At 37.0% G+C, this 1,153,433-nt stretch overlaps 23 protein-coding genes and 7 non-coding genes across 57 annotated transcripts; 14 read left to right on the top strand and 16 right to left on the bottom strand.

The window, feature by feature from the left end:
* Positions 1-1,586: 1,586 nt before the first annotated feature.
* Positions 1,587-2,580, bottom strand: LOC131427082 (glutathione S-transferase 1-like). Its single transcript, XM_058589995.1, has 3 exons — positions 2,344-2,580; positions 2,083-2,286; positions 1,587-2,022 (listed from the first exon to the last, which is right to left on the bottom strand). Exons 1-3 carry the CDS (start codon positions 2,545-2,547, stop codon positions 1,690-1,692), a joined length of 741 nt encoding a protein of 246 aa, XP_058445978.1. The 5' UTR covers positions 2,548-2,580; the 3' UTR covers positions 1,587-1,689.
* Positions 2,581-14,842: 12,262 nt separating this feature from the next.
* Positions 14,843-22,822, bottom strand: LOC131430297 (glutathione S-transferase 1-like). Its single transcript, XM_058595160.1, has 3 exons — positions 22,596-22,822; positions 22,340-22,540; positions 14,843-15,384 (listed from the first exon to the last, which is right to left on the bottom strand). Exons 1-3 carry the CDS (start codon positions 22,737-22,739, stop codon positions 15,073-15,075), a joined length of 657 nt encoding a protein of 218 aa, XP_058451143.1. The 5' UTR covers positions 22,740-22,822; the 3' UTR covers positions 14,843-15,072.
* A 10,830-nt stretch (positions 22,823-33,652) lies between these two features.
* On the bottom strand, positions 33,653-35,394 carry LOC131430296 (glutathione S-transferase 1-like). Of its 2 annotated transcripts, XM_058595159.1 has the most exons (4): positions 35,024-35,394; positions 34,775-34,963; positions 34,513-34,713; positions 33,653-34,400 (listed from the first exon to the last, which is right to left on the bottom strand). In XM_058595159.1, exons 2-4 carry the CDS (start codon positions 34,916-34,918, stop codon positions 34,077-34,079), a joined length of 669 nt encoding a protein of 222 aa, XP_058451142.1. In that variant the 5' UTR covers positions 34,919-34,963; positions 35,024-35,394; the 3' UTR covers positions 33,653-34,076. The 2 variants fall into 2 exon arrangements, with proteins under 2 accessions (XP_058451142.1, XP_058451141.1); XM_058595158.1 differs by having other exon boundaries at positions 34,775-35,394.
* An 85-nt stretch (positions 35,395-35,479) lies between these two features.
* On the top strand, positions 35,480-36,445 carry LOC131430295 (glutathione S-transferase 1-like). The gene is made up of 2 exons (XM_058595157.1): positions 35,480-35,764; positions 35,821-36,445. The coding sequence occupies exons 1-2, from the start codon at positions 35,621-35,623 to the stop codon at positions 36,343-36,345; spliced, it is 669 nt and encodes a 222-aa protein (XP_058451140.1). The 5' UTR covers positions 35,480-35,620; the 3' UTR covers positions 36,346-36,445.
* A 9,386-nt stretch (positions 36,446-45,831) lies between these two features.
* Positions 45,832-66,771, top strand: LOC131430292 (suppressor APC domain-containing protein 2). 3 transcript variants are annotated; one of them, XR_009229509.1, is made up of 3 exons: positions 45,832-46,161; positions 46,217-46,445; positions 65,659-65,791. XR_009229509.1 is itself a non-coding variant. In XM_058595151.1 (3 exons), the coding sequence occupies exons 2-3, from the start codon at positions 57,101-57,103 to the stop codon at positions 66,076-66,078; spliced, it is 1,575 nt and encodes a 524-aa protein (XP_058451134.1). In that variant the 5' UTR covers positions 55,343-56,387; positions 56,655-57,100; the 3' UTR covers positions 66,079-66,771. The 3 variants fall into 3 exon arrangements, 2 of the variants coding, with proteins under 2 accessions (XP_058451134.1, XP_058451135.1); XM_058595151.1 differs by lacking the exons at positions 45,832-46,161; positions 46,217-46,445 and adding exons at positions 55,343-56,387; positions 56,655-58,255 and having other exon boundaries at positions 65,659-66,771; XM_058595152.1 differs by lacking the exons at positions 45,832-46,161; positions 46,217-46,445 and adding exons at positions 55,694-55,755; positions 56,655-58,255 and having other exon boundaries at positions 65,659-66,771.
* Positions 66,772-67,810: 1,039 nt separating this feature from the next.
* LOC131427078 (probable palmitoyltransferase ZDHHC24) lies at positions 67,811-68,870 on the bottom strand. The gene is made up of 2 exons (XM_058589992.1): positions 68,790-68,870; positions 67,811-68,730 (listed from the first exon to the last, which is right to left on the bottom strand). Exon 2 carries the CDS (start codon positions 68,727-68,729, stop codon positions 67,869-67,871), a length of 861 nt encoding a protein of 286 aa, XP_058445975.1. The 5' UTR covers position 68,730; positions 68,790-68,870; the 3' UTR covers positions 67,811-67,868.
* Positions 68,871-72,734: 3,864 nt separating this feature from the next.
* Positions 72,735-99,513, bottom strand: LOC131430291 (collagen alpha-1(IV) chain). The gene is made up of 6 exons (XM_058595150.1): positions 98,771-99,513; positions 79,389-79,437; positions 78,378-79,307; positions 77,824-78,320; positions 74,179-77,755; positions 72,735-74,116 (listed from the first exon to the last, which is right to left on the bottom strand). Exons 1-6 carry the CDS (start codon positions 98,788-98,790, stop codon positions 73,862-73,864), a joined length of 5,328 nt encoding a protein of 1,775 aa, XP_058451133.1. The 5' UTR covers positions 98,791-99,513; the 3' UTR covers positions 72,735-73,861.
* A 2,084-nt stretch (positions 99,514-101,597) lies between these two features.
* On the top strand, positions 101,598-192,853 carry LOC131430290 (collagen alpha-5(IV) chain). The gene is made up of 8 exons (XM_058595149.1): positions 101,598-102,060; positions 186,855-187,037; positions 187,095-187,139; positions 187,197-188,607; positions 188,663-189,005; positions 189,062-191,945; positions 192,003-192,226; positions 192,287-192,853. Exons 1-8 carry the CDS (start codon positions 101,908-101,910, stop codon positions 192,465-192,467), a joined length of 5,424 nt encoding a protein of 1,807 aa, XP_058451132.1. The 5' UTR covers positions 101,598-101,907; the 3' UTR covers positions 192,468-192,853.
* On the bottom strand, positions 161,686-161,758 carry Trnav-aac (transfer RNA valine (anticodon AAC)). Its single transcript has one exon. It is a non-coding gene; the product is annotated as a tRNA-Val (tRNA).
* Positions 192,854-196,436: 3,583 nt separating the features above from the next.
* LOC131430289 (thioredoxin reductase-like selenoprotein T homolog CG3887) lies at positions 196,437-197,929 on the top strand. Its single transcript, XM_058595147.1, has 4 exons — positions 196,437-196,557; positions 196,610-196,831; positions 196,953-197,241; positions 197,307-197,929. The coding sequence occupies exons 2-4, from the start codon at positions 196,665-196,667 to the stop codon at positions 197,466-197,468; spliced, it is 618 nt and encodes a 205-aa protein (XP_058451130.1). The 5' UTR covers positions 196,437-196,557; positions 196,610-196,664; the 3' UTR covers positions 197,469-197,929.
* A 4,746-nt stretch (positions 197,930-202,675) lies between these two features.
* On the top strand, positions 202,676-215,968 carry LOC131430288 (SPRY domain-containing SOCS box protein 3). Its single transcript, XM_058595146.1, has 3 exons — positions 202,676-204,304; positions 211,783-212,041; positions 212,097-215,968. Exons 1-3 carry the CDS (start codon positions 203,865-203,867, stop codon positions 212,352-212,354), a joined length of 957 nt encoding a protein of 318 aa, XP_058451129.1. The 5' UTR covers positions 202,676-203,864; the 3' UTR covers positions 212,355-215,968.
* A 3,806-nt stretch (positions 215,969-219,774) lies between these two features.
* LOC131430286 (eukaryotic translation initiation factor 3 subunit H) lies at positions 219,775-221,283 on the top strand. Its single transcript, XM_058595144.1, has 3 exons — positions 219,775-219,884; positions 220,101-220,781; positions 220,839-221,283. Exons 1-3 carry the CDS (start codon positions 219,807-219,809, stop codon positions 221,088-221,090), a joined length of 1,011 nt encoding a protein of 336 aa, XP_058451127.1. The 5' UTR covers positions 219,775-219,806; the 3' UTR covers positions 221,091-221,283.
* Positions 221,284-223,685: 2,402 nt separating this feature from the next.
* LOC131430283 (ankyrin repeat domain-containing protein 39) lies at positions 223,686-226,328 on the bottom strand. Its single transcript, XM_058595140.1, has 4 exons — positions 226,188-226,328; positions 225,260-225,426; positions 224,988-225,191; positions 223,686-224,504 (listed from the first exon to the last, which is right to left on the bottom strand). Exons 2-4 carry the CDS (start codon positions 225,369-225,371, stop codon positions 224,227-224,229), a joined length of 594 nt encoding a protein of 197 aa, XP_058451123.1. The 5' UTR covers positions 225,372-225,426; positions 226,188-226,328; the 3' UTR covers positions 223,686-224,226.
* On the bottom strand, positions 225,377-226,025 carry LOC131430285 (uncharacterized). The gene has a single exon (XM_058595143.1). The coding sequence runs from the start codon at positions 226,023-226,025 to the stop codon at positions 225,693-225,695; it is 333 nt and encodes a 110-aa protein (XP_058451126.1). The 3' UTR covers positions 225,377-225,692.
* LOC131430284 (uncharacterized) lies at positions 226,143-255,894 on the bottom strand. Its single transcript, XM_058595142.1, has 4 exons — positions 255,637-255,894; positions 233,276-233,368; positions 233,020-233,123; positions 226,143-226,352 (listed from the first exon to the last, which is right to left on the bottom strand). The coding sequence occupies exons 2-4, from the start codon at positions 233,355-233,357 to the stop codon at positions 226,143-226,145; spliced, it is 396 nt and encodes a 131-aa protein (XP_058451125.1). The 5' UTR covers positions 233,358-233,368; positions 255,637-255,894.
* On the top strand, positions 240,384-245,888 carry LOC131429240 (uncharacterized). Its single transcript, XM_058593288.1, has one exon. The coding sequence runs from the start codon at positions 240,384-240,386 to the stop codon at positions 245,886-245,888; it is 5,505 nt and encodes a 1,834-aa protein (XP_058449271.1).
* Positions 255,895-267,522: 11,628 nt separating the features above from the next.
* Positions 267,523-485,151, bottom strand: LOC131430282 (mitogen-activated protein kinase 1). Of its 3 annotated transcripts, none has more exons than XM_058595137.1 (8): positions 484,809-485,151; positions 477,704-478,408; positions 319,886-320,012; positions 291,802-291,912; positions 289,839-289,973; positions 277,138-277,254; positions 276,700-277,056; positions 267,523-268,354 (listed from the first exon to the last, which is right to left on the bottom strand). In XM_058595137.1, the coding sequence occupies exons 2-8, from the start codon at positions 477,916-477,918 to the stop codon at positions 268,226-268,228; spliced, it is 1,191 nt and encodes a 396-aa protein (XP_058451120.1). In that variant the 5' UTR covers positions 477,919-478,408; positions 484,809-485,151; the 3' UTR covers positions 267,523-268,225. The 3 variants fall into 3 exon arrangements, with proteins under 3 accessions (XP_058451120.1, XP_058451121.1, XP_058451122.1); XM_058595138.1 differs by having other exon boundaries at positions 484,851-485,151; XM_058595139.1 differs by having other exon boundaries at positions 484,868-485,151.
* Positions 399,844-399,915, bottom strand: Trnah-gug (transfer RNA histidin (anticodon GUG)). The gene has a single exon. It is a non-coding gene; the product is annotated as a tRNA-His (tRNA).
* On the top strand, positions 400,223-400,295 carry Trnav-aac (transfer RNA valine (anticodon AAC)). The gene has a single exon. It is a non-coding gene; the product is annotated as a tRNA-Val (tRNA).
* Positions 404,935-405,006, bottom strand: Trnah-gug (transfer RNA histidin (anticodon GUG)). Its single transcript has one exon. It is a non-coding gene; the product is annotated as a tRNA-His (tRNA).
* Trnah-gug (transfer RNA histidin (anticodon GUG)) lies at positions 405,762-405,833 on the top strand. Its single transcript has one exon. It is a non-coding gene; the product is annotated as a tRNA-His (tRNA).
* Trnav-aac (transfer RNA valine (anticodon AAC)) lies at positions 407,608-407,680 on the top strand. Its single transcript has one exon. It is a non-coding gene; the product is annotated as a tRNA-Val (tRNA).
* On the top strand, positions 408,745-408,817 carry Trnav-aac (transfer RNA valine (anticodon AAC)). The gene has a single exon. It is a non-coding gene; the product is annotated as a tRNA-Val (tRNA).
* A 4,013-nt stretch (positions 485,152-489,164) lies between the features above and the next one.
* On the top strand, positions 489,165-489,924 carry LOC131430280 (DNA-directed RNA polymerase II subunit RPB11). Its single transcript, XM_058595135.1, has 3 exons — positions 489,165-489,343; positions 489,397-489,486; positions 489,556-489,924. The coding sequence occupies exons 1-3, from the start codon at positions 489,291-489,293 to the stop codon at positions 489,764-489,766; spliced, it is 354 nt and encodes a 117-aa protein (XP_058451118.1). The 5' UTR covers positions 489,165-489,290; the 3' UTR covers positions 489,767-489,924.
* Positions 489,825-762,494, bottom strand: LOC131430278 (restin homolog). 20 transcript variants are annotated; one of them, XM_058595111.1, is made up of 16 exons: positions 762,263-762,493; positions 760,615-761,302; positions 619,337-619,417; positions 598,820-598,933; positions 598,134-598,190; positions 588,911-589,303; positions 588,669-588,837; positions 588,421-588,598; positions 587,978-588,034; positions 548,283-548,393; positions 508,118-508,228; positions 507,150-507,182; positions 502,406-502,508; positions 498,457-502,315; positions 497,910-498,112; positions 489,825-490,362 (listed from the first exon to the last, which is right to left on the bottom strand). In XM_058595111.1, the coding sequence occupies exons 2-16, from the start codon at positions 760,880-760,882 to the stop codon at positions 490,316-490,318; spliced, it is 5,784 nt and encodes a 1,927-aa protein (XP_058451094.1). In that variant the 5' UTR covers positions 760,883-761,302; positions 762,263-762,493; the 3' UTR covers positions 489,825-490,315. The 20 variants fall into 20 exon arrangements, with proteins under 20 accessions (XP_058451094.1, XP_058451095.1, XP_058451096.1 ...); XM_058595112.1 differs by having other exon boundaries at positions 760,615-760,942; XM_058595113.1 differs by having other exon boundaries at positions 760,615-760,932.
* LOC131430279 (aminopeptidase N-like) lies at positions 576,800-586,887 on the bottom strand. Of its 2 annotated transcripts, XM_058595133.1 has the most exons (3): positions 586,492-586,887; positions 579,229-586,388; positions 576,800-579,175 (listed from the first exon to the last, which is right to left on the bottom strand). In XM_058595133.1, the coding sequence occupies exons 2-3, from the start codon at positions 581,197-581,199 to the stop codon at positions 578,444-578,446; spliced, it is 2,703 nt and encodes a 900-aa protein (XP_058451116.1). In that variant the 5' UTR covers positions 581,200-586,388; positions 586,492-586,887; the 3' UTR covers positions 576,800-578,443. The 2 variants fall into 2 exon arrangements, with proteins under 2 accessions (XP_058451116.1, XP_058451117.1); XM_058595134.1 differs by lacking the exon at positions 586,492-586,887 and having other exon boundaries at positions 579,229-586,463.
* Positions 762,495-768,667: 6,173 nt separating the features above from the next.
* On the bottom strand, positions 768,668-771,260 carry LOC131430277 (protein MEMO1). 2 transcript variants are annotated; one of them, XM_058595109.1, is made up of 8 exons: positions 771,135-771,260; positions 770,942-771,072; positions 770,768-770,849; positions 770,434-770,515; positions 770,297-770,365; positions 770,007-770,231; positions 769,479-769,803; positions 768,668-769,411 (listed from the first exon to the last, which is right to left on the bottom strand). In XM_058595109.1, exons 3-8 carry the CDS (start codon positions 770,814-770,816, stop codon positions 769,280-769,282), a joined length of 882 nt encoding a protein of 293 aa, XP_058451092.1. In that variant the 5' UTR covers positions 770,817-770,849; positions 770,942-771,072; positions 771,135-771,260; the 3' UTR covers positions 768,668-769,279. The 2 variants fall into 2 exon arrangements, with proteins under 2 accessions (XP_058451092.1, XP_058451091.1); XM_058595108.1 differs by having other exon boundaries at positions 770,942-771,260.
* An 8,136-nt stretch (positions 771,261-779,396) lies between these two features.
* Positions 779,397-988,375, top strand: LOC131430275 (leucine-rich repeat and calponin homology domain-containing protein). 2 transcript variants are annotated; one of them, XM_058595106.1, is made up of 11 exons: positions 779,397-780,455; positions 947,643-947,787; positions 954,227-954,596; positions 954,671-954,881; positions 955,065-955,203; positions 955,267-955,356; positions 955,426-956,166; positions 956,222-956,330; positions 956,388-956,525; positions 968,260-968,337; positions 968,925-988,375. In XM_058595106.1, exons 1-11 carry the CDS (start codon positions 780,191-780,193, stop codon positions 970,230-970,232), a joined length of 3,594 nt encoding a protein of 1,197 aa, XP_058451089.1. In that variant the 5' UTR covers positions 779,397-780,190; the 3' UTR covers positions 970,233-988,375. The 2 variants fall into 2 exon arrangements, with proteins under 2 accessions (XP_058451089.1, XP_058451088.1); XM_058595105.1 differs by having other exon boundaries at positions 954,671-955,203.
* Positions 920,368-922,468, bottom strand: LOC131430276 (uncharacterized). Its single transcript, XM_058595107.1, has 2 exons — positions 921,475-922,468; positions 920,368-921,189 (listed from the first exon to the last, which is right to left on the bottom strand). The coding sequence occupies exons 1-2, from the start codon at positions 921,515-921,517 to the stop codon at positions 920,729-920,731; spliced, it is 504 nt and encodes a 167-aa protein (XP_058451090.1). The 5' UTR covers positions 921,518-922,468; the 3' UTR covers positions 920,368-920,728.
* Positions 988,376-1,000,423: 12,048 nt separating the features above from the next.
* Positions 1,000,424-1,013,119, top strand: LOC131430273 (GATOR complex protein MIOS). The gene is made up of 6 exons (XM_058595104.1): positions 1,000,424-1,000,680; positions 1,000,745-1,000,927; positions 1,000,988-1,001,128; positions 1,001,183-1,001,302; positions 1,001,359-1,003,249; positions 1,012,660-1,013,119. The coding sequence occupies exons 1-6, from the start codon at positions 1,000,551-1,000,553 to the stop codon at positions 1,012,757-1,012,759; spliced, it is 2,565 nt and encodes an 854-aa protein (XP_058451087.1). The 5' UTR covers positions 1,000,424-1,000,550; the 3' UTR covers positions 1,012,760-1,013,119.
* The last annotated feature ends 140,314 nt before the right edge of the window (positions 1,013,120-1,153,433 follow it).

The raw sequence follows: 1,153,433 nt of genomic DNA, 5'->3' as shown, positions 1-1,153,433 counted from the left end.
TAATCCACCTAGTGGTGTAATGATGCCTTTCTCATATCAATCATATATAAAACTGTGGTATTCTTCGAAATAATTTTCTTCGATTCTTAAAAGAATAACCGAAGTCGGTTTGTTTGACTGTCTACTGATAAAAACTATAAATTGGAAAAGATTTGAGATCGATTTAGAAAACTTTTTACGGTTTTTCGCCCTTTTCAGTGATGGTATAAAATTTTTAACACACTTTACCCTATATTTGAAATGAAATTCAGGAATTACGTATGGGACCTTTCATTTGAACCTAAGTTTGTGAAAATCGGTCGGCGCGTCTATGAGAATAGTTAGAACACATATTTTCATTTTTTTGCGCATTTTACCCCATAGCTCCGGAACCGGAAGACGGATCCAAATAATATTCAGGAATTTTGTATGGGACCACAAGACCTTTCATTTGAATCTAATCATTTCTTTGCACTCACTTTTCCCGGAGCTGGCTGAACCGATTTTCATGAACTGATATTCAAATGAAAGTTTCTGAATTTTATTCGAATCCCACAACCGATACCGAAGTTACAGGATGACAGTGCAACAAAAAAATTAAAATAAGTGCACTAACTTTTCTCAGAGACGGCTGAACCGATTCTCACAAACTTAGATTCAAACGAAAGATGCAATTGTCTCATACAAAGTTCCTGAATTTCATTTCGATCCGACAATCCGGCTCCGGAATTAAAGTGTGATTAGTGTAAAAATAACAATTTCAAATTATTTTGTTACTTTGCTCAGAGTTGGCATGTCCGATTTTACCAAACTTAGGCTCATGCAGTGCAATGCAGTTCCGGAATTATAGGATAAGGTGTGTTGAAACTTTGATACCATCAGCGAAACAAAAAAACGTTAAAAAAAATCTAATTGGATTGGAAACTACTCCAATCGGTAGCAATTATCAGTAGATAACCAAACAAACCGATACCGGCTAGTTCCAATTTTCCAAGCACCAGAAATAGTGGTTATGAATTCCTAAATGGATCTTACTATCTTTTCTCAGCGATAGCTTGACCGATTTTCACAAACTTAGCTAGGTATTCAATACCTGAATACCGTCCGGATCCAAGCTTCGGTTCCGAAATTACAGAGTCAAGATTATTAAAATATGTATACCGTCAATAAAAGCGGCGAAGTAAAAGTCGTAAAATAATCTCTAAACTCGCCTCAAAGCTATTCCAATCGGTAGTCATTGTCAGCAGACGGTCAAAAAAATAATGTCGGGTTTTTTTTGATTCCCGGTTTTTGATTAACGGTTGGAGATTGAGAACCGACTTCGATTAAACCGGTTTTCGGATTCCGGATTCCGGTTTCTTCCTGCAATAGTGGAACTCACTTCGTTTTTCCAGAGATGGCCTAAACGAACTGAGAACTGTTCCACACTGTAGGTTTTTATACATGCACTTAAGAAGGGGGGGGGGGGGGTCTCCTCGGACCGTGGTCACATAAAGTGTTCTCCCAGAAAGCATTCGAAAGTTCTTCTAAATACACATTCTAAATCGTGGATTTTGGGCTTTTCGGAAGAACTTTATGTTGATTGAAGTTTTCATATTTTTGCTGGGATGTTTTTTAATTCGCTTAGAATCATGAATCGGTAGTATCATGGTTGAATTTTTTAGTTAGAAACTTGTATTGATCATATCACCATTCACCATTTTGTTGGAATTACAAACTCTTTGCTTTGCTTTTACCATTTTCTTCGAGTTTGAGGCGACAAAGAGCAGCCAATGCTTCGGCACTTTCATGGGCCTTGTTGTAATATGGCAACTTTGACATACGTTCGACCCAAGCAGCTAGCTTCGGGTATGTGTTCTTATCAAATGGAAAAATGGCATCAATAGCAGCAATGCTGGCAATACAACTCAAATCTGCAAGAGTGAGCTTGTTGCCAACTATGTAATCATTGACCAGTGTGTCATTCAACAGTTCATACGCCTTATAGAGGTAGTCAATTTTGGCCTGTGGAGATTCGCTGGATCCGCAGTATAGAATCGGTTCCTAAGGAAATAAAAGAATTTAAAGATTCTAATCCGCATGTTGTAATGGAATATTGCTTGCGAAATAGAAGCGTAGTCTAGAAAAGAGAACTCCTGAATCGAAATGTAGTGCTGCGTTGATTTTGGCTCGGGTTACGATGTCACTTGGATACAGTTCATCATCTTTTGCGTACTTTGTCGTCAAGTAAACGTTGATTGCATGACTGTCGTAAACAATCGTTCCGTCTGTATCGATAATCACCGGAACCGTGTGTTGAGGGTTCAGCTGAAATTTAGATTATTTTTTTGACTTTCATGACTTTTCAATCGTTCATTTCCATACCTTAATGAAATCTGGTTTCAAATGATCACCAGCGAGTAAGTTCAGTGCCTTGATTTCTAATTCCAGACCAAGTGCTTCAGCAGTCAATTTCACGGAATGAGCTGGAGGGCTTATTGCTGCGGTGTAGAGTAAAATTTTACCCATTCTAGGATTTTTAATGCTGCTTGTTTCCAAACAGTTACTCACTCGTTCAACGTTAGACATGAACTGGTTGATAATTGAATTAGTGCGTAATAGGCGATTCCACCAGTTTATTCATCTCCTACATGTATTGATACCGCCAATCTAGATGAATAGTAAAAAAAACGCCCGAAAAACCGTATCACAGTTTCTTGAGCAGAACACCGGAGCGAAACCAAATTGATATAATAAACCTATTGAACTAGCTCAGTATTGGAAAAGTATTGTTATCATGTGATAAAAGCACAAAACATATTTGTCTAAAAATTCATATAAAATCTATCTTGTTTCAGTGAAAACCTAATCGGAAATCAGAAAATGTTAGATTATGATTTTGAATTATTTTTTGACTGATTTTCAGGTGTTACTCAGTTCATCACATTGTATATCTTTGGTCTGAAACGTTTGAAGATAGTCACAATACTGAAAAATGATACTAACATAGCCACATGTTGAAACGTAATTTTCAAATTGTGCGGAAATGAGATCCGAATACTGATAATCTCAATTTCACAGAACCAACTTGAAATTAGCTTATTTCACAATTGTTACTAAATGGTAGTATTTTTTGGCTAAGTTGGATACGCAATGCCACACGTACACGTATATTTGTAAGCAGTGTGTCACTAATTGATTCGGAGTGACTGTTGCAAAACTTATTTTTATTGATGTTCATAATACTGCTTGTGAAACTAATTCAAAAACTCGAGTCAGTTATGTTTCAACTTGGTTTTTAAAATTGGTTGAGCGATATGTTGATTCGAGTAGTTTTATATTCGATTTTAACTGAGTGAATAGTATTGTTAAAAAGCTTATCGAAGTTTCTATTTGGTTCGGTAAATTGCACAGTTATTACTGAAAATAGTTTCAGAACTTTTCCAGTTAGTTCACTTTTCCAATCCCTCGATAGTCACGTGAAGAGTGAAAAATATACTACACCGAAACCTTCGTTTACGAACTAAAAGGGGGGTTGTAAATCGAGTTAGTTAGTTAAAAAAGCTTACGTTATTTAGAATTTACTTCGTAAAAAGATCTATGCAGTGAATGTTTTAAAACCTAATCTTATAAATATTTTCGGAATGGATTTGATGAGTAGGAGCCGGAAAACAATGTTTGGGGCCGTTCCAAAATTCAAAATGGCGACTGATATTCTATGAAAAGTTTTACAATATGGGTATTTTCGACGCAGATTTGATGTATAGAAATTCCATGGAAACCACCACAAAGTGAGCATTTTTATGACGTGTTTGCAGGGTAGATTCCGGAAAACCATGTTTAGGGTCGTTCTGAATTCCAATATGGCGACTTTCGTTTTATAGATATTCCTTGAAAACACTTAAAACATGGATATTTTCGGAACAGATTTGATGTGTAGGTACCAAAACCCGATATTTGAGGTTGTTCCGAAATCCAAGATGGCGACTTCCGGTTTATTGATATTTTTTGAAACCCCCTACAATATAAGATATTCTCCCAGGGTTTGGAATATTCATTCACCGGTGAATGAATATATAGTTTCCATTGCATTGTGAGCGAACAATTCCACCGCTTACAAAGAGGACGTCTTTCCAGTCAAAAAGAACCACACAAACAAAGTGTTAGTGGAAGCAAATATATTCCACATATGCACAGATGTTATAGTGTGCTGGTATTAGAATCTTCATGAAGAATAGAAGCCGTGAATATAGTTGGCTCTCTCGTGGTCCTGAACGTCGTTCTTCTCACAAACAATTCATTGCAAGCTAACAATCTTCACGTGGCTAGTAAGTGATGAAGATTATATATTCAGTTTTCTCTAACAGACCGATGACTGGCTACCGAACGCAAACGGCTGTTAATGATGACTTCATGCCACGAAAACTGTTGCATATCACTTATTCAATTCGTGTCAAGTTAGTAGAGGGTAAGAATTCTTAGTTATACTTGAATATTATAAACAGAAGTAACAGGAGCGAAGCAATTCGCAATGGCGATCTGGTGATCTCACAAAATACTGCAAACAAACAAACGCTTCTTTGCTAGCTGCTAGTAAGAAACTAGCTCCTGCACTCTTGTTACTTCTGTAAATCAAATTCCTGCTGGATAAAAAAAAAAAAAGTCTTTTAATCAGTATTGCGCATTGAAGATTTTTTTATTGAATTTTCATTGTGTATTGCTATGAGCTGTGAGAGCCGTGAGAAACACATGTCCCCATTAGGTTTTTTACCGTCACTGCTAACCTCAATCGGATGAACACATTTTGACAGTTCAGCAGTACTGTTTGTAAACAGAAATTTCTTTTGCTTGTTTATTGACAAATTGGATCAGACCATTTACGGTCCGTATTGCCTAAATAAAGCTTTAAAACATTTGTTCACGATTGAATACGGTTCGTTTTTGATATTTATTAAATAAAAGTGACTAGTTGCAAAGTGTAAAGATGATTGTTTTAGATATGCTCTTCGATTTTTGTTTAAGCTTGTTGGTAAACAGTACCGCTGAACTGTCAAGGATGAATACTTGTTCATTTGTGTCGTCACGATAAAAAAACCTAATTACAGCAAAACCTTTATTCTAATAAACGCTCTAGCGGTGGCAGTGCACACAAATTGAATTCTGTATAAACAAATGTGAATTCTGACCTCGAAGAAACATGCGACAGTTAAGAGCCAGTCATCAGTCTGCTAGCGAAAACTGAATATTTAATCTTCGTCACACTAAGTGATACAAAGAGTGATATTAGAGTGACTAAGAAATTAATCAGCCTTTTTTAAGGCTAGCTAGGAGTCTAATCGAAGACTAATTTAGCCTAGTTAATTTAATTTAAAATTTCATTAATTTTAAAAATGCCTGCGTCCAACCGGAAAGGCAACAAGCCTAAGGCTAAAAATAATTCAATACGGAATAAATCACAATCCGTTATTCAACATTTTTCTAATAACATTCACGATCTTATAGAATCTGAATGTAAAAATAAAAGACAACGGACGGATTTCCCTTCCGTTGATCCTATGCCGTCTAACAATATTTACGAGATTCTTCCTGAATCCGATTGTAGCGACATAGAAGAAAATTCTTCAAAAATTCCCAAAATGGACGCTTGTCGTTCTGGGAAGAAACATCAATCTATGCCACCAGTGACGGTGATGATTTCCGACTTCAAAGCATTCCGTACTGAGCTTTCTACTTTTCTCCCGGAAGTAAAAGTCTCATTTCAAATCGGACGAAGAGGAGAATGTCGAGTCTTGGTGGATGGATTGGAAGATTACGAACGTCTTATTCGATATTTGTCCGAAAAACTTCATAAATTTTATTCATATGATATAAAATCAGACAGACCCTTCAAGGCTGTCTTGAAAGGATTATCAAATGATCAAAGTATTGATGAAATTAAAAATGAACTAAAAGAATTGCTTGGTTTTGCCCCTTCCCAAGTAATACTTATGAAAAAAAGAGCAAATGGTACTTCTAAACCACGCTCTGGAATTTCCCATGAACTTTACCTAATACACTTCAATCGAAGTGATGTAAATAATTTGAAAACTTTAGAAAAAGTACGTTTCATTTCCCACATTAAAATTCATTGGGAACATTATAAACGGCATAATCGTATTGCAAACTTAACGCAATGTCGTCGTTGCCAAGGGTTCGGTCATGGAACCAAAAATTGTCATATGGATATACGGTGTTTGAATTGTGGTAAATCGCATTCGAAAGACGTTTGTCCAATGAATGAAACCACTGATAAATTTTCATGTTCAAATTGCAATGGAAATCATAAATCCAATTATTTGAAATGTCCTGTCAGGGAAAAAATTTTAAACGCTCGTTCGCTTCGACAACAAGTCAAATCAACGACCTTAAATTTACAGAACATACCTGAAAATCAAAAAACCGTTACAAATGCCACGCCTAATTCTTTTAAGGCACTGATTTCTTCGAAACAAAAAACAGGTACGCCTGCCAATTCGTCTTCTAACGAAAACAATTTATTGACAGGTAGATCGACCTCGTCATCATCTTCTTCTAATGTCAGTTATGCTGGTATATTAGGTAGAAATCTATCACCTATTTCTTCTAATGTAAATAATCAAAACACAGGACCGCCTTGCAGTTCTTCTTCTAACGAAAACAATTTATTAATAGGTAGACCGGCCAAATCATCTTCTTCTAATGGCAAATATTCCTTCAATGCCATTCGCTTCTTTAAATGAAGTCGATTTAGGCGATATAACTGAAAATAAAATGATCTACCTACAAGATCAACTTTTTCAAATGATCATCCAAATGAATTCGACTTCATCACTTTTTGAAGCATTTCAAATCGGATGGAAATTTGCAAATAATATTATAATGAATTTAAAATTTAACAGTGATGTTAAATAATTATTTGAATATTTTAAATTGGAATGCTCGATCTTTGAAATCGAGTGAAGATGAATTTTATAATTTTCTCAAAGTTCACAAAATTCATATTGCCATTGTGACAGAAACTTTTCTTAAACCAAATGTAAAATTGAAAAGTAATCCACATTATGTGGTTCATCGATTTGACAGGTTTACTGGAATTGGTGGTGGAGTTGCCATTTTTGTCCAACGGCAAATTAAACATCGAATTTTACCTTCTTTCAATACTAAAGTTATTGAAAGCTTGGGAATCGAAGTTGAAACCATTCATGGAATTTATTTCATCGCTGGAGCATATTTGCCATTCCAATGCACCGGCGAACAATTAAATTTCTTTAAAGGCGATTTGCAAAAACTTACAAGATATCGATCAAAATTTTTCGTAATAGGGGACTTAAATGCTAAGCATGTCCAGTGGAATTGTAGGCAAAATAACAGTAATGGTAAAATACTTCATAATCAACTCTCAGCTGGTTACTTTACAGTTCTTCATCCCAGTAATCCTACTTGTTTCTCTTCCGTGAAAAACCCGTCTACAATTGATCTGGTTCTAACAGATCAAAGTCACATTTGTAGTGAACCGATTACTCATGCTGATTTTGACTCAGATCATCTTCCTGTAACATTCAGACTTTCCAACGAAGCTATAATTAATCCAATTAGTTCTATTTTCAACTATCATAGAGCTAATTGGTTGGATTACAGATCTCACATTGAAAATCATGTGGATCATGAAACTATTTTAGAAAATTCTGCGGACATCGACACAGCCATTGATAATTTGAATCATTATATTATCGAAGCTAGAAATCTTTCAGTTCCCAAAGCTCAAACTAAATTAAATTCTCCTATCATCGATGACAATCTTCAACTGCTCATTCGGTTGAAGAATGTTCGTCGACGACAATATCAACGTTCTCGTGATCCTGCTATGAAAAACATAGTTAAGGATTTACAAAAAGAAATTAAACATAGATTTACTCTTTTGCGAAATGAAAATTTCGCTAAAGAAGTTGAACAAATTAAACCATATTCTAAACCTTTCTGGAAACTTTCTAAGGTTCTTAAGAAACCTCAGAAACCAATTCCTGCTCTCAAGGAAGGAAATCAAATACTTCTTACAAATGGTGAAAAAGCTCAAAAGCTAGCTCAGCAGTTCGAGAGCGTCCACAATTTTAATTTAAACGTTGTGAGTCCTATTGTAAATGAAGTCTCACTGAAATATGATCATATTTCAACCCAAGTGTTATCACACGATGACATTATTGAGACGAATTTTGATGAAATTAAATCAATTATTAGGAAACTCAAAAACATGAAGGCTCCTGGTAATGATGGAATTTTTAATATTCTTATTAAAAATCTTCCCGATGTTGCCTTGAGACTCCTGGTTAAAATTTTCAACAAGTGTTTTTCATTAGCTTACTTCCCAAAAAGATGGAAAAACGCTAAAGTAATTCCTATCCTAAAACCTGATAAAAACCCAGCAGAAACATCAAGTTATCGCCCAATTAGCTTACTTTCTTCTATCAGTAAACTTTTTGAAAAAATTATCTTGTTGAGAATGATGACTCATATAAATGAGAATTCAATTTTTTTACCAGAGCAGTTTGGATTTCGTCATGAACATTCAACTACTCATCAACTTGTCAGAGTAACGAACATGATAAAATCAAATAAATCTTCTGGGTTATCCACTGGAGTTGCTCTTCTAGACATAGAAAAAGCATTCGACAGTGTTTGGCACAAAGGTTTAATAGCAAAAATGTCTGATTTTCAGTTTCCTATTTATTTGATCAAAATGATTCAAAATTATTTAACTGATCGTACTCTTCAGGTTAGCTATCAGAATTGTAAATCTGAATTGCTACCCGTACGAGCCGGTGTTCCGCAGGGTTCGAGTGTAGCTCCAATCTTGTATAATATTTTCACTTCTGATCTTCCAAATCTACCCGTTGGTTGTCAGAAATCGCTATTCTGTGACGACACAAGTCTGTTAGCCACAGGTAGAAATCTAAGAGTGATCTGCAGTCGCCTACAAAGAAGTTTAAATATTTTCAGTGATTATCTGTCAAAATGGAAAATTAAACCAAATGCAGCAAAAACGCAATTAATTATCTTTCCTCACAAGCCAAGAGCTTCTTTTCTTAAACCAAACAATAATCACATTCTCAAATTGAATGGCTTGGAATTGACATGGTCTGATCAAGCTAAATACTTAGGTTTAACGTATGACAAAAAACTCACTTTCAAGGATCACATTGAAGGAATCCAGGCAAAGTGTAATAAATATATTAAATGTTTATATCCTCTTATAAACAGAAATTCTAAGCTCTGTCTAAAAAACAAATTGTTAATTTATAAACAAATTTTCAGACCAGCCATGCTTTATGCGGTACCAATTTGGTCAAGCTGTTGTTCCACCAGGAAGAAAACGCTTCAAAGGATTCAGAATAAAATTCTGAAAATGATTCTGATTCTCCCTGGTTTAGTACAAATGAGTTACACAGACTCACAAATATAGAACCATTAGATGTAATGTCACATAATATTATAAGCAAATTCCGACAAAAATCGATGCAATCTTCAATTGAATCGATTCGCTCTCTGTATTAGTTAGTAAGTTAGTATATAAGTTCCTTTTCCCCATTACACAATACATGTAGGTTTAGAATTTTCCCTACACAAAAATCTCAGAATTGCGGAAGCAAATGATGTATTCATGGTAATAACCAAATCATATATATATATATATATATATATATATATATATATATATATATATATATATATATATATATATATATATATATATATATATATATATATATATATATATATATATATATATATATATATATATATATATATATATATATATAACAGGGCTGAAAAGTCACCACTTGTGGCTGAACACCCAATTTAAATCTTAATAATTTAATTTTAACTCATATTCCAATAAATAGTTATTAAAAAAAAAAAAAAAAAAATCTTCGTCACTATCTTGCACCGTGAAGCTAATTTGCTTGCTGTGAATTATGGGGCTAGAGCTTCTCTCTTACCGAGAGAAGGAGAAACAGTAGTAGGGGTGAATATTGTTCGCTCTCTTCTATTCTCGTGCATGGACAGCCACTTCAATAAAGCAACAAGGCTCACGCTTCCTCAAAAGCAACATGATTCATAAAGCAGGTATATTCATGAATATCATACGCCGTGAAGCATGTATACTCATCTTCACTGCTTCATTCATCCAAACCCATTTCATGTGCAGGTACCAAACGAATTTCATGTGCAGGTACCGACAAACGAAGAGTTTTCAATGAATACCGATGAACTAGAATTTACCATATTGAATTTCGAAACAAGCTCAAACATCGTTTTCTGATATCCAATTCGTTCCGAAAACACTCTTATTTTTCAAGGAATATCGATAAACCGAAGGTTGCTATCTTGGAATTTGAAACGACATCAAATATCGTTTTCCGTCATCTGTTTAAACCCCATCCGAAAATACCCATATTGTAAAAGTTTTCAAGGAATATCGATAAACCGGAAGTCGCCATCTTGGATTTCGGAACAACTTCAAACATCGTTTTTGGTACCTACACATCAAATCTGTTCCGAAAATATCCATGTTTTAAGTGTTTTCAAGGAATATCGATAAACCGGAAGTCGCCATATTGGAATTCAAAACGACCCTAAACATGGTTTTCCGGAATCTACTCTGCACACACTTCATAAAAATGCACATATTGTGGTGGTTTCCATGGAAAATCAATTACCCTGAAACTGTTTTCATTTTATGCAAAGACCTCTTTTTACGAAGTAGGTTCCTAAAAAACGTTTACGTTATTTAGGATTCGGTTCGTAAAAAGAGCTAATGTTTGGATGTACAAGATCAACGTATGCTACTTACTCAGATGAATGACAGTTTAAAAAAAATTATTTAAATTTCTTTGACTGGAACTCTGATATAGGAAGGATAAGAAATGACTTGAAAATCAACTAGTAAAAGTTGGCCCTAAAGGCCAAATGTTATACATATACCATTCGACTGAGTTCGTCCAGCTGAGCAATGTCGGTGTGTATGAGGATATGCATGAAATAATGCCACTTATTCTTCTCATAGGTTGCTTGACCGATTTTCACAAATTTAAGCTCAAATGAAAGGCATTATACACAGATAAAAATATTTTGCAAATTTACATTTTTTAAATTTATGTACCTATTTATTTATTTGGGAGCAAGGAAAAGCCCGATGGAGAAGGAACTTAGCAATCTCTCTCCAGCAGGTATAAGACCTCCTCATCATTTGTATCAACAGATTACAATAATCCAACAGATACATTTGGACTTAACAATAACAAATAAAACTAACAATCAAAATTAACAATTAAAACTACCATGCCCATATTTAGAGCAGGCAATTAAACATAAAGTTACTTCACAGTTCTGTACGTTTCAATATAATTTAATCGCAAAACTAAGCGTTACTTGAAAAATACAGTTCTATTCATTGGAAATTCAATGTAATTCAATTGAGTTTTGCATCGATGACGGTTTTCAATCTAACTTTTGATTCAATCCATGTCTATTCCATGTTACTATTGATTTACATGTCGTGTAAATTTTCTTTTTTCTTTTTGTGTAGTCCCATAGGTTGCTAATAAATTTCATATGGATTCGACTATGTTTTCGGTAAAGGGTAGTTAAAATTGGTAAAGTGTAGTTAAAATTGTATGCCGTCATTTCGAACGACGATGCGAAAAGGGAAAAACTCTTCTAAACTTGGCTCAAAACTGTTTCAATTAGTAGGCTATGTTGTTTACTTACTAAACGAACCGACTTCGACTATATTCCAGCTCCCGGTCTTGGAAGTATCTCAAAACGGAACCCACTCATTTCTCTCGGAGATGACCGATTTTCATAAACTTAGGTCTTATAGTTCCATAAGTAGCTATTAAATGTCATCCAACATCGTGTTCCGGAACTAAAGGGTAAAGTGGGTCAAAAATGGCAAACTATGCTTTCAAACGACAGTGCGAAAAAATTCTTCTTAATTTGACATAATTGTTTACTTATTGAAAAGTTTATACCCAAATAAACTTTCTAATTTTTATTCATGGTCGAAATAAAATTTTGTGAAAGAATTCTCTAGTGACATTAATGAAAATATAAGTGATATGAGATTACACCATTAGGTGTATTACGTTTCGTCTCAGACTCATCAATGCATTACCAGTTTGTGTTGAAACACTGCTAATGCTACTTCACTTGTCAACATAAATCGCTAAACATACGTAAAGTTAATACTATTCCCAAGAATTATTATTTGCTGCAAAGTGCAACGTCTTTCCAAGCGTGTTGTTATTTGTTATTGGTCATTTTAGAATTAATGAAATTACGAATTTAATTATGTCAAGCGTGAATGCTGTAAACTCTACCATTTGCACTAAGAACTTTGAACTCGGAAAAATCATTCATCATATTTGAAATCCAGCCCAATGTGAGGCAGAAGTTTACTAGAGCCTATCTGGTTAAAATCCGATGATACTAAGTGCGGAAGAGCCAAACTAAAAAACATTCTTTCAACAACTGTCGATTCGCTTTGCGGTGATCAGCACACGCCAACGTGAAAATACAGACCAAATACAACATTGCCTTATTAAATATATCGTTGAAAAAAATAAAATTGTCGTTTCCAGTTAGCGTTCGGAATCTTCCCAACTAGTTTGGAAGCTACTTAGAAAAACTTATCATACCTCAAGAGTGGGACTTGATGTAGCGAACGATAAAATTCTCTTATCTTTCCAATCACATGCAATTTCTAGATGCACTTAGTCTGCGCTGCATGCACGACTTTTGTAGGTCGCTAATTATTCAGTGAATATTTTCATTCTAATACAAATGAAGCATTGATCGTCACCGAACTGAATACAATAACTTATTACGTCTTACTTATTTACAGTTTGTGTCAGTAGGAAGTGTGCATGACTTTTATTTTAAACAAGAAAAATAATTTTAATTTTTTTTTCAATAATGCACTAACAAAATAGCGCGACCCAATCATTTCTATCTGTCGTATAATCGCCACCATTCTTGATAAAAAATTTTGATTATATTGATAAAAAATTTTGATTATTTTGACCAAATTTTTTATTATTTTGACCAAACATTGAAATTTTTGGTTTGGCGAACGATATGTAGTTGCGGATTAAAAATATAACAGGAAATCATCAGAAAGGCCCTTATTCAATCAAAAAAGCAAAGTCTTGTCTTTACATTATTTTGGTGGAATTTGACCTTTCTTTATCAACAGACTTCACAGCCACATCATTGCATGGCTAGTACTACGATCCTACTGACATTAAGAATCCTTCAGATAGGATCTCGAATATACGACAATTGGCTTGTAAGACCAGTGCCCTATGTATTGAACCGTCAAACCGGGCTTATATAATCAATTATCCTTAAAATCGCTCGATTTAGGAATATGCGACAATTATCTAGCAACACACAAATGGTGTACCAATTTACTTTCAGGCCACCTTTATCTGGAAAAACGTATGTAGCCTTTCTTCAAGTAACGCGATCTCCTTTGGTAGGATTTGTCCTCGTGCCGTCACCGTTGAATAGTATGTCACTATAAACATCAAGTGGTGCCCGAAAACATCAATGTTCCCAATACGATAGATCCATAAATACATCGTCACTCTCAAGAAAAATATTTGTCGGCGAGGTGCAGGTAAACCGGAGTTATGCGGCGATGGTTGTGAGCTAAAATTGATGGAAAGAGTCAAACCTAAGACAAGAAACTTGGAAGAATATTGTTTCTTTATTGTGCTTGAATTGAACCTGAAAAATAAACATGATTCGGTTTTCCAGTAATAATTTTGACTGATTTACAAACATGCTAAAGGTCGATTTTTTGATCGTAACCCCATTTAATAGAAACACACATTTTTTTTTTGCCAAAATTCGTTTTTATTATTCAACATAATTGCCATCAGAGGCGATACAGCGATTATAGCGATCTTCCAACTTTTCGATACCATTTTTGTAGTACGATTTGTCCTTTGCCTCAAAATAGGCCTCAGTTTCAGCGATTACCTCTTCATTGCTTCTAAATTATTTACCAGTGAGCATTCTCTTGAGGTCTGAGAACAGGAAAAAGTCACTGGGGGCCAAATCTGGAGAATACGGTGGTTGAGGGAGCAATTCGAAGCCCAATTCGTTCAATTTCAGCATGGTTTTCAATCATCAATTCGTTGTTGTTTTTGATCGATTGTGAGCTCACGCGGCACCCATTTTGCACAAAGCTTTCTCATATCCAAATATTCGTGAATAATATGTCCAACACGTTCCTTTGATATCTTTAGGGTGTCAGCTATCTCGATCAACTTCACTTTACGGTCATTGAAAATCATTTTGTGGATTTTTTTCACGTTTTCATCGGTAACGTCCACTGCGTTCATCGTCTTTGGTGCTCATATGACCAGTACGAAATTTTGCAAACCACTTACGAATTGTTGCTTCGCCCAGTGCAGAGTCTGGATAACACTCATCAAGCTATTTTTTGGTATCGGCGGCACTTTTTTTCATCAAAAAGTAGTGTTTCATCAACACACGAAATTCCTTTTTTTTCATTTTTTTCACAATAACAAAAGTAGCTTCACTCAAAATGCAATATCTCACAAACTAATAATCAGACAGCTGTCAAATTTATACACGTATCTTTTGAAGGTTGGTACTAACTGAAAATGGTATGGATTTAATTCTAGTGGCGCCCTCTCATAGAAACGATACGAACTTTTCAGCCGATCTGTTAAGTTATTCTTGAGATGTGAATCACATCTAGAAACTATCATGAAGACTTTTTGTAGATAGTTTGAGGAGCTATGTAGTGATACATAATTGTTATAAAAACAAACGATTTAATTCAAACTGATATTATAATTCTTTCCAACGTAGAGTGCAAGTTGACATGTTGTTTTATAATGGTGCTACAATAATGGTGATATAGTCGTTCTTAACACGTAACTATCGTGAATGTTGCAATATTTGCCAAGAGTGTAGCAAACTAGTACGTTTCCAACTGTTGGAACCTCATAATACCTGTTCAATATTGCTATGCTGGCTTAGTACATTAGTATTCAATAGGATTCAGACGTTGGCCGCATTCTTCTTCAAAATATTCAAAATGATCTGACCATGTTCGGCTGCACTAGCACCGTTCGCCTCTTCATAGTAGGGCAGTTGCTTCAAACGATCTATCCAAGCGTAGATTTTCGGATAGCTCGACGGAATGATTCTCATGACGGAGGCGATTATTGAAATGCAACTAAAATCGGCAATCGTTAGTGTGGGACCCGCAACGTAATCATCTTGTAGCGTATCCTCCAGTAGTTGGTAGGCTTTCTGAATGTATTCGATCTTCTCGGGTGGAATCTCACTGCAGCCGGCGAGAATGGGTTCCTGACAGTGCGTGAATAATAAAAGAGATTATTTGTTAGTTTTTGTATTTTAATTTTATATGAAATATGTCACAACCGCAACTAGACAGTTTTTTTAATTTTCTAAACTGCAGTTGGCTCAAAAATAATATAACTTTTTCACAACTAGCCTCGAGCTTCGATGTGGCCGTCATTTTATATTCTTTCGTGTATTAAAAATCCTTTCTCTGTTTCAATACAGTAAAATAGGGAAAATCTACAATTTTTCCCGTGTTTCAAAATGCTCCATCTTAAGGATCAAATGTAAACCAATAACATGGATCAATAAGTCCCGAGACTAACAATGGAAACAACATTTTTTATGCAAAACCTTTTAGGGTGATACAATGGTTCTAACGTTTTTCCAATTTTTCAATACCATGTTTATAAAAAAATATCTTTTGCTTCAAAATAAGCTTCAGTTTCAGCGATGACCTCCTCATTTGAGCCAAATCTTTTTCCCTGGAGCATTTTTTTTGAGATCAGCAAAGAGTCAGTAGTCACTGGGGGCTAATTCTGGCGAGTATGGGGTGTGGGGAAGCAGATCAAAGCCCAATTCGTTCAATTTCGCCATTGTTTTCATCGACTTGTGGCCGGGTGCATTTTGTTCCATCGAAAGCAATCGCGGCACCCACTTGTAAAAAACCTTTCTCATGCTCAATTTTTCAAGAAGGATAGTAAATACACTTCCATATGATATCTGTGTCATCTCAGCAATCTCACGGAGCTTCACTTTACGATCTTTCATTATTATTATTATTATTATTGTCACTTCACTCACATTTTCCGGTGTAACGGCTTCCACAGGTCTACCCGAGCGTTCCGCGTCATTTGTGTCGGTACGACAACGTTTAAACTCGGCGAACCACCGACAAATCGTTGCTTTTGATGGACAAGAGTCCGGATAACATTTTTCAATCCATTGTTTCGCTTGCACGGTGTTTTTACCCATTAAAAAACAATGTTTTATCAAAACACGAAATTCGGTTTTTTTCCATTTTTTAAACAAACTACAAAACGACTTTACTCCAACCTCGATAACTCAGCTGTTTCTGGTCGGATCGACTTAAAATTTTGACCCGTTTCAAGCAAAGGTTAGTACTCTAGAAAGACGTGGTTACTGGTTTACTACGAGCGACATCTCTGCTTTAGTCTCGGGACTTATTGATCCATGTGTTATTGGTAATTTGTGTATTGCGCACAGTTTATTTGGTACGTATATCAAAGATCTATGTATTTATATATGCAGTGCAATCAGTTTATCAAGGTGGCTTGAACGATTGAGTTTACAACAATCTTTTCTTCAATAATTTATTTTCTAACTTTAGCCAATGTGTGATGGAAAATTGTTTGCATTTTATTAATGTAAATATTAATTTCCTAATTAAAAAGTTAGCCACAATGCTTCAATGCATTTGTATAAGATCGCGCTACAAAAAATAAACAAAACTAATTTTTGGTTAAAAAAGCAGTTTTTTTTATTATTTATAGTTTTTTTAATCTACTAAAATCTTGACTCATTCAAATGCTACACAGCAAAAAATCTCATTTAAAGTAAATTTTTCAACTTTGCAGGATCTATCAGTTGATAGCCGAGAAAACCAACTCCCACGATTTTATCAGCTGCTATTGATCTTTATCAGGATTCGACATCTGGATTCGATACAGGATTTATACGTGTTACGGTTTTGTTAATTGATATGTTTCATATGTTTTTTTAGCATTTAAAATATTGTTTTGTCATGCTATGAATCATATTCTCATATGAAAATATAGAGAAAAAAAAAACTCCCATTACCCCCTCAGGTGGTGTGAAACAAGCTTTCACGCAGATTTCTACAAAATATCATAGAAGGTAAGATGACTTAACTATAATAGACAGGTCCGTACTCAGGATGAAATTTTCAAATTTAATTTCATCGAGGTCCAGCTTTCAGGTCCGGAAATAGAAGAATTTAATTTTCAAGTCGTCATTAGAAGTTGAAGCTCAATCAAAACAGAAAAATCTTCTCCACTTTGTTCGAAACTGTTTCAATTTCATGGTCTTGTATGTTGGTTTTTATACAAACTTGGTGTTACCGGTCTTCGGTTCCGGAAGTAGTGGTCAAAAATTTCAAAACAGAACGCACATAGATTCATGAGAGTTGACTAGGCCGATTTTCACAAATGATAGAATGGATCAAACAAGAATCTAGCTTCTGGTTCCAGAAATACAGAATTTTGAGTGCTCAAAATCTCAAACAGTTATACATGGTTATGATTTTTCATTAACTTCTATTGAAGTTGAAGAAGTACTAGTCTTTTTTGCAGAGTCAGTAGATTAATGAAGACACAGTATTTCTCGTAACGTGGTAATTGAAGACGTATCGTATGCAAGAATACTACGTACTAGTGAAATGTAATGTTTCTTGAGACAGCTGACACCAATTTCTCAGAGATGGTTTGAGGTTTGGGAAAAGATTATAGTTCGAGGGAGCCAAATCAAGTAAACAAGGGGGACGGGCAAGTAATTGGAAGCCTAAACCGTTTATTTTAACTATGGTGATTTCGATTCTCAATCGTTCCATTATTGCGCGTTAATACTTGCAGTTCTGTTTTAAAGTAGTACTCCAAAAGTATACCATGACAATCCCAAAAAACGTGATTAATCCACCTAGCAGTGAGATGATACCTTTTTTATCAATCCGCATGTTTGTTTTTTGCATGGATATTCTTCGGTGTTTTAGTTCTCCTGATACTATTTTAATTATCGTCGTTTAAACGGCAGATTGAGATTTTAATCACTCATTACCCTGTGATGTCGAAACTGCAAATCGTATCGAATTTCAATCTTAACGTGTGACAATCGATTGAACATTCCATGAGATGTCGAAGTAAGTTCCACCTTAGAATTTTTCGTTAATATTTATAATACTTCCAGAGCCGGTATTCAGGAACTAGCATAACCCAAAATGATTCGTATGGCCATGAGTTATTACGCCAAACAATTTACATCTTCTATATCTGTATGAATATTAAAAACTCATCATCCTGTAATTCCAGAATTGGATAAAATTAACCAATTTTTTTATGGGACCAAAAATTTATTTGAATTTTTGTTCTTGAAGTTCGATTTGGCCTTTTTGAGAAAATGATTGAGCGATTCGATACTGGAACCGGAATTCTAAAATCGGTGTAGCCGAAATCAATTAAATTCACCTGAGGAGTGTGTGGCATCTTGTGGAGGAGTGACATCTTTGAGGAATTGCAGTGCGAATTAAATTTTTGGCTACCTTTCGAATCGAAAACTGAATACCGATTAAACTGAAATACATTTATTTGGTAATTTATGTGAAATGGACATTTTTATACTAATCACCGGATTTTAACCGGAATTCGGATCTGACTAAACAGCACGAAATTTTATAGAATTTTAAGACCTCTCATTTGAATCATAGATGGTTCTTAGATTTCATTTGAATCTTAGATCGGTTCAGTCATCTACGATAAAAATGAGTTGCATTATTTTAATTTCGTTTTACATATCATCCTGTGGTTCCGCAATCAGAAGTCGGATCTAAATGTAATTTAGGAACCTTGTTTGGGAGCATACTACTTTTCATATGAATCTGAGTTTGTAGAAAACGGTTTAACCATCTCCAATAAAATTGAGTGAAATTATTTGTCACACACGCATTAGCTGATCTCGACGAACTGAGTCGAGTTGTATATGGGAGTTACGTTCTTCCAGAATTTATTAATGTAAATAGTTTAAATCAATATAATTATGGAAATACTTTCAACTTCAAAATGCCGCCATCATCTAGTTTACATGTCATACTTGAATGATTATGTTGCCAACAACGAACCGTGCTAAAATCGGTCCGAGGCAAAGTGCCATGAAAAAAGATGCTGTACACAGTCTTTTTACTACATAGAAACAATTGTATGTAAACATCCGATCTCAAAAGCATTCAATAGCGTTCTGGGTGACGGGAAGACCTTTCATTTGCGACTAGTTTGATCAAAATCGGTCCAGAAAATCTTTAAGATCTCGACCTCTTTGTTGACAACACACATACATACACACACACACACACACACACACACACACACACACACACACACACACACACACACACACACACGGACATTTGCTCAGTTCGTCGAGCTGAATCGATTGGTATATGACATTCGGCTCTTTCGGACTAATTGAGCCTCCTTTTTTTGACAGCAGTCTATTGTCGGGTAATCATTCTGTTCTCTGATAATAGATCCAGCCAAAGACGTATTCGAAGTGCGCTTGCGTTCGGTTTCTGATTTCGGAAGTGGCCAAGTCCCCTCGAGTTCCCCCCTCTAGGTACGTGCCTGATCATAGAAGGTAACAACGACTTAACCATTGTCATAACTTTTTACGTAACTACACGTTCGAATTACCTTAAAAAGCACGTGAAATGGTTTCAAAGTGAATATGTTCATGACGAAAATGAATGTTATGCGAAAATTTCCTAAAATGAATAGATTCATCACATATAATTTAGGTGAATCGGCCAAACGTGAAAAAATTTACTTCCAGTGTAAAAAAATCGATATTAAAAATTCCGCGAAGTGAGCCTTTAAAGTGTACGTAACTCAGTACTTTGCTGAACAATATCTAGTAATAAAACTTTGTCTTAATTTAACGATATATTTAATAAGGCACGCTACCTTAGCTCTTAGATGCCGAGGGCAAGTAGTAATAACACTTCAAAGCAACAAAGAATTGTTATGTTGTTTTAACTAAATTTTTCCACTTGGCAGGTTTTGTCAGTTGAGAGCCTAAAAACATACACTTCCACGATCTTATCAGCTGCTATTGAATTTTATCAGGACTCGATATCTGGTGGAGCGTGTTACAGTTTGAAAGTTTTGTTAGTTGATGACTGTACTAGCCTGCGGCTCCCGGTATTGAAATAGCGAATGTTATTTTGCACTAGGCTACAAATCATGAACACACGACCAATATTTCATGTGTTATGTTTTGATTTTCAGGAACAATGTGGTTTTCATGGTAAGATTTCTATTTATTTATGTGGATATGTGAGAACATCTCCATTACACCTATAGGCGGTATGAAATAAGCTTATCATTGAATCTAATCTAACCGAAATATTAGGTGATGTATATTTTAATTATATGTGGTTTCTACCAATTATAGAAAAACAATTGTTTATCTAGTAGGTAAATGTGATACACGGAGGTAAATGTGAAATGGAGCATGTTTGAAATAACTAAACTGTTAGTGGATTTTTAAATATGGTTTGATGATTTTTAGCTAGAATATTATTGTTTAAAAAAAATGTTTTCCCTACAACATCAACAATGTTCTCTGTTTGATTCGAATAAAAATTTTGGTCTGGTCAAATGGAAAAAATATTTGTTCCGGCTGATTTTGTTGTTGAAATAAGCTAACTATTTATTAAATGTCATCCAAAGTTGAGTTGATGTCATCGGCAATGTTATGTTGATTCAATCCTGCTATATCTTTATATCAAGAAAAAAATAGATTCAATTTGTCTATGATCTTATTTGTGTAATGAGACAACTAAGTTTACTGTTTAAAATAATCGTATTAGTTTTATTTGTTATAAATCAGAGCGTTTTATAAGTAAAGTTTTATCTGCTTTTCTAATTTACTAGGGTGTCTTCAGCAATTCAAGCGCATGTACTGATAATTAATAATATTTTTGAAAATTGCATAACATTACATAACACATTTTCTTTACAAAAAAATATTTATGGTATGTGAATAATTGAATCGTCTCGCGACAAAAAGCATAAGTGTCTTGAAAATTATCAATATTAATTAATAGCATGATTTTCAAGAATATGAAAATGAAAATAAGTCAAAATAAAAGTAGTATCAAAAATCAACCTAGCAAATTAATTCGAAAGAAATCATTCTATTCTTAAAAACAATCAAAAGCGTATGGTTATAACATACAAAAGCGTTAGTTGAAAAAACTAATTTTTAATTCATTTGTTTCAACTAAAAAGTTTATAAGTTTAAAGCGCTACAATTATTAACATTAACTAGAGTTCGTTCATTTAAAACTATTTTTTTTCAAATTGAATCTACTGTGAAATTGTTTGTCAAGATTAAAATATTCGTTATTTTTATCAAAATATTGATTGAAACAAATTAATCCACTGAGAAAAAAATATCACCATGTTTTGTAGTTTCAAGCAGCAATATTTGCAATATCAAACCAGATTTTCTTTTGTCACTACTTCAATAGATAAATTCGTTGTGTGAAACCCAAATCTGGTTATTTTTACAATATTTTGCCTTGTGTGTATGAATACCCACTACCCACAGAAAGCGATGGTTAATGTTGAACTTGTTATCATGTTTTTATCTAAACTTTGATTTCTGCAGTTAATCGGAGAAGAACATAGAAGCTTTAATTAATTAAGCTTGAATAATTGTATTCTAACTCTAAGCAGCACACTGCCGAGAGTAGACAATAAATTCGCAACCGCACGAGTGTTGCCAATAAATTCAGTCTGTTCCAGATGAAACTGAAAATGTACTACTTTAAAGATTTAGTTTATCTGTTTTGTTAATGGCAAATTTAATGTTCAGAGAAAATTTTGAAAATTAACTTCAGAGACCAACAACAAAAGTATCTGTCACCTTCATGCATAATAAATCCTATAATTCGTGACAAAAGGACGCAGAAAATGAAAACGAAACAATCTACATACACGGTATACGATTTCATTGATTTCAAAAGAGGCCACACCTACGATATATTTCAAGCGCTTTGTGAAAAAAAAACACATGCTTCGATGGGAACGTGAATAATTTAGAATATTCGATTTTCAAACAGTCAGTGTTGCACTAGTTTAAAGTTTAAAGAAAGTGCCCAGGTGCAAAGATTTCCGTGCGAACTTTTCAGTTGTACTATCATACTTACAATGACAAATCTCGCGCGCGCGAACAATACACCGGATTCGAAATGCAGAGCAGCATTCACTTTAGCCTGTTCGGCCAAATCTTTTGGATATAACGAATCGTCTTTTCCGAACTTCGATACCAGATAGATCATGATGGCATGACTGTCCGAAATGATAACCCCGTTGTCATCCAGAACAGGAATAGTGTGCTGCGGGTTCATCTGTGGAAATGAGATTACATTAGCGATGAAATTATGTCAAACACAATTTTATTACCTTAAGAAACTCGGGCTTTAAATGATCTCCGGCTAGCAGGTTTACCACATGGTGATCCAGCTCTAGGTTCAAGGCTTTCGCAGTTAGTTGTACGGCGCGACAGGGAGGACTCAAATGAAGAGTGTAAAATATTGGATTGGTCATCGTATTAATCGATTGCGAATGGAGAGGATGAGTACAGCACGACTGGTTCACTAAACGGTTTGAATGAAACTGAGAACTGAGTGTTTCAACAGCCCAGAGAGAATAATGCTACTACAAATTCGTCTCAGGCTTTCAGCTATTCGGAACAATTACGTTGTATATTCACACCTTAAACCCTTTACTGCTATACAGGTATATTTCAAAGAGGTGTGGATTTACAATAATCTTTCTGTTGAAGGACCTGTGGACGAATTTTCTGGAGTTAGTATACATTTTCAATATGCATGAGCATGGCTCAATTTACAGGAGATTGTTTGACACTTATGAGGTGTCCCAATAATTACTATCAATGGTTTATTCATTACCTATGCTGTCGTTCCCATAATCACAGTCATGAATGTACAAATGCTAATTATGGCGAAAAGAACGAAAATAGAGAGCTATTATCCTTGTCCTTTTAACTATAAAATACATTCATTTTAAATTTTACTTAAGTTGACCTGTTTTATGTTATTTCCTCCCATCTGTTCATGACTTCATCATTTTATGTCCGTAGCCCATAAGTCCCACAAAATATTAGTTATTGGGACTTTGTATTTTTACCATAATCCGATCACTAAATCAAAACAAAGATTATCGAGTAACTCAAATACCAATAATTAATTGTAATTATAGTTTTTGAGAAAAATACTGTCGCTCTCTATGTTGGAATTACCCTGACTACCTAGAAATTACTTCAAAAGAGGTTATCTGTATTCGAGGAAGCTTTTGAAAAATGAAAAGCGATTATAATGTAACAATGAGAATGAGATTATAATGTCTCTGAATAATTTTCGTGCTAAAACAGTTCGATGTAATGTGATTATTGTCGCAGTATCCAAGTTTGATTTTCCCAAAGCAATTTTTTTCCCAAAGCAAATTTGTTTTGTATGGACAATGGAATTTTCCATTGAAAAAGTCGTCAATGATTGCTAGATCTACGATTGATGTTTGACGCGCAACGAGTTGCATAAGTGTTTGGTCGTCGAAGAAAAGAATACTAGATCGAGTTTTCACATGCATACTTCCGTAGAAGCGCAAATGCCAAACTAATAGATTTTCCTTTCATTTTGCTTTCTAATGATTTAGCGCACACAATAAGTGGCAATTAGATATCAATGTTCAATATGATTATCATAATGGATTTATAGAATGTTCAAATTGGTAAGATCAATATCAAATTAAAATTTAGGCGACGTCTCTCAAAGCAGCCAATAGTTCCACAGTACCTGATAGGCCCGTGTGGGGTTTCAAAAGAGGGTTCAAGGGGGGGGGGGTTTCATGGAAAGGTTCAAAAGAAGGGGGACAGGTGTTCTAGAGGGGGGGGGGGTCAATGAGGGTGGAGATTCAAGGGTGGGGAAGGTGCACAAATTTGAAAGAAAAGTCAAGTTATTTGCGCTTTTATATAATTAGTACTCTATTGTTCATGGAACCTAATGTTGAAAAATTTTCCATCCAGGGTTTCAAAACTCCTATACCCCCCTCCCCCCACTGCGCACGGGCCTGATACCTGAACAATATCCACTTTATCAGAGACCTGAAGTACGCGTGGCACTTTTTTTTTTTTTTTCATAAATACGTTTATTTCTTAAGGCAGTTTACATAAGTTTTTCTTCGCCGTAGCATCACTTTTACATAATATTCTTATCCTAATTTAATTCTAACATAGTCACAACGTTTTGAATTTATTAAAACATATTCTCTTATAGCTTAAATATCATCTTAGGTAACTCGTCATTAATTATGAAATCTACTCGGAAATATTATTTGAACCAAACGATTAACTTCTATAAATTATAAAATAAGCTGTTATTTTCAGACATTTTGATGATAATTTCATAAACTGTTTCGAGTTTGTTTGTATCATTACATAATTTTTATTCTAATTTAGCTATTGGTTGAACTCATGGACGCAGCTGGGATCAGAACTAAGTCTTAAAAGGGGCCTTTATTAAATTGAAACTCCAATTTTCTTTATGAAATGATAAATAAGTTTCATGTATGAAAGGTCACGACAAGCAAGAATGTCTCGAACTGGGATATTGGATAGTCTACCTTGGGTACGCAAAGAATTTATTAGTTGAGATCTGACATCACGATACTCCACGCATGTCCAAACGACATGATCAATATCCCGATAACCTTCTCCGCAAGCACAATGATTAGTCTCGGAGAGCCCAATTCGAAGGAGATGTGCATCTAACGTGTAGTGATTGGACATGAGTCTGGACATCACACGAATGAAATCCCTACTCACATCCAGTCCCCTGAACCATGCCTTTGTCGATATTTTCGGAATAATTGAGTGCATCCACCGACCCAGATCATCTCTATCCCAAGATGCTTGCCAGCTGGCAAGTGTTCTTTGGCGAGACGAGCTATAGAATTCGTTGAAAGCAATCGGTCGCTCATAAATTTCACCCTCAATAGCACCACGTTTGGCTAAAATATCGGCTCTTTCATTGCCAGGAATGGAGCAATGAGCCGGGACCCAGACTATAGTGATTAGATAATTATTGTTCAATATGTCGTTCAGGCACTGTTTTATTTTGCCCAGGAAAAACGGTTCATTTTTGCCAGCAGCGTTTGAGCGAATGGCTTCAATTGCACTCAGACTATCTGTGAAGAGGAAATAATGGTTTGGAGATAATGTGACGATTACACTCAAACTATAATGAACTGCTGCTAGCTCTGCTATATAAACAGATGCAGGTTCTTGAAGCCTAAATGAGGCCGAAACATTATTGTTGAACATACCAAACCCTGTCGCTTCTTCAATTCGCGATCCGTCCGTGTAAAACATTTTCTCAGAGTCAATATGCCTGAACGCGTGGCACTTTTTGGCAACTTTAATATACAGAACAAGTTCTGAGAAAACTTTCTCGCTGCTTAAAAACTGTACAAGGAACTTGATCTGTGCATTTGCTCAATTTTTTCTTAACAAATGTAATTCACATTTTCACATTAATTTTTGGTGATATTGCTTTTTTGAGCTAAAGCGAATGTCGAGTTCCGTTGATTATAGCCTAAGTAATCAGAAAATCAATAGAGATAAACGTTAACTACTTAGTCGTTTGACAATTCTGCTGTATTTTTGGGAGAGACGAAGTTCGACGGGTCAGCTAGTAAAATACATAAAATAGTAGGTTAGTTTTTGAATCTATATACATTATGATTTTTTTAGGCCAATCTGAGTCAACGACTAAGTAAAGGTACTGTTGACAATTTTTTAAATTCCGATTATAGAGGTTTTAAGCTGAAGGTCATTTGCCTCTTCGGACTAGAAACTGCTTCATTGGGAATCGAACCCAGGCGGGATGCGTGAAAGGCATCGACTTACCCATCACGCTGTACCCGTCCCCATGGGTAACTTTTTGTGAGTCATAGGCGTTGCGAAGCGTTACTTTTTAGTAAGTTAAAGGCGTTACGAAGCGTTACATGTGTCATATTTTTGTGATCCATAAGCGTTACATGTGTCACATTTTTGTGATCCATAAGCGTTACGAAGCGTTACATGCGTTGCTATTTTGTAAAATATTGGCGTTACGAAGCGTTACATGCGTTACTTTTCATGAATCATAGGCGTTACGAAGCGTTACATGCGTTACTCATTTGTAAGTTACAAGCGTTACTTTTTATACATTTTGAGCGTTACGAAGCGTTGGATGCGTTACTTGTTAGCTATAGTCGTTACGAAGCGTTACATTCGTTACTTTTCATGAGTTATCGACGTTTCGAAGCTTTACTCGTTAGTTTTTGTAAGTTACAGCGTTAGTTTTTGTAAGTTACAGCGTAAGTTTTTGTAAGTTACAGGCGTTACGAAACGTGATATGTGTTGCTCTGTATAAGATTTGGCGTTACGAAGCGTTACACGAGTTAGTTTTTTGTGAGTTGTAGGCGTTGTAAGTTAGAGGCTACAATAATCCTTAGGTCCTGTCAAGTTTTGGCCTGTTTGGCAAGCTGTCACTACATAGGAGAATTGCTACAGTGGCTGAACGGTTTTTTCAAATGAACGGTTCTGCCCATCACTACTCCATAATGACAGTTCCTGTGGAAAAGAGTCTGTTAAAAATGCTGTTGGAAGGCACTCCGAGAATTAAATAATTAAGTAATCTTCATTAACATTATTTTTATCTGAAGGCCCCACCCGAAACGAAATCCTGGGTACGGATCTGGCTGTTAGGTGATTTTTGCTGTCCAGCGATCACGGGCTTTTCAGTGTAGAGCTTCAAAATGAGCCGAAAGTGTAACAAAACAGTTCTTTCAAAAAAAAACTCAAGATTCAAAAGCGTTATTTTGTTATTATATTGTTATCATAAGTTTTAACTTTCAACCGTTTTCATTTGTTAAATATTTTAAAATAACACAAATTGTTATACATATCAACTGTTGATATACTTGTGTTATGATTTAGTCATGTGCATCTCTTCGGGATACGTGAGGTATCCTGAGTTATGTGTCGGGCATGTTATGAAAAAATCAAAATTTCTTAAATCGCGATTGAATTTTTTTGAAAGTGATTTTCAGAAAAAAAATCATCGATCTGAAGAAAAGTTCCCTACTGATTTTTGATAAAAATTGTGAAAGGTTCACTAGCGAACATTCTCCTCGACGATTGCCGTTATATCTCAGCTCTTTGCAGAATACATAATGAATAAATTCACTGATGAACAATAGCTGAACCTTTCTGAAAATGCTCAGTAAGCGTAGGGTGGTCGATAAGTGGATTGTGGTGATATATTTGAAATTTATTCAGCAATATCGTGGTGGTGGAGTAATATCATTAATAAAAGCAGTAAGTGCTGTGATTAATAATAGTTATTATGATAATAAAAACATTAATGAAAAATCCATCACAAAGCATATTATGCATCTGATTCAAAAAAATATCCGATTTATCGCGAATATACAGAAGTAACAGAAGAGCAGGCTATCACAACGCCAATTCAAACGCTGCGTCTGCTGTTTGTTTTAGACACGCAAAATGCTGCCTTCCTGTCATTTCTATCAATAAAATTCATGCTAAATAGCGTTTTATCGGGTTTAATCTAAATAGTGCAGTGTAATAAACCTGCAGGAATTGAAACAGCTTCGTCTTACTATAATCACTATTTGGAATGCAGAAAAAAATATTGTTGTTCATATTGACCACCCTACGTGCATCGAAAATGTCAATATCAAATCGTGCATCGAAAATGGTCGAAAATTGAACCTTCGACACACACCTTTATACAAATCAAAAAACAAATGGCTGACGGAGAGACCTTCCATTTGAGACTAGATTGATCGAAATTGGGCCAGACATCTCGGAGATCTAAGCCTCTTCCTTGAGTACATCAATACGGACACACACAGACATTTGCTCAATTCTATAACTTTAAAAACTTGACTCTGAACTAATTTGTTTAGCAGGTCTTGTTTGCTGATGGACATTGGAACAGGCTTCGTCTATACCGGAAGCACCTGAAATATCGATCCGAATGAAACTCACATCGATTGTTCAGAGCTAGACAGATAAATTTTCACAAACTTAAACAGGAAACACAATCAAAATCTCATAGGTACCTTTTGAACTATACCTGAATCCTATTTGTGGTTCCAGACATGCAGGGTGAAGAATGTTGAAAATATCAGACCGTCGCTTGAAGTGATGTCGAAAAAACGTAAGAAATCTTGAAAGCTGCCCACATTATCAGATCCGAATGGATTCCGCGTGAATTTCGCCTACAACCGGTTGATTCGGAAATCTGTCTGAATTGTCAATTCGACTTCTTCTGCTTCTTATTTCCCAATTTTGCACGTTTTCGTGCTGATTTTCAGTTTATTTTTAAATGAAAACATATAGCTGAATATATAAATTTAAATCGTCAAGTTTTTCGGATATACAGAACTAGTAATTAACCAGTTTTTCTTAGAATTCCAGCATAAACTGTTGAAATTCGCTGGAAAATAACAAAACGGCCTACCTTAGTCAGCATCATCCATTCCTCTAGCAAGAGTGTAGCTTAAGTCGCCTAACTTTTACACTAAAACCAGCGTTACCAGGTAATTTTTCCAAATATCTGTATTCGACATCAAAATCTATACTATATCGATATCAAAATCTCTGCTACACGGAACGACCGAAATTAGCTCTGTGCCTAATTCGTATTACTGTTTTTGAATTAGTTGATTTTAACAACAAAATTTCCAAAATAACTATAAAATTAGTTAAAATTGAGAATTTACTTTGCTGGAAAAAACTCTTATTTTCAGAGAATTTGTTTAGTTGGCGAATATCCTGGACAAAAACCAGCAATATTTCAATCCAACACGAAATTCTCATTGGCAACTAATTTGTTATTAAAATCAGAAATTTTGTTTCTATTTATCTATCACCATCATTACTGAAGGACAGCACAAAGAACACAAAATGAAATTGGTTTAATTAACAAGTTTATTAGCCAAAAACCCATGAGAAGTGTCAAAGCAAAACAATCCATTAAAAAGCTAAAAAGGACAGACTTGTTGAACCTGCTTGCAAATTGTTTTGATGTTTTTCGCATGTGTTACGATATATCCATATATAAATTTCTAATTAATGTAAAATATGTCAGAAAGTAAAGGCAAAGGTCATTTGCCATTTACTGTCCAAATGTCAGAAAGTAAAGGCAAATGACCTTTGCCTTTACTTTCTGACATATCAGAGACTCGGATAACTCGTATCGCTAAGATGCCTAAGTTCGACTCCTCTGGTAGAAGGTAAAAGTTTAGATACGAGAAGCCTTCTGCTTACTTAAAATGACCCTTGTCACGTCTCACTTTTCCGCACTTTATCCTTCACATCCTTGCTCTTCCTTGAGTACTATGGCTCTATGATTTCATATTCTTGTCTTATAATCTCCAGTTGGTTTGATATCGTTAAAAAACCGAAAAAAGTAAAAACTACTGACTGACTGAGAAGTCATAAATAAAAAAAAAAAAAAAAAAAATGTCACTAAGATTCATTTAGGTGAGCAAAAAAAAGGTCCCACGATAACCTTTTCTCATGTCTAATCAAGCTAAAAACCAAAATCGGTATTTATCTGTATGATCCGTAAATTATCGGTATTTTGAAAGTACATATCTGTATTGCGGTATAGAGATCAAAAATCTGCACAAAATACCGAGAAATTTGTATACCTGGCAACGTTGACTAGCACATTCATAAAATGAGCGAATATTCAATGACATTTAGAATGTCACTGTCAATCGGGTTGATCGAACAGCCAACTCAGGCGAAAATTCTAGCATTGAACCGATCGAGCACTGAAAAATCATGCAGTAAGAATTCATTGCTCATTCCGTCATTTCGATAATGTTGGTGGTCTCTAGACTACACTCAGGCAAAAAATATATGGAGTTTTATAATGATTCCGTATGGTTTTTAGCTACAAGAATATCGTATTCGAATCATAAGACCGCCTCATGAAGTCTTGAAAATTGGAATTTCAATAAAAAGTCTTATGAAACTCACACGAAATTTTTAGGAACATTGTGCGAAATTTCTATGACTAACATAACTTATCTCTTATATTGTGGAATTCATAAGTTGTTCGTATGAAAACTTTAATAGTGATTGATGAGATGTATATTGCAGAGGTTCATTTTTCATATTAATCTTATGAAATGCTGATTTTTGATGCATCATAAGATTTGCTTATGATTTTTATTTGCCTAAATCCAGGGTTTCCACGCAAAAATTTACTGAAAGGTGCGGTATACAAAACTCTTTGTGTTTTGACAAAAATAAAAGTACAATGAAACAATTAAAATTTCTCAAATTAAAGTGAGAAGTAGTTAACTAATAGGTGCTTTTTTTTTCACTGTGTACATTGAAACATCTCACAGCGACATATTGGTCTTCTACAACTGTTCGACATGTAGATAGTGCTGTTGTACAAAAGATTATGTTTTCGAATGAATGTATCAAAATACATAGGAATGTTTAGTCTCCTGTGAATTTTTATTTATTTGTAGTTGAAATTCGAATCATCAAAGAAAATTCTGTTGTAATTAGGGAAAAATAACATTGATTTCTATCAATTAGAATTTCAACCAATATGTTTAATATTCCGCTTGACAATAAATCTGAGTGACCTACAGATCGTTAATATTGACTTCACTTGTTGACACCGCCCTGCAATAATTGGTCTGCCCGTTTATTCCATACAGTAGTTGTTTAAACCTTTGATTTCGATTACGAAAATTAATGACATAGCCTCACTTAGCATCAATATCTAAACATAGTTTAGTATTGAAGAAATAAAAGGTTTACTTTTTATGCAAAAGTAGAATGAATGCAAAAGTTTTACCCATTCCGCGAGTTTGTTTAAGGAATTTAATACTCGATTCCTATACTGCTCTATGTGATAATTTGCTAACATCATCGTTTTCTTGGTCCATAAAGTGGAACATAGAAGGCGCGGAGTTGATTTGAGTTTTGTGTTTGAAAACCAATACCCTTTTCTAGAAAAACATCATTGCGCCACTAGGTGGAATAATGTACACGCTTAAAAATAGTTACTCAAAAATGAGTAAGATCTCACTCATCTACAGAAAAAGTGGAACAACTCTAATTTAGAGTAACTCCAAAGTTACTCAAATTTGAGTTCTTCCACTGGAAACGATATTTGGGTAAAATCTACTCATTTACTGAGTAATACTCAATTTGTACGTGTACCAAAAATAGAGTAACTATCACTCAAATTTTGAGTGAAATTTTATTTCACATATGCCAAATTTGCAAAAAAATTGCTCCTTTTCAGAGTGTATTGTGTTAAAATATTAAGTAATTGAACTCAATACTATATCAAGTGGTGGTCGCTTGGAGTTGTGTGTCAATCGCAAATAAACATACATGTCAGTTATGCTCAGGCACCAATCATACACTTATTCCTCATAAATGACATTTGAGCATATTCGTTTGCATTCTAAAGCAAAACACGGAGTTTATCATTCCGGTTTTTGCAGACACAACACCGTTTGTGTTAAGCGACTCACCCTCGAAACACGCGATCTCACTAACAAAAAATGCTACCTGTTGCTACAAATGGTTATTACAACTTTTAGACTGATCTTGCGAATAGTGACAAAAAAACGAGTTCTTGCGTTAAACTCAAATTTAGAGTAGAAGTTACTCAATATCATTGATGATAACTACTCATATTTTGACGTTTCCATGTATCATTTGAAAATGAGTAACTAGTACTCAAACTCTGAGTAACTTTTTCTAAGCGTGTACGATCAGGGATGTCAGGTTCACAGATTAATCCGTGTTTCACAGATTTTGAATTTTCTGCACAGATTTTAAAACTGACACAGATTTTCACAGATTTCTGAAAATGATCACAGATTTTCACAAATTCTTGAATAAATCAAGGTGTTGGTACTTTTTTTTGCTCACTAAATTGAATTCGATCAGTTGAAATGGTACGGAAAATGGGTGGTGAGACCTTTTTTTTTTTGCTCACCAATTTGATTTTAAACTGTGTACGATTCCACTTCCGGTGAAACCCTCAACGAGTAAACACGTTGTGTCTTGTTAGTGCGGCGAAAATTTGAGTATTTTTAGTCGTACTTAGGCGACTCCACGTTGTCACGCAGCGAGGTTTTCATTTGTAGTACACAGATGAAAATATTCACATCTGTTTCTATGCACCTATTTGAAGTAGTAAATGGAATATAAAGCTACTCCTCTGGCCTTTATTTTTCAATATACTTTAAAGGCAAAACTAAGCGTAAATTAAAATATATTGATAATTCATTGAAAAATCAAGGCATTCTGATTTACTTTTACATCGATGATGGTTTTGAATCAATTTTTTATTCAATTGATGTATATTTCAAAGTATCATTGAATTACATGTCGTGTAAATTTAATTATTTTTTTCTGTGTACAACGAAAAGAAAGTCCGTTGGACTATAAACGAAAATTAACTTACAATATAACCTAATTTGCTGTACCATCAATCGGTGTCATCTCAAGTGAGGTAACGCCACACAGAAGAATAATGTACGATTCAGACGGTCCGTGAAGGTGACGTTGTGTGTGGATGTCTCCATAAGAATGGCATATTGTCGCAAAACTGAAATGTAGAGGCGCTGCTTGTTTAGAGATGATACTTTCAGCAAGAGCTGTCAAATCGGTAGGAAAATTTCTAATTACTCCACCTTTTCAACGATTTCTTTTGAAAACGGACAAATTCATTTCAAAAATCATAGTAGAAGTTGAAGAAAATGTTTTTACTCTGAGGTGGTGATGTTGATTTTAGTTCATTGTGAGAAATCTACCGTAATTTACACTAAGAAAAGAAGTAGTAATCACTTTGAAATCGATTTTCTTCTACTCCGAGTGTACTTTTATTGCTGATATCTATTTGTACTATTGAATAAACGATAAAAATGTTGCAAATCACTACTGCCGATATGAAAATTTCCGAAAGAATCCTCCTTTTCTTGGTTCCATTTTTCATTGGCGGGTGTCGCTACCGGTAAATCAGCTTTGCGACAATGTGCCAAATGCAATCAACTAACTTCGACGGTTACGGTAACGAAGGTTGACTGTGATCAAAGACATCATATTAACAAGATATCCAGTTCTAACATTTCCCGAACAAACCATTGGCAACATCCATTTTGCGTGCATGGTGCCCTCAGGCGAGTCCGCATCGAATCTCGTACATAGAAGTAGGTGAGAGAAATGTCAAATTCGTGTGCGCCAAAACAGCAGCACTGGGCACTCATACAATTGGACATGATATGTTGAATGTGATGCTGTGCGATGGCGTTGCTGAAATGAAAATTGAGATCGCTCCAAGCTGACAGGGTCTGCTGTTATGGAAGGTGACGGATCGTACTTAAAACAGACTTTTATTCATGATGTGGTTAACACATATTCACGTCTTTATCAACTATTTGTTAAACATATACGAAAAGGATTAGTAATTCAAAAAAGAAACTTAAAGAACAGATTTGCAACAGTGGTTTGTGGGCTCTTACGTTCAAACTTGTGTACCATGGTAATTCACGTGTCCGAAATCGTTTGAAATGGTGATTTTTAACGAATTTTCACTTGTATGCTTAACCCAGCATTTTTTAAAAAGCTTGTACTAGTATAGATGTCTGCCTTCTGTCCTCTAACCCTAATTTTTTAGTTGTAAAAATACCAATAGGGTTTAGAAAAATCGTTTCCGACCAGAGTTCATTTATATAAATCTCAAATACAAATTTAATTTTCGACGTAAAACTTAAATGCATTCATCATGTTTCATATCTTGTTCATGCCTTTGCCGAATCCTTCATCAAACCATCGAGAACCAATTTAGTTATTTCATTCGCGCCACTTCCATTAGCCTCCTCATAATACGGCAACTGCTTCAAACGATCCAACCAGGCATAGATTTTTGGGTAGGTCGATTTCTCCACTGGTATTACGCCCATCAGTGATGTAAAAGATGAGACACAGCTGAAATCGGCAATAGTCAACGAATTCCCTGCGACGTAATCGTCGACGAGGGTGTCTTCTAGTAATTTATACGCTTTCTGAATATTTTCCTTCTTCTCAGCGGGAATTTCCGAATTACCCCCGAATATAATTGGTTCCTGAAAATAATTTGAAAATGAACTATGAAAAGTTGACCCACAAATGATATTCAAAAACAATAAACTAGTTCGAAATTAGTTATGTTAATAGAGATAGATAAGAGCTACTTACAAACAGAAATCTCATACGAGCAAACAGTACACCTGATTCAAAATGTAGAATAGAGTGAACCTTGGCCTGTTTGACCAAATCTTTCGGATACAGGCTATCATCTTTCCCATACTTCGACACCAGGTAGATCATAATAGCATGGCTTTCAGAAATGATTATTCCGTTATCATCCAGCATTGGGATGGTATGCTGAGGATTCATCTACAGAAAAATAAATGAAACTTAGACAACGAACGATACGAATACGATTGAAAGTGACGACTTTTAAATACTCTGGAGTGAGATGATCGCCCGCCAGAAGATTGACTATTTGTTGATCTAGATCGATGCCTAGGGCTTTGGCAGTTAATTCCACAGCACGGCACGGAGGGCTCACATGAAGAGTATAAAGTTTTACTTTCACCATATTAGCTATTTGTGCCAAGTAGCGAATCAACGAACAACTGTATAACTGTGCCAAGTAAAAACACGACTGTAGCAAATATGATTTGCAGGATTTTTGTGCTCTTACAAGTGCGAAACATATTGTATAATAAATCGTTCGATGTCACATACAAAGCATTATACGCTCGAATATTTGGATTTTGGGTAGTCCTGATCACAACTTCGCTTTTTATCAGACGTGAGCCATAAAATAATTGATCACTATTGAGGATAACTGGGTTCCACCCGGGAAATCATGTATAAGTGAATATTATTAGTGACAATTATTTTTTAATGAAACTATGATCTCGGGGAAGCCCGGGATAATTTCAGCGCGAATGATTTTAAAAAATATAACGCATGAATGCTCAATTCACAAGAGTGCTAAATGACCGTATAGCTTTACCACCCTAGCTTGACCAATAAGCCCTCTCAGTGACTGTGGTAGTGAATGACGACGAAGTAAGACGCAAATTTGATACCGGTATCTCGGCGCTTCACCACTTCACACGAATACTACAACGACAATGTTTAGTATAGCAACTGACTGAACCGGTCCTACTATATATAGCTTTATTTTAGTTTGTTTTACACATCACAAAACCATCCCTAGAAACAGTTTCACAGCTTTCAGTTGCTTTTCAGTGCTTCAACAGATTACCGGCTTGAAAGATTTGCTTGGAAAATGGCACCGATAACATTGTACACAACTCGTCGTACACCGGCTGGTAGAGCCGTCGAAATTACCGCAAAACTGATTGGTGTCGATCTGGACATCAAATTGGTGGACCTCACGAAAAAAGAACAATTTACTGAGGAGTTTTTAAAGGTAAACCGCGCAAATTTCATAGCTGAAAAAATGATAAAACATTATTGTTTTTTCAGATGAACCCTCAACATACAGTTCCGACTATCGTCGATAATGGCGTGGCTTTATTCGACAGTCACGCTATCATTATATATCTGGTATCGAAGTATGCAAAGAACGATAGTCTTTATCCAAAAGATCTGGTGACACAGGCACGCATCAATGCTATTTTGCATTTCGAGTCTGGTATTTTGTTTGCACGGCTTCGGGGAGCACTGACTCCAATCTTTTACTATGGAACACCGGATGTTCCAGAAGATAAGCTTAATGCCATCTATGATGCATACGGGCTCACGGAAGCGACGTTGAGATCCGACTATTTGGTTGGAGATGCTATTACGCTTGCCGATATTAGCTGTAGCACCTCGCTAGCAACACTCAACGCAATTTTCCCGGTTGATGCTGATAAGTACCCCAAATTAGTCGCTTATCTTAAACGATTGGAGCAAAATTTACCAAATCACAAGGAGTACAATTTGGATCGTGCTATGGAAGCGGAGGCATTTTTCAAACAAAAGTTGATTGAAAACAAGAAACAATAAAATTGATTAGGTTGAAGATAATAGATTATTCCCTGATCAGAATTCATTTGAATCTCTGAAATAAGAGCGTGTTCTCAATAAATCAATCTCCAGCAGTCTCGCTATCGGTTTTTAATTGTAAAATTGTCTAACTCTACTTGAAGACATTTGAAATTTTAACCTGACATCTCTGGTGTTAGTTGAAATTTGGGATTTTTTCAAAGAAAACACTCCAATTTCCGGGAATGGATACAAAAAAAAAAGTTTCGCTCAAAGCTAACTTTTTGACATCTGCAATACTGCCGTTCTATGTCCGATTGTCCCATATTCCAATATAGACAACTGAGAGAAATGCGATTAAAGAGTTAAACTAAGATTTCTATTTGGAGAAAAATGGTTCCATGAAAAAAAATCTCTTCTGTCAAAAAACTATACTTAGCAACAACACTCTTATTTTTGCCTGTCGATGTTTTCGTTTGTAAATTGAATTAAAGCAATTTTTTCATGATGGGACAGTTATGCCTGAAGATGTACCAAAATAGGCAAAATTCTATGCATATCAATCCCGTTGTGATTTCACTTTTCTACAGAAATACCAGGTGTACAGATTTCTTATAAAGTGTAGCCGACATTTTATGTTGCAGAATTTTGAAAATCGAGTTTTTCGCAAATATTTGTCAAAATTTACAGACTTTTCAGTTGGCCGCGCTGTTTTTATTCTGCTTGCCAAGCCAATTTCGTGTATAGCGGCCCTTACACGAGTCATTAAAAATGTCATAAAAAAAATAATATCATTTTATTGAACGTGTAATGGTGCAGTAATGACGAGATTTCTATCAAATTTGAAATACATCATTACTTATTCATCATTAAAAATGACAAAAATAATGCTCGTGTAAGGACCGCTTATCATACTTCATAGAGAAATGAAAACCCGCAGACAGACAGAAGAGAATTGATGTGCTCAATATGCAGTCCTACGATTTCTTTCAAACGAAGCTGACGGTTAGCTAATACAATTTGAATCAGATTAATCCACGGCCGATATATACAGTTCTAGAAAGGACGATTCGAGATCGGCTACACGGATTCCGTTGATGGCAGAAATTTAAGTTATTGCAATCTGTTCTTAAAAAACAACTAAAAACAATTACTGATGCAAGTTCTAAATTGTCTTATCATCTTATATGGTAAAAATGAGCTCGAAGAATTGACCAAGAGCGAATAAGACATTATTGTCGACTTCGCAAACGATCGTGCCAGAGGATAAATTGAAATATTTTGATAACATAACTACGAAATAATCTCTACGGAAAAGGCGATGAATCTATATCAGTATAATTTAATAGCTAAATCAGTGTATTACAATGCACCATTAATATACATTTTTTTTTTAATATCTTGTTTTTTCTTCAGTGGGACGATTATGCGTAGAATATTACAAATGGGACAATTTAGTGGAACTTTGCAATATTTTCAGGCTCATTCCGGTTGGTCTTCGATATACGCATTCTTTAAGTGATGTTTTTTGTCGATAGCTATCCGTGCAGGTATGTAGTGTTAGCACAGACTAACAGACAGGACACTCAAATTGGATTCTTCAATCATTTTAACGGTCATTTCGAATATTCCTTTATTTGGGACAGTACTCACATTTGTCATGATGGCGCCACGTTACCTTATCAAAAACATCCGGCTGTCATCTAGACTGTGTTCATTTTTTTCATTTGCCAACAGAGTTGCCATTCAAACAGAATTACCTGTGATGTATTTATTTGTATACGTCCATGCTAATTTCATGCAGGATACAGATTTAATATATATTGTCAAAACTATTTACATAATTGTGCCTACTTCTCATCCTCAAACGCAACACAAAATCGAACCCGTTTTGTTACAATATTTACTTGCTTCTGGTCTGCCGCCACTTAAATTCGGGTAAAAACTACCAACACAATAAAAAATAGTCTAGATGAACAACGTTGAGTCAAATAAATGGTTACCTTCCAACATCGCGAAAAAGTTAAATATATTATCAACGTAATCCAATAATTTATAGTGACGATTCATTTTCAAATATTTTGATGAAATCAGGCATCCCTGCAAGCAGCTGATCGGTGTTGACAAACGAGGGGAAACCAACTAGGAAAAAAACTTTTACATAACACAAGGGGTGTACCGATAGTAAATAGTTCGCGCAGTACAATATAGGTGGAACTAGTGCATCACGAAAAATTATTTTTATAAGAATTTACTCATACTGTCATGTCTGTTAGTCTGTGGTGTTAGTTTTAAAAAAAGTGGAATAAACTTCAGAAATTCTCCAATAAAACTAGTCCAACGGGGCTCCAACTCCTCATATTAAAAATGGCTCAATAATGGACCTCTGTCAGCCGGGTTTGTCGAACGAAAAAAATGGCATTCGGTTCAACGGTCTGTTTCAAAATCGTCAAACGAAGGTCCCGTGTTGGCCTCCCGTTGAACGATTGATTGGACGTTCATGGGACCAATGATCCAACGTATTGGACCAACGAAGGACCACCGTTGAACGTTTTTTTCTAAGAGGGAAGGCTAATGCTCGAAGCGCCCTACAGGATAATTGCTACATGTTGATTGCTTTAAAAAAAAACCCGTTAAATTTCTTATACAAGTCGCAGTCAATCTCTGTCACCATCACCGTCCAAATTAGTCACATGCCTGGAGACATTCACACATAACGTCACCGTCACAGAACGTCTTGACAGACGGAACGTGTGAAAGTTTCGGTAAAGAAAGTATCGAAATAATTTTGACATATGCTGACGTTCCGGTGACGGTGACGGAAGCAGACGGATCGCCTGAATCGTGCCTTTAATCAGAGTGACGACTTCTCATACGTAATGTTCAAAACATTTAATACAAAATGTTGGCAGTGTCGTTAGCAGCGATGCCAACCCTATCCGTAGATCTACGGATTTCTGTCATTTCAACGGATCTACGGATGAATCATCTGAAATCTACGGATTTAGCATTATTTTATCAGAAATCTCCAGATCTAGCATTATATCTCTATATATCAATGGAAAATAATTAAATATTGTTATATCATCTCCATTTTTTTTTGCTTGTCCGATTAGAATAGTAATAATGCATCTATAAGCCACCGATCAGTCATTGTTGGAAGCCTGCCTTTGTAGATTGAAGCATAAAGCTGATCAGTTTATGTAAATGTACGAGTATAAGTGCACTTGAAAACAAATCTACGGATTTAAACTCAAGGCAAAGTGGCATCACTGGTCGTTAGCTTTACATTGAATGTACGCTAGTTTGAAACTGGAAGCTATCATTCCAAACGAACAGCTGTCGTCACTCTGGTTATAGGCACTCTGGACTGGATCGTACATTATTCTTGTCACCGGGCCAGAGTTGCCAATGTTCCAGATTTATCTGACGTTCGCCAGATTTTTTCATTTCAACAGACACTCTAACAAACCCAGATCTTTTGCCAGATTTTGAAGATTTCAACAGATTTCCAAATTTCCTGCATTTTTTCTGCCAGATTTCTCAGTTTTATTTGAAAGTCAAACTTCACGTCTGTGTTGCTATGTAGAGATCATAATTTACTAACAAGTCAAAGAGAATATCTTAAGGAGCAAGTGGAACTTATTTTTGTTAACATAGATGATGCCAGATGTTGACAGCCTTTTTCCTCCGAAAGAACAAGATTTTATTATTTGGCACTTGACATTCCGGCACTGGACTAACTATAGAGCTTTCTGTGGCAAACCACTGACACTAAGAATCTTTGTCTAGAAATTAAAAACCGCTGGGATATTTCGTGATACAAGCCAGTTGTCGTATGTTCGAGCCCCGACCTGGAAGGATTCTTAGTATCAGTAGGATTCATAGTACTAGCCATGCAATGATTCTGTAAACTAAGAATCGGCTGCGAAGTCTGTTGAAACAGAAAGGCCAAATTCCACAAAATGAATGTAATGCCAGGACTTTGGACTTTACGGTTCACACGTTATATCTGGTGGTCAAGGAATGGCAATGGAAAGGAACTGTTTGTAATTCTTATTTAAACGCTATGTTAACCACACGGAAAGTTTTCACTTCCGGACCGTGTATTTGTGTCAATAATGAAAGCCTTAAACTAATCTACACTACAGGCGAAGTCCCCACAGAGAGGAATTGGCCTAGTTTGGAACAACTAAATGTATTGTTGACATTCAATGTCGAATGTTTATTGAGTCAAATTAAAAATTGTCTGTTTCAAACCAAAGATTCATATTGATCCAAATAATTATTACAATAAATTTCAACTCATTTAATATTATTGTTGTAAGATTGAAAATGTTTGATTACACCAAAAAAATTGGTTATTTTAAATCATATTCGAAGTTGTCCCAAACAAAATTCAGCTTGTTGGATGATGCACATATCACATCAGTTCAATATAATATATCACTTTGAACAACATATGTGTTGAGCATAAATAACCTAAATTTTCGGTTAGGTGAATACCAACCTGACGATTAACTCAAAACAAAATAGTTTTTCAGTTTGCTTCGGTTGCTTTTATCGTTAGCTCGCTTCTTCTCGGTTGTGTTTAGTTTTCGTGTCATCTCAGTTTCCATTGTTGTTGAAGTGATTTTATATTGTAAAAAGTGTTAGTTGAACTGTGCAAATGTGTTTATCAATCAGGGAATTGTTTTTTGAAAGTAGTACAATGTGCAGCGATACCATTGATATTTTCAAAATAACGGAAATATTTTTCAATGACGATAATGCGCTTCTGCTGCTCTGCGAGAAATATAAAATAAAAACACTTGCAATCGTGTGAAATAAGCACTACAGCTAGATCAGTAGTAGTAAGTAACATTGAATACAATAATAGTAATAACTATTTATTAATTTTAGTTGTTTGACGTAAAGCCGCCATAACTAAGTTCAGTTTTTGCAATGACTGAGCGGAAACATATATTGGAGAAGCCAAATGAATGAAATAATAATAGTAATGTTATAGATCTACATAATTTAGAAGGGACCACTTATTTACGACTATGTAATTACAAAACTTGGATCTATGTATTTATGTGTAAAATATAAACGTAAAAATAAAATTCATTTCATTTCCCTTAACCAAAAATAGAACGTTCTACCACAAAACTTCTCATTTCCTTCGAACAAATTTTTTCTTTGAATCAACAAGAAGTGATGATTGCACTAACTATTTTGTTGGTCATTTTAGAAAAAAACTCAGTATGTGTAATCCAAACTTTGTTTAAAATAAGTTGTGAAGTATGGTTGAATTTACCTAAGAGTTTTCAACTGTTAAACTGGAACAACCACCATTATAGCTGTTCCAAACGAATATTTGTTGAAAATACCTTAAAATCGGAGCTAAAAACAACCTTGTATTTCAGTTTATTTCGAAGTTCATAGTCAGTCAAAGTAAATCAAAAACATGTTTGTGCAAATTTCAATGTAGAAATTCGGTTGAAGTAACCTTCAATATGGTTGATAGTACCATAGTTTTTTCTCCGTGCCGTTAACGTTGAAAGAAGTTGACTGATCGTCTGAATCAGAGATGCCAGGTAAAAATCTCAAAAGTCTGCAAACAGGGTCTGTAAATCTGAAAAAAAAATCTGCAGTCAGCAAGTATGTCTTGCTGGCAGCAATTTCTCTATAAAGTATGACACGCAAAACTGACTTGGCGAGCAAAAAAAAATCGCGGAAATTTCAAAAGACTGTAAATATAGACGAAAGTCTGCGAGATTTTCAAAAGTCTGTAGAAGTCTGCGAGAATTTCAAAAGTCTGCAAAAAATGTCTGCAGCACTATACCTCAAATCTGCAGATTTACAGACAAATCTGCAGACCTGGCATCTCTGGTCTGAACTGACATGATATGTTGAATGTGATTCCGTTCGATGGCGTTGCTGAGCTGAAGATTGGCCCATTGTCGCAAAGCTGATTTACCGGTAGCGACACCTGCCAATGAAAAATGGAACCAAGAAAAGGAGGATTCATTCGGAAATTTTCATATCGGCAGTAGTGATTTGCAACATTTTTAACGTTTATTCAATACAGAGATGCCAGATATTTTCATAGAAAATCTGTATTGATTCGTATAAAATATCTGTATTTATCTGTATTCACTAATAAAATGAAATTTCTACAATACAATTATGTTAAAAGGTGTTATTCCAATAGATTATGGTTATAGAGTGGTAGATTAAATTTCATATCTTATATTATATTCATCGACGAAATTTTATAGTTTTTTTCCTATCAACAACATTTGAATTATGGTGCCATATACTTGTCTAATTTGAAAATGTTCACTTCATAAGTTGAGATGGATTTCCAAAACCCAATATGCAACGTCAAGTCAGGTAATACTAGAGTGACTATAATCTACTATGGTCAGTCACGTACCCAGAGGGGGGGCCCAAGGGGCCCGGGCCCCTCCCGAAATCAAAAACTGATATATAATTATTTAGAAGATCTCAGACAATAATGTAATACAATAACAATTTCAGTGGAAAAGTTTAAAGTGTCTGTTAAAAACACCCGTAAAAGATACACCGAGAATTAGCTGTATAAGCAATCTTCAGTAACATTATTTTTTTATCTTTGGGCCCCTCCCGAAACGAAATCCTGGGTACGGGCCTGACTATGGTTATAGGCACTCTAGGTAATACAACTGTCAGTCTGGCAATAATGTTTCATGATGCCAAGACTTGTCTAACTTTTAAGTTCAATTTAGTTACAAATTTTAATATAAATGGATTTCAGTGTTCATTAAATATCTGCACAAAAATATATATTTTAAAAAGTGATTTGTACGTTGATTCCTAAACGTTTATCTCGTCATTGCAATCAAATACTAATAGATAGTTTAATACTTTTGGTGAAATCTGTATAAATCTGCATTAAATTTAAGAAATCTGTAAGAAATCTGTACTCTGTATTAAATCTGTATGCGCATGTAAAAATCTGTATAATACAGATAAATCTGTATAAATGGCATCTCTGATTCAATAGTACAAATAGATATCAGCAATAAACGTACACTCGGAGTAGAAGAAAATCGACTTCAAAGTGATTACTACTACTTTTTTCAATGTAAACTACGATTAAACATAGAAATTTTTCAGAAATGTGTGAAATTGGGAAAGGTTAGGTTTTTTCGGCTCAACATTTTTTTAAACAAAAACCAGTGTTATGTAAATTTCTCGAGTACTAGAATGTATAGCGAACGAGTACTACTTATTTTGGATACTTTATTTGTTATTTCCAGGCATTTATAAAATAACATCAAACCAAGTTTAATGTTCTATTCTGAATAAACGGTAGATTTCGCACAATGAACTAAGATCAACATTACCACCTTAGAGTAAAACCTAATTCTTCAACTTCTACTATGATTTTTCAAATGAATTTGCCCGTTTTCAAAAGAAATCGTTAAAAAGATGGAGCAATTAGAAATTTTCGTACCTATTTGACAGCTCTTGCTGATATTATCATCTCTAAACAAGCAGCGCCTTTACATTTCAGTTTTGCGACAATATGCCAATTGATTTCGTTCCAAGCTGACAGGGTCTGACCAGACTCAGTCAGCTTGGAGCGAAATCAATGTTTAGCTCAGCAACGCCATCGCACTGCATCACATTCAACATATCATGTCAATTGTATGGGTGCACAGTCCTGCTATTTTGGCGCGCACGAATTTGAAATTTCTCTCTCCTACTTCTATGTACGAGATTCGATGCGGACTTGCCAGAGGGCGCCAAGCTCGCAAAAATGGATGTTGCCAGTTGAGCAATTTGACACCTTTGTTACCCACATCGGTGCAGAGTGCACAGATCTATTCATATACGAAATTAAAATGTGTTCAAGGGGGTTTAATCTTACTCTGACGTAAAAACATTTTTGAATCATAATCAAACACTGCGGAACAAGCATATAAAACTTCGTAAGCTACTACTACGTAAGAACTTATGAGGCAAGTAGAAGACAGTTCCATCACGTGTTATAGATGTTCATAAAATGTTCTATGCCTTTTCCAACTGTTCTCTTGTCATTGCAGTATTTTTATTGCATATATGAAGACAAACACGAGAAAAGGTCCTAAGTGCAAATGAGAGTTTCTCTTTGTTTACTTTCTCTTCCGATTATTACGGTCGTATCGGTAATCCCTCTCTTTAACTCTTTACCTAGAATAACGACTGAACTCATCGACTTTCGATCTAAAATTAAGGAATTATTGGAAAATGTAGGAATATGCCGTAATAATTGAAAGAGTAAGTAAACAATAAGAAACTGTTGCTCTTGGGACCTTTTCTAATGTTCATCGAGATATGTCCTCAATAATTGGCACAATGCGGCTCGACAAAACCCACTGGGTATACTCACACTAGCATTCACCACACAATCACTGAAAATAGCCACACCAATACATACACACGTGAATTGGACAATAATTTGTTCGGGAAATGTGAGATCTGGATATCTTGTTAAGGACTATTCACACATTTCAGTTCCGTGACGGTTCAGTGAAAGTGCCTTCAGTGCGCCGTCAGTGTTCTTTTTTAAGGACTATTCACACATATCCGGTTCGGTTCAGTGCCGGCACGACACCGTGCACGGATACTGACATTATTTTTTTCGTTTTCTATGCGCGCATTCACACCTATCCGGAACCGTGCCGTTTCAGTGCAGCTCGCCGTCAGTGTAGCGTCCGTCCGGCAAACTCAAATTCGTCGTCACCGATATTTATTATTTTCACTGAAGTCGGTATGTCATTGCATTGGCTGTGCCGGAACGGAAACAGCACGGAAACGGAACGGAAGGGTTCCGATAAGAAAAGAACACTGACGGCGCACTGAAGGCACTTTCACTGAACCGTCACGGAACTGAAATGTGTGAATAGTCCTTTATCGGTACCCTTCCGTTCCGTTTCCGTGCTGTTTCCGTTCCGGCACAGCCAATGCAATGACATACCGACTTCAGTGAAAATGAAAAATATCGGTGACGACGAATTTGAGTTTGCCGGACGGACGCGACACTGACGGCGAGCTGCACTGAAACGGCACTGTGCTGGATAGGTGTGAATGCGCGCATAGAATAATATCAGTATCCGTGCACGGTGTTGTGCCGGCACTGAACCGGACCGGATATGTGTGAATAGTCCTTTAATATGATGTCTGCTTTCTTTGACAAACAGCTGAATACGGAAGCAGAAATGCCAGGTCTGCAGATTTGTTTGCAAATTTGTAGATTTCTTATGAAGTGCTGCAGACATTTTTTGTTTCACACTTATGAAAATCGAATTTTTCGCAGACTCGTCAAAATTTACAGACTTTTCATTGGCTTGCTTTTTTTGCTAGCCAAGCCAGTCTGGTGTGTCATACTCTATAGAAAAGAGAAACCCGTAGTCATATTTTGAATTCACAATTTTTTTGCAACCCTGTCTGAAAAATTTTGATATTTTGTCCTGGCATCTCTGCTGGTAAGTTTGGTAAATACATATCCTAACACGAAGCCTTTATTTTGTTGATGCGAAGTAATATTATTTTTTGGTTTTGAAATCTCATAAGCAAACCAAGCTCCAAGTGTTTACAAATGTGATGCAAAATGGTACTACAAGGACTGTTTGGACTTGCCTGTTCGCTTTCAATTGCCGCGGTAGTAGCAGTTGGAATCTATTTTACTGTGAACAACTTATACAATCAACAGCAAACATGGGAAGATGATAGACGAAGCAGAAGACGGTCTGTTGGCGGAAACAACTCCCGTTCTCAACAAGATCGTAATGAAAACGGCTGGAAAGGATATGATAGTTCCGCCAAGTAAGCAGCATTTTCTATCCGTGACGCATGACAAATATTTATGTTTATATTTCAGAGTGGATTGCACCGTATGTCAAGAAGTTGTCGCTGGAACCCGAACTGTAAAGCTGCAGTGTGGACATGTATTTCACAAAAAATGTATTGATGTCTGGTTGTGCTATGAAAAAAAATGTCCAAACTGCAGACAGACTGCTAATATTGTATTGTGATTATGGAACTGCAGCAATATCTGACTGTAAGCAAATAGCTGTCATCTTATCGAACATAATTCATTGGCATACTAGGTATATCAATTTTAACTGTTCAATGATTAGTTAGTTTTGAGTGTTCCAGTGATTTTTTTTTCTGTAGTTTATAAAGAATCAGCAGTCAGATTTTTCAATAATAAAAATAGGCTGAAATAATGACATTAAAACAGTGTTGAATGAAAAAAATTATATCTACGTGAAATTTGTCACTCTGTAGTACGCTGTGTAACTAAAATACGTTTATTTAATCTTTGTTTTGACCATCTGGCCTTTCGACGAGTTGGTATACGTTATGCAACTATTGTGCTTTTCCTATTTCAATTAAAAACTTAATTCAAAAGACGCACATTTCAAATGTTATAGACACGTTTGCGAAGTACTTATCTGAATGACGAATCAGGTTCCAAAAACACTAGCAATCTGCATAAGAACAGTCTTTCGTTAGTTCAAAACGTATCTGGAAAGTATGTGTCGACTTTCGGTTGAGCTCTAAATAAGTAACCACGACGTTTCGTAAATAATTCATAATTCGGCGGTTGCGATGTTTTGCAGGCATAAAAAGAACGTTTGATTCAGTTTCAGTAGATATACTTTGGTAAACGGTAGAGTTCTTATATGTGCTCTTGTCATGTAACAATAAAGCCCCGGGGCTAGACAGGATCAAATTAAATTGGTTGCAAGATTTGGCTGTTCCCGCCAAAAGACGCTTGTTGAATTTATTCAATAAGTTCCTTGAGGGCAATATTGTCCCACATCACTGGAGACAAGTAAGAGTGATCACCATTCAAAAACCAGGAAAACTAGCCTCCGATCGCAATTCGTATCGGCCGATTGCTACGCTTTCCTGTATCTGGAAATTGTTCGATAAAATGATTCATTTTCCTCCCTCTGTTATAAACGTTACGTAAGCGTTATATGTTTCGTAAACGATATCGATAAATGCATCAACACACCTTGCATGCTAAGACAACTTGCCGACGACAGCGTTATGTCTATAATAGGACCTACAGCTGTTGAACTCCAAGGATCATTACAAGATACCTTCAACAACTTGCCCACATGGGCTCTTCAAATGGGTAGAGCAGTTGACTGTGAAAGGATGTTTTACACTGATGTGTCAGATCTCAACGGGTCTACAGGCTTTGGTATATTCAAGAAAAACATAACCGTTTCGAACAAACTCAAAGATCCGGCTTCAATTTACGCCCCAAATTTGCCGCTATTTAGTATACCATTGAGATCATTGAAACCTTGCTCAAAGACCATTACTTCATTGTCACGGATGGTTCAAGTTCAATAGAGGCTCTCCGGTTAATGAAGTCATGGAAACATCCTTCATATTTCTTGGAGAAAATTTCGGAAACAATGGATAGCTTTATATGGTCGGTCCTATTGTTCCATTCCATTCCATTGTTCCATTTCGTGCAATAAAATGGTGAACTCATTGACCATGGTAGGAGCATTAGCAGGCGTTATATATGAAAGACCAACCTGCTTCAATGAGTTTTTCAGCACCTCGTCGAAGAATGCTCGAAAGTTGGCAAACTTCATGAAGCAATGACGAACTGGGACGGTGGTTATATCCCATTGTCCCCAAGATAGCGACGAAACCTTGGTTCAGGGGGATGGGCATCGATCATGTCGTAAATCGCGACGCCAGGTCAGAACTGAAGGCCCGAGGTAGACCACCTGCGTTTCCGACCCGAAATGTGTTGGTGAGTCGGGATAGTTATAGTTTCAAAATTGTGTTCTTTAATTATGGTAAATGAATGAAGTCATTTTCGTTTGTCAGTGATAATCGTATACTGGGCAGTGTCGATATTCAACCGAAGCTTTTTATTATAAACAATGATTAATGACCGTTTTAATGATTAAGATGTAATGACATTCCAAATTTGTATAGAAAAATTATCATTACTGTCCCTACACGTTCATTGAAAATGACATTAACGGACACTACACAATGATTTTTACATGTTGGTGCTCGTATCTATAGTAGTTTCAGTTTCCAAAGAGATTCTGAGGTGTAATTACTTGGATTTATCATATTTTCGACACTCTATATAGCCAAACGTCATCAATTTTCAATATATTGATGAAAGAATGAGAATTCAAAATCGACTTATTTACTCTGCAGAAAGTATTTTGAATCCGTCTTGTCATAGGTGAACGAGTGACGTCATTGATACTCTCTTTTGTTTCAATGAGAGACGAAAATGCTTCGTCTATCTTCTTTTGTTTTTGATGTGATCATTTACGAATGAAACAGTACAAAAAAAACACGAATATGAGGATGTTGGATTGGATTCTTTCATTGAAAATGCGTGACAATCATTTTCATCATCTCATCGATACCTACCAATGTCACCTGTATAATTTTCAAATCACCAGCTACTGTCCAGCTGTTGGGTAAAATCACATTTTTTTTTAAAATTGCGGATGAATTCACGTTTGATTTAAACGACTTGGAAATAAAGGAAATATTTTTTACACTTATGGAAGAAGTGTTCAAATTGTAATAGTTAGAATATTTTTATAATAGACAGGAGAAACTTGTTATCGTTCCGAAGTGTAATGTAATGTTTTGCAAAATAGCAAAATAGCCGAGTAGGTGGCAGTAATGAACTTCTTGTTTGTAATGTATAGTAAGATTCAATTTTATACAGGTTTTTGAAAAAAAATGTTCGAGCCTGTATATCTGCCCTGTAGTTCCGGAACCGGAAGTCATATTCGAATAATATTCAGGAATTTCGTATGGGATTTCGAGACCTTTGCGAGACCTTGTTACAAACACACATACTTACACGCGTTCTCGACAAACTGATTCGAATGGTGTATGATACTCGGCGTTCCGGGTCTCGGTTCAAAAGTCGAAAAGTGGCTGCCTTGGCTCGAAAGTCAGTTTTTACAGTGATCCTTTGACGCTGCGATATGGATATCACAGAAGTAAAGAGTTACGGTAAAAACTGACTTTCCATGAAAATCACAGTCTCTTTGTCAATTGCAAAAATGATGTGTCTCTTACTCTGTAACGACGAAATTCGCAGAGCATATCGTTTCATGCCTAGTGTTGTGAATTTTTGAGTATTTCGAGAAAAAACTAGAAGTAGGTAATGTCAGATATATAACCAAATACAAAATAATCAAATATTTGTACACTAAAGTCTTTTTATGCGAATTTACGTACCGCATAAAAACCGCATAACTCTGAAAATTCGCATAAAAAACCGCATAACTCTGAAACTTCGCATAAAAAACCGCATAAAAGAAAACCGCATAACTCTGAAAATTCGCATAAAAACCGCATAACTCTGAAACTTCGCATAAAAAACCGCATAAAAGAAAACCGCATAACTCTGAAAATTCGCATGAAAAACCGCATAACTCTGAAACTTCGCATAAAAAACCGCATAACACTGAAAATTCGCATAAAAACCGCATAACTCTGAAAATTCGCATGAAAAGTCGCCTAAAACCGCATAAAAAACCGCATAAAAAAGACCTTAGTATATTTGATATAACTGCGATATTGACGTAGGACTGCATTCTAGATGTGATACACAATAAGATTTGATTCCGTTGTTCGGTAATTTTCTTGGAGAAAACTTACGGTAATCATTAAAAATAACCGATGTTTTGATATATGAATTTGCAATCAGTTTTACGCATGTTTTCATTACAGAATTCTGTAAATAATATTACAATTCATACAGTAAATCTGAATAGTCGCCGAGTACGGTAAAAATCATACTGTCCGTATGGTAAAATTGTTTTCCAATTACCGAACTTCTGTAAATACTGATTGTCGTGACAACTAGCTGTCAAATAGTTATTAAAAGTTTTCGTAAGTGTATTTTTATTAACCAAACGAAAAATAAATCTTGAGGGGTTCGTCGAATAGAATGGTGCACATGTTTTCAAAACATTATAGCTACTCAAAGCTATTTTTTTACTTAGGGGAAGGTGTTTGGTTGCCAGCAGTGTTCGGTTACCGGCACCCCACTGTAACTTGAATGCGTCATTCCGACAAATGTCATGTGTGTGTAATGGCAGCACGTTCTTTTTGTGCCGAATACTAAAGCGAATAGACGCTTGTACTTTTTGCTAAGCTTGTACTTTTGCTACGCTCAAAACAAATTTTAATTGCGTGAAAATCAACACAAAAGTTTTCTCTGACTTTTTTTTATAGTATCATAAATTAAAAATCATCAATCGAAAAGGTGAGTGAATTGAATATTTATGACGTGAAATCGATCTATTTCTCGACAAATCGTGAAAATTATTAGTGGCATGCAGAGATGGCAAATCTGCAAATTTGTCTGCAAATATTTATGACGTGAAATCGATCTATTTGGTCGGTTTTTCTCGACAAATCGTGAAAATTATTAGTGACATGCAGAGATGGCATATCTGCAAATTTGTCTGTAAATTATCAACTTTCATCGTCTGAAGACTTTTGAAACTTCGATTGTTTCGAATTTACAGACTAAACCTATTGTTTATCTGGCATCTCAGGTGATATGCAACACGTGGACAAATTGACAGCTTCAATACATCCGTCATATAAGTAAAAACTTTGGTTCTCTGGGTCTGTTCGCAATGGCGACTCCAAGCAAATCGTCAAAATCAAGGAAAATTTACTTTAATGCACTGATTAATGCCATTAAATGTTGCTTAGTGGATGAGAAGCCAATAAATTCTACTGCAGTAACGTATTCAATACCGCGAAGCAGGTGAAAGACCGGTCAAATCAACACCAAAGGTGCCACCATCCAAATCATCGGCCAAGAGAGCCAAGGCGAAGTTACCATCATTTTTTTCTTTGAATAATTTCAGTCTTTACTTATATTTCTCCATTTTTAGCGAAATTTCTTGGGGTGCCGGTAACCGAACACTTTTTTTGAAATGGCCAAAATTTATCACTTTACTAAATTGATAAAGTTTTTACAAACAAATAAATCAACTTAGTTTCTTAATCATTTGTTAGCTAAGGATTTTAGCTTTCCATTGATGTATGTATGTTATATATGTCCGTATAATCTGCACTTAGTCTGAAGTTATAAGCTTAAAATAAAAGGGTGCCGGTAACCAAACACTCTACCCTATAGGCAGAAAGTATCTTCATATCACTATGCCCAATTGCTGCAAACACATATCGTTCAAGGGTAATTTCTGGTGGACTCGACGTATTGTGCGGTATTTTGGAAGGCGCTCCAGCGGTCACCCAGGAAATTTGGTCGCAATTTTTTCTCGACTTTTACCGGCTGCTACTTATAAACTTTTTTTTCCATTGATATGTAGGACAATAAAACCATAGCCAAGCCATTGATTCTTATTTGCTGCACTCGTCTCTGTGGAAAATATCCATATCCGAAAAGCACAATCGTAAGTTGAAAATTTGTGTTTTGTTTTTTAAATTCAAAAATCCATTTAAATTCAGAATTTAATCAAAAAACAAAAACAATATAATTACCAAACCATTTTTTGGACAATTCCATTTGGTTCACAGAACTGGTCGGTAGTTGTTTGACAGTTCAACAAAATTTTTATTACCGAATGGTCAGTAATAAATGTTCAACTGTTGAAAATTCGGTAAAAAATTACCGTGTTCTGCGAAATTTTCTAAGTGTGGATAATCTTTTTGGCTATAACCTTTATGGTCAGTCAGACCTGTTAAGTAACGTTACCATACAAAAATGGCAATTTTTTCGAACAATTTTTAGTAAAAACGATAAAGAAATGGTTTGTTTATAATCAATTTTAGCATGACACGTTTGCTTACACTACATTGATACACTACATTTGAATTTAAGTTAGTGAAAATCCATTCAATCATATGTGAGAACGTGAAGTGAGCTCCATTTTATCATATTTGATTATTATTGTCGATAATTGCGGAACCGAAAGCTGGATATCGGCATAGTGACATTCGATTCATTCAACCATACACTAAAAGGAACTACAAACTTATTTACGCACTCAAAAAAAATCCACACGTTAATTTTATGTAAAAAATCACATAGATGCCAAAAACGGCTTTGTCATCGGAGTTTACGTGCACTCAGAAAAATCCTCACTTCATGCAAAAAAGTTGTTGAGGATTGGGTTAGCAGAGCCATTTAGTAAACTCAATAAATGGTACATTTTCTTATAAATTATACTTCTGCTTGAAACTAGTATTAGATCTGAAAGTATAATAAAAATTAGCTAGACTTCATAGTTAAAATCTCTGTGATAAATACCGTAGAAGGGTCAAAAAGGATTTGGCCTATGTTGTTTGTTATAGGTTGTTCAACTGACACCATATTGCGAGCACAAAATGAACATGACAAAATGAATTCAAGTACGTGACACATAAAATATATGTGACAACAGCAATAATTCTGACATATTGTTCATTTCATATTCAATCATGATCCGATGATTGGTAAGAACATCACGTGAACCCTGATGACAAAGCCATTTTTTGGAATCTACGTGATTTTTCATATAAGGTTAACGTGTGGCTTTTTTTGAGTGTGATATTTTATTTATTTGACCAGTCGGTATTACGCGAATTCTGTATACCAAAATTACAAAATTGAAACACAACTCAATTTTTCTTTTCTACAGTTCAAAAGACAAATCCCCTAGATTGTGTTCCAGTACATCAAACTTCTAAGGAAACTGTACATCGAAAATTGTCGTCAAACGTAATACATGCATCTCAACCCGTAGAATCATAGCAATCTGAAATAATTCTAACAGTGGAATAACGAAAGCACATATGTAATTTACTAATTTTTAATACCCATGTGCATTATTAAGATTTAATATCGAATGTAGTAACAATTACATGAAAATATTGTAACTATTACATAAAATTGTGGTAAAAAGTAAGTTCAGATGGAAGTAAGTTTACAGTACAATTTAAATTAACTTCGTGTAAATTTCACAAAATTATTCTATTGAATCTACAAAAAGAGTCACGTAGGGATTACGTGATACAAATGTGGACTTAGAGTTCATGAGTTCATTCTTTGTCACTTATACTTCACATAAGTATTACAAGAAAAGTTATATGGATAAAAATCGCATACGTTTTCACGTAGCATTGAAGTGAAGATTTTTCTGAGTGCGGCAGCTCTCTCTCTCTCTCTCTCTTAATGACGATTTGAATGTGGAAAAAAATGTACCGGTGGTCGGACTTAGATAAAATTTAGCAAATCATTTATGGGACTATCAATGGTTTATTTGGTTACAGAGTCCCATGGTTTGCAAACTAGAGAAAATCACTAGCCTATATAAAATGGTAGCTTATAAACAAAGTATTCCTGAAATTGACGTTTTCATACTGAGCACCCTATCTCCAAAGCCAGGGGTTTGATCCGAATGAAAATTGAGATATTCTTATGACATCTTAAGAACTTCCTTCTCCGAGAAAAGTAAGTGACATTATTTTCACATTTTTATGCATATCACCCTGTAATTCCGGAACCGGAACTTGGATACATACGAAATTTCGGAACTTTGTATGAGACCATAAGACATTTTATATGAATCTAAGTTTGTGAAAATCGGTTCTGCCGAGAAAGTGGGTGACATTATATTCACATTTTTAATGCACTGTTTCCATATTTTTGGTGCATATCAGCCTATCAAGTTGAATACATATGAAATTCCGGGACATTGTTTGGAACCATGAGACCTTTCATTTGTATCTAAGTTTGTGAAAATTGATTCAGCCATCTCCGAGAAAATTGAGTGACATTATTTTCACATTTTTGGTGAGTGATTGTATAGCCTTTCTATATGAGAAAGGCAAAAACCATATATATTGCAACAACAAATTATATCATCTGTGTACAAAACTTTGCAGTTGAACAAAAAACTTGTTTATCGTTGAATCAAACTCATACCATAACAAATGAGGTTACCACAATACACAAGATTTAATTATAATTTGAACTATACCAATAGCTATTTTTAATTATGCGGGTTGAACCTTGAACTAGAAGAATACATTACATAAATAACATATAGTCGTAATCAATTCAAATTCTTGATCAAATTATTGATTATGTTTGTTCCAGATTTGCAGAGAAGTAATCTTTATAGTTGTTTAGATAACATTTAGAAGTGCTAGTTTTGTTTAATGTTCCCCGTCGTTGTCCACTTTTCGTTGTATTTTTTTCCAGGGCAAATGACCTGCAGCACGATGACACAATCGTTATTGTTTAAAGTGAAACTCACACTGCGAACGTCCCACAATTTACAGAAGAACTAGTTGTTTTCGGTTTTCTGTGTTGAGGCTTGAGGGATGGAGTCTCATATTCGCTATTGGCTGAAGCAATAGTTGAATAATGCCGGGTGTAGTTCCACTGTCTTGACTTGAATGACGGTCTTCTTTTAAGTATGGATTATCATTTTCTGAAGCTAGCAAACGTGAAACAGGGTTTATTTAAAGATTCGGTTGATGTTTTGTGTTTAGACCTATTTTTCACTATGTTTATGTGAAAAACTTGATATTAACGACCATCTTACACTTTCTTTCATTCGTTTCGGGAGAGAATTAGAAAAGATATTCAAACAGGGAAACAGTTACTAAGAAATCAATTCTGAAGTAATTTCGTTACACTTTCGTCCTGTGAAATTTTGAAAATACAAAAGCAAAGTCCTGTGGCATTACATTCCTTTTGTGGAATTTGGCCTTTCTGTTTCAACAGACTTCGAAGCCGATTTTTAGTGTACATAATCATTGCATGACTAGTACTATGGATCGTACTGACACTAAGAATCCTTCCAGGTCGGGGCTCGAACATACGACAACTGGCTTGTAAGACCAGCGTCCTATGCATTGAACCGCCAACCCGGGAAAATACACTCAGGTTAAATAATCATCCGTTCTGTGCTGGCTGGATGTGGCCGCATCGCGAAGTTATCATTTGTAGTCCAGTGAAAATAAAGTCCATTGGAAACTTTAAGTGTACAACATTTTTGATTTCGAAACAATTTGTGTTGTACAACCTATCGTTCGGGTCTTAATGCAGGTATTAGTTTATACCTGTCCACCAACTGCTGTCGTCGATGTGTTTGAGTCATCAAACATAATATGTTGCTTCGGCAAGAGCGAAGAGCATAATACAAGTGAGAAAGCTCAAATGGTGTATAGAAGGTTTATTCTGTTGCGACTGTTGGAACTTGACTCTCATCGTACCTTTGTGCCATTCAGCAGCACTCCGAACCTCACTCCAAACTAATATGACTGGTTTACCTGCTAGCGCAAGGCAAGCTCACTTGAGACTAACCTTTTAGTATAGTGTTGTGCAGTGAGTGGAATAGTCGTATGGTTTCCGATCGTTACACGGTTCGTTCAGTTGGTTCGAAGTTGTTTTCAAATTGTTGGTCTCGTTGTGCCACCTCCCTCAGAAAATGGCACACCAGCAACTGGAAAGCACGGTTTGCAAATGCATGGATTAGGCGGGGGTCCACCAGATCCATTCTTCATTTTGTTTGTAGCATACCAGAATCATCAACTGGCTCTGGAGCAACTTCACGCATTCGAATTGTAAATTGTTCGGGGCATTATGCGCCCGATGCCAAATAGTTAGTTATGTTAGTAACGGTGACTGGTGGCGAAATTTAGGAGAATAGAAAATGAGCAATTGACCAATCTATTAGTTAGCTTCTTCAGTGACCAGTGGGTGGTTGCATTGTTAGGAGTGGAGCCTATTTACGCGTGTTTGAATCTTCAGCAGCCACACGCTGATGGGCTGGTAGCAATTATCCAATTCTTGCGCTATGGTATTGTTTGCAAATTCGATTCAACCTTTCTATCAGTTCGTAAATTAGTCAGTGTTGGGTTGGTACAGCATCCAAGGTATTGACGTTGGGAGAAGATTGCAGGAAACCCACTTAGCGATCAGAATACCACCAAGTGATCACATCGAGGGTAATGCGTCTCTGCGGTTCGAAAACAGTGTGGTTAACTGTAAAAACGTAAGTGGTTGGGATAATTCAGTGAAGTGAACTGTGTTGAATGTGTTGACGTGATGCTATCGAGGTAGTTTTTAAGGAGTGCTTCAAACAGGACACGACTGGTTGGCATTAGACAGTGAAGCGTTTGCATTTATTCAATTTAGTAACTCTTGATCACGTCAATGGAACATATTTCAACGTCTGTTGAAGTGTTTATCGGTTCACGGTGCATCTGTGTTTCTTTAAATTTTGCTATACTGTGATTTTTTATTTGTCTGTTTGTTTTAGTGCCATTGATAGTGCGGTATGAGAAACTTTAATCTTAGAATATATGACGGCATACTAAAAGTTTACTGAAATGATATAATGCGTTGGTTTTTTATTCACATGAAATGAATATACCTTTATGCCAAAAAATCGAAAGTCTACCAAACACATTAAGGCAGTTCAAGCTGGAAAGAAGAGTGACTCAAGCGAAAAAAGTGGATAAACAAATAACTTCAAAAGGGAGACTCGAAAAAATGTGATCTCAATTTTGACATCTCTGTGCAAGGCTGTAGAGTGCGTTCGCTGGAAGATTAATCATAATTCAGAGTGTGCCCTGCACAAGTGTAGGTTAGTGCCGTGCTCGAGAGCTGTGTGTTAAAAAAAATCACACGAGTTGAGTTGAGTTGATCAACGATCGCTCGAAACCATTGCAAACGCCGATCAGCATGAACTGAAACCGGGTCAACATGAACGCAATGGCAACGACAAATCGTAACCGTAAAAATATTCTCACCCTGAATGGTACCGGTGGCATAACCGGAGTTCACCTGCATCATAATCACCATAACCATCATCATCAGCAGCAGCAACAGCAGCAGTTGGCGCAACCGCAGCATCCGGTTCAGGATGGAGCTGGTACGATACAAACAGAAGGACTTCCCAAACCGTTCGTGTCCGCTATGCGCACGTTGTTTGATATAATGGACGATCAAAAAACCGGTTTCGTCAAGTTGTCCGACATCGAAAATCGTTGGCAGGACGACGGCTCCAAAGGTCTGCCACGGGGAGTAATTGATAGTTTGCGTAAGGTAACGCCTCCGAATGGGTTGCTTTCATTTGATCGTTTCTGCAACGGATTAAAAATCTGCTTGCTTCGCAATCAAACTGAGTCCAAAAGAACCAGTAGACTCTCGACAGATTCGGAAAAATTGCCCCTTTCCCCGACGAAACTTTCCGTTCGTCCACCATCGGCACCACTGTTGGATTTAGATACCATTACGAAACCCTCGTGGAATAGCAACAGTACCAATACGGCAACTGTTCGGCCCAACAACGCGATGCCAGTCTTGAAAACACTCAGTATGCCCCAGCTAAGTCCGGATAATGACCTAGATCTGGTTCTGGAGTCTCCACCAATCATCTTACCAGGGGCGTTCGGTCCACCTAAACCGCCTCGAGTGGCACTGAATCTTGAGCGGTCTCAGCAAAGCTCCAACATCGATAAGGCGGAAATTCGCAACGCACTCCAGAACTGGCAAATGTCTTTACTCATGAACGAATCAGACAAAACACTCCGTCCGACACGCGGACCTGCTGACGGTCAAATTGATCTCTCGAATACAAGTTCATCACCCTTGTTGGGTGTGCACACAACCGGTCTGTACCAGAAAAAAGTTAGTGGAAGCGGTGGAAGCAGCAACCGACGACGGGAACCGCGAAGACACACGCTGCAGAACGGCGTCGATTACAATATGCTCAAACGACTGAAGCAGATTGAACAGGAGAAAGATATCCTGCTGCAGGGACTGACGGCGGTGGAGAAAGCTCGCGACTGGTATCTGAAGCAGCTGTCGATTGTGCAGGACAAAATCAAATATCTCGGACAATCCGGGACGCACATGGTAAGTGTATGGAGTTGTTTGTTTTTTTTTTCTAATTCATAAACAAAATATTTTTCAATCCACAAATTACAGAACTACAATGTTACAGTTTTTGTCATGGCAGCTTCAACTAAATTTTTTTGATTCAAATTTATTTTTGTTGATTTGATTCTAGACAATCAATTATATACATTTGTAGCTCCCACGTACATCCCAGTTCACAGAACCACTGACGATTGTAGTAAAATCAAAATATTAGTTGTGATGTGATTTTTCTGAAATTTGGTACATAAAATCGATTGTTGTTTTTTTTTCTAGACTGTCATTTTTATTTTCAATGCAGTCAATTTTGTTAAATTTGACAGGTTTTCAGTTAAATTTATTCAGCTAAGGCTTTCAATAACAGACAAACACCATTCGAATCTGCTATCAGCTGAGTTGCGAGGCAACTAATGTTGATGTTGATTCTAAAAGTTTAAATAAATTTTCTAATTTACTCAACTCCCAAGAAATTTTAAATAAATTACCATTTATTGGTGGAAACCTGAAATTAGTTGGGTAGAAATTTTAGACGCAAACTAAAAACCTGTTCTAATCCTCCTAGTGGTGTGATTGTATCTTTCTCACAACAGAAACTCTTGGAATAAGAACTAAAATGAAGTCAGTTTCATGTTCGTAGTTTCATGATCATTATTTCCGATACTTTCTGAACCGGAAAGTAGAAGCCGATATTGGAGAAATCGGTTTGCTTGGCCAGCAACTAAAACAAATTTAATTTAAACTAGTTTAGAGCCAAATTTAGAAGATTTACGTCGTCGGTGTAAATAACGGTATGAGTTTTTAAAATACTTCACCCTGTAATTCCGGAGCCGGATCCGAATAAAATTTAACAGATATTTATTTACAACGCACTATATACCTACATTAATTGGAGGACGGGTATAGCGTGATGGGTAAGCCGATGCCTTTCACGCCGCCCGCCTGGGTTCGATTCCCAACCCCGCTCATAGGGTCAGAAAGTTTTTCTGGCCCGAAGAGGCGAATGACAAATGACAATGACAAATGTTAAAGCCTCTATAATTGAAACAAAAAAAAACCTACATTAATTCCACCTTATATACATTCAGTGCGACTCTCTATAAATGCCATAAAACATTAAGAACTTTTATAATGTAAATATATAGTGGAAATGGGAAATTATACGACTAATAAAAGATTATATGTGTATTACATGTTAATTGTATTCATAATGCTGAAATACAGTTCTTCTTTATCGATTTAATCATTGCATCCCAAATAACAATCAAACCATTTATATACACTGCGAATGCACACAAGACAGATATAAGACCACTAAGTCGTATGTCTGTTTATATTTGTTTAAGTAATGTATGTAGGACTTGTAACTTAAGATGTTATGAAACATCAGCAATTCATTGAAAAACTTGAAAAATAATTTGAAATTTGTGAAATAAAATATGTTATGCGAATTTAAAAAAAAATTAGCTTTGTACATTTTTTTAGTATATACACATTTTCTGGAGTTGATCCTTGGGTTGCGGTAACATGCATTTGTAGTCCGGTAGCTTATAAACTCTTCTCTGTAAATAAATATGTACATTTTCTGCTATCTGCGCTATGTAAGTGAATTTCGGTTATACATTATTACCGACAACTAGTACATTTGTAAACGTTAAATTTAAACCAGCTTTATGTTAAAATTTTTTTTTTTACTTTTTTCAACCATAATCATTCCCGTGCGCAGGGGAGGGGGGGGGGGGTTTAAACCCCTCCCCCCTCATGTAAATTTTTTCAACAGTAGGTTCCATGAACAATAGATACTGTTTATATAAAAGTGCAAATAATTTGACTTCTCTTTCCAATTTTTGCACCTTCCCCATCTTTCGAATCCCCCTCCCTTCCTTTCCAATGATATAATGCGGTTGTACGACTTTCTCCCGAAAATCATTTCCCAGAAATTAAAGCAACGAAGTATTTTCCCCAGAATGTACCGTTCTCTAGAAAACCATATTCACGAAGGTACTAATTAGTAGACAGACACACAACAGAATGTACCATTCCCCAGAATGCCATCTCCTAGAAACTGTTTCCCCAGAATGGAAAATAATACAGAAACACCATAGGAACAAATATTTTAAGAGAAAAGCATCTACTAGAATCAGGCGCGTATACCTTGAGATCAAAAAAGAACCGGAATTTTATTAAAAAACGCAAAATTTCAATTTTTAATAAATTTCTTTATTATCGCCTTCAAAGTGCTCTCCTCCTGCGGCAATACATGCATGCCAATGCTTGATCCAATTTTCCATACAAGTTTTATAGGCAGCCGAAGGTATAGTTTCATACAAGTTTTATAGGAAGCCGAAGATAAGGCCTAACGCAGCGAATTCTCTTTTATGATCTCTATGGTCTCAAAACGCGTTCCCCGCAATGGCAATTTGAGTCTGGGGAAGAGGAAAAAGTCACACGGGACCATATCTGGAGAGTACGGTGCTTGGTTGATGATATTGGTCACTATCTGCGTTGGAAATCATCTCTTTGGCCACATCAGCACGACGCTGTTTTTGAATGAAATTCAGCATTTTTGGCACCAGCCGAGAAGCGACGCGTTTCAAACCCAAAACATCAGTTAAAATGTGTTCGGCTGATCCATAAGAGATGCCCAACAACACAGCAATCTCTCTAATCGGCACAGAACGATTTTGCAACACGATTTGCTTTGCCGATTCAATGTTTTCTTCAGTAACAGATGTTGTTGGGCGGCCAGGGATCTCATCATGATCCAAGCTTGTACGACTACCTTTGAAGCGTTTATACCATTCGTATGTCTGTGTTTTCCCTAGACACGATTCACCAAAGGCCTTTTCTAACATTTTCAACGTTTCGGAACACTTAAATCCATCTGCAACTCAAAATTTGATGCACGCACGTTGTTCTAAATTTTCATCCATTATAAAAATCGCCACACGAACTTCTTTGTATAGACGCCAAACAAAAACTAATCGTACGATATGCGTCAAAATTTGACGGAATGTGTATAAAAGTGTTGCCAATGTTGAGAGAATAGAAGTTTACCGATTGGACAAGCGCGGGAATTTTAAAATGAAAATTCCGGTTCTTTTTTGATCATAAGGTACATGGGGGGTTTTAGGTTTTCGAACCCCCCCCCCCCCCCCCCCCTCCTACCACCCCCCGAAACTCAAGAAATTATTAGGGGAGACAGAGGCTAGACCGAACTGCTTAAATATCTTATGAACCTGCTAATATTTCGATTCATAGATTGACTTTGTAAGCGGGCTTGGAGATGACGCGGTAGAGATGATTTGGGTAAAAACCGAGTTTAAATGTTTTTTTTTCAATTTCTTAAAAGTGTCCGATTCAGTCCCGGTCTCCCCTAGATTAGAAAACACCCCCCAAATTTTTTTTCTGGGTACACGCCTGACTAGAATAAACCAGTCCAACAAAAATAATTTTCCAGAGAATTTCGTGAATGCCCATTAACTGTAATTTCCAGGACAACTATGCTGATTTCAAGCTTTGTGAGTCTGAAAAAGAGAGTTTTGATACATTGTTTAATTTACTTATCGTCTTACTTTGAATCTTCTAGTGATAAAGTGTTTAATGCTAACAAAATATTCTGTTCGTCATAGATGATTCAGGTCAAGACGGCCGAAGGCCGCGAGTGCGCCGGCGACCCGCCGTCGGAAGCGTCGGCCACTGCGGGGGGGGGGGGGGGGGGACTGCACCACCGCAGAAATCACCTCTGTATAGTTGGGGGCGTTTGCCCCCCCTTTCAAAATCGCAGTGCATAAGAACAAAATCTATTAAGCAGCATGTTGATCTGTTATGCCAAATTTTTATTATGCCAAGTAACTATTATGCCAAATAACTATTATGCCAAATAACAATTATGCCAAACGGTATTATTCCAATAATAATATTCTAACGACTGATGCCTTCGGGTGAATGGTTTTCTGGACTTTGGTACATTCTGGGAATTTTCTTCTGGATTTTATTACTTTCTAGAGTTTGTATTTCTGGAAATTATTACTTTCTGGGCAATTAATTTCTGGGGAAAACGTTTCGGTTTTTTATGTTCTGGAGAATAGTTTTCGGGGAAATGTTATAGAATCATATAATGCATATGGTTATTTGTCAATGAATCAGGGTCATTTCGCCGAAAGTCATTTTGCCGAAAACCTTTTCGCCGGAAGCCATTTCGCCGAAAGGATTATTTCGCCGAATGCCATTTCGCCGAAAGGGTCATTTCGCCGAATCCTGAAATCGTCTTAAAATCGTAATTAGAATTGATTTAAAATAAAGATAAATGAAATGATAGCGATGATAGCCATAACGCCCGTTTTGTTGACATACAATTGTACTTCTTGAAAAAAGATAGAGTTCCCAAGAAAATTTGTTGACTTCTAGCTACTAAGCATCAAAGCAATTGAATAGGTGTATCTACCAATCAAATGCATGTGGTATTTTCCGTTTATTAAGTGAAAATGAAAAAATATCTAATGCGGCTAAGCCACATCGTTTTGGTTAATGTGCTGTCCGACATCGCTACTGCTCGATCGGATCTAACTAAAGCAAAGAAACCTAGCTTTGAGTAGACCGGGCAAACTAAGCGGTTATAGGTTTGTATGTAAGAGGCACCGCTTCCGACGGCAGGTTGGTGGCCGACTCAGCTGGCGTCGACTCGGCGGCTTTGTGCCGCTGAGACATCTTAACTTCGGTTATGTGGCTGCGCCCAATTAGTTATACAGGAGACATGACCCTTTCGGCAAAATGACCCTTTCGGCAAAATGACCCTTTCGGCGAAATAACTCTTTCGGCGAAATGACCTACTCGGCGAAATGGCATTCGGCGAAACGACTTTCGGCGAAATGACCCGCTCCCCTTGGCAAGGTATCTCTGAGAAAATAAAGTAGAATGTTTTACTACGATTTCCGGTATTCCCGGAACCGGGAAATGGAAACAGATATAACAAACTTTGTTCAAATCGGTCCTGCCATCTCCGAGAAAATTGAGAGCATATTTTTTGTAATGTTTTGCCCATATCACTCTGTAATTTCGGAACTGGTAGTCGGATCTGGATAATATTCAATAGCGTTCTGTGGGATAGTCGGACCTTTTATATGAATCTAAGTTAATAAAAATCGGTTCAGCTATTTCCGAGAAAATCAAGTGCATACTTTTTGCACATACATACACACACGCACAAACATACAATGTGTATACTTTTTCCACTTTTTCTATCTTATATCTTTCAACTATTTGGTATACTTAACGCTCGTATCCGTACTGTATTTTACAGTATTGTACTGTATTTTCGACTCAAATACTGTGTACTGTTTTTTACCCTCGAATCTACTGTATTAATTTGTACTGTATTTTTACACTGAAATGTACTGTATTTTCAAACTAAAATTTAATACAGAATTTCAAATCTTCAACGCATCGAATTTCAATCTGTGGCAGTACAAGAACAGTAACAACACGTAGCGAATGTGAATGAGAACACAACAACAACACACACAATTTTTTTCATTAATAATTCTTGTTCAGAGCGCGTCACAACAATCAAGCGAAACTTTCATGATTACAAAAAAGAAAAATGTCCCAACCAAAAAGAAAATATACTGTAAATCAAAATCATTATCAAAAACATCCGCTTCTCAAAAAATGTTATTATTACTTTCGCACATTTTTCAGTTTTTGACGAATTTTAAAATGCCCTAAAAAGGAAATAAAAAATAATTGAGTTTATGAACTTGCTTTGAACGATTTGTTTAGTCTTGTTAAGACGTAGAGCCGTATTGAGTAAGTTTTACATGATATGCGAATACAACTGTGTGATGAAAACCGCGAAAAAGCTACCGCAGAGACGGTACTCGAACCCGAAAATAGTTCCTATCCTCCTAAATCGTCTTGCCAATTAAGCTATCCTGATGTGAAACATACAAAAAACGGACTAATTGAGGGCTGAAACATCTAGCGGAGGGATTGTTATTGAGAAATGACTACAAATGAACGCCGCACAGCTGAACATGCTCGGTTCTTATGTTCAGTTAGGCTGTTTGTATGTGTGTCTCACATGCAGGATAGTTTAATAGGCAAAACGATTTGCCCGTATTTGGCTTGCTACGGGTTCGAGTCCCATCTCTGCGGTGGCTTTTTCGCGGTTTTCATTACATAGTTGTATTCGCATGTCATTTTTTCAATCTGTTTTCCTCGTAAGATGCTGATCAAATTTATTTGCTTTTGTTTTTTATTCACTATTTTTAGAAAAAAGCGTACTGTAAAATGTACTGTATTTGTATTTATAAGTCGATGTACTGTATTTCCTTGATTTTTACGCCAAATGTACTGTTTTTCGTAAAAAAAATATACGAGCGTTAGGTATACTCCATACCGTCGTCGCACCGAAAAGGCGACTAATTGTAATAAACTGTAAAACTCAATTATTCAATAATACGTAACCCACTCACTTTATTTAGGAGGCGGAAAGCGGGGATGCCCAAAAGTCCACGTAGTCTCATAATTTTAATTATTTCGAAAACGAAAACTTCAAAATTCAGCCAACCCAGATATTTTTTTAAATTTACGTTTTGACGTGAAACCATGACCAGCTTAGCTTCATTCAACGAAAAGCGAAAAAATGGTAAACAATTGAAATATCGAAAGTTAAAAATCTCGAGAAATACATCATTGAGGCTAAGGGACCGTTCAAAAACCACGTAGATCAAAATTTGGAAATTTCGCACTCACTTAATCCCGCACGGTCCTTCCTAAACTTTTTCAATCTCTGTCAAGCTTTTCTAAACTTGGTAAGCCCACACAATCCTTCCTAAACTTTTTAAATCTCGCACAATCTACCACAAAACTTTATCATTTCTTGTTTGAGTTCAGACACAAATTCAATTGCTTTGCACTCATAATAAAATTGCACGTTTATTACATTATATGTTTCATTGAGTTATAAAAAACGTACCTATCTTAAATAGATGTTCATTTGATCCTTAATCAAAGTTTCAAGTTATTATACCGAAGGTCGAAAGTGAGCCCGTTTAAGAGGAGGCTTGTTCATATTTGGTATCACATTCTTTTTGTAGACTTTTACCAACGAGTCGACAAATGAGACAAAATCTAGTTCCCAAATCATTGTTCAGCAAGAGCAGAGGGTGAATTAAATCGGCAACCATGTTGTGTTTCGTAACGCTTCTGTGGTATTATATTCGCAAATTTTCATTTCTGCTATTCCTTTCGACAGTCTTCTTCAAATTTGTATATACGTTGGGCACTGATAACAGATAAATTTAGCTTTTTATGGTACCTCAAATATTGATAAATCTGCTTCGGAAGACAGGAATAGTATTAATTGTATTTCTTATTTTCAGGAAACCTGGACCGAGGCTCACCAGGAACGGTTAGACCTCCAGCGAGCACGTGTTTTCGAGGTGAACCGTCATCTGATGACACTGGCTGAAAGCTGGGAACGTGGCGGTTTTCCAATACACATGAATCTTGCGCTCCGTCCACCTGGTGCGATGCGCTTCCATGACTCGCATCAACGTGGCCAAGTTCAATCCCAGACAGCAGCAGGCACTTCGGGCGGTGGGCAGTCGCATCAGCAGACGGAACTAGTTCAACGGTTACAGCAACAAAACGTGCAACTAGCAGAGGAAGTTAACCAGAAGAACGAGAAGCTTTCACTGTTGGAGCGAGAAAAGTCATCGCTGATAAGGGAACTGCTGCAACTGCAGAGAGCCAACCGTGCCAACAGTATGACCTCAAATACGGACGAGATGGTTTTTTAACGGAAACAGGAGTAACAGAAATAGGATCTTATATTTGCCATCGTAGATTTCGTATGTGTTTTTATTCGAGTTACAATCGCGCTAGTCAGTAGCAGATTTTTTAATAAAAAAAATGAATTAAATCAAAAATTGAAACGACGAGAATTACTGTTCTGTAGTTTATCGAGAGCTGTTTTGTAACGATGTTGCATGCATTTATGTATTGTTGTCATAGAATAAATGATATGTAGTACATTAAAATGAGCATTCCATTGGCATTGGGGCAATACTCCCATCCAATAAATTATGGATCGTTATCTAGTTTAGTTTCGATTGTATCATAAACCATGTGAATCCACTACGGAAGGGAGAGTCTCTATAAAGCCTACGAAGAGGGAGGCTGATTGACAAAAAAGTAGATGAAACAATTCGAGAAAATATCGACTGTTGCAAAACTAAACACTTGCGAATAATATATCCTCGAACCAGAACTAGAACCTTCCAAAGCCTAAAACTGTTTTGTTTATTTAACTACTGTGATTATGCAATGAACACATCGCGCCATACATGCATACTTTGCAAGACCGTTGTGCTGTTATTTTTGCCTTATTTTGGGCCTTATTTCGCAAGTAACCATCCTCAAACCATCTCCGAAGAAGATATTATGCAAAAAGACGGTGTCATATTTTATCGAGCCATCTGACCGATGATATAATTTTTGATTTGAGTATGGAAAGTATTTCTCAATTGAACTTAATGGAAGTTACTGTAAAATTCATTTAAAACAATAGGTCTTTCACAAATATCCGTATGTTGTGCACCGATTTTGACTCAATTATTCGCCTTTTTATTCTATGGAATGTAGCTATGAGCCACGGCCCAAATTGTACAGACTTAATATTACCATTGTCATTTGGGGGTTTGGTACCTATTGAGTACCGGTTTGTGCTAAAGTGCACATGACTAATTTTATTTTTGTACGTTTCGCATTCAGCTCATCAGTGCATTAGCAGGTTATGTTGAACTTATTTACACTTATTCACACTGAAAGTACAATGTCTATTCTGACGTGCCGAAAGTAACACACTGATGAGCTGCATGCGAAACGTAAAAAAATTAAAATAAGTCATGTGCACTTTAGCACAAACCGGTACTCAAACTCCCGAATTACTACTAACTGTTGGCGGGCAGCATTGCCGTCAATTGGTTTCGTAACTTTCGGCACGTCAGAATAGACATTGAACTTTCAGTGTGAATAAGTACGTTGCAAATAGCAATGGCATTACGTCTGCATAACGGTTTATGTTGATCCGTGAGGTGGCATCAACAGTTCAACATAATCTGCTAATGCACTGATGAGCTGAATGCAAAAAGTAAAAAAATTAAAATACCATTGTGCTCATTCTGATTATCGACTCAATTTGATTGAATAGTTTCATAGTTTTAATACTATCAGAGAGAATGAAATCATAATTCGAGATGTATAACACCAAGGCTATACTGAAGTTTGAAACTCTAATATAGATATAGGCGACTCTTAACGATTAGAGGAGACACATTTACCTTATTTTGTATTTCGATCGAGTCGGAATAGTTTTGATCGAATGTAAAAATTTACAATCTGCTTTTTGATTGAGTGATGTTTTTGAAAACATTTTTTCAATCATGTTTCAGAATAAATAGCTAGGAACGATTCGAAAAATTTCAGTCTGTGATCAAAAGCTGTGTTTCAAGTAAAATAAGACAGAAAAAATAAAATCGTGTAGATGGCATTTTATTGATAGTAAAAAGTATAAAAGCAAGTGTATACATTATTTGGCTTTCCTAGCTTCCTTTTGAACACAATCCCAGTTTATCCCATTATGGGGTAACTCGCTTTCTAAAAATGGCGAAAGCCACGTTAAGTGCCACCGTTTTCCTAGCACCATCCGCACATTTTCCAGTCGACCCAAGTCGTAATCTTTTGAATTAGACTCGTGTACGACTGTACCGCTCAGCATTTTCTTTCCGTGATAGATTAGCAGAACTCCTGTGAAACACATGCCGACCATATTGATTAGATAAATGACTAGATAATACTGTTTCGTGGAAATGTCGATCATTAGCATCGCTAGAGGGAATACGATCTTCATCACCGATGTCCAATTGCGAAACTCTTCCCCTCGCACAAACCAAATAAAATAGTTGTTGAGAATACTTCCGTAAAGGGTTGCTATAAAAAGGTGCAGCACAAACAGTATAAAGTATCTGTGGTTTCTGTGACCGATGCAACAGCCCGTGAAAACGCAGTGGTGATCCCGTTTAAGTACACAAATTCCACACGTGTTGCAATGCCACGCTCTGGGAGGCGCTACTGCCTCACACGTCGAACACAAATGCCAACTCTTAGATCCTAGTCCAGACGAAACTTTTACATTTTCCGGAACTTGCACGATCTCTGAACCACAGCTGGTGTCACACATGATGGTAGCTAGCATGTTTAGGCTAATGTTAAACAGCAGAAACAAAGCAGGTCCCAGATGGATCCAATTGTATATTGAATCCACCCCATGAACACCCGGTATTACTACATATACTTCGAACCAAAATGTTATTGGAATGATTGCTGCCATGAACGTCGTCGCAACACCATCCTGAACAGTTCGTGGCAGAAAGCGTTTGCGTATCTTCATTCTGCAAAAAGAAGTAATGATTTAAAAAGCATTTGATCTATTAATTCTTCATAAGTATACCTCTACTCCGGTTCACAAACAAAACATTTATGCCACTAGGGGAGCTGAACTACTCCTGTCAGTAGGTATAAGAGAGTAACAAAATCTGGTTGACGTTATGCTTCTGATGCAGTGTTAAAGTGCCATCTATGTGAGAGAACGAGTTTACTACGAAGTCGAACAGCTTGTCGATATAGCCGTACGTGACCTATATTGATTTTTCTTGGAGTGACCGAGAGAGTGCTCTCTAGGTTACTGTGAGGACACCTTATGTCCAGTAGCTGAATTGAATTTAGTATGAGGTAGTCCCGTTTGGTATGAGTTCCGGCTGCTTGCCGAAGAACTAGTTAGAGTTAGTTAGATTGTATGAATAACGATGACAGAATTGTAATAGGTCATGACTTGCATATTAGTCAATTTTTGTAGTTCTATTGTATTTCATTTTCATCCTCGATTTAACATGTATATGGGAAAGAATCTAGAGGATTTTAATGTTTTTTTTCATCACTCAAATGAAGTGAAGTGCATACACTGAAAATAATTTGCACGCTAGCATCATGTGCAAAGCATTTGATCACTTCTCGTAGAACACATGAAAATATACACTTAACTCATAAAAGAAGTGTAAAAACTGTTGATATTTATAAGGAAATTATGCTACATTTATCTGAAATGCACACAAAATGATAAGATATATCATTACCTCTAGATTCTATATAAATTTCATCTGAATGTTACATTGTGTTCAAATCGATTTCAATTGTAACACAGTAGACCGAATCAAGTGTTTTGCACATATATTTATGCTGTAGTCATTTCCACTAGAAAAAGAAGTGTTTAACACATGTAGTTCAATTCAATAACAAAACACATCACATCCAAAGGAAAAGCACATCAAAGCTAAGTGCAAAATAGTCTAATCTTGCATATTAGTGTATTTGCACATGAAATCTTAGAACAAATCACTTTGGTTATGTATTTAAATGAAAAAGCACATTAAATTGAAGTGCTGTTTACATATGAATCGAACGTGCAAATTTTTATCAGTATACCGAATTCTATATAAGATTCCAAATAATATGTAGCAGATCGGATTTCATTCGCAGATTTTTGCAATAATTTAAACTTAATTTTGAATCGAAACTAGACACATGTTCTCGGAAAACGTTTATTTTTAAATTGAAGGATTCATAATAAATATTTTCCATTGATAAATGCATTTAAAATCAGCACGTCTGCTTGTGACTGCCCTCGGAATCTTAGAGCTAAGGCAGTGTGCCTTATTGGCACAATGACGCTAAAATAAAATGTAGTGGCGCTACTTGTTTAGAGATGATACTTTCAACTAGAGCTGTCAAATTGTTAGGAAATTTTTTAATTACTCTAGATTTTCAATGATTTCTTATAAAAACGGGCAAATTCATTTGAAAAATCATGGTACAAAAGAATTTATAATAATCAATGCATAGCATGCCATGACAAATTGCAGTGGGTACGACTTCATCAGGTTAATCGAATTGAAAAAAAGCTGCTTTTCTCATTTCATCACGATCAACCATTCAGATAAGAAGTTCACTGTTCTGGGTGATTCCGTTTTCAATTAATAGGGTAACAGAGGTATTTTGGTCCATTATAGGATCGATTTAATTTTATTTTTGTTAAAATATCTACCAAATGTTGCAATATCTTTGAAAATCCCCTCCGCAATTGGTAATTCAAAGTGATTAGTTTCAAATTGATGTTACTTAACATCGATAAATTCCGATAAAATCGATAAAGTTTGTCAGGTGGGTCAAAATATATGAAGTGGCCAAAATATCTCTGTTACGGTAACTGTCATTCCATTTGTTTACGTGAAACTCGCCCTCCATGCTCCATGCCAACAAACTTTACTTCAAATGCAACTAATTATTTTCATTATTTCAGATGGTTTCTGAACTTTTTACTATTTACCCGCAGATTTGTCTTAGTCACGGAAACCAGTCAATTTTACGAAAAAACTACTCATTTACCTAACCAAAAATTGAGTAATTGTATAAAGAAAAAGTTAACCGATGTGCGACGAATTTCGCTTAAAATAAGGGACACTTCTACTCAATTTGGGATAAAACACAATTTCGTGCCACATGTAAGCGTGTAACAGGGTGATACGGGCGAAAAATGGCATCAAAACATGCACTTCATTTTCTCGGAGACGGGTTAACTAATTTTCACAGTCTAAGACCATACTTATCCATAGAAAGCTTTTAAATTTTATCCGGATTCGACTTCCGACTTCAGAGTTACATGGTGATATTAGCGATAAAAATTGATTTTGGAAGGTATCGATTATTAGTTTGCTGTTCCGGAAGTTCCGGAAATAGTAGTCAAAAACCTACGTCACTCAATGCGACGAAGCAAAAGGGAGTTTTTTTTTATAAATCTGTTTCAAAATTGTTTTGGAAAATTTGAAAGTTATATCAGTTGCTGGTCAAACGATCCCAGTTCCCGATTCTGAAAGCAAAAATTTTAAAACGGAGCTCATTTCAGTTTTACAGTGACGACCGAATAGAATTTCAAATTTTTGGCTCTATATACTGGCAGTGTTTCTAGGATATGTACACAGTGTAAACTGCCAAGAAACAAATGGATCGTTTTGAAATGGGCTCAAATGCAAAATTTCTGCTATAAAATGTTTAAAGTCTGTTTGAAATGTGATCAAATTTGGTCTTGGAATGCGAACATTATGTTAAAAATGATTTCTGTAAACCTACTTTTTAAAAATAAACCGTAAACATTGCCTATATGACGTTGCTTCGCGTCTTGTAGCACACCGTGAGGCATGGTCTTCTTTCTCGTACAATACTAACGAGAGTGAACCCTTCATTTCATTACATTGTCATGGATTGCTTAGTTCATGTGTTAACTGAGAATGAGAGCACAGACAATTTACTTGGCAAGGGGAATTGGTCTGCTCAGTAGCATATACTCTCACGCATCCAGTTTCTCTCTAATATAGGTCTCTCATTCAGCTATGTCAAGCAAAGTGTTCACAGCAGATATTTTTTGTTGCTTCGTTCGTTTGAGGATTCACAATACAAGCCCTGTATACTGCTGTTCAATTTCATCCGGATTCTACTTTCGGTTCCAGAACTATAGGGTAAAGTGTATTCAAAATTTGAAACCATCATTTTGAGCGACAATGAAGAAATCGGGAGAAATTCTTCTAAATTTTGTTATTCAAAACTGCTTTGGACCCAAATTAGCTTTCTTGCTTTTATTGAAGATTCAATGGAAAGGTTTTTGAAAAATGCTTTCAGTGTGTAGTTGTTTTTTTTCCTACAAAAATATTGTGAAACTGTTTTCTTCATTTAGAAAGAAAATGTGTTGATATTCTATCCAAAGTAGAAGTATTCTGCAAGTAGGTAATGTTTATTTGAAAAAAGGTTGGGAAAAACTTTCAAAATTTTGCTGTAAAACTAGCCCAACGGGGCTTCATCGCCCCACATTTGAAATGGCTCAACAAATCGAACGAGTATTTCGTGCAGTACCACTGTTATGTACTATTTTAATATGTGATATTTTGAATTAACGCCCCTCTACAGGAAACCAAAGATGTGGGCCTACGTCAAAAATATGCCTAATTACGAATTATAAATGATGTAGCCTATCGAACCCAATTTACTGAATGAGAAATCGAACGTTGATCTAGAGTCTCGGATCTGTTGATTGGAAATCTTTGGCATACATTATGGAAATTTTCTTTTCAGAAGGCAGTTATTGTATTCTGCAAAAAGAAAATTATTTTTTCCAGATGTATGATCCTCAGAATGAAAGTATTCGTGTACACTTAACTCGATTGAAGCTCATGTGTCTTAACTGAGTTGAAAGTTCACTATTCGACCTCAATCATCTATAAACTAAACTTTGTGTCGAGTACGTTGCTTGTTGGTTGAAATATGATTGACTTTGGTAGTGAAACACGTGTTTCGTTTATTTTTAAGAGTTTTATTTCGACTGTAACGATTTTGCGACACTGAATGGAAACATAAGATAGCGGAGATACTTGGTTATAACACTTAGCGTAATATAAAAAGCGGAAATGTACAGTTTATAAAATGCGCTTTAGTCGGAGTACGTTGCGTTGCAATTCATCTCTCAGTAGTCGATAATATGGCTAATGTCATAAAAATTGTTTAACGAGCTGTTCTCTAATGGCACTCTAATTGGTTGTTAAACATGTGAACGTAAAGTTAACGCACAAACCCGTCGAAAAATCCGTATCCGATTCTCTACACTATAATTTGATTTCCCTTTCCATGAACACATCGATCCTTTAAAGTGGCAGCTATATGGAAAACTATGAACACTTGATCCCGGTGAATAACTTCCCGAATGATTTCTATCATCAATTTTTGTAGAAAAGTTTAGATATATCCTCAATTGGGGTACAAAGATTTTCAATTTTAACATCAATATTTTTATCTTGTCGGATTAATGATAATAGCCTATACAAAACACATTACTGTTGCATGATTTCGCTGTAGAAGGATCAAGTGTCGCCATTCGCATCTACTCATTGAGTTTGAAATAAAATGGAACATTAAAATACTATTGATACATAGATTATTATCCGTCGATTAAAAAATAGAAACCAATCACAAAGGGCACTGGTAATATTATTTATTAAGAAAAGGCATACAAGACGTTATTCGCTAACTAAATTCGTTGCAGGGAGGTTTCTTGAGAAATTGGCGGTCTTTGTTGCAGTACTTCCAAAAGGCAGTTTAACGTTTTCTTTTTTGTAATCAAAGTAATTACTATTAGAGACTAACAATGCCTTATATTATTGCATACCTTTTTTTTATAAAAAAGCATCAGGAATTACAACTTACTTACACACTCTCAGTTTTTACATATATTTGGTTTCTTTTCGGACTTTTCATTTACTTTATTCTCTAGCATTACTTAACTTTAAAGTCCCTAGCAAGTTCTTACTCTCTTTTAGAAATAACTTAGGAAGGCACCTTGTTGTTGTTGTTGTTCTTGTTGTTGCATAAATTAAAATTTAGGATTTGATTTCGCCGTGTGTGCTTTTGCTAGAGATAGAAAACCTAAGCACGAGAACACACCTGACATCTCGATATTCTTGAGAGCAAATTGCCCGCCTTCAGGGTCTGCTGTTGAGGCCGTTGGAATTGTTGGTGGTCTTCGAGTGAAACGAGCCAGAAGGACGTCTGTGTCTCATAGTAGTGACAATGACCTTTACCACCGTTACACTCAATGAACGGTGTGGCTCGGAAATCTTCTAGACAGGATCCAGGTCCTGACAAGGCTTGTCCTCCTCCCCCGTGACCAACGGCAGTGTGCTGAAACAGAAAAAACGTTTCGTTTAGAATAATCTTCCGTTAGATAAAACTATTGTGCATACCATTAAGAAACTGTACCCGATCCACAGACCGTCCCAGCCATTAGGACAGTCTGGAATTGCCAGTGTCTGACTGTGCACGGCTATCACGTTAGATGGTGCTTCACAAACTGTACATCTGGAAATGTAAGGACGCATTTCGTGCTCGCTAACGGGCATCATAGGAATCGGAGCGGAGGTAGATAACCAGAATGTCCGATCGTTTCGCGAAGCATAATTACAAACATTATTTTGACCGCAAGCCAAAATCGGTAATGTAGAAAATTTGCGAACACATGACCCGGCAGATCCTAAGTCCTGATTATGGGGATAGTCATTTCCATCGACGTACAGCAAAGAATAACCATCCCAAAGTTTTACGTGACCAGGTTCACAATTTGGAATCTCTTCCGACTGACTGTGTTTGACCAGTAGTATTCCAGTGAGATAATCAGGAGCAGGTAAACAAGCCGCACCTTGGTCACCTTTGTTTCCTGGGGTGCCAGGTAAACCATCACGTCCAGGGCGACCCTCTAGACCGATTTCACCCCGAATACCTTGGAGACCACGAGCACCCTCAAGTCCACGCAAACCGACTTCACCCGGAGCCCCAACAGCGCCTGGAATTCCTGGCGGTCCTTGTAGACCAGGCAATCCTTTGTCACCCTTTGGACCATCGAAACCAGGTGGACCGGGTGGACCTCGTCGTTGTGGTGGTAAAATTGGTGTCTCACCTTTCTGCCCTTTTTCACCAGGGGCTCCATCGAGACCTGATGAACCTCTCAAACCTTTGTCTCCTTTCTCGCCGATCATTCCAACTAAACCGGCTATACCTTCAGGACCTTGTGGACCGCGGTCACCTTTAGCACCTTGAGGACCATTAAATCCATCGCGACCATCACGACCTCTGTCACCTTTTTCCCCTTGTGGTCCAGGGAAGCCTGGTGGTCCGGGATTACCCTTTTCTCCTATGAATCCTCGTTCACCCTTTGGTCCTGGGGGTCCCGGGAAACCATCTTTACCCGGACGTCCTTCAATGCCTGAGTCACCTCGGTCTCCTTTTTCACCTTGTCTTCCAAGAGGACCAGGTAATCCAGAAGGTCCTTCTGGACCACGTAAACCTGGAAGTCCCTTGTCACCTTTTTCGCCAGCTGGTCCAGGACCACCATCACGACCATTTTTACCAGGTCGTCCAGGGAGACCCTTTTCACCCTTAACCACGGGGCATGGTTCACCTTTCTCTCCTGGAAGTCCCAGATCACCTTTCATGCCAGGCAATCCATTCAACCCTGGTGGCCCTGGGAATCCGGGCTGACCAGGTATGCCTTGTAATCCTTTCAGACCCATTTCACCAACCAATCCGGGAGAACCCACTTTTCCGGGCATACCGACAGGGCCGGGGAGTCCTGGTTCACCTTTATCACCTTTAATGTCTTGAACGGTAGCAGGCGCTCCTCGTTCTCCAGGGACGCCTCGCTCACCCTTCAGTCCCATGTATCCTGGAGGGCCAGGTGGACCTAAGTCTCCCTTTTCACCCCGATCACCTCTTTCTCCAATGCGACCAGCTTCACCTTTAGAACCTTTCTCGCCATCAAGTCCACGTAATCCAGGAACTCCTTCAGGACCTGGTGCACCATCCATTCCTGGAGAGCCAGGAATACCTGGTAGTCCAGCATTACCTTTATCACCCTTGATTCCAGGGAAACCAGTAACACCAGAATCACCTTTTTGGCCATTTATTCCTGGAAGTCCATCAAGACCATCATTGCCACGTTCTCCCTTATCACCTGGGGGCCCAGGTCGTCCATAACCAGGAAGTCCACCATCTCCTTTTTGACCAGGAATTCCGTTCAAACCAGGTCTACCATCAATACCTCTTAGTCCAGGGGCACCTGGTTCACCTTTTTGACCTTTTTCAGACGATTCACCTGGTTCCCCGGGAAGACCTGGAGTACCCGTGTAACCCCGGTCACCTTTTTCTCCCGGAAGACCTGTTAATCCATCTAATCCAGGCGGTCCAAAAGGTCCTCTATCTCCTTTGAGTCCAGGTGCTCCAGGCAGACCACGTAAACCAGTCGGACCAGTTGGACCAATTGGGCCCTTGTCACCCTTTTCACCAGGTTCACCCTTTTGTCCTACTAGACCAGGTAATCCAACTGTGCCAGGTATGCCTTGAATACCTTTACGTCCTTGGAATCCTTTTGAACCGTCTATACCTGGAGGACCCGTATCACCTTTTTGGCCAGGCCATCCTATTACACCAGGGGCACCAACATCACCCTTCAAACCCGGTAAACCCTTCACACCATCAATACCTGGTCGACCGGGTGCTCCTGGATGCCCAGTAGGTCCTACAGGACCTGGTTCTCCTTTTGGACCTACTGGTCCTGGTAAGCCTGAAATACCTGCTATGCCCGCGTCTCCCTTCTCACCCGGATAACCAACCATACCAGGTGGTCCTGTATCACCTCGTTCTCCAGAGCTACCACGATCACCTTTGGGACCCCTCAAACCTGGGTTACCTTTTGGACCAGGAGGACCAACCATAGAAAGACCAGGATCACCTTTAGTACCCTTTGGTCCGGGTAATCCAGGGAAACCTGTAATCCCATCTTTGCCGGGGTTTCCTGGGAATCCCATTGGACCTGTGTTACCTTTATCGCCACGTGCACCTGTTAGACCACGAGCCCCAACAGGACCGGAAGGACCTGGTGGCCCTGGTTGACCTTCCCTTCCAGTTAGACCGCGGTCTCCTTTATCTCCTTTTTCACCTTGAGGACCAGGTGCTCCACTAAATCCCTTTTCACCTCGTTCACCTGGAGGACCTTTCACAGCTGCTTCTAGATTCGGTGGAATACTGGAACATCTGCCTGGTTCACCTTTTAGACCAGCAAAACCTTTATCTCCTTTTTCTCCCGTGTAACCCGAATTTCCTTTAAGACCTGGCTCTCCTCGAATCGATTCTCCAGGTTTACCAGGTGTTCCATCTCGTCCAGGAGCACCAGGTGTACCATCAATTCCAGGTTCGCCTGGTCTTCCTTTGTCTCCCTTGGGTCCAAAATCTCCTTTAGGTCCAATTGGACCGCGAGGTCCGAAATTTCCACGTTCTCCTTTCACACCTGGAGCTCCTAACTCTCCTCGTTCTCCCTTTTCGCCCTTATCAGTTTTGATTTGATCTAAATCCAATATAGCTGATTCACCACGTTCTCCAACTGGACCCGGAAGACCAGGAATACCTGCTTCACCTTTGATACCAGGAGCGCCACGTAATCCGGGGCTTCCTAGTTCTCCTAGCTCTCCGGGATAACCCCGTTCACCTGCAGCTCCAGGAGTACCCTGACGTCCTGGAGGACCATCGTATCCACGTTCTCCTTTCTCTCCTTTCATTCCTGGTCGACAATCTGAGCATCGTCCTCCAATATCTCCCTTTTCACCTCGTTCTCCTTTGCTTCCCGGCAAGCCTGGTCTGCCAGCCTCACCCTTCTCTCCGTCACGTCCTGATCTACCTGGTAGACCTGGTCGACCTTCCTTTGCATCACCAGGAGCTCCCATTAGTCCTTTGAAACCTCGTTCTCCTTTTTGTCCTTTCAAACCAGGAAATCTGAAGTTAGAATTTTATAAAAAAAAGTATATACACATGCTGAGTCGATTATCTATGAATTTCATTACCCTGCCATTCCTGCATTTCCTTTCTGACCAGGGAAACCTGTACCAGGTTCTCCTGGCTCGCCTCGCAATCCTTCCGGTCCGGATGCTCCAGGGAATCCTCGAGGACCGGGAGGTCCTGCTAATCCAGTTGCTCCTGATTCTCCCTTTTCTCCCTTCTCACCCGGGAAACCTTCCGGACCTGGTCGGCCAGGTATGCCTTGCCCACCTTTAGGACCTGTCTGACCGCGTGGTCCTGGATCTCCTGGGAACCCATCTATACCTTTGGGACCCTGAGGGCCTGGATATCCACGGGGACCTTTCGGACCTGGTGCACCTGGACGCCCTTCACCACCTCCGGGAGGCCCTGGAGGTCCGGGAATACCTTGGAGGCCAGGATAACCATCTTTTCCTGGATCACCCTTAGGACCTGGATTACCTTTCAAACCATGCAATCCCTCCCCGCCTCGATCACCTTTCTGTCCAGCTGAGCCCACTGGTCCAAAGTTACCATCACGGCCCTAAAAATAGAGAATACATTTAGTAATTCATTTGCTATGAATGCTTTGTTAACGTACTCTCGGACCAGGTTGACCAGGTAAACCCTTTTCACCCTTCAAACCTCTATCGCCAGCCGGTCCGCGGTCTCCTGCCTGCCCTTTATCTCCAGGAATACCAGGGAAACCATCAGTACCCTTATCACCTTTTTGTCCTTGGGGTCCCGTTACGGTTTCACTTCGTTCTAATGAACCGATTTCCACTCCTTTCTCACCCTTTTCACCTTTATCACCCTTTATGCAAAAACCCTTGATACCTTTATCGCCTTTCGGACCGGAAGGACCTGGAATACCTGGTTGGCCTGGTCTTCCTTCATACCCTCGTTCGCCTGATTCGCCTTGTCGACCCTGAAGTCCTTCAGCACCGTCTCGTCCAGGCTCACCTTTTTGGCCTTTGTTGTAGTTTTCGGGATCTCTAGCCGCTTCACCTTTGTCTCCTTTGTCGCCTCGAAGACCAGGGTATCCTCGTGGACCTGGCTCACCTTTCAAACCGGGGAGACCAGCAAGTCCATCGGTTCCGTTACATCCATCTACTCCGGGAATACCAGGAGCACCTGTCGCACCAGGCAACCCGTTTGTTCCTGGAACACCAGGATATCCAGGAACACCGATACGTCCTCGGTCACCTTTAATACCTATTGGTCCCATAGGACCAGGTTCACCTTTGGAACCCTTACTGCCTGGCAAACCTTCGGTGCCATTGAAACCTTGCATTCCTTTCGGACCCGGCAGTCCCGGTGCACCAGGAAATCCTCTGTTACCTTTTTGTGCGAAACATTTAGGCGTACAGCATCCGCCACCTTTGCAGGTCTTATTCGCAGGGCCTTGCGCACCACTGACGGTATCGATCAAATTATAGCTAGGGTCGATGTAAGGCTGTTCGGATCGGTCGTAGCCTTTATCGTTACGGTTGAATAATCCAACGCCTCCTGTCAAGTCTTGCCAAAATTGCTACGGTTAAACGAAATCGAAAAAAGCTATGATTAGTAAGCGAAGATTTTAACGCGAGTTTCAGTTTGTTTTTTTTTTTACCGCATATGTATGCTGTCCGAACCATACAAGAAGCGTGGTCGTTATTAACCTAAAAATAGAGATAAATCGTAATTAGGCAACTAGATTAACACTGAAAAAAGTTATTTTGCAAAACACGATGGAAACTACAGTTGGCTTCCGGTGATTTGAACTGGTAAGCATGAAGTCAAATAGTAATGACTCTTTAATTCCAAATGATTGAGTTTGAGGATCGGAAGGTTGAAGTCTCTTGATATCAAAACAACATTGTTGTCTCATAACCAGCTTAACATCAGCCTCATTTGGTGACAGGATGCCAAAATCGAACACTACCTTAGCACTCACTTTTTCTAAACTCAAACACTCGGGTTGGGATTTTCATCTATTTTTTTTGAAAAATTTAAAACTTCTGAAAAAAATTGATCTTGATGCATTTGGTGTCAAAAAAATCTGGGGTGGCATTATGTATCTCGATTCGACTGAAATTTTATCGAATCGACCACGTTTCGTATTATGGTTCTCGATTCGAAGTCGATCATCGAGCTTCGTTCGACTTCACTCGAAGAAGTATTAGATTATCGAGAAGTTTTGGCATTATGGAACCAAAACAATCGAGCTCGTAAACGACTGAACTCGATAAGAAATGGTCGAAAGCCTTATTACTATCGACTATGAGTTTTCGAATACGTTTCTTTTTTATTTAGGTAGTTATCGATAACATCTTAGATTTTCATAAACATATTAGTATTGATAATCTTTATTTTAATGCATTGTTTTGTATATCGTTATATATATATATATATATATATATATATATATATATATATATATATATATATATATATATATATATATATATATATATATATATACATATATATATATATTGTGTGTTTGGCATATTATGTACAAGTCGAAATGTTTAGAAAGCATATTAATTGAAAGCTACGTGGTGTTTACTTAAAATAACAAAAGTAAGTCGAAACTAACCTATGTCCAGTAACTGTAGTTTGTAATAAAATCCTGTGGAATGAAAACGTCGCTCAAACGAATTGTAGGAAAAAGCTTATTCGCTCGATAACAATGAGCAAATAATGTTTTTACCCATATATCTAACTCAAGTTAAGTTAATTAAAAAATTTGTCCAAACACCTTGAAAGTATTTAGAATATTCCAAAAGTATCACAATCTCGTGCTATTAGCATTTGACTCTTCAATAGTACCTAAATAGATTATGAAGACTACAAAGAATATATAAATCCTGGTATATTAGCTCCTAATAAATATGATAAAATACTACAAAGAAAGCAGCAAAACCTAAAAACCTTTGATTAAAACTACACATATGGATGACGTAAATTGTATTAGACTTGAAACAATACATGAAAAATACAGATTTTTTTTTATTATAATTTCAAAAGTTCATCGATAAATTGTGTACAAGAACACGCTTGAAAAAATTCTTTACGTTTTCAAATGGAGTGGAAACGAATCTGCTTCTTGATTTAAATTTCAGAAATGTGTTCATGTTAATTTCGTGCGGCAACTTAAAACCGCAGTATTACAAACAGTTTGCTTCTTTTCAGTACTTGAACTGAATAAATGTAATCGAAAATACTCGAACAATAATTCAGTTTAATTTTTTTCATGATTGCAATGTAAAGGGTGATTTTTTAAGAGCTTGAGAACTTTTTTAAACAATAAAACGCATAAAATTTGCAAAATCTCATCGGTTCTTTATTTTAAACGTTAGATTGGTACATGACATTTACTTTTTGAAGATAATTTCATTTAAATGTTGACCGCGGCTGCGTCTTAGGTGGTCCATTCGGAAAATCCGCTTTTTTATCGACAAATTTTGTTCAGCGATGAGGCTCATTTCTGGTTGAATGGCTACGTAAATAAGCAAAATTGCAGCATTTGGAGTGAAGAGCAACCAGAAGCCGTTCAAGAACTGCCCATGCATCCCGAAAAATGCACTGTTTGGTGTGGTTTGTACGCTGGTGGAATCATTGGACCGTATTTTTTCAAAGATGCTGTTGGACGCAACGTTACAGTGAATGGCGATCGCTATCGTTCGATGCTAACAAACTTTTTGTTGCCAAAAATGGAAGAACTGAACTTGGTAGACATGTGGTTTCAACAAGATGGCGCTACATGCCACACAGCTCGCGATTCTATGGCCATTTTGAGGGAAAACTTCGGAGAACAATTCATCTCAAGAAATGGACCGGTAAGTTGGCCACCAAGATCATGCGATTTGACGCCTTTAGACTATTTTTTGTGGGGCTACGTCAAGTCTAAAGTCTACAGAAATAAGCCAGTAACTATTCCAGCTTTGGAAGACAACATTTCCGAAGAAATTCGGGCTATTCCGGCCGAAATGCTCGAAAAAGTTGCCCAAAATTAGACTTTCCGAATGGACCACCTAAGACGCAGCCGCGGTCAACATTTAAATGAAATTATCTTCAAAAAGTAAATGTCATGTACCAATCTAACGTTTAAAATAAAGAACCGATGAGATTTTGCAAATTTTATGCGTTTTATTGTTTAAAAAAGTTCTCAAGCTCTTAAAAAATCACCCTTTATATGGGTTTGTTTACCTATGTATGTTATGACCAGAGATGCCAGATATTTTCATAGAAAATCTGTATTGATTCGTATAAAATATCTGTATTTATCTGTATTCGCTAATAAAATGAAATTTCTACTATGCAATTATGTTAAAAGGTGTTATTCCAATAGATTATGGCTATAGAGTGGTAGATTAAATTTCATATCTTATATTATATTCATCGACGAAATTTTATAGTTTTTTCCTATCAACAACATATGCTTGTCTAATTTGAAAATGTTCACTTCATAAGTTGAGATGGATTTCCAAAACCCAATATGCAACGTCAAGTCAGGAAATACAACTGTCAGTCTGGCAATAATGTTTCATGACTAACTAACTTTTAAGTTCAATTTAGTTACAAATTTTAATATAAATGGATTTCAGTGTTCTTCTTTAAATATCTGCACAAAAATATATATTTTAAAAAGTGATTTGTACGTTGATTCCTAAACGTTTATCTGGTCATTGCAATCAAATACTAATAGATAGCTCAAATACTAATAGATAGTTTAATTATTTCCATAATACTTTTGATGAAATCTGTATAAATCTGTATTAAATTTAAGAAATCTGTAAGAAATTTGTACTCTGTATTAAATCTGTATGCGCATGTAAAAATCTGTATAATACAGATAAATCTGTATAAATGGCATCTCTGGTTATGACAGTTCGACACTCAGGCAAATTGAGTAGTGAAAATCATAAGGCAAATCTTATGATGCATCAAAAATCACTAAAATCACCATTTCAGAAGATTAATATGAAAAATATACCTCTGCAGTATACATCTCATCTATCACTATTATAGTTTTCATACGAACAACTTATGAATTCCACAGTATATGAGAGAAGTTATGTTTGTCATTGAAATTTCGCACAATGTTCCTAAAAATTTCGTATGAATTTCATAAGGCGTTCTATTGGAATTCCAATTTTCGTGACTTCATAAGGCAATCTTATGATTCGCATATAATATTCTTGTGGCTAAAAACCATACGACATCATTATGAAATTCCATAAATTTTTTGCCTGAGTGGAGCAGCGTCAGTCGAAATCTAGTACCACATTGTTAGGATCTCGATCACGAGGTCGAAAGCGATACATAATGCCTCAGTTCAGTCGAATCGACTTCAAAAATAATCGTTTCGAGCAACTCGATTCGAGATGCATAATGTCAGCCCTGGTATTCTCAAATTTATTCTGTGTTTATCGATGTTGATATGGTCTAAAAACACTAGAGTTATTCCAGATCATGTTGTGGTAACTCGATTTTGTCTTGTGATTTAGGGTATTCGATCAAAAAAAAAACTGAAATGTGTTCAAGTCTTTTCAAAAAAGTCTTTTCGACAGTCTTGTGACCGGTTCCATTACCCACGGGAATGGTTGGCCAAATGATTAGTTTATTTATATTGAAGCGTTTTAGTAAATTTTGCACATTTCAGACTGTTCCAGAACTGTTCACAAATATATTTTTAGCTTTTTGAATCGAATACCCCAAATGTCGAAACCTACTTACACAGATAGAAAATATTTTGTGAATTTATATTTATTTTCATGCACATATTTGGAGCAGTTGCTTTACAATTCTGTACGTTTCAATATAATTTAATCGCAAAATTAAGCATGAATGAAAAGATACAGTTCTATTAATTGAAAATTTAATGTAATTCAATTTAGTTTTGCATTGATGATGGTTTTCAATCGAGCTTCCAATTCAGCTCATGTCTGTTCCATTTATACTATTGATTTACATGTCGTGTAAAATTCATTATTTCTTTCTGTGTACCCCAACGCGATCTTGCATAACTTCGGTGTTTTTGGACCATATCAACGTACATAGTAGAGCCGTCTTGAACTAATTTTAAATACAGGGTCCGGCACTCGAAGTGTAACCAATTAAAAAGGCCATAAATTCAGTTTGGAAAATTACTTTTACCTAATTCAAAGTACAAAATGTGTAAAAATAATACAAAATTCAGAATCAATTCACTTTTGCTCGATATGACCACCTTTTGCCTTGACTTGATGACTTGAGAGAGCGAAGAAGTTGCTTCGTTTGGCCGAAAGCAGTCAATTTCCGAACATTGTATTTTCTGACGAGAAAATTTTTCCAATTGAGCAATTCGTAAACTCTCAAAACGATAGGGTTTACTTGACCGACCGTTCATACGAGAATTTGAGTCATCGATTGGCCACCAGGAGGCAGCACCCGCAACAGATAATGGTTTGGGCCGCTGTAACCGCAGATGGGCGCTCTCCAATCGTTTTCATCGAGCCTGGCGTCAAGGTAAATGCGACATATTATCTGGAAAGTATTCTGGAGGTTGCTTTGAAGCCGTGGGCAGACAAACATCTCAGTGGCAGACCATGGACGTTTCAGCAGGACTCGGCACCGTCCCACAAAGCTCGAGTGAACCAAGAATGGCTGAAAAACAACGTTTCGAACTTCATCACGTCCACACAATGGCTCTCGAATTCACCAGATGCGAATCCAATGGATTATTCTCTTTGGGCCATTTTGGAGAGCAAAGTCCGAACTAAAAGATACACCAGTCTTGAGGCGCTGAAAAAAGTTATTGTCCGCGAGTGGGCCAAAATACCTGCAAGTCACATTCGGCCAAACGAAGCAACTCCTTCGCTCTCTCAAGTTATCAAGTCAAGGCAAAAGGTGGTCATATCGAGCAAAAGTGAATTGGTTCTGAATTTTGTATTAGTTTTACACATTTTGTACTTTGAATTAAGTAAAAGTAATTTTCCAAACTGAATTTATGGCCTTTTTAATTGGTTACACATCGAGTGCCGGACCCTGTATGGTCAGTATCTAGCGGGGAAAACAGATTGAAAAAACTGACATACGAATGCAATAATGTAATGAGAACCGCGAAATGTTACCGCAGAGGCGGGACTCGAATCCGTTGCTAACTCCTAACCGGGGAAATTGTTTTATCAGTTAAACTACCCTGCATATGAAAACACATGAATAGAAAATCTACTTGACTAGACGGAACCCAAGCAGGCTTCGCTGTACTTGGTTATTACGGCATTCACTTTTACAGTCCTATATCTGCGAAAACAAATTCAACAGAACACATACTACACTGATCTCGCACGTCTATTTATTCCATTTGCCTTTTCGGGCCAGAAAAACTTACTGACCCTGTGTCGTGGTTGGGAATCGAACCCAAGTGTGCTGCTTCGACTTATTCATGACGCTATACCCCTGTCGATTGTTTTCGAGTTACAATGATTTAATAAAACCTGTTTTAATCCACCTAGTGGTGTAATGATGCCTTTCTCATATATAATACTGTAATATTCTATTCAAAATGTTTCTCTTCGATTTTTTAAAGAAACCAAGGGATTGTTAGTGTATTAACTAGTATAACATAGAGAATAAAACAGTTCTCTGATCGGTTAGGCCATCTAAAAATTTGACTTGACTTCTTTCCTATATCTAGACTTCAACTTATGCGGTATCCAATTTCAAACCTTTTAAAAATGGATACGACTGCTTTGCTCCACATGCAGCACAGTCACCAGTTATTCGTCTTCTTTCGGCCTTCTGGAGAAATCGTTGTCTTCAAAGTGCAAACAGTAGACTTATACGACCCTTCGAAGCGCAATTCTCTTTTATATCTCCGGCTCAAATAGATCAATCCCAACGCAAAAATTTTCCATTTCAATTTTTTAGCATAAATTTAAAGCAGAACTAAAACTGCTCAATTCATAACGTGAAACACACAAAGAACACACTTCATAGCATTAGGCATGTGTATACTAAATACTATAAATTTGTACATGGCAAAAGTCTGGACTCGATGCGTCATTTAACTGTAAATCTGAATGTTCTTCCTTCTTGAAAGGGCCTCTAATCAAGGAACTATGAAGTATTTGATATGCTTCTATAAATTGAAAATGTATGGCAGTTTTACAGTCACGATCTTGATTTTATTTTCCTGAAATTAATATTCAGAGATAAATCAACCAGGCACAATAAAAAATAATATAATACTACGTTTCCATCGGATTTCATCAAATTCAATCTATATTTATTTCAAGTGCTGTAACATTAAACTTACAGCAAATAAAATAGAAACCTTATTGAACGATTAAATGTACCTCGACGTAAAGACTGTATTCGAGATACAATTCAACAAATTTTGTATTTCAGTGAATGTACAGTTTGTATGCAAACGTGATGCAATAACATTCGCTCCGGTCAATAAAGACGTTCACAGTGTCGAAGATGATGATAAATCCTTTTGAACGATGTCTTGGATGTCTTGCCCTCCACCGCAGTTACCAGAAGGTCGAAAAGGAAGGTACGAAGTGTTTGTTACAAGAATGAGCAGAATGCATGTCAATTCTGTAAACAACCGGTCTACTAAGATGAAGCATGCACTGAAAAAAAATTTACATCATGTTTCATTTTAGAAATAGGATATTTTCTATCAAATTTCGGTTCGTTTCCTCATGATTTTGACACATATTGGGACGTATGAATAAAAAAGGAACATAGCAAGCTTGAATTTTCATTGCAACATATGGATCACGCTCCAGTCAAAAGAAACTGTAGTGCTAGAAACTGTAATGTTTATTACCAGTATTCCGGTAGGTATCTCTAGAGCAGGGGTTCCCAAACTATTTTGGGTCATGGACCCCTTTACTAAAATTAACTTAGGCCTCAGACCCCATTGGCAAATTTCTTTGAAAATTCAATTTCTTGCTTTTTTATCATTAATGTAAAATACTTACCAATTTCTGCGGATGGTCAAATAAACACAATTTTTTACCTTGAATATTTTAAATAACAACTTATATCACGCAATAGGAGGTCGATTTCTAGACCTCGTCGACCCCCATAATAAGTTTTGGTTTACGTCGACCCCCGCAAAAAGGATATCGACCCCAAGGGGTCTATATCGACCACTTTGGGAACCCCTGCTCTAGAGGATACTACTCGGGTGCCTGCTGATATGACGAAGAATAAAAATTAATAAGGGGACAATGTTGCAGCAGTGAGTAGTCTTACTTTAAGCATGCCTTTTCCAGCTTTTGCGGATCTGAGTGGCAGCTTTTCCGACATGCAATAAATGCTGAAATTCGAAAACAGCGTTTAGATACTAACGGATATTTTTAGGAGGTTTGTTTTTTCAATAGGGATTACTCTATTGTCGGAAAGTTGTTTTGACAGTGTAAAGTGACGTCTCTTCTCAGTATTGTTTGGTAAATAATCATGAATTGGTTAACTCCAGAACAACGCTCAGTGTTCAATTAATACTGTTTATAGTGCAAAAATCTCTACAATGATGATCTGTACTTTTTGATGCTGAACTGTAATCGATTTCAAAAATCTGTAAAAATCTGTGATTAATTTCAGAATTTATGAAAATCTGTGATCTTTTTCAGAAATCTGTGCAGAAAGTTGAAAATCTGTGAAACACAGATTAATCTGTGAACCTGGCATCCCTGCAACCGTGTTCGTGTGATTTGACGCCAGAGTTGTGTGCGAGGCACGACTAAACATGATGACATCAAAAATGCAATTTTAAAACTCTCTCAACAAATTTTAATTTGATAAATAGTTAAATAATTGTGAAACACTATCGTTACTATTATATCATCGTCAACTGCGTTCAAGATCATTCAGTAAAAACCATTCAAGCGAAGAGGTTGTGTTTCGATAATACTGGTTCGTGAGTTAACGGCTGCAGGTAGTTAAAACTGCTGGTGCTAATCTCCAAGGCAATATTCGGGGCGTTTCCCGACTTGAGAGCTAGCAACGATGGCCATCCCGTTCATACGCACAGAGGTGCGAGAGCATAGAAGTGACGAGTCACAGAGGTGCCATCGCATAAAGGTGCGAAGACGAAGGAGTGCAAAGACACAGAGGTGCTAAAGCAACCCAGTGCTCATATACCAGAATTTGTACGCTGCGTATGATCGAAAGAGACGATATACGAGGTCTGTTCAAAAAGTACCCGGAATTCTCATTTTTCTAAAAAAATATTTATTTATTCGTCTACATCTATATGGTCCCCCTTCAAAGTAATCCCCCCTAGATATAATACACTTATGCCAGCGTTTTTTCCAGTCTTCGAAACACCCCTGATAGTCACTTTTTGTAATGCTCTGTAGTACTCTCAGCGATTCTGCCTTTATCTCTTCAATCGATGAAAAACGCTGTCCTTTCATGGGTCTCTTCAACTTTGGGAACAGGAAAAAATCACACGGAGCGATATCTGGTGAATAAGGAGGTTGGGGCATGATTAAAGTCTTGTTTTTAGCCAAAAAATCACGAATAAGCAACGATGAATTTTGCTGCCACTCGTTTCATGCCCAAAACATTTGAAAAAATATGATGGCATGAGCCAACTGATATGCCAACTTCATCAGCAACTTCTCTAATAGTGATTCGGCGATCATACATAATCATTTTTTCCACTTTTCCCACATTTTCATCGATTATTGACGTGCTGGGTCGACCGGAGCGTTCGTCGTCTTCAACGTCTTCGCGGCCATCTTGGAAACGCTTATACCACTCGTAAACACTTGTTTTTTTCATAGCAGACTCTCTGTAACATTTCGCACGCAAAATTTAATACAAATTCTTTGACTCTTCAATTCTTCCATTGTTTAAACTAACAAAAATCGCCGAGCTCAAAAAAACACGTCTACACCAGCCGCTACAAGACAGAATGTAAACAATGAATACAGCTGAAAATTTCACCATACATTAGGGACATATGTACCAACACAATAAAAAAATTTTGACCACCGGACTCTCCAGACGCGCGCAATTAAAAAATTCCGGGAACTTTTTGAACAGACCTCGTATATATCGTGAGGTGCTATACTGCAAGCATCACATTTGATCGTCACCAAGAGCAATAGCACTGTATCTGGGGTCAGGTACAGGCAGCACACCAAGTTCAGTGGTGACCACAACGACGGCAGAGCAACTGAGATAGCAGATCCAGAGGGTACCACTGGGCCATGGATAGTCTATTTTCGACACAAAGAAAAGGCATTAAATTTGATGCAAATTACAAAGGAGTTGACATCACATTTCTCTGAAGTTGTAAAAATCTCTAATGGTAATAGAGATAAAATTCGAGTTGTTGTTAACGATTTGAAACAGACGAACGAAATTGTAACCTGTAAATTATTTGCTGTTGAATATAGAGTTTACATTCCATCGAAGGAGGTGGAAATTGCCGGTGTTGTCACTTAAGCAAGTCTGACAGCCGATGATTCACTTAAAAATGGAGTTGGTCGTTTCAAAAACTCCATGCTTGAGGGAGTTAAGATACTCGAGTGCAAGCAATTGTACTCAGATTCTAAAAAGTCTTATCGTCCCTCAGATTCGTTTCGAGTAACATTTGCCGGATCTGCATTGCCTAGCCATGTCCACATCGATAGAGTTCGCCTTCCTGTTCAGCTTTTCATACCAAATGTTATGAATTGCACGAACTGTAAAAAATTCGGACATACAGCTACTTATTGTAGTAATAAGTCTAAATGTATAAAATGTCAAGGGCCTCAAAAGAATAATTTTTGCGATGAAGATATTCAAAAATGTGTCTATTGTGGGGAGAGTCCTCATAATCTTCCAGTAAACGCTGCATTTAGGTTGCGTAATGACAAAATGAAGCTTTCTTTAAAAGCACATATGCAAAAATGCTTAAAACAATTATTGATGTCAAACAGAAAACGGTTTTTCAAATCCAGAGCCAGAGGAATCTGACTCTGAAGAAAATAGTGAAGTCACTCCTCAAGGTTCTGTTAAGAGGAGGAAGTCCTCCTCTAAATTACCTAAAAAGACACCTAAAGTTACAGCTTCAAAATAAGATCCTCGTGTCAAATCTAAAAAACCAATTTTAAAACCAAAAACTGTGCCTACTGGTTTGTCAAATTCGCAAACCAATCCAGGAACTAGCACAATAAAAGACAATAATCCAGTGGGCTCCATTTTACAGCCACCATCAGGATTACTGAAGTTTTCGGAAATTGTAGAATGGATTTTCGCAGCATTCAATATTGCTGAACCTCTCAAGACCATCATAACGGCATTCCTTTCAATATCTAGAACTTTTTTGAAACAGTTGTCAGCTCAATGGCCAGTTCTCTTAGGTTTTGTATCATTTGATGGATAATTTATCATCCGTCGCAAATGACTTAATCACTGTCCTGCAGTGGAATTGTCGAAGCATCATGCCAAAACTTTATTCATTTAAAGTTTTGTTGCATAGTCAAAAATGTGATGTATTTGCTTTGTGCGAAACATGGCTTACATCAAACATAGCCTTAAATTTTAATGGCTTTAACATCATACGTCTCGATAGAGACTCTCCGTATGGCGGACTGCTGTTAGGAATTAAGAAATGTTGTTCCTTTTATAGATTAAACATTCCTTCGATTTTTAGTATAGAAGTTGTTGCTTGTCAAATAAACATTAAAGGAAAAGACATTTGCATTGATTCGGTATATATTCCTCCAAGAGCTCAAGTTGGACAGCGACAGCTTAATGAAATGGTCGGAGCCCTCCCAACTCCACGATTGATTCTGGAAGATTTCAATTCGCACGGAATGATGTAGGGTTCCGTTTACAATGATAGCAATCATCTTAAATATAATAAAGGGTGATTTTTTAAGAGCTTGAGAACTTTTTTAAACAATAAAACGCATAAAATTTGCAAAATCTCATCGGTTCTTTATTTTAAACGTTAGATTGGTACATGACATTTACTTTTTGAAGATAATTTCATTTAAATGTTGACCGTGGCTGCGTCTTAGGTGGTCCCTTCGGAAAATCCGCTTTTTTATCGACAAATTTTGTTCAGCGATGAGGCTCATTTCTGGTTGAATGGCTACGTAAATAAGCAAAATTGCCGCATTTGGAGTGAAGAGCAACCAGAAGCCGTTCAAGAACTGCCCATGCATCCCGAAAAATGCACTGTTTGGTGTGGTTTGTACGCTGGTGGAATCATTGGACCGTATTTTTTCAAAGATGCTGTTGGACGCAACGTTACAGTGAATGGCGATCGCTATCGTTCGATGCTAACAAACTTTTTGTTGCCAAAAATGGAAGAACTGAACTTGGTTGACATGTGGTTTCAACAAGATGGCGCTACATGCCACACAGCTCGCGATTCTATAGCCATTTTGAGGGAAAACTTCGGAGAACAATTCATCTCAAGAAATGGACCGGTAAGTTGGCCACCAAGATCATGCGATTTGACGCCTTTAGACTATTTTTTGTGGGGCTACGTCAAGTCTAAAGTCTACAGAAATAAGCCAGTAACTATTCCAGCTTTGGAAGACAACATTTCCGAAGAAATTCGGGCTATTCCGGCCGAAATGCTCGAAAAAGTTGCCCAAAATTGGACTTTCCGAATGGACCACCTAAGACGCAGCCGCGGTCAACATTTAAATGAAATTATCTTCAAAAAGTAAATGTCATGTACCAATCTAACGTTTAAAATAAAGAACCGATGAGATTTTGCAAATTTTATGCGTTTTATTGTTTAAAAAAGTTCTCAAGCTCTTAAAAAATCACCCTTTATTTGCGACGATTTTAGCATGACGGTATTAAATATGGGTAGCATGACACGTATCCCAAGACCATTAGATTTATCTCTTTGCTCGACTTCAATTCGACTAGATTGCACCTGGAAAGTATTTCCTGATTTACAAGGTAGCGATCATTTTCCAATCATCATCTCAATTATTGCTAATTCAGTTAATATTCCATATGATTTGACAAAAAATATTGACTGTTTCATATACCAATTGATTCAGCTCGACGAACTGAGCAAATGCCCGGGTGTGTGTTGTAAATAAAGAGGTTGAGATCTCGGAGATGACTGAAACGATTTTGATCAAACAAGTCGCAAATGAAAGGTATCCCTGTCACTATGAACGCTATTGAATGGTTTTGTGATAGGATGTTTACTTTTTGAGTTGAGCGAAGTTCTATGGTAAAATTTTCAGTTTTTTGACAATATCTGTCACAATTAACCATGAAAACAAAATACGTTCTTAGACTTAGATTTCGCACGATAATAGCTATCCAACAAGCCATAGATTGATTGAAATCTGTTCATTTTTAACGGAGATATCGTTATTATTGTATAAGCAACTTTTTGCCTTATTCCTGTAGTAGGAGTTTCATGCGCTTGATGATAAAGCGATGTTTTGGAGCAAAATGAAACACGATTTTCAATATTGTTTTATGCAATTGTTTCTTAGCACCTAAAAGACTCACCCTTTTTCATGACATTTCGATTTTAGCACGGTTTGTTTTTGACAACATAATCGTTCGAACATGACATATGTATTAGAAAGATGGCAGTATTTTCAAATTTAAAACAATTTCATATTTACATTGATTTACAGTCTGTTACATGAGAGCGTGGTCACTATTACTTGCGATCGGTAAAGTGGAATGGTGTGATATATTTCTTTTAACACAGAGGGCAGTATTGTCCTTGGTGCAATGCGAGAATAAATCAGCTGACTATTGTTTACAATTCGATTTCAGCGTTTTTTTTCCAAAATGAGTACCGCGTACGCTTCGCGCTTCGATGCAGTATGTTAGGTGCACGCACCCGAAAGGTCCCAAAATGACCCAAGTTGCCGCGGCAAAATACATGCAAAGGTCGAAACAGTTTGTGAGTAAGTGGGTGAATCGTTTTAAAGAGATGAAAAATCCCGACGATTTTCCAAATCACGGCTATGTCGGTGTATTGTCGGAAAAAGACGAAAATTTGTTGACCTGTTTTGAAGAATCCGACATTAACTTTACGCGAAGGTGTTTCGAAATTGACCAAAAAACGTGCAAATATATTGTACGAAACTGTTCGCAAATAATTTGAAATTTCGAAGTACTTTGCCAAAACCGATGTTGAGTGAAAAACATGTGCAAAAACGTCTTGAATGGGCAAAGGAGCAAAATGGTGTCGTGACCTTGGATTGGTCCTCTCAGCCGCCCGATACCAATCCAATTGAGAACGTTTGGGCTCAAATGAAGATGAAGCTTGGGAAAAACCGATCACACAATTTGAAACAGCTTGCTCGCCGAATTCACAAATTTGGAGGTCGTTTTCAGAAGAAGACGCGCAAAATCTCGCTCCAAGTATGCCTCGAAGGTGTCAAGCCATTATTAACGCTGAAGGGGATTGGACTTGCTATTAATGTATTTTCATGCAAGTTTTTGATCTAATAAAACAATATTCAAAAGTATTAGTCACAATAATGACCACGCTCTTATGTAACAAACTGTATACTGCTTGCAACAATAAAGCTTGCTTCAGATAGAATTGGAACAAAGACAATTGCCTGTATTTCAGTTATTTATTATTGAATTCAAGATCTTTTTTTATACAAATGTAGCGTTTTCTTCATACTTTTAAGAAAAAATGCGGATAAAATTATTCGTCACGGTTTCGAAGGAATTCTCGAATTTTCCCTGTAACACGGCTCATTAGGCGGCGCACACCTTCTTCGTTCATCGTTTTAGCTATCTTATTCCACCAGGTCGTCATCTGATTGATGTCTTTGACAACCTTTTCCTTTGCCTTGAGTCTCCTCTTCATGATTGCCCAGTATTTCACAATAGGCCGGAACTGGGGGCAGTTGGGTGGGTTAAGGTTTTTCGGAACAAACTGGACCCCTTTCTCTGCATACAGTTCTTGAACGGCTTTGCTGTAATGACAGCTTGCCAAATCTGGCCAAAACATTACGGGATGGTCGTGGGATCAAATGAATGGCAAAATTCGTTTTTGGAGACACTCTTTTTGGTATAGTTCCGATATCATTGTCTTATTTGTAACGAAAACTTTGGTTTTTTTGCTATAGCTGCAAATGCCCTGCCAAATCATAAATTTTATTGCAAATTTGTCGACAAAAACAAATTTAAATTTGGATGGAACATTCCCTCGGGCCGTTGACAAGTAAAATTATTGACCTGGGATTTGCCCGAAGTCAGCCTTGACATAGGTTTTATCGTCCATCAGAAGACACCCGTCGAACTTGGTCAGCACCTGGTCATATAGTTTCCGACCACACTATTTTGTTTTATGGTCCGATTTGGATCTTTGCTAGCTCGATACGACTTGATTCCTTCCCGGAGTCGAGTTTTTCTCACGATACAGCACCGAATTTTCTAAATCATGGTCCGACAGATTAGGATTCCTCTTAATCGTCTTCAAAATCTTACCACGCAGTTTCCGGTCGACAGTTCCACTCCGACGATTGGCTTGAGGCTTCCAATTTGTCATCAATGTTTCCTTATACCGTTTGATAACGCGCCATACGGTATTTCTTGACAGTTTTAGCTAGCCTAGATGCAGAACACAATGGATTTTACAAATAACTGTGCACAATTGCGGAATATAAACAAACATACGTGAAGCTGACAGAATTCCCGACACTTGGGCGCCAAGAACTTTCAAATCCGTCCACCATGAGCGCCACAATACGAGCAAAAGTTTGTTCCAATTCTAAATGAAGCAGGCTTTAATTGCTGAAAGAACACAACTTCTTACACCTTCATACCATTCGAAGAAGTTCGTCGAGATAAGCAAATTTATGTGTGAAAAATAATTTCATTATTTTTTTACGGAGATGGCTTAACTGATTTCAACAAACTTAGACTCATATGAATAGTCCTATGCTCCCATATAAAGTTTCTGAATTTCATTTGGATTCGACTTCTGGTTCCGCGTCCGGGTTGGCGGTTCAATGCATAGGACGCTGGTCTTACAAGCCAGTTGTCGTATGTTCGAGCCCCGACCTGGAAGGATTCTTAGTGTCAGTAGGATCCATAGTACTCTAGCCATGCAATGATTCTGTACACTAAGAATCGGCTGCGAAGTCTGTTGAAACAGAAAGGCCAAATTCCACAAAAGGAATGTAATGCCAGGACTTTGCTTTTTTCCGGGACTACAGGATGATATATGTAATGAAATTAAAATAATGTCACTCATTTTGCTCGTAGATGACTGAACGGATTTCGTCCATCTAATATTCAAATAAAAGGTCTCAAGGTCTCATAAAAACTGCTTGTTTAATAATCAGATCCGACTTCCAGTTCAGGAGATACAGGGTGGCCAGTATAAAAATTTCACATAAATTTATCGGGTTTATCAGGTTTTGAGACCCGATGACCAAATAAACTTATGTCAGTTTTACCGGTATTCGGTTTTCGGTCCCGGAAGATACACAAAAATTTTATTTGAAACGCACTACGATTTCTCTAAAACGGCTACACTGTCGAATCTAATGAAATGGTTAACTATCCATAAGGCGAATGTAATTGACCTCGCCTACACCAATCTCCGAATTCCGTTTCCGAAAGTATCAGGAATATAGAAGCTAACAGAAGACCAAAGCGAATTTAATAAACAAAAATTCAAATTACAATAAACTTATGGTCCCATACAAAATTGGTGAACTTTATCTGATTCCGACTCCAATTTTGAAATTACAGGGTGATGAGTTTTGCCTTTCTCATATAGAAACCATACCATTCGACTCAGTTCGTCGAGTACGCAAAATGGCTGTGTGTGTATGTGTGTGTGTGTATGTGCGTATGTGCGTATGTGTGTATGTAACGTTTTTTTGCACTAACTTTTCTCGGAGATGGCTGAACCGAGTTTCACAAACTTAGATTCAAATGAAAAGTCTTGTGGTCCCATACAAAATTCCTGAATATTATTTGGATCCGACTTCCGGTTCCGGGATTATGGGGTAAAATGTGCAAAAAATTGTGAAAATAAATGCACTAACTTTTCTCGGAGATGGCTGAGCCGATTTTCACAAACTTAGATGCAAATGAAAGGTCTTGAGGTCCCATAAAAAATTCCTGAATATTATTTGGATCCGAATTCCGGTTCGGAAGTTATGGGGTAAAATGTGCAAAAAAAAGAAAATATGTGTTCAAACTTTTCTCATAGATGGCACGACCGATTTTCACAAACATAGGTTCAAATGAAAGGTCCTGTAGTCCCATACGTAATTCCTGAATTTCATGCGGATCCGACTTCCGGATCCGGAAATATAGGGTAAAGTGGGTTAAAAACTGTATACCATCACTGAAAATAGGGAAAAACCTAAAAAAATTCTAAATCTTTTCCAATTGATAGTTTTTATCAGTAGATGGTCAAACAAACCGATTTCGGTTATTCTTTAAAGAATCGAAGAAAATTATTTTGAAGAATACCACAGTATTTTATATGATAGTATGATTGATATGAGAAAGGCATCATTACACCACTAGGTGGATTATAACAGGTTTTTAAAATTTAAACCGTCATAGAAGATAACGATACCAAAAAATCTTCAAAGTTGGACTCAAAACTATTTCAATTTATTCGTAATACTAATTCATGGACATATGAACTATTTTTTGTTATGCTGTTCTATGAATATCGTTTCAGGAAGTACCATAAATAATGAAAAAAACTTTGAAAAGGAACTCACTTCTACATCTCATGGAATGCTTTATCGATTGTAGCATGTTTAAGTTAAAAAGAATAGTTTTAAGATTTTATACCAATTCATTTGAAACGACGATCATTAAAATAGTTTCATGAAAACTTAACACAACGAAGAATATTCACGCGAAAAACACATGTGACCCAAAAATTTATGAGGCGGCCTTTATCTTTACAGCATGGTTCTCAATCCGGATAATCATTTTTTTTACCTTGCAGAAAGTATTATTTCGCTTACAGTTTTTACTTCCACAGAAGATTTATAGCCATTAACAGATGTAACGTATAAGTTTCTATGAGAGGGCGCCACTAGAATTCAATCCATACCATTTTCAGTTAGTACCAACCTTCAAAAGATACGTTTATAAATTTGACAGCTGTCTGATTATTAGTTTGTGAGATATTGCATTTTGAGTGAAGCTACTTTTGTTATTGTGAAAAAAATGGAAAAAAAGGAATTTCGTGTGTTGATGAAACACTAATTTTTGATGAAAAAAAGTGCCACCGATACCAAAAAATGGCTTGATGAGTGTCATCCAGACTTTGCACCGGGCGAAGCAACAATTCGTAAGTGGTTTGCAAAATTTCGTACTGGTCATATGAGCATAGAAGACGATGAACGCAGAGGACGTCCAAAAGAGGCTGTTACCGATGAAAACGTGAAAAAAATCTACAAAATGATTTTCAATGACCGTAAAGTGAAGTTGATCGAGATAGCTGACACCCTAAAGATATCAAAGGAACGTGTTGGACATATTATTCACGAATATTTTGATATGAGAAAGCTTTGTGCAAAATGGGTGCCGCGTCAGCTCACAATCGATCAAAAACAACAACGAAAAACCATGCTGAAATTGAACGAATCGGGCTTCGAATTGCTCCCTCATCCACCGTATTCTCCAGATTTGGCCCCCAGTGACTTTTTCCTGTTCTCAGACCTCAAGAGAATGCTCGCTGGTAAAAAATTTAGAAGCAATGAAGAGGTAATCGTTGAAACTGAGGCCTATTTTGAGGCAAAGGACAAATCGTACTACAAAAATGGTATCGAAAAGTTGGAAGATCGCTATAATCGCTGTATCGCCTCTGATGACAATTATGTTGAATAATAATAACGAATTTTGGCAAAAAAATGTGTGTTTCTATTAAACGATACGAACTTTTCAGCCGAACTGTTAGTTAGATTTTTAATGAGTTGCACAAATGTTATAGTTACTTCCGTTTTTACATGTCGATGTGTAAATCTTTGCAGAACTTTAACAGTAAGAAGTACCACAACCGATTTTAATATATTTAAAAATCTTTCTGACCATAACTAAATAACGATTCTAAAACAATTGTAAAACATCTCGAGATTTCTATAAGTTACATTTGCTACTTGGGTATGTACGAGTACTGACGGGTCGAAGACGAAACGTTAAGATACAAGTGAAAATCATAAGGCAAATCTTATGACGTGCCTAAAAAATCACCAAAACCACCATTTCAAAAAATTAATTTAAAAATATACCTCTATCATAATATTTATGACTGCAATATACATCTCATCTATCACTAGTACAGTTTTCATACGAACAATTTATAAATTCCACAATATATGAGAGAAGTTATGTTTGTCATAGAAATTTCGCACAATTTAGGAGCAATTTCGTATGAATTACATAAGACTTTTTATTGGAATTCCAATTTTCGTGACTTCATAAAACGGTCTTATGATTCGCATACGATATTCTTGTGGTTAAAAACCATACGATATGAAATTAAATTAATTTTTTGCCTGATCTAAAACCGAAAGTTTAACTTTCGTCTGTCAAAATTTTCAATATCTGTTTCCTGAACTGATCACATAAATTTCTGATGAACGAAAATCGATTACGTACAGTATTTCATGTCAACAGTTCGCAGATCGGATCACAATCGGAACAAGGCTCACGCTCTTGTTAGAATGTGATCGAAGCATGTTCTAACTTCTTCCATAGCATAGCATTCAGAACTGAAAACACTTTTGCAAAGGCCATATTTATTATCCAAAAATCGTTTCGAGGAACTGCAGAGTGATGTAAAAGTAAATTACGCTTATCCGTATAGTTGCCAACTCGTCTGCTGCATAGTCGTAATTCGATCTCCAAAAATTTCTACTGAACTCCACATGCACTTTTGTTTACACTTGCAACTAAGCAGTCACGTAAAGTTATACTTTTACATTCGAATAATTTGAAAATGAAGATCGTTATTTGAACACACTATTGTAAAACATTAACGGCAATACCATCAGCTGGACGAATTCTCACCATTTCACTGGGGTGCCCATGTTGAAGGCCGCCCCGGAGGCCCTAGACCAAGGGCTCGCTCGGGTACTCCTAACAGTGAACCTTGGCCAGCTTTAGGCCGTTGCACCTTCCGCCGAAATTTGAACTCTTCGTCCTCGTCACTAGCTTTGATCGAGCGTCCTACACCCGCAACAGCACTTGTACACTTTTTTGATACTTTCGATTTTTGATGATACCTTCACTAATTGCTTCAGGTTTCGTATTTCGTTAGGCTTCTCCGGGTTGGTGTCCACTCGCAAATCTACATCCAACAATTTCCAGTATTTAAAAATATACCAAATATCAATAATAACACCTTGAATGTGAATTTTTTTGGCTTATGCTTTGCACCACGGTCTCCCCAAGACGAACGTAAATTTTACTAATTTAGGAACTTCACTAATAATAATCAACTTGAAAAAAAACTCAATCTTCTGTTCACAGTTTTCCACCAGCGCCAGAAATTTTCCTACTTTCGGCTTCACGCTCTATCCGTCGGATCCAGCAGTGCAACGTTGGTGTTTTCTTGAGTCGGCAAGTGTCAGGCAGTTTTGGTCGAGAAGTACATATAAAATTTCTTCATTCTCGAAGTGGCAGGAAGAGCTCAATGGGTGAGAATTGACGAGGATCACAAAACTTCTTTTCCTTTCTTCTGCGCGCTCGCTCGGTCTCTCGGTCGGTCGGTCGACACTCCGACGCGGCTACTTGCGATCTAGCCCGTCCGATTGCTCACAGCTTACTGACTCGATCTTGGAAATTTTAATATTCCCGTACGTCCCGATCTTCGGCTGCGGCAACTCCGGAACCACACGAGCGACCCGCTCAAGAAACGGTAACCTGGGGATGATCAGTCTGCACTTGGCTGATGGAGGTGTGTGGTATTTGGTGTACAGTTTAAACTTCAAATGCTCGCACGGCGATTTGGGTATGATCATCATACGATTGCCAGGATCGATTTAATGACGGCTGTCGAAGCCCAAATGACATAAAACATTCGCCCGTCATCTAGTATCCCGCGCATCTTTTTTTTTCAGGTTACAGGTTAGATGATCAATAATATATATTTTAAAGTATTTGCCAGATGCCAACTAGCCAATAAATTAATCGTTTAGACTGTACACTTGAATAATATTTTATCATTATTGAATACTACTATATATTACTAACATACTAACATAAAAAAAAATATCAACGAAAAAAGAAAACAAAACACACATTTTCACAAGCGGCTACTTGCATATTTTTAGCTTCAGGAACCTGCAACAAATCCCAGGATATTTTGCTAGGTTATTACATTTTCTAGAATCATAATGATATTATAATAGATAAGAAAAAGATAGATACTAGAAAGTACATGTTTTATTGTGCTTACAATAAGCCGATAATCGACATGAGAGAGAACAATAAATAAACAGCTACAAGTGTGAAATTGGGGATGTAAAATTCCTGCGCAGAATTCACTTTAAAAAGTATCATTCCGGCTGAAACATAACTGGCTGAACTGAAATTTTGTGCATCGACAAAGTCCTTCAAAACATAAACACTCAAATTTGAATCTATTTCAGCAGTGTAAGTTTCTATTGAACGGTCGAGAAAAAAATCGAGCTATGCTCTTGTAGAAAAAATAGAATTTTTTTACATGACGTTAATCCAAGTATGCCATATCTCCATGATGATGACAGAATATTCTGGTGATGGCAGACGTAAATCGATGGCAATTATGCTATATTTTCCTAGTGATGACAGAATATTACAACTACAATCCTGAAAAATTAAATTTTGACATGACATGATATATTGAACTCTCATGTGACCTAATTTTGTAATGACTTAATGTTAGTTTAGCTTGAATTTTACTGGTTTCAACTGTAACTTGCATTCTGCTAGCAGATGCGGCTGTATGAATTTTAAATGCTCTTCCACGTAAATTAGCGTGAACTGCCGCGTTCCATTTTTGTGCATTTAATAAGATGAAAAATTTTATTTTTTAAGTGTGTAGAACACATCAGTCATAGTGTTGGGAATAACCAGGGCAGATTTAGATTTTTCACTTGTCAGTTGACATTTTTCTCACTCTGGAAATGTGAACCTTTGAACCTATTCGTGTTAGAAGTTGTTAATAATATGTAGCAAATTTGGCGAGCAACCTAACATCGGTTTTAATAGCACTGCTTCTCAGTACATGTTTTAATAGGAGGTATAAAATTTAACAGTCGAAAACAGAGTTGCGAAGGATCTAATAGGCAGCTCTCGAGCAAAATCAAAACTCGAGTTTTACAGACAAGGATCAGGAATAATCTTGCACAAATGATACGCTTCCCTGATGATGTATCGGAATGCCTGCCATTATACTATAAATGTGTAACTTGTGCATGAAAGAAACTTCAAGCAGCATGAATACTTTACACATGGGTCGGAGATTTATTTTTCAACCGTCACAACCCTAAATTGGAAGAATTATTTTTGTGTTTCGATTTATAGTACCAGCAAAGCTGTGTCTAAAAATCAATCAGCTGTGGTAGCTACGTTGCGGTGTCAAATTTCCTGCTCGCTTGAATGTTTCTTCATGGTGTTTACGATTTTTTCATGACCTCCTTTTATCTATTGCTTGTTCTTTCTAACGACGACCAGTACCGAGTAGCTAAAAGCGACTGCACTTCATTTCAGTTACTGAAAACCGGACAAAGAAAACATCACAATTTGATCATCCCTATCGGTAAGCACGAAGTTGTTCGCGATCCAACCCACGGACGATCGCAGCATGGAATCAGCTCGCATCTTAACATGGAATTAGTACTGCTTCGAACGTTCAGAACATTCGATGGTAGGTCGGATCCCGACGGACGGGCTATTCTCTGTCTCACGCGGTGTCATCGTAGTCCGTGTCAGTCCGTGAGCTTGCATAGGAAAGTACCCTCCGGGTTTGCTCAAAAATTTCTTCCGGTTTGGTGCAAACTTTCACGACAGGATTAATTAAACTCCGCGGACAGCAGCGCAAAATAAAACCACTCGAAAAATTGAAACCTTCATCGCAATGCATGAATAAATATCGAACCCGAAATACTTCAGTGCAACCGTGAAAGTGGCCGAATAATTTGAATCCGTTTTTCGGCTGGAAAATGGAGGAATCCGCAGGCTGCAATCAAGTGGCCTTCGGGGGCAAACATACGCGAACGATGTGGCTTAACCGAAGGATTCATTTATCGTTTCTTTTCCACGTGCTAGTGATAGTGTTTGAAGTTCTCGCACTGGCGGATCTCTCAACGGCGGTGGTACGTATTGAAAAAAAAATGAATTTCTTTTAGACTGATTTTGTAATCCGAAAGTGTTTTTACTGTAAAGTCCTAGTGAATCGAATAATGATGTAACATTTCCTATGTATTTTTTGACATAAATTTCGATATACTTCGTAAAATAAAAATGAGTTTTATCAGGGGTTGTTTTTGGAAGTTGGTCGGTTTTTGTGATAAATAATACTCAACTGTGTTATTCAAAGTATTGATTTGAGAATTGTACTAATTTTGCCGTTTTGTTTGAGGATACCAATCCAAAAACATTTTATTCTGAGCTCCTTCTTCAATTCAAGATTATTATTAGATGGATCATTGCACTAACCATGTCGGTTCCACCAAACCTAGAGTATTGTCTAAATGGAAGCTATGATATTTTCGCTTTGTGTTTTCAAAATAAATCCCCGATACTCCGTGACAATTCAATGCAAAACAAATCTCCACTTTAAAATTGACCAATTTGTAGTGAGCTCAGAAAAGTGTAATCAGTATACATAATTATTGGTTCTCATTACAATGGAAAAAATCTGTTTTGATCCACCTAGTGGTGTTATGAAACCTTTCTCATGTATCTCATTTTTGCATTATTATTACTAAGGGATTTTAAAAAAAAAAACATGAATATTGAATAAGAGTTTTTTTAATGACGGTTTAAAATTTTGAACACATCTCACCCTGTTGTTCCGGAAGCGGAAGCGAGATGCGAACAAAAGTCATAAACAGTCTATTTTTATATATGTTGACCATTTTATTCGAGTCTAAGGTTGTGAAAATCGACTCGTCTGTTTCTGAGAAAATGAAGAAAGTTCCGTTTTCGAGTTTTCGACTATTATTTCCGGTACTTCTGGAACTGGGAGCTGGGAACCGGTATAGCTGAAGTCGGTTCGTTTGGCCAGCAACTAGCATAACCTATAAATTGAAACAGTTTTGAACCAAATTTAGAAGAATTTTAAAATTTTCAGGCTGCAATTTCATACATACTAGCCTATAGTTCCGGAACCGGAAACTAGATCAAATTCTACATCGACTTATGAAAACATAATACTTTTTATTTAAATATGATTTTGCGAAGATCAGTCTGGCCTATTCTGAGAAAATATAGTGATTTACGGTTTGGGGAATGAACGGAACCATAAACGAAACCATGAACGATGATCCGGTTTACCAAAAGTCAACGTATTTGGTCATCAACTAACCATACTTGCCTAATTGAAGAATTATACGGCTATTTGAACGTATTTGGCTTGATTTTTTCTTGTCAAGTATAAAAACACGCGTATGAAAATGATTTTCATACCTATCAGCCTGTAATTCCGGAACCGGAAGTCGTATTCGGATGAAATTCGGTATTGTTATATGACGTTGTAGGCCTTTCATTTGAACTTATTTTGCGCATTTTACCCCGTAGCTCCGGAATCGAAAGTCCTGATGAAATTCAATTTAAACCTATGGGACTATGAGGCCTTTGATTTGAAACTAAGTTGAAGAAAATCGGTTGAGCGGTCTCTGAGAAAATTGAGTGCGTTTTTTGTTTATTTTTTTACACACTACCCCGTTACTCTCGAGCCGGAAGTTCGATCCGGGTAAAATGCAATAGGAACGTATGGGACCTCAAGACCTTTCATTTGAATTTTAGGTTTGTGAAAATCGGTCCAGCCATATCCGAGAAAATCGTGTGCACATTTTTGCTACATATACACATACACACACACACATATCGACACACACATACATTTTGCGTACTCGGCGAACTGAGTCGAATGCTATATGAAACTAGGCTCTCCGGGCTTCGGATTGAAAATCGGTTTGCACGGAGATTGCTTAGCCTTTCTATGTGAGAAAGGCAAAACGTGTAAAATATCTGTATTATTTTTAGCTTATTTTAGCTTAACGAGATTTTTGACACGAATTGCTATTGTACAGTTTTTCTTCAATAACTCTTATTTATTTTTCCCCACTATAATTTGCATATCTTCTGTATAAATTTTGTTTTAATCCACCTGGTGTAAATATGCCTTTTTGAAAAGCGTACTTATTACTGTCGAATTTTTCAAAACACTTTCCTTGACTCTTGAATAAAAGCTAGAGAGTTTTGTTTGGGTATCAACTTACAAATTATTTAATTTGAAATTGTGTTAAGATCATACCTCGATGCAAAAAGACCACATGTTCAGTAGGTCAGATTAGGCAATCCGTTCACGAATGGTTCAAAAGAACAGTTTCTACTGAAAGAATGATCTTTCAACAGTCCTTTGTTGAAGAACGATAGTTCTCTAATCTTTTCGAAAGAGATAAAAGTGATCGAATTCTATAAGAAAGTGTTTTGATCAATGATATTTCGATTCTTTGAAATGAACTGTTTTACCCATAAATCAAGCCTTCTTCTGTGAGTTCCGTTTTAGAGTTTTGGAATTAAGAATACTTTTCATTTGAATCTAATACCGTTTTCGTTTATTGATCAGAGCAGCCCGAGAGCTGACCCAGAGTCGCCCAAACAACTTTTGAGATGTTTGTATTAGCAACCTGGGGTCGCTCTAGATCGGACTCCAATCGCGTAGTTTCGCTCTGAAAATTTTCTCGGGTCGCACAATGACATCCATGTGAGCTTGTTTTTTTTTCTTTTTGCCTTTCTCATATGGAAAGGTTTTTTCAAACACAGTGAAAACCGACGGCCGAGTATCACATACCATTCGACTCAGTTCGTCGATTAGGTAAAATGGCTGTGTGTGTGGGTGTGGGTGTGTATGTAACGTTTTTTGCACTAACTTTTCTCGGCGATGGCTGAAACGATTTTCACAAACTTAGATTCAAATGAAAGGTCTTGTGGTCCCATACTAAGGTCCTGTGGTTCCATATAAAATTCCTAAATTTCATTCGGACTCGGCTTCCGGATCCGCAAATATAAGGTAAAGTGTGTTAAAAATGTTATACCATAACTGAAAAGGGCGAAAACCGTAAACAAATTTCGAAATCGACCTCAAGTATTCTCCAATTTATAGTTTTTATCAGTAGACGGTCAAACAAACCGATTTCGGGTATTCTTTCAAGAATTAAAGAGAATTATTTTGAAGAATATCAGTGTATTATATGTGATAGTATGATTGATATGAGAAAGGCATCATTACACCACTAGGTGGATTGAGACAGGTTTTTTTTATGAGCTGTTGTTTGTGGCACGTACCACATCGTTTTATTCAGAGTCAGAGTCGCCCGCGTGTAGGTTTGAAAACGAAAACGGTATAAGTATGTCAAAATTAGTCTAGTAATCCCTGCTAAATCGATGTGGGTTATGGGTAGGGTGCCTAGACTACACATTTTTCGCTTTTTGCATCATCCTTTTAAAATTACAGACTAAACTTCGTTCGGTAATTTTTTCATCTTTTGACGAGTTTAGAACAGCCGAACTACCGAACATTTTCATTCTACTGATATATCAGCACAAATAAAATTTTTTGTGACCTTAAGGTGCCGCTGTGATGAAATGTTTTTTTTACAGAAGAAATCAGCTACCGACGTTCAAAAGCTGGGATCGGTAATCCAATTTAAGTGTGTATATATCTTTTGCATCGTCACTTTGAATTAGTATTGCATTTTTGAACCATTTCAAAAAACTTTCTTCGTATATAGTCGAATGGAATACGACACTCGACTTTTCGATTCTCAGTTTCAAAGACGATTTTTACATTACCTTTCTTCCTGAGAATATCAGCTTTCGATGAAGACTCAAATGTGACTAGACATACGAAAACATTTCTTTTTTTAACCACAGAAGTTTTTCTAAAATAATGTAAGCAGAATTATTTCAATACCAATAGTATCCAAATATGCACTAAATGTTTGTATTTTGACATCATTTGAATGAACAACATTTTCAACAATTTATAAAATGATCATAGTTGTATGTTTCAGCTAAATGCCAAAAAAAGAAAGTTAAATGTTCTTAAAATCGTCGAGTGCTGTTTCACCAAAATGCATCTCAATCGAATCATATTTCATATCTCTGAACACTTGAATGTATTTTTTCGTGTTACGAATCATAGACCATGAAGTTTCTGATCATCCGTAGGCGTACTTTTAATCTTTTGATACGGTGATTTTCTTATGCTCTCAATGTTTTTTTTTAATTTTTATGTTTAGGGGACCGTAATATTGCAGTCCCCCCGGGCCCAAATTTTCTCTCGGCGGCCCTGCGCAGCCCCATTGATATGTCCCTTGAATATATTTGATTATTATGTTATCTTTTATAACGAGTATGTTGTGCGTGCAAAATGCACCTAATGAAAGATGGGAGCATAGATGATCATACATTAGCCGTTTTAAGAATGTCGCATCTTCAGAAGATTTTCCTAGGAACAATTAGAAAACTATGACTAAAAATTATCAGGAACAAACAACTATAAGCTGTTTCAACTCATTGCTATGTATCATACTGAAGTGTTTTAAAAATCACCCTTTAAAAAAATACTGCGATATTTCCAAATGTGTTAATATATTTATTTATTTTTATTTATTTATTTATTTCGCAAGCAAATGTGACATGACATGACTACATATAAATAATTTACAACCCTTACTTATACTACGCATTATTTCTAAGTTTGTTTTTAATTTGATATTTTGACATGTTAGTTAGATCAAGATAACGTCCCGGGTTGGCGGTTCAATGCATAGGACGCTGGTCTTACAAGCCAGTTGTCGTATGTTCGAGGCCCGACCTGGAGGATTCTTAGTGTCAGTAGGATCCATAGTACTAGCCATGCAATGATTCTGTACACTAAGAATCGGCTGCGAAGTCTGTTGAACCAGAAATGCCAAATTCCACAATAGGAATGTAATGCCAGGACTTTGCTAGATCAAGATAATTACAAAATTGAGTTTATAGTAATTTCTCACGATCCTTGTAAAAGTGATGATAATTGATTGATACAAAAGCACATTTTTCAAAACGATCACACTCTCAGTTTTTTTCATTTGCCTTAGATATAATACGCCAGCAGTCGTATAAAATGCTTCACAACAAATCTGTAGTATACAAAAGACATTATGCATCATAGCGTTGATGCATTACGCCCCTTGAAATGTTATTTACATGATTTACATTAGACATTATTTGTGCAATCAACTAATTGCAATTATGAACCAACATTTTCGATTAAGAATAAAAATAATTCGATTCATTTATTCATAATATTTTGAAGCTCAGCATACGAGAGAGTAGCTTTATATCCATAGAGTAACTGTTATGACAACACTAATATATCAAAGATATGTTTCTTTGCATGTTTAAACCAAGAATAGATTCATTAGCACTGATAAAAAGAGTATCTACATAGCAACCGACTGTTCGACGTTTTATACGGGTAATATGCATATTCAGTCGACGCAAAATTTTATATCAAAAAGCTGCTATTCTTGTTTTAACTACTGACAACTACTGTCAAATATGCAAAGTAGAAGGTTCTTCGTATATTTTCATACGTGTTAGTTAGGACTTATGTTTAGAAAAGTACTGAAGTACTGCGATAATACAGCTTGTTGATACGAAAATATGTAGACTTGACTAGTGTCACCTGGTGGATACGTGTTCCCAAATATGTTATATATCACTATGGATCACTCTTCCGATTCAGTAACAGTAACATTGCGGTGGGAAAAAATGTTACTAATAGTTAACATGTTTTTCCTATCAGTGAACTGAATCAAACAACCCCAAATGTATAAAACATTTCTCCATACGTACTGTACGGAAAAAGCTGTACATACGGCTTGAAGTACAATCTTTTACTAATTCAAGTGAGAATACATTGTGTAATCAAAAATCACTTCTGATATAATAGTATGTGAAATTTATTTTCAACCTATGAAAAACTCTAAACGTTAACACAGAACGAAACGAATAATGCTCATAATGTTAATTCCAGAAGTTCGCCAACATTTCCGAAGAAAGTATTACAATTTCTCGAATTTAGAAATCAATCCACTTGTATTCAGGTTTATGATGATGGACCCGAATGACCTGTCGGTTAAAAGGTCCCTAATAAAAAAAGTTTTTATGATGATGATAATGATTTCCGACTCCAGTGCTATAAACACACAATATCCGGTCGTTTTATTTTCAGAAAAGTTGAACACCACTTCATCACTTTTGAATGTGGAGACGATAAGTATATTTATATTTTTCAAATAAGTTCAGGCATATTGACTCTGAGAAAATCTTTTACACGGACGGATCACGAATTGAAGAGGCGACAGGGTTTGGTATGTTCAACAATAATGTTTCGGCTTCATTTAGGCTTCAAGAACCTGCATCTGTTTATATAGAAGTTCATTATAGCTTGAGTGTAATCGTCACATTATCTCCAAACCATTAATTTCTCTTCACAGATAGTCTTAGTGCAATTGAAGCCGTTCGCTCAAACGCTACTGGCAAGAATGAACCGTTTTTCTTGCGCAAAATAAAACAATACCTGAACGACACATTGAATAATAATTATCAAGTCACTATAGTCTTGGTCCCGGCTCATTGCTTCATTCCTGGCAATGAGAGAGCCGATACTTTAGCCAAACGTGGTGCTATTGAGGGTGAAATTTATGAGAGACCGATTGCTTTCAACGAATTCTATAGCGCGTCTCACCAAAGAACACTTGCCAGCTTCTTGGGATAAAGATGACCTGGGTTGGTGGATGCACTCAATTGTTCCTAAAATATTGATAAAAACATGGTTCAGGGGACTGGATGTGAGTAGAGACATCATTCGTGTGATGTCCAGACTCATGTCCAATCACTACACGTTAGATGCACATCTCCTTCGAATTGGACTTTCCGAAACTAATCATTGTGCTTGTGGCGAAGGTTACCGCGATACTGATCATGTCGTTTGGACATGCGTGGAGTATCGTGATGTCAGATCTCAATTAAAAAATTCTTTGCGTACCCAAGGTAGACTAGTCAATAGTATTGCTAGAAGAACGGCAATGAGAGATGGAGACGAACTGAATTCACCACCACCAATCGAATTACCAAACGATAATAAATAATTTTTCGTTGAGATACAGTGATCGAAAATACTTTTTCACCGACTTATTTCTAAATATTTATTCACGAACAAATTACTAAATGTTGCTGAATGATGTGTTATGCAAAACATTTAGTAGCTCTAAAAAAATTCTCAAAAATATTGTTTTTCATTCTATCCAGTAGACACTTCTCCCCTTTTTTCGAAATGCGTAAAAATGTAGAACTGAATATACGAAATGGTGATTCAATATGCAATTGATCTTTCAACTCAAATTCTAGGGCATATTTTTTAGAAAGCACATTCATTAATCAATTGTGACCAACTGTCGACTACGAAAAATACATAATAACTTTCGCCATTTACGCTCAAAACAATGTTGAATGCATGCTCATACCAGAAAGCTTATCAGGAGCCGAGAAGCGAGAAATGTGCTTCAGCATTGACTCCGTTTCCGAGAAGTGGCTGCCACAAGTAAGCAAGTTGCGCCGATTTCATTCACGTTCTCGCTGCCAGCGCACACGTAGGGAAACAGAAAAAATAATGAGGTTAAAGTTTATGATGCTCTTATTTTTAGCGTCCGGAGTTTCATACATCTTTTTGATAAAGTCTCGCACTGTTCTTTTCCGGCGGTGGAAATGGCGTTCACTTTCGGTGCCTCTTTTCGGTTCTTTTCCACACTGAGGGCGCGGATTGTGAAATTAATTCCGAATCGAAAGCAAAAGTTATCAGTAGAAGGGGAGTGTTATCACCATTGATTTCGCGCTACTTGCTCATGAGGAACTTGTTTGTGTCGCTAATTATTATGGGTGCCTTAAATTATGCTTCAATGGTTTCTATATAAATGCTTACTTGAGATTTATAAATGATTTGTCTGTTCTTCATGAATCTAATAGCCACTTTCATACCCATGAAAACTCATCTATTCATTTCCTCGTTCAAAATTCGAAATAAATTGTTTGATTTCATAGCGGGGAGCTAAGTACAGTGCAAAAAATATGAAAATTATGGATTCAAGGAATTCACCGAATCGAAAACGGAAAAAATTAAAAACTTTTATTTATCGCTGGCGTACCTGTTTGAACAAAACGTCTCATGTTTTTGGATTTGTTTAGTTGTAGTATCAAGTGTTATTACTATTTATTCATCTAAAAAACGGCAAATGTTAGCAATTTTGGCGTAACAAATAACCAGCCGACCAAAACCATCGATAACCTTCCCGTTCGCTGTGGGTCAAACCTGGTCAAATGCCATTGCCAAATTTCTTGGAACCGCCTTCGTTCCGATTATGGTTCAGCGTTTTCTGCCGATAAGCACCGTTCAACTCATTCGGCTCATGTATTTGAGTTTTCGGTCCGTGCGCGCTCCTTGATTGCGCCATCGCATATGCTAATTCTGGTACGAGAAATTCGTACTTATCAGCACTTCTTTCCGTGATGATAGACGGTTACCACACATGCAGCGGAGTCCCGACCAATCGCATCAGCGGTTCGGGTTCAGTGTGACTGCCACCGCAAAACAAAGTTGTGTACAAGTTTTGCTCTAAATTCGCCGCTTATCAAAAGTCCTTCACTTGCTTGATCGCATTTTAGGTTAGGAATCACTCACAAATGAAGCCAATCTACATACTGGTATGTTGTGATGATCTGCTAATCTACTGTATCCCACCGTTCAACTTGAAATCGCTCAATGGAAGCATAAACATATCCAGACCACTGTGTCTGGATCAAATGCTGAAACGTGCAACAGTAGGCTGAAATTTGTTTTTACTAACATAGCAGGTTCGTCCGTTTGCCCGAGGATTCACGTTGTTCTTCGTTCGCTTTGTGCCGTTTCTTTGCTTGGATTGTTCTACTGTTTAAAATGTTAACTTTGGAAATAATAATATGGCTAGTAAGCATGTTTTGATTTCAATGAGTAAAGTGTCTACTGTAATACGTTTGTATGGCTTTTCTGCATAAGGTATAATCTACACGCCTAGATAAAATCGAGCAAATTTACGTCTTCTGAGACTGGCATATTTGTGCGTAAAAAATGATAGAATTTTACAGTTGATTTAAAGTTCGTTTCAAGGATTCTGATAGATTTAAAATTTGAGTCATTATTGTGAAGCTCAGTCATTTGACAAACTATGTTCTTATGAATTGTGTCTTATGTGGATTTTAACCGCCTACAAATTTAGTATTTTTTTTTGTGTACAATAATGTCAGAAGGATCACAAACTCAGATAAAGATAAATTTTTAGCATTGAAAACATTGTATGTTTAGACAAAAGAATTATCAACCATTCCTTAGTGATATCCTTATTAGACATGCACTCTAAGAAAAAACGAAATTTATGCTTGACGTAAATTCAAACATGCCGTAATTTCTTCGGTGATGACATAATAGTACATCTATTAAGATGTAAAAATAAATTTTGGGTCTGTATCGATATAAGCTACAGCTAAATTAACTGTGAATTTAATGATATAACTTATCTTTATATACTTTGAATTGTGAATGTAAGTGAATCGCGATGCTCCTTTCATGTGCATCTATAAAGATGTAGATATTTTTGTTTTTTTAAATTTAAATCTGTTGATGGTAGAAGCTCAAAATTGCATTTTTAATGTCATTATGATCGATCGTGTCTCGTACACAACCTAATAATGTTTTGTTGTTGTAAAAACTAATTCAGTTTCCCATACTAAATCTAATACAAATTTAAGCCATGGGCGCAAAAATATAGTTCCGCTGACCAAAACGCCCCTTTCCTTTTTTAAGTATTCAAGTTTTTTCTAAACAAAAATTCAATCACTAACACTATCTTTTCGTAAGATCTTTCTTCTATGCAAATTTGGGAGATGTCGTTCGCTGGGAAATATGAAAATCCTGAAAATATCATTAGGCAGCTTCTCGATGTAAGGTTTCACTTCGACTAAACAAGCATTTTAACCGTATAAAAAATCTAATGGTCGGTTACTACTAAGTAATCAACTTTTAGCATGGCAAATGTCTCGATTTACAGTATAAAACGTGCTTAATCCACCTAGCAGTGAGATGATACCTTTTTTTCAATTCGCATGTGTATTTTGCATGAATATTCTTCGGTGTTTCAGTTTTCATGACATTATTCTAATGTCCGTTGTTTTAAGTGACAATTTGAAATTTTAATCACTCATTGCTCTGTAATGTCGAAACTGCATATCGGATCGAATTTGAATCTAAAAGTGTAACAATCGATTAAACATTCCATGATATGTCGAAGTAATTTCCACTTTAGAGTTTAGAGTAATTTAAGGTACTTCCAGAGCCGGTATTCAGGAACCAGCATAACCCAAACCGATTCGTATGGACATATGACGAATAAATTGCAATATTTTGAGTCCAACTTTAAAGCTTTTCGGGATTGTCATCTTCTATATCGCTTTGAATTTTAAAAACTCATCATCCTGCAATTCCAGAATCGGATGTCAGAATTGGATTTATTTTAATTTGAACTTATATGTTATTTGGAAATTCGATTTGGCTTTTATTGAGAAAACGATTGAACTTTGAGAAACGATTCGATACTGGAACCGGAATTCGAAATTCGGTGTAGCCGAAGTCAGACAAATTCACCTGAGTAGCTGTATAGTTTACATTTGTTTCAAAATATTTGAAAATCAATGTAGACATCTTTGAGGAATCGTAGTGGGAATTAAATTTTTGGGTTCCTTCCGAAACGAAAACTGAATACAACCAAAAATGAAATAGGTTTATTTGGTTATCGACTATCCAAATCTGCTAACCCGATAACCTGATTATTTATGTGAAATAGACATTTTTAAACTAATAACCCTGTATCTCCGAAACCGGAGGTTGGATCTGACTGAAAAACAAGATGTTTTATAGAATCTTAAAACTTTTCATTTGAATTTTAGATCGGTTCAGCCATCTACGAGAAAAATGGGTCCACAATTTTCATTTCGTTTCACATATCATCCTGTAGTTCCGGAACCAGAAATTGGATCCAAACATAATTCAAAAACCTTGTTTAGGAGCATACGACTTTTCGTATGAATCTGAGTTTATAGAAAACGGTTGAGTCATCTCCGAAAAAAAATTAAGTGAAATTATTTGTCACACACACATTTGCTGATCTCGACGAACTGATTCGAATGGTATATGGGTGTTATGTTCTTCCAGCATTTATTGCTGTAAGTAGTTTAAATCAATATAAGTATGGAATTGCTTTCAACTCGAAAATTCTGCCACCATCTGGTTTACAAGTGGCATATTCGACCGATTATGTTGCCAAAAACGAACCGTGCTAAAATCGGTCCGAGGTAAAATATCATGCTGTACACAGTCTTTTGGGTACTTAGAAACAAATGTATGTAACAGTAAAAAAATCGTGTTTTATGTTTCTCCCAAACATTTCTTTGCCAGATAGCGCTCAAAACTCCTACTGCTGGAATCGGGAAAAAAGTCGCTTACACAAAAATTTTGATATCTCCGTTAAAAATGGACCGAATTTAACAATCTATGGCTTGTTGGATAGGTATTACCGTGCGGAATCCAAGTCTGGAAATATATTCTGTTTTGAAGGTCAATTGTGCCAGATAATGTCAGAAAATTTTGACATAAAATTTCGTATAACTCAAAAAGTAAACATCCGATCTCAAAACCATTCAATAGCGTTCAGGGTGACGGGGAGACCTTTCATTTGCGACTAGTTTGATCAAAATCAGTCCAGCCATCTCTGAGATCTCGACCTCTTAGTTGACAACACACATACAGACACACACATACACACACACATACACACACACATACACACACACATACACACACACGGACATTTGCTCAGTTCGTCGAGCTGAATCGATTGGTATATGACATTCGGCCCTCCGGGCCTCGGAAAACTTTTCGAAAGTTTGAGCGAATTCTATACATATTTTTTATATTTATAAAAAAGGTAAAAATCCAGAGAAACAAATCCATTTCTTTGATATACGAATTTTCTTATAGCAGTCACTCTACGGACATTATGCCCCACCTTCGATTCAACAGTATGCTTCGAGTTAAAATATTGTTTTAAAGATTTATAACGGTTATTAATACAAAATGTAACGTTAGGAAGATCAAAAATGTTTGGTTCCAATTGTAATCAATTGATTTTCTTTCACTCTGACATTCACTCTGACAGACTTGCTTTGATCAAATGCAACTAGCTCGCACAAGCGTTAGACGCTTCGCGTGACGCTTTCACTCTGACAGCAACCTTAGATTGCTGTCAGAGTGAGCGCTGAACGTCAATAAGCGCGTGCGAGCTTGTGAACGCGATTTGTGAAGTGTGCGCACACGCGTGCAAGTTTGTTACATTCAATCAAAGCAAGCATGTCACAGTGAACGTGATGCGATAACAGTGCATCGCATCATAACGCTTCGCTTTCCGCGCTCACTCTGACAGCAACCTAAGATTGTTAATAGTGGTTCAACCACCTCCAAGAACACCAAAGAGTTACCATGACAAATGCAAACTGATTGATCTCGATTTGTTGAACTGCTACCTCCGACCTGACGGTTCAACATAAACCGCTAGGCAGACGTAAAGTTAATGCTATTTGCAAAACACATGACGTCCCGAACGAAACAAGTTTCGGTTTACTAGCCGTACAGATTTTGGTTTCGTTCGGGACGTCGGTTTTGATATTACACTTAGGTGTAATATCAAAGAAGTGTTTTGCAAATAGCATTAACTTTACGTCTGCCTAGCAGTTTATGTTGAACCGTCAGGTCGGAGGTAGCAGTTCAACATAAACTGCTACGCACTGATGAGTCTAAGACGAAACGTAAAATCAAGTGAAATTGGTTATGTGCATCTAGCATAAATTAGGGGGTAAAAGCTCTTTACCTCTCAAACTTACCAACCTTTATGTTATTTGCTTTCGATTCCCTCTGATAGAACTAATTATTGGTATAACGAGGCCTTTGACAGCATGTATCGCATATTCAACTTCTGTTTCAAGACATTCGATTTTGATTTATCACGAAATGTTGTCAAGAAATTGTTCCTCTGGTTATTGACTAATTAGTTTTAGTTTTACTGTAGAAGCACTAGATTGAAGCAAAATGTTTCGTTCGCATGATTGTGATGTAAATAAGACAATGTTTTATGCCTTCTGATAAAACTAGCTTCCCGTGCATTTTCTTGCTCCAAACAAAATATGATTAAAAAATTTAATTAATAATCGGGCCATCTTTGACATCTCAAGCTTTTTATTGAATGTAAACGCTGAAATTTTCTCAGCTCGTCGAGTTAAATCCAATGGTATATGAAACTCGACTTTCTCTTTTTTCAAAGTTATTCAGTTTTTGCCTTCCTCATATAGGAAGTTTGTCGATATCACAAAATGTCTGTGTGTGTATGTGTGTATGTGACAAATAATGTCACTCAATTTTCTCAGAGTACCATACAAAGTTCCTGAGTTTCATTAGGATCCGACTCCCGGTTCCGGAATTACAGAGTGAGATGCACCAAGAAAAATAGTCACACACGTTTCTCAGAGATGGCTGAACCGATTGTTACAAACTTAGATTCAAATGAAAGGTCTTATAGCCCCATACCATTTTCTTGAATTTCATTTGGATCCGACTTCCGGTTACAGAATTACAAGGAAATATGTGCAAAATTTATTATAAAAATGCGCACCCAATTTTCTCGGAAATTTCTTAAACTGTTTCCACAAGCTAAGAAGCAAATGAAAGGTCTTAAAATTCTTTAAAAAGTCCTAGAAAAGTTTATCCATATCCGACTTTCGGTTCCGCTATTACAGTGCGATTAGTGAAAATTTTCAATTTCATGAGTATTTTTGCACAAGTAATGGCGAAACGGAGTGCACATTTTTCTAAAACTTGCTGCTAAATTCTTCTAGTTGGCACATCTTATTTGTTAATGAATATATAAAACTTCTTTAGGACTATTAGTCCCCGGTTTCCGCTTCCGAAAGCACCGATAATAATGTAGAAAATCTCCAAAACCGGAACTCACTTTGATTTATCAGCAACGGTTAATCCGATTTTCACCAATCATGATTCAAATTTAGGCTCCCATTATTTTAAAATATACTGTGCAGTTTCATCCAGATCCAACTTTCGGTTCCGAAATTATAGGGCGATGAGTGTCAAAACATTCAACTCGTCATTCAAAATGACGATGCAAAACTAGTACGCGACGGTACGTGTGGCTTTGCTCCGTTCACAGTGTGCTTTGTTCAATTTCGTATAGCGTGCAGGGTTGCCACATTAAAATTGGCTTTCTCATATAGAAAGTTTATGCATCACTTGAAATACTGAAAAGTGAAAATTGGCCGACAAAGTTCATCGAGTTGAGCAATGTATGTGTCTGTGCGTGTATGTGTGTGTGAGTTTGTGTCGAATAATGCCACTCAAAAAATAAAATGTCTTGTAGTCACATAAGTTGCTATTGACTATCACGCCGTCATTTAGAGCGACGACTCGCTCAATTTTCTCAGTGATGATTTGATCGATTTCCACAAACAGGTTCAAATAAAAGTTCTTATAGTCTCCTAGGTTGGTGTTTAATTTCATCCGGGTCCGTTCTTGTTAACTTGACATAACTGTTTACAAATTGAAAAGGCTAATGTTAGTATATACTCAAAGAGAGTTTCTTATTTTTTTCAAGAAAATCTTCACAAAATCTTCTAGTGATATTTTCGGAAATATAAATAAAATGAGAAAGGCACCATTACACTACTAGGTGGATTGAAAAAGTTTATCGCAAGCTATCTAAAATATGATACAGATGAATAATTTTCGTTTTGTCAAAAATCGTGTCCCTAAGAACGTATATCTCTAGAAATACTTCATCAACGCTGGAAATATTTCGCAGACTGGTTTATTGTGTAGAATTAAATTTCATGATAATACAAGCTTTTAGATCGAAGATGACGTCGGCAGAATTGTGTACGGTCACAATGAAAATACGGATGTCAGTAAGAAAAGTTGCGAAAAGAAAACCTGAATTTCTTTCGAGCACTGTCCAAAACGTTCTTAAATCTTTCGATGCGCATTTGATAACAGCCAGGAAGGCTGGGAGCGGAACAAGAACGGATCTCAGGAACCGCCAGGACGCGAAGGTGAAGCATGTATTGCAGAAGAGACCAGATCTTTCGGTACGTGCTGTGAAAAATAAAAATGTCTCAAACTTCCGTGCACGCTTCCAAGCATCAGCAAGGTATGAAGTCGTTCAAGGTGAAAACTGTACCGAACCGTACACTCAGGCAAAATGAGTAGTGAAAATAATAAGGCAAATCTTTTGATGCATCAAAAATCACCAAATATCAAAAGATTAATATGAAAAATATACCTCTATTGTTATGTTCATGACTCTGCGGCCCTTTTTTACCGTTCTCACTTCCACTTTCACATTCACTTCACTTGATTTTACCTAAGTATCACGCATAGTGAAGTGATCACTGTGGTAGAAAAAACTATTTTTTTCAAAAAAATGTTGGTGGCGTGATGTTCATAATGACATCAAGTTCATTCAAGTAATTACTTTTTTCTCTGGAGCGACTTCCGTAATAAGGACCTACTTTCACTTCACTTGGTTTTCACCGTGTAGTGACACCGGTAATAAGGGCCTGCAATATACATCTCATCTATCACTGTAATAGTTTTCATACGAACTACTTATGAATTCCACAGTATATGAGAGAAGTTATATTTGTTATAGAAATTTCGCACAATGTTCCAAAAAATTTCGAATGAATTTCATAAGGCTTTTCATTGGAATTCCAACTTTCGTGACTTCATGAAAAATTTCGAAAATCTTGGACAAAAGCACCTAAATCTGTTTCAGAAAAGTCTGAACAGACCATAATAGCAGAAGTAAGCTCAAAAGTCCAGTGCAGTCTATATAAGTATCTGTAATTAGTTTTAAGATGACTAATAATGCACAATTGAATGAATGAAAATGAATCATGGACAACAAATTTGTTTTATTTCAAATTTATTCTGTCCAGATTTTATTGCGAACCATTCTTATTTTCGTAGCATGTCAGTGATATTCTGAAAAAGCACAATTTCTAGAAATTATTCACAATTTAAAAGGATTAGAATAGCAGAAGTGCCATAAAAACGTTTGCTCCAGTCAGGCGCGTATACAGGGGGGGGGGGGGGGTTTTAGGGGTTCAAACCCCCCCCCCGAAACAAAAAATTATAACCCATGGGAAACATTGTGATATAAATTGTACATGTGTTGATTTATCACCATGTTCTAAAACCCCCCCCGAAAATTTTCTCTGGCTACGCGCCTGGCTCCAGTACCTACCATTGGGACCACTATCCTGATCACCGAGAATCTCCAATTGAAGACAATTGCTGTAAATTGAATTGGGGTACAACAGTGTAATTTTTAGCGACATTTTAACAGCGTGCACACGACCGCAGACAGACCAAAAGGAGCATGCAGATGATCTCGCACCATTCAGTGCATGCCGTCATCAACTCGCATGTCCATTGGATTAAATTGAATTGGATTACATTTACTCTACTTTACCAGGCCACACGTGGGATAGGTTCGCTTTATCGCTCATTTTTGCGAGTTTGATCTTTACACATTTTGCCCTATGATCAAGTGACAAGCAAAACGTCAATTAGTTTTGCAGACGCTTCTATTAGTTTTTTTCTATTCGACGCATTAATACTAAATTGCATTGCATTTGTTTAATTAATGACATTAATTTGCACTGAAGACATGTAGATTCCTTCTTCTCGGTAACGTGTATAATTTAGTTTTTTTTGTTTTGCTGATGTAGTCTGACACAGATTCTCTGGCACGTTATCATCTGCTTTCCTCTTTCCAGCAATTGATCGAGTCACGACAGGACTGGAACGCGTCAGTCTGTTTAAGTAATTAATTATTTTTTTGTCTTGCTACCCATAGCCTCGGACTGCACTCCGTGATGCGTACGCAGTGATTTAGTAAAAACAAATACCACCAGCATCGGAGATATAGCAGAATTTAATGAAGAAGCAAAAATTATAAACAGCTTTTTCTGAGAAATATTTCTCACGATCCCGAACGATCACGTATGGGTGGTTCATTCACTTATGCGCAATATACAACGGTTACGCATTTGTAACTTCACAGCAATACAATCTGTGTAATCGGAATTTATAATTTACTAACTGAAAAAACCGTAGCAGAATCCTATTAACTTCGTCCGGATAAGTTAAAATATCGATAATCATATTGTAATCTACATTAGTGCCTCTAAATATCATTTTCATCTCTTGTCATTTCATTGAAATCTATTTGGTAAACAGTTTTGCCAAATACCGTCGTTTCATTAGCATTAGCAATGGGAATAGCATGTTGGTTAACATTGTGCAAACTGGGTTGATCGCTACATTCTGATCAATACCGACGTCGGCATGATCCGAGAAAAATCCCCACCAATTTTTTTAACAAACTTCATGGACGGAAATAATTTAAATTTTCTGTAAAACACATAACATTTATGATTCCATAGCAAGAATATTATAGATGTTATTTTAGTTTATTTACCGCAGAACACCAAAATGGCAGACATGAAATTTTCCGCAATGCAAATTAAACTTAATCTAAAAAGTAATAAATCCTCTAGCCAACAACAAATGTGTTAAAACAGTTCGGTTTCACATCTCATCCAAGTCAGTCGATAAAACAAAACCGCTTACGTTCGGGACAGAAGAAACCAAGTACAGTATTGTGTAGTGAACAATAGACCTCGAAAATGAGTGAACCAAACGAACAAAAGCTACCGCCGGTACGAAAGAATACAATTATTGTTGACTTCAGACAGTGCAAAATTCGACCTTCGATACGAGAACTTAAAGGTCTGCTTAAGGAGCCAATGCATCTTGACATTAAACGTGTGCATTTACTTCAATACAATAAGACCAATAATGTTGTTTATATCCAGTTCTATAAAGAGTTGGATGCAATTCAATTAGCTAAAGACAATAATAATGTGCACTATGTGGAGCATGAAAATATCAAGTACAACATTCCTGTATATATGGAAGATAGTGCTATAGAAGTGCGTGTGCATGATCTTCCCTCAAGCGTCATCGATCCTTATATTCGCAAAACCATGTCCTAATACGGAGAGATTCTCTCTATCGAAAAAGAAAAGTGGAAGAATTTTTTCCCCGGTATTCTAAATGGCGTACGTTTGTTACGCATGCGCTTGAGGAGGCCTACACCTTCTTATGTGACATTCGGTCATGATACAAGAATACCGTGCAAATCACTTGTTACCTATGACAATCAGATGGCCACATGTCAATATTGCCAAAAAGCTGTTCACTACGGTAAGCCATGTGATAAACCGGACAAGGAGACAACTATACCAAAAGACAACGGTGCTTCCTTCACACCAACCCCAAGCAACCCTAGTACACCTGTGACAGCCACCAACAACAATGAAGCATCCCCTTCAACAAAACCATCCCCTATAGAACAAAGTACAATACAAAAAAAATTATCTAAAAACTCAGCTAAATCGGCCACGTAAAGCTTGTACGCAAATAGGCCTGAATAAAATATCTTTTAAATAAAAAAACGTCTTAAAAGCTAGAAGTATTAAGGCCATCGTCCAAGTACCAAGCATTCTGGGGGTTTTAGGAAATTTTCGATGGAAAATTTGCCAAAACCAAGAACATACAGACCTTTGAAAAGTTTTTTCCATCTGCAGGGCAAAAATGGCTGTAAAATTCAGGATCACAAAAACAGTCATTTTTCAGAGCTAGTTTTGATAAGACTCGGAAAATCCTTCGAGTTTTTCAGCCATTTTTGCCCTGCAGATAGATAAAAGCTTTTCAAAGGTCTGTATATTTTTGGTTTTGGCAAATTTTTCAAAATTTCCTAAAACCACCCGCGCGCGTGGTACCTGGACGATGGCCTTAATTATAGCTGTCATAAAACAGCTTTATCATTTGGTATCATTTATTTATACCCGGCTTTAACGTAGTTGCGGTCGTTCGCCGGGTAACTTTGCTGAATTAATTACCTTATGAAATTTAATTAAATCCTAGCAGGTGCGACTGTATGAATTTAAGTGCACCTTTAACCAGCCAAGCAGATGTATGCTTCTGTGGCTCGGTCGATTAACAGACGTACTTGCGATCCAACGATTCTCGGTTCAAGTCGCGACTGTGGCTCTCAGCATTCTTTTTTTTTTAATTCCATGAATTTTCAAGTATGGAGTTTTAGACAGAATATTAAATGTTCTTCCAAGTATATTTGCGTGAGCTGCGACGCTCCATTTATGTGCATCTAAAAAGATGTAAAATCACATGGTTTTTTAAGTGTGTACTTAACTTTTCAAATGACGCAATATTCCACTCGTACAGAATTTTACAGACTCCGAATGCCATTTGTACTCGGTCACCAAGTGCCGCTGTATGGATTTAAATGTATCAATTATTCATCAAGCAGATATGGGCTTCTGTGGTTCAGTCGGTTAACTGATGTGCTCTGTGATCCAATGGTTCTTGGTACAAGCCGCGCTGTTGTTACATGTAGATCTTTTGTTTTTTATTTCATTTGATTTTAAGCCATGTAGTTTTCAAATTCCACAATTTTACATGCTCAAGGTGTAAATTCACAACATTTTTTCGAACTGTGTGGGTGTATGTTATATGTACATAGCAAAAAAAGGGATAGTTTTTTGGGTTTGTTCGAACTATTGACGTAGGAATACACAGAAATAGTCAAAATCACTGTTGATTTCGGTTCTGAACACGGACAAGTCGATTCAACTTTGATGCATAATGTCACTCCTGATCAAAATCATCCAGCACTCGATGATCAAGGTCGTCCAGCACCTCGGAAGCGAAAAATCAGCAGAACTCTGACAAAATCATTGCCTCCCATGCAAGACGAACGGCGCATAAAAAATCACAGATGACCTATTTGCTGATGAGCACAAAAACCTTTTCGATTAATCAAGTTTCCGCGCGAAATATAATTCAAAAGTCTTACTACTTTTTGCTCACAGTAGTTTTTCTTGAATGCACTTGACGATGGTATATTAGCAATTGAAGATTCTAACTTAATAAAATCCTAACATTAGCTTTAGAATCCTAGGTAATATTTCACAGTTTTTTAACTATTTTTTAAATTTAAATCTATTGATGAGATAGTTGGAACGAGTCTTGTACACAACTCTGTAGTTTGTTTTCCACATTTAAAAAAAGAAATGGACAAAGCTTCGAGAATGATGAGAAACTTAAGAACGCAACCGAAAACTGGATCAACACGCAGAGGTGTTGATGAGGCTGGTGCTGAGGTATGAAAAATGCTTCAAAATAAACGGTAATTATGTGGAAAAGTGAAGTTTATTTGTAGGAAACTAAATGTGCTAAAAAACTTGTTTTATATAATTATATTTTATCTTATCACAAAATGAACCTGACTTCTAAAAATCAATAAATTTTAAACGCGAATCGAACAATTCATTATTATTTTGACCAAATCATTTTTCTACATTTGTAAATTGAAATTTTACTGTTGATAACGTTACTCCTTCCCATATATGTCATCAATCGCAACTCTTCCACCAACAGTTCCATTGACGCAATGTATGTACTTTAATCTTACACAACGATTATCAATGAATGAATGAATGAATGCTGATGGAGGCGCGTAGTACTCCGTATCACTGCCCGGAAACGGTGCGTACACGTGCCTTTTACATGGGCAGTGCGATAAGTTGCCTCACAGAAACAAAGAATTTTGTTCCTTATGTATTCAACCGAAGATGCCGGAAACAAATTTACGACTACGCAAATCTTTGTAGTAGGACAGTTTTTGTAACACATTCAATTCGCAGCACAGAGAAAGCATATTTCATTGTTGCAAATACATCACTGTACGTATGACAGAGCTCACTGTTCCGTCGCCAGATCAATCGTTCATGCACCCGACATTAAGATTAATTGAATAGAACTTTCATACCACTCTTTTTGCTGTTCATTCGCAGACTATTTCATGATGATAAGCTATGATATAATGGTTAACCTGTAGCCTACTGCATTTTTTTTCATTCAACTTGGAAATGGGTTGTAGATCAATAAAATACTGATACAACTGATTGCAATTTGCAAAGTAACAATAGTAACCTTTCTACATACTGCGACCACCAGCTGAGAACACCGAGATCGAGAGGAAATGACAACCGTCAATGAATGTGTTCTGACCGCGCAACAATTCCATGAATGAAATCAGTTGTATGTTTTGCAACCCATCTGAAAGACCTGTTTTTTGCCAAGGCAAGAAATTAATGTCCTCAGCCTTTTTTGGATCTGTCTGTGATTTGCGGTTTTTTTTTGCACAAGTGAGTGCATCGTGGGCGACAAGAGTTGTTCGCCATATGGGATCTTTATTTATTTGATTTTTAAGTTTAGCATGCGTGAGTGTCTGATATATTTGAAGCTATGAAGCACCGGACGAGCTACTTTACTAGATTTTTCGTCTTGTTACATCAAGACGTTAAGCATTTGGATAACAAACGTGAAGCACAGAGTGTAGAAAGACAGACATAAAAGTTGAGAACGATTTTGGTCGTTTTTAACATTTAAGCGAGCGGTTTTGCTAAAACGATCGGTGTTCCGCGAGAATTCGTTCAGAAGATCAATACAAATGCTGGTTTGCATGGTTTACATATATACAAGATTATTATCTTCCGAAACCATGATGAAACATAAATTGAATAAAGGTATTTAAAAAAGGGAGACCGGGGCTAGACCGGACAGCTTAAATATCTTCTAAACCAGCAATTATTTCGATCCATGGATAGACGCGCTTCCGTGTGACAGACAGACGTCAGTTAGTTGAATGACGCTGAGTCAATTCAATTTTACGTCGGTCGTTTTCGTGTCAAAACATGTACGTTTTTAATTAAATTGTTAATGGAAAATTATTTAAATTTTTGGGAATACACCGAAACCTCCATTCACGAACTAAACGAGGGTCCGTAAAAAGAGGTAGTTCGTAAAAAAAGTTTACGTTATTTGGAATTTACTTCGCAAAAAAAGTTTTGTGTAATAAATGTGGAAATCGCGCATCATATGGCAACGGAACGGATGTGAAGAGTAAGTGCAAGAAAATGATGTTTGGGCTCGTTTCAAAATCCAAGATGGCGGCTTCCGGTTTCTTGATATTCCTTGAAAACCCTTACAATATGGGTATTTTCGGAACGGAACTGATGAGTAGATGTCGGAAAACGATGTTTGAAATAATTCTAAAATTGAAGATGGCGACTTCCGGTTTGTTGATATTCCTTGAAAACCCTTACGATATGAGTATTTTTGGAACGGAATTGATTATGAAATTATTATGAAATTCGAGATGGCGACTTCCGGTTTGTTGATATTCCTTGGAAACCCTTGCAATATGGAAATTTTCGGAACGGGATTGATGAGTAGTTGTCAGAAAATGATGTTTGAGGTGGTTCTGAAATCTAAGATTGCGACTTCCGGTTGATTGATATGGCTTGAAACCCCTTACAATATGGGTACTTTCGGAAAGAGATTAAAAAGTAGACGTCGGAAAATGATATTTGAGGTGGTTTTGAAATGCAAAACAGTGACTTCCGGTTTATTAGTATTTTTTTTAAAGTTTTTGCCATATTCCTTGAACTTGGTATTCCTTTAAAACACTATACCGAAAGCCACCTCATTAAATTTTGAAAACGAGCTCAACATCGTTTATTGGTATCCAATATGTTTCGGAAATTTCTTTGTTTTAAGGGTTTATAAGGCATATCGATAAAACGGAGGATGTTATATTGGAATTCGAGACGACACCAAACATAGTTTTGCGGCATCTGTTTATTAAATACTTTCCAAAAATACCCATATTGTAAAGGTTTTCAAGGAATATCGATAAACCGGAAGTCGCCAACTTGAATTTTAGAACCACCTCAAACATCGTTTTCCGACATCTACTCATCAATCCCGTTCCGAAAATACCCATATTGTAAGGGTTTTCGAGGAATATCAATCAACCGGAAGTCGCCATCTTGGATTTCCAAAATACCTCAAACATCATTTTCCGGAATCTATTCTTTAAACCCGTTCCAAAAATACTCATATTGTAGTAGTTTCCATGGAGTCGGAAATCGCTTTTGATGTATGCCAAAACCTATTTTACGAAGTAGGTTCGTAAAAAAAGTTTACGTTATTTGGGATTTGGTTCGTAAAAAGAGTTACGTAAAAAGAGGTAACGTATAAAAAGTGTTCGTAAACGGAGGTTTGGGTGTATTTGATTGCTATGCATTGTAGTGACGTTAGTGCTTTCAAATGTTTATTTTGCTCATTTCACTGTATAGTAATAATTGAGTGCTTTCGATTACGTGGAAAATAAAATTATCATTGCGGAAAAAAATGTATTGTCTGTGCGGGGCCAAACCGGACAAACAAAGTGGGTCTCAACCGGACACATAATTTTCGACAAGAAATTCTTAACGGATTCTAAAACTTGATATCTATATTTCTATTCTACTTCTTATTACTTATTAAAACTAGATATACAAAAATTTAAGCAAAACGTTCATTATATGTAGCGAAACAATCAAACAGTCCTCAATAAAGCTTGAATTTGAGCTAGAGCTTGACCGACCACTCCCGGTTGCTACTCCGTTACTGATCGAGATTAACTGAAATTGTACAGAGAATTTCTAGATGGTCAGACCTGGGACTCATTTTCAAATGTACATCTTCTGGTAACCCCTGAATTCATTGATCAGTACCGGCGCCAGGCCTGAACGTAGATCGTCAATGGAATGGGAAGGGATGTCCAACACTTGTTGTTACTAGAGGCCGTATATATGTACTATTGCGCACTCCACAAGTGTAACGGGAGTAGGATATTTGCTAGTATTAATTTCAGTAATGTATTCGCGCGCAACCTAATATGTTTCGGGTTTTTTAGTAGTATTTGCGCGATTTAGTATGTTTCGGGTTCAAGATACTCGGATGCACTACAAAACTCATGGACTTCCCGAGTGAATGTTTCAACAGTACGAAATCCCGGAAAGTCTTGATTTACAGCTCTTATTCGTGAAAACTGAGAGTGGAACGAATAAAAACTTCCTTATTTTGTTGATTGATTGATTATATCGTTTATTTATACCCGGCTTAATTTTGTTCTAAATGAAACCGCCTGTTACAATATGAAGGAGTGAATGGGATTTAGACAAAATAATTGTTTAATTGTAGTGACATATGGAAATCATCCAAAAGCTCTATTTAACAGATAATGTATAGGAATAAATTATTCTATAAATTATATGAAAATATTTGAAATCACCAAAAAATGTCACGCGCCTCTGGATGGTTTAGTATTTTCTCTACATAATTTGCCGCGAAAAATTGTTAACTAAATTATTTATGTATTTACTTCAAATCTATCGGAGTAGATTTTCCCATTATTTATTCAACACACCAATCTATTTCAATTTATAATGTTTAAAAACAAGTAATAACATGGAAGGAAAAAACGGATAAAACTCAGAAGCTAGATGGACATAGATGAGATATCATATTGTTGTAAAATGACGGGAAAATGTTTTTGAACAAAACTCGTTTTTAAATGAAGAGATAATTTAGTAACCGGATGTGAAACGTAGAAAAAATCTGTTAACTGAAAAAAAGAAACTCCTGCAATTGTTGCCTTTTACGACATGGAATCAGGAACCCAGTGGGTCTATTCTTGGTTAAGTTTTTTTTTTCATCCGGATTCCACACAATTTTCTAATAACAGGTACTATCAATCTCCTACTGGACTCCAGCCCCTTCAATCAAACAATCCTCAATCAAGACTTTAAAATCAGTTTCAACATCAATCATTTGGTACTGCAGGGCGTGAAGTTTCGAGACAAAGTGTCGTGCAAATTATTCTTTTCTTTGCATAAAACAGCATAGTCCATATCTTCTCAACTATTTAAGATAAAGAGTTTATATCAAAGTTATTGGATTTGAGTTGATCTAAAATATTGTCGAAGATACCAAAAATCTATTTCATCAAATTAAAAAGTTTCTTACTTTTTAATTTGAAGAAATAGGTTTGCTGTATCTTAACAATAAGCTTTGGACCACGGCTTGTCACTTAAAAAGAATCTTTATACTAAGCTGAGTAACTATTGTGAATACATCAAATAACACAGATCAACTGTTATAGCGTAATAAAAGATCATATTACGACCACTAGAAGCAGTGACGCTAGATAAATTAGGAAACAAGGCATTGTGTGGACCTTGTATCATTTTTCCTTTAATAACTTTGTCTGCAAATGTCGGATTGTTTTGCGATCTTTGAAGGTTTTCTTCCTCGTTAAATTTTATACGAAAATAATACATGCACTACTTTTTGGAGTTTACAGGTAGCTCTACAGCCGATTTTTTTTTGCATAATATCGATTTCCCCATGCAAAGTTTCTTATAAACTTCAAACCTCGGAGCCGGAAATATAGTTTTACCGATAGAGCTAAAATTTTGAATAGTTCTTATGGGACCCAGAAGTAATAAGAAAAGTTTTGTGGTGCGAGAAAATAAACCTTTTCGTGTTTTTCCCATAAAACCTTGTCCAACCCTATTGGTCACATCATCGTGACTTGGTACAAAAACTAATGCATATTTTTCCAAATCACAAATTCGGAATTGTAACTGAAAGTTGAAGCTACCCATCTGTTTAAAAAAATTGAGTAAAAACCTGTTTGTAATAAGGTGTTTTTTTCAATTTTCCAAAAGTGTCCGGTTGAGCCTCGCAGATTCTGAATTTTTGGATTTTGTGTTGGTCGCGACTTTTTACAAAAACTAATGAATATTTTTCGGGAACTGTAGCTGTATAAAAAACTTGGGTCAAACTCTAGTTGTATTGTAATGAATGTTTTTTTTCAATTTCCAAAAAGTGTCCGGCTTAGCCCCGGTCTCCCCTATGCACAGAAATAAATCCATCACCAGTATTATTACTAAGACGACCTGAAACAAATAATTTCATTTTCTCATGAAAATGTTAAAATGATGAAATCGAAAATATTCATGATTTCACATTCAATGTGACCTATGCAGGGTTGCCACATTTAAATCTACATTTTAAAGAAGAAAAATCTTTAAATCTTTAAATAAACACAACCGAATGAAAAAGTCTTTAGAACCCAAATTTAGAGACCAAAACTTTTCTTGGTCTGTAGTTTATGATGTTGTAGTTGAAAACCGCTATAAAGTTATTTTTGCGTTTCAGCCTTTAAAAATGAAAATTTGATGAAAAACTTTCTAAATCCTGAATCTGAAAGTGAGAACTGAGTCTTATTTTTTTAACTTTTTCTTATTACGTGTAATGCAATTGGCATTCTTTCTTTTTTACACCTTACGTTATGACCGAGGCAATCATCTTTCCATCTTATCAGAATCAATTTTTGAAAGCATGAGGAATTATGCTACACTAATTGCAAGAAAAAGTGAGCATAGAAGTCTTTATTAGCATATAGGACATCTGTGTTTACTGTCCTTGATATACTATTTTATTAAAGTGTTATCCTTTTTTTTCAGAATTAACACAAACCGGGATAATGGTGTTATTCATTAATATATTTTAACTCGATCATTATTACACGCTATCAGAAATCTGTGAAAATCTGTATTTCTTGCCAAAAATCTGTAATCTGTATATACCAAAACCTTGAATCTTGATCACAAGTTTATCTAAAAAATCTGTGAAATACAGATTAATCTGTATATGCTATGAGCAATAACTCTTCTCCCAAGAAAAAATATTATAATCCCTTGATCTGTTGCTCTGAATTTGCTTCGAATCTTGAAACCAACATAAACATGAAAGTTTGTTCGAGAGTAAACTAGCATAGCTTACAAATCTAAACAATTTTGAACCAAAATTAGAAGATTTTTTTTCCGTTTTTGCAGCATCGGCCTGAACAACGGTTTGAAATTTTAAATACGCTTCCTCCTGTAGTTTCGGAAAATCTTTAATTTTATTTTATGGGTTCTACGGATCTCGATACACCGATGATCTGAGATCTACGGAAATGCGAGAATTTCTGCGGAAATCGGAAATCTCGGATAGACATCAACATATTCAATGTTGGTTTTGATTTCTTATAACGAGGTTTTGACATTACAATCATTTTCCATACGGGTCTGAATTCTTGATCCTTATGTGTAAGGTTGGGAATCGAACTCATGTTGGCTGCGTGAAAGGTGATGGTCTTACTCATTACGTTATGTCTCTTCTTCATTCATACTCAATGATTGTGAAAAATGAGAAGATAGTGGAATTTTAGCTAATATTAAGACTCATTATTTTTATTCTTGACTAGTTTTGATTCAGTTCGTGGGAAATTTTAAGTTATTAATGATCTAAAAATATTTTCACTAAATCTGTATGTATTCAGAACTTTAGTTACAATTATTGACATCTCCACGGCTCTTACACTACAGATGCAAATCTAAAGTTTTGCAAAATTTCCCAGTATTGTTATATGAGCTACTCGTAGATTTTCTGTTACAATGCCAGGTCTTTTGACATCTAATTAGGTTGTCAAAAGCTTATATCTTTTTTGAAGTCTTTTCGAATGTAACAAGCAGTGATGTCCGAGCTCAGCACACGAGCTGCTCTATACCTGCAGTGTGTGCCTATTAAGCTCGTGTGCTTTTCAAACCATATTCATGAGCGTGTGCTATTTGTGTAGTCCACCTACTGACAATATACAATACAAGAGCGGACAATGTGTAATTAAAAATTATAATATATTATTAAATAAAGAAAAAAATCGACACTCAAGTCAGCACATGAGCTAGCACATGAGCCTGCTCACGAGCTAGCTCCCTATTCCAGCTCATGAGCCAGCAGATGAGCCAGCATCGTGAGCTGTTTCTTCGAAGCATACAATTCTCGATCTAGTAGCAACACAACACACGAGCGTGTACTTGTTGACTTCGTATGCGTGTTTTTTAAAAGGTACAGCACACGGACTGTATGAGAGCTGGCTCGTGTGCTGGTCCATCACTGGTAACCAGATTAACTAATATAAAAAGCTCTACGTTTTTTTTTATTTAAATGTTTAAGGAGTTTTTACAGCATGATTATTTTTTATTATTTATTGGAAATAAGGAGAAATGGTGGTATAAAAGTCGTGTTGAAATGTTGGAACGCCATTGAAACATTTGTATTGCTCTTCAATGAGAATACATTTATGTATAAAATTGGCGATTTTCGAAATTTGCGAAAATAAACATGTTGTTTTCTCTGTCAGATCGGAGACTTCTAGAGCGATGTGTTACGCTAAGAATCGGCTGCGAAGTCTTTTGAAGTCGAACGCCAAATTCTATAAAAAAAATGTAATACCAAGAATTTGTCAGAACCTTCTGTGCTACAAATACCGTTTTCATAACAGTAAAATTTGTACAAAAATTCAATGATCATTTAAATCGAAACAATACATAATTATTATAATCTTTTCGCGTACGCAAAGCTTTCCGCTCTCCTGGTACCAACTTGGAAAGCGTGCCCATCGTGATCATGAGCAACATGATGGGAGCACGGGGAACCTCGGAAAACATAGCACTTCAAAACAAATTGGACACGCTAATGTGTACAGTCGAAAGAACTTCGTGAGAGAGCATTATGCCAAAAGGCGATAGGCGGCGAAAAAAATACGAGCCTTTCACGAATGGACGGCTGTATCACACAGGGCTTGCGATTTCTTCCTTCTCACCTTCAGCCGATCAATATCGAACACCGGCATCAGATCGAGGATTTTCTTATTCTTGTTGGTGGCACCAGCGCTGCATAGTTTGTTTTTATTATGCATCACATTAAAGACGGCGGAGATGCTGAAAAATTGCATCTCAGTTTCTGGCGGTCGTCTGCTAAAACCTGTTTCTCCGAGGGCATTTCTATATGTGCCACTATAAGGGACAGCGAACACAGGACAGTGCCATGGCATCGCGAAATTTGCCCTTAGCAAAAGAGCGCCAATGTTTTCGGGTTTTCTGGCTTCTACATACAAAAGTCTTTGCCATTTCCGATGCTGTTTTAAAATCTCCTGATTTTGGTGTGAGCCGTGTTTAAACGTTTCATTTCTTTCCGCTCCCTCTGGCAGCTCCAACAACGAGGCTATTAAGTCGGTCAGAGAGACGACGCTTTGATGGAATTCCTCTGGCAAAGTTCGGGCAAAATACTAAGTGTAAATAAGAAATGGATTCACCCTTTCGAATCCTGTTTCCGAATCAACCTTTGAATGACTAGTCTCAGATGATGCGCAATACGCATTAGACTTAGGGAGATTTTATTTCATTCTTTCAAATATTTCAAATGTTGTCATTGATTTCGCGAACGAAAATCCTGAACACAATTCAATAACTTTTTGTCGAACTAATGCTTTTTATACGACTAAAACAACAAATTTTCTTTCTAATTATTCATATTTAAAATTTCTTGTGAAGACACTAAAGAGTTAGGGTCAATCCGTAAGGTGCAATGAAAGAAAATCAAAAAACTGCTCGTATTATACACAGAAAAAAATATTTTGTTAATTTACATCAATTTTCACGCACATATTTGCAGCAGGCAATATATTGGAAAGCTACTTTACTGTTCGTCATTTTTCTACATACTTTGAAAGCAATACTAAGAATTTTTCGAAATATACAGTCTTGTTCTTAGGAAAATCAAAGCATTTCAATTTAATTTTACATTGATCATGATTTTGAATCAAATTTTCTATTCAACTGATGTCTATTTCGTAGTACATGTGTAACTAAAAAAAATGCTTAGTTGAAGACGTTGAAGACAGGCACAACCAAAAAAAATCGAAGATAAATAGTTGGAGGCATTACTCGATAAAGATCCGAATCAAACGCAAGAGGAACTTCTAGAACCATTGGAAGTGACTTAACAAGCAGTTTCTGTACAATTAAAATCCATGGAAATGATTCAAAAGCAAGGCAATTGGGTGCCTTGTGAACTGTAACCGAGTGACATTGAAAAGCGATTTTTCATTTGCGAGCTACCGATTCAAAGCAACAAAAAAAGGGTTTCTTACTTCGAATTGTTACTGGGGATGAAAAATGGATATTCAATAATAATCTCAAGAAGAAAAAATACTGCTCTATTCTCGGTCAATTGCTGTCATCTACCTCAACACCGAAGCCGAATATTCATGGTTTCGAAGATCATGTTGTGCATCTAAAAGCCAAAGCCTTGGTATTACACATTCCTGTAGTGGAATTTGACCTCTGTTTCAACAGACTTCGCAGCCGAATCAGAGTGTACAGAACAACCATTGCATGGCTGGTGCTACGATTCTACTGACACCACACGGAAAAGCCAGCGATCGCAAAACAACTAAAATATTAGTTGTTTTTCTGATTTTGATTGGTTAAAATTTGGTACAACTAATCGACTGTTGTTTTAACTAATCTGTCATTTTTGATTTATCGTGCTGGCAGCTTAGCAACGACACCCAACAAGTAATGAAACGTTTCAGTTGATCAATGCCAAACACCCTGAGCGAACAATGAAACGGTTCAATGAGATGTCACTCGTGCAATTGAGCAAAGACACAATCCCAGCAAAGTTACTTGTATGCATGAAAGAAAAAAAATGTCTCAGTTGTTTCAACCAATTATTCAGGTATTTGAACTTAAAACGCCAATTGCAATAATTTTTTTTTACTGTTAGCCTCTTCGGGGCAGCTAATCGTTCACTGTTTGAACAACGAAATTTTACCTAATTAACTGCTCATATCTTTATCACTAAACTCACAAAGGATATGGAAATGAACCAAAAGATTACAATTCTCAAAAGGGAACTCACCAGAAAAATGGTCACAAGGAATTAGGAAATTTTTCCTTCACTTGCAGAATGGCTCGCTGGTAAACCTAATGCTACGGATACACTTTCAAGAAAATACAAATAGTACCACTTCACTTTAACAGCAAATTTTCAAGCGTTAAGCGGTTTTAATAACATTGACATGACTCTCAGATGGAATTAAAACATTTATACTTTTATTTTATAACTAACATAAATGACGTTCATTTACCATTGAAAATGTTCAATATGAAATGAAGAGGTTTTTTGTTCTGCCTTTTGCTGCCTTCGTTCTCCGCCAACTGACAGCATTTGAATACAACAATTTCGGTTACTTGAATGGTTATGTCAAAATCAACAGATATGTTAGTTAAATCAACAACATTTTAGTTGAAACAACCAGGGCGTGAAACAACAATTGCAATATTGTAATTTTGTGGTCTGCGGGTTCTCCGTGCATGAATCCTTCCAGATCGGGGCTCGAACATACGACAACTGGTTTGTTAGACCAGTGTCCTATGCATTGAACCGCCAACCCTAGCTTGTTGTGCATCTGGTGGGATCAAAATAGTATTTTGTACTATAGGCTGCTACAGCCAGGCGATACTATAACGGACGATCGGTATAACCTGCAATTGATGCATTCCAGTTGTGCATTACGAGAAAAAAGGCCAGAATACAAGCAAAGACATGATACAGTTATTTTCCTGCATGATAACGCTTGATCTCATGTCGCAAAAGTCTGGAAAAAAATATTAGGAAATGCTCAAGTGGGACATTTGTTCCGATGGATGCAGCACGATCTGGCAGGTCTTCGGTTAACTCCTTTCGCAGAAATCGAGCATTATCTCCAAACTTGAATCATCATGCAATAACTGTCATTTATACCAAAAACAAATGTAATTGACCTGCGATATGATTACCGATTGTTGACCACAAAGCTTTCTCAATTTATTTAATGCATGCAAATTGTTTCCGATTGTATTGAGCGACAATTTTGTTAATCACAACAACGAAAAATACAATAATTATTTTTCATAATTCGACCATTTTTCTGCTACCTCCACCTCCTCCAACAGCCCACATCCTTACATTACTCACTTGATGTTCTTTTAAAAGCCCATACTTTGTGTAATGGAAAAATTACAGCTATCTGCAGTCAGTGGTTTTCAATTATATATCAGAACCACGTTCCTGCAGATCCCACTGCAGAATACTGAAAACCTGTTTGTTCAAAGTAGAAATCAATCGTTCCCAACATAAGAACATCTCACAGAGATTCATTTACTTTGCGCTCGTGCATCTGGGGATGCGGTGAATGCAATAAATAATCTTATCATTAACTAATCAGAAAAAAGTAACATCAGTTGATGAACTCCCTTTGAGTCTTAGGAACATCGTTATTTTATATGAAACGCAACATCAACTACGCGTATAGAAATCACTGTCAGTTAATGCATGGAACCGTATTTGTTTGGCTATTTTATAAATAATAAAATCGAAAGTAAGAAATAACACTATGACAGAATCGCGGTTTCGTCTGTTTGTGAAAGAATTTGGACCAGAAATTACGTAATCGCAATGTAGCGCACATGTGGTGTGAAAAGGGTGGGTGGTGTTCGGCAATACAACAACCAAATGTCGAATTTGAGAAACGACCCGTTCCTAACCGCCTTTGTTTGTTTACTTTCCAGAGAGATCGTTCGTCGTAATCCTTCTAGTTTGTTGTTTTATCTGGAACGGAAAGAGAACCGGGAAATCTGGTTTGGTTTAGTCTGCGGATTGATCGAAATAGATCAAAATCAGAGAAACTGAACGGTGAATATGGGAAACAAGGCAGAACTATTAGAAGGCGATGAAATAGTGTGCACTTGACTTTTGGCGGATAGGTACTGGGGAACTTCGTCAACTTTTCTAGGGCGGTCCCGCGATGATCGCGTTCCGTATCCCACGCCTTTTCCTTGACTTTAATAGTTGTCATCAATTTGCAACGATGCGTGTAGAGTGATGCGGTACTTAACGACTACTGACTGCAACATATGTTTTACTTATTGCAGCTTGAGGATGTACCGAGAGTGAACGCAAGCCTAAGGAAGCGCATATCACTGCATTCGGTTGATACTGCATCGTGAAAGATGCAGGCGATGATCTTCACTCTGAGCTTTGCGGTGCTCTGTTTTAGATGTATTTCATCGGCTTGGCTTCATGTTCGTTCTAGTCGGCTGGAGATCATCTACATAACAAATTGGAATCATCGCAACGAATGAGTTTTATCTATGCAATTTCAACTAATTGGTCAGTTTAATGATAATACTTTATTTAATGGTTTTATGATATTCGGTATGTTTAGTTTGATTTAAGTTTTCTGTATGATAAATCATTCGTTTTTCATGGATGTAAAGACCAATTCGACTCAAGATTGGTTTTTGAAAATAGAGGATGTATTTTTGCATCACGATAAAGCGGAAACATTAGATTAGTGATTAGTGCTAAAAGAAATTTAAACTGAGAATACACTAATTTCAAAAGTTGCTACGCATAGCAAAGCACGGTTATTTCGGGAGTTACCTTAACCTTGTACAATTTGTGGAAAACTCTCACAAATTTAAAGCCTGAGAGCTTATATGGTAACCAAAACTGTCCCAAACGAACCCCTAGAAATTCGTTTGGTACTATATCGTCGACCAGTTCTGTTAACAAGATAATATATATGTCTAAGCACGAATTCAAAATATCAATACGAGCTTGATTTTCGAGCAAATCAAATTTTGAGTTCATTGTTGTGTTATCTATTATGCTCCTCTACAGTTCGATGTGACTTCCCCGTGATTCATTTAATTGTACACCAAAGAGCGGACTTTTCATCTTACGCTGCTTCTGCACAAACTGTTTGGCAACGACGTTGCATGCAATAATTTGAATGTTGTAAAAATATGAACTCAGAAGGTTTCCCTGAGGAACTCCGGAGCTCGCGACGGACGGTAGATTTATACAGCCGCCAAATAAGAAGATAACTACTAAATTCAAATCTTTGCAAATTGCTGCAATGCCTGGTCGAATGCAGCAGAGATTCCATCTAAATGGCATCAATGAACGGATTGATGTAAGAATTTTGATGACACAAGATCTGTGGGTCGACACAGTTTAGGCATAACACCGTGTTGAGTATCAGATATGTAACTGGAGTTGTTAGAGATTTTAGCGTCCAGTAAGGAGTGTATCGAAAAGTAGTTAGCAACATTGATTATTGAATAAAAAAGCGAAAAAAACATATTTTGACATCAGTTTTCGATATGTTGTAGAAAAATTACATTTTTATGCATTTCACTGATTATATTGAAGAAAATCCTAGTTTCTGTAAAGCGCATGCACGTTGGACTTGACATTCTTCATTAAATTCTGCACAGTTACTTTTGTGACTTTCCTGGTGGCAGCTGTCCAGTTTTTTTTGAACTCCTGCATGTTTTGGGACACTGTACTTTCCTTCCGAAAGTGCCGCTTGACAATTGCCCAATACCTTTCAATTGGCCGAAGATCCGGGCAGTTCGGTGGGTTGATGCCCTTTTCCACGAATTGTACATTATTTTTTGACAACCACTGTAGAAGAGAGTTGGCGTAGTGGGCTGAAGCCAAATCCGGCCAGAAGAGAGGAGGAGCCTTATGCTTTCTGTACAGTGGCAGCATTCTCTTCTTCAAACATTCTTCCTCGTACACCTTGGTGTTAATTGTGCCCTTCGTGAAGAAAATCGACGACCGCAAACCACAGGTACAAATTTCTTGCCAGACCAACACCTTCTGCCCAAACTTTTCAATGGCCACCGTGGTGTCGTCCAGGTCGTGGTACACCGATTTCGTATAATATTGCGGTCCGGGCAGAGCTCAAGAGTCTTCCTTGGCGTAGGTTTTGTCGTCGATCAGGATGCATCCGTCTTTATTCTGTAGAATCCGGTTATACAGTTTTCGCGCTCTTGTTTTGGCTTGAACTTGCTGTACCAGGGACTTTTTCAGCACCTTCTTTTTCTGTACGTTTTCAGGGAGTTCCGAACTTTGATCCGTTAAATCATCCTGATGCTGGTGTTGAACTGCTTGGCCAAATCCCGCGTCGACGCTGATGGGTTTTTCCTGATGTACTCAACCACATTTAAGTCCCGGCCGGGCTGGCTGGGACCCGTTTTCCTACCGGATCGGGGCAAGTCCTTCATGGAAAGGGTCTTACCGAACTTCTCGATAATATTTTTGACACTGGTGTGGTGCACTTTCACCCGTTTTTCAATTTCGTTGTACGTGATACCACTTTCTGAGCACCAAGTGTGCAGAATTTTCTTTCGCGTTGCCGGATCAATTCGACTCATCATTGAAGCGATAAACCGTACCGAAACCAATCGATTGCGCAGCTGACATGTAAACAAACATGTCACCGCAAAACACGCTGCAAAAAATTAAGCCATTTCAGAGTAATAACTGTTTGAATGTTGCTAACTACTTATCGATACACTCCTTACTATGATTCTAAATAGTCTCGAAACCAGTGACGTACCGAGAAAATTTGGCGCCTGGGAGTGATTTGCCTCCCCCATCCTTGCTGTAGTGAGCACAAAAAAAACAGCTGAACTCCATCTCCGGAAAGATGCCTCTAGAAGAGCTAAATTGTAAGAGCATGTTCGGGAGTGTTCAAAAGGGGTATATTCGATAAAAATGAGACACCGAAATGTGTGTATAATTTTTATCAAATATACCCTCCCAATCACTTCACTTTCGTTTCAAATATTAAAAAAAACTGTTTTAATCCACCTAGTGGTGTAATGATGCGTTCCTCATATTACTCATAACATCAAAAAGTATCCACAACATATTTAGGAATTCCGTATGAAACTATAAGACTTTTCCTTTGAATCTATAAGTTTGTGAAAATCGAATTGGCAATCTTGAAGAAAAGTGAGTGAGATCCTTTTTGCAGTTTTTAATCACCATTTCCAAATCATCCGAAACCGGATTCAGATGAACGGAATAGCCGAAGTTGGTTCGTTTACCAGCAACAAATATGATCTCCAAATTGGAACAGTTTTGAACTTAGTTAAACATAGACTTACTATCTCATGCTCTACTTGGATTGAATCAATTAAACGAAGTGAACCTGCGTTTCTGTAAGTTTTGCATATGTAAGTCAAGCTAAACAGCATGAATCAGCAGCATAAAACATGTAGTAGGATTATTAGTTTTATTATTGTAACGATTTTCGGTATGAATCGTTCGCGCCGAATATCGGTTACCGTAACACGGGAAGAACACAATCTTAGACCGGGCAAATGTTGCAGTAACTTGTGAATTTTGTGCGGAGCGAAATAAAACGCGTTTAGTTAGAATTCAACATAGCTCCATCTTCTTTTTTTATTCTGTCTCTCTTCTCAATTCAACTTACTGAGTTCACTGGCGGCTTATCTAGATAACTCCAATCTAGGTTTAAAAACGCTACACGATCATGGATTCCGTAACACAGCTCCCCTCTGAAGACTTGATCGTCCCGACAAGTCCCTAATCATGTGACTCGTAAGGTGCCAGGCGATTCAAGTGAACAACCTTGCTGCGACAGTTATCACGACGAATTTCGTAGTGCAAACACCTCGGCCGAGCGGCGGCGGGAGAAGAAAAGGGATGTTTCTTTCTATTTTGAATGGAAACTTGTAACTCTCTGTGTCAATAAACCTTTTTTTTCTGTATTTCTTCACTTCTATTTCTAACTGAGTACACTCTTGGATCATTTTCATATCGGAACTTTTACACTTTTCGTTCTGCTTTTTCGGTTATCGCGTATTACACTACTAACTACTAACTAACATTCTTTGGAATCGACTAACTAACCGACTACTTAATTTGTCTACGGGCCGACGCCCGAGACTAACGGCTATTTACCGCGCACTCTTTAAAACTGAACTGGACACTAACTCTTCCCAACTATGGGTTTTTAAGCTCCTAACATTTACTTTCGGTTGAAGCCCGAAGATTTTAGTACAAGCCGAGCTTGTGATTCTAGGTAGGAAGTTCATCCGACTTTCTCCCGAAGTTCTACCGAAAGCCGAGACTACTGTCAGTGTGCCAGAGGCAGTGAGATTGTTTTCCTGAAAATAACTTTGTTTTTTACAACATTGCTGCGCTGACCAATGCCCGGAACTGTCTATGGTTTTATAACAAAGTTCCTTAAACATCGTTGCGCTGACTAATGCTCGAAAATGTGCACGCTTCTATAACAAAGTTTATACCTGAAGGTTGCGGCTACGCTGATATGAGAGTTTTCCTTCACAATTTCCTACTTTTTCTACAATACTAGCAAATTCGAAGAAAAATTTGCTAAGGGCGCTGCATGCCCCCTTACTTACTGAGCTTGATGTTACCTGAAGGGTAGACATCAAGTCGAATGCGCCGGCTTATAACATTGAGGTTTGTAGCTGGATCACAAATTTCCGTATTTATAATTACTATTGTCGGAATTCTTTACATATGTTTTTTTCTTATTTTGGCTATACGCACATTAAATTCCCTAACCTTACGGTGGTCCTCGTGTATGTGTTCTCCTCTGACGCCATCCTGTCCCATGGTATGCTTCTATTGTTACTTTATCTTTGGGAGTGATCGAACGGTTGCTAGTCTCGGACTTTGGGTACCGTGTCGTTCTCCTTCCTAATGGCTCGTTCTTCTGTGTTGTTGATTCGTATCAGGGCTTCTCGTTTTTAGGTACTATCTTCATTGGACATAGTTAAGAATTGATCATTGACTCCTTTGCCTTTTGGGCCTCATTGGGATTACTGCCAGTAGTAATAATAATTCCGTAAAAATATATGTGATGAAGCTTCTTCGTTGATTAGTCAAGTATTGATATTCTGTATTTTTGCTTCTCGTCATGGCTTCTTGTTGGGTACAATGTGTTGAGGCTCCTAGCAGCTTTTTTGTATTTCATTTGATCTCGTGGTTGTTTTCTTCGTAGTGTTTTTAGTTTTCCACGTATTCATAGACTTTGATTTTCCTATATTTGTTTATGGTATTCAGCTGAGTTTTGACGATGCTCACTGAATAAAATATGGGGGAGCAATTTGTAACGTTGTGGCATACCCACGCAAGTCATCTTTAACTGTGTTGACTGCGTTTACTTTCTTCTTGTTTTGTTATCAGTTGTACTTGGTGATGTAGCAATTTGTAGCATTGTCATTATTTCGATTTGTTATCACGTCTTCCATATAAAACTTTTTCGTAATTTTTCTGCCTCGTTTTTTTTTCAACTCGTAATTGCCTCGATTTTCAACTCTGCTGTTCTTCCTTCTGACATCTTGGTGATTCCCCGGTTCCCTTTGTCTTCAACTTGCCACCGCTTCTGATCACACCCTCTCGTTCTCTTAGGTAGCTTGGCTAAGCTACTGACATCCTTCCTTCTGCGACGACTATTTTCGGGCACACACACAGTTTTGGGACTCCAAAAAAAAACTTTTATTCGTTTTGTATGATTCTGTGCCTTTAGGTTAATTCATTTTTCTATTCTATGATTGTTATTATTATTTTTTTTATATACGTATTACGTAATCTATTGTCTATTCTATTATTTGTATATACGTTTTTTTTTCCATAATCGCATTGTGCATCATATTCTCTTCTTTTTTTTTCATTATCATATCTTTGTGCATCGTACATTTTTTTTTTGTTTTCGTTAGCATATATTTGTTCTTTCTATTAGTTGAATCTATGTTTTTTTCAAATGCATTTAAGTGTATCTGCGATAGATTTATTCGTCCCATTTAAGTATATCTGCGATATACTTAACTTGTCTGTGGAAAGAAAATTGTTATTAAAGTTGCGGCATGCGAATGCTTGTTGCAGGTTATAATGAATATTTTCTAAGCCGTTTTTCTAAACTATCCCGCAACTAGCTTCTATGCTGTGTTCATTTTAATGGTGTCTTACCATCCTTGCCTCCATAGCTTCAGAAGTCTTCTTTCCGTTCAATTATTGGAATCTCTTCTAACCTGGTTGGTTGTGTAATGTCCATGCCGCAGCTTCTCTCTTCAGCTCACTCAGTTTCCGTTGCACACTGTACGGACCATCCCAATCGCATTGAAGTTTTGGAGATTTTCCAACCTTCCGTATAGGATTATAAAGCCACACTTGTTGACCGATATTGGAACTGATCGGATTAGCGCGTTCGTCGTAGTGCACCTTCATGCTTTCGGTAGATAGTTTCAAGTTGTTCCTTGCCACCGTTTGTATGTCCCGCATAAAGTCAAGTTTCTGTTGCAAGTATAAAGGAAGCGATAAATTTACATCTGAAGGATCTCGCGGGCGCCACAAATCAATAGGGAGTCGGATTTCTCTCCCTAGGGTAAGTAGCGCTGGAGTAAATTTTGTGCTGTTGTGAATAGACGCTCTGTAACTCATCAAGGCCAACGGTAAAATGTTATCCCAATTTTGCTGATCTTTGTCGACAAATTTCGCTAGATAGTCCAGCAAGGTTCGATTCATTCTTTCGACGAGACCGTCAGATTGAGGATGTAATGGAGTAGTCCGAGTCTTTTCCACACCGAGAATTTTAAGTAGTCCTTTGAATACCTCTGATTCGAAATTTCTTCCTTGATCAGAGTGAATTCACCTCGGCACACCAAATCTAGATACCACCACAGAAAGTAGTGCTTCCGCCACAACATCAGCAGTTTGAGTGGGAAGCGCCACGGCCTCCGGCCATTTTGTGAAATAGTCACAAATCACCAAAATCCATCTATTTCCCCTAGAGGTTGTCGGTAATGGGCCCAGAATATCGATTCCTAACCTTTCGAATGGTTCGCTTACAATTGACGGTTCTAGGGTACCTCTAAGACGCCGATTTGGACCCTTTCGAGCAGCACACACCACCCATTTCAGGCACCAGATCTTAACATCTCTCGATAAACCTGGCCAATAAACCCGCTCTTTTACTTTTGACGTTGTTTTTGCGATCCCATAATGACCACCTGTGAGCCCATTGTGGACACTGTTCAAAATATCGGGAACTAGCGATCTGGGCAAAAGCATTTGCAGCGTGTGCCCACTTACTTCTTAGAATTTTCTGTACAATACGCCATTAACGATTTTCAGGTCTTTGAAAATTTTCCAATACGCCTGACACGTCGGTATATAATGTGAAAGCAGTGTGGCACCTGGACGACTGCCACTCTTGATCCATTCAAAGACAGCGCGAAGATCTAGGTCATTTGACTGCGCTGATTCCATATCGCTCTGTTGACGAGTTACTCTTTTACAATCTTTAACGATTTCATCAGCTGGCTTTGACTCCATAGCATCAAATTTCTCGCAGTGTCTACATCCTGGATGATAGCAAGGCCTTCTTGATAGTGAATCGGCATTCTGGTGTTTTAAACCTAGTCGATGTTCGCAGCGATAATCGTATTGAGAAAGACGTTCGACCCAGCGAGCTAACTGCCCTTCGAGACTTTTGAAACTGCAAAACCATTGTAAGGCGGCGTGATCAGTGCGAAGAAGAAATTGCTGACCGTACAAATAATGATGAAAATGGGCTACCAACTTAATCATGGCAAGAAGTTCTGTCCGAGTAACGCAATAGTTTCTTTCAGCCTTCGAAAAGCATTTGCTGTAGTATGCAATAATTTTTTCCTCCCCGTTCTGCACTTGTGATAATACAGCTCCGATTCCATTCTGACTCGCATCAGTATCCAATATAAATGAAGATTGAATATCTGGAAATGCTAATATCGGTGCAGAGGTCAACAAAGTTTTTAGTTTTGAAAAAGATTCCTCACATTCAATGGTCCATTCGTACTTAGTGCGTGTTTCGGTTAGTTGATGCAACGGTTTGGCGATTGCAGAGAAATCTCTGACAAATTTTCTATAATAAGCACATATTCCGATGAAACTTCTGAGTTCCGATTTATCTTTAGGACGAGGCCATTGAGATATTGCGTTTATTTTCTTCGGATCGGTATGCACTCCTTGCGAAGAAACTATATGACCAAGAAATGACACTTGGTGCTCCAGCAGTACACATTTCTTAGGGTTCAGTTTAAGGTTGGCATCTCGTAGTCTATCAAATACGAGGTCTGTTCAAAAAGTACCCGGAATTCTCATTTTTCTAAAAAAATATTTATTTATTCGTCTACATCTATATGGTCCCCTTCAAAGTAATCCCCCTAGATATAATACACTTATGCCAGCGTTTTTTCCAGTCTTCGAAACACCCCTGATAGTCACTTTTTGTAATGCTCTGTAGTACTCTCAGCGATTCTGCCTTTATCTCTTCAATCGATGCAAAAAGCTGTCCTTTCATGGGTCTCTTCAACTTTGGGAACAGGAAAAAATCACACGGAGCGATATCTGGTGAATAAGGAGGTTGGGGCATGATTAAAGTCTTGTTTTTAGCCAAAAAATCACGAATAAGCAACGCAGTTTTGGAACGAATTTTGCTGCCACTCGTTTCATGCCCAAAACATTTGAAAAAATATGATGGCATGAGCCAACTGATATGCCAACTTCATCAGCAAATTCTCTAATAGTGATTCGGCGATCATCCATAATCATTTTTTCCACAACGTCTTCGCGGCCATCTTGGAAACGCTTATACCACTCGTAAACACTTGTTTTTTTCATAGCAGACTCACCGTAGGCTCTCTGTAACATTTCGCACACTTGGTTACACTTTATTTCATTTTTCACGCAAAATTTAATACAAATTCTTTGACTCTTCAATTCTTCCATTGTTTAAACTAACAAAAATCGCCGAGCTCAAAAAAACACGTCTACACCTGCCGCTACAAGACAGAATGTAAACAATGAATACAGCTGAAAATTTCACCATACATTAGGGACATATGTACCAACACAATAAAAAAAATTTGACCACCGGACTCTCCAGACGCGCGCAATTAAAAAATTCCGGGAACTTTTTGAACAGACCTCGTACAGCCGCTAAGTTAATTAGGTGGTCGTTGAAGTCGTTGTGTCCCGGGTTGGCGGTTCAATGCATAGGATGCTGGTCTTACAAGCCAGTTGTCGTATGTTCGAGCCCCGACCTGGAAGGATTCTTAGTGTCAGTAGGATCCATAGTACTAGTAATGCAATGATTCTGTACACTAAGAATCTTGGCTGCGAAGTCTGTTGAAACAGAAAGGCCAAATTCCACCAAAAGAATGTAACGCCAAGACTTTGCTTTGCTTTGCTTGAAGTCTTTGGAATGCACAATCACATCGTCCATATAAACCAAACAAAGTGTCCACGGGAGTCCTTTTAGTGTCATGTCCATCAAACGCTCAAATGTTGCAGGGCTATTACATAGCTCAAAAGGCATAACTGTGAAGTTCCACAAATCTTTACCGGTAGAAAAAGCCGTCTTGTTTTGATCTGCTTCATCCAATGGGACCTGCCAAAATCCACTCTGTAAGTCGAGGGTTGAGAACCACTGAGATCCGTTTAAAGCGTCGAGCGTTAAATCAATTCTAGGAAGAGAATAAGAATCTTTAGTAGTTAAGTCATTCAATTTACGATAATCAACGCAAAACCTTGTACTTCCATCCTTCTTCTTCACGAGAACTACTGGCGAGCACCATAGACTCTGTGAACTCTTAATAACACCTTGTGCCTCCATTTCCTTGAGCAAATCATCAACTTCGTCGCGTTTCGCAAGTGGAATTTTCCGTGGCGGGATTTTAAACGGTCGATTTGTTCCAGTATTGATGCAGTGTTTTATCAGTTTTGTTTTCCCGGTGTCTCCAGGACCAGAACTAAAAATGTCTTGGTAACTCCGAAGTAAATGAGCAAGCTTATATTTTTGATTGCTATTTAGACCCTTTGATGCAGCAATAAACAGCGTTTGCAAATGTTCCGGCACCGTATACGAGTTATCATCCCTACGTTGGTCCGTGTTAGCTGAATTATCCACAACAACAACCGATTGACAGGATCCCAAGTTCGTACCAGCTACTAACAGTACAGGCGACTCCGAAGTATTGAACATTCTAACGGGTACTCGATTTTGATTTGAGTTGGATACAGTTCTCGCAACGATGACAACGTCACTTTCAAGGTTACCTTCAAGCAACAAACAGTATTGATCGCTTCGTCCTCGGAAGTGTCGTCTAAGACAGATCCCTCGCTTTCCATAGTAGTAGCTGTTGCCATTCTAATCGATTTCTGCGCAGATTTAGTTGCATTACGACTGTACTCTATTTGCAGAGCAAACTGCAGGGCAGCGTCATATGTTTGCAGACCAGCAATACGAACGCGATCCTGAACAACTGGATCTTGCAGGCCGTCAATAAAATGATTAAAGGCAATAATGTCTCGCACTTCGCTAGGGCAGTTGTAGTAAACAGACGAAACCAGCTTTTTTATATCGTCTGAAAAATCAATAAGGTCCTCGCTGCGCTGTTGTTGTCTGGCTCGAAGTTGCGCATGGTGCAATCCTTTTCGTAGTTCATCGCCGAAACGCTGATTGAGAGAATTCTTTAGTATCTCATAACACAAACGATTTTCAGAACTCAAATTCCAAAGCACTTCTAACGCCGGACCTCGTAACATCGCTGCTAAATATTTCGCACGTAAATCGTCACTCCACTCATTTATATCAGCACAGATTTCGAATGAAAGAATGTAATCCGACCACTGTCTACTGCCATCGAATGTGTCTGGCGTGATTTTTACACGAGAAGTGTGTGTAGCTCGATTTAATACTTGTTCATGTGAATTCGATGCAATGGAGATGTCATTCTGCCCATTGTCGACGGATACTACCGATTAATCGGACCTTTGAACAGTGATATTCGAGGTAGCTGATAATACAGAATCACGCTGAACACCGGTTTCGCAAGGGGAACTTTGAGTTAACTGAGCTCCGCTCAGTTGTAATGCGTTTAATGCTGCACTAAAATCTTTTATTGCTGTTAATGCGTTTACTTGATTTTTAATGCGGTTCAATTCCTCTCCTTAACCTTTTAGTTGACCAGTCACTTCTGTTTGAAAATCTTTAACAGATGAGGTTACTGTACCATTCAGAATTTCAAATTGCTACCTTAAGGTCTCGGCGGTCATCTTCCTCATTTCTTCGAAGTTCGACGAACATTTCCCTGACACCGGCCATCAATCTTGAATTTTGGACATCCTCGTGATGCGAGTTCCCGGTCAGCAAGTCATGCGGTGGCGACAACATAACCAAAAATCTGTTATTAAAGGGATTTATTACCCCACTTCTGACACCAATGTAACGATTTTCGGTATGAATCGTTCGCGCCGAATATCGGTAACCGTAACACGGGAAGAACACAATCTTAGACCGGGCAAATGTTGCAGTAACTTGTGAATTTTGTGCGGAGCGAAATAAAACGCGTTTAGTTAGAATTCAACATAACTCCATCTTCTTTTTTTATTCTCTCTCTCTTCTCAATTCAACTTACTGAGTTCACTGGCGGCTTATCTAGATAACTCCAATCCAGGTTTAAAAACGCTACACGATCATGGATTCCGTAACATTATTATTATTATTGACATCATTACACCACCGGCACGGTATTACTGCACTACCGGATGTGAAAATTTCATATTTGCATTTGCATTTCTTTATTCTTTCGGTCGTACTGATCATAAAATAGTTATGATTGTTACCAACCGCAGCACCGTCTTTTACCAATATCACACACTATCAGCAGTCATCCGTAATCGTTTCGTTTTCTTCATAGCGTGTACGAAATAGAACAAAACACGCATCGTTTGTTTTGTGTTTTCTTCTTCTTTCGGTGTGGTACGTATTGTCGTTCTATATGGCGATTTGAAAACTTTGACACTCATCGCCCTGTAACTGCGGGACCGGAAGTCAGATCCGGATGAAATTTTACAGTAGCTTCAAAGACAATATGAGCTTTAATTCAAATCAAAATATGTGAAAATCGGTTCAAGCATCGCAGAGAAATCGGAGTGAGTTGTATTTTTTAAGTTTTTCTTCACCACTTTCAGTGCTTCCGGAACAGAAAAAGCCGAATTATTCTTTTATGCCCACAAACTAACAAGCTCTGCAAACTAGAAGAATTTATCAGACATTTTTATGGGATTTGCACCTGTTTTTGACCATCGTTCGTGAAAAATACTAATGAAATTAGTAGTTTTCCACTTATCACCGAAGATTCCGATCTGAATAAAATGTTCTAGAAATTTTTAAGAAACTATAAGACCTTTCATTTGAATCTTAGTTTGTAAAAATCGGTTGAGCTGTGTCAGAGAAAATAGAATGCACACTTTTTCTCTATTTTTCACATATTACTCTGTAACTCCGAAAGTCAGATCCAAATGAAATTTCATAGCAGGCTATGGGACCATGTGACCTTTCATTTGAATCCTAGTTTGTGAAAATCGGTTCATTTCCGAGAAAAGTGAGTGCATTTTTTTTTACATACATACACAGAGAGAGAGAGAGAGAGAGAAAGAGAGAGGAGAGAGAGAGATTTGCTCAGTTCGTCTAGCTGAGTCGAATGGTATATGACATTCGGCCCTCCGGGCCCCGGTTAAAAAGTTGGTTCTCACAGTGATTGCATAACCTTTCGATGTGAGAAAGGCAAAAAACATACATAGGATGTCACAGAAAGTCTAAGCAAGATTTACAAGCGGCTCTGTTGTTTTCATATGGTGTTTCAACAGCAGTGTCTATTATTGTTTACATTACAATTTGTAAATCTGTGAGTCTCAAGTGCCGATGTATTTAGTTTTCACAAAATTGCGAACGGAAAAGGGCAACGAGACCGCACAAACAGAGCACCATTCCCAACTTTTCAATGAGTTAGTTGGTGAAAAAGAGAGGCTATGAGCATTGGAGCAGCTCTTCACACTTTTAACACGAATCAGAAGCTTGGTGAAGAGTTTACATTCAAGGCCAAAGGAAGATCTGCACGTAAATCTAGCCCTGTGAACTAAAACCTGGAAGAGATGGAGCTGGGAACCTCTAAGGGAACTGTCGAACGAGTAAAGACACAAAATTGACTGTGGAATTTTTTTTCTGAAAAATATTAAAAATAAGTGAAAAACGAGTCACAGCTGTCAAACCAAAGTCCCTTAAGTTATGCGGAAAATTCGTAGTCATGGATGATGGATCCTACGAGAAGTATTATTATTTGACGCTTCCGGATGACCAGTTCTACACGGTACGTGCTGGACAAAGTATTGAAGATGCCGATAAGTCGATTTTTACAGAAAAACCCGGCAAACAGGCAATGGTTTAGCAAGCAATTTGTGGTTGTGGAATTTCTTTGAATACATATGTTACAACAGTTATGATGACGTTGGTTTTATATACGTTCCGGAATATTTGCAGCGGCGCCTACTCCTCATGGCCCGAAAAAATCGTAATCCAGCACTGTTTTGACCGAACTAGGTTTCAGTACGCGATGGACATGGCAGCCCAGCACAAAGCCAACGGAATCGAACTCGTACCCAATGAGATGAATCCTCCAAACTGTCTCCAGACCAGAACAAAAGGAATTTTTTGGGCTCTGACAAAGGCATATTCGCGGAAACATGTGAAGGTATCGGATTCCATTATCACTTTTGAAAAAGACTGAAAAAACAATGAATACAATAAAACCTGTTTCAATCCACCTAGTGGATGCCTTCCTCAATACCGGTAATATTAGAAATTTATGCCGAATGCTCCATTCCAAAGTTTTTATCAGAATTGCGCCCCAGTGAATGACCATTAATGGTTAAAACCGGGGTGAAATAAAATAACATTAATAATAATAATATCAATAATAATAATAATAATAATAATCAGAATAGCCAAGTAAATTTGTATGGTCATAATCATAATAATAAAATAACTGTATATTGGATCAGTTTTAAAGATTTTTAATGTATTTTGCCTTGTGAAGGCATGAAATTAGTAATCTCTGGGACCGTGAAACCTTTGATTTTAAACTAAGTTTATGAGCATCGGTTTAACCTTCACTGAGAAATCCAAGTGAGTTTTGTTTTCCGGATATTTTTATCAGCATCCGTCTCCGGCAAATCAAAATAAGTGTTGTTTTTAAGTTTTTAGTCACTATTTTTTGTATACTTTTGCCATCTCCGATGTGTATGCAGAGTGCCAAAAAATGTTACACGCACCCACTCTTGTCTTTATACCACAATCTGCAGTAGCTATGAAGGATTTGTTTCTTAACAAACACTTCTGTCGCCACTGCAAATGCTTCATCGTACATCAGTTATCCGTTCAGATTATATCGCCTACTTAGAACAGTACCGCCCACCAAGTACAGATCTCTTTGGGAATCACTGTACTAGAATCCTTCTCCATCATCGAGCTTCAAATAATAATGTGCACGAAATGTCAAATGCTCGACACAATTTTATAATAATTTGTTATAATAGATGGGTATAAATCATAGGTTTTGAAACTGTTGGTTGAGAAATTTTAAAATTTAAAAATTAGTAATGATTTACCTCACACGAAATAAAGTTCACAACATAACATAAGCATAACTAATTATTTTTCGTGCATTGTTAGGACTTCAGAGTCACAATTCAACAAACCATTGCGACTAAAATAGAATTAAAAAAATTACCGAATGACCAAGTATTGGAAATAGCTCGTTGCAAAATTGTTCCACAAACATCTGAAACCTTTTAGACCTAGTTCGTGTGCGTTACAATTTCTATCTGCACATATTAACGTAAAAATGTGTCGAAACACATATTCAACTCTGCAGCAGAAGCTGCTGTTTAATTTCAAACAGTGTAACAAGCCACACCCGTACCCGATCAAACTCAATGTTCGGTAGCATATTTTGACAAAATATACTATTTTATTTCACTGCACAGACCACCGCTGGGTTCCTACAGCACCACCTACACAGAATGGTGTTTCTTTTTCATCAAAATCTAAACCTTTCCATAAATAGACGCCCCATCGATGAAGTAATCTCTGCTGTTTGTTGTTTGTTTTGTTTCTTGACCGTGGTAATTACCAGCTCCGACGAGACGCCGCGACGCACAGAGCTTGCCATTCGAGCTGAATGAACCAGAAAGACCGCTGCCCCTATGTGCATCCGTGCAGCAGCAAGTGGAATGCGCTGACAGAATGTCACGATCGACTTTGTTGGCACCCGGCCAACCATCAGTCAACGCACGGCAAGCCTCCCGTGCTCACGGCAATTCACGTGACGACGTGATTGGAGAGTGATTTATAATGTCTTCAAACTTGAAAAATTACGATTATTGCTGTTCGGATTAAAGTATATAACAATGTTAGGTTTTTAGGATTTTCCGTATTTAGAAAAACAGTTTGTAAGAATTCCTGAGTCTACCTCGAATATCAAGAAAAAAGTGTTTGTATCACGGAAATAACAATACCAGCTTCTGTTATTAATAAAACTGGTCATCAGAAGTTCATTCAAGAACAAGGAAAATTGGAACGTAAATCAGGCCTCATGAACCAAACCCGGGAAAGCTTTCAACCAATTTGAGACAGTGAAATGCTTTTAAATCCATTTGCAGCAACCAATACAAAGTTTACCTTCGTGAATCCTTGAAACGGTGGTTTCTCCGCATGATCCGAGAAGACCTCAATTCACTATCATTTTGGCTGAATTTGGCATAAGTGCTCGAGTTGTCCATCTACACCGACTTCGCCTGACAGTATCGTACGAGAAAACGATACAAAAAAAAACGTTAGTTAGAGTGAGATCTGCTGTCTCTGTTCGATAGATAGGCAGGATAAGTTGACATTTGCTTCGAGTTTTCGCGTCACTATAACAACAGTATTGAACAATTTCCGAACTATTTTATCTGCGGTATTGCTTCTTAAAGCCGAAGCAAAGATATTGTATCCGATGTTATCACAATTCGTTGATTGAAAGTCGAGTAATCGTCAAAATAAAATGTCGACTCTACTAATGAGATGAATATCGGTAGAATCGCCCTAGGTAATGCGCCTACAATAAGGGTCCTAGAAAACTGTTTTCTTTTTTACCGATAATTATAACATCTGGTGATATTTTGAGACATTGGTCATAAAATAATGTACATCTATAATTTTAAGAGCTGAAGAAAGAAACGCTACCTGGTGGCAAAAAACCGACCCCAGTTTTTGTTAATTAAATTCGACTCCAGTGTTGTTTGTCAGTAAGTCGACTAACTGAACGTTAGATAATATACTATTGTCAATATTTCATCCATGGAAATTTTGGTGTGAGAATATTTCTAATAAACATCACAGCAACATTATCAGGCAAAACTAGTTCAAGACACTATGACTTATACAGACTTAAAAAATTGGCAGAGTTTGATGTTTTTTACCGGATTGTCAACTGCTGACCGCCCCCTTAACTGTAGAACAACCACCGAGCAGTGCTGTTTTTATGTTTTGGTTAAAACTGTCCGTTTTGAAAAAAAAATTCGGATTTCATTAAATAACAAAAAATATTCATTTTATAATTTTGTTTTTCAGATATGGAAATTTTTAACAATGACGAATGAATAATTTAGTACTAGACATTGCCAAAAATAGATCCAAGAAAAAATATGTTTAAAGATGCAGCCGATGTTGTGTTGGTAGAAATTGAAAACAATATTTCGAAAGGTGACTTAATGTCACTGTTGGCTGAAACTATGACCGCTTTCCGGCACATTGCTCTGTACTTGTACTTCAATCCATTCTACCAGTAGCTTAAGAGATTCATTCTTTCTTTTTTTTATAAAAGATATTTTTATTCAGGCCTATTTGCGTACAAACTTTACGTGGCCGATTGAGCTGAGTTTTCAGCTAAAAATTATTTTGTATTGGATCTCGTTGTCACCCTTTTTCTAGGGGGAGAGGAGCTTCCGTTTCTCTCCTGCGAGGATTGAGGGGCAGTTTGTTCGTGGTTCGTCTCGTCATCCATTGCCGTGGTATTGTTGTTGATTTCATTGCTAGTTGCTGTATATGCGCCTTGTTGTACATTGTTTGTAGTTGCTGGTTGGTTGAATGGTAAGCTGTTAATTGCAGCTGGTGTACTTTATTCTATAGGGGATACGTTGGATGGTTTCGTTGAAGGGGATGCTTCACTGTTATTGATGACTGTCACAGGTGTACTGGGGTTGCTTGGGGTTGGTGTGAAGAAAGCACCGTTGTCCTTTGGTATAGTTGTCTCCTTGTGCGGTTTATCACATGGCTAACCGTAGTGAACAGTTTTTTGGCAATATTGACATGTGGCCATCTGATTGTCATAGGTAACAAGTGATTTGCACGGGATTCTTGTATCCTGACTGAACGTCACATAAGAAGGTATAGGCCTCCTCAAGTGCATGCGTAACAAACGTACGCCATTTAGAATACCGGGGAAAAATTCTTCCACTTTTCTTTTTCGATAGAGAGAATCTCTCCGTATTTTGACATGGTTTTGCGAATATAAGGATCGATGACGCTTGAGGGAAGATCATGCACACGCACTTCTATAGCACTATCTTCCATATATACTGGAATGTTGTACTTAATGTTCTCGTGCACCACATAATGCACATTATTATTGTCTTTTGCGAATTGAATTGCATCCAACTCTTTATAAAACTCTATGTAAACAATATTTTTTGCCTTATTACATTGAAGTAAATGCACACGTTTAATGTCAAGATGCACTTGCTCCTTAAGCAAACCTTCAAGTTCTCGTATCGAAGGTCGAATTTTTCACTGCATGAAGTCAACAATAATGGTATTCTCTCGTACCGGTAGCTTTTGTTCGTTTGGTTCACTCATTTTCGAGGTCGTTCTACTGTACACTACACAATACTGTACTTGGTTTCTTTCGTCCCGAACGTAAGCGGTTTTGTTTTATCGACTGACTTGGATAAGATGTGAAAGCGAACTGAGATTCATTCTTTCGTTTTATTTTTCTCTGATCTTCGAGACGAATTATTGGAAATTTCAATAATTGTTTGCCAGTTAGTTTTCATTGATTGTGGTATTTACTTTAGTTCGGTAATTGAAAGATGATTTTACCATGTGGGCGGTATGCTTTTACCGTACTCGGTGACTATTCAGATTTACCGAATCAATTGTACATTTATTTATAAAATTATGAAATAAAAACTTTTTAACTTTAACGTTTAACTGATCGTCCGGTAAAATTTTGCATAGTTTTCGTAAAATAAAGTTAATGGGCCGAAATATCGCTCATTTCATATATTTACCGTTTAATTTCGACAAAAAAAATCCGAACAGCGAGATCTTAGTGTGTGCCATTTCGCCGAAAGGGTGATTTCACCGGAACGTACAATTCGCAAGAAAGTGCAATATTCTTTGTTTGCACTCTTCCCTTCTAAAATGGAGTGGAATATTCTGTGTATGAACGTTTGAATTTGATAAGTAGTACACACCTCACGAGTCGAATCCAACATGTCTTCACTTACCCATCGGCAGAACATATTTTTTAACAACAGAATCAGCCGAAACACAACAATGCGTATCTTCCAAGCATCGTTAACCCGACAGTAATTAGAATTCTAGTTAGTTACATACACTTCATTGCGATCTCCAATTGAATCCAAAGAAAATGAAACAGTCCATTTCGGGCGAAATCAGTAGGTACATTTGAAACTCACTATGAATTCGACTCAAATCTCGGTCAACTTAACACAGCAGTGCTCCCATGACGACTGATGACTTCCACTGGCATGCTTTCGGTGTGATTTTGCTTTGTGCCCGACTGCGACTGTTCTACGGCAGAATACTGCTGTTCGGCGCTCGCTTCATTCCAAAAGCATGAGGTCGGCTTTCCCGTATATCTCGCTCCGAAAAGCGTTGCTCAGAAAATGATGGGAAAAAGTGAATTGTTTATCTTTTCTACCGATGCAATTGTACAGCAGGAGATATTTTTTTCTCTTCCTCAGAACGCGTTCTAATTGGCTGGTGTGAAATCAGACAGGTTTTTCAATAGTCTACTATTGAAGCACTTCAATGTTGCTGCAATACACGTTCAAGTTGAAAAATTTTGAATCTATTGGTAGTTAGATTGAATAAATCCTTCAACAGATCACTGAGCTATGAACTTTCAAATTACAGGAACGGCAAACACGCATCATGAGTTTTCCTCTTTGATACTTGTTGATGCCAAACTTTTCAGAAAAGTTTAATTTTGAATTATTTGAGATTATGTCATACAACTGAAAATTTGATCATACAATTATGATTGATACGTTGATACGTTAGATACAAGAGATATTCACGATCAAAAACTTATCACTCTTTTAGAGGGTAATTTTTTTTAAATTAAGTTCCTTAATAGGACCTTTAATGGTAAAATTTGAAAGGGCGCCCATAGTAAAGTAAGGCGTATTCACGACAAAAAAAAACTTGTAACAGAAATTATGGAGAGAGAAACACTTTTATTTGTGGCCTTTTACGACATGGAAGCACGATCCCAACTCTTGGCAACCGAATTCCACACGGTCTTTAGGCTTATCCTATCCGGGAAAAGATAATACGCACTATCAATCTCGCAGTACACCCCAGCCTCTTGAACCATAATCCAACAAATAAAAATTATCTCGATATTTATTATAATGACATGTTAACAATACAAATGAATCTTAAAATAAACGATTCGTGAAGCTATTACGTTCCAAAAACTGAAAGAAAAAAGAATATCATTGGAAGATGAATCTATTAGTTACATATTATAACACCTCTCCTGAAAATCGGGGAATTGATGGGGATAGTGATATTAATTTAAAGAACAAGACATCGATGGCACGTGTGAAACAATCCAAATAAATTGTATTGAGACAGGCTAATGTGCCTCTTCCTGATCATGAGGTCATGACAAGCCGTCACGATTTCATGTTCCTTGATTTGAACAGAAAAATACTTCTCAATCGAATATGGCGTTGTTTGAATTCGATCATGTTTTTTGAATACTGAAATTTAAATGCATCTAATAAAATCGAAGTTGGTCCAAGGATTTAAATTCAGAACATATTATTCAGGTGACGATTAAAACAAATTCTTCAAAAACTACCATAATCATTTTCGATTAGACAGGATTGTTGTAGGTAGCTCGAATATTCCTGAGATTTCTTATGAAACGATTTTTTTTAATACTTCTGTTTCGAATACTTCTTTCCCATTGATGATAGAACGTACACTCAAGCAAATTGAGTAGTGAAAATCATAAGGCAAATCTTATGATGCATCAAAAATCATCAAAATCATAATTTCATAAGATAAATATGAAAAATATATTATAATATATAATATTCAATATACATCTCATCTATCACTATTATAGTTTTCATACGAACAACTTATGAACTTCACAATTAATGAGAGAAGTTATGTTTGTCATATAAATTTCGCACAATGTTCCTAAAAATTTCGTTTGAATTTCATAAGGCGTTTTATTGGAATTCCTATTTTCGGGATTTCATAAGGCGGTCTTATGATTCGCTTACGATATTCTTGTGGCTAAAAATCTTACGAAATCATTATGAAATTCCATATATTTTTTGCCTGAGTGTAGGTGTGTTGATGTGGTCAGGTAATAAATTGGTAAAAAGTTGGTCATTGCTGCTCTGAACATTGTCGTGTAATGTGGGAGCAGTCAAAGGCCACTGCACTTCTACCACTTCTCCATTTTTATCCCGTCCGTATGGTCGTTGCCTGAGCCTTGTGCGGTTTAAAATCTATCCACGGGTCGTCTCATTAAGGGGCTGTCCATAAAAGACGTCACGCTTTTTTTGACGATTTTTGACTCCCCATCCCCCCTTTGTCACAAATTGTCACAGAAGCAAAGACCCCCCACCCCTCCTATGTCACATGTCACGAATTCAAAATAAATATTATTCATCTCAATACATTATCAATATGTACAACAAACCATACAATTATGAGGGAAAAATCGATTTATTACATGTTGTCATTAGATTAAAAAATATCCCTAAAACTACAAAATCATCGGAATTATTTTATTAATATCAATTATATAAATTAATAAAAGTATTTGGTTGGAATTGATGAAACATTTAAATTATCTGTTTTATTCCTCTTAGGGGTACACAGATATATGATTATTTTAGGTAAAGAATAATATTTCCTTAGTGTAGCATACAGGGCTGAGAAAATAAAGACCAAAGCCTCATCAAAATGAGATCACTGCCGGAGAATCTTTTCATTATCAGTTGATCAGTGAAATTTAAATCACATCGATCAATATCGGAACTGATCTTCCGTCACACAATGGGTAGTGATTTTGAGCTAAAATGATTCTTGATTTATGTAAGTTCAATCATTGGATGATTCGATAAGTTTTGATGTTGGTGGAGGAAAATCACATAAAACATGACATGAAAGGATATGGTTTTCTCGGAAAGCGTTGATCTCCCGCTTTTTTTTTCAAATGGAGTACAATTGAATAAACTGCATCAGAATCAGATAAGAGAAATTCTTATGATATACTATTATCAATGCTAGAAAATCAAATTACTGAAAAAATTGTCAGTGCATAACTTAAGTTAAACCGTTTGAAGGCATTTCATATTAGGTAAAATTTATTAATTTCGCTAATTTACTCGCTCCTCCGTGCACTTTTGCTGATCACAACAGAAATGATTTCCTGCATCACTCATTTCCGAATTTACAAGAAGAAGCTTTTACATCAACAAATACACGTTTTCCTATAGAATGTAAACATTTATTGTGGAGATTTTTTCAGGAAATAGGGCAAAGCAGTAATATAATTAGGTATTTCAAAAATGCGCTCATTGAAAATATTGGACGTCATATTCCAAAAACCTCCCCCCCTCCCCCCTGTCACAAAAGGTCACGTTTTATGAAACACCCCCCTCCCCCTTGCGGCGTGACGTCTTTTATGGACAGCCCCTAAGCCGTTTCCTTCCGAAAATACCAACTTTACGAGATTACGCAATTACTCGGTAGTGATTTTATTTGTACACAAACGTTCCGTTCCGTTTTAGCTTAGCTCAGTCGTCTTTGATGGAAGCCGATCGATGACATGATGAGCTTTCAAAAAGTGAAACAGACACGGGATACAAAATGGCAAAATTTTACAATGTTCCGTTCCATCGTTCGCACAGCTCGTTGACAGGCAGGTCCATGAAAGTGAGTACAAATTAGCAACATCGTCACCGGCGTCTCCGTTTTCGTCTAGTAGAGCTAGCGCTAGTTTGTCGGATGTGTGAAGTAAAGTGCTAAATGCATGTGATGTATTTCTATATTCTTCGGAAAGCTGAACATCTGGACGGGATGTTCATATGATACCGACCGCTGGTTTCCTCTTATTTACAAGAGCTATTGCCGGAGTATTGCAAAGGATGCGTGAATGGACTACTCATTTGTAGCTATAATTTTTTTTTATTGAATTCTTATTAACAATTCCGCTAACCCCATGTTTTGAAATGCCTTTAGTGCCTGCCCAGATATGTTACAAAAACTCTAAAATAGAGAGGTTAATTTAATTTAGAGAACTGCAGGCCTTCGTTGGTAGAAACTTCATTCGAATTTCTCATGGACTCGCGATTTCGCATGCGAACGATCAAACTCGTGGGTGGCACACTTCACCGGAAGGCAGTCTGATAAAGAGCATATGTCTCATTCATACATTGTGAACATGAAGCAATCCATACACAGCTGATAACTCATTCCGTTTTCAGAAGCATGTGGTGTTGCTACTGGTGGTTAATGACCTAATCGCAGCAGCTGGAACAATGCTTTTATAAACAGTTTTCTATAATTATTACATCATTGTATTCACATAAAAACACTTCAACTGACTGTAAACGGTCTCATCACAAACTAATTTCAAATTTGTCATTCCTTTCTTCAATGGTGGGAGCGAAATATGATACCTTTGAAGTGTTGTTTCGAATTTCTCAATGCTTTGCCGAAAGGCAGTCACAAAAAATGAACCGATCCGAATGAGAAGAAAAATTCCATTTGCAGCCGAACTGGGAGGATATGCATCAGTCATTACCCTTTCTGGGCCAGCATAAAGACATGTGAGATCATCTTTGACTCGTGAGGGACACATGATGCTTCAAGCCCTCAAGTGGCTGCATCTCAGGGATGTCATTTCGAGTTCGAATGCAAAATATGTTCAAGTTTCAACTAACTCTAACTTGTATTCTCTAGTCGATGATTGTAAAGTAGTAGGAACTTATATGATGCAATCCACTTCCAAACGATCTATTAAAATATGAATGCAGCATATCTCCGCTCGTTATGTTTCTCATATCTGATCAGCTGTTGAAAGTAATATCGCAGCACAGAGTAGAGCGGTTTGTTTGGAAATCTAAATTTAAATCTAATACTTGGTTTCCGCATTTTTCTTCCCACATGAGGCCTACGATACAAGTGGAGAATCTTCTGGATGTAAAACATCACAGGAAAAAAAAAACAGAATGCACTCCGTCTTGCGAGCTATGCAGAGGCACCGCCAACAGCTTCAGCATCGTCGTTGGCTAAACCTCGCAAAAATTTTCTTCCATATGGGCGTAACAAATAAAGTGCACAGAAATTACAAGACGGGTTTCGAGTCGCTTTCGGCCTTACAACCACTAAAATGAAATCGTACATTCATTTAGGCTCCAGTCTGGCCCTGTTTGATATAATATAATACGCAACGAACCGACATCTGAGAGGGTGGCCATCATTTGGGCACTTCTTGCTCGACCTGACGAGTGCTGGCGCTGATGAGCTGACTTTCGAACAGTTTTAAATCTGCAAACATTCGCTTAAAGTAAAGTGAAATAACTTTAAAATGTATATGTGTGTTTAACCTATCCTAAGCCCCACTGTCTGGCAATGGTTTGCCGAAAAAATATGGGCCCATATGTTTTATTAACACATGCAAATAACTTTAATCCTGAACTCGAACAAGAGATAACTCACTCGAATTTCGTTGACCCACCTTTTGTATAGAGCAAAGCGTTCTCTGAAATCATCGTTCCATAGACTAACCCCGCCTGAATTCATTGTTTGCATCAAATGGATGAAAACATTACAGGGAGTCTTTTGATATTTTTCGGATGGCAAGCGATCGATTCGTATTTAGTGTAATAATATTTGTGTATATCAATCATATTTCTGAGTTTTTTCAATACATGCAGTTTGCTTCCTGTGTCTTACTCCTTGCCAATCGTATCCAAACCTTTATTCTTCATAACCAGCTAATTATTATTTCTTGATATAATATAATATTGAGCCTGAACATAACGCTGGTAGATAGCTCTAGAATAATAACTAATTATATTATTTTAAAGATTAGGATCCTTTAGAATTGCGGTGATCAGCACACGCCAACGAGAACCAAATACAACTTTGTTATAATTCAAGAAATTATCCTAGTCTTAAGTACTGTTAAAAAATCTCCTCAGCACCTCAGAGCTGAGGCAGTGTACCTTATTAAATATATCTTTGAAAAAAAAAATAGAAGTCAGACGAGTACAAAAAAACGAGTTTCGTGTCCTGATAAAACAGTAACGGTGAAATTGAATGATTGGCGGTACGGATTAGTCCACCATCCCCCGTATTCTCCAGACCTGACCCCCAACAACTATTATCTATTTCCAAATCTGAAAAGGTTTCTCCAGGGATAGAAATTTTCTTCGAAAACTGAAGTCATTGCATAAACCTATTTTGAAAGTCTTGACAAATCTTTTTTTTATAGGGCATCAAAATGTTGGAGGACCGATGGGTCAAGTGTATCGCTCTAGATGGATATTATACTAAAGAATAAAAAAGTTGTCACGGTAAAAATCGACTTTTCCTTTGTTTGGCCTGGGATTTCTCATGTAGTATTTATACTCATATATTTTCACTCATAGGGCGTATTTGGTAGCTAACCCGGATAGACGGCTCAATACACAAGACGCTGGACTTACCAACCAGTGGTCGTATGTTCAGGCGTCGACCTGGAAAGATTCTTAGTGGCAGTAGGATCGTGGCATTAGCCATGCAATGGCTATGTACGCTATGAATCGGCTTCAAAGTCTGTTGAAATAGAACTACTAGACCTGTTCAAAGAATTATTTAATAATTTTTCAATATCAGATGGGCTTAAGCATTCAAACCAATTCGCACCCTCTGATTCTGCTGATAACACAGAAGAGAGCACCAAGTTGACGCCTTTTTATTGACCGTCAGACACCGATACACCGGGAGATATGAGATAGGAACTTGTGAGCACTTATTTACTTACCTATTGATGACCAGTTATGGATACACCTTTCAAGAATTCTTTTATTCGAATAAAATATGACTTGAATAATATATGTAGAGTTTCATGAAGTTATTCAAAATTTTATCACTCTGGATTTGTTCTTTCTTTTTCGCTGGATAATTTACGAAAATGCTGGATCTCTAGATGGATCCCATGAATTTCATTAGAACATACATTTATGTCGTTTTCGTTTGATGCCAAACCTAACCCAGCTTTCACTCTAACTGCTGTCAAACCGTTATGTTTCGAACCTGATTTTTATTTCAGGTTTGCTCAAACCGGAAAAGTGTTTGTTTGGTGAAACTACCCTGGGTCAGTTTCGGTTTTCTCAAGCGAAAACGACATTAGAAACACGGACTTCACATTCGAACAATTCCAGAAATGAACAGAAATGAAAAGGAGACAAAATTAGGATCGACTTTTTCAGATTTGGGTGAAACTTCACGCACGACTTTAGTATGTCAAAATATTTGTTTTGCACGGATGAAGAGAGTCAAATAAAAAACGTAAACTTATTCGAGAAGGATGTTTGCAACGCTGTTTTATTTCGTATGGGCTGATCTATTTTAGATCTTCGACTAAAACATATCAATCGCAAAGCTGAAATCTAGTTTTATTTTACGAGCACAAATTTAAAACAGATTTAAAATTGCTCGAAGAATTTGTTTCAAATTATTGAAAATTAGAGACACGAATAGAACATTGTTTTAAATTTGGGGTGTCTTACCTTTCGTGAAAAATAAACGATCTATCATATCGAGGACAAGTGCAAACTTTTATTTTAATCGGACTATGCCAAGTTTTGCTACTCATTTCTGAGATTGCACATTTTAATTTTTGGCAGCTGGCTAGCGAAATGAATGATTACAGACCCCTACCACGAAAACTAAACATAGCATCAATACGAAGATAAGTGTGCTTGACTAGTGCCACTTTACTTTTCATACTTCGGACATATTTCATTTACTGGGCCCAGATGATGCTACTTTAATGGACTAACCCATTTTAAATAATACTACTAAGTAGCTCCATTTGGATTCGAATCTCAAGTTTTTGCATTTTTATTTGACTCAAATTTTGCGTAAAGATTCTTCCTGACCAAAAGAACAATTTGCATAAACTCATCAAGTATGGAAAAACGTTACTTACAAAGTAAAAATTATACAATAATTTTTATTATACTTTTTCCACATGACCCCGACATATATTCAAACCTTGAGGGAGGCATCGAATGAGTCGGACACACCGTTTCACACATTTGTTTTAATTTCACAGAATTTTCGCCAAAGCCTATTAAAAAACTATAGTTAAAGTCGAAATGATGAACTGAAGAACGCTTAAGAAAAAATGCAAAAATCAAATTTAAAAAACAAATCGTCAACTGTTCAAGATTTTCTGAAACATAACATAGCTCTGAGCTCTAATACCATCTGTAAAAATAAATTCTTGTTATTCAATTCAAATCAAATTGTCCGAATACAAAAATTTGTTTCCGCCCGGGATCGAACCGGGGGCCTTCCGCGTGTTAGGCGGATGTGATAACCACTACACCACGGAAACACTTGTTTGTAGCGGCATAATCGGATGATAGTGTTGCACTTTCCGACCATCAGCCAGTCATTTATTTTTCATATACGGTTCAGTGGCACACGATGATTTTCGACAAAAGCAGTTCTAGTATACATATAAAGCAACGAAAACGTTATAGTGAGAGTTGTGGTACATAGCCTCGAGGTTAACTCAAGCTTGAAGTTTGAAGGGGCGATTTGGACGGAAGTTTACGTGGTTGAATTAATCTCAAATTGAAACTATCACTCTCAAAAGCTAGTGGTTAGGACCCTACATTGTGGCCGTAGTAACCAAGGTACGGATCCTGGTCACGGTAAAACATTTTTTGTTTCATATATAAATTTCAACATTGACAAGATATGAAACTGTTTTCAGATACACTGTAATTATATAAAGCAAGTAGGGGTGATCCGGGAATGATAGTTTTTTAGTCAAAAATGTTCACTATTTAAAATAAATGTTGTGTAATATCTAACTTTAAAAAAGTAATGAAAATACGCATTTTAATAAAAAAATTAAAAATGATTCGAGAAACAAATTGCTCGACGAATTTATTTCAAATGAATGAAGATTTGAAACAAGAATAGACCATTGTTTTGAATTTCTTGCGTGAGTGTGTGTAACGAAATCTGACATACGAAATGTCAAAGCGTTGAATGACATATCAGAAATAATATTCTTCCATGACGTTCCATGGGTTATTTTGGAATGTCTAATGAATATGATTGGAACTTGGTGTAGTATTATTATTGTTATTATAGAAATTGGACATTTCATAAACAACCTAAGCTTATTTTTTCATATTTTCAATAAGTATACACGTATTTCAAGTTGTGCAAAGCCACGCCCTCACTTTCAAGAAAAAGTTTAAACAATGTATCATACATGGGTATAAAAAGTGTCTCATGTCCGGTTAATGACGTAATTCTTAAAACTGTCTTATACCCGCTAGTTTTTCACATCCCAGGTTATTTCCAATTCCAAATTTTTGTCTGAAAACTAAACATTTTCGTCTCGGACTTTTCGCACTTTTTGTCTTTCCCTATAGAGAAAATATTGAATTGCTGAAAAAAAACAACTTTTGATCGGACACTTTAAGTCCCTTAGTATTATACACCATTCGACTTAACTCGACGAGATCGGAAAATATCTATGTGTTGGAGATGGTCGTAAATATTTTTATTTTCAATCGGGTACGGGTAAAAAATTTTACTGCTCACTCGGGTACGGGTAAATTTTTTTTTCTGATCGATTACCCGACCATCTGTACTTCACATAAATATGTTCACACGTTGACGAGAGTTTTTTATTGCAAAACAGTTCTTCCGGAAAATAAACAAATTGATTCAAGGGGTTTTGATATTCGCGCCTAGGACCAGACCTGACAACTGGCATCTTTTTCCAGAAAAAACATTTCTTTTCTTCATTAAAAAAAAACGATCACATCAAAGTTACGTGAAAAGTTATGTGAATATTTTCCACCCTACTTTTTTTTTAAACATATTTGATAAGACACACTGCCTTAGCTCTAAGATGTTGCGGTCAGACCCTACTTTTCACGTAGGTTTTAATGGATGTTTTTAAAGCTGTTTAATGCACAATCCAGTAAAAATTATTTGCTTAAAAAAATGTAGTGTAGTACTCATATCACATTCAGATACCAGAAAACTGTTATTTTAAATATTTGTTGGAGATTTTCTCAAATTTTCATATAAATCATTAGGACTCTAACCATAAAAACGTGAACATTTATTTCAGAAAATCTGCATAGAAGTTCTTCTTATTCTTCATCTCTGGGTGGTGTCACCTCACTTGAAATGACACCGATTGATGGCTCAGCAAGTTAGGCTATATTGCCAGTAAAATTTTCGTTTCTTTTTCTGGACTACAAATGAAAATCTCGATGCGTAACAACGTTGAGTCGCAAAAGTACGGGTGAAAATCTTTTCTCGCGAAATACTCAAATTTTCACCGTGTTCACTCGTTGAGGGCTCCACCGGAAGTGGCACAGAAGTTAAATGGCTGTAAAAACTACCAGCTACTGTTAACATCGTGGGTGTGGGTTTTTTTTTATTTTTTTTTTATTTTTTTTATTTTATTTTTTTTTTAAATAACTATTTATTGGAATATGAGTTAAAATTAAATTATTAAGATTTAAATTGGGTGTTCAGCCACAAGTGGTGACTTTTCAGCCCTATTATATATATGATTTGGTTATTACCATGAGGACATTATTTGCTTCCGCAATTCTGAGATTTTTGTGTAGGGAAAATTCTAAACCTACTTGTATTGTGTAATGGGGAAAAGGAACTTATATACTAACTTACTAACTAATACAGATAGCGAATCGATTCAATTGAAGATTGCATCGATTTTTGTCGGAATTTGCTTATAATATTATGTGACATTACATCTAATGGTTCTATATTTGTGAGTCTGTGTAACTCATTTGTACTAAACCAGGGAGGACGCTTCAAAATCATTTTCAGAATTTTATTCTGAATCCTTTGAAGCGTTTTCTTCCTGGTGGAACAACAGCTTGACCAAATTGGTACCGCATAAAGCATGGCTGGTCTGAAAATTTGTTTATAAATTAACAATTTGTTTTTTAGACAGAGCTTAGAATTTCTGTTTATAAGAGGATATAAACATTTAATATATTTATTACACTTTGCCTGGATTCCTTCAATGTGATCCTTGAAAGTGAGTTTTTTGTCATACGTTAAACCTAAGTATTTAGCTTGATCAGACCATGTCAATTCCAAGCCATTTAATTTGAGAATGTGATTATTGTTTGGTTTAAGAAAAGAAGCTCTTGGCTTATGAGAAAAGATAATTAATTGCGTGTTTGCTGCATTTGGTTTATATTCCATTTTGACAGATAATCACTGAAAATATTTAAACTTCTTTGTAGGCGACTGCAGATCACTATTAGATTTCTACCCGTGGCTAACAGACTTGTGTCGTCACAGAATAGCGATTTCTGACAACCAACGGGTAGATTTGGAAGATCAGAAGTGAAAATATTATACAAGATTGGAGCTACGCTCGAACCCTGCGGAACACCGGCTCGTACGAGTAGCAATTCAGATTTACAATTCTGATAGCTAACCTGAAGAGTACGATCATTTAAATAATTTTGAATCATTTTGATCAAATAAATAGGAAACTGGAAATCAGACATTTTTGCTATTGAACCTTTGTGCCAAACACTGTCGAATGCTTTTTCTATGTCTAGAAGACCAACTCCAGTGGATAACCCAGAAGATTTATTTGCTTTTATCATGTTCGTTACTCTGACAAGTTGATGAGTAGTTGAATGTTCATGACGAAATCCAAACTGCTCTGGTAAAAAAAATGAATTCTCATTTATATGAGACATCATTCTCAACAAGATAATTTTTTCAAAAAGTTTACTGATAGAAGAAAGTAAGCTAATTGGTCGATAACTTGATGTTTCTGCTGGGTTTTTATCAGGTTTGAGGATAGGAATTACTTTAGCGTTTTTCCATCTTTTTGGGAAGTAAGCTAATGAAAAACACTTGTTGAAAATTTTAACCAGGAGTCTCAAGGCAACATCGGGAAGATTTTTAATAAGAATATTAAAAATTCCATCATTACCAGGAGCCTTCATGTTTTTAAGTTTTCTAATAATTGATTTAATTTCATCAAAATTCGTCTCAATAATGTCATCGTGTGATAACACTTGGGTTGAAATATGATCATATTTCAGTGAGACTTCATTTTCAATAGCACTCACAACGTTCAAATTAAAATTGTGGACACTCTCGAACTGCTGAGCAAGTTTTTGAGCTTTTTCGCCATTTGTAAGAAGTATTTGATTACCTTCCTTGAGAGCAGGAATTGGTTTCTGAGGTTTCTTAAGAACCTTAGAAAGTTTCCAGAAAGGTTTAGAATATGGTTTAATTTGTTCAACTTCTTTAGCGAAATTTTCATTTCGCAAAAGAGTAAATCTATGTTTAATTTCTTTTTGTAAATCCTTAACTATATTTTTCATAGCAGGATCACGAGAACGTTGATATTGTCGTCGACGAACATTCTTCAACCGAATGAGCAGTTGAAGATTGTCATCGATGATAGGAGAATTTAATTTAGTTTGAGCTTTGGGAACTGAAAGATTTCTAGCTTCGATAATATAAGGATTCAAATTATCAATTGCTGTGTCGATGTCCGCAGAATTTTCTAAAATAGTTTCATGATCCACATGATTTTCAATGTGAGATCTGTAATTCAACCAATTAGCTCTATGATAGTTGAAAATAGAACTAATTGGATTAATTATAGCTTCGTTGGAAAGTCTGAATGTTACTGGAAGATGATCTGAGTCAAAGTCAGCATGTGTAATCGGTTCACTACAAATGTGACTTTGATCTGTTAGAACCAGATCAATTGTAGACGGGTTTTTCACTGAAGAGAAACAAGTCGGATTACTGGGATGAAGAACTGTGAAGTAACCAGCTGAGAGTTGATTATGAAGTATTTTACCATTACTGTTATTTTGCCTACAATTCCACTGGACATGCTTAGCATTTAAGTCCCCTATTATGAAAAATTTCGATCGATATCTTGTAAGTTTTTGCAAATCGCCTTTAAAGAAATTTAATTGTTCGCCGGTGCATTGGAATGGCAAATATGCTCCAGCGATGAAATAAATTCCATGAATGGTTTCAGCTTCGATTCCCAAGCTTTCAATAACTTTAGTATTGAAAGAAGGTAAAATTCGATGTTTAATTTGCCGTTGGACAAAAATGGCAACTCCACCACCCATTCCAGTAAACCTGTCAAATCGATGAACCACATAATGTGGATTACTTTTCAATTTGACATTTGGTTTAAGAAAAGTTTCTGTCACAATGGCAATATGGATTTTGTGAACTTCGAGAAAATTATAAAATTCATCTTCACTCGATTTCAAAGATCGAGCATTCCAATTTAAAATATTCAAATATTTATTTAACATCACTGTTAAATTTTAAATTCATTATAATATTATTTGCAAATTGCCATCCGATTTGAAATGCTTCAAAAAGAGATGAAGTCGAATTCATTTGGATGATCATTTGAAAAAGTTGATCTTGTAGGTAGATCATTTTATTTTCAGTTATATCGCCTAAATCGACTTCATTTAAAGAAGCGAATGGCATTGAAGGAATATTGGTAGGTAGACTGCCATTAGAAGAAGATGATTTGGCCGGTCTACCTATTAATAAATTGTTTTCGTTAGAATTATTTACATTAGAAGAAATAGGAGGTAGTTTTCTACCTAATATACCAGCATAACTGACATTAGAAGAAGATGATGACGAAGTCGATCTACCTGTCAATAAATTGTTTTCGTTAGAAGACGAATTGGCAGGCGTACCTGTTTTTTGTTTCAAATTCGAAGAAATCAGTGCCTTAGAAGAATTAGGCGTGGCATTTGTAACGGTTTTTTGATTTTCAGGTATGTTCTGTAAATTTAAGGTCGTTGATTTGACTTGTTGTCTAAGCGAACGAGCGTTTAAAATTTTTTCCCTGACAGGACATTTCAAATAATTGGATTTATGATTTCCATTGCAATTTGAACATGAAAATTTATCAGTGGCTTCATTCATTGGACAAACGTCTTTCGAATGTGATTTACCACAATTCAAACACTCCATATGACCATATGACAATTTTTGGTTCCATGACCGAAGCCTTGGCAACGACGACATTGCGTTAAGTTTGCAATACGATTATGCCGTTTATAATGTTCCCAATTAATTTTAATGTGGGAAATGAAACGTACTTTTTCTAAAGTTTTCAAATCACTTCGATTGAAGTGTATTAGGTAAAGTTCATGGGAAATTCCAGAGCGTGGTTTAGAAGTACCATTCGCTCTTTTTTTCATAAGTATTACTTGGGAAGGGGCAAAACCAAGCAATTCTTTTAGTTCATTTTTAATTTCATCTATACTTTGATCATTTGATAATCCTTTCAAGACAGCCTTGAAGGGTCTGTCTGATTTTATATCATATGAATAAAATTTATGAAGTTTCTCGGACAAATATCGAATAAGACGTTCGTAATCTTCCAATCCATCCACCAAGACTCGACATTCTCCTCTTCGTCCGATTTGAAATGAGACTTTTACTTCCGGGAGAAAAGTAGAAAGCTCAGTACGGAATGCTTTGAAGTCGGAAATCATCACCGTCACTGGTGGCATAGATTGATGTTTCTTCCCAGAACGACAAGCGTCCATTTTGGGAATTTTTGAAGAATTTTCTTCTATGTCGCTACAATCGGATTCAGGAAGAATCTCGTAAATATTGTTAGACGGCATAGGATCGGCGGAAGGGAAATCCGTGCGTTGTCTTTTATTTTTACATTCAGATTCTATAATATCGTGAATGTTATTAGAAAAATGTTGAATAACGGATTGTGATTTATTCCGTATTGAATTATTTTTAGCCTTAGGCTTGTTGCCTTTCCAGTTGGACGCAGGCATTTTTGAAATTAATGAAATTTTAAATTAAATTAACTAGGCTAAATTAGTCTTCGATTAGACTCCTAGCTAGCCTTAAAAAAGGCTGATTAATTTCTTAGTCACTCTAATATCACTCTTTGTATCACTTAGTCACTCTAATATCACTCTTTGTATCACTTAGTCACTTAGTTAGTGATTCAGGTAGTCTTGAAAAAGACTGAAGCCTTGAATCAATGAAACTCTAGGTAGCCAGAAAAAAAATTCCAGGAGCCAAGAGCTATACGCGTGCGGTGCGAACGACTGTTCAACACCGACTGTGGGTGTGGGTTTGTGAGGCTTACAAAACGGGCATAGTTGACAGATTAATTTATATCAAAATCATAATTCATTTTGCTTTGCAGTAAAAAATTGTAACCAAAAAAAATTCTCACGAATGTTCAAACCACTTACACTTGAAGGATTAACTGTTCACCATTTTCAAAATTGATTTTTTCACACCGGGAATACACGTACATTGTTTGATGTTTGGTCAATTCACGTAAACGAACTGATGATACTCTATTCATTTTAGGGGATGTTCGCATAACATTCATTTTCGTCACGTATAATATTCAATTTGACATTTGGAACCATTTTACGTGATTTTTCAAGTGATTCGAAAGTGAATTTTTATTTGTGTATCAAGATAATGAGCACGCTTACTTGTGGCTCTAAAGAATTGGATCAAAAGTCGCACTGTTTCGTAAAAACCACACCTACCCAAAACTACATACAACGGGTATTATGACATTTTGGGTAAAAATGCTTCTCTAAAAATTGGTGTAGATATTACTCCACATTTGTAAATAAGTACAACGTACCAAATACATTGGAAATCTATTCATGCTTCACAGTGTATTTATATGTTCAAATGTTAACAGGCATTTTAATGTATTTTACTTACCAACTAGAGCCTGATACGGCTCGCTATCTAATAAACATTATATTCTCCATCCTGAATTTTGGTAAAATTTTTACTACTCATTCGGGTCGGGTACGGGTACAGGTAATTTTTAATCGGGTACGGGTCGGGTACGGGTAAAATTTTTAATTTTTTTAACCACATATAACACTAACCAATTTCATTCAGGTACGAATTCTGGTCCCAGAATTACAGGTCTGATGAGTTTAAAAGTTTCATTTTCTGGAGCGTGTTTTCATACATGACACGAAAAAATCAAGCCAAATTGATTTCGAGTATACTGTATCATCGTTCCTGGTTCCGGAAGTATAGGAAAAGTGCTCGTGTTCTCCAAACCGGAAATCACTCCAATTTCTCAGAAACGGCTATACCAATCTTCGCAAACTCTAATTTAAACGAAACGTATTTTTTTCCATAAATTGATGTATAATTTTATCCAGATCCGGCTCCCGGTTCCGGAAATACAGCGTAGTTTGCATGAAATTGCAACCTGACTTATAGAGAGATAATGCAAATAAACGTTTGAAATACTTCTAAATTTGATCCAAAGCTGTTTCAATTTATAGGTTATGCTAGTTACTGACCAAATGAACCGATTTCATCTATGCCGGTTCCCAGCTACCGGTTCCGGAAGTACCGGAAATAGCAGTCGAAATGTATACCCAAACCTGTTCATATTCAGTATTTAACGAAAAGTTTTTTTGATGAATCCCTTAGTAATATTAATGGAAGCATAAGTTACATAAGAAAGGCTTTATAGCACCACTAAGTGGATTAAAGCAGGTTCTTTATAGTAAAGTCTTTTTTTTTGCTCACTAAACGAAAAAATTACAAAATGTTGTTCGAATGATGCTTTATATTCTACAGAACGTTTGAATTTATTCTATTGAACGATAGTTCTGAAAAAATCTCAAAAAATATGTTTTTTTTTCATCATTTAGAACCTACCCCCCACCATCCTTTAAAAAAAGAAAAAGTTAATTTGGACGGGAGCGATTCGATTCGACACTCACGCCTACTGCGATCGTTTTAGAAACAAATTTCTGTCAACATTTCCTAGAATAATCAAAAGATATGGGATTCTTTTTTAAAGTTGGAAAGGTGTACAAACCGACGACACGACGTGCCACTCGCTATTCAAAATTGTATCGTAAATTTTACTACCCCTCAGTAACTCAAAACGTCAAAATGAAATCTTTCAAAAATGGTATACACTGGCAACGCAGTCTGAGGAATTGTTGTTTTCGGAACAACAGCTCCATGACCCTAGGTACATTTATTTATCTTGTTACGGCTAAAGAACAGTCGTTCTAGGTCCTGGTGGTGATCGGCCGACCTGCTGTTCTATTGCTGCTTTGCTCGGTTCAACGCTGATTATTGCTTCGATGTACATTACGTTGTTCCTCAGCCTGTCAAAGCATCTCTCCATATCGAGTACGACCTCTTAAACAGGATACGATGTGGTGCTCAGCGGACGGAAAAATCTCGTGGTCTCTCCATCTCTCATCGCAACGCTCCAGTGAATGCTTCCGACCTCGAATGTTTATGGTGTGCCGCTACAGTAATAATTTTTCAAGTACATGAAATTCCCACAATATTCAATCCGTCACTGCTACGAAAATGAGACGAATCCATAAATATTTTGTGTTTTTACTATTTTTTACATGTTGTGTACTTTAGATCATAAATTGTTGGATTCTCATAAACATTAAAATAAAACAATATTGGAACTAATAGATTATGCATTTCCGGGGGAGTTATGTTAACAAGCAATATAATTTTCAATTTCATTTGTTAATCCTAATTATATGCAGAAATATAGATTGATAAAAACTACTTTCGTTGTGCTCGTACGGCTGCATAATGCTTCCAGAGAAATTTGTCTGTAATATTTAAATCATATATCAAAGTCAGCAACAATCAGTAATTGAAGTGTATTTTCACCGTTCCATATTATGAGAATCCAACAAGCTAACCTTTATCAGAAAACTCCATGGCGAATTTTCGATCGAGTATCATCCATGGCGAATTTTCGATTGATACCAAAAACCATCATGGTACCTGAATATGTTATCAGGAACACTCGCCCTTATTCTGAATAACGTCGTATCGATTTTACGACTGTATTTCATTTGTATTCCCAATAATGCTAGCAAAATCAAAGGTAGCTAGGATTCGATCGAAAAATCAATACGTCGTTATTCAGAATAAGGGTGACTGTAGCAATATGTTAAACATGGAAGTAGATATGTCCCCAATATTTTCTTTTTCAAATAAGGCCGCAACGAAAACTATGGTTTTGTTTTAAAGACAAATAAGTATTACAAGAATTATTCCAAACTATTTGACGAATGATTCTGCATTCCTTTTAGCGGTTTTTTTCTGTTATTTATTTTAAATACTTCTTAATCTATGAAAATAAGTTCCGTATTTTAATTGGTATACCAATGGATCTGTTTGTTTGTTTTGCTGCGGTAACATGATGACTACTTTGTATAGCAACCAAAACAGTGTTGCTCGAGAAATTATTTTTGTTAATTAACAAGGGGTCATACAATATTCGGTAACCGATGGTGATTCGTTAAGATACACTTTTAATTTCAATATTTATTCAGAGGGCCTGGTCGTTTCGTCGTACAAACCCTTAATGATAAATCTGGGTTAATAGTGCATGCAAACAAATGCAATGTTTTATTTTTCGTTTCAGCACATGTAATATCCAGTTATAGTATAAGAAAATTCAACACACTCTTTTAACAACATGTGCAATGATCATATTTCCTAAGAATGCTGAAGCCTAGTGCATGCCCTACACAAAATGTATAACCTTAAACGAACAATGTTACTACTCCACAATTTGCATATGATTCTGACCGAATCCGATCATCACTCATGACCCAATCCATCGAGGGCAGTGGAACTGTGGTGGAAGTGTTATGGATTATGCTGTTATAGATAAAATCTGCAACACGACACTGTAGCGAAAATATATCTCAAATTTCATGTAACCGATCTTTCATGTTGCCCGAGATACAAATCATAATCCTATTCATGCCAAAATGAAACAATTCAAACAATCAATACGTGATATGAGCAAGATAAACGAACTATAAAATAATGATCCTTTCGTTTTTGAAGCCCATAGTTCATCACAGACAAAAAGACACAACATTCTGACCATGATTTTGAAGTTTCTTGTTTTCCGTCGACAATCGTACCAACCCCCCGAGTTTCAACGTATGTCAGCTAGTTCGGTCTGTGAAAACTGATGTACTTATAGGTAAAATTTATTACTTTACATTTACTCTAGAGTGCCAACTGACCCGAATGGTTTCGAGATCGTGCACTCTCAGAACAGAACCGCACACTGCATTATTTAATGCAGGAACCTACTCCACTTTTCGAATCCATCCCACCCCACCTCCTCTCGTTCGCCGGCTCACTTCAACCCACCGGAATCATGAATGCATTTCCCCGGCGGCGGCGCTGGTTGTTATGATCTTTTAAGGAAACTTACCTTAATCGGTTATCCGATGGTGTCCTCGCCGTCTTCGCTCCGATTATGGCAAGTTTCTGAGAGGTTGCACGAGCCAACACTTATTAGGCGCGAAGAAATGCGCATGATGCGGTCAGGACGCAGTGGAACATTATGCGTGAAGTAATAAAGATATCAGGTTGGAATCGGAAATGATCGTATCAGTAGTTGTACACCATGTCGCATTAATCATTTTGTCCGGCAGGAATTTTAAACAGGAGCATATTTTCTTTTTTTACCCGTGCACGTGCTTGAATCACCATTACTCAAGCGGGAAATATGTCGTGAATGGTTGGACTCGAAATTAATTGCCCTAGAGTGCTGTTACCGAAATCGGTGTCGCTTTGCTCCGGGTATTCCTAGAGAGAACTGGAATAACAAACGGCACCGACGATAGCTGGCTACCGGAATATTTACGAAGTGTTAGATGATACAACAGCCATATGGCACTTGACTGGAATGCGCATGCACAAAGAAGGGTGAGTTGCATCCGACATGCTTTTCTTTACGTTTCGCGCTCCGTTGGCGATGCTTTTTGATGATGATGCGGTGCGCAAGGCTGTTAATTATGTAATAAATTGCTTTCGTGGTCCCGAAAATAATCTCCAACATGTTGCCGGGAACCAAGTTTTCTTGATTTATTTGGAGTCGTTCTTGTATTTTCCCGTTTAGGCTGAACGAAAAGTTTTCAGTGGGGTTTTCCCAAGAATTTACATAAAGTTGTGAATGTGATTCAAGTTAAATTGACGTGCTTTCACAATTTGATTCACATTTGATAGTTTATATCAGTGCTTTGAAGCATGGAATATAGAAATCTTTTCATCCCCATTTCTTCTAACCTTGGCCGCCAGGTAGGATCACTAATAAGAAGCTAGTATATCCAAACGAAAAAATATATGTTCACAGTTCGAAAATTTCCGTAAATTATATTTTCAATTGTTACGAAGCCATCAAAACTATCATATTAAATCAGGCCTACACCCGATATAAATAACCACGATGAATTCATCGACTACCAGAATACGGCTTCACAAACTGATGAACTACTGTAAACAAATGCGAACCGCAAAAGATCAATAAACAGCGTGCAGCGTCGATCGCTGTACATTTATTTACTTCCAACAGGCCCAATAAGATATTCCAATACCATATATCGTGGCCACAGCTAAACATTAAACCGGATTGACTGATGCCTGCATTTAGTACTCACCGGTAGATATGTTGCAGATTTTGCACTAATTTATTTTGTAGCAATTTGAGACAAATTGAGCATTTCTTGAGAGAGGACGGGGGAAATTTACTTGTGCTTCTCTACTGTAATCTGGCTTACAGCTGTATAGAGTTGACAATAGGCCTTCCACTGCGTAGCACTGTATGTAAACTGTCGGCGACAGAATCAGATGACATAATTGGTGCGGCGAGTAATTTGCGCGCACATATTGAGGATGCACGAGCGGCATCAGATGCGTACGATGGGGATGGGGAAAGGGTAGCAAAGACCCGCGTCTGCCGAGTATTCGCGCAGTGGATGACAATGTGCGGTGACAGAACTATGTCATCGGTTTCCGAGCCATTCTTAGATCATGGCATTGCGGTGCATACAACAGATATAAGGAAATTACATGGTTGATTTTATAAATACACAATCGCGCCGACGAAAAATATGACGACTTGTAAAAGCTGGGAGTGCTGTACGAGAGCTGGACGAAAGTGCATTCGGTGCATATTCACTGGAATGCTGCCTGTGTAACCCGTGGAGGTATGGGTTTAAATGAAATCAGTTTATATCAGATGAGATGGTATTCCACCCTGCAGTAAGAGGTTGGACGAGCTTTTAATTGTGCATTTTGTTTTCATTTGTGTGACAGCAGTGGTAATATGATGTTTTTTTTTCTTTAAATCGTAACAGTAACTTTGTAGCTGCTCACAGTTTTGGATGCTGTGCTACGAAAAAAAAATCAACCCGTAAAATCTGACTCATCGGTGCACACTCCATCACTTCTCTCGAAATAGGTTCCATATGTCATCACTCTTCGGACTCAGTTCGCCAAAGAAAATTGCGAAAAAAGTTTTCTGTTGCTTGCTCAACGTGGGAGTTTTAACAAGTTTTAATATCTAAACATTCAAAACCGTTCATCGTTGTTTAAGGCTGCATTTCTGAGGTGGAAAAGAAGGTTTCAAAATTAACGATATTTTCGAGAAAAGGTATGGGTTATAAAATAGACATGCTCTGGACGTGAGCAATCAACTCTTTCTCGGGACAAACAGTCCAAGAAGGTATCAAATTGCCCTTCAGAAAAAATATCATCAGTCCATTTCCGTTTTCGGTTCGACGAAATTCTTCGTATTATCACATCATTTCAAAGGCACAACGAGTCACATTTTCAGTCTGTTTCTAGCTTTCGCTTCACAATAGTTCACAGCAAAAACTGTGTACCAAATCCGAAATTTTCTAGCATATTCACCAGCTAAATCGAATTTATATCTATTCGAGACATTACCACAATCCAGAGCTACATAAAGCTGCATTGCCCGGAAAACCATTTTGGGTCAAAATTCGTAAAATCGCCATAAAAATAATATTCGTCGCTTTTCGTCATAAGTTAATTAATTGCTGACCCCCAAATTTCTCAACAGATTTAGATTCTACGATGTTCTATTGTATTATCATATATTTTTTCAATTTTCAATATGTCTGGAACAATAAAAAAAAACCTTTTTTTAATCCGCCTAGTGGTGTAGAGATAAGGCATGTTACTTATGTTTTCAAAAACATCACTAGAAGATTTTTTTTCAAACTTGCACTAAATCAAAAACTTTCTTTGTGTATAAACTACCATCACCTTTTCAATTTGACATTTGCTACGTTCGTCGAGCTGAGTTGAATGGCATAAGACATTCGGCCCTCCGGGCCTCGGTTCAAAAGTCAGTTTTCACATATAGCCTTCAAATATGAGAAAGGCAAAATCAATTGTTTTCAAAAATTGTATAGAAAAAATATAAAAAAAAATTATGTCAACTATAAGATTCATAATTTTTTTGTGTATGTCCAAAATCTTATTTCATCTGAGAAAATCGTTTTCGATCAATTCCGATCCTTCTCTGCCTCGCAAAGAATATTTTTAATGTTTATTTATTGAAGAATTGCATGGCTTTATAAAAATTTTGAGGAAAAATTTCATTTCAATTTTTTTTTCAGAAAGTCATTTTAATTATCAAATAGAACCAAATTATCAACATTTGAGCAAAAAAAAATTATTAATTTTATTTTAGTCGATTATACGAATTCTGACCCTTTTCACATCAGTTTCGTCATCCTCCATCGTGAGAACCTCTCTATAGAACTTTCGAGCTTGTATTTAAGTGATTCAGCTAAAATGATTAAAATGTTTAACGAGACCCGTAGTTGGTGAAAAACCTAATGTCAATCTCAAAAACCCCTTTACTTAGCTCAATTTATATAGAAAATCTTCTTTGCAGGAACAGAAAAGGGTCGGAATTTATCGAAAACGATTTTCTCAGATGAAATACCATTTTGGCCGTACACAGAAATAATATGAATTTTACAGTTGACATAATTCTACAAATGGTACAATTCATAATTTCTCAACATCTAATTTCTAATGTTTCACGGTTCAAGTCTAGCTGTTGCTTTCGATCTTTTGTTTTTTATTTCATTCGATTCAAGCCATGTAATTTTCAAATCGCACAATTTTACATGTTCTTGAGTATAAATTTGTATGAAATACGACGCTCTATTTATGTGCATCTTATAAGATTCAAAATCACAAGATTTTTTCGAACTGTGTAGGTCCGAGTGAAGGTACAGAAAAATTATTGATTTTATTCAGCTCTCAGCAGTGCAACTTAGTTTGCGTAACCCGTTTGAGTATTTTTGAATGATATGGCCGAGTAAAAACATTAAGTACAAAAGTCGGAAAAGATTTTTGAAATGTAAAAATCGTTTATAAATTTATTTTTTGCAAGAACCGGAAGAAAACAACTTTGAATGCAAAAACCGAGTAAAAACTTGACCGATCCTTCCGCAACAAATGTTTTTGTCCGGTTCTTACGTTCGAAATGTTTCTGCCGACTGTCGCAGTGGAAAGCAGCATGGTTTGCTTGTTTGTTATCGGCGGCCAGAGCCATGCTGCGTTCCATAGCGACAGCCAACAGAAAAATTTTGAATGTGAGAACCGGAGAAAAGCATTTGTTTCGGAAGGATCGGTTAAGTTTTTGTCCAGTTTTCGCATTTGAAGTTGTATGTCCGGTTCTTGCAAAAATATTATTATAAACTATTTTTGCATTGACAAAATCCGTATCCGGTTTTTGCATTCAGAAATACTTAAACGGGTTTTCCAAATTAAGTTGACTTAGTTTCACTTATCCGATTTTTGCATTCAGCCAATCATTTATAAAACAATTAATAGCACGAGACTATGATTTTTGTTTCATTCAAAATGTTTCGTTGATTCAAGACAATTTTAATATTGAAAAGGCAAAAAATACGCTGTTTAAAAGTCGACATTTTGTCTAATCATCTACTAATAGTCGTTACCCACTGATGAAGTAAAATAAAAAATGCAGGGCATCAAGCAGCTTCAGCTCCACTTGCAGAATAGCTCACAGTAAAGCATTCTTGATTCCATTTTTAATAAATTAATGAATCTAATGCATGAAACTGTTCTAAAACACATTGTTCGCAGTATAAATTTATACTAGTTATTTTACAGAAATATCTTGCTTGCACCATCAAAACTAGTTTTGCGATTGATTCTCTTCTTAATATTGTCTGCACTATCAAAACTCGTTTTACGATTAATTCCTATCTTGTAAGTGACATTTACTTATTTTTTAATAATTTCAACATGAAGCTTTTCTGATGCAAGAAAAATAATTATCGTTTTGTCGTCATCATTCTCAGCCAATTGACAGCATTCAAATAGAACAATTTTGTTCACCTAGCTGATTATCAGAAAATCAACAGATATATTAGTCAAATTTGTGTTTTTTTCTGATTCAACAGGGCAAAAACAACAATTGCAATATTTCACCTTTGTCATCTGAGAGAACGGCACCCATCTTTGTGATATTTGACACGATTTTCAATAACATGCTCAATGTCATCCACCACCCCGCACAATGGCTCTGATGACACTTTATCCATACATTTCCATTAGATATCAAATGCATAATCGGCTATAACACGCTTTTTACATAATGCTTGTTCAAAGCTTGCAGCGTTATTTTGCAATTTAGTCGATAATCGATAATGGTTTTCAATCATATTTTCAATTTAAATATTGTAGGTATATTTCATATTTTCGTTGGTTTACACGTTGCATTTATCTGTTAAGATTTTGGTTTAGCGCTTATAGAAAAGCGTTTAGCGCCCCGAAAATTAGAGGGAAAATTGGATTTCTTTCTTTGAAGCTATCTACAATTTTTGTTCCTAATTTTTCTCTTGTCCTTGATAATACAAATTTCACTATTCATTTTACAATTTCTTTTATTAATTGTTTTAATCGATAGATATAGCATCATATTTACAAACTATGTCAGGAAATAAAAAATTAAAACCAGGTTCGAAACTGACTTGATTTTTAGTTCAACTTCGAAACTAAATTCAAAACTGACTTCAAACAAACGATTTGACAGCAATTAGGGTAGAAACTGGATTAGGTTTGGCATCAAGCGAAACGACATTGGATTCAAGTGAATGGTCTCTCCGTTCCATAGCCTGCTATCTTTACTATGGAACGCTATTTCAAAATGTTCAACAATTTGAGATAACCATCAATAACTCAAAAAGTAACTTTTTAAACTTTTGGAAACAATGAGGAAAACTCCTCACGCTTGCCTGCCTTTAGTAGGCACATATCAGTCCCGATGTTCAAATGGACGAGTATAAGAAGAAAATCATGGTCGAAAATCGATCAGTTCTTCTTGTACTTTACACGGAACTGGACGCCATGGTGAGGAGATTCCGTTAACAGCAGCAACTAGAGATTATCAGTAATCGCATTCATCTTCTGAATACTATATCTGGATTCGAAAACCTAAATTTGGATTGGATTCTGAAATAAAATTCTAAAACTGAATTTCAGAACCTGGATTATGGCCTACCTGTATTCTGAACTTAATTTCATGTATAGGACTGTTCTGTTTCAGAGTTTAGTTTCAGATTACAGGTTCAGAAATTAAAACTATGACTCTGAAACTGAATCCTAATTCTGGAACTCCAGAATCTGGATCCCGAACCTGAATTTGGATCCTTGACTTCTAAACCAGAACTTCAATCCTAAATTCAGTTTCATTATTTATTTTTGAATTCAGTTTCAACTCAATTCCAGAATTCAGAGCCTGCATACTGAACCTAAATTTGGAACTTAGATTATGGAACTAGATTTTGGAACTTAATTCAGTTGCTTTCGTCAGATTAGGAATTCGAGATCAAAATTCAGTTTTATAATTCTAGAACCAAACTCATGAACTGAATTTTGCAACTGGATGCAGAGCCTGTTCCATATTTCGTTTTTAGTTGTTGATTTATTCAGAACCATTAAAATATTCCTAAAGGATTATGTGAAGCTTTCCTCCACAGAGTATGTAAATTCACAAAAATTGATCATTGTATTTTTTACTCTCATTTGTTCCGTATTATTCAATTATGAGGTAGACTAAGTTTGTCGTCAATAAGTCGTGCTTTAGTACAAATGCACCGCTACAGTTCTGGAAGCGAAGCAGTAAACGTTGCAAAAGTCACGCAATTAACTAATACGAGCGATTATCTATATTCGAAAGTGTGAAAGAAGCATGTCAGTTTTATTCGTATTCACGTTTTCCATTTATATCTGTGACATTATTCATCCGTCTTTTTTCTTTTAAAGTAATTAAATATAGAATTGATAAAATTCGGATGAGGGTCACAGAATTCACTCATTTTACTTGCAGTAAAAAAAATCAAATAATTTTCTTCAATACTTGCACACGACAATTCAGACGACTCTCCCCTACCGGTTTTCGATTTCTCATACATGGCTGCACAAATCTCAAAGCTGACGAACAATAAAACTTACGTCTGTCCTGACAGTCCTTCTTTTGGTTTCGGTATAGTTGGAAGTAATAAAGCAATACACTACTAGGCGGAATAAAACGAGTTTTTTACCGGTAGATACCATGTACTTTAAAAACTACGTAAACAAAATACGCTGGTTTCTAACCCTTTCTGGAATAAAACAATCAAATAATTTCAAAATTCGGAGCTAATAAATCCTAAAATGTGTTCCAATGCTATGAACATTGGAAGAGCAATTTAAAAGAACCTATTGCCTAGGGAATACATAATCGAGAGATGGGTTGATTCAGAAGTAAGTTGGAAATGGTCTTATTGGATTAATATGATACATAAGTAAACAACATAGGAGATTCGTATTCCATGATATATCGTTTGGTGATTAACTACGGATTCCGAACAAATAACAAACGAATAGATCTGAGAAACCGTTTAAATTATATGTCATTCAAAACATGTTCATATGGACATAAGTTTAGAAGTCAAACGGGACTACCAACTGAGTGGTTGATCGGCTGTTGCATATGTTCTCGCTTCCGATTTTCGGCAACACCGCCATTTATCTCCGGTACGCTCGCATTTCCAAACGACGGTTTCGTTTCCTAATGTTTTGATTATATGAAAAAACGTTTTACGCTCCGTTCGGTTTCAGATTCAGCTTGTACAAACAAACTGCCAACGTTCACTCGGTCGAGATGTAGTCACAACCTGCAGCCTGCGTTGATTAGGACACTGTCGTAATGTGCGAAATGATTTGGTGTGCCTCGAAATTCCCGGAACATGTGTTAATACGATCGATTGGTGACAAGGAGGAACAAATTGATATTTTTTCCTTCCTCCAACGTCCCACCAACCAAAAACTTCTTTTGATACAGTTGAACGGAAATGATAGATAAACATATGTTCGAAAAAACAAATCTGAGGTATTCGAACGAAATGACATCACTAGAACGCAGTGAAAATTTTGTCGAACAACCATTTCAAACCGCAGTAAACTGCATTTGGCTCATGATCACAAATTTGCATATAATTTTTCAGCGAAATGAGAGTAAATGTAAATTCTCTCTCCTACTCGTTGCATGTATGTACAATGAACAAGATCAAATTACCGCACATGCCCACAATTACACGTGGTTTGAAATTCGGAAAGGAAATTATGTCATAGTTCAGAAATAAGTGTGACACAAGAAACTAAAACAATTTAGCGTTCCGCATGCAGTGGAACTGCATTAACATCCACAACGGCCGGGAGCCAACCCTCATGTGTTCTAATCATCGGATTCATTTGCATCTGGTAACAGCATCCAGCAAGCAAGTTTATGCGATAAGTTTTACGATCTTGCAAAATGCATGATGCGAAACTTCCGCTCCTATTACTTTCAGTATTCTTCTATGAATATGATGTTAGCGAAATGTGACGAGCGATTATGTACAGATGATATGGGTTAATAACAGTTTTATTGGTTTTAGAATTATTCATTACATACGATGTAGATGTGAGCTGCAGAAAAGGTTGACTACGTTGCCATGATATGCACAAGAAGGCAGGATCGTAAACGTGGAATGTTTCGGGCATACTTTTCAGGACTCACAAATCGTACGTCAGTCCCATTCTGGAATGGTGTAACGTGGTACGTATGGAACCGTTACACGGTCACACACAAATAGTGTATTGGAGCAGTCCATCAACAGTTTGTTTTGTACGCACTAAACTGGTACGCATGTCCACGTCGCGCATATGAAGCGCGTTGCATACTTATTAATATGCATTCATTCCGCATTCACACGGACAGTTGCAACATAAAGTCTAATGCTACATACTTAGAAAGACGTAAATTCAAGCATGCCGTAATTTCTTGGGTGATGATAAATTCCAGAATTTCTCCACTTTCTTGATTTTACAAATAAATCCACTGATTCAGGTTTATGATGATGATGATTTACGATTCCAGTGGTATAAATACACTATATCAGGTCGTTTAAGAAAAGTTGTACACCACTTCATCACTTTTGAATGTGAAGACAATAAGCTAAATTCTAATTCTGCACAGAACTTTGAACGCTTTGTTATTATGATTGTCCTATTCTTTATAGGCGATATTTCATTTCATCAGAAAAGTCAGAAACAACACTTAAATATATAGAAAAGTTTCAACATCTAACTGGACATCATGTTCAATTACTTTTGACATTTCAGATTTTGACGCATGCTGAACGCAAACTATTAAACAATTTTGAGTTAGTAATCTTTTCCGTCGCGAGATGGAGTAACTGTGACGTCTTTTTCGATTTGTATTGGATTCCCTGGAGTGATCAATATTGGTATACCCCACATACGAATCATATGACACATCTAATTAATATAAATAAGATCTTCCTTTCAGTGTAATTCACACGAATGTAGGATAATTTTTGTTTTCCTTTGTAGGAAGGATATAGAGTTACATAAAAACCAAATTTTCTATAAGAGTCATGGAAACTCCTAGTATTAAATACCATTCGATTCAGCTCAACGAAATTTGATATGAGGAATGTGTCAGAGAGATTTCTGAACATATTTCAATAATTTTATGTCAGTTTGAAAGCCATTGTCAGACCTCATGGTGGTTCCGGAGATACAATCGTATAAGTGACGTAATCGTGCTTTCTTTAATTCGCTCAATTTTCTGAGAGATGTCGGAGTAGTTTTTGAAAATCTTAGACTCATTTGAGAGTTACTATTGGGTTATTTTGAGTAAAAATGTTTCAGAGTGAATACTTCCGGTTTCGGAGAAACAAATTCTGCTAGCTGCTCCAGCTAAAATCAAGTGATATAATCTTTTAAGTTTGGAAGGGTTTATGCAAACATGATCGTTTCGGGAGATAAAGGCATTTCCAACTAACCAATAAGCATAAAAACCTCTTTTTTCATCCACTTAGTGGTATAATGATGCCTTTTTTATCTCAAACATACTATCATATGTAATACTGTGGTATTCTTCGAAAAAATTTTCTTCGATTTTTGAAAGAATAACCGGAATCGGTTTAGTTGACCATTTACTGATGATGACTACCGATTGGAGTAATTTTGAGGCCGATTTAGATTTTTTTCACGTTTTCTGTTTCGCTCCTTTAAGTGACGATATAAAAGTTTTAACACACTTTAACCTATATTTCCGGAATCAGAAGTCGGATCCGGGTGAAATTCAGGAATTCCATACAGGAACATAGGACCTTCCATTAAAATTTAAGTTTGTGAAAATCGCTAAAACCATCGCTGAGAAATGTAAGTTCCATTTGAGAAAATATGACCACTATTTTCTGTGCTTCCGGAATCGGAAACTGGAAACCAGTATAGCCGAAATTAGTTTAATTGACCATCTACTGATTATGACTATCGAATGGAGTAGTTTTGAGGTCAATTTAGATTTTTTTCGTGTTTTGTTTCGCCCCTCTAGATGCTGGTATAAAAGTTTTTGCACACTTTACCCTAGAACCGGAAGTCGGATTTAAATGAAATTTAGAAATTTTGTATGGGACCATAAACCCATTCATATGGATTTAAGTTTATTGAATTTCTGAAAAAAGGGAGAAAGTGATTTGAAATTGAAATTTTTACACTTATCACCTTATAATTCCGGAATCAGAAGCCAGATCCAGATTAAAATCAGAATTTTTGTAGAAGACCGTAAGAACATTAATTGCAATCTAAGTTTGTAAAAATCGGTCACGCAATCTTTGAGAAAAAAATAATAAACATATTTTGATCGCTTTGCACATTTTACCCCGTAACTCCGAAACCGGAAGATCTAAAAAAAAATTCAAGAATTTCGTATGGGACCACAAGAGCTTTCATTTGCATCTAAGTTTGTGAAAATCGCTTTAGTCATCTTCGAGAAAAGTTGGTGCACTATCTTCACATTTTTTTCACATATTACCCCAATAATTCCGGAACCGGATGTCGGATCTAAATAACTTTCAGGAATTTTGTATGGGACAAGATCTTTTATTTGAATCTAAGTTTATGAAAATCCTTCCAGACATCTCTGAGAAAAGTTAGTGAAAAAAAACGTTACATACACACACTTACACACACAGACATTTGACGTATTCGACGAACTGAGTCCAATGGTATCGGACACTCGGGCCTACGGGCCTCCGTTCAAAAGTCGGTTTTCGCAGTGATTGCATAACCTTTCTATATGAGAAAGGCAAAAAAATACTTGGCCGTATATTTGCCTCATATACATAAATAGACTCTACAGTCCTACATGCTACAGTAAAGCTGACATGAAGCCAGAAAAGGTGAAATATTTCGCTGTAATAATACAGAGATAGATAGGTTGATTTCTACACTGATAATGTTATTATAAAACACATTATACGAATGTCATAATTGAAAGACTGAAAATAGATTTGGTAATTCAAACATAAAGGTTTTCTGTCGAAAAAAAAATTTTTTCCTGAAAATCAATAACAAAACTGAAATGAAGAAAAAATAAAAAAAAACAACTACTCAGAACAGAAGTTGCATATCTGTAATGTGACGGCGATTTTCTTCCGAAAGTATTAAAAGGATGTGCAAACTCAACTTGCATCCCAAGAAAATATTCAGTAAAATTCAACCATTCAACCGATCATCTCCAATCTTTCGGGGAATCAAGCCAAAGATGATTTTCTATGTTCGCGTTATTCAATATCCAAAAGGACGAACCTTCCACTCAACATTACTCCTAAGGTTATGCACATTGTTTTGATCAACATTTTTTGTGCGAAATCTATTTTTTCTTTCCTAAAAAAATGATACGTTCCTTTGGATTCCACTATGAAAAAACTATTTCGTTATGATACTAACGTAATAGATACCGGTATTTCGAAACGCTTTTTGCGTTCTTCATCAGTGTCTTTATAAGTCAGTCGAAATACCGGTATCTGGTCGTTCACTATTACTTTAGTATCATAAAGAAATAGTTTTTACATAGTGGAATCCAAAGGAACCTATAATTTTTTTAAGACGGTTTAGTTTCATTCCACTAACCGCTCAAAAACCAAACTATTTTGTTTTTATATTTTACTCCGATTTTACTCCCTTGGGATGTTTTCAAAGCGCCTGCTTCAGTACTCTGGCATCTTTCGAATAATGGCATGAGATTGAATCCAGCCAAAAAAGTGTAAGCCCATTGTTTGACCTTAGAAGAGGCAGTATACGCTTTTAGGGATTTTATGTATGCGTATTGATCGTACCGGTTGTGGTCACAAATCCGCTTTCCACATGACTAAATTGATTGCCAAATCATGTATTTGTTGAAAAACTTTGACATCTTCAGCTTTCTAAAGTCTTTGGGACATCAATCTTATGATAGACAGTGCAAAACAGAAGTCCCGGAAGTTTTCAGGTTCGTCTCATAATTTATAATAGCGGTTCCATGCACGTGATTTTCCCACCGCTGAACATTGTGCCAGTGTGGATTCCTCTTAAAAAGTTGATTTACCCGTTTGTTATTCATTTCACTATACGGAAATCTATTTTAGCTACTTTTTGCCTTCCGATAAACAGTTAAACGTTCGTTGTATTGACTTAAAACACTTAGATACCGTAGATTGTGCCATTCCTGCTGTCTGACACCAGTTAAGCAAGGATTGCAGAACTACTACTGTCTTTTACGTCATTAAACAATTTGGCTAGTTTCACCCAATTCTCATTGAAAAAACCCAATGGGTAAAAAGTTACAGCCATTTAAAAGTGATGCAATTTGAAATCCTCTATATTTAGCTCTTATGAAGATGTCTCATCTTTGGTGCGCCTCGAACCTGGAAACCTTCCCTTATCATTCTCTGTTCAAGAGCTGCTTTTTCTATTTGAACCCTACTGTTTAAATTCTCACTTTTAAATGTTTTTTACAAATTATTCTCACTTTTGAATGTTTTTTACACATTCATGTAATGTTTTTGTCATGTAAACTGAACTGTCAAAATTACCCAAAAACCCTTGCAATATATCGGTAATATAAATGCAGTATACATGTTCGATAACAGCACCAAATGATTATTTACACTATAAAATCGCAAATGCTTGGGAAATTCATATTTGCGCTTTATAATCATATCCCTTCATTTAAATTCCAAATATATGGCCTAAACCCACTGTTAAGGTTGTTGATTTCGTGCCAGTGAAGACATTGTTGTTGATTTCGTGCCAGTGAAGTGCAATCGCATAATGTTTATGATTACTAGGATTATCATGAAATTATGACAGATGACATAGGAAGAAGGATGTATTTATTGACACAAGAAAGGTTTTTGAATAGTGACACCAACTGATCATCAGACCAGGGATTTATTGATAAACGTGCTTCCCAAAGATTAGGTTAGGATGAAATGTAGAATATTAAAAGTTACTTAGGACGTGAACAAAGATAAATACGATTGTTATCCTATAGAAAGTTACCCTATTTATCACCATTATTTAGAACTGGACTAAAATTAGTGAATATATCATTTTATGACAAATATACTTTTCCAATTTGCATCAAAAAAAGTTTCTCGTAAGCTGTAGATCGTCCACAAATTGCTCATTCTGCATAAATCATGAACCAATAACCTATTCATTGTGTTACATTATACAACTTGTCGACTTCGACGTTTACCTCTGATGAATGGCTAAAAATAAATCAAACGTCGGTGGTGCATGCATATCTGAATGTTTAATTAGATGAAAAATCGATAAAATCTTTCCGTTAGCATGTCGAAGCACCAAATACCCGGTTCATTGGATTTGCGCACATAGCAAATGCGGCTCAGAAACGCACGCACATATTATGCGATCCATATTGTAATCATTCAACCGGGAACCACACATTTTCCAGAATAAACATTCCCGCCCCGACTGACCGACCATTGATGGAAATAGGTCATACAAATGTTTCCGAGCTCATTCTCTGACTGTTCGAATACCGTACCGTTATTTAGAAATGCTTTCAATCAGATCAAAGAAAACAACTTCCTCCACCGATTCACGGGGATCAACACCAGTTAGTGGTTACATAATTTTTTTTCAATTTTTTACAGGAATGCGATCGGACCCCTTGTGACTGCAAAGGGCTTCAAGGAGCTCCAGGGCAGAAAGGATTACACGGTATCCCTGGGCCGATCGGTTTCCCAGGTGAAATTGGCTTCGAAGGTCCACCGGGATACCCTGGCAGTCGTGGTGATCGTGGCCAAATTGGATCTATGGGTGAAAAAGGCTACAGAGTGGGTATACACATCAATAATTTTAAGCAAATATTTATCAATTCCTAAATGTTATAGGGAGATAATGGTGAGGCAGGACCTGTAGGATATCCAGGAATCCCGGTATGTGAAATAAGAAGTTGCTAATTGAGATTATTATTTCAATAGTGGTAATTCTAGGGCTATCCGGGAGATGATGGTCCACGAGGCCCACGAGGTATTGATGGATGTAATGGAACCGATGGTGCCATGGGTATCCCTGGTATGCCAGGATGGCCTGGAGATCGCGGACAACCAGGTCTGCAAGGTCCAGATGGTTTTCGAGGGGATTCTGGAGAAGGTGGTATAAATTCAAAAGGAACTAAAGGAGCTATGGGTGAACCAGGACGCCCCGGTGCAATGGGACCACACGGATTTAATGGAAGTCGTGGCCTCCCTGGCTATGACGGCGTCAATGGATTTGATGGTCTTCCGGGCTCAAAAGGAGAAATAGGTGATGAAGGAGAATCTTCTATACCTTTCTGCCCAGGAGAGCCTGGTGAACCAGGAGAACCATATTACTATTTCTCTAGCAAAAACTCTACGGTTAGTAAAGGTGTTCAAGGTCCTAAAGGTGATCGTGGAGAAGATGGTATTCCAGGATTTCATGGTAGGAAAGGAGATTCAGGAGCCTACGGCGAACGTGGATTGAAAGGATTTAAAGGAGAAGAAGGTAATGTCGGTGATAGAGGAAAACAAGGAAAAGATGGTCCCCCGGGTCCTCCTGGAGATAAAGGCGAAAAAGGAGCACCGGGTTATGCAGGCCGTGATGGAGAACCTGGGGAGAAAGGAGAATATGGCGATGAAGGACGATCGGGAATTCCTGGAGTACAAGGTACTCGTGGTCCCCCTGGGGTATATGATCCAACACTTGCACCAATAATAATCGGGCCAGTTGGACCACAAGGCGATGCTGGGCCACCTGGCATTCAAGGGCTAGGTGGAATTCCGGGAAACCCCGGACGTCGTGGGTTGATGGGCTTCCAAGGACCTCCTGGAGATTCTGGATTGGATGGTCCCCGAGGAAAAAAAGGTTCCACAATTGCCGGACAACGAGGTGACGATGGAGAAAGTGGGCCAAGAGGCCCTGTTGGTATTAGAGGAATTCAAGGTCCAGGAGGATTACATGGCCAAAAAGGATACCCAGGTAGAGACATTCAAGGTATGAAAGGGGAACCCGGTACGCCAGGTTTAAATGGTGACTTTGGCGAAAAAGGTGATCAAGGCGAAATCGGTGAAACTGGCGATAAAGGTTTTCCGGGTATTGGTGTTAACATCACTGGACCAATGGGACCTGATGGCATTCCAGGCCTTCCGGGCCCAGTGGGTGATGCTGGATGGAACGCATATAGTGGAATAAAAGGTGACAAAGGTTTTCGTGGTGAAGATTGTGGAATTTGCTCTCCTGGTCCTCGAGGAGTCAAGGGTGACGGTGGTGATATAGGACGTCCTGGTTGGGATGGAATAGATGGCAATCGTGGTCTACCCGGTCCGAGAGGATTGAAAGGGATACCTGGAAAGCCAGGAAATCAAGGAATTCAAGGGTTAAAAGGTACAGTAACTTATGCATCAGAACCATGATCATTACACCAATATATTATCTGCAGGTATCCCTGGAGAAAACGGTGAACCGGGCAGACCTGGAGATAAGGGTCCCAAAGGCTTCATAATACGTCGGGGTAGTTTAGTTTCTTACCCTGGTGATAAAGGAGATGTTGGTTACCGTGGTTTGCAAGGTGAACAAGGTGATGATGGCTATATGGGAAGTCCTGGTGAGCAAGGGAGCCTTGGGGAGGCAGGTGACATCGGTGATGATGGAAATGCTGGATTTAGAGGTCGGGACGGAGATCCTGGCATTCCTGGTAGAGATGGTGTTCATGGCCGAGATGCCGTCCATAATTCTTACACCATTTGGTCGTTAAGAGGAACACCGGGGTTGCCTGGTGATAAGTAAGTATTTATAGGTATACGTACTCTTGTATGCAAATCAATAATTTTTCTTTTAGCGGTTTTAAGGGAGAGCGAGGAGATGAAGGAAATCGTGGAGAGCCAGGAGATATTGCCGATTTCGACTATAAAATCATAGGAGATCGAGGCCCTCGAGGAGATTTTGGCGATGAAGGTCCCGTCGGCCTACCAGGATATAAAGGAGAAATAGGTGATCTAGGATTTACAGGTTTAGATGGAAGGCCAGGCCCTGCCGGAATTAGTTTGCAAGGCCTAAAGGGTATCAAAGGCTATATGGGAACTACTGGTGACCATGGGTTGCAAGGAGAAGAAGGTTTTCCTGGATTACCTGGAGTTAATGGATCGAATGGTTTGATGGGTCTGAAAGGTCAGCGGGGTGATCCTGGACGAGCTGTTCTCTATGGTGAAATGGGAGAAGAAGGAGAAGCTGGATATTTTGGAGAATTTGGTGACAAAGGATACAAAGGTCCAGATGGTTATCGAGGACAACCTGGTATTGTTGGTTCTAAAGGAGAAAAAGGAGATGACGGTATCATGGGACGCGTTGGTTTGCCCGGTAACAAAGGTATGGTAGGAGATATAATTTATGGAAATCGAGGAGCACCTGGGGCACCTGGAAGACCGGGTCTAACCGCGCCATATGGTGATAAAGGAGAACGGGGCGAGCCTGGTATAGAAGGCCCACAAGGCCCAAAAGGCGAAATTGGTGATACTGGACGAGATGGTCTTCCCGGATTGCCCGGAGATGATGGAGAAGCTGGTGAACCTGGTTTACGAGGACTTCGTGGCTACATGGGTGAGGAAGGATATCAAGGAGAACGTGGTGAATTTGGGGACCAAGGAAACATGGGTTTGACTGGACGACGAGGCGAAGATGGAGTAAGAGGTCAACCTGGTGAACCTGGAGATACTGGAGATGCAGGATATCCAGGATTAGTGGGGCGTAACGGAACTAAAGGCGAAATCGGTGATATTGGATTCCAGGGTGCACCGGGTATGAAAGGATCCGCTGCTTTCAGTGGCAATAAAGGTGAAGTAGGGTCGTATGGGTTGCACGGACCTCCCGGTTTAGCTGGAGCTGTGGGATTACCTGGTTTGAAAGGTGTTGAAGGTGATGCTGGGGTTGTGATCGATGGCTATCCCGGTATGAAAGGTCCTAAGGGAGCTCCAGGCTACAATGGTCGTTCTGGACGACCTGGATTCAAAGGCGAACGTGGCGACGAAGGAAATTTGGGAGCCAAAGGAATTCAAGGCGATAAAGGTAAAGATGGATATCCAGGAATTAATGGTCGTCATGGAAAAGGGGGACCACGAGGTTTGACGGGGCTCCGAGGACTCTCTGGTAGCAAAGGTGAGGATGGAGAAGAAGGTGAAGTTGGTTTTATAGGATTTGTCGGAGAAAAGGGAGAAAGAGGTGAAATAGGTCGTATAGGTCTACCAGGGCGTCAAGGTCTTTTTGGAGAGAAAGGTTTCCCTGGGTTACCGGGAGAGCAGATATATCGAGCACCACAAAAAGGTGATAATGGTGAACAAGGTCTACAAGGTTTTGAAGGTCAACCTGGATTACAAGGATTAAAGGGCCGAATTGGATATCCTGGTGAGAAGGGAAATCCAGGAATAAGAGGAGAACCAGGATTTTCAGGACGAAACGGGTTGGATGGATTAAAAGGGCAACCTGGAGAACAAGGATACAAAGGACCGCATGGTACACTTGTTAGTCGTCCTGAGCCAGGTGATCAAGGAGATTCAGGTTATGACGGATTTCCTGGTCGACTCGGAATTATCGGTAATAAGGGAGCTCCAGGAGATTATGGTGACGACGGCTTAATTGGACCCCGTGGTATGATGGGTGCAGTTAGCGGAGCATTCAAAGGAATCAAAGGTGAAATAGGTTTTGAAGGAGCTCCAGGTTTGGTAGGCTTACCAGGTTTGCCAGGCCCGCAGGGTATGACGGGAAGTCCGGGTGAAAAGGGCCTTCCCGGAAGCATTGGTTTTTCGATTCGTGGAATCAAAGGAGAAATTGGGATGGACGGTTTGATTGGATTAGATGGAATGCCGGGTCCGCTTGGCTTCCCAGGTGATGTTGGTCCAGTTGGTCGTCCAGGTATTAGAGGATTGCCGGGATTGAAAGGTGAATTCGGTGAAGTTGGCGAAGAAGGTTACTATGGAAGGCTTGGATTAAAAGGTATGAAAGGTGAACGAGGTGATCCAATACCACTGGACAACTGGACACCAATCCAACCTGGTGACCGTGGAGTACTTGGTAATAAGGGAGCTTCTGGAGATGTAGGCGATATGGGTCTTCCTGGATACGCAGGACTCGTTGGCCTTAAGGGGGAGAAAGGACGACAGGGCTTCACTGGAGAGGAAGGACAAATGGGTTTCAAGGGAGAAAAGGGTTTCCAAGGAGCTCCAGGACGCGATGGACTAGACGGTTATCCCGGCCTGCGTGGTGAAATCGGTGATCCAGCACCACCTCCACCCCCAGCCAAGAGTCGAGGCTACGTATTCGCAAAACACTCTCAAACGGTATATGTTCCAGAGTGCCCCCTCAATACTATCAAATTATGGGATGGCTACTCTATGGTGAGCGTTATCGGTAGTAGTAGAACTGTTGGACAGGACTTAGGAACTGCAGGATCATGTTTGAGGAAGTTTAGCACTATGCCGTATTTGTTCTGTGACATTAATAACGTTTGTAACTATGCATCGAACAATGACGACAGTATCTGGTTAGCTTCCCCTGAACCTATGCCTATGTCTATGGCACCAATGAAGGCTCGTGAAATAGAGAAATACATCTCAAGATGTTCGGTTTGTGAAACGACCACGAGGGTTCTTGCGATACATAGCCAAAGCATGGCTATTCCTGATTGCCCTCAAGGCTGGGAAGAATTGTGGATTGGCTATAGTTATGTGATGGTGAGTTCTTCCAAAGACGTTAAATTCTAGCATTTAAAATTCGATTTGTTTCAACAGCATACCACCGACAATAGTGGAGGATTCGGCATGGATTTGATTTCACCGGGATCTTGTTTGGAGGAATTCCGTGCCCAACCTGTTATCGAATGTCACGGACATGGAACGTGCAATTTCTATGATGGTATCACTTCATTCTGGTTGACGGTAATTGAGGACGGCGAAGAATTCAATCAGCCCAAGCAACAAACGTTAAAAGCAGACCAGACTAGTAAAATAAGCAGGTTTGTACTAATTTATAGAGATGTAAATAGCGAAATCTTCAACAAACGTTTACTACACAGGTGTATAGTCTGTCGTCGTAAAGCAGGTTTCCTGAGAGTGCTTTCGGATGGCGCGATTAGTGCCTCTGCGCTGCGACGTCCAAATATCGCAACTGTCCAAAAACCATATTATCCGCCGCCACCTCAACAACCACCACGACGACGAGTTCGACCTCAAGGTCGACCCCGAAACCGTTATTAAGAGATCCGTGATTTGAAATTTGTTAGACGCCATAAAAGTTTTCGAAGTCGAATTTAGTTATGTTAAATGTGCCATTTAAGTCTTTGCAAAACTTTAACTAACGAACTGCCGAAACATTTTTGGATTTCATTAACAAACAGCCGAAAACTTGAAAAGCTGTTGCCGAATATGTCAATAAAAAGTTAGTTTCTAAGAAAATGCAATACCAAAACAGAGGGAAAGTTTACGTTTTTTATAAAATACTATAAAAAGTTAACTTCTAAATAGCCATAGGTTCCATGTAAATTATATTATGTAACTGCCGTAGGTATTCAATTTTCGCAAACTCTAGTAAGTCGCATGTGTTTGAATGTTAATGTGAGAAATGAATATAAATTTTACATTGATGTTTTGCTGAGTCAGATTATTTCCGAATATCCTGTGTTGGATTTGTGTCTATATTTAGCTACGTATGACATGTGCGCTTATGCCTGAATAGTAATCATCAAGATGAATAACAATTTAAACCTGCTTATTTTAGGTTTCGCCTTCAATTCATCAGAGCATAAGCAGTTTATTTTGAAACACTGCTAATGCCATCTCGCTGTTCCTCATAAACCGCTAAACAGGCGAGAAGGTTTTGCTATTTACAAATCACTTATGTGCACTGAAGTGCTATGTCATTTCCGCTGTGCTGAAAGAACGAAACAAATTAACAGTCATCTGAGCGCCAACAGATTGTAGTCATTTAGGGGTTTGGTACACCGTGGGTAGACGGTTTGTGTTAAGTGCACATGACTTTTCTACTTATGTTACGTTAGCATCAATCATTTGAAAGTACACCGAACATGTAGGACCTCTCGAGTTTTGGGCCCCAAACACTGCGATATGTTGATACTCATCGCGACTCCCAAGTTATTTGCTGTATTTGTGGTAAACCGAAAAGTTATTGTGAAAGAATCGACCCAAAAAGCACTTGTTCACGTACAATAAACAAGGTAAGCCGTAAAACGATTACATTACTGATTATTTGTGATTTTGAAGTTTTGATTTTTATCTCATCAAGATGGCGTCGTGTATCAATAAAATGTCACCGGAAGTTCATTTAAGTGAGCAAAAAAAAAATCCCATCACAACATTTTGTCATACCAATTCAAGTAAAACTCGAAAACCGGTATTTATCTGTATGAACAGTGAATTACCGGTATTGTAGGAGAATATATCTGTATACGGAATAGCGGTAAAAAATCGGTATAAATACCGAGATTTTGGAATCCCTAACATTGTTAGTACCTCTTATCATTGCCAAAACTCAAAGAGAAAAACACCCAGCAGCGAGAGTTCCGTTGAATAATTTTAAATTAAATAAACCGTATTCAACCTAAACTCGACTGTTGAGTAAATATATTTTGCTTCTGAGGAGACAAAATATTGGACTTCTAATGGCAGACATGTATAGATAGCGTTGTGGTTCAAACGATGATGTTTTCGAATAAAGCTGTCAAAATACATTAGAATGCTAACTCTCCAGTGTATTTTAATTTATTTATGTTTGAAATTCGAATAATCGAAGAAAATTCTTTTGGAATAATGGAAAAACATTGATTTCTTTCAATTAAATTTTCAACCAATTAATTTTAATATTTCACTGTCAAAATACATGAGAATGTTAATTCTCCAAAAAATTTTTAATTTATTTGTGGTTGAAATTCGAATAATCGAAAAAAATTCTTTTGGTATAGGGGAAAAAACACTGGTTTCTTTCAATTGGAATTTCAACCAATTAATATAAATATTTTGCTTAGATATATATATATATATATATATATATATATATATATATATATATATATATATATATATATATATATATATATATATATATATATATATATATATATATATATATATATATATATATATATATATATATATATATATATATATATATCCATTTTTTTTGCTTTCGGAATGGCCTAAAAATTAGTGATAATTATATTATAATACATTATGCACTGAAGTAAATGGCCTGGCCGTTTATTCAACCCAGCAGTTTTTTAAATCTTTAAATTTCAGATAACGAGACCTCACTAATAAACATCAAATATCTAAGTATAGGTCAATGTTAAAGAAATTAAATAGATTTATATGTTGCTCTATGTGATAATTTACTAACATTATCGTTTTCATGGTTCATAAAGCAAAACATAGAAGACTTGAGTTTCGCGTTTAGAAGCTTTCAGCATGTTTTTGCATTATAGAAACTAGCCACTTTACATAAAACTACATTACCAAAACAGGAAGTTTTCTGGTTTCGTGTAAGTTCTATAAAGTAAATTTTGCGTTTAAAAAAAATGGCCAACAAACCAGCTGCAATCAATTTCTTTGAAATGGAGTTCGGAAGGATTCGATGGTCGCTGGGAGTTTATGCTTATGACATGTGATATCGGAATCACTGTATGATACTACGGTGATATCCGTACTACGGTCATTTATCGTTGTACTGTGCAAAATCACATCACAGTTTACTGCTACAAGCGCCATTAGCGAGCGATGGTGAACTCACGAAACAATATTTTCTTCTTCTGAGTATCAAATAATAAACAACCTTTGTTTTATTTGGAGAAAAAAACCTCTGTAAAATGCTAACCAGCAGCATAAAACTTATACACTTTATCAACGTTTTAGCTTATTTTCAAAAAGCAGTCAAACCAAGAAATATTTATAAATTTGGTGAAGTTTTTAAACACAAATAAGGAAAACAATATATTCATATTTGTATAAAATCAGCACTATTGAGTTATTGTTTTCTATTCAATAACAAGTAAATTTATTGTTGAAATGAATTTAGAACACATAATGATTCATATTTTGAATGCACATGTGGTAATAATTAACGATAAATATCCAATACATCAATAAACCAATGGTGTAGTCACAACTTTAAACTCCTCAAAATCCTAATAAAATCATTATGAGATTATATTCCAGCCTAGTAGACCATTTTTCATAAGCGTTATGAAGTAAAACGAAGCATCAAACCTATGTCAAATCTATTTCGGAATGATTTCAAATTCAAGAAAGTTTTAAAATCAGCTTTATGATAAACATAATCCTTTTAATGAAAATTTCGTAATGAATAAACTGCATTTTTTTTTGGAATACGTGTGTGCCATGCCGTTTTTATTGGTTACATAATAAGAATATCTTAGATTTATTTACTATTTTGAGGCTCAATGTTAAAAGCTAATGCGCTCTTATTTTTATTGTGAATATGCTGGTAAAAAAGGAATTATTACTGAACAACTTGAATTTTTTGCGGATTTTGCAAAAGTTTTTATGATTTACAAACAAAATTTGGTGATTAATAATCACCTTTTCGGTACAAATCAGCTTCGTTGCATAAAAAATAGTGCTAGTGTTCCGAAAATTAGTTCTAAAAGCCTTTCACAGTTCCTCAATTTTCTATTTTTATTTGATTTTACGGTAGAACATCAAACTTGTGGACATCAAATTTTCCCTAATGCAAATTACATTTAAATAATGAAGGTAAAAATCATGTATCCCAGAACAAACATGGTACCTTACCTACCTTACCTGTACCTTAAAACCTTAAAATTTGATATGAGTGAAATTGTCATCCGAAGAACACTCACACACAAAATTAGTTTTAATTCAGAGAGGCATTGATTATATCTGTCATAAATCAGTTACTAGGAATACACTTCAAACCGCAAAAATTTTTGGTTTCTATGTTATCGATCATCGGAGCTGGAAAATTAAGCAAAGTTTTGAGTTGTTTCGTTTCACTGTATATTCTTTCTGTGCGCAAAACATGTCTGTCACCTCATCGTTGTACGCGTACAGCGTTGTATAGAATTCATTGTACGGAAATCACATGTCTGTCAGTGGTATTATTAGTCACAGCAGCATACGAAAACGAAAAATGTTTTATGATCCATTTTGCACCACTCTTACAATGGTTTTACTCTGGTGCACCTACCAGTAATTGTTCCATATCAACTGTGGTAGTCATATGACACATTCGTCAAGTCAATAATAGTTATTGAACGGTATCAGAATAGAAAAAAAAACTTTGATAGCTCATCCAGTATAAAAATAAAAGAATAGTAGTAATTCATAATCTAATTATTCTTATTCAGTTATATTTCAAGCTGTCAAACGCTAGCGAACTCCGTGTTGCAGTACATCGGAATCATGTACAAACTTTTTCAAAAGTATTTTCCAATGTTGACGGTACTCTGTGTGGCCGCTGTATTACTTTGCTTTGCACCGGCTAGTGGATCCGCCGAGAAGGAGATTCCGATTACTAAATTCAGTCAAAATGTCGGTGGATACGGAGTGACGATGACTTTCCTGTACTGGTAAGAGACAGTCAAAGAAAAATATTTGTTTCATCATCTTGTGAACTTATCAAATGAGCTTTTAAACAAATGTCACGCAGTAAAATTTTGCATAACTCAGTAGATAATTATAAATTTGCAGTTACTCGTGTGGTTATCGCAAGGCGTTCGACGAATACTACAACATCATCCATGAAAAATATCCAGAAATCACTATTCGAGGTGGAAATTATGACCCACCAGGTTTTAACATGTATATGTCGAAGATCCTCTTGGTCACCAAATTGCTGATGATCATTGTCCTTATGTCCAACTTCGATGTGTTTGGATACTTTCGACTCCAGCTACCGTCTTGGTGGCGTTGGTGCACGGAAAATAAGCTGTATGCCTGTATGATGATATTTTTCTTGGGGAATATGATAGAAGCTCAGGTATGGATAGTTATTTTGTTTTTTTTTTGCTATGAAGGTAAACGATTGTAGAAAATATTTTCCAGCTGATATCGTCCGGAGCATTTGAGATCTCACTAAATGACGTTCCAGTGTGGTCGAAGCTAGAAACGGGACGAATTCCGGCACCACAGGAGTTGTTCCAGATTATCGATAGTCATCTACAGTTCTCAGAAAAAATTGAACAAAACCCGGATTTCGTAAAATAGTTTACTGATTTCTTGATGCTTCATTAAATCGAATGCTTAGTTGCTCACGTATTTTTAGTTTCAAAATTTTTTAAAAAAAGGGACAGTTTTCTATTATTTTGTGATGTGAGTAGACGTTTTCCAGTGTCAAATATAGCAGTCTTTTCTAGATCTACCTTATACTCAAAAATTAAAAAATCGATGAAATGGCTGCAACGAAAAAACCGAATGTTTTGGCTCATTTGTTGAGTTCCCATTTGAGAGGATCAAGTATCATCCTTGAATGAAATAGAATAAAATCTGCAATCAAATATTTCACAAAATCGATTAATCTAAAAAGTTGTAAACTGGGAACATACTTATGAAGAGCAGTTAGTATGTGAATAAATTCCTATTAGTTCGGTTTATATTGTTTATGGAACTTGTATTATGTGTATATATTACAGCTACATACTAAGAATGAGTCATGTATTATGCAAAAAGATGTACGTTCGAGAACAGAAGTCCAAGTTAGATTTTAAAAGTAAAAAAATCAACTATTGCTTCTCGAAAACAAACAGCTAGGAACCATTGCAGACCACTGTCTTCAAACTAATAATATAGGAAAAAGTAACGGATTATTATATTGTTCCTTGATGAAATTTGTTCTAACTTGGATATCTGTTATCTGTAGCAGTACGTCATGGAATTTTTAATCAGTTTCGAACTTCACATGGTTTACTCCTTCGATTTCCGATTACAAAGCTTGAAATTGAGACCTAATAAAGATAGAACAGGTAGGGAAGCGAAGCGTCTTTGTCGTACCCTCATTATCCTTAATACCCTTGGTTCGGTTTGCATACTACACAACTCAAAAGTGTCAGTGAGCCTGGGTACATGAAGCTTACAAACTTCTCGACATAGTCGTCATGAATCGATATTATTTGTGGCTCTTTGGTCGCAGACAGAGTGAAAGCGAGAAGCTGAGTCTAACTTGCTGCTGAATAAAGCGAGAAATGTACTCGACATGGCAAATCAAAGGGATTCAGTCACAGTGGAAGCTGAGCAGATTTCATGCTTGAACTCTGACAGGGTCCCTTTGATTTGCTGCAAGTATGTTTTCCGCTTTTGGCTTGCTAAGGCAAGCAGTGGTGATATAATGCCTTTTTTGTCATTTGAATAACATGTATTCCGGGGAGTTAATTTTTAAAACAATTCAGATCCAACATTCTTCAGATCGATTCAGATAATTGACCAAAGTGTTCTTTGACGCACGGAAATGACAGTTTCAGTAATTAGACTCCATTAACTATGTGCGAATTGGTTTAGTCCTCTCCGCGAAAACTAAGCGAGTTTGAGGTAACTTTTTTTATAAGAATTAGGTTGATGGCTGATAATTATAATTAGCTATACACCCCATCTCCCATGTTCAATAGAGCGGCGTTAACTGGGTATTTTTGCGTTCTGCGTTAGTATCGGAATGAGAGGGTGCGCATGGAAACATTTGTTTTCTGTAAACTACAATACAATGGGAAAGGTGGAGATTATGTTGTGTTGTGAAAATTGTGAAAGTTTCATTAGCGAACATTCTCCTTGATGATATTTAAGAAAAAAGTTCGCTTGTGGGATATATCTGATATGATTCTCGAACAGAAGTTATTTGAAAAATGAATTTTGATAGCCGTTGTATCTCAACTCTTTGCAGAATATATAATGAATAAATTCGACGATAAACAAAAACTAAACCTTTCTGAAAAATGTTCAGTACACGTAACACTGCGCCTGCTGAGACATGCTGACAATGCTGCTCTCCTGTTACAGACATGACAGTCACGATCTTTTTTTGGCCCACATCTACGGTCCTCCGTGAAACTGGCACCAATGGTGATACCGACGACACGACCTGCCACTCGTCTATCGAAACTGTATCGCAAATTTAACTACCCCTCAGTAACTGGTAATGTCAAAACGAAATCGCCTGAAAAACTTTTGAAACTGGCAACATGATAGATTATTGATTTTAAATAACAGTTGCCATAACCATGGTTACTGCATATTGGAGACTTGGGAAATGTAAACAAAACAAACTGCCCCGAGTGAAACTATCATTCAGTTTAATCGGATAGAGGTCTTCGTTAAGGCTTGCTGGTGCTCGAACATATTAAAAATGACTTCCAGACAATTCAATATTCATGGATGTTTGATGAATAGTTCAACGTAACCATACTTAGATCAATAATGACTATCTGCTATGTAAATGAGTTTTTAAATGGTGTTAAGTTTTGCAGTCATTCAATTCGTCATTGTGAAACTTTTTATCAGTCCGATCATCAGAATTTAGTATTGAAAGCATATTTGTTATTTTCTAACGACTTTCTAAAGTAAAACCATTTCAATTCGCCCCTTGTTCCAAATCGTTCAACCCTCGTTGCTAATCAGCATACATGTTGTGAAACAATGCGCTGTCATATTTTGAAAACTCCTCTACTTCTACTCTCAGTGATTTGAGGTCTTCGCAAAGTGCGTGTATACTTTGATGAATATGAAAGGCACTTGAACAGCACGGGAATCAAATTTCTCAGTATATTAGATCTGATCGAAATTATAGGTTTTGAAGTGCACATCGAAAGCCTCCAGTGCAAATAGGTCTCCTTAAAATAATTTGATTATTTGTGTCTCAAACAGAAAACAGACTGTAACTACGGTCTACCGTAAGGCTGCTGGAACTTGTTGAAGTAGTCTTCTTCTTCTTCCTTTCTGGTTGGCGTCACCTCACTTGAGATGACGCCGAATTGATGGCACAGCAACTAAGGCTATATTGCCAGTTAATTTTCGTTTATAGTCCAGTGGACTTTCTTTTCACTTGACTACAAGCGAAAATCTCGCTGTGTGGCTGCGTCGAATCGTCAAAGTACGGCTGAAAATCCTTTCTTTCTTGCGAAATACTCGAATTTTCCCCGGACTAACACGATGCAACGTGCTCACCCGTTGAGAGTTTCACCGGAAGTCCGTTGAAGTAGTCGAATGTAAAGAGTGTCGGATACAATTTAACAATGAAGTCTCATTTTCATTTCGTGAAGACTGGTACTAACTTCCGGGTTGGTTGACAGTATGTTAAGCAAAAGTGATTTGTTTCGGAAACTCGACTGGATATTTCTAAAAAGAAAGACCATCATCATGGATGAGTTAGATGACTACACTGCAGATAAAGCTAATGGGTAGCTGTGAATGATATAGGATGACGCCTTTCTGTCGCAACACTACTTCTAGTACCAGATTTGGTTATTGTACTATTGTGGTTGGCGCAAATCTAAAAAGAACGTTGAAACAAAATTTAAATTTATATAAAAGTTTGACAACTTTCTCAAATGATTTGTTTATTTATTTTAGCGCTCCTTGGTAACTAGTTCATAGCAACTTAAACAGTGTTGCTCAAGAAGATTATTTTCATGATTATCGAGGGGTCCCTATATTTATGGTAACTGGCGGTAAATCACTCACGAACACTTTTTGTTCAGATTTTTCTTCGGAGTGTCTGGTCGTGTCGTCGGTGATACATTGGTTGCACTGCTGAGTTCCCATCATACATTCATAATGCAAATGTCAAACCGTGAGAACCCTTTCGATTCGGTAGCTCATTTGTATATATTAAAATTTTATGGCACACTTTGGTTGAAATGATAACAATGCAATTAATCTCGCGCTCCACCAAGCGGTGAGTGCGGTCATATCAGAAGGTACCGGGAACGAACTACATTTTTTAAAAATATTTATAAGCACGTACATGTCTTTATTATTTATCTTTGGTGTAACCAACCAGCGTGAGTTAAAACAGCCTTTCGTCGCTATAATCGTATATTGTTGTTCATATTGACCACCCTACGTGCATCAAAAATATCGCAGTAATTATTTCTCAGTTGCGAATTTATTCAGTAGAGATTTTTTAACTGATAAAAATATAATAATTAAATCTCGCACGAATCACTTCGGTGTCGAACTGAAACGTAGTGGAAATCCTGCATCGAAATATCATCGGAGACGCTTCTCCCCTCCGATTATCTCTATACCCACTCAGCAAGCGATTATATTTTGTTGGTCGTTGAGCGTTCGTTGAACGACATACTGCACGAAGCAGCTGTATCAGTTTGTTGTTGTTTTTTTCTCTTGCAAATATAATGTGAAAATCAGGTGTTACCTTTATATAGAAAAAAAATTTGTTGTTATTCGACGTGAAGTAGAAATATTGTACAGGTATGTAGTGTTAGTTTAAAAAAATAAGTGGAAAAAACTTCGGAAATTCTCCAGTAAAACTAGTCCAACTCCTCATGGCTCAACAATGGACCTCTGTCTGCCGAGTTTGTTGAACGAAAAAATGGCATTCGGTTCAACGGTCTGTTTCAAAATCTGCAAACGAAGGTCCCGTGTTGGCCTCCCGTTAAACGATTGATTGGACGTTCATTGGACCAACGATGCACCACTGTTGAGCGGTTTTTTCTAAGAGGGTAGCGATATTGTTGTGGGGCAAAATTCGTCAAGTTTTACTGACACAAAAAATCACTTGTAAGCTTCGGAGTTTCGTAGATACTCTTTTCATGAATGAAAATCTCGGAAGTGATATTTTTTCACGAGTGATATTGAAATGATCTTTTTCTGATCATGATTTTCCCAACACTGATCGTAACCATGAAAATAATAAAAGCTTGCACCACAAGCTGTATAATGTTCAAATGAGCGAGAAAAACAGACACTTATTTGTAATATGCTAAAATTGTTTATTCAAATTCTTGGTCATTGTTAGTCATTGTTTTCCTATCTGTCTGGTAATTTGTAGATTTCTCAACATTGATTCGAAAAAATGACCAACCCATTGTTGGATTTGTTTACTTTTCAACATTACTGTCCCAAGCATCTTTTACTTTCAACCGCTGTGCGCAATGTCAATTCAAATAGGGTCTGCTTCATACATCATTTTATCGAATGTCTCAAAATATACCGCTGTTTTCTCCCACAGCCTTCGATATACGTACACGTTAGAGGAACACCACACAGAGAATCTACCGGTATATCCCTCTACACGCGCAGCATAATTCCATTGCTTTTGTTAGCACTGCATGGCGTTCCGTGAGTTTTCCTCAGAAAGGGGATTTACTATCAATTACGTATCGCGGCACAAGAAGAGAGCACAGCACAGTTTCCGCTTTCGCTCCCTGTCGGTTTTCCTGCAATTTGAATGCACAACCACCGACCTGTTTCATCGACGTCAGTCGAATCGAGGGTGGCAAAGCAAACGGACACTACTAGAGAATCGTATTAGGTGCCCCGTTATTCCTTCGGTTCCTCTTTCCAAGCAATGGAAAGAGAACGATTTCCTTTAGTCGCGGAAATTTTCTAGTAGTGCGTAACATCTGACTGTAGAAAACTCCAATCCGGTTGAAAGAAAATCAATTGCGAAAGTGTTTCGTGTGCGAATTGATATAAAATCTGGTTCATTCTCTACCTGTCGAATAATAGGAAGAAGTCAGTATTTTCCAAGATGTCGGTCGCATCCTGAAAACGTGCGTCGGCGCAGTAGGCCACCCGCTGAAGTAACTCTCGCGTAAAGGCAAGACGTCGTGTCTCAATTTGCTGCTTTAGAAGTACTGCACCCTTCGTTGTAAATATTTATTTTGGACTCAAGAGTTTTCAGTCCTAGCAAAAATCGAACGTTTCGTGAAAAGAAAAATTCTTGCCGAGCAGTGGTAAACCAAGTTTTACGTGTGTGTTACCCTGAAGAATATTCGTATGAGTTTGATACTGATACTGCTGTTTTTGAAAAACATTTGTATATTTTTTAATAAGTTGGTTTTACGTTGCTACAACTCATTCCTGATTCACCCCAACAACAACCAATTGGAGAATAGTGGCAAATACGGAGGGAATCGTTACCGGTCCAGGACTGTCGGTAATCATAAAGTGTACTACAACGATAAGGACCTAATAGTACGACCTCGACGCTCCCGTCGTCTTCGGAACGAGCAGCAACAGAAGCAACAACAACAACTGATGGCCGAAAGGGACACATACGGAAAATATTAAAAGTCTCACATTTTGAATCATCTAGATAGACACCATAGAAACTAGTTATATAAATTGCCCGTCTCCAAATCAACTCCAAAAGGACTCATCAATCTCATCGTATTAATAAGCGCCACGTCGCTTCATACTCATTTGAATTGATCCGTGAACGGAATTGAATCCTTTGTTGGTTCATTCTTCGCCGAAGTTCGCTGACCCTCGCGTAACGTTAACAGGAATAACAGGAACCGAGGGGGTGCAATAGAAAACCACTTGTCACAAAACATTGCGCTAGGGCGATTCCAAAGTGAAACCGGAAAGTAGAACCCCAGTCACTCATAATGGCGTACGTTTATTGAAATTAAAATCAATTCATAAACCCAAATGACCATCCAGGAGGCTCGCATTTGTCTCACTACGTCCAGTTCCAGCTCTAGTAGTGCAAACAATTCCGCAGGATTAAACAACAGTGGGGCTGGTAATGGAACGGTAGTCCATCCTCCAAGTGGCAGTGCTGGATTAACGGCGGTTTCTAGCAATGCAAGTGAAGTGCCCAGCCAAATGGACAACGAGCTGGCGGAGGCAAATAACAATTTCAACCAATATCGCGCCGATGTACCCCTCCAGAATGGATGCGAAGACAAGTGGAGCTGGAGTAAACGAGATCGATCGAAGGAGGTGTGGCTCAGCGGTGCCAACAATCGAACAGTTCATTTTCATCCCAACTGGAGCAAGGGTACGGCAGGGATCCGAGGAACCCGAGTGCTCAACAACGGACGGTATTACTGGGAGCTGAGTGTGTCGCAGCGGGTCTTCGGGACGAGGTAAGTAAGTTGATGGGTGGCACCCCTTCCAACAACAGCGAGCGAAAGTTGTCAAAATTTGTGTCTATGTTTGCACATGTAAGTATGCAAGAGGGAACGGAAAAATCGATATCTTGTGAAAAGCGTAACAGGCTAATGGGAATTTTTTTATCAACCTTCCGAGTGGGGTGAGATCGTACTTGTGATGACTAGTCGCAGCCGAAGGGGATGAAAGCAAGACTAGCGATTGTAGCCGCAGTTACGGCACCGCACCATCTTTCAAAACCTACGGTTTTAAAGATTTATGAAATCATCGGTCTTGATGCTTGTAGTGTTCCCGGTCGTACTAACAGTGGGACAGCGGAAGTGATACAACTAATACCAAGTGGTTGTAGACCGATCGTTTGGAAAGTATTTGTAGAAAAATAGGGTTTGAGGAAAATGAAGATGATTGTTGCCCCTTGTGTCTTTTCAGTTGTGAATTATACTATTATAAAGTTTTATGGCACTATTATTAGTACCGAGACTGATCCCATATTTGTTCTTAACGAAAATACAAAATTAATCCTATTAAGAGTAAATCACTATTACTCATTTCATGCTCCTAAAATTATTAGTCATCCTGCTCACTTCCAGAATCACAATCGTACACGCGCATATCGTTTGATTTTGTTTTTCATGGTGTCTTATTAGTGCGGTATCACGTCGGCATACCATTAGGGTAGGAGTACTTAACAACGCGACCGCCCAATATATGTGTAACGAAATACTGCACATAAAAAACAAGAGTGTTTAAAACTACCTAAGCATTAGTTACCCATTACACCTAAAACTATTTGTTTCAAACCAATAGATAACAGTTTCACTTCGCCATGCTATTGTTTTAAACCAGTGCATCGTAGATTCAAACCAGACAAATCCGCGGTACTAGGAAAATACCAATCGATGAAATTCTTGATATGTTTACATTATTTCTACCGGAAGGTGTAACAAAAGACACCTTTCAGTTTTCAACTAAATATAATTCTCTATAAAGTTTAATAACTTCTCCACAATTATTTTTTTAACTTTTCGTATGATAGTTGTTCAAATAATTGAGCGATGTCGAGTTCCTCCAGCTCATCCTGGATTTAGAAATGTTCAAAAGGTATACCTTATGATCAAAAAAGAACCGGAATTTTCATTTTAAAATTCCCGCGCTTGTCCAATCGGTAAACTTTTATTCTCTCAACGTTGGCAACACTTTTATACACATTCTGTCAAATTTTGACGCATATCGTACGATTAGTTTTTGTTTGGCGTCTATACAAAGAAGTTGAAAAATTTTCGTGTGGCGATTTTTATAATGGATGAAAATTTAGAACAACGGCTCACCTTCGAAGCGCCATTCGGTCGATTGTTGTGCGGTTTCGACGTCATATTCATAGATCCACACCTTATCACCAGTTATGATGCATTCGATGAATGTGGGGTCACTATCTGCGTTGGAAATCAGCTCTTTGGCCACATCAACACGACGCTGTTTTTGAATGAAATTCAGTTAAAATGTGTTCGGCTGATCCATAAGAGATGCCCAACAACACAGCAATCTCTTTAATCGGTACAGAACGATTTTGCAACACGATTTGCTTCGCCGATTCAAAGTTTTCTTCAGTAACAGATGTTGTTGGGCGGCCAGGGAACTCATCATGATTCAAGCTTATACGACCACCTTTGAAGCGTTTATACCACTCGTGAGCCTGTGTTTTTCCTAGACACGATTCACCAAAGGCCTTTTCTAACATTTTCAACATTTCGGAACACTTAAATCCATTTGCAACACAAAATTTGATGCACGCACGTTGTTCTAAATTTTCATCCATTATAAAAATCGCCACACGAAAATTTTTCAACTTCTTTGTATAGACGCCAAACAAAAACTAACCGTACGATATGCGTCAAAATTTGACAGAATGTGTATAAAAGTGTTGCCAACGTTGAGAGAATAAAAGTTTACCGATTGGACAAGCGCGTGAATTTTAAAATGAAAATTCATGTTCTTTTTTTATCATAAGGTACCTATTTCTACCATAAGTTGTTTTTTGACATCCTAAGGATTTCATAATAGAATCCTTGAACTAAGTTCAAACTTTACACATCTTATGGAAACCGTTTAATTTCATAACAATGTTTGGTCGATATGAAAGACCAAATAGCACTCCATAAAATGTAAATACTATAGATGGCCTAAGCATGTATTTTACAACATTTTCGATTAAGCCAGCATTACCGCATGGGTTCACAAGAAAGAAACGGCAAGTAAAAATATTTTACGTAGGACTTTTTTGACCCGATTTGGCTATTAACATGCCATGAAATATAAAAAAATCTTTAATAATCCACCTAGTAGTGTAATGATGCCTTTCTCATATTACTTATATTTTCAAAAATATCACTGGAAGCTTTTGTCCAAAAATGTTTTTTTAATCTTAAATAAAATAAGAAACTTTCTTTGGGTATCAACTAAAGCTTGCTTCAGTTAGAACTGGAACAAAGACAATTGCCTGTATTTTAGTTATTTATTATTGAATTCAAGATCTTTTTTTATACAAATGTAGCGTTATCTTCATACTTTTAAGAAAAAATGCGGATAAAATTATTCGTCACGGTTTCGAAGGAATTCTCGAATTTTTCCTGTAACACGACTCATTAGGCGGCGCACACCTTCTTCGTTCATCGTTTTAGCTATCTTATTCCACCAGGTCGTCATCTGATTGATGTATTTGACAATCTTTCCCTTTGCCTTGAGTCTCCTCTTCAGGATTGCCCAGTATTTCTCAATAGGGCAGAACTGGGGGCAGTTGGGTGGGTTAAGGTTTTTCGGAACAAACTGGACCCCTTTCTCTGCATACCATTCTTGAACGACTTTGCTGTAATGACAGCTTGCCAAATCTGGCCAAAGCATTACGGGATGGTCGTGGGATCGAATGAACGGCAAAATTCGTTTTTGGAGACACTCTTTTTGGTACAGTTCCGATGTCATTGTCATTATAACGAAAACTTTCGTTTTTTTTGCCACAGCTGCAAATGCCCTGCCAAATCATAAATTTTCTTGCAAATTTGTCGGCAAAAACAAATTTAAATTTGGCTGGAACATCCCTCCGAGCCGTTGCCAAGTAAAATTTTTGACCTGGGATTTGCCCGAAGTCAGCCTTGGCATAGGTTTTATCGTCCATCAAAAGACACCCGTCGAACTTGGTCAGCACCTGGTCATATAGTTTCCGAGCACGAATTTTGACCATACTATTCTCTTTTATGGTCCGATTTGGCTGTTTGCTAGCTCGATACGACTTGATTCCTTCCCGGAATCGAGTTCTCCTCACGGTACTATGGGCAGCACCGAATTTTCTGGCCAAATCACGGTCCGACAGATTAGGATTTCTCTTAATCGTCTTCAAAATCATACCACGCAGTTTTCGGTCGACAGTTTCACTCCGACGATTGGTTTGAGGCTTCCGAATCGTTGTCAATGTTTCCTTATACCGTTTGATAACGCGCCATACGGTATTTCTGGGCAATTTCAGCTGTTTAGCTAGCCTAGATGCAGACCACAATGGATTTTCCACATAACTGTGCAATTTTTTTCCCTTCTTTCGGCTTCCATGTTAATTGTTTACAAAGTACAGTCGATTTGCGGAATGTCAAAAATCATACGCGAAGCTGACAAAATTCTAGACACGTGGGCGCAAAGAACTTCCAAATCCGTCCACCAGGAGCGCCACAATATGAGAAAAAGTTTGTTTCAATTCTAAATGAAGCAAGCTTTAACTAACCATTTTCATATTGCCTTGTGAAATAAACGGATTTATGGAAAAAAAATTTTAAACACCCTTAGACCCTAGGAAAGCATGACGGAGTTCAATAGCAACCTATGAGATTTTTTATTTTATGAGTGACATTTTTTGACACATATATACAGACATTGCTCAGCTCGATGAACTGTGTCAAATGGTATAGAAGCATCATTATCATGATTTTGTGATAATATTAGCAATTAGGTAAAAATTGAAAAAAACATTTACAGATTTACATATTTTTCACCTGCAAAATATTGATTTAAACGTGGCCACCATGCACGCTATACGAAATTGAACAAAGCACGCTGCGAACGGATCAAAGCCGGTGGTGTTTTCTTTTCCCGTACCACACGTACCGACGCGTATTAGTTTTGCATCGTCATTTCGAATGACAATTTGAGTGTTTTGACACTTATCGCCGTATAGTTTCGGACCCGGAAGTTGGATCTGGATGAAATTGCACCGTATCTTTTAAGACAATAAAAGCATATTTAAATCATAATTTGTGATATTTGGTTTAACCGTTGCCAATAAATCGAAGTGAGTTCCGTTTTGGGTGCATTTCTTCACTGTTATCGGTGCTTTTGCCTGCTTGTGAGGAATTCTGGCAACCGTCAGAAGGCTGGCTGCATTCCGGCTGCTGTCAAAATTGTCCAGGCGAAATTGTGGCATTATCTCTCCGTGCGTGTCTTGTTTATTTCTCTCTTCATCCTTGTTTTCTTTTTTTTAATCGACTTCATATGATATTCGTCAATCCCGCATGTTCATACAAAAACGAATCTTGAGACGAGGTAAATGAGATTGAAATATGGGTATGTTTGGTAGTGAGAAAGCTATGTTATTGGCAAGAACATTTTCCATAATTAGTATATATGAAAAGCAATAACTTATTGCCTTTCATACGTACTGTTTATTTAAAAAATAAAACCTAGACGCTAAAAATGTAGGACCGATTCAAAACGTTTGTGCCAAGACTTCTGCTGGAATTTTGGCAGAATTCCGGCAATAATGGCTGGCAGACATAGTCAGCCGTCTGGGGGGGAATCTGCCCGCCGCGAACAAGTGGGTGGAAGCGGAAACCGAGGGTTAGTAGTTCCAAAGTAGTTTTATATATTCACTAACTAACAAGATCTGTCAACTAGATGAATGTAGCAATAAGTTTTATACAAATTAGCACCTCGTTTCGTCAAACCTGTGAACCTTTGAAAAACTTATTTTAATTTACCAAGTAGTGTAATGATGCCTTTCTCATATCAATCATACTATCATATGTAATACTATAGTATTCTTCAAAATAGTTTTCTGCGATTCTTGAAGGAATAACCGGAATCGCTTTGTTTGGCCGCCTACTGACAATGACTACCAATTGGAGCAGTTTTGATGTTGATTTTGAATTTTTTTACGTATTTTGTTTGTCACCTTTAAGGGATGGTATAAAATTTTAAATTCACTTCACCCTATAATTCCGGAGTCGGAAGTAGGATTCGGAGAAAATTCGAGAATATGGGACCACAGGACCTTTCATTTGAATCTAAGTTTGTGAAAATCGGTCAAACCATCGCTGAGAGAAGTGAGCGAGATCTATTTGGGAAAATATGACCACTATTTCCGGTGCCTCCGGAATCGGAACCCGGGAATTTTGATAGTCGGAATCAGGTTTTTTTGGCTGTCTACTGATAATGACTATCAAATGGAGTAGTTTTGAGGCTAGTTTATACAATTTTTCAATTGTTCAGTTGTTTTTGCTATTTTAGTAATAAATTATTAACCCTGTGATTCCGAAACCGGATCTAGAAAAATATCAGAATTTTTAAGACCTTTCATTTATATCTTAGTTTGTTAAAATCGGTCACGCCATCTTTGAGAAAAATAGTGCACATATTTTCATTTTTTTGCACATTTTACCCCATAACTCCGGAACCGGAAGTCCTATCCAAACAAAATTCAAAATTTTATATGGGATCATAAGACCTTTCATTTGGATCTAAGCTTGTGAAAATCGGTTCAGCCATCTCCGAGAAAAGTTAGTGCAAAATAACGTTACACATACACATCCACACCCATACACACAGACGTTTCAGACCCTATTAATAAGGGAGATGTTACCGTCATCTACAACGCTACCATGATTTGTCGTAATTAATTTAGTAAAATATTGTAAAAAAATATAGTAAAAAATTTCCTATAAATTCAGTCAGTCGCGTATACAGAGGGGAGATTTAGGGGTTCAAACCGTCCCCGAAACTCACGAAATTATTAGGGGGAACGGGGGCTTGACCGAACAGCTTCATTAATTAACATATTTACATTACTGAAATTTCACTAAAATGCTGTCAATAATTTCTGCATTGGTTTACTGAAAAGTTATTCCCGGAGTTTGCTGTGAAATTTCGACAGTTGTGAGTAACTGAAACGTCAGCTAACAGTATTTGCTGAATGTATTTGTTGAAGGAACTTACACAAAATTTCGTCGAAACTTGATAATACTAATTTAGTGTGCATCTTGTTGAAGTATGACGTGTGATTAGCGATACTACAAAGCAATCTCTAGCTCAGTTGATTTGTCTGAAGCTACTATGATCTATGGAACTCCTCTTCTACGTCCACGTGGTGGTGAATTTGACCCGGATTTTAAAAAAATCATACACAGCAAAAAAAATTTGAAATTTACAGGAGACGCTAATCCACATATGACTCAATTTATATGAACGTAATTCGTAAAAGGACTGAATTTTACAAGAATGATTTAAATGTGTGTCAAACATACGCAGTCTTTCAAGCACACGTGTAATCTTACATGTTTCAGCACATACAAATATGTCAGAATGCATTAAATATGTTTTCGACCTACTGTAAAAATGGGCCTTCATGACACTTGAATTTGTCGGTCTCAGAAAACGTAAATTTACACAATATTTTCTAGGTGTGTACATTTGAAACCGCAAAGAGAAAACGACTTTTCGTTTCTGGTCCTTGCACTGCATTTAAGGCATTCTGAAAATTGCATGTCTCATCTGAGTAGTGATTATTTCAACTCACTACTATTCATTATTTATGTGGTTTTCTTGATTTTGATTAGGATTTTTGTTCTGACGTTGTAGGGTTGTCTGTAGACATGCGATTAATCCACAAAACTGTTTTCCGAAGGCAACAATTTATCCAAAAAATTTTCACCAAGCGAGTACTAAACTCGAATCTCTTTAAATGTTTTCTGCACGGGTAAAAATCCATTTCCGATACCATGATTGAATCATGTCTATCATGAATAATACGTCATGGTTTCATGAGCAAAAAGATTGATATCATGAATAATAACACTTCTTTCATGAATATTTTCATGATATCAATTATTTTGCTCATGAAATTTCATAAGAAGGCAAGGTTCATGATTTCATGATTAAAATATCATAGCACCAGCAATAGATTTTTATCCGTGTGAGCATGATCGAAATTGCGAAAATCTCATACTTCAAGGGGAATGAAGTTTTGCAGCCATTTTTCGTTAGATGCGAATGAATTCGAATAACAGGAAAAAAGGGAATTGTTTCCTTGTGTCGATAAACCTTCTCAAGCTTCGCCGTATAATGGAACCATTTTGTAATCGAACGCAATGTCTTTGTCTACAATAATAATTTTGTTTCATTCTCATTGCTTTTATCACAGTATGATGTTTGGCATTGGAACGAAGAAAGCTCGCCTGCACGTGAACGCCTTTACCAACCTGCTGGGAGAAGACAACAACGGGTGGGGTCTGTCGCACAAAGGACTACTATGGCACGGTGGTTCGGCACGGAACTACACCAAACGATTCAAGGAGAATCAGGCAACCAACATTGGTATCCTGTTCGATGGGATTGCCGGTACGCTGACGTACTACAAGGACGATGTGTGTTTGGGAATCGCCTTCCGAGGGTTGAATGAGGTATGCTATCAAAATCGAACCACGTCTGAATATTACAATCACCGTCGGTTTTCAGATCCGCGAGCCCCTCTATCCGATCGTCTGCTCGACGGCCGCCAAAACGGAAATGGTGCTTGCCGTAACGAGGCGTGATTTCGTGAACCTACAGGATCGCTGTCGGGCAATCATAATCAAACAGATCCAAACGCGCGAAAAGTTGGACCGACTGAAACTTCCCTACTGCATTACCAACTATTTGGCGGAGGCCCTGTCGGATTGTAGCACCCCGGTCACACCGCTGGAACAGCAGCTTATCGACTACTATCTGTTTTAGTCGGTGGGTTAGCGAATTTTCGTTGCAGAATACTACATTATTACTAGTATTTATATTGGTACTATTTTTTATACTGCTATTATTGTCGATTGTTGTTATTTTTATAGCTAAATTTGTTTCACACCTATACATTTCACAATTTTTTTCTGTTGAAAACTTGAACCCGTACTCTACCTTAAAAGTGTATAATCATGAAAAAATTAGTTTGATAAAATTTATTCCGAGATGCTTTGCAGAATTCATTTTAATGCATCTAACTGATTTTTAATTATATATATTTATTCGCCGAGATAGGAATGATGTATGAAACCGATTCTCTTATAGATTTTGAAACCAAACACTGCAGAAACTAAAGCATCTAAATAGTGCTTCTAGACCATTATAATCAAAACCGAAACTCAACAGATTGCAGACTCATTTAAAAAACTGAATTGAGATCGAAGGATTTTATTTTTTACGGGCTGATTATTATATTATCGTATCAATCACGGAAAGCGTAGCCTGATTCGCTTTCTGTATGCACGATACGACGCGAGTGAAATTCTAGTCATTTTGGGAGGGCGTACGGTAAGAAATATGAAACTATAATAAATAATTAGACTATAATGAACACATTCTAATGCGCTGTACTGCATATAGCATGAAACCGTTTTGCATTACCAAAGGCACGAAAAAAGACAAATCAGTACGAATAGAAGTGGTTTATAAACATTGTACATATAGACGTTTAACGAGCGTTGAGGTTTGTCAGAAAATCGCTGATACGACAAAGGATAAGAGTGACAATGATAATGCTTGTAACATTTAAAATGCGACGAAAGCTTGCTGGAAAAGAACGAGCGATTTCTACTGTTTGTAAAGTGTGACGAATGCATGACTGTTTGATTGATTGATTGATGTCGTTCAATTTTTAGTTGTTATTGTTGAATTCGCTCCCCGTTTGTGCGCCTGTACACATCGATAAAAAAGGACTTTTGTTGTGAGTCGTGTTTACTAACATGTCAATTCTGATGTTTTTATCTCTAAAGAGCTTTAAGCTTAAAAAATAGCGTGTTTTGTAATTCACTAGTGCTCTACTTGCACCAAGCCAGGTTAGCAAAAGTTACAAGTTGTAAGCACGACTTACACCTTCAAGTCGATTTCACCAACGTGCACAGGTTAAAGGTCTACTCAAAATTTTCCGATCCTGTTTAGTGCCGTGCGCGAACGAACGATAATACACGTTTCAATGTGTTTTTTCACACTATTCGGGTACCGTTCCATGTCGAAACTTCATTTCTCAAATGACCGTAGAAGCAAGAGACCGTTCCTCTCTTTTATTAATTACTAACCGGTTTCCACGTTTACCACGCAACTGTTTGTATCAAACGATATCAGAAATCTTAGACATTCGATCAGTCCACGAAAATCTTTCTAATCGCGTCACAATAATCGAAAGAGGATGTAATCAAAGAGAATCTGTCACTTGCCCAAACGGTCTTTTGAAAAATCAACCAAAAAATGCGAATACTCGCATTGAAATTTGTTTAATTTGATTAAATAAAATTTTGATCAAATAACAAAGTTATTAATCGATTGCTCGATTAAATATTCAATTATTAATATATAATTTTTCGAATTATTCGATTAGATAAATAATCGGATATTAGTTTCAAACTAATCGATTGAATTTCAGTCGATTCAGGGTGTCCGTGCACTGAATTGTGTCGGTACTGAACCGGATCGAAAAGGTTTGAATAGACTTTAATGCAATATTCGGCGAATGAGTTTTTTATATATGCTACTATTTCGACAAATTTCTAAATAAGTTTCAAAATTTCGGAATCGATTGTTGCTGGTAGATTGAAATACTGTTCGTTGGGTCGTCCTGATATATACGGAAATGATTCGTTGAAGGTAACCGGAAATAAACAAGATTGCAGTACCATTATAAAATACTCAATACTCAAAAATGTTAAGCGATTATAGTTGCTTCAATATCGTTGAGTTGAAATTCAATGAAGAATCATCATTAGGCTTTTTACCGTCACTGTAACCTCAATTAGTTTGACAACTCAGCTGTATTGCTTACATGCTCGTAATAGGCAACTTGGTTTAACCGATAGCTGTCAAATGATGTTCATTCAGTGAATTTTGTGAGGTTATGTCATGTTCGTGCAAAACCTAATCTTGCATGATGAATTAGCACTAGCAGAGAAAACAGTTTTTCCGTTTTTCAACGATGGCTGAATTGTCAGTAGAACCTTATTATAAATTCCTCAATACGAAATTTTCTTCCATTCGGTGGATTGAAAAACACTATTTAAAAAATGTCTTGAAGATTTATGGTAATGGTGGCCGATCTCCACCTCAACTCAATTGTGGATGCAGAAATAGAGTAATAAAATAATTAAACGTCATCGATTCAGTCCCCCGTCAAAGAGCCAGCGCGATCTTCCAGCAACACAAACAAATCGATTCGCAAACAGAGCACAAACGTAAACTACAATCGGCAAAATAAGATTTAATTCAAAATTTGCTTAGTATAGGCATAGAAATGGTGTGTTTAGTGAAAACTTGTTTGAATAAAATTAAAAAGAAGTGTGTAAACCAGTTTGGATTTGGTTGAAACACGGTGTTATCATTCCCCTTATCTGTGTTAATTTTCGAGTATAGACGCAAGTAAACTATTTTGATAAAATAAATACTCGGAGCATTGCTCGTAATTCTAGTCGTATATGTTTTATGTTCCTTATTTAATTAAATACCCATTATTACTGTGATGTTTATCAGTTCTATTTAGCAACTCTTAGTTATAATACCTTCAAACGCACAAATTGTTTTAATTGTAGTTGAGACAACTTGATATTAGCCGTGAAAATTCAAACCGCCACCAAACCTTGTGGTTGAGTGCCATAACAGTAAACTGAAAAATTTACGACCATTTGTGAAGAAACAATGAACTGTAAATACATAATACAAACATGAAATTTAAGAATCAATGTCTAACTAAAAATGCTGAATCATTGACAAGCCTGCGGTGAAGCTACTTAACATAGGCATTAATTAGATTTGTAGAGGATTGTATCTAGGATTACTTATTTTCTCTGACAAAAAAAAGCTGTTTGATTGCTTGAGTTGTATCGAAACAACAGTTATTTTTTAGTGCACGCAAGTTCATAGGGACGAAATTGTGTCTCCCTAAGTCAAACATAATTGGGCCATTGAGTGTGCAATACCAAAATAAACATGAAACATGATGGTATGGAAGATAATGATGTCATAATAATTTTGTAGTTGTTAAGTAAATTAATTGAATCTTGTCGATGTAGACATATAAATACTAGTTCATAGGAAAAAAAGAAGCTTGCCTCATGTGTCGTAAAGTGGGTTACTGATGAAATATACCAAACCAAAGTTGAAATTTGTATACTACTACGCAAATGAAGTCACACAACAGTTCTTCATTGCATGTAACAACGTTAGCAAGCATACAAATGAACTCAAATAATGAGATACAAAACTGTATATCAATGCTAAACCATCTTAGCCTTGACTGTATGGGGCAAGAAGTAACACATTCAACAAATGATTTAGCCAAGTAAAAATAATACAAGTGACTCGTAAACATTAAATTCTGGTTGCGTTTTCAATATGATGACAGCTCCGTTTTCGTTACTATGTTCGATGATGACAATTTGAAGGAACACGTAACCACCGGGTGATCTTAATCGAGCCCATATAGTTTCGACCTAAACAAACTGTATTTATGCTTTGTTAAGCGTTTATTTGACTAACAAGGACCTGCTCCAAAAGAAATTACAGGGGCAAAGTATTTTCCAACACTTTTTTCGATAATCTCATCACACTTTTTTCGACAATCTCCATAATTAAATTTATTAATGTTTCAAATTTTTAACTATTTTACTACAATTTTGGAGTTTAAAAAATTTTTAATTGACCCGCTGGTCCCACATACATTTGAACAGGTAATTCACGTAGGGAAGAGACATGCGGTCGGAGGAGGTTGACATTGCCTTATGGTTCTGATTATAATGTATAGGAGTTATTGTTAGTTCAATTCTTTCACTCAAGCAAATTGAGTAGTGAAAATCATACACTCAAGCAAATTGAGTAGTGAAAATCATAAGGCAAATCTTATGATGCATCAAAAATCATCAAAATCATAATTTCATAAGATTAATATGAAAAATATACATCTTCAATATACATCTCATCTATCACTATTATAGTTTTCATACGAACAACTTATGAACTTCACAATTAATGAGAGAAGTTATGTTTGTCATATAAATTTCGCACAATGTTCCTAAAAATTTCGTTTGAATTTCATAAGGCGTTTTATTGGAATTCCTATTTTCGGGATTTCATAAGGCGGTCTTATGATTCGCTTACGATATTCTTGTGGCTAAAAATCATACGAAATCATTATGAAATTCCATATATTTTTTGCCTGAGTGTAAGGCAAATCTTATTGAGAGAAGTTATGTTTGTCATATAAATTTCGCACAATGTTCCTAAAAATTTCGTTTGAATTTCATAAGGCGTTTTATTGGAATTCCTATTTTCGGGATTTCATAAGGCGGTCTTATGATTCGCTTACGATATTCTTGTGGCTAAAAATCATACGAAATCATTATGAAATTCCATATATTTTTTGCCTGAGTGTAAGGCAAATCTTATTGAGAGAAGTTATGTTTGTCATATAAATTTCGCACAATGTTCCTAAAAATTTCGTTTGAATTTCATAAGGCGTTTTATTGGAATTCCTATTTTCGGGATTTCATAAGGCGGTCTTATGATTCGCTTACGATATTCTTGTGGCTAAAAATCATACGAAATCATTATGAAATTCCATATATTTTTTGCCTGAGTGTTCATAAGCCTAGTTTTGTGTGTGTGCGTGTTCATTGGATGACAATTTCATTCATAGCTAATTCGATAGTTCTAAAGCATATTTATGATACTTTTGTTGTGGGCTATTTGATTTATTATCTCTTAGCTTAAATGTAATTTGCATTAAGGAAAATTCCATGGCCTATTTGCGTACAACTTTTGCGAATATAAGGATCGATGACGCTTGAGGGAAGATCATTCACACGCACTTCTATAGCACTATCTTCCATATATACTGGAATGTTGTACTTAATGTTTTCGTGTTCCACATAGTGCACATTGTTATTGTCTTTTGCGAATTGAATTGCATCTAACTCTTTATAAAACTGGATGTAAACAATATTATTTGTCTTATTGCATTGAAGTAAATGCACACGTTTATTGTCAAGATGCATTTGCAAACCTTCAAGTTCTCGTATCAAAGGTCGAATTTTGCACTGCCTGAAGTCAACAATAATTGTATTCTTTCGTACCGGCGGTAGCTTTTGTTCGTTTGGTTCACTCATCAGATCGTTCTATTGTTCACTGCACAAAACAGTACTTGATTTCTTCCATCCCGACCGTAAGCGGTATTGTTTTATTGACTGACTTGGATGAGATGTTAAAGCGAACTGACCGTAGCATTTATTAACATCAAATAAACTTCGAAATGCAAAACCGAGGAAATATGATGAACTTTTATGTTTCATTTTCAGAACGTATGTACAAGTTTTGACGCCACGGAATAGATTTATACTAAAATGACGATGAATCACAAAAAAAATTCCATAAATTAGGGAGACTTACACGAAAACCGCATTTATTTCACGGCGATTAGTAATAATTATTTTTTTTATCTATACATTCACCATAAAAATAAAAGCGTTTCAAGTTTTTGCATTCAGGAAACGGTCTCAAACTAAGATATTCTCCTGATTGCATTCGAAACCAACATGGCACACACATATTCAAGAAAAATATTATCAAAATGACGGTTTATTCATAGCGGAATTAATCCCATACGAATAAATTTGATGTTGATCGTAAAACTGGTTTTAAAATTTTCTTGAATTTGGAGGGTCAACGCAGGTCTATTTTGATTCTTCATTTTGCTCTATAAACCTTATGAAGAATTGTCCACTTGGCAGGAATATGCTCTTCTAGTGGGTTTCAGTAGACTTTCATGGAGTTTGAAGTTTCAATGCAAGACTGCAGAAAAAAGCACTTTCTCGGTCTGAGTAAGTATAAACATAATACATTGAACAAAATTTTCTATAATACATTTTTTTAAATAATTTTCATGCGTTTTGCTATTCTTTAGCAATCCGATAATACGGTATGTATGATCTCAGAATCATTTTGAAAATGGGTTTTCTACTCAGGCTATGTTAACAATTAGTTTATCAGAATCTATTAACAGGTTCGTAATACCTCCAGTTCCTCTCTGCCAAATGCATTGTATTACACACTTAATTTCCTTCACCGAACTCAGCTATATTTTTACCGACTTTTACTCAACTGAACGTCCCGCAATCAGTTCAGTCATTTATTTATTAACGAACGTTCAGTGAAGCTGAAGTTTGTTCGAGCTGTCATTTTTATACACACTGATCAGTAATTTGTGATGAGGATTCGGTAAATATTATACTGTTTGGCGAGCGAGGGAAGATTCTAAAACAACCGATGTGTTCAGTAATTTCTTTAGTTCAGTACAATATGAAATAAATTTTGAATATAATTTAGGTTAATGTTTGAAATTTCAGAAAACCAAAAACAAAATAATTGAATTTCGAATGCATTTTATTATTTAATTCAAAATATATGTTATTTCTATATGAATTACAAACTTCGTCGGAAACATTCGCTAGTTGTAGTTAGCATTCCGAATCCAAATATTGTATTTATTATAAACAAATGATACATTTTCTCTGCAGGGTGGCTTGCATTTGCATGGAACCAAAGTGCTTTAGGAGCATCGCCTTTCGCTGATGCAATAGCCGGATATTTATAAACTAGAGCCTGTGCGACCATACTTTTATAGAACGAAGAAAGGCACCTGCGGAAATGCACCATAATTATCATCACTTTAATCATCATTGTGCTCAACTTATACTTACAATCCATAATTAAATTGAAGTTAATCCCATAACACGAGCTTTGTTTAAAATTGGCTTCATTTACTCAATTTTATCAAATTCAACTAAAAAATCAATATGGCGTGCTGACAATTGGATACGTTAATATTTACGGACTGGTCCGTTAAAAACTGATATACCGCTGATCGATCAGTACTATTTCTTTCAAATCTATCGAATTATTTCAAAGTGAAAACTGTTCGGTACAAAATTACCAAGTTTTCGGTATATGTATTTTAGACAGTCGAATTTAGGTAAAATCTAAGCAGCATTCACTATTTTTTCAAATTTTCGTTCAACAAAAGCCCCTTGAATCAGTTGTTAACTGTGGCATTGGAGACAGTTTATCTGGAACTTCAAATTATTCATTCGTTTCTTTTGTGCAGTTCTTCTAGTCTTCAACCGACAGCTGTCATTGGTTTTCCTTTGATATTGTTGAAAAATGGCGAGTCGTGCTCAAAATCGTCGTCCGACTCAAGAAGTCGATAATACTATTTCATATGTTCAGTGTGATGGGCTGGTAAGTGTAATTATTCGTAATGGACTGCTGACTTCCATTTGTTGGTGAATTTAATAAGATTGTGTTGTTATTTTCAAGAAGAAATCCTTGCAAGATTTTTGATTTACCATGCTCTATTGGATGACGTTTACACGGCAGTAGTTTACTGCTAGGGATGTCCATTTTTTTCCACTAGAAATAATTGTTAGATAAAGTATTTAATGTATTTTATTACAGGCGGCTATGAAAATGGTCAAGCATTGCCATGAAGAATCTTCGGGCAACATGGAAGTAGCTCAGGGTGCTTTGCTCGGATTGGTTGTGGATGATCGGCTGGAGATAACCAACTGCTTTCCATTTCCAAAATCGTCCGATGAAACGATAGACGAGGAAGAGTATCAACTGAACATGATGCGTCGGTTACGTCTGGTCAATGTGGACCATTTTCACGTTGGATGGTACCAGAGTGCGGATGTGGGAAATTTCCTCTCGCTGCCACTGTTGGAATCGCAGTATCATTATCAAACCAGTATCGAAGAATCGGTTGTGGTCATCTATGACACGCAAAAATCCAAGCGCGGTTTTCTGACCCTGAAGGCGTACCGTTTGACTCCGCAAGCCATTGCCATGTATAAGGAGGGAGAATTTACCCCGGAAGCTCTGCGTAATCTAAAGGTTGGCTACGAGAATTTGTTTTTGGAAGTGCCAATTGTTATTAAAAATTCGGCTTTGTGTAACATCATGATGTCCGAATTAGCTGAAATGGTTCCGGAAGAGGAAGGAACCCATTTCTTGGATCTGGGAACCGCGTCTGTGCTGGAAAACCATTTGCGCTGTTTAATGGATCGCGTCGACGAGTTGAACCAAGAGGCGAACAAGTTCAACAAGTATCAACAGGCTGTTATTAGACAGGAACAGGTATGAATAACTAATTTGAGGCATTATCAATATAATGTTGTTTGTTTTTTGCTTTAGGATAAGCATCGCATGTTGGCGAAACATGCTCAGGAGAACGCTGCACGTATTGCGAAGGGTGAAGTAGCCGTTTCGGACGACGAGATCAACAAAATGTTCCGCCCGTTACCAGTGCCACCGAGATTGAATCCGATGATCGTATCCGGTCAGATAAATACCTATGCTCAGCATATTTCTCAGTTCTGTTCTCAATCATTGGCTAAACTATACATGACTCAAGCCTTGCAAGGAGCAAAAGACAACAAGCAGTAAGATTTTTTTGAGGAAAGAAACTACAAACAGTGTTAAGCATCAAAGCGTGGCGTATTCCATTGAGAAGAACTGTTAACGAAAAGTAAATAGTATAAAAGGCTAAATTCAATAGCAACTGAATAAAAATCATTCGATTGGTACTCAAAATCATCTGAAGACTATTTCCAAAATAAACGCTAAATACAAACTGCAAGTCTTCAATTGTTTTATCTTCAATTTCAAGAGATACTTTTATTATTGTTATTGCTCCGAACATTTTTTGTCATGAAAACATTACATTAGGGTATGCTTGCGAATTTTGGTGTTATCGAATTTTCTACTATGTACAGTTTTACTTCAACCCTACTGAACTGGATCTATTCACGGTATATTTTATTTTCACTGACATCGGTCTGTCAAAACATGTGCTGAGCCGGAACGGAAGGGTTGTGCCGTCACGGATTTGAACCGAATCGGAAATGTGTGAATAAGATGTGTTGTTTCTTTGTTCTATGCTGAATTTCTTCGCACTAAGACAAATACGTCGTTTTTGTTCGAAAAAACAAATAAAGGTCACACAGTTGAAAACCCGTGAAACAAATCTATGTAAGATTTTAAAAAAGTGGGTTGGTAATGTCAGAGACATAACTAGATGACGTTAATACGGACAAAACTAACATGCTCTCTTCGTTCTCATTAGTGGATTGATTGGGCAATCTTGTACTTCTTCGCTTCCAGAATTGTGCGGTGCACCTGTACTTAAGTGCAACTGGACGCGGTACGTAATTGGGACCCTCTTCAAATTATACTTCATTGGACGTTTGCAGGTAATAAGGGGAAATAAACGAGAATAACTTCATTTTTATGGATTCACGAACTGAAGTTTAGATCTGGAACTAAATTTGGAATCTGGAACTAAATCCTGGACCTGGAATATAATTCTGAACACAGAATCAGAAACTAATTTCTGAACCCGGATTCTAAAACTAAGTTTCCAACTAGCCAAAAGTTCAGATAAAAGGGACTGATTTGGCCGGTTATGTAGATATTGTAATCGTATAAGTAACGCAACCGACAAATAGCACTATTTTCGACATACATATACAATTTTATTCGATTTAATCAATAATACAGTATCAAATGTATTATTTTTCACCAACTATATTATTTTTGGTTTGTGGAACGTTGCCGAATATGTGACGAAAGTTTAGAAGCATACTTTTGTTATCTACCAGAATCAATTCGAATGAATTGGTATAAAAAACCTAAATTCGTTTGAGAAATTATCTTAATAAAAGCATTGTCAAACCAGGGCGGTGAAACAGATTTCACCCAGGTGTGGAGTAAAAAAGTTGATACCGGGGAGGGGGGGTTATATTGAAGGGAAGTGAGAAAAAAACATATTTCCAGGTATGGAATTCCACACCCACACTTTTTCCAGGTGTGAGCTCAGTATACTCCAAATAGAGGCTCTCATTTGCAGTTAGGCCCTTTTGTCGTAGGACTATCGATTTAGTCATTCATGTTCTGTACTTCGTTCGAATTGGAATGCAGTTTTGAGAATTTTTACGCGGATTTCCGAAGAGTTACGCGGGTTTTTTTACGCGGTTTTTATTTTGCGCGGTTTTTTTACGCGGTACGTGGGAAATATTTTTCCCTATGATTCTTGAAATAAATAAAAGAAGAGTTGGGTTTATTATATCGTAATTTAATTTATTGCTTTAATTATCAAAATAGTAAAATAAATAGTTATGGCATTCTACGAAACGATTTCATGTACTTGTGGACGTTGCACATAACACATTTATTATGTGTTCTATTTTCTATACGTCATTTTGCACAAACTTTTTAGTGCAATAAAGATTGATAGTTCTTTTAACTTTTTCGTTCAGAAACACATTTGTCGCTTTGGAAATACGTTTTCTTTAACATTCAGTGAAAAACATCGACTTAATAGTAATTGAAGAATCTATAACGATTATTTATAGAAGGGAAACATATTTCTCTTGAGCGTTAAGGGGTTAACTTCACAAGCGTTCTCCTGCCAATTGACAGCTCTACATATAACCATTTCTTTGGCTACGGCGAGATTGATCGACTTAAGGTCTTTGTCATGTCTACTTGACAGTAGGCTTATAGACTGATGGAAGTTACGTTCTACTTACTGGCGCTATGCCGGTGTTAAGCAGTAGAGGGTGAGTTGACTACAACTGAAAGGTTCGAATACCCGAAACCCGATAGGCAAAGCCCTGGCATTACATTCTTTTTGTGGAATTTGGCTTTTCTGTTAGCGTACAGAGTCGTTGTATGGCTAAGGGGATTCGAACAAAATACAACTGGCTTGTAAGACCAGCGCCGTATGCTCTGAACCGCCATCCCGAAACCCGACCATCTCTAAATACAAATTTTTACATCCTACTCAAAAATAAAAATCGTCAACCGTGCCCATCGAGTTTAGGGTGCGAATATCCGAAACTTGATCATCTGTAATTTTTACAGCGTTGTAGTGCGCTGGTTGCATACCCTAAGAAATTTATAATTGACAGGTGGCTTATTAGCCGTTATCTCAAAAACCGCGGGACATAGTTAGATGACAATTAAATTATTTAAAACAGATTTTTTTATAGTACACATATATTTATTTCCATACGCTTTAAATCAAATATGTGCAGACACATTACAGCTAAAACTACATCTACAATGCATACCTAGCTTTGTAAAACAATTACTTAAAGCTAGATAAAATATTGAATAATCATATATCCATTGTGATAAAACATAAGGTTCACAATTTGAAAATCATCATATAAACAAAAAAAATTTATGCGCTGACTGGCTAAGAAACTGAATGACACTGAACAATAATACTTAAATGACAAACTATTACATCACGAAAACCATCAAGCAACGTAATAAAATTCACTATTATTAGAATACATCATTTCAGATATTTATCACAAAACTGTTTATGCGTCATTTAATTTGTTAGTGGTGCTAATGCTTTGCTGCAGTACAAAACCTGAAAAAGACCCGTCCGTCCTAAAAAATATATCCGTTCAATTTTGCGCAAATTTATTTTGAACATTCTTCAACAGATGAGGACATATCCTACGAAGTAAAGTTACAGGAAGACCGAAAATCCCAACGTTATACCATGCTATGAGCACTGGAGTGATCTGCTGCCTTGGTTTGCTGTTTCACTTAAGAGAGTTTTCAATTTTGCATAATGTGGTGAATGTAGATCGATAGAATCGGTTGGTGTGTTTCCTTTGTGGTCGCGTATCGTTGCTGCCGTATCATTTTGCCGGATCAAGGTGGAACAGACTTCAAGGTGACCCCGTTCAGCTGCTCGGTGCAGTGCCGTTTTTCCGTCACTGTCCTGCAGTAGAGGATCGGCTTTTCGTGCCAATAGAAGGTCGATTATTTGTTGATGACCTAGGAAATGATAGAGAGAAAGATAAAAGAGTTAATTTCTGTCGTACGCACTTTAATACTGCTGTTTTGCACTATAATCGAGGTGGTCACTTTGTAGGTGTAAGACTAAAAAAATAGAAGGACTGTTCCAAATACTGTTCTCTTTAGTTTATATTAGTCTTGTATCCGACGAAATTTTTATCGTCAGCCAAAATGTATGCAATTATATTTATCGCGATAACAAAATTATTTGTGTTCAAGATTTGCTTGCATGCAATTATATCTATTTCGATAATAGAATGATGAAACCAGAGCGGGTTTAAATTATGTCAGTTTATAAATTGATAAAAAATATGAATTGTCAAGTTATTTGCACTTGAATATAATAAGTACTCCATTGTTCATGAAACTTAATTTTAAAAAAATTCTTCATGGGGGGGGTTAAAACACCCAAAACCCCCCCCCCCCCCTGCGCACGGGCCTGTCATTACAAAATCAACTCACCCATCATTGCAGCCCTGTGAAGTGCCGTGGCACCCCCATGCGTAGTTTCGTCCACACCAATACCACTGTCCAGCAAAATGCGGCACATTAGGACGTGACCACTTCGTGCAGCGTAGTGTAATGCAGTATATCCTGAACTATCCCTATCAAATAAATGACCCTTCCCAATAAGTGATCTCAATTTATGTTCATCATTATCGATTGCTGCAAACAGGGAATAAAATCTAGATTATTCCATCCGGGTGTTGCACCGAACTGTTTGATCATCTTACCAGCAGACCATATTCCACGCTCAAACTCCAGCTCATCTAACGATTGCGTTGCAATCACCGTTTTTGAACAATTGCACTGATGATCGCCGTGCTGGCCGTGGGACGATGACATCGCTCTTTCTTACAGCAACTCCGTTGGTGGGCTTCAAATCGATCGTCGTACAACACTATTGGCATCACACATATGAAAAATAACAATTTTTATTAGGTTACATTCCGGGATCTTCGGGTAAAGGTTCACGCAACAAACTACACTTTGGCATTAGTTAGTAGTAGAAGTTTGCAAAATACTAATACGGTGGAGGTGTTGACTGCAATAGAAGTTGTGTCTTTGCTGCTATTAGGTTAATCAAATATATCCCTAAACATGTATAGTACACCTAAGGTGATTGTTTCATAGCTAGTTCAGCATTGGTTTTGGTGTTTTTTGGCCTTACAGCTCACGCTGTAGCGTCCACGTGACTTCCGTTTCGCCGCTGCTCGAGACAACCTTGTATCCGAGCTGCGCCAGTGAATTGATGATCAGCGACGGGGCCACCTTAATGACCACCCCATTGTCGATCGGAACCGAACTGATCTGGAAGCGTTTCGAGAGTGCCTGCACCTCGTCCGTGGAGCAACCGAATATGGCACTGTCCCGGGCATACAGTGAACCTTTCACGAACACGTAACAGTACGTGCCTTCCGATGGTAGAATCGGAATCGGTACCGTCACCAGGTTGTTCGTAATCGAGCTCTGATTCGTAGTAGAATTGGGCGATTCCATGGTACCGTTCGTAAGGGGGTTTCGAGAAACAGCAATAAAGAATCAAATGCTGATTAATAGTAACTAAAAGCTCGAACGATTCACCAGCTCACTCAAACAGATTTTTTTTTGTATCACTTATTCCGGTACGTCAATTTTATTGCTTGGCGGATAATTATTCACCTCGCGACCGCTGTTGGTCAGATTGTCCCGTTCCACAATGTTGGATGAAGTATCGCACACGTACGGTTCTGGATCGTGGAACTCCTTTCGCATAGTCCACATGTACTCGTTGTAATCTTGTTTGACGGCTGTTGACGACGATGCCACTACACGATATCCTAGGACCTGGCAACAACAAAAAATACAAATGTAAACATTTAAATCACAAATCTCGGTTAATTTTTCAAAAGGGCGTATAAGCAAGTGACAGTTTCTCTTTGTTTACTTTCTCTTCTATTAATTACCAAGCGGTTTCCACGTTTATCACTCAACTCTTTGCATGAAATGATACCCGAAATTTTCGAATTTCAAACAGAATAGTGATATCAAAGAAAATCTTTTTAATCACATCACAATAATCGAAAGAGAGAGTGATTAAAGAGAAACTGTCACTTGCTTATACGCCCTAATGAAAAATCAATTGAGAAATGAGAACTGTTGAGTTTTGTAGTGTGTGTGTATGTGAGTATGTGCGAAAACGTGCACTCAATTTTCTCGGAGATGGCTGAACCGATTTGCACAAACGTAGATTAAAACGAAAGTTCTTCAGGTTCCGAAGTAACAAGGTGATATGTGCAAGGTGATATGTGTTCTCAATTTTCTCTGAGATGGCTAAATCTATTTTGACAATCTACAAATGAAAGATTTTACAGTTTCATAAATTGCTATTGAATGAGTGAGCAAGAAATTCTTTCTCGAGATCGTATTTTCCAAAGAACGACGTAAAAAGCAACAAACTTCTCGAAACTGAGCAGGACAATTTTTCAAGTTAGCTAGTTGATGGTTTATGAAACTCACTTTGGCTGAAACGGCTTCCGGTTCTGGAAGTCTAATTTAGATTTCTCAGAGATGGTCTAAAAAGCTCAGAGATTCCAGGTCTGTCGATATGTATGTAAATCTGCATATTTCTAAAATAGACTGCAGACATGGTTTTGCTGCAGACATTTTTTCCAGACTTAATCATATTTTTTCGCACATTCGTCAACATTTATAGACTTTTAAAATCGCCAACTCCGTGCATAATTGTTTATAGAGAACTAACGGGCCCCTGCACACTTCGTAGCGCAATAATACTAGATTTTCACACAATTTTAATGATTATTGGAAAAAAAAGTTATGCTTAATTATGTTAGCTCTATCACTGTTGTTCCCATCCTTTTTATATCTCGAATCAGAAATGGGGATAAAAATAAAAACGATAGTTTGCCGACACGTGAACACGTGAACAAATTCACGACACCAACTCCTAACGATTGTGAAATTGACGTTCAAACTCAAATGGCATATCAGCTGGTATCATTGGAATGAGTGGAATAAAAACTTTTTCACCTCTGAATTTTCCAGTCAAAATTGTTGCCCCGATAACATTTACCATTCACTTTTTAACCTTGAAATTTTTTATCTGTACTTTTTCTTGTACATTCTGGACTTTCTTCTATACTGTACCTATTGCTGTATTTTCAGCACCTGTTCCTGTACTTCCTGTTATTGTTTCTATTATATCTGTACTTGTTTCTGAATGCTATGTACATTTAGGTAAATGTAAGATTGCCTAAAGTGATGTCATGGCAACTTTGGCAATGCTCGTTACCTATTTTTTCACGATTGAAAGTCTATTCGCACTATTCCGGGACGGGACCATCCGTGACGATCCGGGACGTTTTTTTCCTCATCAGCGATGACTGACCTGCCGGCGTGTGCATGTATTGGAATGCCGGATCCGGCATAAAATCCATTTGGTTGCCACGGATATTCCTCGCCGAGTTTTTCCCGGTGCCGACGGTGCGAAAAACTCGGTGAGGAAACAAATGGATTTTATGTCGAATCCGGCATTCCAATACATGCACAAGCCGGCAGGTCAGTCATCGCTGATGAGGAAAAAAACGTCCCGGATCGGCCGTCCCGATGTAATGCGAATAGACTTTAAGTCAAAGTTTGAGTAGATAACGATTTAGTTAGTACTCACAATGAACTCAGAAAGAGTAATCGGTTATTTACCAAAAATTTGAGTGGGGCACAAATTTTTTCCTACCTAATTTTGGATAGTTCATAGAAGAGCTAGACAATGAGCGATTTCTCCTAAAAAAGTAAGTTCGATTATCAGTGTATGCTGTTCATTTGGTGCCAATACTTCATTAAGCATGTGGTTTGAAATAATAAGAGCACATGGATCAAGTAGGCTTAGTAAAATATGCACATAAAACAGCTCGTTGTGTGCCAAAGACTTCATGAATAATCTAGTGTTCATAATTGCTCTTCAGCGAAGAGAGCATTGCACTACTCGATACGCATCAAAAAATCATTAAAGATCTAGCATGCATTGAGTGGAAAATTTCTAATTCCATGCAAAACAATTTTCTATATTTTTTCAACTTTTCCTATGGATATTACTTGTGTAGTACAGTCTGAAACCTTCGAATGAACGTCACCTTTAAACTTTTTCAAGTTGCTTGAAGATATTTGAAAATTTTACCAGGCATATCTGAACCAGCCACAAATTTCGAGATATCATTACCCTGTAATTCCGTAACCGGAAATAGAATTTTGATTAATCTAAAAAACATCCTACTAGATCATAGGACCTTTCATTTGAATCTAAGTTTGTAAAAATCGATTTAACCAATTGACAATGCAAAACACGTAGCAAATCTTCAAAACTTTGTAGTACAATTTGTTAGTTGTCTTCGACTATACCGGCACCCGTTTTTCGGTTCCGAAAGTACCGGAAATGGAGAACAGTTAGTGTTAGGAACAAAGTGAGCAAATTTATTACTCTTTAGCTATAAAGGAATATTCTAGTGTTTATGTGTTATTAACATTCATTGTTGCTTTTAAAATTAGGTTTTAAATAGAAAAAAAAGCTAAAACATAATCGTTTTTTTTTAAATATTTTTCGGTCAATTCTCTAGATTTTCTCCAACATATTATTAGTACCAATTTATACAAATACATAATTTTATACTAATAATAGTTCTCGAACTACAACGTTTCAGAGAAAACTGTACAATTTTACAAAAACCTGAGATCTTTAAATTGCATGTCCATTAAATCACGGCTATGTCTATGAGAAAGGTTAGTTAGGTTCGTTAGGATACTGATTTGAGCTGCAAGTGCCAAGATGCATATTTAATAAAACATCAAACCCTCAAGAGGATTTAGAGATTTTACAATCGCAAAACCATTCTGCATAAACAATCAAACAATCTGCCAAAACTTTCAGGATCGATGTAGAAAGGATTCATTCATTGCAGGAACAATCATATCATGAACGTGCACATCAAAGGCATTTTACACGCTACGTATTTGGTAAGGAATTGTACGTGTATAGCATTATTTGAACTTTTCAACTGCAGCGCTTATACCTTTCAAAAAATTTCAGAAGCTTGAATACTGGTCTTTTCTGACGTTGGTCGTGCAACCAGCAGTACCAGTACTATTTGTTCTTTATGTTCGCTCATCTCAAAATAGTTCTATGATTCACCACACTGTAGTGTATATTGTTTCTAGTACCGAGACCCAAGCGGCAAGTTTGTTTTATTCAGCGCACACATCATCTGGTCTCTTCAACTGATCGAACTATTGTGATATATTATAATTTTCAACAAATCAGTATAGCATGGTATATTCCCAAAGTAATGATTTGGAAGCAGTCGTTCATGACGGTCCGATCTATAAAAGCACTAAAGTGATGGTCGTAAAGACGCGAAAAACTATATTGTGGTATTACGAGCCTCTCTGGTTCTACACTCCGTGCGTAAATACATTTCACCTTGTAAAAAAAGCTCTGATCTAAAAGCTGCGTTTGATCGCACCGAATTCTGATACGTAAACGGTTGCGAATCTGTGCATCACATTACACATCACTCAATAAGTCGTGTAACTGACGTACAGATGGCGCTCCATATGATGTTTGTGAAATATCAACTTTAAAAAACTATGTGTGAAATTTCATGACATTTCGATTACTCGAAAAAAAAGACAGGCATTGTATTGTGAATCCTCAAACGAACGAAGCAACAAAAAAACATCTGCTGTGAACACTTTGCTTGACATTGGTAAATGAGAGATCTATATTAGAGAGAAACTGAATGCATGAAAGTGTGTATATATCCTAGAAAAACTAAAAGCAATGTTCTTTAAATTAACATTCATCGGTACTAAGAGTTATGAATTTAGTTTTCTCATATGTTCTTTCAATATGAGAACCATTTATCAAATGCTAACCTCATGAATCATAGTCATCAGCTGGCGCACATATTCATGAATTAATGAACGAACAACAGCAGCTCTCTTTTTTTATTTGCGCTGTGAATTTGACCCGACATACGAAAGTGTGTGAATAGCTAAGAGGGTGAAACTCTTTCGGTAATACACTGAGATCTCTTTTTACGCGGAGGATACGTACTGCATAAAAAAACTGCACAAAAAAACCGCGTAACTTCGGAATTCGCGTGAAAAAAACACGTAACTTCGGAAATCCGCGTAAAGAAAACCTCCAAACTAAAGAAAAAAAAATTTTGATGCCAAATATCTTAGAAATGCGTGAAATGTCCAGATCTGGTGTTGTCCCGAAAAATTTTTTTTTGTGAAAATCAACTTTGGAAGAAAAATTTTGAGACATCGAAATTTTTTTTTTGATGTCGAAAAAAAACGCGTAACTTTAGAAATCCGCGTAAAAACAATCGCATAAATTCGGAAAACTGCGTAAAAAAAACCGCGTAACTTCGGAAATCCGCGTAAAAAGAAACCGCATTAAAAAATTCAATTCAATTTGCAAGCCTTGATTTAAGTGAAGCAACTTTTATCATTTTAAAAACAATGTGCTCAAACAAATTTCGGGTGCATCATTTATCATTGCATTTTGATGGAAAAAATACTGTACAAGCTCAAAAGTGGCTTCAAAAGTGTTATCCAGATTCTGCTTCTAACGAAAAGAACCATTTGTTATTGGTTTACTGAATGGTGATTGTTCTCTTAAACATCAAAAAAGTTCACAGATTGATTATATCTCATCGTAAATTGAATTGCGTAGGATAGCTGAGCCCGTTAAATATCAGAAGGCAGTGTGTTTACACAGTCTATTAAAAACATCAACTTATTGATGATTCAGAGCAGTGTTTGGCCATGTGTACAAGTAATAAATCAGATTTTCTGCGCCGAGTTGTGACAATGGATGAAACATGGATCCATCACTACACTTCGAAATCAAAACGATCATCATCTGAGAAAAACGCAACCGATGAACCACGTCCGAGGGTACAACAGTCGACTGGTAAGGTTAGGGCTTCAGTTTTTTTATGTACATTAGAGTGGTACAAGGTGATATGGGAAAAAATAAGAAAGGTTTAATATTTCGCTCCACCAAACTTTTCTAAATTTTGTTCCACCCTAATGTACATAGTAGAACCTTCGACTATCGACTATCTTGACAAAAGACTAAACAATCAATAGCAAATACTACATAGCGTTGTTAAATCGTTAGGTGCAAACATCAAGGAAAAGCGAGCTCATACGTCGAATAAAAATCGCTGCTTTACCAAAACAATGCACCGAATCCCAAGTCGATGACAACGATGGTTAAATTAAACGAATTACACTTCTATTTGATTTCTCACGGTGTAGTCCAGATCTGGCTATTCGCTGATTTTAAAAAAATATGGTCGCCGGAAAGAAATTCGACTCAATCGAAGAAGCACTTACTGAATGTAAAGCCTATTTTGGAGCAAACGACAAATCCTTCTAAAAGCATGACATCGAGAAGTTAGAGAAACGTTAAAATGATTGTATTCCTCTGAATTGCTGAATAAAATCGATTTTCGAACAAAAAAAATTGTTTTCTTAGTCACACGTCTTATGGGGTGATGTGTGAAGCTCGATGAATGGCTTAGTTTCTATTTGTGTGGTATAGTTCTATGAGTTCTGTTGGAACCACAGTTTCATCCTCATTCACGAATAAAACAGGAGTTCTACAAAGCAGTAATATGGATCCTTGTAATTCGCAGAGATTTTAAGAATCCACACTGTTTAAAAGCGTTTTACTGTTCCATAGTGCACCCATTACTGGAAAATGCCAGTTTAGCATCGAGTCGATATAAACTCGTACCCTGATCGATGTCACCTGTTACGTCTTGGAACCCTAGAATGCCGAAGAAATATTCAACAAGTAATGGACTAGACAATCCTGCAACGCAACGCAAAATTATTTATTTTCTTAAAATTGTGATCGAAACCCTAATCTTAGAAATCACATATGACTGTATCAATCTTATGAGAACACCTTTCAACTACCCCAGCACGTCTTCAACAATGTATCAGAATTGAATCAAAGATCCGATTATAGTTATACCTTCATGGTGCGACATTTGCGTATATGCATAGTAAAGGTACTAATCATCCTAGTTGGTTTCACGATTGCGTGACTTCTAACGATACAAGGTATCACGTGAATTAATTTTGAAACAGTATCGCGTGTCGAAAACTGCCAGGGAACAATTTTTCGTACCAATTCCCCAGGCTAACTACATGAGGAAAGCTCATGCCCAGGTGTACCTGTAAGAACAAACAAAACAGAAAAACAGCATTTGTGCCGGTTTGTTGAACCGACTCAAAACAGACGATTCACATTCCCAGACATTCCATCTCAGTTACCATGAGCTATTTATGCTGGTCATTGTTGTATGGATAACCGCTTCCTGATATGATAGATAAGTTCGTTTGAATCGGAAGGTACTGTTATCAAACCGAACAATTATTTGGATGGTTTGATTCAGATCCTTGTGAAAGAAAAACTTACCTCCAATGCGGTCAATATCACACAAGGATGCTGCAGATACACGATCGTAGATTCATCACTGTATCCTCCACACGGAAAACGACTCAGTTGTTCGAGATCGGCCGCTGTCCAATTAGTTGAGTTGAAAAAAGATCAAACAAAAAATAGCCAGAGTTAGGGAAGTGGTGTAACCACTAGGGTTCAATCATTTTACGAGTGTTTGAAAGGTTTCCACTTTCATCGGCGTGGAGAATGCATTCACCTATTCCGAGCTTACCTTTCAATCCCGAGACTAGCACACGAAACGGATACTTATGGCTGTATGAGGCTAAATTACCGCGTATCAAAATGTATGGCATTGAACAGTGATCTGGAAGAAGAAAAATAAAGGAAAATGCTGAGAATTGGTAAGAAAAGGGAAGTAGTGTAAATCGATGTTTCCCGTTCATTGTGGGATGGAAGAAAAGTGAAAATTATCATCATTTTATGCTAAAAATGAAACCAAAAGTATGCGATAATTGAAAAGTAGAATGAATCTGCCGATAATCATTCCGGCCGGCGTGGATGCCGGTTTTTTTTACCAATTCTTCGTCGCACGAAAAAAAAACTAAAGATTTAGATAGAGCCGTCTAACAATGGACTAACAATGAGCATAAATTATTCATGTTCAACTTTTTATGGCTAATTTCACCAGTAGAAGCGAGACACCGACTATTGCTGTTGAAACTTTGACTCCTAACTGTTATGTCATAGCTACGAGTATAGCAACAATAATCACAGCAAAACGAATGAAATTACAAAGAAAAATAAACCCCTCGGTCGCGTTCGTCTAACACGCTTCGATACACACACCGCCCCGGTATAGTCAGCTGTGCAGACTGAAGCTATTTCGTCCGTTTGAACCAAATGACCTGCAAAACTGAACACTCCATCCGAGATGCGAAGCGACCCGAAAAACACTACCGGTTTTATCAGTAACTGCGTTGCTAAAGCGTACAGGTCATTATGATTCTATGAGAATTGAGGATCTTTTTTCGATGCGTTTTGAATATTTTTTTATCGCAATTCGAACTGCAGTAGAAGAGTAAAATATATATTTTTTGCCATAGAATCTTGATCACACACTTGAATTTACATAGCCGAAAGCTCGATTATCATCGCGATAAAATGCGTAATTACAGAGAAATTCGACTACTGTTGGGAAAGGGGGTTTTAATAATCCTCATTTTTTTCAACAAGTAAAAAAAGAAAAAAACAAAAAACGGCTTTGTTTCTAGTACTCTTGAACGACTCTACCGGTAAATAAACCCTCACCTAGAACCGATTTTGGATTTTGCATAACTACTTGTAGTTACCCGTGCAGCATCAAAACAATGTTGTATTTTTACTTTATATACATTTAAAAAATTGCCATTAAAAAATTTATCAGTCCTACATGCTAATGTAAAGCTGATATAAAACCACAGAAGGCCAAATATTTAGCTGAAATAATGCATGGTTTGTGCACTAGTAATGTTTTTTGCCTTTCTCATATAGAAAGGCTCGCTGTGAAAACGGACTTTACAACCGAGGCCCGGAGGACGAGTGTCATATATCATTCGACTCAGTTCGTCACATAATGTCTGGCTGTGTGTATGTATGTATTTATGTATGTGTGTATGTGACAAATAATGTCACTCAATTTTCTCAGGGATGGCTGAACCGACTTGGTTTCAAATTAAAGGTCATACGGTAATGGTGAAGCAGGTTATGGAAAACCGTTCAAAACCAATTTATTACTTTCGATAATCCTTAAGGATTTGCATTTAAATTTTTAAACGTCTTCAGTACAAGTGAGCCTTAACATGCAATGGCAAGCAATAATCCCCGGGCTGCTTTATGAGAAATTTATGGGATCAATTTAAAGTATTTATCTTGGCCATCTCTTTTCCATCCATCTGTTTATTTGTTTATTTAGGAGCAATGGAAAAGCCCACTCGAGCTGAGATTTTTATTCTCCTTCTCCAGCAGGCATAAAACCTCCTCATCTTTTGTATCAACAGATCACATTTGTCTAAATGATGCATAACGAAATCTTAGATTACCCTTATTCAAACTACAAAGCTAACTAACAACTATTGATATCGTCTAATTATCTAAATACAACTAGCGGGAAAAGATTCGAAAAAAATAGGTTTTAATGGAGTTACGAGATAAATTGAAATCAAATTCATCAGAGCAAGTATTGAATACGCGAAACATACTCGAAAACGGTTCATTAAAGTTATAGTTAGTTCTAGCACGAGGAATTCTGTGAAAGGGATTAAACCACAAATTACGTTGATGAATGTCAAAACATAGGAGATCTGCAAAATCAATTCGAGATTGGATGAGGTCCGCGACGAAAACAGCTTTGTGTGTATCACGGCGGATAGTTAGCAAATCGAGGTGTACAACCCTACATCGATTTTCGTAGCTTGGGAGATTCAATGGATCTCTCCAGGGCAGGCGACGCAAAGCAAAACGAATGAACTTGCGCTGGACAGCTTCAATGCGCAGCTTATCAGTTTGGTAATATGGTGCCCAAACAACAACAGCATACTCTAGTGTAGAGCGAACTAGAGCGCAATATAACGATTTCAGGCAGTATATGTTATTGAAATTTTTTGAGATGCAAAAGATGAAACCTAGCATCTTTAATGCCTTAGAGAGGGTATATTCTATGTGATGTTTGAAACTAAGTTTTGAATCCAATAACACTCCTAGATCCTTAATTGATGTCTCCCGTTTCAGTACAGCTTGCGAAATAGTGTAATCATACATGATCGTGGTTCGTTTACGAGAGAAGGAGATAACGGAGCATTTAGAGGCATTCATAACCATTCTGTTGACGTTGCACCAGTTAGAAAATACATCCAACTGTGACTGCAAGAAATTTGAGTTTTTCAGATCTTTGATGAGATGAAACAGCTTGAAATCGTCGACGAATGATAGCTTCATACATTGCAATGCGAAATTCAGATCATTTAGATATAGCAGAAATATGAATGGTCCTAGATGGCTTCCCTGAGGAACGTCAGAGCTCACGATGAATGATGAAGTAACGCAGTCGCTAATTTTCACGGTCGTACTACGACCAATCAGATATGATTCAATCCAATCTATCATCCCATATGTCAAACCTTTAGTTTGAGAGAGCTACAATCTCTGTTCAATACACTGACTCGAAGGATGAGATGGCAATCAGTGCATTTGTTTAGTTTTTGCGTAACAAAAGCATTGAACATATCCACAATAATTCTTTATGATATTTCTTTCTTCTTCGGGACGAAGTTAATATGTTGCATATGAATTTGTCGCAGTTTGTTTATTGTAAGCCAAGTAATCAGTAAAATAATGGAAAGAAACATTAACGTTTGACAACTCTGCTGTTCGAAAACATAAATTTAAAATAACAATTTCAGGCGAGACGAAGTTCGACGGGTCAGCTAGTCTATCTATCTTCTATCTATCTATCTATCTATCTATCTATCTATATATATATATATATATATATATATATATATATATATATATATATATATATATATATATATATATATATATATATATATATATATATATATATATATATATATATATATATATATATATATATATATAATGCAGAGATCATTCTTTGTAATCGCATCACGTAAGAACGGATGTATGGATTTACATGATTCTTTTTTTGTTTGATTAGATTCTACCCCCACCGTGTTCGTACATCAAAAAAATTAGAAAAATTTGCCGGAAAAGTGGGAAAAATTCATAAAGTTTTTTTGTATGGACAATGGAATTTTCCACTGAAAAAGTCGCCAATGATTGCTAACATAGATCTACGATTGATGTTTGGCGCGCAACGAGTTGCATAAGTGTTTGACCGTCGAAGAAAAGAATACTAGATCGTTGAAAAAATCGTTTGGCGCGCAACGAATAGTTTTGTGTGGAGATTTCACATGCATACGTGATTAATTGGGTATCCAAATTATTTCTTGGTAAATAAATTAATGACAAAATGCATATGACTGTACGACCGCTGCAGGTAGAAAATGTTGATATCCAGTTGAAGAATTGTATGTAATGAAATCAGATGAATAATATTAATCATTGTGAGCGCAAGTTTAAAAATTTAGAAAAATTTTGATCCCAAGTAGCAAATGTAACTTATTGAACTTTCAAGATGTTTTACAATTGATTTAGAAATGTTATTTATTTTAGATATGTTCAGAAAGATTTTTAAATATTTTAAAATTGGTTGTGCAACTTATCACTGTTAAATTTCACAATACTACCGAAAAAATCATTGTAGAACAACTTTAAGTACATCTAAAACAATTGTGCAGTAAATAACCAACTTGTTAATGTTTCACTAAAGTTCTGAAAAAAAATCACATCGTCATGTGAAACGGGAGTAACTATGACAATTGTGCAACTTATCAAAAACTTTCCAAACGGCTGTCATAATTGTAGCGGACACAATATACGTCGAAATTGCTTTAAATCTCTTGTGGAAGAAAAATTAGTGAAATGATTGATGCTCTCCGCAAGGCAAAAATGATTAACCGAACTGATAACCTTGCTGTAAAAAATATGTTTCTGCTGAGTCCGCATATTTTTGGCTGCCTCATGAATTTTTAGCTCAGTGTGTGCAGTTTTCTTTAGTTTTAGAAAAAACAATGATATAAAATTCAAAACTTGCAAAAAAGTTGCGCAAAATGTATCTGTTTGAATTGAACGCAAAACTTGCAGACATGATATAATTATCATAAAAGTTGCAGGAATACAGCATAACATACATACATGAACGAGCAGTTAATGTCATCATAGTTACTCCCATAGTTATATATTACCGCTTGTGCAACTTGTTTTTGCAACTCCAGCACACGGACTTACCAAAATAATACCTACAGTGCGTATTACAAAAGTCGAGTCACAATCGTTGTGAATAAATGTTCGTAATAACGGATGAACTTGAAGATATGTTGCACAACACAGAAAAATTGCACTTTTTCCATAACACAACAGTTTTCAGAATAGTAATATAAACTAACTTGATAAATTGCACAATCGGTAGAAAAATACAGGGCAGCAACTTAACATGCTACTTGAGGAATGAATCAATGAAAAGATTGTGCTGTAGAAGCGCTAAGGTCAAACTAAGAGATCTTCTTGCATTCTACTTTCGAATGTTTTAGATTACACTAAGCACACATAATATGTGACAATTAGATCAATGTTCAAGATGATTACCATAATGGATTGAGACTGCCATTTTCTATTTCATATTCTGTGAAGAATGTTAAAATTGGTAAGATAAACAACAAATTGAAATTTGAGCGTCGGCTCTCCAAGCAGCCAAAAGTTCCACAGTACCTGAAAAGTATTTATTTATTTTGTCTTCGATTAGAGTAAAAACTATCCCACAGAATTATTAGACTTTAATGTACGCGTGGTACTTTTTAGCAACTAGAACGTACGGAAAATGTTCCCAGAAAACTTTCTCGCTGCTTTAAAGCTGTACAAGGAACTTCTGCAAAGTTTGTTGGTGAACATTCAAGTTAGAGTAATTCTTTAAAAACGGACTGTTGGGAATGTTTTGAATGCTACTTAAGCCAAATCCTTTTTTAAGAACTTTTGGTTACTTGGGCTAAAAACAAATTGTAAATATATTCTAGTCTACCGAATGAACAACTCTAGAAGAGAAACTCTGCAACATTGTGTTAAGTTTATCAATCCAACATTGTGGTTAGTGAGTATTTTTATCGATTACCGGAAGTAAGAGTCACATAAAACGTGCCACCTTGTATCCATTCCGCCGAAACCGTTAGAGAAGGATCTCTGCTCAGTTCATTGGCTCAAAGAATGAGATGACAATCTGTGCATTTGCTCAATTTTAATATAAGTATTTCACATTTTCACATTAATTTTTTGTGATACTCCTTTTTTTTCAGATAAAGCGTGTGTGTGTCGCATTCCGTTGATTGTAAAACAATGGAGGCATACGTGAAGCACTTAGTCGTTTGACAATTCTGCTGTCTGAAAACATAAATTCGAACAAAAACTTTTTGGGCGAGACGAAGTTCGACGTTTCAGCTAGTACTAGTATAAAGATGTGTTCTACATTAATACTTTCATGTTCGCATTGCGTGAGAGCGTTGCTCATCGTAATTGAATGTGTTAGTGACGGCGTAAACTTTTTTTTTCCATTTTGATGAATCTGATGATTTTTGAATGGGAACATTTTTGGAGAAAATTCAATTAATTCCTAATGACCGACAACCGACAGAATCTGCATTTAGTCAAAACTGAGATGGATCTTAGCGTGTATGCTCGGTAAAGTGGTCCGAAATTTGACTCGGAATTCATTATGATTGTTACGACTAGGTCCCTCGTCGATTCAACATAACGCTACGCGGCGCCTCATCGGTCATCGTAGGTGGCGCGTCAACTGTCAACTAGCTCCTCAACCGTCGTCAAATGTCATCAGGAAGAAAAGTGCAGTTCATTTACAAAATTTTTCATCAAAAGCAATATGCATTTAATTTGAAGCCCAGTAGTTTATTTCAAACCAATATTTGAATCGGTTTAAATACTGTAAGTAACAAAAATATTCATTTGAACCCAGCAAGGCTAATTATAGTATTGTATATTAGGCTACGATCAATATTTAGCACACTGGCCGACCCACTTCCGAATTCCCGTTTGTGCACCAAAATTTGTAAGTCGCATGTAAAATATAAATATGAATTAAAATAAAGTTAAACTGAATTCCAGCTTGAAGCTGACCACACATAAATTTCGTCTGCTATCAGGAGTTTGGCTTGCCATTCGAAAATCCAAATCCACCTCAACATACTTCAAGAAATTTTGTGAGGTTAGAAAACGATGGATGATCGTGCCGACACGTGTGTTAATGTTACCGGCTATAATTGCCAATCTTGTGAACGTCCAGATGAAGCGGAGCAGGAGATGGTTCAGTGCTGTTTGTGTCTCCTATGGGAGCATTTCGGATGCGCCGGAGTAGATTGTTCCGTAAAGGAACCTGGTGTAAAATATGTATGCACGACTTGTCGTAACAAACAGAAAACATCCGCTTCAAACTTCAGCAAAAATCTGCTCAAGCCTTCGTCCAGTTCAGTAAGGGTTACTCGATCAGGAACTCATCGAAGTAAGCAATTTTCAACTGCCCAAGGCAGTGCAGTTTCCAGTAACCGAGCCATACTCGAGGAGCAACTGAAAATGGTTGAAGAGGAACGACTTCTTCGCGAGCAAGAAATACAGGAGCAGAAGGAGATCAAACGTCGCGAGATGGAAGAAGCCGAACGCCAATTGAACGAGAAAAAATTACTTATTGGAGAGGAGAAATGGATCCGCCAGCGTATGCTAGAGGACGAATCAGCCATAAAGTATTACAGCAAAAGGCGCGACGAGAGTCGCTGGAAAAGCGAAATGAAATCCTTCGTCAACTTGCGGAAAGCAGCAGCCGGAATGAAACAATTCCAAATCTTAACGAGAAAGTGACGAGCTGGCTGGTAAGGCAAAACGAAGTGGATGCCTCGGGAGAAAATGTACCTGAATTATATGAAAGGGAGAAAGTTCCTTCGCTTCCATCAAAGCGCGACGGTTCAATAGGTAATCCACTAGAACACGACGCTTCTGAGATTGGAAAGCGGAGTCTCGATTCACGTCAGGTCGATTCATTGCCGCTAGGACGAACATCGCATCGGATCACTCGGTTTCCACCGTTAGTTAATCCAACTTCGATTCCCCGACAGAACGATTCGGCATCGGAATGCAACAGCAGTTTCCGCTGGACGGCTGAGCATATAAAATACTCAGATCGAACCCCTCAACTTCCCCCTGTGAAAGGGCGTTGTAGGCAAATCGGTGTTCTCACTCAGCAACAAATCGCCGCGCGTCAAGTATTGGGAAAAGAATTGCCGATTTTCAGCGGCAATCCGGAGGACTGGCCCATCTTCGTCAGTAGTTACGAGCAGTCGACGGCTATGTGCGGATATTCGGATGCAGAAAATCTCATCCGGTTACAGCGCTGTTTAAAGGGCAACGCATTAGAGTCGGTGAAAAGCAGGCTTCTTCTGCCATCAAGCGTGCAGCACGTCATCGAGACACTGCGCACGTTATTCGGTAGGCCTGAACTTCTGATCCGGACTCTTCTAAACAAAATTCATCAAATTCCATCACCAAGGCCCGATCGGCTGGACACGTTAATGCAGTTTGGACTGGCAGTTCAAAACCTTGTAGATCACTTGAAAGCAGCCGGTCAAACAAATCACCTATCGAATCCAACACTAATGCAGGATTTGGCGGAAAAGCTTCCTGGAACCATGCGGTTGAGTTGGGGTGAATTCAAGGGAAGACATCAGGTAGCAAATTTGGAAACATTCGGCAAATTTATGTCAGGACTCGTTAATGCTGCCAGCGAGGTGACCTACGACCTTCCGAATTTTGGAAACCAGGTTCGAAGCGAGAAGCGGAAATCCAAAGAAACCAGCGTGAGCTATACCCACTCATCTGCGATTGTGCCTTCTGAAAATGCAGATAGAACAGTAAGAAATCATCATACAGGTAAAACATGTTTCGCCTGTGGGCGTGAAGGTCATCGTGTGGTCGAGTGTTCTCAATTTAAAGCGGCCAGTGTGGATGAACGTTGGAAGCTTGTTAAGCAAAAGAGTCTGTGTAGAACGTGTCTAAATAGCCATGGCAAGTGGCCTTGTCGATCATGGACCGGTTGCGAAATTGATGGGTGTCGTCAGAAACATAATACTCTCCTACATTCTTCACTTCCTCCCGTTCGTAGTGTGAGTGTTTCTGCTAGTCATGTCTCGTCTGGTGAGTTCAATTGGCCACTGTTTAGAGTGGTACCTGTGATTCTCTACGGGCGAAGCCGCTCTCGACTTGTTTTCGGATTTATAGATGAAGGTTCATCGTACACTCTACTAGATCAATCTATCGCGCAGTTACTTGATGTCTCCGGTTCAAATGAACCGCTCACTCTACAGTGGACTGGTAACGTCAGTCGAGTTGAGTCCGAATCTCAACGTGTACAACTAGATATCTCCGGTAAAACCGGAAACCAACGGTACCGTTTAAACAATGTCCGGACTGTCCGTCGCTTGCTTCTCCCCTCTCAAACCCTCCGGTATCATGATCTAGCGCGCCGTTTTCCTCATTTACAAGGTCTACCATTAGACGATTATGAGCTTGTCCAACCTCAGTTGCTAATCGGTTTAGACAATCTACGACTGTGTGTTCCGCTTAAACTTCGCGAAGGAGGCCCTAGAGATCCTATCGGTGCCAAATGCCGTTTGGGTTGGAGCATTTATGGATGTATTCCCGGGCAGTCTAGTAGAACTGCAATCGTTAACTTTCACCTCGGAACTGTTTCTGATTCTGATCGTGAAATGAATGAACAACTTCGAAACTATTTCGCGCTGGAAAATTTCGGTGTAACAGTGCCCAGTGCCATCCTAGAATCATCAGACGAAAAACGAGCAAAGCAAATCCTGAAAGAGACTACGCGACGTACACAATCGGGAATCGGCTTTGAAACGGGACTTCTGTGGAACACCGACAACCCGGAGTTTCCCGATAGTTATCTCATGGCGGTCCGCCGCATGGAATCCCTGGAACGGAGACTTGAAAGAGAGCCAGTACTACGAGAGAATGTGCGAAAGCAAATTGCGGACTACGTGCAGAAGGGCTACGCACATAAGGCGTCTATAATCGAGTTAACTTCTGTTGATGTGTGTCGTACGTGGTACTTACCACTGGGTGTCGTGACTAATCCGAACAAGCCCGGTAAGATCCGATTGATCTGGGATGCAGCGGCCAAGGTGGGCGGAATATCGTTTAATTCGAAGCTCCTGAAAGGACCTGACCTACTGTCTCCTCTTCCACAAGTGTTGAGTCAATTCCGTCAGTTCCCGGTAGCAGTGTGTGGAGACATAATGGAAATGTTCCACCAGATCAAGATTCGCTTTCCTGATTGTCAATCACAACGTTTCCTGTTTCGAGATCATGCTACAGATTGTCCTCAGATCTACATCATGGATGTTGCAACGTTTGGGGCCACATGTTCGCCTGCCACGGCCCAGTTTGTGAAAAATACGAACGCGCTTGAGTTCTCCCAGGAATTCCCGCGAGCAGTAGCTGCTATTCTGCACAACCACTACGTGGACGATTACCTCGATAGCTTCAGGACAGTAGAAGAAGCGATAGAGGTGGTGAATGAAGTCAAGCTTGTCCATTCCCGAGGAGGTTTTACACTACGGCATTTCTTATCAAACGATATGGATGTGTTGCGTGGTATCGGCGAACTCACGTCAGATGCGGTGAAGAATTTGTTCCTGGAGAGAGACGAAACTTTGGAACCCGTTCTGGGAATGAAATGGTTGCCGAAGGAAGACGTTTTTGTATACTCTATTAACATGCGGAGCGATATAAAACAAATTCTCGACGATGAACACATTCCCACCAAGCGCGAAGTGCTTAGAGTGATCATGAGTTTATTCGATCCTCTCGGATTTATTGCGTTTTTCCTGGTTCATGGAAAAATATTAATGCAGGATATTTGGGCTAGAGGAATCGAATGGGACGAGCAAATTACACCGGATATCTACGTTCGCTGGAGGCAATGGACGAACCTGTTTCCGGAAGTCGGTGCTTTACGCATTCCCCGATGTTATTTTCGTTCACCCTTTCCAAAAAACTTCGACAACCTAGAGATTCACATTTTTGTGGATGCCAGCGAGATGGCATACTCGGGCGTGGCGTACTTTCGTGTAGAAGAAGCTAGACAAGTTCAAGTGGCATTCGTCGGTGCCAAGACCAAAGTCGCACCTTTAAAAACTCTATCCATACCTAAGCTCGAGCTGATGGCAGCTTCGCTTGGAACCCGAATGTTGAACATGATCAAATCCTACCACTCGTTTCCCATCATTCGTCAGTTTATGTGGACTGATTCAACGGTAACACTCGCTTGGATCAAATCAAAGGATCATCGCCGATATCAACAATTTGTTGCTGTTCGCGTGGGTGAAATATTGATGCCAACTGAGTCGAAGGATTGGAGACACGTTTCTTCTAAGCTCAACTTAGCGGATATTGCTACAAAATGGAAACAAGGACTACAACTCTCGATGAACAATCCGTGGTTTCGGGCTGAAGAAATTCTGCAAAACCTTAAAGATATGTGGCCTGAAGATAGTCCCATCCCGGAAACACAAGAAGAAATGCGTCCTAACTGCACAAACCTTGGACATTTCGCTCCGATCATTGATATTTCTCGGTTCAGTTCGTGGACCAGACTCCATCGTGCAATAGCATACGTTCTACGCTATCTCGATAATCTACGACGTCGGAGCGAGGGACAACCTCTAAAACTTGGATTGCTGGACCAGAATGAGTTGCAAAGGGCTGAATATGCGCTTTGGCGGATGGCGCAAAGCGATGCCTTTCCGAACGAAATTTCTACGTTGACTAAATCCCAAGGTCCCCCAACAAACCGGCACCGCATCGTCGCCAAGTCTAGTCCGATTTTCAGAACGTGGCCGTTCTTAGACGAAAACAGTGTTTTACGTATGCGTGGACGCATAGGTGCTGCGCCATTTGCGCCCTACGAGGCTAAGTTTCCCGCAATTCTCCCTAACACACATCTAATCACATTCCTCATTGTAGACTGGTACCACCGCCGTTTTCGTCATGCCAACCGTGAAGTCATCGTAAATGAAATTCGGCAACGCTTCGAGATTGGTAAACTCCGATCGCTCGTTATGAAAGTGGCCAAAAAATGCACCTGGTGTCATGTAATGAAAGCAGTTCCCAGATCACCAGCCATGGCTCCGCTTCCAGAGATGCGACTATCAGCATTCGTACGACCATTTACATACGTCGGCTTGGATTATTTTGGCCCTGTACTGGTCAAGGCCGGCAGAAACAACGTCAAGCGCTGGGTGGCACTCTTCACTTGCCTGACACTGAGAGCTGTCCATATGGAAGTTGTACATTCTCTGAGCACCGTGTCCTGTATTATGGCAGTACGACGATTCGTGTCACGCCGAGGACCACCACGTGAGATATGGACGGACAACGCGACTTGTTTTCACGGGGCGAGCAACGAACTTATGTCGGAAATTGAAGCCACTACACGCGCTCTTGCCCTTACTTTCACTAGCGCTCAAACAAGCTGGAAATTTATTCCACCGGCATCCCCACACATGGGTGGGGCGTGGGAGAGACTTGTACGCTCGGTGAAAGAAGCTGTCGGTACGATCTGGGAGGCACCTCGTAAACCGGACGACGAAACGTTTGAAACCATTCTTTACGAGGCGGAAGCCATGATAAACTCGAGACCACTAACATACATACCGTTAGAGTCGGCTGACCAAGAAGCGTTGACACCCAACCACTTTTTACTAGGCAGCTCCACCGGTGTCAAAATGCTTCCTACTGAACCCGTAGATTATCGAGCGACCCTTCGCAACAGCTGGAAGTTGGCACAACATATCACGGACCAGTTCTGGGTGCGGTGGCTGAAGGAGTATCTGCCGATCATCACGCGGAGATGCAAATGGTTCGAAGAAGTCAAAGACCTGGAAGTTGGCGATCTGGTGTTGGTTGCTGGCGAAACGGCGAGGAACCAGTGGATTCGGGGACGAATAGCGGAAGTAATCCTGGGACGGGATGGTCGAGTTCGGCAGGCACTAGTAAGGACATCGTCGGGAACCTTACGAAGACCAGCTACAAGATTGGCTGTTTTGGATGTCGTGAAGTGTCGTGAACCTGATCCAGGTGTTCCAGCAGATCCAGTTGTTCATCATGGTTCACGGGTGGGGGAATGTTACGACTAGGTCCCTCGTCGATTCAACATAACGCTACGCGGCGCCTCATCGGTCATCGTAGGTGGCGCGTCAACTGTCAACTAGCTCCTCAACCGTCGTCAAATGTCATCAGGAAGAAAAGTGCAGTTCATTTACAAAATTTTTCATCAAAAGCAATATGCATTTAATTTGAAGCCCAGTAGTTTATTTCAAACCAATATTTGAATCGGTTTAAATACTGTAAGTAACAAAAATATTCATTTGAACCCAGCAAGGCTAATTATAGTATTGTATATTAGGCTACGATCAATATTTAGCACACTGGCCGACCCACTTCCGAATTCCCGTTTGTGCACCAAAATTTGTAAGTCGCATGTAAAATATAAATATGAATTAAAATAAAGTTAAACTGAATTCCAGCTTGAAGCTGACCACACATAAATTTCGTCTGCTATCAGGAGTTTGGCTTGCCATTCGAAAATCCAAATCCACCTCAACAATGATTTTCAATTGGAATCCAAAGAAGATGGAACAATCCTTTTCCAGTAGGTGCATCTGGAACTCACACTGAATTCCGACTCAAATTCCGGATAACTTTACTGAGCAGTGCTCTCATGATGACTGACAACCACTGGCAGACCTTTGGTGTGGTTTTGCTGCCCAGCTTCGAGTGTTCTTCGGCACAATTCTGCTGTCTTGCTTCGACAACCGTTGCTCAGAAAATGATGAGAAAAAGTGGAATGTTTATCTTTTATACCGTAGCAGTTGTACAGCAGCAAATATTTTGTTCTCTTCCTAAGAACGCGTTCTGATTGGCTGGTGCTGACATGGGTCAAATCAGACGGGGTTTTCAATAGTGTACTATTGAAACACTTCAATGATGTTTCGAATCTATTGGTAGTTAGGTAATATAAATCCTTCAACAAATCACAGCAAAGAACTGTCAAAATACAAGAAAGGTAATCACGCGTCATGAGTTTTCCTCTTTGATACTCGTTGATACCAAACATTTCCGAAAAAGTTTAATTTTGAATTATTTGATATTATGTCATACAACAGAAAATTTTATTATAAAATTGTGATCATATTTCCGATGGCATGTAGCAAAAAATATGTTGATACATTAGATACAACAAGAGATATTCACAATCAAAAACTTATCACTCTCTCGAAGGGTAAAAAATTTTGGAAGGCGCCCCATTGTAAAGTAAGTCGTATTCACGACAATACTTCGGCGCACATGATAATTTGATGTAATCTCAGAAATAGTTGCTCATTACACTCAATCAGTTACGGAGCATTGGAAAACCGGCTATATATCGGTAACTAAAATAATACTGAAATTTAAGGCCAATAGATAAATATAGACTTCAATTATAATATATCTTTTTTCCGAAACCACTACTTCTCTCACATAATATCTATTATGTCATGCCCCTAGACATCAAAATGAGTAGAAGCACTCATGGGTAACTGAAACAAAGAAAACGCGGATCTATGTTAATACTTATAACCAAAAAATTTGTTCGCAATTTGTGACTAGATGTTATCATTTATATAACTCCAGCTAAATGATTGATCTAATCAACCGTACCATCGCAAACAACACTAGCAATACTCACTTCAGGCAACGCTGGCGTCGCACCTAATTAACCGATGAACTGAATCGCAAAGCTAATCAACCTAGTAATACCGCAAAGCCTTATATTGACTAACAACATAAAATGATAGTAATTTCGCACGCTTGCCTAGCAGTGTAGTGTAAAACACATTTGCCGAAAACCCGGGAAAACAAAATGTCGCGATTCCACAGCCACCTACGTGCGCGACAATCAAACCGTTGCCAGGACAACTTTGGGCGTTCACGACGGTAAACAAATCAAAACCACCAACAACAACAACAAATAAAATACCCCACAGCTTGAGCAGCACGCGCGACCGTTTTGCGTTCGAAAATACGCACCAAACAAGGAAAGAAGCTCGGTGGTTGATAGACCGGCACTGACTGACTGAGGCGCGATGACTGAAGTATGTATGAGTATCACCTGAGCGTTACCTGTTGGTCAGCTTCACTCTGATTTTCTCTCGCTCTTTATTTAAGCCTTTCATTAAATGGTGTTTCTGTTTGGTAGTGAAGGTAGGAGCTACTGTTACCATCCCGTCGACCCCCGAAGACCCCGAAAGGCCACGGGCCTTATACCGTAGAAGCGCTAACTTTATTCCTACACTCCGACTGCTACAATACGACGGATGGTCAGTCTCTCACGCTGATTGAGCAGTGGTTTGCATTTACATTGAACAAACATCTAATTCTCACCACTTTGTGAATCTATTGTAGCTACTAAGGTGAAATATATCGAAAAGCTGACCCGACCAGTGTTTGTTTATCTTAGTCTTGAGCGGCATGAGCAGTACAAGCCATCCCGCGAATGATGTCACTGCTAACTCGTATCGAATCAAGATAAATATGCTACCTTTCCAAAACATTTATTGTAGAATATCGATTAGAATAATGGCTTCCTCTTCTATTTATAGTACATAACTATCCGTAGGGAAAGCACAGAAGGTGGAATTAATAAAGTCAAACTAGATCGTAAATCTTTCATCGAGATATACAGGTTTTAGCGGAAGATCGCCGATGAAAAGGTATATGCGCCTGTAATTGACTAAATGGACACTGTTGTCTGGATTGTTGGTATTGTGATTATCAGTTAGTTTGGATGGGGTACGAATAAAACTCGTGGAAACTGGAATTGAGGAGTTGATGGGAAGGTGCTTTCGATTAGTAAGCGATAGAGGTTTTCGGAAGTGATCCGCATCAACAAAGATTCTGACGTATTAGAATAAATATGTGCACTGCAAAATCGTCTGTAGAGGGCACGGTTTCAAGGTAAACACATGCTGAAAACGTAGGGAGGGCCAAACAAATTACGTTTGTCTTGTTTAGAGCTATCACACCTCATGGTAATAGGAGATGGATCGTCGCTCGTCGCGGGTTCAACGAAAAACGAAAGTAAATGTAGAGTCTTGCCCGACTTTGCGGAAGGATGACGACTCATCAGACTGGCCATAGATGTCGCGAAGTTGGTGATTTGAAGTCTGTTCAACAAGGAGGCAGGGTTTTTGATAGTACAAATAATCTATCAGGTTGGCAGGAAATTCATAACGGATTTTGACGTGGGACTACGCCTTTCTTTCCTATACTGACATGGGTGCCATTTTGCAAATAACACACATCGGGACCGTCACGAAATTATACCAGATTTAATTTTGCTCAATTATTCGCTGAAATTGTTTTAATAATCAGACGAAAAATATTGTAAGATTATTGTTCACATCACGTAGACATTGCTTAAACAGTGTACAACGATAATCAACCGAATCTATAAATGCACCCTTTCGTACGTTAACTGACATCATTCGACGTTTCGTTTCGAAATGACACGACTTGCTTCGAATGATTGTAAATCGTACTTCAACAAATTTTAACAGTATTTTGTCCACTTAGGACAGAATCCATTTTAAAGTGTATCTCGAATCTATAAATTGAAGCACTTCTCATGTTCGGATTGAAATCTGGAATCCAACTTTCTTAATTAAATTCAAAATGAAACGCAAAGTTGTGGAAAATATTATGTTGAGCAACTTTGCTAAAAAATGTCATTTTCCACTTACCAAAATTACAATTTTTTTGTTTTAGCTTTTATGTGAGCTAATGAAAATTTCTAAATACTAGTTCGGAACAACGAAAGTAAACTGTATCTTAAACTCATAATTGTTCAAACTCAATCGAAACAACCATTTTGGTAATAACTTAATTCAAATTGTTCAGCAAACAATCTGTTTTCGGCTGTTATTTTACCTTTCTCTATTGGAAGGTAATAGAATTGCTGGATAAACCGATTTTTGATCAGAGCTTCGGAGACCCTAGCGTTATATACAATTCGGCTCAGCTCTACGAGAACGGAAAATGTGGATTTGTGGATGTGCATCTTTTTAAAGATTTTTCTTTGCGCTCACTTTCTAGGAGATGGCTAAATCAGTTTTAACAAACTTGGGCTACTATTGAATTGTGAATCAAGTTTTAATATCTAGAAGCTTTCACTTCCGGTTCCGAAGATATATTGGTATAAATGACGTAACCGACAAAACGGTTTTCTTTGTATCCGCACTATTTTCAAAAAGTATCCAATGATCAAGATCAAATATATTTTTGCTGATACTTTTGCTTTCGAGAATGTAGTCGAATATGTGACGTAAGCGTTGAGTCACGCTTTTCTGCCGGAACAATCCGAATGAATTTGTGTTAAAATCAGTCCCAATTCGTGTCAGAAATTATCCCAACAACAAAAAATATATTTTAATGAGACTGTTTGAATGACAAGAGAAAGGAAAAAATGGGCATTGTGGCTGTAGAAGAAAAAAATAGAAGCGACGTCTAGCTCGTCTAGTTATATTTCTCCAGTGAAAATCACTGTACATCAATGTTGTGTAGACTGTCATGCGATATATTAACCACTCAATATTTTACGAAATTTCACTTAGTAGTCATAAATCTATTGATTACTAAACATACATAATCCACTTAAAGTGTATACAGGAAGTGATATTCCTTTATGAGCTTCGATAGTGGAGGCAAGAAAATTCAATCATTTCTGTAAAAGCACGTGGTTCTTAATCAAGACAACAAAAAATGTATGATGTAACATGGTTCAATCAATTGAATGGGCAGAGATGACAGGTAAAAATTTCAAATATCTGCAGACAGGGTCTATAAATCAGAAAAAAAATCTGCAGTCAGCAAGTATGTCATGCTGGCAACAATTTCTTTATAAAGTATGACACGCATGTCTGCAGCACTATACCCCAAATCTGCAGATTTACAGACCTGGCATCTCTGTGAATGGGGAATGACAGATCAACTAACGTCGCTCGGAATCTTCGCAGCGCTGCCGCGAATTGAACGTTAGTGCTGCAGCAACAATATTACTTTGTACATCAATAGTGCCGATTCCCCGGAGTACTACCAACCTAAGTTGATGTCTGTGTAAAATAAACGATAAATGATAGTAAGATTATTTTTATATTTTGTTACCCGGCTACTTTCAAAAGGGTTTATATATACTAATGAGCTTCTCAGAACCACTATTGATCGTACGGTTTCGGTATCCCAGAAGTAATGTAACGAATGTAATTAATATGCTCAAAATATCAGCTGCAGACACATGATAAGAATCGAAACAACAAAACTTCACGTTTTTGGGTACAACCTATTCACCGATTATATTTTTCTTGACATCGGGCTGTTTGATTACGTTCTATCGTATCCCAGTGTATAGCAGATTCTATTACTTTTTCTTTTGTTTCAATTATAGAGGTTTTAACCTTGAGGTTATTCATATTTTCAGGCCAGAAAAAAATTGCGAAAAAGCCATCGACTAACCTATCACACTATACCCGTCCCCGAAGATACTATTAATATATTTGACGAAAGTGCAAACTTTTTTTACTCATTAGCTTGCTGTCAAAACTACAAATATTTTCTAATGGTGCTCAACTTCCATCTTTCGAGCTCGAACACTGGTAGAGAACTCTCGAACGTCATCTGTCGCGAAAATCTGACATGGTATTTATGCCAACCCGATGTCATCGGTCTAATACGACGCAGTTGCTCATTCGTCAGAGCATTGCTCGAAACTTCGAAAAGAACCTACGTTTGTCGGAATAAATTTCTGGGCACTCATGCAAAAAGACCGACATTTTCGTATTCTACAGCTGCGTGGAAATTATTTTAAAAAAAGCGACTGGGTAATGTCAGAGACAACACTGAAAACGAATAAAGCTGACATGTTTCTTCACACTTCCGAACAATTATAATCGTACGCATTTTTGCAATTTTTACTGTTTCACTTACAGAACTGTAACGGTGCATCTATACTAAAATATGACTTATTGGCGACAAACATATTCTACCCCACAAGTATCACTGAACAAATGAATGTAAAACGCTATAACAAATAATGATACATTGGTTTTCTTTTGTAGAATTATATCATCAGCGGAGGAAAACTTCGAATAGTTTCTTGGGAATATTTGAGTACTTTTTGTCACCATTTATCAATCTACATCATTCTAGAACTAAATTTTTAGCTTGAATTCGTACCTGAATTAAGGAACTGAACTCAGTTCCAAAATCTAGTTCTAGAACCCAAGCTCCGAGATCAATTCCAGCTTGCAGTTTCTGAGTTCTGAAACTGAATTTAGGAACTAAATTCTGAAAGTAAAATCAGAAATAAATTATCAACTAGAAGTTAGTTCTAAAATACTGGTTCGGAGTTAAGATCTAAAATTGTGTTCCAGGATCCCGACCTAGAATTAATAACTTCAATATTGCTACAGAATTCTGAAGTTGAATGTCTGAATCAGAGTTCCGGATACGAATTCCGATCTTTAATTGAGGCTCTCTTCAGTTCCAAAAACTAGCCAAGAAATCAGTTCCAAACATCGGGCTCCAGCATCTATAATTATCAAACTGAATTTTGAAAATAAATTCTAAACCTTGAAAAGTTCAGAATTCAGGTAGACCTGATTCCAGTTCCAGAATCCTGTCCTAAATCCTAAAAACTAAAGTTTGAAGTTATTTATGATTTTCTCACACTGTTGAACATTTTATCATAAATGGCTGATCATATTTCTGATGGCATGGGGAAAAAAATATGTTGTAGCGTTTAGACAGGCGCCCCATAGTAAAGTAAGACTTATTCACGCCAAAAGCTGATATTTATGAATAACCTTTTCTGTGGTTGTCTAGAGCCAATATTAAACTTGCCAAAAATGAAATTCATGCAAGTCTTCTCTCAATCAGGAAACATTTTCAACAAGCCAGCAATGCAAATTTTTGGGCATGAGTTCGAGTGAAGCGTGTCTGGTTGGGAAATAGTACCGATTCTGTTCAGCGCCTTGTCAAACATCCGTTAGAAGTGAATGTTTAGGGGAGCTTCTAAAAGCGGCGATTTAGATGCTTTTCAAGTAGACATGAAATACCATGAAAATTCTCAAAATTTATATACGAAGCCTTCTGAAGTCATCCGAGAATATGTTTGGACCTGATGACAGAAATTAAATTGACTCGAACTAGCGAAGGCGCCTCTGTCGCGACTGGGAAGAAGAAAATGATATCGCAAGCCCATCCAAAATGTCTGGACCCTCATGAAAATCAAATTTAGAGGAAAGTGTCTTCACAATTCGAAGCAACTGTCTTGAAAAATCCAAAAGAAACGTTATCTTTCAACAAGATAAGCAAACGGTACCAAGTCAAAGGCAGCCTGAAAACGACAATAACGAAAACGTTCCACAAATTGAAATACTCTGAATGTGATGAAACATATCTCAGAACATAAGCCGGTCGAACAGAGCTACGTTCTTTTATAAACTGCACCACTAGAAGAATAGGTTGGCTAAGTTTGAGTAACTTTCAACGAAAAATATTGAAAAAAAACGTTTACATTCATTATATAAATTAAACCGAATGCAATATATTTCAGTATTGCCACTACTTGATCAAATATGAATTCCACGACTATTACTTAGTCTCACGGAACTTGTGAGCACTTGATAATCGCATCTTTTGACCTAACCCCAAAACCGCATCAAAAATCAACTTCCACCTTCAGTCGTTAGCTACGACTGATTCAACTCGATTCATGACTGTTCGCCGCTTGTCTCGGTAGCCGTAGATGCACGTCTTTTGTCCGTACTCCACCATAGATTGTTCGCAACACCGTCCGTTCGAAAGCATCCAGTTCGTGCGATGGCCAACCTTGCATGATCAAAGCGTTCTGCGAAGACTAAAGTAAATACGATTTTATAACAGAACGAGTCTCTGATATTCTCTGATTGTTATTATCAGCAGTCGACCATTTCGATTCCATCACCGTCACTCTGACCTGGCAAACATTATCCTCTCTTGAGGAACTTTCTTTCATATACTTTTTCTTTGACGTATTTATGTCAAGTACAATCCGCCTGGGTTTGATTGTCAGTCCGATGTACGTTTCCCCCATCTCCTCAATGTCAATGTCATCAGTGAAACTTGTTTATCATCGCTCTTCGTATTAAACTTGCCATAATCCGCTGCAAGATTCAAAGGGACACATGACTCGGTCCATCGTAACATTGACCAAACGTATCCGGCTTAGGATGTAGATTCTTCAGAGGATGATTAACTCGATACAATTAAATTGAAATAGTCGAATATTGAAATAGACAAAAATCGCACAAAGGTTTTTCAATTGAAGCATTTGATTCTACTAACACATCCATACCAATATCAAGTTTGCAAAAACTGAAAAACATGCATCCTTTTTGAGCTCAGTGTTCTGCTTTTAAAACACAAAAACTCTCTTCATAATACAAAGCTGGATTTCAAAAAGAAATAATTTCAAAAATCAATCTTATACATTGCTACTGAACGTATCGAAATACCTTGATCGAAAACAGGAACATCCAGCCTATCTGATAGAAAAACGAGCAACAGTGTAATTGATACTCTGGTAACGACTACCGGTTCAAACGAAGGGTTATTACACTTTAATGAATATCGATCGTTGGATAATATTGGCAAGTAGTGTGTGTTAATAAAGGCCACGACAATTGGACGATGTCAGTAACGTGAAGGTTAGCGTTTGAATATTGCATCTATCGTGCGTAGCCATCCACATATGTTCGAGATAGTAATTTCTAACCATGCTTATTTTTCTGGTTATTTCATTTGTCCTGTATATAAAATAAGTTGTGAAATCTTCTCAAAATGAAGTACCACCATTATTATGCAAACCTGAACTTGGCTGAATTAGATTAAACGATACAATCGTCGTGCGATCTTTAGCGGGTCCTGAATGAGTTATAATTATAGTCAGGGCATTACTTTCCGAAACTGGACACGTTTTTTAATCTGTGAACATGACAATCGCATGGCTAAGAATTCGGCGCGAACATGCGATAATCGACATAAGAAACCAGCTCTATAAACTCTGAATCACCGATTTGGGACAATACCACTACAAACGTGAAAGAATTCAAATGGCATTGACAAAAGATTGACAATATCATTTTGAATAAGAATCGGTTTTATTGACGACGCAAATAATAAAATAACATCAATCATTTTCAAGGTTACAATTTCTGCTAACCGCTGACGACATCCATAGCGTAAATCATAATTTATTCACATCGCAATTAACTGCATATCGCACAAAAAAAAACAATCAGAAACGCAACTTGGCAAAAAAATATGAATCATACTCCAGCCAAACAATCAAAACATCTGGCTCCAGTTATTGTTGATTAAGGGTACAAACAAACAAAAATAATAAAATTATATTTGCATTGGAATTTGATCAAGGTGTTAGTGTTTATACGAACGACGAAAACCCTGTACCCGACGTCTTCGCCGCCAGCATCAACTGAAATTCGCAAACTACGACAAACCATGCCACCACGACCTTCACTACTAAGACGTTTTGCTCTCCATTGTAAGCAGCTCAAGACTTGTCAACTGGGTCAAGGATCACCTTGGAATCAAGGACGTCTGTCGTGAATTAGAACGGAAAACGATCGGGCATCGAGGCACCTTGTTGCAAAAATTTGCGAGAACAAAATTATCACCGATTGTATAAGGAAATGATTCATAGCTCATGGTTCAAAGATTGAAAATATTTTTTTAAAGATAAAGAGTGATTTCGGGTGTTTGATCGATAGTATGATTATGATCAATTACCTGGCTCCGGTAATATTAGGCGACGGGAGGCATATTCTGGGAGATGCCAACCGAAATTCAAGGCCCCTTCACGTGCACTTTCTTCTTGATTTAATCTATCACCACTGAATTTATTGAAACTTCTGGAAACAAGAGCTTTACAACTTCTACTAATTTTTCTATACTTCGCACCAAGATAACGTCCAATTAAGAAAATTACGACAGAGCCAATCGATTTCCGAATATAACTAGGATATTGTTGTTTTTGTTGCGTCGTTCAAACTTCTGTCAGTGCGAATCAAAATAAATACATGTAGAAGTAGGTGGGAGCTTTAACGTGTGCTATACACTGATACAAATCGACAGGTTGGACAGGTACAACTAATTTTATGTAGCTATCCAAAACTTTTTCGAATATTGTTATAGATCTTCGGAGTGTTCTCGAATTTAACGTTTTTTTTACAAAATCTAACGCTCTGTACAACAAACTATTTCTGTAGGATAAATGTGAAAACTTTTTGAATTAGCTGAACCGTTTAGTAACACTAAAACGGATGTTCGATGCGACTTGACCTTAACCACCCCTGGGAATGAATTTGGATAGTGTTTCTTCGATCAATTGAAATTTACTTCAATTTTACGAAACTGAGTTGGGTTCACAATTAGCAACAGGAGTGTAAGCGAACCAGATGTGAAACATCATAGCTCAGACGTGGCTCAGTGAGAATATGTTATACGTTAAAGGATTTGGCTTCGCGTAGCATGTCTTCCACCTGATCGATGTCACGACTATTTTCTAATTAATTCACACACAAAGTTTCTCTAACCCGAAATTAGGCTGTAGAAGACTTAGGTTATCCCGGAATTAAATATCAAAACATATCCCGTGGATTTCTTTTTGATGATCCGGCGTTTTTAACATTTCGTGTTGGTTTTATATTGATATTTAAAAATAAAAAGCGTCTCATGTACATTAGAAACAATTAAGACTACAATCCTACTATGCGAAGTCATAAGTTACCTCTTCTACCCCTTCTACCTCATACCATTCCAGGACGAATTTCGCATAGCGACAAAAGGCCAAAACAGAGCTGCAGAGTTGTTGTTTCTGATAAATGATAGCAACCGATTTCGCTGACATTCCAAACACTTCTTCGGGAATTCGGACAACTTCTTTATCCGAAAATTTTCGGCAATGGCGTTTCTTCGCATTGCGGTATAAAAAACCAGATCCGGAAGCAGATCAAAGTCTTCGAGCGCGTATGTTCCGTCGTTCATTTTGGTATAAGAAAATTTTATTAAAAAAATTATGTAAAGCTCATTAGCACGTTTTTTTGCATTGACATTTTTCTTGTCTTCACGGTTGGACATGTAAGATTATAATTTCCCAATTTAGCGAGCCATATTTCGCACAGAAAGATTGGGAAAGAGAGAACAATTTTTCAATGATGGCTATCGTCTTCTTATTCATTTATCGGGAGCATAATTTTCGATTCGTTCCACGACGAACATTTCGAGCCACAGTCAAGCACTGGCAAAAAATTTGCAAACACAAAATACGGTACTTTTCGGTAATTTTATGGAAGGCCACATGAAATTTGGAGAGCTAACTGGTTTGTGTACGCAAGCAATCTTCCAACATTTCCGGGAAAAATTCTCGTGTTTTTTTTAACGAAACCCAGAACTCCAACAAATATTACTCAATGTTAATGAGGTGTAATCCCGATCAGATGGAAATAACAGAATTATAACAACTGGAGTAATTTATTTCAGAAATATTTTGTAACAAGTTTTGAAATATTTTTGGCTTGTAAGCTGTTAAAATAACAAAAATCATAACAAAAAGACTAACAGATCTTGAAACGATTGTATAACAATTATTATTTAATTTGATGTAACTACAGAAGTCCGAAAACAGAAATTTATAACAAATTAATAAATTAGATAGCAAATTTAACAGAAAAACTATGTCACATCACAGCCAATTTTTAGCATCGTTTCATTCAATCCAAAATTGTTCAATAAGTGTATTTTCTAAATGAATAACTTATTTAGTAATCTGGTTTCTTGTTTTAAATTTTTGAAATTCTGATCATTATATTTCGATATAAAGCTTCTGTTGCTCATTTTTCCAACTAAAGAACGTTATCGTAAGTCTTGCAAACGAAAATAAAACATCATAACTGATTTTGTTATTATATTGTTATCATAAGTTTTAACTTTCAACTGTTTTCATTTGTTAAATATCTCAAAATAACACAAATTGTTATACATATCAACTGTTGAAATACTTGTGTTATGTTTTTGTTATGTGCATCTGATCGGGATGAGGCGATTGATGGAATGAAGATTTGAAACTCTTCTAGTCCAGACGGTATGCTCGACAGGGGTAATCACTCCTTATCACAGCTTATTATAATATATCGTTTATTTAACCTCAATTTCAACAGATGAAATGCTTCGTTCCCAATCCACACAAACGGTGATGAAAAGGATCAAACTACTGCCGTACCACTACATCTCATAGTTCCTAAATTACTTGAAAAGGTTGAATTGACTCCAATTTTCAACCACTGCACGCAATATATACGATACTCAACATGATCTAAAGTCTAAGTGCGCTACAACCACCAACCTGTTGTCATTTATGACATTTATGACCTACGAGATTAATGGAATGTCAAATGTTTCGCAAACAGACTTATCTTTCCTCGGCCTTTGATATAATTAATCACGATTGCTAAATTGGAAAGACTTGGATTTTGTTACGTACATCCTTCGATCAATGTAACCATACCTCAGGAATTGTAGTTTAGCAGTGAAAATGGGCGATCACGTTTCCAGTAAGTTTATTGCATCGTCCGAAATTCCGCAGGCAGGCCCGTGCGCAAGAATCATTCAAGGGAGGGTTTAAAGGAGGTGTCAAAAGGGTGGAGGGAGGTTCAAGGGGGGTTGGAATTCAAGCGAGGGGGGGGGGGAGTTGAAAAGGTGGGGAAGGTGCAAATATTTGAAAGAAAAGTCAAGTTATTTGCACTTCTATATAAAAAGTACTCTATTGCTCATGGTACTTACTGTTGAAAATTTTCCATGGAGGGGAGGGTTAAACCCCCCCCCCCCCCCCCCGCGCGGGCCTGTCCGCAGGGTAGTCATCTCAGGCCTTCAATATTCTTACTGTACTTTAACGAAATCAACTTTTATCTCTCTCTCTATCTCTCTGTTCATTTTCTGATGACGTGAATATCTGTTATTATATCCGAAGCCCAGGACCATTACGCTCACGTAGAAAAACGAGCCCTTTAATTTCGAATATTTCCTGGAAGGATCTCCGATAGTCAGGACGACATGCGTTAAAGATCTTGGTGTTTTTTCTCGGTGAGCAACTAACATTCAAGCAGCACATGAGCTACATTGTGTCTAAAGCTTCTCGCAGTTAAGGTTTTGTAGTGAGAATGGCTGAGCATTTCACAGACTTACACTACTGTTCACTTGTTCGTTAAACCCTTGATAACAGCTTATCCATTAGGATTTCTCACTTCCGAAATGTTACTAATAGAATCAAATTGATACAATACAAATTCGTTCGCCTCGCTATTCGGTGTTCACCTTGGAACAATCTCCACCAACTACGAAGTTACAAAGATCAAGGGTTACTAATCGGTCTCAATACACTACAAGTTTAATGAAAAATGGCACATGGTTTAATAATAGCAGATGTTTTGATTAGAGATGAGCAATTCGTTCTCGTACGATTATAAAGAACTAGTTCTTCTTTCTAGAAGAATAAGTGAGCTAATATTCTTTATTAAAGAACGATCGTTATCTATTGTTTCCAATAGAAATGGGACTAATCGAATTATCTGAGAGAGTGTACCCATCAACTGCATATTTTGGAACGGTTTCAGGCTTCAAGAATATGGTAAAAGTTGCATGTATTTGCGATATTTAAAAATGTGCAAAAAAAAAGACATTCTATTGATACAAATACATGCCTAAAAAATATTCATTATTATTGCATTTGTTTACTACAATTTATTGGCTTCCATTTTATTTTTGAAGGAACATACAAAGTCTGAGAAGAACAAAAAAAACAGCTCTTTTAGTAGAACTATCAAGTTTTTTAAAACAAACGGTTTGTCTCTTGTTTTTAACAGTAAAGCTCATTGTCCTGTTTTGCTCCGCGAAGTTAATATAAATGTCTGACCTCGAGCTCTTCGCAACAGTGATTTTCTTCAACTAACTTTTCGACGCATCTACTACGGTGCAGAGAATGGTGGTATTAGCTTTCAGAGATCATTCAAACGGCCTTCCTTAGGATTTGATATTAATCAAACACACTGTAAAAAATTTCAAGATTCTTTATACATTATTAGAAATTATCATTATCAATCTAGTTATTAACGAATATTTTGGGAATAACGATCTGTCGCATCGCGCCTTTGAAAAAAATGTTTGGAATCGCGATTTCCATGGTACATGGTAACACAAAACGGTTCGAAGAACGTCTGACTGTTGATCGGAAGCGAAGATTCGGGGAAAAAAGCCATTATGTCAAGGGGAACGATCACAAATGCGTAGTAAAGGTCTTTAAACGGAAACCAAGTGCCTCAGTTCGATGATGTGGCTAAAAACTAGTATGTACTAGCAAGACTTTCGTGCAGAATACCGTGACGAGAAACAGAAAACGGTTGCAAAAAGCCGTACTCAAAAGTTGTACGACCAGAAGTTAACGAAACCTCATTGCTGCGTAATGGATGACGAGGCATATGTGAAAGTAAATGATAAGTGTTATTGTTCTCGAGAATCTCCGAACACAGAAGATGTTGAATATTGCGAAGAGTTCTTAATTTGGCAAGCGATTTGTACTTGCGAAATCCAATGTACAGATTTCGTTACCGTTAGCACCATCAATGGACAAATTTGTATTTGGAAACAAAACGTCTTTTTTCTCTCCTGAAGGCGCACGGTGGTTCGACGATCTTCTGGTCGGATTAGCCATCATGCCACTATACGAAGGACGTGATAGAATGGTGTAAGGATCATGATTTCGATTTCTTACCGAAAGATATGAGCCATCCAGCACTCCGGAACTACACCCAATAGAAAAATAGGTCGTTATGAAGAATGCATGGGCTGTCACTTCTGATCTCGTGCTTCATGACTGCGGTTAAGGCCAAGGTTCGTGCACTTGAATATACAAGTGAAATAAATTAAATGAATGATTCCAGAACTTACTTTTTTTACACCCTGAAAATTTTGCGGTAATGAGAGAGAAACTCCAATTTTGGGAATGGTTTTTGTGTGTGCAGAATAATTATTTATTAAGTGTTGTGCAGACTCATATTATTTGTACAATAACATGTGATATGCTAAGCTATGCTACAGTACTTACAATCTGATATCATTTGAGATTCGAAAAAACAAAATTTCGTCATCTAATCAAGTTCGGATATGATTGACAAATGTTCAGTATATTATCATCCCGATTATGCATTTCAATCGAGTGTGAAATTTCGATTTTGTATTTCAATCGAGTGAAATATAGGGTGAAAATTTCACTTTCGATCGAAATACCGAAACGGAGTGAATTTTTAAAAGACATTCGATTCTCACTTAATAATGTACCTTTTTATTCATATACTTTTTGAACATATTTTTTTCTTTTTTTGTTAATTTCCATCTGTAACAGATACGTAATGCCTGTGTTTATTATTACCACATGTTTAGATTGTTGTAATATTTCTAAAACTTTCCTTCATTGTTGATACGACGAGCGTTTAACAGTAGTTAAATCCAATCCTAACATCAGAATGTATGTGCTATCAAGTATCCTTTATTTCACAGGAAAACAAACCGGAAAAAAGGATCGATTGGTACCATTCATCCTGCAGAAAACAGTTCTCATGTAAGTTGACAATGAATTTTTTAAAGTCTGTGTTTTGTGACATTGTAGGTTCTTCGATTCTGTTCTGTAATCACTAACGTAGCTTCATTATTTATCGCACAAGTTGAAGTATTCTTTTTTTATTTTTGTTAATTTCAGTTGACATCTATTACTTTATGATAAAACAATTGATGAAATACAGAAAGACTTGTATTTATTAATAATTACTAAGACATTGTGAACACTTGAAATAACATTTAGAGAAAATATACATGACCGATCTTACAATGTTTTCCATATGCCACCGTTGAATTGAAAATGTAACACGGTAGCATTGATGCCTGAAGAAAGGAATTCAATCGACACAACCTTGTAATGGACTTTCAATGCCTAGATTGAGCTATACACTAAGAACCTATCGTTAATTTTTGTTATCAACACTTTTTCAATTTATCGCCCAAATGCCAATATCTTTGCATCAAGATCTAAGCATTTTTGATTTTATTTAGAGAACTGTGCTTCTCTGGATGATGAATCTACTGTTCATAATTCTGTAGATACCCATAATAGTTTAGTGCGCTCGTACATAGTTTTCCTTAGTATCAACGTGATGCCTTCACCTAGCTTGGAACATGCGCTGACATTCCAAAAATTACACCGCTCTGGGACATAGCTTTGATAATAACTGTTAGCCTGAATGTAGTAAACCTATGCAGTTCCAAGCCGATTCTTTTATTTTTTTCGTAATATAATTGTAAGTCGTATGGTCACTGCACGAAGAATTCGTTAGTTTGTTGATAATAATTAAATGCGTTTTATTTAGTTTCAACTGTGATTTTTTTCTCAAGAGATAAGTACATCTGCCGGTATCTTAACAGTACATATTGGATTTGTTACATGCTTGAATTAGTTCGTTCTACATTTTAAACCTATCTAATCAATCTAATTCTAGAAAACTAGTTGCATCTATTTCAGCATCATATATTAGATTTATCACTTATTTCATTGTAAATGTGAATATGTGAATAGCCCTGGCTACAAACTCTATGCGAGATTGGATGAAATTTTCGTCTCGATGAAGGGTGTAACATTTGGAAGTGCGTAGTGCTGTTCATAGAGGGTTTTGGGAAGATTTGTTAACCCTTTTTCGTTAAAAGTGTGATTTTGTCTTTGTAGTGAATAAATTGCCATCCCTCGACTAAACAATACAAGTAATGCACTCCTTCACCGAAAATATCACGTTGTTTGACCATATGTACACGTGTTTCTTACATTTCCGACAAATTTTTTGAGAGAATCAAATATGATACTATTTTTCAGATCCTCGCGTTGTTTCCACTACACGTAAATCAACGATTGTTGAGACAGTATTCGTCATAAACATACGATAAAAACGTTACAACTGGTAAACTTTTTACATCGAAACGTGCATCACTATACCGTGCGGTGACAGCAACAGTTTTGTCCAGTGCGCAAGAAAGCAAAATAGACTGAATAAAACACCAAGAACGATAATGTTGTTATTCGATGCACGACAACTATATATAGTACCGAAATTCTGACGAAGACACATTCATTTGCGGATTGGAGTGCTGTAAACTTCTCTCCTGTTGATATTGAAGATGGAAGTGGAAAATTTACTTGCAGCTTTAAATTCAACCGTCGGCATGTATAACAAGCTAGTTAAATTCATCGATTAATTCAAACAGAATAAAACACAAATTTACCCGATCGTTCGTGTGCAGTTCTGGGTTTGGTAACATTATTTAGAGCAGATAAAGTTCTTTTATTCAAAACAGACGAAAAACACAGATTAAATATTTATCTCAGCTCAGCTCGTAAATTGTGAAAACGCAATCCATGTTCAGGCGACACCACAAGCGGTGGAAGTATCTACAAAGTCGGACGATTTCTTATGTATCATTTGAATTGGGCGCCTCGATGAGGCTCTGTTCACTGTCAGTTTCACTCTTTTGAAGCAAAACAATAAGCGTCTGAGCGTTATGACGCATCTTACTACGACAAAGACGGTTTATGTTTGAAACAATATCAATTTACAGTAGGAACGATATTGATCAATTTTGCTGTGATTCTACACGGCACAACCGAAATTACCTCTGCGTCTAATTCGTATTACTGTTTTTGAATTAGATGATTTTAACAACAAAAAACTTTGCTGAAAAAAAACTGTTATTTTTAGAGAATGTGTTTAGTTGGCAAACACCCTTGACACAAACCAGTAATATTTCAATCCAACACGAAATTCTCATTGACAACTAATTTTGTTATTAAAATCAGAAAATTTGTTTTTATTTATCTATCACCATCATTACTGAAGGACAGCACAAAAAAAAAACAAAAATGAAATTGGTTTAATTAACAAGTTTATTAGCCAAAAAATTATGAGAAGTGCCAAAGCAAAATCCATTAAATAGCTAAAAGGGACAGTCTTGAAATTGCTTGCAAATTGTTTTGAAGTTTTTCACATGTGTTACGATATATCCATATATAAATTTCTAAACCGATGTGTAAAAATGACGTAAACTCTTAGTAGAAGGTGGATTTATTCAGAAGTTGTGCGCATTTGAAGCGATTGTGCGTAATAATGTTTTTACGCGGAGCAGTGAAGTGAGTCTCGAATGTTGTACTCTAATTGTATATGTATTCGGTTTATGTTTTCCTAGTGCTCAAAGTTTTCAGTGAGTGAGTCGACTTCGCGAAGTCGAATGAAGAAAACAGTGATTTAGAAGAAAAATTGTTTATGTTTCGTTTATGTGTTTTTCTCCAAAACAAAATCGTATTTATACCTGCCAATATTGAAAAGACAGCCGCGAGTGAAATTTTTCGGTAGTAGTGTGCCATCTAGTGGCTAGTAGTCATTACGGTGTTGTTTTTTTCGGTGACAGTGCGCCATATAGCTGCAAATTGCAGAAGCCAATTCAACCATTTATGTTGGTTGAAAACAACGTTTTATTTCTCAAATTCAACTAAAAAATTAGTTGAATGGAAATGGAGTGTGCCTTAGCTAAGAAATGACAGCACGTTAAATAGGTGAATTCAACTAAAAAAATAGTTATTTCAACTAATATTTTACTGTTATTAAGGAAATGAGAATTAAAAAATCTAAATTAGCAAAAGTAGGATTTTTTTAGTTGTCTCAAAAAATAACTAACTAAAATCAGAAAATCAACTAATTTTTTCGCCAAAATGCTAATTTCGGTCTTTCCGTGTAAAGATAAGCAAGTAAAAACTTATTAGAACTATTGCTAAGAATTTTTTTAATTGGGTAATGCTTTATCCCACGAAGCATTAAAGACAATTGAAGCAAGAAATCACTTTGCCAGAACTAGTTGACGCTTATTAACGAGGGGTCAATAAAAGTACATTATTACTGAGCCAACTGGTTCACGATTACTGACTCAACATTTTTCAAAGGATCGTATGGGGCATTGTAATCTTGAGTAATCTATTGTTGTTGGTATAATGACAATAGCGATTCAGGTTTTTTTTTCAACCAATGTTTTGTTGAAACAAACAACATTTCTTTGATACAACCATGCTCCAGTTTAAAACAAACACATTTTGCTAGAATCTTTTAATATCTCGGTTTGAAACAACATAAATTGCGATTTGAAGCAATTATTTTCGGGTTTGATGGACAACTTTCAAACAGTCGAGATATTTCTACGTGTTTTATTCATGCTTCAAATATAGAAAAAATAGAATGGCAGTTCGTACAAGTTTTAATTTGGATCGTATTATCCATTTTCCTTTGAAAATTTCCAGCTTGTTCTTAGGATTATAGTCTTTCACTTCAGTTTTCAGAATCAATTTACGCAAGATAATTTAAAAAAATTAATTTCTTGGAATTTCGATAGTATTTTAATGTTTACTGTTTTATTTATGACTTCTGGTCAGTTAGTGATTTTCATTTCTCCATAGTTTTTAACGATATCAAACTAACAAGGAAGAGCAAGCATGTGAAGATAAAGTGCGGAAAAGTGAGAGACGTGACAAGGGTCCTTCTAGTAAGCACTTTCCTTTACTTTCTGACATATCGGAGACTCAGATGATTTGCAGTGATGAGATGCCTAAATTCGACTCCTCTGGCAGAAAGTAAAAGTTTAGCTACGAGGAACCTGTTTATCACGTCCCACTTTTTTGCACTTTATCTTTACACTTTACATGCTTATTCTTCCTTAAGTACTACGGCTTTGTAATTTTCATATCCTTTCTCCTCTTATAATCTCTAGTTAGTTGAAATCGCTAGAAAAAACTGAAAAATTGGCTTGTATTCTAATACTATTTGCCATCAAAGCAACCCATGCAACGATATTAATATCATTTTCGCTACCAAACCTAACCCAGTTTTTATGTTAACTACTGCCAACTGTTTGTTTGAAGCCAGTTTCGAACCAAGTTTCAGCGCCGTTGAACTTGCTGAATACGAACCTAACTCAGCTTCGTGCTAATTCAAACCGCCCTGAGTCAGTCCCGTCTTGTCTAGCGAAAACACCATAAAAATACGGTGTATGCGGAATTGTTTCAGTGTTAAAGATTTCTTAAATCTACCTACATTCTTTTGTCTTTGAAGGAGTAACCTAATTATTGAAACTCTTACTGTTAGCGTCACTAACAAGATTAAATTACTAAATGCAATTACAAGATAAATTCAACAATTCTTAATCCACTTGGTAGTGAGAAAATAGCTTTCTTTTGTCATTCAAACAAGGATTTTTTCAATCACAAGATAAATTGAGTCTTTGAGTTAATGTTTCAAAACAATTTTACATTGAGCCAATAATTTCCAGATTAACTAGCATAAGTGTATTTTGATACGTATTTCGTTTAACTTAGATAGCAGGAAGTGATTGATTTGGCAAAATTCCCGGAATCGAAAGTATCAACTATAATACTCCGAAAAAAATTGAGCGAATTTGAAAAAAGTGCGGTTTGTCGCTTACGTCGCTTATACAATTATATCTTCTGGTGTTAAAGTGTCAACAATTTCATCTTCGAACTTGAAAGACTCAATAGTAGCTTCGAAACGAGCCTAAGTATGTTGAAATCGCTGTTTGTTGGTTATGTCACTTATACCATAATATTTCCGGAAATTAAACAGAAATACTGTTGTACGCGTGAGACGTGCACATATGAAGAAATAGAGTGGTTTGTTTTATTATCGTTTAAAGACGATTTTCCACAATACAGGGTAATTGCGCCAATAGTCTTTTCATTAGACGTTGCACTACAATATCAAACAGATAAAGATGTACTCATGTTTCGCCATCTTGAATAGCAGAAATTAAACATATTCATTTCTTATGTCGTTATCAAAACCCCTGAATGAGAACTAATTCTAGCTAATCTAAAGAAAGTCTTATCGGGCAGGAACTTTTTTACTTCTATTTTTTATCTTGTTGCAGATTTATTCCAACTCGCAAAAAAATGATCAAGTAAAAATGAAATGAAAATATCGACGTTGCATCGTACTTACACTGAAAATAAAATCGTCGAAAAAGCATTCGATAACAATAGCCAAACTTTACTTCCATTTCTTCAACAAACAGGACCAAAACGCCTTATTTGTTAGCACTCCAATCCATTAGCTGCCTGTAGTTGATGGCACGTACAAAAAATGTTGAGTTCACTCACCCGTCGTCATATTACAAAACAAAAAAAAACACTCTTCGTCAACAGCAGTAAGTATGATACAGTTTTAGCCTGTCGGCGCACATGAATGGTTCACTCAACCGTCGTACAATTTTTATCGATCAACTTCATGGTAGTGTAATTATAATAGTTCATTGAATCTGTTGAAATGTCATTCTGATCATTTGCTTATCTGAACGAAACGAGAAAACATAGCAAGACACCGCGCGAAAGTTTACTTCACGCTACATCGAATTTGTGAATTGATTGAACTGTTTTTTTTTTCTTAAGAGATGTAAATGGAAATGTTCGATTCTTGCACGATTTCACAAATGAGCATCTGTACTAAAAATAATTATGTTTTGTTTACGTACTTTCTATACAGTTTGTTAATATTTAATCTTTTTTTTTTGTTTTAGTTTTATCTACATCCACTTTCTGATTGAAAATCTAACATAAAAATTTCCTAAATGGTATTTTCTCGCAACAAAACAGGTCTATAAAATAATTCACCTAAACATTTGGGATAAACTAAGCCGATTGCAGCGAGCGACTCCTTCCTCTCAGAATGAACGACAGTTCATTAGAGTGTTCCACTTTCGGAATCCACGCTCGCAGGGAAACCACCCATTGGTTTTCCTCTAAAATCTAAAATTGATCTAAAACCTAAACCGAACAATACAGCCTTTAAACTAATGTTCTGCCGGATTTTTTCGCCTGGCTTCATTTGAAAACTTATATAAAATTAAAATATTTCATAACCCGCTAAGCTACTCATGGGTAGGTTTCAGTTTGTTCATAATTTGGTTACCACCATCAGGTAGGAAAAGCAGAACGAAAAAATTGCTCATATATTAGACTGATCGGAACTGTCCACGTTTTCATGTATGCATGCGTGCGTATTCCGGAAATAAAACTCATGCGACTCCAGTAGAAAGTAGACCGGAACCGGTAGCGAAAACCGTCCCCAGCATTATGCTGCCGAGGATAATTTTCTCGATGGAACACACACCGTTTCAAGCCGGTGCGCATGACGTATGGAAACACGGCTCTAGATGTGACCTAGCAGCCGGGCAATTACATGGCATCCGGATGATTATCATTGTGGTTGAATCGTAGCGTTTCCTCGAAGATTAATCGTTTCAATGTCTCCTTTGGAAGATCGTCCAGTTCCATCGCAATGCGGAATGGTTCTTCAGCGACGGGCTGGAAAGATTGTGAAAGAAAAAATGAGAAACACAAAACATGATTAATGATTTTTCCAATAGAGTTCGGTTAGGCTGATAATTAGGGTATGAGAAAACAAAAATTTTCCTGTACAGACAGTGACGGTACAGCCTGTATAGAATATCAATTTTCGATGCACCCTACTTAATAATGGAGTACCGCAAGGGATGAGATTTGAACCAATGTCTTGGCCAGTGAGACCGAACGAAATTTGGTTCGAAGATAGGATTCCCTTTTCGATCATTAATTAATTAACTTGTTCTTCAAGCGCCATATGGCCAATTTTCCTCCCAAACTCGTTTACGTAAATTTCCTGCGAAGAAATATGATCAGTAACAGAAAAATTCTTTTCCACGTTCTGCGAAATTGCACACTTCTGGTTTCTTCTCAAAATCATACCACAAATTTCTTATGAAATCTATTCACAGAATCACCCTGCCTCAACCATTTGCTCATTTAATGATCGTAATTTAAATCAAAACTGATTTCGGAGGAACTTATTCGGGGTACAATAAGAATTTTAGTGCCCTGATATAATCACTGTTGAAAATAGAGAGGTTGGGTAGGACCAGGTTGTAGTGGAAAAGGAGTACGTAAACAGAATTTGAGCACACATTTCATTTGAATAACTTTGTACAGGATACTGGCTATTGTTTTCGATCTGCTACTGGCTAGTGCTCAAAAAAGGCTAAATAAGGAGTGTATCGAAAATAAGCTATCCACAAATTTTTCTTTCAAATTATGATAAAAAACGATAGTTTATTCAACTAAAAATTGATCCTTTATTGTACGAGCTTAAACTTGAGCATAATGAAAACCGGATGAAATTTAAGTTATTCCTTCACGAATTTTCGAACTTTTGATCGAACGCTCTTCATCAAGTTCCGGACAAGTGTTGCATCGCTTTTTTTGGACGTTTGAGCCCAAATTTTTTTGAACTCCTGCATGTTCCCAGCTGCCTTACCAGTCTTCTTGAAGACCCTCTTCACGATTGCCCAGTAAAGTTCGATGGGTCGAAGCTTAGGGCAATTTGGGGGATTGATATTTTTCTCAACGAAATGTATACCCTTTTCCGCAAGCCAATTGAGAGTGCTTTTGGCATAGTGAGCCGACGCCAAATACAGCCAAAACAGTGGAGGTGTACTATGCTTCTTATATAAAGGTAGAAATCTCTTCTGGAGGCACTCAGATCGATAGATTTCTGCATTTATAGTTGGTATTGGTGTAAAAATGGTTGACTTCAAACCACAGGAACATATTGCTTGCCATACCAGTACCTTTCGACCGAATTTCGTCATTTGAATCGACCTGTCCGCATCCCTCATATCCTCCCCAACGACGACAGTAAAGTATTGTGGGCCTTGAAGGGTTTTTGAGTCCTCCTTTACATAAGTCTCATCGTCCATTAACACGCATGCATCTGGACACTGCAAAAGACGCGAATACAATTTCCGGGCCCTTGTTGCTGTTCGGTTCTTCTGTTTTACAGTTTGTTTCGAGATTTTCTGCTTCTTGTAGGTCTTCAGGCGATTTCGCCTCTTGATATGCTGGATCATTCCGACACTCGTTCCTGTTTTTTGCCAAATCACGTATTGACATTGATTTGTTCTTCATGATTAGAGATACCACTTTCTGGTCCAGTTTCGGCTTGGAAGAACCGGGTTTTCTGCCTCTTTCTGGTAGCTCATCCAAAGAATAGTGTTCCCCAAACTTATTAATGATGGTTTCAACTCTGGCATGATGAATTCCAAACCGCTTCGACAATTTTCGCATAGTAATACCCTTCTCACTTAGCCATGTGTCCAGAACCTTAATTTTCACTTCCTTTTCAATACGCGACATTTTGAAAACGTAGAATTTCAACCGCACAAACAAGTTAAAAAACGGAAGCTGACAGCCAAACGCACAGCATGCTGTGATCTGACAATAAAAAAACCATCACAAATACATGCGTACAACACAAATGTATGTGGATAGCTTATTTTCGATACGATCGTTACTAAATTGGCTCGAGTCGTGTCTAATTGGTCGCGAAATGTTTGTGAAGATCGGAGACTTCATTACAGTGCCTTTCGCTTTCAACTCTGGAGTCCCTCAAGGCAGTCACTTAGGACCATTTTTATTTTTACTCTACCTCAATGATCTCAACTTCATATTGAAATGCCACAAACTATCCTTCGCAGATGACTTCAAGCTATTTTATTTAGTTAAACGTCAAGAAGACACTATATATTTGCAGTCACAGTTAGACTTATTCACAAACTAGGTCAGGATAAAAGAATGGTTTTGAACGCCTCGAAGTGTTCCGTTTTGTCGTTTACTCGGAAACGCTCACTGATTACCTACGACTATAGCATCTCGCACAATATACTGAAACGTGAAGATTTGGGTATCATTATTGATTCCAAGTTGGACTTCAAAAGTCACATCGATTATGTGATTTCAAAGGCCTCCAAGCTCTTGGGTTTCGTCTTTCGTATTACCAAGAGCTTTACTAATGTACACTGTCTTAAGGCATTATATTCTGTTCTTATCCGTTCGACGCTAGAATATGCAGCTGTTGTCTGGGCACCTCACTATCAAATCGACATTGCACGCATCGAAGCTATCCAGCGTAAATTTGTTAGATTCGCTCTGAGCAATTTACCGTGGAGGGATCCCCCTAATCTTCCTAGCTACAAAGATAGTTATAAACTTATTGACCTGGATCTGCTATCTGTTCGTAGGAATGTCTCCAAAGCCGTTTTTGTTGCTGATTTATTACAATCACGTATCGATTGTCCCGAACATCTGCAATTGATTAATCTGGACATTCATCGACATAATCTACGCTCTCATCGTTTCTTGAGTTTACCCATTGCACGAACAAATTATGGTTACAATGAACCATTTTCCAGTATGTGCAGAACATTCAATAGCTGCTCCAATGTTTTCGACTTTCATCTATCTCGAAATATGATCAAACGATTGTTTCATTGTCACTTGTTAGATTAACTTTGGATCAGGATTTGTCTGTAACCGTTTGTATTTTTTTAACCATCACTAGATCTTTCTCCCATCACCGTAGGAAACGAATCAGATTCCCTCACTAAGACTAACCCTTTCGCTTCCCCTCTCATTTTCTTCGTCTTCTTTATTTCTATTGGAAACTAATCAGATTCGCTCGCAAATACTAGCCCGCTCGCACTTCTTTCTTTCCTCCGTCTTCCACCATCTTTTCGATCACTAATTAGATCTCCATGCCGATTCTAACCCCGTTGTTCGTCCACGTTTACTTTCCACCTCCTCCACCTACCTTCATCATCCATTTACCTATCCATTTTTCTCTTCTCTCTCTGGCCGTTTAAGCAAGAACACTATTGCTGCCCTGTAATGCTTGGTGTCATCAACTAGATTTAGGATTATAGGTTTAGTTTTAATTATTAGTTTTTATTGTTAGTGTTAAGCCTTATTGTATCTGTCGGATCATTGTAATCTGTTGATACGAAAGATGAGGAGGTTTTATGCCTGCTGGAGAGAGAGATTGCCAAATTTCATCTCCATCGGGCTTTTCTCTGTTTCCAAAATAAACAAAATAAACAAAAATAAACAAAATACTGAGTAGAGACGTCACTTCAAAACAACCTTCAGACAACAGAGTAATCCAGGCCCGTACCCAGGATTTGGTTTCGGGAGGGGCCCAGAATGAAAAAAATAATGTTACTAAAGATTGTTTAAGTTGATAATTTCTGGTGCGCCATTTATTGGTGTTTTTAACAGACACCTTAAACTTTTACACTGGAACTATCATTATTATGTATTTGAATAAATTTTGTGACTTTCACCGAGGTTATTGTATTACATTTCTTAACGTTAACTGTCATGTCATTTCAATCCAATTTCCAATTTCATTGTTTAAGACCTTCTAAATATCCATTTCTAGAGCACAAAAAATGCATAAGACTTGTGGTGGATTTTGAGAAATGGTCCGAAATAGATCCCTTACTTTAATTCGTGGAGAACGGAAAGCATCTTCTCAATTTGTAGAACATATTAGTTGATGGCCATACAAACTTACTTTAGCTCTACAGGTTTCGGTATCAGGTTCCGGAAGTAGCGGTCTGAAATTCCAAAACAAAACTCACATCGATTTTTCAAAGATGACTTTAGGTTTGGGAATAGATAACAGTTCGAGGAGGCCAGATTAGGTGAACAAGGTAGATGGGCAAGTAATTGGAGGACTAAACCGTCTTCAATCAATTGAGTACTCAAAAAGTATACTATGACAATCCCAGAAAACCGGCATCATGATCTTTCCGACCCATTGAGCCTCCCTTCCAGGCACTTGTGCCGCGACGACTTCAGCCCATTGTCGGGTAATCATTTATTTCTCTGGCGTATGATAATGGATTCAGCCAAACATGTACTCGAAGTGCACTTGCGCTCGTCTTTTTGGTCCTAAATAAGTATGTGCGAGATCCAGCGGCAGAATATCTGCCTCATTTGCAGAATCTTACTCAAACATGGTAAGCTCGCGCACTTTCTTTTTTCAGTCATCCAGAACAATTAAGTGTCTTATTACTATTGTCGTTTATTTTGCGCCGTATTTAATTCGAGCTGTTTAAGCTCAGCTGTTACTTGACCAATTTCGATAAATTTTACACCCTCGAATTTCGTGAAGCTTGTAGATTGATTTGAGTATATCATTACTGATGATCGGTTCGGAAAAAATAATGAAAATGTATTTTTTCCCCATTCTAAGTTCTTATTCAAGTTCAAAATATGACCTATCTGCATTTATGCGGAACTTCTTTACCGAATCTTGTCACTTTGTTGTGAGTCAATCGATTTTCGAAATTTGTTCACCATTATTCCCAGAAATGAAGACCTCAGTTGACCTCAGAAAAGATGACTCTTTTTTTCAACGATCGAAAATATCTCGAAATTCAAGGTGATGATCTATACATTTTTAAACATTATTCGATTATCACTAGCAATCAGCTACAATTTGTACTCAGCTAACATTTTTGCACTATCGAATGAAAACCTTTAAAAAACTAGTACCTTTCGAAAATCGGTCGACAAACAACAAAGTTATGACTCGCTAAAGTTCTAAATCTAAATTCTCAATATTAAACTCGTGCTGTTGCAACATGCTGATGCCAAAGGAAAATAGGAAAGCAGATAGGGCATATTTTGCGCGTGAAAAAGTACTGGAACCTGAAAAATTAAATTTTTATTGATTTTCCTAAATCGATCGCCAGCTACAAAGTTTTTGAAACAATCTACGAACTTGACGAAATTATAGGGTGTAAATTTTATTGAAATTCATTGAGCTGAGTTATGGCAGCTCGAAGTTACCAGAGATAAGGATTTTGATGTGAGAAAAGAAGAACGCTGAAGGCCATCAAAAAAGTTCGAAGACGTCGAATGGCAAGCAAAATTGGATAAAGATGATACTTCTAGTCGGAAGCAAATGGGAGCAATGTGAAATGTTGCACAACAAACAATTTCTGATTATTTAAAAGTTATGGGAGGAGTCCAGAAATGTGGATAATGGAATTCCACATGAACTGAATGAAAGACAGATGGAAAACCGAAAAAAACTCTTGAGAAATTTCGCTTCAAGGACACGAAAGGTAATCAGTTCTGCATAGAATTCTTACTGGCGGAAAAAATGGATTTATTTCAAGAATCCTAAACGGAAAAAAATTATGGACATTAGCCTTGAATCTTGAATTGATCGAAAAATGATCAGAATGAACCAGAAGACACGACAATGCACCAGAACACAAAGTAGAACCGGATCAGCATAGCCTCTTCCGATTACCATTTTTTTTATCGATGGGCCACACATTGATTAAGCAGCACTTCGATACCTACGGAGAACATTTCTATTGATGTGGTATCCATGCATTGCAAGAAAGGTTGTCAAAATACAATCAATCAAAGCACCTGTTCGGGAGCTGCAATCCCACCCGCCGTATTCACCAAACTTAGCCCCTTCTGACTATCATTTGTTAGTTTTGCTCGATTTTGCTTTTTTGATTGCTTCAAAAAATGTAGTATCCATTAAGGTCTGAGGACAGAGGGCCACGTGTTGAGTTTTAAATCGACCACGTGGCTCGCTCAATTCCCTGTGTGCATCGTATTTCTCTTGTACTCTCTCGTATATGAGCAAACTGTACCGGGTTGCCAGCATACATTTTATTATTTTGATGAGAAGTTTTATCACATTAATCTATCGTATGGGTTGGACATTACATGGATTCCAATGAACAATGAAAAAATATTCAACTTTCACAAAGATTGAATGTCTGTGTGTGTGGCAGCCTTGTCGAGCCAATTTTATTTCTCTCTCCCCTTTCACAAAACTTTATTTTTATCGCGATTACATATATGTTTTTATGTACTAATCGCATCTAAACTAAATTATCTAGACTTTGTCACGGTAGATTTATGATACAAGCCTTCAAAGCCGAGATATTCGATGAACAAGTAGAGGTATGCAATTCCGAGCGTTTCAATTTTCAACAGTTCTTCAGTCAGAAAAAAATACAACACGACCGCTAAACTCAATGAATCATTCTGAAAATTTCACAGAATATTCTCAACTAAATTTCAAAGACATTGTCAGATGTGTTTTTCTATATTCTGCAGCGTTTCCAAGAAAATTTAATTTGAAACGGGAAAATAGCAAAAAACCTACCACTTTACGGTACTATCCTCAGCCTTAAGGCCATCGTCCAAGTACCATACGCGCGGATGGTTTTAGGAAAATTTCGATGGAAAATTTGAAAAATTTTCCAAAACCAAAAATATACAAGCCTTTGAAAAGCTTTTATCTATCTGCAGGGCAAATTATTTTATCAAATAAATGTGGAAGATCACAAAAAAAGCTCATTTTTTCAGTGCTATTTTTGATAAGACTCGGAAAATCCTCCGAATTTTCAGCCATTTTTACCCTGCAGATAGATAAAATCTTTTCAAATGTTTGTTTTTAGTTTTGGCAAATTTTTCAAATTTTTCATCAAAATCTTTCTAAAATCATCCGCGCGCATGGTACTTGGACGATGGCCTTAATTACCAAAATTGTCATTTTAGGTATGTAGGTCATGACCAATAGTTTGAATTTTTTTTTTACAATAAAAAAATAGTATTTAATTTAAACAAAAAAACGCTTACTTCATACCGGTATACCTGGTTCTATTTAAAGAAACCGTAATCATGCTGTCAAACCCAAGTAGGACGTCATACCAAGACATTGACCCCCGAAAATTAACATCATCGAAAATAGTTATACCTTAAGGAGAAGTAATAAAAGTTTACGCGGTATGTTTGAAGGAGTTCTGGTAAATCCGGCATTCGGGTATGTGATTGTTTTTTTAAACAGCTTCAAGTCTTGTCCCGGGATGGCGGTTCAATGCGTAGGGCACTGATCTTACAAACCAGTTGTCGTATATTTCAGCCCCGACCTGGAAGGATTCGTGGTGTGTTCACCACTATTGAGAATAGTCTGGTACTTTCGTGAGATGCTTTTAACGATACCTGCTATTTTCCATCTTCCAGGACCGACAGTGACGAAATCGATTCTTTAGATTGAGGTTATGCCCAGAAACATCTCTACTAGCACTTTGCCATGTTTGCAGCACGTCACTTTTGTTTTTGACGTTAAAAAAATTCAAATCATATTATGAACTTTGAAAATATTCATTTTTTGGTGAATGAATTCAAAGACATTCTTTATTTGTTACTAAAGAGAACTTTCCTTTTTTTGAATATTTGCATGAAGGGCGTTTTTCAATTTATTCAATATCAATATATTTCCAATACAATTGAAATGGTCAACGAAAATCTACGTAATGAGAAAGAGAATTCTTAAATCACATCTTCGAAAAGCAGTTCAAAACTGCAAAAAAAATCTATAAATCATGTCTCCTAATACTATAAACTTATTTATTTCGTGACCACTCCGCAAAGGAATAATTGATCACTCGTAGCAGTAGAGGTAAGTTTTTCTTATACGGGAACTGAAATATAATTAGCAATTTCAAGGAAAATTATTCCATGCACAGATCGGCAATAAAAGCATCTAGTTAGCCTAAATACTCTAATGACAAATGGTCCCAAAACACGCCGTTCTATAATATACCAAATAGAGTATGTACTAAATGGACCACCATATTTCACGCCCGATTACTGAACCTGTTGTGTCTGTTATTGACAACGCAAATTACAAATTCAATACCCCACCGTCACAGCGTGATAATGATTTAGTGATTTAGAGGCCACCAGCAGATTTACAGGGCCTTATTAATCAGAGTCTCGTAAGCTCATTAATTTACCTCATCGGCAGGATCGTAGTACTGTTCGAGATACGGATGCGCCAGGGCTTCCTCCACCGAGATTCGGTTATGAGGATTGAACGTCAGCATCTTTCCCAGCAGATCCAGTGCATTTGGGTCGGCATTGGGGAACAGCCGGGACCACGGTACCTTCGGTTTGTACGGTAACGACTGCAGATAGCTGCGGGCTTTCTCGTTAATTATGCACTCGAGATCTTCCTGGGATGGCGAACCGAGCACACCCAAAATGTGGTTCAACTGGTCTAGGTAGTGTTTGCCGGGGAAGATTGGACGGTTGCTTAACATCTCCGCCAGGATGCAGCCCACTGACCATATGTCGATGGATTTTGTGTAACCCTGTGAGTGAGGTAGAAAGAAAACAAAAAGTTATTACTTATATCTGGCTACGAGTAGATTACGGCACGTCTGAAAACAAACCTTAGAGTTCAGCATAATTTCCGGCGCTCGGTACCATCTGGTGGCGACGTACTCCGTCAGGAAGCCGGTGTGGTCATGCTCAGGATCTGCCACTCGTGCTAGGCCGAAATCACAAATCTGCAAACAAGAGAACAAGATATTAAATTTATTTGTCACTTTGCTTTACATAACAGTTTGAGAAAACTTTTTTGAACTTGTGTGATAGTCATTTTTTCACGTTTCTTCTTCGGCTCATCAATGCTTAAGTAGTTGATTGTTTACACTACTTATGCTACACTTTTAGTATATTGCGCCGAAGTCAAAAGTGTAATATACATAGTGCTTAAAAGTTTAAATTGAACTGCTAGATGGCGATGGTAGTTCAAGTTGAGCTGCTAAAGCACTGACAAGACGAAGGCAAAACGAAAATGAAAATAAATATATGCTTATTGCACAACGTGATTATTCTGTAACCAAAAAATCACTAAATGTTAATGTGGGATAGTTTTTTCTCAAAGCGCAACATGACTTTAGTCAATTAATCGACAGACGGCTTGTTCCCAAAAAAAGCTTCATTTCTTTTAAAATGTTTGCTTCAGTTTTACATGAAAAATTGTTTGGTCAGTTATTCCTTATTATGTTTTTATTTTTTCAGTATTCTCTACCCAACGTGAAATGAATCAAGGTGGAAAAATACACATGTCACAATTGTTAAGTTTTTTAGCAGCTCCAGAGTTATCACAGAACGTGAACATGAAAAAAGTAGAATAATGTGAATTTGTTAAGCAGACGTACGTTTTAATTTTATTCGAATGAAGAATCAAAGTCAAAACCAAGAAATAGAATGGAATATAAACGAGATGACTAATATTACATCAATCTGATAATTTCACATCTTCCGCTTCTCTCAGTCAATGTTTGCCAAAAATAGTCAAATTAATTGGTATAGTGTATATAGTAGAGTGCAAAATAATCAGATCTCCAATTCATTTTTGTTTTTTTCAAACAAGACTTGAAACAGGTCGATCCAAGATAGTTTGAAACAAATTCTAGATAATATACCAACTTTTAATTCATTTTTGTGCCGCTTCGCCTTCACTAAACTCGACACTTTACTGAATTGGATGTATTCTGGTTGTCGGATAACGGTGAAGATAGGAAACTGCACAACATCACCGTTTTCAGTTAGCTCTGGAGTACCTCAAGGAAGTCATTTTGAACCGTTTATATTTTTACTCTATCTCAATGATCTGAACTCTTCAGCGAAATGTTTCAAACTTTCGTTTCACGGATTACTTCAAACCGTATCATATGACAAAAGAGTAAGAAAACGTATGTTTTTGCACTATTAATTTGATACATTCGTGGAATGATGTCACCCCAACAGGATGGTACTAAATGCCTCTAAATGTCAAAATGTCACATCATTTTCCCGCCGACGCTCAATAATTAGATACTATGACTATGGTTTATGGTGCCAGCTGCCGGAAAATGGAAATTCATTCTGTAACAGCCTCGAACTTTACCACGCATTTTCGTGAATTTTCTTGTAGAAATATTAAATTTATAACACTAATTGCGTCATTATAGTCGTTCGATAATTTTAAATAGCACGTGAGGTATCTCAATCCACATTGGAAAATGAAGAAGTTTCGTAGTATTTCATAGTGCTCTCGTTTGCGCTTCTATAACGTGTTATGTTTTTCGTTTTTGAGCATTATTGTGTTTGCTACGAGACGGAAAGTAAAGCGTTTTCTCGGGGCAAAGCGGGATATTGCACAGCGGTAGGCGACATGTAACCTTACTTTATCAGACTGGTTGCAAACTCTGGTAAATAATACTGATACAATTTCTTAATTTCGCAAGAGAGAATTTAATTTACACTGTATTCATTGTAATAGTTTTCTTTCAATTATTTATTTTTTGACGCAATGGTACGCAAAAGTCAATTTTCTACTTAACGTAATTTTTGAACATTTTTTTTTGTAAAAATGAAATAAACATTTTCCTAACCATCATTTGTTGGCGGTATATTGATTTTTCAAATATTCATAAATATTTGTTAATGTAATCTGCATTATCGTGATATTTTATGATGCACCCCGATTTACTCCCTACATAGGGCAAAGCGGATAAAAATGTTTTAAATCGTTCTGAACAATTACTTAACGTATCGAATATTTAAAATAAAAATAGTTATTAGTCACTAATGACGGGTTATTAGTCACTAAAGACGGAGCAAATTTTTATACGCAATAAATGTCTCATTTAAACAGGAAAAAAATCATTAAACCAAAATGTCCCCGGCCCAACAAATTTGAAATTACTCAATCTAAATAGGTTAAAATAATAGGTTATATTTATGTTGCGCTTTGGCTCAAATTATAAAAATGCCTTAGCTGCTCAGTGGCATAGATACTTTACATGAACTGTTATGCACTTATGAGTCGAAGACGAAACATAAAGGAAAAAAATTAATTACACATATTGTGTTGATATTTCAAACTCTAATCAATAATTAGTGGTTATTTGTAAATTGTTCAAAATATGCCCTTTTTTGGTATATTCTGTTTAAGTACAGTCTGCCAAGTACGAGTATGTCCATCATAGTTTGCGATCGACTTTTTTTTATCGAACCTATGTCATTGGTGCTTTGAAAAAAAATCCAGTCAGTGCCATTTACGCAAAGTGCTTCGAAACCGTGTTCCTTTGCACACATCTTAAAGGATCAAAAAGGCCAGTCACTTCGCAATTGTCTGATGCCATTCCTATCGAAAACGTCTGGGCCATCAACAAACAGAAGTTCGGTGGAAATCGTGTTTACAGTTTGAAGCAGCTCTCCCGAAAATATTGACTCATTTGGAAGGTGCGCTTCTCTTTGAATACGCCGAAAATTTAGTGGAAAGTATGCCTTGGAAATGCCGAGCAATAATTGATTCTGGAGGTGATTGGACTCATTATTAAACTGAAAGCTGGTTACTCCAGAATGTATTTAATGTATATGTAAGTCAGTGGCGTCTCGTAGCAAAATTTACGGGTTGTGAACTGCAAATATGGTATGATATCCGATATAACAGTTCGTTGTAAGTGAAAACTAAAGATAGAGGAATGTTCGCTTGGAACTTTATTAATAAAACCGCTTCGACGTTGCAACTGAGACAGCAATTTGTTTTCAACTGCCATAAGCACAAGCTACTGAAGCGTCTTCTGAAGGTGTGCATACAAGTTCTCACAAAGCCAAACAAATCTCAGAACTGAGCTGATGTTACTCTTTCTCATATACAACTTGTTCTAAATTATGCAGGACACACTCTTACTTAGCAGACTGTACGATTGGGGTATTGCAAAATGTAGAATAAATTTGGGCATAATCTATTTAGTGTACGTTGGCACATTATGTTAATTGGATTCATATCAAATTTATGAAACTGAAGATCATTAAGAAATAAGAAGCGTTTTCCTATAACTCGAAACAAATCTAACATGTTATAGAAGATGTTATAGAAGAAAAGCTGTTTTTACATAATAGTAGATAGTCGAGCTGTTCGAAATTTATATTCTGTAAAGACTTCTTATTTTTAAAGTAATAAATTGACTACTGAGCGAATGATAGTTTGCTTTCGCTATTATTTTAAAGAAGTTTCCTTGAAAAACACAACCGTACTGGAACCGATTCTTGGTATAGTTAATGTCCGTATTAACTATACCTAAGCGAGCAGTAGTCAAAAGGCATATATCGTTACACGTAGAAAGTCTCGAAGATTGTGATAAAAAATAATTTCGTGTTTTTTTTGTTCAAAAAATGCTTGCGTCGTGACAGAAAGCGAAATGAATGAACCATCGGTTTTCGAACGGAAACATGGAAAATCGTCTAGTCATCGATTTTCCTCTTTTGAGTACACCTATTTCGTCACATACGCTTCTCATGCCGTGAATAGTGAAGTGAAAAAAGTGGTAGACCTACGAAGGAATCCGATAATTGTGCCAACCGGAGTAAGCGTCGTATGACAGAGATATTGCAGCAGGCATGTACTTCTAGTATGTTTTTTAAAATTTTACTCTATCAATGTTTCTTTGAATACAATCTTCATTTTTCACTTATAGATCAACTGAAACTTGATTCGGCCTGATAGGCAGAATGAAATTGTCAACTTATGTGATTGCAGATAAACTTCCAGATGAACATGGTGCAATGGTTTTCGTTGACGCGAAACTACACACTACGAAAAAATCATGTAAACTTGTAATGTAAGTGTCATCAACTATGTCGCATCATTTGAGATTCGTCTCAATCGTGCGAAACATTTTTCTCCGACAACTGCTCTCGAATTACTGCTGCATATTCATGTTTTAAATACATACGTCTGCCAACATTTTTATGTATAGCTTACTTCGATTCTGTCAGTCACACAATTTATCATTAGTATTTTACCTATCATTTTACCCTTCATTTTGCGTAGAAGTCTTATGTCGTTTTCGCTTGATGCCAAACCTAACTCAGTTTCCACCCTATACCTGCTGTCAAACCGTTTATTTGGAGATAGTTTCGAACTGAACGTTGTTGAACTGAAAATCGAGTCAGTTTCGAACTTGGTTTTTATATCAGGTTTTCTCAAATCCCTGTTGCTAAGTGTGAAACCAACACAGTTTCGTGAAAAGTGTCACTGGGTCAGTTTTAGTTTTCTCAAGCGAGAACGACATTAGAATATATCCTAACATAGCTTTTTTTGCAGCAGTGCGCTCAGTTTTAGACACCCGTGAAAGAACTCACACAGAAAAAAATTATGAGATTTACACGATATGTCAATCACTAGTACTATGAATCGATTGAAAACCAGCAGCAATGGAAAACTTATTGCAATGTTTTTCCAATCAAAAAGATTCTAATTTTAAATTAACGTTTAATTTTGCATGTAAAGTGTACTGGAATATAAAGAACTGTAAAGTAACTTTGAATTCAATTTCTTGATCCAAATATGTGCATGAAAAAATATGTAAATTCACAAAATACTTTTATCTGGGCAGGTCTAAATATGTGCAGACAAACTATGCTAGTCTAAATGTCAAGCATTTCTCCATCATAAGCATGAAGTATTTTACATCAATACTTATAGTTTTTTTTTCGAATTCGTCTCTCATACACTAAAAACTGAATACTAGCTAAAACTGACATCGAAACAGACACAGAATTTATAAGTAGATCACTGCTGCTAAACAAAAGTGTTATGATTAAATTTCTGATGATCATTGCAAAATCGATTTGCAAGAAGTTTAAATATGATCAGTATCCAACGGGCAAAACAGATTAGAAAACTGACCTGTGAACACATTGATGTAATGGAAACCGCGAAAATATTATTTTATATTTTAAATATATATTACCAAATTAAATCACTTAAATTCTATTCTTTTCGGGTTAAAAATTTGCTTTGTGCTGTACTGTAAAGATTTATTTTGCTTTGTACTGTTAAAATTTCTAGGTACTTGCCTAATGCGTAATTTTAAAATATAATCAACGCATAGTTTCAACAATATATTACGATGATTATTCACTGAATTTTGGTCTAGCATGCCTTCGGATATGTTACAAAACACTTCGGAGATCTCGTTCAGTACTTTGAATAGAATACTGTTCATTAAACTATCATAAGGTTTTTAGGTTTCTGTTTTCTGGAAGAATTACTATCCTTCACCAACAAGATGTTGTCGATCAGTTATGTTGAAATTGATCGAACAGAGTATCGACATAACCTGTCAAGAATATAATTGTATGGGCGCTGATATTATTCGATTAGATTCTTTTGTTTTCTGAGCTGAGGACACAAAACTCAGTATTACATTTGACCTTGTAATGATCAAGTCTAGTGGTAAAAATATCAACGCAGAATCAACAATTTAAGGAAACTTTTTTAGCAGACGCATGGTACACATATATATCGACAAATCACGTTCCGAATTCAGAAAAAACAGCGATGGAAATGCAGCAAGAAAAGTTTTCTCCTATGCAATGCCAATTTCTACCCAAATCATCGGAGTTGATTTGAATAGCAAGGGTACCGGAGATATTTTGGCCACTATAATAATCGTTTACGCCTGAGACGTCAGAAATAATATAACACCTGTGTTATATTATTTAAGGGTTGCATAAATAGTGCAAATTTTGCGTCTGCTTAGCGGTTTGAGTTGAACTGCTGGGCACGAGATGGCAGTTCAATTTGAACTGCTTTAAGCACTGATGAGCCGAAGGTGAAACGCGAAGAAATAGAAACAAAATATGTGCTTTTTGCACAAACAAACAAAACCCCTAAATGTTCACACTCTAATAAGTTTAGGCCCAGCGCTCACATTTTTGGTTGTCATCAATATGAAGTACATATTCATACCTTGTATGTTAAAGAATTGAATAATCTTTTAAATTCTGAGACACACGAACCACATGTCATAAACGATACATAAACTACTAATCCATGGTCATCCAATTTGCGAGCAGTCTTTAATTCCCATCAGTACACTGCCCGAAGAAGCTCAAGAAAGCATGAACCAGAAGACTCGAATGATTCGAGATAGCAATAGTTTGAAGAGATCACATAATCGATAACACATGATCAAGACTTTTTAGTGGCATCCGATCTTTTTAGTGGCATTTTATGCTGAAACAGGAAGAGCGCCTCAAAATCATTTTCGAGACTTTACTTTAAATCCTTTGCGGTGATGGAACAATGACCAAATCGGTACTGCATTCAGTATTGCTGGTCGGATCATTTGCTCCACATACAGAACTCAAAATCTTCATTTGTAGGACATATATATTTAATGCATTTATTTCAATTCAATTGAATTTCTTCTATGTCCTGTCACACTTGTGGTGATGCAGAGAATTCCTTGATCGCCAGTAGCAACAGGTGTTTGATGACATTGCTTCTCTTGCTTCAGTGACCACCCCATAGAACGTGGGCGTTTGGGTTGCATGTCGAGCATGATACACACCTCCCAAGCATCATGCATTTGGTTCAACATGCAATTTCAATTAGATATGTCTAATCACGAGAATCTTACAGGCAGTTATTTAGGCTAATTTAAAACAGGGGAAAAGTTGCCTATAGTTATCGTGTGAATCACATTTCAACACCCATTTGGAGAAAAAAATTTAACATATGAAAACCATTGTGCTGACCAAATGGCACAACATTTTACGACCATTCCTAATTCACACGTACTTTGTGAGATAGTACAGAGTCTTGCTGTCCAGTGCCTGCCTTCATGCAAATTGTTCTGAGGTAGTTTCCAAAAAATTTTCCCTATCGAAAATATGCAATAATTTTCACCTCAGTTTTGATAAAAACTATTGGAGAGAGACCATCAGGGCTAATTTCCATTCACAACATTTCTTGACATACGTTTCTTAATCTTCACGAAAAATGGAACATGAATTTGTCCCTAACTATTTTCTCGAACTATTGCAATGGGAAAGGTAGTCAAAATCTTTGAGCGACTATACTAGTGCATTCAACAAACAACGCTGTCGATTTTTTTTTACGCAACTCAAACCAGGGCTTTTATCACGATTCTTTTTTGGCAACATAATTGTTCGACTGTGACCTGTTAAACCTTGTATTGAAAATTCCACATTATCTTCGAAATTCAAAGTGATAGCCCATTGTTATATCACTCAAATATATTCAAGTAATTGTTTTGTTTTTCTACCTGTTTTATAAACTTAATAAATTGGTATAGAATTCATTCAAAGTTTAGAAACATCATTCGAGTCCCGAATGACCGAGTCTCATACACCAATCGATTCAACTCGACGAACTGAACAAATGTCCGCATGTGAGTTGTTAACAAAGGAGTCGAGATCTCAGCGATAGCTGGACCGATTTTGATCAAATTAGTCGCAAATGACAGGTCCTAGTCTCCTCATCAACGAACTGAACGTTATTGAATATTTCAATTGTTTCTAAACACTTAAAAGACTGTGGATAGCACCCTTTTTCATGACATTTCGACACGTTTTGATTATAGCATGGTTCGATTTCGGCAAAATAATCGTTCGAACAGTACATCTGTATTTGAAAGATGACAGTATTTTCGAATTCAAAACAATTTCGTTGTACAACATCCTTATACCATTCGAACAAGTTCGTGGAAATCAGTAAACAAATACCATTCAATTTGTTCGACAATGTTTGACCGTTTTCTGAAAACTTAGATTCATATGAAAGGTCCTATGCTCTCAAATAAAGTTCCTGAGTTCATTTGGATTCGGCTTCTGATTCCGGAGCTACAGGATGATATGTGACAAAAAATAAAAATAATGGATCTCATTGCTCTTGTAGATGGCTAAACCGATTTCCTTCAACTATGATTCAAATGAAAGGTCTTAAGATCCCATAAAATCTTTATCTTTTTTAATCAGATTCGATTTCCGGTTGCAGAGATACTGGGTCATTAGTATAAAAATGCCAATTTTACATAAATCGATCGGGTTTGCAGATTTTAATAGTCAATGACTATTCGATTCGATTCTCGATTACGGATGGTAATCAAAACTTTATTTGGAACACACTACAATTTCTTAAAGATAGCTACACTAATTTTGAAAAAAAATCTTAAATATTGATTCTGAAAGAATTCTTATCAAAAACCTACAATCATTTAAGTCACTGTTAATTTTTTACCGACATCGGCTACATTGGTTCTCCAATTCCGGTTCAGAAAATATCGAGATTGAAGGAGCTCGTTTTCTCATAGAAGGCAAAACCGAATTTCATAAACAAAAATTGGTGAATTTTATCCGAGTCCGACTTCCGATTCTCGTATTACAGGGTGATGAGTTTTTCAAAATTCAAACCTTTATGGAAGATGACGATACCAAAGCATATTCAAAGGGGCTCAAAACTATTCCAATTTGTTCATCAAGTTAATTCATGGCCATACGAACAGTTTTGGGTTATGCTGGACCTCGAATACCAGTTCCGGAGATACCATAAATAATGAACAAAAGCTCTAAAGCAAAACTGACTTCAACATCTCATGAAATGCTTAATCGATTTCCACACGTTTCGATTCAAATGATTAATTCTGCGGTTTCATACAATTTTTCTTTTCGGTTCGACTTCCACTTCCGAAATTACAATTATCACTTACAACGACGCACAGTGGGGAAAAAAAACAATCAAAAACGTGACTTTGCTCAATAATCTTTTAAAAAACTCAAGCAAATATTTTCAAAGTTAGTATTCCCTATACAAAAATTACCGTATAATCAATTGATGATAGTAGGAAGATCCGCTGCTGATCGGTGCTTGGTCCTATTACGGTTAAACAAGACAGTTTTATTTGTCTCATATAACCTCAAAAAATAGTTAACAGATAGCTACGGTGATCGCATGAATCGAGCAAGATCGTTTTACCACACTTTTCCCACAAACATAATTTTATGTTGAATTCAGATTTACAATCCCGAAGCATTGGTATTAATATTGGACCATATTACATAGTGACATTTATTGATCCAAACACACATAGTAGGAATAACAGTACTAACCCGTTTAACCTTCTTAACCCTAATTTATTTTATAAGTTGTATCCATTCCAATAGGAAGCCTCCTAGTCCTAGAGAGCAGTTGGTTTTCAATGATTGATATTACGTAGAAAACCACAAAAAGTAGATCACAAATAAATTCAATGACCGCACGAATCATGTTGTACCGTTTTACCCCAATTTATCCTTTCATTGCGTCTTAAGATTTCAATCCAGATTTGGAAAAAGATTTGAATGTGACTAAGATTAAAACAGAACTTAATCGCAATTAACCTTCTTCCAGTATGCGAAAGAAAGTTGAACCAGAAATATGATTTATGAAATAAATTGGGGTAAAACGGTACAATCGGATTCGTGCGGTCATTGAACCTATTTGTATCCTACTTTTTAGAGCTTTCTTCGTAATATCAATCAGCCTGCTTTCGGAATGCAAAAGAAAGTTTAACCAGCGATACGATTTACGAAATAAATTAGGGTAAAACGGGTTAAACAGGCTAGTTCTGTCATTCTTATTATATTCAATTGGATCACCGAAGTTTTGTAGGTAATATAAACCAATATTGATAGATCATATTGGATCTGCTTCTGGTTTGTAGGTTTCAACTGAATATTATAACTAGAAAAGAAATGGGGTAAAACGGTACAACGAGTTTGCTACTGTCATTAAAACTATATGCAATCGATTTGTACGACTCTTTTACATCAGAAACACTCTAATTGCTCTTCTTCAAGTACTTCGGTTATATGTTATATAGTTAAGCTTGTATTGTATCAGTACAAAAAGGGAATTTGGAGTAAAGTGAACATGATAGCATTTCGTGTTACGTGGAATCGATTTTACGGACCATTTCACACCAAAAAGTGTTTTGTGGTCAGCTGTATCATGTCTCCAAAAAAATCACCGCATTTTTGGTCCATTTTTCCCAATTGTGCGATGGTGCCGAAAACATAAAAATTCTTCTAATTTGGGTTAAAAGTTGTTTGAATATTAAATTATATGCCTTCGGAAGTGTACCTTATTTAATATATCGTTGAATAAAAAAAAGTTTAATTATACTTGTTGATGGTTAACAAACCGAATTCCAATATACCCGCTTCCAGTTTTTTGTTCTGGAATCGTTGTTTCTAATCAAAACTTTTAAGGGATACAAATTACACTTTCCAGTACACTGGAAATTTTCTAAAAATGTGAAAGAAACCAGAAATTTGGATTATTCATAATAAAACTGAATGCCTTTAGAAGTTACACTAAGGTCTTTTTTATGGGGTCTTTTTTATGCGGTTTTTTATGCGACTTTTTTATGTGAATTTTCAGAGGTATGCGGTTTTTTGCGAATTTTCAGAGTTATGCGGTTTTCTTTCATACAGTTTTTTTTATACGAAGTTTCAGAGTTATGCGGTTTTTTTATGCGAATTTTCAGAGTTATGCGGTTTTATTTTATGCGAATTTTCAGAGTTATGCGGTTTTTTATGCGGTACGTAAACTTGTTTAAAAAAACACTTCAGTGTATTCAAATTTATTTGAAAACTAACCATACCGACGAATATTCATGCAAAAACACATGCGGGTTGATGAAAAAAGGTATCATCTTACTGTTCGGTCAATTAAAAACTTTGTTGCCTTTTTCATGCAAAAAACAGAACCGAGTGTCATATACTATTTGACTCAGTTCGTCGAGATCACAAAATGTCTGTGTGTGTATGTGACAAATAATGTCACTCGTTTTTTAAGATGGCTGAACCGATTTTCACAAACTAAGATGGAAATAAAAGGTCTTGAAATTTTTTTTTAAAAAGATCCCGAAAAGTTAATCCAGATCTGGTTTCGGTATTTCAGCGCGAAAAGTGAAAACTTTTCATTTTCATGGGTACTTTTCTACAAGTGTACAATGAACTTTTCCGCAAGGTGCAAATTTATTTAAAACTTACTGGTAAATTCATCTAGTTGGCAGACCTTGTTAGTTGGTGGATATATAAATCTACTTTGGGAATACTAGTGCCCGGGTTCTGTTTCCAAACACACCGGTAATAGTGAACAAAAGCTGCAAAAACGGAACTCACTTTGATTTCTCAGCAACGATTGAACTGATTTTCACAAATCATGATTCAAATTGTGCAATTTCATCCAGATCCGACTTCCACTTCCAAAAGTATAGAGCGATGAGTATCAAAACTTTCAAACTGTCATACAAAATAATGCAAGCCCGCGACACATCGGTACGTGCTGGTACGGAAGAAGAAATCACCATCGCCTAGCACACAGCGTGCTTTGTTCAATTTTGTATAGCGTGCAGGATTGTCACATTTAAATCTATACTAACTTGACATAACTGTTTACAAATTTAAAAGGTTATGGTTGTTAATACCTAAAGAGTTTTAAATTTTGGATTCTGCGGTACATTTTTTTTTTGTTCCAATTACAGTGGTTTCAACCTTAAACTATTCACTTCTTCTGGCCAGAAAAGTTTTCTGACCCTATGTCCGGGGTAGGGAATCGAACCCAGGTGGGCTGCGTGAAAGGCATCGACTTGCCCGTCACGCGCGCTATACCCGTCCCCTCGGTGCTTTATTAAATTATAACATTTGTTTCCGATTTATGAACATTGAAAAAAATAAATTATTTTCGAAAAAAATTTATTCAAATATGTTAATTTGTTAAAGAGAGATTAAATTTTACTGAAAAAAGTGACAAAAAATTCATTTTATAAAAACTTGTAGGAAATTATTTCTTATGATCAAATTATCAACACTTGAGCAAAAAATAAAAAAGGCATCTTGTTTTTTGAGCGATTTTACGATACAGAGACGAAGACTTTTATCCTCAACGATTCGTCTTCAGTTCAACAGTGCATGAATTGCTATTGCCACCTTGCAATGTAACTTTACCGTCGAAATGATTATGCAAAACTTCCTTTTCGTGTTTGAACTAGAGCGCATTACCTTTTTAAAACCAGTAGCAACCACATTCAGGAGCTCAAGTTGAATTGCTAACTGGTTCAATTCATGCTACTATGCACTGATAATTCGAAGACGGAACATCAAGAATAAATATAATAGGATATTTTTGTAGAAAAAACGACTACGTTGTAATCAAAATAGCCCAGAATGGTCAGAATGGAATGACAGCAACATCATAAAGAACAATGATAAATGATTTACCATTATTTAACCAACTTACCTTCAAATCACAAGTTGTGTTCAGTAGCAGATTGCTGGGTTTCAGATCCCGATGCAACACGTTTGCCGAGTGGATGTACTTGAGACCACGTAGAATTTGATACAGGAAATAGCAGATATGATCGTTACTTAGTCTCTGAAAGGATAACACATAGAAAGCATAATTAATGGGTTGATCCAGCGAGATCCAATTAATAACATCATTAGCACAGATGGCACTTAGCACCTCTCGACTTGCCTTGGGAGTATATTGTATACAAAGAGAATAGGATACTGGCTGGCAAATCGAGTGGTCGGATTTCTACATAATATTAAACTCATTATTTTCTATTATTCTCGGAGTGGTACGCACAACAATAACAAAGCCCCACTATTACGAAAGAAGACACAAATTTGTGTTCCGAATGAGAGTTCAACATTTAGAGTACGGAGTTCGTAATTAATGCCAATCACCCCATTAGGTTCTAGATTCCGGGAAAGCAGAATTCATAAATATTTGCCTGTTGTAAGGTGAGTCCCAGCTTATAAGGATTAAGTTTACCGGTACGGTACCATTGCCAAAACTAATGCCGTTGAAACCCGTTTGAACTACGAGCTGATTATAATTGTACTTCCACGTGGCACAGTAAATCGAAACTGATTAAAATTTGGGAGTACTCCGACACACAATCTACGACCATTTTCACTCTCTCAAGGGATGCTCTGGTTCCACCGTCAATGTGTCAGCTGGTGTACTGCGAAAAATAAAAGTTTTTCAGCAGTCAAACCGCACGAATGGATGGAACGCAGGATGTTGGCCATGATTGAAAATCACCGTGAATTCCGTAATAAGCCTCCGGGAGCATATTTCAATCAGAAGGTTTTGTAGCGCGGTAACGGCAAAAACCGAAATTTTGCCGAATTTCTTGTTTCGACCTGCCCGTTGGAAGATTTTCCAAACGGAAGCCTCGGGCAGCAATCTATTTAAATAATTTACGAAAGGTTTACATTAAAGTAAGTTACGGAACAAAAAAAAACTCCTCGAACATCGTCCATCCATCTTCGATTACATAAAACCTTTTATGGAGCTTCAAAACGATACCCGATTTAGGCATAAATTATACGGTGATTTCAGTTAAATAACATTGAAAGTGCTACTGGCTACAGGAGGCATACAATGAGTGAAACAATGAGGCGTTGCATATTTTGACTGTGGTGAGAGAAGTTTTCCAAACTAACCCTTGCCAGCAGTGTAATATTAATTCATACAGAAAAGTTATCCCAGGGGATTGAATTTCTGTTTTTGATTTGTAGTTGATGCTGTGCGCTATCAATTACTATGGTACCCAGAACTATTTTGGTGACTTTAGTTCATGAATAATTTGCATTCTGAGGTACTGAAAGTGAATGAATGAAAGTTTGCTGTGAAAAACTGTGCAACATCCAGTTAGTCATTCCGTTCTGGTGCACATCTCGGTGAAAATTTGTTACAGGTACCCCCTCGAAGCAATGGCATTTCTTTTTTTCAGGAAATGACTGTACCGACAGAGTGTTTTTATTTTGCCTTTCAATGTTTCTACCTCTCAGGAAGAAGGTATGAATTATTCAGTACTTTGTCCATTGTGCTACACGAGTAAGAGAGACAGAGACAGCAGTACTTTGTCCATTGTGCTACACGAGTAAGAGAGACAGAGACAGGAGGAAGCAGTTTAAGTCTGAATAGCATCCGAAGATCCGTTTTGAAGAAGAGTATATACAGCACTGTACACGCCGTGAAAACATCGCTGACAGTGTCTTACTTGTCTGCGTATTTTGGAGATTAAATGTGAAAGTCTATAAAATGGGCGACGGAAGGAAAAAGCTGTTTGATAACGAAAAGACAACTCACAATCGCTATTGAAATAAAAACGGACCGGAAAGAACAACAGTAACAAGGAGAGTTTCTTATAAACAGAAGACAAAAAACATCTTAGCTTAATACGCACCTGTGTTTTCAGTAGTTTGTATAGATCAGTCTCCATTAAACATTGTACAATATATACATCTTTCATCTGTTCTATACTAGGCACCCGTAGGATATCTCTTATGTCTATGATCTGTAAAGAAACGCAAACGAAAGGAACACTAGTTAGAAACGTACAGCTGCAACAAAGAAAGTTTATCACATTGTCCTGCAACGTAAAATGAAACATCTCGCTTCAACGAACCGTAGAAATGCTTCGCAATTAAAAGTTTTACTGTTGCCAAAAGTTTGCCAGGAGGCGTTTCCTGCGGGAAAATGAATTCAGGTAAAGTCCAAATTTCTTGTAAACATGCCAATTTTCTAGTCTAACAATCTGTACATCTCGGGAATAATTTATCACCCTCCGAAAATGACAATGCTTTTGTGAGCTTTGTTCCAGGTCTTTTCACCAAAAATTGTCCAGCACTCACACAAGGTAAAAGATTTTTTATTCATCTCTGTTACATGAAACAACGGCACGTGGACGTGAAACAGTTGATTTAAGGGGAAGTAGGGTCTAACGGTTAAAACAAAAATCTATCTTTCAAGAAAATAACTTCAAATATTTTGCATCCTTCGGATAATATTTTAAAATTTGTACGTAGAAAAGTATTGAGAAATAAGTCGGCAAAGAACTATTTTCAGGGACGCGTTTTAGAAATCATGATTTGCGGTATCCACTAAATCACAGCGCAAATTTAGTAAAAATCAGAAAATCCAAGTTATATAGTTGTAGTAGAAAACTTCAATTTTGAAATTTTTGGTGATTCAAAGTCAAAAGGTCGATTTTTCCACGAAAAAATCCGCCATGTTGTAGCTGTAAAACCTCTCCAAAGTAACAAAAAACGAGAAGGAAAACGTTGGGTTTGGGTATTTTATAGGTAGGAGGTTTGTGCAAAATTTGAAAATATTTGGTGAAGTAGTTTTCGAATCACGATGGACACGTGCTTTCGAAAAAAACGTATTTAAAGTTTATTGTCTATAAAATCAAAGAAAACAACAATTTATTTTCCTACAGGCGTGTAAGGTCATATTTTTCTTAGTATTTTGTTATGATAAAACATTTCAAGAATGTTTTGTCAAATTTTCAAATCAATCGAAGCAGCACTCTTGGGTCATCACAGTATGAGATAAGAAGATAAGAGTCTTGTTACGATAGGTTTGAAAATTTGGAAAAATATTCTTAAAATGCTTTTCTATAAGAAAAAACCGGTTTTAATCCACCTAGTGGTGTAATGATGCCTATCTCAATTTCATTTTCTCCTGTATATTATAGCAGAAATTTCCCGAAATACAATTTTTTTTAAATTGTGTAGAAAATAGTTTTGAAGATTTCTGTTGCATAATACTACTACATTGATACAATACATTTGAATTTAAGTTAGTGAAAATCTATTCAATCATATGTGAGAAAGTGAAATGAGCTCCATTTTATCATATTTGATTATTATTGCCGGTACTCCCGGAACCGAATGCTGGATATCGGCATAGTGACATTCGGTTCATTCAACCATCACTAATATGACCTATACATTTTTTTACGATTCTCTATGACGATTTGAATTTTGGAAAAAAATTGTACCGGTAGTCGGACTAGTTTATTTAGTTACAGAGTCTCATGGTCTGCAAACTAGAGAAAATCACCAGCCAATATAAAGAGGTAGCTTATGAACAAAGTACTGAGCACCCTATCTCCGGAACAAGGGGTTTGATCCGAATTAAAATTGGTATATTCTTATTGTATCTTAAGAACTTTCATCTCCGAGGAAAGTGAGTGACATTTTTTCACATTTTTGTGCATATCACCCTGTAATTCCGGAACCGAAGTAGGATCCAAATGAAATTTAGGAACTTTGTATGGGACCGTGGGACCTTTCATTTAAATCTAAGTTTGTGAAAATCGGTTTAGCCATCACCGAGAAAAGTGAGTGACATTATTTTTACATTTTTAATGCATGATTTTCACATTTTTGGTGCATATCACCCTATAATTCCGGAAACGGAAGTCGGATCTAAATGATATTCAAGAACTTCGTATGGGACCATGACACTTTTCATTAGAATCTAAGTTCGTGAAAATCGGTTCAGCCATCGCCGAGAAAAGTGAGTGACATTATCCTCACAATTTGGTGCATATCGCCCTGTAATTCCGGAACCGGAAGTCGGATCCAAATGAAAATCAGGAACTTTGTATGGGACCGTGAGACCATCCATTTGAATCTAAGTTTGTGTTAAATCGGTTGAGGCATCTCCTAGAAAAGTGAGTGACAATATTTGTCACACACACACACACACACACACACACACACACACACACACACACACACACACACACACACACACACACACACACACACACACACACACACAATTACACGCGCGCGCGCACAGACATTTGCTCAACTCATCAAGCTGAGTCGAATGGTAGATGAAATTCGGGCCTCGGTTCAAAAGTCGGTTTTGCAGTGATTGTATAGCCTTTCTATATGAGAAAGGCAAAAAAGAAATTATACATAATTTTTGAAAAGTGATAGACTCGGTATATTAAACAACACAATTGTGAAATAGGACCGGTTGTGGAGTTAGAGAAGTAACTCAGTACTAATTATACGTCATCACTCGTACTGTATTTGGAGTGTACATAACTAACAAAGGATTTAGTTTCCGGAAACTCAACGATGCGCGGGAAATGCGCATTGTTTTGTCTCAGTGAGCTGAACCGTTGGTTAACTACTAATTCCTTGAAAATTTTCAATAATATATATCTCAAAAAACGGTTAATCCGATTGATTTGGTGTCTTCAGCAATGTTTTAGGTAAATATTACAATACCCTTTATTTAATTTTTTTATAAATTTTTTATATGTTGTAGCTAAAAGTTGAAAAAGTTTATCGCACTCTAGGTTAAGATAGAAAAATAATGCACAAAACAGTTATAGTGCTTCAAATTTTGATGGGTTTTTGAATGTTATTGAAATATTTCTTTAAAAAGTTTTCAATCCAATTTTATGGGGATATGCGAAATACTTGAATAAAAAATGGCCTAATCGAACGTATGCCACATGCTACAGTTCCCCTATATCCTTAGAACAATTTAAATCGTTACAAATGCACATAAAAAGGGCGTCGCGATTCACTTACATTCACAATTCATAGCATGTAAAGATAAGTCATATAATAAACTTTTCAGTTCATTTAGCTGAAGCTTACATCGATACAGACGCAAAATTTATTTTTACATGTTAATAAAGGGTGATTTTTTAAGAGCTTGAGAACTTTTTTAAACAATAAAACGCATAAAATTTGCAAAATCTCATCGGTTCTTTATTTTAAACGTTAGATTGGTACATGACATTTACTTTTTGAAGATAATTTCATTTAAATGTTGACCGCGGCTGCGTCTTAGGTGGTCCATTCGGAAAGTCCAATTTTGGGCAACTTTTTCGAGCATTTCGGCCGGAATAGCCCGAATTTCTTCGGAAATGTTGTCTTCCAAAGCTGGAATAGTTACTGGCTTATTTCTGTAGACTTTAGACTTGACGTAGCCCCACAAAAAATAGTCTAAAGGCGTCAAATCGCATGATCTTGGTGGCCAACTTACCGGTCCATTTCTTGAGATGAATTGTTCTCCGAAGTTTTCCCTCAAAATGGCCATAGAATCGTGAGCTGTGTGGCATGTAGCGCCATCTTGTTGAAACCACATGTCAACCAAGTTCAGTTCTTCCATTTTTGGCAACAAAAAGTTTGTTAGCATCGAACGATAGCGATCGCCATTCACTGTAACGTTGCGTCCAACAGCATCTTTGAAAAAATACGGTCCAATGATTCCACCAGCGTACAAACCACACCAAACAGTGCATTTTTCGGGATGCATGGGCAGTTCTTGAACGGCTTCTGGTTGCTCTTCACTCCAAATGCGGCAATTTTGCTTATTTACGTAGCCATTCAACCAGAAATGAGCCTCATCGCTGAACAAAATTTGTCGATAAAAAAGCGGATTTTCCGAATGGACCACCTAAGACGCAGCCGCGGTCAACATTTAAATGAAATTATCTTCAAAAAGTAAATGTCATGTACCAATCTAACGTTTAAAATAAAGAACCGATGAGATTTTGCAAATTTTATGCGTTTTATTGTTTAAAAAAGTTCTCAAGCTCTTAAAAAATCACCCTTTAGATGTAATATTGTGCCATTAACCATTAAAACGTAAAAGAGGCGCTGATATGTTGTCTAGAAATGTCCATAGTATATATAAGAAAGTTGAAATGTTGTGTTTGAAAACGCTAATTTGAAATTCGTGGTTTGTAGACAGAGGGCAATACATTTCTTATATCTTGTCTAAAAATTTAAATCCTTTTACATTACATAACAAAAAATTAGCAAAGTGAAATTGTTCGTTGTTCGAGTGACATTTTTTTTAAATGTCAAGTCCTATATTTATCGAACAAATTTCAACTTGAAATTTTCAAAAGATTATCACTCAAAAATCGAAAAGTTTCTCTTGACTAAACATGTTTTTTAGAAAGTTTAATTTTTCAAGAAAAAAAATGAAAACATGTACCGGCCTCTATTCACAAATTATGAAAACCTCTAAAAACTAATACAATCGGCGTTTTCAAACGCAAAAATCCAACTTTTTTTTTTGAAAGTACACCGAGGTCTTTTTTACGCGTGTCACACGTACCGCGTAAAAAACCGCGCCAAAAAAAGTGTAACTTCGGAAATTCGTGTAAAAAACGCGTAACTTCGGAAATCCGCGTAAGAAAAACCGCGTAACTTCAGCAATCCGCGTAAAAAAAATCACGCAATGTCGTAAAGCCGTTTAAAAAAAAGTCATAAAACTATAGATTTTTTTATGTCAAATGTCTCAGAAATGTATGCAACGAACAGATTTGGTGTAATCTCAAAAAAAAATCTACGCTATTTTTCGGGATAACTTCAGATCTCGACGTTTCAAGCATTTCTAAGACAAAACAAGAAAACCGCATAACTTCGGAAATCCCATTGGAAAAACCGCGTAACCTCGAAAATCCGCGTAAAAAAGGCCGCATAAAAAATCACGTAAAAACGATAAAAATTTTTACAGAACATATCTAAAAATAAAAAAATCGGCTAAGTCCTTCAAAAGTTATCATTTTTTTAACGAACATGCATGACCTAAACATTTAAAAAATTTTTAAGAAACATTCAATTGTTCAATTAGTAGCAAATGAATATTTCTTAGCATTCTTCATTAGCTTTATTCATTTTATTTAATTATCTTCTATTCGGAGATACGATTATAGAATCAAACCGCGATAACAATTACAATGAATGAATGAATAAATAAATTATACAGAAAATTAGGAAAAGTTCAATGTGGTGTGAAGATACAATATTTTTAATTTATTCGAATGAAACATCAGAAATATTAATGTTGCAAGCATCACTGCAATTTAAAAATCCTTTTTTAATCCACCTAGTGGAGTAATGATGCCTTTACTTATATTTTCAAAAATATCACTAGAAGATTCTGTCAAGTTTTTTTTTTCAAACTAAAATAAAATCAAAAACTTTTCTTGGATATAAACTACCATAACTTTTTCAATTTATAAACAGTTATGTCAAGCTAATGTAGATTTAAATGTGGCAACCCTGCAGCACGATGTACAAAATTGAACAAAGCACGCTGTGTGCTAGGTGGTGTTGTTTTCTTCCTCCGTAGCAGCACGTACCTACGCGAACCGGGTTTACATCATTTTGTATGATAGTTTGAAAGTTTTAGTACTCATAATTTCGGATGCAATTGCCCATTACTTTTTAAGACACTGAGAGCTTTAATTTGAATTATGATTTGTGAAAATCGGTTTAACTATTGCTGAGAAATCGAAGTGAGTTTCGTTTTTGGAGCATTTCTTTACCATTACCGGTACGTTCGGAAACGGAAACCGGGGACTAATAGTCCCAAAGTAGATTTATATATCCACTAACTAACAAAGTCTGCCAATTATATGAATTTACCAGCTGTAATACCGGAACCGAAAATCGGATCTGAATTATTTGCTTTTTAGTTTGTAACAAGCGGTCAAGAAATTTCCGAGAAAATTGAGTGCATATTTTCTCAAAGATTTACGCATATTGCCTTGTAATTCCGAAAAGAACCGAAAGTCGGATCGAGATGAAGTACAATAGCCATCTATTGATAAGACTTTTCGTTTGAATCTAAGTAGGTGAAAATCGGTTCAGCCATCTCTGAGAAAATCGACTGACATTATTTGTCACATACTCACAGACATACAAACATACACAGACATTTAATGATCTCGACTAACTGAGTCGAATGGTATATGAAACTCGGCCCTCCGGGCCTCCGTTCAAATGTCGGTTTTCGCCGTGATAGCATAGCCTTTTTATATGAGAAAGGCAAAAAGATGAGGAGTGTTGTTTTTTAATTTGTACTTCAAATACTAACACCTATGACTTATAAAACTTTCTTTAAAAAATTGCATATAGGTAAGTGATTTGCAACCAAAATTATGATGAATTCAAAATTTCAAAAGGTAATATTAAAATAATCATTAGAATGAACTAAATGACTAAGGACGAACTTTCAAGTTCTAAAAATTTGATTCATTCAAATAACGATTGTAAAAGAAACTCTTTCTAAATCAGTGGCCGCATTAGAATGCTACCTGATTTATTAGGTTCATCGATTATTACTCCACCACCCACTTCAACAGTTACTCGAATGATGAGATAATCTCCTGACATTGACTGGTGATTCGAACAGTCAAATGCAGCACTGTTCAACTCTCCGAGCACTTGCCAATTTGTAGGAGCGTAAAATATTGTTTTCGTTTCAGTTCCAGGTGAAGGTGACTGCAGCTGATAGTTTGGGAATAGAATCACGTCTGAAATCATGCTGCATGTTCTCTAGAGTACCACTGGAGAGTGATTCAATTTCGTTAAATTCACCAGGACATTGTCCTCCGTTGCCGTATAGAGATTTCGAAATATTGGGATGATCTAGAGGTTAGTTAATTGGAGAAGTGTGTACAAGTAATTTCAAATATGTTGAATGCTAAAAATTTCCGAAGATAAAATAAACAATAAATAATTCGTACAATTAGAAAATAAACAAAATACTATATCAACTGACTAACCTTTATCAGATATTGAAACCCAATCCATGACTGGATATAAATCTCATAAATCCAATTATTTCAAACTCAGACACAAATTCAGGTTGAAATTACAATTTTCCAACAGACTTTGAACTCTATCAGTTTACCTTTTTTTTGTTCATACCCTGCAAAATTTGTTTAACGGATTATAACAAAACAGCGGCTTCAAAAGGCAACTTAAACGGACGGATAAAAACAAACTAAATAAAGCAATAATGTTAGGAATAAATAATCGAATTACGATAAATTATGGTAACGAAGGGCAATGTTGGTCCTTCGCTTCGGGCAGTCGAATCCTAGTGAATACAAAATAGCGAAGGACTAACCAAATTTGGGCAATGCTCCGAAAACGCAGGTTACGCAGGACGAAGCTCTACACGAAGAAAATTTTGGGAGGCAAAAATAAATGAAATAAATTATGAGTTGACGGAAACGTTAGTTTGAATTCGGAACTATATCACAAAGTTGTAGTTTTGCCATGATTTGCATTAGTTCAATTTCATCGTTCTACAATCATTTTGACAGAAAGTTTTCCTTTGACACACTGGCGGCTCATGAATAGACTCAACATTCAACCAAATGATATCCAACCTCAATCTTTTTGTCCGTTAATTTTGTATGAATGTCATGATTTATAGTTCGTGTTGCAACCGAACAAATGCGGTTCGACACTGTTGACTATGATAATGCTCAACTGAACGTACTCGACAGTTTCAAACAAGGTGCATGGTACCACTGCGAATGTCATCGCAGATAAACTTCTCAAGGGGATTATTCTCACGGGATGAAACGTACGCGTTTTCCGGTAGAATACAGTCACCCGGTTTCAATGCGATACACCGCACCTTGTGATATGACAAGCTAGGAAAAACTTACAACGCAAGTAGCTTTCATAAATGCTATTTAGTAAGGGATTTTGTTTATGCAAATATACTGCTAAGAACTCGTAATAAAATTGCATTGTCGAAAACGTCGGGCAGGTATTACTCAACGGGTTTATCGAAATAGTGAACTCTGTTATCAGTACAATCTTTAGTGGAAGAAATATGAATATCTTTTGTGGTACTGAAACTTATTTTTATCGGCAAACATAATCTCGAAGGTGACGAGGATTTAAAGAAGAGCAAATTTTTTCTTCTAAAAAACTGATATTGTGCGATGAGAAAAGCTAAATTTGCTTAGTATTTGGAACGCAAGAGATCAATTTTATCTCTAGATTGCTATGATAACTGCTTCAAATCGCTTACCGTATCAGAAATATTCTAGCGAATTTATCAGCAAAAACTACTATTGTTGGAATCATCGAATTTATCAGCAAAAACTACTATTGTTGGAGATCCGAGTTTATTTTACTTGTCTTCCCTATCCTACAATGCAGTTACCCATTGTAAGTTCTACCAAGACGCTAACGTTTAGAAACGCAGTAGAGTAATTCCAGAAATTGAAGGAATTTGGTATAAGAAACATCGACTTGCCCCGATTCGGACTTTATCGTCAGTTGTCCCGGGTTGGCGTCAGTATCGTCAATTTTCCCGGGTTGGCGGTTCAATGCATAGGGCGCTGGTCTTACAAACCAGTTGTCGTATGTTCGAGCCCCGACCTTAAGGATTCGTAGTGGTAAGTAGAATCGTAGCACCAGCCATGCAATGGTTCTGTACACTCTGAATCGGCTGCGAAGTCTGTTGAAACAGAAGGTCAAATTCCACTACAGGAATGTAATACCAAGGCTTTGCTTTGCTTATCGTCAGTATGACAAACCATTTTTTTTAGGGATGGAGCGACCGATTCCACTTTTGACTGATTTTTAAACGAATACATTTTTTCCACGCACATCTTTCAAAAATTGGGGGAGACAGGGGCAAAGCCTAAAAACCAGCAATTATTTGGGTCCATGGATTGACTTTGTAAACGCGCTTTCATGTGACGGGCAGACGTCAGTTACTCTGGATCAATTCAGTTCGGCGTCAATCGTGTTCATGTCAAAACGTGCACTTTTTTTTATTTTTTGAAACTTTCCGAAACTGTGCATCGTAATGAAGGTCTGGTTAATGCTTTCAAAAGCTCATGTTGTGCTGAACCCAGCTGAGTGTTTTCGTGAAAATGAAATTATTATTGCGTCTCGAAAATGAATTATCTGTGCGGAACTAAATCGGACAAAAAAGTGAGGCTAAATCGGACAAATAAATTCGACTGAAATTCTTTTTAATCGATTCCTGAAACATAGGTAAATATTGAAATCTCTATTTCTATTCTACTTTATATAAATCTAAGAAAAACGTTCATTATATGTCACGAAAAAATCAAATATTTTCCAATATTTGACTCTAAAATCAGTATCAGCATCATTTATTTGTTACAGCAGGGGTTTTATTTTCGGCGAGCAGGATTAAGTCTCGTAAAAAGTAGAAACCAACAATCAATCCATTCCATGCAATTCATTTTCTTCTCTCTCATTAAGGTGTCTTGAGATATTGTGGCCTACTGTATTTGTTCTTCGATTTTGTGTAAAACATTACAGTCACTTTATTGCGTCTTGGTACGAAAGCTAATGCTTATTTTTCCATACCACAAACTGGGGATTGTAGCTGAAGATTGAAGCTACACAACTTGGGTAAAATCCTTGTTGTAATGGATGTTATTTTTTGTAAATTCCCAAAAATGTCCGGTTTAGCCCCGGTCTCCCCTATTATAACTCGGAAACTTTCACTTGCACAAAAAAGTATTTCCAAAAATTTATTTAAAATCAACACGACTCAACCGTTTTTGAAAAAAAATAAGTTCCCTTAAATTCCATTATGAAGAATTTTGACTATTTCGTTATAATACTAACGTAATAGTGACAGACAGATATTAGTATTTCGAATGCTATTTGCACTCATCATCAGTGTATCAGTTTAGAAGTCAACCAAACATTTCAACAAGACTCTCCTAAAAAGTACAGAAATCATTTGGAAAAACACTGAAATAATAAATTTAAGAAACGCAACTATTCTGAATTCGCGAATTCAGCAAGTTATAGGAAACCATTTATTTCATTTAGAAAAAAAACTATTATTGTATTAGTAAGTTTGTTGAAATATCGCAAAAGCACGTTTAAATTAAAAAAAATATTGCGAAACAAATTATAGGTGTGTTTTCTTATATTCATTATTTCTGTTCTTTTTTAGTTGACTTCTGTACTTTTTTAGATAGTCTTATTGATATTGTACAATTTTTTGGAAACCCTATTTGTGCAAGTAAAAGTTTTCGAGTTATAATAGGGGAGATCGGAGCTAAACCGGACATCTTTGGGAAATCACTAATTTATCAAGTTATAGGAAACCTTTTATTTCATTCAAAATAACTATTATTGAATTAGTCAACTTGTTGAAATAGCGCAATTTAACGAAAACTTTAATTTTTCTTTATTGAAAGATGGCTTTATGGTCAAGTGTTTCACGACCATATATTCATTTTTGCGTTAAGGGGTTAGGTTACCGTGCGGGTTAAGAAATTGGAACGTTTTCCGGAAATGTAGCTTTCGAAATTTATTTTTCAGTGTTTAATCAAATGTACTTCAACGTACAAAAAATGTATTGTTGCATAATTCCAATAAAAATAGCCTCTTCATGACCAAGTTGCTGCGGGTAGTTTTCCGTAAGGTCGACTCAGTTCATCGAGCTGAACAATATATATATATATATATATATATATATATATATATATATATATATATATATATATATATATATATATATATATATATATATATATATATATATATATATATATATATATATATATATATATATATATATATATATATATATATATATATATATATATATATATATATATATATATATATATATATATATATATATATATATATATATATATATATATATATATATATATATATATATATATATATATATATATATATATATATATATATATATATATATATATATATATATATATATATGTATGTGTGTGTGTGTGTGTGAGAAAGAGAGAGAGAGAGAGAGAGAGTGTGTCAAATAATCTCACTAGGTTTTCTCTGAGATGGCTGAACCGATTTTGACAAACTTAGATTCAAATGAAAGGTTCCATACGGAATTCCTGAATTTCATCTGGATCTGACTTCCGGTTCCGGAGTTATAGGGTAAAGTGTGTTCAATATTTTACACCGTCACTTAAACCGGCGAAACAAAAAACGTACAAACAATCTAAACTGGTCTCAAAACTAAACAAATCGATAGTCATTATCAGTAGGCAACTAAACAAACCGATTCCGGCTATCCTGGTTCCCGGTATCCGGTTCCGGAAGTACCGGAAATAGGGGTCATATATACCAGAATGGATTTCACTCACTTTTCTCAGCGATGGTTTGACCGATTTCCACAAACTTAGATTCAAATGAAAAGTCTTCCGGTCCCATATGGAATTCCTGAATTTCATCCGGATCCGACTTCCGTTTCAGGAATTATAGGGTAAAGTGTGTTCAATATTTTACACCGTCACTTAAACTGGCGGAACAAAAAACCGTAAAAAATGTTATAAACTAGACTCTAAACCGTCATTTCCAATCTTAACATTTAAATCGTAATTTAGAGTGCGTACTAGTAGAATTTGTATGTCATGTTAGTTGGTGGCCGTACGAACCGACTCCTTAAGAAAACGAAGTGAACCCACTTCGTTTTCTTAAGGATGACCTACGCAATCAAAGCACTGTTTTATTCTGTATGTTATTCTAGTTAATGCACAAACAATCTCTTGGTTTCTTTCAAAAATCGAAGAGAAAATTTTTGAATAGAATACCACAATATTATATGTACATGAGAAAGGAATCATTACACCACTAGGTGGATTAAAACAGGTTTTTTAAGTATATATCATAAACTAGTATACCGCATAGGGGATCTCGAAAATACTAATTTTTCGTAAAGTTATAGGCATCTTATATATTCAATATTTAAAATGAAAATTTTGTATAGTATTTTTTATAAAAAAAAGTACAACATATAAAAAAACCCTACGTGGTATACTAGATAATGTGTTTGTAAAAGTCTCCTCAAAATTTGGAAACAATCAATAACGATTTGTAGCTGCTATGAGTTCGCCCGATTTTGAAGATCGTGTTTCGAGAAAGACGCGTTTAAAGTTGTCTCAGGATGCATACAAAGTGGCACGAGACACCTTCGCAAACTGTCGTAAACAACCGGTTCGAGATTCGTTTTGACCACAAGACATTTTTTTCTTATTCTAGAGGATTGGGAAAATTTTTGGTTCACAATAAAAATTTTGTTTTTTTTAAGTTCCATGGTGACATTACCCTCTTAAAGACCGACGTTTCGAAGGAATGTCCCCTTTGATCTTTAGGGCAAAACGACAACAAATGTTTGAAACATTGAAAATAGTCGAAAACAGAAACGGCTATTCTACAACAATCACTTCCCTCGCGCGTCAAACCAGATTGAATAGTTATTAGACAAACTATTACAAAAGTCAAGTCTAAATATCTCAAAACTATTACTTCTAGGAGGAGCAGATGTACTGCTCGTAAGCTGTGGAATCAAATTATAGTGTTGAAATTACTCTTTGCCATCAAAAACTTGAAGTTTTGCAAATGGCTATGAATTGTCCTAGCAGTAACTTCCTCATTTTTAAAAAGACACTAACCTTAAATGTTGGTTTTTATAACAAATTTAGAATAAAACTATTATGGAAAAACTCAGGGATAAGCGTTATTATTTTTTAGATTCTCGAAAAAGGGTCAATTCATTTTCACACCGCAATCTTAACTTTAACGTTGCTAACAATAAACTGTCGAAGTTAGGATTCGATCAGTGGCGCGAAATGTGTCGACAAGTTAAGCCCGTATTCGAGTAGCGGTACACTTCGCGCGTGCGGGTCGTGATTGAAAAATTCACTGCTCCGAAAGTATTAATCTTTCCACTCTGAAACTCTTCCAAGATTGAGGTAAGCCCCAAAGGCTTCTTTTTTCAACTAAAAAAAGGAAAAAAACTAGGCCCAAGTTTGAATTTTTTTTATTTGTTTATTAATTTTTAACTTTTTACATTAAATAAACCATAAAGGTTGTTTTATGGAATCGCTTATTTGAAAGCAGAAAAGACGCACATTTCATGTCTTGGATGAATTTTTGTATCTTTATTAGATTTTACAGTCTAGGCTGTTGGAAAAAGGCTCTTTTTTGAAAACGCGAAATTTCAAAAAATCATATCTCGAAAATTCCACATACCATATTGAAATAAAAAAATACGTGTCGAATTATTTTGAGTTCTTTACCAAAAAAAAAAAGATGAAGATGAAAAAAAATTTTGCGTGGAATGCCCCATATATAAAAGGTAAAAAGCATGGACACGGACTAATGCCGGATTATGACAGCATGTAATCGCTTATCAGAATTCAGTCGCTTTTGGGACTGGTAAAATATTTTGCTTTTTCGATTCTGGTAAAATAACAGATCGGCTGAAAAGTTCGTATCGTTTCTATGAGAGGGCGCCACTATAATTGAATCCATACCATTTTCAGTTAGTACCAACCTTCAAAAGATACGTGTATAAATTTGACGCTGTCTGATTATTAGTTTGTGAGATATTGCATTTTGAGTGAAGCTACTTTTGTTATTGTGAAAAAAATGGAAAAAAAAGAATTTCGTGTGTTGATGAAACACTACTTTTTGATGAAAAAAAGTGCCGCCGATACCAAAAAATGGCTTGATGAGTGTTATCCAGACTCTGCACCGGGCGAAGCAACAATTCGTAAGTGGTTTGCAAAATTTCGTACTGGTCATATGAGCACCGAAGACGATGAACGCAGTGGACGTCCAAAAGAGGCTGTTACCGATGAAAACGTGAAAAAAATCCACAAAATGATTTTCAATGACCGTAAAGTGAAGTTGATCGAGATAGCTGACACCCTAAAGATATCAAAGGAACGTGTTGGACATATTATTCACGAATATTTGGATATGAGAAAGCTTTGTGCAAAATGGGTGCCGCGTGAGCTCACAATCGATCAAAAACAGCAATTGATGATTCTGAGCAGTGTTTGGAGCTGTTATATCGAAAAAAACCGATTTTTTTCGTCGATATATAACAATGGACGAAACATGGCTCCATCACTTTACTCCGGAGTCCAATCGACAGTCAGCTGAGTGGACTGCACGCGATGAACCGAACCCAAAGCGTGGAAAGACTCAACAATCGGCCGGTAAGGTTATGGCGTCTGTATTTTGGGATTCGCATGGTATAATTTTCATCGACTACCTTGAAAAGGGAAAAACCATCAACAGTGACTATTATATAGCGTTATTAGAGCGTTTGAAGGACGAAATTTCTAAAAAACGGCCTCATTTGAAGAAGAAAAAAGCTTTGTTTCATCAAGACAATGCACCGTGTCACACGTCGATGAAAACCATACTGAAATTGAACGAATTGGGCTTCGAATTGCTCCCTCATCCACCGTATTTTCCAGATTTGGCCCCCAGTGACTTTTTCCTGTTCTCAGACCTCAAGAGAATGCTCGCTGGTAAAAAATTTAGAAGCAATAAAGAGGTAATCGCTGAAAGTGAGGCCTATTTTGAGGCAAAGGACAAATCGTACTACAAAATTGGTATCGAAAAGTTGGAAGATCGCTATAATCGCTGTATCGCCTCTGATGGCAATTATGTTGAATAATAAAAACAAATTTTGGCAAAAAAATGTGTGTTTCTATTAAACGATACGAACTTTTCAGCCGAACTGTTATACAGCTATCCATTGATAGTGGCTAGTGTGTATTCCAAATTCGAAAAATTTACAACGGATTTACAACAGATTCGCCTTCCAATTGCTGATATTGAGCTAGAACAATTTTTCGGTGCTCATAAGAGGCTATTTCACTGTGACTATTAATGCTTATTGATTACCTGGGTACTATCTCTTATGCAAAGGTTGTTAAAAAAAAGAATTATCGAGAATCCGGTTCTGGATTATTTCACCGAAAGTCATCATTTTACCGTAAGTCGTTTCGCTGAAAGCCATTTCGCCGAAAGGGTCACTTCATCGAATGCCGTTCCGTCAAAAAGTCATCTAGTCGAATACCATTTCGCCGAGAGGGTAATTTCACCGAATCGTCTAATTGTTCTAATACCGTATTGAAATTTTATTTTTCCGGTTTGCTGACTTGAAATCGTAAATCTGAAATATTATAAATAACGGATAAAATAATTTCCAAATATTTTATTTTTTCAGAAAAAAAAGTATTCTCCTAATTGCACTTTCAAGATTGATTTGCGAGCTTTAGAATGGAATTTCCAGAAAAATAGTTGACTTTATTAACTATAAAACATCGAAGCATTTGTTTTTATGTACCTACCAGCAAGGAAGGGAATAATCGTATCTATTTTCACTCGGCTAGCACTCATAGACACGTTTCTACCTGATGCGAGTCACTCGATTTTATTCGTTCATAAGTGTGCTTCTGCCGAACACCTGATTGCCTCAAGTAACACCCGATCGGCAAAGCGCAATAGTTAATTCTCTCGCATTTATTCTCTCTTTCATTCGTTATGGAGCGCTGCCATTTGAATTCTGCTTAGTACATGTTCGGAACCAATCCGAACCAATGATGAGTTAACTCGCTCGGCAATCCGAATATTTGCAAGTATTTTGAATCGTGATTCAAGACGATCCATTCTTTTAACGCTCTGGAGTATAATGAAGGCAGGCGCAAAATAATCGTATCCGTGAGGTGATTTCACGAGCCGACGGGAAGTTTAAGTGCATTTTTGATTCATGCTGCAAATATGTGAAAAAAGTTGTTATTTTCTAAATTAAAGCGACATTATTTGCAGTTTTCACGATGTTGTTTCTAGTGGCCCGCTCACCTAGAAAATTTATGATACCGTATTTTCAGGTGATTGTAGTATCTCGATTTGCTATATTTCAGTAGAGGCTTGACAGTTGCCGAAAGGAACTAACATTTTCAACTGAAAACCTATTTTCTATGCACATTATATTTTCAACTTTTGTAACAGCATATTACAAGAGAGCAAAAGAAATGAATGAACAATGTTTGCCTCAATCGATAAATAATTATAAGAAATCATGAATGTAAAATTGGAAAATCAGTCTTACAATTCTTTCGGAGATATTCCCTTTGCGCGTTTTCTCGAAACCGTCAGGGAACACACGATAACAATAAAACTACTGGACCAAACTGGGTATTTTGCTTTTCCCTATAGAGAGGTAAAAGAATTGCTGCAAAATCCGACTTTCAAACGGATCCTCCGAGTCCCATTTTTCAGAAATGGTTGAACCGATTTCCGCAAGCATCCCGTTTGAAAGCTACTAACAGATATTGAGTGGGGGGGTAATATAAATATAACACATATCGAAAAAAATAGAAATAATTCTTTATAATAACGCATGCGCTATCCAAAATAATAAACATTTCAACTGTTGTTGTTTACAAATCAGCGGAAACATTCTATTAACAATATTATTCCTTGTATCTAAAACCCTGAATCGTGATTTTTTAATAGTCTAAAATTATTAATATAACCGCTTGGTGTATGTTAGTCCCATCAGCACCCAATAAATTAAAATTCGATGAACATAGAGTAGTTCCCAATTTTCGTCTAATATGTCAATTATGGTGTTGTTTAAGTGAAACTAAATTTGTCCTCTGGGGTATCAGAGGAGGAATCACGTACGGTGATCAAGCGGTGATCACCAGAAATTTAGAAATCACAGAAGGTGATCGTGTATCACCAGTCTGGTGATTGGGTAATGGGGCAATAATTTTTTTATAATATGACTAAGGAAATAAAGTTTTCCAACCAAACTTTTTCCTATTCAAACTAATTTATTTCAGTGTCTTTTTATCGAAAACTTCGAAAACTAAACTGAATAGAATGTCGTAATCATTCAAGAATTCAATGAAACTCAAAAAAGTATCAGTACTTGACAAGAAGTGATGATCCATAAACTCGAACGTGATAATAAAATCATAATCATTCAAAAACATTCTCACTATTATCAGTCATGCAGAGATTCTCACTGAAAATGCTGAAATTCAATATGGTGGGTGATGTATTGAAAATCAATTTAAATCTGATCTTAATATGCCACTCTGTGATTAAAAACAATTATAATGACAATTATAACTTCAATCATGAAGCATGTTTCATGCAGAGTAAATTGCAGGTACATTTTTTATTCAGGTTTAAAAAAATATGTCACTATTGCTTGCTTTTCATACACCGAAGTAACAGGAGCGGAGAACTTGGCTAGAGCGAACACAAACAAGCGCTCAAACCAGCTCGGTGGAAGAGTGCTGTAGCAAGTGTTATCGTAGCCAACAGGCTTCCCAGTAGAGGGCTGGTTCAAGTGCTGCGCACAAATATTTGCACTCTTGTTACTTCTATACACAAAATTCATGCTAAATAGCGTTTAATAAGGGTAATAAAGTTACTTAGACCATGAGATTTAATCAACCCTAGAATTAAAACAAAGTCCTTTGTCTCTATAATCAATATTCAGATTGTATTGTTTTTTCGCTGTATCCTATTGCGCATATTGCTATTGCGTACTGAACTTCCGACATCTGAATATCATCATCAGCTAGTGCAAATCGCTGCATGGCTGATAATAGTGAGAATGATCATTCATAATCATGTGTGTATTTAAATAATATTACTGTAGTGATATTGAAAGGAAAGAAATTTTCCCCATACTTAGCGGAGGTGGACTAGGTGATAATTGTGCAGCACTGATCAGCACCCAATATCAATCTCAGGAAAACAAAAACATTTCGTTAACATTATAATGCAAACACTGGTGGTATGAAGATTTTTCGAAGGAAGGTTTTCCCAGTGTTACTTGTTTGATCTTCCTGAAATGTGTCAGAATATGCATTGATTGATATGATTAACAGAAATGCATAAACTGTTGCTTGAGAAGATTGAGCAAGCAACAAAGGGAACAACTGCTTTGGAATATTATGCCTATTGAGAGGTTTTACATGAAGATACAGTTATGATTATGTCCAGATTTCCAAAACAAACTTATATGAAATGCACCATCACACCACTAGGTGGACCGAATCAGCATGCCTTGCAATAACACGGATTATGTGAAACCTTATGCATAAGCGCACTGGCCGTTTCAACAGATTGCTGGAATCATTCGAACTGTTCAATTACAATGATGAAGCTCTACTTTACTTGAAAATCATTCCGAAGTGAAGTCGATGATCGGCGGACAAATTTGTTAGAGTTGGAACTAATTGATTTCCTCATTCGTCAACTAACAATCTCATCTTGTTTGTCTTAAAAGACCTAATTAACTCTGACTAGAATAGCACATCAAACTTGTAACATGTTAAAATAACTGGCAATGTAACGATCATCATAATGCACATTGCCCTTCAAGCAAAAACTTATATTCAGCCGACCGAACTCATCATGCAATCTTGCCATAGCCAGTTTTTTTATCCACCCTTCCCTACAACAGATCGTTTCGATCTAACTCCTGCTGAATATATCCAGTCACACTTGTCAATCGTTCGGATTTTCGATTGCACACGAACAGTTGGTTCATTTTTACGAACGAACATAATCGCTTCCGATGATGTTCGCTGGCACTCTTTAACTCATGCATTGGCAATTGGGTTCGTGTTTCAAAATTTTGCGATTTTCAATTCTCTTATTCTCCGCCATCGCACGCAGTATGATACCGAACGAGTTTGAGTGACTCTGTTATGTATTATTGAGTACGCAATGGAACGATGATGCATAGTGAAAGATGATCGTGTGTATTCAGGGTGATGATTGATTTTTTCCGTCCTTGCCTACCAGGCAAATTTTCGCGGTAATTTTTTTGTTAACACTAGTGTAAAAATGACTGAAACAAAGGTTTTCGTTCATGTGCCGTTCGCCCTCGCTGCCGTTCGTTCGAACATAGCTAAAACGAAGCAACCTTATACCGTTTTCGTTTTTGAACCTAGACGCGAGCGACTCTGACTCCGAGTAAAACGAACACGTGGTACGCGCCCTAAACAACAACTCATGAAAAAGAGAAAAAAAATAAACAAACTTGCATGGATGCGTGGTGCGACCCGAGAAAAATTTCAAAGCGAAACTATGCGATTGGAGTCCGATCTAGAGCGACCTCAGGTTGCTAAAACAAACATATAAAACGTTGTTTTGGCGACTCTGGGTCAGCTTTCGGGCTGATTTGATCAATAAACGAAAACGGTATTAGATTCGCGTAAACCGAGCAAACGAGACTATTGCAGCTTTGTATGCAAGGGTTTGCCGCCTTCGATGGCGAGTCATACATAACAATATTACATTGTATTTATGGACGGTTCATTATATTTGAAAAATGAGCATTATTTATGACATGCACGATATGTTCCTGTACAATACATAAAAAAAACTCTAAGAAAATTCAATAATTTTCCGTGAAGTGATTCTTTCCCTGAAAATCCACCTGAAGAACAAATGATAAATTAGTATCTTTAAAATTTTATAATAAAAACAAATGAAAATATGCATCACTTAATGTTGTTGAATATTTCCTCTTTAAGATTTGACATTTTTTTCGAGCCAAACTATGAATGGAACAAGCTTCGTGTGGCATAGGTCTTTTGATGCTGCAAAAAAAAAGATGAATGAAAAAAAATATCCTAACAGTCTGGATTTGGTGAGTGGGTTGGATAAAAGTCCCAGACGAAAAATAAACCCGAACCAGATGAAACACCGTGGTGGTGAGTATTTATTTGGTAGTTACTTGCATTCTCCATGGACTAAACGTTGTGAAAGAGAAATCGGTCCTAATTCGATTTTCATTTTTAGGGGGCATATCTTAAAAATAACGCATAAAAGGTTTTTTTTGGGTGCCATTGTTTTAACTAATTGAATCATACAATTCAGGATTGACAAATTTGTTTTAGCAGGACCCATTGTAAGGGACGTAATTTTGTCAGAACTGAGTAAGTTAAAAAAAAATTAAACAAAATGTGTTATTTACGTAACATCTTCGATACATCAGTGCATAGCAGTTACAATTGAACTGCCAATGCAACATAGCAGATCAACATGAACCACTAGCATACGGGCTGCGAACCTATGATAGAATTCCAGCTAAGCATGTGTAAAAATTGCAAATTTCAGATGCAACAGTGAAAACAATGCTCGAATGAAACGCACCGTGTCTTATCTTGCGTGAGTTCATCTCAAACAGATTGATAGATAATGTTTAATGGTTGTAATGAATGGAAAATCTGAAGATGAATGTGAGTGCAGTTATCCCAGATGGAAGAAAATCGATAACGTCTGCATAAAGGACTCATCCCCCAGGTGGCTATTGTTCGCGGGTAGACTCCTGTCAAAGAAAATCGGTTCGGTCGTTGCTGCCGGGGTGGAGAGGCGATGTTAACACAAAAGAAACGATCCGTATCGTTTCATTCTTCGGCAAGACAGCAACTGATACCATAAAAGATGTTCATTTTTGCTGTGTCTACCGACAATCAATAATCTGATTTAACCTCCAACCATGCTCCCATTAAGTATTACAATATTCCAGGAGTCTTTTTTTTATTTAACATTTCATTTGTATTCAATGAAAACCAGAATGGAAAAACCTGATCAATTAAATAGCAGAAATATATTTCCCTTATTTGATTAATTGGACTACTCTGAATGTGATGAAACAAAATTCACAAAACAACTAAATCATCCTGTTTAGTACTGTTCAGACTTCGCTCGACCGAAACCTGTCTCTATTTTTATTATTGCTCTTGTGTCATCTCTTTACAAAGGAACAACAAGTTGAGTATTAAATATAATACTATTTCGTTTTCAGAAAAAAAGTTATACAGTTACAAAACAATCGCAGCTCATTCACGTTCGGTTGTTCAACCTGTTTCCTTCACCGCTATGAAAACACGTGTCAAATAATATAGTAGTTGAACCATTGATCCCAACACGTAGATTTCGAACAATCAAAATCAACTTATGTATTTACGGCAGAGGTCTTCCTGGCTCAACCAGCTGAACTCAAGTTTCTAATTCGATATCGTCATAGACGTAACAAATGTTACGGTTCATCCCGTAGGTATAATTTAAATCGTATTAAACCCGAATCAAACTCCGTCAAACTCATTCCCCTTGCAAACTAGAATGTATTTGGGCGCAGTGGAGGGAAAGTGACCGAATCTGCCTACGAACAGCACAGCAGAGAAACTTTTGCTCTGCTGAAATTTCTTCGAAACACACAAATAAGCGGCGAGGGTACTTTTGGGAGGCTCACTAGCATATTAAGGCATTAAAAAGTCATTTCTCTAACGGAATTCACTCGGAACTTTAGCACGTCCGGCTAGCTGATCGATGAAAATTCGGAACAAACACTGTTTTTTCGAATATTATGAATCGGAACTTTTCTGTTGTTGAAAATTATATTCAAGACAGTAGAGTTCAAAATAGCTTTGAAAAGGGGAAGCCAAACACATGGCAAGCAATATTGATTCAAGAAAAAAATGCCTAATAAGGTGAATTGAATTGAAAGCTTGTGCAGTCGTACCCAGTACCGGTTTCTCAATATCATTCACTTTTCAATCATTCCAATCACATCATTTCCTAATTGTGAGTTTCCTCATAGCCCAGTAGGCTTCGATTCGGTGTAGTTCAGAGCGCTTCTGTAGATTTACGTTGTAAGCATCCAGATACACTAGATAAGACTCATTTCATTCGACCATTTCACTACGCTTTTAAAATAGTGGTATAAAGCTAAATTCAACCACAATAATGATTTTTCATTGTTTTTCACCGAAATCGGTAAAGAAACGGTTTGGGAGGTAATTATTCTTGTAAATTTCACCGTTGAAAATGTTTGCTTGGTCCGTTTCAATTACCAATGAATACACCGGGTTTTACTTTTTTTTCGTACATGTAAAAAAGCTATAGAATTCCGACGACCAGTGTCTCGTATACCAATCGATTCAGCTCGACGAATGGAGCAAATGTCCGGATGTATATCTATATGTGTGTTGTTAGCAAAGAGATCAAGATCTCAGAGAAGGCTTGAACGATTCAGGCCCGTACCTAGGATTTTATTTCGGGAGGGGCCCAAAGATTTAAAAATAATGTTACTGAAGATTGCTTATGTACCTAATTCTAGGTGTGCATTTTACGGCTGTTTTCGACATGGATTGAAATTTTTTTCACTGGAACTGATAGTTTTACATTTCATTACGTTTACTGTCTTGTTATTTCTGTAACACATGCCTGAGACATTCTAAATAATTAAATGTTTTTGATTTCGGGAGGGGCCAGGGCCCCTCGGGCCCCCTCTGGGTACTTGACTGATTTTGATCAAACTACTTAGTTCGAAAAAATCTTGTGATTTTACATCTCATAAGAAATCATAAATGAAGAGTCGTATTTCACATAAATTTATATTCAAGAACATGTAAAATTGTGTGATTTGAAAATTACATGACTTGAAATCGAATGAAATAAAAAACAAAAGATCGATAGCAACAGTGCGACTTTAACCGAGAAACATTAGATATAATACTATTTCGTTTACAAATAGTATACAAATCACGTCAGTTAATCGACTGAACCACACAAGCCCATATCAGCTTGATGGATAATTCATCCCTATAGCGGCACTTGCCGTATTGGCGATTCAATGCATAGGGCGCTGGTCTTACAAACTAGTTGTCGTATGTTCGAACCTCAACCTGGAAGATTCTTAGTGTCAGTAGAATCGTAGTACGAGTAGTGATTCTGTACGCTATGAATCGGCTGCGAAGTATCAACGTTGGCAACATTTTTATACACATTCTGTCAAATTTTGACGCATATCGTACGATTAGTTTTTGTTTGGCGTCTATACGAAGAAGTTGAAAATTTTCGTGTGGCGATTTTCATAATGGATGAAAATTTAGAACAACGTGCGTGCATCAAATTTTGTGTTGCAAATGGATTTAAGTGTTCCGAAACGTTGAAAATGTTAGAAAAGGCCTTTGGTGAATCGTGTCTAGGAAAACACAGACATACGAGTGGTATAAACGCTTCAAAGGTGGTCATAAAAGCTTTGATCATGATGAGATCCCTGGCCGCCCAACAACATCTGTTACTGAAGAAAACATTGAATCGGCGAAGCAAATCGTGTTGCAAAATCGTTCTGTACCGATTAGAAAGATTGCTGTGTTGTTGGGCATCTCTTATGGATCAGCCGAACACATTTTAACTGATGTTTTGGGTTTGAAACGCGTCGCTTCTCGGCTGGTGCCAAAAAAGCTGAATTTCATTCAAAAACAGCGTCGTGTTGATGTGGCCAAAGAGATGATTTCCAACGCAGATAGTGACAAACATCATCAACCAAGCACCGTACTCTCCAGATATGGCCCTGTGTGACTTTTTCCTCTTCCCCAGACTCAAATTGCCATTGCGGGGAACGCGTTTTGAGAAAATAGAGACCATAAAAGAGAATTCGCTGCGTGAACTAAAGGCTATACCTTCGGCGGCCTATAAAACTTGTATGGAAAATCGCAGGAGGAGAGTACTTTGAAGGCGATAATAAGAAATTTATGAAAAATTGAAATTTTGCGTTTTTTAATAAAATTCCGATTTTTTTTTATCATAAGGTAATGCCAAGACTTTGCTTTGGTACTTGGTAGCCGAATGTAAATTACATTCGGAGCCTGTAAAATTCGGTTCGAGTGGAATATTGCGTCATTTGTAAAGATAAATAGTTATGAATTGTATCGTTTGTAGAAATATGTCAGCTGTAAAATTCATAATTTTTTCTGTGCAGTTTAAAAGAAGTATATTTTGTTTGAATTTGCGAAACCAATCGTTCAGCTCCTGTTGTCGAAATACCATTTTTAAATTTCTTTTTGAAAGTAAACAATATGCACGTCGATACAAAAAAGAAAATATTAACTGCACAGTCGTTAAGGTGGTTCATGTTTGGATAGAAATCGGGAATTTTACTTTCTTAATTGAATATAAAAATGATTGCACTTAACACTTTATTTTCAGCAACTTTGCAGAAAATGCCATTTTCCTAGCTCTTAATTCGATCGAATTACATTCATTTTGCGGAGTAAGAGTAAGATGTCTTTATAAAAACCTGTTTTAATCCACCATAATTTAAAAAAGTTCAGAAAATAGTTTTGAATATTTCCGTTGCATAATACTACTACATTGATACACCACATTTGAATTTAAGTAATGAAAATCTATTCATATGTGAGAAAGTAAAGTGAGCTCCATTTTATCATATTTGATTATTATTGTCGGTACTTCCGGAACCGAAAGCTGGATATCGGCTTAGTGACATTCGGTTCATTTAACTATACACTAACACATTTACGGTTCTATATGACGATTTGAATTTTGGAATAAAATGTACCGGTATTCGGACTTGGATAAAATTCAGCAAATCATTTATGGGACTATCAATGGTTTATTTGGTTAAAGAGTCTCATGGTCTGCAAACTAGAGAAAATCACTAGCCAACAATCCGTTGTAAATGAAAGATAACGATTGAGAAATGAATATTCGTTTGTGTTTTTCAATACAATAAAATATTGATATACTTTTGGATGGGATTTTTTTAATTAAATTTATGTCGTATCATCGACACAATAGAAGCATTTGGCGCTTTGGACATCGAGAAAATCTGTCAATAACTTCATCAATAAAATCGTTTTGACGTTGCAACTGAGACAGCAAATTGTTCTCAATTGCCATAAGCATAATCCACTGAAACCCCTCCTGAAGGTATGCATACAAGTTCTCACAGAGCTAAACGTGACAGAGAGAACAACAAATCTGAGCTGAGCTGAGTAATTCGTTCTTTTCTTGAATCTGTGCAGTAACTAATGTGCATGGAAAAAAAAACACTAACACAGTGACAAGAGATACTTGAAATTTTGTAGAATTGCTGTGGATAAAATCGGTCATAATTTTATATTCGGTATCATCCGACCTGCTTTTGTCGAATCAATTGGGAATCTAAAAAAACAATTTCACTTCTGTTTACCGGTTGTGTAGGTGCACGAGATGCACACACAAGGACGAGACGCCACTGAGTTTATGAACAAAGTATTCCTGAACTCGACGTTTTCATACTGAGCACCCTATCTCCGGAACCAGGGGTTTGATCCGAATGAAAATTGGGATATTCTTATGGCACCCTAAGAACTTCCATCTTCGAGAAAAGTGAGTGACATTATTTTCACATTTTTTGTGCCATGAGACCTTTCATTTGAATTTAAGTTTGTGAAAATCGGCTACGCCATTTCTGAGAAAAGCGATTGACATTATTTTCACATTTTTAATGCATAATTTTAACATTTTTGGTTGATATCACCCTGTAACTCTGTAACCGGAAGTCCGATCCAAATGATCCAAACCATGAGACCTTCAATTTTAATTTAAGTTTGTGAAAATCGGTTTAGCCATTTCTGAGAAAATTGAGTGATTTTATTTTCACATTTTTGGTGCATATCACCCTGTAATTCCGAAAACGGAAGCCGGATCCAAATAAAATTCAGGAACTTTGTATGGGACCATGAGACCTTTCATTTGAATCTAAGTTTGTGAAAATCGGTTAAGCCTCACACACACACACACACACACACACACACACACACACACACACACACACACACACACACACACACACACACACACACACACACACACACACACACACACACACACACACACAGAGAGAGAGAGAGAGAGAGAGAGAGAGAGAGAGAGAGAGAGAGAGAGAGAGAGAGAGAGAGAGAGAGAGAGAGAGAGAGAGAGAGAGAGAGAGAGAGAGAGAGAGAGAGAGAGAGAGAGAGAGAGAGAGAGAGAGAGAGAGAGAGAGAGAAGAGAGAGAGAGAGAGATGAGAGAGAGAGAGAGAGAGAGAGAGAGAGAGAGAGAGAGAGAGAGAGAGAGAGAGAGAGAGAAGAGAGAGAGAGAGAGAGACATATGCTTAGCTCGTCGAGCTGAGTCGAATGGTATATGATAATCGGCCTCGGTTCAACAACCGGTTTTTGTTGTGATTGTATAGCCTTTCTATATGAGAAAGGCAAAAACCATTTTGTTTGTTCTAGCAAGGTTCGTCCATTCGGGTATGGTATTGAAATTGAATAAAACAAACATGGAAAAAGTAAAATAATATCTTTGATTCGATTCCCTGTTAGTTTGGAGAGTTAGTTTGCAATTTGAGTTCGCACTTCTTTCAGAAATAGATCCCACCCATTTTACACTAAATTTCAGCATAAACATATTTCAGATGGCCCGGTGCAGCAATAGTTTTGTAGCTCTTAGTTCAACAAGACATATTTCAGTTTAAATTCTACCCGTTCATCCACTGGGCGTATTTTCAAAAAAAGGCGTTTTATATTATTCACGACAAAACTAGTTCAGGGTTATGTATTGAAAGTCAGCAAACTATGCCACACCTCTTGAAGTGTGCGAACAGGAACAACATTTAGCAGTTGCTAAGAATAAATCCTCAGTTTGACATCCATCCAATCTATAGGGATCTAGTGCACTGTACAAACAGCTTGTCGCCTAGACAGCCAGAAAGTTGAAAATCACCTTATTCTGACCCGTTTAGTTTGATGGATCGACCCCAGCGACTTCCAGTACGTGTCAACTCGATTTGAAACCATATCGGCATGTCGAAAATTTAATCTTCCGATTATCGATCGCTGAAGAGCAAAGCTGGTTTCAAAATATGCATGCATTTCTTATTCATAGGAATATCCGTACGCAAACGATAGTTAAGAGGGGAAGCTGCACTAAAATAGAATCGATGCAACAGCAGCGCTCGTTATCGTCGTAACATTAATAACAATCAATTCGTGTAACCTGTTGGCAGCATAATGGACCATTCTGACCAGTAAACGTTCTTGTCTAACTGTGACATCATCATCAGCATCAACGGCACTGTTCCAGGCACCCACCCATGCAGTGCTGCTGCAGGATTACACCATTATCGGTGTCATCGTTCACGATGGCCAGCTTCGCCAAAAGCGGTTTCGAAAGCTGTTCGATCGACCGATCGAAATTAAACTTTTCACTCGTGACTGAAACAGCTAACAACCAACAGAACCGTGCACACGTTGTCGTGACAGTGGCACAGTATCGCATTGGACAGACTATAACTGCTGATTGCAAAACGGTGATTTTCCCTAAATCTACATACTCTATTCAATCGTTCAACAGATGATGTGGAAACAGTCAGTGATTCAATAAAAGCTAATGGCAAATATGATTGAAGATTCCTTCCATAGTACGTAGGTTCCAACGTGAATCAGCAGTGGAAACGATTGAGTTACGATTGGGGTGTTCGTGCTAGATAACAGGTATCGGATTTATGGAGGCTGAGTTGTTGAACTTTGCCCACGACTGAATGATGTTTTTTTTCTCGGATAGACGAACGCCATATGTTCTAAATGCATTACAGATAAGGATACCATGCAATGAATAATAAATCACCACGCGTCTCCTTCATTAGAATTCAATGAAGAGTGAGAACTTTTGTGATTGATGTTCGCTCTGCGTTCATTAACAGACCCATGAGAATGGAAGAGTAGCTCGTTTGAATATGTATTACGAAAGTTATCCAGTTGCTACGTTTGAAAACTTTTTGGGTAGATTTTTATTTGCTATAGCTCACTTCCAGCAACAATTAATTATTTCACCCGTTCACTGGATCTAAGTGATCGCTTTAGGGACCACACCAAATAGGAAAACAATACAATGATAAATAAGCGATAAGACAAAGTTTCTTAATAGAATTTGACGACGGTAGGTAGGACTGTAAATAAAATTTCTGGTGATGATTATGTTGTATGTGTGTCTTCCAAGAGGGTCGAAGTAAGACTTACGTTTTCGTGTCTGAATCGGGTGAGAATTTTGATTTCACGCAGCGTCCGCTGGCAGTAGGTCTGATGCTCGAAGGGGGAAATTTTTTTAATTGCAACTTTTGTTTTTGTCACTGTATCAACTGCAGACCTGTAATTAGAAGTAAGAGGAAAAATCACATTGATTAGTGAATGTTTTGGGTTGGGTAGAGAATGAAACAAAAATGATGCATTTATTATTCATAATTTCACATGTTTTTACGCCTTCCACGTACTAATTCGTATTTCTCTACTGAGTGAGGGTAATTAAAAATACTAATAACTTTATCTCGTTCTTCTTAAGGTGCAATGATTAATTGAAAATCCATTTTCGAAACAGACATTTCATTGCGGATTTCTTAATCATTTCAATTGAGAATTCTTCCCGGACAAAGGCACCGTTTAATCAATTACCGAGTGAGATACCTGGAACTAATTTTGGACCCATTTTTCAACTTTCAAGTGGACCGGCTCGCATCGCTTTACTGGAGACACATCCACTTTTCAACCGTGAAATAATGCATGCTGGCGTCTGTGAATAATGTTGATCGATTACACTTGAAAAATAGAGGGAAAAACTCCTAACTTGGTGTTTTGGTCGAACGGAGTTCTTTTGAGCCTTTCATTAAAAAAAAAACTTTCCGGCTCCGAGCCGAGCACCATGACTACGTGGAAAGGATAAAAAAATTTATTGATTTATGTGTTGTATCCTGGCGGACAGTGCTAGAAGTTTTGGAGCCATGCCCGGTTGCACGGGTAATGATAATGTCTTCCGGAGGTGTCCAACTATGGCCGATAGTGGGTGGTTTGATCGCATCGTTAGGATGAAAAACGGATCAGTGTACACTTCAGCGGCTGTGGCTTTGGATGTCATTAATTATTTCGGGATCCTGCGGTAACGCGAATCATGCAATTGATACAACAACAAAGTTTTTTCGTTGGTAATTTATAGCTACAGAATAGAATGAAAAATGTTGCTTTTAAGTTTTGGGAAGCCCTTTTCAAATCTGGAGACGACGAGAGTTTTTGATAGTTTGGTTCGTAAAGCATACGATAATGCTTCTACATCTATTTATTCATTTGGGAGTATGGGAAGGCACACTGGAGCTTAAATTCACATTCTTTTTCTCCAGCAGGCATAGAACCTCCTCATCTCGTATACCAACAGATTACAAGAATCCAGAAGATACAATTGCCTTAAGCTTTAGCTAAGGCTTAGTTTCAGTACTTAGAATTCAAGTTGAGCGGAGAAGCTGCTTGAAATTGAGATAAAAAATGAACTCTTTATCGGATTGTGAGACAGAAAAAAATTAACTACGTGAGAAATTCGATTGAATAGACAACGAAAAGGTTCATTATAGCCGTAATTGGTGCGAGTGGATGTAATTCTCAGGAATTGATGAGATCGAAGATTACGAGAATGGATATCTAGATTCAGTTTCAGTAACAATTCAGTTCGAAATCGTAACAAATCTGCCCCAAAAATGGCTCTGGAGATATTTCGGTGACAGGATAACAGGTCTAGATCGATAAGTCAATAGCGTTTATGATAACTTGGTAGATTATAGGGATCTCTCCAAGGAAAACTACCCTGAATAGCTTCTACTGATGGGTTTAACACAAGGGCTGAAAAGTCCCGGGCCTAACGCATCGATGGCGCTAGTTTTATTGCAGTCACATTTTTTCCAGTTAATACTAACCTTTAAAAGACAGCTGTTTAAATTTTGTGATATTCTTTACACTACTTCTTTATGGCAAAAAAAACGTTCAAACGAAGCACTTGAAAAGAGTTATGGAGACTCTGCTCCGTCAGAAACAACAATAAAACGTTAGTTTGCTGACTTCAAACGTAGTCATAGAGACACCAATGATGCAGAACGCAGTGGACGTCCAAATGAGACGGTAACACCAGCAAACATAAAAAAAATCCACAAAATCGTTTTGAATAATCGAAAAGTGAAGTTGCGTGAGTTAGCAGACATCGTAAAGATATCAGAAGAACGTGTTGATGATTCTGAGGAGTGTTTGTTCATGTTTAAACGTAACAAACCGGAATTTTTGAGTCGATATGTGACAATGGATGAAACATGGATTCATCACTTCACTCCGGAATCAAAACGAACGTCATCTGAGTGGACAGCAACTGGTGAACCTTGTTCCGAAAGCAAAGCAATCGGCTGGAAAGGTTATGTCCTCGGTATTATGGGATGTGCGTGGTGTAATATTTATCGACTATCTTGAGAAAGGAAATACCATTAACAGTTAATATTATATAGCGTTATTGAAACGTTTGAAGGCTGAAATTGCAAAGAAACGTCCGCATATGGCAAAGAAAAAAGTTTTGTTCCATCAAGACAACACATCTTATCACAAGTCAATCAAAACAATGACAAAACTACATGAATTGAACTTCGAATTGCTCCCACATCCACCATATTCGCCAGATTTGGCTCCCAGCGACTACTGGCTGCTCGCAGACCTGAAAAAAATGCTCGTCGGTAAAAAAATTTACACGAATGAAGAGGTTATCGCTGAAACTGAGGTCTATTTTGAGGCAAAAGATATATCGTTCTACAAAAGTGGTATTGAAATGTTAATGTGGCGCTGGAATGATTGCGTTGTTCTTGATGGAGATTGAGTTGATGAGTAAAGTTTATTATAAACAAAAAAAAAACATGTTCTTTGTTGGGCCCGGAACTTTTCAGTTCATGTTTTAATACCATTCTGTTAAGATTGTGCTGCAAATTTACTGTGGAAATTCTATACCAACTTTGTTTCTCTGTTACATGTGTGAACACATTTCAGAAAGCAACCCGACGAAATAGCGCTGAACGCGTACACGTACTTTGTATGGACTGGCAGAAGTTCATCATGTCTCGCTACTTTCTGGCCATCCTGGCCCTTTTATCGAACCAAACTTTAACTATCCCATCCATCCACCCTTTATTTCGTTCATTATGTTGTTAAGAAATTTTTATCAGTTCTGACTTGTGTTCGAGGTACACATCAGTTTTTCTGTTCTAAGTAATAGATCCAAAAGACGTGTTTTAAAATCATTCAGAGGTTTTGGTACCTCCTGTGTACGGTTTGTGCTAAAGCGCACATGACTAATTTCATTTTTGCCATTATCATATAGAAAGGCAAAAATCACTGTGAAAACCGACTTTTGAAACGAGGCCCGGAAGGCCCAATTTCATTCGACTCAGCTCGACGATCTGAGCAAATGTCTGTGTGTGTATGTGACAAATAATGTCACTCGCTTTTCTCGAAATGGCTGAACCGATTTACGCAAACTCAGATTCAAATGAAAGATCTAATGGTCCCATAGATCGCTATTGAATTTTATCCCGATTCGACATCTGGTTCCGGAATTACAAGGAAATATGTGCAAATGCACATTAAGTTTTCTCGGAAATAACTCAACCGATTTTCACAAACTAAGATGAAAATGGAATGTCTTAAAATTCTTTAAAAAGTCCCCGAGAAGTTGATCCAGATCCGGCTGCGAAGTCTGTTGAAACAGAAGGTCAAATTCCACTACAGGAATGTAATACTAAGGCTTTGCTTTGACTTGTCGGTTACGTCACTTACGCGATTATATTTTCGGATTTTTCGATTACATCTCCCGTACCGGAAGTGCCATTTGCTAGGACCATTCGGAACTTATCAATCCCCGAGACTTAATAGTAACCTTGTAGTTCGCTGAGCCATCTCCGAGAATCGAAAATGCTATTTTTCGGTTACGTCACTTATACCATCATATCTCCAAAACCGGAAATTTCCTACGTTCTACCTTCAAACTTGACCAAGTGACGCAATAGTAGCTTTCAGACGATCATAGGATTGTTGAAATCGGTTCTGTAATTTTCGAGAAAAGGGAGCAAATAGAAAAAAAACAGTTCGGTTTGTCGGTTCCGTCATCTATGTAATTCTATCTCCGGAACCGGGAATGTCAGTCATTTACTTTCGATTTTGATCAATTACTAAATTGTGCTTTTCAGATGTGCCAAAGTTTATTGAAATCGAGTTAGACATCTATGAGAAAATTGAGTGAAAATTGTTTGAGAGGTTCACACACACAGATTTTTCCCGATGTTGTCGAGTAGAACTGAATATTCGTCTTTGGTTCTTCATACAATATCTAGCGGCTTATGTGGAGAATGATCAACACTTAATTAATTTGTTATATATTTATTATAGCATCAAATATCAAAACTAATATTTTAACGTACAGGATGCGACAGGAAAAAAATGCAACAACTTATTATATTTCTTTTAAGTCCCACCATCACCTACTTTAAACCAAAATGTCAACATTTTCGAGTTCGAGTTCGAGTTCGATATTAAATCCAATTAAAAATTTCAGAAATAAACAGTGGTGACAAAAAACAGGATGGATCGGTAGCAATTTTTTACAAAATTTAGCACACGTCTTCAATATGACCTACCAATTATAACATGGATAAATTCGACACAAGATTTTATTTTATAATGGGTAACAATGTATTTTTGCATGAACTTTCTTCGACTAGTCGTAACTCGGATACTGTTAATTGTATGACAATGGCGGACAACAATAAATTGCAGAAGATAAATTGGACATACTAAAAACATACATACTGAAAAAACTAATGCAATTTCCAGAATTAGAATAACCAAACAAAAATAAAATGAAACGCAATCCGCATCGCTATTTTTTGCCTTTCTCTATAGAAAGGTATTAGAATTGCTGGAAAAACCGACTTTCGAACGGAGCCTCAGAGACCCATAGTGTTATATACCATTCGACTCAGTTCGTCGAGATCGGAAAATGTCTGCGCGTGTGTGTGTGTGTGTGTGTGTGTGTGTGTGTATGTGTGTGTGTGTGTATGTATGTGTGTGTATGTGTGTGCACTTTTCGAAGATATTTGAACGCGCTCAATTTTCTCAGAGATGGCTGAACCGATTTGAACAAACTCGGGCTCGTTTGAAAGCTACTGTCGGACCATTGATCAAGTTCGAAGATCAAATGGCTGTGACTTTTGGTTCCGGAGATATGATTGTATAAGTAACGTAACCGACAAAAAGCGTTGTATTTGAACGCGCTCAATTTTCTCAGAGATGGTTGATCCGATTTTAACAAACTTGGGCTAACCGTAACCGACAAAACACGGTGATTTTTACCGCTCTTATATATATAAGGGTGCCAAAATTTTGGGATCACCTTTATTTTCGTTAAGTTCTAGTGCTCAAAAGTTTAAGCACCTCGAAAAAAAGCCTTCATGCAAAATTTGACCTAAATCAGACATGCTTAAGGGGTGCTGCCCGGTGGTAAAGGTTTGACAATTTTCGATCTTGAAAAAGCACCATAGGGGGGAGTACATGAAATTTCCAAAATCGAAAATTTTTTTTGATGCCGAAACTCTTAAAACTGCATGAAACATCGAAATGTAGTGTCATCTCAAAAAAAAATTTTTTTGAAAATATCAACTTTCTGGGACTTTCTAGTCCCAAAAAGTCGACTTTTTCAAAAAATTTTTTTTTCGAGATGACACTAAATCTCGACGTTTCATGCAATTCTAAGCCTTTTGACATCAAAAATTTTTTTTCGATTTCGAAAATTTCATGTACTTCCCCCTATGGGGATTTTTCAAGATATATGAAAATTCCACTAAGTGGACTAAGAAGGCCAAGCACTAATTTGGAAAAATGATGCTGACTGTGTGACATAAACACTGAAGCATGCTTTTGTGAAATACTCGAATCAATCTGAATCAATTAGTTTCGAAATTAGTATCCGAAATTATTTAATAAAATTATGAAATACATTTTCATGAGACTGTAATGAAAGAAGAGAAAGGCATTATCACACCACTAGGTGGATTAAAAAGGGTTTTTAAATACATTTTGTTAAATTATTTCTTAATCAAATTTAAAGTATTTTTGTTCCATTGAAATTGAGTCTTCCATCTTTAAATATATGTAATTCGGACCCTGTAAAATATGGAAAAAATATGTCTAAGAAAAATTTGTTGAAAATCGATTGAACACTTTCGAAACACTATAGTGTTTAGGTACTCCCGGTAATCTCAGCTCCACCATTCATCCCATAATTGAAAATAATAATAAGTAAGAATGAGATCAGAAATCTCTGTTTGATCCGTTTTCTAAAACAGTAAGATAAAAACTGGCGAATGCGCTTCGAATTTTTGCGTCGCTAAAACAGCAGTCTCACACAACCGTAGAACAAATTTGTCAAAATAGCGCGGTGGTTCAACTACTGAGTATTACTACATAATTCCTACAGTGAAACTAAAAGTAGCCTCTTGCCATTTAAATAGTCTCATTAAACATTTTGTCGTCTCCGAAAAATTTTCTTGCATTGAAAAACATCTCTTGAACCGAAAATGTTCGTAATAACCCTTCCAAATTTGATTGACATTGTTAGCTTTCAAATAAGTCATCTTCGAGAAAATCCGGCCTATGAAAAATGTGCAGTCACATATACTATTAAGCCTTCAGTTAGCTTTCAAACGAGCCTAAGCGTATTAAAATCTGCTAAACCATCTCTGAGAAAATTGAGTGGTAAAAAAAAACAACGCATTTTGTCGGTTACATCACTCCGGAGCCCGATGTCACCGCCATTCGATACTAAAAATTGATCAATTGTCCGATAGTAGCTTTGAAACGAGCCTAAACTTGTTGAAATTGATTAAGCCATCTCCGAGAATTATAGGCGATTCAGTGGTCATATACCTTGTCAAATCATCAATTTGCTTAGCTTAGCTTAAGTCCATTTCGAAGTAAATTTCAACGTCCAACAAAATCCGCCCATTCTATTCGGTCAGAACTTCATCGTTTAGTTTCCTGTACTATACACCGAGCTGAACTTTCGCAAATTTCAGAACCTTTGCCGATTTTTTTTCCGTCTTTCACGTTTTGTTGACTTTTGACTGCGTGAATTCCGATGGAATGTTTGCCTCAGAATAAACAAAACTTCCGAACATTTTTTTTTCGTGTTTCGCCTTCGTCTCATCAGTGCTTTAGGCAGTTCAAATTGAGCTGCTATCTCCGCCTAGAAATCTTCTGCATCCAAACGCTGTTAATAGTTTCTTGCTATAATAACTAACAAGAATCGACCAAATGTGGAACAGTTTTATATCAGTTAATATTAATTGAAATAATGAACACATCTATCGCAGCTAGTCTAAAACATTTTTTTTTTGATACCCGGCCTGTATAGTGCATTTTTTAATGCCAATCTATCTAAAATATTGATTATTTTTACGTTTCGTCTATTTTTGGCCGATGCAGGTTTGGTCATTTAGGGTTTAGCCAAATTTTGTGCTAGGGCACATAACCGTTTTGATTATTTTTACGTTTCGTCTTTGACTCATCAGTGCAGAGCAGTTCAAATTGAACTGCTTAGTGCTAAACTCGGCAGTTCAATTTGAACCGCTAAACAGACGTAAAGTTTCTGTCACTTACAGAACACTGATGAGTCAAAGACGAAACGTAAAAATAATCAAAACGATTATGTGCCCTAGCACAAAATTTGGCTAACCCCTAAATGATAAAATATTGAGAAATGATAATATGTTATTTGCAATTGAAATATGTTCGATTTAAAAAAAAATCTTTGTTTTTTTAACTATGACCAACATACTAATCAATTCCAGAATCAACGGCTCGAAATCAGACAATTTATTCTGTAACCAAAACCTATTCTAATAGTAAGCGAGAACCACTTCTCTGAGAAATAATTTTCAACGTTTAGTTTTAGTTCTGGTCGAGTTCATAATTATCTAGACAAAGCATTTTATTTCAACGAGATGTACAGATTGATTCGTTACCTCGTCACATGCTTCATCATCGCTAGGCGCACAACCTTCGGCCCACTGGAGCGAGCCTATTCGAGAAGCAAATTGGCTTATCCACTCATTCGCTCAGCTTCAATGCAGCACGAAGCACATGCTGCTACCGGGTGGCATCCATTGCGGCGAAGTGCAACGAACAAGTGGAACATTCTTTTTCACGGCATTGTTGGTCGCTTCTGGACCATGCACATTAGCTCCGGATGCAGAATGTTCAACAGCAGAGGCAGGACAGTTGCCGTTGTCTCTGAAGTTGGAAGCGATTCTTTTTTTTTCTCCTGAAAAGCTTGCATCCTTGAATATATTGATCGATATTGCGGTCTTCACGACTCGAAAGCAAACGGGCCCTCAATGCGATATAATTGCTCCTAGTTTGATTCAATACATCAGACAACAAAAGCTCTGCTGTAGCATCACATGCAATCACATAATTTGTTATTGTGATCGAACTTTTAGAAAAGCAGTCGTGTCTAACAGAAGCATAAAAACTTCGCTGTTGTGTGCTTGAGTGAGTATTGGAAACGTATTTCTCATGATTAGTTCAAAGCAGCATAAACTAAAACCATTAGTTAGAGTGAGATCGACTATCAGTGTTCAATGCATTGACACAAAGGGTAAAATGAAAATTGGTGTATCCGCTTTGAATTTTCGCGTCACTATAACATCAATATTGCACATTTGTGGAATTATAGTTCCTGTAACATTGCTTCTTAGAGCCAAAACGAAGATATTGTATCCGATTTTATCAGAATTCGCTGAATGGAAGTCGAATAGTCCGCAAAATAACGTGGTGACTATACTGATGAGATGACTTTTGGTACAACAATCCTATTACTAATTCTATTAAACGTTAAAAAATTATCGGATTTTTGTAAAAACCCAAACAAAATTAAAGGAATATGTGCTTATATAGTAGATACATATATTTAACAAATAAAGATTATATGAATATTTTTTCGACAACTCTTTTCTAAGACACGACTACAAAAACCAAACCACGCTATTAGCTTTGAATCGTTCATTCACGCTCCATTCCAAGTCGAATAAAGTGGCAAACAACTTGATAATTTTCAACTTTTTGCTGTGAATCATGTATTTTGGAAATAATATAAAGGGTGATTTTTTAAGAGCTTGAGAACTTTTTTAAACAATAAAACGCATAAAATTTGCAAAATCTCATCGGTTCTTTATTTTAAACGTTAGATTGGTACATGACATTTACTTTTTGAAGATAATTTCATTTAAATGTTGACCGCGGCTGCGTCTTAGGTGGTCCATTCGGAAAGTCCAATTTTGGGCAACTTTTTCGAGCATTTCGGCCGGAATAGCCCGAATTTCTTCGGAAATGTTGTCTTCCAAAGCTGGAATAGTTACTGGCTTATTTCTGTAGACTTTAGACTTGACGTAGCCCCACAAAAAATAGTCTAAAGGCGTCAAATCGCATGATCTTGGTGGCCAACTTAGCGGTCCATTTCTTGAGATGAATTGTTCTCCGAAGTTTTCCCTCAAAATGGCCATAGAATCGCGAGCTGTGTGGCATGTAGCGCCATCTTGTTGAAACCACATGTCAACCAAGTTCAGTTCTTCCATTTTTGGCAACAAAAAGTTTGTTAGCATCGAACGATAGCGATCGCCATTCACTGTAACGTTGCGTCCAACAGCATCTTTGAAAAAATACGGTCCAATGATTCCACCAGCGTACAAACCACACCAAACAGTGCATTTTTCGGGATGCATGGGCAGTTCTTGAACGGCTTCTGGTTGCTCTTCACTCCAAATGCGGCAATTTTGCTTATTTACGTAGCCATTCAACCAGAAATGAGCCTCATCGCTGAACAAAATTTGTCGATAAAAAAGCGGATTTTCCGAATGGACCACCTAAGACGCAGCCGCGGTCAACATTTAAATGAAATTATCTTCAAAAAGTAAATGTCATGTACCAATCTAACGTTTAAAATAAAGAACCGATGAGATTTTGCAAATTTTATGCGTTTTATTGTTTAAAAAAGTTCTCAAGCTCTTAAAAAATCACCCTGTATTACTTCCACCTCAGTACTCACAGTTCCCGAAGACACATGCTCTATATTCCGTTCCACACTATTCTCACACGAGACAATCATTGTCTTGGTTTTTACTTCTAACAAACGAAAACTAAATGCAACACTTTCTTTTCGTTGAGGACTTGACGAAAAATAAACTTTTTCACTAGCTATAGAGTTCTACTTTTTTTGCCTTTCCCATGAAGAAGGGGAAACGTGATAACCAACTCTTGGACCGAGACCAAAAGGGACGGATTTCATATACCATTCGAGTCAGTTCGTCGAGATCGCAAAATGCCTGTGTGGCTATGTGACAAAAAATACGCAATTACTTTTCGCTGAGATAACTGAACTGATTTTTACAAACTTAGGCTCAAAACGCTATTGCCCATTAGATTTTTTTTCAATTTCATATATAAATTTGATTTCCAGGGAAGAGTAGAACAAAATTGAAAATTAAATAGCTTTCAATAAAAGAAATATACCAAATACCTCAACGGGTTTTCCAAATACGAATTTTATTTAAAATGATGTATTTTTTTAGGTAACGGTGAGAATGGAAGCAAATTTATTTTAAATTGATGAGTAAAGTTTCTAGTTTGAGGGACTTTTTTCTTCTCACTTTTTTACCTGCTTCCGATTTCAGGTTCAGACAGCTCCGAGAATAGCGGGTCATCAGACACCGAAATGGAACACACGTCCACTTCCCAGAGATGGCTGTGTAGAATTACAACTTAAAACCAAAAGAAATCTAATAACCCGTTTCGTTGCTACACGGGCAAAATTCCGATTCAAGAAATGAGCAAAACGAGTCATGATTTGGGGAAAATAGTGTATTTTCATGTTATGATAACACACCATGATTAAAAGTTCTCGGATCATGATCCATTTGGACTGATTTCGTTGAAATTTAGCGTAACGCATTTGACGTTGCTGGGTATAACTTAAGGCGTCTTCCTGCTACGATGGTAATCTTTGCAACATAAATTTAGGCGTTATGTTTTAAAATATGAAAATTTTAAATATGAGTTAAATGGAATAGTGTGAAAGTGTGTGGCGTATTGTTTATACGATTTCAAATAATGTCTCAAATAATGTACATTTGAATAGCAAAACAGTGAAAAGCACAACGAATTTCTTTTAATCTGAAGCATCAACAATTTAGATATGTTTTTGAACAACCACGACACCTAAAATAACGTGTTTACTTGCGTTCATTGCTCCAGATTTGATTTTTTGTTTCAGAATTTGGAAAACATAAACGAACTGCATGAAAATACACGTGTGAATCAAACCTCTTAAAAAGATACTCTATGTTGAGTTCTTGCAAATACCGTGGAACGATTTTTCCTTTTTTTTTGTTTTCAAAACATCGTTTGCAAAATCGTCTTATTTGAAATATTTAGGTGAATCAATACAGCTTGTGTTCTTATATCTATGAAACAAATGAATCAAACTGGTTGAACAAAAAAAAATCTGATTTTCGTTAGATGGTGCTCCTAATTTATAGCCGAAATTATTTTTCGGTTTACGTTATCTTTCGGAATATTATTTTAACAACAGCAGTCACATCGAATATGCAAGAATGCATTCAGATATATACATGCAAAATGTAAAACTTATGATGTCAATTTTCGGTTCATTATCTTTATGTTGTCAATTCTCTGTCAGCCGGTGAGTAAACCAACACCATTATAAAATGAATATGCCTCAGAATCAAGTCAAAATTTTCAATAGTTCATGCTTTTCAATGTCTGCTTTTTGTCTTACCATTAATCTATTAAATAATCCATCACATCACTTGAGGCAGAGGGTTCAAAGTGATATCCGGATAGAAAACTGGAGTTACGAGCTTTAAAAGAAATACATTCCTCAAGTAACGCATTTTCGGACCATGATTAATTTTCATGGGAGAAGACTTTTTACTCATGGTTTCATGAGAAGTTAAAACGATTGGTTTCATGATTTTCTAATCATGAAGGCAGTAACGGATTTCTTTCCGTGTATACATTATTATTCGGATCCAAAATCAGATTCCGGAATTACAGGGTGATGAGTGTTATTATTAGAATTGCAAATCGTCATATAGGTGATGGCGCAAAAGCCATCGGTTATACCGTTCCCCAATCCCCGGTTGCATACTTGAAAAATGTAGAGGTCAAAAGGTCTATATATAGAGGAAGATGTTCGGTTGCCGGCACCCCACCGTAACTTTTGACAGAAAGCAGCTAGCGTCATTCCGACAAATTTCATGTGTGTGTAATAGCCGGACGTTCTTTTTGTGTCTAATACCAAAGCAAACAGACGCTTGTACTTTTTGCTGCGCTCAAAACAAATTTTAATTGCGTGGAAATCAACACAAAAGTTTTTTATGACTTTTTTTATAGTATCATAAATTGAAAAGCATTAATCGAAAAGGTGAGTGGATTGAATATTTATGAGATGAATTCGATCTATTTCGTGATTTAATACCAGATGCTATCACTATTTTTGCAACCAAAGTTTTATTTCGTCATTTTCAAAATGTCTACCGATTTCGGTTACCGGCACCCCAAGATGTTTGCACTGATGAGTCAAATACGAAACGTAAACATATTGAAAACGGTTATGTGCCCTAGCACAAATTTAGGCTAACCCCTGAATGACCTATATATATTGAACAATTAGGGCTTTTTTGGTTTGTACGTAAAGTACTTATTTAGTTTCGATTTCTTCGCGTTTCGCCTTCGGCTCATCAGTGCTTAAAGCAGTTCAAATTGAACCGCCATCTCCACCTCACAGTTCAATTTGAACCGCTAAGCAGACGCAAAGTTTTCGTCCGAGACGTCAGATAGGATATGGCACCTAGTGTCATACCCTTAAAGGGTCACATAAATAGTGTGGACTTTGCGTCTGCTTAGCGGTTCAAATTGAACTGTTAGGTGTAGATGGCGGTTCAATTTGAACTGCTTTAAGCACTGATGAGCCGAAGGTGAAACGCGAAGAAATCGAATCTATATATATTGCCAGTTTAATTTTCTCCGGATCTGACTTCCGGTTTCAAAATTACAGAGTGGTGAATGTTTAAAATTTTAAGTCGTGATTCAGGTGGACCAAATTCGAAAAACGTTACCTAAAGGTTTAGGTGGAACATTTCCAGATGTAATCTTATAAATGGCGTAACCGACAAATCGGCGGTTTTTTTTCAATACGCTAAATATTCTAGAAGATTCTGACACTTTCGGTTCCGCAAATGATAAAGAAGAACCGACGTAAGCGTTAAAGTACGATTTGTCAATCACTCTAATCATTCTGAATAAGCTAGAATGAATCTATCTGAATTTGTGAGGAAAATTAGTTTAACTAAAACAATTGTTTTAAACAAACTATTTGAATGGCAAGAGAAAAGGATCAGGGCTTGTTCGTGATCAAATTTGGACAGAATTTGGGAAAAAAACAAATTTGTCGTTAGTACAATCCAAGATGCACTTGTTATTAATTTAATTGAGCATTCAGTTTTTGCAATGACTGAGTGGAAACTCATATTGGAGAAGCTAAATGAATGAGAAACTCATAGAAAAGACGATTTTTTTGGAAAAAGATACGCTCAGAGACAGGACTCGAAGCTGCGTTCTTATGCAATCCGTGCTTACGCGTTACCATTTCCGCCACCCTGAACTGTGGTAGACATGGCTCTACCACAAGACTGGGTTTGGTAAGCGTACATCGAAAATGGTATAAATCCTAGCCGCCTCACGACCGGTATCATATATCCAAACAACTTCTCTGTTCATCAGCCAACAAACACTAGTCTTCTCGCTCTATATCTATTCTTCCGCTCAAGCACTGGGTAGGAGAGTATATTTATAATCACTATCACCTATGAATGCTGTTTGATAGTTTGCCATTTCCTACCAGAAGCAGATTGGTACGGAAAATCAAACCGTAATTGTTTTTAACGATTTATTCATATTTAGTTGGTTTGACGTAAAGTCGCCATAACTTACTGCAATTACTGGAAGCATATATTTGAGAAGCCAATTGAATGTGAAACTCACAGAGAAGATGATTTTTTTTTTAAAGGTTACCACAGTTCAATGTGGTGGAAATGATAACGCGTATGCACGGATTGCATAAGGGTATGGGCAGATTTCTCTGCAACCGATTAAGCTGCTTTTGTGCAATATTTTCGATTTTTTCTATAGTTGTAGCTTGTTGTTTATATTGATTTTTTTCTTCACGAGATCCCAATACCGCTCGATAGGTCAGTTAGTTAAGAGGATTCACCTTTTTCGGTACAATATGGACTGCATTCGCTTTATACTATTCATAAACATCTTCGGCGTAGTGACAAGATGCTAAATCAGTTTTGACTTGCTCGACCACAACTGCATATTGCCTGCCAGACCAAATATTTTTTTGGGAAACTACGCCGTTCCGTTGCATGGCAGTATAAAAATATTCCGGGAAGCAACTTAAAATCTTCTAGCACACAAATTTCGTCAAATATTCCCAATACAACTTGCGAGCTCATGTTTTAGCCATCACATTCTATTTATTATTACGGTTCGGTACAGTTTTCACCTTGAACGACTTCATACTTTGTCGGTGCTTGAAAGTATGCACGAAACTGGATACATTTTTATTTTTCTTCTGATGGTTCCCGAGATCCAGTTTTGTTCCGCTCCCAGCCGTCCCGGCTATTGTCAAACGTGTATCAAAAGATTAAGGAACGTTTTGGACAAAAAATCAAACGATTTTGTAAGTTTTGTAACTAGATTTTCTCTACGAACACCCCTTTGTGGGTGTTGAGTATTGTCGCAGTGAAGATTTACCTTAGTGTGAAGATTTACCTTAGGTCTGCAACAAAAGTAAGGGAGAGAAACCGGTGAATCTACGTACACCCAACAAACGCACGGCGTGGTGCACCCAGACACTCTTCACGCCTAGGGTGAAGACGCTGATTTGGGTTATGACAGGTATCAGACTCACCTCCTCCGACTGCTCTCGTCGGTACAGGACTCGTCGTGATGGATACTGCTCTTAGCACGTGGTTGAGGCCCGACACTTTTGCAAAAATATATATATTTTTTATTCATCAACATAATCACCTTTTAGGGTGATACAATGGTTCCAACGTTTTTCCAATTTTTCAATATCATGTTTATAAAAAAATTTATCTTTCGCTTCAAAATAAGCTTAAGCTTCAGCGATGACCTCCTCATTCGAGCCAAATCTTTTTCCCTGGAGCATTTTTTTAAGATCAGCAAAGAGCCAGTAGTCACTGGGGGCTAAATCTGGCCAGTATGGGGGGTGGGGAAGCAGATCAAAGCCCAATTCTTTCTATTTCGCCATTGTTTTCATCGACTTGTGGCAGGGTGCATTGTCTTGATGAAAACGGATTTTTTTTTCTCTGCATGTGCGGTCGTTTTTTTGCGATTTCCTCCTTCAAACGCACCAGTAAGTCAATATAACAATCACTGTTGATCGATTTACCTTTTTCGAGGTAGTCAATGAAAATCACGCCATGCGTATCCCAAATAACTGATCCCATGACTTTGCCAGCTGACTGCTGCGTTTTCGGACGCTTCGGACGGCTTTCACCAGCTGTGCTCCACTCAGATGACTGCCGCTTCGACTCTGGAGTGTAGTGATGTATCCATGTTTCGTCCATGGTCACGTAACGACGCAAGAAATCTTTTTTGTTGCGAGTAAATAGCGATAAACTGCTTTCTGAGTCATCAACTCGTTGCTGTTTTTGTTCCATCGAAAGCAATCGCGGCACCCACTTGGAAAAAACCTTTTTCATGCTCAATTTTTCATGAAGGATAGTAAATACACTTCCATATGATATCTGTGTCATCTCAGCAATCTCACGGAGCTTCACTTTACGATCTTTCATTATAATTTTTGTAACTTCACTCACATTTCCGGTGTAACGGCTTCCACAGGTCTACAAATGATCCAATCATGCGACCATGCATTTATCATTTATCAACTATGCATACTGACAACTAGGTGTGCCGTTTTTTGGAACAAATGATTCACATGAGATGTAATTACTCCAAGACACATACTCAAATTAGCCAAATGATCCTTGTCGCTCCATAGGATATCATTTTATCTTTATTCATGATAACTATGAGCATCATTTTCGAACGAAATGAAACAACTCATTCAATGATGAGTGTGTTAGTTTAAGACTAATTTAAAGCAGTGATCGGTTCGGAATGCATCACGATTTCCGACAGAAATGTCGAATTCTGATCGGTTGCTACGTTCATGTCGTGTTTTAGTATTCTGCCAAACCGAATACTGAGATAGAACCGAATGGCCAAAAACACGAGCTCGGAAATAATGCTACGGTTCGAGAAGATATCTCCATCACTCGTTTATTTTAATACATTTACTAAAAACAAGTTTTGGAAAGCGATTTGAAGCTGCAAACAATAAACTCCAACTATCATTGCAATTGAATCTCTAAACTCAATCAAATAGAATGGCTGAAAAATACATTCTATTATTCATTATAACATCTAAAGATCCAGTAAAGTTTTGCTAGATTTGGCTAGCTACCACTACAATCAGTGTCCTAAGTGTCAACATGGTCCTTTTCATCGATATTGCTTGAAGAAAATTCCTAAGTATAGTTGCTTTTTTACGTTCAGATATTAAGTGAATCGAGCTTTGTTTTTCTCCTATTTCTGACTTTTTCCTCACAGATATCCATTTCCTGATTACATGTTCAACAAATAATTCTTCTTAACAGAACAAAGTTAAATCACACAACAAATATCGTATTATGTTGTTTTTTTTGCCAGCTATCGAATCAGCACTTCTTTCAAGTATAAGTTTTTCTTCGTTCCTCTGGAAACTGTGAAAGTTAAGGCTATTTTGGTATCAGAAATTGTATTTTTGAATATTCAAAAGTTTTATACCTCAAACATTTACATGAAATTGTAAAAAAGTTTGAGTAAAATTACTTTTTTATTTTGTGACATTAGTGGCGAAATAGTTAGGATTTTTCAATATAGTGGAAATACATGGAAATAAATTTAAATGGAATTTAAATTTATTTCGTGTATACAAAATTCGATCGAGATTATCTCCAGAGCTCTCGATTAGTAAATTATTTTTCTTCTCTTTCCGATTATATTTATTTCACTGTTAAAAAGGTTGTATAGCCTCCAAACGATCCCTTCTCGACGGTCACACATCAGATACCGTTTAACCACATTGAGCTTCATTCAAATCATCATTTACTATTCCCAGTGATTTTCGTTCGCACACAAACAGAGCTACAGAGGAAAACTTTTAAACGTTTCGATTAAAGTTTTTCAATTAGTTGCTAATTTGAGGAATTCGGTTCACCAAGAATGTCTTGTGCAATCAACTACAAATGGAAGTATTCTTCGTGGTATCGCTTCTGCTGCCACTCGAATATACGTGCTTGACGAACAAAGGATAAAACTTCAACGATGACCGTTTCGTTAATCAGTAGCGTAATCGACTGAACAGCAACTCTGGCAAATTTTAATTCGAATGTAAACCTATTAACGACAAGCAGTAACGGCAACGCCACCAGTCGGCGTTGGTCTGAAGTGCTCCTGGAATACGATGTTACTGCAATCACGACATCATCGTCAGCGCAAACGTAATTCAGGATCAGACAGAAAGGCTACGGTTGCGAGTTTTTGCCTTTTCCATTTTTGCGCATTCATCCTACGCCGTGCTACAGCACTGGAAGGACCAACCGGGAGAGCTTCTGGTCTGACCGCGTGGAATCGTTGCCGACAAAAACACATTGAGGAAAAGTATACCAGGAAAAAAAAGTTGCAGCTTCAGCTCTGAATAGATGGAAATTCACTATCCTAAGTGGTGAAAATATATTGCAAAACGCAAATGGTTGTTGTGGGTAGCAATTTGCATTCGAGGCGAAAGTGGGGATTAGGGTAACTAATTATAACGAGTTTTGTGATCTTTGTAGTGATTCTCTTTTATAGCTATGCACTCGAACATCAGTCACTTGTCTGATAGATGCGGTAAATATCTACTTTACCCTATGCACTGACAACAGATGCAGAATAGTCCTTGTGATAGTGGAGCGAGCCCATGTAATGGAATTAGCAATTAACCATGGAACTAGTTGCTTCAGCTTATTTCGAATGGGCTACGATGCGGAATCTACGCATATTTTCTGTCCGTATTCCCAGCCTACCGACTCGTTAGCACTCTGTGACCGAGCTACCCTCAACTTGGAAGTAATTCACCCGTGAATATATGGTAATTATGGCTGCCTGTCAGGATTATTTGCTTTAAAAGTAATAAATTTATATTCTTCCGGGAGCTGTAAAAAGCATAGTTGTTATCTTCTCATGTTATCCGGAACATATGTCAAGGCGCATTCAGGACGAAATTATTTGCAAAAGATGATGTTCCATGAAAGTTATCTCTTGAGAACTCACGTATAAATTTAAGATCTGGCAGGCGATTTGCAGCAGAGGGTTCAAGCCCGTATTTTCCATCACCAACAAACGATGGACTCGAAGCTGTTTACGCAAGAGTGCATGAAAAAAGTATATTACTTTTTATTCGGGTACGAAAACAGTCAGTTTTAGATAGAATTGAATGGACACATTTAAATTAGATTACCGATCTCATCTGTTCAATCATCGATAGCTGATTTTTTCAGAAAAAAAACATTTCATCACAGCGTTACCTTAAGGTATCAATAGAATGATTCAAATTTTTGTAACTTGGAAACTGATAGATGTATAAAAATGAAGTCCAAAAAAACTTTTTTAAGAAACTTTTTTTTTAATTTTTATTTTTTTCAAACTATTTATTGGAATATTTGTTTAAATTAAATTATTAAGATTTAAATTGGGTGTTCAGCCACAAGTGGTGACTTTTCAGCCCTATTATATATATGATTTGGTTATTACCATGAGGACATCATTTGCTTAAGAAATTCTGAGATTTTTGTGTAGGGAAAATTCTAAACCTACTTGTATTGTGTAATGGGGAAAAGGAACTTATATACTAACTTACTAACTAATACAGAGAGCGAATCGATTCAATTGAAGATTGCATCGATTTTTGTCGGATTTTAAGGAAACTTCAATACTTTGTCCTTTCTAGTATAGAAACGCTAAACAATCACCTTGGAAACCGGATTTTGATTCAAGGCCCGGACGATCAAGTGTCATATACCATTCGAACCAGTGTGTGTGTATATATTCAAACTAATGGTCTCAGCCGGGTACGCACGTGAAATCTGTCCTTGAAGGAAATTTATATCGTTATTCGTTATACCATATTGGAAGAGCTTGGGCTGGAGACAGTTTTCCCAAAATTTCATTCCTTTAACGTCCATATTGACGAAGTTAGGGTGGTTCATTTGATTTTCATTTTATTTGATTTTTGAAGCAACCGAAAAATTTGAAAACAAGTCGAGCTGTTCTAGTCATTGTAGGAAAGGGTTGTAACTTTTTCAAAGCCGTTTTTGTGCTTTGGGCACATAACCGATTTCACTCTTCTTCACGTTTCGTTTTCAACTCGTCAGTGCAGAGCAGTTCAAATTGAACTGCTTACTGCATAAACTTAAACGGATCAATTTGAACTGCTAAGCAGACGCAAAGTTGACGCTATTTGCGAAACACTTTTTTATAATGCGACGAAGCGCAATGTCTTTTCTGACGTCGCGGGAATCTAACGGGCGCTCAGCTAAGCTAAGCTAAGCCAAGCTAAACTTTTCACAATAAACCATGCGTCTTCATTAAAGTGATATTAGAAGATAACGCATGGTGCATAAACTGCTAGAACTAAACACCATTCGTTTACGTTTTGATAGAATTTCAACGGGAACGCATGTTTGCTTGTTAATTTTCTTTTAGAAAAACTCAAGTGATTTTCCATATTTAAAAAAACATGAAACCAAAGCACTCCAACGTTTCTAAAGTGAACTGTAAAAAAATATATTCCAAATTTTTTAGTATTTTCAATGCAAGAAATACATTTTCCAAATATTTGAAAAAAAAAACTGTGAACCTTCCCGACAATGCCTGAAACATTCTCGATTTTTTTTCAAATTTCAAATTTGTTAAGGCCTTCAAAATAGGCTTCCGTTTCTTCAATAACCTCAGTATTCGACGAAAATTTCTTTCCCTGGAGAACCCTTTTCAGGTATAATAGTCGCTGGGGGCCAGGTCTGGAGAATAACGGGGATGGTAAACCAATCCGTACCGCAAATCATTCTAGAACTCGTCTGACACGATCAGCTGTCATTCAAACACTAGTTGATAGATTGTCATGAAATTCTGTATCTAGAAGATTGTTCTGAACAAAAATATACCGTGGGAGTACCGGGAATTTTAATTCCATGTAGTACTGTGCAAACAAAGAATTTTAATCCATTGATAAGCACTATCCGGACTCTGCTTCAAGCAATTCAATCATTATTGACAGGTATGGCAAATACCGTTCTGGTCATCCAAATGGGGTTGTTTTTTTCATTTGATCCTTATGAAAAATCGAAAAGAGAAGTTTCCGAAGACAGCTGAGAATTGATTAAAACATGGGTTGATGTTACTTCCAAGATTAAGATTAACTTTATTTTTATAAATTCGTTTATTTATATAGCTTATTCTCTCCTAGCCTAGCTAATTAGATGGGACATGAGGGACGTGCAGAAGGGGGAAGCGACACAGGCTGTTATGTTTTTGTGTTCTGTTTTTTCGATGACATAACGATTTGAAACTTGATGCTTCCTTGTTTCTGTAGTCGAATTTTGCAAAGTGCAAGTGCTGACATTATAGTTGGCTTCATGTAGGTAATGTTTTTATTTTATGTAGGTTTCTAGGTTTTCGTGGAAGGGCGCTTTTACGGGTTTTTGTGGTCTGGGGTATGTGAAAGATTTAGTCTCAAATGTTCATATTACATGGTCTGGGATGTGTGAGGAGATTTAGTCTTGAAGGTTTCAGACGCTTCGGACGGCTTTCGCTAGCTGTGCGCCACTCAGATGACTGCCACTTCGACTCTGGAGTGTAGTGATGTATCCATGTTTCGTCTCATATTACACAGCTGACATCGTAGTTATCAAAGAAACCTTGCCCTTGAATATGAAAAAAAATGGTTGGAAAGTAGGTGCCGCGTTTTCTTGCAGTTGATCAAGCGCACCATGTTGCCAGTCGGTCGTTACGATGGCTAAATTCCACTAATTGAAATTCGTATTGTTACTGCATCCACCATATTCGCCAGATTTGACCCACAGCGACTATTATCTCGGAATTTGCGAAAAAAGCTTTTTTTACTTGTTCAGACTGCAAACTTTTTCACCAAATGTAAGTTTGCAAATCTTAATTTTTGGTGACAACATAAACTAGCTTCGATTTAACCGGTCTCCGATTTCCGTTTCCGAAATCACCGGAAGTAGTGCTCACCTACTCCAGAATTATACTCACTTGGATTTCTCAGCGATGGTTGAACCAATTTCCACAAGCTCAGATTTAAATGTAATGTCATGTGGTCTCATTTCTGTTCATTTTTTGTTTTGAGATCCGCCTTCCGGTTGCGAAATTGGGGGGTGACGAGAGTCCAACATTTCAAATCTTAGCATAAAGTGACATTGCAAAATACGTATAACATCTTCGAAACTTGGCCCAAAACCTCTTCAATTTGAATGTCTCTTTAGTCGAAACAAACTGATTCCGGGTATATTCGTCCGATCTCCGGTTCAGGAAATTGCGATCAAATACTTCGAAATGTTGACCATTCATGTGAAATGATGTGAAATGAATAGCGGATTGTTGTAGTGATGAGCTTACAGATCTTTCGAATCGCACATCCATTGAAAAATTTCAGCCAACATTCCGTCTGAAGTGCAATAAGAAATTATCATACTCGTCAAGTGGAACAGTAATCACTCATTACATCAAAACCATTGTTCGATCACGAGGAAGGTAAACTTGAAAAGTGTTATGGAGACTCCGCTCCATCAGAAACAACAATAAAACGTTGGTTCGCTGACTTCAAACGTGGTCGTAGAGACACCGATGATGGTCCAAATGAGGCGATAAGTAAGCTGACGTCGTAAAGAACATGAACATTTGTCTATGAGAAAGCTTTTTTCAAAGCGATATGTGACAATGGATGCAATATGGATTCATCACTTCGCTCCGGAATCAAAACGATCGTCATCTGAGTGGACAGCAACTGGTGAACCTCGTCCAAAGTGCCCGAAAGTACAACAATCAGCTGGAAAGGTTATGGCCTCGGTTTTTTGAAATATGCGTGGTGTAATATTTATCGACCACGGAAAAAGGATTAATATTTATCGACAAAGGGAAATACCATGACCAGAGAATATTATATAGTGTTATTGGAGCGTTTGAAGGCTGAAATGCAAAGAAATGACTGCATATGGCAAAGAAAAAAAATTGTTTCATCAAAACAACGCACCGTGTCACAAGTTAATCAAAACAAAGGCAAAACTACATAAATTGAACTTCGAATTGCTCCCACATCCACCTTATTCGTCAGATTTGGCTCACAGCGACTACCGTTAAGAAATTTCGCACGAATGAAGAGATTATCGCTGAAACTGAGGACTATTTTGAGGCAGAAAATAAATCGTTCTACAAAAGTGGTATTAAAATGTGAGAGTGGCACTGAAATGATTGCGTTGCTATTGATAGAGATTACGTTGATGAATAAAGTTAATTTTGAACCAAAAAAAATCGTGTACCCGGGACTTTTTAGCATTAGAAAATTGTGTTAGAAAACAGTCTTGAGTCGTGTTGGTCCCACCATTCGTTGCAAAACAAATGGTTTGCCGTACTTAAAACGTACGCAAAGTTTATTCTAATCAGCACAAGTCGATCCAGTTTTGCCAACTTAAAAGTTGAATATTGCAATTTCTCTCTAGAGGAAATAAAATGTATCCAGGCATTGTTTAAATCAAATTCCATGCATGAGATATAAAGCTCAATTCGCAGGCAGTCTCATGGATGCGGTCAGTATACTACATGTTTAGCACCTACTCGCTATGATTTATTATAAAACTTGGATCTATTCGATAAAGCGCATGTTTATGAACACATCGGAAATCATACGTAAAAAGCAAATACTCACCATAGATAACATATAAATTATTCTAGAATTTACCACCGGAAGTGATTCATACCGTATCGAATACATTGCACCAGGTGTAGAAAATCCTTCTCCCGAGTGCATACGGATTGGTAGCCAGCCGCGTTCTGAAGCATCCTTATATCGGTTACGAGCAGTGGTACGAGCTTCATGAGAACAACCGACCTGCCCAGACCATGTCGAGTATTTACCTCAGCTGGTAGCTCAGACGGAGACTGAATCGCAGCAAGAACAACTTATTCAACCAAGACAAACATGAATTCCTCAACTTTGGTGCGGTACACTGACATTGGAATTTTCGAAGGAGCGGTCTAGGGTTCATCCTTGCACGTGTAATGCTTCCGCAGTGGGCTGGGCGCCACCGCACAGTGGTTTCCATCTCAGCAGTGGTCGGACTAGATCTCAACTGCTTATCTATCTGATAAATTTCCCCAAAATAAATACTTGATCTTCTTTTAATTTATCGAAGTTCGAAAGTTACCGTTTTACGTTCTATAACAGAAACATTCGAATTACCGCCTATAGTCAAAGTAATATTCTCCATTCTTATTCGGCTGCTGTGCACCAACACCACTTACCGGTTGACCTAGTTCCTGGGAATCCATTCCGGAGCAACAGGCAAGCCAAACGAAATTTTTTCGAGATTATCCTTCTACGTGGAGGGATTGTTAACGGGATTCAGTGAAAGGGGGTACCACGGGGCAAGAGATTCTCTAGCGTTGTGGTTAGTAAATCACTGTATGCTGTAGTAAAGATCTACAATTTATATATGTGGCAGATTGATGGGGCTACTATCTGAGCATAACAAGAAGATTGTAATTACCAGAAATAGTTTTAAGGTGTTTATTTGTTCAGTTTCTGTGGATGCAAGTTTTACCACGCAGAAACTGTGATGAACGATAAAATGCGTTTATTCATGAACTCAATCTTGTCGGACTGGAAAGTTCATGAACTCATTTGTAACTAAGTTCCATGTCCTCATCCGCAAATCGCTTGCCTAATCAGAAGTTTTCTAACGAAAATATCAACAAAAGCGAAATGTTATGTTAAGATAACTTTCGATGAAATTCACCGTGTTGATACAGAGCCGCCCTGTCGACTGTAGTTATTGTAGCGAAATCTGACAAACACATTACAAGAAAAAGGCGTGTGGGTAATGTCAGAGACATAACCGGAGTGACGTTAATACAAATAATTTCCTCTAATTAAATGCAGATGAAATGAATAATAATATATCTGACACTACTTGCACGCACGGCGACAAAACGCATTGAAACAAATACACACAATGAATTTTTATTCGAACGCAAACAGCTGAATGTTGGTTTTATTTGCACTTGTTTAGTACGAAGTTCTCACTGCGATCGGTTTACTAAACTGATTATTTTCACTTCACTTTTGCAAATTTCAACAGTTGTGGGGGAGAGTGTTCGGTTACCGGCACCCTTTTATTTTAGCGTCATAACTTCTGACTTAGTGCACATTATGCGGACATCTATACATCAATGGAAAGCTAAAGTCCCTAGCTATCAACTGATTAAGAAACTAAGTTGATTCATTTGATTGAAAAAAAGTTATTATCAATTTAGGAAAGGGATAAATTTTGGCCATTTCAAAAAAGGTGTTCGGCTACCGGCACCCTAAGAAATTTCACTGAAAATGGAAAAATATAAGTAAAGACTGCAGTTATTCAAAGAAAAAACTGATTTTTTTCTTTTTAGAAGCGTTTTGGACAAAAGTTTTCATTGTCTGATAGTGACTTCGCCTTGGCTAAGAGGGACGCTACTTTGGTGTTGATTTGGCCGGTCTTCCACGTTTTTTTCTTAGCCGGAGCATTTGCTGTAAGAGCAGCTAAATGTTTGACCAAAACTTTGACTTGCTTTGTCTCGACAGCAGCCTGCACATCACTGACAATTTGCCACTATTTGTCGAAAAAAAATGGGATGCCGGTAACCGAACACCTAGGGGTGCCAGTAACCGAAATCGGTAGACATTCTGAAAATGACAAAACAAATCTTTGGTTGTGAAGATTTTTTAAAGCATCCGGTATTAAATCACGAAATAGATCGATTTCACCTCATAAATATTCAATCCACTCATCTTTCCGATTGATGCTCTTCAATTTATGATACTATAAAAAAAATCAGAATTGAACTTTTGTGTTGATTTTCACGCAATTAAAATTTGTTTTGCTTTCTGTCAAAAGTTACGGTGGAGTGTCGGCAACCGAACACCCTCCCTATAATTATTACACTTTTTTTGTAAACATTTATAGCTTGTAGAAGAGCTGATTTGTAAAATTTTCTCCGTCGTTGTCCAGAAAAATATTCACACTTTCACATTCGTTTGAAGAGATATCCACACTGCGAACGAAGTACGTATTGAATTCCGCCGTAATTTTTTTCCTATACCAAAGCGAGCACTACGTAAACTGCGAACGGCATACAAAGCCAATATGCTAAAAAAATGTCGTAGTAATGTCGTAGCGAAAAATGGTGGAGACTCTTAAAAGAACCGATTAATTATGTCACTTCGACCTTGCACAACATTGATGTAATTTTCCTTCTGCTGCATAAAGCAGAAACAGCAGAACATTCCTACTCCACGTACTGAAATCAGTAACTATGCTTGATTCTGGAACTGAGCTGCCAACCAACCGAAATGAATGAGCCTGTTTTATATCATAATATTTTTATGACAAAATTTGGTACACTATCCCCCGTATTCTCCAGACCTGACCCACAGCGACTTTCCAAATTTGAAAAGGAAAGAAATTTTCGTCGAATGCTGAGTTCATTGCAGAAACGGAAGCCTATTTTGAAAGCATTGACAAATCTTTTTTTTTTCAAGGGCACTAAAATGTTGGAGGACCGATGCATCGCTCTATATGGAGATTATACTGAATAAAATAAAAGTTTTTACGGTAAAAAATCGACTTTTTCTTTGTTAGGCCCGGACTTCTCAAACCATATAGTATTCATTGACTATTTCATTCTATTGCTCGACGTGTAGACGCCTAAGTATTTTGTTCTGTTTTCTTTCTCACTTGAGTTCAAAAGTCCATTTATGACAATAAACTGTGACGACTAATCGTTCAAAGCAGTAATGACGGAAATTCAAATAATTTTTTTTTGTTTCGATTATAGAGGTTTTAACCTTAAGGTCATTCGCCTCTACGGGCCGGAAAAATTTTCTGACCACATATGCGGGGTTGGAAATGGTGGCTTGCCCAATAAGAAACTGACTAGATCAGCTTCGAGTTTTATCCCTGGGAGATTTTCTTTTTATAAACTTCAAAACTATCGAGAGCAACGATCGTCGCGAACATTGTATACTGTACGCACAGATAAGCAAATGACTGCTGAATTAAAACAACTCCTGAATTAGCTCTACGAGTAGTGCACGTTAAGATAAGAACGAGCTTAAGTGTGTTACGACTTTTCTGTTTTGAAATAAAAGCGACGGCTCCTTTTTCATGTATTTTTAATTGTAATATGAATTGCTTTTAAATTGTTAAGATTTTAGTTGGGTGTTCAATCACAAGTGGTGTATTTCTCAGTGCTTTAAGATACATGACTTGGTTATTGAAAACTTACTTGTACAGTGTGTTAACGGAGGAAATAATCTTTTAAACTCGCTTACTGACTAATACAAAGAGCGAATCGATTCAATTGAAGACTGCATCGATTGTGATCCGAGTTCGATCCTAATACATTCAAACCTTTTTTATGCTGGGGATCCGTACCACAAAAAAGCATAAAAACGTTTAACTTTTGAAATTCACATTTAAAAACAGCAAAACACATAACATTGATAACTCGCATAAAATAACTGCAAAAATCAGGAAATTTATGTCTTAAAAATTCATAAAACAATGAAATCTGGTGTTATATAGAGAAAAAATTGTTTTGCAAAATATCAACTTTGGAACAAAAATTTTAAGATTTCCAAAATCGATTTTTTTATGCCAATTGTATTAGAAATGCATGAAACGTCGAAATCTGGTGTTAACAGAAAAAAATAACTTTCTTTACTATGCGGCTTCTTTTCAAAATTTACCCACTGAGAAAGTTTTTGATCGTGAATATCTCTTGTTTCAACATAATTTTTGCTACATGCCACCGGAAATATGATCATCAATGTATCATAACATTTTCAGTTGTATGACATAATCACAAATAATTCAAAATTGAAGTTTTTCTGAAATGTTTTGTATCAACGAGTATCGAAGAAGAAAACTCTTGACGCCTTTCTCGTACATGGGTAGGTATAAAAGGTTCACACTTGATATATTTTATTCATTTAATCCTGCGAAGTTGACTAAGCAGAAAGGAAATCAAGTGCATCATTCCGGTTGGTTCAGAACCAGAGCACAGTTGCTATTTAGTATTGAATCAATTGCAGGACATTCGCAGATCCCTTCATTCCCTTCACAGAAAAACGATTGCATCATCCTACTGCTGGTCGTTTGCATTGGAGCAAAATACAACGATGGGGAACATTATGCAGAATTCACCCTTTTCTAAATGGCTTCAAATGTTATCTAAAGAATTATAAAGATTGATTCTTTGCAAATCGGAGATAAAAATCATCAATTCAATGCAAATCTCGAATAATTTGATTGGGTTTGTGCACTTTGCGTACTGCTGAATTCAAACTCTACGAGAGCGAATAAAGCCAGCACGCTACGCGCTCGAGAAACATGCTCCGAAGAGTGTTTAATATCATAGAGAATTCCACAATTTGATCCTATTGAGTGCCAGGAATGAATTCCGTACAGAAACTGACTGAGAAACACTTTGTAAAGCCGAAATGAAATAATCGACATCAAAATTCTTTATGTTGGTATTTTTTTATTTTCATTTGTTCCGTGTTATTTAATTGTGCGGTAGAAAATTTTTGTCGCCAATAAGTCAACTATAGATTGACTTGCACCGTTACAATTCTGGAAGTGAAGCAGTAAAAATTGCGAAATTTACATAATCAACCAATACGAACGATTTGATAATTTCGTTTTCATGCGTATTCACGTCCTAAAGTTAAGTCTGTGACATTACTCACCCCCCTTTTTTCGAGATAACACTAGATCTCAACGTTTCGGGAATTTCTAAGATAATACAAAAAAAACTTAATCGGAGAAATCGATTTCCCTCACAAGCATATCTAATAGCATATCTAATGTTTATGATTTTAACTATGCATAAAATTATGCACTACATCCTTTTGCCCCAAATCACCTCACTCATACGCTCTTTTCTCAGCATTCTCATGTTTTTCGTGAAATGTTTTCACTGATTACGTGTACCATACCTTCCGTAGCTACCATACCAACAGTACCAGGCAGCAGGTTGATGATGGTCTAACAAGTCAGTGCAGCAGTTCTACGTGGCATTAACTTGCATCAAAAGGATTTCCGCGAGCAATCCGGAAATAATTTTCGACAGTAAAGTAATTCTGCAGTAGGAACAAGTCAACAAGTGAACGACAGCAGAGTTACAAACCGAAGGGATTGGTTCTTATTTTCGTTCAAATAAATGAAATTCATTCACCTCTCCTAATCTTACCCAACATCGAAAGCTTGAACCACTTGGAGGCGACGAAGAAATTTGCTTACATTGTTCTGCTTTTTATTCGAACGAAGTCATCGATGGAAGAAAGGAAAAAATACGGAGCTTGAGTTTTATTACTTAATTTCTAAGAATGGAAATGAGAAAAGTTATTCCGTGAAAAATCCAACGGTTGATGAAACAATGAATTATTTTTCCTTACTCTTGGAAAATGATACTTTTGGATTATCCAAGTGATTGCTTTTAAAGTGGGGGAGTTAAGCTTTGTACGGTTTACGGGAAAGAACGGAACGTCTTGGGAGCAACCAAAAACACGATTGCATCGCTGTAGAAATGAAAAATCTAACGAGAAAATGGAGACGGAGGCGGAAGAAAAACTTTCTTGCTACAAATGGTACACCGAAGTTTTATAAGACGATTAGCAACATGTGAAAAACCGATCGATCACACGGGAAGGACCTGCAAGGTAGGAAGACACAAACAAAATTTGTACTGAGAATGAAAAGTTGTGTTTGCGCTGTGACCAAACTTGGATGGATCTCGAAAGTAGAGGACTTTCGGAAATAAGCGTTTTTAAAAACATGCATGCATTGTACAACCATGCCTGATTCAGTAAAGAAAAACGGGTTCAATTTGAGGAAATTATACTTGAATCGTTCTTTGCTGCTTTCTAAAAAGGATGATAATCACTGCAGTGAAGCGAAATAAGTACAATTTTGCTAACAATCTTTTAACTATTAATTTATATAAAGCGGAAACGTATTATTCTTAAGTAAAGACTGTCCCAGAAAGTAAATTAAATTCCGTGCAGACTTCTTGGCGAAAAGTTTTGACACTTTATTCCAATCTTTTTCGAACTGTTGAATGGTTTCGGCTGCCGAGACATGTTTCCTAAGATGTGCCTTCGTTAATGCCCCAAATTCCTCAATTGGTCGAAGTTGTTGGTAATTTCGTCTTTTGGGACGAAAGTGACATTTTTGGTAGTATACCATTCTACCGTTGATATCGAGTAGTGGCAAGAAGCAAGATCTAGCCAGAAGACAACAGGATCCTTGTGGCTTAGAATCATGGGTAGAAGTCGTTTTTGTAAACATTCCTTCATGTATATTTCGCTGTTCATTGAAGCAGTGGTGATGAAGGATTTCGAAATCTTACCGCAGCTACAAATTGCTTGCCAGACCATAGCTTTCTTACCAAATTTATCGACTTCAAACGATGTCTTGGACTGGTTTAACACTTGCCCTTCTCGCACCGTATAACATTGTGGTCCCGGCAAGGATTTGTAATCGAGTTTTACGTAGGTTTCGTCGTCCATGATTATGCAGTTCAAATTTCCAGTAAGAATCGTATTGTACAGCTTTCGAACCCTCGGCCTGATCGATGCTTCTTGTTTCAGACTACGTTTTGTTTGTTTCTGCTTCTTATAGGTTCGAAGCTACAAACGTTCTTTAGCACGAAGAACATTTGACTTCGAAGTGCCCACTTTTTTGGCCACATACCGAACTGAAACCTAATTCTTTTGCTCGAACGCCTTCAGTATACGTTTATCCAACTGAGTAATCGGCATCAAGAAAGGTTGTGAAAATTAATAGTAAATGGAATTTTTTTTTCGCCAATGAAATCTCACACTTCAATTAGAAATGTAGTATAAAATTACCCTTAAAATGGCAGTAAATTATGAAGCAAAACGTAGATATTGGCAAAAACTGCTTTCGAGCAGGATTCGAACCTGGGTTCTCCCAGTACCTGGCAAGGTGCGTGGAATTCTGCTAGCGATTCTCATCAACTCTCATGTCCCCTGAAAATCCTTACGCTCATTTTTCACTTTTCGTACAGCAATAATGCTGAGCAAATGAAAAATATTTCTACGATTAGAAAAATGCAGGTTTGAATCCTGCCGTGAATATATCTTTTTGCCAATGTATTCTATTAATTTTCATGAAGTTTTTCGTTTTTTAGCCGTTCTTGTAGTTAGGGGAAAGAAATAAGTTAGACTTACTATATAGTCGTTGAAAAATAAAAATAAAAGGGTAGAAATTCACGTGACAATAATTTGATTATTTTTCATGAAACGACAACTGATCATTATAAGAGAATAAATGCTATTAGGCAGGTAGAGCATACTCTATTCTGTGGAACCGCTTCACCATAAAGATTTTTTCTTTGGTGTAGAAACCCAAATTTCAGAAATTAACGCAACAAAACTTTCCCATCCCACTGCAGTGACAGGACATCAAATCACGAGCAATATTTGCAACCACATACTTTCATTGATTCCTATATAGATAAAATGCTTTGCTAGTTCTGGTAGCGGAAACGATTCGGTGGAACAAGTTCAGATAGACGATGGATCCAGCTAAAATATGCTCCGTACTTCGACAATACCACAGGTCATACTATTTGTCAGTCTAAAAATTAACAAAATTCATTTCGTCAAAAATCTCTATTCCGGATTCCAGCGCGGGCTAGAATTCTTCTAGAATAAATTTTTGCAACGACTTTCTATCATCTTAAAAGGTGAACACGACACAGAATGATCGAATTATGATACTAGTTCTAGAACGCTTTTATATCAGTGGTATGGAGCTAAATTTCACCAAAATAGTATTTTTTCATTACGCGACATCAAAACTGACAAAAGATGTTTTTGAAGGCATTCAGGTTTGCAAATCTCGCCATCGAGAACGACGCTTGTAGAGACGAAAATTTAACATTGCTTTCCATACGTGCAGATAGCCTACCAGACAAGATATTTCTATACGAATTGCAACATATTCTCCTATTTATAATCAACGAGTGAAACTACTACACTGCCATTTGCAACTGTGTCTGGCCATTTTGGTGGAGAACTTCCTAACAAGGATCATGGCAACAGTTAGTTGCCGTTGATCACGGTTTGGGAGGTGATTTCAACAATATGGGTAAGTAATGCAGCTCTTACTTTCTTTTTCTTCTTACCTTTCTAAAACCTTTTTTGGCACTCTTAAAATGGTTCAACTGAAAAAACTCCAGATTTTCTATGTAAACGAACAACATTTTTCCAAACTTCCCCTCTAGACTAAATTCCATTTTGGCCATGACAACCCACGCAACTAAATAAAACACAAGATGTTACACTTTGGAAGAGTTATGTACAACATTTTTCGTATCTGTTGGGGAATATCGTGGGGAAAAATCATCAAATTTTCAAACCTATCGGAACAAATTCTGGAATTTATGGGCCTTTATTTTTACCTATCTCATACTGCGAAGAGGCAAGAACTCGGTGCATCGGTCCAAGAGTTCTGCTTCGATTGACTTGAAATTTTGACAAAACATTCTTGAAATGACTTTTTTATGACAAAAGAAAAAATGTTGTTTTTCGAAAATGTTAGACCCTCCGCTCTTCCTTTCTTGTTTTCAAATTTTTCCTATACCTATGTAAAATACCAGCCAGTGCTACGACATCGAAGCCGCGGATTTGAAGATCATCATGCAGCATTCGGTCGTATCCTGGGAAGCCAAGCGATTTGCAGTTCCATGTGCCAAGCTTCCAATCGTAGTCCTTTGTTCGTTGCGTTCTGCACGACTTCATAAACAATGTTCTGCATATTGACCCATGAATTCTTCATTTCTTTTAAGTTGTTTGGGAAGTTGCTCCTTCATAATGACCCGGAATTTTTCTATTGAACGCAATTTCGAATTGGCACGATGTCAAATCAGGAGAGGAAAAAAGGCACTTCTGGAGATACTCTTTCAAACACATCTGTTCATTCATGGTTTTTACAGTAACAAAAGATGTATTGAGTGTTCCGCAAGTATAAATCGCTTACCAAATTAAGAACTTTTTGGCAAACTTCGACAACTTCTATGTTTGGGGGACGGAAATAGTGTGATGGGTGAGTGAATGCCGCCTAGGTCCGATTCCCAACCCCGCACATAGGGTCAGAAAAGTTTTTCTGGTCCGAAGAGACAAATGACCTTAAAGTTAAAATTTCTATAATTGAAAAAAAAAATTTCTGTGTCTGCGGTTCGCGGGAACATCACACTGGCACGTTGGCAGTTACATACAGAATTTTAAATTTTTGAAGAATCGAATTTCGATTTGTGGCAGTACAAAACGTCAGAAAGAAAAGTAAAAACACGTAACAAATATGAATGTGAATGTAAGTACATGCAAACAACAATTTTTTCATTATTCATTCTTGTTCAGAACGCGTCATAACAATTTAGCGAAATTTTGATTATAAAAAAAGAAAAATGTCTCAACCAAAAAAAAAAATATACATTAAATCAAAATCATCATCAAAAATATCCGCTTCTCAAAAAATGTTTGATAAAAAAATTCGTGCATTTCTTTAGTTTTTGTCAAACTTAAAAATGTTCTTAAAAGAAAACAAAATAAATTGAGATTTTGAATAGATCATTTGAAAATTATTTTCATTTAACGATTTGTTTAGTCTTAAAATGATATGCGAATACAACTGTGTGATGAAAAACGCGAAAAAGCTACCACAGAAACGAGATTCGAACCCGTAGCTAGCTCCTATCCAGGGAAATCGATTTTGCCAACTAAGCTACTCTGCAGGTGAAACACATGAAAAAACAGACTAATGTAGGGCTGAAACAACGAGCGGAGGGGTTGCTATAGAAAATGACTACAAATGAATACCGTGGCCCCCGAACACAGCTGTTTCTTCGTGTGTTTCACATGCAGGATAGTTGAATTGGCAAAACGATTTAGCCGAACAGGAGCTAACTATGGGCTCGAGCCCCGTCTCTGCGGTGGCGGTTTTAATTACATGGTTGTATTCGCATGTCATGTTTTCAATCTGTTTTCCTCGTGAGATGCTGACCAAATTTATTTGCTTTTGTTTTTATTCACTATTTTAAGAAAAAATTGTACTGTAAAATTTACTGTTTTTTACTGTGTTTTCTTGATTTTACACGAACGTAATCATACAATATTATGAATATCAATTTTCGAAGCAAAAAGTTCAATTATTGGAGACACTTTGTCGAAACGTGATCAATGAGAGCAAAGAAGGACGCTTTAATAGATATTTGAATTCGCAAGGAAAAATTGTCCAGTTTTCTTTTGCTTCACGGAAAATATGATGTTGAAAAAATGAGGGCAATCATGAGTTTAGTAATCTTTCTTGTATGTACAGATCAAAGTAAGATAAAAAAAATTGGATTGAAATAACATCTTGTTTTTGCAGTTTCAGAGCCTTGGATTCTATTTAAAATTGAAAACTTTGATACAACTCGGTGAAGCGACCAATTTCTCATTAACACACAAAATAAATTCATTCGGATTTTATTCGATTTTTATGCATAGGGCACATTATCGTTCGTAGTCGACTCGTCAGTGTGCTTTATGTTGCGCTGCTAAGTAGTATAACAGTTGAACTGTAAACTGACGAGGAGAAGACGAAACATAAAGTATACGAAAATTGCGAAAAAAAACTAATGCTTTAATTTTCATAAATATAATTAGACAAACAGAATTACAATCCAAATCAAATCAAATCCGCTTCGTAGAATAAAATTTAAAAAAATATACTATAATCATTCCTAGCAAACCAAGAAATGTAGTAATCGATTATTGCAGATTTTAATTTTTCTATAAGATACAACAAGTAATGCATTTTTTTTATTTTGGAAGAAATTTCAATATATATCAGGTGTACAACTTTGCTTCCGTCGTTTTCCGATAGGTGGCTGTACCGGCTGAGGCTGGTCAAAATACATAGATGATAATGCCTTTAAAGTGAGTGTGTACAGTGCCTAACAAATTGTCATCGCCGTTTCAGTGACAGTCGTTCTTGTTTTCGTATTAATCACGCTCGAAAATGCCCAATTCTCGCCATTTGCGGAAAGTTTTACTTTTCTGTTAAAATTCGAAATAAATGCAGCTAAAGCGCATCGAATGCTCTCAGAAACTTATGGTGATGCTGCTCTGAGTAAAAGAATGTATCGGGAGTGGTTTCAACGTTTTAAAAATGGTGATTTCAATGTCGAAGATAAACATGGTGGTGGAAGAGAAAAAACCTGCAAAGATGAACAACTCGAAGCATTGCTTGATGAAGATTCGTGCCAAAACCCAAGAAGAGCTTGCCGAATCGTTGGGAGTGAGTCAGCAAGCCATTTCAAAACGTCTCAAGGCCCTGGGCATGATTCAGAAAGAAGAAAACTGGGTGCCGTACGAGTTGAAACCGAGGGGCATCGAGCGCCGTCTATTTGTATGTGAGCAACTGCTTAAAAGACAAAATCGTAAGGGGTTTTTACATCGAATCGTAACCGGTGATGAAAAGTGGGTTCGATACGATAATCCTAAACGCAGAAAATCATGTGGAAAGCCCGGGCATGCTATTTCGTCGAAGGCAAAACCGAATATTCACGGCGCCAAGGTTATGATTACTATTTGGTGGGCTCAGCTCGGTGTGATTTACTACGAGCTCTTAAAACCGGGTGAAACCATGACAGGAGAACGCTACCGAACGCAACTGATGCGCCTTAGTCGCGCGCTAAAAGAAAAGCGGCCACAATATCAAGGGCGCCATGACAAAGTCATTCTCCAACACGACAATGCTCGGCCTCACGTCGCCAAAGTGGTCAAAAAGTACCTGAAAACACAGAAATGAGAAGTCTTGCCCCACGCGCCGTATTCCCCAGATGTCGCTCCTTCTGACTTCCAACTATTCCGTTCGATGACACACGGCCTGGCAGATCAACATTTTCAATCCTTCGAAGAGTTGGAAAAATGGATTGCTTCATGGATAGCGTCAAAAGAGGATGGAAAGCGTCCTTTTTTCGAGCCGGAATCCGAAAATTGCCGGAAAGATGACAGAAAGTTGTCGCTAGAGACGGACAATACTTTAAATAATACATCTATAAGCACTTTTTCGCAATAAAGCTTTTAATTTTGGAAAAAACGGCGGAAGCAAAGTTGTACACCTTATACATTACATAAACTTTTCCAATTTATATTCGCTAGATTTCTGTTTATAGAACTCGTGCAAAATGTTATGAACATATTCAAATTCAATAACCTTGCCTTAAAAAATCTTCGCTTAATAATGCACGGTTTCAACTAGACCGCTAAAACAGAAAGAAACTTCAATCGTGCCTACAAATTTAAAATTAATATTTGATGAACGACTCGCAAAAAAGAACGACGAGTTTCTCTTCTCCTCTGGTACCTGGACCCTGCCAACCAATATTCATCCTAAGTGATATTACTTCTTCTCCTCAACCTAACAGATCGATATCAACAGTTACTTGTTCACACTGATAAGGTTGCAGTATCTACCAAAATGTAAAATACCGATGAAAATTGATTACATTGACACCAACGAAGAGACATTTTCGGCTCCATTAGGATTTCTTCGAGCGTCGCGGCAAATCCTAATACAACAACACCTCGATGGAAGCTTGTATAACTAGGGCGTTTTGTTTGCCGGCAGAAGCATTTATGCTCCATCGGTTGGCATCACTGAGAGAATAAAGTCGAGCCCACTTTGGTGGGGGTTGGTTCGATGGCTTGCTATTGCCAAGTGAGGGCAAAAGTTCAGCGCCCCCTCCCGGTACAAATTGTCCTTTCCACCCGATCTGTGGATGGATGGATGGCTAGATGAATGGTTTCGCAAAGTAAGGGGAAATGAAATGCTTATCAACACGTAAGATTAATCTATTTTTTCCACTTGACTACAACAGCGAAAGTATTTTCGAGTGGTGAAGGAAATGAACCGTTTTATAAATATGGAACATGAAAATTCAGCGTCACAACAGAAACGAAAATTGCTGGATGGAACATTTTTTATACGGTGATTGATCGATTTCGGATCCTTGCACTATGGGATGAGTGCACACAAGAAAACTATAAAACTATTACTCTAACAAAGAATGAACAGTTTCTCCGTGAATTTTATTTATTTGTTGCCTGGTCTGGAGTATTTTTAGACATATAGCATGGCAAAGGTAATTTTATTCGTAAGCTCGAAATATAGCAGTAGCTCTGGATAGCTTACGGCCGAGAGATTTATATTATTTCTATTAATAATCACGAAAAGAAGGAAAAAAACGAGAAAATCCAAGCATAAGCCAACGATAAAATTCTGAAGAAGAGAATCAATTATTGACCACGACGAACACGCGCTTGAAGCTAAACTTTAAACAGCTACTGGATACTGGAAACCATTGAACGAGAAGCTTAGAGAAAACCTTAAGCTTCTTAAAATGACGTCAGAGCTACGTTGAATTGAAGAACGGGCTTTTGGAGTTTTTCCGGAAGTCGAGAGCGTTTAATGGTTTACCCAACATACTTATAAAGGGTTTTCCTATTTAAGAAGAATAACCACACCTGTTATTATTCACAGATCCTTTATTCGTTTCAGTTATTATTTTTTAAATGTACCATTTATTGCAATAAAAATTTAATTTTAATAGTTAAAATTTAAGATAGGTGTTCAGTCACAAATGGTGACTTTTCTACCCTGTTATATGCATGATTTGGTTATTGACATTAGGACATCATTTACATCCGCAATTCTAGGATTTTTGTAGGGAGAATTGAAAACCGACTTGTAATGTGTAATGGAGGAAAAGGAAATTATATATTAACTTACTAGTTAAGACAGACTAAACGAGGAACTTGATTGTCTGTTTCCATTGTTTATGATACTTCTGATACTACTGACACTAAGAATCCTTCGTGGTCGGTGCTTGAACATACAATCGGACAACCGGTTCGGGAAATTAGAACCTTATATTCTGCACCCACCAGCCCGGATATTAATATCTACTATCCTTCCACCACAGGTGATTATAAATAACAGTGGAAGCATTGCAAGAACAACACAGCAGCTTTCAAAAACAAAAACACAAATCGCGTTCCACGTCAACAAATCCGCAATATCCGTCATCGTTGGTGGTATTCTTCGTTTAGCTCACTCTCGACACATGAAACTGGAGAAGTCATTTCCAATTTCGACTGAAAAAACACTTCAACCATCTCATCCGGAAATACCGACGACGAATCCACTTCTTTTGTTTGGAATGCCGCATTCTTCTGCGAGCGTATGTCGTCCTGATTTGAGAAAAACAGCGCAATTTCCACTTTCGCGGGTTTAATGGTTGACAAAATTGACAACGCCTCTACTCTCTGTGGTATAGAGAATGCGTTCACCGTCAGGAAAAGTTTTTCCTACGGTTGACGTCAGACGTCGATGGAAAGCAGCATCACTGCGGTGCGATTAATGGAACCATTTCACCCGGAACCTGAATGTTGGTGTCCTGAGCCACGAACATCCACGTATCATCGATTGCGCCTAGTCAATAATCGCTGTTATTTTTTCACTCTGGAATGATCTACGGCAAAAAGGTTCCAACAACGGTTCGACCGGCTTCCGTAGAAATGATGAGTTTTACGAAACCGTGCTGGTGCTCGGGTAGCATCGAACAAAACATTCGGTTATAATTTTAGAATACAGTAGGGAGAGGTGAGCTAGGATGTTAACAATTAGGGTAGCTCGTGAACTATAAGCGTGCTGAAAACTAGCGAAAATGTTACAAATACATGATTGATTTCACTCGTATATTTCAATTTCAATTTTCGTACAAACAAATCTAATCAATTGATAACAGCAGCTCCTCAAAATATCCCAACAATAACAAACACATTCCAATGTGGATTCACATTTTGCTCAGGCTTTTATTTCTTCGTCCATAATTCAATTGAATTCCCAATCTCGGTAATTTAATGGCAATGAATTTTACATGCTTTCAGACATTAACGATGGAAATTGGCTTCCCATCCAATTCAAACCGAAATTATCAACATTCTCCCATCGAGACAAGCTTGTGAACTTGTCAATGACGAGCTCAGACAGGCTCCGATTCAATGCATATGCATTTTCATTTTCCTTTCATTATAGCTGAACACGTTCTCCAATACAAACGCGTTATTACTAAGAGCGAATTCCAGCGCTTCGATATGACGAATTCACTTTTCTTTGAGAATCTTTCTTTATAGATTTCTCATTCCCTTTGCCAATGTATGTCTATCCTGCGCGGGTCGTGGGTGGTTGAGCTCTGTATGAAGAGAAGCCTCATCTCATGAAAAATGTACGGCAGTAGCTAAGAAGAAGATACCGTATCAAAAGGGACCACCAGTAGCAATCTCATTTCCGAACAAGAGATTTTCCGTCCCCTTTTTCGCGTATATTTTTACGCAGCTGCCAGGCCGGTACTGTAAAATGAGGCTTCATCGCGTAAATCCTCCCAAAAGCCTTCTCGAACAAGTAGAATAGATTCGGATTTTCACTTGTTGCTCGTAGACGAGTGTGGTGTTTTACGACCTGTATCGTCATAAACAGTAGATTGGTAGGTGGCTAATATCATCGCAGACTATTCAATAAAAATACGAAAAGAGTTTCACATTTGATACAAGAGTGTATAAGTTTAGCATTCTTTGTGAACCACCAACAATTTCTTTCGATGGGCAAACTGCAGAAATTTTCTTAGTCGCTTTGTTCCACTAGATGAGTTTAACTCTTAATTGTATTTTTATCTTTCTTTCGGTTTTGCAGTACACATGTTTATTGAGGGGTTTTGGTTAAGAGTAATCGTTTTGCTCTAACAGCACAAAACCATTTCTATTTTTGCCTTTCTCTATAGAAAAGTTATAGAATTGCTGCGAAAACCGACTTTTGAACGGAGCCTCGGAGACCCACAGTGTAAAATAACATACGACTCAGGTCGACGAGATCGGAAAATGTGTGAACTTTTAACAGATTTTATTACCGCTCAATTTTCTCGGGGATGGATGAAACGATTTCAAAAAGATCGAAGAACAAAGACATATAACAGTATAAATGACGTAACCGACAAAACGTGTTGTTTTTATTTATCGCTTAATTTTCTCAGAGATGGCTGAGCCGATTCTAACACGATGGGGACGGGTATAGCGTGATGGGTAAGTCGATGCCTTTCACGCAGCCCGCCTGGGTTCGATTCCCAACCCCGCACATAGGGTCAGAAAGTTTTTCTGGCCCGAAGAGGCGAATGACATTAATGTTAAAGCCTCTATAATTAAAAAAAAAGATTCTAACACGCCTAGGCTCATTTAAAGGCTGGAATTGTGGATCAAGTTCGAGTATTAAATAAATCAAATTACGGTTCCGGAGACATAATGATATAAGTGACGTAAACGACAAAACGCGTTATATTTTTTTACCGCTCAATTTTCTCGGAGATAGCTTAGCCGATTTCTACAAGTCCAGGCTAGTTTGAAAGATATTTGATTTTGGGTGATGTTCGAAAATAAAATTGTTGTCATTTCCGGTTCGAATTTCATTAAACGTAGCTAATAGTGTCAATCAAATATGTAAGGGTTAAAGCGAACATTACCGGTTCGAGAGATGTAATCTTATATGTGACGCAACAAACAAATCCCAGTGTTTTTTATTGCACCAAAATTTTTCGTAGATGAAAAAATCAATTCCAAAACACTTAGACTCGTTTGAAAGCTACTGTTAGTTTAATTGATAAACTCATAATACTAATGACTGAGGATAGAATTTTACAAATATTTGAATGAGACTATTTAAATGGCAAGAAAAAGGCATTATCACACCACTAAATAGATTAAGAAGGGTTTTTCCTTTAGGTTTCGTTTTCGACTTATCACTGCAGAGCAGTTCAAATTCCATTTTCGTTTTTGCCATTCTTTATAGAAAGGATATAGAATTGCTGGAAAACTTGACTGTTGATTTGAAACATATAGAAATTGAAGGTACGAGCACAGCTAAATCTAGAAGCCAAATGAATGAGAAACTCACAGAAAAGATTGTTTTTTTTTTTGAAAAAGATACGCTCAGAGACAGGACTCGAACCTGCGTTCTTATGCATTCCGTGCATACGCGCTACCATTTCGCTCCCCTAAGTTTGTGATAGACACAGCTCTAACACACGATTAGGCATGATATTGCGTACATCGAATATGGTCTACATCCTAGCCGCTTCATGACTGGTATCCCCCATCCAACCATCTTCTCTGTTCATCAGACAACAAACACTAATCTTCTCGCTATCTATCTATTTTCCACTCAAGCACTGAGTAGGAAAGGGTCTGTATGACAATGGAACCAACACCAATTACGCAATGTCATTGTGTTTTCAAATGTTTTGACATATGGTTTGCTGTTACATTTTTTTAGTGGACACGAAAAAACAACAATAGGTTAAAAAAGTGACACAAAAGTGTGGAAAATTCGTTTATGTCACATAATGACATAAAATATAACAAAATAACTCGGAGTCTCGCATTCGAAAGTACGTAGCGTTTTGAAACGCTTCCAGGATCGGAATGCTGTTATTTGGCTGATTAAGAGAAACCCGAATCATTCCATCCCAAATGTGACTAAACACGGCTAAGAAATCGTACATGGATTGGCAGGCTATTTGTAGTCATTTAGGTTTTGGTACCTCGTGGGTACCGATTTGTGCAGAAGTGAACATGACTGTTTTGATTGTTTTACGTTTCACATTCAGCTCATCAGTGTATTAGCAGATTATGTTGACTGCTAATGCCACCTCGCGGATCAACATAATCCGCTAAGCAGACGTAAGTCATTGCTATTTACATTGCACTTATTTACACCGAAGTGCTATGTCTATCCTGACGTCTCAGGCGAAAACGAATTTACGACTTTATGACCGCAAACATATGTTAGTCATTTAGGTTTTGGGTACCGATTTATGCAGAAGTGCACATGACTGTTTTGATTTTTTTACGTTTCGCATTCAGCTCATCAGTGTATTAGCAGATTATGTTGATCCGCGAGGTGGCATTAGCAGTCAACATAATCTGCTAATGCACTGATGAGCTGAATGTGGCTATTTGTAGTTGTAGTTTGAAGAGCAAAATTTTCCTAACTATACGATTGTCCAACAAGCTTATCTTGCCATTATGTTAAAACTGTTTAGCAAGTGGTATGTAGAGAACAACATCAACATTGGACAAAGAATAGCAATACCATCACCGCACAACTTCGTCCAATAGAATAATTATGTTTCCAATGATAATCAAGAAATCGGAAGAACAGACCAATGCAAAAAAAAACAGTGGAAAAAGGCTTCCAAATAGAAAACTGAAAACATAAACGACATTTTTTCAAATTGCTTCGTAAAAAAGCACTACTAAAATGTTTGCGAACGAATTGCTAATGTCGTCTTTGACTCAAACATTGCAAATCAGTTCAAATTTCAGTTTCATTTTTGCCGTTCTCTATAGAAAGGATATAGAATTGCTGGAAAACTTGAAAACTTCCAGAATCGGAATGCTGTTTTTTGCCTGATTGAGAGAATCATTCCATCTCAAATGTGACTAAAAACGGTTAAAATGTCGTACATGGTTTGGCAAGCTATTTGTAGTTGTGACTTGAAGAGTAAAATCTATAACTATAAGCACGATTAATCAACAAGTGTCTGAAAAAAATGACTAATACTATTCATCTAAAAAGCAAATGAGTTCTACGTAATTTTAGATAGATTTGGCATCTTTCCATCATTTTAAAGCTCTTCAGCAACTTCGCCCAATAGAATTATTATCTTTCCAATGCGAACAGTGGGAAAAGGCTTCCAAACAAGTAACTGAAAACATAAACGATTTTATTTAAATTTCTTTGTAAAAAAATACTCCTAAAATGTTTGCGAAATGAATTGCAAATGTCGCCTTTGACTCAACAGTGTAAATCAGTTCAAATTTCATTTTCATTTTTGCCTTTCTTTAACGAAAGGATACAGAATTTGCTGGAGACCCCGATTTTTGATCGGGGCCTTGGAGGCTCCTAGTGTTATATACCATTCGAATCAGCTGTAATGCGTCTGTGTTCGCCTGTGTGTATGTATGTGTGTGCATCTTCCAAAGTTTTTTTCATTCGCACAATTTTCTGGGAGATGTCTGAATCATTTTCAACAAACTTAAACTCGTTTGAAAACTACTATTAGGTTAATGCTCAAATAGCAGACACTTCCGGCTCCGAAGATATAATGGTATAAGCGACGTAACCGACAAAACGCACTGTTTTCTTTCCGTTCAATTTTCTCTGCAATTGATCTCAACAAACTAAGGCTTGTTGGAAAGCTACCATTGAATCATTGATTGAATTTGAAGATCAGATGGATGTCGCTCTTGGTTCCGGAGATATACTGGAATAAGTGACGTAATCGACATGATACTTTTTCACTCCGCTCAATGTTCCCGGAGATAATTAAACCGATTTAAAAAATCTTTGGCGTCATCAGGGGTTAGCCTGATTTTGAGGACACATAATCGTTTTGAATTTCGTTTACGTTTCGTCTTAGACTCATCAGTGCATAGCAGTTCCAATTGAACTGCTTAATGCAAAACTCGGCAGTACAATTTGAACCACTAAGCAGACGGAAAGTTTCTGCTATTTGCTACTTCGGTGCTAAACAAAAAGTATTCTGCAAATAGCAGAAACTTTACGTCTGCATGGCGGTTGAAATTTCAACTGCTATGCACTGATAAGTCTAAGACGAAACGTAAACAAAATTCAATCTTAGGCGTGTTTGAATTCAAATATTGAGTTATTGATCCAATACGGAAGGATCATGGCGAACAATTTTCGCGTAGGAGATGTAATCGTACAGATGACGTAACCGACAAATAGTTGCTAAATTTTTTTAGAGACACCTGAACTGGTTTCGATAATTTTGTACGCGTTTAAAAGCTATCATTGAGTCATTGATCAAATAGGAAGATCAACTAGTGGACACTTCCGGCACTAACCATATAATGATATACTGTGACGTAATTGACAAGTTGAACGTTTTTCTATCCACATTCTACTTTCTCAGAGAGGGTTCAATTATCAAATTCAAATGTATTATTTTTGATACTTTTTCTTCCGTAAGTTTTACCACATAAGCGAAATTCGATCACGTTACGCTTTCGTAAATTACCCGAATAAACCTTAAAAAACTAGAATGGCTCTTAAATTTAAATTCGTTCCTATTACACTACTAGGTTGATTAAGATGAGCTTTTTTGCTTTTACGTTTCGTCTTCCTATTGTATCCTATTAAATATAGTTGTACTTTTCGTCTGCCTAGCGGATCAAGTTGAACTGTGATGGAGCGCTAGTAATTCTATTTGAGCTGCTTTGCACTGACGAATAAAAGGCGAAAAATCAAGGGAAAATCGAGCAGTTTCACAAGAGAGGAGGTAATAGTATTTCAAAAGTAATGAGGGTATGAATGGTTCTTTACATTGCAAAATATCAAAGAAAGTTTCGGCGCAATCAATTAGTAAACAATGTAGTCGCCACTACCATTGAGGTTCGCTTTCGATGAGGTTTTCAGCGTAGCTTGTTGGAAGAGAACACCAAAACTTTCGAATTTCCCGAGAGAGTTGCTTCGAATTGAGAACAGGTTTTCAGGCAAGTTTGCAACTTATGATGGCTCAGGTATTTTCGTCCCTCCTGACTCGTGTCCTCAAGTTCTACATAAGATACAAATAATTCATTGACCCTAAAGTTGTGCGTGAAAAGTTCCAAGCCCCAACCAATACTACTAGAGCTTGTGAGAGGAAACGAATATGAAAATTGTAGAGCCATAGTACTCAAGAAAGAGTAAAGATGTGAAAATAATGTGCGGAAAAGTGAGACGTGACAAGGGTTATTTAAGTAAGCAGAATTTTGGGATAGTAAATAATAAACGACCTTCACCTTTACTTTTTGACATATCAGAGACTCGAATGATTCGCATCACTGAGATGTCTAAATTCGACTCCTCGGGTAGAAGGTAAAAGTTTACAGGCGAAGAGCCTTCTACTTACTTAAATGACCCTTGTCACGTCTTACTTTTCCGCGCTTTATCTTCACATCCTTGCTTTTCCTTGATTACTATGGCTCTTCAATTTTCATATTCTTTCTCCTCACACAATTTCTAGTTAGTTTGATACCGTTAAAAAAACGAAAAATAAAAACTACTGACTAACCAGAAGTCATAAAAACAAAACAGAAAAAATAAATCGGTACTGTTTCCCAACCAGGTACGCTTCCAATGAATCCACGCCCAAAAAGTAGCTACATTCGAGAAAATCGTTTTCGGCCAATCGCAATTTTTATGTTTTTCCTATCAGCTCAAACGATTTTTCTATTTGGGTTTTTGCTAAGTAAAGGTTTCCAACCTGTAGAACGGATTTGCAGTTTGACATCTTGTAAACGTCACAGTTTTTTTTCTGGCCAATTTAACCCTAGTTACAAGCAGAATCAGAACAAGGTGTCATGTTTCTCGTTAGTAATTAATTAATTTCTTGTTGTTTAGGAAGTCAGAGAACACATACCGCCTCCATACAGTTAAGGTCGAAACCCAAGCAAGAATGATCTTTACGTCAAACTGTTTTGGTATAGATAACCAACACTAGAATCAAGTCTCACTGCATGTTTCGAACGGTTGGTATTGGTTTAATGCCTCAGGTCACCGTTTAACCGTGATCGTTGGAGCTTGGTCAGTTTAATGGCCGGCGATTCCCGAACGAAGGAAGTTCAGTCTTCAGCTAAATAGTGAAATCAGAAACAAGTCGCTTAGCCTTTCATATCCTACCTACACCGACCTGACCCTTGGCAAGGGCTTGGCAAAACTGTTGCTGCTGTACAGGTATGATATTGAAATTGAGTTCATTCGACCGTAGGAACAAGTGAAGCCAGGCGAACAAAAATAGAATCCTCTTCGTGAGTTTATAACATCATCATACGACTGGATACGGATAGAGGTGCTTTCCCTTTCACTCCATTTCCCACAGGATTGTAAACTAAAGCGTGTTTGAGCGTTTTTTTTTCAACAACGATTTGGAGTGGCGTGTGTGTGTGTGAAGAGGGAAGAGGGGATGGATTTAGTTTGGCAAGGCGTAGGCTGTTCAAAAAAATTCAATCACGCGATTAAAACCACATCAACGGTTTACACGCACCAACGGTAATCAGTCACGTTAATGCGTGTAGGTTATGTTATAGCAGAAAAATAACTTATTTGCATTTAAAAGCATACACAGACCGTACTTTCCTGCGGATAAGCCTTTTGACAAGCTGACATTTTTACCATTATGGAACATGCTGCCATGGAAGTATATATTGCGGTGAGAGTGAATATGTGGTTAGCTTCAGTGCATTGTGCATTGATATCGATTGTACGAATGTTAGAAGCTTCCAGGAGTAGCGAAATTTTATTATTTTCTAACTTTTGAATATCCATAAATCCATAAAATCTAGAAACCAATATTCAAGTTTAACGTTTTTTTTACGAAAATTACCAACGGCGTCGACTGGGTGCTATCGCCTTCTGCGTTAGTAGCAGAATGAGAGGGTGTCAATTGATTTGTATGTAACAACTTATCTGTTATTGCGATATTAACTGAAAATCCTTTGAATAGGTTAAGTTTTTCGACTTGACGTCCTATGGAAGAAGTGTATTTGAACCGCTTAAATAACACAGCAGTTGCCATACTCTCAAAATCGTCTGTTTAGCTTCATATCACAGCTATTTGGAATACTCTCACTTCTAATGATTGATTACCTAGAACTTAAACATAATTAAACATTAAACTAATGATTTACTTCACAACGATTTAATTTTTAAGTATAAATGTTTCAGTAATGAAAGTTTTGTCTGGATACATATTTTGAAAAAAATAGCTGCTGAAGTTGACCAATCCAGTGTACAGCAGATGATGACGGGAATTCCGAAAAATTTTCACAGATCATCCATACGTCATTCGAATAATTTGTATAAAATACAATCAATATTTTTATCTTTAGTCATATCAATTCTGAGTAACTTATGATTTCATGTGTTTGAAAAGTGAAACAAACTCATTATTCAATGGCACAGTTTTTTTGTAATAATATTGAATTTCAAATTAATAAAACTACATGCAGATTTTTCATTGATCGGAGCATAAAACGCTAGTTTTACAAACCAGTTGTCGCATGTTAGAGTCTCAACCTGGAGGAATGCTCAGTTTCTGTAGAGTGCATCAACGGTATTTTGAAACAACAGGTAGCAGTTCCTCTACTCTGTCTTAACTGAATCCTAAAAGCTATGCAAAGCACGTAGTGCGCATTTCATTACAGGGGGTCGCAAAAAGTCTAACCAGAATTTTAATGTACTAGCGGATGATGTATAATTAATATTACTATTCGGATTTGTATCTCTTTGAGTTTCAAGTAACAACGATTTTGTGAAGATCAGGGCTGGAAATTCTTTCAAAATTCGCTCGTAAAAAGAATAATTCGGTTGGGGAAATGTCCACGCTAGAAACCTCAAAGATCATGAATCATGAATAAACTGAGGACTTCCAAGAAGTAGAAGTCGGAAGTATGAAAGTGAAAAAGGTCCGTAAGTCATATTGTAATCTGTTATGCAGAATATCAATGATTTGGCTAGCAAAGAAATATTGTGAAATGCGTTTGGTAACGGCACTTGTTCATGATTCTTAGAAAAAGTTACAATCCAACATTGTTTTGGTAAGATTTAGCATCAGTGCATTGCGCGAAGGACTCGGTAGACTGTAACAAAGTCCACGTTTCTAAGGAGATTTTTCAAATTATCCCCAGCTTAATTAAAGCTCTTTTAGCCCAAACAAATAAAAACATCATTGGCACGTTTCGCATTTGGCTCGTCAGTACATAACAGTTCATGTTGACTACTTTGAAGTGTTGCACCGAAGTGTCTTTCCCAACGTGCCAAACGAAAACAAGTATAATCAGCATTTACTAGTCGATTCAAATAGCAGACGATTCGAAGACGACACGTAGAGCCAATGAAAATAGCTATGTGCCCTAGCACCAGAAAGGTTAACCTCTAAATGAAATAAAAATATGTTAATAATGCAAAGAACATAAGGCCATCAGCTTTCAAAATAAACTGGAGAGAAAGATCCAAAGTTTACTCCTTGGTGTACGAGTTAATGGATTTCAGAAATGTCAAATTGATTTGAATAAGAAATCGATTGGGAACATAAGAGCAAAATAAAAACAAAAGAATTTGAACAAAAACCTGTTATTACTCGAAACGTTATCTCAATCGTGCTCTGATTTATCTAAACACTGAATTATTAGCAAAAGTCTACCTTCATGCTGTTGTACGTTTTTTGTGCTCAGTTGAAAATCTTACTAAACTTTTAAACAAAATGATACAATGATGCTGTACTTATACTGCATGGAATGAGAAGTCCCGGGTCTAATAAAGAAAAAGTCGATTTTTTACCACGAAAACTAATTTATTCTTCAGTATAATCTCCATCTCCATCGGTTCTCCAACATTTTGATGCCCCTTGAAAAAAAAAAGATTTGTCAAGGCTTTCCAAATAGGCCTCCGTTTCAGCAATGACCTCAGCATTCGACAAAAAATTTCTTTCCCTGGAGAAACCTTTTGAAGTTCGAAAAAAGATAATAATCGTTGGGGGCCTAGTCTGGAGAATACAGGGGATGGTGGACCAATCCGTACCGCAAATCATAATCACTCAAACGGAGTGTGCTGGGCCCACAAATCTTTAAAAAGGCGTTTTTATCAAATTGATTGTTTCTGCTTAAATTCACAAATTTTCGATCTCGATATTGTCTAATTGTTCATTACGCTATAGCGTTATTTGTTATTGGCATCCCGATAAAAAGTGATTCCGCTCGCAGAGGCGAATGACGAATACTAAAAACACCAATACAAACGGATGAGTATGAAGAATAGTCGTCCTTCAGTTAAGGGGCGGGTAGGGTCTAATACTTTCGACAAATCATTTATTATTTTCTTTATATTTTCTTATAGTAAAACATTTGAAGAATTTTCTGTGAAATTTTCAAACCTATTGGAACGAAACTCTGGAAGTTATGGACCGTTATCTATGGCTATGTCATTCTACGAAGAAGCAAGAGCTCGGCGCACAGGCCCAAGATTTCTACTCCGATTGACTTCAAAACTTGACAAAACATTCTTGAAATGTTTCGTTATAATAAATTATAAAAGAAATAATATGATCTTTTGAAAATGTTAGACCCTACGGACTCCTTGGAGTAATTACAGGGTCCGGCACTCGAAGTGTAACCAATTAAAAAGGCCATAAATTCAGTTTGGAAAATTACTTTTACTTAATTCAAAGTACAAAATGTGTAAAAATAATACAAAATTCAGAATCAATTCACTTTTGCTCGATATGACCACCTTTTGCCTTGACTTGATGACTTGAGAGAGCGAAGGAGTTGCTTCGTTTGGTCGAAAGCAGTCAATTTCCGAACATTGTATTTTCTGACGAGAAAATTTTTCCAATTGAGCAATTCGTAGACTCTCAAAACGATAGGGTTTACTTGACCGACCGTTCATTGACTTGATGACTTGAGAGAGCGAAGGAGTTGCTTCGTTTGGCCGAATGTGACTTGCAGGTATTTTGGCCCACTCGCGGACAATAACTTTTTTCAGCGCCTCGAGACTGGTGTATCTTTTAGTTCGGACTTTGCTCTCCAAAATGGCCCAAAGAGAATAATCCATTGGATTCGCATCTGGTGAATTCGAGAGCCATTGTGTGGACGTGATGAAGTTCGGAACGTTGTTTTTCAGCCATTCTTGGTTCACTCGAGCTTTGTGAGACGGTGCCGAGTCCTGCTGAAACGTCCATGGTCTGCCACCGAAATGTTTGTCTGCCCACGGCTTCAAAGCAACCTCTAGAATACTTTCCCGATAATATGTCGCATTTACCTTGACGCCAGGCTCGATGAAAACGATTGGAGAGCGCCCATCTGCGGTTACAGCGGCCCAAACCATTATTTGTTGCGGGTGCTGCCTCCTGGTGGCCAATCGATGACTCAAATTCTCGTATGAACGGTCGGTCAAGTAAACCCTATCGTTTTGAGAGTCTACGAATTGCTCAATTGGAAAAATTTTCTCGTCAGAAAATACAATGTTCGGAAATTGACTGCTTTCGGCCAAACGAAGCAACTCCTTCGCTCTCTCAAGTCATCAAGTCAAGGCAAAAGGTGGTCATATCGAGCAAAAGTGAATTGATTCTGAATTTTGTATTATTTTTACACATTTTGTACTTTGAATTAAGTAAAAGTAATTTTCCAAACTGAATTTATGCCCTTTTTAATTGGTTACACTTCGAGTGCCGGACCCTGTAATTGTTTCCATTGATTTTATAGACAATAAATTTTAAACGCGCTTTTCTCGAAAGCAGGTTTTGAAAGTCCGTGTCCATCGTCATTCAAGAATTACTGCACCAATTTTTATAAAATTTTGCACACACTTTCTACATGTAAAAAAACAGAACCCAATGTTTTCCTTTTCGTTGTTTGTTACTTTGGGGAGGTTTTACAGCTACAAAATGGCGAAAAATCGCAGTTTTCACTTTGATCAACCACCAAAAATTTTAAAAATAAAAAAAAATCAAACAGAAACGTTGGGGTCTAGAAAAACTTCTACTCTAACTATGCTGCGTTCGTTTGTTCACTTCTGATTTACAAAATGTTGTTCGAATGATGCTTTTTATCATGCAAAACATTTGAATTTATTTCCTCAGTTCGTGCTCGCATCTCACCCAACACAGTCGAAAATCATTTGCGGTCGAAGCAAAAGAAACAAAGACAATACAGTGCAGTGAACAATAGAGTGTACGGAATTGTCAAATACGATTTAACAAAGCCTGAAACTTGCCCTGCAAGACCGAATTCAATTTGTATAGATTTCAAGCGTTGCAAAGTTAGACCACCAGCAAATGAAATTGAAATCTTACTTAAAGAACGAATGCATCTAGACGCTAATAATGTAAGTGAGATTCAATTCAACAAGGCGTCTAACTGTGTGTACATTATGTTTAAACGTGAAAGTGATGCAATTGCATTCGCTTCGGTTAACAACGAGGTGCACAGTGTTGAGTGTGACAACATTAAATACAAAATTCCTGTGCACATGGTGGACAATGCCATACAAGTACGCGTGCATGACCTTCTCCCGCAGACCAGCGATCAGTCCGTTCGGGAGATCATGTCGCAGTACGGTGAAGTTCTTTCCACCGAAAGAGAAGTATGGCGGAATTTTTTCCCCGGCATCCGGAATGGCGTGCGAGTCGTACGTATGCAACTACGTAAGGCAATTCCATCTTACATCATTTGTGGTCAAGGTGGGACACATCCGTGTAAAACGCTGATTACCTATGAAAATCAGCTGGTTACATGTCAGTTTTGTGAACAACCTGCACACTACGGTAAACCTTGCACTGAAACTGCGAAAAGAACATCTTCAACCAAAGACAAGGTCAACTGTTCAACAACGAAAACTAGTGAGTGTAGTACTCCTGTTTTACCATCAAACCAACCAACAACTGTAACCAATGTACAACAAGGCGCTTCTACAGCAACTAGCAATGAGCTCAAGACTGCGAACAACAAGGAAAACGAAAAGAAGACGGAAATCAACAACACAACCACCGATGCGGCAATGGAGAGACGAGCCACGAACAAAGTGCCCCTCAACCCTCGTAGGAGGGAAATGAATGCTCTTCTCCTCCTAGAAAAAGAGTGACAACGAGATCCACTTCAAAAAATTCTTTATTTAAAAATTCGGCTAATTCGGCCACGTAAAGCTTGTACGCAAATAGGCCTGAATAAAAATATCTTTAAATAATTTGAATTTATTTTGTTGAACGATAATTCTGGAAAAAACTCTAGGCCAGAGATCTACTAGGCGTTCGCTTTAATGTACATCTCGTCCTCCATTACAATACTTTACGGTTCCACAAATCACTCGCGGTACAGCTTCTTGGCGTGGGATTTGGTCACCGTATTCGTTTTATCGGTACGATTAGGAGTCTTCCTTACCTTGAAGGAATGACGGAATCACACTCTAAACTAGTATTACCCAGAATTTAAGTTTTACCCAAGCAACGAATAGTTACGTACAGTTTGTTTGAGTAAAGTTTTTAAAACAACAATTTTAAGCGGATTAGATATTTTTTCTGCACCAGCTGGCCCGAGTTAATACCAATTATAATGCGGTTACATTATTATTCAAAAACTGAATAATCGGATTGAGATCTGTATCGTAGTTTTTATGTGTATTTTCTGCGTTTCGAACTATTAAACTTACTAATTTATGTAAAACACAGATCAAATTAATTCCAAAACCGAAACAAAGACCTCCCAACAAAATAAGTGATAGCCCATTTGTGAAAAACGAATGATTGTTGGATGCCGCTGGTAAAGACTAACTCCACAGTGATTGCATAACCGAGAAAGGCAAAAATACGTTTTATTAAAAATCTTTTGAAAATATTTATCACATCATAATGAGAAATTCATATCGAGGTAGTAATTAACACTGACTGGCACGTGTAACGGAGTTGAATTTTTTATTATTATTGCTTACTGATAATGCTCTGTTATCAATCATAAACGTACAAAAGCATCCTGTTTTATTTACTGAAGAAAAGTTTCCGGTCGCTCGCTTTGACGGTTAATCCAACAAAAAGTGGACGATGTGATTTGCTGTGTGGCTTTCAGCAGTAAAAACAATACGCAACATCAATTATCATAAATCCAACAGTATTATCCACCGAGAGCATCAACGGCATATGGTTTTGCTCGCGGAATTACATCCCGTTAGAATGGAAAAGCGTAATACATAATGAGATTCGTTTGCAAAAAAAAGATATATCATTCAATGTGTGGTTATATGGAATAGCAGTAGGTCTCTCGTTACCCTCTCGGTCTCGGGATTGGTGATTCAGAAAATCTCATAGACCAGTTACCGTTTGTTCGAACTCCGACCAGTAAGGATATCCATGAGTAAATAAACCATGGTCCATAGTTGTCATTAATCGAAATAAAAGGTTAAGTTCTGAATTGGAATGTAGCACCACGATTTCTGTGCCATGTTCATCAATTTTCTAAACAAAAAAAAATCAACAAATGACGACGAACCGAACAAGTTCTGAATTGGAATGTAGCACAGAAAATCACTTGAATTTTGCTCAATGAAGAAAGTTTTTTTCACCCCGCAGCTAAAACACCATTATCATAAATGAGGACGCACTATACATCATCACAGCTTGTGGTTCTCCATAATTGCGACCAGCACTCGCCGTAAGTATTTTTCAAGAAACGTTTCACCTGCACCGGCTCGCATTTGTTTGATTAAAAGATCATTCATTTATCGGTGCTTTTTATTCATGATGTACGGTGGTTTATGATAGCCGTGAGAGATTCAATAGAGATATTATGTCACGTGTTCATTATCCACGGAACAGAATGCTGGAACGATCCTTTCAATCTATAAGACTATGGTTCCATGCATGAATTACGTAGATTTATGAATGTGATTATGTCTCTTATTTATGATAGATAATAGAAGATCTTTTAAAAACCAACAAGATTGATTTTGCTACAGCAAGAATGTGCCCGAACATACCTCTGATAATTAATTTTAATTGAAAGCCAATAATTTCAAGTTAATTGAAGTGTAATTGAACACAATTACCATTGAAAACGACGGTGCTCCTCGCTTTTTTCCAATTATAGAGTGGAAAAGCAAAATTATAAAAATGATGTCAGTTGCAAACACAGTAGATTCACATCTGAGCGCTCGGATATCGTTCCTAAATCGATGGAATTCACTTTAATTTATCTGACAGATATTGATTTCCTTAGAGGTTTTCCAAGTATCTACATCAGCACGGAATACCGCAAAAACATTTTTTTTCTTTGCCTCAATGCTATGCAAGCAATTTTGAAAGCACATCGACTGTTTTCCTTAGATGGCCCCATGGTAATTTCAGCTGTGTGAATCCCAGGAAATTAGTACCGAAAGCATAGCGAACTTTTCTAAGGATCTTAGCTACAGACTGTTCAAAACAAATATCGATTTAGTCAGTCGCGAAGAAGCGAAGAAGATTAATGCTTTCACGACATATAGTTATTATAAACTTAGTTCAACTTATTGTCTACCAAAATTGAAGTAGAATGAAGAAGATAAACCAATTTCAACAAACTCGTTTGAGAACAGCTGTTGGGTTATTGATCAAGTTTGTAATTTCCAGTTTTGGGGATATAATGGAATAAATGACGTGACCAAACAAACTCCACTTTTGCAGATACTTTCGCTTCCGGGAACGGTTCTGAATATACGTTGAAGCGCACTTTTGTGAACTACTCGAATCAATCTAGAAATCATTATACCTATCTAGAATTGTTTTGAAATTTGCCCATTGAAGAAAATATTACATAAATCGGTAAACGATATACCTCTAAGTAGATAGAGAAGTGGAAATTATTTTCTGATATGGCAAGCTATTTGTAGTTGCGAACAAAAACAACACGTTTTCAGCTCAAAAGAGGCTATGAACTCGATGCTCAATAAGGAAGAGTACTGGGTGTTATAATTCATTAAAACACACAAAGGCACTTTAATGTTTCGGTCAGTTTGGTTAGCTGTCAGAGAATCGATAATCCGAATATGTACCGTGTTGTGAAATCGTCCAAAGTGACTCATACGACCCAGCGTCAGGTAGCGGTAAAAAAACTGAAGAAATGCAACCCCGCGAACATAAGGAAGGTGAGGGATTACTAAAAGCGCAATCCAAGCCTTTCGATCTAGGACGTGGTCAAGAAAGTCAACTTTTCTGTCTAGTCCATCCTGTAGACTATGAATCGGACCGAACTTTATGTCCTCAAGGTAAGTAAGACGCCTAATCGAATACTAAACAGAATACGATGACCAAATCCGGTACCATGAAGCTGTATTGCGAGTGGTTGAATGTTTCGGATTAGTTCCGAAAGAAGAAGGTCGACAAATTTGTCAAGAAATACTTGATGTAGCAGGCAAAATGTAGGTGTGGCGAATTCAGCATGCTGTACATAATTACATAATCGACGGCCAATTATATAAAGAAGAATGCCTCCAGAAGCATCGGTTGCCCTTCCTCCAGTCCTACGAAGGTGACAGTTTGCTTCGGCTGGATTTAGCATCGTGCCATTAAGCGATACTGGTGATGGAGTGGTACAAAGCAAACAATGCTGTTATTGTGCCGAAGAAGTTAAATATGCCAAACTTCCAAACCAAATAGAAAAGTTCTAAGCGATGATGAAGGTCAAATTCCGGGAAATAGAGAAGATCTTCGAAAACGACAAGGAGTCAATTTCACTCGGATCCGACTCTCGGTTCTGGAAGTACAGGGTGATAAATGTAAAAAATTACAATTATTCAAACTGATCTTAGAATAAATAAAATTTGTAGATCTCACAAGTTTATGACCCAACAAGCACACGCCGATTATATCAATCCTCGGTTTTCGGTTCCGTGAGCACCGGAAGTTGAGATAAAAACTCTCTGACGTGGCAATTACAACGATTTATCTTATAAATGTTGATGAGAAAGGCATCATTGCATTAGGCAGATTAAAACAGCTTTATCCTTTCATATCTTTTAGCTCTAAAAACTGTTTCGCAACATTACACATTACGTCTTTGAAAATTTTGTACCCATTTCTTTTATTTGAAGGTTCAACCATCATCCTCTTCCAATCTTTTACCCTTTCCGACCAATCAAGTTTTCAAGCTCGAAACTTTTTTGATGCTTGTTCATTCGTAAATGATCACCTTCGAAACAGACGAAGCATTTCCGTCTCTCGTTGGAACAAAAAAGAGCATCAATGCCAACGTCACTCGTTCCCCTACGACAAGACGAAACCAAAATAACGCCTGCAGGGAGAATCGGTCGAATTTCAATTCTCTTTCTTTCATCGATATAATGAACCTATAAACAAAATATGATGTTTAACTATGAACAAAATATGATAAACCGAAGTAATTACACTCCAGAACGTCTTTAGAAACCAAAACTGTTATAGATACAAGCACCAACAGATACAAATAATTGTGAAATTAATATTTTGCCATTGTCGATTCTCGTAGCTTCGGATGAAAATTGCACAGTATACGAATTTCACTGAAATTAAAAGTGAAGTGCAATTGAAAAATGAAAGGTAAATGAAAAAAGAACACAATTATTGTTCCGCTTTTGTCGTTGACTGGACATGGAATTCGTTCCCATAATTTGCAAGCGGAGCTGAGAGTGACATTTATTTCTCATCATTTTCGTCTATTTGGAGACAATGAAAATTACTTTAGTTACCTCTGCCTCCGTCTTTTCTGACCAATAAATAACTAAACTGAATCTAGTGACCAAAAACGTGCCCAGAAGTTGTACAATGAAGTTCTTGCGAAATATGAAATGATGCATCATCATGGACAACAAGATGTGTGTGAAGATGGATTATTGACAGCTTCCCAGGCAAAAGTTCTGAAGCCATTGATCCAAGGTTGTGTCACTAGCAAGTTCAAATTCGTTTTTACCGACAAAGTCGCAATTAAGCTTATGATCTATGGTATGGTATTTGTAGTTGCGCGCGAAAAAAACCTAGGTTTCCGTGACAAACAAAACTACGAATTCTCAAATGTACAAGCAGAAGTGCCTGAAAAAGCATATTCTTCTGTACATTAGAACTCACAATAAACCTGTAAATTTTGGCTTGATTTAGCAAACTGTCACTAGAGCCATCGATTCCATCTAATTTAGAGATATTGGGCAATGGTCAAAAGGAAGTTAAAGGAAAGATGACTCGGGATGTGACAAAGATTTTGTGACGGCAACTTGGGTTAGACAACAAAGCGTCCAAAATATGACGAGTGCTATTTACGAACTAAATGGGGTTCGTAAATCGAGTTAGTTCGTTAAAAGTACGTTATTTGGAATTTACTTCGTAAAAAAAGTTTACGTTAATTGGGATTCGGCTCGTAAAAAAAGTTTACGTTATTTGGAATTTACTTCGTAAAAATAGTTTGTGCTGTTGTAAAATATAATTTTCGAAATGGATTGTTTTAGTAGGAGCCGAAAACAATGTTTGGAGTCGTTCCCAAATCCAAGGTGGCGACTTTCAGTTTATTGATATTCCTTGAAAACCCTTACAATATGAGTATTTTTGGAACGGATTTCATAAACAGGTGCCCGAAAACAATGTTTGGGTCGTTCCATAATCCAAGATGGCGACTTATGGTTTATTGATATTCTTTGAAAATCCTTACAATATACCTTATGATAAAAAAAGAATCGGAATTTTATTAAGAAACGCAAAATTTCAATTTTTAATAAATTTCTTTATTATCGCCTTCAAAGTACTCTCCTCCTGCGGCAATACATGCATGCCAACGCTTGATCCAATTTTCCATACAAGTTTTATAGGCCGCCGAAGGCATGGCCTTTAGTTCACGCAGCAAATTCTCTTTTATGGTCTCTATGGTCTCAAAATGCGACCCCGCAATGGCAATTTGAGTCTGGGAAAGAGGAAAAAGTCACACGGGGCCATATCTGGAGAGTACGGTGCTTGGTTGATGATATTGGTTGAGTTTTTGGCCAAAAACTGCGACACAACCAACGCTGTGTGAGCCGGCGCATTATCGTGAAATTCAGCTTTTTTGGCACCAGCCGAGAAGCGACGCGTTTCAAACTCAAAACATCAGTTAAAATGTATTCGGCTGATCCATAAGAGATGCCCAACAACACAGCAATCTCTCTAATCGGTGCAGAACGATTTTGCAACACGATTTGCTTCGCCGATTCAATGTTTTCTTCAGTAACAGATGTTGTTGGGCGGCCAGGGATCTCATCATGATCCAAGCTTGTACGACCACCTTTGAAGCGTTTATACCACTCGTATTCCTGTGTTTTTCCTAGACACGATTCACCAAAGGCCTTTTCTAACATTTTCAACGTTTCGGAACACTTAAATCCATTTGCAACACAAAATTTGATGCACGCACGTTGTTCTAATTTTTCATCCATTATAAAAATCGCCACACAAAAATTTTTCAACTTCTTTGTATAGACGCCAAACAAAAACTAATCGTACAATATGCGTCAAAATTTGACAGAATGTGTATAAAAGTGTTGCCAACGTTGAGAGAATAAAAGTTTACCGATTGGACAAGCGCGGGAATTTTAAAATGAAAATTCCGGTTCTTTTTTGATCATAAGGTATATCATATCATAATCTTGGATTTGAAAAATATCTCAAACATCGTTTTACGGAACCTACTGTTCAAACCTGTTCCAAAAATATCAAGAAAACGTGCTTTATCCATCTAGCAATGAGATGATAAATTTTTTTTATCAATCCGCATGTGTGTTTTGCATGAATATTCCTCGATGTTTTTAGTTTTTAATGTCCGTCATTTTAAATGACAGTTTGAAATTTCAAACACTCATTACCTTGTAATTTTAGAACTGCAAGACGAATTGAAGAGAGAAATTGTATGAAACCTTAAAATTATTCCTTCAAATCGAAACGTGTGACAATCGATTGAGCATTCCATGAGATGTAAAAGTGAGTTCCTCTTTAAAGTTTTTGTCATTATTTATGGTACTTCCAGGTATTCAGAGACCATTATAACCCAAAATAGTTCGTACGTCCATGAATTAGTATGACGAATCAATTGAAATAATTTAAAGTTTTTTTGGTATCGTCATATTCAATTCACAAATTTTGTATGGGACCAAAAGTTAATTTTAATTTGAATTTTTGTTCAGTAAATTCGTTTTGGCCTTCTTTAGCTTCTCTATTCCCGAAACTTTCGGACACGGAATTCGGAAATCGGTGTAACCGAAGTCAGCTAAATTCACCTAATGGATTGTAAACCATTTTATTAGATTCGAAACTTTTGAAAATTAGTGTAACCATCTTAGAGAAATAGTAGTGCGTTCCAAATAAAATTTCTGGGTATCTTCTGGAATCGAAAACCGAATACCGGTAAAACTGAAATAAGTGTATTTGGTTATCGCCTCTCAAAATATGAAATTTTTACACTAATCACCCTGTATCTCCTGAACCGGAAGTCTGATCTGAATAAAAAACAAGCAGTTTTTATGCGACCTTAAGAGCATTAATTTGAATATTAGATGCACGAAATCGATTCAGCCACCTACGAGCAAAATGGGTGACATTGTTTTAATTTCATTCCATTATATTATCCTGTAGTTCCGGAACCAGAAGTCAAATCCAAATGAAATTCTGAAACCTTATATGGAAGCATAGGAGTGTTCATATGAGTCTAACTTTGTAGAAATCAGTTAAGGGGTTACACCACTGTAGAATTTAAAAAAATGAGAAATTTTTTTTTCATTGCCAAAGGTCATGTATGATCTTAAAAATAATATTCCAAAAGATGAAAAGCGGTAAAAATTTCTAGACGTATTTATTTCGAGTATGAGATTCAATCTCACAGCACCGAAAACTTCAAATGCGTTTATCTCAGAACCACGTTTTTTGAGCTGGCCGGAAACCTTAAGTCAAGTAAATCTTGACCAATCGATTAAAAAATTTTACAGAACATTCTCGATAGTTATCTCTACAGAGGTACGTAGGGTTTTTGAAAATTGTGAATAGTTTTTTTTTTATGAACAATATTGTGATGAAAATATGCGGTATTATATTCAAAGGGCTGCCATTCTACAGAAAATGAATTAACTCTATTTTTGGGATCCCAAAATAATTCCCCAAAAAAGTCCTTCTCTTTTCTTTTCTACAGTGGTGTAACCCCTTAAGCCATCTCCGAAAAAAAAAAAATAATGAAATTATTTTCCACACACAAATTTGCTTATCTCGACGAACTTCTTCGAATGGTATAAGGGTGTAAAAAGTTGTGTTCTTCCAGTAATTATTGCTGCAGGCAGTACAAATCAATAAAAATATGAAATTATTTTGAATTTGAAAATACTGCTATCTTTCTAATACATTTGCCATGTTCGAACGATTATGTTGCCAAAAACGAACAGTGCTAAATTTGGTTCGTAAAAGAAGTTACGTAAAAGAAGATAACATAAAAAAGTGCACGTAAACGAAGGTTTGGGTGTATCCGAGATTTCATCAAAACCAATTCGGATTATTATTTTCCTCATTTTTCCTTTGAAGTGCAATAAATGATTTGAGTAGTCAGCACTGTTATTTCATTAAAATGGTTCAGAGATAAATCATTTTTTTTTTGCGTTCAAATATTGAATGACCCAAGTTTCGTGCGACGAGGACGGTATGGACGGTATATGGCTTTTCTGGCAAAATTACATTCTGTTACAAAATTAAATTTGTAGTACATACTGGGATTCACGTCTTTTTTATCAACTGTAGATGTCTTTTTTGTTTTATTTTCTTCTCCATCATTTGCGACATGCGAGCTTCAGTCGTATTTGATTCTGGTACTTTTTGGTTCTAACTATTTCAATCCATCTAATCCTTCATTCAGTATTCAGTTTTGTGGAACGTTTGGCATTTCGAACTTGCATACAGACTATAGTTATCTAGAGGATACTATAGATAATTCTAGTACGAAACTGATGAGGCAGGAAATCTAGAAAAAAAACTAACAAAATTTCTGAAACGTTGGTTTTTCACATGATGCTCTCAATAGTAAAACAGGATATAGTTAGAAGCTGAAGAATCTGATGTGGTTATATACATACAATGAGAACCCACCAAATCACTTTGATTTTGGAACATGGTTTGAAAATAGATTTAAAAGGAAACTGCAACTAAGAGTAATAAATGAAAAAGGCAACATTTGCTCGTCTGCCGGCATCGGCAGTCGGATAGAGCAAACGACGAAGTTTATTCAGCATTTAACCTATGTTAATGAAAACTGTTGCCATTACTTTTTCTCGTACCCGCCCGCCTGCTGCTGCCATCGTTTTCACCGACCAGCAATGCCAATATGCTGTTTTCAAAGTTATGCCTGGATTCCACCGGTAGAAGGTTCGCTCCCTGCAACAGTAACCGGCAGTAAACGAAGTTTATCATCGAACGTGCCTGCGGGCGAAACTTCCCTATTGGTAAACTGACAGCGGAAAATGCCATGATCAACATTCTTGGGCACGCGATACGTGTCTCATTTGATAGGTTTGTAAGCCGTCCTTCCGGAGGAATTGTTGTCGTCGGAAGACGAAGGAGAGTTTTGTTTTCTATTGTTCATGTGGTCTTATACTAGTAGCAAATACTGTTGTAACACACACGGACACAAGTTTTCTAACGAATAACGCACAGTTTGTTTGTTGGATTCACAACTTGTGAGTGGTTCTATTAAGTCGGTTGAAATGTGTCGTTGCCTAATCTTCACAATAGACACGATACGAACGTTGATACGTGACAAGAACAGGGCAGTGATGATAGCAAATCATAACTTTTTCTTCGATCAGACACGACTCAATAGGCAGGTGTGGGAGATTATTGAAGAAAGAAAGTCAATATCCTTTTACCGGATATTAGTGGGTTTTTCAAGAGCCAACATTGGTAAGATTACTTCCGAAGTTTTAGCCTTGCTCATTTATTAAGGCAACAAAAACTTTGTTCAGTTACAAACAAAAAAATAAATACTTTTCCAAGTTTTTTTATCACTAAAACAGCAAGGAAAGTGACAGAACGAAATACGCAATTAGGTACGATCTAGAGCCGAATTTTCGTATCCCGATACAGTAATGGGAAACATAAAACGTTACAAATTCCCAGTAAAAATAAACAACACAGGATACAAATCGGAACCACAACTGGCCTCATCGTCAGAAAGGTCCACCCTGTCCGTTGAGTTCTCACATCCAATAAACCTTTTCTCCGTCGCGTATCCACCAGATTGCACTATTGATATTGATGGCTCCTATCGCCGTACAATCCAATCCTTACACAAGGCTCTGCATATATGTCAGCTGAACACAGGACACATAGCAAAAAAAATGGAGCAAAAAATAAAACGAAACAAAGTACCGTTTCAGTTCGAAATCGCAAAATTTACGATGGATCCGTGCTGGTTTATACCGTTACGATGTTCCTGCTCGATGTCCCTCCGAATGCCGATGTCCCAACGGACATCGTGTGTCTCCATTACGAAAACAAATCCTCTGATGGATGCATGAATCGAAAAGCGAAAAAAAAAATTGTCGCGTGCAGTTTCAAACCGTTACAGCGTCAGATAGTTAGATTATAATTACAGGATTATGGCACAGATTGATTTGGGGAAAAAACCGTATGGTCAAGGTTCACAATCTCGGTTGGTTCGATTTGTAACCTAACCGCAGATCGTTGGGTTAGGTTCATCTGATTCGAGGTATGAAAACGTACTTAATCCACCTAGCTGTGAGATGAGTGTCTATTGGTTTGAGACTCATACACCGACCTATGATTCAGATTCAGGAGATTTTTTTCTACACTTGCCGACAGCTCTTATGAACATTGAATATATTATGAAAAATTTCCTACTTGATAAAGAAAGAAATTGCTCCAAAATAAATTCTCTGGTAATTATTGAAAAATGTGTTTTTCTGAACATTTAGAGTGGTGAGGGATACCGACCCAAAACTGGCCACTCGTGAAAATTCGAACACTAAATATCACATCCCTTCGGTTATCGGTCTCTATACGTGGGCTCGAGAATTAGCTACAATTGGCTTATGCTCATTTGACATGCCGCCCTCATAGTCAAGCCTCAGTAGTCGGTTTTCTTTCCTGCGTCAAAATGTGACTGGCCCCATCCATTTTGAAATTTACGATTTCGAATCTAGTGCCTATATACCTCAAACCGAATGCGTTTTGTAACTATAGGTTGTAGCTTTCGAACAGTATATAACATTTCGTGTGAAAATATTATTTTCCGCACTATTTTTTGCGCAAGACCATAAGTGGCCATTTTCGCCCCAGTCTGCCCTATACAAAGTTTTTCTCTCAGTTATTGCTAGAAACAAGTATTCAATACTTAAAAAAATTGTATTCGCAGTTTAAAAAAATTTGACTCTCATTATGATCAAATGGCTGTCACTTTTGGTTTCGGAGATATAATGGTATAGATGATATAACCGACAAAGTGCGTTGTTTTTTTTACGACTCATTTTTTTCAGGGAAGACTCAACCGGTTTTCATAAACTTAGGCTCGTTAGAAAGCTACTATTAGGTCATTGATCAAGTTTTAAGATCAATAGGCTGTCACTTTTGGTTCCGGAGATATAATGGTATAAGTGACATAACCGACAAACATTACCTGTCACTTCTATATATAAGTGACGTAACCATCTAAACGCGCTTTTTTCCCCGCTCATTTTTCTCGTAATGGCAGAACCGATTTTTACAAACTTAGGCTCGTTTGTAAAACTGCTATTGGTTCATTGAGCAGGTTTCAAGTTACGCTTTCGGTGATATAATGGCATATGTGACGTAAGGGTCAAATTACTAAAATTGGCCGATACGCAATAATCTGAAAAAAATCGTGTCAAAAATGAGTTCAAATTAGTGTCAAAAATTATCAATAAAAAGGCAACAAATCTTTCTATGGAATGTCGATGAAAGAGAAAGGCATTATCGTACCACTAGTTGGATTAGGAATAGATTTTTTTTTTGTTTCAAAGTAACCAGTTTGTGTAAAGAGTAAATTTTCTTCATCTTCGTCACGTTTCGGCATCGGCTCAGCAGTACTTAAAGCAATTCAAATTGTATGCCATTGCCAATTTAAAGCGCTAAGCATACGCAAAGCTTACACATTTTATGGAACAGTTTAAGAATAATGCTCACTTTTTTATTCACAATTTATGAAATAACATCGAAATGAAATTATTTGTTATTAACGGATCTTGTTGTTCCCGTTTTTTTTAGGAAGAGACTCTTTCTTTGCAAGCAAAGCCTTGTTATTACATTCCTGTAGAGGAATTTGACCTTCTGTTTCAACTGACTTCGCAGCCGATTCATAGTGTACAGAACCATTGCATGGCTGGTGCTACGATCCTACTGACACTACGAATCCTTCCAGGTCGGAGCTCGAACATACCGCAACTGGCTTGTAAGACCAGTGCCCTATGCATTGAACGATTGCAAATTAAGGAAGGCGATGGTTTACTATTCTCACCCTCGTCCACCAATCATCAACGCTGTTGTTGCTAGATAGACATCGATATGACGTTTTGCTGTATAATTGCCGTTTTCGTTGTTCTTTTCGGCGTTGGGTTTTTCATTATAATAACCAAATCTTATAAACAAACTGTGATCAAGCACACACCAAATACTTAGCTTTATAAACTATATTGGATGACTGGACCGATTTTCATCAAACTAGTTGCAAATCAAGTTTTCCTCCTATTCCAGTGCACAGTGGTCCACGGTTTGTTTGCGCTGCAGAGGTTGATTGTGGAGCCTAAATGCATTCAGAAAAACTTTTGTAAGAAGTTGTCGCTCCTTTCGATGTAATAAAAGTTGTCATAAATTCACCTAGAAGCGACGTAAAAGATTTATTTTACGTTTCGTCTTTGACTCATCAGTTCGTAGCAGTTTATGTTGAGCTGTTGATCTGACGGCTCAACATAAACCGCTAGCCAGACGTGAAGTTTGCAGAACACTTTTAATTAATAAACCAAAATGGGTATACGAGGTCTGTTCAAAAAGTTCCCGCAATTTTTTAATTGCGCGCGTCTGGAGAGTCCGGTGGTCAAATTTTTTTTTATTGTGTTGGTACATATGTCCCTAATGTATGGTGAAATTTTCAGCTGTATTCATTGTTTACATTCTGTCTTGTAGCGGCTGGTGTAGACGTGTTTTTTTGAGCTCGGCGATTTTTGTTAGTTTAAACAATGGAAGAATTGAAGAGTTGAAGAATTTGTATTAAATTTTGCGTGAAAAATGAAATAAAGTGTAACCAAGTGTGCGAAATGTTACAGAGAGCCTACGGTGAGTCTGTTATGAAAAAAACAAGTGTTTACGAGTGGTATAAGCGTTTCCAAGATGGCCGCGAAGACGTTGAAGACGACGAACGCTCCGGTCGACCCAGCACGTCAATAATCGATGAAAATGTGGGAATAGTGGAAAAAATGATTATGGATGATCGCCGAATCACTATTAGAGAAATTGCTGATGAAGTTGGCATATCAGTTGGCTCATGCCATCATATTTATTCAAATGTTTTGGGCATGAAACGAGTGGTAGCAAAATTCGTTCCAAAACTGCTGAATTTTGAACAAAAACACAAACGCATTACCATCGCTCAGGAGCTGTTAAACGACGTCAACGACGATCCAAATTTACTTGAAAGGGTCATAACTGGTGATGAAACATGGGTGTACGGTTATGATGTCGAAACAAAAGCACAATCGTCACGTGGAAGCACCCAACGTCACCAAGACAAAAATCGCCGAGCTCAAAAAAACACGTCTACACCAGCCGCTACAAGACAGAATGTAAACAATGAATACAGCTGAAAAATTCACCATACATTAGGGACCTATGTACCAACACAATAAAAAAATTTTATTTGACCACCGGACTCTCCAGACGCGCGCAATTAAAAAATTCCGGGAACTTTTTGAACAGACCTCGTATGCACCTAGCATAAATTTTCATAAATGGTTTCGTCCGGGACATCAGTTTAGACATTACAAATTAGTAAAAAGTGTTTTGCAAATTACATTAGCTTTACGTCTACTCAGCGGATAATGTTGAGCCGCCAGGTCGCGCTGGCAGTTCAACATAAACCGCTACGCACTGATGAGTCAAAGACGAAACGTAAAATTGATCAAAATGGATGTATACTCCTAGCATAAATTTAGGAGTAGAATATATTTTTTCCCCCTTTCAACCAAGAAAAAAATGACTAACACATGAACTCTTTAAAATGGATTAGAAGCATTGTTTATTATAAATCCCAAAATGTAGTATTATTTTTTTTCAAGGTATAAAAAATAGCTAATTTTCCGAGTTTCATATACCAACCGATTCAGCTCGACAACTGTGTGTCTGGATGTGTGTAAAGAACAAAGACTAAACCATTTTAAAAAGCATTTATATTAATCTTAAAATTAACAACACTGCTAGCTGGATTAAGAATGATTTTAGTAATTGATCACCAAATTTAGTTATTTTACGTTACACGAGACCTTGCAAATGAATAAACACCCATTTCTTTCGCAAAATAAAACAAGCGTTTTTTAAAACTATGAAATTTGCTAAACTTTATACTAACATTTTTCAAACAAATTGAATTTGAGGTATCTTCTTCACGGGATTGCTGTTGCGTTTAAGCGGTAAGTGGTAAGATTAGGCGTACAATCAATAAAAACAATTTACAAACATCAACAAAAAATGTACCATTCCTTGAATTTGAATCATTTTTACATTTCCTAAGCCCATGATTTTCTCGAACCGGAAAGTATCCAAAATTTTTAAGAGGTAATAGTTTCATGTATATATATATTTGAAAAGCATGTAAAATTTTACTCAATTTTGAAAGAAACCCTAAACTTTTAGACGCATTTCCGTGTAGTAATCGATTAAATTTATTACCAGCTACAACAATAATAACCGTCAACATAATTTAACCGCAATTTATTTGCATTCGTGAAACTTTTTTCTAATTGTGTACAGTGGATGTGTGCAATTAGCTAGATCGAAATGATCTGTTCTAAGATAACGGATCGTACACGTACACTGTATGCGGTCAGCTAGGGTCTATTGTTCAATTATATTTGGCCATGTTGAACCAGTAAAAACCGGGAGGCGTTCCTCTGAGAGTGAATAATCACTTACTGAGTTGATTGGTACATGAGACGTCATTATGTATTCTCAGATATTTTCTGGAAGGTACGGAGCTTTCTACACAATATGCCCAAAAACTAGAGAAATCGATTCAGTGATTCAAGTTTTTTAATGGACATGGTCGATAAATGCATGGCTTGAAAATATGCAAAAGGTTATAACTCAAAAACGACAAATAACGCATCACTATTTTTTTTATATTTGTTGTTGTTTCAAATTTTAGAATAAATATTAAAATATATAGCGCTCTCAGTCTACAAATCATGAAAACCATCATGAAGATATTCGATTGACGTTTTCAAACACAAAATTCCAACTATATCCTTATCACACATTTTGCACAAAACTATAGACATCCCTCGATAACATATCTCTATGATAACTTTTGACGCTGTAATGAAATTTTCATTCTTTCTTCCATTATTCTTTCATTGCATCCATCAGCAACACGTAAAAACTGACACCCGCTCTAGTTCTTGACTGCCGTAACCGAATTTCATATGTGTGATACTCGCGACGTTCATATATTACTACCATTCATATATGAACCACATACCAGTAAGTTCTTGCTTTGTAGCTTTCTAGGTTGTAACCGAAGTATGATCGTGTATGTATTATGCAAAGGTAGAAACTCATTTCCTCCTTTTCGTTACTTTGATTTCTAAGCCCTGCGCTTGAGTTACTTAAACTACTAGAACAAAGCACCATGCGTTTCCTTCTAACAGAACTTGATGGGAACGCATGGTTGACTACTACTAGTAACTGCTAGGACAAAGCACCATGCGTTTCCTTCTCTCATAATTTGATGGGGACGCATGGTCGACTGTTATTTATTTTTTAGAAAAAATCAAATATTGTGGTCGTCCACATTTTTTAAAAACATGAAAACATACAACTTCAACGTGTCCAAAAATTCTTTATTCATCACCAAAAAATCCAGGATGGTGCAAAAATTGGAAGAGGGAAAAAATATGTTTCAAAATTATTTAGTATTTTTAAATAGAAGAAATACATCTTCAAAAATTTTGAAAAAAATGTAAACCTTCCCCATTATGCTTTAAATATACCTGATTTTTTCCAAATTTTTCGGAGGAGCGGTTTCTTCAAAAATCAAATAAAATTAAAATCAATAGAACCACCCTAGCTCCGTCAATATGGCAGTTAAATGGTTGAAATTTTGAGAAAATTGTTTCCAGTCTATGACCTTTCGAATGTGATATAACAATATGAATTCCCTTTGGGAGCAGATTTCACATGCTTATCCTGCTATAGCCTTTAACAAAAACCTGAGTTCATTGAATGGTATGTCTGAATATCTCGAAAACAGTTACTTGTAGAAGAAAGGTGAGTATGCCTAAATTAAAATTTGTTGAATCACATTCTAGTGTTCAAATGATTATTTCTCATCAAGAACTTTAAGTTCTGCAAATTGGTTCAACTAGAGCATTCCTTATTTTTAAAAATACACTAACCTAAGAAATAAAATTGTCAAAAAACTATTCAAAGATGCGGTTTCTTGAATTTTTTTGGTAAATTTACTAACTTTTGAGAAACTGTATAATTTTTTTCAGTGTACGTTTTTATTCACAGTGCCCATTCATCAGTAACTTCTTTTTTGATCGTTAACAAATCGGAAACTGTCACAACGATTTAGAGAAGATGAACGAAATCCTATCTTTTTGAAAATCAACCTTGAGTCGGAGGGAACTCTCCATCCGTGCAAAGCAAATGGTTTGTCATACAGAATAAGTGAGTAGAATTTTATTCAAATAGAAGCAACTTAATTCTGAATTTATCACCTTTTCTGTTATCAATTTCTATAATCGATTGATTTCGTTTTACATGATAAGCGGTTCTAAATGAAGTCAAGAAACATAAAAATATGAGCCCATTTAATTAATGACCAAACCCACTAAATCACTAAATTCACCATGGTGCAGTGCGGTCTAGCATTTTAATTGAAAGCGTAATTATGCGCTTTCAATTAAGGCAATGAACAATCCTCGACTAATTACATCTCTACTCGATTATCTCGTGTTACCATACAGCATCAAATTATCTTCGGCAAACTTGTCGTACGGAGGGCCGGCGAAACATTTTTATGAACTGCTGCGATCTATAATAAACATTTCTGACGGTCCCTAAAACTATGCCCAAATTTTGATTGGAGAATTCAATCGGTGTCCTGACACATTTCTAAAACCTTCTACCATGTGCAAGCAGAAATTACCCGCACCGAATGTCGGGGCCGTAAATATAATCTCTGCAATCCCACTATCGATGTTACGCATATTTTTGCATAATTTATCGTTCCCAAATTTAGTACCACAAGACCACCCACAGAACGATTAGTGCGGTCAGTAAGCCAACGCCGCAGTAAACCTAGAATTAATTGAACAAACAGTGTCCATAAGCCAAATCGTCCGGCATGAGAGGGGCAGTTTGCGTTATGTAAGCGAAAAATCCATACCCGAACCATTACCGGGTGGTAACGACAAAATTAACCCGTTCACCCATTCGTTTCGACCGGGCATGATCGACCCGAAGCAAAAGCACACCACCACCACCGGAACTCTTGTTATTTTTGCATCAGAAACCAGAGCTGCGGCGAGCACGGTATGAAGATAATGTTGTGATAAGAAGAAAGTTTTTCGGTTCCAAATCTGTGCCATCCGTGAGAGCGCCCCGGGTAATGCGTGGGAAACTTTCGCACTATTTTTCCGTAAACCAATAGCAAGAAAAATGGAAGAATGCATAATTCACGAGACTATCGCCGTTCTTGTGACTGGTTGCAAGGATCTACAAATCGTTGATGCAGAAAACGTCCGAACTACGGTACCAACTCACTGGGAGTAAAAATGTCGGTTGGGTCGGGAAATGGGTTTTCACCTTCCGGTGTCGAAATATCATCAGCAGAAAAACTCCTATGGAATTACGAAACACAAAGTACGTCCGTTTTTTCAAGTCGTTCAAAACGGGAAAGTTGTTTTTATAGTAATGGCTTCCGCACGAAAAGTGGTTGTTTTTCAAGGAAGTAACTCGAACGTTTTGGACGGTGAAGATTATGGTTATGGATATTCTGGCGAGAGTACTAATGTTAAGAAAAAAAATATCCACCTTTTCTGTTTTACCGAGAAAATTACATTATATAACGAAAAAATATCTCGAAACAAAAACAATTATAAGTTTATCCAGAAAAAAAATAAATTCAACAGCAACATGATCTTCCATTTGCATCTTAATTTATACAAATCGTCCAGTCATGTCTGAGAACAAATGTTTGATATAATTTAAGCGTTGCATCATAACATATGAGATGTAATTGTCCAACCTATTAAGGTCTGAGGACAGAGGGTCGCGTGTTGAGTTTTAAATCGACCACGTGGCTCGCTCAATTCCCTTTGGGCATCGTATTTCTCTTGTACTCTCTCGTATATGAGCAAACTGTACCGGGTTGCCAGCATACATTTTATTATTTTGATGCGAAGTTTAATCACATTAATCTATCGTATGGGTTGGACGTTACATGGATTCCAATTAACAATGAAAAAATATTCAACTTTCACAAAGATTGAATGTCTGTGTGTTTGGCAGCCTTGTCGAGCCAATTTTATTTCTCTCTCCTTTTTCAGAATGCTATCAGGAAACCAAAGCGAAAAAAAATAGTGGATGCATTGAAACTGACTTTGTTTCACAGAAAAATACAAGACTTTATATTCATCGCGATAACATATATGTTTTTATGTACTAATCGCATTCAAACTAAATTTTCTAGACTTTGTCACGGTAGATTTATGATACAAGCCTTCAAAGCCGAGATATTCGATGAACAAGTAGAGGTATGCATTTCCGAACGTTCCATTTTTGTGCAGTTCTTCAGTCAGAAAAAATACAACACGACCGCTAAACTCAATGAATCATTCTGAAAATTTCACAAAATATTCTCAACTAAATTTCGAAGACATTGTCAGGTGGGTTTTTCTACATTCTGCACCGTTTCCAAGAAAATTTAATTTGAAATGGGAAAATAGTAAAAAACCTACCACTTTACAGTCCGGTGTCAGCCCTTAAGGCAAGCATTCTATTCGGTGTGCTTTTCAAAATCAATCAATCGATGTAATGATAAGATTAAACATAAATTTGTGAACATGTCATTGTTCAAGTCATGATATTTGTTACATAATATATTTATTATATTATTTTAAATCAAGTACAACTCCCCGTCGTTTTCCGTATTGAACAGTTCCAGCGGAAACGATTATTTTTTATACTAATGTAATTTTCGTATTTTTTTATTCGGTCCAAATTTTGTAATAATCAGAAAAGAATATTTTCATCATCGGTACATCATTTCGACTTTATTCTTACTTTTGAGATGGCCCGAACTAAAAATCTCATTAATGTTTTTTTTTCAAGAGATATCTTTCAAAAACGTTTGATTTGGTGTCTTCGGCGATGATTTAGGTAATTCAGGTAAAAAATTATATGGGACTACTTATTCCTTTGTGTCAAAATTTAGGAAAATCGGTTCTGCCATCTCGGAGAAAGGTGAATCCACACACATACATTATGACAGACAACTGACAACTTTTGATTGATATCGGTTTCTTTCTACATGTGAAAGGCAAAAAGTTATTGATCGATTTTTGAAAATGGTTAGATGTGTTTTTTTTCTTTTTTCATCACCCATATTTTATGAAAGCACACAAAGATGCTAGTGAGTTCAATTCGTCCGCGTTCCCTATCGCCGGCGATTCGTCAGCAACGCTGCCATTGAAGATGTTTCGGTATTTATATCTTTTTTTTTCGGTTTAAATAAGTCCTAAAACCAAAACTATCGAAGCCATCTTGATTTTTTAGCTCATTTGTAGGTTACAAATTTGCGGAAGATGGTGTTGAAATTTCAGCAGAAATAATCAAACAGTTTTCTAGATATCATGGTAGCAATTTAATAAAATTGTGATTAAATATCGTTTAAAGTGTGATGAATAACCGTTCGGTGATTGAAGATATTGGTTAAAAAGCAGATTTCAATACAGTCTTACATCGCGCTAGACGTTTCTTTTCTGACTTATTAATAGTTCATTCGGTCGATATATTCGCTTATTTATCGTAAAGATAAAAAACTTTTTTTTAATCCATCTAATGGTGTAATATTACTTATATTTCCAAAAGTATCATTACAAAACTCTGTCAAGGAATCAATCTTGAATAAAATAATAAACTTTCTTTGGGTATGAACTAACATAACCTTTTCAATTTGTAAACAATTATGTCAAGTTGATAAGAATTTGTCTTTATTTAGCATCGTCACACTAAATGGTTAAACACACATTAAACAGAAACCTATGAGACATCAACTTTTATTTGAGCCTAAATTCGTGCAAATTGATCAAATCATCTCTGAGGATATTAAGTGAGTCTCGTTTTAGAGTTTTTGGCCACTATTGCCGGTACTTCTGGAACCGGGAACTTGGAACCAGTATAGCCGAAGTCGGTTCGTTTAGTGAGTAACTAATATAGCCTACACATTGAATCAGTTTTGAGCCCAATCTAAAAGAATTCTATCCTTTTTTGCATCGTCACTCTAAATGACGGTGTACAATTTTAAACACACTTTACCTTATGAAAGCATGATGAAATTCGAAAGCAACCTATGAGACTATGAGGTTTTCTTTTTTTATGAGTGACATCATTTAACACATACTCACACACAGACATTGCTCAGCTTGATGAACAGTGTCGAATGATATAGAACACTTAGCTCTCCGGACAAATTTTCAATTTTTCAAGTGATTGTATAAATTTTCTATATGAGAAAGGCAGTAAGTGTACTTTTATAGAAAAAGCATCGTTATCATGGTTTTGTAATAACACTGACAAGAAGGTACAAATTGAATAAAAGATTTACAATCCTGTGGCAATCCTGCACGCTATACGAAATTGAACAAAGTACGCTGCGAACGGAGCAAAGCCGCACGTACCGACGCGTACCAGTTTTGCATCGTCATTCTGAATGACGATTTAAATGTTTTGACACTCATCGCCCTATAATTTCGGAACTGGAAGTCGGATCTGCATGAAATTGCACAGTATTTTTCAAGACAATGAGAGCCGTTTACCGTTGCTGAGAAATCGAAGTGAGTTCCAATGTTGGAACTTTTCCTCACTATTATCGGTGCATTCGGAAGCGGAAACAGGAAACTAGCAGTCCCGAAGTAGTTTTATATATTCACTAACTAAGTTTTAGAAAAACGTGCACCTTGTTTCGCAATCGCTTGTGAAAAAATACTCATGAAATTTTCACTAATCGCCCTGTAATACCGGAACCGGAAGTCGGATCTGGATCAACTTAAGTTTTTGCAAATCGGCGAGAAAAGTGAGTGACAATTTTTTTCATTTTTTTTTGTGCATATCACCCTGTAATTCCGGAACCAGAAGTCGGATTATTTGTCACACATACATATATACACACATACACTGAAACATTTTGTGATCTCGACGAACTGAGTTAAATGATATATGATACTCGGCCGGCCGGGCCTCTGTTCAAAAGTCGGTTTTCATAGTGATTGCATAGCCTTTCTATATGAGAAAGGCAAAAAAGTAAATGAATGAGGTGGCATATCTCCTGGCAGCCGGATGTCTAGAGTTTAACGAGTTCCGGAAATTTTTCGTTTCATGCACCGTACTTTCTGTTTACTAAGAAATATCCGGATCTCCTGCCATCCTTACTAATACAATTTCGCTTCCGTGTTACTTGCGGGGATGCAGTGATACCCGCGATCTCAATAAAGAACGAATATCGAACTAACATTCCTTCACTCCATCGAAAGCAAAACCTTTGGTCGTGGCCGGCACCGTTATTGACTATTTATTGAGAAGTTTTGAGTGACAGTGGTGAGTAGGCACAGTGAAAGTTATTTGCTTCTTCCAAGCGTCATTTTCTTGGTTCATTGTGCAATACCTGCGATTCTTCGTTTGCAAACTTTCTCACTGCACCAGTATGTTTATTGTCTGTCACATATTTATACCAGATTCTTACCAGTAACCGATGAGTTCAACTGTTTTTTTTTTGGTGAAATCACGATGTTATATGTTGTTGGCGACATCTAACAATCAAACTGGAAAGCTTCAGCTAACAAGCCTAAGGCTTGCTTGCTACGAAATCTGGACGCCCATAAACACGTATATCTCTGGAAATACTTCCTCAACGCGTGAAATATTCTGAGACCTCGCATCTTGTATCGCTAATATTTGACGAAGTTTTCCTGCGTGATAATAAGCGATGAAATTTATGTGCTGGAAGCATTTAAGCAACTTCCCGGAATGTCTTTAAGCTGCCATGCAAAGGAGGAGCATTTCAGGCCGAAGAAAAAGGCCAAATTTCCTAAAAAAAATATTCAGTTTGGCAGACAGTATGCAGTTGTGGTTGAGTAAGTCAAAGTTTTGATTTGGCATCTTGTCACTACGCCAAACATGTTTAGGAATGAATAATTAAGTGAATGGAGTCCATGCTATACCGATAGAGGCTAATTCACCTAACTGCCCGCAGTTGCGACCTATCGAATGATATTGCGCTCTAGTGAAGAGAGAAAATTCTCAATATAAACAACAAACAACAAGAAAACATGTCGTTTGTGACCGGAAATCTACCAATGAAACAAGAAAAAAGCAAACATCCGTCATCGCTGAACGATTTCACAATTTTATCCAAATATAGTGCTGTACGGTCACTACAGGAAGAGAATATTAATAAAACCTCCACCGGAACAGGAAAAGATACTAAAAATGTGAATCATCTGTTAGTGTCTTCAAGTGGGGCAATGTGCAATATTATACACTTTTTTCAAGTAACAAGGAAGACGAATGAGTAATTTAAATGCTTTCTAGTTTAATCAAATTGTGCGTTACGCATAATAAAAGAAATTAATTTTTACCAGGGAGTTTTAAAATATAACATCATCATTTTGTCCTCGATGTGAAATGAGAATTTAAAGCATTATACAGAAATAGCATTAAATCACAATCGGGAAACCGTGCCAAGCGTAATGAGAAATAAATCCCAAGGCTTCTGGCAATTTCAATCAAAACTGCACAACAAACGCGTGTTTGTGTATTGCGAAATCCCGGATCCAACCAATATGCAAATCATGCAATCAGAATGCTATCGTTCATTGAATCGTCTTCCGTAGTGCTTCCCGAACAGAAGATCGCAACATCAGAAATCAAGCAGAAATTTTGAGGTTATTTTATAAAGCATTTTAACGTAAACTTACTATGTTTGTGAATTACTTTAAATAAGTACTTACTTTATTTTTACCACTAAAAAAACTAGGTTGAATTTTGTTTAAGTTATATTTTGTTGAAACGCACTTACTTTTCCTAACCGGGAACCGACGGAACCAAATCGCCAATTCCACTGGATTGATCAACTACAAATCATGACAATCGCCCATCCATTGTGTGTTAATTGTTTTGTTATGCAAGATAAACGTGAGCTGCTTACTAATTTCTATGCAATGCCTGGACTGCAGCGGACCTGTTCCTCATAATTGTTTGTGTGAATATTTCGCGGCTGGAATATAAACGCTAATAAAAACAATTTATCTCGCTTTGATCGAATCGTTTCGCGCTTCCCCAATCAAATTAGTATGGAAAATTTGATGGACCAACTGCGTTAATGTAATTTATCAATGAAACAGCTGGCTGGAAGAAAATTCGTGATATATATTTGTCGATTTGTCACTCGTGCATCGAACAGATGAAATCATTCGTTTTACCGCCTTGCGTCGTGTGCCTTTTTGGTTTAGTCAGGAAAATCAATTTGCAACCCAATTTTGTGCTACACAAATTAGCAAATATTCAGAAAAAATTAAAACCTAAAGAATATAAAATCTTGTCCGCTAGTTTTCATTTTAAAATTTTGTTATTATTTTCAGTTTATTATTATGCACGGATAAAAATCCATGTCATGAGCAAATTGATTGATATCATGAAATTTTTAATGTGAGATGAAATCATGAATAATAAGGCATGATTTCATGAGAAGCAACGGATTTTTATTCATATGGTGCGACACAGTATGGTAGCTAACGGCCACTGTTTTCTAAGCAGCGCACATAGGTTTGATTCTCTACCATACGGTACAGGTCATTAAATTTTCTAAGGTGCTTTTATCAATTAAACTACTCTAAATGCGATTAAACACAACTCGATTGCGCCAAACTCCGTACACAGTAAGCTTTGCGCGGTTTTTTTTATTTTTTGATAGTTTTCCACATAAGAACATGAGTGTTTGATTAGTTTGGTGGTCTGCATATTCTTAAGAACATTAAAATGGGGTGTCCTAAATTCAAACAGCTTTTTGGATAACAACAGAATACATGTACATTAACATGTACAATCAAATGGTGTGTCTATTTGGATGCTAAATTCAGTCATATGTGAATTTATTTTTTTATTTCTCAAGAAGAAGTTTACATCATAACACGATAGAATTTAAAAGCAATCTCGGTAGCTGGCTACACAGAGTAATAAACTCGTAAAAATACTTTTCAGAAATTCACTAGCAAACAACTTCTGTGAAGACACCAACTACAAAACAACTAATATTTAATAGTGAAAATATTTTTGTCACGCTAATTTCCCGTTTTGGGCCACTGTGCATTGTTTGATCTTAATCAATAACGGAGTAGCGATACATCGGCGGTCTCTAATGCTAATATTGATTGCGTCATTTTAACACATCTGCATATACAAGATCGATTATACTTAACTAAGTTTTATGAATTGTTTGTTTAAATATCTCGAGAACGACTACTTCTAGGAAAAAGGTCACTATGATCAAATCTAATGCTTTCTATCTATTAAATCATATTCTAATGTTCAAATAATGCCATCTATCTTTATGAACTTGTTTGCAAATGCCTTCAAATTACACTGAAGTTTTTTCTTCAGGCGTTTTTTTTATGCGAATTTTCAAAGGTTTTCAAAGTTATAAGGTTTCTTTGCGAACATATTTGGTGAAATTAAAACACTGGTATTTGTCGGGGTTACGTCACATATGAGATTACATCTCTCGAACCGAAAATATTCGCCATAAGCCTTTTAAATTTGATTGACATTGCTAGCTTTTAAATTAGGCTAAGTTTATCGAAATTCGTTGAGTAAATTTAACCGATGAAAAAATAATTTTGGATTTTGGATTCTGGAACTAGATTTTAAAACTAAATTCAGTTCCTTTATTCAGATTCGAAATTCTAGTTTAGAATTCAATTCCGGAATTTCAGGATTTTGAGTTCAGTTTCATAATTCTAGAACTAAATTCATGAACTGAATTATTGATCTATGAGCATGAACTTAGTGAGGCACCCCTCACCGATTATAACGCAAATAGGTGAATAATTTGTTGCTAATTAGTTACGGTAATTTTTAATTTGTTGCTCAATTTCTTTTTTGAGTACTTTGCTAAGTTCATATGAAGTTAGTGAAGCCCCTCCCAAATATGGTTCAAAACAAATCGAAGCCCAGTGAATAATTTGTTTCTAATTTGTTGCTAATTAGTTACGGTAATTTTGAATTTGCTGCTCATTTTTTTAAAAATTTTTTTGAGTACTTCGCTAAGTTCATGTGAAGTTAACGAAGCCTCACTTCCAAATATGCTTCAAAACAAATCGAAGCCTAGTGAATAATTTGTTGTTAATTAGTTACGATAATTTTGAATTTGCTGTTCAATTTTTTCAAATTTTTTTGACTAGTTCGCTATGTTCATATGAAGTTAGCGAAGCCCCCTCCCAAATATGCTTCAAAACAAATCGAAGCCCAGTGAATAATTTGTTGCTAAGAAGTACTCAAAAAAAAATGAGCAACAAATTCAAAATTACCGTAACTAATTAGCAAAAAATTATTCACCTATTTGCGTTATCGTCCGATTTGCTCTTCGACGACTACCTTGGCAGAATCATCTTCAATTGCCACGTTACGAGAATCGCTGTGCTCTCATGAACCTACCGACTCTGCAAAATAGACGAGTACATCTACAAAGGATCTTCGTTTTTGATCTACTGACTGATAACATCGATTGCCCCGTGCTACTCGAAAGAATTCACTTTAACGTTCCAGGAAGATCATTGCGAAGAACGGATATTCTTAGACGCTCATTTCATCGCACACAGTATGGTCAGAATAATCCAATGGATGTTTGTTGCCATCGTTTCAACAGCGTGTATCATCTGTTTGATTTTAATATTAGCAAATGGCGTTTTCGTTTTTAATTTGCACTACACCGGTGCAGTGCTACACTGAGGCATGAATAAACGAACAAAAATGACAAAAACATAAACAGTAACCATTGACTACAATAAACGATTCCATTGCACAGAGCTACACCAAACTTTTGATGAGTGCTACACCAGTGGTATCGGTGCAGAAAAAGTGTAGCACTGGTGTAGTGCAATTTGCAAAAACGAACGGTTTCAGTGCAGCTTTCGCTACTCCAGTGTAGTGCAATTTAAAAACGAAAACGACAAAAGACATGTTTAAATCAAAAATATTATTAAGTTACCATTAGTGTTAAGTTATACAGCCAAAGTCTGTGCGAAAGGTTAACTCTAATCGAAGACAATAAAGACAATTTACAATCATCGGCGAGAGGTGCCTCGCTAAGTTTATGCTCATTATTGATCTGGATTCCGAACTAGAATTTTTCTACTGAATTGTGAGCTGTTTCGTTTCCTGAAACCTTGTCCAGAATTTTGGTTCTGGGTAAGGTTTCAGTTAAATAAATGAAAGCAAAAAGTACTCAATAGTTGTAAACATCAGATAAATTCAGCAAATCAGTTCTTTGTACATCCATTAAAATATTCCCAAAGAATCAGGCGAAATTTTCTTATGATGAGTATGCAAATTCATACTATTACAATGTTTGTTTTATTTTTTACTCTCACTTATTCTGTATTATTTAATTGTATGGTAGAATATGTTTGTCTTCAATCATTCGTACTTTAGTATAGATAAACCGTTACAATTCCGGATGCGAAGCAGTGAAAGTTACCAAATTGAACTAATACGAATGATGATATTTGGAAGTGTGAAAGAAGCATATCAGTTTTATACGTATTCACGTCCTCGAGTTGGGTCTGTAACATTACCCACTCGCTTTTTCTCGGTATTTTTATTCTAAACTGATCATTGAAACCAAGAAATCGACGTTAATGCGACTGATGTCTTTTGAAACTTGAAGTTTGTTTGTTTGTTCAAGTAGTTACTGCTGAAGCAGTTTTTAGTTATGTTTGAGTATTCAAGTTAGTGATGATAGGTAATTGTATGTTTAATTTAGAATTACTGTTCTTGTACATATATAAAGACTTATTGAAACGGCGCAATTCATAAAAATCTAAATCTTTGCATTTCATGTCTAAGAATTTCGATTATTGTATTTAATCTTTAGAATCATATTCTATTGTCGAAGTAGTGCATCTAAGTATGAAATAGAACCATTACACCAATGGATGGTTCAAGATGGTTCTCTAGTGTCATCATAGCTATCTACTATGTACTTCTGGCGATACAATCAAATCTTCCAAGTGCTAAGCAATTGCAAGAATGTCCTCGAACCTATATTGTTTCTTTACTGTCATCAAACTCAATAAAAAGAAAACATTTCCTGCACATCAAAGATCAACATCATAGTCAACTAACCGAGGAGCTAAATCCAATTACATTCATTCGCTGCTGTCGATTCGATTCCAACGTCTTAATGTCGCCTAAAAGTACAATCGGAAAACGCTGACGCCGTCGTCACCGTCCGTCCCTCCCTATCGTTCGTCGGTGACCCGACTGCCGGGTCGGTAATCGGGCAAGATGGGAACCCAGACGCCGCCAAGAAGTTTACACAAGCCCTGCAAAAATTCAATTGGAAATTTAATCAATTGACATCGTTCGAATGTGTGCCTTCGGTATTCAATATTTACACACTGTGGCACACTGGATACGGTTGGCGGATGCGAGATGAGATTATCGTTGAGACACGTTGAAAGAACGTTCTAGAATAGAAGTTGGAAGTTTTCATGTCGGAATACTGTTAGTACGGAATAAATTTCCACTCAATCACCCAAAGTCACATCCAAGTACTATAGAGCCGTTTACCGGGACGGGTCGAAAGAGGGCGGAAGCTTCACCCGCCAGTCAGTATGTGAGAATTTCATCAGGCCCCCGACCAAAGGCACCGGAAAGCCATCGCTAGAATGTCAGCTTTATTTTATTTTCTTCACATTTGTTTGCCCATCATTTTCTGTAAGCCTGTAACCGATCCTTTGTCGAAGCTTGGCGGAAAATTATGAGCAAAATGGTTCTAGGAAGATTTCCCACCCGACAATGACAGGTGTCTCCAAGAAGCTCGAAAGTAAATATGGATTGTGGCAAATTTTGTCCCGATCCCTTGGTTGATATCGGTCTGACCTTTTGTGGTTTTATGCGATAGAAGATTACCGTTAGTTCTGTTGGAATGGGCCATAACGGCAGAGTAATGTTGGATGCGTCAGATGGCGACTTTTGATCACGGGTAGTAAACTTTCCGGTACTTACCTAAAAAGAAAAGAGAAAAATATAATTAATTCAATTACATACAGTTTGGTGGTTTGTTCATTTGACGAAAGACATACAAAAAAAAATTCCCCCCACCGTGACAATGTCCCGGAAACATGGAACATTGCCGTGACCAGGATTCGAACCTGGGTTACTACGGCCACAACGTAGGGTCCTAACCACTAGACGATCACGGCTACTGGGGGGCGATGGAAACCTCACAATACTTTCGATTTTCTAAAGCAACAACGTTCAAATCAAGAAATCAAAATCGCACAGCGCCTTCCATGCGTGGAGAATGAATGACTTTCACCGGTACCAAACTGGATCACTTGCTCTCTCTTGCCGAAAGCCATCGCCGTGGTGGCTCACTGAAGCTGCACAGTGGAACACACGAATGGGTGGAGTTACGGCTATAAATAACCATCGAAATTGAACTGGTTGAGAGACCCAAACCTGGGCAATGGCAATAACAGACGCTGGCGAGTAGACCATCCAACAGGTGTTTCCGTGGTGTAGTGGTTATCACATCCGCCTAACACGCGGAAGGCCCCCGGTTCGATCCCGGGCGGAAACAGATTTATTTTGCAAAGACTTTGGAATATTGAACATAAATTTGTGAATCACAGTAGTAGTTTGGAAATCTTTTTTTTATTTAGATGACTTTTACTTCGGTTGTTTTCGTCTTGACGGATCGGGTTCGTCTATTATTGAAACCATACAACTTCTCGTGTGGGTAAGATTTGATTGTATAACAGTACAATGAACACACAAATTTGAAAACTAAATAAAGAATAATTTCAAATTATCAAACTTGGCTACGTTCACAGAGAACGTCTCACCCGTCCAATATGCTCGTTCAAAGAAAATTCCTATGTTGAGAATGCAGCTGCTATATCAAACAAAGAAAGTGCGTAGGAAAACAAGTAATGTTCTCTCGACTATTGCTGGGTCACGAATCTTCAGGAAATAAATATCATATTATTACGAACAAATATTCTAAATGGACTGGTATTAAGGGTGCAAGTCGATTGCCGATTTCAGTTTCCCGTTTTTTCCGGTTTGCGAGGTAAAAATTCCCAATTTTGTGAATGGGCCTAAATCGTCTCTGTTTAGGTTTTTATGTAATATTTATTTAAGTCAAGCTTTAAACAGATATTCCGTGTCAAAAAATGCGAATTGAAGTATTTTTCGGGTATTTCGATATATGAAAAGAGAAAGTAGTCCATAAGGAACAACTCTCCTCTCGAAAAACCGATTCCAGCTAACGACATATTTTTTTCAGAATCGAATTTTAGCGACACAGGACAAAACTCCTAAAATGGACGCTTATCGCTTTGGAAAACCACCAACAATCTATATCTGCATTTCAAACTGAACTTCTCTATTCCTTACGAAAGTGAAATTCAAAATTTCAGTTCGATGGGAAAATTATAAACGGCATGATGGGACTGCGAACCTAACACAATACCGTCATTGCCAGGGCTTCGGCCATGATACAACAAATTGTCATATGAAAATACGCTGTTTAAATTGTGGTAATTCACTTGTAAACACGCCTGTTCAATGAACGAAACTCTCAGACGAAATTTCATGCTGTGTGTGTGATGGAAACCATAAATTCAATTATTGACAATGCTACGTCAGACAAAAAAAACTAAATTCTCATCCAATAGAATATCTTTTAAAATCGTTCGATGTACATAAAGACTGTCCCAGAAAGTATAGACGCAACCAAAAACCGGTGCCATTTCGCAATGGTTCAGAATTTGTCAATTTTTATGGCTGCGTCCTGTTGTTTACACTCTTCTCTAACCTCAGTTGTTTATTCGTTTTTATTATTTTGTTTCGAAATGCGTGGACTTTCAGCAGAACAACGTCGAAAAATTGTGTACAAATGGTGCACAGAACGCGGACTGTCACTGAAAAAGATAGCAAAAATGGAAGGAGTAAGTGAAAAAGCCGTGCGAAATGCAATCAGGAAGTTCGGTGAGGATAACACCCTTGAGGATAAACCGAAAACGGGTCGAAAAAGGTCCTGCTAACCCTCAGTTGGATAAACGTATACTGGAGGCGTTCGCGCAAAAGAAGGAGGTTTCGGTTCGGGATGTGGCCAAAACAGTGGGCACTTCGAAGTCAAATGTTCTTCGTGCTAAAGAACGTTTGAATCTGCGAACCTATAAGAAGCAGAAACAACCAAAACGTAGTCCGAAATAAGAAGCATCGATTAGGCCGAGGGTTCGAAAGCTGTACAATACGTTTCTTGCTGGAAATTTGAACTTCATAATCATGGACGACGAAACCTACGTGAAACTCGATTACAAATCCTTGCCGGGACCACAATATTATACGGTGCGAGAAGGGCAAGTGTTAACCAGTCCGAGACATCGATTGAAGTCGAAAAATTTGGTAAGAAAGCTATGGTCTGGCAAGCAATTTGTAGCTGTGGTAAGATTACGAAAACCTTCAACACCACTGCTTCAATGAACAGCGAAATATACATTCGTCCCAAAAGACATGAATCCACCAAATTGCCCACAACTTCGACCAATTGAGGAATTTTGGGCATTAATGAAGGCAGATCTTAGGAAACATGTCTCGGCAGCCGAAACCATTCAACAGTTCGATAAAGATTGGAAAAAAGTGTCAAAACTTGTCGCCAAGAAATCTGTACGGAATTTATTGAGGAATGTTCGTAAGAAGGTGCGCCAGCTAGTCTACAATAGCTAAGTAGCAAATGTTAAGAATAATATTCTGTTGTTGTAGTATAATATTATCAGTATATCGAATAAAATTTGAATATCTAACACTTGTGAATTATTTACAGCGAAATCAAAGTGCGTCCATACTTTCTGGGACAGTATTTATAGCTCAAATTATGCAAAACCGCCAGACTTTTATAGAACACCTTTTTTTCTAAATGTACCGATAGATAGATAATGCGTTGATGAGAAATAAATCAAATGAGATTTGCAAAAAAGCACAAGACATCGATCTATTTTTTTCTAATAGGGTTCTTAAGTGGCGGGTAGGGTCTAACACTTCCGAAAAATCATTTATTATTTTCTTTATATTTTCTTATAGTAAAACATTTGAAGAATTTTCTGTGAAATTTTCAAGCCTATTGGAACGAAACTCTGGAAGTTATAGACGTTTATCTATGGCTATCTCATTCTACGAAGAAGCAAGAGCTCGGCGCACCCAAGATTTCTACTTCGATTGACTTCAAAACTTGACAAAACATTCTTGAAATGTTTCGTTATAATAAATAATAAAAGAAATAATCTGATCTTCTGAAAATGTTAAACCCTACGGGCTCCATGGAGTAATTAATTGTTTCCATGGATTTTATACACAAAAACCTTTAAACGCCTTTTTTCACGAAAGCAGGTTTTGAAAGTCCGTGTCCTTCGTCTATTGCACCAATTTTTTTTTAATTTTGCACACACTTTTTACATATAAAAAACCAGACCCCAACGTTTTCCTTTTTCGTTGTTTGTTACTTTGGGGAGGTTTAACAGTTACAAAATTGCGGATTTTTTCGTGAAAATTCGGTAGTCACTTTTGAAAACCACAAAAAATTAAAAAAAAATCAAACTAGAAAAACTCCTACTCAAACTATGCTGCATGCATTTGTTCACTTCTGATTAGTCTGCGCTGAGATACAGTGGACACCGCAAATTATGATTTTTGAGAAGCGTTCTCGAAAATAACTCTTCACCGACTTATTTCTCAATACTTCTCCACGAAAAAAAATACAAAATGTTGTTCGAATGATACTTTTTATCATGCAAAACATTTGAATTTATTTTGTTGAACGATAATTCTGGATGATGATTTTTTCATCGTTTAGACCCTTCGACGGCAGGTGGTCATGTAGATCGCTGGTCACGTATGAAGGCCAGCAGACCACTTGTCAATACTGTCAGCAAACCGTTCACTATGGCAAGCCGTGTGAGAAAATGGACAAAAAGAAATCTTTATCTAAGGACAATGAAACTTCTCTTACTCAAACTACAAGTAACCTCGCCACTTCGAAGACAGAAACAAAGAACAATCAAACACTGTCATCAACTGAACTACTAACCGCTACCAATATACAACAGAACGAAAACGAGACAGAGATTCCTTTCAGCGATGATGTCAACGACAATAACAACTGCGACAACGAATCAACAAAAAAAAATATAACAATGATTTCGTTTATACATAGAAACATAAATGACATGTATTAAATACTCGACACCCCGGCGAAAGACCACAGAGGTTAAAACCGGGGTTAAATAAAACTTTAAAACAATACCTCACACAAATATGAGTATAACACAAATATTATCTCAAAATGACATTACTGACAAAAATTATGATGCAATTAGGGCAATCATTAGCCAACTGCAAAACATGAAGGCTCCTAGGATTTTTTAATATTTTTACTAAAAAAATTCCGAATGTTAACTTCTTGAGACTATGCCTACAATTTTGCAAGTGTGTTGAATATTTATTCTAAAATTTAATAAAAATCCAGCCTTCACTTATTGGATAAAAAAAACATGATGTTGAAAATTGTGACTCATATTTGAACTAGTAATATTTTCCCGGTCCTGGCTGTTTCCTGACGAAACCAAATTCCCGACTTCTTCCCGGTTTTCCCGAATTTATATATCGCTTGCCACCGTGGATAGACCTTTTTTGACTTTTCACTCAACAACAACGGAGAAAACCGATTTTGTGATTTGCAGCAATTCATTCAAATATATATTCTGCTCTTCTCACTTCTCCTTTCAACAGCAGTGCAGAAAAACAAAACACGAAAGGATACAGAAAAACCGTCCGCATAGCTGAGCGTCTCCCTACACTGCATGAGAACCGACATAAAACGAATTTCTGCGATAAGCTTTGTTGTTGTCTGTCTGAATTTGATAGAAGTCAAACTGTTTATTGTGGCTTGCCGTTCTCAAGAGTTTGAAGAGAGTAAAACTGCTACCGGAGAGAGCACACGGGTACATTAACGAGAGAAAACAATTGCTGACTAATTCAAATTCTGAGTTCCCTGATGATAGTGTTTCTCAACCAGACAGGCTTCAATCGTCCACACGTCCAGGGAGTAGCCAGACAAATCTCGAGTTTTTAGAACGATTATATCAACACTACACAAAAAAAACTTAATTGCGAGTATATAAAAAACTCCCGCGCTGACAATGCCTCAAGTGGAACACTGCCGTGACCAGGATTCGAACCTGGGTTACTACGGCCACAACGTAGGGTCCTAACCACTAGACGATCACGGCTAGCGGGAGTGTTGAAGCGCAACGGTCATAAATTCAAGTACTATTTTTACAATATGCTCAGCAACGAATTGGTTTTCATCAGTTTGGGAGGATTTAAAAAAAACTGACAAATGTCACTGTGAAATGAAATTATCTTTTAAATTTTAATAAAAATCTAACACAAACTAAAAATAACTTAACGTCTTAATAAGACTACAATCGTTAAGAGGTTGGTATGTTTATTATCCATTTGCCACGAACTCCATTTAATCTGATACTCTGAGAAACTTCACAACTAACAAAACCGAACATCCTTATCGTAGATTATTCAAATCAATTTAACAAATACAAATACAATCAATTTACATTGTGTAGTAGTGAAAATAAATACACAAGAATTCATTGGGTTCTATTAACTGTTTATTATTGCTAAAACTGATCAATGCAGCATGAATAGAAGTTCAAATTACGAACATGAAGTTAGCGAAGCACCTTTCGCCGATGATAACGCAAATAGGTGATTAATTTGTTGATTGTTAGTTGCTAATTAGTTACGGTAATTTTAAATTTGTTGCTCATTTATTTTGAGTACTTCGCTAAGTTCAGCTTGTGTTTGGCTTTTACCTTCAATTTAAAAGGCAATTTCATTTCGCTTTTACATTCGTCAGTCTTTTGCCTAATCTTCCCAAACTCATGAAAAAATATATCAGCGTTTCTGAGCATATTGTATAAATAATATTTAAGTTTATGACCGTTGCGCTTCAACACTCCCGCTAGCCGTGATCGTCTAGTGGTTAGGACCCTACGTTGTGGCCGTAGTAACCCAGGTTCGAATCCTGGTCACGGCAGTGTTTCATTTGAGGCATTGTTAGCGAGGGAGTTTTTTTTATTTATACTCGCATTTGTTTTTTTATTTCAAATAAAACCAATAAATTCAGTTGATGAAAATGTGCGGTTAGACGTTTACGTCACTCATACTATTATATATTCAGAAGCGGAAGTGACAACCGTTTGACCTTCAAACTTGATCCACAATTTAATAGTAGCTTTCAAACGAAGCACCCCTCCCATATAAGCTTGAAAACAATCAAAACCCAGTGGATAGTTTGATTCTAAAAATTTTTTTTCGAATTTTTTGTTCAATTTATTTTTTATGTTTGAGTACTGTGCTAAGTTCATATGAAGTTTTTGAAGCACCCCTTCTAATGAAGCCCAGTTGATAAATTGTTGCTTAATAGCTGCTAATTAGTTACGGTAATTTTGAAAAATTTTCTCATTTATTTTTTTATTTTTGAGTACTTTGCAAAATTTGCACTGAGTATTGATTTGTTTTCATGTTTATTTAGAAGGAGTGCTTCGATAGCTTCACATGAACTTAGCGAAGTACTCGAACAAATATAAAAAAATTGAGCAACAAATGCCTTACCACCGTAACTAATTAGCGACTAAATAGCACCAAATTATTCACTGGATGTCGATTTGTTCTAAAGCTTTTTCAGGAGAGGTGTTTCGTTAATTTCATATGAACTTAGCAAAGTATTTGAAATAATAAAAAAAATGAGCAACAAATTCAAAATTACTGTAACTAATAGGCAACTAATTAGCAACAAATTCTCCTATTCTCCTATTTCCGTTTTCATCGGCGATAGGTGCTTCGCTAAGTTCTTGTTCATGTTCAAATTTCATTCCTCTTATTTGTTGCGTTATATCAAATGGTAGAATTGTAAGCTACAATTTGTAACGAGTGGGATAGAAATAAATGTCCTGCAGGTGTCAGTGTCAGTGAGTTTCCTAGAAAGCGTAAAAGATATAATGATCGACAATTGATAGCTTCTTCCAGGAACATATGCTTTAACACCGTCAGTAAAGGAGAGCTTCACAGTTGTATAATATCTCTTATTCGTTAATTATTTTGATACGGAACCAGTCGCTTGTAGCTTGACATGACGCTAACAGCCATGCGAAAATTCAATTAAATCTAGCAGAAAAACTTTCGTAATTAGTTGCTATTTTCGGTATTCTATCATCAGCTAATGGAGTCTGTACAACGTCAGAGCCTTGAAGAAATCGTGAATATTTGCTGACAAGCTGCTTAATTAAAGAATTGAGCCAACAGTAGAAAAACTAGTGCTGGAAGCTTTTGAACGAATGAAAAGTTAGTTAATTTATCACAGGCACCACGAAAACAGCACTTTTCCACAGAGCTTAGGTATCACAACACAGACGAAAGAAGAAAAAAAAAACGAATTGTCATAGCTTCCACTTTCCGTTGCTAATTTCCAGTGCTCTGGGCCGTGTCAAACCAAGGAGACTAGAATTTCCCTGGAAAAATCTAGCTGTTGAGACGTTGACCTTCCCTGATTGTTTTAAAATGATCGTTTTAGGAAAACAAAAGAACAACAGAACAACATTTCAACTTCCGCTTGTTAGGAAGAAAAACGAACAGTTTTTTTTTTGTATTAGTTTTGCAAAGTTGAACACAACAGCAGACTTTCTGCTCATAGATAGTAACTTTAGCCGCACCGGTAGCGCAAATGAGTTCCGATACGGAATTGTCTCTGTGGATAAAAACTTTGTCTTGAAGCCTTGAAGTCGTTTCCGTGGTGTTTCAGTTTTTCAGCCGTTTCCGTGGTGTAGTGGTTATCACATCCGCCTAACACGCGGAAGGCCCCCGGTTCGATCCCGGGCGGAAACATGGCGATGTTTTTTGTACGCAAAAAGAAATTCTTCATGAATGTAGAAAACATTGTTTTCTTCAACAAAAAAAAACCATTCTTTGTAAACAAAAGTTTTAAATTAAAATAAGTCTTGTATGTCACTAAAAAGCTAACGGTACTTATTAACAAATAATTTAAAAAAAAATTAACGAACCTCAAGAAAGTTTTTATCCATCAAATATACTAGCAGTGCACAGTTTTAATAGAAATTATAGAAGCAAAAAAAGTACATGATATGGTACATGACGTTTATCGAGATTTTTACATTTCATCTTCGACCCATCAGTCCATTAGCAGTTCATGTTGAATTGATAATGCCACCTCGCGGTTCAACAGAAACCGCTTAGCAGAAGTGAAATTAAAGCTGTGTGCAAAACAGTTTCATTTTGTACCGTAATGTCTCTGGCTGTCATCAGCATTAGTAAGTTTAACAAAAACTGTTAATAAACCGATGAGTCGAAAACGAAACGTTGAAAATATGGATTGAAGTCTGTTTTAATCCACCGTTTCTTATATATTGAATCGCAAATAAAAATAAGAAAGCTTGTTTGGGCATCACCTTCAATTAAAACAGATGAAAAGTTAGTTAATTCATCACAGGCACCACGAAAATAGCACTTATCTGCAGAGCTTAGGAATCACAATGCAGACGAAAGATAAAGAAATTTTCATAGCTTCCACTTTCCGTTGCCAAATTCCAGTGCTCTGGACCATGCCAAACCAAGGAGACTAGAATTACCCAGGAAAAATCTTGTTGTTGAGAGGTTGACCTTCCCTGATTGTTTTAAAGTGATCGTTTTAGGAAAACAAAAGAACAACAGAAAAACATTTCAACTTCCGCTTGTTAGCAAGGAAAACGAACAGTGTTTTTTATTGTATTATTTTTGCAAAGTTGAACACAACTGCAGACTGTCTGCTCTCAGATAGTCACTTTAGCCCCACCGGTAGCGCAAATGAGTTCCGATACGGAATTGTCTCTGTGGATAAAAAACTTTGTCTTGAAGCCTTGAAGTCTTTTGCGTGGTGTTTCAGTTTTTCAGTCGTTTCCGTGGTGTAGTGGTTATCACATCCGCCTAACACGCGGAAGGCCCCCGGTTCGATCCCGGGCGGAAACATGGCGATATTTTTGAACGCGAAAAGTTCATTTATTGATAACACAAGAACAACGCATTATGATTAGTTATATTTTTTCAATTTGCTTTCAACCGATCGCTACATTGGTTGTAGTTTTGCTTAGAAATTATTTATGAATGTAGAAAACATGTTTACTTTGAAAAACTCGCATAGTACTGATATACACAAAGAGCGTGAAAATTTTCTATAAAACAAAAGTCCTATGAGATTTACTTAAATTCAAAACAGTTGTTCCTTTATTTGCATCATCGCTCTAAATGACAGTTTAAAATTTCAAACACAATTCCCTCTGTAATTCCGGAAGTCGGATCGGAATAAAAACCAATAGCAGTCTGTGTGACCACAAGACCTTCCAATTTAGGCTAATTTTGTGAATAACTACTATGCCATCTCTGAGAAAATGAAGTGAGTTCCGTGCTGGAGTTTTTGACCGCTATCTCCGGTACATCCGAAACCGAGAACGGGGAACCGGTATAGCCAAAGTCGGTTTGTTTGATCATCAACTAACAATACATACACAGTATTAAACTTAAATGGCAAGTTCAAAGGATTTTATTCCTTCTTTATATCGTGCAAGACCTTTCTCTTAAATCAAAGTTTGTGAAAATCAGACATCTCTAAAAAACTCAGCTCGATTCCTTTTCAAATTTTATACTTTCGCCGTTTGTGTTATTTCTAGTACTTTCGGATTCTGGGATGTTGTTGTATATGCGACATAAGCTCAGAGACGCTCTTTTGTTAACTATTCGAATCCTAGCCTATATTCGTGACAAAAATTAGTTCAAATGAGACTGTTTGAATGGCAAGAAGAAGTCATCATCGCACCACAACTCTGGAACTGGAAGTCAGATCCGAATATAATTTGACAGCTTAGCTCAAAAATTTCGGTGCAGCCGAAAGAATCTAATATGAATTCCATTTCAAACGGTTTTCATCGCTATTATAGGGGATTGGTGAAGCGGCTAAGTGTACAATAAAATACTGATTGGTCATCCAGTTAAACCCTTTTAGTTTTTAAATGAAATTTAATTTTATTCGTTCAATTTATTGGAAAAGGCTTGTTTTATAATGATCTTGATTCAATTGTAACAAAATAGTACAACGAATTTCAACCAAAATACTGTCAATGGCTTTTATAAACTTTTATCCATCTTTCGGGAAACTTTCTGATCACTTTTTGTTTCAAACCAATCCCCGAATTCATTTTTCAACACTTCGTGAAAAGTGTGTCGTTGTCCAGCTCGGCCATGCGTTAGATTTTTGGTACAGATAGAAATCCGAAGGTTAGCACCTTCTGGACTGTATGGCGGGTTAGATAGCACATTCAGTGATTCACTATTAAATAATGCCTATACTTACGTCTTAAAAATGGTTCTGTGCACCTAACTTCGACTTGAAATTACCAGAAGACTATAACTTAAAACGTAATATTTCACTTTGCTAATTTTACGTAATGTGCTGTAAAGTAATCAGCACTTTCTTTTATTTATAAATATTTTCATACTTTTTTTTTGGAAAGTATTGGCTCTTTTACATAACATAACGAACAATTTAAGGAATCGATTAAGTTTTTCATAAGATATGATTTTGACTTTCTCTATAGAAAGGTAATAGAATCGCTGAAAAAACGGTGTTTCGAGACCCCTAGTGTTACGCAGCTCCGGAGATCCCTAGTGTTATATACCGCTCGACGAGATCGAAAAATGTCTGAGCGTATGTTTGGGCACCTTTCAAATGACACCTTTTAGAGATTTTCTCGACGTTGGTTGAACCGATTTTAATAAGCTTAGGTTTGAAAGCTACTTATTATTATTATTATTATTATTATTATTATTATTACTAGTATTATTATTATTATTATTATTATTATTATTATTATTACTACTACCATTACTATTACTATTACTATTACTATTACTATTACTATAACTATTACTATTACTATTACAATTACTATTACTATTACTATTACTATTACTATTACTATTACTATTACTATTACTATTACTATGACTATGACTATGACTATGACTATGACTATGACTATGACTATTACTATTACTATTACTATTACTATTACTATAACTATTACTATTACTATTACTATTACTATTACTATTACTATGACTATTACTATTACTATTACTATTACTATTACTATTACTATTACTTTTACTATTACTATTACTATTACTATTACTATTACTATTACTATTACTATTACTATTACTATTACTATTACTATTACTATTACTATTACTATTACTATTACTATTACTATTACTATTACTATTACTATTACTATTACTAATACTATAACTATTACTATTACTATTACTATTACTATTACTATTACTATTACTTTTACTATTACTATAACTTTTACTTTTACTATTACTATTACTATTACTATTACTTTTACTATTACTATTACTATTACTATTACTATTACCATTACTATTACTATTACTATTACTATTACTATTACTATTACTATTACTATTACTTTTACTATTACTATTACTATTACTATTACTATTACTATTACTATTACTATTACTATTACTATTACTATTACTAATACTATTACTATTACTATTACTATTACTATTACTATTACTATTACTATTACTATTACTATTACTATTACTATTACTATTACTATGACTATGACTATTACTATTACTATTACTATTACTATTACTATTACTATTACTATTACTATTACTATTACTATTACTATTACTATTACTATTACTATTACTATTACTATTACTATTACTATTACTATTACTATTACTATTACTATTACTATTACTATTACTATTACTATTACTAATACTATAACTATTACTATTACTATTACTATTACTATTACTATTACTATTACTTTTACTATTACTATAACTTTTACTTTTACTATTACTATTACTATTACTATTACTTTTACTATTACTATTACTATTACTATTACTATTACCATTACTATTACTATTACTATTACTATTACTATTACTATTACTATTACTATTACTATTACTATTACTATTACTATTACTATTACTATTACTATTACTATTACTATTACTATTACTATTACTATTACTATTACTATTACTATTACTATTACTATTACTATTACTATTACTATTACTATTACTATTACTATTACTATTACTATTACTATTACTATTACTATTACTATTACTATTACTATTACTATTACTATTACTTTTACTATTACTATAACTTTTACTTTTACTATTACTATTACTATTACTATTACTTTTACTATTACTATTACTAATACTATTACTATTACCATTACTATTACTATTACTATTACTATTACTATTACTATTACTATTACTATTACTATTACTTTTACTATTACTATTACTATTACTATTACTATTACTATTACAATTACTATTACTATTACTATTACTATTACTATTACTATTACTATTACTATTACTATTACTATTACTATGACTATGACTATGACTATGACTATGACTATGACTATGACTATTACTATTACTATTACTATTACTATAACTATTACTATTACTATTACTATTACTATTACTATTACTATGACTATTACTATTACTATTACTATTACTATTACTATTACTATTACTTTTACTATTACTATTACTATTACTATTACTATTACTATTACTATTACTATTACTATTACTATTACTATTACTAATACTATTACTATTACTATTACTATTACTATTACTATTACTATTACTATTACTATTACTATTACTATTACTATTACTATTACTATTACTATTACTATTACTATTACTATTACTATGACTATGACTATTACTATTACTATTACTATTACTATTACTATTACTATTACTATTACTATTACTATTACTATTACTATTACTATTACTATTACTATTACTATTACTATTACTATTACTATTACTATTACTATTACTATTACTATTACTATTACTATTACTATTACTATTACTATTACTATTACTATTACTATTACTAATACTATAACTATTACTATTACTATTACTATTACTATTACTATTACTTTTACTATTACTATAACTTTTACTTTTACTATTACTATTACTATTACTATTACTTTTACTATTACTATTACTATTACTATTACTATTACCATTACTATTACTATTACTATTACTATTACTATTACTATTACTATTACTATTACTATTACTATTACTATTACTATTACTATTACTATTACTATTACTATTACTATTACTATTACTATTACTATTACTATTACTATTACTATTACTATTACTATTACTATTACTATTACTATTACTATTACTATTACTATTACTATTACTATTACTATTACTATTACTATTACTATTACTATTACTTTTACTATTACTATTACTATTACTATTACTATTACTATTACTATTACTATTACTATTACTATTACTATTACTATTACTATTACTATTACTATTACTATTACTATTACTACTACTATTACTATTACTATTACTATTACTATTACTATTACTATTACTATTACTATTACTATTACTATTACTATTACTATTACTATTACTATTACTATTACTATTACTATTACTATTACTATTATTATTACTATTACTATTACTATTACTATTACTATTACTATTACTATTACTATTACTATTACTATTACTATTACTATTACTATTACTATTACTATTACTAATACTATTTCTATTACTATAGCTATTAGTATTATTATTATTATTACTATTACTACTACTATTACTATTAGTATTATTATTACTATTACTATTACTATTACTAATAGTATTATTATTAGTATTATTTGTATTATTAGTATTATTATTATTATTATTATTATTATTATTATTATTATTATTATTATTATTATTATTATTTTTATTATTATTATTATTATTATTATTATTATCATTATTGTTATTATTACAATCTACAAATTTTCAGGATATTGTAAGACCTTTCATTTGAATCTTAGTTTGCAAAAATCGGTTGAGTTGTTCCGGAGATAATTGAGTGTAAACTTTTTCTCAAATTTTCACATATTACCATATAACCTGGAACCGGAAGTCACATTGAAATGAAATTTAATAGCAAACTATGGAACCATAATACCATTTATTTGAATTTTATTTTGTCAAAATCGGTTCTACCGTCTCTGAAAAAAGTGACTGCATATTTTTTTTCATTTTTTGGTACATATCATCCTATATCTCCAGAACCGGAAGTCGGATCGGAATGAAATTCAATAGCATAGGACTATGAGACCTTTCATTTGAATCTTTGTTTGTGAAAATCGGTTCAGCCATCTCTGAGAAAAGTGAGAGTATATTTTTGTTACATACACACACATTTGCACACACACATGGACGGCCACACACAGACATTTGCTCAGTTCGTCGAGCTGAGTCGAATGGTTTATGACATTCGACTCTCCGGGCCTTGGTTAAAAAGTCGATTTTCACAGTGATTGCATAGCCTTTCTATATGAGAAGGCAAAAACTATAAAAACTATAAGAAGACGTTTCAATTAAACTGTGTCAGTGACAAGAGGAAAGCATTATCACACTACTAGGTGAATTAAGAATAGAATAAATGAATGATTTGTTATTCTCAAAAAATACCTCTGAAACAAAAAAAATTAACTTGGCTATTTTCTTGCTTTCTTGTGTAGAAAAGTAGGTAGAAAATTATAGGCTATTTTATATATGAGAAAAAAATCGGTTAAGTAGATGAGCATGAACTTAGCGAGGCACCCCTCACCGATGATAACGCAAATAGGTGAATAATTTGTTGCTAATTAGTTACGGTAATTTTGACTTTGTTGCTCAATTTTTTTTAATTTTTTTGAGTACTTCGCTAAGTTCATATGAAGTTAGCGAAGCCCCACTCCCATATATGCTTCAAAACAAATCGAAGCCCAGTGAATAATTTGTTGCTAATTTGTTGCTAATTAGTTACGGTAATTTTGAATTTGTTGCTCAATTTTTTTTAATTTTTTTGAGTACTTCCCTAAGTTCATATGAAGTTAGCGAAGCCCCACTCCCATATATGCTTCAAAACAAATCGAAGCCCAGTGAATAATTTGTTGCTAATTTGTTGCTAATTAGTTACGGTAATTTTGAATTTGTTGCTCAATTTTTTTTTAATTTTTTTGAGTACTTCGCTAAGTTCATATGAAGTTAGCGAAGCCCCACTCCCATATATGCTTCAAAACAAATCGAAGCCCAGTGAATAATTTGTTGCTAATTTGTTGCTAATTAGTTACGGTAATTTTGAATTTGTTGCTCAATTTTATTTTTTATTTTGTTGAGTACTTCGCTAAGTTCATATGAAGTTAGCGAAACTCCCCTCCCAAATATGCTTCAAAACAAATCGAAACCCAGTGAATAATTTGTTGCTAATTAGTTACGGTAATTTTGAATTTGTTGCTCAATTTTATTTTTATTTTTTTGAGTACTTCGCTAAGTTTATATGAAGTTAGCGAAGCCCCACTCCAATATATGCTTCAAAACAAATCGAAGCCCAGTGAATAATTTGTTGCTAATTAGTTACGGTAATTTTGAATTCGTTGCTCTATTTGTATTATTTTTTTGAGTACTTCTCTAAGTTCATATGAACTATTCTTCTCCCGCGAATAAAGTTTGTGCAACAAATTCAAAATTACCGTAACTAACAAAATTTGAATTGTGTTCAATGGAGATGGGAATGGAGAATGGCAAGATTAACAAATCAGAAATTTTTGTAATGAATCAATAAAAAGATTGTGCTGTAGAAGCGCTAAGGTCAAACTAAGAGATTTTCCTTGCATTTTTCTTTCTAATGATTTAGATTAGACTAAGCGCACACAGTAAGTGGTTTTTAGATATCAATGTTCAAGATGATTACCATAATGAATTGAGACTGTTATTTCATGTTGCATATTCTGTGAAGAATGTTCAAACTGGTAAGATCAATATCAAATTACAATTTAAGCGTCGTCTCCAAGCAATCAAAAGTTCCACAGTACCTGAAAATATCCACTTTATTAGAGCTCTAAAATACGCATTGTACTTTTTGATAACTTGAACGTACAGAACAGATTCTGAGAATAATTTCTCACTGCTTAAAAGCTGTACACACCGAATTATTTTTACGGATGTCGGTACAGTTTTACTGACTTTCAAACAGCTGAATATTCGGTAATCCGTTCAGTAAAAGTTTTATTTGCTGAATGATCGGTACAGCTCCACTGAACTTCGATCTGTCATAATTCTAATGACTTCATAATTCTAAAAATATGTAAACGTCTTGACCCGTAAAGTATTACTGTATTTTGGTAAATTGTATTAGAGATCTGGGAAAGGAAGGAGCAATTTAGTTTTCAAAATATATTTCCATCCGATCAATTAATTTATTTGCGTGTGATGAATGAATTGAATTACATTTGCTCTCCAGAAATAATTTATTCAAATAAAATGATCAGATATCTTTCGGATGCAATTCAGTAGAATATGGGATCACCCTTCATATTTTTAGAGTGCTGAAAAAAAAATTTGTAAAAGGTTTTTTGAATATATTCACTAAATGAAAAATTACCGCTAGGAATCAGTATTATCTATTTTTCGCAAGCAATCAACTCGCACCACTATTTTGTCTCTACAAATCTAGAAATTTTCACATTTTTACGTCCAAAAATTATGTTATTTGACATTTATCATTATTTTTTATTTATTTTCCGAATATTGGTAGAACTTTCACTGAGTTCGTCAAGAGAAATGACATTTCAGAGTTCACAGACCGTATCAGTAAATAGTAAATAACCGTAACTTTTACATAGGAGTTGGATAAATTTTACGTATCTTTCAGTAAAAATAATATTTAACAGATCGTTGCCGCAAAAATTATTACCGAACACAAAAATAGAAATTTTTTTGTATAATAAACTGCTTCAAAGTTTGTTCTGTCGGGTGAACGTATGAGTAATTCCATAAAACGGACTGTTCAGAATAGAAAACTGTGCATTTGTTCAATTTTCGCTTAACAGAAGTATTTCATATTTTCACATTAATCTTTGGTGATGTTTCTTCTTTTGGAGCTAAAGCGAGTGTGTGTCGAATTCCGTTGTTTGTAGGTTAAGTAATCAGAAAAATAATGGAAGAAACGTTGAACACTTAGTCTTTTGACAATTCTTCTGACGAGACGAAGTTCGACGGGTCAGCTAGTGTTATTATAAATCCATACGACGATTGATCAATTTCGCTGTTGGTGGACAAGGTGGTATCATTTAAATTAATCGACACCAGACCAGTGCAGCACTGAAAACCAAAATTGCATACGAGAGCAACTGCCGACAGCAATATTGATATATATATATATATATATATATATATATATATATATATATATATATATATATATATATATATATATATATATATATATATATATATATATATATATATATAAGGATATATATATATATATATATATATATATATATATATATATATATATATATATAAGGATATATATATATATATATATATATATATATATATATATATATATATATATATATATATATATATATATATATATATATATATATATATATATATATATATATATATATATATATATATATTGCAGACTTTTATCAAAATTAACATTTTTTTACTCGACAAGTCAGTTTTGTTTTTTATACTTTATGGAGAAATGAAAGTCCACAGAAGTTTTTTTTTCGGATTTACAGACTTTGTCTGAAGATATTTGAATGTTGTATTGTGTACGTATTGAGTGTGAAGTTGAGCACAGTCGGGTGTCCGGAATTTGCGAATTGCTCGATTAGTTTTTGAATTGAGCAAAATTTTCAAATTGATCGATTAAATAATAATCGAATACCCGATTAATTATCCAATACTCGATAATTTATTCAATTATTATTATCGAATTCGAATCGAATCATTCGACTAGTTTAATAATCGATATTAGTTTCAATCTAATCGATTTAATATTATTCGAGTATCTGGATTATTAATCGATTACTCGATCGACATTCCTACATCCATAAACGGCACATACATCTTCAGTTTCCCGGACAGTCGAAATGAACCTTGGACGGAATGAAAAACTGAACGATTAATTGAACTGAGCGTGTGTGGTGACTATTCAGTGTTGCGTTTTGTCTTCATGTCAGTTTCATCCGTTTTTTTTCATGGAGGCCCATTATTCTGATCAAAAGAAAACTGACGGACTGAACGACAAAAGAAAATCTGCTTTGATCTAGCAAATATTGCTGCTTGAAGATACTACAAAACATGACAAAAAATATTTCTCAGTGGATTAGTCTATTTCAATCAATATTTTGATAAAAAGAACAAATATTTTACTTGTGCGTTTCTGTCTATTTCTTGGCAAACGATTTCACAGTACATTCAATTTGAAAAAATAGTTTTCATCCACCTAGTGGTGTAATGATGCCTTTCTAATATTACTAATATTTTCAACAATATCACCAGAAGATTTTGTGAAGATATTTTTTTTCCAATCTTGAATAAAATTAGAAACTTTCTTTGGGTATAAACTAACATAACCTTTCCAAATTGTAAACAATTATGTCAAGTTGATAAGAATTTTTCTTTATTTTGCATCGTCGCACTAAATGATTAAACACACTTTATCCTATAGATCTGGAACCAGAAATCGGACCCGGATGAAATTAAACAGCAACCTATAAGGCTGTAGGAACTTTTATTGGAGCCTGTTTGTGGAAATCGATCAAATTATCTCTGTGAAAATTGAGTGAGTCTCGTTTTAAACTTTTTGACTACTACTTCTGGTACTTCTGGAACCAGGAACTTGGAACCAGTATAACCAAAGTCGGTTCGTTTAGTAAGTAACTAATATAGCCTACAAATTGAATCAGTTTAAAGCCAAATCTAGAAGAATTTTACCCTTCGACGCTCTAAATGACGGTGTGAAATTCAATAGCAACCTACAGGGCTACGAGATTTTTTTTTATGAGTGACATTATTTGACACATACCCACACACCCACATACATTGCTCAGCTCGATGAACTGTGTCGAATTTTTCAAGTGATTGTATAAATTTTCTTTATGAGAAAGGCAATAAGTGCACTTTTATTGAAAAGCATCTCTATCATGATCTTGTAATAACACTAGGAAATAGGTACAAATTGAATAAAAGGATTAAAAATTTACATATTGTTCACCTGGAAAATATAAATTTTAATGTGGCAACCCTGCACGCTATACGAAATTGAACAAAGCACGCTGTGAATGGAGCAAAGTCGCACGTACCGTCGCGTACCAGTTTTGCATCGTCATTTTTTTCGATTATAGAGGTTTTAACATTGCTCTCATTCACCTCTTCGGACCAGAAAAGTTTTCTGACCCTATGTGCGGGGTTGGGAATCGACCCCAGGTGGGCAGCGTGAAAGGTATCGTCTTACCCATCACGCTATACCCGTCCCCCTGCATCATCATTTTGAATTTGAATGTTTTGACACTTTTTTTTTTTTTTTTTCAATAGTATAATATATATTTTCAGGCACACTGCTTAAGCTCTAAGATGCCAAGGGTATTTCCTAATCTTAATTAACGACTAACTTAAAACTAGAATAGTATCATTAGATTATGTCGTCTAGAATTTTTGAAAAAAGCTTTTAGCTGGTATTCGGCAGGTGTCGGTGAATTGAATATTGCATGAATTCCAAATGGTGCTATATATGGCCGCTTCCTTTCGGTTCGTGTGGGTCCGCGGGAAACACCCCCAGGCTACGAAGGCCCGGCGGGTGGCCCGCATGCTGGTCATCGTCTGGAGCGTAGGACCGTAGGCGGTGATGGTGATGTTACGAAGAGATGAGAAAATAAAAAAAGTAAATATTGTGAAAACCGAGGTAAATAGGGGGTATGGAAACAAAATGTCTGAAAACTACAGAGATCTAATTAGTTGCCATCGAGATGGTGAAGAGACATGGAAGGGGGGAACGAAAAGTTAGTGACAAAAAAAGATCTTGTTAGTTCCAATGAAGATGGTGGACAGGGACGGTGATCGAGAGAATCGAGCGGATGTTAGTGTCGAACCTGTAGGTGGAGATTATACTTTCTGAGCGAGGTATAACAGATTACACTTGGATATTAATGTGTTTGAGGTACTGGTATATAAGAAGCATATAAGAGATATCCCGACTAGCCAACACATCTCGGACCGGAACTTCAGGTGGTCTACCTCGGGCCCTTAGGGAGTCCTTTAATAAAGACCTGGCGTCACGATACTCCGTACACGTCCATACGACATGCTCGATGTCCTGATAACCGTCACCACAAGCGCAGAGACCGCTCTCCACGATTCCAATACGCCGGAGGTGCGCGTTGAAGGTGTAATGGTTTGACATGAGCCGAGACATCACACGAATGAAGTCACGACTCACGTTCATCCCCCTGAACCAAGGTTTCGTCGATACCCTAGGGATAATGGAATGCAGCCATCGTCCCAGTTCGCCATTGCTCCATGAAGTTTGCCAACTTTCGAGAGTTTTCTGACGAGAGATACTGAAAAATTCATTGAAGCAGATTGGTCTTTCATAAATATCACCTTCTAATGCGCCCACCTTAGCCAATGAGTCTGCCTTTTCATTGCCCGGAATGGAACAATGCGAAGGGACCCAGACTAACGATATTAAATAAGACCGTTCAGATAAAGTTCTCAAATGTTCCCGTATTTTCCCCAGGAAATATGGGGGATACTTTCCTGACTTCATTGCCCGGAGAGCTTCTATTGAGCTTAGACTGTCCGTGACAATGAAGTAATGGTCTTTGGGCAAGGTTTCAATGATCTCGAGGGTGTACTGAATAGCAGCTAATTCTGCGACGTAGACTGAAGCCGGATCACTGAGTTTGTACGAAGCGGTGATGTTCTGATGGAAGATTCCGAAGCCTGTGGACCTGTTGATGTTTGATCCGTCAGTGTAAAACATCTTTTCACAGTTGACTGTTCTAAATTTATTATAAAAAATATTTGGGGCCACTTGAGGGCGCACGTGGTCCGGAATTCCACGAATTTCTTCTCTCATGGATGTGTCGAAAAACACAGTAGAATTAGTAGTATCCAAGAAATGAGCACGGTTGGAAACAAACGAAGAAGGATTAATATTCTGAGCCATGTAATCAAAATACAAGGACATAAAACGGGTCTGAGAATTGAGCTCGACAAGCCTTTCGTAGTTTTCAATCACCATCGGATTTAAGATATCGCATCGGATTAGCAATCGATATGAGAGATCCCAGAATCGGTTTTTCAACGGTAAGACGCCCGCGAGCACTTCGAGACTCATCGTATGAGTCGACTGCATGCAACCTAAGGCAATACGCAAACAACGATACTGAATTCTTTCCAGTTTAATGAAATGGGTGTTCGCGGCAGATCGGAAGCAGAAGCATCCATATTCCATTACGGACAATATCGTTGTTTGGTACAGCCTGATCAGGTCTCCTGGGTTTGCACCCCACCAAGTTCCGGTTATTGTGCGAAGAAAATTGATTCTCTGCTGGCATTTTTGTTTCAGATATCTAATGTGACATCCCCAGGTGCCTTTGGAGTCGAACCAGACCCCGAGATATTTAAATGTGAAGACCTGAGCTATGGTTCCACCCCCTAGTTGAAGCTGTAGTTGTGCTGGTTCTCGCTTTCTTGAAAATACGACCAGCTCAGTTTTCTCCGTAGAGAACTCGATACCCATTTGAAGAGCCCATGTCGACAAGTTGTCGAGGGTATCTTGTAATGGTCCTTGGAGATCGGCAGCTTTGGGTCCTATAATGGACACAACGCTGTCGTCGGCAAGTTGTCTTAGCGTGCAAGATGTGTTGATACATTCATCAATGTTGTTTACGTAAAAGTTGTATAAAAGGGGGCTTAAGCATGAGCCCTGAGGAAGACCCATGTAACTGAATCGTATTGTCGACAAATCACCATGTGCAAAATACATGTGTTTCTCGGACAATAGATTATGTAAAAAGGTATTCAAAACCGGCGAAAGACCATGCTGGTGCAGCTTCTTAGATAGGATATTTATAGAAACTGAATCAAAAGCCCCCTTGATATCTAGAAATACTGATGCCATTTGTTCTTTACGAGCAAATGCCATTTGAATTTCGGTTGAGAGCAACGCAAGACAATCGTTCGTTCCTTTACCCCTGCGGAAGCCGAATTGTGTATCTGAAAGTAAACCATTAGTCTCGACCCAATTGTCTAGACGGAAGAGAATCATTTTTTCGAACAACTTCCGGATACAGGAAAGCATAGCAATCGGCCGATACGAATTGTGATCGGAGGCTGGTTTCCCAGGTTTTTGAATGGCGATAACTCTCACTTGTCTCCAGTCGTGTGGAACAATATTACCCTCGAGGAACTTGTTAAACAAATTCAGCAAGCGCCTTTTGGCAGAGTCAGGAAGCTTTTTCAACAAGTTGAATTTAATTCTGTCTAACCCCGGGGCCTTATTGTTACACGACAAGAGCGCAAGTGAGAACTCTACCATCGAAAACGGTGTTTCGTTTGTATTCGAAGTCGCGGCGCGGGATATCTTCTGTTCCGGAACAGAATCAGGACATACTTTTTTAGCGAAATCGAATATCCAGCGGTTAGAATATTCCTCGCTTTCGTTCGTTGTGTTTTGGTTGCGCATTCGTCGGGCTGTGTTCCAAAGAGTGCTCATCGATGTTTCTTTTGTTAATCCGTCAACAAACCGTCGCCAGTAACCTAGTTTCTTTGCTTTAACTAAGTTCTTCATTTGCTTATCTAGCGCTGCGTAATTTCTATAATTATCAGGTGTTCCATATTTTCTGAACTTTTTGAATGCTAAAGATCTTTCCGCGTTCAGTGATGAGCACTCTTTGTCCCACCACGGGTTGGGAGGACGAATGTTAGTATTCGCGCCGGGTATACGTTTCGTCTGAGCTTGAATCGCAGTGTCGAGAATCAAGCCAGCCATAAACGTATACTCTTCCTCCGGAGGAAGTTCTTGTGTTGTTTCTAGTTTCTCAGATATCGATATTGCGTAGCATTTCCAATCAATATTTCGTGTGAGGTCATACAAAACATTGATTGTTTCCGATGGTCTTAATCCGCTGGCGATTGAAATTACGATAGGCAGATGATCGCTACCGTGGGGATCAGGGATTACCTTCCACGTGCAATCCAACCGTAGCGATGTCGAGCAGAGGGATAAGTCCAGCGCACTTGGTCTTGCTGGTGGTGCGGGAATTCGTGTCATTTCTCCCGTATTCAAGATTGTCATATTGAAGTTGTCGCAAATATCATGGATCATAGCTGATCTGTTATCATCATGCAGACAACCCCATCCCGCACCGTGAGAGTTAAAGTCTCCTAAAACTAACGTCGGTGCGGGAAGAAGTTGCATGATACTGCTGAGCCAGTGGTATCCAACTGAGGCTCTAGGGGGAATATAGATGGAAGCAATACAAAGGTCCTTGCCTTTAATTGTGACATGACATGCGACAACTTCAATACCTGATATCGAGGGGAGGTTAATTCGAAAGAAGGAATAGCACTTTTTGATCCCCAAAAGTACTCCTCCGTAGGGATTATCTCGATCCAGGCGAATAATGTTAAAATCGTGGAAGTTTAGTGATACATCAGAAGTTAACCAAGTTTCGCACAATGCAAATGCGTCACATTTCAGATTATTTACTAAGTATTTAAAAGGATCTATTTTCGGGATGATACTTCTACAGTTCCACTGTAAAACAGTGATCGAATCCTTGACCTCGTTCGAAAAATTAGCCATCGAAGGAAACGATTGCTGAGAGGAGGGGCCATTTTGCAGTCAGCTGCATCAAAAACATTTTAACTTTTGGCAGGAAAGTCATCAAAATACCTTTTAGGGGGTCAGAAATGTTGAAGACGGAAAATATAAAGTCCACAATGTCACTGAATTTTACAAGTCCAGCACTTGATGTGTTTTCTGGTTCCTTGGGGACTTTCGGGGTTTTGGGTGTCCCCGGAAGTGTTGGATATTCTTTCTCCGATTTCAAGTCTCCGGAACTAGGAGCTTTTGGCTTCTTCTTTTCGTTTTTTTTACCAACACTTCCTTCTGCTGTTACTTTTGGAGGGCCTTCAAGAGATATCTTCGAACCCTTTCTAGGGAGTTTAGGAGATGATATATTTTTCCTCTTCCTAAAACTACGAGGGACAGTTGAAGATGTACCTTCTTGAGGATCGTCAGAGTCGCAATCGTCCGCAGACAAACAGGTGTAGGGGTTCTGTTCAGGTGGTGTGGCGATTTTCAGCATTTCTGCGAACGAGCGGTTTGATCGTTGCTTGAGAGATCGTTTCAAATGATCTCCACGCAATTTATACGCAGAACATGCTGTGAGGTCATGCGGGGCCGCCCCACAGTAAAGACACTTTTCAATGTCTCTGTCGCAAACGCCATCCGCATGACTCTCTCCACACTTCGAGCAGCGGGGCCGATTTCCACAATGGGAAGCTGTGTGTCCTAGTTGTTGACAACTAGTGCAATTCATTACCCGTGGTACGAAAAGTCGTACAGGTAGACGAACCCTGGCCAGGAGAACGAATTTCGGCAAAGCCGAGCCGGAGAAGGTCACCCGATACGAGTCCGAGTGGGGATAAGACTTTGTCCCATCCGCGGCGATCGATACTGAATGCAAACGTTTGCAGTCCAGTATCTTGACATTCTTAAGCAAGGGATCTTTAAAACATCCGACCCCATGTTTGAGAATGTCCTCGCATGTCAGACTTGGATCCGTGATCACTCCGTCTATCTCGACTTCGCGAGCTGGTATATAAACGCGGTAGTCCCGCGTAAAGTGATCGTTTCGAGCGATCTCATTAGCATGTTTCAGACTGGTCAACGAGACCCTGAGCTTATCGGGACGAATTTTTGAAATAAATTTCAATGTTGTATATTTCGACTCCAAGTCTTTAGATATTTTCAAAATATTAAGCGGTTTATTCTTCTCTTTGGTCCGAAAATAAACCACATAAAGGCCGGCCGAGGGTGAAGGCTCTTCGGGATACTGTTTAACCCGGTGAGTCTTACTATTTGGGGCAGATTTAAAATCTGTTTCCATTTTATCTTCGGGGGGCAGGGGAGAATTTAATGGACTTGCCATAGCGCGGTTGAGGTTCCGCGCAAATTATAGGGGGAGTCAAAATATAAGACGATAAAGGGACACGAAGGGAAAAAATATTATACTTAGCTAATGATCCGTAGCAACTCGGCCGCTGAGGCCAAGCGTTAGTTACAACGACCTCCGAGAATAAATATGCACACAGCACCGGTTCACGGCACCACACTAAACGTCGGTTCACTGTTCTTATTGTTTTAACACAATAGCACCCGGCACTGTCTAACGGTATTTATTGTTTATACTGTATTGATCTACTGCACAAGCTCACGAACAAAAGATCTGATATTAAATGACCTTGAAACGGATTAGAATGGATTAACGCACAGCTGCTCTAATGCAAACTACCATCCGATCGATACGACGGTCACGAAAGGAATGATGTTTTGACACTTATCGCCCTATAATTTCGGAACCGGAAGTCAGATCAGGATGAAATGGCACAGTATATTTAAAGACAATGAGAGCTTTAATTTGAATCACGAATCGTGAAAAACGGCTTAACCGTTGCTGAGAAATCGACGGGAGTTCCGTTTTTGAAGATTTTCTACACTATTACCGGTGCTTTCGGAAGGGGAAACCGGGGACTAGTAGTCCCAAAGTAGTTTTATATAATCACTAACTAATAAGATCCGTCAACTAGATCAATTTAGCAGTAAGTTTTATAAAAATGTGCACCTCGTTTCGCCATCGCTTGTGAAAAAATACCCATGAAATTGAAAATTTTCACCAGTTGCACTGTAATACCGGAACCGGAAGTCGGATCTGGATCAACTTTTCGGGGACTTTTTAAAGAATTTCAAAACCTTTTATTTCCTTCTTAGTTTGTGAAAATTGGTCAAGAAGTGTCCGAGAAAATTGATTGCATATTTTTTCATAAATTTTCACATATTTCCTTGTAATTCTGGAACCGGAAGTGGGATCCAAAAAAAAACTCAGGAAAATTGTATTAGGCTATAAGACCTTTCATTTAAATCTAAGTTTGTGAAAATCGATTCAGCCATCTTTGAGAAACGTGTGTGACTATTTTTTTCTTTTTTTTTGGTGCATATCACCCTGTAATTCCGGAACCGGAAGTCGGATCAATATGAAACTCAGGAACTTTGTATTGGACCTCAAGACCTTTCATTTGAATCCAAGTTTGTGAAAATCGGTTCAGCCATCTCTGAGAAAATTGAGTGAGACTATTTGTCACACACACACACATACATACACACAGACATTTTGTGATCACGACGAACTGAGTCGAATGGTACATGACACTCGACCCTCCGGGCCTCGGTTCAAAAGTCGGTTTTCACAGTTATTGCATAACCTTTCTATAAGAGAAAGGCAAAAATAGTTTCAAATGAACGAACTTTTTAGATAAACTAAATCAACCTAAATTTAGTTGTTTCAACTAAGGCTTTTGTTTAATATATTCATTAATTTGCTTGTATTTAGGAATAAAACGATTTCTTTCACACTAATTTGCAAGATAAACGAAGGTTTGGATTAATTAATTTGCCAAATTTAAAGATTCTTTTGTCGCGAGGCGATCTAATTATTTACACACCACAACCAAGCCCTGGTATTTTAATTAGTATTCAATGATTTAATACTTCATCAGTCCGGTCAATCTCTACATCAAACAATCTTTAAAAAAAATCTGTTTTAATCCACCTAGTGGTGTAATGATGCCTTTCTCATGTACATATAATATTGTGGTATTCAATTCAAAATTTTTCTCTTCGATTTTTGAAAGAAACCAAGAGATTGTTTGTGCATAACATACAGAATAAAACAGTGCTTTGATTGCCTAAGTCATCCTTAAAAAAACGAAGTCGGTTCACTATTATATGCACTTCCGGCACCGGAACCCGAGAACCGGTATAATCAAAGTCGGTTCGTACGGCCACCAACTAACATGACACACAAATTCTACTAGTACGCACTCTAAATTACGATATCAATGCTTGTTGGATCCGAAAATATTTTAAGTGACGGTGTACAATATTGAACACACTTAACTAATTAGCAACAAATTATTCACTGGGCTTCGATTTGTTTTGAAGCATATATGGGAGGGGGGCATCGCTAACTTCATATGAACTTAGCGAAGCACTCAAAAAAAATTGAGCAACAAATTTAAAATTACCGTAACTAATTAGCAACAAATTAGCAACAAATTATTCACTGGGCTTCGATTTGTTTTGAAGCATATATTGGAGTGGGGCTTCGCTAACTTCATATGAACTTAGCGAAGTACTCAAAAAAAATTTAAAAAAATTGAGCAACAAATTCAAAATTACCGTAACTAATTAGCAACAAATTAGCAACAAATTATTCACTGGACTTTGATTTGTTTTGAAGCATATATGGGAGTGGGGCTTCGCTAACTTCATATGAACTTAGCGAAGTACTCAAAAAAATTTAAAAAAATTGAGCAACAAATTCAAAATTACCGTAACTAATTAGCAACAAATTAGCAACAAATTATTCACCGGACTTTGAATTGTTTTGAAGCATATATGGGAGTAGGGCTTCGCTAACTTCATATGAACTTAGCGAAGTACTCAAAAAAATTTAAAAAAATTGAGCAACAAATTCAAAATTACCGTAACTAATTAGCAACAAATTATTCACTGGGCTTCGATTTGTTTTGAAGCATATATGGGATTCGGGCTTCGCTAACTTCATATGAACTTAGCGAAGTACTCAAATAAATTTAAAAAAATTGAGCAACAAATTCAAAATTACCGTAACTAATTAGCAACAAATTAGCAACAAATTATTCACTGGACTTTGATTTGTTTTGAAGCATATATGGGAGTGGGGCTTCGCTAACTTCATATGAACTTAGCGAAGTACTCAAAAAGATTTAAAAAAAATTGAGCAACAAATTCAAAATTACCGTAACTAATTAGCAACAAATTAGCAACAAATTATTCACTGGGCTTCGATTTGTTTTGAAGCATATATGGGAGTCGGGCTTCGCTAACTTCATATGAACTTAGCGAAGTACTCAAAAAAAAAAAAAATTGAGCAACAAATTCAAAATTACCGTAACTAATTAGCAACAAATTAGCAACAAATTATTCACCTATATGCGTTATCATCGGTCAGGGGTGCCTCGCTAAGTTCATGTTCATGTTAAGTAGTTGACAAGTTATGATTTTTCAGAAATATTATTTTCAAAAAAAAAATCGATGTTTGAACCACATTAAACTGGTCATCGTAACGCCAAAATGAAAAAAATAATAAAAATTTCTGTAGAGATCTTACGTCGTTTCTTCATGGAATTGATGCACATTTTGTGTAGTAAACAAGTAATGAACATTTGCGGGATGCGTTATTTCATTACTTTGTTTAGAAAAAGGGTCATTGAATTCCATCCAGTTTCTGCTGCAGCTTGCGGAGAACATCCTCTATCGGTTGCAACATGTGAACGTTGGTTAAATCGATTTAAAAGTGGAGCGAAAGGCAAAAAATGTACAGTTCAACCCCAAAATTGAGGTTGTCGACTTGCAAGGAAGACATCCCAGTCTCTAAACCATTTCTGATCGATTACATGCCATGGGAAAGATTCAGAAGGTGGGAAAAAGGGCGCCTCATGAGCTGAATGATAGAGAGCAGAAAAAGTGTAAAACAGCGAACGAAATTTTATTTTCTAAGTTTGAAGAAATAAAGGGTTTTCTGCAAACGGATCGTGATATGCGTCAAGCTTCGCTCAAACGATCCGAATGCTCCACAAGACATGAGTAAGTCATTCTGCAGTACAACGACGCCAGTGAAAGCGATCAAAAATATCATTTCTAACCTAATATGGAAGCCCTTACCCCACGCGTCGTAATCCCCAGCCTTGGTTTCTTCCGACTAATATTTCTTTTCATCGATTTCTCAAACACTTGTAGAGCCACATTTAACTAATTATGAAGAGGTGGAAAATGGCTTCACGACTGGTTCGCTTTAAAAGTTCTATAAGCCCTTTGAGGTCTTCAATATTACCATATCTAGTTCTACTCATTCGTGAAACCTAAAAACTATAGTACTTAAAAAATCATTTTCGGTGGCCTTGGAAACATCAATTTATCAAAAAAGTGACCTCAGTGACAACAGAAGCCAAATGTTCACAATTATTTTAATCGAATCTCAAAATTTGTTTAAAGTTATTCCCGAAAGGAAAAGGAGAAGGCTTTGAATGAAAAAAAAAACAAGAACGTGACACTGGCGTCTTCACTCGTTAAACAGAAATTGCTCTAGCACTTCAAAAAGATGCTCGGAAATAAAACGCTACCTAAAGACGCCGCCGATGATTACCAACATCAACGGACCGTCTTTTTGAAGTAAAGTCTTGTCTTTCTTTTTTTGCAAAAGAAGAAGAGACACTAAGTAGCCCTTCTCCTTTAGGCATAAAAAAACCTTTAAAGAAATACACAACGCTTTCATGATGTTTTTAGACCATCCAGTTTACTCATTTCCATGACCTTTTTTAAACCGAGATTCACCGTCACCTAGGGCGTTCAAATCATATTTACCTCAAACTGCCATTCGGCGTATCTTAAAAATTATCATCCTCATCCTTTGCTTCGGCCGTTCCAGTAAATAAATTATCATTTTCATTTTATTTTATGAATTTACATTACACCAAGAAAACATGTAAAAATTTGGCAACCATCTTATCTCGTCAGTTCACTAGACGCAAAGCCGCGGGCTGGAATTCGGTTTACTTCTTCGGTCGATGGCATTGTTTGGTCAATGTTCCAGAAATAAACCGGAATAAATTGCTTCCGGACGCAGTCCGACAGCTTCTCGATTCAATCTAGGACAACTCCCACATCGGCAATGGCACCGGACTGAAGACCGGACTAGATTCTTGAATTGGGATCATCATTTTCGGCAAGGACAGTCGACTGAGAATCGGCTCGAATAGCCATGGGCGGGGTATGACAGGGAAAATGTGTTCCTTCTGGGAGGTGAAAAATGACCGTCCCGGATTGAGTTGTGAACAGAAAATAGACACTACCTCTATTTTGGCATACAGCTTAAAAATTATTCTTTTTTTTTCAATTTGATTGCCTTCTACTTCACCGAATCTGATTATTTTGTGAGGAATGCTGAGAGAAATTATTCAATCGGGTTACGTCTTCTGATCCTTAAAATAAGACATACTCATCAAATTTATCTAGCAAACGCATTTGAAGTGACACTGCAAACGAACATTCCAGGATTTATTCGCACCGTCATCATCATCATCTTCATCACCACTCACAACAAGCAGTGAAGAGTTTGCCGCCGAGCGAAACAATCTTATTTTCTCGCTTTTTGCTTTAATCTTGCAGCGACCACTCAACCACCCCCAATGAGAAACGGATCCCTCTCTGAATACAAAACAAAGGATGGCTATACCTCAGCCAATATTCGGTCCACTCTTATCCGTTGATCGGCAGATGATTAACTTGTACCGAGTACCTCTGCAGCAAACGAAAAAAAACGAAAGAAACCTGTGGAACCTGGGCGTGACAGAAACGACATCCTATCGGTTGCGGTAGCTACTTTATTGAAGGTCGAGGACAAATCGTTCGAGCACACACTTCGTCTATGATGGAGTTCGCGATGATGTGCAATATTATTAAATCAGTGGCGAGCAGAGTCATCGCCGGTCGTTGTCGTCGTCGTCATCATCGCACACAATTTCCACTCGACACGTTCGTATGCTGGATTGATGACACCACCATTCGGCTACGATTGATGGTGATTTGATTGTGAGAAGTAAATGTACCAGAACTTTAATATTTTATCGAATTACTCACGCTTTGGTTAACTGAAAAATGACTACAGTTCGCAATTGGAATATGTATTGAAATAAAACATTTTTATTTAATATTTTTACGTTTCGTCTTTCGTCCATACAAAGCAGTTCAAATTTTATTTATTATTATTATTATTATTACTATTATTACTATTATTATTATTATTATTATTATTTTTATTATTATTATTATTATTATTATTATTATTATTATTATTATTATTATTATTATTATTATTATTATTATTATTATTATTATTATTATTATTATTATTATTATTATTATTATTATTATTATTATTATTATTATTATTATTATTATTATTATTATTATTATTATTATTATTATTATTATTATTATTATTATTATTATTATTATTATTATTATTATTATTATTATTATTATTATTATTATTATTATTATTATTATTATTATTATTATTATTATTATTATTATTATTATTATTATTATTATTATTATTATTATTATTATTATTATTATTATTATTATTATTATTATTATTATTATTATTATTATTATTATTATTATTATTATTATTATTATTATTATTATTATTATTATTATTATTATTATTATTATTATTATTATTATTATTATTATTATTATTATTATTATTATTATTATTATTATTATTATTATTATTATTATTATTATTATTATTATTATTATTATTATTATTATTATTATTATTATTATTATTATTATTATTATTATTATTATTATTATTATTATTATTATTATTATTATTATTATTATTATTATTATTATTATTATTATTATTATTATTATTATTATTATTATTATTATTATTATTATTATTATTATTATTATTATTATTATTATTATTATTATTATTATTATTATTATTATTATTATTATTATTATTATTATTATTATTATTATTATTATTATTATTATTATTATTATTATTATTATTATTATTATTATTATTATTATTATTATTATTATTATTATTATTATTATTATTATTATTATTATTATTATTATTATTATTATTATTATTATTATTATTATTATTATTATTATTATTATTATTATTATTATTATTATTATTATTATTATTATTATTATTATTATTATTATTATTATTATTATTATTATTATTATTATTATTATTATTATTATTATTATTATTATTATTATTATTATTATTATTATTATTATTATTATTATTATTATTATTATTATTATTATTATTATTATTATTATTATTATTATTATTATTATTATTATTATTATTATTATTATTATTATTATTATTATTATTATTATTATTATTATTATTATTATTATTATTATTATTATTATTATTATTATTATTATTATTATTATTATTATTATTATTATTATTATTATTATTATTATTATTATTATTATTATTATTATTATTATTATTATTATTATTATTATTATTATTATTATTATTATTATTATTATTATTATTATTATTATTATTATTATTATTATTATTATTATTATTATTATTATTATTATTATTATTATTATTATTATTATTATTATTATTATTATTATTATTATTATTATTATTATTATTATTATTATTATTATTATTATTATTATTATTATTATTATTATTATTATTATTATTATTATTATTATTATTATTATTATTATTATTATTATTATTATTATTATTATTATTATTATTATTATTATTATTATTATTATTATTATTATTATTATTATTATTATTATTATTATTATTATTATTATTATTATTATTATTATTATTATTATTATTATTATTATTATTATTATTATTATTATTATTATTATTATTATTATTATTATTATTATTATTATTATTATTATTATTATTATTATTATTATTATTATTATTATTATTATTATTATTATTATTATTATTATTATTATTATTATTATTATTATTATTATTATTATTATTATTATTATTATTATTATTATTATTATTATTATTATTATTATTATTATTATTATTATTATTATTATTATTATTATTATTATTATTATTATTATTATTATTATTATTATTATTATTATTATTATTATTATTATTATTATTATTATTATTATTATTATTATTATTATTATTATTATTATTATTATTATTATTATTATTATTATTATTATTATTATTATTATTATTATTATTATTATTATTATTATTATTATTATTATTATTATTATTATTATTATTATTATTATTATTATTATTATTATTATTATTATTATTATTATTATTATTATTATTATTATTATTATTATTATTATTATTATTATTATTATTATTATTATTATTATTATTATTATTATTATTATTATTATTATTATTATTATTATTATTATTATTATTATTATTATTATTATTATTATTATTATTATTATTATTATTATTATTATTATTATTATTATTATTATTATTATTATTATTATTATTATTATTATTATTATTATTATTATTATTATTATTATTATTATTATTATTATTATTATTATTATTATTATTATTATTATTATTATTATTATTATTATTATTATTATTATTATTATTATTATTATTATTATTATTATTATTATTATTATTATTATTATTATTATTATTATTATTATTATTATTATTATTATTATTATTATTATTATTATTATTATTATTATTATTATTATTATTATTATTATTATTATTATTATTATTATTATTATTATTATTATTATTATTATTATTATTATTATTATTATTATTATTATTATTATTATTATTATTATTATTATTATTATTATTATTATTATTATTATTATTATTATTATTATTATTATTATTATTATTATTATTATTATTATTATTATTATTATTATTATTATTATTATTATTATTATTATTATTATTATTATTATTATTATTATTATTATTATTATTATTATTATTATTATTATTATTATTATTATTATTATTATTATTATTATTATTATTATTATTATTATTATTATTATTATTATTATTATTATTATTATTATTATTATTATTATTATTATTATTATTATTATTATTATTATTATTATTATTATTATTATTATTATTATTATTATTATTATTATTATTATTATTATTATTATTATTATTATTATTATTATTATTATTATTATTATTATTATTATTATTATTATTATTATTATTATTATTATTATTATTATTATTATTATTATTATTATTATTATTATTATTATTATTATTATTATTATTATTATTATTATTATTATTATTATTATTATTATTATTATTATTATTATTATTATTATTATTATTATTATTATTATTATTATTATTATTATTATTATTATTATTATTATTATTATTATTATTATTATTATTATTATTATTATTATTATTATTATTATTATTATTATTATTATTATTATTATTATTATTATTATTATTATTATTATTATTATTATTATTATTATTATTATTATTATTATTATTATTATTATTATTATTATTATTATTATTATTATTATTATTATTATTATTATTATTATTATTATTATTATTATTATTATTATTATTATTATTATTATTATTATTATTATTATTATTATTATTATTATTATTATTATTATTATTATTATTATTATTATTATTATTATTATTATTATTATTATTATTATTATTATTATTATTATTATTATTATTATTATTATTATTATTATTATTATTATTATTATTATTATTATTATTATTATTATTATTATTATTATTATTCAGTTTTGGCACGCCGTCAATGCTTGCTTGTCATAGCGCGCGCGCTCTGAACTTTACCTGGTGTTTTCCGAGTAATTCGCGATCGCCGCGGTACATAAGTACACATATCAGCGAGTGAGGTGACAAAGAAGACGCCAACAGTGAAAGTCCGGTGCAAATCGGTGAAAAAACGGCTTAAAACAGTGAATTTGTTTTCTCTCAACGTGCTCCCGAAAGAAACAATAACAATAGTCGGCTAGCTGGCTGTTTGTTTTCATTCACCACTCCGGTGGCGTGGGTCGCGGTGGGCCCAAACAAAGATTTCGTCGGATAATAATAAGTGCTAAAAAGTTTTGGAAAAGTGAAATTTCGGAAAATTTCAAAGGTGCTCGATTCGTATCCAGGGAACACTACAGTGTGTCCCGTTAGTGTGTTAACACAGTGCGGTGCAAATTTTTTTGAACACCTACAGTGAAAAGGTAGGATATCGGTTTTTCAGCCACTAATAGGCTATTTGGGGTAGGTAACGGGTGACCGTTACCACCTAAAACATGGCGGACGACCCGGGAGGGTCAGTCGGGCCTAGATTACCGACCTACATGGACCCGACGAATAAATTCGGTGAGTTGACATTCCTTCAGCTGACGGGAAAGGATGGTGTTTCACTTCCGAAAAATCCCTTCATCATCGGGAAATCGGTGGAAAACTTTGTCGGTGGACCAATCGAAAGCGCTAAATCCGAGGATCAGGGAAAGAAATACCTTCTGAAGATTCGCAACCCTGCCCAGGTTGCCAAGCTGCTAACACTAACCAAGCTGTTCGATGGAACTGAAGTTGAAGTAGCCCCTCATCCACACCTGAACGTAAGTCGATGTGTCATTTCCTGCTACGACATTATCGAAATGGACGAAAAAGACATTTTGACTGAAATGCTGAAGGAAAGCGTTGTCCGTGTGCAGCGAATCACCAGGAAAGAAGGTGAAAAGGGAGTTAATACACCCGCGCTGATCCTAACGTTCTCCAAAACCACGTACCCGGAGTACCTCAAGATCGGTTTGCTGCGTATTCCCACCCGGCCATATTTCCCGAATCCTATGTTGTGCTATAACTGCTTCAGCTACGGCCACACCCGTGTCCGTTGCCCTGGGCCACAACGCTGTTTTAACTGCTCTGGCGATTATCACGGAGAAGAGGAGTGCAACGAGGCTTCCCAATGCAGAAATTGTAAGGGTGATCACCGTCCTACCAGTCGACAGTGCCCTGTTTACAAGAAGGAGGTCGAAGTCATTAAAATTAAGGTCCGCGATAACGTGTCTTTCCCAGAGGCTAGGAAACGTACTGAGCTACAGACAGGTGGTAGCTATGCCCAAGCGGCATCGCGATTTAGCGAATTTGAAAAAAGATTGCGGGAACTTGAAGCGACCGTGAAGGCAAAGGACGAGGACATAGCCAAACTGCGCGAAGAAATCAAGCAGAAAGACGAAAAAATTAACAGTGTGAACAATCTCAACCAACTGCTGAAACAGAAGATTTCTGATGAACGATCGCGCAGCACAAGCCGTGGAAGTCAACATCACAGCCAAAGACCAGTACCAGCACCGACGTGGTCGAATCCGGTCACTCGATCAAGTAGCCACTCTCCAGCCGTTCAGGAACCGAAGCGAGGCCCTGGCCGCCCCCGAAAGTACGACAAATCGGTCATATCGCCTGACCCTAGCCCGCCCCCGAAGAAAACTGCTGTCACTACACCCGATCCCATGATGATGGACTGTGTCAGCTATGAAGTGGAGATACCGGCCACACCCCCCAGTCAGTATCTTCGATAATTCCGCCACTCAACAACGTTTGGACCACCATGACGACCCTAGCACGAACACGGACAACGAGATTTATCGGTTCGGAAGCGGAGAAAGTGTAGTACCCCCTCCGACGCAAGTGCAGCAGGTTGAAGGAGTCGCCCGGGACGTCTTACCCCAACCCGTTGATGACGAATTCACCTCTGCAGCCGATCACACCACCGAAACATCTACGATACCGGAATCCTGGGATAGACGGCAGGGAGAAGGGATTGCCCTTCTTTGCCCTGGCCGCCGCCCTACGCAACCAACAATCAACCCTCTCATCGAAACCAACAGCCGAGAAACCAGCGAATCTACAAAAAGTCTTTCCCCAGTGCCGGCTGTTGCCGGTAATTCTGGAAGTAATCGTGTGGTGATGTTGGCAACGGCTGGCACTGTGGGGCAAAGCGTCCCACAGGTCAGTATTCCTATTCCCAAGATTCAAACCGATACTGCTGCGCCCGTTGTTTCAGGCGACAACACGAATATTCCAGTTCTCTCGCCTGGCGAAGGCCCATCAAGATCCCGCACGACGTATATTACACAAAGCGCTTCCCCGGTGCCGGCTGTTGTCGGTAGTGGAAAATCTAGTGTAATGGTTTCGACAGCGGCTGGCACTGTGGGGCAAAGCGTCTCACAGGCAAGTCTCTCCACGAACCGATTACCAGTAGCGGTTACTGCGGCATCTCCCTCTTTTCCAGCCGACTCATCTGCTGGAAGATCCACCATCAGTTCCGGTACGAACAGCTCCTCCGGCAGCTGCTTCGCACTCCAATGGAACCTGCGCGGCCTTAGGGCAAACATCAGCGAACTGAAGCTCCTCATCGCCAACCTCGAACCTTACGTCATTGCACTTCAAGAGACGAAGGTTAATCAAACGGTCATACCTCCAAACTTCGTTGGCAGGAACTACACGCTACTGTTGGAGTCAAACAGCACCCATTACTGGCAACATGGGGTAGGCCTTGCTATCCGAGAAGGTATACCGTTCGAGCGTCAGCAAATCAACACCTCCCTCCATCTAGTCGCTGCGCGTATCTATGCGCCGGTGCAGGTAACTGTTGTGTCTATCTACATTCCGCCTAGTTCAGCCCAATATCAAACCGCTTTGAGCGAGCTCCTCGATAAACTGGATGGCCCGGTTATATTTCTGGGTGACTTCAACGCACATCACCTTGCGTGGGGGTCATCATCATCGAACGCGCTTGGCCGATTCATAGCTGACACGACATTAGACAGGAATCTTGTGATTCTCAACAGTGGCTCTCCCACACGCATCGACCCGGCCACTGGTCATACTTCGGCAATCGACGTTACCTTCTGCTCTAAGAGTCTGGCTCCCAAGTTTACATGGCGAACTCTTTCGGACACCCACAACAGTGACCACTTCCCGATAACGGTGACCATACCTGGATGGTCTAGCACGCGAACCGTGCGACGGAAATGGCTCTATGACCGCGCCGACTGGTCGCTGTATGAACAAATCACCGCTGAGACAATCTGCCCAGACGTCGAGTGGAATGTTGACAGCTTCACGGAGAAGTTGATAGCAGCAGCTAACACTTCCATACCACGCACCAGCGGCCGAGTTGGACCAAAAGCGGTACCATGGTGGTGCCCAGAAGCGAAGACTGCCATCCGACAGCGACGAAAGTGCTTGCGGGCCTTACGGCGCCTGCAGAGATTCGATCCAGATCAACCCGCAGCGTTGGCTAGTTTTCAGGAAGCTAGAGCAGCAGCACGAAAGGCGATTAAAGAGGCAAAGGAACATTCGTGGGAGAATTTCGTAGCAACAATCTCTCCGGACAGCTCGACGACAAAACTATGGCAGACGGTGAACTGTTTGCGTGGCAGCCGGCAACAACGCACCATAGTAGTCAAGGGAGCGGATGGTTTCATAGACAATCCCGAAGAAGCAGCGGAAGAACTGGCCAGTCACTACAGCGAGAGATCAGCGACCTCCAGCTACCCTCCATCTTTCCAGATGGCGAAGGCAAGAGCGGAACGAGAGTCCATAGATTTTTCGCCCAATACCGAGGATGTATACAACACCGACATCACCCTGAACGAACTTCTGTGGGCTCTCGACAAAGGACGAGGTGCCTCTACAGGACCCGACATGATAGGGTATCCTCTGCTTCAACGCCTGCCCCTGTCCGTGAAAGTGACGCTCCTCGAGCTGCTCAATAAAATCTGGAGTAACGGAGAGTTTCCCGCTAGCTGGCGGAATGCCATCGTCGTTCCCATCCCAAAACCTAATTGTCACGATACCGGGCCTGCTGCCTTTCGGCCAATCTCGCTCACCAGCTGCATGGCAAAGCTGCTAGAGCGGATCATCAACCGTCGCCTAATTACTGAGCTAGAGTTGAATGGTCGGCTCGACAAACGCCAACACGCGTTTCGTCCCGGACGGGGCACGGATACGTACTTTGCTGAGCTGGAGAAATCGCTTCCAACCGCAGACGAGCACTGTCTGATAGCTTCACTGGACCTGTCGAAAGCATACGATACTACCTGGCGACATGGAATAGTTCGCACATTGAAAAAATGGCGAATACGTGGTCGAATGCTCAACATCATACAGAGCTTCCTCTCCGAGCGAACATTCCAGGTGTCCGTAGGGAGACACTTATCTCGCGAACATCCGCTGGAAAACGGAGTACCTCAAGGCTCGGTCCTCTCTGTGACCCTGTTTCTCGTCGCTATGCAGCCGATATTCCAAGTGATACCGAAAGGAGTTGACATACTCCTATACGCGGACGACATCCTCCTCGCTGTGCGAGGCGCCAGAAGTGACGGGTTATACCGTAAACTGCAGGCCGCCGTCAAGGCTGCCGATCACTGGACGAAAAGCGTCGGTTTCGCCATGTCGGCAACAAAGTCCTTCATTTTTTACTGCAGCCCGAATATACGGAATGAACCTACAGGAGACATCACCATCGATCAGACTCCCATTCCGACGACCAACCAGCTGAGGATTCTGGGTGTAACCTTGGACCGAACCCTCACCTTCAGACCTCACTGCAAGTTGACGAAAAAAGCTTGCGAGTCTCGGTTACGGATTCTTCGGATGATCGGTGCCCAACACTCACGTGGCAATCGAACATCTCTGCTGCAGGTTGGATCAGCCTTAGTCACCTCGAAGTTGCTGTATGGGATAGGACTTGTCAGTCGAGGAGGATCGCCGAATTTGCAGACTCTTGCCCCTGCTTACAACAAAATGGTCCGGTTTGCTTCCGGAGCCTTTGTTACCAGTCCAATAGTCTCGATCATGGCCGAGGCAGGGACCCTACCCTTCGAATTACTTGCAGCTCAAGCCACAGTGCGAACAGCCATCCGAATATATTCGCATAACCGGAATAACGGTACCCTTCCTCTGATCCAGCGAGCATCAGACCGGCTGGAAGAACTAACCGGTTCACCTCTTCCTGTTGTCGGCCAACTCACACGGCAGAGTAGTCGTGCATGGAACGCACGAAAGCCGGCGATTGTGTGGGAGGTGAAGGAAAATGTTCGCGCAGGAGATCCACCTCAGAAAGTTCATCCGATCTTTCGGCAAGTACTCGACACTCGTTTCCGCCATTCGACCGTCATCTATACTGACGGATCCAAGTGTGAAGACACGGTAGGGGCAGCATTCTACAACGTCGGGATAGCCCAGAAATACAGTCTTCCGAAAGAATGCAGTGTCTTCTCAGCAGAGGCATACGCCATTAAAATGGCACTCTCTATACCGAATGTTCGCAACGAAGTGGTGATCATGACCGATTCGGCTAGCTGTCTCCTGGCCTTAGAAGCAGGACATTCTCGCCACCCGTGGATACAAGAGATCGAACAAATAGTGCGAAACAAATCCGTTCGTTTCTGCTGGATTCCGGGGCATACTGGCATCAGCGGAAACACGGAGGCAGACCGATTGGCTAACGAGGGCAAAACACAACCTGTCACCAATATCCCAATTCCAGCGGAAGATGCTGCAAGGGCAGCAAAGCAGGCGATTCGCCTCCGATGGGAGAGGCAGTGGTTTGAAGCGAGAGACGTGAAGCTGAGGGAGGTCAAACGCGACACGCTTAGGTGGACCGATCGCGGCAGCCCTGCTGAACAGCGTCAACTTACACGGCTGAGGATTGGCCATACACGGCTGACCCACACCTTCTTGCTGAAAAAAGAAGAACCGCCGAACTGCGAATGTTGCGGTGTAGAGCTGACGGTGCGGCATATTATCCTCGAATGTAGGAAGTACGATGGAGAGCGAAGAAAATACAACATCGGCAGCAGTCTATATGAAGCTCTGGGAAACACCGATGAACAAGCAATCCAGTTGCTAAACTTCCTACGTGAAACAAAATTAAACAACAAATTGTAGATCAAAAGTGGCTGGAACAGTTTCGATTAAAGAGGCTAAGGGGAAAAATTAAATCAGAAATACAGAGATGAAGCCTAGATGATGATTAAGTTGAGAAGAAGAAGAAGAAAGTCAAAATGTATACGGAAATGTAAACGAAATGAAGGGGAGATGATAAAAGTAAATTGAAGATGATGATCAAGTTGAAAAAGAAGAAGAAAGTGAAAATGCATACGGAAATATAAACGAGACGAAGCGGAGAAGATTAAAATTAAACTCAAGATGAAGAAGAAAAATTAAAGGAAGAAGAAGAAAGTAAAAATGTATAAAAGTAGAGGAAAATAGGTAGATACGAAACGAAGAAAATGAAAGTAAAAGTGATTAAAACTTGCGCTGTAGCATAAACACACAATAACACACTCACACACAACACCACATACGCAAAAACACCCTTCTCTGACACGAATGCACGGCAAACACCGTGTAAAATGTCAATAATAAAAGAAAAAAAAAAAAATTATTATTATTATTATTATTATTATTATTATTATTATTATTATTATTATTATTATTATTATTATTATTATTATTATTATTATTATTATTATTATTATTATTATTATTATTATTATTATTATTATTATTATTATTATTATTATTATTATTATTATTATTATTATTATTAATATTATTATTATTATTATTATTAATATTATTATTATTATTATTATTATTATTATTATTATTATTATCATGTACCCCTCAATTTTCAAGAGAACGATTCACAACTTTCGTCAGCTGTTCTTGGTACCAAAAGCCACCTACTGTAGAAATTCCACGTCGGTAACAGTTTTCGATCGAGAGATAGTGCAGATTATTGATTTCAAAAATTCAACGTTTTGCCCCAGTTTCTCCTAATGCACGCGAATTTTACACTAGTAGCAGACATCCGTAACCGTTTCATTTTCTTCATAGCGTGTACGCAATAGAACAAAGCACGCATCGTTCGTTTTGTGTTTTCTTCTTCCACCGTACCGCCACGTACCGGTGTTGTACATATTGTCATTCTATATGGTGATTTTAAAACTTTGACACTTATCGCCCTGTAACTGCGTAACCGGAGGTCGGATCCGGATGAAATTTCACAAATTCAAATGAAGATTTATGAAGATCGGTTCAAGCATCGCAGAGAAATCGAAGTGAATTCTATTTTTGGAGTTTTCTTCACCACTTACGGTGCTTCCGGAACCGTGCTGAATAAAGAATTGAGCGCACACTTTTTCTCTAATTTTCACATATTACCATATAACTCTGGAACCGGAAGTCGGATCCAAATCCAAATGGGACCACGAGACCTTTCATTTGAATCTTGGTTTGTGATAATCGGTTCAGCCATCTCTGAGAAAAGTGAGCGCATATTTTTGTTACATATAAACACACAGATAATTGCTCAGTTCGTCGAATGATATATGACATTCGGCCCTCCGGGCCTCGGTAAAAATCGGTGATTGCATAGCCTTTCTATACGAGAAAGGCAAAAGGATATAGAATTGCTTGAGAAACCGATGTTTGATCGAAGCTCCGGAAACCAATAGTCAGTTCGATGAGATAGGAAAATGTTGGTGTGTGCATGTATGTATGTATTCCTCTTCGCGTTTGTTCTATACGTTCAATTTTCTCGGAGGTGATTTAAACGATTTTAACAAAGCTCGAATATAAAATGACTGACACTTCCAGTTCCGGAGATATGATCATATAAATTACTTTTTTCTATACGCTATCTCTTCTCGGACCGATTTCAATAAGCTTAGGCTCGTTTGAAAGCTACTGTTGGATTGTAGATAAAAAACGAACTAGCCATATAATTTTTATATTGTGGAAGTACCAGAAATAGTGGTCTGAAACTCTAAAACGCAACTCACTTCATTTTCTCAGAGATGCCTAAACCGTTTTTCGTAAACATAGATTCAGATGAAGTCTTACAGTCCAAGAATCTGCTATTGAATTTTATTTGGATCCGACTCGTTCCGAAGTTACAGAGTGAAGTGTGTTTCAAATTTCAAACTTTCGGAAATGCAAAATACGTCGGCGAAGCAAAGTGCGGATTTTTTTTTCTAAATTTGGTCCAAAACTGTTTTAAACTGTAGTTCATTTTAGTTGCTGACCAAACGAACCAATTTCGGCTATTTCGGTTCCGCAAGTATTGAAAATAGTGACCAAAAGCTCCAAAAAAGAAAATGACTTCATTTTCTCAAAGATGCCTAAACCGATTTTCGCAAACTTAGGTTCAAATTTCGAATAAGCTGATCTTTCGACTCCGGAGCTGCGGAGTGTGTTTAAAATTACACACAACCATTTTAAATCCCTGATTTTAAGATTTTTTTTTAATTTCGAATTTCTGATAAAAATAATCATTTAAACAATAGAATATGATTTAACAGATAAAAAACCAGGAGGGTAATGTCAGAGACATAACCGGATGACGTGAACACTAATAAACTATACGCTTCAGTTTCATTGATGTTAAAGAATCTTGATTCTGGATTAAAATTTTGGAACCGAATGCTAGAACTGAATTCTGAAACTCAATTTTGATGCTAGATTCTGGGATTTCGTTACTAGTTTCTGGAACTGGTTTGTGGACCTGGATTGTTGAACTGATCACTGAACTTGTGTTCTGGTTCTAAAATGAATTCTGAGCCTAAATCCTAGCTTTGAGCTCTAGAACTGGATTCTGGTTTGCAACTGAATTTTAGTTATACAATTCCAGTCCAAGATTCAGTTTTCAAATTCGGATTGAAAATTCAGCTCCGAAACTCATACTAGACCTGCTTTCTCGAACTGAATTCATATCTTGAATTCTGAACTGAATTTTGGAAATACAGGGGGTCCCACGAAAAATGCAATAACAAAAAAAAAGATTTGAAAGATTTCAATGATTATACATTTGTTTGAAAGGTTGATTCATGAAATTTCTATGAAAAATAATTTCGTTCAAATGACCCGCGAGGCAGGCTTGACAGTAGCCAATTCGATCCACCCAATTTTTGAATACATTTTCAATTGTTTCTGGCCTTATGTCATCAATAGCGACATGAATTTCGTGCTTGAGGTCTTCAATTGTTTCTGGATGGTTGGCTTAACATTTATCTTTAACCGCTCAAACTCTGAGGCCTAGTCACACCACCATTTCTGCTGATTATTCAATTTGCAAAGATTGTTCGCAGAACATCGATTGTTTCGTTGGCGCCATCTTGTTGATATTTTTCATAAAAAAATTTCATGAACCAACCTTTCAAATAAATGTATAATCATTGAAATCTAATGAACTTCTTTTTAAAATTGCATTTTTTATTTCGATTTTGTTTGGTGGAAAACCCTGTACAACTGAATTTTGGATCTGAATTCTGGTCCTGGACTTCGGTCTGAAGTTCCAGAACTTCGGGCTCATAGCTCAGTTTCAGAACTTTTAAGCTGAATTCTTCAACTGAATTCCGGACAAAAACTTTGGAACTGAATTCTGCTTTGAACCTCAATTTCAGATCCAGAATTCTTTTTCAAAACCAAATACCCAATTTATTTCCGAAGTTTAGTTCTAGGGTCCAGGTCTAGAATCAAGATCTTTATATCAGTTCGGTACAAAAATAAAGGTCTAGAACCAAATTCTAAAATTAGGTTTCAGTGCTAAAATTCCGCAACTCGATTTTGACGCTGAATTCTGAACGAGGAATTGAATTTAGATCTGGATTCTAAAGATTAAAACAAAACTCTTGTCTTGGATTCTAAAACTAAATTTCAGAACTGAAGTTTAGAATTGAATTTCGGACCAGCTGGTCTGAGCTAAACGAGTGAACCACACAGACTAGAGTGAATGTATTATCAAACTTTCCTCCTCTTTAATCATCAAAAATTTTAGAAAACTATAATTTTGATTGAGGCTTTCTCATACTACTGAAAATTTGAACACAAATAGCTGATTATAATAGGGGTAGATATGAGTTCGAGCCGTTTCTTTTTCGAAAGGGTGTAGCCGGGTTACCACATAAAAACTGCCCCCAAACAAAACAAAAATTGATATAAGTTGTTTGAAAAGATTTATATTGGAGATGATTTTCCCAAAATTTTAACCCTTTAACTGCCATATTCGAGGAGTTAGGGTGGTTCTTCTGATTTTTATTTTATTTCAATTTTTCAAAAACCTCTTGAGCAAAAAAATTGGAAAAAATAGGAAATATTTTAGGAGTAATGAGAAACCTGTCTGATTTTTTTAAGAATTTTTCAAAATGTAGTTCATGTGAAAAAAAAAAGATTTTCGAATTTTTTTTAATCACCCTCACAATTTTGGTAGCACTCTAGATTTTACATCAAAAATTAATCATTTATGAGTACATTACGCTGTATTTTTTAACAATTTTAAAAAATGTAGACGGGTATAATATCAGACTTAAAAAACAAAAATCATTCGGAAATCAAATTGTCATCATCCGATGGAGACGCATGGTATTTAGTTCTGAAATCATATATCACATGCCCTTAGAACTAAATACCATGCGTTTCCATCTACAACTTAAGCTCAGGGCTTGAGTATTGACGTAATTAATAATGATAAAAGAATTGTATTCTTTATGTTATTTACACACGCCCGTACGCATGGGTCGATTTACTAAGCAATGAGGGGTAGGGAATGCATTAGTAAGCATGTGTGCTAACGAACGGTTGTAGTTCGTTTCTAACTTCAACATCTTGCGAAATAGTCTGAAGGTTCCGAGGTTAGCTATTAGCATTCTCAAGAAATACTATAAACGAGATAGAAATCAAGTCGAAGCGCCTGCAGCAAGTCCCGAAGGCCCAAAAAGAACGTATTACATCGTCGATTTTCTATACAAACAACATGTTCTTTTAAACTTAATATTTTCAGTTTTTTGCTATTTCCTGAAGAGCTGAATTTCGCTTTATTAAACAGTTTCGGAAAATCGTATTGTTTCATTGCTTTAATTGAAATATGTATTAACTAAGTATGAATGAGAATCTGAGCTATGTATAAAAATTGAATTTCAAACGCTTTCGCAAATATAGTTCATCAAATTCGCACTTAGTGGTCTTTTTCTGGTGTTTCGTGGGGTACGTTTCTCACGTATCAGCTCAAGCCCGTTTGTTATGTATCTAGAAGTCGTCTCCATACAGCTCAGACTATGACCACTCTTTGCCTCCATTTGATCAATCCACCTTGCTCGCTATGCTTCTCTTTTTCTTGAGCCTTCCGAATCACATTCAAGAACCATTTTCAAATGTTTGCTGTCTGTTATTCTGATGACATGCCCTGCCGATCGTAGCTGTCCAATTTCAGCTGTACGTATGATAGGTGGATTATACGCCGTTGATTAATTTCTTATGGTGACGTATTACTTTTCTTGTATCCTTTTCCGCGGTCTTAAATGAATTGATACACGAATTCATGAACCTCCACGAAATCGTCGCCACGCACCATTATTCGAGTGGGAAGATATAATATTTTAAAGCCTTTCCCTCTCATACATTTTGTTTCGACGGATTTACTGTCAGTCCGATCTCAGTTTGATTAATCCATCTTTATGAGCTAAAGACGTTTGACTTTAGCTGTCTTGTTGAGCAGTTTGAGGCAACTTGGCTGTTCACACCATGTGATACCTTAAAACTGATAGTTTTTAGATTTCGCTAGGTTTCGAATTTTCCTTGATTTTGCGCTTGTTATCTAGGAATACTTTTTTCTGCAAAAGAACTATAATTTAATTGTTCTTTAGAATTTTTACTAAATATAGTTATTATTTGATTTGAATACAATAAATGTAAAATGACTTATCAGTTCATGAATAAAAACTTTAACCGTATATTAAAACCTAAATATTTGTCAATTCATTAGTTCTGATTCATGTTTCTCTCACCGATCCTTCCTTATGAAAATTCTTTCTTAAGCCCTGAAATCAAGTTGTAGATGGAAACGCATGGTATTTAGTTCTAAGGCCATGTGATACAAGGAGTGTATCGAAAAGTAGTTAGCAACATTGATTATTGAATAAAAAAACGAGAAAAAAACATATTTTGACAACAGTTTTCGATATATTGTAGATAAATTACATTTTTATGCATTTCACTGATTATATTGAAGAAAATCCTAGTTTCTGTGAAATGCTCGCACTTTGGACTTGACATTCTTCATTAAATTCTGCACAGTTACTTTTGTGACTTTCCTGGTGGCAGCTGTCCAGTTTTTTTTTAGCTCCTGCATGTTTTGGGACACTGTACCTTCCTTCCGAAAGTGCCGCTTGACAATTGGCCAATACCTTTCAATTGGCCGAAGATCCGGGCAGTTCGGTGGGTTGATGTCCTTTTCCACGAATTGTACATTATTTTTTGACAACCACTGTAGCACGGAGTTGGCGTAGTGGGCTGAAGCCAAATCCGGCCAGAAGAGAGGAGGAGCCTTATGCTTTCTGTATAGTGGCAGCATTCTCTTCTTCAAACATCCTTCCTCGTACACTTTGGCGTTAATTGTGCCTTTTGTGAAGAAAATAGACGACCGCAAACCACAGGTACAAATTACTTGCCAGACAAACACGTTCTGCCCAAACTTTTCCATCACCACAGTGGTGTCAGCGTTGTCCAGGTCCTGGTACACCGATTTCGTATAATATTGCGGTCCGGGCAGCGCTCGAGAGTCTTCCTTGGTGTAGGTTTCGTCGTTGATCAGGATGCCGGTTATACAGTTCTCGCGCTCTTGTTTTGGCCTGAACTTGCTGTACCAGGGACTTTTTCGGCACCTTCTGTTTCTCGTACGTTTTCAGGGAGTTCCGAACTTTGATCCGTTGAATCATCCCGATGCTGGTGTTGAACTGCTTGACCAAATCCCTCGTCGACGCCGATGGGTTTTTCCTGATGTACTCAACCACTTTTAAGTCCCGGTCGGGCTGGCTGGGACCCGTTTTCCTACCGGATCGAGGCAAATCCTTCATGGAAAAGGTCTTACCGAACTTCTCGATAATATTTTTGACACTGGTGTGGTGCACTTTCACCCGTTTTGCAATTTCGTTGTACGTGACACCACTTTCTGAGCACCAAGTGTGCAGAATTTTCTTTCACGTTTCCGGATTAATTCGACTCATCATTGAAACGATAAACCGTACCGATACCAATCGATACACTCCTTATGGTTTTAGAACCGAGTACCATGCGTCTCCATCGGATGATGACAATTTGATGGAGACCCGTCCCGTAAAGAGTTAAAATTTTGGGAAAATCATCTCCAATATAAACCCTTTCAGTTTTTATATGAAAACCCTGCTACACCCTTTGAAACTTTATTGAAAAAAATGGCTACAAACTCAATATTCAAGGTATTGTCCATCGCAAACCACTACTTTTACCCATCTGTCTGGCAATTAATTGGTACTGATGCTGTTCAACCAGGCCAACCTGTATCGACTGGAACAAATAGTAATCGGAAGGAACAATATCTGGGTTATACGGCGGGTTGTGTAGGACTTCCCATTTGAGCGTTTCTAAATATGTTTTGTCGGCTGTGCAACTAGTGGATGAACTATTTCTTATAATACCCATTTTATTGTATTCAACTCGTTATTATTTCAACACAAAACCCAACGCATAAATTCGTGTCACCAAGTGCCACCAAACCCACTGTGCATTTCTCACACCACCACCGTACGAAACAGCATCATGCAAGAAATACAGAAAATGATGAAAAGTTTATGAAATTCATTTGAAACTTTTTCAAAATTCGGCCATTTCGGCGAAAGTTTAATAATTTTGTGTTCATTTTTTAGATTCTTTGTGAAATTTTGCCTCAAACACCAATTTTCAGTTCTAAACTCATCCCCGTGGAACGGAACAGTAACCGTTTAAACGTTTCAAAATTGTGGTTTGGCAAAGCAAAATTTCACAATTCTAAAAATACTTAGTTATGATAAATTTAATTGCGCCAACTTAAGTGTTTTTGGTTTTTCGAAATTCTGTCTAATTTTCGAATAATTGATCAAAAACGCGACGCGCTACATTTCACCTGAATGAATCCATGATACCGTGGATGCCTTTGACAGTTTTTCCTACATTGGTATGCTCTCGTACTTCGATTTCTGGACTCTTTTCAACAATTTATTTGCTACATTCTGGAAAACTACCGATGATTTTATTATTTTCTCGGTTCGTCTTTGACTCATCAGTGCAGAGCAGTTCAAATTGAACTGATTATTGCTAAACTCGGCAGTTCAATTTGAACCGCTAAGCAGACGTAAAGTTTCTGCTATTTACAGAACACTTCTTGTTTTGCAACGGAGCGCAATGTCTTTTCTGACGTGCCGAACGAAAACGTGTTTTTGACTATTTCTGGCCAATGCAGGTTTGGTCATTTAGGGTTTAGCCAAATTTTGTGCTAGGGCACATAACCGTTTTTATTATTTTTACGTTTCGTCTTTGAGCAGAGCAGTTCAACGGATGATTTGTTTATTTTACGTTTCGCCTTTGCAACCCACATAATTCGCTAAGGAGACGTAAAGTAAATGCTATTTGCATTGAAGTGATCTATCCTGACATCTCAGACGGAAATGATGTCAGGTGCACGTCGTCGTTGTATCAAACCTTAAGGATTTATCCACTGGCAACAACTAAGAGTATTACACAAACTGCATTATGTCTTTGTCGAAACGGCATCACAGTTCTGAGCTGTTCCGTTCGTCAAAGGGTAAAAACGGGGACGACTTTACAAAGAGAATTCTTTAATAAGCTCAAATCAAGCTAATAACCGTTTCGTTCGCTTTCCTGGAGTAGATTATGTTCCAGCAATCATGGTCGTGATGCGATAAGCTTCTCTCCATACATATACCTTTCTCTGTAGGTGTGGCTAGGGGTAGGAAAAACGGAACGGAATTTCACCAGTCGTTCACTCTTCGTCGATCAAGAGCATTAAGGATCAAGACACTTTGTTCGAGTATGCGTAAAAATAAAATCCTTGTCGGTGCACGGTACCGCGTTAAAGCCTTATCAAAAAGAGGAAATGGTGTTTCTCATTCGACACTTATAATTGTGCTCATGTGCACAAAGAATCCCCACTCCGGGAATCGATGTGGAAACTGCTTTTGAGAAAATTGCACTGTGACTTTTCGATTAGTTAAAATTTCACATCCGGAGTTACTCAGCGAGCAGTTTTCTAACAGTTGATTTGTTTTGCTGGATGAAATTACTTCATTATTTGCAGTTTGATAAAGTGTTTTCATGGCAAGCTGGATGAAGTCAGCACCATTTTTTTCCAAGCACACACCAACTAGCTTTCATTTGAAATGTGTGCGAGAAGCGATATCTCGAAAGGTAACTTTTGACAACCTGCTCGAAGGTAAGGGCAGGGAAGAATTCGTGAACATTTTGTATGTGATTAAAAAGTAACATACCGCTCAAATTTTCATCGTCTAAAGTGATCCAAAACAGGCACCCGAGTTTATAACAATGTTTTGACATGGGGCGATGCAGGATGGTTTATTCCAGTGCAGACGACCGCCTGCCGATGGGCGCTGCGAAACCAACTTTGGCAATCACGGTTCCTTCGCGATGTCAGTGATTTATTGTAAACGAAATAATAAGTTTAGACAAGATGACGTGTATGTTTTGGAAGGATCACGGGTACCACCCTCGTCGTTAAGCTTCATCCACTTTGGAGAAACTGTGTCACGATGAGGTGAAAATTATCGCGTTCTTTTTCTCTTATCGGTTTGTGTTATCACTTCTCGCTGTTGAAGCTGATAACAGGAATGTAAATAAGTTTATTTGTGTGTATCATTTTACAATATCTTGCAATATGTCTGCTAACGATGAACAGTTTTCGATCCAGTAATAAAACTACCCAGTATTTAGCAGAGCACAACGGTCCCTAATTGCTCTCCAATACAGCTTAAATTGAAGATCCCTACGGATTGTCGTCAAGCAATACCCAAAAGATAATTGAATTGTAATACCCAAACATTTTTGCTGAATTTTGTGGATTCGTGGGTGAAAACTTTGGGCAAAAGTTTTTCCGCACTCAGGAATGTTCCGGCGAGAAAACGCGAAACCGTGGTTTCAATCTTTATTTAAGGAAAAAATGCCCTACCCACATTTTCCTTCATTGGGTTAAGCCGTCTACGTGTAAATAACTTCTTTGCTACCTCTTTCAGTGTTGAAAAAATAAGAAAAAACAGCTAACCTTTTTCGTTGAAATTCCGCATCCGGTACATTAGGGGAACGGTTTTCCTTGGACTGTATGCTATAAGACATATTTCAATTTGAACAACAGCATTCGTTACGATTCGTTGTGGGTTTTTTGAAGTAAGCGAATATAAACTGTCACTTGCTGAGGCAGTTTTTTGAAAAATTCACCTAAATTTATACTCATCATATGGGTTTTGACGTTTTTCGCATATCATATGGGTCTTGACGTTTCTCACGTGTGAATTGAATTTCAGCTGAACTGTGCGTGTTCATCAGTTCTATCTCGGAGCTATCGGGAATGAGTTGCACTGCGTTTCGCATAAACATGACCCAAAGCGACACACTGAAATCCACATGAATAAAAGAAGAAGCGCAAAATTTACTTCTGCTATTACACGAGGGTGTTTATCTACCCATTAGGGAGTGAATACAAATTGATATTTCGTAGCTGATTGGAAGACATTCCCCCGCGCTGGTCTGTTGATCGGATTGCAGGTGTAACCGACAAACGGAAAAGTCTAGTGACGAATCGAACTCCCAACAGCTTAATTTTACAAATTAAATTCCCATGAATTAGATTGAAAACGAATGTGATTCTATAATTCAGTATCAAAATGAACCTCACTTGAAGGCAACGAAAGACATGGAATTAGAATGAGAGTTGCTTGATATGTAAAATCTGACATCAACATCGTATAGTTGAGTGTTTTAAATAGTATGCGTGCTCAGGACACTTGGTCATTTATGTTTTGTTCTATTTATACTCAAGTCTTTTTATGCGGGGGACTTTACATGAAAAAAAAACGCATAACTTTGAAAATTCACATAAAAAACATCTTCTTAATCCACAAAGTGGTGTGATAATGTCTTTCTTTTTAACGATGTAGTCTCACTAAAGCATTGGTTATCTTTTTACTGGGATAATTTCTGACACTAATTTGAGCTCACCAATTTATTCAGATTGATTCGGGTAATTCACAAAAGCATGCTTCAGCGTTTATGACACATATTCGTGAGCATAGCTCAGACCAAAATATATGTGATAATATATTTGAATATCACTATCCGAAACAATTATACGGATAGGAATAAATTATTTTGTTGATAACGCCACTTGTAGGATAATATCACAGTTCAATTTCAGGTTCGAAAGAGCCTAGAATTATTGATATCGGTTAATTTATATCTAAGAATATTCAGCGGTAATGAGTTTTGACGCTTACGTTATTTATGCCATTATATCACTATGACCGTAACCTGTTTAATGAACCAATAACAGCTTCCAAACTAAACTAACTTTCTTGAAATCGGTTCAGCCATCTACGAGGAAAAAAGCGTGTTGTTTTGCCTTTCTCATATAGAAAGGCTATGCAATCACTGTGAAAATCGACTTTTTCACCAAAAGTCATATACCATTCGAGTCAGCTCGACGAACTGAGCAAATGTCTGTGTGTATATGTGTCCGTGTGTGTATGTGTGTATGTAACAAAAATATGCACTCACTTTTCTCAAAGATGGCTAAACCGATTTTCACAAACAAATATTCAAATGAAAGGTCTCATAGTCCCATAGCCTGCTCTTGAATTTCATTTTGATCCGACTTCCGGTTCCGGAGATATAGGATGATATGTACCAAAAATATGAAAAAATATGCACTCACTTTTTTCAGAAATGACTGAACCAATTTTCACTAACTAAGATTTAAATAAAAGGTATTATGGTCCCATAGCATGCTATTGAATTTCATTTGAATGTGACTTCCGGTTCCGGAGTTATATGGTAATATGTGAAAATTTGAGAAAAAGTTTACACTCAATTATCTCTGGAACAACTCAACCGATTTCCGCAAATTAAGATTCAAATGAACGGTCTGATATCCTAAAAATTTGTAGAATATTTTATCATGACACGACTTCCGGTTCCGGAACTAAAGCGTGACAAGTGGAAAATTTCCAATTTTATTAGTATTTTTCCACAAACGATGGTTAAAAATAGGTACAAATACCATAAAACTGTCAGATAAATTCTTCTAGTTTGCAGAGCTTGTTAGTTTGTGGGCATGAAAACTTAATTCTGCACTACTGGTCCACTCTTTTCCTGTTCTGAGAGCACCGACAGTGGAGAAGAAAAACTCCTAAAACTAAATTCACTTCGATTTCTCTGCGATGCTTGAACCGATTTTTACAAATCTTGATTTGAAATAAAGTTCATACTGTCTTTAAAGCTACTGTGAAATTTCATCCAGATCCGACTTCCGGTTCCGCAGTTACAGGGCGATGAGTGTCAAAGTTTTCAAATCGCCATATAGAGTGACAATATGACAATATGTACAACACCGAAAGAAGAAGAAAACACAAAACGAACAAGGCGTGCTTTATTCTATTTCGTACACGTTGTGTAGTGATGTCAATAATAATAATAAAAATAATAATAATAATAATAATAATAATAATAATAATAATAATAATAATAATAATAATAATAATAATAATAATAATAATAATAATAATAATAATAATAATAATAATAATAATAATAATAATAATAATAATAATCCTACTACATGTTTTATGCTGCTGATTCATGCTGTTTAGCTTGAATTACATATGCAAAAGTAACAGAAACGCAGGTTCGTTTCGTTTGTTAGATTTCGTTTAATTGATTTAATCGAAATCGAGCATGAGATAGTAAGTATAGGTTTAACTACGTTCAAAACTGTTCCAATTTGTAGGTCATATTTGTTGGTAGCAAACGAACCAACTTGGGCTATTCCGTTCATCTGAATCCGGTTTCGGAAGAATTGGAAATAGTGATCAAAAACTGCAAAAAGGATCTCACTCACTTTTCTTGGAGATGGCCAAATCGATTTTCACAAACTTATATGTTCAAAAGAAAAGTCTTACAGTTTCATACGGAATTCCTTAATTTGTTGTGGATACTACTTCCGGTTCCGGAACTACAGGGTAAACAGGTTTTATAGAGTTTGTGAGATTAGGTCCGAACAAATTTTCCTATTTCTATTCAATAAACAGTTGTTTTTGCGAATTTCACGGTTATATTTATGATGTAATGAGTAATATAAGAAAGGCATCATTACACCACTAGGTGGATTAAAATAGGTTTTTATTTCGTCATTTATACTATTATATCCCCGGAACCAGAAATCACACACATTTGATCTTCGAACATAATCGGTGGCGTCTCATGGCAAAATTTATGGGTTGTCTGGGATGGGAGTCTGGAAATATTCAAAAATAACTCCACCTCTTTATTAAACCGAGACCAAGGGAATAGATCTTCCTGGATTTTCCAGTTACTATCCGAATCCAGGAAAAAAAACCTGTTTTAATCCACCTAGTGGTGTAATGATGCCTTTCTCATATCAATCAAACTATCATATATAATACTGTGGTATTCTTCAAAATTATTTTTCTTCGAATCTTAAAAGAATAATCGAAATAGATTTGTTTGACCGTCTACTGATAAAAGCTATCAATTGGAAAAGATTTGAGGTCGATTTAGAAAACTTTTTACGGTTTTTCGCTCTTTTCAGTGATGGTTTAAAATTTTTAACACACTTTACTCTATATTTCCGGATCCGGAAGTCGGATCCGGATGAAATTCAGGAATTACGTATGGGACCACAGGACCTTTCATTTGAACCTAAGTTTGTGAAAATTGGTCGCGCCATCTATGAGAAAAGTTAGAACACATATTTTCATTTTTTTGCACATTTTACCCCATGAAGTTAGTGCAAAAAACGTTACATACACAAATACGCACATACACACACACAAACACACACACAGACATTTTGCGTACTCGACAAACTGAGTCGAATGGTATATGACACTCGGCCCTCCGGGCCTCGGTTCAAACGTTGGTTTTCACAGTGATTGCATAACCTTTCTATATGAGAAAAGCAAAAAAAAAATTTTCTTCGATTCTTAAAAGAATAACCGAAATCGGTTTGTTTGACCGTCTACTGATAAAAACCATCAAATTGGAAAAGATTTGAGGTCGATTTAGAAATTTTTTTAAGGTTTCTCCCCATTTTCAGTGATGGTGTACAATTTTTAACACACTTTACCCTATATTTCCGGATCCGGAAGTCGGATCCGCATGAAATTCAGGAAGAACGCATGGGACCACAGGACCTTTCATTTGAACCTAAGTTTGTGAAAATCGGTCGCGCCATCTATGAGAAAAGTTAAAACACATATTTTCTTTTTTTTGCACATTTTACCCCATAACTCTCGAACCGGAAGTCGGATCCAAATAATATTCAGGAATTTTGTATGGGACCTCAAGACCTTCCATTTGAATTTAAGTTTGTGAAAATCGGATCAGCCATCTCTGAGAAAAGTTAGTGCACTTATTTTCACGATTTTTTGCACATTTTACCCCATAATTCCGGAACCGGAAGTCGGATCCAAATAATATTCAGGAATTTTGTATGGGACCACAAGACCTTTCATTTGAATCTAAGTTTGTGAAAATCGGTTCAGTCATCTCCGAGAAAAGTTAGTGCAAAAAAACGTTACATACACACATACGCACATACACACACACACACATACACACACACACATACACACACACAGACATTTTGCGTACTCGACGAACTGAGTCGAATGGTATATGACACTCGGCCCTCCGGGCCTCGGTTCAAAAGTCGGTTTTCACAGTGATTGCATAACCTTTCTATATGAGAAAGGCAAAAAACAAACATAGAAAACACTTAACCTCTTCCAGTTTATGTTACCTGTTTCAATTTTTTGTTCCTTTTGTGGTTTACCTACTTACGTTTCTGTGAAAGGAACTTCACTGCTCCATTCTTTCTACAAACTTATAAAACCGATACACTGAGGAAGGATGTAAATAACATTCCATTCTTTCTACAAACTTATAAAACCGATACACTGAGGAAGGATGTAAATAACATTCCGAAATACGTATCTGTATTATAACGTTTGATACACTTTTGTGAAAATAGTGACTTTGTGAGAGTGTAATGACGTGACATAGTAAAATTATACGGTACAACAACAGTACTATTAGTGGAAACTAAAGATTGAGGAATAGATATTCGCATGTGTTTTTCAAAACAATGAAATAACGATATACTTTTGGATGGAGCTTTTTATTAAACTTATTTCGTGTCATCGATACAATACAAGAATTCGACGCACTGCACGTCAAGCAAATCTTTCAATAACTACATCAATAAAACCTCTTCGACGTTGCAACTGAGACAGCAATTCGTTTTCAACTGCCATAAGCATAAGCCACTGAAGCCTCTCCTGAAGGTGTGCATATAAGATCTCACAGAGCTAAAAGTAACAGAGAGAAGAACAAATCTCCGAACTGAGCTGAGTGATTCCCTTTTCGTTTTGAACCTGTGCAGTAACTCATGTGCACGGAAAAAACACTAACTCTGCGACAAAAGATACTTGAAATTTTAAGTGGGATGTAATTACACACAATTTTGGTGTACATGGCAAAGTGCTCAGAAGTTCATAGCGTCACGTATTGGCTACGGCTATGCAATATGAAAAGAACGTTTGGCTGTCATTGAACAGCAAGCGCAAGTAGCTTACGGAGAATTTGTGTATATTTTGCTGTGGACAAAATCACTCATTCTTTTATATTAGGTACTAATTTGACTGGTTGTCCAGTACACGAGGTGCACATGAGGACGAGACGCCACTGAGCATAATAAATGGCCTAATAGTAGCATTCAAACGAGCCTAGGTTCGTTAAAATCGGTTCAGCCATCACTAATAAAATTGGTCGGTAAAAAATGACGCTCTTTGTCGGTTACGTCACTCATACCATTACATCTCCGGAACCAGAAGTCACAGTTATTTGAACTTCGAACTTGATCAATGACCTAGTAGTAGCTTTCAAATGACCCTAATTATGTTCAAATCCTTCATCTTTGAGAAAATTAAGCGCTGAAAAAATGCGATAAAGGTGCACACACAAACATTTACGATCTCGTCGAGCTGAGTCGAATGGGTCTCCGACGACGGTTCCGTTCTAATGTCTCCTCGGCTTCCTGAAGCATCGGAAATAGTGATCACAAACTCTAAAATAGAACGAACTCGCTTTTCACAGCGATGGCTAGACCGATTTTTTCAAACTTAGGTGAAAATAAAAGGTCTTATGATTCTAAACATAACTCCTGAATTTCATTCGGAACAGACTTCTGGTTCCGAAATTACAAAGTGATGAGTATCAAAAATTTCAAATGGCTTTATGAAGCACACCGGTACGTACATGCGGTGGTACGGAAGAAGAAAACACAACATCGCCCCTACGAACGAAGCACGCTGTGTGTTGTGTTCAATTTCGTACACGCGGTAAAGGTAACGAAAACCAACACTGAAGCTCGATTTTGAAAACACAAACGAGTCCTTCGTTACCCAAAACACATGAGCAGGTTTTGAAGAAAACACAATCACGGCATAGGCACGAAGGTCTATTACCGGTTGGTGATTTTATTGAACACGGTGGTGAGATAGACAAAACCACTGTACGACATGTGCGTCCAAAAGAAAGAAAGAATTTTAATGGAGTCAAGTTAAAAAAGATTTAAGCATCGGAATTGTATGCTTCGCGATTTATATGAAATTTTTACAGCCAGTAGTTCAGTAATACCGTACCGGTGGTGAAAACTGTAAATAATATTTACATACATAAAGCCTTGGTATAACATTCCTGTAGTGGAATTTGACCTTCTACTTTAAACAGATTTCGCATGCGATTCAGAGTGTACCATTGCACGGCTGGTGCTACGATCTTACTGACACTCCTTTCAGGTCGGGGCTCGAACATACGACCACTGGCTTATTATACCAGTGCCCTATGCATATTTACATACATGCTGTGACCAAAATTGATTAAAGATCCAATCACAAAACAGATTTTATGCAACTGATTAAAAAATAATTCCCTTTTTGGTGAGAATTTCTTATACAAAAGTAACAAAAGTGCAGGATTTCGCTTGGTTCGTTTGTTTTTGAATAATTGGTTTAATCGAAATAGAGCATGAGAGGTAAGCCAAACAACTGGAACTAAAACGAAGACTTTGTAACCAAGTAAACTAACCGTTACTGAGCCAACCAAACTTTGATTCAAACAAATGTCTTCTTATCCTATTGAAACTTACTGCAACTACGACAGTCTCCTGACTCCGGTTTCAGAAATAGTTATTAAAAATATCCAATATGAAATTAGCATCAATTTCAAATATTAATGCTGATAACCGTAGAAGAGGTTACGTTTCGTACTTCAGATTCACAATAAATAAATTAATATTTTTTCTCGGTAACCGGCTGCCCAGATCAACCAACATAACCAATTAACCATTTGTCGTGGTAATTAGTAATATCGTACAAATAATACATACGTGAAGTATGTTTACCTTTGTTTAGTGATATAAAAAGATTTGATGTAATCTATAGAATAATTAATAAAAGTACTTTATCAGGGGCTGGAGTCCACTAGGAGATTGATAGTACCTATTAGCTCTCTTCGGACAGTACCAGCCTAGATGCCGTGTGGAGTCCGGCGGAAAAAAATGAACCAAGAATAGATCCACTGGGATCCTGCTTCCATGTCGTAAAAGGCGACAATTGCAGGAGTTTCTTTTTCCTTTCAGTTATTTTCAGATATTTTCATTTCAGATATTTTCTTATTTTCAATGTTTCACTTCTGATTACTCTATTTTACTAAATTATCTCTTCATTCAACCTATCAATTTCCGTCTAGTTTCGGAGAAAAGTTTTATTTGGAAAGTTTTCTTCTTCCATGTTTTTGATTGTCTTTCAGGATTATAAATTGAATGATAAAAATCAACCATTGCGCAAATCCGTTGATAGTATAACGTTAGTAACAGAGATAACATATATCGGTATATTGAATACGTAGTAAAAAAACACTTGATATTAATATTTCAAACAATAAATTCATATTTTTCTTGGTAGCCGGCTGTCCAGATTAACCAATATAACCAATTAATAATTTTAATACATAATTAAAATAATAAAGCGGATATAATACAGAATCAAGACGCACGTGAAATCTGTTGACCTCTATTTGGTGATTTAAAATGATTTTATAACAACTGTTTAGAATACGTCAATGTAATTAATCAACTATTTTATCTAAATCCTATTCACTAGTTTATTTTGTATCACGTGATTTCATTTATAAAAAAATAGGAAAGTTTTTATTCTTTACGCGATAGTATTGAAAATTTTTCTTCAGTTTCCTCGTATAAGAGCTGGTAATCAAGACTTTGCGGGACTTCAGTATTGGATATTGTTGAAACGTTCACTGAGGGGAAGCCCGTGAGTGGTACATCAGTATTTGAAGTATCGGAACATACTAAGTCGGGCGCCAATACCATCATTACTGAAATTTATACTAACAAATATTCTTTACACTTGTGGAGTGCGCAGTAACGGTCTCTAGTAACAACAAGTGTTCAACTAACATCTCTACCCATTCATTAGTCGATCTACGTTCGGGCCTGGCCGGCGTCGGCACTGATAAATGAATTCTGAGGTTACCAGAAGATGTACTTAGAAGTATGAATTGCTAGTTCCAGGTCTGATCATTTAGTACATCTCTGTACAATTTCAGCTAATCCCGATCAGTAACGGAATAGCAACCAGGAATGGTAACTCAAGCTCAAGCTCTTGTACCTTATACCATTCCAGGACGAATTTCGCATAGTGACAAAATACCGAATTCTGATAAATGGTAGTAACCATTTTCGCAGACATTATTTCTCGTACACATCCTTATTGATAATGCGCAGTAGAAACGAAGCTTCAAGCTTTTCGACCACTACTACATATGGTCTAGCAAATCAAATACTAGTTTCTTGGCAAGATCACGTACCGCCAAATTGAGTTTGCGTGATTCCACTTATTTTTTAATTTATAATATAAGTTTAAAGGCACACTGCTTAAGCTCAAAGATGCCGAGGGCAACGTACTTCTACTTAATTCGACGTCATTTACATGTCATGTTGTACAACGATATAAAGCTGAGAGTTTCATTTGTCATATAAGTGAATCGTTTCGATCTGTAAAATACTACCTTGATCAAAAAGTTCCCGGAATTTATTCAGAAAATTTAAAATACAAGATTATTCATCAAAATCGATATTGTCTCCTTCAAAGTACTCCCCATCGAATGCAACACACTGCGCTGCTGTTTCGTATTGAGGTGGTGTGAGAAATGCACGGTGGGATTATATCGTGAGCAAAAATTACATATCAAATAATAACGCGAATTTATACAGCATTGGGTTTTGTGTTGAAATAAAAACGAGTTGAATGCAATAAAATGGGTATTGTAAGAAATCGTTTATTTTCTAAGTAACTGTCATTTATAATGCTAAAAATGTCCAACTCTGTTGAGCTCAATGCATGGATGTTGCTGAAGCAATAATACTTGGCTGTGTAATATCATATAATAGGTATTATTTTAGAATGTAGCAATTTTTATAGCAAAACTAAAACTTCAACCTTGACACGCTAGTGAATGAAATGAATACAAGCTAAGTATTATCGTTCAGTTCGTGCCCGCATCTCACCCAACACAGTCGAAAATCGTTTGCGGTCGAAGCAAAAGAAACAAAGACAATACAGTGCAGTGAACAATAGAGTGTACGGAATGGTCAAATAAGATTGAACAAAACCTGAAACTTGGCCTGCAAGACCGAATTCAATTTGTATAGATTTCAAGCGTTGCAAAGTTAGACCAGTAACAAATGAAATTGAAATCTTACTTAAAGAACGAATGCATCTAGACGCTAATAATGTAACTGAGATTCAATTCAACAAGGCGTCTAACTGTGTGTACATTCTGTTTAAACGTGAAAGCGATGCAATTGCATTCGCTTCGGTTAACAACGAGGTGCACAGCGTTGAGTGTGACAACATTAAATACAGAATTCCTGTGCACATGGTGGACAATGCCATACAAGTACGCGTGCATGTCCTTCCCCCGCAGGCCACCGATCAGTCCGTTCGGGAGATTCTGTCGCAGTACGGTGAAGTTCTCTCCATCGAAAGAGAAGTATGGCGGAATTTTTTCCCCGGCATCCAGAATGGCGTGCGAATGGTACGTATGCAACTACGTAATTCAATCTTACATCATTCGTGGTCATTCGTCACATCATTCGTCGTGATTACCTATGAAAATCAGCTGGTTACATGTCAGTTTTGTGAACAACCTGCACACTACGGTAAACCTTGCACTGAAACTGCGAAAAGAACATCTTCAACCAAAGACAAGGTCAACCGTTCAACAACGAAAACTAGTGAGTATAGTACTCCTGTTTTACCATCAAACCAACCAACAACTGTAACCAATGTACAACAAGGCGCTTCTACAGCAACTAGCAATGAGCTCAAGACTGCGAACAACAAGGAAAACGAAAAGAAGACGGAAATCAACAACAAAACCACCGATGCGGCAATGGAGGACGAGACGAGCCACGAACAAAGTGCCCCTCACCCCCCGCAGGAGGGAAATGGACAACGAGATCCACTTCAAAAAATTCTTTATTTAAAAATTCGGCTGATTCGGCCACGTAAAGCTTGTACGCAAATAGGCCTGAATAAAAATATCTTTTAAATAAAAAAAAAGTATTATCGTTCATGTAAAATATTTGAAAATATAACTTTTATATAACCTGTGATACAAACAATGTGACCTGGTGAACTACTGGCAAAGATATCGAAAATACTTCAATGTTCTCTTGTCTTCAATGGTTCTTTTGAAGAAGAATCCATGCTCGCTACTAAACTTAACCATATACATGGTTTGCAAGTTAGTCAATACATATAACATACATATACCCTCATGTTAGTGATTCATAATTACTCATGATTCATAGCTCTAGTGTAAGAGTAATCACTAACAATAACGATTGAATTAGCATATATTCAAAGTGTGAAGGATTCAGAAATCCATTACGAATCAATGAGCCTTTCTTACAAGCCAACAAAACGAGTGGTAAGCGCTCAATCACTGAAAATATTCCTCTTTTCTGTGTGTCCGTTTTTCTTGGTATGCTTTGTGCGATGGTTTGTTCAACTGAAGCGGATAAAATTTTGCGCGCATTTTATGACGCTATATTTCACCTTAATGGTATGTTCTGATCTTGTGTCATGCAAGCTCGGATGAAATTCCATGTTATGACGTTTCGCCTGAGAAATTGACAACTACCCCATGATAAATTTTGAGTGCTTAATATTAATTTCCGATTTATATAAGACGAACTCGATTGATAATGAGAAAAAGTTTATCGCTTCAACCGAAATCGCAGAATGGTAGAGAAACTTAACGCTAGAAAAATAACTGCTTGCATACAAAACTTGAACACAAACTTGGCGAAGAAAAGCTTAAATATCGAAATCGCAAGTATGTACAAAGATATAATTGCATACATCTGGGATATTGGTGTAATTTCGGTTATAACAAATACAAATCAAGACAAACAATGTTCGGTGTTGGTTCCTAATCAAGATCAATCTAAGCAGACTCTCGTGCAATTGCGGATTCAAAAGTGTGACGATTGATTGAACTGTTTAATTGTAGATCATTAGAAATTTTGGTTGTGGCCAATCTATTTTTTGCTTATGCTCGCGACGTGTCATTTCGAGAAAATCTACATCATATTAAATTTTCAACGTGCTTTCTCTGACAGCAAAATTAGTTTTGAGTTTGATGTCTCACAGCATTTTTTTTTTGTTTTCGATTTTGATCTTTTAACCGTTAAAACGACCAAAACAATAGTAAATTAAGTAATCGATATGTTTTCGAACAGTACAACATCAAACTGAGTTTTCTTTTTGATTTCACACCTTAATCGGGAACCGTAGAAGTTGTTTATCTTTTGTGTCGTACTTGGAGTACGCACAAGGAGTATCTCCTGATTTTAAAAAATCTGCCACTGATACGGATGTCTAAGGTATCGTGTTGTTCCCATGCAACAGATACTACGTTCTGTTCTTCTCATTTTAGATCACATGCATACGTACATACCAACACACATTCAATTAGTAGCAAAAACTGCTCGGTTCAAGTACATAGACACAAGATGCAATTTTTTTTCTGTACTTGTAAGCCTAACAAATCACTCTCGAAACTACCGAGGCCAGCATGCATGGACTTCAATTAGTCCGGACGGACCCACCCTCGGTCCTATCAGTGCAAAAAGGATACACATATATTTCATGTATTCTTAAAATGGATAGAACGAAAACATCGAAACTTTTTGGTTCGTTTACATAGTAAGTAAAACACAACCTTGTTGATATTCGATGGGTGAACGTTCGTTTCCGATATCAAGTAGAAATCTTCCCCATTTAACGTGATTGTGTGTGTGTGATTGAAATTTTCGATTCGCCTTAAAATGAATGCTTCACATCATTCACGTCCAGTCCGGTGACATCGGATACAAGAAAAAAATTGGTTTATTTGATGGCATGATTGTTAAATCCCTTTCTCAACAAAACAACCGAAGGCAATTTGACAAGAAAATCAGAACCAAAACATCCGATTTTTTCTGTAGCCGATCCCAAGAAGACGGCTTGATTATTCATCTTACGGAAAGCAAACCGAATTACCAATTCTATAGCAACAACTAAAATCGCTATTCCAACGTTTTTTTTTTCCTTTTAAGTTTGATGATACGGGGAAGTACAAGGAACTGTCAATTGTATTAAAAATACTAACATAGATTCGATAAACGGAAACGTTTATCAACTGAATATTCGAATAAAGGAATAAAGCAACGGACATGTCAGTGACATTCCGTGCGAGAGGCAAAAAAAAACAAGAACGAACCTATTTGCATATTTCCCAACAATATCACATTCGGATTTTACCGGATATTGCTCCAGTCCCGGCTGAAAATAGCAATTCCGGGATTCGGATGCTCGGTGATCTTTTCCCATCACCGCAAACAATGTAAACTGTGTATCCGCCGTGTAGATTAACTTTATCTCCAAGTGACAGCGTGCTTTTGTTATGAAACATTTTAGGATTCGGTCGATCACAGCACGAAACGTGAAAAAATAACTTCTACAGCCAGTGGCGACCGCAGTGGGGGCGGGTAGCGCTGATGGATATTCTATTATTAAACTTTCTTCTGGGGTCTAAATTGAGAGCATCAAATTAAAACATCAAATTCAGTGGACGTAATGCAGGTCACTATGAAAATGAAGAATGTTCACGTTCATTACTGGGGGATCCATGGCAAAATCACATTTACAATCCTTGTCACAACAAATTCAATAGAACTGGAAATTATTTGTCATTTATTCCAACCCATTTCCAAATCTGTACGGTCTAGTTGTTCCAGAAGCATGATACTTTCCCACACACACTGCAGGATTGAAATGATACCTCCTTTACTGACATGAAGATTAGTTGGGTGTCTAATTATTACCATCAGTAGAATAATCCTCCTCTTCCGTGCGGTGAATTTCACGGTAAAATTTTCCTCACGTTTTCCTCATGCCATCGAAAGTTCTACCGGATGTACCCTTTCTGGGAGGTGGAGCCAGCAAAGAGCCGCACCCCTCTGCGTGTCAATGTTGTTTCGATAATTCTCCGAGGTCTTGTCGGCAAATATGCGTGACATGTTAAGTCCTGTGTTCGAATATTGCATTGCCGGGAATCCTGTGTTTGGTACGGAAGCATCGAGAGAAGAAAAATTCATGGCACCGAGCCTCGTTGCGTTCTCGCTTTCTCTGGTCGTCGGCACACCGGCTCCCACCGACCGCCATTACCGGGAACGCCATCCCGAACTCGACAGTAAACAAAATAACACGTTAGATACGGCTTTCGTAGAACCAAGATCTGTCACCGAGAGCTTCGCTTTGTGCCATGGTGCGTGATATATTTGAAAATGCTTTTACCCGTTCTCCACCACCGTGTGGCTGGCGGGTTGATTTTGGAAGGACAGAGGGGGTGTGGTATTGGATTTAATCGCCTTGACGGCGACAGTGATGACGATGTCAGATTTATCTCACGATATTGATGAACATGGGATCGGCGGTGGATCTGAATTGGATCCAGATTTAAGCAAATAGCATTACGCGCTTATAATGGATGTCATTACATGTAACCTACATTACCTATGTAGGTACCTACGTACGGAAAAGTTCACGTTAGAGACCATATAGCAACTATCACCTGTTGTATCGACTATCGAAGTTTCAAAAGCGTTCAGGATATGTGAAAGTTTAATTAATGCTTACACCTAACCTATAATCAGTTTCCTATTGCTTCTCATTCAGTTCGGTTCATATCGAACAGCTCCTTACATTTCGATAACCGGGATGCTAATACAAGGAACCCGTAACGTTCGACACTCCGTTATGAGTGATTATAATACAGAATAGACGTTTGTTTTTCGCATTAACGGCACATTTGACAAAGAGTCAAATATATTACATCTCCTTCAAGATATTCCATTAATATATTACATCTCCTTCAAGATATTCCATTAAACAAAACCACTTACGTTTGGGATGGCGGAAACAAAACACAAAACACAATGCACAATAGGACGATGTCGAAATAAGCAAACCAAATTTGAACAAAGGCTACCGGCACCGGATTCACCTCGCAAAAATACGCAAAATTATTGTTGATATTAAGCTGTGCAAAATTCAACCGAGTTTTCTTAAGGGGAAAGACATTTTGCAAGCGTATTGATATTGTAAAAAAAATGTGTACGTAAAAACAAGCTTCTTTGCCTTTTTCCTGATATTATCAAATAAAACTATCATATGGCGGCAAACGAAACAAATCTGCGATTTCTCCCAAGAATTGAAATTTTAGAAATGTAACATTCCATCGAAATAGAAATCTTTGTTTCAAGGGTCGGGTTAGAACCTCACTTTTGAAAAATCATTTATTTTTTTCTGTGTATTTTCTTATAGTAAAACATTTCAAGAATATTCTGTGAAATTTTAAAGTCTGTCGGAACAAAACTTAGCAGGTTAAGGGCTCTCATACTCCGAAGAAGTAAGAGCTCGGCGCACAGGCCAAAGATTTCCGCTGCGATTGGCTTAAAAATTTGGAAAAAGATTTTTGAAATGTTTCATTATAACAAAATACAAAAGAAAAAATACGTTTTTTTTTTGAAAATGTTAGACCCTACGGACTCCCTAGAGTAATAAATTGTTTCCTTCGATTTTATAGACAAAAACTTTAAACGCGTTTTTCTCGAAAGCAGATTTTGGAAGTCCGTGTCCATCGTAATTAAAAAACTACTGCACCATTTTTTTCTAATATTGCACACACTTTCTAGATGAAAAATATCAGACCCCAAAATTTTCCTTTTTGGTGTTTAGTTATTTTCAGGAGGATTTATAGCTACAAAATAGCGGATTTTTTTCGTGAAAAATCGTAGTTTTGACTTCAAACCACCACAAAAAAAAATCAAACAGAAACGTTGGGGTCTAGAAAAACTAGACTTCTACTTAGTCTGCGCTGAGATACAGTGGACACCGCAAATCATGATTTTATAAACATAATAACCCTTTATAAAAGATAGGTAATGTTCTGATTATTTTTGAAGTTCTCTTTAGCGTTTTCTTCTCTTTGAATCAAAACTTGTTTCACAGCATCGGTCTGTTCAATAGCCTCGCCAAGATCCTGGTTTTCAGTTTTTAGTAGTCGACTCAGAGACAAAATCACAGAATGTACCGACCCCAAAATATTCCCAGAGATCTGGGAATAAAATTTCGAGATTATAATATACAAAAATTTTGCGAAAATAATTAAATAGAATAGAAAATAGTTTGACTGTTTTTTTATTCTACCTGAAAATTAGCGGTTATCTACAATATTGACACTGTAAAACAGGGTGAACTGCTTTCTTACGGACATACGACTATTACTTTAATTGCTTTATACCACCTAGTGGTGTAAAAATACCTTTGTCATTTTCATTTTCTCCTACATAATACAGTAGAAATTCCCCGCAATGGTTTGTTTGGGTACAGACTCGCATGGTCTGCAAACTAGGGAAATTCGCTAGCCAATATAAAGAGGTAGCTTATTGTTGAAATTGACATTTTTACACTAAGCACCCTATCTCCGGAGCCAGGGGTTTAATCCGAAAGAAAATTGGAACATTCTTATGGCATTTCAAGACCTTTCAGATAAATCTAAGTTTGCAGAAATCGGTTCAGCCATATCATTATGCAATTCCAGAACCGGAAGAACATTTTTCGGAATTATAATCTATTCAGGGTTGTTACGAAAAATTTCAAAATCAATACGCGCGAAGTCGAAAACTTAAACGCGCGAAATCCGCGCGAATTGAAAACTAAAACGCACAATATTCGCTTAAATATAATTTAAAAATCTGCATAAGTTTGTCATATGAACACAATACATAAGTCCGCATACAACACGTCACTTCGAGAAACCCCATTAAAACGATTTCAGTTTTATTCTCCTATTTTTTTGGATGTCCTTAGATAAGGAGCAAGACTCTTTGCTGGCGTATGAGTAATGTCAACATTATGTGCGGTAAACCAATTCCGGCGCTTCTTTTCCTGATTATAAGCAATAAATCTTCCATATGGTTGAAAAATGAACCAATCAGTTCATTATGCTTAAAATTGCAATTCGAGAAAAGTATCTTAGTCTAAAACTATTCGGTTTTCCTTAAAACTGCTCGAGAAAAACAATTTCAGTTTTAGCTTACTTCCACTGACACATTTGATTAGCAACAAACACATTTCTACATGGATTTCCTCTTGCAGAAATTATTGCGATATAAAGATTTTTGTAACTTCTATAAGTAAACCCGTAAAATAGGAACTTTTAATTTAACACGCGAAAGGCAATGGGTATGGAATGTTGTCGTAAAACTATTTATTTTTCCGGAAAACTGCTTTTGTAACAGAAAATGTTTAGTTTTGCTTACTTTGTGTAGCGCAATCTAATACAAATGCATTGCAGCAGTGTTGCTAACTTTTTTATAAGGGAATAAAATCTACATTCATAAAATGTAAGCAACTTTCCATCGAACGTTGATGAAAAATTGTTCAAAACTGATATTTCATACAAAATGTCATGCTTAACATTCATTTGAGAATAAATTATTGTCAAAAAAATGTTTGAAACTCAATCCTGCAAGTCACTTTGATAAACTCGTTGCACTGCATATATGAATACATAGATCTATGACATACGTACCAAATAAAATGTACGTAATACACAAATTACCAACACAAGTTAATTTGGTTTACTCATGATCCTTAATTCTCTGATGTACAGAAAATGTTATAGTACAAATAAAAACGCTTACATTTGTGATTTTGAAAGAAGTTAAACAGATTTCACCGAAGATATTTTTTTTGCTTCGACATCTTTTTGCTCGGCAAACATTTCCTTCTTGGTAATATAAATTTTAAGGTAGACCACGTCAGGATGATCTGATTCGCTCTTTTTAATTTCAGTTTTAATTATAATAGCGCCTACTTCTGTTATCAGATTTTACTCTAAATGTTTTTCTTTTCTTCCTCATCTTTTATTTATCCTTATAAGAACATAACAACGTAACATAAGAAACGATTTCTTGATAACATTACGTGATAAATGAAAGTCGAAAGAATTGAAACATTTGTTAAATATGCGGCACATGCTAGCAATGGGCTCGTTATATCCATAATTAGTTCTAAAATAGGAAATCCGAAAAAAAGAAATACATGACGTCGAATGGAAAATTGTAACAATTGCAAGCTCTTTGTGTTCTCTAAAATTTAACTTGGTTTCCAGAACACCCAAGTCCTTAACAGACGATGCACGATCGAGTTTGTGGAATATTATAGTCGAACTTGAATACAGACTTTTTGCTACTAAACGAGATGACGGAGCATTTAGTGGCATTTGAAATATGAAATATGAAAGTCATCGGCGAACGATAGTTTCATGCACTTGATCGAAAAATTTAGATCATTGAGATACAGTAAAATTATGCACGGTCCAAGGTGACTTCCTTGAGGAACTCCAGATGTAACAGCACATGGTGAGGTTGTACAGGCTCCTATTTTCACTATCATTTCATTACCAGTTAGATATGATCGAAGACAATTAAAAAATGATCCGTTTAATCCCAGTATACTTAAATAATGTTATGTGACGATTGATTTCGTCGAACGCAGCAGGGGAAGTTGAAAGCTTTGGCATGGATCCAAGCTGAGTCTCAGATATGTAGTCAGAGCAACTATGTGTTATAAAATCCAGAACTATAATTTCAAACAGCTTCGATACAACGCACAAAGCATCAATTCCACGGTAGTTGGATGCTATACCCTTGTTCACATAGGATTTCTTCCATAATTCAGGAAAAATTCCAGAACGCAAAGAAAAATTGGAAATGTTGGATAGTGGAACCCACAAACTGTTAGAACAATTTCTTATCACCACGGATGGAATCCCAGAACTTCTTCTTCTTTTTTCTTGTCAGACTTCGCTTCGTAAGCCTGTCGTGCAAATTTTGCTTTTAAAATGCGATTTTTATCATACTCAAAATTTGTGACCATATTATTGAAGAATAGCATTTCATTTGTTACATTCTTTGCATTATTGAATGTGTTTTCACTGAGACGATATCTTCCATCAGACATCAATATCCTTGAGTGCGAAAATCTTCTTTCGATTACCGCATTGGAATGGGAAAATGCAATCACATATATCGAAAAGTTTTTGTAATTTCTGGTAACAGCTTTTTTGAAATAGCAACTTGTATCACTCGAGATCGAAAAGCATAAAATCGAAATTTTGTCCACTGAAGAAAACATTTGCTAGAACCGACTTCTAGTAAATTTTAGTTTTATTAAGGTGAAAATTCACCAATTCGGCCAGCTCGACCAATTGCTGAAACGTTCGCCCATTTTCAATTTTTTATCGTTTCATAAAACACACAAGCTTCTAAAATTTGCAAAGAATTTTTTTTATTCGAACAAATGAAATGTAGAATGATATTTTTTGAAATTCGTGCGAAATCCGCGCCAGAGCATCAAAATCTTAGCAGAAACCGCGCTAAATCCGCGAAAATCGCGAAATTCGCGAAAACCGCAAAATCCGCGCGACCGTAACAACCCTGTCTATTGTTGCATTTGTACATCATATGTGAGTTTAGTGTAGAGCTATAAGCAGCTAGTTAGGTAACATTTCGTTGTTTAAATTGTAAACGATTAGCTGCGAAATTCATTTACTATTCAAATGAGAAAGTACTAAGCATTCTACAATTCATTCTAAGAGACAGCTACATTTAAAATGCAACTAAACTACTAGGTATGGAGATTTTGGACAATGTTGTCTATACAGTTTGCGGCTCCCAAATGTAGCAAAGAGGACATGATTCGGCCATCATATGGTAATTGACCATATGATGACCGAATCATGTCCTCTTTGCTATACATTTTTTGCATACCGCAAAAGAGATCAAATTTGATTAGTAAATCGATTCTCTTATATAGATCAAAGTGTAGTATTCGTTCTAGCATGTATTTACCATGTCCGACAAGTTCGATATACTCAGAATAAGGAACATATCCAATTCATTGTTCCTCTTCAACCCCTGGGACCGTGATAGAATCATTCAATCCGTCTCAAGACTGTGCTAATGCCCAGGGTTCATGTTGACGACTGGTAATTACACCTTTATTATAAAATATTCTGAACGCTTTGCTTCAGGTGTAAGTTTATACATGAATCTGTTTTGTTATTTATATTGAATACAATTTTTGACACATTTGGGGTAGAGTGGAACAGATCACGCGTTTTTTTTTTGTTTTTGAGAACGGCTAATAAGCCACCTGTCAACATTCACTTTGAAGAGTAATTTCGAATGACTCGGCACTCGCTGAGAGTAAGTCATAAGAGTAAACGGCAGAGAAAAGTTTTCTCTTTTGTTGGGTGTTAAATTGAAGACTCTATCTTTCATAGCTCGCTTGCAATTTCTTTCGAAAGTGGAAGTTGACAGGTGGCTTATTAGCCGTTCTAAAAAAAAACGCTTGAGATATAGTGTGAAACGGGAACGATTCTTAATTATTTATGAAACAGACTGGACATTTTTTTCTGGAAATGAAATGAGTCGCTACTGCTTAGCGGTTTATATTGAATTGTTAGGTGACATAATCGTTCAACATAAACTGTTATGCATTGAAAAGTCAAAGACGAAATGTAAACATGTTTGTCTAGTATGTATTCTACGTTGAAAATGTAGAACTTACAATTTTTCATTACGTTCGTCTGATCCAATTGTCAGATTTCGACGACGAGTGCTGGATAAGAAACAGTTTTTGTTAGAATAATTCCCTCTCTTGCTTCGCCGCTTTAAGCGACAGTAAAAATTTTTTAACACGTTTCACCCTGTAACTCCGTAAACGGAAGTCGGAGGCAAAAAGCGACAAGGGCTTCAAGAATTTTCCCACTATACCGGGAACACTTTTCGTCATTGTATTCCTCAACCAAACGAAGCAGTTTTCTTCTTGGCTAAATCTTCATGAATAATAATAAATGTGAAAATAAGCTCGTTCCGTTTTCTAACCGATGGTCAAGCTTGATTTTTATTCCGGTGATTTACCTTTCAAATATGCGTTGGAAAGTTTCTGTCGCACAGTTTCAAAATGAATATGTGTCATCTAGCAGAAGTGTAAATGACAATACTTTTTTTTACTATGAAAATGTCGAATATTGTGACGAATAACGTGTTTTAGTTGGGAGTTCTTAATTATTTAAATACACTGAGGTCTCTTTTTACGTGGGGGATACGTACCGCGTAATAAAAACCTTATAACTTCGGAAATCCGCGTAAAAAACCTCAAAACTAAAGAAATGCATTAAACGTCCGGAATCTCAAAAAAATATTTTTATTGTAAAAATCGACTTTGGAAAAAAAAACTTCAATTACTATAAAGGGTGAAATAATTTTCTTCTTTTCGTCAATTTAGATGGTTTACGGATTTTTTCACTACTCTCTCTCTCTCTCTCTCTCTCTCTCTCTCTACTCTATGCTCTCTACGAGGTTTCTATGCATACCGTTCCTGTATATTCATTAGACGTCTATTGGAAACACGGTACTCTGCTGCTGTAATCTATAAGAAAATTATACATCATTCGCCAGTTCGCTGTTCGTTCGAGGTGCGATAAATTATTATTATTCAATATTGAACTCATTATCTCCGCTAGTAGAACGTTCTCCTTCGGAATCAATTTTCTATAGTGGCTGCATCGGTTTTTGGAACCGTAATAAGTAATTTACGTTTATTGTTAGTAAAGTAGGATTAGTTTAGACTAAAATGAATGTTTCTGTCAATTGTAAAATCGGGTGTAGTAAATTTAAAAGATATCTTACGCTACTGGACAATAAATGGTCAAATCTTCTATATATATAAAAATGGATGTAAGTTTGTATACTTGTAACGCCATAACTCTGAAACTTCTGAACGGAACCAAACTTGGCATAGGTACTTCTTGCATTTCAGAGATGGTTCTTGGGATATTTTTATAGGGGGGGGGGGGGGGGGAGCGTAGCAAATGCCATTAACAGGGGGTCATGGGAAAATTCATATAACTTGACATGAATCGATATGACCATAGAAACATTTTGCAAACCTCAGATATGACTATATGGGGCGGTGGATGTAGCAAGTGCCTTTAAAAAGGGGGGTGTAATGTTTAAAACGGTATAACAGTAGTTCGGAACTGAACGGATTGCGACTAAACTTGGTACAGATACTTATTGCTCTTCAGAGATGGTTATAATGGGGAGGCAACGTAGTAAGTGTCTTTGTTCGGTGTCATGAAAAAATTTGTCTAATTTGACAAGAATCGATACTTTTTCAAGACCATAGAAACATTTTGCATATATTCGATATGATCATATGGGGGGTGGATGTAGCAAGTGCCTTAAAAAAGGGGGTGTAATGTTTGTAACGGCATAATTCCGAAAGTACTGAATGGATTGCTATCGAATTTGGCACATGTACTTCTAGATCTTCAGAGATGGTTATAAGTGTATTTTTATAGGAGAGGGAGCATAGCAAGTGTCATTAACAGGGAGGGAGGGGGGGGGGGGGGGCTGAGTTATCATGGAAAAATTCATATAACTTGACGAAAATCGAAATTTTTTTAAGACCATAGAAACATTTTCCATACCTTATATATGATTATATGGGGGGTGGATGTAGCAAGTGCCTTTAAAAAGGGGGGTGTAATGTTTGTAATGGCATAACTCTGAAACTACTTAACAGATTGCTATCACACTTGGCACAGATTCTTTTTGCTCTTCAGAGATAGTTGTGAGGGTATTTTTTATGGGGGAGGGAGCGTAGAAAGTGTCCTTAACAGGGGTCATGAAAAAAATTATCTAATTTGACGAGAAACGATATTTTTTGAAGACCATAGATACTTTTTGCGCAACTTAGACATGATTATAAGGGTATTCGTGTGGGGTGGTTGTAGCACGTGCCTCTAAAAAGGGGGATGTAATGTTTGTAACGGCGTAACTCCGGAACTACTGAACGGATTTCTATCAAATTTGGCACAGATACTTCTTGCTCTTCAGAGATACCATTAGGGAATTTTCAGGGGGGAAAGTGTGTAGCAAGCGTCCTTAAAATGGGGGAGGGGGGAAATTAACATAATTTGAAGAGAATCGACATTTATACTAGGAGGAGGGGTTTTTGAAAATAAATTTTCATCTGCCATTTTTTGTAAAACAAGAGAATGAAAAAAATTTTCAAGGTCGTAGTATTGTTGTTGTTAATTTGAATGCAACGCAATTTTTTGTTAATTTGAAAGCAACGCAATAATTTCAAAAGATCTGGTTAAATTTTACCGGGGAATTCAAAGAATTAAGGGAAAATGTTCTTCTGCTTTGGCTTTACCTGCATCTCTGCTTTTCAACCGCTCGCTTGCTGAGCACTATTTTCCAGCGAAGTGGAAAGAAGCTGTAATAGTTCCTGTTCACAAAACTGGAAACGTACACGATGTCACCAATTATAGAGGAATTTCTATCCTAGGCTGTTTACCAAAAGTATTCGAACGCATGGTGTTGGATGTTCTTTACCCATCAGTAAAACACATTATCTCCACTGATCAGCATGGGTTTGTCAAAAAGCGGTCTACTACCACCAATTTAATGAGCTACGTTTCTTTATTGATAGACAAACTTTAGAAACGACAACAAATCGATGCGGTGTGTTTTGATTTTTCAAAAGCATTCGACCGTGTTCCTCATCAGTTCACTGAGAAAAAATTGAGGCGTAGTGGATTCCCTGTTTGGTTAACCAATTGGATTCTATCATATCTCACGGATCGTAATGCTTCCGTACGAATCTGCACTCTCGGATTCGTTTCACGTTACTTCGGGTGTATCGCAAGGGAGCCATCTCAGACCACTTCTTTTCGTGTTATTCGTGAACGATCTTTACAGTGAATTGTCGTCATTTAAAGTAATGTATGTTGACGATCTCAAAATTTATGGCATCATTACAAGCCTTGTGGATTGCTGTGCTCTACAAATGGATATTGACCGAATCCTGGATTGGTGTGACAGAAACGGCATGACAGTAAACGTTAAGAAATGTAATGTGATCACTTTCTCACGGGCACAGTCTCCAATTATTATCGAATACTCCATGATGATGGCTTCAGTTGAACGAGTTTCGTCTATTCAAGACTTGGGCATTATTATCGATTGCAAGCTTCGTTTCATCGAACAGCTTTCATTCGTTACTGCGAAGGCCTATGCAGTTTTGGGACTAATCAAACGAAACACTCAAAACTTCAACGACGTGTATTGCCTCAAGACAGTTTACATCGCACTAGTACGCAGTATTCTGGAGTATGGAGTTACAATTTGGGCTCCGTATCACAGTGTTCGCATCGATCGGATCGAAAGGGTGCAGAAGTGCTTCGTCCGTTTCGCACTCCTAAGACTACCTTGGATAAATCGTCCTCAACTACCTCGTTACGAGAATCGCTGGGCTCTCATCAACCTACCTACTCTACAAAACAGACGAATACTCCTTCAACAACTCTTCGTGTTCGACCTACTGAATGACAACATTGATTGTCCCATACTACTGGAAAGAATTAATTTTAACGTTCCGGGAAGATTATTGCGAAGAACGGAATTTCTTCGTCGCTCACTTCATCGCACACAGTATGGCCAAAACAACCCAATGGATGTCTGTTGTCATCGTTTCAATAGCGTGTATCATTTATTTGATTTTAATATGAGCAAAGACACATTCAAAAGTAAAAGTCTGTGCGATAGGTCTAGTCGAAGAAAATAAAGAAAATATATATAATCTTTGTCTGCCTATGAACACGAGTGTATTTAGCTCCCAGCATAACTACGAAACAATTAAACGAATCGCCACCAAGTTTGTCACATGTAGCAAAGGTGGGAATCGATATTTTTTGAAAAGCACAGATACTTTCTATACTACTCAGGGTAATCATGAAGGAAATCTGTAGTAAAGCTTGCTTCATTTAGAATTCGAAAAAACTTTCGCTCATATTGTGGCGCTTCTGGTGGACGGATTTGGAAGTTCTTGGCGCCCACGTGTCGGGAATTTTGTCAGCTTCACGTATGATTTTTGACATTCCGCAAATCGACTGTACTTTGTAAACAATCAACGTGGAAGCTGAAAGAAGGGAAAAAATTGTGCACAGTTATTTGGAAAATCCATTGTGGTCTGCATCAAGGCTAGCTGAACAGCTGAAATTGCCCAGAAATATCGTATGGCGCGTTATCAAACGGTATAAGGAAACATTGACGACGATTTGGAAGCCTCAAGCCAATCGTCGGAGTGGAACTGTCGATCGGAAACTGCGTGGTAAGATTTTGAAGACGATTAAAAGGAATCCTAATCTGTCGGACCGTGATTTGGCCAGAAAATTCTGTGCTGCCCATAGTACCGTGTGGAGAACTCGACTCCGGGAAGGAATCAAGTCGTATCGAGCTAGCAAACAGCCAAATCGGACCATAAAACAGAATAGTGTGGTCAAAATTCGTGCTCGGAAACTATATGACCAGGTGCTGACCAAGTTCGACGGGTGTCTTCTGATGGACGATGAAACCTATGTCAAGGCTGACTTCGGGCAAATTCCAGGTTAAAAATCGGGGCGATGTTCCAACCAAATTTGTTTTTGCCGACAAATTTGCAAGAAAATTTATGATTTGGCAGGGCATTTGCAGCTGTGGCAAAAAAACGAAAGTTTTCGTTACAAATAAGACAATGACATCGGAACTATACTAAAAAGAGTGTCTTCAAAAACGAATTTTGCCGTTCATTCGATCCCACGACCATCCCGTAATGTTTTGGCCAGATTTGGCAAGCTGTCATTACAGCAAAGTCGTTCAAGAATGGTATGCAGAGAAAGGGGTCCAGTTTGTTCCGAAAAACCTTAACCCACCCAACTGCCCCCGGTTCCGCCCTATTGAGAAATACTGGGCAATCCTGAAGAGAAGACTCAAGGCAAAGGGAAAGGGTGTCAAAGACATCAATCAGATGACGACCTGGTGGAATAAGATAGCTAAAACGATGGACGAAGAAGGTGTGCCTAATGAGCCGTGTTACAGGACAAAATCAAGAATTCCTTCGAAACCGTGACGAATAATTTTATCCGTATTTTTTCTTAAAAGTATGAAGAAAACGCTACATTTGTATTAAAAAAAAGATCTTGAATTCAATAACAAATAACTGAAATACAGGCAGTTGTCTTTGTTCCAATTCTATCTGAAGCAAGCTTTAAGTTCTCTGACAAAAAGGAAGTTAAATCAAAATAGATTATAGGGTAATTTTGAGGGTGAGGGAGTGTAGCAAGTACCTCGAACATGGAAAGTGTAAGGGAAAATTGATCGGGTTTTACGAAAAATTGATACTTCTTTACGAGTACAGCAAGTTAGTGAAATTCACAAGAATACTCACAAGAGGGAGGGGGAATAAGTATTCACAACATTGATCTGAATTGACGAAATCATACAATCAAAGTGCATTTTTTTCATGTAAATTGAGAAAACTACCGACTAATGGTGATGGAAATAAGTGTACAACAACATTTGTACTACAATTTACACAAAACAAATCTCGCATACCAATACCCAGCGGTAGCAGAAGTTTTTGAATTGATTTATTCGGTTTTATGACATTTGACCTGATTATTTTTTTCATTTTTAGATGCATGAAATATTTCAAAGCTTGCACACGTCTAGAGTTTGGCAAACCATTGATTTCGCACGGAGACAACCCACATGAAATTAACCGACCTTATAAACCAAAGACTTTGAAAATTGTTCTAACTCGATTTCATTATTCGATTTGGTTCGATAAATGGTTAACATAAACGAACCAAATCAGTCATCGGTGCACTACTCCGTTAACAACTCAGTAAAAGACAATTTCTAAACAGTATTACCATAGCTTCTAAACTTTTTTTCCATCAACACTCCATAATGGAGCCAATCCAAGAGCAAATTGAGACATATAGTACCGCCCAGGACCGACCAAACTAGTGCTTATAGGCCCTTCTTTGGTGAGCAACAAAAAGCTACCGGAGGTAAACAAAAAATACTTACACAACCATTCCGTAGGCTCCCTCGCCGATGTAGGCCAGCTGGGTGTACCGCGGACCGACCTCGAACAGTTGACCACGTATGACCTCAGCGTTAGGATTTGTGTTGACCACGCCGTTGTTGTTTGCACCCGCGGCGGCACCAGCCCCGTTAGCTCCGGGACCTGCCACGGCTTGGGACGCGGCAATGTTGTTCTGCTGGCCGGCGGCTTCCGCCATCCTTTCGATCGGTTCGTTTGTTCTTGTTGTTGTTGTTGTTGTTGTTGTTGTTTTTATGTCTTTTATTATTGTTGTTGTTGGGCGGTTTGCTACCTCTTCTTCTTCTTCTTTTCTAATGCGAAACTCCTACGAACACGCGTGCTTCGGATTTTACTAATTTTGTTTTCTGTTATCACTGACCACCGCCGCCTCCTCCTAGTGCTTTATCGCAGCCTGTCGACGGATGCTTGAATCGTTTCTCTTTTTCTTTCTCTTTGAGCACACTGGAAACGCCTTTTGTCGGCGTTTCTTCTATTATACTTATTTTGCAGCCTAATGCCACCACTTCTTGCACTTGTTCACTTCGGGCGGCCGGCTGATCGGGGGTTTTCTATTTACTCTTGCCGTCACAAGTGGTAGAACCACTTACACTTCTACAGCACTAGACTTCGGTGCGGCACCGAAACAGAGAAACGCGACGAAGTTGAGCTGTAATTTTTTTTTCTTACTCCTGGTAAAGAAAGATGTTGGTGGTAAAAAAGCGATTATTATTTTGCTTTCTCCTGTGTTCAGGTATGCATTTTGGATTATCTTTCAAAATTTGGCTAATAACTGAAACAAAATTGTTGCTTGATTTTTGTAGTTGTAGTGTAGTTTACCATGTTGTATATACTGTACGGAAATTTTACTACGCTTCGATTGGAAAGGACTAAATAACACATTTTCCAAAACTTGTGATTGAGTATTCAATTGATAGACTTTCGAAACGTTGCTGCCCAGTAAATTTTGTCGAGCCGTATAGGTTCCCGGCATCGGCACGATCGTAGCGCCGTCATCAGACAATTCTGCACCTTTAGCGTCAATCGCGTCAACATTAAAATTGCAACGGCCTTATCGGGCCGACATAGCCTCGACAGTAGATGCTATATAGCATCGGGCAATCATCGTGCTTCTTGTTTTGCTATCTTCTTCATTCTTTAGCTATAGCAAGACACAATGTAAACGTCACTCAGCGTTGACAACTATACCGATTTATCGGTATTTAAACCGATTTTGGCACTCGATACAGTAACACAGATATGCTCTCTTAAAATACCGATAATGCAATTTTCTTACAGATAAATACCGATTTTCAGTTTTTGTATTTGGTTCCATAGAGTTAAACCAGGGCGACCATTTTTTTTTTGCTTGCAAAACCAGTCCTCACAAAATAGATTTTTTGAGATGAATATTCAGGGTTGTTACGAAAAATTTCAAAATCAAAACGCGCGAAATCCGCGCGAAGTCAAAAACTAAAACGCGCGATATTAGAGTGAAGCGTTAGACAACTATTTTCATGCAGGTTATAATTTCCACAGAAGTTTATAATTATTTATAGTTCACTTAAATATAATTTAAAAATCTGCATAAGTTTGTCATATGAACGCAATAAATAAGTCCGCATACAACACGTCACTTCGAGAAATCCCATGAAAATTATTTGGATTTTTATTCTACAGCATTTCCGATGTTCTTAGTTAATTAATGAAAAATAAAAATGTTTACAATTGTGATATTGAAAGAAGTTAGCGAAAGACATTTTTTTTGCTTCAACATCTTGCTCTGTCAGCATTTCCTTCTTGGTAAGAAGAATTTTAAGGTAGACCACATCAGGATGATCTGATTCACTCTTTTTACTTTCAGTTTCAATTACCTTATGATCAAAAAAGAACCGAAATATTCATTTTAAAATTCCCGCGCTTGTCCAAACGGTAAACTTTTATTCTCTCAACGTTGGCAACACTTTTATACACATTCTGTCAAATTTTGACGCATATCGTACGATTAGTTTTTGTTTGGCGTCTATACAAAGAAAAATTGAAAAATTTTCGTGTGGCGATTTTTATAATGGATGAAAATTTAGAACAACGTGCGTGCATCAAATTTTGTGTTGCAAATGGATTTAAGTGTTCCGAAACGTTGAAAATGTTAGAAAAGGCCTTTGGTGAATCGTGTCTAGGAAAAACACAGGCATACGAGTGGTATAAACGCTTCAAAGGTGGTCGTAAAAGCTTGGATCATGATGAGATCCCTGGCCGCCCAACATCCGTTACTGAAGAAAACATTGAATCGGCGAAGCAAATCGTGTTGCAAAATCGTTCCGATTAGAGAGATTGCTGTGTTGTTGGGCATATTTTATGGATCAGCCGAACACATTTTAATTGATGTTTTGGGTTTGAAACGCGTCGCTTTTCGGCTGGTGCCAAAAAAGCTGAATTTCACGATAATGCGCCGGCTCACACAGCGTTGGTTGTGTCGCAGTTTTTGGCCAAAAACTCAACCAATATCATCAACCGAGCTCCGTACTCTCCAGATATGGCCCCGTGTGACTTTTCCTCTTCCCCAGACTCAAATTGCCATTACGGGGAACGCGTTTTGAGACCATAGAGACCATAAAAGAGAATTCGCTGCGTGAACTAAAGGCCATACCTTCGGCGGCCTATACAACTTGTATGGAAAATTGGATCAAGCGTTGGCATGCATGTATTGCCGCAGGAGGAGAGTACTTTGAAGGCGATAATAAAGAAATTTATTAAAAATTGAAATTTGGCGTTTTTCAATAAAATTCCGGTTCTTTTTTGATCATAAGGTAATTTTCCTTTCATCAATTACTCATTCGTCGACATCAATATCAACATTTTTATCGTTTTCCTACTATGGAATCCATGGTTGAGAACATTCCAAAGGAAAATTTAACAAATTTACTGAACAAATCAAACCGTATTCTAAAAAAATCCTCGGTTCTTTTCAGCTCTCAAAGAAGAAAATTAAATACTCCCTGCAAACGATGGATGGAATCAAAATCGACAACTTTTTCAATTTTGTGAATCCTGTTGACATCAATATCTCACACAAATATGAGCAAAACACAAGTTTTGTCCCAAGATGACATTACTAAGACAAATTATGATGAAATTAGGGCAATCATTAGCAAAGTTTAAGAAAAGTTCTGATGCTTTCTAATTGACACTTTAAAAACCCTTAAAAATAGTTGGACGAGACATGGTGTGTTGGCCTAGTTTTCAGTGGATTTTTAAACGTCGAACCTGTATGGGACGATAAGTTGTTTCGACACTTTTGCTAAACTTCTCGCTCAAACGCATAATTGGGTGTTGTCTCCAACATTTCACTTGCTGAATAAAAATGAACCATGCTGCTGAAAATTGTTACTTATATTTGAGCTATTAACATTTTTCCTGGTGAAACCGAGTTCCCGAATTTTGTCCCGAAACTGAGACAGCCAAGTATTTTTTTTTGTAATTTGTGTTCGAACCAAAAATCAGTCGAAACAAAAAAAAGGTCTCGCCACTTTTAAACGCTCTGGAAGACACTTTGTTTTCCCTAGAAATTTGAAGGTTTTTAGGGGCTTATTGTCGGTCTGTGATTGATTTCAGAATTCTGCCATTTTTAATATTTGTGCATCGTATTCCAAATCTGTGAAACTCAGATTAATCTGTGAACCTGGCATCTCTGAAAACAGCAATTTGTTTTCAACTGCCATAAGCATTAGCTACTGAAGCCTCTCCTGAAGGTGTGCATACAACTTCTCTCAGAGCCAAACGTGACAAAGAGAACAACAAATCTGAGCTGAGTTGAGTAATTCGTTCCGTTTTTGAACTCGTGCAGTAACTTTGTGCACGGAAAAACACTAACACTGCGACAAGAGATACGAGATACTATTCGGTATCTTCCGACCTAATTTCATCGAATAGGGGATGCCGTTAATTCCTTCAATTTGACCGGTTGTGCACTGTGGAGTGATTTTTGAACTTTTTTTACCTTTGTCTTATGTTTCAAACGGCAAAGGACCAGCGGATTCCCCAAAATAGGCACTAGCAAGAGAAGCAGCATTGGTATGCCAGAAATGCTCATAATTGACGTAAAATTTTGGTGCCTCTGTTATCATGACGCAATTAGAATATGCCAACGAATCTAAAACTGTAACCGAAATGAATAAAGTGACGAAAAAAATGTCACTTTCTTTCGTTTACCCTTTCAGTCATTTTCGGGCTTCAGTGAATATCGTATACTGCGCAGTATCGATATTCAACCGAAGGTTCGAGAATGGTGCTCGTAACTATAGTAGTTTTTATTTCCAAAGAGGATCTGGGGTTCAATTACTTTGATTTATTATATTTTATACACTCTTTATAGCCAAACGTCATAGATTTTCATTATATCGAAAAAAAAAACAAGAATTGGAATCCGATTGATTCTTACTGCATAAGGAACGAGTGACGTTGGCGTTGATACTCTTTTTTGTTGCAGTGACAGACGAAAATATTTCGACTCTCTTCGTTTGTTTTGAATACGACAATTTACGAATGAGATAGCAAAAAACGAAAATGAGGCTGTTGGATTGTATTCTTTCATTGAAAATACGTAACAATTTTAAGCGCAGACAACGGATTCTTTTTATACGAAGCCTATTGGCTGATCAGCTTTGATTACCGTGGCAGTAGCAATGTTCAACAAGAGTAGGGAAGAGATTCTGTGCTTTTAAGAACCAAAAACCGATCCCAAAAAATTCTTAGAGAAATTTTCCACTTGCATAATTCGCACAATCATCTAACCAATAAGCAGCGAGTCAGTTTTATAAGTATTCACATCACCACCCAGTAATGGCCTTGACATTATCCGCCCGCGTATTTTCGCCTGCAAATTTTCATCGTTTTTGTAAATAAAATTTTTCATAAACATTTGACAAAAAATTGCCGGCTCATAAAATATTATGTTTGTTTGCTCTTGTAACTTAATTTTAAACGATTTATTAATTTTAGTTGTTTGACGTAAAGCCGCCATAACTAAGTTCAGTTTTGCAATGACTGAGCGAAAACATATTTTGGAGAAGCCAAATGAATGAAAAACTAACAGAAAAGATGATTTTTTGGAAAAAGATACGCTCAGAGACTCGAACCTGCGTTTATATGCATTCCGTGCATACGCGCTACCATTTCGCCACTCTGAATCTTGTTTTAGTCACTCTAAAACGCCAGTCAGACACAATAGCGCGTACATCGAACATGGTCTACATCCTGGCCGTCACCCGACCGATACCTTATATCCAAACATCTTCTCTGTTCATCAAACACTAGTCTTCTCGCTTTATACCTATTTCTCCGATCAAGCATTGAGTAGGAGAGTGTATTTATAATCGCTTGTCACCTTCTTTAATGATGCCAGTCGCTTTTACGATTCCATGATTAGTGTCACAATCCTACTAATACAGGAATGTTTCAAAATAAAAATTGGCAACAATTCAACATTATTCTTTGTCTTTATCGCAATTAAAACAAAGTTAAACTCCATAAAATCAGTTAATTTTTTATCAAATTAGATTTATAATGAAAATTAAAAACCTGTATAGTCAGTATGGCAGCCATTGTTTTGGACACTGTGATGCAGTGAAATTAAAAAAAAACTATTAAATTGAACTGCTCGACTGCACCGGTGGAACAATTTGAACTGATATGCACTAATCAGTCGAAGACGAAACGAAGAGAAAACGAGAGTTATGCTATCTATTTGACACTCATTGGTAACGGAAACAATTTTTTCGAATTACTTTTATCGATGAAGTAATTTCAGACAATATTAAATAATATCTAGTGATGACAACTTTTATGTGGCGCTCCCTAGCCAATACTGAACATCGCATTCAACCGACTGATCCTATCATATCGAGCCATTCTAACCCATTCAGTTTGTTCGTGCACACTTCGTTATCGCTACTGATTATTTCAAGTATCCAGCAAAACGCAACCCAGTATTCCCTTTTTGGTTAGTGGCAACATTTGAAATGTCACGCATCCTCTGCTAGAGAGCGGAGTTTCAGTAATCTAAACGAAACGATCTATGTCACGTTTCAATTCCTTTACATCGCTCCGTATGTGCATAATTTATTTCTTTGATCCTTCCAAACCATGAAAATCTTGCCGACAGTTTTGTTTCAGTGCAAAGCCAAACATGAAAAAAAATAAACAACAGCGAGCTGTCAAGTGTATTGGATTGGGTGCCTTCGGATGGAGGCTCGCCTGCGCTCGGCGACTGACTTCTGCACGGTTCTTTGCCTGTTCCGTTCGGTGGTGGCACAGACGGATCTCTGTTAACGCCAGCAACAAATAGCATAAATTAGCCACCCTTCATTTGCATGACTGACGTAACTCTGTCATTTCTACTGCGGGTCTTTTGTCTCCAGCAGAGTAAAAGTCCGGAACACACTGACACTGGTGCTTTCAGCAGAAACCCTGTTTCACATCCTTTTTTACGTATACCACTTGGATGCGGAATCTGGATATCACGTTACAACACTTGAATGAAACTGCTTCTTTGTCGCCAGATGGTTTTCGGTCACAGCTTTTTTGTTTTTACTCTTTTTGCAGCAGGCATTTCGTGACTGTTGGATGAAGGAATTTGGTTAAAACTAACACTTCCAATGATATCTTCTTCCTAGCAGTTTCACTCACAAACCTCATGTAGTTATTTAGCTTCAGCACTTGCTAGATTTGATTTAATACTGCTACTAGAAACAGCCGTTCGTAGTTGGAAACAAAACATCCTGATATGTAAATAACTAAGACAGAACCTGCATTCAAATTGCCTTGTTTCTGGTACAAACCACCAAGTAGTTTTAATACTTTCTGGTAAGTTTCAGATCCGCAGGAACTAGCTTGAAATTCAGTTCCGTTCGAAGCTACCAGCTGCTTCTAATATCACCTAGCAACTTTCCCTGTGCACCACAACACTAGCCCCGGAACGGCGGATGTAACGAGTTAAAATTGATCAACGAAGGAAGCACTCCCAGAACACACCTCCACTGTAGGAAAACAAAAAAAAAGGCAGAAATTCTAGAGCACAGACGCAACACCAACCTCTTCAAGTTGGGCGAGGTAACACAAAAAAAAGATACACACAGGCCGATAAACAATACCCGAACCGATGTCACCACAAACACGGTACTCGAAAGACGAAGATGCCGCGGAACTGCATACGCTTACAGCACTGCAAGGGGTACCAAGCACTAGCTGATTGATTAGACAACCTTATCGCACAGCACTACACGCGAATCCGGATGTACCGTATCAACGCACCACTTGAACGCAAATGAACGAAGGGACGAGCTTTTTAGGCTACACAGCACAAACTTTTCCACGGAAGATATATCGCAGAATATCCGAATCAGAACGCACAGACGGAAATCCAAGCGCAAACGTGATAGCTGCAACCGAAGCTGTGTGAGTGTGTTTTGCTTGCGAATCGTGTGCGGACCGAACGAAATTAGCAAAAGGCTGTTGGAGAAATGTCAAAATCAGAAAAAAAACCCAATAGCAGTGCGTTCAATTCACATGGGATGTGCGCCGTCACAGTGATAGGTCGAAATTCTGAACGAATGTAAAAGAATTTTTTTTGTTGAAAATTACTGTATCGAAAATGCGTATTGTTAAAAATGCATAATTCAATCAATGTCAAACACTAGGAATTTAACAACTGGAACTGACTGGAATAAGCGAGGGGAACGACACTTACGGATACACATAAATGTACATTCAATGTTACGGATACTTCAATCCATGTAATCGAGTTCGAAGAACATATCACTATACTGAAGAAGAAAATTATAGCAACCTGTTCCTCATGGTCATTACAACTACCTTATGATCAAAAAAGAACCGGAATTTTATTAATAAACGTAAAATTTCACTTTTTAATAAATTTATTATCGCCTTCAAAGTACTCTCCTCCTGCGGCAATACATGCATGCCAACGCATGATCCAATTTTCCATACTAGTTTTATAGGCCGCCGAAGGTATGGCCTTTAGTTCACGCAGCGAATTCTCTTTTATGGTCTCAAAACGCGTTCCCCGCAATGGCAATTTGAGTCTGGGGAAAAAGTCACACGGGCCATATCTGGAGAGTACGGTGCTTGGTTGATGATATTGGTTGAGTTTTTGGCCAAAAACTGCGACACAACCAACGCTTTGTAAGCTGGCGCATTATCGTGAAATTCAACTTTTTTGGCACCAGCCGAGAAGCGACGCGTTTCAAACCCAAAACATCAGTTAAAATGTGTTCGGCTGATCCATAAGAGATGCCCAACAACACAGCAATCTCTCTAATCGGTACAGAACGATCACAGAACACTTAAATCCATTTGCAACACAAAATTTGATGCACGCACGTTATTCTAAATTTTCATCCATTATAAAAATCGCCACACGAAAATTTTTCAACTTCTATGTATAGACGCCAACAAAAACTAATCGTACGATATGCGTCAAAATTTGACAGAATGTGTATAAAACGTTGAGAGAATAAAAGTTTACCGATTGGACAAGCGCGGGAATTTTAAAATAAAAATTCCGGTTCTTTTTTGATCATAAGGTATATGTTTAAATAGTAGCAACGACTATGATGTTAGATAAAAAGTACTAGATTACAAAGAGTAGAACCTGACTGAAAAATTTGTATTTAAGACTTTTCTGGCATGGTAATTCTGACAATGGTTGTCACCTCAAATATAAGAAAATGAATTGATATCAAAATTTCAAATAAGATGAAACTGTTTCGATCACTATTTGTCAACACATACAGTTTCAGATAGCGGAAAATGTTGTACGTGATAAATTCCAGTGATTGATGGAAAAAAAATTTGATTTTGTGATTTTGCGGAACTTGGCATGGAAATTGGTTTAGCTGTTAAATAGTAAGTTTGGTAGTCTTAATTGTTTTTGTAATCGAAATTCAACTTCTTAACAATTACGTCAGCAACGATTTAGTTTTTCAGCGATTTCGTTGCATTATACGAATTAATTGTTCATTATCGGTCGCAGGAGAAACAACATCAATCGAATGAAGGAAACGGCGAACCTCAACACCTCTCACAAGGATTCTAATCGCTTGAATCAGAAAAAGTAACAAGATAATGCAGTAGTCTGATGGGTGTCGAGGTTTGCATCTTGGCTCGGCTGTTACTTCGTTCATGCTGCCCATTCTTTCTTCCGGGAAGTGAAACAGAATTGAATCGATATGAACCAAACGAACTAAAGTGATAGTTTCCGGTTCGAGCCGGGCTATGTCGACCAGCGGACGTAAAAACCCCTAAAGCAAAAGCGCCTGCTAACTGAGTGGGTTAAACATCAGCATAGGAAACAGTAGTGGTCAAGTCTCAACATGACCGCCACAATAATCATTTTCAGCTCAATGTGTCAACGTTAGAAGCTATTGTAACTTTACCAATATATTTATAACGTTGTTTCATTTGATGTAAGAATAAAATCGATTTCAAAGAAACTTTTTTGTTGCTCTTGTATAGAAATTTGAATTTATATAACTTTAAAACATTAGCGCATGTTTTATTTTGTACCTTTATCATTGTCGAATCAACCACTACTTCGAGTTTTGAAGTAGCTAGAAGTAAATTGTAAAATATACCACGCATCCATGATATAACAAAAACTACTGTGTAAAAAAACGCTAACCATCCCAATGGCATTAGTTATTCAGACAAAATAATGTTCAAAATTAATATTCTAAAGCCAAAACTGTTTGTAATAAAAATGCACTCGCATGTTCAAATTGGTCCTCTATATAGTAACTGTTGTTACAATATTTTTCTAAGAGTAGGAAACATTAATGATCAAAAAACGTTTTCATTAAAATGCACAAAAGTGTAGTAATCATAAAAAAGTGGTCAGGTTTTAATCACATACAGTTCAATCCATTTTGTTTCGATTAGTAATATTATTGCACCTTCTTTTGGCAATATTTCTACACATCGATTTTAACAGATAAACTCAATTGTCAGACAATGAAATGCAATGTGTTTTATTTTGACTACTATACATATAACTCGCTATGCTGGCTTACGGAAACGATGGTTTTTACAAAGTATGCGACATATCACTTGGAAAGTATCGTTTTGATTGACTATTCAAAGATAAAACGGAAGGTGTGCGAATCATGAAAATAAGCGGAGTTCGTACTAAGGGCATGTTCAGGAGTGTTCCAATTCTAGATGCATAACTTATGTCAGCATTAAAATTTTAATCTGGGAATTATAACAAGAAAAACTGACAGCCAACGTTTTACTCGTGTTCCAAAGATACCTAAATAGAACGGCAGCCTATACCAGTTTTAAAATTGACAGTAGAACTGTTCAAATAAATATAACTAAAACTGCTTGCTGGAGACACGTTTGTTCCAGTTTCAGTTCTATTATAGAATTATCTCCCATATAAAACTTCCAGCTGCTGAATTTGCTCTAATGTTTCAGTCTCACATGAGACGGATTGAGGATGGATCGTATGTGATAAATTTCAAAATTTATGTTGTTTGTGCTTGAAACTGGAACTAACTCATCCCTACCGCTAACTAACTAACTCCCTCTACCGCTGTCATATCCAAAACTTTGACAGCGGTTGAAATCGTGACTGAGTTGTATTTAAGCTCAAGCGAAAATACCATTAGTACAATAAATTTGCTATTCAATTAGATTCAAATTCAATCGTTGACCTATGATATTAGAGAGAATTTTCTAGCAATTTCGATTGCTTTCATCTGAATGAAAAAATGTAGTGTAATGTTACACAACGGAACGACACCGAGCACCATAATTATATGGGCACAAAAGCAAATCTTTGATTTGGTTTTGATTGCCATGTTGAATTTCAAATATAGATTGGTATTATTATCCGTACTATTATTCCTGAGAAATAAACTATTTTTTAAACAATCTAAAAATATTTACGTTTATTTTATGATAATTCTCCTTCATTTTAAGTCTGAGAAAGTTTTCAGATGCACAAAAAATTCAAGATGATGTATAAAGGGTGAAAGCATTTGTTTATGTAGTGATGCGGTTATCAATTTTTCGGTAAAATTAGAAAAAAGCAGGGAAACGCGTCGTCAAACAAAATTTTAAAATTATGTTTTTTGGGTAAACTCCGGCTGATTTTTAATAATTTTACATTCTGTTTTCTGGTTACTTGTTTCTATGTAACACTAATTTGATTATATCCAAAACTAAGTTCATCTTATCCGAATCAGATACTGTGCAAATTTAGTAATAATAATGAGAGCGAGCAAAATATCCAGAATCTTATTCTGCAAAGACAGATTTTTAAACATTTTTTTTCAGTTAGACTTGCTGTATTTAACCTTTTTTGCTCTGTGTAGAAGCGGCTAGCATCTCTACTAGTGTACATTGAACGCACTCATCTATAGAATCACGCGAAGCATTTTGACAGATGAATAAATACAAATCGATTCGAACAAAACGCCGATAGGAATTTAATATTACAACACAACTAGACTATTAAAAAATTGATCTCGATAACACTCGAAAACCTACGATATGAATGCACCACCTACTTTCGAGTCATTTCTTCTGTATGAAGGAGAAAAAAAGTAAGTTTGTTTTTCATATATCTAGGCAGCAAATAATGTAATTTGTTTCACAGAATCATCAAGGAATTGGATACCAAAGTTCCGAACGCCGCAATTTTCACAGTGAACAAAGAAGATCATACACTCGGCAATATGATCCGAAAGTAAGTATATCCGTCCTGTTCGTAGTTTTTAGAAACAATACTAATGGAAGATCCATCGTCAAACAACAGTCAACTGCTGAAAGATCCAAATGTTCTCTTCGCCGGCTACAAACTCCCGCATCCGCTGGAACACAAATTCGTCATCCGAATACAGACAACATCCGATTACTCCCCGCAGGAAGCGTTCATGAATGCCATCACCGATCTACTATCCGAACTGTCGCTATTTGAGGAACGCTTCAAAGAAGCCTACAAAGAGAAGAAAGAAGGAGGCGACTAATCAGGAAGGACGATTACGGTGTTTCTCAACATTTTCTCTCGAGACAGGAAGTCATTCGTTTTATTTGACGGTGTTTTAATATTCTATCTAACGTGTATCAAATAGTGTCTACAGTGTGAAATAAATAAGCTCTAAGCGATTCTAAGCTGCTAATAGAACTAATTGGTTTGTCTAACGGAATATCACTGAATAACAAACGACTTTCGCCACAGTGGAAATAATTCGTGTATGGGCAATCTCTGCTTCTATACTGTTTTACAAACCCGTTCTGATCTTAAATTACACAAACAGATTAAAATAAATTAAATAATGATTCGTTGAATTTTCCTTTTTCGCTAGACGCTACAAACGTTCCTGGAAACCGGAGCAACAGTTGTCTAACGTTCAAACAACAAATAAAAAAACAACGATACAGTATGAACACGAACGAAAACAGGGTGTTCGATAATAACGGTGAAAAGCATGCGCATATTCTGCTGCACCTCTCAGCCCACCGGCTGGAAACAAGGATTCCGATGTCTTATTGTTCGAGCAGAAGTTTCCGTTGCTCTAGTATGTCTCGTCGTCAGGACATTCGCCCAGCTCGTGGCCGAACACTGGAAAACAAAAAAAGAAAAAAATATATATTCAATAAACCTTTGATTTCCTTCTATGCTCAAGACGAGGAGCTACTCGAGGCGATGGAATTGGATTATAAGGCTTGTTAAAGTCTAAGAGATTTTTTTAATAAATATTCAAGCATCGCGGGCATTGACTTAAATATTGGTTGGATTTAATTCTATTTGCTTGAGATATTCGAGGAACTTTGCTTTTATGGGTTTTTTGTTCCTTTCTGAGTAGTCAGGGTTCGAACCTAAGTAGTCTGCGGTACGGAAACTTAACTAGATCTACGGTTTTCGACAAATTCATGCATTTACACCAACTTTAATGCGAACCATTGTCAATCTCAAGCGATTACGTGGAAATAATGAGTATTTACAGCGAGAAGGGAGTACCAAGAGTTTGTAACCACGGAAGTATGAGACACTATTGGTCGTATGGGACGAGGAACGTAATTTTTTTTCAGTCACAGCTACTTTTTGCATTCCAGAGAATATAAGGAAAATATCAATAGACAGAAAGGTGTTTAACATCTTTCTTACAAATGCAATCAATGGTAAAACTAACCCGATTTGGAGAGAATACCATGAAAAATATAATTTTTATGAGATCTAAGATCTAAGGGTGGATGCGAAGTCTGAGCATGTGCGAAGTATTTCAGTTCAATCTTATGTCGTTTTTCATTGATTCTACTCGCTCGGTGCCAGTGTTTTGCCCTGACATCCAATTAATGAAACAGTATTGGAAAGTTTGGTTTGCACGCTTGCTGCTCGATAAAGAAAAAGGGGTGCAAAATAACCCGAGAATCGCCCCGAAAGTGCATTTTTTCGTGCAGTGCGAATCAATGAAACACAGTGCACCGGTTTTGATTGCTCGAATGCACGAAAAGTGTACGAATCGAGCAAAACACTCCACGAGTGTTCTCAATGAAAAGCGACATTAGCTTTCTAATTTGTGTTTCACCACATTCAGACTATTTCAATAGGCAGGACTATTTCCAGTTAATAATAAGTTATAAGACAAATGATTCCAATATTCTTACTGTGAGGTCTGTTGACTAACAATTAGAAAAATTGTTTGATTGGGAAAGAACAATTATCTTCAATTATATCAATTTAAAACATAGCTAGAGGTTGAGCTCATCATTCAGTATACAATAAGTACATTTTAAACACAAGGTTGCGAAAAGGAACCTGACACATTTTGTTCTCCAGTTACACTGGAACCATCCAAAACAGGGCTTCGGAAAGTAGAAGAATGAATGTATATTTTCATCTAGTAGTTTTCCATCATGGAGCATTTGGATGTCGCTCACCGCTTTTTTATTTTTAACGCATTTTTGAAGAATCAGTCGTACATTACAACTATTCGTTAGTTTAAAACACACACACACACACACACACACACACAGACATTTTCCGATCTCGACGAACTGAGTCGAATGGTATATAACACTATGGGTCTCCGAGGCTCCGTTCGAAAGTCGGTTTTTCCAGCAATTCTAATACCTTTCTATAGAGAAAGGCAAAAAGATTTTTAATTAAAGCCGAAAATGCCGGTGCCATCGCGTAATACTGTGAAGCTGTGTGTAATTTTTTTAAACAGGTTCTGTGTCCAAATTAAAACCTCCGGGCCACATCCAGACTGTCCGGACACCAGAGAATGTTGAAAGAGTTCGATCCGCTCTTGTGAAGAGTCCCGCGCTTTCGGATATGAAACATGCAGCTGCTCTTCAAATTTTCTCATCGTTCTTTCTATCGAAAGATCAAGGAAGATTTTTCGTTTCATCCATAAAAGATCGTCATAACCCAACAGTTGAAACCAGCGGATTACGGAGCTCGTTTATCGTTCGCGAACAAAATGTTCGAAATGTTACACTGCTAAAAATCGACACCTTCCTAAAATGATTTTCTCTGAATACATTTTAATTTTATCACTAATGTACGATTCAGACGGTTCAGACGGTGACGGAAGAAGCCGGATCTTCTTCCGTCACCGTCACCGGAACGTCAGCCTCCGTCAAAATTGGTCAAATGAGTTTTCCCTTTGCGCATTCACACGATCCAGCAGAGATCCGGAACGTCAACGTCCGTCAACGGCAAGCTCCGTCAACATTTCTCCAAAAGAATATTTGACGGACTGTGATTATCGCACACATGCACGATTCATATGATTACGGTATTGAGCTGACGTTTGTGATGTATGTATTCGGTGTCAAGATCCCACTCTTAAACAAAATATACCACATATAAGTGATTAAACTTACCAGTAGATTTGCAAAGTACGTTACGTTGGTAAGTGGAACTGATTGTTTTGTTTTTTCCTCTTTCTAGTTAATTTTGAAAGTTATTTATTTGATTAAAAGATAGGAAAACAGCAGATCGATTGGCTTCAAAAGCTCCCATATTTTGTATTAGTGGAATAAAATTGTGCGAAACTAAGTTCTTTAAATTCTGCGTGTGACATGACGGACACGGATAGGAAACCGGATCGTGTGAATTAGAATGACGGTGACGGACGTTGACGTCCCGGTGACGATGACGGAAGAAGCCTGAATCGTACTTAACTCATATATCAAAATCATTCCATTCGTGCTTCAAAAGTTTAGTGCATAAATTTGAAGTGTGTAGTCAAATGGCTGAAGTAAATGTCATTTCAATTTAAATTGTGAATTTATTAAAAAAAACTTCGTAACTGTATGACATATACCAATGTAATAATATATTAGTTTAAAGTGTCACAACATTGATGTATATATGTATTTCCTGTAATATTTTCTTTTCCCGACAACTGCGGCAATTACATCAAGTTCTCCCTCACAGCTTACATTATTTTCACACCGTAAGTACATTCATTAAATCGCCGGTGATTTTTATTTCTAAGAAGCGTTTCGGAAATTAACACTTGCTCTTTCAGCAGTATCATCTCAACTCTTCGTATGAAACAAAATCTTCATTATCAACTAAATATTGCAAAATTTGTGAGAACTATTATCATCGCACCACAGCAATCGGAAAATAGCGTAAAGAAAGAAAAGCTGTCACCGCAAATGCTCCAAAAATTGTTTCATTCTTATTTGTATGATTCGCTGAATGTTTGTGTTTTCAGGTAATGGAATTGGGGATCATCAAACAAAAATCGACATATTTTTGCGAAGATATAAAAATAAATAAATAGAATTAGAATTTCAATGGAATAAACAATATTTAGCAAATTATTTTATTCTTTATATCCAAATAATGGCATTTCAAGATGCAAAGATTCTACATGAGAATTACGTGTGAAATCTGTACAAATTTAAGTATTCCGATTAGATTGTATGCACTTGTCTGACATTTCGACTGTATGTGCCAAGCCAACTGAATATTAAGTGTCATACATTTAGATTCAATTTGCCGTTTCTTTGATGGAATGAATATGTGTTATCCTTAGAATTTATTCGTAATTTTATTTGAAAAACCCTTCTTAATCCACCTAGTGGTGTGATAATGCCTTTCTCTTTCTTCATAACAGTCTCATGAAAATATTTTTTATCTTTTTATTAAACACTTTCAGACACTAATTTGGGCTCATTTTTGACACCAATTGATTCAGATTGATTCGAGTAGTTCACAAAAGCATTCTTCAGTGTTTATGTCACACAGTCGGCATCATTTTCCCAACCTAGTGCTTGACATTTGTTTGCCTATTTGTATGAGAAGAGTGATGCTAATGTAAAAAACCCTTCCTAGTCCACTTAGTGGAATTTTCATATATCTTGAAAAATCACCATGCAATTTTCGAAATCGAAAAAAAATGTTGATGCCAAAAGTCTTACAATTGCATGAAACGTCGAGATTTAGTGCCATCTCGAAAATTTTTTTTTAAATCGACTTTCTGGGACAAAAATTTTTTTTTCTCCGGAACCAAAAGTCATAGCCATTTGATCTTCGAACTTGATCAATGGCCTAATAATAGCTTTGAAACGAGTCTAGACTTGTTAAAATCGGTTCAGCCATCTCCAAGAAACTTGCGCGGTAAAAAACAACACGTTTTGTCGGTTACGTCATTTATACCATCATATCTCCGGAACCAAAAGTCACAGCCATTTGATCTTTAAACTTGATCAATGACAACGACAGTAGCTTTCAAACGAGCCTAAGTTTGTTAAAATCGGTTCAGCCATCTCTGAGAAAATTGAGCGGTAAAAATATCTTCGAATAGTGCACACACATACACACACATACACATATACATACACACACATATACACACACACACAAACACACACACACACACAGACATTTTCGGATCTGGTCGAACTGAGCCGAATGGTATATAACACTATGGGTCTCCGAGGCTCCGTTCGAAAGTCGGTTTTTCCAACAATTCTAATACCTTTCTATAGAGAAAGGCAAAAAGTTTGAAGTGATTTACACTTGCAATTGAAATGTCGAATCAAATGCGGCAAAATTAAGTGTAAAACACTTAAGTCCAACGAGTCGATTTTTATCAGTGTAGGCAGGGGTGAGATTTTTCTAAGCGACATAATGATGAGTGATGTGGGATGCAGTGCTGTCAACTGTTTTTTCCAAAAATCTGTATTTGGCGAAAAAAACTATCTGTACAATATCTTTCTCGAAAAATCAAACATCAATTTAGTGCGAAAACTGATTTTGCGACCAAAAAAAAAAAAAGGTCGCTCGACCTGGTTTACCCCTATGGAATCCAACACAAAAACTGAAAATCGGTATTTATCTGTATGAAAATTGAAATATCGGTATTTTGAGAGAGCATATCTGTATTCCTGTATCGAGTCCAAAAATCGGTATAAATACCGAGAAATCGGTATAGTTGGCAGCGCTGGTGGGATGTCGTATTTTACGAATTAATCGATTATTAAATAATCGCGTATGTTTAAACTAATCGATTAAATTTTAATCGATTATCGACAATCTTCCTTATGGACGGTGCGGCGTGAAGAAGCCCCTCTATTAATTTAAAATGTTTTTCAAAACTCACGAATAGTTGTAACATACGAATGCGACACTCCACTGCTCCATAATAGAAAACTACTAAACGAAAATAAACCTCCATTCATCTTTCCGATTGCATGTTCTGTTTCTATCTTCCTTGTTCGGTTTGTATTTTTTAATAAACATGAAGATAGCCTCGATTTCAGTGTTCAATTGAGTAATGTAGCCTGGTATGCAAAGCAAAGCCTTGGTATTACATTCCTGTAGTGGAATTTGACCTTCTGTTTCAACAGACTTCGCAGCCGATTCAGAGTGTACAGAACCATTGCATGGCTAGTGCTACGATTCTACTGACACTACGAATCCTTCCAGGTCGGGGCTCGAACATACGACAACTGATTTGTAAGACCAGCGCCCTATGCATTGAACCGCCAACCCGGGACAAAGCCTGGTACGCATGTTACCCAAATAGCAACTAGCTTTTAAATTACTGAAGAACGTTTTGCTTATAAAGTACAAAAAATTAGCTTTTTTATGCTGACACTAAGAAATTCAATGTCAATCAAATCACCGTCACAAGGATTTTCGGCAATAAGCAACCAAACAGGGCACTGAAACAGAATCTAATGGTCAAAACACGTGCTCGGATGTTGTGCAATGAGGTCTTTTACGAAGTAAGAAATCCATTCTCAAGGACGACGAATAGTTTGTCAAGATGGATTATGAGCAGCTTCCCGGACGAAAGTTCTATGAAGCTGTAGTCTTAAGCTTGAGCTTGAGCGACCACCCCTGGTTGCTACTCCTTTACTGATCGGGATTAGCTGAAATTGTACAGGGAGTTTCTAGATGATCCGACCTGGGACTGTTAAATCATCTTTCAATGTACATCTTCTGGTAATCCCAGAATTCATTGATCAGTACCGGCGCCGGCCAGGTCCGAACGTAGATCGTCTAAGGAATGGGAAGGTATGTTAGTCCAACACTTGTTGTTACTAGAGGCCGTATATACTACTGCGCACTCCACAAGTGTCACGGAAGAAGGATATTTGTTAGTAAAAATTTCAGTATTGGTATTATTCGCGCGCAACTCAGTATGTTCCGGTTTCAAGATGCTCGGATGCACCACTAAACTCACTGACTTCCCGAGTGAACGTTTCAACAATATCCTATATTGAAGTCCCGGGAAGTCTTAATTCACAGCTTTTATTCGAGCAAACTGAAGAAAAATTTGCAATACTATCGCGTAAAGAATAAAAACTTCCCTATTTTTTTATAAATGAAATTACGTGATACAAAATAAACGAGTGAATAGGATTTAGACAAAATAGTTGATTTATTGCATTGTTTATTTGTTTATTTGGAGCAGGGAAAAGCCCGGTGGAGTTAGTTTCTGTCAAACTTGCTCTCCAACAGGCATAAAACCTCCTCATCTTTAGCATCAACAGATTACAGATTACAATCATCCGAATGATACATTCTAAACAGTTGTTATAAAATCATTTTAAATCACCAAATAAAGGTCAACAGATTTCACGCGCGTCTTGATTCTGTATTATTTCAGCTTTATTATTTTAATTATTTATTAAAATTATGAATTGGTTATATTGGTTGATCTGGGCAGCCGGCTACCGAGAAGAATATTCTTTTATTGTTTGAAATATTAATATCAAGTGTTTTTTTTTACTATATATTTAATATACCGATATATGTTATCTCATTATTAACGTTTTAATATCAACGGATTTGCGCAATAGTTGCTTTTTATCATTCAGTTTATAATCCTGAGAGACAATCAAAAACACGGAAGAAGAAAACATTCCGAATAAAACTTTTCTCCGAAGCTAGACGGAAATTGATAGGTTGAATGAAGAGATAATTTAGTAAAATAGAGTGATCAGAAGTGAAACATTGGAAATATCTGATAACTAAAAGGAAAAAGAAACTCCTGCAAGTGTCGCCTTTTACGACATGGAAGCAGGAACCCAGTGGAGAGAGCTAATAGGTACTATCAATCTCCTAGTGGACCCCAGCCCCTGAAAGTTCTATAGCTGTAGTCTAGGTGATGAAGTGCAAATTCGTTCTCGCAAAAAAAAAAACTAGCAAGAAAGCTTATGAAGTGGCAAGATATTTTCAATTGGGTGTAACAAACTTCGATTTTCGCGACCAGATTCCTCAATTGTTCAAGCCGAAGTACCTGAAAATGCGTTTTCTTCCGTACAATAAATATCGCAATGAACCCATAAAGTTTTGGCCTGATACGGCAAACTGTCACACGGAGGTATCGAGACAACGGGGTGGATTTCTTCGAACGGGACTCCAACCCTCTTAAATGTCCTCAATTCCACTCAATTGAGAAATATTGGGCGATCGTCGAACAGACGTTGAAGAATAGGTGACTCGGAATGCGACAGAAATGAAGAGATGGTGATGGCCGTTCATGTTAGCCGAAAAGTGACCAAAGCTCGATGAGTAGTATTAGTAGATATTCTGAGTACTCAGTATTATTTCGTTCTTGGTTCTGAGATGAATAAGTTTTTTACGCCCAGATATCAAATAACCCAAACTTCAGTTGGTATGGATTCACTCACCTTCGCATCCTTCGCAGTACTTCCTCGGTGGGGGCAACTTCCGTTCCTTCGGATCGGCCGTCGGATGTTTCAGCGATTCCGGTGGACTATCGGAACTCTGCTTCGGACAGTCTTCGGTTTCATGCAGATCAAACTCGTCGCAAATGTCACAGAATACCCGTGGCGCCGGTTTCCGTTTGCTGAATTCGAAGCTCATGTTGTGACTGATGAAAATGAGTCGTTCGAAAAAAAGGAGCACGAAAGCAATCGGTTAGCATTATTGAAATAGAAATGTGAGAGAAAAAAACAAAACTTCCTACTAATAGTACTGTTGTTGTACCGTTTAATTCCACTATGTCACGTCATTACACTCTCACAAAGTGACTATTTTCACAGTCACTATTTTCACGAAAGTGTATCAAACGTGTTTGTGAAAATAGTGACTGAAAATAGTGACTTTGTGAGAGTGTAATGACGTGACATAGTGGAATTAAACGGTACAACAACAGTACTATTATTGAGAATATTCTACTAACAGCTCAAACAGAAATTTAGACACAAAACTTACTTGTTACCGTCGATGCTGGTCTGCTCGAGTGCCTGTATCCGCAGTGTGAGTTTATCATTTTTTCGTTGCATATCGGCAATAATACTATTCAGGAAGTTGATTTGAGCGCCAGTGTCCTCATCCGCAGCATCGCTCACAGCGAACGAAGCCACGGGAGCCTTGGCGGTCGATGTCAATTCTTGCGAAAGCTTCCGGATTTCGCTATCCTTTATCGTTAGCTGGGTCTTAAGCAGATCCACCTCTTTCTGGAGCATTCGTTGGGTCATTTGCATTTCCGTTTCGCGCATCTCGAGATTCTGTCTCTCACACTCCAACTCCCGTTGCCTTTTCGCTGCGGATTGCGCATTGCCTGTACTTTTAACCGATTCAGCCACCTGTGCTTCGAATTTTTTTATTGTTTCGCTTAGTCTGTTCTGTAATTCTGCTATTTCCTGTTGTTTTACATTCTCCATCTCTAACAGTTTTTGATTGAGTTCGTGTAACATGTGCGAGTTTTCTGTTTCGGAAGATTTTTTCTTATTCAAAAGCTCTTCGAACTGAGCACCATGCGCTACCAGTTTTGTTTCGAGTTCGTGAACTGTTCTGCTTTGCTCTTTTAGCTTGTCATTCTGCTGTTTGACGGTATGTTTAGCCTTCTCTAGCTCTTCTTTCAAGTTACTAACATCCGAAGCCGTTTTGTTTCCCTGCTCATCTCTTTCGACTAGACACTTCTCCGTTAATTGCAGCTTACTCGTTAGTTGTTCATTTTCTGATTGCTTATTTATCAGTTCTTCGCGGAGTTGTGTCAGTTCAGCTTCCTTTTGCAGCAAAGCAGATTCCTTATCAGTCATTGCTTGTTTGGCATCCTCCTGTTGTAGCGCATATTGCTGGGTAGCTTCAGATTGTTGTTTTACCAATTGTTCCTTGGATTTCAGTTCGACGCGAAGATCTTCCACCTCCTTTACCAGTGGTGATAGATCAGCTACCTTTGAAGATAAACCGGCAATCATTTGTTCTTTTTCCGCAATTTCTGCCGCTGAATTCGATGTTTGGTTTTGCAGGTCTGATTTTACAATATTTAACTCATCAATAACCTTTACCAATTCCTGGTTTTTCTCATCCAGCTGTAGCATACACTGTTTGTTCTGTTTTTCAGAAACTTCAAGCTGCTCGCTGAACTGTTGAACTTCTTCCTTAAGAATCTCTTCGCGATGTACCAAATCCACTTGTTCTTCTTCCATCTCCTGATATTTCTCTTTAAGGGATTTCAGTTCTGTGCAAAGATCTCTAGACGAAGACTCAGCTTTGGCTTTATCGTTTGACAATTCTTGAATTTGCGTCAGACAATCCTCAAGCTGTTTCAACATGTCTGAATGAGTACCGGCATTCTGCTCCAGCTTTCTACTGAATTCAGCACTTTCCTCTTCCTTCTTGGCAAGTTCTTCTCTAACCGAACGAATTTCCTTCTCGATTTCAGATATTTTTATATTCTTTTCATCTAGCTGAGCAGCCACATCATGGCTACCCTTTTCCATTGATTGTCGGAGATCATCAAGTTCAGAGCGTAGAGAAGATTCCTCTTTTTTGGATTCTTCGAGTTGTTTTTTCAAAGATTCTTCAATTTCCGCATACTGTTTTAATCTTTCCGTTGAATCATTCTGATTCACCGATACCTGTTCTTTCGCTTGTTCCAGTTCCAATCGCAATTGCTTTATTGATCCTTCCAGTTCAGCTACCTTACTGCTCAATTCCTCTTTCACAGTCTCAAACTCGATTAGTTTTGCATCAGCTAGCTGTAGTAATCGATTTCTCTCTTCCTCGAAACTGGCTTTCAACCCCGCAATCTCCCGCACAAGGTTTTCCCTTTCAACCTCCGCCGTTTCCTTAATCTTCGCAAGTTCTACATTCAATTCGTTCTCACGATCGATCTTCTGGCTGGATATCTGTTGCATCTCGTTCCGTAACCGATCCATCTGCTCATTCAACACCCCGTTCGATTGGCCAGCCTCATCCAATCTTCTTTCCATTTCGATTTTTGTCGAATTGAAAGTATCCTGCAGCTCTTCCAGAGCTTTCTGCTTCAATTTCAACTCATCGGTTAACCGGGAAAGTTCTGAATTGGAGTCCAATGTAGAAGACCGAAGCGAATCAATCTCCTTCTCCAGATCGGCCTTCTGTTGCTGAAGCTGTACAATCTTCTGTTCCAGAGCTTCCATTTTGCGTTTCAAATCCGCGTGTTCGATCTCCAGTTTACCGAAAATGTCCTGTAAATCCAGGAACTTCTTCTCGCCATTTTGCAATTTGGAATTGCAATCCGTCAGAAGTTGTGTAGTTTTATCCAAACTCTCGCATTTGGAAGCCAACTCGGCTTTTAATGCTGCCACCTGCCTTGTCAACTCCTGTATTTCATTAATTTTACCGGCAATTTCATCGTTGGAATTTTTACCTGATATCTTAAATTGATCCAACTGAACAAGAAGCTCACCCTTGTCCTGTTGAAGTTTTTCTAAAGAGGCTTCCATCTGAGTGATTAGGCTATCTTTATCTTCCATTTCCTTTCTTTGTGTATTCTTAAGCTGTTCCAGAGTTTCCTCGTGTATTTTTTGTGCATTTTTTAACCTTTCCTCGAGCAGTGAAATTGCACCTGCTGAGTCCTTTTTCAATTTTCCAAGTTCCTCACTTAATCGCAAGTTTTCCTCATTTGCATTGCTCAGAGCAACATCTCTGGCAGCAAAGCTATTCTTGGTTTCCTCCAGTTCCCGCGATAAATTCGCTTTGGCCACGTTGAGTTCTTTTAGTTCATTTTGGAGCGCACCGATTAAAATTTCGCTCTCCTCCAGTTGTTTGTCTTTGGCAAGGTGTTCAGTCTCCTGGTTGGCAAGTTTATTGAGCAAATCCTCTTTCGATTTTGTTTCGAATTCAAGACTAGCCAGATATTCGACACTGCGGCTTTCCTTCTCCTTGATGATATCTGCCAGCTTCTTCGAGAGTTCACTGATCTCCGATTCGAGTTTGGTGATTTGATCCTGCTTCGAGTCCAACTCCTGTTGTTTTTTCTCCAGCTCTGCATCCTTGGAATGGATTTCAGCTGTATGTTGTTCGTTGTCTGCTGAATAGTTTTTCAGTTGATCTTGGAGCTGCGCGAGTAGGCAATCTTTCTCCTCTAGAAGTTTGTTTTTGTTTTTAACACTATCTTCAAGGGATTGCTGTAGCTTCTTTAGTTCTTTAACACTTTCCTCATAGGATTTAATCTGTTCTTCCGAGCCGATAAGTTTGGCATTTAAGTTGTTAATTTTCGTTTCTTTCCCTTCCACTTCACTTCGAAGAGCACCTTCCTTGGTCGACAATTCCTCCAAATCCTTTCGGAGCTTTCCAAGCATACCGTCCTTCTCATCCAGTATCGCCTTTAGGCCGCTTTCCCCTTCCAGCAATTTCACGTCCCGTTGTCTGATATCATTCAACAGCGCCGCAACCTCACCGGACAGCTTAGCAATCTGTTTATCTTTCTCCCCTAGCAATTCCTCTTTGTTTCTCAGGTCATCCTGCAAGTGACCAACTTCGACATCCAACTGTCCCTCGGCATTCTTCAGCTCCAGGTACTGCTTCTCAAGCTCCGCATCCTTACCCGTCAACTCAACACCCATCTCCTCGATCCGCTCCTCCAGGTAGGCAATCTTTTCCTTGAGGCACTGCTCGCTGATATTGTAGCTGGACACCTTGATGTCCAGGTTCTTCTCCATTTCCGCCAACCGTTCGTGCAGCTTGGAGATTTCATTTTCCAGTGAACTTTTCAGTTCTTCCGTAAGGTGCAACTTCTGATCACGCTGGAGAATTTCTGCCTTCAGTTTATCGATCTCGAGGTTCAATTCAGCTGTTGGTGCTTTGTTGGGAAGGGTTTTTTAAGAGTTATAAATTAAATTTTTGCATGCCAAATGCATTGATTTGATTACAAATACAAAGTAAAACCTACCTGAATCTTTACTCGCAAGATCTTGTTCAGTTTGAACAGTAGACTGTTCGCTTAGTTTTCTCTCGAGTTCCGCTATTCGTTCCTTGTAGATCTGTGTCTGAGCCTTTTAATTAAAACACGAAAGAAATGTTTAATTCGCCGTTTTAAACGTATGGGACAGACAAACATACAGAACAAATCAAAACATGCAACATGCTTACTATCAAGACGTATTGATGACCAGAGCCACATTGTTGACAAATGTTTTTCATCCATGCATACTTGGATCTCATATTCTATTGTTAAAGCTTTTCACACATTTTGTATATACAGTCTTCCAGGCTAGGATTTTCAATGCATGTTTTTGAGTTTAGAAATGATGCCATGAATTGAATACCATGTATCTGTTAAAAAATTGGGGGAAGCAAAATTTTTACCAAATTTGGGGTAAAAATTCATTTAGCAGGTGAAATGCATATTTTTTCCTCAGTAAATTTCCCCCCTAACAATGCCTAAAAAACACATGAAAAGTGTCTGCATGTTGCTGATGAAATTATGACTAAGCTTCTTCGGAAGTTAAAGTTCATGTATATGGAGACTTTAACCATGGGACACTGAAAATAATAGCATTTTACTTCCTCCCGTTGTGGAGAACAGTGCGGTAAAAATTTCTTTTCAATCGAATATCAGTTGAAAATGAAATTTATGGCCACTGACCATCAGCATACCGATACAAATTCATTTGACTTTTGCTGCCATTTTGAAGTGAAGCTCCCAGAATTGATCGTCAGTTGAATAATCGTACCTAGTCATTTGAAGTTTTCCTAGCTCAGTTTCAAGTGCCAAGTAGTCTAGCTGATTCATTGTCTTCGCTGTTGGTAGTGAGCAAGTTCGAACGAATAGAATTATAAATGAAATAAAGTATTAAAAGTGAAAACTGAAGGAGGAAACCATTATTTTATGAGTATTTGTAATTGATATTTCAGCTATCTGGTTTGTCTTTCATCTATTATCTTGAACCAATTAGAATGTTTATATGAACCTCATTTTAAGGCCGCTCTCACACTATTGAAATACATATGTTGTTACTTCAAGACGGTGGTTAAACTGAGGAGCTTTGATTTGAAGAGAATCGATTGAAGAACGTTGTGTGGGTCAGAGTGTCAAGTTCACTGCAGTAGAGATATCGTCAGCGTGTTTCACATTCGGTTTCAATTGAATTGAATTAAGTTTTACTGCACTGATGGAGAATGAAACATGTTATTACTTGTTTGATATCTGCGTTTCGGTTTTAATCAAACAAGTCGTGTAAAAAATCAGTAAAACTGTTATTAAGATTTTCTATTGACTAATATTCATGATGATTTCTGTGTAATAGAATCACCAACTGCATTGTGGAGAAATGAAGCTTTTCATATAGCAATTTAATTTTCAATATTTATACACCAGAATAATAGACGACTACGACGACTACGAGTATGAGGAGATTTTCGATTATCACTTAGCAAATTATGATAGTATTTGTCGTAAGCTACGAGAAATAGATTTGCAAGAACTTCTTAGAAACGAAGGAAATAGCATATTAGAAACTTAAGAAATCGAAAACAAAAAGTACATCAAAAGTACAAAAGAGAAAATACCAACTAAGTTTAGTAATTGATACTGCATTCAAAGAGTATAACTCAATAATTGAACAGGAAATGAAATCTTCCCAAAATAAAAATTCTTCAGTTATGTTAGAAACAAATTGCAATCAGAAAACATTCCGTCAAGAATGTATCTACAGAAAAACTTTGGTAATAAATCACAGGAAATCTTTTTGCTAATTTTTTGCAACAAATCTACACGAAGTTTTCTGAGGATGGTCGAGAAAATTTTAATTTCTTTTCAGAGTTTACTAAAAATAATAATGTAAATCAGATCGAATAATAGATGCCCTAATCAAATATCTCTAAAAGCGCCGGACGTGGTGAGATTCCACCCATTTTTTTGTTAGCATTAGAGCTTACAACCCCTTTGTTCTGACTTTTTAATAATTCGTTTCAATCTGGTGTTTTTCCCAGTTACGTGGAAATCTCTTTCCTTATAATAATCTTCAAAAATATTGCCATTCTTTCTAGCATTCCGAAGCTCTTTGGAGCGATAGTTAATGACAAATTGTTTAGTCAGTTTTTAAGGGACGTTTCACTACTCCTATTTTACTGGAATTCGTCCACTATGCCCTGCCCGCTATGGACAAGGGAAATCGCATTGAAGCTCTTTGTACAGATTTTAGCAAAGCATTCGATCGTATTGACATATCTATCATTATGTTCAAGTTACAAAAACTGGAAATCTTGCCAGGTCTTCTCAAATGGTTGGAATATTATCTAACAAATCGACAACAAATTGTAAAATACCAGGGTACAAAATCGAGCCTCATTCACGTCAGTTCCGGTGTCCCACAGGTATCTCCTTTAGGTTCTCTTTTATTTATCTTATTTGTTAACGCCATTTCCTTCGTATTTCAATCGCATTCGTAAATGACCGAATGAAACCAGAACAAACGAAGAGAAACGAAGCAGTTTCTCATTGAAAAAATGAGAGAGTATAATTGCCAACGTTACTCTTTCCCTCTATGACAACACGAAACCAAACTAACGTCTGCAGGGAGCATCAGCAGGATTTCAATTCTCATTCTTTCATCGATGTACCTTATGATCGAAAAAGAACCGGAATTTTCATTTTAAAATTCCCGCGCTTGTCCAATCGGTAAACTTTTATTCTCTCAACGTTGGCAACACTTTTATACACATTTTGTCGAATTTTGACGCATATCGTACGACTAGTTTTTGTTTGACGTCTATACAAAGAAGTTGAAAAATTTTCGTGTGGCGATTTTTATAATTGATGAAAATTTAGAACAACAGGCGAGCCTTTGAAGCGACATTCGGTCGATTGTTGTGCGGTTTCGACGTCATATTCATAGATCCACACCTCATCAACAGTTATGATGCATTCGATGAATGTGGGGTCACTATCTGCGTCGGAAATCATCTCTTTGGCCACATCAACACGACGTTGTTTTTGAATGAAATTCAGCTTTTTTGGCACCAGGCGAGAAGCGACGCGTTTCAAACCCAAAACATCAGTTAAAATGTGTTCGGCTGATCCATAAGAGATGCCCAACAACACAGCAATCTTTCTAATCGGTACAGAACGAAATTTAAATTTTCATCCATTATAAAAATCGCCACACGGCAATTTTTCAACTTCTTTGTATAGACGCCAAACAAAAACTAATCGTACGGTATGCGTCAAAATTTGACAGAATGTGTATAAAAGTGTTTGAGAGAATAAAAGTTTACCGATTGGACGAGCGCGGGAATTTTAAAATGAAAATTTCGGTTCTTTTTTGATCATAAGGTATTCAATATATTCAAAAGTTATGATTTAAAAAAATATAATTTTTTTTTGAAGAAAATCGAAAAAATCGATTTCTTGATCCATCCTAACATGGAAATGGTTCAAACGATTCTTTCAGACATTACGAAATTCTGAGAGATCGTATATCAGTTTCTCATGGAAATACTTTAGAATAAAATTAAGAAAATTGACTATTTTTTCAATCTTTTTATAGGGGTTCACCTCTAAGCTGCCAATATCTGTTGAGGAAGGCCATTTATTCATCTGACTTAAATAGCTATATATTTATGTGCGAAATTTATGCGAAAAACGCAGTTTAAGGTAAACTGGCGTACTGCGGCGAGGAAAGTGACTAAGGAAGTTTCGCAAATCCAGATGGAAGAAGTCAAACGAACGGCCTGGCAGATAGCTTTCGCTAAAACATAGGTTCAAGAGTTGATTTCTTTATTCTGTATGAACTGAAGTATAAATGATACAATTTGATTTTGTAACTAATTTCGTTCGTTAAAAGTAATGCGCTGTCCAAACGTAGAGCAAAGCTCTAATCTAAACATGGGCTAGTAATTCCGATAATCTGTCATGCTTTAGAATCAATATCACCTCGCCTACTTTTCCGGGAAAGCATTACCGAAATGGATCATGTTTATTTAATCGACCCTTATTTAGGATTCCGAAAATCGATCCATTCTATGGATATAATCCGTTATCGTTACAGATGATAAATATTTGTTTGTATATTTTTTAGAGCGGATGTTTGGAACGAGTTTTGTGTACCATATGTCAAACCACATGCATACAAAGCCCGAATCGTAGAAGAGCGAATTCAGGCTGAATTTAGCATGAAGGAAAACTGTATATACCGTCACTGTGTTCGTTTACCTAACGCGTACAATGTACATTATTTGTGCCATTTGTCATACATCGAATGTCGGTGTTGGTGAGAGAGGTGTCTAAAAGTGCACAATGCCGGCAGTTTTTATTCCAAAGCAAAGTCATTGTAGGAAAAAAAATGAAAACCAAAGCAAACCAATTACCATTTCCAATTACTTGGGAGCCAATTATTTTCCTCGCAATCGATACCGGTCCGGAAACCTGCAGCAGGAAGGCCAGAATCATAATACCGGGAGATAATGTCCGACGTAGTTAGATTGAAGAGAGAGAAAAAAACAGCGTTCCTGCTTCCGGCGGATTACACTGAGATCGGATGGCGTCGTATCGGTGTATGAAAAAAAAACGGTAAACTAGGGTGTGTAATTGAAACGGTACGGCATCGATTGCGAGGAAACAAAAACAGCACAACACTCAATAGGCAGAACTGGGTACTGCCACTCTACATGTACGAGGAATGTGCTATACTCACATGAACCGAATTTCGAATTTTGCCCTGCGGATACTATCGATGGAACCAATGATTGCGATGGAGATGGAAATAGAAACAGAAAAGGGCGATATTTACAATTGTTTTTGTGCGATGGAATGCTACGTGTATTAGGTTTTTTCCCCTTTTGTTATCATAGACGAAACCCATAAGCTGTTGTTCGGAAAACTAATTTTGCCAGGAGCTTGTGAAAATTCGACTTCCGGTTGCCAAAGTTATTTCCTAACTGACCGATTGTCCCAAGCAACTAGGACACAACTAGGAGTCTGTTTGCAGTCGTATTTTCTGTAGAAGAAAAAGCTCCATCGTTTAAACAATGATTGAGGATCAACACAAGAAATTATGTTTAAAAAATGAATCCCATCTACATCCGTGGTAACACAACAACAAAAAGAATGGGAGATCATCCGTCTCCATGAGATAATTCTCGGTAATTTGATATCCCGTTCAAGCTTTGCAAAGATTATGCTATTAACTACTAGAAACTAATTGAAACATCTGAGTAAATCTGGTAGTTGCAAAAAAAAAGAAACAATCTAAACTTTATTTATATTGCTGCAAGAATGTTACATCTTCCTGTACCGAGTGAACGTTACACATCCGACTATGTTTTCTCATGATCCTGATGGTTTTAATTACATCGTTTCCGAGCAACAGCTTTTGCTTCAACCTGTGTCTGTGTTCTACCTTTTGCAAGATAGTATGAACCACTGGATTGCCGCCCATCTAACTACATATCTACAGGTAATGTGCCAGACCAGGAAACAGGACTCGACTGAAAACCGCAACAGCCAAGGGAGCCATAAAAATACAAAAAAAGGAAAGAAAAGTTCCCGCTCATAAAAACAGACACCTGTTGGTATTCCGTCCAGTTGAGGCGTACGGTATGCTGTTACGTTTTGTAGCACCATTTCCTGTTCCAAGGCAGTTGGTAATTAAAATATACTCACGTTCAGTTCATCCCCACAGAAAGTGACCTCATCTACACTGAACTGAAGATCCTCGCAGCGGCGCTTCTCCTCGGTCAGCTGCCCTTCTAGCTTGATGATTTTCTCCTTTAGCTGCAATAGAAGATTCATGTCAGTGATGATCCTAGCAGTATTTTTGGTTTGGAGTTCATTTGAAAATATAACGAAATATGAGGGTGCTTGGTTGTAGAATACGAAAGTCAGCGGGGGACACAAACCCGATCCAAGTAGGCTATTTACTATGTACCTACGGTAACGGAACGGACTCATCACATTTCTGAATAAGAAAAAAAACGTTTGATTATTATAAAATCTTGTTTGCAGAGAGAATTACCGGCAGGGTAAACAAAACATGTTGAGTTTTTGCGAACATACTTACCCTTAGGAAACCGGTTAAGATGAACAGGTCCGTGAGATGTCACTTTAGCCCATTCTTTGGTTTGGCTATGAAATTCAGAGAATTGAAACACCGCGGCGTATTTCATGTATTTTTGATTCACCACGCACAAGCAAGTTCATAGCCAGTAACAGACAGAATGTCTTTCCATCGATAACCATAACCATAACAACGTTAAAAACAAAATATCAGTATAAGTAGATAACAATGCTATAGAAGAACGTTTACGTAAATTATTTGGAGGGAGATTTTTCCCCGGCTGTTCTGTATGGTGTGCGTGTCGTACACATGCGCTTAACGAAACCAATCCCTGCTTATGTAACTTTCAATCGCGACGAAAAGTAGTTATGCATATCGCTGGTCAGCTACGGAATCCAGCAAGCTACGTGTCAATACTGTCAGCAAACCGTTCACTACACAATTAGGAAAACTCATGTAAAATAACACCAAATCTAATGCACATAAAAGGAATATGATGTTTTGCGTCGTTTTACACGAGAGTCATAGGAACTGGAATATACGTTATGAGAAATATTTTTAATTTGATTCCATATTTATTTCGATTACTATTATTTCGAACGTGCTTCCGAAAGGAAAGAAACTTTTTTTTGCAACTAATAAACAGGCATTTTGCATCCCAATAAGTTTAGAAGTGTTTCATTTCCTTATTTTCAGTATTTCTTCTATTTGAAATTTTCCTTTAAAACATTTCACAGCCATCGAAACGATAACTTAATATTGCGGGTGTACAGAATCTCAATAAAGCTAATAAGCGTAATAAGCGACATCGAACCGAGAAAGGACGAGGATGTGAATAGTGAACCATTGCTCTCCCTTCATTCGCTGGATAGCAGTGAGAGTGCTTCTCCTCCAAGGAAGAAAGTTACAACTAGCTTGAAAGATATAATATTCAGATTAAAAAAATCGTTTTTGCCTTTCTCTATAGAAAGGTATTAGAATTGCTGGAAAAACCGATTTTTACGCGCTCAATTTTCTCAGAGATGGCTGATCCGATTTTATCAAACTTATGCTCGTTTATAAGCTACTGTCGGGCCATTGATCAAGTTCAAAGATCAAATGACTGTGACTTTAACTGAACCGATTTTAACAAACTTGGGCTAGTTTGAAAGCTACTGTCGGGCCATTCATCAAGTTCAAAGATCAAATGGCTGTAACTTTTGGTTCCAGAGATATGATGGTATAAGTGACGTAACCGACAAAACACGTTGATTTTTACCGCTCTTATATATATATATATATATATATATATATATATATATATATATATATATATATATATATATATATATATATATATATATATATATATATATATATATATATATATATATATATATATATATATATATAAGGGTGCCAATATTTTGGGATCAACTCTAATTTCGTAAAGCGCTAGTGCTCAAAAGTTTAAGCACCTCGAAAAATGACCTCATGCAAAATTTGAGCTAAACCGGACATGCGGAAATCGATTCGTATGGCCATATGACGAATAAATTACAACAGTTTTGAGTCCAACTTTGAAGCTTTCCGAGATTGTCATCTTCTATATCGGTTTGAATTTTAAAAATTCATCATCATGTAATTCGAGAACCGGAAGTCATAATTGGATAAAATTAATTAATTTTTGTATGTATGTATAAAATTAATTAATTTTGTATATAAGTTTATTTAATATTGAATTTTTGTTTCTGAAATTTGATTAGGCTTTTTTTGAGAAAACGATTGAGCTCTGAGAAACGATTTTATACTGGAACCGGAATTCTAAAATCGGTATGGCCGAAGTCAGATAAATTCACCTGAGTAGCTGTATAGTTTACATTTGTTTCAAAATATTTGAAAATCAATGAAGACATCTTTGAGAAATCATAGCACAAATTAAATTTTCAGGTGCCTTCTGAATCGAAAACTGAATACCACTAAAACTGAAAAAAGTTTTTTATCGACTATCCAAATCTGCTAACCCGATAAACCTGATTAATTTATGTGGAATAGACATTTTTATACCAATCACCCTGTATGCCCGAAACCGGAAGTTGGATCTGACTGAAGAGCAAGATGTTTTATAGAATCTTGAAACTTTTCATTTGAAACTTAGATCGGTTCAGCCATCTACGAGAAGAATGAGTTAAACAATTTTGATTTCGTTTCACATATCATCTTGTAGTTCCGGAACCAGAAGTCGGAACCAAACATAATTCAGGAACTTTTTTTGGGAGCATAAGACTTTTCGTATGAATCTGAATTTGTAGAAAAGAAATTTTCCGAGAAAATTGAGTGAAATTATTTGTCACACACGCATTTGCCGATCTCGACGAACTGATTCGAATGGTATATGGATGATATGTTCTTCCAGCATTTATTGCTGTAAGTAGTTTAAAACAATATATTTAAAAAAAATCTGCCATCATCTTCTTTATATATGTCATATTCGAACGATTATGTTGCCAAAAACGAGCCGTGCTAAAATCGGTCCGAGGCTAAATGTCATGAAAAAGGATGCTGTACACAGTCTTTTTGGTACTTAGAAACAATTGTATGTAACAGTATAAAAAATCGTGTTTTCCGTTGCTCCCAAGCATTTCTTTGTCATACAGCGCTCAAAACTCCTACTGCCGGAATAAGGGGGAAAGTCGTTTACACAAAAATTTCAATATCTCCGTTAAAAATGGACCGATTTTAACAATCTATGGCTTGTTGGATAGCTATTACCGTGCCGAATCTAAGTCTGAAAACATATTCTGTTTTCAAGGTCAATTGTGACATATATTTTGACATTAAACTTTGTATAATTCAAAAAGTAAACATCCGATCTCAAAACCATTCAATAGCGTTTTGGGTGACGGGGAGAACTTTCATTTGAGACTAGTTCGATCCAAATCGGTCTAGCCATCTCTGAGATCTCGACCTCTTTGTTGACAACACACATACAGACACACACACACGGACATTTGCTCAGTTCGTCGAGCTGAATCGATTGGTATATGTCATTCGGCCCTCCGGGCCTCGGAAAAATTTTCTAAAGTTTGAGCGAATTCTATACCTATTTTTTATATATATAAAAAAAAGGTAAAAATAAAATAGTGATTTTTTTCTGGATGATTTTATGCTAATAAGCCAGCAAAGATTTTTAGCAGGCGAATTGAAACATTTCTTACTATTAATTAAAATTTCTTTTATATATAATTAAAATTATATGGTTTTAGCCTCTTGAATCGATGCGTAGAGATATTTTCAATCAGCAAAGGCAATAATATTACTAATCGAAACGAATTTGTCTGAACTATACGTGTTCAAAACCTGACCACTTTTCTCTGTGTTTCCTTCCCTGAATTTCTAATCTACATAGACAACAAAGATGCATTTTACATCGAAAAATTTTATTCACATGGTGTCTCAGAACAATAATGGCAAACAAATTTTCAAACAAATTCATGGACTTTGATCGTGAATGGAAATGGCACATCTCATCTTGTTCATCGATTATCTCGACCTCAAAAGTTTTCATAAAAAACTGCGTAAATTCGGAAATTTGTGTAAAAAAACATAAACTACAAGAAATTTTTTTGATGCCAAATACCCTAGAAATGCATGATACGTACAGATCTGGTGAAATCTCAAAAAATATTTTTTTGAAAAAATTGACTTTGGGACTTTGACTTCGAGAATTTGAGACCGCGAAACTTCGAGTCCGCGTTGAAATAAAAACCACAAAGTGGAATAAATCGTTTTGTATGCCAAATTTTTTAAAAATGCATGAAACGTACAGGATGTGGTGTAATCTCGACTAAATTTTTTTATGCCAAATGTCTTAGCCGTTTAAAAAAAAACGCATAAAAACTGTGAAAAAAGCCCTTAGTTTAAATGTATCCGCCATTTTCCTAGCTTCAGTTTCAGCTTTGAGAAAATGGAGTGAGAAAAAGAAATCTGTTTTGCATCACAGGCAAACACACAGCATCCTCATTTGATATACAAACATTTCAACATATTTATGCTTATATGTTTAATCTCTTTTGATTTTTGAAACTATCAAGTGGAGCCTTTTGAACTTTTGTGTGATTATCGGTTTTCCAGTCACTTGTGCATTAAAACGAATATTTTGGTTCTAACACCCAACATTTCAACGCCTACGTTAATCTGTTTTTCCCCCTGAAGAAGACGAGAATCATTAGCGTCGAAACGTTGGATGTTTGAACAAAAATGACCTCACACGGAAAGAAATTCGTTATATCTGTCATGATTAGAAAATCATGAATCCAATCATTTTAACTTCTCATGAAACCAATAAACATTAATCATGGTCCGAAAATGCGTTACTTGAGGAATTTATTTTTTTATAGCTCGTAACTCCAATTTTCTAGCCGGATATCACTTTGAACCCTCTGCCTCAAGTGATGTGATGGATTGCTTAATTGATTAATGGTAAAGTAAAAAGCAGACATTGAAAAGCATGAACGACGGATAGTGTTTACTCGATCCTTAGGTATATTCTTTGCATAATTGTGTTGTTTTACCCACCGGCTAACAGAGATTTGACAACATAAAGATAATGAACCGGAAATTGAGATCATAAGAGACTAAACACGGCTACGCTTTGCATTTGGCAAGCATCAACGTTACGTTTTGTAAGAATATATCTGAATATATTCTTACATATTTGATGTGAATGTTGTTGTTAGGATAATATTCCGAGAGCTAGCCTAAACCGAAAAAAAATTCGACTGTGAATTTGGAACATCATCTAACGAAAATAAAAAACGTTCAAACATTTTGCTAAATTTGTTTTATAGATATAACAACACAAATCTAAATATTTTAAACAGGATGATTTTGATACGTTATTTTAGGCGTCGTCGTTCTTCAAAATCATAATGTTTCAATGGTTCAGATTAAAAAAAATCGTCGTGCTTTTCACTGTTTTGGTATTCAAATGTAATTATTTGGAACATTAGTTAAAATCACGTGCAAAATACGTTCATCACACCATTTCATTTAATTCATATTTGTTAATATGACGGCCTGAATTTATGTTGCAAAGGTTATCATCGTAGCAGAAACACGCCTAAAGTTATACCCATCAATTTCAGGGCTTGCAAAAATACTCAAACAAATTATTTTTGAAAACATATTTCGTCATAAGAAACAAATAAATTTCAATGGAACATAAAACAACTGCTGCCCAACTATTTAAAACAAATGTAAACAGTGATTTGGACAATAGTTGTGTAGTCTTACGTCAACAGCTCGAACATTCTTATTGGGCTATCCCTTGTCGTTTTCACAAGTATGATCCATTCTAAGCGAGAGTGATTCACGAAGATATAGAGTAACGCAAAGGAATTTTCGAAATCGAAAAAATAATTTTGATGCCAAAAGGCTTAAAATTGCATGAAACGTCGAGATTTAGTGTCATCTCGAAAAAAATTTTGTTGAAAAGATCAACTTTTTGGGATCAAAATAATATCAAGTCCCAGAAAGTTGATTTTTTCAAAAAAAATTTTTTTTGAGATAACACTAAATCTCGACGTTTCATGCAGTTTTAAGAGTTTCGGCATCAAAAAAAAATTTCGATTTTGGAAATTTCATGTACTCTCCCCTATGCTTTTTCAAGATCGAAAATTTTCAAACCTTTTCCGCATGTCCGGTTTAGCTCAAATTTTGCATGAGGTCATTTTTCGAGGTGCTTAAACTTTTGAGCACTAGCGCTTTACGAAATTAGAGTTGATCCCAAAATATTGGCACCCTTATATATATATATATATATATATATATATATATATATATATATATATATATATATATATATATATATATATATATATATATATATATATATATATATATATATATATATATATATATATATATATATATATATATATATATATATATATATATATATAAGGGTGCCAATATTTTGGGATCAACTCTAATTTCGTAAAGCGCTAGTGCTCAAAAGTTTAAGCACCTCGAAAAATGACCTCATGCAAAATTTGAGCTAAACCGGACATGCGGAAAAGGTTTGAAAATTTTCGATCTTGAAAAAGCATAGGGGAGAGTACATGAAATTTCCAAAATCGAAATTTTTTTTTGATGCCGAAACTCTTAAAACTGCATGAAACGTCGAGATTTAGTGTTATCTCAAAAAAAATTTTTTTTGAAAAAATCAACTTTCTGGGACTTGATATTATTTTGATCCCAAAAAGTTGATCTTTTCAACAAAATTTTTTTCGAGATGACACTAAATCTCGACGTTTCATGCAATTTTAAGCCTTTTGGCATCAAAATTATTTTTTCGATTTCGAAAATTCCTTTGCGTTACTCTATATCTTCGTGAATCACTCTCGCTTAGAATGGATCATACTTGTGAAAACGACAAGGGATAGCCCAATAAGAATGTTCGAGCTGTTGACGTAAGACTACACAACTATTGTCCAAATCACTGTTTACATTTGTTTTAAATAGTTGGGCAGCAGTTGTTTTATGTTCCATTGAAATTTATTTGTTTCTTATGACGAAATATGTTTTCAAAAATAATTTGTTTGAGTATTTTTGCAAGCCCTGAAATTGATGGGTATAACTTTAGGCGTGTTTCTGCTACGATGATAACCTTTGCAACATAAATTCAGGCCGTCATATTAACAAATATGAATTAAATGAAATGGTGTGATGAACGTATTTTGCACGTGATTTTAACTAATGTTCCAAATAATTACATTTGAATACCAAAACAGTGAAAAGCACGACGATTTTTTTTAATCTGAACCATTGAAACATTATGATTTTGAAGAACGACGACGCCTAAAATAACGTATCAAAATCATCCTGTTTAAAATATTTAGATTTGTGTTGTTATATCTATAAAACAAATTTAGCAAAATGTTTGAACGTTTTTTATTTTCGTTAGATGATGTTCCAAATTCACAGTCGAATTTTTTTTCGGTTTAGGCTAGCTCTCGGAATATTATCCTAACAACAACATTCACATCAAATATGTAAGAATATATTCAGATATATTCTTACAAAACGTAACGTTGATGCTTGCCAAATGCAAAGCGTAGCCGTGTTTAGTCTCTTATGATCTCAATTTCCGGTTCATTATCTTTATGTTGTCAAATCTCTGTTAGCCGGTGGGTAAAACAACACAATTATGCAAAGAATATACCTAAGGATCGAGTAAACACTATCCGTCGTTCATGCTTTTCAATGTCTGCTTTTTACTTTACCATTAATCAATTAAGCAATCCATCACATCACTTGAGGCAGAGGGTTCAAAGTGATATCCGGCTAGAAAATTGGAGTTACGAGCTATAAAAAAATAAATTCCTCAAGTAACGCATTTTCGGACCATGATTAATGTTTATTGGTTTCATGAGAAGTTAAAATGATTGGATTCATGATTTTCTAATCATGACAGATATAACGAATTTCTTTCCGTGTGAGGTCATTTTTGTTCAAACATCCAACGTTTCGACGCTAATGATTCTCGTCTTCTTCAGGGGGAAAAACAGATTAACGTAGGCGTTGAAATGTTGGGTGTTAGAACCAAAATATTCGTTTTAATGCACAAGTGACTGGAAAACCGATAATCACACAAAAGTTCAAAAGGCTCCACTTGATAGTTTCAAAAATCAAAAGAGATTAAACATATAAGCATAAATATGTTGAAATGTTTGTATATCAAATGAGGATGCTGTGTGTTTGCCTGTGATGCAAAACAGATTTCTTTTTCTCACTCCATTTTCTCAAAGCTGAAACTGAAGCTAGGAAAATGGCGGATACATTTAAACTAAGGGCTTTTTTCACAGTTTTTATGCGTTTTTTTTTAAACGGCTAAGACATTTGGCATAAAAAAATTTAGTCGAGATTACACCACATCCTGTACGTTTCATGCATTTTTAAAAAATTTGGCATACAAAACGATTTATTCCACTTTGTGGTTTTTATTTCAACGCGGACTCGAAGTTTCGCGGTCTCAAATTCTCGAAGTCAAAGTCCCAAAGTCAATTTTTTCAAAAAAATATTTTTTGAGATTTCACCAGATCTGTACGTATCATGCATTTCTAGGGTATTTGGCATCAAAAAAATTTCTTGTAGTTTATGTTTTTTTACACAAATTTCCGAATTTACGCAGTTTTTTATGAAAACTTTTGAGGTCGAGATAATCGATGAACAAGATGAGATGTGCCATTTCCATTCACGATCAAAGTCCATGAATTTGTTTGAAAATTTGTTTGCCATTATTGTTCTGAGACACCATGTGAATAAAATTTTTCGATGTAAAATGCATCTTTGTTGTCTATGTAGATTAGAAATTCAGGGAAGGAAACACAGAGAAAAGTGGTCAGGTTTTGAACACGTATAGTTCAGACAAATTCGTTTCGATTAGTAATATTATTGCCTTTGCTGATTGAAAATATCTCTACGCATCGATTCAAGAGGCTAAAACCATATAATTTTAATTATATATAAAAGAAATTTTAATTAATAGTAAGAAATGTTTCAATTCGCCTGCTAAAAATCTTTGCTGGCTTATTAGCATAAAATCATCCAGAAAAAAATCACTATTTTATTTTTACCTTTTTTTTATATATATAAAAAATAGGTATAGAATTCGCTCAAACTTTAGAAAATTTTTCCGAGGCCCGGAGGGCCGAATGACATATACCAATCGATTCAGCTCGACGAACTGAGCAAATGTCCGTGTGTGTGTGTCTGTATGTGTGTTGTCAACAAAGAGGTCGAGATCTCAGAGATGGCTAGACCGATTTGGATCGAACTAGTCTCAAATGAAAGTTCTCCCCGTCACCCAAAACGCTATTGAATGGTTTTGAGATCGGATGTTTACTTTTTGAATTATACAAAGTTTAATGTCAAAATATATGTCACAATTGACCTTGAAAACAGAATATGTTTTCAGACTTAGATTCGGCACGGTAATAGCTATCCAACAAGCCATAGATTGTTAAAATCGGTCCATTTTTAACGGAGATATTGAAATTTTTGTGTAAACGACTTTCCCCCTTATTCCGGCAGTAGGAGTTTTGAGCGCTGTATGACAAAGAAATGCTTGGGAGCAACGGAAAACACGATTTTTTATACTGTTACATACAATTGTTTCTAAGTACCAAAAAGACTGTGTACAGCATCCTTTTTCATGACATTTAGCCTCGGACCGATTTTAGCACGGCTCGTTTTTGGCAACATAATCGTTCGAATATGACATATATAAAGAAGATGATGGCAGATTTTTTTTAAATATATTGTTTTAAACTACTTACAGCAATAAATGCTGGAAGAACATATCATCCATATACCATTCGAATCAGTTCGTCGAGATCGGCAAATGCGTGTGTGACAAATAATTTCACTCAATTTTCTCGGAAAATTTCTTTTCTACAAATTCAGATTCATACGAAAAGTCTTATGCTCCCAAAAAAAGTTCCTGAATTATGTTTGGTTCCGACTTCTGGTTCCGGAACTACAAGATGATATGTGAAACGAAATCAAAATTGTTTAACTCATTCTTCTCGTAGATGGCTGAACCGATCTAAGTTTCAAATGAAAAGTTTCAAGATTCTATAAAACATCTTGCTCTTCAGTCAGATCCAACTTCCGGTTTCGGGCATACAGGGTGATTGGTATAAAAATGTCTATTCCACATAAATTAATCAGGTTTATCGGGTTAGCAGATTTGGATAGTCGATAAAAAACTTTTTTCAGTTTTAGTGGTATTCAGTTTTCGATTCAGAAGGCACCTGAAAATTTAATTTGTGCTATGATTTCTCAAAGATGTCTTCATTGATTTTCAAATATTTTGAAACAAATGTAAACTATACAGCTACTCAGGTGAATTTATCTGACTTCGGCCATACCGATTTTAGAATTCCGGTTCCAGTATAAAATCGTTTCTCAGAGCTCAATCGTTTTCTCAAAAAAAGCCTAATCAAATTTCAGAAACAAAAATTCAATATTAAATAAACTTATATACAAAATTAATTAATTTTATACATACATACAAAAATTAATTAATTTTATCCAATTATGACTTCCGGTTCTCGAATTACATGATGATGAATTTTTAAAATTCAAACCGATATAGAAGATGACAATCTCGGAAAGCTTCAAAGTTGGACTCAAAACTGTTGTAATTTATTCGTCATATGGCCATACGAATCGATTTGGGTTATGCTGGATCCTGAATACCGGCTCTGGAAGTACCTTAAATTACCCTAAACTCTAAAGAAGAAATTACTTCGACATATCATGGAATGTTTAATGGATTGTTACACTTTTAGATTCAAATTCGATCCGATTTGCGGTTTCGACATTACAGAGTAATGAGTAATTAAAATCTCAAATTGCCACTTAAAACGACGGACATTAGAATAATGTCAAGAAAACTGAAACACCGAAAAATATTCATGCAAAAAAAAAACATGCGGATTGATAAAAAAAAGGTATCATCTCACTGCTAGGTGGATTAAACACGTTTTTTGTTTAAATGTTGATTTTTTAGTTCTATTTGCTCATTAAAGACTTGCCGAAACAAACATTAAAATAATTTATTATTAAAAGTTATTGTAATTTTCTGTCACTTTTTCAACAAAACCGGATCAACAAATAAATGAAAAAATCAAAGTCTTTATATTACATTTCGATGGTGGAATTTTTCCTTCTTTTTAAACAGCCTTCGCAGCCGATTCATAGCGTACAGAACCATTGCATGGCTGGTATTACGTTCCTACTGACATTAAGAACCCTTACTACTGACCAGTGCGGTAAAATTTCATTTTCAATCGAATAATATAAGATGAAAACGAAATTTATGGCCGCTGACCGTCAGCATATCCCTACTAATTCATTTGACTTTTGCTGCCATTTTCAAGTGAAGCTCCCGGAATTCATCGTCAGTTGAATAATCGTTGATAGTCATTTGAAGTTTTGCTTGCTCAGTTTCAAGTGCGGAGTAGTGTAGCTCCTTCATTGCCTTCGCTCTTGGTAGTAAGCAAATTCGAACGAATAGAGCTATAAATGGAGTAAAGTATTAAAAATGAAAACTGAAGGAGGAAACAATTAATTTATGTGTATTCTGTGATTGATATTTCAGCAATCTGGTTTGTCTTTCATCTATTATCTTGAACCAATTGGAATGTTTACATGAACCTCATTTGAAGGCCGCTCTCACACTATTGAAAGAGATATTTTGTTACTTCAAGAGATCAACTGACGGTGGTTAAACTGAGCCTCGATTGAAGAGAAACGATTGATGACTGAATGCTGCCCGTTCGGGCCGTCAGCAAACATTGTGTGTGTCAGAGAGTGAAGTTTACTGCATTCGAGAGATCGTCAATGTGTTCCACATTCAGTTTCAATTGAATTGAATGAAGTTTTACAGCACTGCTACTGACACTCATTGAAGAGCGGAATCCGAATGAAAACCGCGAGCTTATGGGTACGAAACTGCCGTCTCTGTTAGGGGAAGCCATGATAATGGCTTAGAATATAGGGATAATTAGACTTTACTTGTTATTAATTGAAATTCCTACCTCCGATTATTTGAAATAAATAAGTTATATTAACTCCAATATTAACTAAATAGAAGATAAAGACGTAATTCTACGTCAAACGTTGTTTCATGATTATTGTATACAATTTTTATAAATAATTGGTTTTTTGTCATGTTCTGGGCCAGTACAATTTACAATTCAATATCGTAGAATCGGAATGCGTTGAAAAAATTTGGGAGTATAAAATAAAATGATGATTTTGAAGCAATAAGCGAAATGTCGGCAACATTAGTGATTTTTTCCAGTTTCCCTTCTACCATTTCCTCCACGCTTACGCTTGGCTTCATTTTTTACTCCTCCAATGCTGCTTTTATTACAGAATTGTTAAAATTTTAGATTAATTCAGGATTCACGACTTTGACATTCCTCCGAATCAGCCTTGGGGAGAAGTCTGTTATTTTCAGGATGGCTTACATCTGCAGCAGATTCTATACTGATGGACGAGTTTTGTTCGGGGTTGGGTCAATCTACGAGAAATCCTGTCAGGAACTCTAAATGCTGAAAGTTTTGATGGCATTTTATTCATAAAATAATGGAACCATCATTTCGATCGACAATTTCCAACTTTTTTTTTTGCCCACCACACTCCCCCACACCAAAAAGCTTCAATTTGAAGCCCCCTGGTAGTGGACGCAACTAGTCTCAGCGGAAAAACAAGAAACAAATAGACACTGGCAATAATAATACTAGAAATACAAATTTAATTGTGTGCAATTTATTAAAGTGGAATCCCAGTGGAAAAGATTTCCTTTTAAGGGATCCACAATTTAATTACTACGCTATGTTGGAAAGAAAGTACAAATTAAATTAGGTAATTAGTTATTAATATGAAATACTGTTGACGATAAATACATTACATTATAAAACAAAAAACTAAATTAGCTAAATATCTCGTTCAGTCTGTGCTTAAAATGGTACTTTAGTCTAGCCGCAAATGTGGCACGATTGCTTATTCCTCGCATGTCAGGCGGAAGTGCATTATATTTAGTTGGACCAACAAAAAGGATCCGTCTTTGACCAAGGCTTGTAGCTGCTCGAACACGAAACAAATTGTTACTACGGCGTGTTGTTCTAGAATGGGATATAGTTGGGAACTGTAGGTTATGGTGTACTGTGGATTTATACAAATTATCATGGATGAATAGCAACGTTTGGACATCACATAAGTATGTTATTGGTAAAACATTATGGTTTCTGTCAGAGTATAACAATAGACTCGAGAATAGTAAGGGTTTATTGAAAATGATTTTTAGGCATCTGTTCTGTAGAGTTTGGAGTTTCTTCAGATGAGAACTAGCGGCTCGCCCCCACACCGATACCAAGTAGTTGAGCTGTGAATGGATATAAGCAAAATAAAAATTTAACAGCACACGCTGGGGAACAAAGGACTTGACTCTCCATAAAACACCGCAGTACGACGCCACGTGCTTGGCAACAAACTTTATGTGGTGAGCCCAGGTTAATGTGGGGTCGAAATATATGCCCAGATACTTGAAATAGTCAACTTTTTCAATAATATTGTGTCCAAGCTGGGGATGATTATGCGTTGGTATAATTTTCCTTGTGGAACGGAAAATCATATACTTAGTCTTTGTGGCATTTAATGATAATAAGTTCGCATTGAAATATTGATCAAGAGTTCTTAAATCACTTTCCATTGAGTTAATAATAGCATTGATGTCACTGTCAGGATAGAACAGAGCTGTGTCGTCGGCGAATAGTCGTGGAGTTCCTTTAAGATGTAAATTACCTATATCATTAATATATAAAAGAAACAATAGTGGACCAATATTACTTCCTTGTGGAACACCAATGTTTATTGGAGCAAGGTTGCTACTGTCACTTTCGATGGATACAAATTGTTTTCTATTAGTCAAGTAACTACGGATAATTGAATTAGCAATGCCCCTGATCCCATAGCAATCGAGTTTGTCCAAAAGTATACTATGATCTAATGTGTCAAAAGCTTTTTTAAGGTCTAAAAATAATGCACCAACTATATTTTTACTATCGATCTCGCTTATAATTTCGTCAACTAATTCAATTATAGCGGTTTGGGTGCTAGAACCTTGTCTGAAGCCATATTGGAATCTAAAGAGGATATTATGCTTACTTAGGAATTCGATAAGTCTAGTGACTAGAAGTTTTTCAAATATTTTGTTGAATACGGACAATGTAGATATAGGACGGTAATTATTACAATCACAACGGTCACCCGATTTGAACACAGGAATGACTTTAGCCACCTTGAGGCAATCAGGGTAGTAACCGGTCTGAATAATTACGTTAAAGCACTGAGAGAGTATTTTTGCGAATGCAAATGAATTATGTTTTAGTACACTGACAGAGACGTTATCAGGGCCGTTACTCTTCTTATTATCCAAACCTTGTATTAACAGTATCACTTCATTTACAGATGAAGGACGTAGAAAAATAGAATCACAAACACGACGAACGTTACTTATTGGACAAAAAGATGAGTTTACAGGAATAGCTTTAGCTAATTCGTTACCGATATTTGAAAAGAATTTGTTGAAAATATCACAAACTTCCTTGTTGTCATTAATGTTTTTGCCCCTGTCGATCAAGCGTATCTCATCCTTTTCTTTTGTTATTCCGAACGTAGATTTAAGATTTGTTCAAAATTTCGAATGAGGTACGTTAATGAGAAGGTTTTCGTAATAATTTTTTTTATTCGCCTTTTTCATGGAGTCGACCTTTTTAGATATATGTGATAGCATTTGTTTGAGATGCTGATCGTGGGGGCTTGCCTTGATACGTTTGAGGTAATTGCTTTTTATTTTCACTAGTGTCCATAAATCAAAGCTCATCCATGGGCAATGATTACCTTTCACTGTGACTGTTTTAGTTATTATTCTTGTATGTTGTTCGAGTAGAGAGTTATATACGAAAACTATAGATTGAAGAACTGTTTCAGCGTCCTCAATGACATCAATACTATTAATAAAATTGGAAAAATCAAGATTTACCTGACGATAGTTAATTATTTTTTTCGTTAACGTCATAGGTTCTTTATCAGCCAGTATTTTGAAAGTTGTTAAGATTTGAGAGTGGTCGCTTAGTTCATTAAATATTGTGTCGTTGCGAATACGATTAACGTCGTCAAGTTTACAAATAATATGTTCAAGTATATTGTCGCTAATTGGTCTTGTAGTAAAACAATTTGTACACGAAAAGTCATATGATTCTAGCAGAGCCTTATATCTTGTCACAATATTGTGATGAATGAGATTTATAGGAACATTTATATCACCTACAATAAAACACGTATGCTTCGGTTGAATTGAACACATCAAGCTTTCTAGGTAAACGGAAAATTCGGAACTTTTAATGATGCTAATCTTTTATTTCTATTTGTCAATGGTTTCAATTTAATTCCATGACTTATTCCTCATGTATAATTTTCTTTATAATCATCAATATAAACATACAATCCAGTTCCGTCAAAAAAAAGATAACATTTCACGAATATCCACAAGCACTTTACTCTAAACTAAAATTACAACTCGGTCAACCAACCCCGCACAAAACTCGGCCAACCTGCCCCAATGAATGCAAACAATCACGATTAACAAAAAAAAGGTTATACTGAAAACCGATATGCCATTTTGTAAAGTTTTGAATACCCTTTCCAATAGTACCACGTTTTTGGAAATCAAATATAAATTGATCCACGTTATATTATTACTTTACAAAAACAAATTACAAAAACATAATTACTTTACAAAAGCCGAAAAAAGAAAAAACGTACTCCTGCACAAACGACAACACAGAAACACCTAAAATTACGTCGGTACGTGGGTGACCTAATGCTCCACCAAAATCATTATAGATGTCGCCATTGCGCATAATAGCCTTTTCAGAAAAGCTATTCTGCCAATCGGCCGTTCGGCAACTAGCCCCGGTCTCTCCTACTTTTGTCGGATACAAGACAGATATAAATTCAGCAGCTAAATAAACAGATAAGTTTTTTTTTTCAGCAGTTAGTCGACTCCCTTGATATCAGTTCTATCACCCTGAAAAAAAAAAAAAAAGATTTTGTTGCATGTGAACCACATCAAATGTATCGGATGTATGTGAACTTTCAGATCACATTCTTTCGACCATTTATTTAAAGTTTTTTTTATTGCAGTTGCATTATCTGGGAAGACGAGGCGAACTCTCGAAGTATGAACACTATTGTCACGTAAAACCATGCTGTAAAATAGAAAAAAAAAGTCCGAAGTTTTCCCTCGGGCACAAAACCGTCCGGTCCGGTACGTGTTTCATTTCCAATATTTTCCACGATCCGGGTGTAATCACCGGAACATGAAGACGAATGTGAAACACACCCTGGACACGCAGCTAGCGATTCCAGTGTATCACATATCAACAAGATAAAGTACAGCCACTCCGCGTCCTATCCAGTATCAACAAGGATAGTGAATTAGGTGTCGTCTCAGACCCGGTGGGTGTGCACTAGCGCGTAGAAAGACAGCTTTTCTATGAAATACGACTAGTGGTGAGAACGTGTATCTGGAATTCTTTGCCGTATGTCCAGGATACGGTATTCCATTTACCGATAGTGAAAAAAAAACCATCAACCAGCAGAATGATGAATGGTTGGCACTGAAACGTCTTTGAATTCATTCGACCATGTTTTAAATTGAAAAGTTGTTCAAATAATATCAAAAATCTGTGCCTTTAACGAACTTTTGAAACATCGGATAAGCTTTTGTCGGGAATACGACTTGTTTTACTATGGGGCGCCTTTTCAAAATTCGCCATGTGGAAGAATGGGCAGAACTTAATCATGAATATCTCGACATTCGCTTTTCGGACGTCGCACAGTGATTAAAAACGTGAACATAAATCAGTAGCTGCCAAACCGTTCTTTTAATGCATATAGTTGCTTTTAAGAAATTTTTTACAAATATATACCGCGTAATTTGATTCTATCCCTAATTATTCATGGCCTACTTTGACAAAAAATATAACCATAACTTTTTTTCTGAAGAGATAGAAATTTTTTTTCTTCTACAAAGTTTTAGAACTATTAAAAATAATTTACTTTTTCAAATATACCAAAAGTCTAGGTCGCACCGTTTCGGATATACAAAGCGTTTTCATGGCAACCCCCCTAAAATCAGTTTTTTATTCATAACTTGTTTCCAGTTATTTTTTATGCATACTTTTTTGGAATAATTGAAGAAAATAAAAAATCCCATATTTTTGTTTAAGGTAGTGCATAGGTTTGTTGTTTCCTGGCAAAGTTATACATCATTTTACCTTTTTTACCTATGATAAAACCTTACACCGGAGCGAAATATGTAACTTTATGCAGCTGTTTTTTACAAAATTCATAGGAAAAGATATGCCCAAATACAACGAAAAATAATTTAAGTGGAACTCGATGGAACTTTTTTCAGGCCTTTTCAAAGTTAGTTTTAGTTATTGAATTATGACAACCCCCTTAAAACTAGTTTTCTAAGGATAACTTGTTTCAAGTTAGTTTTTTATACATACTTTATATGGAATAATTGTAGAAAATATGAAATCCCATAATTTTGTAGAAGGTAATGCATAGGTTTATTCTTTTCTGAAAAGTTATACATCATTTTACCTATTTTTAACTAGGAAACCTTGAACTGAAGCGAAATATACCACTTAATGCAGCAAACTTTTACAATACTTATAGGAAAATATATTCCTAATCCAATTTATTTTTCAATGCGAATTTCCTGAGTACAATTCGTGTGACTCATTTTCACTATGGCCATGCTGAAACCATGAATGGTGAAGAAACGGAGGGCGTCACGCGTCTGCTATTTCTGCAACTCACTTTTGCAGTGAGCGTAGAGATGTGCAATTCGCTCCTGAGCTATTCCAGTTAACCGAATCTTTAAAGTGAACTGATAGCTCACAGCTCTTTTTAAAAAAACCACAGCTCACCAGTTCACCGCACTGGTAAGCAGGGATGCCAGGTTCACAGATTAATCTGTGTTTCACTGATTTTCAACCTTTTGCACGGATTTCAAAAATGGCACAGATTCTCACAGATGTCTGAAAATAGTCACAGATTTATACAGATTCTGAAATCGATCATAAATTTTTAAAATTGATCACAGTTTAGCACCAAAAATTACAGAGCGGTAGGAAATAGTAAAAGTTTTTGGATGGTCACAGATTTTTGAAAAAATGACCTGGCGTCCCTGCTGGTAAGGTGAAAACAAAAACAGAGTAAGAGAAACGGCGCTCGAAACAAACCTTCAATTTAATCTTAATGAGCTGATGAGCTGATACATTGAATCAATTCCCTTTAATGAGCTGGTCGGTTCGGAGCTGCTTCGCACATCTCTAAGTGAGCCTCGCACGATCAACATATCGTCTTAAAAACGTGTTGCTTCGCGATAACTCAATTTATTTACACATTTCAAAATGAAATCTCTTCTTAAGTATTGTACTTTTACAATACTTTTTCATATTTCGTTTTTGAATACTTTTACCATTTTTTTAATATGTGTTGAACTTTTGATAATTTTTCGGATTTTCAATATTTAAATCTAACTTTGAAAAGGCCTAAAAAATTGCATCGAGTTCCACTTAAATTTTTTCTAATATTGTTAATTGTCAAAAAGTAAACAAAATAATAATCACAACAATTTGCTTAAGCTGCGCGCGTTCAAGCATGAGCTTGTTTATGCGTATTTATGCGCACTTTGTAGTAGATACTTAGGTAATAGAGGTAGATTCTACGTAGATAAAACCAAAAAAACTGTTTCTAAAATAAAGTGAATATATCTCAAAAAATACTTTTTTTACATTGTTTATATCTTCAGCAAAAATACTTCAAATGTATTTTTCTTAAAAAGTCAGTCAAAAAAAATATTTTTTTTTCGAAATTGGTACTACTCCCTTAACAAAAATTAAGGTGTCACTTTCAAAAGAAGCGTAACATAATCTTGTAAAACTTCTTCGAAGACACGTTAGCCCTTAAAAATCAGTGAAAGTCAGTACAGATTTTTGACCGTCTTTTTCCAGTTTTGGACCACTGTGCGTCGTGGGAAGTCATCTTCAAGTGACAGCAGCAAAAGATTATTAGTAATCGCATTTGATTTCTGATGACTGGATCTGGATTCAGGAACTGAATTTTAAAATGAATTCTGGACGTCATTTCAGGTTTAGAATTTAGTTTCAGAGCTTAGATCCAGAGAACTGGTTTAAAATTCAGAGTCCGCATGCTGGACTTGGATTCTGAAGCTAGATTCCGGAACTGAATTCAGTTTCGAAATTATAGTTCTAGATCTAAATTGCAACTGAATTCTGAGCCTCTTCCAAGTTCTGAATTTAGTTCGAGAACTCAGGTCCAGTTCCTAATTCCTGAATTCTTCAGATCGGTTCTTTTTAGAACCAACAACATATTCCCAAATAACGGTTCTTTTTGAACCAGTTCTAGTTGTAAGTGGAACTTCCTGCTGATTTGCTATATAAAATGCAAAGAAGAAGCCATTCATTTCGAATTTGTCTGTCGTTGTCAAAGTATTGATTAATGTGCGATCGAGGCAATTCGAAGCGAAATGCAAAGCTTGATACCGCAAGCGTAAGAAGCCGGAGACTCCAACGGATCACACAAAAGGAGAGCCGAGAGAAGGAAGCGGTTTGTTGAGTTTGCGATCAATGAATTTTGTTCGAAGAGCAAGTGATAATATTACAGATAGTGGAGTGCTTAATATTTTGCAATAATTTTCCATCCTGTTGATTAGCCTTGATCCGCGCTGAATAATAGATATTTCGAATGATTGATTTCATTCATTCAAAACTTTTAATGAAAATCGGTCATTTATCCATTACTATTAGTATAATTTTGCCGTGAATACGACTTAACACATGGGCTGAAAAGTCCCGATCCTAACAAAGACAACACGATTTTTTTTTGGTTCAAAATTACCTTTATTCATCAACGTAATCTCCATCAAGAGCAACTCAATCATTCCAGCGCCGCTCTAACTTTTCACTACCACTTTTGTAGAGCGATTTATCTTTTGCTTGAAAATAGGCCTCAGTTTCAACGATAAACTCTTCATCCGTGCGAAATTTCTTACCGGCGAGCATTTATTTCAGGTCTGCGAACAGCCAGTAGTCGCTGGGAGCCAAATCTGGCGAATACGGTGGATGTGGGAACAATTCAAAGCCAACACGTTATTTTGATATCTTTACGATGTCAGCTAACTCACGCCATTTCACTTTTCGATCATTCAAAACGATTTTGTGATTTTTTTTTTATGTTTTCTGGTATTACCGCCTCATTTGGACGTCTAATGCGTTCTGCATCATCGTTGTCTCTACGACCATGTTTGAAGTCCTCAAACCAACTTTTTATTGTTGTTTATGATGGAGCGGAGTCTCCATAATACTTTTCAAGCGAAGGCTTCGCTTGAACGGTTTTTTTTCCATCAAGAAACAGTGTAAAATTAAAACACAAAATTTTTTTTGATCCATTGTTCTGAAATTAACAAAAGTAGCGTCACTCTTAGCACAATAATTCACAAGCTGCAATAAAACTAGCGGTGACTGCAATAAAACTAGCGCCATCTATGTGTTAGGCCCGGGACTTTCCAGCCCATGCGTTAGTTAGGTTCAAAAGTGCTTCGTTGTGATTTTTTTTACTTTGCAATTATCATAATTTATTCGCTTCTTCCTGAATAGCAATGTAATGTAAATCTATATGTTTATATAGCAATGTAATGTAAATCTATCTATATCTATACTGACTGTTTATCTTTCATACTCTAACCGTTCTCACAAGCATACATTTGATTTCTTCAGTATCAGGATAAACTTTTTCAACATGCTGTTCAGCAAACATTGATAGGTATGGCAACGTCACCGTAAAACATAAATAGCTTTTGATGTCTCTTCACTGGTGTACAGTTCGAGACTACTTTGAAATAACGATGAGTCTACGTACAAATTGAACCTACTCTGGCCCTCGTGCCCGCCAATCGAGAGGAACTGCTCTTGCCACGATAATCTTTATAAACTTTCATGCAACAGAAAGCGCTAGCAAAAAGCAAACAAAAAACTTCACAGTGAAAATTGGCTTTGTAATCGGCTTCTACTTCAGCAGCTTTTCCTGGTTGACTGTTTTGCGGATGAATTTCTGTCGCGAACTCCAAGTTTTATGCCTGAACTTTTCAGACACTTCAGTTTTATCATCGGAGTTTAACGTTGCAAGTTAATAAAGGAATAACGAGCTACGAGATTAGCTTTTTCTTGGTCTATTTCGGTCGCGGTTCGTTTTCTACAGAACAGCTTGGAATAGAGTCCGATGATTTTTATTTTTAAGTTTTACTGTATGGAATTGTAACTAATCAAATTATTTTTATTTATGAACTTCTACTGGCGCGAACAAAGTAGAAAACACGTGCTCAACCCCAATAGCGGACAATCTCCGAAAAACGATTTTATGACCTTTCTCCCCTTGGCCGCATCGGAGTACATAAACATGGTTAAACACGCTTCCGAAGTACACTCGTGCACCTTCATTCCTGTGTTACGGCATCGGAGGGCCTGTCGCTGTGGATTTCATCGGCAATCGAGTTCCGACAACCACGAAACTAGCTCCATAACATTAATACAATTTTTCTTAGATTTCCTTAGCCGTTTTGAATATTATTTTTTTTATGGGATAAAGAAAAATTATTTTATTTTTCATACGGATCATTTGCCGTAGACTTAAGGTTGTCGTTTGTACATACAAATTTTTATAGCTGTATCTTGTTATTTTTTTCTTTAGAGAAAAGGTCCTCTCTTTGCTGTCCAACGAATGAAGAGAGAACAATCGTTCACTATTCACGCCCTCGTCCATTGGTACGATAATCGTTGTGACAGATTTTCTGTCTGGTTGCTGGTATTTGTTTAGACTTATCGTTTGCTGGAGCAGGCTGTCCTCGTTAAACATTGGTTGCAAATGACGGTTCCGTTGATGAGTTTTCTATTGTTTTTAGGCTCTGTCTCAGAAGTTCTAGAATTACTTGAGATCGAGAAGAAGTACCATTGTCCTTAAGTGTGAGTGTATTGTTCTCTAGTTTTGCGCATGGCTAGAGAATCAGTTTTTGGCAATATTGACAGGTGACCAGTTGATTATCGTAGGTGACAAGCGACATACATGAAATCATTGTGTACCTACCGAAAGATACATAAGAAAGTATTGGTTTCCTCGAGTGCATGCGTAACAATTATATGCAATTGAGAATACCGATCCACACACATTTCGAAAAAAATATCTAAATTTTCGTCTCTATAAAAGCACTTAAAACGATCGTCGCAGTTCACGTAAATTTACAATCCAAAGTACACGGTTAGAAAGAAACCTGTTAAATACCATGTAATCGGCTGTAACAAAAGGCATCCATCAGAAATTACAGAATTTTACGTGCGATTTAAAAAATAGATGGCTAGAATGAAATAAACACCTATTTTAAGCCACCTAGTGGTATAATGCTGCCTTTCTTCATAATGATTTTCTTCGATACTCAAATTAATAGCCGGAATCGGATTGTTTGGCCGTCCACTGATACTGCTCACAATTGGAGTAGTTTTGGGCCAGTTTACATTTGTTTGCGTATTTTGTTTCACCTCTTTAAATTATGGTACAAAAGTTTTAAAACACTTTACCCTATAGTTCCGGAAGCGGAAGTCAGATCTGAACAAAAGTCAGAATTTTTTTTATAAAAGATATTTTTTATTCAGGCCTATTTGCGTACAAGGTTTACGTGGTCGATTGAGCTGAGCTGAGTTGGATCTCGTTGTCACCCTTTTTCTAGGGGGAGATGAGCTTCCATTTCCCTCCAGCGAGGATTGAGGGGCAATTTGTTCGTGGTTCGTCTCATCATCCATTGCCGTTGTATTGTTGTTGATTTTGTTGCTGGTTGCTGTAGATGCGCCTTGTTGTACATTGTTTGCAGTAGTTGGATGGTAAGCTGTTAACTGCAGCTGATGTACTTAGTTCTATAGGGGATACGTTGGATGGTTTCGTTGAAGGGCTGTGACTTCACTGTTGTTGGTGATTGTCACAGGTGTACTGGGGTTGCTTGGGGTTGTCCTTTGGTGTGGTTGTCTCCTTGTCCAGTTTATCACATGGCTTATTGTAGTGAACAGCTTTTTGGCAATATTGACATGTGGCCATCTGATTGTCATAGGTAACAAGTGAATTGCACGGGATTCTTGTATCCTGGCCGAAAGTTACATAAGAAGGTATAGGCCTCTTCAAGCGCATGCGTAACAAACGTACGCCATTTAGAAAACCGGGGAAAAAGTTCTTCCACTTTTCTTTTTCGATAGAGAGAATCTCTCCGTTTTGGGACATAGTTTTACGAATATAAGGATCGATGACACTTGAGGGAAGATCATGCACACGCACTTCTACAGCACTATCTTCCATATATACTGGAATGTTGTACTTAATGTTTTCGTGCTCCACATAGTGCACATTATTATCATGTTTTGCGAATTGAATTGCATCCAACTCTTTATAAAACTGGATGCAAACAACATTATTTGTCTTATTGCATTGAAGTAAATGCACACGTTTAATGTCAAGATGCATTTGCTCCTCAAGCAAACCTTCAAGTTCTCGTATGGAAGGTCGAATTTTGCACTGCCTGAAGTCAACAAAAATTGTATTCTTTCGTGTCGGCGGTAGCTTTTGTTCGTTTGGTTCACTCATTTTCGAGATCGTTATATTGTTCACTACACAATACTCTGTACTTGGTTTCTTTCGTCCCGAACGTAAGCGGTTTTGTTTCATCGACTGACTTGGATGAGATGTGAAAGCGAACTGAAAAGTCAGGAATTATGTATGGGACCAAAAGACCTTTCATTTGAATCTAAGTTTGAGAAGATCTGTTTCGCCATCTCCGAGAAATGTTTGTGTACTTATTTTCACATTTTTTTCTGCACATTTTATCCCATAATTTCGGAACCGGACGTAAATTGCAACATGCCGTAATTTCTTCGATGATGACACAATATTACATCTATTAACATTTTTTGTAACTGTATCGATGTGAACTTCGGCTAAATTAACTGTAAAGTTAATATTATGACTTATCTTTACATGTTTTGAATTGAAATGTAAGTAAATTACGACGCTCTATTCATTTGCATCTATAAAGACGTGTAGGATTTAAACCAAGAATCACTAGACAATGAAGAGCGTCCATGTATCCATTAAATCAAGGAATCACATATCTGTTTGTCAGGTAAATGGTACATATAAATTCACACAATGTTACTAGTTAGCCGTGCGAAAGCGGCAAGTGAAAATTACGTGCTAAACATGTAAATCGCAATCAGTCATAACGTAAAATACAGTTGATAGGCCAAAAAATGAGAATAATGCGTAGAAAATTACTTGGAAATAAACTCTCCCTGTCTATAGGTCATTAGTAATGATGTTTTCGGAAAACTATGTTACATTTAACAAATAATTCAGGAATAACAATAGTGAAACATCAACTTGTGGTGTTCATGTATTTTTTACAACTAGCTGTATGAGCTATGGCGGAGTAGATTGTAAAATTTATTATTATGAGCTTGCCGTATTTTTGTTCAGTTCCCGGATACTAGTCTAACTTTTCAGAAATTACTGTGATTCGCTCAGTGGAACAAATTTGAGCTTTTAACAAATGAAATTGATATAACCATTATGAATCCTCAAAACTGCAACATTATCACCTAGAACTCAAATCGAACCACGTCATTTTCTGAGACTCTCGCTGTTTACATTACTGGAAATTTACCTGCGCTAGGCTATTATTACGAGAACATAACATAACAACGTAACACAATATTGTAGGTTGTAGGCTGAGAAAATCGAACCTTGAAAATTCCATCCCCAAGGAGACACTATTCAACCATCGAAACTGGAATCTCTACAAAGTGAATTAACCGTACACAAGCCGTACGGACAGGAAACAAAGATCGCCTGTTAACCGTTGCAACACAATCACACATTCATTGGATCGGAAACTTCAATAGCATCCGATAACCACGGGAACGAAGCCAGATGCATAAATACCGGGGTATGTTTGTTATGCTATACTGGATGGGACCGATATCAACAAAACGGAAATGACAGGGGCGCTTTCACGGAAAACAACGTACATACGGCTCAATAGTATGCTATATATCCAATCGGAGAGGTTCCGGAAACGTGTTGCACTGTAAGCATATTTCAAGTTCAGACGGATTAGTTTGCATACAAGGCACAGGAAAATTTGCGTGTTGGTTGGAGACAAGCTTGTGCTTTGAATGCAAATAACGATGGTTCGGCGGTCGAGTGTTCCTTCGGGGTGTAATTAAGGAAAGGGTATTCATCACATAAGATAACTGAGCTTTGAAACCATAACATGAGACTTTTTTGAATATTGCGCAATTGTACCGATATTCGTTCTATAAATAGAAACAACTGGTATCAACGTCTTTGGCCTTTTTCCAGTGAAGAGACAATTTCAACCATACGTAGTTGTTTTCATATGTTTTAAATAATAAGAGAGACGACGAACTGAGATAAATGTGGGAGCGATTACCTTACACATTTTGAGTTTATGAGGGAATGTCATGTTTGCTGTCAACAAAATCTTACACACAATAAGTATATTCGGTTGTAACCAACTGAGCAGTTTGCTGAAATGAAAGGTCAGATACCATGAGTCCGATGATAGTAGGCTTCGATTTGCTTTTGTATCATGTTCATGCTGTGTTTACAAAATTTGATTGTTTTCCTAATCCAAAATATTGGGGAAGTGTTATAAAGCGTCCCTGCTGGCCAAAACGCCCTCCTTCCTTTTTAAGTATTTAAGACTTTCCTACACAAAAGTTTTATCACTAACACTATTTTCGTAAGATCTTTCTGCTATGCAAATTTGCTAGTTTTCGTGTACTGGAAAATATGAAAAAGCTGAAAATATCATAAAGCAGCTTTTCGATGTAAGGTTTTGCTTCGACTAAACAAGTATTTTAACCGTGTAAAACGTCTAATGGTCGGTTGCTACTTAGTAATGAACTTCTAGCAGTGCTAATGTCACTATTTACAGTACAAAAAGCCAGAGGAACAAAGCCATTTCTTTGATATATGAATTCTCTCATAACAGTCACTCAACGGACATTATGACCCACCTTCGATTCAACAGTATGCTTCGAGTTCAAAAATTGTTTTAAAAATTTCGAACGGTTATTAAAACAAAATGTAACGTTGGTAGGATCAAAAATGTTTGTTTCCAATTGTAATTAATTGATTATACAATTGATTTCTGATGCGAAAATATCTTCTTTATCTGATTTTCTTCTATATCGACAGTTCAAGGGGCATATTGCATCATTGTTGTGGTGTATATTATACGGTTGCTGAAGCATTATGCCTACGGAAAGCGAAAAAACTGAGAATGTGGTCGTTTTGGAAAATGTGTATCAATCAATTCTCATCATTTCTACCAGAATCATTGAAAATTATGTTCCTCAGGTGTATTGCAAAGAAATACCTACATCCTCGAAGAAAACATATCAATACATTTAGAAATATCTCAATGTTTTCTTAAGGGGGGTATATTATAACACTTTACCATACTTGAAGGTTTTTTGCTATTTTCCTGTTTCAAATTAAATTTTCTTGGAAACGGTGTCGAATGTAGAAAAACCCTCCTGACAATTTCTTCGAAATTTAGTTGAGAATATTCTGTGAAATTTTCAGAATGATTTATTGAGTTTAGTGGTCGTGTTGTATTTTTTTTGACTGAAGAACTGCTGAAAATTGGAACGCTCGGAAATGCATACCTCTACTTGTTCATCGAATATCTCGGCTTTTAAGACTTGTATCATAAATCTACCGTGTCAAAGTCTAGATAATTTAGTTTAGATACGATTAGTACATAAATACATATATGTTATCGCGATAAAAATAAAGTCTTGTATTTTTCTGTGAAACAAAGTCAGTTTCAATGCATCCGCCATTTTTTTCGCTTTGGTTTCCTGATAGCATTCTGAGAGAAATAAAATTGACTCGACAAGGCTGCCAAACACACAGACATTCTATCTTTGTGAAAGTTGAATATTTTTTCATTGTTCATTGGAATCCATGTAATGTCCAACCAATACGATAGATTAATGTGATAAAACTTCTCATCGAAATAATAAAATGTATGCTGGCAACCCGGTTATGTTTGCTCATATACGAGAGAGTACAAGAGAAATACGATGCGCAAAGGGAATTGAGCGAGCCACGTGGTCGATTTAAAACTCAACACGCGACCCTCTGTCCTCAGACCTTAATATTAATATTTAACATCAATAGAACAGTCAACCTTGGGATCAGAACAAAAACGAAGAATTGCAACCCCGTGAGTGCCATGAAGGCGAGGCATTACTGCAAGTGTAATTTGACCATTTCTATTTTGGACGTAGCCAAGAAGTCCATTTCTTCAATCTGGTTCATCCAACAGGTAATCGAACGGGTCAAATGTTCATGTCATCGTGGTAAGGAAGACACCTAAAAGAACCGATAAACAGAATACGGTGTCCAAATTCCACGTTGAATCGCACATTAAGGGGTGGGGAGGATCTGAATAATGAAGAATTACATCATTTTAGTGATTTTTTTTTCATTTTTTCATTTTTTTTACCCTTCAACAAAATAAACACGAACGTTTTGACTAATACAAAGCATTATTCGAACAATATTTTGTAACTTTTTCGTGGAAAAATATTGAAAAAAAAATCGACAAAAAAGTATTTTTGAGAACGTTTCTTGATTTGTGGTATCCACTGTATCTCAACTTGTGGTGTTCATGTATTTTTTACAACTAGCTGTATGAGCTATGGCGGAGTAGATTGTAAAATTTATTATTATGAGCTTGCCGTATTTTTGTTCAGTTCCCGGATACTAGTCTAACTTTTCAGAAATTACTGTGATTCGCTCAGTGGAACAAATTTGAGCTTTTAACAAATGAAATTGATATAACCATTATGAATCCTCAAAACTGCAACATTATCACCTAGAACTCAAATCGAACCACGTCATTTTCTGAGACTCTCGCTGTTTACATTACTGGAAATTTACCTGCGCTAGGCTATTATTACGAGAACATAACATAACAACGTAACACAATATTGTAGGTTGTAGGCTGAGAAAATCGAACCTTGAAAATTCCATCCCCAAGGAGACACTATTCAACCATCGAAACTGGAATCTCTACAAAGTGAATTAACCGTACACAAGCCGTACGGACAGGAAACAAAGATCGCCTGTTAACCGTTGCAACACAATCACACATTCATTGGATCGGAAACTTCAATAGCATCCGATAACCACGGGAACGAAGCCAGATGCATAAATACCGGGGTATGTTTGTTATGCTATACTGGATGGGACCGATATCAACAAAACGGAAATGACAGGGGCGCTTTCACGGAAAACAACGTACATACGGCTCAATAGTATGCTATATATCCAATCGGAGAGGTTCCGGAAACGTGTTGCACTGTAAGCATATTTCAAGTTCAGACGTATTAGTTTGCATACAAGGCACAGGAAAATTTGCGTGTTGGTTGGAGACAAGCTTGTGCTTTGAATGCAAATAACGATGGTTCGGCGGTCGAGTGTTCCTTCGGGGTGTAATTAAGGAAAGGGTATTCATCACATAAGATAACTGAGCTTTGAAACCATAACATGAGACTTTTTTGAATATTGCGCAATTGTACCGATATTCGTTCTATAAATAGAAACAACTGGTATCAACGTCTTTGGCCTTTTTCCAGTGAAGAGACAATTTCAACCATACGTAGTTGTTTTCATATGTTTTAAATAATAAGAGAGACGACGAACTGAGATAAATGTGGGAGCGATTACCTTACACATTTTGAGTTTATGAGGGAATGTCATGTTTGCTGTCAACAAAATCTTACACACAATAAGTATATTCGGTTGTAACCAACTGAGCAGTTTGCTGAAATGAAAGGTCAGATACCATGAGTCCGATGATAGTAGGCTTCGATTTGCTTTTGTATCATGTTCATGCTGTGTTTACAAAATTTGATTGTTTTCCTAATCCAAAATATTGGGGAAGTGTTATAAAGCGTCCCTGCTGGCCAAAACGCCCTCCTTCCTTTTTAAGTATTTAAGACTTTCCTACACAAAAGTTTTATCACTAACACTATTTTCGTAAGATCTTTCTGCTATGCAAATTTGCTAGTTTTCGTGTACTGGAAAATATGAAAAAGCTGAAAATATCATAAAGCAGCTTTTCGATGTAAGGTTTTGCTTCGACTAAACAAGTATTTTAACCGTGTAAAACGTCTAATGGTCGGTTGCTACTTAGTAATGAACTTCTAGCAGTGCTAATGTCACTATTTACAGTACAAAAAGCCAGAGGAACAAAGCCATTTCTTTGATATATGAATTCTCTCATAACAGTCACTCAACGGACATTATGACCCACCTTCGATTCAACAGTATGCTTCGAGTTCAAAAATTGTTTTAAAAATTTCGAACGGTTATTAAAACAAAATGTAACGTTGGTAGGATCAAAAATGTTTGTTTCCAATTGTAATTAATTGATTATACAATTGATTTCTGATGCGAAAATATCTTCTTTATCTGATTTTCTTCTATATCGACAGTTCAAGGGGCATATTGCATCATTGTTGTGGTGTATATTATACGGTTGCTGAAGCATTATGCCTACGGAAAGCGAAAAAACTGAGAATGTGGTCGTTTTGGAAAATGTGTATCAATCAATTCTCATCATTTCTACCAGAATCATTGAAAATTATGTTCCTCAGGTGTATTGCAAAGAAATACCTACATCCTCGAAGAAAACATATCAATACATTTAGAAATATCTCAATGTTTTCTTAAGGGGGGTATATTATAACACTTTACCATACTTGAAGGTTTTTTGCTATTTTCCTGTTTCAAATTAAATTTTCTTGGAAACGGTGTCGAATGTAGAAAAACCCTCCTGACAATTTCTTCGAAATTTAGTTGAGAATATTCTGTGAAATTTTCAGAATGATTTATTGAGTTTAGTGGTCGTGTTGTATTTTTTTTGACTGAAGAACTGCTGAAAATTGGAACGCTCGGAAATGCATACCTCTACTTGTTCATCGAATATCTCGGCTTTTAAGACTTGTATCATAAATCTACCGTGTCAAAGTCTAGATAATTTAGTTTAGATACGATTAGTACATAAATACATATATGTTATCGCGATAAAAATAAAGTCTTGTATTTTTCTGTGAAACAAAGTCAGTTTCAATGCATCCGCCATTTTTTTCGCTTTGGTTTCCTGATAGCATTCTGAGAGAAATAAAATTGACTCGACAAGGCTGCCAAACACACAGACATTCTATCTTTGTGAAAGTTGAATATTTTTTCATTGTTCATTGGAATCCATGTAATGTCCAACCAATACGATAGATTAATGTGATAAAACTTCTCATCGAAATAATAAAATGTATGCTGGCAACCCGGTTATGTTTGCTCATATACGAGAGAGTACAAGAGAAATACGATGCGCAAAGGGAATTGAGCGAGCCACGTGGTCGATTTAAAACTCAACACGCGACCCTCTGTCCTCAGACCTTAATATTAATATTTAACATCAATAGAACAGTCAACCTTGGGATCAGAACAAAAACGAAGAATTGCAACCCCGTGAGTGCCATGAAGGCGAGGCATTACTGCAAGTGTAATTTGACCATTTCTATTTTGGACGTAGCCAAGAAGTCCATTTCTTCAATCTGGTTCATCCAACAGGTAATCGAACGGGTCAAATGTTCATGTCATCGTGGTAAGGAAGACACCTAAAAGAACCGATAAACAGAATACGGTGTCCAAATTCCACGTTGAATCGCACATTAAGGGGTGGGGAGGATCTGAATAATGAAGAATTACATCATTTTAGTGATTTTTTTTTCATTTTTTCATTTTTTTTACCCTTCAACAAAATAAACACGAACGTTTTGACTAATACAAAGCATTATTCGAACAATATTTTGTAACTTTTTCGTGGAAAAATATTGAAAAAAAAATCGACAAAAAAGTATTTTTGAGAACGTTTCTTGATTTGTGGTATCCACTGTATCTCAACTTGTGGTGTTCATGTATTTTTTACAACTAGCTGTATGAGCTATGGCGGAGTAGATTGTAAAATTTATTATTATGAGCTTGCCGTATTTTTGTTCAGTTCCCGGATACTAGTCTAACTTTTCAGAAATTACTGTGATTCGCTCAGTGGAACAAATTTGAGCTTTTAACAAATGAAATTGATATAACCATTATGAATCCTCAAAACTGCAACATTATCACCTAGAACTCAAATCGAACCACGTCATTTTCTGAGACTCTCGCTGTTTACATTACTGGAAATTTACCTGCGCTAGGCTATTATTACGAGAACATAACATAACAACGTAACACAATATTGTAGGTTGTAGGCTGAGAAAATCGAACCTTGAAAATTCCATCCCCAAGGAGACACTATTCAACCATCGAAACTGGAATCTCTACAAAGTGAATTAACCGTACACAAGCCGTACGGACAGGAAACAAAGATCGCCTGTTAACCGTTGCAACACAATCACACATTCATTGGATCGGAAACTTCAATAGCATCCGATAACCACGGGAACGAAGCCAGATGCATAAATACCGGGGTATGTTTGTTATGCTATACTGGATGGGACCGATATCAACAAAACGGAAATGACAGGGGCGCTTTCACGGAAAACAACGTACATACGGCTCAATAGTATGCTATATATCCAATCGGAGAGGTTCCGGAAACGTGTTGCACTGTAAGCATATTTCAAGTTCAGACGGATTAGTTTGCATACAAGGCACAGGAAAATTTGCGTGTTGGTTGGAGACAAGCTTGTGCTTTGAATGCAAATAACGATGGTTCGGCGGTCGAGTGTTCCTTCGGGGTGTAATTAAGGAAAGGGTATTCATCACATAAGATAACTGAGCTTTGAAACCATAACATGAGACTTTTTTGAATATTGCGCAATTGTACCGATATTCGTTCTATAAATAGAAACAACTGGTATCAACGTCTTTGGCCTTTTTCCAGTGAAGAGACAATTTCAACCATACGTAGTTGTTTTCATATGTTTTAAATAATAAGAGAGACGACGAACTGAGATAAATGTGGGAGCGATTACCTTACACATTTTGAGTTTATGAGGGAATGTCATGTTTGCTGTCAACAAAATCTTACACACAATAAGTATATTCGGTTGTAACCAACTGAGCAGTTTGCTGAAATGAAAGGTCAGATACCATGAGTCCGATGATAGTAGGCTTCGATTTGCTTTTGTATCATGTTCATGCTGTGTTTACAAAATTTGATTGTTTTCCTAATCCAAAATATTGGGGAAGTGTTATAAAGCGTCCCTGCTGGCCAAAACGCCCTCCTTCCTTTTTAAGTATTTAAGACTTTCCTACACAAAAGTTTTATCACTAACACTATTTTCGTAAGATCTTTCTGCTATGCAAATTTGCTAGTTTTCGTGTACTGGAAAATATGAAAAAGCTGAAAATATCATAAAGCAGCTTTTCGATGTAAGGTTTTGCTTCGACTAAACAAGTATTTTAACCGTGTAAAACGTCTAATGGTCGGTTGCTACTTAGTAATGAACTTCTAGCAGTGCTAATGTCACTATTTACAGTACAAAAAGCCAGAGGAACAAAGCCATTTCTTTGATATATGAATTCTCTCATAACAGTCACTCAACGGACATTATGACCCACCTTCGATTCAACAGTATGCTTCGAGTTCAAAAATTGTTTTAAAAATTTCGAACGGTTATTAAAACAAAATGTAACGTTGGTAGGATCAAAAATGTTTGTTTCCAATTGTAATTAATTGATTATACAATTGATTTCTGATGCGAAAATATCTTCTTTATCTGATTTTCTTCTATATCGACAGTTCAAGGGGCATATTGCATCATTGTTGTGGTGTATATTATACGGTTGCTGAAGCATTATGCCTACGGAAAGCGAAAAAACTGAGAATGTGGTCGTTTTGGAAAATGTGTATCAATCAATTCTCATCATTTCTACCAGAATCATTGAAAATTTTGTTCCTCAGGTGTATTGCAAAGAAATACCTACATCCTCGAAGAAAACATATCAATACATTTAGAAATATCTCAATGTTTTCTTAAGGGGGGTATATTATAACACTTTACCATACTTGAAGGTTTTTTGCTATTTTCCTGTTTCAAATTAAATTTTCTTGGAAACGGTGTCGAATGTAGAAAAACCCTCCTGACAATTTCTTCGAAATTTAGTTGAGAATATTCTGTGAAATTTTCAGAATGATTTATTGAGTTTAGTGGTCGTGTTGTATTTTTTTTGACTGAAGAACTGCTGAAAATTGGAACGCTCGGAAATGCATACCTCTACTTGTTCATCGAATATCTCGGCTTTTAAGACTTGTATCATAAATCTACCGTGTCAAAGTCTAGATAATTTAGTTTAGATACGATTAGTACATAAATACATATATGTTATCGCGATAAAAATAAAGTCTTGTATTTTTCTGTGAAACAAAGTCAGTTTCAATGCATCCGCCATTTTTTTCGCTTTGGTTTCCTGATAGCATTCTGAGAGAAATAAAATTGACTCGACAAGGCTGCCAAACACACAGACATTCTATCTTTGTGAAAGTTGAATATTTTTTCATTGTTCATTGGAATCCATGTAATGTCCAACCAATACGATAGATTAATGTGATAAAACTTCTCATCGAAATAATAAAATGTATGCTGGCAACCCGGTTATGTTTGCTCATATACGAGAGAGTACAAGAGAAATACGATGCGCAAAGGGAATTGAGCGAGCCACGTGGTCGATTTAAAACTCAACACGCGACCCTCTGTCCTCAGACCTTAATATTAATATTTAACATCAATAGAACAGTCAACCTTGGGATCAGAACAAAAACGAAGAATTGCAACCCCGTGAGTGCCATGAAGGCGAGGCATTACTGCAAGTGTAATTTGACCATTTCTATTTTGGACGTAGCCAAGAAGTCCATTTCTTCAATCTGGTTCATCCAACAGGTAATCGAACGGGTCAAATGTTCATGTCATCGTGGTAAGGAAGACACCTAAAAGAACCGATAAACAGAATACGGTGTCCAAATTCCACGTTGAATCGCACATTAAGGGGTGGGGAGGATCTGAATAATGAAGAATTACATCATTTTAGTGATTTTTTTTTCATTTTTTCATTTTTTTTACCCTTCAACAAAATAAACACGAACGTTTTGACTAATACAAAGCATTATTCGAACAATATTTTGTAACTTTTTCGTGGAAAAATATTGAAAAAAAAATCGACAAAAAAGTATTTTTGAGAACGTTTCTTGATTTGTGGTATCCACTGTATCTCAGCGGAGACTAATCAGAAGTGAATAAATCAAAGCAGCAAAGTTAGAGTAGAAGTTTTTCTAGACCCCAACGTTTCTCAATTCAATAAATAAAAATCAATGTTAAATCATCTGGTATTATACATGTAGAAAATGTGTGCAAAATTTAAAAAAAAATTGGGACAATGTTAGAAGTTTTTTTCTATGAAATTTAAGGAAACAATTCATCACTCTAGCCCGTAGGTTCTAACATTAAAAAAAAACATATTTTTTCTTTTGTATTTTGTTATAATGAAGCATTTCAATTCAAGAATGTTTTGTCAAATTTTTAAGTCAATCGAAGCCGAAATCTTGGGTCTGTGCGTCGAGCTATTTCTTCATACTTATTCGTAGTATGAGATAGGTATAGATGAAGGTCCATAATTTGCTGAGTTTTGTTCCGATAGGTTTAAAAAATTTCACAGAATATATTTGAAATGTTTTACTATAAGAAAGTACAAATAACAAAATTATTGATTTTTAAAAAGTGTTAGACCCTACCCGCCCTTCTAGTGGACGCCAAGCAGACCTCCAGCCAGAAGTTTTTCGTCGGTAAGTGTCGGTAGAAGAATATCGATAAAATGTTAAGAAATACTTGGTATGGCAGGCGATCTATGGGTGCGGTTTATCTAGCAAACCGTACATAACGACCGGCATCATCAACGGTCAAATATATAAAGAAGAATGTTGCTAGAAGTGCATCCTGCTCTTCCTCCGGTCCAACGAAGGTGACATCGTTCCATTAAGCGAACCCGGAAATGGAACGAAACGAAGCCAACGATGTTGTTTTTGAGCCGAACAAGACAAATCCACCAAAGTAGCCAGAGCTTTGAATAGTTCTGGGATATTAAGAAAGGAAATCTTCGGAACATAGGTCTTCAGGAACGACAAGTATCAGAAGATAGAGTGAATGAAAGCGTGTAAGAAAATTGGTGCAAGTGCTTCACATGAATTGATGGATAGCGTTAAGTCTAAGTTACGGGCATTTAGTCTAGGAGAGAAGGTTGAATGAACCAACTTAGCGAAAACATAACTAATATGTGTTTATTTGAATTCTATAAAAATTTCAAAAATGTCCGACTTAAATTTTTTTAGGCAACATCAAGTCACGACGGTTGTTGCGTTTTCAAGATATCTGGCTACTTAAAAAATCGTTTTCTTAATATCCTTTTTTAGGGTTTAATCGAAATAGTGCAGTGTAATCAACCAGCTGGAATTAAAACAGTCCTTCGTTGCCATAATCACTCTTTGAAATGTGGAAAAAACGTGCATCGAAAATATCGCAGTCATTATTTCTCAGTTGCGAATTTATTCAGTAAATCTTGCATCGTAGTGGAAATTCAACATCGCAATATCGTCGGAGACCCTTCTCCCTTTCGATTATCTCTTTAGCGACATTTCCGTGGGTGAAAATTCGTCATCAAGTTTCGCTGACACAAAAAATCACTTGTGAACTTCGAGGTTCAGAGTTTTGTGGATGCTTATTTCATGAATGAAAATCTCCGAAGTGATATTTTCAGTCACTGGATTTTTTATTAGAAAAACTGATTTTTCACGAGAGATAATGAAATAAATTTTTTCTGATTATGATTTCCCCAACACTGATCAACACTGTATGGGATGTAGTATGGAGAAATTCACTTTTAACAAAAAAATCGGCTGGAGATCGACCTATGAACTCTAAAAATCAGTCTAAATGTTATTTTCATAGGAAATTTATCGAGGAGGATAACTTTAGAAGTCAGCAAAACAATCCGACATTTGTAGAAAAAGTTATTAAAGAAATACCGATTCAAGGTCCGTACAATGGCTCACCCCTTAATATATCTAGCACCACTGCTGCTAGTAGTGGTAATATGATTGTACAGTGAAGTCTTTTTTTATGCGAATTTACGTACCGCATAAAAAAAAACCGCATAAAAAAAACCGCATAACTCTGAAAATTCGCATAAAAAAAAACCGCGTAACTCTGAAAATTCGCATAAAAAAAAACCGCATAACTCTGAAACTTCGCATAAAAAAAGACCGCAGAAGGGCAAACCGCATAACTCTGAAAATTCGCATAAAAAAAAACCGCGTAACTCTGAAACTTCGCATAAAAAAAAACCGCATAACTCTGAAAATTCGCATAAAAAAAGTCGCGTAAAAAAAACCGCATAAAAAAAGACCGCATAAAAAAAGACCTCAGTGTACTTTCTTTTATTATGCTATAACGGTTGATTTTAGTTATTGGATGTCTTCACAAAAGTTTCTCAGCTGAGTATAAGAATTATTTTTAAGTGACAGGTCATTTTCCAAAACTCACTATAAAGACACAAAAAAGTCTAACTTTTTAATTTGAAGAAATAGGTTTTTGGAACCTTCTACAATATTTTAGATAAACTCAAATTCAATAACTTTGCCGAATATATACATTCTCTATTTCTTATAGTTGAGAAGATATAAATGGTACTATTTCATGCAAACAAAAACACAATTTAAATGACTTTTTGTGTCTTTACAGTAAGGTTTGGAGCATGGTTTGTCACTTAAAAATAATCTTTATACTCTGCTGAGTAACTATCGTGAAGACATCAAACAACTCGGATCAACCGTTATAGCACATTTAAAGGAAGTCGCATCATATTACTTTCACTAGCAGCAGTGGTGCTAGATATTTTAAGGAATAAGACATTGTTCGGACCTTGTGCCGGTTCTCCTTAAATAACTTTTTCTACAAATATCGAATTGTTTTGCAGTCTTCGAAAGTTTTCTTCCTCGTTAAATTTCCTACAAAAATAACACATGCACTGATTTCTAGAGTTCATAGGTTGATCTCCAGCCGATTTTTTTTTTTAAAGGTGAATTTCCTCATACTGAATCTCATACACACTTTAAACCTCGGGCGCGAAAATATAGTTTCTCCGATCGAGCTAAAATTTGGCATGGTGCTTAAGGGATCCAAAAAGGAAACGAAAAGTTGGGTGGAGCGAGAAAATAAACCTTTTCATCTTTTTCCCATACAGTCTTGTCCCACCCTAGTGTGTACAGTGCCTAACGAATTGTCATCGCCGTTTCAGTGACAGTTGTTCTTGTTTTCGTATTATTCACGCTCGGAAATGTCTGTTTATGTACTCAATTCTTGCCATTTGCGGGAAGTTTTACTTTTCTGTTACAATTCGAAAAAAAATGCAACTGAAGCGCATCGAATGCTTTCAGAAACTTACGGTGATGCTGCTCTGAGTAAAAGAACGTGTCGGGAGTGGTTTCAACGTTTTAAAAATGGTGATTTCGATGTCGAAGACAAACATGATGGTGGAAGAGAAAAAACCTTCAAAGATTAATAACAATTTACTACGAGCTCTTGAAACCGGGTGAAACCATCACAGGAGATCTCTACCGAATGCAATTGATGCGCCTTAGTCGCGCGCTAAAAGAAAAGCGGCCACAGTATCAAGAACGACATGGCAAAGTCATCCTCCAACACGACAATGCTCGGCCTCACGTCACAAAAGTGGTCAAAAAGTACCTGGAAACGCTGAAATGGGAAGCCTTGCCCCACCCGCCGTATTCCCCAGATGTCGCCCCTTCTGACTTCCACCTATTCCGTTCGATGGCACACGGCCTGGCAGATCAACATTTTCAATCCTTCGAATAGTTGGAAAAATGGATTGCTTCATGGATAGCGTCAAAAATGGACTCCTTTTTTCGAGCCGGGATCCGAAAATTACCGGAAAGATGGGAGAAAGTTGTCGCTAGCGACGGACAATACTTTGAATAATACATCTGTTAGCACTTTTTCGCAGTAAAGCTTTAAAATTTGGAAAAAACCGGCGGAAGCAAAGTTGTACACCTAATATTTTAAAACAATATTAAAAAGTAAGAAATTGAATTTTCAAAGGAATTTGTTGATGGGGCTCTGAAGCCTAAGTTAATTTTAGTAAAGGGGTCCATGCCTCAAAATAGTTTTGGAACCCCTGTTCTAGAGTGTCCAACAAGTTTCCTTGAACTACGTCTCGAACGCCATTATTCACAAATAACAGATTCCGAGTTACTACGATTTGAAACAAACAAAGCGTTTGTCTTATGTTTAAAATCAATCTTGAGTCGAATCTGTCTCTCTATTTGTGCAAAATTAATCGTTTTCCATGCTGCAGGCGTGTACAAAGTTTCGCTAACATCGAAGCAAGACGATCTTGATTTTGTCACTTTTTCTGCCCTTAATTTCGGGAATCATTCAGAAGAAACGATCAAAATTGGTTATTTGCACTTTGGACCAAGTAACAACAAGTTCAGTTAGCGAATCTTGAGTAGCAATGTCAAATTTCCGAAACATCATACCGAACGGAACGGCGTGATCTGTTCCAATAGCAATTATGTGAATTATGATGCGAAATCCCTCGAAACATGTATGCTCAAAATGAAAAAAAAACTTTTCTAACGACCCTCCCTAACAGCATTCAACACTTATGGTCGCTTCAGTGCCGGCGATTGCAAGCTTGACGACATTCAGTCTAGCTTTTACATATATGCTATCCGGAGAGCAGTGTATGTCGCAATGTTTCAATAAAACGTGCTGAAATGAGTCCCGGAGGGAAATGGTGTCAATATCCGCTTCCACGACGATGTACTTTAAAAAAACGAATTATATTACGACAGTTGTGGTTCTCGTGTGATTGCTCTAGATACGGAGAAATGTGGTATCTGTAAAGTTGTTGTGGTTGCTTGTGATTCGACTTCTCGTGACGCTTGTAGTAATGCGACGCAATGTGGAAAGCTATTAAAAACTTTTCCGTGCTCTGTGCGGCTCCATTTGGGGTTCCGACGCTTCGAAGTCGGGGAGGAGCCGTTTTCTTACTGATTGCTTAACGCACCAACAGTTTCTAGGGAACACAAATAACTACGCAGTTTGAGTACTTTGCAATGGTTTTAATGTACTTAACTAGGTATAGGTATACAGTAGTACAGCGCACGATTTAGACAAGCCTTAAATACTAATAATACAAAGTAAGAAACGGGTTTTTTTTAATGAATCGCTGCTCATCTGCTACTCCAAGCAAAATCAAAACGTAAAAGGGTGTGTCTTTATTGGATACTCCTTCGTCTAACTATCATAGTAAAAGTTTTCAAATGATTACACTCAGGATATTTCATCTGGCTAAACTGGTTCCATCGAAAATGTGTCTCCATCATTTTATTCCTCATTCCATCGCGAATTTTCGCGAATCACAGGGCTACGCTTGCTGTTACGGGGCGGGCTTGGCAAATTCATTGTTCATGCCAACAGAACATCGTGCAGGATGCAGTGCCGTTCGTGGTTTCCATGCCACCCTTGGAATTCCCGTCGTAAATCGGCGATCCGTAGTGCTCTTCTGCGAACCAAATCTGCCCAGCGCCCGATTTCATCGCTCTCGGCTTCGCGGTTCTAAAAACGGAAGAAAATGTCATTAGCAAAATCGATATCGGTGTGTACATGATCATGATTGTTCTGTAGGATATGTGAAACGAGTAGTCTTCGTAGCGAACGCAGCGAACAAATTACAGAAACGGAATGAAGCAATCAAGCCAAAATTACAACCAAGCAACCCCATAAATTCGTCATTCTGCGACTGCTGGCGACAGTCAAGCAACAAACTGGATGGCGGCGGTGGCGACGACGACGGCGACGACGAAGGCGACGGCGTATTTAGCGCGCCCCACTACGTTACCTGTTGAATATTTTTCTGGTACGTGATGGTCTGGTTGGCGCCCTCCTCCCGATCGATTTCCCGCTCCCGCATCAACTGCTCGATGTGGTTCTGCTTCTCCCGAAGGACATCCTGTGGAAAACAAAGGTGAGAATCGAAAAAAAAGGAGACGGCTTTAACATGAGTTGTTCCAAATCAGTCAGAAAGTTTGGAATGTGTTGATGGTGCTTTTTTTTTAGCAATAAGCAATTATTATCCTCTTTGCGAAACTCAACCTGGTCTGGATTTATGTCACAGCCACTGCTCAGCAACCAATAAACATGACAATTTATTAGCGTTGACATAAAACAAAAATAAAAGTGAATGAAAAACCATCCTGTCACAAAGCAGATTATTCGATGCTATACAGAGTGGTGAATTTTTGCCAGTCCAAAAACGAACATTACTGTCAACTACCGAGTCACTTAAACTCAACAGAAGCCGTCCCCCGAACAACCGTGATGCTATATTCCTCTGGGTTATGGGTTCTATGAAGGTGTATAGAAAAGTTTGTTTTTCTCTCTCCCGAAAGCCACTGCAGCAAAAAAGGAAAAAGAGCGCTCAATTTGATTTACGGTTAGAAAAAAAAGCACGATGCCAGGTGACCTCCCCACGAATGCTCCGACATCGCTGGTAAAGCTAGAGTGAGAGAGAGAAAGAATAATAAATACGACTGATGATGAAAACGAACAAATTTATGTCCTGTGGGAAGCTTTTGCATAGCCCAAAAACAGTAGAACGTGTTTTCGGTGGCGCCTCGAGGCACTTTGCAGAAAACAGTGTGAAGTTATCGTATGTAGATACCCTGGTATCGGTGAGTGTTTCGAATTTTCGTTCCGAGAAGAGTGCCAAATGCAGGAGTTTTTCATTTATCAAAATTAGTACGTTTGATAAATGTGATAAATACTTTCAACACGTTAATCCCTTTGTTGTACTGATCGGTAAGTTACTGGAGCTTTGGTGCACTATACTTTGCACCAGCAAGCCAAGTGAAAACCAAAACCACGTGTTTGCTTATGCCAAACCATTCGAACTAGTTTCCATTGAATGGAAGCATCTTTATTTCACATGTATGTCGTCATACCCTGTTGTTTCCGAAGTTTTGGTTACCAACCGTAAGTTGGTCATGTGGTCTTCAACCACATTGGATTAGAGTGTCAAACTGCCATCGAACAGTTGCACTGCACTATACTGCTCATCGGAACCGAAATAAAATAAATGGAATCGGAATGTCGAAATCCATTGCATGTGCATGACCAATTGTACGACCACCGTACAGTTGGTAGTTTCTAATCAGTGATTGATCAGGAATGAAATTGTACTGAGAGCCTGTCAGTGGAAACCGAAGCTTGGAAGCTTTCCATTGTCAATGTACCCCAGAGTAGTGCGACATCCGTTGTGGCCGAGACCATTTTGAACAAAGAAAAACGGAAAAGACGGGACTCAGTGACAGATAAGTACTGTGGATTAGATTGTGAGTAGGTATTTAGGTGGGATCTGTTTGAACGATATTTCTACGGGAAGTTACTGCCATAAGTAACAATGATAAATTATCTTTTTCTAGCTTCCATTTTATTTATTTTCAGTGCCTTGGTGAAATATCGGAAACATTTGATGTTTTTTACACCCAAAATGAAAAATGAGTACAACGTTGTGTTCATGGTACATTTTACATGCGATCCATCACGATAACATTAAACATGCATAAAAGGCTAAAACTTTTATGACACCTTGTCCGGATTATTATCACATTCCCTTGTGGAACTTGACCTTCAACTGACTTCGCAGCTGATTCGGAGAAATACAGAAGAACTACATTGTTAGCACTACAATTCTGCTGTTACTAAGGATTCATACTTGTGTGGGCTCGAACATACGAAATCTGGTTTCCTATACAAGCGTTTTATACTCTGTTGAGCCGCCGACCGGGAATGAAATCTCTTTTCTTGAATTTCTGGATAACTTCAAACATCAAAATTGGGCATCTACTATTCAAAATAAAAAAAAAAGCTATTATGAAAGGAATTTAAAAAGTGTCAATTTACTTAATATCATAAACAGTTTTTCTTGCGACATACCATCGGAAATATGATCACAATTTTATGATAAAATTTTCAGTTGTGTGACATAATCTCAAATAGTTCAAAATTAAACTTTTCTAAAATGTTTGGTATAAACGAGTGTCAAAGAGGATAATTCATAAGGCGCGTTTGCTTTCTCGTATTTTGAAAGCTCATAGCTCAGTGATCTGTAGAAGGATTTATATAATCTAACTACCAAAAGAATCGAAATTTTTCAACTTGAACGTGTATTGCAACAACATTAAAGTTTTTCAATAGTACACTATTGAAAAACCTGTTTGATTTGACGCTTGACAGCACCAGCCAATCAGAACGCGAGATGTCTACTTCTGTACAAGAGCATCCATATAAAAGTTGAGTGGTTCATTTTTCCTACCATTTGCTGAGCAACTGTTCCCGAAACAAGACCCACGAGAGCAACATCGAGGACCTGTCGTCTTACTGTTTCCCGTTCTGCGAACAGGAAAGGAATTTTAACAAAGGGGCTGTCCGTATACCGCTGCCAGTAGCAGGTATAAAATGAAATGTGATGTGAGAAATAGCGTCATTTAAGTTAAAGCAGCTACTCTGAACGTACGAGACACCGTCAGCACGATGGCACCAAAAACCGGTAGAAAGGCAGCCAAAAAGTCCAGCAAGGCCCATTCAAAGCACTTTCCAGTGCTAAAGATAATCATAAAGAACTAGTTGAATTTTGTCGCTTTCCTACCATTTTCCGAGCAACTGTTGCCGGAACAAGACACACACGAGAAGTTTAAATAATTTGTACCGTCACTAACACATTCAATTACGAACGGCAATGCGAAAGCGAAAGTGATGATGTTGAACACATCTTTATACTAGTATAGGGTCTTGTGAAAATATGCCATGCGAAACTGGGTTGCATATATACAGATTAATCTGTATTATTATTATTATTATTATTATCATTATTAGTATTAAAATTACTCTTGCATACCGAAGATCGTCGATACATTTCAGACCAGGCCATTGCAATTGTCTCGTACTGAAATTTCGAGAAGAATCTGATATCTTCGAACTTCATAGCTTCAATAAAAATAAACTACAGCAAATTAAAAAGGAATTGTTTCAAGTTTGGAATATATAGTTGTAGAATAGTAGCTGTTTAATGTAACTAATCTGTACTTTAATGTAGGTGCTTCGCTTCAAACTCTATTAGTGAAAAAGGGGAAAGCTTGCACAATTCATACAATCAATCCACTAACTGATATTCGGAAAAGTGATTGGAGCGTGCCAGTTTTTTCGTATTCACGACATCCAGTTATGTCTCTGACATTACCCACCCGCCTTTTTTATTTAATTCACGCTATAATCGCGTGAAAAGTTTTTGCATAATGAAGGAAATATACATTTGCTCGGATGCAATTGCTTTGATGCTTAGTGGCTAATAGTCAACAAGTTTCCTTAGTTCGTGCTCGCATCTCATCCGACACAGTCGACACAGTTTCTTACGGTCGCGACGACAGAAACAAAGACAATACAAGGCAGTGAACAATAGAGTGTACGAAATGGGCAAATACGATTTAACAAAGCCTGAAATTTGCCCTACAAGGCCAAATTCAATTTGTATTGATTTCAAGCGCTGCAAAGTTAGACCAGCAGCAACCGAAATTTAAATGTTGCTTAAGGAACGAATGCATCTAAACGCAAATTCAGCAGCTGTCAGATTCATATGGGTGGTCTATAATATAACTGAAACTGAAACAAACGTATCTCCAGCAAGCCGTTTTAGTTTCATTTATTCGAACAGTTCTACTGTCAAATTTAAAACTGGTATACGCTGCCGTTCTATTTTTTCTATATTTGAAACACAGATAAAACACGTTGCTGGGGCTGCCAGTTTATTTTGTTATAATTTCTAGATTTGAAATTAAAAACTGACATAACTTATACATCTACAACTAGAACACTCCTGAACTTGCCCTAATGATGTAAGTGAGATTCAATTCAACAAGGCGTCTAACTGTGTGTACATTACAATGCCCGATACAATAGAAGAATTCAGCGCTCTGCACATCGAGCGAATCTGTCAAAAAATTCATAAATAAAACCGCTTCGACGTTGCAACTAAGACAGCAATTTGTTTTCAACTGCCATAAGCATCAGCCACAAACGTGAAAGAGATGCAATTGCATTTGCTTCGGTTAATAACGGGATGCACAGTGTTGATCTTGATAATGTTAAATATAAACTCCCTGTGTACATGGTGAACAATGCCATAGAAGTACGCGTGCATGACCTCCCCCCGCAGGTCACCGATCAGTACGTTCGGGAGAATATGTCGCGGTACGGTGAAATTCTTTCCATCGTATGGAAGGTATGGCGGAATTTTTTGCCGGGTATCCGGAATGGCGTGCGAGTGGTACGTATGCAACTACGTAAAGCAATTCCATCTTACATCATTTGTGATCAAGACGGAATACATCCGTGTAAAACGTTGATTACGTATAAAAATCAATTGGTTACATGTCAGTTTTGTGAACAACCTGCACACTATGGCAAGCCTTGCACTGAAACTGCGAAATCAAACAAAACAAACAAAAATAAGGGCAACCGCTGAACAACGGAAACTAGTGAATGCAACGCTCCTGTTCCAAAAACACCTTCACCATCTAACCAACTATCAACTGCAGTCAATGTACAAAGCACATCTACAGCAACTACCAATGAACCCAAGACTGCGATCAACAATGAAAACAAGGAAACGGAAACCACTCACAACTCCAACGATGTAGCAAAGGATGATATGAGCCACGGACAAAATGACCTCCAATCTTCGCTAGAAGGAAATGGAAGCTCCTCTCCCCCTAGAAGAAGGATGACAACGAGATCCAATAATAAAAAAAATTATATTGTGTAACAAAACATGGGTGAATCGGCCACGTAAAGCTTATGTATAGGCAAATTGGCCTGAATAAAAATTGTTTAAAAAATTACTATCGTTCATTTGTGTTTATTTTAAATCAATTTCAATTATAATATTAAGACAATTGCAGAAATCGGCAAAATGACATTCGGCGAAGTGGCCCATTCGGCGAAATGACCCTTTCGGCGAAATGACGTTCGGCTTTCGGCGAATAGACCCTGATCCCTTCGGTGAATGAAATTGGAATACATTAAGGAATTATTTCATATAGGCTAGATAAGATCGTGGGTATCCAAGAATTTTCTGGAAAAAATAATTCAGTATAGAATGACGCATAGCTGATGACTTTTTAGTGCGGTATGAGCTCGTAGTACTATATTCAGTAAATTGATACACTGTGATTATGTCTGTAAAAGTTATTGTCCATGTCCGATGACATAAGTGAGTTTCTTTTTTGTGGTTCATAATCGTGGTATCAACTACCCCCAACTTTGCGCGTAAATTGTGATTCCAGTATATTTGGTACAATCGTTCTCTATCGAAAAGTATTAGACCCGTATTTTTTTCATTTTTCTTGTTAGGGGGGTTCAATAACTGACTAAAAAAATTCATAACTTTATCACTAATGAACCGATTTTTCTATTTTTCTTTTAAATGTACTCAGTGTAAAAATGTCTATACTTTATAGGAAAAATGTGAAGATGTAATAAAAATGAATTTTGATAATTGAGAAAGCAGATTGTACAACTTTGTTACGGATTTCATGAATTGCAGATAGTGAGCACTATATCTAGGGGAGAGCTGGATTGAACTGGACACAGGACTAAACCGAACAGCATAAATGTCTTATTAAACGTGCATAATCGAGCTAGCAGTGAAATGATACCTTTTTTTATCAATCAACATGTGTTTTTCGCGTGAATATTCTTCATTGTGTAAAGTTTTCATGAAGTTATTTTAAAGACCGTCGTTTTCAATTAATTGTAAATAAAATTTTGGAACTGCAAGACGAATCGAAGATAGAAATTGTATGAACCTCTCTAAACTATTCCTTTCAATCTAATCGTGTGACAATCGATTAAGCATTCCATGAGATGTAGAAGTGAGTTCCTCTTCAAAGTTTTTGTCATTGTTTATGGTACTTTCAGAAATGGTATTCAGAGACCACCAGAAATAGTTTTGAGCCCAACTTTGAAGATTTGTTGGTATCGTCATCTTCTATGACGGTTTGAATTTTAAAACAACACATCACCCTGTAACTTCTAAATTGGATGTCGAAATCAGATAAAATTCACCAATTTTGTATGGGACCATAAGTTTATTTTAATTTGAAATTTTGTTTATTAAATTCGTTTTGGCTTATCTATTCCCGATACTATCGGACAAGTAATTTGGAAAACGGTGTAGCCATTTCATTGATTAGTTAAATGAAGTTGATACTATTATGCATTATAGGTATGATATAAATATAAGCCAAGTCATGGAAAATAATAAGTAAGTTACCAGTGTTTCACGGAAGATGGTGCTATTAGAAGATTTCGGGTTGGGATGTCGGATTTCATGTGGCACATTGAAATCTTAGACATCTGTCAACATTGCATAAACATTTCGGGTTAGTATGTCTATTATGCATTATAGGTATGATATAAATATAAGCCAAGTCATGGAAAATAATAAGTAAGTTACCAGTGTTTCACGGAAGATGGTGCTATTAGAAGATTTCGGGTTGGGATGTCGGATTTCATGTGGCACATTGAAATCTTAGACATCTGTCAACATTGCATAAACATTTCGGGTTAGTATGTCTATCCGGGTTGGCGGTTAAATGCATACGGCGCTGGTCTTACATGCCAGTTGTCATATGTTCGAGCCCCGACCTGGGAGGATTCATAGTGTCAGTAGAATCGTACTACTAGCCATGCAATGATTCTGTACGCTAAGAATCGACTGCGGAGTCTGCTGAAACAGAAAGGCCAAATTCCACAAAAGGAATGTAATGCCAAGAAAAAAAATGTCTATCATTCTCTATCGATGTCACGTATTTTTTGGTCTATACCATAGCAAAATTTAATCCAAATGAGAATTATTTTTAAGCCTTTGAAGACGAGCAAAACATTTCCATGCATCACAAGCAAGAAGTCCTAGAGTGAATAACGAAAAGTCATTTACTTGCATCTAAAAGCATCGGGATTCTTAGAAAAAAAGATGGAATTGAGTATTGCGCGAGTTGAAGCCGACAGAAGTCGACGAAATGTGGATTCGTTGTGATAAAACTAAATGCAAAAAAACAACTACTATTATCCTTATCAATAATGTCATGCTCTGCATATGGTGGATTCACAAAGCCGAGATGAACTGAAAAGCCATCCAAAGATCGTCATTCATTGAATCCGATTAGTTTATTTGAGCAAGAACAGAGCAAGAATCCGAAGTTTTTCATCGTGACAACGCTTAGCCACATGTTCAAAAAACAATGGTATAACAATGGATGGGAAACTATGCCCCACACGCTCTCTAACTCTTCCAATCAGAGAGTAGGCACTATCCAATTATCAATTGTTTCGATCGAAGCGGAAACCTTTCTTCGGAGAACACATTACTCATTCGAGGAAATTATATTTTCTTATACTCGAATTGATGAGATGTCGTTAGCCGGCGAACGACCGTAACTTGGTTTAAGCCGAGTATAAATAAACGACAGATGTCGTTAGGTTTGGAACTAATAAATTGCCAGATATACCAGAAAAGTTAGAAATATCCGATGGATTATACTTGAAATACAAATAGTGTAAACAGTTCTGTAAGCGCTAGGTGTTAAGTTAAGTTAATCACCCTTATTCTGAATAACGACGTAATGATTTTCGATCGTATTTCATTTGTATTGCCAATAACGCTAGCAAAATCAAAAGGAAACTAGGATTCATACGATTGAAAAATCAATACATCGTTATTCAGAATAAGGGTGAATATTTTCTGTCATAGCGCATCTTTATCAGTACATGAAATTACGATATTGTGTTCGTAGACTTTTTGTGCAGTATCAAACATGTCGATGTTTGTGCCTGAAACATCGTGTTTGCGGGGAATATGAAAAAAGTCCTGTGGAAAGTCATCGTATTTTAATGAAAGTATACAGTGAACATGCTCTCGCTGAGCAAACATGCGGAAAGTGATTAGTGTGGTTCAAAATGAGAAATTGATGTAAAAAACGCGTTTCATAATGGAAAAATGACGTAAAAAACGACAAAGTTCTACCTCGCCCACCATATTCACCAGACATTGCTCTATCCGATTATCATTTGTCCTAATCGAGGGCGCAGCACTTAGAAAACTACAAAATAACGAAAAAAAAAATGGATCGAATCATTCAACGATTCTAAAGAAAAACATTGTTTCAAGCGAGGTATCCGAGCTTTATCATAAAGATAGAAAAAAGTAGTGGATGACGATAGACAATACTCTTATGTCGTTTTCGCTTGATACCAAACCTAACCCAGTTTCCACCCTAACTGCTGTCAAACCGTTTGTTTGAAGCTAGTTTCGAACCTAGTTTTAACGTTGTTGAACTGAAAATCGAGTCAGTTTCGAACCTGGTTGTTATATCAGGTTTGCTCAAACCGCCGTTGCTAAGCGCGAAAACAACACAGTTTCGTGAAAAGTGTTTGTTTGATGAAACTACCCTGGGTCAGTTTCAGTGTTCTCAAGCGAAAACGACATTAATAACAATACTGTATCACGAAACTTTGCAACTTTCCAACACCTGATAAATTATTAAATTTTGAGTGAAACGCTGAAAGCTTATTTTAAACTCGATTTGAAATGAACTCACAAATCGCCTACTTCGGCATGTCCAGCGAATTCCAACAAAACTAATCAATTATAGCACACACAGTGTGACCAGATTATAATTGCACATTGCATTTGGTAAAGTGAGATGGAAAAATGAAGTTTCTTTATTATTACTACAGAGCGAAGGGATTTTTCGGATATTGTAGCTATCTTGATAATACTGATTTCAAAGGGTCTGATCTTAAGCACTGAACTTAACTAAACTTATCACATTCATGACTCACACACCAACGCACGGCAGCGAAACAAGTTTTCCGTTAAATAATTGTTTCCTGAAACAGACATGCACGGCTTTGAAAAGCAATCTGTTTAAAATCAAATGGATAAACAGTTAACTGTTGATAAGTTTTTCGAACACTATTTACAACAAACAACTAAGTCGACAATAACCATTCCTTTTCATACACAACAAAAAAGTAATAAAACAGCACAACCAACCAAAAACCGACTTTTATTCAAAATTATCGCTGCACCAGTTTCGATGATCTCCAAACAAAATCGTACAACCGTTCGGTAACAACTCTCACCGCTAACTAAACACAGATCAACACGGTCAACCATCTGCTAGTCGGCTAACCAACCGAGCAACAAAGGGAGATATTCAAATCACAGCAATCAGCACTGGCGCCAAACAGTCACAGAGCCTCAGCGACCTTAAGCACTCCTTCTTCCTATCTTTACTGGAAACAAAAAATTACCAATTTGGAACATGGCGATCGAATCAATTCCGCCACCGCGTCAAGTCAACGGTGGGATCCTTCTATATGGGCGAGACTCCGCTATTTGGGGTCTTCGGCACAGCTACCAACCACGGTCGCACTTGTTGTGCACCACACAGTCATCCCTAACCGAGCTGAACAGTATCAATAATGAAGCCGCTCTGCCCCCGCAATCCACAGGTCGATATTGAGCGCGTTCCGTAGCGACAACAACAATAATGACAACAACGACACACCAAGACCAAGAGTGCTAGTGTGACAAGTGGTGATCCGAACAGGTTTTCAACAAGGCGCTGCTGATCCGCTATCCGGAGAGAATCGTATTATTCTACGATTAGGGTGAACTTACCGAGCAAAGTCATACATCAAAATGATGAGCGAATCGGAATGGTGTTTCGATGACAACACGAAATTGACATTGGATGCTGAATATCGTGTGTTGCATAAAGGTTGCAGTGCTGAATAGAATAATGAAGAAGTTTGATGACCAATACAAAATTTAAAAAAAGTACAGTACAGTCTTTACATCGACATACGGTTTTGAACATTTCGTTTAGAATCATTTCGTAAAATATAATTTGTAAGCTTCGAGCATTTTCGATGAGTTTAAACTCTGCGTGAAAATCTACATTCAACCGAACCCTGCTCTGCCAAGCACCTCCCAGTATTCATTTTTACAGAATGTTTGAACCAAATCGGTACTATTTCTCAACCAGACACGCTTCACTCGAACTCACACCCAAAAAGCGGTTTCATCAGCAAAAATCGTTTAGGTTATCTTCATGTTCATCTAATTTCAAAAATATACGAAATTTGTTTTTCAAACATGTACGTGAAAATACATGTAAATAAATAATGAAATATTAACAGTGTAATTTTGTAGAAAAATAAACATTTCATAGCAATAGTACTATCGTTGAGAAAATATAAATCAATGCATGAATTGGAACAGATTGCATGAAAGAAGTTCACACAAATCTATTCACAAATCTTTTGGTGAGTTTTCCGCTTAAGTTCATTTATGACACTCGAAATTTTATATTTATTACTCCATAGGTAGGGCAGGTAAACCGGGCCAAACGAATAAACCTTGACCAATGTGTTATTTTACGAGCGCTATCTTAGTTACCGCGGTATTCGACGGTGGTTTACTGATAATATTGGATTTGACTACATTGGTTGAATCTATCGCTGGTTTATCGAATAATTCCTCGAATATCTTGGTAATCTACATTTTTGTTAAACGGCTGATTCAATATTTATGGAGGAACGGGTATAGCGTAATGGGTAAGTCGATGCCTTTACGCTGCCCACCTGGGTTCGATTCCCAACCCCGTACATAGAGTCAGAAAAAATTTCTTGCCCGAAGAGGTGAATGACCACAATGTTAGAACCTCTATAATCGAAACAAAGAAAAAAATTTAGGGAATAGAGAATCAAGTGTAAAACAAAATTTGTGTATCCGTTTTTGCCTTGCAAATAAATCCAGATTTTTTTTTCGAGTACAGTATAACTAAAGGGCGAGTCGACAAATATTGTGACACTGATGAACTTGCGTAACTGTTTTCATACTTGACTGAAATCGATTTTTCATTGCTTCAAACGATAGATATATTTTCAGAGTACATAATTGCAAACTTCCAAAGCTGCAGTTTGCATATTTTCGAATTTACTCGAACTAACTAGATTCATCTTACCGAATTATAAAACGACTAAACTAATCGATTCGAATAATTTTTTTTTCTTTTGTAAGACGTTGAATCAAGAATTGTTTGAACATCCGACTATAGAAAAACAATTTAACTATCTTTTTTCAAAGAAGTAACAAAAGAAACAATTTCTCTGTTGCCCAATTCTGATAGTTCTTTATGGTGGTACAAGTTTGCCGATTAATTTAATATTTAGTTTGTATGTTCAGATTTCATCTCCGCCCGACATTGTGTGAGCGCAAAGACGTAAAACTTCCTAAACGAATGAAAGACTCAATGTGTTTGTGGTTTTGTAAATTTGTTTAATCCACTTTTCTTTCTTAATCGAAAACTTGCTCATGATACATCGATTAGTACTGGACAGAAAATAAAAAACAAACAAACGCAAGTACACTTCGGAAGCGTGTTTGACCACGTTAATGTGGAATCTTGTAGACTATTGGCATCGATTAGTTAATGAAACCTGTATACATTATTACACGACAAAAAAACAAAATGCGTGGCCGGCAATGGACTGAAGCCACCACGAGTGCTCCGAAGCAGGCTATACCTATGGCCTATGCCAAGCTCAATGGCCATGGTGTCAGTTTTCCGGGACTATCATGGCAAACTTTTGGTGGACTACTCTGAGATAAATTAGCTGTTCGCCTTGAGGGTCCAAGAAGATGAGTTAGTAAATGAATACCCTCAATTGAAAAATAGTAATATTTTTTTTCTCTATGTTATCTCTTGTAAATAATCCTTCGAAAAACGGTCAAAATTCTGGTGGCTTCATGTCCGATTTGGTTCTATCGAGCTATTACCTGTTCACAAAACTCATAAAATAGCATTTCACAATTTAAATACAGCTTCCGCTAGGAAATCATCGACGCGGCGTAGAAGCATTTTGCATACAATTCAGAGAATCAATTTTCGGGAAGGATAAAAATATTGGAAAATCCCTGAAGTAAATGTATTTACCTTAAAGAGAATCACATTGCATAAACCTTGTATCTAGTAATCAAATTTCAGGAATCAGGAATCAGAACAGATTGGCTCGAATGGCACGTTCCCCTTGTTGTATGGAGAATTGTGCCTTGCCGCAAGATCTGTATTATCATCATTTTCCTGAAGGGAGAGGAAAGACTGAAAGGAAGGAGCAGGGTAGTTTAGGAGCTGGGGAATTTAGGAGAAAATGACGACACAATACATGTAAACAGAAGTTAATTCTGCACCCCTAGGGGTGCTGAACATTCTGTTGGACTGCACAAAGAAAAACATATAACCAGAAGTAAATTCTGCACCCATAGGATGCTGAACAATCTGTTTTAACCTTTACAGGTGTAGACTCAATGGTCTTGATTATTCCTGCCGAATAGTTCGAACAGAAATCTTCTGAAAACCGTAGTTCAGGTTTAATTTCTGTTTATTAAGAAGATTTAGAGAGCCATCGTCAATACTGCTGAAAAACAGTCGTTTTCCTGCAACTGCCGGAGCCGCTTTCAAAACCTTCCATCTCACCGTCTGAACAACTGGGTTTTGCAGATATATCCGCTTCAGAACATCATTCTCCGTCAATTTTTCCTCGGGATCCCATGGAATAACGAAAGAAATCCTGTTCTGATGCAGACAGTAAGGTTCTATCACGAACCTATTTTCGCCCGCCTGTTCGTTTATCATTTCGAGGCCTCTGTCTGAGCCAGGTCGAGCTGTCCTCGTTGTCCGGATGAAACCAGACAACCCCGAACCTGAGTCCGCACCCATTGAAGCTCGGTATGAAAGACGTAGGAGGCGTAGTAAAGAGGAAATTATTTAAAATCCTCATCAGATTGTCCTTCAGATCCGTTGTAAACAATCCATTTAACATACGAACCTGAAAACGCTCTGTTGAACTGGGTTTATTTTCCTCGGAATGAGGTTTTGTACGCCCAGATGGTTTCTTACGGAGTCTTTTGTTTTGATTCCGTTCGAAACTTTTGCTTTTTGTCTTCTTCGCATTCGGATTTCCATCCGGAATGGCTGGAGACTTAGGCATACGTTTCCCTGAAGGATTTCCAGAACTAGCATCGCCAGGTGCCGTGATCCAATCACTCCGAGAGTCAGACTCGCAGTTTTCGGGTTTCCGACTTGCAGGTGATGTAGCGCCGGAATTTCCAAAGGCCAGGACTGATTTCGTTTCCATCTTGAATTTAAAAAGAAATCTTCAGATGGTACGGAATGGTAATTTTTAGAAAAAAATAGCTTGGATTACCAACTACTCGCTATGGCGGTTCAAAGTAAAAGAGAGATATACAGCGATTTGGGATAAGTCACTGATATAATCTTTAATAGTATTAAATTTCACTACTAATGTTCTTTACGGTTGTAGTGAAAAACTACCCTAATGTACACACCTAGAAAAATTCGTGCAAATTTACATCTTCTGAGACCGACATATATGAGCGTCATAAATAACTCAATTTTACTGTAAATATAACTTATATTTAATTCATTCTGACACACTTTTAAGTGCCTAAATATGTAAATTTACACGTTTTCTTGAAATACGGGCGTATCTTTATATCATTCTTGTAAAATTCAGTCGTTTCACAGACTGCGTTCTATGAATTGTGTCATATGTAGATTTGCGTCACCTATAAATTTCAAAATTTTTTGCTGTGTAGAATCAATGTATTGGTACACTATGTAACAGACGAATCCATTTGGAAGCAACTAGTTTTGCTAGTAAAATCGTGTAATGAGAGAAATGGGAAGATTTCTCATCAATAGGCTAAGGCTTTATTCCAAACCTGTATGCTAGCACATCACATTGCATAAACCTTGTATCTAGTAATCAAATTTACTCTTAAGTTGTAAATCATCTTTGCGAATTTGAAGAAAAACCATCACATAAGTTTACATAAACCGTTTTAAATTTCACCTTTCTCTATAGAAAGGTAATAGAACTACTGGAAAACCCGACTTTTGGTCGAAGCTCCTAGTGTTCCATACCATTGGACTCAGCTCGACGAGATAGGAAAATGTCTGTGAGAGCAGTTTTCAAAAAATTTTTTCTCCAAACAATTTTTTCGTAGATGGCTTCACTGATTCTACCAATCGAACTAGTTTAAAAGTTACTCTTGGGATGAGAATCAAGTTTGAAGATCAATTAGCTGCCACTTCCAATTCCCGAGATATGAACGCATATGTGACGTAACCGACAAATGGCATTTGTTTTTTTTTTTTCACTCAATTCTCTCGAAGACGGCTGAACCAATTGTAACAAGCTTAAGCAAGTTTGAAAGCTACTATTGAGTTGTAAATCATGTTTGAAGTTCAATTGGCTGTCACTTTTCATTTCGGAGATAAAATGGCATGAGTGACGTAAACGACAAATGGCATTTGATTTCTTTCCGCTCGAAGTCGGCTGAACCAATTGTAACAAGCTTAAGCTCGTTTGAGAGCTGCTACTGAGTTGTAAATCAAGTTCGAAGTTGAATTAGCTATCACTTTTGGTTCCGGATATATAATGGCATAAGTGGCATAACCGACAAAACCGAAATATTTCCCTCCTCTCAATTTTCTCAGAGATAGTTGAACCGATTTTAACGGGCTCGTTTGAAAGCTACTATTAGGTCATACATCAAGTTCGGAGATGAATTGGCAGATACCTCCGGTTCCGTAGATATAATCGTATAAGTAACGTAAGCGACAAATCGCGCATTTTTAATCAGAAAGTAATCAATGATTAAGTTCAAATGTATTATTGCTAATACATTTGGTTTCGAGAACGTTGTCGAATGTGTAATGAATTCGTATTATTTGTATTTGTATCAGGTCGGGTTTGTGTCAAAAATTATTCGAATGAAAAAAGTATGTTGTAATGAGACTGTTTGAATGACAAATAGACATAACTAATGCATATAACCTATGTATTAGTTATGTCTATGAAAATATCTGTGAATGTTCCACACAAGGGTTTTGAAATATTGCAACCTAGTATGAGAATCATCAAGTCGAATCATCGATTCGATTCTCTGCGACAATTGTCAACTTGCGATTCAATCTTGGTAAATTCCACACAGCGCCGATCATTGCAAAACTGTATCTATTTTAATAACCCAAGTAGCAATCCGCAACTAGTTCTGATACGACAAAGTCCAAACTATGTTGCAACAAGAGCACGAATATGTGTTTTATGTTATACTGGTTAAAACATGGTGACAGCAATGTTTCATCATAACATAACTAGTTACGAAATAGTTATTTAGGTTTCCAATCATAACATCTTTGTGTCATATTGAATTAAATATAATTTATAAGCTATCGTTACTTAATCCAAACATATTTTTAATCACAACAATGCTTCTAGCCACTAGTTGAAAATAAGTTTATTTGACTTCAATAGTAGCAACCCATAACTAGTTTTGATACCACTTAACCCAACTGTGTTGCAACAAGATCACGAACATGTTTTTTATGTTATACTGGTTAAAACAAGGTGACAGCAGTGTTTCTTTATAACGTAAACATAAAACTAACTATCATTTGTAGGTTATCGTTACTTGATTCTAACATATCTTTAATCACAGCTATGTTTTTAGCTACTAGTTGAAAAAGGGTTTTTTTTTTTTTTTTTAATAACTATTTATTGGAATATGAGTTAAAATTAAATTATTAAGATTTAAATTGGGTGTTCAGCCACAAGTGGTGACTTTTCAGCCCTGTTATATATATATGATTTGGTTATTACCATGAAGACATCATTTGCTTCCGCAATTCTGAGATTTTTGTGTAGGGAAAATTCTAAACCTACTTGTATTGTGTAATGGGGAAAAGGAACTTATATACTAACTTACTAACTAATACAGAGAGCGAATCGATTCAATTGAAGATTGCATCGATTTTTGTCGGAATTTGCTTATAATATTATGTGACATTACATCTAATGGTTCTATATTTGTGAGTCTGTGTAACTCATTTGTACTAAACCAGGGAGGACGCTTCAGAATCATTTTCAGAATTTTATTCTGAATCCTTTGAAGCGTTTTCTTCCTGGTGGAACAACAGCTTGACCAAATTGGTACCGCATAAAGCATGGCTGGTCTGAAAATTTGTTTATAAATTAACAATTTGTTTTTTAGACAGAGCTTAGAATTTCTGTTTATAAGAGGATATAAACATTTAATATATTTATTACACTTTGCCTGGATTCCTTCAATGTGATCCTTGAAAGTGAGTTTTTTGTCATACGTTAAACCTAAGTATTTAGCTTGATCAGACCATGTCAATTCCAAGCCATTCAATTTGAGAATGTAATTATTGGTTGGTTTAAGAAAAGAAGCTCTTGGTTTGTGAGGAAAGATAATTAATTGCGTTTTTGCTGCATTTGGTTTAATTTTCCATTTTGACAGATAATCACTGAAAATATTTAAACTTCTTTGTAGGCGACTGCAAATCACTCTTAGATTTCTACCTGTGGCTAACAGACTTGTGTCGTCACAGAATAGCGATTTCTGACAACCAACGGGTAGATTTGGAAGATCAGAAGTGAAAATATTATACAAGATTGGAGCTACACTCGAACCCTGCGGAACACCGGCTCGTACGGGTAGCAATTCAGATTTACAATTCTGATAGCTAACCTGAAGAGTACGATCAGTTAAATAATTTTGAATCATTTTGATCAAATAAATAGGAAACTGGAAATCAGACATTTTTGCTATTAAACCTTTGTGCCAAACACTGTCGAATGCTTTTTCTATGTCTAGAAAAGCAACTCCAGTGGATAACCCAGAAGATTTATTTGATTTTATCATGTTCGTTACTCTGACAAGTTGATGAGTAGTTGAATGTTCATGACGAAATCCAAACTGCTCTGGTAAAAAAATTGAATTCTCATTTATATGAGTCATCATTCTTAACAAGATAATTTTTTCAAAAAGTTTACTGATAGAAGAAAGTAAGCTAATTGGGCGATAACTTGATGTTTCTGCTGGGTTTTTATCAGGTTTTAGGATAGGAATTACTTTAGCGTTTTTCCATCTTTTTGGGAAGTAAGCTAATGAAAAACACTTGTTGAAAATTTTAACCAGGAGTCTCAAGGCAACATCGGGAAGATTTTTAATAAGAATATTAAAAATTCCATCATTACCAGGAGCCTTCATGTTTTTGAGTTTCCTAATAATTGATTTAATTTCATCAAAATTCGTCTCAATAATGTCATCGTGTGATAACACTTGGGTTGAAATATGATCATACTTCAGTGAGACTTCATTTTCAATAGGACTCACAACGTTTAAATTAAAATTGTGGACACTCTCGAACTGCTGAGCAAGTTTTTGAGCTTTTTCACCATTTGTAAGAAGTATTTGATTTCCTTCCTTGAGAGCAGGAATTGGTTTCTGAGGTTTCTTAAGAACCTTAGAAAGTTTCCAGAAAGGTTTAGAATATGGTTTAATTTGTTCAACTTCTTTAGCGAAATTTTCATTTCGCAAAAGAGTAAATCTATGTTTAATTTCTTTTTGTAAATCCTTAACTATGTTTTTCATAGCAGGATCACGAGAACGTTGATATTGTCGTCGACGAACATTCTTCAACCGAATGAGCAGTTGAAGATTGTCATCGATGATAGGAGAATTTAATTTAGTTTGAGCTTTGGGAACTGAAAGATTTCTAGCTTCGATAATATAATGATTCAAATTATCAATTGCTGTGTCGATGTCCGCAGAATTTTCTAAAATAGTTTCATGATCCACATGATTTTCAATGTGAGATCTGTAATCCAACCAATTAGCTCTATGATAGTTGAAAATAGAACTAATTGGATTAATTATAGCTTCGTTGGAAAGTCTGAATGTTACAGGAAGATGATCTGAGTCAAAATCAGCATGAGTGATCGGTTCACTACAAATGTGACTTTGATCTGTTAGAACCAGATCAATTGTAGACGGGTTTTTCACGGAAGAGAAACAAGTAGGATTACTGGGATGAAGAACTGTAAAGTAACCAGCTGAGAGTTGATTATGAAGTATTTTACCATTACTGTTATTTTGCCTACAATTCCACTGGACATGCTTAGCATTTAAGTCCCCTATTACGAAAAATTTCGATCGATATCTTGTAAGTTTTTGCAAATCGCCTTTAAAGAAATTTAATTGTTCGCCGGTGCATTGGAATGGCAAATATGCTCCAGCGATGAAATAAATTCCATGAATGGTTTCAACTTCGATTCCCAAGCTTTCAATAACTTTAGTATTGAAAGAAGGTAAAATTCGATGTTTAATTTGCCGTTGGACAAAAATGGCAACTCCACCACCAATTCCAGTAAACCTGTCAAATCGATGAACCACATAATGTGGATTACTTTTCAATTTTACATTTGGTTTAAGAAAAGTTTCTGTCACAATGGCAATATGAATTTTGTGAACTTTGAGAAAATTATAAAATTCATCTTCACTCGATTTCAAAGATCGAGCATTCCAATTTAAAATATTCAAATAATTATTTAACATCACTGTTAAATTTTAAATTCATTATAATATTATTTGCAAATTTCCATCCGATTTGAAATGCTTCAAAAAGTGATGAAGTCGAATTCATTTGGATGATCATTTGAAAAAGTTGATCTTGTAGGTAGATCATTTTATTTTCAGTTATATCGCCTAAATCGACTTCATTTAAAGAAGCGAATGGCATTGAAGAAATATTTGTAGGTAGACTGCCATTAGAAGAAGATGATTTGGCCGGTCTACCTATTAATAAATTGTTTTCGTTAGAAGAAGAACTGCAAGGCGGTCCTGTGTTTTGATTATTTACATTAGAAGAAATAGGAGATAGATTTCTACCTAATATACCAGCATAACTGACATTAGAAGAAGATGATGACGAGGTCGATCTACCTGTCAATAAATTGTTTTCGTTAGAAGACGAATTGGCAGGTGCCTTAGAAGAATTTTCAGATATATTCTGTAAATTTAAGGTCGTTGATTTGACTTGTTGTCTAAGCGAACGAGCGTTTAAAATTTTTTCCCTGACAGGACATTTCAAATAATTGGATTTATGATTTCCATAACAATTTGAACATGAAAATTTATCAGTGGTTTCATTCATTGGACAAACGTCTTTCGAATGCGATTTACCACAATTCAAACACCGTATATCCATATGACAATTTTTGGTTCCATGACCGAAGCCTTGGCAACGACGACATTGCGTTAAGTTAGCAATACGATTATGCCGTTTATAATGTTCCCAATGAATTTTAATGTGGGAAATGAAACGTACTTTTTCTAAAGTTTTCAAATTGTTTACATCACTTCGATTGAAGTGTATTAGGTAAAGTTCATGGGAAATTCCAGAGCGTGGTTTAGAAGTACCATTCGCTCTTTTTTTCATAAGTATTACTTGGGAAGGGGCAAAACCAAGCAATTCTTTTAGTTCATTTTTAATTTCATCAATACTTTGATCATTTGATAATCCTTTCAAGACAGCCTTGAAGGGTCTGTCTGATTTTATATCATATGAATAAAATTTATGAAGTTTTTCGGACAAATATCGAATAAGACGTTCGTAATCTTCCAATCCATCCACCAAGACTCGACATTCTCCTCTTCGTCCGATTTGAAATGATACTTTTACTTCCGGGAGAAAAGTAGTAAGCTCAGTACGGAATGCTTTGAAGTCGGAAATCATCACCGTCACTGGTGGCATAGATTGATGTTTCTTCCCAGAACGACAAGCGTCCATTTTGGGAATTTTTGAAGAATTTTCTTCTATGTCGCTACAATCGGATTCAGGAAGAATCTCGTAAATATTGTTAGACGGCATAGGATCAACGGAAGGGCAATCCGTCCGTTGTCTTTTATTTTTACATTCAGATTCTATAAGATCGTGAATGTTATTAGAAAAATGTTGAATAACGGATTGTGATTTATTCCGTATTGAATTATTTTTAGCCTTAGGCTTGTTGCCTTTCCGGTTGGACGCAGGCATTTTTGAAATTAATGAAATTTTAAATTAAATTAACTAGGCTAAATTAGTCTTCGATTAGACTCCTAGCTAGCCTTAAAAAAGGCTGATTAATTTCTTAGTCACTCTAATATCACTCTTTGTATCACTTAGTCACTCTAATATCACTCTTTGTATCACTTAGTCACTTAGTTAGTGATTCAGGTAGCCTTGAAAAAGACTGAATCCTTGAATCAATGAAACTCTAGGTAGCCAGAAAAAAATTCCAGGAGCCAAGAGCTATACGCGTGCGGTGCGAACGACTGTTCAACACCGACTGATTGAAAAAGGGTTTATTTTCCGTTGCGAAACCTCTATAAATACGTTAACGTATATGTGAATCGTTACTGTGTATTGATATAGCCATAACTTAGATTTTATAAGATTATAACATATAATTTCTTCATTGATTCAGATAGTTATCGGTAAGTTTTCCCAACGTTATGATAACTAAAATGCAAACAAAACAACCTTTGTTGGCTCGAATATGGCGAACACAATATGGAGTCTCAAGAAGTGTATGAAACGTAAATAAAACCAGGATATTACTTTTTTCAAAACTACTTTTTGCCGAAAATAGTGAAAGGCAGAATAGTCATTTTTGTTCTATGCACTGTCATAAACACGAAGAAAATAATATAGGGATTGAACAACGATTGTGATAATATTACAGTTCTCATGATATATGAATTTAAAATAATGAGAAATCACTCTACTTGGAATAATTTTGAGCATTTTGAACATAGGGTTATTTTGTTGTTTATTTTTTATATCTTTATAAACAGATTTTTATTGAAGGCGCATAAAAAACAGTTAAGTAACATTGAATTCCGCTCGACAGTTTTTGGATCGTTGTGAAATTTGTACCTTGAATCAAGTTTGTGACTTAAAGTACTCTTCTGCTTTTTTATTGATGATAGAAAAGTATTCTGGATTCATTCAATGTTTATAATGTCGATTGTGACTAGGTTTCAACTAGTTTGCTTGGAAACAAGTTATTTTCAAGTTATGAAAAGATAAGTTATTTCAGTATGGCATTACAACGTAACGACAACATATTTTTAGCCGACTTAACAACTAGTAGAAACTGTGCTTTTTGAGTCATGCAAGTGGTTAGATGTTAGTAACAATCACTCAAATATCTGGTTGCAAACTAGTCACAAACCAGCTAGCGCAACAAAAATTGTTACTTGGGAAGGACCGTGATATACTCAGAGTATGAGGTGGAGCGAAGAAATGTAGCAAAATGCTCTCACGGTTCATTCATTGAGAGACATCGAGTTCTTGTAGCATCATCTACCATATTGGCGATATTGTATACAATGTAAAGAAATATCGAACCGCTCTCGAGCCGCCAAATTATCGGCAATCACTAACACTGCTTTAAGCTCATGCCAAAAGTTTGATCGAACCATTTTCTCTACAATACATGATTCTTGTATACATTTTTTTTGTTGATAAAAACAACTAGCATACACTGAATATGACTTAATGCCCACCAAAAATGGAATAGCGTCCACTTTGGGAATCGCTGAAATAAAAAAGTAGCACAACTATTATATATGCTGTGACACCTGGAACTGTGAGCGCACTGTCAAACTTTGTCACATCATATATTTTTTTTCCACGATGAAAATTCCGAGTTCTGCGATGAACAAAGTGTTTTGGCGGGAATTATTTCAATACGAAGAAAACAGCCGCCGAAAGTCATCGTATTTAGGTGGAAGCGTATGGTGAGCATGCTCTAGCTGTCTGAAATGGTTTGCAAGATTTAGAAGTGACACTACAAAGTATGTAGAATGGAAAGAATTTTTCGAACAGCACCCATGGTAAATGTAAGAAAAATTTGCAAAATCGCTAGAAGTTAGTCAACCAGCCATTTGTCGATGCTCAAAGCAATGGAAATGATCCGAAAGGTTGGCAATTGGGTGCCGTATTAATTGAAGGCAAGAGACATCGAACTCCGTTTGTTCATGTCCGTTCAACTGGTTCAACGACTCAAAAGAAAAAGTTATTTCCATCGAAATGTTTTTGGCGATGAAAAGTGGTTCCATAACGATAATTTACAATGTCAGGCAATGCATGGATACCCCGGTCATGTAGCATCATCGACGGTCTTTCAGAATACTCATGACTAGAAAGTTATGCTCTGTATGTGGTGAAACCAGCTGGGTGTGGTGTGTTATGAGCTACTGCAATCTAGTGAAAGGATCATGGGTGAGGTTTACCAACGACAATTGATGCGGTTTAGCCGCACCACAACACACCGATAAACACTTCAAAGTAATTCTGCAACATGACAATGCTCGCTCACATGTTGCACTGCGGGTAAAACAAACTTAGAATCGCTCGAATGGCAAGTCCTACCCCACCCGCCGTATAGTTCAGACATTGTCCCTTCCGATTATTGTTCGTTCCGATCGGTGTGGCTTAATAGCACTCCTTCAATTATGAAGAAATCAAAATCAGAAGGATGAAAAATTAGTCACTAGCGATGTACAATACTTTGAATATGAATTTTGTAATTATTTTTTGTCAATGAAGATTCAAATTTCAAAAGGAAAAAGGGGTTGATGACAACGAGAATATTTCGTCTCTAATTTCGAATATTTCGTTCATCACTGCTTCGATTAAAACTCAAGCGACTGAGTACATAGCGAAAATTTCAGATTTTAACCCGACAAAACATGTATCGAAACGGAAACATCGAAATTATTAATTGTTTGGCAGCCCGGTATAACCCCAAAGTTAACCTTTACTCTAATCCTACTCTCGCCGAAAACAACGGAAAGTAAAATAACCCACCCGATGATCAACGGTGTTGAAAATCCAACAACACCCGCAGCATCATGTTAAGTTTTCAATTTAATATTAGACTCTGCTCGGGATGCGGCGAGCGGTCGGTGGTTGTTGGCGGTTACCAAGCTAACTTCAAAGAGCAAGTGGTATGCAAATGTTGAAATAACTGCGTGTTAAACGTGCAGCGTTGTTGATTCATGATCCAACCTGTTTGCTTAGGTAGTGCAGCTTTATAGCATTACTGCGTCAACAATGCGGATAATTACGCTCGTAATTGATGTCAGTCACTAAGCTAACGAATGATTCTATTTCGATAGATACAATGTATATCGACATGATCGAATTGCATCATCTACCATAATAGATAAGGGTAAGGGTTAACCAAAAATACTGTTTATAAAATTTGGTTGCGAACTCTGCCAGGTGAAACTAATATCACGCAAATACTCATGTTTCATCTTCTAGCAACAACAACAACTTTGTGCTGAATTAATCTTCTCAAGAGGGACCGACGAAGAAAAAATGCTTACCGGCATACAAATTTGAGAAGCGACAATTCTTCAGTAAGCTACTCGAGACAACCCGGCGTGGGTCAAAAGGTTCTCGCAATAATTATTCGTCATCATGAGGGATCTTGGATTGAGTGACACAGCGATATATCATCTTTTTGTTTGCCCAAGTAACTGTAGTAGCTAACCAACGGATGCTGTTAAACCCACTATACAATAAACACTTGTATATCGTATGGATTGGACGAAAGCACCTACAGCAAAGAAACATTATCCCAGTACGGATAACGTTATAAGATTGCGAAAATATCATCATTAGCCTTGGTTATAGACCGTCTGTATTTTCCATTCCAGCAACCGACAAGGGACTGATGTGAGCGAGCTCATTAATTATTCATCATCTCCACGTGAAGCTTAAAGCATCACTTTGAACAAATTCATCATATCACCGACTAGAAAGAACCATTGGCAGCAGCATCATCACCCGACGTTGGAGCACATATCGCAAATTTCACCCTAGAAGGCGTCGGTATGCGGTCAAAGCTTCCACCGGGCAGGCAGGCAGGAAGATAATATGAATTCTAGCGTGAAACAATAAGCACACATTCGCCTGGTCGTGATGATGGTGGTGTAGGTCGCCTGAGGTCTAAGGCGGCAATAACACACATCGGGACGGGTTACCGTAAAAGGTGTGTTGCACTGCTGGCCTTCTACGGAAAAACCACGAACAGAATGCGCACCCGACCGTTCGTTCACTGAGACCGTGTTGAAATAACTATCCCGAATGATAATACTGAGTTTTCCCCCACCAGCAAAGCTGCTGCTGCTGTTGCTGCTGCTTCACACCGGAACGAAATTACATCGACTAAAGCGTATGTTAAACAGTTTCCATTTTGGCGCTAGTATCGCAAATGCCCAATGGGTCGTCAGAACTCAATTTGCTGATTAAAACGTGTCTACGCTTCGTTCGGTTGGTGATCCCGTTTGAAGTGTGCTATTGGATAACTCCGTCACTTTCTGATGAACCGACGTTGGAATACCTAAGTCTTATTCGTGACAGAATCGGGAAAGATTAAATTTGGAGTAGAACAAATTCAAGATGCACTTTATATTCATTTAATTGTGCATTGTTTATCATCTTTAAACTAATTACATTTACTACTTGAAGAAACTACTAACTTTTGAGTTTACTTCAGCCATTAGGGTCTGTGCAGACTTCTCTGTAATCGAGTTAGCCGCTTTTGTCCAAGATTTTCGAAAATTTTCTATTTGTTGTTTATATTGAGAGAGTGTTCTTTTCACGAGAGCCCAATACCACTCGATAGATCACAACTTCGGGTGAATTCGCCATTTTTCCGGTAAAATATGGACCACATTCGCTTCGTGCCATTCCAAAACATCCTTGTCGTAGCGACAAGATGCCAAATCAGGCCAGAATAACGAGGGAGCGTCGTGGTTGCGTGGGAATGGTAACAATCGATTCTTTAAGCATCATTCACGGTAAAGTTCCTTTTTTGCCGTTCCTGTAGTGGTGAAGATGACCACAGCTGTATATTGCCTGCCAAACCAAATATTCTTTTCGGAAACTTGGCCTTTTTCTTAGTTCTGACATGTTCTTCTGTGCTGTTCCCTTGCATGACAGTAGAAAAAGACTTTCCGGGAAGCTGCTTGAAGTCTTCCAGCACATACGTTTCATCGTCCATTATCACGCAAGAAAATCTCGTCAAATATTCGAGATACAGCTCGCGAGCCCGGGTTTTAGCCATCTCATTCTGTTTATCATTACAAGTCGGTACAGTTTAGACCTTGAACGACTTCATAACTTGCCGGTGCTTGAAAGTATGCACGAAAGTTTTATTTAAAAGACATTTTTATTCAGGCCTTTTTGCCTACAAGCTTTACGTGGATGATTGAACCGATTTTTTAATTTTTTTTTTGTGTTGGATCTCGTTGTCACTCTTTTTCTAGGGGGAGAGGAGCTACCATTTTCCTCCTGCGAGGATTGAGGGGCACTTTGTTCGTGGCTCGTCTCGTCATCCATTGCCGCATCGGTGGTATTGCTCGCAGTCTTGAGTTCGCTGCTAGTTACTGTAGATGCACCTTGTTGTACATTGGTTGCATTGCTGGTTGTTTGGAGGATAAGTTGTTGCAGCTGGTGTACTTTGTTCTTTGTTCATTGAAGAAGATGCTTCATTGTTATTGGAGACTGTCACAGGTGTACTGGGGTCGCTTGGGGTTGGTGTAAAGGAAGCACCGTTCTCCTTTGGTGTAGTTGTCTCCTTTTCCAGTTTATCACATGGCTTACCGTAGTGAACAGCTTTTTGGCAATATTGACATGTGGCCATCTGGTTGTCATAGGTAACAAGTGATTCGCACGGGATTCTTGTATCCTGACCGAAAACCACATGAGAAGGTATAGGCATCTTCAAGCACATGTGTAACAAACGTACGCCATTTAGAATACCATGGAAAAAGTTCTTCCACTTTTCTTTTTCGATAGACAGAATCTCTCCGTATTGGGACATAGTTTTACGAATATAAGGATCGATGACGCTTGAGTGAAGATCATGCACACGCACTTCTATAGCACTATCTTCCATATATACTATGTATGTTGTACTTAAGGGTTTCGTGCTCCACATAGTGCACACTGTCATTGTCTTTTGCGAATTGAATTGCATCCAACTCTTTATAAAACTAGATGTAAACAACATTATTTGTCTTATTGCATTGAAGTAAATGCACACGTTTTATGTCAAGATGCATTTGCTCCTGAGTGTGAAAAGGAATCAGCGGACCTACAAAAAAACTAGGAGTAGGTAATGCCAGAGACATAACCGCGAGATTGACGTAGGACTGCATTCGAGATGTGAATAGATAATAATTAATTTGATACCTTTTGACCGTTTATGATATTGTAGTGCTGAAAAGGACAATTTGGTTTCCAAAAATTGTGTTTGTATTCTGGGAAGTAGTGCGGCAATTTAAGAGAGTTTTATAAATAAGTTCTTTATGTTATTTTTGGGGTCCTGAAAAGGACCGTTAGTGGCTTTGGAGTCCTTGGAAAATACTATTTGGTTACGGATGATCAAGTTTGTATTCCAGGAAGTAGGGCGCCATCCCAAATCATTTGCAAGTTTGAGCCTATATGATCGTACCACAAGTCGTACAATTCTTCATATGTTTTAATATTTCATACATCTTAATATTTGAGTGAAGAAAAAAACGATCAAAATGCTGTGCGGGATTCATTTTTGGCCTTTAGAAGGACCAAACTGTGGAATTCTCTACGATATTAAACACTGTTCGGAACATTTTACTCGAATGCGATGAAGTCAAATGCTAGCATTATTTGCACTCGTATGGTGCGAGTTTCGTACAGCGAAAAGTGCACAAAGCTAATCAAATTATTCTAGATTCACACTAAATTGATGATTTTTACTTTCGATTTGTATAGAAGCAATCTTGATAGTTCTTTAGAAGACATGCAGAGCCATTATAACGGCTGATCGTTGTCCACTTTTCATTTTCGTTTTCCTTCAATGCAAACGATCAGAAGCTGGATGATACAATCACTCTTGTTTGAAGCGAAACGCACACTGCGAATGTCCAACAGCAGATATGCTCACAGAAGAACTAGTTGATGTTTTTTCTGCGTTTAGACTTGAGTAACGGAACCTCATATTCGCCATTGACTGAAGCACCAGTTGAATAATGCCGGGTGTAGTTTCACTGTCTTGACGTAGATGGCGGTCTGCGCACTTGATGTGTCTCCTCTGTCATGGATTTTCATAAACTGAATCTAGCAAACGTGCAACAGGGTCTATTTATAGATCGGTTGACTTTTATGTTTCCTTTTTGGACCTATTTGTTTAACTATTTAAATAATGTTTACGTAATAAACATAGTGTTAACAACAATCTTACACATTCCATTCGTTTAGCGAAAGAATGAGAGAAAGTACTCAAACAGGAAAAAAGTTATTAAGATATCAAATCTGGAGGAAATTCGTTAGACTTTCGTGTTGTGAAATTTTGAAAATGCACACAGATGAGCATAGTAACTTAGTCCTACGTCAAAATGGAACAGGGGACGTCAGATACGCAGCAAGGTATTGAGATGCGATACAACTTAACTCTTACAACTACAACTCTTGTACAACCGTCTTTCGATGATACACAAGGGCTGCACTTTGATCGATGACGAAGCATACGTCGAACTTGATTTTAAGCAGCTTAAAAGTTTAACATCGTGACTGGACGAAAATTGTGCCAGGAGGACTCAAGCTAGTGTTTGCTGACAAGCTTGCGAATAAGGCCATGGTTTGGTAAGCGATTTGCAAATGTGTGGTCCGAAAACGGAACCATTCATCGGAACATTCTCGACGATGACATTCAAAGTTTACATCGAAGAATTCCGGAAAAGCGTGTATTCCCGATCAGAAGAATATAGTTAACCCATGCCTTATTATGCCCTTGTTTCCGACTACCCAAAGAGTTTAAAGAGATATTCTTGAGGTTGAGTTAAGAACTAAAATAGCTAAACAGAATACTCAGAATTTGTTACCCGCATGAGCAGAGTAATTGAGGTATTTCCAACACCAAAACAATAGCACAGTATTATTGAAATATACAATACAGTGACTAAACTTAAAATGTATTTGAATTATATGTGGGACAACATGATTGATATTTGATGCTTACCAAATGAATGGCACAATAGAATGAAACGATGAATGGCTATTTTACTAGGTTTGTACATTTTATAATCCAAAAATTTAATGAATATCACAAAAAATTGAGTTTATCTTGAGTTTTGACTAAATTCACTGAGAATTTCTAAAATTTCTCTAAAATTTATCCAAATTTTTGAAAATATTATGAAATACATTGCTACATTACATGAATTATATTATCTCTAAGTTTGGGAATAATAGCAAAACAAGTTATTAAACTAAATTGAAGCATTATTTTTCCCATTTCAATAATAAAATAATGTTTGCTATTCAAGTTACTATCGCTTTTTTCTGGTTGCAGTTCATCCGCAAGCATAAGGACAAATTCTTCTTTTGGCTTGATTTGGCCAGCTGCTACCACTTTAAGGTAGTTTTGGAGAGGTATACTGCCAAACAAGATCGATTTTGTCCCCAAGCTAAATCCACCGAAGAGCCCGGACTTTCGACTAATCGAAAAATATTGCACAATTTTATAACAGCGTCTTCGACAATGCGGCGTGACAGTCACAGGCATCCACCAAATGTGGGCAAAACGAAAAAATGCACTGACTCCGCTGTGCAGGCGTGGATGAGTTTCATCAAGAGAAAGGCTCAAGATTTCGTTCGAACTGAGGAAAATGTAACACCGTCTAATGCTGTAACTTTGAAGTTTTAATAAAATCACTGTTAACGAACCATCTATAGACTTTTCAAACTTAAGGAATCATCGATTACAGATAGCGCTATCATTGTGTAATCCATATGACGATTATGAAGTCTCAACTTTCAAAAGACCATGAGTGAAATTGCATGACATTTAGATCTGTTAGTTACTTTTGTCATTTCCAAAACAACGAATTGAAAACAATTTCGTGTGTTAATTCAACATTGCTTCTTGATGAAAATAAATGAAGAAAGAAATAAGAAATTAAACTCAAATGAAGAAGCAATTGCTGAATATTAAGCCTGTTTTGATGCAAAAGACAAATTCATCTACAAGCACGGCATCGGAAAGTTAGATATGCGTTGGAATGATTGTATTGCATGAATAAAATCGTTAGTCTCACGACCTATGGTAACCAATCATCGGAGAGCAAAAAGCAAAACAGTTTCATATTCTGTATCGAATTGGCTATGTTCGAAACTAGAATGAAAAATTGACGAACACGAAATAACGGGCATTTTTCAATTTTCGAGAGTAAAATTCCGCTTGGTTCATCTTAATACGTGCAATAGTTTTGGAAAACGAGTGACACCTAGCTGAAAAAACGTGGTTTCGAGAAAAAGCCGAGCAAAGTTTTTATTCGCGACTAATCGTGCCTGGGCGTGCAACGTCCCCCCTTTTTAATACCAACTTCTCGGTCTCGTGTACCCTCGGGACTAATTCTATATCATTTCTAAGAGTATAATATATAATTTTTACTAAAAATTTGATTTTTTGAGGAACCTTGCCTTAAAGAAATCATATTATAATGAGGAATGGAGCGTTTTTTGGATCGGTTATTCGGTTCCGGAAATGAGAGTTTATGAGATTAGTCTTTATAGCTTTGAAACTCACCTGGAAGCTTAGGGTGGAAAGTCAGCAAACTGTGTTTAACTTGTTTTTGTGAACACTTCTGCGTTCAATCAAATTATTCAATTTTCTATTTATCTTTGAGATTCGGTGATAATTCGGCTTTCAATAAAAAAAAAGTCGAAGTTACGAAGTACGAAATGAACTTTGTCAAGCATTGATACTCATTTTTAATTTATTTATACTAATGATCACTTTTAATATTAATCCATTTTGATTTATATATGTAGAACTGATACCCATTTGAAATTCGTGATTACTATTCATCAAAATGAAGTAGATTCTAAGTAACTTATAGCTAATCCGACTATTTAGAAATGACTACTTTTCATCTAATTATAATTCGCTGATAAAGCTCTCTAGAAAAGCAACCATCGATAAGAACTTTGTTGTTTTCTTATCGTTATCATTCTTCAAAAAAAGTGATCTGACAACGTCTTCCGTAAAGTTTGTATGCTTCCTATCCATACTACCCAGTGATTGTACCAGAGCGTTTCGTTCGATTTCGGTTACTGCTAAGTGTGTGACAGACGAAACCAACATTTTTACCAATTTTACTCCTAACTGGTTCAACAACATTGTTCCACTACTCAGTAGCTCAACCAGGACCGCGAATTGACCGTTGATCAATCCAAATTCAATTCCCGTAACAATACTATCGAATGAGTCTCGCCATTGTTCTTCGTCATCCATGCTTTCGACTTGCACAGTATCTATTAGCCTCCAGAGCCGATCGACACGGTTGGTACAGGCCGTTACGGTTAGTAGGGTATGTCGATCCTGGTGATCTTTGATAGACAGCAATTGTCTCAGCAGCCAATCGAACTCGAAGTCAGTGGAATTTTGCTGCCCGAAACAATAAACAAACGTGTAATCGCTCCGACTAACCGGGGTGTTCGTTTGGACAACCCGTTTGAAGGCCATACGAGCCCGATCATGGCATTCTTCGTTACCGTAGGAGCATGATATTTTGACTATCCACTTTTTGGCTGACAAGTTCAATGTCAGAATGTCCGGTTTTGTAGACAATCTTTGATAGATAGGTTCTACCAGATATCGGAAGAATGCCTTTAAAAAGAAAATTAGAATCTATGTGCTTCATCATTTTTGGGATACTTTACCTTTAGATGACCGATATATGTCGTTCCTACAAATTCGGCATATAAATAATCGAGAATTTGTTGCGCTGTACTCCAAACCAGAGGATCCAGCTCATGTCGAAGAAACGTTGTCAGTTCTAGAAGAACTGCAGCATCTAGTTTATCATCTTCAAATAGATTGAACGCATCGTCCAGAAGCTGTACTCGATTGAGACGAGGAATGCAGGAAACGTTCCTCCGAAGTGCCTCAATAATCAACCGCCAGTTTTGCTCATCATAATTTACTCGATAAGTGCCGAATTGTTGCTTATTCAGTACAATCCATTCCTTTTCAGAAGCATCTACATTAACTAATTCAGCCAGCGTCGTTAACCACTGGACAGTGTCGTCGTGAGATGTAGAGTTTGTGCAGACATAACTATACGGAATGATCCAATTTGAACTGTTTTCAGGGCAAGATTGCATTCGAGTCTGGGAAATTATCATTTTTCTGTTGTTATATAAGCGATGAACTGTGATCACCGGAGTTCCAGCGTTGGATATCCACGAATCGAACACTTCTTTAACGGTCATTCCTGCAGGAAACAAATTTTCTCCACCGGCAACTAGCTCTATCTCTGCGTACAAATCTTCGGGTGTAATCGACTCCAATGCTCGGTTGCGTAGAAAATTGATCATAAACTGACGCCATCGATCATCGCCCATGATCACACGAAACATGTTGAACACACTGGCCGATTTGTGATAAACGGATATCACATCCGGTTTCTCTGAGGCTTCCTTTGAAGCACAGCTCCGTGCAATCGGTTTCCTGTCGCTGGAATCCCTCAAACCCACCTGAAGCACTTTCGCAGTGACCAAATCCATGAATCCCTCGGTGGGATATGCCAGATGTAGAGCATAGAATCCGTATAGGGTAGCCAATCCTTCCTTGATCCATAGGTGATCCCACCACACCGGAGTTACCAGGTTACCGAACCATTGATGTGCCAATTCGTGAGCGATACACTCTAGAATTACTGTACGTTGCTTCAAGTCTTGTCGTGTTGAATCAAACAAAATACAATCCTCCCGATAGGATATCAGGCCCCAATTCTCCGACGCATACCAATGGGATGTGAGGTTCGGAATGATCAGATGTGTTATTTGCGGCATGTACTTTTTGTACGGCAGTCGGAAGTGTGTGTCCAACGCGATCATTATGTCGTTGGCAATACGTTTTGCAAATTCAGTGCCATTGAGAACATCAACGGATGCCAGTATCGATTGTTCACCGAACGTTTCCCGAATGAAATCCGATACGACAAATGACAGTAGGTAGGTTGACATTCTTGGTGTTTGTTGAAAGGAAGACTTGACGTAATGCTGATCGTAGGGTAATGCAGATATCAAAGGCATGTTCGTCGCAGCACTGTAATTTTGATGATGAATAATGGATACATTGAAGGACGCTTTGAAGCCCGGCTCATCGAAACAAGGGAAAATCTTCCGTGCGTTCATTGGTTCGCAATGTACCGCTGTGTAGGATCTTCGTCGACCTTCTCGGTCAGTATAAAATCGAGTAAATATTCCTTCGGGTACATCAGTCACTGTTCCTTCGAAACTGATATGCAGCAAATAGTTACCGCTTCCGAGCGGTTGATTAGAAGTCAGAATTAAAAGGTCATACAGGTCTTCCAACTTTTTTGTCGGCTGATCGAGCTCCGTGAAATTCGTATCACTATTTTGATGAAACAACCGAATTTTTCGGATGCTATGATTGGTAGAATGAAGAACAATTTCGTTGGTGGCGTTTAGGATTTCAATATAGATTTCCACTAATCCTTCGTAACTATCTTTTCCGGAGAGATTTTCTATTCGAATTTGAATATTATAATGTGTCGGAATTGCATCATTTGATAAACGTTTTGAAAGCTCGCAATCTTCTGAAAGCACTTGTTCTGTGATAGCACGAAACACCAGCACCCCAAGCAGTATAAGTAATGCCAACATTGTCGACTGAATCTTGAATCAGAACTGATGCATTTATTTAACTCCTGGTACGGTACGCATTTGATTATGAAACGTAATGAACATGGTAAGAAACAAACTGATAAGATGATTCGCACTGAAAACTAGAATTAGCCGCGAAATAATAACTGTAGATTACAGAGGACTAGTAGCGTACTACTACGGTAACAGAGGTATTTTGGCCACTTCATATATTTTGGCCCACCTAACAAACTGTATGGATTTAATCGACCCATGTTGCATCAATTTGAAGCTAATCACATTAAATTACCTATTGCGGAAGAGTTTTTTAAAGATATAAAAACATCAATCCTAAAGTGGGCCAAAATACCTCTGTTACCCTACTCATTACATATCTTGTGACAGTAATGATTGCTTAATCTAATCAAGATTTCATTCACAAAGTGTATTTACTCTTCTTAAAATAGTGATTGCTAAGCCTGGTCAAGAAATGCATTCAAATGAATGATGAAAAACAAAAAACCAAACGTTTATTTGAAAGGATTGGTTATCCTTATAGGTACACATTTTCCCTTCTTTCTAGATTACCTTTTGATTCGAAAAAGGAATCGACCCATTTTTTTAGGAGATAGTCTAAAGGGGCTAGGTCGGGCGAGTAAGGCGTATGCGATAGTACTTCGCATCCGAACTCCTTTACCTGCTACCGGACCGGTTGCGAAGTATGAGACAGAGAATTGTCATGAAGAAGTATCACTTTCCTCTATCTGGACCCATATTCTGGTCATTTTAACTAAATCCATCACTTCAAATCGATCGTTTGTTGTTTGTAGCGTATTAAATGTTTCATTCGGTTTCAGCAGCCCATAAAAGATAACACCATGCTGATCCCACCAGACGTAGAATATTTACTTCTTGGTTTTGCAATCAATTCTGATGCCTGTATCTGTACTAACCCATATTTTTTTGCGATAAGAATTCCTAAAACAGATCCACTTTTGATTGTCGGCCACATTCCGATGCAAACATAATACCTTTCTGTAGCACTTCAGTAGCATTTCACAAATGGTTTGACAGTTTTCTTCTTGTCTTTGATAGTGTTGGGAAAAATTCGAAATTTCGAAAATCGCGAATGAGATTTTTCAGAAGAGATTTTCAGACAAAAAATATCATCGATCAGACAACTCACTGCAGAAAAGTTCAGCATTGATTTTTAGCAAATGCGATTCTCACTGAAACTGATTCCATTTGGCAAAAAATCAGTTGTGGAACGTTCAGTAGCGAATATTCTGCTCGGTGATATTTAAGAAAAAGTTCGCACGTGCAATATATCGGATTTGATCCTCGAACAGGAGATTTTTGGGACATGATTTTTTATAGCCTCTTTGCAGAATACATGATGAATAAATTCGCCGATGCACAAAAACTGAACCTTTCTGAAAGTGTTCAATGCGCGTGGGGTGATTGATAAATGGATCAATAGTGGTGATGTATTCGAAATTTATCCGGCAATACAGTCATGGTGAAGTAATATCATCAATAGAAGCAGCAAGTGCAGTAATTAATAATAGTTTTAATGATGATACAAACAATCACAAAGCTGCTACGCATCTGATTAAAAAATATTAGACAATTTAGCTTGAAAACCCTATACTGAAGTAACAGGAGCGCGTCTACTGTGCATTCGAGACATGCTTACAAGGATGCGCTCCTGTTACTTCTATAAACCAAATTCATGGTAAATAGCGTTTTATTGGGTTAAATCTAAATTGTTAAGCATAAACAACCAGCTGGAATTAAAATAACCTTTCGTCACTATAATTACTATTTGGAATGTGGCAGAAAATATTGCACTCCCCATGCATCGGAAATATAGCAGTCATTATTTTTCAGTTGCGAATGTATTCAGTAGAAATATTTTTATTGATGAAAATATAATAATTAAATCTTGCACAAATCACTTCGATATCGAACCGAAGCGTAGTGAAAATTCTTCATCGAAATATCATCGGAGACTCCTCTCATTTTCGATTATTTCTTTGGCGACATTTCTGTGGGTTCGCTGACACAAAAAAATCACTTGAAAACTACAAGGTTCAGGTTTTGGTGGATACTTGTTTCATGATGGAAATTTCGGAAGTGATTTTTTCAGTCACTGATTTTTTTTAGAAAATCTTCTGAACTGATTTTTTCACGAGTAATAATGAAATTAACTTTTCTGATCATGATTTTCCAAACACCCTTTGGTCTTTGGTACCAATTTTCCTATCTTATGATATTCTCTCATGGCACTCAAGCAGTCGGAGGAGGCAGGTTGTGATAGATATAATGTCTCAGCCATTTTTCTGGTTGTTTGTGTTGTCATCTTCGACCAAGAGTGTCTGCAATTCGGTGGGTTCAAATATTTTCCACGTTCCTCGTTTCTCCCAATAAAATCACCAATGTTAAATCATGGAACACATATCTCATGAGCTAGCCGTATTTTATGCTCTCAGGGCACATAGCCATGTTTAATTTTGTTAACGATTCGGCTTTGCCTCATCAGTGCATAACAGTTTGTGTTGAACTGTTATGCCACCTAGCAGTTCAACATACCGCTAATCAGACGTGAAATTTCTGTTTTCTGAAAACCACTTTTTGATTTTCCGCCGAAGTGCAATATCTTTATCGATGTACCAAACGAAGGAGATTATTTCGATTATTAACGATTAAATTCGAAATGTGTCAAAAAAATTTCCACTTCGAAGTGAAACGTTTTTTGTGCTCTATAGCGTTTGCATCTTCGGACCAACAAGAATCACTAGCAGCCGAGATGCACTACGAAACAAGAAGCTTCGATCAGGCGATCAGGAATTGTATAATTGTATAATATTGTATCGAAATCTACCTGGAATTCGAACCAGGACTTCGAAATCATACGGTGCGAAAAGGGTAAGTATTGAACCAGTCCGAGATATTGTTTCAAGGTGAAAAATTTGATAGAAAGCTGCGGTTTGGCAAGCTATTTGTAGTTGTGGTACATCAAGGACAGTTTACAAAAAGTCGACCCATGATTCTAAGCCACAAGGAACCTACTATCTTCTGGCTAGATCTTGCATCTTGCCATTGCGCGAAATCAAAGCTGGAATGGTATACCGCCAAGTATGTTACTTTCGTTTCAAACGACATGATCTCACTAAATTGTCTGCTAATTCGGCCTGTTGAAGAATATTCAATAGTTTGACAAAGATGGGAAAACCTTAATTTAATCCTCCTAGTGGTGTGATGATTCCTTTCTCATGACTCTCATATTCTCACATATAACGATATGGTATTCTTCAAATAATTTCCTTTGTTTCTTGTGAGAAAACAAAAAAGTTTGTTTCTGCATCAACTAGCAAAATAACACAGTTCCACTATTTCCAGTGCTTCTGGAATCGGAAACCAAAATAGTCGGACCCACTTTATTTGGCCTTCTGCTCAAACTGACCATCGATAGGAATAATGTTGAGATTTGTTTGGATTTTTTTTTTAATTTTTGCTTCGCCGCCGCCGGACCTGGATGGAATTCAGGAATTTTTCATGGGATCATAAGACCTTCCACTTGGATCCACATTTTTGAAAATCAGTCAAGCCATTTTCGAAAAAAGTGAGAGAGTTCATATTTGGAGTAGGTATATGAACATTATTTCCGGTGTTTCTGGGATCGGAAAGCGGGAACCAGGATAGCCGGAATCGGTTCCTTTAGCTTTCTATTGACTACCGGCTGAAATAGTTTTTGATACTTTATGTATTTTACTTGACCGCTCTGAACGACGGTATTGAACTTTTATCATTCTGTAATTCCCTGTAACTCCGGAACCAGAAATCGGATCCGGATGAAACTAAGAAGTTTTGTATGAGACCATAAGACCGCTCATTTGAACCATCTCTGAGGAAAGTGACTTAGTATTTTGAAATTGTATTTTTTTTTGCTAATCACCCTGCAATTTCGGGATTGGAAGTCGTATTCAAATAAAATGCAGGAGTTTTGTATGGGACTACAAGACCTTCCATTTGAATCTAAGTTTGTTAACGTCGGTTCAGCCATCTCCGAGGAAAGTGGGTCATTCCGCCGAAAGCTATTTCGCCGATAGTCGTTTCGTCGAATGGATTAATTCGCCGAAAGTCGTTTCGCCGAAAAGCAAAATTAGCAGAAAAGGAAACATTGATTATTTATAAAAAAAAACAACGAATTCTGGCTATTTATCCAAAACATTTATTTGTTTTATCTCTCCAAGAGAATTCATGGGCGCAGCCACATAACCGCAACTAAGACGACGCCAGCTGAATTAGCCGCCGACCCGTCGTCCGAAGCGGCGATAAAAATGATGTGGTGAATGTTTAGTAGCTAATAAAGTCGACATGTTTTCTTGGAAATTCCATTCTGAGCATCATGAAACAATCTAAACAATTTAATTGATAGGGTAGGATTCCTAGAGTATGAAACACGGGGAAAAGAATTTATCCCTTTTTTTTAAATATGAGATATTTCAGTAGTACAATTGTAGGTCAACAAAACAAGCGTAAGCGCTATCATCTTTCGTTTATCTTTACTTTAAATCAATTCTAATAACAATATTGTGACAGGTGTACAATTCGGCGAAATGGCATTCGACGAAACAGCTTTCGGGGAAATGACCCTGACCCTTCTTCGAGAAAAGTAAGTGTAAATATTTTCATTTTCTTCACATAGTGATGTAACTCCGGAACCGGAAGAGGGATTCGAAAAAAAATGCAAGAGCATTGTATGAGACTTTAAAACCTTTCATTTGAATCAAAGTTTGCAGCAGTCTCTGAGAAAATTGGGTGCACGAAAATGTAACATGCACACACATACAGACATTTTGCGTAATTAACCAATTGAGTTGAACGGTATATGACACTCGGCCTTTCGGGCCTCGGTTCAAAAGTCGGTTTTTACAGTGATTGCACAACCTTTCTAAAGGGTGATTTTTTAAGAGCTTGAGAACTTTTTTAAACAATAAAACGCATAAAATTTGCAAAATCTCATCGGTTCTTTATTTTAAACGTTAGATTGGTACATGACATTTACTTTTTGAAGATAATTTCATTTAAATGTTGACCGCGGCTGCGTCTTAGGTGGTCCATTCGGAAAGTCCAATTTTGGGCAACTTTTTCGAGCATTTCGGCCGGAATAGCCCGAATTTCTTCGGAAATGTTGTCTTCCAAAGCTGGAATAGTTACTGGCTTATTTCTGTAGACTTTAGACTTGACGTAGCCCCACAAAAAATAGTCTAAAGGCGTCAAATCGCATGATCTTGGTGGCCAACTTACCGGTCCATTTCTTGAGATGAATTGTTCTCCGAAGTTTTCCCTCAAAATGGCCATAGAATCGCGAGCTGTGTGGCATGTAGCGCCATCTTGTTGAAACCACATGTCAACCAAGTTCAGTTCTTCCATTTTTGGCAACAAAAAGTTTGTTAGCATCGAACGATAGCGATCGCCATTCACTGTAACGTTGCGTCCAACAGCATCTTTGAAAAAATACGGTCCAATGATTCCACCAGCGTACAAACCACACCAAACAGTGCATTTTTCGGGATGCATGGGCAGTTCTTGAACGGCTTCTGGTTGCTCTTCACTCCAAATGCGGCAATTTTGCTTATTTACGTAGCCATTCAACCAGAAATGAGCCTCATCGCTGAACAAAATTTGTCGATAAAAAAGCGGATTTTCCGAATGGACCACCTAAGACGCAGCCGCGGTCAACATTTAAATGAAATTATCTTCAAAAAGTAAATGTCATGTACCAATCTAACGTTTAAAATAAAGAACCGATGAGATTTTGCAAATTTTATGCGTTTTATTGTTTAAAAAAGTTCTCAAGCTCTTAAAAAATCACCCTGTATATGCGAAAGACTAAAAAGGGACAAACTTGTTGTCTGTGTTGAATTTAATGGAGAACATTCGCAAGAAGTTGCGTCAGCTAGCCTACAATCGCTAGATAGCAAATGCTGAGAATATTATTAAAAATTTTGAATCCAATAAAAATTAAACACTTTTGTATTATTTGCAGTAAATTAGGTGCGTGTTTACTTTTTGGGACAGCCTTTTTCCTTTCCCCACACTTCGAAGATTTAAGATTTTTCATAGATGATTCACGGCCTGAAACGGCGCGTTTCGCCGGGCAACAATCACATCTGTCTAGGTTTACTGGTTTTTTTCAGATTCACTCAAATCTAGATTGTATGACTTACTGAAATCTGTCGAATAACAAAAATTTTCCCAGTTGCTGCCCAAAGCATTGTGGTACCATTTTGAAGATTAGATTCATTTTATTGTAGAGTAAACTATTTTCCGAAGAGCGAGTTCCATTTGCAAAAAAAATTATGGGTTTAAGATGATTTTATCTGTCATTTCAAACGTAAAGAATTTCAATAATTCGTGACCAGAAATCAATTTTAATAAAATAAAGAATTTTCAACAAAAGAATTGACGAATTTACCCTTTTGCAATAAAAAAAATATGTCTGTCACATCCAACACACCTTTTTCACTTCAATAACATCGAACTGAGCTACTTTGTGACATCATAAGTGAGAAGCATTGAACTGCTGAGTATAATAACATATAAATTAACCATTCAAGCCGGACTGGGAAATAACAAAACTCTTTATTCATTCAACGAATCATTGCTCGCTTTTAGTTGGGCTAGTGGAGTTTTAGTAGAATTTAACATATCGCTATCACTCTTACAAAGCACTGCGCCATATTGAAATACATACTTAGTAATAAGTTCAGTACAGAGAAACAGTGCCTACCTGGAGCGAGAATGAAGCTTTCGGCGTTGAAGGCACTGCGTTGACCGATGATTTTCTCTGCAAACAAAACGGTTACAAGGAGAGGACGTTTTGTTAGGTGGTTAGCGTTATTAACGGATTGGTAATGGAAACAAACTGCAACTAATTAACTCTTTCTGCGCTCATCCGTCGTTTTTTGCGACTTTGTCGGTGTTGTTATTCCAACATTTCTTGGTCATAAGTTCAGAAAGAATTAACTTCGTTGGAAAGGAATGGGGATTGAAAAACAAGAGAATTCAAAAACAAGAAAAATTCTGCGCATAGCACTCTGGGTAAAGCCTAGCAGAACGTAAGCAAAAGCTTCACGTAAGATTTGGCTGAATCATCATGCAATGCAGATATGGGGTGTCGCGGGACGGGATCGTATTTTTGTGTCAGGGTTTCTACCAAGCCTCCAGCGATACCTGTGCACTCATACGAAGTCTGGATGTGGCCGTAGTGGCAATAGAGCTCATTGTTCCGACGGATGTCAACGATTCCTTGGAGCCAGACCGGGACAGACGCGTTTTTCGTGATGATGGCGACAGTGTGACCTTGGCAATCGGAACAAAGATGCCACATTTGTCCGGGCAATCAAAGTATCTGCAAAGTGAAATTTTTGTTCGAGATTAGTTTTTGACATTCTATTTCGTGACGTTAATGTAACACATACTTGACTCCATCAACGGATCCATCATTTTTGCCACTGGCTTCGTCCAACTGAATACCACACCAGGTGCCATTTGCAAACTGGGTTTCTCCGAGATACTTCAAGATGCCAGGGCGAGAACCAAATCCGGAAGATACAATGACACGATCGCCAACTGCCAAAGTTGCTGCTTCTGCAAAGTACAAAACAAAAAAGAACAATCATCAATACCGCCAAGTCGTAATGATAAACTATCCCCAACTTACTGCCCATTGCCGGTGACTTGGAAGCGAAACTGGACACACTGTGCGTCGGTGATACCGCTCCGGATCGTGACGGTGAAGTCAGAGACCTCAAGCTTTGATCCATCGACGTATCACCGGCACTGGAACCGCCGCTAGCACCGGACATCGGTTCGCGTGTCAGTCGTGTCAGCCGGGAGAACACACCCTTCTTGGGTTCACACTGGAAGTACCGTTTGCCAGCCACCGACCCATCGTTCTTTCCGTTGGGTTCATCCAATACCACACCGGCCCAGTCACCGGGTGCGAAGTGTGTCTCGCCGATGAACGCAATCTGTCCCGGTCGAAGGCCACCGACCCAAACTCGCTGCCCGATGATGAAGCTGTCCGTATCGGTTGTCAGGGCAATACCTTGATCTGCAAGTGGAAGCAAACAAGACAATATGATGTCACTATGGCAAGATAGTTTTTTTCTAGTCGTATGTTTAAACAGATTACAGTATGAGTTTGTGTGTCAGCGGATTGGATGATAAATATTTTGCTTTCACCGATGCGCCGCACAAGTAAACATCTCAACAAGCGTTCACATGACACCGACCACGGATCTCTACACACGTAAGCGATTTTTATTAGCGAGAAATCGAATTGTTTACCTTACTACAAAGAACTGATGAACCAACCGGTATAGGTTTCGGAGATGGTATCACATGTTGAATGGAACTAAATGTCAGTTTGTACACTAGTTTGAGCAACAACAAACAGAACCAGTATCAATTACGGTTAGCGGTTTATGGCAGTGGTGTCGACTTCGTTCCTGTGTGGTTTCGAATTTTCAACAGTGGCTTCACAACTTTGTATGTTGAGGTTATGTTAACAACTTATTCCTTAAATTCATTACAATGTAATTGCGTGTGTTTTGTGTTTGATTCTCATCTTTCCCCCGAAACACGAATCTGCAGTAATATTTGGAAGTAACAAAACTTTGTACTGAAGCCTCGTTTTGTTGACTTTCCTTTTAAAAGATAGTTGAAAAGTGTGACGATCAAAAATTGATCAAACAGAAATGTGTGTGGTCCAGGGTTTAAATTTTTTAGTAAAAAATCATTTATCATTTTCATGTTTAATTTTTATACCAAACAAAAAAAGTATATTCACATGATCGCTTGACGATGGCCAAATATTTTCTTTTTGAGCACAACTCTGGTGGAAGTGTTCAGCTTTTTGGACACCATCTGGACGTTATACGCGAGGCCTTTTTTTCCGTAGCGACCAGATGCCAAATTCAGCCAAAAGAAGTCTGTCTTGACGTAGGTTTTATCATCCTGTACAATGCAATCAAATATTAGTATTTTTATCTATGTCTTCCATGATCGTACTTTGGTCGACCTGCTTCGCTCAACGTCACGATTTGTAAGTCGTTAGTCCGGCTCGTTTTTTTAGCTCGATGGCTCAGTTGAAGACTACACTACCGGCACTAGGATGGATAGGTTGAAGAACCAGTTGAAACAAATGATCGCTTTTTCGGACGTTTTCACAGCCTTCAACTTTCGTGTTTCTACAGATTTAGTTTCTCTGGCTGTCGATAAACATTCTCCAAACAGTTTATTTGTGGTGGTTAAAGTTGATTTAGCCACAGTGCGAGTAGTTCGAATTTTTAAGATGCACGAGCTAAATTTTGACGCGTTGCTGACTGTCGCAACAGAAGAGTTGTGTACAGGTTGGTGTGAACAAGTCTTACTTAATTAAGGGTGCCTATTCAAAATTTATCATGTCAAAGGGCGATACGTTTTTCCGTTTCATTCATTCTAGTCTGATCCAGAACGTAGTATTAGAATTCTGATCCAGTTCTCGAAAACAGTTTCAAAATGAAGGTCTAGAATTCAGTTTTAGAATTCAAGTCTGGAACTCAGGTTTGAAATTTCGGACCTGAGTTCTTTAACAGTATTCCGAACATAAATTCCGGACCTGAATTCTGAATCATGGTGTTCGAACTAAAATTCATTCTGGTTCATAATCTGTCCATGGATCTTCAGCTCTAGGTTAAGGGGCCATCTGCGTTTTTCCATAATCTCATCTCTCGGGTGCTGAAACGCATCCCACGGAGTAGCTTCTTGAGTCGACCGAATAGGAAAAAGTCACAGGGAGTCAAATCAGGTGAATTCGGTGGTTCATGAATGGTATTCGTTTCGTTGTTAGCCAAATGTTCACGGATAACGATGGCATTTTGTGACGGTGCGTGATCGTGCTGCAAGATCCAAGAGTTGTTTCCTCATAAATCTGTTTTTTTTTTGTCTGGTCTCATAACGCCCAAATAATAGTCTTTGTTGACCGTCTGGTCTTGTGAAAGGAATTCATGATATTGATTATTGATTTTGTTGATGTTTTCGTCGGTTTTCTAAATCTAAACCGCTTCTCTCATCATCATTCACAGACTCACGATTATATGCACGATTTACCAGCCAAGCAGATATGTGCTTCTATGACTCAGTCGATTAACTGGTGTGCTTTGTGATCTAATGTTTTTCGGTTCAAGTCGCGTTGTTGATGTCGATCTTTTGATTTTTATTCCTTTCGTTTTAAAGCCATGTAATTTTCAAATCACACAATTTTTCATGTTCTTGAATATAAATTTGTGTGAAATATGGCGTTCCATTTATGTGCATCTGATAAGATGTAAAATCACAAGAATTTCTCGAACTGTGCAGGAAAAAGGTATGGAATTTACTCGACATAGAAAACAATTGTTATATGAACTAACATTAGCAAAGTAACAAAATTAGGATACTACATTCCACTGCGGAACTAGGCCGTCTACTTTAAGCAAATAAGCATTAGAATCAGTGTTGGTGATTGCTGAAAATTTGACTGAAGCTGCTATATTGCTATCTATATTGCATACAACATTTTCAATCCGGTAGAAGATGCTACAAGAAATCGTGTCTCCCCGCGAGAGAATTTTTCTATATTTCTTCGCTCCACTTCATACTCTGAGTATTTCACGCGCTTAAAAAAAATTTAGTCTGATAATGATCGTTGCTGTGTGGAATTTTCCAAGAGATAATCGCAAGTTGACAATTATCGCAGAAAATCGAATCGATGATTCAACTTGATGATTCTCATACTAGGTTGCAATATTTCAAAACCCTTGTGTGGAGCATTAACATACATTTTCATAGACACAAATTATACAAAGGTTATAAGCACATAGTTAGAAGAAGCGGCAATAATAAAATGATTCTATCGCAATTATCCACTGCCCATACAGAATCGGATCGCGAAACGAGAATAAGCGACCGTTTGTTGCTTCAGAGAGAATCCCCACAGCAGCGAGCTAACCTTTAATTCTCATACAGATCATCGAGAGAAATTCGCTCTCGCACTGGTGTCCATTCTATGTTAAATGAACCATGCCGGTTTTTTGTTGCTGTGGTGGTATCCGTCTCTCATTGATGGCACTGATTCAATCGTGTGAAGAGTTGCTAGTGAACGTTCTTTGATACGATAAAAGCCACCCTTGATTAGAATAATGTTTGGCCACCTTTAATGTCTGGCTTCACCTTTAATATCAACTTCCTTTTTCGAGCAGCCTAGAGAGCCATATAGAGTCGTTAACGGTTCCTGGCTGGCTAATAGTAACACTACGGTCTAACTGTCCCGGTGGTATGTAATCCGTGTAGCATCACAGTTGTGTCTATGAAATGATAAACTGATTTCCTATTCCCTGCTTCAATACAAAATAAGAGCTCTCACGTCAAGGTGTATTTTCGTACCGATTATTGAATGGCTGCAAGAACAAAAATGGAATATCTTGGATTTTGCTTTTTTGGTGTAAAACGAATCTCGACCTTCGAGTCTTTGCAACTCCTGGGGTTTAAAAATTTGAAAAAATCAAGAAAATCTTCCTGATAAGAGTTCTATATGCTTTTATAAGCCATTGAATTTGGTGTCTTTTAGTTGTTATTTGACAAGTGCTACACACTTAAAAAATTTTACATCTAATTAGATGCACATAAATGGAGCGTCGCAGTTCACGCAAATTTGCGTCGAAGAACATTTAATATTGTGTCTAAAACTCCATGACATGAAATTCATTGAAATAAAAAAAAATAATACTGAGAGCGCCGCGTCTTGAACCGAGAATCATTGGATCGCAAGTACGTCTGTTAAACGACTGAGCCACATAAGCATGCATCTGCTAGGCTGGTAAAAGCTGCATTCAAATGCATACAGTCACACCTGCTAGTAGAATGCATGTTACAGTCGAAACCAGTAAAATTCAAGCTAATTAAGTCAACATTAAGTCATTACAAATGAAATTTTTCGTCGTTTGACAGATTAGGTCTTTATGAATTACATCGTATGAGGAATTAAGTCACCTGTATTATTCAATTTTTTTCGGGGTGTAGATATGGGTTGACATTACTCTGATCGATTTTGGATAGTGTAGCATATCATTTTTTACCATTAAATGTATTCTTTATTTAGAAATTTTTTGTCTTTTAGAACATTTTTTGATACAATGCAAAAGATACAACTTATAGTTTTTCTTCTTAGGTTTCGAACTTTGCTTACATACTAAGTCGTTTTTGTTTGTTACTTCAAGTCATTTTCAACATTTCAGTTGATATCAAATTTTTAATCATAAAACCTAGTGTAGCATATCTCTAGCATAAACGTACAGTAAATATGAATTCATCTGCCGGAAGAAAAAGTTACTATAGGTGTGGTTCCCGAACCATATTTTCAAAAAGGGAAAGTTAATAACCCTGAAACTTTTTGCTTTCAACAGGAATAGTATGACTAATTCACGTGAAATGCCACGAGCATGCGTTTTTGTTCGTGTGCAGTCCGACCTCGTTCGGACCTAACTAAGACAAAGAAATCTAACTTTGAGTTGCTCCCACCGGTGAACGACCAAAAATTCCATGAACGATAGAGTACTTATTACATAAAAGTGCAAGTAACTTGACTTTTCTTTCCAATTTTTGCACCTTCCCCATCTTTTGAAATTCCCTCCCTCCCTTGAATCCACACCCCCTCTTAAACCACCCACCTGTTTTGAAACCTCCCTTGGCTCTGAGTAGAACTTTCAAACAAGGCCGATACAGGTTTGTATGCAAGAACCCGCCATTTGCGACGGTGGATCGGTTGTCAACTCAGCTGGCGTTGCCAAGGCGGCTTTGGGCAGCCGAGCCATCTCAACTTGTTAGAATATTTTTCGGAAAACTCTTTCTCTTCATAGCTCCGTATTTTATTAGTTTGCCTGTAGACTTATGGTTTTGCGTTAGAATGGTTCAAAAACACAGACGCCTGTTTTGAAAGTTCAGTACAAATAAATGTTAAATAAAAAATCGCCTATTTCTTTATAAGTTGCTTAAAATTAATGGAAACGGAAGCCAATTTCAACACTTTTTCCTTTAGAATTTGATGTTTTATCTAAGAAAAACTAGTAACATTTTTTATTAAAACTATTGTCTATTGAAAATTACAATGACTGTATTTCACAAGAATGATTCACATATGTGCCCTACATACTCAGCTTTTCAAACAGACGTAAAAATTTACATGTTTCATCACTTAAAAATATGTCAGAATGCATTAAATATGTGTTAGATGTGATTTTTGACGATCGGATATGTCAGTCTTGGCAGACGTAAATTTTCACGACTTGTTTTTTATAGGTGTGTAATTGATAATTATAAAATGAATATTTCTGAGAACCAAGTTAATAGTCCTTGACCGGCTGCTCGGCCACCAATGGAAATTGATCTTCAATTTCAACTTCTCTTTCTGGGCAACCTAGATAGCCGTGTAGTGTCGGTAGCGGTTCTCAACTGGCTGAGAATAACACTCCGATCCACCTGTCCCGATGGGAGGTAAGCCGTGTGGCACCAGGCGGAATTATTTCAACCAAGAATTGATTCACTTGTTTCCTGTCCCATGTCGTAAAAGGCTACTAAAACGGGAGCTCGCAAGTGAAGGCGTATTTCCGTACCGTTGACTGAATGACTGCAGGAGCCTAAAAAAGGCAGTCGTAAACGGAACATTTGTGGGTTCTGCCCTTGCAAAGCTTAAAACTCTGTCTCACATAATCTTTCTTATATCTTCTGCAAACTGACGATTATGAGTCGTTTGTTGGTTCTGCAAAGCAAAAGGCATTTCGTAAGGCTTGTTCAGATGGCTACGTAATTCACTCAACTATCTGAGTTTCAAATGCGGGATGATGTAACTATTGCATTTTTATCCTGCGAGACTCTAACCCGCCGTTAGAAATTCGGATGCAGGAAATTGTCAGTCATCAACTATCTCGGACGAGTTGGCTAGAGCTGGTACCACGAATGAAAGGTCCAGCATCCATACATGCCAGCTACTGGCACAGCTTGCTAACTTGCGCTCAGACAACAACATTTTTACCAGATTGAAATATGAAAATGTTAAAATGTCTATTGCATTTTCCAAGCATCATTACAGTATTCTGATCAGAACTCTGACTGAACACTGCAAACACAACCGTGACAACCATGACGATTGCATGCTTTCTTAGCATCTGATGTGTAAGTGTCCCGCATTGACGCAACTACGTATCCAGGTTTTTGGTTCTCCATAGATGGTTGAATCTGTGTATGGTGAGCTAAAATTGAAAAATATTCTATTGTTTATCACCCAATATGGTAAGGAGCAATAGTCAGAGGAGGTTTTAGCAGATTGTTTGGCATCCTTTATGGGGTGCTGAATTGCCTTCTGTTCATACATATTGCGAATCGTTCTACATTCTTCCAGGAAAGCAGAATGGTGTCGCTTTTGAAAAATCTATAAATCCTCTCGGTGATTGGAGGTTTTATTTAAAGTTCATTTTGGTACCTGCAGATCATTCTGCATCCATTGGTCGATGCAGAACGATTTATTTCTTTACGGTTTATGCTGCTTTCCCACCTCACTCACTTCACATTTCCCTTCCAAGTTTTTTTATTCTGTATTGTACTTGAGCCAATTAGTTCTAATTCCTGGCTTATCAGTAGTTGTATTCCAATAATATAATTGCTTTTTCTTTCACAATTTATCACTTAATTCAGAAGGATATCAAAGTGATTTCCGGAAAGAAATTTGGGACTACGAGAATCCAAATAACAATAAATAACGTATATTCTAACCACGATGAATCATTTTGATCATAAAATCATGAATATTTGTCATGATTTCAAGAAAGTGTAAAATAATTGGTTCCGTGACCCTTTAATCATGATAACATTAATGGATACCATTCCGTGTGCTTGATTTCAACATCATTATGAATGTACAAATATCGAAAATAAGCTATCAACATACATTTGTGTTGTACGCATGTATTTGTAATGGTTTTTAAGCTCAGACCACAGCATGCTGTGCGTTCGGCTGTCACCTTTCGTTCGTTTACTTGTTTGTGCGGTTGAAATTCTGCGTTTTCGAAATGTCGCGTATTGAAAAGGAAGAGAAAATTAAATTTCTGGACACATGACTAAGTGAGAAGGGTATTACTATGCAAAAATTGGCGAAGCGGTTTGGAATTCATTATGCCAGTGTTAAAACCATCATTAATACGTTTGAAGAACACTATTCTTTGGATGAGCTACCAGGAAGAGACAGAAAACTCGGTTCTTCCAACCCGAAACTGGATCAGAAAGTGGTATCTCTAATCATGAAGAACAAATCAATGTCAATACGTGATTTAGCCAAAAACAGCAGGAACGAGTGTCGGAATGATCCAGCGTATCAAGAGGCGAAATCACCTGAAGATCTACAAGAAGCAGAAAATCTCGAAACAAAGTGTAAAACAGAAGAAGCGAGCAGCAACAAGGGCCCGGAAATTGTATTCGAAAATTCGAAATTCAGTCGAAAGGTACTAGTATGGCAAGCAATGTGTTCCTGTGGTTTGAAGTCATCCATATTTTACACTACCGGAACTATAAATGCAGAAATCTATCGATCTGAGTGTCTCCAGAAGAGATTGCTGCCTTTATATAAAAAGCATAGTACATCTTCACTGTTTTGGCCGGATTTAGCGTCGGCTCACTATGCCAAAACCACTTTCAATTGGCTTGCGGAAACGGGTATGAATTTCGTTGAGAAAAATATCAATCCAGCAAATTGCCCTCAGCTTCGACCTATCGAAAGTTACTGGGCAATCGTGAAGAGAGTCTTCCAGAAGACTGGTAAGGTACCTGGGAACATGCAGGAGTTCAAAAAAATTTGGGCTCAAGCGCCCAAAAAGGCGATGCAACACTTGTCCGGAACTTGATGAAGAGCATTCGATCAAAAGTTCGAAAATTCGTGAAGGAATAACATAAATTTCATCCGCTTTTCATTATGCTCAAGTTTAACTTGTACAATAAAGGATCAATTTTTAGTTTGAATAAAATGTCTTTTTTTATCATAATTTGAAAGAAAAATGTGTGGATAGCTTATTTACTGACGTAAGTTTAAGCTTCCAATACAAAACATGGATGGAATACTGTAAACCTGCTTCTAGACTCAATATTTTCATTTTTTCGAAAAATTGTGACACGAAAAAATTAAGTAATTGGAAACTCCGAAAAAAGGTTCAAAATTCAAGTAAGCTTTTCAATTTTGAATTAATTTCGAGCTGATTTCGCATTAAGTGAAGCCGAAGCATGTGACAAAACATTTTGATTTCCGAAATACTCCCACCATACTAAAATAACAATTTTCAATGAATAATTCACACATATTTTATTCCTTTTAATCGGCACAATCAAAAAACCACCCACATCCTGCTGTTATTATGCTCTCGGCTATGGTCCACGTGTCGTGTGATGTAAAACGGTTAAAGCGAATAGCGACGGCTTATCTTACTATGACATTTTCCAAGCGCTGTCAACACGGCACTTTGGCCGTCGTAAAGGTGCAAAATTTACAACGGCCGACTTTGAACAAAACGGTCCGTTCAACGGTGCAAGGACAACAGGTACCGACAGTCAAAAGCTCATTCCAATAGCTTCCTTCCGGTGCTCTCATCACTTACCTGCTGGAGGCCCTATGAACACGTATAGTAGACTTTTTATGAGCGGAAAAGTAAAACGCTTTCAAGTGCAGGAAAAAGGGTGCCTACTGTAAAGCTGAGAGTGAAATTTCGTTGGCCACTGGTAGTATTATACCTGTTACACTACGTACATACATAAAGCTGCACCGTACCATAAAGGATGTAATGCATGTAAAATGGGCTGCAGTATTAAGTGCATCGTAAAATTACCTGAGCTTCTGCGTCGTCCGGTTGCTTCCCAGTAGAGATCCGAACCGGTAGAAGTGCCTTCAAAGGTTGTTGGGTCACAAGGATGCATGCAGAATTGTTTCGGAGCCGGATTGAAGGAGCGAGGTGCGAAGATGGGTAACAAATTACGTCACATTGTGTACAATGAAGCGGGATGATGATCATGATGATTTATACCGGGTCGGGATGCAAACACACGTGCACAGGTCATGGGCGAGGTTGTTGTGTTTTACGTGAGAATGTTTGCACATTTCGTTTTGGCAACACAATACGTTCGAAGCACACACAGAAAGCCCAACCAACAAACAAACAAGGTGCAAATCACACGTAGGAGGGTAATGGCGTGCAATAAATATACAGGTTCGGGGAAAAAAAGAAAGGAAAAACACAATACAAATTACTACTCAAGATTTTACAACTACATAGAAATTTGAACACATGTGAGAATTTCTCACGAGGGATCACTTCAACCTTGACTGCTTGGAACATTAGTTTCAAGTGTTTATATTTTCGCAATTAAAATATTTTCAATTTAAGATATGCAACTATTTTGGAAGTCATTGGAGAAAAAAACAGATCAATCAAAACTACAACTCAAAGCTAAGCAGTGCAAAAGTGATCCCTCGGAGCCGAAAACAAAAAAAAACTACCCATGCTCCTCCACTTACTTGACGTCTTGCGGTCCTGAGAGGTCCGGTTGCTCCGGAATCCAGAGTCCGGTGATTTCGAGCATCTCGATTTTCGTTCGATCACCAGATCGGTTTCGCTTTCTTCGTCAACGTCTGACGGGGTCGCACACCGTACGACGCAATAATAATCCGTCACCCGGCCAGTCACGACAGTTGGGTCGTTTTGTTATTATTTCGTTTTTGGTTCGCAACACGCGCCATCAAACGCGTCGATGCGTTGGTGGTCATCGTTCAGCCGGACGGCACGTAATTGATTGATTGAAACCGATATCCGTCGTTCGGCCGGCGGTTTTACGGTACCGAAATCCAACACCGTGGACAACGAGACGGGCGCCATGTGTCATCCCAGCAGAGTGCAGAATTTGGTCCAGCCGATCCGTGCAACGGTTGTTTGTGGTTTGGGAAGGAGTTTGGTGTTTGTTTGTTTACATACATGGTGTGGTGATCATTCAAAGGCATGCACAACATTTAAAAAACAGAGAAAGAAAATAGGAAGGAAAAAAATAAAACACACACAGTATAAGAAAACCAGAAAACATGCAAATTCTTAACACTAAGTGGATGCGGTAACTTTAAACTATGAACGGGATCTGAAAATGATGCAGTGGTGAATGAATGGAATGAAGTACCTATAAATAAATTACATTTGACATTTCAAAAAAAATAATATAGCGGTATAGTATTTATTGAGAATCAAAGTTCCCATTTCGATGTGATAATTGGAGATTTTTTAAAAGTAAAAATACTACTTCAAAAAATATTCTTATAATAATAGAATAGTAGAATAATACGAATAATAGTAGTATTGTGAATCAAAAGCATTTCGCAGTGGAATTCTGTCAAACCTTGTACGACCGTGTTTTTGGCGAAACACAAGCGCTTCACTTCGGTTGATGACGAAACAAACGTCGAGCTCGACTTTAAGCAGCTTCCCGGTCACAAGCTTTTCATCGCGACTGTACGTAAGGATGTGCCGGGAAGATTCAAGCTAGTTAGTGTTTACCGACAAGTTCGCGAAGAAGATCATGACTTGATAAGCGATTTGAAATTGTTGCCTGAAAACGGAACCATTCGTCACATCCTTGACGATGATATCTCAAGTTTACATCGGAGAATGCCTTAAAAAGCGTGTATATCCGTTCATCTGCAAACATAGAGGCAAAATATTCTTTTCGTACGATTTGGCTAGCTACCACTACTCAACGGTAGCTCTGGAGAGATGTGCTGCCAAACAAGATCGATTTTGTTCCCAAGCTAAATTCTCCAAATTGGTCGGAATTTCGACTAATCGTAAAATGCTAGGCAATATCAAAACAGTGACTATGACAGACCGTCAGGGCAGTCAAGGACATCCATCAAATGCATGGCAAAATATAAAAAAGCGCTGCTTCTGTGTCCGTTTCCAGTGCTGATGGCATGCAATGAGAGGAAGGTTCGAGATTTCGTTCGAACTGGAGAAATGTAAATTTCAATATAAGTACTGTAAAGCAGTCATATCTGGGCTTTTCAAACCTGTTGACAAGTACTTTTGAGCGTACCAATTTACTTTCAGTCAGCCCTTATGCAGCTATTCGACATTAAAGCTAGAAGAGTAACATGCAAAAATTTTGCGCGCGCATCGCGAAAATCCGATCTACTCACACACCGAATTGGCGAAAATAAATTTTTCTGACAATCAGCACAGTATTGAAGCAAAATCGCAAGCCGGAGGCGGAATAATTCGATGGTTTAAACAATATTAACACATGGGCTGAAAAGTTCCGGGCCTAACACATAGATAGCGATAGTTTTATTGCAATCAGCTTTTTGCCTTTCTCATATAGAAAGGTTATGCAATCACTTGAAAAACTGACCAGTGAAAATTGGCCCGGAGGGCCAAGTGTCATATACAATTCGACTCAGTTCATCGAGCTGAGCAATGTCTGTGTGTGTGTGTGTGTGTGTGTGTGTGTGTGTGTGTGTGTGTGTGTGTGTGTGTGTGTGTGTGTGTGTGTGTGTGTGTGTGTGTGTGTGTGTGTGTGTGTGTGTGTGTGTGTGTGTGTGTGTGTGTGTATGTGTGTGTGTATGTGTCAAATAATCTCACTAGGTTTTCTCGGAGATGGCTGAACCGATTTTGACAAACTAGGATTCAAATGAAAGGTCTCGTGGTCCCATACGGAATTCCTGAATTTCATCCGGATCCGACTTCCGGTTCCGGAATTATAGGGTAAAGTGTGTTCAATATTGTACACCGTCACTTAAACCGGCGAAACAAAAAACGTAAAAAAATTTCTAAACTGGTCTCAAAACTACACAAATCGATAGTCATTATCAGTAGGCAACTAAACAAACCGATTCCGGCTATCCTGGTTCCCGGTATCTTTTCCAGAAGTACCGGAAATAGTGGTCATATATACCAAAATGGATCTCACTCAATTTTCTCAGCGATGGTTTGACCGATTTCCACAAACTTTGATTCAAATGAAAGGTCTTCCGGTCCCACGGAATTCCTGAATTTCATCCGGATCCGACTTCCGGTTCCGGAATTATAGAGTAAAGTGTGTTCAATATTGTACACCGTCACTTAAACCGGCGAAACAAAACACGTAAAAAAATTTCTAAACTGGTCTCAAAACTAAACAAATCGATAGTCATTATTAGTAGGCAACTAAACAAACCGATTCCGGCTATCCTGGTTCCCGGTATCCGGTTCCGGAAGTACCGGAAATAGTGGTCATATACATTAAAATGGATCTCACTCACTTTTCTCAGCGATGGTTTGACCGATTTCCACAAACTTTGATTCAAATGAAAGGTCTTCCGGTCCCATACGGAATTCCTGAATATCATCCGGATCCGACTTCCGGTTCCGGAATTATAGGGTAAAGTGTGTTCAATATTGTACACCGTCACTTAAACCGGCGAAACAAAAAACGTAAAAAAATTTCTAAACTGGTCTCAAAACTACACAAATCGATAGTCATTATTAGTAGGCAATTAAACAAACCGATTCCGGCTATCCTGGTTCCCGGTATCCGGTTCCGGAAGTACCGGAAACAGTGGTCATATATACCAAAATGGATCTCACTCACTTTTCTCAGCGATGGTTTGACCGATTTCCACAAACTTAGATTCAAATGAAAGGTCTTCCGGTCCCATACGGAATTCCTGAATTTCATCCGGATCCGACTTCCGGTTCCGGAATTATAGGGTAAAGTGTGTTCAATATTGTACACCGTCACTTAAACCGGCGAAACAAAAAACGTAAAAAACTTTCTAAACTTGTCTCAAAACTACACAAATCGATAGTCATTATTAGTAGGCAACTAAACAAACCGACTCCGGCTATCCTGGTTCCCGGTATCCGGTTCCGGAAGTACCGGAAATAGTGGTCATATATACCAAAATGGATCTCACTCACTTTTCTCGCCGATAGTTTGACCGATTTCCACAAACTTAGATTCAAATGAAAGGTCTTCCGGTCCCATACAGAATTCCTGAATTTCATCCGGATCCGACTTCCGGTTCCGGAATTATAGGGTAAAGTGTGTTCAATATTGTACACCGTCACTTAAACCGGCGAAACAAAAAACGTAAAAAAATTTCTAAACTGGTCTCAAAACTACACAAATCGATAGTCATTATTAGTAGGCAACTAAACAAACCGATTCCGGCTATCCTGGTTCCCGGTATCCGGTTCCGGAAGTACCGGAAATAGTGGTCATATATACCAAAATGGATCTCACTCACTTTTCTCAGCGATGGTTTGACCGATTTCCACAAACTTTGATTCAAATGAAAGGTCTTCCGGTCCCATACGGAATTCCTGAATATCATCCGGATCCGACTTCCGGTTCCGGAATTATAGGGTAAAGTGTGTTCAATATTGTACACCGTCACTTAAACCGGCGAAACAAAAAACGTTAAAAATTTTCTAAACTGGTCTCAAAACTACACAAATCGATAGTCATTATCAGTAGGCAACTAAACAAACCGATTCCGGCTACCCTGGTTCCCGGTATCCGGTTCCGGAAGTACCGGAAATAGTGGTCATATATACCAAAATGGATCTCACTCACTTTTCTCAGCGATGGTTTGACCGATTTCCACAAACTTAGATTCAAATGAAAGGTCTTTCGGTCCCATACGGAATTCCTGAATTTCATCCGGATCCGACTTCCGGTTCCGGCATTATAGGGTAAAGTGTGTTCAATATTGTACATCGTCACTTAAACTGGCGAAACAAAAAACGTAAAAATTTTTCTAAACTGGTCTCAAATCTACACAAATCGATAGTCATTATCGGTAGACAACTAAACAAACTGTTTCCGGCTATCCTGGTTTCCGGTATCCGGTTCCGGATTCCGGAAAGTGCATATAATAGTGAACCCATTTCGTTTTCTTAAGGATGGCTTACGCAATCAAAGCAATGTTTTATTCTGTATGTTATGCATAAACAATCTCTTGGTTTCTTTTGAAACTCGAAGAGAATTTTTTTGAATAGAATACCACAATATTATATGTACATGAGAAAGGCATCATTACACCACTAGGTGGATTAAAACAGGTTTTTCAGTTAATACTAGCCTTTAAAAGACAGCTGTTAAATTCCCATGATATTCTATTCATTAGTTTGTGAGTTATTGTACTAAGAGTGGCACTAATTTTGTTATTTTCAGAACAATGGATCAAAACCAATTTTGTGTTATTTTCATTTTTACACTGCTTCTTGATGGTTAAAAAATACCCTTCAAGTGAAGCAATGGCTTGAAAAGTGTTAAGAAGACTCCACTACATCAGAAACAACAATAAAACGTTGATTTACTGACTTCAAACATGGTCATAGAAACACCGATGATGCAAAACGTAGTGGACGTCCAAATGAGGCGGTAACACCAGCAAACATAAAAAAAAAACTTCAAAATCGTTTTGGGTGATCGAAAAATGAAGATGCGTGAGTTAGCTGACATCGTAAAAATATCAAAAGAGTGTGTTGGCTTTATATTTCATGAGTATTTGACTATAAGAAAGCTCTGCTCAAAATGGGTTCCGCGTTTGCTCAATGTTGACCAAAAACTGGTGTCGATACGTGACATTGGATGAAACATGGATTCATCATTTCACTCCGGAATTGCAACGATCGCCATCTACATGGACAGCAACTGGTGAACCTCGTCCAAAGCGCGCGAAAGCACGACAATCGGCTGGAAAAGTTATGGCCTCGGTATTTTGGGATGTGCGTGATGTAATATTTATCTACTATCTTGGGAAAGGAAATACCATTAACAGTGAATTTTATATAGCGTTATTGGAGCGCTTGAAGGCCAAAATTGCAACGAACCCACCGCAGATGACAAAGAAAAAATTGTTGTTTCATCAAGACAACGCACCGTGTCACAAGTCAATCAAAACAATGGTAAAACTACATGAATTGAACTTCAAATTACTCTTACATCCACTGTGTTCGCCAGATTTGGCTCCCAACGACTACTGGCTGTTCGCAGACCTGAAAAAATGCTCACCGGTAAGAAATTTCGCACGAATGAAGAGGTTATCGCTGAAACTGAGGCCTCTTGATGAAGATTACGTTGATAAATTAAGTCAATTTTGAACCATCTCTCTTTGTAAGGCCCGGGTCTTTTCAGTCCAAGTTTCCAATAAGAGCGCGCGACAAGCGCGTTATGCTTTATTTTCATTTTTTTTTCGTCGGGAGTATCAATGTAAAAATATTGTTGAAACAATTGAATTATTATAATAAATTAGCAAACAAAATAAAAATTATCCTAATAGCTATTTAGTAAGCTCTTATAACTAAGAACGTTGCGCAAAAAAAAGAATTGATCCGATTCATAGTACTGGAGACGATCAATTTCAAACGCAAGTTGCTTTTGCATTTGAACCAAAGTTCATCAAAACTTTTAAAAAATATAGTCACGTTGAATTTTTTATCAGAAATTTATTTATTATATAGAAGATGGAAAAAAAGTAAACCGATTTTAAAATGTGAGCTTGTTTTTTGACAAATGTCCCATATTTGAAAATAAAACTACATAAATGTTCTGTACGACAGTTTCAGTTAGTTAATCTATTCGGTGGAATGGTGCTTCCGATGGAATAATACTGTCGACGAAATGACCTATTCGGTAGAATAACGTTTGCGTCTGGGGAGATCTATTCGTTCTTACTTGAATTTAGCAAGCGACAAAATCAAATCAATACCATAAAAATCTACCCACTTCGGCAAGCCTCGGACAAATCGGACAAAAAAACACTTGCAGCCAAGGACATCAAATATTTTTCTTTGTCGGTTCCAATCAACCACAACACTTCTTAGACAACACTTGACAAGAATGAAATACTACAACAACGTGCGTCTGTTACGATTAAACAAGACATTAACATTCTGAAAAATAATAAAGACGAAAGTTATACAGAAAACCTCTTCTTAATCTACCTAGAGGTGTGATAATGCCTTTCTCTTTCATCGACACAGTCTCATTGTAATACTTTTTTATCGAGATAATTTCTGACACAAATTTAGACTAATTTTTAAAACCAATTTATTCAAATTAATTCGGATAGCTCATAAAAGCATGTTTCAGCGTTTATGTCACATATTAGGCAACATTTCTCAGACCAAACGTATCAGCAATAATACATTGGATCTGAAATAATTATACGGATAGAAAAAAAATGTCGATTACGTCACTTGTACGATTATACCTCCAAAACATGAAATGTTGGACATATTTTTAATTTTGGTCTTCGAACTTGATCGATTACCCAATAGCAGCTTTCAAACGAGCCTAAGTTTGTTGAAATCGATTCAGCAGTCTTCGAGAAAGTTGAGCGCGAAAAAATTCGTTGAATACATTTTCCGATCTCGTCGAGCTGAGTCAAATAACACTACGGGTCTCCGATGCTCCGTTCTAAAACAACAAAAGCAGCAACAGCGACGACGAACTAATGGACAAAGGCGTGATTAGTGAATCAAGAGCTCGCCAGGCGACCCATAACTAAAATTATTTTATTTTAAATTAATTCCATCGTAAGATTATTTCCATTTCATACCATGAAAAACGTCAAGTTACAAGAAAACTAATGAAACTTAAAGGCAGTTAGAGAAGTGATCTATAAACAAGTTTTCCGAAGAAACGATATTTTTATAGGAACTTCAAACTATCCTTAATGAAAAAGTTCATAGAGAGCTACTTCCTTAATGCAGCAATTTTCGAGAGATCTGAGAAACGAAATCGAGAAAATGTATATTTCATGGGAATACACCCTTTTTATACGTTAGTCTGGGTTCTCCATCACCAAATTCATTATTTTTGTTATTCCTTTACATCAAGACAACTGAAGCAGTTTTTTTAGATATTTAAAAAACATCGATTAAAATCATTGGTTTATAAAAACACACATTTTTCATAAATTATGTGTGGTTTTCCATAAGCGCACTGTATTTAAGTAAAGTAAAGTGAAGTAAGTACTGTGTTTAGGTTGCAAAGTATAATATTGGTGATATAATTTGCAAAAAATAATAAATCAATATTTTTAATATTTGATGTGATGTTTATAAACCAGTGATTTTTCGTCGATTTAGTTTTTTTGTAATATCTCGAAAAGAACTGCTCGCATCGTCTTGATGTCAACGAATATATCATATATCTCGAAAATGGCTGCAATAAGGAAGTAGCTCTCTATGAACTTTTTCATTGAGCGTAGGTGAAAAAATTCATAGTACTCACAGTAGTTTTTCGAAAATCAACAAAAATTTTTTCTTCTAAAAAGTTATTTATACATCATTTCTCAAACTTTCTTAAACTTTCATTGATTTCATTGTAACTTCACGTTTTTTGTGGAATAAAATGAAAAATATGTAACGATGGAATAACTAAGAATTTTGAAAAAATAATTTAATTTTTGATTTTTTGAAAAATTAGAAGCACTATTTTCAGTGTAGATTTTTTTTAAATGTTCAATTGCGCCATATTTTCGTAGAAACTATAGGTTTTGAGTTGTAGGCGCTTAAAAATAATGTTGCTAAAAAAACATATACGCTCTTTTCAAAAATTAGTCTTGAGTAAAAAAATGTATAGACCAGTGATAAATACTTTATTTGCAATACCGATCACATATGCAAAGTTTCATGCAAATCGAAGGGGGTCGTCTCAACAGTCAGCCGATTCCGCATGGAATTGCTCTATAAAAAATATTCGATGAAACAACAAAAAGTTCATTCAGCTGTCCTTTCCTAAATCTGTTTCTCGTTGAAATATAAAAGTAGACGTTGTGTTAACAAATACTTTCCCCCTAAAGACTGTCCCAGAAAGTATGGACGCAACCAAAATCCGCTGCCATTTTACAATGGTTCAGAATCTGTCAATTTTTATGGCTGCGTCCTGTTGTTTACACTCTTCTCTAACCACTTGTGCAGTTGTTTATTCGTTTTCATTAGTTTGTTTCGAAATGCGTGGAATTTCAGCAGAACAAGGTCGAAAAATTGTGTAGAAATGGTGCACAGAACGCGGACTGTCACTGAGCAAGATAGCAAAAATGGAAGGAGTAAGTAAAAAAGCCGTGCGAAATGCAATCAGCAAGTTCGGTGAGGATAACAACTTTGAGGATAAACCGAAAATGGGTCGAAAAAAAGGTCCTGCTAACCCTCAGTTGGATAAAGGTATACTGAAGGCGTTCGAGCAAAACAAGGAGGTTTCAGTTCGGGATGTGGCCAAAAAAGTGGGCACTTCGAAGTCACATGTTCTTCGTGCTAAAGAACGTTTGAATCTTCAAACCTATAAGAAGCAGAAACAACCAAAACGTGGTCCGAAACAAGAAGCATCGATCAGGCTGAGAGTTCGAAAGCTGAACAATACGATTCTTGCTGGAAATTTGAACTGCATAATCATGGACGACGAAACCTACGTAAAACTCGATTACAAATCCTTGCCGGGACCACAATATTATACGGTGCGAGAAGGGCAAGTGTTAAACCAGTCCAAGACATCGTTTGAAGTCGATAAATTTGGTAAGAAAGCTATGGTCTGGCAAGCAATTTGTAGCTGCGGTAAGATTTCGAAATCCTTCATCACCACTGCTTCAATGAACAGCGAAATATACATCAAGGAATGTTTACAAAAACGACTTCAACACATGATTCTAAGCCACAAGGATCCTGTTGTCTTCTGGCTAGATCTTGCTTCTTGCCACTACTCGAAATCAACGGTAGAGTGGTATACTACCAAAAATGTCACTTTCGTCCCAAAAGACATGAATCCACCAAATTGCCCACAACTTCGACCAATTGAGGAATTTTGGGCATTAACGAAGGCACATCTTAGGAAACATGTCCCGGCAGCCGAAACCATTCAACAGTTCGAAAAAGATTGGAAAAAAGTGTCAAAACTTCTCGCCAAGAAGTCTGTACGGAATTTAATAAGGAACGTTCGCAAGAAGGTGCGCCAGCTAGTCTACAATGGCTCCGAAAGAAATCCGTTACTGATGTCATGATTATAAAATCATGAAGCCAATATTTTTTTTTCTCATGAAACCATGAGCAAAAAGTCTTCTCCCATGAGAATTAATCATGGTCCGAAAATACGTTACTTGAGGAATGTATTTCTGTCAAAGCTCGTAACTCCAATTTTCTACCCGGATATCACTTTAAACCCTCTGCCTCAAATGATGTGACGGATTGCTTAATAGATTAAGGCAAAAAGCAGACATCGAAAAGCAAGAAGTACCGAAAATGTTTACGTAAAGATAATGAACCGAAAATTTACATTATTAGAGACTAAACACGTTACATTTTGTATGTATATATCTGAATGTATTCTAACATATTTTATGTGACTGTTGTTAGAATAATATTCCGAGAGCTAGCGTAAACCGAAAAATAAATCCGACTATGAATTTGGAACCATCTAACGAAAATAAGAAAAAAAATTTCAACCACTTTGAAAAATTTGTTTCATAGATGTAACAACACAAGCTGTATTGATTCACCTAAATATTTTAAATAAGACGATTTTGCAAATGATGTTTCGAAGAAAAAAAAAGCAAAATCATTCCGCGGTATTTGCAAGAATTCGACATAGAGTTTGTTTTTAAGAGGGTTGATCCACTCGTGTTTTTTCATGGAGTTCGTTTAAGTGATTAAATTCTGAAACAAAAAATCAAAACTGAAGCAATTAACGCAAGTGAACAAGTTATTTTAGGCGTCGTCGTTTTTCAAAAACATAATATTTTAATTGTTAATGATTTTGATTAGAAGAAATTTGCCGTGCTTTTCACTGTTTGGCTCTTCAAACGTATATCATTTGAGACATTAGTTAAAATCGCAAAAAAAAATCGTTTAGCACACCGTTCCATTTAATTCATATTTAAAATTTTCATATTTTAAAACATAACGCCTGAATTTATGTTACAAAGATTACCATCGTAGCAGAAACACGCCTGAAGTTATACCCATCAACGTCAAATGCGTTACGCTTAAATTTCAGCGAAATCAGTCCAAATGGATCATGATCCGAGAACTTTTAATCATGGTGTATTATCATAACATGAAAATATACTCTTTCCCCCAAATCATGACTAATTTTGCTCATTTCTAGAGTCGGAATTTTGCCCGTGTATAATCGATTGTTTACCAAAATCAGACATCGCAAATTGAGACAAATTGTATTCCATATAAGCATATCTATAATTTATGATGAACTCAGCAGTACTATTGAGTTAAACCATTTCTCTAGTATCAACGAAACTAGCCCCAACGTAACATTTTGTAGCTATTTTGCATCATGACCATAAGCTTCAAATTATAATTTCAAAGTGACTTCCTAATGAAACATAAACAAAAACTATTAATGATTTACGTACTATATTTGTAATAAATTTTTCTGAAAAAGGAAAATATGGTCGACGAGTTCTAGATTTATGAATATTGAATTATCACATTACAAGTAAACAAAGTTCTCAAATTCTATTCGCGATCGTGCTTTTGAACAGAGTCAATCTGAAATCAATACCGTATGGTAACTTATGAACAGAAACCACATGTGTGACAATGATAGATTCGATTGGTTATGTAAATTGCGTGTTTACAAAATCTTAACAAGCGTAGTCATTTACAGCATTGCCTAAAACGTTCCACTGATCTGTTCCGTATTCACACTCGCTTGACCAAAAAAATACACTGGAACAGCTAGCAAAATCCAACACAGCTCTGTTTTCCCTCACACCCATCATCGGGGCTAACCGTGCCAGTTTTAGTCAAACTACTAGAAGGTAAATAATTTTCATGATAAATTATGAGCTTATTGTGCAGCGCCAACGCAGCACACACCACTATTCATTCGGACACGGTCTCCCGAGCGGCGAAGATGGGGTCTGGGTTTTAATTTCATTCTACCATAATAGGAGTCCGGGAATCGCACGCAAAATGGGGTCAGCCGGACAACCGTCCAACCGTAGTACCGTAGTCACTTCTTTCTGTCACCGCGGTTAGAACTTTCCGGGTGTTGTTCGCCAGTTTGGTATGTGGGTGTGAAATATGGTTCAACTAGTCTATGCAATATTCAAGCTCAACGATGACTCATCGCGCGACCACCACAAACCAGAAGTTGTCGGAAGTTTATGAACAAGGCCTCAAATCGATTGATGTGAATTATTGATCACTACGGACTATGGCAAAATTATGCTCACCCAATCATTTTTTTGGAAAGACCAAAGTATAACATTAAAACCAAAATAGTTCACAATTACCATTCCAAAACTTGTTCACACCTCGTTAGATACATATCTAAGATATTCTCAGCTCAAACCACAATCACTAGTGCCAACCATTTCGTTGCTAGCAGGCCAATTATCCTCTTCTGACTGTGGTCTCCCTTTGCCCTTCAACCTACACTGTAAGTACAGATTCCTGACGAGTGTAATCAAATGAGGTAAGCCCACTACAAATTTAAACTACATTCCGGAAAAGGTAAGAAAAGTACTTCTACCTTCGGGCCAATTGAAATCTTGAAAGAGAAGTAATCGTCTGTAGAGTTCCGGAATAATGCAGACCGGAAATTAAAAGCATAGTTTTCAAAATTTCTCTTCAAGCCAGATAACTGCCACAGTACAGCAGTGGTACATACATCAGAATGCACTGAGCTGCGGCAACAGGAGGCAAAGGACCAGTTTCGGTTTCGGTTCAACCCGTTCTCGGTAACGGATTAAAATTTTCAAACAAACTGTATGCTTTACAAATTTAACTTACTGTTGAACGAATGTATTTGTTTGGTTTAACCGCTGAGTTGAACTCACATAACCGTTTTTCCGATGCACCATGGGTTAATGGTTCTACCAATTTCATACTACCAAGGTAATATATTGAACGAAGTCAAATAAATAACATCTAATGACAGTGCATAAATCTTCCTTCGGTGATGTAATATGTCAATGCTAGTAGTTGTACATTGATGTCACAAAGAGAAAACCAATAAACCCAGGACACACTCATCTCCGATAACTGTTATTTGAAATGCTTTGTCAACAGAACAACCCTAGTATTTGTCTACTGAATAATCTCAATAAAATAGTAGAAAAAATAATACGACGTTGCCGTGGAATCGACGTAAGAATTTAATTTAGAATTTGCACGCAAGTTCTAACCTCATGCCTCATTACCATTAGCACATGATGCCATTAAATCTAAAAAATGTTCTGTTATGACCACCAAATTGAAAGCCGTGATTGGCTTTTATCGCGGAATCATTAAAAACTCACATAGTTCAAGCAGTGGATTTCCGTTATAGTGCTGAAATTTGGTCTAAGAGTATGTTCCCAGTTTTTGTCTTATGCAAAGTTTGAGTCATTATTGCGACAAACTAGTTGTATTTTTTTTTATTGAAAGTATGGTCATGTTATCTAAGACTTTTGACTTCTATTGCACTATTTTTAAGTTTAATCTCGTATTTAAAGCTCAAGAATTATGTTTTATAGTGATAGGCAATTTGTTCTATTGAGGTATGGGATGGGTGAAGCCGAGTTCCCCAATTCCACTATTACTGAAATATTTTCTAACCGAGGTCGTATTATGTGGTCCAACGTTGTCGTGATGAAAAATTACGGACCTGCTTAGACAACACAAAAAGTATTAATATTGACAGTTAAGTAACCTTTTATGTGCACAGAACGTTCTTCAAGCTTCAAATCTGTTGAAAGTTTTTCTGTTGTGAATCGATCAGTATCCAAAATTCTGAATGCACGTTTATAGGAGATGCAAAAAAGATTTTATTTCGTTGAATCAAAAGAGCATCCAATAATACATCCCTCGAAATGTTTGTTGAATACAATTTTATTAAAATTCTTAAATGGTTTTCTGATTGGGGGGGGGGGGGGGGGGCGTTGTTGAGCGATGCTTGTTGGAAGAGAATGCCAAATCTTCCGAATATCTCGAGATTACAGTGGTTCTTCCAAATTGTGAACAAAGCTTCTCGTAAGTTCATTTGATAAGGACCCAATTTCTGATACTAGGTCCTTATAACTTCAAGGCCAATTTTGTAAAGAGAAAGACATTTCAAGGTTATGCAATCAGTTCGTGCTCGCATCTCAGCCAACAAAGTCGAAAATCGTTTGCGGTCGAAGCAAAAGAAACAAAGACAATACAGTGCAGTGAACAATAGAGTGTACGGAATGGTCAAATACGATTTAACAAAGCCTGAAACTTGGCCAACAAGGCCAAATTCAATTTGTATAGATTTCAAGCGTTGCAAAGTTAGACCAGCAGCAAATGAAATTGAAATCTTACTTAAAGAACGAATGCATCTAGACGCTAATAATGTAACTGAGATTCAATTCAACAAGGCGTCTAACTGTGTGTACATTATGTTTAAACGTGAAAGCGATGCAATTGCATTCGCTTCGGTTAACAACGAGGTGCACAGCGTTGAGTGTGACAACATTAAATACAAAATTCCTGTGCACATGGTGGACAACGCCATACAAGTACGCGTGCATGACCTTCCCCCGCAGTCCAGCGATCAGTGCGTTCGGGAAATTATGTCGCAATACGGTGAAGTTCTTTCCATCGAAAGAGAAGTATGGCGGAATTTTTTCCCCGGCATCCGGAATGGCGTGCGAGTGGTACGTATGCAACTACGTAAGGCAATTCCATCATACATCATTTGTGGTCAAGGTGGGACACATCCGTGTAAAACGCTGATTACCTATGAAAATCAGCTGGTTACATGTCAGTTTTGTGAACAACCTGCACACTACGGTAAACCTTGCACTGAAACTGCGAAAAGAACATCTTCAACCAAAGACAAGGTCAACCGTTCAACAACGAAAACTAGTGAGCGTAGTACTCCTGTTTCACCATCAAACCAACCAACAACTGCAACCAATGTACAACAAGGCGCTCCTACAGCAACTAGCAACGAGCTCAAGACTGCGAACAACAAGGAAAACGAAAAGAAGACGGAAATCAACAACAAAACCACCGATGCGGCAATGGAGGACGAGACGAGCCACGAACAAAGTGCCCCTCAACCCTCGCAGGAGGGAAATGGAAGCTCTTCTCCTCCTAGAAAAAGAGTGACAACGAGATCCACTTCAAAACATGGTTTATTTAAAAAATCGGCTAATTCGGCCACGTAAAGCTTGTACGCAAATAGGCCTGAATAAAAACATCTTTTAAATAAAAAAAAAAAAAAAAAGGTTATGCAATTATAAAGAGATAATTACAAATACAAGTATGAATAAAAAAGTTTGTTAAAAAAAGTCGTGTTTATAAACAATCGGATCTATTTCAAATACGGTAGTTAACCCGGAAAAGTTACAATTGACAGGATCTTGCGAACAAATTCTCCTAACTGATACTTGTCTGTTGCAATAATTAATTGTGCGACTGTTATTTGATGAGATCACAAAACACGATAATAATTTTTGAAAATTCTGTAGTTCTATAATCTTTTAAAGGAATTGCATTAATCGGTTGATATAATCTGTTAACAAACTTTTCAGTCTAACACTTCGTAACAGTTTCTTAAAGTTGTCATCTGGTACTTCGACTGGATTTCTTATATCGCTTAAAAATACACAGGGAAATTTTTTTTTACAGATTGTATTACACAAATAATGCCTCCATTGCTTCTAAGTATAATTTTTTAAATAATTTTGCTGAGCTAAAATAATTGTCTTTCAGAATCACTTTTGCAAAAACGTAGAACAGAAAATTATTTTCTTTTTCGTTTTCAAGTGTCAACTAATTTCTTGTTGAATTTGAATTCAAAATTAAACGGCCTATGACTCAAAACGATTTTTTCGGAATCTATTGAAAATAGGGGTTAGGATCGCCATGATTTATTAGTTTCTTGCCATCACGGAAAAACTGCCATGGCATACCGTGGTAACCCGTTTACAACGTCTAGTTGGTACCCATGAACATGAATCCTTCCAACACACCAGAGCTTCGCCCAATAAAATGACATTGGGAAGACGCGAATATCAGCCTTCAGCGTGATTCAGTTTATGAATCGAATTCAGATAAACAAATATAAAACTCAGATAGAAAATAAAAATTTCAGCAGTAGGAGAATAATGTTATGGATTGTGGTCCGAAACAAACGTAACTAATGGTTGTTCCGAGTACTCATGTGGGTACCATGTAAAATTAATATAATACAAAGTTACTACAAAAAAGCAGTAGAAAATTAGCTAGCATCTTATCTCAGAAAAAAAAGTTGCTTCTAAGTTAAGTTCTAAGTTCGATTGAAGACTCAAAGATTGAAGATTGAAGAGCCACTGTCCCGCATTGACGCAACTACGTATCCGGGGTTTTGGTTCTCCATACATGGTTGAATCTGTGTATGCGGAGCTTAAATTAAAGGATATTCTATCGTTTCTCACCCAATGTGGTAAGGAGCTACAGTCAGAGGGCTTCATCGTTCTTCCTGGAGTGAATGCAGAACGATTTGTTTCTTTATTTTTTGTCCTTTTTTTCATCTCACCCACTTCACAATCCCCTTCCATATTCCTTTTATCCTTCCCTTCCCATCAGGAAATTGATGAGAAGCCACGGCAAGGCACAAATCTCCAAATAACTAGGGGAACGTTCCACTTCCAGCCAATTAGTTATAGTTTTTCATTCCTGAGCTATCTTCTCAGAAAAAAGTTGCTTCTCATTTAAGCTTTAAGTTCGATTGAAAATTTTGCGTTATTTTACAAAATCTACTCAGTAATCATAAAAAAAAATTTTGACCAATTTTCAAAAATTTAGTCAGGTTTTAAGTTTTAACTTTTTAGTCTATTCTTTCTACATTTGGAGCTATAGTGCAATTAACTTCATCAGTTGTCAGCTACAATATATCAAAAAATAACAACAACAAAAATCAATAATACCATTTTTGAGAAAATTGATCTTTAGGCTTTATTTTCAGAACAAAATAAAAACACATTTTTTCACAGTGTATACTTTCTCCATATGACGAATTTCGCGCCAATTCTCACAAATGTTAGCAGCACCTTCTCAGATTTGAATGAAACTTTCTGGACGTGTAGGCTTTGTCACAAAAAGCCACTTTGCATACTTTGATTCTCCAAAATTGATCTGGACTGTATTTTCAAATGGACCAAACATTTTGAATTTCTTTTTTCAAATTAATGTAGTAGAAAAACGACAAATTCCACAAAAAATTTTGTACTAGTGATTTTTACCAAATTCAGTAAAATGTTCGAAAAAAAAGCGATGAAAAAATTTTTTTCTGACCCTACACTGAAAAAATAGACCTTCAAAATTTAAATTCGATTTTTATAAAAAAAACTATTTTGATTTTGATCAAATTTTGTCCGAAGATAGGTGATTATGTTCCCTATGAACTGTTTATCCATTGCAAGACAAGAAAAAATTTTCTAACAAATACTATTTCTTGTCAACACTTAATTTTTTATCCAGTTTCTTTTTATCGAAAACTTAACTAAACTGAAAGTCATTATCATCCAAGATTCCAATGAAACCCAATTCGTTAAAAAATTTCTCCTAAAACCCTATTGCTAGTTGCTCGATATCAGTGAAAAGTATCAGTTTTTGTTAGAATAAATTTCTTTAAAAAATGCCCATCTTACTACATATAGAAGGTTGACAGGGATCGTAAAGATGGAACAAAATTTCATTTGAATAAAGAATGGTGTTTCTTGTAATTTGACTTCAAATTTTTAAGATCGTTTTTTTAGTAAAGGGTTCGACAAGTAATTTTTTTTTCTAAAATAAGACTAGTTTTATGAACATCACTAGCACAACAATTTTTGGTAGGATTTGTCTTTTTTCGACTATATTTTTTTGCAAAAAAAAATCATACTAAATAGTGGTCGTCAAAAGATGAGATAACTAAGTCCTCACAAGTTCCTATCTTATGCCTCTCCGTGTGTCTATGATGACATTTGGTCAATAGAACGGCGTCGACTGGGTGTTATCGCCTTATGCGTTAGTAGCCGAATGAGAGGGTGCGAAATGACTTATAAGTTGAAGCCTATTCTGCTTTATAATATTTATCATAGGATATTCCAACATATCATTCTGTTATTTTTTATTATATTACATTAAGTGTGAATGCCGTGCTTGGTTTTTCTAATTAATTGGTCTATCTCTTCATGTGATTTCATATGCAGGGTAGTTTGATTGGTAAAACAATTTCCCCGGTTTGAAGTTACCTACGGGTTCGAGACCCGTCTCTGCGGTAACGTTTTCGGGGTTTTCATTACATAGTTGCATTTGCGTGTCAATTTTCCAATCTGTTTCCCCCGTTAGATACAGATAATATTTTCAAAAATGAGGTTTTTATGTAAATCGATTTATATTTCAAACATAATATTTTTCGGTGTAGGACTCGATAAGAATGTTTTTCAGTATTTTACTCGTAAATTCCACATACTTATTTAATAAATCTCTAGTACAATAATGTTTGCCTTTGTCATATAGAAAGGCTATGCAATCACTGTGAAAACCGACTTTTGAACCGAGGCCCGAAGGGCCGAACGTCATATTCCATTCGACTCAGCTCGACGAACTGAGCAAATGTCTGGGTGTGTATGTGTGTATGTGTGTATGTATATATGTAGGTGCGTATGTGACAAATAATGTCACTCGATTTTCTCAAAGATGGCTGAACTGATTTTCACAAACTCAGATTCAAATGAAAGGTCCCATGTCATTTTATCCCGATCCGACTTCTGGTTCCGGAATTACAGGGTGATATTCACCAAAAAATTAAAATAAATGTCACTCACTTTTCTCAATGATGGCGTGACCGGTTTTCACAAACCTAGATTAAAACGAAAGATCTTATACCGTTTTCGTTTTTGAACCTAGACGCGGGCTACTCTGACTCCGAGTAAAACGAACACGTGGTACGCGCCCTAAACAACAACTCATGAGAAAAAGAAAAAATAAACAAAGTCGGCTGGATGCGTGGTGCGACCCGAGAAAATTTTCAGAGCGAAACTACACGATTGGAGTCCGATCTAGAGCGACCTCAGGTTGCTAAAACAAACATATCAAACGTTGTTTTGGCGACTCTGGGTCAACTTTCAGGCTGCTCTTATCAATAAACGAAACGGTATTATAGTCCCATAGATCGCTATTGAATTTTATCTTCATCCGACTTCCGGTTCCGGAATTACAAGGCAATATGTACAAATCTATTAGAAAATGCGTATTCAATTTTCTCCAAAATTTCTCAACCGATTTTAACAAACTAAGATGCAAATGAAAGGTGTTGAGATTCTTCAAAGAGCCCTCGAAAAGTTGATCCAGATCCGACTTTCGGTTCCGGTATTACAGTGAGATTAGTAAAAATTTTCAACTTCATGAGGATTTTTTCATAAGCGATGGCGAAACGAGGTGCACATTTTTATAAAATTTACTGGTAAATTCATCTAGTTGGCAGACCTTGCTAGTTGGTGGATATATAAATCTACTTTGGGACTATTAGTGCCCGGTTTCCGCTTCCGAATGTACCAGTAATAGTGAAGAAAAGCGCCAAAAACGGAACTCACTTCGATTTCTTAGCAACGGTTAAACTGATTTTCGCAAATCATGAATCAAATTAAATCTCTTATTGTCTTAAAAGATAGCGCCTCGAGACTGGTGTATCTTTTAGTTCGGACTTTGCTCTCCAAAATGGCCCAAAGAGAATAATCCATTGGATTCGCATCTGGTGAATTCGAGAGCCATTGTGTGGACGTGATGAAGTTCGGAACGTTGTTTTTCAGCCATTCTTGGTTCACTCGAGCTTTGTGAGACGGTGCCGAGTCCTGCTGAAACGTCCATGGTCTGCCACCGAAATGTTTGTCTGCCCACGGCTTCAAAACAATCTCCAGAATACTTTCCCGATAATATGTCGCATTTACCTTGACGCCAGGCTCGATGAAAACGATTGGAGAGCGCCCATCTGCGGTTACAGCGGCCCAAACCATTATCTGTTGCGGGTGCTGCCTCCTGGTGGCCAATCGATGACTCAAATTTTCGTATGAACGGTCGGTCAAGTAAACCCTATCGTTTTGGGAGTTTACGAATTGCTAAATTGGAAAAATTTTCTCGTCAGAAAATACAATGTTCGGAAATTGACCGCTTTCGGCCAAACGAAGCAACTCCTTCGCTCTCTCAAGTCAAGATTTTTTTTTTCGCGTTCACTTTTGGCAAAATACTTTCTTGCACTTGTAAACAATACAACTCCGAACTGTCATTTAGCACATTTCTAGAGAGCTGATGCCCGTGCGTCAGCTGCGTGGTCTGAAGTTGGTTACACTTCGAGTGCCGGACCCTGTATTGAAATAAAAAGGTTGAAGAAGTTTGGCCCTTTTTAAAAGACAGTCTAGAAAATTTTTGGAAAAAACGAAGTATGCAAAGTGATTTTTTTGTGACGAAGTCTACATTTCCAGAAAAATCTTTCAAATCTGAGAGAGTGTTTTGCCAACTGCAAATACGGTTTGACGCGAAATTCGTCATATAGTCCCAATAGTTACTTAAAGCATTGTCGACAACATGAAAACAATCTAATTTCAATTCAATTTATATTGTGCATTTATACCCGGCTTCAACCTAGTTTCGGCGATCACCGGACAAACCAATCTAGTTCCAAGGAAATTTTACTTAGGCTCTACTCAAAAGTAAGGCGAGAGTTAAAATGGCAAACTGATGATGATTCTTTTTGTTCATGAAGGCAAAATTTGAGCCAATCAAAATATACAAAACTAAATCGAGCTTCGATTTCATTTGAAATTGTTCTCTGGTGATGTTGATACTGAACATACAAATTTCTCGTCGAATAACATTAAGAATCAACACTAGAAACACATCGATAAACGTCAAACAGAGCAATTTTCATTCCAGTATGGTAAATGACGTGTATGGCAATATGTGGGGGGTTGTTTGTGTTGACTTTACATTGTAAGAGTCGTACCAACATTTCCATACCGATGGGAGCTTAAAACATAAAGGTGATAAAACAGAAAACAAACAGTGCTGCTTACCTGGCAAGTGCGACTTGCTGTAGTCGCTGTCGCTTGGTCGTCTCATCCTGCCCGGAATACTAGATGTGTCTGAAGAACCGTCTGCACAGAACACAGTAACACCAGCGGCAGTCGTTTGCAGCCGTCGTTAACACAAACGGATGATTGTGACGGGATGGTTTGCCAATTTTACGAGTGAATAAATTTCGATGCGACAGTAAGCGGGTTGGTGACAATCAGTTTTTGTTTTTGTTTTTGAATGGCATATGCAAGAAAGAGGAACAAACAAACAAGCAAATATGTTAGTGATCGAAAATAGAACAAATAGAAAAAAATAATAAAACTGCAAACACTCATGTACATTGAATAAACGATGCTTAGAAATAACAGCAAACAATCAATCTTAAACTACCGGAGCCGGTCTTTCTGTCAAAGTGGCAATTGTTTCAAATCCGCGAATCACAAACCAACCAGCATTAACGTCCTAATTCTTGTTAGAGGTCACTGATGATTACTGATCAAACATTTCTTTCTGTTCGGCTCTGGTGAACCACTCGTAAGACCATGCCTTATAAAATACACTTGAACCAAACTGCTGAAGTAGATTGGCAGATACCCGAATGGCAATAACACATGGCAGAGCAAAAAATAAATTATGACCCAACAGACCAAATGTGTGTGTGTTGGAAAAATAAACAAAATAATCGAATATAGGCATAGCTAAGGCAGCGCAGATACCAAGCAAAATAACAAACAACATTTGACAGTTGATAGTGTACGAACGAGCCAAGCAACGGTCTGGCATGACATGATGATCAAATAAACGAGACTTGTCTGTCGGATTGGGATCCGGTGGAGTGTGATTACTTGCCAAAAGGTTGCCAAGGAAGTGACATTTTATATCACTCACGGTTCGACTTGGTCGATCGAGCTTTGTTGTGACATTAAAAATTGACAACGTTAACATGACCAATCAACATCTGTCCGATGACCAATCAACGTCATGTTCAATCAGCACATTTTGATATTAAAATGTGCACCAGTTTTAATCGTGTTTTGATAATCTGCTATCTACCGGTCACCTTCAGAATTCGGTGGCACGCTGCTATGAGGTATTTTCGCAGTTATATGCTTATGATCCTTACACGAATGTTTTTTTCCCCGGCTGCATCTGTAACGGAAGCAATAAACCTCCCGCAGTGCGCAACCTTTTTTTTACTTTGCATCTAACAACGTGATTGCGCTCTTATACCTCCAACATCGCCCATTGAACGGCTAATCTCGAAGTGTAGTTCCGCTTTTAAATTAAGCGTTTTTTTTTGTCGCTACCAACTCCAACCATGACTCCTTAAACGAGCGTGAACACAGATAGTAGCCCGTAACAAAATGAAACGACCCATAAATGTCATTCCCACCGCGGCCGGTTAGTTGCATTCATCAGGTAGCGAAGCAAAGAAGAAGAAAAAAACCTCTATTGCGTCTTGACGATCGACCGTCCTAATTCAACAATAGACAAATTAAACCACCAAACGGTTTGTGACACTTCGAATAAACGCTTCATGATTGTATTCTTTTAACCCCGGTTTTACTTCTGCTTCCAACTAGAAGGAATTCACGCGAGGCCACCCGTTCAAAGAACAGACCTAAATGTGACCGATTCCAACCTTTTAACAGACCCTGACAAAGTGATGTAACTTTAAATAACTAGTTCTTATGATAAATTAATGTTAATAAAAAAATCTGTTCGAGCATAGCGTGCATAATTAGATTCATACTTTTCTGCCATGACTCAATTAGATCAACTGAAGTAATATTATGACCATCACCTGACCCAAACATCTAGTTCAGCTTGAACTCAATTCTAACCGACGACGAAAAAGAAATGAGATGAAAGGTCACGTCCCACCTGGAAATGTAATACCCTCCGAAGTAAAAGGAGTAAAATTCCGGTGGTCACGCGCCGACACTTGTACCAACCAGTAATTCTGGTATCTCCACATCTCTATGACACAGGTTTACTAAATACTTCGGTCGGAGTCGCTACCACACTGGCAACGGCTTTGGCGGTACCATATTGGGACGGCTTTGGTCAAAATTGCGTGCGTTTTATACTAGCTAATGAGTTTTTAGCGTTGGCGGAGTGAGAATTACATTCATCATGTACCAACGGCGCACGATGGTTGTGACTTCAATGACTGGTAGCTTTCTGACAAGGTGGTGCCTGAAACATGTGTAGCTAGTCTGTCACGGTACCAGTTGATAAAATATTTTTTTTCTGGACCGCTCGATGACATACGACTCATGCAAAGCATTCCAGCATCTTTGATATACCAACAAAAGCATAAATAAAATGTATTCCAGGAACAAATATTTACATGTTGATGTATCAACAAAAGCGTAAAGAAAGCGGTTTCTAGAAAAGGAAACCAATTCGAAGAGTTTATTTTCAATACATTTATACACAACCGGTATAGAAGAATATTTACTCAATGTTCTATCTATTCGGCAAATGTCATCGCCGGAAACTAAACAAGATTTCTGGGAATGCAAGAAAAACTGTCGCCAGTGAGTATAACAAACATATTCACTACGACCGGAATCGTTCGCAAAATCAGAGACATCGTCTTAAGTAGCAGGTTGGTGAGTTAGAAACCACTAATTTGTGGAAAGATCTCATCTTATCATGATTATCCTTAGTCGGACAGTCTACCAGAGCAGACGAAATTTGTTCGAAAGGGGCGATTTCGGAGAAAATCATATAGGATTACATCAGCATTCAAAACGGTCATTCAATGCTCATTTCAGCCACATGAGAGCATTTTCTGTCCAATTAAGAGATGAACAATTCCAGAACATTATAACAGAAAAAGACACGAAATCGTTGGATTGTCGACTTGCTCTGAATTGGATGAAAGTTTCTACGCATTTCCAGTATGAAAAAAACCCTTCTCAATCCACCTAGTGGTGTGAAAATGCCTTTCCTTTTCTTCAAATTTCCGAAATCAGAAAGTTTTTTTGATACCCAAAACCTTGAAATTGCATGAAACGTAGAGATTTGATGTTATCTGAAAAAAATTTTTTTTTGGAAAATCGACTTTCTGGGAAAGTATGAAAATTTCAAAAGGTCCCAGAAAGTCGATTTAAAAAAAAAGTTTTCGGGATAACACTAAATCTCGACGTTTCATGCAATTTTAAGATTTTTGGCATCAAAAAAATGAGCAAAGATGGCGGTCGTAGTAAACCAGTAACCACGTCTTTCTAGAGTACTAACCTTTGCTTGAAACGGGTCAATATTTTAAGCCGATCCGACCAGAAACAGCTGAGTAATCGAGGTTGGAGTAAAGTCGTTTTGTAGTTTGTTTAAAAAATGGAAAAAACCGAGTTTCGTGTTTTGATAAAACATTGTTTTTTAATGGGTAAAAACACCGTGCAAGCGAAACAATGGATTAAAAAATGTTATCCGGACTCTTGTCCATCAAAAGCAACGATTTGTCGGTGGTTCGCCGAGTTTAAACGTGGTCGTACCGACACAAATGATGCGGAACGCTCGGGTAGACCTGTGGAAGCCGTTACACCGGAAAATATGAGTGAAGTGATAAAAATTATAATGAAAGATCGTAAAGTGAAGCTCCGTGAGATTGCTGAGATGACACAGATATCATATGGAAGTGTATTTACTATCCTTCATGAAAAATTGAGCATGAAAAAGGTTTTTTTCAAGTGGGTGCCGCGATTGCTTTCGATGGAACAAAAACAGCAACGAGTCGATGATTCAGAAAGCAGTTTATCGCTATTTACTCGCAACAAAAAAGATTTCTTGAGTCGTTACGTGACCATGGACGAAACATGGATACATCACTACACTCCAGAGTCGAAGCGGCAGTCATCTGAGTGGCGCACAGCTGGCGAAAGCCGTCCGAAAACGCAGCAGTCAGCTGGCAAAATCATGGCGTCAGTTTTTTGGGATACGCATGGCGTGATTTTCATTGACTACCTCGAAAAAGGTAAATCGATCAACAGTGATTATTATATTGACTTACTGGTGCGTTTGAAGGAGGAAATCGCAAAAAACGACCGCACATGCAGAGTAAAAAATCCTTTTTCATCAAGACAATGCACCCTGCTACAAGTCGATGAAAACAATGGCGAAATTGAACGAATTGGGCTTTGATATGCTTCCCCCCATACTCGCTAGATTTAGCCCCCAGTGACTACTGGCTCTTTGCTGATCTTAAAAAAATGCTCCAGGGAAAAAGATTTGGCTCAAATGAGGAGGTCATCGCTGAAACTGAAGCTTATTTTGAAGCGAAGTATAAATTTTTTTATTAACATGGTATTGAAAAATTCAAAAAACGTTGGAACCATTGTATTACACTAAAAGGTGATTATGTTGATGAATTAAAAAAAATGTTGTTTCCATTGTTAGTCTCGGGACTTATTGATCCATGTGTTACTCTCCCCTATGGTGCTTTTTCAAGATCGAAAATTTTCAAACTTTAACCGCAGGGCAGCACCCCTTACCTATGTCCGATTTAGCTCGAATTTTGCATGAGGACTTTTTTCGAGATGCTTAAACTTTTGAGCACTGGAGCTTTACGAAATTATAGGTGATCCCAAAATATTGGCACCCTTATATATGTGGTAAAAATCAACGTGTTTTGTCGGTTTCGTCACTTATACCATCATATCTCCGGAACCAAAAGTCACAGCCATTTGATTTTCGAACTTGATCAATGGCCTAACAAAAGCTTTCAAACGGGTCTAGACTTGTTAAAATCGGTTAATCCATCTCCACGAAACATGCCCGGTAGAAAAATAACACGTTTTGTCGGTTACGTCACTTATACCATCATATCTCCGGAACCAGAAGTCACAGCTATTTGATCTTCGAACTTGATCAGTGGCCCGATAGTAGCTTTCAAACTAGCCTAAGTTTGTTAAAATCGGTTCAGTCATCTCTGAGAAAATCGGGCGGCAAAAATTTCTTTGAAAAATACTCACACACACACACAGACAGACACACACAGACACAGACAGACAGACAGACAGACAGACAGACAGACAGACAGACAGACAGACAGACAGACAGATAGACAGACAGACAAACAGACAGACAGATAGACAGACAAACAGACAAACAGACAGACAGACAGACAGACAAACAGACAAACAGACAAACACACACACACACACACACACACACACACACAGTCGAATGGTATATTACACTATGGGTCTCCGAGGCTCCATTCGAAAGTCGGTTTTTCCAGCAATTCTAATACCTTTCTATAGAGAAAGGCAAAACCGTATGTTTAGCGCGGACCAATTTGACTCAAGACTGAAAAAAGGAAGATGTTTTTTAGCCGGGAAAGGGAGAAAGGGAAGATGTTTTTTAGCCTGCACTTACTTCAAATCGACATAATCCAGAAATCGTTAGCTGTGCAAAAATGATGTCCGCAAAGAGATTTGGGAAAATAGATCGAAAACTCTAATAAAAATAATAATATACATTGAGAAAAAAGTTGAATGCTTCCTCGAGGATTAGAAAATTAACTGAAAATATTAAATTAAAAAAAAATATCTCCATAAATATTAAAACCATCATAAATATTAAAACGGAGTTCTAAAACCAACTGTTCATTGAATAGAAACAGGAAAGTTTGTTCGAACGTAATCTAGAAAGATCTACGAATCAAAACACCCTATAGTTTCGGAACTGGAAATATTATCCACAACGAATTCAGGGATTCTTTATGAAACTGTAAGCCTTTTCCTTTGATTATAAGTTTGTGAAAATCGATTTAGCCATCTAAAAGAAAAGTAAGGTAGATCCTTTTTGTAGTTTTTGACTACTATTTCCAATACTTCAGAAACCTAATTTCGACGACCGGAATTGCCGAAGTTAGTTCGTATCACCAGCAACAAATTTGACCGACGCATTGAAACAGTTTAGAACCTAATTGAAAAGAAAATTTCCCTCTTTTGCTTTGTAGTTTTAGGTAGCGGTATAAAAATTATAACACCTAACCCAATAGTTCCGGAACCGGCATCCAGATCCAGATGAACATCATAACACCTAAACCTAAGTTCATGAAAATAGGTCAAACCCCCAGCAGTCTGAGTTTCATTTTAGAGTATTTAAATGCTTTTTTCGATGCTTTCGGGAACTAGGAATTAGTTTGATAGGCCATCTACTAACAATGAATTTGACAAAGAACTTATCAGTCAGTTTTATGGGATTTGTACTTGTGTTTGCCATCGTTTAGGAAAAAAAAACATGAAATTGGAAATTTTCCAATTATCGTTCTCTAGTTCCGAAACCAAAAGTCGGATCCGGATGGAATGTTCTAGAAAATTTTTAATAATTTTAAGAACTTTCGTTTGAAACTCAGTTTGAGAAAATCGGTCAAGCCAGTTCCGAAAGAATGGAGTGCTTATTTTATACTTATTTTTCACTTATTATCCTATAACTTCGGAACTGGAAGTCGGATCCAAATGAAACTCAATAGCAGGCTATGGGACTATAAGATCTTTCATTTGAATCTAAGTTTGTGAAAATCGGTTCAGCCATCTCGGAGAAAAGTGAGTGCATATTTTTGTTATATACCTACACATATACACACACAGGCAGTTGCTCAGTTCGTCGAGCTAAATCGAATGGTATATGACATTTGGCCCTTCGGACCTTGGTTAAAAAGTCGGTTTTTACGGTGATTGCATAACATTTCTATATGAGAAAGGCAAAAAGTGATTTTGTTTTTCAATATTTTAAACATTTAACTTTTTACTACCTCTAAATGCATACTGTTACTTTTGGCAACATACAAGTTTTCGTGAAATAAAACTCTAACAAATAAACTATTCCAACAATATTGTAATACTTGATTGAGGAAAGCGGGGTAAAGCGTGGACAGGGTCAAAGCGGGGTATGCTTGATATCTCGTCTTCTATACGCAAAAATATCTCATTTGAAATTGTTAAACAATCATTAAACCAAAATGTCCCCGCTTTATAAATTAGTCCCGTAGGTACGTGCGACCGAAAAGTTGGAAGAGAAAAGAGAGGACGATGTGCGTCCAGCCGGTGAATCCGACCGGTCGAACACCCAGAGTCAGGGCCGGTGAAAGAGGTGGGTACGGTGGGTAGCACTACCCATTCGAAAATTCCAAAAATTTCGAACAAAAAAGAATGGAAATATTAGCATTATTCATAATAATAAGAATATTTTCATTGTAATTCGGAATAATAAATAAAATCAAAATCATAGAATGCTAGTTCTCAATGTAGATCAAGGATGTGAAGATGTACCACAGAAAGGTGAGACGTGACAAGGGTCATTTGAGCAGGCAGAAATCTTTTAGTAACTTAACTTTTCCCTTCCAGCAAAAGAGCCGAGCTTAAACATCTCATCAATGCGATTCACTCGAGTCTCTGAGATACCGGAAAATACCGATAAAGGTCTTTTACTCTTTACATTCCGAACCGGCAAAAGGAGAATGCAGTAGCAAGTAGAAAGTAACAACTTTTGGTAGCTTTGCCGGAATAGTAAATAGTAGAAGACCTTAATCGGAATTTTCCGGCAGATGTTTAAGGTCGAATCCTCTTGTAAGAAGTAAAAGTTAAATTACTAAAAGATTTCTGCATGATGAAATGAACCTTGTCACATCTCACCTTCTATATCTTCACATGAAGAAAATCACTCAATCACTCAAAATCTTTTGACGTAGGACTACGTTTTTTTTTTTTTTTTTTCAATAGTATAATATATATTTTCAGGCACACTGCTTAAGCTCTAAGATGCCAAGGGTATTTCCTAATCTTAATTAACGACTAACTTAAAACTAGAATAGTATCATTAGATTATGTCGTCTAGAATTTTTGAAAAAAGCTTTTAGCTGGTATTCGGCAGGTGTCGGTGAATTGAATATTGCATGAATTCCAAATGGTGCTATATATGGCCGCTTCCTTTCGGTTCGTGTGGGTCCGCGGGAAACACCCCCAGGCTACGAAGGCCCGGCGGGTGGCCCGCATGCTGGTCATCGTCTGGAGCGTAGGACCGTAGGCGGTGATGGTGATGTTACGAAGAGATGAGAAAATAAAAAAAGTAAATATTGTGAAAACCGAGGTAAATAGGGGGTATGGAAACAAAATGTCTGAAAACTACAGAGATCTAATTAGTTGCCATCGAGATGGTGAAGAGACATGGAAGGGGGGAACGAAAAGTTAGTGACAAAAAAAGATCTTGTTAGTTCCAATGAAGATGGTGGACAGGGACGGTGATCGAGAGAATCGAGCGGATGTTAGTGTCGAACCTGTAGGTGGAGATTATACTTTCTGAGCGAGGTATAACAGATTACACTTGGATATTAATGTGTTTGAGGTACTGGTATATAAGAAGCATATAAGAGATATCCCGACTAGCCAACACATCTCGGACCGGAACTTCAGGTGGTCTACCTCGGGCCCTTAGGGAGTCCTTTAATAAAGACCTGGCGTCACGATACTCCGTACACGTCCATACGACATGCTCGATGTCCTGATAACCGTCACCACAAGCGCAGAGACCGCTCTCCACGATTCCAATACGCCGGAGGTGCGCGTTGAAGGTGTAATGGTTTGACATGAGCCGAGACATCACACGAATGAAGTCACGACTCACGTTCATCCCCCTGAACCAAGGTTTCGTCGATACCCTAGGGATAATGGAATGCAGCCATCGTCCCAGTTCGCCATTGCTCCATGAAGTTTGCCAACTTTCGAGAGTTTTCTGACGAGAGATACTGAAAAATTCATTGAAGCAGATTGGTCTTTCATAAATATCACCTTCTAATGCGCCCACCTTAGCCAATGAGTCTGCCTTTTCATTGCCCGGAATGGAACAATGCGAAGGGACCCAGACTAACGATATTAAATAAGACCGTTCAGATAAAGTTCTCAAATGTTCCCGTATTTTCCCCAGGAAATATGGGGGATACTTTCCTGACTTCATTGCCCGGAGAGCTTCTATTGAGCTTAGACTGTCCGTGACAATGAAGTAATGGTCTTTGGGCAAGGTTTCAATGATCTCGAGGGTGTACTGAATAGCAGCTAATTCTGCGACGTAGACTGAAGCCGGATCACTGAGTTTGTACGAAGCGGTGATGTTCTGATTGAAGATTCCGAAGCCTGTGGACCTGTTGATGTTTGATCCGTCAGTGTAAAACATCTTTTCACAGTTGACTGTTCTAAATTTATTATAGAAAATATTTGGGGCCACTTGAGGGCGCACGTGGTCCGGAATTCCACGAATTTCTTCTCTCATGGATGTGTCGAAAAACACAGTAGAATTAGTAGTATCCAAGAAATGAGCACGGTTGGAAACAAACGAAGAAGGATTAATATTCTGAGCCATGTAATCAAAATACAAGGACATAAAACGGGTCTGAGAATTGAGCTCGACAAGTCTTTCGAAGTTTTCAATCACCATCGGATTTAAGATATCGCATCGGATTAGCAATCGATATGAGAGATCCCAGAATCGGTTTTTCAACGGTAAGACGCCCGCGAGCACTTCGAGACTCATCGTATGAGTCGACTGCATGCAACCTAAGGCAATACGCAAACAACGATACTGAATTCTTTCCAGTTTAATGAAATGGGTGTTCGCGGCAGATCGGAAGCAGAAGCATCCATATTCCATTACGGACAATATCGTTGTTTGGTACAGCCTGATCAGGTCTCCTGGGTTTGCACCCCACCAAGTTCCGGTTATTGTGCGAAGAAAATTGATTCTCTGCTGGCATTTTTGTTTCAGATATCTAATGTGACATCCCCAGGTGCCTTTGGAGTCGAACCAGACCCCGAGATATTTAAATGTGAAGACCTGAGCTATGGTTCCACCCCCTAGTTGAAGCTGTAGTTGTGCTGGTTCTCGCTTTCTTGAAAATACGACCAGCTCAGTTTTCTCCGTAGAGAACTCGATACCCATTTGAAGAGCCCATGTCGACAAGTTGTCGAGGGTATCTTGTAATGGTCCTTGGAGATCGGCAGCTTTGGGTCCTATAATGGACACAACGCTGTCGTCGGCAAGTTGTCTTAGCGTGCAAGATGTGTTGATACATTCATCAATGTTGTTTACGTAAAAGTTGTATAAAAGGGGGCTTAAGCATGAGCCCTGAGGAAGACCCATGTAACTGAATCGTATTGTCGACAAATCACCATGTGCAAAATACATGTGTTTCTCGGACAATAGATTATGTAAAAAGGTATTCAAAACCGGCGAAAGACCATGCTGGTGCAGCTTCTTAGATAGGATATTTATAGAAACTGAATCAAAAGCCCCCTTGATATCTAGAAATACTGATGCCATTTGTTCTTTACGAGCAAATGCCATTTGAATTTCGGTTGAGAGCAACGCAAGACAATCGTTCGTTCCTTTACCCCTGCGGAAGCCGAATTGTGTATCTGAAAGTAAACCATTAGTCTCGACCCAATTGTCTAGACGGAAGAGAATCATTTTTTCGAACAACTTCCGGATACAGGAAAGCATAGCAATCGGCCGATACGAATTGTGATCGGAGGCTGGTTTCCCAGGTTTTTGAATGGCGATAACTCTCACTTGTCTCCAGTCGTGTGGAACAATATTACCCTCGAGGAACTTGTTAAACAAATTCAGCAAGCGCCTTTTGGCAGAGTCAGGAAGCTTTTTCAACAAGTTGAATTTAATTCTGTCTAACCCCGGGGCCTTATTGTTACACGACAAGAGCGCAAGTGAGAACTCCACCATCGAAAACGGTGTTTCGTTTGTATTCGAAGTCGCGGCGCGGGATATCTTCTGTTCCGGAACAGAATCAGGACATACTTTTTTAGCGAAATCGAATATCCAGCGGTTAGAATATTCCTCGCTTTCGTTCGTTGTGTTTTGGTTGCGCATTCGTCGGGCTGTGTTCCAAAGAGTGCTCATCGATGTTTCTTTTGTTAATCCGTCAACAAACCGTCGCCAGTAACCTAGTTTCTTTGCTTTAACTAAGTTCTTCATTTGTTTATCTAGTGCTGCGTAATTTCTATAATTATCAGGTGTTCCATATTTTCTGAACTTTTTGAATGCTAAAGATCTTTCCGCGTTCAGTGATGAGCACTCTTTGTCCCACCACGGGTTGGGAGGACGAATGTTAGTATTCGCGCCGGGTATACGTTTCGTCTGAGCTTGAATCGCAGTGTCGAGAATCAAGCCAGCCATAAACGTATACTCTTCCTCCGGAGGAAGTTCTTGTGTTGTTTCTAGTTTCTCAGATATCGATATTGCGTAGCATTTCCAATCAATATTTCGTGTGAGGTCATACAAAACATTGATTGTTTCCGATGGTCTTAATCCGCTGGCGATTGAAATTACGATAGGCAGATGATCGCTACCGTGGGGATCAGGGATTACCTTCCACGTGCAATCCAACCGTAGCGATGTCGAGCAGAGGGATAAGTCCAGCGCACTTGGTCTTGCTGGTGGTGCGGGAATTCGTGTCATTTCTCCCGTATTCAAGATTGTCATATTGAAGTTGTCGCAAATATCATGGATCATAGCTGAACCTGTAGGTGGAGATTATACTTTCTGAGCGAGGTATAACAGATTACACTTGGATATTAATGTGTTTGAGGTACTGGTATATAAGAAGCATATAAGAGATATCCCGACTAGCCAACACATCTCGGACCGGAACTTCAGGTGGTCTACCTCGGGCCCTTAGGGAGTCCTTTAATAAAGACCTGGCGTCACGATACTCCGTACACGTCCATACGACATGCTCGATGTCCTGATAACCGTCACCACAAGCGCAGAGACCGCTCTCCACGATTCCAATACGCCGGAGGTGCGCGTTGAAGGTGTAATGGTTTGACATGAGCCGAGACATCACACGAATGAAGTCACGACTCACGTTCATCCCCCTGAACCAAGGTTTCGTCGATACCCTAGGGATAATGGAATGCAGCCATCGTCCCAGTTCGCCATTGCTCCATGAAGTTTGCCAACTTTCGAGAGTTTTCTGACGAGAGATACTGAAAAATTCATTGAAGCAGATTGGTCTTTCATAAATATCACCTTCTAATGCGCCCACCTTAGCCAATGAGTCTGCCTTTTCATTGCCCGGAATGGAACAATGCGAAGGGACCCAGACTAACGATATTAAATAAGACCGTTCAGATAAAGTTCTCAAATGTTCCCGTATTTTCCCCAGGAAATATGGGGGATACTTTCCTGACTTCATTGCCCGGAGAGCTTCTATTGAGCTTAGACTGTCCGTGACAATGAAGTAATGGTCTTTGGGCAAGGTTTCAATGATCTCGAGGGTGTACTGAATAGCAGCTAATTCTGCGACGTAGACTGAAGCCGGATCACTGAGTTTGTACGAAGCGGTGATGTTCTGATTGAAGATTCCGAAGCCTGTGGACCTGTTGATGTTTGATCCGTCAGTGTAAAACATCTTTTCACAGTTGACTGTTCTAAATTTATTATAGAAAATATTTGGGGCCACTTGAGGGCGCACGTGGTCCGGAATTCCACGAATTTCTTCTCTCATGGATGTGTCGAAAAACACAGTAGAATTAGTAGTATCCAAGAAATGAGCACGGTTGGAAACAAACGAAGAAGGATTAATATTCTGAGCCATGTAATCAAAATACAAGGACATAAAACGGGTCTGAGAATTGAGCTCGACAAGTCTTTCGAAGTTTTCAATCACCATCGGATTTAAGATATCGCATCGGATTAGCAATCGATATGAGAGATCCCAGAATCGGTTTTTCAACGGTAAGACGCCCGCGAGCACTTCGAGACTCATCGTATGAGTCGACTGCATGCAACCTAAGGCAATACGCAAACAACGATACTGAATTCTTTCCAGTTTAATGAAATGGGTGTTCGCGGCAGATCGGAAGCAGAAGCATCCATATTCCATTACGGACAATATCGTTGTTTGGTACAGCCTGATCAGGTCTCCTGGGTTTGCACCCCACCAAGTTCCGGTTATTGTGCGAAGAAAATTGATTCTCTGCTGGCATTTTTGTTTCAGATATCTAATGTGACATCCCCAGGTGCCTTTGGAGTCGAACCAGACCCCGAGATATTTAAATGTGAAGACCTGAGCTATGGTTCCACCCCCTAGTTGAAGCTGTAGTTGTGCTGGTTCTCGCTTTCTTGAAAATACGACCAGCTCAGTTTTCTCCGTAGAGAACTCGATACCCATTTGAAGAGCCCATGTCGACAAGTTGTCGAGGGTATCTTGTAATGGTCCTTGGAGATCGGCAGCTTTGGGTCCTATAATGGACACAACGCTGTCGTCGGCAAGTTGTCTTAGCGTGCAAGATGTGTTGATACATTCATCAATGTTGTTTACGTAAAAGTTGTATAAAAGGGGGCTTAAGCATGAGCCCTGAGGAAGACCCATGTAACTGAATCGTATTGTCGACAAATCACCATGTGCAAAATACATGTGTTTCTCGGACAATAGATTATGTAAAAAGGTATTCAAAACCGGCGAAAGACCATGCTGGTGCAGCTTCTTAGATAGGATATTTATAGAAACTGAATCAAAAGCCCCCTTGATATCTAGAAATACTGATGCCATTTGTTCTTTACGAGCAAATGCCATTTGAATTTCGGTTGAGAGCAACGCAAGACAATCGTTCGTTCCTTTACCCCTGCGGAAGCCGAATTGTGTATCTGAAAGTAAACCATTAGTCTCGACCCAATTGTCTAGACGGAAGAGAATCATTTTTTCGAACAACTTCCGGATACAGGAAAGCATAGCAATCGGCCGATACGAATTGTGATCGGAGGCTGGTTTCCCAGGTTTTTGAATGGCGATAACTCTCACTTGTCTCCAGTCGTGTGGAACAATATTACCCTCGAGGAACTTGTTAAACAAATTCAGCAAGCGCCTTTTGGCAGAGTCAGGAAGCTTTTTCAACAAGTTGAATTTAATTCTGTCTAACCCCGGGGCCTTATTGTTACACGACAAGAGCGCAAGTGAGAACTCCACCATCGAAAACGGTGTTTCGTTTGTATTCGAAGTCGCGGCGCGGGATATCTTCTGTTCCGGAACAGAATCAGGACATACTTTTTTAGCGAAATCGAATATCCAGCGGTTAGAATATTCCTCGCTTTCGTTCGTTGTGTTTTGGTTGCGCATTCGTCGGGCTGTGTTCCAAAGAGTGCTCATCGATGTTTCTTTTGTTAATCCGTCAACAAACCGTCGCCAGTAACCTAGTTTCTTTGCTTTAACTAAGTTCTTCATTTGTTTATCTAGTGCTGCGTAATTTCTATAATTATCAGGTGTTCCATATTTTCTGAACTTTTTGAATGCTAAAGATCTTTCCGCGTTCAGTGATGAGCACTCTTTGTCCCACCACGGGTTGGGAGGACGAATGTTAGTATTCGCGCCGGGTATACGTTTCGTCTGAGCTTGAATCGCAGTGTCGAGAATCAAGCCAGCCATAAACGTATACTCTTCCTCCGGAGGAAGTTCTTGTGTTGTTTCTAGTTTCTCAGATATCGATATTGCGTAGCATTTCCAATCAATATTTCGTGTGAGGTCATACAAAACATTGATTGTTTCCGATGGTCTTAATCCGCTGGCGATTGAAATTACGATAGGCAGATGATCGCTACCGTGGGGATCAGGGATTACCTTCCACGTGCAATCCAACCGTAGCGATGTCGAGCAGAGGGATAAGTCCAGCGCACTTGGTCTTGCTGGTGGTGCGGGAATTCGTGTCATTTCTCCCGTATTCAAGATTGTCATATTGAAGTTGTCGCAAATATCATGGATCATAGCTGATCTGTTATCATCATGAAGACAACCCCATCCCGCACCGTGAGAGTTAAAGTCTCCTAAAACTAACGTCGGTGCGGGAAGAAGTTGCATGATACTGCTGAGCCAGTGGTACCCAACTGAGGCTCTAGGGGGAATATAGATGGAAGCAATACAAAGGTCCTTGCCTTTAATTGTGACATGACATGCGACAACTTCAATACCTGATATCGAGGGGAGGTTAATTCGAAAGAAGGAATAGCACTTTTTGATCCCCAAAAGTACTCCTCCGTAGGGATTATCTCGATCCAGGCGAATAATGTTAAAATCGTGGAAGTTTAGTGATACATCAGAAGTTAACCAAGTTTCGCACAATGCAAATGCGTCACATTTCAGATTATTTACTAAGTATTTAAAAGGATCTATTTTCGGGATGATACTTCTACAGTTCCACTGTAAAACAGTGATCGAATCCTTGACCTCGTTCGAAAAATTAGCCATCGAAGGAAACGATTGCTGAGAGGAGGGGCCATTTTGCAGTCAGCTGCATCAAAAACATTTTAACTTTTGGCAGGAAAGTCATCAAAATACCTTTTAGGGGGTCATACGTTTTTTTTTTATTCAATAATATAATATAATTTTAAGGCACACTGCTTAAGCTCTAAGATGCCAAGGGTATTTTCTAATCCTAATTAACGACTAACTTAAAACTAGAATAGTATCATTAGGTAATGTCGTATCGGGGTCTCGGATTCTCCAAAACTTTTCTTCTACACTTCGATTGGAGTAGATAAATCTATATCTATTAAATCATATTTCAGGTAATTGGTGATCGAAACTTCAGTTAGTAACGAAAATCTTTGTCATGGTTTCTTCTAACAAATACATAAAAGTTCACGGTTTCCATTGAATTTCTGCGTTTCAATGAGTGTGTTCGCTTCTAAAAAAATCACTCATAAAATCAAGATTCTGTATCGAATTAACTTGAACTCTGTGTGATTCAGAAAAGAAGTAAAAGTTGCTAACACATCGTTCAAACAGTCCAGGAACTAATCAGAAAAACATAATTTCGTTACGTTTTTAGATGGCTTTCCCAGTCTGAATGCTGGTATGACTCCGGATGAAAATAGTGGATCCATGTTTCGTCCACTGTTCCATACCAACGCATTCCATTTTATTGCGGCAGACTTTTGTTGATTATGAGCGGCCGTGTTCGAGATCCGTTTGGTGACGATTTTTTTATGCTCAGATTTTCGTACAAGATCGTAAAAGAACTTCCAGTTCATGTGCTAACGATCTCAGTATATCTAATCTCACGAACTTTGATTTTGCGTTCATACATCACGATTAGCAAAACTTGCTTAATTTTTCCGGTTGACTGCCTCATTTAGCCACGTTCAAAATCAGAATACCACAAACCTTCATTTTTAATGGATCGTAGTGGGGAAAACACTTCTCAAGCTATAGCTGGGCTTGAGCGTTTTTTTCCTTTAAAAAGCAATGTTTTAGCAACACACGGCACACGGAATTCGTTATTTCCATTTTTTATAAATAAATTAGATTCAGTGTACATGGTGCTATCGATATTAAATGTTCTTTGAAGGTTGGTACTTTGAATTGAAAACAAATAAGATGCGAAGTTTTGTTTTAAAACTTAGTACCGAAAACTCTTCAAACTTCTAATTCACGCGTTTCATGAAAAGTTTTATAGAATCAATATTCTATTAATAAAACGACTGCACTTTTTAGGGATAAATATTATTTACATTAGAATAGAGAAATACTTCGAAATAGTGGGTCGTTCTCCGCACTATGAAAAATTACCCACCTGAGTGTCATATACCATTCGACTCAGTTCATCGAGCTGAGCAATGTCTGTGTGTGTGTGTATGTGTCAAATAATCTCACTAGGTTTTCTCGGAGATGGCTGAACCGATTTTCACTAACTTAGATTCAAATGAAAGGTCTCTTGGTCCCATACGGAATTCCTGAATTTCATCCGGATCCGACTTCCGGTTCCGGAGTTATAGGGTAAAGTGTGCTCAATATTGTGCACCATCACTTAAACCGGCGAAACAAAAAACGTAAAAAATCTCTAAACTGGACTCTAAACCGTTATTCCCAATTTTAGGGTCAAATGAAAGGTCTTATGGTCCTACCAAAAATTACTGCATATTTTCAGATGCGACAAACATTTAAATCGTAATTTAAAGTGCGTATTAGTAGAGTTTGTATGTCATGTTAGTTGGTGGCCGTACGAACCGACTTTGATTATACCGGTTCTCGGGTTCCGGTGCCGGAAGTGCATATAATAGTGAACCCACTTCGTTTTCTTAAGGATGACCTACGCAATCAAAGCACTGTTTTATTCTTTATGTTATACTAGTTAATGCACAAACAATCTCTTGGTTTCTTTCAAAAATCGAAGAACATTTTTTTGAATAGATTACCACAATATTATACATGAGAAAGGCATCATTACACCACTAGGTGGATTAAAACAGGTTTTTTAGCTGGATGTTACTCGTGTTCCAAAACTGTTACACTTATCAACATTCATCAAACAGTATATTAATCTTTAAATGTCTCGCATAATAAAAAAAATCCCGTATAATAACCAAAAACATACATTGTCATTTAGTAAAAGTTATAAAGAATTATAAAAGCGCAAAAACGGGTCGAAAATTGAAAAAGTTCGCCATTTTTTCCCTTGGTGAAAATGTTTCATTGTAGCACCGGCCAAATTCAATTCAACACAGAATATAAAACTGTTTTGCCTGTTGCTTTTAGATGGTTCATTTTCAAGAAATGACGACATTCACCAACAAATCGGACGAGTTTGAGTAACTGTTTTCAGAGCCGCCATATTGAAAAAAAATTGTTGCATAGTTTAATATACGTACTTTTATCCGTAAAAAGTTTAATCATGAAATATTTTTTAAACAGTAAATGATTTTGAAAAAAACTTGTTTTTAGAGAAACCTAGCCTTTAACACAGTCATGTCACACCTAAAACGAAAGAAATTGAAGTCCTGCTAAATCAAATAAACGTGAACTTCTAGGTTATAATCCTCTAAATATGAAAGTATCTTGTATTTGACTTTTTTATGTTTGACTGAATGCGCATTATTACTGTCGGTTGAGGATTTATATTGCTTAAAGCCCAGAAATGAATTGAATGAATTTTGCTCTGTTAGTTTTGTTCAGTTGAATCTCTGGAACTATTTCTCGATCGTTTTCTGCGAGTCGTTTCCAATAGCCTTTAATGTGATGATACATACAAGCCATGAAATATAGTATATACAGTCGGTTGAATAAAAGCGTGCTCATAATTGCCTGCGATTGGTAAGTTATATCGACTTTATTTTTTCTGATCGCTAGATCTAAAACTTTTGAAAAATCTTTTTTTGCCTTTCTCATATAGAAAGGCTATGCAATAACTGTTAAAATCGACTTTTTAACCGAGGCCCGGAGGGCCGAATGTCATATACCATTCGGCTCAGCTGGAAGAACTGAGCAAATGTCTGTGTGTGTATGTAACAAAAATATGCACTCACTTTTCTAAGAGATGGCTGAACCGATTTTCACAAACAAATGAAAGGTCTCATAGCCCCATAGTCTGCTATTGAATTTCATTCCGATCCGACTTCCGGTTCCGGGGATATAGGATGATATGTACCAAAAAAATGAAAAAAATATGCACTCACTATTTTCAGAGATGGCTAAACCGATTTTCACAAACTAAGATTCAAATAAAAGGTATTATGGTCCCATAGCTTGCTACTGAATTTCATTTGAATGTGACTTCCGGTTCCTGAGTTATATGGTAATATGTGAAAATTTGAGAAAAAGTTTAGCCTCAATTATCTCTGGAACAACTCAACCGATTTTCGCAAACTAAGATTCAAATGAAAGGTCTTATAATATCCTAAAAATTTATAGAACATTTTATCTGGATCCGACTTCCGGAACTAAAGCGTGATAAGTGGAAAATTAATAATTTCATTAGTATTTTTCCACGAACGATGGTTAAAAACAGGTACAAATCCCATCAAACTGTCTGATAATTTTTTCTAGTTTTCAGAGCTTGTTAGTTTGTGGGTATGAAAACTTAATTCGGCACTACTGGTCCCCTCTTTTCCTATTCCGAGAGCACCGAAAGTGGAGAAGAAAAACTCCTAAAACTAAATTCACTTCGATTTCTCTGCGATGCTTGAACCGATTTTCACAAATCTTGATTTGAATTAAAATTCATACTGTCTTTAAAACTATTGTGAAATTTCTTCCGGATCCGACTTCCGGTTCCTCAGTTACAGGGCGATGCGTGCTTTGTTCTATTTCGTACACGTTGTGTAGTGATGTCAATATTAATAATAATAATAATAATAATAATAATAATAATAAAAATAATAATAATAATAATAATAATAATAATAATAATAATAATAATAATAATAATAATAATAATAATAATAATAATAATAATAATAATAATAATAATAATAATAATAATAATAATAATAATAATAATAATAATAATAATAATAATAATAATAATCCTATTACATGTTCTATGCTGCTGATTCATGCTGTTTACCTTGACTTACATATGCAGAAGTAACAAAAACGCAGGTTCGTTTCGTTTGTTAGATTTCGTTAAATTGGTTTAATCGTAATAGAGCATGGGATAGTAAGTATAGGTTTAAATACGTTCAAAACTGTTCCAATTTGTAGGTCATATTTGTTGGTAGCAAACGAACCAACTTCGACTATTCCGTTCATCTGAATCCGGTTTCGGAAGAATTGGAAATAGTGATTAAAAACTGCAAAAAGGATTTCACTTACTTTTCTTAGAGATGGCCAAATCGATATTCACAAACTTATAGGTTCAAAAGAAAAGTCTTGCAGTTTCATACGGAATTCCTTAATTTGTTGTGGATACTACTTTCGGTTCCGGAACTACAGGGTGAAGGATTTATAGAGTTCGGACCTCACAAATTTTCCTATTTCTATTCAATAAACAGTTGTTTTTGCGAATTTCACGGTTATATTTATGATGTAATGAGTAATATGAAAAAGGCATTATTAAAACAGGTTTAAATGTTAAAAAAGGATTAAAATAGGTCTTTTTCTTTGTATTTTCTTATAATGAAATATATCAAGAATGTTTTGTCCAATTTTCATGTCTACTCTAAATACATCTGAGAAACAGTGGAGGTCGTAAATCATGATTTTTAAAACGCGTCTTCAAAATACTTCTTCACCGACTTATTTCTCTATATTTTTCCACAATAAAATTACAAAGCATTGTTCGAATGATGCTTTGTATTATGTGAAACAATAGAGTTTGTTTTTTTTTATTTTGAACGATAGCACTAAAAAAATCGCAAAAATCATGTTTTTTTTACCCGTTAGACTCTACTCCCCTCCTGTCAAAGTTAAATTAACTAAACAGTGGTTGCGAAATACATTAAAAAGACGGTATCGTTTGCCAAGAAATGGGTTCAACGATTCAAAGAGAACCGTTGATGATCAAACTGTGGTTCGGCGAGTAACGTGATCAAAAAGTTTTCGCGTAATTCTGAATGATCCTTAAGTAAAGTACAAACAAAATTGAAGCAAAAAGGTCTCGAGTTATCACACGTCGCCATTTGGGAACTTTTGTGCGCAAACAACGTCAAATGGTGGAGTACCGTTTAAAATTACTCTGGTCTGGTTTGGAAACTAAATACTGAATGAAAACGAAAAAAATGCATTGCGACACTTGATTGCTCTTCACAAACGCCTAATGAAAATTCTACCGAAAAAGTCTCGGCATAAATCAAGAAAAAGCTCCGTGGAAAACGTGTTCACACTTAGAAGCAGCCTTACCGACAAATTCGACTCGTTTGGAAAACGCTTCTCCTCGAATACATCGAGAATTTAGAGGAAATTATGCCTCGGAGATGCCAAGCAATAATTGATGCTGGCGGTGATTGGACTCACTACTAAACTGAAAGCGTTAGAAGTAAAAAACTATTATTAAATAAACTATTTCAAAATTATGCTAAACACGCTCTTACTTAAAATATTGTAGAAGTCAAGAACACTATACCTTAACAATAAATTGTCGTATGTAGAAATTTCAAATGTTTTTGCAACTGGAATTGTCTCCTGTAAAAATCAAAATTTTGACTTAGTAAGTAAACTATTCTGCTATCCGATCTTGTATTACTCTCTATCAAATTGTTAAATAATAGATCAAATCATTGGACATGACAATTAGTTCCACCTCACTATTATTAAACAAATAGAAGGAATCGTCGCAGTAATAAATCTCAATTAAAACACTCAGATCTCACGTACGGTGTTATAATCATCGACCCACACTCATACACCATCAATCCAAACAGCAAGTATCACACATTTACGTCTCATTTCACATCATATGCAATTCCAATCATTAGCCGCGGGAAAACTAGCACTTACTGTACACAAACAGCAGCAGTAGAAAAAAACTGACATTAATTCAACCAACACTACCCCCAAGCCGCTGAAACCAGTTCCGCTCCGATGGTGACGGCTCTCAAACTCCTTACGGGCGGGCGGCTTGCTGCAACGCGCTGACAACGACCAGGGTGGAAACCTGTTGTTTAATAGAGCGCACAGCACCAGCACCAGCACCCACGGTGATGATACCTGGAAGCCTTTAATTGAACGACGATGACGAGTGCACAGAACAGAACTCACCTCAGCGATGGTGATGGGCATCATCGGGTGCAGCACCGGACGAACGGAGCTGAGCTTTGTCGAACATCAAAGCTTCTAGCTCCCGGGGTAGTTCTGATGAACTGCTGAATTATTCAAACGGTTAGCGTTCGATTTTAATTCGCATCCACAAACGATGTTTCTGTTAGGAAACAGACCCCCGTGAGGGACGACCAGTGAATCTGATGTCGATGATGACGATGATGGGATTTGTGAGGCTTAGCAAGTCATTGTTTGCTCGAGAATAACACGATGCTGGCACGATTTTCGAAAGAAAATATCATCTTTTCGAACATTCAGAGCTGAAAATCGGACTTTTATTGTTACAAATTTCTTCTATCGTAAATAGGACAAATATCGTCTGGAAATATCAGGCTTATGAAATCGAATTCAAACAATTACATTCCGCAGCCGTGAATATAATCATAAATCACTTCACTTAACTACGAAGGTCTTCAATTCTCATTAAAGCGAAGTGAATTTATCGAATCTTGTCAACAATGAGTGCTTCCGGTTCGGGTCCAAGTCGTGCTTGTCAAAGGCAACTGTCAATGTCGCTTCTCGTGTGCCTTCCAGAAAAGAAATCTATTACCAACTGCACCTATCGCAGCCAGCTGTCACTGAGTGACAGTGTGTCTAGCAGGTGATTTGTCGGAACTTCCGTACTTCCACTTTTCGCCGATAGTCACACACACACGCACTGCACTGCCAGTCAGCCGACCGGGAAGTTTCGTGCGGTATTCAACCTCAAAATAGTTGCAGTTCATTTTAACCCATAAACCAAATTGCAGGCCTGATCGCACAGCTTCGACAAAGTTGGTCAGTAAAAAAATTCCTTCGCCATACACTTTGCCGCACGTCGCTCATACTGGAAATAGTTGCATTTGAAAACATTCCGCTTGCGCACTCGCGATCGCGGCAAACGCGTACTAACACGGATGAAGTTTTTTTATCGTGTCCGACATATGTGGACAGCGGGGGGCAGACGATCGGTATGTCCCACTGGTGGAAGAGAGGATATGGTTTCCATTAGACGGTTCGTTGGTTTTCTGATATGAGAAAACTAAGAAAGAAAAAAAACAATCAGCGACTGGTCGTAATCGTGATATTTAATATTTTTAAATTCAGTTATTCATGTAACAAATAACACAAACAATAACACCCGCCAGCTGAAGGTTTATTGAACTTTACGGTACGATAACTTTGCGATACTGGTTGGTAGTATTATAATCCAAGTGGGATTAGATAACAGCCAACGGAAAGCTCGGTTGCAGAGGATTAAATAAATACTTGCCGTACTGTAAATTACGTTAATGCCAGCATACTAAAGGATTTAGGGAATAAATATTGTCAATATAAGAGCATAAATTGTTACAATAACTCTTAGAACCCATTCCACATTGCCTATCAGTTGACATTTCGACCTTCAATAAGTGACATTAAATAACAAATTCCTGTTTTTTCTTCAACAATCTAAATGAAGGCACACTGCTTAAGCTCTAAGATGTCAAGGGCAGTCAGCCGAACTTAAAATGAAGAGAATAGGATTACAGTATGTGTCACTGACCTTTACTTGAATGTTAAGGAATATCATGTTGAAAAATGCGCAGGTGTGGAGAATCCGGTATGATGAACACAATCAGCACTACTAACACTTTATATTACCCTCAGGAATCACTGGTAACGTACGAAAACCAAATATACTGAGGTCTGTTTTAAATGCGAATGATAGGTACCGCACAAAAAAACGCATAACTTCAAAAATCCACATCGAAAAATTGCAAAACAATAGAAATTTTTTTTGTTGCCGAATGTCTTCGAAAATTCATGAAACATCGAGATACAGTCTGTGGAGTGGTCCGAAACGGGAAATTTGCGAGACAAAAAGCGAAAAATTTATGTTCGGCTGTAGTTTTCTCGTTTATCATTTTTCGAGAAAATGATGTATGAGACACTCATAGGGCTCATTTGAAACCATCGTTTTGCTGAAGTATTTTGCTACGTTTAGACGTTTAAGAGTTATATGACATTTTCGATTTTCTGTAAGGCAATTTGAACATTAATTTAAATGAGTTGAAAAAATAACACCCTCCCAGATTTCTCTTCAAACTTTTTCATTTTATGAACTTCCAGAAACCGTATGAGATTAGTCTTTATCGATTTGCTACCTGTTGAATATTTTGTCCCGGGTTGGCGGTTCAATGCATAGGACGCTGGTCTTAAAAGCCAGCTGTCGTCTGTTCGAGCCCCGACCTGGAAGGATTCTTAGTGTCAGTAGGATCCATAGTACTAGCCATGCAATGATTTTGTACACTAAGAATCGGCTGCGAAGTCTGTTGAAACAGAAAGGCCAAATTCCACCACAGGAATGTAATGCCAAAACTTTGCTTTTTGAATATTTATATTAGAAGGTAGACTAGTTTTTGAAGAAAAAACAATCATAATATAATTAATATAAGCATATTGAAAAGCAAAATCTTTGGAAGACGATTTTCTTGTAAAACTGCGCACAAAACAAGTTAAAACAAAAAAGGTGATTTTTTGAGAACCAACCTACTTTTACTACGAAAAATGGATGCAACTCGATTAAATGAAAAGGTGGGTGGATGACTTCTTCAGCAAAGTTGCTCAAAAATAAAACTTCCTACAAGTTTGTTTTGAAGTGCAATAATTTTTAAAATCAATTAAGAAAATTCAGATTTGAATCCAAACATGGACCACCCTTATGATCTTTTACATCAACAGATGCACCAGTTGAATACTAACAACTTTTTGTGAAGACACTAACTACAAAAAAAAGTATAGTGAAAATATTTTTGTCTCACTAATTTCCCGTTTCGGACCAAATGAAAGGTCTCGTGGAATTTCATCCGGATCCGACTTCCGGTTCCGGAATTATAGGGTAAAGTGTGTTCAATATTGTACACCGTCACATAAACCGGCGAAACAAAAAACGTGAAAATTTTTCTAAACTGGTCTCAAAACTACACAAATCGATAGTCATTATCAGTAGGCAACTACACAAACCGATTCCGGCTATCCTGGTTCCCGGTATCCGGTTCCGGAAGTACCGGAAATAGTGGTCATATATACCAAAATGGTTCTCACTCACTTTTCTCAGCGATGGTTTGACCGATTTTCACAAACTTAGATTCAAATGAAAGGTCTCCCGGTCCCATACGGAATTTCTGAATTTCATCCGGATCCGACTTCCGGTTCCGAAATTATAGGGTAAAGTGTGTTCAATATTGTACACCGTCACTTAAACCGGTGAAGCAAAAAACGTGAAAATTTTTCTAAACTGGTCTCAAAACTACACAAATCGATAGTCATTATCAGTAGGCAACTAAACAAACCGATTCCGGCTATCCTGGTTCCCGGTATCCGGTTCCGGAAGTACCGGAAATAGTGGTCATATATACCAAAATGGTTCTCACTCACTTTTCTCAGGGATGGTTTGACCGATTTCCACAAACTCAGATTCAAATGAAAGGTCTCGTGGTCCCATACGGAATTCCTGAATTTCATCCGGATCCGACTTCCGGTTCCGGAATTATAGGGTAAAGTGTGTTCAATATTGTACACCATCACTTAAACCGGCGAAGCAAAAAACGTGAAAATTTTTCTAAACTGGTCTCAAAACTACACAAATCGATAGTTATTATCATTAGGCAACTAAACAAACCGATTCCGGCTATCCTGGTTCCCGGTATCCGGTTCCGGAAGTACCGGAAATAGTGGTCATATATACCAAAATGGATCTCACTCACTTTTCTCAGCGATGGTTTGACCGATTTCCACAAACTTAGATTCAAATGAAAGGTCTCGTGGTCCCATACGAAATTCCTGAATTTCATCCGGATCCGACTTCCGGTTCCGGAATTATAGGGTAAAGTGTGTTCAATATTGTACACCGTCACTTAAACCGGCGAAGCAAAAAACGTAAAAAATTTTCTAAACTGGTCTCAAAACTACACAAATCGATAGTCATTATCAGTAGGCAACTAATCAAACCGATTCCGGCTATCCTGGTTCCTGGTATCCGGTTCCGGAAGTACCAGAAATAGTGGTCATATATACCAAAATGGATCTCACTCACTTTTCTCAGCGATGGTTTGACCGATTTTCACAAACTTAGATTCAAATGAAAGGTCTCCCGGTCCCATACGGAATTCCTGAATTTCATCCGGATCCGACTTCCGGTTCCGAAATTATAGGGTAAAGTGTGTTCAATATTGTACACCGTCACTTAAACCGGCGAAACAAAAAACGTAAAAAATGTTCTAAACTGGTCTCAAAACTACACAAATCGATAGTCATTATCAGTAGGCAACTAATCAAACCGATTCCGGCTATCCTGGTTCCTGGTATCCGGTTCCGGAAGTACCGGAAATAGTGGTCATATATACCAAAATGGATCTCACTCATTTTTCTCAGCGATGGTTTGACCGATTTTCACAAACTTAGATTCAAATGAAAGGTCTCCCGGTCCCATACGGAATTTCTGAATTTCATCCGGATCCGACTTCCGGTTCCGAAATTATAGGGTAAAGTGTGTTCAATATTGTACACCGTCACTTTAACCGGCGAAACAAAAAACGTGAAAATTTTTCTAAACTGGTCTCAAAACTACACAAATCGATAGTCATTATCAGTAGGCAACTAAACAAACCGATTCCGGCTATCCTGGCTCCCGGTATCCGGTTCCGGAAGTACCGGAAATAGTGGTCATATATACCAAAATGGTTCTCACTCACTTTTCTCAGCGATGGTTTGACCGATTTTCACAAACTTAGATTCAAATGAAAGGTCTTCTGGTCCCATACGGAATTCCTGAATTTCATCCGGATCCGACTTCCGAATCCGGAGTTAAAGAGTGCGTACTAGAAGAGTTTGTGTGTCATGTTAGTTGGTTGCCGTACGAACCGACTTTGTCTATACCGGTTCTCGGGTTCCGGTGCCGGAAGTGCATATAATAGTGAACCCATTTCGTTCTCTTAAGGATGGCTTACGCAATCAAAGCACTGTTTTATTCTGTATGTTATGCATAAACAATCACTTGGTTTCTTTCAAAAATCGAAGAGAAAATTTTTGAATAGAATACCACAATATTATATGTACATGAGAAAGGCATCATTACACCACTAGGTGGATTAAGACAGGTTTTTCCAAATGTTTACCCTTTTTGCGTCGTACTGATATCGACACTTTAAAATACTTAGTAATATGTAACTCCAGAACCGCGAAACGGACTATTATAAAACTGAGAAATTTGAAACAAAATTTCTGTTTATTTGAATCAGAATATATGAAAATCGTTTCAACAATTTCTGATAAATCGACGCAAAGTCTGTTCAGCGGCCTTTTGACTAGTATTACCGGCGTTATCGAGATTGTTTGGCCATTAATTAACATAACTAGATGATTAAAAATAGATACCTTTTTTACAGATTCCTACAATTTTTTGACACTCATCGTCCTATAACTTGATCTGAATTAGGATAATAATAGTTAGTGTGGCTCAAAATATTCGACAGTGCATTAGCAGATTATTTTGAACTACTAACACCACCTATCAGAATCAGAACATATTGGCTCAATACGCACGGTCCCTTGGTGATTTGGAGATTTGTGCCTGATGTAGAGTTAATGCTATTTGAATAATACTTTAAGAGCATCCAAACCGAAATGAGAAACTGTAAAAACATAAATAATGAAGAAATTGACGAGAATTCGACCAGTGAACAAATTGTCACTCAATCGTTAGATGAGAAACTTTCCCATCTTATGAAATAGGTTAACCAGGGAATACAACGGTAGAAGTTCACGTTTCGTACCGCGTTAAACAAATGACTGAATTATAATGTTTCCAGTTAATGTTACTGAATAATCACAGGTTTTATTTAGGTGTATGATGGTGTTAACGGATTCACGAGAAAACTACGGTTCCATCAAGAGCTGAAGCTAAAAGGTCAATATCTTTATCAGAAAAGCCTTTTAGTCATATTGGATTAAACGACCAAAGAGCGGAAAAGACTTCCCCTCAAACGAATTTTGTTGAAATTCTATGTAAGAGGTATGTTGGAAATGTAAAAATCGTATGTTGGAAATGTAAAAATCGAACACGTTGAATATTATTCACTACTCGTGCAACTATTTCCGGATTTATGTTTTGACCCAGTAGTCATTTGCCTATCTGTACGTACAGTTAACAATGTCAGCGAAAATATTTGCTCCATCATCTGTAATAACAAAAAACCTTTTTTAATCCGCCTAGTGGTGTAATGAATATTACTTATATTTTCAAAAACATCACTAGAAGATTTTATCAAGAATTTTTTTTTCAAACTTGAATAAAATTAAAAATTTTCTTTATGTATAAACTACCATAATCTTTTCAATTTGTAAACAGTTATGTCAAGTTAATATAGATTCAAACGTGGCTATCCTGCACGCTATACAACATTGAATAAAGCACGCTGTGTGCCAGGCGGTGATGTTTTCTTCTTCCGTTGCAGCACGCACCGGTTTTGCATCATTTTATACGACAGTTTGAAAGTTTGTACTCATCGCTATACAGTTTCGGAACCGAAAGTCGGATCTGAATGAATTTGTACAGTATCTTATAACACAATGAGTGCCTTTATTTGAAATATGACTTGTGAAAATCAATTTAACCGTTACTGAAAAATCGAAAAAAATCTGTTTTTGGAGCTTTTCTTCACTATTACCGATGCTTTGTAAACCGAATACTAGTACTTCCAAAATAGATTTATATATCGACTAACTAACAAGGTCTGCCACCTAGATAACATTAGCAGTAAGTTTCATACAAATTTGCAACTTCTTTCGCAATCACTTGTAAAAAAATACTCATGAAAATCCAAATTTTCATGTAATGTAATGTAATACCGGAACCGGAAGTCGGATCTGGACCAACTTTTGGGGACTTTTTGAAGAATTTCAAGATCTTTTATTTGCATCTTGGTTTGTAAAAATCGGTTAAAAATTTTTCGAGAAAGTTGAGTGCGCATTTCTCCATAGATTTGCACATATCACTCTGTAATTCTGAAACAGGAAATCGGAACGGTATAAAATTCAATAGCAGAAGACCTTTCGTTTGAATCCACTATAATGAGTGACTAAATGGTTAGACAATCGTGATGTCCAAAAATGAGCGAATAAATGTTCATGACGAAGAGCAGAGTGGAAGGCCTAGTAAGCAAAAATTGTTTCTCTGGAGGACTAAGGTTAATGAATTTCCTTCCCATGGGCGCATTACTGTCTACGAAATTATTACAGTACTTAAGGGCCGGGTAGGGTCTAACACTTTTGAAAAATCATTTATTATTTATATAGTCTTATAGTAAAACACAAGGATGGCTTTTATCGTATCAAAGAACGCTCACCAGCAACTCTTCACACGATTGAATCAGTGCCATCAAAGAGAGACAGATATCATCGCAACAACAAAAACCCGACATGGCTCATTTGACATAGAGTAGACACCAGTGCGAGGGCGAATTTCTCTCGATCACATTTCTGAGAATCAAAGGTTAGCACGCTGCTGTGGGGATCCTCTCTGAAGCAACAAACGGTCGCTTATTCTCGTTTCGCGATCCGATTCTATACAGGCAGTTGATAGTTGCGATAGAATCATTTCACTATTGCCGCTTATTCTAATTATGTGCATATAACCTTTGTATAAGTTGTGTCTATGAAAATGTCTGTAAATGCTCCTCATAAGGGTTTTAAAATATTTCAACCTAGTATGAGAATCATCAAGTTGAATCATCGATTTCGATCTGTGATAATTGACAACTTGCGATTCTCTCTTGGGAAATTCCACACAGCAATGATCATTATCAGACTGTAAATTTTTTTAAGGGCCGTGAAATACTCAGAGTATGAAGTGGAGCGAAGAAATGTAGAAAAGTTCTCTCGCGGTTCAAAAACGTCCTTTAATAAATTTTAGGAAATTGTTCATGAACATAATCATTGGGGATTCTAAAATTTTCTGTTATCTCGTAAGTATATATATCTTCTAAAATCCATACACGAATATTATTGGCCAACTATTGTTTTATCGAGTTCTAAAAGCACTTGCAATTTGTTCATCATTTGTGGGTCATGCGTGGTTTATTCTTTCATTTGACCACAAAATGTATAAAATATGAAATCAGTGTAATTGAAAAAAAATCACTCGAAAAAAAGTGAACGAACCTATCCTACTGCCCCCTATATGCGTTAAACAAAATGGTGTAGTGGTAAGAAAAATGCTTACAATTGATCAACTATCATCATCTTACTTTTCGTGTACGTCTTTGCGTATTATGATGGACGAGGAAATCAATGTACAAAGAGCTTAACAATTCCCAAATTTCCGCAAAACTATATCCGAATTCAGACTGGTAACTCAGTCATCGGCTCGTAAGCTTAGCTTAGCTATCAAATTCTGATATGACAAGGGATATGAAAAATTGAAAATTTGCGGAAAAGGGAGAAGCAACATTCGTAAACGCCAGAAGCAGAATTCGAATCAGTGGAGATGCTCTACCACCTTAGCTTCTCTGGTACATGTGGGAACACGTTCCAGAAGGCAGCCTAGCGAAACAATGTGCGTGATATATTGCATGCGACGGTTAAAGTTCCTTATGTATCATCACCTACTGTTGACCTCACGGTAAGAAGAAAGTGATGGGTTCGAGTCCTGCTTCTGACAATATTTTTATTTCAAATTGAAAATTCCTGGAAAAAGTGCTTCAGAAATTGTTTCTTTAGTAGGAAAAAGTGTATTGAGTATACTTTTAAAAGCAATAAACAATTTTTTATAACAACCCTCTGTTTTCAGTTGTTTAATTTAAAACTTATCGAGCGCTTCTCGTACTAAAAATTGTAAAAAAAATAATAATAAATATACCTAACATCAACTGTCATGTCATGTCGGTGAAATGTTTAGGAAAAATTATGGTCTGGCAAGCAATTCGCGAGTACAGAAAAGTTGCTCGACCGCTACACACGACAGACACAAAGAATACCAAAAAATACGATTATTGATTAGAAGATTCAGCACGTCTGATTTTATATATCTGATCTATTCAAAATGTTCGATTTGCTTTCTTTATAACTACCAGATCAGTACTGATCTAAAACTATCATAAATTTCATTCTCCGAATACAACCAACAGACTCTTACATCTCACTAAATACCACTTCTGCTGGCAGAAACGAATATTCAATTATAAGAAGGACATGATATAAGACTACAAAATTGCTATCAGATCTAGAATTTCCAAGTAATTATCTACCGAAACTAGCAATTGACCCTGGATCAAAATTTGCCTAGACCCTTTTCTTCAACTTTTTTGTTTCACGTGTATGTTTTGTTCTCTAGGAGAACTATTATAAGAAAATATCGCAGAATATAAACTGGATGTAAATTTATCGTACCACCAATGTGATTTCAGTGATTGATTCTTTGCTTGACCTTGCAAGAGTACGGCTTCATAGCGTCGCGGGTGCTGACAGGGTGCACGGTATTATTATACTATTTATACTGAATCTGTCTCGTTAGCAGCGAGTAATGAAAGGGTGACAAGTGCAGCACGTTGCGTATGTCCGTTTTAGGGCATACCGGACCGGTCCAGAACTCGTTATCCACAAGAGCCCCGGGCCCGACGCGACAGATTGACCTCCACAGCAAATGGCTCGTGTGCGTCGGGCCTGCGCCATGGGCATCCGATTATTATTCATCATTCGGGCGGCGCGGCTCCTTTCGGGTGGCGATGCAACTTTAACCAACCAACGAAAAGCTTGAATGTTTTCTGTTATAATGGAGTCAACATAGGCTAGCTAGGTAGGTGGGAGCGGCATTTTCGGTTGATCGGAATTAACCACCCGCTGATGGTACCGTGCCCGTATTATTGCGAAGGCTTATACCAACCAAACACAGTTCAATAGAAATTATCCCGCAGCAGTGGATCCGTTTCGGTACACAGCAATTGAACGATACTATGGGATAAACTTTATCACGCTGTAATTGTGCAAATAATTTTAATGATCAACCGTTTTCATTGGAAATGCTCTGTTATATAATCTAAAATGCCGAAATGATAATTGGTTTTCGGGAGACTGGAACACAATTTTTTTTGCGAGCTACCAAGTGAGAAGCAAGCTCGTTGTATTAGAAACACTGTGCTTTGCAAAAGTCTTTTGATACTGTTTTTGTGAGCTTCTTAGTCGAAGATTGTGAAATACTTCACTTCACGTTGGTCTAGCAATGATGAAGGACAAAAATTTTGCTCGATGTTTGAGTAAAATTATATAACCTTTCAAAAATTTGTTTTAGTCTTGTTAAGGCGTAGAGCTAGTATCTAACGAGGAAAACAGATTGGAAAAAATGTCATGCGAAATCAACTATGTAATGAAAACCATGAAATCGTTACCGCAGAGACGGGACTCGAACCCGTAGCTAGCTTCTATCCGCTCCTATTTTATACAACCTTTGTTACACCAATGAATACATTTGTCAAAGTTGAAATGGAAGTATAAATCATCAAATAAATAAGAGAACATTCAAAGGCATGTTCTCTTATTTATTTGATGATTCATATTTATTTATTTAAACTAGTTGTGATTCCTTTAACATAACCGACTGCACTCGCTGTAATGATGTGAAATCTTTTCATATTACTTTTGATCGATGACAATTCTCTAGGGAGATCATTCGCGAATCGCTCGAAGAAAAGTGGCCCAAGAAGACTGTTCTACAGGGAGCCCGAATAAGTATTGAAAGAAAGAGAGATTGTGGTTTCCAGTCTTGCAGAATCATTCCCATACATTTCAAATAGTTATCATAAATGAGAATCCATGTAAGAACAATTGTCAACTATTCTACAAGCTGCTGGATATCAGGTATAAGAAAATCAACATATACCGGATCTCGTGGTAGTCTTTTTCAGTCTGTCGGTTCATTACAGGAAAACTAAAGACTTCTTTTGATCATAGTTTGTTACCAAATTTGATTAGAAATGATAGAATAACGTTCAATTCTAGCTCACCACACACAGGGAACCGAATATTCAAATACGCAGTTGCATCAATTTAGGGCATTTAAAGACTGTGCCAGAAAGTATGAACGCACTTTGATTTGGCTGTAAATAATTCACAAGTGTTAGATATTCAAATTTTTTTCGATATAGTGATAATATTAGACTACAACAACAGAATATTATTCTCAAAATTTGCTACTTAGCCATTGTAGACTAGTTGGCGCACCTTCTTGCGAACGTTTCTCATTAAATTCCTTACAGACTTCTTGGTGACAAGTTTTGACACTTTTTTCCAATCTTTTTCGAACTGTTGAATGGTTTCGGCTGCCGAGACATGTTTCATAATATGTGCCTTCGTTAATGCCCAAAATTCCTCAATTGGTCGAAGTTGTGGGTAATTTGGTCTTTTGGGACGAAAGTGACATTTTTGGTAGTATACCATTGTACCGTTGATTTCGAGTAGTGGCAAAAAGCAAGATCTGTCGTTTTTGTAAACATTCCTTGATGTATATTTCGCTGTTCATTGAAGCAGTGGTGATGAAGGGTTTCGAAATCTTACCGCAGCTACAAATTGCTTGCAGACCATAGCTTTCTTACCAAATTTTTTGACTTCAATCGATGTCTCGGACTGGTTTAACACTCGCCCTTCTCGCACCGTATAATATTGTGGTCCCGGCAAAGATTTGTAATTGAGTTTCACGTAGGTTTCGTCGTCCATGATTATGCAGTTCAAATTTCCAACAAGAATCGTATTGTACAGCTTTCGAATCCTCGGCCTGATCGATGCTTCTTGTTCCGGACAACGTTTTGGTTGTTTCTTCTTCTTATAGGTTTGAAGATTCAAACGTTCTTTAGCACGAATAACATTTGACTTCGAAGTGCCCAAATTTTTGCTCGAACGCCTTCAGTATACGTTTATCCAACTGAGGGTAAGCAGGACCTTTTTTTCGACCCGTTTTCGGTTTAGTCCAATCCTCAAATGTGTTATCCTCACCGAACTTCCTGATTGCATTTCGCACGGCTTTTTTACTTACTCTTCCATTTTTGCTATCTTTCTCAGTGACAGTCCGCGTTCTGTGCACCATCTGTACACAATTTTTCGACGTTGTTCTGCTGAAAGTCAACGCATTTCGAAACAAACTAATGAAAACGAATAAACAACTGCACGAGTGGTTAGAGAAGAGTGTAATCAACAGGACGCAGCCATAAAAATTGAAACATGGCGAAATGGCAGCGGTTTTTGGTTGCGTCCATACTTTCTGGGCAGTCTTGACATATTAGATCTTATCTTATTGGTGGTTTCAATCCACCAATGGGTTTGTTCTATATTGTTTAATTTTAAAAATTCATATATATTTTGAGGTTCACGCACCTGAGACAAGCCTTGTGATTAATTTGATGTATCATTAGTTGCCCTGACCTATCAGACTTCAACTTAAGGGGACATCGTGTGAACGATGTATATAAAGATAAGTTGGGTAAATGGAGTGAATGTATAAATGCACTCCATTATCCTATGAAACTAATCATATTACTAGGAATAATGCATAAAATGGACGAAAACGCAACCATTACAAGAAGGAAGCTTTATCGTGCCTTCAAACTACCAGGTGTAGAGATGTTTTAATGAAATGGTAAACTCGATATGTAGATCTTCAAAAATAACATTTTCATATTGTAGTTTAGCTTATGTCTTGAATTGGAATGTATGTCTGTATTGGAGAAGAATCACTGTTCATAGAATAATGACAACAAGTTACCCATATGGCTGTTTTTGTTCTCGAACGAAAAATAAAACTATTTTAACAAACTTAAGAAAAGCTATTCTCGAGTTGTGAATCAAGATTGAAGATCAAATGGGGGCCACTTATGGTTCCTGGAGATATAGAGGTATAAGTGACGTAACCAACAAAACGCACTTTTATCTTCGCTCAATTTTCTCAGAGATGGCTAAATTGGTTTTTGAAAATGTAATGCTCTTTTAAAGCTTTAAAAGCCGAATATGCATCGTACGCACTGAAGTACGCTTTTGTGAACTACTCGAATCAATTTGAATGAATTTGTATTAAAAATCAGCCTAAATTCGTGTCAGAAATTATCCTAATGAAAATATTTGTGAAAGTTTTATTGAGTTTTATTGAGACTATTTGAATTACAAGATCACACCATCACACCTCTAGATAAATTTGGAAGTTTATTTGAAATAATTTGAGAGCGGATCATTATAAATGTATAGTTGCACTGATTTACCAAAAGAATCGTCATGCTGTTATTGGCAAATTAAAAAAAACTTACACAATTTTCAAGGTACGTTTATTTTGATAATTAAAATGATGTTTTCCACCTTTTGTGAGTATCGAACGAAAACTAGGCTGTGAAAAGACTAATAAATGATTTAGCAGAAATGAAAGTTGCCGAGAATTTTAATACATATCAGCCTGTAATTCCGGAACCAGAAGACGTATCACGACGAAATTCGATATGGTTATATGGGGTTGTAAGACCTTCCATTTCAACCTAGTGAAAATTGGATGAGCGGTCTCTGAGAAAATCGAGTGCACTCTTACTCACATTTTACTCCGGAAAATAAAATTCGATCCATATGAAATTCAATAGAATGAGATTATAAGCCAGCGATGCTTTTACAAATTGATGGCCCCGGGGGCAAGATTTATTTGTTTGCCCCTAGCTAACTGAATGATCTTTTTTTTACTCGGTCGGTCTCGTCAAGGGCCCCCTAAGACCGTGGGCCCAGGGACACGAGCCCCCATTGCCCCTTTGTAAAAGCGGCCCTGCTATAAGGCCTTTAATTTGAATATAAGTCTAAGAAAATCGTTTGAGCGATTTCTGAGAAAATCAAGTGCACTTTTTCATCATTTTTTGCACATTTTACTCTGTTACTCCCGAACCGAGAGTTCGATCCGAAATGACAAAACGGAACATTTCGAGGTATTTAAAACCATCCTATTGTCATGACACCAGATAACGAAGTCTAACTGTAACAACAACAAATAGTTTTCACTACAGGTTATAATTATCCGCGAAAGGTAATTTGTGGCATTTTGATGAAAAGTTGAGATCATTGAGGTAGAGAAAAAAATGGCCCTAAGTGACTGCCTTGAGACACTCTAGACTAACTATTAATTTACTAGGATAATTTTTTTTATATTACCATTTAATTCTGTTATAAGTATATCACGTCACTATACACATTCACTGTGTATCTCACAACACAACATGTATAATGAACGTCACACACAGATACGTATTTCGATTACAAATACAATACAGTACAATAAATTAATGAACTGTTAATTGATCATTTGAGGGTTGACTAATTCGAATTTCTTTTACGTTTCGCATTCAGTCAGCATCAGTGCATTGGCAGATTATGTTGGACTGCTGATGCCACCTCGTGGATCAACATAATCCGCTAAGCAGACGTAAAGTTGTTATTCGATGACTTATTTTATCGTAAATATCGGATAATAATAGATGCGCACAACATTGAGTTTATTTAAGTTGATCGACTTTCTATAAATTCTTGTCGAGTTTCAAATATCAAGTTGCAATAAGGCGTAAATAAATCCAGAACTATTATTTCGATTAACTTGGATACGGTGCATACTAGGACTATTCCTCGAAAATTTGAAGCATCGGATCTATTTCTCTTTTAAAAAACTACAAGGATCAGCCCCATGGGGTTGCTCGAGCCATTGATGTGGAACAAGGCAACCAAAATTTCTAATGATCGACATTTTCAATTAATCGTCACACTTTTAAATCCGCAAATGCACGATAGTCTGCTTAGTCTCTATTATGAACCAACACCGAACACGCGAACCCAGAATACAGACTATATTTGTCATGATTTGTATTTGTTTTTTAGACGACGAAATTACATCAATAGCAAAAAAGCCTTGGTATTACATTCCCGTAGTGGGATTTGACCTTCTGTTTCAACAGACTTCGCAGCTGATTCAGAGTGTACAGAACCATTGCATGGCTAGTGCTACGATTCTACTGACACTACGAATCCTTCCAGGTCGGGGCTCGAACATACGACAACTGGTTTGTAAGACCAGCACCCTATGCATTGAACCACCAACCCGGGCTAATAATAATCAATAGCCCAAATGTATGCAATTATATGTTTGTACATGCTTGCGATACAGATATCGATATTTAAGCTTCTTTTCGCCAAGCTTGTGTTCAAGTTTTGTATGCAAGTAGTTATTTTTATAGCGTTTCTCTACCATTACTACCATTCTGCGATTTCGGTTGAAGCGATAAACTTTTTCTCATTATCAATCGAGTTCATCTTATATAAATAAGAAATTAATCTTATGCACTCAAAATTTACTCTGGGGTAGTTGTCAATTTCTCAGGCGAAACGACATAACATGGAATTTCATCCAATCTTTCATGACACAAGATCAGGGCATAGCAATTAAAGCTTCAAATCGTTTTATGGCCCTTTTTGGCTTGCTGACTAGCAACAACCTACCTCTAGCAAGCTACGTGTAGGACTGAAACGTTAGCTATAATTTTGCTTATATTAATAGCTTCGCGTGCTTCTAACATCTTCGCTTTTGCATCGATTGACCAATCAGAGCGCTGCTTTTCCTTTGATATATCGCTTACTCCTTCAAAACCGTCGACTATGGCAGGGAAATCCGATATGCCGGAAATTTTTTGCAGACAAAATAGGACACTGCTAGCTATTAATCAACATTTCAATGATAAACAATTAAAAATACATGGCTATGAACATTCAAATCAATACGTAGAAATATGTCCAATCAAATGGTGACATGATATTAATAATTGATACAAAATTGACTGAGCTGTAATTGTTCAAAACCTGACCACATTTCTACGTGTATTTTTCTTGAGTTTCTAGTTTGCACCCCTATATAGAAAACCAAAATGTGTTCCACATTAATACAGATAACATAAATAATAAAGAAATAAGAAACGGTCCTGAGTTAAGCAAGATATTAAATATCTTTAAAAGTTGAATTTGAAAACCGTTGGTGCACTTCAGCCTTGGCAAATTTCAGCCTTCGAAGAATTTAGAATTACTTCGTAGCGTTTTACGAAATATAGCGTTAGCCAACTGTTCATAGTCGTATATATAAAAGTAAATATTCCACTACATGACATTTCGTTATTGCTTTCGCAGCATTTGTTGTGTAGTTTCAAACATTAGGCACAAATCTCCAAATATCAAGGGGAACGTGCCATTTGAGCCAATTTGTTCTGATTCCTGATGTGTAGTTTCAAACATGTCAATGTTTGTGCCTGAAAAATCGTTCTTGAGGAATTGTTACTTCATTACTTTAACATGAAGAAAGGTGCCTGTGAAAGTAATCGTTTTTTAATGTAAATAAACGGTAAACATGCAGAAAGTTGATTGCGCTGTTCAAAAATGGAAATTGTTACTATGAAGACAACGAACGTCCCGGACAAAATTACAGGAAAAGCAATAGTATAAAAACCTTCAACGACAATTTAATTTTACTTCATGACAATTCAAGACCCTATGGTTCGAACTTCGTAGAAACTTATTTGAAAACACTAAACTGGGAATTTCTGCCCCACCCGCTGGTAATAATAGAATTATAACAACTGGGGTAATTTATTTCAGCAATATTTTGTAACAAAGTTTGAACTATTTTTGGCTGGTGAACTGTTAAAATAACAAAAATCATAACAAAAAAGACCCTACAGGGAACAAAATCGTAACAGATTTTGAAACGCTTGTATCACAATTATTACTGAATTTGATATAACTACAGAAATCTGAAAGCAGGAATTTGGAAATTGTTGAATGATTTTTTTTATTAAATGAATAATTTATTCAGTAATCTGGTTTCTTAGTTTAGTTTTTTGAAATTCTTGTCATTATAGTTAGATATAAACCAACGGAAGAGCTCATTTTTTTCAATTAATGAACGTTATCATAAGTTTTGAAAATGAAAAAAAAACATCATAAATGATTTTGTTATTATATTGTTATCATAAGTTATAACTTTCAACCGTTTTCTTTTGTTAAATATTTCATAATAACACAAATCGTTATACATATCAACTTTTGATATACTTGTGCTATAATTTAGTTATGTACATCTGTTCGGGATTGCTCTATCTATTCATTATCACTTGATCCCGTGGCGCATGGCTTGTCAGAGCAACACTTCGAAAACTACGAAATGACCATAAATTGGATCGATTCGTTTATCGAATCTAAAGAAAAGATGATTTTTTACCGCGGTATTCGCGTTTCGTGTGCAGAAAGATAGCAAAGAGTAGTGGATAATGATGGTAAGGTTTGCAAAAAACGCCACGAAATAATTTCAACACCAGATAGAATACGTCATAGCCAGGGGCGTCTCGTCCTCATGTGCACCTCGTGCACTGCACAACCGATCAAATTGAAGGAATTAATTGCATCCCCCATCGGCATGTAATTATTTTTATACTCTCTATTTTTTCGATGAAAGCATGTAGGATGGCTCCGAACATAAAATAATGATATAAATGTCCACAGCGCAATATGCACAAATTCTCCCTAAGCTGCACCTTAGCGAGAATTGCATATTGCGCCAATAACAGTCAAACAATCTTTTCATATCGCACTGCCGTGGTGCTCTGAACTCGAGTACTTTGCCTTGTGCACCGAAATTGCGTACATTTACACACATCTTATAATGTGTTAAAATTTCAAGTATCTCTTGACGCTCTGTTAGTATCTTTTCCGTGCACATGAGTTACTGCACAGATTCAAGATCTTGTATGCACACCTTCAGGAGAGACTTATGCTTATGGCAGTTGAAAACGAATTGCTGTCTCAGTTGCAACATTGAAGCGGTTTTATTGATGAAATTATTGAAAAATTTTCTCGACCTGTAGAGCGCCGAATTATAATTGTGTTGTAACGATGATACGAAATAAGTTTGAAAAAATAACTCCCTTCGAAAAGTATATCGCTATTTCATTGTATTGAAAAACACAAGCGAATATCCAATCTTTGGTTTTCACTTACAACGAACTGTGATATATGATATCGTACCACTTAAACAGTGCACAACCTGTAAATTTTGTCACGAGGCGCCACTGGTCATAGCCATTAAATCAAAGGATTTTTTATAGTTGCCCCTCACTTTCGTCTACACTCTAATGCTATTTCAGGATAATTAGTACTTCAATTGTGGTTCAAATAGCAGAGCAATTTGTTGTATGGAAGAAGATTCGCAGGTTTGAGTTCTGCTTCTGAGAAATACAATTTTCCGTCTACTGTTTCGTTCCAATCATTAACGTCAAAATGTGAATAAATATTTAACCGTTAATTTGAATGGACATCAGACTAACTCAATGATAAGGTAAAATTAGAACATGATACTACACAAAAAATTGCTACAAACCCTACCCCCGGGAAGGCTCCGATACGAATCGTAAAATAATTTGTTCAAACCCGTATTGCAACGCGTCCAACAGAGTCATAAAAACAGTATTTACGATCTGTTCAATAATGTAATTAAACAATTATACTCTTACGAACACGACTCACACACACACACACACACACACACACACACACACACACACACACACACACACCGGTCAGCGTCATTTTGTCGAAACCGCATCAAGCTGGAATCGGTCGGCATCAGGCACCACGCATCAATTTAATTGCAAATTATTTTACGATTAATTTTGATGGATGAACGTGGCTCGCTCGGATCTGCCGGTTCCATTGATAAGCTTAAACACAGCGGAATAACTGAAAGTGACGGCGTCTGGTGCTTTGGTTTCACTTGTCGTTACCGTCCGGATGATTACCGCTTGATTGAGTGCTGCTGGAGACACGGAGGACTCAGCCACAAGCCTTCGAATTGGTTTTCTCTCAAGTATAACCGATTACCGCTTATGGATGGAATGGAAAAAAAAAAGATCGATTTGATTAATGCATTACATTAGACTAGTTCGAGAATTCGCTTCCATATTCCATTGACCCTCGATGTCCAGTCTGGTTCGGTGCTATCGATCGATCGGTATCGGACCGAGTCGCCAGTGTTCGTAGGGCTGTATGTCGGAGACCATTACCGTTAAGGAATATGCGGTAAACTTGACATTGATTCCAACCGCACTGATTTACATTTTCCGATACTATCCGGCTATAATCTTGTGTAAATTTAAACATCCAGTTTGGTATAACATGTTGCTTGCTTGTTCATTCACCAAGCAAACTGGAACTTGCACAACGGATATGCTTTCCGATATGCAGAGTGTAAATCGAAAATGCGGACAACAGGGCTTATGGCGCGCACAAGTCAGCTTCTGGTATCGGCACTGGTGTTGGCTCGGTACGACACGGTACATTAGTTAGATTGCGTTGTATCGCTTGACAGCATGTCAGCTGTTCGCCGTTGGCTGTTCCCCATTTGTAATAGAAAATGTTTCGGATAGTCGACGATTGACTGCTACTTGGGTGGCCGCGCCGAATCAATATCCGATTGGACTTGGATTACTTTCATAAATTTCGACTCGACAGGAAATAAGGTTTTTTTCTTTAGGTTTTCCACCAAGCCGACAAAAATTGCTAAGGTAACAGTAAGTTAATGTTTGCTTTGCAGAATTCATCAGCCACCAGGGTCAAGTGTATACCCCGAACGGAAGTGTTAAATTCTTTTGTCGTGTAGTGCCATTCAGTACCCGTTTCGATTTACAAAGTTGCTCATTGTTCGAAACTTTGAATGCGGAAAATTTGCATGAAAGGTCAACCACTGAGCCACTGCGCATTGAAGGTATAAGAAAAAGTGTTGTTCTTCTCTTTTATAAGTTGATGTTATCTTTAAAGCTTCAGAGACCCGATCAGCACACTTTAACGAAATCATACCGACTTCACTACGTGATACTGTTTTTTCACCTTCGGACATATAAATTTAAATTCATTATAATCTGTTGAAAGTGATATTCCACATATAAAGATAATGATGATTTCATTAAAACCAAGTTATCATGGCATTTTTCTCGGGAAGCCACCTTCCATTCTATCAAAAGGTTTGAACGTGTGGTCACAGCTTCGCAATGAAACCATACATTCTCTTTGGCAACATAAAAAAAAAATCACGAGCAAAATAGAATAGCGTCCAAAGTTCGAGGAGGATGAATTCTGTCTCTCCATATCTGTTCAAGTTGGTTGTCACACTTTACGGTTTGGTGATTTGCACTTTACGATCTGCTCCCCACGGTTATCGTTTTTTTTTTGCATGCACGCAGAACTTCGTTTGAAATCGCATATGTTTCGGTCAGTGGCTGCCACCATCGTAGCTTTCGGAAGTGGAAGAAAACACGGACGGAGTCAATCTCATTGGATTTGAATGGTACTCTGAACGTATGTTTTTTTTTAAACGAATGCAGGAGCTGCATTTTCGACTTTTTTAGTTGTCCTATAATGGCGAATGTTTCTCTAGATAAATAGATATTTTCAAGTAGGAAATCTTAGTAATTATGAAAATCAAACTATCACTCCACACGTGAACAACACACGTAAGTTTCATACCTACATTAACAGAAACATTTGTATTGATATGACAGCTCTTACATGAACGAAGAAATTCAAATGGTAATTTAATTTATGTCGTTTATTTATACCCGGCTTATTTAACTGGTAGACTAGCGCAAGATTTTCATTTGATTTTCTATAAAAATAAAAAATGAATGCACAAATCTAAATCGAAAACCTTTGAATTCTGTGTGAACACTGGAGATGGACGGGTAAGCAGTTTTTCAAACCCGAACCCGACCAGCACCCTCTAAAAAAATAGAAATCTTTACCCGTACCCGAAAGAAAACCGAAACCCGACGAAATTTTTAACCCGTACCCGTTGAAAATGGAAAAATCGGCACCCGGAACCTTTTTGCCTTTCTCATATAGAAAGGCTATGCAACCGTCTTATGTTCCCATACAATTTTTCTGAATTTCATTTGGATCCGACTTCCGGTTCAGAAATTACAAGGAAATGTGTGCAAATTTATGAAAAAATGGACACTCAATTTTCTCGAAAATTTCATAACCGATTTTCACAAACTAAGAAGCAAATAGAAGGTCTTGAAATTCTTCAAAAAGTCCCCTAAAAGTTGATCCAGACCTGACTTCCGGTTTCGGTATTACAGTGCGATTAGTAAAAATTTTTCATTTCATGAGTATTTTTTCACAAGCGTTGGCGGAACGAGGTGCTCGATTACATATAAAACTGACTGGTAAATTCATCTAGTTAGCAGATCTTGTTAATTATTAAATATATAAAACTACTTTGGGACTACTAGTCCCTGGTTTCCGCTTCCGAAAGCACCGATAATAGTGAAAAAATTTCCAAAAACGGAACTCACTTCGATTTCACAGCAGCGGTGAAACCGATTTTCACTAATCATGATTCACATTAAAACTCTCGTTGTCTTAAAATATACCGTACAATCTCATCCAGATCTGACTTCCGGTTCCAAAATTATAGGGCGATGAGTGTCAAAACATTCAAATCGTCATTCAAAATGACGACGTAAAACTGATACGCGTTGGTACACACGGTACAGAAGAAGAAAACATCACCGGCTTGCTTCGTTCGCAGCGTGCTTTGTTCAATTTCGTGTAGCGTGCAAGGTTACCACATTCCAATCTATATTTTTCAGGTGAAAAATATGAAGATTTGAAAATCTTTTATTCAATTTGTACCTACTGTTAGTATAACCACAAAATCATGATAGCGATGCTTTTCTATAGAAGAATACCTATTGCCTTTCTTATATAAAAAGTTTATGCAACCACGAACCGACTTCGGCTATACTGGTTCCCAGTTTCCGATTCCAGAAGTACTGGAAACAGTAGTCAAAAACTCTAAAACGAGATTCACTGATTTTTCTCAGACATGATTTGATCGATTTCCACAAACTTTGTTCTTATAGTCTTAAAAGTTGCTGTTTTATTTTAACTGGGCCCGACTTCCAGAACTATAGGATAAAGTGTGTTTAATCATTTAGTGCGACAATGCTAATAAAGAAAAAAATTTATTAATATAACTGTTTACAAATTGAAAAGGTTATGTTAGTTCATACCCAAAGATAGTTTCTTATCTTATTCAAGATAGAAAAAAAAATTCTCGACAGAATCTTCTAGTGATATTTTTGGAAATATAAGTAATATGAGATAGGCGTCATTACACCACTAGGTGGATTAAAAAAGGTTTTCTAGATAGCCAGAGATAAACAAACCGTTCACGAACAGTTCAAAAGAACTAGTTATCCTCAAAGAGTTAGTGAACTGGGGTTTTTGATTGAAGAATGATAGTTCTTTATTCTTCTCAATAGAAATGGAAATAATCCTATTCTTTGAGGATGTATACAAATTAGTTACGTCTTTCAGAAAGTTTGCTGGTTTAAGGAATCTGGTGGAAAACGTATACCAAAAAGAATGATTATTGGTAGAAGTACATGCTATAAGCACTCACTATTATTGAATATGTTTATTACACAATATAAGTTAGCTGAAATGAACGGTGTAGCCTATCTCTAATTCTAATTCGGGTCCGGGTTCAAGTCGAGTTTCGGGGATTTGTACCCGTCTCTAGTGAACTTTAAAACACGTTAAAACACATTCAAAGACCCGATCTGACAACACATATTCAGGTAGAACACATGGGCTGATATGTCCCGGGCCTAACACATAGATGGGGCTAGTTTTATTGCAGTCACATTTTTTCAGTTAATACTAACCTTTAAAAGACCTTCATAATATTCTATTCATTAGTTAATGAGTTACTGTGCTAAGAGTGACGCTACTTTTGTTATTTCCAGAACAGTGGATCAGAAACAATTTCGTGTTTTAATTTTACAATGCTTCTTGATGAGAAAAAATACCGTTTAAGCGAAGCAATGGCATGAAAAGCTCTGGGTGCCGCGTTTGAGAACGTGTTGATGATTCTGAACTGTATTTGGTCATATTTAGGCGTAACAAACCGGAATTTTTGCGTCGATATGTGACAATGGTTGAAACATGGATTCATCACTTCACTCAGAAATCAAAACGATCGTCATCTGAGTAGACAGCAACTGGTGAACCTAGCCCAAAATGCCCGAAACTACAACAATCGGCTGGAAAGGTTATGACCTCAGTATTTTGGGATGTGCGTGGTAAAATATTTATCGACTATTTTGAGAAAGGAATGACAAAAAGGAATATTATATAGCGTTATTGAAGCGTTTGAAGGCAGAAATTGCAAAGAAACGACCGCATATGGCAAAGAAAAAAATTTTGATTCATCGAAACAACGCACCGAGCAGAAGTCAATTAAAACAATGGCAAAACTACATGAATTGAACTTCAAATTGCTCGCACATACACCATATTCGCCAGATTTTGCTCCAAGCGACTACTGGCTGTTCGCAGACATGAAAAAATGCTCGCCGGTAGGAAATTTCGCACGAATGAAAAGGTTATCGCTGAAACTGAGGCCTATTTTGAGGCAAAAGATAAGTCGTTCTACTAAAATGATATTGAAATGTTAGAGCGGTGCTGGAATGATTGCGTTGCTCTTGATGGAGATTACGTTGATGAAAAAGGTCAATTTTAAACCAAAAAATCGTGTTCTCCTTGTTAGGCCCAGAAATTTTCAGCCCATGTGTTATAACAATTAAGTTATTAATATTGCAAAGACATACATAGCTGCAGGCCACCAAATCGTTGACATTTGATGAAAAAAACGGAAGACAATGAATCGACAAAACAAATCGATGATGTCTTCAAGCAGTGTAAAATTCGACCTTCGATATAACAACTTGAAAATTTGATAAAAGAACAAATGCATCTCAAACTAAAACAAGTGCATTTGCTTCAACTGAACAAAACGAATAATGGTGTATTCATTAAATTCTGTAAGAAGTGCAAAACTATTTTATTTGCTAACACCAACAACAATGTACAATATGAGGAATACAATTATTTACAAACGTCCTTCGACGGATACAATTATAGCTCAGAGATCCTCATCTTGTGGTTACAATGGACGATTATAGGGTACTTCATCTTTTATGTGGGTATGTAAATATTGAATATTGTAACTTGAAAAAAAAACCGATTTCTATAAGTGATGTATTTTTATTCAGTTTGGTTCCTTACAATTTTGTTGGATTAGTTTTTGATAACAATACCAATTAAGTGATCACCTTTATTAGCAGCTGACTCATTTTTTCTGCGTTTGCAATTATCTTTTCGAGTATCTCGGGTGTTATAGCATCGATTTCAGCACGAATGAATATCTTTCGCAGATGACCTCAAGATCTAGCATGTTATTCGCAGCTCGGAGGATGCGACGTTTCTTCATTTGATGTTGAAAGTTACTTTAGAGACATTATTGAAGACTATTAAATTGTTTCGGTACATATAATGAACGTTTTGTTTAAATTTCCCGTAAATCTAGTTTTAATGGAAGAAGACGTAGAATAGAAATGTAAAAATCAATATATAGGTATGATTCAAGAATCCGTTAATAATGTCAAGTCGAAAATTATGTGTCAGGTTGAGTTTGTGTTTGGTTTAGCCTCAAACAAATAATACATTTTCGAGACGCAAAATTGATTTCATTTTCCACCTAATCGAAAGTACTCAAAAGTTTAGCACCAAATAAGCTTTTCAAAACACTACAATTCACGGAAATCAAGCTTCGTCCTTACAATTCACAGAAATCAAGCCTAACCAATAAAATAAGAAAATTCTAAAAATAAATTTTCGTAAAAAACGTCCACGTTTGGTGTCATCCAGCTAACTAACATCTGTTTGTTACATGATGGCGTGTTTACAAACGTTCTATTAATTTTAGTTGGTTTGACGTAAATTCGCCTTAACTAAGTTCAGTTTTTGCAATGACTGAATGGAAACATATATTGGAGAAGCCAAATGAATAAAAAACATTACAGAAAAGATCATTTTTTTAAAAAGATACGCTCAGAGACAGGACTCGAACCTGAGTTCATATGCATTCCGTACATACGCGCTTCCATTTCGCCACCCTGAACCTTGTGATAGACACAGCTCTAAAACACGGTTAGGTATGATAGATCGAACATGGTCTCGTGACAAAATTTACGGGTTGTGCACTGCTTATGTGGTATGATATCAGATGTAACAATTCGTTGTAAGTGAAAACTAAAGATTGAGGAATGGATATTTACTTGTGTTTTTCATTTCAATGAAATATATCTATACTTTTGGATGAGAACTTTTCATTAAACCTATTTTGTATCATCGATACAATAGAAGAATTCAGCGCTCTGCACATCGAGCGAATCTGTCAAAAAATTCATAAATAAAACCGCTTCGACGTTGCAACTAAGACAGCAATTTGTTTTCAACTGCCATAAGCATCAGCCACTGAAGCCTTTCCAGAAGGAGTACATACAAGCTCTCACATAGCTAAACGGGACAGAGAGAACAACAAATCTCAGAACTGAGCTGAGTAATTCTTTCTGTTCTTGAATCTGTGCAGCATTTTCAAGTGCACGAAAAAGACTCTAACATAGCGACAAGATATAATTGAAATTTGAAGTTGGATGTATATGAGATATGTGTAAATAAACGCAATTGCGGTGTACAAGGCAGTGCTCGGGTTCAGAGCGAAACGTTATGAAAATATTGTTTGGCAGTCATCGACCAGCAAGCCCAAGTAGCTTAGGGTGAATTTTTGGACTGTGCATTTGGACTTATATTCGGTACCATCCGACCTGCTTTCATCGAATAAATTGGGAATCTAAAAAATAATTGCATGCGGATGTGGATGCCGTTAATATCTTCAATTTGACAGGTTGTGCAATGCACGAGGTGCACATGAGGACGAGACGCCACTTATTTAAGCTGTTTTTAAGGTGCACATGAGGACGAGACGCCACTTATTTAAACAATTGCATATTTAAGCTGTCGGTTTAACCTCGTGTCCGTTCTAGCCCCGATCTCCTCTACAAAAAACTAATATGTACACTGTGGCTTATGTTATATCTAAATAAGACATGGAGAGGTTAACAGTTATACTACTATCCTATCATCATACTCATTATCTAAATCGGTCGTTTTGTTTAGTAGCCTTTCTGGATTTTTCATTAACCTGTCATTTCGACAAATTCTATCTTTCGTTTAATTTTCTGGTATGAGTTATTGTAATGAAACAATCCCTATAATTTTCCTCCCAATGGTTTCCGTTATTAATTTTTTTTATTACTGAATAACTACGGAGCTTTCATCTGTCTCTGTAGCGCAGCAAACACCCGTAGCTACAAAGCGTACAAGCTAACCTACTTCCGCAGCACCGTAATTGCTCATTGTTGATTGCTACCGACGGTTTTGTGAATCGAAACAAAAAAACAAGTTTCGTTTTTAGTTTAGCAGGGGGTGCGAGTTCGCGATTTGAAACATTTGAGCCATTTTGAGACAGAAAGTAAAAGTACACACCGGCCCTTACCAGAGTAGTCATGAGCAGTTGTTAAAAATTTCAGTGACCGTGGGTTAAGAAATGGTTGCTTACCTGTAAAAGAAAGAGAGAAGAAAAAGAAGTAATTAATTTAAGGCACTTGCGGCAGGGGCTGTACATTTTAGAAACAGAAAGTGAGACAAAGTTTAAATGAACAATAAAAAACGTCTAGGTTCCTCTGGGGGCCACTTTGCGTTTGATGCAGGAAGCCAGCGATTTAGTTTCTCTTTTTTTTCGGACATACTGTGTCTCTGTCCTACATTAAAACTCTAGTGAAACTAGGCTATTTAATCAAATAAAACTTTCGGTCCGGATAGTAGTAGATGCAATTTAACTACGGGGGTGTATTTTTAATTTTTATTCCTCTCGATTGTAGAGCTCTTCGGTCATTGACCTCCTGGGTTCGAGTTTTGGTAATCGAACCTAGAAAGCCAGTGTAAAAGGCCTATCGTCCTGTCCATCTCGCTATGGTCGGTTCCATAAAAAATATTTGCTCTCCGTCTTGTATAACACCCAGCAGAACTGTTCCGGACAGTGGAAATACACTTAGTAAAATGTCGGGGTTTGGTGACAATCGGTAAAGAGGCCTCATTTGACTTTAGTTTTACTTTCAGAAAAACTCACAATCGCGAGCTCATAAATCATACGCATATTGTTCACAGTGAATGGGACGGAGACACTTTCCATATATAGGGGAAAATAATGTTCGAAAGCAGAAAGCTGTTGCTGCGAGAAGCATGAAGCCACATAGTGGTGAGATTGATGGTTGAAGTTTGTCATGCCGTAATGGTTGTGGTTCATTGCAAAACAAATTTTTCGGAGCATAAAGATTTTCAGTCTAGAGAATGTTACACAATAACACGATTTCATTCAAAAAGAACACCACCAGCAAAAGGAAATCTAGGTAGTTATTTATTTAATATCATTTATCACCTAATGGGGACACATTTTGTTGCTTGATTACACGGTGAAATAGTTGGTCTTCTGCCGGCATTGTACCGAACCGAACAAAAAGTGAATCATTCATTATCGCCCGGTAGCGTTGCTTAACACAGACGTTAATTCCATTAGACGATGCTCCTAGTTCACCGTCTACCTCAATCACTAAAGTAAGCAAACGGCAAAGCGTGTCAACAAATCCCGGTGAAGATGAGTAGAGCCGTTAAGTCTTCCGAAGTGCCGTAGGCGATACCTAATCGCATTGAAATTTTGAAATTCCTCATGCTCCAATCGAGACCGCCATACGGTCTAGGAGGTACAGTTCGGTACCCAGCAAATTCGGGAGTTCCCACGCAGAATTCCCAATTTGTATTTAATGGCACTACCATCAATTGTATCGTTTATCATAGTTTCCATCCCCTGGACGAAAGCAACATTCGGAAGAGAAAAAAAAGAACATCTTTGTCATTCCTGCGCAAAACACTAATCTTCTGCTGAGAGGTCAAACTGGCGATCAGAACTGTTTAAGATGTGCGGCGGTACTCCCACACTCCACCTGTCGATAGTGTTGGTGTTTGGTTGGCTGGTACTGATGTCATTGAGGCGTGAAGTTTTACGCAATCTGATTATAAAAATAAAGTGCTCACCCCACAGTCTGATGAGCTGAATGGAGCTGAAACTAGCAACGTTCGTTGGTACACAAGTATAAACGAAACATTTCGGAGACGATAATAGTTCAGAATCCCTAAAACTATCAGGTGTACAACTTTGCTTCTGCCGTTTAAAAGCACTATTGCGAAAAAGTGCTTACAGATGTATTATTCAAAGTATTGTCCGTCGCTAGCGACAACCTTCTCCCATCTATCCGGCAATTTTCGGATCCCGGCTCGAAAAAAGGAGTTCTCTTTTGACGCTATCCATGAAGCAATCCATTTTTTCAACTCTTCGAAGGATTGAAAATGTTGATCGGCCAGGCCGTGTGCCATCGAACGGAATAGGTGGAAGTCAGATTGGCGACATCTAGGGAATACAGCAGGTGGGGCAAGACTTCCCATTTCAGCGTTTCCAGGTACTTTCTGACCACTTTTGCGACGTGGGGCCGAGCATTGTCGTGTTGGAGGATGACTTTGTAATGTCACTCTTGATATTGAGGCTTTTCTTCTAGGGCGCTACTAAGGCGCATCAGTTGCGTTCGGTAGAGATCTCCTGTGATGGTTACACCTGGCTCGTAGTAAATCACACCGAGCTGATCCCACCAAATAGTAATCATAACCTTGGCGCCGGTTTCACATTCGACGAGGTAGCATGCCCGGGCTTTCCCCATGATTTTCTGCGTTTAGGATTATCGTATCGAACCCACTTTTCATCACCGGTTACGATTCGATGTATAAACCCCTTACGATTTTGTCTATGAAGCAGTTGCTCGCATACAAATAGACGGCGCTCGATGTCCCTCGGTTTCAACTCGTACGGCACCCAGTTTCCTTCTTTCTGAATCATGCCCAGGGCCTTGAGACGTTTTGAAATGGCTTGCTGACTCACTCCCAACGATTTGACAAGCTCTTCTTGGGTTTGGCACGAATCTTCATCAAGCAATGCTTCTAGTTGTTCATCTTTGAACGTTTCTTCTCTTCCACCACCATGTTTGTCATCGACATCGAAATCGCCATTTTTAAAACGTTGAAACCACTTCCCGCAAATTGCGAGAATTGGACACATAAAAAGACATTTTCGAGCGTGAATAATACGAAAACAGGAACAACTGTCACTGAAACGGCGATGACTATTCGTTAGGCACTGTACCCACTCACTTTAAAGGCATTATCATCTATGTATTTTGACCAGCCTCAGCCAGTACAGCCACCTATCGGAAAACGGCGGAAGCAAAGTTGTACACCTGATAATTTTATACAACTTGGACGCAATTTCAAGCAATGAAATATTGAAATTAATTTAGTTGAATCTAATTTATAAAGAATATTTGTAACGGCATAACTCTGGAACTGTACATCGGATTGCTACCGAACTTGGCTTACTTACTGCTTACTGGTTACCTGGGTTACTTGCTCCTCAGCAGAGATGTCTATCTCCTCTGTGTGACGAAGAGCAAGCAAAATTTCTCCCCTCGCACTGACAACTTCAACGAGAGCTCTTCTCTTTCACATTTATACACCACTGTTGTATAAAGTGTGCACGCATCATGAGTGCGTTTGTTTATTTCCTTTTACCTCTTCCACTGAATCGCACCAAAGTGCTAGAGCATTAGCTAATAAATTCTCTGAGGTGGATGCAGATACTTTTACAGAGGTGTACACGCCGGAGAGCACTCTGGTGTATGGTTTGCGTAGAAGAAGCGTGGACACGCAAAATCAGCAAAATAAAACAATTTATCGTAAAATTTTCGGTTTCCCTTGCAAATTTTTCATAGCAAAGCCAGATCTACTCTCTATTAATTGAAGTTCACAGAAGTGTTCGCTCACCATCACGCGCCAGTGGTCACTTGGGTGTATTTAGACGAGAGCGCGTGTGAGCGCTTCATGCGAAGAGAATGTGTTTCACTCGCGCCAGCTGCTTTAACCACAAGCACACACTCAAATGCTGTCTATTCGATACTGAGAAGAAGTGCGCTTTCCTCTTTGTGTGGTGCTTCGTTTTTTGCATCCTCGGTGTGGCTAAGAATCTGACTCCAGCGTGTATCACTCTGGTGAAATACCATCTCTGCTCCTCAGATTGAGTCATAAGGACATTTTAGAAGGGGAGTGATTGTAGCAAGTGTCCCTAACAGGGATCCTTATAAAATTTATCAAATCAAACGAGAATCGATACTTTTCAAAGACCGTAAATACTTTCTGATCCATTCAGATATAGTCATAATAGTATTTAAGCGGATGTAGCCAGTGCTCCTAAAAAGAGTTGAGGGGTTAAGTGTAAAAATTTATGATTTTTTTCTAAAACGATACTACTTGCTGGGGACATAAATTATTGGCACTTCAGAAGTGGTTATAAAGATACTTTTAGAGTGGTGGATAAAGCAAGTGTCCTCAACAATGCACAGTGGTTCGAAACGGAAATTTTATGAAACTGAAATATTTTCGCTATTAAAAATTAGTTTATTTTTGTTGGTGTCTTCCCAAAATCTTTTTGCGATTAGCTGGCGTATCTTTTGATGTAAAAGGTCATTAGGGTGGTCAAATTTTGGATTGAAATCGGGAATCTAACTTTCTTAATTGAATTTAAAAATTAATGCACTTCAAAGCACAGTTGTAGGAACTTTATATTTGCTGAAGAATCCACTTTTCTAGCTCTTCATTTGATCAAGTTACAATTCTCCGAAATAAAAGTAGGGTGGCTCTTGAAAAATCACTTTTTTATTCTAACTTTTTTGTGAGCAATTGTACGCACAGTTTTGCTTAATTAAATATTCTAATAAAAGCTACCATCAAATAATTATGATTGTTTTTTCATCAGAAACTAGTCAACCTTCTAATATCAATAACCATCAGATACAAAGTACTGTCAGCGATTGATCCAATCCTCGAAACATTTTTTTCTATTCAGTTTTCGGTATGACCATCAGAGCCATCTGCGGTTTTTCCGTTTCTTGAGTGGACCGAATAGGAAAAACTCGCTGGGAGCCAAATCAGGTGAGTTTGATGGTTGCTGAATGGTATTCTTTTCTCGCAAAAGGTTCACGGAAAACGATGATATTGTTTGACGTTATGCGTTATCGTGGTGCAAGATCCACCAGATGTTTGCCCACAAATCTGGTATTTTTCGGAGAATTGCTTTACGCAATCGATCCAAAAGCAATGTCCAACTTCTCTGATATCTCTTTAATAGCCGGTCTATTTGCGGTCTACGGTCATCCATTCTTTGATTTTGTCGATGTTCGATGTCGATGGCCTACCGCTTCTCTCATCATCATTCACAGACTCACGGTCACGTCTGGAACGATCGTGCCACTGATAAACGAGAGCGTTTGTTCAGAGCATCGTTGCCGAAACACTCTTCTAACATTTGCAACGTGGTCGCATCATTGAAACCGTTTTTAACGCAAAATTCAATGCAAACTCGTAGTTGCAAATTCAATTCCATTTTGAAAATTGTACAAAATCGAGAACACGCAAAACCGCAGATGTACTCAATACATCGTAACTTTCACAAATGTCCCGGTATCAATGACAGATGTGGCAACTTTAAAACAAATCTAATTGGGAGACTGAGAGCACCACACGTTTGTGATTCCGGGAACTTTTTGATCATAATAGTATATGTTTTCTGAAGGTCATATAATAAGAGAAATCTAAGAGCGTGTTTTTTTTAACTCATTGAAATTAGTGTTTTGATTGACTTACAAAAAATCGAAAAATTTGAATAACTCTTAAACGCTAAACCGTAACAACGTGCCACTTCCAGCAAAATGATGGTTTGAAGTGAGCCCTAAATGTGTCCCATACATCATTTTTTCGAAAAAAAAATCCATTTTTGCAGTTAATTTCGGGAATTGTTTATTTTTTCTGTAACCTTTTCTTTTGATTTTGAAAAAAAATAGCCTGCCAATTCTGACGATTTATGCAGGTGATGGGAATCAAAAAGCAAAGCCTTGGTGTTACATTCCTGTAATGGAATTTGACCTTCTGTTTCAACAGACTTCGCAGCCGATTCAGAGTGTACAGAACTATTCCATGGCTAGTGCTACGATTCTACTGACACTACGAATCCATCCAGGTCGAGACTCGAACATACGACAACTGGTTTGTAAGACCAGCGCCCTATGCATTGAACTGCCAACCCGGGATGGGAATCAAACCCATGCTGAATAACGCGATGCTCGCCCTATTTCTCACTGCTGTTTGTATTTTGCCATGTTTTGAAGCAAACTTTTATCGCATAATTTTAAACTTGACAATTAAACCTCGAGATAACCAACTTGTGACGTCCAATACGAACATTTTTTCCTATTAAAGGACGAACTAGACTCGTAGGAATGCTAGTGCTATCAGATCATCATTTTTGGGCATAGGTGTAAATATTGCCGAGTGGATATGCATAACGATTTAACCACCAAGGCCAGGTTCATTCCAAAAGCGGTTGCTGGAAGTGAGTGGTGCGCACTAATTTGATGTAGCACCAGAAGCCACAAATTGCATGTACTCACGGGGAGATGATGATGATGGTTATGGAAAATACGTGCCAACCAGTAGAGAGAAAAAAGGATAATCAGACCCATATTTTGCACCACCACCAAGTTGGTTTTATTATTCATGCAGCGAAGCGTGCGTTTGAAACTAATTAATTTAAATCATGCAAGCAAAATAGGAGCCACGTTCGACCAATTTATTCATTCGATGGAACTGGAACATTCGATGCTATTTGCTATTGGTGGTCGAAAAACATATGTTATTCTAGTATGTTGAATAAAGCATTGTGTGTTGCCTGGAGCAAATTATTTCTTCGTGTTGACGCCTTCTTTGAAGGTCATTTGGAATGTATTTAACAAGCATGAAACAAACTTGCAAATTGTAAGTATTTGAAAGTTGGTATCTTCCTTGGTCAGAAACAAATCAACTCCTGGCAGTAGCATATCGACAATAACACGCACTATCTTTTAAAACTAATTATAACTTCAACAAATCAAAAGCATGAACATTCCCATGCTTCCTTAGAATCGCAATCCGAACAAACTCATTGAAAGTTTGAAATTTTATACTCAGAGTGTTCTTTGCTTTGACAATCGAGAACAGTGTTCAGCAGTGACATTCTATCGTTCACAGTTTCCAATTCCTTCCGCTGGTACACTTTGTGCAAACGACACGATGGTGTCGTTCGTGTCCTGCCGAGACATTTTGATGTATCATTTTAAAACAAGGCAGCCCCCTCCTCTGCTATCCATCCCTCACTTTGGAACGGCATCTCATCTGAATGACACTTTTCTTCTGACATGGTGGTGGAAATTTATTCTGTGCTGCGTCACGGACGGAGCTGATGGTTCTCGACATTTTCAAGCTGATGGAAACACTCTCCAGAATTAAGCTATCGGTATTAGCTGGCACCGCTTCCGTCAACCGGAAACACGTGTCAGACCGGTGTGATGGAACTCGTTTTGGGGGTTTTATTTTCGTTGCTACGAGCAATTGTCTGTTTTCGTGCGATCGCGAGGTGTGCCGTTGCATTATCCTTGTTTGTATGTATGTATGTATGTATGTATGTTAAGTAAAGCGTAGTTAGTAATACGAAAAAATGTGATTACGAAATAAACGCCTTTCAAATAAGAGTGGGATGTGAATGATATATTTACAAACAGCCGTTTAGGCGAGAGAGAAAATTTTACTTTAGTCACATAATTAATTCTAAACACAGTTCACTACCGTGTTTTGTTCAATACAGCATGATGGGTTCAATTCCCAAACTCTCGCTCATATGATTAAAACAATTTCATAGCCGAGAGTGACCACATGGTCGAAACCTCTATTGTTGAAACAAAACAAAAAATGACATAAATAATCATGTGTCACTTTCACTCTGAAACAGTGGTCTTGAACATCATGGACTGGAGAAAATTGATACGATTATGAAATAATCAAAACTAGAAAATGAATGAATTTTGTGAAAAGGAATGCTTCTAGACGTAAATAAAGTATTGGAAATATCACTAATCTCTAAAGTAACAGAACATTCACTGATAACAATAATGTACATAATATTCAACAAAAAACAACGTTAGAAATAAAACTATTACGCGTTAGATGCCAGACTATATGTCGCGATAGAGGAAGATTCTTCCAATCAAAAAAGTGCAACAAAATTTGTTTCCTGGTATCTAGCATGACGTGCGACTATCATGCGTTTGCGACCACCGAAGGCTATTCTTTGTACTGAAATTTCTAAAAAACGGCTTCTAAAGTGAAACCAGTACATCTGAATCATCAACTGAAAACACTAATGCAACCCCTACGAATATAAACAGCATTAATGTAAAACAAGACACGCCTGCTTTAACTAACATTCATTCTCACACCTCGAGCGGTACTAAATCTGATAGAGTCAAAACATACAACGACACCTTCGACAACAACTAGGAAGAAAAACGAACGGAGATGCGAACAGTGAACTAACTACCCTCAACGTTCACTGGAGAAATAACGAGTAGTCGTTTAGGGGTTTTTGGTATCGCGTTTCTGCCTAGTACATGTGATTATTAGACATTTTTTTACGTTTCGGCTTCGACTCATCAGTGCATTAGCAGGCTATGTTAAACTACTGATGCCACCTTGTGGTTTAGGAAGTAGTCACTTGCTTTCGTTCGGCGTGAAATAAGTGATGTGCAAATAGCATTAACTTTGCATCCGCTTAGCGGTTTATGAAAAACCGCAAGGTGGCATTAGCAGTTCAACACAAACTGCAGATGAGTGAAAGGTAAAACGTAAAAAATGTGAAAAAGATTTATAAGAATCAACATATCATTTTCCAACAAAGCGATATGATAAATCGTCTGAAAATGAATAAGATACACTAACTAACGACTGCTTTTTGTATGTAACAATGCTAAAGTAAGGATCTGGATGTAAAGATAACGAATAAAGAAGTGACAAGAGTCAATTGAGCAAGTGAAAAACTATGGCGCTGTATATATTCCAAATCATTCACAGCCTCACTAAAGGAAAATGTAGAATATGGTTATATTCTATACTCAATACGAGCACCACTAGTTACCTTGTTTATTTTTCCACTGTCTATTTTTGTTTTTTATATTCACAAACTGTATTACGAATAAAACGAAATTTCTCTACAGCAATCTGACTATAACTTGTTATGATAATTAACATCGCGTCTGCTTAATGCTTGAATTACTAAGTGGCCATAGCTATTCAACTCGAACTGCCAGAGTCTGATGAATTGAAACCGAATTGTTGAAAATAAATGAAACTTATCGATTTATTAATTTTTTGTTGGCTTGGCGTGAAGTCGCCACAACCAAGTTCAGTTTTGCAACGACTGAGTGGAAACATACATTGAAAAAGCCAAATGAATGAGAAACTCACAGAAAAGATGATTTTTTGGAAAAAGATACCTGCATTCTTTTGCAATCCGTGCATACGCGTTTACCATTTACGCCACCCTGAGCTGTGGTAGACACAGTTCTACCACAAAACTGTAAGCGGTAAGCGTACATCGAACAATGATCTAAAGCCTAGCCGCCTCACGACCGGTACTATATATCCAATCGTTAATTGTTTACAGCTTATCCAACTGAATTTCACAGCGAAAAGGATCCAAAATTTAAATTCACAACAGATTTTACAATGCCGGAGTGGAAACATATATTGGAGTAGCCAAATGAGTGAAAAAACATACAGAAAAGATGATTTTTTGGAAAAGAGACGCTTAAAGACAGGACTTGAACCTGCGTTCTTATGCATTCCGTGCATACGCGCCACCATTTCATCACCCTAAGCCTTGTGATACACACAGCTCTAAAACACGGTTAGGCATGATAGAACGTACATCGAACATATTATGGTACCGGTCGGAAGACGGCCAGGATGTAGACCATATTCTATGTACGTTCTATCATGCCTAACCGTGTTTTAGAGCTGTGTCTATCACAAGGCTTAGGGTGGCGAAATGGTTGCGCGTATGCACGGAATGCATAAGAACGCAGGTTCAAGTCCTGTCTTTAAGCGTCTCTTTTCCAAAAAATCATCTTTTCTGTATGTTTTTTCACTCATTTGGCTACTCCAATATATGCTTCCACTCAGTCATTGCCAAAACTGAACTTAATTATGGCGACTTTATGTGAAACCTACTAAAAATTCATAAATCGTTAAATTTACATGTTAACGGATGTAATATTTTGTTGACGCTCCGGAAAATACGGCAGGCTCGAATATTTTCATTTTTATAAGAGTTTACAATGATAAGACCTATGTTACGAAAGACATAGAGTAGATTCCTTGACAAGAATATTATAGGACAACTTGAAAGGTGACAGAGATTCTCAAACACGTTAAGCAGTCGAAATTCGCAAAAAAAAAATCTCGCGTAGCAAGCCATCCGGTCCTTCTGTTTGGAAAGCGACATTTACATCACGACTTGGACCATCAATCAGGAAATGTATATGCAGGAATGTCTGAAAACCTCTCTGTTGTCTTTCTTCAGGCAACACAATTGCTTCGTTCTGCATTAGTAGGATTTGGCATCTTACCATTGCGTAAAAAAGGCCATGGATTGGTATGCCGCGAACAATGTCCAGAGTGTGCTCAAGGAAATAGACCCTCTGAACACGCCAGTGCATCGCCCAATAGAAAAATGTAACTCAAGTAAGACGACAAAAAAAAGTTTGAATGATCATTTTTTTTCGTAAAATTCTTCATCTTGAATTTTTTAATTTTGTACAATTTACGACTTCAATGAGGAAAGCTCATAGTCTTTCTCTAGTTCGTATGACAGTGCCATGGCAGTAGCACTGTACTGAATGGTTATAAATCCTAAAGTTTGATCACAGTTCAATCGTTTCAGTTTGAGTGATTGTTGCAGCAGAACAAAACATCAAGTGCAACAGGATTTCTCATTAAAAACACCTAACTAAAAGACTGCAGAAAACATAATCATCAGAAGCAATCGCTTTACATGAAACTCATCATTATCTGAAGTCAACTCAGTTGCTACTGATTCGCGACTGAATATTAGATTGAATTTCAATCCGTATGTATAAATCGATAACTTTTTGTTCAATTTCTTAATAAAACTTTCTACTTCCATTCTCGAGATCTCGGTTATGACTCTGATATTAACCACCCTATTTTTCTGTAGAAAGATAGCTCACAGTGGGAGCCCAAAAAATCCTGAGTTTGAGCCGATTTCTTACTGCCGGATATTGAGTAAATCGAACTTTGCAAGTATCCATTCAATCAGATAGTTCAACAAAACTTTCTTTAAAAATGTACATGCTTTTGATATACATTTTTCAGTCTTAGCCAGGAAAAATATGACAAATATGAACACTTTGAATCGTAGTTTTACATCATGCTCAGCAGGGTGCCAATATTTTGGGATCATCTCTAATTTCGTAAAGCGGTAGTTCTCAAAAGTTTAAACACATCAAAAAAGTCCGTTTAATCTATGAAAATTTTCAATAATGAAAAATCACCATATTAAAATTCCGAAATCAAAATCATCTCGAAACATCGATTTCTGAAATCTCAAATAATCCCAGAAGATCGATATTTCGAGATGACACAAAATCCCGACGTTTCATGCAGTTCTAAGAGATTTCGCATCAACAAAAAATTTCACATTCGGAAATTTAATAAACAATCCCTCGCAATATTCCACTCGTACAGAATTTTACAGTTTCCGAATGTAATTTACACTTGGTTACCAAGTACCGCTGTATGGATTTATATGTATCGATTATTCATCTAACAGATATGGACTTCTGTGGTTCAGTCGATTAGCTGACGTACTTTGCGATCTAATGTTCCTCGGTTCGGGTCGCGTTGTTGCTAGCGATCTTTTGTTTTTTAATTCATTCGATTTCAAGCCATGTGATATTTCAATCGCTCAATTTTATATGTTCTTAAATATAATATATAACGACGTTCCATTTATGTGCATCTTGTAAAATGTGAAATCACAAGGTTTTTTCGAACTGTGTTTTGACTACTATTTCCGGAACTAGACACCAGGGAGCGGTATTGCGAAGGCGATTTGTTTGGCCATTGACTGATGAGATTTATATATTGAAACAGTTTTTAGCACAGTTTCGTAGAGTTCGTAAGGTTTTTGTATCTTCACCTTTAACGACGGTTTGGATCCGTATAAAATTTTATAACAAGCTATTTGGCCATAATACCTTACATTCTAGTTAAAATTCACAAAAATTGGTTCAGAGATGTCTGAGAAAATCGAATACACTTTTTTCATTTTTACACAATTTACATCGTTACGCCGGAACCGTAGGCCAGATCCGAACATTATTGAATAGCAGACTATAAAACTATGAGACCTTTCTTTATGAATCTAAGCTCGCGATAACCGGTCCAGCAGTTCTTGAGAAAGCCAAGTGCACATTTTACCCCAGGCCATGGGACTATGGAACCTTTCATTTGTGAATTCAAGTTTATGAAAATAGGTTCAGCAGTACCTGAGAACAAGAAATTCGAGTACATTTTATTTATAAAAAAATTGCGTATTTAACCCCATAACTCTGGAACCGGAAGTCGGATATGAACCAAATTTAGAGGTACGCTACGGAACTACGAGACCTTTATAGCTACATTTATTGTAATCTGCTGAGCGTTGTTTGAGAAAATCGATTGCATTTAGTTTCCTTCTTATTTGCACATTTGACTCCGTTACTTTGGAATCAGGAATCGGATTCGGATAAAATTCAATAGCAGGTTAGTTAAAATTTTTCAATCTTATGAATTTATTTTTTGATTGATTTTACACTTGACGTCAATAAAAATAATCCTATTTAAAAAAAATCAAACTTGAGACGAATTAGTCTCTTTGTACGTGCATAATTGCAATAATAAAGGGTTGTGCAAAGTTTCAACCAAATCTATTTCAATCTCAATAGGTTTCAATAGTTTATTTCCCATTCCAAAACTAATACAGCAAATATAATGCATATAATTCCAAGATCACGTTAAGTCGTCTTCCTTTGGTAATAATAATAATCTAGATTTTCAGTGTCATTGAATGATCCGGCTCAAACGTAAATTTGCATAAACGTCCAATGATCCGGCAACATTCTGCACAAGTCACACGTTGTACTAACGAATGAGTAATTCTAATAAAATTTATTAAACTATTTATCACCGTGGTGAACTGCAATGAACTGCGGGGCCGGTCGAGTTGTGGCTGCATTTATTGCTTTTTGGCTTGGCTGCAGCGCTTTGTAACGCTAGTCGGCTGAACTTAAATTCGCACGGTAGCAACTTTAGCACGAAGTCATGTTTTGAATATAAACGAGATAGCTTCAAAGCCGCAAACGTTTCCGACTTCACCGGAACCGCCCCTTAACAGTAGGTATAGCTTACGGAAAGTGAACCACGTCTTGTTGCCGTCAGTACGATAAACAGACGACCTTCGTAAATAGATCTTTGCCTGGAAGGAACGATACGTGGATAATAAAAATAGCACCTAATGCTTGTCAATTGAAGAGGTGAACCTCTCAAACCAATCTGAATAAATTTAAATCATAAATTCTTGGACTTTGAACCGTACTTGGTATACCTGTCTAATAATTTGCTAATAAAATCCACATGATTCTCGACACGAGGTGCGTCACACAACACACTCCAGGCCGTCAGTAGTAACTTCAAACTTGTAACAGTATGTTCTTCCAAAAGCTACAATGTTGTAATAGTAAGTGTAATTTCACATCATGTAAAGTTCGCCGAGCAGAGAACACTGTGTTTTCGGTTTGATAAATTTTACTGAGCAATAGCAGTTGTTTAGGAACATGACTTCTAGGGCTGACGTTTCTCCGTGTTGGTTCCGTTGCAAACCGGAGGGGGTGGTTTTTTGCCTTTGCCTCGCATTTGTTAAGTTTACTAATGAGCTAAGAGGTGATGAAGCTGGTGATTGTTCTGCTGGCGATGAACGACGAAGTAGCGACTCGAGTGAGCTTAGCATGATGCATTGTGTGGGATGAAATTATTCATTTCCATAATGGTTCTTATAATTGGTGTTTAAGCGCTTCCAGCAATTAGGTTGAGAGTTACTGTTTCTACTCAAAGCTGGATAAATCGCTCGTCGAGCGAAGCACTGGTACGTTTGTTTCTGAAGTTGAAAGGTGTCAATTTTGACACCTGCTTCAATGAAATTTTCTATTGTCACTACGCGTGACATAGCAATAAAACTGTTCCATCAATGCTAGAGGTGTAAATTGAAACTATAATTTTAGCAAACTCACGCAAGAATGTGTGAAAAATAGATTACTCTTCGTGATCAAACTTAGAGCACGAACTATAAAACGAAGATAAAATTTCATCGTTGATTGAAACCACAAATAACAGTTGGAATTTTGCAGACGTCAATGTATGGCTAATTCACCAGCACCCCACGTTGGTCAGCTCAAAAATTGACGAAAGTTACTATGCAAATTCCTATGAGCCCCAGGTCACTTCCCGGATCCGCGCGCGGTAGTAAAATTGAGTCATCCAAAGTCAACAAAAAATGTAAATGAGCAATAAATCTAGTTTCAGATAGCACACCTGCACATTTTTTATCATTTTCCGCAATGGGAAAATTTGTCCATTTCAATGGAGGGTGTCACAAAAATGGTGCCGGAACCTGATACGGATAATGTCTTGAACCATTGAGTGTATTGAATTTGTGGAATTTCCATACATCCCATTTCAAACAACTTGTATCGAGTGGGAAGTGGATAACACTAAAAAAAAATTTGATATGGTACGATCATTACCTAACCTGTTGACTGATTCAATGTTGATACGAGTATAATTTTTTTTTCGAGTATAATTGATGTCTACCAAGGTGGCGACTAGGAGTATAAAAGTTCCACTATGGAAGCAACGATTCCGATTGTATTTGGTGATAAATAATTTCGTTGATAAAGTGAAGAATTGTAGCTTTGCGGCGTTCTTCGAGTGTTCAATAGTTCATGAGCATGCAGCGTGCTTTATATGACGGAAGAGGAAATGCGGTCCAGTTGAGCTTACGAAACGCATACAGTAGAAATTGTTTTTGGGCTAAAAATTAAATTGACTGAATATAACACATCAGTCAAAAAGTCTCTGATCTGACAAAGAAAACAACACATTTTTTGCAAATTTTGATTTCTTTCATCAGTGTATTTCCCCGGCCTTCCAACATTTGTACTCTTCATACCACGTTTTTTTCTTAGCCTCAAAAACGCTTCAGTCTCAACGATGACCTTATCATTCGAAGCAAATCTCTTTCCAGGAAGATTTCTTTTCAAATCTGAGAATAGTAAATAGTAAACATGAACTGCTAGGCGAATCAAAGACGAAACGTAAAAAGACGAAACGTAAAATCAAATCAAAATTGGTATGTGCACCTAGTATAAATTTGGGGGTTAATTTTGTTTTCTTCCCTTCAAATTATCAAAATCTGCAGGCTAAACTTGTTTCGTCCGAGACGTCAGAAAGATTTTTTGCAAGTAGTATTAACTTTACGTCTGGCTAGCGGTTTATGTTGAGCCATCAGGTCGCGCTAGCAGTTCAACATAAAGTGCTACGCACTGATGAGTCAAACACGAAACGTAAATTCAAATTAAGTATATAGTCACTGGGACTAAATTTGGAGAGTATGCTGGATACGGTATTAATTAGAATTTCAGTGAATGGAATGTACATATCGTAACGATCGACTTATAACACGTTTCATTTGATCAACTGAGAGAAGACGCGGCTTTTTTGAATATTCAAGTACTCATGCAAAATTGTTAACACACATACTTTTGATTTATTAACGGTGTCAGCTATCTACTGCAACTTCATTCCTAAACTGCTACGCACTGATTCGAAGTCGAGGATGAAACGTAGAATCAAATCAAGTGAATAGTCGTTGGGGGCTAAATTTCACGAGTAAGCCGAATGGGGTAGTAATTCGAATTTTAGTTAATGGAATTCAATCATCAAAAGCTGTGAGAAAACGCGGCTTACTTCAATTTTTTTGATATTCAAGTGCTCATGCAAAATTGTGAACACACATACTTTAGATTTGTTTACGGTGTCAGCTATCTACTACAACTTCATTGTTCGATTCTTCATAAGGACGGAATAAACTTTTTAGTCGATTTTCGATCCTTATTTGGACGACCAGAGCGTTGTGCCTGTGTTGGCACGGCTATGTTTATATTCATCATACAGTTGAATTCAGCTCTCAGCAGAATGATTGATTTGCTTGAAATAGAACTCTGATAATGGTTCTTCGTTCTCACGGAATTTCATTTTATTAAAAAAATGGTTCTTCATTCTCGTTTTACTAAAAAAGTGGTTCTTCATTCTCACGGAATTTCTTTTGATTGAAAACAGTATTTTATCAATACACCAAATTATCTTTTCTCCTAATTTTCCAAAAGTAGCGTTACTAAAGGCACAATAAAAAACACACTAATCAATGTCATGAAATTTTATGAGATAACATCTGGAGAATCTTGCTATTGAACGTTAGAGGGATATTGAATTAGTGAAACCATCTGTCTGTCTTATAGAGCAACGTATTATATGCCGAAATTGTTTTAATTCCATAAGAAAAAAATTAAATAATAGTTTATGTAATAATTTTATGCCGTCAATTGTCAAGTTATCATTCTTTTCAAAATAATCGGAACGACTCATTACAAGATCAAAGAAAAATCAAGTGGACCCGAATATATTAAGCTTCCTCTGAATTAGTGAGCTTTTTTTCAGCTTTGCCAGCAAAATTTCGGTTGACTCATAAGTTTTTAGGGCAGCATGGGCAGTTTTTCTTTTTGTTGTTAAGAAAATTTACATCAAAATTAAAAACTAACAATTAAAACAAAAAATTCTGCAAGAATCACTTACAATTGGCAAGTATATTGCAGTAATAAGAAAACTCCCGAAAAAATTTGGGGAAATACAACATTGCAAACACAATCGATACAAAACCCCACTAGAAAATTAGAATATAGTTTATATTTTACTGAAATAATTACCTGATATAACTTCTGAAATATTTTATTCAATGGGAGAATGCGGGACAAAGCGGAGTCTCTGTTGGTCAATGATTTTTTTCATATATTGTAGAGTAAAATTTATTCATGAAAAAAATAAAATAGGGGTAAAATTCGAGATTCTGTCAATATTACAAACTATAAATAAAAATGTTCATTTCTCTCCGTTTTGCTTCAAAAGCAGGGCAAAATGTCTAATTAATATAAGGTTACATAAAGATGGACAAATAAAGTAATTTTTTTAAGTCAGTTTTTACAGTGATTGCATATCCTTTCTATATAACGAAGGCAAAAATGAGATGAAACTGAAATAATACGATGGAAAAAAATTCGTTCAGATCGATATCCGATAATGATAGATAAGAGTAATGAATAGAAATTATTCATGGTGTGAAATTGCCTGTCCTCCCCTAATTAAGTAAGCAAATAAGTGAATAAACAAGATAATTGGAAAATAGCACGCAGGTATACATTGAATTATGTAAGGTAAGAAAGGTAGAAAGTAAGTCAAAGTCAGCAGGACGAAGAAAGTTCCGCGAAAGGGAAGAACAGGAATAGAATAACTACCGGAGTTTACATAAGAAAACCGGTGTGACCACTTTTATTGTTATTTATTACAAGATGCCCTTTTTCGGTCAAATTTTTCTTTTGAAAATATTTATTTTGCATTACAGATCATCGTTTCGAAGGAAAAACCATTCATCTTCAGGGCAAAATGATTAATATATTTGCAGTCGTGTTTGTGACAAACATATTCGTAGTTCTGAGAATAAAGGATTAGGGGTTCGAAACGTCGGGTTAGGGGCTTCGAAACGTCAACCTGTAACGTGAAATAAATATTTTGTAAAACATTTTGTCAAAAAGCTAGCTTCTAACAAATAACAACTACCTAGGAATCTGATGCATAAATGTACGATTCGTTCGATTCTGTTCCGGAAAAGGAATACTAAACTTTGATATTACATTACTTTTGTGTTATTTGACCTTCTGTTTCGACAGACTTCGCAGACGATTCATAGCGTGCATGGCTGGTGCAACGATCCTACTGACACTAAGAATCCGTCCAGGTCGGGGCTCCAACATACGACTACTGGCTTTTGAGACCAGCGCCCTATGCATTGAACCGCCAATACGGAAAAGGAATGCGAATTATACAATAAGCAAATAAATGCTAGACAGACTATGAAACCATCAAATAAACTGTAACTACTACTATATGGATAAATAAGCAAGTATGTAAATAAGATAATACGCAAAAAAGTATGTAAGCATATAAGCAAGCTAGTAGATAACTAAGTAAGCGATTGAAAAAGGTAAGAAAATCGAAAAATGTTTAATAAAGTAAGTAAGTAAGTAAATACGTAGCGCGGTAAATATACAAATAGATGAACAAGTATGTAAGAAGGTACGTAACTTAGTAAGTAATAAAATATATAAATAGCACAACTAAAAAATAGCGTCAAAAAAGTTTGATGGATTGACTAAGTGTTTGATGGACAGAGAAGATTTTGGATGTAAGGTATCGGTCGGATGACGGGCAGGATGTAGACCATGTTCGATGTACGTTCTACTTTGTCTGCGTTTTAGAGTGACTAAAACAAGATTCAGAGTGACGAAATGGTAGCGCGTATGCACGGAATGCATAAGAACGCAGGTTCGAGTCCTGTCTCCGAGCGTATCTTTTTTCCAATAAATCATCTTTTCTGTTAGTTTTTCATTTATTTGGCTTCTCCAATATATGTTTCCGCTCAGTCATTGCAAAACAAAAAAAGAAATGTTTATAATTGTTGAAACTCTGTTACTTTGTTGGTAAATACGTTTATTACCCAGCTACCGGAAATGTTTGGAAAATGTATCGTTTGCTGTATTGATTCGAAATATAAAGCTCTACAATATAAAAAAAAGTTTAAAAAATTTATACTGTGAACAACCGACTAGTAAGATTTCCGAAACCAGAATCCTACTTCTGCGCATGATGCAATAACTGTATAGATAATAATCTTTTTAATCAGTAGATTTCAAGTACAATGCAGCACGGTCCTGAAGGAAGACTACAGCATTTTACATAGAAAGCCATCTCCGTTGTAGCGTAAAGCTGTTATTAGAATGTTTTAATTCAATTATGCATCTACTAAAACGTGATTCGTAGAATAAAATGTATGTAATGGATTAAGGCCAGCTTCCCCTTTTTTATCTGCCTCAGAAAAAGTAAGTTTTCAAGTGAAAACTCAACTGCTTCTGCAGTACAACATTGCAACCTTCTGCAATAATTTAATTTAGTTGGATAGTTGCTTGCAAATTGACAGCACCTATTAACTGCTTATTAAAACGAGCTCCTAGCGAGATAGAGGCGATGATAGTCTCACTTATCGGATGATCTCACGCTCTCGCTACGTTAACTGATAATGGTTAGTGTTAAACTACAGCTTGCAGATGATAGAGCCCCATTTTGTTCCTGATACTTGAGCCTTTTGCATTAAATTATACCTCATTTATATTCAAAGTATGACTCTTTGCCTTCAGCGAAAAAAAAACCTTTGCGTTTTGTGGATCGATTATGTACCGCGATATGCAAATATACCGACGTGAACTGGAGTACTGCCAACGGCGGCAACGATGCGGCAGGCTCGCAATTCAGAGCAATTTCAGTTACTGCAAATTGATTGCAGTTCATAGCCCGAATCAAGTGTATGTTATTGAAAATATCACAAAACTGCCTTCATAAATATCACGTAAATTGATCAAATTGTTGAATACTATGACAAATTTCCGTTATCGTACTGAACGATTGCATCCCAAATGTTAAAACCTTTTATAATATAAATGTTGAACAAGATTGATTAAAACGTCCTTTTCAAAAGACAGTCTAAATCAATTTTGGAAAAAGACAGTATGGAAAAAGAAAGTTTTTGGTTCAAGCACTAATTGTTCTGGTTATTAGTTTTGCATTAATGAACAACAGTTGTTTTCCTACCGTCAATCTACCATCCGATTTCATAAACGGCTGAATAAGGCATTCCTCGTGATTCCACATTGCTTTGAAGACAATAACTTCTAACTACCATCCTTCCCACCGTTCTTATTCAAACAGACGGGTCCATTTACTTTTTTTTCATCCATTCGGTCATTGATGTTATTTCATATACACGAATGAGCTTGAATGATGTTTTTAACATATGCTGATTCGATATAGTAGAATATTGCAAACCATGCAAAAATTTTCATTATGAAACTTCAAACCAGAAGAAACCGATGATTAAAGGTTGGATACAACCCTTCCAAGCAGTGCATGTGACGATTTAATCCAGATTTAATTATGGGGCGGGTTACCTTCCTCTCCTATTGCCCAGCTCATTGGTCCAACAAATGCTTAAACTCGCGTTTTCTCGTTTATCCTCTATGCTCCGGTTTTAACAATCTTCACTTGATTCAATTTCTATCTTTACCGATGCAGATTTTCATGTAGCGTTTTATTTGTATATATTTTTTGCAGCGATTTTCCCGCACTCGTTCATTCGTTTCATTTTGTAATAATAATTGTTATTATGTCAAGTTTCTGCTTAGGTTTCATTCCGAGCACCGCCGTATAGGCAATGACACGGTCCGTTTGTGGGAAAAGGTCTCTCTCTCTGTCTCGGTTTTGTTGTTATTGGCCGGCGGAGCTCTAACGAACGATTGCTGGCTAATTGAAAGTTGCATAATTCATTGGCGGCAGTGGCGTCGGCTGTGGAAAACCGACTCCCAGTACATGGGAGAAAGCTTTTATTTCACATTACCACAACGGCTATAATGATGATGATGATGATGATGAAAATGTCTGATTTGCAACTATCAGAACGAGCGTGTCGGTCGGGGCTGAATGGTATGCAATCATGTACTGAATGAAGGTTTTCTTTCCTGATAATGGGAGATGCGAAAATCGCAGAAGGGCCATTAACCGGTTTTACCTGATAAGTGTGTGGGAAATAATGGGATTCATTGCTGGTTTAGAAAACATAGTAGTTACATGAGCGTATTTCATTACAAAAAAAATTGCTCCCATAACAACAAGATGAATTCATCAATGCTTAACGTGATTGTCACAAATGCAAATCGTCTGCAAAACCAAACACAATCCTGTGTTTTGATTGTATGAAAGAAACCTTCTATTCCAAGCTGAGCTGATGTAGATCGCCTGTAGGTACAATTCGTGAGTAACGAATGTGAGGAAATGTGCAATGAATGCACAAAAAGATGATTTGGCAGAAGTGAGTTATGTTCAATATCGGTTCCAACAAAAAAATTGCTTCTCTTAATATCACGTACAACTTTTTTACTGCGTTTCAAGTGTTCAATTCTGGATGTGTTTTGAAAGCAGGTTGTTTCGGAAGCTATACTCTTGAAATTGTAAACGGTTTGTCATGATTCATTAAGACTGTGACAGATGGAATTCGAAAGAAGGCAATCAATTTTGGACACACACGTTGAAAATCAAACGTGATCAGGTTTCAAAATCGTTGAATTCGACTAAATTTGACTAAATCAAACGTGAACAATGTGTAATATCTTTAAACCTGAACGGAAAACTATTGTCCGAAAGGATCACGTAAGTGGTATGGGGTTACTTGCGATCGGCACTTGAGAAATTCCATCGGAAATCAAGATTTTGAGTGATTTTTTTTGTATATTTCGATTGAATTCAAATCTTAGATTATAATTCAGCATTACCAAAAATCCATCAGTTTAATTTAACTGCTTAATGCAAACTTAAACAGTTCAACTTGAACCGCTAAGCAGACGTAAAGTTAACACTATTTGCAGAACACTTTTAAATTGGCACCGAAGTGCCATGTCTTTGCTGGCCTAACCTAAGTGTCAGTAGAATCGTAGCACCAGCCATGCAATGGTTCTGTACACTGTGAATCGGCGGCGAAGTTTGTTGAAACATAAGGTCAGATTCCACTACAGGAATGTAATACCAAGGCATTTCTTAAGTTTATGCTTGGGGAACATAACCGTTTTTACGCTTCTTAGACTTCGTCTAAGACGAAACGTAAACAAAAATGAAAAAAATGAAACTCTCTGGACATGTGAACTTTGCCACAAAAAGCCCCTTCGCGTAATTTGTTTTTCCAAAATTGAGCTAGACTGTCTTTCGAACAGAGCCAAACTTTTTATATTTTTTTCTTAAATGGTTTTAGTCGAAGAATGACAGAACCTACAAAAAAACGTATTGTATGAGTTATGTTCACAACATTAGTAAAATTTTCGAAAAAAAAGTATTTAAAAATTTCATCGCTGAAAAAAATCGAGAAAATTTGGCTTATCAATGAACTAAGAAGATTGTCAATATTCGCGAATGAATTAAACGTACCAATTTTTACCTTTCTCATATAGAAAGGCTATGCAATCGCTATAAAAGCCGACTTTACAACCGAGGGTCAAGTGTCATAAACAATTCGACTCAGTTCGTCGAGATCACAAAATGTCTGTGAGGGTATGTGTGTATGTGACAAACAATGTCACTCAATTTTCTCAGTGAGAGCTAAAATGATTTCTACAAATTCAGATTCAAATGAAAGTTCTTATAATCCCATAGACTGCTAATAAATTGTATCCCGATCCGACTTCCAGTTCCGGAAGTACAGGGTAATGTGCATCAAAAAAGGAAAAAAAATAATCACACACGTTTCTCAGACATGGCGTGACCGGTTTTCACAAATGAAAGGTTTTATAGCCCCATACAAAGTTCCTGAATTTCATTTGGATCTGACTTCAGGTTCCGGAATTACAAGGAAATATGCGCAAATTTATCAAAAAATACGCACTCACAAACTAAGATGCAACTAAAAGGTCTTGGAATTCTTAAAAAATTTCCGAAAAAGTTGACCCAGATTGAACTTCCGGTTCCGGTATTACAGTGCGATTAGTGAAAAACTTCAATTTCATGAGTATTTTTTCACTAGCGATGGCGAAACGAGGTGCATGTTTTTATAAAACTTACTGCTAAAATCATCTAGTTTGCAGATTTTGTTAGTTAGTGGATATATGAAACTACTTTGGGACTGAACATTTAGGGGTTTTTTGTTTTGTGCAAAAAGCACATATTTTGTTTCAATTTTCTTTGCGTTTCGCCTTCGGCTCGTCAGTGCTTAAAGCAGTTCAAGTAAAACTGCCATCTCCGCCTGGCAGTCCAACTTAAACCGCTAAGCAGACGCAAAGCTTACACAACTTATGTAACGCTTTTGGATATTACACAGAAGTGCAATATCCTTTCTGACGTCTCGGGCGTAAACGAATGACGACTGGCTACTGGTCGCCGCAGAGATTTGAACATTTAGGGGTTTTTTGTTTTGGGACTACTAGTCCCCGGTTTCCGCTTCCGAAAGCACCGATAATAGTGAAGAAAAGCTCCAAAAACGGAACTCACTTCAATTTCTTAGCAGCGATTTAACCGATTTTCACAAATCATGATTCAAATTAAAGCTCGTATTATCTTAAACGATATGGTGCAATTTCATCCAGATCCGACTTCCGGTTCCGAAACTATAAGGCGATGACGATGGCGATGGCGATGTTAAGACATTCAAATTTTCATTCAAAATGTCGATGCAAAACTGGTACGCGTCGGTACGTGCGGTACGGAAGAAGAAAACACCACCGGCTTTGATCCGTTCGCAGCGTGCTTTGTTCAATTTCGTATAGCGTGCATAGTTGCCACATTTAAATATATATTTTGCAGATGAAACATTTGTAAATCTGTAAATGTTTTATTCAATTTGTTGGGGAGAGTGTTCGGCTACCGGCACCCTTTTCATTTAAGTTTAAAACTTCTGACAAAGCGCTTATTTTGCGGACATATATACATCAATGGAAAGCTAAAGTCCCTAGCTAACAGCTGAATAAGAAATTAAGTTGATCAATCGATTGAAAAAAAAAATATCAATATAGTAAAGTGATAAATTTTGGCCATTTCAAAAAAAGTTTTCGGTTACCGGCACCCCAAGAAATTTCGCTAAAAATGGAAAAATATAAGTGAGGACTACAATTATTCCAAGAAAACACGGAATTTATTCTTTTCGGAGGCGTTTTGGACAAACGTCTGCATTGTCTAATGATAATTTCGCATGGGTTCTCTTGGTCGATGATCTGGATGGTGGCGCCTTTGGTGTTAATTTGGCCGGTCTTCCACCGGTTTCGCGGGATTGAATACGTTGCTGCAGTCGAATTTTTTTGCTTCTTAGCCACTAACCAACGTTTAATGGCATTAAGCAGTGCATTAAAGTTCATTTTCCTTGACTTGGACGATTTATTTGAAGTCGCTATGGCTAACAGAGCCAGAGAACCAAAGTTTTTACTTATATGACGGATGTTCTGAAGCTGTCAATTTGTTCACGTGTTGCATATCACCAGCGATGCTATTAGTACAATAAGTTTAGCTAGCAAAAACAAAAAGATCGCGCAAATTTTACAAAGTCTGCAAATTCTGACGAAAGTTGGCAAACAATCGAAGTTTCAAAAGTATGTAAAAAGTCTTCAGACGAAAAAAGGTTTGCAAGTTAACTACGAAATTTGATAATTTACAGACAAATTTGCAGATTTGCTTTTCTCCATATTACTGACCATTTTTTGTGATTTATCGGTACCGGTAACCGAACACCTTGGGGTGCCGGGAACCGAAATCGGTAGACATTTCAAAAATGACGAATAAAACTTTGGTTGCGAAAATTTTGATAGCATCCGGTATTGAATCACGAAATAGATCGTTTTCACCTCATAAATATTCAATCCACTCACCTTTTCTATTAATGCTTTTCAATTTATGATCATATAAAAAAAGTCATGAAAAACTTTTGTGTTGATTAAAATTTGTTTTAAGTGCAGCAAAAAGTACAAGTGTCTGTTTGCTTTGGTATTCGGCACATGAAGAACGTGCTGCTATTACACACCCACATGACAGTTGTCGGAATGACGCTATCTGCTTTCTGTCAAAAGTTACGGTGGGGTGGCAATCGAACATCTTCCCCTACCTGCTTGTTAATATTATCACAAAATCATGATAACGATGCATTTCTATAAAAGTACACTTATTGTCTTTCTCATATAGAAAGTTTATGCAATCACTGAAAAAATTGACTAGTGAAAGTTGGTTCAGAGGGCTAAGTGTTCCGACACAATTCATCGAGCTGAGCAATGTCTGAGTGTGTATATGTATGCGTGTGAATATTTGTTAAATATATTCCTCATAAAAAATCTCATAGTCCCACAGGTTGCTATTGAATTTCATTATCGGTAAAATTCTTCTAGATTTGGTTGAAAACTGATTCAATTTGTAGACTATATTAGTTACATACTAAACAAATCGACTTCGGCTATACCGGTTCCCAGTTCCTGGTTCCAGAAGTACCGGAAATAGTGGTAAAACTTTAAAACGAGACTCACTCAATTTCCTCGGATATGATTTGGTCGATTTCCACAAACTTGGGCTCAAATTAAAGTTCTTATAGTCTTATAGGTTGCTGTTTAATTTCGTCCGGGTCCGACTTCCGTCTTCAGAACTATAGGGTCAAGTGTGCTTAACCATTCAGTACGACGATGCAAAATAAAGAAAAATTCTTATTAACTTGACATAACTGTTTACAATTTGAAAAAGTTATGTTAGTTCACACCAAAAGAAAGTTTCTTATTTTATTCAAGATTGAAGGCAAAAATGTTTAAAGAATCTGCTAGTGATATTTTTGAAAGTATAAGTAATATGAGAAAGGCAACATTATACCACTAGGTAGATTAGAAAAGGTTTATTCATCGTAATCACGTCAATTTGGTTACGTCTCTGACATTATACTCACTGTCCGTTCTGTTTCATAATCAACAAAGGAAACATGATAAAAAACAAAAAAATAACAAAAAAAAACAAAAAATTACAAGACTGTATTAATTTCTCAATATACTGCCATTTCAAACGAGTATTGTAAACTACTAACGGACAATTTAGCAGTAAAGCTTCTGTATTCTGTAAAATTCTCTCAAAATGCTTCAATGTAGTACAATATTTCAGTATGAATGTTTCGTGCCTAAAGATGTCGCAACTAAATCCAAGAGCCAGGTATAAAATGTGACCTTTTCAATTCATAATAGAATATCTGAATGTTTTGTTCGAATATTTTGCCAGAACAAAATCTTATCTTGAATTTGAATATTGTTTTATTTAGATTAAGTACTTCTACTGGTTTTATTTACATTCACGCCCAAAAACAGCGAATATATGATGAGCCTTACATGGAGCAGTTTCTAGTTCGATGATGAAATCTCAAGCCTTGATATCCAAAACAAAAATTTACGTTTTAGAAAGTGAATATGTGTTAATGAACTTAATTAAAATTTGAATTTTGAATAATTAATATAATAGAAGTGTTTTGATATTTTATTCATATACAGTAAACGATATAAGAAAATCTTTGTATGGGATTCAGGGTTGGTAAGATTAGATTGGCACAAGTGGTGCCCTGATTAATGAGAAATCTGTTACTTGATGGAGTGTTCATTATGAATCATCTTTTATTCTCAATATATTTTAAAAAGGACTCTCGTGCAAAATTTTCCCATGGAACTCCTATTCGCAGGTGTCAGCTGTCATACGAAATTTTTTATCCAACCAAACACGCGGGTGGAGGATTAGCTAATCGTACCATATGGGAATATTTTATTTACTCCCTAACACTAGGCACACTCCCGCCTGTTTCATATTCGCATATGGAAGAATAGCCCGTTTTGGAATCCACGCTCGATTGCATTCGTAAATTGGTCGTCAACCAGTAGTATCGAAATATCCAAAGATGACGATGATAATGATGAGCACCATTACGTCAGCAGCAAAAGATTCCCCCACAGCCGTAGTCAAACATGCAGAGAATAATCATAACAAGAGGTATTACTTGTCGGCCGGGATCCGGCACTGTACCCGGAATGGAGGGATGAGATGACTATAAATTCCTTCCAGTCGCAGTGCTGATGACACAGAAGTCAGTATCCAATTACCGCGCACACGACGCAATAGCAGCACAGACGGTGTAATCGAATTGATACGTTTTGTTTCAGCTGGAGATCTCTTCACTGGATTAATTGCGGAAATTGTTCGCATCTTCATTTTCAACGACTCTCCATAATGGACAACGCCCGCGCTACAAGCTTCAGGGGAATACTGGCCTGTTCTGACGGGTCCGGGAAAGATACGATCTACGAAGATTCACTGCGGGTGCTTTATCCGATGCCCGGCACACTTCGGTTCGAATCATTCTAAACACTGCAACTTTGGTTGAACGTCAATTTTCACAGTTGATATGCATTCGCCAAGCAAAAACCTATAATTCCGAGCTTTGGTGTAGGATGATAACATCGTTTGGATCTACGTCGAATATCAAGCGAATGGCAGGTGATGACATGCGTTCGCGAAGCACATCATGCGGGGGACGGGGCGTGGATACAAAATCCATAAATCACTCCAAATGGATTTGTCATTAATAATTCATACGTGTAAGTAGATCCGTCAGTTCTTAGTAGGTTATTTTTAACGCTGGAAAAACTACTACGTTCATCATGGGATAATTTCACGCGGGCCCTTCGGACTTGTCAGTGTTTTCGTATTAAGGAGTGTCCTGTTATCTTTGTTTATAAAAGTGTCTCAACGAATAGGTTTATATTTTTCGTGCAATACCTCTTGAATGTATGGAGCCTATTTTATAGGCAATTCTTCTACCCGGAAGTGATTTTAGAAGTATTTTTAGAACGTTGTTGGTGCTCTCTAGAAACGGGTATTACAACTTTTGTTCTTTTGTGTTAGCAGATGGGTTTATGATCATTTGTTGATTTAGAAACATTGATTTGGCGTAACTGATCTGTTTTCAAACATAACTGGAAAGAAACCTGTACAAAACTATAAGGCATCCAGCTTATGTAACAGAAATTACATGAGCTGAAATTCTATAAAGTAAAAATATCATAAACCATTACCGAGTGGGACTCGAACCGAGAATCATAAGATTATAAAGTAAGTCCGTTTATCGACTGAGCCACAGAGGCACAAATCTGCTTGATAGGTAAATGGTATAAAATGGGTGTAAAAATAAGTTCGTGCCTTTTTCTATCAGATGACGCCATTGATTTTTATTACAGTGATTTACATTTCCAAATATGCGTTGAAAAACTACTGACATATAGTTTTAAAATCAGTAGGTGTCATTTAGCTGAAGCGTAAACAGTAATACTTGTTTTTACTATGAAAATGTCGAATTTTGTGGCGAATAAAATGATTTTGAGGGGAATCTCTTCTTCATTATTTCAATATGAAGAAAACAGCTGCCGAAAGTTGTCGTATCTTGGTGGAAGCGTATGGTGAGCATGCCCTAGCTGAGCGAACGCGTCGGAAGTGGTTCGCATGGTTTGAAAGTGGCAATTTTGATTTGGAAAACGAAAAACGAACATGAGCGTCTTTAAAGTTTGAAGATGAATAATTGGAGAAATTTAACGACCAAAACCCTTCGTAAGTGCAAAAAGAACTTGAAAATAACTCTCTTACTCTTACTCTTGGCTACTCTTTCAACCATTTGCCAACGTTTGAAAGCAATTTGAAAGGGAATGATCCGAAAGGTAAGTAATTGGATACCGTATGAATTGAAGCTAAGCAATCAACTGATACAAGGGCACGAAAGAAAACGGAATTGTTACTGGCGATGAAAACGAAAAGTGAGTCCAAAACGTCGGGATACCCCGCCCATGCACCATCATCAACGCTCAGAATATTAATGGCTTGAAACTGGATGTGGTGCGTTATGAGCTGATGTAAACCAAGTGAAAAAATTATGAGGGAGTTTTTGCAATTATTAAGTGGAAACATCAAACCAACTAAAAATCAATAAATCGTTACGAGGGAGGCTTATCGACGACAATTTATGCGCATTGCAAGAAAAACGACCAGAATGCATCGATGGACACGACAAAGTAATTTTGCAAAATGACAATGCTCGTCGACATGTTGTGCAACCTGTAAAGATATACTTAAAAATGCTCAAATGGGAAGTTCTACGCCCAGATATTACTCATTCCGATTACTATCTGTTCCGTTCGATGCAGCTTGGCCTGACTGACCAGCACTTCTCCAATTATGATGAAATCAGAAAATGAAACAATGTGTGGATTGCGGTCAAACCGGTCGAATTTTTGAAAAAGAGTATCCGTGAATTGCCAGAAAAATATGAAAAAGTTGTGGCTAGCGATGGACAATCCTTTGAATATTGAATTTATAACCATTTTTTGTCAAAAAAGTTTCAAATTTCGAAGAAAAAAGGGGCCGAACTTTATCATGCCTCTAATAGTTAGCTTCGATTCAATGATCAAACACGAATCCTCCAAGTTTCAAATTTCTCACGTTTAGTTTTTCTTATTCCTGAGGCACATTTTGCCTTTTGTTCCTGACTAAAAAAACGCCATCTGTTGTAAAGCGCTGGAAACTTTTTTCGATGAGTCGGAATCAGTAACACAAGTATCAATAAGAGCCGAAACTGATACTTTCATTGGGTTGGAAACGCCATCTATGTATCAGACTCGGGACTTATTGATGGCGTTTTTTTAGTCAGGAACCTCAGAACATTCGAGCTTTAGCAAATATGGATATCTCTGTGAGTAGTTCGAACGGTCAAAAATTTCGCGTTCAAGACAAAAAGTGCCTCGGTAAGCCGAGTTACATCTTAGAGTTTTTGGTCATTATTTGCGGTACTTCTAGAACCAGTATTCAGGGACCATCGAAACCCAAAACGATTCGTTTGGACATGAAGCAATATGACGAATAAATTGGAATGATTTTGAAAACAACTTTGAAGATTTTTAGGTATCGTTATTTGCTATGACGGTTTGAATTTTAAAAACTCATCACCCTGTAATTCCAGAAATGGAAGTCGGAATCGGATAAAACTCACCAATTTTAAAAGGGACCATAAGACTTTAATTTCATTTTTTGTTTATGAAATTCGTGTTGGCCTTTTTTGAGAAAAAGATTAAGCTCCTCTATTGTCTATACTTTCTGAACCGGAATTCGGAAATCGGTGTAACCGAAGTCAGTACAATTCACCTAAGGGATTGTAAACCATTTCATATGATTCGGAATTTTCGAAGATCAGTGTAGCATTCTATTAGAAATCGTAGTGCGTTCCAAATAAAATTTTTGGGTACATTCTTGGATCGGAAACCGAATACCAGTAAAACTGCAATAGGTTTTTTCGGTCATCTCCAAACTTAATTAATTTATGTTAAAAGGACACTAATCACCCTGTAGTAGCTGAAGCCGGAAATCGGATCTGAATAAAAACAAGAAGTTTTTATGGGATCTTAAGACTTTGAATTTGAATGAGTGACATTTTTTTTAAATTTCCTTTCACATATCATCCTGTAGTTCCGGAACCAGAAGTCGGATCCAAGTGAAATTCAGAAATCTTATATGGGGGTATGAGACTTTTTATGTGAATTTAAGTTTGTAGAAATCGGTTAAGCCATATCCGAAAAAAATTTAGTGAAATTATTTGTCACACACGTATTAAAGCTCTCATATGACAGTGTGTACTATATTTCACATTAACATTTGTCTATGAGGAAGCTGTTGTCAAAGTAGGTGCCGCGTTTGATCGGGGTAATCCAAAAACAACAACATGTCGTCTACTTCCAGAACTACTTGGAGCTGTTTCGCCAAAATAAGCCAAATTTTTTGTGTCGATATATGACAATGGATGAAACCTGGATCCTCCGGAGTCAAAACGGTCGTCAACCGAGTGGACTGCAGTCGGTGAGAACCGTTGAAAATTAACAAAAAACACAATCTTGGGCCGGTAATGTTATGAATTCAGTATTTTGGAATGGTCATAGAACATCCATCGATCGACTGCCATGAAAAAGGTAAAACGTTACATTGGCCAACTCATGCACTTGAAGGACAACATCGCATAGTGATGCTTCGTCATATAAAAGTTAGAAAAACCCTAGATATTCGATAGCTGCGATTTAATTTACATATGGATTTTCTGTCAATATGTATTATTTACAAAATATTAGTTTTACGTTGCTAGTTAACGTTCCCAAAGCTTATTTCATCCTTTTCTGGGTAGAACAACCCAAAATATTCTTCGTCAAGTAGGGTATGGTATCTTGTATCTGTAGACGAGTAGTCATCGATTGAATCTTTTGATAACAGCATCAAATTTTACACTATATACGTTTCCCAAGAACTCTTGTGGATCAGTTGGCTTTCACATCTCATCCAAGTCAGTCAATATAACAAAACCGCTTAGGTTCGGGACGGAAGAATCCAAGTACAGTATTGTGTAGTGAACAATAGAACGACCTCGAAATGAGTGAACCAAACGAACAAAAGCTACCGCCGACACGAAAGAATATAATTGTTGTTGACTTCAGGCAGTGCAAAATTCGACCTTCGATACGAGAACTTGAAGGTTTGCTTAAGGAGCAAATGCATCTTGACATTAAACGTGTGCATTTACTTCAATGCAATAAGACGAATAATGTTGTTCACATCCAGTTTTATAAAGAGTTGGATGCAATTCAATTCGCAAAAGACAATAACAATGTGCACTATGTGGAGCACGAGAACATTAAGTACAACATTCCAGTATATGGAAGATAGTGCTGTAGAAGTGCGTGTGCATGATCTTCCCTCAAGCGTCACCGATTCTTATATTCGCAAAACTATGTCCCAAAACGAAGAGATTCTCTCTATCGAAAAAGAACAGTGGAAGAACTTTTCCCCGGTATTCCAAATGGCGTACGTTTGTTACGCATACACTTGAAGAGGCCTATACTTTCTTATGTGATTTTCGGTCAAAATACAAGAATTCCGTGCAAATCACTTGTTACCTATGACAATCAGATGGCCACATGGCAATATTGTCAAAAAGCTGTTCACTACGGTAAGCCATGTGATAAATTGGACAAGGAGACAACTACACCAAAGGACAACGGTGCTTCCTTCACACCACACCTGTGACAGCCACCAACAACAATGAAGCATCCCCTTCAACGAAACCATCAGTATCCCCTATAGAACAAAGTACACCAGCTGCAGTTAACAACCTCCAACCAACCAGCAACTGCAACCAATGTACAACAAGGCGCATCTACAGCAACTCTCAACGAGCCAAAGACTACGATCAACAAGGACAACGAAAAGAAAACGGAAATCACACACAACACCGACGATGAAGCAATGGATGATGAGATAAGCCGCGGACGAAGTGACCCCCGATCCTCGTTGGATGGAAATGGAAACTCATCTCCCCCTAGAAAAAGGGGGCCGCAAAAAGGCCAGAATAAAAATTTTATTACAAAAAAAACTCTTGTGGATGTGGAAAAGTATCAAAATTTGTCACTTCACAAATAGCACGAAAATACCTTAAATATGGAATATAAATGAAATTCACCAGACATTTCTTGAAATCTATTCAACATTGATAATGTTTGTATTGGAAACATGAAATTAATATGCAACCCATAAATTAACATATTTCCTTGAATTCCTGATGAGATGAGATGTCTAGCGAAGATTTTAATATTTTGGTGTGTGAAATCTTATTCTGTGGTTAAAAAATTCACATTTCACTGAACTACGAACGTTTTTGTAAACATGATTATTATCGAGAAACATAAAAAAATCATGTAATGCAATTATAAAGTTATGACTCAAAATTACTTTTATAAAACATATCATGACATTATTTCGGATAAACAATCTATTTCAGACTTAGGCTGTTCAATAAAAACTGCTTAAAGTCTTTCATTCAATATTTAAAGTCTAATTTAAATCACCAGAACAATCGCTAAGTCTAAGTCAAGACTATACTGACGTGATTTTCATCTATTCAGCTTTAGACATGGGGCATGATTTTCATTTTCGATAATTGAGAAAATTGCCTAAGGCACAGAAATGCGAAGAGTATCACAAAGAGCTTCGAAAAGTAGAAATATAATGATACAAAATCAATTAATAGTGAACAGCTACAACCGTTTCTTACCCATTCGAAACTCCGAATACAAATCATCGTCTTCATACCATATATTTTATATGGAAGAAATAAAATATATCTCACCATACCCAAACTTTAACAAACTCTGTAGAGTTTATTTCTCATTCAAAAATTTCTTGAATTCTTGAAAAAGTAATAGCATTGTTTTTTCATTCAAATATATTAATAGCATTAATGTTTCAAGTGCTTGTTGCCATGGCAATGAAATTACATAAATTGGGCTTCGAATTGCTTCCGCACGCAGCATATCCACCGGATATGGCCCCCATTAACTACAACCTGTTAGTAGGCCTCAGAAAAATGCTCCAAGGAAGGAGATTCCACTCCAATAAGAAAGCCATCACTGAAATCAACGCTCATTGCGAGGCTAAAGATGAATCGTTTTACAAGAAAGGTTTTGAAATGTTAGAGAAGACTAAGCTGTTAAAATCTAAAACCAATCGAAAATTGTTAAAACGCAAGCAGTAGTCAAAGTCCAAACATAAATCGACGGAATTAACCATAGACAAACGTGACCTGATTCAAATAAAGCCCGCATTTCACTCTTAGGATTTCGATTTTCCAAAAGCAGTTTCAGCAAATCAGTCAATTGTGGTGCATTTGAATGCGTGAACCAATACAAGCCCATCGTAGCAAGGTTTAGCAGCCAGGTTTCACTTCATATTTTCGTGCGTGGTTTTGCTTTCAGTAAAATCATCGAGATAGCTTTTTCGGTCACGAGCATAAACGGTTTAATACGATGGTAATATAATGATTTTTACATCTGCTGGACGGGTTTCACTTCTCTTGTGATTTCATATGCCTAATAAAACACCGACGTACAATTTTCTAACCAACCGAGGAACTCTTATTTGCTATCGAACAAATTTTACTGGGACAACTCAACAGCCTGATATAACTCAATAAATTAGTATGTTGAGGCGAAAATTGCCGATAATGGATCGATCCACACCCACGGTGCTAATTCGAATTATTGAAATGAAAACATACACACAAACATCTTCCAGTGCAAGTTCGAACGCATCATGCGGAGGCAACTCAATTATGCAACTTGAGCAGTGTCGTTTTCACACTTGAACGCACTAACTCAATTAAATTGTTTGCTTCTCACCGTGTGATGATGATGATGGTTGTGCCTTTCGATGCAGCAGTTGATTGACAACAGCACACCGGTATTGCCAGCAACAAGCACTCAAGTTAAATTATGCAGAAAATAGGATGAATGGCGTCATATGCACTGGACGGGGCCTGCGCGTTGAGGCGGTCCGATAGACAGGACAGAGATCTCGAAATAGTGTTTTTTTAATACAATTTGATGCGACGACTACATTAATTAGAAGACTTTCGCAATAACTGCTAGACAGTGCTGTTCGGTGCTGACTTGTGCCACTCATATTGTGATAACAGCTATCTCACACCCGGGTATTAATTCTCGTCATAGAACTTGACCCTCAAAAAATTTTCAAATTTCAAATATGATTCAAAGAATATTCCTAATCTGGTCTGAGCTCGTCTCCAAAAGTGCTTGTAAGTACCTAGTACTTTGCCTCCATGTCATTTTCAACAGAGAAAAAAAAATCATATGGAAAGCAAACCCGAATACGACCGGGTCGAATTCATTACCAAAAAAAATTATAACCGAGATAGGCATCCTTCGCACGATGCTATGTCAACCGAGCAACTTGAATAGATAGACAGACTGATTTCACGTGCGTGACAAACATCTGCTCTTCAAAAAAACATTTCACCGTCGGCAATCAAACCACGTATGGTACCCAAACCCAAAAAGAGTGATGTGATCAAAACGGTGACCATGGCGAGACAACCATCGATCATCACTGTCGGTGTAATATATCTCGCATCGAGACTAAACCATGATCCTGGCCACAGTCATAACAGGGCAAAGCAAGCAGCACGCGTAATAACGCCACTTGTTCTATATGTTAAAACGCAGCTCCTTCACTTCGACAAAGCGCCACTGGGAACACGAAATGTTGAACCAAATTTAGTAGCATTATGCTTCATGTATATAATCAATGGTGGTTAATTTTATAGAAATAACCAAGTTTGGTTTCACGTTACGTGGGACGATGGTTTTGGAGGACTACATACGGATTAGACTACAAGAGCTGCTTGGGAAATGGTACTTCGGGATGATAGTAGTTTAACTCAAACCAAACAGCGTGATAGCGGGCGTTATTATCAACCGATCCCATTTCCACCGTTCACAGATAAGCATAAGTGGAAATATTGATACTCCTTACTTAACGGAAGGACAACAACTCATCAGTACTGATATTCAGAAAGTAAATTTCGAAAAAAGCTGTGCTGAAATTTCAAGCGCTAGATTCTAAATGACAACAGTTCCATCACTGTTTCCATCCATAAGCATATGACGAACAAAACCTCAAACGGGACTATCTAGGAGTTAGTGTTGGGAAAATCATGATCAGAAAAAGCTTATTTCAATATCATTCGTGAAAAAATAACTCGTTGCAATATTACTTTTCATTCATGAAACAAACATCCACAAAACTGTGAGCCTCGAAGTTCACAAGTGATTTTTTGTGTCAACGAAACTTGATGTCAAATTTTCACCCAGAGCAATATCACTTAGGAGCTAGAGCCTCTACTTTTCAGCTCGACACCAAAGTGATTCGTGCAAGATTTGATTATTATATTCTCATCAATAGAAAAAAAAATAAAATATACATATTTATTATTTTTTCACTGTTATGAAGTGAATCAGTAGCAGTTTGAATTTGATAAATTTAGACATTTTCGGTGAGCATACGGAGACTCAGTATGAAAACCTGTATTTTGTATCTTTAGAGAATCTAACGATGGGTGATGAGGAATATTGAAGAAGCATGTACATCAATGCATTTTATCAATTTATATGTGCGAGGGAGCTTAAATTGGTGAAAATTTACAATTATTAAAAATTTGAATGCAAGAACAACTTGAATCGTAATCACGTTAATGATGTTACAGTTACTACTACGCAATAGCTCATGCATACCAAATAGTTATTACAGCGACAAAATACTATTTTAATTTCAGCTGGTTGATTTACACTCATGCACTATTTAGATTAAACCCAATGATTTAGTATGATTTTGATTTATAGAAGTAACTGGAGCGCAGAATTTTGTATGTCTCGAACACATAACAGGCGCACATTTAAATGCGCGTTTAATTGGCGTTCTAATATTCTGTGCTCCTATACCTTCAGCGTATGATTTTCAAGCTTAATTGGGTAATATTTTCAATGCATAGCATGCTTTAATATTGGTTGTATATTAATATTTTCATTATCTTCATAACTATCATAGCATGTATGTTAGTATTATTTGCTGTTTTGATGTGGGACACATCCTTGTTTTCTATATGGGGGGTGCAAATTAGAAACTCATGGCAAAATACACGTAGTAATGTGGTCAGGTTTTGAACATTTACAACTCAGTCAACATTGTATCAATTATTAGTATTATTTCACCATTTGATTGGAAATATTTCGATTTGAATGTATCAAAGAAAAGTTTCGATTTTAATGTATCAAGCCACGTATTATCAATTATATCAGGCGTACAACATTGCTTCCGCCGTTTTTATTTTTCAGAATTAAAAGCTTTATTGCGAAAAAGTGCTTACAGATGTATTATTCAAAGTATTGTCCGTCACTAGCGACAACTTTCTCCCATCTTTCCAGCAATTTTATGATCCCGGCTCGAAAAAAGGAGCGTCATGAAGTAATCCATTTTTCCAATTCTTCGAAGGATTGAAAATGTTGATCGGCCAGGCCGTGTGCCATCGAACAGAATAGGTGGAAGTCAGAAGGGGCGACATCTAGGGAATACGGCGTGTGGGGCAAGACTTCCTATTTCAGCGTTTGTATGTCTCGAACACATAACAGGCGCACTATTTGAATGCGCGTTTGAATTGGCGTAGCGATATTCTGCACTCCTGTAACTTCAGCGTATGATTTTCAAGCTAAATCGGGTAATATCGTTAGTGCAAAGCATGCTTTGTGATTGGTTTAATATTGATGTTTTCATTATCTTCATAACTATCATAGCATGTATGTTAGTGATATTTGCTGTTTTTTGTGATGATATAACTCCACCACCGCAGTATTGCTAAATAATAAATAGCACTGAACATTTTTAGAATGGTTCAGTTTATATTTATCGGCGAATGTATTCATCGTGTGTTCTGCAAAAGGGTTGAGATATAACGGCAATTGAAATTAATTTCCTAACAATTTTCTGTTCGAGAATAATATCAGATATTTTCAATGTGCGAACTTTTCGTTTTCAATGTCATTCAGAAAATGTTCGCTGGTGAACTTTTTCGTAACTAATTTTTTGCAGTGTGATATCGGCTTCAGTGAGAATCGCGTTTGCAAAAAATCAGTGGTGAACTTTTCTTCAGTGAGTTTTCTGATCGATGATTTTTTTGTTTGAAAATCACATGCGAAAAATTTCGATTCTCGAAATTTTGTTTTTTTCCCAACAATGGTCGAGATAATTTTTTTTTAAATTCCGTTGCAGTGAACGTGATATCTTAAAAACTTTTAAATCGATTTTCATAAACATTGTTTGAAATTTGAAAATTTTTGTTTGTTTGTAAAAACTCCTTTTATAATTAGAACATCTTAATAATCGATTTTTTTTTAACATAACTTTTACATCAACATTTCTCGAGACATCGATGCAAGTTCCATATTGAACATTTTCAATAACTGGTTCCGGAACCGGAATCGGGAGATTGGTGAAGATGCAGTAAATTGGGAAATTGCCGAAAGGGACTGACACATTTTGTAAAGACTTCTGATCAGTTTTTCTGGGTTTTTGACGATATAAAACCAACTAGATATTACTGAATGAGAAAGAGTATGAAAAATATACAGCCATAGTACTCAAAAAAGAGCAAGAATGTAACAATAAAAAGTGGTAAAGTTAAGATAAGTTGTGGTAACTTCTCGTAACTTTACTTTTGTCCGCTCGGTTAATGAATGGTTGCGTTTACCATAAGCTATAAAGTGACGTCTCATGAAGAGATCGCACTTTACATCGGCTTAACGGTTTTCTATTAAACTGACAAGTTGCACAGGAACTGTTATGCACTAGCGAGTCGAAGACGAAACCTACATATACACAATACTCGTAACTTGTTATCCATTGTATTTAAGTTAAATGAGTGTAATTATACCCTTTTTGGGTGAAATAGCTCATTCGGCGCAACACTCGATGGTCTACTTTTCATAACCCTCTCGATTTTCAAGCAGTAATAAGTTTATAATAAAGAGCAGTTTTCGTAATAAATGCTGTTTAATCTCCGTGATGAAATATGAGGAAGGACTGATTCACTCAAAAACTACCTGGGGTATAGACCTTTAAATCAACTGAACTAACAAATTTGTTGTACATGGTTCGTACTGGAGATACAACATGCGAATCATAGACTTATTACGAATGCTCTAGGCCATCCAAGAACTATCTGGAATTCAGGCTTTATTGTCCACGGTCCATGCTTTTGAATTATTTGTGTTTATCTCATACTACTGGAAGTTTTATCATACATTGTTGATCATGTTTCCCATATCATGGACAAAAAATGTTGCTGGGTTAAGTATAACAAGAGATATTCAGGAATAACTTCTACCCATTCTTGTGCGATGTAGATTTTGAAAAGGTGCCATAAAGTAAAGTAAGTTATATTCACGACAATATAAAAAAATCTAAGAATTAACAAAAAGAGACATAATTTTTCAGACATGACTCTTATAAATAATCTCTACAATCTATTTTCAATGTTAACATACGAATAAGTGAAATGTACATCACCACAACTAGCGAAAATGGTGCTCATGCTTGGTAATGCTAAGTATTCCTGGGAGTCCGATTTTGATCGCAACATTAGCATTTCCCATTCAATATTTTCCGAAAAGTTATCGATCGAAGCCATAACATGTGACCGAGCGTTGTCTTGATGGAAAATTACGTATTCGTGCCTTGTCTCTCATAATTTCTACCTAAAAGTTAATTAACATTTCTGCAATACCAATGCTGTCAGCAATAAAACTTTGTGTGATAACACATCATTAAATTAAAAATACTCGGTAATTCGGCAGTTTAAAACGTGTCAAAAGATATAAGAATCACCGAACAATGCTGAGTATTATAGTTGAGTTGTGTATAACTAATGTCATCTGCCATCGTTCGATTAGTTTTTATTGTCAAATTTTATCCTGTCTTGAGATCTACTGGTATTTAAACTGTAGACAACCAATTGTGTTTTTGAACAATGACGATAGCTCTTCGTTCAAGCTATCATCAATTGTTCAAAAATACAAGTTCATAATTCTAAGTATTTTATTGTACATTTTATCGGCACAAAATATTAGGAGGTATGGAAACAACCAAGAACGATTTCAATCATTCTGGAAAATTTCGGAACTAGTCGATGCCACCGCAAACACTTACCGGAAGTATACAACAGTAATTAATTACTCCTCACCAGCATACGGAATCAATTCCGCAGATCCAATAATGTTCATTTTAGTTACACAACTTTTTGCAATGCTTTTCCAATTGGTCTGTAGCTTCCAGTAAATAGTTCGTTTACCTTAAGTTGTGCCGATTCGCATAATTATCGAAACGAGAGATAGTGGAGTGTTGTATGTGTGTGTGTGAATGTGTTCACTTCGCAAACTTCCAATAGCAAATAAAACTCAATGATTACGCTTCCCCTAAAAGTCGAATGGAAAGCATGTCAAAACTCTTAACCGGCAAAACGACAGAGAAACGACACGAGAGTACGCGCGTCTTCAAACAAGCCCGAGAAACAAAAAATAACAAGCCGGATACCGCTTCTGCCTTGGTCGTGAAGTGCAATTCTGCAGTAAAGTCCTTGAGTGGCATACCTTTACCAGGTTTTTTTTCTTTGGCATCTCGAAGCGCACACTTTCAAGTTCACTTAGCTTTTCTGTCCAAAGCAGTCAACCAACCACATATTGGTGCAACTGTTGCCTTTGAATTTTCGTACCATTGAGCCGTGAGAAAGTTGCTCGACATTGGTGCCTGGTGCTGTTCCGATCGCTTCCCCTGCGGTCGCCTCCGCAGCATCCAGCAATAGATACCGTGTCAAAGTATCATATAAACCATGTCATTGTGGCGTCAGAACACATCAATTGCCACTCGACTGATTGGTACGCATTGGTTGGGATATTATTTCTAGACTGAGAATCGTTTACTTGCTAGCAAACACACATGCGTCACTAGGGTTGAAGTTGCAGGGATATTGCCTAAATTGCTCAAACAAAACCTTAAAAATCGGTATACTTAAAGTTACTTCTTATTTGCAAAATAGTTCTGAATAGCAGATTCAATATAATTACAATTTTAGCTAAGCATCAGCACCGGTTTATCTGCATTTATTTTGTTCAGGTAAACGGCACCAACTGGAAACTATCGTCTTCTACGGTAGCAGAAAAATGAGAGGATGTTAATGAATTTATATACTACAGTTTAGCTGTCATTGCAGAATTTATAATCGATTCATCCGGCTTTGATGCATATAGATCCATGATCGATGCTAGAAAAGTAGTGACATGAACGGTCATTTTTTTGTTTCCAAGAGATTTGGGAAGAAGGTTTAAAATTGGGTGCCGTGCAAGTTGATTTCAAGACATATCCAGTAACGATGTCGCGTGTCAGAAACGTTACTGGAGCATTTTCAAAATGAGTCGCTTCTCCTTCCTATTATCACTGATGATGACAAATGTATTTATTGTGACAATCCGGAACTTCAAAGTTCATTCGACAAGCCTCACGATCCGGCCGAGCAATATATTCATAAGGACTGCTTATGGCGAGACCCCAGATATGTATACTATGAACTACAACCAACTACAACAATCGGAATTTGAATACTAATACACCTTCAGTCAAAACTTTTTAGGATATCAGTCGATGGAAAATTCTTTCGCATCCGCCTTATAATCCACACTTGGAACCATCTGACTACAGCTTATTTTGATGGATGCGAAACGCTCATACATATATTTAATCAAAATTCAGAAAATATTTGAGGACTAGGAAAAAAGTGATTGCATCGAAAGAATAATACTTTGAATAAAAATAAATGGCAATTCGGGTTTGTAATTCTGTTAAAGATAGTTTAAAGTAATTGGATCCGAAGTGCTACGACTAATCTCCATACAGAGATATTTTGATTTTAAAAGATACACTTTATTTTCTTTGAAATAGTCTACAGCAAAATCCGTTGGATTGAATGGTAAACCACATTTGTTTTAATTACAAAATAAGCAATTTCGAAAAGATTGAGATCACCGTTATAATGGAGCACATTTTTAGGTTAAGATTTGTAAGAAAAATGTATCAAATTTGTTGCAAAATTGACTAAATCTCCTAAATATAAACAAATGAAATACATTGTTTAGAGTATAAGTTTTAGAGAACCTTAACCTGACTGGTTTCGTAGTGATAGTCGGATCATAGCAATAGCCATACTTAGCTTTGTTCCCTCACCGAACGACCAAAAGGTTAAAACCGGGGTATAAAATATATCATGATATTACAATGACTTGTGTAAAAATGAATTGGTAGCAAAGTCTGTTGCAACAGAAGAATACTGAAATGTAGTAGGATCCGCAAGAGATCATTAGCCTTTCTGAAATCCATTTGATGCAAATATTGCATTTAGGCGGCACTAAGCCATGCAAAGAGTATATTGAATAAACCATAGAAATTTGATTGACATAACACCAAATTGTGTACTGAAATCTTGTTATATGTATGCATAGAGAAAATGCAAGTTAAAAAAATTTTCATCAAAAATCACTACTAATCAGAAGGTATTGAAATAGAATGACCAAACAAATACAATATAGGAACAAAACGAATACGAGCAAAAATACAGCCTACCTAGCAGAATCAGTCAACATTACAACATCCGTATCAAATTTACCGTAAGAAAAAAAAAACAATTGATCCAGCGACATAGTGAAGCATTTTAAAGCGAAGAAAAAAGCCGTTTTCCAAAATATATTGGATTTGGCAAGCAATATGCAGCTGTTGTCAAGCAAATCAAAGCTTCAACACTACCAAAGTAGTAAACAAGGAAATATACAGCGAAAAAAGCCTCAAGAAGCGATTGTTACCATTCCTTCGCATCCATGACGCTCCCTCGGTATTTTGGTGTGATTTGGCCTCTTGTCACTACGCCAAAGATGTTTTGGAATGGTATGAAGCGAATGGAGTCCATGCTGTACCGAAAGAGGCGAATTAACCTAACTGCCCGGAACTGCGACCGATCGAGTGGTGTTGGGCTTTTGTGATAAGAGCACTCTCCTAGCAAAATTTATTGCAGAGAAGTCTGCATAGACCCTAAGGGCTCAAGTAAACTCAAGTGTTCGTTCTTTCTTCTTGCAGCTTAATTAAGTAACTGTAATTAGTTCTAGGGTGACTAATAAAGCACAATTAAATTAATAGAAATGCATCTTGGTTTGAACTAACAGTAATTTTTTTCTATTCAAAATTTAGTCTGTCCTGATTTTATCGCGAACAAGCCTTATGAGTTATTGATAAATCGCATCTTCATTGGCCATCGTACCTGATTGCATCATATATCAACCGTGTTTCACAAAAAATGCGGTCATTTTTCTACAGTGCATTGAAATTCGAATGGCGAGGATGACAGAATTCGAATTGAATTTCGAATTCATTCCGTTATTCTCGTACGGCTGAGGAAATTTCGATGCTGCGACTCGTTGTCCTTTAGTAAAGTCCAATTTCCTTTGGTTTAGCCCAATTCCTGTTATTTGGGCCGAACATCTCCTCGACCGCTTTTCACTGCATTCAAACCGAATTCAGCGTAAAAAGCTTCAAGCAACCAAATTCCCGATAATTTAGCCCAAATATGCACTTATACTAGATGTTTGAGAGTAAAAGTGCATATTATATTATATACTGATCAAAGTATTATATACTGATCTAAATCAGTAGTGTTTCCCAACCAGGCACGCTTAAAAGTTGCTACATCTAAAAAATTTCATTCTTGTAGTTTTCCCACTTGCTTCGGGTGATGTGCTAAGCAGAGGTTTTAAGTTTGTAGAATAATATTGCAATTTGACTTTTTGTACTGAACATTCGCGCTTTCACTTTGCTGTTGTTTTGTCGTGAATACGACTTACTTTACTATGGGGCACATTTTCAAAATTTAACCTGTGCAAGAATGGTAATCCATCAATATATTTTTTCTCGGTGCTATCGGAAATATGATCAGCAATTTACGATAAAATTTTCAGTAGTATTAAATAACGTAACGTAACGTGCGTACTTTTGCAGGAAAACATTTTTTTTAACTTCCTTTTGCCCTGTCTTTTTAATTTTTGTGTTAGAATAAGTGCGTCGTGAGTTCGTCGTACTTTAGTATAGGTGCTCCGGAACAGTTCTGGAAGTGAAGAAATGAAACCTTGCACAATTCACACAACATATCAACTTGTGAGAACGATTTTAGATATTCAGATGTTTGAAGTTTTATTCGTATTCACGTCATCCAGTTATGTCCCTTACATTACCCACCCCCTTTTTTAACACTGTGTTTGTTCTTTCTTTGTTCAGAAAGTCACCTTTTTTAATTCAAACTTGTTGCCAAAAACCAACGTTTGCAGTTTTTTTTAAATTAGTGTTTACCTAAAATTGAATTAGTTACAACTAAAACAATTTACAGGTAAATTTTTTTAATCAAAATCATTCCTACTATTTTATATAAAAAAACAAAAAGATTAGCAAATGTCTTCTATAATCGCTAAACTTTGTTATTAATTGGATTTAAAATGCCTTGTAAACGCAAATAGAACTTTATCGGCAAGAGATGGTAAATACAGTTTCTTATCTCATGCCGCCTATGTCTGAGCTCCCCCAAGAAATACGCTACCGCTCAAGACATGCTAATCGCGGAAGTAACAACCGAAGGAAATATCGAAGTGATTTACATCACGTCTGTAGCGAAAACCCGCATCACATTTCCAACCGACCGATAGTTAATCGGATGAAGCGTGAAAATAGCCGCAAATAAACTGTATCCGACGGGTTCTCCTTCCCACTATCGATCCCTAATGATTTATCTGTTTGCGGTGATTTGCGACACTCTCTGCGGTTTTAGGAAGTGCACACAAGTGCGATCATCACTCAATGCGTGAAATGGGCTCGAGCGTCGATTTAGACGTTGGAACGATGCGAGCGCTTCGAACATACTACCTTGACAAGGGTACACCGCCGGCAGGGTGTAGAAAATCGTTTGAATTTCGATTTTTTTTGTTAGGAGAGATTTCCGCGAACGCATTAAAATAATAGGGGTGAATTGAACGGTTTGATCTATTTAACATCTTCACCATAAAAAAATGCAATTTCTCGTATTCAACCAAAATTCTAAGGCAGCACACCATCAGTGCTCCGAATCACGTTTTCCCAAAAAAATACTATAATACGATGAGCTAATATGTTATTACACATCCCAATTCGTTCAAATATTCATGCTTTACTTCGTTGCAAACAGAACACCCTGTTCATATCCATGGCAGCCGGCACCTGCTCCGAGCCGGCGATGACGCGCCCATGGTGGATAGCGTACCACCGTCGCTCCTGTACCTAAAAACCGCAGGATGAGATAAGATTGTGAACAAGCGGGCGGCGGTGGCAGCGGATATCTTTGACGGCGGAATAGGATATTGCTTTCGGTTGTAATTAGTGTGTCAGAGTAATTATACCACCCGGTGCCGACGGTCGGGGGTAACCACATTTGATCAGAAGATGTCACGTGATACGATTCGTAGATTCCCGGAATCAACTACGACCGCTGTCTGTAAGTAGCGTTTCACAACGATGAACGCTTGTAGAGAAGATGTAAGTAAGCGGCTAAGAAACTACAGAGTTTCCAAAATGCTGCCTTTTTTTCAACATTTTGGATACTCCGTAGTTTAGTTTTATTAAAAAAATGAACTGAATCTCACCTCCTCAATGGATCTCGCATCGGTACTAGGAACATTAATGTCTTATTATCATACCGTAGCAATATCAAATATTTTGAGATAATACAGGGTGGGCCATTTAAAGTGGAAGCATTTGTTTCAAAACAAAACATATAAATTTTTTTTTATTTATTTTCCATTCGATTATAATTTAAATGATATCGCGTTTGGCCTCAAGTACAAAGTGTGTCCTTTTTTCGGCATTTTCCATCGTTTTGCTCAATGTATCAGCGGCGATTTCACGTCGTCTTTGAGTTGAGCTATGGTTCTTGGCTTATCAGCGTATACCTTGGATAGCTCCACAAAAAAGACTGGTGGCGTCGAATCGGACGACCTCTGGGCCAGTCCAAACCATCGTTTCTCGATATGACTCGTTCGGGGAACAATGGTCGCAGCAAATCGATTGCTAGTCGAGCTGTATGGCATGTTGCACCGTCCTGTTGAAACCAGTAGCCATTCAAACCATTTTCACGAACAATGGGCATCACAAAATCATTTATCATGGCTCGATAACGATAGCCAGTTTTCGTTTTTGTAAAATGGGTTTTCCTCGGGAAACTTTTTCATTTACCATCTCTCCAACTTTCTAAAACATTTATTAATTTTCTTGTAACGTGACGTTTTTTGAAATATAAAATTTAAAAAAAATCGTGCGGTAAAATAACTGAGAATTCGGAAAAATCAGAATATTTTTTTTCAGTTTTTTTTTATAAAGTTCAATTCAATTCTTCTTAGGTATATTTTTTGTAGAAGCTATAGATTTCTAGTTATAATTGATTGAAAATAATGTGACCGAAAAATCTGCGCCCTTTTCAAAAATTAGTATTGAGTGAAAAACATTCTTTAGACCAGTGAAAAATACTTCGTTTACTCTTTGGCGTGAAATTGCTATATAGAGACTGTTCCTCAATTAATAGGGTTTTCAATGGCATAGAACCGATAATTTTGCGCATCCATTTAACGAGAATTGTGCCTCGTCTGACATGATGATTTTTCACCAAAAGTTGGTCTCGTTTTGAATGTGAAGCTACAAAATGTCAGCGCGGTATATTATTAATCGATCTGATAATTTGGTCAAAATTTATTTGGTTGTCGGATGTTTCCACTTTAAAATGGCCAACCCTGTAGCTTTTTGTATCGTTCGATGGAAAGGTTTTCGGTGAAATGACTCTTTCGAAAAAATAGTCTTCGGTGAAATGTTTTACGATAAAGTTACTAACATGCACATGACAATCATAGATCAATGTTGACATTGTGTCGGTGAGAAACAGAATCAAGAGAACACTGCAGTTTTAGCCAACATTTTAAACGAACACATCCAAATTACACCGGTAACTAATAAGCACATACTAATGTCGCATTATGAGAGCAAGTAATCACTAACTGACATTTCAATCGTTTTTGAGACAGAATTAGGGACGACATTGGCAAAATATACGGCTGGTCGTCAAAAAGTAAGATAACTAAGTTCTCACAAGTTCCTATTTCATGCCTCCCCGTGTGTCTATGATGACATTTGGTCAATAGAACGGTGTCGACTGGGTGCTATCGCCTTCTGCGTTAGTAGTAAAATAAGAGGGTGCGGAATGATTCGTATGTAATGACTTTTCCAATTGCTACAATTATTAAAAATCCTTCAAATAGATGAATTTTGGTTTGACGTCCTATTGCCGATATGCAGTTGAACTCTTCTATAAGCTCGCTTTAAAATAAAACTAATTCAACTATGAAATATTTACTATTTGGCCCCTAATATGAAGAGATAGTAACATCCTAGTAGATCCGTATTTGCCACTTTCATCAGTGTATCCGTTCTAAGTCCTTAAAAGTTGTTCTGAACTGATGTTAATTTATCCAGTCTTATTGTCAATTTGTTTTGATAACAACCGCCTGTAAATTTTCTTACATTATCCATAAATTAGCATTTTTTATCTTATTCTTAAATATTTCGACGAATAAAACAAAATACAATAAACCGCTGCCAGACAGTGTAGCTTCGGATAGGTTAAACACACACATGCATTGGCAAAATATACGGCTTTTCGTAGATAATCCTTATTAATGACTATTGTGTATTCAGAAATCAGAATTCTGTTTGATTTACAACAGATTAGTTTTCGGATTGCAGATATAGAGCTATAAAAATTTTCGGTGCCCATAAAAGGCTATTTTACAGCCAATATTATTTATTTATTTTATTTATTTATTAAATCAAGTTCAAACTGAGCCATTGATGTGATAGTCTCATTTAACAGGACTAAAAGTGCGGTGTGACGTTATCACCTAATACTTTGTAACGTTAATCAAAAGTTTGTTTCGGCTACACCAATCTACGAACAATTCAAGTGCATTTTGTAACCGCAATAGTACGACAAACGAGGTACAATTTCTAGTCGTCTGCATAACAGTTCGGCTGAAAAGTTCGTATCGTTTAATGGAAACACATATTTTTTGCTAAAATTCGTTTTTATTATTCAACAAAATTGCCATCAGAGGCGATACAGCGATTATAGCGATCTTCCAACTTGTCGATACCATTTTTGTAGTACGATTTGTACTTTGCCTCAAAATAGGCCTCAGTTTCAGCGATTACCTCTTCATTGCTTCTAAATTTTTTACCAGCGAGCATTCTCTTGAGGTCTGAGAACAGGAAAAAGTCACTGGGGGCCAAATCTGGAGAATATGGTGGATGAGGGAGCAATTCGAAGCCCAATTCGTTCAATTTCAGCATGGTTTTCATCGACTTGTGACACGGTGCATTGTCTTGATGAAACAAAACTTTTTTCTTCTTCAAATGATGCCGTTTTTTTTGAAATTTTGTCCTTCAAACGCTCTAATAACGCTATATAATAGTCACTGTTGATGGTTTTTCCCTTTTCAAGGTAGTCGATGAAAATTATACCATGCGAATCCGAAAATACAGACGCCATAACCTTACCGATCGATTGTTGAGTCTTTCCACACTTTCGTGTCATCGCGTGCAGTCCACTCAGCTGACTGTTGATTGGACTCCGGAGTGAAGTGATGGAGCCATGTTTCGTCCATTGTTATATATCGACGAAAAAAATCGGTTTTATTTCGATATAACAGCTCCAAATACTGCTCAGAATCATCAATTCGTTGTTGTTTTTGATCGATTGTGAGCTCACGCGGCACCCATTTTGCACAAAGCTTTCTCATATCCAAATATTCGTGAATAATATGTCCAACACGTTCCTTTGATATCTATATGGTGTCAGCTATCTCGATCAACTTCACTTTACGGTCATTGAAAATCATTTTGTGGATTTTTTTCACGTTTTCATCGGTAACAGCCTCTTTTGGACGTCCACTGCGTTCATCGTCTTCGGTGCTCATATGACCAGTACGAAATTTTGCAAACCACTTACGAATTGTTGCTTCGCCCGGTGCAGAGTCTGGATAACACTCATCAAGCCATTTTTTGGTATCGACGGCACTTTTTTTCATCAAAAAGTAGTGTTTCATCAACACACGAAATTCCTTTTTTTCACAATAACAAAAGTAGCTTCACTCAAAATGCAATATCTCACAAACTAATAATCAGACAGCTGTCAAATTTATACACGTATCTTTTGAAGGTTGGTACTAACTGAAAATGGTATGGATTTAATTCTAGTGGTGCCCTCTCATAGAAACGATACAAACTTTTCAGCCGATTTGTTATATTATAATTTTTACCTATTCCCCAAAGCAAATGAGGCATCATTGAAAAATAACACGAAAACCAAAGGTCCTAGATTACTGCCTTGTGGAACTCCTGTTTTGTTAGGTAATTGAGCTGATGTACTGTTGCTTAATTTTAGTGGTTACTGGTATACCCGATGGAAGCAAAACACAAAAAAGGATTTAAATTCTTGTATTAATATTCTTATTTGAATTCAAGCTTCAAATTTTATATTCGTTCAGCAGAATGGGGTAACTGATATGTTGCTTGATATTGTCGTTCAGACTGAATACAGTAAATCAGATGTCCTGTGTTATGTCCCTTTTTAAGTTTATGCAGTTTTGACGTAAAGACGCTATTACTGCATTAATGTTAAATAGATTTAAGTTATTTGCAATGCCTTCAAGCATACTTTTGCTATATTTTTCAGGAATATTACAAAACCTTTGCCCTTTCGCAATACTAGGAAGATTTGGTGATCTTTAAGAAAAGTGCAGCCTTTTTGCTGTTTTTCACCACACTTCCAAAATCGAGGGTCCGAAGTTGGTTTGTATGGCAAGCAAAAAACATGACCCACAAACTGGACCAGTTTCGAACAAAGTTAAGAATTTTTTTCCTTTCACTTCATCGCTTTAGGTGACGCTATACAATTTTTAACGCTTAACCCAGTTGTTCTGGAACCGGGAGTCAGATTCAGAAAAAATGCAGGAACTGTTTTTTGGGATTATAAGACCGTCTAATTGAACCTAAATTCACGAAAATCGACCAAACCATCATTGAGAAAACAGTCTGCGTTTAATTCTGGAGTATTTAAACATTATTTTCGATGCTTCCGGAATCGGAAATCGAGAACCAGGATAGCCGGAGTTCATTTGATAGACCGTCTACCAACAAAGACTAACGGTTGGAATAGTTTCGAGCCCAGTTTAGAATTTTTTTCGAGTTTTCATTCGTTGCTTAATGTCACGCTATACAATTTTAAACACTCTTCACCCCGTAGTTCCGGAACCGAGAGTTGTATTGCGATGAAATTCCAAATCTTTGTATGAGATCATAAGACCTTTAATTTAAACCTAAGTTTGTAAAAATCGGTCACACTATATCTGAGTAAAGTGAGTAACAGCTTAGGTGTTGGTTTTCGGTTCCATTATAGCGTGTACGAAATTGAGCAAAGCCCACTGTGTGCATTCTTCGTATAGGCGATTTGTGTTTTCTTCTTCCGTGCTAGTTCGTACCGGTGCGTACTGGTTTTGTAGCATCATTTTATATGGCAGTTTGAAAGCTTTGACACCCATCGCTCTGTAATTGCGGAACCGGAAGTCAGATCCGGATGCAATTTCACAGTAGCTTTTGAGACAATATAAGCTTTAATTTAAATCAAGATTTGTGAAAATCGGTTCAAGCATCGCTGGGAAATCGAAGTAAGTTCTACTTTTTGAGTTGTTCTTCACTACTCAAGTTTATATGCTCAAACACTAATAAATTCTGCAAATCAGAAGAATTTATCAGTCAGTTTTATGGGATTTGTACTTGTTTTTGCCATCGATAGTGAAAAAAATAATCATGAAATTGAAAATTTCCAATTATTGCACTCCAGCTCCGAAACCGGAAGTCGAATATGAATAAAATGTTCTAAAAAATTTTAAATAATTTCAAGTGCTTTCGTTTGAATCTCAGTTTGTGAAAATTACTTGAGCCATTTTCGAAAAAAAATTGAGTGCACATTTTATACTTAATCTTCACATATTACCCTATAACTCCGGAACCGAAAGTCGGATCCAAATGAAATGCATCAACAGGCTGTGGGACCATAAGACCTTTAATTTGAATTTAAGTTTGTGAAAATCGGTTTAGCCATCTCCGAGAAAATCGAGTGCATATTGTTCAATTTTTTTTTGTGCATATCACCCTGTATCTCCGGCACCTGAAGTCGAATCGGGATTAAATTCAATAGCAGGCTAGAGGACCATTTTATTTAAATCTAAGTAAGCGAAAATCAGTTCAGCCATCGTCGCGAAAAGTAAGTACACACACACACACACACACACACACACACACACACACACACACACACACACACACACACACACACACACACACACACACACACACACACACACACACACACACACACACACACACACACACACACACACACACACACACACACACACACACACACACACACACACACACAGACACACACAGACACACACACAGACACACACACACAACCACACACACACAAAGCAAAGCAAAGCAAAGTCTTGGCATTACATTCCTTTTGTGGAATTTGGCCTTTCTGTTTCAACAGACTTCGCAGCCGATTCATATAGCGTACAGAATCATTGCATGGCTAGTACACACACACACACTTGCTGCATTTTAACATCAACAATGGGAAGAAACCTGTTATGGTATTCCTTATATTTTTAGTGAATTATTTCAACAAATCTTGGCTAAGCTTATTAAGGTTGTACAGCATTTCGCAAATAATTTTTTTCCGGTTAAAATTTTATATATTGATATTTCTATTTATCAAGTAGTTAAATCTAATTTAAACTTCGGAAAGTTATTTGAATTATATTGCACTGGAAATGAAATGTTTACCAGTAGTGCAATAATCGCAATACAGAGAACGCGAAAAAACCTAGAGAAAAACTTAATTCGATTGACAAAATATCCTTACTCTATGTTGAAGTGTTTTCTTTAGCGGGTAATGCAAAAAAAAAAATTTAATAGAAGGAATGTTTTTAAAGATCTTGAACTTGAACTTTTTGCCATACTTTTTAGCCAGTATTTGAATATAACTCTCGAACCGTCAAAAACAATTCTTTCCTCACGGACCCACACGGACCGAAGGATGCGGCCAGCATAGATATTTACCAACACCATCATGCAACACTCAATTCAGTGTGCCTAAAATTATATTACATTATTGAATAAAAAAAAACAATTCTTTCGAGCCATCTCCCGTCATCTTCAGAGTGACTGAATTGGAAGAGCAGTTCTACGGATTGGAGAGTGTTCTCCTGCTTCTGGGATATAGGTTTACAATTATTTTTTTTAAGCCATAACTTAATATTGATATTAGATTAAAAATAGCTATTATTGACAATGGAGTTATCAGCTACTCGATTGTCAAATTTTAACCAAAAGATAAGATTACTTGGAAAATAGTACATATCCCAAACTAAATTATGGCCTACAAAAAATAAATTGTAAGCGATTTATGAAACGCATATCCCAGAGGCAGGACAACATTTTTCTATCCGTAGAACTGCTCTTCCAATTCAGTCATTGTAGAGATGGCGGGAGTCTGATTTCAACAGCAAATCAATTGAACAAAGTGTTGTCAGTCTACAGAATACACGGTGAGTATGGTTCGTTAAGCTGGCATCACTGAAAGCATCAATGGAATTTCATTGGCTTTAGTTCTACTTAAGAAAGAGAAAACAGACGTTCACTATAGCAAATCTGATTCTAGAATCGAACTTAACATAAAAATAAAACCAAAACTCTAAATTTTTATGTACATTTTCTTAACCATGACTTTCTTTTCACAGTAAGCACTAATAATGGTAGTAAAACAGCCTGTTTTGAGCACCGAAAATTCTTGTAGCTCTATATCTGCAATCTGAAAGCTCATCTGCTGTAAATCAATCAGAATTCAGCTTCCGGAATGCAAACTTGCCATAAATAAGCATTATCTATGAACAGCCGTATATTTGACCAAAGTCAGCCTTAATCCAGTCCCAAGAGCGCTTGAAATGCTAATTAGCGATTATTTGCTGTCATAATGTAGCATTATTATGTGCTTATTGGTTACCTGGGTATGAACTTGGAAAGTGAAAAATGTGCTAATGTGTGGTAAAGAACAAAAAAAATCATTATTTTCCAAGACTTTTTCATAAATTGAAAATTTTCAAAATTCACTTGAACGTTCCTAGAAATTAATTAAATTAATGGCTCGTACAAAGTAATCTGCAAACTGTTTTGGTTTTGTTATCGCTTCACATCGCTGCTGAGTCTCACTCGAATCAATTCTGATAACAATTCCATTGTGACGCATTGGTGAAGTCTTTTTCATTTTTGAAAGCCATGCTATTTTTGCACGCAAGTGATACTTACAACTACACAAACGAAGACAGCTTTGTGAACGCGGAAAGATTCATACACTTACCTGAAAAGAGATAAAAATAAAGTTCATTATTGCGCTGATAAACAAACATTGTGCTGCAGATAAAGAAAATAAGTTTATTTTGGGACACAATTATTGAATGTTATGGAATTTGCACAACTAGCCAGACCAACTTGGAGTTAGGTCAGAAGAAATTTGTTCAAAAATTTTCCACAGAGATAGAGTATTGTAGAACAATTTTACCTAAACACAATCACGACATCACCAGAAGCAGCATGAAATGACGTTTCACGGCACGTTTACCTTCTGACGTTTACGTTATAAATCTATTTCGATAATCAAACAATCAGCGGTGATTTGATCGTTGCACCGTTGATGCATAATGCATAAATAATGAGACTCTTTCAACTTTGCACCAAGTCGAGCTGTATCCTAGCTATACCTTTATATCTCTCCATATTCTGCATAGTTTCCGAATAGTTGCGCATCGAGAATGACCTGTATCTCATACTAGCTACGATATTCTAGTCGAATCATTTATGAACTAAAAACGTTGTCATGTGACAATCGAATTGAGGCCACCTACCATCTACCTAACTGGATTGTTCACGGTAAAATGGGAAAATGTTTCTCGTGCGAAGCGAACGGCGCATCAAATAAATCAGCAGAAGGTTCACTTGCTGATGTTCAAAGTAACCTTCTCGGAGGTATCAACGAATCGTACAGAGTGTTATTGATTATGGCTTGCAAAACAGAGAAAATTAGAAATTGTACGTGCTCATTTGTAGTTTCGACCACCAATTATCTAAAATATATAGCTTTATCTATTCGAATCGATGCGTAGACATATTTCCAATTAGTGCATTTAATAATATCGAATATCTTTTGAAAAATAGTCCCTAAAATTTTCGTCCTTATTGCCTATGCTTCCATTTATTCGTGAACCAAAACAAAACCAACCAGAATCTGCCGGTGGAGAGACTGAACGAAAATAAACTTTATGCAAAATATTTTTTTTCTCATCTCCCGCATATGCTCGTTTATTCCGAACGGAATATTTTTTACCGCATGTGTGTATGGTTATGGAAAGTTCGTTGAAATGTTTTTGTTTTGTTCGTTTGCACGGCGTTATTTTTGTTTTTGTCATTCGCTTCGTATTAAAACATTTTGCTCGTCCAATATCGACACTGCGGTTTCTGGCAGGTCAATAAATTTCCTAAGCGCACCAAAATGGCAATTTAATTAACTGATGTTGCGGACTTTGGCAATCAAGTGCGGGCTAGTCTAGTCGACAGAACAGGACGGAGAAAATTTTCATTTCAACCCCCGGAATGGGTGCTTCTGCTGACCGACCTAGTCACAGGGAACTATTCGAAACCGATTCGCACTAAACAAAATAATGAAAATGTTCAACAGCAAACCGGTAGTTGTTTTTTGATGGTTTCGTCGAAAAGCGACGTCATCAGCAGCAGCGTCGCGTGAAAGTGCTAATTGAAAATGCAAATTAGTAAACTTACCCACAGTACGGGGACTGGATGTGCGTGTGAGTGCGAAATTTTGCTTTCCTGTTTGCCGGTGGCTGCTGCCAGCCAACTTGTCAGCCAATGTTTACCCACATTAGTGATCATTCTGGGGAACGTTGTTTTTACTGTAAAGCTACTGAAGATGTTGACACTCGAGCAGATTCGTGGACTTTGCCGGACTGATGTTCGAATTTGTGTAGGTTGCTCATACAGAAATCGGTTGTCTCTTGCTCAGGACCGAAAGGGCTCTGGGTGTTGGTAGTGGAGTGGACAACCGACAGACAAAATGATTGCTAACCCAAAGCTAGAACCTTCACCGGAACCTACTCAAGCGAAATGTCAACAAGTGTTGTTTGTGATAAATTAGAGATGATAAGTTTACGTCAAGTTTAGGTAAAGAGCTGTGTTGATTGAATTAATTAGAATTATCAAACACAAAAAGTTTCCAAACGGGTATATTATCATTCATGATTGATTTGATTGTGCTGAGCATCTTAGCATGTAAGAATTGTTAGCTTCCGTTTTTGGCTTTGACTCGTGTTCGAAATCATCTTCAAATCATAAAGAAACAGCGACCAATACATCAATTAATTAGCCTAAAATATCGTAAATTTAAATATCAACAAACAGATTCCAAGGAAACAGAAAAGCTAATTAACTTTGATGATATATTTACTGAGAAAACTTTCCAAACAATGCTATCTCGAAACGAACAACTTTTTTGCTGGAGAGTCGCTACGCGCCCCTCAACTTTCTCGACGAAAAATAGTTCAAACGAATCGGAACAATATTGAGTCGTAGAAGCAATAGACAAAGAATACCATCTGCCGAATTCCGTACGGATAAAAACGTTCTGAAATAAAAGAATTCAATTTGTACCAGCTATCGAAGTATCGACAAAAGTTTGACAAAACAGAGGGGAAAACTTCACTCACACACACAAAAAGATGTTGGCAATCATTGCCGAACTTCAATCAGCATCGAGTGAGCTGCGAGAAAGTGACGAACTCATTGAAGGGCAAAAAGCGCAAATACGAAATCAATCGAAAATCGATTAGTCTGGAAATTGACTGAGAGAATTGAATCCGGACAAGCCATTTCGCTGTTAGCTTGAAGGTTCCGGTGCACCACTGGCTGAATGCTTGAACGAAGACCAACAATGTTACACCTAAAGAGGGAAGGGTTCGCCATTCGTGCCGGCGCGGACAGTTCCTTTTACATCATTACCGTAATCGTAGGAGGCTCTCAACGATGCACCAAATGCCAAGCGCTTCTTTAATCATGGGTTACGAACTTAGCTCGGAACCGATATGTGTGATTAGTGTCTTGCGATAGGCGGTATTTCCGCATGATTCCGAGTTCGAGCAATAATCAGTCAGTGAGGAACTCGTTTAAGCGTTCCTTCATACGAACGGTAGCAATTTTTACTTAACTTCAAGGAAGAAGATTTAACTATTTTTCACCGTGCTGTGATCGTTCAAATTTTCAAAAGAAATTCACCGAAAAAATTCCACTAGTTAGAAATTAAAATACTTGAAAAATATTTGTTAATAGGAAATCATGCGTCAGGGCTGATAGTTAGTCTTATAGAATCTTTTCATACTAAATTCGACAACATCTGTTGAACATGAGTATCAAATACTATCACCTGGTACCACGACCTTCTGTTACAATTGATTTCGCCACCTACTCTTGAACTGTAAACCATTTCGCGATTCATTTCCAAATTCAGTCTAACCACGAATACGGCCCGTGGTTGTTTTTGTTTGTTTGTGAAGTGCATCAGTGTTTAAATGATTATATTTGGTACAGTTTGTAGTTTGTGGAATTAGATAAGAGCTTGCGGTTTGTCCCCATACCGATACTAAATAGTCGTGTTGTGAATAAATACAAAAGAAACACGCTGCACGCTGGAGAACAAACGACTTGTCTTTCTCCTGAATACCGTAGTAGGACGCCACATGCTTTTCAACAAATCTAATATGGTTCGATTCAGGTTATGTGAAGCCGAAATATATTCCCAACAAACAGTTGAAACAGTTCACTTTATCAAAAATGTAATTTTCAAGTTGAAATGTGTCATAGAATAGAAAACCCTGAACTTAGTTTTAGCAGGATAGATAATGTTTATGGCAGCATACTACATGGAAAGAAAAGTCCCGGGCCGAATAAAGAAAAAGTCGGTTTTTTACCGTTATATTCTTCAGTATAATCTCCATCTAGAGCGATACACTCGACGGAAAATATGATTTATCAAGACGGAAATAAAATTTATCAAGACTTTAGCATTCGATGAAAAATTATTTCCCTCTTCAGGTTTTTAAACAGATAATATCAGGCGTACAACTTTGCTTCCGCCGTTTTTTCCAAAATTGAAAGCTTTATTGCGAAAAAGTGCTTACAGATGTATTATTCAAATATTGTCCGTCGCTAGCGACAACTTTCTCCCATCTTTCCGGCAATTTTCGGATCACGGCTCGAAAAAAGAAGTTTTCTTTTGACGCTATCCATGAAGCAATCCATTTTTCCAACTCTTCGAAGGATTGAAAATGTTGACCTGCCAGGCCGTGTGCCATCGAACGGAATAGGTGGAAGTCAGAAGGGGCGACATCTGGGGAATACGGCGGGTGGGGCAAGACTTCCCATTTCAGCGTTTCCAGCTACTTTTTGACCACTTTTGCGACGTGAGGCCGAGCATTGTCGTGTTGGAGGATAACTTTGTCATGTCGCTCTTGGTATTGTGGCCGCTTTTCGTTTAGCGCGCGACTAAGGCGCATCAGTTGCGTTCGGTAGCGATCTCCTGTGATGGTTTCTCCCGGTTTTAAGAGCTCGTAGTGCATCACACCGAGCTGATCCCACCAAATACAAATCATAACCTTGGCGCCGTGAATATTCGGTTTTGCCTTCGACGAAGTAACATGCCCGGGCTTTCCCCATGATTTTCTGCGTTTAGGATTATCGTATCGAACCCACTTTTCATCACCCGTTACGATTCGATGTAAAAGCCCTTACGATTTTGTCTTTGAAGCAGTTGCTCACATACAAATAGACGGCGCTCGACGTCCCTCGGTTTCAACTCGTACGGCACCAAATTTCCTTCTTTCTGAATCATGCCCAGGGCCTTGAGACATTTTGAAATGGCTTGCTGACTCACTCCCAACGATTCGGCAAGCTCTTCTTGGGTTTGGCACGAATCTTCATCAAGCAATGCTTCTAGTTGTTCATCTTTGAAGGTTTTTTCTCTTCCACCACCATGTTTGTCTTCGACATCGAAATCACCATTTTTAAAACGTTGAAACCACTCCTGACACATTCTTTTACTCAGAGCAGCATCACCATAAGTTTCGGAAAGCATTCGATGCGCTTCAGTTGCATTTTTTTTTTTCGAATTGTAACAGAAAAGTAAAACTTCCCGCAAATGGCGAGAATTGGGCACATAAACAGACATTTTCGAGCGTGAATAATACGAAAACAAGAACAACTGTCACTGAAACGGCGATGACAATTCGTTAGGCACTGTACACACTCACTTTAAAGGCATTATCATCTATGTATTTTGACCAGCCTCAGCCGGTACAGCCACCTATCGGAAAACGGCGGAAGCAAAGTTGTACACCTGATAGTAGCTGGGGCCAGGTCTGGAGAATACGGGGGATGATGGACCAATCCGTTCCGCAAAAGATTCAATTTCACCCTTGTTGTTTTTTCGGAACACGAAACTCGTCTTTTTCTATAGCTTGATGAAAATTAAAACGTTCGACACTATTATCTGTTATTCAAACACTAGTGGATCGATTATCATGAAATTTGGTGTTGGGTCATCTAGAGGCTTGTTCTCAACAAAAATATACACGGTTCCAACCCATGCACGTCTTTTCTGTGAGAGGCCCGGGACTTTTCTTTCCCTATAGTAATGTCAACATATTGGACCTAAAAGTGAGTTCGCAGCATTCTGCGAAAGATACTTTCATAAGTAGAATGTGAGAAGAAACACACTCATGTATGGTGTTGTTTTTATTTCAAAGAGAATCGTAGCAAAGCCTCTCTTATTATTTTGTACGGAGTAAAATTCGCCTAAGACTTTTCAATTGCTCGTGGAATCGTAGGGTCGGAATTTATTAGTTAATTGACTAGACATTGTTAAAGTGTAGATTTTGAAGTTGAGTAATTCCTTTTTGAATACCGTGCCGTAAGAAGAGTTGGCTGCATTATTGGACGTGACACCAGAAGCTATGTTCCATCGAGGTTCATCCAAAAGGTTGAAAATTAGATTCCATTCGAGTTGAACCAAGATACATCAAGTTGAATGTCCAAAGTGTTACTGGGAAGGCATAAAAAGGAGTAGTTTTTGCATTGTATTACCACTGGTGGCAACCACGATGGGGAAATCCTGTCCAGACTTGGTACTATTTTACGTCCATATATTTCAATCGAAATAAAGATTCACTTTAAATTTTGAGTTTGATTCGTTCTTATTATTTTTTTAGGTATCCATAAGTTTTAGGATGAAAAAAGGATTTTACATTCGATGGACAGCTTTATGATTTCGGTTTGCAGATTTTGGGAAAAAACGGAAACTTACTTCTTGATCCAATGATTATAACTATTCATAACAATTACAGCAACACTATTAAAAATAAAACAATAAACCAATTTTGATAAATAAACTCAGGAGCGCGTTGCGCATTCGAGCTCCGCCTCGGTGAATACTTTTTTTCGAAAATTTTCATTACTTATATCTTATTTATCAGTCTTTTTACCTATTTTTATAAACATACCTTATGATCAAAAAAGAACCGGAATTTTCATTTTAAAATTCCCGCGCTTTTCCAATCGGTAAACTTTTATTCTCTCAACGTTGGCAACACTTTTATACACATTCTGTCAAATTTTGACGCATATCGTACGATTAGTTTTTGTTTGGCGTCTATACAAAGAAATTGAAAAATTTTCGAGTGGCGATTTTTATAATGGATGAAAATTTAGAACAACGTGCGTGCATCAAATTTTGTGTTGCAAATGGTTTTAAGTGTTCCAAAAAGTTGAAAATATTAGAAAAGGCCTTTGGTGAATCGTGTCTAGGAAAAACACAGGCATACGAGTGGTTGAGAGAATAAAATTTTACCGATTGGACAAACGCGGGAATTTTAAAATGAAAATTCTGGTTCTTTTTTGATCACAAGGTACTTAAGTATGACTTAGAAGGATTCCAAATGACAGTAAAACCGAAGCACTAGCCATGCAACAGCTCAGTACATTTAGAACCGGCTGTAAAATCTGTTACAATAGAATGGTCAAATTTCTCAAAGGATTTTATATACTGCTATCATAGAAAATATAATGAGCGAGATTGACCAAAAAAACATGATTGGTGCCTTATTTTTAGATCTCAAAAAAGCCTTTGATACTTTGGATCACAGTATTCTCTTGGACAAACTTCAGTGCTACGGCATCAGGGGCATCGCGAACTCTATTATCAGTAGCTACTTGACAAACAGAAAACAATTCGTGTCCATCGAGGGTGACTGTAGCAATCTTACTACCATATACATTGGAGTGCCACAGGGTAGCAATATAGGACCACTATTATTTATTTTGTATATTAATGATATAGGTAATCTGCAACTCACAGAGACTCCGCGGTTATTTGCCGACGACACAGCTCTATTTTATCCTAACAATGACATCAATGCTATTATAAACTCAATGGAGAGCAATTTAAGTATTTTAGATCAATATTTCAGTGCAAATTTATTGTCCTTAAATCTTATAAAAACTAAATATATAATTTTCCGGTCCATAAGGAAAATAATACCAATTCTTCGTCATCCTAAATTGGGACATTATATTATTGAAAAAGTGGACTGTTACAAATATTTGGGTGTAACCTGGATTCACCATATTCAATCTATTAAAAAACATGTGGCATCCTACTGCGGTATTTTGTGGAAGGTCAAGTCATATGTTCCTAAGCGTGCACTTCTAAACTTTTATTTTGCTTACATCCATTCACAGCTCATTTATTTGGTATCGGTGTGGGATCGCGCCGCTAGCTCTCATCTAGAAAAAAATTTAAACTCTACAAAACAGTTGTCTCAAAATCATCTTCAATAAACCCCTACTGTTTTCAAGCTTATTGTTATACTCCGATAATACCCATAACATCTTACCTCTAGCATACTTATGTGATGTTCAAACATTACTGTTCGTTCATGATATCCTACACAACACCTCAACTCACCATAATTTACAGTTTCCAACTTTAACTCACTCTCGAACTGCACGTCGTAGTAACAACCTGCTTCGCGTTCGAGCAGTCACAAACAATGGTCAAAGAAGGATTCTTTTTGTTGGTCCAATAAAATATAACGCACTACCACTTGACATTCAAAGAACATCCAGCCGTGTCTTATTCGGGGCTAGACTGAAGTATCATTTTAACCATAGACTGAGTGAGATATTTAATTAATGTAGTTCCTTAATGTATTAATGTATTCCTTGTTTTACAAACTGTCAACAGTAATTCAATCTTGTATTATTATTTTTAGTTGACCTGTTTCATTGTGGATCCCTTGAAAGGAAATCAATTCCACTGGGATTCCACAATATTTATTAATAATGTTTAATTGCACATCCTGAAAATACAAACATCTCAGCGTTTCTCATTATATTTATTGTTACGTAAGACTTTTCTTTCAGTAGTATTTTGCCAGATTTTTTTTTTTGAGCTGAGATTAGTTTGCGTCCACTACCAGGGTGCTTCACAAATTGAAGCTCTTTGGTGTGGGGGAGTGTGGTGGGCATAAAAAATAGGATATGTAATATCACGACTTTTTTTTCTACGTCAAAATTCACCGCACATGTAATGCACCTTCGCCCTCTTTTCATATTACTGTTTGTCAACTACACAAATTTCAACTAAATTTCTCGGCTTTCCGTCGGTCGGAGACACAAACGGGTCTGAATTTGTTACCAACATTTTCTTAAACCTAAGCTCTTTTTTTTTATTTTGTTTCTAAGCACGAGATCAATTTATTATTTAAAAGGGATGAACAGAATCGTAAATTTAGCACCTAGTGCGCACGGTTTGGATTCAACATGACGTTCATTATCGTCATCCACTGTTATCATCGTTTGGAAACCCTAAGAAGATAAGAAAGTGTTTTTTGTGCGTATCTACATAATCATACCGATCTATTTGCAAACAATATAATATACGCGATTCGTACATCCATTTTGGTTTCGGCTGTTTCGTGAGTTGTATGAAATTCTGTTGTCAAACACTGCGAAAGCCATCGACTCCAAAAGAGTCATAAACTTAACATTTAAGTACGGCATACAAACACGCCGCGAAAAATTCCAACCATCATAAATGGGTCATACTGGAAGCAGAAGCAAACCTTTACGGTTAGGTCTGTTGCTTAGATCACAAACTCGAAGTACATCAGCAAAATCCAGCCGACGATCAACAAATGGCAAACGGAAAAAAAACAATCCCAAACGACTGTGCGCTATTTACCTGATTAGTCAGAAGTTAGAAGCGCACTCGGTTTCTAAGGGTACACAACGGTGCGCAACAATTGCCTAAGGTCCTGCGAGTCGTACGGGGTGGTGGTGTGCAGTCGTCGTTATGGTGCAGAGATTCCACTTGAAAAAGAAGGCGGCGGCCGCTTGCTGGCTTTGGTGATTGATCTACACGATTTTGCCTACCGTCGACACGTTGACGTTACCTGAAGTTACGGAGGCGGTGCGCAATCGTTGCAATTTTTTTTTGTTTTGCACTTTTTAGGTCACTAAGCAACAACAGATCACGATCGTGGCCTGCCGGGGATCTGCTAATTTTTTTGCTGTTGTCGTGAGGCACACGGATTTGTTTCTTCTTCGTTTTACATGAATTTTTCCAATCGGTTGAGGCTGCGGCGGTTACACTCTTCAATAGCCGACAGACAGCTAGCTGGACGACAAACAAAATATCTGTGTTTGCAAAAATTTTCACTTTCCAAAATGAACTAAAGCCTCACTGACGGAAATTTGAATAAACGGGCCAGTTTCGTTTTCACAGGCACAAAGCACACGCTCAGTTTAGTTGTTATGATGATGTTTAAACTTTCGCTTCCGAAAATAAATGAAACGAGGGCCGTATAGATGCACTCCGTACGCCACCAGTTCGTGAACGAACGACTCAAGAGACGGCGGCTTAAGTTGCGTTTGCGCAATCGAAACGAATCCAACGTGCGTGCTAACAGGTTGCTGTCCGAGCTGGAACTGTTTAGGTTTGGGGCCGCTCGAATGATTGCTACCGCTGCCGGCTGACTGCTTCGGCGACAATCGGCACAGCAAGCTCCCAAACCGCACGATCGCGCTTGGTTGGCGGTGAGATCGCGGCTGTGAAAAGCTCAAAACAAACCGGGAGCTTTGGTGAATGAGAATTTTGTTTTGATCCGAAGTTTTTTTCTGTTTCTCACGGCTACTACGCTACCGATGATGGGGTCGCTTCTGGTGGTAGTAGTAGTGAGGAGGCTTACGAGTTTTGTTTACGTTTCGAGATTGCTTGAGTGCTGCCTGTGTGGGAGTTGAGACCGATATTCACTACTTATCTCAATCAAAGGGTGTTAATCTATGGGCGGTCTTTCGTGTTTGAAACTTTGTTGAGTGTATTCATTATAATAATTGAAAGTTAGAAGATGATGGAAACGCTTCGTTCCTTTGGATTTAATTTATTGTCGGAGAATAGGGGGTCTTGTGGTTTGGCTTAGCCAAGCAAAACTTATTCTCATTTTAATCATAATCAGATTACTTCTAAATTGATTTCAATAACCTTTTCTTAAACTTTTCTATTCAATACTAACATGGTAGCCATTTGGTCAACTTTCTCACACAGTTATGTAAATCAACTAAACAAAATTTGATATCAACCACATTTCAACGAGTACTCTGAACACTGAGTTAAAAAAATCATATTTTACGCTTTTAGTAACATGAATATAGAATAAAAGGACGCAGTCGATACATGATACCGTACAAATTGACTAAAAATCAACATAAGACGTTAAAATCAACTGGCTTTTTAGGGATTTTTGTTATGGTATCCTCAAGGGTACGTTTCCAAGTGGCATTGACAGTTCAACATAAACTGCTAATGCACTGAAGAGTCGAAGACGAAACGTAAACACAAAATATCGATTTAGTTTGTAACGAAGTTTTCAGCATTTGAAAGCACTACGATCAACGATTTGTTTGATTTTATATATCAGTTCACTTTTACATCTCATCCGAGACGGTCGACACAATTCACCGCTTACGCCCGGAACGACAGAAACATAGAACAATCAGTTCGTGCTCGCATCTCACCCGACACAGTCGAAAATCGTTTACGGTCGAAACAACAGAAACAAAGACAATACGCCAGTGTACAATAGAGTGTACGGAATGGTCAAATACGATTTAACAAAACCTGAAACTTGGCGCCTGCAAGACCGAATTCAATTTGTATAGATTTCAAGCGTTGCAAAGTTAGACCAGCAGCAAATGAAATTGAAATCTTACTTAAAGAACGAATGCATCTAGACGCTAATAATGTAAGTGAGATTCAATTCAACAAGGCGTCTAACTGTGTGTACATTATGTTTAAACGTGAAAGCGATGCACTTGCATTCGCTTCGGTTAACAACGAGGTGCACAGCGTTGAGTGTGACAACATTAAATACAAAATCCCTGTGCACATAGTGGACAATGCCATAGAAGTACGCGTGCATGACCATCCCCGTTCGTTCGGGAGAATATGTCGCAGTACGGTGAAATCCTTTCCATCGAAAGGGAAGTATGGCGGAATTTTTTCCCCGGCATCCGGAATGGCATGCGAGTTGTGCGTATGCAACTACGTAAGGCAATTCCATCTTACATCATTTGTGGTCAAGGTGGGACACGTCCGTGTAAAACGTTGATTACCCATGAAAATCAGCTGGTTACATGTCAGTTTTGTGAACAACCTGCACACTACGGTAAACCTTGCACTGAAACTGCGAAAAAGACATCTTCAACCAAAGACAAGGTCAACCGTTCAACAACGAAAACTAGTGAGTGCAGTACTCATGTTACACCATCAAACTAACCAGCAACTGCAACCAATGTACAACGAGGCGCATCTAAAGCAACTAGCAACGAGCTCAAGACTACGAACAACAAGGAAAACGAAACGAAGACGGACACCAACAACAATACAACCGATGAGGCAATGGATGACGAGACGAGCCACGAACAAAGTGACCCTCAACCCTCGCAGGAGGGAAATGCAAGCTCTTCTCCTCCTAGAAAAAGAGTGACGATGAGATCCACTTCAAAAAATTTTTTATTAAAAAAATCGGCTAATTCGGCCACGTAAAGCTTGTACGCAAATAGGCCTGAATAAAAATATCTTTAAAAAAAATTGAACAATATCGGTTTTTTTTTATATTAGGTGTACAACTTTGCTTCCGCCGTTTTTTTTTCAAAATTAAAAGCTTTATTGTGAAAAAGTGCTTACAGATGTATTATTCAAAGTATTGTCCGTCGCTAGCGACAACTTTCTCCCGTCTATCCGGCAATTTTCGTATCCCGGTTCGAAAAAAGGAGTCCTCTTTTGACGCTATCCATGAAGCAATCCATTTTTCCAACTCTTCGAAGGATTGAAAAAGTTGATCTGCCAGGCCGTGTGCCATCGAACAGAATAGGTGGATGTCAGAAGGGGCGACATCTGGGGAATATGGCAAGACTTCCCATTTCAGCGTTTCTAGGTACTATTTGACCACTTTGTAAAATTGTAAATACACGAGATTGGTAAGCTATAGAACATTAATGCTATTTTGGTAGGTTTGGATTAAAACCTGGTAAAATATCATCTTTGGTCCCACAAAATCGATTTATTTAAGTGTGTTCGAAAAAACATTAGGCTTACTGCCCAAAACATGGAAAATATTCAGATATCGAAGACTATATCTTTCTGAAATCGTTATTAGCTTTTCAATTTCAGTAAATGATGTAATTATTCGAAATTTAATTTGTGCTAATGATGATCGCTAGAAAGCATCCTACGTATATTAGTAAAACAAAAGTTCACCATTTTTATTTTTTATCCTCATGTTTACCGGAATCAATTAAAATTCAACGCAGCTCTTATAGATTTTACGATAAATTATTCTTTTGCTTGGGATTTACTAAAAAAAATTTTGACTAAAAATGATTTCCACTTCGAGTCACTAAAATTCTAAACGTAGCGAAATACTTAACAATTTCTTTAAACTCGACATTTGATTTTTCTAGTTGGGAAAGAGTTGTACAAGCAATACTGATCGTTCAATAAAAATACATCTTTAAAAATAGTAACATCGACAAAAGGTTCGAAGAGGAATTCAAATTTCTTCTTGTCCTTATTTGATTAGCTTCTATTGGGTTGTAAACACAGCCTAAATATATTGTATGCATGGCTAGATTACAGGACAAGGCTTCTGTGTTTCCGTTGAAGAAACTTCTTTGAAGTTCTTTGAAGAATCCCTTAGAAATGCATACATTTGAAATAAAGATATAACTAGAAATAAAAATGCAAGGAAAAAATGAAATTGCCCGCTTCAGAAAACTTGATTTTTTTCTGAGTAGGGTAACGGTACCTTCATTCATTTCAGCTCCGTATCTCAATAAGCTGAAATATGGTGCATTCTGAGTGCATTCGTAATGATAATAACACCAGTATTATGCACAACTATGCCGTAATCTGATTTTTCAGAGCCGAAACAAAGATATTTCATCCGATTTTATCATAATTTGTTGATTGGTAGTCGCGTAATCCTCAAAATAACGTGGTAGCTCCACAAATGAAATGATTATTAGTACAATAACCCTATGTAAGATGAATACATTTCTATAGCCATAAATTTTAATCTTTTATTAGTCTGGATTATTCTAAACATAAAATATAGTCAAAACAAAAATTTTACAAGACAGGCTCATGCAAATGCAATTCTTCATGTAAAAACAGGTCTTGATACCAGATAACAAATTGCATCGTTCAAAAAGATTAAAGAATAATATCAACAAAGGCTATAGCAGGATAAGCATGTGAAATCTGCCCCCAAAAGGAATTCATATTGTTATACCACATTCGAAAGGTCATAGACTGGAAACAATTTTCTCAAAGTTTCAACCCTTTAACTGCTATATTGACGGAGCTAGGGTGGTTCTATTCATTTTTATTTTATTTGATTTTTGAAGAAACTGCTTCTCCGAAAAATTTTAATAAAATCAGGCATGTTTAAGGCATTATGGGGATGCTTTACAATTTTTTTCAAAATTTTTGAAGATGTATTTCTTTTATTAAAAAATACTAGAAAATTTTGAAACATATTTTTTCCCTCTTCCAATTTTTGCACCACCCTGGATTTTTTAGTGATAAATAAAGAATTTTTGGACATGTTAAAATGGTATGTTTTCATATTTTTTAAAAATGTGGACGACCAAAATATTTAATTTTTTCTAAAAAATCAATAACAGTCGACCATGCGTCCCCATTGAATTCTGAGAGAAGGAAACGCATGGTGCTTTATCTTAGCAGTTTCTAGTAGTAGTCGACCATGCGTTCCCATAAAGTTATCTTAAAACGGAAACGCATGGTGCTTTGTTCTAATAGTTTATGATGCAACTCAAGCGCAGGGCTTAGAAATCAAAGTAACGAAAAGAAGGAAATGAGTATCAACCTTTGCATAATACATACACGATCATACTTCGGGTACAACCTAGAAAACTACAAAGCGAGAACTTACTGGTATGTGGTTTATATATGAATGGTAGTAATATATGAACGTTGCGAGTATCACACATATGCAGTTCGGTTACGGCAGTCAAGAACTAGAGCGAGTGACTGTATATAATTCGATGATTCGATAGTGTTTCATGAAATGGTCAAATCGTTTTGCACTGTTGGGTCTCGTACAACGCGGTTTTCTCTTTACCAGCTCTGTACATTTCGCTAAATACATAGCGAGTTGAAACAGCAGTGAATTTATATTTTTCTTTTTTATATTGGTGTCAAACAAAAGTGGCCACTGATGAAGGTTGGAATCGATTTCTTAGAATTGTTTTTCCATAAATACGTTTATTTCTTAAGGCAATTTACATAAGTTGTTCTTCGCCGTAGCATCACTTTTACATAGAATTCTTATCCTAATATAATACTAATATAGTCACATCAATTTGAGTTTAATAAAGCATATTCCTCTTATTTTTTAAATATCATATTATTTAAACCAAACGATGAACTGCTATAAATTTTAAAATAAGCTGAAATTTTTATACATTTTGTGGTTGATTTCATAACCCACTTGGAGTTTTTTTTATCAGCACATCATTTTTAATAAAATTTTGCTATTGGATGAACTAATGGACGCAGTAGGAGTCAGAACTAAGACTAAAAAGGGTCAATTATTAAATTGAAACTTCAATTGTCTTTATGAAATGATTAAGAAGTTTCATGTAAGAAAGGTCACGAAAAAATTTCTGTAAATTATTGACTGTATTTTTCATTTAAATAGGAAATGGGATAAAAATGTTATAAAAATACATTGCTGTTTCAATGCACACATTTTCTCTCTGATTCTTTTCGTTTATTCTATAGAATTATCATCGTCACTTGGTAGCTGTTTTGATTTAAGCATTTCTGACAATATTTTCGCCGGTCTCACAATTCTGAATAAAAACCGAGCATAAGGAAAGGTAGTGAATAATGGCGGCCTCGTGTGAACAGCAACCAACAGTTCTATTGCCAATAACGCATTCACAGCAACGGCGCTGGATTCCCAAATATCCAGTCGAATTTGTAGTGTACTCGATATAGTACTTGTAAGCTTTTAAAAATGAGACTTATTACCGGCCCGAATAGCTTTTTTGTGATCTGTGTGTCTCAATTGGGTCATCTCGTGATAAAGCTTTAAATCCAAAATTTCTTGGCAGAACATCCTTTTCAAAAGCTTCTATTCCAGAGCTACGATATTCCGATACTTCTTGCTCTCGTTCCAATCCAAGGATTGATAATATTATCATATTAGAACTTCCCGTTCGCAATTTGAACAAAATTAGTAAAACCTGTAAAAACCTGGGAGCGTTCCTCTGAGAGTGAAAATCACTTACTGAGTTAATTATGTATTCTCAGATATTTTCTGGAAAATATGGAGCTTTCTACACAATATACCCAAAAATTAAAGAGATCGATTCAGCGAATCAAGTTTTTTAATAGACATGGTCGACAAATGCTTGATTTGAAATTATGCAAAGGTTATAACTCAAAAATGAAAAATAACGCATCACTATTTTTTTATATCTGTTGTTGTTTCAAATTTTAGAATAAATAAAAAAATATACAGCGCTCTCAGTCTACAAACCATGAAAACCATCATAAAGATATTCGATTGAAGTTTTCAAACACAAAACTCCAACTTTATCTTTATTATACATTTTTCCAGAAAACTGTACACATCCCTCGATAACATATCTTTATGATAACTTTTGACACTGTAATGAAATTTTCATTCTTTCTTTCATTATTCTTTCTTTACATCCATCAGCAACACGTAAAAAACTGACACTCGCTCTAGTTCTTGACTGCCATAACCGAAATTCATATGTGTGGTACTCGCGACGTTCATGTATTACTACCATTCATATATGAACCACATACCAGTAAGTTCTCGCTTTGTAGCTTTCTAGGTTGTACCCGAAGTATGATCGTGTATGTATTATGCAAAGGTTGATACTCATTTCCTTCTTTTCGTTACTTTGATTTCTAAGCCCTGCGCTTGAGTTGCATCATAAACTACTAGAACAAAGCACCATGCGTTTCCCTTTTAAGAGAACTTTATGGGAACGCATGGTCGACTACTACTAGAAACTGCTAAGATAAAGCACCATGCGTTTCCTTCTCTCAGAATTCGATGGGGACGCATGGTCGACTGTTATTAATTTTTTAGAAAAAATCAAATATTTTGGTCGTCCACATTTTTAAAAAATATCGAAACATACCACTTTAACTTGTCCAAAAATTCTTTATTTATCACTAAAAAATCCAGGGTGGTGCAAAAATTGGAAAAAATATGTTTCAAAATTTTCTAGTATTTTTTAATAAAAGAAATACATCTTCAAAAATTTTGAAAAATATTGTAAAGCATCCCCATAATGCCTTAAACATGCCTGATTTTTTTCAAATTTTTCGGAGAAGCAGTTTCTTCAAAAATCAAATAAAATAAAAATCAATAGAACCACCCTAGTTCCGTCAATATGGCAGTTAAAGGGTTGAAACTTTGAGAAAATAGTTTACAGTCTATGACCTTTCGAATGTGGTATAACAATATGAATTCCCTTTGGGGGCAGATTTTGCATGCTTATCCTGCTATAGCCTTTTTAGTTCAATAAAATATAATCAGTTGTTAAAATAGATAAATAGTTCGTCTTTACGCAAAAATAATACTTATGCATGTGAAAGATTAATTCAATGAAGCTTTCACTACACACCTTCTGAGCAAACACCGTAAAGTACAGCGGTAGAATACATCGTCCGCAGCTGTAAAGTACTTTTTCATCCGCAGTAGAGTACATTTTAGTCCGCAGTAGAATACTTTTTTTTCGTTGGCGGTAGGAAGCTACAGTACATTTTTGAAATCTACGGGAGTTTCAAGCAGCAGTACAAGGCCGTACCATCAAGAAACGGTAGAATGAAGTAAAGCAAAATTTGTTTCTACCTGTACCGTTCTGATCGTCGCTGGTACTCTCTCTGCGGTAAATGTACCATCAAGCAGTTGTAGCAGGCTGTAGAATTTTGAATGTGTAGAATATACAAGGATAAATGTATTCTACCGCTACCGTTTGCATCCCTGGTTATGTGTCCTTAGCGCCTAACGGTTACCTACCAACAAGCGTATTTGCTTCAACTGAGTAAAACTAAAAATATTGTATACATTCAATTTCATAGAATGGAAATTAATAGAATTCGCTAATAACAACAATGTGAATAGTGCACACACGATAACGTAAAGTACAACATACTAGTGTATGTGTCCTACGCTAGCGATGATTTCATTCGTCGAACCATGTGGCTGAACGGTGAGATTCTTTCCATCGAAAAAGGAAAAGGTGTGCAAAGATTTTTCCCCGTATTCAAAATTACGCATGCGCTCGAAAAACAAAATTATGCCTCCTTATGTGACATTTGGTCTGGACATACGGCTCCCAGGAAAATTGTTAGTCGCCTACGACAATCAATTGGCTAATACAGCTAACAACGAACCCAATGCCTGGAAAATAATAATTTGATAGGAACACCCCACAGTGATGGGTGAATATTGAACCATTGCCATGTTTTTTTTTTGCTTTGGTTCTTAATACACAAAGTCTTATGTATTGTAATGCTCCATTGATTCCGTAATGTAATTCTCAATCGATTCCGATTTCGATGTAGCAATACTGAACATGTTACAAAAGGCGACATAAATGACCATTATACCAAATGACCATGATGTCAAATATCCATTATGCCAAACGGCGTTATGCCAAACGGTATTTTGCCAAACGATTTTATATCAAACTTCAGTCTTTCTTGTTGTTGAAAAACGCTCTCTCAGCACTTTTATCACGTTGTCAGTAATTGATTTTGCCACATTCAACAATTTCGTCAACGTGCGAGAATTTCGGATTTTAGTGATGCACGAGCAAAATTTTGACTCGTTGCTGCTCTTGCTCCATAACTGAGGTAAATGCGCCAAAATCAAGCAGTAGGTTTTACTATCTTTAATATAAGAGGTTTATACGTTACACATTAAAAATGTTCGATGAAAACAATACGTCAAATTGATGTTGACTATTTTTATGTATTGCATCAAGTCCAGAGTGGTACAATTGGTAAGAGTTTCCCCCGGATTGAAGAAGGTACAACTTCGTGTTTTTCCGGAATCAAATGAAAATATTAAAGTTATTCACCAACTATTATAAGCACTGCATGCCCGACGTTACGGTGGTTTGAGCTACTGTTTTTCAAGGCTGGAAATATAGTCTTGTCGATCTTATCGGTTTGGTTTGTTTTCAACGATTGGAGGTGCCATAATAACAGCAAAGAAGACATTTTGATTGCATTTATCTTCATAAATGCCATCAGGAACGATCGAAACGTCGAACATCATGGGAACCATGGAAAATTTAAACTGATACATCAATGATAGCTGCAAAAAACAACACAGAACAATAGGGTAATTTTAGCATCAATTTCTGACCCACAAGTCCCATTCATTTGGCTGAAGCAAGAAATCGCTGGAGATTTCGGAATGCATTTGCGATTCTGACAGTTAAGTAGTCTCAGCTCTAAGGGAAACAAGTGAGTTCGATTGAGTTGGACTGCTCTGCCATCAGTGTCAAGTTAGTAATAATCATGACCGAAATAATCGATGTTATTGTACCTCAAACCAAAAAAAAAGACACTTCCGTAGAAATGAGGATACAAAAGACGTAACCAACAAACCGCAGTTTTTCTCTATCTGTTCAATTTTCTCGGAGATGTCGCAACCAATTTAGACAATCCTAAACTATCAGATCATTGATCAAGTTCCAAAAACAAATGGTAGACATTTCCGGTTTTGGAGATATATTGGTATAAGTGACGTAACCGACAAACTGCACTTTTTCTCTATCCGCTCAATTTTCTCGGAGATGACGCAACTCAATTTTCTCGGAGATGACGCAAACAATCTTAATCTCGTATGAAAGCTACTATCACATCATTGATCTAGTTCAAAGAATAAATGACAGATATTTTCGGTTTTGGAGAAATAATGGTATAAGTGACGTAACCGACAAACTGCATTTTCTTGAACTCAGTTTTCTCGGAGATGACCGAACGGATTTAGGCTATCTTAAGCTCGTTTGACTTGCAAGGCTAATGGCGAACATTTCTGGTTCCAAACATATAATCGTATAAGTGAAATAACCGACAAACCGCACCTTTTTTTGTACCCACATACTTTTTTCGGAGATGGCTGAACTGATTTGGTCAAACTAAGGCTCATTTGCAGTTACTGTGCAGTAACAGATTATGATAAAAAGGTTTACGGAGAGAGCATTTCCGGTTCTGAGTGGTTAAGCGTACAATATGGTCAGACTACTCTAGTTCCATATAAAGAATCACTAAACTGTGCAGAGTGCAGAGACAAAACAAGAAGATTTCATAACTATTTTTATGATTTAGATATTAATGATCCCTACCCAAAATAAATCGACCAGTTTTTGTAGAATACATATTGAGCGTTGAAATTTACATTTATCTCAGTATTTAGAGTTAGTGTCGTTCATTTACTAGCTACTATGAAGTAATGATTTGTATAAAAATACAACTTGAATTGAACTAAAATTTTTGCAGTAGAGGTATTTTTTATATTTTTTTGCTAAATGGTCTAACTTATTGAAAGAAAAGTCAAATGAACAAAATCTCACAGAAAAGATGTTTTTAAAAAAATCGTCCAGAGGCAAAACTCGAACATGTATTTTTAAGCATTCCGTGTGTATTTCCTAGTAGGCAAACATTGAAAACGCGGTCCGTCTTTAGACGAATTTTTGCTCTTAAAAACATCGGTTCTTTGGGTTCCAATTCAATAATTTTTTCAGTCTGTTTCCTTAGGCACTACAAATAAACTTTATATGAGCATTGTACACTGCTGTACAGCAGCTAAGTTGCTTAATCCTCATTCATTAACATATAGTTGGGTATAAAACTAATCGCCATAATAATACCATTAATGAACAACTTCTCCCTCGTATCTCAAACCATCGTCGTTAACTCTACGATACGGCTCCACTACTTTCGGTATAATTTACCGTAATCTCATGACTTTATTTCGAAAGAAGAAGAAATAAGCTGCTTAATATGGCGTCAACGTCGTAAAATAAGTCATTTTCATTTAATTAATGCTGCAGTGCACAAACGTGTGCACGCATGAGCTCATCTACTTTTCTCGTTATATAACAATCATTGTCGCAAACATAATCACATGCTGGTTTAAAATCATAAAACACTGTTGCAGTGAACCGTGAGATAAAAATGGTATGAGTTGCTTGAGAAGACAAAAACAATACAACCTTGGATAGATGCGATTGTGTTATTTAATTTCTAAGAAGCTATTTATTCATGTGTAACACAGCATATTCTCAACTAGAAAGCCAATTGACAAACGCTAAAAACTCCTCTTACACGCATTGTTACGAAGACATCTCGCAGCCGGTTCATCTCATCGATAATAATTTCCAAATTTGGTGGAACGCCTACAAACGGAAATCATGCCTCGGGAAGGTGACTTTCACGGCAGTTAAATCATCAGAGCGCCAAAATTGAAAGAAAAAAGAAAAAACAACAGCTTCCTTGCAACCTTACCCTCTTGGCGAACTCGGACCGATTTGGGCTGTCCGTAATCTCGAACGAAATCTACACACGCCTCTCGCGTGTACGGTGAATTCGATTTATTCAGAAAATCGATCATGTCTCCTCCGTGAGCCGTTATTTCACGATCGGCGTCAAAGATATGATTGCGATTTTGAGCGGGGTCAAGCCCCAAAGTCAGCTCGACAGCGGCGACGTGGTGTTTTGAGAAACTGCACGCAAGGGATATGGCATATGTTTTTGTCTGGTTCTATTTTCAAACCCCTCCGATGGCGTCATTCGAGTATTTGTTTTGGAAATGTCGCAGTTTTGGTTTGTTGTTGTTTTCGTATGATGAAAGACATTGCAATCGTTGTGAAAGTAAACTGCGTTCGATATGCATCAATTGGTTTTGGGTGAAGGTGAATGGCACTGGCTGTAATATTTTTTTCTACGAGAGAAGTGTTTAAATCTGAAAAATAATTAATTTTCAATAGAAAAGTTCAAGGAAGACGAATTGATCTTTCAATTGATTTATGTATGCTTGTCGATGTGGTACTACCACATATTGTAGCATACGTTGTCCAGCTGCTTGGTTGTTCCAGGACACTTCGCTTTCATTAATAAGCAGTTCATACATACGTTCCAAGGCAGTGTTGGAAAGTTAGCAATTCCACTCTCCCTACACAATGCGGTTTTATTGGGTACCCTGATAATCCTTCCAGGTTTCCAAGAAATGTAGTTAATGTAACACTGTTTTTCAATCCCATTTTTAATGCATTATTTTCATATTTTTGGTGCATACCACCCTGTAATTCCGGAAGCGGAAGTCGAATTTAAATGAAATTCATGAACTTTGTATTGCACCATGAGACCTTCCATTTGAATTTGAGTTTGTGAAAATCGGTTTAACTATCTCCGAGAAAAGTGAGTGACTTTATTTTCACATTTAGGGGTTTTTGGTTTGTACGTAAAGTACATACTTAGTTTCGATTTCTTCGCTTTTCGCCTTCGGCTCATCAGTGCTTATAGCAGTTCAAATTGAACCGCCATCTCCGCCTAACAGCTCAATTTGAACCGCTAAGAAGACGCAAAGTCCACACAATTTATGTGACCCGAAGGCGAAACGCGAAGAAATCGAAACTAAATATGTACTTTACGTACAAACCAAAAACCCCTAATGTTCAAATTCTGCGGCGGCCAGTAGTCGGTCGTCACTCGTTTTTGTCCGAGACGTCGATAGGATATGGCACCTAGTGTCATATTCTTAAAGGGTCAAATAAATTGTGTGGACTTTGCATCTGCTTAGCGGTTCAAATTGAACTATTAGGCGGAGATGGCGGTTCAATTTGAACTACTGTAACCCGCATGGGCATGGCTGCCAGATGGCTGACTAAACGCTGCCAGCGGGAAAAATATGGCTGGCAGACATTCTGGTTAGCGACTGCCTCACCGTTGCCAGACATACAACTCAAACGATACAACCGTATCCACCAGGACTTTTCCACATCGAAATCTTTGACATTCTCAGTGAAGGTGAAAAGATGAAAACGCTATGCTTTGCAAAATTGGATTTGACAGCTGTCACTGACACAATTTTGGTAGCCGTCTGGTGGCCATGACTGTCCAGGTAGCCAAAAGGCCATGCATTATTTTCACATTTTTGGTGCATATCACCCTGTAATTCCGGAACCGGAAGTCGGATTCGAATAAAATTTAGGGAGCTACAAGACTTTGATTTTAAGTTCAAGAAAATCGGTTCAGCCATCTCCGAGAAAAGTGAGTGCAAAAAACATTTATTTAAACAAAGTCCATCGGACTAATGTCTAAATGGACTAACAGAGTGGGAAAAAGCACATCTGAGTTGAAACATATTTATGTCATTCTTAGATAGGCATAAAAACCACTATCTTTTAAAAACAATCACAAACATTTACATGATAACTACTTAAAAACTTGAAAAGTAGTACAAACAACTTATGACAAATTAAATGATATCAAATTATCTATAGTCAAATTATTGCAGATCGCTTGATTTTTTCAACGAAGCGGCGGGAAGCCTCTCCAAACTAAAACAACTCTTCTACTGCAGTGGATGTTCTTATGCATGCAGTAATTGGTTCGTTGAATCCGAATACAGTCTTATGGAATCTGTGCTGAAGCAGGTTTGTGTTACGCAGTGATCTATTCGGTATTCGGTATAAGGCCATAAAGTAGTTCAGGAGCATCTCCGTTAATCAAGTTAGCAATTATCAACGCCTGTTGAGTTTTTCTACGTCGCTGTAACGAGTCAATTCCCAAAAATTGGCATCTATCTGAATATGGTGGCAAGTTTACTGGATCTCTCCACGGTAAATTTCGTAATGCCATACGAACAAATCGTTTCTGCACTCGTTCAATTCTAAGAGGTTCCACGATACTTGATGCGGATTCTAGATTACCGACGCATTTTCGAGAATTGTTCGGACGAGTGAGCAATACAATGCTTTAAGGCAATGCGGGTCTTTAAAGACCCTTGCAATATTAGCGATGGAACCCAATTGACGTGTAGCTTTCGAAACGATGAACATCGAACGTCAGTTTATCATTCAGCTGTACACCAAGACCACACACTTGATCCACTCTAGAGATAATTGTACCATCAATGTTATAGTCAAATATGACTGGAGATGAAATCCGATGAAATGTGATGACTTGGCACTTGGCTACACTTATGATGAGTTTGTTTTTTCCTATACCGATCGGCGGCAATCATCTACAGTACGAACAGTAAGATACAGTTTTAAATCATCTGCGTAGACTAATTTACATCCAGCTCCCAAAAGCAACACCACATCGTTGAAGAATAATACAAATAACAAGAGTCCTAAGCTACTACCTTGTGGGACACCTGATTTATTCGAAAACTCGGATGATGTGCTGTGGTCTATTTTCACGCGTAATTTCCTATCGAAAAGATATGAACCCAACCAAGATACGAGTTGCAATGATAATCCAAGGCGAGATAATATGCGAACAAGTATTTTATGATCCATTTTGTCAAAAGCAGCTTTGAGATCGGTATAGATAACATCCATTTGTGTTTTAGCTTCCGTACTAGTTATGCACTGGGATGTGAAGGCTAACATTTCAAACATTTTGTGTACTGGACAAACTGAGTCGAATGGTATATGACACTCAGCCTTCCGTGCCTTGGTTAAAAAATAGGTTTTCAGTGATTGAATAGTCTTTCTATATGAAAAAGACAAAACATAATAATTACTACCAAATATTTTATAAAGACTATATGTGCGATAAACATTAGAAGTTTTATAATAACTATAGTAAGATAGTAAGATCACAGGAAACATATTTTTATACCTCATTAATGTCAGAATTCTGGACCACCTTTCTCATAATAAGGCCTTTCTCATATTATCATAAATATATATTACTTAAACATTATCATGTATTGTTTCTTGGTATTTTCTTATGATAAAGCATTTCAAGAATGTTTTATGAAGTTTTCAAACTATCGAAACAAAACTCTGGAAGTTATGGGCCTTTACCTATTCTTATCTTATACTGAGAAGAGGCCACAGACCTACCTGCCCTCTATTCTATAGACAAAAACTTGTTTTAAACCACCTAGTTGTGTAATTATACCTTTCTCATATCAATCATACTATCATGTATAATACTGTGATATTCTTCAAAATATTTTTCTTCGATTCTTGAAGGAATAACCGAAATCGCTTTGTTTAACCGTCTACTGATAATGACTACCGACTGGAGCAATTTTGATGTTGATTTAGATATTTTTTGCGTATTTTGTTTAAGTGATGGTATAAAATTTTAAACACATTTCACACTATAATTCCGGAGCCGGAAGTCGGATCAGGATAAAATTCAGGAATTCCGTATGACACCACAGGACCCTTAATTTAAATCTAAGTTTGTGAAAATCGGTCGAACCTTCGCTGAGAAAAGTGAGTGAGATCCATTTGGGGAAATATGGCTACTATTTCCGGTGCCTCCGGAATCGGAAACCGGGAACCATGATAGCGGGAATTAATTTTTTGGCTGTCTACTGATAATGACTATTAAAAGGGGTAGTTTTGAAAAATGTTCAAGTGTTTTTTTTTTGCCCATTTAAGTGATGGTATAAAATTTTTAACACACTCTACCCTATAATTCCGAAACCGGAAGTCGGATCCTGACAAAGTTGTATATAATCATACGCCCTATAATTTTAATCTAAGTTTGTAAAAATCGGTCACGCCATCTTTGAGAAAAAATAGTACACATATTTTTATTTTTTGCACATTTTCAATCAAAATTCAAAAATTTTGTATAGGAACATAAGACCTTTCATTCGACTCTAAGGTTATGAAATCCGGTTCAGCCGTTTCTAAGAAATTGGAGTGATTTCCGGTTTGGAGAACACGATCACTTTTTTCGATACTTCCGAAATCAGGAACGAAGATCTGGTATACCCAAAATCAATGTATTTGGTCATCAACTAATCAAATCTGTCCAATTCAAGAATTATACGGCTATTTGAATGTATTTGATTGAATTTTCCGTGTCATGTAAAAAACCACGTCGCTGAAAATGAAATTTGTATACTTATTAGTATGTAATTCCGGAACCGGAAGTCGTATCCGATAAAATTTGATAGGATTATATGGGGTTGTAAGACCTTTCATTTGAACTTACGCTAGTGAAAAATGTAAGGTCTTTGATAAAATCGATTGCACGTTTTTAGTTCATTTTGCACACGTAACTCCCGAACCGGAAGTTGGATCCAGATGAAAATGAACCAATGGGACTACAAGACCTTTAATTTAAATCTTAGTTTAAAAAAATCGGTGGAGCGGTCTCTGAGAAAATCGAGTTGACTTTTTCTTCATTTTTTTGCACATTTTATCCCGTTACTCCCGAACCGGAAGTCCGATCCAGGTAAAATTCAATAGCACCTTATGGGACCAATAGACCTTTCATTTGAATCTAAGTTTGTGAAAATCGGCTCAGCCATCTCTGAGAAAATCGAGTGCACATTTTTGTTACATACACTCACACACACACACACACACACACACACACACACACACACACACACACACACACACACACACACACACACACACACACACACACACACACACACACACACACACACACACACACACACACATTTGTTCCGAAACGTTTTACTTTTCGTTTTTCGTTACTTTGGGGAGTTTCTACAGCTACAAAATGACGGTTTTTTCGTGAAAACAAGAAATTCAAAATATAAAAAATTGGGGTCTACTACAGCTCTATGTTGCTTTGATTTTTTGACCTATGATAATTTTACGCTGAGATACAGTGGACACCGCAAATCATGATTATTCAAACGCTACACTATTTCTACACCGACTTCAGGAATTTTATCACATCCGTATGTCATTTCGTCGAAAATATCGAAAATAACGCCCGTTTCGATCACTTAACATCGTTATATCTGGAATATTTTCCTATTAAAAAACGGATAACCTGATTTTCCGGGGTTCAATTCAATTATATTTTGTAAGTTGAAACAAAAGATTTACATTTACATTTACATTAGAGATCATTTTAACAGAGGTTTTTCTGAGCAACTTTATAACCTATATGAGTTAAGCCGAGGCATGGTAATAGTTTAAACAAATTGAACTTAACCAATGATGATTTTAGAATAAAATAAATATTCTGAGTAAGGATATATAATACAAAAATATGACACTGAAATCACATCCGGCTCTAGAAGCAATATAATTTTATCAAATCGTGACATTGGAAATAACGCATAAAAGGCCATTTATTAGATCGAGAACTATCCTTATAGAACTGACTATTCGTTTAATGACTCAAAGTTCTAAAAAGTTCTAAATCTTCGAGCAAATATGGTCATCCTAAATTAGAATTTGCCATTTATCACGTTGCTTCGACTTAACACACCCCGTTCTAACGACAATCGTAAATAAATGCAGTTAAAAAAAACCACCCCATATATTCTCCATCCGCGCTCACAAATTGCAAACGATTAGTCATTCCTTGAGAAACGGTGCACAAAATCGCACAAATTGTAAACTGCGTCATCACCGTATATTTCTCACGTGATGATGCGGTGATGGTTCGATATTCAAAAGTGCCACGACTCCCGAGCGGAGCGATAAGTGATCATATCATTCCTCATCCCTCCCGCCGGCTCTCAACCGGAACTCAATCATTAACGTAATTATTTTGCACTATAAATAATATAACTTTACAATCCCACCTGGCAGCAGTTTGGATTTGGCCAAATGTCATCCGAAATCGACGGCCCCGGGGGTCCTATTTGTTCGGGAAAATTCGTTGTTCTTTTACGGCGGAAGACTCACAGGCGGAATGGCTTTTAGCGCCTCGAGCCGAACGACAGTCTTTCCTGTTTGTTTTCTGGTAGCCAAGATTGGACAAAATAGAGAATTAAAACAGATGAGATGCTCTTCCTCGGGTTGTTATTAGTTAATTATCTCTTATTCGCCCGGCTCGCACCAGCTGTAAATCAGCTTTTTGTCTTTGGCCGGAGGCGGACGGCAAACGAATGAAGTTTCACGCTTGCTTTCCCGCGCTTGCTGCGCGCTGGTGCGATTATCGCAAAGTGCAAATTCATCATTTCGGCGGACGCTGATGTGGGACGTTTTCCGCTAACAACATGGCAGTTCGTATGCAGTTCAATTGTAAATTTTATGTTAATTTTAAAAACAATTTAACATTTCAAGAAATTTGATTATTTTCATGTCAAATAGTCACAACTGTCAGAACAGAAATGTCGACAAAACCACGAACATAATCGAAGTTTACCAGCTTTTTGGTAGTCGTTGCATCGCCCATGAGCCCAACTTTTTCACGTTTCATCTTCGACTTATCTGTGCATTGGCAGTTTAAATTTACCTGACATTGCCACTTAGCAGTTCAAATGAAACCACTAAAAAGAGTAGCTTAAATTAAAAAAAAAACTTAACGTTTGCCTAGCGGTTTGAGTTTAACTGTTAAGGCCAGGTTCCTAAAAAATGCGTTTTTCTTCTAAATCCACTTATTGTTTAAACAATATTCCAAAATTATACTTTTTGACGGATAAAAATATATATATTAAACTACATAAAAGCAAAATGACAAACAGCTTCATATTCGGTATAGAATTGGCTATGGTCGGAACCAGAATGAAAAATTTCATCTAAGAAAAACAAAATGACGTCCATTTTTCGATTTTCGACACTTTTCGGCACTTTTAATTGTTAATAATTGTTTCCAAATAATATTTAATATTTTTTGTTGTAGTTCCGACTATAGAAAGACATCTAAAAAGTAAAATTTCGTTTTTTGAAATACGAACGATATCCAGTTGAAAAAACGTTGTTTCGAGAAAAAGCCGAACAAAGTTTTTATTCGCGACTAATCGTGTCTGGACGCGCATCGTCTTCTCTTTTTTTTCTACCAACTTCTCGGTCGCGTGTACTTTCGACACTAATTTTATATCATTTCTTAGAGTATTTTACGGGAAAAACATTCTTTCGATTTTTTGAAAATTGCTTGGAGAAATCTGGTCTGGCAGTTTAGTTTGAACTGCCAATACACTAATGAGTCGAAGACGAACCAACCAAGAAAAAACTGAAAAACAACTACGCGCAAATCGATTATCTATAACACAAAAAAAGATTTGATTTTGTTGTTGTTTTGATTGAAATTTGAACCATTCGCATTTGAAGTGAGCTACGGCTACGTGCATTGGGAGAAAATGGAAAAAATCATTTATTATGAGTTACTTCCATATGACATAACACAAAATTCGGCTGTTAACTATCAACAACTCCGCCGTTTTAAGCTGGATTGCAGAATCAGAAACACCCACAATAGACACAGCCAGAAGCGTTGTCATGTTTCATCAGGACAATGTTTGGCCACATGGGACTATACAAATTCGTCACAATCTTTCTTGTTGGAATCCAATAGATACCTCAATGGGATAGGAGCTTTGAAACTATTTCTCAAATAGTAACAAATTGTACAACAAAACTACGCATATTTTTTGCCTAAATCGGACAACCCGGAAAATGTTAAAAAAATCTTGAGAGTAAATCCGTCTTTGTTAATTTCCCCAAAGATTCTTGACGTTTGTGATCCTATTGACAGTGAGAAACTTTCAGGAATCAGAAAAAATGGCTCAAGTGCACCTTCCGGATTCGAATCTAACATGCGACAACTGACTTTCAAGCCCTGTGCCTTTTTGCATTGTCAATCCAGGGTAAAGCCTTTTTTCATATATATGTTTATTTCTTGAGGCAGTTTGCATCAGATTTTCTTCGTCGTAAAATCAGGGTAAAGCCTTGAAGTTCATGTATGAATAATGAATACTGTTTTCCTCAATCTGATATGAAACTGTGAATTTAAGCAAATAATATTTTGAACGACATTCTTCTGTTTTATTTAAAACTATGTAATTTATGTTTTTGTCTTTCTCATATAGAAAGGTTATGCAATCACTTGAAAAACCAACTAGTGAAAATTGGTCCGAAGGGCCAAAAGTCATATACCATTCGACTCAGTTCATCGAGCTGAGCACTGTGTGTGTGTGTGTATGTGTCAAATAATCTCATTATCCGATTTTAACAAACTTAGATTTAAATGAAAGATCTCGTGGTCCCATACGGAATTCCTGAATTTCATCCGGCTCCGACTTCCGGTTCCGGAGTTATAGGGTAAAGTGTGTTCAACATTGTACACCGTCACTAAAACCGGCGGAACAAAAACCGTAAAAGTATGTTATAAACTGGACTCTAAACCGTTATTCTCAATCTTAGGGTCAATTGAAGATCTCATGGTCCTACTAAAAATTACTGCATATTTTCGGATGCAACAAACATTTAAATCGTAGTAGAGTTTGTATGTCATGTTAGTTGGTGGCCGTACGAACCGACTTTTATTATACCGGTTCTCGGGTTCCGGTGCCGGAAGTGCATATAATAGTGAACCCACTTCGTTTTCCTAAGGATGACCTACGCAATCAAATCACTGTTTTATTCTGTATGTTATACTAGTTAATGAACAAACAATCTCTTGGTTTCTTTCAAAAATCGAAGAAAAAATGTCTGAATAGAATACCACAATATTATACATGAGAAAGGCATCATTACACCACTAGGTGGATTAAAACAGGTTTTTATATAATTATTAACTTCAATGTCACACTTTTTTTATTTTATTTTTGAGTTGATTTATTTTTTAGAAGTGAAATTAAGAAGATTATATGGACTTTTGCAAACATTCAAATTCGTAAATCCGCGTAACTTCCTAAATCCGCGTAAAAAAGCCACTTAAAAAAGACCACATTGTACTACTTTATACCCAAATGATTTTTTTGTTTTTATTCAAGATACAATGAAAAGTTTTTAGAAGAATCGTTTAGTAATATTTATTGATTTATGAGCAGTATGAGGAAGGCATCATCACACAACTTGGTGGATTAAACCGGTTTTGGACCTTGAAGTCATAGCCTCTATAAAAAAATTATTGAAAATTTTTTAATTTTACCCATTCCTTTTAAAAATTACCTCTTTACACTCAAGGTTCTTTTTATGCATTTTTGTATGCGACTTTTTCTAGGCGGATTTTCGAAGTTATGCGTTTTTTTATGCGAATCTTCAAAGTTATGCGGTCTTTTATGTGGATTTTCAAAATTTCGTGTTTTTTTTTTTGTTTCATCTTAGAAATTCACGAAGCATCGAGAACTAGTATTATCTCGAAAAAAAAATTTCTACCATTTATTTTTTCGAAATAACACAGATCTCGATGTTTCATGCATTTATAAAACATTTGACAGGTAAAAAACTTCAATTTCGTGAAATTCCCAATTTTGTTCAAGTCCCAAATTCGATACTGAAAAAAATTTCTAAATAACACCAGATCACATCTTGCATTTTAAGGACATCTGTCAACAAAAGAATTTTTCTTCAATTCTGCGTTTTTTATGTGAATTTTCAAAGCTAGACGGGGTTTTGTTCAACTTAAACTCTTCACATTCAAAATTTTTTCTTAACTTTTCAAGACTTTCTTTTAAAGTTTTGCTCTTCACTTTTTAGTATCATTTTTACCCTTCTCTTTAGAAAAGTAATAGACGGAGACTTTCGAACGGAGACTCGGAGACCCATAGTGTCATATACCATTCGAATTAGGTCGACGAGATCAGAAAATGTCTCTGTGTGTATGTACCTTTAAACGATTTTTTCACCTCTGTTTTCTCAGAGATAAATGAACCGATTTCAACAAGTTTGAAGATCACCTTACCTTACCTAACAGCTATAGGCCTGGGGTGTCCTTTGCTGTATCAAGCATACGTCTCCACAAAACTCGGTCCATGGCTGCTCGCCGCCAGCCACTCAAGGCACGGATGCTTCTGAGATCACCCTCCACTTGATCGATCCACCTTGCTCGCTGCGCTCCCCTTCTTCTTGTACCAGTCGGATTAGATTCAATAACCATTTTCACTGGGCTGTCGTCCGACATCCTTATGACATGCCCAGCCCATCGTAGACGTCCGATTTTAGCTGTCCGTACGATGGGTGGTTCTCCTAGCAGCTGTTGCAATAGATGGTCCTCAGTACTTTTCTTTCGAAAACACTGAGGGCGCGTTGGTCCTCTGCCAGCATAGTCCAGGACTCGTGGCCATAGAGAACAACCGGTCTAATGAACGTTTTGTAGATGGTCAATTTCGTGCGGTTGCGTACTTTTCTCGATCGGAGGGTTTTTCTGAGTCCAAAGTACGCACGATTCCCTGCCAAAATACGTCTATGAATTTCTCTGCTGGTGTCATTATCGGCGGTCACCAGTGAGCCCAAATACACGAACTCGTCAATTACCTCGATATCGTCACCGTCTATCAATATTCGTGGTGGGAGGCGTAGTGTTTCTTCTCTAGAGCCTCTTCCTCTCATGTATTTTGTTTTCGACGCATTTATGGCCAGTCCGATACGCCTAGCTTCAGCTTTCAGTCCGATGTAGGTTTCCATCATCTTCTCAAGGTTACGTGTCACAATATCAATATCGTCAGCGAAGCCAAAAAGTTGTACGGACTTTCGGAAGATCGTGCCACTCGTGTCGATCCTCGCTCTTCGAATCACACCTTCCAGGGCAATATTGAACAAGATACAAGAAAGTCCATCACCTTGACGTAGCCCTTTCCGAGATTCGAAGGGACTCGAGAGCGTCCCTGATACTCGGACATAGCACATCACTCTATCCATCGTTGCTTTGACCAATCTCGTCAGTTTATCCGGGAAACCGTATTCGTGCATTATCTGCCATAGCTGTTCTCGATCGATTGTGTCGTATGCCGCTTCGAAGTCAATGAATAGGTGATGCGTGGGTACGTTGTATTCACGACACTTCTGGAGTACTTGTCTTATCGCGAATATGTGATCCGTAGTGGCGCGGGCTCCAGTAAATCCCGCTTGGTACGGCCCTACGAATTCCTTAGCTATTGGTGATAGACAACGGCAAAGGATTTGGGAGAGTACCTTGTAGGCGGCGTTGAGCAATGTGATTGCGCGGTAATTGCAACAATCTAGCTTATCGCCCTTTTTGTAGACGGGACATACCACTCCATCCATCAATTCCTGCGGTAGAATCTCTTCCTCCCAAATCCTAGAAACCAACCAGTGCAGCGCTCTAGCCAGTGCCTTTCCTCCATGTTTGAGCAGCTCGCCTGGTAACTGGTCATTGCCCGCGGCTTTGTTGTTCCTCAGCTTGCCGATCTCCTCACTTATCTCCGTCATATCAGGTGCTGGGAATCTGTCGTCGGCTGAGCGTACACCCAGATTGATTCCTGTGTCGTTCTCTGTATCCTGTGCTTCGCCATTCAGATGCTCGTCATAGTACTGCTTCCACCTGTCGATCACCTCACGTTCGTTCGTGAGAAGGTTACCACTGGTATCTCTGCACATTTCGGCCTGTGGTGTGTAGCCTCTACGTGAGCGGTTCACCTTCTCATAGAATTTCCGTGTATCATGTGCGCGGTACAGCTGTTCCATCGCTTCCTGGTGGCGCTTTTTCCTCCAAAAAACCGTGTTCTGTCTGTTCCGTGCCTGTCTGTATCGTTCCTCGTTCGCTCTAGTGCGGTGTTGCAGCATCCTCGCCCTTGCTGCATTCTTCTCTTCGACCAACTGCTGACATTCGCCGTCGAACCAGTCATTTCCTCGATTCGATAACTTCGTACCTAGAACGGTTTCAGCAGTGCTACTCACGGCGGACCTTATGTTCCTCCAGCCGTCTTCAAGAGTCGCCGCGCCAAGCTGCTCTTCCGTTGGTAGCACTAGCTCCAGTTGTTGCGCGTATTCCTCTGCAGTACGAATGCTACGTAGCTGCTCGAGATTTAGTCCCGGCGTTCTTGTGCGACGAGTATTGTGCACCGTCGATACATTGCCTCCCGGCCTACCTGAGCATTCATGTCGCCGATGACGAGTTTTACATCCCGCCGTGGGCAGCTGTCGTAGGTTGCTTCCTTCGGGTCTCGTCTCATGTGGGCAGTGCACGTTGATGATGCTGTAATTGAAGAAACGGCCCTTGATCTTCAATACGCACATTCTATCACTGATTGGCTGCCACCCAATCACGCGCTGGCGCATCTTGCCCAACACTACAAATCCCGTTCCTAGAACGTTGGTTGTGCCGCAGCTCTGGTAGAAGGTAGCCGCTCGATGCTCACTTTTCCACACCTTCTGTCCCGTCCAACAAAGTTCCTGCAGTGCTACGACATCGAAGCCGCGGATTTGAAGCTCATCATGCAGCATTCGGTCGTATCCTGGGAAGCCAAGCGATTTGCAGTTCCACGTGCCAAGCTTCCAATCGTAGTCCTTATTTCGTCGCGTAGGTCTTTGCCGATTATTCAAAGTCGTATTTATATCCTGATTATTCGTAACAAGTGTTTTCCGGGCGGCTTGTTAGGCCTGCACCAACCTCCTGTCTCGCCGGAGGGCCATCGTGTCAGCACTGTTTAGAGTCCCACACTGACACAAGGACGGGAATCAGCCGCTCCTAACATGGAGAACAGACGCTGTTTCGAGCCGCCCCAACATGGGGAACAGACGCTCGGGTAGGCTCGCTCTCTGTAAAGAGAAGGCAAGCCCTCCCTTCCCTGTCAGCATACGACCAAGGTCCCACCGGGGTTGGTTACCCGATCTTTCCTATGGTTACTCGTACCCCAGCCGGCACCGCGGGGAGGTAGGGATAGGAGTTACTGGACAAGGGGCTAAGCACCACATTGGGGCCTGAATTGCGCATTGTCCAGTCGTTTACCAACCAGTTTGAAGATCAAATGGCTGTCAATTCTAATTACGGAAATATAAGTGGCGTACCCAACAAAACGTGCCTTTTCTCTTCACTCTTTTTTCTCGTAGATGACCGAGTCGGTTTCAACAAAGTTAGGCTCGTTTGGGAACTACTATTGAGTTATTAAACAGGTTTCAAGTTCAATTGGTTGTCAGTTACGGTTCCGGTGATATAATGGCATAAGTGACGTAAAGATCTCAGAACTCATTACCGCTCATTTTTTTTGTTGTATATGGAATAATCAATATCTATAATTTTAGACTCGTTCGAGACTACAATTGGGCTGTAGATCGATTTCAAAGTCTTTTCAAGTTTGGAAGATATAATCGTACAAGTGACGTAATCGATAGAATATTTTTTTTCTTTCCGTATAATCATTTCAGACAGTGATCTATGATCACGTTCTAATCCATTATTGCTGATAGACTTGACTTGAGAGATGTTGCAGAATGTGTAACGTAATCGCTGAAGCATGCTTTTGTGAACTATTCGAATCAACCTGAATAAATTGGTGACAAAAATGATCCCAAATTATTGGAGAAATTATCTTAATGGATAGACAAAAAATGTTGTAATGATACTGTGTTGATGAAAGACAAAGTCGTTAGAATACCACTAGGTGGATTAGGTATAGTAATTTTATTTTTGAAATTTAAGATTCTGTCTACCCATGGCAGTATATTGTAGCTTGATTAGTTTGTCTAAAGTAATTTCTTGAGTTTCTGTACCGCTCCCCATTTTTTTTTATAGTAAGCTAGAATTTTCAACATTTTTACCTTTCTCATATAGAAAGGTTATGCAATCACCATGAAATCCGACTTTTAAACCGAGGCCCGGAAGGACCGAGTGTCATATACCACTTCACTCAGTTCGTCGAGTACGTGAAATGTCAGTGTGTGTATATGTGTATGTAACGTTTTTTTGTATCGACTTTTCTCGCAGATGGCTGAACCGATTCTCGCCAGTTTAAATTCAAATAAAAGGTCTTGCGATCCCATACAAAAATCCTGAATGTTGTTTGGATCTGACTTATTGTTCTGGAATAATGGGGTAAAATGCGCAAAAAAATGAAAATATGAGTACTAACTTTTCTCGATTACCCCGGTTTTGATAAAATAAATTCAAATAAGTAGTCTTAATGATCCTACAGAAAATTCCTGAATTTTATCTTGAACCGACTTCCGGTTCCGGAATTAAAGGGTGATTAGTGTAAAAATTCCAATTTCAAACTACTTATTAATTTATCTCAGAGATGACGTGACCGATTTTTACAAACTTAGATTCAAATGAAAGGTCTTGTGGTCCCAAACGTTTCCTGAATTTCATCCGTATCTGATTTAATTCCGGTTCCAGCATCATTACACCACTAGATGGATTAAAACAGGTTTTTATTCTTGTTTTTTATCTAAAGCTTTATTCTTTAATACTTTCGACACTATTATAAAAGGATCGCTTTAAACTTGCTTACTCTCAATTTTTATCCATGACAGTGAACTTAATGGACTGAGATTTGATTTGTGTTCATTTTAAGCTTCGCTTTTTAAAGTATCCGTTCGAAGGCCAATGTTGTTATACCCCTGATCATCACTTTTTTAAGTTAGTCTTTCTGCTTTTATGTTTCACACTCGTCATTCAGTTTCCTTTACTCAAAAGTTTTATATTTATTAGTTCCATTTTCAAATTGGATTCCTATTTTATAAGTCTCATTCGAACTTCTCAAGTTTAAATGTTATTTTGTTAGTATTAAGATTAATTTCTCACGTCACTTTTTAATGTCTAGTTTTCAAAGCATCGTTGTTTACAAGGATAATTTTTTTTATATTACCATTTAATTCTGTTATAAGTATATCACGTCACTATATCGAGCTGAATCGACTGGTATATACCACTATGGGTTTCTTATGATCTGATCAAAAGTTTCCAGGTTTTCCAGTCATTTTTCTATACTTCCTATTGACACACACAAAAATGCGTGAAATAAGTTTAAGAAGTACGAAGAAAGTAAAAATTACGAAAACAGATCGTGCTAAAATTATTGTATTGTAATTAAAATAATTGTATCAGGTTTTGTTAATTATTGCAAAAAGCTGATACACTGAAGAAGAATATAAATTGTATTCGGAATACGTACATGTGATGTGACGTTCATTATACATAATTTATAGTGTTGTGAGCTACATAGTGAATTTGTATAGTGACGTGATATACTTATAACTGAATTAAATGGTAATATAAAAAAATTATCCTTGTAAAATCATTCTGTTCAAACACTCAAACGAAAAGTTAATAATCGTTGTTTAGCTTCTTATGACTTGTTACGATAATTTTAGCACGATCTGTTTTCGTAATTTTTACTTTCTTCGTACTTCTTAAACTTATTTCACGCATTTTTGTGTGTGTCAATAGGAAGTATAGAAAAATGACTGGAAAACCTGGAAACTTTTGATCAGATCATAAGAAACCCATAGTGGTATATACCAGTCGATTCAGCTCGACGAGATTGCTTCTAGTCATCTCAGGTCCACTAGTCATCTCATATACCATTAAACCATTCGTTAGAGTAAAATTTGTTGTCTCTGTTCGGTAGATTGACCTTAAGATTGGTCGTAAGATGAAAACAGGTGCTTTCGCTTCGAGGTTTGCGTCGCTATAACAGCAGTACTGAACAATTTTCGAAGTATTATCTCTGCGGTATTTCTTCTTATAGCTGAAGCATACATTTTGTATCATTTTGTTTTATCACAATTTGTTGATTGAAAGTCGAGTAGTCGGCAAAATATTATGGCGACTCTACTAATGAGATGACTATTTCGCGAACTGCTACGCCATTCATCACTGATGATTCGAAAATGGAACGTAAAAAATAAAAAAAAAATGAAAACAGGTTACTTGTAAGCAAAATTACAATTGACTATGACCAGTATCTCATAAACTAATATACGTTTGGGACATTAACAGTAAACACAATTTGCTTTGGTACAACTTGAAGTGTTCCTTAAATAAAGTTTACCTGCTTGAACTGCTGAGTTGCGTCGCAGTTCAACGTGAACTGATGAATAGAAGATGAAAAGTGAAAACAGAAAAATAAAAATATTCAATTTGATGGAAATCGTTCAATCATCTGTATTTCTTGAACATTGTACGATTTCAGATTTTCACTCGGCGTGAGTGATATTAGTTATGCCGTTTTTCATTGAGAACACTCGTGGAGTGTTTTGTTCGATTCGTGCATTTTTCGTGCAGTCGGGCAATCAAAACAGGTGCACTGTGTTTCATTGATTTGCACCGCACGAAAAAAATGCACTTTCGGGGCAATTCGCGGGCAACTATTTTGCACCCGTTTTCTTTTCAGAGCAGCAAGCGTGCAAACCAAACTTTACAAAACCGTTTCATTGATCATCTGTCAGGGCAAAACACTGGCACCGAGCGAGTGGAATCAAAGAAAAACGACATTAGTATTTTGTTCAATAGATGTGAAAAATTGATCAATCCAAATATGATGATGATTGATTTTCACAAAATTTATAAAATTTTCAAAAACAAATATTGAAAAAAAATTTAATCGACTTCTACACTGAAATAAAATACAATTGTAAAAATTTAAAGATTATTTACAAAAAAAACATCATATTTGATTTGGATGAAATTATGTTCTAAGATAGGTAATTATGTTCCATAACTACCATTCAAAATTCAAGTTTTTTTCATGGTATTTTTAAGAAAAAAAGTTATTTGCCCAAATCGAAATTTTTATTGCACATTGTACAGGTCTTTTTACACTGTTTTTATGCGGTTTTATGCAACATTTTTGTGCGGATTTCCGAAGTTACGCGGATTTCTGAAGTGAGGCGTTTTTTATGCGAATTTTCAAAGATATGCGTTTTCTTGTTTGGTCTTTTTTTATTAAAGACCTTTTCACTTGTTTGGTCTTAGAAATGCACGAAGCGTCGAGACCTGGTGTTATTCCGACTCTGACACTAATCCTTTTTCAAAAAAAAATTTTTTTCGGGATTACAGAAGATCTCGACGTTTCATGCGAGATTTGGCATCCTCAGTGCATTATTTTATCGAGAACTGAGCCAGTGTAAGTCATAATCGTCTACGAATTCTTTGAAATTCAAACGAACGAACATATTTTCTAAATTAGGTACTAAGTAATGTTATTATTTCAGAATTATCATTAAAAATCAATAAATAAATATAACAGTACGAATCCTTTATGCTTAATTTATTTCTGAATAAAAATCTGAGATTTTTTTTTCGAATTTTACTCAATTATTTAGGGTTTTTTTTTGTGTATCTATCTCCAGGCCATTTTTTTTTTTTGAAACTTCACATGACAAAGGTCCCTGTGATGCTATTGGTGGCTCTTTCAAGGCTTGCTCGTGATTGTGGAAACACCATAACAACCCTATTAGAGTTATATAACCGGGCAGTTGAGAGAAAAAAAAAATAGATAAAATTCCACAAAATTAAATTTCTGCTACATATCTACTGAGCAGTACAACAAAATGTTAAATGTTACTCGAAAAACTATATAACACCAAAACAATATCTGGCACTCAGAAATTCCACATTTTTGTGCCTGTTCCCGGTGACAAAGCAGAGACAAAAAGATATTCAAATTCAGAAGATAAACCAAAAATATGTTTCTTGAATAGAAACAATAAAAAATAGAATGCATGAAAATAGACGAATACATTAAAAAAAATAAATTAGTAAAATTCAATGTACATATTATTTTTTCCTTGTAACTGAATAAGAAAATAAAAGTAGTATTTATATATGGTTTTAATTTATTGAAAGATGGCTTTTTGATCAAAAGTTGCTTTACAAAATATTTATTTTGCGTTGAAAGCCGACGTTTCGAAGGAATATCTCTTCATCTTCAGGGCAAAACTACAGTAAATAAATAAATATTTTGTAAAGCAACACTTGACCAAAAAGCCATCTTCCAATAAATTATAACCAAGTGGTCGTATTTTTTAATGACATAAACTCTTTGGAATAGATTTTTTTTTTGTAAATTGACTAAAAAATTTTAAAATTTTTAGCGACTTTTTTTTCAATATTTTTGTTCGAAAATTTGACTTATTTTGTGACAATCACCTCTATAAAACTTTTTTGTACGATTGGTCATTTTTCGACTAGAGTCATTTCATAAAAAAATGATAAACAATTTTGGAAAAACAATGTGTCAAAGTCTACATTTACAGATTGTGTATGAAATCTGAAAGGATGCTGTGAATATTTGTTCGAGTTGGCACAAAATTCTGTTTCAAGATACTCCCGCCACTGATTCTCACATTTCAGGACAATCGCATGACTAATGTGTACTGTAAAATAATCCTACTGTCAACAACTGTTCTTTCAAGGTCGAAGCTCGAACATACGCCAACTGGACTAGGACGACCAGCACTTTCATTCTCTTAACCACCCAGACTAATTTAAACACGCCAACATGTATGCATGTATAGAAATTTCTGGTACCAGCGCGTTGTTAGTAGGTTCGGGATTTTTGTCTTAAACTCAGTTTAAAAACGGGGTGCAATCAAGAAACACTGGCCTAATTGAAACTGACACTCATTAATTGCTCACTGACCCACGCACCATCGCTTCATCGGGACCTCGAAACGCCAACATCCTCCGTGCAAAAATCGGCGACGGCACAAATCGAGCTCTCGGAATCGCTAGCGCCACGGATCCCGGTTACACACTCTCTACTTACTATCGGCTACTGTTCACCGAACAGTGCGAAACCAGTTCCGTGGGTTGAAATCAAAATAACTTCATTAGGAAAGTGGTTAGGGAGCCTCGGACAATTGTTTTAAAAACTTTAATTTGAAAAATTGATTCTGTATTGATCACAAATTCGTAATATCAAAACTAACAAACTTGGAAAGAATCCTGATTTTTTCAATTTATCAAATAATAACTTTGTTTCATATTACAGGACACCCCAGCTCTGCCGAGACAGTTTATCTTTCGGCCGGAACGAATCTCGAAATTAAATTAAGCATCGGTCTACAAATCAATTCTCTGTCAGAAAAATGTTCCGACGATGTTAATTTGGTGGTGTTTAGTGTGGACGACTCGAAACGATTAGTTTAGTGACTGACCACAAACAGGCGAAATTGCTTCGCTAATTGGTTTGGAACGGGTTAACATTTTTCACAGACAATCTTGATAGAAGATCAGCCAAATCAATTAAGAGATTTAACGTTCGGCCTGGTTCCGTCGTTTCTGTTGTTCCTGGGGGGGACGTAGGCAATCGCATAAAAAGGTTTATAGATCATTGAAACAAGGCAAATTCTACTCACTTTTAGGTTCTGGTGGTGGCAGCCCGGCTTTCGGTGCGATATGTCCCTGACAGGGACGTCCGATACGGCTGGCAGGAGCGACAATGCTGGAACCAATACTGGCCAGCGATGTATTGGACGTGCTAAGCGTCATCGCAGGTGGCTTGATACCGGACGGTTTCGGAATCGAGCGAACTTTAGGCGGCTGAATACCGGAAGATTTTGGCTCAGCACCTTTCTCATTGGTACTGTTAGATTCGGGAACATTGGCATCACTGGTTTCACTCATTCTTCTTCTTCTTTTCTTTTCTTCAGATTAATAAACAAAACACTACTACACTGAACGGAGCTTAAATTGATCAAAATGATATCTTCACAATTTCACCAAATAGAGGCACTCAAGATATGACACTTCTCGTGAACTCGTCGAATCAGAATGATGAATTTTCGCGAATTTGGAATGCAGCGACGTCAACAAGTTGACTGGCACCCGAATTCCAATACAATAGGATTGAGCATTTGGAAATTCACAACAGATTTCGCGCCCGGCGGTTATCGAGTATCAATTTTCGGGAATTTCGTTGTTGACAGCAGCGTAGCAAGGATGGTTTTCTGCGACTCTTTGTATTGCAGCTTTCTTGATTACTTGGTTCTAACGATTTTTTTTGCTACGCCACTGATCTACGACAGATTTTTGTTTTATTTTTATCTAAAGATAACGTGAAACGACGTCATTCGTCGGACGCCAAACACATTAGGAGGAAAAACATTTCAGATGGAAAGCATTCAGAAATATGGTTCAAATAAGATAATTCAATAAGAGGTTGTTTCACTGTCACTTACCTGGATTCCGGGCTCTAATATATGTTAAAAAAATTATAGTATTGAAATAAAAAGAACCAATAGTATTCTAAATCCCTCGTTTTTTTTGTACCAATATCTCATACGAATCGATCCCTAATGGATGATTGCAAAACAATCTATTTCTGTGAAATGCGTATATCGCCAAAGTAATTTAAACTAGTTCCCTTGTAACGCAACGGCTCGAGCAATTAGCACGCTGCGAAATCACTTAAATTGTTTTCCTGCGACAAGCAAACGACAGCTATTTTCGACAGCGTGACGCAGAACACCAGCAGTCTGCCCCAGACAGAAAAAAACTGTCACGAAGTTGAATGGTTGAACTTGAACCATTTTTTGTGAGACAATATTTACAAACATTGAGAGTAAAGATAGTTCTTCTCGCTACATGAAAAAAAAAAAAACAGCACCAAACACAATACCGATGCTGTATCAAGAATCATTCTCATCTATTTTTAACGGTCATCTAAAATGATCCCATCGATGGAGCCCCCTCTTCTGACAACCGGGCCACGTATCGGCTCACATCCCCATCGAAGCAGTCAATCCTTCGCAGATTTACCCAGCAGATTATTTTCTAGGTTAAAATTATCAATTATAACTGTATTTTTTCCTTCATGCGTTGCATAACATCCAGCGTCGTGTAAAAGCACTGCTCCAACTTGCACGGCCGAAAGAAAACTATCGCACAATCACTGGTTATTCACAACCTTCACGGAAGAAATTTCACTTCAACCGTGCCATCTCTCGTGACACTGGTAAACAAAGCAGCGACGAAGCTGAAAACCCATTTCGAACGGGATCTTACCACACCACTCGTTATACGAACCAGAAAAAAAAACACGCACAATCTAAATGCACTCGCGATTGACCGGCACTTGAATTGATCCGCACGATTTTCACCAATTATACACTATATAAATTTACAACGGATGCGAAACAAAATATTCCGCCCTAAACGAGTCAACGACGGCAAAAAAAATTAACGTTATTATTTTGCTTGTGCTGAACAGAAGCACTGACAGCGTCAAATCGCGCACAGCTGATGATGGCGGTCGGTGTCAGTGATGGAATGTAAACAAAACGACAGAGGCGGCACTCGAAAACAGGGGTCGAACGTAAGCACGTAAGGCACACGCAACAGAAAAATATCGATAAACTAAGCACAGATAAATTCAAGATTACAATTGTGTATTGTGTATTGTGAATTCCAAGTTTGGTCCTTTCAATCCAATCTTGCTGTTGAAGAGAAACGCTCCGTTCTTTCTTGTGTCCAATAATGTAATGCGGGTGTTGAGTCTCAAACGATTGCTGTGATGGAGATAAACTGGTTGCTAATGATTGTGGAATGAAGTAACACGTGGTAACCACGTTGTGGTCTGGTACCACACATCCTCCCTCATCTCTAAATAAAGTATATGTTTAGGATTAATTTATGTATATATTCTAATCTTTTATTCTATTGTTTTTCGATTGTGCTTATAAAATTGTTCAGGTATGTTGGTAATCTTTTTTCTCTGACTGGAGGTTTATTTATTTCCATTCCCGTAGATACCTTTTTACCGTATTGGGTTATTGTTTTGTCCTGTTCCCTTTCGTCAGACTGTCTCCATTCTCCGACTCTCTTGGTTTGGGTAAAGTCTAGCGGCTCTGGATATTCCCTGAAGCTTTTCACCCATTGATAGAAATAGAATCTGTGCGCATTTAGCTGGATTGTGTATGTTTGAAAGAGATGCGGCAATTTCGAAACGGTCTATGAATTTGTTCCATTGTTCCCACATTTTGTTAGCGGGAACATTGTTTGGAAAAGGGTGAATGTGTTCCCATCTAATGCTTGCTGTACCTGATGACGTATCTGTCTTATCACTTTCGATGTTCCAGTTGTGATCATCCTCATACAATGTTGAAGTATATACTCCCAGCGGTTGATATGAATTTACTGCCCGTGTCAGAATATTTAATGTTTTTTCCATAAGCTCCATTCTAATTTCGTAGTCTTTTTTTTTTATTCTTGTTTGTTAGCGAATTTCCGTTGTACTTCTCGTTAATAGAGTAATTATTTAATGTTTCGTGGTTAACAATTTCGCCGGATAATTGTACAGGTGACCAATCAATAGACCATTCATTGTCATCTACCGAATCGTACTCGGGTGCTCGTACATATTTTTCCGCCATTCTGAAATAATCAATCTACAATAAAGAAATACCTAATGTATAAACTATTTGATTTTAATATCTCTTTTTAAAGACAACAAAATAATAACAAATATCTTCAGCAGACGTCCCGATCCGCGCTGAAATATCTCACGGCTGTCCCGGTCTGCGTCATTTTTTTTCAGCGGTCGTCCCGATCCGCACTAAAATTTCTAACGGCCGTCCCGGTCCGTGTCCATTTTTTTCCAGCGGTCGTCCCGATCCGCTCTAAAATTTCTCTGGGCCGTTCCGGTCCGCATATTATTATTTTTTTTAACGGTCGTCCCGATCCGCGTTAAAGCGTTTAAATTTCTCACGGCCGGTCCGGTCCGTATTCATTTTTTAAGCGGTCGTCCCGATCCGCACTAAAAATTCTCAGGAATCATAGCCGCAATATTTATTTGCCGACGTATAATTTTAGTTGCTTTATTTTCTTACCTATTTTTTTCATTTTGCTTGAGGAAAATTTCTTCCGTCAATTTGCTATGACGATCAAATCAACTTGCTTGACGACAGTAAAACAAAATTTCTTGTAAGTCTTTTTTTTTTCAAATTTATAAAGGCGCTTTGTGTGCTTCGTAAATTCGTAAATTATACTAACCGGCTCCTGGCAGGATTCGCCAATGTGTAGTTTCTGAATTCCAAGTTTTGTCCTTTCAATCCAATCTTGCTGTTGAAGAGAAACGCTCCGTTCTTTCTTGTATCCAATAATGTAATGCGGGTGTTAAGTCTCAAACGATTGCTGTGATGGAGATAAACTGGTTGCTAATGATTGTGGAATGAAGTAACACGTGGTAACCACGTTGTGGTCTGGTACCACACAACAATGTCTCATACGATCCATTGAAAAATGTTGGGTCAGTAGGCTCAGTAATAATGTAATTTTATGGACCGTTCGTTAATAAGCGTAGACTAGCTTCGGCAAAATGCCATCGAAACAATAAATGTTAGAAAAGGAGCAAACATATGTTTACCTTCAGCACATAATGATTTCTTGCTTCAATTGACTTTAATGCTTTGTGGAATTATACAATAACAAACTAAACAAATTCTAAGCAATAACGAGAAATTGTTTTGCTGACCGATTATCATTAGGCAGATGATGGTTTCCGTGGAATGATTCTTATAATGAAACTCTTTTCAAACGCCAAATCCGAGACAATCAGTGGGAGCGGCTTGACAGGGTATTTTGATTATAAGATTGAAATGCAAAATCGTGATTCTGCACGTTAAGGAAAAACCCTAAATCCCAAAACTCTTGACATTATCCTATCATACAAATATTGTTGATAGATACGTAGAAAGGAAGCGAAAAATTTAGTGGATTTTCAATACTTCGATAACTGGTGGTAAATCGCTCACGAACACTTTTTATTCCTATTTTGCTTCGGAGTGTCTGGTCGTGTCGTCGGCCGAGTGCTCGGCAAACATGAAAACAACTGATATTCTCGGTATTTTTTATTTCACAAATTATTTGTTTATACCGAGATTTTCGGTTTAGAGGAAACTATAAATTTCCGAGATCTTCGCTTTAGGAAACCAATTACCGAAATTATCGGTGTTCAAGCATGTGTGTCAATGCCGAGATTTTAAACAACTAATTAAAATAAGATTTTAAATATAAAACAAACATTCCAGTTAAAACTAGTTATCATTGATTTATTTATTTCAACATTATACTATGTTGGCTATTGAACTAATAGGCTAGAAAATGTAAAATAAGAAAAAAATATGTCCCATGAAGAAAATATTGCCAAACATATACGCCGTAGAATTGATGCACTTCCATGTTATTTACAGTAGAAAATCAGATTCCGGTTACAACGAAAGTAATGGCTCAATAAAACCACAGATAACAGATATACAGGCTCGAACATTTTTTTTCAAAATCCTGTGTAAATTTCAAATTTGCTATATGTTGAAAACACTACTGCCACCTACTCGACTGTTCGCCGCGATCATTCAAAACGTTCCACCACAGACTAACAGACAGGACACTGAAATTTGATTCTTCAATCATTTTAACGGTCATTTCGAATATTCCATTATTTGGGACAGTACTCACATGTGTCATGATGGCGCCACGTTACCCTATCAAAAACATCATGTCTGTCATCTAGACTGTCTTTATTTTTTTCATTTACCAACAGAGTTGCCATTCATACAGAATTACCTGTAATGTATTGATTTGTATACGTCCATGCGAATTTCATGCAGGATACAGATTTAATACATATTGCCAAAGATAAACTGAAGATTACAATGTTCCATACGTTTCATTGAAAAATGTTGGGTCAGTAATCGTGAACCAGTTGGTTCAGTAATAATGTAATTTTATTGACCCTCCGTTAACAAGCGTCGACTAGTTCCGACAAAATGCCATGGAAACAATACAAGTTAGAAAGGAAGCACACATATGTTTACATTCAGCATATAATGATTTCTTGCCACAACTGATGCTTCATGGGATGAGGCTATAACAAACTAAATAAATTCTAGACAATGGTTCTAAGTAGTTTTCACTTTCTTATTCTAAGAATCACTGATATAAAGCGAAATTTCTCAATATCGTTCATACTGTAACTTGATATTTTTCCAAACATAAACAATCATTGTCATAGTTACGACGCATCTAGTGATCAGACACTTGTTGTTTTGCTTCAAAATACTCAAATTGACAGTGAACCGAGCTCATCGAGGGGTTCTATTCAAATGATACCTAAGAAATCGCAGACTACTCTATCTTGAGTTTATCTTTGATATTGCCTAAACTATATACATAATTGCGCCTACTTCTCATCCTCCAACTCAATAAAAAATCGAACCCGTTTTGTTACAATATTTACTTGCTTCTGGTCTGCCGCCACTTAATTTCGGGTGAAAACTACCAACACAATAAAAAATAGTCTAGATGAACAAATTTGAGTCGAATAAATGGTTACCCTCCAACATCAAGAAAAAGTTAAATATATTATCAACGTAATCCAATAAATCATTGTGACGATTCATTTTCAAATATTTTGATGAAATCAGGCATCCCTGCAAGCAGCTGATCGGTGTTGACAAACGAGGGGAAACCAACTAGTAAAAAAAACTTTTACATAACACAAGGGGTGTACAGATAGTAAATAGTTCGCGCAGTACAATATAGGTGGAACTAGTGCATCACGAAAAATAATTTTTATTAGAATTTACTCATACTGTCATGACTGTTAGTCTGTGGTTCCACTACGTTCCGGAACGATAACAAAATCTTCCTGTCTGTTACAGAAATATTCCAACTACAACAATTTTAACACTTTCAAATGATTTCCCTAAGTGTTAAAGACAACTTTATTTCTATGTCGCATCGGAATTTGATTCCGAATTTGATCGGAATAAAACAAAAATAAACTTGACATTTTAACCAACAGCAAAACAAAAATCTAGCGTGAAGTGAATGTGACACCCAAAAATTTTGGCTCATGTGAAAGCGGAACCCAAATCGTGATGACATCTGTAAGTGTTCGCCACGCTGATTGAGCAAATTTTATATACAGTTCATATGTGAGCCTGTATATCTGTTATCTGTGGGTTTACTTAATTTTAGCTTATTGAATGAAACTCGCGGTGTTGGGTGGTTTTGCTCTTTGTTTTTTGACAACAATGGAAGAAGCGAACGAAAAAAAAAGATTCAAAAGAACTCAAATTTAAGTAAAAAGAAGTCAAATAATAGGTAGTTTTTATTTTCCGTGAGTATTATTATTTTGTAGGTTTTGTTTAAAAAATGAATACTTAACAAAAACAACATTTTAATCAAAAACTTTCAACTTGAAAATATTTTACTTATATGTACAAGTAAATATTTGCTTTCAGGTAAACAATTTATCTTTCGATCTGATTTTACGTTTCGTCTGTGCACCTAGTAAAAATTTTGAGGTAAAACATAAGTTATTTTCTTCTTCAAATTACCAATTTTTCGTTAATTTGAAATGCAAATTATACCCTTATAATTTCATTTTTCTGTGTGCTTTCCTTTTTCATACTTTAACTCACTCTCAAGTTCCGTTTTCATTTGCCTCGCGCTCATTAGGTACACTCATTACCAGCCGCTACCTAATTTTGGGTCAAAACCTACCCAAAATCTACTAAAGTGCATCTCCCCAATTTTGGGTAACGAGTGATGACCTCAAAATTTAGGTAACTGTAAGCTTAGTACAAATTTTATGCCATAACAAAGCACGCTACCCATTTTTACCCATCAACTCAAAGTTTGAGTAGATAACGATCTAATTTTGGGTAGCTTATAGAAGAGCTCGACAATGAGTGATTTCTCCTAAAAAATAGGTAGAAATGATTTTCAATGTATCTAGAGATTTGGCACCCTGCTGTATTCGTACTTCATTGTGTGAAGCTTTATAGTCCGGTTTAGCCCCAAGGTGTCTTAGCAATATTGGATTTTGGGCTGGTCACTCCATCGCGATTCGATACGAAAAGTAATGCATATTTTTTCAAATCACAAATTGGGATTCGTAGCAAAAACCTAGTTGTAATGAATGTTTTTTTTTCAATTTCTATAAGTGTCCTGTTTAGCCCCGTTCTCTCCTATAGCAAAAGTTGGACGACTGCGATGATGGGCTGGGCATTTCATTAGAATGTCGAACGACAATCCAGTGAAAATGGTTCTTGAATCTGATCCGGTAGGCACAATAAAAAGCGGAATACAGCGAGCAAAATGGGATCAATCAAGTGGAGGATGATTTTCGAAGTATCCGTGTCTTGAGTAACTAGCGAAAAGTGGCCATGGATCGAACAGATGTCTGCTAGATTTAGCAGATTGTACCACCAGTCTAGAATGATTGATGGATGGATGGTTGAATGACAAGCGGAAGGCATTATCACATCATTAGGTGGATTAGGAAGAGCTTTTTTAAAATCTCTCAGGCAGTTTGTCTAGCATGGAATGATGAACTTGGGTGTGCAGTGTTTATCAAAATAAAACCGCCTTTTGTTTTTTTTTTTTGCAATATCTTCTGTTTTATTTATTCACAAGAATACAGCTGCAAACATATGACAGAATTCAGACATATTATTAAACAGAAGCTTAACATTGTAAATTACCTGATGTAAAAGAACAACTCGAATTTGGAATAGGTAGATTGATTATGCATATGTCAAAACAATTAGGAGACACTTGCGATTTTCGAATATATTGGAAAAATGTTGCTTAAAACTATTCTCTTACAAACTACTTGAAAAAGATGAGATATTGATTGATAATGCATAAATAATAATTGTTTAATTATTTAAATGACGAAAAATATTTGTTAAAAACTCTATGACCTCTCGATTTGTAATATTTTTTAAATATATTTTTGTTCAGCGGTGCCTCAGAATATTTTGTTCTCACTAGAAATCCATAGAAAAGAAGATACTAACATGCATAAAACTGTTAGAGTCTGAAAACTAACAACTGCCATCGCTGGTAGAAGGTGCGAAAAAAAAATGTTCGAAAAGCAACTTTTTCTCTTCCAAATTAACAATAACAAAACTGTTTTGACGCATGCTAGAAACCTTTTCCATACAGATTTTGGTTCTCAATCTTACAATCTCTCGTTGTTCTCAGCACGCTGTGAGCTTCTATTACACTACTTTACTCAAAAATCAACGATCCTGAGGCATAGCTAACGCTGGAGTCTTTTTTATCACAGCACTGGTTGCTTTGGTCGTATTTGAGAAACTTGAAACTCATCCGGTAGCCACGTCGTTTCAGTTCTTCCACGGACTGTAAATTAAACGAAGCTGTGTAATGATCACATAACCACAACGCCCCCACACTCGAATTGAAATACCTGAAGCAACACACCGATTGGATGGCGGCCGCAGATGGTATTATCGTACTTTCGCAGATACTCTCCGAATCCGTCCGGTTTGAGCGTTTCGATCTGATCCATACCCATTTTGTCCAGCGCTTCGATCCATTTGTAGATCGGACCGTGCGATTCCTCATAGTACGTGTACCGGAAGCGAGCCCCCCAGTGGCAGAAATCAGAGGAGATAACAAACAGATTCTGGGGATCTGCCAGATAGGGAGCGAGCAATTTACCGTACGTTTCCTCCCAGTCGCTGCTAATCGAGCCGACCATGATTGGAACAATGGTGAACTGATCCCGGAAGCTGAAGTAGGAAAAGATCATCTAATGAGCCGAATTGAAAAACGTTATTAAGTTAGCTGTGAGATGATATTAAAATTTAAGCTTTGAGCTCATCACTGGCAGAGTAAATTTTTCTTTGCAAAACTTCTTTTCCATTAAAAAAAAACGATCATCTGGTCTATCAGTGATACTTTTTCAAGGTTTCTTCTCGCCATGGAAACTTACTCTTCCATTACTTTGGCCACGTATGGAAGGTGCATCTCGATGCTATGTTCGTCCTCGTCTGTTTTCTGGTCCATCCACTTGAAGTGACCAGTCGCTTCCAGTTCCGCATTGATCTGTTGATCAACTTTGAGATCGTACAGTGGGGTGCGGCAATACTGGGCGGCCGAAAGAGCACAACGTGACAACCGAACATGATGCGACGGACCCAGAATGAAGACACGCTTGCTACAATTAAACAAAAATGCTACCGTCAAATCGTCAATCTACGTGGAAGTTATGCAAATAATTACACCACAGCCGGACTAATCTGGCGATATGCCCAGGCACCACATGATCCACAGTACCGATAACCAGCGTGTCTGTGAAGAGAACAGCATGAAAATAAAATGTGGCGAGAATTTCGAGGCAAACAAAACAAAATATTTACGGAGCAATAATTGCACGGGCCGGTCCGAAGCTTAAATCTGCATCGTCCAACCATTTGGAAAGTTGTCGGTTTAATTCCGTGCCTGTATGCGGAAGAGAAGTTAAATCAAATACTAAAAAGTTTCAGAATAAATAAAATTAACTTCTTCGTTTTTAACATTGATTGCATTCATTGATTGACAACTCGAAAAAGCTGGAAACACTGCTACAAAAATGTAAATAAAATGGAACAAAGAGAAACACGAAAAATGCTGTCTTTCCTAAATTAAATGACTTCCAAGAAAGCAGTTAACACGGGCAAAATTGATACAGCGACAACTCCTGGACCATCTTACCTGAGTCCGTATACCAACTTCCGGCGTGCGAAGCCTCCCGATAGGTCATTTCTTTAGTGTGCTTCTTCTGTGACCAACCAAGCTGAAATTGGAAGAAAAGGCATTTGTTTTCAATGATGCTACTGGATCAAGACGATGATCAACTTTCTTCTCGTCGGTCTCACTCTTACTCACCTGTTTCCACAGATACGTGTTTCGTTCACTCTTCCTACGGAAGCCCCGAAGAAAAGATATGAATGTTTAAAAAGACAAAGATTGAGTAAGTTCTTTCGCTTATTTTTGCTCGTCCCCGTTAACCATCCAAACTGTGGTAAACAATTGAAGCCTTTATCAGATGGAAATTTTAACTGTTTGTGTAACCTATTACGCGTGAAAACGAGCTAAAAGTTCAACACGATTTGACCTAGCCGAAGAAAAGTCACCACTCGGAACTGCTGCTGCGCCTTCATTGAAAATACACACGGATGCGGATGCGAGGGTAACTTTTCACTGTCATAAATGGACCAAATGTGTCAAAGAAAAGGTAGAATATAGTATAGTGTGAGTGAGATATTGAAATTGACATTTCTGATGGATAACCTGTGTTACCCAACGTTACGTTTAGTTTTAGTAAACCCGCTGAGAAATATTCCGACTAGCATAGCATAATCTGACAATGCGAGCAGCAGAAATCGACTTGTGACATTGTTTGCATTCCATTCAGGTGAAGCTATTGCCAATTAGGTTTTGCCCAAACATGACATAACCTCACAAAATTTACTGAATGAACATCATATGACCAAAGATAAACTCAAGATTACAATGTCCCATACGATCCATCGAAAAATATCGGATCAGTAATCGTGCACCAGTGAACTTATGTCGTTTTCGTTTTTAAATTGCACTACACTGGTGCAGCGAAAGCTGCACTGGAACCGTTCGTTTTTATCAATTGCACTACTCCAGTGCTACACTTTTTCTGCACCGATACCACTGGTGTAGCACTCATCAAAAGTTCGGTGTAGCTCTGTGCAATGGAATCTTTTATTGTAGTCAAGGGTTACTGTTTATGTTTTCATCATTTCTGTTCGTTTATTCATGCCATGGTGTAGCACTGCGCCGGTGTAGTGCAGTTTAAAAACGAAAACGACATTAGTAATAGTGTAACTTGATTGACCCTTCGTTAATAAGCGTCGATAAACATTTGAAAATGACGGTAAAATACCATAGTAACAATACAAGTTTGGAAGGAAGTAAACTTTTGTAAACATATCACACAAAATATTTTGTTACTTCTATTCACTTTAATCAGACCCTGGCAGCTTGAAGCGAAATCAATCTTCAGTTCAGCAACGCCATCGCACGGTGTCACATTCAACTTATCATGTCAATTGTATGGGTGCCCAGTGCTGCTATTTTGGCGCGCACGAATTTGACATTTCTCTCTCCTACTTCTGTGTACGAGATTCGATGAGGACTCGCTTGAGGGCGCCATGCTCGCAAAAATGTTGTTGCCAATAATTTATTCGGGAAATGTGAGAGCTGGATATCTTGTTAATATGACGTCTTTGCTTTAATGCTTTGTAAGATAAGATTATAACAAATTGAATATATTCTTAGTAATAATCTAATTGATTTTTCAAGTTCCAAGATTTACTCATCATGCAGCCGAGATTTCTTTCATATTGCAGCTTAGGATTGGTACTACATAAACAAACATTGTTATAGTAACGACGCATGTAGCGATTCGACGCTTGTTGTTTGTTTCAAATAATAATTGAACTACAACTGACGATAAACCGAAATCATCGGGGAGCCGTATCTTGAGTTTATCTTTGGTTTAACATTTAACGGTGGTTTGTTTACGTGTTCATTCTAATTTGAATACATGTTATTGGAAATGTCAACAAACCACCAGTACATGTCAAACGTCACAAGTTCGTTTGTAAAACATAGTAAAGGGTGATTTTTTAAGAGCTTGAGAACTTTTTTAAACAATAAAACGCATAAAATTTGCAAAATCTCATCGGTTCTTTATTTTAAACGTTAGATTGGTACATGACATTTACTTTTTGAAGATAATTTCATTTAAATGTTGACCGCGGCTGCGTCTTAGGTGGTCCATTCGGAAAGTCCAATTTTGGGCAACTTTTTCGAGCATTTCGGCCGGAATAGCCCGAATTTCTTCGGAAATGTTGTCTTCCAAAGCTGGAATAGTTACTGGCTTATTTCTGTAGACTTTAGACTTGACGTAGCCCCACAAAAAATAGTCTAAAGGCGTCAAATCGCATGATCTTGGTGGCCAACTTACCGGTCCATTTCTTGAGATGAATTGTTCTCCGAAGTTTTCCCTCAAAATGGCCATAGAATCGCGAGCTGTGTGGCATGTAGCGCCATCTTGTTGAAACCACATGTCAACCAAGTTCAGTTCTTCCATTTTTGGCAACAAAAAGTTTGTTAGCATCGAACGATAGCGATCGCCATTCACTGTAACGTTGCGTCCAACAGCATCTTTGAAAAAATACGGTCCAATGATTCCACCAGCGTACAAACCACACCAAACAGTGCATTTTTCGGGATGCATGGGCAGTTCTTGAACGGCTTCTGGTTGCTCTTCACTCCAAATGCGGCAATTTTGCTTATTTACGTAGCCATTCAACCAGAAATGAGCCTCATCGCTGAACAAAATTTGTCGATAAAAAAGCGGATTTTCCGAATGGACCACCTAAGACGCAGCCGCGGTCAACATTTAAATGAAATTATCTTCAAAAAGTAAATGTCATGTATCAATCTAACGTTTAAAATAAAGAACCGATGAGATTTTGCAAATTTTATGCGTTTTATTGTTTAAAAAAGTTCTCAAGCTCTTAAAAAATCACCCTTTATAACGAATGAGATGTTTTTCTTCTCACGCCAATTCTGATTACAACAATTGGAATGTCACTTAAATGTGACTTAAAAATATTCACGTAGTTTCAAGAATTTAACTTATGTTGTTGTTACTTGTATCAACGACAAAAATGCCAGTTAAACAAAACAGAAAAAAATGGAAAAGTGAAATTGCATTGCATAATCGGCAACACAGCTGTTGGAATTTATTCAGATTTACGTCATCTGTCGGGTTGCCTACCTAGCGGGTTATGAATAGAATCGGGTTGCCTACCTAGCGGGTTGAAGATGGAATCTGATTTTCTGCGGAAAATCAATTTGTGTTCCCTACTGGAAATGACTTAAAAGTACATCCATTCCACTGTGTAAATGCTTTACAGTATTTTCGTTTACTGATATATTGTTTTTTTTAAACATTTTTGAGCCTATCAGTTCAACCAAGGCCCGTGGAAAGGGGAGGGGGGGAGGTTCAACCTCCTATGGAAGATTTTTCAACAGTAAGTTTCATGAGCAATAGAGTACTTTTTATATAAAAGTCACATGCATGAACACCGATGAATTTGTAATTTTTTTTTCAAAAGTGACGAAAATCTAGGTAATTTATAGTCTCGGTAACACCAAATTACCTGTCAAATGAAAAATGCGAGAATGTCAGTTTTTTTAATGTTTGCTGAGATGATTGCTGAGCACTCGTATGTTCAAATTTCGGATAAGTTTTGCTGAAATTCGGGAAAAAAATCGAAGTGGGTAGTATTTGTATTATATAACAAAATTGTAATTTAATATTGCTCAGATGTTCTTAATGAGCAAACGAGAAAAAGGGAAAATTTCGTAGTGTTAGACGATAAGTTATAGTAACAAGCGGATAACACAGTCACAAGCAATTATTCTTTAAGTACATGTAAAAAATCCGGTTGTTGCAAAAAAAAACCAAGAACAGTTCATTCCACGCGTTTTTTTTAGAACGGCCAATAAGCCACCTGTCAACTTCCACTTTCGAAAGAAATTGCAAGCGAACTATGAAATATGGAGTATTAAATTTATTACCAGACGAAAGAGAAAACTTTTCTCTGCCGTTTACTATTATGACTTACTCTCAGCGAGTGCCGAGTCATTCGAAATTACTCTTCAAAGTGAATGTTGACGGATGGCTTATTGGCCGTTCTAAAAAAAAGCCGTGATTTAGGGGTTAGCCAAATTTTGTGCTAGGGCACATAACCGTTTTTATTATTTTTAGGTTTCGTCCTTGACTCATCAGTGCAGAGCAGTTCAAATTGAACTGCTTAGTGCTAAACTCGGCAGCTCAATTTGAACCGCGTAAAGTTTCTGCTACTTACAGAACACACACCTAGCACAAAATTTGGCTAACCCCTAAATGACCAAACCTGCATCGGCCAGAAATAGTCGAAAACACGTTTTCGTTTGGAATGTCAGAAAAGACATTGCACTCCGTTGCAAAAAAAAGTGTTCTGTAAGTAGCAGAAACTTTACGTCTGCTTAGCGGTTCAAATTGAACTGACGAGTTTAGCACTAAGCAGTTCAATTTGAACTGCTCTGTACTGATGAGTCAAAGACGAAACGTAAAAATAATAAAAACGGCTATGTGCCCTAGCACAAAAGTTGGCTAACCCCTAAATGACCAAACCTGCATCGGCCAGAAATAGTCGAAAACACGTTTTCGTTTGGCACGTCAGAAAAGACATTGCACTCCTTTGCAAAAACAAAAAGTGTTCTGTAAGTAGCAGAAACTTTACGTCTGCTTAGCGTTTCAAATTGAACTGCCGAGTTTAGCACTAAGCAAAACGTGGCCATCGAAATTTCATCTTTATTCTGTATTATTATTTGTATTTATTACATAGTGCATGACATTACATGTTGCTTTCAATTATGATGTATTATCATATACAGTAAATTTTATTTGGATGAAATATTAATTGTAGGTAATGGTATTACAAGCTAGTGGTTGTATGTTCGAGTCCCAACCTGGAAGAATTCTTAGTGCCAATAGGATCCATCGTACTAGCCATGATGATTCTGTACACTAAGAATCGGCTGCGAAGTCTGTTGAAACAGAAAGGCCAAATTCCACAAAAGGAATGTAATGCCAAGAAAAAAAGGTAATATTACTAGAACAGTAAAATGGTAAAACATACTATTTCAAGTTGTTCAAAATTCTAGATGTACCTCTAAATAAGCATGGTATCGCGTACTATTTTGTCGGATATTCTACTTGAATATACCAGAACATTGAAATGGTCAAATATACGGTAAATTGTTTTCGAATTAATCAAGATTTATGTTCTACAAGATTTATATGAAGCAGTGTTTTCAATTTCACCTTCGAATGGTACATTCTACTATTATTTTCGTTTCAGTGTAGATTCGAAACGGACTTCGAACAAACGGTTTGACAGCAGTTACCAACATTATCAGATTCAAATGAATTCCGAATCGGCGAGAAATTTTCATTCGGAATTCCAAGTGGAAATCATAATGAATTCCGAATAAATTCCAACTCCAGTACAACAACCGATTCTGAATTAGGTTTTTTACCGTCACTGCTAGCCTTAATCGGATGAACACATTTTGACAGTTCAGCAGTACTGTTTGTAAACAGAGATTTTTTTGTTTGTCTGTTGACAAATTGGATGAGAGCATTTACGGTTCATATCGCCTTAATAGAGTATTAAAACATTTGCTCACGATTTTATACGGTTTGTTTTTGAGATTTATTAAATAATAGTGACTAGTTGTAAATTGTGAAGATGATTTTTTGAAATGTTGTTTTGTTTAAGCTGAACCGACGACATGACCTGCCACTCGTCTATCAAAACTGTATCGCAAATTTATGTACCCCTCAGTAACTCGTAATGTCAGAACGAAATCACTAATAAAAATGTTGAAACTGGCAACACGAGTTGATAAATTATAGATTTTTTATAACAGCTACCATGGTTACTATTTATTGAAGGCATGTAGAATGTAAATAAATGTGGAGTGATGTGATTAATGTTACATGGAATTATCAGAAATATTTCCGCTCGTCCAAAGTTGGTTTTTACCTGTGGACGCCAGCAAGCATTCTTGGAATTGGTAGCGTATTCTCGTTACAGTTGAAAACTGGAAAATACTTCCAGCGACCATCATTATTATCACGTGCGACGTGGAATATAAGATGTCGCAAGTACCGCGCTTTATTCGTGTAGTAATGCACTTGTAGTGACGTTTTGGATTGCCCAATGAACGTGATAAAAACGATTATCACTGCTTGCGTTTTCCAGACCTCAACTGCAGCGACAACAGTTATTGTACTGTTGCAGAGATATCCCAGCACTTGGTCGGGTCAAAGATCATGTAGAAAACGGAACTATTCTGAATAGTATTAAAAGAATAGTATGGTCAGATTAATAGTGATACATTTAATCTGGACATGGGTGTAAATTTTGGTATAAATTTACCTTGTAACTAACTACATTCCCACTTTCATATTTATTCGTACAAAAACTGTGAATATTTTTGGCAAGATGATATTAATAGAAAACTAATTATTTTATGTTAAGTATTGAAACGAAAGAATACATGTTATTACATGTTTAAAGGGTAATTAACTATGTTAGGAAAATGGCCATTGTTGCACAATGCTAAAGCTACGCTTTGCTCATCCAATTTCTCTTTGAAATTTTTCTGATGCAATTTCTTTCTTCCGACCTGGTCGATAATTTATACATTGGATCGGTTTCGCTTCGTCGTTGTGTAGCCTTTAGAATGACAAACAAAATAATGAAATGTAGTGATGATTTTTCGTTGTACCTGTGACCTTTGAATATTTCATTTTGTGCGGGAGATCCAGCTTTCAGCTTAGTAAGTGAACTTTTCGGTACATCAGGACCGGTCAACAATAGTACTTTTTCAACGTCGAAAAATCAGTTGTAAAAATCCACAAATTGTACTGGTCGATTGATTTCAAATCCTGAAAGCTATTTTTTCCCAAGTACAAGTTGTTGGTGCGACTGTTGTAGCATTCGTGCAATAAACTCGTGGTCGGTTGATATACATCTCTCGCCAAGATTCGAATGAAGAACCTTCCAGATTCGCCACGTTGTTTCTACCGATTAAAAATTAGTTGTACTTTTTATTCAACTTTAGTCCAATCAGACTTAACATACCTGATACAAGGCCTTTCCCATATTCCGTGATCTCTTTTGCAGACTATTTGTTTATTTAGTCTGGGGTCCCTTGGTAACTAGCTCGTAGCAACTTCAACAGTGTTGCACGATAAATTTATTTTCACCGTTATCAAGGGGTCGCTAAATTTATGGTAACTGGTGGTAAATCGTCAACGGACAAATTTAATGGTAATTTTTCTTCGGAGTGTCTGGTCGTGTTGTCGGCTGAACTGTCAAGGATGAATTTTTGTTCATTCGTAACGTCACGGTAAAAAATTCTATGAATTTCGCCTTAAACCGGTTGATCCGAAAATCTGTCGGAATTCAGTGAGAAGATGCGGACTAAATTGTCAACTCGTTTTCTTCTAATTCTTTCCCAATTTTGCACGTTTTCGTGCTGATTTCCAGGTTATTTTTGAATAAAAACATAATATAAGTGAATATATAAATTTCAATTTTCAAGTTTTTCGGATATAGGGTAACAGAGGTATTTTGGCCCGTTTTAGGATCGATTTTATTTTGGCCCACTTTGTAATAATATCCACCAAATGTTTTAATATCTTTGAAAAATCCTTCCGCAATAGGTAATTTAATGTGATTAGCTTCAAACTGATGCAACATGGGTTACCTAAGATCGATTGAATCCATATAGTTTGTTAGGTGGGCCAAAATATATGAAGTGGCCAAAATACCTCTGTTACCCTACAGAACTAGTAGGGTAACAGAGGTATTTTGGCCCACTTTATGATTGATTTTATTTTGGCCCACTTTATAAAAATATCCACCAAATATTCTAATATCTTCAAAAACCCCTTCCGCTATAGGTAATTTTATGTGATTAGCTTCAAATTGATGCAAAATGAGTTACTTAACATCGATAAAATCCGATGAAATCGATCAAGTTTGTTAGGTGGGCCAAAATACCTCTGTTACCCTACATAACAAGTTCTTGTTTGAATTTCACCATAAACTATTAAAGTACGCTGGAAATTAACAAAAAGGCCTACCTTAGTCAGCATAATCCATTCCTCTAGCTGGAGTGTAGTGAAATGGTTTAAGTCACCTAACTTTTACACTAACACATTCATGAAATGAGCGAATATTCAATGACATTTATAATGTCACTGTCAGTCGGGTTGATCGAGCACCCAACTCAGGCGAAAATTCTAGCTTTGAACCGATCGAGCACTAAAATATGATGCAGTTCATTACTCATTCCGTCATTTAGACAATGTGGGTAGTGTGGAAACTGGGTTAGGTTTGGCAACGAACATATGTTTTTTGGAAAACGACATAAGTTTGGCTAAAACAATTTTCCGAGAAACTTCAGTTTCTAATTTGCCTACAGCCCCTCGATCGTTTGGTCCGACAATTCATTATACCTAACGCTGCGTAACGTACGGTTGATTATGCGCTAGCTTCGTAAACGTTTGTACCGAAGGGCCAATCGTGCATCCATCCATCGATAAATATAAACAAACAAACAAAGCAAGCCACGTGCGCTTGTGTTCGTGTGTTCTGTAATAGCCCAGCCAAGTTTTGGTCGAGTTCGCTTCGCTGATCGGAACGTCGTTCGCACTTCGCAGTCCGTTGAGAGTCACCGTTCAGTGTTGACCTGTTCGCATTGTTGAGTGTGCGGGATAAGGATTTTTGAATTGGAAAACAAATTGGTATCCATTGTCATAATTTTTAGCACAACATACAAACGGGCGTGCAGTAATCTGAACACAGCAGAAAAGAATTCAGACGAGATTATTGTGCAATTTTAGAATAGAACCCATCGGTCAAGACAGTCAAGAAGTGTCGGCGCCGCTGCTCTTTTTTGTGTACCATCGATTTGGATTGAATTTTGGTGTGTGCGTGAGTGTTGGTGTGCGTTCGGCGACAGGAAACTGCGAGAAAGGAAGATTTTTTTTTTTTGGTTTTAATGCAGGAGTTATGAGGCTAGTTTAACGAGTGAAAATTTTAATTGGAAATCAAATAGAAAAACTAGTGCATTAGTGAAACGGTTAATCGAGAAAGTACGGTAATAGAACGAAAGTGGCTACAAATTGAAGTTGAAGGTTGTGTGCGTGTAAACCAGAGGCTCCTGAGTGATTCTGAGTCAAGGGCTGTGTCGGAAAAGCAAGCGGGGACCAACTTTGTAACCTGTCGGGTTAAATTCAAGGGGTCGATCGGCGAAATCGATTTGACTCTGTGTGTGCAAATCAACAGCGGAAGCCTAACTTTCGACCGGATATTATCCTTCCCGGAAAGTGTCAGCTAGCGTACTGCTACCTTGGAAGGGGTGCGCTGTAGCACAACAACACACGGTTTAAGGGAGTGTCCGTGTCCAACGAGAACAACGCGAAAAGTGTGTGCAATCTGATCCGATCCAAATGTGCCTAATATGGCCGTGGCTTGTCTGAAGACTGCTAATCAGCTTCCGTATTCGAGTTCGCCTTCGGGGTCGATTTTGTCCGGCTCGGTTGGCATTGCCGGAAGCGGCACCATGAACGCTTCCGGAGGACACATGCAGAGCCAGCTGACCCGGTCGCTGGAGCGCATCCTGGAGGATGCCAACCTCAGTGGCGAGCTGAAGCTTAGCGGACGGAAGTTGAAGGATTTCCCAAAGGCAGCCGGAAAGTACAATCTCAGCGATACGGTCATTGCAGGTTGGTGTTATGTTACGGTTTTTTTTCTTTTCAAATTCAAATGATTGATATTTTGATTTTAACGAGCGTCAAGGTTGGGTATTTTTTTTTATCAGCGAAAGTTACTCGAGTAGAGCAAATGAACCGCGCTGAAAAATATCGTGTAGAATTACTCAACAAAGCGTACAGTTGGTTTCATCCATCCTTTGCTTGAACCGGTGTGCCAATGCAAAGGTGTATGCTTCCTTCCTGTTCTACGAATGTTTACAAAGATTCATGCAACCTGCTTCTTCGGGTTATTTCACATTTTTCCTTTTATTTTTTTTTTTGTTTCGAGTCATGCCACCGACGTAACCGACGCTTGGTGAAGAACACAAAAAGAAAAGCACGTAGATCTGGGACCAATCTATCTCCGGGGAGGCAGCAAAATAAGCTACACGGCTATAGCAGACAGACGGACAGACAGAGGCAGAAGCACGCGGAACGTGCCATTAAAACTGAAACTCAAGTCCCACTCAGGGACGGGGAAAACGGGCGTCGAGCGATAGTGGCATGAATACAAATTGCATAAAAAGGACTCCCGGTTCGTTCTACGGTGTCCGAAGGACTACGAAGAACAGCTGCTCCATGGTTTTAAATTTGTGATCCAGTCGTCAGCCGTCAGACTAAATGTAAAATTCATATTTAATGATACATGGACGTGTCGTTTTGTGCGATTGGCACGGCGGGGTCCCTGCGGGGGCCGCGCGCCGCCTCCTGTTAAATGATTTATCGACAAAAATATGGTTTCGATACGGTACAATAATTGTCAATCGGCGGTAGAATTTGCTGAAATATCAAAAGCGAAGATTTCAAGACTAAATTCGTTCGTGAAGAGAGAGTACATTTTGTGCAACATCTTAAATTTATAGTTTATTGGTCACCGAGAATACGTGGTCTTGGGGTTTGCTAGCAGTGACAAAATGAGACGCAACAACTGTTGCGGTTTGCAGCATACTGCGTCTCCGGTCCCTGATTTGTTAGCTGTGGTGAAAGAGTGTAGAGAGACAGAAAAAAACTCGAAACCCACCCATTCGGATTAAAATCCGCTCCGGTCGGTTCGAACGAGTGGGATTTGTTTATTTTAGACGCATTCGTGTCAACCGTTCTTCTTTGAACGCGCGAACAAGTTCACGACGACAGACCTGTGCTGACCGATTTAGAGAATTAAGTCGATGTTGAAACATTTCATTCGACGCCTAGTCGATCGATAGGAAAAAAAAACGAAACGACATTGTTACAACTGATATAAAATTCTTCAATCAGCTCTTGTCATAGGCACCGGGACGATCGGAGAAAAGGGTGTGCCTTTCCAGCGGGATCCAGTCAATCCGTGAATGAATCACTATGCCAACAACATGTTGGGTGGGATGTTACTCCACGCATATGTTTGCAAAGTTTTTCGCGCCGGTCTGGCACCCGGTTGGGACTCAGCTCCCTCCTCGAGCAGCGATGATCTCATTTGTTTACCACCGGTTTCCGGTCTCGACCCTATGCATGCAAGCAGGCACCTTTGCCTTCACCATTTTTTTCTCCGTAATCAGTTTCGATTTGTAGCCAGCCAGCCAGCTGTTATCAGCTATTGAGCAGAAATGTAATGTTATGTCGGTCGGATTAAACCCCGGGTCTGTGATTGTACTGGTCAGAGGACGTCAGGGGTAGAGATTGAAATGTATATCATTGGAGCATTATGTGAAAGTTTCTAAGGAAAAGAAAACCAACGGCCTAATTACCTTTCCTAAATTTCGTGGAAATGAGTGCACCTAATTCTTTATCATAGCGATAAGATAGTAGTTTAGGCTTAGGTAACACGAATGAAAGGGTAACTGTTTGCTAATGTATTGAGCTTACCTGAATTTATGGGTCTTTATTATCGTGAAGAACCATAATTGAATATTATTGAATATTGTGGTTCTATATTTTTCCAACGAAGTTTTTATTCACTAACTTATCAGCTATTTTAACTTTACCTAGCGATGTGATAATGCCTTTCTCTTTCATCGACACAGTTTTATTGAAATATGTTCATTTTTGACATCAATTTATTCAGATTGGTTCGGGTAGTTTAATACAATTTTCTTCAGCTCTTATGTCGCATATTCGACAACATTGTCGTTTTGCGAGACCTTTTCTTAGTACATGTTCCCGCACCCCGCCCTCGTCCAAAGCCACCTTGGGGTAATAGAAACCTACGTGAACTTAAAAGGTTACGAGCAGATGCACTTCGGCACTTCCAATTGACGAAACCCAATAACAAGGAGGGATTTTGCTCAAGCTAGTAACAATTATCGGTCTTACAACCGCTATTTCTACTCTAAGCACGTACAAAAGACTCAATCCAATCTGAAACGAAATCCGAAGAAATTTTGGTCTTTTGTTAATGGCAAACGCAAAGAAAACTGACTTCCTTCCAGCATGTTCCTTGAAAATGAAACATCGAACACTCTAAGAGGCACCTGATACTTATTCGCACAACACTTCTCGAGAGTATTCAATACCGACTCGGCTAAATCAACTCAGGTGGAACGATGCCTTCAAAATGTTCCATATAATGTGATAAATATTGCAAACACTCGATTTTCTGATGAGAATATTATGGCGGCAATAAGTAAATTGAAATCCTCAACATCAACTGGACCAGATGGAATCCCGTCTATAGTACTGAAAAGATGTTCAAGAGCTTTGTGTGCGCCTCTCAGATTAATTTTCAACCAATCATTGTCGCAGTCACGGTTTCCTGCATGCTGGAAACAATCGTATATGTTCCCGATCTTCAAAAAAGGAGATAAATAAAATATTGCAAATTACCGAGGTATAACTTCTCTCTGTGCTGGATCAAAGCTGTTGGAGATTTTAGTGGGGAACGTTTTATTCCGTGAAACAAAGACATATATCTCTAATGATCAGCATGGTTTTCATCCAGGCAGATCTACAATCACTAACTTGACACAATTTTGTTCCCTTTGTATTAAGAACATTGAAACTGGATCACTGATAGATACAATTTATACGGACCTGAAAGCTGCGTTTGACCGTGTAGATCATACGCTCTTGATTGCGAAACTGGAGCGTCTAGGTGCATCGTCTAGTTTCTCTCAGTGGCTTAAATCATATCTCGTAGGTCGAGTTTTATCAGTGAAGCTAGGAAATGTCGAGTCACACAACTTCATTAACGAGTCAGGTCCTCAAGGAAGCAATCTCGGACCATTGCTGTGTTCATTATTTTTTAATGACATTTCTTTTGTCATTCCACCAGGAAACTGTTTCTTGTTGTGCAATCGACAGCTGATTGCATGGAACTGAAAGCCCGATAGTCTGGAACTACACTATTTCTGGGGAAACACTTGAAAGAATAACTGTTTTCAAAGATCTGGGTGTGCTTCTTGATTCTCAGCTCTCCTTCAGACATCATTACTCGCATATAATTGCTCATGCAAATAGAAACCTAGGTTTCATTATGAGGATCGCCAAAGAGTTTACTGATTCATACTGCTTGCGAGCGTTATATTACGCGTTAGTACGGTCTACCCTTGAAGCCTCAGTGCATATTTGGTGTCCTTACGCCAGTGTTAGGATCAATAGAATTGAAGCAGTACAATCACGATTCCTACGATCTCTGCCATGGCGTAATTCCGTAAGAACTTCCACCATACATTGAGCGCTGTCGTTTGCTCGACATGGACACGCTAGACAAACGACGAAATATACTCAGAGCTGTATTTATAGCGAAATTGCTGAATGGACAAACTGATGCTCCTGAGATTCTCTCTCAAATATGTATTAATGTCCCACCAAGAACGCTAAGAGCGCGGAATTTCTTGCGACTCGACTTACGAAGAACAGAGTATGGTCAGAACGAACCGATTAGTGCATGTGTAAAGTTTTGTACGACCTTTTTGACTTTTCTGTATCTAGTGTTGTTTTCAAGAATAGGCTTAAGAGACTCAGATAGAGTATTAGTGGAACTAAATTGTTTTTTAGCACTGGACAATGTTTGTACCTTTATTCGTTAGGCTAATGTTTGTGAAATGTAGCTACCTCTTTATATTTGCTAGGTATATTTTCTAGTTTACCGACCAGGAGAGTCTGATAATTTGGTAATCCCATAAAAGATCTGCTGAATTTTATTCAAGTCCGACTACCTGTACATTTATTTTCCAAAATTCAAATCTTCATAGAGAATCGTTAATAAATTTGTAGGTCATATTAGTGTATGGTTGAATGAACTGAATGTTGAATGAAATGCTATGCCGTACCAACATAGTAATCAAATGATGTCAGTGTCATGTCAGTGAAAATAGGCGATTGCACTACGTCTCCATTCACTGTCAGTTCCGGAGTTCCTCAAGGCAGTCATCTTGGACCATTCATATTCCTACTTTACCTTAACGATTTAAACATTTGCTAAAATGCTTGAAACCATCGTATGCTGATGATATTAAACTCTTTCACCTTATCAAAACCGTCGAAGATGCCAGATTCTTGCAGTCACAACTGGACATTTTTACAAATTGGTGTAGAGTAAACCGAATGCCCGTAATGCTTCAAAATGTTCTGTCACTTCATTCACTCGCAAACATTCTATGATTGAATTCGACTACACGATCTTACAAACTGTTCTTAGACGAGAATCGTGTATTAAAGACTTGGGAGTTATCTTGGATTCAAAAATGAATTACAAACAGCAAATTGAATATACTATCAATAAAGCCTCGAAACTGTTAGGGTTCGTCTTTCGTGTTACAAAAAGACTTATATTGTGCTTTAGACCGTTCTACACTAGAATATGCATCTGTTGTTTGGTCGCCCTACTATCCAGAGATGGCATTTCACCAGAGTGATACACGCTGGCGTCAGATTCTTGTCCACACCGAGGATGCAAAAAACGAAGCATCGCGCAAAGAGGAAAGCGCACTTCTTCTCAGTGTCGAATAGACAGAATTTGAGTGTGTGCTTGTGGTTAAAGCAGCTGGCGCGAGTGAAACACATTCTCTTCGCATGAATCGCTCACACGCGCTCTCGTCTAAATACACCCAAGTGACCACTGGCGCGTGATGGTGAACTGTGAACTTCAATTAATAGAGATTAGATCTGGTCTTGCTATGAAAAATTTGCAAGGAAAACCGAAAATTTTACGATAAATTGTTTTATTTTGCTGATTTTGCGTGTCCACGCTTCTTCTACACAAACCATACAGCAGAGTGCTCACCGGCGTGTACACCTCTGTGAAAGTATCTGCATCCAACTCAGAGAATTTATTAGCTAATGCTCTAGCACTTTGGTGTGATTCAGTGGAAGAGGTAAAAGGAAATAAACAAACGCACTCATGATGCGTGCACACTTTATACAACAGTGGTTTATATATGTGAAAGAGAAGAGCTCTCGTTGAAGTTGTCAGTGCGAGGGGAGAAATTTTGCTTGCTCTTCGTCACACAGAGGAGATGGACATGACTGCTACTATCAAAATGACATTCAACGCATAGAAAATATTCAACATAAATTTATTCGTTTTGTGCTTCGCCAACTACCATGGAGAGACCCCCTGAATCTTCCGAGTTACCAAGATCGCTGCAAGCTCATAGATCTCGATATACTATCTGTTCGCCGAAATGTGTTCAAGGCAGTTTTCATTGCTGATCTTTTCCAGCCACGAATTGATTGCTCGGAGCTGTTACGTTTGCTAGATTTTGATATTCGCCGTCGTTGTCTTCAAACTCATCCTTTCCTACGCATTCCTGCCGCCAGAATCAACTATGGCCACAACGAGTCATTTGTCAGTATGTGCCGAGTGTTCAATCGCTGTTCAAGGCAGTCCGACTTTCATCTAACTCGTGATACTATCAGGAAATTGTTTTGTCGAACACTATCTCTTTAGAAGTTTATCGTTAGTTCTAAGTACTTCGCTATGTAGTTATAATAGTTAATGATATGCAATATGTTATAATAGGGGCTTTTCCCTGCTCCAGAAATAAAAAAATAAAAAAAATGTAATAGGGTAACAGGTATTTTGGCCACTTCATGTATTTTGGCCCGCCTAACAAACTTTATGGATTTAATCGGTGTTAAGTAACTCATGTTTGAAGTTAATCACATTAAATTACCTATTGCGGAAGGGTTTTTCGAAGATATTACAAAATTTGATGGATATTTGTACAAAGTGGGCCAAAATAAACTTAATCCTAAAGTGGCCCAAAATACCTCTGTTACCCTAAAATGTAGCTCACCTCACTTTCTCAAATATGATTGAATAGTTTTTCACTAACTTAAATTCAAATGTAGTATATGAATGTAGCAGTATTTTACAACAGAAATCTTCAAAACTATTTTCTAAACTTTTTTAAATTGTGGTATTTCGGGGAATTTCTGCTGTAATATATAGGAGCCAATGAAAATGAGAATGGCATCATTACAATACTAGGGGGATTAAAACAGGCTTTTGCATCCCAATTAGCATTAAAGACCGCCCGTGGGTTGCTACTACGTTAATGATCAAAACGAATGTTCATTTTTCTGAAACAACTTGCTAGGAAGTAGCACGTAGTTTCACACTGTTTGTATTTATATATGCTTCCTACTAAAATACGAAATTTCTTTCGAAACTCGTAAAACTCCGGACAGTCAGCTGTCGGGATTTTTGCTATCGATACATATATTAGATTCATTATGCTCCCAACCAAAATAGTAAAATATCAAATTGATCCTCCTCGCAGTCTAAACTTTATTTTAATACGTCCTAATTAAGTACGGTCGCAAGAAATATCTACACGATTATAAACTTCAAGAACGTGTCTTAAACTTAGCATCTAACCCGAAGAAAAATAGATCCATTGATCAAACGTCCCCCGATTAATCGACGGAGTTTAGTTTAGTCCGATTTTTAGTAAGAAGAAATATAATAAGACACTATGAATAAGAAAAATGTGAAATATCTCTAAGGAACGATCTCAGCAGTATCCTGCTTCTCCTATTCGCACTGCTGTTGTGGGTTAGCTGCAAACCAATTTTAGATTTTCAACTTGAATCACACGATTGACTTGTAAATTTTCACATTCTATGCAAATCTGATAACACCGACAAAAGATGTTCAGATGGCGCTACGATCGTTTGACATAGCTTAATTTTGGGCGGTAAATTCGCAGTATCCGTCGCTGAACATTTCGGCAGTCGACAAAAGGGACTAACTACAAATGAGAGACTCTCTTGATTTACTTTCTCTTTCGATTATTACGGAGCCATTACTGCAACTTCTTGAAAGTTTGTAGATTTTATTTGATAGTATTGCGAAGAGTAAGGCGTCAAATATAAAACCAATCCGGTAAATCGTGAAAGAAAGAGTAAACAAAAAGAAACTGTCATTTGCAATTAGGCCCTTTTCTCGTGGGACTATCGATTTTTTACTTCCGCGAATTAGCATTATTCAATAAATAACATTTTCCACTAACCAACACACACTTGCCACAGCTGCACCATCACTCGAAATAACTGTTTCGAGCAAATACTTCACTATAAGTTGTTTGATACACATTGTAAATTGAACTAAGTAAGTGTAAGTGAAAACTAAAGATTGAGGAATGGATTTTCGCTTCTGCTTTTCTAAAATAACGATATACTTTTGGATAGGATTTTTTATTAAACTTATTTCGACGCTCTGCAAGTCGATAAAATCTGTCAATAACTTCAATAAAATCGCTTCGACGTTGCAACTAAGACAGCAATTTGTTTTCAACTGCCATAAGCATAAGCTACTGAAGCCTCTTCTGAAGGTGTTCATAGTAGTTTTAGAAGAACCAAACGTGACAGAGAGAAAAACAAATCTCAGTACTTTGCTGAGTAATTCCTTCTCTTCAATTTGACCAGTTGTGCAGTGCACGAGGTGCATATGAGGACGAGACGTCACTGATTTTATTTCCAAATTTTCTAATTTCAACGGAAGAAAGTATCCCAGTTAGTTATTTTAGATCGCACATAATGCGAACCAGTTGAACAGTGCAACACTCTTATTGACGTGTTGAACTGAAACAAGCTTTTGAGTATGATCAGTATCTAACGAAAGAACAGATTGGAGAAAACCGACATGTGAACACAATGATGTAATGAAAACCGAGAAAATGTTACCGCAGAGACGAGACTCGAACCCGTAGCTAACTCCTAACCGGGGAAATTGTTTTACCAATTAAACTACACTGCATATGAAAACACATGAAGAGAAAGTCCAATTGGACTTTCAATTGGACTTTCTTGCAGGGTAGTTTAATTGGTAAAACAATTTCCCCGGTTAGGAGTTAGCTACGGGTTCGAGTCCTGTCTCTGCGGTAACATTTTCTCGGTTTTCATTATATCATTGTGTTCACATGTCGGTTTTTTTCAATCTGTTTCCCCGTTAGATACTGTTCATATTGAAACTAGCTCAAGACGGCTCTACGTCTTAACAAAGACTAAAACAAATCGTTGAAGGTCAATAAAAGGTTTGTGTACCTTTACCATTGTGTTTGAGATCACACAATCGTCACTGCTGCTACCTCACACTAGTGGAGATTCATGAAATCGATGGATGAAACTATCGTGTGTTATCTCGTAGATAGCGAAATAGACAAAAACAAAAGAACCGATTTGTGGAATTTATCCGATGTTTCTAACTATTGAGTATTTTTTGTCATCATTTATTCATCTAGATCAGAACCTAAATGCTGGACCACAATTCAGAAACTGGCACTGAAATTCAGTTGCAAAAATCAGATTCGGAATCCAGATCAATAATTTTGCTCATGAATTCATTTTCAAAATCCTAAAGAGTTTCTAAATTTAGTTCTAGAACTGAATTCTGCACTCATATGAACCTGAATTAAGTGCCAGCATGCAGGTTCTGAATTCTGAACCCGAAATCTGGAATGAAATTCTGAAACTGAATTCAGGAAATAAATTCTGGTTCTAAAATCAGCTTCGGAATTTGGTTCTAAAATTAGCTTGGAATTCGGAATTATTTGGGTTCTAGAATCAGCTTCAAATTTAGTTCTAATATTTATGTCTTGAATTTTTTTCCAGAAATCTGACGTTAAGTTCCTGAATCAGATATCTGGATTCGTATAAATTCAGTTCCAAAATAATTCCAAATTTAAAATTCAATTCCAGAATTTTAGTTTTAAATTCTTAACTTGTATTCTGGAACTAAACTCTGAAAGGGAGAGGGTGATTTCCCCGAAAGTTGTTTCGCCGAAAGGGTCATTTCGCCTGGCTCAGCTTTCGTCGCCTTGGTGGCTTTGTGCTGCCGAGACATTTTGGCTTCGGTCATGTGGCTTAATAATATGATGTTACTCTTTTGGCGAAATGTTTCTTTCGGCGAAAATGGCTTTCGGTGAAATAGCGTTGGGCGAAGTGGTCCATTCGACGAAATGTCATTCGGCGAAATGACTTTCGGCGAAACGGCTGTCGGTGAAATAAATTTCAGCGAAATGGCTTCCGGTGAAATAGCTTTTGGCGAAATGGCTGTCGACGAAATGGCTTCTGACGAAATATCTTTCGGTGAAATGGCTTTCGGCGAAATGGCTTTCAACGAAATGGCATTTGGCGAAATGGCTTTCGCTGAAAAGGTTTTCGGCGAAGTGGCCTATTCGGCGATATGTCATTCAGCGAAATGTCATTCGGCGAAATGACTTCCGGCGAAACGGCTGTCGGTGAAATAGCTTTCGGCGAAATAGTTTTTGGCGAAATGGCTTTCGGTGAAATGGTTTTCGACGAAATGACCCTGACCATTCTGAAACTGAACTCCGAAATTAAATTTTAAACCTGGAATTCAGTTCAGAATTCAGGATGGCTCTGAATTCAGTTCCCGAATCCAGATCTAGTATTCGTAAGCTGAAAAGCGAAATGATAGCACGACTTGAAAGTTTGAGACTTTATACCAATAAGGTCTCTTGTTGCCGGAAGGTCCTTACCAAGATGTACAGGGCCGTTTAAGGCAGAAGAAGACATGTTCGATTTCGACTATGGTTTACCCTTTATATTCGTCCGGTTGAACATCGGGTTGATGTGTAGCTCAGTACCGGATCGTCCGGGTGCCAAAAAGGTAAGCAAATGCGATCAGTTTCCCTCACTGTTTCGAAAAGTTCAGAAGAACTTAATTAATCGTACATTTCTGATCATATTTCTGATGGCGTGGAGAAAGAATTATATTATTGCGCTTCGTAAAACTCGAGATGTTCACCATTATGTTCTACCCATTCATCAAAATGGACTGAAATAAAAAACAAATGAAAATAAAGCAGAAATAGAAATTTGCGTGGTACGGAAGGAATGTGTAAAGTGTTATTTTGCAAAATGATGCCACATGGACGAAGCAGATAATTGAACCACGCGCACCAAAGTCTAAACATGTACACGGATGTTCTGATCAATAGGGTTACTTTCTGAGTTGCGTTTCATCACATCCAGTGTAGTTCAACTGGCAGAATGATTCACCGAGATAGCCGAAAACTGCGAGTTCGGTATAATTTCTATTTTACTTTGTTCACAATGTTTGTTAATCTGCCTAAAATTGCAGTGTTTGAATGAACGGAATAATGTAAGCCACTGAAACGAGTTCCGTGCTGAAGGTGCATCGTCACTTCCTTATACAGTCATATTACATCAAAAGTACTTCAACCGATAAACTTCTTGGATAAGATGGTACCAGTTTCCACTTTTGTACTGCGAATTCAAAACTTGATTGTAAATCATAAAAATGGAACATTTATTGCTGGCTCTATAAATTGAAGCTCTGAAGCCCAGTGGAACGTAACCGCCATCAGAGACAGCAGCAGCAAAAAAAAAAACCGCGGCGTCTTGAAGTCGCCTCCGACGCAAAAGGGAATCGAATGACCGCGAAACGTCAGCACTTGAGAAATCAATAAATGCTTGACGGGTGAGTTCGAACCTAAATGGGTCATATTTCTGTTAAGTTCAAATGATTTTATCGATGGGGAAAAAATAGAAAACACAATTGTTTACTATCGCAACTCATACCTGTATATCTATTTTTATAGGTGCCCGTGACAATCCCATTGGCCACTCGACAAATAATGCAAGGTCCAGGGGTCAGCGCACAAAGTCGACGCATTCAAGAACCACGCTCCAACCATCATCGAAGCGTTCCAGCCAAAGTCATCGCCCCAGTGCCAATGACTTGTATTTTCTTGTTCCGTTGGCCGCGCTAGAGAGTCCCATGGATCCATAGGCGACACCGAGTCTCTATGGCTGGCAAACTAACGGGCGGGCTGACGGGAGTTATCACCGGAAAAAAGAAAAGTTTCCTTGCACTTTTCTGGTCTCTTCCAGTGCCGCAATTGCGGGATTATGCCGCAGGCAAGAATGAAGACAGGAAAAAGCTCGCTTTCCATGCCATTGACATCTCTTGTAACACGGGAGACAGACAGCAGTGGGAAACTACTTGCCTGCATAGGACGATGGTGGCTGCTGTTTGTTATTCTTCACAAGCACACACACACACACACTTACAGACAAACCAGTAGAACCATCCCGGCGACGTCGTTCTTATCGCACGGGATTCCACCGGTTGATGTACGAAACGTCCGTCGCCGCTTGGAGTCTGATCAAAGGCCGGAACACTGATGGGAACCGTAGGTTGGTTGTTTTACCTCTTCCTGTCGTTCGTCCTGCCGTTTTGCTAATATAGGATAGGCCCTCCGGCGCTCGGGTCTCGAAGTCATTGAAGCCAGTGTTGTTTATGGTTAGCTGAACAGTTGATGAATCACTGTTTGCATCTTTTCCTTTTCTGAATTGGTTCAGTCAGTCAGACTGCAAATGAACCACTTTTTTTCTTACTGGCTCCCGTTGAAATTGATTAATGCACCGCTGGAAACATGTTTATGAGACTTGTTATACATAAGTTTTCACTGTTCAACAATTGAATAGATCGCCTCGTCGGGAATAAAAAATTGGATTAGGATTGTCGTTCAACGAACGTACGTTTCTGCCAACATCAAGTTTTACTTTGCGATTAGCGCCCGGCTTATGCGATCATATGCAAATTAGGATTCCCGCCCGTCTCCACCGCGGCGACCGACCATTGTATGCAGATGCGAATACGGGACTGATGGTGGTGATGGTGGTGATCTACGTCACCTCATTTCCATTGTACCGAACTTCCTCTCCCGGTTGAGCTGGAGTCTTCCGAGCGTCAATCCCATCGTCACAAATTGAATGTTGGTCGGTCGGTCGCATCTCGAACGCTACAAACGGTCGTTGCTTTCACGGTTCACGCATATCAGCGATACATTGTTTTCGGTTGTGTGTAAGCTGCTGACGATTAGCGGGATAGTGCTGGTAGCATTTAGTGTCCAATTAGGGCACCACAATTCTGGAACGGGATTGATTTTCTTCGGGGCCCGGCCAAGGCCAGCTTGGATTTAGTCAGCCAAATGTTTATTTGCATTTTTTTATGTGCGTTGCTGTGCGTTTCTTTGGAACTGATTTGATATGCCGGACGTAGCTAACAGGATTATTTCATGCGATCGTTTTAGCGTTGCATGTTTTTATATAATAATAATAACGAAATACTTATCATTTTTGGCACGTAGTAACTAAAATAGCCAGATTATGTGCCGTCCAGTTATTCTAATAAACCGAGTCCTATCGCCGAATTTTATCTTATCTTATTTTATTTTATCTTATTTTATCTTAAGACGCGAGATAGGTCCCGTTGCACTTCTAGCAGTGTGTCTAGACTAATTAGTAGCCCGCCATTTTGATAATTTGTCAGTTGATGAGAATTATTTCACGGCAAACGATGAAGAACAAAGTGAACGAATCTTGCATTAAGTAGTTCAATTTGAATTGCTCTGCACTGACGAGTCTAATGTCGATTTTCATTGAATCCACTCGCTCGGTGCCAGTGTTTTGCCCTGACAGCCGATTAATGAACCGGTTTTGTAAAGTTTGGTTTGCACGCATGCTACTCGGAAAAGAAAACGGGTTAGTTGCCCGCGAATTGCCTCGAAAGTGCATTTTTTTCGTGCGGTGCAAATCAATGGAACACAGTGCACCTGTTTTGATTGCCCGACTGCACGAAAAGTGCACGAATCGAGCAAAACACTCCACGAGTGTTTTCAATGAAAAACGACATAAGACGAAATGTAAAGAAATGTTAAATCTTCACTGTTTCGGCTCCATTCTATGCGAATATTTTTGGTAGCAAGAGTTCCAAATCACCGAACAATGTTCGAGAGTTGTACGAAAAAGCGAGTTTAAAGGGATTTTGAGCAGTGCTTAGCAAATACGAATTACGAATCCTAAGTTATGATTTGTTGCTTGAATGTCATTTGTTCATCGAAAAGAATGCCGAGATCTTCAACGCTAGCTGATTGGTTTAGAACGGATCTTTAGAGAAAGTATTCGAATTGAAATGGCTGTTTTTGTATTCGTGAATTTAACAGTTGTGCTAGTTAATAATGCAGGATTTTATCTAGAGGTGCCTCTGCAAACAGAAATCCCATCGAACTCTTGGAACATGCTCTATCGATCGTGATTCTTGAACTTAGGTTTGAACGCTTTAAAACTGGGGATTTCCGTTGGAACGACGAAGAACGAACAGGTGAACTCGAAAAAATTTAAAATTTGCCGAATGGCAAGGATTGTTGAACGAAGACGATACCTAAACTCAAAAATTAATTGCGAAGAAAAGAAACGGTTACTTGTCAACCCATCTCTAATCGTCTTTCGATCATAGGGAAAAGTTCAGAAGGTCGGCAATTGGGTTTCTCATGAGCTGAATGATAGACAGCAGCAAAAACGAAGAACGGTTTTCCGATTTTGTTTTGTCGTGAATACGATTCACTTTACTATGGGACGTCTTTTCAAAATTTACCCTGTACAAGATGGATAGAACATAATCGCGAATATCTCTTGTTGTATGTATTAAAATTTCAGTAGTATGAGATGACCACAACTAACTCAAAATTTAAATTTTCTAAAATGTTTAGTATGAACGAGCATTTAGATGAAATTCAGTGCCAAAATAAGGCGGACAAGGTTCCAACCCCATGAATTGAATGAACCACAGCGCAAAACCGACATATGGAAATACGAATTATTTTTAGTGGTTGAGTGCAGTAGGTTAACGACATATTCTGTTCGCTAGTAAAACAGACACGAATTATGTATGGTTATAAACTGACTAATGTGTGGGAGACAAATTTGTGCATGTTGTTTAAGACGGTCAAATTAGGCATTCAAATCATAACAAAAATGCTATTATAATTGAATTTCTCGCCTTTTGCGAAATGGTTCATTCTATGTTACAGATCAAAACCCGATGACAGTACTTTACCTAGCTGATTCCAACTATGTATCATTTTATAAACGAGCTGAATAATCTTTTTCATACGGAACTACAATTGGCTTGTAATTCACTAAAAGTATCAAGTTTGTGGAGTGCATATCATAATAGTGACCAGGTGAATAATACTCTACCATTCCTCAAAAATTGTCGAAGGAATTCTAGATACTTTTTGTTCACGTTTGGCGAGGCGATATCCACAATTTATATTTTACAGTTCTTAAGTTCGGGTCGTGGATATTCTTTGAAATCGCTATACAATTTGTATTTTCGAGACGGGTTTGACAAGTAAATCATTGAAATTAATGCCATGTTTATTCCCAACTTAGATTTAGAAATCCTAGACGGATATGTGGAGCATGTCAGTTTTATTCGTATTCACGTCATCCAGTTATGTTTCTGACATTACCCTCTCGTTTTTTATTTCAAGTTGTTACATTACATTGTAACTTGTTCCAAAAGTACCACTGTCCTTGAGTGAACATGATACACTTGTCCTATATCTCGTAAGGCTTTCCGTGGTGAACAGGTTTTTTTTACAATATTGGCATACGACCAGTTGAATGTAGTATGTGATGAGCGATTTACATGTAATCCCTGATATCTGAACGAATATCCAATAAGGTATAGACTTTGATAAGCTTATGCGTCTGTTAACACTCAAACGATCGGGTTGAGATTTTCATCGAATTTTTTTTTCAAAAATTTTAAAACTTTGGTGAAAATTGACCAATTTTGATGCGGTTGGTGTCAAAAAAATAAACGGGTATTCTTTATTTTGTTCTGTGTTTATCAGTGTTGATATGGTCCAAAAACTCGGAATTATTCCAGATCGCGTTGCGGTAAGTCGTTTTTGCTATTTGGGGGTACTCGATCTAAAAAACTATAAATGTATATGGGAACAGTTATGAAATAATCTGAAATGTGAAAAATTTACTAAACCGCTACAACAAGAATAAAATAATTTTTTGGCCAACCTTCCCCGAGGGTGCTGGAAACGGTCACTAGACTCCCGAAAGGACATATTTAAAAAGATACGAAAATAAAAAATATATGCAAGAATAAACAAAATACAATGTAAAACTGAATTGAGACCGCAAACCACCTCACTCTGTAAGTTATACTAGTTTATGGACAATCCTTTTTGTTTTTCAAGAATAAAAGGAAATTGTTTTGTAGAATACCACACATTTATATATGAGAATATCTGAGATATGAGAAAGGCATCAGTACACCACTAGGTGGAATAAAACAGGTTTTATTTCTTTAAAACCGTTCATCATGTTTGTCACCAAATATTTCGTATTTTGTATGTATTTGCGTCATATCTTACTGGTCACGAAATGATAGTGAAAATAGGAAACTGTACAATTTTACCATCCACTGTTACCACTGAAGTTCCTCAAGGAAGTCACCTTGGACCGTTTATATTTTTACTTTATCTCAACGATCTAAAGTTTTCAATCAAGTGTATGAAACTATCGATCGCCGATGACATCAAATTATTTCATGTCATCCAATTCACTGCTGACGCAGAATTCATGCCAGAGCAGTTGAATAATTTGACTAATTGATGTAATATCAAAAGGATGGTTTTGAACGCCGTCGTCCCTCTTAGTCGCAAACAGTCTGTAGTCAGTTTCGACTATAATGTTTCACAAATTGTTCTGAAACGTACATCGTCTTAGAAGGACCTTGGACTTTAAGTTAAATTTTAAGAAGTATTCGATAATATACTTTGCTTGAAATCATTGCATTGTACCTTAGTTCGCTCTACGCTCTAATATGTCTCGGTTGTCGGGTCACCTTACTACCAAAACGATATCCAACAAATTAAAGCAACAAACATATTTTCGATTCTCTCTACGTCGGCTTGTTTGAAGATACTCTTAGAACCTTCAAGTTACCATGGCAGATTTACACTATCTAATTGCTATCTAATTAGTTTTAATTATTTTAATAATACTATGTTTAAATAAATTGTATCATTTGGATGATTGTAATCTATTGATGCAAAAGAAGACAAGGTTTTATGCCTGTTTGAGAGCAAAAATTCCCTACTCCAAATAAACAATTAGAAATATTTCGCAATTTGCTGCTTGGGTCATTTTGGAACAATTTATGGTGCAAGCTCAAAAAACTGCTTCGAATCGCGAGGCGTACGTGATTTTTGTTTAAAAAAATTGAACACTCAAGTCTTAATTTTTGCGGAGAACACGAACCGTATATCTTTGAAAATTCATATAAAAAATCCACAAAAATAGGGAACCATTTTTTTTGCTGGATGTCTTAAAAATTCATGAAACCTTGAGACTCTGAAATTTTGAAATTTCCAGCACCAACAGCTTTTTTTCTGATATATTAGAAACAAACGAAATGTCGAGATCTGGTGTTATTTCGAAAAAAAATCGACAGTCCTAGACTCTAGATAACTCCAGAGCTCAACGTTTCGTGAAATTTTAAAACCAAATAAGAAAACCGCCTAACTTTCAAAATTTGCATTAAGAAGCTGCATAACTTTGAAATCGCAACATTTTACCTTAGCGATCCCGAATAATTATTGTCGTTACCACTAGCCAATTTCGATTGCCGTCTCTCCATTTTTGAACCGTCTCGCGCAAGTGTCGTCGAACGAATGACGAAATTTTAATAGCTGCAATATTTCCAGCAAATTCTTGCACAATCATTAACTCAAGACCAAGCAAACACCAGGACTGCCATGGCAACATTGTCAAGGAAACGGAGGGGAAATAAACAACGTTTTATTTCGTTATTTCTGTTTTTTAAAATGCTTTCGAAGCTTCCGTTTTGGCGAATTTTCATAGTCCACTAGACCAAGAACCTTTTGTAACCGACTAAGCCGTGGAAAAACACTTACACAATTTCCTTTCGATGGAAAAAATCTCTGCGTACTGCGACATGGTTTTTCGAATATAAACACCGCTAGCGGCTGAGGGCAGATCCTGGTATGTTGTGTTCGATCGTGTTCAAAGTTGGACATTTTGAAGCATTTCCGGGACCGCAATAATACACGATTTATGGGGAGGATGGTTTTACAGGCTACTCAGTTGAAAAATAAAATAAAAGAAAAACTATGGTATGGCAAGCTATTTGCTTTTGCGGTAAATTTACGAAACTGTGAAGAATAAATAAAGTAATAAATGCAGATATGTAAGTCAATCAATGCTTGAGCAAATGTATGATGACACTGACTCATAATTCTTATTCTATTCTGGTCCGATTTGGCTTCGTGTCGTTATGCAAAGTTGGTCATAGACTGACCTGAATCGGAAGCCGAATTACTAAAATCTTCAAAAATTTTAAGAGATTCGTTTTATTGAACGTTTTTGGAAGTTTTGATCACGAGGTATCTTCGATAGCATTGTCAACCGGGTGATGGGAAAGCTTCAAAAGATTGAACTGGAGTGTCTAAAATCGTTTCTAATTCATCGAAAAGTTCGAGACAAGTTGTAAACGAAGCAGTTTTCGGAAATCTTCCATGTGTTGCTGATAAAAGTTTTAGGGAAATCATCTTGTGAAAATATAGATGAATTTCAACTGAACTGAGGGACTGGACCACCAACCCGGTCCAGAGTATAAAACGTATAGTATAAACGCTACTAGCACAGGATTCGTAGCGTTTGTAAGATGTGTCAGCACTAGCTAGGCTATTGTCTTGTACATTACCGAATCAGCTGCAAAGTCTGTTGGTCAAGTTTCGTATCGGAATGTAGAAACCATAGTTTTTTGAAACAGATTTTGCAGATATTTATGACACAAGTTTTGCTGTCCAGAAGAGCTATTTCTTTATAAAATTTGGAATGGCTCTGAAAAGAGCCTTTATCTGTAATCAACTGAATGCTTTTTATTATGCCTATGGAATGCGATGGTTGACAAAAACTACGCATCGATAGAAATTCTCGAATTAACTGTCCAATCCATCTTTGCATCAACAGTAGTTCTTGTTCCTCCAGCTAACGACCAATACGCCCAAAGTCGGGGTAAAATAAATGATATAGTAACAAATTTTACTTTTCATCACTGTCAACACGGGAAAGACTAAAGAGGATGGATGGATGAAAGAAATTGGGAAAAAATGAAAATTTGTGAGAAAAAATTACCGCGTCACTAAGAAGATCGCAAGAAAGTTTATGATCTGGCAAGGTATTTTCAGCTGCAGAAAAAAATCGAAAAGGTTTTCGACTATGGATTCCAAAATGCACGAGCAGAAGTTCCTAAAATAGCGTATTCTATCGTACATAAAAGCTTACAATGCATCTGCAAAGTTAAATTGAACTGATTCGGCATGCTGTCACTGCAGTGGTGTTGTGACAACGGAAGGCTTTTCTCCGGAAATGACATCAATTCACCCAACTGCTTTTTCAATTCCGTCTGATTGAGAAATATTGGTCAGTTGTCGAACGGAAGTGTAAGAAAAGTAGAAAAGTAACTCAGGATGCAAAAGAAACAGTGGAACAAAATGTCCGCTATGGTTCGCCATCAGAGTGTCCGAAATATGGATTATTTTTGCTCTATTTTTATTCTTAAACGAGTGCAATAAACGACCTCCATTCGAGTATTCAACAGTAAAATGGTTCCAGAGAAAAAGGGTCGTAACATCAGGATAATCTTGCTTTGATTTTGCCACGTCTTAAACATGACAAATCATTTTCATGCAATGTAATTCTCGCCGAGTACAGTTTTTTGCACTCGTTAGTCCCGCCTTATTCACTGAAAATAGGTAATGACGAGGTATTAAAAAAAGCCTTTTCATTTAGTTAACACCATTGCATTTGTTCGCGCCATGGGCTTCTCTCGAAGTGAAAATTTTTTCGCTCTCGATAGTTCCGCCTCATTGAATGTAAATAGGTGGTATATGAGAAGTAAATCTATTTTTCTTGACTCTCTTATCCCGCCTTATTTGTGTGGTAGAATATGTTTGACGTTAATTAGTCAAATCATTTTCATTGCACGGATGGAGAGACCAATTCGACCAATTCGACTCAAGACTGATTTTTTGATAAGAACAAACTCTTTTCTGCGAAAAAACTTTCTATGGAACGGTAATTTGTATAAAAATGATGACGAAGAAAAAGTAAAAAAAAATCGATTGGACACCAAAAACGTTACACACTGAGAAAAAACATGAATGCATTTTGCTGAATTAGAAAAATTTTTGAGAGAAGGAAGCAAAATTTGTGTTGTTCCGCTCAGTACAACTGTAAATATTGACGATCGAATTCTTATTTTTTTCACATTTCGTCTTCGACTCATCAATGCATTAGCAGTTCATTGACAATTCTCGTTGAAATGTTTAAAAATATTATAAAAAAAGTTTTCAAGAAAAGGAAATTAGGACTAATGAATTCTGAGGTGAAAATATTGACTCGTTAAATTTATTAATTCAAAATTGAAGAACATCGCGACAATCTCAGTGTTCTTGCTTTCGTGTCTTTTACTTTTATTTTTTTTTAGTTTTAAAAATTCAGGTAAATATTATGAAATGCAATTAATTCTTAATAAAATAAACAAGACGCATAAATTCGTTGCATGACTTTTCAACGCCATAATCAACTATGCCTAGATGGGAAAACAGAGTTCCTCAGATTACAAATCTGTTCCCAGGATGCACAAGAGTATGAGTGTGTGTGTGGCGGTCCCTTCTCGTCTCGAAACACCAATTGCCCATCTTGATAAGCCTAAAACAAATTACACCCGCCTACCCGCCCGCCGGTCAGTCTTTCTGCGCCCGAATGTTAAAGATGCGTGCGGCGGTTTTCCACATAATAGTTTACCAAACAGTCAGCCGAGTGCTGCAAGCGTTTATTCATTAAACACACATCGCCGGTCTGTTCCGGCGTCTCGCAACTAACCGCACGGGATGATGTGCCTATCGCCTAGCAGCCAGCCTAGCTAATCGTCGTTTCACCAAGATCCATCATTGCGCACACTAAACAAACGCAAAGCGATATCAAAACCAAACACTACCGAACGGTGCGTTTGGATTGCTCTGAAAGTGGTCATTCTTTTTGTTGAGACAAATTATTTTATTTTTTTTTTGTAATTATGACTTTTGAAAAGCTTTCATCGCCTAGAAGAATATTCATGATTGATTATTTTCAAAGTAATTTCATTAAATTTTGACCAACAGAAAACAACATTTGATCCCACCGTGCAACGGAACGGAAAGTGTGAGAATGCCGCCCATTGTGTGCGCTGATTTGATCCGGCAAATGAATAAATAAGCGATCAAACAATACTGAGTGGCAGCCAAAGAGAACGAGATTCTTTCAAGTGGAGTGAAATGGTGCAGTGCTGGTTGATGCACTCAGATTGCATAGAGCTTTTAATAATCACAAATGGTTTGTTCTTGTCGTAGCTTCAATCGAATCGAACAGTGTTGTAGTTTTGGTTTTGCTCGAAATGCTTTCACACATTAATAGGCTTAGAGTAGAAGCAGTGCAAAGTACGTTCAGTAGTTTCAGAACAATTCCGAAATTGCTCTAGTAATGAAAAACCGGGCCCTAGGAAATTTTCATTTCAGCAACGTCCTTAGGTTTTCCCCGTTGTGTTTACAAATTACCGATATTAATGTTCAACTTTGTTTATGTGTTTGATTTCCGTAGACCTACATCGTGGTGTTGCTTTCCTCTCTCGAATTTCTTTCCAGTTCACTGATTATATTTCTTTTTTCTTTTGATTCGACTGCACACGAACTAATTTTCCTAATGACTATAATATATTAGGAGGTAATAAATGTACGGTTTCCTCGAAGACGAAATTAATGGCTTTTGGCGGAAGGGAGCCAACCAATTCGCTAATAGAGTCAAACTAATAAAACCGAACTTTTACCGGCGTAACAACGTTATTTTCTACCGGAGCCATCAAAACTGCTTTCTTGACACGGTTGGCCCATTTGGAAACTTTCCCAATCACAATCGCGATCTGTTTTGGTTTTCTGATGTCTTACTTTAGTATGAGCCACACTTTCATAATTTACTCTTCGATAAAATGAATAGAACATGGTCTTGAGAATTACCCGTTGTAAAGAATGGGACATTTCAATAAAAGCTCAAATTTTATGTTTTATTTTTAAGCTATATTTACGTTCGCACAATTTTTTTCGAAATTGAAAACTTAACTTTAATTTAGAACTGTTCACAAAAATGGTTTCAAATTCAATATTTAAATTATTGTTCATCGCTAAGCACTACTTTTTCCCATCTTTCTGGCAATTATCGGATATCTTTTTGAAAAATTCGACTGCTTCGGCCGCAATCTGCGAATCGATCCATTTTTTGACTCTATCATAATTGGAGAAGTGCTGGTCAGTGAGGCCATGCTGTATTGATCCGGGAATAAATAAGAATCGAAAAGAGCAATGTTTGGGCTATACGGCGGGTGGGGTATGACTTTCCTTATGAGTGTTTCCAAGAATTTTTAAACTGGCTGATGTTACACAGCCAGCTTTATCATGTTTCAACATCACTTTATCGTGTCTTTCGGTGTATTGTGGCCGTTTTTCTAGCAATGCTTGGTTCAAACGCATCAATTGTCGAAGGTAGCCCTCCTCGTGATCTTTCCACTCAGTTGCGGCAGCTCATAATACACCACCCAAGCTGGTCCTATCATATACAGAGCATATTTTTGGAATTGCAGACTATCAAGGAAGGCTTTTACTGGCTGCTTCCGTTTTCCAAACATAATCGAGCATTTTAAGACACTGAGCGACATATCAGTATCAAAATCTAACTAAAAGATTAACATTAGTTCCCAACCTAAAATTGGAGCTTGTGCGATTGTTCCCGTCAAGTGGTGAAGTAAGCGCTCTAAAAAGAATTGCCGTGTGCCGAAGGATCTACAGTTGCTAAAAAAAATTCTTCGAGAGATATGCCCAATTTATGGTCCTACGGTAATGTGTGACGGTAAAAGTTCAGACAATGGTGTTGTGATTAAAAAAAAATGGACAAACGATTCTTGTACATTTGAATAGACTTCGTACATTTTATTTTTCAGCTGATCTTTCGCATCCGAGGAGACTATGTTCAAGGTTATTCCGCTTACAGCGTATGCGACGACTTTTTTTTAGGACCGACTAATTGTCCACTAGGATACCTCGGGATTTTTTTTCCATCGAAACTAGCAAATTACCATTATTATGTTGGGTAATGAAGTAAATTTTCTCCATTATAAATTTTGTACTCGAATGCCCGGCTCGTGTGACATATTAAATGCTAGAACATGTGTCATCAACATTGCATTATTATACATGGGCATTTCTATTTTAGTCGCGTATTTTTGCACAAGCAACCATGGTAAGTTTTTATGCCAAATAAGTGTTATTTGCAAAGAAAAACTGCTTCTATTCTTTAAAATGAAAAAAGTGCGTCGGAGATCTATCATTTGTGCTCATTTGGAAACTTTTTGGTCGAGATATTTACAGTAAATAGAAGAGTAGTAAGTTTTTTGATACAGTTCCTAAATACTGATTTTATCGTTAAAGACAAATAGATAATTGCCAGATACAAAAACAACGTTTGCTGGGTTATTCGGTGCGACACGAAAAGCTATTTTCTGTACCTCAAAGTTAAGAAGCTTTTTCGCAAAAAAGATTGAAAATTGGATGCCGTACGAGTTGAAGCCGAAAGCTTTTGAAGGGTGGTTTTGCATGTGCGAAGAGTTGTTGGAGTGACTTAAAAAGTGGAGGCTGTACAAGAATCTGTGCCAGATGTAAAAAAAGACCCTTGCTGGGTTATTCAGTGTGACACGAAAAGTCATTTCCTGTACCTCGTAATGAAGAAGCTTTTTCGCAAAAGGTTGGAAATTGGATGCCGTACGAATTGAAGCCGATAGCTTTCGAAGGGTGGTTTTGCATGTGCGAGAAGTGTTGTTGGAGTGACTTCAAAAGTGGAGGCTGCACAGGAAACTCTGCCAGACGCAAAAACAACGTTTGCTGGGTTATTCGGTGTGACACGAAAAGCCATTTCCTGTACCTCAAAGTAAAGGAGCCTTTTTCGCAAAGGTTGGAAATTGGATGCCGTACAAGTTGAAACCGATAGCTTTCGAAGGGTGCACAACTCGTTTGTGCATCGTATGATGACAGAAATCGGAGACATGACAAATCCATCCGATGAAAACGAAATCAAAAAGTGAAATAACGTAAATACTATTTTAGTTTATACATGTAAGACATTATTCAAACGTCATACACTACGAACTGCTTCTTAGTGTTCAAATAATCCTTAGCTCCATGAATCTAAGGTAACTATTTCGTACACAGAAAAAATAATTAAATTCACACGACATGTAGTACTATGAAGTAGACATCAGTTGAATCAAAAATTTGATTTAAAATCATTATCGATTCAAAACTAATTTTGAATGCATTGATTTTTTTTAATAAATAAGACTGTAGATTTAAATTAACGCGTAGTTCTGCTTCCAAAATATTTTGAAAAATAAAGAACTGTAAAGTAACTTTAAATTCAATTTGTTGCTCTAAATATGTGCATTGAAAAAGATGTAAACTCACAAAATATTTTTAGCTGTGTATCCTTCGATTGTCGAATATTGTCCGAAATGTTTTATCACGGCAACGCCTGGCCACATGTTTCGACCAAGGCGGAAAATAATTTCGATGCTCGTGGATGGGAAAATCTTCCTCTCCTTCGCTAAGTTATCCGTTGGTTATCACTTGTTTTGATTGATTCAGGACGTAACCTAATGCACTTTACTTTAGTCGAGGCAATTGGTTTCACTTTTTCTTTGGCTCAAGAGGTGATAAATAGGTCAAACATGTACCGTGTCAGATACAGTGAATTGATTGTTACGTTTCCATGAATTGAGCTTCGATTTACTACCGCATCCACCATATTTGGTAGACATAGCCCCTAGCAACTTCCCGGGTCGGCAGTTCATAAACCAGTTGTCGTATGTTCGATCCCTGGCCTGAAAAGATTCTTAGTGTCAGTAGGATCGTAGAACCAGGCATGCAGTGGTTCTGTACGCTAGAAATCGGCTGCGAAGTACTCTTGAAACAGAAGGTGAAATTCCACAAAAGGAATGTAATACAAAAGATTTGTTTTAGCGATTTTCTGTCCGCAGATTTTAAAAATAAACTTATTGGAAAGAGACCTGTCTTCAGTGATGAGATTATCACTGAGACTGAATCGTTTCTTGAGGCTAAGGAGAAATCGAGGCAGAAAAGTAGTGTAGAAATATAGGAAAACCGGATGAAAATTTGTAATATGAAAAATGTGGTGTTTTCATAGTTTGATTGGGGACTTTTTGATCTACATATTACAAAAAACTCATTGGAATTTTATAGAAAAATGACCACAGTATGGAACCTGAGACCAAACACGAGTCCGTTAATTTTCATCACGTCAACGCTCGGTCATATCTTACGACTTCGGTAAAAAATCACTTATGTAGTCCAGATTTGGTACCGCTCCACTTACTTCAATCGCTCTTGTTGCAATGCGTTTCACTTCAGTCGAAAGAATAAAAAATTATCTAGATTTCCACTTGGGCTCAAAATCCGAAAATGTTTTTGACCAAGAGTTCTTAAACTAGAAGAAAGATTTGAAAATGTTGTTGGGTTCAAGTTTAACTCTTCATTTTTTTTATTTCCTGATTCGATACGACTGCATGAAACGCGTAAATACGAAATTTAAGGCGTTTTCGGTATGTTGTTTTAAAACAACATTACGCTTTTAGGTGTTTGTGACGAAAAGAGGATTTATTTTTGGGGACAGGTATAGCGTGATGGATTAGTCAATGCCTTTCACGCAGCCGTCCTGGGTTCGATCCTCAACCCCGCACATAGATTCAGAATGCTTTTCTGGCCCGTAGAGGAAAATGACCTTAAGGTTAAAACTTCTATAACTGAAACAAAAAAAGGGTTTATTATGATACTCCCGAAGACAACAATAAAATACACTTTAATGCGGTTATTGACAGTGAAATGGTCAGAGCATGGGACCCGCCACAGGTTCACAATTTTTCATCACGACAATGCTCGGTCATATATAGCGTTCAAGATCAAGAACAATTTGGATAATAAAGCATGGAAACTTCCATCTCATCCGGTATCCGGTCCAGATCTGCTACCATCGTACCTCACCTGAATCATAATTGGTTCGAATATTTCTTGGACTCAACAGGCGAGAAAATTGTTGGTTCGAAATCCGTAAATCTGCAGAAAGACGTGAAAACATTTGTTTCCAATGGACAATGCTTTCAATATAACCAATTCCAGTCGATTGAAATACCGTTTGTGTTTCGAACATGAATTGTTAAACGGGAATTTCTTATGCTAAAGATTATACTGAATGTTGATGGATTTTTACCTTTCTCATAAAGAATGGATTTGAATTGTGAATAATTGTGAAAACCAACTGTTGAACCGGGTCCGGAATGCCGAATGTCATATACCATTCGAACCAGTTCGTCGAGATAAGAAAATGTCTGGGTGTATGAGTAACAAATAATGTCACTCAATTTTTTCAGAGATCCTACAATCTGCCAACGAATGGCCTTCTGGCTCCATACAAAGTTCCCGAATTTCATCTGAATCTGACTTTCGGTTCCGGAATCAGTGAGTGATGTGTGTTGAAAACTGAAAATAATGTCACTTCTCTCGTTGATGGCTGAACCCATTTCCACCATCTTGGATTCAAATGAAAGGTCTTAAGATTTCATGAACAGTTCCGCATTTTAATCGGATCCGACTTTGGTGTAAGAATGTTAATTTCAAAAATATCATCCGTAGGGTCGAATGTCATTCGAAATGAGCAATGTCTTGGGATTACTTGTTTTTCTCTAAGATGGCTTGCCCGAATTTCTCAAACTTAAGTGCAAATGAAAGATCTCAAGATGAACTCAAAACTAGTCCTATCGGTAGTCATTGCCAGCACACGGCCAAACAAACCGATTCCACATCACACCGAACGAGTGATAATCATGTCCAACGATATTCAGCCTATCCATTGCATTGGAGGTGAAGTTCTAATGTTTTTGAATTTCGAGATGTTTTTGAATTTCTGTCTGTTATTTTGTCCGCCTCCCTTTCAGTTGACACTAGCTCATCAATTCGATCGATTGCTATTGATTGATGTTGAAAAATTTCAACTGCCAGTTTTTATTGCATAGTGCGGTTATGTCTTTGACGTTACCCACCCCTCTTTTTTACGAGACACAGTTTCGTCCATTATTTGATTCGACCGTGCGAAAAGATGAATGTTTATGATGTTGAACATTTAATATAGTTATTATTTCAGACACTCTGAAATATCATGAAAAATAATAAAATTTTCTTAACCTTTGCCAATTCACGCTCGTGAAAATTCATGTGAAATTCATTGCGCATGTTTGTTCTTTTCATGCAAGAATGAAAACTTCGAGGTTAGGAGCAAAGTATCAATATTTACGGTTTGCAGAATGGTTATAAAATCTACTTATTTACGCTATTGTGGAGTCACAAAGCAGCAGTTCCAATTGAACCATTGGAGAATGTAAATTTCTACTATCAACTTTCTTTCTTAAAAATGTCATTATTAATAAATTGATTGTCCGTATTAATGTAATTCTCTCGCTGTGTACAGTGGCGTAGTTGGTTAATTTTTTGCACTCGTTAGTCCCGCCTTATTACTGAAAATAGGTAATGACGCGGTATTTAAAAAGAGCGAATTTGTTCGCGCCGTGCACTGTTCTTAGGCTGGATATTTTTTCGCTCTCGTTAGCCCCGCCTCATTGAATGTAAAGAGGCGGTATATGAGGAGAACCTTTTTATTCAGTTGTTGTTAGTAGTAATTTTTTTTGACTCTTTCATCCCACCTTGTTTAATTGTGTGGTAGAATATGGATAACATTGATTGGTCGTACTGTTATGTAGGTGCACAGTTACATTTTTGAAAGCGAAGAAGTGAATGCTTGCACAATCCATAAACTCATTGAATTAATTATTGATTATCATAATTATAAGCGATTATTGATATTCACAAGTATGGAAGCAAGCGTGACCGTATTCTTTGCTATGTTTCTGATATTAGCCAACCGCCTTTTTCTCATTAAGATTTAGAACACTAGCCTAGTTTTCGCCTAAGACCTCGGAAAAAGTTGCATTGATTTCAGGGGAGTAAAAATTGGGTCACTCAAGTTGAGAGGTTAATTTAACGCTTACCAGTGGTTCAATTAGATGCACCGAATAGCACAGTCATCATTTCGGAGAAAATGTTTGCTCATTTCTTAAAACGATCCTGTCATTGAGACTTGCTATGCAACAATATTTTTTCCATCTACCTTTCGCCCAACCAAACCGCACTTGTCAGCAGTGTTTCGTTTTTTAAGAATTCACTTTTCGCACCGATGAATAGAAAATAACCCATCTCGCAGCCAGACAATGTTTTTGACTGGGAATGGAAGTGAATCAACCACCCTGCATCAATCCATACAAAATTCACCACAAACAATCCGCAATCTGCGACATGGCCGCAATGCGGATAAACACATTCACCCGCCGTTTTGTAGTCGTTGTGTCTATCGTGGCAACAACGCCAACTTCGGGTGCTGCTGGATATATTCGCCTTGAACCCGGAAATGGGTGTTTCCTGCAACCAGAAACCAAACCAGAAAATGATCTATGAAATTTGCCGGCCGGCTTTTCGTGAGCATCAACGAAATCCGAGCGTTTCCGAACACGTCATGTACGCGTTTTTTTGTTGTTGTTGTGTAGCAAATTCAGCGAAATCACCTCTTATACGGACGAAGATAGCTTACTAAGCCCTATACTGTTGGGTAGAATCGAGAGAACGCTTCAGTAGTCAGGAATCGAAAAGGAGAGCAAGATAAATGGTTTCGGTGATTACCGGCTTACAACGTTGGCGATAATTCTTTCTTTTGAAATGTGCCTACGCCATCACAAAAGGTGTTTCGGGCAGTTAATGATGTGATGAAGTACTGTGATATACCTGTCCAGGGGGGAAACCGTTTCCTTATCGGGCCATAGTTCGATATATGTTTTACCTTTTGAACGAATAGACAAGCTCTCGTGTGCTTATTACAAAGGATATTTTTTATATGTAGAAATAAATTTTATACGTTTTAGTTTATCTGTAAATTTAGGTAAAAGTTAGCTCTGAATTGTACGTTACTTTTTAAGACAGCAAGTCAGTTTAAAAAAAATCTTTTTATGATCCACCCTAACATGAAAATGGTCATCCTAATGACAAAATCGAAGAATGTGGGTCTCATATTTTCCGATGGAGAACGATTGTACCAAATACTACGAATTTCTCAGAGATCGTGTACCTTTTTTTCGTAGAATTGCTGTGGAAGTATACGCCAAAGGCAGTATTCGATTCTGCATACTATTTTTCAAACCGTGAAACTGTTCTGCCGATTGAACTTATCTGTAGATGTGAAGAAATCCATCTCTGAATTCGACCTGCCTTGAAAGAGTGTCGTACATGTCCTTCTTTTATGGTTGTTAGCAGTTCTATTCTAACTTCTACCATACAGCGTTATATCACAAGCAAAAATTTGTAAAAACACCAAAACATCGAAGTGTTCACTTTCCTATGGTGTGCCCGGTAAAGACGTTTGAAATACCATAATTATCAGATGATATTTAAGGACGACCGTTTTTTATGCTTAGAGCACATAACCAATTTGGTCGGCTTTACGTTTCGTCTTTGACTCGTCAGTGCAAAGCAGTTTATGTTTAACTGTTATGCCACTGTTATGTTATTTTGTATACACTTTGTATTGCTAACACTATTTCTACTCAACTGAAAATTTTATAGCAATGAGCATATAGAAAAACTCATATTACTCGGTTTTCTTTGCGGTTGAAATCTTTTAAATCCACGTTATCCAAATCCAATAGAACCTAAGTAAAATGTTGAAGGTTTTAGCGTATTTTGGTTCACAGTAACAATCGTTCTCGTCAATTTCTCAGAAACTTTCGGCGATGCTGCTCTGAGTAAAAGAACGTGTCGGGAGCGGTTTCAACGTTTTAAAAATGATGATCTCGATGTCAAAGCGAGGGGAACGACACATACGCATTGACCGTTAGAATGAGTTTGGTTAAAACTGTTATTGATATTATAACAAAACTTTACAGAAGTATCGCACGTGATTGAACGAAATATTTTTTTGATATAGTAGTCTGTATCATATCATATGTATATCACTATATTTTTTTGATATAGTAGTCTGTCTGTTTGTATCTGACACTTGTTGAAACGTATTTCAAACATGGCTAGCATCGAGATGTGTACTATGTGTTCTGTCAATCTATACTGAGCTCAAAGCATATTTTACCAGGATCTTCATTAGGCCCGGGATTCGAATCAAGTTTCGGTGCATTGCTATTGATCTCCTTTATTATGGTAAGACTAATCGCTTTTACTATAGATAAGGAAAAGTAAGTTTGATTCTTATCAGGATAATTTTTGGAATTACATACAAAAAGATGTCGGACCAATAACAGAAACAGTTAGGGTTTGTTTGGAGTACTAGTGAATCTGTTGATATAAAAAATTATGTATCGCATTTGATACAACCATCGATAAACTCCGCTTTACTATATTATTCTGGAGTAAACTGTTTCATATATTCAAAATATTAAAAATTAGAAAATATGTTCTGTTGAGTTCTTATTTCTCTTAAAATAATAGATAACCACTGAGCAAAGCCCTATTCAAAATTTTCACTATTAAGCTGTTTGTGAAATAATATATCTGGTTCATTTCGATATGATATGATTTGTGTCTAGCATATTTTATTTTTGGAATCATTTCGTTCCAGAGCAGCGTAAAGATTTTCCGTTAACTAATTCTAATGTTAATGCTCATCTTATTTTATTTGCTATTTTGTTAATCATTCACCTAAATAGTAATTTAAAAAAAGACTGATAAGTCTTTTCTCATTTTAAATTAGTTCGAACCTGATAATTTGTATAGAAGGTGTTCCGATCGTATATATGAATTTTTATTTTTATGATAGCTATGATAATTCAGATGTGTCGTTCCCCTCGTGTCAAAGACAAACATGGTGGTGGAAGTGAAAAAACCTTCAAAGATGAACTACGAGCTCTTAAAACCGGGTGAAACCATCACAAGAGATCGCTACCGAACGCAACTGATGCGCCTTAGTCGCGCGCTAAAAGAAAAGCGGCCACAATATCAAGAGTGACATGACAAAGTCATCCTCCAACACGACCATGCTCGGCCTCACGTCGCAAAAGTGGTCAAAAAGTACCTGGAAACGCTGAAATGGGAAGTCTTGGCCCACTCGCCGTATTCGCCAGATGTCGCTCCTTCTGACTTCCACCTATTCCGTTCGATGGCACACGGCCTGACAGATCAACATTTTCAATTCTTCGAAGAGTTGGAAAAATGGATTGCTTCATGGATAGCGTCAAAAGAGGACTCCTTTTTTCGAGCCGGGATCCGAAAATGGTCGGGAAGATGGGAGAAAGTTGTCGCTAGCGACCGACAATACTTTGAATAATACATCTGTAAGCACTTTTTCGCAATAATACTTTTATTTTGGAAAAAAACGGCGGAAGCAAAGTTGTGCACCTGATAATAGGGCGGAAAAGTCACCACTTGTGGCTGGACACCCAATTTAAATCTTAGTAATTTCATTTTAACTCATATTTCAATAAATATTTATTTTTAAAAAAACTGTTAGGAGAGAATGGCAGTTCGATTTGAACTGCTAAAGCCCTGAACAGTCAAAGACGAAACGTGAAAAAAATGATAACAAATTTTCTCATATCACTTATGTTTCCAAAACATCACTAGAAGATTCTGTCAAGACTTTTTTTCAAACTTGAATAAAATCAAAATTTTTTTTGGTATAAACTACCATCACCTTTTCAATTTGTAAACAGTTATATCAAGTTAACATAATATAGATTTAAATTTAGCAACCCTGCACGCTATACAAATTTGAACTAAGCACGCTGTGTGCTAAGTGGTGGCATTTTCTTCTTTTGTACCAGCACGAACCGACGCGTACCGATTTTGCATAATTTTGTATGACAGTTCGAAAGTTTTGATACTTATTGCCCTATAATTTTGGAACCGGAAGTCGGATCTGGATAAAATTGCACAGTGTCTTTTAAGACACTGAGAGCTTTATTTTTTTTTAATCATGACTTGTGAAAATCGGTTTAACCGTGGCTGAGAAATCGAAGTGCGTTCCTGTTTTGGAGCTTATCTTCACTATTACCGGTGAGTTCGGAAGCGGAAACCGGACACTAGTAGTCCCAAAGTAGATTTATATATCCACCAACTAACAAGGTCTGCCAACTAGATGAATTTACCAGTAAATTTTATAAAAATGTGCACCTCGTTTCACCATCGCTTGTGAAAAAATACACATGAAATTGAGAATTTTTACTAACGGCACTGCAATTGCGGAACCGGAAGTCGGATCTGAATCAACTTTTCGGGGACTTTTTAAAGAATTCAAGATCTTTCATTTGCATCTTAGTTTGTAAAAATCGGTTAAGAAATTTCGGAGAAAATTGAATGCGCATTTTTTCATAGATTTGCACATATTGCCTTGTAATTCCGGAACCGGAGGTCGGATAAAGATAAACTTCAATATGGGGCCATAAGAGCTTTCGTTTGAATCTAAGCCCTCCGAGCCTCGGTTCAAAAGTCGGGTTTCACAGTGATTGTATAGCCTTTCTAAATGAGAAAGGCAAAAAGACAACTTTCCAAAAAATCGATTCTTTGATCCACCCTAACATGTAAATGGTAACCCTAATGGCAAAATAAAAAAATAAAAGAGATAAATACGGGCCAAATATTTTTCGATGGAAAACGATTGTACCAAATATTACGAATTTCTGAGAGCTCGTTCATCATTTTCTCATGGAATTTTTTTTCAGTCTGTACCTAGTTGGGTTGTGATTAAAATGTAAAAAACCAAGTAACGAAAAAAACTATTTAAGTCTATGGTTTGTTCTTTAACTTCTTATGCATTTTTTCATTTCGCCGTTTTAAAGACTAGGTTGACCATAACTTTTAATGTAGTTGTGTTTTTTTTGCAGAAACTTTATATAAAAATCTGTTTTAATCCACCTAGTGGTGTAATGATGCCTTTCTCATTTTCATTTTCTCCTGTATTTTACAGCGGAAATTCCCCGAAATACTACAATTTGAAAAGTTCAGAAAATACTTTTGAAGATTTCTGTTTCATAGTTCTACTACGTTGATACACTACATTTGAATTTAAGTTAGTGAAAATCTATTCAATCATATGTGAGAAAGTGAAGTGAGCTCCATTTTATCATATTTGATTATTATTTCCGGTACTTCCGGAACCGAAAGTTGGATATCGGCATAGTGACATTCGGTTCATTCAACCATACACTAACATGAACTACAAATTTATTTACGGTTCTCTATGACGTTTTGAATGTGGAAAAAAATGTACCGGTAGTCGGACTTGGATAAAATTTAGCAAATCATTTATGGGACTATCGAGGGTTTATTTGGTTACAGGGTCTCATGGTCTGCAAACTAGAGAAAATAACTAACCAATATAAAAGGTTTTCATACTGAGCATCCTATTTCCGAAACCAGGGGTATGATCCGAATAAAAATTGGAATATTCTTATGACATATTAAGAACTTCCATCTCCGAGAAAAGTGATCATCTTCACATTTTTTGTGCATTATTTTCACAGTTTTATGCATATTACCCTGTAATTCTGGAACCGGAAGTCGAATCCAAATGAAATCCAGAAACTTTGTATGAGACTGGGAGGCGATCTATGGGACCATAAGACCTTTCATTTGAATCTAAGTTTGTGAAAATCGGTTCAGCCATCTCCGAGAAAAGTGAGTGACAATCTTTGTCACACACACATACACACACACACACACACACACACACACACACACACACACATCTACTACACACCCTTCGGGCCTCGGTTCAAAAGTCGGTTTTTGCAGTGATTGTATACCTTTTCTATATGAGAAAGGCAAAAAATAATTTTTCAGTATTGCAAGATCTAAAAGTATCAAATATTGTTATTTTTTTTCAAATTCTACATCACACTGACATCGCTCACCAGTTATTTGTTCGAATAATATCTTCCGCCTAAAACTAGGTAGCACCCATTAGTGAACAGTACGGTCTACATGGGGATCAACGGTTTAAAAATTCAAATTTTGAACAAAACGTTGAAGAAAATACAAGACCGCTAACTCACTGCCATAAAAAAGTTTCTAGCTTCCTACCGATTTCATCAAGTGGGTTACTAGAATTTTATTTATTTTTATTTCAATATTATACCGCTGACACCGACAAATCAAGAGAAAAGAGGTACAATAAAATCTCGTCAATCGTGGCCGCCATAATCAAAAGCTTCATTCAGTAAAAACCATTCAAGCGAAGAGGTTGTGTTTCGATTGTACTGGCTCGTGAGTTAACGGCTGATACCGAGACAATTCTAAGCTTCAGGTAGTTAAACTGCCCATAGCAAACGTAATATTCGGGGCGTTTCCCGACTGGAAAGCTAGCAACGAAGGCCATCCCGTTCATACGCACAGAGGTGTAGAAACACAGAGGTGCGAGAGCATAGAAGTGACGAGTCACAGAGGTGCCATCGCATAAAGGTGCGAAGACGAAGGGGTGCAAAGGCACAAAGGTGCTAAAGCAACCCAGTGCTGATCTACCAGGTACCAGAATTTGTACGCTGCGTAGGATCAAAAGAGACGGCATATATCGCGAGGTGCTACACTGCAAGCATCGCATTTGATCGCCACCAAGAGCAAAAGCACTGTACCTGGGGTCAGGTACAGGCAGCACAGCAAGTGCAGTGGTGTTCACAACGACGGCAGAGCAACTGAGATAGCAGTAAACGACAGAAGACTGCCAATTGGAAACAGCAGAAGACTGCCAATTGGAAATCGTTGGAAGAGCTTCACGTCGTTCTTCACGATAAAGGAACAGAGACATCAGCTACAAGGTAGATTTAATTTAATTTATTTTTTATTTCTTATATCTGAAATTTTACTAAACATAAGTTTTTATTTTGGTATTATTAATTTACAAAAAAATTTAATGTAATGGATGATCTTATGGAAGATCATCCGAATCCGATTCCGGATACTAGTAAGAGTTTAAATACTCCGAGGGCTAAACATTATCCACAGGGTACCACTGGGCCATGGATAGTCTATCTTCGAAAAAAAGAAAAGATTTTAAATTTGATGCAAATTACCAAGGATTTGACATCACATTTCTCTGAAGTTAAAGAAATATGTAAAGTTAATAGAGATAAAATTCGAGTTGTTGTCAATGACTTGAAACAGGCGAACGAAATTGTAACCTGTAAATTATTTTCTGTTGAATATCGAGTTTACATTCCATCGAAGGAGGTGGAAATTGACGGTGTCGTGACTGAAGCAAGTCTGACGGCCGATGATTTACTTAAAAATGGAGTTGGTCGTTTTAAAAACTCCATGCTTGAGGGAGTTAAGATACTCGAGTGCAAGCAATTGTACTCAGCATCTATTGTCGATGGAAAAAAGTCGTATCGTCCCTCAGATTCGTTTCGTGTAACATTTGCCGGATCTGCGTTGCCTAGCCATGTCTATATCGATAAAATTCGTCTTCCTGTTCGGCTTTTCGTACCGCATGTTATGAATTGCACGAACTGTAAAAAATTCGGGCATACAGCTACTTACTGTAGTAATAAGTCCAAATGTATCAAATGTCAAGGGCCTCATAAGGATAATCTTTGCGATAAAAATGTTGAAAAATGTGTTTATTGTGGGGAGAGACCTCATGATGATCTTTCAGTATGCGCTGCATTTAAGTTGCGTAAAGACAAAATGAAGCTTTCTTTAAAAGCACGGTCTAAGCGCACATATGCAGAAATGCTTAAAACGGTCATACATGTCTCCCCCTTGGAAACCGAAAACGGTTTTTCAAATCTTATGGAGCCAGAGGAATCTGACTCCGACGGAAATAGTGAAGATACCTCGTTTGTCACTCCTCAAGGGTCTGTTAAGAGGAGATTAACAAACCACAAAATACCTAAAAAGACACCTAAAATTACATCTTCAAAAAAAGATCCCCGTGTTAAAGCTAAAAAGCCAAATTTAAAACCAAAAACTGTGCCTCCTGGTTTGTCAAATTCACAAACCAATCCAGAAACTAGCTCAAGGAAAGACAATAATCCAGTGGGCTCCGTTTCACATTCACCAACAGGATTACTTAAGTTTTCGGAAATTGTAGAATGGATTTTCGCAGCATTCAATATTTCTGAACCTCTAAAGACTATCATAACGGCATTCCTTCCAATAGCTAGAACTTTTTTGAAACAGTTATCAGCTCAATGGCCAGTTCTTTCAGGTTTTGTATCATTTGATGGATAATTTATCATCCGCCGCAAATGATTCAATCACTGTCCTGCAGTGGAATTGTCGAAGCATCATGCCAAAACTTGATTCATTTAAAGTTTTGTTGCATAGTCAAAAATGTGATGTATTTACTTTGTGCGAAACATGGCTTACATCAAACATAGCCTTAAGTTTTAATGACTTTAACATTATACGTCTCGATAGAGACTCTCCGTATGGTGGAGTGCTTTTAGGAATTAAGAAATGTTATTCCTTTTATAGATTAAATATTCCTTCGACTTCTAGTATAGAAGTTGTTGCTTGTCAAATAAACATTAAAGGAAAGGACATTTGCATTGCTTCAGTATATATTCCTCCAAGAGCTCAAGTTGGACAACGACAGCTTAATGAAATTGTCGAAGCCCTTCCTGCTCCACGTTTGATTTTAGGAGATTTCAATTCGCACGGAATGATGTGGGGTTCCGTTTACAATGATAGCAGATCATCCTTAATATATAATATTTGCGACAATTTTAGCTTGACGGTACTAAATATGGGTAGCATGACACGGATCCCAAGACCTCCTGCACGTCCAAGTGCATTAGATTTATCTCTTTGCTCGACTTCAATTCGACTAGATTGCACCTGGAAAGTATTTCCTGATTTACACGGTAGCGATCATTTACCAATCATCATCTCAATTAGCAGTAACAAAGGCATTGCTAATTCAGTTAATATTCCATATGATTTGACAAAAAATATTGACTGGATTAAATACCAAAGTAATATTTCAAGTGCCTTAACTTCAATGGAAGAGCTCCCCCCACTTGAAGAATATGACTTCCTCGTTTGTTCGATTCTGGAGGCCGCAGAACAAGCCCAAACCAAACGATTTCTTGGTCCATCGTCTAACAGAAGGCCTCCAAACCCTTGGTGGGACAAAGAGTGCTCAGATGCTAAGCACGCGAAACAAAATGCCTTCAAGACGTTTTTAAAACGAGGAGGAGGAACTCCTCAGAATTTTGAAAAATTCTTGACTTTAGAAACCAAGTACAAGAGCATACTTCGGGCCAAGAAATGTAGCTATTGGAGACATTTTGTCGAAGGTTTGTCAAGAGAAACCTCAATGAGCACTCTTTGGAATACGGCCAGACGAATGAGGAATCGTAACGTAGGAAATGAGAGTGAGGAATACTCGAACCGATGGATATTTGATTTTGCGAGGAAAGTTTGTCCAGATTCTGTTCCTACGCATAGCATTATTAGGGAATCTTTTTCAAATAATGGTTCCATTGATAGCCCCTTTTCTATGATGGAATTTTCCATAGCACTCATGTCTTGTAACAATAACGCTCCTGGGTTGGACAGAATTAAATTCAACTTGGTGAAGAATCTGCCCGACCTCGCAAAAAGACGTTTGTTGGAATTGTTCAACAAGCTTCTTGAGCAAAATATTGTTCCACCTGACTGGAGGCAAGTGAAAGTTATCGCCATTCAAAAGCCGGGGAAACCAGCTTCCAATCACAACTCATATAGACCCATCGCGATGTTGTCCTGCATCAGAAAATTGTTCGAAAAAATTATTCTACGACGTCTCGACACTTGGGTCGAGACGAACGGTTTGTTGTCAGATACTCAGTTTGGCTTCCGTAGAAATAAAGGGACGAATGATTGCCTTGCATTACTTTCGTCTGACATCCAAATTGCCTTCGCTCAAAAGCAACAAATGGCATCTGTATTTTTAGACATTAAAGGAGCATTTGATTCAGTTTCCATTGATGTTCTTTCAGACAAGCTTCACCAACATGGACTCCCAGCGGTTATAAATAATTATTTGCACAACCTTTTGTCAGAGAAACGCATGCATTTTTCACATGGCGATTTGGTAACATTCAGAATTAGCTACATGGGTCTACCGCAAGGCTCTTGCCTCAGTCCGCTCCTCTATAATTTTTACGTAAATGACATTGACAGCTGTCTAGTATCCCCATGTACACTAAGACAATTGGCAGATGATGGCGTAGTTTCAGTTACTGGACCCAAAGCTATTGATCTGCATAAACCATTGCAAGATACCTTAGATAACTTGTCCGATTGGGCTGTTCATCTTGGTATCGAATTCTCTGCGGAGAAAACAGAGTTAGTCGTCTTTTCAAGAAAGCATGATCCCGCGCAGCTTCAGCTCCATATGATGGGAAGAATGATCCAACAGGTTTTGACTTTCAAATACCTCGGGGTGTGGTTTGATTCCAAATGCACGTGGGGAGGACACATTAGGTTTCTGATAACAAAATGCCAACAAAGAGTAAATTTTCTTCGAACAATAACCGGATCTTGGTGGGGTGCTCATCCGGAAGATCTAATAAAATTGTATCAGACAACGATACTTTCAGTGATGGAATATGGATGCGTTTGCTTTCGTTCCGCTGCAAACTCTCATATTATCAAATTAGAGCGAATTCAATATCGTTGTTTGCGAATTGCTTTAGGCTGCATGCATTCGACACATACAATGAGTCTTGAAGTTCTGGCGGGAGTTCTTCCATTGAAGGATCGTTTTTGGGAGCTTTCGTCGCGACTGCTAATAAGATGCGAGGTACTGAATCCCCTAGTTATTAATAACTTCGAAAGGCTAGTTGAGCTTCAATCTCAAACAAGATTCATGACTGTATATTTTAACCATATGTCACAGGAAATCAACCCTTCAAGATATATTCCTATCCGTGTCAGCCTCCTAAATGTCCCTGACTCAACTTTATTTTTCGACACATCCATGCAGCGCGAAGTGCGTGGAATTCCGGAACACCTACGCTCGTTGGAAATCCCAAAAATATTTACAAGTAAGTTCAGGCATATCGACTCTGAGAAAATGTTTTACACGGACGGATCGCGAATTGAAGAAGCGACAGGGTTTGGTATGTTCAACAATAATGTTTCGGTCTCCTTTAGGCTTCAAGAACCTGCATCTGTTTATATAGCAGAGTTAGCAGCAGTTCATTATAGTTTGAGTATAATCGTCACATTATCTCCAAACCATTATTTTCTTTTCACAGATAGTCTGAGTGCAATTGAAGCCATTCGCTCAAAGGCTGCTGGCAAAAATGAACCTTTTTTCTTGGGCAAAATAAAACAGTGCCTGAACGTCATATTGAATAATAATTATCAAATCACAATAGTTTGGGTTCCGGCTCATTGCTCCATTCCAGGCAATGAAAGAGCCGATATTTTAGCCAAACGTGGTGCTATTGAGGGTGAAATTTATGAGAGACCAATTGCTTTCAATGAATTCTATAGCGCGTCTCGCCAAAGAACACTTGCCAGCTGGCAAGCTTCTTGGGATAAAGATGATCTGGGTCGGTGGATGCACTCAATTATTCCTAAAATATCGACAAAGGCATGGTTCAGGGGACTGGATGTGAGTAGAGATTTCATTCGTGTGATGTCCAGACTCATGTCCAATCACTACACGTTAGATGCACATCTCCTTCGAATTGGACTTTCCGAGACTAATCATTGTGCTTGTGGCGAAGGTTACCGCGATATTGACCATGTTGTTTGGACATGCGTGGAGTATCGTGATGTCAGATCTCAACTAATAAATTCCTTGCGTACCCAAGGTAGACTATCCAATGTCCCAGTTCGCGACATTCTTGCTTGTCGTGACGTTCCTTACATGAAACTTCTTTATTATTTCATTAAGTCCATTGGAGTTCCAATTTAAATTTTATTTTATGTTAGATTGTTTTCTCTTCCATGAGCTCAACCAATAGCCAGCTATCTTATATTAAATAAAAGTGATGAACTGATACAAACAAACCTGAAATAGTTATAAGATCATGTACAAAATAAATGTATTTCATTTAATGTAATTTATAATAGCAACTCGCTTGATAAAAACAGTGTTTAGATTAACTAATGAATACCAACATACTAATAGGATATTCGAAATGTATTAGGTTTAAAGTACTATGTATTGTAGATGCCACGGCGAAGAAAAACTTATGTATATTGCCTATGAAATAAACGTATTTATGAAAAAAAAAAAAATAATCAAAAGCTTAACAGTCCATTTACTTTAATTTATAACCTACACAAAGCACAAAAGGCGGTTTTTCATTTCCCGTGTCAAATATCTGTGATAGCACCGTTGCTAAATTTCCGTTTGTTTCTGAAAAGACCGTGTATTAAATCATTTCAAACTCGCTGAACATTTCCTCGATTATCTACTCGGCAAATGTGACTATTGTTGGCGATCTCGGAATTGACTTCTGGGAAAGTGACTTCTCCGTGAAACCTGATCTAGAACACTTACTGAACGGAACACAGTTTAACGGTACAATCCACATACGAATGGTTCGATGTTAGCAAAAAACCAAGCCTACAGAAGAATCTACGACAAAACGAGCAAGTGTTCCTTCGTCAGCATCGATTTGCCTCTCAGCTGTAGGCTCCCGGGCGAGCGGTGGCGGGTGGCAGAATAACGAAGATGACGTTTCTTTTAGTTCAATACGGAGTAATACCACGAAATTCACCTTTTTTCTGAGTTTATAGTTTATCTTTTTATGCTTTTCACTTAACAGCTACTTATTCTCAATAGTGCAGGATTAGGCTGTTTTGGGAGTTCTTTCCCACAATCTAACAAAAGTCACTAACGATTGTTAATAAGGCTAACACTTCACGCAGTCTCACTAAGTTCGGCATATCATTAAGTTTACGCACATATGAACGTATGTCCTACTGCAGTACAATCTAGTGCATACTCCACTAGTTAGAAAATCTATTCACAACACTTCATGGTGATCTTAAACACTACACATGAATCTGTTAAATCTCTATTCATTACAGCAATTTTCACTTCTTTAGATGCCTTCCGAAAACATTATTTCTTGCTTGATTTTGAGGTCACTTGATACTTGACCCTCACAATGCCCACTATGCATACTCCTACGGCTTACTGTATTACACTCCGAACTAGACTTAACTTTTCACTTAATTCTTCAGAAATTGAGTCTGGTCTGTGCTGAACCGAGCTGAACTCTAACTTTTCACTTAATTCTTCAGAAATTGAGTCTGGTCTGTGCTGAACCGAGCTGAACTCTACTGAACCCGAGACCATCGTGAACGTTACCGCGGTTGTCCGTGAAATTTCTTTGTTTACGCAGAGCACCTCAGTGTCGCGTAAACAAAAAACACCTCAGCAACCCCGAGCACATTCCAAGAGCGCGTAAACAAAAACTGCTGCGCCAATGCAAACCAGCAAATTTGCTAAGGACGCTGCATGCCCCCTTACTTACTGAGCTTGATGATACCTTAAGGGTTAGCATCAAGTCGATTGTGATGGTATCGGACTTAGGCGCGAGGATATGGGTATTAAAAAATTTTGTATAGTTTTCATAACTTAATGATAATCTTGGATTGTAAATTTTAGCTCGGCTTATTGACTTTGTGGACAGAAAAATATTCTCATTTTATCTAGTCAGCTGTTATCATCCTCAATTGAAGTATCCTGAAACGGATTGCTTAGGTGTTTTTGATTTCATGTGTTTTCGTTTTGCTCTGTATTTTATTATTCCTTTTGTTTAATAAGGCTAGTATACAATATGCGTTTTTAGTTTTGCTGGGAACAATAAAACGTACAAAGGTTATTTGAAAGTTTAGTATGCTATAATTATAATTTTGAGATACATACACGGCTTGGTTTTCTCCCCTAATAAGTAAAATTTCTAAACAGTCTGATCGGTACTCTAGAAGAAGAAGTTCTCTTTACTTTGTATTATGGGGGGGGGGGGGGGAGGGGGGGGGGCGGTGACTATTTCGAAATAGGATACACGTACGCAAGAGCGGTTCGAAACCCACGGCAGAGAAAACTTTCAAAGTCGTAATATTTACTTAGAGACCTACCTACACACCACGTGCAAATTTACAAGCACACATTTTCGATGCGTTTTGTTATGTTTTGTGAGTGGAACAAAAAACAGTGAATTTATGCTTCGATTCGTCGCTGCTGCTTTAGCTGCCATTCTTTAAATAACGGATATGTTGCGGGTACTTCTTTTTGGTGTTCGTATTGTTTCCGAGCTATTCCCTTTTTTGCTGCCAATTCCTATCTCTCTATTTCTTAATTCTATTATCGTGAACGGTTCCACATACTCATTTTCCGTTTCTGTTTCTCTGTTGGTGCTTTTTTGTCTCGGTTCTACAGAGATTGTCGGTATTGGTTCTTCTTGAGTCTCCGCTATCGGTCGTGCTCTTCCGTTCTTATTCATCAAAATAGGCCCTGATATCATGTCTTTAGTTATGGGTTTTCCTCCCTTACTATTTTCGTTTGTAATCGTTATATCGTACAATTCTATGTCTGAAGTTTTGCTTTTCTTTCTTTCGACGTTTCCGTTGCTTTTTATAACTTTCGTTGTGCTACAGCATGAAATTTTTCCTTTATGACAATAGGCACAACCACTTATTATGCTCAGGCTTATTATGATAATCGTGCTTATGCTTATCCATGGGTATTCCAGTGGTGCGTAAGTCATGTTCTGTAATTCTATTTTTCTCTCCTTTAGTTTCTTCACATCTATTCCTATATCAAAGAGGCGTTTGTTGTTTATAAACGTATAGAGCGTGTTCTTTTTATCCAATACCGGTATATCTGTGTGCTTAGATATCTCCTTTTGTTCTATCGGCTCCTCCAGGATTTTCCTGAGGTATATTGGTTCCTCGGCTTCTTCTTTATCTTGGTGTCTGATGATTACCTCACTAGTTCTCAGCATCGTGCCGTGTTTCAATTCCATAGTCCCCACTCCTAATATTTCTTTTCTTTCAACTCTTTCGCCATTAGTTTGCGTTATATTAATTTCTGTTGATCTTGGCGCCACATACACCCATATATTTGGCCGCGCTGTTTCGAACCACATTGTATGATTTAACCTAAGTGCGCGGGCATCACAGGTCCTTGCCGTTCCTTTAAAAACCATATTTGCGAGGCACTCGCTGCTTGTCTCTAGATTGCTTTCCATATTAGTCATATTACATATCTTCGTCCCAATATAGTCACTGCATCCTTTGTACGTCTTATCATCTATGACATATCCCCATCTCCTGTTTTTCGCTACCATTATTATGTTTCTCTTGAGATGTGTTAGCGTTACTATATTACCATGCATTCGTGGCATAACTATTCCCCTTAGTGTCGTAAACTCTGCTTTTGTAACCAGTGGTATCGCTAGTTTTACTTTCAATATACCTCTTTCATCCATAATGTGTGTGATTCTGGCCATGTTAAATATTTCCAAACTTAAATACCCGTTTTCTGTTCGCGGGAAGTCTGTATTTCCCGTCGATCTTTTCCCCTGTGTCTCCATTTCCTTTAGCAATTGCATGGGTTCTGCTAGCTCCGTTATTATTTCAATTGCAATTTTTTCTTAAGATTATAGTACCAAAAAAAAACAACTGATACTAATAATCCTTAAAAATATGAAATGTGTTTTCGCTGCCCATGCTTAGTCGCGCGCATTCGTCTGCATGCATATTCATAGGTGCTTCTAAATCGAGTTTAGCCTGTATTTTTTTTTCGCGATGGTTTCATTTGTTTTTGCCGAGCGCCCATCGTTCTGGCGCATGCAACGCTTGCTTGGTTTTGCTGTGCGCGGCAGAAAGTTGGACTATTTAATGTTTACAGCTTACTATGCCGCGTAGTTTTGTTTCTCGAGTGCGTCTGTTGTTGAAAAGAAAAAATTCAAGTCCATATCCGTTTAGCCTGATATTGACCTTGGCGCTAAATTTGTGATACTTTATAGCGATTGAATTTGTGATACTTCAATGATTAACCAAAAACTGTTCCAATATAAATTCCCATTAGAAACTTAATCCGTGTACTTCTTCAATCTGTTGTTATGAATCTTTTCTAATCTGTTTCCGTTTTTGATAGTTGTCGTTTGTTCGCTAGGGAGAGCAACTACTTCGTAGGGTCCTCTCCATAGCGACTGTAATTTCTGTCCTGCTCCTGTGGGGTTGGCTTTAACTAGTACCAAGTCTCCCCACATTGGTTGCCATTCATTGGAGCTTCTATCGTACAACTCCTTCCGTTTTTCTTTGGAATTTACTAGATTTTCTCGTGCTTGAGTATGTAATCGCTTGAATGTCGATCGCATTTCGTTCACGTAGTCTTCGTAGTATAAACCATCATTGTCATATTTGTAAATTGAATTCGGAATATTTGCCCGTTTTCCATATAATAACTCAAACGGCGTGTAGCCAGTAGATGAGTTTATGGTCGTGTTATATTCGAACGTGAAGAATGGTAACAACTGATCCCAGGTTGTTGGGTCGCTACCCACGTACTGTCTAAGATAAGTTTTCAATTCCCTATTTGATCTCTCCACGAGGTTTGCTTGTGGGTGGTAGGTACTTGTAGTAATCTTCTTAATTTTTAAAATTTTACATACGTTTTTCATTAGAGAACTTACGAAATTTGTTCCATTGTCGGTTACCAGTTCGGCCGGTGTCCCAAATTTACATATATAATGGTCTACGAATGTTTGAGCAACTGTGGAGCTCTCTTGATTTGTCATGGGTGCTACGATTAAATATCTGGTCAGATCGTCTTGCATAACCAGACCATATCTGTTACCCCAGTCTGATTCTGGGAGTACTACTATGTCCATATATAATTTCTCGAATGGTTCAGAAGATGTTGTAGTTATCTTCATCGGAATTTTGTTTGCCCTGCCAATCTTATTTTTCTGGCACGAGTCGCATTGTTTGACATAATTCTCGATGTCTTGGCGCATATTTTTCCATTGGAACAGCGGGCTCATTCGCATCCGCATACGTTTGCTACCTACATGTCCGCCTAAGGGAGAATCGTGGAATTCTTTTAATACTGTCTCGCGATCCTCCTCTGCTACAAGCATTCGATCCTTCTCTGGGGCGTATAATGTGAATATCTTGCCAAATTTCTTGGCAATAAACCTTAGTGCCGTCGACTCAGGAGCCCTTTTCAAGTTCCTGAATGAAATGATTTGAATGGTTTCCGCATTTCTTACGTATTCGGGGCAGTTTGTAAAGGCATCCATTAGCCCTCCCAAAAGTACGTGTGTATCTGTTAATGATTTCTTGGACCCGTTCAAAATCAACCCCCATAGCTTCCTATTCGGAATTTCAAAGATCCTTCCGTTCAAGTGGTCCTTTAGACCATGAGGTAATTCTACGATTTCCTCCAATTCCTTGTATGCTGATTTGCTGTTTACTATTACGAATGTAGCCTCAGCGTTGTTTTCGTCGATTTTCTTTGTCGAAATTTTTAATCGATTGAATTCAATGTCGTTCTCTCTGGTACATATATCGTACTCCTCGAGGTACGAGAATCCCCCCAAATCTTCCTTCTCATCGCATCCAAAATCGATGTTTTCCAACCCGTCCATGTGTGGGTTCCATTCAGTTTTCTGTTTATTTTCAAATAACGCGAATCGCCCGGATTCATCCCTAACTTGCTTGGGGTTCACTCTACTCTCTGCATCTTTCTGCTTCGCAAGATCTTCTTCTGCTTGCTGGTGTTGGCGTTTTTGTTGTCTCGTTACCACCGATATGGTGTGTGGGGTCTTATCCTGTTCGGGCAATCTCGATAAAAAGTCTGCTACGACATTGTCCTTGCCTTGTTTGTAGCGAATGTCTATTTCCAATCCTTGTAATTTTAATCGTAACCGTGTTAGCGTTGGCGAAGTTTCCTTCAAGTGCCATATTGAAATTAACGGTCTGTGGTCTGTGTAGACGATGAATTTTTGATTATAAATGAAGTGTTTGAACTTGTTTACCGCCCAGACAATGGCCAACAATTCCTTCTCAATCGTATGGTACCTTCTTTCAGCACCTACTAGGCCTCTACTGGCATATGCTATTGGTCTATCGATAGACTTTTCGTTAGATAGTACAGCTCCAATGGCGTACTCGCTAGCATCTGTTGTGATCACGAACGTATCTTTGTAGTTCGGTCTAACTAACAGTGTGTCGGATGTCAGAAAAAATTTTAATTCCTCGAATGCTTTCTGGCATTCGTCTGTCCAAACAAATTTTACATTTTTCCGCAAGAGGTCGTTCAACGGTTTACGTTTCTCTGCTAGTTGCGGTATGAATTTTCCATAGAAGTTTACCGTTCCTAGAAATGAGCGGACGCCTCTGACCGTTCTAGGTGCTGCCATTTCTTTGATAGCCATTATATTGTCCTCCATAGGACGTACTCCATTCTGATCTATCACATGCCCTAGGTATTTTATTTCATCTTTCAATATCTGGCATTTGCCCGGCTCAACTTTCAAATTATGTTGACGCAAAGCCTTCAGCACCTTACTTAAGTTGTTATTGTGTTCCTCCACGGTAGTGCCAAAAACAATTATATCATCTAAGTATACGATTGCTTTGACGTCTTTTATTTCGTATAGGACAGTATTCATTAATCTTTGGAAAGTAGATGGACTATTTCTTAACCCCATAGGCATCCGCGTAAACTCAAAATGCCCTTTTGGAGTGGAAAAGGCTGTCTTTGCAGCATCCTTTGGGTCGATCGGTACTTGATAAAATCCCGATTTTAAATCCAAAGTTGAAAAATATTTACTGTTCCCTAGGTTGTCTAAGATTTCATCGATCAAGGGGATCGGGTATACAAAGGGTTTTGTCACCAAGTTCAATGCTCTGAAGTCTACTACAATTCGATACTTCTTGTTGCCATATTCATCGTCCTTCTTTGGTACGCATAATACTGGAGCATTCCATGGGCTCTTGCTAGGCCTTATGATACCTTGCCTACGCATTTCTTCGATTTCTTCGTTAATATGCTTCTTTGTAGCTTCCGGAAATCTGTATTGCCGTTTGTTGATAGGCACGTTTGACGTGGTCTCAATTTCGTGCACTGCCGCATCAGTGATAGTTAGTTTATCCCCCTTCAGATAGAATACATCGCTATATGATGCCATAATCATCTCTATATCCCTAAAATTTTCTCTTTTTAGATGATTCATATTTAGTGATTCTAATACTTTTTCCGTTCGGTCTCGACCAGTTATTTGACCGTATCTTTTATTTTCCGTAAGAATTACGTCTTGATTTGTATCTAAATCAAGGAACCATTTGTCTTCCTCGTCATACTCTCTGTCAATAAACTCCTTTTCCTCTTTATTAGTAATAGTAGTTCCACAACCGGGGAGCATACTATCTGAACGATCGTCGTTTTTGTATAACTCATGATTGCTCTGATACGATGCATTATTGTTATCATTTTTATTCACGTGCTTTTTATTTATTTCATATTTATTACGCTTTGATAAACTACCCTCTAAGACTTCAGCATTTAGCACTTCGAGAACTTTTTCTATTCTACGTGATCCTTGTAGTGTCTTAAATTTGTTGTTTTCCACTAAGCTAAGGTCATAGTTGTCTTCTGTGAGAATAGGTTTTTGTTGCCCCGATTTGTTTTCGTTGAATTCGTCTACATCCTTGCATATTGTGGTAAACTTTTCCCTTTTAAAAACTGGTTCATTTATCATTTGTTTGTAATCAAAATCGGCTGTGTCATTTTCATTATTATTCTTGTTATGAACATTGTCATGTACACTATTATATATGTCATAGTTATTTGTTTTGATTTCCGTCTTACCTATTATGTCTACGTTTGCTATAATGAACTCGGTTTGGCAGCTTATGTTATTGGTTTTCGTTATACTACGTATATTTTCTTCAGTTTGACACCCTTTCTCGGTTACCATTGGGTATTGATTTTCCTTATATATTAGGTTGTTTGTATTTGACTTGTATTCTATATTATCATGAAGCGAATTCTGTGCTCCTGTAATTTTCTGATTATGGCCTTCTGCTTGTCGCTCCGTATCTCCCATAGCATATTGTAGCCACTTTGGTATCGGCTTTGCTTCCATGCTAAATACAATTTGCTTTTCTTGTAAGATTATCTTGCCATTTTGGATATCTATATTAGTAACGTGCTTATTTATAAAGTTCATTCCAAGGATGCCTGCAAATCCTAATTCCTCGACGACGTCAAATTTTATTCTAAATTTTAGGTTATCTATTAAAAAGTCTGCTTCTGTAGTACCGAGACTAATTCGCGGAATATTCATTACTCCTGTGTAATGAATTTGTTCTTTAATATTTATTCTGTATGCACCTATCTCTTCCGCGCATCTTCTGCTTATTAGGTTCGAACTAGCGCCGGTATCAATTAGGAATTTTTTCTTAATGTTAGGTCTCGTTGTGGTTCTCATTTCAATTTCGAATGCGTCGAACCAATTTCTTGCCAATGAATGGCTTATAGTATTCGCTTCTCGAGTTTTACTCGAACTTCTTTCTCTGTTTGAAAGATCCGTCATTCTTTCCAATTGGTGGTCAATTTGTTCCACCTTGTTTTGTATTTTCTTAATTACATTCCATGTGTTATACTTTTCATGGGGTGTTCGGTTCTCTGTCAACTCATACGCCCCATAATTTAGTTTTTTCGATAGTTGGATTGTTGATTGTTATATCTTCTGCCGTTATTCTGCGTGCTATCTTGGTGTCTAATCTGTTGATCGTAGTTTCTGCCATCGTACCTTCTTGCGGGAGACTGGTCTCTATACATCATTTCTCGATTTCTGTCTTCTCGCCATGTTCTGCCCTCAGCTTGGTTATTCACGCCCTGGTTTCGTACTTGATATCTTTCGTCTTGACGATTATATTGACGTCTGTTATCATACTATACTATACTCTATACTGATTACCGCGGTTTTCAGGTTCTCGATAATACCTCCTATTATCGTTTGATCGACTTCCGCCAGGTCTTTCCTGGTTCCAAGAATTCCCCCAATTTGGTTGTCGTGGAGCTCTGCCGTGAGCCTGTTGATGCTGACCTGAGAATCTATTTCTAACATGGCCCAACTGATCTGCAGTTCTATGTTTGTTCTCTGACATCCGACAGGCTTGTAATCGTTGTACTATGTTTTCCAGATGATCACATTCCGCATGTTCATCCTGCAAAAATTGTATCAAATCTCTAAATGCAATACCCTTTTGACTTTTCGCTGCCTGTTTCAAGCTTGCGTTTCGTAATCCCCCAATGAAATGTATTTTCAAGCTCCTTTCTGCGAAGGAACTTTCGGTGTGTTGATCTCGTTGCATCTCTTCGATGCATTCATAAATTTGCAGTGCTCTATCAGCATAATTTGTAAATGTCTCCGACGGTCCTTGCTCTAATGTCTCTATTTTCTGTAAAATGCCTTCAACGGTTATTCTTATGCTGAATTGTCTTTTCAGATTTTGAAACATTTCTTCCCATGTGTTAGCTCGTATTCTGTTTATGAATGACGCTGCCTTCCCTTTCAATTTCATCAACACCACATTCAATAGTGGTTTTTGATCCTCCCCCAATGGTATTTCGTCTGCGAAATAGCTTATTTGTATTAAAAATGGTTCGAGTTCATCCACTGAACCATGAAACTCTGGGATACATTGTATCGCCGTTTGCATCGGAAACCGATATCTTTCGGCGTTTTCGTTCCTATTTTGGCTCATGTTTGCGGTGTTTGAGCTGTTACCGGCGCGCTTGTTTGTGTCTAAATCCACACTTAATTGTAATATGGGCGATTTTAGTTGCTCGGCCTCGATAATAGTGGATTCGTCTAATATTCTAATTGCCGCGTCGTATTTTGTTTTTACGTTTTCAAACTGGTCTGTTAATGTATTCCAACAATCTACACTGACGCGCGCTTCGTAACCACCAATTAGTCTCTCTAATTCCCTGAATGCGTCGAGAAGGGTCTCTCTTTTTGCAATTATCCCAGCTAATGATCGGGGTCTAGTTTTATTTTTATAGAGATTTTCGTACTCTTTCACAATATATTCGCCAATTTCATTAATTCTACCGAGCTGATCCATTTAAGATAATTTCAAAATTACTCGCTCCGGTATTTCCCATATGTGAAGATTAGTTGTAAATATAAACCAAAAATCACTACATAAAACCATCGAATCGGTTCTTTATAGAACCATCGAAAATCTATTCTAACGGGCTATCAGAAATTTTACTCCTCAACGTAAAAAAAAAACAAACTGTGTGATGTAGATAATTTCCAAGCCGTGTATGTAAATAACTCGTCTTTTAGTATCAATGCACGGTCCTGACATTTTACAATTATGCTATCATTAACTTAGGTTTCATTTTTTTTTTTTTTTTTTTTTTCTTTTTGCGAATTTCTAGTACTATATTTGACAACGGCCCGATCAGGCGTGGTTGCCCCAATTCACTGTTGAATGTAGATGTCGAACAAAGCGCACTGAATGTGCATGGATTACTTACTCGATCAACATGATGAACATCCCCCTTCTGCCGATCATCTCCGAATTCTGGTAGTCACTTGGGTTTGCGTTCCGATGATGTCTTCCTTTGCCTCGCAAAGGACCACCGCTGTCACCACTTGTAGGCTCCCGGGCGAGCGGTGGCGGGTGGCAGAATAACGAAGATGACGTTTCTTTTAGTTCTATACGGAGTAATACCACGAAATTCACCTTTTTTCTGAGTTTATAGTTTATCTTTTTATGCTTTTCACTTAACAGCTACTTATTCTCAATAGTGCAGGATTAGGCTGTTTTGGGAGTTCTTTCCCACAATCTAACAAAAGTCACTAACGATTGTTAATAAGGCTAACACTTCACGCAGTCTCACTAAGTTCGGCATATCATTAAGTTTACGCACATATGAACGTATGTCCTACTGCAGTACAATCTAGTGCATACTCCACTAGTTAGAAAATCTATTCACAACACTTCATGGTGATCTTAAACACTACACATGAATCTGTTAAATCTCTATTCATTACAGCAATTTTCACTTCTTTAGATGCCTTCCGAAAACATTATTTCTTGCTTGATTTTGAGGTCACTTGATACTTGACCCTCACAATGCCCACTATGCATACTCCTACGGCTTACTGTATTACACTCCGAACTAGACTTAACTTTTCACTTAATTCTTCAGAAATTGAGTCTGGTCTGTGCTGAACCGAGCTGAACTCTAACTTTTCACTTAATTCTTCAGAAATTGAGTCTGGTCTGTGCTGAACCGAGCTGAACTCTACTGAACTGACCTCTGATTTTTTTCGACTAGTGGTTTTTATGTTCCTAACATTTCACTAGCTGTTCGGCCTAAACCCGAGACCATCGTGAACGTTACCGCGGTTGTCCGTGAAATTTCTTTGTTTACGCAGAGCACCTCAGTGTCGCGTAAACAAAAAACACCTCAGCAACCCCGAGCACATTCCAAGAGCGCGTAAACAAAAACTGCTGCGCCAATGCAAACCAGCAAATTTGCTAAGGACGCTGCACAGCTCAATCGCCCCAAACCGGTGTTGTCAACTTACCCCTATCCCCCTCCCTATGCGAGCAGTCAGCCATCACAGATGATCACATTTCATCACGTCCCTTCCATTCCACGGATGACGATAACAACAACAACAACAACGACGACGACGACGTGCTGCAGCAACTTCTTTCTTCTCAGCAGCTCCTTAAAAGCCGATCACAGATCACATCATTTACCATTATCAACAACCACCGTGCGGTCGTTGTTTGCATTTTTTTTATTTCAAGTACAATTAAGGCCACTCCGCACAATCCGCATCCATCCTATGCCCGGTACCAAAAATTTCCAGCCCGTAAGATGCGTGTCCGCTTCGAAGTGACTTTACGCGCCAGAAAGCACTCACTCTCCAAGTCAAGTGATTTGTAGGTCGCTGAATCGCGAATTGTTGCCTAACACAAAGCGCTTCGAATGGCCTGAACCTGAATTTTCACATCACGGTGTTTGTAAGTCAGTAGTGGATGATGGTCGGAGGAGCGCGTCGAATTGTAGATTTTTATCATCATCGACGGTCTGAGAAGGTTTACGGTTTTCGACAGACCTTCGCGTGAAGTGAATTCAAACGAAAGGTGCTTGAGTCATGTCGAACCGCGAGAGGTAGTCCCAAACTGCAAACTGGCCGGCAGGCAAAAGCTACGGCTAGCAACGCGTTAAATCGATTGACGTGCGAATGTAACATGTGCAAAGTAGGGCTTTTCTGCGTGTAAGGAAAGGTACTGTTATTTCAAGTTGAACGTGACGAAATTAAACTATTCAAAGTAAACAAAAACAAAACATTTCAGGATCCAACGAAAGCATTCGATCCACTCGACAGACTATTGAAATATTTTATCTCAATTGCAACTACTTTCTACTCTATTGATTCCATTCTTATCGTATTGATCATACAGAGATAAGACATAAGATGGATAATTTTTTTTCTAGAAAAATGTCAAATTGTTTGAATGATCGATTTGAAGAAAATCGGTTTAATAAAAAAAAACTAAATATCAATAATCCACCAAACGAAATGCAAGAACAATTCAATGATTGATTTATTTCATTTTTCAAATCAGCTTTTACTTTTTGTAACACTATTCAATGAGATACAGACCAAGTAAACTTTGGATGAATGAAACAACGATAAATTAAACTGTGAAATTGTATCTCCTGGGATAGGATTCGAATGTTAGCGAAGTACCTATCTCCGATGATGATTCAAATAGATGATTAATTTGTTTCTAATAAGTTACAGTTGTTTTGAATTTGCTGCTCAATTTATATTTTGTTTTTTTTTTCAAGTGTTTCGCTAAGTTTATAAGAAACTAACGAAGCATCCCTCCTACATAAGAGTGAAAACAAATTGGAACCCAGTGAATAGTTTGTTGCTAATTAGTTGCGTATTAGTTACGGCGGTTGCGGATTTGTTGTCAATTTTTATTTTGTTTACGAGTACAAATTCAAAACCACCGTAACTAATTAGCAACAAAGTTTTCAAACTTTTTTATAAGGGGTGTTTCGTTAACTTCATAGAGAACACGATTTTTTGGTTCTAAATTAACTTTAGTCATCAACGTAATCTCCACCAAGAGCAACGCAATCACTCCAGCGCCGCTCCAACATTTCAATACCACTTTTGTAGAACGTTTGATCTTTTGCCTCAAAATGGGCCTCAGTTTCAGTGATTACCCTTTTTATTCGTGCGAAATTTCTTACCGGGGAAAATTTTTTTTCAGATCTGCGAACAGCCAGTAGTCGCTGGGAGCCAAATCTGACGAATACGGTGGATGTGCGAGCAATTCGAAGTTCAGTTCATGTAGTTTTGTTTTGATTGACTTGTGACCAGAGATGGCATTTCACCAGAGTGATTAACGCTAGAGTCAGATTTCTGCCACACCGAGGATGAAAAAAACGAAGCACCGCACAAAGAGGACAGCGCACTTCTTCTCAGTGTCGAATAGACAGCATTTGAGTGTGTGCTTGTGGTTAAAGCAGCTGGCGCGAGTGAAACACATTCTCTTCGTATGAATCGCTCACACGCGCTCTCGTCTAAATACACCCAAGTGACCACTGGCGCGTGATTGTGAGCGAACACTTCTGTGAACTTCAATTAATAGAGAGTAGATCTGGCCTTGCTATGAAAAATTTGCAAGGAAAACCAAAAATTTTACGATAAACTGTTTTATTTTGCTGATTTTGCGTGTCTACGAAAACCATACAGCAGAGTGCTCACCGGCGTGTACACCTCTGTGAAAGTATCTGCATCCACCTCAGAGAATTTATTAGCTAATGCTCTAGCACTTTGGTGCGATTCAGTGGAAGAGGTGAAAGGAAATAAACAAACGCACTCATGATGCGTGCACACTTACACAACAGTGGTGTATAAATGTGAAAGAGAAGAGCTCTCGTTTGAAGTTGTCAGTGCGAGGGGAGAAATTTTGCTTGCTCTTCGTCACACAGAGGAGATAGACATCTCTGCTTGTGACACGGTGCGTTGTTTTGATGAAACATTTTTTTTTCTTTGCCAAATGCGGTCGTTTCTTTGCAATGTCAGCCTTCAAACGCTCCATTATATAATATTCACTGTAATGGTATTTCCATTCTCAAGATAGTCGATAAATATTTCATCACTCACATCCCAAAATACCGAGGCCATAACTTTTCCAGCCGATTGTTGTAGTTTCGGTGCTTTGGACGAGCTTTACCAGTTGCTGTCAACTGAGATGGCGATCGTTTTGATTCCGGAGTGAAGTGGTGAATCCATGTTTTATCCATTGTCACATATCAACGCAAAAAATCCGTTTCGTTACGTTTAAACTTCACTTTTCGATTGTGGATTGTGGATTTTTATGTTTTCTGGTGTTACCGCCTCATTTGGACGTCCACTGCGTTCTGCATCACCGGTATCTCTAAGACCACGTTTGAAGTCAATAAACCAACGTTTTATTGTTTTTTTTCTGATGAAACAGAGTCACCATAACACTTTTCAAGCCATGGCTTCGTTTGAACGTTATTTTTTCCCAGCAGTGTAAAATAAAATAAAAATTGATTATGATCCATTGTTCCGAAAATAGCAGAAGTAGCGTCACTCTTAGCACAATAACTCATAAACTAATGAATGTAATCTCATGAAATTTAAACAGTTCTCTTTTAAAGGTTAGTATTAACTGAAAAAAGGTGACTGCAAAAAAAAACTAGCGCCATCTATGTGTTAGGCCTGGGACTTTTCTGCCCATGTGTTGATTAGCAACTAATGGTTAATATTTTTTTCACCTATTTGCGTTGTCATTAGAGATAGGTGCTTCGATAAGTTCATGTTCATGATTTAAATCTACATCGTACGACACAGCTATGCACTATTTGAGCTACCAATTCGAGAAAGTAACACGCTGGAATAGATTATGAAGTTTACGACAGAGAGTTAAACATGTGCGGGTCGCGCAGTTTCATTGATTTGCTTTATCGAAAGTGTTCATTTATATTGTAGAGTTTTTTTAATGTTTCATATCCGATTCATCCGTGCATCAGCAGTTTATACTGAACTGATAGTGCAATCTTGCAGTTCAACATAAGCCGCTAACCGCTAACCAGTTGCTAATTAGTTGCGTATTAGTTACGGCGGTTGCGGATTTGTTGTCAATTTTTATTTTGTTTACGAGTACAAATTCAAAACCACCGTAACTAATTAGCAACAAAGTTTTCAAACTTTTTTATAAGGGGTGTTTCGTTAACTTCATAGAGAACACGATTTTTTGGTTCTAAATTAACTTTAGTCATCAACGTAATCTCCACCAAGAGCAACGCAATCACTCCAGCGCCGCTCCAACATTTCAATACCACTTTTGTAGAACGTTTGATCTTTTGCCTCAAAATGGGCCTCAGTTTCAGTGATTACCCTTTTTATTCGTGCGAAATTTCTTACCGGGGAAAATTTTTTTTCAGATCTGCGAACAGCCAGTAGTCGCTGGGAGCCAAATCTGACGAATACGGTGGATGTGCGAGCAATTCGAAGTTCAGTTCATGTAGTTTTGTTTTGATTGACTTGTGACCAGAGATGGCATTTCACCAGAGTGATAAACGCTAGAGTCAGATTTCTGCCACACCGAGGATGAAAAAAACGAAGCACCGCACAAAGAGGACAGCGCACTTCTTCTCAGTGTCGAATAGACAGCATTTGAGTGTGTGCTTGTGGTTAAAGCAGCTGGCGCGAGTGAAACACATTCTCTTCGTATGAATCGCTCACACGCGCTCTCGTCTAAATACACCCAAGTGACCACTGGCGCGTGATTGTGAGCGAACACTTCTGTGAACTTCAATTAATAGAGAGTAGATCTGGCCTTGCTATGAAAAATTTGCAAGGAAAACCAAAAATTTTACGATAAACTGTTTTATTTTGCTGATTTTGCGTGTCTACGAAAACCATACAGCAGAGTGCTCACCGGCGTGTACACCTCTGTGAAAGTATCTGCATCCACCTCAGAGAATTTATTAGCTAATGCTCTAGCACTTTGGTGCGATTCAGTGGAAGAGGTGAAAGGAAATAAACAAACGCACTCATGATGCGTGCACACTTACACAACAGTGGAGTATAAATGTGAAAGAGAAGAGCTCTCGTTTGAAGTTGTCAGTGCGAGGGGAGAAATTTTGCTTGCTCTTCGTCACACAGAGGAGATAGACATCTCTGCTTGTGACACGGTGCGTTGTTTTGATGAAACATTTTTTTTTCTTTGCCAAATGCGGTCGTTTCTTTGCAATGTCAGCCTTCAAACGCTCCATTATATAATATTCACTGTAATGGTATTTCCATTCTCAAGATAGTCGATAAATATTTCATCACTCACATCCCAAAATACCGAGGCCATAACTTTTCCAGCCGATTGTTGTAGTTTCGGTGCTTTGGACGAGCTTTACCAGTTGCTGTCAACTGAGATGGCGATCGTTTTGATTCCGGAGTGAAGTGGTGAATCCATGTTTTATCCATTGTCACATATCAACGCAAAAAATCCGTTTCGTTACGTTTAAACTTCACTTTTCGATTGTGGATTGTGGATTTTTATGTTTTCTGGTGTTACCGCCTCATTTGGACGTCCACTGCGTTCTGCATCACCGGTATCTCTAAGACCACGTTTGAAGTCAATAAACCAACGTTTTATTGTTTTTTTTCTGATGAAACAGAGTCACCATAACACTTTTCAAGCCATGGCTTCGTTTGAACGTTATTTTTTCCCAGCAGTGTAAAATAAAATAAAAATTGATTATGATCCATTGTTCCGAAAATAGCAGAAGTAGCGTCACTCTTAGCACAATAACTCATAAACTAATGAATGTAATCTCATGAAATTTAAACAGTTCTCTTTTAAAGGTTAGTATTAACTGAAAAAAGGTGACTGCAAAAAAAAACTAGCGCCATCTATGTGTTAGGCCTGGGACTTTTCTGCCCATGTGTTGATTAGCAACTAATGGTTAATATTTTTTTCACCTATTTGCGTTGTCATTAGAGATAGGTGCTTCGATAAGTTCATGTTCATGATTTAAATCTACATCGTACGACACAGCTATGCACTATTTGAGCTACCAATTCGAGAAAGTAACACGCTGGAATAGATTATGAAGTTTACGACAGAGAGTTAAACATGTGCGGGTCGCGCAGTTTCATTGATTTGCTTTATCGAAAGTGTTCATTTATATTGTAGAGTTTTTTTAATGTTTCATATCCGATTCATCCGTGCATCAGCAGTTTATACTGAACTGATAGTGCAATCTTGCAGTTCAACATAAGCCGCTAACCAGACGTAAAGTGAATGTTACTTGAAAAACCACTTTTTAATCAGTTTTTGCAATGACTGAGTGGAAACATATATTGGAGAAGATAAGTGAATGAAAAACCTAACAGAAAAGATGATTTTGTTGGAAAAAGATACGCTCATAGACAGGACTCGAACCTGCGTTCTTATGCATTCCGTGCAAAACGCGCTACCATTTCGCCACCCTGAACCTTGTGATAGATACAGCTCTAAAACACGGTTAGACATGATAGAACGTACATCGAACATGGTCTACACTTTTTATTGTCTTTCTTAAGGGGCCGAACGAAAACTAGCCTAAAATGGTACAGAACAGTCCCACGGATTTAACAAGGTAGTAGGGTCTTGTCAATCGATGCAATTTGCGTTTATCCAGAAACGTTCTTCAACTTTTTTTCGCCAGCGCCAAAAATCAGTTCAACTTTGAATATGGGAGAATCTTTCTGTTGAATCTAAATCTGTTAAAAATCGGTTTCTGAAAAAACGATATTTCGGGTTCAGCTTTTGAGATTCATCGTGCAATTCACCGCGAAACTCAAATTCACTAACTGTAACTCCAGAAACGAAACTCTGGTTTTGGGTGAAATACACAATTTTCATCCTAATAAAGGTTCAATTTTGGGAAAACAGCTATTGTTGAAAGCAAAAAAATAGTTGCAACCGATTGAATAAAGTAATTTTTCATGGAAGTTAGTGGAAAACGGTTGGGTTCGAATTGTAAAAATACGCTAAAATATTCAATATTCTACTCAGATTCTGCTGGATTTGGACTAATTAAAAAATTCTAATCGCAAAGGAAAACCGAGTAATATAAGTTTTGCTATATACTCGTTGCTTTAAAATTTTCAGTAGAGAAAAAAAGTGTAAGCAATACAAAATGTATACAAAAGTGTAATGTAAGTAGCAATAACTTGACATCTGCTTAACGATTTATAATGAATTACTAGGAGGTATAACAGCTTCACATAAACTATTATGCACTGACGAATTGAAGACGAAATGGAACGCTGATAAAATTGATTATGCGCTCTAAGCATAAAAAACGGTCGTCCCTAAATATAATCTGATAACGATGGTATTTCAAACGTCTTTATCGGGTGCACGATAGGAAAGTGAACACTTCGATGTTCTGGTGTTTTTACAAACTTTTGCTAGTGATGTAACGCTGTACGGTAGAAGTTAAAATAGAACTTCAACAACCATAAAAGAAGGACATGTACGACACTCTTTCAAATCAGGTCGGACTCAGAGATGGCTTTCATCGCATTTTCAGATTAGTTCAATCGGCAGAACAGTTCCACGGATTAAAAAATAGTATGCAGAATCGAATACTGCTTTTGCAATTTAGCAATTCCACGACTCATTTGAAAGCTTTTTTTGTGTTGTAGATCAAAATCGAAGATTAAATGGCTGCCATTTTCGGCTCCGGAGATATAATGATAGAAGTGACGTAACCGTCAAACGTAAGTTTCATTCTCCTCTCAATTTTCTCGGAGATGACTGAACCGATTTTTACAAGTTTATTCTCGTTTCAGAACTAATGTTTGATTGTATATCAAATTCGAAGATTGATTGGAGATCACTTCTGTCAGAGGTCAGAGGGATAGTGGTATAAGTGACGTAACCGACAAAACGCAATTTTTCAGAGATGCTTGAGTCGATTTTAACAAGTTTAGGGTGGTTCGAGACTAATATTTGGTCGTAATTCAATTTTGAAGATCATATGACTGGTACTTTCGGTTCGGTAGATGCTATCGTAGAAGTGATGTAACCGACAAAATGTATTTTTTTCAATCCACACAATTTTTTTGTGAAAGTGATCAATGTTCAAGATAAAATATATTATTACTGATGCCTTTGGTCGAATATGCGACAAACTCTTGTCAGAAATTATCGTAATGAAAAAAATGAGACTGTTTGAATGACAAGAAAAAGACAACACACCATTTGTAGACTTGTAGACTTCTACAGTGTCTGAGTCAGAATGACTCACTCGGTCAGACACTATAGAAACCATAAAGTATAGATGGAATACGTACTGATACGTGGGACAAATATTCAAATTAGCAGTATTTTTTAACATTTGCCATTTAATTATTTTATTTGCAAGCTAGGTGTTGACCGAAAAAGGGTTTGAAAGCCACTGGACATAACCAACGAACTAAAAACAATCGAAGCATAAAATTCATACAAGCATAACTAATTTAACGGTTCTGTAAATTTGCAACCATAACAGAACCCAAATGCTTTTAGCCGTAATTGGTTAATTTCGGCACTTCTCATCTCGTGTATCACTTTTTTTTTTATTTCGTGGTTGAACGATCTTCGGAAGTGTTCGGTCATACTAAGTTGTTACTAGCCTAGTCGGACGAGCGTGGCGAGGGAGTTGCCTCCGAAGCATATGTTTCAATAGTCCAGAGCAGAGGAACGGTGAAACTTCGTTGCTTTCGATTAACCAAACAAGCGAGATTCGGTTTCTGACCGAGAGACTTGAGTATCGTTTTTTTTCGGATTTCTTTCCATTTTTCAATATGCCTATTTTTAGTTAGTCTGTTGTTGACTCACGTGTTGTGCCACGCGTCTCCCGTTCACATATGCGTGCGCGTTGTAGCCAAACCGAACTGCAGCAGGAGTAGTCTTTGAACGTTTTTTTTTTGTTGTTTGGTTTTTTCTTCTGACGGTATATGCAAGCTCGATCGTACGCGGGCGGTGACCTACTGTTGCATCGAAAAAAAAACATACCACCGATGACAGGCTCTGGAAAATTAAGAAATGCAAACCCCGCCGTTGTTCAGCTGCCGACCCGCTGGTAGTGAACACAAACCAGAGAATGTAAAATGTGCTGTAAGCAGCCAGTAAGTTGCGATGTAGTAGTAGTAGTAGTAGTAGTAGTAGCAGTAGAAAACGGAATGTTACATATAGTAGAACAAACTAAAATAATCACTTAATTGTTTTGTGGATGTTTCGGCTGCTTTTGCAGTACTACTTTCGAGAGTGGCATTTTAGTTTTGCTTTTGGTCAAACTTTTCTTCCTGCTTTTAACTATAAGCAAATAAAGAGAGTTTCTGTCATTTTGCTAATGTTGGTTTTTCGTTTGTTCTAGTCGTTCACCAAAACCGGAACTGTGACTTAAAAAGGTAGACGAAATAGCGTACTTTATTCGTTCTATTTTTCTACTTAAAACAACTACATGACTAAAATAATCGTTTCAGCAGCAGTGTTAGTTTTGACAATTCATTTTAAAGAGTACACGGAAAGACCGAAATCAGCATTTTCGCGAAAAAAATTAGTTGATTTTCTGATTTTAGTTAGTTATTTTTTGAGACAACTGAAAAAGTCTTACTTTTGCTAATTTAAATTTTCTAATTCTAGTTCCCTTAATAATAATAAAATATTTGTTGAAATGGCTATTTTTTAGTTGAATTCACCAATTAAACGTGCTGTCATTTCTTAGCTATGGCACACATCATATTCATTCAACTAATTTTTTAGTTGAATTAGAGAAATAAAACGTTGTTTTCAACCAACATAAATGGTTGAATTGGTTTCTGCAATTCGCAGCTATATGGCGCTCTGTCACCGAAAAAACGTTAACACCGTAACGACTACTAGCCACTAGATGGCACACTACTACTTTCTGTCGCGGTTATCTTTTCTATATTGGAAGGTATAAATACGATGTTGTATTGGAGAAAAAGACATAAGCGAAACCTAAACTTCTTTTTGAAAATTTTACTTCTAAATCACTGTTTTCTTCATTCGACTTCGCGAAATCGACTCACTCACTGAAAACTTTGAGCACTCGGAAACAAAAACCGAATACAAGTAGAACACCGGACGGCATAGTCGGAAGATTGAAAGATACAAAATATTTTATTTGACATATACAATTAGAGTGCAACATTCGAAACTCATTTCACTGTTCCGCGTAAAAACAACAAACATCGGTTTAGAAATTTATATACGGATATATCGTAACACAAAACAATTTGCAAGCAGTTTCAACAAGACTGTCCCTTTTAGCTTTTTAATGGATTGTTTTGCTTTGACACTTCTCATGAGTTTTTGGCTAATAAACTTGTTAATAAAACCAATTTCATTTTTGTTTTCTTTGTGCTGTCCTTCAGTAATGACGGTGATGGATAAATAGAAACAAATTTTCTGATTTTAATAACGAAATAAGTTGTCAATGAGAATTTCGTGTTGGATTGAAATATTGCTGGTTTGTGTCCAGAATATTCGCCAACTAAACACATTCTCTAGAAATAAGAGATTTTTTCAGCAATGTAAACTCTTAATTTTAACTAATTTTATAGTTATTTTTAAAATTTTGTTGTTAAAATCAACTAATTCAAAAACAGTAATACGAATTAGGCGCAGAGCTGATTTCGGGCGTTCCGTGTAGTAAAATTTGTCTAGAATCACCTGTTTGAAGTCCTTAGAATCTTAAGTTTTGTTATTGTTTTTCGATTGAATTTGTTAAAACGAGTCGGCGGTTCAGAGTAGATGCTGGAGATAAGATGCTGATCTAACAAATCAGATGTTGTATGTTCGAGTTCTGATTTGAAAGGATTCTTAGTGTCCGTAGGATCGTAGCACTGAAATAGTCCTGTACCCTTACGAGCAGGCTGCGAAGTCTGTTGTAACAGAGGTTCAAGTACCCTGATTTTTATTTGCTTTAATTTTGTTGAAACATGAGATTTTACGGGCATTTGATATGTTTGTTGAACCACAATAAGAAAATTTTCAAATGATTCTATAATTTGGCAAGCAATTTGCATCTGCGGAAAATCAAATTTTTATAGTTATTCCATTATGAATCGTTCATATCCTCGAAAATGGCTGTTATCTTAAAATAGTGTTTATTTATTAACTAATTTACTCAAATAAATTTCAGAGAATAATTTGAAGGATTTTCAAAATTAGTGCATTTACCGACAAAAATCAAGTCTAAAAAAATGGATAGTTAGTCATCAAACCTCGCATATCTCGATTTGAATGAAGCTTTGCACACGTTTTCAGTATAGCAATCCATTTGTTTTGCATGAATGGAAAGACCGATTCGACTTAAAACTGATTTTTTAAAAGGGCGTATTTTGGTAATCACTTTTTTTACACCAATGTAATTAGTAGACCAATGATTTGATCAAAATGGTATTCCAAAAGATGTTATTGGAAATCAATAGTAGATATGATGATCAAGTAGATATTTAAAAAAAATATACATCTAACAAAACTCGCTCCGCATCTCCTTGTTTATAATCATGCATAGTGCCTGTTTGACAATTCGTGCGGTTGAAATTTTAAGCACCTTATTTTGGAACTGAATACCAAACATTTGAAAAAAAAAATAATTTTTTGTGGTTATCTTATACTACTGAAAATTTGATTATAAATTGTTGATCATATTTCCGATGGTGTGGAGAAAAAACTATTGAGTTCCGCCCATTCTTATCGAAGTGAATTTTGAAAAGGTGCCCCATAGTAAAGTAAGACGTATTCACGTCAAAAAATTCTTTCTGTTAAATAGTTTTTTTTTTGTTTCGATTATAGAGGTTTTAACCTTTAGGTCATTCACCTCTTCGGGCCAGAAAAACTTTCTGACCCTATGTGCGGGGTTGGGAATCGAACCCAGGTGGACTGCGTGAAAGGCATCGACTTACCCATTACGCTACACCCGTCCCTCTGTTAAATAGTTCTTATATATTTTTTGCAATATGGTTATTTTGAACCCGATTATAAAACCAACATTTGACGTTCATTTGAGTATTGTCTTTTCAAATTTGAAGAAGTTCCAGCTAAAACAATGTTTAGTCATTTGTTAAATTCATTTAAACACTTTCATATCTTGAGAACGGTTACTTCTAGGAGACAGTTCATTAGAAACAAGTTTATTGTTCTTGGTTTGTGGAACAATATTTTATTGTTAGCATTTTTGAAAATTTTTAATTCCCTTTTAAATGCATTTTTTAAAAGGCACTAATCAAATTAACATCAACATCATGTTTGTTATCATAGACGAATTTCGCACCGAATTTTAATCGAAGTTGGTAGTACCCTCTCATATGTGAAAAGGGTCAAACTTTTTTTCTAGTTTTGTTATGGTTTTTTTTTTCGTATGGTTATAGTTTAAAATTAGAATCCTAAATAAATGTGTTGTACATTGATTTTTCCAAAAGCAATCAAATTTTCGATTAAAAATCGAATTCGAAGCTGCGAGATTTCAATGCAGACAAAAAAAAAATAACTTTGCATACTTTGGTTTTTCAAAATTGATCAAGACTATCTGTTGAAAAAAGTAAAACTTTTGTTATCATATATTTTTCAAATGATAATTCCTACAAAAAAGTGTTGTTCTGGTTGTATTCACAAAATTAGTCGATTTTCCGAATAAAATCCAGGAAAATTACTAATAGAAATCAATTCAAAATTTAAAGGCCATTTACAAAAAACGATTTTTACCTACCAATCATTCATACATTGCATGATGAGCATTTAAAACGAACGAAATTTTGTCACAAATTTTTTTCCAGTATCTTTTGAACTAATCTGAAACTCATAACCATTTAAGAATCCAATGGAACTCAAATTGTGAGGAGATTTTATAGAATACTCTATCGCTAGTTGCCCGATATTTGCGAAAAATATCAGACTGGATGGAAATAAGTTTTACTATAAGAAACAACATTTTCCAACAACATTAACATTTTCCCTAAATGTACACAATTTCTTGCAATATATGTATGATTGGAGGAGAATATAATGATCTATCTTGGAACAAATTAACCTATCTTGGGGCAACTTACCTATCTCGGGTAAATTCACCTATCTTGGGAAAAAATTTCATCAAAATCTTGTAATATATAGAACATTGGAACATAATTGCCTATCTGAAACAAATTTCATCAAAATATAAAATGGCGTTGGATTTTTTTAGAGTAGGATTTCATGAGGTATTTTTTCAATTATTTACTCGAAGAATTGACTAATTTTGTGAACATAACTAGTGTAACACTTTTTTCGTATAACTTGTCATTTTTCGACTATAACCAATTAAAAAAAATGATCAAACAAAGAACCTTTTCAAAAGACAGTCTAGCAGTTCGTGCTCGCATCGCATCAGTCGAAAATTGCTTACGGTCGCGACGACAGAAACAAAGACAATACAGTGCAGTGAACAATAGAGTGTACGAAATGAGCAAATACGATTTAACAAAGCCTGAAACTTGGCCTACAAGGCCAAATTCAATTTGTATTGATTTCAAGCGCTGCAAAGTTAGACTAGCAGCAACCGAAATTGAAATCTTGCTTAAGGAACGAATGCATCTAAACGTTAATGATATAAGTGAGATTCAATTCAACAAGGCGTCTGATTGTGTGAACATTATGTTCAAACGTGAAAAAGATGCAATTGCATTTGCTTCGGTTAATAACGGGGTGCACAGTATTGATCATGACAATGTTTAATATAAAATCCCTGTGCACATGGTGGACAATGCCATAGAAGTACGCGTGCATGACCTTCCCCCGCAGACCAGCGATGAGTATGTTCGGGAAAGTATGTCGCAGTACGGTGAAGTTCTTTCCATCGAAAGGGAAGTATGGCGGAATTTTTTCCCGGGTATCCGGAATGGCGTGCGAGTGGTACATATGCAACTACGTAAGGCAATAGCATCTTACATCGTTTGTGGACAAGATGGAATACATCCGTGTAAAACGCTGATTACGTATGAAAATCAACTGGGTACATGTCAGTTTTGTGAACAACCTGCACACTACGGCAAACCTTGCACTGAAACTGCGAAAACAAACAAAAACAAGGACAACCGCTCAACAACGAAAACTAGTGAATGCAGTGCTCCTGTTTCAAAAACATCTTCACCATCTAACCAACTATCAAGTGCAATCAATGTACAAAGCGCATCTACAGCAACTGCAAATGAACCCAAGACTGCGATCAACAATGAAAACAAGGAAACGGAAACCACTCACAACTCCAACGATGTAGCAATGGATGATATGAGCAACGGACAAAATGACCTCCAATCTTTGCTAGAAGGAAATGGAAGCTCCTCTCCCCCTAGAAAAAGGGTGACAACGAGATCCAACAATAAAAAATTAATATTATGTAACAAACACATGGGTAAATCGGCCTCGTAAAGCTATACGCAAATTGGCCTGAATAAAAATTGTTAAAAAAAAGACAGTCTAGATAAATTTTGATACAATAAAGTCGCATACTTGTCCCAAAAAGGGACAAAGTCTACAGGGAGCATAATTAGCAAAAATCAGCAAATTTTGGGGCAAAATTTAGTTAAAATCATAAGTGGTGTTATTTTTTGTAAATCGACTTCAAATTTTTAAAATTGTTTTTTTTTACTGTAGGACTCGATTTGGAATCGTATTAGGAGTTGATAGCGTCCTCTTTAAGATTTTAATAAATCTTCCTGGATTCTGGATTTTGTCACAAAAAAACATTTTTTTTTAAGGTTGATCTAAAGTTTTTTGAAAAAGAGCAAACATTTTTTATCATTTTTTTTCAAACGGTTATAGTCGAAAAAGTTTGAACCTGTTCAAAAGACAGCCTGGATAAGTTTTGAGAATATGAATTATGCGAAATGTCCCAAAAAGGGACAAAGTCTGCAGGTCAAAAATCAGCAAATTTTGGGGCAAAATTTAGTCAAAATCATGAGTGGTGTTATTTTTTGTAAATCGACTTCAAATTTTTAAAATAGATATTTTTAGTGTAGAACTCGATTTGGAATCGTATTTGGAGTCAATAGCGCCCTCTTTAAGATTTGCATAAATCTTCCTGGATTCTTTAGGTAGATTTTGTCACAAAAAACTTGTTTTTTTTCAAAATTGATCTAGACTGTCTTTTGGAAACGACCAAACATTTTGTTGTTGTGTAATGATTCTCCAATCTGTCAAATTTTCGAATAAAAATACTGAAAAAAATCCAAATCGAGTCCAACACTGAAAAAAGATCAATTATAAGATTTAGTCGATTTACAAAAAAACGCCATTTTTAATTTTGATGAAATTTTGTTACAAAATAGGTAATTCTGGTTTCTACCAACCGCGTTCATACATTGCAAGATTAAGATTAAGATTGAGAAATATAAAAAGGTAAACATAAATTTCTAATAAAAAGTTTTTCTTGTTCAAACTGAATTTGTTTTCCAGTGACTTTTTACGGAAAACTAAACTTAATTTAGTCATAATCAATCAATGGAACTTGATTTATGCGCCTCCGATGAACGACCGAGAAGGTTAAAATAAACGAAATAGAAGGAACTAAATTTGTGAGGAAATTTTCCAGAATACTCGACGATATATGCGATATAATTGCAAATAGTATCAATACCGGATAAGAAAATGGTTCCGTTACAAAACTTTTTTTCCTTAAAATCAAAAATTTTCGTAAATCGACTTAAATCGATTCAATCAGTAATTTTTTCCAAATTTTTCAGTAGAATTGACTAATTTTGTGAAATTAACTAGTATAAAACTTTTTCGTAAGAATTGTAATTTTTCAACTATAACCATTTTAAATAAAAGATAAATAAAGTTTTTTTTTTCAAAAGATAATCAAGATAAATTTTGGAACAAAACAAAGTATGCAAAGTGGCTTTTTGTGACAAAGTCTACAATAAAATATGAGGGGTTGCTGCCAACTACGAATACGATTTGGTGCGAAATTCGTTTAATCGAATCCTACACTGAAAAAAAAAAAATGATTATGAATATTTAAAGTCGAATTACAATGAAAAGCCATTTTTGATTTGAGTGAAAGGTAGGTAATTGTGTTCTCTACCAAATTGAGTTTTATTGGATTCTTGGGCTTCCGATAAATAGACACTGAAAAAAAATCACAAGAAAAGTTTTTGTTAGAAATTTTTTCTGTGTAGGACTCTATTTGGAATTTTTCCAGTATTTTTATTCGAGAGGTAGACTGATTTTGGAAAAAATAACACTAGTACAACACATCTATTCTAGATCAATTTCGGAAAAAAACAAAGTAGGCAATGTTGGCGTTGGCGCAATATTCATTCAATACATTTTTTAGCATATATTTGTTTAGAGTGTTCGAACTTTTTTTTCTACAGCATTTGTGTTCAAATAACAGGTCCAAGTTACAGCAATTTGGAGAAATTACATGCTGTTGACGTGTACAAAGTTCCATCAAAGTTGGTGCAAATCAATCCTTGTTTTACCACATTCTGCTGTTAATTTCTGAAATTCCTCATAGACCCTATGTCTTGGATCGCTGTAAACAGATACGGCTCATTACTTGGGTCGGCCTTTCATCCAGCGATCGCATGATTTCATACGGAAAATGCCACTTTTTCTACAAACAATAATCAATTCGCTTTCATTAGGAAGATTACAGATGTAACGAGTTCATCATTTGCTTGCGGCAAATAGAAAAACAGTTGAACATCTTTTACCTCACCACTGGACGCGGGTGCGTGAGCGTTTGCACTGTACCAATGCGGTATTTATGTCTACAACAGCATAGACTACTACTCACTCCGGTAAGTTCGTTGACATTCAGGTGGTCCATTACCGTACCCGGAATGAAGTGCCGCTCGGGCGAAGGTATTAATTTTAGGCTTACGTTGCGCCTCCATCTTCATTATGTCTGGACGATTAGGCGTTGCAGTTTATCATCCGTTTCTGTCCGTCTTTTAACTTCGGTTTCCAACGAAACGAAGACTCCGGCTCCGAGTGTTTTATTGTAGTTATTACAGCAAACCGGAAGCAGACGGGGTGCTTCTTTCGTTGTTTTATGGGGTGTAAATTGCGATTATGCACCGTCACTGAATAGGAATATTAAGTTTTGAAATTATGTTTGTCACTAATGACGGTTTTTTTCTGTTTCTTTTCAGGTAAATTGCTGCCATCTTTGCCATTTCCTTGTCTTTCAACATTCTAAGGTACTCCAGTTTTGATTACAAAACTTGTGCGACGTCCTTGTCATTCCAAGGAGAAACGACAACTAACTCCAAGCGATGGAAGTAAATGTTTGTATGACGTGATTGTTTGGGGGAAATGAAATCCATAAAAGCAATTAAAACTTGCACGTACAAATTTCCACAAACAAAACACCCCCGGAACGAATTAGCATTCCACCGGCAGTTGAAAACGTTCGAGGAACAACCAACAACAACAAAAAATACCCATCACTCTTTCACGTACAAAAAGCCGGCACCGAAAGTCCCGTCGTAGACAGCGGTCATCAGAATTTCCGAAATGGAAACCCAAACTTGCTCAAAGTGTTTGGCTTTTGCTGGCAGAGAGAGAGAGAGAGAGTGGCACGCTATGCTTAAAAATAAATTCCCTTTGGTACGAGTGAATCGCGTGCCAAACGACACTATAAACAGAACAAATCCACTCAAGAGTAGGAGGAAAGTATATTTCTCGGATTACCCTGAACCTGAACTCTTCTAGGGGGCCGCAGTTATCAGGGTTTTTTTCGGATTACCTGTAGGATTGCGTGCCGGGTTTTCAAGTAGGGACAGAATCATCAGAAGCGAAAGAATAATTGGTACTATGAATGACTGTGCTTCTGATCTCTACAGTCAACGAGTAATGACTCCATTTCACTTGTGATATGATCTATCCTATTATTATTGGGTATAATCTGATTCGTTATCTGAATCGTAAATAAGTAGTTCTGTTAAAATTATCAAAATGATGTTATAGGTTTCAATTCCACTGAATCGTCCGCAGGGAAGCATTCTAGAGCCGAATATGTTTTTACTGTTTCATAAGGACATATATTTCTGGATTAATTGGTCTTATTTTGCGGTATAACCTAGTGTTAGCACACAAAGTCTCATGAAAAAAGAAGCAGTTCACGAACTTTTTGATGCCATACGTTCCTGCAGTCGTACCGAATACCTTTCCATCGATGTTCGTACATGAACCTGTCATTCTGAGACCGTCAACCCGAAACCCAATCGATATCGGTGAGAAATAAAGTGAGGCTAAATTCGTCGACATTCACTCCCAGCACCAGTCGTTTGCGTGTATGTAAATGACCAGACGGCCGGACATTTCTACTGAAACCTAGCCGGCCGTCATCGTGAATTGTTTGAATTCCAAATACGTAGAACTCTCTCATATAGTATTCATAGCACGGCCTAGTCCCTTCGGGAGGTTGGGGGCCACTGAATATTTATTCGCAACTAATAAACACAATCACTTGTACAACACATTTGAGTCTAACTTTACGTGACGACGACGACACTGAGACTGAACGAACAGACTGTGGCAAAGACCGTTGATCTATGGCTGCAGAAGGAATGGGGAATTGCGGTTGTTATGTTGCAAAGGAACATAATAAAACTCATTTAAACGTTCGGTTTTCGGTCATGCAAGAACCGAAACGATTTATTTTTATTTCTTCTATTTTTTTAACTGAACTAACTACCATAGAAAATGAATACGATTAATTTTATGGATAGAATTGTTTTTCTTGATTGAATTGTTCAACTAACACATGGGCTAAAAAGTCTCTGGCCTAACAAAGAGAACACGATTTTTTGGTTCCAAATTAACTTTTTTTTCATGTTTTCTGGTGTTACCGGTGTCTCTACGATCACGTTTTTTCATCCATTATAAAAATCGCCACACGAAAATTTTTCAACTTCTTTGTATAGACGCCAAACAAAAACTAACAAAATTGCTACTAATCGTAAATGTTCACAAGGGCTTGAAGTTTTGGTTAGACTTGATTATGTAGTTTTCAGTAACAATTAGGCAAAAACTTAATAAGATAGGGAAAATGATTCGGTATGCCTCATTGATTAGTTTAATGAACAGAGTTTCAAAAGAGATGATGCAAAAAATTAATCATTTCATCGAAACTAAAACGAAACAATACTGTTGAGAGCAAATAACCTTATTTTTTTACTTCTCTGTAGATTTATCGATGCGATGCGGATTTTCTTCAGTTCATTGAAAAAGTGATCTCTTATTCTGTGTAAAACTTAGAAAACTACAAAACTAACATTATTCCGTTTGTAAATTTAGTTAGCATTGTTGCAAAATAATTTGTATTTTATTAAGAACTTCCAAATCGTCAAAATACAACGAAATCGGTTATAAAAGAATCCTTTGATTTTCCATGAAAATCGTGTAAAGCTTTTCCAAAAATATGTCCGAATATAATCTTTGTAGCCAGCATAAGGTTTATTTGAAAAAGTAATCATATCATCGCATTATTTTTCCAAATAATTGTGAAAGATAAAAAAACACTCATTTTTCAGAGCTATTTTTGATAACACTCGGAAAATCATACGAATTTTACAACCATTTTCACCCTGCAGATAGATAAAAGTTTTTCAAAGGTCTGTGTGCTTTTGATTTTGGTAAATTTTTCTAATTTTCCTTCGAAAATTTCCTAAAACCACCAGCACGCATGGTACTTAGACGATGGCTCTAATCTAAGCCTTAAATTGTACAATTTGGATATTGTAAATTTATTGATGTAAAAGCTAAGGAGGTTTTATGCCTATTGGAGAAGGAGACCAAAACTGTCATCTTTAAAAGTCTCTTAAGGCATCTTTCCGGCTCTCAAGAAAACAATTCCGGAACCGGTAGTCGGATCCGGATAAAATTCAATGGTATGGGACCGTAAGACCTTTCTTTGCAGCAGTTTGTGAAAACCGGCTAACCCACACCTAAGAGAATGTGGTAATTTTCTTTTCAAGAATTTTTGATCACTGTTTCTGGTACTTCCGAAACCGAGAACTTAGATCCGGTATATCCGAAATCAAATCAGACCTGAACAATTGGAGAATTGTACGGCTAGTTGGAAGGTTTGAATGATTTTTTTCAATTATCACATATAGAAACACGCTCTTGAAATTGAAATTTTTATATTTCTCAGCTTGTTACCCCGGAACCTGAAGTCGTAAAATGAAGAATGAATAAAATTTCAAAGTCTTTTAGGGGATTGTAGAACCTTTTTTTGGAACCGAAGATTGTGGAAATCGGTTTTGCGGCTTCTGAGTAAATCAAGCGCATAGTTTCTCGTTTTGAGGCACATTTCCCCCGTTACTCTGGAACCGAAAGATAAATCCGGATAAAATTAAACGGCAGAGACCACAAGACCATTCAATCGTGTGCAAACCGGTCCAGTCATTTCCGAGAAAATGGAGTGCATATTTGTATGAATAGTTGCATATACAAATACATACGCAAAGACGCAGATATGTTGTAATCTCGATGAACAGAGTTAAATGTTGTGACCAGTTTTGGAAAAAATCATAAAAAGTTCATTTCATTATCACTTGTAAAAAACCAGTTTTGGAGATTTTCTAAAAAAAATCAGTGGCTGAAAGAATCACTTCCGAGATATCGATTCAGTAAGGGGTGGGTAGGGTCTAACATTTTTATAAAATCATTTATTATTTTCTTTGTATTTTCTTATAGTAAAATATTTCAAGAATATGCTGTGAAAATTTCAAATCTATCGGAACAAAACTCAACAAGTTACTGGACCTTCATCTTAGCTTATCTCATACTGCGAAGAAGTAAGAACTCAGCACACAGGCCCAATATTTCTTCTTCAATTGACTTAAAAACTTGACAAAACATTCTTGAAAAGTTTGATTATAACAAATTATAAAAGAAACAATATGATTTATTTTATTGTTAGACCCTAAGGGCTTCCTTGAGTAATAAATTGTTTCCATTGATTTTAAACGCATTTCGCGCGTCCATCGTTACTTTGGTCCTCAAAAATACCTCTTCACCAACTTAGTTCTTCAAAATGTTGTTTGAATGACGCTTTTTATCATGCAAAACATTTCTTGTGTCAGCGACACTTGGTGGCGAATTTTCACGCACAGAAATATCGCTAAACAGATAATCGAAAGGGAGAAGAACCTCCGATGTTATTTTCGATGCTGAATAAATTCGCATGTGAAAAATAATGACTGCTATATTTTCGATGCACGTGGGGTGGTCAATATGAGCAGCAATATATTTTCCACATTCGAAATAGTGACAATAGCGACGAAAGGTTATTTTAATGCCTGCTGGTTGATTACACTGCACTATTTAGATTAAACCCAATAAAACGCTATACAGCTTGATTTTGATCTATATAAGTAACAGGAGCGCAGGGTTTGCATGTTTTGAACATACAGCAGGGGCAGCGTTTGAATTGTGGTAGCGGTATCCTGCACTCCTGTTACTTCTGCGAATGATATTCAAGCTTAAACGGGTAATATTTTTTAATCAGCTGCATAACATGCTTTGTGATTGAATTTTTTTTAAATGTTTTTGACAGATCGTCTGAAAAGTTCGTATCGTTTCTATGAGAGGGCGCCACTAGAATTAAATCCATACCATTTTCAGTTAGTACCAACCTTCAAAAGATACGTGTATAAATTTGACAGCTGTCTCATTATTAGTTTGTGAGATATTGCATTTTGAGTGAAGCTACTTTTGTTATTGTGAAAAAATGGAAAAAAATTTTTCGTGTGTTGATGAAACACTACTTTTTGATGAAAAAAAGTGCCGCCGATACCAAAAAATGGCTTGATGAGTGTTATCCAGACTCTGCACCGGGCGAAGTAACAATTCGTAAGTGGTTTGCAAAATTTCGTACTGGTCATATGAGCACCGAAGACGATGAACGCAGTGGACGTCCAAAAGAGGCTGTTACCGATGAAAACGTGAAAAAAATCCACAAAATGATTTTCAATGACCGTAAAGTGAAGTTGATCGAGATAGCTGACACCCTAAAGATATCAAAGGAACGTGTTGGACATATTATTCACGAATATTTGGATATGAGAAAGCTTTGTGCAAAATGGGTGCCGCGTGAGCTCAAAATCGATCAAAAACAACAACGAATTGATGATTCTGAGCAGTGTTTGGAGCTGCTATATCGAAATAAAACCGATTTTTTTCGTCGATATATAACAATGGACGAAACATGGCTCCATCACTTCACTCCGGAGTCCAATCGACAGTCAGCGATGAACCGAACCCAAAGCGTGGAAAGACTCAAAAATCGGCCGGTAAGGTTATGGCGTCTGTATTTTGGGATTCGCATGGTATAATTTTCATCGACTACCTTGAAAAGGGAAAAACCATCAACAGTGACTATTATATAGCGTTATTAGAGCGTTTGAAGGACGAAATTGAAAAAAAACGGCCTCATTTGAAGAAGAAAAAAGTTTTGTTTCATCAAGACAATGCACCGTGTCACAAGTCGATGAAAACCATGCTGAAATTGAACGAATTGGGCTTCGAATTGCTCCCTCATCCACCGTATTCTCCAGATTTGGCCCCCAGTGACTTTTTCCTGTTCTCAGACGTCAAGAAAATGCTCGCTGATAAAAAAATTAGAAGCAATGAAGAGGTAATCGCTGAAACTGAGGCCTATTTTGAGGCAAAGGACAAATCGTACTACAAAAATGGTATCGAAAAGTTGGAAGATCGCTATAATCGCTGTATCGCCTCTGATGGCAATTATGTTGAATAATAAAAACGAATTTTGGCAAAAAAATGTTTGTTTCTATTAAACGATACGAACTTTTCAGCCGAACTGTTATTACCATTATACCTACTATTAATTCCAGTATATATGTTCATATAATTTGTTGTTTTTATTGATAATATTACTCCACCACTCCACTTACTGCTGAATAAATTTAGAATTCATCACTTAGATCCCTTTATCAACAGAGCATCAAATTGAAAGAACTAAAAATTTGACTTTTTTTTTCTTAATTTCAACCACCCTAAGCGCAATGGACATTTTCAGAAAGGTTCGGTTTCTGTTAATCGGTGAATTTTTTTATCATCATTATGACACATTTTTTTTATCATTATGGTTATGACACTCGGCTTTTCGACCCTCGGTGCAAAAATCGGGTTTCACAGTGATTGCATAGCCTTTCATTACGAGAAAGGAAATCAAAATCATAATATTTAAAAACACCAACACATTTCAAATTTAATTGAACAAGCTTCCTGGAGGACTCTCCCCTTCCCCGCCGGAGCAGCACCAATGGCTGATGGCAATCAAATTCGCGATCCCCCTCCGTCGTGTTCGAAAATCATACCAATTAAGGCACTGGAATTGATGATGAACCGTCGTGCGCTTGCGATGCCATGTGTTTTGGTCCGTCGTAAAATATTGTTCACTTCGTCAAATCTGTTGTAGATGATGATGTTGTCTACTGTTTTTTTTTTCGTACGCTGACAGACAACCAGTAGTCGTTCAATGATGACAATGTCGCATTGGCGGTGGCCCCAACTGAACCGTAATTGCCTTCAATGTCAAAGTAATATTAGGGGTGCGCAACTGTCACAATGAACATTCACTCGCTGTCCTACGGTTTCGGCTGCAAACGTGTGCATCCTACTGGGTGCGGGGTCGAACCATGATTTAAATTTTGCAATTTTATGAAACCGTTTGACTACCGGAGCGGATTTGTTCATTTGTGAAGGACACATCAAGTCACAATGTTTACTCAATGGACAAAAACAAAAAATTTTAATATTGACGTTCACCGCCTCGTTCACGGACGCTTGGCCGCTTTGTGTTCTAAAACACCAATCAGTACGGTACAATTTCAATTAACGTACCAATATTGAGTCGAACGGCCGGTCTTGGACGAGAATCACTCGTCTAGAGAGTGAAACCATTTCGTTTTGAAAATGAAACTATTAGCACACGCCAAAGGATCGGAAGTGCTACGTTTCATTCTAGACCCGGAAACGACCAGAACCTTGAAAAGGCTAGTTTCCAATGATGCTCGTGGGGTGTCCTTTGTCGGAGCGCACCGCAAACACTCATGTTAAAAACAATTTCACTATCTTGATGCTCCGGCGTAAAATTAATAGCTGAAACAATTGCCCTTATTGCATTCCTGCAAAGTGCAAAGATCAGTAAGCGTAGTGAGGATTTGAATCGAGACGAAGAATAGTGAACTTGAACAACGCAACGCCGGTAGTTAGATGTGTTGAACAATCGAAGACGATTTTGTTTATTTAGTTGGAGATTACGAATATACAAATGATTATTTTGAAATTCCTGTCCGGCCAAGTTTACTTCATAAGTCTAAACATTCAAGCCACGTTTTTTCTTCGTTCATTCCCATCCTGCACGACCGAACAGCCTTCGATTCCTGACGTCATGTCAGCCCAGCTTGGCGTAAAGTTTATACTACAACGTGTTGTAGCACAACACGTAAATAAAGTAGGAACCGAATAACTGCATGTGGAGTTTGATTCGACGAGAATAGCAGCAACAGACAGCTGCTATGGCAGACAATTGCGACCGCAGTCGGACCACCATTTGGGTATGAGTCACGCGGTTTAATTACCGTAGCACGCGCACACACACACACATACAAAGCCATACACTGATCTCATGAATATTGTTATGCTGCTCGGTGATCGTCGGCGCTCTAGTGTTGCGCATTCGTTCCCGTTTCAGTATAAAATTATATCTGGAAATAATCGTAATGAAGTAGCATTTTTCAGCTACAATTTCAGTTTCAATCAATCAAAAAAAAGGAAGCAGTTATGGATGTTGTGTTGAGTGCGGTATACCACCTCTGATCGATTGCTGAAAATAAATCTCACAGCGGAAAAGTGCTTTTCGATTTTTTTTCTTCGTTCTCGTTCCATCCGTTTTTCCAAATCTCTATTCGCGTTTCACGGAAGAGTACTTGAGTGTTTCGCGAACACTCGGATCTTTCTGATCCAGAGGTGGCCGCGTAAACAACAACACGTTTATTGAATTGAATTTCATCGCACTTACGCGCTTTTATGGTTGGTCGGCGAATCAGGACTGCGCGAGAACAGCTCCATTGTCGCTTCTTCAATTGATTCGTCAAGGATCGTTGAGGCCAATGCGAATCGAATGACTTTAATTGATTGGGTTTCATTTTGCTGAACCGGTTTTCGGGAGTGAAATGAGCTGGTTTTGGTGTTTTACTACAAGAAATTCGACCTTGGTGAATAAGTCATTTCGAATGGTCGAAACGTTCTACACAGCAGAAAAAAATGAATTTACAGGTACCGTGAATCCTCCCTCTACTCAATAAAAACATAATTCGTTAAATGAGTATATTTTACAATAATGATTTAAATATGTAACAAAATACCTAACATATCACACAGACACTTAGAAATGATCAAAATGGTCGAATCTTAAATAAAATCAACTGTTAATCAATTTGTTTTATTTATCGATCGAAAAGGTCGATCTCAGAAGAAGAAAATTTACACGATTTTATCTAAGTGTGTATTTTTTACAGTTTTTATCCACATATTTTCATTTCAATCAGGAAGGGAATCGAGACAATCATGATTCAAGGCTAACTTTTCGAACAGAGTCCAGATCTTGGAAAGCCGTAGTGGAAATTGTTCCTATTTCTTCATAAACAGATGACGAAAATGACAAACAAAATACGTTACTCTCAATCCTTCTTGCATATTAGGAAAAAAAAGAATACTCGACATCACATACAATGAAGAATTCCCTAGGCCTCTAGGAATAGGAGAGAAGGAACCGTTACAATTCCCTTCCGGCGGGTTTCACTCTCTGACAAATCTCTGAGATAAATGAAATCGACGGTATCAAGTTCTCGTCTTTTTAATATGTTTGAAAAATTCTTGCGAACCCAAATGGTACAAAACAAAAGTCATTAAATCGCTCGTATCACCACCAGCAGAAAAATCGAATAATGCATCAATCATCAATACACCAATCGAGGTTCAGTTTGAAGGGTAATTTATTAGAGGTATTAATAATTCTGTTTTTTTAGACATTTGAAACTTTGTCAACAAAAAAATGGTTACAAATTGAATATTCAAAGTATTGCTAATTATTAGTTACTAACTTTTTTTCACGAACACCCTTTTCAAAAATTCGACCGGTTTGGCCGCAATCCACGAAACGATCAATTTTTTGACTTCATCATACTTAGAGAGGTTCTGATCAGCCAGGCCAAGCAGTATCGACCGGAACAAATAGTAATCAGAAGGAATAATATCTGGGCTCTACGGTGGGTAGGGTAGGACATCTCCTCTAAGTAGAAGTAGATGTTCACACTATGGCCCGTGCAACAGTCTGCAGTTGTACGTACGTGAACGGAGTTCGACGTCCTTTGGTTTCAATTCATACGGCACCCAATTGCCTACCTTTCGAAACATTCCAATTACACTGAAAACGTTGAAAATGGCTGGCTGACTAACTTCGAATGATTTTGCAAATTCTTCTAGCGTTCGCGACGGAATCGCGCCGTAGAATCAGTGTTATTATGTTGATAATAAAGGTGTCAATTTAATTGCAATTGTGGATAATCCATAAGTTCAATTCAATGATAGGTTGATTTGGTTAGTTATGAGAAAAGCTAAACAGTGAGTATCCTGTCTGGGACACATACGACTATTAGTACACAATGTGATTGGATTTCCTATTCGCTTATCAGAGAAGTTCTGTTTACACACATTTCCGAAGTTAAAGAATCAATAGAGACAAAAGAACTAAACGAGAGTGAAGAAGAAAATAAAATAAGAATAGCGATAGAGAGAAGAGCGATAGAGAGGAGTTATAAAGAGAAGATCAATAGCGAAAAGAACAACAGAGAGAAGAGCAATAGAGAAAAGAGCAATAGAGATAAGAGCAAAAGAGAGAAGAGCAATAAAGAGAAGAGCAATAGAGAGAAGAGCGAAAGAGAGATAAGCAATAGAGAAGAAAGAAGAAAAAGAGACAGAAAGATAAATTGATAGAGACTAGATATAGAAGAGAGAGAGAAAAGATATAAAGAAGAGAGAGAAGAGATATGGCGAAGAGAGAGAGAGAGAAGAGATAAACCGAAGAGAGAGAAGAGATATACAAAGGAGAGAGAAGAGATGAGCATAAGAGAGAGAAGAGATAAACATAAGAGAGAGAAGAGATATAGAGAAGAGAGAGAAGAGATATAGAGAAGAGAGAGAAGAGATATAGAGAAGAGAGAGAAGAGATATAGAGAAGGTAGACAAGAGATATAAAGAAGAGAGAAAGAGAGAAGATATATAGAGAAAAAGAGAAGATATAGAGCAGAGAGAGAAGAGAGATAGAGAAGAGGTATAGAGAAGAGAGAAAATATATAAAGAAGTGAAAGAAGAGATATAGAAAAGAGAGAAGAGATATAGAGAAAGGAGAGGAAATATGAAGAAGTGAGAGAAGACATGAGAGGGGAGATATAGAGCAGAGAGAGAAGAGATATAGAGAAGAGAAAGAGAGAGAGAAGAGGTATAGAGAAGAGAAAGAGAGAGAGAAGAGGTATAGAGAAGAGAAAGAGAGAGAAGAGGTATAGAGAAGAGAAAGAGAGAGAGAAGAGGTATAGAGAAAAGAGAGAAGAGATATAGATAAGACAGAGGAACTATAGTGTAGGGAGAGAAGAGATATAGAGAAGAGAGAGAAGAGATGTAAAGAAAAGAGAGATGGACAAAAGAGCGACATAAGAAAAAAGATAAAGGAAAGTAAAAAAGAAGAGTTTAATATAAGAGATAGATAGATAAATAGAAGAAATAGAGAGATAAATAGAAGAGATAGATAAATGCAGAGAGGATATAGATAAAGAAATGTAAAAAGAGAACTAAAGAGAAGAGAAATAGAGGGAAAAGAGATAGAATAAAAGAAAGATGCATAGCTGATAGGTAGAGGAAGAATCTGGAAAAAATCGAAAACGCTAAGTAGACATAAAGGAAGCAGATATGTAAAGAGAAGGAAAACGAAGAGTAGACTGACAAAGAGAAAGGATATATAAAGAGAAAATAAATGCAAAGAGAAAGTTCTTGGTGGACGTTTTACCACTATTTTCGGTACTTCCGGAACCGGGAACAGAAAACTGGTATAACCGAACCTTCGAACTGATACAGGTTTGAACCGAATATGACACACATATATTGCTTAACTCGGCGAACTGAGTCGATTGGTATATGATACTTTGTCCTCATGACCTACTTTCACTAGTCGAATTGTCAAGTAAATGCATAACTTTTTTTATAAGAATGGCCTATTGAGAAAGCAGAGATATAAAAAAAGATGAATATAGGCATACTATTTATAATGAGAAACTCAAAACACTGAAAGAAAAGAGATAGTAAAAAACTGAAAAACAAATTAAATAACGATAAAGGGGAAACATATACAAAGAAACAGGATGAAATATTCGTCGATGGTGGTATCAAAAAGTTAAAGGGGGAAGAATGGTAATGGTAATATATTTCATTCCGGTTTTAACCTTAAGGCTTGGCTTCTCCGAAAAAGGAGTTTTTATAAATTTCATTTACTAATACTAATTATTACTAATATTGCATAACTAAACTTTTCACGGATAAAAGAACGTTTATTAAAAACAGCTGCTCAAACACTTCCGATTTGTTGGTGGGTTGTTTTTGGAAACGAATCATCTGAGGGCAAAAAAACAAAATAGTTTCACAGTCTGTATCGAGTTGACTCAGGCCGGTACTACAATGAAATATTTCCACCGAAAAAAAAAACAAAATTGCGGTCTTCTTTATTTGAGAGAGATGGAGAGCATTAGGAAGAGTGCCAGAAAGTAAGAAAAAGAAATGGAAAGAATTTAAGTGGAAAGGATTTGTAGAGAAAATAAATTAAAAAGAAAAGGAAATGCTATAGGTTAGAATAGAAAAAAGTAAGGAAACATACATTAAAACATACTAAGAGTGAAAATGACCTATATACAGGGTGATTTTTTAAGAGCTTGAGAACTTTTTTAAACAATAAAACGCATAAAATTTGCAAAATCTCATCGGTTCTTTATTTTAAACGTTAGATTGGTACATGACATTTACTTTTTGAAGATAGTTTCATTTAAATGTTGACCGCGGCTGCGTCTTAGGTGGTCCATTCGGAAAGTCCGCTTTTTTATCGACAAATTTTGTTCAGCGATGAGGCTCATTTCTGGTTGAATGGCTACGTAAATAAGCAAAATTGCCGCATTTGGAGTGAAGAGCAACCAGAAGCCGTTCAAGAACTGCCCATGCATCCCGAAAAATGCACTGTTTCGTGTGGTTTGTACGCTGGTGGAATCATTGGACCGTATTTTTCAAAGATGCTGTTGGACGCAACGTTACAGTGAATGGCGATCGCTATCGTTCGATGCTAACAAACTTTTTGTTGCCAAAAATGGAAGAACTGAACTTGGTTGACATGTGGTTTCAACAAGATGGCGCTACATGCCACACAGCTCGCGATTCTATGGCCATTTTGAGGGAAAACTTCGGAGAACAATTCATCTCAAGAAATGGACCGGTAAGTTGGCCACCAAGATCATGCGATTTGACGCCTTTAGACTATTTTTTGTGGGGCTACGTCAAGTCTAAAGTCTACAGAAATAAGCCAGTAACTATTCCAGCTTTGGAAGACAACATTTCCGAAGAAATTCGGGCTATTCCGGCCGAAATGCTCGAAAAAGTTGCACAAAATTGGACTTTCCGAATGGACCACCTAAGACGCAGCCGCGGTCAACATTTAAATGAAATTATCTTCAAAAAGTAAATGTCATGTACCAATCTAACGTTTAAAATAAAGAACCGATGAGATTTTGCAAATTTTATGCGTTTTATTGTTTAAAAAAGTTCTCAAGCTCTTAAAAAATCACCCTGTAATAAGAATGAGTTGAAAAGAGCGAAAAGGAAAGTACAAAACAAAAATAGTAGGAATAGAGTGATTGAAAGAAATTGAGAAAATGATTGAAACAAATGGAAAAAAATTAAAGGAAGAGCGATGTGAAGATGAAAAAGGAGCGAGTACAAGAAAAAAATAAATAAATAGGAAGATACAGTTAAGATTGAAAATTTAAAATAAAAATTAAAGGAAATGAAAACGAAATTCTTAGAAAAAACATTTTTTCAAATAGTTCAAATGCCAGATTGAATTGAGCTGTACGTCATCAAGGGATTGAAGTAAATCTGTTCAACAGTTTAAGACAAAATATAAAACCATATTAAACTTTGGATTTTATAACAACAAGTTTACATTATTTCCTATATATTTGGATTGTTTATTTTGTTTCAATTTCTAATCTACGTAAATAGGATCAGAATGCTTTATATCCCAATAAAAAAAGGGCCGGAATTTTACTACCATCCTTCAAGTTGATGATGGAATATAGCCGTCTTGCAATTAAGCCCTATTAATGAGCATACGAAACACTTTCCCCGGTACACCGGTACCGAGTTGCATCGTTTTTCATCATGTAACCGAACCCTGTAATCAAGTAGCCATTATTTCACATCCACCCGTTTTCTCGAAATTATGTCACCGTCTATCTACGCTGTCCAGTTGAAAGCTGGCTGATCAGACATCGTACCGACTATGGCCACGACTGACGGTGTCCAAAACATCCGTCGTCGTCGTCAGTGTGTCATACTCGGAAACCCTGCAGATACACAGAAACACTTCATTAACCACTTATTCAACGTTCTATATTTATCTGGCTGTACTCAAAACAGCAGCACGCCAGGAAGCCACACTAGTGCAGATTAAAGGCTACTGTCCAGTGAGCTGCTACGTACCTTTTTGTGATTGAACTGTGCTTTAGCGTATAAAACTAAAAACCTACATTTACGAGAGCCAGTAACCAATTGACCCAATTTCGCTGAAGCACATCACCGGGCTTCGTCTCCTCTTTCCCACTGGAAAGGCCATGACATTTAGAGAACCGAGGACTGATGTTCAGGATGGTCATCCACTTTGTCACCGGCAGAAGGCTGTAGGTTGAAAGAGACTGATTAGTTTGACTAGCTGTTAAATAGAACGATGATGAAATTTAGTTTTGCAATTCAATTTCCAATGTAAATTGGCGTCGTTGTCGAAGTAATTAATATCTCCGAAGAGCAACGTAAACAAACCATTCGTCCATGATCTGTGTGTACCAGCTGAGCAAAGGGTATCCAAACGGAACAGATGGTTGTTTTTTTATTTGGTTCGTGTCAAAAAAAAATTCGCGCCGCAGGTTTCAATGTTTATGTATCTAAAAATAGAATTTTTCACGAGTTTTTCTTTCCAATATACACTACCCTCGGTCAGAACGGTTAAGGGGTTGTATCACTACTAGAGCATGGAACAATCTTTTCTGAACAACCACTACTGACCCCCTTAATGTAGTTGCACCGCATTGTTGGCAAGAGCGAATGGGGTTGGTAGTAGGTAGGACTATTTATTAACCAGGGCATCTGCCAACAGATCACAGAATGCCAAAGATGAATGGGGACATAAAATGACTCGCTAACAAAATTCTTGGTGAGGAATTTCGGTTTCAAATATTGAATAATTTCAATAAATATAAACTGACACGATTACAGGACAGACAAGCGGTTTGAACTCGGTTCTCAACTGAAGTAGTGATTATTATTTCAATTAATTTACCTTCCTTACTCATATTTATTCCTAGCATCAAAACATCGACTCATTTATAGTAGCGTGATTTTGTTAATATTAAAGTTCTTCTCACTTGGGTGTGCGTTGGATGTCGTCAATTGGAACACATTTGCGAGTGAGAATATTTTTTATGACCCTAGGTGTAGAAACGGACAAACCTCATAGTAGCAACGACGTTTGAGCTCAAAGTTAATGACAATGACAAAGCTGATATCAGCATGAACTTGTTGAACGTAATGACGAAAATGTTGGTACTCACTTCCGGTAGTTACAGATTAGTTGTCGTGTGTTCAACTTATAGTATAGCAACAATTCTTTGTTCCAGTATATTCGACTCATTGACGCCTCTTCTATTTCGTAGAGTTTTAAAAGACAAATTATTTTCCTTGCTGTTAAAAGTATGTCATACAGCAGTTTTTAATCATTCTCGTCTATCTAGGCTTATGTGTAGGAAATTTTACTAAATGACAATTTCAATTGACTTATCTTCTGTTTTGTCTTACTTCTACAATCTCACTCAGTTATCAATTCTTGGTAGTTTTGCTATTAATCAGTCCGAGTTTATTTTTTTGCTAATTTGCAGTTAATTAGATAAGACTAGCTGAAACTGTTTTCTAAAAGGTCTGTTTTGGAAACAATTCCCAGTTTTGAAAGTGCAGTTGGGTTGTTAACTGCTGTCTAATGTCTAGTTAGTCAAACAGTTTTGGATGTGGTGGATCAAAACTGTTGTAAAAACTAGAATCATAGTGACTGTTATTCAGTCCTTAGTTGTCGATGAAATGTTCAACAATTTCTCTCTAATTATTAGGCAGAACAAAAAGCGATGAGATGAATTCCATTAATTTAATTTGTTCTTACTTTTTCGGGGTTTGTGTTAAGGCATAAACTAGTCTTGAACTCAATTTCTACACATCACTACTAATGAGAAACAGACAGAGAGCAAATTTTTTTGTTTTGCTTTCAGAATAATGCTCATGATAGTATTATTATTTTTTTTTTATTTCCATTATAGAGGTTTTAACATCATGGTCATTCGCCTCTCGGGGCAGAAAAATTTCTTGGCTCTATTTGCGGGGGCTGAGACTCGAACCTAGATAGGTTGCGTGAATGGCGATTGTCTTACCAATCACGCTACGCCCATCCCCCGATAGTATTCTCTTTTCAATACAAAACCTGATTCAGTAATTTGTTGTAAATCATTTTCGATTTTTTTACGTTCATGATAACATATATTCTGCATTATTAAATTAGTTTTAAGGGAGGCTAAGGTTAATTCGTGTGAAAAGTGGCAAGTTTTTGTGAATTTTTGTGACGACACGGTGAAAATCTTTTCATTAACATAAATGGCACTAAAAAGTGTAATATTCGAATATGTATATTATGTAAAATTTTCTCGAAGAATTTAAAAAAAATTAGTGCCAATAGCAGCAATTATTCGGACTTTACGTCTGCGTAGCGGTTCAAATTGAACTGCCGAGTTAAGCAGTTCAAATTGAATTTCTATGCACTGATGAGTCTAAGACGAAACGTAAACAATATTCATTTATTCTGACTTTTCTCAGAAAGAAGTAGAATTTCGATGCCCATCGTGCTGGATCAACTGAAATAAAAAAATCAAAATTTGTTAGTAAGATAATAATTTTCTTCAGATAGCACTGGGAGGGTTCTTCGAAAGATATTTTTTTACTTTTTTTGTGGTGTAATGATGCCTTTTTCATATTACTTATATTTTCAAAAATATTTTGCATCGTCGCTCTAAATGACGGTGTGCAATTCAATTCAATAGCAACCTATAGAACTAAGAGATTTTTTATTTTATGAGTAACATTGTTTGACACATACTCACACACGTACATACACACTTAGTCTTCCGGGTCAATTTTCACTAGTCAATTTTTCAAGTTATTGCATAAACTTTTTATATGAGAAAGGCAATAAGTGTACTTTTATAGAAAAGCATCGTTACCATGATTTTGTGATAATACTAACAAGTAGGTACAAATTGAATAAAAGACTTAGCAATTTACATATTTTTTACCCGAAAACACTGCACGCTATACGAAATTGAACAAAGCACGCTGCGAACGGAACAAAGCCGCACGTACCGACGTGTACCAGTTTTGCATCATCATTATGAATGACGATTTGAATGTTTTGACACACATCGCCCTATAATTTCAGAACCGGAAGTCGGATCAGGATGAAATTGCACAGTATCTTAAGGCAATGAGAGCTTTAATTTGAATCATGATTCGTGAAAATCGGCTTAACCGTTGCTGAGAAATCGAAGTGAGTTCCGTTTTATCGGTGCTTTCGGAAGCGGAAACCAAAGACTAGTAGTCCCAAAGAAATTTTATATATTCACTAACTAACAAGATGAATTAATCAGTAAGATTTATAAAAATGTGCACCTTGTTTCGCTATCGCTTGTGAAAAAATACTCATGAAATAGAAAATTTTTACTAATCGCACTATAATACCGGAGCCGGAAGTCGGATCTGGATCAACCTTTCGGAGACTTTTTAAAGAATTTTAAGACCTTTCATTCGGTTTTTAGTATGTGAAAATCGGTGAAGAAGTTTTCGAGAAACTTGAGTGCGTATTTTGCAATAAGTTTGCACATATATCCTTGTAATTCCCGAACCGGAAGTTTTATCCAAATAAAATTCAAGAAAATTGTATGAGACCATAGGACCTTTCACTTGAATCTGCGTTTGTGAAAATCGGTTCTGCTGTTTTGAGAAAATTGAGTGACATTTTTTGTCACTTACACACATACATACATACAACACATACACACAGACAGACATTTTGTGATCACGACGAATTCAAAAATTATTAACAAATTTGAAACAAGCTCTCCAGTAAATTGTATACAAAAATATTGTTCAATATTTCAAAAGGATCGGTGCAGCAGTTGCGAAGTTATGAAGAGAACCGGCTTTAAAAACGTAAATTGTGGAAAACCTAGTGTGCTCAGGGAGCACAGGTATTAAATTCCGACAGGTATAAAAACATTCGCAGCTTCATCAATTTTGCCCTAATGGAATTGGAATTTCGAGGCAATATGTTTGACATATGCATTGAATAAATATAAAATCAAAAAAATAATACCTGAACCACTTTTTAATGACAAAGTTTACTATTAATTAGCATGTGAATTTGACGGCCTAGTCGATGTGAGTGAGAGATTTTACTGTCAGTTTTTCTTCTCAGAACCTATTTAAATCGGATTACACCCGTTCTTAACGTTTCATACATTTCTAAGATCTATTGGAACCCTAATGCACTTATAGGTTTGTTCAGTTGCATTTCTTGCACTTTATTTCAATTACCATAGATCGGCAATGTCTAAAATTATTAGTTGAACTGAAGATTTTTGATGTTAAATCTTGTTAACGATGTAATAAAAATCCTATTCTTGTGATGTTTTTAGCATCACCAGAACAATATTTTTATCGCTTTTTAATTCTTCTATACATTATGTCATACAATACTTCACTGTATTCCATAATACTTCCAAACAGTAGATTGGGTGTCACAATACAGATACGTAAACTACTACTACCAAACTAGTTGATTCCAAGACTAAGGCAGGTGTTAGCTTAACAGAATTCCAATGACCTAATTTCAATTCAGAGCGAATCGTATTCTGAGACCATCTATGTTTACATCAAGTGGATTCAAACATTACAGAGATTCTGCAAATAGTAGCCCCGCGTAGAAGTAAACTTTGTTATTAGAACCATAGCTAGCATTCGATAACTAAGAAATTATTTTAGAATTGGCGAAACATAAAAATGCATAGAAAATTTCAAAGTAATAGTTTTGTAGGGTAGTGGGTCAATTGGCCGAAACCCGTAATTTCGCCGAAAGGATAATTTCGAATAAAGGGTCACAATATGAAGACTATTGAAGAATTCGGTGAAAAGACCCTTTCGGCGAAATGACCCTGATCCGTTTTTTAGCTAAGTGGTGCTACTATCTTATCAACAGGAATTGGGTTTACCATTCATAATCAAATAAATTGATTGATTGCAAAGATAGTAAATTTGTATTATTCTATAATATAGAAATATAATCTCCGAAGATACGTTCAACTGGCAAATGGTAATGGCCAATGATTGAATCGGCAGATCTACATTCATATTTGTCTATCTTGCATTCCTACAGGCATTACTGAACTAAAATTCTGTTGCGAAATTTGTCACTGAAAGAACTGACAGTTGTGCAGAGAAACTGCAGTACCGAAGCATTACTTTAACTTACTGATTTTGTATTTTTTTTCCTTCAAAAAATCTTCCGCATCGTACAAACCGTATCGTGAATATTACTCATGCGAAACAGTAGAGTGCATTCTAAAGACAAACAGAAGGCAGTAGTTTTTACTGGAGACCACATCCCCAGATTTTTGTACGGTTCGCAAACAACGGCTCTGCAGTATCTGCCCTTTTTCATCAAGTCAAGCGCACGAGTTTCTGCTGCATTTCTTTTTTGACGAGTGTCGCCCCTGTAGTTTCAAGTAGCAAAAAAAAAAAAACAATCTCAAATGGCATCAGATGTTCAAGCTTGTGCGGATATGTGTTTAACCCTTTCAATACCTGAACAGATATTGAAATTGATTTCAGATGGTTTGAAATTACGTTTTTCCATGTCATCAAATGCGTTGCATAGTTCTATTACCAAACTGATTCATTCTCTCCCCGGTCAATGACCAAAATGGTTAAAGCCGGAGTAAGATATCTGATTATTCATAAAATCATCATTTTTGAAATGTTTTTTAATAGTGATTAATTAAACTATCATTTTCGAGATTTTTTTCAATAAGTTCTTTTGCTTCTATCACGATAATGGAATTAAGAGGAATTCAACTCTAATTAAATTAATAACTACTAGATCGATTTTTATTGAGTTTAGTGTACTAACCGCTCTTGCGTGGTCGATAAAAGGTTAATTTACTGCTGTTTCACTCAAATGGAGCTCTCCAACTTCTCCACACTGGTAGAACTCAGCAGCTGCAGTCTGCTGCTTCATTTTTTCACTTTTTTCATAAACACAAATTTTCCTTTTCTTCTTGTTGGTCCTATTTATGATGATCCTCATCATCATCATCACCGTGCGGCAGACCATTCTGCCTTAGTTGTTCATGGTTTATCGTTGTTTTTACATATCCACTGAGAGATGCAGCGGAATTGCGATTGCATAAATCACGCACCATTTCTTCTGGGTTGTTGTTTTGTTTTGTCGTTTTTTTCTTCTGTAAGGTTACGCGAATAGAAACATAATTTGCGAAAGTAAAAACAGTTGAACTTGTACGTTCTGCTACATGTGCAGGAATCTAGATTAGGTTTCATCGCTATTTAGGAATTCATTTCAGTTGGGGTTCTAATGGTAGAATTTATATCACAGTATTTAATCAGCAGATGCCAATCAAACTGAAAAAAGCAAAGTCCTGGCATTACATTCCTTTTGTGGCTTTTGGCCTTTCTGTTTCAACAGACTTCGCAGCCGATTCTTAGTGTACAGAATCATTGAATGGCTAGTAATCAAACTGAAAGCAGTTATAATATTTCTCGTAGTTTTGTTCGAAAAATGTTGATCTGTCGTATAACTTTAGTAAAAGTGAAAGTCTTAGTAGTGTACTTAATATAATTTTAGAAATATTTCGTATTGAACTAATCTTCTGCAGTTGTTCTGAATTGAGAAAAAAATCGCAAAATGTAAGATTTTTTTGGATGCCAAATGTCTTGATCTGGTGTAATCTCAAAAAAAAAATTGGTAACAGTTTGTTTTCATTTGTGAATTATGAGCATTCAAGTTCTGACCGCGTTGAGAAGCATCCCCAAACATTCAGTTTTAGTTCACGTTACTCCATTGTTGGCTACCAAAAATACCGTTCTTGAAAAAGTTTGAAATTTATTTTCAACATAAAATAAATATATTGCCCCCCTCTCCATCTAAAACATTTCCGTAGGCAACAAATCAATCGGATCGGAACCATTTTGAGGACATGTTTTTTGAAAATTTTCAAGAATTTTTTTTTCTTGCGTCCTTTTCAAAAGTAAGTCTACAGTCAAAGTGGCAAATTGATGATGAAAAACAGTCTTTTTTGCCATAAAGATTGTCTATACAAAATTCGAGGCAAAATCACAACCCATAAAAATTCAATTCAATTCTGGTTTGCGGAACTACAAAAGGAATGTGAAGAAAAAAGGTCTTTTTTACGCGGTTATTTTATGTGTTATGAAACGTCGAGATCTGTCAACTCTTTGACATTTAGAAAATTTTCGATATTTTTCAAAAAAAATTCTTTGTCGATTTGATAAAAAAAATTTGTTTGAGATTACATCAGATTCGGACGTTTCGTGCATTTCTAAGACATTTGGCATTAAAACAAAAAAAAAATTCATCAATTTTGTGGTCTTTTTCTACGCGGATTTTCGAAGTTACGCGGTCTCAAATTCTATGTCTAATTTCCAAAGTCGATTCTCAAAAAATTTTTTTTTGCTATTGCACCAGATCTGGACGTTTCATGCATATTTGGCATAAACAAAATTTATTTGGTTTTGCGATTTTTTACCTGGATTTCCGAAGTAACGCGGTACGTATCCCCCGCAAAAAATGAGACCTCAGTGTAGTTGAAATAAATCTAAAGCGGGATTTCGTCTTAGTTCGTTCAAAAATCAAATCATAAACAATGATAGAAGACTTACAAAGCAAACACTGTTCCTAATCGCAACGACAAGCAACATTCTACGGCCTGTAAACTGTGTCGCGATTGTCGAACAGACGATTGCATAATAAAAGACGACGAATCGTATGTCGGAAATTTCAAGTAGCTACCAGAGGTTTGACACTGCTATTAAAAAAAATGAGGTTCAAAGAAGCAGTCGAATGTCATAAAAAAATCTTAGCATGGCAAGCTATTTGCAAACTGTGATAGTAAAAGTTAAAGTTTTTCTACAACCGGTACTGTGAACAAGGAAATATACCTCAAAAAGTGTTTTCGAACAAAACGTCTATTGCAATTTTTGATAGCCTCACGATTCGTCTTCGTTGTTTTGGCCAGATTTGACATGCCATAACAGCATTTTCGGTTAAAACCCATGAAAATCCATTTTTCATAACTAATTTTTTTCGAAATTGTTTTCTATGCTTACTATATTCGAGACAATCATTGAGAATATTAAATTACATATTTTTGTTGTTGCATGGTTTTGGTTTTTTCTCACAAAGTTATTTAACATTTTAACATTTATTTACATTATCTTTAACTACTTATAGATAGCAGGGTGGCAGACCAAAATGCAAGTGCTTATACTTTTTGGAAAGCTTAAAACCTTAAACCTTAAGCTTAAATTCGTTTCCGCCTGGGACGTCAGGATACACATAGCACTTCGGTGTAAATAAGTTCATTGTAAATAGCAACGACTTTACGTCTGCTTAGCGGATTATGTTGATCCGCGAGGTGGCATTAGCAGTCAACATAATCTGCTAATAAACTGATGAGCTGAATGCGAAACGTAAAATAATCAATTTTAAGAAATTTGTTTAATAAAGACTGTTCCAGAAAGTCCAGCACTTTGATTTCTTTGATTCAAATTTTATTCGATATACTGATAATATTAGACTACAACAACAGAATATTATTCTAAACATTTGCTACTTAGCCATTGTAGACTAGCTGGCGCACCTTCTTGCGAACGTTCCTCATTAAATTCCGTACAGACTTCTTGGCGACAAGTTTTGACACTTTTTTCCAATCTTTTTCGAACTGTTGAATGGTTCCGGCTGCCGAGACATGTTTCCTAAGATGTGCCTTCGTTAATGCCCAAAATTTCTCAATTGGTCGAAGTTGTGGGCAATTTGGTGGATTCATGTCTTTTGGGACGAAAGTGACATTTTTGGTAGTATACCATTCTACCGTTGATTTCGAGTAGTGGCAAGAAGCAAGATCTGGCCAGAAGACAACAGGATCCTTGTGGCTTCAAATCATGGGTAGAAGTCGTTTCTGTAAACATTCCTTGATGTATATTTCGCTGTTCATTGAAGCAGTGGTGATGAAGGGTTTCGAAATCTTACCGCAGGTACAAATTGCTTGCCAGACTATAGCTTTCCTACGAAATTTTTCGACTTCAATCGATGTCTCGGACTGGTTTAACACTTGCCCTTCTCGCACCGTATAATATTGTGGTCCCGGCAAGGATTTGTAATCGAGTTTTACGTAGGTTTCGTCGTCCATGATTATGCAGTTCAAATTTCCAGCAAGAATCGTATTGCACAGCTTTCGAACCCTCGGCCTGATCGATGCTTCTTGTTTCGGACTACGTTTTGGTTGTTTCTGCTTCTTATAGGTTCGAAGATTCAAACGTTCTTTAGCACGAAGAACATTTGACTTCGAAGTGCCCACTTTTTTGGCCACATCCCGAACTGAAACCTCCTTCTTTTGCGCGATCGCCTTCAGTATACGTTCATCCAACTGAGGGTTAGCAGGACATTTTTTTCAACCCGTTTTCGGTTTATCCTCACCGAACTTCCTGATTGCATTTCGCATGGCTTTTTCATTTACTCCTTCCATTTTTGCTATCTTTCTCAGTGACAGTCCGCGTTCTGTGCACCATTTGTACATAATTTTTCGACGTTGTTCTGCTGGAAGTCCACGCATTTCGAAACAAACTAATGAAAACGAATAAACAACGAATAAACAAGTGGTTAGAGAAGAGTGTAAACAACAGGACGCAGCCATAAAAATTGACAGATTCTGAACCATTGCGAAATGGCAGCGCTTTTTGGTTGCGTCCATACTTTCTGGGACAGTCTTTATGGATTTTAAGGGGTTTTAATCGAAATTGCTTTATTTTTCCGACATTTTTTGTGTTAAACCCAAAGTCACTTCGACATTTTTTTTCTCGTTAGAAGTTCTAAAACTTTGTAGAAGATGTCATTTTCCTATCTCTTAAGAGAAAAAAGTATTCGAAATCAACTTTATCGTAGTAGGTTTTGTACAATTTCTATTGTAATCAAATTACGAGGTATGTTTCTGTGAATGAGTTCTACAAAGGAAACTGTGTTTATCGGTCTAACAGTTCGAGAATTTAGTTCATGTTTTTGTGGTGCCTCATAATATAAACACTTATTCAGTTTTCTACTGGGAGTTTTTTTACAGCAGGATTCAACGCTGAAATTTCTATAGAGAAGTTTTGCTTAAAACAATCTTGATTTGATTACCTCACAGTAGAAATGTTTCTCGTGTAACTATACATAGCTAGTGCAACTGTATACACAATACTTTTTGTTTTGCACTGAAGTGCAAACTCCTTTACTGATGAGCCGGAGACTCGGGTCTTTTTTCCATGTAGTACGTCTGTTTAGCGGTTTGTGTTGTGTTGCTGTGTGGTATAACAGTTCAACATAAACTGTTGTGCACTGACGAGTCGAAGACGAAACGTAAAGAAAAATAAATACGGTTATGTACCCTAAGCACAAGTATAGGATAATTTCTGAATAATTTATTGAAGTTATTACGTTTAGAATTCAGCTTCACAGTATGTTGAAAAGCTTGAAAAATTGTTGGTATTTGTGGAACTATCGGTTTTTGTAGATACTTTCTGGCTCTATTTTACAGGTCTGTAAAAAACAAACAAATACTTTTAAGCTCTATTTGAGTTTTTAGTCTCTGTTTTTCTATTGCAATGTACTGTTAATGCATGGTTTAGAAAAAAAACCTTCACTCCGTCACCTCGTAGACGGACGCAGAAAGACTGGTGGCAAAGCCACCGTTCCGGAACGATTCTCATTGCCCACATTTGAGGAATTCGTCGAAAAAAAGAATGTTAATTAAAACCCCTTCTTACGAGTCTCTTATGGTTACTAATTTCGAAAAATTTAGCTCCAATTTAATTCTAATTCACCTTAACATTTCTCTTTTTTTCTTCTGTTTTTTTCAGGTAAGCCTATTTTCATTCGAATTTTCTCCCTAACCGGATACGATGAGAAACTTTCGGGGCTCAATGCGACGAAAAACCGAAGGGCTCGCGAGTGTGAGTACAATACATAATGGGGAAATCGATCGACATTCGAGGCGAAGTCATCATTTTCGGCCATCATCAACTCGAACGGCTCTAGGGTCTCAGAAATGCGTGTGCGTATGCGAACAGGGGAGAGATTGCTTTAATTACCGTATGCGCCGCGATCATGAACCGTGCGAAAATGAAGAAAAAAAAAATCCCGGCACTTTCGCCGCAGTGGCACACTCTGGTTGTGGTGGTTTCTGTAGGTTTGGAAAGACCGTGATGCCGTAAGATGAGACGTGTGTGCAGGCCAATTTGGAAAAAAGTGATTTTTCCAGTGAAAGGAGGACGCTTTCCATTATGATGAAATGATTAAACTGTTGCAACGAGTTTTAATCCTTGCTATGACGGTTGATGATGTTCCGTCATCTCTAATGGGTTCGAAACAAACCAAAAATGGAGGGTTGGAGTTATTTAAACTGTGATGGGTTGTTAGTGATGGTTGGGGAGCACTACTGAAATTCATTTATTTTGGCAAGCATCCGCTGTTCAATGAGGAACAATGAGAGGGGGTGGTTTTTGTTTGAGTTTGACAAGGGATTGCTGCAAACATTGGGGAGAAGTTAATTTGAAAAAACCTAAATATAGCCGTTAGCTTTTCAGGTTATGTGTGTGTTTTAAACGTCGGACATTAGGGGAACAATTTCATACCGATGGGGTTGAACGTGGGTTGTATGTTTATTTGGATGTTTATCATTTACCAAGACAACCGACAGACAGCATCATTTCAAATAGGTGAAAGGTTCTCCCACAAGCAGGAATAAAATCTAATAAAATGACAAGCTCAACAATTTTTTTTCTCATGTTAAGAGATTTGTTTTCGAGTTCAATGGATTCGGACAGTTTCAAACTGCTCTAATCCGTTTTGACGCGAAATTGAATTATTTCCTGGTCGCAAAAAAACACCGACCAGTTTGCGTCAGTCCTTAATCATGGCGAAGACTCCTCTCTGGTAGTCTGAAGAAGGCGAAGCACAACCATAATTGAAATTTATTGAATGAGTCGATGTCGAGACGTTCCTGTGGCGGAAAATGCTACCGTTGCTTTTGTGCAATTGAGTGCTCTGGCCCCCATGGAGGAAAGCAACTTGTGGTAAGAGTCATCCTCGTTTGCTAACGATACGGAATACGATACAATAATTTTAAAAGATGCCGCCACCATCATAGTAACCAAACCAATGAAGCAAAATAATAAACCCTAATCAAGTAGCGTTTTGTTTGGACATTTGAAACAAGAAACTTTGTCTAATAGGCGTGCATTTAGAATCTTGTTGAAAATTCAGCTTTAAAAATTTTGGTGCATCAGCTTCTACGGTTGTGGAATGCGGCAACTTTTGTTAAGTTAAATGGAACCCGAAACAACGATTTCCAATAGAAGGATGGTTGGCTAGGAATGTGTTGCCTCCAAGTTCCTGGTCCAGGTTCCGGAGCAAGACGGAATGTGAAAATCCGATCCAGACAACAAAGAATGTTGTAGCAAATGCAAAAACCAAGGACAACGGAGCGGGAAAAAATCAATATGCATTATGCATTCCTGTTGAAGAATTCAACGGGACAAAGAAAAATTGTTCCTAATAGTCCGTGCAGTAAAAAAAACCGAAAGTGCAACGGACTCATTTCTGTGGTGTGTCACTAAGGTTTGTGACGTGATCATCCTTGCGGCTGTAATCGAACAATGTTTTTTTTCTCTGGAATATTGCGAACGTAAAAGGATGGTAACAATATGGTATTTTGATCAAAATTGCGATGAGAATGGTTTATACCTAAATAACCGGAAAATTTTCTTTGTCAGATATTTTCAAAATAAAACGTCGAGAGCTGGTGTTGGTACTTGGTTTGAAAGTTAATGTTAACACGGAATGAAAATTTACCGTATAACAATTCTACATGAATTGCAGCTCAAAAGTCTTGAGACATCATAATAAAATTGCAAATGTCACACGTTTCCCAGATTGTTTCCTTTCAAATTTGTTAGGATTGCTTGTTTATCATAAAAAAAGACCAAACACACCAAGCACATTTAATTGTTCTGTAGTCTGACAAGTTCTTGCACATCCATCCTGATGCACTTCATTAGGTTTATACAGCCGTTCCATTAATTGTTTCGTTTACGTTCATGTAATCATTCAGCTACGTGTGTCATTAATTGAAAATTTTATCTAGGTATTGCAAAGAAAATTTCTCAACGGATCAAAGTCATGTCACTGAAAAGGGGAAATTCCGTCGGAAGAATAAATAAAGTCATTTCGCCAAATTATACAATGTCTCAAAATCGTGTCCCGGGTTGGCGGTTCAATGCATAGGACGCTGGTCTTACAAGCCAGTTGTCGTATGTTCGAGCCCCGACCTGGAAGGATTCTTAGTGTCAGTAGGATCCATAGTACTAGCCATGCAATGATTCTGTACACTAAGAATCGGCTGCGAAGTCTGTTAAAACAGAAAGGCCAAATTCCACAAAAGGAATGTAATGCCAGGACTTTGCTTTTGCTCAAAATCGTAATATTTAATTATTTCTTCAATTTCAATTAAAAAAATGAATAATATTTGCGCTCTGGCTTGTTGACCGAAAATCCTTAATCTGCAGTTTTGGCTATTTGAAACAACTGATGAAATCATTTTTGAGTGATTGACCTATAAATCTCAGAATGGAATATCCAGGAGAGCTTGTTGAATCCATCGATTACAAAGTATCAAAGCATATACTTTGGTGTAAAAACCAAGCAATTTTTTGCAGTGAATTACGCTTAAATGATCGACGAAAAAATTGACCAAAACGGCATCATTCTTGCGCATATGTTGTGTTGTCTGAGCTCGCTGCTGCTCAGTCGAACTTTACACATCACTTACAAAGCCTTGTGACTGACACACAGATGACGCTATCATTGTGACGTGTATGAAGTACAAACTTTCAAAAGAATATGCGAAATTTTATGGCATTTCGATTAGTAAAAAAAGTGATAGCCCATTTGAGTAAAGCTAATTTTGTCATTTTTAAAACAGTGGATTTAAAACAATTTCCTGTGTAATTTATCATTGCATCTTGTTGAAAAAAACTACATACGCTCTGCAATGGCTTCAACAGTGTTATCCGGATTCTGCTCCATCCAAAAGAACCATTTGTTATTGGTTTGCTGAATTCAAACGTGATCGTATAGACACCGATGATGATGATCGTTCTGGTCGTTCAATTGAGGATGGTACTCCAGGAAAAAGTCCACAAATATCTAATCGTGAATTGAAACTGCGTGGGATAGCTGAGACCGTACGGATATCGGAAGGCAGTGTGTTTACTACAATTATGCATGAACATTAAATCTTCAAAAAAGCTTTTTGCAAAGTGAGTGCCTCACAGTTGATCAAGAACAACGACGTGTTGATGATCTTTAACTTTACTAATAATTGCCGTAATATAATATTTCTCAGCATTGCACTATGGTCCGAAATAGGAAATTAGCGCGACAAAAATATTTTCACTATTAAATATTAGTTTTTTGTAGTTGGTGTCTTCACAAAAGTTGTTTGTAATCAAATAGCGCTCCTTTTGATGAAAAAAGTTACTTACTCCTCATTTAGACTGAAATCTGAAATCTAACTTTCTTAATTGAACTCAAAAATGATTTTGTTGTACAATAAAGTTGCAGGAAATTTTATTTTGAGCAACTTTGTTAAAAAAAAGCACCTCTCTAGCTCTTCATTTGATCGAGTTACATAAATTTTCCCGAGTAAAAGTAGGGTGGCTCCTGAAGAATCACTTTTTTTGTTCTAACTTTTTTGTGGAATGTTCTATGGAAACGTTGTCTTCAGAAGAGTTGTTGAACTAATCATCGCCTATAATTTTGTTCGACCAAGCTTTTTCAACTTTCGGCTGCAATTTTTGTGTGTCTCATTTCTCGAAAGGACAATGTATGAAACACTTGTAGAACTAATTTGAAACTATTATTTTGCTGAAGGAAGTATGTTGATACGTTAAGGCGTTTAAGAGTTATGCAATATTTTTGAGATTTTTGAAGGTGTTTTTAAGACTACTTTAGATAAGTTAAAAAAATAACACCCTTCCAATTTTCTCTTAAATTTTTACTTATATTATGACCTTTCAGGAACCGCATAGGATACATTTATATCGATCTGGCATCTAATGAATATTGATATTTGAAGCTTGACTAGTTTTTGATAAAAAAAATAATCATAACTTTTTACTGGTAGCTCATATGAAAAAGCTTGGTTGAGAAAAATTGTGCGTAATGATTAGTACAACAGCTCTTCTGAAGACAACTTTTCATTAGAACGTTTCACAAAAAAGATAGAATAAACAAAATGATTTTTCAGGAGCCACCCTACTTTTATTCGGGAAAATGGATGTAACTCGATCAAATAAAAAGCTAGAAAGGTGCTTTTTCCAGCAAAGTTGCTTAAAATCATTTTTGAGTTCAATTAAGAAAGTTAGATATCAGATTTCAATTTAAGTGAGGACCACCCTAGTAACATTTTCATAAAAAGGAGCGCCATTTGATTACAAACAACTTTTGTGAAGACACCAACTACAAAAATCTAATATTTAATAGTGAACATATTTTTATCACGCTAATTTCCCGTTTCGGACCACTGTGCAATGTTATTTTCAGACAATACTTGTGTTTTGCTCATATTTGTGTGAGATATTTTTTTTGTTTCAATTATAGAGGTTTTAACCTTAAAGTCGTTCGCCTCTTCGGGCCAAAAAAGTTTTCTGACCTTATATGCGGGATTGGGAATCGAACCCAGATGGGCTGCGTGAAAGGCATCGACAATCCCATCACGCTATACCTATCCCCATGTGTGAGATGTTGATTTCAACAGGACTCACGGAATTGTAAAAGTGGTTGACATTGACTTTGTCCACCGTTTGCAGGGAGTATTTAATTTCCTTCTTTGAGAGCTGAACCTGGTTCAAGGACTTAAAAGAACCATTTTTTAAAATATGGTTTGATTTGTTCAGTGAATCAGTCGAATTTCCAAAACTAATTTCATGGTTCCAAAATAATTTCAGGGTTCACATTCACTTTTTCAATCCTGAATATTGTTGGTAGATGATCTGAATCAAAGTCTGTCTGTCTGAGTAATCCATTCACTACAAATGTTACAATAATCTTCTAGATCCGGATCAGTTTTAGAAGGGTTTCTCATAGAAGATAAACTAGTTGGATTATTTGAAAATAAAACTGGTTAGAAATCAACGAAGAATTAATTATGAAGAGCTCGTACTTTCTGATAATTTTTCTGGCTATTCCACGAGAGATGCTAAGCATTTCGAACCCCATTAAGAAAAAAAGATCGATATCTTGGGCATTTTTTGGAAATTTCATTTGATTCATTCACCGATACAAGCAAGCGACTACCAGCAATTTCTTATCCTTCACGATGTTTGTGACAAATTCTATGTTCTGCGGCTTCAGAACTAACTGGATCAAGTGGAACTATAAGTAGTCCTAATAATCGCCGATAAACAATCAAGATAAATGACTATATTCAGTTTGCTTTCACATCTCATCCAAGTCAGTCGATATAACAAAACCGCTTACGTTCGGGACGGAAGAATCCAAATACAGTATTGTGTAGTGAACAATAGAACGACTTCGAAATGAGTGAACCAAACGAACAAAAGCTACCATCGACACGAAAGAATACAATTGTTGTTGACTTCAGGCAGTGCAAAATTCGACCTTCGATACGAAAACTTGAAGGTTTGCTTAAGTAAATGCGTCTTGACTTCAATGCAATAAGACGAATAATGTTGTTTACATCCAGTTTTATAAAGAGTTGGATGCAATTCAATTCGCAAAAGACAATAACAATGTGCACTATGTGGAGCACGAGAACATTAAGTACAACATTCCAGTATATATGGAAGATAGTGCTATAGAAGTGCGTGTGCATGATCTTTCCTCAAGCGTCACCGATTCTTATATTCGCAAAACTATGTCCTAATACGGAGAGAAGAACTTTTTCCCCGGTATTCTAAATGGCGGACGTTTGTTACACATACACTTGAAGAGGCCTATACCTTCTTATGTGATTTTCGGTCAAGATACAAGAATTCCGTGCAAATCACTTGTTACCTATGACAATCAGATGGCCACATTTCAATATTGCCGAAAAGCTGTTCACTACGGTAAGCCATGTGATAAACTGGACAAGGAGACAACTACACCAAAGGACAACGGTGCTTCCTTCACACCAACCCCAAGCAGCCCCAGTACACCTGTGACAGCCACCAACAACAATGAAGCATCCCCTTCAACGAAACCATCAGTATCCCGTATAGAACAAAGCACACCAGCTGCAGTTAACAACTTACCGTCCAACCAACCAGCAACTGCAACCAATGTAACACATGGATCAACAAGTCACGAGACTAACAATGGAAACAACATTTTTTTGCAAAATTTTTTTTTATTCAACATTATCACCTTTTAGGGTGATACAATGGTTCCAACGTTTTTCCAATTTTTCAATACCATGTTTAGAAAAAAAATTATCTTTCGCTTCAAAATAAGCTTCAGTTTCAGCGATGACCTCCTCATTTGAGCCAAATCTTTTTCCTTGGAGCATTTTTTTGAGATCAGCAAAGAGCCAGTAGTCACTGGGGGCTAAATCTAGCGAGTATGGGGGGTGGGGAAGCAGATAAAAGCTCAATTCGTTCAATTACGCCATTGTTTTCATGTACTTGTGGCAGGCTGTTTTTGTTCCATCGAAAGCAATCGCGGAACCCACTTAAAAAAAACCTTTTTCATGCTCAATTTTTCATGAAGGATAGTAAATACACTTCCATATCTGTGTCATCTCAGCAATCTCACGGAGCTTCACTTTACGATCTTTCATTATAATTTTTGTCACTTCACTTACATTCTCCGGTGTAACGGCTTCCGCAGGTCTACCCGAGCGTTCCGCGTCATTTGTGTCGGTACGACCACGTTTAAACTCGGCGAACCACCGACAAATCGTTGCTTTTGATGGACAAGAGTCCGGATAACATTTTTCAATCCATTGTTTCGCTTGCACGGTGTTTTTACCCATTAAAAAACAATGTTTTATATAAACACGAAACTCGGTTTTTTTACATTTTTTAAACAAACTACAAAACGACTTTACTTCAACCTCGATAACTCAGCTGTTTCTGTTCGGATCGACTTAAAATTTTGACCCGTTTCAAGCAAAGGTTAGTACTCTAGAAACACGTGGTTACTGGTTTACTACGAGCGCCATCTCTTCTTTAGTCTCGGGACTTATTGATCCATGTGTTACAACAAGGCGCATCTACAGCAACTCTCAACGAGCCCAAGACTACGATCAACAAGGACAACGAAAAGAAAACGGAAATCACACACAACACCGACGATGAAGCAATGGATGGTAAGCCGCGGACGAAGTGACCCCCGATCCTCGTTGGATGGAAATGGAAACTCATCTCCTCCTAGAAAAAGGGTGACAACGAGATCCAACAGCAAAAAAAATTTTTAAGTAACAAAAATGTAAGCCAATCGGCCACGTAAAGCTTTTACGCATAAAGGCCAGAATAAAAATTTTATTACAAAAAAAATGACTATATTCAAAGAGTTTTTCACTCCACCTGGAATTCCACAAGGCAAGATCTTGGACCTCTGAACTTCCTCCTGTACTTCAACGATGTGAATGTCCATGCGTATTTTTCGCTGATGATCAATCTATTCCAAATAGTTCGAAGCAACGAGGATGTCGTTTTTCTCCAACATCAACTTGAAATTTTTTCAAAGGGGTGCAAGATAAATCGTATGGCTTCGAACATTGACAAATGCTCAATCATCTCGTTCACACGCGAAAAAGTCTCTATAATATACAACTACTGTATTGGTCTCTATATTCCTGCTTCATTCGTACAATGTTCGAGTAGTGCTCTATGATATGGAATCCTTATTACTTAAACGGCGCCCACCGAATAGAATCAGTTCGTGGATTATTGATTGGATTCGACACTCTTGGCAGTCGACGCGATTTATCCCGTACTATGTTGGTCGCCACCATATTGAACAACGAAATAGACTTCCCTGCACTCCTGGGTGAAATTTTTATTTTGAGATGAGATTTTATTTTTTTGTTCTGACATGACATTGTCAATAATTAAATTTATGGATTCTATTACAATCAGAGCATGACAATTCTTCTGAGGGTTTCATTCATTGAACAAACGTTATTGCAAATGAATTATCACAATTTAATTAGATTCGATCTGGGCTTATTCTGGAAACCGGGAATTTAAACTCACAAACCGGGAAAACCGGGAAAAAATGCGGGAAATTGAAATCTGCAATTCATTTGTCACCTTGGTTTCAGTGGCTCATTCGATTAACGGACACGGTTCGTGATCTTCTGATTCTCGGTTCAAGTCACAGTCGCTACCGATTTTTTTGTTTTTTGTTTCATTGAATTTCAAGTAATGTAATTTTCAAATAGCACAGTTTCACCTGTTCTTGAATGTAAATTGGCGTAAACTTTCATGCTCCGTTTGATTGCCGCTCTTATAGGATGTAAAATCACAAGATTTAGTTTCGTACTGGGTAGCTTAGAGTAGACAAGGTTGCTACAGGTTTTTGTGTAATAGGCAGCGAAACCCCCGGCAAACGACCTATGACGATTGAAATCTGGGTTCAATAAACGATACATGTAGTAATATAAAAATGACTAGTTGATTTCGATGAAGAGCCACAATTAGTTGAATCAAAAATAGAAAAATAAATTAAGGAAAATTCATGCTCCGTGACATTTTTCAAATAATAAATTCTGTGAAATGGCGTTCGGTACAATTATCTCTAGTTTATTGGATTAAGAAAAAGATTGTTTTTAATTGTTCGAAATTTATGCTCTTTAATTCAAATCGTAAATAAACTTTTCTCAGGTTGTTTTGACACGATCTATCGCAATGATTATATTTGGCTTCTGTGACATTTGAGGTGCAATTCCAGAGCGCCATATTTATCTTCAAAGTGTCTCCACAAACAATGAACGCCGTTGCGCATGGTTGGATACGTCTTCTGTCCCAAAACCCCCCCACAGCAAAACATCAACCAATCCTTCGCGCCAAGAACGCAAGGAACGCAGGGTTCTTCGAATCGCACGTGCTGTCGGAGTGCATAATGGCTTATTGGCCTTTTTTTTTGCTCTACCTCGTGCCACATGGCATGAGATGAATTTTTAATTTCAACCCAGTAGTCCCCATAGTGCAAACGATGCTTTTGCTGATGCGGTGAATTATAAACGCTCCCGCAACCGCTCGTGTTGGAACGGATTTCCTCTGTGCTCATATCCGTAAAAGATTCCGATGAAAATATGGAGATGGCGATGGAGGCGACGGTTTTGCTTGCTGTTCGGTTGTTGTTTATTCCAATGCAGGCATCAAATCGAATTATTCAATTACGATGGCGTGAGCTAATTGAATAACTGGGTTTGTTATGCCGAAACCACCGTGAGGTAGCAGTGTAAATTTCATGTCAATTTAGATGATTTTTTATGATGATGGCGACCATGACATTGAAGTTATGCCCGTAGAGTACCGTGGACCCGTGGCTGGTAGGCTTTGTGTAAAGATTTTGTGTCAATGTTATTAACGAATCTAATATGTTAACAATTCTACTCTCTAATTGCGAACTCGGTCAACAGTAATCTGTATCAAATAGTGGAAATAATAAAAAAGTAGGTCCTATCAGAGAAAATTCTTTTTCACACGCCCTCATCTTCCGCATCTGTAAGCCATTGATGTATTGATTTACGATCACTGCTACTGATGGGAGCAATTATGGGTCAAAGTTATGACGGTTCTCACTTTGCGCCGGATCGCTACCATCCTTCATTGTTCCCGCCTGGCGTCGTCGCATATTTATGTTGATCGCGCGCACGCGTTGGCGATAGTTTATGGTCTTAGGTTCGATACTGAGGCGATGTTGTTTCTCTTCCCGTTGCATGAGCATTGCGTTGAATACTGTATTGCCCTGTCACGAATTGACCAAGCCGTCGTCTAAATCCATAATGCGGCCACTCGCCGTCTTCGGCGGCCGACGTTCGAAGGGCAACGTACTTTCGAACGCCTACACGTTAGTCGGATGTCGCACCCGGACCCGCAAGATGCTTTGCAGCCGTTCATGCAACAGATTTTCAACATTCGATCTTCCTGCTTTAGGTGCAACGCCTGAGTCTAATCTTAGATTGAAGTTGTTTTTTTTTCGTAGCTTTTTGCCTTTGCCCTAAGGGGGAAATGATTCACCGGCGGTTTAACCCGGAATTATTTCTATAAATAGTCGAATTCCGGCCTTCTTTAATCGAATGCTATGTTATGCTATGACGAGTCCGATACGAATCATGAATTAAATAAAATCATCAGCAGGGGTTGAACAACTTTTTTTGCTAAAGGTCATTCACCTCTTTGAACCAGGAAATGTTTCTGAACCTATTTACGGGGTTGAGAATCGAGCCCATGTGGGTTGCGTGAAAGGCATCATGCTATGGCCGTCCACGGTTCAATAATTGATAAATGAGAAACAATTAGACAGATTAAACTGTTTCAAGCAGAAAGAATAAGAATAAGCGAAACTAATAACAATTGTAAAAGAAATATTGAAATTGAAAATAATAAGGGTAGATCAAAGTATACAATAGCAGAAATAGAGAAAATATTAACAATAACCAAAATAGTAAAACACTGTAAACATAAAAGATCTAAACCATCGAATAATGAGTAAAAATATTATTATTTCACGATTAGCTGATCAATTAGGTAGTAAGGAGCAATCAAGCTTCATTTTTAGATCGACAATAATCAAGAGAACATCAACATTGAAATAGGAAATTAATATCGCAAACTGAATAGAGTTATTATGGAGGAAAATTTCACGCAAAATTAGAAAAATATGAGGAAGCATCGAAAATTTAAAATGGAAATGAATAATTTACAAGCAAAAGTTACAATAATTACAAAATTGTTTGCAGTGTAAAAATATCTAGATATAACAAATTTACGTAGTAACAACATAAAGGAGAAGAACAGGAAAATGTTAATTATATGAAATGTTGATTTACTTATCCTATCGATTCAATGATATCTCGGGTTGGCGGTTCAATACGTAGAACCTACACTTACCTTAACGATCAACCTATTCCTGTGGTGTTCTTCATCTCCATGGTGTAGCGAATCAGATTCAAAAATTATTTTCACTGGGTTGTATATGATTAATTTCGTGTGGTGGCGTATGTTACTCGATCGAAGGGTTTTTCTGAGTCCAAAGTACGTACGATTTGCTACTAAAATACGGCTCTGAATTTCTCTACTGGTGGTATCATTGTCGGCTATCACAAGTGAGCTTTACATACATGAGTTGGTAAACCACCCCGATGTCGTTACCAATATTCGTAATGTTTCTTACTAAGAGCTTCTTCCTCTCATCTGTTTTGTTTTCGACGTATTAATAGCCACCCCGATTCGCCTAGTTTCGGCTTTCAGTCCGATGTATGTTGTCATCATCTTCTCAAAGTTACACAATATCAACTTCGTCAGCGAAACCAAAAAAACTGTACGGAGATCGTACCAATGCGTAGGGCACTGGTCTTATAAGCCACTTGTATGTTAGAGCTTCGATTTGGAACGATACTAAGTGCCAGTAGGATCGTAGCATTAGCCATGAAATAGTTTTGTAAGCTAAAAATCGACTGCGAAGTTCGTTGAAACAGAAGGTCAAATCATACAACCTTAACACGTATAACTTTTTGTAGGATTTTTATACGCAGATTAATTTTATTCAGCGCGAACCCCTTTCATTTGAACTTACGTTTGTTAAAAACATTTCCATTCCATTACTGAGAAACAAATTTCGGTTCTTTTGGTTGCTTCTTGCGGGCTTTCGGAACCAAGTGTCGAGGAATCATGTGACTAATAGCGTTTTAATTGGTTATCAACCATCATGACGCAGATATTTGTAGGTTTCATATTTTAGGAAATATCTGATAAATCTGAGATACGATGAATAATATTCTTAAAATCCAACCCGGGACATTGATCATCTCAAACACGAATAACGCTAGATACAATATTTGAACCAATTTAAAAAAAGGTAACAACTAAATCCTTACATTCACGATAGAGACATATATTAAAACGTTGTTAAGTTCACTTCAGCAATACGTTGGTAACCCGAACTACTTCATCTATTTGAAGGAGTTCTAGTTAATTTCTGAATGTCGGATGGGATATAACATGCGAATCAATTCGCCGCCTCTCATTTGGCTACTGACACAGAAGACGAAAGCATCCAGACGACAACGTTCTATTGACCAAATGTTGTCATAAACACACGGGAAGGCATAAGATAGAAACTTGTGATCACTGAGTTAGCTCACCATTCGACCACAAAAAAATACTACACAAAACGAAAACAAATGTGCAGTGTTATTGAAAGTTAAAATCCTGTTTTAATCCACCTAGTGGTGTAATGATGCCTTTCTTATGACAATCATACTATCATATACAATACTGTAGTATTCTTTGAAATAATATTCTTCGATTCTTGAAACAATAACCGAAATCGGGTTGTTTCGATTTCGATTTTTTTACGTTTTATCGCTCTTGAAAAAATGACTTACATGGTATTAAAATTTAGGAATTCCATATGGGACCAAGGACCTAAGTTTGTCGAACCATCGCTGAGAAAAGTAAGTGAGATTCATTTGGGATAATATGATCACTATTTCCGGTGCCTCCGGAATCGGAAACCGGGAACCAGGATAGTCAGAATCGGTTTGTTTGGTCATCTACTGATAGTGACTACTGATTGAAGTAGTTTTGAGGGCAGTATACATTTTTTTCGTTTTTAGTTTCGTTGCTCTAAGTGACGGTATACCATTTTTGACATACTTTACCCTATAATTCCGGAACCGGAAGTCAGATATGGCCATCTGCGAGAAAAGTTAGTACACATTTTTTCATTTTTTTCACATTTTACCTCATAACTCTGAAACCGGAAGACAGATCTTAACAAAATTCAGTTGTTGGTTTGTTGGTGCACTTGTTTTCAATTTGTTTGCACATTTTATCTCATAATTCCGGAACTGGAAGTTGGATCCAAATAATATTCAGAAATTTTATATGGGCCCACAAGACATTTCATTTAATTATATCTTTGAAAAAGTTACATTTTACGTACTCGACGAACTGAGTCCTCCGTTCAAAAGTCGTTTTTCACAGTGATTTCATTACATTTCTACATAAGAAAGGCAAAATTGATGAAGATTGCAAGAGTTTCAAAGGCACATATGTACACAACTAACAAATCTATTGAATGTTTTAATAATATGAAAAAGGTATTACCAAAGCGAGATTTGTGAAATAAGATCAGCTAGCAGGCAGTGGCGCAGTATGAACTTCAACCGGCACGTACAAAGTATCATGCACGTATTCAGCACTATTTAATCGGGTTACATACTTAGAAAATATTGTGTAAATTTCCGTCTCTATAGATGCACATAAAAAGAACGTCGCAATTCACATAAATTTACAACTCTAAGCATGTAAAGAAGATTCATATCATTAACTTCGTAGCTAATTTAGCTAATTCACCTGTCTAAAGATGTAATATTCTGTCATCACCTAATTTATACCAAGTGTTAGTTAAATTTTTTTTCAAGTGTGGAAAACATTACATTTCAGTCTAAAATACCGACAATGCTAATTAGTTATACCAAATATCATAAAAAATACCATATACCAAATAAGATTAGAAACGTTTAGAATATTAAAGATTTCTAAAATATATAACAAAATAATAATTATCGGTATAGTGAAAGCTTTCAAAATTTTCTTAACGCTGGTCGAAAAAGGCCAAAAGTACCGAAAAGTAACGAAATTATCAAAAATGCAAAAATTTTTTCAGGGCTTTCTAAGCCGAATCGAACACGTACACTGTGTTTGTAATCGGTTTAAAGCTTCTTTTAAATACCTTTTTAAAAAAACCATCGAATTTTAAAATTCGTTTCAGTCTGGTGTTTCGGACGATTGTTATCTAGAACTGTACCAAAATGTGCATACTATTGTTTAGTAATTTTGTTTTTATTACGATATGTATGATTGATTATAAATATTAGCACTCAATTTTCTTTGGCAATGTAATTGTTTTCTTTCTCCTGCTTTTCTTTGCCTTAAGTTATTGATTGTGCTGTCTGGTTTGTGTCATTGGCTTTCTTTGACATTTTGTTTTCTTTGATTTCTTCTGAAAAGTCGTTATGACAATTGTAAGGTTTATCCATCTTTCAATAGAGTAGTCCTTGTGGAAGTCATTAGTATTTTAATGGCACTCTGTTATGGCAACCTGTTCGGTTTCGTTTTAACAACTGCTTTGCTCGATGGATTTTTGATTCCCTATGCAGTATTGTATGAGTTTGGTTTGTAGTATTTAAAGCTTGCTTCAGATAGAATTGTAACAAAGACAATTGCCTGTATTTCAGCCTTGACATAGGTTTCATCGTCCATCAGAAGACACCCGTCGAAACCTGGTCATATAGCTTCCGAGCACGAATTTTGATCACACTATTCTGTTTTATGGTCCGAATTGGCTGTTTGCTAGCTCGATACGACTTGATTCCTTCCCGGAGTCGAGTTCTCCTCACGGTACTATGGGCTGCACCGAATTTTCGGGCCAAATCACGGTCCGACAGATTAGGATTCCTCTTAATCGTCTTCAATATCTTACCACGCAGTTTCCGGTCGACAGTTCCACTCCGACGATTGGCTTGAGGCTTCCGAATCGTCGTCAATGTTTTCTCATACCGTTTAATAACACGCCATACGGCTTACATGTTGATTGTTTACAATAGTCGATTTGCGGAATGTCAAAAATCATACGTGAAGCTGACAAAATTCCCGACACGTGGGCACCAAGAACTTCCAAATCCGTTGTTCCAATTCTAAATGAGGCAAGCTTTATATAATAGCAAATTTTGATTTAATTTTTTCTTGTTACTTTATAGAATCGCTTTGGATTCTGTTTTATTTTCTATCGTTATTTTTTGGAAAAAAAAAATTTTTACGAGAACGAAAGTAAAAATAATTTGCGAAAAAGTATTCCTTAGAGGCAGAACTTGAATCCAAAATTCATTCTCTGCCATTGAAAAAAGCTATGTCCATTTAGAATTCAAAATAATAAAATCATCTGTATCTCGATAACGAATTGACATACAAATAAGGGTAATATATCAAAACAAAGGTAATTTACTGTACTTCAAAGAAAAAGAATCAATACAAATCATTTCTCTTCGTTCCTAATGAAAACTCGCACTTTTTTCTTGATTCCTTCCTTCAAACGCTGCTCACCTCAACTCCGTGTCACATTTGTTCGACTTTTTGTTCCGGATTCTAACTGGACAGAACTTTACGACAAAACAGTGCGAACCGAACATGTACACTATGTACGGTAAGTGGATGTTCTAGTTGTATCTTTCAAAATTATATGGATCTGATTATTTTGGGTTTTAAATTTTTACGTTTGTGAGCAGCAATGTTTACTGGATTGAACGTGCCTTTTTATTTTCTCCGTTCATAAGTCTATGTTGAGGTATAGTCTATGCTCTGATGTTGAACCGTTAGGTGGCGTTAGCAGTTTAACTGCTAGTGCACTGCTGAGCCGAAGGCGAAATGTAAAACAAAGCACTCATATTTTGCCAGAAAACTTTCCTAGTTATTAGTTATTAGTTAGCATCTCTTCAAATTCAATTTATCTTATTGATAAGATCAACATCAATAAATCAATTTGCTCTCACACCTCGTTCAAAAAGTCGGCTCAATAAACCTGGACGACAGAAACAAACACCAATTCAGTTTTGTGACCATTAATACGATTTCGAACTAACAAAAGGCTCCTCGATACTATCGTTGTGCACTTCAAATGGGCTCGTATTTGAGTTTCTTTGATTAAAATTGGAACCTAGCTTGAGGAGCAAATGCACTTCGATTTAAAGCTAATCAATTCGCTTCGATTGAATGAAACGAGTAGTATTATGTGCATTCAATTATTCAAGGAGTCATTGAATACCAATGAATGTGCCTCTCTGCAAAGGATGCTTACCACGCAGGGTAGCCTGCTAATGAAACAATTACTAACACAACTTCAGTTATGTTTCAATTCGAGTGAGGAGTTACCCTCTTGTGTTCTTGATCTCAAACAACTGGGCCCGAAGAAGCAACCGTCGATCGAATATGTGATTATCTTTTATATTCAACGACACTTCATCAACTCAACCATTCCCAACGAACATCCCACAAACAATTATAACCACGGCCTGGGTAAACAATAATTCCTACACATACTGGCAGCGATCGGATGTATATTGCGAGAAAAGGGGAGACGAGATTTCGATGATGAGCTAAATATTGAATGTAATGTTCGTCGCCGTTTGCGGGTTCAAATGTGCGAAACAATGCACACATGGGCCACAAAAAGAGGGGGCGCACTTCCTGCCATTTTCGGCGGAGGTGTTCATTTTCATTAGTGCTGATCCTCTCCGACGAAAAGGGGAATTGCAGTGTGCAGTGCTCTTCACCGTCGTTCCTATCTTCTTCGGTGGAAGATAAATTGCTAATAACCTTTCAGTTGAATGGTTCTGTAGCTACTTGAATTACTTACGCTCGCAGCGATGAAAGCAAGGAAATTTGAGAAGTGTGGAGGGTAGGGTAGATTCTACCGTCCGATGAAATATGAGTGCACTGAAAGTGTATTGTTGGGTAAACGTCACTTTTTGACTGGATGTGTATGTAGCCGGAGACGTGTGTTCTGACGATTCTAGCAAAAACAAAAGAATGTTTTTTTCGATATTAAATGGATTGTTAGATTTTCTTAGGTTTTTATATTGTTCTTCGTTTCATGCAACGACAAACTGGCAGTCATTGTTCTCATAAATCCACCGTGCCAGTTGTAGAAAGTTTCTGCGCCGATGGCGATCCAATCTCATTGTTTTCGGCAAAGTCATTAATAACATCCGTGTCCCACGCAGGCTGCAACACATCCTTCTTTGCGTGCAGGTCGGTGAATATTCGAGTTAAAATTGTCATTACTGGATAAACAAAGAAAATTCCTCGGCATACCTTTTCGTCTGCATGAGAGGTCGGTCGGTCGGTCGGCACTTTTGCTGGTGTTGGTCGGATATTCTTTGGAGCGAAACCCACACGCCCAAACGTAATTACGTTACGATTTCCCGAAACTGTGAATAGGCGAAATTATGATGGAGCATTTTCGCGTAACATTATAATTATTAAATGAATAATTAACTTTTCCTCTTGCCATTGCCATTAAACTGTTTATTCGTTTATTCGGCACTCGCTCAGAGCAGGGGCGTGCCAACAGATTTAAAGATTGTATTTCTCTCGACAATACCTACTTCTTAACGCTTCCTCTAGTTTCTAACTTCCTCATCCGACGAATTCAAAGTAATTTATGGAAAATGATTTCGAACGTCACGGAATAAAAGGAATCATAGTACCGAAGGGGGAAGGATAACTTTTCCCCTGGTTTGGTTCAGTCATTTTTCTGAATGTTGTCGTTAAGGGGGGAGCTATTGTCGGCTCCATAAAACCCTGCCAAAGGGCATGCGATGCGGCAGCTTCCCGACCATAGCTAGCGGTGCTCCATAAATTTCAAATGGAAGCAGCTGCGATGACCCTTATTCCCCTTGTAACAAGGCACTGGTGGTCGGTGTTGGAATGTATGACCAAAAATTTGAATCAATTTGAATGTGTTTACCCGGAACACCTACAGCCATCGAACTCGGAACTCGGATTCATCTTGGCTGGTCGGTTGCGAGCGATAGATTGACAGTGACTAGGGTAAAGCTGAAACAGGTTCCTTAGCTAGCCCCGAAGGCTTGAGTCAAAATCAGAAACTCGGCGGTTTATGCAAGGGTTTTTGGCCTCTATTGTTTTATCTGATTATGCAGATAGAGGTGTGCGAGGGTGTCGTGGGTGGTACATCTGCTGCTTCTGCTGCCAAATTAAATATCATACCGGGAGGCAACCTGAGCGATGCAAATTACGACCGTTTGTCTAGAGGGAATTGATGGCGTACAGAGTTTCCTCTTGCATGGTTTACGTTCCGGTGGGCAGTTTTGCGTAGAATGGAACCAGCTGGTGTCAACATAAACACCATTAGAATACATGGCCTCGGGTGGTCTATGTTCGACATGGAGGGCGATTCTGTGTGAGTTTGGCTGAAAACGTTTTCCTGTAATCTAATATGGGATTACGGGGATACTGGGATTTTTTTTGTGTTTGGTAAATATGGTAAATTAAGCCTTATGTAAATTAAACAATGTATCAATTGGTAACTGAATAATAATTATTAGATGATCCAACGATTATTGATTTTTTGCATATGCCTATTGAACCTCGAAACAACCGACTGCACAGAAATGTAATTTGTAATGTATTTGTAATCATCTAAGCAAACGGAGAAGATCTACAATTAGCACAGATTTTTTTTTCATAAATACGTTCATTTCATAAAACAATATACATAAGTTTTTCTTCGTCGTAGCATCCAGAATACATAGTATTAAAAACCTAATACAAAAAAAACCTAATACATGATCTTATAACTATTTCAGGTTTGTTTGTATCAGTTCATCTATTTTATTCAAAATAAGATAGCTGGCTATTGGTTGAACTCATGGGAGAGGAAGGAGTTAAACATAAATTAAAAAATATATTGGGACTCCAATGGTCTTCATGAAATGATAAAGACGTTTCATTCCATGTCGCGAACTGGATCATTGGATAGTTAAACTACGCTACGGATAGTACGCAAGGAATTTATTAGTTGAGACCTGACATCATGATACTCCACGTATGTCCAAACGACATGATCAATATCGCGGTAACCTTCGCCACAAGCACAATGATTAGTCTCGGAAAGTCCAATTCGAAGGAGATGTGCATCTAACGTGTAGTGATTGGACATAAGTCTGGACATCACACGAATGAAGTCCCTTTGTCGATATTTTAGGAATAATTAAGTGCATCCACCGACCCAGATCATCTTTATCCCAAGAAGCTTGCCAGCTTGTAAATGTTCTTTGGGGACACACGCTATAGAATTCGTTGAAAGCAATCGGTCACGCTCAATAGCACCATATTTGGCTAAAATTTCGACTCGACTATCTTGCTTGGAATGGAGCAATGAACCGGGACCCAGACTATAGTGATTTGATAATTATTATTCAATATGTTGTCAAGGCACTTTTTCATTTTACCCAAGAAAAACGGGCCATTCTTGCCAGTCATGTTTAAGCAAATGGCTTCAATTGCACTTAGACTATCTGTGAAGAAGAAATAACGATTTGAAGGTAATGTTACGATTACACTCAAGCTATAATTAACTGCTGCTAACTCTGCTTTATAAACAGATGCAGTGTCAACGTAGTTGATAAGGGTACTTTTACAATTGTATTACTTTCAGTTTAACTTTAGAGAAGTTCCAGAAATTCATAGCTGAACAGATAGCACAATCACTATAGACTTCTTCGACTGCTTTCAGTATGGAAAATTATTTGTTTTGCACGTATGGAGAGACCAATTCCAATCAAGACTGATTTTTAAGAAGGGTGGATGTATTTTTGCATGAAGTTTCTTCAAATCGCGGTAATTTGGAAACTGGTGATTGTACAACAAAGTGGTATTAGGCATTCTAAAAAAAAATACACAAAAAAAGTTTTTATTTTGATTTTCTAGAATTACAGAATCAACCGAAAAACTGAAATTAAAAAAAACACCTCTTTAATACGATTTGTGTTTTAGTCTTTGCTAAGACGTAGGGCCGTCTTAAGCTAGTGTCAAATATGATCAGTATCTAACGGATAAGCAGATTGGAAAATTGACATGCGAATGCAATCATGTTTGCCGCAGAGACGGGACTCAAACCCGTAGCTAACTCCTAAACGAGGAAATTGTTTTACCAATTAGGCTACCCTACATATGAAAACACATCAAGAGAAAGTCCAATTGACTGGACGGAAACCAGGCATGCTTCGCTGTACTTGGTCACTACGGCATTCAACATTCGGGGGTAAACTAGCATAACCTAAAAGTTGGGATAGCTCAGATTTTATACAGTTTTTTTTGTAGCATCGCACAGTAGGCCTCATAGTAAACTTTTTCTTGTTGGTGTATTCTACAAAGTAGTAGCGGGTATTGAAGCTGTTTCATGAAAATAAACGACCATGTTCCAGCACGTGTATAAAGACAGATAAAAAAACTAACTTTTTACTCTAGGCAGATAGATAGTTTTCGTCTTTGACAATATTGTAGCCATTACAATTTATGAGAACTTTGCTGAAGAAACCTTTTTCTCTAATTTTTACCGTTATTACCTTTAGAAAAAAATTTTATAAAAATAATTAAAATTGCAGAGAACTTCAGAGCTCTATGACTAGTTTTGAAAAAGTTATGGATAGTTTCATATAATAAAGGGTAATATTGCGTACCTAATTATTTCAGAAGATTTCAAAAAGGTGCAGATCAAACCACTCTAGCTCAAAAGCAAAGTCATGGCATTACATTCCTTCCGTGGAATTTGGCCTTTCTGTCTCAACAGACTTCGCAGCCGATTCATACCGTACAGAATCATTGCATGGCTAGTGCTACTGACACTAAGAATCCTTCCAGGTCGAGGCTCGAACACACGACAACTGGCTTGTGAGACCAGTGTCATATGCATTGAACCGCCAAACCAGGTCGACTCCAAAGTACTTCTAATTTACATCAAATCCTCGAAGAAATGGTTTGTATCCGATAGTATCCTAGGATTATATGAGCGAATATATATCTGATATATGTTAGATTTATGAAATTTACTAAATTTCTAAATTCAGCAAACTGTATTTCGTCTTCCGAATCGGTTAAACTACAAGTATATGATTAATGCTTATACTTATGATTGTAATGTAACTCATCAACCTTCTCGCAACCGGGTGAAACGAACTCCCTGGCGTTTTGGATAGTTTGCGCCAGTTTGTTTCTATGTAGTAAGAAAACAAAAGACGTCGCATGAATGCCTCTTTGTTTTTTTTAAAAATTTCTACGATTTTTTTGTATTTTTTTTTCTTTTTTGCGATATTCACCTAACCAGAGACCATTTTGTAGAAACAGAAAATGAAAAATAATAGAATAGATAAAAAATTATATTGTTGTGTTAAGCCAAACCCTGTCAGCTTAGAGAGAATTAAATCTTCAGCTCAGTAACGCCATCGCTCGGCATCACATTGAATATATCATGTCAGTTGTATGGGTCCTATTTTGGCACGCACGAATTTGACATTTATCTTCCCTTCTGCGATGTACGAAATTCACTGCGCATTCGCCATGCTCGCAAAAAAGGATGTTGCCAATGATTTTTTCGGGAAATGTGAGAGCTGTATATCTTGTTAATATGATATCCATAGTTCTATTCATTCTCTTACATAATGAATTTTTAAAAGGTTCCCCATAGTAAAGTGAGTCGAATCATGACCAAAAACACGCGATCTGTCGGTTTCGTCACTTATACGATTATATCTTCGGAATCGGAGTTATCTGCAATTTGATCTTCGAAGTTGATCCATGATTCAATAGTAGCTTGCAAACTAGCCTAGGTTTGTTGATATCGGTTAAGCCATCCCACAGTGGGGAAAAATAGACCAAAAACGCAACGATTTTTTTTGGAGGCATGATACAACTGACCACAAAGCACTTTTTTGGTGTAAAATGGTCAGTAAAACCGATTCCATGTATTTAGAAGGACCGCACGAAACGCTATCATGTTCATTTTACCCCAAGTTCCCTTTTTAAACTGCATTGTATTCAAGCTTAACTATATAACATGAAACCGAAGAACTTGCAGAAGAGTGAATAGAGTGTTTCCGATGTAAAAAAGTCTAACAAATCGATTGCATATAGTTTTATTGACAGCAGAAAACTCATTGTTTTACCCCATTTCTTTTCTAATGATAATACTCAGTTGAAATATGATCTACAATCCAAAAGCAGATCCAATACGATCTATCAATATTGGTTCATATTACGTGCAAAACATCGGTGATCCAATTTAACACAATTTGAATGACAGTACTAGCCTGTTTACTCCGTTTTACCCCAATTTATTTCATAAGTCGTATTTCTGGTTAAACTTTCTTTCGCATACTGAAAGCGCTGTTGATGAAAATCGATTTATATTACGAACTATTTTCCAAAAGTGGAGCAAAATCTTAGGACTCAGTTAAAGGATAAATTGGGATAAAACGGTATAACAAGATTCATGTGGCCATTGAATCCATCTGTAATCTTAATTGTAGGGCTGGCTTCGTAATATCAATCGATTTATTTATTTATTTATTTGTGGTAAAATAAATGCCATTCGACTGACCTAACCGACAAACCGAACTTTTTATTTTATACGCTCAATTTGCTCGGATGTGGATGCATCGATTTCTACGGTCTAAGGCTCGTTTGAAAACTACTTTTGGATCGTGGATCAAGTTCGAAAATCATATGGCGAATACATTCGATTCCGGAAAGAAGTGACCTGACCGACAAACCACACTTTTTTATACGCTCAATTTTCTCGGATTTAGCCAAACCAATTTGGATCATCTTAGGCTAATATTGAGTAGTGGATTAAGTCCAAAAATCAAATGACTGACGTTTCTGGTTCCTGCTGAGATACAATCGTAAAAGTGACTTAAACAACAAATGGGATTGTTCGAATGTCAAAAGAAAGACATTGTTTGTTTGATGGATTATTGTTTACATTATCACATCACTAGGAAGATTAAGAAGAGATTTTTCAAACTAAATGTGCCATTTAGTATTTGATAAAAAATGTCATCACAATTGCATACAATAAAAATTGTCCTGATAAATTAATATCCTGATATATAACAAATCTTTTGGTGAAATTCAGCCAGTTTTATCGCACGATTTCGTGAACACTAAATGCTTTAAACGGTGTCATATATTCACGTTTCCATCCATTTAGGGGATACACTTTCCACCTTATCAACCACACAACAATGCGCCATTGAAAACTCAATACGTTTATCGGAATAAATTGAATCAATTCATTTTCAACCATCGGGAACAATTTGCCATCGGTTCGTTATCCTTGTCGTCCGCAGTGTAGCAAGTAGAGAACACCCGACCGGATCGAAGGGCGCCATTTCGATTTCGGTTATAGCGTTCGGTTCGAGCCTGGTTCTGTATTGATTGCTGCTGCTGCTGCCGTTGCTGGATGCAGGAGGGCCGTGGGTGATCAAATTTGAAATGTCAATAAGACGGACAGCGGGGCGGGTTGTTGTGTGTTGTGTCCGGACGCCGGTGAATGGGGGTAAGGTTGATTAAATTTCGACTGGCGCTCGGGGGAAAGTCCGTTCCGGTTACAGGAAGTTAATTGATTGTTGGTTCATAATTCGAGGGAAAGGTCCATTGCCCAGCCTTCACCGTTTTGGTGAATGCATTAAAGCAATGTAGACGGCAGAAAGTGCATATCACCGGAAATACCACGGCTGGTAAGCGTAAAAACTCATTATCAAGTCGGCTTGTTTGCGAGTTACTCGAATAAAGGTTGGATCGCAAACTCACTTCCTTGGACCACGCAGCACAAGACGGTGCATAGTTGGGATGAGTAACAAACAATTAAATGTAGTTATTATCTACCATCATGTAGTGCCAAAGTGCCTTCGATGTAGGGCATGAATGTGAACTTAACGTTTACCGCTCGTTTTTTTCGAAAGCAGAAAATGCATGCTTACCGCGGTAGCAGTGATAAGAGTTTTTCCAGCCTTGCGTGTTCAACGACGAGCTCGAAATCACCTGTTAATTGTACGAGATAACTTTTCTCTTGCCTTACAAATTATATTCAAGTAATGTTACTGTTATAGCGTGGGACATACGAGCACAATGTGTGTCATGCAGGTTGGCCGATTTTTATCACACGAACAACAGTTTAACCCGGTGCTGGGTGTAGTAATTATTATTCGCGATCGACACGTCACACATGCTGGCAACCGTGAGAAACAACGTTATAACGATCGATACTGCATTTTCGATTTCCATTAAAATTGAACATTATATCTCTTCCAGTCAGCTTAGCTTGAGATATTTGCTTTACTGAAAAAGAAATTACATTTTGCTGCACAAGTCCGTACCCTCCCAGATCTTACGAGATGCGAACATCATAATTAAACACATGCCTTTCGTCCTCATAAACCGACTGACAGACTGTTGTCACTGTTGTGCAACGCAGCAGAAATGGTGGTGGACGCCCTTCGTCCCTCTACCCGACGACATCTGTCAGGGTTGAAGGGATCCGACTGTTATTAACATTAAGTACACACATCCCACCGTTACAACACCATCACCCCCTCTCGCACTCTCTCTTTTTCTCGTTAAATGCACACAACTTTCGAACTTCACCGTCGGCTGAATTTGCCATCGAGAATCAACCCCAATTTGCGGCGCTCCCTACGATGACGGTTTGTTTCGATTTTTCGAAGCTCACATCTACAACCGTATTTGGCACCTATGACGGAACCGGTGTCAACCGCCGGAGAAAAAGTTGTTCTTATCGACCACATGATTTCGGCAGGGTTCGAGGAGTAAATCGAGGTCAGTTATGGTATTATGTTAATTAAAGATGGAATCGAAATCATAATTTTTGGATGAACTTAGATATAAAATTTCATTCCGTTTTTTGCAAATTTTGAAATTTGAAAAACTTCCAAAATTTCAAAATGCAATAATATTTCACCCGCTTCTACCCGGTTGCCAAATTTTCAATGGTACAAACTACACTTGTTTCACCGGTTCTGATTCTGATTGCCAAAAGAAACAAAAAAAAATATCCCTCATATTTTCCAGCGCACTAGTATTGGTGCTATCTCGCAAAGAGAGAAAATTGCTCCTTCAGCCCAAATCGAAGAAGAAAAAAGCAGTTTGTTATCGTGAACTTGACCGACCCTCTTTGCTAGGATATTTTATCACCATTAGGATTAGGTAAATATCTGAATAGAACACAGCGGAAATAGTGCTTTCCACCCGGGTGAACCCGAGCTGTGTTAGAGTTTTGGAAAAACCGAAAGCCATTAGGCATTGGATCTTATTATGGTGTGGTGGGTGATTTTATCGTCTGCCGGTGAAATCGAATCACCAAGAAGGGCAAAATCTTTCTGTGTTTGTGGCATGTGAGCTGATGTTGTTATGAACGAAAATCAGCTGACGAGGGTGGGATGGAAAATTTTCCGTCTCGGAGAGGAGCATTTATTTCCTAATATCGATTTTCGGTTTATAAATCAGGAAAGTATTTTTCATAATGTTAATTTTTTCTGCAACGGGATGTTGTATAGTATCGATTTGCTGAAAAATTTGATATCGTCACAGAAAACAACACCGTTCTGATTAAGTTGTATTACAGAGTAGAGTGAAGTATCTTGTACCGTTAAATCCATCCAAACTTGAATTCGTACCTTAAGGGTCTATTTTCTGCTTTGAACAAAAATAAATTGAAAGTCAAATATACATAGACGATTTAACGAAACGATTCATAGTTCTCGAATTAGAGTGTCTCGAACTCACCTACCTCCAGTGTCTCGACTAACATTCGAAAAACGTCTTTCTAGAAATCATGTTTTTCATCCGAACTTTAAGCGCAGGTCTTGATCTATTGATCCGATTCATTCGAAATTAGAAAATCATCGTATGCTTTTCTGTATGACTTGTACCTAAAATGAACATAAAATCCTGTTTTAATTCACCTAGTGGTGGAATGATGTCTTTCTCATGTTGTTTATAAAAAAATGTTCATTGAATGGAAACAGGAAAGTTTGTTCGGACGTAAACTAGCAATCAGGAATCAGATCCGAAACGGATTCCGAGAACCGGTATAGCCGAAAATGGTTTGTATGGCCAGCAAGAACTATGGCTTACAAATTGTAACAGTTTTGAGCCTTATTAAAAATAGTTTACTCTCTTTTACTTCCGCGCTTTAAGTGACGGTATGAATGGTTTTACCACTTTTCACCTGGTAATGCCGGAACCGGAAGTCGGAACCTGATTATATTCAAGAATTTTGTATAGAATCATATAATATAATCATAATGATTTGAACTTTGTGAAAATCGGTCAAACCATCGCTGAGAAATGTGAGTGAGTTGGATTTTGGAATATATGACCATCCTATCCGGTGCCTTCGGAATCGGAAACCGGGAACCAAGATACCCGGAATCGGTTCATTTAGTCGTTTACTAACAACTACTACCGATTGGAATAGCTTTGAGCCCAGTTTGTGAAAATCGGTCACGCCATATCTGAGGAAAGGAAGTAAATAATTTGAAATTGAAACATTTACACTATTAACACCTTTCAAATAAAGAGATGGCTTTTTGGTCAATTGGTTTCTCGTCAAAACATTTATTTTTCGTTAAAGGCCAACGTTTCGAAGGTTATACCTTCATCTTCAGGGCAAAACGACTAGAAATATTTTTCGTCAAGTATGGTGTAACATTTAAGGAGTGTATCGATAAGTAGTTAGCAACATTCAAACAGTTATTACTCTGAAATGGCTTAATTTTTTGCTGCGTGTTTTGCGGTGACATGTTTGTTTACATGTCAATAACAGCTGCGCAATCGATTGGTTTCGGTACGGTTTATCGTTTCAATGATGAGTCGAATTGATCCGGAAACGCGAAGGAAAATTCTTTGTGCTCAGAAAGTGGTGTCACGTACAACGAAATTGCAAAACGGGTGAAAGTGCACCACACCAGTGTCAAAAATATTATCGAAAAGTTCGGAAAGACCCTTTCCATGAAGGATTTGCCCCGATCCGGTAGAAAAACGGGTCCCGGCCGCGACTAAAAAGTGGTTGAGTACATCAGGAAAAAACCCATCGGCGTCGACGCGGGATTTGGCCAAGCAGTTCAACACCAGCATCGGGATGATTCAACGGATCAAAGTTCGGAACTCCCTGAAAACGTACAAGAAACAGAAGGTGCTGAAAAAGTCCCTGGTACAGCAAGTTCAGGCCAAAACAAGAGCGCGAAAACTGTAAAACCGGTTTCTACAGAATAAAGACGGATGCATCCTGATCGACGACGAAACCTACTCCAAGGAAGACTCTCGAGCGCTGCCCGGACCGCAATATTATACGAAATCGGTGTACCAGGACCTGGACGACGCTGACACCACGGTGGCGATGGAAAAGCTTGGGCAGAAGGTGTTGGTCTGGCAAGCAATCTGTACCTATGGTCGATTTTCTTCACGAAGGGCACAATTAATGCCAAGGTGTACGAGGAAGAATGTTTGAAGAAGATAATGCTGCCACTGTACAGAAAGCATAAGGCTGCTCCTCTGTTCTGGCCGGATTTGGCTTCAGCCCACTACGCTAACTCCGTTCTATAGTGGTTGCCAAAAAATAATGTACAATTCGTGGAAAAGGACATCACCCCACTGAACTGCCCGGATCTTCGGCCAATTGAAAGGTATCGGGCAATTGTCAAGCGGCACTTTCGGAAGGAAGGTACATGCAGGAGTTAAAAAAAAAGCTGGACAGCTGCCACCAGGAAAGTCACAAAAGTAACTGTGCAGAATTTAATGAAGAATGTCAAGTCCAAAGTGCGAGCGTTTCACAGAAACTAGGATTTTCTTCAATATAATCAGTGAAATGCATAAGAATGTAATTTTTCTACAATATATCGAAAACTAATGTTGCTAACTACTTTTTGATACACTCCTTATAATGTTTGGTTGAAAAACGGCTACTCAACAACAAGCACTTCCCACGCATATCGACTTCGATTGAGCACTGGAGTGCTCACCCTGTCATTCTGGAACCGGATGTCGGATCAATGTGACATTGAGGAATTTTCTATGGCATGTCAATTCCCCATATTTTAATTTATGTTTGTAAAAGTCATCTCCGTGGAAAGTTAGTGCACATATTTTAAGTTTTGGTGTTCATATCACCCGGCAATTCCGGAGCCGGAGGTCATATTCAAGCAGCATTCAGGAATTTTGTATGGGACTACAAGACCTTTCATTCGAATCTAAGATGGTGAAAATGAGTTCATCCATCTTCGAGAAAAGTGAATGCACGAAAATGTTAAATGCCTGCACACATACACAAACATTTTGCGTGCCCGACGGACTAATTTGAATGGTATATGACACTCAGTCGTCCAGGTCCAGGTTCAAAAGTCGGTTTTCAAATATATTTTCTTTAATTTCGTCTTCGGCTCATCAATGCAATTGCACTTCATGTGGAACTGCTAACGCCAGCTAACGGTTCAACATAAACCGCTACGCAAACGTAAAGTTAATGCTATTTTACACCGAAGTGACATGTTTTTACTGAAGTGCCGAAAAAACGAAACGGACATTTAAAATGACAGCAGTTCATCTGGGTAGAGCGCATCTGAAAAATTTTAGATTGCCGTACTTTTTTGAATTTAGAAACTACTCAAAAATCAACTTTTTTATTTACATTACTTTTTCAGAGCGCATTTGAAAATTGTCGATTGCTTACAATAAAATTTTTTTGAATTTAGAACAACTCAAAAATCTTATTTTTTATGAACACGACTTTTTTGAGCGCAAGTTTTCGATTGCTTACAATATTTTTTTGAATTTGGAACCACTCAAAAATACATTTTTCACGTGATTTGTTTAGACCGCATCTGAAAATGTTCGAGTGCTTACATATTTTTTAAATTTATTATCATCCGTATATCCTCCTAACAACTGAAAAGTCAGTTTATTTTTTATGACACGATTTTTTTAAATTTAAAACAACCAAAAAATCAACTTTTTAATAAAATAACTTTTTTTTAGCGTATCTGAAAATGTTCGATTGCTTACAATATGAATTTAGAACAACTCAGTAATCAATTGTATTTATTAACATAACTTTTTTATATTACTTGTGAAAATTTTCGATTGCTTACAATATTTTTTTTTGAACTTGTGCTCATCCATATATTCTAACAACTCAAATATCAATTTTTTCATAATTGTGACTTGCAATAATTTTCTACAATTTAGAACAACCACAAAGCCATTTTTTAAAAACATGACTTTTTCGGAGTGCATCGGAAAATTTTCAGTTTCTTACAATAGTTTTGTAAATTTAGAACAACTCAAAATAATTTTTTTAATAACATTATTTATTTAGAGCACATCTGAAAATTTTCGATTGCTTGCAATAGTTTTTTTTTATTTTAGTACAACTTAAACAATATTATTATTAACAACTTGACTTTCAATAATATTTTTCAAATTTAGAACAACTAAAAAATCAATTTTAATAACAAGACATCGGAAAACTTTCGGTTGCATACAGTAATATTTTTTGAATTTAGAACAACTCAAAAATCAATTATTTCAACAACATTACTTATTTGAGTGCATCTAAAAAATTTTCGATAGCTTAAAATTGTTTTAAAATTTAGAACAACTCAAGAATAATTTTTTGTATTAGTATTACTTATTTATAACGCATCTAAAAGTTTTCGGATGTGTGCAATTTTTTTTTTCGATTGCTTGCAATAATTTTTTTTTGATTTGAGAAAAACTCAACCAATATTTTTACTAACATAACTTGCAATATTTTTTTTTTAATTTAAAGCAACCGAAACACAATTCTTTTAGTAACATGACTTATTTTGAGCGCATCTGAAAATTTTCGATTGCTTGCAATATTTTTTTGATTTTAGAACAACTAAGTCAATACATTTAATAACATGACTTCAATAATATTTTTTATTATATTTAGAACAACCAAAAAACCGATTTTAATAACATGACTTTTGTTGAATGCTCAAAAATCGTTTTATTCAATACATTACTTATTTAGAGCTCATCTGAAAATTTTCGATTGCTTGCAATATTTTTTTTTTTTTATTTTAGAACAACTAAGTCAATACATTTAATAACATGACTTGCAAAAATATTTTTTAGGTTTAGAACAACCAAAAAAAAAAACGATTTTTATAACATGACTTATTTTGAGTGCATAGGAAAATTTTCGGTTGCTTAGAAAAAAGCTCAAAAATCATTTTTGCCTTTCTCTATAGAAAGGTATTAGAATGGCTGGAAAAACAGACTTTCGAACGGAGCATCGGAGACCCATAGTGTTATAAACCATACGACTTAGTTCGACGAGATCGGAAAATGTCTGTGTGTATGTATGTGTGCACTTTTAGAAGATATTTATACGCGCTCAATTTTCTCAGAGATGGCTGAACCGATTTTAACAAACTTATGCTCGTTTGAAAGCTACTGTTGGGCCATTGATCAAGTTCAGAGATCAAACGGCTGTGACTTTTGGTTCCGGAGATATGATTGTATAAGTGACGTAGCCGACAAAAGGCGTTGTATTTATACCGCTCTTATACATATAAGGGTGCCAATATTTTGGGATCACCTCTAATTTCGTAAAGCGCTAGTGCTCAAAAGTTTAAGCACATCGAAAAATGTCCTCATGCAAAATTTAAGCTAAATCGGACATGCGTGAGGGGTGCTGCCCGGCGGTTAAGGTTTGAAATTTTTCTATCTTGAAAAAGCACCATATGGGAGAGTACATGAAATTTCCGAAATCGAAAATTTTTTTTGATGCCAAAAATCTTAAAATTACATGAAAAGTCGAGATTTAGTGTTATCTCAAAATTTTTTTTTTAAATTCTGGATCAACTCGAAGATTATTTTTTTTATTAACATGTCTTTTGTTTACGAATTCTTTTTTTGTGCAATCGAAACCGTTCAAGTACACCATAATGTATTTTTCTGCAATATTATTTTTACTGTTTTGATTTCTCTTTGACGCTTCGTCTTGGTGTTCACCGCAAGCCTTTGCAAAAAAGCCCGCTTCGGGGCAGGGGACATAACTCTAACAATATTCAATTTATTTTAATAAATCAACTACTAACAAATTGTCTTTCAGTTGTTCATTTAACATGTGGATAAAAGTCTTTAAAACAAAAATAGCAAATTATGCTCACTTTTTCCTCTCTACTTTGTACATAACCTCCTTAAGTTTTGGCATAAGTTCCGATTTGAGTCAAGTGCACAGAGTTATTTTCAGACATTTAAAAGACACCTTTCGGTTAGTGAATTGTTTAGAAGATTGCCGATTCAAACAGAAGAAATTGATATATCCACATTCCCGACTAGTATTTCTTTCATTTCGATTGAATGCACCGTTCAGAAATACAACTTTACAGATCAAATCTTCCAATCCACTCTGACATTTATTGCTTCTAATTGGATGACAACGTAGGAGTAGGTAGAAGTGGGTTTCTCCACTTTTCTTGCTTTCTGTTTTGTTTCGTTTGTTGAAAATCTTCAATTGCTGCAACATTGTTTGCAGAAAAAATACTACTTCTCTGTCTACACTCGACAACTTGACGACGTCGTTTAAATGAAAAGAAATTGTTTGGAAATCTTGCCTACAGGGACACATTCTTTTTGAAGCCTGTTGTGCGCTTTCCTAGGGGAAATTGCATGCAAAAAAAAAAGAATACCTGAAACGATGATATATTACCCTCGATTTAATGCTATGAATGTTCGTATATTCCCGGTTTTCATAGAGACATGACGAACGCGATGAAAGTTATCGAATTGAATATCAAAAGAGTGAATAAATTGTTAATTCGAATAAACGAACAGTTTCGGGAGAATTTTCGCATGATGGCATGGTACGAGTTACTGATCCTTTGCGACTCATTCAACCATCTTATTTATAAGTCCTCATCTCACGTACGTTGTGTGAGGGATTAGTTGGGGACTGTCTGCAACTTACGGTGCGTGACCAATAACAATTTTATCCTCAGATAATTGATCGCCTTAGCATAGAATCCATAACCTCCCCTTATCGCCATATCACAGTGAATGGCTTCATTTTCTTTGGCAAAAGAAACCAAAAATACCGTTCAATCACAGCCTACAATGATGCTCTATCTAATGTTGTTGGTCACGATAAGAAAAACTAGTTCAATCAACCTCAGCCGATGTGGCTTTCGTTAATGAATTAGATCCCCCATTCTGTGGTTGAGCAAACATGGACGGACCGGCACCGGCATTCTCTCGAATATGGTATTTTTTTACTTTAGCACTTGAAATCGATGAACAGATTCGGCCGGCGCCGATAACATTTCACTACATAACCGAGCTTATTTGTTCACGCATTAGTTTCTCCTGCTGAACAAGAGTTGCGTCGAATTTTTTTCAGAACATGTTGAAAAAGAAACACACATTTGTATTACATTGCATTTCACACCTCAACCCTTTTCGGGTGCATTCCCACCTGGCCAAGGCGGGGAGGACCGACAGTGTGTTGAACTACTAGTTACGGAATTGAGGGCCGATAAGTCGGTTCATGTTTACATTTTCTACAAAACCACCTGAAGGTAGTATTCGTGAATTGATATGATGGTGATACTTTGAAAGAACAAATTGACCTCGTTTTTCAGAACTGGGGAAATAGTGGTTCACGACAATTGATAAACGTTTTCCTTCAACTGTTGAATGAAGGTTCATTCGTTCAACATTTTATGCAGGTTGCATTGCAGGACAATCTTCCACAGAATTATTCGAGTGAAAAATATCTGTTATTTTTAAATATATCAAAAATTTCAGATGTATATTCGTTAGTAATATTAAGAAGCCCAAATAGCAATAATCAAGACATTTTTCTATAAAGGAATATGCTCAGAGTGTTTAACTAAATGAACTATCATTATTCGTTGAAAGTTAGCAATATTGAAAAAAAGCTATTGAACATAAAACTCGAAAAAGCAGCAATAACAATAATATCTATCAAAAAGAATAACGTTTAGTAAAGATGATTTACAATATCGCACAAAATAGCAATCACATCAAATATAACAAAATTCAAAACCATTTAAAAATGCCAAAAATCAACTAAAACTGGTAGAAAAAAAATTCAACAAACAACCAAACAAAGCAATTGTGACCAAGGTATTCTTCAATAGAGAAGTCTGGATCTGCATTAAAAATAGTTAACTACTCCATCTGGGTTGTCGTCAGGCATCCGTTGGTTTAATATTGTATAAATTTGAAAGTATTAGGGATTGTTACTAGAGATTTGCGTTTTTTGATAAACTTAACAGGGATATTAAAATAATCCAAATTGTTGATTTTTAGATTTTACACATTACGCCCATCATTCCGAAAAATTATAGAATTTACACCATCTCAAAACAAATCCTCTTTTCTTTCGAGTCAAACCGTTCGACAGGCTATTATCTTCTACTTCATCTAAATTAGCGGAACGCTGCACTGCAAACGAATGTCCCATCGATGCAAAAAAACGATAGTCGGATGGGGAAGATCTGGAGAGTACGACGCGTGTAACGCGCGGGCTATTGTGCCACAAGTCATCTCATTAGTAGAGCCGCCATATTATTTTGCCGGTTACTCTACTTTCAATCATCGAATTGTGATAAAATCGGATACAATATCTTTGCTTCGGTGCTAAAAAACAATTAAAACATTATTCCATACTGCTGTTATAGCGATGCGAAAATTCGAAGCGAAAACTCAAAGCGAATGCACCTCTCACCCTTAAAGTAACCAATCGAACTGAGACAGCAGAACTAACCCTAACTAATGGTTTTCGTATATAAGATGACTACTGGAGCCGTTATCCTAAGTCTTGAATCCATTCTAGAGTTTTGTTTAGGTTTCGTCTTCGACTCATCAGAGCAAAACAGTTCATGTTACACAGTTTGGTCACAGAGCAGTACAGCATAAAACACTAAGCAGGTTGAAAGTTTCTGCTACTTGTTTGACTTATTGCAGAAACTGTCTGTTTTGTAGTTCATGTTGAACTGCTATGTGGCATAATTGTTCTAAATAAATTGTTATGCACTGATGGGTCGAAGACGAAACGTAAACTAAATTGAAAAACGTTTGAAAAAATTTCGAGCTTGAAAAATCAGCATGATGAATTATCATATCGCCAAAGAGATAATCGAAAGGGAGAATATTTCGATGCGGAATTTCAACTACGCTTCAGTTCGACACCGAAGTAACTCGAGCAAGATTGTGTTATTATATTAATAAAAAAATTTCTACTTATATCAATAAAAAAATTTCTACTGAATAAATTCGCAACTGAGAAATAATAACTGCCATATTTTTGATGCACGTAGAGTGATCAATATGAACAATAATCTACATCTGCTTAGCGATTCATGTTGGACTGTTAAGCGCATCAATATTTCAACATGAACTGTTAAACCACTGATGAGTCGAAGACGAAACGTTAAAATATAGAAAACGGTTTTTTGTGCACCTTAATACAAAACGGTTATCAGTAAACAAATCGTCGAAAGTATCCGATAGTAGCTTCCAAATGAGTCTAAGATTCTCAGAGTCGGCTCAGGCATGTCCAAGAAAATTCAGCGAATAAAAGAAATGGACGTTTTTCGATTGCGTCACTAATGTTTGCCATTATTATTCGGATTCTAATTGCTGACTTAGGCAACTACTATCGAGCAAGCACAAGTTTGTCGAAATTCGTTGAGCTATTTCCGATAAAACTGAGCGATTAGTGAAAAGTGTGGTTGATCGCATTTAGAAAGACGTGTGTTTTGTGGATTACGTCGTTTATGCTATTATGAGATGCTGGAACCGGCAGTGTCTGCGAATTGACCTTTAGACTTCCACTAGTGGCTTTCAATCGAGTCTAAGGTTTTTAAAATCGGTTGAGCCATATTTGAGCAAATTGAGTGAATCGAAAATAAAAATTCGTTACGTTACGTTATTTATTCCATTATCTCTTCGGTACTGGAAGTGTTAGGAATTTGAGTTTCGGATTTGATCTATGTTCCAATAGTAACTTTTAAGCAAACCTAAAATCGTTGAGAGATGAGATTACACATATATACTTACAGTGGCATATTCCGATCTCGGCGAACCTTCAAGAGGCCTCCGAAGCTCCAATCAAAAGTCGGGTTTTCAGCAATTCTTTACTCTTTCTATAGAGAAAGGCGGAAGCGTAATTGTAATAATGCTTTAGTTAGTTAGCCTAGTTGCTGTGAAGCGAAGATTTGCACGATGTAAAAATTATTGAATTTTCTAAATGCAAAATAAAATCTTTCTTCAATCCACCTAGTGGTGTAATACTGCCTTTCTCTTTTAATTTAAACAGTCTCAATAAAGCATTTTTTTCGGTAGGATAATTTCTGACACGAATTTTAGCTGATTATTTAACACAAATTCATTCGGATTGTTTCGGTAAGTTGCGTAAAGATGACTTACAATATCGCACAAAATAGCAATCACATCAAATAGAACAAAATTCAAAACCTTTTAAAAATGCCAAAAATCAACTAAAACTGGTAGAAAAAAAAAATTAACAAACAACCAAACAAAGCAATTGTGACCAAGGTATCCTTCAATAGAGAAGTCTGGATCTGCATTAAAAATAGTTAACTACTCCATCTGGGTTGTCGTCAGGCATCCGTTGGTTTAATATTGTAGAAATTTGAAAGTATTAGGGATTGTTACTAGAGATTTGCGTTTTGATAAACTTAACAGTGATATTAAAATAATCCAAATTGTTGATTTTTAGATTTTACACATTACGCCCATCATTCCGAAAAATTATAGAATTTATACCATCTCAAAACAAATCCTCTTTTCTTTCGAGTCAAACCGTTCGACAGGCTATTATCTTCTACTTTATCTAAATTAGCGGAACGTTGCACTGCAAACAAGTGTCCCATCGATGCAAAAAGGCGATAGTCGGATGGGGAAGATCTGGAGAGTACGACGCGTGTAACGCGCGGGCTACTGTGCCACAAGTCATCTCATTAGTAAAGCCGCCATATTATTTTGCCGGTTACTCTACTTTCAATCATCGAATTGCGATAAAATCGGATACAATATCTTTGCTTCGGTGCTAAAAAACAATTAAAACATTATTCAATTTTAGCTGATTTTTTAACACAAATTCATTCGGATTGTTTCGGTAAGTTGCGTGATTCAACGCTTACGTCGCATATTCGATAACATTATCGAAACCAAAAGTATCAGCAATAACATATTTGAACTTGATTATTGGTTACTTTCTGAAAAAAAATGCGGATAGAAAAAAAAACATCGATTACGCCACTTCTACGATCGGATCTTCGGAACCGGAAGTGTCATCCCTTTGTTCTTCGAAATTGACCCACAATCCAACAGTAACTTCCGAATGAGCCTAAGCTTGTTGAAATATGTTCAGCCATCTACGAGAGATATGAGCGCAAAGAATAAATTTTCGAAAGGTGCACACACATACTTTTTCCGTTCTTGTCGAACTGAGTCGAATGGCATATAAAACTAAGAGTATCCGGAGCTCCGAACAAAAGTCTATGTATTTCTATGGAAAAAAACAAAACGTTCCTAACAAAAAAGAAATTTTTACGAAATGTTTTCGTTAAACGCAATAATAGAACGCAAATAAAAGAACATCTAAACGGAGGAATATTGCCATAACTAAATGATTAGCAATGCATCTAATGTGAAATAGTGAAATAGCACTAATATGGAATAGCAGATACAACTGAACAAAACTAACGGTGCATTATACATACAGTACACCGTTCAAAAGAAAACAAAAGCTTCTATAGCATGAAAACGCATTCCATACAAAAATCCAGAATTGTAGAGAATTGCGCGTGTACATATGATATTCGTCCGAACACCATCGAGAAGCAAGTTCGCAATACGGTAGGATTCTACTTCTTCGTGGTATTCGATATGGTGTACGTGTGTGAAACAAAAAACGCAAGGAATTTTCATTTTTTTCATTCATTTATTTGACATGGTCCAAGACCGTAACGGGCTAAACAGAGTCGGTTTATCTTACTACATTGTATGTAGTAAGAATGAATATGAATAGAATGAATAAAATATTTTCTACACTATTTCTAGGCGGAAAAAAGTTCTTACTACTAACCAGCGGGGATTGGAGAGCAGTAGGTTTAAAATCACATCTTCATCCAATGGTTTGGCCAGTGGCGTCTCGTCCTCATGTGCACCTCGTGCACAGCACAACCGGTCGAATTGAAGAAATGAACTGCGTCCCCAACCCCATCCAAATTCAATTATTTTGTTTGGAATCTTTATTTATTCGATGAAAGCAGGTTGAATCGCACCGAAATTGCGTGTATTTACACGCATCTCATATACATCAGACACAAAATTTCAAGTATCTGTTGTCGCTGTGTTAGTGTCTTTTCCGTGCACATGAGTTACTGCACAGATTAAAGAAAAGAGAGTTACTCAGTTCAGCTCTGAGATTTGTTTGTTTAAGAAAAAATCCCATCCGAAAATATATCGTTGTCTCATTGTATTGAAAAACACAAAGTAAGCAAAGTCTTGGAATCTTTCCAGGTCGGGGCTCGAACATACGACAACTGGCTTGTAAGACCAGCGTCTATGCATTGAACCGCCAACCCAAAAAAAAAAACACAAACGAATCGTTATTCCTCAATCTTTAGTTTTCACTTACAACGAATTGTTACATCTTCTATCGTACCACATAAGCAGTGCACAACTAGTCAATTTTGTCACGAAACGCCACTGGGTTTTGCCGTTGTGGGTGCTGTTTTCGCAATTATCATTTTGTGGCGATTGTTTTCACAGTTATAGTTTTAAGTATCAAGTGAAGCAAGAACAGCTTACATAGAAATTCAATAACAGAAGCGAACAAACAATAATAGCATAAAAAATGAACAAACGCTTTACAAAGAAGCAAAAATAAAACAAGCCGTGAATAAAAAATTTAGGAAATAAATCAGTACAAGAAATACTAGAAATATATAAAAAAATACAATAAATTAATCAAATTTATTAAGTATTGTTTACATAGAATACATACTTCTGCTAAGTGTAGCAATCAAGCAAGTTAGAAAAATATCGTTGAGTTTCGAGACATTGCTCTCTGTTTCTGTTTTGTATATAATCGATTTCTCCATCCCCATTTCCGCATTTGTTATCTTCTAACCATGTTTTCGTTACCCTCAGGGAACATTGGTTACCTATGATGTGAAGGTTGATAAGTTTGTATTTCTCACCGTTTTTTTTTCTTCTTTCATTTCAGGTATGTTCCTTCATATTGAGAACGCCAGTAAACAGGTATTGCCATTGCTGTTTTTTTGCTCACCTTTTCAAATGTCTCAGTAGAACCTAGGATTATTATAATTCACTCTGTACAGCTACACTCGACTGAAGCCCTGAAGCCAAACACGTCAAGAAGTGTTCATGTTGTTTAGCTTTCGTCAAAACCTAGAAATCAAAATCGCGTTCAAAACTACTTGGCGAAAGGTTGAAAGATAAACGCTCGCCCGCTCGCTAGTGTGATTTACTCCCACCACACCGCACAACACCAATCAGTAATTTCTCTGACAGGAAAGTCTTATCAACGTTGCGCCAAACTGATTGCCTCGAGAAACGGCGTCGTCAAAATCGTGACACGGAATTGATTGTTTCTAAATGTTACACCCGGCAAGAAACAACAACGGCAGTTTGAGTGGAAGAGGCAGTACATTTGTTTTTTTTGTATTATGCTACTTTAATGTTAGAACATGATTTTCGTTTGTTATTTGAACAAAATTTTGATTACAAAATCAGATTGAAATGATGAATGGTTTATGTTCAATCAATCAATTAATTAATTGAACTAATAAAAATAATATATCATTTCATTGCAACCGAACATCTCGCACAATCGAATTTCTGTTGTGATCGGCAAAGTACTTTCGAAATCGCGAAAGCGTAGCAAGAAAATGCTTGAAGAACATTCGCGTGCTGTTCATCAATCACATTATCTTTCAACAGTAGTTCCTGTGGACACGCGATCGGTGTTGTAAATCTGGCTTTAGCTTTTATTACTGTCAGTCGAACTGCTGTAATAAAGTTCTGATTTTTTTTGTTTCTTTGAACGCATATCAAATTACACAACGAAGCTCAAGTAGCTCTGTACAAATTCGATTTTTGATTGTTGTCTTTTAATTCATATTCACTGACTTGGAATGATGATCAGTGGATTATTTTCAGCTGTTGAGAAACTATCAATTTCAAAAGGCAATTTTTTTTATTATGAAAAATATTTGAAATTGTAGGCAATTAGCTACCGAGATATAATTTTCCGAAATCAGTTTGAAATATTTCATCAAACCGCTTAATGGTCGTTACCAGCTCAGTCCGGATGTAAACACGCGTTCATTGTCACTAATTTGCATTAAAATTAGCACATGATTTGCAGCTGTACCACTGTGATCATATCACAGCTGCGCGGAAATCACCGGGTGGGGGTCTTTGGTAGGCATAAACTCAGCTTGTGCCTTCTAGCGCATTGCTCCTGCTTCACTCGGTGGATAGCGTAAGGTATTACCATTACCATATGGGATTGTGTTTTACGCTCGACATAAACCCAAGCCTGATGACATCATACGCTGGCGAATGTTTATTTTTAGTGTTTAGTTCGCTCTGCTTTGCCCCCGTATTATCCTAAACCCAGAGGCTAGTGACTGTGTGTCAGAAGGAAGTAGTAAGACATAGCGAATACAGACGAGTGAGTATCGCTTTTCCTTTGAGTTCTTTTGTGCATCGGTTTTGTCACCTTCTGTGTCGCGTTATTTGTGTGGATTTAGGCACACCGGCATGAATCGAGTTGCTTTTGATTTTGCACATTTGCAGTGATTATGAATGGGGAAGTTATTTCCGTAACTGACTGATCTAATCTCGTTCTAATAAATAAGTATGAGGTTGTATACGAATGAATTTGATTGAGATTCTAGAAATCTATGATGTCGTGATTAAAAATTTTAGGAATGACGTATAATCGATTTTCAAATAACAATTCGTAGAAAAATAGTTACAACAGCCTAGTTCGTAGAATGTTAGCCGTTCCATCTAATTTAACCGGATGTTTTGTTTTAGTGCTATTCAGCAAAGCTATAAAATAAGCATTCCTTTACGGGTTCTTCAAATGATGTGTACTTCTAAGCTGTCATTTTGTTGAATGAATAGGTTAAGATATTTTTCGGACTCTTCATTGGAGGTGATTTTTAGAAGTGCTAGAAAACAGTTGTATGCAACAGAAATATCTAACAGCCATAGTAGCAAATTGTGTCGCAATTACCAGCTTGAAACTGGAAATATGAGCATTTTATTCTAGAAAACTGATCTGGAAAATGTTGCCCCGGAACAAGTTTTTACTTGGGAGATGGTAAATGAGCTTAGAATAATCGCAAGCTTTTAATGCAGTTTGAGGTCAGCAAAGTTAGAATTTTAAACTACATTATTGGATTATTAGTCCAAAAAAATGACTTAACGAAGCTATGGTAATTCAGACGAGTCAGTTAAGATATTGCACAGTAGAGAAAATGATAAGTAAGGTATTTTCTATGCAAAAATGTCCGTGGAATCGACATTTTGACACAATTATGCCCATTTTACCCGAATTTTTCTCGTTTGAACATATTTGCTCAAGTGACACGTTCCCCTTATTAACTTACTTTAAAACTCTGGAAAAATGAAAATAAATACCGAAAGGTATTCTTGACATAGTATAATGAATGAAAAATTAAAGGGTTGTATGCAAGACACGACCTAGTACTTAACAGTTACCGGAGAATCGAAATAAACAGCTAACTGGTATTCAATATACTCAAGTACTACTACTATACTATACTATACTATACTATACTATACTATACTATACTATACTATACTATACTATACTATACTATACTATACTGAACACACCGCACACATACAAAAGCGACTATCCAGCGAACGAATTGATGTTTCGCCATCCACTCACTACTCAAAAACCATCATCGACCTACGAGGAATCCTCGCTTACAGCCAGGGGTTAACTAAAGCAAAAATGTGTTCGATCATATATTTATAGATTCCCTTCTGTGTGACTGCGACTGTGATTGGCTCGTGAAAACATAGGTCAATTCAAACCTATTTTTCAATGGTATACTTTAAAAATACTGAAACGACGTTGTCGTACATAATTAAGTTAAATGTTTCCGATTCGATTGGTTGTTATATTATATCAATCAATCAATACTTAGTTATTATCGTTCAAAATTATGACAGAAAAACGTTGCACGGTTATTTTTGAAACTTTTCATTGGCACCCGGCCTCGTATAGTCTGATAGGTTTTTGTACCTATCATTGTTAACCAAAATGTTTGGGATAAACCCCCATAAATTAGATTACAGATGGCTGATCGCACAAATCATATTACACCGTTACGCCATTTTTTTCCTTTAATTGAGTTTGAACTCTGATCTACAATCCTAAATCAGGTTTAAAACGTAATATGAACCAATTTCGACAGGTCATATTCGTTCAGATTCGGAATTGTATTAAAGTTCAACCTAATATTATAAGAGAAAGATGGGGTAAAATGACCCCCTCAACGAGTTCCGTGTGATAATTAAAACTATCTGCAATAGATTTTTTTTTAACTTCAAAAACACTATTTAGCCTTGAGGCCTGAACGAGCCTGAAATTATTGATATCGGTTAACCCATACACAAGAAAATTTAGCGATAAAGAGTTTTGACGTGTACGTCACTTATGCCATTATATTAGCGGAACCTTAAGTGTTAGCCGTTTGAGCTTCAAATCTGTTAACCAAATAATTTTCCAATCGATCGAGCTGAATCGAATGGTATATAACACTATGGATCTCCGAAGCAACGTTCGAAAACCGGATTTTCCAGCAATTCTATCACCTTTCTATAGAGAAAGGCAAAAAACATTCATTCGAGCTTCCTTCTAGCAAAACCGAATTATCGAGCCTTTAATTTGACTCGATGTAGTACTGCTTCCACCTGTTGATTAATTGGCTTGTCTGTAACGTTTCTTGCCCGCTTTCGTGCGGTGCTGCAGTATCCTTGTCCTTACTGAATTCATTTTCCATTGGACAACGAAGTTCACGCATTATTGGGAGTTGTATTTTAAAAACCGAATGAAGGTTACCCATCCCAATTCAAGGTCCTACATGGGCGTTTATGTTACCGACGACGAGTTTCATATCTTGCTGTCGATAGCTACCGTAAGTCCATTCCAGCTGTGCGTAGAATGCTTCCTTATCTTCAACGAGTCTCGTTTCTTTTGGGTAGTGCACGTTGACTATGCTGTAATTGATGAAACGGCCTTTAATCTACAATACACACCTTTTTTCGTCGATCCGAAGCCAGTTCCAAATTAACGCTCTGATCAGAGATAGTTGTTCGATACTCGTTTTTCCACACCTTCTGACATTCAGTTTGCGAATTTGAAACTCATTGTACTGTATTCGATCGCATAATGGGACGATAAGATTATTGTCACAGAACACCAGCATACCTTGAATTGCATCTTGTTGGATGGAGTTTTTTCGGCTTCTCGCCCATTTATGGAATTTGTTAACTTCTTTACTCGAGCAGTCTAGATAGCCGTGTAATATCGGTAGCGGTTCCCAAATAGTTAAGAATAACACTACGGTCCACCAGTCCCGGTGGTATAGATTCACCAAACAGGTAAGGCCGGTTGCATTCGGTGGAATTATGCCAAGAATAAATCCTCTGGTTTCCAGTTCCATGTCGTAAAAGGTCAAAAACCAAAAGCTCTTGAGTCAAGGTTAATTTTTTGGTCGGTTTACAGCAAGGTACAAATCTCCGATAAGCATGAGGAACGTGTTCTTGAGGTTTTTTAACGATAGCCCAATATTTTTCTACTGGACGGAATGCTGGCATGTTGGGAGGATTCATGTCCTTGGATACCGTCTGTCGAACCGAAAATGAAAAACGGTGCTATTAATACGGTAACGAACAGAGAAACGGTGCTATTACAGAAGAAATGTCACAAAGTGTTTTTTCTGTATTGGCAAGATGCCAAATCCTGCCAAAACGGAACGGAAGAATATTACTGTTTGAGAAAATCCAACAGGTGTTTTTACATGCACACCTGTAAATGCACTTCCTTTTTGATGGTCTCAATGGCGCCGTAAACATCGTTCTTCATGCCACAGGAATATTTAGCCTGCCACATGAGGTATTATTCTACGATCTTCGATAGTTTGACGAGTTTGAAAGTTTCTGTAATCTTTCAGTTTCTGCACAATGTTCCTGTGCATAAAGCTTTTTAAAGCCTGTCTTGATGCAATTAAATCTCGTCAATATTTTCATATACAGCCTTCATTATTGTACTCTGACCGACTTTTTTTTAAGATATTTTTATTCTGGCATATTTGCATACAAGCTTTACGTGGCCGAATCAGCCGATTTTTTAAATAATAAATTTTTTGAAGTGGATCTCGTTGTCACTCTTTTTCTAGGAGGAGAAGAGCTTCCATTTCCCTCCTGCGAGGGTTGAGGGGCACTTTGTTCGTGGCTCGTCTTGTCATCCATTGCCACATCGGTTGTATTGTTGTTGGTGTTCGTCTTCGTTTCGTTTTCCTTGTTGTTCGTAGTCTTGAGCTCGTTGCTAGTTGCTTTAGATGCGCCTTGTTGTACATTGGTTGTAGTTGCTGGTTGGTTTGATGGTGAAACATGAGTACTAGTTTTCGTTGTTTAACGGTTGACCTTGTCTTTGGTTGAAGATGTCTTTTTCGTAGTTTCAGTGCAAGGTTTACCGTAGTGTGCAGGTTGTTCACAAAACTGGCATGTAACCAGCTGATTTTCATATGTAATGATGTAAGATGGAATTGCCTTACGTTGTTGCATACGCACAACTCGCCCGCCATTCCGGATGCCGGGGAAAAAATTCCGCCATACTTCCCTTTCGATGGAAAGGATTTCACCGTACTGCGACATATTCTCCCGAACGTACTGATCGGTGACCTGCGGGGGGAGGTCATGCACGCGTACTTCTATGGCATTGTCCACCATGTGCACAGGGATTTTGTATTCAATGTTATCACACTCAACGCTGTGCACCTCGTTGTTAACCGAAGCGAATGCAAGTGCATCGCTTTCACGTTTAAACATAATATACACACAGTTAGACGCCTTGTTGAATTGAATCTCACTTACATCATTAGCGTCTAGATGCATTCGTTCTTTAAGTAAGATTTCAATTTCATTTGCTGCTGGTCTAACTTTGCAGCGCTTGAAATCTATACAAATTGAATTCGGTCTTGCAGGCCAAGTTTCAGGCTTTGTTAAATCGTATTTGACCATTCCGTACACTCTATTGTTCACTGCACTGTATTGTCTTTGTTTCTGTTGTTTCGACCGTAAACGATTTTCGACTGCGTCGGGTGAGATGCGAGCACGAACTGTCTGACCGACTTGTTCTACTTATCGTCCCGATTTGAAGTCAACACCTTCTTGTAAATCGACGATTCGGTTCCTTTTTTAACTTGATGCACGATTCTAACACAACACACGACAGCTTGCTTGGGACATCTCGGACTGACAGATCGGGTTTCCGCTAGAAACAGGTGTCCTTCTGCAATGTTTTTGCAGTCTCCGATTTTCGATTTCATCCCGATTCTTCATTCTTGACTTCTCCGTCAGGAATTTTCTCCGAATGTATTTATTACATTTGCGACAGTTGAGTTCGCCTCATTTTCAATAATTTCGTCAATTAGGTGTAGTGCGAGTAGTTCGATTTTTAGCGAAGCAAGAGCAAAATTCTGACTCATTGTTTTTTTCACTTTGATATCATTTTTACAATTGAAAAAACAAGTATCAAAACAAATACCAGTATTCATGATGCTACACACACATCTGTAAAATGAGGGGTTCGCCTGTTCAAGTTGACCAATGTTTTATTAGATTACGTCGTTCACCGGAGATTTGGATTTTGCATATTTTGGATCATAGTAATGACCTTTTGGCTATGATTTTAATAATTTAATATGGAACACAAAAAAATCCTTCCTAAATATTCAAAACTATGCACCACGAAAACATTATGTAAAATTGCGTGTTACTAGATGCACATAAAAGGAGTGAGTGATGCCTTTCTCATATTAAACATACTATCATATAAAATACTGCGGTATTCTTCGGTAAACAATAACCGGAATCGGTTTAGTCGAACGTTTACTGATAATGATTACCGATTGGAGTAGTTTTGAGGCCGATTTAAAAATTTTTCACGATTTTTGTTTTCGCCCCTTTCAGTGTTACTATACAATTTTAACACACTTTACTCTATAATTCCGGAACCAGAAGTCGGATCCGGATGAAACTCAAGAATTCCGTACAAGACCACAGGTCCATTAAATTCTAAGTTTGTTGAAATCGGTCAAACTATCGCTGAGGAAAGTTTAGTGAGATCCCTGTTTTTTTAAATATGGCCACTATTTCCTGTGCCTCCGGAATCGGAAACTGGGAGTCAGGATAGCCGAAATCAGTTTGATTGGCCGTCTACTGATAATTTATTTCGTTTTTCGTTTCGCCCCTAAGTGATGGTATAAAAGTTTTTTAAATACTTTACCCTATAACTCCGGAACCAGAAGTTGGATCCAAATGAAATTCAGAAGTTATGTATGGGACCATAAGATCATTCATTCGAATCAAAGTTTGCTGAAATCGGTCACGCCATCTCTGAGAAAATGAGTTAAAAATTTGAAATTGGAATTTTTACACTAATCACCTAATAATTCCGAAACCGAAAATCGGATTCTGAGGAAATTTTTGCAATTCTGTGAAGGAATAGAAGACCATTCATTGGCATCTAAACTTGTAGAAATTGGTCACGCCATCTCTGAGAAAAATTAGTATACATAAGGCTTTTTGCTCATTTTACCCCGTAACTCCGAAACCGGAAGTCAGACCAAACAAAATTCAAGAATTTTATATGGAACCATAAGAGCTTTTATCTGAATCTAAGCTGGTGAAAATTCGTTTAACCATCTTCGAGAAAAGTTGATGCACTTATTTTCACAGTTTTACCTTTACTTTTACCCCATAATTCCGTAACCGGAAGTCGGATGCAAATAATATTCAGGAATTTTGTATGGGACCACAAGACCTTTCATCTGAATTTAAGTTTGTGAAAATCGGTCCAGTAATCTCCAAGAGAAATTAGTGCAAAAAAAAACGTTACATACACACACAGACATTTTGCGTACTTAACGAACTGAGTCGAATGGTATATGACACTCGGCCCCCGGGCCTTGTGTGCGTGTGTGTGTGTGTGTGTGTGTGTGTGTGTGTGTGTGTGTGTGTGTGTGTGTGTGTGTGTGTGTGTGTGTGTGTGTGTGTGTGTGTGTGTGTGTGTGTGTGTGTGTGTGTGTGTGTGTGTGTGTGTGTGTGTGTGTGTGTGTGTGTGTGTGTGTGTGCATATTAGGTTCAAATGAAAGGTCCTGTGGTCCCAAACGCAATTCCTGAATTTCATCCGGATCCAACTTCCGGATCCGGAAATATAGGGTAAAGTGTGTTTAAAATTTTATACCTTCACTGAAAAGGGCGAAGAACCGTAAAAAGTTTTCTAAATCGACCTCAAATCTTCTTCAATTGATAGTTTTTATCAGTAGACGATCAAACAAACCTATTTCGGTTATTCTTTTAAGAATCGAAGAAAATTATTTTGAAGAATACAACAGTATTATATATGATAGTATGATTGATATGAGAAAGGCATCATTACACCACTAGGTGGATTTAAACAGGTTTTTAAGAGTGTAATGTTCGTAGTAATATTCACAAAAGCGTCCTACGTCGAGAGTTCGAACAACTCCATAGGGCTGTTTCTTGTAGTTTTTAATAAGTACGAAAGGAAAGACAATGCAAATCTAGGTTTGACTCCTAACTCTACATTTGAGAACAGCTAATTTTTCTGCTCTGATAGGTTAATGATCGCAAGCTTAGAACCTCTATAATTAAAAAAGCTGAATGGAAATATGTTCTACAAATTAAATTTTTCATCCCATGTTTGGGATGATTTCCAGATAAATGTTCGAGAGCAAACCTGAGCATTTTCCGCGTTCCACACTGACTAACCTCGCATCTTCACTCACTCACCGGCTTACGATGCAGAAAACGAAAATATCATATAATGCGATGAGAATAATAATAATAAGAATAATAATAGGAATCTGAAAGTGCCCTTTTCCGATCTTGCCCTGCAACCTGGTGTGACGAGGTGTTTTCTTCAGAACCACTGGGCTGTGAGAAATTTAATTCTGTTTCATTCCTTTCTTATATTTTCTTCATAATGTCTTCTTGCCAGCAGTCAGCGGCTGCCTGCAAGTGTTTCATTCTGTATCTCACTTACTGACAGACCCAGTGTGCAGTGTAATAAAATGGGGAAGAACTCTAAACGATGTGAAACATATTAATTTCGTTTTCTGATGTAGCCCGTGGAATTTTATTGACGGGCTGGTAAATTGGTGTTGGTGTCGTCAGAAGCATCTCCGCCACCATGTCTTATTGGAATCTGTCTGAGCTGTCGTCATTTTTGTAATCAAAAAGAAAGATTGAATTTATTATATTTATTTGGAATATTGTCTACATTCATAATACTATCGCGTTTATCTATCAATTAGAACATCAGTCTCTTAGCAAGTAGTTTATACGAGTATCCTTAAACATAAGCTTTCACATCTTTCTCACTCACTGAATTATTTCGGGGGTTTTTTTCACTAAATTTCTAAAAAAAAGATATTTTCTATGGCAAGCTAGAAAATTGGTTCCGTAAGCAAAAAGTATTCCTAAGTAGATCGTTAATTCGCACTTGTAATGAAACGTAGATGTCTAGTCGTCGAAGCTTATCAGCTAGTAGGTATCAATAGTCGTAGTAGAATTAACCTGACCTTTCCCTGCCGCTGAGATGGCCTCTCAAATGTTGCTGATACCGGTGTCGTTACTTCGACTCGATGTGGTCGATTTGGCACAGTAGTTTTCGAGCTTCTCGAACTCGGTCGATCGGGTCGGGGTGGCGGTTGTGGCGGACGACATGTTCATCATCATGTTGTAGTTTCGCTCCTTTTTGCAGAACAAAGGAAAACAGATAAAGCCCCAGTAGGCTCCGGCTCCGATCATGATCACAAACATCACGATCGAAATGATTCCCCATGCGGAGATGCGGCTCGCCTTCGGGGCACTCGTCGACTGCTGACTGGGGGTCGTCGCTAGGTGGTACCGATTCGGATCGTCGGGATTGCCGAGTCCTGCTGGCATGTAGAACCGCTGCGGCGGTATCCGAGATCCACCCGGAGCCGCGGCCATGTCGCCATATCTGTAGAGACCCCCGGATCGACCACTGGAACCACCGAATCCGGCGCAACACACGAACGTCACTGTCGAAGAAGTGAAATAGAATTTGTCAAATGTTTGCAAAACAAAAAAAAAAGACAATGAAACTAGATTTGTGTGGGCGATCGAAACTAGTTTGTCCATGTACTTCGAATTTAATGTTATATACTTCGATGATCGAGAATTTTAATTTCGTATCACGAAGATGTTTGCAAGTGTTGTTTTAGCAGAAAGATTAAACTTTGGAACAAAGGATCCCCAACACACTAGCACATCATGTTGGTATCAAGTTTTCAAATTAAAGCAAAATAACCTTCAAAACTACTCACCTCCGCTTAGCAGAAACCAGAAAAGGAGTTGTTTGGTGAACATTGTTGTTTTTATTTTCTTTTCCTGGGGTTCTTTATTTATCCTCTGCACACTTCAGCGAGCAAGATGGTTCACCTTAAACGCTCTCGCACGAATACACTCACACACACATGCAGCCGCTCGTCGAAGTATCACCCTTCGGGCTCAAGTGTCGTTACCACAGCAAAGATACCGGATAGCAGCAGCAGCATGAGGCATAAACTTGAGCCTCCGTGTATGTTTCTCTTCTTCGTATATGCTTCGTCCAAGATTGTCGTCTTGGTTTTGATCCCTAATGCTACGCAGCGATAGCCACTTTCAATCGTTCAAAAAACGCACTGAAACTGCACTCCTGCACTTCGAAAACACAACACGCGACTGCCAAAATTCACTGTCATGCAGTAGAGATGAAGCTGATAAACGAAAATAACACTTTTGCAATGGAAATTCTCCGAAAATCGGTGACCTCGCAATTAGACGCTACTTCCCGTGTGGCAGTACTGACGCATACTCGCTCACTCGCTTACTGATGAACTATGGAACAGGCTCTGACGACGCAACGACGACGGCGATGGCGACGGCGATGATGACCGTCCAATCAGACTCGCAGCATATGTACACAGCCTGTTTGACTGCGCTGTGCTACCCTACAGCTCGAGTCAGTGGGAGACCACAACTACGAGACGACGACGACGACGATGGCGATGCTTGTGAAACCCACATGCTGTCAGCTTCGTACGTTCGTTCGTTCGTTCTTTCCATCGGCGACCACTTGACACCTATACATAAATTTTTCTCGGCCCAGTCGACGGTGGCAGGAACACACAACAACATAGAATGGGGTGCGGAATAGAATTGTATGTCGAGGTTGATCGGCTGGCTGGTAGAGGCTATGTTTATGTTGATTCGCATCAGCGGTGCGCTTTACTTTCGGATGCAGTGCAGCGGCGGGTTTGACGCTCGAGCCGGGTTTGAAGTTGTGACCAGTGTTGCCGGGTGGGTTCGTTGGTTCGTTCTTCAAAAATTGATATCGTACATCGGAAAATAAATTGCCGAGACTCGCACTGTCGAGTGATTGGTTATCGTCTTGGGAATATATACAATTCCTGAGAACTTCGCTTTACTGTTTATTCGGTTAAAATACTGGAATTTATTCATCAATTGTCGATATTTACCACCTAGTGGCGTTCTAATGCCTTTCTCCTGTGATTCAAAGAGTCTCATTACAGCTTATTTTTTCAGTACAATTCCTGACCCGAATTTGGGCTGATATTTTCTGACAAAAATTGATTTAGATTGATTGAACTTAAATCACACCTCAAGATGTTTAGAAGTTAATCTCAGTCTAAGTTTTATAAAACGGTTCAGCCACCTCCGAGAGAAGTGAGTGTATAGAAATACAAACCCTTCCTAATCCACCTAGTGGTGTGATAATGCCTTTCTCTTTCTTCAAACAGTCTCATGAATTTTTTTTAATTTTTAAAACAAATTTCGATTTCGGAAATTTCAAGTACTCCCTCCTATGGTGCTATTTCAATATCGAAAGTTTTCAAACCTTAACCGCCGGGCAGCACCCCTTAACAATGTCCGATTTAGATCAAATTTGGCACCCTAATATATAAGAGCGGTAAAAACCACGTGTTTTGTCGGTTACGTCACTTATACCATCATATCTCCGGAAACACAAGTCGAGGTCATTTGATCTTCGAACTTGATCAATGGCCCAATAGTAGCTTTCAAACGAGCCTAAGCTTGATAAAATAGGTTTAGCCATCTCCGAGAAACTTGCGCTGTAAGAAACAACGCGTTTTGTCGGTTACGTCAGTTATACAATCATATCTCCGAAACCAAAAGTCACAGCCATTTGATCTTTGAACTTGATCAATGGCTCGACAGTAGCTTTTAAACGAGCCTTAGTTTGTTAAAATCGGTTCAGCCATCTCTGAGAGAATTGAGCGTCAAAAATATCTTCGAAAAGTGCACACACGTACACACACACCGACATATTCCGATCTCGTCGAACTGAGTCGAATGCTATATAAAACTATGGGTCTTCGAGGCTCCGTTCGAAAGTCGGTTTTTCCAACAATTCTAATAACTTTCTATAGAGATAGGCAACACCTAATTTCATTCTTCCTAATGATGTAATGATGCCCTACTCATATCAATCTTACTATTATATGTAATACTGTGGTAGTCTTCAAACTAATTTTCTTCGATTCTTTAAAGAAGAACCGGAATCGGTTGGTTTGGCCGTCTACTGATAATGACTACCAATTGAACTAGTTTTGAGGCCGGTTAAAAATTTTTTCACGTTTTTGGTTTCGCCCCTTTAAGTGATGGTATAACATTTTTAACGCACTTTACCCTATAATTCTGGGACCGGAAGTCGGACCCGGAAGAAATTTTGAAATTTTGTATGGGACTATAAGATCACTTATTTGAATTTAAGTTTGTAAAAATTGGTCACGCCATCTATGAGTAAAGTGAGTAAGTGCAACGCCCTTAATTTTATTTCAAGATAGTGTTAAATATCTATTATTATAAATAAAAGACCGCATTATATCATAGGGCACAGATATGGTAGAAGCATAACTTCCACGGCACTTATAATAGCCTATATCAACTTATTGCATCAGCCACTGTGAGCATTATCATGTACTAAAGGAAATATGTTGAAAAAAGAAAATTCGCGATTGAGTATATATCAATACAAAATGCATATCTCAATACAAACACAAACACCCATACCGAATACAATTCAAGTAATTAACCCGTGAATATGTAATTTAAATAATTCAGAACGACTTCGCACAATGTGCTTATTTATGGTTCCATAAGAAACTTTTTCACTTAAGGGTTAGCAAAAATACAGAGTTGTTGAACAATGTAATACATACTATTTTATAGGGTCAGTAGAGTTTAGGTATAAAGGAATTTTTTTGAATTAATTCAGTGAGATGTTCATACTTCAATTGTTCAGAATGCTGCTCCTTGCGCGACCGGGTAAAACCGTAATCAACCTTGAACCAGCATTTGTGCCTAGAAAGAAAGTATGAATGGGTTGTTGTAAAAAGTAATAATCATTGTATAGTAGGCCCGGATCCCACGGGTAACGGCTAGGTTTCAACAGGTTATGAGCGGAAAGTATAAAAATGCCAAATTCAGGAAAGCTCGAGTTAGAATCAGTCAGAGAAAAACTTACTAGAACGTGGAATTAGGGATAATATAGTGAAGTTGAAAATGAGTGTCATCGTGCTTGATTTAAAAAAATTGTATGACAATGTTTCTTTAGTTAGTCGCATAAGTTATTTGAAATTTGAATTTTTTACACTAATCACCCTAATTCCGGCGCAGAAAGTCGCATCTAGATGAAATTCAGAGACTTTGTGTGGGACCATAAGACATTTCATTTGAATCTAAGTGTGTGAAAATCGGTTCAGTCATCTCCGAGAAAAACGATTAACAATATTTGTAACACACACGTACATTTGCTAAGTTCGGCGAGCTGAATCGAATAGTATGACTATGTGTCTTTTATGAAAATTACAAAGTTCAGAACGTCCGTAAAGACTGCGTAAAGACTGCAGGAAGTTTCGGAATATCACTGTCGACATGAGGTCTACAGAAAAACCAAGATTCAAAACCAGTTTTAGTCCACCTAGTGGTGTAATGATGCCTTTCTCAATTTCATTTTCCTATATATTAGATCATTAATTCCCCGAAATACTACAAATTAAATAAGTTTAGAAAGGATCTATTGCATAATTCTTCTACATTGATATACAGAAAAACAGAAGAATTGAGTTTAAGGTAATGAAAATCTATTCAATCATATGTGAGAAAGACGGCTGCATGCATTCGACACATACAATGAGTCTTGAAGTTCTGGCGGGAGTTCTTCCCTTGAAAGATCGTTTTTCATCGCGACTGCTAATAAGATGTGAGGTATTGAATCCCCTGGTTATTAATAACTTCGTAAGGCTAGTTGAGCTTCAATCTCAAACAAGATTCATGACTGTATATTTTAACCATATGTCACAGGAAATCAACCCTTCAAGATATATTCCTATCCGTGTCAGCCTCCTAAGTATCCCTGGCTCAACTTTATTTTTCGACACATCCATGCAGCGCGAAGTGCGTGGAATCCCGGAACCCCTACGCTCGTTGGAAATCCCGAAAATATGTACAAGTAAGTTCAAGCATATTGACTCTGAGAAAATATTTTACACGGACGGAACACGAATTGAAGGCTACTGGGTTTGGTATATTCAACAATAATGTTTCGGTCTCATTTAGGCTTCAAGAACCTGCATCTATTTATATAGCAGAGTTACCAGCAGTTCATTATAGTTTGAGTGTAATCGTCACATTATCTCCAAACCATTATTTTCTCTTCACAGATAGTCTGAGTGCAATTGAAGCCATTCGCTCAAACGCTGCTAGCAAAAATTAACCTTTTTTCTTGCGCAAAATAAATCAGTGCCTGAACGGTCATATTGAATAATAATTATCAAATCACAATAGTTTGGGTCCCGGCTCATTGCTCCATTCCAGGCAATGAAAGAGTCGATATTTTAGCCAAACGTGGTGCTATTAAGGGTGAAATTTATGAGAGACCGATTGCTTTCAACGAATTCTATAGCGCGTCTCGCCAAAGAACACTTGCCAGCTGGCAAGCTTCTTGGGATAAAGATAATCTGGGTCGGTGGATGCACTCAATTATTCCTAAAATATCGACAAAGGCATGGTTCAGGGGACTGGATGTGAGTAGGGACTTCATTCGTGTGATGTCCAGACTTATGTCCAATCACTACACGTTAGATGCACATCTCCTTCGAATTGGACTTTCCGAGACTAATCATTGTGCTTGTGGCGAAGGTTACCGCGATATTAACCATGTCGTTTGGACATGCGTGGGGTATCGTGATGTCAGATCTCAACTAATAAATTCCTTGCGTACCCAAGGTAGACTATCCAATGTCCCAGTTCGCGACATTCTTGCTTGTCGTGACGTTCCTTACATGAAACTTCTTTATTATTTCGTTAAGTCTATTGGAGTTCCAATTTAAATTTTATTTTATGTTAGATTGTTTTCTCTTCCATGAGTTCAACCAATAGCCAGCTATTTTATATTAAATAAAAGTAATGAACTGATACAAACAAACCTGAAATAGACAATGTTTCTTTAGTTAGCCGCATAAGTTATTTGAAATTTGAATTTTTTACACTAATCACCCTAATTCCGGCGCAAAAAGTCGCATCTAGATGAAATTCAGAGACTTTGTGTGGGACCATAAGACATTTCATTTGAATCTAAGTGTGTGAAAATCGGTTCAGTCATCTCCGAGAAAAACGATTAACAATATTTGTAACACACACGTACATTTGCTAAGTTCGGCGAGCTGAATCGAATAGTATGACTATGTGTCTTTTATGAAAATTACAAAGTTCAGAACGTCCGTAAAGACTGCGTAAAGACTGCAGGAAGTTTCGGAATATCACTGTCGACATGAGGTCTACAGAAAAACCAAGATTCAAAACCAGTTTTAGTCCACCTAGTGGTGTAATGATGCCTTTCTCAATTTCATTTTCCTATATATTAGATCATTAATTCCCCGAAATACTACAAATTAAATAAGTTTAGAAAGGATCTATTGCATAATTCTTCTACATTGATATACAGAAAAACAGAAGAATTGAGTTTAAGGTAGTGAAAATCTATTCAATCATATGTGAGAAAGACGGATGCATGCATTCGACACATACAATGAGTCTTGAAGTTCTGGCGGGAGTTCTTCCCTTGAAAGATCGTTTTTCATCGCGACTGCTAATAAGATGTGAGGTATTGAATTCCCTGGTTATTAATAACTTCGTAAGGCTAGTTGAGCTTCAATCTCAAACAAGATTCATGATTGTATATTTTAACCATATGTCACAGGAAATCAACCCTTCAAGATATATTCCTATCCGTGTCAGCCTCCTAAATATCCCTGGCTCAACTTTATTTTTCGACACATCCATGCAGCGCGAAGTGCGTGGAATCCCGGAACCCCTACGCTCGTTGGAAATCCCGAAAATATGTACAAGTAAGTTCAAGCATATTGACTCTGAGAAAATATTTTACACGGACGGAACACGAATTGAAGGCTACTGGGTTTGGTATATTCAACAATAATGTTTCGGTCTCATTTAGGCTTCAAGAACCTGCATCTATTTATATAGCAGAGTTACCAGCAGTTCATTATAGTTTGAGTGTAATCGTCACATTATCTCCAAACCATTATTTTCTCTTCACAGATAGTCTGAGTGCAATTGAAGCCATTCGCTCAAACGCTGCTAGCAAAAATTAACCTTTTTTCTTGCGCAAAATAAATCAGTGCCTGAACGGTCATATTGATTAATAATTATCAAATCACAATAGTTTGGGTCCCGGCTCATTGCTCCATTCCAGGCAATGAAAGAGTCGATATTTTAGCCAAACGTGGTGCTATTAAGGGTGAAATTTATGAGAGACCGATTGCTTTCAACGAATTCTATAGCGCGTCTCGCCAAAGAACACTTGCCAGCTGGCAAGCTTCTTGGGATAAAGATAATCTGGGTCGGTGGATGCACTCAATTATTCCTAAAATATCGACAAAGGCATGGTTCAGGGGACTGGATGTGAGTAGGGACTTCATTCGTGTGATGTCCAGACTTATGTCCAATCACTACACGTTAGATGCACATCTCCTTCGAATTGGACTCTCCGAGACTAATCATTGTGCTTGTGGCGAAGGTTACCGCGATATTAACCATGTCGTTTGGACATGCGTGGAGTATCGTGATGTCAGATCTCAACTAATAAATTCCTTGCGTACCCAAGGTAGACTATCCAATGTCCCAGTTCGCGACATTCTTGCTTGTCGTGACGTTCCTTACATGAAACTTCTTTATTATTTCGTTAAGTCTATTGGAGTTCCAATTTAAATTTTATTTTATGTTAGATTGTTTTCTCTTCCATGAGTTCAACCAATAGCCAGCTATTTTATATTAAATAAAAGTAATGAACTGATACAAACAAACCTGAAATAGACAATGTTTCTTTAGTTAGCCGCATAAGTTATTTGAAATTTGAATTTTTTACACTAATCACCCTAATTCCGGCGCAAAAAGTCGCATCTAGATGAAATTCAGAGACTTTGTGTGGGACCATAAGACATTTCATTTGAATCTAAGTGTGTGAAAATCGGTTCAGTCATCTCCGAGAAAAACGATTAACAATATTTGTAACACACACGTACATTTGCTAAGTTCGGCGAGCTGAATCGAATAGTATGACTATGTGTCTTTTATGAAAATTACAAAGTTCAGAACGTCCGTAAAGACTGCGTAAAGACTGCAGGAAGTTTCGGAATATCACTGTCGACATGAGGTCTACAGAAAAACCAAGATTCAAAACCAGTTTTAGTCCACCTAGTGGTGTAATGATGCCTTTCTCAATTTCATTTTCCTATATATTAGATCATTAATTCCCCGAAATACTACAAATTAAATAAGTTTAGAAAGGATCTATTGCATAATTCTTCTACATTGATATACAGAAAAACAGAAGAATTGAGTTTAAGGTAGTGAAAATCTATTCAATCATATGTGAAAAAGACGGCTGCATGCATTCGACACATACAATGAGTCTTGAAGTTCTGGCGGGAGTTCTTCCCTTGAAAGATCGTTTTTCATCGCGACTGCTAATAAGATGTGAGGTATTGAATCCCCTGGTTATTAATAACTTCGTAAGGCTAGTTGAGCTTCAATCTCAAACAAGATTCATGACTGTATATTTTAACCATATGTCACAGGAAATCAACCCTTCAAGATATATTCCTATCCGTGTCAGCCTCCTAAATATCCCTGGCTCAACTTTATTTTTCGACACATCCATGCAGCGCGAAGTGCGTGGAATCCCGGAACCCCTACGCTCGTTGGAAATCCCGAAAATATGTACAAGTAAGTTCAAGCATATTGACTCTGAGAAAATATTTTACACGGACGGAACACGAATTGAAGGCTACTGGGTTTGGTATATTCAACAATAATGTTTCGGTCTCATTTAGGCTTCAAGAACCTGCATCTATTTATATAGCAGAGTTACCAGCAGTTCATTATAGTTTGAGTGTAATCGTCACATTATCTCCAAACCATTATTTTCTCTTCACAGATAGTCTGAGTGCAATTGAAGCCATTCGCTCAAACGCTGCTAGCAAAAATTAACCTTTTTTCTTGCGCAAAATAAATCAGTGCCTGAACGGTCATATTGAATAATAGTTATCAAATCACAATAGTTTGGGTCCCGGCTCATTGCTCCATTCCAGGCAATGAAAGAGTCGATATTTTAGCCAAACGTGGTGCTATTAAGGGTGAAATTTATGAGAGACCGATTGCTTTCAACGAATTCTATAGCGCGTCTCGCCAAAGAACACTTGCCAGCTGGCAAGCTTCTTGGGATAAAGATAATCTGGGTCGGTGGATGCACTCAATTATTCCTAAAATATCGACAAAGGCATGGTTCAGGGGACTGGATGTGAGTAGGGACTTCATTCGTGTGATGTCCAGACTTATGTCCAATCACTACACGTTAGATGCACATCTCCTTCGAATTGGACTTTCCGAGACTAATCATTGTGCTTGTGGCGAAGGTTACCGCGATATTAACCATGTCGTTTGGACATGCGTGGAGTATCGTGATGTCAGATCTCAACTAATAAATTCCTTGCGTACCCAAGGTAGACTATCCAATGTCCCAGTTCGCGACATTCTTGCTTGTCGTGACGTTCCTTACATGAAACTTCTTTATTATTTCGTTAAGTCTATTGGAGTTCCAATTTAAATTTTATTTTATGTTAGATTGTTTTCTCTTCCATGAGTTCAACCAATAGCCAGCTATTTTATATTAAATAAAAGTAATGAACTGATACAAACAAACCTGAAATAGACAATGTTTCTTTAGTTAGCCGCATAAGTTATTTGAAATTTGAATTTTTTACACTAATCACCCTAATTCCGGCGCAGAAAGTCGCATCTAGATGAAATTCAGAGACTTTGTGTGGGACCATAAGACATTTCATTTGAATCTAAGTGTGTGAAAATCGGTTCAGTCATCTCCGAGAAAAACGATTAACAATATTTGTAACACACACGTACATTTGCTAAGTTCGGCGAGCTGAATCGAATAGTATGACTATGTGTCTTTTATGAAAATTACAAAGTTCAGAACGTCCGTAAAGACTGCGTAAAGACTGCAGGAAGTTTCGGAATATCACTGTCGACATGAGGTCTACAGAAAAACCAAGATTCAAAACCAGTTTTAGTCCACCTAGTGGTGTAATGATGCCTTTCTCAATTTCATTTTCCTATATATTAGATCATTAATTCCCCGAAATACTACAAATTAAATAAGTTTAGAAAGGATCTATTGCATAATTCTTCTACATTGATATACAGAAAAACAGAAGAATTGAGTTTAAGGTAGTGAAAATCTATTCAATCATATGTGAGAAAGACGGCTGCATGCATTCGACACATACAATGAGTCTTGAAGTTCTGGCGGGAGTTCTTCCCTTGAAAGATCGTTTTTCATCGCGACTGCTAATAAGACGTGAGGTATTGAATCCCCTGGTTATTAATAACTTCGTAAGGCTAGTTGAGCTTCAATCTCAAACAAGATTCATGACTGTATATTTTAACCATATGTCACAGGAAATCAACCCTTCAAGATATATTCCTATCCGTGTCAGCCTCCTAAATATCCCTGCCTCAACTTTATTTTTCGACACATCCATGCAGCGCGAAGTGCGTGGAATCCCGGAACCCCTACGCTCGTTGGAAATCCCGAAAATATGTACAAGTAAGTTCAAGCATATTGACTCTGAGAAAATATTTTACACGGACGGAACACGAATTGAAGGCTACTGGGTTTGGTATATTCAACAATAATGTTTCGGTCTCATTTAGGCTTCAAGAACCTGCATCTATTTATATAGCAGAGTTACCAGCAGTTCATTATAGTTTGAGTGTAATCGTCACATTATCTCCAAACCATTATTTTCTCTTCACAGATAGTCTGAGTGCAATTGAAGCCATTCGCTCAAACGCTGCTAGCAAAAATTAACCTTTTTTCTTGCGCAAAATAAATCAGTGCCTGAACGGTCATATTGAATAATAATTATCAAATCACAATAGTTTGGGTCCCGGCTCATTGCTCCATTCCAGGCAATGAAAGAGTCGATATTTTAGCCAAACGTGGTGCTATTAAGGGTGAAATTTATGAGAGACCGATTGCTTCCAACGAATTCTATAGCGCGTCTCGCCAAAGAACACTTGCCAGCTGGCAAGCTTCTTGGGATAAAGATAATCTGGGTCGGTGGATGCACTCAATTATTCCTAAAATATCGACAAAGGCATGGTTCAGGGGACTGGATGTGAGTAGGGACTTCATTCGTGTCCAGACTTATGTCCAATCACTACACGTTAGATGCACATCTCCTTCGAATTGGACTTTCCGAGACTAATCATTGTGCTTGTGGCGAAGGTTACCGCGATATTAACCATGTCGTTTGGACATGCGTGGAGTATCGTGATGTCAGATCTCAACTAATAAATTCCTTGCGTACCCAAGGTAGACTATCCAATGTCCCAGTTCGCGACATTCTTGCTTGTCGTGACGTTCCTTACATGAAACTTCTTTATTATTTCGTTAAGTCTATTGGAGTTCCAATTTAAATTTTATTTTATGTTAGATTGTTTTCTCTTCCATGAGTTCAACCAATAGCCAGCTATTTTATATTAAATAAAAGTAATGAACTGATACAAACAAACCTGAAATAGTTATAAGTTCATGTACAAAATAAATGTATTTCATTTAATGTAATTTATAATAGTAATATGTGAGAAAGTGAATACTATTGTTGGTACTTCCGATCTTAAGGCTGGATATCGGCATAGTAACATTCGGTTCATTCAATCACACACGAATAAGACCTACAATTCTTTAAAAAATTTCTGTTGATTTGATTTTTGGAAAAAATGTACCGGTAGCACACTATCTCCAAAACCAGGGGTTTAATCCGATCGACATTTGGTATATTCTTTTGGCATCTTAATACCTGTCATTTGAATCTAAGTTTGTAAAAATCGGTTAAGCCATCTCCTAGAAAAGTGTGTGACATTATTTGTCACATACACACGCTTGCACACACACACACACATTTACGCACACACACACACATACACACTCATGCACACACTCAAGCACACATACATACGGACATTTGCTCAATTCGTCGAGCTGGCTCGAATGGTATATGGCATTCGGCCCTCCGAATCTCGATTCAAAAGTCGGCTTTCACAGTGATTATTTGACCTTTGTATATGATAAATGCAATAATACTCTTGAAATTGACATTTTTACACTAAGCACCCTACCTCCGCAACGAGGGGTTTTTTCCTAATGAAAATTGGGATATTCTTATGGAATCTTAAGACCTTTCAGTTGAATCTAAGATGGTGAAGATCCCTAGTAAAGTAAGTGGTATTATTTTCATATTTTTGGTGCATATCACAATGTAACTCCGGTACCGAAAGTCAAATGCAAATGAAAGTTAGGAACTTTCTATGGGACCATAAGACCTTTCATTTGAATCTAAGTTTGTGAATATCGGTTCAGCTATCTCCGAGAAAAGTGATTGACAATATTTGTCACACACGCATACAGAAATTTACTCATTTCGTCGAGCTGAGTCGAATGGTATATGACATTCGGCCCTCCGGGTCTCGGTTCACAGTGATTGTATAGCCTTTCTATATGAGAAAGGCAAAAAAAGTTTCATTGACCGTTCATAGGGTAACGTTGTTTCATTGGGTTAAATTCGCGATGTGGCTTCGTAGCAAATGAATTTTGTTATTGCATGCTTCCATCACATTTTTCGGTCTATTCCTCAAACGGTTTTGGTGGAAAACTTCCGACCCAGTTCGCTTTTACATATCATTCGACACGGTTTGATAAAATGCTTCGCTTAGGACGGAAACAAAGAACAATATATTGTTGTGAACCATCAGACGATATCAGGAAAAATATGCTGAGTGACTTACGTTTGTTGGAATAATTACATTTTTCATGATTCTGCAAGTAAAATGTAGGCGACGACCGACGTCTATGGGAACTACCAAGTATAAGTTTTTATGGAATTACATAGATGTATTGGTGATCAGTAGACCACAACAAATATCACATTCCGCATTCATATGACTCGCTTATGAACTGATTGAGCAGTACACAGCCTCATGCCAAAGATCTTGATCTGTAACAAAGAATGAGAAATTTCGCTACAGGCGAGAAAATCAATGATAAGAGCATTTTGATTATAAATTGAATTATTGAATTGATCGTCTTAAGCAACATGCACAAACATATCTCTCTCAGGTTAGTCAATTAAAAATACTCATTATTTTTCAACCATCCACAGTCAGTGTCTGTTTTACTAGCGAACAAAACGTATCCACTGCACTCAATCTCTGAAAATATTTCGTGCTTCTATGTGTCGGTTTTGCACGATACGTTTTGTGCGATGATTCGTTCAATTCATGTGTTTGGAATTTTGCGCGCCTTATTTTGGCACTGAATTTCAGCTTAATGCTCGCTCATACCTAACATTTTCGAAAACTTGAACTTTGAGTTATTTTTGGATATCTCATACTACTGGAAAGTAAAATTTGCAAAGGCGTCCTATAGTAGAGTAAGTCGTATTCACAAGAAAAGCCATGCTTTCCACGATATTCTACTTTTCAAAGAAATACTATTCTGAATGGTATTCTCACAGTTGTTGATGAACCTCAGAACATTACTGCGGAATGAGTCAACTTGATCCACTTTGATTGAGCCATGACCAGTTTTGGGTAAACCGGTAAAAACAAGTAAACTGAGACGTATGTGGTTGCAAACCTATTTGTAGTTGTCGGTCGTTTTTCGTTTTCAATTATCTATGAAGAAACGTTTTAAGAGAAGCATGAAAAACGTATATTATTATGTTTTCGATTTGGTAGTATTCCGAAAAATTGTTATTTATTATTTATCTAGTTTAGCCTTATAGAATGTGAGAACTAATTCTGTGCATAAAAAGTTAATCGTCGTAAAAAGTATTATAAATTTTTCTAAATAATTCTCCCTTTCTGTTTCCCATAAAAACAAAATTAAAGACTTGCTTTTCAGAGAAAATTCTCACATAGAATCCAATAAATTATTCATTCCAATTTGTCCAACAAATCCTCACTTCCAAACTTTTGGAAATGATACAGGCAGAACTCGCATTTTTTCTTATAAACTACCAATTTCAGACGGTCAGTGATTTATTCCCCAGAGACGTTTCTTCGTGTGTCCGCACGTCGAATGGGGGAAAATCGATATCGAACGGCACCGTCTTTCTCCGTTCTCTAATGGTAAAATGTCTGCATTTCGAGATTCTACCTCAGCTGAACCCATTCCCATAATTCATCAAAAATCCTACGCTTTTGGTCCTTTTTATTTACAGACTCGTTAGCTCTGTGCTCAATTCAAGCCTGCCCATATCCCTGTTCGAATATCTTAACCCACTGTTTTTTTTCGTGCTTGGGCAAGTAACGGCCGAAATGTGATGCTTAACATTTTCCACAAGATGCCACTTCCATCACAATAAATATTCCCCCTGGTTCGAAGTAGAACTAATTCAGAAGCAAACTCTTTCCAAACCACCGCAGATTTATGGGAAGCCATTAGGTGGAAAATAAACCACTAACTTACATGGAAATCGACCGGCCAAACTGCATTAGAATAAACCAAATCCAAACCGAGCTTTTGTTGCAGCTCATTTTCCCAGCCCCACCCGTCTGTTCTTTATTAACGGTAGGCTTATAGGGAAAGTGTGCTGCTAAGCCGATTAGAGACTTCCAACCGGACGTATTGGTTCTGTATCGAGTTTCCTCGGCGAATTTTCTTTCCAGGCAGAATTCTTTCCCCGAAGAACTTTTTCCTCGTCACTTGTTAATTTGCTATTTGTGCGGTTCGACACGTGCACTTTAAATCTTCGCAATGTGTCTGTAACGGGATTCGGTCGAATAAATCCTCGCACGGGTTCCGGAGAAACAAAAAAAAATCAATTGAAAATGACGGTGGTTTGGTTGGGTGAAAGACGGCAGAGATTGCACTTCCAGGGGCCAACATCGGACCATTTTCCTTCTTACTAATGTTTGCTCATAAATTCGTCCGTCCGTTGTTTCCATCTCATCTCCCGGTTTGAGGCACTCATCGCAATGCCGCCACTGCCACTCGGGAGGTGGGAGGAGTGGCATCTTTGGTCTATGTTTGCTTACTTATTTAATTTCCTCTCGAAAAATAGCTGCTTCCGATCTAGATAAATATTTTCTTCGTCGCGCCTGTTCGAGAATTAATTTGCTGGGGATATGCCGACTGCATTCGGATAAGTCTGTTACTTGTTTTGTTTCATGTTTTGCTAATGGCAGCCACGCACGGGGTGGTGTCGGAAAGCTGTTGATGTTCCATTAAAAGTTTGCAAATTGTTGAACGTATCAATCAATTACCGTAACGTGGGGCGATGAGGGCGCTAGGAGTCGAGCCGCAACAATCGAAGACAAAGTTGTGGTTTTTGCATGGATAAAATATCGTACCCAGACCGCAAACCTGAGACTGTTGCACTGGTTGTCGGTACGCTTGTTCTCCGGGTTTACTGCTCTGCAAGGTAATCGTTAGTACGGTACTAATTTGTGATTTTATTTCCCTAGAGTGTAATTGAACGTAACGACGTATATCATGATGTCATCTCAACAGATTTGACTAACATCATGCTGCCTGCCGCCTTGGATAAAGTCGGTAGTTGGTATTGTTGCTTTAGTCATTTCATTAACATAACCGAGAAAGATGTAGATTCTGAATACATAAATGAAGACAGCTGCTGATGTTCTATTCTTGGTTCTGTTCAAGTGTAAATATTTTATGAACAGAAATTGAGTTTCGCTCTTATCTTCCACACTCATAAGTTAATGGAGTCCTGAGTAACACTTTATGAATTATTTCGTATGGTTGGATTCATTTTCTCGGACAGGTCAAGTACATAACGAACTGAAATAGTTTGAGACTTAAAGCAAAATGTTAAGCAAATAAAAAAATGGGTGGGTAATGTCAGAGATGTAACCGAAATGACATGACAATGATTATAATCGATAATCGCTCAGATTGTAATATAGTTAATTTTATCTATTTCATTTCTATAAAAATCTCCGTAGTCTTCGCCTTTAAGTTGGTTCGATAAAATCCTTGGTCTAGTCTCCTGATTGAGTTGGCTAAAATATGGTAGAAAGTTGAAGAACTTTATATACTTATTTTCCTTCTATCAACCTTTGTTTATTTTCATGGAACACCAAAACTGTGCCTTTTGTTTTCAAGTGATATTAATTCTGTCATATTGTCATATTGCAAGTTGTCATATGTTTGAGTGTTGACCGATTCCTAGTGTCAGTAAGAATAGTTAAGAATCGACTGCGGACGTCCGTTGAAATAGGAAAGATGAATTCCATAAAAAGAATGAAATACCATGATATTGTTTTTTAACCCGAATGTCAAAAAAATCCCTGAAATTAAAAATCCAAAAAATAGACCGCTTTCTTCATATCATGTGTACATGTACGGCGCTCTGTTCATAAGGGATATCTTCCAATATTTGTTTCACCATAGGATCGCAGTAGTTCGAGTAAGAGAAGGTTTTTGATTTCGATACATTAGATAAAAATTGGTGTTCTAGTAGAACAAGTCGTGACAGCCGTACGGTTTTGCTAAATCTTAAGAATATGTACATTTAATGATTTTAAGTAGAATTTTATTGCATTAGAATTTTTTTTGTCGAATAGGACATTGTTACTAATTGGTTTTATGCTTTCCATCACTATCAGAGCAAGCGAATTACTGTGCCATCATGCCGTTTATAATTTTCCCGCCGAACTGAGATTTCCACTTTCACTTCCGCAAGGAATGAAGAGTGGTCTGTACAAAACGCTTTGAAATTGCATCCATATGTACACCAAAAATTAATAAAAACAGTCATGTGTGCTCGGAAGAAAACGTGTAGCCAAAACCTCTAGATGACTAGAAAAAGGCTTTATGTTTTTCTTATTTGCACCAGTAATAATGAATATTTCCTAATTATACATCGAGATGCCCGAAAACTACTTCAATCCTCAATTAGTGGACCTATTATAATGTTCTTTTATGGACCTGGGATATCTGTTTCAAGTTTGAATAGAAGGAATATTAAAAAAAACTAAAAAGAAACGATACTATTTCACAAACCGGGAATATTTATCTCGCAAACCGGGAAATTGAAATCGGCAATTTACTTTCCCCGCTGATATACATCTAATAAAATTTGAAAATTTAAAATATTATTCTTTTGCAAGCTTACTCAGGAAAAAAAACTTTTAATCCACGTAGTGGTGTAATGGTGCCTTTCTCATATTACTTATATTTTCAAAAATGTTGCTAAGAGATTCTGTGAAAAAATTTTCTGTTCAATCTTGAATAAAATAATAAACTTTCTTTGGGTATAAACTAACATAACCTTTTCAATTTGTCAACAGTTATGTCAAGTTAATAAGAAATGCTATTAATTTTTATCGTCTAAATTATTAAACACAATTTACCCTATAGTTCTGGAACTGAGAGTCGGATTCGGATGAAATTAAACAGTAACTTATGAGACTATAGGAACTTTTATTTGAGCCTGTTTGTGGAAATCGATCAAATCATCTCTGAGAAAATTGAGTGAGTCTAATTCTAAACTTTTTAACCACTATTTCCGGTACTTCTGGAACGAGGAACTTGGAAACAGTATAGCCGAAGGCGGTTCGTTTAGTAAGTAATTAATATAGCCTACAAATTGAATGAGTTTTAAGCCAAATCTAGAAAAATTTAACTCATTTTTGCATCGTCGCTCTAAATGATGGTGTGAAATTCAATAGCCTATGGGACTATGAGATTTTTTATTTTATGAGTGACATTATTTGACACATACTCACACACATACACGCGCCGACACATACATTGCTCAGCTTGATGAACTGTGTCGAATGATATAGAACACTTAACGCTCTGGGCCAATTTTCACTAGCCAATTTTTGAAGAGATTACAACAGCAATAACACTAATAAGTAGGTACAAATTGATTATAAGAATTAGAAATTTACATTTTTTTTTCACCTAAAAATATAAATTTTCATGTGGGAACCCTGCACGCTATACTAAATTGAACAAAGCACGCTGCGAACGGAGCAAAGCCGCACGTACCGCCACGTGATAGTTTTGCATCGTGATTTTGAATGACGATTTGAATGTTTTAACACTCATCGCCCTATAACTTCGGAATCGGAAGTCGGGTCAGGATGAAATTCCACAGTATATTTATATATGTATATAGACAATGAGAACTTCAATTTGAATAATGATTCGTGAAAATAGTCTTAGCCGTTGTTGAGAAATTATCGGTGTTTTCGGAAGCGGAAACCGGGGACTAGTAATCCCAAAGCAGTTTTATATGTCCACTAACTAACAAGATCTGCCAAACGAGATGAATTTAGCAGTAAGTTTTATACAAATGTACACCTTGTTTCGCCATCGCTTGTGAAAAAATACTCATGAAACTGAAACCGAAAGTCGGATCTGGATCAACTCTTCGGGGAAGAATCTTAAGACCTTTTATTTGCTTCTTAGTTTGTAAAAATCGGTTAAGAAATTTCCGAGAAAATTGAGTTTTGGTGCATATCACCCTGTAATTCCGGAACCGGAAGTCGGATCCAAATGAAACTCAGGAAATTTGTATGGGACCTTCATGTAAATATAAGTTTGCGAAAATCGATTCAGCCATCTCTGAGAAAACTGAGTGACATTATTTGTCACATACACACACAGACATTTTGTAATCTCGACGAACTGAGTCGAATGGGCCTCGGTTGTACATATAAACTTGATTCGGCACTAATTGTTCCTCATTTCCTGTTCCGGAAGCACCAAAGGTAGTGAAGAAAAGCTCCAAAAGTGGAACTCACATCGATTTCTCAGCGACGCTTGAACTAATTTTCACAAATCTTGATTCCAATTGAAGCTCAAAAGCTACTGTGAAATTTCATCCGGATCGGACTTCCGGTTCCGCGGGGCGATGAGTGTGGAAGCTTTCAAACCTCCATATAAAATGACGATACAAAACTAGTACCGCACCGGTATGAGCAGGTACGGATGAAGAAAACACAACTCGCCTTTACAAACAATGCACACAGCGGGTTATGTTCAATTTCGTACACGCTATAGAAAAAAAGAAAACCAACACCTAAGCTGATTACTTTCCTCAGATATAATGTGACCGATTTTCACAAATTTTGGTTCAAATTAAAAGTCGTATGATCTCATACAAAGCTTTAGAATTTCATCCGAATACAACTTTCGGTCTCGGAATTACAGGGTGAAGAGTGTTAAGAATTGTGTAGCGTCTCTTAAGTAGCAGGCGAAGTCAAAAACGTGAGAAAAAAATTCTAAACTGCTTCTTGCTCAATTTGCTTTTGATATGGTGTTTTTCCGTATGTTCAGGGTAGTTCACTGGTAAAGCAGTTCTACGGTTTGGTGGAGCAGGTTCGCCAGTTTCAATTTTGCCACAGCAAGTTCTTTTTTCTAATTTAGTTTTTCTTGTTTCATCCTTCTTTTTTTACTCTTTGTTGTTCGTTTTAAAAGAACAAAGTGCTTATAAAGACTTAATGTAACGAAGACTGAGAAAATAAGAATTTTAAGAGTTAAATTTTTTTTAATTTGATTTTTTAACGTTCGAGAATAATTTAATTCTAGAATGCAGCACATGTGTAACTCTATTTAAACAGAATCAGTGCAGTTCAAAGTAAGCCTCTTCAAATTATTATATGCATAATTGCAATATATAATTAATTTTAAAATTGTTCATCCGCGTATCGGATTTTATCTCCCTGCATAGCATTTCAAGTGTGCATAACAATTTTTCATTGTATTATAATTCTCCGCATGACAATCAACTACGCGAACATCATATGCCTCCAAAGACATCAGCTGCACGGGATTTGCATAGCCGTGAGTGAGGGAGTTTATAGAATAAGTCCAGGAGAATGCAGTGAAATTGGTTTACGTTGGCGACGCTTATGTGACGGCGGGTGCAAGTGACAACGGTTCACCGGTTGGTGTCACTGTAGCTGGGGTGGTTCGATTTCAGTATTTTTCAGTTATGCTAACGTGCAAACCTGTCTAGTGCTAGGAAGATTTCCGTGTCCACCCTGGTGAAAACAGCCCATTACTGCAATAGACGGACGCGTCGCTCGTGTAGACAATGACTCTTCTGCCGACAGACGTCGTCGTTGTTGTTGTTGTTGGCGCTAGCTGACATCAGTTTTTATCATCCTACCGAAGTAGGCGTGAATTATTTCTACTTTTCATCAATATGATAACTTTGCCACGGTCCCATCCTCCATGTCTTCCATGGTAAAGAGCGATGCCGAGATACTTTCGCAGCTTGGAATTTCCACTCCAACGAGCAACCGTCGAATACGTGATGAGTTTACTGTCAAACAACATGTTGAAGATGGGGACCTTTGCTCTTCTGTAGACTGTATCAAAGTAATGCCTGTTGCAAAAGAAGTAATACTGAAATGTAAACTCATCAGCCGACTTCAAAAAAAAATTCGCTCTTTAGTGATTTACGAGAGCTGAATAGTATATTTTGTTCCCTCAGACGGGGTGCCTTCATCGCCTTAACCTGTTTTCAGTAGACTGATCGCGTTCTTGAAAGTTACTGGCGGAAGACAGCAAGAAGTCCCTGAGAACGCTCGACATAATAATTCAATTCCTGCTCCCTTTGGCGAAGAGGAGATATAAGCGCCCATTGCTAATGGGTCTCTCTGGATAACGATCGTGGTCCAAGAGTTAACAGAATTTGTTTTTTATGCGGCTCCCGTCAAGGCAAAAGTCCTACTTGATTAAGATAAATTACTCTTGCCCATTGCACTCTTAAAGGAGTAGAGGAGGTACATACTATCAGTGTTCGTTTTGTTGCATTATTCAACCACACCGATTAGCGACGAATGACGGACCTCACGGACTTTTTGTTGTCTCTGCACAGGTTGATTAATGAACCTGATGTGTATCGCTTCTGACTCGTCAGACTGAAGAAGTTATGGTTGTCTAATGGTAGTATAATGTCTAGAGTTTTCCAGTTTAGTCCAAACATGCACAGTCTGTTCTTGAGAGTGCTTTGGGAAACGAGAGACATTTTTCCAGTATTTTTTTAATGATATGCATACAAGAGCTTTCACACATTCACTGAAACCAGGCGCGTAGCCAGAGAAAATTTTCGGGGGGGGGGGGGTTTTAGAACATGGTGATAATTCAACACATGTACAATTTATATCACAATATTTCCCATGGGTTATAATTTTTTGTTTCGGGGTGGGTTTTGAATCCCTAAAACCCCCCCTGTATACGCGCCTGACTGAAACTGATAGTTTATTGCGATAGAGATATCTCAAAATCAAAATTCGTGATGTTAAAAATAACACCTAGAATTTATTTTTACCAAAGATTTTGTTCAGTATCAGTTGCCAAAGAAAAGTAGTTTGAGAAAAAACACTGTTTAATGAAATAGTAGAAATGAAAATATGAGCAACCCTAGGAACGAAACTCGATTTCGTAACCCTTTCTCTTATCTGAGGAAATTGATCTGCCAATTGAATTACTGTGGATGTGATAAATCACAACTCGGAGAGTAATTCGTTTGAACCGAACTCATTTCATGGTGACTGGTGTCATAACGAAATAATAAATTCATCGAAATTTAATTGAAGCACAAAATTTCCAGATTTTTCAGTAAAAAATTTTCCAGCCCAAAAGTCGACTAACCAAGAATTATACTGTAAAATCTGGATGAAACGTTACAGAGTTACGAACTGTACTACTTCTATCAGAATGTAAACTTGCAAGCTTGAGGCCTACATTTGACATCAACTAAACGTCGTTTTAATTGATACTGAAAACGATTCAAATGATCAAACTCGTGCTCGAAGGCTATGAAGAGAGGTTCTCACGAGGAGCACAGGATACGTTCTGATGCACGACGAAAATTATTCTTATGAAAATGAGTACTTTGGGCTTCCCCCATAACAATTTTATATGGTTGCGGCTCAAGAAGGTTCCGGTAATTAGATAACTTCATTAAAAATGTCTGATTTAGTAATCGATTTGCAATTGCGGATAAGAACCTCATGTTTTTGCTATAGTAATCTATAGTCAATGAAATGAATAAAGTCAAACTGTAGCATTAGGTCATTCATAGCAGCACATAAAGACCCAGTACAGCTTTAGGTAGATTTGACTAGCTGCCACTACAATCTAGAGACACTTTTGTGGTACCATAATCGCTAGGGTGCCTGCAAATAAGCAAAGTAAAGCCTCGGTATTAAATTTCTGTAGTGGAATTAGATCTTCTGTTTTAACAGACTTCGCAGCCTATTCACAATGTACAGAACCATTGCATCGCTGGTGTTACGATTCTAGTGACACTACGAATCCTTCCAGGTCGGGGCTCAAACATACGACAACTGGTTTGTTAGACCAGTGTCCTATGCATTGAACCGCCAACCCGGGACGTAATAAGGGTCATCTCTAATTTCGAAAAGCGATAGTGCCCGAATGTTTGAATACCTCAAAATAAGACCTTACGCAAAATTTGTACTAAATCGGGCATGGGTAAGTGGTGCCGCCTGACAGTAAATATTTTCGTTATTGTAAAATCATGAGATTACTCTACGTTTATTTCTGAAACGAATGTTGCTTCCGATATATGGCTTTCAATCGATATAGGGATAAAAGGCCAGTTTCACAATTGATGACGTCTTTGCGTCATAACGAAAAATAAAAAAAACTCACAATGCAGTGTAATTTGTGAACCTTGGGTTGTAGTTTACAGATATGATGGAACTTTGAATCTTGCCGATTAAATTTGGAATCTGGATAAAGGAATCAAAACTGTGAATCTAGTGATTCTAGAGTCTAGTGATTCTGCAGTCTGGAATATGAAGAATCAGAAGAATTTAATTTTCAATAGAATTCCAAATCTGCTTGAAAAAAATAAATAAATAAATAAACAGAAAGGTAGTGTCATCCGATTTTTTTTAAATTTTTTGCAGATATTTGAAAACCTGATAGTTTTGCAATGACTGAGCGGAAACATATATTGGAGAAGCCAAATGAATGAAAAACTAAAAAAAAAAAATTCATCTTTTCTGTTAGTTTTTCATTCATTTGGCTTCTTCAATATATGTTTCCGCTCAGTCATTGCAAAACTGAACTTAGTTATAGCAGCTTTACGTCAAACAACTAAAATTAATAAATCCTGATAAAATCTATAATATGCTAAGCTCCTCGATCTTGAATCGTTAATCATGAAAATGAAAAAAAAAAACAAATCTATCTGATTTCTTGATTTCATGAGTTTTGGTTTAGAGTCTATGATTTATGATCCCTGATTCTTGAGTTTTTATTATTGATTCTTGACTCTTGATTTTTGACTCTAGATTCTAATGTCTTGACTCTTGACTTTTAACTTTTGGTTCTTGATTCTTGACTCTTGAATTTGACACTCCTAAAGTCTTGACTTTTGACTCTTGATTTCTGATTCTTGATTTCCTGATGCTTGATTATTTATTCTTTTTTTTTCCTTGTCTTTACGTTTCGTCTTAGACTCGTCAGTGCAGAGCAGTTCAAATTGAATTGCTTAGTGCAAACTTAAACAGTTTAATTTGAACCGCAAAGCAGACGTAAACTTAATGCTATTTGCAAAACACTTTTTAAATTAGCCTCGAAAGGTCATGTCTTTTCTGACGTGCCGAATGAAATGTTCTATTCTACTATGTTTGTTCTCTATTGTTTGTTATCTGTTGTCTCTAGACTCTTAATCCTTGACTCTTGAGTTTTAATTCTTGTCTCTTGATTCCTGACCCTTACTTCTTGATTCTTGACTCTTGATTCTTGAATTATGATTCTTGACTTTTGACTTTTGACTTTTGACTTTTGACTTTTGACTTTTGACTTTTGACTTTTGACTTTTGACTTTTGACTTTTGACTTTTGACTTTTGACTTTTGACTTTTGACTTTTGATTTTTGACTTTTGACTTTTGACTTTTGACTTTTGACTTTTGACTTTTGACTTTTGACTTTTGACTTTTGACTTTTGACTTTTGACTTTTGACTTTTGACTTTTGACTTTTGACTTTTGACTTTTGACTTTTGACTTTTGACTTTTGACTTTTGACTTTTGACTTTTGACTTTTGACTTTTGACTTTTGACTTTTGACTTTTGACTTTTGACTTTTGACTTTTGACTTTTGACTTTTGACTTTTGACTTTTGACTTTTGACTTTTGACTTTTGACTTTTGACTTTTGACTTTTGACTTTTGACTTTTGACTTTTGACTTTTGACTTTTGACTTTTGACTTTTGACTTTTGACTTTTGACTTTTGACTTTTGACTTTTGACTTTTGACTTTTGACTTTTGACTTTTGACTTTTGACTTTTGACTTTTGACTTTTGACTTTTGACTTTTGACTTTTGACTTTTGACTTTTGACTTTTGACTTTTGACTTTTGACTTTTGACTTTTGACTTTTGACTTTTGACTTTTGACTTTTGACTTTTGACTTTTGACTTTTGACTTTTGACTTTTGACTTTTGACTTTTGACTTTTGACTTTTGACTTTTGACTTTTGACTTTTGACTTTTGACTCTTGACTCTTGACTCTTGACTCTTGACTCTTGACTCTTGACTCTTGACTCTTGACTCTTGACTCTTGACTCTTGACTCTTGACTCTTGACTCTTGGCTCTTGACTCTTGACTCTTGACTCTTGACTCTTGACTCTTGACTCTTGACTCTTGACTCTTGACTCTTGACTCTTGACTCTTGACTCTTGACTCTTGACTCTTGACTCTTGACTCTTGACTCTTGACTCTTGACTCTTTACTCTTTACTCTTTACTCTTGACTCTTGACTCTTGACTCTTTGACTTTGATGTTTGATGTTTGATGATAGATGTTGAATGTTGACATTTTTAGGTATTAATTTTTAATTTTATTTTTAGATTTTTTTATTTTTGTCTTGAATTTTATGTTTAATGTTTGTTTTTTTTTGTGGTCAATCGTTTTGTTTATTTAATGAAAAGTTTTCTTATGCCTATTTGCGTACAAACTTTACATGGTTGATTGAGCCATTTTTTGCCAGGAAAAACAAATTTTAAATTATTGCATCTCGTCGTCACCTTCGTTTTGTTAGGGGAGATGAGCTTCCATTTCCATCCAGCGATGATTGAAAGACACTGTATTCGTGATTTGTCTTATGATTCATTGCTTCATCACCGTTGTTTTGGGTGGTTTCCGTTTTCGTTTCGTTTTCCTTGTTATTCGCAGTCTTGCGGTTGTAAAATAAATGCGTGTTTTTCTGTTCCAATTTTAGTTTTTGATTATAGGTTTAGAAAGAATCATTTTACCGTTTTCGAAAATTCATGAACAATTAACTTGTGATTATCGAAATTCGGTCTCGATTCTTGAACTGAATTTCGAAGTATCATTGCAGCCTGTCACGGTGATTTTAATACATCTAAAAATTTTTCCTGGATTATGAAAACTCTAATATATGACGGATCCTACCAAACCAGTCAAAACAAAATTGCCGCAATGTTGCAACCCACTTCCAATATTATGTACCTGTTATGAAGAAAATTCCTCGCATATTCTGCTCGACAAAGTTTGAGTCTCGCGTGTCTGCCGACCACTCTCAAACAAGATTAATAGCGGTTGTATTTAAATTAGTAGCAATTACTTTTCGCCCAATCGAAACCCACGTACATTACAACGGTAGAGACTCATTGCGTAGAAGGCGCCCACGGTACTCGAAATGACCGACTGGTGGTGGGGTCCCAAACAAGTTTTGGTTTTCGCCTAAAGCCAGCATACTGTTGTTTTTTTGTTGCTGCACCGACCGTTCATGAATCGGGACCGTACTCAAAGCTGCATATGAAAAATTATGAATGAACCGAGTAAAGGACTGACTGAGTCCTGGTGGTGGTGGAAATACCGGTTCTGGTCATACGACCGATTGTAAGTGGGTTTCGCACGAAACACGTTTGCGATTTACGAGACAAGTTATTAATTTTGCCACGGGCGTTTGTTTTTATGCTACGATTCAGTTTCCACACGGGTGACCGTTTGCTAAAAGAAACAAACTTTCGACGATTGGGAAAATTATGTTTGAGTTTTTACTTGGCCGTTTGATAGCATACTTGGGCAACCAACTGTGACAATCGAATGCCAATCCACGATAAATCGAAGTGACGTTTGACATCTGTGCCCTAGTGAGAAATAAGCGATTTAGATCAAGACATTTGCCACTCGTGTGGTTAATTGCTGTTGCTCTGTGTGAAAATTGGCAACGAAAATCGGAGCAATTTGAAAAATTAGAGCAAACATCTGGTGTTCGCTCAATCGATGCGGTTATGTTGTGGAGGAAAACAGCGATACAAAATTGGCAACCCCATCGTGATTTAATTAATCGAGGTCAATTAGCGTTTAATTCCATTCAAAGTCTACAACTTCGAACATGGATATAAAACTTGATTACACAATTGGGAGCAACTAATCGTTCCCTAGTTCGATGGCCACTTGTCTAGGCCATGAGAGGAAGACATAAATCTATTAATAAACTGCTGTGTGCCGACTGGTTCCGTGCGATAGAAACTGAACTCGATGGGCAAAGTGTCTTCGTCTGATCAAAGCGAAGGAAGTAGTAATCCCATTCAGTTAATTTGGTAATCCAAACCATTTCGTTTCATATCCATCTTTAATTTATAGCAACGCTAAAGAATGAGGGCTTGATGAGTAGATTTGATAAAAGTATATGGGAATCATGATGAAGTTGACTCATATGATTCAAGTTTATTTTTGTTATCAACTAAAGCTGAACTATGATGAGAATTTATTCAATGGTTATTCTAAAAAAATCTCTTCTTCTATTTGCAGACTTATCGCGCAATCGGTTTTGTGAACTGCCAGAGGACATCACATCGTTGGCATTCCTGGAACGCTTACTTGTCTTTCACAACACAATACGCTCGATACCGGACACGATCCGAGGACTGCATTCACTAACATATCTAGATCTAAGGTTAGTATCTGTTCGGTTGCTGATTTTTTCATCATGGAATATCTCTTCACACAAATTTACACAGTTTTTCCAATTCACGAAATATGTGGTCTGATCTGATAGGTTTTAAAATAAGTAAATAAATGATTTTTCGTAAGAGATTCATACTGTACTTCGGACTGTCTTCAGTTTTGCCCAAATATGACAGACAAATTTAATGTATATTATCTGAGAAATGAATGGCAGAAAGTTCAAAGTCGCCGATGATAGAAGCGATACTTTTCTGGCCATTGCAGAATAGTCAGCAGATGAATTTAGTCAACCAGTTAATTTTGCAATACTTAAGGAAGAAAATGTAAGTAAAAGTAAAAGGAATTCAGCTATACTGACTACTGTGAGCAATGGAATGTGAAGTCATCAAAGGTTTTAAAACAAGCTTTTGAGCCAAAAGTACCGAAACGAAATAGTAAAACGTATGAAGATGAAATTGTTGTAACAAGCCGCTACAGAGAAAGGACACTTTTTGTTTATCAATTTACTATTTGTTTCCGAATCGAGAGGGAAAATAGATTAATGAAAAACGAAAAAATGAAAATTTTCAAAAAAGAATCACCAGAAATAGAGACTTGAGCCAATAACCTTGCTTTTATAGAGGAGATACTATTCTGATATAGGTGGGAACACTTTCCAGAAGGTAACCTGATTAAGTGATACGAAACACGTGCATGATACTTTGTTCGTACCGGTTAAAATTTCGTATGTATCACTTCCTGATGGTTGATCTGATATCGCAAATCTCGTTCTGACTATTTCAACCAGCCATCATCGTATTTCTCTTGCTTTGTTCCACGTTAAGAGATGTCGGATGGCTTGGGAGTGTTCTTTTTATAATGCCGCGGGTCAGCCCGCATTGTTTATTATTTACTATTCATTAGGATCAGGTAAAAACCCAATGGAGCTGAAATATTATAGCCTCTCTCTCTCTTCATCAAGCTCAAAATCTCCTCATCTTTTATATCAACAGATTACGATTGAATTCTGAGAAATAGATGAGATCGGAGATTGCGAAAGTTTATATCTAGGCTCAGTTTTTCTAACAATTCGGGGCAATCAGTTCGAGATTGTAACAAATCCCCCACGAAAATTACTCTAGAGATGTCTAGGCGAACAACAAGTTTTCAGCGCTCACGATAGCTGCAGAAATCTGGCATCTTCCAGGTCTTTAATAGAATGATACAATTAAAAATTGCCGGCAAATGATAGTTTTTGACATTGCAGGTTCAATTCATTCAGATACAGCAAAAATAAATAGGGTCTAAGATGGTTACCTTGAGACCTACCTTAGTTTGTTAGAAAAGGTGCGGCTTGATATAGTTTGAATATTAACAGACGCGTACAAAGTATCATGTACGTGTTTCGCGCTATACAATCGGATTGCTTGCTGGAATGTGTTCTTACAAAACCGAATTACTTGCAGAAAAGCGAAGAGAGTGCTTCTGGTGTAAACAGTCTAACAAATCGATTGCATATAGTTTAAATGACAGCAACAAACTCGTGCCGTTTTACCCCATTTCTTTTCTAGTTATAATATTCAGTTGAAATATGAAATATAAAGACCTAAACATAAGATTACTAATAGATTCGATGACCCTACGAATCTGGTTGTACCGTTTTACCCCAATTTATCCTTTAACTGAGTCTTAAGATTTATTGAATCTATTTGTAATCTTATGTTTAGTTCTTTCTTCGTAATACCAATCGATTTTAATCAACCACAATCTGCCTCCTATCGAAATACGAAATAAAGTTATGACATAAATAGGGGTAAATAGGGTTAAACGGGCTAGTACTGTCATTCTATTATGTGCACTTGGATCACTGAAGTTTTCTACGTAAAATGGACCAATATTTATAGGTCATATTGGATCTGCTTCGGAATTGTAAATCTGAATTCAACATAAAATTATATTTGAGAGAAAATCGGGGTAAAACGAAGTAGCACGAAGCATGCAATCATGGAAACTATCTTTGACTTATTTTTGAGGTTATATGCGAAACATAGAATTGCCTTGTTTAACCACAATTGCTCCAAACACCAATCAGTAGAACTGTAAATTCATAGAAGATGTGGTCATGTTTATTAAAAACAATCCATTTATCGAACTTAAGAACATGTCAGGAGTAGCTTCCGATTAGTCTAATTTATTTTCTCAGAGTTTCACAGTTAGTTTTCGAAGGAAAGCCAGAAAAAAGATAAATTGGAGCAAAACGAACATGATAGTGAATTTTGCGGATCTTCTAACTATCACCTATCAATTCTACGGCAATTTGAAAATATTTGCTTAGGTTTTTATGAAATTATTAATCGTTTTCTCCCCACTGTGCAACATTTTCGGGGTCGATTTTTGTCTTTGACAATTATTATTCGCAAATATTCGTAATTTCATTTATCTATCTTCCTTCTCGATCTGTTTCTCGTTGTCAGTAATAAACAGTGAAAACTGAATCAAGACTGCTTTTAGTGTGTCTTAGTTCGAAATTCTGAATAAATCAGTGTCAATTGCAGAAAAAAACAATAATTAATTGGAATTTATTTTAAACCGTAACAACTGATAAGCAGTTGTATCACGTTTTAGTCCGGGTAGGCATTTCAATGCATAGGGCGCTGATCTTACAAGCCTGTTGTCATATTTTCGAGTCCCAATCTGGAAGGGTTTTTAGTGTCAGTAGGATCGTAGTACTAGCCGTGCAATGATTCTGTACGGTAAGAATCGGCTGCGAAATCTACCCAAACAGAAAAACCAAATTGCACCAAAAGAATCTAATGACATGATTTTATCATATTTTGAAAAGGATAGTGTAAATCAAGTTGAACATAACTCGGAACTGCTAGCGATTTTGCAGGTTGGTAGCAATTTTTTTTTTCAACATGCCTTAAAAAATCTGCCCACCCTTAAAAAGGGTAATGTGTAGCATCCTGCCTGCTATTCGATTTTAAGATTTTTAATACAGTTGTTAAAACGGTATCGAAACTGTAAGAGAAACGTTTCAAAATTTTGCTCGTGTATTGCGAAAAACGAACTATTCGCACACCAAACTGACAAAATGGTTGAATATGGCCAAATCAATTGTCATCAATGCAATAAAAGCTTTCGTAGAACGTTTGTCTACAGTCAGAAATACTTGATCGACTGAGAGGGACCGAAAGCCGAAGGACACGACCTGCCAAAAAAGGTGGCCGGTTGTATCTCTGTTCTCAGGAGCTCAGGCTACTAGGTTTGAAACCTTTCGTTTCCTTATCTTTGAGAGTAATTTTGCAAAAAATTTACCGCATAGCTCTAGAATTATGTTTATGATGGAGAGATTATAATTGAAAATGTGTATTTTTGGTTGCAATTAAAATAAAGTACATAGCTTATATGATTAAGAATGGAGTAATCTTTAAAATTCCCAGACACGATCCAAAATATGTCAGAGTGGTCAAAATATTCCTATTCTCTGAGTTCTATGAGATGTGTAACAAGAGAGCCATGTCGGACCACTCATTTTCGTGCTATTCGTGAATGATCTATGCAGCGAATTGTCGTCACTTCAAGTAATGTATTCAGGTGATATTAAACTTGATGGTTTCATTATCAGTCTTATGGATTGATGCACTCTACCAATAAACATTTAGAAATTTCTCATAGGTAAAGTCCAGTATTGGGCACTCTGTTTGTCCACTTCAGCTGACATTTTATGTCACCTGAAGGAATTATTCATCTGTCCATTTTAGCTTCTGTTTAAAAACTCGCCAATTTGTCACGATAACACTAAATTAACTCCGACTGTAGCCGCAGTTAGCCAAAACTTTATTGGGTTTTGTTGAGTTGCGTTGGTTTCTTGTAGAGTTATGAGCTCGTAAATTCATTAGAAACAAAACTTTAAATTTTTGGTCTACGGTTTCAAGTCGCTGCACAGTGGTTCAAAACTGCAAATTCATGTCTTTAATTATTTGGTGACCTTGTTACCAACTTTTCCTTGTTGGTGTCTTCTGCAAAGTTGTAGTGGTTATTGACGCGGTCTTATGGAAATGAACGACCATATTCCAGCTCGTGTGTAAAGACAAATTGAAAAATTAACTTTTTACTGGAGGCTAATTATAATTGTTATCTCATTATTCGGTAGTATCACTTAAAAGGTTTGAAAATCTTTTTTTTTTCATTATAACTTCTTTCACATTAATTCTAGAGAAATGTTTTGTTCAACAAAGTGTTAGATTTTGTAAAAATATGTAAAATTGTAGAGAACTTGAAAGATCTATGACAATGTTTAAAATAGCTATGAATCGAATTATTAAGAAAATTATCATATTTCGTACTTAATAATTTCAGAAGGTTGCAAAAAGTTGCACATCAAACCACTCTAGTTTTAAAGTATTTTTAATTTACATCAAAATCTTGAAGAAATGGTTTGTATCCGATAGTATCCTAGCATCCTATGAGCGAATGTATATCTGATGTATATGAGATGTATGGATTTTAAGTATTAAAATATTTTTTTAAACATAAAAAAATGATCATTATACATTATATATAAGTTTAATAAACTCTATTTCATCTTCTTAATCGTTCGAACTACAAGTATGCATTCTACACCTACTGTGATGAATGCTTACACTTATCGTTGTAACTCAAAAACTTTCATGGCGTTTTCGATAGTTTCCTCCAGTTTGTTACTACAGAATCAGAAGACAAAAGAAAGGCCGCGTCAATAACCCCTACAACTTTGTAGAAGACACCAATAAGAAAAAGTTTACGATAATAATCATATGTTAAGTTTCGTCTATCTATCAGTATGCATCCTTGGTACTTCTCTACAACCTTTGAGCCTGTATTTTGATCATAACGTTTAATTGAAATTGAGGTGGAGTGCACTGACGTTCTTTAAGATGAAAAATTTACGCATTTGTCAAGGCAACACGGTCTATCAACGGTAGTGGCATCTAGTCAAATCTTCCAAAAAAATTATTGGGTCTTTCGCGGTAGAATGTATTTTTTTTTCTCTTTTAGAGTTTCCAGCTCGTAGATTCATTAGTAACACAAATTTGAATTTTCGGCCCGTAATTACAAATCGCTTACTAAAGCATACGTTTCGTTGCGTAAAATACCACGTTTTGGAAGTATAGAATTTGAAAATGCGAATTCATTTGAAAATTCAAAGGATTATAAAAAAACAGTCGATTTGGTCATCACAAAAAATCTTGGGAAATTTGAAAAAGAAACTTTGCAAATTGTGACCATTTGAACAAATATTGATGTGAACCGTTTATTTTTGACTTCGTAATGCAAAAACCTGAGATTTTAATGAAAAATGTAGATAACAAACCGATGATGTTTTTGCAGAGGAGCAGGATCATGTTTTGTAGCGTACGACGGCACATTGGTGAAATTACATTCCCCGTAAGCAATGTTCTACAAAATAGCCGCTCATGAGACACAAGACCAAATGTCACAAAACAAATTTTCTTAGAATGTGAATAACATTCACACACAATGATTTGAGAGATATTCACCTACTTGGCTTTACCTAAAAATGTTGGAAAGCTAACGTAAGATTAAAAACACCTTGAATTTCTGATTCGTAGTTACAAACCCCTTGCCAGATCATACATTTCGTGATCTGTATGTATCCTTTGTACTACTATATAACGTCTGACCCCTTGTTTTGGTCATTTGTTTCTATTTCAATGTCTGGTTTGCTTACTTTTTGGATAGATATGAACTCAAATTGTTCCTAATCTCTTCCAATTAATTCGCCTATCATAAGATTCAATACGAATATTACTGTGATCCTGAAACCACCGAGAATAGCCATCCGTGTAGAGCTTTTGATGTGTGTAAGAAATTTAGCGGTTTTTTGACAAAGTGATCACCAAGTAGCAACTTGTCTATTTAGGCGCTTTTGCCTTGGTAATTCATGCGTGCAATATCGTACGCAATAGTGATTTTTAATTAGTTTCCACAACTTCTCTCTGCGTGGAAACAACATCTGTTGTTTGTTGTTTTTGGGCACTGTTTTCCAGATACTTGATAAATTTGTCATTTACATATTAATTTGTTGTTTGATGTTTACGAATCTAACGGCTATATGTGATCCTTCTCTAGATATGATTCTCTATATTCCGATGAGTGAAAATTAACAATGTTGATTAGTTTATTGTTCAATGATCGATTCACCCCTAGGTGACACATGTGAATACTATTTTCCTCTGAAAATTATTTGTATTTATCCAATCAATCTAACAAATCCAATATTTGTGCTAAACTATCAATCAGTTCGATTCATTGCATAAAATGATTCTCACATCCTCGCGCAAGCGAAACGACAGCCAGCCGGAGATAATTAGATCAGCTCTGATTAATTACCTGCCTGGAACGGAGATCCGTTGACTAATCGTCGCACTCTTTTGCCCTTCCAGGAATAATCAACTATCGGTGATGCCGCGCGAAATTTGCTTCCTACCGCTGCAAGTGCTGCTCGTTTCGAACAATCGGCTCGTGACGCTTCCGGACGAGCTCGGTCGGATGGAGGAACTGACCGAGCTCGATGCTGCCTGTAACCAAATCACACACCTTCCTCCTCGGATGGGCGATCTGCGCAATCTGCGTTCGCTGACGCTTCGGAACAATCAACTCGTCTATCTGCCCCGGGATCTCACCTGTCTGCAACTGGTGTTTCTGGACATTAGCTGCAACAAAATCGCCACCCTGCCGGTGGAACTTCGACTGATGAGCTCGCTGGTCGATCTGGAACTGTCGAATAATCCTCTAACGTCACCACCGGCTAGCGTAAGTTATGGTTTTATTATCATTCAATTATACTCGTATGCCAAGAGTCGAAACTAATTCTAATTCTTTAACAGCTTTGCGTCCGTGGCTTGGTGCACGTGTTCAAATACCTGGAAACAGCTGCCGCCAAAGAGGAGAAATCCAAAAATGGTCTTGACGGTCATGCCACCCTCAGGCGATCGGCTCTCTCGTCTAAAAACTCCGGTGGCAGTCTACTGGACGGGACCCGGAACCGACGGGCCCACGTCGACTCGGGCTACAGTACCAGTGATGGCGGATTTGATGGTAAGCGATGGTCCCAGGATGACCCGCATGACTACGGCACGAGTGGCACATATTCACCCAAATGGTCACCCATTCCGATGCACACTGGTTTCGCGGGCAAACCCCCGCCAGCTTCGGCAGCACCTTCGGCCTTGTCGGCAGCTGCTCTTTCTAATCTGTCCGCTCCTTTGTTGTCCTCTGCAGGTGGAAATGGTCTTTCAGCTTTGCTCAGCGGAGAAAGTCATGGTGGCGGCGGCGGTGTTGGTACACTGGAGGAAGAATTTAAGAAAGGTGTCATGCTGCTGGATCAGCAAGAGCGAAAGAAATTATCGCAGAATAATAGGTAGGTTGATAGTTTATTGAAAATTAAAGTTGTTTAAAACTCTAAAAATCATTTTCCTCGCAGTAATGACATTTCTCCAGAAGGCGATCTAACGCCAGATAGCATAAAGGCAGATGATAAAATGCGATCGCTTGGAAATATTCAAACCTACAGGTTTGTAATCGTTTTACAATCTTAAAGGTCCTTTACACAATGCATTTTTTATCTTCTATCGTTCATCAGGGAATACAAGGAAGCACTACGTCAGCAGCGCAACCAAGTCGACATCTATCGACCCAAAGATCATCAAGCGCAAACACCGGACAGCGGTGGGTCCACCACCGACTCACCGGTCAGCAATTTCTCACCCTACAGCAAATCTCAAGCCACCACTCCGTCACCCTCTGTGTACAGCAGCAGCAACCAAAGTTCACCGCTTTCCCCACATCACACTAATATCCACAAGCTGAACCAAATCAACGCCAATGGCGGTCACAATAATGGCTTCAATGCCACCAGCAACTCTAGTCCTCTTCTGTCGCCCAACCGAAACATAGTGGTACCCTTCGAAGAGGTGAATTCCGGCACCAACAGTACGACATCTACACCGAACAAACGACCGGTTCAAAAGGTAATTCCATCTCGGAATATTACCTCCGCATATCAGTCCAACCAGTCGCCAACGCATCTGAACGGGAACCATAACCTGTCGACGGGTTCGTCGTTGGCAAATGGAAAGATTCCTATTCCGAACGGTACTCCCGTCAAAACGGCATTATCGAACAGCAGCTGTACGGATTATGCGTACGTCAAACCGAACAGTCCCTGCAAAGCATCCAGTGGTATACTATCGCACAATAATGTTCCTTCTTCGATTCCGAAACCGACGGCCAACGGTGGAAGCTCCCCGAATGGCAATCAGAAACCACTAACGGCTACCGTAGGTTATGTGAACAATGCCAAACCGGGACAGAAAACCAACAAGTATGATTGAATTTTGAATTTTTAAACAGTTAACCGCAATGGGTTTCTCTTGTAGAACTGTCTCCTGGAATCGGGATGTACCAACGGACAAACTTAGCTTTACGATGCGGCGAGAATTCGACAAGCAGAAGGAAGAAACTGAGCTGATCGAGCAACTACGACAGGTTTGTGTTCGATACCCAGACCGAGACTCAAACGTTATTAATTTTTTTTTCTCATAGATAATTGAAACACGTTTAAAAATGACTCTTCCGGAGGATATTGCTCCCGCTCTTACGGATGGTGTAGTGTTGTGTCACCTGGCGAATCACGTGCGACCACGCTCGGTTGGCAGTATCCATGTTCCTTCGCCGGCTGTGGTAAGTAGTGTTCGTTTATTATGTCGAGTAATCCGCAAAAAAAAAACGGGTCACGTGGTTTTCTTTTTATCCATTTCCTCTGTAAGAATGACTAATTTTCCCCTTAAAAATTTTCACGAACAACCGCTTCCTGATCGATATCATCAGTATCATTTTCGACAGACCCGTTATCAACAATCGGAATCGAAAATGTGGCATTCCATGATTCAATTATATTCCTCTCTTTTCACTCGTTTAACGATTCTTGTCACTCCTAAATAGTATTGTATTGAGTAAATGTCTGAAAAATATCAGATTAATTCAAATTCTTCCCATCATGAGATGCATAGGAAGTCGGATATTACCGGGCTGTTGGTCTTCTTCCTGTAAACGATATAATCAATAAAAATATTTTTTTTTTTTCATAAATACGTTTATTTCTTAAGGCAGTTTACATAAGTTTTTCTTCGCCGTAGCATCACTTTTACATAATATTCTTATCCTAATTTAATTCTAACATAGTCACAACGTTTTGAATTTATTAAAACATATTCTCTTATACCTTAAATATCATCTTAGGTAACTCGTCATTAATTATGAAATCTACTCGGAAATATTATTTGAACCAAATGATTAACTTCTATAAATTATAAAATAAGCTGTTATTTTCAGAACTTTTGTTGTTAATTTCATACACTGTTTCGAGTTTGTTTGTATCATTACATTATTTTTATTCTAATTTAGCTATTGGTTGAACTCATGGACGCAGCTGGGATCAGAGCTAAGTCTTAAAAGGGGCCTTTATTAAATTGAAACTCCAATTTTCTTTATGAAATGATAAATAAGTTTCATGTATGAAAGGTCACGACAAGCAAGAATGTCTCGAACTGGGATATTGGATAGTCTACCTGGGGTACGCAAAGAATTTATTAGTTGAGATCTGACATCACGATACTCCACGCATGTCCAAACGACATGATCAATATCCCGATAACCTTCTCCGCAAGCACAATGATTAGTCTCGGAGAGCCCAATTCGAAGGAGATGTGCATCTAACGTGTAGTGATTGGACATGAGTCTGGACATCACACGAATGAAATCCCTACTCACATCCAGTCCCCTGAACCATGCCTTTGTCGATATATTCGGAATAATTGAGTGCATCCACCGACCCAGATCATCTCTATCCCAAGAAGCTTGCCAGCTGGCAAGTGTTCTTTGGCGAGACGAGCAATAGAATTCGTTGAAAGCAATCGGTCGCTCATAAATTTCACCCTCAATAGCACCACGTTTGGCTAAAATATCGGCTCTTTCATTGCCAGGAATGGAGCAATGAGCCGGGACCCAGACTGTAGTGATTAGATAATTATTGTTCAATATGTCGTTCAGGCACTGTTTTATTTTGCCCAGGAAAAACGGTTCAGTCTTGCCAGTCATGTTTGAGCGAATGGCTTCAATTGCACTCAGACTATCTGTGAAGAGGAAATAATGGTTTGGAGATAATGTGACGATTACACTCAAACTATAATGAACTGCTGCTAGCTCTGCTATATAAACAGATGCAGGTTCTTGAAGCCTAAATGAGGCCGAAACATTATTGTTGAACATACCAAACCCTGTCGCTTCTTCAATTCGCGATCCGTCCGTGTAAAACATTTTCTCAGGGTCAATATGCCTGAACTTACTTGAAAATATTTTTGGGATTTCCGTCGAGCGTAGGTCATCCGGGATTCCACACACTTCGCGCTGCATGGATGTGTCGAAAAATAAAGTTGAGTCAGGGACATTTAGGAGGCTGACATGGATAGGAATATATCTTGAAGGGTTGATTTCCTGTGACATATGGTTAAAATATACTGTCATGAATTTTGTTTGAGATCGAAGCTCGACTAGTCGTTCGAAATTATTAATTACCATGGGATTCAGCACCTCACATCTTATTAGCAGGCGTGATGAAAGCTCCCAAAATCGATCTTTTAATGGAAGAACTCCCGCCAGAACTTCAAGACTCATTGTATGTGTTGAATGCATGCAGCCTAAGGCAATTCGCAAACAACGGTACTGAATTCGCTCAAGTTTGATAATATGAGAGTTTGCAGCGGAACGAAAACAAACGTATCCATATTCCATCACTGAAAGTATCGTTGTTTGATACAATTTTATTAGATCTTGCGGATGAGAACCCCACCATTGTTATTGTTCGAAGAAAATTTACTCTTTGTTGGCATTTCGTTATCAGATACCTAATGTGTCCTCCCCACTTGCATTTGGAATCGAACCACACCCCGAGGTATTTAAAAGTTAAAACCTGTTGGATCATTCTTCCCATCATATGGAGCTGAAGCTGCGCGGGATCATGCTTTCTTGAAAAGACTACTAACTCTGTTTTCTCCGCAGAGAATTCGATACCAAGATGAACAGCCCAAACGGACAAGTTATCTAAGGTATCTTGCAATGGTTTATGCAGATCAATAGCTTTGGGTCCAGTAACTGAAACCACGCCATCATCTGCCAATTGTCTTAGTGTACATGGGGTTACAAGACAGCTGTCAATGTCATTCACGTAAAAATTATAAAGGAGCGGACTGAGGCATGAGCCTTGCGGTAGACCCATGTAGCTAATTCTGAATGTTGTCAAATCGCCATATGAAAAATGCATGCGTTTCTCTGACAAAAGGTTGTGCAAATAATTATTTATAACCGCTGGGAGTCCATGTTGGTGAAGCTTGTCTGAAAGAACATCAATGGAAACTGAATCAAATGCTCTTTTAATGTCTAAAAATACAGATGCCATTTGTTGCTTTTGAGCGAAGGCAATTTGGATGTCAGACGAAAGTAATGCAAGGCAATCATTCGTCCCTTTATTTCTACGGAAGCCAAACTGAGTATCTGACAACAAACCGTTCGTCTCGACCCAAGTGTCGAGACGTCGTAGAATAATTTTTTCGAACAATTTTCTGATACAGGACAACATCGCAATGGGTCTATATGAGTTGTGATTGGAAGCTGGTTTCCCCGGCTTTTGAATGGCGATAACTTTCACTTGTCTCCAGTCAGGTGGAACAATATTTTGCTCAAGAAACTTGTTGAACAATTCCAACAAACGTCTTTTTGCGAGGTCGGGCAGATTCTTCACCAAGTTGAATTTAATTCTGTCCAACCCAGGAGCGTTATTGTTACAAGACAAGAGTGCTATAGAAAATTCCATCATTGAAAATGGGTTATTAATAAAACCATTATTTGGAGGAGATTCCCTTATAATGCTCTGCGTAGGAACAGAATCTGGGCAAATTTTCCTAGCAAAGTCAAATATCCATCGGTTCGAGTATTCATCACTCTCATTGCCCACGTTACGATTCCTCATTCGTCTGGCCGTGTTCCAAAGAGTGCTCATTGAGGTTTCTCTTGACAAACCTTCGACAAAATGTCTCCAATAGCTACATTTTTTGGCTCGAAGTATGCTCTTGTACTTGGTTTCTAAAGCCATAAGTTTTTCAAAATTCTGAGGAGTTCCTCCTCCCCGTTTTAGAAACGTCTTGCAAGCATTTTGTTTTGCGAGTTTAGCCTCTGAGCACTCTTTGTCCCACCAGGGGTTGGGAGGCCTTCTGTTAGTCGTTGGCCCAGGAAAGCGTTTAGTTTGGGATTGTTCTGCTGCCTCCAGAATCGAACAAATGAGGAAGTCATATTCTTCAAGTGGAGGGAGCTCTTCCATTAAATTCAAAATACTAGAGATACTACTTTGGTATTTAATCCAGTCGATATTTTTTGTCAAATCATATGGAATACTAGCTGAATTAGCAATACATTTGTTACAGCTAATTGAGATGATGATTGGTAAATGATCGCTACCGTGTAAATCAGGCAATATTTTCCAGGTGCAATCTAGTCGAATTGATGTTGAGCAAAGAGATAGATCTAATGCACTTGGGCGTGCAGGAGGTCTTGGGATCCGTGTCATGCTACCCATATTTAATACCGTCATGCTAAAATTGTCACAAATGTTTTGTATTAAAAATGATCTGCTATCATTGTAAACGGAACCCCACATCATTCCGTGCGAATTTAAATCCCCCAGAATCAATCGTGGAGCAGGAAAGGCTTCAACCATTTCATTAAGCTGTCGCTGTCCAACTTGTGCTTTTGGAGGAATATAAACCGAAGCTATGCAAATATCTTTGCCTTTAATGTTTATTTGGCAAGCAATAACTTCTATACTAGAAGTTGAAGGGATGTTTAATCTATAAAAGGAATAGCATTTCTTAATTCCCAAAAGCACTCCACCATACGGAGAGTCTCTATCGAGACGTATAATGTTAAAATCATTAAAATTTAAAGCTATGTTTGAAGTAAGCCATGTTTCGCATAAAGCAAATACATCACATTTTTGACTATGCAATAAAATTTTAAATGAATCAAGTTTTGGCATGATGCTTCGACAATTCCACTGCAGGACAGTGATTGTATCATTTGCGACGGGTGATAAATTATCCATCAAAAGATACAAAACCTGAGACAATTGGCCATTGAGCTGATAACTGCTTCAAAAAATTTCTAGCTATTGGAAGGAATGCCATTATGAGGGTCTTTAAGGGTTCAGATATATTGAATGCTGAGAAAATCCATTCAACAATTTCCGAAAACTTCAGTAATCCTGTTGGTGGCTGTGAAATAGAGCCCGCAGGATTATTACCTTTTTCTGTGCTAGATCCTGGATTGGTTTGTGAATTTGACAAACCAGGAGGCACAGTCTTTGGTTTTGACTTTTTTTGTTTAACACGGGGATCTTTTTTTGAAGATGAAATTTTAGGTGTCTTTTTTGGTAATTTGGAAGAAGACTTCTTTCTCTTAACTGACCCTTGGGTAGTGATAAACGAATTACCTTCACTATTTTCATCAGAGTCAGAGTCCTCTGGTTAGTCTAGATTTGAAAACCCGTTTTCGGTTTCCAAAGGGGGGACATCAATGACCGTTTTAAGCATTTCTGCATATGTGCGCTTAGACCGTGCTTTTAAAGAAAGCTTAATTTTGTCTCTGTGTACTTTAAATGCAGTGCATACTGAAATATCCTCATGAGGACTTTCTCCACAATAAATACATTTTTCAATTTCCTTGTTGCAATCATTATCTTTATGAGGCCCTTCACACTTAATACATTTTGGTTTATTACTACAGTAAGTAGCTGTGTGGCCGAATTTTTTGCAGTTCGTACAATTCATTACATTTGGAACAAAAAGCCGAACAGGGAGGCGAATTTTATCGACATAGACATGGGACGGCAACGCAGACCCGGCAAATGTCACTCGAAACGAGTCTGATGGGCGATAAACTTTCTTTCCCTCTTCATGAACTACTGAGTACAGTTGTTTGCACTCCAGTATTTTCACACCCTCAAGCATAGAGTTCTTGAAACGACCAACACCATGCTTGAGTAAATCATCTACCGAAAGACTCGCTTCGGTAACAACACCGTCAATTTCGACATCTTTGGAGGGTATGTAAACTTTATACTCTTTAATGAAATGTTCCGAAGAGACAATATCATTCGCGTGTTTCAAATTATTTACCACAACACGAATTTTATCGTTATTTACTTTTATGATCTCTTTGATTGAAGAGTATCGTGATGTCAAACCTTTATTAATTTGTAAAATGTTTAATGGCTTTGATATACGTCTAAAAAAGACTATCCAAGGCCCAGAAAAGCTCTCCTGATATTTTTTCGTTCGTGGGGGTATAGGATTCATGCTAGGATTTACGTCCATGGATTCATCCATCACATTAAAATTTTTAATCAAACTTTAAATAAAAAATGAAACCAACACTACACAGTACTCAATCAAAAGGAAAAGAAAAAACTTCTACCTTGAAATTGTTGTCTATCTCCGTTGCACTGCCGTGTAGATTCTCGTTGCTCTAGATGTTCTTGTTGGTTGCTGATTGTTGGATGTGATGCTACTGCTACCTGACATCAAGCACCACTCGATTTCCGATTTACTTTTGTTTTCGCCAGCTGTAACCAGCGCAGGTCACCGGTGTATACCTGCGTGTTGTATGGCAGTGGAAAGACCGAGTTGTCTTGTCTCCTTCTTCCTTGTGCTCCGCACCGATATGCTTCTGCACCGAAGTGCCTTCGCACCGGTGTGCCTTTGCACTCTCCTGCTTCTATGTGCCTTTGCACTCTCCTTCTTCGATGTGCCTTTGCACTCTCTTGCTCAGCACTTGTGGCTGTGTATTGTGGCCTGGGTAGAGCTTGGGAAACGCCCTTTGTTGTTTCCTTCACCAGCTTGGCCCAGCACTAGGGCTCTCTTATGCAGCACGACTATACGTTTTAACGGCTGCTGCCAACAGGTCTCTACCTGTAGTTCAACCGTTGTCGTATTTAACGCGTGTAAACTAACCAGCGTTGTTAAACTGTACGCTTCTATACACAACCTTCTCGGTTGAACGGCTATTACTGAATGATAATAAATATATTTGTCTTCAGCCATTGGAAATGGAACACAGCTGAGACATTTTTCAAATGGACGTTATGTTAATATTCCCATTATTGCTAGACACAATGAAGATATAATTTTGGTCGTTATGACGGAAGGTGTTTTGACTTTGGTTTAAGGGGCAATTGACATTCTCAGGGAAACGACTATCGTTGCAAAACGCAAAAGCAGTTTTCTTCGCTGTCGCTGGGCGAAAATGTAAAGGAGGAATATCAGTTTGTTTGCTTCATATTTGTAAATAAACTGAAGTGTTTTTTTTAAAGTTTCATCAAGCAGTAGTAGAGAAAACTGCTTTTGCGTTTTTCAACAATGGCTGATTTCTTAAGATTGTAAGTAGAACCTTAAACAATCTTTGTGAGCTTAGCAGTCAAGATTAATGACTTTGGCTGAGCAGTTTTTCAGCTAGTCTGAGATATCTTGGAGTATAATTTTTATCTTTCTTTATAGAAAGGATACAGTGTTATAAACTATTCGACTCAGCTTAACGAGATTCAAAAATGTCTATTTATGTCCGCTCATTTTTTTCGAAGATGGCTCAGCCGATTTCAACAAGCTTAGGCACGTTTGAAAGCTAACGTTGGGTCAATGACCAAGTTCGAAAATCGAATGGCTATCACTTAGTGAGTTCGGAAGAATTGTTGCAAACATCTCCGAAGAATTGTGCCAAATATAGACGTAATCGACAGACCGTAGTTTTTTGAGACACTCAATTTTCTTTGAAATGCCTGAAACAATTACGAAAATCTGAGACACATTTGAAAGCTACTATTAGTTATTTGATAGGTTTACAATGCTCATGACGAACACTTTTTGTTCCGAGACGTAATATTTGCATTAAAAAAATGACGTTTTTCGGATGGTGATAAAATAAAGCTTAGACAGATAGTTGCTTTTGTAAATGTTCCATGGAAGGTATTTTTTTAAAATTGCTTGTAAAAAAATTCTACTCCCTCGGGATGAAGCTGGGGGACATCCCATTTCCTTCAACGATCGTTTCGAGTAGTGGGTCGACGCCAGGACCGGCCAGAACACTGCGTCTTCGCCTGTATGATATTTCTTGACAAACGACGCAACTCCCGGCATTTCGTACTATAATTCTTTCCGTTCATGGCCAGTCCGTAGCGAAAGAAGAGTGACTTTGACATCCCATTCTCGCTGATTGTCTGCTTACTCATGGGTTACTATGATTGATGCTGCATGGGTAGTTTCGTCAGTGCGGTTGTAGGTAAACCCATGAAAAATCAGCAATGTTTGTCCATTTTTTTCAAATGCAAACATTACTGCCCAGAGTTTTATATCGACTGATATGGAAAATCGGCGAATCAGCAAATGGAAAGTCAGTATGTAGAAAAAAAAGGTAAAACGACGATTATAATTTGATTTTTTTTTTCTGTATTTTATTCTACAAAATGTCAAATCTTAGTGTTATTGCACGAAATGGGACTGACTAATTTGTGAGTACTTTGCATATGGGACAAACAAGAGATGATAATTTTTTTCAAATTTTTCACAAAAAAATCCACAGTTTTTGCAATTCCAAAAAGTTTCATTAAATGCACCCTCAAAGATTTTAATGGAAATTTTTGGACATGACTTTGTTACGCCATTTTTTGCATATCTTGTTTTTTTTTTTTCAAAAATTGATCTGCAGTGTAGAGGTGGTCGGGTCTCGGGTATTTTACCCGAAACCCGATCCGTACCCGTACCCGAAGGATTTTTGGTCGGGTACGGGTAAAATTTTTTATTTTCAATCGGGTAGGGGGTTAAAAATCTTACTGCTCACTCGGGTACGGGTCGGATCGGGTAAAAAAATTTATTGTTCACTCGGGTACGGGTAATTTTTTTTTTCTGATTGATTACCCGACCATTTGTACTTCACATAAATATGTTTACACGTTGACGAGAATTTTTTATTGCAAAACAGTTCTTCCGAAATATAAACAAATTGATTCAAGTGGTTTTGACATTCGCGAACCAGACCTGACAACTAGCATCTTTTTCCAGAAAAAACATTTCTTTTCTTCATTTAAAAAAACCGATCAATCATAGTTACGTGAGCAGTTATGTGAATATTTTCCACCCTACTTTTTTATAACATATTTAATAAGACACACCGCCTTAGCTCTAAGATGTTGCGGTCAGACCCTACTTTTCACGTAGGTTTAAATGGACTGCCATTTTGAAGCTGTTTAATGTACAATCCAGTAAAAATTATTTGATTTATATATAAAATGTAGTGTAGTACTCATATCACATTCAGATACCAGAAAACTGTTATTTTAAATATTGGTTGGAGATTTTCAAAATTTTCATATAAATTATTAGGATTCTAACCATAAAAACATGAACATTTATTTCCGAAAATCTGCACAGAAGTACTTCTTATTCTTCACTGCTGGGTGGTGTCACCTCACTTGAAATGACACCGATTGATGGCACAGCAAGTTGGACTATATTGCCAGTTAATTTTCGTTTATTTTCACCGGACTACAAGTGCAAATCTCGATGCGTGACAACGTGGAGTCGCAAAAGTACGGGTGAAAATCTTTTCTCGCAAAATATTCAAATTTTCACCGTGTTCACTCGTTGAGGGTTCCACTGGAGGTGGCACAGAAGTTCAATGGCTGTAAAAACCACCAGCTACCGTTAACATCGTGGATGTAGGTTTGTGAGGCTTACAAAACGGGCATATTTGACAGATTAATTTAAATCAAAATCATAATTCATTTTACTTTGTAGTAAAAAATTGTAATCAAAAAAATTTTCTCACGAATGTTCAAACTACTTACACTTGAAGAACTCACTGTTCACTATTTTCAAAATTGAATTTTTCACACCGGGAATACACGTACATTATTTGATGTTTGGTCAATTCACTTAAACGAACCGATGATACTCTATCCATTTTAGGGGATGTTCGCATAACATTCATTTTCTTCACGTATAATATTCAATTTGACATTTGGAACCATTTCACGTGATTTTTCAAGTGATTCGAATGTGAATTTTTATTTGTGTGTCAAGATAATGAGCACGCTTACTTGTGGTTCTAAAGAATTGGATCAAAAGTCGCACTGTTTTGTAAAAACCATGCATACACAAAATAGAATACAACGGGTATTACGACATTTTGGGTAAATATGCTTCTCGAAAAAATTGAGTAGATATTACCCCCTGTTGTTGACATTTGTAAATGAGTATAAAATACCAAAGACATTCTATTCATGCTTCACAGTGTATTTATATGTTTAAATGTAAACAAGCATTTTAATGTATTTTACTTACCAACTAGTCGCTATCTAAAACACCTTATTTTTTCCATCCTGAATTTTGGTAAAATTTTTACTACTCGTTCGGGTCGGTCGGTAATTTTTAATCGGATACGGGTAATTTTTGTTATTTTTTATCGGGTAGGGGTGATTTTATAAATTTTCAATCGGGTACGTGTAAATTTTTTTGCTGATTACTCGGGTACGGGTCGGGTTGGGGTATAAGAACATGCAACATGCACTGTTTTGCACTACGAGTCTAAGACGAAACGTAAAGCTAATTGAAATAGCTATGTGCCCTAGTACAAAAATAGGTTAATCCCTGGCTTTCAACTTTCAATTTATATCAATCTCAAAATAAACAACTGCATTAGTTGTTACAACACAGGTTACAGTTGGGACATACATTACTTGATTGTAACGTTTCATTTTACATTCGGGATATGTGGCCTTGGCTCGGTTGATGTGCATGTCGTTGTTAAGCTGTCAGCATGATAAATCAAAAATGACGTTTTAGAACAAACGATAATCGTTTAATAGTCTTTTTGGTCTTAGTAGAATGTTTTCTAAAGAGAAAATTGTTTTGCGATCGCAGATTTTTCCACGTGGAGGAATAGAAAGCGTGCCGTAAAGGCAAAGCGGGAAATGCTTGAAATATTTTCTGGATTATGGTGCCATCCACCCGAAAAAAGAATGGAATTTTTTTTACACACTCAAACTATCTCAAGCGTTTTCGTCAGTTTTCTAGCAGAAGTATTATTTTCGTGATGATCAAAAATGCATTTATTTCAAAATAAGAATTTAAAAATTAATCAAAGTATCGTCCATCGCTAGTTATCACTTTTTCCCACCTCTCAGGCGAATATCGAATTCCATCTCGAAAAAATGTTTCGTCTTCTGAGGTGATCCATGTTTGAAGCCAATTTTCGATTTCTGCGAAAGAAGTAAACCGATGACCGGCCAGATCGTGCTGCATTCGTCTGAACAACCAGTAATCAGAAGGAGCACTGTCAGGAGAATACGGCGGGTGTGGCGAAATGTCCCACTTGAGCGATTTTTTCATGACTTTTGCGACATGAGGCCGAACTTTGTCATGCAGGGGAATAGCTTTATCATGTCTTTGCTTGTATTCCGGCCGTTTTTCTCGTAATGCACGGCTCAAACGCATTAATTGCAGTCTATACAGATTCGATGTAAAAACCCTTTCTTTATTGCCTTTCAATGTCTGCTGGTTTCAGTTCATAAGGCACTCAACTGGCTTGCTTTTGAATCATTCTTATGGATTTAATTCTACAGAAACTGCTTGTTGAGTCACTTCCAATGATTCTGCTAGCTCCTCTTGCATTCGATTCGGATCTTCATCGAGTAATGCCTCCAACTGTTGGTCTTCGATTTTTTTTGGTTATTCAGGCTTGTCTTCACCGTTGAAATCTCCATTTTTGAAACGTCGAAACCATTCCCTACATGATTTATCAGTTGGATTATCACAATAAACATCCACAAGCATTTAATGCGCTTTAGCTGCACTTTTTTCCCAATTTAAATAGAAATGTAAAACTTCCCGTAAATGTCAATTAGTTAGCACAAAATCGCTCATAATTAACATAGTGAAAAACAAGGCTTTTTTTCAAACGCGAAGCAATATCAACTGAATATTAATAACAGATGTCTAACCTAACTATCAACATCAGTTGTTACTGTTTAATATTCATGATAGGCAGTGCCATCTTTTGGAAACGGAGCGAATTAATTTGTACTCCCAGTTGTATTTCTCCGAAAGATGTTTCGCCGAATTGTTCATTTCGCTGAAAGGAAAAATTCGTCGAAAGCAATCACGCTTTCAAAGGGCTTTTCTCTATTTCAATTGAATGATAAGTAAAAAACTGAAACTTAATTTAGCAAGCTAACTTAAACGAAAGTTTCTTCAAAATATTAACAATTTGCTACTCCAAATCTAATAATCTGTAACAATGTTTTTTGTTCTTTTTCTAGCCAAAACTAACAATGGCACGGTGTCGCCGCAACGTAGACAACTTTCTGGATGCTTGTCGGAAAATAGGCGTTGATGAGGTAAGTTCTTACTTGTAATGTGTAATTTTTGTTGTGGTGGCTGTAGTACTCAAATGTCTTAATTCCTCTGTAGATAATAACTGCTCTTTTTAGTTTGTTCATTAACTGTATCTTTCGGTTGCTATTTCTCTTTAGTTTCTGATACAAAATTATTAAAATTTATTTTGTTTTCCTTTCAAATTTAAATTAGTCTAGATGATCTAGAAAACGTGGTACTAAGTTTGACGTAAATTTAGATGTGTAGCCAAATAAAAAACACTTGAAAATCGATGTAGATCTGTAGATTGATTTGTATAGAATTACCAACTTTGAAACTAACAAAATGATTACGCGATAATCGCCCATTGGATCACTTTCATCTTTACACTCTAGATGGTGGCTTTTTATCTTCTGTAATTCCACTCAATTATGTATGTAAATAAGGGGACCGTTGTTCTGTTGTATATATTTTCTCACACATACATATATACACGGTCACTCCATATCGCTACTTAGGCTAGATCGTCTTTTACGCTGCAAATTAGTCAGACGATAAATGACCATGTGGAACTAACTCTCTCTCCTGTTGTTATTGGTGTTGGTTGCAGGAGTTGATATGCTCCTGTCAGGACATCGTACCATCATCCCTACCATCGTCGGCACCCCCACCGCCCGCAGCCGACAGGGAACAGCAGCCCGGGGACCAATCCGTACTAGAAGATGATCACCAAATCCGCCCGCCAAACCCATCGGCTATGTATCGCACTATGGTGGCGCTCCTGAATCGTACTGAACTTATGCCGCATCCATTGCCGTCTCATGGTTTGAACCGTCCAACCTCTCCTCCTCCACCGCCACCCCTAGGCAATAGTTACAAATCCACAACCACACTTACTGCAGCCAACACCAATACAACAACAACAGAAGATGAAGTTAATGATGAAGTAGTAGAAGAAGATGAAGAAGACTGTGAAGGGAACAGTCAGCCCTACAAGCATCATCATCCCACTACTGGTCAAGAAGAACTGAATGGTAACTATCGGGCCCCCATGCTTTCCCATGGCTTTCACGGTACCACCACTGCCACTAACAATGAATCATCTAACCGAAATAACTCGTGTAACACTTCCACTCCTGTGCGTGCTAAAATCCTGTTTGAGTACCATTTTGACCAGCAGGAGGAAGAGGAACAAAGACAAGAGGACGTTAGTAGAGCGCAGGCCAGACTTAGGGCTGTTAGTAGTGAGAGGGAGCTTTCCGCTGGGCTAGGAGGTGGAGGAGACGGACGGAATGTCCCAGCTTCGTTGGATCTCAGCTCCGTCGAAGGTGTCCGAAGAAAACGCAAATTTCCCAGTACTCGCTTCAACAGCAAACGGCAACTGCAGCAGCAGCAGTACGATCATATGGCAAATAATTTGAACGAAATTGTCGAAGAGTGCGAGTATGACAGCGACATCGGTAAGTTCCGCTGTCGACAGGAGAACGATTTCGATGATTCGGCGGAGAGCAGTTTGAACTCGCTGGATGAGGAAACGGCATTCACGCCAACCAATGCTAACCAGGGTATCAATGATCTGAATACACCGACCGGCGGACCGGAAGGACCGAAAGCGCTGCTGGATTTCAACAACATCAACACAGAGGAAAACTATCCGGCTGGGGCCGGGGGCAGCAAAATTGTCAGCAAGAGGATTGAATTTTTCGAGAGCAATACGAACGTACTTACCGACAAGATCGTCAACTGTTCGCTGAAGCGCACCGTCAGCGTTGAAAACAATGACAGCAGCGACGAACAGAACCAGTGCCTGGGAAACAGCGGAAGGTCGAATCATACGACGATTTCGACTGTTCTCTGTCTCGGAACGTTCCTGTTTACCGTGGTTTATTTGTACTTGTATCCACTGCCGAATTATTAGGAGGCACAGGCAGATTGATTGTTAATTTTTTTTATTTTGAAAAGAGTTTTTTCATATTTCCGTTAGTTTTAATCAAAGAGAGATTTCCTTATAATTTGAAATATAATTAATCATATGATTTTTGTACTTATTATTATAGCGACAGGTTGTACCTTAGTGTTTACGAGAAGAAAAAAACAATCCAAATAGTGAAGGTGATGAATTGATTTACTTTGAAAATTGAATTTTGGGTGTGATTGGATCAGCGGATTTTGTCCGACGGAATACCGTTTAGAAAACCGATTTTTCATTCCTTTCATTACGAGCGGAAAAGAACTGTTAAAATCGTGTAAGTAGCTGGTTCTGATGTCGAATTGGACAACCAGTGGTAAGTTATTCTATCCGTTTGCTTATAACAAGTGTTCATTCCATTGTGATGTTTTGGCGTCGTCACACCTTAAACCGGAATGATTTTTCTGCATGACTGTTGAACTAGTTTAAAAATCGTCCTTCTTTTTCTTCCTACTGGGTACGTTTGAGAACGTTGTAGCCGAGCACGTTTCAGTTTTTCAGTCCTTCGAAAATCGAAACTGCGATAAAAATAATTGTTTTTTTAGGTGTTAAACAAACAGCGTTTGCTTCAATACCAAATTATTAGTCGTGAAGTATAGAGAGAAGACTTTCAAGTCGAATAAAAATTTATTTACTTTTTAAATTTTGTTCAGTGTTTATTATAATTTATTTTATAAAAAAATCGCAAGTAGAATTTCCAACGATTGCTTTATCTGCAATAGGTTCCAGTAATTAATTAGAATTAGAATCTTTACATAAAGTTTCTAGAGGGTACGACTCCGTAGATGCGATGAAACGCATATCGGAAAACGACTCAATAGGGCACCGTACATGTACGCTTCGCACGATCGATGAGGCTCTTTATATTTTGGAGCTTACCCTTACGCAAAAAAGCATCCACAAACCATACAAAGAAATCGATGAACTTTATTTTTTTTTATTCGTGCGGTAAACACATTCGACATTAATCAGTTGGAACAAAAAAATGTTTTACATCGTATTCAATGAAGTCCCCTTTGTTTTTTGGTACATTTATTTCAGTGATTTTCTTAGTTTTTGATTCTGTTTTGAGAGTAACTATTCGGATGGTCTGCAAAATATTCCTCCGCGTTGCCGAAGCACCCCTCCCGCAAACTAGTTTCTTATTAATAAGCAATTGTTTGGGGTTTGGAAATAGAAACAAGTCAATGGGAGCCGAATCGAATGAATAAGATGAACGAACTGGAATGAGAGTTGAAATTCTGAAAACTTTCCTAAGTTGTTGATTCCAGCAACGATTGCGATGCCCAAATTGTTTTTTGCTTCACCGTTTCGCAGATTTTTCGGCTTTCGAACGTTTCAATATTGCGCAGCTATACTCTTTTTTGATAGTATGTGCCAACAGTTTACTCGATTCTGGATCAGCACGACCAAACACGTTCCCAAAGTGCGCTTGCTTTCGTGTTTTTAGTTCAGAATCAACATGGGACACTACTAATTGCATTATATTTATATAACCTTTCTTTGTATTCCTTCGCCGTTTTGTCTCATCACAATCAAAATCATTTTACAAAACATAACAAACATCGCACTGAAATTGGACACGTTTGCCTGAATATGAATAGACTGTTAGGCGTTAGAAATTTGTTTTGCGAATGCAGCGCATTCTGGCAGTCACGCCGTATAGTCTTAAATTGCTAACATTTCTAGATAGCGAATTTTTATGATATTATGAATCTTTATGCTCTCCGCATTTTTTCATTCGAACCCGAATACCCGAACTTTTCCAAGTGCCGAGTATACCGGAATCTTAATTGAAAGCAGACCTTGAAATTGTCACGCGTTCTCAATGGAAGAAACCATTCCAACAACCTGATTTTCAATATTTTACTGTCTCATTCGTAAATGACCGACACCATAACAAACGAAGAGAGACGAAGCATCTTCACTTCTCATTGAAAAAATGAGAGAGTATAATTGCCAACGTCACTCTTTCCTCTATGACAATACGAAACCAAACTAACGTCTTCAGGGAGCATCAGCAGAATTTCAAAGCTCATTCTCTCATCGATGTATTGAAAATCTGTGACGCTTGGTAGTTACTCTTCGTCAATTATGACAAATCTAAGTAATTACATTCCAGAACCTCAGGTAAAAGTCATTGTGAAACCTTTTTCTATCATTTTCGATTCTCAAAACTTCGATTGAATACCGACACTACATACTATGGGATTTTTACTGAAAACCGCAAATGACTGAAAGGGTGAATGAAAGAAAGAAAACAATTTTGAAACTACTTTCCCGCTCATGTCATTGACTGTACATGGATTTCGTTCTCATAGTTTGCAAGCGAAGCTGAGGGTGACATTATTTTTTTTTTTCATTTTCGTATATTTTGAGTCAATGAAAATTATTTTTATTAGCTCTGCTTGAAAGTGACTTTGACAGATGCAAAGACATCATATTACAAACTTTATTCAGTTCTCCCATTTCCTGAACAAATCACTGGCAACATACTTTTTGCGAGCTCAGACGAGTTCGCATCGAATCTCGTACATATAAGTAGGGGAGAGAAATGTCAAATTCGTCCGCGCCAAAATAGCAGCATTGCGCACCCATAAAATTAACATGATATGTTGAATGTCGTGCCGTGCGATGGCGTTGCTGAACTGAAGATTGATTTCGCTCCAAACTGCCAGGGTCTGACAGATGGCATTTTGGTAGACATTAGCAAAAAAAACGCATTATTTTGACGATCAAAACAATTTTTTTTGAGAAATAAAACTGACCTGGTCATCTTTAATTGCCCAGCTTATTTTGCGAAGTTCATGTAATTCCTATCTGCAAGAGCACTCTTATGGAGTTTCGGATCTTAATTTGCACTACACCAATTGAGCAATTTGCCGTCTCTGTTACGCACACCGAAGCATTGTATACGGATATTGCGGGGTTCTTACACTGACGGAAAAACATTTATGAATTTCATAATTATACACTGCGGAAAAGCGTTTAGAGTTTCATTAGTTCTATTACGTGTTAAAGATTTTCATAAACACTTTTATCATTATCTCGACTGTTCTCCAGGCATTGTATAATTTTTAGTTTCAAATATTCCTTCAATAAATAGTCCTATCTTTCGACAAAATTCACTGGGTATCTTTCGCACATTTACACTAGTATTACCCATACTAACACATTCACGCGTGGATCGGACTATGCAGTGGTATACCATATAGTAAATAATCTTGTAGATCCGAGCATGTATATTATTAAAGTAAAAGAATCTGATCATTAATGGGTGCGTAATTGCTCCTAAAATGTATGTAGAAAGACAAAATGCTCCCAAAATGTACACCCTCATTGAACATAACTAAAAATTGAGTGACACACCACTCAAATTCATAAAAAGTGCACGTACTCTATGCTTGAGTTACCACCCATCTACTCATTTTTGAGTTAAGGGACGAAGCTGTCAAAATTTGAGTATTTTTTACTGAATATGTGAAAATTTTTTTTTTCAAAATTTGAGTGAGTTTAACTCAAAATTTAAGTTCCTTGCACTCAAAATAAAGAAATTCGTCTTCGTTAATTTTTATATATAAGAATTTCTAGTTAATGTCATTCTTCTTTCTATTAAATAGAAAGGGAAAAAACTGATTTAAAACCATTTCCTTTTGACCGCTTTGGAGTCAAAATTGAATGATTTTGATATCCTTATGTTGGACGTCTCACTTAGCATAATTGAAACCACAAAATTTCTATTGAAAACAATTACGATTGAACCGGATCTAGAAACGGCAATGAAAAACGACGTATTCTTGCATTCCTAAATTAGATTAGAATATTCCGATAATGAAAACGCACTGATTTTTTCACTCAAATGTTTGAAAATTTAACGCTTACTCTAATGTATGAATAAATTGCGAGAGAACCCATGGCCTGATTCAATTTTGCTCAAATTCACACTCAAATTTTGACATATTTTTCCTGTTCATGAATTTGAGTAATCTGCCAGACACATGCAAGCGGGCAGTGTCTCGGTACAGTGGGGAACCTAGGTTCAATTGATTTATGGGGCTATCAAGGCATGAATAAACGAACGAAGGTGATGTAAACATAAACAAAAACCTTTTACAACGATAAACGATTCCATTCCGCCGCGCTACACTCAACTTTTGATTTGATATATCAGCAGTATCGGTTCGATGCAACAAAAAGTATAGAACCGGTGTTATGCAATTCACGGTTGATTTTCCAAAAGACCGTGAGAGCAAGTGACAGTTTCTCTTTATTTGCTTACTCTTCTATTAATTACCATGCGGTTTCCACGTTTATCACTCAACTCTGTATAAAATGATACTTTCGACATTCAAACAGAATTGTAAAATCCAAGAAAACCTTTATAATCACGTCACAATGATCGAAAGAGAAAGTAAACAAAGAGAAACTGTCCCTTGCTCATAGGGCCATTTGAAAAAAACAACAGAGAATTGTCAAAAACGCACCAGGAAAAAATGAAAATTACACACACCGTAAATCCAAGCATGCCGCAATTATCATAGAAGATGAAAGTACATGATTCATTTTTACATTCGTTGGGCTGTGAATTCTAATGAATTTTTGACGTCCCTGTTGCACAGATAAAAATATTTACATCTATTTTCATGCACATATTTGGAGCAGGAAATTGAATTTAGAATTACTTCTCAGTTCTTTACTTTTCAATATACTTTAAAAGCAAAACTAAGCGTAAATTAAAATATGTTGTATTTTTTTTTTTTCATAAATACGTTTATTTCTTAAGGCAGTTTACATAGGTTTTTCTTCGCCGTAGCATCACTTTTACATAATATTCTTATCCTAATTTAATTCTAACATAGTCACAACCTTTTGAATTTATTAAAACATATTCTCTTATAGCTTAAATATCATCTTAGGTAACTCGTCATTAATTATGAAATCTACTCGGAAATATTATTTGAACCAAACGATTAACTTCTATAAATTGGGGGTCAAAGGTGCACGACATCCTGGAAGGAGCGACAAATATCATATCTTACTGTTTGTATCGGCAGTTTGATTGACTTAGCTCTGGTCGTCACAAGCCCCGACCTCATGCCTACACGGTGTCAAATGATGACTGGTGACTCCTGTTTTTAGCAGAATGAGGAGGTGCGGAGTATTAGCAAGCGGTGGGACAGAGTGCAACTGTTGATAAGGAACTAACATCTTACTATAGATGTCTCGATTATCAACCCACTTTGTGACTGTTGCTAATATTCTTAACGTGGGAAGTGTGCAACATGTAAACTTTTATTAACAAAATTATAAATTTTATATTATTAATAGTAACTATCCTATTGCCCTGAGCTTAGGATGATAAACTACAGGGCGCGTACCCTGCTTGGCGGATGAGGGTGGGAGTCAATTTACACTTCGTGTTGACCAAGTCGGATCATACCGAGATCGATCGTTCGCTTAAAACGGTAAAACGAATTTATTATATCATCTGTATTTATCACAGAGTTGACATGACTGATACTGCTTGAAATTGACAATGGGCCATTGGGTTGTTTCAGGCATTACTGATGCAATTGGGATGCTTATTCACCCCGGCTCTGTGTTCTGTTCGAGTCGGATTGTTTCGATCGGGTGTGAAGTTTTGCGTTCTGTAGCTCGATCGAGTTCAGGTTTTTACATTCGTTTGACGGGGTCCGACTCGATCGGGATGCAGAATGGGGGTGATTAATATATCACATTCGTCCGGAACAGGTGAATTAAATTCAAAAAGTGGACTTATTATTATCAGAGATGCCAGAAAAAAATTTCAAATATCTTCAGACAGCGTTGCAAAAGTCTGTATATCTGAAAACAAATCTGCTGTTAGCAAATATTGCAGAAATTTCTCTATGATGTATTACTAAACGAACTTAGAAAAAAGGTCGCGACAATTTCAAAAGTCTGTAAAATTTGCAGATTTACAGACATATCTGCGGTTCTGGCATCTCTGATCAGGAATAGGAGCGGATTGACATCTTATGAACCGTTGGGGAAGTTTCAAACCTTCCGATCCGGTTCGATATCGGTACTGATGTTATACAGGTTGCATTGACGGCGAAACTGATCAGGGCAGGTGTGAAGACATTTTAAGCAATCGTGCCATTGTGTACATACTGTGGCTTCCCTGGACAATCTGGTGTTGAATGCGCATCCTTACCTTGCATCATATGATCCAACAGACTTACTAACACCTGACTTTATTTTATCTTATTTCATTTCATGGTGGGGGCGCAATGAAACGAGAATGTTGAAATAAGGAACTGTCATCGAAGGCCTAAGAGCAAGGAAATTTTAGGAAGAAGAACCCTGGGGCGTCTCCAGAGAACGACGAAAAGATGGTAACTGAGTGATAACTTGACCTTTGTTAAGCTGAGGTAAGGTGGGGAGAGAGGGGTAAGTGCACTATTGTTTTTAATGTCACTTTATTATTATTACCATTATTATTATTATTGTTATTATTGTAATTATTATTATTGTTCCGTACGTTTTATTTTCAGCCACAAAGACAGTAGTTAGTAGTAGTTAGTAAACTTCTAAATGCTATATTTCCCTATTTATCTCCACTATCCCTAACCTAATGTATCTGAAACCAGTGGGACTCAGAGCAGCGCCTGCTGGTGGAGGAAGCCGGTGTGCTATACGGTCTAGTGCATATCAACGGTCAGGCTTTAGTAGGCTCACAGCCAGCTTGAAGTGAACCTCACTCAAGCAGATGGGCGGACACGGTCTGCCAGGTTGTGGGCTGATAAATTACAAATTACAATTACAAACGATTAACTTCTATAAATTATAAAATAAGCTGTTATTTTCAGACATTTTGTTGATAATTTCATAAACTGTTTCGAGTTTGTTTGTATCATTACATAATTTTTATTCTAATTTAGCTATTGGTTGAACTCATGGACGCAGCTGGGATCAGAACTAAGTCTTAAAAGGGGCCTTTATTAAATTGAAACTCCAATTTTCTTTATGAAATGATAAATAAGTTTCATGTATGAAAGGTCACGACAAGCAAGAATGTCTCGAACTGGGATATTGGATAGTCTACCTTGGGTACGCAAAGAATTTATTAGTTGAGATCTGACATCACGATACTCCACGCATGTCCAAACGACATGATCAATATCCCGATAACCTTCTCCGCAAGCACAATGATTAGTCTCGGAGAGCCCAATTCGAAGGAGATGTGCATCTAACGTGTAGTGATTGGACATGAGTCTGGACATCACACAAATGAAATCCCTACTCACATCCAGTCCCCTGAACCATGTCTTTGTCGATATTTTCGGAATAATTGAGTGCATCCACCGACCCAGATCATCACTGTCCCAAGAAGCTTGCCAGCTGGCAAGTGTTCTTTGGCGAGACGAGCTATAGAATTCGTTGAAAGCAATCGGTCGCTCATAAATTTCACCCTCAATAGCACCACGTTTGGCTAAAATATCGGCTCTTTCATTGCCAGGAATGGAGCAATGAGCCGGGACCCAGACTATAGTGATTAGATAATTATTGTTCAATAGGTCGTTCAGGCACTGTTTTATTTTGCCCAGGAAAAACGGTTCAGTCTTGCCAGTCATGTTTGAGCGAATGGCTTCAATTGCACTCAGACTATCTGTGAAGAGGAAATAATGGTTTGGAGATAATGTGACGATTACACTCAAACTATAATGAACTGCTGCTAGCTCTGCTATATAAACAGATGCAGGTTCTTGAAGCCTAAATGAGGCCGAAACATTATTGTTGAACATACCAAACCCTGTCGCTTCTTCAATTCGCGATCCGTCCGTGTAAAACATTTTCTCAGAGTCAATATGCCTGAACTTACTTGAAAATATTTTTGGGATTTCCGTCGAGCGTAGATGATCCGGGATTCCACGCACTTCGCGCTGCATGGATGTGTCGAAAAATAAAGTTGAGTCAGGGGCACTTAGGATGCTGACACGGATAGGAATATATCTTGAAGGGTTGATTTCCTGTGACATATGGTTAAAATATACTGTCATGAATTTTGTTTGAGATCGAAGCTCGACTAGTCGTTCGAAATTATTAATTACCATGGGATTCAGCACCTCACATCTTATTAGCAGGCGTGATGAAAGCTCCCAAAATCGATCTTTCAATGGAAGAACTCCCGCCAGAACTTCAAGACTCATTGTATGTGTCGAATGCATGCAGCCTAAGGCAATTCGCAAGCAACGGTACTGAATTCGCTCAAGTTTGATAATATGAGAGTTTGCAGCGGAACGAAAACAAACGCATCCATATTCCATCACTGAAAGTATCGTTGTTTGATACAATTTTATTAGATCTTGCGGATGAGAACCCCACCAAGATCCTGTTATTGTTCGAAGAAAATTTACTCTTTGTTGGCATTTCGTTATCAGATACCTAATGTGTCCTCCCCACGTGCATTTGGAATCAAACCACACCCCGAGGTATTTAAAAGTTAAAACCTGTTGAATCATTCTTCCCATCATATGGAGCTGAAGCTGCGCGGGATCATGCTTTCTTGAAAAGACGACTAACTCTGTTTTCTCCGCAGAGAATTCGATACCAAGATGAACAGCCCAAACGGACAAGTTATCTAAGGTATCTTGCAATGGTTTATGCAGATCAATAGCTTTGGGTCCAGTAACTGAAACCACGCCATCATCTGCCAATTGTCTTAGTGTACATGGGGTTACAAGACAGCTGTCAATGTCATTCACGTAAAAATTATAAAGGAGCGGACTGAGGCATGAGCCTTGCGGTAGACCCATGTAGCTAATTCTGAATGTTGTCAAATCGCCATATGAAAAATGCATGCGTTTCTCTGACAAAAGGTTGTGCAAATAATTATTTATAACCGCTGGGAGTCCATGTTGGTGGAGCTTGTCTGAAAGAACATCAATGGAAACTGAATCAAATGCTCCTTTAATGTCTAAAAATACAGATGCCATTTGTTGCTTTTGAGCGAAGGCAATTTGGATGTCAGACGAAAGTAATGCAAGGCAATCATTCGTCCCTTTATTTCTACGGAAACCAAACTGAGTATCTGACAACAAACCGTTCGTCTCGACCCAAGTGTCGAGACGTCGTAGGATAATTTTTTCGAACAATTTTCTGATGCAGGACAACATGGCAATGGGTCTATATGAGTTGTGATTGGAAGCTGGTTTCCCCGGCTTTTGAATGGCGATAACTTTCACTTGTCTCCAGTCAGGTGGAACAATATTTTGCTCAAGAAACTTGTTGAACAATTCCAACAAACGTCTTTTTGCGAGGTCGGGCAGATTCTTCACCAAGTTGAATTTAATTCTGTCCAACCCAGGAGCGTTATTTTTACAAGACAAGAGTGCTATAGAAAATTCCATCATTGAAAATGGGTTATTAATAAAACCATTATTTGGAGGAGATCCCCGAATAATGCTCTGCGTAGGAACAGAATCTGGGCAAACTTTCCTAGCAAAGTCAAATATCCATCGGTTCGAGTATTCATCACTCTCATTGCCCAAGTTACGATTCCTCATTCGTCTGGCCGTGTTCCAAAGAGTGCTCATTGAGGTTTCTCTTGACAAACCTTCGACAAAATTTCTCCAATAGCTACATTTTTTGGCTCGAAGTATGCTCTTGTACTTGGTTTCTAAAACCATAAGTTTTTCAAAATTCTGAGGAGTTCCTCCTCCCCGTTTTAGAAACGTCTTGCAAGCATTTTGTTTTGCGAGTTTAGCCTCTGAGCACTCTTTGTCCCACCAGGGGTTGGGAGGCCTTCTGTTAGTCGTTGGTCCAGGAAAGCGTTTAGTTTGGGATTGTTCTGCTGCCTCCAGAATCGAACAAATGAGGAAGTCATATTCTTCAAGTGGAGGGAGCTCTTCCATTGAATTCAAAATACTAGAGATACTACTTTGGTATTTAATCCAATCGATATTTTTTGTCAAATCATATGGAATACTAGCTGAAGTAGCAATGCAATTGCTATTGCTAATTGAGATGATGATTGGTAAATGATCGCTACCGTGTAAATCAGGCAATATTTTCCAGGTGCAATCTAGTCGAATTGATGTTGAGCAAAGAGATAGATCTAATGCACTTGGGCGTGCAGGAGGTCTTGGGATCCGTGTCATGCTACCCATATTTAATACCGTCATGCTAAAATTGTCACAAATGTTTTGTATTAAAGATGATCTGCTATCATTGTAAACGGAACCCCACATCATTCCGTGCGAATTTAAATCCCCCAGAATCAATCGTGGAGCAGGAAGGGCTTCAACCATTTCATTAAGCTGTCGCTGTCCAACTTGTGCTTTTGGAGGAATATAAACCGAAGCTATGCAAATATCTTTGCCTTTAATGTTTATTTGGCAAGCAACAACTTCTATACTAGAAGTTGAAGGGATGTTTAATCTATAAAAAGAATAGCATTTCTTAATTCCCAAAAGCACTCCACCATACGGAGAGTCTCTATCGAGACGTATAATGTTAAAATCATTAAAATTTAAAGCTATGTTTGAAGTAAGCCATGTTTCGCATAAAGCAAATACATCACATTTTTGACTATGCAATAAAATTTTAAATGAATCAAGTTTTGGCATGATGCTTCGACAATTCCACTGCAGGACAGTGATTGTATCATTTGCGACGGGTGATAAATTATCCATCAAAAGATACAAAACCTGAGACAATTGGCCATTGAGCTGATAACTGCTTCAAAAAGGTTCTAGCTATTGGAAGGAATGCCATTATGAGGGTCTTTAAGGGTTCAGATATATTGAATGCTGAGAAAATCCATTCAACAATTTCCGAAAACTTCAGTAATCCTGTTGGTGGCTGTGAAATAGAGCCCACAGGATTATTACCTTTTTCTGTGCTAGATCCTGGATTGGTTTGTGAATTTGACAAACCAGGAGGCACAGTCTTTGGTTTTGACTTTTTTTGTTTAACACGGGGATCTTTTTTTGAAGATGAAATTTTAGGTGTCTTTTTTGGTAATTTGGAAGAAGACTTCTTTCTCTTAACTGACCCTTGGGTAGTGATAAACGAAATACCTTCACTATTTTCGTCAGAGTCAGAGTCCTCTGATTCCTCTAAATTTGAAAACCCGTTTTCGGTTTCCAAAGGAGGGACATCAATGACCGTTTTAAGCATTTCTGCATATGTGCGCTTAGACCGTGCTTTTAAAGAAAGCTTAATTTTGTCTTTGTGTACTTTAAATGCAGTGCATACTGAAATATCCTCATGAGGACTTTCTCCACAATAAATACATTTTTCAATTTCCTTGTTGCAATCATTATCTTTATGAGGCCCTTCACACTTAATACATTTTGGTTTATTACTACAGTAAGGAGCTGTGTGGCCGAATTTTTTGCAGTTCGTACAATTCATTACATTTGGAACAAAAAGCCGAACAGGGAGGCGAATTTTATCGACATAGACATGGGACGGCAACGCAGACCCGGCAAATGTCACTCGAAACGAGTCTGATGGGCGATAAACTTTCTTTCCCTCTTCATGAACTACTGAGTACAGTTGTTTGCACTCCAGTATTTTCACACCCTCAAGCATAGAGTTCTTGAAACGACCAACACCATGCTTGAGTAAATCATCTACCGAAAGACTCGCTTCGGTAACAACACCGTCAATTTCGACATCTTTGGAGGGTATGTAAACTTTATACTCTTTAATGAAATGTTCCGAAGAGACAATATCATTCGCGTGTTTCAAATTATTTACCACAACACGAATTTTATCGTTATTTACTTTTATGATCTCTTTGATTGAAGAGTATCGTGATGTCAAACCTTTATTAATTTGTACAATGTTTAATGGCTTTGATATACGTCTAAAAAAGACTATCCAAGGCCCAGAAGAGCTCTCCTGATATTTTTTCGTTCGTGGGGGTATCGGATTCATGCTAGGATTTACGTCCATGGATTCATCCATCACATTAAAATTTTTAATGAAACTTTAAATAAAAAATGAAACCAACACTACACAGTACTCAATCAAAAGGAAAAGAAAAAACTTCTACCTTGAAATTGCTGTCTATCTCCGTTGCACTGCCGTGTAGATCCTCGTTGCTCTAGATGTTCTTGTTGGTTGCTGATTGTTGGATGTGATGCTACTGCTACCTGACATCCAGCACCACTCGATTTCCGATTTACTTTTGTTTTCGCCAGCTGTAACCAGCGCAGGTCACCGGTGTATACCTGCGTGTTGTATGGCAGTGGAAAGACCGAGATGTCTTGTCTCCTTCTTCCTTGTGCTCCGCACCGATATGCTTCTGCACCGATATGCTTCTGCACCGAAGTGCCTTCGCACCGGTGTGCCTTTGCACTCTCCTGCTTCTGTGTGCCTTTGCACTCTTCTTCTTCGATGTGCCTTTGCACTCTCCTGCTCAGCACTTGTGGCTGTATATTGTGGCCTGGGTAGAGCTTGGGAAACGCCCTTTGTTGTTTCCTTCACCAGCTTGGCCCAGCACTAGGGCTTTCTTATGCAGCACGACTATACGTTTTAACGGCTGCTGCCAACAGGTCTCTACCTGTAGTTCAACCGTTGTCGTATTTAACGCGTGTAAACTAACCAGCGTTATTAAACTGTACGCTTCTATACACAACCTTCTCGGTTGAACGGCTATTACTGAATCAAAATATGTTGTATAACTCATTGAAAAATCAAGACATTCTAATTTACTTTTACATCGATGATGGTTTTCAATCAAATTGTTGATTCAATTGATGTCTCTCTCAAAGTATCATTGAAATACATATCGTGTAAATTTCATTATGTCTCTGTTTATAAGCATGTATTTCAAATTCTGAAGAAAATTGAAGAAAATTCATTCCTTTGGGTATTAGATATAAAAATGCTCTCCCGATAAAAGACTAAAATGCTATTAAGGTTATAATCACTTTCTGTGACAGCGTAAACAAAAATCACTCGATTCATAATCATCAACTTTCATATTGGTTTGAAGAAGTAAATCATTTCATTCGCCTTCGGTAAATCATTTCGAGAGGCTTTTTTTGTATCAATACATCAGTTTGCTTTCTTTTCAAGGTGTGAGTTGATTAGTGTCGTGTTTATCATTTTTTAGGTTCATTTTTAAGGCGTAACTAGGCTATACTTTTATCTTATATTTATTTTACTTTATGAAACTAGAATAATGGAGAACATTATAATCAAAACTTCGAGTTACTAAGCAATCGATCTGAAAACGAAGAAACATTACGCAAACAATCACAAAAAAACACACACAGACGAACATACCAAAAACCTAGCATAGCCCAAACACAAACCGCACTGAATATGCAGATACTATGTATGTACTCGGCACACATTCAATAACCACCACCACCAGCAGCGCTAGCAAATGAATCACACAGAATGTCTTAAACCAAGTTAAGCAAAACAGTTGCCTTATTTTCATGAACTGGTTCGTAACGTAAACTTCACTGTGCTCCCGAGTTCGTCAAACGGCACGGGCAGTAGTAGTTAGTAGGGGTTAGTAGGTTTTTCCACACCACAGAATCTATGAATGTAATCCACCATCATTGTTGAAACAAAAGTGAAACAAAAAAAAACTAAATGTGCTGTTCTAATGTGTTTTATAACGAGAAGATAGAAAGGGAAAGAGGAAATTGTTCAAAGAGATCTATTTTACTATCTTTTACCGAATGTAACTATCAACCATACGAAACTCTGACAGCAACGAGCAGTCGTACCAATGCTATCTCACAATGTATCTCACTAGTTTTTCTAGAAGCTTTTACTGTAGTTCCAGTGACAGAAACTATTTTACCGGGATGTCGAACAGGTTGGGAAAATCGACCAACTGTCTAAATCTCGTTAACAATTCGGTCTAGTCAGTCGAAAACTGTTGTACTTACTCTAATCTATTATTTTTATTTATTCTACTGTTGCTATACTTTTATCCATTCCCGTTCGACGTCGCGTCATTCGATTTCACAAAAATGCCCGTACAAATACGGAATTTGATTTCCAGTAAGCCGGAACCGGAACCGTCGGAACCTCGTGAAGTTCAAAGAGCATAAGTTTTGATCTGTTTTTTTTTACACTTCATGGAATTGTTTTATTTTATTATTAAGGACATAGTTTTATTTGTGTCTATTTTATATTGTATTACACGAAAGAACGAAAATACGAATGGATCTCCAACAAAACGAATTTTCACCCACGGTAGCTTTAATGCAACTACTTACACTATATTATTGCGTTAGGACAATGTGCATGATTCACAACTATAACCACACTCATTCCTTTTCTGTGTAGCATTACTGCGAACTAGCATGTGAAAACTAAACTGTTCCAAATTATACTCTAAGTATTAAGTATCTATCATCCTAAATTAGGTATTTATTAAATATACAACAAACAAAAACATACATATTTATTCGCTAACTATTCCGGCAGTATCGCGGGCTGTTTATCTAGGGATGTACTTAAATATTCTACAGGTAGCGTTCATAGCTGAATGATAAAATCCTCTCGGGCTAATGTTCGGATCACTTCAGGAGCTTCGGCAACGGGTGCCTCAAGTTTTTAGCTTCCTTTGTGACAGTGGTTTTCAGTCCAAAGAAAAAATATGGTGCTATCGCAAGTTTGATCGTAGTAAACATCAAGAAAAAGACGACAGAACCGCTCGAATAATAACAAAAACCCAGAATGGTGCAAGGATTTCCCCCAAGTAACAGTGATTATTGTTTCGATCGGGGCTGGATCTGAATCTCTGGGTGCTAAAGTAATTTTCTGGAGGGTATTCAAAACACTTCTCGTGCGAGGTGGATGTTTTCATTCACGATCCATCTTTTGAGATTTTAGAACAAAGCTACTAGACCCCAAAAGTCCCTGCGATACTTTTGTGTGCTGACGCAATTTGTCGGGAGTTTTTGCTTATTCATTCCAGATCGTTTCGCAGGGACTTCAATCTTCAATCCAATAATGCACACCAAAAATCGACCCAATTTTACATCAGTATAAACAAACACGCTTCTGAAATGGGCTCGCGTTTTTGGTTTTGGTCCTGCGTTGACATGCGGAACACCTAGTGGCAGGATAATCTATTCATCTTCAGAATTGCCAATAATGTGAACGATTAGTACTGATCGTTTTACTGTTGTAGCTTTATTTTATGTATTTTTTAACAATGTCTCTTGCAACCGCGTTCAAGGCCCTACCGCTTCGGGTTTCATCGGAAGAGGGAACTTTGGATGTCATGAAACTTTATAAGCCATATTTCACAATGTAATCTGAAGGAGAATTACCCGCATCATATTCCAATTTTTCATTGATTTCATTCGTTGCTTAGCCTCTCAAGAAAACATGTTAGATGACATAACGAAAATAAAAATTATTTTAATGTCAAACTCGTAAATAAAAATCGGCAAAGTTGCATGGGTAAAAAGTAAACAAGTTTAAGTAGACTCATTTTTGCTGTCAAGCAGCTTACTCTTCGCTTACCTAATATTCTTTCTTCCCAACGAACAGCGCTCGTCTCTCTCGTCACAGTCTTCGTAAGAAATTTCACCCCACACTGATAAAAATTGATCACGATCAACTTATGTTTCTATTGAATCGTCTACTTGTGCTTTCTAAGTAATTTCTAAGTGCAAATTTTTATAGTTCAAATATTTAAATTTATTTTACACATAGATTTCAATCAAATCACAATTTGTCAAATCAATTGTCTTCACTTGGATTGACAAATTTACACAGAATTTAACTTTATTGGTATTTTTTAATCGTTTTGATGTGAATGTCAAATGAGTTCAATTAAAAATTCTTTATTTTTACACTTACTTTATGAGTAGAATGGAATTATCCTGAAGTTTGTGTGATCAACATGTGTTGTTTTGCGCATTATTGTGCCATTTTTTATCAGTGCACTATTTTGATAATCTATTTGAAAGTCATAATGAATTCCGAATGAATCAAAATTACGGACAAAGTTCAAATAAAATAGAAATCAAAAATGGCAACGACTGAGACTTGAATCGAGAACCATTAGATCAGAAAAAAATGTCCGACAATGACTGAACCACAGAAGCAAATATCACCTTGACAACTAAATGGTTGCTAGAAGAGTGAAAATTATGGGACAAACTACTCATTAAACTGTGTGATCTTATGATAAGTCTAAGACTAAGACTTTTTCCAACACAGTTTAAATCAAAGATTGTGGAATAATTTTGAAACTTTCCAACATTCATCTGCTTATATTTTAAATTTCCCGAAAATTGCCAAATTCGAGAAAAGAATCCATTCCAGCAGCTTCGTTTTAATTTTTTTTACTGGCTCATTCGTAAATGGTCGCATTCAACACAGCAGAAGAGAGTCAAAGCATTTCCGTCTCTCATTTCAACAAAAAAGAGTATCAATGCCAACGTCACTCGTTTCCATACGACAAGACGAAACCAAAATATCGTCTGTATGGAAATGTAATCGGATTTCAACTCTTATCCTTTCTTCAATACAATTATCATCTGTAAAGTTTGACTAAAATGTCTTAAATATTATAAATAAAAATTATTACACTTCAGATACTCTTTGGTAACGAAAACTACTGTCATCATCGATTTTCAAATTTTCGGTTGAGTATCGAACCTGCATGAAATACGATTTAGACTGAAAAGCTAAACGAAAGAATGAACACAATTTTGAAACTAACTTTCCGCTTTTGTCGTTGACTAGACGGATCTGAAAGTGACATTTATTTCACGTCTATTTTGAGTCAACGAGAATGTTTTTTTATTTACTTTTGTTTTGACACTTGAAGGTTCTGAACATTACGCCCGAAAGTTGAGTCACTTCAATGTACGAATACACAAACGCTATAGGGCTTTATCTTTTACGTAGATTAGGTTTTGCAAGAAATAAAAATACAATAAATAATAAAAGGTTAATAGGTTTGTTGGGCTGCATTGGCTTCTACTGCGAAAGGATTCCAACAGAAACAAAAGCGACGAAGCGAATGTAGCATTGTAGGAACTGATATGAAATGGAATCATTGTTGTCGTATATGTAGCACTGAACAAAAAATAATTTCATCCGTCGAGTGTTTTAAGAACTAGCTAGCGAGCAAGCGATTGAAACATGCTAATACTTATTTAATCATTTGTTGTAAACAGACTGACCACCAGGAGAAAGTTAAATTTTGCTTCGGTCCTGGTGCTTTACACATTAAGTCTTGGATATCATTTTCATCGGGTCACAGATACTAAAGAATTACGGCAATTAGTTACATAAATACAATTAGAAGTCGAACAAGGAGTGAAGTTATGACACAAAGGTGTTTCCAGCATGGAATTGAAGAGCTGTCACGGGTTGTAGTTTTATCACGATTGTTAAGGCGAAGTGAGGCCAGAACACGACCCCGATAATCCGAGCGAATCGATTAAAGGGAAACTTTTCCCTGATTCTTTTTCAAAGATTGATGCATATGGAATCACGTATGAACCAAATATAGCTTTGATACTATCAACTAAAAATCAAATTGATAAATCTGGATTGCTTCGATGGCACCGAGCCATCCAGTATGCTAAGCGCACCCTTGGATAGAAGAAATAGACTTGTCAGCATATTTCTAAAAGTTCCTCAAATTATGCGACTGAACAGTATTAAAGGAAAAAAAGCTAGAAGAGCATAAACGATAATGTTTTGATATCTAATATTTGAATCTTCAAAAGCTAAATGAAACATCTTTGTGTCATAAACGATTTTTTTAAACAAACTACGTTCAAATAAAAAAAAGAATTTTTGATTGAGGAACGGTACGAGTTATCAGTGACCTTTGATATAGTAAGATCATTCCTAACCATAAGTATTGTAATAGATTATTATGCGACTAAATTCCAGTAACAAACATCGAGACCATTAAGTTAAAATCATATGTATTCAACCATAATCTTTTGGAAACTAACCCAAAACACAATTTGCACAAGTTCTGGCAAACAAAAAGCAACAAAATTAAAAACACTTGAACCATCATTCTGCATTTTGAAGTGCTTAATTATTTATAATCCTTACCGAGACAAAGTTAATAAATTAGTTGAAAACGACATTTGTTCGTTGGTATTTTTCCATTCATTCATCCCCAATCAAAAAAACAAATCAGTTACACTTTTTAATCACCCCGTTTTTCGCTCGCCCAAACTACTTCCCATTACAGAACCTGCTGTGCTGTGCCGCTGATGTCCTGGAAGGTCGTGGCATCGTCCAGGTGGCGATCACCGTAGTGGAACTGCTCAAATTTTACAACCCGGCAAACAGTGTCCGATCGCCGACCCGAAGCTTCTACAGTGGCGGCGGTTCCTTGCCGGGTGGAATAACGGCCACGGTCACCAGTACCAGCGTAAGTAACGGCACCGGAAACAGTAATAGCAGTAATAGTGGACCAAAGAGTGCCGGTTCCTCACCGGTTTCGACCATTGGCAGTAGCATCTGACCGGAAACTGGCCGATTCGGCGAGTCCGGTTCGACTGCTGCAGTTGGTGGTGGTGGAGAACCGTTATCAGCTCACCGGACGATGGACGATGAAGTCTGGCGAATTTAGACTGGTGCTAGCAACTTGATAATTCGTTTTTTTTCTGGCTCAATCGATAGTTCTGACCCCCGCGGAACTGTTTAGGTTTGTATATGCGTAGTTTTATAATGTGATGCGATTGTGCGAGCCGAGGGACACTCGGTTCGTGCGGACCTCAAGTGACATAGGACAGCCCAAATATCGTTAGGTTTAGGTCGGTTTTGCAATTAGTCATAGATAGAGGTACATTTTATGCTGTATATAGAGGAACTTGTTTCGTTAGTAACCAATTGTACTGTGAAAATAGTTATCTTTTGCTGAAGTCGAAGTTTTATTCAGTTTTCGTGTAGAAAAAAAACTCAGTAGTTTTGCAACATCACAGATAAAATGAACGAACAATTTGTAAAGCTATTGATTGTATGTAATAATTTGCAACTACACTATTTATTACCATGCATCGTTATATAATCTCCTCCTAAAAATTGACTAAAACTAATGCTCGAATGGATCAAAGTACCACTGATAAGTGTAAAAAGTCAAATTCATTACCAATGTTGACAGAAACCACGAATATTTCTTATTATTTAATTGCCATGGGATCAAATTGGACTAGTAAAGTCTCGTAGTAGAAGCAATCCTCTAGATCAAATTTTTATGGATTTAGTTCTCGAACTTTAAAAACAATAACTACATTTATAGATGACTATGCTACTTGTATGATCATTCGTCAAACGTTTCGGCATTGCTTCTTTTTTAATTAATTTATACTTGATAACTAAGCCGCATATAATAGAACTTCACAGTGTAGTGTTTCTAATGTACCACGAATCGCTTTTTTCAATACGTGATGGAGAATGGTCATTTACAAAACCTTTTTCCAAACAGGTACCATTTCAAATTACAAAATCGTTGTTGAATAACATTCAGTTCTCTGGTTTTAATAGCTGAATATGTACTCCGTCAGATATTTTCTTCCTAACAAAGAGTATCCCCTTTCTGTAAAAACGATTCTAAATCTTAAAATTTGAGTGTATAAGAAGTATGATATATTGTTGTGGTCAGTGTCTTCCCAAACAAGCAAACCACCTGTCAAATCCGATATAAACACTCCGATTCTGTATTTCTTTCGAATCGTATTGTTTCGATCGAATACAAAATTTTACATTTTACAGCTATAGTTCGATCGAGTTCGAGTTTTCTATACAAAAGCATCAATCGATCGAATTACAGAATGCAAATTTTTACATTCGTTCGAAAAATCTGATTCGATCGAAATACAAAATAGGGGTGACTATTCCTAGGACCTAGAACAGGACCAGACAACCATGTATCCGCTTTTAGTTTTGGGCTAGCTCACGATTGGTTGAAATTGTCATACGCAAGTATTCGAATTGAAAATAAATATTACTGCTGAGTGAAATGAAATTGATGTCAGTATCACCGGCAATGACTTGTTTTGTTTATATTGTAGGGGAAAAATGTTTTAGTTGATTGCTGTTTCCTAATAGCAGACCCTGTCAGCTTGGAGCGATCTCAATCTTCAGTTCAGTTCAGTGTGCGTCATTTAACTGAAACGTAAATAACAATACTTTTTTATCAATAAAAATGTGGAATTTTGCGGCGCAGGAAGAGTTTTTGCGGGGAGTTCTTCAATATCATTTCAGCTGCCGAAAGTCATCGTATTTTGACGGCAGTGTATGCTGAGCATACTCTAACTGAGAAGTGCTTTGCACGGTTTAAAAGTGGAAATTTTGTGTTACTTAGAAACGCTCGAATGGGAATTCGTACTCCATCCGCCGTACAGCACAGACATTACTCCTTCTTATTACAATTTGTTCCGGTCGATGCTGCATGGCCTGGTTGATCAGCTCTTCTCCAATTATGATGAAGGCAAAAAATGGATCGATTGGTGGATTGTGGCGAAACCGGTCGAATTTTTCATAAAAAGTATCCGTGAGTTGGTATAAAGATAAGAAAAAGTAATGGCTAACGATGGACAATCATTAGAACAATAAATTTGTGGCCATTTTTTGTTAAAGTTCAAAATTTTGAATAAAATGGCACAAGCTTATTTATGCACCTAATATAATATGTGAATGAAGTAAATGTGAAGTGAAAAGAAAGTTTTGCAACCGAAACTGTCTATCCAAAAAAAAACAGAACTAAAGTTAAAATATTCGTTGAAATTACATTGAATATTCATCGTCCTTCCTTTGGTTTGGCAACATTAACCGATAGACTTTTCAAATTCACAACAGGGATCTATAAAAATAAGTAGATGCATTTCGACAGTCCCACGACAAAAGGGCCTAACTGCAAATGACAGTTTCTCTTTGTTATTTTTTCTTTCACGATTTACCGAACTGATTTTATATTTGACGCTCTACTCTTCGATAAACTTTCAATGTAAAACTACAAGCTTTCGATTTATATTGGAAACTTTAGAGAATTTGCAATAATGGCTCCGTAATAATCAAAAGAGAAAGTAAATAAAGAGAGGCTCTCATTTGCAGTTAGGGCTCTTTGTCGTAGGACTATCGATTTCTTTAAAAAAAGAAGCCAGTTGTTTGCAGAGTTGCCAGGTTATTTTTTCTAAATACTCAAAACTCAAAAATTTATCTGGATTTGTCTGGGTCTACTATATACAAGGAAATTTTTGCCGGGCTTCATTTTCAGTGAGCAAAAAAAAAGTCTCCCCACCTATCGTAAAGAGGCCAAAACCGTAAAGATCTAGCGAGATCTGATAAAATCTAGGAAAATTTGGGAAAGTTTGTTACCTTTTTTCTAAATGCACAGCTGATTCGCACATTGACGTTGAAATGAAATTCAGAGGCGCTGCTCATTTAGAGACGATAGATACTGTCAAATTTGTAAGAAAATTTCAGCAGTGGAAGAAAAAATTCTTGCTCTGATGTAAATCTTAATTTATGTGCGAAAACTAAAGTATATTTTGAATGAAGCATTATACTTGGCTCAATATAATTTTTTAAATGTCCGGGAACTAGGATTACCACCTGCACGAGCCTCGCCAAATTCTGCCGGGCCGTACGTATATTCTTTAAACATTTGTTTGACATGTGACAATCCAAAAAGTGAACAGGATTTAGACAAAATAGTTGATTCATTGTATTGACATATTCTAGAATTTTTTATAAAATCATTTTAAATCACCAAACAAAGGTCAACAGATTTCACGCGCGTCTTGATTGTTTATTATTTCCGCATTATTATTGATTTATATTGGTTGATCTGGGCAGCCGGCTTCCGAGAAAAAATTATTAATTTGTCAAACAAACAAGTATTTTTTTATTATTTATGCAATATACCGATATATGTTATCTCTGTTATTAACTTTGTAATATTTACGGATTTGCGCAATTGTTGATTTTTATGATTCAATTTATAATCTAGAAAGACAAGCAGTAGCATGGAAGAAGAAAACATACTAAATAAACCTTTTCTCCGAAATTCCACACGGCTTCTAGGCTAGTACTGTCCAGAGAAAGATAATAGGTACTATCAATCTTCTAGTGGACCCCAGCCCTCAGAAATTGGTATAATGACTCGAAGTATCAAAATTAATCAATGTTAAATAAAACCATAACTCACGTTTCTAATCATCAAAACAGTTTCATTGGCGATGGAAGTTATATACTTTCTGTATTGTTAATCGGCTGAGTAATTTTTGGATTCTGAACTAAACAAAACTTTCGTCAAACTGAGTGTAGGAAGAAATGGAACCCTTTTTGATTACCTCGACTGTTTATTTAAGTGTATTTAAAAAAAGTATTTTGCATCCATCGAAACAAGCGATAGTTCGTTGGAGTAGATTGTTCATTATTGAGCCATTCTTAATATGAGGAGTTGGAGCCCTGTTGGACTAGTTTGACTGAAGAATTTCTTAAATTTTTGCCACTTATTTTTTTAAACTAACACTTCTCTTTCTATATGAAGGTAACACCTAATTTTAACACTATTTTTGCAAGAGAAAAAACAACAAACCGACACAGTAAACTGAATGAATATTTCGTGCAGTATGTCGTTCAACAAGCGGTCAACGACCAACAAAATAGAACCACTTGCTAAGAGGGTCAGAAACGAGCAGTCGGGGGGCACGGGTCTGGCAGATTTCTCACCAGACAACCGGCAATGTATGCCAGAGATTTCGGTTGGAATTTTGACAGAATTCTGAAAAAAGTCAGTCAACATGGCAACAACCTTTTCTATTGAGCAATTTGACGTCTCTGTTGCACACACTGATGCAGAGTGCACAGATTGATTAGCGGCCCTTACACGTGACAATATTATTGTCAATCCAAAGTATTGTCAATACCATCAATCCAGTTGGCTTGATAACTTGAGTCCGACTTTTTCGAAAAAAAGACCGCTATTCATATACGAAATTAGAATGCGTGCGAGTCGAAGTCAAATAAGTTTGAGTTCAATCTTACACATTTAAAAACATTTTTGACTCATAATCATATACTTCGGAAAATGCATATAGAGTTTCGTAAGCTATGAACGTATGAACCAAGTAGAAGACAGTTCCATCACGTGTTAAAGATTTTCATAAATGGATTTATGCCGTTCTCTTGGTATTGCAGTATTTTTCATTGCAAATATGTCTTCTAAAATTGACAAGATGAGGCTCGACCAAATTCACTGGGTAATTGCGACATACTTACACTAGCATTCACCACACAACCACAGAAAATTAGATTTTTATCGTGACGTCACAAATTAACAAGAATTCATCCTTGACAATTCAGCGGTACTGTTTACAAACAAGTTTAAACAAAATCGAGGAACACATCTCAAACAATCATCTTCACACTTCACAACTAGCCACTTTTATTTAATGAATCTTTGAAACGATACGTTAACAAATGTTTCAAAACTCTATTTAAGTCGATATGGATCGTGAACGTTCTCATCCGTTTGTCAACAGACAAACTGTTTACAAACAGTACCGCTTAATTGTCAAAATGTGTTCATCCGATTGAGGTTAGCAGTGACGGTAAAAAACCTAATAGCCAAGTGCCGTTGAACTGTTGTCGGAAAATTTTAAATCTGATAGAAATCATCCGAACTAGAATACACGGAAATTCAATGAAAGCCTCTGTTGGGTACGAATTTGCACGCATGAATTACCATAGCACGAATTACCATAGCATGAATTACCATTGAATAATGACTGAAACTATCAACTTTTGTTCTGCGCTAAGAAATCCCAATCCTAACCAATCATTTGGACCTTTTTTTGTTCGCCCAATTCATCTTTCCGAAGATGGAGTCGCTAAACCAACGATGGGGGCGGCAAATTTCTCCTTCGATCTTTGAAGCAGATTTATTTTATCCTTACCTACTTCCAATCCATATTTGTTCGTGCGTTTTCTGTCTTCTTCATGTACTGTATGTTGCAGGACCATCACAGAATTTGTATATTAAACCATCAGCTCAAATGTGTAATTTGTGGGCAGGAACCCAAATGCAAGACCCGAAAATATTTAAAAAAAACATAAATCTGACAAACGATACTAGCATAAACATTGGTACTCGGTGTGTCAAAATGCATATTTTTACGTATAGAATAACAGAATACAATATGTAAATAGAAAAATACGCAGTAGATCATAATGTTCAATGAAACAGGTCTTACGGTTTGAGAACTATTACCGGTATTTTTACTAAAAGATAAACACTATAATACGAATATAAACGCAATAGTTTTGTATAACTGCGCAGATAAATCTGATCTCGGTTTTAATATAAAATTTCTAGCAATTTTTACATGACTCAAAATATATTAACAAACAATATCAGTGTAATAATAAAGTATCGGGAAGACATGACACAAGTCAAATGAGTGAACGTAGTATGATTTTGCTCTACCAACGTGTATTTATTGGAAAGAAATAACAAGACGGAAAGCCGATCGCTGGCTCACGAGTGCTATGGCAATATCTAGTATAACAATGTAGTTCGATTTGAATACGATGTAGTTCTCATACGAGTAGAGTAAAGTTGTATGTATTTCCAATAACCTTAATTCGACCATCGAAACAATAAATTATGTCTCTACAATGAACTAGTTCACTTGTTACTGTAATCCGTTCTAGGTTTGTTGAATAATTCCTTTTTAAAATACTCAAACTGTTACAGAAACAAAATATCATCGATCAAACAAAATAAAGGTTTTAGTAAGAAAATAGTAACACGAAACCAAACAGTGAATTCTCGAGATTGAAAATAGAAGCACATGTCGCCTTATTTTTCTCCGTGTCTGCACACATGGCGAAACGTAGTTACTCAACGCCAAAATTAGTCATTTATTCTTGTCGATAACCGTGTATTCTGTAGATATCTGAAATAGCTGAACTGATACGTACAGTTTGGTGACAGAAAATGAAACAAATCAGGTTGAACTGCAAAACGTGTATGAAAGCAAATAAATAAACGGACAGAAATGTTTCATTCAGTCAGGCAAAGAGATTTTTTTTTCATTTTGTTGTGACAAGTCATATGGTGACCATTCCTTAAAGTAAGTAATATCTTGTGTTTTTATTATTATAACGGCCAATAAGCCATCTATCAACATTCACTTTGAATAGCAATTCCGGAAGACTCGGTACTCGCTGAGAGTAAGCCATAATAGTAAACGATAGAGAAAAGTTTTCTTTTTCGTATCGTCGGTTAGCATCTTTTCTCAAACAAACTTAACTCAAAACAATTAAGAAAAGTGCCTCACAAAACAGTTTGATTCTACTTAGTAAATGTCCAAAAAGCCCGGGATAAAATAAATTATATAAAAAAATTTAGTACATGTTTCTTCAGTACCTGTTATCTGACTCCTCCACTAGTTATCGTTCACAATTTCTTCGCTACGACGAGGAACTTCTGATTTTCACCCTTCTTGGAATTTTCGATTGTTTGCGAGTAATGTCACTGACGTAAATGGAGGACGTGAATACGAATAATACTGTTATGTTTCATTCAGATTTCTGAATATTGATGATCGTTTGCATTAGTAGATTGTGTGAATTTTGCAACTTTCATTGCTTCGCTTCCAGAATTGTAACGGTTCATCTCTACAAATGTACGACTTATTGGCGACAAATATATTCTACCATACAATTAAATAACACGGAATAAATGAGTAATAAAATACAACCAATGTTATAGTAGTTTTTTTTCTAGATTTGCATGTTCAGTGGACGAAACTTACGCCCAATCCATTGATAATATTTTATTGATTCAAAAACGAACCAATTTACGAAACCTATCCGATATTTACTACCGCTTTGTGTTTTTTACGCCAGAGCCCAAATTCTGAACTAGGATTCAGAAACTGGAACTAAATTCAAGAACAAAGTTCGGAACCTACGACAGGCTTAGAACTCAGTTACAAAATTTAGGTCCGGAATCCAAATAAAGAATTCAATTCATTAGTTTTGTTCTAGGATTCTGGAACTGAACTCATTTTCATAATCCAATTTCCAAGTTCCGAATTCAGTTCTAGAATAAATAAACTGAATTAAGTTTCAAATTATAGTTCCAGAACAACAAGTATCAAACGCAGCACACACATTTCATGCTTATGAATTGAATGAACAGTACACAGTTCATTCATTACATTTTTAATTGAAACGCAATCAATTCGTAGAACTGTTATTTGAGTCATGTACAGTATACGTCAGAAAATAATGAGACTCAAACCTTTTGTAATTTCATCTTGGCTTAGTATCTTTATTATCGACTTTAAACATAACCTGTATTAACATAAAATGTTCGTAGAAGATTAAGCTTCCTCTTCGCTCAATATATCCTCCATTTGCGTTTATGACCGCTTCTAGGCGACTTCTGAACTCCACCCTAACTACTGTCAAATCATTTGTTTGAAGTCAGTTTCGAATCCAGTTTCAACCTGAGACAAGACCTGACAACTGGAGCCTGGTTCTGTTCCAATTTTATGTCAGAATTTTCCAGTTCCTGATTGGCGGACTTGAACAACTCCGTCCAGGCAATAAAGAAAAAAAAGTTCCTGGTGGCAGACCCTGTCAGCTTGGATTGGAATTTTGGCGCGCACGAATATGACATTTCTCTCCCCTACTTCAATGTACGAGATTTGATGCGAGCTCGCCTGAGGGCGCCATGCTCACAAAAAAGAATGTTGCCAATGATTTGTTCGGGAATTGTGAAAGATGGATATCTTGTTAATATGATTTCTTTGTTGGTGGGCTTATGGGCAACGTTGCTGAGCATAAGGGAAATCAAAGTCGTGTTGAATAAAATACATGTTTTCAATTCGTCATAAGATGTTTGCGTTCCAAGGTAAAATATTAATTGTATTTAATATATTGTAATACTTTTTTAATTTGATTTAAGTATCCCCCTACAGAATTTACTTTTACCACAGATAAAAGATATACAGGCTCACATATGAACTGTGTGTAAAATTAGCTCAATCAGCGTGACGAACACTTGCAGATGTCACCACGATCGACACGAGGTGCCACCACGAGTTGGGTACCGCATTCACGTGAGCCACAATTTTGGGTGCAACGTTTTTTATTTTATTTAAAAGATGTTTTTATTCAGGCCTATTTGCGTACAAGCTTTACGTGGCCGAAATAGCCGATTTTTTAAATAAACAATTTTTTGAAGTGGATCTCGTTGTCACTCTTTTTCTAGGAGGAGAAGAGCTTCCATTTCCCTCCTGCGAGGGTTGAGCGGCACTTTGTTCGTGGCTCGTCTCGTCCTCCATTGCCGCATCGGTGGTTTTGTTGTTGATTTCCGTCTTCTTTTCGTTTTCCTTGTTGTTCGCAGTCTTGAGCTCGTTGCTAGTTGCTGTAGGAGCGCCTTGTTGTACATTGGTTGCAGTTGTTGGTTGGTTTGATGGTGAAACAGGAGTACTACGCTCACTAGTTTTCGTTGTTGAACGGTTGACCTTGTCTTTGGTTGAAGATGTTTTTTTCGCAGTTTCAGTGCAAGGTTTACCATAGTGTGCAGGTTGTTCACAAAACTGACATGTAACCAGCTGATTTCCATAGGTAATCAGCGTTTTAAACGGATGTGTAAAACGCTGATTACCTCCATCACCTTGACCACAAATGATGTATGATGGAATTGCCTTACGTATTGCATACGTACCACTCGCACGCCATTCCGGATGCCGGGGAAAAAATTCCGTCATACTTCTCGTTTGGTGGAAAGAACTTCACCGTACTGCGACATGATTTCCCGAACGCACTGATCGCTGGTCTGCGAGGGAAGGTCATGCACGCGTACTTGTACTGAGCACCATGTGCACAGGAATTTTGTATTTAATGTTGTCACACTCAACGCTGTGCACCTCGTTGTTAACCGAAGCGAATGCAATTGCATCGCTTTCACGTTCAAACATAATGTACACACAGTTAGACGCCTTGTTGAATTGAATCTCAGTTACATTATTAGCGTCTAGATGCATTCGTTCTTTAAGTAAGATTTCAATTTCATTTGCTGCTGGTCTAACTTTGCAACGCTTGAAATCTATACAAATTGAATTTGGTCTTGTTGGCCAAGTTTCAGGCTTTGTTAAATCGTATTTGACCATTCCGTACACTCTATTGTTCACTGCACTGTATTGTCTTTGTTTCTTTTGCTTCGACCGCAAACGATTTTCGACTGTGTTGGCTGAGAGGCGAGCGCGAACTGGAATGTATAGGTTGTTAAGTATCGTAAAAATTCAAATCATACAATTTTTTCATGCATGTTTTCTTGGAAAACAATTAAATGTACAGTTTGTATATTGTTTGAAACACCACGTGTACAATAAATTCAATTGTAGAATCGAAGAAAACAATATATTGTGTGACAGCGGAGTTCAGGTACCCCTCGCGGATGATCGCGAGAACACAGATGTCGAGTCCCTCTGGGTGTTGCATCGAGAGCAGACAACGTATCCCTCGGTGGGTGAAAAAGAATAATGTCATTTATTACACGTGTTCGTTGAAATAGAATACAGATTGGAATCCGGAAATAAATCTAATAAATATTCTGAGGTACTACATATTGAATCGTTTGAAATGAAAAAAATCTTGTCAAGATACAATAAAATGTATTGTAACCAATAGATCTAATTGTGAAATAATTGTTTATATTGTAAAATTAATGGTTTATTTTTTTACGGGCATCAACATTCACTTTGAAGAATAATTCCGAGAGACTCTGTACTTACTGAGAGTAAGTCATAATAGTTAACGAAAGACAATAGTTTTTTGTTCTGTCTGGTGTTATAATTAATACTCTTTTTGTCATAGCTTGAACGCAATTTCTAGAAATTACAACAAGAAAAACTGGCAGCCCCAACAGCGTTTTACTCGTGTTGATTCGTTTGACAGTAGAACTGTTCGAATAAATAAAACTAAAACGGCTTGCTGGAGATACGTTTGTTTCAGTTTCAGTTCTATTATAGATCTCCCATATAAAACTTCCAGCTGCTGAATATCTACTTCAATAAATCTGACATCACTGTAACCGACACGTAATCCAGCAGTTGAAATATTGCCAGCAAGGCTAAGATGACGAAAAGAATATTGTAGCAAGAATGAGAATCCAGTTGTCAGGTCTAGTCTTTGGTTTCAACACCATTGAACTGCAATTCTATTCAGTTACGAACTAGATGCGAATAACACTCAGTTTCGTGAAGTCTGTTCGTTTGTTGAAACTACCTTGGATTAACAACAGTAGTAGCAGTGATTTTAAAATGAAGCAGATATAAAAATAAACAATCATATGTAGATATTTTGCGATAGCGTGTAGCAATGTGTGATGGTCAGAGATGCCAGATTTTTTCATAGGAAATCTGTATTACTCTGTATAAAAAATCTGTATTTATTTGTATTCACTGAGAAAATGAAATTTCAGCAATAATTCTTTCCATCTGTCTGTTGGAACAGAAAGGTCAAATTCCATAAAAGGAATGTAATGCTAAGACTTTGCTTCTCGTCACTGCATTCAAATAGTAATAGATTGCTCTTGCGAAAAAGCTTTTTTTGCTTCTTGGGGAATCCGTATTAAATTTAGAAAATCTGTATCAATTCTGTATGCGTATGTAAAAATCTGTATATAGATATATCTGTATAAATGGCATCTCTGGTGATGGTCACTCTGTCCGCGGCAGAGATGCCAGGTCTGCAGATTTGTCTGTAAATCTGCAGATTTGGGGTATAGTGCTGCAGACATTTTTTGTTGTGCAGACTTTTGCAGACTTTTGAAATTCTCGCAGATTTTTACAGACTTTTGAAATTCTCGCTGACTTTCATCTATATTTACAGAAAAATTTGAAATTTCCGCGACCTTTTTTTTTTTTTTTTGCTCGCCAAGTCAGTTTTGCATGTCATACTTTATAGAGAAATTGCTGCCAGCAAGCCATACTTGCTGACTGCAGATTTTTTTTCAGATTTACAGACCCTGTCTGCAGACATTTGAAATTTTTACCTGGCATCTCTGGTCCGCGGGCTAACTACGCTCAGAGAAACGTCAAAACACTGCAATGCGTTTTTTCGTGTTTTGTTGTGTATGAATTCTAAACAAACAGATTCATCCTTATCAGTTCGAACGGAGCTATTGTTGATTGTGATCTACTTCAGCATAGAAGTTTTAGTGAATCGTGTCAGAAAACAATCTCTATCTGCTATTAACTATTAGTAATGCATACCTAAATAATAATGACGCAAACCGTTGTCGAATTGCACTGGTTTCCGAAGTACACGGATCGTTTCCTGACTGCGGCCGGATCGGAAATCAATCTGTATCAGGTGAAAACTCGTGACCTCATTGACCATGGAGTTAACAGTAGTGAGTAATTTTTTATGGTAATGCGTGAAAAGCTTGAAAATAATAGATCATATCCTGATTACAGACATAAATTTAGATATCTCGACAAATAGCACTGCCACGCTAATAGCTTTCGAAACGCGTTATCAATTCATCCGTTCGGTTGCTCCGTCCTATCACTCGAATGGCGATATTCTATTTGCAGCTGGTCTGCCTAATGGCAAGGTGGCACTGTGTAATTTTGCAACCGAAAATAATATTGAATTCAGTAAGTGGCCGTACTTCGTCCAAGAATGGTTAGGGTTTTAATAAAAAAAATATTCAACAGCACCACGCGTTTCACGTCCCTGTACATGTATCGCATGGAGCGAACTGGAACCGAGTCTGATAGCGATGGGACACGATCGGAACAGGTCCGACCACTGTATCACAATCTGGGATACGGAGAGGGGTGTTCCTAATCAAACCTGTAAGAACGGCTTGCTATCTTACATAACATTCGCAACTAACGTTTTCTTTACAGCAATCCTTCAGTTGATAGGCTTATCGGAAACGGCACATTCCATCTGCTGGGATCGTACATTCCCTCAGGTTATGATTGCTGGAATGAGTCACAAGTACATTAAAATGATGGATTTCAGACGTACGAATTGAAATGATTTTTGAATTCAATGAATAAAATTTTTTTTCACCCTTTAGAAAATACGCCTGTAGTGACGGTGGCCAACGCACGTACTGTTAATGGACTTTGCATAGCTCCGAACGGGCGTTACTTGGCCAGCTACGTGGATAACGTGATCAACCTGTGGGATCTTCGATATCTGGATAAAGCCATCAGTCAGATTCAGATGCAAAAAAACATCACACACTTGTCTTGGTGTCCGACGAGATCATCAGTGCTGACTACCCTACAGCGTGACTCTCCCCTGATACATTTAACCGATCTACATTGGCCCGGTTCGGAGACGGATGGTGGAGAGCCACATTCAATCAAGCGATTCGTTTCACCGTTCCAACCTCGCAGTGGCAGCCGGGTTCCAACGATGGGCTACCTTTCGTGGCATCCCTATGATCTTGAACGAATGCTGGCTCTGTCAGGAACCGGTATTATTTGTGACTTCAAGATACCGCAACGAGTAGCCATTTCCTGGGATAATAACAATAATTTATACGGTAATAATGGGGCTGAGCTGCGACAGTTTACATCACCGACTCCACCGACTACTCCGACGGATTCGTTAAATCAGTGGGATTGTGGAATTGATAGTTATGAGGAGGATATAGCGGAAACAATTCAGAAACGAGCCTTGAATAACTACGGCCTGATGACGGAGATACAACGAAATGGGGATTTGGCGGGTAGTGCGAATTTGAAAGGTGTGTGGCGCTTACTGGGGCATATGATCAAAGAAGACTGCAAGTTGGGGTTGAACACAATTCTAGGAGTGTGTAGTTCTCCGGATGGTCCAGCAATGTCTCGTTCGGAACCGGTTATGACCAAATGGATTGACTTTAGCATCGGTAGTGGTTTGGTTGTGTACCGAAGTGAACACAGAGATACAGCTCAACTGCTTTGCGGATGGACCTTTGACCGGAAAAATGAATCGTCATTCCTTGCGTTCATCGAAGAACTTTGCACGAATAAGGAATTCACGAGGGCAGCATTGATTGTCTGCTTTCACTTTAGGATAAAACAAGCAATCGATATACTGGGCAGGGGTGCTGAACAGGCATCGGATCCAAGTTCGTTGTTGCGAGTAGCGGCCATAGCCTTATCGGGATTCAGTGCAGAGCGTTCCGGACTGTGGCGGAAGCAGTGTGGAGCAGCCCGAACACAAATTGACGATCCTTATCTGCGCTGTATGTTTTCGTTTTTGGCTCACGAAAAGGATGGTTTCGAAACCGTAACTAACGAAACGGAAATTTCCCTTGGCGACCGGATGGCTTTTGCGTGTAACTTCCTGTCCGACCTCAAGTTGGCAGAATATATCAAAGGCATGGTGGCCAGCTGTATCGAGTGTGGTGATTTGAACGGTCTCCTGCTGACCGGCGCCACCAATGATGGGATTAAACTACTCCAAAGTCATCTGGATCGAACCGAAGATGTGCAAACCGTTGCGTTGATCGCTTCCCGATTCCTCACATCGGATCTTTTAACCGACTATCGCGTTCAGTATTGGATCTCTACATATCGGGATTTGCTGGACATTTGGGGCCTATGGGAGCAACGTGCCCAGCTGGATATTGCCCTGGGACGTATCCGTTCACCGCCGCAGAATTCGCGGTCCGTATTTCTTCTGTGCAATTTTTGCGGAAAGAATGTTTCGATGGCCCTCCAGGAAGATGCACGACTTCGTAGTAACGCGGCCGTCATGCATAAGCTTTCCTCGTGTCCGAACTGTCGGAAACCGTTACCGCGTTGTGCGCTCTGCTTGCTACACATGGGAACCACCATGGGTTCCATGTCTGGACAGGGATATTCTAGCCAGGGTCAGATCGGTTGGCAGTCGAAACCGTTCTCGAAGTGGTTCTCCTGGTGTCAGACCTGTCGCCATGGTGGACACACCGAACATCTGGCGGAATGGTTCAAGTGAGTATCATGACGAGGGTATTATACATTTTAATCAATCAATCTATCAAATTATTATCTACATCATGTATTGAATTTTCAACACATAGTCCCACAGTTCGTTCGAGACGTTTCTACCGGGAAGTCATTTATTTGAAGTAACACATATGATTTGTACCGTTATACCGTTTTCTATTATTATTTAATCGATAGATATATTATCTGGGAACAGAAATTGCAAAGTTTGCAAGATTTGAGTATTTTCGGCGGAATTGTTATTTAAATTGTCCGGCTTCCAGTCATGTCTTTGAAACACCTGAACGTGGAAACATTTTTTTCTCGAAATCATGTACAAATTCTGTATAAAATGTTCAAAACGACGTATGTATCAATGAGAGATTCTCTTTGTTTACTTTCTCTTTTGATTATTACGGCACTCTTAGCAATCCTTCTCTCCAATTATTTGCCGATAATAATAACTAAAGCTATCATCTTTCAATCTGCTCTGGAGAAATTACCGAAAAAACCAGGAATATTTCGCAATAATCGAAAGTAAACAAAGAGAATCTCTCATTGTTACATACGTCGTTTTGAACATTTTATACAGAATTGTTGTTTTAACTAATGCCCTGTTTACACTTCTGCTGGCTGCCAGCATGCTGGTGTCAGTGTACTGCTCTCTTAGGAAAAAACGTTCAACTGTGGTCCAATGATCCAAAGTATTAGACCAACGAAGAACTACCGTTGAACGTTTTTTTCCTAAGAGGGCAGTACACTGACACCAGCATGCTGGCAGCCAGCAGAAGTGTAAACGGGGCATAAACTGTCATTTTTGATTTATTGTGCTGGCAGTGTAGCAATGACACCCAGCATAGATACGCACCTCAAACGAGTAATGAAACGTCTCACTTAGAAGAAAACGTTCAACGGTGGTCCTTCATTGGTCCAATACGTTGGATCATTGGTCCAATTTTTTTTTTAAATACGTTTATTATGTCTCAATTGGAAAAAAAAAGATAAAATAATTATATCGGGATACTAAAATTAAAACGTAATGCGTTTATATCTACTGCGCCGCTGCATTCTTCAATAAAGTTGATGTAGCTTAACAAAGTTTTTAATGAAAAAATGAAACCAAGACGCTAAAAATGTAGAACCAATTCAAAACGGTTCTGCCAATCTTGTATGGCAAGAATCTGGCAGAAAGAGAACCGTTAATAACCGCTAGGCGAAATTCTCTGCTGGAAACGGTTGTTGCATTGTTGCCAGACTTTTGCCGGAATTCTGGCAGAATTCCGGCAAAAATGGCTGGCAGACATAGCCAACCGTCTGGGGGGAAATCTGCCCGCCGAGTACAAGTGGGGTTGATTCGAAAATTTGTCGGAATTGAGTAGGAACCCACTTAGAAAAAAACGTTCAACGGAGGTCCTTCATTGGTCCAATACGTTGGATCATTGGTCCAATGAAAGTCCAATCAATCGTTCAACGGGAGGCCAACACGGGACCTTCGTTTGCCGATTTTGAAACAGACCGTTGAACCCAATTCAGTGACGGTTTTCAAATCCAATTTGACAAAACAAAGTCGCCTGTATCTAAGTTAGCCGAGCGTTTTCATCTTCTCACCTTCGCTGAAAATGTCAAAGATTTCAATGTGGGAAAATCCTGCTGGATACGGTTGTATCGTTTGAGTTTATATCTGGCAGCGGTGAGGCAGTCGATCACCAGATTGTCTGCCAGCCATATTTTTCCAGTTGGCAGCGTTTAGTCAGCCATCTGGCAGCCATGCGTATGCGGGTAAACTTACAAATCAGCTGTTTTTCAAAAAAGGACGATTCTTACAAAAGTAAACAAATCGAGGTTCTCTCTCCTACCAATAAATGCTTCAAAATCCTACAATTTTGTCTAAAAATTCGTATTCTACAAAAATCTCAATCTTAGTAGTATAAATAACTATAAAAGGCGAAACTGTCATTCCATTTGTTTACGCAAGTTTCGCCCTCCGTGTTCCATGCCAACAAACAGGGCGATACTTCAATTGCTAGTAAGGAAGGGCGAAACTATTTATTTTCTTTATTTTAGATGGTTTCCGAACCTTTTATTACTGGAAATAGTAAAAGAGACAATAAAACTACTCGCAGATTTGTCTTAGTAGCGAAAACCAGCCAATTTCATGAAAAAATGCGCAAAGGCGTATCTTTATAATTCACACAGGAAGTATAAAAGTAAACAAATCGAAAAAGGGCGAAACTCGTTTTGTGTTGATTTATTCAGTGGATATAGAAGGAAAGTGGTAACATTTGCGTGCCTTTTGAAGATAAACTAACAATTCATCGACTTATCATAAATTGATCTGAGAATATATGATAATTTCTAAACACGATTTGAAACCAAAGTAGAAATATTTATCGATGATTTTCTCCATTTGCTGTCAATGTTAGATTCGCCGTTCTTTGAAAAACAGCTGAAATGAGGTAGACATTCAACAATTGAGCATTTTGACGTCTCTGTTACTCACACCGATGCAGAGTGCGCAGATTTATTCATATACGAAATTAGAATGTGTGCGAGCCGAAGTCAAAGTTTGTTGTGGGTTCAATTTTACACTGAGGTAAAACATTTTTGACTCATAATCATACACTGCGAAAAATGTATATAGAATTTCGTAAGCTATGAACTAATAAACCAAGTAGAAGACAGTTCCATTGTGTGATATAGAGTTTCATGAACGATTTTATGTCTTTCTCAACTGTTCTCTTGGCATTGCAGTGTTTTTTATTGCATATATGTCTTCAATAATTGGCACGATTCGGCTCGACAAAATTCACTGGGTCATTTCGACATACTCACACTAGCATTAACCTTTCAACAGCTAAGAATAGCCACACCAACACATTCGCACGTGGATTGGACTATAGATTGTAATTCCGAAGATGGAACTGACCAGCATAATGTTTACAGGGCATGGAGAAATGTTTACTCCACTTGCAGGATGGCTCTCTGAAGAGCATTTCTAATTCCGTTTTCAAGAATGTAGCTGATAAGCCTAATGCTAGAGGTGCACTTTCATGAAACTACAAATACTATCGCTTCATTTCAGCAGTAATTTTCAAGCGTTAAGCGTAGTTAATTACATTGACATGTACTGTCCGAAAATACATAACTCGCAAATGAAATTAAAACATTTATACTGTAAGAAACTTACATGAAACGGCCCGTTTTTGTTCTCAGCAGAGATGCCATTTATACAGATTTATCTGTATTATACAGATTTTTACATGCTCATACAGATTTAATACAGAGTACAGATTTCCTTAATTTAATACAGATTTATGTAGTTCTCACAAAAAGTAAATAATAAAAAATTAAACTTTTCTGTCTGAGCTATCTTTTAGTATTTGATTCCAGTGACGAGATAAAAGTGTATCAATCAACGGACAAATCACAAATTTATATAGAAATCTGTTGTGAAATCCATTTATGTTATAATTTGAAACCAATTTGAACTGATATTCAAGGGAGTAATGGCATCATGAAACTTTACTGTCAAACTGAGAGTTATATGACCCGACTTGACGTTGTATTTTGGGCGTTAAAAATCCAAGTCAAATTATGAAGTCAACATTTTCAAACTAGATAAATATATGGAATTACAATTCAATTGTTGTGGATAAACAAATTAAAAAAAAAAACTATGAAACTTCGTCGTTGAATTGAAGAATCCAACCAACTCTTTTGCGATCGCTGCGCTGCCCGAGTGGCGAGCTTTGAACTAAGCGATGGTAATTTTCAGATTTTGCTTGAAGATTCGAACAAAATGCAGGGTTTTTATTTTTTTCCTATGAATCGAATACTAACATACAAAAATGTGTGAAAATTTGGTTAAAAAGCGATCATTAATGATTCAGTAACTTTCTGTGGTATGTTTGATTGATATTTATGGAGAAATCGTAACATGAAATACCAAATTCGAAGAAGTGAGGTTGGGTACTGTTTTCATATCTGGGATATTCTTTGTTTTTTGGGTTGGATTTTGAGATTAATTGATAAATTATGATCAAAAGTTTTATGACTAGTCTATTTACTCATGTTTTATCATCTAAATCAAATCTGTATGTGAACTGAAAATTTCAAATTTCATCCGAGGTTGTCAAGAGTATAGGACAATTTGAAATCATATGTTTGATGGCAACACGTGAATAATCGTTTTTTTTTACCCATATTTGTAAGGTTTTGCCATCTGCATTCTTTCAAACTCAAGTAAATTGAAAAATTCGTCAAAAATTTTTCTTAATACATGGGATATGTCAAAACAATCACCATAACGCTATCTCGTGGTGACCACGCTGATTGGATTGTTCAATATTCTTGTGAGCGCCTGCAATGACTGATTGAATCTACACTCTCATTGAACATAACTCAAAATTGAGTGACACACCACTAAAATTCATTAAAAAGTGCACGTACTCTGAACTTGAGTTACCACCTATCTACTCATTTTTGAGTAAGGGACGAAGCTGTCAAAATTTGAGTATATTTTACTCAAAATAAGGAATAAATATTTTTTTCACAATTTAAGTGAGTTTAATTAAAAATTTGAGTTTTTTGCACTCAAAATAAATAAATTCTTTTTCGTTAATGTTTATATAAAAGGATTCTCTAATTAAAATCATTCTTCTTTCTTTTAAATAGGAAGGGCAAAAAAGTGATTGAAATCCGTTCAATTTGACCGCATTGAAGTCAAAATTGAACTATTTTGTTATCCTTATTTGGGATCTCTTTTAGCATAATTGATACCACAAACACTTACTTACTACTTACTATTGAACACATCTATGATTGATGATTCGTGATTTTGAAAGCCGGATCTAGAAACGGTAATGAAAAACGACGTATTCTTGCATTCTTAAATTCGATAAGAATATTCCGATAAAGAAAACGCACTGAACTGCTAGAAGTTTTTTTTTTCGCAAAAATGTTTGTATACTCAACGCTTTCTCTAATGTATGAATGAATACGAGAGAACTCATGGTCTTAGTAAATTTTAATCAAATCCATACTCAAATTTTGACATATTGTTCCAGTTTATGAATTTGAGTAAACGCAACTCAAACCATGAGTTATGTTCAAAGAGCGTGTACCATTCTACAACCACAATCTATTGGAATAACATCTTTTAGCGTCATTTTGTTGTAAGAATTTTATTTATGTCATTTTATTAGTGAGTACAGATTAATACAGATTTTTTATTCAAAACAATACATATTTTCTATGAAAATATCTGGCATCTCTGGTTCTCAGCCAAGTGACAGCATTCGAATACATCGATATCGGTTATGACAAAATCAACTGATATGTTAGTTAAATCAATTTTTGTTGAAACAACCAGAGCGTCTCTGAGAACATCGAGTGCACATTTTTGTTACATATACGCAGACATTTTGCGTACCCGACGGACTGAGTCGAATGGTATATGACACTCTGCCCTTCGGGTCTCGGTTCAAAAGTCGGTGTTCACAGTGATTGCATATCCTTCTTATATTGCAAAATGGGCAATTTCCGGTAAAAATTTTTTAATGTGGAACACATTTTTGTTTTCTATATAGTTTATCGCTTCAACCGAAATCGCAGAATGTTGGATCCTAATAAAGATCAATCTAAGCAGACTCTCGTTCATTTGCAGAATCAAAAGTGTGACGATTAATTAAAAATGTCGATCATCAGAAATTTTGATAGCCTTGTTCCACATCAATGGCTCGAACAACCCCATCTCCCAAATTAAGTTCCTTTGGATTCTTGGATGATTGTGACTTTCAGTTTAGTTTAGTTTTCGAAGAAAAGTTGCTTGAAAAAATTTTACCCTTTTCAAAAGACAGTCTAGATCAGTGATTCCTAAACTGGCCCGCATATGCTTGGCTTCCTGACGGCAGTGGGCAAAATAGCCATTCTGGTGTCCGGCTGCCTCACCGCTGCCAGACATACACTTCTAACGGAGACATGGTTGCCATCCGTTTGTCATACTACTGTCAGCCATTCTTCTTTTTTTCCGTTGATGTTTTTGTTTATGTTCGGGAAATAGAAATCGGAACAAAAAAAAATCAATTATTGTCTTAATATTTTATTTATTTGCCAGCTGGCATCTTGCAATTAATATAACATATACATTATTGATCGAAAAAATAAGATACGTTGCCCTCACCATCATCGGCAGCGAAAGCAATCAATGTCGGGCGAATGTTTTATTTTATTTTGACTTTGACAGTCGTCACTTTTCAACAATCTATGATCGAAACAAAACTTAATCTGTGCATATCATTACCAATCGGAATCATTTCGGTGAGCTTATTGAACTTATTGAAAATCTTTGAAACACAGAATAAGCTGTGAACCTGGCAGCTGTCTGTTGCTGCCAAGGTAACCAAGATACAGTGCGGTGGTCCACACAGTTCATCACTGGGTGCTAGATCATTTTTTGTGGGCAGAAAACTTTGAATAATCAACAGGTGGGTAATGAGACGTATAGAGTGGACATCACCATGTAATAGTCCTGTACGCTCACGAGTCTGCTGCGAAGTCTGTACTCCGCAGAGAACCGCAAGTAATTGTTCTTGAAATACGCTGCAGAAACCTCCCAGTGAATGAGATTGATGATAATCCACCTAGTGATGTGTTGATGTCTTTCTCATGTGACTTGTATACTAAGCAATATTACTGTGGTATTCCTGAAAAAAAATCTTGAAACTATCTATTATTTGAGCTTTGTGTTTGTGGAAATCGGTTGTGCCATCTCAGAAAAAAGTGAGTGCATCAAAACTAATTGGCTCAAGTGGCACGCTCTCCTAGTTATTTGGAGATTTGTGCCTTAAAAGTGCCATAAAGTAGGATACAACAGAATATTATTCTCAATATTTGCTACTTAGCCGTTGTAGACTAGCTGGCGCACCTTTTTGCGAACGTTCCTCATTAAATTCCGTACAGACTTCTTGGCGACAAGTTTTGACACTTTTTTCCAATCTTTTTCGAACTGTTGAATGGTTGAATGGTAGTATACCATTCTACCGTTGATTTCGAGTAGTGGCAAGAAGCAAGATCTAGCCAGAAGACAACAGTATCCTTGTGGCTTCGAATCATGGGTAGAAGTCGTTTTTGTAAACATTCCTTGATGTATATTTCGCTGTTCATTAAAGCAGTGGTGATGAAGAGTTTCGAATTCTTACCGCAACTACAAATTGCTTGCCAGACCATAGCTTTCTTATCAAATTTTTCGACTTCAATCGATGTCTCGGACTGGTTTAACACTTGCCCTTCTCGTACCGTATAATATTGTGGTCCCGGCAAGGATTTGTAATCGAGTTTCACGTAGGCTTCTTCGTCCATGATTATGCAGTTGAACTTTCCAGCAAGAATCGTATTGTACAGCTTACGAACCCTCGGCCTGATCGATGCTTCTTGTTTCGGACTACGTTTTGGTTGTTTCTGCTTCTTATAGGTTCGAAGATTCAAACGATCTTTAGCACGAAGAACATTTGACTTCGAAGTGCCCACTTTTTTGGCCACATCCCGAACTGAAACCTCCTTCTTTTGCTCGAACGCCTTCAGTATACGTTTATCCAACTGAGGGTTAGCAGGACCTTTTTTTCGACCCGTTTTCGGTTTATCCTCAAAGGTGTTATCCTCACCGAACTTCCTGATTGCATTTCGCACGGCTTTTTCACTTACTCCTTCCATTTTTGCTATCTTTCTCAGTGACAGTCCGCGTTCAAATGTTACATTGATCTTCTAGAATCAGACCAATTGAAGAAGGATTTCTCATGGAAGATAAATTAGTAGAGCTATTGGAAATAAAACTGGCTAATAACCAGCGGACGATTCGTCATGAAGAACTCGTACTTTCTGACGATTTTTCTGATTACTTTACGAGAGATGCCTAGCGTTTAGAATCCTGTTAGGAAAAAAATAGATCGATATCTTGGGCGTTTTTACAGCTATCATTTGATTTATTTGTTCATCAACGCCGTGATTTTGAATTTAATTTTATGAGCATGAGAATTTTCGTACGACCATATGAACGGAGGAACGAGAAATGCTCTGTATAAAATGCTTTGAAATTGCAGGCCTAGATTGTTGTTGATTTTCCAGAGTGGCAAGCGTCCATTTTTGGGATTGCTGTTCCTTATTGATTTATTTTCAATCAAATGTATACCAAAAAATAATAAAAACAGTCATGTGCGCTTGGAAGAAATCGATTACGTATAACCAAAAACCCCAGATGACTAGAAAAAGGTTTGATGCTTTTCTATTTTGCTTTTCTAATATTTCCTATTTATAAAATTAAAAAACACTTCAATCCTCAATTAGCGGGCCTATTATAAGGTTCTATTTTGGACACGGGATATCTAAACAGAGGCGATTTGAGCATATTCGCAAAACCGGGAAATTTTATCTCGCAAACCGGGAAATTGAAATCGGCAATTCACTTGCCACCCTGAGGTTCGTTGGTTTTTAAATAAGAATTGTTTGAGTCGTTTTTTCTTGTCAAACGAACGCACAAACATTTAAAATGACTGATGGGCCTCAACTCGCAACGCTCTTCAATCCGGGTTCAGATTGTGCACGGTGGATGTGTTTTAAATTTCAGTTTCGCCCTTGTGATCTGACCCCACACACAAATACTTATCAATTCTTTGGCTGGGTAATAATACATAAGACTTTGCTGTGTCTCTACTGTCACTTATTTCTAACCCGATGTAGCAGAAATTGATTGGTTAATTGAATCTTGATTCAACATTTGGTTTCAATCGTGTAGGATCACTTCCAAAAGCCTGTCATGACATCGAATTGAAGAGTGTTTCACTTGATGGGCAGTGGTTTGAGTTTACTGAATAGCCAGAAGTCAGACGGGGCCGAATCAGGCGTATACGGTGGTTCCAGAAACATTGGCAAAGAAATTGTCTACAATCGTAACACCCTTTATTCTAAACTAATTAAGGACATACATATACAATTCGTTTAACTACAGCGTTTTAACTGCTATTTTTCTCCATTGTACAAAAAACAATATGGATGTCTAGCTGGATGTATGCAACGATTCTCAGAATCAATGTGTCCACATAAAATAAAAAAACAAATTTTAACTGTTCCTGACATTGAATGATGTCATTAATTTCTGTAATTACTACCAAGGCGCTTTCAACGCCGAACCTGTTCGCATCTCATTAGTTCTGGACGAAGTGTGCGGTTCTAAGTACGCTTCGTCACTGTAACCACAATCTTTACACACACAAAAAAGCTGCGTTAAATTGCGATCTGTGTAATTACAAACATTAATGTTGTCTCAAAGCTAAAACAGATGACTACATATCATACTTAGCAGTATTACGAACACGCTTTCGACAAAGACTAATGCTTTTTTCGTTCTGTTTTTTTTTCCGCAGTGAGAACACCGAATGTCCAGTCACCTCGTGCAGCTGCAAGTGCTACGCCAAAGATCTTCCGATGCCGCAGTTCCCGCGTGAAAAAGACAGTCCCTCCTGATATCAGCTAACGACATCGTTTTAGTTCGAAAACAACAACAACAAGAACTACAGAGAAGTGAAACACACCGCGTAAATAGTTTGAAAAATAAAACGATGCAAGCTTTTATGGCCCCCCTCAAAAGGGTCTACTGCCACTCAGATTAAGAGACCGTCGATTGATTAGGCTTTGTGGGTTTGATGGTTTGGAAAAAATGTTTGCTGTTTTGTTTGCCAGTTTATTGTAGCTTGGTACTTCTTTATGTGTATGAAGAACGAACGTTCACGTCATGTGAGATTTATTGTTTTCTAGAGTATATTTTTTCTAAGATAATTTTAATTGTACTTTTAAAAGTTTTTGTTGTAAAAATAAACAAACAATTGGGACTATCTTGCAGATTTCCTCTTTTCTCAAGTAAGCGCACTAGGGATGTCAATGCATCCAATATTGCACACTCTCCAGCACGCGAACTGATTTCTCTTTTTGTTGTCTTCCTTCATAATGGATTGGAAACCACGCCCATATAAAACCAGCCCTTTTCCGTCAGCAGTATTGAGGGCGCTAAGCGATGCGGTAATCGTTTTGTCTCGTTTTCTCTGCTGATGCGCCATCGCGATTCGACGTTGAATCGCACTAAATTCACATCGGGGCATATAGGATTTGTATGAAATGGGTCAATAAATTATGTTCACTGCTGCCGTCCGGCGGCAGCATAGCAAGTTGTAAGTGTGCGTGTGTATGTGTATGTGATTTCAGCGGGAAATTGAACCAGCCTCGGTATGTGAGCGGGGTAATAAACGTAAATTGATTTAAATTGTTCATCTGCTAAGGCCAACCTTGTGCCGGCAATGTCGTCGTCAATCGCAATGCTGTAATGAAAATTGCCCTGCGTTATTTAATTTAAACTGGTTTTGTGGTCGTTTGGATTGCCATTGGTGTCGTGGGTCGATTGGATTATGCGTTCGCGGTTGGATGTTGGAAGTGTAGTCGCTTTACTGGGTTGAAGTGACTTAAGCCATATACATACGCCGTAAATTGGATGTACCTAGAAATGAGTCAGCGGAAAGTATTTTATACATATAGATTAGTTTAGCCATTTCTTTTTTGATGCTATCGTAAATCGATTGGCGATTACTACATTTATTTCAAATAGGTAACACCAACTCAGGGTATATATGAGCACTTCGTTTTAATTTGCTGTTCCACAGCACTCCCAAATGCTGATACTTAATCAAAAACTCTAAGTTGTGCAAAATGAGTGAGCCGAACAATGTGCGCTGAATGTAAGCGCTACTTGCGACGAAAGATCACAGTGAATATCAGGAGCACAACTTAAGTGAATTGATCGAAAGAAATTAATCGAAATTTGTATGAAATACACGCCGAGAAATGGAGCTTGTTTAACATAACAAAACAATCAGCAGATTTTTAAAAATGATTTTTCTGTTAATTTCAAGCTAGAATATGATGTTTTTGAACCAATTTCTCCCTTCGACATAAACAATTATATCTGTTTCATTTGATGCAAAATTCTGCAAATCCTGGCTAACGAAAAAATGATTTTTTCGGCTGATTTTATTGTTGAAATAAATTAACCCTTTATTACATGTCAACAAAAGTTGAGTTGATTTAGTTGGCAATGAATTTGTTGATTCAATCATGTTTTAAATTTATACCAAGAAAAAAAAATTGTTAATTTTATCTATAATCTTATTTGTGTAATGATAAAACTAAGTTTATTGTTTGAATGAACTGTAACAGTTATCAACAGTTGCACTATTTAATAGTGCAACTGTTGAATATATTCCGCTAACAGCTCCAGGTGAAAAATAGTGTAACAGTTATATTTCTCATAAACCATAGAATTTTTCTCTCCCGTGGATAATAAAAAAAGTTTCCACGTGTTTTGAAAGGTAAATTTATGAGTTTCTTTCATTTCATGGAGCTCTTCAACAGTTCAAGTGTATGTATGGATAATTCAAAATCTGACTAAACCTGCATAACATTACGTGACACGTTTTTACAGTGTATATTTGATGCAGGATCTCTATCTTCATCGGACTGATAAAGCACCGACGTATTAGACATAATAAAATTTAATGTCGTCTCACGACAAAAGGACCCAGCGGCTGTTGAAAGCATTTAACAACTCGAACATGGATGAAAATCGAAAAAAAAAATTTTAAAAGATGACAGTGAAAATTAGTTTGAAAGAAATATTTTGTTTTCCTAATGAAAAACAAAGATTTATGACTTTAACAAACAGAAGCGTATGTTGAAATACTAATCATTTTAGGTTTAGGTTTTATTATTTATTTCAACTGCTAGGTTATAAATTCAAAGTACTATAAATATTACCTTTATCCAAAGTTTGTTAATTTTAAACTGATTTTACAAGTTAAATTTACTATGAAATTGTTTGTCAAAAAATTGACAGGAATGCCCAAATAAGATATTTATTACTTTTATCAAAATATTTATGGAAACAAACTAATCCACTGAGAATATCTAGTTTTGTAATTTCAAGCAACAATATTTGCTATATTAAACCAAATTTTCTTTTGTCACCATTTCAATAAAATAAGTCGTTGCGTGAAACCAATATTCAGTTACTTTTATAACATTTTTCTCTGCGTGTAGGATCAAACGTTCAATTTGAAAGCTATGTTGAATATGGCTGTTAACCATTTTAACTAATACACAAAAGGCAATAAAATTGCGTTTTTCGGAGTAAAACACTGTGCATTTCAAATGAACGAAAAATAGTGTATCTGACAGCAAACGTTTCCTCGCATAACAAAATATTTTCAGGTTAAAAGTTTTTTTTTATTTCAATGTCAAGTCATTTTGAAAGTACAAAATACAATAAAACAAACAAAATAGTCATTCAGGCAGCATTGTCTGTTTTCTTTCCTGCAAACTACTAGCAAGTATAAAGATCAAAAACAGTTCCCGGAATCACCCCCGAGTGGCGTTCTCAGTTACTTGATTAAGTTTTTAAAAGTTGCCACATCTGTCATTGATGTTTTATCCAATTTTCAGTTTGATACCTGGACATTTGTAAAACTTATGCTGTATTGAGTACATATGCGACTATGCGTGTCCTCGATTTTGTAAATTTTCGAAAACGAAATGTAATTTGCAACAACGAGTTTGCTTTAAATTTTGCGTTAAAACGGTTTCAACTGTACGATGACATTGCAAATGTTAAAAGAGTGTTTCGGCTACGATACTCTGAAGAAAACAGTCGTTTATCAGTGGCACGAACGTTTTAGAAGTGGTCGTGAGTCTGTGAATGATGATGAGAGAAGCGGTAGGCCATCGACATCGAAAACCGTCGAAAACATCAACAAAATCAAAGAATGGATGACCGTAGACCGAAAATTGACTATAAGGAGTATTATTTGGGCGTTATGAGACTTTTGCGGGAAGCAATTAACCGAAAAAAAAAACAGATTTGTTGGTAAACGTGGATCTCGCACCACGATAACGCACCGTCACACAATGCTATCGTTATCCGTGAACATTGGCCTAAAACCGAAACGAATACTATTCAGCAACCACCGAAGCCATCTGATGTGGCTCCCTGCGACTTTTTTCATATTAGGTCGATTCAAGAAACCGCTCCGTGGAACGCGTTTCAGTGCCCAAGATGAGATTATGGAAAAATAGCAGATGGCTCTGATGGCCATACCGAAAACTGAATATAAAAAATGTTTCGAGGATTGGATCAAGCGCGGGCATAAGTATGTTGCAGTCGATGGGGAGTATTTTGAAGGAGACAATATCGATTTCAATCAGTGTCAACGATTTTCGTACACTATCAATGAACAACGAAATTGATTAATTTTCGTTCACGCATTGCTCAAGCATTTTCAGCAATCGAAAATACAGAGACCAGGCATCGAGAAGTTCATTCATATGCTCTTCATATGCGGGTTTCAATCATAGTTCACGCTGAATATTTTAACTGAAGAACGTCATCTGAATAAAATAAGTTTCTTTCAGTGAAAATTTTGATTCTATATGAACAGTGTTATATTCGAAGATGCTTCTCGAAAAAATGTGCACATTCGATGAAGCTTCAACGGCTTTATCTGTTTCAAATAGAGGACAGAAACGAAATAAGGAAAAAACAACTTTGGCCGAAATTGCACTGAGGTTCATTGGCCACACAAATGGTAAAGCTTCATGTTGTATTGACGCCGGAAGTGGCTGTCAGTATGCGCAGGAAAAAATTGACATCCAGAACTTCATCCGTCATTTCCGAACCCGACACTTTGAATTCGCAAAGACAAACGGAATAATTACAGATCAAGAGGTGTCAATGAAGAAGCAGATAGTTATCGCTAAGTGAATGGTGGCTATCGACAAGCAGCTTTTGATGGACTCATTGTTGAAAATAATAACATTTCAAAATCTTCCGCTGCGATGTTTCCAATGGGATGGTTTTAAGCAAATTATTGATCCATTGGAGTCTGCTGTTGATGTTACCATAAATACTGGCAAATCAGTTCATAGCTGCAAAACAGATTATTCAGCCTTAAAATTGATTCTGCGTCTCGGCAAAATCGTCAAATCGTAGGCGTAAATGCCCAGTATGCCATCAATGACGTTATAGTAATCCGTACCCTGGGTAAGTTTTTACAAAAATGAACAAATAAATTATTAAATCACAAATACAAGAAAAATAATTTCAGATATGATAGAAGTTCAAGAACGTCAGACAGCGCGGTTTTTAAAAACCAAAACCTATACCCATCTCGCTATGCCCATCTTCATCTATTCAAGTTTTTTATCAGAATATTTTTCCATAAAAATCATAAGCAATTTTCAATTTCTCATTTTACTTCATAATATTGTCAATTTATTTATTCAATTGCATGACTTGATGATGACGATCTGAAATTGTTTTCAAGTTGAAAGTATATGTAAGGTGACACAATCACATACTTAAAATCATTGGACGTTTGCAGGCCCGTGCGCAGGAATCATCCATGGTTTCAAGGGGAGAGGGGGGTGTCCAAAATGCGAAAAGGTGCCTCATCCACTATATTGACAATGTAAAAGGAATTCTGACAGGCTCGTGCGCAGAAATCATTAAAGCGAGGCGGGGGGGGGGGGCGGGGGGTTAAAGTTATGTCAGTTTATAAATTGATAATAAATTGACAAAAAATATGAATTGTCAAGTTATTTGCACTTTAATATAATAAGTACTCCATTGTTCATGAAACTTAATTTTAAAAAAATTCTTCATGGGGGTTAAAACCCCCAACCCCCCCCCCCCCCCCCCCCTGCGCACGGGCCTGGACGTTTGCAATTCTTGTATTTGTTTTCTCATCGCGGTTATTTATCATACAAGAAAATCGCAACCAGGTTAATATTTCAGAAATTTTTTCTCACAAAAATACACACACGCAACCCATTGTAATGCAAAGGTGCGTTTAATTTTGTTTTAAGAACGTCTACGTACATATGGAAATGTGTAATGTTCTAGAAATATTTGCAGCTCGAAAGGAAATCTACCCCGTACGTTACAGAATTGAAGATAACCGATTAATCGAAAAAAGTAGCTTCCCACTTTACGATAATGTATTGAAAAAATGAAGAGTAGATAAATAAATGCGCTGCACATCAAATTAATCAACTATTGCCTTCTACCGGAAACGAAAATGATGTATCAACAAAATAAATATTACTTTCTTACACATTGACGTATGTTAATGTAACCTCTCTAGAAAATCAGTACAAATGGAAAAAATGATCACTGGTATAAATTCACATCTAGCAACAGTGCACTGTTTCGAATATCAATTCTTCATTGATGAGTTGAACAGTGTATTCATTTCATAGTGAATATGTATAAATCCCAGCCGAATGTACTTCGGTTCCCTTCCAAACTTAAAATATTCATCATAGTAATCCAGCGACTTGCATAGAAGTGATGTTCAGTAATATTTAATTGAAGGTGCAAATTATTCAGTCATTGAAAATGAATATTTATAACTCTGATTTCAATGAATAATCTTGTACACCCAAACCTCCTTTTACGAACCTTATATATGTATGTATGTATGCTTACACACTCACTCTTCTGCTTATATGTGTAAATATTTATACATATAAATGATCGCTTTTACTTCAACAATATTTATATGTATTAAGAAATACAAATATTTGCACACATGTGTACGTATATTAATACATATATACATATATAAGATACGTAAATGGAGGTTTGGGTGTATTTAGAATTTTCTGATTCCGGGAGCTTTTTGAACAAGGAACTTTTTGAATTCCGGGAACTTTTTGAACAAGGTAATAATTTGATAAAAATAACAAACATTTTACTTATGCGTTTCTGTTAGTTTAATTACAATTTCACAGTAAATTCAATGCGAATAATTATTTTTAAATGAACAAACTCTAGTTAAAGTTAAGAATTGCAGCGCTTTAAATTTACAAACTTCAGTTCAAATAATATTTTGTTATGATCAAACATTTTGTTAGTTTAAAAATAAAATGATTTTTTTAGAATTAATTTGCAAGGCTACTTTCTTTCCAATTTATATTCATTTTTAAATTCTTAAAAACTAAACTTTTCATTGTCAGTGATATTTTCATTTGCTATTCAAGACATTGGTTGCATTCCGGTTGCTGTCAGAATTGCCCAGACGAGATTGCGTCATCGTCATTCGCCGAACGTTTCCTGCTAATTTGCTCTTCATTCTTTTTGTTGTTCGACTTCGATTGATATTCGTCAACACTATCCACATTATCAGGTCCGAATGAATTCCGGATCAATTCCGAATCGGCGAGAAATTTTCATTCGGAATTCCATGTGGAAATCATAATGAATTTCGAGTGAATTCCAACTCCAGTGCAACAACCGATTCCGAATGAATTTCGCCTTCAACATACAAAAATTAATCTGAGCGACCAGGTGAAGGAGATTGAAATATGGATATTTTTAAAGATGAAGTTTCACGTATCATGTTGGGAGTGAGAAAACTATGTTCCTAACTAACCAAACGTTCGGATAAAAGGGACTGATTTTGCTAAAGCAGCTGACGAAGTTCATGAACAACGTTCTAAGGCCGTGGACCATCTAGCGAAAAAATTTAACTTTTAGTTAAAATTTGACAGTCGAGCAGTTATTTTTGGTCGAGTAGTTAAATTTAACTAATACTTCGGCTCATTTCAAATTTTGACCGATGGAAAGTTATTTAGGTTTATTTTGCACTGAAAATAAAATTATATCAAGTGATATTATAATTGCAATACGAACGTAAGAAGAACTCCGAGATAAACTTACTTTGTTTGACAATGTATTGGAATTTTGTATTGGAGTACTTTCTAAGACTGAAAGTTTTAAAAGAAATCATACAGACGAAATTTTTACCAAAGGTCTGAAATTAGAATTTTTTCGCTAGATTTTTTTCAGTATCGTAGAATAACTATCGAATTGTCAAAAAAAAAACATGCTTTCGAGCAGGGTTATTTTAGACAATGACAAATAAACCAGTCGACTGTCAGATTTTTACAAAACGTTTAAATAATTCGCGAGATGGTCCACAGTCTAAGCAGTCCGTTTTCAAGTAATTATCCACACTTGAAAATTCGCGTGACGCGACCGAACGAACTTATAAGCAGCTTCTAGAATACATTCTAGAATACAAAAAAAATTCTAAGTGTACTCTTGAGCAGTGAGAAAGTTCAGGTGGAACTTGTTCTGTACTTCTAGCTGTTAAAATTCACCATGTGTTTTCTTCTGTTCTTTTAAGTTCTTAAATTTTTCGTGTGTACTTTTAGTTACTCGGGTTATTGCTTTCCATATATACTTCTTATGAAAAAAATTAAATCAAAGGTGCCAAACTCTTTCAGGAATTCTGGCAAAATGCCGGAAAAATAATTCTGGCATATATAGCCCGTCGTCTGGGTGGAAATCTACCCCAATGTTCCAGGTATGCCGTTCTCTGGGTATTTACACCGATTTTTGACCTCTATACCGCAATATAAAGGGTGATTTTTTAAGAGCTTGAGAACTTTTTTAAACAATAAAACGCATAAAATTTGCAAAATCTCATCGGTTCTTTATTTTAAACGTTAGATTGGTACATGACATTTACTTTTTGAAGATAATTTCATTTAAATGTTGACCGCGGCTACGTCTTAGGTGGTCCATTCGGAAAGTCCAATTTTGGGCAACTTTTTCGAGCATTTCGGCCGGAATAGCCCGAATTTCTTCGGAAATGTTGTCTTCCAAAGCTGGAATAGTTACTGGCTTATTTCTGTAGACTTTAGACTTGACGTAGCCCCACAAAAAATAGTCTAAAGGCGTCAAATCGCATGATCTTGGTGGCCAACTTACCGGTCCATTTCTTGAGATGAATTGTTCTCCGAAGTTTTCCCTCAAAATGGCCATAGAATCGCGAGCTGTGTGGCATGTAGCGCCATCTTGTTGAAACCACATGTCTACCAAGTTCAGTTCTTCCATTTTTGGCAACAAAAAGTTTGTTAGCATCGAACGATAGCGATCGCCATTCACTGTAACGTTGCGTCCAACAGCATCTTTGAAAAAATACGGTCCAATGATTCCACCAGCGTACAAACCACACCAAACAGTGCATTTTTCGGGATGCATGGGCAGTTCTTGAACGGCTTCTGGTTGCTCTTCACTCCAAATGCGGCAATTTTGCTTATTTACGTAGCCATTCAACCAGAAATGAGCCTCATCGCTGAACAAAATTTGTCGATAAAAAAGCGGATTTTCCGAATGGACCACCTAAGACGCAGCCGCGGTCAACATTTAAATGAAATTATCTTCAAAAAGTAAATGTCATGTACCAATCTAACGTTTAAAATAAAGAACCGATGAGATTTTGCAAATTTTATGCGTTTTATTGTTTAAAAAAGTTCTCAAGCTCTTAAAAAATCACCCTTTAAATATGTTGTCCTAAAATACCGAAAATCCCCTGATCATACAGACAAATACCGATTTTGGGTTTTTGCTTGGAAAGACATGAGAAAATGTTGTCTGTAAGGCCCAACCCATACACAACCTGACAGAAATGAGCCTGTTTCATATGTGTTCCACTGAATTCAGGACGGCGCTAGTGCAGCTAAACAATACGGGTGCAATGAATTACGAAACTAAAAGTTTACAAGAGAAACCAGTACTTCATTGCGTTATTTACGGTTGCTGTGTATGGTTCCAGCAATATATTTAAAAGGAGCGTAATTATCATATTGTGACTCACGCAAGAACTCTTGAAAAAAATGAAAATATTGCGATTTTTTCTACAGCGCTGCATAGCAACAAACTCATCCATAGGATTCGTCATAAATCTACAAACATGCGTATTTTGTAATTTTTCTATCTTTTAATTCATTCTGTCCAACGTTTTCTCTTTGTTCTGAAAAGATAACCATTAATATAGAAATTGATAGAATTAGAAATGATGGCCCTTATTCTGCAAGTCGAGTGAGGTGAGATAAGTCGAGTCACCCGAGTCACGCGATTCTGACAGTCGAATGAAGTGACAAAAGTCACCAGGATGAACTCTCACCGTATTCCTGCAGTCGTATCTGGGTGACAAAAGTCACCGGGGGTGAGTTTTAGAGTCGATACCTGTGAGTTAAGTGACAGCAGAAATAGAAAATGAAAAATCGAAATTTTAAAAATTTCTGCTATAAAAAGGTGAATGATGTACGGAAAAGGATTTAATTGTTTTTTTTTATAGGCAGAAAACCGCAATTGGTAATCTTTTTAGCTATTTTCAAAATATGCGCTCGTTCGGAATCGCTTGCCTAAATCGGCTAAATCAAGTCAAATAACATATTTGACTGGATATTCTGAGAGGAGTAGTATTAACTATTCCCATTTTGTTATGAATAAAAAACGGCTATCAATTCAATTTTGTTTTATTTGCAATGTCCCAACAAAATAAAATGTGTTATGTATTGCCATTGAATTTTATTGATAAGCTTTGTAGTTATACCTGACTATCCTTGTTCGCCTATTTGTGATAGTCAAGTTTGGTATATTTTTGCCTTTCTCATACAGAATGGCTATGTAATCACTTTGAAAACCGACTCAGAAATCTTGAAGTTTCAAAGTCGATATCAGTAGGTCTAGTACGAAAAGATATTTTGAAGAAAAAGATTTATTTGATTCGAAAAAAGATTTTGGGTTCTATATCGGAAATAAAAAATTGATTACCTTTTTATATTCAAAAATAGAATAAAATTTAAAAAAATTGTACCTACCTACCAACTAAAATGTGTGTTAAATTCACACTTCTACTTTATATCACATGCACATACTTGAGAAGGAAAACTGAAAACAAAATTGCAGAGAATTTACAATTTATACCATGATAATTGTTAATTTTAGTGGGAAGTAAATTCAATGAATTTTATTTTGAATTTTTAAAAACACTGCATAATTATTGTCAATTGTAATTTATGTTTTAATGATAAAACACCTAAAGTTCTAATTGGTCATTGAAAAACAACTCATGTTACTCATCGCCAACTGTTTTATGTGAACTTTTTAGGGCGTAATAACGTACGGAATAACTTAGTAACTGGTGAAAATGATGCGGTTACAGGTTTATAATTTTTGCCTTTCTCACATATTTAAGGGCTATACAATCAATGTGAAAATGGGCCTTTCAATCAAATTCCATATACCACTCGATTCAGCTCGAAGATCTGAGCAAATGTCTGTGTGTGTGACAAATATTGTCACTCAATTTTCTCAGTCACAATAGTGAGATTTGGACACATACATAAAAACGACGCAGAGAAGCCAAACTAGGCGTACTTTGATATTGATATATTAAGATTAAAAAGTACTTTTTAACTTTGTCTTTCAGAACGGAACATAGATCAGGATGCGATACAATAACAGGCTATATTGAAACATGAGACTTTTCGTTATATCCAACTTTTGTGGAAATTAATTCAAAAGTATTCATACAAATTGAGTCCTAATGTGATTTTATTAAACATTTGACCTTGTGAATCAAAAACCGCGAAGCACCAAGCCTCAAAAAAAGTTGGAACGGTAACTTTGAGCTATCATAGCTCAGTTGTTACTTGACCAATTTCGATAAATTTTACACCTTCGAATTTTGTGAAGTTTGTAGATTATTTTAAGTATATCATTATTGACGATCGTTTAGGAAAAACTAATGAAAATCAGATTTTTCCCGTTCCAAGTTTTTTTTTCAAGCTCAAAACGTGCCCTATCTGCATTCATGCGGCACCTGCATCGCGAATCGGATATTGAGAACCTCGACTTTACTGAGTAATAACTTTGTTGTTAGTCAACCGATCTTCAAAATTTGTTCACCATTGGAAAGGTACTACTTCCACAAATAAAATGCACTGAAAAAACTAAAAATAGGGTTGTCTACCCAAAGTTATAATGAAAACTGTAGATAGATGACCTAAGAAAAGATGAGACTTTTTACAATGATCATAAATATCTCGAAATTCAAAGTTATGACCTATATATTTTTATACATCATTCGATTGCTAGTGATACCAGCTACAATTTTCGCTCAACTACCATTCCTGCACAATCAAAAGAAAACATTAAACAATCGATGAATTTTTAAATATATATGAATTTTTCATTTTTTTTCACATGTTTGTATATAACTCAAAAATTAAAGCGATGACATGTACATTTTTTTTATTCAAAATATTGGAATCATTACCAGAAACAATGAATTAATGACCAAAATTATATATCCGTTCAAAGAAGCTCAAGAAATTTAGTACAAATACAGAGAATTTCTATTATTGGAAAATTTGGCCAAACAAAATCAAATCAAAACTTTTAAATATTATGACATATTTTTTTTTATTATTTTAGTTGGAAATCAATTATAAGCAAAATTTACAAAAAAAACTGAAACTTGGATTTCACTGAAAATTTTAAAAATTTTAGTAAATAACCTAAAACTCTAAAAATAGTTATATTTTTGTATTGGACAAACGATCTAAACAATTTTTATGCACAACCCAAACGCAATTGATAACTACTAAAATTCTGATTTTGTTGTAGGTTTGCCGCAGAATCTCAAAAAATAGGAAAAAGATGGGAAATTTTAAAATTTCCGAGTTAAATTGCACAGTGGTCCGGATCCACAATTTAGGGGGACAAAAACATTTGTGGCTTAACCTTATACTTTAGAGCTATGATGTCTTCAAATCAAATGATCAGTGAAAGATAAGCCATATTTTGATGTACATGGTATTAGGGTGGCTCTTATCATTAAGGTGATCTAAAACTTATTTTCCGGATTTGTTGAGATAGAAGATTGTATCCTTCGGAAAAGTTGTAGATAAACTTATATCGAGCAGCTTCGCTGAGGACACCATAGTAGTATCTGCAACGGTTTTAGTGTTACAGCTATTTTTAAAGAGCAACTTAGGGTGTTCCTCAAAAAATTAGATTTTTTGCTCTAGCATTTATATTTTTCTCTTTTCGTATTGGTATCTTTGAACATCTTTTAGAGTTTATTAAAACCAATTTTTTTAATGACTGGCGTATTCAGGTAGCGTTTTCTGAACCGAAGTTATGAGCAAAACTAGTTCAAAAACAGGTTATTTTTAAACTGCTATATCTAACTTTGAGGCAAACGAAAAAAATCCGTTTCTTGTATATGACAGAAAATATTTCGAGCATGTTTATAAAAAAAGGCGGAGGAGATATATTTTTTTTATTTTTTTAAATTATGTTCAAACATTGGGTTTTCCCATTGAAAAATATTCGTATTTTTGTCTTCTAAAGTGTCAAATTATTTCAAGTGCATATTCGGGAAGAAATCGTTCTGCATTCTTCGGGGAATGCAGAATGGTGTCGCTTTTGTAAAATCTCTAAGGCCTCTCGGTGGTTGGAGATTTTATCAACCGCATTTTGGCACCTGCAGATCATTCAGCATCCTTTCGGGGATGCAGGACGATTTATTTCTTTGTGTTTTGTGCTGTTTTCCTACCTCACCCAATTCCCAATTCCCTTCCATGTTCCTTTTATCCTTCCCTTCCCATCAGGAAGTTGATGAGAAGCTACGACAAGGCACGAATCTCCAAATAACTAGGGGAACATGCCACTTGAGCCAATTAGTTCTGATAACATAGGTGCAGGGTTTCAGTAAAAAGCATTTAAACGAAGAGGTTGTTTTTCGAGACGAAGACAACTGTAAGCTGCAAATAGATTGGTTTGTTGGTGCTAATCGCAAAGGCTGCTGCAAAACCAATATTCGGGGCGATTCCAGTTTCATAAGTACCTGAAATAGTGGAACTCACTTCAGTGAGGAAGATGGCCTAAACGATTTGAGAACTGTTTCATTTTGTAGGTTACACTAGTTCATGCACTAGCTTTCATGTTTTTCAAAAATCAAACAAAACTGTTTGAAGAATACATTTTTTATATGAGAATAAGAGAGATATGAGGAAGGCATCATTACACAACTAGGTGGATAAAAACAAGTTTTACTTAATTTCGTGTGATTTTTTGTGCTAAATTCAGAATTCTACTTTTTCTGAATTGTTTTCTAATAGAAAATTCAAAAAAATTTCGAATTCTATACATTCCGAAATAAATAGTTTTTGATATTTAAATTTTAATATTCTATCGATTATAATTGATGTCGTATAGGATAGCGGAAAATTTAAGATATATGTTTTTGTTCTTAATTGCTTGTAAAACAAAAATCAAGCAATAATTTCATTTGAAATTCATATAATTTTACGTTCTATTTCTTATTGTACAAAGCCATTGAAATAATTTAAAATTTTTGTGTTGTCACAAAATTTATTTTATTAATAAAAAACAAATTCTACGTCTCTTTGAAACAGATGAAATCAAAACGGATTCCAATATTTTCACTTTGATTTGCAGAAACGTTGGAACGCAATATATATAAGAAATTTTGAAATTTCCGATCTTCTGCCGATTTTTTTACATTTTACGGAAAACCTAAAACAAAAAAAAAACCTAAGTTTAGTAGTTATCAATTCCGTTTGGGTTGTTCATAAAAATTGGTTAGATCTTTTGTCCAATACAAAAACATAATTATTTTTATAGTTTAGGTATATTTACCAAAATTTTGAAGATTTTAGTGAAACCCAAGTTTCAGTTTTTTTTTGTAAATTTTGTTCATAATAAATTTCCAACTAAAATAATAAAAAAATACATGTCATAAAATTTCAAAGTTTTGATTTGTTTTTCTTTGGCAAAATTTTCCCAATAATAGAAATTCTCTGTATTTGTACCAAATTTCTTGAGCTTCTTTGAACGGATATATAATTTTGATCATCAATACATTGTTTCTGGTAATGATTCCAATATTTTGAATAAAAAAAATGTACATGTCATCGCTTTAATTTTTGAGTTATATACAAACATGTAAAAAAAAATGAAAAATTTATATATATTTAAAAATTCATCGATTGTTTAATGTTTTCTTTTGATTGTGCAGGAATGGTAGTTGAGCGAAAATTGTAGCTGGTATCACTAGCAATCGAATGATGTATAAAAATATATAGGTCGCTTTGAATTTCGAGATATTTATGATCATTGTAAAAAGTCTCATCTTTTCTTAGGTCAACTATCTACAGTTTTCATTATAACTTTGGGTAGACAACCCTATTTTTAGTTTTTTTTCAGTGCATTTTATTTGTGGAAGTAGTACCTTTCCAATGGTGAACAAATTTTGAAGATCGGTTGACTAACAACAAAGTTATGACTCGGTAAAGTTGAAGTATTCAATATTTTCTATTCGACGTTTATGCAAAAGGAAAGAAAATTGGAAAGCAGATAGGGCATATTGGGCGCGTGAAAAAAACTTGGAACGAGAAAAATCAAATTTTCATTGGTTTTCCTTTACTAATCGTCTGCTACAAAGTTTTGGAATCAATCTACGAACTTCACAAAATTCGAAGGTGTAAAATTTATTGAGATTCGTTGAAAAACAGCTGAGCTATAGCAGCTCAAAGTTACCGTTCCAACTTTTTTTGAGGCTTGGTATTTGGAGTGTTAATCAATCTTTCGGACTGGGTAAAACTTTCGCATGGAGAATTGGCACAATGACGCTTCAATGAAATGTAGAGGCGCTTCTTGTTTAGAGATGATGAAAATTTTGTATTACTTCACCTTTTAAGGACTATTCACTCATTTCAGTTCCGTGACGGTTCAGTGAAAGTGCCTTCAGTGCGCCGTCAGTGTTCTTTTTTATCGGTACCCTTCCGTTCCGTTTCCGTGCTGTTTTCGTTCCGGCACAGCCAATGCAATGACATACCGACTTCAGTGAAAATGAAAAATATCGGTGACGACGAATTTGAGTTTGCCGGACGGACGCGACACTGACGGCGAGCTGCACTGAAACGGCACTGTGCTGGATAGGTGTGAATGCGCGCATAGAAAACGAATGAAATAATATCAGTATCCGTGCACGGTGTTGTGCCGGCACTGAACCGGACCGGATATGTGTGAATAGTCCTTTAAACGATTTCTTTAAAAAACGGGCAAATTCATTTGAAACATCATAGTAGAAGTGGAAGAAAAAATTTTTACTCTGAGTTGATCTTAATTTATTATGCGAAAACTAACGTTTATTTGGAATGGAACATTATATTAGGTTGTGTACCATTTTTTAAATGCCATGAAATAACAAATAAAGTATCCAAAATAAATGGTACTCGATCGCTAAACATTTTAGTACTCGAAAAATCAACATTAACCTGGTATCTGTTTATAGAAATGTTGGTCCGTAAAAACCTAACTTACCCTATTTCACACATTTCTGAAGGTTTTCCATGTTTAATCGTAGTTTGCACTAAATAAAAGTAGTAGTAATCACTTTGAAATCGATTTTCTTCTACTCCGAGTTTATTTTTATTGCTGATATTTATTTTCACTATTGGATAAACGAAAAAAAAATATTAAATTGAAAATGAATATATGAATGATATGAAAATTTTCGAATGAACCCTCCTTTTCTTGGTTTCATTTTTCATTGACAGGTGTCGCTACCGGTAATTCAGTTTTGCGACAATGTGCCAATAGCGGTCCTTACACGAGAATTATTATTGTAATTTTTAATGATCACTAAAGTAATGACATTCCAAATTTGTGTGGAGAATTTACACGTTCATTATAAATGACTTTACTTTTTAGTAATGATACTGTTAATGGGCCACCTATGAAGGGGCTTTGTTTAGGTATGAACATACAAATTTAAGAGTAAAGGTAAAATTAGCACGAACTAACATTTGACATGAACATTACTAACTGTTGGTAGCAGTGATGGCGTTTCACTAATGTGTAAGTTTCATTTCTACACAGCGGATGCATTCGAAGGCTCTACACAAAAAGGAAAGCGCACTTCTTCTTATCAGTGTCCATTAGTCAGACTCTGAGTGTGTGCTTGTGTTGAAAAAAGTTGGTGCGAGAGAACCACATTCTCTTCGCATGAATCGCTCTCACGCCGCATGAATCGCCTAAATACACCCACGTGATCACTGGCGCGTGATGGTGGTTGAACAACTCTGTGAACTTCAATTAATAGAAAGTAGATCTGGCCTTGCTAGGAAAATCTTGCAAGTAAAAACGAAAATTCAACGATAATTTGTATTATTTTTTTTTTATTATTTCAATTATAGAGGCTTTAACATCTTAGGTCATTCGCCTCTTCGGACCAGAAAATCTTTCTGACCCTATGTGCGGGGTTGGGAATCGAACCCAGGCGGGCTGCGTGAAAGGCATTGACTATCCCATCACGCTACACCCGTCCCCTACGATAATTTGTTTTGTTTTGCTGATTTGATGATTTTTTTTTGCTGATGATGATATTTTGCTGATTTGCGTAGAAGAAGCACAAACCATACACTAGAGTGCTCACCGGCGTATACACCTCCGTGAAAATATCTGTGTCTACCTCAGAGAATATGAGAGCTCTGCTTTAGCACTTTGGTGCGATTCAGTGCTAGAGGCAAAAGAAAATAAACACGCGCACTCATGATGCGTGCACACTTTATACATCAGTGATGGATATATGTAAAAGAGAAGAGCTCTCGTTGATGTTGTCAGTGCGAGGGGAGAAATTTCGCTCTTCGTCAAACAGAGGAGGTGGAAATCTCTGGTTGGTAGTTTTCTTTACTACTAAATCATCCATTTCAAGTAAAGTATAATCTTTGTTGATTATTTTAGTGGTTTGGCAAATATGTTAGGTTCTGAAAGAATCCACATTCCTCCGATTGTCAACACCATAGACCACTGTGTGTATTGCTTTATTTTCCATATTTTGGATTTACACCTACATATCAGCTATTTTTCAAAGAAACTAACATGAACAGCAATTGGAGAAAAACATCAATGAATGTTGTTAATTTGGTTTCAATTCCTATTTAGGAACTATCGTATATTTTCCGATGAGTGTTTGACGAATCGATGAATTGTTGGTAAATTTTTAAATCGTATAACAATTTTCTCACTTTCCTGCTATTTGCACTGAATAAATCAAAGAAATACGAGTTTTGCCCTTTTTCGATTAGTAAAAATGAATGAATGAATGAACGGACAGAGATAATAAATCTCACCCCAGCTAGCGGCCTCAAATGGTGGGATAAGTGTGAGATAAATAAGGGGACGGTTGCATTGAAACAAACTTTCAACTATGCCAATGTGCAGAACCAAAACCGGTAAGCGAAGCAAAGTTCAGAAGTAGCCATTGTGTTAGCATTGTTCGGAGCACCTCCTACGATGGTTAAATTTATTCTCTTCCATCAGCGAAATAGTGCACATTAAACCTCAACCCATTAGGTTATTCAATTGTTCATAATTGTTCCAAAGAAAAACATTTTCAGAACGTGTTTAGCCGATGGGGGAGTTTTGCTTCATTTTACTTTGTCGTATTTTTATTATTGGTTCAAAACCTGTAGTGAGATATAACCGTACTTCAAACACCATACGGAGTACATACATTGCAACGTGAACATATTCATCCTATGCTGGTTTTTAGGCTGAAGACTGTCCCAGAAGATGTACATGAAACAGTTTTCAGAGAAAATAATACATAAGTGTATGAATATATAATTTTATTGGATATACCGTTAATATTAGAGTAGATTAGTACTTCACAAACAGAGATAAAATTATGATAATAACTACCATGTTTAAGGTTACTTCAATCGAGCATTCCACGTTGAAATTTGCACAACTAACCAATCACGCTATACCCGTCTCCTTGAAATGTTTTATTAAAACCAAATACAAAGAAAATTTTAAAAGTGCATGCCTTACTAATTGTTTTCAAATTTTGCACACACTCTCTACACATAAAGTACCCAACCACAACGTTTTTCTACTTCACTACTTCACTACTACTTCAAATACTTCACTGGCTTATTCCTTAATTTTTTTTCTACGAAAAAAATAAAAAATGTTTTTCGATTGATCGCCGTTCTAATGGCGTAAAATACAATCATAGTGATTAACGTTTGTTCGCGACAAAATCTGGATATCTCTGGAAATACTTCATCAACGCGTGAAATATTCCGCAGATTGATATACGTATGTCTATTCACATAACACACTATTTTTTGGTGATAATATAGTAAAAACTAGAGTGCCTATAACCAGAGTGACGACAGCTGTTCATTTGGAATGACAGCTTCCAGTTCCAAACGAAAAAACGACCTGTCAATTACAATGTAAAGCTAACGACACTGCCAACATTTCGGATCAAATGTTCTGAATCGTTGCCAACATTGCGGATGAGAAGTCGTCACTCTGGTTATAGGCACTCTAAATAAAACAACATACAAAACTTGCGAGAAAGCACTGTCCTGGAAGCACTGTCCATAACTTTCTTAAATTTTTCGGTACATGTTTGACAACAGCCAAGAAGACTGAGAGCGGAAAAAAAGGATCTCAGGAACCACCGGAAGTAAGGGGAAGCAAAAACTGCAGCTAGAAAAATAAAATTTCTCCAACTTTCGTGCATACTTTCAAGTAACGGCAAGGTATGAAGTCGTTCAATGTGAAAACTGTACCGAACCGTATTGATAAACAGAATGTGACGGCTATAACCCAGGCTCGCAAGTTGTATCGCGGATATTTGACGAAATTTTCCTGCGTGATAATGGTCGATGGAACTTATCTGATGGTTGACTTTAGCAGCTTTCCGGAATATCTTTCAATTTGGCCATGCATCGGAACGGCGTAGAGGAGCATTTTAGGACGAAGAAAAAAAACATGTTTCCCAAAAAATATTTAGTTTGACAGGTAATATGAAGCTGTGGCCAGTTCGATTTCACATCTCTACCAAGTCATTCGATGAAACAAAACCGCTTACGTTCGGGACAGAAGAAAACAAGTACAGTATTGTGTAGTGAACAATAGAACGACCTCTAAATGAGTGAACCAAACGAACAAAAGCTACCGCCGACACGAAAGAATACAATTGTTGTTGACTTCAGGCAGTGCAAAATTCGACCTTCGATACGAGAACTTGAAGGTTTGCTTAAGGAGCAAATGCATCTTGACATTAAACGTGTGCATTTATTTCAATGGAATAAAACAAATAATGTTCTTTACATCCAGTTTTAGAAAGAGTTGGATGCAATTCAATTCGCAAAAGACAATAACAATGTGCACTATGTGGAGCACGAGAACATTAAGTACAACATTCCTGTATATATGGAAGATAGTGCTATAGAAGTGCGTGTGCATGATCTTCCCTCAAGCGTCACCGATTCATATATTCGCAAAACTATGTCCCAATACGGATAGATTCTCTCTATCGAAAAAGAAAAGTGAAAGAATTTTTTCCCCGGTATTCTGAATGGCGTTCGTTTGTTACGCAGGCTTGAAGAGGCCTATACCTTCTTATGTGACATTCGGTCAGGATACAAGAATCCCGTGCAAATCACTTGTTACATATGACAATCAGATGGCCACATGTCAATATTGTCAAAAAGCTGTTCACTATGGTAAGCAATGTGATTAACTGGACAAGGAGACAACTACACCAAAGGACAACGGTGCTTTCTTCACACCAACATCAAGCAACCCCAGTACACCTGTGACAGCCACCAACAACTAAGAACTAAGTACTCCAGCTGCAGTTAACTACTTACCTTCCAACCAACCAGCAATTGCAACCAATGTACAACAAGGTTCATCTACAGCAACTAGCAACAAAAAGAAGACGGAAATCGACAACAATACCATCGATGCCGCAATGGATGACGAGACGAACCACGAACGAAGTGCCCCTCAATCCTCGCAGGAGGGAAATGGAAGCTTCTACCCCCCTAGAAAAAAGGTGACAACGAGATCCAACTCAAAAAAAATCATTTAAAAAATCGGCTCCATCGGCCACGTAAAGCTTGTACGCAAATAGGCCTGAATAAAAATATTTTTTTAAATAAAAAAATAAAATAAAGCTGTGGTCGAGTAAGTCAAAGCTTTATCACTACCGGAACGGTAAACAAGGAAATACACCGTGAAAATACCTAAAATAGCGATTGTTACCATTCCTACGCAGTCATGATGCTCCCTCGCTATTCTGGTTTGATTTGGTATCTTGTCACTACGCCAAAGATGTTTTGGAATGGTATAAAGTGAATAGAGTCCATGTTGTACCGAGAGAGGCGAATTTACTTCGCTGGCCGAAGTTGCGACCTATCGAGCGGTATTAGACTCTCTCGAAACAAGAAATCTCTCAATACAAACAGGCTACAACTATAGAAAAATTTCGAAAATCTTGGACAAAAGTAGTTAAATCGGATGCAGAGATATAGATATAGGCCTCAGATTCTTCATTCGTGCGGTGAGCATTTTTTCCAGGTCTGCGAACAGCCAGTGGTTGCTGGGAGCCAAATCTGGCGAATACGGTGGATGAGAGAGCAATGTATTATTCCAAATTTTTGGTAACATTCGACATAAATGTATTTCTATCATGTTTCTTTATCTATTTCATAACTATTTGGTAAAGAAAAAGTCTCCGAATTGTGGAAGAGCATGTCAGTTTTATTCGTATTCACGTCATCCAGCTATGTTCCTGACATTACCCACCCGTCTTTTATATTTTGGTTGAATTAAAATTTAAAATCAATATGAAAGGAGCCCATCGATTGCGTTTTTCTATTTTGGATATGTGTATTCATTAATTTTTCACTGCAAAGTGCGGAAAAATTTAGTTCCGGTCGTGGCTACAGTTTCATTTCCCAATTAAGACAAAAAAAAAACAATTTTTTTATCAGTTGTTAAAATCAGTTGTCTACGTTAAAAAATCGTCTCGATTTACAACAATTACCAGAGCCTTACAACACACTGCGTAATCTATATATTGCAATTCGTAGCCTGGGGGTGTTTCCCGCGGACCCACACGAACCGAAAGGAAGCGGCCATAGATAGCGCCATCTGGAAAACCCATGCAATATTCAATTCACCGACCAGCTGTATTCTCGAAAATCCGAGACGACATAATCTAATGATACTATTCTAGTTTTAAGTTAGTCGTTAATTAAGATTAAAAAATACCCTTGGCATCTTAGAGCTTAAGCAGTGTGCCAAAAAAATATATTATATTATTGAACAAAAAAAAAATAGTAAAATATTTCTTTGTAGCATTTCCAATTATGTTATGGCATTTGAAATTATGTTTCCTCTGATCATTCTCTTCTTACCACTAGTACAATAAATTTTTTCATCAGCCATAATTAAACTGGATAAGTGTCATGCAAACTTTAATTGGAAATATATTCCGGATTAAGCATTTTTGAGGGATAATAGTTATTGTTTAAAATGCTACGAATATATTAATTTCAACTTTTCATCATTACCAGTATATTGTCATACACGTTATGTAATTTATTTCTGGAGATTGCATTCACATTCCCAGTTATTGTCACATCTGATATTGCTAACTTTCTACGCATTCTACCGTGCAAGTGCTCACAAATTCAGACTGCTGACGTTTTGTTGGATCCCACCATGGCAGCCACCGTGGAAATCGATATCAAACCACCGATCGAGCCGTGTAGGTAATTGATTAAAACAATCCTATTTCCCGTGACCACAAACAAGCCTGCCGGGGAGTTTTTCGTTCGTTCGTTCGTTCGGAAAGGGTTCGTAATTGTTATGGAAGCTGCACCATAACCATTATCCGAAAAACACTTCTGCGCTACCCAACAGAAGAAAACCCATTCGAATCAGTTAACCGGACTGAGGTCATGGCAGGGACCGCAAAAAGGTCATAAAAGTTAATTTAATACCGGGCAAGGAAATTGTTGTCGTTTCTAGCTAGTAGGATTCGGTCGAAATTAAGTAAGAAGCTGGATTGTGGCCTCCGCTGCTGGTAAAGGGAATGGATTTTTCAAGGCAACGACGCACCGCTTTTTGGTCGATCGGTCGGTTCACGAAAAGCTCCGTATGGAAGGATCACAGACGCATCGCCGTTTTTCTGTCCTCCTTGACAGGCAGCCCATATTCATCACCAAATTGGAGCGTTTATTTTATGACCTCTAAGTACAGAGGGGACCGGTGTCGGGCAGATAAAGAGTCCAACGGCAGCAACCTGCCGTGTACTGCGATATTTGATTGGTTGTAACGAAATTGAATTCAATTTCGCAAAAATTCAATTTCGTGATCAAGTACTTTGCATTAAATTTACGATCGAAAAGGTGTGTGATGCGAGGATGTGTAGCTTCTGGAACTGACCGAGCTGATGAAATGATGAATTGATGACTCAGGAAATTAGTGCAGTTTGGGCTGGGAGTTGAAATATGGACTGCGTTGAAACACTGGCATGCATGCATACAGTACCAGTGCCAGCTGAATTGCGAAAAGTTGCGGTGTCCGAAATGAACAGTATCTGCTTTCGAGAGGGTTCTGAATCCGCTGGTGGTCACATTTGATATCCCGGATTCATGATAAATAAGATACGTAAACTAACCTGTGGTACACCATAAGGGTTGAATATTTGAAGAAATATATCATACCGGAATCCATCATCATCAATCAATTTCATGCAGTAGATTAGCGTTTCTCCCGGATTGTATTAGGGATCTCTTGTCACGAATAATCGCCGAACATTGAACAAATTTGTTCTTAATATTACGAAGCATATCACTATATTTGGATTTAATTTTTAGTTGAGGCTGATTTCATACATGAGCACATGCATTTATTCACATTCCCCAGTTTTGCACGGAAGAAAAAAGGCTACTTTGATGAAGCACCGAATTTCGGTTGTGTAAAATCTGTTTACCGAGATTCTGGTAAGTAAAAAGCAAAGTCCTGGCATTACATTCCTTTTGTGGAATTTGGCCTTTCTGTTTCAACAGACTTCGCAGCCGATTCTTAGTGTACAGAATCATTGCATGGCTAGTACTATGGATCCTACTGACACTAAGAATCCTTCCAGGTCGGGGCTCGAACATACGACAACTGGCTTGTAAGACCAGCGTCCTATGCATTGAACCGCCAACCCGGGATTCTGGTAAGTTGATATCATTAATTTGCTGATTTCGGCAAAATGACCGATTGCTGCTGTTACAGAAGTAGACTTTCCTAAAGACGTACCCCAAGGTAAGTGCATGAACTGATTCGAAGAAGTGTGAAGGATGTAAACAACGATTGGCCCAAATTTTGACAGATTTGTGATGTGTTGTGAAGTGAAGCCACCATTAGTTCAAGAACTTGCCAGTGGATGCGGGTAGACTTACAGTAGCCCCGATATGACTCATCCATTCACCTTCTTACTATAGCTGTTACCGAAAAGCGAACAAAAAGGGTTGGGCGGATTTGTAAGTAGAGTCACTTACTCGTATTCCGCGGGAATAAAAGATGCTCTTCCAACTATAATATCCAGTGCATGGATAAAGCATATCGCTATACATGCTTGAACCCGCCTGATGATTTGTTTGAGAAGGGCGCGTCAGACTCATTTCAAACCTTCAGAAGGAAACAAGTTTCCTTCAAGTGACTTGGGCTGGCTATCCACAATCCCTCGTCCAGTGATCAATTCGTCCGATGCCCTGATGCTCCCTCCCCTTTACGCCCCCGTGCAAAATGTTTTATATTGATACAATGAAACATAGTGTAATGAAATTATATAACATAAAATGATATATAAGATTACAAAATAATATAATATAACAATATAATATATTATAAAACAATATATAAAATAACAGTTAAGTTAAGCTCTTCTATCTTCGCAATACTGCATGATGTAGAATAATTCTCTTCTAATAACAATAATAATATCCACATCTATAAAAATAATATATGTTATTATTATTGATGACAAATCAATAATAATAACAATAAATATAATAATGAAAACAATAATAAAAAACAACATAATATAGTACAATGAATTATATAATAAATAATAGAATGAATAAAATGATATGTTGCGATATGCTATGATATTATATTACTTCAATTTATATGTCATTTCTCATCCTCTAATTCTGCCATCAACGCATTCCATCGACCAAGTGTCACCACAGACACACGTGTAGGCATGAAACAGGAACCAGTGAGGACCAAGCTCACCTTGTGACGACCTTGATATTTAGTTAAAAGTTACTTTAAAAATGATAGCTTATAAGGAAAACAAATTTATATTTTGCGCAGAGGTACGAAGTACTACTCATAATAAACCCTAACAGATCGGCTGAAAAGTTCGTATCGTTTCTATGAGAGGGCGCCACTAGAATTAAATCCATACCATTTTCAGTTAGTACCAACCTTAAAAACATACGTGTATAAATTTGACAGCTGTCTGATTATTAGTTTGTGAGATATTGCATTTTGAGTGAAGCTACTTTTGTTATTGTGAAAAAATGGAAAAAAGGAATTTCGTGTGTTGATGAAACACTACTTTTTGATGAAAAAAAGTGCCGCCGATACCAAAAAATGGCTTGATGAGTGTTATCCAGACTCTGCACCGGGCGAAGCAACAATTCGTAAGTGGTTTGCAAAATTTCGTACTGGTCTTATGAGCACCGAAGACGATGAACGCAGTGGACGTCCAAAAGAGGCTGTTACCGATGAAAACGTGAAACAAATCCACAAAATGATTTTCAATGACCGTAAAGTGAAGTTGATCGAGATAGCTGACACCCTAAAGATATCAAAGGAACGTGTTGGACATATTATTCACGAATATTTGGATATAAGAAAGCTTTGTGCAAACTGGGTGCCGCGTGAACTCACAATCGATCAAAAACAACAACGAATTGATGATTCTGAGCAGTGTTTGGAGCTGTTATATCGAAATAAAACCGATTTTTTTCGTCGATATATAACAATGGACGAAACAATTATGATGGCAATTATGTTGAATAAAAAAAACGAATTTAGGCAAAAAAATGTGTGTTTTTCCATTAAACGATACGAATTTTTCAGCCGAACTGTTATAATATAATATAATATAATATAATATAATATAATATAATATAATATAATACAACATAATGCAATGCAATATAACATAATATAATAGAATACAATATAATATAATATAATAAAATAAAATATAATAAAATTTAATATAATATAATACAATATAATATGATATAATGCAATGCAGTATAATACCATACAACATAGTATATAATAACATAAAATAGTGTAAGACGATAATATATGAAATAATATGCTATGATACAATATAACAGTTAATGTCGCAGTGTAAGTTACGCTCTTCTAATAATAATAATAATAATAATAATAATAATAATAATAATAATAATAATAATAATAATAATAATAATAATAATAATAATAATAATAATAATACATGATGTAATAAACAACAGAATTATATGTTGCAACATACTATGATAAACACTGCACTTTAGGATGGGCTTCAACCTACAAGCCATTTCGCACCCTCTCATTCTGCTACTAACGCAGAAGGCGATAGCACCCAGTCGACGCCGTTCTATTGACCAAATGTCATCATAGACGCTCGGGGAGGCATGAGATAGGGACTTGTGAGGACTTAGTTATCTCACCATTTGACGACCTGGCCCAAATTTTGACAGATTTCTACATAAAAGCAGCATTGGAGTAGAAGAAAAAGGACACCAAACGTAAACGCGCTGGCGGAGAAAAAGGCAGCAACGAGAGCTGTAAAAAGTTCCAATGCTTAGTCTAAAATAGTTAAAAACACTAAACAGTACGGAGCGGAGTTTGTTTACATACCTACATCGTACAATATGGTGGTACCACAAACGAATTTCCAGTCACGATCTTTTTTTGGCGCACATCTACGGTCCTACGTGAATCTGGCACCAATGGTGATAAATTGGTTCCACTGCTGAGTTCCCATCATACATTTATAATGCAAATGTTAAACCGTGAGAACCCTTTCGATTCGGTAGCTCATTTGTATATATTGAGATTTTATGGCACACTTAGGTTGAAATGATAACAATGCAATAGATCTCGCGCTCCACCAAGCGGTGAGTACGGTCATTTCAGAAGGTACCGGGAACGAACCACATTTTTCAAAAATATTTATAAGCACATACATGTCTTTATTATTTATCTTTGGTGGTACTCTAACAAACGTTTTACATTGATGCTCAGGTGTTGATCGGCCGATTTTTTTCTTCACGTTTAATTGTTAGTAACTTTTTCTTTGATTTTTTCTACAGGAATGAAAAAAACATATAAGGATTCATGACTGCTATTATACTATCCAAAAGTCTAACCAGAATGAGTCCATAAGCAAAACTAGGCCAACCAGCTCCGGTCTACCCTATACAATAAGAACTTTTCAAATGTTAGAATTAGTGGAAGCTTCTCCTGTGAACGAAATTTTTCGCTCTTTAGTTTCGAGTGAGGATTAAAAAAGAAGCTGTGTTGCTTAATTTTGATATTTTATGCAGTTATACAGGCGCGTATACAAGGGGGGGGGGGGGGGGTTTAGGGGTTCAAACCACTCCCGAAACTTAAAAAGATAATTATGTTATGGAAACTCTCCTCAATAAATATGACGACGAATTTCACGCCACGCCATCTCGAACAAATGTTTGCTGCTCCCTTTCTGATTTGAATGAAACTTCCCGGACATGTAGACTTTGTGCCAAAAAGTCACTTTGCATAGTTTGTTTTCCGAAAATTGATCCATATTGTCTTTTGAAAAGGGCTTAACATTTTTAACCACCCTTTTTCAACGAAAATCTAGTCTATTTGAATCTTACACTGAAAATAATCGGTTCTCAAAATTTAAAGTCAATTTACTAAAAAAACACCACTTTCGAATTCCCTTAAACTTTGGCCCAATGTAGGTCATTATGTTTCCTTCTAACCGTCCATGGCTAATAAGGTGGAAGGAGTTTTAAGGAAAAATGTTTTTCTAACTAAAACTTTTTCTTTTCCCTTACTGATATGTTTATCAAATGTCCGGCAACCAGTTATCTGTGAAATCTCCCTCCAAATTGAGATTCGTTGAATTCTTGGATGACCCGGGTTGGTGGTTCAATGCATAGGGCGCTGGTCTTACAAGCCAGTTGTCGTATGTTCGAGCTCCGACCTGGAAGGATTCTTAGTGTCAGTAGGATCCATAGTACTAGCCATGCAATGATTCTGTACACTAAGAATCGGCTGCGAAGTCTGTCGAAACAGAAAGGCCAAATTCCACAAAAGGAATGTAATGCCAGGACTTTGCTTTGAATTCTTGGATGATAATTAGTGATTTTAGTTTAATTTTCGATAAGAAGACACTGTAAAAATTTTTATAAAAAGCAATTTTTTTGTAAATTTATATTAATTTTTATAGTCAATTTTTTTTAAGTGTGGGTTTACACAATTTTTCAGTTTTTTTTGTATTGGAAAATATGACTGATTTTGTGGAAATAACTAGTATAATACCTTTTTGTAGGCTTTGTCATTTTTTGTCAACTATTTGAAAAAAAAATGGTCTAATAGTGATCTAGACTTATCAATTTCGGAAAAAAAACAAAATATGCAACGTGACATTCTAGTACAAAGTCTACATGTTCAGAAAGTTTCGTTAAAACTGAGAAAATTTTGCCAATTGCGAATATGATTTAGCGCGTCATTCGTCATATTTAAGTTAATTACAAAATGAATAATGTTCAACAAACGACTTTGCCCACAAAAAATTACAAGTAATTATATACATATTTCCATGCGAATCATGTTCTGATAGCCCCTCCGAAAAAAATTTCTCGGTACGCGCATGCAATCATCATTCTATAGTAGATATTTCTACAGTGTTGATTTCATGTAAAAATATCGAGTAATTCCTTTTTTCAAGCATTGTTTGCACAAAACAAAAACTCCATTCCACTGAGGACTCGAAAACAAACAAAAACCATGCATCATTATTTGTTCCAGAATCAACTCTTGAGGCTCTACAATGCACGCCATTTACCTCTGTGAAAATAGCATGCCCAAGTTTGAGCAATCATATCTTAGGAATGACTGCAGGGAAATAGAATTAAGAAACGAAAAACCCAGTTTTTCAGGAGAAGCTCTCCAAGAGAAGCAAATTAATCAAAATGAGCAATTGGCGGTAAAAGTTCAATTTAAAGAAAAAAACAATGTGACATTACTGCAACTTTCACGTTGTTTACAGCCTACAGTTTATTGATAATTGGATCCGCCTGGTGCACCAGGGCGGCGCTGAGTAGGCGAGTTGTTCAGTCGTATGACAAAACCAAAAACAAACAAAACTTCGTGAATTCGATCGTCTACGGGAATGACACTCTAACCTCGACCCTGAGAAGGATTTCGGGGAACTTCAAATTTGCCGCTAGAAGCTTGCCGCCGCATAGAGGTCAACTTCCGGTTTGGCTTCATAATTATAGGCTTCCCGCGTAGATCTTCGAGGAAGAACGTTATGCTTCACTGCGCACATGTTGCGTTTGTTTGCCGAAGAAGTTTACCGTTGAGTTGTGAGCTGTTACGTAGAATTTTTGTTGACTTCTGCTAACAGATGATAATAATTTGCGGTTGTTCATTAAAAATAGATTTAACTTTCGCAACAGTTGCAGTTTCTCGATTTTGGTAGCCGTGAATTTAAAACGTATAACGGTATCTATTTGGGTCAACCAGCGCGCTTGTTAGGCTTGAGATTGTCAACATGTGCTGCCTGAAGTCGTTTACCGGGAAAGGTTCATTGGTCGAGCGGTTCGGATGTCAAATTTGGTTCAGCATTTTATCGTTCAGCTGAAAAATGGCTTTCTGTACATTTATCGTTTCCGATGTTTATTGATGAGTTTTGAGTTTGACCCCTAGTAAGCGAGAGAGTTTTATACCACTAATGGGCTAAATCGAGACTTGTGTTTTCAAGCCAACAGACTTGTTCGGGAATGATGATACTTGACATTTATGCCGGTAGAATAGCTCGTTAATCATTGACGGAAAAGTTATACACTTTCACAACAACAACAACAACAACAACAAAATACAGACCAGCTTGTTCGCGTTGATCCACGGGGCGCCTCGTCTAATAGGACACGTGATTTCAAGACGTAACCAAAATTCGTGCCCAACTCATAATTGTATTATAATGAGTTTTTCGTTTAATGATTGTTTTCTCGTAACAATAAAACCGAGCAACGAGATGGAACATAAAAAGTCGATCATAATGGCCATATTTGCATTTCTTAATTTTGCTCCATCCTGCACCGGGGTATCTGTCGCCCATTGGATAGGACAGATCGGGAGAATAAAATAAATCAGAAAGTTGTGATAATTCTATAATTTATCTCACTCGATTACAACGGAGGAGCCATATATTTTCTGCCATCTGATGATAATGATGGTGATGATCATGATCACGCGCGGACAAACCGCAGCCTCGTCCCGAATCGACCCACGGACCCCAGTGGTCCGTGATTCTCGGGAACCACACTTTGGGCGTCATCGTAATCAATATTCTTCCATCCCTGAGTTCGGTAATGGTATGCTGGCGTGTTTTCCAACATCGCGCCCTTGGCGCAGGGTGGAAGCTGATGATTGTTTTGTATTCTGATTATCTGACAAGTTGTAGCAATCAATTGCGATTGGTTTGACGTTTCAACATGATATATGCTAGAAAAAAGGTACCCAGAGTTCAAATACTATGTTACTCATTATTGTGAGTAACTTCTACTCTCAATTTGAGTATTTTTTTATCTGGGCAGCAAAATAGGAGTTTTCACTTTCTCTGAATAGGGGTAGAATCTTACTCATTTTTGAGTAAGTTTATCAAGGCGTGTAAGTGATAAAGGCAGAATGATTTTGACATACTACTGTGGGCAAAAAGTAGTAAGACTTTTGAATTATATTCCGCGCGGAAACTTTATTAGACGTCTGTGCCAAGAGTCACGTCAAAATATTCATTTATGTTTAGTATACGTCTTTCTTCCTGATGTATTAAAAGTGCAATCGGCGATTTTACAATGAGTGAAATTATTCAACAAAGAAGTTCGTTCAGAATGTTGCAAAAGGCCTGCGGTGATAATTGTCTGTCGCGAGCAAGTTTTTATGACTGGTACAAATTGTTCAAAAAGGCTCAAGAACGCGTTGACGACGAACCACGTTCAGGACGGACATCAACATCAGCTGATGATGAACACGTCAATAAAATCAAGAAATTGATGTTCGAGAATCGACGATTAATATTCGGAGGCCTTACTGGGATCGTTGGAATATCGGAAGGATCAGTAAAACCCAAGATAATTTGGGGCTAAGAAAAGTGAAAGCACGATTGGTTCCAAAGTCACTGCATTGATTCTTCGTGATTTTTTCGCCGAAAACTCTACCAATATCGTTCCGCAATCACTGTATTCGCCTGATTTAGCTCCGTGTGACTTCTGGATATTCAGCAAACTCAAACAACCGCTCCGGGGAAAACGTTTTGAGTCAATTGAAAACATCAAGCGTGAATCACTACTCGCATTGAAGGCTATTTCGGAAATTGACTTTAACAACTTTTTCGAATATTGGAAAAAACGTTAGCACAAGTGTAGGGGACCGAGGGGATTATTTTGAGGGAGACGAAATAGATTGGGGAGAATAAATCAAGAATTTTGAAATGATGAACAAAGTCTTACTATTTTTTCCCACAGTAGTATTTAAAACGTGATGAACAATGCATAACCAGATTGTTATAAAATCAATGCCGTTGATTTTTTGATTTTTGATTTTCGCATGTTAAAAAATGTATCAAAAATATCTAAAACTGACTATTTGCTTTACATAGGAAAATAACAAGGCAACGTTGCCCACTTGAACACAGAAGTCGAAGACATCATCTAGTTGATTTAGAATGACACTTTTCTAAACTTTTATTTTATTTTTTTATTTTTTTTAAATAACTATTTATTGGAATATGAGTTGAAATTAAATTATTAAGATTTAAATTGGGTGTTCAGCCACAAGTGGTGACTTTTCAGCTCTATTATATATAAGATTTGGTTGTTGCTATGAGGACATCATTTGCGTCCGCAATTCTGAGATTTTTGTGTAGGGAAAATTCTAAACCTACTTGTATTGTGTAATGGGGAAAAGAAACTTATATACTAACTTACTAACTAATACAAAGAGCGAATCGATTCAATTGAAGATTGCATCGATTTTTGTCGGAATTTGCTTATAATATTATGTGACATTACATCTAATGGTTCTATATTTGTGAGTCTGTGTAACTCATTTGTACTAAACCAGGGAGGACGCTTCAAAATCATTTTCAGAATTTTATTCTGAATCCTTTGAAGCGTTTTCTTCCTGGTGAAACAACAGCTTGACCAGATCGGTAATGCATAAAGCATGGCTGGTCTGAAAATTTGTTTATAAATTAACAATTTGTTTTTTAGACAGAGCTTAGAATTTCTGTTTATAAGAGGATATAAACATTTAATATATTTATTACACTTTGCCTGGATTCCTTCAATGTGATCCTTGAAAGTGAGTTTTTTGTCATACGTTAAAACTAAGTATTTAGCTTGATCAGACCATGTCAATTCCAAGCCATTCAATTTGAGAATGTGATTATTGTTTGGTTTAAGAAAAAAATCTCTTGGCTTATGAGGAAAGATAATTAATTGCGTTTTTGTTGCATTTGGTTTAATTTTCCATTTTGACAGATAATCACTAAAAATATTTAAACTCCTTTGTAGGCGACTGCAGATCACTCTTAGATTTCTACCTGTGGCTAACAGACTTGTGTCGTCACAGAATAGCGATTTCTGACAACCAACGGGTAGATTTGGAAGATCAGAAGTGAAAATTTTATACAATATTGGAGCTACGCTCGAACCCTGCGGAACACCGGCTCGTACGGGTAGCAATTCAGATTTACAATACTGATAGCTAACCTGAAGAGTACGATCAGTTAAATAATTTTGAATCATTTTGATCAAATAAATAGGAAACTGGAAATCAGACATTTTTGCTATTAAACCTTTGTGCCAAACACTGTCGAATGCTTTTTCTATGACTAGAAGAGCAACTCCAGTGGATAACCCAGAAGATTTATTTGATTTTATCATGTTCGTTACTCTGACAAGTTTATGAGTAGTTGAATGTTCATGACGAAATTCAAACTGCTCTGGTAAAAAAATTGAATTCTCATTTATATGAGACATCATTCTCAACAAGATAATTTTTTCAAAAAGTTTACTGATAGAAGAAAGTAAGCTAATTGGTCGATAACTTGATGTTTCTGCTGGGTTTTTATCAGGTTTTAGGATAGGAATTACTTTAGCGTTTTTCCATCTTTCAGTCTGAATGTTACAGGAAGATGATCTGATTCAAAGTCAGCATGTGTAATCGGTTCACTACAAATGTGACTTTGATCTGTTAGAACCAGATCAATTGTAGACGGGTTTTTCGCGGAAGAGAAACAAGTCGGATTACTGGGATGAAGAACTGTGAAGTAACCAGCAGAGAGTTGATTATGAAGTATTTTACCATTACTGTTATTTTGCCTACAATTCCACTGGACATGCTTTGCAAGGTAAAAATCGATGTTTATTTTGTCGTTGGACAAAAATGGCAACTCCACCACCTATTCCAGAAACGGATTTAATGAATAGGTACTGAAAATCTGAAGCGATAATAAATATATCGTTATGAGAGTAACAATACTATTTTAGATTTTATCGCGCACACTAGAAAAATTTATATGATTAGTGAAACACTGAACAAAAAAAATATTTTAAGAACACGATCATTGACTTGAAGTAAAAGATTTATGTTTGAGGTTGCTTCTAAATATTAGATTAAGACTTTCAGTTGTTCAATAAAATATTGAAATCATACGAAACGACTAGAAACAATATACAATCATAATACAATATAAAATCAATATTCAAACAACATCGATGAACTGGTGGTCTCCGTCTAGAGTGAAAAACCGATTGCCATAAAACTGTGTTCTGAAACACATCTACTTTTCAAATGGCATATGATCATATCGTAATGGTATTCAAGATATATCGATTCAGCTAAACTCACCATTAAGATGTTTTAAACGCACCAAAACATCATTTTCCGGAATCTAGTTATCAATTCCGTCCCGAAAATAGCCATATTGTAAGAGCAGTCATACGATTATTATTAAAGTCGCCATCTTGGATTTTAAAACCACCTCAAATAACGTTTTCTGACATCTACTCAACAAACCCGTTCCGAAAATACCCTTATTTTAGGGGTTTTGAAGAATATCAAAAGAACGGATTTCGCCATCTTGGGATTCAGAACTACCTCAAATAAAATAAAAAAAACCGGAAGTCACCATCTTGGATTTCCGAAATACCTCAAACATCATTTTCCCGAATTTTAACCTGTTTCAAAAATACCCATATTGTAGTAGTTTCCATGTAATATAAATGAGCTGGAATTTTTTCTCATTGTATGCAAAAACCTCTGCTTACGAAGTAGGATCGTAAAAAAAGATTATGTTATTTGAGATTTGGGTCGTAAAAAGTGTTCGTAAATGGAGGATTGGGTGTATTCTTTACTTTGGTTTTGATTGGTTCGAGCACCGATAACAGACACCCAAGCTAACATAAACTTTTTTTGAAAACCTTTGTGATGAGTACAATTGAAATTAGTCAAAAATCATTATTACGCACGACTTTTTACACTTCCCGATAAGTGGATCATCTCAGTACATATTTTTCTATTTGTGATTTTTTGTTATTTTAACTACTACTACTACTACTACTACGAGATAAATTTTGTAATAGTAGTAGTAATGGTCAAATCAGTTCGATGGATCTATTTTCTCCTGTATAAAATGTAGTGAATTAACCTTATAGAATTTCTGTACGCTTTTAAAATAATGGCAACTTTGTTGTTTTTTGGGGAAGTATGCAATAGGTTAACACAGATAAAAATATTAATAACATAACTTTTTTCAGTTCGTACTGTAAATTTCACCACTGAAAACGCCTGTTTTGGCAAGAATTTCATTAAATTTTTTACTAATTTAGGTAACCTGTTAAATGAAGTCTTTCTTCTGTAATTTAGATTTTTTATTGTTGGAGGAGATGTTCTTTTTGCCTTTCTCCTATAGAAAGGTTATGCAAACACGTCAAAGTGAGCAAATATATATATATATATATATATATATATATATATATATATATATATATATATATATATATATATATATATATATATATATATATATATATATATATATATATATATATATATATATATATATATATATATATATATATATATATATATATATATATATATATATATATATATATGTGTGTGTGTGTGTGTGTATGTAACAAAAATGTACACTCGATTTTCTCGGAGATGGCTGGACCGATTTTTACAAACTTAGATTCAAATGAAAGGTCTCTTGGTCCCATAGTGTGCTATTTAAATTTACCCGTATCGGACTTCCGGTTCGGGAGTAACGGGGTAAAATGTGCAAAAAATGAATAAAAAGTGCACTCGACCGCTAAACCGATTTCCTTCAACTATGATTTAAATTAAAAGGTCTTGTAGTCCCATAGGTTGCTATTGAATTTCATCTGGATCCGACTTCCGGTTCAAGAGTTAGGGGGTAAAATGTGTGAAATGAACTAAAATGTGCAATCGAGTTTCAAATGAAAGGTCTTACTACCTCATATAATACTACCAAATTTCATATAGGTACGACTTCCGGTCCCGGAATTACAGACTAATAGGTATACAAATTTCATTTTCAACGACGTGTTTTTGTACGTAACACGGAACATTCAATCAAATACATTCAATTAGCCGTATAATTCTTGAATTTGACGGATTGGGTTAGTTGATGACCAAATACATTGATTTTGGGTATATCGGATCTTCGTTCCTGATTCCGGAAGTATCGAAAAAAAATGATCGAGTACTCAAAACCGAAAATCACCCCATTTTTTGTAGAAACGGCTGCACCGGTTCTCATAATCTTAGACTCGAATGAAAGGTTTTATGATCCCATACAAAATGTTTGAAGTTTGTTTGAATAGGACTTCCGGATTCGGAGTTAAGGAGTAAAATGTGCAAAAAATTCAAATATGTGTACTATTTTTTTCTCAAAGATGGTGTGACCGATTTTAACAAACTTAGATTAAAATTAAAGGTCTGATGATTATATACAAAGTTTCTGAATTTTATCAGGATCCGATTTCCAGTTTCGGAATTATAGGAAAATGTGTGTTAAAAATTTTATACTATCAGTTAAATGGGCAAAAAAACACTTGATAAATTTTCAAAACTACTCCATTTGATAGTTATTATCTGTGGACAGCCAAAAAAACTGATTCCGGCTATCGTGGTTTTCGGTTTCCGATTCCGAGGGCATCGAAAATAGAGGTCATATTTTCCCAAAATGATCTCTCTCACTTTTCTCAGCGATGATTTGACCGATTTTCACAAACTTGAATTCAAATGAACGTTCCTGTGGTCCCATACAGAATTCCTGAATTTTATTCGGATCCGACTTCCGGCTCCGGAATTATGGGGTGAAGTGTGTTTAAAATTATATACCATCACTTAAAGGGGAGAAACAACATATGTAAAAAAATCTAAATAAACATCAAAACTGCTCCAATCGGTAGTCATTATCAGTAGACACAAAACAAAGCGATTCCGGTTATTTTTTCAAGAATTGAAGAAAATTGTTTTGAAGAATACTACAGTATTATATATGATGGTATGATTGATATGAGAAAGGCATTATTACACCACTAGGTGGATTCAAACAGGTTTTTTTTATTTTTGAAAACATCGTTCCCTTCGAATTTAATTTAATTAATGTATCGGTCTATATTGTTTTCGAAAGAATTAGAATTTATGCTCAATTACATTGAATCCGGTTTCAATCACCGATAAACTTTTAAATAGAAACCAGTCTTAATGTTGATTTCTTGAGTATCAGAATGGTTAACAATCGAGTAGCATTTATTTTAAATACTTTACTTGCTATTTCCGGGCATTTAAACATTCGATTGATCCATGCACAATGTTCCAGTCATATAAATAAACATTAGTTTTCGAACAATGAATTAAGATTCAACTTGGATTCGTTTCAGTTCTGTAAATCGAAAACGACATATGTGAATTGACCTTTATGCCAACTGTCAAAAATGTGTTGGGGTTGGAGACAACTTCATTTGATATCGGACTATTCGGAACAGTTGAAAATAAAACTCGACAACAGATATGATAGATTCGAGCTTGTCATGCGATGGGACAACTGAGGCTGGAATTCAAATTCGACCCTGGCGGGACTCAACTGCAGCCAATCACGTGATTACGGTAACAAGATCAAAACCAAAAACGATTCCAGTGCCGATGATTTGCGTACACACACCCCACCCAATCATAGCCCCATATTGCAATTGGTGCGAGAAACGTGGCTTGCTTCGACCTGAGAAAGATCAACTTCCCTCCGGTAATGAGCAATAATTCCATCATTTGTTTTGCAAGTAATCAAATTTCCTGACCGGATAAGTTCCCGGAGTGGTTGGTTGGGTTTGGTCCATTGGTTGGTTGGTTGGTTGGTGATTTTGACGGTGACGAGAAATTGAATAAAAGATCGTTAAGTGATTTTCATCTTGTTTGTGGTTTTGGTTGAAACTGGGTCCACTTCCTTTCGTGTTTGGTTCACTACGGAAACTGATAATTTGTACTGCTGCGGTGGTGCAGTTCGTTCCACACGTTTTGTATGTGCAAATAATACCACGAAGATGATATTTTACACAGTGTTTTGAAAGTTAAGTTTGAACACTTGTGGTTAGTAAGCAACAATTTTATTCCGTGTCTTGTTATGAGACATTACAGAGTTTCAAATGTGAATACGAGTTGCGTAAAACAATAAAAAAATTACTTTTAATGTAGAAATAACGTTTAGGTCATAATGTCATAATTATTCAATTCTTCTGCCAAAAATATTTGGCATCTTTAAGCCTTCCGATTAGATAATCTCCATGCATTCATTTCAACATACAAAATCAATTTTTCACTATAAAAATATGGATAGTTAGATTTTGTTCCGCAGCTCCCGAATCTCCAACCAAATCATCAATTTATCTAGTTTGACTACCAACTTAGACAAAATCGTGTGAATTTTCATTTTCCGAAACCGTCATATTCGAGTATAGAAAATAACGCATTTCATTTTTACACAATATTTGATCATGTCTGATCGTTTCCTGCGTCATTTTGAGAATTTCGATTTCGAGGTTGGTGCACTATGAGCCATATTGCGTAGGTATTGCGTATATGTCGATTTTCTCGAATCAATGGATTCGAAACAATTTCGTGGGTTGATTTATCATTGCATTTTGAAGAAAGGAAAAAAATAAAAGGGTTGTATGCAAGACACGACCGAGCACGATTACATTAAAAATGACTTAATTCTAAGGTTCTCATAATAAATACAAAAATAAATATGATGGCGGATGCAATAAATCAAATCTTGAAAAAAACAACCTCAAGTTATAAACCTGGACGAATGAAACGATTTCATATCATAATGGTAATTTTCATGAAAGAGAACAATCAAACTGATTTTATAAACAGCGGTTCAAAAAAAAGTTTTTTATATTCAGATCGAAAAATGTTGAATCAGTGTGAAAATACTGAATAAACTCAGTAATAGTGTAATTTCATAGATCCTTCGTTAAAAAGTGCCGATAATCTTCGGAAAGTGTCTGAAAATACTATGGCAGCCATACAAGGAACAAACATATTTTGTTACTTTCATTGATTTTCACTTTTGCATATTAGGAACCAATGCATACGCAACCCAATTCCTTAATTTTGTTCATATTGTAACTTGATTTTATTAGTACATGAACGAACATTGTCATAGTTACAACGCATGTAGTGATAAGACGCTTGTTGTTTTGATGTAAATTATTAATTAAACTGAAACTGGTGGTGAATCGAGTTCAGTGATACTGCAAAACGCATAATTGCTAGGGATGGTACTCGGAAGACAAAGTATCGATAACTAGGGTATCGGAATACCGAAATTTTGGAAATCGATACAATTTATCAAAAGGCAATAAAGTATCGATACCTGTTAGTATCAATTGATACTTGCGCAGCAATCATTTTCATTCGACAGATTTGGAGTTTTATCGGAAGAATTTCGGAAATTCTAAGTGCAAATAGGCAAATGATTTGTTCATAAAATTGCCCGACGTTTTAGCCGTTTTTGATGGCCTTTTTCCATTTGACTGAGAAAGCTGCAATTCTTCCGATAAAATGTGGCGAATATTATGATGTACAGAAATGTGTATCCATAAATTTGTTGGTATACGCATATTTCTTGTCACATAGATTGCACATCGCCTTTCGCGACTTTTTGTCCATGCCAAAGAATTTTCGCACACCACTTTGTGTTGGAGCCATGATGATTTCACATTTAACTTATTTTCTCAAAAATTTCATGCCATATCCTTTATGTCGATACACGAATACTACCCTAAAAGACAATTCCTATTGCTATTACGACGACGTCCGGGGACGGACGGAACGGAAGCACCAGGCTCGCGCATGTATTGGTATGACGTGGACTAGCCGTCGTTGAAATTCGTTTTTGACCATCTCGTGTCGTCTCACAGGCGCACTGAAATAGAATGCAATGCGAGTGAAAAAACTGAAATGATTGAATCCTCTGAGAGTATGGTTTTTATGTGCGTGTTTTGTTGATGGTTTTCTCTCATTGACTCTCTTTCAGTGCACCTGTGGGACAAAGCGAGATTGTCGAGAACAAATTTCAACGACGGCTAATCCACTTCATATCAATACATGCGCGAGCCTGGCGCTTCGTCGAAACTGATAAGAAAAAAAAAAATTTAATACAATGTTCAAAAAGGACGAATGTAACAATGAGAGATTCTCTTTGTTTCCTTTCTCTTTCGACTATTGCGAAACATTCCTGTTTTTTCACCCCGATTCTGCAATCCGACGGATTTGTTATACGAACGAATCTACACATTCGTTCGAGTTCGAATTTTGCATTCATTATTCCGTTCGACTTGTATGATTCGATTGACTCTCGTTGGGGAACACTTGAAATTTCGAACACTAACCATCAAAGCTGTCAACACTACTTACACGTTCTTTATTATTTATATTATAAATTTCCGTCAAACTTGTATAAACAAATTAGAACGATTCTGAACTGAACATAAGTAATACGTACGCAAGTCGATCGAGTAATGTTCGAAAATTGAACAACTCGAACGAATGATATTCGAGTTCATACCCAACTCGAACGGAATGCAGACTGGAAATTTCTCATTCGATCGAAATATTTTGAATCGATCGACGTACAGAATAGGGGTGAATATCTTCAGTGCAGATTAAAAGATGATAGCTTTAGTAATTATCGGTAAATAATTGGAGAGAAGGATTGCTAGGAGTACCGCAATAATCGAAAGAGAAAGTAAACAAAGAAAATCTCTCATTGTTACTGTGTGGGTGCAAACGAGTTTATAATAACTAATGTATAGTATGCCATGACAAATTGCGGTAGACATCATTGCACCAGGTCAAGCGAGCTGTAACAGAATTGCTTTGGACATTTCACCACGAACAACCTTACAGGTAAGAAGTGTACCGCTCTGGGTGATTCCGTTTCCGATTAATAGTTATAAAATGCACAATGGCGATCCTGCCAGGAGTTGCAATTCAAATAGCATAGTTATTCAAAACGGAAACGGAATCACCTAAAGCAACAGAAAATTATTCAAATATTTGGCACAAAGGTTTTCATTTTCAAATGAAAAAAAAAAGAAGCGTCGGTGGAGATTACGTAACGTTGAAAATAACTGGAACAAGCGGATCATTATGGTCGCGCATCATAAGCGGACCAGGAAGGTCGCGCATCATAAGCGGACCAAGAAGGTCGCGCATCAAAGCGGACCAGGAAGGTCGCGCATCATAAGCGGACCAGGAAGGTCGCGCATCATAAGCGGACCAAGATGGTCGCGCATCAAAGCGGACCAGGAAGGTCGCGCATCAAAGCGGACCAAGAAGGTCGCGCATTAAAATACATTTAAAAAAATGTTGACGATTTTTTTTAATTGAAAAAGGTGGATTCATAAAATCGCGCATCACATAGCGGATCTGGAAGGTCACGCAAATATTTAAATATAAACGAGCGAACCGAAAACGTCGCGCATAAACGTAGCAAGCAACGTGGCCGTGCAAATGAAAAAAAAAAAAGAAAATTAATGAGCGGATTTTCAATAATCGCGCATCGTAAAGCGGATCGTTAGATCGCGTACATTTCAGTTATAAGTTATCTCACGCATATATTTTTGTGTATAATTCCAGACCACAAAAAGGCGTTAAACTAAAGTAATATGGCAAACGACGGAAAATATGTCCGATTGGGCAACTCAAAATATATACCAATATTCGGCTACAATCGTACTATCTGGTACGCAGATTTTCTCGTTCAATTGTGAAACGAAAATGGCCGAAGAGAAAATGAAATGAATGAAAAAGCGGATCACTATGGTCGCGCATTATAAGCGGACCAGGAAGGTCGCGCAATTTTAATAAAAATGGCGGATTCTCGAAATCGCGCATCACAGAGCGGACCAGGAAGGTCGCGCAAATATTTAAATTTAAATAAGCGGACCGGAAACGTCGCGCACAAAAGGAAGCAGACAACGTGGCCGTGCAAATAAAAAAAAGCGGATTTGAATAATCGTGCATTGCAAAGCGGATTTTGAGATCGCGCACATTTGCTTCGTAAGTAATCTTACGCGCATATTTTTGCGTGCAATTCCAGACCACAAAAAAAGTGTTAAAAGCAAGATATATGGAGAATAACGGAAAATATGTCCGATGGGTCAGCGGTACGAGCAATGCAGAGAATCAGACGACATTTGACGCATCTGTTGATCAGACTGACGAGGAGTCAACGATTTCAGTAACGCCGTGCAATTTGAGCATGTTATGCTTCAGGTAGTGAAATCGAACTCGAAAACATGTTGACAATGATTTAGAAAATGTACAAACAAATAATGTAGGAGTTTCGCTTCGCCATCATGATACACCACACACAAAAAAAAAATTGTATTTTACAGGTGTACTCATAAAGACCTGGAAAATTTCATTTGTAATGGCTTAATTTTTTTTCCATAAGTACGTTTATTTAATAGGCAATATGCTTAAGTTTTTCTTCGCCGTGGCATCCACAATATATAGTACTTTAAACGTAATACATTTCGAATATCATATTAGTATGTTTTTATCAAGCGATTTACTATTACTGGGACATTGGATAGTCTACCTTGGGTACGCAAGAAACTTATTAGTTGAGATCTGACATCACGATACTCCACGCATGTCCAAACGACATGATCAATATCGCGATAACCTTCGCCATAAGCACAATGATTAGTCTAGGAAAGTCCAATTCGAAGGAGATGTGTAGTGATTGGACATGAGTCTGGATATCACACGAATGAAGTCCCTACTCACATTCAGTCCCCTGAACCATGCCTTTGTCGATATTTTAGGAATAATTGAGTGCATCCACCGACCCAGATAATCTAACTCTGCTATATAAACAGATGCTGCTAACTCTGCTATATAAACAGATGCAGGTTCTTGAAGCCTAAATGAGGCCGAAACATTATTGTTGAACATACCAAACCCTGTCGCTTTTTCAATTCGCGATCCGTCCGTGTAAAACATTTTCTCAGAGTCAATAGGACTGAACTTACTTGAACATATTTTTGGGATTTCCATCGAGCGTAGGTGTTCCGGAATTCCACGCTGCATGGATGTGTCGAAAAATTAAGTTGAGTCAGGGACATTTAGGAGGCTGTGACGGATAGGAATATATCTTGAAGAGTCGATTTCCTGTAACATATGGATAAAATATACTGTCATGAATCTTGTTTGAGATTGAAACTCAACTAGCCTTTCGAAGTTATTAATAACTAAGGGATTCAGTACCTCACATGCTATTAGCAGTCGCGATGAAAGCTCCTAAAAACGATCTTTCAATGGAAGAACTCCTGCCAGAACTTCAAGACTCATTGTATGTGTCGAATGCATCCAGCCTAAGGCAATTCGCAAACAACGGTACTGAATTCGCTCAAGTTTGATAATATGAGAGTTTGCAGGGGAACGAAAACAAACGCATCCACAATCCATCACTGAAAGTATCGTTGTTTGATACAATTTTATTAGATCTTGCGGATGAGCACCCCACCAAAATCCTGTTTTTTTTTTCGAAGAAAATTTACTTTTTGTTGGCATTTTGTTATCACATACCTAATGTGTCCTCCCCACGTGCATTTGGAATCAAACCACACTCCGAGGTATTTGAAAGTCAAAACCTGTTGGATAATTCTTCCCATCATATGAAGCTGAAGCTGCGCGGGATCATGCTTTCTTGAAAATACGACCAGCTCCGTTTTTTCCGCAGAGAATTCGATACCCAGATGAACAGCCCAAACGGACAAGTGATCTAAGGTATCTTGCAATGGTTTTTGCAGTTGTCTTAGTGTACATGGGGTTAGCTGTCAATGTCATTTACGTAACAATTATAGAGGAGCGGGCAGAAGCAAAATCAAATATCCATCTGTTCGAGTATTCCTCACTCTCATGTCCTACGTAACGATTCCTCATTCGACTGGTCGTATTGACAAACCTTCGACAAAATGTCTCTAATAGCTGCATTTCTTGGCTCGAAGTATGTTCTTGTACTTGGTTTCTAAAACAAGAATTTTTCAAAGTTCTGAAGAGTTCCTCATCCTCGTTTTAAAAACGTTTTGAAAGCATTTTTTTTCGCGTGTTTAGCACCTGAGCACTCTTTGTCCCACCAAGGGCTTGGAGGCCTTCTGTTAGACGATGGACCAAGAAATCGTTTGGTTTGGGCTTGTTCTGCGGCCTCCAAATAATGGCTTAATATTTTACTAGTTTGATTGTAGTGCATGAATTTTACTAGTTTGATTGTAGTGTGCATTCGGCTAGCGGGTTAGACTGTATGAATACAGATGTGTTCTTCTGTTGCTCAGTCGATCAATGGACGTACTTTGTAATCCGATTATTCTCAGTTCAAGTCACAGCGGTCGCAATCATAACCTTCTTTTTATTTCAATGAATTTCATGTCATGGAATTTTAGCTATAATATTGAATGTTCTTGCACGTAAAATTGCTCCATTTATGTGCATTTGATAAAATATAAAATCACAGGATTTTTTCGAAGTGTGCAGTGTTAATTCTACATCGTGGATCCGAGCGATATACCACTCGATACACCCAGGGATGCCAAAGGTTAAAAAAAAATCTGTGCATTGCGAAAAATCTGAAAACTTGAGTGAAACTGTATGATTACACTGAAACGTTATTCCTTCTCTGACATAAGTTCTCGTATATCGACCTATAAGATTATTTTATTTGTTTTTATTTTGATTTATTAGAAGTAAAGCTAAGAGAACTAGTATTTCATTTTTTTTTGAGAAGAGGGTGGATGTGTGGGTGCAAACGAGTTTATAATAACTAATGTATAGTATGCCATGACAAATTGCGGTAGACATCATTGCACCAGGTCAAGCGAGCTGTAACAGAATTGCTTTGGACATTTCACCACGAACAACCTTACAGGTAAGAAGTGTACCGCTCTGGGTGATTCCGTTTCCGATTAATAGTTATAAAATGCACAGTTACATTCGTCATTTTAAACATTTTATACAGAAATGTTCCATTGGGGACGGGTATCGCGTGAAGGGTTAGTCGATGCACAGCCCACATGGGTTTGATTCCCAATCCCGCATATAGTGCTAGAAAGTTTTTCTGGCCCGAAGAGGTTAAATTGAAACAAAAAATAATGTTCCGTTATAATGGGAATTGACTTCAATCTGTTGCGATACGATGAGTATCGAGTCCAAAAGTATCGACTGACACAGAGAACGCTGATGCTAAATGAGGTAATTATACCGTAAATCTTAAAAAAAATCCACTAAATCGTCTTTGGAAACCGGAAATCAAAATTATTAGAGAACCATTATACGGCAGTGTGTACTAGAGATTAGAGATGGGCAATACAGTTCATTTCAAAGAACCGTTCAGTACTGCAGAGTTCTATTGAAAGAACTAGTTCTCCAGAGCCGTTCGTTCGTTCTTTTGATAGTAGGTATGTTCGTGCAAAGTAGTTAGTTTAGTTAGGTTGGGCGTGCAAAAAAAGGTCGTACGAATTTGAACTCAGGTTTCGTGATGGAGCTTTCCTATTAGAGAACTACCGTTCTCGAAACACGAACTATTGGCCATTCATTCTTTCGCAAAAACAACCGTGTTTTGAACCATTCGCTCACGAATTACCCATCTCTACTAACGCATGGGCTGAAAAGTCTTGGGCCGAACACATAGATGGCGCTCGTTTAATCGCAGTCACTTTTTTCAGTTAATACTAACCTAGAAATGACAGCTGTTAAAATTTCATGATAATTCATTAGTTTGTCAGTTATTGTGCTAAGAGTGATGCTACTTTTGTTATTTACAGAGCAATGGATCAAAAACAATTTAAATTTTACACTGCTTCCTGATGGGGCAAAATACCATTCAAGCGAAGGAATGGCTTAAAAAGTGTTATGGAGACTCTGCTCCATCAGAAACAGTAATAAAACGTTGGTTTGCTGGATTCAAACGTGGTTGTAGAGATACCGATGATGCAAAATACAAAAGTGGTATTGAAATGTTAGAGAGGCGCTAGAATGATTGCGTTGCTCTTGCTGGTGATTACGTTGATGAATAAAGTTAATTTTAAACCAAAAAAAAATCATGTTCTCTTTGTTAGGCGCGGAACTTTTCAGCCCATGTGTTAAAGATGGTCGGGTAAGCATTTTTTCTAAACCGAACCGGCTCCGTACCATCTCTAGTGTGTACCTAGTTTACGAAGCATCAGTGGATCGAAAACGACAACGATGATAATGGAGAATTTGCATGAATTGGGTTTCGAATTGCTTCAGCACGCACCATATTCACCGGATATCGCCCCCAGCGATTATTGACTATTTGTAGGCCTCAGAAAAATGCTCCAAAGATGGAGATTCCACTCCAACGAAAAAATCATCGATGAACCAAATGCTTATTTTGAGGTAAAAGAGAAATCGTTCTACTAGAAAGGTATAGAAATATTAGGGAAGCCCTAGACTGATTATGTTGCTCTTGAAAGAGACTATTTTGAAGCGAAAATCCGCTAAAAACTGTGTTTGGGACCTTAGTGGTCTTCGTGCTAAATAAAACTGTTATGTGGAATGCATTTAAATCTCGCTCATAGCAGAAAAAAATCAAGATAGGCAGATCGCAATTGTCTCAACTTCAGATCTGATATTTGATGACCACCAAACTCCGATTGTTTGGCCTTGTCAATTTGTTCAATTGTTCGTACACCATCGGAATGAGTAACAAATGAATGAAAATGATCGACACAGTGGCACAGATAATGAAAACAAAGTGAATCTCATTAGGCCGTTTGAGCCTTGAAAGTCAACCGCAATGATCATTCGAGTAATTACCTCAGATCATGTCACGTCATTATCCGTAGTTTTTTGGTGCCGATTAAACTCTAACTCCGGTGCTGTGCATGACATACCAGCAGAGCAGGCACCGAAATGCAAACCTGAATGTCAACAGCAGGAAAACCGTCATTATTTAATCGTTTGCCGTAATGCAATTAGGGTGCCATCGAGCAAACACCAGTTAAGACAATGGGAATATAATTTCCTAACCTCGATTTAGATCCAGATAAGTTACACCAGTTTCAAAAGCGCAAAGGGTCGAAAGCGTTGCGGGTTTTCGTGTTTGCACGCAGAGCCAGGGTAAGCCCTGGTTGACATTAGCTTTCGAGCGCACCGAGCTGCGACTCTGAAATTAAGATAAATTCGAATCGATTGTGTCGAAAGCGCGCGAAACTTTTCCCGTGACCGTCGACAACGGAAAGGCCGAAAATGTAGGGAGAGGAAAATTAAATTTAACCACCATCCAAATCCATTTCCATTGGTCGGACCCGTAACGGAAGAGCGCTTTGCTTTGTGATGGTGTAGTTCGCGATTCGGATGGGGGTTTTTATTTTGTTTATTTTATTTGGTCGGACATCAGAAATAGATGTAAGATATCAAAAAAAAAACAGAAAAATGGCGGCCGCCTGCGTTCCGGTTGCGATGATGGAAACACTCCGACACCGACGAACCACCCCGGGCGGCTGAGTGAGCATCTGTAGCAAATTTAATTGCGTGTGATTCGGGAACTAATTTCACCATCTAACTCGTAGATATTAAAGCGCTAACAAACTGGATGGGTCGCTAGAAAGAGATCGCGTTGTTTGGTTGGGTGGAAATGGAGCGTGTAATTAACTGAAACTCGATTTTAAAAGCTAACCTGAATTACGATGCTGCGGTGCGCGAAAGGAGCAACCTCAGTGACTTTACTAAGTCGAGGGATGTGTTGGTTTTGGTTTAATATCTAAAGCGAATGGAATTCGTAGAAGTAGAGTAGTAGAAAAAGTTGGTTTTAATAATCCCACATATTACCAATTGTTTATCAAATGCCGATCAATTACCAACAATCTCTAACCGGGCAGTCACCACCATGCGGCACTGAGAAAAATTACAACCCACCCTAAGTAGACCACCCGTTCGACAGATGTCCCGTAAACACGTGCACTTTCGGGCGCTTTGTCGGCTTTGATAAAACGTCAATATTTATCCCCCAATTAAGTGCACCTCCTCGGTGTGCAATGGCTTCCTAGCAGAGGCGGCATCCCACGAAGCCTAATACGATATGGAAGTAAATTACACACTTCTACATTGCCGCCTAAGCCTAAGCCTAAGCGGCATTCAGTTTACGGATCTAATGATGCGTCTCGCCGGCTCAACCTACCCATTTTCTTCTATTTTCACGACACGAGGCGTCGTCCATCGGCGGAAACGGATGCTGATCAAAGCAGACGTCCGTCCTGCCTGTGACACTGCGTGTGGCTGTTCTAAGCCTCGTGTGCAAGCCAGAAAACTTTTCTGCCCGTTGGAGTTTGCTGTGGTCTTTTTTTTATGACCCTTCCGAGTATCGCCATGTGGTCCCAGTGGTTCTAGTTTCGATTATCTACCCGCGGAGATGTCGCACCTTGGTTCGATGTCTATTGAGAAGGAAACGATCGTAATTAGGTAATTATGATATACTGCTCCGGCAGATTGAGATGACGTTACAAGGCGGAAATTAAAGCATCAAGAAGAGCCCTACAACGATGGCCACATGAACCAATAACAAACTTAAATAGGTCTGGATCCAGGCATTGGTTTTCGTGCAAAGAGAAAATTTAAATGATTCATACTTTTAATTTACCTATTCATAGGCTGTAACTTTGTATTTTGATCATATAGATATGACTTTAAATTCAGACTGTGGTGGATCTGTGTTCGTTCGTTCGTCTCCATCGTTGAGCAATCGTGTGCATTTCTGCTGTAATCGCTAACAAGCTGATTACATGGAAAACCCAACTACTGAAGTTAATTAAACCTATAATGTTACACAATGTGGTAGTGGTGTGGTAATTTAACAGCCACGTTATTATAAGCCTCGAGGTCAATTTTTTCCATTTGTGCCAGAATGATGATGGAATTAAGTTTAACCATGCGTAGAACATCTATCCTAAACGGGTCCTCGTTATTGCAAAACGTGATCTTCAGAACCTCAAACTAGTTTTCGTATAGTAAACACAAATTGTTCTAAATATTGATTTTTGTTCCGAAAAGATAAAAAAGTCTAGATTATGTTTGTTCGAATGTACAAACAATTTATGTTTTGTTATCAATATGTAGCATCAAATTAATCTTATAACAAGTTATGCCTTAAACAAGTTACTTATGATGCCGTTCGTAACAATTATGTTTACGTTCGGAAATAGTTGCAGATGTTACAGGCTTAAAGTTTGTCATATCAAACTAATTATCATTTATAAGTTACCGCTGCTTAATTCAAAAATATATTTGATCATTGCATTTAGCTTTGACTACAAGTTGAAAATGAGTTTATTTGATGTTGCGAAATCACTATGTGTTCTGGCACCACTGGCCAACATAATGTTGCGTCGCCATCGATGAGATGATTAGATGAAGAAGCTATCAAATGATTTGATAGTGAAAAAGAGAGGGAAAAAAGATAGAAACGTCTATAGATAAAACATAAAACTGTAAACAAATATTTACGTGAAAGTTAGTAGAAAGTGAATACTGATAGCGTGGAAAATTGAGTTATTTTTTATGTGGAACACATCTTTATTTTCTATATAGGGGTGCAAATCAGAAACTCAAAGAAAAATACACGTAGAAATGTGGTCAAGTTTTAAACACCTACAGCTCAGTATATTTTGTATCAATTATTAATATTATTTCATTATTTGATCGGAAATATTTCTAAGATTCGATTTAAATGTATCAAGCCACGTATTTTCAATTATAAATGGTTGAAATTATGATTAGTATCGAGCAGTGTCCTATTTTGTCTGCTAAAAATCTCCGCAAAGCCTTGGTATTACATACATTCCTGTAGTGGAATTTGACCTTCTGTTTCAACAGACTTCGCAGCCGATACAGAGTGTACAGAACCAGTGCATGGCTAGTGCTACGATTCTACTGACACTACGAATCCTTCTAGGTCGGGGCTCGAACATACGACAACGCTAAAAATCTCCGGCATATCGGATTTCCCTGCCATGGACGACGGTTTTGAAGGAGTAAGCGATATATTAAAGGGAAAGTATCGCTCTGATTGGTCAATCGATGCAAAAGCGAAGCTGTTGGAAGCACGCGAATCTATAAATAGCAGCAAAATTATAGCTAACGTTTCAGTCCTACGTGCTAGAGGTAGGTTGTTGCTAGACAGCAAGACAAAAAGTGCCATAAAACGATGCTCTGATCTTGTGTTATGTATGCTCGGATGAAATTTCATGTTTTGTCGTTTTGCCTGAGAAATTGACCAATATGGAGTGCTTAAGATTAATTTCTAATTTATATAAGATGAACTCGATTGATAATGAGAAAAAGTTTATCGCTTCAACCGAAATGCTTGCATACAAAACTTGAACACAAAGTTGGCGAAGAGAAGCTCAAATATCGAAATCGCACACGGAAAATGAAAACTACCTATTATTTGAGTTCTTTTTACTTAATTTTGAGTTCTTTTGAATCTTTTTTCCGTTCGCTCCTTCCATTGTTGTCAAAATACAATGAGCAAAACCACGTAACAGCGAGAGTTTCGTTCAATGAACCAAAATGAAGTAAACCGTACCAACTTGAAATTGAGTCAATATGACTCAACTGTAGAGTAAATATAACTTACCATTGAGTAGATATAACTAATCTTTAAGTATTTTTTTCCGCGTGCCTTACGGAAACTACCTAGAGCCACTTTACCAAAAAATAGGTTATTGAACGGAACCCCCAAATTGGTTGGGATGTACTTAAAATTAGGTTGTTTTGCGGTTCCGTGCAAGTATGTACAAAGATATAATTGCATACATTTGGGATATTGGTGTAATTTCGTTGGTTATAAAACAAACAATGTTCCGTGTTGGTTCCTAATCTAGATCAATCTAAGCATACTCTCGTGTAATTGCGGATTTAATAGTATAACTATTGATTGAACTGTTTGACTGTAGATCCTTGTAGTTTTTGGAGATAGAAAGGTCTGGATTGAATGTAGATTAGAATAGATCTGCAAGAACACTGAACAAATAAACACACAGTAAAACTAAACCAATAATTGTTAACAGATAGAGATAAACATCAGACGAGTTTAAGTTTGGATAGTTTCCTGGATAAGAACACAACGATAGGGTGGTTAGGAGACAAGTACGTTGAAAAGAATAAAAATAGCTTAAAATGAAAATGCACAATTGTTACATAAAACAATTTACCAAACTGTAGTTCAACAATATCAACAACGGGAAGAGAAAGGAAAGATTTTGAGCAGAGAAAACAAACAATTGTAAGTAGTAGAAGTAAGAAGGAGAAGTTTCGATAATAAAGTGAATTTTATTTAGTTTGATCTGCTAATATTTCGGAATAGCAGATATATATTTTCAACCGTTTTCAACTGTCGTCCGTACACTATGAACACGTAAGCGTATGTGCAAATCTATACTGGGAATAAATATGTAAGTAACATAGATTATAACATACAATTTCTGCACTGACTAAGATAGCTATCGATTGGTTTCCACAACGTAATGATAGCGAAAATGCAACTTGAAACTTTTTGTTGTGAACTAGTTACGGATTGGTGGCTTGAATATTGCGAATCAGCGCTGTAAAACGGGGACGGGTATAGCGTGATGGGTAAGTCGATGCCTTTCACCCCGCCCGCCTGGGTTCGATTCCCAACCCCGCACATAGGGTCAGAAAGTTTTTCTGGCCCGAAGAGGCGAATGACATTATTGTTAAAAGCCTCTATAATTGAAACAAAAAAAAAACGCTGTAAAACTTCATTCAATTCACCCTACTGCAGTAAACTTCACATTCTAACACACAACCTTTGCTGACGTACAGAACGGGTATCACTCAGTTCTTTATTCGTTTCTCTTCCAATCGAAGCTCCGTTTAACCACAACCATCAGTTAATCTCTTGAAATAAAATATCTCTTACAATTGAATGAGAGAACGGTTCATGTAAATTTTCGAATTGGTTCAAGATAATCGATGAAAGGTAAACCAGTCATGAAAATTGAAATATCAATTACAATATAAACATAAATAATTGTTCCCTCTTTCAGTTTTCATTTTTAATATTTTGAAAATTATTTTCTTTTGCCGGTTCGGATAGTAAATGGTAAAAGACCTTTATCACTACTTTCCGACATACCAGAGACTTGGGTGATTCGCATTGTTTAGATGCCTAAGCCCAACTCCTCTGGTAGAAGGTAAAAGTTAAGTTACTAGAAGATTTCTGCTTGCTTAATGACCCTCTGCCACGTCTTACCTTTCCGTTCTATATATTCAAATCCTTGGTCTCCCTTGAGTACTATCATTCTATAATTTTCATTGTGTTTCTACAAAAAAATGGTCTCTGGTTAGGAGAATATCGCAAATAGAAAAAAAAAGAAATATTGACTATTAAACTTAGTCGTTAAAAAAAAATAAAAGAAAAAGAGAAAATTAATCGAATTTGTCGAAAATTATCGATTCAAACTAGTTAGTGATAATCGAGAACTCAAATGAGAACCGCAACCCTCTATTTATAATTCTGGCCGGAGCAGGCCCGTGCGCAACGGGGGAACCTTCCCCCCCCCCCCCCCCCCCGGAAGGTTTTTCAACAGTAAGTTCCATGAACAATAGAGTACTTTTTATATAAAAGTACAAATAACTTGCCTTTCCTTTTAAATTTTTGCACCTTCCCCACCTTTTAAACCCCCTTCCATGAATCCCCACCCCCCTTTATTCACCTCTTTAATTTTAACCCCCCCCTTGAACTCTCTATTGAACTCTCCCTTGAACCCCCCCTTGAATGATTCCTGCGAACGGGCCTGGGTCGGAGAGTTTTGTGTTATCGAATTGATGTCCATGCCTAATCATTCTAACTTGCTCACTACCAACAGTGAAGACAATGAAGCAGGTAAACTACTCTATACTTGAAACTTGGCAAGCAAAACTTCAAGTGACCAGGTATGGTTATTCTATTGACGATGAATTCTTGTAGCTTCATTTGAGTATAGCAACAAAAGTCAAATGGATTTACTGACAGTTAATGGTCATATATTTCATTTTCATCTAATAATATACTATTGCAATGAAGTTTGACCCCACTGTTGCGAAGTTACAGGAGGCGCGTGAAACATGAATAAAACAAGAATAATCCTTTTTGCCTTTCTCTATAGAAATAGATTATAATTTCTGGAAACGGATTTTGATTGGAGCTCCGGAGACCCCTAGTGTTATATACGGTTCGACTTAGTTCGACGAGATCGGAAAATGTTTTTTATGTGTGTGTTCCTTTCGAAAATTTATTCTATAAGCTCAATTTTCTCGGAGATTTCTACAAGCTTAGGCTCATTTGAAAGTTACTATTGGATTATGGAGCAATCCAAAGCCAAAATTAAAAAAAAAAATTAGCATAAAATGAAATTCATTTACTAGGCATTTGGAGATTTTTTTTTGTAGGGACACCCACTGAAGAAATGATTACTCTAATTTCGTTTCCCGGTGGATAAAGAAGTGTAAGGAACTTTGAGGTTTTTGAGATTGATATGGAAGTTTGGGTTACATTCTTGGAAAGTTTTATCGACTTTTCTGATATTTTCTTGAAGAGCCAATTTTGTTTTCTATATGGGTCATCATTGATGTTTTGAGTTATGAGGTTGTTGTAATCTTGTACGTCCATAATAACAACTCGTCATAGAAGACAGGCTTTTCCTGCAATTCATTTACAATAATGCTTTGTGGATTATTCAACGAAGTATTTCTAATGACATCAGCTACGGTAGTTCTGGTGACCATTAATTTGGGAAAAAGAAAGATTACAGTTATTCAGACCTGTTCCCACGTCTGTAATAACTTGTTCGAGATTTACTTTAGAAGAAATTGCATAATTGTGCCCAAGATTGATAAGATTTGTTTGTTCTTTGGTAAAATTCTGAGATTAACGGAACTACTTAGAGTCACTTTACCTAAAATTTGGTTTTTGAATGGAAAGCCGAAATTAGGTGGAAAGTACACCAAATTTGGTAGTTTTGAGTTGCGTGTAGATAATGCCATTCTCTTACCATTTAAATAGTCTCATTGAAACATTTATAAGATTCTATCCTCAGTCATCAGTATTTTGAGCTTATCAAATAACCTAATAGTAGGTTTCCCACGAGTCTCAGTCTTTCGAAATTGATTCTTCCATCTCCGAGAAATTTTGTTGCACTGAAAAACACGTCGGTTACGTACAGTGTCCGTCATGTAACTTTTTTTTAACATGCAATGAAACACAAACGGTTCATCCGATTTCAAAATTTTTTTCATATTAAAGTACAATCCTTCCGGTTAATTGTGGAATACTATTTCATTCAAATGGCTGCCTCGGCTGGCCTTGTAGTACGCCGTACGGTCAGTCCAGTTTTTTAGTACATTTTTGATTGTATGCAGCTTTATTTCAGCTATGGCTGTACGAATGTTGTCCTTCAAGGCTTGAATTGTCTCTAGCTTGTCCACATAACACTTATCTTAAACAGCCCCCCAAAGATAATAGTCTAACGGCGTCAAATCACAGCTCCGAGGCGGCCAAACCACATCCGAATTTCGACATATATATCTGGTACCAGAAGGGACAGCCATTCGATTTTCGAACTGGATCAATGGCCCAATAGTAGCTTTCAAACGAGCCTAACCTCGTTCAAATCGTTTGAGCCATATCTGAGAAAATTGAGCGACAATTTTGCTTAACGTGTATTGTCTGTTACGTTACTCATACCATCATATCTTTGGAACCGGAGGTGACAGCCGTTTGATCTTCAATCTTGATCAATGACCCAACAGTAGCTTTCAAACAAGACTAGGCTTGTTAAAATTAGTTGCGTTATCTCTGGGAAAACGGAGCGGTAAAAAACAACGCATTTTGTCTGTTACATCATTTATACCATCACATCTCCGGAACCAGAAGTCACACCCATTTTATCTTCGAACGTGATCCACAATTCAATAGTAGATTTCGAAGCTTGTTGAAATCAGTTCAGCCATTTCTTAGAAAATTTAGCGACAAAAATATTCACGAAAATTGCACACACATACATACACACATACATACACACAGACATTTTCCGATCTCTTCGAGTTGAGTCGAATGGTATGAAACAACATTATGGGTCTTCGAGCCTCCGTTCGAAAGTCTTTTTTTCAGCAATTCTAATAGCTTTCTAATTAAGAACAAATTCAGCAGCTGGAAGTTTTATGTGGGAGATCTATAATATAACTGAAACTGAAACAAACGTATCCCCAGCCAGACGTTCTAGTTTTATTTATTCGAACAGTTCTACTGTCAAATTTCAAACTGGTATACGCTGCCGTTCTATTTTTTTTTATTTTTGAAACACGAGTAAAACGCTGTTGGGGCTGTCAGTTTCATTTGTTATAGAATCCAGATATAAATTTAGTAACTGACATAAAGTATGCATCTAGAACTGGAACACTCCTGAACATGCCCTGAAGAACGGCAAAAATAGAACTGCAGTGTATACCAGTTTTCAATTTGACAGCAGAACAATTCTACTAATAGGTAAAAGTATTATAAAGTACCTTATGATCAAAAAAGAACCGGAATTTTATTAAAAACCTGTTTTAATCCACCTAGTGGTGTAATGCTGCCTTTCTCATGTATAATATTGTGGTATTCTATTCAAAAAAATTTTCTTCGATTTTCGAAAGAAACCAAGAGATTGTGCATTAACTAGTATAACATACAGAATTAAACAGTGCTTTGATTGCGTAGGTCATCCTTAAGAAAACGAAGTGGGTTCACTATTATATGCACTTCCGGCACCGGAACCCGAGAACCGGTATAATCAAAGTCGGTTCGTACGGCCATCAACTAACATGACATACAAACTCTACTAGTTTTAATTTAAATTTTAAAGATTTTATACAATTTTGTCATCGCACTTTAAATGACGATATAAAATGCAGTAATTTTTGGTAGGAACATAAGACCTTTCAATTGACCCTAAGATTGGGAATAACAATTTAGAGTCCAGTTTATAACATTTTGTACGGTTTTAGTTCCGCCAGTTTAGGTGACGGTGTACAATATTGAACACACTTTACCCTATAACTCCGGAACCGGAAGTCGGATCCGGATAAAATTCAGGAATTCCGTGTGGGACCGGGAGACCTTTCATTTGAATCTAAGTTTGAGGAAATCGGTCAAACCATCGCTGAGAAAAGTGAGTGAGATCCATTTTGATATATATGACCACTATTTCCGGTACTTCCGGAACCGAATACCGGGAACCAGGCTAGCCGGAATCGGTTTGGATAGTTGTCTACTGATAATGACTATCGATTTGTGTAGTTTTGAGACCAGTTTAGAAATTTTTTTACGTGTTTTGTTTCGCCGGTTTAAGTGACGGTGTACAATATTGAACACATTTTACCCTATAACTCCGGAACCGGAAGTCGGATCCGGATGAAATTCATTATTTTCGTATGGGACCTCGAAACCTTTCATTTGAATCTAAGTTTGTCAAAATCGGTTCAGCCATCTCCGAGAAAACCTAGTGAGTTTATTTGACACATACACACACAGACTTTGCTCAGCTCGATGAACTGAGTCGAATGGTATATGACACTTGGCCCTCCACTAGTCGGTTTTTCAAGTGATTGCATAACCTTTCTATATGAGAAAGGCAAAAACGCAAAATTTCAATTTTTAATAAATTTCTTTATTATCGCCTTCAAAGTACTCTCCTCCTGCGGTAATACATGCATGCCAACGCTTGATCCAATTTTCCATACAAGTTTTATAGGCCGCCGAAGGTATGGCCTTTAGTTCACACAGCGAATTCTCTTTTATGGTCTCTATGGTCTCAAAACGCGTTCCCCGCAATGGCAATTTGAGTCTGGGGAAGAGGAAAAAGTCACACGGGGCCATATCTGGAGAGTACGTTGCTTGGTTGATGATATTGGTTGAGTTTTTGGCCAAAAACTGCGACACAACCAACGCTGTGTGAGCCGGCGCATTATCGTGAAATTCAGTTTTTTTTGACACCAGCCGAGAAGCGATGCGTTTCAAACCCAAAACATCAGTGAAAATGTGTTCGGCTGATCCATAAGAGATGCCTAACAACACAGCAATCTCTCTAATCGGTACAGAACGATTTTGCAACACGATTTGCTTCGCCGATTCAATGTTTTCTTCAGTAACAGATGTTGTTGGGCGGCCAGGGATCTCATCATGATCCAAGCTTGTACGACCACCTTTGAAGCGTTTATACCACTCGTATGCCTGTGTTTTTCCTAGACACGATTCACCAAAGGCCTTTTCTAACATTTTCAACGTTTCGGAATACTCAAATCCATTTGCAACACAAAATTTGATGCATGCACGTTGTTCTAAATTTTCATCCATTATAAAAATCGCCACACGAAAATTTTTCAACTTCTTTGTATAGACGCCAAACAGAAACTAATCGTACGATATGCGTCAAAATTTGACAAAATGTGTATAAAAGTGTTGCCAACGTTGAGAGAATAAAAGTTCACCGATTGGACAAGCGCGGGAATTTTAAAATGAAAATTCCGGTTCTTTTTTTTATCATAAGGTATTCAAGTAATGTTGCTACACAGTAATTAACTTTTAGCTGTGGTAATGTCTTTATTTACATTATAAAAATACACAGTATAAAAGCCATTTCTTTGATATACGAATTTCCTCATAATAGTCACTCTACGGACATTATGTCCCACCTTCGATTCAACAGTATGCTTCGAGGTAAAATAATGTTTTAAAGATTTATAACGATTAATAAAACAAAAATAAGCGTTGGGAGGATAAAAAATGCTGGTTTCCAATTGTAATACATTGATTATGCAATTGATTTCTGGTGCAAAGAATATCTTCTTTATCTGCTTTTCTTCTATATCAACATTTCAGGGGGCATATTCCATCATTGTTGTGGGCCATACCACTGATTTGTTGTGAGGCATATTATACGGCTGCTGGGGCATTATGTCTAAGGCAAGTGAATGTGGTCGTTTCGGAAAATGTAGTTATTTAGGGGCATGGGTTTTGTGCTAAGTTCACATAACTATTCTGCTGACTGCTGACGCACTGATGAGCTGAAAGCGTAAAAAATTGGAAAATATGTTTCTATCGATCAATTTTCATCACTTCTACCATAATCATTGAAAATTATGTTATCCAGCAGCTGAATTTGATCTTACAAGTTCTTTCAGTTGCGTCTTAGGTAGAAGCTTGAACATATGATAACTGGCTTGTAAGACCAGTGGTCAGTGTATGGAACAGCCAACCCAAGATTTTAAAACGATACATTCGATTATGAAGATTCAAAAATCAAATTTTTAATTTCATAGCAGCAAGATTTTGTCATCGATCTCCGGTACCACATTCAGTCGGAAATCAGGTAACGTACAGTTTGTAATACGAAATGTTTCCATTGTATGTTGTTTGCTTATGTGCTATATTAAAAATGATGTGCTACTGGAAAGTAATTAGTTCAATTACGGGATATAGTTCTTGAAGTACCAGTAATTCATTGCTCATGAAACATACACTGTTGTCTTTCGACGAATACCCAATTAGCACACTCCGCTAAGGAAGAAACAAAGCCGAACCGACACCGACTCCTTTTTTTACTGGGGCGCGGCTCAGAATTTTTCCAGGAATCGGTCGCACTAAGCCAGTGCCGTCATTAGCGGGAACACCCCCGGCACTTTCCACACGTGGTAAGACAGTCATTAATTTGCGGTCAGTTTTCCGAACACCTCTCGAATAGATCGTAAAACTAATTTCATTTTTTTTCGAACCAACCTACTTCCTCCTGGGTTTTCAACAAAACTGTTGAACAATTACAATCGTGCCGAATCGTGGTTTTGGGTACATATTGAGAGATAGTGGGCAAGCCGGTAGGAGAATTACCTCAAATTATCATAAACAAAAATTTTACGATCCTGTGGCTGGCTAATCAGCGAGGGGCTAGCATATGTATGAAAGCAATGAAAGAAACCCGAACAATTGCACTCAGTGGAGTTGTTGGTTTTTTTTATGTGCAATTCGTTTCACCTAAAATTGTAGCAGGATACATATGTGTATGCCTTGCGGTTCGTCGCCATCTGCTCGCTCCGGTGTGAAGAGCCCGAAATTAAGCTGTTTGTGGTTGCGCTATCTGGCGAAATTGATCATAGCAACCAACCGCTTCCAACCGTGGTTGGATTCCGTAATTTGCGACACTTTGATGTGAAGATGTTTGATGGCTTCATTTGACGGACGGCATATAAATCATGTTTTGCCGGTTGCGGTTGAGGTTAGATTTGGCAGTGTTTGGTATTTGTTTTACAAATTCACAGTTTCATTTGCTAACTTAGGTTTTCCAATTCAAATCATACACATTTTAGTCAATTATTACGCTCTTTAGATGAACTGATAGCGCCGACTTGAATAATTATTTACTCATTTGATGGCAAACGGAAAAAAAACTCCTAGAGGACTGCGGTTAAGAAGCTGACCTCGAATGTTACCGCCATTGTTTTTTTGGTTCGGCATAGTCATCACCTAAGTCACCTTACATACATAGTAATCAATCATATCCTTAGATAATCATCGGAGCCAATTTCAAGCAAGGTTGTTGTGGGTTAGTTTTTGAAATTAATGACATTTTCACTTGAAGATTAACCTTCAATAGTAGGTAGATAGAAAATTATAGAAAAGAATTGCCGGGGCCAGGCAACAGTTTGAGCCTAAATTTTAAGCAGTTTTTTTTTGATAGGAAACTGGTTTGTGGTATCTGAAGTTAACGGACGGTAGCTCGAACAGCACGTGCCTTGTTAGCTGCGCTGATGATCATTAATAATAGACAAATTGGTTGTCAAAAATTTTAACTGGTCGAAAAATGTTATTTAATTTAAATGAGAAATATAGCTGGATTGGACGGAGCTGAACAAAGTCCTGTAACTAATTAAATATCATGATCTGTTACGAATTGGAAGAAGATTAGATAGAGCTAAGTCAAGGTACAGTTTATCGATGCAAGATCCAACAATTGAATCAGAAACTGTTTACTCTATACTCCAATAGAAGAAATTATCTCAAGTTTTCTTCCATCATGGTGTTTTACCACCTCGTGAAGAGGACTTTTCTATCCCAAGGAAACGAGCCATGAAATGACGTTTTGATTATGGTGGGTTAAGTCAATTTCCTAGCTTTAATGTTCCAAAGTAGCATGTTGCGGTAGCTGAATTCCTTCGCTGGAAACACCTACGGGTTGAACCACTTAATTCTATAGCTACCTAATAGAGCCGCATGGTTCATTAAGGGGAAACGGTTACAACTGTGTTGTGCGCTTGTAGTCGGGGTAGATCAGCCGGCCAGCCACAAGACGGGGATAATAGCAACACCGACCATAAACAATTTACCTCGTTTGGCTACTGTATTCATGTTGGCAAAAATCTGACATTAATTCGCTTACCCTGCGATACTTCGCAGCACCAGTTGGTCATCAATCTTTTGGTAGATAAAGTTCATTAGTGGTGCAGAAATACCAAGAAAAGAACTGACATAGCAAAGCACTCATGTCGTCTCGTGATTTTAATTCATCCATTCTATGAGTAGGTAGCTTAATTTCATTGAATTTCCTCTCATTAACTTAACCAGAGATGATTGCTAGTAAAAATCGTTGTTGGGAAAGGATAAAGTAATCTAAAGAACAAACATGTACTATTAAGAAATATAGAATTTTAATTGTTTTTGTATATTATAAATCAAATCATTTTACGGATGCCTGTAGAGTTTTTCTGAGTTTCAAACAGTTGAAAGTTCAGTCAAATTCCGTTTGTTCTGCGATCGTTAGATCGTTGATCTTTGTACAAAACTTTTATAATTACATTGACTTCTTCATCATTCATTACTGCCGTTTGGTGAAATTTACAAATAGTCAAAACATTTAATATTTGTACATGGTGAACTGTGAAGCGATGCTGTTTGTTGGTCAATTCTATGAGGTGAAATAGATCTATTTCGTGATTTAATACCGGTTGCTATCAAAATTTTCGCTGCCAAAAATTTTTTTTGTCATTTTCAAAATTTCTTCCAATTTCGGTTACTGGCACCCCATTTTTTTCGACAAATCATGAAAAATCGTCAGTGATATGCAGGCTGTTGTCGAGGCAAACATCTAGCTGCTCATATAGCAGATGCTCCGGCTAAGAAAAAACGTTGAAGACCGGCCAAATTAATACCAAAGGAGCCACCATCCAAATATTCGACCAAGAGAGCCAAGGCGAAGTCACAATCATACAATGAAGACTTTTGTCAAAAACACTTCCAAAAAAAAAATTTGTTTTTTTCTTTGAATGCATCTTTACTTATATTTTTCCTTTTTTAGCAAAATTTCTTGGGGTGCCGGTAACCGAACACCTTTTTTAAAATGGCCAAAATTTATCGCTTTACTAAATTGATAACATTTTTTTTTCAATCAAATGAATCAACTTAGTTTCTTAATCAGTTGTTAGCCAGGGACTTTAGCTTTCCTTTGATCTATAGATGTCCGCATAATGTGCACTAAGTTAGAAGTTATGAGCTAAAAAGAAAAGGGTGCCGGTAACCGAACACTCTTCCTTACATATGCTAACGTAAAAGAAATAAAAAGGACTGATACGATTTTCACTAGCAGATGATAATATTCACATGTCGAAAGTCCAATACCCAATAGCAGCATGCAATGCAAATACAGTAAAAGAACATTCTGAATATTGATTACCGAGAAAAACACTTCGTTTTAATTCCAGGATTGTTTTACTCTCCTGGTCTAATTGGATTAAACCCAATTAAACGCTATTTAGTATGAATTTGATTTATAGAAGTAACAGGAGTGAGGGGCTGGTTTGAACGATTGTTTGTGTTCGCTCTAGTCCTGTATTCCTGTTAATTCTCTGTACAAAATTCAAGTAAATAGCGGTAATAAGGTTGAAACTGTTGCATGAAACATGCTTTATGATAGATTTTTATTATTGTCGATATAATAACGATAGCAAATGGAACGCAGCAATGTCAATAGAACTTAGAGTTCGAGCGGGAGCGAAAGAGCGAGTAGGAGTTTTCATGTGGGTAATAATCAAAGAGTAAGCAACCGCAAGAGTACGAGAGTGGAAGAGTAACAGGTGCAGGAGGAGTGTGCATACTTGTCTGTACACGAGTGAGTGAGAGCCAAAAGGAGCACGACTGAGGTGGAGAATGTTTGATCGTCTCTAACCAGTTAATAATGCCGTAGAACATTTATGCGAAAACAGGAGAGTGTTTGATGTTTAGGTGGCACATGAGAGAAGTCGGAAGTACATTTCACCGAAAGGGTAATTTCGAATACATCGAATTAATAACCAGCATATTTATTTGTTTTTATGTCTCCTAGATTAAAGCAACCGAAGCGATGTCAACTGAGTTGGCCGCCGACCCGCAGTCGGAAGCGGCGGCATTTTCCATACAAATCTGTGAATGTCTCTTTGGCCGGTCTACTCAAAGCTAGGTTTCTTTTATTTAGTTAGGTCCAAACGACGGGTACCGAGGTCGGACAGCACACCAATAAAAACGATGTGGCGATGCCGCAATAATTATTTTTTGCCTGGTATATTAACCAAAGTACCTTATGATAAAAAAAGAACCGGAATTTTCATTTTAAAACTCCCGCGCTTGTCCAATCAGTAAACTTTTATTCGCTCAACATTGGCAACACTTTTATACACATTCTGTCAAATTTTGACGCATATCGTACGATTAGTTTTTGTTTGGCGTCTATACAAAGAAGTTGAAAAATTTTCGTGTGGCGATTTTTATAATGGATGAAAATTTAGAACAACGGCTCGCAATCGAAGCACCATTCGGTCGATTGTTGTGCGGTTTCGACGTCATATTCATAGATCCGCACCTCATCACCAGTTATGATGCATTCGATGAATGTGGGGTCACTATCTGCGTTGGAAATCATCTCTTTGGCCACATCAACACGACGCTGTTTTTGAATGAAATTCAGCGTTTTTGGCACCAGCCGAGAAGTGACGCGTTTCAAACCCAAAACATAAGTTAAAATGTGTTCGGCTGATCCATAAGAGATGCCCAACAACACAGCAATCTCTCTAATCGGTACAGAACGATTTTGCAACACGATTTGCTTCACCGATTCAATGTTTTCTTCAGTAACAGATGTTGTTGGGCGGCCAGGGATCTCATCATGATCCAAGCTTGTACGACCACCTTTGAATCGTTTATACCACTCGTATGCCTGTGTTTTTCCTAGACACGATTCACCAAAGGCCTTTTCTAACATTTTCAACGTTTCGGAACACTTGAATCTATTTGCAGCACAAAATTTGATGCACGCACGTTGTTCTAAATTTTCATCCATTATAAAAATCGCCACACGAAAATTTTTCAACTTCTTTGTATAGACGCCAAACAAAAACTAATCGTACGATATGCGTCAAAATTTGACAGAATGTGTATAAAAAAGTTGCCAACGTTAAGAGAATAAAAGTTTACCGATTGGATAAGCGCGGGAATTTTAAAATGAAAATTCCGGTTCTTTTTTGGTCATAAGGTATATGCTTTTCTTGGAAATTTCGTTTCAATGATCATGAAATAATCTAAGAAAAATATAATCAAGAGAGTCTTTCTTGATCAATAGCGGAGTTATGAATTTGTGAGATATTTCCGAAGATCGATTGTAGGTCAATGAAACGGGTTTAAACACTATCATATTTCATTTGTCTTTATTTTAAATTAATTATAATTACGATATTAAGATATTTTTACAATTCGACGAAATGCCATTCGACGAAATGGCATTCGGCGAAAAAACAGTCGTTTGCTTTCTAACCGCTTCTGTTACGTAAAATTTATGATGGGTGATGAAAAAGAGAAAGATCCGGAAGCTGCCGGAAGTCTGCCTTAACATACGTCTCGTCATCCACAATGAGACAATGCGATTTCGTGTGGAGCTTCCGTGCATGTGATTTTCCCACCGTACTTTTCCATTCATTGCGATTCGGTGCAGGTTCCCATTTTTTTCACGGAAATTCATTTCGGCCACCTTTTTCCTTCCTTGTATCGATTCAAAGCACGAGTGCAATTGCTAGCTTCCTGCCGATGACACGATGAGAGTGATCCGGTTTTTATGATGCGTGCGCAAAATTATTTTATGCCGTTGGGGTGGCTAATTTTTTCGCTGGTATCTTTTTGGCAACACTGTTTTGGACTGATCACACGTGGATCGTGCCTTGTGTCATTGTTAAACTTGTTTATTTTGGTCTTTCATTTAATCATGAATCGTCGTTTGGTCTATAAATTATTCATGAATAGGAGGCGCTGATAAAGTTTGAGGAAGATTATGGACCGGTGGCATCATCGGACCGTACTTCTTCAAAGGCATCGATGGGCGGAACGTTACTGTGAATCGTGAGTGCTACCGTGTGATGATAGACGATTTTTTGCCCAAAATGGAAGAATTGGACATGCCTGACATGGGGTTTCAACAAGACGGTACCACATCCTACACAGCACGCGAAACAATGACCGAATTGAGAGCCGCATTCGGTGAACAGTTTTTCTTACGTGTTGGGCCCGTCAATTGGCCGCCTAGATCGTGTGATTTAATACTCAATGGGTAAAAATTTACAGCCATTTGAAAGTAATGCGATTTGAGTCCGTAAACCCGAAATTTTTGGTAATGCTTCGAAATCGCGTAGTCAATGTGATTCTTAAAATCATGTTTGTCATCTACAATAACTCCTAAGTCCTCCACAAACGATTCAAGCTTTATAACATTTGGCGCAAGACTGTAGTCTTATCTAATTAATGAGTGCCTGTGGGAAACCGATATGATGGAACATTTAGAGGCGTTTAATACCATCCTTTTGGAGTGACACCATTCCGCAAATGTATCAAATTGAGCTTGCAAGAAGCATGTATCTTCTTGTTTTTTGATCAGCGGGTTGAGTTTAAAGTCATCTACAAACGGTAGTTTGAACGTTTCAGTAAGAAGAGTAGCTCATTGAGATAGAGTAAAAATATATACGGTCCTAAATGACTTCCCTGAGGAACTCCAGAACTAGCTGAAAATTGTCATGTTGTACAGTTTCCTGTTTCTACCGACATCTCATGACCGGTAAGATGTGAATGCATCCAATCCAGTAGCTGTTCCACCAAAGCCAAGTTTGTCAAGTTTAGCAATTGTTATTTGATAGTTTATTTTATCAAATATCGCCGAGAAATTGGTGTAGATAGCGTCTACCTGTAGATGTGATTGCATGGCTCGGATGATAAAAACGTGTACGATACTAGGTTAGTAGATGTTGACCGTTTAGCCCAGTGTATGTTCGGTTCAAACCCGAACGTGATGCAGTAGACTTCGCCTCGGTTAACAACGACGGTAACATTGCCTTCTTATGCAATTTTTGGGCAAGGTGTTCTTGTAAATTACTGGTAATTTAAGAGAATCACACATCACCTGTTTACATTCTGTGCTGACACTACGAAAAGGTCCAATTCAACGAAAGACAAGGACAACTGTGTTTGAATACAGCGCTTCTGTGAAATATCCGACAACAGCAAAAATAACAATAATAGCAACAGCAACAACGACGATGAAAAATTGAACGAAGATGCGAATTGTGAACTAACTGCCCTCCAATAGCCGTTAGATACTAATGGAAACGCATCTCACAAGAGGTGAGATCCAGTAAAAAAAGCTTTATTGAAAATAAAAGCTTTTAAAAAATATTGCTAAGGTACAATCGATCTTGGACGGAAGAAAATTTATGACACCCTGTCGAAGAAACTCTGGCACCTACCATCATCGATTAGTTTTGAATCCCCGTGAGCTCTTTAAATGTCTCTCAATCCGATAGTTTATGTCGCTTATTATTTACGCCTTTTTTTGCCTCGACTCCGAATCGGTTCAAGGTCTCTCCGAGGGCCATCATTTGGGACTGGGCAAGTGACATCGACGGTCGAATCGTTTTCGAAAACTCATAAAAATGCAACGAAGCAATTAATATTGCGGTAAAAACGGAGCGGATGCTTTCACCATGGGGGGAGATAATTTTATTGGCTTCGATCGGAATTAGCATGGATCGCACCGAGGAGCCGTGCGGTTTTGTTTCCCATTGCTTGGCACACCCACGCGTTTCCACCAGCGTCGAGGTGACAAGGATTTAATTGTTGAACAACTTGTAAGTGTGCAACCTAATGACACGGGACACGCTGTGCAGTTGTGCAGTTTTAATGAATCGAATGCTATTGGGAATAATTCGATCAATTTGTTATTTTTTTTGTTATTCATTCTAACCAAGGCGGCTTAGTTTAAAAGTGAACTGCAATTATAGTCCAAGCGAAATCTGCTGTATTTAAAAAAAAAGAAAACTAATGTGTTGATAGAAATGAAAATAGAAAACTAACATACTAATACATCATCATAATCATCATTATGTTTTCGCCAGTAACAATAGGTTTTTTTTCTTAACACAAATAATTATCAAGATATAACTGGCTTTTACTTTTTAAAAGCCAGAAAGTGGTATCCCTTTAATGAATTTAATGTATTTGATTACTATTATTATCGACCCCGGGCGAACCGACTGTTGGCAGCCACTTCTTGTACTCTGGAAGTGCTTCAAGAATGGCCATAATTATCTTCAGTTGCAGTGATTGTCTAAATTGGTTCGTTGTTAGGTCCCAGAATCGTCAAGACTCTTCCTACTCGTTTCCAAGTTTTCAAGACACGGTTGCTATGATCTGGATAATGGATAATGAGTTTTGGAAAAAAAGGTTCGTTTTTTTTCTGTTATTTTTTTGTACCAATGACTAATTGGAGAATTTTCTCAATCAACTGAAAAGCAGTGAATTCCTTAACACTTTTGCTTTTGAAGTCAGATGAACCCAAAGCGGTCTTTGGCCCTCGAGATCAACTTTAGCATTTCAAACATAATTTATTCAGTGTTTCTGAGTATCGTGACAAAACTGAAGAAGGAAATGTGGTCTTTACTCAATGATTATTGTTTGTCTTTTGGGCTGAAATTGTACACTGAATCGTTTTTATTTCTCTAGTTATATTTACGAGTAGATTTTTGCTAATAAATTTCAGAAATATCTACTTTACTTAAAAGAGGGAGTTGAATGAGTTATCTATCAGCGAGTTAGGATATTCTGGGGCATTTGACGTTGCGGAGAAATGTGAGTTTCCTGCTTTGGAGTTTTTGGTCACAATTTCTGGTACTTCCGGAGCCGGATTCCTTGGGCAGGTATATCCGAAGTCGTTCCGTACGGTCAGCAACTAACCTGACCTACAATTTTGGTCTCAAGACCTTCAATTGAATCAAAGTTTCACTAGTAAGCATCAAAGCATTTGCTCTGGTTTATCATGGCAAGGCCAAATTTTACTGTACTTTTACATTTAGTGAGAACAAATGGAAAAAAATAACTAATGTGGCTTTTTTCTATCGTGTGCTGTCCGACCTCGCTGCAGATCATTCGGATCTAATTATGGCAAAGAAACCTAGCTTCATGTGAACCAATGAAACTAGGCGATTACAGGTTTATATACGAGAAACCGTTGCTTCCGACCTAATTAAGAACGGTTGGTTTTGTTCGACGTTTCGATCACTGGTTTTGATCTTCATCAAAAGAATTATTTTAATGTTTCTCGTCTGAAAATCTTATCCTCACGATTGGTTATTGGCCTAATAAAAGCTCAACTAGTTATATCATTTTCATATAAACATATGGTTTATTTATACACCTTTTTACTACTTTGAATACGACTTCCGTTTCCGAAATTGCAGGGTAATATTAGCAAAAATAACCTATTTCAATTCACCTAGTCATGCAATGATGCCTTTCTAGTATTATTCCTTATCTCTTAAAAATTACATCAAGAATAATCAAAATACCACAAATTATGAAAGTTTCGAATAAAATTCTCAAGACTAGATTTGCAAAACACTACCACATTTAAATACTACGTTCAAAATTAGGTTAGTGAAAATTCACTCAATCATATTTGAGAAAATTGAGTGAGATCTATTTTAAATATTTTGACCACTATTTCCGGAATTTTCGGTAACGAAACTCGGAATCTCGGATCATTAACCATCAGAAAATATAAACCATAAACTGTAACAATTTAGAGCCCAATTGAAAAGAATTTCCAAAATTTTCTTCACCTTCGATTTAAAAGGCGGTTTGAAACAAATGACGGGTCCAGTATAACTAAAAACCGATCGTATGACCTTTAACCAATATGACCCATGCATTGGAACAGTTTCAGACACAACTTAGAAGACATTTTACAATTTTCTATGACGGTTTAAAATTTTGAAAACTTTTCACCTTCTAATGTTAGGACCGAAAATCGTGCTTGGATGGTTTTATGGGACTATAAGACCTGTTAATTTGAGTTAGATATTTCTCATGATTACCAGGCAACAGTGTTAAAAAAATCAAAATTTCGTATATCGCGACTGAGAGTTTTCACTAGTTATTTTTAGACAAAAAAAATCATCGATCAGAAAGCTCATTGCAGAAAAGTTCTGACAATCCTAGAGAATGAAGCAATAAAATGGGAGAGTAAGTTTTAAGTAGGTTGTGAGAGACGCTTTAGAGTTTTTTTTAGTTAGAGATTCGGAATAAGTTAAAGGAGAAAGACGGTCAGAAGATATGGCCGGAGGTAAATGTAAAGTTAGGATCTAGGAAAGGAGAAGTGAAAGACTGACATAGAACGAGGGACATGAAGACGAACTCCTAAGTGAAATGAAGGTAAATGAACTATATCGCAAACTTCCATTATTCTCCGTGCCAAAGAAGGTACTGTGTTACAAAGTTCAGTACTGATTTTTCGACAACTCGTTTCCAACTGAAACTGATTTCGCATGGAAAAAAATCAGTTGTGAAAAGTTCACTAGCAAACATTCTGCTCGATGATATTCAAGAAAAAAATTCGCGCATTGAATATATCTGATATGATTCTCGAAAAGAATTTTTTTTTCATTTGCAGAATACATGATGAATAAATTCATCTGTGAACAAAAACTGTACCTTTCTGAAAATGTTCAGTGTGCGTATGGTGGTTGATAAGTGGATCAATCGTGATGATGTGTTTGAAATTTATTCGTCACTACATCATTAATCAAAGTAGCAAGTGCTGTGATTAATAACACTTGTAATGATAATAAAAACAATTCCAATAAAGCATGTTATGCAGCTGATTAAACAATACTAGTCATGTCATGCCATTTAGCTAGAATAACGTACGCAGAAGTAACAGGAGCGCATACTACTGCTATGCCAATTCAAACGTGCCATTCAAACACTGTGCCTACTGCGTGTTCGAGACTTACTGTTACTTCTATGAATCAAATTCATGCTAAATAGCGTTTCATTGGGTTTAATTTAAGTAGTACAGTGTAATCAGCCAACTGGAATTGAAATAGTCTTTTGTCTCTATAATCACTATTTGGAATGTGGCAAAAATATGTTTGTTCATATTAACCACCGTAGATGTATCGGAAATACTGCAGTCATTATTTCTCAGTTGCAGATCAGTGGCGAATCTATTCAGTAAAGAATTCTCTATTGATGAAAATATAATAATTAAGTCTTGTACGAATCACTTCGGTGTCGAACTGAAGCGTAGTGAAAATTTAGCATCGAAGTATCATCGGAGACTCTGCTCCCTCTCTATTATCTCTTATCTCTAACGTAATTGCTTTTGGTGAAAATTCGTTATCATGTTTCGCTGACACAAAAATACACTTGTGAACTTCGAAATGCAAAGTTTTGTGGATGCTTCTTTCATGAATGAAAATATCGGAAGTGAATTTTTTAAGTAACTGAGTTTTTTTTTAGAAAATTTTTAGAACTGATTTTATCACGAGTGATTGTGAAATGAACTTTTTCTGATCATGATTTTCCCAACCCTGCCAGGCAATAACCTTTCAAACCTTCATTCAGGACGGAAATAATGTTCTAAATTTTACTCAAAACTGTTCCGATCTGTATGCTTTGCTAGGTTACGCCAGAGCAAACTTTCCTGTTTCTTTTTAATCAACAGTATTTTTAAGAATCACGCATAAATATTTATGATAACACGACAAGCATTATCATTCCAGTAGGTGGATTTAATCAGAGTTTGAAGAGACCATACAAGCTTTGGTATTACATTCCTTTTGTGAAATTTGACCTTTCTGTTTCAACTGACTTCGCAGTAGGTTCAAAGCGTACAGAACCATTGCATGATTGGTGCTACGATCTTACGGACACTAAAAATTCTTCAGGATCCTGGCTCGAACATATTGCCACTGGTTTGTAAGATTAGCGTCCTATGCTTTCAATCGGGACAATATAGGGAATCGCCAGATTCAAATACATTACAACGTTTTGTTTACAATTGTTTTATCATATCTTAAAATTAAGCGACATATTTTCTTTGTACGATGATTTTAGTTGAACAATCGATTCGATGAAATGACCCGTTCGGTGAACCAGCCAGCTACGAAGTAACTCATTCGGCGAAATGACTTTTTGGCTAAATGGCTTCCGGCGAAATGGCCCACTCTTTAAAATTTTATTTGGTGTATCAACTGAGTCAATTTCAGCTATCCGATGGGGCTCTCGCTTAATCGGATTCAACTAATTCAATCTAGCTTCCAGCGAAACGAATAAACCTAGACAGATGTGATTTTTGCGGAGATTAGTACCGCGCAATGACCGGTGGAATCGACTCCGTTTATTGGATGCTTCCGGCGGATCGTAACAAAGAGCCCTGGTATGTTGGTGCAGCTAAAAGATTTTTTTTTAAAATTAAGTCCATCATTTTAATGGACTTTTTTCGGTAAAGTTATCTCCTTCCGAATGAATCATCTGCTCTTGCGTTTGTTTTCGTTATGTCCGTCATGTACGTGATAGAATTTTAATCTTTTGTTTTAAGTGTTCTTCCGTTCTGCCTGGTACATACAGCTCGGATTCCTGTGTTCTGCTCAATTTTATTCCAAATAAGACGATTGTCAACGAAACGTAGTCCACCCCTCTACCGTCTTATGGGACATTTTTTCGCTCTGTAATTATCGCATGGAGCTTCGAACAGCGAATAAAGTTATTCAGTTTAAGAAAGACTGGTGTTGCATGTTAAGTGGGCTAATTGGTTTGTACGAAATTGAATTAGCGGTTTCATCAGAACTGGTTGAGGGTTACTTCTCGAATGATCTCCAACTGTTCGAGTTTAATCCATGCTGACTACTAACCTGTCTGATTATGGCTGTGCAACTAGTGAAAAGTACGGACGCACAGCTACTTTCACGATTCATAAAATCAAAGTTTTACTACCGTACTCCGTTTAGTGTCTTGCGCGATCAACGGGAACTGGTTGTGTTTTGCTGGAAACCGTCCATCGCTGCGGTAGGCAAACCAGGCAAAGTGTAATAAATTACAGTTCATTAATAATTGTGTCCAATAAATCCAGCGCAGCTGAATGGATTCCGGCAGAGCGGTAAGTCGAATCTGTCCATGTTAACAATCAGCGAGCACCGTTCGAGTCCGGCCGAGGACGATTGGAGTGCTGGGCAGTGTTGGAATGCAACCAAGCTCTGTCTGTTGGTTGCATTTGATTCGATTACTACAGACGGAATTAAATGACTTTCCCATTGCACCTTTTGTTTCTGCCATCAGTCATCGTCATCGTCATCCCGTTCGTCATTCATCTTGGGTGAGGAGAATCGACGGGACAGGGATGCGGGAGAGCCGAGGTGAACGGTCATTATCGGCTGCTAAATTCAATTTGTTACGGGCTGTACAACTTTTGCATTCAGTCTGACATGTGATTGAGCAAGAAAAAGTGTCCGTCATATTTCATCTGCTGATTGCTGTTAATGTTCTGCCCTGCTCTTTTGACTTCCTCCTGAAGGGCACCTAGCAGTGCATTCGCAAGCCGTCGCGACGCGACACAGCCAAGACGGCTCATTTTCAGCCCCATAAACAATTCTGCCAGGGCGCAGGCTGTCTCGGAGCTTCTACCCAACCCGTTATCCTTACCATCACCATCACCACCACCATCGCTGCACTAGCCAAATCGAATGAGAATTTATGGCGCTTAAATCAATAAACTTTCCGAGCTAAATTAGATTTTTCTACTTTTTTTTCTCTTCCTTACATGCACTGATCTGCATGTCTCGTATCGTACGGTAAGCCTTGGTAGAAACAAATCTCATCAAAAATCCATAAAGTGCACATGCATCCCCGTGCGATTTGAACATTGTATCGGAGGAGCCAGCGTTCAGTCGCTCACAGGCCCCAGAGCAGAAGGATAACGCAAATCTTACAGCTCGATCACGAGTCGGCCATAAAAATCCGTGTGAAATGGAGAATCCGAAAATGAACAAATAAACAAATGAGATTTTTTATGAAATAATTTATCTAATTTGTTTACTTTGTGTTGTGGCGTCTTCCCCCGTGTGCGCACCGTGGATCGTTTATGTAAATTTAAGACAGGATTTAATTTTCCCAATCGAAGTCCTTTCGCCCGTTCTTTATTGGTAATCAACGAGGGTAAACAAGGGGGCCGCGGGTTTTGTTGCTCGGCCAGTCGGTACGATCGTAAATTCCACCCATCGACAGGTCGGAAATATGAGTTTAATCTGCGAGCTGTGGCAAGTGTGCCAACAGCGAAGATAAATTCCAAAAACAAACAAACTGCATCCTAATGCTGATTGGATTGCAGTATTTTTTTTATTTTGGAATTTGTTTCGAGCCGTGATTCGATTATCGTTATTGGCAAATGATGTGTTTCGCCATTTTTGAATGTGGAGACTTTCATTGATTTCCAAGGTTACCACTACCTTGGTAATCGGTAAACTTAAACACTTAAAGAGTTGCTTGTTTAATTTATATTAATTGTGTTTTAATGTCTGAACAAATCCCAATGACGAAGTCAAGATAATTTAGTTTAAATACGATTAGTACATAAATACATAGATTTTGCCGCGATAAACATTAAGTCTTATGATTTTTTTTGTGAAACACAGTCAGCTTCGATTCATCCACCATTTTAATCCGCTTTGATTTCCTGGTAGTGTTCGGAAAAAGAAGAGGAGAGAAGGAATACAAAATACACTTAACAAGGTTCCTAAACACACAGACGCAAAGGGAATTGATTCTTGAGGGCCCATTTACAATCTTAGAAAAAAGGCCATTGTAGCAAAACGCTGAATTAGTTTTCTTCGCTGTCGTTGACTGGAACATCAAAAGAGAAATATCAGTTTGTTTGGTACATTTTTCTAAACGAACGGATGTTTTTTTCTTGAAGATTCATCAAGCCACAGTGGAGGAAACTTTGCTTTTGCGTTTTTCAACAATGACTGTTTACCTGAGCTTGTAAATAGAACCTCAAGGGTGTATGAAACTGCAATACGTCAAAAATTAGGCTCAAAATTGTTTCAGTTGCTGGTCAAACAAAACGATTTCAGCAATGCCGGTTTCCAGTTCCCTGTTCCGGAAGTCCCGGGGATAGTGGTCAAAAACCAAAAAACGTAACACTTTTTATTTCATCTCGGCGGAACACATGTTCACAAATTTAGACTCAATTGAAAGGTTTTTATGTTTTTTTCATAGACAGCTATTGACTTTTGTTCCTTATCGATTTCCGGACAATCACAACAGAAAAAATTGTGTTTAAAAATTTAAACCGTCATTTAGTGAAAGAAACTATCAGACTGCTGTACGGGATTCATTTCTGCCATTCGATAGGGCCGAATTGTGGAACTCTACGATATTAAACACTGTTTGGAACATTTTTCTCGAACGCGAAGCAGTCGAATGCTGGCTTTATTCACACTCGTTTGATGCGAATTTTGGACTGTGAAATTTTGCAATGCTAATCAAATTAATTTCGATTTGCACTCAACTTATGATTTTTATCTCCGATTTGCAAAGAAGCAATCTTTATTGTTCTTGAGATAACTTTTTGAAAAAATTCAGATCGGGCTGATTTTGCATAAGGGGCTGTCCATAAAAGACGTCACGTCTTTTTCAGTAATTTTTGGCTCCCCCTCTCCTCTTTGTTACAAATTGTCACAGCAATAAAGACAGAAATTCTCGATGGGACTTGCGCAGGTTCGCCGACTCGGGTACCACATCAATATTCAGTTGCTCCATCTCCTCCAACTATAGTTTCGAATAGTGGGCCGACACCAGATGACCACCGTGTGAAATGAACTTTGGAGCTAGTTTCTTTCGTAGGGGAAGTAAAATACGAAGTCGTTCCCATCCAGGGAGAGATAGGTCTCGTCGCCCATCACCACCGCCACGTTGCGAAAATCGAGTTGACTATTTATTCAGCCGCTGCCACTGCGCCATTGCCTGCAGCTTCAAAACCAGTGGAAACGACTTCCGCTTCCTGACAAGTGTTCATGTTCGTCAGGTACTTTCTCACTGACCTCCGGGCCAAGCGCAAGCAGTGATGTAACCACTTTTTCCTCGGTCTTCCGCTCCTTTGGAGCTTCTTGTCGTTCAGGATTGTCGGCCGTCCTGAACCAGGCTTTCTTTCGATGCTTTGATCGTTGTCTAATAGTGCTAAGATGTTGTAGATGCCGAAACGGGCAAAGTTGCAAAGTTGCTTCACTGTTTTTGCCATCACGGTTAGAGTTCGACTGATAGAGCTGTCAACTGTGGTCTGTTGACTCATGGGTCGCTATGATTGATGCTGTATGGATATTTTTTTTTATTGCGGGTGAAGGTTGTCGTTACTTTTTAATGCAAACGTTAATCGTAGCTGTTATTCATTAATAACGACATGAGGAGAAAATATTGTTCTTAACTCCGATGATTTTGCAACCAGATTGCCTGATTCATTGCACCAACATTCTTGAATTGTAATTTGAAAATAAGTATTGACAACAGACTTTCATAGTACCAGACCGGCGATGGCACACCAAACGACATGGCGTCATTTTGTCCATGTAAACGAATGGGCACTTTTTTGTCATAAAATTTTAGATTAAAAAATTGCCTACAACTTTGAAAGCTTCGAAATTGTTTTTGAACTAATGCATTTGATTGGAATGGACGAAACATATAAAACACCTTTTCTAATCCGCCTAGAATTCATAGATATAGTTAAGGCTTTTTTCTAATGACATTAATATTGACGCCAAGGAATAATATTCCTTAGTGTAGCACAGCTTTTCATGCAAATGAGTTTGGAAAGTTTTTACGTTAACAATGAAATGCGTTCGAAAAGCGTTTAAAGACTGTCCCAGAAAGTATGGACGCAAAAAAAACCGCTGCCATTTCTGTCAATTTTTATGGCTGCATCCTGATGTTTACACTCTTCTCTAACCACTTGTGAAGTTGTTTATCCGTTTTCATTAGTTTTTGCAATGACTGAGCGGAAATATATATTGGAGAAGCCAAGTGAAAGAAAAACTAACAGAAAAGATGAATTTTTGGAAAAAGATACGCTCAGAGACAGGACTCGAACCTGCGTTCTTATGCATTCCGTGCATACGCGCTACCATTTCGCCACTCTGATCTTGCTTTAGCCACACTAAAACTCACAGACATAGTAGCAACGTACATCGAACATGGTCTACATCCTAAAATTAATAAATCGTTTTCATTAGTTTGTTTCGAAATGCGTGAACTTTCAGCAGAACAACGTCGAAAAATTGTGTACAAATGGTGCACAGAACGCGGACTGTCACTGAGAAAGATAGCAAAAATGGAAGGAGTATGTGAAAAAGCCGTGCGAAATGCAATCAGGAAGTTCGATGAGGATAACACCTTTGAGGATAAACCGAAAACGGGTCGAAAAAAGGTCCTGCTAACCCTCAGTTGGATAAACGTATACTGAAGGCGTTCGAGCAAAAGAAGGAGGTTTCAGTTCGGGATTTGACCAAAAAAGTGGGCACTTCAAGGTCAAATGTTCTTCGTGCCAAAGAACGTTTGAATCTTCGAACCTATAAGAAGCAGAAACAACCAAAACGTAGTCCGAAACAAGAAGCATCGATCAGGCCGAGGGTTCGAAAGCTGTACAATACGATTCTTGCTGGAAATTTGAACTGCATAATCATGGACGACGAAACCTACGTGAAACTCGATTACAAATCCTTGCCGGGACCACAATATTATACGGTGCGAGAAGGGCAAGTGTTAAACCAGTTCGAGACATCGATTGAAGTCGAAAAATTTGGTCAGGAAGCTATGGTCTGGCAAGCAATTTGTAGCTGCGGTAAGATTTCGAAACCCTTCATCACCACTGCCTTAATGAACAGCGAAATATACATCAAGGAATGTTTACAAAAACGACTTCTACCCATGATTCGAAACTACAAGGATCCTGTTGTCTTCTGGCCAGATCTTGCTTCTTGCCACTACTCGAAATCAACGGTAGAATGGTATACTACCAAAAATGTCACTTTCGTACCAAAAGACATGAGTCCACCAACTTCGACCAATTGAGGAATTTTGGGCATTAACGAAGGAACATCTTAGGAAACATGTCTCGGCAGTCGAAACCATTCAACAGTTCGAAAACGATTGGAGAAAACTGGGACTTTCTGGGACGGTCTTCACATTTACAAATGCACGTTTTCCTATGGAATTTAAACGTTTGTTTTGTAAGTTCTAATCAAAGAATAAGTTAAAATTGTAATATTAAGGTAAATTCAAAATCAGTCACTTATGCAGATTGAATCAAATTCAAGTTGCTGAATTATGAATATAAATATCCGTAATAAGAGAAATTTCGGAATGAATTAACAGGTATTTAAAAAAAGTGTTAATTTAAAATATTGGAAGTCACATTCAAATAATCCACCCCCTTTCCCCCTGTAACAAATGCTCACGTTTGGAAACCCCCCCCCCCCTTCCCCCCTTCCTTGTGATGTGACGTCTTTTATGGACTGCCCCTCATTTTCCCCATCGTTGTCCACTTTTCGTTCCACAATGCAAACGACCAGCAGCAGGATGACGCAATCGATCTTTTTTCAAGGGAAACTGGCTCTACGAATGTCCCGCAATTGATTCAATACTGAACTGAATTCTTGATACTGAAACTGAGCTCTGGACCCCCTATCTTACAATTTGAGAAGGTTATACTAGTGTACAAACAAACTTTTTCATTATTATTCAAGATTCAAAGAAAAGTTTTTTTAAGAACCCCTTTATGAAAACAAGAATTTCCTGAGAAAGACATCATTACACTACTAGGTGGATTAAAAAAGGTTTTCAGTAATATGCGAAAGAGTGACCATCAATCAAATTATCAATTTTACTCAAGGACATAGAGTCCGGTTCACGAAGTCAGCGATCCTACGTTAACGCGTTTCACTTATGTATTCATAACTTAAATCTACACCCGTGAAAGCAATTAAAAACGCTAAGAATCCATTCTATCTTGTTTGCACCTCTCGGCTGCGACCTTCCGCACCTTTCATCGGATCTGATTTCCCACCAAGCCTCGATTACAACAAATTTATTAATTGCCTTTCCATCATGTGTTCCTCGACTGACCGTCCGTTCGGTCGGTCGGTCGGTCGGTCGTCCGTACCTGAACCAATCCGATCCAGCCACGGCGCCGTGATTCACTTACGCTAACAGGCAATATTTCTCGTTAGCTATACTGTCACCGGGATCCACCCTCCACCGTGGTTCAGCTCAGATCGTTGATCTCGACCGCCTGATAGAGTGCAACTCTTCTCTAAGAACCTTCGTGGTGTAATGTTTGTACTCTTCAACGAAACAAAAAGAAAAAAAAATGAACCATAAAGTAAACACCAGCCGCAACTATTTGCATAAAACATAATGCAATTTGCATTTTAATTAAAATTTAATTAAAACCTCTTATCGATCGTGATGCCTGTTTGCTTCCTCGGAACTTGCACTGCAAGTACAGGCCGGCCGGCCGGCCGGCAGAATCGAGTGACATGTCGGCTTGGCGAGTATATAGTATGGGTTTATGTTTTCCTCCTTTTTTTTCTTACCAGGATGTAAACTCGTGTTCTGATAGGAAGTTTATAAGATAAATAAACGCAAATTAGCGATTAAACACAAAAGGGTCGGGCGTTTGCTTTCGGAGATATTAATAACACAAAAAAAGGCAAATTGTATTATGCGAGTTGAAATTACACACAACATTTCTTCATTACTTCGGGCACGATAATAATGTGGTAGAATTTTGGTGGCAACATGCCATAAGTGGTTTAATTTGATAACATCTCTCGATCGGAAAGAGAAACTTGGAACTGCGGAACAAAATTAAATGCAACCCGTCATTCTTTTATATACGTTTTATACTAGAGTGCACGATTTTTTTTGATTTGGATATTTTTGATTATCTTTTAATTGTTCATTTATTTAGGAAGATGTGTTTTTTTTTCTAAACTTGTTTTAAATTGTAGTATTTCGGGGAATGTCTGCTGTAATATACAGGAGAAAATGAATAATATGAGAAAGGCAGCATTACACCACTAGGTGGATTAAAACAAGTTTTTTAGAAGCTTATTGAAGGTTTGTAAATTCTTGCAAGCTGTAATTACGACGTTTTTGAAAGGACACTTATCAAATTTATCAGAAATGTTGGTTGAAAATTTAAATAATGCATATTTTTTAAAATATTTTTCGGTTAGTATCCCATCATCATTCATCTCTTAAATCGTTCAAAACAAATGGTTGACTATTCTGAAGACGTGTGCCAAGCTTCATCCAAATCGTAGTTTGTGAAGTCTGATGACTGGCTACCATTTTTTGGGAATGTTCTCTTATTTCTTTATTTTTATGTAGTTATTGGTTTGTTTTCACAATAAAGTTGTTTTTAAATCGGAGACAATTTCTGTACAAACTCAAACGACGATTCATCAAAGTCAATAAACGTTTCTACTCGGTAAAACGCTTAAGCACGCGAGCAATTCTAAAAAATGGATAGCAAGTCACCAAGATTTCGGTTTGGATGAAATTTTGCGTACGTTGTCAGCTTGTCAAGTCATTTGTTTTGCGTGGATAGAGAGACTAATTTGAATTAAGACTGAACACTTCGAAAAAACCCTGTGATTTCACATTTCATAAGATGCACATAAATTGAGCGTCGCAGTTTACTCAAATTTACCTGCACAAACATGTATAATTGTATGTGATTTGGAAATTCCATAACATGAAATTCATTGAAATCAAGAAAAAAATTCTGATAGCGAGAGAGCGGCGACTTGAACCGAGAATCATTGAATCACAAAGTACGTGCGTTAATCGTCTGAGCCATAGAAGCATACACCTGCTTAGCTTACAGGTAACGCAAATCCACAATTCATAAGGACGTAATTCGTAAAATGACTGAGTTTTTCAAGAATGACTTGAATATGTGTTTAACTCACCCCGTCTGTAAAGCAGACGTGTTAGTTTACATGTTTCTGCAATATTACGGGCCCTTGAACATGAGAATTGAATAACATTGTGAGCATGAAAATAATATCAAATCAAGAGATTTTTAAATACATTAATTTAACAAAATAATTCACAAGCCAAATTTTTTTCGATTTTTTTTTTGTAATGAAGAGTGATATAACAATTTTGAATCTTCGAATTTCCGGGCCCGGAGGGATTTTTCCATTTCCCCTTCCCCTCTCGACGACCCTGGTTAGATGTACTGTAAAAATGAATCATTTTTGACGCTCGTATATGTCGGTCTCAGAAGACGTAAGTTTACTCGATTTTTTCTAGGTGTGTTGCTAATCCGATCCCCTCCCCCCTTACGACAAATTATATTTTGCCCCGGGCACAAATTATCCTAGGTTCGCCACTGGATTACCATCACCCTTTCAAAGAGTTGAAAGGAACAAATAAAGTTAGTTCGCGCAGCATTCATTGAATTCATTTCGCCTTGATATCAAAATTTGAGCCAAATCGGACATGGGTAAGGGGTGCCGGCGGTTATGGTTTAAAAAGGTTCGATCTTGAAAAAGCACCATAGGGAATTTCCAAAATCGAGATTTTTCATGATGCCAAAATGAAACGTAAAATTGCATGAAACGTCGATATTATTGTTATCTCGATAAAACATTTTTTCAATTTTTTTTCAGATGACACTTGATCTTGACGTTTCATGCAATTCTAAGACATTTGGCATCAAAATTTTTTTTTCGATTTCGGAAATTTCATGTACCCACCCCCCATGGTAATTTTTCAAGATTTATGATAATCTACTAAATGGATTAGGAAGGGTTTTTTCAGATTAGCATCACTTTTCTCATACAAATGGGCAACGCGAATGTCAAGCGCATGGTTTGAGAAATGATGCCGAGTATGTGACATAAACACTGAAGCATGATTTTGTGAACTACTTGAATCAATCTGAATTAATTGGTTTAAAAAATGAACCCAAATTAGCGTCAAAAATTATTTTATTAAAAGATAAAAAAATTTCATGAGACTGTTTTGAAGAAAGAGAAAGTCATTATCATACCACTAGGTGGATTATTTTCACTTTTTTTTTATTTACCCATGCTTTCTTGTTTTCTCTTACATTTTTCACTACTTGAGGTTGTAGAAGGTTTCCGTTTAAGTATTTTTTCCAGCGAGCACAGTTCCAAAGTCCTTGAGAAGTTCAGATGTTTTTACACGAAATCGACATTTTTCGCCTTATATCACTCTAGCACGTCTTTCGTGTAGTGACATGATGTCAATTCCGGTTAGAAGATCGTCAAACCGTCGCACAGTGGGGAAAAAAATGATGAAAAACACGACTTTACTAAATAATTTCATTGAAATCTTTGTAATTATTTTCAAAGTAGGGTAAAGTTATGCAAAAAAGACTGTAGAACCGATTGATAACAATTAGAATAACCGCAAAATTCACTATTATGACCATTTTGCCACAAATTCCTCTTTTTTATTGCCTTATGTTGAAAAACTGACTGTAAAGCTCTAAAAAATATGTTCGACTAATCAAAAGGTACTGCTGACATTTTCATAAGTTCTATAAATGGATCGCTGTTAATCAGAACGTCCGCAAATAACTGTATTCTGTATTCATGATCCCATGAATCGTGCAACATCGTTTCACCCCAATTTGCCCTCAAACTTTATTTTAAGTTCAATTATGCTTTACGATTTTGAAGCAGAATCAATGCGACCTATCAACTTCAGTGATCCAAGTACATACAATGGGATTGACAGTACTAGCTCGTCTAACCCGTTTTACTCCAATTAATTTCATAAATCGTATCATTAGTTAAACTTTCTTCCGCATTCCGAAAAGAGTCTGATTGCGGTTGATTAAAATTGACTGATGTTAGGTAGAAAGCCCTAAAAAGTAGATTACAAATAAACTCAATGATCGCACGAATCACGTTATACCGTTTTACCTCAATGAATTTTATGAGGCACATTTTTGATTAAATTTTAAACTTCTATGTAATATCACTCGATTTTAATCAACCGAAATCATCCTCCTTTCCTTTTATTAAAAGAATTGGGGTAAAACGGTATAGCATAATTAGCACGGTCATTGAATCTATTTGTAATCTAATTTTTAGTGCTTTCTACGTAATATAAATCGATTTTAATCAACCGCAATCGGCATCCTTTCGGAATGCGATAGACAATTTAACCAATGATACGATTTATGAAATAAATTTGGGTAAAACGAGTTAAAACGACTTGTACTGCCATTTCCATCGTATGTACTTGGATTCCCAATGTTTTCTACGTAATGTGGATACTATTGATAGGTCGCCTTCCTCATATTACTTATATTTTCAAAAATATCACTAGAAGATTCTGTGAAGAAATTTTTTTCAATCTTGAATAAAATAAGAAACTTTCTTTGGGTATAAACTAGCATAATATTTTCAATTTGTAAACAGTTATGTCCAGATTGATGAACTGTGTCGAATGATAAAGAACACTTAGCCCTCTGGGCCAATTTTCGCTAGTCAATTTTTCAAGTGATTGCATAAACTTTCTATATGAGAAAGGCAATAATTGTACTTTTATAGAAAAGCATCGTTATCATGATCTTTTAATAACACTAACAAGTAGGTACAAATTGAATGAAAGAATCAGAAATTTACATTTTTTGCACCTGAAAAGTATTGATTTAAATGTGGCAACCCTGCACGCTACACGAAATTGAACAAATCACGCTACGAACGGATCAAAGCCGGTGATAACCGACGCGTACAAGTTTTGCATCGTCATTTTGAATGACAATTTGAATGTTTTGACACTCGTCGCCCTATAATTTCGGAGCCGGAAGTTGGATCTGGATGAAATTGCACAGTATATTTTGAGACAACGAGAGTTTTAATTTGAATCATGATACATGAAAATCGGATTAACCGTTGCTGAGAAATCGAAGTGAGTTCCGTTTTTGGACCTTTTCTTCACTATTATCGGTTCTTTCGGAAGCGGAAACTGGGGACTAAGAGTCCCACAGTAGTTTTATGTATGAAATTACCAGTAAGTGTTATAAAAATGTGCACCTCGTTCCGCCATCGCTTGTGAAAAAATACTCATGAAACTGAAAATTTCCACTAATCGCATACTAATACCGAAACTTGAAGTCGGATCTGGATCAACTTTTCGGGGACTTTTTAAAAAAAATTCAAGACCTTCCATTTGCTTCTTAATTTGTGAGAATCGTTTGAGAAATTACCGAGAAAATTAAGTGCGCATTTTTACATCAATTTTCTCATATTTCTTTGTAATTCCGAAACCGGAAGTCGGATTCAAATGAAATTCAGGAAAATGAGAAAATCAAGTGACATTTTTTATCCCAGACTCACATACATACATACATACACACATACATTTTGTGATCTTGACAAGCTGAGTCGAAAGGTATATGACACTCCCCCTTCCGGGCCTCGGTTGTAAAGTCGGTTTTCACAGTGATTGCGTAGCCTTAATATGTGAGGAAAGCAAAAATATTTTGACGGTTTCTGCGCGAAATATTCTTCAAAAGTCTTACTACTTTATGCCCACGGTAGTATGCGCTCGATGATTAGTAAATATTTTAGAGTTAAAATTTCTTGTTGCTTTAGGCGTGACAGAATAAACTATGGAATCCGCATGCTGTAAAATCGTTATTCCTTTCGATTTTAATCATAACATATTTCCTCAGCTATCTACCTAACTGTTTCTATGCTTTATCACTAAGCAAGGTCTAATTAACTGGATAACAGGTTTGTTCATAAAGTATCGATAATTTTGAATTTTTGCGAGATCCGTATGCTCGGTTTTTGATCATTTGATGGCGTTATATTGGTACTCATGACCTTTTGACTTATGTTGACAATCCCGGCCCTTTTGATAGCAACTATCACTTTTTTGAACAAGTTCGTAGCTCAAATGACAGTCATTTCCGGTTCTTCCGGTAGTTTTCTCGGATATAAATGAATCTATTTCTACGATTTTTGGTTTGTTTGAGTCACGATGAAGGTATTTGCGCCGGGCGCAACGTTTCTTGAGGGAGGCAAAACAATCTTTAGTGGGACCTCCTGTTTTGTTCGCTCTTTTCGGTCAAGGGAACGTTTGTTTTTGCTCGATAAACTGATATCCCCTCTTACGATGGGGGCTACAAATTATATTTTGTCCCGGGAGCAAATAAACCTAGGTACGCCATTGGATTACCACCACCTTTACAGGGAGTTAAAGGAAACAGATAAAGTTAGTACTGGCGTGCCATTTGAGCCAATTTGTTCTGATAGTTCTGGCAGCATTTTTCTAAATCCATTTCGCTTCTATATCCAAATGCGCGAACCTTGGCCTTAATCCCAGACATAACGTTTTACACGACATCAGAATCGACTGTTTTTTTCATATTCACTCATGCTTTCTTCATTTCTCCTACATTCTTCACTACTTTAGGTTTGAGTTTTAGAAGGCTTTTAGGCTTCCGTTTATGAAGAAAAAATGGCCCAGTATTTTACCAAGAGCGCTGTTCCGAAGTGTTTGAGAAGTTTAGATATTTCAACATTATTCGCCTTATATTCGTCTAGTAAGTCTTTCGTGTAGTGACATGATGCCAATTCCAGCCAGAATTTCATCGATCCGTCGTGAGCCGTCAGGAGAGGTAAAATTCTTTTTTGCAGATTCCAATTATATCCTGCCCTTTCATGGTTCTTGCGGTAACGAAGGGTGTACTCCGCTGTTCGCAAGTGCAAATCGCTTGTCAAATTAAAAGCTTCTTGGCAAACTTCGACATCTCCTGTGTTCTCGGGAACACCACACTTATCTTTGGACGTCACATACAGAATTCATGGAATCTGGCGAAGTACGCCTTCACAGATGTCTCGTAAACAGTGTGATTTCGTTAAATTTCGCGATCGTATTGTGATTCTTGTTACAATTTCCGGACTTCTGAACCTAAAACGTACGTAGTCCCGTTCAATTTTTCTTATTCTGCACGAAAGTCTTGCTCACATATCACCAATCTGAGGCGTTTAAAAGCCCCAACCACGCGTTTGTCATCGTGCTCGTTTACCTAATTGCATTTTTACAGATTCCAAAGGGTTGGAAAATGAATGCAGTACGAGTTAGAATCGAGAGTGTTGCTGGAGCAGTATAAAACGAAGTGGTTTTGGCATCGTGCTATCGCTGGTAATGAAAAATGGTTTCTTTATGATTTTTTCTAATAATGCATTCGACTTTAGTGGTTTTTAATACTGCCTGACGTTTCGACCATTGGTTTTTGGTCTTTATCAAGGGATAAATCTTAACGTTAACGGAACATTGGGACATTTCCTTCATTAGAGATCAAACAAATGCTGAAAACTTTATTACATATACGCACGTTTTAACAATCGTGCTCAGTTATCATGTTACAGATTAAACGCAAAACTAGCTTGTCGAGTCGGAAAATTTACGTCAAAGCGAAATATTCATGCGGATTAGAGATGGGCAAAACAGTTCATTTCAAAGAACCGTTCAGTGATGTAAAGTTCTATTGAAAGAACTAGTTCTCCAGAGCCGTTCGTTCGTTCTTTTCATAGTTGGTTTGTTTGTTCAAAGACTAAATGAGAACTTAATGTTGTTAGATTAGGCGAGCAAAAAGAAGGTCCCACGAATTAGAACTGAGCTTTCGAGATGCAGTTTTCTTATTACAGAACTACCGTTCTCGAGCTAAGCGAGCAAAAAAAAAGTTCCCACGACTTTGAACTGAGGAACTATCGTTCTCGAAAAAAGAACTACTGTTCATTCATTCTTTCAAAAGAACTAGTTCTTTTGAACCGTTCGCGAACGAATTGCCCATCTCTAATGCGGATGCTCTGCATATGATGAGAGAGTGTCGAGAGGGGATCAGGGTCATTTCGCCGAAAGCCGTTTCACCGAAAGTCATTTCGCCGAAAGGGTTATTCCGCCGAATGACATTTCGCCGAATGGGTCACTTCGCCGAATGCCATTTCGCCGAAAGCCATTTCGCCGAAAGAGTAATTTCACCGAATCCTGAAATCGTCTTGAAATCGTAATTAGAATTGATTTAAATTAAAGACAAACGAAAGATGATAGCGTTAACGCCCGTTTTGTTAACCTACCATTGTACTTGATTGTTGTACTCTTGAATAAAGATTGATTCATGAACCGCAGAAAATAGTTCCCAAGAAAACTTGTTGACTATTAGCTAGTAAGCATCAAAGCAATTGCATAGGTGTATCTACCAGGCAAATGTAGGTGGTATTTTCCGTATATTAAGTGAAAATGAAAAAATACTTTTAGTTTTAGTTCATGTGCTGTCTGACCTCGCTACCGCTCGTTCGGACCCAACTAAAGCAAGGAAACCTAGCTTTGAGTAGACCGGGCAAACGAGGCGGTTACAGGTTTGTATGCAAGAGGTCGCCGCTTCCGACTTTCGGCGAAATGGCTTTCGGCGATATGACCCGCTCCCGTCGAGAGGTTAAACCATAAAAGTGCTCTGCTTAGCTCAGCTCTGCTTGAGAAGTCAAAGCATATAAATACCTTTTAATCGAATCCTTCTGATTCGATTGAAACGGCAATGGAAGTAAAATTGCCAGAATATGAGAACCAACCACGAGGCCCTTTTTTTTTTAATTTCACGACAACGCTCGGTTTAATGCTTCGGTTTCGGTAGCTGTTCGAATAAAAGAGGCTTAGGCATGATAGGAAATTTTTTATGTCATCCGTCTGAAAGCCCGAGTTCAGTCATGGCTCGATTCAGTCATGGGCTGACAAGACGAAACTTTTTTCGGTAATTTTTTTTAAACAAATCTTAAAGATGGGGAAAAAGTAGTTCTTTATATAGCTAATACTTCGAGTGAAAATCTGTAACCGGTTATTCCCAATGAAACATCAAGTTTTGGAAAAGCACTGAAAACTTACCTCTAGACCGAATGTTGAGACATTTAGCAGGTAAGTTAAATCTTCACTTTATAAACAAAAGTTATGTTAAATATTTTAACAGAAGCTTTACTTGTAAAGTGTAGCAATATTGATCACAAGTTAAAAGATTAAATTCCAACGACTATCCTCCCTGTGTCTCGATTGTGAGTGATTATGCTAATAACATCTTCGCCTTAATCTTACCGAGAGAAACATAAGGAGCATATCACGGGCGATATGGCAAGGCTTCAAGTAAAGAAGCTATCTGTTCAGCACAGCATGAGAACGAAAGCAAATTAAAATTACTAACCAACAATAAGCGTTTAAGCTAAAGTGTACTCCCCTCGCCGGTTCGATTGCGGTGTATAACGAATTACCTTGCCATTTTTTTTTCTTTGGGAGCAATTTAGATAGAATATACGACAGTAATACTTCTTCACATGCAACCGAAAAGTTCCGAGGAGGGCAGTTTTCGAGTAAAGGAGGGCAGTTTTCGAGTAAATACAACTTCGGAAGAACAGATGGTTCCCGTTTCTATTGTTGAGATAAAGAAGATATTTGAACTGCGGTTACCTGCCCGGGGGCAATTTTGATTTAGCGTCGCCTATTAACTGTGGAATGTGGTTTGGGTGAGAGGCTGTTATTGAGTTATTGTTTGGATGGTAATATATATAATGTGAATTTTTGTTTGAGAATCGTACTTAGAAGAACATTGAAAACATCAGTCGACTGTGGACTTCAGCTAAAGTTCGACTTACCTTATGATCAAAAAAGAACCGGAATTTTCATTTTAAAATTCCCGCGCTTGTCCAATCGGTAAACTTTTATTCTCTCAACGTTGGCAACACTTTTATACACTAAATTTAAAGTTTATACCACTCGTATGCCTGTGTTTCTCCTAGACACGATTCAACAAAAGCCTTTTCTAACATTTTCAACGTTTCGGAACACTTAAATCCATTTGCAACACAAATTTTGATGCACGCAAGTTGTTCTAAATTTTCATTCATTATAAAAATCGCCACACGAAAATTTTGTAACTTCTTTGTATAGACGCCAAACAAAAACTAATCGTACGATATGCGTCAAAATTTGACAGAATGTGTATAAAAGTGTTGCCAACGTTGAGAGAATAAAAGTTTACCGATTGGACAAGCGCGGGAATTTTAAAATGAAAATTCCGGTTCTTTTTTGATCATAAGGTACCAACAGTGTTGCCTGATTGTTGTAGTGTCATATTATTTGACGCGTGATTGACATTTTTCCCGGAAACTGGACCTTTTTTCGATCACTAGCCAAATTTTTTTCCATAGTTTTCCATAACATCTTCGTAAATAGACGGATTCGTAGATTAGATTTCCATAGATCTGACATCGCTGCTACCAAATATCCAGATGCAATGTTTTTTTTAACAGCGTTCCTAACGATCGGTTCTGGAACCTTTTTGACAACAAATTGTTTTGGAAGCTTTCCCGTCTGAGAGAGTAAAAGTATTTTTTGGTAGAAATTTATTTCAGATTATAGATGAAAGCCAAACGACGCAAATTATTTTCGACCACCCATTTTCAGGTACTCAAGTGGTTTAGGTTTCTGCAGCATTCCTCAAACTAAACGCATGGAAAATAGTACATTTGAACTTAATAATTGGATAAATCTGATAAAATTGTGCATATATTTCTATTTGTCGGTTGCGTCACTTATACAATTATATCTACAGAATCGGTTAGACTTAGTCGTGTGATCATCGAACTAGTTGAAATAGTCCAACAGTAGCTTTAAAGTTTGTTGAAATCGGTTCCGAGCAAAGTGTGCGTATAGAAAAAAGTGCGCTAATTCGTTTCAGTTCATGATAGTTGAGACTTTCATGTGGGAACATCCTGCTGAGGAATAATACACTCATCGGAAAACTAATATTTTTTCCAGTTAAAAAATGAGTCGATAATTATTGGGACACTTTCAAACTTTGTAACTTTTATCGCACTTTTTCAAGCACAAAAAAACGAGTTTCTCGTGGTGAATGGGAACTACTGATCATACATCGTTTGAGCAGTTCCCGAGATGGGAAAATCTCATGAATATGTACAATTTATTACGACACATTATGGTACTGAACGAAAGAAGCTGTATGAATTCTCTTTAAAGTTTTCTAAAGAAAAACTAAACTAAAACTAAAGAACTTATGGTAAGCAAAGCTGGTAACCTAAGACAGCAGTCACGCAGCTGAGTGCCTCTTAAAGCAACAGAAGCACGATCAACAACCATTATTTTGGAATGATTTTATTTCATGCCACTACTGAAAAAATCATACAGTAGTGTGAAATGGCTCATTCTGCAGGTTTTTGTCGAAACACATGTACTCAACCTATTGTCCTGAGCTCCGTCCGACCTGTTGATTCTTGATCTAGCGCAAGCCAAAGGAAAATCAAAAGACGAGAAGAAAAAGACGAAGGAATAGAAAAAAACCTGAGAAAGACGGCTGTACCGGCTCGAAAGTATTTCGAGGAGAGCGTGCCTGGTTGGGAAACAGTACCGATTTTGTTCAGCGCATAGTGAAACATCCGGTAAATATGAATTTTGAGTATGCTCCCTAGAGCTTAGAGCTAGGAGTTGGTTGCTTCCAGCTTCAAATGCTCAAAGTTTTTTAATTTGTTTCAATGGTTCAATAACTCTAAGGAATAGTTGAAATAAATACTTGCACTACTTCATTAATTCTCGAGCATCCTTATTTTTCATTTGTGCTTTATACTCTGAAAATTGTAGCTGGAGTTCAGTGCTCAAATATAGATATTAGGTTATTTTCTTATATTGCAAGCCACCGCTAGAAAATGAATAAAACCATTAACCTTCAGGTCATTCGTCTTTTCGGGCCAGAAAACTTTTTGACTCTATGCGTGGGGTTGGGAATCGAAATCGTGTATCATAGCTTCCTGAGGTATGAAAAGGCGGGTGGGTAATGTCAAAGACACAACTGGATAACGTGAATACGAATGACTCTGACACGCTTCCTTCACACTTCTGAATAGAATATCAGTTAGCTAATCGATTGTGTGAATTGTACAAGCTTTTTACTATAATTTTGTAACGATGCACCTACACTAAAGTACGGATTAGTTACATCAAGCTTTCTGACATACAATAAAATATTGCGAAATAATTTGTATAGTTCTTCATAATAACAAAGAAGGACATGCACGTTTCAAAACTTCTTTATTCGATATCATACGAAATTTTTTGCATAATATTCCCCATCGTCGTCCACTTTTCGTTGTATTTTGCTCCAACGAAAAGCGAAGCGAAAATGGCTTTGCGAAAGTCCCATAGAAGAACTGCTTCCTGTGCAAATTGATTCAATACTAAAGCTATGTTGTTAGAGGGGTTTCTTTTTACGTGATTTCGTTTGAAGTTTTTCCACAAATGAGCAGTCCCAACGGCCATAAAAAAAGCAACGTACAGAATTTTGATGTCGATTATTTCATTTCGGATTTGTATATTTCAGTGAAAAAGACTATCAAAATGCTGTACGGCATTCATTTCGGACTTTCTGAAGGGCGAAATTATGGAATTCTCAACGATATAAAACACTGTTCAGAGCATTTTTCTCGAGCGCGAAGCAGTTAAATGCTGGTTTTATTCGCACTCGTTTTGGTGCAAATTTTGCACTGCGAAAAGTGCACAAAGCTAATGAAATTATTCTTGATTTTCACTAAATTGATGATTCTACTTCCAATATGCTAAGATGCAATTTTTATAGTTCTTTAGGTAACATTTGAAGCCATTAGACGGGCTGATCTTGCATAATGTTCTCCGTCGTTGGTCACTTTTCGTTGTATTTTGCTCCAATGCAAACGACCAGCAGCAAGATGACGCAATCGATCTTATTTGTAGGGAGATTTGCTCTATGAACGTCCCGCATTTGATTCAATACTGAACTGAATTCTTGATACTGGAACTGGACTGAAACTGAGTTCTGGACCTGAATCAACCCGAATGATACACTAGCTTTACTAGAATGAACGGAAAATATCATACGAGAAAGGTGTCACGAGTTTCCTTCTTCGAACGAACTCGTTGATACCAAACATTTCGAATTGTTTGTGCTTATGTCATACAACTGAAAAAAATATCATGAATTGATGTACACATTTCCGATGGCATGTAGCAAACCTTATGTTGATACGTTAGATGCAAAAAGAGATATTCCCGATCAAAAACTTTTTGCACTCTCAGAGGGTAAATTTTGAAAAGGCGCCTCGTAGTAAAGTAAGTCGTATTCATGACGAAAAGAAGAAGATACTATAAAACACAATTTCTTATAATTTGCACGGTTTTGAATGTTTCAATTTGGTATATCGAATAAAGAAGCAATCCCTGAGAATATTCCGAATTTCTATGAGTCGGTTTTTCTCGATATGCATTGTGCGATGATTCGTTCAATTCATGTGTTTGGAATTTTGGGCACTTTATTTTGGTACTGAATCTCATCTTAATGTTCGTTCATACACAAACATTTTAAAAAACTTCAACTTTGAGATATTTTTAAACATCTCATACTACTGAAAATTGTTGAACACATTTCCGATGGTAGAGAGAAGAAATTTGGTTGCTGCTTCAAATACAACAAGAGATATTATCGATTGAATTCTACCCATTCTTGGACAGGGTACATTTTGAAAAGGCGCCTCATCAGAATCAGGAATCAGAACAAATTGGCTCAAATGGCACGTTCCCTTTGATATTTGGAGATTTGTGCCTTGCCATCAATTTGTTTTAGCATCATTTTCCCGATATATAAGAGGGAAGGATTGAAGGGAAATGGTAAGGTTTGAACTAGGAGGATGGGGAAAATTGACGACACAAAAACACATAAAAGCAGAACTGAACCCCTGAGGGATGCTGAACAATCTGCTGGGGATCACATTTAGTGAAAGCAGAAGTAAATTCTGAACCTCTATGAGGTCCCGAACAATCTGCTGTAAAACCTATTTGTTGTTACTATGTGCGTTCTTTCTGATGAACGATGCACTGTTAATAAAACCTCCAACCCCGAGGGGATTTAGAGATTTTACAAAAGCGACACCATTCTGCACTCCCGGAAGAATGCAGAACGATTCGCAGTATGTACGAGCAGAAGTAAATTCGATACCCCATAAAGAATGCCAAACAATCTGCTAAACCCTATTTAAGGTGAATACAGAAAGGATTCATTCACTCCAGGAAGAACGATGAACCCTTCTGACTATAGCTCCTTGTCACATTGGGTGAGAAACGAGAGAATATCCTTTAATTGTAGCTCCGCGTACACAGACTAAACCATGTATGGAGAACCAAAAACCCGGATACGTAGTTGCGTCAATGCGGGACAGTTACATATCAGATGATATGAAGTACCATAATCGCATTAACACAAATCACACGAATAATACTCAGCGCGTTGAATAGTAGCCATGTGATAATTGAGTTTGCAATGTCCGGTCAGAGCTATGACCAGAATACTGCAATGATGCTTGGAGAAATGCAGTAGACACTTTGACATTTTCAGATTTAAATCTGGTAGAAATGCTTTTGTCTGAGCGCAAGTTTGCAAGCTGCGCCAGGAGCTGGCATGTTTGGATGCAGCCCAAGAACGAATCTTGTGCTTTATCCAACTAGTTGAAAGTGATAAAGCCGGTTCAGGGCCAACGAAATCATTCGTTGCACCAGCCCATTCATTTCCAGTAATACCAGAATGGCCGGGTACCCATAAGAAGTAAACAGAATTTGAAATGCTGAGGTCTTCAATTTGAGTTCGACATGCGATCACTAGATTCGACCGTGAGTCATTCGAACTGAGTGCTTTTAAGGCAACAAAAATAAATTCGTTTACCACAGATCCTCTGCTGAAGTACCGATTGTACTCCACACAGAATCGCGTAGATTTCTGCTTGGAACACAGTACAGTATCTACCAAGTGAATGAGACTGCTCCAGCCTCATTTCACGACAGTAGACACCAGCACCAGCACGACCATTCAACAGAGAACCGTCCGTATAACAAAATATGTGTTCATCAAGTTGTCGTTCCAGACAACAAGACAACCATTCCTCACGAAGAGGATAGCTCAAATGGAATGTTTTGAAAGGAAAACTGCATTCGAGAGTTAGGTCACTAGGAGCGAGTAAATACTCATCCCATGTAACCATTTAAAACCACAAGCGAGTGTGGCTGGTAGCATAATCTAATGGGTTACTGTTCCAAAGCCCTGTAACCTTAAGACGGTATGCACAAGATAATGCTTCTTGTTTTAGGAACACATGTAGTGGTTTAATGCACAGTAGCGCCTCTAGAGCAGCAGTAGGAGTTGTCGTGAATGCTCCTGTCATCGCCATTAGGACCATTCTTTGGAGATGATTTAGCTTTGACTGAACTGTCGCGACTTCTCCTTTCTGCCACCTTACAAGACATCCGTATGCTAAAATTGGTCTAACAATAGTTGTGTAGATCCAATGAATGTATCTGGGTTTGAGTCTCCATGATTTTCCAAAAGCTCGTCTGCATTGGCCGAAAGCCATGCAAGCTCTTTTAATCCTGAAGTCAATGTGAGCAGACCAATTCAGTTTTGAATCACGAATATCTCCGACGTATTTAACTTGATCAACCACAGTAACCTCTGAACCGAAGAACTGTAACGGATGAGCTCCTGTGATTGTCCTACGATGAGTGAAAAGCACCATTGATGTTTTGCCCGGATTTACAGATAAACTATCCTGACAACACCATTGCTCAATATATCGGAGGGCTTGCTGCATTAAATCAAAGAGAGTGTTAATGCTTATACCGGTCAGCAATATATAATGATCGTCGGCAAAACCGTAAGTCGGAAATCCAAGGTTATTGAGTTTCCTTAACAAACCATCAGCGACTAGGTTAGAAATGGGGATAGTACAACACCTTGAGGACACCCAGAGACACTCAGCTTTCTAATCTCTGCTTGCCGAAACGATGAACAAAGAAGTCGATTGCTAAGCTTTGCGTGTATCCAATTTGTGATACTTGAAGGTATGCCATGATCACGGGCTGCTCCCAGAATTGAATTGAAAGACACGTTATCAAAGGCACCTTCAATATCTAGGAAAAGTTCCAAGCAAGATTGCTTTTGTAAGATAACTTTTTCAATGTTGTACACAACATAATGTAACAGGGTTGTAGTGGACTTTCCACGCTGGTAAGCATGTTGCATTGCATTGTAGCGAATGCACGCCCAAACTCACATTCCTGATATAGTGATTGACTATGAGATCCACTGTTTTAAGAAGAAACGATCTAAGACTGATAGGCCTGAAACTCTTCGCTTCCTCATAAGTGTCGCGACCGCCTTTGGGAATAAATTTGACAATTATTTCCTGCCAAGCTCTTGGATTTCATTTACACATTGAAAAATTGTGATATTAGCATAACGAATAGCTAAATTAGAGATTATATTGATCTATTATTGGCTGGGATACCTTTACAATTTAGCTAAATGTTAATTTAAAAGTAAAAGTGATTTATTTATTTATTTATTTACTCATATCCCCATATTTTTAAAAGGGGGGTCAAAATGTAAGTGATATGTTCTGGCCAAAATATATTTTTCCGCCATGGGCCAAAATAAAATCGGGGTGGCGAAAATAAACTAAAAACAATATATTTGAAATCGATAATTGCAAATGCAGTCTTGATAATATTACGTCTCAAAAAAGTTTATATCGTAGAAAAGATGTGTATTAATTATCTCGGTTTGAAATTTCAACATACTGTATGGAACTATTCTACTAAAATTCACAATATTGTGACACTGCTTCCTAAAGCGGGCCAAAATATCTTTATTACCCTAAAACTTTGTTCATAATTTCAAAGTTCTTTATTTATTCTTCTAAATATATTTCGTCCCCCTTAAAATAATCACCCCCCCCCCGGCCCAAATACACTTGTGCCAACGTTTTTTTACTAATCTACGATAAAGTTGTTAAAGTCAATTTCCGGAATAGCCTTCAATGCGCGTAGCGATTCACGTTTGATGTTTTCAATTGACTCAAAATAATTTCCCAGGAGCGGTCGATTGAGTTTGCTGAATGGCCGGAAATCACACGGAGCTAAATCAGGCGAATATGGAGGTTACTCAAATATTCCTTGTTGACAGTTTGGCTGGTCGGAAGAAAATCGGAGTGCACCACACCTCGATAATACAAGAAAATCGTTAACATTATGTTCTCGACCCTCTTTGAACAACTTGTACCAATTAAAAATACTTGCTCGCGACATTCAATTATCACCGAAGGCCTTTTTCTACACTTTGAACATTTTGGAAGCAGAAATTTGTTTCCGCACAAAATAAAACTTAATGGAACTTCTTTGTTGAATAATTTCACTCATTGTAAAAATCGGCGATTGCACTTTTAATACTTCAGAAAGACAGACGTATACTAAACACTAATGAATATTTCGACGTGACATTTGGCACAGATGTCACTGACAGTTATACCAACCTAGAAAAAAAAATTCACAAATCTTGATTCCAATGAATAAGATTTCCGCGCGAAATATAATTTAAAAGCCTTACTACTTTTTGGACTAAAGCCGATATATGTTTTAAATGTTCTGTCAACTGATGTACAGCTGGCAAAAAAGGATGGTTTAAAGATCCAGTTACGGATGGAAAAGTGTACTCAACTATTGAATGGCTTTTCAGGTTACATGTGAACAGGGAGGCTAACCAGTCTCCCGAGCAATACCTCGGAACATTTGTCGGTAGACTTCACAAACGGTCTTTAATTTACCTAAGCCCAATCTAACAATCAGTAATTTTTTGTTTAATTATCTACACGGTTTAATGAAAGCAAATCCCTTCAAGGTAGCGGCTGCGTTGCTACTGCTTGCGTACAGAAACCTAACTAATACTAATCGGCCTGCCATACAAATCGGCTCCGAAGAAATACCCTTCACTTACAGCCCGTATCAATCGATGGATCAAATCTATCGATCATTAAAGTAATTAAAAAATGGAACACCGCAACCGAAACACGACCTGCAAACGGTTTTGCCTATTCGGGAGCCTTTTTCCAGCGCACCGAAATTAACCTCGAAATAAGTTCAGAGGCGAAATTGCCCAACAAAAGGATTGTTAATTTAAATATTTGGTTTTTCGATTATCAATCCGATTAAGATTGTTTTCTTCCCCATCATCACGGTTCTCCATCCGTGACTACCGCGAGCCGAGTGTTTGTATTTTTTTTGTTTTGGATGCTGCCGGTGCCGGTTCTGGGTTTCTGCTGGCGGTGGTGGTGGTGGTGATGAAGATGATGAGCCGAAATACCCGAACACGAACCGGGCTGGATGTTTGTGCTTCCAACAAAACGCCTTCACTTTTGGAAGAATCAACCATCAACGACGGCACTCTGCAAATAGGAGGACCGTGGTAGACCTCGGCAGCTACACAATGAAAGCAGAGGGATTTAATTATATACAGTGCTTTTGAAGCGAAATAAAAGTTTTATCAGCTTCTGTTTTCTTCTGCCGCTTCCGATGCGGAATGACGCTACCTCCTAGGCATCTCTTCTTCCAGAAGAAAATCCGCCAGAGTGGGATTGGTCATTTTGCTTGCATTATTAATGAGAAAATAAGTGGATGATACCAGAATCCGGGAGCTCGGTTTTAATTAGAAAATTGAAGGATACGAGGCGGTTTAACTGCGATACTAGAATTTCAGGATGGAAGAAATACCGGCGCTATAAATCAGGTTGATATTTTAAATTTGTCAGACAGATTTAAGGAACTATCAAATTCTCGTGCCTGTCACCGCCGTCGTTTTCTTTTATTCGATCATTGCTATCGAAAGGCTTCTTACCCATTGAACAACAATTTCCGCCGCTCGAAAAACACATCTACTCGCTTCCGTAAGTAATAAGCAAAATTACCCGTACATACTCATAAACTAGCAGAGCTGTGAAAAAACATGATTAAATATAATCAATAATAATAGTTTTGAGGGGTCTTGTTCTGAGGAGTCAAGCTGCTGCTGCTGCTGCTCGGCTGCGGCCGGATAAATTTCGCCATTCACGCAGAACAGCAGCACCTTGATGAAACTGTGTAAATTTAATTCTCTCATTTAGAATTTCATTTAAACCGTAACGATTTTCTTTGCGGCACCGCCACAAGTCGTTGTTGCTGCTGCTGGTGCTGTTGCTTGATGGACCCTCGGAACCGGGACGACTCAGCTTTACTCTCGATGACGCTCTCCGTGGGATATGATTATAATATTAAAAATTATAAAAATTGACGAAAATTATACGGTCGTGGCCGGAGTCGAGCAGAAGTTTCTCATATGCAACGACTTTTCGCCCGAGCGTCAGGGTGATATTAGCTGCGTTTATTATCAATTATGCCATCCTATCGGAACTGGTTTATGCGAGCTTGGCACCGCTGTCCTAACGCGGGATTGAAGTTCGTTAAAAATATTACACTTTTAAACTTTTTTTTTTCTCCAGAAAAGCCATCTCGGAACATAATTTTACGACCTTTTTTTCAATTTAACTTTTACATCCGTTTGTGCTTGGTGCGCTGGGTCGTTGAAAAATAGCCGGTGGATTTTCAGTCCTGGCAAGTTGGTGGGCTCGAATTATGTTATTCCGAAAATTTTCCATTGAATAATTCTGGTTCCTGGATTAAATTCGGGATTTAAACGTTCAATTTATAAATATCATGATGGCCCACTAAGTATAGACTACTAGCTGGATTATCCGTCGTATCTTGGAATTATTTTGTTAGACGAGAAAGTGCCAAAGAGTTAAACATATCGAAGTAAAAAAAAAACGTCACTGAAGCAAGTCAGCAAGCAACTCTTAGTTTTATTGGAATTGATAGTCGAAATAATGTGAAAAACAGTTTTTCAAGAGAGTTTTGCATTGAAGAGTGTAAACGACCTCAAGTGGCTCCTCCACTCGGAGATTGACAGTACCAGCCTAGATGCAATGTGGAATCCAGCAGAAGAAAAAGCTGAACCAATAATAGATCCACTGGGTTCCTGTTTCCATATCGTAAAAGTCGACAATTGCAGAAGATTGTTTTTGCTCTCAGGTATTACATTTTTTCAATTTTTCACATCTGATTATATATTTTACTAAATTATCCCTCTTCATTCAACAAACAGTTTTTTTTTTCAAAAATATATTCTCATCATTTTTCGACAATATGATTCCTTACCCAAGTAGCAAATGTAATTTATTGAAAATTCAAGATGTTCTACAATTGTTTTATAATTGGTATTTCTGTTTTATTTATGTACAGAAAGATTTTTAAATATATTATAATCGGCTGTGCAACTTATTACTGTTAAGTTTCACAATACTACCGAAAAAATCACTGTAGAACAACTTGAAGTACATCTAAAACAACTGTGCAGCAAATCACCAACTTGTTCATGTTTCACTAGCAGTTATAGAAGTTCTGCAAAAAATTTCACATCGTCGTGTAAAACGGGAGTAACTATAACAATTGTGCAACTTATCAAATATCTTCCAAACGACTGACATAATTGTATCGGACACAATATACGACGAAATTGCTATAAATCTCTTGTGGAAGAAAAATTAGTGCAATGATGCTCTCCGCAAGACAAAAAATGATAAGCCGTATCGAGAACCTTTCTGTAAAAAAAGTTTTTCTGCTGAGTCCGCATAGTTTTGGCTGCCTCATGAATTTCTAGGTCAGTGTGTGCAGTTTTCTTCAGTTTTAGAAAAAAACAATGACATGAAAAATTAAAACTTGCAAAAAGTTGTGCAAGATTTATATATTTGAAATGAACACAAAAACTTGTAAAACTTGCTTCATTTAGAATTGGAACAAACTTTTGTTCATTTTGTGTCGCTCCGGGTGGACGGATTTGGAAGTTCTTGGTGCCCACTTGTCGGGAATTTTGTCAGCTTCACGTATGATTTTTGACATTCCGGAAATCGACTGTACTTTGTAAACAATCAACGTGGAAGCCGAAAGAAGGGGAAAAAATTGTGCACAGTTTTTTGGAAAATCCATTGTGGTCTGCATCTAGGCTAGCTAAACAGCTGAAATTGTCCAGAAATACCGTATGGCGCGTTATCAAACGGTATAAGGAAACATCGACGACGATTCGGAAGCCTCAAGCCAATCGTCGGAGTGGAACTGTCGACCGGAAACTGCGTGGTAAGATTTTGAAGACGATTAAGAGGAATCCTAATCTGTCGGACCGTGATTTGGCCAGAAAATTCGGTTCTGCCCATAGTACCGTGAGGAGAACTCGACTCTGGGAAGGAATCAAGTCGTATCGAGCTAGCAAACAGCCAAATCGGACCATAAAACAGAATAGTGTGGTCAAAATTCGTGCTCGGAAACTATATGACCAGGTGCTGACCAAGTTCAACGGGTGTCTTCTGATAGACGATGAAACCTATGTCAAGGCTGACTTCGGGCAAATCCCAGATTAAAAATAACCGCTCAGGGGGATGTTCCAGCCAAATTTAAATTTGTTCTTGCCGACAAATTTGCAAGAAAATTTATGATTTGGCAGGATATTTGCAGCTGTGGCAAAAAACGAAAGTTTTCGTTACAAATAAGACAATAGTGTCTCCAAAAACGATTTTGCCGTTCGATCCCACGACCAATGGCATAATGTTTTGGCAAGATTTGGCAAGCTTACAGCAAAGTCGTTCAAGAATGGTATGCATTTGCCGTTTCAACCTTCCGAGCGAACGGACGTGATTTGGATTTACTGCGAAAGCATTGAAAACCAGTTGTGTGTGTGTGATAAAGTGGTCGGACGATATTGTGTGATAGACAATAGTGCTTTTTCCTCTGAGAGGTTTTTTTTTTCGCATTATATAATAGAACAGTGCCTTATTGCGAGCGGTCGATCGAAACGGTACCGTTAGCCGATTATTGTTTCGCCGATCAAGGCCAAGTGTGAGGATTATAAACAAGCGGCCATTGTGTGAGGATTATAAATAAGTGTGCCTTTTCCTCTCGGAGGTTTTTTGCACACCATCAAAGCGGCGATACGCCGATCGACGAAGTCCAGCTTGGTGTCCCCCGTTGGATCTTAGTTAAGTACCTGTACGTCGTTTATTTTTATTTCTTTATTTGACCATTATATTTCCCCCCGAATCATTTGTTTTTGCGCGGAAGTAGTTCCGCTATGCCTATTTTAAATCCTGCCCCCCCCGCTCCAGATGTTCAAATGGAGACTTCCCTTGTCAGTAAAAAGTCCCGCATAAAGAGCTATCCTGATGGGCTCGCACTACCGGCCGGGCCTTACGCGGTCTATTTCCGGACCAAATCAAAGGAAAAAAAACTGAATATTTTAAAAATATCGCGGGACCTGAATTCGCGATATAATACCATAAAAAGTATAGATAGAATACGGCCAGACAAGCTCAGGGTCCTGTTTACCAGCTCAAAACAGGCTAATGAGCTTGTTCAAAAGGATCCTTTTACGCTGGAGTACCGCGTCTACGTGCCAGCTCGTGAAGTCGAAATCGACGGTGTGGTCACCGATTCGAGTTTGACTTGCGAGGATATTCTTAAGTACGGGGCGGGTTGTTTTAAAGACCCCTCACTTAAGAATGTCAAGATACTGGATTGCAAGCGATTGCATTCAGTATCGATCGCCGGGGATGGAACAAAGTCTTATCCCCAATCAGACTCTTATCGTGTGACCTTCGCCGGCACTGCTTTGCCCAACTACATCCTCTTGGACCGGGTTCGTTTGCCTGTTCGTTTATTTGTACCCCGGATAATGAATTGTACCAATTGCAAACAACTGGGGCATACAGCTACTCATTGCAGCAATAAGCCACGTTGTGCTAACTGTGGGGAAGCTCATGCGGACGGCTCTTGCGGTAAGGATGCTGAAAAGTGTCTCTACTGTAAGGAGGGTCCGCATGACCTCTCTGACTGTCCCGCTTACAAACTGCGAGGAGATCGGATGAAGCGTTCCCTGAAGGAACACTCCAAGCGTTCCTTTGCCGAGATGGTTAAGAGTGCCACCCCTCCTAAACATGCAACGAATCCATATGCCTGCTTGTCAACTGACGAGAGCGATTCTGACGACCCTTTGGAAGGTCCATCTTCAGCGGTCCCTCATAGCTGTAGGAAAAGAATGAATAAATCTTCTCATAAGCTACCTAGTAAGGGTTCGAAGGTGTCTTCCGAAGGGCTTCGAAAAGTTACAGCTAACGGGAATCGGGAAAAATCACCGAAGCAAAAAGCTCCTGGTCTCGGAAAACTCAATTCCGAGATGGAATTCCCACCGCTTCCAGGGACTAAAAAATCCCCAAGCGTCCCTGAAAATCCACCAGAGAACCAACTAGGTGCTGGACTTATAAAGTTCTCTGATGTTGTGGACTGGATTTTTACAACTTTCAATATTTCAGACCCTCTTAGAAGCATTTTAATTGCTTTCATGCCAACAGTAAAAACATATTTGAAGCAGTTGACTGCAAATTGGCCCCTTCTTTCAGCGATTGTATCTTTCGATGGCTAAATCATCCACCGAGGTCACGGATCTAATCACTGTTTTACAGTGGAATTGCAGAAGTATTATCCCAAAAATAGATTCATTTAAATTTCTAGTAAACAATCTGAAATGTGACGCATTTGCATTGTGCGAAACTTGGCTAACTTCTGAAATACCCTTAAACTTTCACGATTTTAACATTATTCGTCTGGATCGAGATAATCCCTATGGAGGAGTACTTTTGGGGATCAAAAAGTGCTATTCTTTCTATCGCATTAACCTCCCCTCGATACCAGGTATTGAAGTTGTCGCATGTCATGTTACAATCAAAGGTAAGGACCTTTGCATTGCTTCCATCTACATTCCCCCAAGAGCCTCGGTTGGGCATCGGTGGCTCAGTGATATCGTAGAGCTCCTTCCTGCACCGAAGTTGGTTTTAGGAGACTTTAACTCACACGGTACGGGATGGGGCTGTCTTCACGATGATAACAGATCAACTATGATCCATGATATCTGCGACAACTTCAATATGACAATCTTGAATACGGGAGAAATGACACGGATTCCTGCACCACCAGCAAGACCAAGTGCGCTGGATTTATCCCTTTGCTCGACATCGCTACGGTTGGATTGCACGTGGGAGGTAATTCCTGATCCCCACGGTAGCGATCATCTACCGATCGTAATATCAATCACCAGCGGCTCAAAACCATCGAAGACAATCAATGTTTCGTATGACCTCACACGAAATATTGATTGGAATAGCTATGCGACCTCGATATCTGAGAAACTTGAAAGAACTCAACAACTTCCTCCGGAGGAAGAGTACACGTTTTTGGCTGGCTTGATTCTCGACACCGCGACTCAAGCTCAGACGAAACGTGTACCCGGCGCGAAAACTAACATCCGTCCTCCCAACCCGTGGTGGGACAAAGAGTGCACAAATTTAAACGCGGAGAGAGCCTCCGCGTACAAAATATTCAGAAAAAATGGAACACCTGATAATTACCGGAATTACGCGGCGTTAGACGTTAAAATTAAAAACTTGATTAGAGCTAAGAAACGCGGTTACTGGCGTCGGTTTATAGACGGCTTAACGAAAGAAACATCTATGAGTACTCTTTGGAACACAGCCCGACGAATGCGCAATCATAACACCACGAATGAAAGCGAGGAATATTCCAACCGCTGGATATTCGATTTCGCTAAAAAAGTATGCCCAGACTCTGTTCCGGAACAGAAGATCACCCGCGCCGCGACACCAAATACAAACGAAACACCGTTTTCGATGGTAGAGCTCTCACTTGCACTCTTGTCATGTAACAATAAAGCCCCGGGATTAGACAGAATAAAATTCAACTTGTTGAAAAATCTGCCAGACCCCGCCAAAAGGCGCTTGTTGAGTTTATTCAATAAGTTCCTTGAGGACAACATTGTTCCACATGACTGGAGACAAGTGAAAGTGATCGCCATTCAAAAACCAGGAAAATCAGCCTCCGATCACAATTCGTATCGGCCGATTGCTATGCTTTCCTGTATCCGGAAATTGTTCGAAAAAATGATTCTCTTCCGTCTAGACAATTGGGTCGAAACTAATGGCTTACTTTCAGATACACAATTTGGTTTCCGCAGGGGTAAAGGAACGAACGATTGTCTTGCGTTGCTCTCAACAGAAATTCAAATGGCATTTGCTCGTAAAGAACAAATGGCGTCAGTTTTCCTAGACATTAAGGGGGCTTTTGACTCAGTTTCTATAAATATCCTATCTGAGAAGCTGCATCAGCATGGTCTTTCGCCAGTTTTGAACAACTTTTTACATAATCTATTGTCTGAGAAACACATGTATTTCGCGCATGGTGATTTGTCGACAATACGATTCAGTTACATGGGTCTTCCTCAGGGCTCATGCTTAAGCCCCCTTCTATACAATTTTTACGTAAACGACATCGATAAATGTATCAACACATCTTGCACGCTAAGACAACTTGCCGACGACAGCGTTGTGTCTATTATAGGACCCAAAGCTGGCGATCTGCAAGGGCCGTTACAAGATACTTATGTCAACTTATCCACATGGGCTCTTCAAATGGGTATCGAATTCTCTACGGAGAAAACTGAGCTGGTTGTATTTTCGAGAAAGCGAGAACCAGCACAATTACAGCTTCAACTAGGGGGTGAAACCATAGCTCAGGTCTTCACATTTAAATATCTCGGGGTCTGGTTCGACTCCAAAGGCACCTGGGGATGTCATGTTAGGTATCTGAAAAGAAAATGCCAACAAAGAATCAACTTTCTTCGTACAATAACCGGGTCGTGGTGGGGTGCCCATCCAGGAGACCTGATCAGGCTGTACCAAACAACGATATTGTCCGTGATGGAGTACGGATGCTTTTGCTTCCGATCCGCGGCGAACACTCATTTCATCATGCTGGAAAGAATTCAGTATCGTTGTTTGCGTATTGCCTTGGGTTGCATGCAATCGACTCATACGATGAGCCTCGAAGTGCTGGCGGGTGTTCTCCCATTGAAAAACCGGTTCTGGGATCTCTCATATCGTTTGCTCATTCGATGCGACATTTTGAATCCTCTGGTGATTGAAAATTTCGAAAGGTTAGTTGAGCTTAATTCTCAAACCCGTTTTATGTCCTTGTATTTTGATTACATGGCTCAGAATATTAATCCTTCTTTGTTTGTTTCCAACCGTGCTCATTTCTTGGATACTTCTGATTCTACTGTGTTTTTCGACACATCCATGAGAGAAGAAATTCGTGGAATTCCGGCTCACGTGCGCCCTCAAGTGGCCCCAAATATTTTTTATAATAAATTTAGAACAGTCAACTGTGAAAAGGTGTTTTACACTGACGGATCAAACATCAACGAGTCCACAGGCTTCGGCATCTTCAATCAAAACATCACCGCTTCTTACAAACTCAGTGATCCGGCTTCAGTTTACGTCGCAGAATTAGCTGCTATTCAGTACACCCTCGAGATCATTGAAACGTTGCCCAAAGACCATTACTTCATTGTCACGGACAGTCTAAGCTCAATAGAAGCTCTCCGGGCAATGAAGCCAGGAAAGTATCCCCCATATTTCCTGGGGAAAATACGGGAATATTTGAGTACTTTATCTGAACGGTCTTATTTAATATCGTTAGTCTGGGTCCCTTCGCATTGTTCCATTCCGGGCAATGAAAAGGCAGACTCATTGGCTAAAGTGGGCGCATTAGAAGGTGATATTTATGAAAGACCAATCTGCTTCAATGAATTTTTCAGTATCTCTCGTCAGAAAACTCTCGAAAGTTGGCAAACTTCATGGAGCAATGACGAACTGGGACGATGGCTACACTCCATTATCCCTAAGGTATCGACGAAACCTTGGTTCAAGGGGATGAACGTGAGTCGTGATTTCATTCGCGTTATGTCACGACTCATGTCAAATCACTATACATTCAACGCACATCTCTGGCGTATCGGGATCGTGGAGAACGGGCTCTGCACCTGTGGCGACGGTTATCAGGACATCGAGCATGTCGTGTGGTCGTGCGTAGAGTATCGCGACGCCAGGTCGAAGCTACTGGAATCCCTCAGGGCCCGAGGTAGACCGCCTGAGGTTCCGGTTCGGGATGTGTTGGCGAGTCGGGATAGTTCATATATGCTTCTCATATACCAGTTTCTCAAACACATTAATATACAAGTGTAATCAGTTACATCTGGCTTAGAAAGTTCCTCCTATTTATCGACGTTGTTTCAACTGTGGCTAAGAATTATTTCTCAACTGCAGGTTCGACACTAACTTCCGCCGATTATCCCGATTCCTCATCTGTCCACCATCTTCATCGGAACTAACAAGATCTTTTTGCTGTCACTAACCTTCGCTTCCCCCCTCCCCGTCTCTTCACCATCTCGATGTCAACTAATTAGATCTCTGTCGTTTTAGTCATTTCATTCCCATATCCCCTTTTTACTCCGTTTTCCGCAATATTTACTTCGCTATATTTTTTTTTTCATTTTCTTCTGTAACAACACCATCATCGCCCACGGAAACTTATCAACAGCATGCGGGCCACCCGCCGGGTATTCGTAACCTGGGGGTGTTTCCCGCGGACCCACACGGACCGAAGAATGCGGCCAACATGAATATTCACCAACGCCATATGGAAGACTCTCATGAAATATTCAATTCACCGGCCGATCACCACATGAAGGCTGGATCTGCCAAAGTCAACCACTGCGACCCAAATATGACATTACTTAATGATACAACCCTAGTTTTAAGTTAGTCGTAAATTTTAAATTAGTAAAAGCCCTTGGCATCTTAGAGCTTAAGCAGTGTGCCTTAAACATTATATTCTTGAATAAAAAAAAAAAAAAAAAAAAGAATGGTATGCAGAGAAAGGGTCCGAAAAACCTTAACCCACCCAACTGCCTGCAGTTTCGCCCTATTGAGAAATACTGGGAAATCATGAAGAGGAGACTCAAGGCAAAGGAAAAAGGTTGTCAAAGACATCCATCAGATGATGACCTGGTGGAATAAGATAACTAAAACGAAATGACGAAGAAGGTGTGCGCCGCCCCAGTCGGTGTTGAACAGTCGTTCGCACCGCACGCGTATAGCTCTTGGCTCCTGGAATTTTTTTTCTGGCTACCTAGAGTTTCATTGATTCAAGGCTTCAGTCTTTTTCAAGGCTACCTGAATCACTAACTAAGTGACTAAGTGATACAAAGAGTGATATTAGAGTGACTAAGTGATACAAAGAGTGATATTAGAGTGACTAAGAAATTAATCAGCCTTTTTTAAGGCTAGCTAGGAGTCTAATCGAAGACTAATTTAGCCTAGTTAATTTAATTTAAAATTTCATTAATTTCAAAAATGCCTGCGTCCAACCGGAAAGGCAACAAGCCTAAGGCTAAAAATAATTCAATACGGAATAAATCACAATCCGTTATTCAACATTTTTCTAATAACATTCACGATCTTATAGAATCTGAATGTAAAAATAAAAGACAACGGACGGATTTCCCTTCCGTTGATCCTATGCCGTCTAACAATATTTACGAGATTCTTCCTGAATCCGATTGTAGCGACATAGAAGAAAATTCTTCAAAAATTCCCAAAATGGACGCTTGTCGTTCTGGGAAGAAACATCAATCTATGCCACCAGTGACGGTGATGATTTCCGACTTCAAAGCATTCCGTACTGAGCTTTCTACTTTTCTCCCGGAAGTAAAAGTCTCATTTCAAATCGGACGAAGAGGAGAATGTCGAGTCTTGGTGGATGGATTGGAAGATTACGAACGTCTTATTCGATATTTGTCCGAAAAACTTCATAAATTTTATTCATATGATATAAAATCAGACAGACCCTTCAAGGCTGTCTTGAAAGGATTATCAAATGATCAAAGTATTGATGAAATTAAAAATGAAATAAAAGAATTGCTTGGTTTTGCCCCTTCCCAAGTAATACTTATGAAAAAAAGAGCGAATGGTACTTCTAAACCACGCTCTGGAATTTCCCATGAACTTTACCTAATACACTTCAATCGAAGTGATGTAAACAATTTGAAAACTTTAGAAAAAGTACGTTACATTTCCCACATTAAAATTCATTGGGAACATTATAAACGGCATAATCGTATTGCAAACTTAACGCAATGTCGTCGTTGCCAAGGCTTCGGCCATGGAACCAAAAATTGTCATATGGATATACGGTGTTTGAATTGTGGTAAATCGCATTCGAAAGACGTTTGTCCAATGAATGAAACCACTGATAAATTTTCATGTTCAAATTGCAATGGAAATCATAAATCCAATTATTTGAAATGTCCTGTCAGGGAAAAAATTTTAAACGCTCGTTCGCTTAGACAACAAGTCAAATCAACGACCTTAAATTTACAGAACATACCTGAAAATTCTTCTAAGGCACCTGCCAATTCGTCTTCTAACGAAAACAATTTATTGACAGGTAGATCGACCTCGTCATCATCTTCTTCTAATGTCAGTTATGCTGGTATATTAGGTAGAAATCTATCTCCTATTTCTTCTAATGTAAATAATCAAAACACAGGACCGCCTTGCAGTTCTTCTTCTAACGAAAACAATTTATTAATAGGTAGACCGGCCAAATCATCTTCTTCTAATGGCAGTCTACCTACAAATATTCCTTCAATGCCATTCGCTTCTTTAAATGAAGTCGATTTAGGCGATATAACTGAAAATAAAATGATCAACTTTTTCAAATGATCATCCAAATGAATTCGACTTCATCACTTTTTGAAGCATTTCAAATCGGATGGAAATTTGCAAATAATATTATAATGAATTTAAAATTTAACAGTGATGTTAAATAATTATTTGAATATTTTAAATTGGAATGCTCGATCTTTGAAATCGAGTGAAGATGAATTTTATAATTTTCTCAAAGTTCACAAAATTCATATTGCCATTGTGACAGAAACTTTTCTTAAACCAAATGTAAAACTGAAAAGTAATCCACATTATGTGGTTCATCGATTTGACAGGTTTACTGGAATTGGTGGTGGAGTTGCCATTTTTGTCCAACGGCAAATTAAACATCGAATTTTACCTTCTTTCAATACTAAAGTTATTGAAAGCTTGGGAATCGAAGTTGAAACCATTCATGGAATTTATTTCATCGCTGGAGCATATTTGCCATTCCAATGCACCGGCGAACAATTAAATTTCTTTAAAGGCGACTTGCAAAAACTTACAAGATATCGATCGAAATTTTTCGTAATAGGGGACTTAAATGCTAAGCATGTCCAGTGGAATTGTAGGCAAAATAACAGTAATGGTAAAATACTTCATAATCAACTCTCAGCTGGTTACTTTACAGTTCTTCATCCCAGTAATCCTACTTGTTTCTCTTCCGTGAAAAACCCGTCTACAATTGATCTGGTTCTAACAGATCAAAGTCACATTTGTAGTGAACCGATTACTCATGCTGATTTTGACTCAGATCATCTTCCTGTAACATTCAGACTTTCCAACGAAGCTATAATTAATCCAATTAGTTCTATTTTCAACTATCATAGAGCTAATTGGTTGGATTACAGATCTCACATTGAAAATCATGTGGATCATGAAACTATTTTAGAAAATTCTGCGGACATCGACACAGCAATTGATAATTTGAATCATTATATTATCGAAGCTAGAAATCTTTCAGTTCCCAAAGCTCAAACTAAATTAAATTCTCCTATCATCGATGACAATCTTCAACTGCTCATTCGGTTGAAGAATGTTCGTCGACGACAATATCAACGTTCTCGTGATCCTGCTATGAAAAACATAGTTAAGGATTTACAAAAAGAAATTAAACATAGATTTACTCTTTTGCGAAATGAAAATTTCGCTAAAGAAGTTGAACAAATTAAACCATATTCTAAACCTTTCTGGAAACTTTCTAAGGTTCTTAAGAAACCTCAGAAACCAATTCCTGCTCTCAAGGAAGGAAATCAAATACTTCTTACAAATGGTGAAAAAGCTCAAAAGCTAGCTCAGCAGTTCGAGAGTGTCCACAATTTTAATTTAAACGTTGTGAGTCCTATTGAAAATGAAGTCTCACTGAAGTATGATCATATTTCAACCCAAGTGTTATCACACGATGACATTATTGAGACGAATTTTGATGAAATTAAATCAATTATTAGGAAACTCAAAAACATGAAGGCTCCTGGTAATGATGGAATTTTTAATATTCTTATTAAAAATCTTCCCGATGTTGCCTTGAGACTCCTGGTTAAAATTTTCAACAAGTGTTTTTCATTAGCTTACTTCCCAAAAAGATGGAAAAACGCTAAAGTAATTCCTATCCTAAAACCTGATAAAAACCCAGCAGAAACATCAAGTTATCGCCCAATTAGCTTACTTTCTTCTATCAGTAAACTTTTTGAAAAAATTATCTTGTTAAGAATGATGACTCATATAAATGAGAATTCAATTTTTTTACCAGAGCAGTTTGGATTTCGTCATGAACATTCAACTACTCATCAACTTGTCAGAGTAACGAACATGATAAAATCAAATAAATCTTCTGGGTTATCCACTGGAGTTGCTTTTCTAGACATAGAAAAAGCATTCGACAGTGTTTGGCACAAAGGTTTAATAGCAAAAATGTCTGATTTCCAGTTTCCTATTTATTTGATCAAAATGATTCAAAATTATTTAACTGATCGTACTCTTCAGGTTAGCTATCAGAATTGCAAATCTGAATTGCTACCCGTACGAGCCGGTGTTCCGCAGGGTTCGAGTGTAGCTCCAATCTTGTATAATATTTTCACTTCTGATCTTCCAAATCTACCCGTTGGTTGTCAGAAATCGCTATTCTGTGACGACACAAGTCTGTTAGCCACAGGTAGAAATCTAAGAGTGATCTGCAGTCGCCTACAAAGAAGTTTAAATATTTTCAGTGATTATCTGTCAAAATGGAAAATTAAACCAAATGCAGCAAAAACGCAATTAATTATCTTTCCTCACAAGCCAAGAGCTTCTTTTCTTAAACCAAACAATAATCACATTCTCAAATTGAATGGCTTGGAATTGACATGGTCTGATCAAGCTAAATACTTAGGTTTAACGTATGACAAAAAACTCACTTTCAAGGATCACATTGAAAGAATCCAGGCAAAGTGTAATAAATATATTAAATGTTTATATCCTCTTATAAACAGAAATTCTAAGCTCTGTCTAAAAAACAAATTGTTAATTTATAAACAAATTTTCAGACCAGCCATGCTTTATGCGGTACCAATTTGGTCAAGCTGTTGTTCCACCAGGAAGAAAACGCTTCAAAGGATTCAGAATAAAATTCTGAAAATGATTCTGAAGCGTCCTCCCTGGTTTAGTACAAATGAGTTACACAGACTCACAAATATAGAACCATTAGATGTAATGTCACATAATATTATAAGCAAATTCCGACAAAAATCGATGCAATCTTCAATTGAATCGATTCGCTCTCTGTATTAGTTAGTAAGTTAGTATATAAGTTCCTTATCCCCATTACACAATACAAGTAGGTTTAGAATTTTCCCTACACAAAAATCTCAGAATTGCGGAAGCAAATGATGTCTTCATGGTAATAACCAAATCATATATATATATAACAGGGCTGAAAAGTCACCACTTGTGGCTGAACACCCAATTTAAATCTTAATAATTTAATTTTAACTCATATTCCAATAAATAGTTATTTAAAAAAAAAAAAAAAAAAAAGGTGTGCGCCGCCTAATGAACCGAGTTACAGGAAAGATTCGAGAATTCCTTCGAAACTATGACGAATAATTGTATCCGCATTTTTTTTAAAGTATGAAGAAAATGCTACATTTTTATAAAAAAAGATCTTGAATTCAATAATAAATAACTGAAATACATGCAATTGTCTTTGTTCCAATTCTATCTGAAGCAAGCTTTAGACATGAGATTATTAGCATAAAATTGCAGAAATACAGCATAACATTTTCAAAGAAAACAAAACTCAATCAGAAAATTTGTATTCGGTTTTCTTCTCGCGAAAAAAAATAAGCAGACCGGACATCACTTTTTTAAAGATATTGAACGAAAAGTTAAGTTCATCATAGTTACTCTCATAGTTATATATTACCGCTTGAGTAACTCGTTTTTGCAACTCCAGAATATGGGCTTACTAAAATAATACCAACAGTGCGTATCAGAAAAGTCAGGCTCGATAAGATGAATGATTATACTGTATTGTTGTTCACTTCAACTAGAAGATTTAAGCTGATAAAAAAAAAAAACAAAACGTAGAGCATTTCTTCCCGAAATATTAACATGGTATTGTTTCCTGTTATTTAGATAATATAAGTGATTACGTTGCGTGAACTATTTTCTATTCAACTCACTGTTACCATCGATGCCATATTTGAAAATATTGAAGAACAATTCGTTTCGAGATTGTTCAGGTTCAATAGAACATTAGTTTGGTAAAAATCGTCTGAAAATTTTAAGAATTTTTTGAATATGCGTATTGTAAACACCATTCCGATGATTCTAAATAAAAATAATAGACTGTTACTTTCACAGAAAATGGTGTGCAATCATCAATACACGTTAATTCAAAGGCGTTTGAAAATTTTGAGTCTACGAAAACACGTTTCACAAAAAAAAAATGCAGTTCGTTGTCGATTTTTCATTTACAAAAACACACAAGATCAATTCTACAATATGTAGCATTATCATTTTTCATGTGCAGATATTTTTACAAGATCCATGCTTGTGTTAAGAGCAGTTGTACTGAAAAACCAAATGTGAAACTTTTTCATTAGAAATTAAGTTTGTTATGTTCTTGTAAACGTCATTTAATTTCTTGTTTACAGTACGTAGTAGTTTTCACAAGTTTCACAATAGTTTTTTCGCTGATTTTATTACTGCCTGTGTGATGGGAACGACGCATGGGTTTTTGTATCAGTGGCATAATCGTTGTGAATAAATATTTGTGACAACGGAAGAACTTAAAGATATGTGGCACAGCACAGAAAAATTGCGCCTTTTCCATAACACAACAGTTACTAGAATAGTAATATAAACTAACTTGATAAATTACACAATTAGTAGAAAAATACAGGACGGCTACTTGCTTCTGAGAAAAGTTTAATTTGGTATTTTTTTTTATTATGTTATTGATTGTCTTTCATGATTATAAATTGAATGATAAAAATCAACTATTACGAAGATCCGTTAATACTACAACTTGATTAACAGAGATAGCATAGATCGGCATATTGAATTAATGGTAGTAAAATCCATGTTTGTTTGATAAATTGATCATTTGTTTCTCGGTAGCCGGCTGCCCATATCAACCAATTTAACCAATCAACAATTTTATGTGGTAAATAATAAAGTGATTCGCGTGAAATCTGTTGACATTTGTTTGGTCATTTGGAATGATTTGATAAAATTCATAAAATATGTCACTACAATGAATCAATTATTTTGTCTAGATTCTATTCACTCGTTTATTTTGTAGCAAGCAATTGCATTCAGAAAAAAACCTTTTTTAATCCACCTAGTGGTGTGATATTGCCTTTCTCTTTTTTCAAAACAGACTCATGAAAATATTTTTTACCTTTTTATTGACACTAATTTGGGCTCATTTTTGATACCAATTGATTATAGTATGAGTGATTGGAGTAGTTCCCAAAAGCAGCGTTCAGCGTTGATGTCACATATTCGGCATCATTTCTCAAGCCGTTGCGTTGCTTTTTCGTATGAGCAGAGTGAAAATCTCGACAAATAAGAATTGTAAATAAAGACTTCTCGGACAGTAATGGACATTGAGTTTAGTGGTGCATCCGAGCATCTTGAAACCGGTACATACCAGGTCTCTCGCGAATAATACCATTACTGAAATTTATACTAACAAATATCCTTCTCCCGTGAGACTTGTGAAGTTTCTCCTTATCTCGGTAAGAGAAAACTTATAGCAAGCAAATATCTTCACTGGACTAAATAGATTGTTGTTGTTGTTGTTGTCGTTTATTAGCGGCTTTAACCACGATGGGACTGGACTAAATAGAGCTGAAGATTGAATATTCAATTTTCGCTGACAGATTGATGATTGGCTCTAAACTGTCGAATGTTATTTGAAATAAAGTTTTGCTGTAATGGAGAGATGTGTTTTTCACAGCTTTCAACAAGCCATAGCATTACGCAATGATAATTCAATGAAAAAATATTCCATGCTGAATATTGATTACAAGAACTATTTTTTATCCGGCTGATTATTGAATATCCAGCCTCGTGAAGATAGCTGCTTGCTATGAATTATTTTGTGAGAGTTTGTTAACAAATTCTGGGAATAGGTACATCTTCGAAGATAAAAGATTATGAATACATCTTCAAATAGATTAACAAAATAATTCAAAATGCGTTTCCATTTTTTAACATTTGTTATGAAGAATAAAACAGAGTTTAGAATCTTCGAATTTCCTGTCCCCTTCAATAAATTTCGGCCCGGGGAAATTCCTCTCTCCTTCTCGGTGACACTGTTTGGAGAAGCCTATTCCCATTTATGTGGCATTTTGTCAGAAGGTCCAGTGACATCACAGCAGTAAGTTTTCTTTTTCTATTCTCTGTGAACTAACTAACCACTTGGCCAATTACTACAGACATTCATATGAAGTTTTCATTGTGTAAGAAATTCAATTGTCATTTTCAAAAGATCAACTTTAGAGGCAATTTGAGTGATCCAGGCAATTGGGTTCGAGATAATTCGCTTGCAAACACAGAAAAAATAATTATATTTACACGACATGTACTAGGACATTTTTAATGAATATTACTGTATATTGAAATGGACGCTTAGTTTGGCATTCAAAGTAAATTGGAAAATGAAAAACATCGAAGAAGTATAAAGTTAACTCAATTTCCTGCTCCAAATATGTGCATGCAAAAGATGTTAGTTTACAAAATATTTTTATCTGTCACTTTCAAAGAGTTTTACAATAAAATATGTACAATATTAGTGCATAAAATCGGTAGTCTCAAATTGACTCAAGTGTTAAACATTTTCCTATACTTCAAAACCAAAAAAAAACTCCCAACGAGAAATTTTAACAATATCGGGTATAGTTAAGTAGTACTGCCTTGCAAATTATTTTCAGTTTGAAAAACTGCCATATGGATGAATTTTGTTTTTAAATATTGAGATTGAAGATCTTTAAACTTTGTTCGACATCTTTTCACGAACACCCATCCCCTATACATCTCCTGGTATATATGTTCGGTGTACGTAAGAGCATATCTGAGTTTTGTAAAAAGTATGTGTTGTCTTCATAAAACTATCGATTCTTGGAAAATAGATGATTTTTGTCATGACCTTTCCCCCTATTAAAGATGCTTGCTACACACTCTTCCCCTAAAAATACCCTTATGTCCTATTATCTTATTATCTCTGAAGAGCAAGAAGTACCTGTACCAAGTTTGATAGAAATACGTTCAGTAGTTCCGGAGTTGTGTCGTTACAAACATACAAACGTTCTTCTTTATAGACATAAATTGATGTGCAATTAACTACAATCAAATGGAATCCACGCGGAAAAAACTTTTTTTTGAGTATATCTTCTAGTGTGACGGCTGTTTTATATCATTTTGTAGGAAATTGTTTCTAACTGCTTGAAATGTTGAGTGATAGCCTGAAATTTTTACGACCAGCAGTTAACCACATATGTGAGGGAGAACTTAAACCAGATGGGCACAGAAGATGCCTAAGTTCGCCAAGAAGTTATGGTCTTTTTCAAGGGGTGTTTTTGCCTAGTCTGAAAATCGTATGCCCACGAACGATTGTTTACATAATAAAACGTCCTATATATACAACCGTTTGTGGGCATACAAGTTTTAGAGGAAGAACGAAAAGATATTACCCTTGACAAGTAAAAACAAAACATAACAAGTACACAAAACGGCGGGTAGTATAAAAATGGCGTTTTTTTATGGACCGCTAATGCCGAACATATCATCATTGCTAATTACGTATACGGTTCATTGTTAATTACGAATCATAGTTCTTGATTTCGTAAGCAATTTGTACTTGCGGAAAGCGGAGAACACTTTTCAATATCGCAAGTGCCATGACTGGGTAGGTGTGTTTAGAAGTATCTCCACAAGCGGAATCTCCCACTACTGAGAGCTCACGATGATCCGCCGGTATTCTGGTAGGATTTAGTATTATGCTACTACATGAAGGACGTACTAAAGTGGTATAAAACGAATGATTTCGGTTTCATGCCGAAAGATCTGAACCACCGAACACTCCGGATATTTGTATAATAGAAAAATACTGAAGGGGAGCCTTCTAAAACAACCTGGAGTAGTGGAGAAAGTAGAAGAAATGAAGAAAGCATGGGATACTATGCAAAAACTTTAGATTCTGCGGTCGTGCAGAGCTTTATGACTGCGGTTAAGGCCAAGGTTCAAACATTTGCGTGTAAAGGTAAAACAAATTAAATAAATGGTGCCAAAATTAACATTATTATTTACTTTTCACTTCCTGAAAATGTGGTGATAATCGAAAATAACTCGAACTTTGTGTGAATGGATTTTAAACAGTGAATCTTTTATGCAATGTTTCTAGGCTACGTTTATTAGGGGAACAAAATATCGTACTATTCAAAATATTCAATAGAGTTTGTTTTATGAAAAAAGCATTCATTGTATGAATTCAATAGAGCAGAGATTTTATTCAAGAGAAATTTCTCTCTATATATGAAATTTGTGAGCCATCGTTTGAAATTTTAGCTCAATTGGAGTATTACGAAATAGGCACGATTTAGGATGTTAGATGTAAGATTTTTATTTAAGTACATGTATGAACTTAGAAAAAAAAAACTTTATGAGATTTGTTATTATAATCTTCAGAAACGATTGATCTTATTGAACATTGATACAGTAAAAGGTAAAAATATTCAGTTGTTAGAATGGTATCATCTCATGGCTATGTAATTAACTTAGTTGTTCGATAATTTTTTTTCTTTCTACCATACACATTCGAATTGAGCCAAACGTTTTAGCCATTATACTAGTTTACAATTAATTCAGTTTTGAGCTGCCTTGCGTGATCAGTATCTTATCCCCAAAACGATAAAATCAGGTTAGCCGTTAATATTCAGAAGTTTACAGACTGATTGTCGTCCATTTCCAAACTGTTTTAGTGGTGTTTGTACAAATAAAATGTATTTCCTAATAGAAGTAGATCCAATTCGTGCACAAAATGTGTCGTGCATTTAATTGAGCTCAGGTCTCATTTTAACTTATTTGTTTTACCGTTATGGCTATACTGACCAGATGAACATTGAATTTCTGCAACCCAACCATTTAATACACCCGATTTCCAATTGGGGGTTGGACAACCTAACTGTGCACCCTAACGTGCGGAAAAATGTTTGATCAACCTATAAATACAAAATAATAAATTCGACCGAAGGATTCACTGGTCGGTAAAGCTCGCTAATAGTGCAGTACAACCAATGCCTTTCAGTTTCAATTTTCCTATTGATTTATCACATTTGCGTTCATGTGCAGTGGCGAGTAGAGCGAAGCCATGAAAGGCTGCTGAAATGTAGCGGAAAACGAATTTTGTACCTGTGTGAAGTTTGATAATGGGATAGTTTACGATGCGCCCGATATGCCCATACGGGAGCGTGTCAAAATTTGGCAAAATAAATGAAAACAATATATTTCATTTGAGTGGATTTCACGAGCCGTGAAAACATGCCCCATTTTTAGCAGTGATGATGGCAGGGGGTAAGGAGAGGATTGGTAATAAATATAGAATGGAAAAAAGTGGTATTTCGTTAACCGCATTTGGCTGCTAAATGGATGATGAAAATGATAAATAGTTATTTTCTTCAGTCGAACGTTTCATTTCACGTTCGATTTGATGTAATTCAATTTTCTCTGTGCACCCCAACCAAGCGGCAGGTGTTTAGCCCCGGTGCCCGCAATAATCGATCAAATCCATGCAGAAATGGTGGAAATCGACGTTAACCTAGCGTGAAATATGCATTTTGTTGGTGGAAATCGTGTTACCGATCCATGATTGTTTAGTGGACGGTTGTCAATCCATCAACGCGATCGGGAATGAAACCGAACGCGAAGAAAGCTGATTTCATGATTAGTTACGATTTATATATATTTTCGAAGAGTAGTTTGAAGTAACTTTTTTCTCGATCTTAAGTGCTATCCAGCGGAATAAATTTAATCATAGATCATATTTCATAGCTTTTATTAAATTTATTTATTTGCTTGACAAGGCTTAAAATATAAGCTTTGAATGTGGAAACGTTCATTCTCTTGGGGAATAAACGTTCTTGCTAATAGGGTCGGTTCAAAGTTCATTTTTACTGCAGGCAAATTTTGTTGTGAATCATTCCCACACAGAAAGAAAAAATGAAACTTACACGACATTCAAATCGATAGTACTATGAAATAGCCATCAGTTGAAACGAAAATCTGATTTGATTCATCGAGATTCATTTAGTTTTTCATCGAACAAGACTGTATATTTACAAACCGCTTAGTTGTGTAATGTAACTTTCGGTTCAATTGCCTGCTCCAAATATGTGCATGAAAATAAATGTAAAATATTTTCATGCACATATATAAAATATTTTTATCTGTGCAATCTATACCAGATTGATCATCCCGCAAAGGGTCATAAATTCTAAAAATGATCTTTTATGGTTTCAATCTATAACGTCTATCTTCCAAGCTTTAGAAATTCCGTTTGTCAAAATTGCACCTTTCACTTGTCACATTAAAAAAAAACTGATTACATGTTCTTCGATACTCATCTTAACAATCACGCTATAGACAATCTCATTCCCTTATCTGATAAATGAGATAAAGCTAAATCTTGATACTTAGTGTGATCATTTTGTAACCAGTTCTCAATAGACTAGTGTGTTATATGGATACCTGTAGCCCTGGTCGAAAGCAACAAATGCAAGAAAAATCACACAATTGGTGCTACTATTTTCAAATCCATGTGACGTTTATGAAGTACCAACTTTTGAAAGACTGTGGGTGTAATTTTAAGACACTTTAATTAGTCAGAAAAAAGTGACAACCATTTAAGAGAAGCTACTTTTTACGTTTTCAAAACATTGGAATCATATAAAAAACATATTTACATGTGTGTTAATTTATCATTGCTTCTTGATGAAAAATATACTGTGCAAGCTCAGCAATGGATTCAAAAGTGTTATCTTGACTCTGCTTCTTCGAAAAGAAGCATTTGTTATTGGTTTGCTGAATTTAAACGTGGTTTACAGACACCGATGATGGTGAACGTTCTGGACGTCTAATTGAGGTGGTTACTGCTGAAAACATGAAAATGGTTTAAAAATTTGCCAAATCTAATCGTAAACTGAAATTGTGTCAGACAGCTGAGAGATAGGCTGTAATGATATAAGAAGCTAGTGTGCTCATAATTATGCACGAGCATTTGACCATGAGAAAGCCTTTTTCAGGGTGGGTGCCGCGTTTGCTCACAGTGAGCTGAGCTGAGCTGAGCTGAAGTAAATCGCCCGTAGTTGCACTTCGTGATTGACCGAATGAGTGGAAATGTACAATAAACCAAGAAAATGAAGCTTGGGAGAAGCAAATCATTTTCACTGTACATACCCACTCACTCCTAACTTTTTATTAAATGATCAATAACGACGCTGGCTACAACCAAAGGCTGTGCTACTGAGGGAAAGGAAGGAATGTTAGTCCGATACTCGTTGTTTCTAGAGACCGCGGGTACCACTGTATCTTCACGAGCATCACGGGGTAGAAGATTTGTTAGTTGGGAGGGAAAGAGATCCGGATATGTTTTGGTAAACAATATGATCTCAACAAAACCTGATTTGCGATATTCAGGAGAAATATAATGAACAAGAAAAATATAAAATATCTCCAAGAACCGATCTCACCAGTATCCCTTTTCTCCTGCTCGCTCTGCTGTCAGCAACGCGAGATGAAACACGACCACTGAAAGAATAAAATAAAAACACTCGCGAATGGGTTCGCTACAGACCAACTCTAGACCTTCAGTCTGAATGACACGATCGACTTGTAAGCTTTCACACATTCCATAGAAATCCGACAAAACCGACAATGACATGCAGACGGCGCTTCGATCGATTAACAGGTTAACATCATTGCATTTTGGGACGGCAAATTCACATTAAACACACACTTGGCACACCTGCACTATCACTCAAAATAACTATTTCAACCAAATTCCTAACTATACGTATCAAAAAACACATTAAAATTATACTTTTTTGAGAGCAGCACCAGGACACCTCATCGCACTCACAGTGATGCCAACTCTCCTCAGTTTTCAGGGTGGGTGCCGCGTTTACTCACAGTGGATCAAAAACAACAACGTATTGATGATTGAAAGCATTGTTTGGCCATGTTTACAAGTAACAAATTAAATTTTTTGTGTTGATATGTAACAATAGATGTAACATGGATCCATTACTTCACTCCAGAATCACAACGAGCATCATCTGAATAGACTGAAACTGTCCGGAGCGTCTCAAGGCACAACAGTCAGTTGTGAAGGTTGCACATGGTATAGTCTCCATCGATTATCTCGAGAAAGGAAAAAATAATCAAGGAAAAACGACCGCATATGTCGAAGAAAAATCACTGTTTCACCAAGACAATGTAATGATTCACAAGTCGATGGCAATGTTGGTAAAATTGAACGAATTACATTTCGAATTACTCCTTCATCCACCGTTTAGTCCAGATCTGGCCCCCAGTGATTACTGGCTATTCGCTGATCTCAACCAAATGTTGCCGGTAAGACATTCAACCCAAATGAATAAGTAATTGCTGAATGTGAAGCCTATACTGGTTCTACGAGCATGGCATCGAGGAAGTGGAAAGGCATTGGAATGATTGTATTGTTGTATTGTTGAAGGAATTTACATTGATGAATAATATCGATTTTTGTGTGTGTGTTTCTCTTACTTAAAAACTTTACTAGTAAACTTTACAGTTTTACTTTACTTAAAAACTGTGACCATGTATATTTCTAATCGATTTCCAATTTCTTCCGAATTAAGAAATTATATGTTTTGTGTTTCTGTTGGTGAAATACAGATGTCATTCCAATTCGTTGTATCGATTGTTAAAACTGCATCGATGTTTTTCTAAAAAAATCTTTTAATCAATATTTGTTGCGCATCAAAGACATTGTGGCCAAATTTTGGGAATATACGACATGCATAATTTTTCATATTAATTAAAAGGGAAGCCTGATGAAGTTCTGGAACTTCAGACCGAAATCGTGGAACATATTTAAGATCCAAAATTCCATTGTATTTCCAGACTTCAGAACAAAATTGCATTCCAAAGTCTATGTTTAGAATTCAGTTCAGTGCAATACAAGAATTTGGTTCAAAAATTCAGTTCTACAATTATAAAAGATTAACTAAATTCCAAAACTAGATTCTATAGATTTTTTAACTAAATTTCAGATCTGGATTCTAAAACCGAATTTCGCCGCTAAATTCTGGATCCGAATTTGAAAACTGAATCCTGAATCGGAATTCTGTAGTTTACACTCAGCTGTGGAATCCAGGTTCAGAATTCAATGCCGAGCCAGAATCCTGGTCTTGAATTCAGTTCCAAAATTCAGTTCCATAACACAGGTTCAGTGATCAGTTCTACAATCCAGAATTCAGTTCTAGAATTCAGCATCAGAATTCAGTTCCCATTTTCAGGCTCAGAATTCTGTTCCAGAATTTAGCATCAAAATTGAGAATTCAGATCCCAAAATCAGTTGTAGCTTTCGGCTCTAAAATTTAGTTAAAGAGATCCAGGTCCAGAATTCAGATCATTTAATATCAAAGAAACTGAACCATTCATTTTATTCGTATCAACGTCATTCGGTTATAAGACATAACCCACCCACCTTATTTTGAACGATAGCTCTAATAGTTACAAATCACGTTAAATGCACATTTCCTTCGAATTGGACTTTTCGAGATCAATCATTGTGCTTGTGGCGAAGGTTATCGGGATATTGAACTTGTCGTTTGGACATGCGTGGAGTATCGCGATATCAGATCTTAACTAATAAATTCCTTGCGCACTCAAGGTAGATTATCCAATGTCTCCGCGACATTCTTGAATTCTTAAATGAAACTTCTTTATCATTTCATTAAGACAATTGGAGTTTCAATTTAATAATTGGCCCTTTCAAGACTTAGTTCTGACTCCAACTGCCTCCATTGGTTCAACCAATAGCTAAACTTGAATAGAAATGATGTAATGATACAAACAAACTTGAAATAGTTTATGAAATTATCAACAAAATCTATAAAAATAACAACTTATTTTATAATCTAAAGCAGTTGATCGTTTGGTTCCAAAAATATTCTTGAGTAGATTTAATAATAAATGACGAAATACCTAGCATGATATTTAAAAAATAAAAGGAATATGTTTTATTCAATTCAAATCGTTGTGACTATATTAGATTTATATTAGGATAAGAAGTCTATGTAAAAGTGGTACTACGGCGAGGAAAAACTTATGTAAACTGTCATAAAGAATAAAAGTATTTATGAAAAAAACGGTTACAACGTTAAAAAAAAATTAAAGTTGAATTTGTTTCTCCATCTGTGCAAAACAAACAATATGTCATACTAAAGATGTTTGTTAAGCTTAATTCCTTTCCACCTTTTCTAGTTTTCGGTTCTAGAATTGCTCCACTGCTCTATTACGTCAGTCAATTAGTCTCCGGTCTGATTGACAGACGGCCTCACTAACCTAGTTCAATGACTTAATTTCGGATAAAGTGATTCTAAGTACTTTCCATAAGGTACTTACTAAAACACACATAAAAATGATTCGTATCTACTCACTAGTAAGTTATATTTACTCAACAGTTGAGTCGTTCAAGACTTAATTTCGGGTTGAATGTATTCTACTTAGTTTAGGATTATTGAACGAACCGCTCGCTGTGGGATGGTTTCGCTCATTGTGTTTCGACAACAATTGAGAGACTAAAGGAAATAAAACATTCAAAACAACTCAAAACTAAATGAAAAGTATGTTAGTAATAATTATACCGGCTGCAAAAAATTCTTACACATCACGAAACATTGAAGTCCGACGCATGTCTTTTCAAATAAACTTTAATCTATTGTGACACATTCGAAAATCAGCCGGTGTCGGTTTTCGTTTTCTTTACCGCGTGTATGAAACCGAACGAAGCACGATATGTGCTTCGTTCGTAGTGGCGGTGTTGTGTTCTCTTCTTCCATAACTGCGCATATACGTAATGGTGCGCTTTATAACACTCATAACTCCGTATTTTCGGAACTGGAAAACGGATCGAGAGGAAATTCAGGAATTCCGTATGGAATCATAAGATCATTCATTTGAAACTAATATTGCAAAAAAAGGTCAAACCATCGCTGAGAAAAGTAAAGTACGATTTTATAGTTTGTGAACAATATTCTCGGTACCTCCGGAACTGGAAGCCGGGAACTGACATAGCCGAAGTCGATTTGCTTGGCCATCAACTGACAAGGCACATCGATTATAATAGATTTAAGCCCTGTTTTGAAATACATTTTCGTGTTTTGCATCACCGCTCTGTAGAACAGCACTCTTTATCGTGTAATTCCGGAACCGGAAGTCGGTTTCGGATGAATTTCGGGTGTTCTGTATGAGACCATAAGACTTTTTTTTAACTTAAATTTGTTAAAATTGGTTACGCCATCTCTGAGAAAAGTGAGGAAGTTTTTTGAAATTGAAATTTTTACGCTAATCACCCTGAAATTTCGGAACCGAAAGTCGGATCCAAAAATAAAAAATAATTCAGGAACTTTGTGTGGGACAATTATATCTTTCTTTTGAATCTGAGTGTAAAAATTGGTTAAGCCATCTCTAAAAAAAGTTGGTGAACTTATTTGCATGCTTTGCACATATCACCATACACACATACCCCCATGATTTCGGTACCAGAAGTCGGATTTGAATAAAATTAATTAGCTTCATGTGTGACAACAAGATCTTTTAATTGAATCTAAGTTCATGAAAACCGGTGTAGCATCTCGCGCTGTTTATGTTAATGCGAATAGGAGAAGTTGAATACCGTAGAGATATTTCACATTTTTCTTACTAAAAATCGGGCTAGACTTAATATCGTCGATAGTTCGGGGAACGTTTGATCAATGGATCTATGTTTCTTCAGGTTAAACCCAGAGCAATAAACACAGGATAATATTATTTGAAAATTTACCAGCAAATAACCCCTTTCTGTGATGCATGTTGAAATGTAGAGGATCCCTCGGTTTCTAGTAGCAGCATGTGTTAAACTAACAATCCTTCCTTCCTAAATAGATCTGCATTCGGACGTGGCCGGCGTAGGTATTGATGAGCATACAGGGATCAATGCAGTTTACACAATGTGAAACTACGTGTTATTCTCAAGCAAGTTGCATGCATTATGCATGCTTAATTGGTTCTGATCAATAACGGAGTAACAACACACGGGCAGTCTCTAAAGCTAATGCTAATATCAGAACGAAGTGTATTCTCAATTGTACATGGACATTTGAATGAGAAAAAAATTGTTTCGTTTTCATTAAGTTCGTAACTTTTCTAAATTTCATCAATTGAAATTCGAAGTGCAACCGCATTCACTATATTCGCCAGATTTAACCCCCGTTGACTATGTTCTGTTCTCAGATTTTAAAAAATAAGGTTGCTAAGAAGAAATTTGAATGGCGAATTCATCGTTGGGACTGAAAGTTTTGTTTGATACTAAGGACAAATCGTGGTATAAAAGTTGTGTAGAAATGTTGGAGCGCCATTAAAACTATTATTTCTGCCCTTGATTAAAATTCGAGATTAGTGAAAACCCGTGTTTTTTCTTTGTCAGGCTGGGGACTTTTTTACCGAAGCCAGGATTCTTTAGCCAGCGAGTTGAAACTCGAAAGTGTTCACAGAGATTGTAGGAAACAGTTAGCAAAGCTGCCAAGAGCAGATTTTTTCCACCATAAAACAGATACCGTGAAATGCTTTCAGCTATATTTTACTTTCCAATTATCATCGCATTACACAGCGTCCCGAGCAGGTTCCAAATCTGCATTTTCATCTCAATTCAATTCGATTAAAAACGGCTCAGCCTTTATTCATTGCCCTCTCTTCGGACTGGCTAACCTCGGATTCCCGAGATCGGATCGGTTCGTCGTCGGTATCGTCGCAGTCGTTTATGTTCAATCAAGGGATGCGGGAGCGAACGGCGCCAGTCCGACACCAAACCAGGTCCGGCGACTTGACTTGACTTGGGCGAGGTAAAACATGCGAAACGAATCGAATGCTTTGTACTCGAATGCTGAAAGATACGCATTCACCTTCAGCACCGACTTGTTGTTGTTGAAAACCTGCTCGTTCCGCACAACACAAAAGGAAAACAAATCTATATTACATTAGGCAGCAGAAGCCATGGCAGCCGGGTGCCCTTTTTTTCGTACTAAACTAATAATCATTAAAATTTTTGTTCGACACCATCCGAAGAAGAGCGGAATGATACGGGATCTTTCCGGCCGTCAAACACGGGTACTGGGAAGAACCGGGAGAAAGGTATAACATCATTATCAAGATGACTCGTCGGATTGTAACCCGATATCCAGGAGATTGCGGCGGAGCTAAATGGATCGACGAAGCGAAACCGATCGATAGGGATTGAAAATCGATCGATTGATCATCGGGTGCAGAATTTTTCTTTGATTCCCTATCCCTGAGCCGAGTAAAAGTCAACATTCTTTCAACTGCTCTTGATTGATACAATCTACTTTGTTTGAATACGGGAGCTATTTGAGTCTATTATTGGAATTTCTTTCTCATTAAGGGCGAAGTACATGTTTCTTTTATTAACAAGAAACGAAACGAGATGCAAAAAATCATCAAATCCGTAGCCGCCGAAGAATCCGAAGCAACCGGCAGAAGCAATTTCACAACAAAGCGGCCAAATGAATTGCAATTAATTGCCAATCCTTCTCCGGTGTGCTGCAAGCGACTACGGCCGCTCGAATAATCGACGAGTTGAAATGTTTCCTCCGTATTCATGTATGGACCAAAGGGGGTTGGGATGTTGTGGTTCTGTTTTTCCAAGTATTAACTTTTCATATAGCGGACCATCGTGGTTCGGTCTTCAGTGTAGTAACCGAGCTGAAAAGCTTTCCAATCCCCAGTCGTTTTACTACACTAGGAGAGATAATTTTTATGATTGAAATAATTTCTGAATAGCCTTAAATGTGATTGGTTTGTTAATAGAATATAGTGTCTTCGATAGTATCACCCATGTTATTAAACATTTTAGATTTTTTTTCTTCTGGCGAGTCATAACAGAGAAGATAGATTCGAAAGTAAGAGCACTTACGTGGAATCCATGGTATGGAGTTAAATGTCAATTCAATTCTATTAATGTTGAATTAACCCCGGTTTTAACCTTGTCGGTTTTTTTGCCGGGGAAGATAAATATCATTTCAACACATGGAAAAGTGTGTGTGTGTGTGTGTGTGTGTGTGTGTGTTTTTTTTTACAAGGTGAAATACCTTATGTACTTTCCCAGCTCACGCGCTCAGTAGTTGTCAAGCTACCGCTATTGTGAACCAGGGAGTGGGACTGGCTGAACCTTACCCACTAAAACACCTTGGACATCTTGCCTTGATCCCCCCGGACCTAAGCTAAGCTCAATATTTCGGGGGAGGCTGTGCTCATGCACTTCTTCGTTTGGGAGAAAATAAGCTCCTGCGTTTCTCTCTTTATCCATCTCGATCCACCTTTGGCGCCTCGACGACCCAATGCCGCTACGTCGCGCCACACTACTCGCCTGATCCCCGACGATGGATCTAGCCTACACTGACGGAGAGTTTCCCCTTCTACGCCACGCGGGACACCCAAAGGAGTGCCGAGGTCGGCTCCGCGATTCCGGTTTGGAGCATGGCTTCCGGTTCGCTGGCGCCCCGACGACACAAGTCGGTGTTGTGGTGGCTACTCGACTAGTCCCCGCCGAAGGATCTAGCCTACCGCGACAGAGAGTTCCCCGACGCTGGGAGTTCTCTCGAAACCGACGTTTTCGATACTCGTATCCTTACGATGCTATGACGTGGTCTACTCATCTTGTCCCCGACGACGGATCAAGACTACACCGACGAAAGAGGTTCTCTCGATCCGACGCTTACTCGCTGATCCCTTCTCCATATTCTCTGCAACTCCGAGAGTATCTGTGTTACCACTTTGTTTACTGCATTCCACGTGCCTTCTTCACGACACATTTCCTCAGATATATTATCCACCCTTAGGGCAGGCATTTCCCTACGTACTTCCGCAAACCGGGGACAATCGAATATCACATGTTCAGGTGTTTCTTCAACATACTCACACTCCGGACAAAATGAAGACGCGGCGTGACCACACCGATGCAGATACTTCCGGAAACAACCATGGCCAGATAGAAACTGCGTTAGGTAGAAGTTTACCTCTCCGTGTTGTCTATTCATCCACGGCGACAGATGTGGAATGAACCTGTGAGTCCATCTACCTTTCTCCGTACTGTTTCACTCCTGCTGCCACTTCGCCATCGAATCGATTCGAACCATCGTTCGCACGTTTCTGGTGGTTCTACGCTGATAACACTCGATATCCTCCGCCAGGGTAATGCAGATTGGGATCATTCCGGCGATAACGCTTGCTGCTTCCGACGATATTGTCCTGTAGGCGCTCGTGACTCGTATGCCCATAAGCCGGAATGCTCTGTTGAGCTTTTCATGGTTCCTCTTCGTTTTCAATGCTGTTCCCCAGGCAGGAGCACCATACCGTAGTATTGACGAAGATACACTAGCTAACAGACGTTTTGTGCTGCTTTTCGGGCCACCGACATTTGGCATGATCCTCGTTATTGCATTTATCGCCTTCGCGGACTTCTCGCAGGCATAGTCGACATGGCAGTTAAAGTTCAACCGGTTGTCGATCATCACTCCGAGAATTTTCAGAGCTCGCTTAGTTGAAATCGCATGTCCCCCTACATCTATCTCGATACGCTGGATCGACTTGCAGTTGCTCACCAACAACACTTCCGTTTTGTGGTGAGCTATTTGTAGCTTGACTCCGTTCATCCAGCCCTCAATCGTGCTTATCGTCTCTGTCACCGAGGCCTCTACTTCTTCGAGAGACTCGCCCATCACCGTTAACGATATGTCGTCCGCGAAGCCCACGATTTTCACTTTCCTGGGAAGTTGCTGTGTCAAGACCACATTGTACATAGCGTTCCAGAGAGTCGGACCGAGAATGGATCCCTGAGGGACGCCCGCCGTCACTCGCACTGACCTCTGTCCTTCGTTCGTATCGTACACCAGGATTCTATTGTTGTGTGTGTGTGTGTGTGTGTGTGTGTGTGTGTGTGTGTGTGTGTGTGTGTGTGTGTGTGTGTGTGTGTGTGTGTGTCTGTATGTGTGTTGTCAACTAAGAGGTAGAGATCTCAGAGATGGCTGGACCGATTTAGATCAAACTAGTTGCACATGAAAGGTCTCCCCGTCACCCAGAACGCGATTGAATGGTTTTGAGACCGGATGTTTACTTTTTGAGTTATACGAAGTTTTATGTCGAAATTTTCAGTTTTTTTACAGTATCTGTCACAATTGACCTTGAAAACAGAATATATTTTCAGACTTTGATTTCGCACTGTAATAGCTATCCAACAAGCCATAGATTGTCAAAATCCGTCCATTTTTAACGGAGATTTCAATATTATTGTGTAAACGACTTTTCGCCTTATTCCAGTAGTAAGAGTTTCGAGCGCTGAATGACGAAGTAATGTTTGGGAGCAACGTGGAACACGATTTTGTATACTGTTACATATATTTTCTTTTTCGGAGATGACTCAACCATTTTCTACAAACTTAGATTCATATGAAAAGTCGTATGCTCCCAAACAAGGTTCCTGAATTATGTTTGGTTACGACCTCTGGTTCCGGAACTACAGGATGATATGTGAAACGAAATTAAAACTGTGTAACTCATTTTTTTCGTAGATGGCTGAACCGATCTAAGATTCAAATAAAATTTAAGAATCATTTAAGATTCAAATGAAAAGTTTTAAGATTCTATAAAACATATTGTTTTTCAGTCAGATCCAACTTCCGGTTTCGGATAAACAGGGTGATTAGTATAAAAATGTCTATTTCACATAAATCAATCAGGTTTATCGGGTTAGCAGATTTGGATAGTCGATAACCAAATAAACTTATTTCATTTTTGGTTGTATTCAGTTTTCGTTTCGGAAGGCACCCAAAAATTTAATTCGCATTACGATTCCTCAAAGAAGTCGATATTGATTTTCAAACATTTTGGAACAAATGGAAACTATACAGCTTCTCAGGTAAATTTGTCTGACTTCGGCTACACCGAATTTCGAATTCCGGTTCCAGTATCGAATTGTTTCTCAAAGCTCAATCGTTTTTTCAAAAAAAGCCAAATCGAATTTCAGAAACAAAAGTTCAAATTAAAACAAATCCAATTTTATCCAATTCTGACTTCCGATTCTGGAATTGTAGGATCATGAATTTTTAAAATTCAGAGCGATATAGAAGATGACAATCCCGAAAAGTTTTAAAGTTGGACTCAAAAATATTGCAATTTATTCGTCATATGGTCATACGAATCGGTTTGGATTATGTTTGTTCCTGAATACCGGCTCTGGAAGTACCTTAAATTACCCTAAACTCTAAAGTGGAAATTACTGCGATGTATCGTGGAATGTTTAATTGATTGTTACACTTTTAGATTCAAATTCGATCCGATTTGCAGTTTCAACATTACAGAGTAATGAGTGATTAAAATCTCAAATTGCCACTTAAACGACGGACATTAGAATAATGTCATGAAAACTGAAACACCGGAAAATATTCATGCAAAAACACATGCGGATTGATAAAAAAAAGGTATCATCTCAATGCTAGGTGGATTAAGCACGTTTTTTCTCTGAACTTTAAGTTTCAATATATCATGCTGACAATTTGGTATTGACACCACCAAACGATTTTAAAACGCTAGTGGATTTCTCAAGGAAACATTCTATGATCTTGTCAATTATTCTAGAAACAGGTTTGTGGGATCAAAAATAATTCTGTTAATCAAATGACATGTTATTATAACTTTAAGTGTGAACTAATTGGTAACCTAATGAAACACTAATTCTACCTGATCCGCACTTAAAGTTTAATTGGTTTGAACCAATAGAATGGAGACTATTATGTATTGTATTGAGTAGTTAAAATTGGAGAGAGAGTTGGCAGCACTAGAATTGCGATGTGGTGCCTAAGTGTGAATTAGTGAAAAGTGTTATTTATTGAATATTGCTGATTCGTGAAATTAAAAAAATGTTCCAGCGATGAAAACTGCAAATTCACCGCTCAAAATTATACGACGTCAACCGATCGAAGCGCCATCTGCATATCTTTTGTCGGTGTTATCAGATTTAGATAGATGCTGTGAAAATTTACAAGTCAATCGTGTGATTCAAACTGAAAAGTTTAAAATTGGTCTGCAGCAAACCGAATAGGAGAAGAGATATATTTTTCTTATTTACAATATTGTTATATTCTCCGTACTAAAAATCGGGCTAGACTAAACTCCGTCGAATATTCGGTGAACGTTTGATCTATTTTTCTTCGGGTTAAACGCTAAGTTTAAGACGCGCGCGTTAAGTGTACCGTGCATAACTAGGTGAAGTTTATGCAGATCGTGCTTAACTAGGACCAGGGTAGAAGTGATCTGCAAACCAATAACAAATTTTTTTCATTAAAACCGAACATCTCAATGGTTGAAATTACCATTATTTAGTTTGAAATAAGAGTTAAAACATAATAAGTCATGACAAAGTCTGTGTGAGAAAATAGCAAGAAGATTTAAAAATGATTGACAGAAGATTCAGCCATCTCTGAGAAAATTGAGCACGTAAAAATACAACGTGTTTTGTCGGTTACGTCACTTATACAATCATATCTCCGGAACCATAAGTTACAGCCATTTGATCTTTGAACTTGATAAAAGGCCCGACAGTAGCTTTCAAACGAGCAACTGATTTCTCTATAAACTGACAGGGTCTGGCAAGACTGCAAGTCTGAAGAAAAATTCCACTGTTCGAAATTTGTTTTAGAAATCGAAAGAAGGTCTTACCTTTAGAAAACAAATCGTTATCCAATTAGTAGAAGTCAGAGAGTTTTTGGAACGGAAAAAAAATTACGTTATGATACATTAACTTTACGTTGTTGAAGTTTTGACCACTAATTATTCAAAACATATAGTTTTATCCAGGGCTACCGAGAGAAGAGGTATTGTAGTATTACGGGCCCCTAAACATGATAATTTAAAAATATTGTGATCACGGGAATATCATCGTATCGACAAATTTGTTTCGATTTTTGAAATTTTGTTTTGTTATGAAGCATGAATAAACAGTTTGGAATTTTCGAATTTACGATTCCCCTGGAAGAGTCCGGGCTCGAAAGGATTCCTTCCTTTCCTCCTTCCCTCTCGGCGGCCCTTTTTTTTCAAATAACTATTTATTGGAATACTAGCTGACCCGTCGAACTTCGTCTCGCCCACAAATTATTTGTTCGAATTTATGTTTTCGGACAGCAGAATTGTCAAACGACTAAACGGTTAATGTTTCTCTTCCTTATTTTTCTGATTACCGGACCTACAATCAACGGAATTCGACACACATTCGCTTTAGCTCAAAACGAAATATCACCAAAAATTTATGCTTATTTCATATTGCGAAGAAGTGAGAGTTCGGCGCACAGGTCCATTATTTCTGCTTCGATTGACCTAAAAACTTTACAAAACATTCTTGATATGTTGTATATATCGACTGGAAGTGGAGTTAATAGTTTTTATTTGTGGCTTTCTCAGTCTAATGCATGAGGCAGACAATGTATTCGTTAAAATGCCCGACGTTTCGGCCGTTTTTGGTGGCCTTTTTCAAGGGAAATTTAGTCTTTTCGTCGTTGTCGGTGTCGTTTATTGCCAACGATAGGATGTTTGGTCAACATATATTGTGCTGAACGGTAATTAGTGGATGGATTGTAAAATGATCACTTTGATTTCTTAGCACTACGGTCTCACACTCGAACTGTACGCAATTGTCGCTAACGGGTTGTTTAAAGATGGTTGATTTCTAGCTGCTGTGGGCGCAATATACGGTGAGAGTACTGAAGTACTATTGTTCGTTTTTGTTTTGGTTCTATTTCGTCGATTTCTGCTGGTTTTGATGGTGTGTAGTATACCAGCGTATGTGGTGTTGAGACCATCCACATCTGTACGATGATTTACGGTGTTCGCTGTGTTGGTGATATGGCACATTTCTAATATTGGTAGAGCGGTGGATCGGAACGTTCTGTCAATAATTTTTACCTTTTTGAGATCGAACATATGATCGTGCCGAAACGTCGGGCAATTTAACGAATACATCGTCTGCCTCATGCATTAGACTGAGAAAGCCACAAATAAAAACTATTCTTGATATGTTTCATTATAACAAATTATAAAAGAAAAATTATGATTTTTGGAAAATGTTTGACCCTACGGGATCCCTAGAGTAATAAATTGTTTCCTTCGATTTTATAGACATAAAACTTTAAATGCGTTTTTCTCGAAAGCAGGTTTTGAAAATTCGTGTCCATGGTCATTCAAAAACTACTGCACCATTTTTTTCCAAATTTTGCACACATTTTCTACATATGAAAAACCAGACCCCAACGTTTTCCTTTTCGTTTTTTGTTATTTTTGGGAGGTTTTACAGCTGCAAAATGGTGGATTTTTTTCGTTAGAAAATCGTACTTTTCGCTTATTTCTCAATAATTTTACACGAAAAAATTACAAAATGTTGTTCGAATGATATTTTTTATCAAGCAAAATATTTGAATTTATTTTGATGCCCGATAATTCTGAAAAAAAATTCTCAAATATAATTATTTTTTGCATCATTCAAATCCTACCCCCCTTTAAGAAGCATACAAAGCATTCTGAATAGTCCGTTTTTAAGGAATACTTGAATGTTCACCCGACGCAACAGAAAAAACTTTAAAGCAGTTCTTTGTATAGATTTTATGCAGCGAGGAAGGATACTTTTCAGGTACTTCGGAATTTTCGGTTGCTTAGAGAGACTACGCTAAAATTTTAATTTGATATTATACCAATTTGAACACGAATTGTGCGTTTAGTCTAATCTAAATTATTAGAAAGAAAAACGCAAGGAAAATTTCTTAGTGTGACCTTAGCGCTTCTACAGCACAATCTTTTTATTGATTCATTAAAAAATTTTCTGATTTATTAAACTCGCGCCCGCGATGACCAATGAACTGGTAAATGACATCAGACCATTTTCTCCTGCCAACAGCGGTCTTCTAGAACAGTCATATGCATTCCGTCATTAAGTCATTTGGCAAGCAATAATTTAGATACCAAATTAAGCACGTGGCTCGAAATGAAGAACCACATGAATCAAGTTTTCACACGCACACAACTCGTTGCGCGCCAAAAGATTCTTTTAACGATCTAGTATTCCTTTCTTTCGACGACCAAACACTTATGCAACTCGTTGCGCGCCAAACACCAATTGTAGATCTAGCAATCATTGGCGACTTTTTCAGTGGAAAATTCCATTGTCCATACAAAATAACTTTATTGGTTTTTCCCACTTTTCCGGTAAGTTTTCCTAATTTTTTTGATGTACGAACCCGGTGGGGGTAAAAACTGATCAAACAAAAAAAAAGCATCTCAATCCGTCCATCCGCTCTTACGTGATGCGATTACAAAGAATGATCTCTGCATTTTTATATATATAGATGAGTTAAAATTAAATTATTAAGATTTAAATTGGGTGTTCAGCCACAAGTGGTGACTTTTCAGCCCTGTTATATATATATATATATATATATATATATATATATATATATATATATATATATATATATATATATATATATATATATATATATATATATATATATATATATATATATATATATATATATATATATATATATATATATATATATATATATATATATATATATATATATATATATATATATATGATTTGGTTATTACCATGAAGACATCATTTGCTTCTGCAATTCTGAGATTTTTGTGTAGGGAAAATTCTAAACCTACTTGTATTGTGTAATGGGGAAAAGGAACTTATATACTAACTTACTAACTAATACAGAGAGCGAATCGATTCAATTGAAGATTGCATCGATTTTTGTCGGAATTTGCTTATAATATTATGTGACATTATATCTAATGGTTCTATATTTGTGAGTCTGTGTAACTCATTTGTACTAAATCAGGGAGGACGCTTCAAAATAAGCGTTTTCTTCCTGGTGAAACAACAACTTGACCAGATCGGTACTGCATAAAGCATGCCTGGTCTGAAAATTTGTTTATAAATTAACAATTTGTTTTTTAGACAGAGCTTTGAATTTCTGTTTATAAGAGGATATAAACATTTAATATATTTATTACACTTTGCCTGGATTCCTGCAATGTGATCCTTGAAAGTGAGTTTTTGTCATACGTTAAACCTAAGTATTTAGCTTGATCAGACCATGTCAATTCCAAGCCATTCAATTTGAGAATGTGATTATTGTTTGGTTTAAGAAAAGAAGCTCTTGGCTTGTGAGGAAAGATAATTAATTGCGTTTTTGCTGCATTTGGTTTAATTTTCCATTTTGACAGATAATCACTGAAAATATTTAAACTTCTTTGTAGGCGACTGCAGATCACTCTTAGATTTCTACCTGTGGCTAACAGACTTGTGTCGTCACAGAATAACGATTTCTGACAACCAACGGGTAGATTTGGAAGATCAGAAGTGAAAATATTATACAAGATTGGAGCTACACTCGAACCCTGCGGAACACCGGCTCGTACGGGTAGCAATTCAGATTTACAATTCTGATAGCTAACCTGAAGAGTACGATCAGTTAAATAATCTTGAATCATTTTGATCAAATAAATAGGAAACTGGAAATCAGACATTTTTGCTATTAAACCTTTATGCCAAACACTGTCGAATGCTTTTTCTATGTCTAGAAGAGCAACTCCAGTGGATAACCCAGAAGATTTATTTGATTTCATCATGTTCGTTACTCTGACAAGTTGATGAGTAGTTGAATGTTCATGACGAAATCCAAACTGCTCTGGTAAAAAAATTGAATTCTCATTTATATGAGTCATCATTCTCAACAAAATAATTTTTTCAAAAAGTTTACTGATAGAAGAAAGTAAGCTAATTGGGCGATAACTTGATGTTTCTGCTGGGTTTTTATCAGGTTTTAGGATAGGAATTACTTTAGCGTTTTTCCATCTTTTTGGGAAGTAAGCTAATGAAAAACACTTGTTGAAAATTTTAACCAGGAGTCTCAAGGCAACATCGGGAAGATTTTTAATAAGAATATTAAAAATTCCATCCTTACCAGGAGCCTTCATGTTTTTGAGTTTCCTAATAATTGATTTAATTTCATCAAAATTCGTCTCAATAATGTCATCGTGTGATAACACTTGGGTTGAAATATGATCATATTTCAGTGAGACTTCATTTTCAATAGGACTCACAACGTTTAAATTAAAATTGTGGACACTCTCGAACTGCTGAGTAAGTTTTTGAGCTTTTTCACCATTTGTAAGAAGTATTTGATTTCCTTCCTTGAGAGCAGGAATTGGTTTCTGAGGTTTCTTAAGAACCTTAGAAAGTTTCCAGAAAGGTTTAGAATATGGTTTAATTTGTTCAACTTCTTTAGCGAAATTTTCATTTCGCAAAAGAGTAAATCTATGTTTAATTTCTTTTTGTAAATTCTTAACTATGTTTTTCATAGCAGGATCACGAGAACGTTGATATTGTCGTCGACGAACATTCTTCAACCGAATGAGCAGTTGAAGATTGTCATCGATGATAGGAGAATTTAATTTAGTTTGAGCTTTGGGAACTGAAAGATTTCTAGCTTCTATAATATAATGATTCAAATTATCAATTGCTGTGTCGATGTCCGCAGAATTTTCTAAAATAGTTTCATGATCCACATGATTTTCAATGTGAGATCTGTAATCCAACCAATTGGCTCTATGATAGTTGAAAATAGAACTAATTGGATTAATTATAGCTTCGTTGGAAAGTCTGAATGTTACTGGAAGATGATCTGAGTCGAAGTCAGCATGAGTAATCGGTTCACTACAAATGTGACTTTGATCTGTTAGAACCAGATCAATTGTAGACGGGTTTTTCACGGAAGAGAAACAAGTAGGATTACTGGGATGAAGAACTGTGAAGTAACCAGCTGAGAGTTGATTATGAAGTATTTTACCATTACTGTTATTTTGCCTACAATTCCACTGGACATGCTTAGCATTTAAGTCCCCTATTACGAAAAATTTCGGTCGATATCTTGTGAGTTTTTGCAAATCGCCTTTAAAGAAATTTAATTGTTCGCCGGTGCATTGGAATGGCAAATATGCTCCAGCGATGAAATAAATTCCATGAATGGTTTCAACTTCGATTCCCAAGCTTTCAATAACTTTAGTATTGAAAGAAGGTAAAATTCGATGTTTAATTTGCCGTTGGACAAAAATGGCAACTCCACCACCCATTCCAGTAAACCTGTCAAATCGATGAACCACATAATGTGGATTACTTTTCAATTTTACATTTGGTTTAAGAAAAGTTTCTGTCACAATGGCAATATGAATTTTGTGAACTTTGAGAAAATTATAAAATTCATCTTCACTCGATTTCAAAGATCGAGCATTCCAATTTAAAATATTCAAATAATTATTTAACATCACTGTTAAATTTTAAATTCATTATAATATTATTTGCAAATTTCCATCCGATTTGAAATGCTTCAAAAAGTGATGAAGTCGAATTCATTTGGATGAACATTTGAAAAAGTTGATATTGTAGGTAGATCATTTTATTTTCAGTTATATCGCCTAAATCGACTTCATTTAAAGAAGCGAATGGCATTGAAGGAATATTTGTAGGTAGACTGCCATTAGAAGAAGATGATTTGGCCGGTCTACCTATTAATAAATTCTTTTCGTTAGAAGAAGAACTGCAAGGCGGTCCTGTGTTTTGATTATTTACATTAGAAGAAATAGGTGATAGATTTCTACCTAATATACCAGCATAACTGACATTAGAAGAAGATGATGACGAGGTCGATCTACCTGTCAATAAATTGTTTTCGTTAGAAGACGAATTGGCAGACGTACCTGTTTTTTGTTTCGAAGAAATCAGTGCCTTAGAAGAATTAGGCGTGGCATTTGTAACGGTTTTTTGATTTTCAGGTATGTTCTGTAAATTTAAGGTCGTTGATTTGACTTGTTGTCGAAGCGAACGAGCGTTTAAAATTTTTTCCCTGACAGGACATTTCAAATAATTGGATTTATGATTTCCATTGCAATTTGAACATGAAAATTTATCAGTGGTTTCGTTCATTGGACAAACGTCTTTCGAATGCGATTTACCACAATTCAAACACCGTATATCCATAAGACAATTTTTGGTTCCATGACCGAAGCCTTGGCAACGACGACATTGCGTTAAGTTTGCAATACGATTATGCCGTTAATAATATTCCCAATGAATTTTAATGTGGGAAATGAAACGTACTTTTTCTAAAGTTTTCAAATTGTTTACATCACTTCGATTGAAGTGTATTAGGTAAAGTTCATGGGAAATTCCAGAGCGTGGTTTAGAAGTACCATTCGCTCTTTTTTTCATAAGTATTACTTGGGAAGGGGCAAAACCAAGCAATTCTTTTAGTTCATTTTTAATTTCATCTATACTTTGATCATTTGATAATCCTTTCAAGACAGCCTTGAAGGGTCTGTCTGATTTTATATCATATGAATAAAATTTATGAAGTTTTTCGGACAAATATCGAATAAGACGTTCGTAATCTTCCAATCCATCCACCAAGACTCGACATTCTCCTCTTCGTCCGATTTGAAATGAGACTTTTAATTCCGGGAGAAAAGTAGAAAGCTCAGTACGGAATGCTTTGAAGTTGGAAATCATTACCGTCACTGGTGGCATAGATTGATGTTTCTTCCCAGAACGACAAGCGTCCATTTTGGGAATTTTTGAAGAATTTTCTTCTATGTCGCTACAATCGGATTCAGGAAGAATCTCGTAAATATTGTTAGACGGCATAGGATCAACGGAAGGGAAATCCGTCCGTTGTCTTTTATTTTTACATTCAGATTCTATAAGATCGTGAATGTTATTAGAAAAATGTTGAATAACGGATTGTGATTTATTCCGTATTGAATTATTTTTAGCCTTAGGCTTGTTGCCTTTCCGGTTGGACGCAGGCATTTTTGAAATTAATGAAATTTTAAATTAAATTAACTAGGCTAAATTAGTCTTCGATTAGACTCCTAGCTAGCCTTAAAAAAGGCTGATTAATTTCTTAGTCACTCTAATATCACTCTTTGTATCACTTAGTCACTCTAATATCACTCTTTGTATCACTTAGTCACTTAGTTAGTGATTCAGGTAGTCTTGAAAAAGACTGAAGCCTTGAATCAATGAAACTCTAGGTAGCCAGAAAAAAAATTCCAGGAGCCAAGAGCTATACGCGTGCGGTGCGAACGACTGTTCAACACCGACTCTCGGCGGCCCTTGTTTCATATCTTAACTGAACGTAAGCTAGAGTGGTTGCTAACAACTGCCAGTTATGCGAGTATTTTTGCGATCCAAGTTGAAACAAGTGGATGTCATCCAGAAACTCCAGAAATGATGTTATGAAGTATCAATTCATCATTCATCGCGAACGGTTAGAGTTGTTTCATTGAGAGCTGAATAGCTGAAAGCTATTGCACGGAATGAGTCTTTTCGTCGAATCATGCAATAATTTATAAATTTGCTCCTGTCAATTGGATTTATTATTACTCAATGATTTTTCATGTACCCTTCAGATTGGTGCCCTCGGTGAACTCAGTTCACCGTCAGTTGTAATTCGATGATTAGTTGAACCGAAACAGTAGACGTCTAGTCGCTGTATGTGTTGTAAGTAAGATGATATTTGATTTCGGATTAATAACAAATCGAGTTCAAATTCCATGATATCGAGCAACTTCGCATTAGATTCCGCGGTTGTTTGAATTATAATACCGAAGTAACTTATTATATACTAACCGAGTATTTAATGAGTGTGAGACGTTTCAATTCGCGTCAGAAGTAATCGAATCAAAAAATCTTCTGCACAAACCTAGTAAACATGTTTATGCGACGCTTTACCATGTTTAACGATGCATTTTTTTTACTTTAACCAAGGGGCTAATGAAAGTATGCAATTACATTTTTCATTGATTTGTATAGGACTTCGTAAGCTTGAATTTTTCTTTGATCCAACTATCGTTCGTTGACTTACACATAGAATTATACTCCGGGAAAAATCGGGATAATTTTGTAGTTCTTGAAAATTTGATGAACACTCCCTCGCAATGGACGTCGTTTACGATGGCGGTGAACTGAGAAAAAAAACAATTCCATTATGAGATAGAGATTTTTAGCTATTTAATTTGTCCTGTTATTTATGTATGGCATAATTGTTCGCGAGCAACCATGGACCGAGTTATGTGGAGACGTATGCTTGATACAGCCAAGGGCGCTCCAGGACTATAGCTGTTAGGTAAGGTAAGTAGTATAATTATTCGTTTTAAATATTTCATCTAAAGGTGAAGTGTTGGAGTTCTGACTTCATCATTGATCGCAAATGAATGTAATGCAATTAGTTTTTAGCATGGATTGGTTTATACTAGAAATGGGCAATTCGTTTGCGAACGGTTCAAAAGAACTAGTTCTTTTGAAGAAATGAATGAAAGGAAATCTACAAAACCTCAGTTCTAATAAGTCGTTCAACAGGCAAATTAACTATGAAAAGAACGAACGAACGTCTCTCGAGAACTAGGGTAAGGGCTCCCTATTTCATCTCAGCTCCAATTTCCATCTCATTCCTTCACCTCATAACTTTGAATATTAATCATATCTTTAAACGTACCTGAAAAAACTGTGGAACGTTTTAAAACATTTATTCTAGGTTTTGTCACACTTTCCAATTGAAAAAAATAGTTAGAAAACCTTGAACGATCGCTTTTCTCATTTAAAATAAACTCACTTTTTGATTTAGGAACCACTTTCGTCTGAAGTTTTACAATTCATCATGTTTCTGTATATTTACTAATCGATTCGTCTCAAAACATGATCACTATTTCACATAATTACACAACTATTCAATGTTGGTTGACTTTATAGGTTATAATGTTCACTTTCCACTTGTTTATTCCACGATTAAAGACTTCTAAAATTACCTGATAAGCAATAAAAGCAATGAAAAATATGAGATGAAAATTTGCACTTAATTCACTTGATTGCGCTTTGTTTTCATTTCATTTCGTATCGAAAGGTTGCCAAGTTTTCTCATAATGATACAAAACAAAAATTGTTTTTCTTCTTCAAATTATCATCAAAAAGTATGTTTTTGGTATCCGTGACATTAGTTTAATTATATCATTGATATTTATATATAAATAAAACTGTTTCGGATTCTAATAATACCAAATAGAGCGTGTTAAATACTCATCAAATAACCATTGTGGCAAATCTAGTAGCACTGGTTTCTTTCCGCTATACGTCACCATAACACTGTTAAGTGTGTGTGTTTCATAGAAGATATTTTCATAGAAAATATGTATCTGCTCTATCTATTGTCACTAATAAAATGAATCAAATTCAAATTGGTTTTAAATTTTAATATAAATGTTTATCAGTGTTCATCATCAAACATTTGCACAAAAGATTTCCATTTTAACATGTGATTTGTCCGTTGATTAATAAACTTTTAAAGAAGTACTGCAATCAAATACTAATAAATACTCAGAGAGAAAAGTCTAACGTTTCACTGCTCACTTTTTATGAACCTTTACAAATCTGTATTAAATTTAGAAAATCTGTAATCTGATTCAACGAAAGCGAACGCAAAAATCAAAAAATTCTACATTTTGATTTAAGAAAGGCTAATGCCTAAATAGTAACAATTCTTTTTTTGTTTTTTTTAAGTTCTCCAAATTAACTGCAGAGTAACATTTCAAATTTGAAACGAAAGATAATAAAAACGATTCAAAAAATTTTAAACATCGAAATGATTCCTAACTGTTTTTAAAATATCTTGTGTTGTGTCATAGTTGGCATTAGGCCCTTTTTAACGAAAATTCTGACATTTTGAACCTGAGAGTGTAATAGTGAAATATTTTGGTTTTGATTGCTGTCGCCATTGCTAATTTATGGGATGAATAAAGGACCAACGATAGGATGAATATAAAACCTTTGAGATGAAATTAGGAGCACAGTAGTGAACATATCAGAAGTGTTTTTAGCTGATTTTTTAATTATTATTTTAATTTCCAAGGAATGTAAATCAATTCCGAATGTGGGACAAGGTGAATTAAGCAGAAATATGAAAAAATCGTAGTGATTTTGGTGGCTGAATCAGGTTTTTAAGGTAACGTCCTTACAAATGAGATGAGATAGGGAGCCCTTACCCTAGTTCTTTTAATAGAACTGTTTTGTCCATCTCCTGTTTTGATCCACCTAGTGAATAATAATATTTACTTTTCTCATATAACTCATGTTTCTATAAGTATTACTAAGTGAATCTTCAAAAGACCTTTCTTTTTGAATAAGAACAAAAAAGTTTGTTTTAGCATACCTTAGCATAACCTTTTCAGTTTTAATAGTTTTGACCCAAGTTAATAGGATTTCTTCTTTTTTTGCATTATCGCTCTAAATACCGGTTAAAAATTTTGAACACATCTCGCCTATTTGCTCCGAAGCCGGTAATCAGATCCGAACAAAAGGCAAAAGTAGTCTATCGTCGTGAATACGACTTACTTTACTATGGGATGCCTATTCAAAATTTACCCTCTGAGAGAGTGATAAGTTTTTGATCGTGAATATCTCTTGTTGTATCTAACGAATCAACATAATTTTTGCTACATGCCATCGGAAATATGATCACAAATTTATGATAAAATTTTCAGTTGTGTGACATAATCTCAAATAGTTCAAAATTAAACTTTTCTGAAATGTTCGGTATAAACGAGTATCAAAGAGGATAATTCATAAGGCGCGTTTGCCTTTCTCGTATTTTTAAAGCTCATAGCTCAGTGGTCTGTGAAAGGATTTATATAATCCAACTACCAATAGAATCGAAATTTTTCAACTTAAACGTGTATAGCAAAAGCATTGAAGTATTTCAATAGTACACAATTGAAAAACCTATCTCATTTGACCCATGTCAACACCAGCCAATCAAAACGCGTGCTGAGGAAGAGAACAAAATATCTGCTGCAGTACAACAAATCGTTCGCGAAAAATGTTCCGAAATGTGTTGAATATCGTATTGAGCTCCTCAATTTGGTCCTGAATGCTAAAAACGAATCCCTACAGCATATTAATAGTTTCTTTCAATAAATTATGCAAATCCGAAATGAAATAAACGACATTAAAATTCTGTATGCGGCTATTTTTATAGCCGTTAGGACCGCCCATTAGTGAAAAAGCTACAAACGAAATCACGTAAAAGAAAACTCCTAACAAAAATTGGATCAGTTTGGATTCTATCGCCAGTGCGAGCAGATGTATTTTGTGCCGTTTGCAAAGCTAGTTACGTCACAGATTACGTCACAGCTGCCAGTCATTTGCATTGGTGAAAAAGCAACGGTGAAGAGCATTACACAAAATCAACCGTTCTAATGGCTCTAAAAGTTTTCTAAAGAGCTATTAGAAATTCTTGCTCCCAAATCGAAGGGAAATATCCTCAGTTTAGTGCGAATCTAGAACTGTTCTATTCGATTTTTGCACTTTTCGCTGTGTGAAATTCGCAGTAATCGAGATCAAGTGAAGCCTTCTTTGTTTTTGCGAAAAATGTGGAAAAGGGGAATGCTTGCACAAATCATACAATTGAT

The sequence above is a fragment of the Malaya genurostris genome, chromosome 2 (assembly GCF_030247185.1).
Source record: "Malaya genurostris strain Urasoe2022 chromosome 2, Malgen_1.1, whole genome shotgun sequence".
NCBI lineage: Eukaryota > Metazoa > Arthropoda > Insecta > Diptera > Culicidae > Malaya > Malaya genurostris.
This window is presented reverse-complemented; position numbering and strand designations above follow the sequence as displayed.

Coding starts and splice junctions, on each gene's coding strand:
- LOC131429240 (XM_058593288.1), top strand. CDS start 240,384: ATGGATCCGCCAGCGTATGCTAGAGGACGAATCAGCCATAAAGTATTA.
- LOC131430283 (XM_058595140.1), bottom strand. CDS start 225,371: ATGTCATCGTCCCACGGCCAGCACGGCGATCATCAGTGCAATTGTTCA. Junction 225,192..225,259: donor GCGTGGAATATGGTCTGCTG/GTAAGATGATCA, acceptor CCCTGTTTGCAG/CAATCGATAATGATGAACAT. Junction 224,505..224,987: donor TCACAGGGCTGCAATGATGG/GTGAGTTGATTT, acceptor ATCATTTCCTAG/GTCATCAACAAATAATCGAC.
- LOC131430291 (XM_058595150.1), bottom strand. CDS start 98,790: ATGGGCACCCCAGTGAAATG. Junction 78,321..78,377: donor CTGGTCAACCTGGTCCGAGA/GTACGTTAACAA, acceptor CTCTATTTTTAG/GGCCGTGATGGTAACTTTGG. Junction 74,117..74,178: donor TCGGGTACAGTTTCTTAATG/GTATGCACAATA, acceptor TTTCTGTTTCAG/CACACTGCCGTTGGTCACGG.
- LOC131430273 (XM_058595104.1), top strand. CDS start 1,000,551: ATGACGCAAACCGTTGTCGAATTGCACTGGTTTCCGAAGTACACGGAT. Junction 1,001,129..1,001,182: donor GGGTGTTCCTAATCAAACCT/GTAAGAACGGCT, acceptor TTTTCTTTACAG/CAATCCTTCAGTTGATAGGC. Junction 1,001,303..1,001,358: donor TAAAATGATGGATTTCAGAC/GTACGAATTGAA, acceptor TTCACCCTTTAG/AAAATACGCCTGTAGTGACG.
- LOC131430278 (XM_058595111.1), bottom strand. CDS start 760,882: ATGAGTGAAACCAGTGATGCCAATGTTCCCGAATCTAACAGTACCAAT. Junction 508,229..548,282: donor ACCAGAAAAATATTCAACAG/GTAACGTAGTGG, acceptor CTTCTATTGCAG/CTAAAGGAGAAAATCATCAA. Junction 507,183..508,117: donor TCTGTGGGGATGAACTGAAC/GTGAGTATATTT, acceptor TTCCATCGATAG/TATCCGCAGGGCAAAATTCG.
- LOC131430296 (XM_058595158.1), bottom strand. CDS start 34,918: ATGGTGAAAGTAAAACTTTATACTCTTCATGTGAGCCCTCCGTGCCGT. Junction 34,714..34,774: donor TCACTCCAGAGTATTTAAAA/GTCGTCACTTTC, acceptor ATTTTTCTGTAG/ATGAATCCTCAGCATACCAT. Junction 34,401..34,512: donor CTCGTATGAGATTTCTGTTT/GTAAGTAGCTCT, acceptor AATTATTTTCAG/GAACCAATTATATTCGGGGG.
- LOC131430277 (XM_058595108.1), bottom strand. CDS start 770,816: ATGACCTATCGGGAGGCTTCGCACGCCGGAAGTTGGTATACGGACTCA. Junction 770,516..770,767: donor AAGTTGGTATACGGACTCAG/GTAAGATGGTCC, acceptor TTCCGCATACAG/GCACGGAATTAAACCGACAA. Junction 770,232..770,296: donor CAGATTAGTCCGGCTGTGGT/GTAATTATTTGC, acceptor GTTTAATTGTAG/CAAGCGTGTCTTCATTCTGG.
- LOC131427078 (XM_058589992.1), bottom strand. CDS start 68,729: ATGAAGATACGCAAACGCTTTCTGCCACGAACTGTTCAGGATGGTGTT.
- LOC131430295 (XM_058595157.1), top strand. CDS start 35,621: ATGGCACCGATAACATTGTACACAACTCGTCGTACACCGGCTGGTAGA. Junction 35,765..35,820: donor TTACTGAGGAGTTTTTAAAG/GTAAACCGCGCA, acceptor TTGTTTTTTCAG/ATGAACCCTCAACATACAGT.
- LOC131430297 (XM_058595160.1), bottom strand. CDS start 22,739: ATGACCAATCCAATATTTTACACTCTTCATTTGAGTCCTCCCTGTCGC. Junction 22,541..22,595: donor TAAAGCCCGAGTTTCTTAAG/GTAATAAAATTG, acceptor TCATTTCCACAG/ATGAACCCGCAGCACACTAT. Junction 15,385..22,339: donor CGCGCGCGAGATTTGTCATT/GTAAGTATGATA, acceptor ACGCACTGTCAG/GAACCCATTCTCGCCGGCTG.
- LOC131430289 (XM_058595147.1), top strand. CDS start 196,665: ATGTACAAACTTTTTCAAAAGTATTTTCCAATGTTGACGGTACTCTGT. Junction 196,832..196,952: donor ACGATGACTTTCCTGTACTG/GTAAGAGACAGT, acceptor ATAAATTTGCAG/TTACTCGTGTGGTTATCGCA. Junction 197,242..197,306: donor GGAATATGATAGAAGCTCAG/GTATGGATAGTT, acceptor AATATTTTCCAG/CTGATATCGTCCGGAGCATT.
- LOC131427082 (XM_058589995.1), bottom strand. CDS start 2,547: ATGTCTAACGTTGAACGAGTGAGTAACTGTTTGGAAACAAGCAGCATT. Junction 2,287..2,343: donor TGAAACCAGATTTCATTAAG/GTATGGAAATGA, acceptor TCTAAATTTCAG/CTGAACCCTCAACACACGGT. Junction 2,023..2,082: donor CTAGACTACGCTTCTATTTC/GCAAGCAATATT, acceptor TTATTTCCTTAG/GAACCGATTCTATACTGCGG.
- LOC131430282 (XM_058595137.1), bottom strand. CDS start 477,918: ATGGCGGAAGCCGCCGGCCAGCAGAACAACATTGCCGCGTCCCAAGCC. Junction 320,013..477,703: donor GGAGCCTACGGAATGGTTGT/GTAAGTATTTTT, acceptor TTCTAATTACAG/GTCTGCAGTTGATACAGTGA. Junction 268,355..276,699: donor ACTACGATCCTGCCGATGAG/GTAAATTAATGA, acceptor CAATCTTTCCAG/CCCGTCGCTGAAGAACCATT.
- LOC131430275 (XM_058595105.1), top strand. CDS start 780,191: ATGGCCGTGGCTTGTCTGAAGACTGCTAATCAGCTTCCGTATTCGAGT. Junction 780,456..947,642: donor CAGCGATACGGTCATTGCAG/GTTGGTGTTATG, acceptor TTCTATTTGCAG/ACTTATCGCGCAATCGGTTT. Junction 968,338..968,924: donor GGAAAATAGGCGTTGATGAG/GTAAGTTCTTAC, acceptor TGTTGGTTGCAG/GAGTTGATATGCTCCTGTCA.
- LOC131430288 (XM_058595146.1), top strand. CDS start 203,865: ATGACCATCCAGGAGGCTCGCATTTGTCTCACTACGTCCAGTTCCAGC. Junction 204,305..211,782: donor CAGCGGGTCTTCGGGACGAG/GTAAGTAAGTTG, acceptor CTTTTATCACAG/TATGATGTTTGGCATTGGAA. Junction 212,042..212,096: donor CCTTCCGAGGGTTGAATGAG/GTATGCTATCAA, acceptor GTCGGTTTTCAG/ATCCGCGAGCCCCTCTATCC.
- LOC131430280 (XM_058595135.1), top strand. CDS start 489,291: ATGAATGCACCACCTACTTTCGAGTCATTTCTTCTGTATGAAGGAGAA. Junction 489,344..489,396: donor CTGTATGAAGGAGAAAAAAA/GTAAGTTTGTTT, acceptor TTTGTTTCACAG/AATCATCAAGGAATTGGATA. Junction 489,487..489,555: donor CTCGGCAATATGATCCGAAA/GTAAGTATATCC, acceptor GTCAAACAACAG/TCAACTGCTGAAAGATCCAA.
- LOC131430290 (XM_058595149.1), top strand. CDS start 101,908: ATGGAGGAATCCGCAGGCTGCAATCAAGTGGCCTTCGGGGGCAAACAT. Junction 189,006..189,061: donor CCGGGGTTGCCTGGTGATAA/GTAAGTATTTAT, acceptor TTTTTCTTTTAG/CGGTTTTAAGGGAGAGCGAG. Junction 191,946..192,002: donor TTGGCTATAGTTATGTGATG/GTGAGTTCTTCC, acceptor TTGTTTCAACAG/CATACCACCGACAATAGTGG.
- LOC131430285 (XM_058595143.1), bottom strand. CDS start 226,025: ATGGAATCGCCCAATTCTACTACGAATCAGAGCTCGATTACGAACAAC.
- LOC131430292 (XM_058595151.1), top strand. CDS start 57,101: ATGAACGCAATGGCAACGACAAATCGTAACCGTAAAAATATTCTCACC. Junction 58,256..65,658: donor GACAATCCGGGACGCACATG/GTAAGTGTATGG, acceptor TCTTATTTTCAG/GAAACCTGGACCGAGGCTCA.
- LOC131430276 (XM_058595107.1), bottom strand. CDS start 921,517: ATGTTCACCAAACAACTCCTTTTCTGGTTTCTGCTAAGCGGAG. Junction 921,190..921,474: donor CTGGTTTCTGCTAAGCGGAG/GTGAGTAGTTTT, acceptor CTTCTTCGACAG/TGACGTTCGTGTGTTGCGCC.
- LOC131430284 (XM_058595142.1), bottom strand. CDS start 233,357: ATGCCATACATTTTGATACGCGGTAATTTAGCCTCATACAGCCATAAG. Junction 233,124..233,275: donor GCTAGTCTCGGGATTGAAAG/GTAAGCTCGGAA, acceptor CTAATTGGACAG/CGGCCGATCTCGAACAACTG. Junction 226,353..233,019: donor TGATATTGACCGCATTGGAG/GTAAGTTTTTCT, acceptor TGTTGTTGCCAG/GTCCTAGGATATCGTGTAGT.
- LOC131430286 (XM_058595144.1), top strand. CDS start 219,807: ATGGCGAGTCGTGCTCAAAATCGTCGTCCGACTCAAGAAGTCGATAAT. Junction 219,885..220,100: donor ATGTTCAGTGTGATGGGCTG/GTAAGTGTAATT, acceptor ATTTTATTACAG/GCGGCTATGAAAATGGTCAA. Junction 220,782..220,838: donor CTGTTATTAGACAGGAACAG/GTATGAATAACT, acceptor TTTTTGCTTTAG/GATAAGCATCGCATGTTGGC.
- LOC131430279 (XM_058595133.1), bottom strand. CDS start 581,199: ATGTTGGCATTACTTATACTGCTTGGGGTGCTGGTGTTTCGTGCTATC. Junction 579,176..579,228: donor CATATATCGGTCATCTAAAG/GTAAAGTATCCC, acceptor TTCTTTTTAAAG/GCATTCTTCCGATATCTGGT.